General features: G+C 39.1%; 4 protein-coding genes and 1 pseudogene across 9 annotated transcripts; 4 read left to right on the top strand and 1 right to left on the bottom strand.

The window, feature by feature from the left end:
* The first annotated feature begins 16,432 nt into the window (after positions 1 to 16,432).
* Positions 16,433 to 49,616, top strand: PLAU (plasminogen activator, urokinase). Of its 2 annotated transcripts, none has more exons than XM_049855776.1 (11): positions 16,433 to 16,451; positions 43,971 to 44,058; positions 44,526 to 44,559; positions 44,713 to 44,820; positions 45,139 to 45,313; positions 45,508 to 45,599; positions 45,784 to 46,003; positions 46,225 to 46,376; positions 47,040 to 47,180; positions 47,506 to 47,654; positions 48,491 to 49,616. In XM_049855776.1, the coding sequence occupies exons 2-11, from the start codon at positions 44,002 to 44,004 to the stop codon at positions 48,668 to 48,670; spliced, it is 1,308 nt and encodes a 435-aa protein (XP_049711733.1). In that variant the 5' UTR covers positions 16,433 to 16,451; positions 43,971 to 44,001; the 3' UTR covers positions 48,671 to 49,616. The 2 variants fall into 2 exon arrangements, with proteins under 2 accessions (XP_049711733.1, XP_049711732.1); XM_049855775.1 differs by lacking the exon at positions 16,433 to 16,451 and adding an exon at positions 43,603 to 43,689.
* Positions 49,617 to 175,374: 125,758 nt separating this feature from the next.
* VCL (vinculin) lies at positions 175,375 to 294,341 on the top strand. 2 transcript variants are annotated; one of them, XM_049855999.1, is made up of 22 exons: positions 175,375 to 175,688; positions 221,206 to 221,276; positions 243,119 to 243,269; positions 243,648 to 243,756; positions 247,845 to 247,967; positions 249,417 to 249,577; positions 258,314 to 258,404; positions 259,252 to 259,399; positions 262,872 to 263,025; positions 263,774 to 263,949; positions 269,565 to 269,755; positions 272,216 to 272,415; positions 273,531 to 273,659; positions 277,859 to 278,008; positions 279,656 to 279,764; positions 280,876 to 281,178; positions 282,404 to 282,528; positions 283,850 to 284,035; positions 286,795 to 286,998; positions 288,987 to 289,190; positions 289,489 to 289,593; positions 292,736 to 294,341. In XM_049855999.1, the coding sequence occupies exons 1-22, from the start codon at positions 175,521 to 175,523 to the stop codon at positions 292,880 to 292,882; spliced, it is 3,405 nt and encodes a 1,134-aa protein (XP_049711956.1). In that variant the 5' UTR covers positions 175,375 to 175,520; the 3' UTR covers positions 292,883 to 294,341. The 2 variants fall into 2 exon arrangements, with proteins under 2 accessions (XP_049711956.1, XP_049711955.1); XM_049855998.1 differs by lacking the exon at positions 286,795 to 286,998 and having other exon boundaries at positions 175,377 to 175,688.
* A 1,602-nt stretch (positions 294,342 to 295,943) lies between these two features.
* Positions 295,944 to 319,503, bottom strand: AP3M1 (adaptor related protein complex 3 subunit mu 1). 2 transcript variants are annotated; one of them, XM_049856000.1, is made up of 9 exons: positions 319,197 to 319,503; positions 309,191 to 309,466; positions 307,947 to 308,118; positions 303,980 to 304,117; positions 302,814 to 302,899; positions 302,013 to 302,146; positions 300,917 to 301,124; positions 298,947 to 299,091; positions 295,944 to 298,466 (listed from the first exon to the last, which is right to left on the bottom strand). In XM_049856000.1, exons 2-9 carry the CDS (start codon positions 309,461 to 309,463, stop codon positions 298,366 to 298,368), a joined length of 1,257 nt encoding a protein of 418 aa, XP_049711957.1. In that variant the 5' UTR covers positions 309,464 to 309,466; positions 319,197 to 319,503; the 3' UTR covers positions 295,944 to 298,365. The 2 variants fall into 2 exon arrangements, with proteins under 2 accessions (XP_049711957.1, XP_049711958.1); XM_049856001.1 differs by lacking the exon at positions 319,197 to 319,503 and adding an exon at positions 318,806 to 319,137.
* Positions 319,504 to 319,677: 174 nt separating this feature from the next.
* ADK (adenosine kinase) lies at positions 319,678 to 887,371 on the top strand. Of its 3 annotated transcripts, none has more exons than XM_049855646.1 (11): positions 319,678 to 319,772; positions 367,680 to 367,754; positions 384,609 to 384,662; positions 492,409 to 492,487; positions 575,563 to 575,735; positions 579,093 to 579,201; positions 697,022 to 697,192; positions 761,839 to 761,874; positions 774,234 to 774,348; positions 847,700 to 847,786; positions 886,956 to 887,371. In XM_049855646.1, the coding sequence occupies exons 1-11, from the start codon at positions 319,708 to 319,710 to the stop codon at positions 887,078 to 887,080; spliced, it is 1,089 nt and encodes a 362-aa protein (XP_049711603.1). In that variant the 5' UTR covers positions 319,678 to 319,707; the 3' UTR covers positions 887,081 to 887,371. The 3 variants fall into 3 exon arrangements, with proteins under 3 accessions (XP_049711603.1, XP_049711604.1, XP_049711605.1); XM_049855647.1 differs by lacking the exon at positions 319,678 to 319,772 and adding an exon at positions 350,948 to 351,315; XM_049855648.1 differs by lacking the exons at positions 319,678 to 319,772; positions 367,680 to 367,754 and adding an exon at positions 429,193 to 429,349.
* Positions 397,590 to 413,911, top strand: LOC126059943 (60S ribosomal protein L35a-like; annotated as a pseudogene).
* Positions 887,372 to 971,349: the final 83,978 nt, after the last annotated feature.

Below are 971,349 nucleotides of genomic sequence, written 5' to 3'. Positions count from 1 at the left end.
GCTGTGGCAGAGGGAGATGCCACCCTTTCCTCCATCCTGACCATCACAGGGTGGTGGGACACAGGCACTTAACTGTCTCTCCCCACCCCCCGGGCAGGTTCCCAACCTGCCCAAGCAGCTGTACCCCAGTCAGCCCCAAGTGGGCAGGGCAGAGCTGGTGCCAAGTGCTGCAGCTCAGTCTTGATTACAGCAGAACGCCCACTGGGAGTTGGGCCTTCATTGTCAGCAAGCTTCTTCACCAGAGGAGGCAGTGGAGTGGCTGAGCGGCGTCCCAGCCTCCTTGGCCGCCTCCCCAGGGGGTGGGTGGAGCAAAGCTCCCAGGGAGAGCTCACCTCCTTTCCTTATCCAACAGCCCTAGGAGCAGGTCCAAGAACCAGACCACCCAGTAGGGGCGATCAGGGAATAGGCAGGAGTGGAGCCCAAGAGGAAGAGTGTGAACAGATTTCCTGGGAGAAGGGCAGAAAGGGCCAAGGGAAAGGGTAGAGGTGACAGAGCACCATGCCCCACCCCTCCCTAGGGCAACAGGAAGTAAAGTGGTGAGGAGTAAGGCCACTTCCTTTCTCAGAGCACCAGGGCAAGAGCCAGGTCCCAAGCCCCAGTGTGGGCAGGGCAACAAGAGTGTATATATGGGGATGACAGCAAGTGTTGAGTTTCTGTCATCCACCTTAAAAGCAGAAGTGAGGCTACTCAGACTGTTCTCCAGAAATGGGGACAGCAGCCGCCTGCTCTGGGTAAAGTCAAGGAACTCAGAACTCTGGGCTGCACATCAGCTAATTATTGGTGTACCCTTCCAATGTTCTCAAGGCGACTTGCTTTCTGACCTCCAGACGCTGATCCTTGAAACTTTATATTCATTGATGCAAGGTAGAGTGAAGAGATGGAGAGAGGTCAGAACAAGCACAGACTAGGACTGCCACAGAGTCCCCTGAGGGCATCCCAGGGGAAAAAGTAAAAACAGGACTACCGTCCTGATTGTTCTCACATGCCTGCCGTGAGGGGGTATCCTGCCTGCTGAGGGTAAGGACTCTGCACTGGGTATTTCAGGCTAACCATATAAAGCGTTTTGCATTGAGTGGATAAAACCAAGAGTGATGAGAAAAGTATTGGGGCGAAGCCCTGTTGATGACTCACTCACTCCACTGTGTAAGTGCAGCTTAGCTCCCTTTCAGCAAGTACTTACCAACTGCCTACTATGTGCTTTGTACTACCTGTTGGCAAAAAACCCAAATAAGGTAGAATTAGAATTCACATAGTTAGAAAGAAACTCTGTCCATCCTCTCCTTTTTCCTTTCTATTGCTACCTCATTTCTCCCTCCCTACTGCTCTACAGCTCAGATGCTGACGTGTCCGCGGTGGCAATCTGGAGCAGCCTCTAGATACCTCTGTGTGCGTGCACAAACGCACACACTAACAGACACCCTTCTTGATCCCCATTGCTGTAGCACCTACACAACCTCCAGCTACCCCACAGCAATTAGAAGGAAGATGCATCTAAACAATAACGAGCTCACCAGCTCCCTGTGCATCAGTATCTATGGCAACCTCCTGGGGTCCATGGGGCTGCGCTGTTCTGGTTGCAGCCGGTCCCCTGGGCAGTGCCAGCACTCGGGCTTTGCCCACAGCACTGGGAACAGGGAATTACGCAGGAAATCGATGCCCTGACAACCACCAGCGAGGCCCCACTGGGTGGGACGCTTGTCATTCTGCCAATCTTTCCCTTTGAAGGCTTTGAACATGGGACTGCCTCCTGAATGAGAGAGAGAGGCTTTCCTCCCTAATTTTGGGATGCAATTTTCGGGTATGAGGGTACTTATTCTTTAGAATTTAGGAAAATGGGGCAGTACAAAGTGAGGTTTTTGAATATAAGGGGGATGAAGTCCTTGGAAACAGAATAGTTACCCACTTGTTGGGGGTTATAAAATAAATTCTGAAGTCTTGGGTCCATGAGAAGTTTTCAATCCATATTCCACAAAACCCTAGGGATTACATAGTTATGTGCCAGCTGCTGCTCAACATATATATTGGGGTTCCACCTGGGAGTTTGTTGAAGAAAAGAGTCCCTGGCTAAAAAGAAGTTGGAAACCCACTGGACCAGTGGTTTCTGAGGTCCTGTCTAAGATTCGGAAACCCTGGTGGCGTAGTGGTTAAGTGCTACAGCTGCTAACCAAGAGGTCGGCAGTTCGAATCCAGCAGGCGCTCCTTAGAAACTCTATGGAGCAGTTCTACTCTGTACTATAGGGTTGCTATGAGTTGGAATCATCTCCATGGCAGTGGGTTTTGGTTCTCTAAGATTCTGTGAATAGTCTGGGAGAGTGGGGGTGAGACATTTGAAACCAGAGAGAAGAGGTGACAGTGGGGATAGAAAAGAGTGAGAAGGACAAATGGAAACATTTGAATAAGCAATTCCCAAGCCAGGAGGGAGTGAGACATGGCCCTCTCAAGGAAGATATAGCAGAATCGCCTCTGGGCTTTTCCAAATCTCAGCCTCAGGGGAAAGTTGGATGGCCCCTCCCACCACTGCCGACTGACTGAGCCACTGTCGATGGTGAGAGTACTTTCCTATCCCTCATGGAGCACAGTGGCTTAAGAGCTATGCTGCTAACCAAAAGGTCAGTAGTTTGAAGCCACCAGCCAGCCACTCCTTGGAAACTCTACGGGGCAGTTCTGTTCTATCCTATGGGGTCGCTATGAGGCGGGATTGACTTGATGGCAGGGCTTGGGTTTGGTTTATGTGTCTAAGAGCAGAAAAAAAAGAGTCAAGAAGGAGGGATTAAGCGAATGGCTGAGGTGTTTTTTGAAGGAGGGAGTGAGGCATTTGAAGTGAGGGGCTGAGCTTCTGATGGATCGGGTTGGTTGACTGAAATTTTAGAGCGAGAGGCTAACGATCCTTGGGGTGAAGCTGGAAACATTTGTTATGGGCGTTTGGATTAGGGTCTGAGTTGCTGGGGATGAAGAATTGAGCTCAGAATTTCAGGTGACTTGTCCTATAGGGTCGCTATGAGTCGTAATCGACTCGATGGCACTGGGTTTCTGGGTTGTAGGCCTGTTTAATGCCGGGAGCTGAGGTATTTGGAGTGAGGGCCTGAGGGCTCGGCAGGGAGGGTCTCCCATCTATCTAGCCGTGGGGAGGGTCCCAAAGGACAATCTTATCTTTACCTCCCCACCCCGAAGTCCAGGTCAGGGCTCCCTCTGCCTCTCAGTCCATGTGCCATCCCCCTACAGGTCAGCACTACTTGAAAGCAGGGGGTATCTTTCTCGTTGCATCTGCCTGACATACCGTAGGATCACCGGTGGAGGGGTGACCCAGCTGTCATTTGAGCCAAAAGGGAGGTCTGTGTACTCAGGGGGAGCCCCGCCCCTGCAAGAGCCGGGAAGGCCAGGGCAGGAAGAGCGGCGTGTGGGGCCCCCTGGTGGGCAGCCGGGAAGCGCGCAGGGAACTTTGAGGGACCGGAGATAGACAGCAGGCTGTCAGTGACAAAGAGAGGTGGCTAAAGAGTATAGTATGTATGATCCTAGTTTAGGGAGCGTTTGTTAAGTGCGGGAGGTGGTTACTTGTTTGTCTGCTAACAAGTGGTGCAGTGGTTACTTGTTTGTCTGCTAACCAAAAGGTCGGCAGTTCAAATCCACCAGCTGCTACTTGGAAACCCTATGGGGCAGCTCTACCCTGTCCTGCAGGGTCACTATGAGTTGGAATCGACTTGAAGCCAATGGGTTTGTCTTTTTGGTGCTAAGTGGGAGGCCACTGCATAAGCTAACCCATTTAACCCTCACCACCGCTCTGTGAGTGTGAGAGCTTTCAGTCCCAATTTACAGAGGTGGAAACAGAAGTGTAGGTAGGTGAAATGACTTGCCTAAGGGCAAATAGCTTGACTTAACTGAAGGGAAGTGAATAGAAAGATATGGGGAGAGGCAGTAAATTTTTTTTAGTAAATTACAGGGGGAACAATGCAGATGTGCTCATACCACCAGTGGGATCTAGATTGGAATCTTAAACCCAATGTGGACTTATCCCAAAACTAGTCCCAATTCCAAATCCAGGTCCTTACTCAGGGGGGACATTCATTCATTCACACTATTGAACACCTCTTCTGTTCCAGTCACTTGGGAAACAGAAAAGAACAATCAGACAAAATTCTTGCCCTCATGGAGGTTACATTCTTGTAGGCAGGCAAAGAACCTAGAAAGAGGCGATTTTTGCCTGGAGTAAGTTCCTTGGAGAAAATAAAAGAGACCAATGGGACAGACGGTGACTGGGATGGAGAATTCCTTTAACTGAGGTGCGCAGACCTGGGTGCCCTCCGAAGTAACTTTTAAGGGAGATCTAAATGATAAGGAGATAGCCATTTGAAGATAGGGGGCAAGAACATGCCTGGTGGAAGGAACAGTAGTGCAAAGACCTGAGATGGGCAAAGAGTATTCCAGGGGCAGAGAGAAGGCTGGTGTGGCAGGAGCAAAGTAGGCAAGAGCCTGTGCAACTACCCTAGTGTTCCTGTGGTGGCCCCACACTCTATGGATTACAAGGAGTCCACAAGAGCAGGCTGCATCCACCCTCACAAAGGAGTGAGACCTGAAGCCCCAGCGCAAGAAGGTATCTCTCTCAAAAAGATGCCTTCATCAAGGACAGACATACACCTGGGCCTGGAGCCAGAAATGATGCTGTTCCTTGGTCACCACAAGGGAGGGTGGTGAAGATGGGCACAGAATAACCTCTCAGCACTCGGGGGGATCTAGGGGGTGATGTGCCACGTGCCTCTGAAGGAATAGCCAGTGCCCCTTCAGTTCATGTAGACAAGCACCTCTCTGCCTCGGGCAAGGTTCAGTCCTATATCCTATATGGGATAAAAAGATAGGCCAGAAATAGGCCCAGTAAGGGAGCTTTACTCACTGAAAGCAAGAAGACAAGCAATAAAAACAGTGATATACAACAAAAGACTAGTAACCATAGACAGCCTCTGGACCTTTGCATAGTGGTTGCCTGAATCGCTTTTCCCTCCCCTCTGCCTATTCTCCAGTTCTCTGCTCAAGCATCATTTTCAAGGCCAAGTAGCCTTCCTTGCCCTCTTGACCTGCTCAAATCCCTGTAATGACTAGCACCATCCACTACTTCTGTCTCAATTGTTCCCCCAGGATCTTTTTATTTTTTTAACATTTAAAAAGAATTTATTTATTTTTGTTATTATTGTTGTCGAGAATATACACAGCAAAACGCATACCAATTCAATGATTTCTACAAGTGCAATTCAGCGACCCTGATTACATTCTTCAGATTGTGCAACCATTCTCGTCCTCCTTTTCTGAGTTGTACCTCCCCCGCTAATGTAAACTTACTGCCTCCTAAAGTTCCTATCTAATCTTTTGATTTGCTGTTATAAATTCGATGCCATATAGATAGTTCTTAAAATAACACATTGCTCAAGGCAGACATTTTTTGTCACTTAAGCTAAACTATTCTTTGGCTTTAAGAGGACTTATCAGGGGATGTTTTAGGTTTAAAGTTATCTCAGGGCAATAGTTTCAGGTGTTCATCCAACCTCCATGCCTCCAAAAAGTCTTGAGTCTATGAGAATTTGAAATTCTGTTCTGCATTTCCCCTCTTTTGATCAGAATTTTTCTATAGAATCTTTGATCAAAATGTTCAGTAATGGTAGATGGTCACTTACCAGTTCTTCTGATCTCATGGTAAAAGAGGCAGTTGTTCATGTAGGCAATTAGCCACACATTGCATTTCCTCATCCTATCCCTGACTCTCTTTCTTCTCTTGGTCCAGATGAATAGAGATGAATCACCACTTCCGCAAAGCACTTGTCCCAAGTGTAATTTTACATGTGTTTGTGCAATCATAGAGCCCAATGATGCAGGGTTTGTATTTATTTGTGTTCACCATGGTATCCCCAGTGTCTAATGAGTGTCTGACATGCAGTAGGTGCTCAATAAATGCATGGGAGGTAAAAGCAAAGTATTTTAAAGCGGGGTAATTTGATCAGTTGGAACAATCAGAAAAGATTTGATAGAGGAGATGGAAGGAGGGGAAGGATGTTGGCAGATGGAGGTGGAAGTGAGGGGGCATTGCTAGTGCAAGAGAGAGTGTGAATCAGGCCCCGAAATACTGAGGGCTTGGCAAGTGTTTGGGAAACTAGGTGGTCTGGTGAACTGGAGGGAAGGGCATGGAGAGGGGAGAAACAGGTCATAAAGCGGAGGACCAGATAGACAGTGTCTGCCTGTGGGTGGGCTTATAGGCCAGGAAAGGGTAGGCTCCAGGCAAGGGACTCTAGAGCTGGCCCAGAGGTTCCTAGGTCCTAGGCCTAGGCTATGGATAATTGCCTACCAGACATTACTGCTTGAAGGTCCTGCTGTCCACCCAAATTCATTATGACCTAAATCTATGGCAGTATAATATGGTGGTTAAGAGCACTGAAGCCAAATTCTAGCTCTGCCCCTCACTAACTGTGGGAGCCTACAAGTTTATAACCTCTGTGTGCCTCAGTTTTTGCATCTGCAACATGGTGGTGATAATAATAGTGCCCACTTCATAGGTTTTTATAAGGAGCAAATTATTATTACTATTTTTAAAATCTTTATTGTGCTTTAAGTGAAAGTTTACAAATCAAGTCAGTCTCTCATACAAAAATTTATACACACCTTGCTATGTACTCCTAATTGCTCTCCCCCTAATGAGACAGTACACTCATCCCCTCCGCTCTCTCTTTCCTAGTCCATTCGACCAGCTTCTGACCCCCTCCGCCCTCCCATCTCCCCTCCAGACAGGAGATGCCAACATAGTCTCTTGTGTCTACTTGATCCAAGAAGCTCAGTCTTCACTAGTATCATTTTGTATCCCATTGACCAGTCCAATCACTGTCTGAAGAATTGGCTTTGAGAATGGTTTCTGTCTTGGGCTAACAGAAGTCTGGGGACCATGACCACCGGAGTTCTTCTAGTCTCAATCAGACCGTTAAGTCTAGCCTTTTTACGAGAATTTGGGGTCTGCATCCCACTGCTCTCCTACTCCCTCAGGGGTTCTCTGTTGTGTTCCCTGTCAGAGCAGTCATCAGTTGTAGCTGGGCACCATCTAGTTCTTCTGGTCTCAGGCTGATGCAGTCTCTGGTTTATGTGGCCCTTTCCGTCTCCTGGGCTCATAATTACCTTGTGTCTTGTGTGTTCTTTATTCTCCTTTGTTCCAGGTGGGTTGAGACCAATTGATGCAACTTAGATGGCGGCTTGCTAGCTTTTAAGACCCCTGACGCCACTCTCCAAGGTGAGATGCAGAATGTTATCTTAATAGATTTTATTACGCCAATTGACTTAGATGTCCCCTGAAACCATGGTCCCCAAACCCCCACCCCTGCTATGCTGGCCTTCGAAGTGTTCAGTTTATTCAGGAGACTTCTTTGCTTTTGGTTTAGTCCAGTTGTGCTGACCTCTTCTGTATTGTGTGTCTTTCCCTTCACCTTAAATAGTTCTTATCTACTATCTAATTAGTGAAAATCTCTCTCCTTTTCTCCCTCCCTCCCCCCTCTTGTAACCATCAGAGAATATTTTCTTCTCTGTTTAAACTATTTCTCGAGTTCTTGTAATAGTGGTGTGATACAATATTTGTTCTTTTGCAACTGACTAATTTCACTCAGCATAATGCCTTCCAGATTCTTCCATGTCGTGAAATAGTTCATGGATTCATCTTTGTCCTTCATTGATGCGTAGTATTTCATTGTGTGAATATACCATAATTTATTTATCCGTTCATCCATTGATGGGCACCTTGGTTGCTTCCATCTTTTTGCTATTGTAAACAGTGCTGCAGTGAGCATGGGTGTGCATATATCTGTTCGTGTAAAGGCTCTTGTTTCTCTAGGATATATTCCAAGGAGTGGGATTGCTGGATCATATGGTAGTTCTATTTCTAGCTTTTTAAGGAAGCGCTGAATTGATTTCCAAAGTGGTTATACCATTTGACATTCCCACCAGCCGTGTAGAAGTGTTCCAGTCTCTCCACAACCTCTTCAACATTTATTATTTTGTGTTTTTTTTTTTTTTTTGATTAATGCCAGCCTTGTTGGAGTAAAATGGAATCTCATTGTAGTTTTGATCTGCATTGCTCTAACGCCTAATGATCATGAGCATTTCCTCATGTATCTGTTCGCTGCCTGAATGTCTTCTTTAGTGAAGTGCCTGTTCATATCTTTTGCCCATTTTTTAATTGGGTTATTTGTCTTTTTGTAGTTGAGTTTTTGCAGTATCATGTAGATTTTAGAGATCAGACACTGATAGGAAATGTCATAGATAAAAACTTTTTCCCAGTCTGTGGGTAATCTTTTTACTCTTTTGGTGAAGTCTTTGGATGAGCATAGGTGTTTGATTTTTAGGAGCTCCCAGTTATCTAGTTTCTCTTCTGTGTTGTTACTAATGTTTTGTATACTGTTTAGGCCATGTATTAGGGATACTAGCATTGTCCCTATTTTTTTTTCCATGAACTTTATCATTTTAGATTTTATATTTAGGTCTTTGATCCATTTTGACTTAGTTTTTGTGCATGCTGTGAGGTATGGGTCTTGTTTCATTTTTTAGCAGATGGATATCCAGTTATGCCAGTGCCAGTTGTTAAAAAGACTGTCTTTTCCTCATTTAACTGACTTTGGGCCTTTGTCAAATATCAGCTGGTTATATGTGGATGGATTTATGCCTGGATTCTCAATTCTGTTCCATTGGTCCATGTATCTGTTGTTGTACCAGTACCAGGCTGTTTTGACTACTGTGGCGGTATAATAGGCTCTAAAATCAGGTAGAGCGAGGTGTCCCACTTTGTTCTTCTTTTTCAGTAATGCCTTATTTATCCCGGTCCTCTTTCCCTTCCATATGAAGATGGTGATTTGTTTCTCCATCTCATTAAAAAATGTCGTTTGAATTTAGATCAGAATTGCATCATATCTATAGGTCGCTTTTGGTAGAATAGATATTTTTACAATGTTAAGCCTTCCTATCCATGAGCTAGGTGTGTTTTTCCACTTATGTAGGTCTCTTTTGGTTTCTTGCAGTAGCGTCTTATAGTTTTCTCTGTATAGGTCTTTTACATCTTGGGTAAGATTTATTCCCGGGTATTTTATTTTCCTGGGGGCTACTGTAAATGGTATTGATTTGGTGATTTCTTCTTTGATGTTCTTTTTGTTGGTGTAGAGGAATCCAACTGATTTTTGTATGTTTATCCTGTATCCTGATACTCTGCTGAACTCTTCTATTAGTTTCAGTAGTTTTCTTGAGGATTCTTGAGGGTTTTCTGTATATAAGATCATGTCATCTGCAAATAGAGATAGTTTTACTTCTTCCTTACCAATCTGGATGCCCTTTATTTCTTTATCTAGCTTAATTGCTCTGGCTAGGACCTCCATCACAATGTTAATAAGAGTGGTGATAAAGAGCATCCTTGTCTGGTTCTCAATCTCAGGAGCAAATTATTAATGGTGAATAATGAAAAATAAAGCAGTGTCTTGTGTACAGTAAGGGATCGATAAATATTAACTGTTATAATGATTCCACCTACCATCCCAGACCAGCTGTCTTTCCCAGCTTCCTTGACTCTGACCGTGACATGACTATCCTGCCAATGACCTAAGTTCAGACTCTTGGAGTTGTCTTTGACTCAGCTTTTACCTCATTAGGGAGGCCAGGCTGGGTTTGAATTCTGGCTTTGCCATTTATAGTTGTGTGACCTTGGGCAAGGTTATCGAGCTCTCTGAATTTCATGTTTCTCACTGGTAGAATAAAGATGTTGTAACTTTCATTATAGGAGCCCCTGGATGGTGCAAATGGTTAAGCACTCTATTACTAGCAAGAGGTTGGCAGTTCAAACCTACCCAGAGGCACCTCAGAAGACAGGCCTGGCGATCTGCTTCTAAACAGTCACAGCCTTGAAAACCCTATGGAGCAGTTCTACTCTGCACACATGGGGTCACCATGAGTCAGAATCAACTTGATTGCAACTAAAAACAACTTTCACTATAGAAAAAAAAAAACAGCACTATAGACGTGTTCTAAAAATTTAATGGTAATATTTGTAGGTGTGTGGCTCAATGCCTGATGCTAAATAGATGGTAGTTATTATTATTATCTTATGTATCATGAAAGATGTGTGTCAGGGTTGTATCCTTTCACTATACTTATTCAATTTGTATGCTGAGCAAATAATCTGAGAAGCTAGACTATATGAAGAAGAACGTGGCATCAGGATTGGGAGAAGACTTAGTAACAACCTGCAATATTCAGATGACACAACCTTGCTTGCTGAAAGTGAAGAGATCAAAGACTATAGCCTACAGTATGGATTATTAAAAAAAAAAATTTTTTTTTTTTTTTATAAAGAAAACAAAAATCTTTACAACTGGACCAATAAGCAACAACATGACAAATGGAGAAAGTATTGAAGTTGCCCAGGATTTCATTGTACTTGGATCCACAATCAGCACCCATGGAAGCAGCAGTCAAAAAAATCAAATGATGTATTGCACTGGGAAAATTTGCTGTAAAAGACTTGTTTAAAGTGTTAAAAAACAAAGATGTCACCTTGAGAACTAAAGTACATCTGACCTGAGCCGTGGTATTTTCAGTTGCCTCATATGCATGTGAAAACTGGACAACGAATAGGGAAGAATGAAGAGGAATTGATGCATTTGAATTATGGTGGTGGTGAAGAATATTGAATATACCATGGACTGCCAGAAGAACAAACAAATCTGTCTTGGAAGAAGTACAGCCAGAATGTTCCTTAGAAGCAAGGATGGAGAGACTTCATCTCATGTACTTTGGACATGTTATAGGAGGGACCAGTCCGTGGAGAAGGACATCATGCTTGGTAAAGTAGAGGGTCAGTGAAAAAGAGGAAGACCCTTGACGAGATGGAACTGACAAGGTGGCTGCAACAATGGACTCAGGCATAACGATGATTGTGAGCATGGTGCAGGACCGCGCAGTGTTTCATTCTGTCATACATACGGTCTCCATGGTTCAGAACCGACTCAATGGCACCTAACAACAACAAAAACTACTATGTATCATCAGTAACACCAGTATATATTTTTCCCTTTAAATACCTTTGTGTACATCTTTTCTATCTCCGTCCCACCATCCTACTAAGCCTACCTTAGTCTCCGGAGTTAAGGCAGTAGTCTTCCTCCTAACTTTGCTGACTCCATTTTACATCCCATTTTCATTCACTTAGTTATTCAGGAGATACTAGAAGAACACCTACTCTTTATTTTATTTTTATTGTGCTTTAAGTGAAAGTTTACCAATCCAGTGAGTCTCTCATACAAAAATGTATACACACCTTGCTATGTACTCCTAGTTGCTCTCCCTGTAATGAGACAGCACACTCCTCCTCCCCACCCTGTATTCCCCGTGTCCATTCAGCCAGCTTCTGTCCACATCTGCCTTCTCATCTTCCCTCTAGACAGGAGCTGCCCACATAGCCTCATGTGTCTACTTGAGCCAAGAAGCTCACTCCTCACTAGTGTCATTTTCTATCCTATAGTCCAGTCTAATCCCTGTCTGAAGAGTTGGCTTTGGGAATGGTTCCAGTCCTGGGCTAACAGAGGGCCTGGGGACCATGACCTCTGGGGTCCTTCTAGTCTCAGTCAGACCATTAAGTCTGGGAATACCTACTTTTTTCAGGGCATAATCTCAGGGCTGAGGATATAGCAGTGAACAAAACAGATGCAATCCCTGCCCTCAGGAAGCTTACCATCTGGTGAGAGGGACAAACAATTAACAAATGGGCAAAAAAATATTTAGTATGTCAAGCAGTGATGAGTGTTGTGAATAAAAATGAAAGCAGGGAAAGGAGATAGAGTGACTGGAGGATGCTGTTTAATACAGGGTGGTTAGACCAGGCTCCTCTGCTAAGGTGGGCATGTGGGCAGAGATTTGCAGCAAATAATATCACTTTTGGTAGATCACATTGTTGCTGAAATGCTGTTTCTTGCAGAATTAAGTAGGAAGCCTATGTATAGGTTTCTTGATGCTCCCTAGTTCTAGTTGACTTGAGATTTTGTATCACTCCTCGAATGCCCCTGTTTTGCAGACACACTCAACATGCTTAAGGAGGCACGTCGTTAGGTTAATGGTACTTGTCTCTGGATAGTCATTTTCGTATGAAATTTTTCTCTTATCCTTAAATGTGTTTTCTTTATGATGAACTTAGATTACTTGATTAACAACAACAATAATGCCATAATTTCTCCCTATCACCTTATTTTAATCTTCACAACAACCCTGAAGGTAGGTTTTATTATCCCCATTTTATAGATAAGGAAACTGAGTCTCAGAGAGGTTGCACTGATTCTCTGGCTCTAACAGTGCTTTAAATTTTTGGCATCTGATTATAGGCTCACTGTTTGTTTGTTTTTAATACGAGTTTTTCCTGCTCAGTTAAGGGTACAGCCTTTGTCTTTTTCTTTTTACGTCCTTATGTCTCTCTCCTCTCCTCACAGCTTTCAGTAGAGCACAGCCTCCTGTACATAATGGATTGGCTTATTGGATGGCTGGCCATTGTTCTGATATGGTCCAGTTATCTTGCTGGTGGTGGCATCTTGAATCCTCTGGACCCTGGGCCTAAGGACAGAGAACCTTGAAATCCTGAGGGCAAAGAGGTTGGGGAGCTGGGCCTCCTCCCCAAAAGGGCAGTGATTCCACTTGTCCACTAGAGGCCGCCATAGGCCCGGTTTCAGAGCCAGGAGGGCTGTCAGATTACCCATCCCACCCCACCCTAGGTGTTGTTTCCAGCACCAAATCTGTCCTAGAAGCCAAGGCCCCAGAGACAGAGACAGTGTCCCTGCTTCAGTTTCTTCAAATAGATTGTCAGATTCCCGGACCTGGAACGAGTTACCCCTGGAATAAATGTTGTTGATGGCAGCTAGCAAGCAGGACCATACTGGCAGGTTCCGGAGGCCCCTCAACTAGCCAAACCAACAAATGTGTATTGAGCACCGTACTGAGACCCTGCTGTGTGCCACCCAGCATACTAGGCTCTGGCACTAGCTCGGAGAACAATACAGAGCCCCTGCCTGTCCTCCTAGCTATTGCAGTTTAACAGACATACAGTGAAACCTAAAATTATTGCATTATGCGATAAGCTACTGACGTGGATTTTGTTCCAGGGTTTGTTCTTTTTGGGTCTCATTTCACTGTGGATTATCCCATGGGATGTCTACCTGCTTTAGAGAAATGAAATAAAGGCCAGAAGCAGGGTATAGAGCCTTTGCCCACATCTGGAAAATCTCTGCAGACCCTCTCCTCTCGGGAGGTGAAAGGATTCCTCGTGTCTCCTCACAGATCCAGATCCGAGGGTGTCTGGGGTTGGGGTGGACACTAGGGGTGGGGAAGTGCCTAGCCACCTGGCTGCAGCTTTTCTGCTCCCCTCTCCACAAGCTTTGCTTGGGAACGTAGGGCAAGTCCCTAGATTTTGGGGTGTGACCCAAACTGTGTTTTCTTACTGGTTTCTCTTCGCCTTTTTCTCTTCTTTGCTCCTTTTTTTCCCCCTCGAATTATCAGTCAGTCGACAAATATTTGTCAAATGTGGAGGTCATGGTCCCCAGACCTTCTGTTAGCCCAAGACAGGAACCACTCCTAAAGCCAACTCTTCAGACGGGGATTAGACTGGACTATGGGATAGAAAGTGATACTGGTCTAAGTCAATTGGCATAATAAAACCTATTAAGAAAACATTTTGCATCCAATTTTGGAGAGTGGCATCTAGGGTCTTAAGTGCTAGCAAGCAGCCATCTAAGATGCATCAATTGGTCTCAATCTACCTGGACCAAAGGAGAATGAAGAACACCAAGGACACAAGGTAATTACAAGCCCAAGAGACAGAAAGGGCCACATAAACCAGAGACTACATCATCCTGAGACCAGAAGAACTAGATGTGCCCAGCTACAACTGATGACTGCCCTGACAGGGAATACAACAGAGAACCCCTGAGGGAGCAGGAGAGCAGTGGGATGCGGACCGCAAATTCTCCTAAAAAGACCAGACTTAGTGGTCTGGCTGAGACTAGAAAGATCCTGGTGGTCATGGCCCCTAGACCTTCTGTTGGCCCAGGACAGGAACCAATCCCGAAGCCAACTCTTCAGACCTGGATTGGACGGGACAATGGGCTGGAGAGGGATGCTGGTGAGGAGTGAACTTCTTGGATCGGGTGGACACTTGAGACTATGTTGGCATCTCCTGCCTGGAGGGGAGATGAGAGCGTGGAGGGAGTTAGAAGCTGGGTAAATGGACACGAAAAGAGAAAGTGGAGGGAGGGAGCGGGCTGTCTCATTAGGGGGAGAGCAATTGGGAGTATGTAGCAAGGTGTATATAAGTTTTTGTGTGAGAGACTGACTTGATTTGTAAACTTTCACTTAAAGCACAATAAAAATTAAATAAATAAAAAGGAAAATGGTACTGGTGAGGAGTGAGGTTCTTGGATCAGGTAGACACATGAGACTATGTGGGCAGCTCCTGTCTGGAGGGGAGATCAGAGGGCAGAGGCGGTTAGGAGCTGGCCGATTGGACATGAAAATAGAGGGTGAAGGAGTGTGCTGTCTCATTATGGGAAGAGCAACTAGGAGTGTATAGCAAGGTGTATATAAATTTTTGTATGCGAGACTAACTTGCTTTGTAAACTTTCACTTAAAGTACAATAAAATTTTTTTAAAAAAATTATCAAATGAACGTTATGTTAAGGGCACTCTTTAATTCAGAAGCATGAGATCAAGGAAGTTAAACAGAGTTAGGGAGATAAGGTAAATAGAGAGTGATAGAGAGATAAGTACCCACACATTGCAGCATCTTGATAAGTGCAATTGGTTGCTGCAAGTGCTAAGGGGTAGATCCCTGGGGACTGAGGTGGTCTGGGAAGACTTCCTGGAGGAGGTGACCAGGGCCTTGTAGGATGAGGCCTGCCCTGCCCTGTGGTAGGGTTTCTCCAAAAGGGGTGTGCCCAGAGAAGGCTGAAACATCCCCCACACCGCAGCTGTTCATTCCACTGTGCCTGGACAAGGGTCCCAGGGGCCCGTGTGCTCAACATTCCTGAGACGCAGCTTCTGAGTCAGAGCCCCAGAAAGAGCTGAGGCAGCTTCAGGCTGGAGTCTTGGCTCTCTTCTTCCCTTTTTCTGTCCAAAAGGAACTCCCTCCCTAGTTATTTGGATGTGACCAGAAACCCAGGCAAGGCCCTGGGGTAGGAGCTTGGCTCATCCAGAGTCTATGAAATGTATTTGGTCCCTGCATCCCCTCTTGGGTCACAGCCCTCAGGTAAAACCATGTGCCCAGTACCCATACTGCCCCTGAGCCAGGAAGTTCAAAGGAGAGTCATCTGTGCCTACAGGTCACACCCCCCCAATGCAGCCATTGTTGGGCTGCCTCTGGGAAGGGGGTCTTAACTAGGGCTTGGCTTGAGTTAAAAGAGCAGCATTCCCCAGGCAATCTGCCAGGGCCTTCTCACTGCCTGGGCGTGGGGCCCAGGACATGCCAGGGCAATGCCAGAGAGCTGACTCAGGGGGTGGTGGGTGGAGAGGAGGAGAGAGGAGGCTGCCTGGAGCCCCTGCGGTGGCCCTGCAGTGCCAGACCACCAACAGGCCCTGAAGCCCCACATTTCCTGGAGTGCCCATCAGAAGATCAGGGTTCTCCCTCATTTTCTCAGCCCCTTCCTCCTGCATAGACCTTTAGATGTGCAGTTATAGGCTCCCAAATCCTGTTCTGCAATTGACCAAACCCTGCCATTGTCATTTCTTAAGTCTCTGACCTTGAGAAAGTTACTTCTCCTTCTGCCCGCCCCCTAGGGCCACAGTAAGGATCAAATGACATAATGTCTGTGAAGGTACCTTATAAACTATAAAGCACGTTTGTAACAAGGTATCATTATTGTCATGATTATTCCTGAGACAGGAATTACAGCCGCTGGCCCCTAAACCTCAAAGTCCTTCTGTTTGCCTGTCTTGTCTGACAAGTCACTCAGAAGCCAGTACCGAAATCCTGACCCAGTCCTGAGCCTCAGAAACATTGGCACAGGCTCTCTGCCTGGTGCTATGGTACCAATTCAGGGCAGCAATGCCCCAACCCCACCCCTAGCTCTGTTAAACCAGTTCTTTCCCTTCTAATCAGACTCCTCCAGTCTAGTTTGCCTGCAGGGATGAAAAAAAAACCTAAAATAGCACAGGCTCTGCAAGTACCACTAGAGACTTGAGGGTGTAAGGTATTGCCTGTCAGCCACGGACCTGTCTGGGCTTCCCAGCCAGGTGCAGCCCTCTGCCCTCTAGGGCTGGCCTGTCTTCTTTATGCAGCACTGGATGACAGGGCCTCCTGTCAGTACTTCGGGCAGCTAAATTGGATGACTACCTAGAAAGCTGGCTTGGCTAGAGGTGCTCGCGGAGGCGGCTCACTGCTCCCCCACCAGCTCCTCACACCCACCCTCACCAGAGGCCAGGTAAGCTGAGCTAAGATCCTGAGGAACAGTAGCTGCTGTCATGGCCCTGGGGAAGGCTGCAGACTGGGTACCAGAAGGGTCTGCTTCTGAGACCCTGAAGCTAGCAGGTCCTGGCTTGTCACTCTGGCTGCAGAACCAGTTTGGTGTGTGGGCTGATGGGGTGCCTCCCTGGCTGCTGGGCGTGGCTCTGCACTGAGACTTCCCACAGGCCTGCGTGTGACTTACCCTGATGGGAGCGGTGGCTGTCAAGGCCCATTCGGACAAGGAGGCTTGTAGCAGGGAGCCAAGGGTATGAACTACTGTTCTAACAGCCGCGTTCATCATTGCTGTTGTTGTCATTAGTCGCCCTTGAGTCGACTCTGACTCATGGTGACCCCATGTGTTACAAAGTAGAACTTCTCCATGGGGTATTCTTGCCTGTAATCTTTATAAAAATTTTTATTTATTTTGTTGTTGTTGTTGTTGAGAATATACACAGCAAAACACACCAATTAAACAGTTTCTACACGTGCAATTCAGTGACATTGGTTACATTCTTTGAGTTGTGCAATCATTCTCATCCTCTTTTTCTGAGTAGTCCCTTCCCCCATTAACATAAACTCACTGGCCCTGAAGGCTCCTATTTAATTTTTTAAGTTGCTATCGTCAATTTGACCCCATATACATAGTTCTTAAAAGAGCATAATGCTTAAGGCAGAGTTTTTTTTACAAGTTAAGCTCAACTATTTGGTTTTAAGAAGATTTCAGGGGATACTTTTGGTTTAAAGTTTAAAGATTAACTCAGGGTAATAGTTCCAGGGGTTTATCCAGCTTCTGTGGCTCCGGAAAGGAGAGAGCCCATGAGAATTTAAAATTCTGTTCTGCATTTTCTCCTATTGATCAGGATTCTTTTATAGAATCTTTGATCAAAATGCTCAGTAATGGTAGCCAGGTGCCATCCACATTTTCTGGTCTCTGGTTCATGGAGCAATTAGCCAGACATTCTATACCCTCCTCTTATTCCTTACTCTCCTTCTTCCTCTGTTGTTCCAGGAGAATAAATACCAATTGTTGTGCCTTGGATGGAAACTTGCAAACTTTTAAAACCCCAGGCACTACGCAACCAACTAGGAGGTAGAACAGAAGCACTGAGCAGGTTATTAGGCCAATTAACTGGGATTTCCCATGAAACCGTGACCTCAGACCTCCTGTCTTAGTTACTTAGTGCTGCTATAACAGGAATACAACAAGTGGATGACTTTAACAAGCTAGTTTATACTCTGACAGCTTAGGAGGCTAGAAGTCCAAATTTAGGGCACCAGCTCCAGGGGAAGGTTTTTTTCTCTCTGTTGGCTCTGGGGATAGGTTCTTGTCATCAATCTTCCATGGTCAAGTTGCTTCTCAGTGCAGGGACCCTGAGCCCAAAGGACAAGCTCCGCTCCTGGCTCTTCTTGGTTGGTAGTAATGAGGTCCTCCTCCTCTCTGCTTGATTTTCTTTTCTATATTTCAAAAGAGATTGACTCAAGGTACAACCTAATCCTGTAGATCAAGTCCTGCTTCATTGACTTAACTGCCTCTAATCCTGCCTCATTAACATCATAGAGGTTAGGATTTACAACACATAGGATAATCATATCAGATCACAAAATGGAAGACAATCACCCAACACTGGGAATCATGGCCTACTCAAGTCGACACATATTTTAGGGGGACACAATTCAATCCATAACATTCTGCCCTTTGGCCCCCTGAAATTCATGCCTTTGCCACATGTAAAACACACTCACCCCACCATATCATCCCAGAGGTCTTAAATCAACTCCAAGTCCAAAATCCCACCTTCTGCAAAATTCCTCTTCATCTGTGAAATCTAGAATACAAGTTATCTGCTTTCAAAGTAAAATGGTGGAACAGGCACAATGTAGACATTTTCCTTATAAATGGGAGACATTGGAGGGAAAGAAGGAATAACAGGCACCAAGCAAGTCCAAAACCCAGCAGAACACATTATGTTAGCTTTCAAGTCTTGAAAATAATCTTCTTTTCTCTGAGATCATTTAGGCAATGGCCCTGCCCTCCAGACTCTGGGTGTTAATGCCCTGAATTTGGACTTCTAGCATCCTAAACTGTGAGAGAATTAACTTCTGTTAGTTAAGCCATCCATTTGTGGTATTTCTGTTATAGCAGTACTAGATAAGTAAGACAGAATTTGGCACCAGGAGTGGGGTGCTCCTCTAACAGATACCTAAAATGTGGAAGTGGTTTTGGAATTCAGTAATAGGTAGAGGATGGAAGAGTTTTAAAGTGCTAATAGTAAAAGCCTGGATTGCCTGGAAGAGACTATTGGTGGAATTATGGACATCGAAGACAATTCTGGCGAGGGCTCAGAAGGAAGTAAGGAGAACTGTAACACCTGAGATGGCACAGATGGCAAGAAGCAGCAGAAGAGAAACAGGAGTGGCAGAACCAGGAGACCAGTGTAAGATGATGCAGGAGCCAACCCGTGGAGCAAGAAAGCTGATTGCCTTCAGACAAGAGGCTTCATTGTGAAGTGTGGTGCCTCTGGGCACTTATCGGTGGAGCTAGGCTTGCTGACCCACAAAGCAAGAGAGCTGAGTGCCTCCTGGCTGAAGTTAACTGATGGAGTGGTGTGCCTCTAGGCACTTCTTGGTGGAGATAAAGAGCTTTGTAACACTTACCCAAGGAGGCCAGCCCATGAGGCCCGAGGGGCCAAGAGGCCAAGGAACCAGGAAGCAGAAGCTGAAGAGACAAGTAGCACAGGACGAGAGCTGCTGCAGTCTCAAACAGTAGGGCCACAACCCTTTGCGGCCTTGAAGGGTGGAACCATGGCCTGCTGGTTCTCAAAGAGTGGGGCCATGGCTTCCTAGATTTCAAAGAATCAGATTCTCACCAACTCAGTTCTGGAGAGTAGGGCTGCCTTTCACGTGTGCCAGTGGGATGGACCTAGATCCGCTGCCCAAAGCTGAGGGGGTGGAGCTGCCATGCCCAAGGGGCAGAATGGGGCCTGCTGGGGGTGAGAGGATAGGGTTACCACTCAGATAGTCTAGGAGAACGGGGCTGTCCAAATATGAGGGAGCAAAGTTGCCGTCCCAGTGGCCCAGGAAGGCAGAGTCGAAGCGCAGGGTCAAGGGACCTCTACCCAGAATCTGGAGATTGTGACCGTAATTCAAAGGCATCAAGTCCTCCGTCTTCCTTATTTGTTGTCCAGCTTTCGCATGTACATGAGGCAATTGAAAATACCAGGCACACTGGGTCAGGCACACTTTAGTTCTCAGAGCGACATCTTTGCTGTTTAACACTTTAAAAAGGTCTTTTGCAGCAGATTTGCCCAATGCAATACATCACTGGATTTCTTCACTGCTGCTTCCATGAGCCTGGTTATGGATCCAAGTAAAATGAAATCCTTGACAACTTCAATCTTTTCTCCGCTTATCATGATGTTGATTTTTGGTCCAGTGGTGAAGATTTTTGTTTTCTTTATGTTAAGGTATAATCATACTGAAGGCTATAGCCTTTGATCTTCATCAGTAAGTGCTTCAAGTCCTCTTCACTTTCAGCAAGCAAGATTGGGTCATCTGCACATCACAGGTTGTTAACGAGTCTTCCTCCAATCCTGATGCCACATGCTTCTTCATATAGTCCAGCTTCTTGGATTTTTTGTTCAGCATACAGATTGAATAAATATGGTGAAAGGATACAGCCCTGACATACACCTTTCCTGATTTTGACCACGCAGTAGCTCCTTGTTCTGTTTGAATGACTGCCTCTTGGTCTATGTACAGATTCCCTGTGAGCACAATTAAGTGTTAGGAAATTCCCATTCTTTGCAATGTTATCTGTAATTTGTTATGATCCACACAGGTGAATGCCTTTGCATAGTCAATAAAACACAGGTAAACATCTTTCTGGCATTCTCTACTTGCAGCCAAGATCCATCTGACATCAGCAATGATATCCCTTGTTCCACATACTTTTCTGAATCTGGCTTGAATTTCTAGCAGCTCCCTGTCGATGTACTATTGCAACCATTTTTGAATTATCTTCAACAAAATTTTACTTGTGTGGGATATTAATGATATTTTTCAATAATTTCCTCATTCTGTTGGATCACAACGAATCACCTTTCTTTGGAATTGGCACAACTACGGATTTCTTCCAGTCAGTTGGCCAGGCAGGTGTTTTCCAAATTTCACAGAGTCACTGTACCAAAAAAAATTGGTTGACGTTCAGCCATTTCAGGAGCGAGCACGTGATCAGGAACCAATGGTATTGAAGGAAGTCCGAGCTGCACTGAAGGCATTGACGAAAAACAAGGCTCCAAGAATTGACAGAATACCAACTGAGATGTTTAACAAATGAATGCGTGCTTGAGATGCTCACTCATCTATGCCAAGAAATTTTTTTTTATATAATTTTTATTGTGCTTTAAGTGAAAGTTTACAAATCAAGTCAGTCTCTCACACAGAAACTTATATACACCTTGCTCCCAGCCCATACCCCCAATTACTCTCCCCTTAATGAGACAGCCTGCTCTCTCCCTCCACTCTCTCTTTTCGTGTTCATTTCGCCAGCTTCTAACCCCTTCTACCCTCTCATCTCCCCTCCAGGCAGGAGATGCCAACATAGTCTTAAGTGTCCACCTGATCCAAGAAGCTTACTTCTCACCAGCACCCCTCTCCAATCCATTATCCTGCAATCCATGTCTGAAGGGTTGGCTTCTGGGATGGTTCCTGTCCTGGGCCAACAGGAGGTCTGGGGGCCATGACCACCAGCATCCTTCTAGTCTCAGCCAGACCATTAAGTCTGGTCTTTTTATGAGAATTTGGGGTCCGCATCTCACTGCTCTCCTGCTCCCTCAGGGGTTCTCTGTTGTGTTCCCTGTCAGGGCAGTCATTGGTTGTAGCCGGGCACCATCTAGTTCTTCTGGTCTCAGGATAATGTACTCTCTGGTTCATGTGGCCCTTTCTGTCTCTTGGGCTTGTAATCGCCTTGTGTCCTTGGTGTTCTTCATTCTCCTTTGATCCAGGTGGGTTGAAAACAATTGATGCATCTTAGATGGCTGCTTGCTAGCATTTAAGACCCCAGATGCCACTCTTCAAAGTGGGATGCAGAATGTTTTCTTGATAGATTTTAATATGCCAATTGACTTAGATGTCCCCTGAAACCATGGTTCCTAAACCTCTGCCCCTGCTACACTGGCCTTCGAAGTATTCAGTTTATTCAGGAAACTTCTTTGCTTTTGGTTTAGCCCAATTGTGCTGACCTCCCCTGTATTGTGTGTTATCTATCCCTTCACCTGAAGTAGTTCTCATCTACTACCTAATTAGTGAATACGCTTCTCTCACCCTACCTCCCTCCCTGCTCTCGTAACCACAAAAGAATGTTTTCTTCTCAGTTTAAACTATTTCTCAAGTTCGTATAATAGTGGTCTTATATAATATTTGTCCTTTTGCAACTGACTAATTTCACTCAGCATAATGCCTTCCAGTTTCCTCCATGTTATGAAATGTTTCATAGATTCCTTACTATTCTTTATTGATGTGTAGTATTCCATTGTGAGAATATACCATAATTTATTTATCCATTCATCCATTGATGGGCACCTTGGTTGCTTCCATCTTTTTGCTATTGTAAACAGTGCTGCAATAAACATGGGTGTGTATATATCTGTTTGTGTAAAGGCTCTTATCTCTCTAGGATATATTCCAAGGAGTGGGATTGCTGGGTCGTATGGTAGGTCTATTTCCAGCTTTTTAAGGAAGCGCCAAATCAATTTCCAAAGTGGTTGTACCATTTGACATTCCCACCAGCAGTGTAGAAGTGTTCCAATCTCTCCACAGCCTCTACAACATTTATTACTTTGTGGTTTTTGGATTAATGCCAGCCTTGTTGGAGTAAGATGAAGTCTTATTGTAGTTTTGATCTGCGTTTCTCTAACGGCTAACGATCGTGAACATTTCCTCATGTGTCTGTTAGCTACCTGAATGTCTTCTTTAGGGAGGTGTCTATTCATATCTTTTGCCCATTTTTTAATTGGGTTATTTGTCTTTTTGTAGTTGAGTTTTTGCAGTATCATGTAGATTTTAGAGATCAGGCGCTGATCAGAAATGTTACAGCTAAAACTTTTTCCCAGTCTGTAGGTAGTCTTTTTACTCTTTTGGTGAAGTCTTTGGATGAGCATAGGTATTTGATTTTTAGGAGCTCCCAGTTATCTAGTTTTTCTTCTGCATTCTTAATAATGTTTTGTATACTGTTTATGCCATGTATTAGGGCTCCTAACGTTGTCCCTATTTTTTCTTCCGTGATCTTTATTATTTTAGATTTTATATTTAGGTCTTTGATCCATTTCGAGCTCGTTTTTGTTCTTGGAGTGAGGTATGGGTCTTATTTCATTTTTTTGCAGATAGATATCCGGTTATGCCAGCACCATTTGTTAAAAAGACTGTCTTTTCCCCCATTTAACTGTTTTCGGCCTTTGTCAAATATCAACTGCTCATATGTGGATGGATTTATGTCTGGATTCTCAATTCTGTTCCATTGGTCCATGTATCTGTTGTTGTACCAGTACCAGGCTGTTTTGACTACTGTGGCGGTATAATAGGTTCTAAAATCAGGTAAAGTAAGGCCTCCCACTTTGTTGTTCTTTTTCAGTAATGCCTTATTTATCCAGGGCTTCTTTCCCTTCCATATGAAGTTGGTGATTTGTTTCTCCATCTCATTAAAGGATGTCATTGGGATTTTGATCGGAATTGCATTAAATGTATAGATTGCTTTCGGTAGAATAGTCATTTTTACAATGTTAAGTCTTCCTATCCACGAACAAGGTATGTTTTTCCACTTACGTAAGTCTCTTTTGGTTTCTTCCAGAAGTGTACTTTAGTTTTCTTTGTATAAGTCTTTTACATCTCTAGTAAGATTTATTCCTAAGTATTTTATCTTTTGGGGGGCTACTGTAAATGGCATTGATTTTGTGATTTCCTCTTTGATGTTCTTTTTGTTGGTGTAGAGGAATCCACCTCATTTTTGTATGTTTATCTCATATCCTGATACTCTGCTGAACTCTTAGTTTCAGTAGTTTTCTGGAGGATTCCTTAGGGTTTTCTGTGTATAAGATCATGTCATCTGCAAATAGAGATACTTTTACTTCTTCCTTGCCAACCTGGATGCCCTTTATTTCTTTATCTAGCCTAATTGCTCTGGCTAAGATCTCCAACACAATGTTGAATAAGAGCGGTGATAAAGGGTGTCCTTGTCTGGTTCCCGATCTCAATGGGAATGCTTTCAGGCACTCTCCATTTAGAGTGATGTTGGCTGTTGGCTTTGTATAAATGCCCTTTTATTACGTTGAGGAATTTTCCTTCTATTCCTATTTTGCTGAGAGTTTTTATCATGAATGGGTGTTGAACTTTGTCAAATGCCTTTTCTGCATCAATTGATAAAATCATGTGATCCTTGTCTTTTGTTCTATTTATGTGGTAAAAAAAAAAATTTATGTGGTAGATTACGTTAATTGTTTTTCTAATGTTGAACCATCCCTGCACACCTGGTATGAATCCCACTTGGTCATGGTGGATTATTTTTTTGGTATGTTGTTGAATTCTTTTGGCTAGAATTTTGTTGAGGATTTTTGCATAAGTTCATGAGGGATATAGGTCTATAATTTTCTTTTCTTGTGGTGTCTTTACCTACCTGGTTTTGGTATCAGGGATATGGTGGCTTCATACAATGAGTTTGGTAGTATTTGTCCTTTTCTGTGCTCTGAAATACCTTTAGTAGTGGTGGTATTAACTCTTCTCTGAAAGTTTGGTGGAAATCTGCAGTGAAGCTGTCCCAGCCAGGGCTTTTTTTTTGTTGGGAGTTTCTTGAATACCTTTTCGATCTCTTCTTTTGTTATGGGTCTATTTAGTTGTTCTACCTCCGTTTGTTTTAGTTTAGGTAGGTAGTGTGTTTCTAGGAATTCATGCATTTCTTCTAGGTTTTCAAATTTGTTAGAGTACAATTTTTCATAGTAATCTGACATGATTCTTTTAATTTCTGCTGGGTCTGTTGTAATATCACCTATCTCATTTCTTATTCAGGTTATTTGCTTCCTCTCCTGTTTTTCTTTTGTCAGTTTGGCCAGTGGTTTATCAATTTTGTTGATTTTTTCAAAAAACCAGCTTTTGGTCTTGTTAATTCTTTCAATTGTTTTTCTGTTTTCTATTTCATTTAGTTCAGCTCTAATTTTTGTTATTTGTTTTCTTCTGGTGCCTGTGGGTTTCTTTTGTTGCTCTCTTTCTACTTGTTCAAGTTGTAGGGATAATTCTTTGATTTTGGCCCTTCTTTTTGGATGTGTGCATTTATTGATATAAATTGGCCTCTGAGCACCGCTTTTGCTGTTCCCAAAGGTTCTGATAGGAAGTGTTTTCATTCTCATTGGATTCTCTGAATTTCTTTATTCCATCCTTAATGTCTTCTATAATCCAGTCTTTTTTGAGCAGGGTATTGTTCAGTTTCCAAGTGTTTGATTTCTTTTCCCTGCTTTTCCTGTTATTGATTTCCACTTTTATGGCCTTATGGTCAGAGAAGATGCTCTGCAATATTTCAATGTTTTGGATTCTGCTAAGGCTTGCTTTATGACCTAACGTGTGGTCTATTCTAGAGAATGTTCCATATGCAATAGAAAAGAAAGTATACTTGGTTGCTGTTGGGTGGAGTGTTCTGTATATGTCTATGAGGTCAAGTTGGTTGACTGTGGCATTTAGATCTTCTGTGTGTTTATTGAGCTTCTTTCTGCATGTCCTGTCCTTCACCCTAAGTGGTGTGTTGAAGTCTCACAGTATAATGGTGGAGCTGTCTATCTCACTTTTCAATGCTGGTAGAGTTTGTTTTATGTATCTTCCAGCCCTGTCATTGGGTGCATAAATATTTAATATGGTTATATGTCCTTGGTGTTTTGTCCCTTTAATCATTATATAGTGTCCTTCCTTATCCTTTCTGGTGGATTTAACTTTAAAGTCTATTTTGTCAGAAATTAATATTGCTACTTCTGCTCTTTTTTGATTGTTGTTTGCTTGATATATTTTTTTCCATCCTTTGAGTTTTAGTTTGTGTCTCTAAGTCTAAGGTATGTCTCTTGTAGGCAGCCTATAGACGGATCTTGTTTTTTAATCCATTCTGCCACTCTCTGTCTCTTTATTGGTGCATGTAGTCCATTTACATTCAGGGTAATTATGGATAGGTCTGAATTTAGTGCTATCACTTTGATGTGTTTTTTTGTGTGTTGTTGACAGTTTCTTTTGCCCACTTAATTTTATGTGCTTAATAGATTATCTTTATATATTGTCCTTTCCTCATATTTGTTGTTGCTGATTTTGTTTCTGGTGAGTCTGTATTTTCCCTTGTATTTTATTTTGATGAGCAGGATAGTTTGTCTCCTTTGTGGTTACCTTATTATTTACCCCTATTCTTCTAAATTTAAAACTAACTTTTATTTCTTTGTATTGCCATATCTTCCTCTCCATATGGAAGGTGTATGATTACATTTCTTAGTCCCTCTTTTTTATTTTAATGTTGTCTTCTTTTATATAGTAACATTGCTGTTAGCCTGTTTTGAGCTTTTTTTTTTTTTATAATTTTGCTTTGGTTTTTTGGATTTCCCTGTCTGGGTTGACTTCTGGTTGCTCTGGCCAGTGTTCTAGTCTTGGGTTGATACCTGATATTATTGATTTTCTAACCAAAGAACTCCCTTTAGTATTTCTTGTAGGTTTGGTTTGGTTTTTACGAATTCCCTTAATTTGTGTTTATCTGGAAATGTCTTAATTTCACCTTCATATTTAAGAGACAGTTTTGATGGATACATGATTCTTGGCAGGCAATTTTTTTCTTCAGTTTTTTAAGATATGTCTTCCCATTGCCCTCTTGCCTGCATGGTTTCTGCTGAGTAGTCCGAGCTTATTCTTATTGGCTCTGCTTTGTAGGTGACTTTTCGTTTATCCCTCGCTGCTCTTATAATTCTGTCTTTATCTTTGATTTTGGCAAGTTTGATTATAATATGTCTTGGTGACTTTCTTTTAAGATCTACCTTATGTGGAGTTCAATGAGCATCTTGGATAGATATCTTCTCATCTTTCACAATATCAGGGAAGTTTTCTGCCAACAAATCTTCAACAATTTTCTCTGTATTTTCTGTCATCCCTCCCTGTTCTGGTACTCCAATCACTCGTAGGTTATTTCTCTTGATAGAGTCCCACATGATTTTTAAGGTTTCTGCATTTTTTAGAAATTCTTTTATCTGATTTTTCTTCAAATATATTAGTGCCAAGTGATTTATCTTCAAGTTCAGAAATTCTAGCTTCTACTTGCTCAATTCTGCTCCTCTGACTTTCTATTGCATTGTCTACTTCTGTAATTTTATTGTTAATCTTCTGAATTTCTGATTGCTATCTGTCTACAGGTTTTTCCAGCTTATTGAACTTTTCATTATGTTCCTGAGTAATCTTTCTAATTTCTTCAGTTCCTTTATCTGTGTGTTCCTTGGCTTGTTCTGTGTATTGCCTCATTTCCTTCCTGATGTCTTGAAGGGTTCTGTATATTAAACTTTTGTATTCTGCATCTGGTAATTCCAGGAATGTACTTTCATCTAGAAGATCCCTGGATTCTTTGTTTTGAGAGACTGTTGAAGTGATCATGGTCTGTTTCTTTATGTGACTTGATATTGACTGTTGTCTCCAAGCCATCTATAAGTTATTGTATTAGTTTATGCTTGCTTACTGTGTCATAGCTTCTTGCTTTGTTTTGTTGTGGTATAGCCCTATGGGTTGCTTGAGTGAGCTAGCTTGATTATTTTTGCCTTTGGAGCTCTGACATCCTGTAGCTCTGACATCAGGTAGCTGATCATCAAGTGTGTGGTACAGGCTCTGTCCTACAGTCTTAGAGCAGCAGGGGTGACTGGCGTATATACCGCTATTTGATTGCAGCGGGGGTCATGCTCTGAACAAGGCAGGGAGCTGAGAACCGACCCCCACGTGTCTCTGAGGAAAGAGCGTCCCTGTTCCCTAGAGCATGCAGGTGGGTCGGTTCTGCAGACAGACCATGGGCACCCCAAATTTTTGGTTGTAAGGACTGGGAGGTACCAGTTATCTTTGGACCCCTGTCACAGGTGGCTGGGTGACCTGAGTGGAGCTGCTAATCCTTAGGTCCCTGATGTGGGTAAGTGAGCACCTTGTTTAACAGGCAAAGCAATGTCAAACATCAAGCACCCACCTCTCTGCCGCACAGCTGAAATGGTTGGAGTCTGCCAACAAGGGCCTATTCTCCTGAAATAGGCCCACACAGGTCCATGCAGAAGAGAAAGGTACTCAAAGTCTGTGGATGGTTTATGCCCGGATAGGAGCCGCTTGTGTCCTGAGCTCCCCCAGTTGGTTGAACTAGCAAATTATCTTTTCCCTCAATTGCAAATTTTTTCCTTCCCCAAGGCCGGGAGGATGGCTCTAGGTGCTCAACAGTGCCTATCTCAGGCCCAGGGAATTCAGCCGCTGAGGCCGGCTTGGGGGTGGAGGGCGCGTTAAAATATACGCAAGTACTTTTACTTAGCTTTTGCCGAGAGCGCCGTTCTTCTCAGGTTCTGGGGGTGTGAGTAGGCTGTGTGGCTGGCTGCTTTTCCCTGAGGAAACTGTGGCTGAATGCTAGTACCAGCCTGCCGCTGCTGCTCCCGGAATGGTGCCTGAGGGCTCCCTGCGATTCAGGTCCTGTAACCCCTCTCCCCTTCTGAACGGTCTCTTCCTCCCCCTGCCCCTCAGTTCGTTGTCTAAGCTTGCCTTTGAAGCTCAGGGCTCCCAGCTTGTCACAAATATACTCGTTTCACTTGTTTTTTCCGGTCTTTGTTATAAAGACGTATGCCAAGAAATTTGGAAGACAACTACTTGGAAAGTTTTTACATCAAAAAAAAAATCTGGATTTAAAAAATTTCTTAACCTTTTTGTGGCCTTAGATTGGTTTCTCTCATAAGCAGACCCTGAGATGAAGATTCACGTGCAAGTAGTTTACTTGGAAGATGACCCCAGGAAACTCCAGTAAGGGAGTGAGGAAGTGAGACAGAGAATGGAAGCAGTCAATAAAGGGTGAGTTATCAAGGAAGCAGCCATAAGGGCAAACAAACAAACAAAAAACCTGAACCAAGCCAGTTGTTGTGGAGTTGATTACAAGTCATGGAGACCCCACATGCTGCAGAGTAGAACTGTGCTCCACGTGGTTTTCAAGGCTGTGACCTTTCAGAAGCAGATCACCAGGACCTTCTTCTGAGGTACCATTGGGTGTGTTCAAACTGCCAACCTTTTGGATAGGAATGGGGTGCTTAACCATTTGCACCACCCAGGGACTCTTCCCATCTGGGCAGCTGGAGCTTAATTCTCCTGGAGAACACTGGGAAACAGTGTAGAACATGTGCCTCAAAGTTATCTCATCTGAGAGGCAAGAGAATTAGAATACGTGCCCACCAAACCCATCAGTCACTGATTGAAGGCTCCTGCAGTGTGGGGAAAGAGGGATAGTGGTGTTAATTCTGGGGAACAGCCAGTTGCTGTGTACTAGGGAAGAGAGGGCTTCAGAGGCCAGAGAAAGCTGCTACTGACAGCATCTGATACAATATGGAAGATCTAGCAAAACTGGCTCTTAGTTTCCACTTGGCAACATTTGCTGATTTAGAGAGGGCAACAGCTCTCCAGTCTGCCATAGTCCCAGCCCCTCCCTATTATCCTACACTCCACCTGCTTTACTCTTTTTTTTTTTTTTTTAATCTTGTTATTCTTGAGAATATATACCGCAAAACTTTCACCAATTCAACCATTTCTACATGTACAATTTGGTGGCATTGATTACATTCTTTGAGTTGTGTGACCATTCTTACCCTCCTTCCTAAGCTGTTCTTAGGCTTTCTATCTAGTCTTTTGAGTTGCTGGTGTCAATTTGATCCCATATAGATAGTTCTTAAAAGTGTATAACATTCAAGGCAGACTTGTTTTTACTGGTTAAGCTAAACTACTGTTTGGTTTTAAGAAGACTTCAGGGGATATTTTTGGTTTAAGGTTTAAAGATTATCTTAGGGCAATAGTTTTGGGGGTTCATCCAGCTTCCACAGCTCCAGGAAGTCTGGAGTCCATGAGAATTTTAAATTCTGTTCTGCATTTTCCCCGTTTTGACGAGGATTCCTCTATAGAATCTTTGATTAAAATGTTCAGTAATGGTAGCTGGGCACCCTCCAGTTTTTCTGGTCTCATGGCAAAGGAGGCAGTTGTTCATGGAGGCAAACAGCCACACTTTCCATTTCCTCTTCCTATTCCTGGTTCTTCTTCTTCCTCTGTTGCTCCAGGCCAATAAAGACTAATTGTTTTGCCTTGGATGGCAGCTTGTAAGCTTTTAAGACCCCAGGCACTACATAAGGAACTAGGAGGTAGCACAGAAGCTCTAAATGCATTCATAGGCCAATTGACTGGGATGTCCTATAAAATCATGACCCTATACCTCCAAACCAAGGAACTAAAACCATGTGGTGTTTGGTTGTGCATAAGCAGCCTCAGCAGCTACTGTTCTATTTTTTTGTTGTCATTATGAATATATCTATCACACAACTTTTGCCAGTTCAGTTTTTATACCTGCTTTGCTCTTATATTACTGCTTGACCTCTCATTGGTGGGTCAGTCGTAGAATTCTTGTCTTCCATGCGGGAGACCCATGTTCAACTCCTGGCCAATGCGTTTCATGTATAGCCATCACCTGTCGGTAGTAGAAGCATGTGTGTTGCTATAACACTGAACAGGTTTCAGCAGAGTTTTCTGTCTAAGATGGACTAGGAAGAAAGGCCTGTCAGTTCACTTCTGAAAACCAGCCATTGAAAACCTATGGATCACAACAGCCTGATCTGCAACCAATCATGAGGGTGGCACAGGACTGGGAGGTGCTTTGTTCTGTTGCACAAGCGGTTTCCATGTGTTGGGGGCCAATTTGATGGCAGCTAACAACAACAACAAAGCGTGGCCTCTGGGACATTTGAGCTTATAACTCCTGGTTTATGTCTTTGTGTAGGCTATGCCGCTATAGCTGCAAAGCCTAGTGTCTCTGTTTCTTCTTTGCATCCTGCATGGCACCTAGCCTAGTGATTCCAAAAGATGCTGACTGATTATTCCTGTGTCTCTAACCCTGTACTTCGGATTATCTAACTTACTGAGTTCCAGGCCTCCTCACCTCCATGCTGTCATAAACACTGTATCAGAGCATTGGAATAGATCCTCATGTTTGGGAGTGACGAGGGGAGGCCCTTTGTTTTCTTGGCAACACCTCCAGTCTCACCTAGAGCTATGCTTCAGTCACACCAACTTACAGTTCCTAAACTGCACTGAGCTCCTTTCTGCCTCATGTCAATTCCTCTGCCTAGAAAGTTCTTTAACTGCCCCATAGGGTTTCCAAAAAGCAGCTGGTGAATTCAAACTGCTGACCTTATGGTTAGCAGCCAAGCTCTTCTCCCCCTTAGGACAGGCTAACTCCTACGCATCCTTTAGGATTCAGCCTAAATGTTACTTCCTCAGTGAAGCCTTCCACATCATTCACTCTTCCATCCCCTATTAGGTTATGTCCCTCTGCTGTACGTTTTCACAGTGCATTGTATTGCTCTTTAACATGTGTGCAATAATTACATATGTATTGGTTTAATTTGTGTTCACACTTGAGTTCCCTCATTAACGTATTCAAACTCAACTGTACACACTCAGCTGAAAGAAAGAAACAAAGAAATTCCTTGATTTAAAGTCACACTCTCCTATGAAAGCCAGATCTTGGTATCTACTGCCTCAGGTCACACCCCAAATACAAAAGAGAAATAGATTTTTTTTTTCTTTTGTGCTTCTAAATGACCTAAGGGATTTTCAAGGGCTTCACAATATTTGGCTTCATGAACCGATTTTATAATCTATTATCCCCGCCCCCATCGCACACAAGCACAAGATGAAATCCACTGCGTATCTATCTGTCTTGCCCCTTAGATTGAAGCTCCGTGAGAGCAGGGAACATGCTTGCTTCTGTCATGGTTGGATCCCCAGCACCTAGCAAAGTGCTGGATACATAGTGAGCTCTCAGTAAATCTTTGCTGGATGGGTGATGATGGATGGATGATGGATGATGGTGGATGGGTAATAGATAATGGATGATGAATGGGTGATAGAGGAGGGATGAAGTATGCTCAGAGGTGAAAGAACCAGCACTGTGCAGGATGCACCTGGAGATAGGCGAATACTTAATCTGTCTCAGCTACCTACCAGGTTGGGTGGAGGATGAAGAATGAGGTGACTGAACTACTTCAATTTGATTGTCTCCCTAACAGCCTGCACTTCTGCAGGTTTCCCAGGATTTGCTAAGTCCTACACTCTACTTTCCTCTAAACCAACAACTCCGGATTAGAGTCTTAACCGAGACAGTGCAGCTGCCTCTGAGTCACTGCACAGCACTGCAGTATGCCCTCAGGGCTCAGACAGTGCGCACCTCTGGCTTGGATTTCTACTCCAAACCCCAAGCCCCACCCAATCTTCCAACGTGATCTTGTTCCTCACTCCCTCCCTGTCCTAGCTCCAAACACTGACCCTATTGCCAAACCTGATCATGATCACAATTACTTTTATACTCTTGGTGCCAATTCCAACCTTGATTCTCATCATGACCCTAACCTTGGCCCATACACATCCTTGCCTGTGGTCCTGGGTCCAGTATATATCTATGCAATTTTTGTTGCTACTTATCAAAGTGCTTTCACACATACTGTTTCCTTTGATATTTACAACTCTACATAACCATCCCCATTTTACAAATGAGAAAACTGAGATTCAGTGTGAAAAATGCCCAAGGTCACACAGGTAGTATATTTGGGAGCCCAGATCAGATCCAAGTCTTCAGGCTGAAGCCTAGGGCTATTGGAATCTGAGTTGCTGAAGCTCCAGATATAGGTCTCTGTTGCCCTTGTGGTAGAGTAAGCCTAGATAATAAAAATCTTAGGGTAGTGGTGATAGTAATTATGATAACCACAATTTACTGGTAAATTTATTTGTGCCAAACTGTTCATACATTATTTTGTTTAATGTCTCCAACAATGCTATGGGGCTTATGTAGCTTCATTTTACAGGTGAGAAAACCATGGTTTATGGAGATTGAATAACTTGCCCAAGGTCACACAGCTAGTAAGAGGTGAGCCAGAATTTTAACCCAAGTCTTCCTTACTTCATCCTTTACAAAGAAATAGAATGGGGCCACAGGAAGTAACTGGAAGACTGGGCCCTGCAACCATGTCCCCACCATACCTTTTGAGCTGTAGTGGCAAAATCCATGGAATTGTGTTTGATCGCCCAAACTGGGTCAAAAATGAGTCAAGCCTTGGTAGAACTGACTCACTGTGGTGTCTGTCAGTTCTAAAATGAGACAGTGGATTCTAAAATGACGCCGAATGGATGAAGATCCCAGAAGCATCACCACCACAAACCCTGTGGTGGTTAAACATGGAAACTCACGTGCCTGCCAAAGAAAAGACCCAGACTTAAGATTCTTAACATCGGGTCTACCAATTTTCTATTTCTTTCTCCATACTCAGCCCTACCCCCTAAAAGGCCTCCATTTTGGTCAACTTCTCTCCTTTTCATCTCTGACTGGCACACTCTTATTCTTTTCCCTGTGGACTGGTTGGTTTGTCTCTATCCCAGTTCTCATCCACATCTCCATCCACACCTCTGAATGTCATTGCTGCCACCTACTCATGTCCTATGTCTCTGAGTCTTATTCTCAGTGCCTGGTAAGATCCCTGTCTCATGGGATTCCTTTTTAACACAGAGCTCCAGAAGTGTCCCAGACCCCCAGGGTCTGCTCCTCATCTCAGGCACCCCACTAGCCTCCACTGGTTTTGACAACTGGCGTCTTCCCATGGCAGCAAAACCACCACTGCTGACGTGCATCCTATATGCTCATCTCTGTCTGCATACTCTGCTCCTCTCTCTGCTTTTTTGCTTACATAGAGTTAGACTAAGAAATAACTCAGACTCTGGGGAAAAAATGAATTCAATTTCTTTAGGTGCAGTTTTCTGAGCTTTTTCCATGCAGTCTTCCAGACTAGAGACAACTGTGCTAACTCTTTGGAGACTGACTTTATGGTTTTGACCTTTCACTGACCTCAGAACCTGAACAGCTTCCAGAGCCTTAGGCAAAATTGTTCCTTGGTCCCATCAGGACTCAGGGGGGAATATCTCATGCTCTGGCTGCAACACTCCACCTATTTGAATCAGCCTTCTTCTAGCCCCTTCCTTGGCCAAGACTCATTCGGTGGTTTAGGTCTCCAAGACAGATCCTGGGCATGGTGATTCACCTCCTGCATGATCCTCATGACTCCTCGAGGGAATCTTGGGGACCTGGAATTTTGGTCAAGATTCCCAGCTCATATTTCCAAAATCCAGGCTTTTTGGTGAAATATTTGTTTATACAGTTTAATACTTATGCCCTTTCCGTGGAATTCTGATGTCATTAGCAGGACAGGTCAGACCTGGCCCTCATGGCCTCATACATCCTGGGCTTTCATCAGTCCAGGCCAGGCCCACAGCTCTCAATGATCAGCCTCACCCATTTGCTTAAAGGTGGCTGATATTTCTTTTTCTTTTAGCCACTTCTGTCTTCTGTAAAGCAGGTGGAAAAAACTTCCTTCTGCTTTCCACAAAAGGGAAAACAGAGGCCTACAGAGGGAAGTGACTCACTCAGGTTCAGAGATGGAGTCAGCTACCAACTTGGGAATGGAGCTCTATTGTCCAACTCCAAAACCACAGCTTCCACCGCAGGGACCCCTTCCTCAAGAGGAAGCTCTCAGCTTATGCTTGGAGATGTGGCCTTTGCCCTCGGCAGGTGCCACTGGTACTGGGCAGTGGGGCTTTCTACCCCCAGATCTTCCCACTCCAATTCACCAGACTACTGGCCTTCAAATATGGATTCCATGGTGCAGCCCTTTAAGGAACGTTCTAAGGCTCTTTCTAAAGCAAAGCATATGACCCTCCAAGTTTGAAAAACAAGAACTCCTGAAGAATAGGAAAGAAGACAGCTGTATGAGTGCTCATCTCTTCTCTTGCATTCTCACCTCCCTTCAGGAGTCTTCTCATTTCAATTCTCACTCCCACCACTGCACCCAGCCTCAGGGGTTTGTTGTTCCCTCAATTCTCTCCAGCCCAAGCCCAGACAAAATTCAAGTCACTCTCTTCTGCTTCTCATAGTTCAATGAGACTGGCAGGAGTCTTCAGCTTCACTAAAAAAAATATATACACATCCATGTTCAAAAACTTACAGTGTCTTCCTGGAGTCTACGGTATCAGGTGTAGACTCTTTCACCTGGATTTTAAGACCCTTTATAATCTGACCTCATGCTATTTACGCTTACTTCTTGCTACTCTCCAATGTAAACCCTCCCTAATGGGAACAAATTTCTCACTGCTTATACATATACATATACACACACGACCTCCCCCCCACACACACCACACACAAACACACATAATTAAAATACATACAAGCTTTACTTTCCCCAATATGTACAGTGTTTATTCCCAGCTCCTGTCTTTCCCTAAGATGCTGCCTGGTGCTTCATTCTTCCTATCCTCTCTTCATCCCAACCTGACTCATCCTTTAAGGTCCAGGAAATCTTCTCTAACTTGAGTGTCTCCTTTCTCTAAGCTTCTACTGCATTAATGGTCAATGGTTAGACTGTGTAATGCTTGACAGTTTTTTAATTGTTTCATGTATATTTATTTTGTCTTCCTAGCCAGATTTCGGAGCCCTGGTGGCATAGTGGTTAAAAGCTTGGCTGCTAATCAAAAGGTTGGCTATTTTCAATCCACCAGCCGCTCCTTGGAAACCCTATAGGGCAGTTCCACTCTGTCCTATAGAGTCGCCATGAGTCAGAACCGACTTGATGGCACTTAATAGCAACAGCAAGCCAGATTTCAAGCTCCTTGAGGGCAGGAATCATGTTTTGTTTGTCTGTGTGCCTGCAGGGCCTTGCATAGTGTTAGACATGTCTTACCAGTACCAGTTGCCATCAAGTCGATTCCAACTCATGGCAACCCCATGTGTGTCAGAGTAGAACTGTGCTCCACAGGGGTTTCAGTGGCTGATTTTTTGGAAGTAGATCTAAAGTCCTTTCTTCCAAGGTGCCTGTGGATAGACTCAAACCTCCAACCTTAGCATGTTAACCATTTGTACCACCCAGGGACTCCCAGACAAGACATAGGTATTTGAAAGTACTTTTTGGTTGAAATTAATAGTTTCAGTCAAGCTGAATTCTCTTCTTTTCAGAACCCATTGTGGAATTTTCTTTACAAATAGGGCAGCTGCCTGCCATGATAGAGGCTGAACTACACCCCTGGGCAGAGACTCCACATGGGGAAAATGTCACTGTTGCTTCCTCCTTGACTAACAATGCAAATATTTGGTCATCCCACAAGCTGTCGGGTCCATTGTTGCTGGGGGTAGTTTCACTCTCCCTGCAATGATACAACACTCTTGAAACCCAATTCTGTTCATGTGGAACCAGAAGACCCTAGAAGTAAAAGCCCTGAGCTTGAGAAACTCAGAAGCAGGCCAGGGTAGGAATTTGAAGGTTGAAAACCTGCAGTTTGGGTCACTAACCTAGACTGTTTCCTGCTTCTAGTCGCTCAGTCGTAAGGTCATGGTGTTTAAGGCCCAGGTCCTAGCGCAGCCCTATTACAGGCAAAAAAGTACCAGTGAGTACAGGTGTCTTACCCCAAAACCCGTACCTTTAACATTGTTTTTTTTCTAATTTCTACTCAGTTTCCTCCAATTTCCTGAGACACTGGGGAGCCAATTTCTCATCCACTGCCATGACTTTGAAGGGTACTCTGATTCCCCAAAGGAGCCCTGGTGACACAACGGTTAAGTGCTCGGCTGCTAACTGAAAGGTTAGGGGTTCAAACCCACTAGCAGTTCCGTGGCAGAAATGACCTGGCGGTCAGCTCTTGTGAAGATTTCCAGCCTTGGAAACCCTATGGGGCAGTTCCACGCTGTCCTATAGGGTGGCTATGGATCAGAATCGACTCCACAACACCACAGAACAACTGATCCCCCATGTTTTTTAGTCTCTATATGGAAAAAGTCCCTCAGTTTAGTCACTCATTTGGCACTTTAAAAATGAAACTATCATTAGGAATCTAAAAAAAAGAAGAAGTACAAAAGTGCTGGATCAAGTAGCTTTCTGAGAACTGATCCTTTAGAAAAAAAGGCTCTCAGGTGTATATCCCCCTTCGTTGATTCATCCTTGTCTGGGGAACTCTGCCCAAAACTCTGCCTTCTAGCCCCGGGGACTTTCTCACCTCTGTGACAACATCTGACTCCCATTTCAAAGGATGGGGTTGGAGTAGAAGCCCCAGTGGATAGAAAGTTTGTGGTCTAATTGGACATTGCTAGGTGAAAAAATAAACCAACACTCCTTAGGTATGCATGCATTGGCTACCATTTTTCCCAGACTTGTTTGGTGATAAGAATCCTCTGGGGTACACAAATCAGAATTTCCAAGGAAATAACCTGAAAACCTGTATTTTTTAACTTTCAAGCCAAGTGACTCTTATCATCAGACAAGTTTGGAAAACATAACATTAGTGGGCATCTATTATTTCAGATACCTGGGCACCTACTCAAAAGGGTGCTTCTTTTTCTCTGGATGGGGTAAAGGAACAATACATAGCAAGTAATAAACGAGGCTTTGGAGTCAGAAACCTGAGTTTGATATGCAGGCATTGGCCGTGTGACTTTGGACAAGCTGTTTAACCTTAACTTATGGATAAGGTTCAGTTTCCTTATCCATAAGGTGGGGATGATATTACACCTCCCTCATTGAGGATTGAATGAGATAATGTATAGAGCTGTTAGCCTGACACCTTTGAAATAAACCCACGCTCAACTATTAGATGCTATTGTTGTTTCTCCACAGAAGAGCCCTAGGGTGTATAGAGCTGTTAGCCTGACACCTTTGAAATAAACCCACGCTCAACTATTAGATGCTATTGTTGTTTCTCCACAGAAGAGCCCTAGGGTATCATGTAGATATGGGTGAATAATGGTTATAAAAAAGGGAGGCTGGGCATTGATGGTTCCATAGATCCCTAAAGATATATAAATACAGCTGGAAGACCCAATGATCACATTGTCCAGGTAGACCCAGCAGACACAACTATGGCTAACTATATTAAGCAAAGGGAAGAACACTTTTATCAAAGTCTGGCTTACGCTGGTAGGTACAAACCAATGCAGATGTGACTTGGACAACTGGAGCTACCCTGAGATGCCACCACAGCTTAGAAGTAGGACGACTCCTAGCTATAAGGAAAACACTTCCATCTTCCTGACTGAATGTGATCCCATCTCAGAGATAGTTCTCCAAACCCTGGAATAAACTGGGTCTTGGTGTGAGTCCCAACTCTACCATTTACCTATAAAAAAAAAATTTACCTATAGTGTGCTCTAAATCCAGAAAGAAAATGAGTGCAAAGCAAATAAAAGTTGGCTATTATTATCTGTCTTTAACAAGTGGTAGATTATAACATCCTCTTTGAGAGAACAGACTTCCTCTTCTTTAGTTCCTGTCACACTTCCCGCCATCACTGTCCCCAGAGTAAATAAGTCCTGGCTAGGAACAGCCTACATAGTCACCGTTCCTCCCACTCATTCTGCACATACACCTATTTTGGGAGTCTCTGCTGGGTCCCTGCTTCTTCCCACAGATATCCATAAATTTCTTATGTTGTCGTGTGCCATCAAATCGATTCTGACTCATTGTGATCCTAGAGGACAGAGTAGAACTGCCCCATAGGGTTTCCAAGGCTGTAATCTTTATGGGACCAGATCACCAGGAGCCAACCACCCATTAGCAACTGAGCACTTAACCGTTGCATTTTGTACAGCCAACCTTCTAGAAGGAGACAGCCCTTTTCCCAGGACTTGCCTGTCTCTAAACCCTCCCCAGGGGCTCAGCGAACTGTTGTCAACCACTGTTTAGAGAATAGAAGCACCTTCTGCAGGTGGGCAGGGAGACAAAGAGACTGAGGGTGGGGATTGAGAATGGTCAGGAAGGGAGGAGCTGAGAATTCAGAATAGGAGGAGAGAGGGGGGAAATGTGTCATGAGGTTCCTCAAAACCTGTGAATTCTGAATCTCATCATTTTCAGTGAATGAACTCAGATGATTCACTTCCCTCTATTAGCGAATGGAAAGGGAAGTGCTTGCATTTGCTTTAAAAGAAAATATAGAAAGTATATATAGAAGTATAAAGAGAAGTATATAGAATCCAGCTTGGGAGAGCCATGAACACATGAAATTATCCATCTTTTTTTACAGGTTATGGACCTTCTGTGCAGGAGTTTTGAGTATATCAACTCCCAGCTGAACATATTTTCCTAAATGCCATTGACTTCTCTAACAGTATTCAGCAAGCCCACCAGTTTCAGGTTTCCCATCCCAGCCCTTTGTTCTTGGGAAGCCCCCTTAGCTCCCAGGGAAGCAGCCATTGCCATCCAATATGGTAACCTGAGCTCTAAGAAGAAGTTCTAGGACCAAGGCCTGGCTTTGGTCCCAGCCAGTGGTGGGGGACTCAGAATCCAGAAGGTCTGGAAAGTCAGGGCCAACACTCCTTTAAGTTCTTGACTTAGGTAGTAATTAGGTTTGAGTTGGGGATAAAGAAAAATTTTGGCCGAGGTTCAAAATATTCATTCAGAGGTCTGAACTGACTGGCCTGGGTGGGGCTAGGAGTCAGGCCAGAAGGTGGTGAAGAAAGGCAGGAGAAGCAGGGGAGGGAGAGGAAGGTAGGGGTCATAGGCAAGCCCAATTTGTTCTCCCTCTGCCCCCTTCCTGGTGCTACTGACGACAGAGTATAACCTCAGGGTCCAGTTTCTGGGCTCTTCATTTTCCATGAGTAAGGAAGCAAGTATGTGGCTTCACTCCCTTTTCCACAGGCTGCTGGGGGCCCTGTGGCTACCACAGCTCCCCTGTCATGTTACAGGCCTGAGATGTGGCTTTCAGTGCCTGCCATCTTTGCCCCTTAGCATCAAACATGCAGTGGGGAGAGGGTCCTCAGAATCAAAGAAACTGTGTGACCAATATCGAGTGCCCCCTACCCCCACAGAACTGCTGAGGAGTCCGTCTGGCTTGCCCATAGAAGCAAGAGAAAGGCTTCAGGCCAACAGGAGCCATAGACAACAAAGAGGAGGAGACCGTGTGGGAGTCGGGACTGTGGGGACGAACAGCAATGCATCTGTGTATCCCAGCTTCTCAACTGCCGGGAACTGCTGGCCAAGGACGCAGCTTTCCCACTCCACTGGAATCCTGTGATGCACTCTGGAATGACCTAGTCTTTTGGGTCAATACAGTCACAGTCAGGAAAGGAAGGTAGATACTAGGGGTAGGATTTTTAATTTACAAAGTTCATCCTTCCATCTCTAGAAACGTGCCTGGCAGTAGTAAACCTGATTCCTACTCATGGCAACCCTGTGTATTGCAAAGTAGAACTGCTCCATAGGATTTTCTTGGCTGTAATCTTTATGTGATTGCCAGGCCTGTCTTCCACAGCATTGCTGGGTGGGTTTGAGCTGCCAACCTTTATGTTAGTAGTTAAGTAGTTAGTAGTTAAGTGCAAACCATTTGTGCTACTCAGGGACTTTTGGCACATAGTAAACCAAAGACCGAACCTGTTGCTGTCTAGTTGATTCCAACTCATGGTGAGCTCATGTGTTTAGGTCCATGATAAATACTGAATGAATGAATTAAGGAATGAACGAATGCTTTCCACATACAAGAATGATCTCATTCAATCTGCAAAGTGAGACATAGGCATTGCCTCATTTCGCTGGTGGAGGAACTGAGATCAAGCGAGTTAAGTGACTTGCCTAAGGTCATACAATTTGGATGCAGCTGAGGCTTCGAATCAGTCTGTCCTGGTTCAAACCCCTGCCGAGAATTTGCATTTTCTTTCCACATATACTAAATCAAAAGCTGTATTTTAACAAGATCCCAGGTGGTTCTTAAGCCCAATGCATTTTGAGAACCACTGCTCTCCTAGTGGAGCCCTGGTGGCACAGCAGTGAAGAGATAAAGCTGTTAACAAAAAGGCCGACAGTTTGAATCCACCAGCTGCTCCTTGGAAACCCTATGAGGCAGTTCTAGTTTATCCTATAGGGTGGCTGTAAGTTGGAATAGACTTGATGGCAATGGGTTTTTGGCTCTACTAGTGGCTCTTAGAATTGGCCCCTAACAGCCTCATTAGCATCACCTGGGAACTCAAATGCAAATTACAACGCCATGCTGAGCATTCTTAGCGTACCAATCCAAGAATACATCCTTGGCATGAACTTCCCTTTGCTTCTGGCTGGTGACAGGCTAGCCCTTCAGGGGCCCAGTTTCTTGGACACAGTGTCAGGGCTGGGCTAGGACACCCTGGTCCTTCTGTACGCCTGGCATCTGCTTGCCATTTTATGAGCAGCTCCTGGAAAAGGGGGCCCTTCCATTAGTCTCTGTTGCCACGTGTGACTCAGGAGTTCTGGACCCCTGAGACAGAGAGGCAGGGGTTGGTGGCTTCCTCTGGGAGTCAGGAACAGAATGGAATCACACACATTCAGTTCCTATTTTCTTACCCTCCACAAAAACTGTATGTAGCCTTCACCACCGAGACAGTCCTGGAACCCGGGCAAGCAACTAATTCATACTACAGTGAAGGCTTCCCGGGAGCTCAGAGCCCATAGACCAAGGGAAGTGTTTCTGGAAGGAAGTCTCCAGAGCCAGCAGAAAGGCTCCCCACCCCTCAGCTGGAATGTCTTACATCACCTGGCCCTTCTTGCCACAACATTTTGTCTTATACCCTTTTCTTTCTAGAGCCCAGAAGCAAGGATCAGAAGACCTATGTTCTAGTGCTGGCTCTGCCACTCACCCATTATATAGCTTCTCTTCACTTCATTTTCTTCATCCGTAAAATGGGTATAACAATCCTGGGCTATATATATCATAAGGTAGTTGTAAGTTGAAAGAGGAATGGCTTACATCAAAGCACTTTTTAGCACAAGACAAAAATAACGCAGGTGCTGTTTTTTACAGCAGGAAAAAAAGACAAAAGGGAGGAAGCCTTCCCAGGGTTCCCACTTGCTCAAGATTCATTCATAATAAAGCATTATGTGAACAAGGCATTACTAAGATGTGGTCTCAGTCCTCAGAAAAGTAAAGTCTACCATAGACTGTGCAGTAAAAGATAGATACAGGGATTTCAGTGAGCCTCAAAGGTCAGAGAGACGAAAGGCAACTTCCAGAGAGAGTTCAAGGCGCTAGGATTGTTCAGCCAGGTAAAGAGGCGTCAGGGGGAGGAAGAGGGGCATCATGCTACATAACGGTCTCCAAGCCTCTTTGTCCAGGAGGAAATGAGGTCATCCTGCTCTGGAGATTCAGCATGACAGCCTCCAGCCAAGTAATTCGGAGTCATGAGAGCTGCCGGAGCAGCTCCATGAATCACGACATCCCTCTGGGAATTTCCTGGTAACTGAGGAGTTTCGGGGCAAGTCCTTAGGCTGCAACATCTCTGTTTACATTTGATCACGCTTATTTACAATGAATGGATTCCCAAATCCAAACAAAACGTGCACACTCTTCTAGAGGAAGTAGCAAGGCCGGCTCTGAGCACCTCTGACTCAGTTGATCCACTGGGCAGCTGGCAGCTCAGGCGGGCATAAAGCACTTTCTGCAGAGGGTGATAGGCCACCTGCCTCCTGAAAGCAGGATGCTTAACTTGCACTTTCCCCACCCAGAGGCTGGCATCTTGAGGCCCCTGGCTGGGGTGGATCAAAAGAGCCTTCCTCTTTCCTGCCCTCCTGGAGCTCTCCCTACCCTCTTTCAGCCCCTCTGAAAGGGTCTGCAGGCCTGGGCAGGGCAAGGGGCCAAACCTTGGTCCCCAAATGAGTTACAAGTTTGCATACCCTCCCCTCCCATAGAGGAGCCAGTCTGGCTGGGTGGCATCGCAGTAACCCCAAGCTCTGGTTTCTAACACTGGCACTAGGGAAAGCTTTGCACCTCCAACGATGCCACAGCCATGTCTGTGTATGTGTGCACACGTGTGTGTATATGTATGTGCATGTGTGTATATGCACACACACCCAGGAAGGATGAGTGGAGTCGGTTTACACATGGTCTCTCTCTTCAGAAAGCCAGTGTTGTTTCACAAGCCAGTTCTTTTTATCTTAATAAAAACAAGGCTCTACATTGAGACAGAATACAAAATACACACTTACAAATTTTTAATTATCTTTTTGGAATGGGCAATACAGGAATGTGTTTTTAAAAAAAAATGTAAACCGTGTAAAAGGGCATGCAGTGAAAAGTAAATCTTCCTCCCTTCCCTGTCTTCCAGGTCCCCAGTCCCTCACCCCCGGGGTGAGAAAGGAACCGTTTCACCCCTCACAAGAATTTACACTTCCCTTGTCTGTATTAACTAACTTTACTATTCCAGGGGACTCTTGCCCAGGCAAATAAGCTGCTGCATTACAAGAACTTTTGGAAAGACCTGTCAACTCTTCAACAGAAAGCATCAATAATTTGTGCCCTAAGACTGCGTTCCCACCAACCCGACAGGACTGTATCCTGAGCCAATCCTAATCAAGCCCCCGCTTTCAAACACCGGTCTTAAACCAACATGAAATTTTCAATAAAACCGGACCTTGCCTTTTGAGACATTACCAATGTACTCAGGGTCCTAGGCGGCTGGGGGCCGAGGGTGGAAAGATTGGAGAAACGCAGATTTAGGGGACCCAGGAGGAGGCTGGGGACGGAGTCTCCCAAACGTCCTCTCTTCCCAGGATTTCTGGGCTTCCCTGCACTGGGGCGGAGCCCATGGCAAGGTGAACGGGAAGAGGGGCCGGAGAACTTAGATGCCCTTTGATTCCTCATGCCAGACCCTGCTCGTCCCCTCTCTCGGTCAAGGTCACGGAAGCACGCGGGGGCCAAGTCCACACCGCAAGGCTGGAAGGGAAGGGAAGGGAGTGGACGCGGCAATCTGGCTGGGGCGGGGCCGGGGCGGGGGCGGGTTCTAATATAGAGCAGGCGCTGCCGCCGGCAGCACAGTGCGGAGCCTGGAGCCCCGAAGCCCGGCCGAGTGTCTCCCGGTCCCCAGCGCTCTCAGCCCCGCGCCCCTCCCGCCGCCGCCGCCGCCCCCGGTGAGTGCAGGCCGCGCGGAGAGCGCAGGCGGGATGCGCGGCCGCCCGGCCACTGCGCGCTGCCCTTCCACCTCCATCGGGCTGTTCCCGGGGCTGCCCCCTGTCATGCGCCGAATCCCCGCGCTCCCCGAGCCCCCGCGGGTGCCGGTCTCGGAGCCGCCAGAGAGAAGAGACCCGGGCCCGGGAGCCCGGTGACCACGGCCCTACTCCGAACTGCCATAACCCACGGGCGCGCCTTCTCGCTCCTCCGCTTCTTCCCCTGACTTCTCCTTCCTTTGCAGAACCGCTGTCGACAGCCCCAGCCTCGCCACCATGAGAGTTCAAGTGGCGTGCCTCCTTCTCTGTTTCCTGCTCGTTTGCGACTCCAAAGTGAGTGGGCTCGGTGCTTTGACTTAATGGCAGCGGCAGGGGGCTTGCAAGACCCCTGAACAGCGTCAGGGGAAGGCAGGGGCTGCAGAGGGAGCTAGAGTTCTCCGGATTACATCAACAGCTAGGCCAGTCCCTCCCGGGGAAACAGGTCAGGTGGGATGGGGGGAGCGGGTCCCGGAGAGACGGAACCAAGGGGTTCGCACTTGAGGCCAAGGGTGGAAGAGGCTTCAAAGGCTGCCCCAGCCTGCCGGCACCTGACATGGGAAGCTGGCTTGAGTCAAATCATTTCTCCTTGCTGGAAACCCATGATCTTTCACTTGAGGGCTAGGTAGATAAAGACAGAGTGGGGAGAGAGGGAGCTGGAGGGAAGAGTGAGTTTTGGGATCGGCCAGTTTATCCTCACCCTGGAGTCCCAGGGGCATGGGACCTTTGGTGACCTCTCTCTCTCCTCCCTCCCCATCTTCCAGGGCAGCCGAGAACTGCATCGAGGGTCTGGTGCATGTGAGTAGCCACCCCTTGCACAATAGTTAGCTGCACAGACACTTTGGAAAAGCCTCAGGAGGGCAGCCCCTCCCTGTCTCTGCTGTAGGGCCGCCCCCCCCTTGCCTCCTCCCAGGCTCCTTGCTTATCCCCTCCCCGCCTTGTGCTTTCCAGCGAACTGCAGCTGTCTGAACGGAGGAACATGTGTGTCTTACAAGTACTTCTCCAACATTCAGCGATGCAACTGCCCAAAGAAATTCCAAGGGGAACACTGTGAGATAGGTATGGGGATCCTGACTCTAGCTGGGCAGGGGAGTACCAGAGATTTTGCGGGTAGGGAAAGATGAGCAGGATGCAAGAGCAGCAGGAGTCAGTAGCTGGGGTGGGGTGGGGGCATCTTCACTCGCGCTTGATGTACACAGTCAAACATACATACACACACCATCTCGTAAAGCAATGGTTGCTCAAATATGAGGTGGGGGTGGAAGGAGAGCCTTCCAGTGTCTTCTGCCAGATCTGAAATCATATGAAGCCAGGCAGGATCTCAACTATGTCCATCTGAGCTGCCTCCCCTAACATTCTCTCCACATCTTCCTGTAGATACTTCAAAAACCTGCTACCAAGGGAATGGTCACTCTTACCGAGGGAAGGCCAACATGGACACTGAGGGCCGGCCCTGCCTGGCCTGGAACTCTGCCTCTGTCCTTCAGAAAAAGTACAATGCCCACAGACCTGACGCCCTTCAGCTGGGCCTGGGGAAACATAATTATTGCAGGTGAGGTGGTGGCAACAAGGACCAGGAGCCCTCCCCACGGCCTCACAAAAGCCTTGTCACCATCCCCCTCTGCTCCCAGCATGCTGGCCATGACATGAGAGAGCAAGGCCTCTGGCTGAATGTAGCCTGGAGGGGAGGCAGCAGGAAAGGTGTTCTGGCTTGGAATGACATTCCCCATCCCTCTGTGTTCCCAGAAATCCAGACCATCAGAAGTGGCCTTGGTGCTATGTGCAGGTTGGCCTAAAGCAGCTTGTCCAAGAGTGCCGGGTGTATGACTGTTCTTTGGGTGAGTGTCACTGACCTGCATATGACAGTGGAGACAAGGGGACAATGTGTCCATATGTCCCCTCAGTCCACCATAGGAGGGATGAGGAGGCCTGCCTGACTGTGAAGAACTGGGTGGTCAGAGGGCGAGGGAAGGGTATTTCACCCTACCTGCCTCCTCAAGACATCCATCTTTTCTCCTCTAGGGAAAAAGCCCTTCTCTCCTCCAGAAACATCAGAGTTTCAGTGTGGCCAGAAGGCCGTGAGGCCCCGCTTTAAGATTGTTGGGGGAGAATTCACAACTATTGAGAACCAGCCCTGGTTTGCGGCCATCTACAGGAAGCACCGGGGAGGCTCAGTCACCTTTGTGTGTGGCGGCAGCCTCATCAGTCCTTGCTGGGTGGTCAGCGCCACACACTGCTTCATGTACGTTCCTCTGTCTCTCCTCACTGACCCTCCCACCCCACCTTAAACATACCTCTTTCTCCTCCCCAGCAAAGGATTCCACTTCAGTTCTCTCCCCTCAGCCCCTCTCCAGCAGCCCATGGCCTTGGGGACAAGTCACACTCTGAGGTCTCTGTGGTAGGAAGGGGAATGGGAAAGGATCTCATGAGACCAGGCTGTCTGACGTGTCTCACCTTCCACAGTAATTACCAGAAAAAGGCGGAGGACTACATCGTCTACCTGGGTCGGTCAAGGCTTAACTCTAATACGTCTGGGGAGATGAAGTTTGAGGTGGAAAAGCTGATCTTTCATGAGGGCTATAGTACGGAAACACTTGCTCACCACAACGATATTGGTGAGTGGGAAACCCTCAGCTGACATAATGATGATGGCTGAGGGTGAGGGGGCCCAGGAAGAGACCCAAATGGGAGGTTGAGGTTGTGGGGGGACTTGAAGGCCCTGCTTTACACAACAGAAGAGTGGTGGGGAAGGGTTCAGAGTAAAACATATGAGGGGCCTGGTGCTCCTCTCTAGAGTTCCTAAATTCCCAGACAGGTAGCCCCCTCTGGGTGGAAATAGCCTCTCCCCACCCCCACCATAGGCATATGACTTGGGCTGAGGATGCCCTGTTTGTGAAAATTAGAAAAAATACCCCTTCCTCTGTTGGATGTAGCCTCTTTCAGTACCAGGATACAGAAGTTGGTGATAGAACACTGAGCTGGTTTTTAGTTCTGTGGCCTCCACTGGGGCTTTTTAGCAGGAAACAATCTGTACAATGGTATGTGGCAGCCCTGGCTACCCAAACCTTGGTCAACAGCTAGTAGAAAGCCCTTGGGCCATGAGGCAAGGAAAGCTTGTTCCAGGTAATCTACCATTAGACCTCCCAGGATGACCTCTGACCTTAACTGACCTAGGGATAGACATAGCCACTCCCTCATTGTTTGGAGGGGAAAGATGGTGGCCACCTGACCAGATGGTGATCTTTCCTGTCTGACCCCACACCTGCCTCATCCTCCAGCCTTGCTGAAGATCCGTTCTGACACGGGCCAGTGTGCGCAGCCATCCCGGACCATACAGACCATCTGCCTGCCCCCACAGTATGACGATGTCCGTTTTGGTGCAAGCTGTGAGATCACTGGCTTTGGAAAAGAGAGTTCCAGTAAGTGACATTTGGGGCTGGCTAAAAAGGGCCTGGGGGAGAGTTGTGACCAGAAAGTGAGCACAGCTTGATCAAGGGAGGACTGTGGAGAGATAGATGGGAGCACTATGGAGATGGGTTCCGGGATGGAGTGGGAAGTGATAGGCCATGAAGGTAAGCAGATGGGGGAGGGGGTTATAGGTGGGGTAAAAGTTTATATTTGGATGGAAAAATGGGCAAGGGCGTTCTCTAGCGCGGACAGTTTTTGTCCCCTCCCAGACAGTCCCAGTGGGAAAGCTAGGCAAATACATCTTAACCCAGACTCCTCACTGTTTCCTCCATTTAGCTGGCTATGTCTATCCGGAGCAGCTGAAAATGACTGTTGTGAAGCTGGTTTCCCACGAGCAGTGTCAGCAGCCCCACTACTATGGCTCCGAAGTCACCCACAAAATGCTGTGTGCTGCTGACCCACAGTGGAAAACAGATTCCTGCCAGGTGAGGGTTCCAAGCATCTCTATCCATCACCCCTAAACCTCCCCAGAACTCATGGTCCTGTCCCTGACAGCCTCAGGGGAGCCTCTTTCTAGCCACGGCTCCAGGAAGCCAGAATCTAGAGCTCAGGTCTTTGGGGGTTTAAACCAATCTTAAAAGTTTAGCAAAAATTTGCCATGAGCCTGACTCTCTTCTGGTCACTTCAGAATGGGGTGACCATAGAAAGAAGAAACAATAGAAGACAACTGAGAGTGTGGTGTGAATCATAAATAATCAGGGAAGCGAGTGCAGATAAGATAGGAATGGAAGGCAGGTTTTAAAGAGAATGGATTTGAATGAGATTTGAGGAGGCAGAGGAAACCCTGGTGGCGTAGTGGTTAAGTGCTACGGCTGCTAACCAAAGGGTCAGCAGTTCAAATCCACCAGGCTCTCCTTGGAAACTCTCTGGAGCAGTTCTACTCTGTACTATAGGGTTGCTATGAGTCAGAATCAACTTGGCAGCAACGGGTTTGGTTTGTTTTTTTTGAGTAGACAGAGGGAAGAATGCGGGGCAGTTCAGGTGAAAGATACAAAAATGAGAATGAGCAGGCTTATCCAAGTATGGGGAGGAGAAGTAGGATCTGGGAGCAGGGATGGAATGGTGGCAGGTAACTAGACTTCAAAATCCAAGCAGAAGGTTTCAAACTTAATGATGTAGGAAGTGGGGAATCACTAGAGACTTTGACTCTGGGAATCTCCCTGTCTCCCTCAGGCATGGTAGATGGTGGGATGAGAAGGCCCCGTTTCCTGTTTCCCCACTACTCCCAGAGCTCATCTTTTGTCTCTTGGCTTCTTTATAGGGGGACTCGGGTGGGCCCCTGGTCTGCTCCAATGAAGGCCGCCTGACACTGGCTGGGATAGTGAGCTGGGGTCGTGACTGTGCCTTGAAGAACAAGCCAGGCGTCTATACAAGGGTCTCACAATTCCTGCCCTGGATCTACGCTCACATCGGGGAAGAGGAGAATGGCCTAACCCTCTGAGGACCCCAGGGAGCCGAGAGAAGAAATGGGCACCTCCTACTCCCATGCTGAGCATCGTTTTTGCAGTAGGGCCATCTCCACCAGATATAAGGAAGAGACTGGAGAAGACTGGCTCTGCAGAGATGGTTTTTGCATGTGCTGCCTGCCAGGGTGAGCAACATAGCTTTACCCTCAGATACAGGCCTGGGTGCTGGCCACCCAGACCCCCCTGGCCAGAATGGAGCGCTGGTCCTGACTCAGGATGGTATTGCTCAGCTGTTTGTCTTTTTCTGGACTAAAACCTCCTGGAGTTAAAAATGACGTCTCCTGTGCATGGGTGGAAGGAGAACCAGCTCCCTCAACAGTGGGCATTCATGAGGCACACCGCTGGGAAATGAATAATTTCCCAGTTGGGAAGTGTAGCAGAGCTGAGGTCTCCTAAGGGAGGCTGGCCAATGTGGGAACAGCAGTTTGGGGAGTAGAGACACTAATGAATTGAGGGCAGGGCTCTGGCATTCCATGCATGTGTCAGGAGATATTACATGTGTGTAGGCTGAGCACTTGGTCATGGGCTCTAAGTGGCAGTGTAAGAGCTGGTGCATCCCTGTGTCTGACTGCATTTCTCTAAACTGTGGGGACTGTGATGCCACACAGAGCGGGTCTCTCTGTAGAGGTCGTGGGTCACTCCCAGGGCCTCTTGGCTGTCACACGTGATGACACCTGTGAATGTATCATTCCGGTGCACAACCCATACCTAGCACTAAATGTCTCCGTTTCAGTTTCACGTAAATGTCCCTTTCTTGGCCAGTTATCCCGTCTGACCTTCCAGCCTAGTTCATCCAATCCTCACTGGGTGGGGTGAGGACCACTCCCGTACACTGAATATTTAATGATTATATTCTGCTATTTTTATTTATATCTATTTTTGTAATTTTGAATAAAGATGATCAATAAAATATGACTTTTCTGAGGACTTTGGCTCTCTCCTAGTGCTTGGATGGGAGGGAGTTAGGGAGCATAAGAAGTAAAAAATGGTGATGGCGGCATGCACCCCAGAGTTTCTCGTGGGGATGCGTGTCTGGACTTAATGGGCCTTTGGGAAGCAGAGGCCAGGAGAGTTGTAGGGCAGGACCTCCAAAGCACACAAGACATAAAAGGGTGGCTCAAGCCAGGGGCCTACTGCTTGTTTTCCAGGCTGGGTTTCGGCCCCCAACTGTCTGCTTAACCTGATTCCTTTGTGCAGTGCACATCCTGTACAACTGTATGGGGTAGTCCTCTCTGGAATTAGCCCAACCATATTCTTTCCACTCTGTCCCCATAATCCTTGTGCTGACCTCAGCCAAGGAGAACACCTCCATGAGTGAAAATTGCTAATCCAAAAACCCATGTCAGCTTCGGTGAGTCTGTGGCATTCAGGAAAAAGAAAACGAAAGTTCCTGTCACCTGTGCGTGGGACTGGTGCTGAGTGTTCTCAGTGTGTTAATGGAGCTTGTGATCAGCCATTGCGATCCCTAATATCAGGGGCTCAGAGTCTAAAGCTGGGCGATATCTTAATGGAGGTGACCACATATTTTGAACCAACCATCAGATTCTGAAGAACTGGGGTGTCTACAGAAGACAAGCTGGGAGATATTTTTAGATGCCAAAGTATTGGAATTTCCAAGTTGTGTTAATGGTTTTTGGCAGCGTTTCTTAACCAAGTCACCTGAGAACATTTAAAAAAGATATACATGCCTATGCCCCACTCAGAAAGATTGTGACTCAGAAGCTCAGGTCTGGTGCCAGGGCTTCTAATTTTAAAAAACTTCCAGAGTGTTTCTGGTATGCATCCCTGATTCAGAACCTTTGGGGGAAATTGGTTGGAATATGTGAAGGGCCCAGAAAATTCAAAATATGGTCAGCATGAGTTCTCTGCATGAACAGCCACTGTTTCACTGTTTTCTGAGTGGGATTCAGGACGTACAAAGTTTCCCAGGTTTCCTGGTCAGAAGGTTCCCTAGGCTGTGGGTTCCTGGAGATCAAGGAAGGACCCAACATATTCCTTTTTTTAATCCCTGTAACCTTGCGTGTTGCCTTAGACAGTGTGTTGCAGTAGTTCAAACCCACTGCCGTTGAGTCGATTCTGACTCAGTAACCCCACAGGACAGAGTAGAACTGCCCCATAGAGTTTCCAAGGAGCACCTGGAGGATTTGAACTGCCGACCTCTTGGTTAGTAGCCGTAGCACTTAACCACTATGCCACCAGTAGTTCAGAGCATGGATTTTGGAGTCTGGCAACCTAGACTCTAACAATAGATGTGTGTCTTGGGAACTACTCTTAACCTCTCTGTGCTTCAGCTTCCTCACTTGTAAAAAAGACATACCTACGCTCCTTGGAAACTCTGTGGGGCAGTTCTACTCCGTCCTATAGGGTAGCTATGAGTCGGAATCGACTCGACGGCACTGGGTTTGGTTTGGTTTACCTCCCAGGGTTGTTCAAAAATCTCTTAGCATAATTCTAGCACCTATTAAAGGCACAAAATTGTGGCTATTATTACAAAGCTCTATAAATTCTTGTAGAATTGAATGGGAACCCCCCCTTTCCTCTTCTGCCCTCAGGATTGTGTTCGAGTGTTTTACGGGAGCCACAGCTTGCTACAAAAGAAAAGGCATGATATGAAACTAAGTGGCCCAGCCCAGGCTGAGTGGCTGCTTAGCTTCTGCATTCTCCCCCAGGGGCCAAGAAAGATCGTGTTCAAACTCGAGCTGCTCCAGCACTAGGGCTCAGAGACGGTGAAAACAGGAAGCATGAGCCCCACTGGTGGGTTGAGCAATGAGACTGTTAACTCTCTTCAGACCATTTCCCAGCCACCACCCCAACCCCAGCTGGCAACTGCCTCTTCCCTGAATCAACGACCTCACTTGGGGCTGGCCTGGATCCGCCAGTTTCTAGCAACCAGTTTCATGGCTCCAGATACTACTCTGTCAATCAATTTGGCCACCTAAGCCCAGCGCTCACTCACTCCTGGCACTGTGCTAAATTCTTTACATATTGTTGATTGAATCCCCACAGCAGCCCTATGAGAAAGGTATTACTAGCCCCATTTTACAGTAGGGAAAATTGAAGTGCAGAGAGATTGAGTGACTTGCCCAAAGCAATGCAGCCGGTAAGTGGCAGCGCCAAGGTTCAGACCAGGCAGCTGGCTCCTGAGTCCACATGCCCAGCACCCTGATGCATCACCTCTCGGCGGTGTACAAATTGCCAAACGAGAGCAGGCCTCGTTTCAAGCTCCCTACAGCAGAAAGCCTGGAGGTCTAGACTAAGCATATCAGAATCTCAACCCCAGCCTAGATGCACTCTCATAATCCTTTTAAAAGATTCCTAGGCCAATTTCAAAGTACACTTTCACCCTTTTCAAGCTAACCTCAGTCTTTTCTGCTGAAATCTGGTTTCATTGAAGTGGTTTCCGTTTTCATCAGAACCCCTCCTTCTGAAATATTCTGTGACCCATTCTCTTATCTAAATCAACTTGTTTTTCACTTTTTCCCTGCATTCCTAAGCCCTCTTCCCACAATGGTTACACCTCTGTGCACCCCGTGCACCCTCACCCCCAATGCATCCACCTTCCTTCCCCCATCAGTAAATGTTTGAGCCATTCTCTTTAGTCAGACAGTGAGAGGACCCGCTGAGGTGGTTTTTTAAATAACAGTTTTATTGAGATATAATTCATATACTATACAACTCACCCATTTAAAGTGTACAATTCAGTAGATTTTAGTATTTTCAGAGTTGTGCAATCATCATCACAATTAGTTTTAGAACAGTTTCATCATCCCAGAAAGAAACCCTGACTCCATTAGCACTCGCTCCCCTTTTCTCCCCAATTCCACCCCCCCTGCCCCAGCCCTAGGCAACAATTAATGTACTTGCCATCTCTATGTATTTGCCTATTCTGGACATTTCATATAAGTGGAATCATGTAATATGTGGTCTTTTCTGACCGAATTCTTTCACTAAGCGTAATGTTTTCAAGGTTCATCCTCGTCTTAGCTCGTATCAGTGCTGTGGCTAAATTTCAAATAGCAAATTGGGAGAAAAGATGGTGGCCCGGATCCCTCCTGACCTTGCGGTCACATTGAGAGTCATTCAACTACCTTTTTTTTTCCTGTACCTATATTCCAGGTACTGTTTTAGATGCTGGGGACACAAGAACAAGGAGATAGAAACATAACCACTATCTAATGTGATAAAAACATGTGTAGAATGCATGGAATAAGAATGAGGAAGCAATTAATCCTGCATTGGGTATTTAAGGAAGACTTTATAGAAGAGGTGACATTTTATCCAGAGCTCTGCTGGTGCAGTGGTTAAGAGTGTGGGAGGCTAACCAAAAAGTTGGCAGTTTGAATCCACCAGCTGCTCCTTGGAAACCCTGTGGAGAAGTTCTACTCTGTCTTATAGGGTTGCTATGACTTGGAATCAACTTGATGGTGAAGGGTCTCCAAAGAGGCACAAAAATTTGCCAAACAAGGAGGAGAAAGGCATTCCAGGTACAGGGAAGAGCATCAAGGCATGAAAAAGTAGACTGTTTTCAAGAAATGACGAATAAACTGCTATGGAAAAAAAAAAAAAAGAGTTTGGGAGGCAATAAGTAGGCAGAGAGTGGTGGGGGAAGGAGCTGGTGGGAGCCAGAGGGTGATGACCCTTAGGCAGAGCCAATAATTAGCACTGGACATCAATAAATAGCTCCTGTCTCTAGACCTGTCCATGTGGCCCCCAGTCACTGAGCCTCTCTCTACTTCATGATCCAACAACCACAGGGATAATGTCTGGCACAGCAGAGGCCTCCAAGACCACCGCCTACCCGCAGCTGCTTGTCCAGTTTTGGTGCCCTGAAGTCCTGGTTGTTAAATACTTTCACATTACCTCTTGCCCTCAGGTGCTATTTTCCAAAACCTAGAAAGTTAACTAAGGTCAAGGAGCTATAGAAGTTTTTTTTTCCTCCTGACTAAAATTTTCCACTCCATTGAAAAGATGGTTGTAAAAATAACATGCTTCCATGATCTCACAGCCATTGTTAACATCTCTGGCTTCTTGGGTTTCCTTTGCAATCTCAACCCCCTACTACTTGGCCTTGAATATTGGGTTCCCCAAGGCCTGATCCTGGACCCTCTTCTCACTCCAAACTTTCTTCCAGGCAATCTCATTCACACCCACATTTAAATCACTGCCAATAAATGGATGACTCACAAATGCTTATCTCCAGCCAGACCTCTCAGCTGAGCTTCAGACCCTTATTTCCTTTGGTCTACTTGACACCCCACTTGGTTGTCATGCACAGGGCACCTCAAACTTAACCTACCCCTAAACTGGCCCTGTCTTCCTGCCCCAACCTGGGCCTCTTCCAGCACTCTCTGTCCCAGGAAGTGGCACCACATCCATTCAGTTATGCAAGCCGGGAACCAAGGAGTCATCTTCCCTTCACCCACCTAATCCCATTTATCACAGAATCCTGGAGATTTGCCTAGTATCTCTTGAATTCATCTGTTTCTCTCCATCTCCACCAACATTAGTTGAGTCCAAGCAAACATCAGTTCTGGCCTGGGCTACTGCAATAGCTTCCTAACTGATTACCCCAGTTGATCTTCCTGTACTCCTGCCCACATCCCCAAATCCATTCCATTCACTTAAAGCAGAGTAATTATTTGAAAATACAAATATTCCTAAATGATTCTCATCATTCCTTAACATGGCCTGAGGTAGGGTCTGGCCGCTACCTCATCTCTAAGTCTCTTACATCACCAGGCACCAAGCTCCTCCAGTCTTGCCCTACTCAGCTGTTCTCTCACTGTCTGTCCCCATTCCACCACATGGTCTGTTTTAGGCTGGGTTCTCTAGAGAAGCAAAATCAGTGAAGTGTGTGTGTGTGTGTGTGTATGCATAGAGAGAGAGAGTTATATCAAGGAGATGGACCACGTGGTTTTAGGTTCTGGGAAGTCCCAAGGCTGTGGGTCAGGCTGAGTCTTCTCCTGACTCACATAGCTACAGGGGCTGGCAAACCCAAGACTGGCAGATCAGATAGCATGCCTCTGGCTCACAGGCTGCAGAGGTTGATGAATCCCAAGATCAGCAGGTAAGCTGCTAGCTCAAATCAAAGAACCAGGGGTCAGTGAGGAGCCAGCTGCAGGATCTAGAGTAAGCAAAAGCCTGTGAACCTCTTACCAGAAAGTCCACGTATATGGGATGCAGGGCACATCCCCAAGGAAACTTCCTTTCAACTGACTGGCTGCTTGTAGCGGATCTCATCACAGAGCTGTTTGTATTATATCACATCTCATTATGGAGGTGATTATATCTTTACATAGCTGCCAAACTACATCATAACTGCCAAACCACTGAGAATCATGGCATAGCCAAGTTGACACACAATCTTAACCATCATAGTCCATCCCTTGTCAACTTGGCACCTGTACACATCTCACTAAACCATACACAATCTCTAAATAAAGACAATAATAAAGTCATACTTGCGCCTAACATGATACAACTAACACATGTACAACCGAAAACGCACTAGCTCTGTTTACACCTTCTATTCTGTAAGTGATGAGAACAAAAATATTTGATGCACACATATAAGGAAGAAGTACTCATATCAATTACAGCCCTCATTTCTGCAACCGATCACACGGTCATAGCTGGTATTTAGAACTACCTTCTTCCACCACCCATTCCATATTCCCATTACCCTCAGCAAGCACCTCAGCTGGTCATCGTTCTTTGCCTGGTTGTAGTTGTTGTTGTTAGGTGCTGTTGAGTCGATTCCGATTCATAGCGAGACTATGCACAACAGAAGAAGACATTGCCTTGTCCTGCGTCATCCTCACAATTCTCGCTATGCTTGAGTCCGTTGTTGCAGCCACTGTGTCAATCCATCTCGTTGAGGGTCTTCCTCTTTTTTGCTGACCCTCTACTTTACCAAGCATGATGTCCTTCTCTAGGGACTGATCCCTTCTGATAACATGTCCAAAGTACGTCAGATGTAGTCTCGCCATCCTTGCTTCTAAGGAGCATTCCGGTTGTACTTCTTCTAAGACACATTTGTTCATTTCGCAGTCCACAGTATACTCAATATTCTTCGCCAACACCACAATTCAAGGGTGTCAATTCTTCGATCTTCCTTATTCATTGTCCAGCTTTCACGTGCGTATGAGGTGTTTGAAAACACCAGTGCTTGGGTCAGGCACACCGTACTCCTGAAGGGGACATCTTTGCTTTCCAACACTTTAAATAGGTCTTTTGCAGCAGATTTGGCCAATGCAATGCATCGTTTGATTTCTTGAATGCTGCTTCCACAGGTGTTGATTGTGGACACAGTAAAATGAAATCCTTGACAACTTCAATCTTTTCTCCATTTATCATGATGTTGCTTATTGGTCCAGTTTTGAGGATTTTTGTTTCCTTTATGTTGAGGTGTAATCCATACTGAAGGCTACAGCCTTTGATCTTCATCAGTAAACACTTCAAGTCCTCTTCATTTTCAGCAAGCAAGGTTGTGTCATCTGCATAACACAGGTTGTTAGTGAGTCTTCCTCCAATCCTGATGCCCCTTTCTTCTTCACATAGTGCATCTTCTCAGATTATTTGCTCAGTAGCATACAGATGGAATAGGTGTGGTGAAAGGATACAACCCTGATGCACACCTTTTCTGACTTTAAACCGTGCAGTATCCCCTTGTTCTGTTCGAACGAGTGTCTCTTGATCCATGTACAGATTCCTCACGAGCACAATCAAGTGTTCTGGAATTCTCATCCTCCACATCCTCCACAATGTTTTCCATAATTTGTTATGATCCACATGTAGAATGCCTTAGCATAGTCAATAAAACACAGGTAAACTTCTTTCTGGTATTCCGTGCTTTTAGCCAGGGTCCATCTGACATCAGCAATGATATTTCCGGTTCCATGTCCTCTTCTAAATCCAGCTTGAATTTCTGGCAGTTCCCTGCTGATATACTGCTGTAGCAGCTTTTGAATGATCTTCAGCAAATTTTGCTTGCATGCGATATTAATGATATTGTTTGATAATTTCCAGATTTGGTTGGATCACCTTTCTTGGGAATAGGCATAAATATGGATTTTTTCCAGTCGGTTGGCCAGGTAGCTGTCTTCCAAATTTCTTGGCATAGACGAGTGAGCACTTCCAGTGCTATCCACTTGTTGAAACATCTCAACTGGTATTCTGTCAGTTCCCGGAGTCTTGTTTTTCACCAATGCCTTCAGTGCGGCTTGGACTCTTCCTTCAGTACCATCAGCTCCTGACCACATGTTGCCTCCTGAAATGGTTAGCACCAACCAATTCTTTTTGGTATAGTGACTCTTTGTATTCCTTCCATCTTCTTTTGATGCTTCCTGAGTCATTTAATATTTTCCCAGTAGAATCCTTCAGTATTGAAACTCAAGGCTTGGATTTTTTTCTTCAGTTCTTTCAACTTGAGAAATGCTGAGCATGTTCTTCCCTTTTGGTTTTCTATCTCCAGCTCTTTGTACATGTCATCATAATATTTTACTTTGTCTTTTTGAGCCTCCCTTTGAAATCTTCTGTTAAGCTCTTTTACTTCATCATTTTTTCCTTTTGCTTTAGCTACTTGATATTCAAGAGCAAGTTTCAGAGTCTCTTCTGACATCCAGTTAGGCCTTTTCTTTTTTTCCTGTCTTTTTAATGACTTCTTGCTTTCTTCAGGTATGATGTCCTTAATGTCATTCCACAACTTGTCTGGTCTTCAGTCATTAGAGTTCAACCCATCAAATCTATCCTTGAGATGGTTTCTAAATCCAGGTGGGATACACTCACCATCGTACTTTGGCTCTCGTAGACTTGTTTTAATTTCCTTCAGTTTCAACTTGAACTTGCATATGAGTAACTGATGGTCTAATCCACAGTCAGTCTCTGGCCTCGTTCTGACTGATGATATTGAGCTTTTCCACCCTCTCTTTCCACAGATGTAGTCCATTTGATCCCTTTGTATTCCATCTGGCGAGGTCCATGTGCATAGTCACTGTTTATGTTGGTGAAAAAAGGTATTTGCAATGAAAAAGTCGTTGGTGTTGCAAAATTCAATTATTCGATCTATTTTTTTTTTTTGGCATCATTTCTATCATCAAGGCCATATTTTCCAACTACCGATCCCTCTTCTTTGTTTCCAACTTTTGCATTCCAATCACCAGTAATTATCAGTGCACCCTGATTGCATGTTCCATCAATTTTAGACTGCAGGAGTTGGTAAAAATCTTCAATTTCTTCATCTTTGGCCTTAGTGGTTGTGTAAATTTGAATAATAGTTGTATTAACTGGTCTTCCTTGTAGGTGTATAGATATTATCCTATCACTGACAGTGTTGTACTTCAGGATAGATCTTGAAATGTTCTCTTTGATAATGAATGAAATGCCATTCCTCTTCTAGTTTTCATTCCTGGCATAGCAGACCATATGATTGTCCAATGTGAAATGTTCACTACCAGTCCATAGTCCATTTCAGCTCACTGATGCTTAGGATATCAATGTTTATGTATTCCACTTCATTTTTGACGATTTCCAATTTTCCTAGATTCATACTTTGTACATTCCACATTCCTATTATTAATGGATGTTTGCAGCTGTTTCTTCTCATTTTGAGTCATGCCACATCAGCAAATGAAGGTCCCAAAATCTTGACTCCATCCGTGTCATTAAGGTCTACTCCACTTTGAGGAGGCAGCTCTTCCACGGTCATCTTTTGAGTGCCTTCCAACCTGAGGGGCTCATCTTCCGGCACTATATCTGATAATATTCTGCTGGTATTCATAAGATTTTCACCTGCTAATTCTTTTCAGAAGTAGACCTCCAGGTCCTAGTCTGTCTTAGTCTGGAAGCTCAGCTGAAACCTGTCTATCATGGGTGACCCTGTTGGTATTTGGATACCAGTGGCAAAGCTTCCACCATCACAGCAACACACAAGCCCCCACAGTACGACAGACACATGGGGGCTTTGCCTGGTGGGGTGACCCAAATTTTCACTCATGAAGGACCTGGGCCATCAGTAGCCATGTTGGAATTGGATTGCTCTAGTTTTCCATTGATTTTAATCACAGGGCACAGTAGTACTAAGAAGTGTTCTAAGGAATCTCCTGTATTCTAGACATAGTCTTCTTTACCTCCTTTATGTAATTATCAATCCAATATCTTCTTGGTTACCAAGACCAATCACACCATCCAATAGGGCAACTCCCTTCTTTGCTTGTTGGTCTAGAGTCATGAGGAGCCCAAAGTGGTTGGGTGGCATTCTTAACTTCCAGTTCAGTGGAATCAGTGTTGTGTCTCTTGGTGGGAGCATTCCTATCTTTGGAAGTAAGACCTCTAGACCTGCAGAGCATAGGGTCACAGGGACAAGCAAAAATTTTACAAGGGGATCCATAGGGGTAGTAATGAGTGGTGCCACTCCCATTTCCACCCCTTGATTTCTGGACATATGAATCCTGGCTATGGAGGAAATGACACCACATATTGGATGCTGGTATAGAGCATATACAGCCTCCTGGAGAACATTGCCCCAAACCCGCAAGGTACTGCCACCTAGCTGGTACAGTAATTGTGCCTTTAAAAGGCCATTCCACCATTCTATCAAGCCACCTGCTTCAGGATGATGGGGAACATGGTAAGACCAGTGAGTTCCATGAGCATGAAACAATTGACGAGTTTCATTTGCTGTGAAGTGAGTCCTTTGATCGGAGGTAATGCTGTGTGGGATATCATGATGGTGAATAAAGCATTCTGTAAGTCCACTGATGGTAGTTTTGGAAGAAGCTTTGCGTGCAGAGAAGGCAAATCTGTCTTCAGAGAAGTGTCTATTCCAGTAAGAACAAAATGCTTCCCTTTCCATGATGGAAGCAGCCCAGTGTAATCAACCAGGCACCAGGCTGCTGGTTGATCCCCTAAAGGAATGGCGCCATATCAGGGACTCAGTATTTGGTCTCTGCTGCTGGCATATTGCACACTCGGTAGCGGCTGTAGCCAAGTTGGCCTTGGTGAGTAGAAGTCTACATTGCTGAGCCCATGCATAATCTCCATCTCTGCCACGATGGTCACTTTGTTCATGAGCACATTGGGCAATTATGGAAGTGACTGGGGAAAGAGAATGACTAGTTTCCACAGACCATGTCTATGATCATTAAGATTGTGTGTCAGATTGGCTGGGCCATGATTCTTAGTAGTTTGGCAGTTATGATGTAGTTCGGCAGTTGTATGATGATGTGATCACTTCCATCATGAGATTTCATATAATGTGATCACCTCCAGGATGTGATCTGCTGTGAGTAGCCAATCAGTTGAAAGGGAGTTTCCTTGGGGATGTGGCCTGCATCCAATATAGGTGGACTTTCCGGCAAGGCTTCTGGGCTTTTTGCCTTCTCTGGATCCTGCAACTGGCTTCTGTTAGTCTGACCTCCATTTCTTGGGACTTGAGCTAGCAGCTTACCTGCCATCTTGCCTGTTGGTCTTGGAATTCATAGGTCTTCACAGCCTGTGAGCAAGAGCTCTGCTTTCTAACCTGCCAATCTTAGTTTCACCAGCCCCATGTGGCTATGTGAATCAGGAGATGCCTCCAGCATGACCCACAGACTTGGGGTGTTCCTGCCTCTACAACCACATAAGCCATTTCGTTGATATAAATCTCTCTCTCTCTCTATGTATATTTATACACTTCACTAGTTTTGCTTCTCTAGTGAACCCAGCCTAAGACAGTGCCATCCTATCCACTTGATTGTTAAAATCCTCCTCTTCTGATGTCACACTTTGGCGAGCATTCACATGAAACACAAATGCCTTCACCTCTTTGGCCCATTCAGAGAAGTCTATCCACAAACCTCTTCCCCATACCTCCTTGTCACCAACTTTCTAATCATGTTCCTTCCAAGTCCCTGACCATCCAGCCAAAACATTGGCCACAGCCCATGAACCAGCATACAAGTGCATATCTGACCATTTCTCCTTCCAAGCAAAGTCAACAACCAGGTGCACTGCTTGAAGCTCTGCCCATTCAGAGGACCTCTCTTCACCACTGTTCTTCAGGGAGGTTCCAGCAAGGGGTAATAGTGCTGCTGCTGTCCACTTTTGAATAGTGCCTGCATATCATGCAGAACCATCTGTAAATCAGGCACGAGTTTTTCTTCCTCAGTCAACTGATCATAAAGAATTCCCCATGAGGCCATAGGTGCAGACTGGGAGAGGACAGATAATGTGACAGGAGTAGAGACCATGGGCATTTGGGCCACTTCCTCATGCAACTTACTTGTGCCTTTAGGTTCTTCTTGGGCCCAATCTCCTATACACTGCTTCTATTTAATGATGGAGTGCTGCTGCGGACGTCCAACTTTATGACTCTGTGCGTCAGACAACACCCAGTTCATGATGGGCAGCTCAGGCTGCATGGTGACCTGATGGCCCATGGTTAAGCATTCAGTCTCTACTAAGGCCCAGTAACAAGCCAAAAACTATTTCTCAAAAGGAGAATAGTTATCTGCAGAGGATGGCATGACTTTGCCCCAAAATCCTAAGAGTCTGCACTGTGATTCACAAATAGGGGCCTGAAAAAGAATCCAGACAGCATCTCTACCTGCCACTGACACTTCAAGCACCATTGGATTGGCCAAACCATACAGCCCAAGTGGCAGCGTGGCTTGCATGGCAGCCTAATCTGTTGCAGAGCCTTCTTTTGGTCTGGGCCCCAGTCAAAACTAGCAGCTTTTTGTGTCACTTAATAAATAGGCTGGAATGTTGTTGTTGTTAGGTGCTGTCGAGTTGGTTCTGACTCATAGCACAACAGAACGAAACACTGCCCGGTCCTGCACCATCCTTACAATCATTGTTATAAGCTTGAGCTCATTGTTGCAGCCACTGTGTCAATCCACGTCGTTGAGGGTCTTCCTCTTTCCTGCTGACCCTGTACTCTGCCAAGCATGATGTCCTTCTCCAGGGACTGATCCCTCCTGACAACATGTCCAAAGTATGTAAGATGCAGTCTTGCTATTCTTGCCTCTAAGGAGCATCCTGGCCGCACTTCTTCCAAGACAGATTTGTTCGTTCTTTTGGCAGTCCATGGTATATTCAATATTCTTCACCAACACCACAATTCAGAGGCGTCAACTCTTCTTTGGTCTTCCTTATTCACTGTCCAGCTTTCACATGCGTATGATGCGATTGAAAATACCACGGCTTGGGTCAGGCGCACCTTAGTCTTCAGGGTGACATCTTTGCTCTTCGACACTTTGAAGAGGTCCTTTGCAGCAGATTTACCCAATGCAATGCATCTTTTGATTTCTTTACTGCTGCTTCCATGGCTGTTGATTGTGGATCCAAGTCAAATGAAATCCTTGACAACTTCAATCTTTTCTCCATTTATCATGATGTTGCTTATTGGTCCAGTTGTGAGGAATTTTGATGTGCAGTCCATACTGAAGGCTGTGGTCTTTGATCTTCATCAGTAAGTACTTCAAGTCCTCTTCACTTTCAGCAACGAAGGTTGGGTCATCTGCATAATGTAAGTTGTTAATGAGTCTTCCTCCAATCCCGATGCCCCGTTCTTCTTCATATAGTCCAGCTTCTTGTATTATTTGTTCACCATACAGGTTGAATAGGTATGGTGAAAGAATACAACCCTGACGCATACCTTTCCTGACTTTAAACCAATCAGTATCCCCTTGTTCTGTCCAAACAACTGCCTCTCGATCTATGTAAAGGTTCCTCATGAGCACAATTAAGTGTTCTGGAATTCCCATTCTTTGCAATGTTATCCATAATTTGTTATGATCCACACAGTCGAATGTCTTTGCATAGTCAATAAAACACAGGTAAACATCCTTCTGGTATTCTCTGCTTTCAGCCAGGATCCATCTGACATCAACAATGATATCCCTGGTTCCACGTCCTCTTCTGAAACCGGCCTGAATTTCTGGCAGTTCCCTGTCCATATATTGCTGCAGCTGTTTTTGAATGATCTTCAGCAAAAATAGTCTGGAAGAGCACACCCAAATGAGGGATATATTGCCTCCAAAATCCAAAGAGGCTCAGCAGGCATTGTGCCTCTTTTTTAGTTGTGGGAGGCATCAGATGCAATAACTTATCCTTCACTTTAGAAGGAAAATCTTGACATGCCCTACACCACTGGACCCTTAGAAATTTCACTGAGGTGGAAGGTCCCTGAATTTTTGTCTGATGAATTTCCCACCATCTAGCACACAAATATTTTACCAGCAAGTCCAGGGTCATTGACACTTCCCACTTACTAGGTCCAATCAGCACAGTGTCATCAGTGAAATGGACAAGTGTGATGTCTTGTGGAAGGGAAAGGTGATCAAGTTCCCTGTGGACCTTGATATACCCCTGAGATAGGACAGCGAAGGTGTATTGCTGGCCTGGGAACCTGAAGGCAAAGTGCTTCTGATGGCCCTTCAAAACGGGAATGGTGAAAAATGCATTAGCCAGATCAATAGCTGCATACCAGCTACCAGGAGATATATTAATTTGCTCAAGCCATGAAACAACATCTGCAAGAGCAGCTACGATTGGTGTCACCACCTGGTTAAGTTTTCAATAATCCAATACCATTCTCCCAGACCCATCTGTTTTTTTGCACAGGATAAATAGGCGAGTTGAATGGGGATGTGGTGGGAATTATCCCTGTATCCTTCAAGTCCTTGATGGTGGCAGTAATCTCCGCAATCCCTCCTGGAGTGTAGTATTGCTTTTGGTTTACTATTTTCCTGGGTAGGGGCAGTTCTAATGGCTTCCACTTGGCTTTTCCTACCATAATAGCCCTTACTGTATTTTCAGGAATCCATCGTGGGGGTTCTGCCAGTTGCTGAGTATATCTATTCCAATTATGCATTCTGGAACTGGGGAAATCACTACAGGATGGATTTGGGACCTACTGTGAGATGAACCTGAGCTAATACTCCATGAATATCCTGACCTCCATATGCCTCCACTCTCACTGGTGCACCACAGTGATGTTTTGGGTCTCCTGGAATTAGTGTCAGTTCAGAGCCAGCATACAGTAATCCCTGAAAAGATTATTTCCTTTTCCCAGTGAACACTCTCATAAAAGGCAGTAGATCCCTTTTGGAAAGAGTGAGAGAAAGATTAATAGTATACATTTTTGGTAGTTTTGTAGGGTCCTTCTTCAAGGGAACCTGTCTACCCCTTCATTCAAGGGGTTGTAGGTCTGTAAACTTGGTCAAGTTTGGGAATTGATTGATGGGTCATGACTCTCTATCCTGTTAGTTCAAGTTAGACTGCAGTTCACCTGACCTAGAATTCTGCTTGTACAGATCAAGTAAATATTTAGTACATTTCCCATCTATTTCACTCCTAGGGACACCACGATTAAGTAGCCAAACCCATAAGTTCATGTAAGTCAGACTATTCTGATTACTGCTTTGACTCCACTGTCCATTACAGTAACCATGCCTACTATGTCTTTGTCGATTGAGTGCTGCCACTAGGTCCAATCAGCCCCATTGTAGTTAGGTGTCTTTATTCAGTTAGGGCAGCTCCCACTGTCAAATCTGACTTACATAAAATAGCAATCACATCAGTCTTCAAGGACGCTAGGGCTCACTTCACAAATCTGTTCTTCACCGTTGTGGTAAAAGTTGTATCCTTTGGCCACTCCGTATGTATCTGTTGGTCTAACCTGATAAATCCACTGTAACATTCCAATTTCCCTAAGTTTCTAGATTTCTTCTTTCACAGTATACCAAGGCAGTTCTTGTACTTTAACTTGGTTTTGTGTGTTTTATCTGTGCTTCAATGAACCAACCCAGTAAACTATTAGATCATTTCCTTACCTCTTGAGCTCAAACACTGAATGAAGAATCTGTGTTTAGTGGACCCATATTAATAAACACAGACTGATACAACCTATGTTCCTCACATCATTATCCCACACCTTTAACAACCATTCCCACACATATTCTCCAGGTTTCTGTTTGTACATATTACAGAAATCCAGCAGTTCTTTTGGAGCGTAGTGTACCGCCTCCTGGATCAAGTTTTTACTTCTCCTTTTGAGGCTTGTTGAGACTTAAGTCTAGTTACAGGTCTAGAAGCAAAAATGAGTGATGGAGATGTGTTCTGAGAACATTCAGCAATGTCTTGTAAGGCATCTGCCTCAGGTGATGCCCCAGGCAATGACTCAGATGCCTCACCAGGGGATGACTCAGACAAAGGCTCTTCAGACACAGCTGTGCTCATCTCATCAGATGTGGGTGGAGAGGCTAATGATTTTACTGGGGTAGGTGGCTTTTAGGTGGCTTAGCAGACAAAGGTGGAGTAATCTTTTCAGATAGGAGTGGGAGGGCTGGTCCAGTAGGCAGGAATGATTCAATGGAATTTAGGGGCTCAGTGTCCCCAGCTTCCTGATTATTAGCCCCTATGTTCCCATCCCAAGTTACGGGATCCCATTTCTTCTCAATCAATGCCCTCACTTTAACTTCAGACACCATTTGAGCTTGGGAGTTCAATTGGCGTTATAATGCAACCGCTCTTAAGACAAGACTCTGAGTTCAGTTTTCAGCAATATCAGCTCTGTTACTAAAAGAAATAAGGCAAGGCACAAGTACAAACTTTGAAGTCATTTATGCAGTGTTTGCTCTGTGATTCTAAAGCCCTGAGCTCACTCTTTCTTCCACCACTTTGTCTAGCAAAAGTAGGACCAACCAACCAGCTTCCTTATACTTCTCATTCTGACAAAATTGTAGAAAGTTATCAAACAAGCACTGTTATTCATTAGGTTTTCACTGGCCATTTTTTTCAGTAGTAGACTGCTAGGTCCATTTTTCTAGCCTTAGTCTGGAAACACAGCTGAAACCTGTCCACCAAGGGTGACCCTGCTGGTATTTGAAATACCTGTGCCAAATGTTCTGGTATCATAGCAACACACAAGCCACCACAGTATGACAAACTGACAAACAGCAAAGATGTCACTTAAGGACTAAGGTGCACCTGAGCCAAGCCATGGTGTTTTCAATCACCTCATATGCATGTGAAAGCTGGACAATGAGTAAGGAAGACTGGAGAAGAATTGATGCCTTTGAATTATGGCGTTGGTGAAGAATATTGAATATATGATGTACTGCCAAAAGAATGAACAAACCTCTCTTGGAAGAAGTACAGCCAGAATGCTCCTTAGAAGCAAGGAAGGCAATACTTCATCTCACATACTTTGGACATGTTATCAGGAGGGACCAGTCCCTGGAGAAGGACATCATGTTTGGTAAAGTAGAGGGTGAGTGAAAAAGAAGAAGACCCTCAACCGGATGGATTGACACAGTGGCAGCAAGAGTGGGCTGAAGCATAACAACAATTTTGGGGTTGGCGCAGGACTGGACAGTGTTTCGTACTTAAAGACAGTGACAGCCAAACAAACGATTGCCCAGAGCCTCACCTTTCACCAATACCTGATCTATTGGTGGTGATATTTTCTGTGTTTCTTTTGCCACCTCACGCCATGGATTAGGAGTGCCCTCTTTACTACTGGTAGAAGAGTCATCAACAGCTTCAAGACTAACCAGACTCGAGAACCAATTTAGAAAACTCATCCTTATAATTTCGTTTCTCTAGAACCACTTTTGGTACCAAATATCTTAGTATCTTAGGCCAGGTTCTCTAGAGAAGCAAAACCAGTGAAGCGTATATATATAAAAAATATATGAATATACATGTATATAAGAATATATAAATGTATATAAGAATACATATATGTATGTGTGTGTGTGTATATATATATATATAGTTATTGTTGTTAGGTGTCATCTAGTCAGTTCCAACTGATAGCAGCCTTATGTACAGCAGAACAAAATGCTGCCTGGTCCTGTGCCATCCTCATAGTCATTATTATGTGTTTGAGCTCATGGTTGCAGCCAGTGTGTCAAACATCTTGTTGAGGGTCTTCCTCTTTTTTCAAGCACTCCTTCTCTCCACACTATATTCCCATGTCCATTCAGCCAGCTTCTGTCCCTCTCTGTCTTCTCATCTCCCCTCAAGACAGGAGCTTCCCACATAGTCTCATGTGTCTTCTTGATCCAAGAAGCTCACTCCTCACCAGTATCATTTTCTATCCCATAGTCCGGCCCAATCCTTGTCTGAAGAGCTGGCTTCAGAAATGGCTCCAGTCTTGGCTAACAGGTCTGGCGACCATGACCTCTGGCGTCCTTCTAGTCTCAGTCAGGCCATTAAGTCTGGTCTTTTTAAGAGAATTTGAGGTCTGCATATCCCATTGCTCTCCTGCTCCATCAGGGATTTTCTATTGTGTTCCCTGTCAGGGCAGTCATCAGTTGCAGCTGGACAACATCTAGTTCTTCTGGTCTCAGGCTGATGTAGTCTCTGGTTTACGTGGCCCTTTCTGTCTCTTGGGCTCGTCTTTACCATACATCTTTGGTGTTCTTCATTCTCCGTTGCTCCAGGTGGGTTGAGACCAATTGATGTATCTTAGATGGCTGCTTGCTAGCGTTTAAGACCCCAGATGCCACTCTCCAAAGTGGGATGCAGAGTGCTTTCCTAATAGACTTTATTATGGCAATTGACCTAGATGTACCCTGAAACCATGGTCCCCAAACCCCGACCCCTGCTACTCTGCCCTTCAAAGCGTTCAGTTTATTCAGGAAACTTCTTTTCTTTTGGTTTAGTCCAGCTGTGGTGACCTCCTCTGTATTTTGTGTTGTCTTTCCTTTCACCTAAAATAGTTTTTGTCTACTATCTAATTAGTAATACCCCTCTCCCTTCCTCCCCACTCTTGTAACCATCAAAGAATATTTTCTTCTCTGTTTAAACTATTTCTCGAGTTCTTTTAATAGCGGTCTGATACAATATTTGTTCTTTTGCAACTGACTAATTTCACTCAGCATAATGCCTTCCAGATTCCTCCATGTCATGAAATAGTTCATGGATTCATCATTGTCCTTCATCGATGTGTAGTATTCCATTGTGTGAATATACCATAATTTATTTATCCATTCATCCATTGATGGGCACCTTGGTTGCTTCCATCTTTTTGCTTTTGTAAACAGTGCTGCAGTGAACATGGATGTGCATATATCTGTTCATGTAAAGGCTCTTATTTCTCTAGGATGTATTCCAAGAAGTGGGATTGCTGGATCGTACAGTAGTTCTTTTTCCAGCTTTTTTTTTTTTTTTTTTTAATTAAAGCAAAGAGTTTTATTGAAGGAATAAAGCAATTCGAATCTGGCAACACTTTAGTGAGGATTCACCAAGGTGCTCTGGCATTCCGAGGGAGAAGTGAGCTTTTATACAGAAAAATGGGGAAAGGAGTATGTGGCTACAGTCATGGTGACTTTGGGATTACCCAAGGGTACATGCAGTAGTAAGTTGAAGTCTTACAAGGGTAGTTATTTCTTTTCTAACATGACCTTCTTGGGGCCAATTTAGTAAACTATATATATTTTTTTTCCTGGGCCCTGTGGTGTAGGCATTCTTCTGAGGCCATCCTGACAAACATTTACTGATAAACATTTCTTTACAAACCATTTCCTTTTTCCCTCTATTTTTTTCTGAGTGTGGTTAATGCTCATGTGAAGTTGCAGCCTGAAGTAGAGTTTGTTTGCTTTGTTTTCTTTTTTTCATACAAGATGAAGTTCAGCCTGCACCCTGGGCAGAAGCCTCTCTTATGCCAAGCACCTGGATTTTGGGGGCTCCTACATAATCCCCCTTTTAATCAAGAATTTCCATAGAAATTTGCTGATCATGATTATAAGACTCCTCTTCGTGTTCTTATTTTCTTCACGTTTATTAGACGGCTGCCTATTTAGAATAGGCTTTTAAGACCTGTAAAGCTCTCCACGAAGGGTAGCTGGGCACCTTCTGTTTCATCTTCTCCATGCTATAGCTTTGGCCTCTACTTCTGTGATCCTTAAGAAGGGTGAAAAATCCAACGCTTCAGAAAGGGACTGGACTGGACTTTAAGATGGAAAATGATACTGGTGAGGGGTAAGCTTCCTGGCTCAAGTAGACACATGAGCCTACATGAGCAGCTCCTGTCTGGAGGGGAGATGAGAAGGCAGAGGAGGACAGAAGCTGGCTGAATGGTCATGGGGAATACAGGGTTGAGAGGAGGAGTGTGCTGTCTCATTAGGGGGAGGGCAACTAGGAGCACATAGCAAGGTATATATGAATTTTTATATGAGAGACCGACTTGATTTGTAAACTTTCACTTAAAGCACAGTAAAAATAAAAAAAGCTGTTGCAGCAAAAAAAAAAAAAAAAAAAGGTGAACAAGAATAAGTTCGAATTAATAGGAATACTTGTCAGAAAGGGCTGCCAACAAAGGCGAGAAGCCAAACTACTCTATAAGGAACTGTTGTTTCTTCAAAATACTTGATCATCTGCATAGCAAGTGGCATCATATTGTGGGTGGAAGCATTTGATAAACATTTCATAAAGCGTTTGGTTAGCCCTATGACAATCATTACAATAACTAAAAGGATTAATCTAGCTTGCAAAATTGAATGCAGCCAGGAGCCTATTCCTGCTGGTAGCCAGCTAAAGATATCAAGGAAAGCTGTGTCAGGCATAGGGATTATGGAGCATAACAATTGGCTTCTTGGAGGATCTTATTAATATCCTGCTCAACTTCTCTAGAATTATTTATCCAAGTACAACAGGAGGTATTGGCAATGCTGCATACTCCCTCTTGTTGTGCCAAAAGGAAGTCTAAAATAATTCTGTCATCATGAACAACTTTACATAATGATTCCAAAGATCTTTGTTGGGTTGTCATTTCATCTGCAATATCATTTGCAATTTTTGTCATGGTAGCAGATAAACTGCAGACAGATTTTTCTAAATCAACAATATCATAAGAAGGAATGAGGGCTCAAAGGAAGGTCCAGTCCCATCCTGGGTTTTCTGCCAAAGGTTTGGTACTCTGGGCTTTGGTTTCATAATCTTTTTTATATCTTCTTCTTTCTAAAAGTCTTAAATTGTTGGTCCAGTGACTGCTTTCATTGTAAGAGCAGATGCTTAAAGGAATTTATAGGAGGCTAAGGTACATTATTGGCTCATCAGGTTCCATTCATCTAGACAGGGCAATGCCCAAGTGTAGACTTTATTACTTGGTTCTGGTCTTTTTTGAGTAAGGCTAATCCAATCCTCCACTTAAAAATACGTATCCATGAAGGGCACAAATCATGTTATTTCTGGCATAATGTGGGAGAAAGGAATGTTTTGATTAACTTGCTCAAGCCAATATTCTGTTAAAGAATTATTACAAATAGATAACCATCCCATCTTTAGAGGGTCCCAGAGTCTAGTACAAAGGGGGAATGCAGTCAGGTAATTCCTTTGCCTTGCTTGATAAAATCCCATAGTATCTAGTGAATTCTCCATGTTGGAGTGAATAGCTAATTTGGCAAACATGAACACCTCTGTGTCTTGCAAAGCAAGCTCTCAAGCATTCCACAGCCTGGTTGGGAGCTATGGATAGGGCCAAATTAAAACATGATACCCGAGATTGGGCTAACAATCCAGGAGGATGCCATAGTCCTACACATATGGATTGCTTAAAAGTAATGTTGAGGTTCATAGTAGCATTGGGTATAAACCTATAATTCAATATAAAACCAAACCCATGGCCACTGAGTTGATTTCAACTCATAACAACCCTATAGGACAGAGTAGAACTGCCCCATAGAGTTCCCAAGGAGTGCATGGTGGATTTGAACTGCCAACTCTTTGGTTAGCAGCTGTAGCACTTAACTACTATGCCACCAGGGTTTCTGTAGTTCAATACAGGGGACGTCAATAGATCTCAATTTTGATGCCTAGGTTATGGAAAGAGGTGACAGATCCAACATTCAGTCAAATTACTGGCAATAGCTGCTGAATGGGCCAATTTAACAAAGGCATTTTTATCCCAGGACTTCATGGGAGTCATGTTAGACAGAAAAAGAACACTTCATAAAAACTTCATCATGAAGGAAAGTCAGCCAGAAATGATACAACAAGGGAAAAAGCATAAAAATAATGGTTATTATAAAAGTCTCTTCCCTCAGTCATTAGCATAAATGTAATTTCACCAAGAAATGGACCCAAGCTGGTAAAATAAAGCTTTCAAAGGCTATAATAAATATTAAGTAAATTTCAATAATTTCAACAATTGCATTACTAAATAAATGCAGAGTAATGTACCTCAATTATTTGCATGGGAAAAACAAAATATTAAAACAAGGAATAGTGCCACAATTGTGCAGTACAGCAATTATTACAAGGATTCCAGTAATTGAAAAAAAAAAAATTGAGAAACAAGTCCAAAAATCTCAGCAGGTTGCACAAAGTCTTGTTCTGAGATCTTGAGATAAGTTGTCTACCTCAGAAGTCATCTGCTTCTGGCCACAAAGTTGTCTGAACTTCAGCTTTCGGTTTGAACTTTCAAGTCTTTCAGTGGGTTGAACAGTCCAGGAAGGTCCAGGAATTGCAGGTCTTAACTTCCTTGTGCAAAGGGAGCACAAGGAATGCTCCTCCCCCACTTGCTTCTATGATTATGGCAACAAATCTAGGCTCCATGGTGCAAAATGAACTATCCCAGGTCACATGAGAAAACTGGATGTCATAACACTGGTCGTTTTACACTGCTTGTCAAAACTTGCTTTTTTGTGCCAGTGGCCTCACCATGTCCGGCAGAGGTGCCTAAGGAGCTGTTGGCCAAATCAAAGTCTCCACTTCAAACACCAGTAAACTTTCCAACCACTGCCAGCTCAGACAGCCCTGACCAACATGGCCTATTTCCAGCTTTTTAAGACAGCACCAAATAGGTTTCCAAAGTGGTTGTACCGTTTTACATTCCCACCAGCCGTGTAGAAGTGTTCCAATCTCTCCACAACCTCTCTAACATTTATTATTTTGTGTTTTTTGGATTAATGCCAGCCTTGTTGGAGTGAGATGAAATCTCATTGTAGTTTTGATTTGCATTTCTCTAATACCTAATGATCGTGAGCATTTCCTTGTGTTTCTGTTAGCTACCTGAACATCTTCTTTGATGAAGTGCCTGTTCATATCCTTTGCCAATTTTTTTATTTGGGTTGTCTTTTCGTAGTTGAGTTTTTGCAGTATCATGTAGATTTTAGAGATCAGGTGCCGATCGGAAATGTTATAGATAAAAACTTTTTCCCAATCTGTAGGTAATCTTTCTACTCTTTTGGTGAAGTCTTTGGATGAGCGTAAAAAAAAAAAAGGTGTTTGACTTTTAGGAGCTCCCAGTTATCTAGTTTCTCTTCTGGTGTTCGCGCGTTGTTAGTAACGTTTTGTATACTGTTTATGCCATGTATTAGGGCTCCTAGTATTGTCCCTATTTTTTCTTCCATGGTCTTTACTGTTTTAGATTTTATATTTAGGTCTTTGATCCATTTTGAGTTAGTTTTTCTGCATGGTGTTGAGGTATGGGTCTTGTTTCATGTTTTTGCAGATGGATATCCAGTTATGCCAGCACCATTTGTTAAAGAGACTGTCTTTTCCCCATTTAACTGACTTTGTGCCATTGTCAAATATCAGCTGCTCATATGTGTATGGTTTTATGTCTGGATTCTCAATTCTGTTCCATTGGTCTATGTATCTGTTGTTGTACCAGTACCAGGCTGTTTTGACTACTGTGGCGGTATAATAGTTTCTAAAATCAGGTAGAGTGAGGCCTCCCACTTTGTTCTTTTCAGTAATGCTTTACTTATTTGGGGCCTCTTTCCCTTCCATATGAAGTTGGTGATTTATTCTCCATCTCATTAAAAAATGTCATTGGAATTTGGATCGGAATTGTGCTGAAACTATAGATCGTTTTTGGTAGAATAGATATTTTCACAATGCTGAGTTTTCCTATCCATGAGCAAGGTATGTGGGTCTCTTTTGGTTTCTTGCAGTAGTGTATTGCAGTTTTCTTTGTACAGGTCTTTTACGTCTCTGGTAAGATTTATTCCTAAGTATTTAATCTTCTCGGGGGCTACTGTAAATGGTATTGATTTGGTGATTTCCTCTTTGATGTTCTTTTTGTTGGTGTGGAGGAATCCAACTGATTTTTGTATGTTCATCTTGCATCCTGATATTCTGCTGAACTCTTCTATTAGTTTCAGCAGTTTTCTTGAGGATTCTTCAGGGTTTTCTGTGTATAAGGTCATGTCATCTGCGAATAGAGATACTTTTCCTTCTTCCGTACCAGTCTGGATGCACTTTATTTATCTAGCCCAGTTGCCCTGGCTAGGACCTCCAGCACAAAGTTGAATAAGAGCGGTGATAAAGGGCATCCTTGTCTGGTTCTCAGTCTCAAGAGGGATGCTTTCAGACTCTTTATTTAGGATGATATTGGCTGTTGGCTTTGTATAAATGCCCTTTACTATGTTGAGGAATTTTCCTTCTATTCCTCTTTTGCTGAGAGTTTTTATCATGAATTGGTGTTGAACTTTGTCAAATGCCTTTTCTGCATCAATTGAGAAGATCGTGTGATTCTTGTCTTTTGTTTTATTTATATGGTGGATTTATATTAATTTTTTTTTTTAATGTTGAACCATCCCTGCATACCTGGTATGAAGTCCACTTGGTCATGGTTATTTTTTTCATATGTTGTTGAATTCAGAATTTTGTTTAGGATTTTTGCATCTAAGTTCATGAGGGATATAGGTCTGTAATTTTTTTTTTTGGTGTCTTTACCTGGTTTTGGTATCAGGGATATGCTGGCTTCATAGAATGAGTTTGGGAGTATTCTGTCCTTTTCTATACTCTGAAATACCTTTAGTAGTAGTGGTGTTAATTCTTCTCTAAAAGTTTGGTAGAACTCTGCAGTGAAGCTGTCCAAGCCAGGGATTTTTTTTGTTGGGAGTTTTTTAAATTACCTTTTCAATCTCTTCTTTTGTTATGGGTTTATTTAGTTGTTTTACCTCTGTCTGTGTTAGTTTAGGTAGGTAGTGTGTTTCTAGGAATTCATCCATTTCTTCTAGGTTTTCAAATTTGTTAGAGTACAATTTTATGTAGTAATCTAATATGATTCTTTTAATTTCAGCTGGGCCCGTTGTGATATCACCCATCTTATTTCTTATTCAGGGTATTTGCTCCTCTCCTGTTTTTCGTTTGTCAGTTTGGCCAATGGTTTATCGATTTTGTTAATTTTTTCAAAGAACCAGCTTTTGGTATGGTTAACTCTTTCAACTGTTTTTCTGTTCTCTATTTCATTTAATTCTGCTCTAATTTTTATTATTTGCTTTCTTCTCGTGCCAGAGGTCTTCTTTTGTTGCTCTCTTTCTATTTGTTCAAGTTGTAGGGATAATTCTTTGATTTTGGCCCTTTCTTCTTTTTGAATGTGTGCATTTATTGATATAAATTGACCTCAGAGTACTACTTTTGCTGTGACCCAAAGGTTCTGATAGGAAGTGTTTTCATTCTCATTGGATTCTATGAATTTCTTTATTCCATCCTTAATGTCTTCTATAACCCAGTCTTTTTCGAGCAGGGTGTTGTTCAGTTTCCAAGTTTTGATTTCTTTTCCTTGCCTTTTCTTTTATTGATTTCTACTTTTATGGCCTTATGGTCAGAGAAGATGCTTTGTAGTATTTTGATGTTTTGGATTCTGCTAAGACTTGCTTTATGACCTAACATGTGGTCTATTCTAGAGAATGTTCCATGTGCACTAGAAAAGAAAGTATACTTGGCTGCTGTTGGGTGAGGTGTTCTGTACATGTCTATGAGGTCAAGGTGGTTGATTGTGGCATTTAGATCTTCCATGTCTTTATTGAGCTTCTTTCTGGATGTTTTGTCCTTCACCCTAAGTGGTGTGTTGAAGTCTCACAGTATAATTGTGGAGCTGTCTATCTCACTTTTCAATGCTGTTAGAGTTTGTTTTATGTATCTTCCAGCCCTGTCATTGGGTGCATAAATATTTAATATGGTTATACCCTCCTGGTATATTGTCCCTTTAATCATTATATAGTATCCTTCCTTATCCTTTGTGGTGGATTTAACTTCAAAGTCTATTTTGTCAGAAATTAACATTGCCATTCCTGCTCTTTTTTGATTGTTGTTTGATTCATATTTTTTTTCCATCTTTTGAGTTTTAGTTTGTTTGTGTCTTTAAGTCTAAGGTGTTTCTCTTGTAGGCAGCATATAGACGAATCATGGTTTTTAATCAATTCTGCCACTCTCTGTCTCTTTATTGGTGCGTTTAGTCCATTTACATTCAGCCTAATTATTGATAGGTATGAGTTTAGTGCTGTCATTTTGATGTCTTTTTTGTGTGTTGTTGACAGTTTCTTTTTCCCACTTAATTTTTTGTGCTGAGTAGTTTATCTTTATATATTGTCTTTTCCTCTTATTCATTGTTGATTTTGTTTTCCCTGAGTCTTTATTTTTTTCTTGTATTTTATTTTGGTGAGTAGGATTGTTAGTCTCCTTTGTGGTTACCTTAATATTTATCCCTATTTTTCTAAATATGAACCTAATTTTTATTTCTTTGTATCGCCTTGACTTCCTCTCCATATGAAAGATCCATGACTACATTTTTTAGTCCCTCTTAATGTTTTATGTGACTTAATACTGACTGTTGTCTCCAAGCCATCTATGAGTTATTGTATTAGTTTATTTTGTTTGCTTACTGTATCGTAGCTTCTGGCTTTGTTTTGTTTTGATATGCTGAAATTAGTTGCTTGAGTGAGCTAGCTTGATTATTTTCACCTTTGGAGTTCTGACATCCTGGTCCCAGATGGTTAGAACTGTTATCAGGTATATCAGTCTAGGAGTCCATTCACTTTTCTTGTATGAATTCAGCTCAGGTTTCCAGGTAGCTGATCATCAAGTGTGTGGTACAGGCTCTGTCCTACAGTCTTAGAGGGGCAGGGGTGATTGGCGTATATACCGGTATCTGATTGCAGCAGGCGGTCATGCTCTGAACAAGGCAGGGGGCTGAGAACTGACCCCTGGGTGTCTCTGAGGAAAGCGCATCCCTGTTCCCTACAGCATGCAGGTGGGTGGGTTCTGCAGATGGACCATGGGCACCCAAAGTTTTTGGTTGTAAGGACTGGGAGGTACCAGTTATTTTTGGACCCCTGTTGCAGGTGGCTGGGTGACCTGAGTGGACCTACCAGGCCTCAGGTCCCTGATGTGGGTAGGCGAGGACCCTGTTTAATAGGCAAAGTGGTGTCGAACAGCAAACACCCACCTCTCCACCGCACAGCTGAAACAGTTGTAGTCTGCCAACAAGGGCCTATTCTCCTGAAATAGGCCCACACAGGTCCATGCAGGGGTGAAAGGTATTCAAAGTCCACAACTGTTTATGCCTGCACAGGAGCCGCTTCTGTCCTGAGCTCCCCCATTAGTGGAGCTAGCAAATTATCTTTTCCCCCGATTGCAAATTTATTCCTTCTCCAAGGCCTGGAGGATGGCTTTAGGCACTCATCAGGGCCTATCTCAGGCCCAGGGAAATCAACAGCTGCAGAAAGCTGGCTTGGGGGCGGGGGGCATGTTAAAATATACTCAAGTACTTGGCTTTTGCCGAGAGCGCCGTTATTCTCTGGTTCCGGAAGTGTGAGTAGGCTGTGTGGCTGGCTGCTTCTGCCTGAGGAAACTGCTGCCAAACACTAGTATCAGACTTCTGCAGCCACTCCCAGGAATGGTGTCTGGGGGCTCCCAGCAATTCAGGTCCTGTAACTCCTCTCTGCTTCTGAACCGTCTCTTCCTCCCCCGCCGCTCAGTTCTTTTTCCAAGTTTGCCTTTGATGATCAGGGCTCCTAGCTTGTCATAAATATACTCATTTCACTTGTTTTTTCAGGTCTTTGTTGTAAGAGGGCTCGCTGGAAGAGTCTGTCTATTCTGCTGTCTTGGCCCTGCCTCCCCTCTTAATGTTTTAATGTCATCTTTTACATAATGACATTGCTGTTTCCCTGTTTGGAGTGTTTTTTTTTTTTTAATCTTTATTTATTTTTGTGATTTCCGTATCTGGGTTCACATCTGGTTGCTCCGCCTGTGTTCTAGTCTTGGAATGATATCTGATATTACTGATTTTCTAACCAGAGAACTCCCTTTAGTATTTTTGTAGTTTTGGTTTGGTTTTTATGAATTCCCTAAACTTCTGTTTATCTGGAAATGTCCTAATTCTGCCTTCATATTTGAGAGACAGTTTTTCTGGATATATCATTCTTGGTTGGCAATTTTTTCCCTTCAATGCTTTATGTAAGTAATCCCATTGCCTTCTTGCCTGGATGGTTTCTGCCTAGCAGTCGGAGCTTATTCTTATTGACTCTTCTTTGTAGGTGAGTTTTCATTTAACCCTAGCTGCTCTTAAAATTCTCTCTTTATATTAGGTTTTTGCAAGTTGGATTATAATATGTCTTGGTGACTTTCTTTTGAGATCTACCTTATGTGGAGTTAGATTAGCATCTTCGATAGATATCTTCTCACTTTTCACTGTATCAGGGCAACTTTCTGCCAACAAATCTTCAACAATTCTCTCTGTATTTTCTGTTATCCCTCCCTGTTCTGGTACTCCTATCACTCATAGGTTATTTCTCTTGATAGAGGTCCACATGGTTCTTAAGGTTTCTTCATTTTTTTAAGTTCTTTTAGCTGATTTATGTTCGCATATATTGGTGCCAAGTGTTTTATCTTCAGTCTCACTAATTCTGCCTTCCAGTTCCTCTAACTTTCTATTGAATTGTCTAATTTTGTAATTTTATTGTTAGTCTTCTGAATTTCTGATTGCTGTCTCTCTATGGATTCTTGCAGCCTATCAAATTTTTTATTATGTTCTTGAATAACCTTTTTAATTTCTTCAACTGCTTTATCTGTGTGTTCCTTGGCTTGTTGTCCATTTTCCCTGATCTTCTTCCTGATGTCTTGAAGAGTTCTGTATATTAATCTTTTGTGTTCTTCATCTGGTAATTCTAGGAAGACACCTTCATCCAGAAGATTCCTTGATTCTTCATTTTGAGAGCTTGTTGAAGTGATCATGGTCTGCTTCTTTATGTGATTTCATATTGACTGTTGTCTCTGAGCCATCTAGAAGTTATTGTATTAATTTATTTTATATTTTCTTACTGTGTCCTAGCTTTTTGCTTTGTTTTGTTTTGACATGCCCAGATAGCCTGCTTGAGTGAGCTAGCTTGATTATTTTCTCCTGTGAAGCTCCAACATCTTGTCATCAGATGGCTAGAGCTGTTACCAGGTATATGAGCCTAGTAGTTCTTTCACTTTTCTTCTGTGGATTCAGCTTAGGTGTCCAGGTAGTTGGTCATCAAGTGTGTGGTACAAGCTCTGTCCTACAGTCTTAGATGGGCAGGGGTGGTTGGTGTAGGCACAGTTATCTAGTTTCAACATGGGGTCACTCCCTGAACAAACCAGGGGGCTGACAACCATCCCTGGGTGTCTGTGAGGAAAACACAACTCTTTTCCCTAGAGTGCACAGGTGGGTGGGTTCTACAGCCAGACCATGGGCACCTAATGCTTTTGGTTGTAAGGACCGGGAGGTACCACTTATCCCTAGACCTCCATTGTGGGTGGCTAGGTGACATGGGTGGAGCCACCAGTCCTTGGGCCCCTGATGTCGTTAGGTGAGGGCTCTGTTTAACAGGCAAACATCAGACACCCATCTCTCCACTGCACAGCTGAAACAGTTACAGTCTGCCAACAAGGGCCAATTCTCCTGAAATGGGTCCAGACATGTCCGTGCAGGAGTGAAAATTTTTTAAAGTCCGTGAACCATTTGTGCCCGGACAGGAACTACTTCTGTCCTGAGCTCCTCTGCTTAGTGAAGCTGGCAGATGATCTTTTTCCCCAATTGTTAATTTATTCCTTCTCCAAGGCCAAGAGAATGGCTCAGCGTGTGCAGCAGGACCTATCTCAGGCCCAGGGGAATCGACAGCCACTGAAGGCAGCTTGGGGTCTGGGGGTGTGGTAAAATACACAAGTACTTAGCTTTTGTAGAGAGAGATGTTATTCTCTGGTTCCGGAGGTGTGAATAGGCTGTGTGGCTCACTGTCTCTCCCTGAGGAAACCGCATGCGGAATGCTTCTGCCAGCCCCACCACGGTCGCTCCAAAGGATCCAGTCTGAGGGCTTTCACCAAACCAGGTCCAGCAACTCCTCACCACTTCTGAACCGCCTGTCCCTCCCCCTGAGGCTCAGTCTGTTTTCTAACTTTGCCTTTGATGTTCAGGGCTCCTAGCTTGTCAAATACATAGTCGTTTCACTTGTTTTTTTGAGTCTTTGTTGTAAGAGCGGTTACTGGAAGCATCTGACTACTTCGCCATCTTGACCCCTCTTCCTCTTTATGTTGAGCTGTGTTCTTTGATCTTCTTCAGTAAGTGCTTCAAGCCTTCTTCACTTTCAGCAAGCAAGGTTGTGTCATCTGCATAATGTATGTTGTTAATGAGTCTTCCTCCAATCCCGATGCCCCATTCTTTTTCATATAGTCCAGCTTCTTGGATTATTTGCTCAGCACACAGAGTGAATAGGTATGGTGAAGGGATACAACCCTGATGCACACATTTCCTGACTTTAAGCCACACAGTATTCCCTTGTCATCCTTAAGATGACTGCTTCTTGATCTATGTACAGGTTCTTCATGCACAGTTAAGTGTTCTGGAATTCCCATTCTTCACAATGTTATCCATAATTTGTTATAATGTACATAGTCGAATCCCTTTGCATGGTCAATAAAACAGGTAATCATCTTTCTGGTATTCTCTGCTTTCAGCTGGAATCCGTCTGATATCAGAATATATCCAAAACCAAACCAAACCCACTGCCGTTGAGTTGATTCCAACTCATAGCGACCATATAGGACAGAGTAGAACTGCCCCATAGAGTTTCCAAGGAGCACCTGGTGGATTCAAAATGCCGACCTTTTGGTTAGCAGCCGTAGCACTTAACCACTACACCACCAGGGTTTCCTCAAAATATATATATAAGGATATACATATATATATGAACATATGTATATAAGGATATATATAAGAATATGTGTATAAGAATATATATATATATATATAAGAGCTTGGTTGCTAACCAAAAGGTTTGCAGTTCAAATCCACCAGCTGCTCCTTGGAAACACAAGGTGGCAGTTCTCCTTTGTACTATAGGGTTCGCTATGAGTTAGAATTGACTTGACAGCAATGGGTTTGGGGTTTTTTAAATTTATTTTACCCATAGGAGTCCTCAGGTACTGCAGTTAACACACTCAGATGTTAATCAAAAGCTTGGAGGTTTGTGTACACTCAGAGGTACCTTGGAAGAAATGATTGGAGATATACTTTTGAAAAATCAGTTATTGAAAACCCTGTGGAGTACAGTGCTTCTCTGACACACATTGGGTCACCATGAATCAGAATCAATTCAACGGCCACTGGTTTTGTTTTTGGCTTATTTTGTCTACAGTCACACTTCACCATGTACCACTTTTTGATGGCCTGTCTTGCAATTTTACCTTTGCCGTGTAATTATTTCATTAATATTTGTTTTTTCCCATCAAATTGTAACCTCCATGACATCAAGGACAGTGTGTTTTTGATCACCATTGTATCCTCAGCACTAGCATGATGTCGGAAAGCCCTAGTGGTGTAGTCTAAGAGCTACAGCTGCTAACTACAAGGTCGGCAGCTCAAATCCACCAGGGCTCCTTGGAAACCCTATGGGGCAGTTCTACTCTGCCCTATATGGTTGCTATGAATCAGAATCGACTCGACAGCAGTTTTTTTTTTGTTTGTTAGTTTTTTTTTTAGCATAATGTCTGCAATATGGCAGACATTTAATACATCTTTATTGAATGAATGCATTCTGATGTACCTCATTCTATCTTTTTCTCTATCTGCTGCTTTTTACATTGTTATGCTCACATTCTAGATTCTATTTTCTGTCTTCTTTTTTTCCTTTGACTGTTTTGTGGTAAGCCTTTTCCCCTGGTATTACAAATCTCTCCAAGTCTTGTATGTACCATGTAATTAATAACAACACTTGTCCAACCTACCTTTCAGGATTGAAGTATCACAGAAAAAGTATGTGAAAGTTCTTTGCAAACTTTACATAAATATGAGGCAGTATTATTTGCATTTCAAGGGAAATGTGGGTGAAGTTTCTCTGTGGTGCCTTCCTCACCCTGACATTTACACCTCTTTCCTCAGGCATTTTTTCAGGGCCCTTGTTCTGCTTGATCACCTAGTTAAGATTTAAAATAACTTATTAACTTTAACTTTAATGTGCTACCAGCCCAAAGGCGGTTGTATTTCTTAAGACCTGTTAAAAGAAGGGCATTCTTAGCCCAAGTTGTTGAACCTACAGATTGGGGGCTGGGAAAGGACTCAAGATATTTGTCAGTTCATTTAGTCATCCTTCACTCATTCATTTAGCAAACATTTAATAAAAGTTGGACAGGAACCTGGCACTAAGTATAAAGATGAAAGACCGAGTTAGCTTCAGTGAGCTAAAGGTCAAGTGAGGGAAACCAAAAACCAAACTAGTTGTCATTGAGTAGATTCCGACTCATGGTGACCCTGTGTGTGTCAGAGCAGAACTATGTTCCATAGGATTTTCAATGACTGATTTCTTTGGAAGTAGATCACCAGACCTTTCTTCCAAGGTGCTGTTAGGTGGACTTGAATCTCCAACCTTTCTGTTAGCAGCTGAGTACTTTAATCATTTGCATCACCCAGGGACTTCCAAGTAGGAGAAGAGACGAATGAGATTACAATGAGAGCATTGTTATGAGGAAGATACACAATATGGGCATGGAGGGCTAAGAGAATAAGGTGGAGCAATTGACCTTGAGGGAAATCTTGAAGGGCAAATACAGAAGGGAGAAATGACACTCAGAGTGGAGGAAAGAGCATGTGAAAGGTAAAAAGGAAGGAGCAAGCTTGGGGCACTCAGGGAACTGCAAGTAGTTCAAGTTAAGGGGGCATAGGGCTGGTGTTGGCAAGGAGGAAATCTGGCTGGTGGTATTGGCAGGAGCTGGATTCTAAAGGGGCTAGAGGACCCTCATGCCACATGAAGAACTTTAGACTTTATTGTGATGGGAATCCTTGAAGAGTTTGGAGCAGCATGGCAGTGATGTGAAAGATTGATCAAAGGAAGGTTATGGGCCCAGATATGGGCAGGGAAAACCAGTTTGGAGACAACTACAGGTAGGAGCTAAAAAGTGTCTGAACAAGGGCAGTGACAATGGGGTGTGAGGGAGGGGAGAGATATGGGAGATTCTGTGGGCACAGAATAGACAGGTGCCTGGCTAGATGTGAGAGGAGAAGGAAATATCATTTGGTTTAGGCTCTTGTCTTCAGGGAGGTAAGATTAACTGTATAATTTTACAGGTGAGAAACCTAGGCTCCACAGTAAGTGATTTGCCTAAAGTCATATCTAGCTGACCAAGCTAGAGTTATTACTGGTGAGATTTTAGCCCTAGGGCAAGTTAGACCTGCTGGTGGCCTCTGTGACTTTGTCCACCCAATTGGAGAACTTCTCTATCACCATAATTACCAAGTGGTGATGATATCCAAAACTGCGTGGGCGACGCTTGTTCCCTAAACGCCCCAGGTCCGTTCAGCCCTGTGATTGCGGTTCTGACTCCTGAAACTTCTCCAAAACCTTCCAGTCCTGTGATGCACTGTCAGTGAATTCGCGGCTGGGTCTGCGGCATATAGAAGGGAGTCAGTGGGCGCTGGATCTGCTTGCCTTTCATTTCCTAAAACTGAGATGTGACTTCTGGTGTTTGGGCAGATCACATGCACTTAGCACATAACCAAGCTCTGCACCCAGGGTGTGGGAAGGGGTGGATTTTATAAGTATAAGGGTTCTGGCTGGCAGGGTTCCCACCCTGGATCCCTGCGTCCCTCTTTTGTGTGGTCTGCTAGTGGCCCTTACTTTCTGGCTCTCTCTTAATATAAAGGAAAGGGAATGACTCCCCTCTCTCACCTGACTCTCCCCATCCTCTTTCTCTCCCTCTTACTCTCCCCCCTTGCCCACGTATATAAGCTGGGTTCAATGTCACTGGCGAGCAGGACTCTGTAGCTCCAGCTTGGCTTCCTCTTAATTAGCCTGGTGACAAGTGTCAGCCCCAACTTGAGATTTTCTTATTCCCCATTACACATGCATACCCCTTACCACCACAGGCTGAGAGGCCCTGCCAGGGAAGCTTTGAACCCCTGGGTCCCAGTGGGGCTGGACATATATGCGGAGCTAACAGCTGTTAATCAGATCATTTGTATTCCCTGCTGGAATTAGGCCACCATCCCCAGCTTTGGAGAGCTATTAGAGTTATGCCAGGCTGCCCTAGTCCTGCCAGAAGTCCTTCTCTGACAACCCAAGCTTGTAGCCCCTGTAAGTCAAAACCTTCTTGGGCACTTGCCTCCTGGGCTAGACTCTTTCATGGCTGAGAAGATGACAGAAAAGGAGAAAGAAGACTATGGGATGAGATAAACACCTTGCTTAGAGCATCAGTCTAAAGCAGTGGTTCTCCAAGTATGGTCCCTACACCAACAACTTCAGCATCACCTGGCTCTTGTTAGAAATGCAAACTATCAGATCCCACCCCAGATCTACTGAAATCAGACACTCTAGAAGAGGGGCTCAGCAATCTGTGTTCAACAAACCCTCCAGGTGATTCTGTTGCTTGCTTAAGCTGGAGATCCACTGATCTAAGACATTGATTCTCAGACTTCAATATGCATCTGAACCACCTGGGAAGCTTGTTATGCATGACCTGGTTAAACAAGGTTGGATTGGTGTCTGGGCAACTGTACTTTTAGCAACTCCCTAGGTGATTCGGATGTTCACCAAAGATTGGAACTTGGTGTAGGAAAAGGGTTAGTAGTTTCCTATTGCTGCTGTAACAAATTGCCACCACATTAGTGGCTTAAAACCACATAAATGTATTATCTTACAGCTCTGGAGGTCAGAAGTCCAAAGTGGGTTGTCAGGGCTACGTTCCTCCTGGAAGCTCTAGGGAAGAATCCGTTTCCTAGACTTTTCCAGCTTTTAGAGGCTGTCTGTATTCCTTGGCTCATGGTCCAGCACCCCTCCAACCTCCGCTTCCATTGACCCATCTCCTGACCCTCCTGTTTCGCTTTTACAAGAACCCTTGTGATTACATTGGTTCCGACTTGGATAATCTAGGATAATCTCATCTCAAGATACCTTAATTTAGTCATCCCTGCAAAATTCCTTTTGCCAGGTAAAGAAAAGTTGTGCTTTTGTTTCCTGAGGAACTGTGAGATGCAGGCCAGGGTGACTAGTTCCCCAGAGGTGGAAGAGGAGCAGAGGGGAGAAAAGAAAATTGTTAGACCAACAAAGGAGTCCTAGATTTTACATTCTCTACCCTTAGGCTTCATTTTAGGAATCACACTTGGTGTGTGATTCCAAAACCCCTCAAAGAGCATCAGGGATTCTTAGCATTCAGGGTCAGTCTTGGAGTGGTCCCTGGAGCCCCCAATGGCTGACCCCCAGGGCTAACCTCCTTCCTGGGCAGGCAGATGCGTCATGTCGGGCAGTCCCTCTCCCTCTCTGTTACCTATGTGGTGACTCAGACCCCCAGGTAAAGCCCAACCCAATGGGAAATGACTAAGCACCAGAGTTTGCTTCCTCTTATTGGGGAGGCAGGAGGAAGCCTGAAGTTGAACTTGGCCCTCCCCCTCTCTCAGATTACTCAAGGTACAGAAGGAGAGGGTGGGGCTTTGCAGGGACCATAGTCCAGGGGTGTCTTCTGGAGTGTTCCTGCAGCTTCTCTATATGTGTATGTGTGTGTGTGTAGACAGTAAACCATCTAGGATACTTGGGAGTGGGCATGTTGGGATCTACCAGGCTTTCCTCTTGTCCTCACCCCTGTCCTCTGCCACCTTCCACTCCACCATCCTCTCATTTTTTTTTTCTTAAATAATACTTTATTGTGCTTTTGGTAAAGGTTTACAGAGCAGTTTAGGTTCCTGTTCAACAATTTCTATACACATTGCTCAGTGAAATTGGTTACATTTTTCACAATGTGTCAGCATTTTCATTATATTTGTCCTGATTGTTCAGTTTCCATTAATCTAGCTCCCCGTCTCCCTTTGCCTTCTCATCTTTGTTTTAAAGTAATTGCTGACCGTTTGGTCTAATATAGATGTTTTTTTCAAGGAGCACAGTACCCACAGGTGATATTGTTTATTTTATGAGCCAATCTTAAGGGTGATCTCTGGGAGTGGTTTCAGTACAAAGTTTAAAGGGTATCTCAAGGCGATAGCCCTCCAGTCTCCACCGGTCCAGCAAGTCTGGCCTTATTTAAGAATTTGAATTTTGTTCTACAGTTTTCTCCCATCCCCTCAGAGACCATCTATTGCGTCCTTGGTCAGAACGGTCAGTAGTGGTAGCCAGGCACCATCGAGTTCTTTTGGTCTCAGGATAGATGAGGTTGTGTTTTGTGTCTGCTATTAGTCCTGTAGACTAGCTTGAGTCTTTGATTTCCTTCTTTCTCTTTTGCTCCAGATGAGGGGAGACCAATAGTATGTCTTAGATGGCCACCTGCAAGCTTTTAAGATCCCAGATGCTACTCACCAAACTAGGATGTAGAACATAAACTTTATGAGCTATGTTATGCCAACTGACTGAGTTGTCCCATGAGACTATTTATACTTCAAACCCAGTAACCAATCCTAAGAGGATTTTGGTTATGTCTTGTAAGTATCCTTAACTGTGCCCCCATGTGCTTCATTACACATGTAGATATATATGCAGCACACGCATACAGGTATGTGCATATGCCTACAGATACACCTATATACATACATGTATATTCACCCATATACTTTCCTTTACACATATATGCATACATATCTACCTAACTAACTACACACATATATTTTGGCTTTTATTGCTGTTGTTGAAAAATTGCCTATGTTATAAACATTTACCAAAAAGTCACTTATTCTTGTGTATTTCTTAGTGTCATCATTTATCATGGTCAAGTTGTGCACACTTCACCCACATTCGGTATTGCCTTTCCCATCACCAAAAAATGTGTCTGCTATGTAGAAAGCGATTCTCTTTCCTTCCTTCTCCCATTCCTGGTAACCACCAAAGAATGTTACTTTCTGTATATATACCTGCTTTTGTCTCTTTGTAAAAGTGAGATCATACAACATTTGTCGTTTTTGTGATAGACTTATTTCACAGAGCATAATGTCCTCCAGATTCACCCAGGTTATGTTTTGAGAACTTATTGTTTTTTTATAGTGAATACTAGTTTTGTATATTTACTTGTTCATGTCATTTCATAAAAGTGAGAACGTACCATATTTGTTTTTTTTTTTTGTGTGTGATTGATTTATTTTGCTCAACATAATGTCCTCCAGGTTCATTCATGTTCCAAGATATTTTGGGAACTTATTTTCACCCTCTGACTTTTGAAGAGAGTCAAAAGATTTTTCCTGCTCCATGAGTCCATTATCAGGACTATGGAAAGTGGGATTTGGAGAACTCGGAGATCTCATGCTGACTGCCCAGACCAGGGTAACACTTAGGAAAGCCCAGGAGCAAGATCACAAGGACTCCATTAAATGCACAGTTACACTGTCTCTGGAGGTTCCGTCAGTGGCTGCCTTCAGAAAGGGAAACTGGGCGTCTGAAGAACAGGAAGGAAAGACTGACTCTTCTCCATGTACTCTTTGGTAATTATACATATTGTTTGGTGACATTGGTTACGTTTTTCACAAATGTGTTAACGTTCTCATTATTTTTGTTTTGATTGTTCATTTCCCATTACTCTAGCTTCCCTGCCTCCCTTTGCCTTCTCATCTTTGTTTTAAAGTAATTGTTAACCATTTGGCCTCATACAGGTGGTTTTTGAAAGGAGCACAGTATTCACAGGTGATATTGTTTATGAGCCAAACTATTGTTTATCTGAAGGGTGATCTCTGAGAGTGGTTTCAGCACAAAGTTTAAAGGGTATCTCGAGGTGATAGTCCTCTACTGGTCCCGTAACTCTGAAGGACGGGGAGGAAAGACTGACTCTTCTCCGTGTACTCTTTGATAACTTTTAAATCTTGTTCCATTCTCAAGGACTGTCTATTTAAATGGAAAAGAATGCATATATGTGCTTATCTGGGAAGAGAAGAAAAGAGCCCTTTTCTATATAAGTGCTAAAGTAGTTCATAGGGTTTGTCATTTGCTTGACAAACACTTATGGAGTCCCTGCAACTACCAGTCTGTCAGTTTGTAATACTGTGACAGCTTGTGTGTTTCTATGATGCTGGAAGCTTACGAGCAGAGTCACCCACAGCAGACAGGTTTCAGTGGAGCTTCCAGGCTAAGACAGGCTAGGAAGAAAGGCCTGGTGCCCAAATTCCAAAAATTAGCCAATGAAAACCTTATGGATCACAACAGAGTGTTGTCCAATTTTCTTGCTCTGGACGTGTCATCAGGAGGGGCCAATCACTAGAAGAGGGCATCATGTTTGGTGAAGTAGAGGGCCAGTGAGGGTATGGGAGACCCTTGGTGAGATTGGCACAATAGCCACAATGATGGACTTGAACATGCTGGTAACAGTGAGGATGATGCAGGACTAAGCAATGTTTTGTTTTGTTTTACGTAAGGTTGCCATGAGTTGAATTCGACTTAACGGCAACTAACAAGAACAACAATTGGGAGTCAGGCACTATGCAAGGTCCTGGAGACTCAGCATTGAGCAAGACAGCTTCCCTTGCCTCACAGAGACCCTATCCGGGAGACTGATTCAGACAGAATACCAGGTAGTGACCAGGCAGTGTCGTAATGTGATGATGAGGGACGCACAGAGACCAGAGAGCTGCAAAGGAGTCTCCTCTGTTCCGCCTTGGGGAAGGGAAGCCTTCCTGGACTTGGTGATGTCCCGAAGGGTGTGTAGGAGTTAGCCAGGGGAGGGGAAGAGAGTTCCAGGCAGAGGACACATCAGGAATGTGCAAAGACCACAAGGGCCATAAAAACTTGGCTGCTTCCTTGGAATTGGAAGCAGTTGATAGGTCTGGAGTGTCAGATTTGGAGGGGGTATGTGGAGAAATGAAGCTGGAGAGGTAAGGTCAGATCATGAGTATTTTATGACTTTAAGGTCAGTTAGCAGTAGCCTTGAAAGTAGTTGTGGAGCTCTCAGGGACAGAGGTTAATAATAACCCACACATATTGGAATGTTCTTCTTGTGTCAGCACTGTAGTCTTTTTATATGAGTGAGCTCACTTAACCCTCCCAATAAACCTATGAGATATTTGCTGTCATCTTTCTCCTTTTATGGGTGAGGAAACTGAGGCTCAGAGAGGTTAAATTCAGCATTAAATATTAAATGGTCACATAAGAAACGCTACAGTTGTCTGGGCACACAGCTAGCCGAGGGTAGAGCTAGGAATCTTACCCAGACACTCAGTTTGCCATGCTGCCGCCCCATTCAGACAGAGCAGTGGTTCTTTTTTTTGGAATTAAAAAAATTTAAAAAATTTGTGTTGTTGTTGTAGAGCAGTGGTTCTTGACGGTGTGTATGTGGTGATTTTGCCCTTCAGGAAACATTTGGGAATGTCTAGAAACATTTTTGGTTGTTGCAACTGAGAGAATGCTATTAGCATTCAGTGGGTGGAAGCCAGGAATGATGCAGGACCAAGCAAAATGTACAGATAGCCCCTACAATAAGGAATTATCTGGCCCAACACGCCAATAGTGCCAGAATCGAGACCCTGAGATACAGAATCAGTTGTAGAGGGTAGACATAGCAAGGTAGCTAAGGGCTGGGAATAAGAGCTCCGAAAGGAACATTTTAAAAAAGGCCTGGCACACACTGTTCTTCAGCAGCAAGAGACAGGGTCAGCCACAGCAAAGCCCGTGACGTACTTGGCACATTTTTTCCATACATTTCTTCTGCTCCCAAGGGCCAGCCTTAAGAGCTCAGAAGAAACTGGATGTGAATTACTCTGGAGTTACCCAGAACTAAATTGAAGAGTTTCCTGCTACCTAACAGGGGCCCTGGTGGTGAAGTGGTTAAGCGCTTGGCTGCTAACCAAAAGGTTGGCAGTTGGAGTCCACCAGCCTCTCCTTGGAAACCCTATGGGGCAGTTCCACTCTGTCCTATAGGGTGGCTATGAGCCAAAATTGACCCAACGGCAATGGGTTATGGGTTAACAGGTCCAGGGGGACCTCATGTCACACTGGTTAAGAGCTCAGCTGCTAACCAAAAGGTCAGCAGTTCGAATCCACCAGCCACTCCTTGGAAACCCTATGGGGCAATTCTACTCCGTCCTATAGGGTCGCTATGAGCCCAAATTGACGTGGTGGCAATGGGTTAGGCTTTTGGTTTAACAGGTTCAGGGTTGCTGAGGGGTGCTAGTCAAGATGGCTACCTCACCACCAACACAGCTTGACAGGTCAGAGCTCCCAGCTCTGGTCTTGCCAACACATGGTCCTTAGCCCAACATTTTTGGTCAATGTGTAATTTCAGAGGATTGTAACATTCAGCTGCCAAGAGACTGGAGACCCAAGGAGTATAATCAAAACCCTCATTGCATAAAAAATGTGATTAAAGTGACAACAGCAACTCGAAAGATTAGATAGGAACCTTAGGGGTAGTGAGTTCATGTTAATGGAGGAGGAACAACTCAGAAAAGGAGGGAGAGAATGGTTGCACAACTCAAGGAATGTAATAAATGTCATTAAACGGTACATGTAGAAACGGTCGAATTGGTGTATGCTTGCTGTGTCTCTTCTCAAAAAACAAACAAAACCCTCGTTGCCTGAATCTTCTCTTCTCTTTGTTATTGGTAGCTGCTGATGGGTAAGCCACTGGTTGTGCCTGGTTGTGGATCAGACCACTGTGCTCCATAGGGTTTTCACGGGCTGATTTTGGAAGTAGAACACCAGGGCTGCCTTCCTAGTCCATCTTAGTCTGGAAGCTCTGATGAAACCTGTTCAGCATCACAGCAACAATCCAGCGTCCACTGACAGACAAATGGTGGCTGCGCATGAGGTGCACTGGCCAGGAATCAAATGGGGTCTCTCTCACGGAAGGCAAGAATTCTATCACTGAACCACCACTGCTCCTACAGTGTTCTCTTAAAAACCCTCACAAAATCCACTGCTGCTGAGTTGATTCCAACTCCTAGTGACCCTATAGGACGGAGAAGAACTGCCCCACAGGATTTCTAAGGCTGTAATCTTAATGGAAGCAGACTGCCACATCTTTCTCCCATAGAGTGGCTGGTAGGTTCGAACTGCTGAACTTTTGGTTAGTAGCGGAGCACACTGTTCTCTTAGGTCCCTTATATCCTTTCTTCCTGGTGAAGAGAGGACATTAGTTGAGTCAGCTGCCTCTGATTTAACTTGTCAGGAGCTCTTGCTTATTTTTCTACCTGTAAACTACAGAATAGATGCAAGCCTTTATAGCAAGCATATAAAAGTTTGTTAGGATGAAGTGAAAGGTTGCCTTAGTTTCAGGAATTCTTTGTGGTTGGGTACTTGGATCCTGAGTGCTTTAAACCCTGAAGATCTCTTGGTTTCTGACCTTTAGCTGAACCGTTGACTGTTTCTTCTCCTACTGATTCCCTCCTGGTTCTTGTCTGGCTGTTCAGTTTGACCCTCGACATGGTTTCTGTCCTAACTGGGTTTTCTAGCAGGTCCTTGCTCTGATATCCATGTCCCTGACATTCACCAAAGTCTTGCCTCAGTCTCCCCTATTCTAGCTTATCATCTTGCCCAGATTCTTAGACCAGCCCCTATTGCCTGGGATCTAAGAGCTCTCAGGAAGATCCACCCTTTTCCTGTGGTTAGAGATCCACTGTTTAGAGGTCAATTCTTCTAAACATCCTGTGCTTCCCAGTGTCCACATGGAAATTCTGTGAGATATTAATAGGTATTAAATGGAAGAATGGGTTTTATAGCAAAGTAAGTTTGGAGAATGCTACATGAAGCCAGTTTCTGGTCTACAGGCTTCTCAGAGCCTTTAATATGCTATGGACATAATAAATGTCTACAGAGAGGGTTTATATAGTTCAGAACCTATTAAACGAAATCCTTGGGGCCAGATGTGGAATTTTCAGATTTTTTTTTTTTTATTGTGCTTTAGATGAAGGTTTACAGAGCCAGTTAGTGTCTCGTTAAACAATTAATACACAAATTGTTTTGTAACATTGGTTGCCAGCTCCGTGATATGTCAACACTCTCCCCTTCTTGACCTTGGGTTCCCCATTTCCATGCGTCCAGCTTTCCTGTCCCCTCCTGCCATCTTGTCCTTCCCCCTGGGCTGGTGTGCCCATCTAGTTTCATATACATGGCTGAGCAATGTCTATTATTGTTTGTTTTAAGGTCTGTCTAATTTAATCTTTGGCTGAAGGGTGAACCTTAGGAGTGACTTCAGTACTGAGTTAAAAGGGTGTCTGGGGGCCATACTCTGGTTTTTCCAGTCTCTGTTAGACCAGTAAGTCTGGTCTTTTTTTGTGAGTTGAAATTTTTCTCCAGCTGTGTCTAGGACCTTCTATTATGATCCCTGTCAGAGCAGTCGGTGGTGGTAGCTGGGCACCTTCTAGTTGTGCTGGACTCAGTCTGGTGGAGGTAGTGGTAGTTGTGGTTCATTAGTCCTTTGGACTAATCTTTCCCTAGTGTCTTTGGTTTTCTTCATCCTCCCTTGCTCCAGACGGGTTAGGACCAGTGGAGTATCTTAAATGGCTGCTCAACAAGCTTTTAAGACTCCAGACACTACTCACCAAAGTAGAATGTAGAACATATTCTTTATAAACTATGTCATGCCAGTTGAGCTAGATATCCACTAAATTTTCAGATTTTAATAAGGTTGTGTGGTGAGTATGCTATTTATTCCATAGCACCCCCATCGGGGTGGGGCAGGCCCTGTAATCAGACTCATACTTCTGCTGCAAAACGTGTAGACATTCTAACTTAGTGGGCTGAATAAAGCATCTGTAAAGTCACACATCAATTTAGGTCAGATTTTGCCCCTGGATTATGAAAAAACTTAGTTTTCATGATTTTCTGGGCTTCCGAATTGCTGATAAAGGTTTATGGACACGTTTGTGCCATTTCCCAGTCTTGTTTGACCACTGTTTAGCCCGTTGCTGTTGAGTCGACTCTGATTCACAGTGACCCCATGTGTGTCTGAGTAGACTTGTGCTCCATAGGGTTTTCGATGGCTAATTTTTAGAAGTTGATCACCAGGCCTTGCTTCCGAGGTACCTCTTGGTGGAGGTGCCGAGGAACCTTCAACCTTTTGATTCGCGGTTGAGCTTGTTCACAGTTTGTACCACCCAGGGACTCCTATTTGACAACAGAACCTCTTTTTCAAGGAGCATCTAGCAGGACTACTGACTGTTTCAAGGACTATTGAGGACACCCTGAGTCTCTAGTGCAATCTTTCTAAGAGAAAGAACAGACCAGAAGCTTGTCATTCACACTGGAGCCTTATCATCTCCCATGATAACAAGGTGAGATGAGGATTCTGGTAGTTGAGCAAGGAAGAAGAGGTTGAGAGCACCAAGCACTGACTGTGGAGTCGTGGGCTCAGCCTTCTGGTGATAAAAGGGACACAAAGAAGAGCAACATTGGGAAAAACGGGTGAGAGCTACTTTTGTCTTTATATTCTTCTGTATTTTTCAAATTTCCTTAAAAATTGACAAGATTTTTCTACCATAGTGTTATTTTCTACCTCAAGAAGTTGTTGCTCTGAGCGTTGCTGAGGAGAGGCAGGCCTGGGGCTGATTCTCACCCTGAGGTCAGGATACTGGAAAGATGGCTTCCTGTTGTTCTGGCCTCGGTGCCTCAGGTCAGAGCTGAGGTGCGTGCATGCCTAAGGCCGGTGTCCCTTGGGTAAGGAGAGAGGATGTTGGATTTCTGGAGGGTTTCCAGGAAGACTTCCTGCTCCAGCAAAAACAACACAAACACAGGAAAGGCTCTGGGACCCAAGGGGAGGGGATAATGGAGCAGAGTAGCCCCACCAGGCTTTCTTCACATTTATGAAGGGCCCCAAATATACACCTTAAAAGTGTGGAGTTATGCACCGGTCACAGAGCTCCACTCAGCCTCACTCACAAGGATAGCAGAAGACAAGCATCCTGAACCTGGTGCCTTAACAGACCACATCAGATGTTGTTGCTGTTAGGTGCCGCTGAGCCAGTTCCGACTCATAGTGACCCTATGTACAACAGAACAAAACACTGCCCAGTTCTGTGTCATCCTCACAGTCGTTGTTACGCTTGAGCCTATTGTTCCAGCCACTGTGTCAATCCATCTCGTTGAGGGTCTTCTTCTTTTTCACTCACCCTCTACTTTACCAAGCATGATGTCCTTCTCCAGGGACTGATCCCTCCCGATAACATGTCCAAAGTACGTGAGACTAGTTTTGCCATCCTTGCTTCTAAGGAGCATTCTGTCTGTACTTCCTCCAGGACAGATTAGTTCATTTTTCTGGCAGTCCACGGTATATTTGATATTCTTCACCAACACTACAGTTCAAAGGCATCAGCTGTAGCGTGCTGTAAATTAATATTATTTTTATACAGCTTGAGAATTGCACCATTGCGTTGCATTGAATATGTATATATGGACACACATATATGTATATGGGAATATGTACACACGCTTGTGTGTGTGTATATATATATATACCAAACAAAATAAAACCAAACCCATTGCCGTCAAGTTGATCCTGACTCATAGCGACCTTATAGGACAGAGCAGAACTGCCCCAGAAAGTTTCCAAGGAGCGCCTGGTGGTTTTGAACTGCCAACCTTTTGGTTCACAGCTTAGCACTTAACTACTATATCACCAGCATTTCTGATGTATAAATTATACACACATATATATACACAAATACACTATACACAAATATTGACACATATGTAGTGTGTGTGTAGTGTATGTTTTTTTGTGGTAGTGTACGTATGTGTATGTGTGTCACAAGTTTATTAAGAATAAACATTTGAAATATACCACAATTTTAGTAACATTGTTAACAAGGTTTAAGCCTTTGTTTAAAGAAATATATCAGAAGTCTCAAAAACATTTTAAAAAACAGCAGAATGGAAGTTTTCACCTCTGAGGAGGGCAGGGGGTGCTCCTAGCAGGAGGCTGAGTGCACTTGTCCTAGCTGGGTGCTTGCATTGGCAGCTTCTGAAGGAAGGAGGACAGGGTATTAAGCCGGCCCCTGGGTGCTGGGGAACTCTTCCTTTCACCAGTCCTGCCGACTCGGGCTTCATTCACATCACTCTGGCGGCCTCTGCTGGGCTGTAGGTGAAAGGCCACAAAGGATAGGACAGTGCCCAAAATCTGGCTGGGAAAGGAGAGGTTGAGTGGGGTGGTCTGATGCACAGCACAGTGGACAGACAGTGGGGTGAAAAGAGACTCAGAAAAGACGAGTTCTGTCCAACTCATGTTGTTTATGGCACACTCTGGGCTTAAGAAGTTGTTCTGATTAATAGCGGTGCTAAGGAAGGGAGGCAAGTATGGAACTAAAGGCAAGATGATCAAGTCCAGAGAGAAAACTGTTCTATTGCTGACTGGGGATTAATGACTCAATTTCTTCTCTTCTGCTTTCTGCCTCCATGTAGTGACCATAAAGGGCCAGGCCTCTCTGGGCAGGGCAGCCTCCTCCTCTGCGCAGTTGGGTGGGTCATGAACTCTCAGATTCAGGCACAGGGAGCAGGAAGCCTTGCTGGGGCTTCCTAGCCAAAGCTGAGTTTCCTGGTCCAGCTTTTACTAAAGAACCCTGTCCTGAGGGCACGTGGGAGCCTTAGCCCACCAATTAATAAAAATGCTTCTTCATTGTCCAGGGGGCATTTATCCCTAGGGGGCGGATGGCAGGAGTCAGGTCCCCAAAACTTTCTCTGAATATGCTGGTGACCAAGTGGATCCCAATGAGTATTTGGGGTAAGAATAATACCTGCGGAGACCATGGCTTAGTGTCACTGCTGTGGCCAGTGCCTTGTCTGAAGCTGGTCAGGTTATGGGGAAAATGGAGTCAAGGCTCACTTTAAAACAGACAGAGATTTTAGTTATTATGAAGAAAATGGTTTATGCCCCCGCAGCTTGTTTCCCCCCTTCGTCCTTTTTTCTCACCCAATATTGCAGATGGAGACTTTAAACTGCCGAAGAAGCGGCTTGGTTTCATATGGGTTAAGAACACTTAAATCGCCAGCGATAGTTGGCACCTAATCAGCTTCCCCAAATTCTGACCTTCTTTCCTCTGTTTTGTGCGTTACTCAGGGTCAGTGGAGAACAGTGGCAGAGCTAAGCACTTTCAGAGGCTCCTGAAATCTTATCCTCTCCCTACTCATGTGCTCAGGTTAGCTCTGGATTGTCGACTAAACGGACCTTGTCATGATGGTTGATTTCACCCTCAGAGATGGCGGGCTCATCCACAGTATGGTGGTCTGTTTTATTAATGGACAATAAAGAGGGAAAGTAGATTTGTAATAACTGAGAAAGCCCATTTCTGGAGTAGTCTACGTCAGATTCAGGGAGAAACTGGACTTGTCTGAAAAATGTGTTTTGGTTGTGCCATCAGAAGAGGTACAGCGGAAAACTGAAAGACCACTAAAGAGTATATGTATATATATATATAAAGTCTTTTTATTATAAAATAAAACATAAAGAAAATCATACAAATCAAACATATAGCTTAATTAATTATTACAAGACAAAAGCACCCAAGTCAAGAAATAGATCTTTGCCCACCACCCAGGAGCCCTTCCAACTGCTCCATCCCAACCACAACACCCTTCATCCCCCAACAAGCAACTACTATCCTGACTTTTTTAGCAACCATGAAGGATATTTTGGAGGATAGGCTAGATAGAGGAAACCAGCTTAACTACTTTTAACAAATGGGTCAGCAAAATGGGGGATATTTTATTTGTTCTTGGATCAGGGAGGGTGACTGGGACTTAAAAGATTTAGCAGAGAGTGAGAGGCTGGATCTCAGCAATTGCATTCTATTGATTGTCCAAGAGCGAGCACAGATCCAGGAAAGCAGAGGAAGACCAACCTGGAGAAGGTATTTGCAATGTCTAAAGCTACAAAGAATTAATATTGGAGTGTACAAGAAACACCTGCAATTCAACAACAACAACAAAAAGACCAGGAACCCAATGAATATTTTGGAAATCACAAAAGGGAAATCAGAATGGCTGGCAAGTGTGTGAAGAAATGCTCAACCTTAGAAATAGTCTGAGCAATGCAAATTAAAGGATGACATCAGTCAGTGTCCATTATATTGGTAAAAATTAGACAAGTCAGACAACACCTACCAGATAATACCTACCAAATGTTGGCAAAGAAGTGGGGAAAAGGGAAACATAGTTGGTGTGAGTATAAACTTGCAGAGCCTTCTGGAAGCCATCTAACTGTGTTTTATGCATTTAAATATGCATATACCCAACGAGCCAGCAATCCCACTCCTGGGTATATCGCCCCAGAAAAACTTTCACACAGGTCCCTAGTGGGGCATAAACAGATATATTCTTCAGAGGATTGTGGGCGAAGCGATCTAGGTGTTCACCATTAGAGAATGGAGAAGTAAAATGAGTGCAGGCATACTTTGCAGGACTGTACAGCAGTTAGCTGCAATGGACTAGATGTACTTACAGACACACAACAATCTTAAAAACATGTGTCATGTTGATGAAGAAGCACAACGAAATTTATGATATAATACTGTTTATGTAAGTTAAAATTATATCTATCCACTAGAGAGCACTATATATTTTTAAGATTGTACACTAAAGGACATACATTAAACACGTTAGAGTGAGTGACCCTTGTAGGGTACAGAGAAGGATGAATGGGAAGGGGAACAAATGAGAAAGAAATAAGAGAGGGTACCTACCTACCAATGACGAAACGGTATATCATGGACTGAAGAGATTCGTCCAAATCTCTGTATCAGAAGTGTGTGTGTGTGCATGCACTCACAAATTACCCTCTAAAAGTTTCACCAATCAAACCAGTTGCCATCAAGTCAAATTATCACTCATGGAGAGCCCATAAGTTTCAGAGTAGAACTGTATTCCACAGGATTTTCAATGGCTGTGAACTTTAGGAAGTAGATTGACAGACCTTTCTTCTGAAGCATCTCTGGTGGATTTGCACCACCAACCTTTTGGTAAGTAGCTAAATGTCACTTTGTGCCATCCAGGGGCTCGTTGCACCTGCATATGTCTTAGTGCAATTGTACTATTTCTACAGGATAGATTCCTTAAGTAGGATGGCTAAGTCACACAGCATCATATTTATGATTTTGACAGAGATTAACCTCTAATAGCATTCATTCATTCAACAAATATTCTTTGAGTATCTATTCTGTGCCAGACATTTACAGGTTCCAGGGATTCGGCTATGAACAAAACAGACAGTTCCTATTGCTGGACATGGACACTAAACAGATAATCACACACATCAGTACATTATTACAATTGTGGTAACTGCTCTGAGGAAAATAACAAGGTTCTAGAAGAACGTAGTGCAGAAGAGCTTAATTTATACTGGAGGTTCAGAGATAGCCTCTACCAAGCTGAGAACTAAAGGATAAACAGGAATAGACAAGGAAGAAGGGGTTTAGCAGGATGACTGAGGGGGAAAGAGCCTTCCAGACAAAGGAAGGCTGGTGTGGAGGGCTTGAGGAGAACAGAGTGTGTTGTGTTGGAGGAACACCTGGGCTGCTGTGCTGGTTGAGGCAGGCTCGAGGGAGAGTCGGGAAGCAAGGATGAAGAGGACAGCTGGGCCAGACCGCGTTGGTTCCTCTAGTGCCTAATTTACAGTCTCCACGACAATGCAAGAGAGGACCCATTTCCTGCACCTTCGAGACCAGCAATATTTAGAGGTGCTTTCTTCCCTCCATTCTATTCCTGTATGAGCATTCTTTAATTGTGGCCATTCCTTGATTTTCAGTAAAAGTCTTATCACATTTACTTCACCATGTTAACCAAATTCCCTAAATCCCTGAGACCCCAGCATATTTCTTCTATTTTAGCACTTAAGTATGAGAGAAATTTCCTGTTTCTGCAAAACCAATTTGTTCATGTAAAGCAAACAGTGTTGGTTCCATTCAGTTCACATCGCTAGAAGCTCTTGCTAGGGGTCCTGGGTCTTGCCTTGTTTCAGCCAATGAAATGCAAGTTCTGGGTATGAGAGAGAGTGCCAGGCAGCTGACCTTCTAGATTCACACTCTTCAGTTCCATCTTTGGTGCTGCCAAACACAGGCCTCCTAGTTGGTGTCTCTTCTGTGCATCCTGGGATAAACCGTCATTGTAAGCCCCACATGACTGTTTAACTTTTCCTATTGGTGCTCTTCTCCAGGGACTGATCCCTCCTGACAACGATCAGTCCCTGGAGAAGGACATCATGCTTGGCAGAGTACAGGGTCAGCGGAAAAGAGGAAGACCCTCAACGAGGTGGATTGACACAGTGGCTGCAACAATGAGCTCAAGCATAACAACGATTGTAAGAATGGCGTAGGACCGGGCAGTGTTTCGTTCTGTTGTGCATAGGGTCACTAGGAGTCGGACCCGACTTGACAGCACCTAACAACAACAACGACATTGGTGCTCGGTATTGAATGGATACACTGTACTAGCAGAGGGTTAGAAAACATCTAAATTATGGTACATCATTCAATGGAATACTACACAACCATTAAAAAGAATGACATAGATATATATTTACTGATGTGGGAAAATCTCTATGAGCTATTAAGTGAAAAAAGAAAGTTACAGAACATATATAGTACAGTCTCATTTTTTCTTTTGGAAAAATTATATACACATACACACATTGGGAAAGTCTACCTTTTTATTTACATATTTCTGTATTGTCTGAATGTTATAGCGCACATGTGTTATTTTGTAATTAAAATGAACAAATAAATGAATGAAAAGAGGGACTTTCCAGGGCCCTGAGAGGGATGAATGGAGAAGAAAATTTGGTCCTTAAGTTTCTTTTCCATATTGATCTATCTATCTGGGATCTGGTTTCCAATTTAGATTTGAATTTCAGTTTTCTTTTTTTTTTTTAACCATTTCCAAAGAGTGTTCATGATACAATAAATAAAAACAGGTTCAGAACAGCATAACTCCTTTTTGTAAAACACAGTCAGAAAAAGGCCTAAAAGAAAATTGCTAATAGGGCTATCCTTAGTTATGCGCAGATTAGGGGAAACGCTTACTTTCTATTGCTTGACTATTTTACAGTGTGCATGTATTCCTTTTATTATCAGAGGCAATAAAGAAAGTTTAATTTCTTTTCTTTTACGATTTCCCTTTTCATTCAAAATTCATTCATTCATTCAATAAATCCTTACTGAGCACCTGATGGTTGCCTGACAGGAGTTTCCCCTCCTAAGGAACTCACAGTCTGGCGGGGAAGACTCACAAGAAAACGATGTGATGTGAGAGGATGTGTAATACAAAGTGTTACAGAGTCATCCTGTCCACCAGGAGCATCAAAGAATGGCCAGGGAAGGATTCATAGAGGAGGTGTTGCTTAAGCTGAGTCTTGAGGGTGAGTAGGAGTTTGTCAGTAGGGATACGTGAGGGAAGGCAGTCCAAGAGAAAGAGAACATCTTGATAAAAAGATCTTTTATAAAAAAGCCAGAGTCCTGGTTGTACAGTGGTTAAGAGCTCGGCTGCTGACCAAAAGGTCAGTGGTTCAAGTCCATCAGCTGCTCCCTGGAAACCCTGTGGGGCAGTTCTACTCTGTCTTATAGGACCACTATGAGTCAGAATCAACTCAACAGCAGTGGGTTTGTAAAAATAGGATATCCCGTTTACCAATATCACAACTCAGTGTGATGGAAGTGTAGGGGAACACACGGGGGGAAGACGGACTGGAGAACAGTGCCAGGTATTCTAGAACAGTCAGAAGGCTTTGAAGGCCCTTGCATGAGATACAGTGCAGGCATTATTGCTTTGTTCAATAGTTGAGAAAACTGAGTCATAGAGAGGTTTAAAGACTTGCCCAAGGCCACATTAGAAGACAAGGCCAGCCTGGGTTTCCATACTTCAGACCACAGTCCCTGCTGGGCCAGCCCCTATCCTTGAGAGCCCTCTGATGTTCTGGTTTGAACCACTTCAAGTAGTTATGAAAGAAGAACAGGGCCAACCTCATAGTAGGCCCTGACCACACTGGCCTCACACTTGGCAAACTCTCGTGCCCAGAAGCCACAGAGCTTTCTCCAAGAGAGCGTCTCCTGGCAAATGGCATATATACACCCACCCCTAGAAGCTGGTGGGTACTCCTCAGAAATGATGGAGGAGGCAGGTTTCCAGGCACACGGCTGTACTGGGGAGCCACTTTCAATCCCTGCTGCCAACAAATAAGTGGTACTTAGGTATCTTGTTTCCACCCAAGATAGAGATCCATGGACGTAGCAGGCAAAGCTTTATGGTACTGCCAAAGGTATGGGCTTTGAAGTCAGAAAAGACCTGAGTCTCACACTCATCTTAATGGCTAAAATGGAAAGACTGACAATTCCAAGTGTTCACAAGGATGTGGAGCAACTAGAACATAGCTGGTGGGAGTACAAAATGGACCAACCACTTTGGAAAACAGTTTGGCAGTATTTAATAAAGTTAAACATGTTCTTGCCTAAGAAAACTATTTATGGCAGTGTTATTAAAAACAGCCCAAATTTAGAAAAAACCCAAATGTTTATCAGCAAGAGGATGGATTAAATAAATCAGATGGTATATTCATAAAATGGAATACTATCTAGCAATAATAAGGAACAAACTACTGATGCATTGTGAAAATGGTGGTATGGCATTAGAACTCGCCTAGCTTCAGGAGCGGGGAGGATAATCAACCCAGGGTGGATTCCTATGAGACAGAGCTCAGATATACCTTGTCTGTCCAAACTTTTTTCCCAATTCTGATACCTGTCATCTCTCCCTTGGCACTCTACTCTGCTGGGTTTGATAATTCATTGCAATGGCCACACAGAGCTCACAGACCATACTCACAGTTGTGGGTTTATTAGGAAGTAACAGGTTACAACTTGGGATCAGGAATGCTCAGGATATAGTTCTTCGATCAGGACAGCCTCTTCACAGCCATACTGCAGGCAGACCTCTCTCACCCTTGGCCTGGTCTCTGCCCAGCTTAGGTAAGTGTTACAAAAGCTCTTTAGCTCTGCCAATAAGTGCACCTTACTCTGCCAGTAAGCCTTGGCCCAAAGGCACTCAGCTCTCTCCCTCCATGGGTTGGCACACCCACTGTAGCCACCTTGCTCCATGGGCTGGGAAGCCCACTGCAATGTCTCATGCTGGTCTCCTGTGTCTGTTGCCACTGTTTCTCTGCCGCTGCTTCTTGCCATCTTGCACCATCTCCGGTGTTACAGCTCTCTCTCTGTCTCCTGGGTCTAGGAGGTTCTCAGCACAGGGACCCCAGGCCCAAAGGACGTGTTCCACTCTCAGCTCTTTTTCTTGGTGGTAGTGAGGTCCCCGCTCTGCTCTGAGATTTGCTCTCTTGTAAGCCTAGTAGAATGGCAAAACTAACCAACCCCCTTGTTAGGGTTCCACACACTTTATTTGTATGGCCCCACCCACATAAGGGTTCCATGCACCTTATTTGTATTATTAGCAACCTGTTTAACTCCCTTGGTGGGCCACAAACACATTATTTGCATACTCCCACCCAATCATTTTGTAGGAGTCACAAAACCATGGCAAAAGGCCATATAAAAGGGAACTCATTGCACTGCATACATACAACAACATGGACAAATCTCAGCAACATATTGAGCAAAGAAGTCAGATACAAAAGTATGATTCCATTCATGTTAAGTTCAGAAATAGGTCAAACTAATCTATGAGGATATAAGTGAGAATATTGGTTATCTTGGGGGTTGAGGAGAGTGGGTATTTACTGGGAAGAGACAGGAAGGAATTTTAGGGGTGATGGAAATGTCCTAATCTTAATCTGGGTGGCAGTCACATTGATGTATACATATTTAGTATATGTAAGTTACAGCTCAATAAAGTACTGCAAAAGAAAGGAAGGAGGGATGGAGGGACGGAGGGACTGGATGGAGTGAAGGAAGGAGGAAGGGAGGAAGTTGGTAGGTCCTGATTCTTGTACCCAGTTCTAGTACTTGTGATCTTGGACAAGTTACTTAACATTTCTGAGCCCCTTTCCTCGTCTATAAAATGGGGATAATAATAGTATCCCTCTGCAGGGTTGCTTTGAGGGTCAAATGAGATAATAAACAAAAATCTCTTAGCATAAGAGCCTGGAAATTAACAAGAGTTCAGTAAAATTTACTCTTATTGTTGGCCCCTCACCCACCATCTACTCTATCAGGAACTGGCCCCCTAGCCTTAATCTGAAAGAAGATTCTAGCCTCCGGGTTATGTCACAGCCCCAGGCAGAGCGCCCAAGCCCCAAGTCACTAAGCGTTGTGAAGCTCTCAGGATCCACGAAGCTCAAGGGACTAGAAAGACGTTTCAGCGAATTCCAAACAGGAAGCAGTGGTGGCAGCTGATAGTCGGTGACCTTAATATAGAAAAAAAATAGCTATCCATTATCTCCCTGTGGTTTCTTGTTTCCTTGACAGAGGAAACGCCCACAACTTTCTTGAAGTTATTCTAAACACTCAGTTCCTTGTTTAGCTGTGGCAGGATAATGTTACCCCTGGGTACTCCTGTGCTTTGGGCTGCGGCCTCCCTGCCTGCCTGGGGCTCCCAGCTCAGAAACCAATCTGTGGGACAAGCGTCCCCTTCAGTCGAGGGGTGGTGCAGGTGCATGCCAGGAAAGAGACCAAAAGTATCTACAGCCATTGGAAGAGAAAAGAAAACAAAGCAAGAAACCTCAAATGCGACAACCACATTTGGTTCCTCTTTAAGAGACCAGCCAGGCAGAACAGATGCTGCTGGGAGGGTGTGTGTTACTAGTTTCTTACCATCACTAGTTTCTAAATTATACTTCATGCTCAGTTGCTTCTCTCCGGTTCTGTTCTCCTCAGGAAAGCAAGCCTGTAGGGGGTCCACCCTACAGTTGAGGAGTGGAACCCAGGTCCAGATTTGAGGTTTGAGCAGAAAAGCTCTTGTGACGCTTGTTCTTGTGAAATTCAGGGTTCAGGAGAGCTCTCAGCCAAACTGCGAGGCAACTAAGTTTGTCTTTGGATTCTCCTCCCCCTGCCCAGTCTGCTCTCTACCAAAGCGCTCATGATACTACGTTACTTATCACTGTATCAAGGGAATCATTCACTCTGAAGAATAAAGAATTTCATGTGTTACTTCCCTCAGGAGACTTATATTTTAAAAGTGAAATCTAGAGAGAGAAATGCTTAAATCAAATGACTGGATCTCTAATTGACATCTGGGGAGCTGTATTTGGCGGGATGGTGGGCCTTTTGGGTTGGTTCTCTCTAGCCTCCTGGTGGCTATCACTTCTTCTCAGGTCAGTGCTCCAGGATGTAGATGACGTGGCGTGACTCTGGTTTAAAAGACAGTTTTCTGAAGAGGAACAGGGAGGTGGAACTCCAGCAGTTTAGTCAGAACAAAATGGGGAAGCTGTAAAAGCAGGTTGCTGCAAAGCCCAGGAAAACATGTATTCAGAACTGTGCTCAGAGCATGTGTCCCAGAGCCTGTGCTCAGAACAAGAAGGCCCCCAGGAAGGCTGAAGACAGGGTCACTCAGAGATTTGGGGGCACAGTGGAAGTAGTACCAGATTACCCACCAAACTAAATGCCCTGCTGCTGAGTCGATTCCAACTCACCTATAGGTCAGAGTAGAGCTGCCCCATAGGTTGTGAATCTTTACGGAAGCAGACTGCCACATCTTTCTCCCAGGGAGCTTCTGGTGGGTTCGAACTGCCAATGTTTTGGTTAGCAGCCAAGCGCTTTAACCACTGTGCCACCAGGGCTCCTTAGCACCAGATTAAACAAAAACCAAAGCCACTGCGTCAATTCCAGCTCATAGCTGACCCTACAGGACAGAGTAGAACTGCCCCATAGGGCTTTCAAAGAACGGCGGTGGATTCAAACTGCTGACCTTTTGGTTAGCAGCAGAACACTTGACCACTGCGCCACAGGGATAAAACTGGCCTTCTGAAGGCCTAGCTCTGCCACCGGCTAGTACGGAGTGTCCCTTAACCTCTTGGGGCTCATTATCTTCAATTAAAATGCCCCAGCCAGAAAGAATACACACCGAGACGCTGATGGTGGTCATCTCTGGGTTTGGGGTTACAGGTAAATTTGGTTTTCTTCTTCCTTTTATTAATTTTTTTTTAATTTTATTTATTTTGTTGTTGTTGAGAATATACACGGCAAAATATACACCAGTTGAACAGTTTCTACATTTAAATTCAGTGACATTTATTACATTCTTCGAGCTGTGCAACAATTCTGGTTATCTTCTTAATGCCTGTACCTGTCAGGGTTTAATCAGAGGTGCAGAACCAGTAGAAATGATATAGGGTAACAGCCTTATTATTGGAATTTTTATTATTATTGTTGATTTATGGCGGTAAAAACATACAGAACAAAGCACTTGAGAATTCAACATTTTTAAACGTGTAATTCAGTGACTTGGTTATGTCCACTATGTTGTGCAACCATCACCACTATATTTCCAGATTATTCCACCACCATTAACAGAAACTCAGTGCCCCGTAAGTGAAGACCTCCCCTTTCCCTTTCCCTCCTACCCCTGGTAACCGCTAATAAACTTTGGTCTTTATAATTGCGCTTTTTGATACAGAGGTCCCCAGGGTGCAGAAAAGTCCACTGCAGTTTGCTTGACTGGCCTCGCCATTTCCATTTCCATTGCTTGGTTGGCCTTGCCATTTCCAGTTCCGTGGCTCAGCTGGCCTAACTATTTGCATTAAAATTGCAGTTCCTTTGCTTGACCTGCCCCATGAAAACCTGGCACCTTCACGCGGTATGGTTAAGAATGTTGCTGATGTAACTTGTATGAACTCCCTACTTGTAAACCCCTTAAAAATAACTTTTTTCCCTCACCCTTGAGAAAGTCTTGGTGGCAACAGCCCCGATTGCTTTCTTCCTTGTACAACAAAATAAAGGCACATTTACACTTTCCCATCTCAGTCTCTCGTTTATTGGCTGATACGAGTCACACTGAGCAAAACCTGGAGTTTCCACCTGAGAACATTTTCATGTGAGTGGAATTATACAGTATTTATCCTTTTGTGACTGATTTTTTTTTTTTTAAATTGTGCTTTAGGTGAAAGTTTACAGAGCAAATTAGTTTCTCATTAAATAATTAATATAAAAAATTTTGTGACATTGGTTGCCAACCCCACAATGTGTCAACACTCTCCCCTTCTCCACCCCAGGTTCCCAGTTTCCCTTCATCTAGTGACTGACTGATTTTACTCAGCATAATGTTTTCAAGTTCCATCCATGTCGTAGCATGTTATCAAGACTTCATTTCTCTTTATGGCTGAGTAATATTCCATTGTATGTGTGTACCACATTTGTTTATCCACTCATCTGTTGACAGGTCTTTAGGTTGTTTCTACGTTTTAGCTACTGTGAATAGGACTGGAATGAGCATTGGTATATATTACAGGGATTTGATGCAATTGGGGAGCTGGTTAAGCACCTTGTGCACAACTGTTGCTTCTGCTTCTGGTGTTGAGCCTGAAGTCAGGCAGTCAGGAAGGGAGGAAGGATGTGAACTGGGGGAGACTGAGGACAAATCAGAACCCACAAGAACAAAATGGCACCCACAAGGATGAACTGGAGCCTGAACCAGCATCTCACTGCCTCCAAAGCATCCAACTTCAATGATCTGGTGCAGGAGAAGTTGGGCCCTTTATCATGGAACTAAACACACACCTGTTCCAGAAGCTGAAAAAGCTGAAGGAGAGAAGTGGAGGGAGCTGAAGGAGCTGTCAGTCCAAATGCTATCCCATGCCAAATGGGGGAGACAGCACATCTGAGATAACGTGCATGAGTCGCCACGGTACCTGACTGTACATTGACCTTATGAGCAAGAATATGGCTGCTGCTTCACTTCTTCCCTTCAAATTTTGTCCAAATTTTCTGTGGCCGGCCCTAGCCCAGACCATACAGGAAAAGGAATTCCGAAAAAGATAGTTCCAATTTAGCTAAGTTGACATAGTTCAAAGCCACCATGATTCCTTTCTGTATTTGTCAAACCTTCAATTAACATGCATTACTTATGGGGACTTAAATAACCAGGAAAAAGAATTTTTCTAAGTCCCTAGAATATCCAAGGAAACCCTGGTGGTATAGTGATTAAGTGGTACAGCTGTTAACCAAGAGGTCGGCGATTTGAATTCACCAGGAGCTCCTTGGAAACTCTATGGGGCAGTTCTACTCTGTCCTACAGGGTCATTATGAGTTTAAATTAACTCTATGGCAACAGGTTAGGTTTTTTAGAATATCCAAATGGCTAATAAATATATGAAAAGGTACTCAATTCATTAATCACCAGGAAAATGCTAATTAAAAGCACAATAGGATATCCTTACATAGCTACCAGAATAGCTAAAATGAAAAAGACGACACTAGTGTTTGTGAGGCTATAGAGCAATTAGAACTCTCATGCATTACTCCTGTGAATAAAAATAGGAACGAACACTTTGGAAAACTGTATAGCAATATCTACTAAAGCTGAACACATGCATACTCTATGATAAGCAATAACATTTCTAGAAATACATATGTTCACCAAAAGACTTGTATAAGAATGCTTATATGCAGCACGGTTTGGAATAGTTAAAAACCAGGAACAATTAAAATATCCACCAAAAACAAAATGCATAAATAAATCATGGTAAATTCACACAACAGAGTACTATACAGCAATGGAAATAAATGATCTACAGCTACACAGGCGACATGGATGAATATCGCAAACATAACACATGAACATAATATCAAGTGGAAGAAGCCAGACGAAAGAGCGCATACTTTTTTTTTTTAAATTGGGGTTTAGATGAAGGTTTACAGAGCAAATTAATTTCTCATTAAACAATTAATACACCTATTGTTTTGTGACATTGGTTGCCAACCCCACGACATGTTAACACTCTCGCCTTCTCAACCTTGGGTTTCCCATTGCCAGCTTTCCTGTTCCCTCCTGCCTTCTTGTCCTTGCCCGTAGATTGGTGTACCCATTTAGTCTCGTTTTGTTTTATGGGCCTTTCTAATCTTTGGCTGAAGGGTGAACCTCAGGAGTGACTTCAGTACTGATTTAAAAGGGTGTCAGGGGGCCATACCCTCATGGTTTCGCCAGTCTATGTCAGACCAGTCAGTCTGGTCTTTTTTGTGAGTTAGAATTTTGTTCTACATTTTCCTCCAGCTCTGTCTGGGACCCTCTATTGTGATCCCTGTCAGAGCAGTCAGTAGTGGTAGCCAGGTACCATCTAGTTGTGCTGGGCTCGGTCTGGTGGAGGCTGTGTTCCATCCCTAGCATCTTTGGTTTTCTTCATTCTCCCTTGTTCCAGACAGGGTGATGGACACTTAGGTTGTTCCCATCTTTTTACCATTGTGAATAATGCTGCAACGAACATATCTCTATTTGTGTGATGGCTCTTATTTCTCTAGGATATATTCCTAGAAGTGGGATTGCTGGATTGTATGGTATTTCCATTTCTAGCTTTTTAAGGAAGTACCATATTGTTTTCCAAATTAGTTGTACCATTTCACATTCCTACCAGCAGAAGAGCACATATTTTTGATTTCACTTGTATCAAGTTCAAACACAGTGAACCAAACTCACTGTTGTTGAGTCGATTTCAGCTCATAGTGACCCTATAGGACAAAGTAGAACTGCCCCATAGGGTTTCCAAGGCAGAAATCTTTATGGAAGCAGACTCCCACATCTTTCTCCCATAGAGCTGCTGGTGAGTTCTAACCATCAACCTTTTGGTTAGCAGCCGAGCTCTTTAACTACTGTATCACCAGGGTTCCTCATCAAGTTCAAACAGGCAAAATTAACCTACGCTGTTAATCTGTGGATAGTTACCCTTGGGATATTAGTGACTGGAAGGGATCAAAGAGGGTTCCTGCGGAGCTAGTTTGTTCTATTTCCTCATTTTGGTGTCAGTTACATGGGGATGTTTTCCTTCTGAAAATCTATAGTGCTGTATATTTATGATTTGTGCACTTTTCTATATATATATTCTATACATCTAGAGGAGTAAACAAAAGAAAAATTAGTAATCCCTGGTTTTATAATAATCCCTGTTATTATATCCCAATTCAAGGAGATCCAATGCAATAATGTATATTACAGTGCTAAGGAATACATATAGACATAGCAATAAGGAGAGAGAATAAGTATTTAACCTGGTTGATACCCTTTTCTTTTTATAGAGAAAGTGTGTGTGGATATTTGTGTATGTGTCTGTGTGGCAGTGAGGGCTGCTAGCTAGTGGGAGGTGGGAGGGAAAGACAAGTTTCCTGAGTCCCTGGTTAGCTATGTCATGGCCTGACTTAAGGTGACAAGCATTTGCTTTGCTTACTCAGCGAAGATCTCACAACTAAGCAGGGAAATGTCACCGAGAGTTGAAGTCAGTCCCTTCATTCATTGACTGTAAGTGACTCTCCAGCCCCCTGAAGCCAGGCTGGACCAGATGTCAGGAGCAACAATGAGCTCTAGAAGTGCCGTTGAACCTTCTGCAGAACTCAGCTCCCCGCAAGCCCGCCACACACATGCAGCCTTGCCTGTGACCATCTCTGCCCACAAAGCTTCTGTCTTCTTCAGCCGGGATTACAAATTCAGCAAAGGTTTTAGATAGGAGTCCCAGGACAGCAGTAGTAGCATAAATTTTGGAAGGCCAACTTGCTCTTTAGAGTGATGCCTGCACTTTCCAGGCTCCTCACTGGGGCAGTTGGTTCTTGATTTGACTCCAACATCTGCGCCATCATCTGAAGAGAGGAAGGAATCCACAGCTCTTAAATATCTACACTGGAAGAGAGGCTACGAATCACAGAAGAACCTGTCCCTGATAATACCGCTGCAGAGAATCTACTGTGTTCCTACCGTGTGCTTGACGTGATGCACCCAGCAACACACCCAACCCTCTTGGAGAGCTGCAGAGGGTTCAGCACTCAGCCAAGTGCAGATTTCCTGAGTTAGAACTTTGGAAGTAGTAGCAGTCAGTTAGTAGTCTTGTAGTAGTCATGTGACCTTGGTCAAGCTATTTCACCTGTGTGAACTTTAGTTTTCTCCTCTGTAAATGTGGATAACAATATACCTACTCCGTAGATACTGTGTTGTTGGGTAGAATAATACACGTTAAGTGCTTCAGTACAGTGTCTGATGCAAAGAAAACAGTCAGTGGGAGCTGTTATTGCCACAGCTGTTATTGTTTCTATGGTTGTTTGATTTTTTTTTTACAATAAACATATATCATTTTTTAATTAAAAAACCAATAAATATCTTTTTTTTTTTTTTTTTTTAAACTTGGACACCACTGCAGGGGAAGAAAATTTGTAAGAAGGCATGTGGAGCTTTAGGGGCATATGGGTGGAAGGACTCGGTCCTCAAGTGGAGAGGGCTTTTTTGGGCTCCAGCTGAGGAGCTGTCTCTTTCTGCTCTGGGACACCGACTTCTCCACCCCTAGCTCAGACACAAGAGCAATGGCCCCAATTAGCTCTACCCTGGGGACAGCTCTGTTTCTCAGAGAATTCTGGGGCACACTGGCCACCAGAGGCTTTCTGCCATGATTTGGGTCCAGGGTGACCTGATCAGCTCAGCACAAGGCACAAGTCACTTCATCTCCCGTTTTGACACACTGTGTCTGTGAGCACTCTTCTCGAAGTCTCTAAAGGTTCACCCCTTGAGGGTGGCTCCTTTTTGTCCCTGATGCTGGATTTGCATTTTATTTTCAGTAAGACATTCGCTGCCATGACGTCATCAAGGGAACTCCAGAAAAGGGATATAGTCCTTAGGGAGGCTGGCCTCATTCCCCTTTCCTGTGGTTGCTCCTTTTCCTTTAGGTGGATGCTGACTCTGGCATGCAGCACGCACCATGGGTTTTGCTTTTTGTCACACTGAGCATGCCTCCTGCAGTCCAGCGGCTGGGCCACACATTCTCCCATATTTGGGAGTAAGCAGGAGACTGGAGGCATGTGGGTTTCTGTTTAAAATTCCAAAGCCAGCAGGGCGTATATTATCCATTTCCTCAAATCCAACATGTTGTAAAGCATGAGTCAGACCCAGATAAGCTTCTTCCCAGGAGAAGTTGTGTCAGTTGGTTAGTGAATGTAATTAAACAAGGATAATGCTTGCTGGCATCAGCTGCAGATTAATGCAGAGGAAAACAAAATCTCCATCTTGAGTTTACAATATTCCTGCCCAGATTAACACAATCTCCTGAAGTCTCCTTGATCAAAGAAGACAGCCCAACCTTAATGTGATCTGAGGGGCACAGGGAGATCCCTCGAATAGCACTCCCCGTCTATATAAATGAATGATGCAGATATTAGATACCTGTTTGGAGGGAGGTATGTACATTTTTTTCTTTTTATTGTACTTTAGATAAAGGTTTACAGAACAAACCAGTTTGTCATCAGTTAGTACACACATTGTTCTGTGACATTGGTTAACAGCCCCACAACATGTGAACACTCTCCCTTCTCAACCCTGGGTTCCCTATTACAAGCTTTCCTGTCTCCGCCACCCTCTTCCTCTCCCTGCCCCAGGGTTGGTGGCCCCCTTCAGTCATGTTTTGTTCCATGGGCCTGATCAATCTCTGGCTGAAGGGTGAACCTCAGGAGTGACTTCGTTACAGAGCTAAAAGTGTTTCGGGGGCCATATTCTCAAGATTTCTCCAGTCTCTATGAGGTCAGCAAGTCTGGTCCTTCTTTTTGAGTTAGAATTTTGTTCTACATTTTCCTCCAGCTCTGTCTGGGACCCTCTATTGTGACCCCTGTCAGAGCAGTCAGTGGTGGTAGCTGGGCACTATCTAGTTGTAGTAGACTCAGTCTGGCGGAGACCGTAGTACACGTGGTCCATTAGTCCTCTGGACTAATCTTTCCCTTGTATCTTTAGTTTTCTTCATTCTTCCTTACTCCAGAAGGAAGGGTATGTACGTTTTGATTGTTGTTAAGGTGCTGTTGTAAGGGGGGGGGGTCACATGTTAGCAAATACCGGTGAGGGTTATTCTATCTGACTTAATCCATCATCACCCAAGGCAGACTCTGGGGGAATGGAACATGGGACAGGTAAGATTTGGTAAGTAGTGGGGAGCATATGAGACTTACTGTGCTTTGCACATCAGTGGGGTCTTTGGGAAACAACACGAAGGCTCCAGGCTCTAGGAGGGCTAAGGGGATGAGAGCAGAGGAGAAGTTAGGAAATGGGGGGTGTGTCTAGAAAGCACTGGAGACCAGTGGTTTCTATTTCACACTTATATCTAGAGAAGTCTTTTCGACAATCGTGGAAATCATAACACAGAATGTGAATTCTGGAAAGGGCCTTGGAGGTCATTTAGTCCAACTCCTCTTAGAGAAGAGTAAACTGATGCCCAGAGAAGTTATTTGTCCAAGTTTACCCAGCACATTAGTGGCAAAGTTGAGACTTGACCCATGCCTCTTCTTTTTGTCTTCCGCCCCGAGCTGCTCCTGGGTAGTTCTCAGGAATGACAGGAGCTAACATTCAGGCTGGCTCCATTGGCCCATTCCTCAAATATCTACTTAATCTTGTTTTTTTCAAATATAACTTCTGCTTAGGGTGCTAGAAGCAGCGCGAAACCATATCTGAGAAAGTATATTCTCCTGCCACTCAGGCAGGCCCTTTCCAGCTTTGGCAGCATAGACTTCAAAATATATACTTTTTAATTCCAGTTAAAAGTGGAAATATATCACAGTCAAAAGTGTGATATATTTCCTATAACTGAGATTCAGAGCTTGTGACTAACTACAGAAACTTCTGGGGTTAAAAAGAAAGGGATTCATGAATTTTCTTCTAGCTCTCTGATGAAGCTTTCTTCCCCCTTCCCCTGCCACCTTCTATCTGAAGCAAAGTAGAAATATAGTTGATCTTTTCAGTGTGTTTCTCTGTGCTTTAGTGTTTTCAAGTGCTCCTCCTGATACAGGTCAAGGCATTTTGTTTTTCTTAAATGTGAGATTGTATTCTTTCTGCCCAAATAGGATGGAAAAGACTTTTCCAAATAAGGAAGTCTTGCTGAGTGTGTCTGGCCCAGGCAGCAGCGGTTGGTGGAGTCTGAACTTAGTCAAGTACAGTAGCTCCTCTAAGCTGGGAAGGATTTAGGGACTCATTAGTACTTTGGTATAGCTGAACCATTGGGGTCAGGGAGAGGGTGCCACCAGGAAGCCATTGTGGGAAACAGGAGTACAAAATAAATTTGCAGAGAAGGCAAAATCTGTCTTTGGCACACCCTACTTTCTCCATTCCTTCCTCCTTACCCCCAGAGTCCCACTGGGGTCTGCTCTAGATGCAGAATGGTAAGGGAATGTGCTGATTCTTTGGAATCTAACAGATTTGGGTTAAGATTTCAGCTCTCCACTTAGACCGTGTGATCCTCAGTAAGTTACTTTTTGAGCCTTTCTTTTAAACTAAAAATGATAAATAGTACTCATCTCATCAAGTTGTGAGGAGTAAATGATCTCCTAATGGTATTGTGCATACTACGTTCTAAATCACCCTTTCTTAGGATCTAAAATTACCCCCTTTTCCCTCCTTTTTCAGTACCTTCTCTATTATCAGGACACTTTGGTTTGTGCTAACTCTACTTAACTAGGGTTTAGGAGAAAAGCATGATTGCTGAAGTAATTTGTCCTAAGGTGTGAATGACTACCAAAACCCATTGCCCTAGAGTCAATTCTGGCTCATAGTTACCCTATACAACAGAGTAGAGTGGCTCCATAGGGTTTTCAAGGCTATAAATCTTTACAGAAGCAGACTGCCACATCTTTCTCCTGTAGAGTAGGCAGGTGGGCTTGAACTGCTACCTTTCAGTTAGCAGCCAAGCGCTTAACCATGAGCCACCGGGGCTCCTTGTGAATGACTACAATAAAAATTTGTTAAAGCACATGAATTTCTAACTACTGTGACCAGGGATGTTGTAAGTGAAATGAATAATTTCTTTGCAATATAGGGGACACATATTCTTTTGGAATGTCTCTTAATTAAAACCACCAGACCTTGCTTCACCTGTCCCTCAGGCCTACTTAGATTTAGGGCAAGAGGAGACAAGTGCTCCATGGAAGTCCATAGAATTCTGGAAACTTGATAAACAGGATCATTCTTTTTCTTTCTTGATAGAAGAATGTTAATCATCTTATTTTAAAAACTGTTGAGAAACACACACGCTTTGAGATTGCCAATTCCAGATTATAACAAGTTTTTGACAGAAAAGTTTCTTACCTGAACAGCAAAGTATTTCCCCAAGGCCATACCCGAATAGAACAATTAACTCCAGATCACTTAGATCTTACAATAATCTTGACATAAAATGGTACAGCCACTTTGGAAAACAGCCTGGCGATTCCTCGAAAGGTTAAACATAGAGTTGCCACACATTATGGATTGAATTGTGTCCCCCCAGAATGTAAGTCATCTTGTCTGCGCCATGATTCCCAGTATTGTGTGGTTGTCCACCATTTTACAATCTGATGTGATTAGCCTGTCGGGAATCCTAATCTCTATGATGTTAAAGGGAGCCCTGGTAGCACAATGGTTACGAGATAAGCTGCTAACCAAAAAGTCAGCAGTTCAAATCCACCAGATGCTCCTTGGAAACCCTTTCGGGCAGTTCTACTGTTCTATAGGTTGCTATGAGTCGAATTGACTTGATGGCAATGGATTTTTTGATGATGTTAATGAGGCAGGACTCAATCTACAGGATTAGGTTGTACCTTGAATTAAACTCTTTTGAGATATGAAAGAGAGAATTGAACAGAGAGGAGACTGACCTCATACCACCAAGAAAGAAGAGCTGGAAGCAAGCGTGTCCTTTGGACACAGGGTCTCTGCCCTGAGAAGCTCCTAGGGAAGATTGATGAAAAGGACCTCCCCCCAGAACCGAAAGAGAGAGAAAGACTTTCCCGGGAGCTGGTGCCCTGAATTTGGACTTCTAGCCTCATAAACTGTGAGAGAACAAGTTTGTCTTTGTTAAAGCCCTCCACTTGCATTTCTTTTATAGCAGCACTAGATAACTAAGACACCATATAACTCAGCAATTATATAAGAGAAATGAAAACATATGTCTACACAAAACTTATACATGAATGTTCATAGGAACATTATTTACAAAAGCCAAAAAGTGGAAAAACTCAAATGTCTATCAACAGATGAATGGATAAACTAAATGTGATATATTCAAACAATGGAATATTTGTCAGTCATGAAAAAGAATGAAGTACTGATACATACTGCAACATGAATGAACATTGAAAACAGGAGGCTAAGTAAAAGAAGCCAGATACAAAAGACCACAAACTGTATGATTCCATTGCTATGAAATGTCCAGAATAGGCAAAGTTGTGGAGACAAAATAGATTAGGGCTGAGGGTCTGGGGAGAAAATGGAAGTAAGTACTAATGGGTCCAGAGTTTCTTTTTGGAGTGACAAAAATGTTCTAAAATTGATTGTGGTGATGGCTACACAACTCTGTGAATATGCTAAAAAAAAAAAAACTACTGAATTGTATAATTTCAATGGGTAAATTGTATAGTATATGTATTATCTCAATGAAGCTGTAAAAAACAAACAAAAAACCAAAAGCTTCAAGCATAGCCCTCGTTACTTTATAGGTTCTTGCAGGTCATTTGGTTAAAAGACTACAGGTTTCTCTAAGTATGGAAAATGGCTCTGGTGCCCTATTTGGAGTTCCCAGTGAGCAGTCATTGTCAAGTCCAAGCATGGACAGGAAGAGCTAGGCCAAGGGCATCAAAAGCTCGCCATCCTGTACTCCTGTTGTCCTGAAAAACCAAATCCAGTGCCGTCGAGTTGATTCCAACTCATAGCAACCCTATAGGACAGAGCAGAACTGCCCCATAGAGTTTCCAAGGAACGCCTGGCAGATTCGAACTGCCAACCTTTGATTGGCAGCCATAGCACTTAACCACTACGCCACCAGAGTTTCTGTTCTGAAACACGAGTAAAACAAGAGAAAACTGGCCTTAAATGGCTTCTAGAGTATTTTCGTTTACTGGGTAAAGTACATTTTAACAGTTATTTTTAGTATGTCTGCTATTTCCTCTTGAAATCTAATTTCTCTTTAAGTCCTAGAAATAGAACAAGACTTATTAAAGAGGAATCATTATTTAAGCTTGGAGTCACTAGAGAAATCATATATTTAGTAATTCTACAGGCTATGAATTAAAATGAAATGCTCAAATCAGCTGTAGGAACATGAGACAGGATCTTTGGAAAGATGTTAAGTTATTAAGAGATTTATTTTGCACTGAAACAAAAGGACTTAAGGGTCAAAAAGAAATTTAGTTAAAATTGCTTTGCGTCAAAGATCCAAATGATCAATGGAATAATAAAAGCAACTCTCTGTAGACTAGAAAATTTAATATTGTTAGTACTTGTTTTACGTTCAATTTTGTTAAAAATTGCATCCACTGTTTCATGAATTTGTCGGCAGGAAATTCTCCCTCCTGATTTGCAAAGCGGAACAGAATAACTAAAGCACAATTCAGATCTGAAGTCAGCGATCTCCATTTCCTCAGTTAATCTAAAACAAAGACACCAAGGAAGTAGGATCAGATCATTATTTTCTAACTTAAAGCATGATTCGATAATGTAAGCATGCATTTAAATTAGTAAACACACAAAATTAAGATTGAATTTACACATTTTTAAATTGTTTCTAAAATTACAAGATAAGTCCATTAAAAAATGTAAAAATGCATTAGTGTGTTCTTAGACTGGGTTCTCTAGAGAGAGACATAGAGAAAGAGAGAGGTTTATATCAAGGAAATGGCTCATGTGGTTGTAGAGGCTGGAAAGTCCCAAATCTGTCGGTCAGCCATGGGGCTGGAGGCTTCTCCTGACTCACGTAGCTGCAGGAGCTGACAAACCCAAATCAGCAGGTCAGACAGTAGGCAATTGGCTCAAGTTCCAAGAACCAGAGGTCAGATGATGACAAGCTGAATGCAGGATCCAGAGCAGAGCAAAAGAAGCCAGCTTTGCTAGAAAAGAAAGTACATATTTATTGGATGCAGGTCACACCCCCAAGGAAATTCCCTTCCAACTGATTGGCTGCTCATAGCAGATCTCATCACAGAGATAGTTACAACATTACATAACTTCCAAACCTCTGAGAATCATAGCCCAGCCAAGATGACACATAACCTTAACCAACACAGTCCGCCCCTAGTCAACTTGGCTGAACACATCTCCTTAAACCATACATACACTCTAAATAAAGACTATTATAAAGCCATATTTGCACCTAAAATGATACAACTAACACAAGTGCAACTGAAAACACACTAGCCCTGTTTACAGCTTATATTTTATAAGTGGAGAAAGCAGAAATATTTGATGCACACATACAAGGAAGAAATAGTCACAACAATAACAGTCCTCATTTCTGCAACTGGTTACAGGGTTGTAGCTAGTATTTAGAACTGCCTTCTTCCACCACCCATTCAGTATTCCCTTTACCCACAGCAAGCACCTAAGCTGGTCATGGTTCTTCGCCTGAAGGGCCTGGGCCATTAGTAGTCATGTCAGAATCAGATTGCTGTAGTTTTCTGTTGACTTTAATCGCAGGGCATAGTAGTACTAAGAGATATCCTAAGGAATCTCCTGTATTCCAGACATACTCTTCTTTACCTCCAATGTGTAATTATCAATCCGATTTCCCCTAGGTAATCAGTATTAGTCACACCAGCTAATATAGTAACTCCCTTCTTCGCTTGTTGATACAGAGGCATAAGGAGCCTGAAGTGGCAAGGTGGCATTCTTAACTTCCATTTTAATGGAATCAGTAATATGTCTCCAGATGGAAGCATTCCTAACTTTAGAATTAAGACTTCTAGACCTTCAGAGCATAGGGTTGCAGGGACAGGAAGCAAAAATTTACCAGTGGGTCACTAGGGGTAATAGTGAGTGGTGCCACTCCCATTTCCACCCCTTGATTCCTGAACCCATGAATCCTGGCTATGGGAGAAACAGCACCATATATTGGACACTGGTTTAGAACATATACAGCCTCCTGGAGAACAACTGCCCCAAACCTACAAGGTATTGCCACATAGTTGGTACTGTAATTGTGTCTTTAAAAGGCCATTCCATCATTCTATCAAGCCAACAGCTTCAGGATGTTGAGGAACATGGTAAAACCAGTGAATTCCATGAGCATGGGCCCATTGCTGCACTTTGTTTGCTGTGAAGTGAGTCCCTTGATCTGAGATGATGCAGTGTGGGGTACCATAAGGGTGGATAGCACATTCTGTAAGTCCATGAATGGTAGTTTTGGCAGAAGCATTGCATGCAGGGAAGGCAAATCTGTATTCAGAGTAAGTGTCTATTCCAGTGAGAACAAAATGCTGCCCTTTCTATGATGGAAATGGTCCAAAGTAATGAACTTGTCAGCAGGTTGCTGGTTGGTCACTGCAAGGGATGGTGTTGTATGGGTCTCAGTGGTGGTCTCTGCTGCTGGCACACTGGGTACTTAGCAAGTTGGCTTTGGTAAGTGGAGTCCATGTATTGCCGAATACATGCATAACCTCCATCCCTGCCACCACAGCCACTTTGTTCATGACCCTATTGAGCAATGACAGGAGTGTCTGGGGAAAGAAGATGACTGGTTTCCACAGAACATGTCATCCTATCCACTTGATTGTTAAAATTTTCTGTTGAGGTCACCCTTTGGTAAGCATTCACATGAGGCACAAATATCTTCACTTCTTTGGTACATTCAGAGAGGTCTATTCACGTACCTTTTCCTCATAAATTCTTGTCTCCAATTTTACAGTCATGTCCCTTCCAAGTCCTTGACAATCCAGCCAAAACTCTGGCCACAGCCCATGAATCAGTATAAAATCGCACATCTGGCCATTTCTCCTTCCAAGCAAAGTGAACAACCAGGTGCACTGTTCATAGTTCTGCCCGTTGGAAGGATTTCCCTTCAGCACTGTCCTCCAGGGAAGTCTGAGCATGGAGTTGTAGTGCTGCTGCTGTCCACTTTTGACTAGTACCTGTGTATCACACAGAACCATCTGTAAACCAGGCATGAGTTTTCTCTTCATCGGTCAACTGATTGAAAGGAACTCCCATAAGGCCATAGGTGCAGACTGGGAGATGGAAGGTAACATGACAGGAGTGGAGACATTTGGGCCACTTCATCATGCAACTTACTTGTGCCTTCAGGTCCTGCTTGGGCCCGATCTCCTATATACTACTATAATGATGGAGTGCTGCTGTGCAAGTCTGACTTTATGACTATGTGGATCAAACAACTCAAAGTTCGTGATGGCAGCTCAGGCTGCATGGTGACTTGATGGCCCATGGTTAAGCATTCAGTCTCTACTTAGGCCTAGAAACAAGCCAATATCTGTTACTCAAAAGGAGAGTAGTTATCTGCAGAGGAGAATAGGTAGGGCAGGGCTTAGCTCCAAAATCCTAAAGTTCCGCACTGTAATTAACCAATAGGGGCCTGCCAAAGACTCCAAACAGCATCTCTATCTGCCACTGACACTTCAAGCACCATTGGGTCAGCCGGATCATATGGCCCAAGTGGCAGAGCAGCTTACAGGGCAGCCTGAACCTGTTGCAGAGCCTTCTTTTTGTCTGGGCCGCATTCAAAACTAGCAGCTTTTAAAGTCACTTTATAAATAGGCCAGAGTAGCACACACAAATGAGGGATATGTTGCCTCCAAAATCCAAAGAGGCTCAGCAGGCATTGAGCCTCCTTTTTAGTTGTGGGGGGCATCAGATGCAATAAGTTATCCTTCACTTTATAAGGAGTATCTTGACATGCCCCACACCACTGGACCACTAGAAATTTCACTGAGGTGGAAGGTGCCTGAATTTTTGTCAGATTAGTTTCCCACCCTTTAGCACACAAATATGTTACCAATAAGTCCAGAGCCATTGACACTTCTTCCTTACTAGTCCAATCAGCATAATGTCATCATCATAATGGACCAGTGTGACATCTTGTGAAAAGGAAAGTCGAGCAAGGTCTCTGCAGACTAAGTTATGACACGGGGCTGGAGAATTGATATACCTCTGAGGGAGGACAGTGAAGGTGTATTGTTGGCCTTGCCAGCTGAAGACAAACTGCTTCTGGTGGTCTTTTGAATCAAGTATGGAGAAAAAGGCATTAGCCAGGTCAATAGCTGCACACCAGGTATCAGGAAATATGTTAATTTGCTCAAGCAATGAAGCCACATCTAGAACAGCATCTGCAGTTGGAGTCACCACGTGGTTAAGTTTTCGATAATCCACGGTTATGCTCCAAGATCCATCTGTTTTTTTGCACAGGCTACATTGGTGAGTTGAATGGGGATGTGGTGGGAATCACCACCCCTGCATCCTTCAAGTCCTTGATGGTGGCAGTAATCTCTGCAATCCCTCCTGAATTGCAGTATTGCTTTTGGTTTACTATTTTCCTAGGTAGGGGCAGTTCTAATGGCTTCTACTTAGCTTTTCCTACCACAATAGCCCTTACACCACTTGTGAGGGATTGAATGTAGGGTTTCTACCAGTTGCTGAGTATATCTATTCCAGTTATGCATTCTGGAACTGGGGAAATCACTACAGGATGGGTTCAGGGACCTGCTGGACCCACTGTGAGATGAACCTGAGCTAAGACTCCATTAATAACACGACCTCCATATGCCCCTATTCTGACTGGTGGACCACAGTGATATTTTGGGTCTCCTGGAATTAGTGTCTGTTCACAGACAGTACTCAGTAATTCCTGAAAAATCTATTTCCTTATCCCCATTGAACAGTCACTCTCATAAAAGGTGGTAGATTCCTTTGGGGAAAGGCTGGGAGAAAGATTAACAGTATACATTTTTGACAGCATAGTGGGTTCCTTCTTCAGGGGACACAACCTCCCCTTCATTCAAGGAGTTTTGAGTCTTTAAACTCGCTCAAGTGTGGGAATTGATTGAGGGGCCCTGACTCTCTATTCTGGTGATTTGAGTTAGACTGCCACTTACTTGACCTAGAATTCTTCTGCTTGTATACATAAACATTTCGTAGACTTCCCATCTATTTCACTCCTAGGGACACCATGACTAAGTAGCCCTTGCCGTAAGTCCATACTAGTCAGGCTATTCTGATTATTTCTTTGACTTCGCTTTCCATTACGGTAACCATACCCACCTTGTCTTTGTCAGTTGAGTGCTGCCACCTGGCCTCTACCACCACATGGTCCAATCAGCCCCATTGCAGTTAGGTGTCTTAATGCAGTTAGGGCAGCTCCCATTGTCAAATCAGACTTATATAATATAGCAATCACAACTGTCTTCACAGATGCTGGGCTTCCCTTCACAGATTTGTTCCTCACCATTGTGGTAAAAGGTGTATTCTCTGGGCACTGTATGTGTGGGTCTGTGGGTCTAACCTAATAAATCCACTTTATTATGCCAATTTCCCTAAGCATTGGATACTGTCTTGTACAGTACATACCAAGGCAGGTCTGGTACTTCAGCTTGATTTAGTGTAGGCCACCACAGAGGCCATGCTTCAGTGAAACAACCAAGTAAACGATTGGATCATTTCCTAACCTCTCGAGCTGAAACACTGAATGAAGAGTCTGCGCTTAGGGGACCCATATCAATAAACTCAGACTGATCCAACTATATGTTCCTTGTACCATTATCTCACACCCTTAATAGCCATTCCCTAGGTTTCTGTTTGTACATATTAGAAAAGTTAAGGAGTTCTTTTGGAGTGTAGCATACCTCCTCCTGGGTCACACTTTGTACTTCACCTTTTGGGTCCTGCTAGGAGTTAAGTCTAGTTATAGATCTAGAAGCAAAAATAGGTGTTGGGGATGTGTTTTGAGAACATTCAGCAATGTCTTGTAAGGCATCATGCGATGCCCTAGGCAATGACTCAGATGCCACCCCAGACAATATCTCAGACAAAGGCTCTTCAGACACAGCTGGGTTAATCTCATCAGATGGGGGTGGAAGGGTTAATGGTTTCATTGGCAGGAGTAATTCAATGGAATTTAGGTGCTCAGGGTCTGCAGCTTCTTGATTATCGGCCCATATGTTCCCTTTCCAAGTTATAGGATCCCATTTCTTCCCAAAAAATGCCCTCACTTTAACTTCAGACATGTTTCAAGGTTGGAAATTCAATTGGCTTTGTAATTCAGCTACTCTTATGATAAGATTTTCAGTCTGGTTTTCAACGATATCTGCTCTGTTACTACAAGAAATAACTCTTTCTTTCAGGGTACAAGTGGCAACTTTGAGGTCATTTATGTGGTGCTTGAGCTTTGACTCTGAAGCTCTGAGCTCATCTCATTCTTTCATCACTTGTCTAGTGAAAATAGGACCAACCAACCAGCTTCCTTATACTTCTCATCCTGACAAAACTGTAGAAAAGTATCAAACATGCGATCAGCCAGAGCCTCACCTCTCACCAATACTTGATCTATTGGTGGTGATATTTTGTGTATTTCTATTGCTACCTCACACCATGGATTAGCAGTGCCCTTTTTTTTCTTTACTACTGGAAGCAGAGTCATCGACATCTTTAAGATAATAAGATTGGAGAATCAATTTAGAAAGCTCATTCTTCCTATTTTGTTTCTCTAGAACCACTCTTGGTACCAAATGTCCTAGACTGGGTTCTCTAGAGAAGCAAAACCAGTAAAGTGAATATGTATGCATATATATATATATATGTGTGTATGTATGTATGTATATATGTATACACACACACACACCCCAAACCCATTGCCATTGAGTCAATTCTGACTCATAGCGACCCTATAGGACAGAGTAGAACTGTCCCATAGAGTTTCCAAGGTGCAGCTGGTGGATTCAAACTGCTGACCTTTTGGTTAGCAGACAAACTCTTAACCACTGTGCCACCAGGGCTATATATGTATGTATACATGTATTTATATATGTATATATATACAGAGAGATTTATATCAAGGAAATGGCTCACATGGTTCTGCAGGCTGGAAAGTCCCAAGTTCATGAGTCAGGCATCAGGCTGGAGGCTTCTTCTGACTCACGTAGCTGCAGGGGCTGACGAACCCAAGATTGGCAGGTCAGACAGCAGGCTGCGGGCTCATGGGCTGCAGAGGCTGAGGAATCCAAGATCAGGAGGTAAAACGTCAGGCTGCTGGCTCAAGTCCCAAGAGTGGGAGGTCAGGTGGTGACAAGCCAAATGCAGGATCTAGAGCAGAGCAAAAGGCAGAGAGTTTTGCCAGAAAGTACGTATATATTGGATACAGGCCACAACCCCAAGGAAACTCCCTTTCAAGTGATTGGCTGCTCATAGCAGATCTCATCACGGAGCTGATTACATTATATCAGATCTCATTACGGAGGTGATTACATCATTACGTAACTTCCAAATCACTGAGAATCATGGCCCAGCCAAGTTGACATACAAGTTGAAGCATCACAGTATATTAATTAGATAACTAATTAATGAGCATTTATAACACGTCCAGCTAACAATTAATGAGCATTTATAACATATCCAGCACTGGGTTTAAAGATATCTTATTAAATCTTCACAACATTATGTGGTAGTTATTATTATATTTTCCAGACAAAGAAACCAAAGCTCAGAGAGGTTAAGTAACTTGCCTATGGCCACACAGCTTGTAAGTGGTAGAATCAGGTATGCTTCAACACCTAAGGTCTTAAATTTCTTTATACTTCTTTTTTTCTAAATTTTATTTATTTTGTCATTGTTGTTGAGAATACACACAGCAAAATATACACAATTCAACAGTTTCTACACACACAATTTAGTGACACTGACTACATTCTTTGAGTTGTGCAAACATTCTCACCCTCCTTTTCTGAGTTGTTCCTCCCTCATTAACATAAACCCACTGCCATCTAAGTGCCCTATCTACACAATCTTTCTAGCTGCTGTTGTCAATTTGATTCCACATATGTAGAGAGTTCTCAAAAGAGCATAATGCTCAGGCAGTCCTTTTATACTAGTTAAGCTAAACTATTATTTGGGGATATTTTTAGTTTAAGGCTTAAAGATTACCTCGGGCAATAGTTTCAGGGGTTCATCCACCCTCCATAGCGCCAGAAAGTCTAGAGTCCATAAGAATCTGAAATTCTGTCCTGCATTTTCTCCCTTTTGATCAAAGATTCTTCTATAGAATCTTTGACCAAAATGTTCAGTGATGATAGCTGAGTACCATCCAGTTCTTCTGGCCACATGGCAAAGGAGACAGTTGTTCATGGATGCAATTAGCCACATATTCCATATCCTCCTCCTATTCCTGACTCTCCTTCTTCCTCTGTTTCTCCAGGTGAATGGAGACCAATTGTTGCGCCTTGGTTGGCTGCTTGCAAGCTTTTAAGACTCCAGTCATTACACAACAAACTGGGTGGTAGAACAGAATCACTAAACAGGTTATTAGGCCAGTTAACTGGGATGTCCCATAAAACCATGACCCTACACCTCCAAAGCAAGGGACAATTAACTGGGATGTCCCATAAAACCATGACCCTACACCTCCAAAGCAAGGGACCAAATCCCATGAGGTGTTTGGTTGTACATAAGCAGCCTCAGCAGCTACTCTTTTTTTTTTTAATCGTTGTAAATGTATCTATCACACAACCTTTGCCAATTCAACTTTTTACAGGTGTAAAAATTATTGGCCGCAATTACAATAATCAGCTGTGCAATACCCTTAATCAATGGAAATTTCCATCACCATTAATTCCCTTTTTCCCCTCCCTCTCATACCTGGTAACCACTAATAAATTTGGTCTCTATACATTTGCCTTTTCTTGTCCATTTATACAAATGAGGTCATACAATATTTGTCCTTTTGTGATTGGCTTATTTCGCTCAGCATCATGTCTTCAAGCTTCATCCATGTTGAAGCATGTATCAAGACTTCATTTCTCCTACTGGCTGAGTAGCATTCCATTGTATGTATGTACCACATTTTGTTCATTCATTCATCTGCTGATGAACATTTAGGTTGTTTGCACCTTTTGGCTATTGTGAAAAGTGCTACAATGGACACTGGTGTACAAGTTTCTATCTGAGTCTCTGCTTTCAAGTCTTTCGGGTATATACCTAGGAATGGAATTGCTGGATCTTATGGTAGTCCTAGTTTTAGTTTTCTGAGGAATTACCACAGTGTTTTTCATATTGGCTGTACTATTTTGCATTTCCTCCAGCAATGGATAAGGGCTCCAATTTCCCCACGTCGTTTCCAAAATTTACTATTTTTTTTTTATCTTAGCCATCCTAGTGAGAGTGAAATGGTATCTCACTGTGATTTTGATTTGCATCTGCCTGTTGGCTAATGACGCTGAGCATTTTTTCATGTATTTGGTGCCCGAATACACGAAAATGTCCTCTTTGGTGAAATGTCTATTCAGGTCCTTTGCCCATTTTATGTTTGGGTTATTTGTTTTCTTGTTAAGTTGTCGAAGTTTTATATATATTTTAGTTATTACATTCTTGTCGAATATGTGGCTTCCAAAGAGATTCTTCCAGTTGGTAGCTTGTCTTATCACTTTTTTGGTAAAGTCTTTTTGATGAACAAAAGTTTTAAATTTTTATGAGGTCCCATTTCTTTATTTTGTCTTTTGTAAGGAAATGTAAGTCCTCCTACTTTGTTTTTCTCTTTCAACATTGTTTAAGCTATTTGAGGCCTCTTGCCATTCCATATAAAGTTGTGAATTGGTTTTCCTGTTTCTCCTTTATACTTTGAATTGAAAGCCCCCATTGACTTTTTCTCTAATTCCTCTCCCCTAAATTAACCATTGTTAACAGTTCATATGTATCAGAAAGATGAAGTTTAATAACCAGAAAATAACCATGGACTTTCTCACAAAAGTACCAAGTCATGCAACCAGGTATCTTTGTGAAAGGCATGAAATCATATGTCCACACAAAAAAAAACTTGTACATAACTATTCATAGCAACATTATTCATAACAGCCAAAAAGTGGAAACAATTCAACTGTCCATGAACTGGTGATTGATAAACCAAATGTGGTATATCCAATCAATGGAATATTATTCAGCGATAGAAAGGAATGAAGTACTGATACATACTACAGCATGCATGAGCCCTGAAAACATTATGATAAGTGAAAGGAGAAAGATACAAAAGACCAAATATTGTATGATTCCATTTCTATGAAATGTCCAGAACAGGCAAAGCTACGGGGACAGAAACTAGAACAGGCAAATCGACAGAGGCAGAAAGGTAGTGTTTGTCAGGGGTTGGGAGAAAAGGAGTATGGGCAGTGACTGCTAAAAGGTAGGAAGTTTTATTTTTGGGAATGTCATGGATTGAATTGTGTCTCCAAAAATGTGTATCAATTTGGCTGGGCCATGATTCCCAGTATTGTGTGATTGTGCATCATTTTGTTATCTGATGTGATTCTCCTATGTGTTGTAAATCCTGCCTCTATGATGCTAATGAAATATGGAATTAGTGGCAGTTATGTTAATGAGGTAGGGTTCAATCTACAAGATTAGATTGTGTCTCAAGCCAATCTCTTTGAGCTATGAAAACAGAAGTGAGTAGAGAGACAGGGGAACCTCATGCCACCAAAAAAGTAGTGCCAGGAGAAGAGTGTGTCCTTTGGACCTGGGGTTCCCGTGCTGAGAAGTTCCTAGTCCAGGGGAAGATTGATGATAAGGACCTTCCTCCAGAGCCAACAGAGAGAGAAAGAATTCTTCTGGAGCTGACACACTGAATTTGGACTTCTAGCCTACTAGACTGTGAGAGAATAAACTTCTGTTTGTTGAAGCCATTAACTTGTGCCATTTCTGTTACAGCAGCACTAGATAACTGAGACAGGGAGTGATGAAAATGTTCTAAAATTGATTGTAATGAATGGTTGGTCAACTCTTTAGCTACACTAAAAAAAAATTGATCTGTACACTTTAAATACATGAATTTTATGGCATGTAAATTATACCTAAATAAAGCTGTTAAAAATTTTTAATTCATCATAGGAAAGAACTTTATGGTCAAAACCTATTTGGTTATTTCAACCAGCCCTTGAGTAACTGTGAATAATTATGGAGGTGTATAACCAGTACATCTTCATAATTAAAGTAGTTAGGTTGCTGCTCAGATATTTAAAAAATAGAAATAAAAACCACAGGAAATAACTACAGAGTCACATACTGACCAGATAGAGGGAAGAAGAGTTAACTTGCAAGAACTTATAGTGTATCTCCTAAAAAAAAAAAAAAGAGCTGTGATATATTCTGCTTTGGTTCACATCTGGCTTTTAAAAACTACTCATTTAGCATGATTTTAAATGATAACATATTTCTGTCCAGGAGATAAGTAAATTAGCTGTGATGACTTGGTAGCTAATCTTCAAAGATGGCCCTGCGTAAACCTCTTGTTATTCATGCTTTTGTGTAAGTCCCTGCCACGTAGAATCTGGATTGATACTGCAACTCCTTTTAACCAATTGTATACAGCAAAAGTGACACTATACAATTCTGGACCCAAGCCTTAAGAAGAGCTGGTAATTTCTGATTTTGCACGTTTGGGGGTCCTGAACTGCTATGTAAGAAGCCTGTCTACCCTGCTGGAGAGATCCCATGGAGAAGTTACTTGGAAAAGCCATGTAGAAACAGAGAGGCCCTGAGACTACATGAAGAAAGAGATCCAGCCATCCCAGGACTCCAGCTGAGCCCAGTCCTCCAGCCATGTCTGCCAAGGCACACAAGACATTTGAATGCATCATCGTGGACATTCTAGCCTATTGGAGTCCCCAAGGGACTGCGTCCCAAGTTGACTTTGTGTGAAGCAGAACCGTCCAGCTGAGCCCAGCCAACCTGCAGACTCATGAGAAATAATACAATGGTGTTGTCTTAAGACACTGAATTTTGGGGTGGCTTTAAAAAAAATTTTTTATTTTTATTATGCAGTAATAAAAGACTGAAAGGAGCTTTTCTGTTTGTTTGTTTTTTCTAAGTCTCCTAACCGTGGGCTTTGCTCTTCTTTGGGAAAGAAACTGCTACAGTTTTTTCTTTTTTAAAAATTGCTTTTGGAAATAATTTCAAATTAAAAGAAAAGAAAGTTACAGAATAGTACACACAGTTTCCCTGTACACTTTACCTAAATCCTCCACTTGTTAATATTTCTGAATCGTTTGAGAATAAGTTGCAGACATAATGTTCCATTAATCTTTACTATTTCAATTTGTATTTCTTGGGTGCAAAGATACAGTATGTCCACCAAAATTGGGAAATTAACATTGGTCCAATAATACTGTCAAATCTACAGACCCCATTCACACTTCACTGATCGTCCCAATAACGCTTGTTGCCAGTCCAGGATCCAGTCTAGGATCATGTCTTGCTTATAGTCATCACATTTCTTTAGTCTTCTTCAACCTGGATCAGTTTCTCAGTCTTTAGTTATTTTTCATGACCTTGATAGTTTTGAAGATACTAGCCTGATTACTCTTTAAATGCCCCTCACTTTGGATTTGTCTGATGTTTCCTCAAAAGTAATATATTTTGGCAGGAATATCATAGAAGTGATGCCATGCCATTCTCATATGAGGAAGCACATGACCTTGATTTGTTCCACTAATGGTAATCTTAGCTTTTATTGCTTAGTTAAGATGGTGTCTGCCAAAGTCAGTGTAAAATAATTAATAATTATTCTGCGGCAAGCATATTTAATACTATGTAAATATCTTGTTCCTCATCAAATTTTCACCACTTGTAGCATCCATTCATAATTCTAACCTGAGTAAATTACTACTCTAAAGATTACTGTTATGGATTAAATAAAGTCCCCTCAAGATATATGTTGAATTCCTGGCCCTGGTACCTGGAAATGTGATTCCGTTTGGAAATAGAATTTTCTTTTGTTATGTTAATGAGGACATACAAGTGTAGGGTAGATTCTAAACCTAATCACTTCTGAGTTATAAAATGACCAGAATAGACACATAGACACACACACACACACACGCGCACACGCACACACACACACACACACAGGAAGACCGATGCCATGTGAGGATGGTCAGTAAACCAAGGAACCAAGGAACACCTAGGGCTACTGACGAGCAAGGAATTTGCATGGCAGAGACCCTGGTTACCCTCAAGGACTGTGAGATTATAATTTTCTGTTCTTTAAAGCCACCTACTTGTGGTATTTGTGTTACAGCAGCACTAGATAATTAAGACAGTAACCAAATGGGGATTTTTCTTTTTAATAATTTTTTTATTGTGGTAAAATATATATATATATATATATCACAGCATTTTCCAATTCAATACTAAATGGAGATTTTCTAATCCTATTATTCCTTCTAGGGGGTGCAGTGGTTAAGCCTTCAGCTGCTAACTAAAATGTCAGCAGCTCAAATCCACCAGCCACTCCTTGGAAATTCTATGGGGCAGTTCTACTCTGTCCTATAGGGTTGTTATGAGTTGGAATCAACTCAATGGCGGTGGCTTTGTTTTTTGTTTTTTGGTTTGTTTAATTTTATTCCTTCTAGATTGATTAGGTAGGATAGAGCTTTCCTTTATCCCTCCATTAATTAATTAATATCAGTATGGATTCAGGATTCCTCTTCTATTCACAGGGTTATAATCTGTTATTATCATTTTTTAATTTTGATCCTTGTGATTGTTAGATTGTGTGTTAACTTCACTGGAGCATGATTCTCAGTGGTTTGGCAGTTATGATGTAGTCTGGCAGTCATATGATGTTGTGATCTCTTCCATGATGAGATCTGATATAGCGTGATCACCTCCATCATCGTTCTGCTGTGAGTAGCCAATCAGTTGAAAGGCAGTTTCCTTGGGCATGTGGTCTGGATCAAATATAAGCAGACATTCAGGCAAGGCTGTGGGCTTTTGCTCACTCTGGATCCTGCAGCTGGCTCCTGTTCATCTGACCTCTGGTTCTTGGGACTTGAGCTAGCAGTTTACCTGCCATCTTGCCTGCCGATCTTGGGATTTGTCAGTCTTTGGAAGCTTATGAGCAAGAGCCTTGCTGTCTGACCTGCTGATCTTGGGTTCACCAGCCTCTGTGGCTACATGAGTCAGGAGAAACCTCCAGCCTGACCCACAGATTTGGGACATTCTAGCCTCTACAACCATGTGAGCCATTTCCTTGAAATAAATCTATGCAGATATTTATATGTTTTACTGGTTTTGTTTCTCTAGAGAATCCAGCCTAAGACAATTCTCAAATCATCCCGGACTTGGACTGTGGGAGCTCCTTCAACCTGGTTACTGTGTCTTATAGCCATGTTCACATCATTCTTTGAGCGCTTTTTTACTTTTTGGTGCCATAAAATGTTCCAAACACATCTTACATTTCCACTCTTGAAGTCCTGGAGTCAACCATTTCTCCAAGGAGCCCTAGTTCCTTTTAGTGAATGATGATATCAAAAAAACTAACATCTAAATATGCTCATTTCTATTGAAATGCCATTGTTTCTAAGCCCTCTTAGTACACAGAGCTAGAACACACATACACATATACAAACATAACTCTATCTATCTATCTATCTATCTATCTATCTATCTATCTATCTATCTATCTATCTATCTATCTATCATCTATCTATCTATCTATCTATCTATCTATCTATCTATCTATCTATCTATCTATCTATCTATCTATCTATCTATCTATCTATCTACTTGTCTGTCTACCTATCTAGACCATGATATCGATACATCCTATTCCTATCTAATGGTACATGGTTTACTCTAGACTTCCTAGTTTCTATATTTGTAATTCCTTTATCTGACAATGAGAGACCAGTATTTACTTATTTGCTCAATTCCAGACATGCTGACCCCCACCCTCACTGGAAACTGTCTTAGGCTGGGTTCTCTAGAAAAGCAAAAGCAAAAGGAATAAAGTGTATAAACATCTATATATAGATTTATATCAAGGAAATGGCTCATGCAGTTGTAGAGGCTGAGACGTCCCAAGTTTATAGGTCAGGACAGAGGCTTCTTTTGATTCATGTAGGTGAACCCAAGATCAGCAGGTCAGACAGCAGGGCTCTTGGTAACAGGCTGTGAAGACTGATGAATCTCCAAGATTGGCAAGCAAGGCTGCAGGTAAGCTGCTAGCTCAAGTTCTGAAAACTGGAGGTCAGAAGAAAAGGAGCCAGCTGCAGGATCCAGAGTGAGCAAAAGCCCACAAGCCTTGCCAGAATGTCCACTTATATTCGATACAGGCCACACACCCAAGGAAACTCCCTTCCAACTGACTGGCTACTCGCAGCAGATCCCATTATGGAGGTGATCATATTATATCAAATCTCATCATGGAGGTAATAATGTCATACGACTGCCAAACTACATCATAACTATCAAACCACTTAAAGTCATGGCCCAGCCAAGTTGACACATAGCCTAAACCATCACAATGACCAAAAAGCTCAGCCTCTGTGAACAGAAAGAGGAAGGGAAAAGGTTTGTTTTTGTTTTTGCTTTCCCAATGTGTCAGAAACTTAGGCAATATATGTTGGCAAACAATTATGTATATTCAACTATTTTGACCAAGCAGTTCACAGACCATTTATTCTTAAGTGACAAGAAAGACAAGCAAGTTTATGTAAAGCTCCATATATTATCATTAACTAAAGATTTAGCAAACTAGACTTTCAGTAGCACCTCTGAAAGCAGTGGAAACGTGAAATTTTGAGCTAGAATGAGCTGGGTTTAGCTTCTGTCTCTATGTACTAGTGGAGGAACCTTGGGTAAATTTCTTCACTTTTCTGAAATGCAGTTTCCTCTTCTGTAAAATAGAAATAATGACAGACATTCTTGTTTCTAGGATTAGAGACAATGTATGCGCAGTGGATTGCCCTAATAGAGGCTAGACTTTGAGATTTTTAAAGCAGAAAAGAAAAACCTGTTTCTTAAAAGGTACAAGCAGTTCCTGCCTTCTAAGAAGTGAAAACTTGGATGTAAATTTAGGGCAGATTGTCCTCTGTTCTGGGAAAGCCGCCACTTTGTATTTTAAAATATGCAAATGTAAACAAAGTATCCATCCATCACTCTTGGAAAAAAAATGTATATGGTAAACTAACTCAATATAGTTGTTTTGTATCAAGTTAAGCATTCGACAATGTAAACTGAGTGTATCTTTTAGTGGCCTTGAAGGGGAACCTGTTCTTTGACTAGCTAACTTCGGTCGCACCGTCAGGAAAGACTAATGACTAGAGAAGACATCCTGTTCGGTAAAGAAAAGGGTCAGTGAAAACAAGGGAACACAACAGCTACAACAATGGACTCAAACACGCCAGTGATGTGAAGATGGCACAGGACCGGGCAACATTCTGGGCAGTTAGCAACAGCAAAAAACCAAACCCGTTGCCACTGAGTCAATGCTGACTCAGAACGACACTATAGGACAGAGTGGAACTGGCAGATAGGGCTTCCAAGGAGTGCCTGGTGGACTCGAACTGCCGATCTTTTGGTTAGCAGCCTGAACTCTTAACTCCCGTGCCACCAGGGCTCCTAACAACAACAATAATGCTTGTAAATTATTGCTTATTCTTGGAGCTCTGAGCTTATTTTTCCAGTTGCCGAAAACTGTAGCAGGGATCTGCAGGCATGAACTTCACCTCGTGCTGGAGGAGAGACTGTACAAAGCAATTCCTCTGGGCAATTGCTGCCCTTCACGCGAGCAGAGTGTATAATCCAGAATATATTGATGCTGGATGTTTTAGCCCGGGTCATCTGAGAAGCGGATGTCAAGATGGTATTAAATGTGCAAGGTACTTATGAGGGAAACCGCCTGTGAGAGAAAATGGGGAGGGAGCCAAGAGAAGCAGGGAGAGTCATTTTCCATGCTGTGGCTATAAAAGTTTAGGAAGTCAGACTACAGAGAGAGGAGGATGAAGCAGATTCCCACAAGACCAAGAGGTTCGGCAGATATCGAGATGAAAGTGTATTTGTCAGAGTGCTCTGGAAAAACAGTACCAATAGGATATATTGTCGTTGTCGTCAGTTGCCGTTGAGTCATTTCTGACTCATGGTGGTCCCATGTGTGCAGAGTAGAACTATTCCATAGGGTTTTCAAGGCTGTGACTTTTTGGTAGTAAATAGCCAGGCTTGCCTTCTGAGGAGTGGATGGGTAGGTTCTGACCACCAATCTTTTGGCTAGTAGTTGAGCACTTAACCCTTTGCACCATCCAGAGACTCCATATATAGGAGATATACACATATACACACACATAAATCCAAAATCGGTAGGCCAGGTGACAGGTTGGAAACTCAGGCAGATTATTTATGTTACAGTCTTGAGGCAGAATTCCTTCTTCTCTAGGACACCTCAGTTTTTTATCTTAAGACCTTCAACTGAGTGAATGAGGCCCACCCACATTGTCCACTGAATGTAACTGAATGTAAATATTAACCACATCTACAAAATACCTTCACAGCAACATCTAGACTAGTGTTTGGCCAAACAACTGGGCACCATAGCCTAGCCAAGCCGACACTTGGCTAAAATTAACCATCACAGTAGATACCTTAGCACATGACAACTTCCTAATTCCTTGTGTTCTGTCTGTTATGAGACTGGAATGCACCTCTCATTCTTAGATTCTATGAGATATTCTTCTATCAATGCAATATATTGCTTTTTTACAGTTAGTTTGATTCCTGACTAAGACAGCCACATTTGTGAAAGAGTAGCAAAGGAGAGAGCAGCACTCCCATTTCTGACATGTGGAGAGAATCAGGGAAGAACAGAGGTGTCCGCTGAAGTGACTATCTCATAAGGGTCCTTGAGAGGGAGACAGCAAGGTGAGGAGACCCAAGCAGCAGAATGTTACAGTCCATTCCTAATCCCTCAATAGTCCCCTCTCCCTGATTATACTTTGAAGAGGTGATTTTTGACAATCAGAGGAATGAGTGTTGATTATTTGTTTTAATATTAATTGAAATATGCAGAATTTGTAGCCTGAGGTTGATGATACCCAGGCATTTGAGTTCCCAGTACAGTGCAGTGAATTATGTAATATGGCCTTTCTAGCCCTACAGCTGCTAACCAAAAGGTCAGCTGTTCGAATCCACCAGCCACTCCTTTGAAATCCTATGAGGCAGTTCTACCCTATCCTACAGAGTTGCTATGAGTCAGAATCAACTCGAGGGCAACAGGGTTTGGGTTTTTTTTTTTTTTTTGAGCCATAGCCTTGATAACTCCCACCAAATGACCAGGTGGGACTATGCAAATGAGGTGCTTGCGGGTCACCAAGGGGATTGGATAGCTTGGTAATAGTGTGAATAAGATGAATGCCACCCTTGTGGGAAAGTGGCCATGCAAATAAAGTTTATGAAACTCTAACAAGGGGATTGGTCACTTTTGCCACGCTGCTAGGCTTAAAGTGAGCCATCCTAGAGGCAGAAAGGGGGGATCTCACTACGACCAAGAAAGAAGAGACAGGAGTGGAGTGTGTCCTTTGGACCCAGGATCCCTGCACTGAGAACCTCTTAAGCCCAGGAGACAGAAAGAGACTATAACACCAGAGACGGCGAGAGACGGCGAGAAGAAGCGGCAGAGAAATGGCAACAGCAGAGGCAGCAGAACCAGGAGACCAGCAGCAGATGGTGCAGTGGGCTTCCTGGTCCACAGAGCAAGGCAGTTACAGTGGGTGTGCCAACCCGTGGAATGAGAGAGCTCAGCTCTTCGAAGGAGGCTTACTGGCAGATTGGGGTGCCTCTAGGTATTTATCAGCAGAGCTAAAAGAGCCTTGTGACACTTGCCCAAGCAGAGCAAAGGCTGGGCAGAGGGGCTGAGGTCCAACGAGAGGCCTGCCTGTGGCACAGCTGAGAAGAAGCTGTCCTGATGGAAGAACTGTATCCTGAGCATTCCTGAGCCTGAATTGTAACCTGTTACTTCCCTAATTAACCCCATAACTGTAAGTCTGATCTGTGAGTTGTGTGTGGCCATTGCAATGAACTATCGAATCCAGCAGAGTAGAGAGTGCCTTGGAAGGGATGGTTGGTATCAGAATTGTTAAAAAGGTTGAAGAGTGGAGGTATGTCTCACCTCCACTGCATAGGAATCCACCTTGGGCTGTTGATCTCAATTCTCGCTCCTCCCCCCTGTGAAGTTAGAGGAGGTCCGACGCCTCGGCATGCCATTCTTACACTCAGGTAAAATGATTGCTTCGCAACACACCTATAGCGAAAGCTAATTATTTCTCATCCACTTTCCAAGATTCTCTGTCATTCTATAAAATAACATGCTGCACAGCCACTTCGTCTCTGAATGCACTCTAATTTCTGGAATAATCACTCTTGAGCACATAAAAAATAATGTAAAAGTGCCCCTTGCTTAGGAAAATAAAGTGCATTTTAAGAGTTTTGGTGTTAAGTGGCTTACATTCTTTCACTGACTTTCATTAAAAATTACCAGACTAGAGGTTCTAAAGTACTCTGATTACAAGTGTCTTTAGAAAAGGTAAAAAAAAAAAAAAACCAGAAAAGGTAATAAAATAAAAATAACCTTCTTTAAGAAATAAAGCAAAACAAAACAAAAACAAAGCTGTATTAATCACACACCAGAGGGAAAACAAGAACTTTCTGGGGAAATATACTAATGTAATTATCCACAGTATCCCAAGCTACAATACTGTACTGTTCTCAAAATAAGTCCCAAAATAAAGACTAAATGTATACATGATGCTGGAGGGGGTATGCTGGGGGTAGGTGGGAAAAGGAAGTAATATCCCTCTTCTTTGGGTGATTTTAATACCTTTATTTTCTTCCTAAGAAGTCCTCGTGGCACAGTGGTTAAAGCGCTCTGCTGCCAACTGAAAGGTGGACGGTTTAAACCCACCAGCAGCTCCGCAGGAGAAAGATGTGGCAGTCTGCTTCCTTAAAGGTTTACAGCCTTGGAAACCCTATGGGGCACTTCTACTCTCTCCTATAGGGTCTCTATGAATGGCAGTCACCTCAATGGCAGTGGATTTTGGTTTAAGGTTCTCCCTAAACTGGTACAAACCATTTAGTATACTTTCTTTCCTTTCCTCAGGCTGGGAACACAGAGAAAACTGGTGGATAGAAATGCACATTGACCAGAGCTCTTTCAGCTACAGATGGGAGAATCCTATCTTAACCTAGCTAAACCAAAAAAAACCAAACCCAGTGCCGTCGAGTCGATTCCGACTCATAGCAACCCTATAGGACAGAGTAGAACTGCCCCATACAGTTTCTAAGGAGTGCCTGGCGGATTTGAACTGCTGACCCCTTGGTTAGCAGCCATAGCTCTTAACCACTATGCCACCAGGGTTTCCAACCTAGCTAAAGCCAAAGGGAACTTATTTGGGTAAAAGCTCAGCGGCTAACCAAAAAGGTTAGTAGTTTGAATCCACCAGCTGCTCCTTGGAAGCCCTATGGTGCAGTTCTACTCTGCCCTATATAGGGTCACTATGAGTTGGAATTGACTTGATGGCAATGGGTTTGGTTTTTGATTTATATCTGGGTGGTTTAGGGCAGGCTCTGGCTTTAAACGTGATTGGATTTAGGGGCTTAAACAATGGGTCAAGTCTTTCTCTCTTTCCTTATCTCTGTGCTCTGTTTCAGTGGATTGGCATCATTTTTTCCCATTCCAGGGCTGCCTCTGAGGAAAAGGACTGCTTCATCTCCATTTTCACGTCTTCAACTTTAGCAACTCCAATAGAGAATTAATCTCTCTCAATGCCTATCTATCAATCTCAGGGAAGGATTTTGATTAGTTCTGCTAGGGTTATATGTATGCTCTTGAATGGTTGACTGTTACCAAGGGGGCTGGGTACTATATTCGGCCAGTCCTGGGTTATGTTCATTCCACTTTGGTAATGGTGGAGGGAGGTGGTTAGAGGTAACTGTAATGAAGATTCCCACCAGGTCATACAGAGTAGGAGAGAAATTCTTCAAAGCAAATGGGTATGTGTCTTAATAGAACAAGAATAAAAGAAACACATCAATTTCTTTAAACTCCTAGCTGATTTGGGAAGTGCTAAGACTTACGGCTTCTGGGAAAGTTTTTTTCCTTAGTGATATATGAAGAGAAATACTTTAAGAACTCTTTGCTACTGCTCCTACCCCATTCCTGTTTCTTGGTTTTGGATGTAGTGTTGATTCCTAGAACTTTACCTGTTTTCTTTATTTTTTTAACCATAAGGCAACAAGCATGAGGATGAAAAGTTCAAATATCAAGGATGGCAGAGTGAAGATTGAAAGAGCTGGAAACCTTGAAAACTGATCAGCTAAATTAAAGTCAGATGCTGTCATTTTCAATCTTTTTGTTATGTGAGAAAAAGAAATCCTTATTATTATTATTTTTGTTGTTAGGTGCTGTCAAGAACTCATGTACAGCAGATCGAAACATGGCCTGGTCCTGTGCCATTCTCACAATCATTGCTATGTTTCAGCCCATTGTTGCAGCCACTGTGTCAATCCATCTTGTTGAGGGTCTTCCTCTTTTTCATTGACCCTCTACTTTACCAAGCATGATGTTCTTCTCCAGGGATTGATCCCTTCTGATAATATGTCCAAAGTATGTGAGACACTTCTACGGAGCATTCTGGCCGGACTTTTTCCAAGACAAATTTGTTCATTCTTTTGGCAGTGCCTGGTATATTCAATACTCTTCCCTAACACCACAATTCAAATGCATTAATCCTTCTTCACTCTTCCTTATTTATTGTCCAGCTTTCACATGCATATGAAATGAATGAAAATACCATGGCTTGGGTCAGGCACACTTTAGTCCTCAGGGTGACATCTTTGCCTTTTAACACTTTAAAGAGGTCTTTTGAAGCAGATTTGCCCAATGCAAATCTTCACTGCTGCTTCCGTGGGCTTTGATTGTGGATCCAAGTAAAATGAAATCCTTGACAACTTCAATTTTTTTTACTCCTTTTATCATGACGTTGCTTATTGGTCCAGTTGTGAGGATTCTTATTTTCTTTATGTTGATGTGCAATCCATATTGAAGGCTGTGGTCTTTGATCTTCATCATTAAGTGCTTCAATTCCTCTTTGCTTTCAGCAAGTTTGAGTTGTCTGCGTATTGCAGGCTGTTAATGAGTCTTCCTCCAATCCTGATGCCACATTGTTCTTCATATATCCCAGCTTTTTGGATTACTTTCTCAGCATACAGTTTGAATAAGTATGGTGAAAGAATACAGCCCTGACACACACCTTTCCTGACTTTAAACCATCTGGTATCCCCTTGTTCTTTTCGAATGACTGCCTCTTGGTCTATGTATGTATGGGTTCCTCATGAGCAAAATTAAGTGTTCTAAAATTCCTATTCTTCTCAATGTTATCCAAAATTTGCTTTGATCCACCCAATTGAATGCCTTTGCAAAGTCAAGAAAACACAGGTAAACATCTTTCTTGTATTTTCTGCTTTCAGCCAAGATCCATCCAACATTAGCAATGATATCCCTAGTTCCACGTCCTCTTCTGAATCTGGCTTGAATTTCTGGCAGTTCCCTGTCAATGTACTGCTGCAAGTGTTTTTGAATTATCTTCAGCAAAATTTTGCTTGCATGTGATAATATGTGTTGGTCTTGTACCCTGAAACTTTGCTGAATACATTTGTTAGCGTTAGCTTTCTTGTGTATCCTTTGAGAATTTCTATATTTATTATTATCTCATCAACCCTGGCAGTGCAGTGGTTAAAGCATTCGGCCACCAACCAAAATTTCAGTGACTCAAAACCACCAGCCACACAACAGGAGAAAGATGTGGCAATCTGTTACAGCCTTGGAAATCCCGTGGGGCACTTCTACTCTGTCCTACAGGGTCACTATGAGTTGGAGTTGACTAGATGGCAGTGGGTTTTCATCTAAGAAAAGGGTAGTGTTATTTCTTCCTTCTTGATTTGGATATCTTTTATGCATTTTTTTGCTTCTCTAATTGTTCTGGCTAAGACTTCCAGTACAATATTGAGCAGCAGTAGTGACAGTGGGCATCCTTGTCTTGTTCCTGATCGAGGGGAAGGCTCTCAGTCTTCATACGTGAGTATGATGTTAGCTGTGGGTAGGTTTTTCATAAATGCCCTTAATCAGTTTGAGAAAATTCCTTTCTGTTTCCACTGTTGAGTGTTTTTATCATTAAAAGGTGCTGGATTTTGTCAAATGTCTTTTCTTCATTGACTGAGATGATTATGTGGTTCTTTTTCTTTGTTCTTTTAATGTGGTATATTACATCGATTGATTTTCTAACGTTGAACCACCTTTGCATTCCTGGGATAAATCCTGCTTGATCATGGTTAAACTCCTTTTAATATGGTGTTGGGCTTGGTTTACTAGTATTTTGCTCAGGATTTTTGCATCTATATTCATGAGGTATATTGGTCTATGGTTTTCTTTTCTTGTGCTGTCTTTGACTGGCTTTGGTATGAGAGTAATTAAAAAAAATTCTTGAACTTTGTTCTAGAATGCAGCTAAGTTACTTTGAAAGAATTTGATCCTTTCAGATCTTTTTTTTTTTTAACTGTGTCAACAACTTAAGGTTGTGCAATCTTTCGTCTAGGGTTAATTTTGACTCTCTACTGATGCAATACCATTTTGACTATGGTACTTGATGCCCCATGCGTTATGAAGTTTTTCTACTCTAGCTGTTGGGAATGTGAACTAGTCTCAGTTCCATGTGAGCTCCAGAAATTCCTCTACTTGCTCCTTTCAAATGGTTCTTTCTCCAACTTTGGGTATTTTCCTCATATGCTTGTGTGCTGAACAGTACTCAGTGAAGGCTAGAGAGCAATCCTTTGCAGATAGCCAGAGATCTCTTTCTGTGAAAACTTCTCTTTTTTGGTGCTCTTTGTTGTGGATTCCAGTCTCCTTGGCCTCTCTGCACTGCCAGCAACACCTCTGCAGCTCAGGGAGGTTGCTCAACTCTTTACATTTCTTTTCCCTCTACTGACAGTAAGTACGGCAATTGTAAAGCTCACTTGTTTTTCTTCTCTTAGGGGTCTCTGTCATGCTCTGAGTGTTGTTCAATGTTTTAAAATGATTGTTTTATACATTTTAGCTTTTTTTTTTAGTTGTTTTAGGCAAGAGGGTAAATCTGTCCCCTGTTACTCTATCTTGGTTGAAAGCAGAAGTCAAATTCCTATTTTCTTTTTATGCCTGTCTTAGGTTTTCTGTTATTTGCAGCTAAAAACATTCATAATAATAAGGGCGATACCACCCATATCATTATGAATGTTTTCTAAGCATAATTTTGCTATTTATCAAGACAAAGAATAAAATAATTTTAAATGGTGACATACTAAAGTCATTATCATTAAAAAAGAGATGACTATAATCATCACTACATTTGACATATTGAGAGTTGTAGCTAATACAATAAAATAAGAAAAAAAATATGTGGGAAAAATGTTGGAAATAAAGTAGCAAAGTAAGTTTTATTTTTCAGATGATGTGATTGCACAAGAAGAAAACCCAGGGGAGAAGGTGGAGCCAACATGGTGCCCTAGACAAACACATCATGCCGTCCCTCAGCAGCAAAGGCACAGAAAACTAAGTAAAACAGATACAAATGTCAATCCCAGAATGCTGAGCATCAAATGAAGGGATAAAGAACTAGATCAAACACTGAATGGAAGAAGAAGCTGAAGGAAAACAGGGAACAAGGAGAGAAACACAGCCAGCAATGACCCTGGACAGGAGCATGGAAAGGCAACTTAATGGAGCTCTAAACAGAAGACAGAGTACATGGTAACCAGAGAAATGCTTTTCTACACCTCACAATCCTGCTCTATATGCCACCTCTACCCCTTCCCAACAGGCGTGCCACACTGCCATGGGTAGGAAGCCACCAACCTGCCACCAGATCCTGCCACATCATTTTTTTTCTTTTCCCTTTTTATCTTCTTCCTCTCTCTCATTTAGTCCTGTACACCACCTCTACCCCTTCCCAGTAGGCCATGCCATGCTGCTCAGCTAGAGGGCTATAGGCTCACCGCCACCTCAGTCTGCCTCGGCCCCACCTGCTGGTTCCAGCTGCACCATTTTTTCTTTTACTTGTCTTCCTTTTCTTTCTCCCTCCCACCTAGCCCTATAGGCCACCCCTACTCTTTCCCAATGAGCCGTGCCATGGCTGGAGAACTAGCAGCCCATCCCCAGTCCAGGTCAACCTTGCTCCCACCTGCTGGCTTCTGCTGTGCCATTCCCCCCCTCCCCTTTTTCTTTCCTTTCCCTCTCCCACCTAGCCCCATATGCCACCCTCACCCCTTCCTGATGGGCCACACTGCATCGCTCGGCTAGAGAACTACCTGCCTGCCCCCAGCCCAGGTCCACCCTGCCCCCACCTGTTGGCTCCTGCAGTGCCATTTTTTTCCCTTTCTTCCTTTTCTTTCTCTCTTCCACCTAGTCCCATATACCAACCTACCCCATCCCAGTAGGCCATGCCACGCCTCTTGGCTAGAGAGCTATTGACCCACCATCACCCTGGGTCCACCTTGCTCCCACCTGCCAGTTTCCACTCCACTGTTTTTTTCCCCTTTCTTCCTTTTCTTTCTCTTTACCATCTACTTCTGTACACCACCTCCACCCCCTTACTGCTGGGCCATGCTGCACTGCTGCAGCTAGAGAGCTATCTGCCTGCTGCTATCTGTCTACCTCCTAGCCCTGTAAGCCACCTCCCCCACTTCCTGCTGACCCCCAGGTCTGCCCCACCCCCCCACCAGCTACCCTTTTTTTCTCTTTGTCTTTTCTTTCTTACCCCTACCTAGCTTTGTACACCACCCCCTCTTCCCAACAGCCCTCACTGTGCTGCCATGGCTAGAACATCCCCACCTCAGGCATACTGCCGCACGAGGCCTGCACTGCTCCTCCACTCCTGCCACTTGATTAGCTGCTGAACAGTAGGAAGTGAGCCTGTACCACTCATGATTCAACAATTCTGCCTTTCTAGCAAGGGGCTATGAACACTCCCACACCACTGAACCAACATCAGGAAGCAGACAATGCCTGTCCAGTCTGCCCTTAGCTACCTTGCCAAACCAGTGTACAGCAAAGCAGGCTAGCCCTTCCTGCTGCTGCTTTGCCTATCTGGACAAGGTGGTGAGAGCTATTGTGCTCACAGATGAGCAAGCAGCAAACAATGCCTGTCTTGCCTGTCCTGCCATATCAAAATAAAACAAAGACGCCAGACAAGACAAATAAACATACAATCAATAAATAAAGAAAACAATACCTTAATGTCTCTCAGAGACAGCAGACAATATCAAAACATTAAAAAATCAGGGCAAGATGGCACCAGCAAGTGACCAAGATAAAGAATCAGATGACCTTCGGTAGAAGAAAAAGCAGTGGAACTACCTGATGTGTTATTAAAAGACTAATATTTAGGCCTCTTTAAGAGATTAGAAAAGAGATCAAGGAAAACGTAGACAAAACTAAGGATAAAATAGACAAAATCATGGAAAACACAGACAAAACCACAAAAACATAGCCAAATTCAAGGAAAATACAGTCAAAGTAATAGAAGAACTCAGGAAAATAATACAAGAACAAAACTTCAAAATAAATAATTAGAAATCATGCAGAAACAGCACCTAGAAATCTAAATGAGAAACAACAAAATTTCAGAAACGGACAACTCAATAGAAGGTCTTAGGAGCAAATTTGAAACAATGGAAGACAGAATCAGCAAGATTGAAGACAAATCAATGGATGCCACTTTGAGGAAAATCAGAGAAAGTAATGAAGAAAACCTAAGAATTATGTGAGACACAATCAAGAGTAAAAATTTACACATGATCAGAGTTGCATAACAATGATGGAAAATGGAAAACACAGAGCAGATTGTTAAATATTTGCTGGAAGAAATCTTCCCAAATATCATGAAAGACAAAAATCTGGCCATCCAAGAAGCTCAACAAACCTCATACAGGATAGACCCTAAAAGAAAGTCACATAATCACGCTTGCTAAGACCAAAAACAAAGAAAGATTCCTGAGAGCAGCTCAGGAAAAACAAAAAGTCATTTACAAAAGGGAAACAATAAGACTAAGCTCTGGTTACTTGGGAGAAACCATGCAGGCGAGAAGGGAATGGGATTACATATTTAAATCCTTGAAAGAAAAAAATCGCCAACCAAGAATAATATATTCTACAAAACTCTGTCTCAAATACAATGGTGAAATTAGGACATTTTCAGATAAATAGAAATTTAAGAGAATTTGTAAAAACCAAACCAAATTACAAGAAATATTAAAAGGAGTCCTTCAGTTACAGGACCAACAACATCAGACAACAATTGGAGTCTCGGACACAGGACAGCATCAGCCAGATACCAGCCTAGGTAAAGAATTTTCAATAATAATAATAATAAACCTGAAAGGCTTAAAAAAGGAAATACAGGCATCAATCTGTAAATGATGACAATGTCAAAACAATAAAAGTGGGAATAAACAGTGTAGGTATAGAACTTTCAAATGGAGAGGAGGACAAGATGATATCAAGTAATAAAAACTGGTTCAAACTTAGGAAGGTAAGTGTAAATTTCAAGGTAACTGCAAAGAAAGTTAACAAACCTACTAATCAGAATAAAAAAAGAAGAAAAACCTAAAGACTTTATAATAACAAAAGAAAAGAAGATCCATCAAAAGAAGGAACTCAGCACAGGAAAGTAACAAAAACAAGGGAAACATTGGCGTAAACACACACACACACACACACACACACACACACACAACAATATGACAGCACTAACTCATACCTTCAATGATCACACTGAATGTAAATGATTTAAATGCTCTCGTAAAGAGACAGAGAGTGGTAGAATGGATAAAAGGAACATGACCCATCAATGTGCTGTCCACAAGAGACACACCTTAGACACAAAGACACAAATATATTAAAAATCAAAGGATGGAAAAATATATCAAGCAAAGAGTAACCAAAAAAGGGCAGGAGTGTCAGTACTAATCTCAAAGATAAAATAGACTTTAAGGCACAATCCACCATAAAAGACAAGGAAGGACACTGTATAATGATTAAAGGGACAATCCACCAAGAACACATAACTTTAATAAATATCTATGTACTCAATGACAGGGCTTGAAAATACATTAAAAAAAAAAAAAACTCTAACAGCATTGAAAAGAGAAATAGACAGTTCCACAATAATAATAGGAGACTTCAACACACTACTCTTGCTAAAGGACAGAACATCTAGAAAGAAACTCAACAAAGATACAGAAGATCTGAAGGCCAAAATCAACCAACTTGATCTCATAGACATATATAAAACACTCCACCCAAGAGCAGCAAAGTGTACATTCTTTTCCAATGTACATGGAACATTCTCCAGAATAGGCCACATTTTAGGCCACAAAGCAACCCTCAATAAGATCCAAAACTTCAAAATAACACAAAGCATTCTCTCTGATCAAATGTCATAAAAGTAGAAATCAATAACAGGAAGAGCAAGGGAAAAAAATACGTGGAAACTGAATAGCACCTTGCTTAAAAACAACTGGGTAACAGATGAAATCAAGGAGGGAATAAAAAAATTCCTAGAATTAAATGAAAATGGAAACACATTATACCACAACCTTTGGGACACAGCAAAGGCCAATTTATAGCAAAGGTCAATTTATAGCAATGAATGCACACATTAAAAAAGAAGAATGGGCCAAAATTCAAATGTTAGCCCTACAACTCGAACAAATAGAAAAAGAACAGCAAAGGAACACATAGCCACAAGAAAAAGGAATATCTTCTAATAAATAATAAAGATTAGAGCAGAAATAGATGAAATAGAGAATAGAAAAAGAATAGAAAGAATCAACGAGACCAAAAATTGGTTCTTCAAAAAGATCAACAAAATTTGACAAAACACTGGCCAAACTGACAAAAAAGAAAAACTGGAGAGGAAACAAATAACACATGTAAGAAATGAGATGAGAGACATTACAAAAGACTCAACTGAGATAAAAAGGAGCTTAACAGAGTACTATGAAAAACTGTACTCAAAAAAAACTTGAGAACCTAAAGGGCAAATTTCTAGAAATACACTATTTACCTAAACTAACACAAAGGAAGCTGAAAATCTGAATAGACCCATAACAAGACAAGAGATTGAAGAGGTAATTTTAAAAAACTCCCAACGACAACAACAACAAAAGTCCTGGCCCAGACAGCTTTGCTGGAGAATTCTACCAGACGTTCAGAGAAAAGATCACACCAGTACTACTCAAACTATTTCAGAGTACAGAAAAGGAAGGAATACTCCTGAATTCATTCCATGAAGCCAGCATAATCCTGATAACAAACCCAGGCAAAGATCCCACAAAAAAAAAAAAGGAAAATTACAGATTAATCTCTCTCATGAACACAAATGCAAAGATTCTCAACAAAATTCTAGCCAATAGAATCCAGCATCACCTCAAAAAAGAATACATCATGAGCAAGTGGGATTCACACCAGGTATGCAAGGATAGTTCAACATTAGAAAATGAGTCAATGCAACCCACCACATAAACAGAACAAAAGAATCACATGATATCTCAATCAATGCAGAAAGAGCATTTGATAAAATTCAACACTCATTCCTGACAAAAACTCTCAATAAAATAGGAATAGAAGGGAAATTCCTCAACATGATAGATGACTCTTATACAAAACAAACAGCCAACATCATTCTCAACTGAGAGAGCTGAAAGCATTTCCTCTGAGAACAGGAAAAAGATAAGGATGCCCATTATGACCCCTCCTATTTAACATTGTGCTGGAAGCCCTAGCTAGAGCAATAAGGCAAGAAAAAGAAATAAAAGGTATCCATATTGGAAAGGAAGAGGTAAAGTTATCCTTTTCACAGATGATATGATCCTATACACAGAGACCTCCAAAGAGTCCATGATAAAACTATTGAAACTAATAGATTTGGCAGAGTAGCAGGATGCTAGATCAACATACAAAAATCAGTAGGATTCCTATACACCAACAAAGAGATATTCAATAAGGAAATCAGGAAGAAAATACCATTTTTAATAGCCCCTCTAAAGTTAAAATACTTAGGAATAAATCTAACCAGGGATGTAAAAGACCTGTACAAAGGAAATTACAAAACAGTATTGCGAGAAACTAAAAGAGATCTACATAAATGGAAAAGCAAACCACACTCATGGACAGGAAGACTCAACACTGTGAAAATGCCAACCCTATTCTAAGGGATCTATAGATAGAATGTGATTCTGATTCAAATACCAACATCATTCTTTAACGAGATGGAAAAACTAATCGCCAAATTTATATGGAAAGGAAAGAGTCCCCGGATAAGCAAGCATTATCGAAGAAGTAGGAGGCTTCACACTGCCTAGTCTCGGAATCTATTACACAGCCATAGTAGTCAAAACAGCCTGGTACTGGTACAATGACGGACAAAGAATCGAGAACCCAAACGTAAATCCATCCACCTGTGGTCAGCTGATCTTTGACTAAGGACCAAAGCCCATTACATGGGGAAAAGTCAGTTTTTCTAAAAAATGGTACTGGCAAAACTGAATGCCCATCTGTAAAAAATGAAATAGGACCCATACCTCACACCATACAGAAAAACTAACTCAAAATGGATCAAAGGCCTAAATATAAAACCTAACGATAAAGATCATGGGAGAAAAAATAGGGACAATGCAATGGGCCCTAATACATGGCATAAAGGTAATACAAACCATAACTAATAATGCATACACATTGGAAGAGAAACTAGATAACTGGGAGCTCCTAAGAATTAAACACTTATGCTCATCAAAAGACTTCACCAAAGAGAAGATGGAGTCAACATGGAGCTATAGACAGAAGCACCACACCGTCTCTCCACAGCAAAGACCGGAAAAACTAAGTAAAACAGAGACAAACGTCTATCCTAGAACCGTTAAGTATCAAATGAAGAGATAACGAACTAAACCAGGCACCAAATGGAATAAGAAACTGATGGCAAACAGAGAGTGAGGAGAGATACGAATGGAGGTCTCCTATCAGCTAATGCAGAACGGATTCACCGTCTTGGAACTTGGCAGAAACCACGCAGGCAAGAAAGCAACGGGATGACATATATAAAGCCTTGAAAGAAAAAATGTCAACCAAAAATAATATATCCTGCAAAACTCTCATTTGAATACGACGGTGAAATTAGGACATTTCCAGATAAACAGAAATCAAGGGAATATGTAAAAACCAAACCAAACTTACAAAAATTATTAAAGGGAGCCCTTTGGTTTGAGAACAAACAACATCAGACCACAGCCTGAATATAGAATGCAATGCAGTACCTGCCAGATATCAAGTTGGAAATCAATTCTGTCCATTTTGGACTGTCCAAAACCAAAATGATTACAACAGGGAATCAGGGAGGTTAACCTGTAAACGACAACAATGTCAGAACAATAAAAGAGGGAATAATGGTGTACATATAGAACTTTCTAATGGAGAAGAAGGCAAGGTAATACCAAGTCATAATAGACTGGTTCAAACCTAGGAAGATAAGGGTACATTTGAAGGTAACCACAAAGAAAGTTAACAAACCTACTCAACAAAATGAAGAAGAAAAACATAAAGTCTCAGCAAAAACAAAATAAATGAAAAAAAAAATCCACGAACAAAAGGAATTCAGCATAGGAGAGTAAGAGGAACAAAGAAAACATCAGCACCACAAAAAAGAAGCACTACAAAATGACAGCAATAAACTCACACCTATCAATAATTACACGGAATGCAAATAGCCTAAATGCACCCATAAAGAGACAGAGAGTGATGAAACGGATTAAAAAACCAGGATCCATCAATATGCTGTTTATAAAAGACACACCTTAATAATAAACACACCTTAGAAACATGTAAATTTGTTAAAAATCAAAAGATAAAAAAAATATATCAAGCAAACAGTTATCAAAAAAGAGCAGGACACTGTGATTTGCCTTGGAGGGGCATTATATAACCCATGGATGGCCAATAGCAGTTTTTCCATGACTTCTGATATATAGATATTGGGAGAAATAGGATCTCTCTGTCTAGGATCGTGTAAGCCCAAAACTCCCAGGAGCCATCTTGTTGCCACATAAACAGCCTGCTTGAGAAGAAATGGAGTACAGGTGAAAGATGAACGAAGTCCCAATGGCACTGGATACACCTATTCCTGAAGCCACCCACTCTTTGGATGTCCCTGGAACCTAAGCCAATAAATTCTCTTTTGTGTTAAAAAAAAAAAAAAAAAGCAGGAGTGGCAATACTAAGGGCAGATAGAATAGACTTTAAAACAAAATTCACCGTAAAAGACAAAGAAGGGCACTATATAATGATTGAAGGGACAATCCATCATGAAGACATAACCATAATAAGCATCTATCCACCCAATGACAGGGCTCCAAAATACACAAAATAAATTCTAACAGTGCTGCACTGAAAAGAGAAATTGACAGTTTCACAGTAATAGTAGTAGACTACAACACATCACTCTCAGTAAAGGACAGAACATCTAGAAAGAAACTCAACAGAGATACAGAAGAGCTAAAGGACACAATCAGGCAACTTGACCTCATAGATATATATAGAATACTCCACCCAACAGCGGCAAAGTACACATTCTTTTCCAACGCACGTGGAACGTTCTCCAGAATAGACCACCTTTTAGGCCACAGAGCAACCCTCAACAATATCCAAAACACTGAGATAATACAAAGTATCTTCTCTGACCACAACCCCATGAAAGCAGAAATTAACAACAAGAGGAGCAAGGTAAGAAAATCAATTACATGGAAATTGAATAACATCCTGCTTAAAAAAAAAAAAAACAAAACACTGGGTAATAGAAGAAATCAGAGATGGAATAAAAAAGAAATTCCTGGAATCAAATGAGAATGAAAAACGCATCATACCAAAACCTTTGGGACATGGTAAAGGCAGAGCTCAGAGGTCATTTTATAGCAATAGCTACACACATCAAAAAAGAAGAAAGGGACAAAATCAAAACATTAGCTATACAGCTTGAACAAATAGAAGGAGAACAGCAAATAAAGCCCACAGCCACCAGAAGAAAGAAAATAATAACAATCAGTGCAGAAATAAATGAAATAGAGAACAGAAAGACAAAAGAAAGAATCAACAAAACCAAAAGTTGCTTCTTTGAAAGGATCAACAAAATCAACAAACCACTGGCCAAACTGACAAAAGAAAAACAGGAGAGGATGCAAATAATCCAAATAAGAAATGAAATGGGGAATATTACAACAGACCCCCCCCCCAAAAAAAAAAGGATCATAACAGAGTATTATGAAAAACTATACTTTATCAAATTTGAAAACCTAGAGGAAATGGACAAGTTTCTAGAAATACACTACCTATCCAAACTAACACAAAATAATGTTGAAAATCTGAATAGACCCATAACAAGAGAAGAAACTGAAACGGCAATTAAAAAAAGAATTTTTTTTTCAGCAAAGAAAAGCCCTGTCCCAGATGGCTTCACTGGAGAACTCTACCAAACATTCAGAGAAGAGCTTACACCAAACTCTTTCAGAATTTAAACTATTTCAGAACACAGAAAAGGAAGCAATACTTCCGAATTCATTCTATAAGCCAGCATGACCCTGATACCAAAACCAGGCAAAGGCACCACAAAAAAGGGAAATTACAGACCAATATCTCTCATGAATACAGATTAAAAAATTCTCAAAAAAAATTCTAGCCAGCAGAATTTAGCATCATATAAAAAAAAATAAATAAACCATGGCCAAGTAGGATTCATACCAGGTGTGCAAGGATGGTACATTAGAAAATCTATCAATGTAATCCACCACATAAATAAAAGGAAAGAAAAGAACACATGATCGTCTCAATCAACACAGGAAAGGCATTTGACAAAGTCCAACACCCATTCCTGGTAAAAACTCTCAATAAAATAGGTATAGAAGGGAAATTTCTCAGCATAATAAAGGGCATCCATGCAAAACCAACAGCCAACATCTTTCTTAATGAGAGAGGCTGAAAGCATTCCCCTTGAGAACAGTAACAAGACAAGGATGCCCTTTATCACCACTCCTATTTAACAATGTGCTGGAAGTCGTAGCTAGAGCAAAGAGGCAAGAGAAAGAAATAATGGTCATTCAAATTGGTAATGAAGAATTTAAACCATCCCTACTTGCAGATGATATGATACTATATGTAGAAAACCCAAAAGGCTCCACGAGAAAACTACTGGAACTAATAAAAAGATTCAGCAGAGTAGCACGATACAAGATAAACATACAAAAATCAGTTAGATTCCTATACACCAATAAAAAGAACAATGAAAAGGAAATCAGGAAAACTATCATTTATAATTAGCGTGTAAAAAATTAAAACACCTAGGAATAAATATAACCAGGGATGTAAAAGACCTATACAATGAAAACTACAAAATACTACTGCAAGAAATCAAAAGATATCTACATAAATGGAAAAACATAGCATGCTCATGGATAGGTAGACTTAACATTGTGCAAATGACAATTCTACTCAAAGCACTTTACAAATACAATGCAATACTGATCCAAATAACAACGACATTCTTTAAAGAGATGGAAAAAAAAAATCCTTAATTTTATATGGAAAAGGAAGAAGCCCCAGAAAAGTAAAGCACTACTGATTTTTTTTTTTTTTACTGAAGAAGAATAAAGTAGGAGGACTCTCACTACCTGACCTCAGAACCTACTATACAGCTACAGTAGTCAAAACAGCCTGTTACTGACATAAACGACAGATGCATTGACCAATGGAACAGAATTGAGAACCCAGATGTAAATCCATTCACCTACAGTCACCTGATCTTCAACAAAGGCCCAAAATCCATCAAATGGGGAAAAGACAATCTTTTTAACAAGTGGTGCTGGCGAAACTGGATGTCCATCTGCAAAAAAATGAAACAGGACCCGGTCATACCGTACACAAAAACTAATTCAAAATGGATCAAAGGCCTAAATGTAAAGCCAAAAACTATAAAGTTCATAGAAGAAAAAACAGGATCAATGCTAGAGGCCCTAATGTTGTTGTTGTTAGGTGCCGTCTAGTCAGTTCCGACTCATAGTGAACCTATGCACAACAGAACAAAACACTGCCCGGTCCTGTGCCATCCTTAGAATCGTTGTTATGCTTGAGCTCATTGTTGCAGCCACTGTGTCAATCCACCTTGTTGTGGGTCTTCCTCTTTTCCGCTGACCCTGCACTCTGCCAAGCATGATGTCCTTCTCCAGGGACTCATCCCTCCTGACAACATATCCAAAGTATGTAAGACACAGTCTCGCCATCCTTGTCTCTAAGGAGCATTCTGGCCGCACTTCTTCCAAGACAAGATTTGTTTGTTCTTTTGGCAGTCCATGGTATATTCAATGTTCTTCGCCAACACCACAATTCAAAGGTGTCAACTCTTCTTCGGTCTTCCTTATTCATTGTCCAGCTTTCACATGCATATGATGCGATTGAAAACACCATGGCTTGGGTCAGGCACACCTTAGTCTCCAGGGTGACATCTTTGCTCTTCAACACTTTGAAGAGGTCCTTTGCAGCAGATCTACCCAATGCAATACGTCTTTTGATTTCTTGACTGCTGCTTCCAAGGCTGTTGATTGAGGATCCAAGTCAAATGAAATCCTTGACAACTTCAGTCTTTTCTCCATTTATCATGATGTTGATCATTGGTCCAGTTGTGAGGATTTTTGTTTCCTTTATATTGAGGTGTAATCCATACTGAAGGCTGTGGTCTTTGATCTTCATTAGTAAGTGATTCGAGTTCTCTTCACTTTCAGCAAGCAAGGTTGTGTCATCTGCATAGCTCAGGTTGTTAATGAGTCTTCCTCCAATCCTGATGCCCCGTTCTTCATATAGTCCAGCTTCTCGGATTATTTGTTCAGCATACAGATTGAATAGGTATGGTGAAAGAATACAACCCTGACACACGCCTTTCCTGACTTTAAAACAATCAGTATCCCCTTGTTCTGTCCAAACAACTGCCTCTTGATCTATGTAAAGGTTCCTCGTGAACACAATTAAGTGTTCTGGAATTCCCATTCTTCGCAATGTTATCCATAGTTTGTTATGATCCACACAGTCGAATGCCTTTGCATAGTCAATAAAACACAGGTAAACATCCTGGTATTCTCTGCTTTCAGCCAGGATCCATCTGACATCAGCAATGATATCCCTGGTTCCACATGCTCTTCTGAAACCAGTCTGAATTTCTGGCATTAATAGGATACGTGCCATAATCAACAACACACAAACTTCAGAAAATAAGCTAGATAACTGAGATCTTCTACACTTCTGCTCATCAAAAGACTTCATCAAAAAAGTAAAAAGAGAACGCACAGACTGGGGAAAAAAATTTGGCTATTACAAATCAGACAATGGTCTAATATCTAAAATCTACAGGAAAATCTAACACTTTTACAAGAGAAAGGCAATCCAATTAAAAAATGGACAAAGGAAATGAACAACACTTCGTCAAAGAAGACTTTAAAGTGGCAAACAGACACAGGAGGAAATGCTCTCAATTACTAGCCATTAGAGAAATGCAAATCAAAGCCACAATGAGATACCATCTCACCCTGGGATTACTGGCTCAAATCAAAAAGGAAGGAAATAACAAATGTTGGGGAGGCTGCGGGGAGATTGGAAATCTTATGCACTGCTGGTGGGAATGCAAAATGATACAACCATTTTGGAAAATGATATGATGCTTCCTTAGAAAGCTAGAAATAGAAATACCACGGGATCCAGCAATCCTACTCTTAGGAATATGTCCTAGAGAAATAACAGTCATCACATGAATATACATATGCATACCCATATTCATTGCAGCTTTGTTCACAATAGGAAAAAAATGGAAACAACTTAGATGCCCATCAGCAGATGAATGGATAAACAAAGTATGGTACATACACACAATGGAGCATTAGGCGACAATAAAGAACAATGATTAATCTGCAAAGCATCTCATAACATAGATGAATCTGGAGGGCATTATGCTGAGAGAAATCAGTCAATCACAAAAGGACAGATATTGTGTGAGACCACTACTGTAAAATCTCATGAAGAGGTTTACACACGAAAAGAAACAATCTTTGATGGTTATGAGGGAGGGGATGGGGGGAGAATGGAAAGCACCAAATAGACAACAGATAAGTGGTGACTTCGGTGAAGGTTAAGACAGTACACAATACTGGGGAAGCCAGAGAAACGTGTACAAGGCAAGGTCATGGAAGCTCCATAGACACATCCAAACTCCCTGAGGGACCGAATTGCTGGCCTGAAGGCTGTGGGGACCATAGTCTCGGGGAACATTTAGCTCAATTGGCATAACATAATTTATAAAGAAAATGTTCTACATTCTACTTTGGTGAGTAGCGTCCGGGGTCTTAAAAGCCTGTGAATGGCCATCTAAGATACTCCACTGGTCTCACCCCTTCAGGAGCAAGGGACAATGAAGAAAACTAAAGATACAAGGGAAAGGTTAGTCCAAAGGACTAATGGACCACAACTACCACAGCCTCCTTCAGACTGAGCCCAGTACAACTAGATGGTGCCCAGCTACCACCACTGACTGCTCTGATAGGGATCATAACAGAGGGTCCTGGACAGGGATGGAAAAAAATTCTAACTCACAAAAAAGACCAGGCTAGCTAGCCTGACAGAGACTAGAGAAACTCTGAAAGTATGGTGCATGGGCACCCTTCAGCCAAAGACTAGACAGTTCTGTAAAACAAAACAAGACTAAAGGGGCACTCCAGCCCAAGGGCAAGGACTAGAAGGCAGAAGGGGACAGGAAAGCTGGCAGTAGGGAACCCAAGGTCAAAAATGGAGAGTGTTGACATGCTCGGGGTTGTTAAGCAATGTCATAAAACAATATGTTTACTCACTGTTTAGTGAGAAGCTAGGTTGTTCCGTAAACCTTCATCTAAAGTACAATTAAAAAAAAAAGTGCCCAAAACAAAAACAAAACTTCACCAAAAGAATAAAAAGAGAACCTACAGACTGGGGGAAAAAAAAGCTTTGGCTAGGACATATCTGACAAGTGTCTAATCTCTAAAATCTACAGAATACTTTACCACCTCAACAGCAAAAGGATGAATAATTCAATTAAAAAATGGGCAAAGGGTATGAACAGACACTTCAACGAAGAAGACATTCTGGTGGCTGATAGACACAGATTTGCTTGAGTTGATCAGCCATTAGAGAAATCGAAATCAAAGCTACAACGAGATATCATCTCGCCCCAACATTACTGGCTGTAATCAAAAAAGCAGAAAATGACAAATGTTGGAGAAGTTGTGGAGAGATTGGAACGCTTATGAACTGCTGGTGGGAATGTAAAATGGTACATCCATTATGGAAAATGATATGGTGCCTCTTTAAAAAGCTAGAAAAAGAAATACTCTATGATCCAACAGTCCCACTCCTAGAAAAAAAAAAAAAAAAGGAATATACCCTAGAGAAATAAGAGCTGTCACAAAAACAGACATATACACACCCATGTTCATTGCAGCATTATTCACAATAGCAAAATGATGGAAACAACCTAAGTGCCCATCATCGGATGAATGTATAAATAAATTATGGTATATATACACAATGGAATATGATGCAACGATAAAGAACAATGATGAATCCATGAAACATCACACAACATGAATGAACCTGGAGGGCATTATGCTGAGTGAAATAAGTCTATCACAAAAGGACAAATATTGTGTGAGACCACTATTATAAAAAAAAAAAAACAAGAAAAAGTTTACACACAGAAAAAAAACATCTTTGATGTTTACAAGAGAGGGGAGAGGTGGGGAGGATGAAATCATTAACTAGAGAGTAGACTGGTTAACTCTGCTGAAGGGAAACAACAGCCAACATAGTGGAAGTCAGCACAACTTGATCAAGGCAAAGTCATAGGAGCTTCCTAGACATATCCTGACACCTTGAGGTACCAAGTTACTCGGGCTGAGGTCTGGAGACCATGGTCTCAGGGAACATTTAGGTCAATTGGCTTAACATAGTTCATAAAGAAAATGTCCTACATTCTACTTTGGTGAGTAGCTTCTGGGGTCTTAAAAGACTGTGTGGGACCACCTAAAATACATTTATTGGTGACATCACATTCAGAGCAAAGGAGAGTGAAGAAAACCAAAGACACAAGGAAAATATTAGTCCAAAGGACTAATGGACCACTTAAACCACAGCCTCCACCAGTCTGAGCCCAGAACAACTAGATGGTGTTCTGCTACCACAACCGACCACTCTGACATGGATCACAATAGAGGGTCCTGGGCAGGGCAGAAGAAAAACGTGGAACAAAATTCAAATTCACACAAAAAAATGCCAGACTTACTGGTCTGACGGTGACTGGAGGAACCTCTGAGATTATAGCCACCAGATATCTGCCTAATGCAGAACTGAAGCCACCCCTGAAGTTTACCTTTCAGCCAAAGATTAGTCAGGCCTATAAAACAAAAAATAACACATGTGAGGAATGTGCTTTTTAGTTCAATCAAGTATACGAGACCAAATGGGCAAGAAGGGACAGGAAAATTGGACGCAGAGAACACAGGAGGACAGGCAAAGGAGGAGAGTGCTCACACATTGTGGAGATTGCAATCAATGTCACAAAACAATTTGTATATAAAATTTTGAATGAGAAACTAATTTGCTCTGGAAACTTTCACCCAAAACACAATAAAATTTAAAAGGAGAAAGAAAGCCCAACAGACTCTACCAAAAAAAATATGTAATTAATAAGAAATTTATCTTATGGTAAAATTTAAAAATGTTGTTGTTGTTAGGTGCCATCGAGTCAGTTCCGACTCATAATGACCCTTTGCACAACAGAACGAAACACTGCCTGGTCCTGTGCCATCCTTACAATCGTTGTTATGCTTGAGCTCATTGTTGCAACCACTGTGTCAATCCACCTCATTGAGGGTCTTCCTCTTTTCTGCTGATCCTGTACTGTGCCAAGCATGATGTCCTTCTCCAGGGACTCATCCCTCCTGACAACATGTCCAAAGTATGTAAGACACAGTCTCGCCATCCTTGCTTCTAAGGAGCATTCTGGTTGCACTTCTTCCGAGACAGATTTATTCATTCTTCTGGCAGTCCATGATATATTCAATATTCTTCGCCAACACCACAATTCAAAGGCATCAATTTTTCTTTGGTCTTCCTTATTCATTGTCCAGCTTTCACATGCATACGATGTGATTGAGAATACCATGGCTTGGGTCAGGCACACCTTAGTCTTCAAAGTGACATCTTTGCTCTTCAACACCTTAAAGAGGTCCTTTGCAGCAGATTTACCCAATGCAATGCGTCTTTTAATTTCTTGACCGCTGCTTCCATGGCTGTTGATTGTGGATCCAAGTAAAATGAAACCCTTGACAACTTCAGTCTTTTCTCTGTTTATCATGATGTTGCTCATTGGTCCAGTTGTGAGGATTTTTGTTTTCTTTATGCTGAGGTGCAGTCCATACTGAAGGCTGTGGTCTTTGATCTTCATTAGCAAGTGCTTCAAGTCCTCTTTACTTTCAGCAATAAAATAAAGTAAAAATAGGTTTCTTTAAATTAGAAAAAACTTCCTAGATATGATAATGGAAAAAATAAGCCATTCCGGTGAGTAACAATCTATGGAGAAGTAGAAATAAATTTAATAAAATATTATAACTTCATATGAAAAAATCAAGAACATTTTATTACAAGAACAAAACACAAGACCTTTATGATCATTAGATAAAAAAATCCATTTTTTGGAAACACCATTTCTAAGTGTTTTTGAGGGTGGGGACTTGAAGGTTTTTCTCTCAAAATCCACCCAACCACAGTGACCAGCTAAAGTCTGACAATAATCTGTTAAATATAAATTTGTTCCTGAGTTTCCTAGATTTTGCTTTGGTGCCCAACCTAACCAAAAACCAAACCCATTGCCGTTGAATCAATTCCAACTCATAGTAACCCTATTGGACAGAGTAGAACTGCCTCATAGAGTTTCCAAAGAGCGCCTGATGGATTTGAACTGCTGACCTTTTGGTTACCAGCCATAGCACTTAACCACTGCACCACCAGGGTATCCAGGTGCTCAACCTAGTGGTGTTCAATTTGATATCCTCATTAATAGCTGTTAGCACATTTGAAAGATGTCTGGCAAGGTGCTGAGTTATCAGATGCTGTGCAGAGTTGGACTGTGTGACGCATACAGTTAACAGTTTAGCTGAAAAGGATGTGGACAAGATAGAAAATTGGAAAACCAAGCCTGTTGCCATCAAGTCAATTTCAACTCATACTGACCCTATAGGACAGAGTAGAACTGCCCCATAGAGAGTCCAAGGAGTACCTGGTGGATTCAAATTTCCAACCTTTTGGTTAGCAGCTGTAGCACTTAACCGCTACTACTAAAGGTACTAAAGGTATTTCAGAGCATAGAAAAGGATGGAATACTACCAAACTCATTTTATGAAGCCACCATATCCCTGATACCAAAAGCAGGTAAAGACACCACAAGAAAAGAAAATTATAGACCTATATCCCTCATGAATGTACATGCAAAAATCCTCAACAAATTTCTAGCCAATAGAATTCAACAACATATCAAAAAATAATTCACCATGACCAAGCGGGATTCATACCAGGTATGCAGGAATGGTTCAACATTAGAAAAACAATTAATGTAATCCACTACATAAATAAAACAAAAGACAAGAATCACATGATTTTATCAATTGATGCAGGAAAGGCATTTGACAAAGTTCAACACTCATTCATGATAAAAACTCTCAGCAAAATAGGAATAGAAGGAAAATTCCTCAACATAATAAAGGGTACTTATACAAAGCCAACAGCCAACATCACCCTAAATGGAGAGAGCCTGAAAACATTCCCATTGAGATCGGGAACCAGACAAGGATGCCCTTCATCACCACTCTTATTCAACATTGTGCTGGAAGTCCTAGCCAGAGCAATTAGGCTAGATAAAGAAATAAAGGTCATCCAGATTGCCAAGGAAGAAGTAAAAGTATCTCTATTTGCAGATGACATGATCTTATACACAGAAAACCCTAAGGAACCCTCCAGAAAACTACCGAAACTAATAGAAGAGTTCAGCAGAGTATCGGAATACAAGATAAACATACAAAAAGCGGTTGGATTCCTCTACACCAACAAAAAGAACATTGAAGAGGAAATCATCAAATCAATGCTATTTAGAGTAGCCTCCAAGAAGATAAAATACTTAGGAATACATCTTACCAGAGATGTAAAAGACTTATACAAAGAAACTACAATACACTTTTGCAAGAAACCAGAAGAGACCTACATAAGCAGAAAAACATACCTTGCTCCTGGATAGGAGTATGTAACATTATAAAAATGTCCATTCAACCAAAAGCAATCTATAGATTTAATGCAATTCTGATCCAAATCCCAAATCCCAACAACATTCTTTAATGAGATGGAGAAAAAAACCACCAACTTCATATGAAAGGGAAAGAGGCCCCAGATTAGTAAAAAAAAAAAATAAAAATAAAAATTACTAAAAAGAAGAACAAAGTGGGAGGCCTTACTCTACCTGATTTTAGAACCTATTATACCACCACAGTAGTCAAAACAGCCTAGTACTGGTACAACAACAGATACATAGACCAATGGAAAGAATTGAGAATCCAGACATAAATCCATCCACATATGAGCAGTTGATATTTGACAAAGGCCACCACAGGAAACCCTGATGGCGTAGTGGTTAAGTGCTACGGCTGCTAACAAAAGAGTCAGCAGTTTGAATCCAAGGCGCTCCTTGGAAACTCTATGGGGCAGTTCTACTCTGTCCTGTAGGGTCGGTATGAGTCGGAATCGACTGAATGGAACTGGTTTGGTTTGGTTTTGGTATACTGCCACAGTAGTCAAAACACCCTGGTACTGGTACAACCACAGATACATGGACCAATGGAACAGAATTGAGAATCCAGACATAAATCCATCCACATATGAGCAGTTGATATTTGACAAAGGCCGAAAACAGTTAAATGGGGGAAAAGACAGTCTTTTTAACAAATGGTGCTGACATAACTGGATATCCATCTGCAAAAAAATGAAACAAGACCCATCACCTCACTCCATGTATAAGAACTAACTCAAAATGGATCAAAGACCTAAATATAAAATCTAAAATGATAAAGTTCATGGAAGAAAAAATAGGGACAACGTTAGGAGGCTTAATACATGCCATAAACAGTATATAAAACATTATAAAGAATGTAGAAGAAAAACTAGATAACTGGGAGCTCCTAAAAATCAAACACCTAATGCTCATCCAAAGACTTCACCAAAAGAGTAAAAAAAGACTACCTACACACTGGGAAAATGTTTTTAGCTACGACATTTCCGATCAGCATCTGATCTCTAAAATCTACCTGATACTGCAAAAACTCAACTACAAAAAGACAAATAATCCAATTAAAAAATGGGCAAAAGATATGAATAGACACTTCACTAAGGAAGACATTCAGGTAGCTAACAGATATATGAGGAAATGTTCACGATCATTAGCCATTAGAGAAATGCAGATCAAAACTACAATGAGATTTCATCTCACCCCAACAAGCCTTGCATTAATCCAAAAAACACAAAATAATAAATGTTGGAGAGGCTGTGGAGAGACTGGAGCGCTTCTACAGTGCTGGTGGGAATGTCAAATGGTACAACCACTTTGGAAATCGATTTGGCACTTCCTTAAAAAGCTAGAAATAGAACTACCATACGACCCAGCAATCCTACTCCTTGGAATATATCCTAGAGAAATAAGAGCCTTTACACGAACAGATACATGCACACCCGTGTTTATTGCAGCACTGTTTACAATAGCAAAAACATGGAAGGAACCAAGGTACCAATCAACGGATGAATGGATAAATAAATTATGGTATATTCACACAATGGAATACTACGCATCGATAAAGAACAGTGATGAATCTGTGAAACATTTCATAACATGGAGGAATCTGGAAGGCATTATGCTGAGTGAAATTAGTCAGTTGCAAAAGGACAAATATTGTATAAGACCACTATTATAAGAACTTGAGAAATAGTTTAAACTGAGAAGAAAACATTCTTTCCTGGTTACCAGAGGGTAGAGGGAGGGAGGGTGGGAAAGGAGCATTCACTAATTAGATAGCAGATAAGAACTACTTTAGGTGAAGGGAAAGACAGCACACAATACAGGGGAGATCAGCACAACTGGACTAACCAAAAGGAAAGAAGTTTCCTGAATAAACTGAATGCTTCGAAGGCCAGTGTAACAGGGGCAAGGGTCTGGGGACCATGGTTTCAGGGGACATCTAATTCAATTGGCATAATAAAATCTATTAAGAAAACATTCTGCATTCCAATTTAAAGAGTGGTGTCTGGGGTCTTAAATGCTAGCAAGCAGCCATCTAAGATGCATCCATTGGTCTAAACACACCTGGATCAAAGGAGAATGAAGAACACCAAGGACACATGGCGATTACGAGCCCAAGAGACAGAAAGAGCCACATGAACCAGAGACTACATCATCCTGAGACCAGAAGAACTAGATGGTGCCTGGCTACAAGCAATGACTGCCCTGACACGGAACACAACAGAGAACCCCTGAGGGAGCAGGAGAGCAGTGGGATGCAGATCCCAAAATCTCGTAAAAAGATCAGACTTAATGGTCTGACTGAGACTAGAAGGACTCCGGTGGTCATGGCCCCCAGACCTTCTGTTGGCCCAGAACAGGAACCATTCCAGAAGCCAACTCTTCAAACATGGATTGCACTGGACAATGGGTTGGAGGGGGATGCTGGTGAGGAGTGAGCTTCTTGGATCAGGTGGACACTTAAGACTATGTTGGCATCTCCTGCCTGGAGGGGAGATGAGAGGGTGGAGGGGGTTAGAAGCTGGCGAAATGGACACGAAAAGAGAGGGTGGAGGGAGACAGCGGGCTGTCTCATTGGGGGAGAGTAATTGGGAGTGTGTCGTGAGGTGTATATGGGTTTTTGTGTGAGAGACTGACTTGATTTGTAAACTTTCACTTAAAGCACAATAAAAATTATTTTTAAAAAAGCTAGAAATAGAAGTACTGTATCATCCAGCAATCCCACTCCTTTGAATATATCCTAGAGAAATAAGAGCCCCTACACAAATAGATATATGCACACTCATGTTCACAGTAGCACTGTTCACAATAGCAAAAAGATGGAAGCAACCTAGATGCCCATCAACAGATGAATGGATAAACAAATTATGGTACATGCACACAATGGAATACTACTCAACGATGAGGAACACTGATGAATCCATGAAATATCGCACAACATGGGTGAATCTGGAGGGCACTAGGCTGAGTGAACTTGTTGTTTTTGTTTTCAGGTGTCGTCGAGTTGCCTCCGACTCATGGTGACCCTAGGTGCAATAGAACAAAACACTGCTCAGTCCCGTGCCATCCTCACAATCGTTGTTATGCTTGAGCCTATTGTTGCAGCCACTGTGCCAATCCATCACCTTGAGGGTCTTCCTCTTTTTTGCTGACACTCTATCTTAAGAAGCATGATTTCCTTCTACAGGGACTGATCGCTCCTGATAAGATGTCGAAAATATGTGAGACCTAATCTCACCATCCTTGGTTCTAAGGAACATTCTGGTTGTATTTCTTTCAAGACAGATTTATTTATTCTTTTGGCAGTCCCTGGTGTATTCAATGTTCTTCAACAACACCACAATTCAAAGGCGTCTGTTCTTCAGTCTTCCTTATTCATTGTCCAGCTTTCATATGCATATGAGGCGATTCAAAATACCATGGCTTGGGTCAGGTGCACTTTAGTCTTCAAGGTGACATCTTTGCTTTTTAATTTTAACTTTGAAATTAGTCAGTCTCAAAAGGACAAATATTGTATGAGATCACTATTATAAGAACTGAAGAAAAGGTTTAAACACAGAAGAAAACATTCTTTGATGATTACAAGGGTGGGGAGAGTGGGGAATTCACTAACTAGATAATAGACAAGAATCATCTTAGGCGAAGGGAAGGACAACACAGAATACAGGGAAGTCAGCATGAATAGACTAAACCAAAAGCTAAGAAGTTCCCTGAACACAACCAAACACTTTGAGGGACAGAGTAGCCGGGGCTGGGTCAATTGGCATAACAAAGTTTGAGAAAATGTTCTGCATCTCAGTTTGGTGAGTGGCGTCTGGGATCTTAAAAGCTTGCGAATGAAAATCTGAAATGTTTCAATTAGTCCCAACCCACCTGGAGCAAAGGAGAATGAACACCAAAGACACAAAGAAAATATTGGCCCAAGAGACAAAACAGCCATATAAACCAGAGACTCCATCAGCCTGAGACCAGAAGAACTAGATAATGCCCAGCTACTACTAATGATTGCCCTGACAGGGAACACAACAGAAATTCCCTGATGGAGTGGGAGAAAAGTGTGGAGCAGAACACAAATTCTAGTAAAAAGACCAGACTTAATGGTCTGACTGAGACTGGAGGAACCCTGGAAGCCATGGCCCCCGGCCGTTCTGTTAACCCAGAACTAAAATCATTCCCGAAGCCCACTCTTCAGACAAAGATTAGACTGAATTATAAAACAAAATAATATTCGTGAAGATTGTACTTCTTAAAGAAGATACATGAGACCAAATGAGTGGCTCCTGTCCAGAGGCAGGATGAGAAGGCAGAAAGGGACAGGAGCTGGTTGGATGGACACAGGAAACCTAGAGTGGAAAGGAGGAGTGTGCTATCACGTTATAAGGATTGCAGCTATTGTCACAAAGCAATCTGTGTATAAAGTTTTGTATGAGAAATTAACTTAAGCTGTGAACTTTCACCTAAAGCACAATAAAAAAATAAATAAAATGCCTTTTCTGAATCATGTGGCTGTTACCTTTTGTTTTATTTATGTGATGGATTACATTATTTTTCTAATGTTGAACCATCCCTGCATACCTGTATGAATTTCACTTGGTCATGATGAATTATTTTTTTGATATGTTGTTGGATTCTTTTGGCTAGAATTTTGTTGAGGATTTTTGCATCTATGTTCATGAGAAATATTGGTCTGTAATTTTCTTTTCTTGCAGTATCTTTACCTGGTTTTGGTATCAGGGTTATGCTGGCTTCATAGAATGAGTTCAGGAGAATTCCATCCTTTTCTATGCCTTGAAATACCGTTAGTAGCAGCGGGGTTAACTCTTCTCTGAAAGTTTGGTAGAAGTCTCCAGTGAAGCGGTCAGGGCCAGGGCTTTTTTTTTTTTTAAATGAGCTTTTTTTTTTTTTTTTACCTCTTCAATCTCTTCTTTTATTATAGGTTTATTTAGTTGTTCTACCTTGGTTTGTGTTAGTTTAGTTAGGTAGTGTGTTTCTAGAAATTTGTCCATTTCTTCTAGGTTTTCAAATTTGTTGGCGTACAATTTTTCATAGTATTCTGTTAATCCTTTTAATTTCAGTTGGGTCTGTTGGGTCACCCATCTTATTTCTTATTCAGGTTATTTGCTTCTCCTGTTTTTCTTTTGTCATTTTGGCCAATGGTTTACCGATTTTGTTGATCTTTTCAAAGAATCACCTTTTGGTCTTGTTAACTCTTTCAATTGTTTTTCTATTTCATTTATTTCTGCTCTAATTTTTATTATTGACTTTCTTCTGGTGCCTGTGGACTTGTTTTGCTACTCTCTTTCTATTTATTTGAGTTAATGTTTTGATTTTGGTCCTTTCTTCTTTTTGGATGTGTGCATTTATTTCCATAAATTGACCTCTGAACACTGCTTTTGCTGTGTCCCAAAGGTTCTGGTAGAATGTGCTTTCAGTCTCATTTGAGTCTATGAATTTCTTTGTCTCATCCTTGATTTTTTTCAATAACCCAGTAATTTTTGAGCAAGGTATTGTTCAGTTTCCAGGTATTTGATTTTTTTTTCCTAGATTTTTCTGTTATTGATTTCTACATTTTTGTCTTTCTTGTCAGAAAAGATGCTTTGTAATATTTCAATGTTTTGGATTCTGTTGAGGCTTGTTTTGTGGCCTAATATGTGGTCTATTCTGGAGATGTTCCATATGCATTGGAAAAGGAAGTATACTTGGCTGCTGCTGGGTGGAGTGTTCTGGATATGTGTATGTGATCAAGTTGGTTGATTGTGACATTTAGATCTTCTGTGTCTTTCTTGAACTTCTTTTTAGATGTTCTGTCCTTCACTAAAAGTGTGTGTTGAATTCTGCTACTATTACTGTGGAGCTGTGTATTTCTCTTTTCAATGTTGTTAGAATTTGTTTTACGTATTTTGGAGCCCTGTTGTTGGGTGTGTAAATATTTATCATGGTCATGTCCTCCTGTTGTATTGACCATTTAATTGTTATATAGTGTCCCTTATCCTTTGTGGTGGATTTGCTTTAAAGTCCATTTTGTCAGAGATTACTGTTGCCACTCTTGCTCTTTTTTGATTGTTGTTTGCTTGATATATTTTTTTCTATCTTTTGAGTTTTAGTTTGTTTTTGTCTTTGAGTCTAAGGTGTCCCTCTTATAGGCAGCATATACATGGATCGTGTTTTTTAATCTATTCTGCCACTCTTTGTGTCTTTATTGGTGCATTTAGTACATTTATATTCAGTGTAATTATTGATAGGTATGAGTTTAGTGTTGTCATTATGATGTTTGTATGGAGTTGAAAGTTTCTTTCTTCCACTTATTTTTCTATGCTGAGTCATTTTTCTGTATTCTCTTTTCATTTTTTACATATTGACATCTCAGTTTCCCTCTTTTCAGTGTTTTAGCTCCGATTTATTTTTGTGACTTCCCTATCTGGGTTGATATCTGGTTGTTCTGTCCTGTGTTTTAGTCTTGGGCTGTTATCTGATGCTATTGATTCTCTAGCTGAAGGACTCCCTTTAGTGTTTCTTGTAATTTGGGTTTGGTTTTTACAAATTCTGTTAGTTTCTGTTTATCTGGAAATGCCCTGATTTCGCCTTCATATCTGAGATAGAGTTTTGCTGGATATAAAATTCTTGGCTGGCAATTTTTTTTCTTTAAGGCTTTATATATGTCATCCCATTACCTTCTTGCTTGCATGGTTTCTGCTGAGTAGTCAGACCTTAGTCTTATTGACTGTCCTTTGTAGATGACTTTTGTTTATCCCTAGCAGCTCTTAAAATTCTCTTTATCTTTGGTTTTAGCAAGTTTCATTGTAATGTGTTTTGGTGACTTTCTTTTGGGATCTACCCTGTGTGGAGACTGATGAGCTTCTTGGATACATATCTTTTCATCTTTCACGATATCGGGGATGTTTTCTGCCAACAAATTTTCAACAATTCTCTCCGTATTTTTTGTTATCCCCCTTGTCGTGGTACTCCAATCGCTCTTAGATCATTCCTCTTGAGAGATTCCCACATAATTCTTAGAGTTTCTTCATTTTGAAAATTGTTTTATCTGATTTTCCCTCAAATGAATTGGTTTTGAGTGCTTTACCTTCAGTCTCACTAATTCTGACTTCCATTTCCTCGGTTCCACTCCTATGACTTTCTATTGAATTGTCTAATTCTGACATTTTATTGTTAATCTTTTGGATTTCTGTTTGTTATCTGTCTATGGATTCTTGCAGCCTGTTAGACTTGTCATTCTGCTCTTGTACAGCTTTCCTAAATTCCTCTATTGCTTTTTCTATGTTGTTCCTTGGCTTGGTCTGCATTTTGCCTGATCTTTTGAAGAGCTCTGTATATTGATATGTTATTATATTTATTTATTGTATGTTTGCTTACTGTGTCTTGGCTTCTTATTTTGTTTTGGTATGCCCAAATAGCCTGGTCGCATGAAGTACTTTTATTATTGGCATCTTTGAAGCTCTCATGTTCTGTCACCACGAGTCTGGAGCTTTTACTAGGTATGTAAGCCCAGGAGTCTGTTTACTTTTCTTTTGTGGGTTCAGCTCACATGCCCAGGTTGTCGGTCACTGAGTGTGTGGTGCAGACTCTCACCTACAGTCCTAGATGGGGAGGGCTACGTAGGGGTGATTGGAGTAGGCACAGTTATCTGGCTGCAGTGGGAGGTTATGTGCTGAGCAAGGTAGGGGGCTGATGGCTGCCCCTGAGTGCCTGGGTGGAAGGCATCACCCTGTTTACTGCATTGCGTAGGTGGGTGGGTTTTGCAGCCAGACTTTGGGCACCCAATGCTGTTGGCTGTAAGGACTTGGAGGCATCACTTATTCTTGGACCCCTATTGCAGGTTGCTAGGTGGAGTGGGTGGGGCCATCTACTACAGTCCCCTGATGTGGGTTGGTGAGGACCCTGCTTAATGGGCAGGGTGGTGTCAAATGTCATGAGTCTGCCACTCCCCCTTAGCTGTTGCAGTTGAAAATAGGCTTCAGATATATACCCTGTCGTACTCTGATAATGAGGGCCTATGCTGTTGAAATGGGCCCATACAGGTCTAGGGAGGAGTGAAAGGCATTCAATGTCCAGGGATGCCTTATGCCTGTGCCTAAGCAAAGGGGATTTGCCTGCCCTGGGTTTCTGGCTTAGGGGAGCTGGCAGATTATTTTTTCCTGTTTGTTAATTTGTTCCCTCTCCAAAGCCAGGAAAATGACTCGGGGTGCACTACAGGTGCCACTTCTAGCCCAGGGGGCACAGCAATCGTGAAGCCAGACGGGAACCAGAGCAGAGTAGGGAGGGGGTGGGCAGATGGGAGAGAGGTACTTTTCAGGGGGGGAAGGGTTTTTTTGATCCCATGTGGTAGGTTAGATGTTTACACTTATATTTTGCGGATTCTGCACCGCTTCTTCCTGGTTCCAGAGACTCGAGCAGACTCTCTGCGACACGGTTTCTCCTGGTGTGGAAAACACGTCCCAAGTACCAACTTGCCTCAGCCCATACGCCATCTGATCCAGCTACAGGGTGCCGACCAGGTCAGGTCTGACAAATCCTCACTGCTTCTTTACTGTCTTTCCATCCCCCTGTCGCTCAGTTCGACTCCTGAAGTTTGTCTTTGATGTTCAGGGCTCCTGGATCATCATATAGAATTGATTCACTTGTTTTTTTTTTTGTATTTGTTGTAAGAGGGACCACAGGAAGCATCTGATTACTCCACCATCTTGTCTCTGACTCATGGTAGCCTTCTTTTAGGCATGTCAAGTGCCCCAAAGAGTTTAATTTTAGGGTGCTTTTTCTCATCTGATGCAAAATTCTGTGGTTTAGGGATTCAGGAACAGCTTATCTGGGTGGTTCTAGTTTGAGGTCTCTCATGAGGTTGTAGTCAAGATGTCAACCAGGTTGAAGTCATTTGAAGGCTCGACTGAGACTGGAGGATCCACTTTTTGAGGTGCTGGCTGTTGATGAGAGGCTTCAGTTCCTGAACACATGGGCCTCTGTAGAGGGTTGCTTGAGCATCAGAGCAAATGATCAAAGGAGAGCAAGGCAGAAGTCACAATGTCCTCTACGACCTAGCATCGGAAGTCACACTTCCATCATTTCTGCACTATCCTCTTGGTTTGTCCAAAACAAACAAAAAAACCTGTTGCCATCAAGTTGAAGCCAACTCATAGCAACCCAATAAGACAGAGCAGAGGTGTCTCATAGAGTTTCCAAGGAGCAGTTGGTAGACTCGAACTGCCAACCTTTTTGATAGCAGCCGAGCTCTTAACCACTGCACCACCAGGGCTCCTATGCATGTCAGCCCTATTCAATTCAATGGAGGGCACTATATAAGGGTGCAAATACCAGTGAATGAAAATTATTGGGGACCATATTGGCAGTTGGCTACCACAGGAGATATTACCTGGGAAGCGGTACAAAGGAGCCTTCTGTGGTACTGGAAATGTTGTATGTCTTTATCTGGGTGGTGCTTTCACTATTGCTTATAAATGTCAAAACTCATTGAGTTGTGTACTTAAGATCTGGGCAATTACTGTATGAATGTTATGCTCTCATGAAATATTAAAAAATTTTCCAAAAAATCAATGGTTTCCCTATGCATATTTTTTAGACTATTCTTTCTCTTTGTCTTTTTTTTTTTTTTTTTTACCATTTCTGTGTACCAGACATAATACTGTAACATATTAGGTGCTCTGTATCAATTAAGTCTCTTTTTGTTGCAAGTGAATGAAACTCAGAGGAACCTGGCCTAAACCATAAGAAGGATTTATTTGCTCAATAACTGAGAATCTTAAGGTTGGTCTGGATTTAGGTGAGGATTGAGTTAAACCATCACCAACTCTCTCTCTACATGATGCTGTCTTCAAGCTCAAATTCCATATAGCATTGCCCAGAGTTTCAGGCTTTCCTATCATGAAAGAAAAATTGCCACAAATGCTTTTCATTCTCACATCCACACCTTCAGAGAAAAGAAAGTTTGTCTTTTATAGCTTCTATACCTGGGCTCACATTGGCTCACATTGGGTCAGGTGGTCATACCTGAACCAATCACTATGGCCGAATGGGTTGGCTGTATTGATCGGCTGTGTCTTTCAAGGCCCACCCCTGGAGATGTGTTCCTCGGCTTCAGGAAGGGGCAAGTACCTACATCAGAAAAGCGAAAACTTTCCTAGAACTCTTAGCATAGTTTCATTGGGCAGAATTTGTCACTTGGCTGTTGTAGATGCATGGGAGCCTGTATAATTTAGTGTATTTAGCTGGAATCTGATAGATAGGAGAAAGAGGAAATGAAATTTGGGTGGACAACTAGCAGTCTAACCACTAACAAAAAAAATGGTATGACCATACTTGGTTCAGACAAGTCAGAGATTATCCTTTAGGGTTGGGGGAGGGGCCCACATTCTCTGAGCATGTTTGCCTCCTGCTGCAGATTGTATTTTCCAAAAGTTCGTATAATGTGGGATTGACATTTTTCTGTCAAGTAGTGAAGTTTATGTTCCCTGTCCTGGAATCTGGGCAGGTCTATGACTAAGGCAGAAGTTATATTTGTAACTTCCAAGGCTAGGTTACAAAAGGTGATACAATTTCTCTCTAGTTCTTGATCTCTTGGGAGACGTATCTTTGAAACTATGAACCCCACATAAGAAGTCTGGCTACCCTAAGTCATCGTGCTTTCAAGACTATGTGGAGAGACCTCAAGAGCAATGTCTTGGTTATATAGTGCTGCTGTAGTAGAAATACCACTAGTGGGTGGCTTTAAAGAGAAATTTATTCTCTCACATTCTAGTAGGCTACAAGTCCAAATTTAGGGCATCAGCTCCGGGGGAAGGCTTTCTTTCTCTGTCAACTCTGGAGGAAGGTCCTTGCCACCAGTCTTTCCCTGGCCAAAGAGTTTCTCAGCATAGGGACACTGGGTCCAAAGGACATGCTATTTTCCTGGCTCTTGTTTCTTGGTGGTATGAGGATCTTATGTCTCTCTGTTCACTTCTTTTCTATCTCAAAAGAGGCTGGCTTAAGACAAAATCTAATCTCGTAGATTGAGTCCTGCCTTGTTAATATAACTGTCACTAATCCCATCTCATTAACATCATAGAGAGAGAATTTACAACACATAGGAAAATCACATCAGATGACAAAATGGCAGACAATCACACAATACTGGGAATCATGGCCTAGCCAAGTTGATACAAATCTTTTTGGAGGACAAAATTCAATCCAGGACAAGCACCATATATTCAAACCTCCAGCTCTTTGAATCTTCCCAGTCCATGTATAAGACACGTGGATGAAGAAGCCTTTGAAATGACCCCAGCTGTAGCTAGCATGACTGCAATGAGAGACCCTGAGCTAGATCCTCCTAGCTGAGCCACTTCCAAGTTCCTAAGCCACAGAAACCATGAGAGATAATAAGGGATTATTATTTTGGAATAATATATATGAAGCAATAGGTAACTGATATACCTCGCCACAATACTGGGTTCTATAAATTAAGGACAAAGGAGAAAATCGCTGTTGGGTAGCCAATCAACAATGTTTGTCCTTTTCATAAGTAATAAATGTGTTAAAACAACAACGAACTGCCTGTAAAAATAAAAACTCTAGGATGTTTTTCAAAGCATTGTTTACAATAGTGAAAAGTTGGAGAAACCCTAAATGTTCAATCACAGGGAGATGGGTAAATAAATTATGGTTCTCACACACTTCAAATATGACATGGCTATAAAAAATTATGCTTTTGAAGAATATCCAATGTCATTGGTATATGCTTTTGACACAGTAACGTTAAGGTAAAAAAAGCAGGACTGAAAACTGAACTTTATACTTTAAATGGGTGAATTTTATGGTAAGTGAATTACCTTACTAAAAAATTTGCATGAGAAAAAATTACGCATGTAAAATACATACATATATGAACAGAAAAAAAGCTGAAAAGGAATATATTAAAACACTGGAATTTTATATAATTTTAATAGTCTCCTTTGTAGCTTTCTCACAGTGCAGAAGATTGAAGTGTAATAAAGAAGTATGAAAATTAGAAAAAAGCATCAAGCTGAAAATGATTTAAGCCCGCTTTTAATTAAAAAATTGGTCATAAAAGACAAGAGGCGCTTTGTTTTCAGAGTGGTGGGGAAGTGGTTGTGGTTTGGGGGTGTGGGTGGAGGGTGGGGCATGGAGTACATGACAGCATTTGGGGAGGGGAAGGAAGAAGGCTACTGACCGAGCTGGTTTGTGGTTCCAATGTCGGGACAGTAGGGACAGGGGCTGGTGAGGTGGTCTAGGTAGAGAGAGAAGGTAGATCTGTGGTGAACTTGGGAGTACAAAGCATTTGTGTGTGTGTATGTGTGTGCACACGTAAATTGTAGTTTAATCCACGTAGGCACGAAGTGTGTGTCGTGTCTATGAGCATACTGAGAAGCTGTAAGTAAATCTTTAGACACACAGCGGAAATATTACAGTCCAAAAACTAGTCAGGAGGAGAGCCCAGAAACAGAGAGAGAAACTGGGCTTCCCAACTAAATTTGAAAGACTCTGATTTTACATCCAGCTCTACCTTCAACTAAAATTTTCAAGAGTTGTACTCACAACTGACAGTTGCTACTAATCCTGAAGTTCCTAGTTTGTGCAATTAAAGAGAGCTGTGCTCCTTGTTTTCCATCTGCCTCAGAGAACTGCCAGGGACTTAAAAGAACTGAAAATTTCCCACATCGTAGGGCACTGTGTAAATAATCACCGTCATCAAATAATTTTCCCCAATTACTTTTAACTTAGAAATGCTAACTTTTTACATATGTTACAGTGTTCCCTATAATAAACAGCCTTTAAACTAATTACATGGTGTTAATGATTGAACCGTGTCCCCCCAAAATATGTGTTGTAAATCCTAACCTCTATGCCCGTGATGGAAACCCTGGGGGCATAGTGGTTAAGAGCTACTGCTGCTAATCAAGAGGTTGGCAGTTCGAATCCACCAGGTGCCCCTTGGAAACCTTATGGGGCAGTTCTATTGGACAGCAATAGGGTCACTATGAGTCGGAATCAACTCAACAGCAATAGGCTATGCCCATGGTTATAATCTCATTTGGGAATGGGTTGTCTTTTTTATGTTAATGGACAGGGTTAGTGTAGGGTATGTTTTAAATCAATCTCTTTTGAAAGGTAAAAAAGAGATTAAACAAGCAAGCCAGAGAAGCAGAGACCAGGGAAGACACATCCCAAGCCACATGAAGATCACTCAGTACAAACCAAATCCAGTGCCATCGAGTGACCCTATAGGACAGAGTAGAGCTTACCCATAGAGTTGCCAAGGAGCGCCTGGCGGATTTCAACTGCCAACCCTTTGGTTAGCAGCCATAGCACTTAACTACCATGCCAGCAGGGTTTCTGATCACCCAGCAGCAGAAGCTAAAAGAGACAAGAACCTTCCTACAGAGCTGATAGTGAAAGAAAGCCATCATCTAGAGCAGGCACCCTGAATTCAGACTTCTAGCCTCCTAAACTGTGAGAAAATACATTTCTGTTTGTTAAAGCCACCCGTGGCAAAGAGTAACGATGAGCTAGCCATAATCAAGAGCAAGGTTTACACAGTCCTTAATCTCTGCAGGCTATAATCTTGTGGAAATTTACCTTTTCAGCCTTATCTTTGAATTGCATTAACAGTCACTCCAGTCTGACTAATCACTGTCCTGGAACATGCTCCCACCTCCAGGCCTTGCTCATTCTGGAATGTCTGCCTTCTTGCCTGCCTAACCAAACATTATTCTTCCTTTAAGGCCAGGTACAGTTCCACTGCTCAGTGAGCTCCGTCTTAGTCTCAGGCCTGTGGTCATCTCCTCTTGCTTGGAGCTCGAGCATCTCATGGTCTTCACCACTTTATTTGCAGTTTAGTTTCACGGTTATTAAGGAGACTATGAATTGATCTCCATCTCTGCTAACATTATTTGAACACTTACCATGTGCTAAGCCCTTTATATTTAATGAGATTGAAAACATTATTATCTCCCTTTTAGAGGTGAGAAAGCTGAAGCTTTGTAACTTGCAGAGTGTAAAATTGGAACGACGTAGCTAAGTAAAAAAAAAAAAAAATATAGTACCCGGCTGTAAATCTGGAGTTCTATTACTGTAGAGGAAGAACAGAATGGACATGGGGGAGGGGGGACATCTAGCAGCCTTTGTCACTGACAGATCAGAGACAGATGTAAAATGGTCAGGTAAAAGGTATTCTATCACTGTGTGACAAATTACCACAAATTTAGTGATTTAAAGCAACAGCTATTTATTGAGTCATGGTTCTGTGAGTCAGAAGTCCTGGGTGGCATGGGTGGGTTCCAGACTCAGTAGCACAAGGCTGAATCAAGGTGTCGGCTGGACTGACTTCTCATCTGGAGGCTCCGGGGAGACTCTGCTTCGAAGCTCATTCTTGTTGTTGGCAGAATTCAGGTCCTTGCTGATATAGAACCGAGGTCCTCATTTCCTTGCTGATTCTTCTCAGTTCCTAGAGACCACTTGCATCTTTCAGCAAGTAATAGGTCATCAAATCCTTCTTGTGCTTCAAATGTCTCATTTCTTCAGTGAGCAGCTGGAGAACACTCTTTGCTTTAAAAGATCTCAACGTTAAATTGGCAAATGTTGCATTACATACATTTTTACAACAACAATAAAAACGGTCTCATGTGATTAGGCCAGGCCCACCTGGCTAATCTCCCAATCTTAAATTGTCGTGTAACATAATATAATCATGGAAAAAAATTCATTATATTCACAGTCCTGGGGGTTATGCAGTGTATTCATTAGGGATGGAAAATCTCAGAGGATATTTTAGGATTTTACCTACTGCCAATCAACCAAATAACCCAGTTGCTGTTGAATCCATTCTGACTCGTGGTGACCCTGTGTGTTTCACAGTAGAACTGCACTCCATAGGATTTCAATGGCTGTAATCTTTTGGAAGCAGATCACCAGGCCTCTCCTCCAAGGTGCCTCTGGGTGGATTTGAACTGCCAGCCTTTCAGTTAGTAGCTGGGCACTTAACTGTTTGTGCCACCCAGGGACTCTTTGCCTACCATAGTAGGTAAGATTTAAACAAGCAGAGATAGCTTTGTAGGTGGGAAAGAAATGAGAGCAAAGGCTTAAAACTGAAATTCCATCATGGATTTTTTGGAGGCCGTGATTATGTCTCTTTGTAACTCCTCCAACAATAATAAAAATAACTCCCTTTTACTGAGGGTTTCCTGGGTGCTTTACGTAAACTCATTCTTCAATCCTTACATCAGCATTAAAGAAAAAAAAAAACCAAGCCAAACCTGTTGCCATCAGTCGATTCCAACTCATAGCTACCCTATAGGACAGAGTAGAACTGCCCCATAGGGTTTCCAAGGAGAAGATGGCGGATTTGAACTGCCAACCTTTTGGTTAGCGGTCATAGCTCTTAACCACTGCACAGCCAGGGCCCCATACATCAGCTCTATGTAGGTGATATTATCCTACTTTTACAAAGAAAGAAATTCAGGCAGGAAGAGAAAAGTAACTTGCCAGAGTTGTTTCCCAATCAAGTTGTAAAGCTGGGATTATGGTTTGAGCCCTGCATGGCTTTGAGTCTGCAGTATTGAACCCTCCTGTCTGTGGAACTGGGTGGCGAAACAGAAGCCAGTAAGGTTGGTTTGAGGCCAGATTAAGGAGAGCATCGATGTTAACATGTGTTAACAGGTGCCATGGAAGATTTTATAGTGTGCCCGTGAACGTGGGGCAGGAAGGGGCAGAAGTGGATACAGACGTGGATGGAGCATAGCACTTGGACTAGACATGTAATGTGGTATTTTAAGGGAGGTTAATATGGCCAGTCAGGAGTAGCCTGGGTTATAAAATATGCTGCAGTTAAAAAAAGGCATGATCAAGCCTCTGAATCCTGTTGCCCATTTGCAGGAAATACATAGACAGAAGAATATGTTAAACTGCAAAGAAGTATACAATCAGTAAAGTGGGGACAGATTGGAGATTACAGAAAAAGAAATCAAATACAGCTCCTTTACCTGAATGTTACTATTATTAACATAAAGCAAAGGGCAGGGAAAACAGCTTTGGTAGTTGTGGCAGGACTAGACAAAGTTTCCTAAGTTTTGGTAAGAGGCTTCATATGGAAGAGGAGTTCCTGTGGAGCTGCTTAGCAATTAAGAGCTGTTGGCCATCAGACCTGGGTTACCAAGCTTCATGGGTGTGCAATCAGTGTGGTTGTACATGGTCCTGCACTAAGTCCCACGTTTGTGGTCTAATGCTCTGTGGTCACTGTCTTAATTCCTAATAATTTTATCTTCGAGTTTGTGTTTTAGAGTGAAGTCTGACACACAGTGGAGCAGGCATCAGGACTTGGAGCCTCAGCTTATGTAAACCCTGACTCTGCTGCCTCCCTAGGATGGGTCTCAGCTGCCCATTCTTCTACTGCCTGGCACTGCCCAGTGACCACTGCCCAAGCTGGCAATGGCACAGTGCGTTTGGCAGTTGACTTGGCAGGGCGAGTCTCTCGCCTACCCCCAATCCAGTTATTGGCCGAGTCTCAGTGTGGAGGTTGCAATACCCTTGAGGGTCATCTGTCTGCCATGAGATAGGGTGGCAGGCCTTTGGGAAGAAGAGATGCCTGACTTGGCTTCCCTGCCCCCTGCTCGGGGATCTCATGTCAGTCCAGCAGTTGGCAGGAGAGGGGGAGTTCCCAGGAAAGGAATCCTGGTAGCTGGTGGGTTGCACCAAGTGTGGAACCTTGCAAATTGAGTCACTGGTCCTGTGTGCAATCTTAGACAAACTGTAGAGCTTCGGTTTCTTCATCTATAAAATGGGGGAAATAAAACGGTATATACTGCATATACCTCAATTTAAATAAGGAGGTATCACAGTACCTAGAATTTAGAAAGCACCAAGTAAGTGTTAGCTTAAAATAGAGCTGGAAGTCCACTGCCTATAAGGGCATGGAAGAAGTAACAAAAAAGTGAAGATACTATTAAAAGGCAAAGTGCAGGATTTGGCAACACGCAGAGCAGATAGTGGATACATACCACTGAACAAGAATAGCTTCAAAAATTGCACAGGACAGTACATAGTTTAGAGTGTTGCAAGATGTGAGTTCTCAGGAAATATTTTCATTTGACTTGAGGATCTTGGCTTTGAGGCATTAGTGAAAATGTTTTACCTCAAAATGAGGATGTTTGGGCAAAGAGAGAATTTGAGGTGAGACATTCAGATGTCTTACACAAAGCGTGCTGCGAGGGATTGAGTAACGTAGTATATCTTTCAAAATGTAAAACGTATGTACTTTTGCACTTTTGCTTCACTTTTAGGTATCCATCCTAGATAAATACACATATACACAACACAGAGGTAAGTACAATACTTGTGCAGAATTGTTTTTTAATAGCAAAAAACAGAATCCAATCTAAATGTCCATCACTAGGGAATGGGTTATATGAATTATATTTTATTTCATACAATGGAATATCACGCAGCCATTAAAAAGTATGAGGTAGATCTACATATAAACGAAAAGATAACCAGGAATTCTAATTGGGGGGGGGGAATCAAGTTCCAGGAAAATATTTAATCACATTTTCTTTTAAGATATATATGTACAAGTTAATGCATAGACAAAGGTCTAGAAGGCTATACACCAAACCGCTGAGTATTTCTGAGGGAAGTGGGTAGAGTGTGTGTGTGTGGGTGTGGGTGTAAATAAACCAAACTCTCATGTTTCCCTATGCATTTCTATTGTTCGAATCTTTCACCAAAAACGCTTCCACGTATTACTGAGAGGAAAAGGAGAGAGTATTTTGAGAGCCTCTGAAGGGAAAAGTTGGGGAGGGGCGGGGACACCTACAGCCTCCTCATCTCCTCAGGCACGGGCTCTGCGGAAGGTGAGGAGACCCCGCCCCGCTGAGGTGATTCTACAGAGGGGCGGGGCTCCGCAGATCCGAGGCGGGAGGCGGGGCCGAGGGGCGGGGCCAGCCGACTCCAGCCGCACGCTCCGCTCCCTCCATGTCCTTATAAGGAGCGCCCCGCGTTAGGTTCGGGAATCCGGTCGCAATCCCTGCGGCGCGGCCCGGATCTCAGGCCCCTCCCTTGGGAATGGGGGCGGGGCGGGGCGGGGCTTTGGCGGCGCGGAGGCGAGGGCGAAGCATCTCAAAGCAGGACCAATAGGAGTGACGGCCCGGGTCTGAGCGGCGCTGCCATTGGGCGCGACGACGCGAGGGGGCGGGACGCCCGCGAGGCTGGTTACGCTGAGGGGGAAGCCCTGAGTCGCGAGTCGCTTCACTGCTCCGAGTCCGACTCTCGGCTCGCTCACCGCGCCGCCGATCCCAGTTTTCTGTCGCCCGCGGTTCGCCGCCCCGTCAGCCGCCGCGATGCCGGTCTTTCATACGCGCACGATCGAGAGTATCCTGGAGCCGGTGGCGCAGCAGATCTCGCACCTGGTGATCATGCACGAGGAGGGCGAGGTGGACGGCAAAGCCATCCCTGACCTCACCGCGCCGGTGGCCGCGGTGCAGGCGGCCGTCAGCAACCTTGTCCGGGTGAGCGCACGGGGCCTGGGGCAGGGAGCGGGGCGGGAGGCGCCGCCGGGTCCCGGCCCTGGGGCCCGGCGCGGAGCGGCTCCTCTTCGCCCGTGGCTTACGCGTGGGTTCCAGGGCCGGACCGCCGTGGCTTGCAATCCTGACTCCCCCGCTGTATGACCTTGACCGGGCCTCAGTTTCCTTATCTGTAAAATGGGGGCAGTCGTATCAATGCCTGCCTTGGGGCTTCGTCGTGGAGATTCAGCGAGGTGGAATTTGTCAGTTGTTTAACGTAGCGTACCACCTTTCATTTGCGCTCAATAAATGATAGTTGTAGGACGTCTAATCGCCCCTCTCACTCAGCTGGCTGTCGCCCCCCCGACTTTGGCTCCCTTGGTCGCAACTCCTTTTTAGGCCTTCGCAGTCTGGCCCGTGGGCTGGCGGGCTCCCCTACTGACTCCCTGCTTTTCCTTCCAGGGATTCTTATTAGAGCCACGTTGTTCTCCTTTCTCATACTTCTGCCCCTACCCTGAGACCTACCTTACCCACCACCCAGAGGTCTAGGCAGGGTAACAGGGCCCAGGGGCAGTCTCTAGGCCCACCACCCAGGGGCCTAGGGAGGGTAACAGGGCTCAGGGGCAGTCTCTGGGCCCACCACCCAGGGGTCTAGGAAGGGTAACAGGGCCCAGGGGCAGTCTCTTGGCCCACCACCCAGGGGTCTAGGAAGGGTAACAGGGCCCAGGGGCAGTCTCTGGGCCCACCACCCAGGGGTCTAGGCAGGGTAACAGGGCCCAGGGGCAGTCTCTAGGCCCACCACCCAGGGATCTGGGGAGGGTAGGTAACAGGGCCCAGGGGCAGTCTCTAGGCCCACCACCCAGGGGTCTAGGAAGGGTAACAGGGCCCAGGGGCAGTCTCTAGGCCCACCCCCCGGGGGTCTGGGGAGGGTAACAGGGCCCAGGGGCAGTTTCTAGGCCCACCACCCAGGGGTCTGGGCAGGGTAACAGGGCCCAGGGGCAGTCTCTAGGCCCACCACCCAGGGGTCTGGGGAGGGTAACAGGGCCCAGGGGCAGTCTCTAGGCCCACCACCCAGGGGTCTAGGCAGGGTAACAGGGCCCAGGGGCAGTCTCTGGGCCCACCACCCAGGGGTCTAGGCAGGGTAACAGGGCCCAGGGGCAGTCTCTGGGCCCACCACCCAGGGGTCTAGGGAGGGTAACAGGGCCCAGGGGCAGTCTCTGGGCCCACCACCCAGGGGTCTGGGGAGGGTAACAGGGCCCAGGGGCAGTCTCTAGGCCCACCACCCAGGGGTCTGGGGAGGGTAACAGGGCCCAGGGGCAGTATCTAAGTTGCGCCCTCCCCCACCCCCCCCATTGGGGTTCCCCAGGGTAATCTCTAAACTGCGCCCAGTTTCAAGATGAATAGACTGAAAGGGGCGACGTCTCAGCAGAAACGCCTTTCTCTCCCTTGTCTCGCTCCTTTCGTATTTGTGGCGCCTCGGAATGTCATTCTGCACCTCCTCTGGTGCCTCATTGGACTTGGGGGGGGCAAGGTCCCCCCCCCGCCTCTGCCACCACGCCCACCCCAGCGCTCCCCGCAGCAGGCCCCTTTGCCCACTTGTTTTACCCACAACTCTGCCCCCTCCTCTCCCCCTCCTGGGCATTTTACTTCCGCTTACACCTCTGGCAGTCAAACACCGGGTCATTCTTTTATGAAGTAATTCATGACTTTTCACCTAAACCTGCTACCTTTCATTTTATTCCCTCCTCAGGGAGATTTTCACCTGGCTTTACCTGCTGTCAAATATTCCTCCCACCGGGGTCATTCCAGACTCACCCCCCTTCAGCTCCTCCTCCTGGCAGGAAGCAGGATGGAGCCCTGGCAGAGGCCTGTGGAATTTGGGATCTGCAGCCCCTGCAGGAGATCAGGAAGGGGTGCCCCCCCCAACCCACAGCTTTGGAGGGGTGCTGAATGACTCCGCAGACCCCTTCGCCCACAGCTTGTGACTAAAAGGAGCCCTGGTGGAGCAGTAGTTAAGAGAGCTCTCTGCTAACCAAAAGGTCAGCAGTTTGAATCCCCCAGCTGCTCCTTGGAAATCCTATGGGGCAGTTCTACTCTGTCCTATAGGGTGTTATGAGTCAGACTAAAAACCGAAGTGATTACCCAAGGAGGCAGAGCCAACTTCCGAAATGGGAAAAGAGACTGTGACCGATCTCCTAACACTCTCCTGGCTAATAATCACACTTCTCTTTTCCACCCTGGGTAAGTGACTCAGACTGCTGCTGCCTGTGAGGAACAACTTTGGAAAAAGTTCTTACTGCTCCCCCACTGAACTGTGCAAATAGTATGTGCCAGGGCAGTTGGGAGGCAACTGTGGGACTGGGTGGGGCTTGGGTTACTTATCTGATTAGAGCACTTTGGTGCACTAGAGTCCCTTCAGCAGCTGAAAGTCTTCTGTCTTCAGGGCCTCTTGACTCTCTCAGGCAGTTCAGGAGACTGGCAGCTAGGAAAACTGGAATACACCACTGACCAGATTCCTGATCTTTCTTCCTTGTAGATTCAGTAAGAATCTATTTGATAAGAATACTGCCTTCATTCAGAATGTCCAGTTCTACATTGTCCTTGTCCTTTTTATAACTTATTTTAATTTAAGGCTCCAGACTGCATTCTTATGTAGTATTGTCTAACATGGCTGCATTCCAGGCCTCCGTTTTTCAACAAATGGGAAACAATGTAAAGAGACGGGGTAATAGTGCCCCTCCATGTAGTTATGTATGGAGTACTTCAGGAAATGAAATCTTAAAACCACATGTTGTACTTGGAACCAAGTTACTGTAGTCTAGAGTTTGATCTCTGGTTAGGGTATTTAGAAAAAAGTTATTTATAAGTTTCAAGACTGTGAATTAATAAGCTCTGAATGTCTGCTGGATGGGGAGCCGTGTAATAAATCAGTGGTTCTCAGACTGGGGTGTACATCCGAATCACCACTGGAGCTTTTTAGAAATAAAGATGTCTGGCTCCCACCCTGGACTTGCTGAGGAGCTCTCCAGTGCCCAGGCCTGTGTATTTTTAAGAAGCTTTATAGGTGATTGTGATATGCACCCTTGGTTAGGGAACACTGTAATAAACACAGGTGAATATAAAAGAAGTAAGACCTGTTATAAACTTAAAAAAAAAAAAAAAAGAGAGATATGTGGTTACATACTTCCCAACACTTGCAAAAGAAGGGACTTGAGATCAGTGGTAGATTTGAATTAGCAGAGAGAATATGGGGATGATTATGCTGATAAATAGTAAATCATGAACAAGGATACTTGTGAGTAAGTCATTCCCAGATACAGCAAGTAGATAGTCTTGATTGCAGGTGAGGGGGCAAGTTGGAGAGAAATTGGATGAAGTCGGTACATAACATGGGCAGTTTAGCAGAAAGCATTCTTTAATAAAATGAACAAAGAAAGACAGAGAGGGAGAGAATGAGAATGGTGTGTGAGGAAGATTGTCCAGGGGTTGTGTTCTGGGGAGGCCAGAGGACCTACCCATTCCTTTGAACTGTCAGGGGCAATTGTGGCCCTTAAATATATGCTGCTGAATATTGTGGTGAACTACGTATATTCCTCAAGTTCCCAAATAGATTGTTGCTGGAGAGCAGGCCTCATTAGATACTTCCATATATGCTCCCCAGTTCCTGCCATTAAAATAGGCACACAGGATGGACTGATAAATATTGTTGGAGGAAGGAAGGAACAAAGGGGAGGGGAATAAATTAGAGACTTCTTAAATTGATTGGTCGTTAAAAAAATGAGGGCCTGGACTTTGGATGTGACAGGGAAATTGGAGTTGTAAATAATCAGAAATATAGTGGAAGAATTAGTAGCACTTGATAATAGAACTCTAACATTTTGCTAGGAAAAAACGTGGTGTTATTATAAAGCAATGAAACTGATTTCTGAACAAACATTCTGGAATTTATATAATCCAGGAGGGTGTTCCTTTCATAGTATATTTACCTGGGCAGGTTATACCAAAATGTTTCTCTTTGGAAATTTCCTTCAGATTATTTACATACATATGCCAAATTACTTTTGGTTTACTTTGGTCAAGAAAACATACATTTTGAGCAAAGCTAGCATTCTTTAGCCCAACTACTTTACCATTCTTGACTCTCAATCACTGTTGGGTTATTTCTAAAATTTACATTTACTCAATGCAGATGAAATTCTCAATTGTTGGGTATAGTCATCCATTTATTGAGCAGGTATTTACTGAGACCCCTTCAAATGTCAAAGCAATAGGTATGATACTGGATAGAAAGTTATAAGCGGCAAAGAAGAAATCACACAGTATGAAAGTTCAGAGAAAGGTGAGATTTCTGTTGATGGGAGTGTCAGGGAATGTTTCATGGAAGAAGTAACATTTGAGCCAGGCCTTAATGACATGGGAATTTGAACATTTAAGTTGTGCCAAGAAAGGCATTATGAATGGAAGGAACTACCCAAGCAAAGGCATAGGATTACCAAGAATATGAGGATAAAGTTTTGAATTGAGCGGTGTTAAGGTAACTTTTTTGAGGACAGGACTCATTTGGATTTATCATTTCATGTATATTTATTAAACAGAAGTAGTCTGGTCCTTTTATATACATATCACAACCGAGAGGGTCATCACTTTAAAAGCCTCTGACAACTTCCTGGTGTTTTACTCCACATTCAGGAAGGGAATAGGATGGGAATATTTATTTACGTGTCTGTTTTTCTAATCAGGATCCTGAACAAGACCATTTTTTAAAAACAACTTAGTTGAGGTGTAACTCATATAACTTACCTATATGAAGTGTACAATTTATTATTTTTTAGTATATTCACAGGGTTGTACAGCAGTCACCACAATCTAATTTTAGAACATTTTCATTGTCTCAAAAAAGAACCCTGTACAACCACTTCTCGTTCTCTCCTGTCCTCTACCTCCCTAGCCTTAGTTAACAATGAGAGTACTTTCTGTCTCCTTAGATTTGCCTATTCTGGATGTTTCATACAAATGGAATCATATAACGTGGACTTTTGTGTATGATTTCTCTCATTTAGCATGTTTTCAAGGTTCGTCCATTGTATAGCATGAATCGGTATTTCACTCATTTTTATGGCTGAATCATATTCCATTGTATGGAACAAGACCATTTTAGACACAGAGCGTTTCCAATGCAGTAGTAAAGAGGGGGTGTAGGAGAAGGGAGGGTGGAAAAGGAGACACAGAGGAAGGGCACAGGAAGTTCCAGGGGTGGGATTCAGTAAGCTGTGTGAAAAAGTCAGAAGGCTTAGCCTGCTGACCCTGTAGCCTGGTGTATAAATTTTTCTTTTCTTCCATTGAAGTGGCCCATAGAAATCTTTCAGTCTCTGACGTGACCATTACAGTCGCGCCAGTTTTATTAATGGGGCTTCAGACACTTTGCCTTCTCCATTGCATCTGAGGGCGTGTGTTGTAACTACTCCTTGGGCTCATGAAATATTTATTTTGGGAGTTTTTGTGGCCTTGACTTTTATGAGCCTCACGCATACATCATACTCTGTTGGGACCAGCTCAGGGACAATTGGCAGCATTGTCTTCACTTTAAACTGGTAGCTGAGAAAGGCTGCTCTGCTATTGAAAAGACATTAGCAGCTGATTTTGTCATTTGTAAGTGATCGATATTAACATGAAATTATTTTAACTTTGTTTTTTTGTTTGGTGTTGGACTTAGTTAAAAGAAGTAACAGTGTTTGGGTGATAGACCTGTGGGTCATTTGTTTTCTTCTTAATACTTTTTTTATATCTTCTGGTTTTTAAAATGAACGTATAATTACTATGTTAAGGAAAAATTAATAAAGTAAATAAAATAACATTTATATAATCCTTTACAGTTTATAAAATACTTCCATATATGTAACCTCATGGCAATCCTATAAAGGTAAGTGTTGCTCTGGTTCCCATTATATAGATGAGGATACTGTAGTTGAAAGAAATTAAGTAAGCTGCCCACGGTGCACAGCTAGTAACTAACTGGTGGGGTCTGGACTCAAACCCTAGTCCTTCTACTCTGGCTCCTCTGCCTTTTTTTACTCTACCATTCCACCTCCACTTAGAGCAGAGTTGTTAACTATCAGTGGTTTTCCATCTAGAATCAGAAGCAACAAGAATGCTACTAGTTACGGAGCTTCCATTTGTCCTGAGCCTGGCCGGGTTACCTGTTGAGAGCCTGGCTTTGGCATACTCTGCATGAAGAATGATGCGAAGGCCCTACCCTGCAGAACAGATAAAGACTTTTTATAATATACGTGACCGCTTAACCTCAAGCCTGTTAGAAATAAAAAGTACTTAAAGTAGGTTTGGGGAACCATGGAATTTCATGTGAAAAATTTTGTCCCCAGATCAAAAAAGGTCTAAGATTAAGACAGATGTGAACTTTGTTCTAATAATACATAATATTTACTCATGTGACTACTGAGAACAGATTTTTGGAGATTGTGTTTCCCCAACAATGTTTATAATTTTAATGGAGCTGGAATTTAAATGTTTGTTCACATGTCTCTACATAGTGGACAGTTGGACTTTCTAAAGCTGTTTTATAAATAGCAGTGGTGTAACTCTAATGGACAAAATAAGAGTGAGAGCAAAAGTCCTACAGTACCATCAAAAACATGAGCCAAGGTCAGCTCCTGCTGTTAACAGAAGAAAGGGCAACATTAAGGCAACTTCTTTCATGGGGAGAGGGCTCGTTGGATTTAAAATTTCTTATATTGTGTATTATATATTTTTATATTGTAGCTATATATTTTGTACATTCTGTATTGCATGTGAAACCCTGGTGGTGTAGCGGTTGAGTGCTACGGCTGCTAACCAAAGGGCCGGCAGTTCGAATCCTCCAGGCGCTCCTTGGAAACTCTATGGGGCAGTTCTACTCTGTCCTATAGGGTTGCTATAAGTCAGAATTGACTCGAGGGCACTGGGTTTGTTTTTTTTTTGGTTATATTGCATATATTGCATAAAAGTCTTCTAGTCTTTTAGAAGCCCACCCTTAGGGAAGAGGCAGGAAAGGAATATCCACAGTCTCCACAGTCCACAGCCCAGCATAGCATATGTATGCCCTCTTGTGACACCGTCATACTTGTCACTGTTTGTCTTCTGTACTAGACCGTAGGCTCCTCAGTGGCAGGGGCTGTGTCTGTATGTTCACCTCTTTATTTCCGGTACCAGGCTGGTCATAGGTGTGCAGTAGAATTGTATTTTTACTACTTGAACATATGCATAGCCTTCACTTATTTATGTATAAAATATTATAATAGGAATTATTGTGCAGCCAGTGTTTCCCATCCTCAGCTTTCAAGCATCTGGTGCAGCTAAATTTGAACGGTCTTATCAAAAGTATAATGGGCTTTGGCTAAAACAAGAAGAATACATACTAAGAGAGAGGAGTGAATGGCTAACTGCCCATTGTTTGAGATAACAGAAGTGTTCAGGCTATTTTGGGTTGTGGTTCTTTGTTTCAGAATCATTTCAACTATGCAGGCCTCTTACTAAATTCATAACATGAGAATATGTTGCCTCCTATCTGAAAGTGGCATTGGGATTTTGCATTCTCTTCTTGGGTGTGTCTTTTAAAAATTTAATGATTAAGACCAGGTGTTGATGTGTTATTGGGAGCTCTGCTGGTTACAGTGAGCATCATAGTGTGAGTCATGAATGCCTCATTGGAAGATTTATATTTCCTTGAACCATATGGCAGGAGACAGAGATATCATAAAATTGATCTGCCGCTTTTTTGCCTCCTGGCTTATCTGGGCTCAGCCTTTTCATTTTAAACCTTATACCGTGGTAATGATCCATAAAAAAAAAGAAAAGAAAAAACCCATTTCCATCAAGTCGATTCCGACTCATAGCAACCCTATAGCAACCCTATAGGACAGAGCAGAACTGCCCCATAGAGTTTCCAAGGAGTGGATGGTGGATTCGAACTGCTAACCGAGCTTTTGGTTAGCAGCCAGAAATCTTAACCACTGCACCCCCAGGGCTTCATGGTAGTGACAGTGGGGTATATTTTTACATGATACACCAGTATTAGGGCAGTATCAAAAGAGCAGAACTGCCCAATAGGGTTTTCTAGGCTGTAATTTTTATGGGAGCAGATTGCCAGGTCTTTCACCCATGGAGCTGCTGGGTGGGTTTGAATTGCCAACATTTTGATTTGTAGGTGAGCATTTAACTGATGTGCCATTAAAGCCCCTCATCAACAGAAGTGGCAGTCCTTAATCAGCAAATGTCAGAGATTCGCTGGTATCACGCAAGGCTTCTCTCTAGAATAATGCTGTGTGCTGAGGACTCTTGATGAGTAAGGGTCATTCAGTCAGTTCATGTTGCCTTCAGGCCGATCTACTTTTAGATCTTCTCTTATAGACAGGACTAGAAGTATGCCTTGGTATTTTTAAGTTTCAGCAACCTTCAGTGGTATGTAGTATATCCTTCAGTATGAGCTTTAAGGAGTCAAGTTCCAACCTCTAATAAGGCTCTGAAACAGCAACAGAAGAAAGTTGATAAATTGGAGGAAGGCCCCCATGTTTCACCTTTCTATTCCCGGTACATTGGACCTGTAAAATTCTTGCAGCCCCTGTTTGGTTACTATATTAGGCTACATAGACAGCTAAATTCAGGTAACACACATTTGGAATTATCTGGGCAGCTGCTTCTCTTTTTTTCCAACCATTTTACTTCTTGTTCTGTTTCCATTGGGAGTGGTTGTGGAGAGGAAGGCTATCTTACCTTATTTTCTTCTTAACACTTTACAAAAAAAAAAAAATTAATAGGGAAGGAAGGTGAGATTTACATATGTCAGGAACTTTGGTTCATGTACTTTTATCATCATAGTTAAAGTATTTTATCCTTTATATAGCTCTAAAATAGCACTAATAATAACAGCGTATTATTAGTAATCATTTTTTTGCCACGTAGAGCCTTCAGGTAGTCTTCAAAAACAAACAGAAGTATTACATGTGCAAAACGTATCCTAAGTCACAACCTTATCTCAGTGTTTATCATCCCTTTTCCGTCTACTTGAACTTGATTTGTCTTCTTACTCTCTCTTTTCTCTCTCCCCTAAACCCATTTATGTTAACCTGGATGTAAATACAAGCTTAAATGTATATAGATGTATCAGCTGTCATCCCTTTTCACCATTAAAACAAATAAATAACCTTTTAATTCCCTTTCCTGCTCAAGAATCTGTAAGGAAGAGTGAGGTAACCCAGCTTATTACAACATCCCAAGACTTTCTCTGCTGTTAACTGTTGTTTCAGTGTGGAATGAAATACATTCAAAATAACGGACTTGATCCTGAAAGAACCTCAAGTCTAGACATGCTTATTAAAGACATGGGTCAAAGAATCATTGGATGAATCTACTTAAGTACGTGCATTGCGTGCAGACAAAGGGATTATCTTAGCCTGGGTTGTCTAGAGGAGCAAAACCAGTGAAGCGTATATATAAATATATAGAGAGAGAATTACTTCAAGGAAATGGCTCACGCAGTTGTGGGGGCTGACAAGTCCTAAACCTACGGGTCAGGCGGCAGGCTGAAGGCTTCTGCTGGCTCATGTAGTTGCAGGAGCTGACGAACCCAAAATATGTAGGTCAGGCCGCAGGCTGGAGGCCTTTGCTGGCTCGTGAGGTTTTGGGTTCTGGCTAATCCAAAATCTGCAGGTCAGTGGCAGGCTGAAGACTTCTGCAGGCTGACATCCCAAGAACTGGAGGTTAGGCAATGAGAGGAGTGGAGGTTTGAGAGAGAGAGAGAAAAATGCACACATGTGCACATGTGAGCAAGCTTTGCCAGAATGTCCCTTTACATACTGGAGGCAGGCCATATCCCTAAGGAAATTCCCCTTTTAACTGATTGTCTGATACATTGGATCACATCGTGGAGGTGATTACACTAGACCAATGTCTCCAAACCACTGAGAATCATGGCCTAACGAAGTTGACACAGTGTTAACCATTACAGGGGTAAAGTATAATAGAGTCGTGGGTAAAAGAGGACTTGTACAATTAGACATATGATATTGGGGATTCACTGCCTTCTTTCTAGTTCCTTGGTAAAAGCTTTGTAGATTTTGTGTCCTTGTATGCTGGGCCATCAGTTTTTGGATGATTGATTTGATGGGGTTTTTTCTTGTTTCCTCCCTACTCCACTAGGGTGTCTCCTTTTAGACTGTTGGCATTTTGAGGGCAAAGAGTGGGTCATATTCTTCTTGCTATTCCTGGTGTTGTGCTCATCATAGTCCCTTGCTCATGGTAGTGCCTTGCTGAGTGGCTTGTGCTTTGATATTTAGTATACCACTTAGCCATTCTAGGTTATTTCATGATGATGAGGATAGCTCGCTATTTCTTGCCTCGTTTGGAAGGCATGATGATTCTCTTTTCCTGCCTTCAAACACAGCCACATACCAAATGCTTGTGTAATCAGAAAGAGAAACAAAGATTCAAAAATTAACTTGCATTAGTTACATGTTTTGGACTTTTAGATTCTAAAAAATTCTGTTACTTATACCAGAAGTCTAACACTCTGGATTGGTGTTAAGTGGTGTTTGTGTATGTATGTGTGTGTGTATGGAGGGTAAAAGGTGGTATATCTTAGAACTAAAAATGTTTTATAAATATTGTTAAATTGTAGAAAATAGAGTCTTTGGCCCATAGAAAATTTCCCACTGATAACATTTCCAGTTGAATGACTTTTAAGGGGAAAGTGGCTATATTTCATGGCAGTTCTTACCACACTGGCCACAGTCCAAGTCAAAGTCATTCCTTCTTTTGAGATAAGCTTAAATTATTCCCATGAGTAAACTCTCTGTGAAGAAAGAGAAATGCCACATTTGTTCTCAGAGTTGAGAGTTGAGGGACCTCTATTATCTGGGTTCCCTATATTTCAGCCTTCTCTCTGTCCCTACCCCACCACTGGAGAACTAGAACTGGCTCACTTTTTATCTGCAAGGTAGACAGTTAAAGCAGACAAGGACATAAGAACGGGTTAAGAAATCTTATATAGAAAAAAAATCTAGACTAGCAGCTCTTAAATTTCTTATTCTATAATTCTTTTCCCCAAATAGCAAAATTATTTGTCAGACTCTAGCTATGCACATTGCTAGGTTTTATATATGCTAAGATATGATCTCTGGCCTCAAACTGCTTAAAATACAGATGAAATTTATAATCTTATAAAAGATTTACCCACATCCTCTCCACCAATAAAATTGTTGCAGAATTAAAATTATTCCTCTTAAAGGATTGTACACTAGTACTGTGTATAAATACAGTCGTTTACATTCCTTGCAGCCAGGGAGAAAATGTGAACTGATGTTGATGTGGGGAAAAGTGATAAAAACTTAGTGGCCAGCTGCAGATAGGGAAGGGTGAGCAGGTGGTGGACCCCATAGTTAGAAAAGACTTTAGAGTATTGGCCTTAGCTGTTCTCTGCTTGTGTTACCCCAGGTACACTGGATTTTCATTTCCTCCAAAGCACAGAGCTTCTTGGGCTTTTGGCCTTCACTTGTGCTGTTTCCTCTGCCTCTTTACTTGGACAATTTCTCTTGGTCCTCAGTTCCATATTAAATGTCAATTTCTTAAGGACACCTTCCCTGACTTCACCTCCTGTTAGGTTAGATCCCTCTGTCATATGTTATTGTAGCCCCTATGTGTTTTCTCTTATTATTCTTATCACAATTTGTTAAGTATTTGTGTGATTATTACTTGTTTAACATCTTTCTCCTCACTGAAGCCTAGAGGGGAAGTACTAGCTCTGTCTTATTAGCCTATGAGTTTTCAGCACCCATTATAGTGTTTGGCAAATGGTAAGGTCTTGAGAAATACATGTTGAATGAACAAATAGGAAGACCATTTGCTGCCTCCCTACCAAAAACTGTTTTAAACTTCTTAGAAAAATATATGTCATGCTGTGAGTGAATCTTGGTGAAACCGAATTGCCAACTAGAAATGTAGCTGTAAATCACTGATGACCCTGTGTGTGTCAGAACTGTGCTCCATAGGGTTTTCAGTGACTGATATTTTGGAAGTAGATTGCCAGGCCTTTCTTCTGAGGTGCCTTGGAATTGAACCTCTAACCTTTTGGTTAGCAACTGACTGCATTAACTGTTTGTACCCGTAGGAACTTCTTTGCATAGTAGGACCAACAATTCATGTTTACTGAGTACATAAATTCCAGGCATAGAATTCTGAAGGGAGGTGGGTGGTAATCCAGCCCAATACAGAATTATATAGAATAAACATGGATTTGGAGTTCTCTTATTAGTTTTGACCCTCTACAATGAATAGAATAGCCAACTTTGGCAAAATGTATCTAGCGTGAGTTGTTGTTGGTGTTAGGTGCCATCAAGTTGGTTCCGACTCCTAGCGACCCTGTGCACAAGAGAATGAAACACTGCCCCGTCCTGTGCCATCCTTACAATCGTTGTCATGCTTGAGCTCATTGTTGTAGCCACTGTGTCAATCCACCTCATTGAGGGTCTTCCTCTTTTCTGCTGACCCTGTGCTGTGCCAAGCATGATGTCCTTCTCCAGGGACTGATCCCTCCTGACAACATGTCCAAAGTATGGAAGACGCAGTCTCGCCATACTTGCTTCTAAGGAGCATTCTGGTTGTACTTCCTCTAGGACAGATTTGTTTGTTCTTTGGCAGTCCATGGTATATTCAATATTCTTCTCCAGCAGCACAGTTCAAAGGTGTCAGTTCTTCTTCGGTCTTCCTTATTCATTGTCCAGCTTTCACATGCATATGCTGCGATTCAAAATACCATGGCTTGGGTCAGGCACACCTTAGTCTTCAAGGTGACATCTTTGCTCTTCAATACTTTAAAGATGTCCTTTGCAACAGATTTACCCGATTCAATGCGTCTTTTGATTTCTTGACCGCTGCTTCCATGGCTGTTGATTGTGGATCCAAGTAAAATGAAATCCTTGACAACTTTCAGTCTTTTCTCCGTTTATCATGATGTTGCTTATTGGTCCAGTTGTGAGGATTTTTGTTTTCTTTATGTTGAGGTGCAATCCATACTGAAGGCTGTGGTCTTTGATCGTCATTAGTAAGTGATTCAAGTCCTCTTCACTTTCAGCAAGCAAGGTTGTGTCATCTGCATAACGCAGGTTGTTAGTCTTCTTCCAATCCCGATTTCCTGTTCTTCTTCATATAGTCCAGCTCCTTGGATTATTTGCTCAGCATACAGATTGAATAGGTATGGTGAAAGAATACAACCCTGACGCACACCTTTCCTGACTTTAAACCAATCAGTATCCCCTTGTTCTGTCCAAACAACTGCCTCTTGATGTATGTAAAGGTTCCTCATGAGCACAATTAAGTGTTCTGGAATTCCCATTCTTTGCAATGTTATCCATAATTTGTTATGATCCACACAGTTGAATGCCTTTGCATAGTCAATAAAACACAGGTAAACATCCTCCTGGTATTCTCTGCTTTCAGCCAGGATCCATCTGACATCAGCAATGATATCCCTGGTTCCATGTCCTCTTCTGAAACTGGCCTGAATTTCTGGCAGTTCCCTGTCGATACACTGCTGCAGCCATTTTTGAATGATTTTCAGCAAAATTTTGCTTGCGTGTGATATTAATGATATTGTTCTATAAATTCCATGTTCGGTTAGATCACCTTTCTTGGGAATAGGCATAGATATGGATCTCTTCTGTGTTCCATATTTCTTGGCATAGACAAGTCAGCACCTTCAGCGCTGCATCTGTTTGTTGAAACATCTCAATTGATACTCCATCAATTCCTGGAGCCTTGTTCTTCACTGATGCCTTCAGAGCAGTTTGAACTTCTTCCTTCAGTACCATCAGTTCTTGATCATATGCCACCTGTTGAAATGGTTGAACATTGGCTATTTCTTTTTGGTATAATGACTCTGTGTATTCCTCCCATCTTCTTTTGATGCTTCCTGCGTCATTTAATATTTTCACCATGGAATCCTTCACTATTGCAACTCGAGGCTTGAATTTTTTCTTCAGTTCTTTCAGCTTGAGAAACGCCGAGCGTGTTCTTCCCTTTTGGTTTTCCATCTCCAGCTCTTTGCGCATGTCATTATATACTTTACTTTGTCTTCTCAAGACGCCCTTTGAAATCTTCTGTTCAGCTCTTTTACTTCATCAATTCTTCCTTTTGCTTTAGCTGCTCGACGTTTCAGAGCAAGTTTCAGAGTCTCCTCTGACATCCATCTTGGTCTTTTCTTTCTTTCCTGTATTTTCAATGACCTCTTGCTTTCTTCATGTATGATGTCTTTGATGTCATTCCACAGCTCGTCTGGTCTGCGGTCACTAGGGTTCAATGCATCAAATCTATTCTTGAGATGGTCTCTAAATTCAGGTGGGATATACTCATGGTCATATTTTGGCTCTCGTGGACTTGATCTGATTTTCTTCAGTTTCAGCTTGAACTCGCATATGAGCAGTTGATGGTCTGTTGCACAGTCGGCCCGTGGCCTTGTTCTGACTAATGATATTGAGCTTTTCCATTGTTTCTTTCCACAGATGTAGTCAATTTGATTTCTGTGTGTTCCATCTGGTGAGGTCCATGTGTATAGTCGCTGTTTTTTTGGTGAAAGAAGGTATTTGCAATGAAGAAGTCATTGGTCTTGCAAAATGCTATCATTTGATCTCTGGGATTGTTTCTGTCACCAAGGCCATATTTTCCAAGTACTGATCCTTCTTCTTCTTTTTCGAACTTTTGCATTCCAATCGCCAGTAATTATCAATGCATCTTGATTGCATGTTCAATCAATTTCAGATTGCAACAGCTGATAAAAATCTTCTATTTCTTCATCTTTGGCCCTAGTGATTGGTGCGTAAATTTGAATAATAGTCATATTAACTGGTCTTCCTTGTAGCCATATGGATATTATCCTATCACTGACACCGTTGTACTTCAGGATAGATCTTGAAACGTTCTTTTTGGCAATGAATGCGACACCATTCCTCTTCAAGTTGTCATTCCCAGCGTAGGAGACTATATGATTGTCCGATTCAAAATGGCCAATGTCAGCCCATTTCAGCTCACTAATGCCTAGGATATCAATGTTTATGTGTTCCATTTCATTTTTGATGATTTCCAATTTTCCTGGATTCATACTTCATATATTCCAGGTTCCAATTATTAATGGATGTTTGCAGCTGTTTCTTCTCATTTTGAGTCGTGCCACATCAGCAAATGAAGGTCCCGAAAGCTTTACTCCAACCATGTCATTAAGGTTGACTCTACTTTGAGGAGGCAGCTCTTCCCCACTCATCTTTTGAGTGCCGTCCAACCTGGGGGGCTCATCTTCCAGGACTCTATCAGACAATGTTCCACTGCTATTCATAAGGTTTTCACTGGCTAATGCTTTTCAGAAGTAGACTGTCGAGTCATTCTTCCTAGTCTGTCTTAGTCTGGAAGCTCAGCTGAAACCCTTCCTCCATGGGTGACCCTGCTGGTATCGGAATACCTGTGGCATAGCTTCCAGCATCACAGCAACATGCAAGCCCCTACAGTATGACAAACTGACAGACACGCGGGGGAGTGTGAGTTAGCAAATACCAAAGTAACATTTTAGATGTAGACAATAGGTAAAGTAGCATACAAACATGACAAGTATCTTGGGGGGTAGTAGAATGTAGTGGTTAAGAGTAATGGCTCAAGGGTTAGGTGTCCTGGGTTTGAAGCCCAGCATTGGTGCCTGGGAGTTATGTAACATTGGGGAAGTTATTTAATCTCTATTTCTCATAGTCCTTTGTAAAACAAAGTTAATAGTAGTACTTTACTTGTAGTGTTGTGAGGATTAAATAAGTTCATAAAAATATTTAGAACTGTCTGGAACATAGTTACGTGCTCAATTAGTGTTAGGTATTATCATTAATACCTTTTCCCATTTTTTTTTAGTGCTATTTTAAACGTTAGTCTAATGAAAAGGCAGTGTTGATTTTTTTTCTAAATGTCTAAGCATAGCATTTTACTCAACAAGGCAAAATGCCAATGAAAGCTTTTAGTAGAATTCCATATGTTGTGAAATATACAGTTCTACCAACTGTGGGGAAAATACCACTCACAGTTTTAGGTGCCTGAACCTCTGATTGTCAGTTTCCCATGATTAAAATCAAACACTTAATTTTTTAATCAATATATCCATTGCTTGGAACAATAGTGAGGAAAGACAGTGTAGCTCCATTCTTTTTTTTTTGTCTTTTGCGATTTAGATGCAAGAATTGGGCCTTATGATTTGGGTTTTTTTAGCCCAAGCATTCACTGTCCTATTTTCTAAAATATACTCAAACTGAAGGTATAGCCACGCCACTCACTAAAATAATAAGATGGAATCAGCCTTCCAGATAGAGTTGAGAAGTATGATTTTGTGAAATAGAATTCATCTAATTCTGGAACAACCAATTAGTTTAACAAATCTTTGATGAGCAGATGCTGTGGCAGGTAGATGAGCAGATGCTGTGGCAGGTACTGGACTAGCTTAATAACTCTTGACTGAGTGGAGGGATAGACTCTTCCAGATGTCCTTTCAGCACAGGAGTAATAGAGTTGAAAACGAGGGTCATGGGACTGTAACTACTAGTTTGGAAGTTATACCTACTATTTCTAGTCTTTCATTGTTTCTCTAGAAAATTTTTAACGTGTATATATTTTTAAAATGTTATTGTGGTAAAATGAGCATAACAAAATATTTGCCATTTTAACCATTTTTAAGTGTATAATTCAGTGACATTAATTACGTTCACCGTGTTGTACAACCATCACCACTAGCCATTTCAAAAAAAATTTTTTTATATACTGTTTTATTGTGTTTTAGGTGAATGTTTACACAGCAAATTAGTTGCCCCTTTAACAATTTTTATACAAATTTTTCCATGCCATTGGTTACAATTTTTACAATGTGTCAGTAGTCTCATTTCCATTCTGTTTGTTCTGTTTCCGTTGATCTAGCTTCTCTTTCCCTCCTTGCTTTCTCATCTTTGCTTTTGGGTAACCGTTGACTGTTTGGTCTCATACAGTTCACTGTTTAAGGGAGCACATTACTCACGGATGGGATTGCTTATTTTATAAGCTGATCTTTTATTCAGCTGAAAGGTGATCTGCAGAAATAGCTTCAATTCCAAGCTCAAAGGGTATTTTAGGGTGATAGCCTTGGGGGTTCCTCTAGTCTCTATCAGTCCAGTAGGTTTGACCTTTTTTAGGAATTGGAGTTTTGTTGTACATTTTTCTCCCATTCTGTCCAGGACCTTCTATTGTGTCCCTGGTCAGAACAGTCGGTAGTGGTAGCTGGGTGCCATGTAGTTCTTCTGTTCTCAGGTTAGAAGAGGTCGTGGTTTGTGTGAACTATTAGTCCCATGCACTAGTTTCTACTTTGAGCCTTTGATTTCGTTCATTCTTCATTGCTCCATGTAAGTAGAGACCAATAAGTTGTATCTTAGATGGCTGCTCGCAAGCTTTTAAGATCCCAGACACTACTCACCAAAGTAGGATATAGAACATTATCTTCGTGAACTGTGTTACGCCAGTTTACTAATTTGTTCTCTTAGACTATGGTCCCAAGCCTTTAGACCCAGTAAACCAATCCTGCAAGATCAAGAAGCAGTCTTCTCCAGTGAGGCTGTCTGGACCAGGGCTTTTTTTTTTCTTTTCTTTTTTGTTGTTGGGAGTTTTTTTTTGTTTTGTTTTTTTAAATGACACCTTCAATTTCTTTTGTTATGGATCTCTTCAAGTTTTCTACCTCTATTTGTGTTAGCTAAGTAGTGTGTTTCTAGAAATTTGTCCATTTCTTCTAGTTTTTCAAATTTGTTGGAATGCAGTTTTTCATAATACTCTGTTGTGATCCTTTTTATCTCAATTGGTTGTGTTGTAATGTTAGCCATCTGATTTCTTATTTTAGTTATTTGCATCTTCTCACTTTTTCCTTTGTCAGTTTGGCCAGCTTCTAGTCTTGTTCTTTCTGTTGTTTTTCTGTTTTCTATTTCATTTATTTCTATGACCTTTGTTATTTCCTTTTTTTCTGGTGACTATGGACTTCTTTTGCTGCTGCTTTTCTATTGTTTGAGTTTTAGGGTTAAACTGTTGATTTTGGCCCTGTCTTCTTTTTCGATGTGTGCGTTTATGGCTATAAATTCTCTGTGCACTGCTTTTGCTGTGTCCCAAAGGTTCTGTATGTTGTGTTTTTATTCTCATTTGATTCTAAGAATTTTTAAATTGCATTTTTAATTTCTTCTGTTACCCAGTAGTTTCTAAGTAAAGTGTTATTCAGTTTTCATGTGCCAAGGATTGAATTGTGTGCCAAAAAAATATGTGTCAACTTGGCTAGGCCATGATTCCCAGTATTGTGTGGTTGTCCTCCATTTTGTGATCTGATATAATTATCTTATGTGTTGTAAATCCTAACCTCTAAGATGTTAATGAGGCAGTTATGTTAATGAGACAGGACTCAATCTACAGGATTAGGTTGTATCTTGAGTCAGTCTCTTTTGAGATATAATAGAGAGAAGAAGCAAACAGAAAGGAAAGGGACCTCGTTATAACCAAGCAAGAAGAGCCAGGAGTGGAGCATGTTCTTTGGACCTGGGTACCCTTGCTAAGAAGCTCCTAGACCAGGGGAAGATTGATGACAAGGACTTTCCCCCAGAGCTGACAAAGAGAAAGCCTTTCCTTAGAGCTGGCACCCTGAATTCGGACTTCTAGCCACCTACACTGTGAGATAGTAAATTTCTGTTTGATAAAACCCCCCCACTTGTAGTATTTCTGTTATAGCAGCATTGGATATCTAAGACACCATGTATTTAATTTTTTTCCTTGTTCTTTCTGTTATTGATTTCTAGTTTTATAGTGTTATGGTCAGAGAAGATGCTTTGTATTATTTCAATGTTTTTGACTTTATTGAAGCTTGTTTTGTGGCCTAAAATATGGTCTATTCTGGATAACGATTCCTTGTGTTAGAGAAGAACGTGTACTGTGCTACTGTTGGGTGATGTGTTCTGTATATGTCTGTGAGGCCGAGTCGGTTGATTGTGTTATTTAGATTTTCTGTATGTTTGTAGAGTTTCTTTCTAGTTGTCCGGTCCATCATCAAAACTGGTGTGTTGAAGTCTCCCATTTCTCTTTTCAATTCTGTTAAAGTTTGTTTTTCTGTATCTTGGAGCTCTGTCATTGGTTGTGTAAATATTTATTATGGTTATGTCCTTTTGGTGGATTGACCTTTTAATCATTATATCATGCCCTTCTTTTTCTCTTATAATGGATTTGACTTAAAGCCTGTTTTATCAGAGATTATCATTGCCACTCTTGCTCTCTTTTTGTTAGTGTTTGCTTGATATATTTTTTCCCATCCTTTGATTTTTTAACCTTTTTATGTCTTCGTGTCTAAGATGTGTCTCTTATATGCAGCATTTTTTTAATCCATCTTGTCGCTCTCTGTCTCTTGACTGGTGCATTTAAATCATTTACATTCAGTGGGATTATCGATAGGCGTGAATTTACTTCTGCCATTTTGTTATGCTTTTTTGAGGTATTAACAGTTTCTTTGTTCTGCTTAATTTTTTGTTTCCTTTTATTTATTTATTTATTTTTTTAATTTTCTTTTTGTATCCTTCATTGTTGTTGATTTTGTGTTTACTGAGTCTTTTTGATTTTCTTTATTTTGGTGAGTACATTTATTAATTTTCCTGGTGGTTATCCTGAAATTTGCCTTTATCTTCCTAAGTTTAAGATAGTCTGTTATATCTTGATATTGCCTTGACTTCCTCTCCATATGGAAGTTCTATAACTATAACATTTCATCCCCTTTTTATTTTATCTTTGTTTGAAGATTAATATCTCTGGTTCCCTGTTTTCAGTTTTGCAGCTTTATTTTGCTTTTGTGAATTCTTTATCTGGGTTGGTATCTGGGTGATGTTGTCTTGTGTCTTAATCTCAAGTTGTTGTCTGATGTTGTTGGTTCTCTGTCCAAAGGACTCTCTTTAGTATATCTTACAAGGTTGGTCTACTTTTTACAAATTCCATTAATTTCTGTTTTTCTGGGAATGTCCTAGCTTCGCCATCATATTTGAAACACAGTTTTGGTAGATATAAGATTTGGTTGGCAATTCTTTTATTTCAGGGTTTTGTATATGTCGTCCCATTGCCTTCTTACCTGCATGGTTTTTGTCGAGAAGCCAGTACTAAGTCTTATTGGTGCCCTTTTGTAGGTGATATTTTGTTTATGAGCTGCTCTCAGAATTTTTTCTTTGCCTTTGGTTTTTGAAAGTTTGATTATGATTTATCTTGGTGACTTTCTTTTGGGGTTGATCCTGAATGGGATTTGTTGACCTTTTTGGTTGGAAACTTTCTTGGTTTTCATGATATTAGGGAAGTTTTCTGCCAATAAATCTTTAAAAATTCTCACTGTGCTTTTTCACCCTCCTCTTCTGGAATTTCTCTTGCAGGTAAATTATTCCTCTTGATAGTGTCCCACATAACTCTTAGGATTTCTTTATTGTTCATTCTGTTTTCTGATCCTCAAAAAATTACACCTACTCTTCACTTATCGACTATCTTGTTATCCACCATTTAGCATTTACAACAATAGTAAAAAACTACTATCTATTTTTATTTTGTGCATTAACAGCTTATGTCTAGCAGTAGCAAACACCGAGGTGTGAGGTGAGAGTAACGCTGGGTGTGATGGGTAAGGTTATGTGGCAGCTTGGCTGGGCCATGATTCTTAGTGGCTTGACAGTTGTGTAATGATGTGATTTGGTAGTTATGTAATGATGTACTTATCCTCCATTTTGTGATCCAATGTGTTCATCCTGTATTTTTGCATAACGCTGATTTTCGCATAATAACCTGGCCTTTGGAACCTAACCATATCAATAAGTAAGGAGTGCGTGTAGTATTAAGAGATTCCCCTCTATTTTCCTGATGCTTTCTTCCATTAATTCAGTTCTACTTCTTTGTCCTTTCATTAAGTTATCTAGTTCTGGTATTTTATTGTTAATCTTTTAGATTTCTAGTTGCTGTTTTGTATGGTTTCTAATCATCTATTTATTCTGTCATTTTGTTCTTGTATTGTTTTCCTGAATTCTTCTAGTGTTTTATCTGTGTTTTCTTTGATCTCTTTGAGGATCCTATATATTAATCTTTTGAATTTCTAATCAGGCAGTTCTATTACTATTTCTTCCTAAGGAAGATTTTCTGCCCCTTTACTTTGCTCACTTGTTTGAGCCATCTTAGCCTGATTCTTCATATGATTTGTTATTGTCTACTGTCCCTGAGGCATTAAGAAGTTAATTTATTCCTTTATTGTATGTATGTTTGTTTTCTGCCGATTTTTAAAATTTGTCTTCATGTATCTAGAGCTCTGTTTCTTCTCTTTCTGTTTAAAATGCCTTTCTTCCTTTGTATTATTTTACTTGTTGTTTTGTGGTTCTGGCCTATGTGTGACTTGAGTGGAATCTGTTGGCTGGGCATAATTTTCTCTCATTAACAGGTATGCTGGGTCTCACTCACTTTTGAGGCCTCTGTGGTTAGGGTTGTATGCCTTTCTTTACCAGATTGGGTGGAAGTGGGAGAGCAGGTTCTTTTCCTCATACTGGGTGACAAGTGTTGGGTGTTTAGGGTCTCTCCACAGCCCTTGTGGAACTGTTGCTCCTTCTGGGTTGGTGCTAGCACTAACTGTGTTCTTTGGTGGTGAGGGCAGGATGTGTCCGTATCCACTGTGAGGGAGTGCTGCCCAAATGGACAGGGTAGGCCCTCTGTGCATGCATGAAATGGTATCTTAGTAGGTGATGGGGTATCAAGGGGTTTCAGTACAAGTGCGGACAGCCTGCAGGAGCTGTTTGGGTGTGCGATGTGTGAAGTTCAGCTGGGCAGGTGTTGGATGTGGGTACTAGGATCTCCTGCTGTCATTGTTTGGCAAAGGTACAGATGGTGCCTTTAGGATGTGACTGGCATTGCTGATGAGATGATGTGTCTGTCTAGGTGGTCACTAGGGTGGGGGTGCAGGGAGGATTGTTGCCGGTCACTGGGTTGGGTGCTGTGTGTGCATACCACTGGTTGCCAGGTGGTTGTTGAGAGAGTGCACAGGTCATCAGTCATAGAATGGGTGGCATAGGAATTTGCTGCCAGTTGCGGGGTGGGTGGAGTGGTGGGGGAGGGAGATCTCATGCCTCTGGTCACCCATCTGGTGGTGGGCATGCAAGCTGCTGATTGCCAGGCGGGTAGGGTGGTTCAGGGCTGGACAGAGTGGACAGAAATCTCTGTGCAGGTCTGACAGCATGGGAGTGGCACCGCAGATCACCAGGGGGGCAGGGCAGGGCAGTGCAGGGATGGGTGGAGTGGGCGCAAGCCTTTGGTCACGGGTCTGATGGTGCAGGAGTGTGTGCTGTGGATCACCGGGTAGGGGAGGGGGCCTCACCACTGGTCATGGGGGGGCAAGAGGGAGGAGGGGGGTAGCATGTTCCCCCAGTTACTGGGGTGGGTGCTGGGGTACTCCCTGCAGAGTGCATCCAGTGATTAGGACCCAGCCCCAACCAAATGCAAAGAGGGGGTGGCTGTCCAGAGTTTGGATGGGTTGGGGGATCTCTAGCCACCACTTCAAGGATCCTGCACTCTGCTAGCGCCACTTGCCCAAATGATCAGGGACTGCTATTGGTGAGTAGTTCTGTCCTATTTTCTGGCTCCCTCACTGCTCTGTGGTCGCCTGGATTCCTAGGGCTCTTGCCCACATTCCTGCACTTTCCCTCCTTAGATCCAGTTCATGTTCTTCTCACCTTGCTTCACTCCGGGTTTGTCTGCGCAGTATCTCTGTCTCCTATTGGGGATTCTGTGAAGTTACCTTCCTGTGCTCCTCACCCGGGAACGCTGCTCGCTTTGTCTCAAGATGGCGGCGCTGGGCTGCTGGCAGGGCGCCTACAGTCTGTAAGTCTCCACGTTCGCTGTTTTCATTCAGTTTCTCTTTCCCTTTGGTGTTCAATCTAATTCTTCATCCTTCCGTTTGCTGTTCTGGGTTCCCAGATTGTCATCTGTAGCCGTTTCACTTGATTTCTCGGTTCTTTGCTATAGGGGCATTGCGTCGTGTGTATGACTAAACCACCGTCTTGAGCTGTCTTCCCCTTCCAAAAGTTTTTCATCACCCCAAAGAGAAACTCATTACTCTGAGCAGTAACTCCCCATTCCACTCTCCTCCCAGTACCTGGTAACCGCTAATCTACTTTTGTTTCTATGCACTTACCTGTCCTAGATGTTTCATATAAACTCAGCATATGTGTTCAAGGTTCAATCATGTCGTAGCATGTACCAGAATTTCACTTCTCTTTATGGCTGAATAATATTCCATTGTATGTGTGTACCACATTTTGTGTATCCATTCATCTATAGTTGGACACTTGAATGGTTTCCACCTTTTGGCTACTGTGAATAATGCTGCAGTGAACATTGGTGTACACATATCTGTTTGAATTCCTGCTTTCATTTCTTTTGGTTGTATATCTAGGAGTGGAGTTGCTGGGTCATATGGTAATTCTATATAACAAGTACATTTAACTTCAAAGTTTTAAATTAATTAGTATCTGTACTGTCCTCCTAAGTAATATAAGAACCTTAAAATACTTTTAATTTCCATTATCCCCTTATATGCTATTGTCTAAGATTTCATTTATGTCTTGATATTGTTTACTCCAGTAACAATTAGACAGTATTGTTGACTTACACAGTTTTTTTTTTTTTTTTTTTTTTTTTTACGTTTACCAACATGTTTGCCAGTTTCTTTGAGATGCAAGGGAAATGATGAATAGACCTTCTTTCTAGGTTCATTTACCTTCTTCCTGAAGTACATCTTTTAGTAGTATCTTCAGGGAGGACTTTTGTCAGTACACACTCAAAACATCTTTATTATGTCCTCTTTTTGAAAGATAGTTTCATTGCATATACAAGTCTGTACTGATAGTTATTTTTCCCAAACACCTTGAGGGTATTATTCCATTGTCTTCTGTCTTCAAATCAACCATCAGTCTAATTTTTTTTTAAATAATTTTTTTTTGTTGGTATTGAGAATATACACAGCAGAACATACACCAGTTCAACAATTTCTACATGTACAGTTCAGTGACATTGATTACATTCTTTAAGTTGTACACCCATTCTTACCCTCCTTTTCTGAATTGTTCATTCCCCCATTAATATAAACCCACCACCAAGTTTCCTATCTAATACTTCAAGTTACTTTTGTCAGTTTGACCCTAGATAGATAGATCGATAGATCGATCAATCGATCGATCTTAAAAGAGCACACTGCTCAAGGCAGACATTCTTTACTATTTAAGCTAAACTATTGTTTGGTTTTAAGAAGATTTCAGGGGATATTTTTGGTTAAAGGTTTAAAAATTATTTCAGGGCAATAGTTTTGGGGGCTCATCTAGCCTCAATGGCTCCAGAAAATCTGGATTGCATGAGAATTTGGAAATTCTATTCTCCATTACTCCCTTTTGATCAGGATTCTTCTACCAAATCTTTGATAAAAATGTTCAGTAATGGTATCCGGGCAAGCACCATCCAGTTCTGCTGGTCTCAAGGCAAAGGAGGCAGTTGTTCATGGGGGAAATTAGCCACACATTCCATTTCCTCCCCTGTTACTGACTCTCCTTCTTCCTTTGTTGCTCCAGGTGAATGGAGACCAGTTGTTGTGCCTTGAATGGCAACTTGTAAATTTTTCAGACCCCAAGCACTCACAATGAACTAGGGAATTGAACAGAACCACTATAAATGTTATTAGGCCATTTAACTGGGATGTACCTTGAAACCATGACGCTAAACGTCTGAATCAAGAGACTAAATCCTATGAGGTGTTTGGTTGTGCATAAGGAGCCCCAGCAGCCGCTCTTTTTTTTTTTTTTTGCCGTTGTTGTACCTTCGGTCTAATTGTTGTTTTGTGGTAGGTAATGTCTTTTCTTTCTGTGGCTTTTAAGATCTTCCTTATCTACCTTGGAGCTTTTTGGGCTCCCCGATTTTGAGGATTGGTTCCTCTTATCAGTCCTGGAAAATTCTTGGCAGTTATGTCTTTGGATTTCTGCCTCTTCCCTCAATCTATTTCCTCCATCTGGAACTCTAATTGGAGATATGTTGGACTTTCTCTCTCTATGCACCATGTCTCTTAACAGCTTATATTTTCCATTTGGTAATTTCTTCAACTCTTCCAGTTTTCTAATTCTCATGCACCTGTGTCTCATATGCTGTTTAATCCATTTGCAGAGTTTTTAGTTTAAATGACAACATTTTTCATTTCTGGAATTCTGTTTGGTTCTTTTTCAAAACCCACTCATCAGTTGTGATAGTCACTTGTTCTTTCATCATACTTTTATTGCTTTATGTGGCCTGGACTCTGTTCCCAAGGGGCATAAGCTTCTGATGGACTTGAGGTAGGACTGTGAACCCAGACTCAGATGCCAGGGAGCGAACATGTAATCAAAGGAGGCCAAGGGGCGCTTTTGCTGAATGTTGTGGGAAGAGAGGGGAGGAGTTAATTCTACCTTAGGAAGGCAGGGTTTGAAGTATGAGGAAGTTTGCCAGCCAGAGAAGGAGGGAGAAAGTCTTCGTAAAGCAAATGTGAAGATATGAAGGTGTGAATGTGTCGTTAGGGAGTGGGGGAGATTTAGTAATGAAGCTACTAAGGTACATTGTGCAGTTTGTGAAAAGAATTACGTGCTGTATTAAGCAGTCAAAAAGGCATTTTTTTGGAATAGGCAATAAAACTGGTTCAGGACTTAAAAGGTGTAACAGGTATACAGGGAAAATTTTCCTTCCCAGTAGTCTGTCTTGCGTATGTTCCAGAGATAGTTTATGTATACTCAAGCAATATGTATCCCCCTTTTTATACAAATGGTGACCCATTATACCCTACTGTCCTGTTGCTTGGTTTTTTTCCTGTAATATATTTTGAAGAATATTTCTTATCAGTACATAATGAGCTTTCTCTTCTTTTGCACAGTTATATAATAGTCCATTAATTATTTGTTTAATTTGACTCTTATGAAAGTGTATTTATACGGTAAGTCCTAGAAGAGGAGCATAATAAGCAATTGGTTTTTAAGCTGGGGCATAAAGTGGGCAATTTTGGTTTTTAGTAAGATAACCCTGGTAGCAGTGAAGAAGATAGATTGGTGGGGAAGGCACTAGAGTTGAAGAGCCATCCGTTCCTCCAAGTAAAAGATAGTGAAGACTGCCTTAAAGGAATGGGAGGAGTGTGGATAGAGAAAGCAGGAGCAAAGGCTGGAGACAGCCTCCTTATTGCTTAATTTATGTCTTAGATTCATAGTATTCTCAATTTAAAAAACGAATCAGTAGAACAAATATGTTTTAAAGATCATTAATTATTTCATTAATTCTCAGAGCAACACTGTGGTTATTGTCTCTATTTTATAGATGAGAAAACTAAGGCTCATAGGATTTAAGTAATTTGCAGAGCTAGTAATTGGCAGAACCAGAGCTTATATATTTTATTTATGCAAATGAACCCACTTTGAAATGCAGGACAAAAACCTAAAATTCTTGTCAAATCTAAAAGGTATCAACAATGATTTTATTGAAGTTTTATATTAAACAAATCATGCCCATGCCTTTTATATCTCATGTGGAAGAAAGAAAAATGGAATACAATGGCTAGTGGCATGGATCCACCTATAGAGATGCTGGAAGAAAATTGAAAGAAAAGATCAAGTTGAAACAGGAGCTTGAATAAGGTCTATAAGGGAAGGGCTATACTTGCCCTTGAGCTCAGGTATGCCTGTCATGGAAAGATACCTATGTTGTTAAGATGTTAAGTAAAACACAGTAAGAGTGATGTGTCAAGAATGATCTTATTTTGTATTGTGCTATATGTGGAAGAAGGAGCCTTGGCCGCACAGTGGTTAAGTGCTCAGCTGCTAACTGAAAGATCTGTGGTTCAAGCCCGCCAGCTACTCCATCAGAGAAAGATGTGGTGATCTGCTCCTGAAAAGATGACAGCTTTGGAAACCCTATGGGGCAATTCTACCCTGTCCTATAGAGTTGCTATGAGTTGGAATTGACTCGATGGCAACTGGTTTGTGAAGAGTATATACTGAAATGTGGTTATATTTGAGTGGTGGGATTTCAGGCTAATTTTTTTTTTTTTTGGCTTACCATTATTCATTTTTCCCCTAACAATGAACATGTACCACTTTTGAAGTAAAAAATAAAAAGATAATCCTGATATTTTCCCACATCTCTTTGTTGTTGTTATTGTTTGCCCTTCATCTTTTCTTAAGATAGGCCCAGCTCAGAAGCCACTCTCTTTGAAGCCTTTGCCAGGCTGCTCAGTTGAAATTGGTTTCTCCCTTTGCTGTGCTCCTGTAAGGCTTGATTATGGTTGTTAGCATACACCGTCAAGAACTGGAGCTACTCGTGTTCATGTTGGTCTGCAACGCTCCTTCCACTGGCCCCACCCAACTTCCAGATTTGAGTTCTAGAAGGCATCTGTGCTCCCATGAAGCTTATACTTGGTGGTTTATTGCTGAATCTGTTGCATTTGCAGCGCCACGTTTTTATTTTCTAAGAGTACTAGTCCATCAGAGCAAGAAAAGATAAAAATTCTGAGGCAATCAGCAGAGTGATTTTAAAATTCTGAGAGCAATGATATATTTATGTACGCCAGAAGAATACCATTGCCTAATTTGGGAAGACTGCTGAAAAGTCTCTAGAGTAAAAGGAGCCATGAATAAATCAACATCATCTCTAAAACTGCCTTATTTGTTGCATCTCTAAAACCAAAACATGGATGCAGCACTTTATCTGACGTGAATCAGAGGACTTTATGTGTGATCTGGAGGCTTCAACATGGGCTGTTGTAAACCTTCCGTTAAAAGACAAATTCCTCAAATTCCTCAGTTAGGTTACTGCAGTCATGGACTACAGTTGTGGTGCTGGGGAATGGGAGTGCAGAAATCCGCCCTTTTTTTTCTGGAAATGGAACTCTTTTGTTATGTTTGCCAGATAAATCAACCTTTACTTACTATTTTGGAAGTAATGCTCTGTTACAACAACAGTAATAACAAACAGTAATTTATGAGTGGCTACATTTTTTTTTTACATAGGTGGTTATGTATGCTAAATAGGTGTGAGAAGGCGTACAGAAGCACACTGCATGCATATGTAGGTGTGGTTGTGGATATTTCTACATACGTATATGCATGTGCTGCATATATATTCATCTATATAATAGAGCACATAGGGGCACAAGTAGGGAAACTTCTTGGACATATTCAAATGCGTCACAAGACTGAGCTACTGGGCTTGAAGGCTAACGACCATAGTTTTGGGGGACACCTGGGTCAGTTGGCATCGTTCATAAAAATAATGTTCTACATCCTAGGCTGGTGAGTAGCATGTAAGGTTTTTTAAAAGCTTGCGAGTGGCCATTTAAGATACAACTATCGGTGTCTTCCCGTCTGAAGCAATGGAGTATGAAGAAAAGCAAAGACTCAAGAAAGTGATTAGCCCAAGGTCCAATGGCCCACATGAACCACAGCCTCCACTAGCCTGAAACCAGATGGACTAGATGGCGCCTGGCTATTACTACTGATTGCTCTGACCAGGAACACAATAGAAGGTCCCAGTTAGGATGGGTAAAAAATGTAGAACAAAATTCAAATTCATGAAAAAGATCATACTCACTGGTCTGGTAGAGATTGGAGGAACCCCTGAGATTGTTGTCCTAAGACACCCTTCAGACTTGGAGCCAAGTAACAGACTGGCCTATAAAACAAACAATAACACCTGAAAGGAATGTGCTCTATAGAAAAAGCAACTATATGAGACCAAAAGGGCAACAATTGCCCAAAAGCAAAAGATGAGAAGGCAGGGAGGGGCAGGGAAACTGGTTGAATAGAAATGGGAAACCCAGGGTGGAAATGGGGAGAGTGCTGACACATTACAGGGATTGCAGCCTGTGTCATAGAACAATTTGTGTATGAATTATTGAATGGAAAACTAATTTGCTGGTGAACTTTCACCTAAAGCACAATAAATTTTTTTAAAAAAGAAAGCAATGCTCTGTTAATTTTCCCTTCCATATCTTTTTTTCTTCCTTTCCTTCCTCAAAGCTACAAGTCTAGATTAGGCTTTTGTATTTTTTCCTCTTCTTCTCATCTCTCCCCTCCTATCCACTATTGGCAGATACATCTTCCTTAAATACAGTTCGATCCCAACACCTTCTTGCTCAGAAACCTTCTGTGTCCTCCATGCCCCCATTTGTCTTCTAAATTAATCCAGATTCCTTATTATGTCTCTTAATTTAAGCTGTAATACTCTGCCTCCTCTCCTATTTTATTACTTCTTGATGGAGAGCAGGGGTCAGCAAACTACAGCCTGTGGGCCAAATCCTGCCTGCTGCCTGTTGCCTGTTTTTGTACTGCCTGGGTGCTAAGAATGATGTGTACATTTCTAAATGGTTGAAAATCATATAAAATTAAAACTGTAGTGTCCATGAATTTAGCCTTATTGGAGCCGTGCTCATTCGTTTATGTCGTCTATGGCTGCTCTCACGCAGTGGTGACTGACTGCAGAGTTGAGAAGTCATAACAGAGACCGTACAGTCTGCAGATCCTGAAATATTTATTATCTGACCCTTTACAGAAAATGTTTGCCATCCCCTGAGCTAGAGTCATAGATGCATAGAACTGGAAATAGACCACAGAGACCAACTCCTTTGTTTTAAAAATGAGAGAGTGTATTCTGAGACATGATCACCAATGTGTCTAAGATCACGTAACTTTGTCAGTGGCAAAGCCAGCTTCAGAATCCAGTACTGATCTACCCCACCCCAGAGCCCTTCTCGTGAAGTCCAATGAAATTGCTTGGCATTACATGAACAAACTCTAGTCCTCCTCGCTTTTACCCTTGTCACACACTGCCACTTCTTTTCTATCTAAGATGCCTTCTTCCCTCCTGCAATTTTAGCTATGCAGGCTCAGCTCAAATGCTGTCTCCTACCTGATCCCAACAACTGTGTAAGCTCTCTCTGTCCACCGACCCCTGGTATTGCTAAGTTGTGCCTTCTTTTGGCACCCACTGGAAATCTTTATACAGTCTTGATGTCATTCCAGGCTGTGCAGCCCCCTGGCTGTGCATCCTTGTGCCACCTGCATGGTGCTTTATACACAGAATGCTTAGGACATAATTTAAAGGATGAGTTAATTAAAAAATGGCGGGATATGAGATGCCTTCAACATCTCTTGTTTACTTCCATCTGTTAAAAAAAGAAAATATAGCACCACCGAGTGATATTTTTAATGGGATCAGCCTCATAGGAGAATTCATAGAGTTTCTCTGTATCACATCCACCTAGCAATCAATAAAGTAGGTACATGCTGGGGAGAAAACTTAGATTTGTCCTAAGGAGGATTATCTAATTGTGCGGTGATTATTTAAGCTCTTCATACATTTATCGAATACTAGATTTAAGAAAGGAGCCCTGGTTGTGCAGCGGTTAAGTGCTCAGGTGTTAACCAAGAGGTCAGTGATTCAAACCCACCAGTGGCTCCAAGGGAGAAAAGATCTGGCTATCTGCTCCTGTTAAGATTAAACAACAATAACAGCAACAACAACAAAAAAGACTGAGCCCATTGCCATCGAATTAAGACTCATAGTGACCCTATAAGACAGGGTAGAACTGCCCATAGGGTTTCCAAGTCTGTAAATCTTTATGGAAGCAGACCGCCACCAGTGGGTTTGAACCCATGACCGTTCAATTAGCAGCTGAGTGCTTAACCACTGCACCACCAAGTCTCCTTCGTAAATATTACAGCCTAGGAAACCCTATGGGGCAGTTCTACTCTGTCCTACAGGGTCTCTATGAGTCAGATTTGACTCAATGGCACACACAACAGGATTATAGAAACTTGCCTTTAAATCAAATTGCATCAACGAAAACCTGGTACATTCTCTCCCCATCTCCAGGGATTCTCTGCTGTTGTATCTTCCATTTGAACTCCCAATTTGTGAAGGTTTCCATTTATGAACCAAATATAACCTTGTGTTTTTCTTTAATGAACCATTAGGACCAAACTTAATATTTAGTAAGAATTGAAGATAAAAGGATTGTAGATTAGTGGATAGGTGCTTTGCCAGCATTGTCTTTAATACTTTTCCTTAAAACAACAACGACAAAAACTAGATAGACTAATGGACTCTCATATCTAACTAAATCTGTTTTCTCTTTTTGTCCAGTTGGGAGTAAGTTATATGAGACCATAGAGCTGGATCTTACTAATGGGTTTAGTTGCCTGTGGCAACTGTTCAACATTTAGGCTGCAGTATTGATATTTGTATAAGTAAGCAAGTGAAACAAAAGGAAATAAATTTAATATTGCAGTATAAGTCTTTCTTATGATTTAGCCCAAGGCTGTGTCTAATCTATAAATGTTATATGAAGACCAGTGATGAAATACAGTCTGAAAAAGGCACAAACACAAATAGTAGTGCTGGGGATAGTTTACAGCTTTTTTCTGTCTGTACATCTTGGCCGCCTTAGTCTGGAAGTACTGCAGCTGTTCTCTTATTTCGCTGTTCAGCAAGTTTAGAATGGAGCTTGTGCTCAGCTGCGTGTCCAAAAAAAAAAAAAAACCCAAACCCAGTGCCGTCGAGTCGATTCCGACTCATAGTGACCCTATAGGACAGAGTAGAACTGCCCCATAGAGTTTCCAAGGAGCTCCTGGCGGATTCAAACTGCCGACCCTTTGGTTAGCAGCCATAGTACTTAACCACTATGCCACCAGGGTTTCCAGCCCGTGTGTAGACACAATTATACTAAGTTTTTTTTTTTTTTAAGCCCCCAGTTTTACTCTTAGGCTTTTTTCCTTAATGTTTTTTAACATTCAGACACACTGAATTATGTTTGCAGTAGTTCGCAGTAGTTGAAAAACCAAAAGCATTAAGGAAAAAAGCCTAAGATTAAAACTTAGGGGGCTTACCTAGTATAAAAAAAAATTTTTTTTAATATAGGTACAATAAAATAGGTCTTTTCTATGAGCATTAAAGTCGCCAGCCTTAGCCATTTGAAATGTTGGTATTTAAAAACAGAATTTTCAGTTCTGGCTGCTTGTGAGAAATATGTTTGTAGCTTGAGCAAGGAAATAGAGTAATTTTGCTTATGGCTCTAATTTAATGGGTCAGAGTGTCTGTTACAGCCTGGAGCCAAATTCAATTACTAGCCTGTAAAAGTGATTCTGAATAATCTCCAGTTAGCAAGCAGGATGGCTCCCAAGATTAGCGAAGACATTTAAAGACTTTCACCACTGATAACTATGTTGGGTTATGACCACACCTGTAATTAACGGAGCCCTGGTCAGCAGTTTGAATCCACCAGTCAGCCACTCCTTGGAAATCCTTGAAGGGTCGTGAGTCGGAATTGACATGACAGCAACGGATTTTTTTTGTAATTAAACAAAGAAAAGACTGCTTTGTTGGTCAGTCCAGTTCCTGGTTCAATTTCAAAAGCGAATAAAAGTTAAGTAGTTGAAGCAGCTGAAGCCCTAGTGTACCTAACTGATCTTGGCTGAGGAAACCTCCCAGCTTCTGGGAAGAAGACCAGGACAACTGGACATCAACGGTCAGGCTACATCCTGACGGCTTCTATTTGCCCGTTGTGAGCTTGAAGTTTCTCTTGTGTCCTCCTTCCATCTGATAGTTCTGCAGAATAGAGAATCATGCAATACACAGCAAAAAAACCATTAGACATCATTGAATTCCACTCCCTAATTTTAGACAGGCTTTGTAGTGGTTTAGAATTAGAGCGTGGGTGTGCTGAAGTCAGTACCACTGTCTGCGTGATCCCAGGCAAGTCAGCTAACTTCTTATTTGTCTGTTCCTCATCTATAAAATAGTAGTAACAACCCTCATAGGGTTGTTATAAGGATTTAATGAGATAATAAAGAGCTCCTGACTTATAGCATATACCCTTATCTTTTTTTTTTAATGAGAAAACTGAAATCATAAATGCATGGCCAAGAGAAAGAGAAAGGGACTGTTTATTTAGCAGATGTTACCTGCCAAACCTGCTCTAGGTGATTTATACATGTATTACGTCATTTAGCCCTGAGGGAGGTTTTACTTTCCCCATTTTACAGATAAGAAGACTGGAGTTCAAAGAGATTCAGTTACATGTTCAAAGGCACAGAGCTAGTAATGGCCAAGCCAGGTGATATTCGGACTTCCTCATTCCAAAGCTCCAATTCTTTTTCCACTACTGCCTGTTGCCTTCTAGAATGGGGAGTAGGACCAAATTTTCCTAACAGAAAAAAATGTGTGGTGTTCCAAAAGTTGATTTGTAAATTGGTTGCTTGGAGTTATTTTGCATAGGCACAGTATTATACATGGTGGTTACATATGTGCCCAGGCTTATCTGCAAAAGCTACAGTGTCATTGAAATAATGTACATTTCTTGGAACTGTTGAAAAAAAAATGCTTTTGCAATTCTAGCTATTAAAGTAGAAAAACAGTAAAAATATGGAATACATTTTAAAATCTGTGCAGTGTGAATAGCACTTTGAGAAAACCAGGTTGGTCAGAGGGCTGTGAGGAAGAAGGTGGAGACTTAGGATTCTGGTGGGGCCTCTGGGGCTCTTTAAGGGATTAGACATTTATAGGATAGTAACGTTCTACATTTGGTAGCACTCTGATGGCATCCAAGCACACTCACGTGCTTTATTTTTCATTATAATCACGTATGAGACAGGACAGGTGATGGTGTCTACCTAATTTCCCTTACCAATATGTAGTTTTCCCATGTTTTTAAATCATTTTTTGTAATGGAATGTGAGAATTTAGCTAGTCGTCTTAATAGAGTCATGGAATATTAGTTCATAGGTGTGTTGAAGAGAGACTGAAAATAAAAGAATGAAGATTTTCCTGAGCTAATCGAGCAGGAATTAAAAGGAAGAGGAGTTAACGAGTATGTGTGGGCAGATACGAAAGAGATTCCCTGTGGTTAAATGGTGGGATTAAATAGTAATCTGTTTTAATTATTTTCCTTTATCATTTTCCTTACTTCAGTCGACATTTATTTTCTAGAGCACTTATTTTGTGCCAGCCACAGTGTGTCATGCCTATGAAGGACAAAACAGACACAGATCCTACCTCTAAGGAGTTTGTTCTCTACTTGAAGCATCTACTAAAGGTTTTATTCAAATCCTCCAACGATTTGACTCCCCACTAGATTTATGAATCTGTTATTTAATTATAATGATGAGAATAATACTGAGTTCCCATTTAAGTAATCTTTTTAGCAGCTAATAAAACTTGAAAACTAAAGGAGGTAATGAAAAATAAAATAAAAAACAGTTCTTTTATTTCCCTGTAATTATTGCTTGTTTTCTTGCTTTAAAAAAAAAAAAAAATTTAAGACTAAAGGGTGGGAGTTGGGAGACCTTTATGTTATGTTATGTAGCATTTGCTTATGTATGTTTGAAACCAAAACAGAAATCATTTTAAGTAGGATTTGATATATTCTAAATGAGCATAGGAATATTTATTACTTAACAAGTGACTTGCTTGCAAGTCAGGAAGTGTACCTGAAGACTACTAGAGACTGAGTTAAGAGGCTTGGATTCAAATTCAAATTCTGCAAATTTCTTGAAGAAAAAAACCATCTCTGAGCCTCATTTCTGAAGTGAGAAATTTGGATTAGACGCCAAATTCTTTTTCGCTCTAAACTTCTCTGTGAAATGGGAAGAGCACATCTCATGTTGCTTTGAGGAAGTTTGGGGGAAAGTGAGTGGTGGGGAGAAGTTCCCTGTTTTAGCGTTAATTTGGTGGCTGTCCAGAAGACAAGTGTATGTGGTTGTGAAGCCTACAGAAGAAGCTTGAGTCGAGGGAGTGAATGAAGCGTTTGCACTCTGGAAGTCTGCCTACGTATCTTCGTAAATAGGGCTCTGGTGAGCAAGGCTGCCTTGCTAACATTTGTCTAGCCTTAATCGATACACTCAATCTCCTGGTGTGTTAGAATGAACAGCTGCTACCAATGCAGCTTAACTTGAGTTCTCAGGAAAATATGTGGCATCAGATGAGCTTCTTGACATTAACATTTGCTGTGAACATGGTTCATCGGCTTTTTAATCCATGAGATTGTGTCCTCATGCTGCACATTTAAGTTAAATTTTTGGCAACTGGTCAGAATTTAAACCTTTTAGGCACCAGTGGTTTCTCATTACTTTACAGGTTATTCACCAAGAGGAGTTGCTAGGTGGTACAGTGTGCTTGGCTGCTAACCAAAAGGTTGGGGGTTCAAGTCCACCCAGAGGCACCTCAGAAGAAAGGCCTGGCAATCTATTTCTGAAAAATCAGCCATTGGAAACCCTATGAAGCACAGTTCTACTCTGACAAACAAGGGTTGACCATGAGTCAGAATTGAGTCAACAGCAGCTGGTTTTTGGTTTATTTACCAGAAATATTGTTGTTACATTTTAGAAATTTAGTTTATAATTTTCTGATTATGAAGGCAATGCATACTCACTTTCAAAACTGGAAAGCACAGAAAAGAATTAAGAAGAAAATAAAATTCCTCTGAAATTCTGCCTCCAATGGGTGTTTTTTTCTAGTTACTTTTTCAATGTGGATATGTATTTGGGGAAGAGTGGGTTGTTTCATTATCAGTGAAATAGCTGAGGCATAAATAAAATTTCACATAAACTCATTCTGTTGAAAGCTTGCCTAATGCACTGTGCTAATCAAGGTTGAATCTTGTTAAATTGAGTGGCACAAGCTCAAATGCCTACAGAGCCCACCTAGATAGTGAGTGAATCAGGCCAGTTATAGGATACCAGGGAGTGATGGAGTCTGTGGTAAACTCAAAAATACAGGCTCCGAATGAAGAAGAAAGCTGCTACTATCTCCAGTTTATCGTCAGCATGTGGAAACAGGGCCCACATCTTGTACAAAGACCACTAGTTTGCAATCTCTGCTTTAGATCACTGTTTTTCCTAACCATGTTCTATAAACCCTAATTCTATTGTAGGTTAATAGGTTTTGTTAAAAAAAAAAAAAGAACTTTTGGTCAAATGAATTTGGAAAATGGTGGTTAAACAGAAGTAAACCAATTTCCTGACTGAAGCTTATTTACAGTGCTAATGTGCATTGTAAATCCCTGAGAAGAGGAGGTACGGCCCAGGCAACCTTCTCAAAAGAACGACCTGTTTCTTTTCACCATTTGCTTATCCTCCGTTTGGCCATCAGCCTACTGCAGACTGGTTTCTACTCCATCATTGCTAATGGTTTCCTAAATTGTGAAACTTGGTGATCCTTTATCAATTCTTAACCTCTTCCTGGCATTTGACACTATTGACTGTCTTTCTCTTTCTTGAAACTCTATATTCCTTTGATTTCCATGACACAGTTCTACTATTCCCTCTCTCCCATCTCAGGTATTTTCTTCTTAGCTCTTTTCACCTGTTTGTTCTTCCGCCACTCCTTATCTGTTGGCGTTGTTGGGTCTTGATTTCAGTCATTGGCCATGGCTTTTAGAATCACCTGATTGCTTGTTGGAAACCCTGATGGCGTAGCGGGTAAGTGCTACAGCTGCTAAATTAAAGGTTGGCAGTTCGAAGCCACCAGGCGCTCCTTGGAAACTCTATGGGGCAGTTCTACCCTGTCCTATAGGGTCGCTATGAGTCGGAATCGACTCGATGGCTACAGGTTTGGCTTGGTTTTTTTGGATTGCTTGTTAACTTTCAATTCCATTTCTCCAGCTCAGGTGAGTGAACTGAGGAGCCATCTATCCAGTTGCTTATTGGGCAGCTCCATCTGAACACCCCGTAGATATTAGTTTTCTTCTCAGATCTGACTTTCTCCTTCGCCTCCACATTGAGTGTGATATAGATGCATCTCTCACATCTGCCCTCTTATCTCCATCCTTACTGCTGCTGCTTTAGTTTATCTTTCACCAAGCTCCATGAGATCAGGGGCCATGTGTTTTCTTCATCACTGTCTGTAATACCTGGCATGTAGTATGGTCTATAAATATCAATTTACTGAATGAATGAACTAATAAATAAACTTGTCTTTCCTAGTTTTCTTTCCTCTGGTCCATTCTTTACATTGCTGCTGTATGTATCTTTTTGAAATGCAAACCCAATAATATCTTTTGCTTAGAACCATTGCTTAGAGGATTGCATTACATACTACATACTGGGGCCCCCTCCATGACGGGGCCCCTTTCTGCTTCTCCAAGTTCCTGTCCTTTGTTCACCTCCTCTCTACTCAATACCTTGTAGTCCAGCCATGTGGATCTGTGCTCCCTGAACTGGCCGTGGTTTCATATAAACTGACCCACTAACTGGAAAGGTCTCGTTTCTACCCCTAATCCCATTATGTAGATCTGAAGAACTCTAGTTCATCTTCCTAGACCTTCCTTTCCTCTGTAAACCCTCCCTTGCTTCACCGACACAGAGCTGAAACCGGGATGTAACTCTTAGAGCATGCATTACCTTGCCTTGCAACTGTTTAAGCGCACGTCTTATCTATGAAAGGCAAGGACGGAGTCTCACTTATTTTGGTATCCCCGTGACACATGGTGATGTACACAGGATCTACCATATAGGAATTGCTCAATAACTACTTAAATGAATGAATGAATGAGATCAGAGTAGGATAGAGTCCTAATTTTTCTGGGCATGTAGCTATTTAACCTGACTCTGGCTGACTGACTTGTGAATGATGCAAAGGATGCTAGTGCGGGAGTGGATGGATCAGCACAAGTCTGTCACCGCTGCAGGAAAACAATGTGAATGTGTTGCTGATGGTAGGTTGCTAATGGTGGGTCACATAGATTATTATTATTCTTGTATGGCCTAGACCTGGCACTGGGCCCAGCTGTACATTGGAATGGCTGTTCATTATAATGCATTGATCAGCCTAACACGTCATATGAGACATGGATTTGAGCCAGACTAGGTGGATGGGTGCACATTCGCTTGTCTGGTCACAATTAGTGGGCCCCAAAGCTTAGGCCACTGTAAAAGCTAGGTTTGCATTTTCATCCTGTGTTGTCCTGTTGTCTAAATACATTAAGAACCTCTGTTGGCTAGCATCTCCCACCATATTTTTAATGTAATACTCTATAGTTACCACTTGTACTATACAAATCTGTAGTACAAGTCCTCCATATTGTGTTTTGTCTTACTGTTACGCATAAGCTAGCTAAGGGAGACATCTACATTAGCATATTTTTTAGTAGCTAGTTGAACCAGTTGAGGTTTTTTTTTTTTTGCTAGAAAGAAACCAAATCTCTACATTACTAAACCAAATTGAGTAGGTTGTGATGAAAGGAGTAATAATAACAACAGCAAAAGATAAAAGACACCACAGATAGAATTTTAAACAAAAGTCACATGTTGAACAAAAGATATTTAAATTAACTAGTGAACAAAGTAAGAGCTCTTCAGAAGAAACAAGGCTTCCTGCCAAGCCCCTAAAAGTGCCCCTCGGCCGCTGAGTCATTCACTACCATGATTTCAGTTCATGTGTCTACGAATGTTTTATTTCTTATCTCATTCTCTTCCTACCACCTAGGGGACACATAGTTGGCACTTACTGCCTGTTTATTGAATTGAATGGAATCAGGCTTCATGAGCTAAATAAAGACAATTCTCGGAAGAAGAAAGTAAAAGAGAATTTTTGCAGTGAATAGAATCAACAAGTCTGAGATTCTCTCAGCATTGGAGTAAAGTTTAGAAGCAATAAAATACCTTTACTATAAAGTTAAAAAAATTAAAGTTAAATCCCTCCAAAAGGCTTGCTGTTAAAAGCTAACCTGAAAATCCTGCTCAGAACTTAGACTGTAACTAATACCTGCTTGTGATTCTTTCCTCTTGTGTTTTTCTTACCCCTTAACTTATCAGTTTTTCTTTTTTTAAAAAAAAGAGGAAATAAGATTTATATTAAGATTAAAAAATCAGGCATCTAATTTAGTTGAGTCTCATAATCATAAAACATATAGACAAAATATTCAGGAAGTGAGAGCCTTTAAATTTTGTATTTATTAATCATATTACATGTTGTCTTGTTCCCAAAAAGAATTTGAAGTGGTAAACGAGAGTTTAAGATAGAAAAGATAAGGGTCAAAGATGAGTTTCCTTTATCAGAGAGGCTAAAAGAGAGTTTGGTGAACCCTAGTAGACAAGGAAGCACCAAGAGAGATCGCATAGTGATAGAAGAAATATTTGAGTGATTAAATGACTTATTTAATTAGGTCACATAGCCATTAGTTTCCAAATTCCCATGCATGCGTTCTTAACATGTATGTAATAAAAACATATGGCTTAACTACTAAAAAAGCAGTTCAAGTCCTGGTGTTGCACAGGTTAGAGAAACATTTGTTAGGATTACCGTATTGTTGACATGAATTTTTGAAAAGCTGTAGACTATATTGGGAATTACTTGCATCCTGACACTAAGGCTAACCTCCAGAAATAATGTTTTCCCACAAGTCATGATGACTCCTGCTAGTTAACAAAGAACATTTTATGAATGAGTCCCTTTCTTAGTTGTTTGCTGTACTGTATTTTTATGGGTGCTATAGGAACTGTTTCTGTTTTGATGGTGTGGGGAGAGAGGAGAAAGATGTGTTTCCTGTCATCTCCTGATTGATGGCTTAAAAGCTTGAAGCTTTGTCTTCTGCCGTCCTAGACAGGCTTTGCTAGTTGTTCACAAATAGGAGATGCTTTCCTGGTCTTGTATATCTTTAGAAACTGGTTTTAGAAGTTCTCAACTTGATACTTCAGTGATAGAATGCTGACTTGGAAAGATCTAGAACAGAGGATGACAACCTTTGAATGAATGGGCAGATCAAGTTACATAATCCTCTCTGCCTTCATTTGGCATCCAAAGCCCTTCCCAGGCTGACTTGAACTCCCTTTCTGGCCTTGTTTCCTTTGCAGAAGCCATACCAGCCTCTTTCTTGTCCAGTCAACCATGTACTCAAACACATCTGGGCTTTTGCCTGTGCTGTTCTTGCTGCTTGGGCTGTCTGATCCCTCTCTTCTCTGCCTGGCAGCTGCTGCTATCTTTCCATGCCTAGGTCCTTTCTTCTGTGAAGAGACCACATAGCAAAGGCATAAATGAAGATTAGTCTAGCAGGTATGTGAAGAATGGACTAGAAGAGGAAAGAGTTTGGAGGTAGAAGGACCAGGTTTGGAAGACCACGAGATTCCTGTAGACCTGTACTTTCTAATATGGTAGCCACTAGCCAAATGTGGCAATTTAAATTAATTAAAATGAAATAAAAGTAAAAATTCAGTTCCTCACTTACACTATCTACATTTTAAGTGCTCGTAGCCACCTGTGACTAATGGCTACCTTGCTGGGCAGCGGAGAGATTAAAGAGAGCATTCCTACCATGTCAGAAAGTCCTATTGGACAACACCGCCAATTCCCCAAGTAAAAATGGCATTCATTCTGAACAGTCATGTTTTATATGTTATTAATAGGACCGTTCATTGTACCTAACCTAATTCCAATCTGAGTGTATTGAGAATCAGAGCATGGAGCCCTGGGGGCACAGTGGTTAAGAGATCATCTGCTAACCAAAAGTTTGGCACTTCGAATGCACCAGCTGCTGCTTGGAAACCCCATGGGACAGTTCTACTCTGTCCTACAGGGTCAAGTTGTTGGTAACGTTTTTTTTTTTTATCACTACAAGTGTGAATGCAGGCAGCTTAAATAAGGAAATCAGATTTAGTGCCTGTCACTAAAAAAACTTAAAAAACAAAAGAAGCTTTTAAATAAGTACCCCTCGATTATGTTATTATTATCCATTTCTCTTTCCCTACCTGACCCTACCCTTAGAAAAAAGGCATAAGGTAATTAAATGAAATTCATTCTTTAGTAATTACCTCTACTGGGGTCAGAATCTTTGTTATTTGCAGAACTGTTTTAATGGTTTTATCTTTTAATGATAAATCTTTGCCGTGTAAGAGCCTTCTAGCATTACTACATTTGAAGACATTTTCTTTAAACATTTCATTTATTTGACCAAGGCATTTTCTTGACCTAAACCCGTTGCCATCGAGTTGATTCCAGCTCATAATGACTCTAAAGGACAGAGTAGAACTGCCCCACAGGGTTTCCAAGGAACGACTGGTGGTTTCGAACTGCTGACCTTTTGGTTAGCAGCCATAGCTGTTAACCACTACACCACCAGGGTTTCCTTACGTGACCTAGAAGGCATTTTTTATTTCTCTCTTTCCCTCGGTCCACTCCCGTTCCCCACCCTGTCCAGTCCAGCAGCAAGTCCTTTTAGTTCTACCTCCAGTTCTGTTCTTTTCCCCATCTCCATCTAAGTCGCTACCATCCCTCCCCTTGACTACTGCAGTAGCCTCCTAACTGGTCACCCTGCTTCCCTTCTTCTTCCCTCCAGTCAGTTCTCCACATAGCGGGCAAAATGACCTTTTAAAAACTAAATCAGATCGTATCAATCTCTTGTGTAGAACCCATTTTCTATTGCACTTAGAAAGGATTCCAAACACCTGCTGTGGTTGTTAGCTGCTGTGGAGTTGGCCTGGCCCAAAGGGTTCTCTCTGATCTGGCCCTTGCCTTCCTTCCTGGCCTCATCACTATACCATGCTTCCCTCACTCACTAGGCTTCAGCCACGCTGTTTTCTTTCTGGTTCATTGAATACACCCAGTCTTTCCTGCTCTGGGGCCTTTTTTTTTTTTAAATAATTTTTATTGTGCTGTAAGTGAAAGTTTACAAATCAAGTCAGGCTGTCACATATAAGCTTATATACACCTTACTGCATACTCCCCTTTATTCTCACCTTAATGAGTCAGCCCGCTCCCTCCTTCCAGTCTCTCCTTTTGTGACCGTTTTGCCAGTTTCTAACCCTCTCTACCTTCCCATTTCCCCTCCAGACAGGAGATGCCAACACAGTCTCAAGTGTCCACCTGATACAAGTAGCTCACTCTTCATCAGCATCTCTCTCCAACCCATGGTCCAGTCCCTTCCATGTCTGATGAGTTGTCTTCAGGAATGGTTCCTGTCCTGGGTCAACAGAAGGTTTGGGGACCAAGACCACCGAGATTCCTCTAGTCTCAGTCAGACCATTAAGTCTGGTCTTTTTATGAGAATTTGGGGTCTGCATCCCACTGATCTCCTGCTCCCTCAGGGGTTCTCTGTTGTGCTCCCTGTCAGGGCAGTCATCGGTTGTGGCCGGGCACCATCTAGTTCTTCTGGTCTCAGGATGATGTAAGTCTCTAGTTCATGTGGCCTTTTCTGTCTCTTGAGCTCATAGTTACCGTGTGACCTTGTTGTTCTTCATTCTCCTTTGATCCAGGTGGGTTGAGACCAATTGATGCATGTTAACTGGCCACTTGTTAGCATTTAAGACTCTGGGGCCTTTTTATTGCCACTGCTTTTGTCTGAATTGTTCTTTCCTAGCATTTTTTAGGTCTTCCTTGGGTGGTTCCTTCTCAGCTTCAAGGCCTCAGGTTACCTCTTCAAAGACACCTTCTTTAACAAACGTAGACTCCTACTCCTGCGCCACTGTTTAGGGTATCATTCTTATTATCTGGAATTATCTTTTTTTTTAAATTGTGCTTTAGGTGAAAGTTTACAAAACAAATCAGTTTCTCATTAAGCAGTTAATACACGAATTGTTTTGTGACATTGGTTGCCCACCCCAGGATGTTTAATACTCTTCCCTTCTCTGCCTCGGGTTCCCTATTTCCATTTGTCCTGTTTTCCTGTCCCTTCCTGCCTTCTTGTCTTTGCATTTGGGCTGGTGTGCCCATTAGGCTCCTATGCATGAATTTAACTATGAAGCATGTTCCTCATATATGTTATTATTGGCACGATGGACTTGTCTAATCTTTAGCTGAAGGGTGAACATCAGAGGTGATACCAGTTCTGAGTTAAAAAGGTGTCCGGGACCCATACTCTTGGGGTTTCTCCAGTCTCTGTCAGACCAGCAAGCCTGGTCTTGTGTGTATGTGAATTGGAATTTTGTTCTACATTTTTCTCCCACTCTGTCTGGCACCCTATTGTGATCCCTGTCAGAGCAGCCAGTGGTAGTAACAGGGCACCATCTAGTTGTTCTGGGCTCAGTCTGGTGGAGGTTATGGTAGTTGTGGTCCTTTAGTCCTTTGGACTAATCTTTCCCCTGTGTCTTTGGTCTTTTTCATTCTCCTCTGCTCCAGCCAGGATGGGACCAGTAGATATATCTTAGATGACCACTTGCAGGCTTTTAAGACCCCAGTTGCTACTCACCACAGTTGAATGTGGAACATTTTCTTTATAGGCTATGTTATGCCAATTGAGCTAGATATTCCCCAAGACCATGGCCTCCAGCCCTCAGCCAAGTATGTCAGTCTCTCAGGGTGTTTGGATATATTTGTGAAGCTTCTATGACTTTCACCTGGTCAAGTTGTGCTGACTTGCCCAGCATTGTGTACTATCTTACCCTTCACCAAAGTTACCACTTAACCTATTGTCTAGTTAGTGTTTTTCCCCTCCTCAGCCCTCCCCTCTCTCATAACTACCCAAGATTATTTCTTTCTGTGTGGAAACATTTTCATGTGTTTTTATAATAGTGGTCTCATACAGTATTTGTTCTTTTGTGATTGACTCATTTCACTCAGCATAATACTCTCCAGATTCATCCGTGTTGTGTGGACTAATCTTATTTGTTATTCGTTTACTTGTGCTAGAATATAAATTCTGTAAGAGTACAAAACTTATTTTTATTCACAGCTCTATCCCCAGTTCCTAGAACTGTGGCTGGCACACATAGTTGTGCTCAGTAAATGTTTATTAACACTGAATTAATGCTTTTTAAAGGAGATGTGAGAAGAACTCTCTCCCTTCCTCTTTTCTGTCTCTCTATACATATGTATAATAAAAGGATTTTCCAAGTGCCTAAATGTGACTTTCCTTCTAGGCCCTTTATACTTAATACGAACCAGCAACTTTGTGGCTGAACGTCATCTTTTCCTTCATGAAGTACTGACCCACAGCTTTTTGAATGGTTGGTTTTCAGCTGGAAAAATAGTGAACAATACATCTGGAAATATTCTGTCATGTTTTGATCTGAGAAACTCTGGAGAACCAGCTGCTGATTTGAAAGGCTTCTATTATGATACAGACGGCCTATTGTCTACAAAAGCACTACTACACAGTGGTATCTGTGTGCTGCTTTTTCTGAGCTATTAGCTTGAGAGGAAATCTTGTATTCATTAACTTATGTATGACTTGTATTCCCTGAGAGTAGTTTATTGTGTTATTTTCTTTAACTGATTTACTGTGCATTTAGGGATTTTCTTTCTTTTTTCTTTTTTTAAACTAAGTCAAGTTAAATGGTTAACTAACAGGTTTACGATACTTCACATTCTGAGTTTAAGTTTTTTAAAATAGATTTCTGCATTAAAATGCTTTATTTTTGTGATTTTACACTTCTCGGTAGCTTTATATTGATAAAATGGGTGAATTTCACCCTTCACTATATTAAAGCTTACTTCTTGTGTATACGATACTTGATATAACAAAAGGAAAACTGACATCCAAACCCTGCACAGAAATAATTTTGAAGAAGGTATGAGCCCCATACACACATGTGCACATACACACAATCCAGTTAGTGTAAGTTTTAATATTTTAAAATATTTTCTTACTTTCCGCCACTGTTTTTGGATGATATATAAAGTTTTCAGAACCTTGATGGCATAGTGGTTAAGTGCTACAGCTGCTAACCAAAGGGCCGGCAGTTTGAATCCTCCAGGTGCTCCTTGGAAACGCTATGGGGCAGCTCTACTCTGTCCTGTAGGGTCACCATGAGTCGGAATCGACTGGACGGCACTGGGTTTGGTTTTATGGATACAGTGACAGACAATTACTAAAATTATTAGGTAGATAATAATTGCACCTAAATAACCCAGAGTGAAGGATTCCCTGGGTGGCACGAGTAGTTAAGTGCTTGGCTACTACCCGAAAGGTTGGAGGTTCAAATCCACTCAGAGGAGCCTTGGAAGACAGGCCTGGCAATCTACTTCTGAAAGGTCACAGCCTTGGAAACCCTATGGAGCAGTTCTACTCTGTCCTGTAGGATTGCTATGAATTGGAATTGTCTTGACAGCAACAGGTTTTTTTGTTTTTTTAGAAATGTAGCAGAGTTTGTTAGGTAAACACATGTACATCTGCAAATCTATTCTAAATGATGAATTTCTCTTTTTTTCTCACTGTGCTCAATGATGTCTTCAAATTAACTTCTCTGGAGAAGGTGTACTATATGTAACATTATGTTTGTACGCTGTATTATTATCCAATTATATCGTGGAAGCATATGGGAACAATCTTAATAATTTTCAAAAAAATCCAGAAATTTCCTTTGAATTAAGAAACTTCAATGGTAGATTTATGTGTAAAGTATATGTTTCAAATATATTTAAATAGGTTTTTTGTTTTTAGTTTGAGAATTTAGATTTGAACTATGACTCTTTCCCCCCATAGGTTGGAAAAGAGACTGTTCAAACCACCGAGGATCAGATTTTGAAGAGAGACATGCCACCAGCATTTATTAAGTGAGTAATTAAAAACGCTCTGGTGTCCTACTGTTGATTTCAGTCATTGGTACTAGGCATTTTTGACATCATAATTTATTAAAAAAACATGTCTTCTAAGTTTTGTTTTTTGGAATAGAAAGGATTTGGAAACATATTATGTATGTATAAATCTGAATTTTATACTAAACCCCTTTGGAGAGGAAAGAATAACAGATATAAATAAAAAAAAATGTCATAACATATTTCATAGCATTTTAAATTGAAGTTACATTTATATATTGCCTAATGCTCCTACAAATAACTTCTAGACAATTTGATATATCCTACATAGAAGAAGCAGAGATACTAACTTTTGATGAGATAAAGCATCTCACATTCTTGATTTTGTCATCTTTGACTGATAGCTTTGTTCTATGTTGCATTCAAGTACTATGTAAAGGTAAAGGCTGATGATGCATAAGACAAACTCCTACAAGTCAATAAGAATGCGACAAAACTATTCAATTAAAAAAAAAAAAGGCAAAGGATTTGAATAGGTACATGAAAAGAGAGGAATTCCAAATGGCCAGTAAACATATGAAAAGGCACTCTACCTTATTTGTCATCACTGAAGTGCAAATTGTGCTATTATAAACCCCTAAATTAAACACTGATGATATCCGTTGTTGATGACGATGTGGAGGAACTAGAACTCTTGTACACTGCTGTTGTGAATGTAAATTGGTGCAGCCACTTTGGAAAATAGTTTGGAATTAATAAAATTGAAGAGAGGCAATGTCACTCTCAAGTGTGTTGCTTGTGTATACTCATATCAGGATTTATATAAAAAAATTAGCATTGTTCATAATGACTTCATTGTCTATCTAAAGTATAATAGACAAAAACAATCATGGCATAGACATAAATTGGAATATTAAGCTGTAATAAAAAATTAATGAATGAAATCTCAAAAACAATTGAGAGAAATGAGCTGTAGATACATAGGTTCCATTTATTTAAAGTTCAGAAATATGCAGAAATAAATTACATTGTTTAGAGATGCCTGTTCATGTCTTAAAATGATAAGGATAAGCAAGGAAATCATCACAAAGGTCAGGGTAGTGGTGCTTCTGGGAGGGAGGGAGGAGGTCATCCTGAGGGAGAGGCACACGTGAACTTCTAAAGAAATGCTGTTCTATTTCTTGACTTGGAGGATGGGTTATGTGGGTTTTTTTTTTTTTTGAAGATCATTCATTATACATATTTTTATGTAATTTTCTGTGTGTATGTTATATTTTCAAATAAAGCTAAAAGTGTTATTTTTATCCTCCTTATGTTCTATTGGAAACCCTGGTGGCATAGTGGTTAAGTGCGACGGCTGTTAACCAAGAGGTCGGTAGTTTGAATCCGCCAGGCCCTCCTTGGAAACTCTATGGGGCAGTTCTACTCTGTCCCATAGGGTCGCTATGATTCGGAATCTACTCTACGGCAGTAGGTTTGGTTTTGGTTTGGTTTATGTTCTATTGAGCCCTAGTGGCACAGTGGTTAAGAGCTTGGCTGCTAACCCAAAAGTCGACAGTTTGAATCCACCATCTGCTCCTTGGAAACCCTACAGGGTTGCTATGATTCAGAAATGACTCAGTGGTAATGGGTATGGTTTTTTTGGTTTGTGTTCTATTATTTCCATTGAAAAGATGCAAAATTTTTACCCATATTGATACATTCTTATTTCTAATTTACTTGAGTGGGTGCTTCTGTAGAAATGTTGTTTATTGTTAGGTGCTGTTGAGTCGGTTCTGACTTAGAGCGACCCTGTGCGCAACAGAATGAAACACTGTCCAGTCCTGTGCCATCCTCGAAATCGTTGCTACGTTTGAGCTCATTGTTGCAGCCACTGTGCCAATCCATCTCATTGAGGGTCTTCCTCTTTTTTGCTCATCCTCTACCTAGGATGATGTCCTTCTGCAGGGACTGGTCCCTCCTGAGAACATGTCCAAAGTACGTGAGGTGAAGTCTTGCCATCCTTGCTTCTAAGGAGCATTCTGACTGTACTTCTTCCAAGACAGATTTGTTTGTTCTTGCAGTCCCTGGTGTATTCCAATATTCTTCGCCAACACCATAATTCAAATGCATCAATTCTTCTTCATTCTTACTTATCCATTGTCCAGCTTTTGCATGCATATGAGGTGATTGAAAATACCATGGGTTGGGTCAGGTGCACCTTAGTCCTCAAGGTGACATCTTTGCTTTTCAACACTTTAAAGAAATTTTTTTGCAGCAGATTTGCCCAGTGCAATTCATCGTTTAATTTCTTGACTGCTGCTTCCATGGGGCTCTGTAGAAATGCATTTCTGTTAGTACTGCAAAATGTCTTCATGTGTCAGGAAGTAAGGTACAGGAAGCATCTGGTTTTTGTAGAACCTGTTTTATGGCAGTGGTTTGTTTTTTCTTTTAAACTTGCTTTCATTGGATTTGGAATCCCTGGTGGTGTAGTGGTTAAGTGCTATGGCTGCAACCAAAGAGTCAACAGTTTGAATCTGCCAGGCGCTCCTTGGAAACTTTATGGGGCAGTTCTACTCTGTCCTATAGGGTCGCTATGAGTCGAAATCGACTCGACGACACTGGGTTTGTTTTTTTGGTTTTCATTGGATTTGGTGATCTCCAGGGTTCTTCCAGCTCTAAACTCCATGAATGTACTTTGTGTGCCATTCCATCAGTGTGGTTATATAAGAGGAGTCCTGTGCTACCTGTTAAACATTATAATTAAACTTGCATATTTACTTTATATTAAAAACATGGGTAGCTTGTACCAGGTTGTCCCTTATCCCCTGGAAGGTACAGAGCATGGTGAGATAGTGTGTACAGAGGGTTTCAACATCAGGTTGTAGTTGGACTAGATGACCCTAAAAATGGTTCCTTTAAACCCTGAGATTCTAGTCTCTGAATATCATTTGATTGGTAGATTAATTTCTTCAGGAAACTGTGTCTATTCTATACCAGAGAACCTTTGAAATACGCTGTGTGCTCTCAAAGGCTTCCTTGGGGACTTAGAAAAATGAAAGAGGAGTGTGCCCTGATGGTGTTAAAGTTTTCAAAAGAGTAGGTACTTAAGTACAAACAAAACAAAACTTCTTTGATCACTTTTGCTGGCAACTAGGATACCAATCCCTTATTCTGAAAATTGGTAATTAAAAGGAAAGAATTAAGCATTTATGCAGCCTTTTCCGTACATACGTTATTTCAGGGTACCCTAATAGCCTTAGTTGTTGAGGGGAATTCTAGCCAGTAAATGTGGAAGGAATGACAGAAAATCATCATTGTGCAACTTTTAATGAAACAGTTGATGCAGGCAAGGATCATCAATGAGTGAAACCATTCTGGGATTTTAACCTTTGTGCCACCTGGGAGAAAACACCCTGCTGTCCTTGGAGACTCAGGGAAAAATAGGGTACTATGACCAACTAAAAAATTTACTAAGCAGTTTTTAAAAATAAATAATATACCACATTCTGAAATGTTTCTCGAAAATAGCCTAGAGTACAAACAACAATATGGCCATGGTTATCTCACACATTTGAGGGAAATATTCAACAATTTAAAACACGATGCCTCTTGATTACACTTAGAGTGTAGAATGAAGCAGAAAATAACTTTGGTAGATGCCTTGGCTTGGAGGGGGAGGGGACAGAGAGGGAAACAGATGGAAGCAATTAGTGTCATCCTTGGAACTGTTGAGTAGGACATTCTTTCGGGCTGTTTGGTTGATGTTTGGAAGTTTCCAGGACATGATGGACCGAAGCTCCCTCTAGTCTACTTTTACAAAGGTTTCTAAATAGTGGCTGCTTAGGCAACACTAAAGGATAAAAGAAGTTAAAATTTTTATTCTTAGATTAATCTCTACTTGTAGAATGTTAGGACATCACAGTTAAAGAAAACAGGAGACTCTTGGCCTGTAGATAAATTTATACCTAAGCCATCCAGTATGTATTTCAAGATTTTTCAGGGAAGGATATGACATTTTCAGGATTTGGGAGGTGGGGGAAGGGGAGGAGTGTTTCAAAATCAAATCGTAGGCTATTTGTGTAACTGGCAATTAAGGGCGTATGATAATGTTGGACTGGTGGCATAGTGGTTAAGTGCTATGGTTGCTAACCAGGAGGTCAGCAGTTTGAATCCACCAGGCGTTCCTTGGAAACCCTGTGGGGAGGTTCTACTCTGTCCTGTAGGGACGCTATGAGTCACGATTAATTTGACAGCAGTGGGTTTGGCTTTTGGTTTTAATATAATGTTGGATAATCTGTAATAGCAGTTAAAGAATTATATATTTATATGATAATTGTTGTTGAAGGACTCCCAGTAGTCGATTGATTTCTTCTTGTAAAAGTGAGAACCATTTTAATATAGAGCAAGATTTGCTTTGTCATAGGAAGGGTTTCTCTTGGTGGAGCAAAAGTTATCTGATCCTTGACTGCACTGGCAGGTGAAGTTTACAATTTACTAATTTCACCCAGAATTACAGCAATAGCCACACTGTTACACAAGAAGTATAGGGCTGCATGATGATTGCCATAGAAACTGTTGCAATTGTCATAAGCTTCAGAAGTGCAACGGCCATGCTGTACTGTTTGAATATTGGTTATATTCACTCTGTAAGGTATTCATTTAGAGTCTGTCTGCAAGAGTCAGCTAGTGTACTCTGTGTTTGTAGTTTACGTGGTTGTCATCATCTTCATCAGGTGGCAGCAGCAGTAATTAATACTTATGTATGATTGATTGATTAATGGGCTGACATACTAATTGGTTAATTAAGTATTTATTGATTGCCATCTATGTGTCTAGAATGCTAAGTGCTACGTAGAATAGCAGTTCTTGCCAGTGTCTTAGGAATAATCACTTGTGAGTTGTATTACAAGTAATTTATTGGTGGCAGTAAAGTGCCAACATTTGCAAATGCCTTATTTTTTTTTGAAGAGTAAATTGAGCATATTTAAGGTCACACTGATATGAAAGCCCTTTCATTCCCACTCACTAGGTTTTTTTTTCTTTACCTCTTTATTGAAGTATAATGTACTCACTCACTGCTTTTTATTCTGCTTTCTTTAACCAAAAAGCAAAAAACAAAAATCCAGTTGCTGTGGAGTCAATTCTGACTCCCGGTGATCAGAGTAGAACTGTGCTCCACAGGGTTTTCTTTGGTAGGAGAGAAATTAGTGGAGTTGACAGCTGCGTGGCTGGGAATTGTATATAATCCCAAGTATACCCATCGGGGTATGTCATGTAGATATTATTCTTTTATGTATCATGGAGTAACAAAAGTGGAAAGCTGTCGTCGCAGAGAAAAAAGAAAGAAGTTGCTCCCTGACTTCAAGAAGTTTCCAGTTGAAGAACTGTAGCATTGACCTTAACTGTAGTAGGAATTCAGGGAAAGAGTGCTGTCATTGCGGGCAGGGCAGGAGAAGTAGAAACCCGCTGCATGGCAGAGGTGAGACCTGGGAGGGGTGGATGTGGGAAGGAAGGACAATATTCTGGGTGGGATGACTAGCATGAGCAAAGTCTGGGGGCCTTTGGGGAGAGGAGGAGCTGTGTTGGGGCTGGCAGGAACTAAGCTTAGATAGGTAGGCCGCGGCAGACGATGAAGACCCTTGAAAGCCAGGTAGGAACTTGGAATTGGGCAACAGAGAGGCTTGGCAGTTCTTGAGCAGCAGAATGACAAGATGAAATAATTTTTTTAGGAAGATTTATGGCCAAATGCAGGGTAAATAATGGGTGCAAGTTCTGTTATGAAGGAGAATAAGTTGTATATCAAACTGAACAGACTCATTTTCTGTTAGTGCGAGTTTGCTTCAAATTGATTCCTTACAGAAAAAATGGCAAACTGTCTTATTTACCCTAGAAAAAATGTCATTGCATTATACAATGGAATTTCACTCTTATTCCTGCAATAGAGCCGAAATGAATAAGGAAGGCAGTTCTTGGATCCTGCCCAAGGGTGTTCGGTATCTGAGTGATTAAAAGATGTCTCTCTGAGGTGGTCTTGTGATATGAACTCCTTGAAAAGGGCAATAGTGCACATTGCCTGTTGTCAGGCAAATGACAGTACCATTTAGAACTATAAAGTGTTGTCACTTTCTACCTCAGTGCTGCTCTGAACCCCCCAAAAGACCCGTTGCCATCGTGTAGATTCCGATTCATAGCCACTGTGTAGGACAGAGTAGAACCACCCCATAGGGTTTCTAAGGAGCGCCTGGTGAATTCAGACTGCTGACCTTTTGTTTAGCAGCCTGTACCCACTGCATCATCAAGGCCCCGCTGGTCTGAACTCTCAGCCTGAAATCATCAAAACTTTGATCGATTCACTGCCTTGGACTATTTTTGAAACATATTGTAACATCTAGGCTTATTGAATGAAAGAATGTTTCTAAAATGCCTTGTTTTGAGGATGTACTATTGCTACATGATTGCCATTAACCATGTTTCCTGGGAAATGACCTTGTTTCAACACTTCAACTTTAGCCGTTCCGCACAGTTACAGTGTGTACTTACATTATTTACCATTATTGATATTCATGTACAAACGGGAAATTTGAAAAGGATTAAAACATGCTTATACTTAATTTAGATCTCTTTGGGACTAAAGTAATAGAGTCATATTTTTAGATCACCAGCCCTTGTATTGGGCTTTTTCTTTCATTATGATCTTGGACACTCAAAATAGAGATGAAATTTGTATTTTTAAACTCTCTTGTGGGTGAAAGTGCCTAGAATGTCCTTATTTAGAATTATTTCTTTGATCAGACCACTCAGTGCACTTTGCTTGTCCGGGGTTAATGTGTGATTCTAATGTTTTGTTTTTTTAACTCAAGCTTTTTTTGTGATCCTTTTTGTAAGATTCTTTCTATAAGAGAAGGTTTTTGTTTCATGACATGGGTGACCAAGTTTCCGTAAGATAATTACTCACATCTGTGCTGCCTTGCTGCATTTTTGACCCAGAGCAAGCTCTCAAACTTTAAATAGCTCACCTTTGGACTTGCTACATTAAACATAGCTGGGTACTACGGATTTTGACAGACTTTCTCAAGCAAAATGATTTGTGAAGTTTTGAGTCTTCTCAATGATGAACTCTAAGTCATGTTATTAAATTTGTAGAAGAGTTCTAAACAGCTTGGCAGGATTTAATTCTTGGTTTACTTTGTATACCCTTCATGATTAAGAAATAAACAAAACTTTAAGCATAACATACTTTGGTTTCCATTTTCTACAGAATAATCAAAATCACGTGATTGCAAGGAACTCAGGGGGCCAAAGGAGCTAACATTTATTGAGTACCTGTTACTGGGCCAGGTCCCTAGGTAGCAAAAACGGTTCGAGCTCGACTAATAACCTAAAGGTTGGCAGTTTGAACCCACCAGGGGCCTCATGGAAGAAGGGCCTGGAGATCTGCTTCCATAAAGATTACAGCCAAGGAAACCCTATGTAGCAGTTGTACTCTGTAACACATGAGGTCACTATGAGCTATGATTGACTTGACAGCAATGGGGGTTTTCTGGGGGAGGGGAGTCCGGGTGCTTATATATCTTCTTTTTCTCATGTAATTCCAAGGTATTAATAAACTCATTTTACAGATAAGAAGACTGAGGTTTGACAAACTTCAATTCACTCAAGGTCACTCAGCCAGTAAGTGGCAGGACAGATTTTCTGTTAGTGGTCTCACAGCTGCTAAGTCCATGTTCTTTCCCTGTCAAACCTTCCAGGAAGTCATCTAGTCCATCCCTTGGTCTCCAGGAAGTACTAACTTTGTACCACTCATAGAGGATAATAATTTATACTTCTAAGTATTTCCAGAAAAGGACTATCACAGATGTAATTGGTGATGTACTACAGTGTTTTGTAATTATTAAGCTGTAAAAAAGTGAAGTCATACAATTTTAAAGTTAAAAGGAATCATAAAAATTGTTTAATCCAACTGCTTTATTTTCACAGATGAGGTCATTGACTACCCCAGTCCTGCCCTCCAAAAACAAACAAAAAACAAAACAAAACAAAAAACTGGAATTACCAAAAGCAATTAGACACACCAGTAAAAACAAAAACAAAAACCACCTGCTGACTAGTTGCCTGCAACTCATGGCACCTCGCTGAGTAGACTTGTGTGTCAGAGTAGAATTGGGCTCCCTGGGGCTTTCAATGACTGGGTTCTCAGAAGTAGATCACTACGTTGGCGGATGCCAACCCCTAACCTTTCAGCTAATAGCCGAGCTCGTTAACTGTTTATATCATCCAAGAACTCCAGATTGGGCACAAGTATTTACGTTAGCTTTTCTCGTTTATGTACTGTTGATTGATGTTAGCCTGCTGTCAACTTGGACCTCCAGATCTTACCCTTTTTTTTTTTTTTTTTTTTTTTACCACATCCTAGTTAGTTTTTGGTATATTTTTCCAGAAATGAAAAGATCCTTTTATTGTGTCTATTCCATTTCATTCTGTCTTTAGGTATCCACACTTCTAATTCATCTGAAATAAAAGGATTTAGTTAGCTTTATTATTTCAATTGTACATGTTCTGGCAAAGAAGGGGTTGGTGTTGTCTTTAAGGAGTTTTGAGTGTTTTCACTATGGCTCATTGTGGTTTTTAACTTTAGTTTTCAGTGTGCACATGCAGCGTCCTGCACTATCACTGCTTGGCCTTAATAGAAGGAGAAGGCCACTTTGCACTGTGTCTTACTCAGCGAGTTGGGACAGGGAAGGCAATAGTTCGTGGCCGAGATCTGTAGGCTCTTTAAATATAGGAGCAGGGGTTGGAACATCATGTCAGTGTTACCACTCAGTGTGCACCGAGGACTCGGTGCTGTGCACTTGCTACTTGAACTCCATTAAACTGTACTCTGTGTTCCTGCCTGACTCCCTCCTAAAAACTGACTGTGCTTGTGCCTTCATTCAGGCTTCTGGGTGACTAATGGTTGAGCGCCCTCAACCTTTCTCAAAATGGCAGCTCTAGGAGTAAAGCATATTAGCTAGTGCTGGGATGCCACAGAAGGAGTCTACTTCAGCTGTTTTAAAGCCGTACTTGTGCCAAATGGGAGGGTGTATAAAAGAAAAAAAATCTTTCACACATCTTTCTGAGTCTTTTGAAATCTTTATATATATTATCTTTATTATTTTCTTTTATCATATGTAGATAAACAAAAAGATGGAAGGAGGGAATGAGATGATTAGAGAGGCAGTGCCTCCTATTGGGGGGATGCTGGATAAGCTTTAGATGGAGAGTATGGCTTCCTGTCACTGGTGCCTGAAATTTCACTGGTGCTCATTCCTTGGGGTAACACTTTTAAATGCTTAAATGCCTAGTGGAGGGAGGCTTTTGAGGCCTCAGCAGTCCTTTTCACTTAAGTGTGGATTACTTTATCAAACCATTGGTCGAGGATAGGGTCTAATAAGTAGGAAAGCAGAGAGAGTCTCCTGCCTCTCAACCTCTCACACAGTCTTCATATTCTTGAGGGGCCTGGACTTTAATATTATCTTCAAATGAGAATTTATCTGTAACCACAGAAAAAGAGAGGGTCTTAAAAGAGGATGCTTCCCAGGCAATTTAAATTATTACATGTAAGTGCTTAAACATTCTACCATTTTAATGGCCCTGTTGTGGCATGTCTTCATTTTTAAATACAATGGACTTCTTAATGCAAATCAAAATTACAGTGAGATACCATCTCATGCCAACAAGGCTGGCATTAATCCAAAAAACACAAAATAATAAATGTTGGAGAGGCTGTGGGGAGACTGGAACGCTTACACACTGCTGGTGGGAATGTAAAACGGTATAACCACTTTGGAAATTGATTTGGCACTTCCTTAAAAAGCTAGAAATGGAACTACCATATGATGCAGCAATCCCACTCCTTGGAATATATCCTAGAGAAATAAGAGCCTTTACACGAACAGATATATGCACACCCATGTTTACTGAAGCACTGTTTACAATAGCAAAAACTTGGAAGCAACCAAAGTGCCCATCGACAGATGAATGGATGAATAAATTATGGTATAGTCACACAATGGAATAGTACACAACAATAAGGGACAGTGAGGAATCTGTGAAACATCTGGAAGGCATTATGCTGAGTGAAATTAGTCAGTTGCAAAAGGACAAATATTATATGAGACCACTATTATAAGAACTCAAGAAAAGGTTTAAACGTAGAAGAAAACATTCTTTGATGGTTATGAGGGTGGGGAGGGAGGGAGAGAGGAATTCACTAACTAGATAGTAGACAAGAATTATCTTAGGTGAAGGGAAGGACAACACACAGTACAGGGGAAGTCAGCACCACTGGACTAAACCAAAACCTAAGAAGTTTCCTGAGTACAACCAAACACTTTGAAGGAAAGTGTAGCAGGGACAGGGGTCTAGGGACCATGGTTTCAGGGGCTGTCTAGGTCAATTGGTGTAACAAAGTTTATGAAGAAAATGTTTTGCATCCCGCTCTGGTGAGTGGCATCTGGGGTATTAAAAGCTAGCCAGTGGCCATCTAAGATACATCAATGGTCCCAACCCACCTGGAGCAAAGAAGAATGAAGAACACCAAAGATACAAGGAAAATATTAGTCCGAGGGACAGAAAGGCCATATAAATCAGAGACTCCATCAGCCTGAGAGCAGAAGAACTAAATGGTGCCTGGCTACCACCAATGACCCATTCTGACAGGGAACACAACAGAGAGTCCCTGATGGAGCAGGAGAAAAGTGGGGTGCAGGACTCAAATTCTTGTAAAAAGACCAGACTTAATGGTCTGACTGAGACTGGAGGAGCCCCAGAAGACATGTCTCCTGGACTCTCTGTTAACCCAGAACCAAAACCATTCCCAAAGCTAAGTCTTCAGACAAAGAATAGACTGGACTATATGGCATAAAATGATACTCGTGAAGAGTGTGCTTCTTAGAAGTTCAAGTAGATACACGAGGTTAAACGGGCAGCTCCTGTCTGGAGGCGAGATGAGAAGGCTGAAAGGAATAGGAGCTGGTTGAACGGATACCAGAAATCCGGGGAGGAAAGGAGGAATGTGTGGTCACATTATAGAGATAGCAACTAGGGTCAGATAACAATGTGTGTATAAATTTTGTATGAGAAACTAACAAGCTGTAAACTTTCACCTAAAGCACAATAAAAAATAAATAAATATGATGGGCTTCTGAAACTTGAAAGTGATTTGGGCCTTTCTTGATCTCTGCGAGACCCTGCCCAGATGGGGAAAGAAGGTCTCAGCAAGGCTTAAGAAGAGAGCAGACATAACCCTGACAGTTGATTGTGCCTGCGAATGAAGTAATTCTATCCGGGCCAGCCTGGTTGCAAATGGCTGTGAAGGAGGGGGTGGATGCAGTGGCCTCAGTGGGGAAAGATTACTGATCAGCTGATCACGTTCTTTTCCTTACTTCTGTTTCCTTTCTATCTCCCAAGTGTTGTCAGTGCTTTGTGTGATCGAATATGGTTGTGGTCAGCCCAGCTCTCTCCATCTAAAGTAGAGGCCCCAAGATGTAAACACCTGCTTCCTTGGGTATGCTCCAGGCTAATCCGACTTGCATGAAATCAGATTTTCAGGTGTTCTGCTCCATAGCAGTTCAGTCTTTAACAAGCAGAATACATTTTTGTGACAGTGTTTATAACCTAAATGGCTGTACTGTCTAAGGTCAGATTTTATAAAAACAGTGACTTGTGATGTAGGACAATGGTCCCCCTCTCTTGAACATGTTTTTCGGAGGTAAAAGTTTAACTTGTTGAATGTTTTAGAGAGCTATTCAGTATGTCTAAATAGACCCATCAGGCCATCTCCCTTTATATTATTTTGTCCAAAGCCCTCACTCCATTTTATGGCTAAATGAGAGAGCTGGGATATGATGACTGATTTTTATAAAAAAAAATTGAGATTGTTTGGTGTCTAGGTGAGTGAGTTGCCTGCACCCTGCCTTGTGTGTGTGTGAGAGAGAGACACAGAAACACACACACACACACACACACGCACACACACAGAGATCAGTATTATTCCATTGGGAAAATAACTCAAAGAAGTGCTATGAAGAGTATCATCTTTATAAGCAGTGTTGAGCTCTGGAGGGCAGGAACATTGTATTTATCTCCATCAAAACTTCTCTGACCTTCCTGGTAAAACTGACTACGCCCTCTTTTGTGCCTCCTCAGGATGCCCTGCATGTGCTTCTAAGTACTAACTTGTATTTGTTTGTTTACATGTCTGTTTCCTCCCACCAAGATGATAACCCCTTCAAGGTAGGGACATTTTTTTTTTCCCCCTATTTCTAGGACTTGTAAAGCATGTAGTAGATACTTGATATGTTAGATACATTAACATATGACATAATTTCATTAGAGAAATTTAAGATCATTAACTCTCTTCTGGATGCAGTGAAGAAGCACCTTTAAAAATGACTTGTGGCACTCTTCTTATAATCTCTGGGTCTGTTTTTTTCTTAAAAATCTAAGTGTGCATTTAAGCTTCTTGTTTAGTGATAATTGAAATCACATGGAACTAAATAGTTTGGACACTTTCTCTTAAATTGTATAGCGTGATGTTATAGCATGTGATAATTCTGGGAAGAATGGATTAGTAAGTCAAGAGTGAGCATATTTAGGGGTCCGATGAGGCTGCCGTTGGTCCATTTGATGGAAAGCATAAGAATCTTCTAGTAATTTAGGTTGAAGAGTCAAAGGCAGAGAGGAAAGGTCTTAACTTGTATTAGTTGATTGATTTAAAGTATCTAAATCAGTATTATTAGTATGTAGTTAAGCTGTGTGATTATTTAGGAAACTGACCTTATACCTACTGCCATTCTGTAAAAGGCTTTTTAAAAAATCAGATTTTTATTATAAAATAGACGATCACTTTAAGAGGCCAGGCAGCCTGAATGTTTAAATAAAACCTCATTTTCTACAGACAAGACAGACTCCTTCCTGTTTCTGACTTCTGGTTAGTCATGGTGGGATTTGTTTGGCTCCTATAAATGTCATTAAATTTTAATGTACAGATCAGCTGTCTTATTGTAGAAAAACAACGGTACAGTGTCTGTTTTGACCCTATCACTTTATCACACAAGGGAACCATTAGTGGAGAATCAATACCATTCCTGCAAAGCTTTTCCATTTCATCTTTTTTTTTTCCTTTCTCCATGACAGTTATTTCTAACTATTGTCTGATTTTTGTTTTTGTTTTTCCAAATTTGGAAAGCTTATGTAGTAACTGGGTCCTTGGCAAGAGGTGTGGCATAAGAACTGCATTCTGTGATGCTTATGTTTGTTTGCTATAATTGCATTAAGGTTTATGTTCCTTGGGAGTGAAATCAAGTTTGTGACTTTTTTTTTAAAGTTAATGATTTCTATGGGCCAGATGATTATTTCATTGCCCCTGCTTGGTAAAAAACGTATTCATTCAACACGTATTTACTGAGCATTTATTATGTGTCAGACATTATGCTTTGTGAATATATTAATGAACAAGATGGACAAGGTCCCTGGCCTTTCTGAACTTAAGGTGTTTTGGGAGAGAGAGACAACTAAACTGAGAGGGTGTGATAAATCCCATTGGAACACATAGACGAGGTACCCATAGATTTGAGAGAAAAGTGGTGCAAGAAGCATTTGAAGGTTGAGTCTAAGAGTAACTAGGAGTTAGCCAAGCAAAAGAAGGGAGGAAGGGGAGGTGTTTTAGTTAGAATGATTGTGTAAAAAAACCTTCAAACGAGGTCAGTGGCCTTCAACTAGTGGTCTAACTCAGACTTGAAATATTTCACTGAAACATTTTTAAGATTGCATTTAAACGTTTTTTTTTTTTAATTGTAAGTTTAAATAGTTGCCAAGTATCTATTTTTTGCCGTATTATGTATTATGTATTATGTACATGTCTTAGGTATATTTCCACGTAAATTTAACTCACTTAATTTATAGAAAACATTTGCTATATAACTGCATTGGCAAAGCCAGTCCTCATTGTTTAATTGGTCAGCAAAATCAGATTTGTTTATTTATTTTTGGTTCACTTTTTAAAAAGTTTTTACTTCAATCGACGAATTATCTTTTTTAATTATAATTTATTTTATTTTTTGTGGTTGCTGTTGAGAATATACATAGCAAAACATACACCAATTCAACAGTTTCTGTATGTACAATTTAGTGACATTGATAACATTCTTTGAGTTACGCAACCATTCCACCCTCCTTTTCCAAGTTGTTCCTTCTCCATTAACGTAAACTCACTGCTTCCTAAGGTTCCTATCTACGTAATCTTTTGAGTTGCTATGTCAGTTTGATCCCATATATGTAGTTTTTAAAGGAGCATAATGGTTAAGGCAGACATTCTTTACTAGTTAAGCTAAACTATTGTTTGGTTTTAAGAAGACTTCAGGTGATGTTTTCGGTTTAAACATTATCTTAGGGCAATAGTTTCAGGGGTTCATCTAGCCTCACTGTCTATAGAAAGCCTACGTTCCATGAGAATTTGTAATTCTTTTCCCTTTTTTGATCAGGATTATTTTATAGAATCTTTGATAAAAGTGTTCAGTAATGGTAGCCAGGCACTATCCAGTTCTGGTCTCATGGCAAAAGAGGCCACTGTTCATGGAGGCAATTAGCCACACATTCTATTTCTTCCCCCTATTCCTGACTTTCGTTATTCCTCTGTTGTTCCAGGAATATAGAGACCAATTGTTGGGCCTCAGATGGCCGGTTGCAAGCTTTTAAGACCCCAGGCACAATGCAGCGAACTAGGAGGTAGAACAGAAGCAATAAACATGTTATTAGGTCAGTTAGCTGGGATGTCCCATGAAGCTATGACCCTAAACTTCCAGATCAATGAACCAAATCTCATGAGGCGTTGGGTTGTACGTAAACAGCCTCAGCAGCTACTCCTTTTTTTTTTTTTGGTCATTGTAACTATCACACCCGTAAACTTTTGCCAATTCAACTTTTTACAGATGTACAACTTACTGACAGCAATTACAGTAATTGACCATGCAACTCTACCCTTAATGCCATTTTTCCATCACTGTAAACCAAAACTCGGTACTCTAGAAGCAATAACTCCCCCCCTTTCCTCTCCCTCCTACCCCAGACTTATGTCTCTACACATTTGCCTGTTCTTTTTATTTAAGTGAGATCATAGAATATTTGTCCTTTTGTGATTGACTTATTTCACTCAGCAAAATGTCTTCAAGCTCCATTCACGTTGGAGCACATATCAAGGCTTCATTTCTCTTATTGGCTAGGTAATTTCCATTGTAAGTATGTACCACGTTTTGCTTATCCATACATCTGTTGATGGGTATTTAGGTTGTTTTCACCTTTTGGCTATTGTGACTAGTGGTTCAGTGAACAGTGGTATACAAATACCTGTTTGAATCTCTGCTTTCAAGCCTTTTGGGTATATACTTAGGGCTGGAATTGCTGGGTTATACGGTTGTTCTACAATGGCTGTACCAGTTTGCATTCCCACCAGCAATGGATAAGGGTTCCACTTTGCCCACATCCTCGTCAACATTTATTATTTTCTGTTTTTTTTTTTTTAATTTTTTAAATCGTAGCCATCCTAAAAAAAAAAAAAAAAAAACTAGTGAGAGTAAAATGGTATTTCGTGATTTTGATTTGCATCTCTCCAATGGCTAATGATGTTGAGCCTCTTTTCATGTGTGTGGTGGCCATTTGAATGTTTTCTTTGATGAAATGACTATTCAAGTCTTTTGCCTATTTTATGATTCAGTTATTTGTTTTTATGTTGTTAAGTTGTTGAAGTTTTATATCTGTTTTCGTTATTAGATTCTTACCGGATGTATGATTTCCAAAGATATTCTCTCAGTAGCTTGTGTTTTCACTTTTTTTTGTGAAAGTCTCAGTGAATTATTTTTTAAAGATATTTAAATAGTAAGAAAAAAAGTCTTTCGTATTTACCCATATAGTTATCGTGTCCAGTGCTCTTCATTCCTTTTATATACCTAGTTTTCATCTGGTATTATTTTCCTTCTTATAGAGGACTTCCGTTAACATTTCTTATAGTGTAGGCTGAATTCTTTCAGCCTTTGTATGTCTGAAAAACTCTTTATTTTTGAAATGTATTTTCATTGGGTATAGAACTTTAAATGGACAGATTTTTTTTTTTCTTTCAGTACTTTAAAGATACTGCTTTGCTGAATTCCACCTTGCATTGCTTCCAGTGAGAAGTCTGATGTTATTCTTGTCTTTGTTCTTCTGTATATAAAGTATCATTTTTCTCTGGGTATTTTTAAAATTTTCTCTTTATTATTGGTTTTAAGCAATTTGATTTATGATATGCCTTGGTATGTTCTCTTGATTAAGCTTCCAGTATCGGCAAATCCAAACAGTAAATTGCTTAGGTATACGTATCTAAAAAGAGCCCTGGTGGCGCAGTGGTTAAAGTGCTTGGCTGCTAACAGAAAGATCCGTGGCTCAAACCCACCAGCTGCTCTGTGAGAGAAAGATGTGGCAGTCTACTTCCATAAAGATTTACAGCCTGGAAACCCTATGGGCAGTTCTCTGTCCTATAGGGCTGCTGTGAGTCTGAACTGACTCAAGGGCACACAACAATTAACAACATATGTAAAGAAAAGCAAGGGAATAATTAACACAAAGTTCAGAAAAATGGTTACATCTGGAGCGCAGGAAGGGGGATTATGTTCAAACAAAGAACATAAAGTTTATGCAACCTTTTACCTGTGTGGCTTTACTTTGGATTAAAAAATTATGAAAGTACCCTCAACCTTACTCATAATAAGAGTACAGATTAAAACTATATTGAGATCTTCTTAAAACCAAACAATAGTTTAGCTTAACTAACAGAATGTCTGCCTTGAGTTTTGTGCTCTTTTAAGGACTATCTATACGGAATCAAATTGACCACAACTGGAAAGATAGGTAACTTATGGGGCAGTGAGTTTATGTTAATGGAGGAGGAACAACTCAGAAAAGGAGGATGAGCATGGTTGCACAACTCAGGGAATGTAATTAATATCACTAAATTGTACATGTAGAAACTGTTGAATTGGTGTGTGTTCTGCTGTGTGTATTCTCAACAACAACGATAAAGTATAAAACAAGAACAAATCCCTATTTTTAAAAAATTTTTATTGTGCTTTAAGTGAAAGTTTACAAATCAAGTTGAACTCACATACAAAATTTTATAAACACCTTGCTATATGCTCCTAATTGCTCTCCCCCCAATGAGACAGCACACTCCTTCCCTCCACTCTCTTTTTTCGTGTCCATTCGGCCAGCCCCTAACCCCCTCTTACCCTCTCATCTCCCCTTCAGACAGGAGGTACCAGCTTAGTCTCATGTGTCTACTTGATCCAAGAAGCTCGTTCTTCACCAGTATCATTGTCTATCCCGTAGTCCATTCCAATCCCTGTCTGAAGAGTTGGCTTTGGGGATGGTTCCTGTCTTGGGCTAAAAAAAGGTCTGGGGACCATGACCTCCGGGGTCCTTCTAGCCTCAATCAAACCATTAAGTCTGGTCTTTTTACAAGAATTTCGGGTCTGCATCCCACTGCCAAACCCCTGTGTGTGATAGCAGTTTTAGTCTAGTAGGTTGATGAAGATGCAAAAGTTTGATTACGTACTGACTTGGTAAGGCTGTGGAGAAACACGCTCTCTAATTCATTGCTGGGGGAAATATAAATTAGTATAACTTCTGTGGAGGAAAATTTCGCAACATTTATTAAAATTGCAAATGTACATATCTTCAACTCAGCAATTCCATTTCTAGAATCTATCCTAAAGATACACAGTGAAAACGAAGATTCATTGCAGAATTGTTTATAATAACAGAAAATGAAAGCAACCTAAATGATTATCAGTAGGGGCTATAGGGGCTAGGCTAACAAATTATGGACTGTTACATAGCTGTAAAAAAGAACAAGGAGGCTGTTGGTGTACTGTTTTGAAAATATTTCCAACTTAAATTAAGGAAAAAGATAGAATGCAGAGTGTGTGTGTAGTATGATCCTATATATGTAAAAGTGGGGGAAAATAGACATTTTTGTTTCCCTGTGCGTAACGACTCGACGGCAATGAGTTGATGGGTTGGGTGCATAAAATGTCTTTTTGAAGAATACAGAGAAAAGTTATAACAATGGTTGCTTGTGGAATATAATTTGAGTACTTGGGAGATAGTGGAGGGTAGGAGATTTTTTAATGTATTATCCCTTTATTTTTATGTATGTTGATATGTTTGTGTAATATATATGAATATGCATATTATATAATTTAAAATTACAATTTAATTTTAAAGGGAAGAAAAACAACCAGCCCTTTAAAAATCTGGTCAAATGCCACATTGACAAGTTCTTGACCTTTGCTGATATTTATTACATACATTTTTTAAATTAATTTAATTATGTGGTTTAAGTAGAAGTTTGTAAATCAAGTCAGTCTCTCATACAAAAAGTTATATACACTTTGCTAGGTACTCCTAGCTGCTCTCCCCCTAATGAGACACCATACTCCGCCTCTCCACCCTGTATTCCCCATGTCCATTCAGCCAGCTCCTGTCCCCCTCTTCCTTCTCATCTCGCCTCCAGGTAGGAGTTGCCCACATAGTCTCATGTGTCTACTTGAGCCAAGAAGCTCAGTCCTCACCAGTATCATTTTCTGTCTTATAGTCCAGTCCAATCCCTGTCTGAAGAGTTGGCCTTGGGAATGGTTCCAATCTTTGGCTAACAAAGGGTCCGGACCATGAACTCCAGGGTCCCTGTAATCTCAGACCATTAAGCCTGGTCTTTTTATGAGAATTTGAGATCTGCATCCCACTGTTCTCCTGCTCCATCAGGGATTCTCTTTTGTATTCCCTGTCAGGGCAGCAATCGGTGGTAGCTGGGCACCATCTAGTTCTTCTGGTCTCAGGCTGATGTAGTATCTGGTTTACATGGCCCTTTCTGTCGATTGGGCTTGTCTTTACCATATATCTTTGGCGTTCTTCATTCTCCTTTGCTCCAGGTGGGTTGAGACCAATTGAGGCATCTTAGATGGCCGCTTGCTAGTGTTTAAGATCCCAGACGCCTCTCACCAAAGTGGGATGCAGAATGTTTTCTTAATACATTTTGTTATGCCTGTTGACCTAGATGTCCCTGAAACCATGGTCCCCAAACCCCTGTCCCTGCTACCCTGGCCTTTGAAGTGTTTAGTTGTATTCAGGAGGCTTCTTTGCTTTTGGTTTAGTCCAGTTGTGCTGAACTCTCCTGTATTGTGTGTTGTCTTTCCCTTCACCTAAAACAGTTCTAGTCTACTATCTAATTAGTGAATACCCCTCTCCCTCTCTCCCCACCCTTGTAACCATCAAAGAATATTTTCTTCTGTGTTTACACGTTTTCTAGAGTTCTTAAAATAGTGGTCTTATACAATACTTGTCCTTTTGCAACTGACTAATTTCACTCAGCATAATGCCTTCCAGATTCCTCCATATTATGAGATGTTTCACAGATTCATCATTGTTCTTAATCATTGCATAATATTCCATTATGTGAATATAAAAAAAAAAAAACCAAACCAAACCCAGTGCCGTCGAGTCGATTCCGACTCATAGTGACCCTATAGGACAGGGTAGAACCACCCCATAGAGTTTCCAAGGAGCACCTGGCAGATTCGAACTGCTGACCCTTTGGTTAGCAGCCATAGCACTTAACCACTATGCCACCAGGGTTTCCTATGTGAATATACCATTATTTATCCATTCATCTGTTGATGGGCAGATTGGTCGCTTCCATCTTTTTGCTATTGTAAACAGTGATGCAGTGAACATGGGTGTGCATACATCTGTTCGTGTGAAGGCTCTTATTTCTCTAGGATATATTCCAAGGAGTGGAATTGCTGGATTGTATGGTAGTTCTATTTCTAGCTTTTTAAGGAAGTGCCAAATCGATTTCCAGAGCAGTTGTACCATTTTACATTTCCACCGGCAGTGTATAAGTGTTCCAGTCTCTCCACAATCTCTCCAACGTTTATCGTTTTGTGTTTTTTTGGGGTGAGATGGTAACTCATTGTAGTTTTGATTTGCATTTCTCCAATGGCTAATGATTGTGAGCATCTCCTCATGTATCTGTTAGCTACCTGAATGTCTTCTTTGGTGAAGTGTCTGTTCATATCCTTTGCCCATTTTTTAATTGGGTTATTTGTCTTTTTGTTGTTGAGTTTTTGCAGTGTCATGTAGATTTCAGATATCAGGCACTGATCGGAAATGTCATAGCCAAAAACTTTTCCCCAGTCTTTAGGTAATCTTTTTACTCTTTTGGTGAGGTCTTTGGATGAGCGTAGGTGTTTGATTTTTAGGAGCTCCCGGTTCTCTAGTTTCTCTTCTGGTGTTTGTGCACTGTTAATAATGTTTTGTATACTGTTTATGCCTGTGTTAGGGCTCCTAGCGTTGTCCCTATTTTTTCTTCCATGATCTTTATTGTTTTAGATTTTATATTTAGGTGTTTGATCCATTTTGAGTTAGTTTTTATGCATGGTGTGAGGTATGGGTCTTGTTTCTGATTCCATTGTTTTTGTCATAGCTTATTAAAGCATGTTTGTTCAGAGTTATAACAGTGCCTTATGCATCTTTATTTACGTACCTATGGTGTTCATTGTCTAATGCCTTTTGGGTGCAGCCCTGGTGTCCATTGTCTAATGCCTTTTGGGTGCAGCCCTGGTAGTACCGTGGTTAAGAGCTTGGCTGCTAACCAAAAGGTCATCAGTTTGAATCACCAGCTGCACCTTGGAAACCCAGTGGGGGCAGTCCTACTCTCTCCTATAGGGTTGCTATGAGTCAGAATGGACTGGATGGCAACGGGTGAAAAACAGGTATGATGTCCGTGGTCTAATGCCTTTTGGATTGTTGAAATTCTTATGTTAATTTAATCCTATTTATTAACAGTGCAACGGTGTATTGTACTTGTGGAGCTTTGTATCATTTGATCCTGAGAATAGTCCTGTAAAATAAGCTTTTATTTGCGTGTGAGATTTTCTGTGTCTTTTTGTTTTTAAATAAGAATTCATATTTGGTTAAATATTTTAAATTTAAGTAGTTTGCTCAATATCTTTATAACTTTCTCAGTGATGACATGAAGGGTATATTGAATATGAGATTAGAGGAGTTGATCTATAAGGTCCTTTTCAACTCTGTGTGGATGAGCAATTGAATGAATGAATGCATTTTACTTGTAGGTTTATACATTTTGAGTTCCTCTTCTAAGTGAACCTTCCCAAGTCCTTGGCTGATCTGGTAGTCTATATTAAACTCAAGTTCAGTTATTAATGCTAGTGACCTTTTAATTAACAAGATAATTTTATAGGGCTGTTGTCAGTTTGATAGATTTGCCAAATAAATCCATTTAGCTAGATGAATGAAAAATTCATGCATTACCTCATGCTTTTTCCTTGTGTTTCCTCCTATTCCTTCGCTTTGTCTGGTTATTAAATTTCACTTTACATAATGCTTTGGCATTTTATTTCCAGATGTTAAATCTGAAAATGCTGTTCAAGATTTCAGTTCTTTGTGCAGCATCTTTTTAACATCAGCGTGTATAGGGTGGGGAGGAGTGGGGAAATGAAGTAGTTACGGAGATATAGCAACCAAAAGCAAAAGGCCCCAAACATTTCCTCATCATTTCTTGTTGCCAGGAAATAAGAACAACGGCCCAGTGCAGTGAATGAATGAATGAATGTGCTGCTTTTAGCTGTAAATTTTAAAAACTAGAAACTTAGGTCCTATCATCAACTGGTCTTGGCTGTTTTCCATGTAAGGAAAAATTTGAATTTATGTACTTGCATTTGTATTTGCATATGACATGCTTCTGTGTGGTGACCTCCAGTGAGTTAACTCCATGTTCTTCCCCACAGAGTTGAGAATGCTTGCACCAAGCTTGTTCAGGCAGCCCAGATGCTTCAGGGAGACCCTTACTCAGTGCCAGCTCGAGATTATCTAATCGATGGATCAAGAGGCATCCTCTCTGGCACATCAGACCTGCTCCTCACCTTCGATGAGGCCGAGGTAGGCAATCTGAGGCCTGTGCTGAAATCCCACTTCACTAGTTAGCAGGGAGGGGCTGGACTTGAAGGCTGACCATGAGCCTGGGTACCCCAGGCAGGTTTAGAAGGACTCACAGGCCTTTCTTAGGCCCCTCTCAAAAAACATTTGGAGTTATAGCCCTTTGCTTCTTATTTCCTAATAAAATGTGGTTGTGATATTTACAAGATGGGCGAGCTAATTGTAGACCTCCCCCCAACAAAAGGCTCAGTCTTAAAGATAGTCATGGAGGATTAATGTTTGTTTAGGATGAGAGAAAGCTGAATAACTATGCACCTGCATTATCGTATTTTCCACTAATTGTCTATTCACTTGACTGAATACTCTGAAATAAATTTGCAGGTTCGTAAAATTATTAGAGTATGCAAAGGAATTTTGGAATATCTTACAGTGGCAGAAGTGGTGGAAACTATGGAAGATTTGGTCACTTACACAAAGAATCTTGGACCAGGTTAGTTATATCCAACTTTTCTAATAATTTTTTTATGGCTGGTATACATTTGATCAAACAGGGGACTCCTCCTATAGTCCCCCCCAACCCCCCCTTATTTTTGCAGAAGAAAGATAGTGATGCATTGGGCTTTCCGGTGTCTGCTCTGCTGCTGGAGCTGATGCTACACGTCTAAAGAGGCAACGTCATTGTCTCTGAAAGCTGAACCTGCCTTCTACAAATCCTGGCCTGTCTAATGAATTAAACCAGACATTCAGATGTTGCTGAAGAGTATAGGAAATACTTTTCTATTACTGTAATGTTGTAGGCCACCCTGTATCCTAACCTCTTCATTCCACGTTCCACAGCATTCCTTCACGGTCTGCCAGCTGGCCCGTAGCTCTGTATGACCTCTTAGCTTGCTAATTAGTCCGCCTGCTATTATGGATTCATTCCCGAGCCCAAGGGTGCATAATATCATCAGACCTAGAAGGAGAGAACAGCATTGTGGTTAAATCTCCTTTGGAATGGTTTTTAGACTTCTGAAAATCAAATAGTCAGAATACATGAACAGTTACCAGCTTTCGATGTTATAGACCTATAATGTGAACTTGAGGGTCTTTAAAGTATGAATAAGACCAATGATAAGACACATGAGATATTTAACTTGTCAGTATTAAAAGTCACATACCACCTTATAAAATTCTTGTGACAGAATTTAAAGCTGCCCTTGTAAGGACCTGTCCTAAGTGAAATATTGATTTTTAATTAATATTTTTATGAGGTTTCAGTGTAGTCTTTCTGTAAACTTAACGACAGTTAAGAATTTTTCTGAGTCATCATTGCAGATGACTGGGAAATGGCTTTCCTTGAGGGCTGTAGAGCAGTATGCTTTAAACTTTCTCATATTACTCGAAAACAGTTTTTCCCCAAATGAAATTTTACACAGAATCCCAACATATAAAAGACAAAAGTAGAGCTACTTTGGGTGAAGCAGGGGCAGCCCCACCTTTCTGCTTCCCTCTGGTTTTCCTTGGTGGTCTCCGGGACAACTTGAGAAACCCTTGCAGCAGTTTGATAATCAAAGCTTTAGAGAATCACACAGCAGCTTTGAATAATAACCAAAGTAAACAGAAAGTGCTAGCGGGCTGATTCTAAAACACCAGATGCTTTCAAACACTGTCATCACCAGAATTATTTTTATAATATTTCTATTTGTTTCTAATTATGAAAGTAGTGCATACTTATTTTGACAAATTGGAAAGACAGAAAAAATATGAAGATGAAAACAAAACACATCATTGTAGTTCTTGAGACTTTTTCTAGCTGCCGGATTCTTAGTTCCAGGTTCACGTGATATTCTTATGCAGCGTGAGTACTGTGCCTAGATGTATGGCATTAAACCTGTACCAGTGGTAGCCTGGCAAAATATTTTTTTTCTGACTTAAAAATTTATTTTTTACAAAAACATATTTCTTTATTTCAACATTTTTTCAATTGTGAATATATTTATGTCAAGTGTAAAAATCATATTGTGTTGAGAATTTACATTGAATAATTCTTTTATTGAAAAGAATAAGACTGATTTAAGTCAGAACTGTCCTGAAAAATTCTATATTGTAAATACGAGAGTTGTGATAGTGTCTGTCCTTTAAATAAGCAGGCAGTACTTCCGATCCAAATTCCAATGACATTTTTTAATGTGATGGAGAAACGAATCACCAACTTCATACGGAAGGGAAAGAAGCCCCGCATAAGCAAAGCATTACTGAAAAAGAAGAAGAAACTGGGAGGCCTCACTCTACCTGATTTTAGAACCTATTATACAGCCACAGTAGTCAAAACAGCCTGGTACTGGTACAACAACAGGCGCATAGACCAATGGAACAGAATTGAGAACCCAGATATAAATCCATCCACATATGAGCAGCTGATATTTGACAAAGGCCCAGTGTCAGTTAATTGGGGAAAAGATAGTCTTTTTAACAAATGGTGCTGACATAACTGGATATCCATTTGCAAAAAAATGAAACAGGACCCATACCTCACACCATGCACAAAAACTAACTCCAAGTGGATCAAAGACCTGAACATAAAGACGAAAACGATAAAGATCGTGGAAGAAAAAATAGGGACAACGTTAGGAGCCCTACTACAAGGCATAAACAGAATACAAAACATTACCAAAAATGACGAAGAGAAACCAGATAACTGGGAGCTCCTAAAAATCAAACACCTATGCTCATCTAAAGACTTCACCAAAAGAGTAAAAAGACCACCTACAGATTGGGAAAGAATTTTCAGCTATGACATCTCCGACCAGTGCCTGATCTCTAAAATCTACATGATTCTGTCAAAACTCAACCACAAAAAGACAAACAACCCAATCAAGAAGTGGGCAAAGGATAAGAACACGTACTTCACTAAAGAAGATATTCAGGCAGCTAACAGATACATGAGAGAATGCTCTTGATCATTAGCCATTAGAGAAATGCAAATTAAATCTGCGATGAGATTCCATCTCACTCCAACAAGGCTGGCATTAATCCAAAAAACACAAAATAATAAATGTTGGAGAGGCTGCGGAGAGATTGGAACTCTTACACACTGCTGGTCGGAATGTAAAATGGTACAACCACTTTGGAAATCTATCTGGCGTTTTCTTAAAAGTTAGAAATAGAACTACCATACAACCCAGAAATCCCACTCCTCGGAATATACCCTAGAGAAATAAGAGCCTTCACACGAACAGATACATGCACACCCATGTTATTGCAGCTCTGTTTACAATAGCAAAAAGCTGGAAGCAATCAAGGTGTCCATCAACGGATGAATGGTTAAATAAATTGTGGTATATTCATACAATGGAATACTACGCATCGATAAAGAACAGTGATGAATCTGTGAAACATTTCATAACATGGAGGAACCTGGAAGGCATTATGCTGAGCGAAATCAGTCAGAGGCAAAAGGACAAATATTATATAAGACCACTATTATAAGATCTTGAGAAATAGTAAAAACTGAGAAGAACACATACTTTTGTGGTTACGAGGTGGGGAGGGAGGGAGGGTGGGAGAGGGTTATTTACTGATTAGTTAGTAGATAAGAACTACTTTAGGTGAAGGGAAGGACGATACTCAATACACGAAAAGTCAGCTCAACTGGACTGGACCAAAAGCAAAGAAGTTTCCGGGAGAAACTGAATGCTTCATAGGTCAGCGGAGCAAGGGCAGGGGTCTGGGGACTATGGCTTAAGGGGACTTCTAAGTCAATTGGCAAAATAATTCTATTATGAAAACATTCTGCATCCCACTTTGAAATGTGGCGTCTGGGTCTTAAATGCTAACAAGCGGCCATCTAAGATGCATCAATTGGTCTCAACCCACCTGGATCAAAGGAGAATGAAGAACACCAAGGTCACACGATAACTATGAGCCCAAGAGACAGAAAGGGCCCCATGAACCAGAGACTTACATCATCCTGAGACCAGAAGGACTGGTTGGTGCCCGGCCACAACCGATGACTGCCCTGACAGGGAGTACAACAGAGAACCCCTGAGGGAGCAGGAGATCAGTGGGGTGCAGACCCCAAATTCTCATAAAAAGACCAGACTTAATGGTCTGACTGAAACTAGAGGAATCCCGGCAGTCATGGTCCCCAAACCTTCTGTCGGCCCAGGACAGGAACCATTCCTGAAGACAACTCATCAGACATGGACGGGACTGGACAATGGGTAGGACAGAGATGCTGATGAAGAGTGAGCTACTTCTATCAGGTGGACACTTGAGACTGTGTTGGCATCTCCTGTCTGGAGGGGAGATACGAGGGTAGAGAGGGTTAGAAACTGGCAAAGTTGTCACGAAAGGAGAGACCGGAAGGGCTGACTCATTAGGGGGAGAGTAAGTGGGTGTATGGAGTAAGGTGTATATAAGCTTATATGTGACAGACTGACTTGATTTGTAAACGTTCACTTAAAGCTCAATAAAAATTATTAAAAAAAAATAGGCAGTTTGTTGGACTTTCATAGTAATTCATAATAGATTTAGGCTGAGAAAACCTGGATCGCTCTTCTCCTTACCCTGCGCACTTTGTCTGTTCTGCACAAGGAATGACAAAGATGGCCAAGATGATTGACGAGAGACAGCAGGAGCTCACCCACCAGGAGCACCGAGTGATGCTGGTGAACTCAATGAACACCGTCAAAGAGTTGCTGCCAGTTCTCATTTCAGGTATTCCCTGCTTTTACTTTATTTATAGGAAAAAAGTGTTAACCTGTTCCAAACTCTGAGTTCATTTTCTTTCGCTGCTTCTTTGCATGTCTTTCACTCAGGGAAAAAGTAAGATGTGGCTGGTCAGATATTACGTGATGCCTGCAGCCGATGGGCTGAGAGCCAGTGTTCATCTTCTCTCATACGCCGCTTATCCTGCTCTGTGATTGAAACTTCCCTTCTGTGGCCCAGTTCTGTTCTGAGGCTCTAACAGGCCCTCTTCCTGGCATGTGGAATTGCCTCTAGAAACTCTAGTCTTGGATGTATGAATTTTGACACCTTTATTTGCATTATGCAAAACAGCTAGGAGCACTGTCATAAAGAAGTGAGCCAGAGTTCTTTCCAGTGTTGTGTTAACACAGTTTTACCTAAAAGATATTTCACTGTTCTCTACTGAGTAGTTAGTTTCTACACTGTGGCCATATCAGTTCTGCAGTCACCAGCTGGGACCACCTTCCCATTGGGCAGAGCTCAGAAATGCAAACACAGTGGCTGCTCTATTATCGAAAGGGATTGCACTTATTGTCTAGTATGTGCCAGACACCTCATGGTTACATGCATTACTCAGACTGTGGACAAATTAGTTCAACCCTCAGAAGGCAGCCTTATTTTCAAAATTTTATGATGCATGTCACTGTGACCCCTGCTACTGCTTGCCTGCTTTGGCATGTGAGATAGTAGCTAAAAAAGGAGACATGAGTGTAAGGGTTCAGAACGACCTTACATGAATTAGAAAACAATTTTATAATCGTGGAAATATGTTTGGAGGCCAACTTTTCTATATGCGAGAAGGGCGGTTGGGAGGAGGGTTTCTTTCTAACCTGGTCAGTAAAGTGTTAATCTGTATTTTTAAATTTTTAATAATTTTAATTATTTTCTTCACTGCTTCATATTATTTCTTTTTCTTCTTCATCTTGTTTGGGGGTTAGACACTGCTACATGTTGAGAGAAATCCTGGAAGATAAATTCTACACCTTGGGGTTTTCCCTTGAGATTGGGGGCAGCAGGATGCTCCACTCACAGTTTTACTATTTTAATTTTGTCCCATTAGGCTCGTATTGGATGGGGTCAGGGGTAGGGCCAGGATGATAACTGATTTAGGAGAAGATTGGGTATTTTGTGATTCTAAGTCATCACTATATGGATGTTGAATTAGTTCCCTAGTCATCTTGTGTGATATTATGAACCTTGAGTTTTCTTTACAGTGAAAATTGTTGATGTTGGAACATTACTGGTAGACTTGGCAGTGTTCGTTTTGTATATTCTTAAGAACTTTGAATCCCAAAGCATGTGTTCAAAGCATGGATGGGGCATCTTGTGTGGATAATGTTATATAAAAAAAACCCAGTGCCATGTTATATAGCAAGATTAAATTCTAAGCTTAGCTTCTGCTTTCGTTTATTTTTATAGCTATGAAGATTTTTGTAACAACTAAAAATTCAAAAAACCAAGGAATAGAAGAAGCTTTGAAAAATCGCAATTTTACAGTAGAAAAGATGAGTGCCGAAATTAATGAGATCATTCGTGTGTTACAACTCACTTCTTGGGATGAAGATGCCTGGGCCAGCAAGGTAAGTATCACTTAGTGGATAAATAAGCACAGTCCCAAATTTTCCCCTCCTAAGGGTTTTGATTGTTACCTGTCTCACATTTTATCTTGTAATTGTGTGTAGCACAAGACAATTCTGATATTAAGAAAGTAATTTCTTCTTTACTTTTATCTCATGGGTTACTACTTGCTGCCTTTGTAAATTTCCTTTCTTACCAAGGTAGATCAGATAGGCATGTGGGATGAATGTTGGTTGAAGGCTGAGATGTCCAGCTTTTCCTTCAGGCTGGAATCTGGAGGAATTCTGGTGTGGTACACATTCCCCTTACAGAGGGCTGGGCCAGGAAATGCAGCCATATATGTAGGTGGTTGTTGCTAGGTGACTAAGTAAGATACAGAATACCCCGTGACTCTGGACCATATGAAAAACTTTTCCTCAGTCAACTTTGACACAGAGAAAGCTACAGAGGAAACTCTTGGCATTTCTAGATGTGCCCCTTGATCATTCTGTTTTCTGCGAGGAAAACTTTATTGAAATATTAATTTCACATTCATCAGTTAGTTTGAGGGGCCCCTTAATAGGAAACCTTAATTAAAATACTAGTTTTCACATTCATCAGTTAGTTTCAGGGGCCCGTTCTCTCTCTGTCTAGAATCTCTTCTTGGACTCCAAAGGGGTTGGTGGATTCCTTCTAGAGCCTGTCAGCAGTGGTTTTGTGTTCTGCACTGGGTTGGCTTCTCCCCTGAAACTCTGTGAAGAAAGCCTCCAGATCTCGGGGAACAGAGACACTTGGATTGACACTTCCCTTGTAGCAGCCCAAGATGCAGGCAGTCATGTGAATACACGGTTTCCATGGTCCATCTTTCCCAAGTGTGACCCAAACGCTGTGTCCAGGGCCACCCAGCAGTTAGAGCTAAAGAGGGAGTTTTGTAGTATGGCTTCCATTCAGTGTCCAATAGGGCCATGGCTATCCTCCAGGAAACCTATAAGGTAAGGTCAAAGTTGGGACCTGGTATCACCAGCCCTCTGTCTTGGTGCTCAGAAAGCTAACCTAGATATGCAGAATAAATTAGCCAGTGTATCTTAAGTGCAGTTTGCTTACAGAAGTGTTTTCTCATTGACGAGAAGGACTTGAACCATTCTAAGACTGTTTTAAATCTGTATGGTAAAACCTTTTAAAGTCTTTGATATTTTACTTAATTCTGCTTTTTGCACACTTGACAACGTTCACTTCCCTGTTATGACTTCTTTATGCATCTTTTTTTTTGTTGTCGTTCTCGTTTGTTTTATTTTTCTCACATTTAGAAGGTAAGCTTTCTCTTGCGCTCTAGTTTCTTTTTTGCTTAAAAAGAGAATAAGCATGTCTGTGAGGTTTTTATGCTGTGTGCTGTGCCTTATTCCGTGTGCAGGTGTGTAACACTGTGCTCGACTCTGTGGCAGGATGGGATTGAGTATTGGACTCTGGGCTATGCTAGCGGACTGTTGGACTCTCAGCTACAGCCAGATAGCTAATTGAGCTATTTCTTTGGGGGAAAATAAAAGGAAAGACATTATTGTGGGATTTCAGGCCTTCAGTATTTGGTGGATGCTTTCATCTTTTGAGCAGGCTTCTGAGAACTGTTTTGGCCTGGTCGTATCTGCTGACTTCATTGAGGGATTGGCTTTGCTCTTAGGAAAGGAGACTTGTGACTGATGCCGCCTGTTTATTTGCCTCTCCCACCAGTCTCCTTTGCAGGCTCTGGAGTTTTGCTTTTGGGTATCTGTCACTGTTTAAGCCATAATGAAAAGGAAAGGGGTAGGCTAGAGAGGTTAGGTGAGGTACCTGTCTTTCTTAATAATCCGAGGCTTCAAAATCAAAAAGAAGTAAGGTGTATCTAAAGAGTTCCCTAACTTCAGCTGCTGGCTCACTGCATGCTCTGCTGTCTACACTGTGAATCAGGTATAGTTCTCCTTGACCTCCTGCTCCCCTACCCTAATCTCTTTCCGTATTCTCTTGCCTTTGCTTCTAGCAAATGACAGACAGTAAGCAATAAGGAGGAGCAGGCACTGCAACCTTAATCCTTCAGTGTTTTCAGAGGGGAAACTCATCATTTATTTTGTGCAAGTGCGATCAGGAGCTACTTCTTAAAAAAAAAATATATATGTATATATATACACACACACACACACGGTCAGTTAGGTTTTTGAGGACTAGGGTTAGGCACTTGGGATATGTAAGAGGACTAGACCTGGTCCCCATTGTGTGCAGTCTTGTACTGTCCAGTTTTATGCCTATCTGGAGGAAACAGCTTGTTAGGATGCTCTAAAACTAAGTTTGTCAGGAGTGAAAAAGTAAAAGCAATTAGTTCACACACACACACACACACACACACAAAAGCTGAAGTACATAATGACATCAGAATAAGCAAGAAACTATTTTTATTAACCTAATTTTGCCTTTGTTATACATTTACCTGGTTCAAAAATCAAATTGCTGTAAAAAGACATACATGGCGAGTCTCACTCCCAACCATGTCCCTATCTACTCCACGCTCCCTCATTCCCTGAAAGCATTTTTATTAGTTGCAAGAATATTTAGAAAAAAATAATTAACTCGAAAATGGGGTAACTAGAATTTTGGTTATCTTTCAGCTTAGCACTGTAAGCAGTGAGCTAATCAAGGACCTAGTACCTGGCCCTGACCACTGGGTCCCCCTTCTGGTTAATGCATACAGTATTTTTCACCTCTTTTTGCCCCTACCAATAAATAACTTTGTCCTACCATACTTGTTTCATGCTTCCACACTGGTGCAGTTTTCTTCTGGAAAGTGATCGTTCCTCTAGAAAAGTAGGGGAAGGAACTAAGTGGAAAAAAATCCTGGTCAGGTACATCTTGCCAAGCAAGTTCAGGTTTTAAAGAGGCAGCGCAAAGGTTAGCTGATCATTTTATGTTTTACCCTAGATAGATTCACATTGCAGATTTGTAAGTTTAAAAGTAACTTTGTCTTTAAGCCTCTTGTTTTATTTTGAAAATAAAAATGGTCCCATCCTTAAATCAGTAATCATCTTGTAATGATCATTAAAAATTAATTTAGCACTTTTCCTGGGAATCCTTATTAAAAAAAAGAATTTGTGAGTTAAACACAACTCTGATTCTACCCTGTGTAAATTTAGCGCTGTATATTTGCAGTTTTTTATAAATCTTAGTAGTTTTATTTGTCTTAATATGACTTGTATCTTGATGCATATTGAGAATTAAGAGGAAGTGAGAAAAAATTTAAAAGTTTTTAATGGTTGATTTTTAATTTTGAAAAAGGATACGTGAGCTTTTTTTTATCTCTCAGTGTTTTATTTTAGCAGCTTAGAACTATGCAAGATTCCTGTCTTTGGGTTGGTGATAAATAGTTAATTTATGCATTTACACTTTTTATCTGGTTAAATGCTCGGCTGCTAACCAAAAGGTTGACGGTTCAAATCCACTCAGAGGCACCTGGGAAGAAAGGCCTGGTGATCTTCTTCTGAAAGGTCACTGTCATTGAAAACCCTGTGGAGCACAGTTGTACTCTGAAACACACGGGGTTGCCATGAGTTGGCATTGACTCAACAGCAACTGGGTGTTTTGTTTTTTTGTAATCTCTCCAAAAGGAGAAAAGCCCAAAATATCAAAGGAATTGATGTTTCCCTTCTGATCTAAGAGACACTTTAGTAGTAACATCTGATTGTATGTATATAGATGGAATAGATTTTTAGAGCTAGGAGAGTATCCTTAGAGATGAGAAACTGAGGCCCAGGGAGAGTAACTTGCCTGAAGGCTCAGGGCCAGACGACTTTGTCTCATCATTGTTTAAGAGGCTTTTTTTTTTTTTTTAACTGCCCAATCTATTCTTTTCAGAAATGTCTTAGTTTACAACACTGATTTGGGGATAGAAATGTAGTCAGGAAAGGGGTGGAATGGAATGGGTTAGGGAGGGGAGTATGTTAGCAGAAGAAGGAACAGAAGTGAGAAAGAGAAGTCTTTATTCCCCATATTTTGTTTTCTGGAGCCTGGGATTGCAGTACTTCACTTCTGTGACTGCAGTTCTTCTTGGTTGTCTATAGGAGGAACTTAGTATTATTTGTAGGTGTTCCTGAGGCCTAAATTTTATTAAAATTTAAGAGTGTTTCAGTTCCTGAAAAAACATTCAAAAAGGGGTTCTTTTAGGTTGTCCTTCTACCTTTCGGAATGTGGGAGAGAGGGCCAAGGCACTGCAGTCTGTCCATTTAAAATTGACCTAGGAGTTTTATGGTAAAAGGAGTAGGGGACCAGATCCCTGATAGCTATCCCCAAACCTCATGACTAGACCTGGTCTTTTTATACCCACTCTAAAAATAACACACTAGATAAGAGATCAGTGAAGACTTTTTCTCTTCCAAGTTTGAGTTTTTACAGAAAAAAATATTCAAATGAAGGGATAGTTTTTACTCTTTTACTTCTTACCCAGACTGTACTTTGGGTACTTAGATTTATATGAAAAGGTTTAACAAAAAGCTTTGTGGTACATGTGATAGTTGACCACGAGGGTTATGATTATTTTCACCCTTTATATATATGTCTCAAAATTGACTTCTCCTATTCTTAGTTCCTCAGTGAATTTGTTTATATCTTATCCAACGTTAGTGTACTCCTTATACTTGTAAGTAGTGCATTGTCTCTCACTGTTATAAATACTGCCCTTCGAAAGAAATATCTGTGAGATTCTCAGATCAAGATACCTGTTCCCATAGACACTTTAGTTTTTAATAGATATGTCATTAAAACGTATCATCTTTAAGTGATTTTTTATAACCTGTTTGTCTTAGCCAGAGCCCTGGTGGTGCAGTGGTTAAGAGCTGCAGTTTGAATCCACCAGCCACTACTTGGAAACCCTGTGGGACAGCTCTACTCTGTTCTATAGGGCTGCTATGAGTCGGAGCTGACGTCATGGCAACAGGTTTGGATTTTTTTGGCTTTTTGTCTTAGTTATCTAGTGCTGCTGTAACAGGAATACCACAAGTGGGTGGCTTTAACAAACAAATTTATTTTCTCACAGTTTAGAAGTCCAAATCCAGGACAATAGCTCTAGGGGAAGGCTTTCTCTTTTGACTCCTTCTCAGCCTTTCTTTCTTGGTTCCTTGGAGAGCTCATGTGACTTGACATCTATCTTTCCACACCTCTGCTTGCTTTCTTGCTTGCTCAGTTTGCTCTCTTTATATATCAAAAGAGATTGACTTAAAACACAGTCTACACTAATACTGCCTCATTAACATAACAACCCATGCCAATTTCGCAAGTCAAAGATGTGGTAAAACCCCTGTGAAACTGTATACTGAAAAAAAAAGATTAGTATATACAAGTAAGCCTGTGCATACCTTGGTTATTGGGTAGTCTGTCCCTGTTTAGGATTTAGGATTTATAGCACGTATTTTTTAGAGGATACAGTTCAATCCATAACACTGCTGTATTCCAGAAAGAATTGAAGATGGCCCTTTCAGTGACTGTTCTAAATCTCCAAAATTATCTAAAAGTCAAGCTCTGAATTAAAAGCTATTAAAAACTTTGATAACAATTGAAATTCTCTGTTTTAAAATACAGTTTCATTCCAAATTTGCCATTGATTCTTTTTGGAGCAAATTACTCACTTCCTGAGAATCACATTCTTTCCTTGCTGTGGAGTGACCATTCAAGCTTTATAAGGGAGGGGGAAAAAAAAAAAAGATTTGTGAGGATGCTGAATAGAGCAAAGCCAATTTTTCCACTGTGTTTCAGATCATTTGGGAGCAGTGGAGAATAAGAGCAGTTATTTAGGCTAGTGAGGATTATAAATTAGATTTCTAGAGCTTCGTTTCTGGGCAGAATTAAACAAAACCAAAATTAACAAGGCAGGGGTTTACGAGTTATTGTAGAATGTTAGTGGATGCTCTGACAGGGATCACAATAGAGAGTTCCAGGCAGAGTGGAGAAATATGTAGAACACAATACTAACTCACAAAAAAGAAAAAAGAAAAAAAAAAAAGACTAACTTACTGGTTTGACAGAGACTGGAGAAACCCTGAGAGTATGGCCCCCGGACATCCTTATAGCTCAGTAATGAAGTCACTCCTGAGGTTCACCCTTCAGCCAAAGATTGAAAAAAAACCCAGCGCCATCAAGTCGATTCTGACTTTAGACAGACCCAAAAAAGCAAAATGAGACTAAATGGGCACAGCAGCCCAGGGACAGGGATGAGAAGGCAGGAGGAGCAGGAAACTAGTAATAGGTAACCCCAAGGACAAGAAAGGGAGAATGTTGACATGTTAGGGGGTTGGCAACCATGTCACAAGACAATATATGTATTAACTGTTTCATGAGAAGCTAGTTTGCTCTGTAAGCCTTCATCTAATGTACAATAAAAAAAAAATATTAAAAAAAAGAAAGAATGTCGGAGGAATGCTTGGTAACTCCCTTCGGTTAAAGAAAAAACTTCTGCGCGTTGCCTGGTATAAAATAAAGAGGGCTGGCGTCCACAAACCCGAGATCCAACTGGCTTCTAGGGTTTAGCAGGCCTGTGGCTTGGGCGTGTTACTTAACCTGTCTGAGCCCCTATTTCTTAATTCATACAGTTAAATTACATTTAAATTTGAGGTTTAATGAGATAATGAGAGAAAAAATGCCTAAAACAGAACCTAACATATAGGAAATGCTCAATAAAAGTTAGTTACCACTAGTCAGCTTTTAATTATTAAAATTTATATTATATTAAAAAAAATGCCTGGTATATTATAATATAATTTCTAACCTTAGTTTCCCTTTAAATTTAATTTTTGAAATGTAATATTTTCTCACTGAAAATATAAATGTGTTAGTGAAATGGTTATTAATAGGTCTTAAATATTTTTACATTGACATAATTTCTATTCTCCAGCGTGTGCATGCTTCCTAAGTAAGAATCTGTGATTTTTTATCTGTACCTAGACAAAGTCCTACAACAGGCTGGACCCTAAAGCCTATCCAGGTTGACCCTCTAAGGTTAGGAGTTGCCTGAGGCAATCTTGAAAAAGGTATTGATTTGGGCCTTGATAAATTGGAATTAAGCTAAAGTTATTTATTTATTTATTTTAATTAAGCTTTTTTTTTTTTAAATTAAGCTAAATTTGACCTTTGTATTGTATTTCTGTTTTTATAATAATTTAGATCACTTCTCTTTAAGTGTTATGGCTGAGAATTTGGTATTTAGAGCCTTAGATAGTGCTATCAAGGTTACAAAAACCAAACCTGTTGCCATCAAGTCGATTCTGACTCATGAAAACCCTATAGGACAGAGTAGAATTGCCCCATAGGGTCTCCAAGGAGCGGCTGGTGGGTTTGAACTGCCGACCTTTTGGTTAGCAGCCATACTCTTAACTACTGCGCCACCAGGGCTCCATAATAAAAATAGCAGGGGAATAATCCATCTCAGTTTACATGGGGAATCCTAAAGCCGAGAGTAGTATAATTTGAATAAGCAGGTTGGAAAAGCAGCATCAGGCTGCTGACTTTAGACGTAACTATGAGCTCGGCTGTTAACCAAAATGTCAGCAGTTTGAATCCACCAGCCGCTCCTTCGACACCGTGTAGGGCAGTTCTGCTCTGTCCTGTAGGGTTGCTGTGAGTCGGAGTCGACCTGATGGCAAGGAGTTTGGTTTTCTGTTTGGTGTGAGTGCTCCCAGTGCTTACATCTGCTAGGCTGTCTTGTTAGCACTGGAAATGAGGGTGCTCCTGGTGCCCCCGCGTGGGGGACTGGTGGTGCAGCACCTTTAAGAAGCCCAGGGAGTTAAGGCATTAGCGTTTTGGAGGTTAGTTCCGTGCTTTGATGGATTAGACTCTGTCAGAATCAGTTCCCTAGATCGAAAGGGAGATGGGCTGACTTTTCATGTGTTAAAGATACTTCAGCGATGGCCATTCTCTCAGTTCTGAGGACGAGTGTTTGGGAATTTGTGAATTGTGCATTTTTCTGTATTTAAAAAAGTCTTATTAAACTTTTTTTAAGCGAGTAGTCTTTTGTCTCAGCTTGTCACGTGTAGCCTGGAAGGTAAAGGCTTTATGGTAGTCCTCATGAATCCTGGTTGTAACACTGAGACCCACTCACTTTATCTGGCCTCCTCTTCTAGGTTAGGGATGGCAAGGAAACGAAGCCTAAGAAAGGCAGGGAAGGCCAGAAAAACACTTCTTTCTTATATTTAGCAGTTCAGTTGAATTAAAAATAAATTCCTAGATTAACATTTTGAATTTTTCCCAGTCAGTAATTCAGAGTTTTTCAGGTTAGTTAACTGTAGCGAAACATCATCCAGTATGTGTGTGTGTGTATTTCTAGACAAGATGCAGAAGAACTGATTTGTGGCACCACATACTAAGGAGGCTTCCCTCGGGGGGCGGGGGGGTGCTTTGGCAGGGCTGCAGTACGTGAATGTTGACTAGTGGAAAGGCTGATGATGAGGCATGTGACAACAGGCCTTTTTCCTGCTGGAGACATTAAACATCTTTTGGCTTGAGCGATTTTAGCAGTTTTCATAGTTTTAGCAACAGGGACACCAGGAAACAGAATAGAATTAACCAAAGACTTGCATGCAAGATGCTGCATTTTGACAGAAATAAGAGTTGTGGTGTGAAGAGAGTATCTTTAAGGCCGTTGGAGGACTACCTTAGCTATTGTTTGCTAATACTGTAACTTCTCCTTGTCTTATTTTGTGTCATGGTATCTCAATTTTTGCAAAGAAAATCATTGCGAGAATTTCTATTCAAAGGACACTGAAGCCATGAAGAGAGCATTGGCCTCCATAGACTCCAAACTGAACCAGGCCAAAGGTTGGCTCCGTGACCCCAGCGCCTCCCCAGGTAACCCTCTGGCTCTGCTTTTCTGATATATACCACAAAAAGTTAAAAACCAAGCAAACAAAATGAAAGCAAGAGACAAAGGAAGGAGGAAGGGCGGGAGGACAGACCTCGCTTGCACTTTCATAGTCCGGGGATAACTGCTGTCACGTTTTGGAACATCCCCGTATCCCATTCTCTGATAGTTTTAGCTGAGTGAGGCACTGCCGGGCCTTAAAAAGGTTGAAGGGCATAGACTATATCACCTCCTATCGTGGAGAAGTAAACCAGGCTGAGCTGGGTGTTCTTTGTAAATGTATTGGTTCACCCCTTCCTTGAATTAGAAAGGTAACTGTTTTGAATAAAAGCTCTTCATATTTCCATTGGGCAGGCTTCCATTTATGCCCACAAGTACTTAATTAAGCAAATTAAATGATGATGCCAATAAGAATTGGAAAGCGATGTTGACTGCGTAAAAACAGGTTATTGAACTAGGCTTTATAGATTTTCTAATCTAATATTTATTCAGTGTTAGATCAGTATTTGAACGAATGGGAAAAGCCTAATGGAGGTGCTAAGTACTATTAAATGGTTAGAGTCTTTTTTCATCACCCCTGTCTTTACCACAAGTTGCTTAGTATCTCCAGATAGATATGGTTCCAAGCATCTTATTTAGAAATGTCTGTGGCTGAAACCTCACCCCACAGTTGTAAGGGCTCTGTTTGGCTGTTAGCTATCAGATGTATTGCCTGCTATTCACTTGTCATTTAAAATCATCTGTCCCTTCATGAATGAAATAACTTGTAAAGTATCTTCTCTAAATAATTAATGTGTCAACAATGTAGATATTGAATAGCTCTTTTCATTTTAGGGGATGCTGGTGAGCAGGCCATCAGGCAGATCTTAGATGAGGCTGGAAAAGTCGGTGAACTCTGTGCAGGCAAAGAGCGCAGAGAGATCCTGGGCACGTGCAAAATGCTGGGACAGATGACAGATCAAGTGGCTGACCTCCGAGCCAGGTAAATACCTCAGCTCCTGACAGAGCAGTTATGGAGAATATACAGGATCTCACTCCTAATGGGGTAGTTAGAAAGCAGGTCTCTGCCAGTTTTACTGAATTATCTTTTTGGCTAATAGATAATATAGAGATTATATTTTATTAATTCTTTTGAGATGGAGGTGAACTTTTCCTTTGCTGAAAGTTTTAAAGCATGAAAATACTTTGTGATAGAGTTGAAACTTACTCTGTAATTGCAACTGATAATACAAATCTGGTTTTTCAGTTTCGAGGTATAAGCTTGTGGAAAATAATGGGCAGTGGTGAAGTCTGGCCTGGGTAGATATCTTTAATGAAAGGTGGATACGAAGGAACATAAAGAATGAAAACCTTAGAATTATTTCACATACAGTTTTGAAAATTAGTTAAGTAGGTTATCCTCTAAGTTGGTCATATCTAGACTGTTTTGAGTTTCTATTTCATCATTAATCATTTGGTTTCATAATTTTTTTTACCTCCCATTTCCCCTTCTCAAGTCTTGGCTTTTAGAACTTTTCTTCCATAAATTAAATATGTATAGTCTGCTATTGAAAAAACTGAGTATAATATAGGCTTGTTTGGAACCAATCCATGGAGTCAGTAGAGTTCTAAACGATTCTCATTTGTATGGAGTTTTATATGGACACTAAAAAAAGTTGAAGTATGATAACTCGAATGTAGACACAGTTTAATTTTGTTGTAAGAATGTTGCAGAACATCTTAAAATAATTGGAATACACAGAGGTCCAGACAAACAGGACTCAGGAATACAACTCAAAGTATTGCACATTGTTATAATTGGTCTCAAATGTATTAATATAATAGACTTAAGAAGTCTTAAGATTTTAAAGGATTGGTTGGTAGCCTTTTTGGACCAAGATCACTTTCTTAATCTGATGAACGCCATTAACCTCTATCCAAAAAGATGCATATAAACATGCTCACACAATACTATATATAATTTCCAGAAGTTCATGGATTCACTGTAGCCCTGGAAATTCCTGGGGCTTCAGGTTAAAAGTCTCTCCCTTAAAGGGGAGAAAGAACAGCTTAAATAAACATGAAGTTATTAAGCTCAGTGAGCCTTTTTGTCCTGCTGCGAAGCAGTCTCCCCTGTCGTCAGCGTAACAAGAACCGTGTAGAAGGGACAAAAAGAAATTCTGTTCGCATTCACAGAAATGCCAGTGGACTTTGACAAGATTCTTGGCTTTTCTCATTTTTCACTGCTGGCTCTTTTGTCTGCAGCCTTTTCACAGTGTGGTAGACAGTTTTCACTTGGAGTTCTCCAACACACAGTTGTCTGTGTTTAAAGAAAGGTGAATATGAGCAAGAGAATAAGGTAGTTGCTGTGTGGGCTGGACCGCTAACCTGCAAAGGGAGAAGGTAGGAACAGTGATGAGCAGCCCTGGGCCTGCTTCACCGCGGAGCCTCAGTGTCCACGTACAGTGAAAGACTGAAAAGCTGCCTTCCTGCTACGCCTTCTGAAATATGCTCAGCTGTTTTACATTTTAGTGGCTGAAAAGCAGCAACAGTCTCTTCATTGCTATTCTTCTGTTCCGTGAAGTAGGGTTTTTAGGAGTATGTGTTTTTTCCCTGTGGCACTCAATCAACTTTTTATTTTGAGTGAGAAAGTTTTCACCCCATTAATATTTTTACTTTCTCACAGTTGAACTCTTAAACCGAAACATTCTTCCTCACTCGTTCCTGGATTTGAAGGAAAAAAGCGGGTTAAATCATAGAGAGTATGTTTTCCACTCCACTGCCACGTAAAAAGGGGGCCTCGAGGACAAGCAGAAGGTGCCGTGCTGTATACATCTGTGAGCAGCCCGATTGCCGCCAAGTTGGCTCTGGCCCGCGGAGACCCCGCGTGTCAGAGTGGGACTGTGCTCCGCAGCGTCTTCAGGGGCTGATTTTCTACCCCTTCTGGAAGTAGATCACCAGGTCTTTCTTCTGAGGCACCTCTGGGTGGACTCAAACTGGTAACCTTTCAGTTAGCAGCTGAGCACTTAACTGCTCGCGCCATCCAGGGACTCCTATACATACATACCTCTATAAAATTAATTTATGGAAATCATTACCTCAAGTATTGGTATAGATGACAAATAGAGGTGAACCTAAAAAGAGGATAGATAAATGAATTAATGACGGGTTCGTATTATTAAGGGAAACAAAGATGTTTTAGAGTTCATCCTAAAATTGAAAGTTCAGATTAGGATGATCGACCATGTCGTTCTATCAAATGGTAAAGTTTCCACCCATATCGTACAATTGCCCAGGAAAAAAAAAACCAACAACAGCCAAACCTGGTGCTGTTGAGCCGAATCCAACTTATAGCGACCCTATAGGACAGAGTAGAACCACCCCATAGGGTTTCCAAGGAGTGGCGGGTGGATTGGAACTGCTGACCTTTTGGTTGGCAGTCATAGCTCTTAACCACTGTGCCGCTTTGTGGATAAAAAAAATCTGAGTGTGTATGGGAAATCTTACTTTGTTATTACTTGGAAAGTCTCTTTCACAAGGAAAACAAGTTTCCACTAATTCACATCAATATTTTTAATAGCAGATATCACTTCTCAAAGAGGAAAAGAGTGAAATTAGTTCTTTAGGAACTTGATGGAGAACAAGATTCTTGTACCCATGTGCTCTTCCTCAGTACTAACTGGCTTTGATATTTCTAGATTGCATGGGAGTAGAAAGCAGATATTTAAAAATTATCATTAGGTTCATTATAGTGATAATAATGGCAATAATTCAATAATGATAATAGGTTATATATTTGTATAGCTTTATTGCCAAAATGTTTTCAAGTGTATTTTCTTGATGTTCAGAGAAACTCTGTTCAGTAAGCAGGGCAAGGGCAAGTGTTGTTACCCTCCACCCTTCATTTTATAAGTTAGAAAACTGAAGCCCAGTGAGGTGATGCATCTTAAATCAGCCTCCACAAGGACTAGGAGCCAGGATTGGAACACAGACGTACTTGGTCTGGTTTCAGTAACACTGTGTGTGCTGCCCCTTGAAACACTTCAGTGTATATTGCCCATAACTAGGAGAACCTCATGAGCTGTTTCTGAAGCACACACTACTGTGGTAGCGAGGCCTCCATAGCAATGAAATCACAAGCACAGTTCTCCCCTGAAGTTTGGATTTGGTTGTATGATCACCGCCAAAAGGGAGTCGTTATCCCCAAAATGTGCAGACCTGGGCTTCGTGGTGGTTGTACAATTCTCTGGAGGTAATGTGTGTTTTTAAAAGCAAAGGAGAAGATAGATGGTTTGGGTGTCTTGCTTTGTTTATTTCTGTGTTTTCTTGTGCTATCCCATATTTACTGGGAAAGGCGGCAGGGGGCGGGGAAGACAAGCGTGTTAAGGAAAACAATAGGTACTGCGCTGTTAGGAATCCTTTGCTGGTAAGTATTTGCAGAGTACAACAGCGGTCCACATCTGTATTTTGAGCAGAGGACAAGGAACCTCACCAGTGGCCATGCAGAAAGCCCAGCAGGTGTCTCAGGGTCTGGATGTGCTCACGGCCAAAGTGGAGAATGCAGCCCGTAAGCTGGAAGCCATGACAAACTCAAAGCAGAGCATCGCAAAGAAGATCGATGCTGCTCAGGTAGTGATGTGATCTTCAGGAGGGGTGGGGAAAGCAAAGCTAAAGAGAACTGCCCCATAAATAGCCTCTTTCCTCCCTCCCTCTCTCTACAGCCGTCCTACCTAGGGAAGAAAGGGTAATTTATTTGCTGGTCAATCCAGCCCAGGGGCGGGGATAATGGGCGTTTCTGGTGATGACTGAATCTTAGCCTTTGCCCGTGTTAACACCTCCCCTACAACCACAGGTTTAGACTAATGCTTTTCATGTTTTGAAATAAAGATTTTAATCTTGAATACTTTGGTAAAAAGTAAGCACACTGAGTACCAAGAGAATCTTCATTTCTGATACAGATTACAGTATATGAAAACCGTTCCTTCTCTCAGAACTCTCAACGTTTGGTCAAAGCAGTGTTAAAGGGTGAAAGTTTTCCGATGCTAGCTTACTGTAAAGTGATTTTCGGCATTTCACAAAGAAACACAAATGTTTAAGAAACTTTGAAGTTCATAAGGTGTGATTAATTCAAAGGTGAGATGAATCTTGTGAAGGTATTTTTGAGGATGAAAACAGATAGTTATTAAAATAAAGGAATTGAGTGGATCTTACCTGAGCTAAGAACCCATGTGAAACAGTAAGGATCAGCATTATAAAAATGATTACTGGTGTGCCCAGTGATTGCTTTAGAAATATTTCTGGTGGCCTTGTTAAGTTTAATAAAATGTGGTTCATGAGTGGATCACCGTTTCTTTCTTCCCCTTTTCTATCTGTGTAGAATTGGCTGGCAGATCCAAATGGTGGACCAGAAGGAGAAGAACAAATTCGAGGGGCTTTGGCTGAAGCTCGGAAAATAGCAGAATTATGTGATGATCCTAAAGAAAGAGATGACATTCTACGTTCCCTTGGAGAAATATCTGCTCTGACTTCTAAATTAGCAGATCTACGAAGACAGTATGTATTATTATTATTTTTTTATATTGTACTTTAGATGAAGTTTTACAGAACAAGCTAGCTTCTTATTAAACCGTTATTATACGTATTGTTTTATGACATTGGTTAACAACCCCACGACTTGTCAGCACTTTCCCTTCTCAACCCTGGGTTCTCTATTACCAGCTTTCCTGTCCCTTCCTGCCTTCTTGTCCTTGCCCCTGGGCTGATGTGCCCCTGTAGTCTCGTTTTGTTTTATGGGCCTGTCTAATCTTTGGCTGAAGGGTGGACATCAGGAGTAACTTCATTACTGAGCTGAAATGGTATCCGGGGGCCAGACTCTCGGGGTTTCTCCAGTCTCTGGTCTTTTTTTGTGAGTTAGAATTTTGTTCTACATTTTTCTCTACTTCTGTCTGGGACCCTCTATTATGATCCCTGTCAGAGCAGTCAGTGGTGGTAGCTGGGCACCGTATGGATGTGCTGGACTCAGTCCGGTGGAGGCTGTGGTAGTTGTGGTCCATTAGTCCTTTGGACTAATCTTTCCCTTGTGTCTTTAGTTTTCTTCATTCTCTCTTGCTCTGGAAGGGGTGAGGCCAGTGGAGTATCTTAGATGGCTGCTCACAGGCTTTTAAGACCCCAGAAACTCCTCACCAAAGTATAATAGAGAACATTTTCTTTATAAACTATGTTATGTCAATTGAGCTACATGGTCCCACAGCCCTTAGGCCAGCAATTTGGTCCCTCAGGGAGTTTGGATGTATCTATGGAGCTTCCATGACCTTGCCTTGGACAAGTCGTGCTGGCTTCTCCAGTATTGTGTACTCTCTTACCCATTACCAAAGTTACCACTTATCTATTGTCTATTTAGTGTTTTTCCGCCCCCACCCCTCGCCTCCCTCATAACCATCAAAGATTGTTTCTTTTTGTGTGCAAACCCTTTCATGAGTTTTTACAGTAGTAATCTCATACAATATTTGTCCTTTTGTGACTGACTTATTTCACTCAGCCTGATGCCTTCCAGATTCATCCATGTTGTGAGGTGCTTTGCAGATTCATTGTTGTTCTTTATCATTGCGTAGAACTCCATTGTGTGTATGTACCGTAGTTTGTTTATCCATTCATCTGTTGATGGGCATCTAGGTTGTTTCCATCATTTTGCTATTGTGAACAGTGCTGCAGTGAACATGGGTGTGCATATGTCTATTCATGTGACAACTCTTATTTCTCTAGGATATATTCCTAGGAGTGGAGTTGCTGGATCATATGGTATTTCTATTTCTAGCTTTCTAAGGAAGTGCCATATCATTTTTCAAAATGATTATATCATTTTGCACTCCCACCAATAGTGCATAAGAGTTCCAGTCTCCCTGCAGCTTCTCCAACATTTGTTATTTTCTGTTTTTTTGGTTTGTGCCAGTAAGGCTGGGGTGAGATGGTATCTTATTGTGGTTTTGATTTGCATTTCTGTAATGGCTAGTGATCTCAAGCATTTCCTGAAGTGTCTCTTAGCTGCTTGAATGTCTTCTTTGGTGAAGTGTCTGTTCATTTCCTTTGCCCATTTTTAAATTGGATTATTTGTCTTTTTGTTGTAGAGGTGTTGGATTTCCCTGTAGAATTTAGAGGGTAGACCTTTGTCGGATTTGTAATAGCCAAAAAGTTTTCCCAATTTGTAGGTTCTCTTTTAACTCTTTTGGTGTCGTCTTTTGATGAGCATAGGTGTTTAATTTTTAGAAGATCCCAGTTATCTAGCTTATCTTCTGGATTTTGTGTGTTGCTAGTTATGGTTTGTATCCTGTTAATGCCGTATATTGGAAACCTTGGTGGCGTAGTGGTTAAGTGCTGTGGCTGCTAACCAAGAAGTTGGCAGTTCGAATCTACCAGGTGCTCCTTGGAAACTCTATGGGGCAGTTCTACCCTGTCCTATAGGGCCGCTATGAGTTGGCATTGACCCGATGGCAATGGGTTTGGTTTTGGTTTTTTGGTAATGCTGTATATTAGGGCTTCTAGCATTGATAGTTTTTGGTTTTATATTTAGGTCTTTGATCCATTTTGAATTAGTTTTTGTTTATGGTGTGAGGTATGGTTCTGTTGTTTTTTTTTTTTTTTTTTGCAGATGGCCATCCGGTTTTGCCAGCACGGTTTGTTAAAAGGACCCTTTAAATTACCCTTAAGTAATCAATTTCTTTTTAACCTAAGCACGTACGTACCTACTTAAACTCCCATAGGCCAAATGCATGAATGATACTCCTCCCCTATATTCTCACTGATTCTGTGTGACATGGCTGCATTAGATTTTAAATCTTTTATAAACGACATAAGTGAGATTTCGTGATTTATTTGTGATCACATAGTTTTAAATTAATAGGAAAAGGATGCTAAAGCTCATTTTTTTATTTTTAGGAAAAAAAATTCTAAGCTGGGACTTTTCCTGCACCATCATGTTTGTGTCTTATCTGTTCCCTAGACAGATGAGGAAAATAACTTTTGTGGCTAGCTATGAAAAGCAGGAGTGTGTGTGTGCGTGTGTGTGTGCACGCATGCATGAGAGAGAGAGGTAGACATAAGAAGGTACTTTGTTCCTTCCCAGCAATGTCATTTCTTAAGTTGCAATTATAAGATGTCCCTAAATTATATTTCTTGGGTGATTATTCCTGTAACAACCTCCTCACCACAGCTTCCTCTTCTAAAGACTTTCATGGTACCTACTTAGGTCATTTGGGAAAAAAAGTGTTGTTTTCTTCTTTTGATAGATACTTTTTTTCTCTGAGAAAAACTGCAATAATGCTAATGGAAGGAAAAAAAAAACACTAAGGAGGGGTACAAGACAAAAAGTAAAAGTTGGTCTCTTTCCTACTTCAGTCCTCCAATCCCATTCTCCAGGGATAATTATAGTCAAGCGTCTTGTGAAACACTCCTTTTCATTTAACTTACATGTTTGATTTCATGTTCTTCCATAGGGAATGGCTAGCTATTTTCCAGTGAGAGGTACTTGACAGTTCTTTCAAGTCTTACATTGACTCAGAGGGCAATGTTGGCTGAGAAAACAGACTCCCACCTAGGGTTGCGATGTGGTGGGAGCAGAGTAGATGTGTTTTAGGGAGGAGATTGTGGTGATGGAGCTCAACTTCAGTAACAACTCAAATTTGGTTATATGCCAAGCTCAGTCATTTGGAGATTACTACTCTATGCCTAAAATCTTGAATTATTTAAGTGGAGAACATGTGTAATTTAAGAATTTTAAAATATAATTGTCTACACAGTTGTCTGTTTTCATTAATGTTAACCCTTACTACTCTCAGTTTACGTTCTTTTTAGATTTTAAAATACTCAAAGGCAGAGAATATATTCTCAGGACTTAACTCAAGTCCATATACATAGTAAACCTCATGAAATGTTTCTTAATGATAAAAAGATAATTAATGATAATATGAAGACGTGCTTTTACTACTATTATCATACTGTCATTGGTTATTACTATAACATACATATACACACACACATACATGCATATGCGTACATATATGTAACATCCTGGCAGCAAGCCGTGATCCGTATGAAAACCCTCTTTATCCAGCTTTATAATGAAGAACATTATAGATTTAGAATTATAAAGGTGCTCTTAAGGGAGTACCTAAATTAGTCATTTTTGGAAGACAGGCTAATAATTTCATCTTTACACTGAGACAGATGAGATTAGTGTGAAGTTTGCTTTTCTGTGACTGAATGGACTTGAGCTATGAAATGAGTCAGACTGTATGCTCATGATGGTTAGAATCAGAAGTCTTTGGAATAAGGTTTTGGGGGCAACCCTGGTGGTGTAGTGGTTAAGAGCTACGGCTGCTAACCAAAAGGTCAGCAGTTGGACTCTACCAGGTGCTCCTTGGAAACTCTGTCCTGTAGGGTTGCTGTTAGTTGGAATCGACTCAACGGCAGTGGTGGGTTATCTCCCCTTTATGACATAATTGTGGTTGCTTTTTATTTCTGTGCTGGTGTTCTTGAGGCTTTTCGGTTGTAAGGAACTAGCTTAAGCAAAAAGTGGGGGTTTGTTGAAAGATATACAGTCATGTGCCATGTAACGACCATTTGAGCAAAGTCCGACCACATATACATCCGTGGTCCCAACCCCTGTAAGTCCTATTATATTAAAAATATGAGGTATATACAATGGTTTGTAGTAACAAGTGAGCATTACCTTGCAGTGTGCATCAAAACATTATGATTATTACTGTATTATTATGTTAAAGATGTTTTAGTGTATCTGGAAGTGTTTCTTTAATTTTTTTTATGCAAAGAAAGGTGCACTATATACTATATACCAAGACAAACATTTGACCAACTGACGTTCTATATGAACTGTACCTAACTATTCCAAATTACGTACAAATTCGACTTATAGACAGACTTAGGAAGGGAACTTGTTCGTAATGTGGGGACTGCCTGTATATAATATGATGTTCGCACAACACCCAAATCATTTAACCTCATATTTCACAGGATGTATTGTGGATATAGGTATCTGAAGGAACCCAACAGCTTGAAGTGTGACCAGGTCTTATGGCAACTAGAAGCCCTTTCATCTATCTCTTAGCAGTTGTGTGGTGTCTTTGTTTTTCTCTCTGTGTTGACCTGATTTATTTGGGGCTTCTTCATCTGGCTTTGACCTAGCAGGGCCTAGGCTTAATATGACTTGCCAGCTCTATTCCACCACTGGTTGGCTATGCAGTGTTTGAAGTATGGACCAAGGACCACCTACCTCAGAATCACCTAGGAAGGTTGTTAAAAATGCAAACTCCTGGACCCCACCCCAGACATACTGAATCAGAATCTCTTTTTTAAATCTGCATTTAAAAGTAAGAAGATCCCAGGCGATTTTTATCCACATTGAACTTTGGGAACCACCAGAATCTAATTGGGTGCCTTGCCTGAATGTGGTTTTGTTGTCTTTAAGATAGGTAAGCACCCAGTCCAGTCAGCTGTGGCAAGGATTGGAGATTATATGATACCAACATAAGACAGTACATATGGTAGCTAAAGTGAGGGCTCTGAAGTCTGAGTGCCTGGGTGTGAGTCCTGGCTCCACCACAGTAAGTGATGGGACCTTGAGTAAATTAGCCAACCTTTTTGTGCCTCAGTTTTGGTTTTTTCATGATGGGTCTAATATTGTTTTTTTTTTTTTACCTCACAAGATTGTTGTCAGGATTAAATGAATTCATACAAGAAGAGGTTTTGAGTATTAAATGAGCTAATACAAGAGAGTGTTAGCAACAGTACTTGGCCAAGTTAGGATCAAAAGATAGTACTGCTACTGTTCTACTGTAACTGCTCAAACTACTACTTCAGCAACAAACATGGCTGCTTGGGCCCACCTATAGTAGGTGCTGTGGGACTAGTGTTTTTCAGAGACAGCAGACTAAGGGAGTCAACCAACCTGATGCCCTTGACTGCCCCAAACTCGTACTCAATGTTTTAACTAGGACAAAACAATCTGAATTTAAATAATTTCTTGTTCAAGGTCCAGGTATATAAACCTTTCAAACCAAGTTAGTAATAATGATTGTTTGTCATATGCAATTAAGTCATCTCACTGTAATTACTGTCTCTGTGTGACAAGATGGCCGTTTTGTTTTCCTCTTCAGGGGGAAGGGAGATTCTCCAGAGGCCCGGGCGCTGGCCAAACAGGTGGCCACGGCCCTACAGAACCTGCAGACCAAGACCAATAGGGCTGTGGCCAACAGCAGACCCACCAAAGCAGCTGTCCATCTTGAGGGCAAGATTGAGCAAGCCCAGCGGTGGATTGATAATCCCACAGTGGATGACCGGGGAGTGGGTAAGGTCATCAGTACACTTAGCCTTCATTAAACTGGTTTCAGTGAAAATAAGCAAGTTATTCATAGGGGTCCTGTGGCATCTATAATTAGATGCTGAAGGGGTTCCTCAGCCTCTGGCGAGTAAGTCCCTTTCCATTGTAATGGCATTCATAGATGTAACCAATAAGATTCCTGTGATTTAATCAAGACATATTAGAGAATAAATGACTTTGCTATGAACAAATAGAAAAGTCCTCATGTTGAAACTGAAAACTTTGAGCTATTTTCTAGTCCTATACATGCTTCTGTTCTCCTGTAACTAAAAAACCAGTTGTGCTTGAGTCAGTTCCGACTTCAGCAACCCTATTATATATTTCAGTTAATACAGTCCTTGTAAAGTGCTCAATGAAATATAATTTTTGAAATTGAGTAAAAGGTACCTAATTTCCAAGGTTATTCTCAGCTTTGAAGACTTCTGTATCACAAAGTCACCTATGGAATTGTAGACTTGCTATCCTGAAACTTTGATTTGGAGAAGACTTTAGGAATGGACCTGCAAGAATTTATGTCATATTGTGATAGCCAGTCTGCTGAAATCGAAAGACTTATTTACTCCATTCGTTGTATCGTTTGGATAAAAAGATAAAAATTTTAAATGGTGACACCCAGTGTTGGTAAGAGAATTGGGGAGATGTATAATTTATTGGTGGCAGAATACATTGGTACACAGTTTCTGAATGGCAATTTGGTATATTTCAAGAACTTTAAAAAAAGTTCATACTCATTGATTCAACAATTTGACTTCTAGGAATTTATTCTAAGGAACAATTAAAGGTGTTTCTAGAGACTTAGATATACTAGTGTATGTAAACAGGGTGAATGTTTAATAATAAGGTAAATGGCCAAACAATTACGGTTAATATGATAAATATTACATAGATTTTAGGTCATGATTTTTGAAGAACATTTAATATTTAAAAAATACTTATTTTAAATAAAAAGAAGCAAGGAAAAAAGTTAACATACAGTGTGATTCCAGTTTTGTAAAAAATAAATGTGTATGTGTATAGATGCATTGCAGTTCCTGGGTGGTGCAAATGATGAAGCAGTTGGTACTAACTGCTGAAAGGTTGGCAGTTTGAACCCACCCTGAGGCGCTTGAAAGAAAGCCCTGGTGATCTGTTTCTGAAGGGTCACAGCCATCAAAACCCTAGGGAGCACAGTTCTACTCTGCAACACACGGGGTCTCCGTGAGTTGGAATTGATCTGACAACAACTGGTGGTGGTGGTGGACAGATGCATGCAATGCATAAAAAAAAGACTAGAAGGAAATGTTCTAATATATTGATTCCGAAGGGATAGGATTATAGGCAGTTTATTCTTATGTATATTTTTCTGTATTCCCCCCATTTTTTCTGTCATTGTTATTGTTGTTAGGTGCTGTTGAGTTGGTTCTGACTCCTAGTGACTCTGTCTACAACAGAATGAAACACAGCCCGGTCCTGTGCTAGTCCTCACAATTGTTGCTATGTTTGAACCCATTGTTGCAGCCACTGTGTCAGTCCATCTTGTTGAGGGTCTTCCTCTTTTTCACTGATCCTCTACTTTACCAAGCATGATGTCCTTCTCCAGGGACTAGTCCCTCCTGATAACATACCCAAAGTACAAGAGACAAAGTCTCGCCATTCTTGCTTCTAAGAAGCCTTCTGGCTGTACTTCTTTTAAGACAGATTTGTTTGTTCTTCTGGCAGTCCGTGGTGTATTCAGTATTCTTCACCAATACCATAATTCAAATGCATCAATTCTTCTTTGGTCATCTTTATTCATTGTCCAGGTTTCACATGCATATGAGGTGATTGAAAATGCCATGGCTTGGGTCAGGCACACCTTAGTTCTCAAGTTGACCATCTTTGCTTTTTAACACTTTAAAGAGGTCTTTTTCAGCAGCTCAATGCAATATGTGTTTGATTTCTTGACTGCTGCTTCCATGGGCTTTGATTGTGGATCCAAGTAAAATGAAATCCTTAACAACTTCAACCCTTTCTCCATTTATCATGATGTTGCTTATTAGTCCAGCTGTGGGGATTCTTGTTTTCTTTATGTTGAGGTGTAATCCATACTGAAGTCTCTAGCCTTTGATCTTCATCAGCAAGTGCTTCAAGTCCTCTTCACTTTCAGCACCCAAGATTGTGCCATCTGCATATTGTAGGTTGTTAATGAGTCTTCCTCTGATCCTGATGCTGCCTCCTTCTTCATATAGTCCAGCTTCTTGGATTATTTGCTCAGCATATATGTTGAATAAGTATGGTGAAATGCTACAACCCTGATGCACACCTTTCCTGATTTTAAACCATGCATGCTTTTTTTCCATGCATTAGGGGAAAAATATTACTAACTGCTCTTCTTTTTAAAGATACCAGAATGGCACTGCAGTTGCCTTCTCTGAGTCTATGTGAGTTTTAACATTTTCCTTGGTCCAGGTCAGGCTGCCATCCGGGGGCTTGTGGCTGAAGGGCATCGTCTGGCTAATGTCATGATGGGGCCTTATCGCCAAGATCTTCTTGCAAAGTGTGACCGAGTGGACCAGCTGACGGCCCAGCTGGCTGACCTGGCTGCCAGAGGGGAAGGGGAGAGTCCTCAGGCAAGAACACTTGCATCTCAGCTCCAAGACTCCTTAAAGGTAGAACTCAGAAGCAAATGTTACTAAGTTTATGTTATTGTGATTGAAAAACTTGGGAGGGAGAGGGAGTTTTTAAAAATGTAGAATTTTCTTGAGTCTAGGGCAAGTGCAGAGTATGTCCAAGGATATAAGGAAATCCAGGTTTATCAGGAAAAACCTCCCTAGGGTGTTGGTAGCAATTAAAGCTGTGTTTCTCAAATTTCACTCAAGACCTCCTTCATGAGTGTTGCTGTATTCACATATTGCTTGTACTTTTATTTAGTCAATGTTTTTCTTAAAGTATACTCCTTTTTTTTTAAACTTAAATAATGTATTTGAAAGAAAATTTTGAAATAATTTTGAAATCATGGGCTTGATGAACTAGTTATATTTTTTCTAATATTCATTAAAAGAAGCACATAATTATTAGGATAAAAACATTTTGCCCGTGTAACACCTAAAGTCACCCCAGATATCACCAGCCAGCACATGCCACTACCTTGAGAAACACTAGGGGTGACGGAGACTCCATTGTATGAATCCAGAGAACTTAAATTAGACTGACTGTAAGAAAGAGCTTTTTAGTGACGTCTAAGAATCCTCTCATTTAGACCCATGTTAAGAAGTGGATACATATGTTGTTTATCAAGTTTTTCTGGAAGCTTAATTAAGAAAACTTGGATCAAAAAAAAATTTTTTTTTTTCTATTCTTGATTTCTTCTCTCTTAAGATAATAAAATGCTTAGAAATTTGGTACTGTATCCACCAAACAGGTATAGTGGTCTTTATCAAGCCCTTCCAGCATTGGGAATGATGAGAAACTCTAGTCTCAGGGCCTACTTTGGGCTTAGAGGCCTCTAAGAAATAAAGTAAGATTCCTTGATTGGGTAGAACAGTCTCTAGGAAAATGTGGGTCATGTCTGACCCCTCCCGGGAGACACAAATTTCTAAGTGGGCAGGATCATATCTTATACTTGTTCTATGCTAGGTCAGTGCTCTGTACACATTTGGCACTCATGCATGTTTGCTGAAAGAAAGACTGAATGAATGAAGGAATGTGTTAGTGAAGTGAGGACATCAGCAGATGTGTTGTTGGATATTTCTGGAAATTTTCATTTGTAAACAATGTTTTTAAGGATCTGAAAGCCCAGATGCAGGAGGCCATGACTCAGGAGGTGTCAGATGTTTTCAGCGATACCACAACTCCCATCAAGCTGTTGGCAGTGGCAGCCACTGCCCCTCCTGACGCACCTAATAGGGAAGAGGTGGGTATCTAAGGTTTTCCGTTTCTTCCACTGGGCGGCCTTATATTGTTGTTGTTAGGTACCATTGAGTTGGCTTCAACTTACAGTGAACCTATGTACAACAGAACATTTAGGGTCTCCCTTTTTTTTCGCTGACCTCTACTTTACCAAGCGTGATGTCTTTCTCCAGTGATTGGTCCTTCCTGATGACATGTCCAGTGTAAGGGAGCCAAAGTCTTACCATCCTTGCTTGTAAGTAGCATTCTGGCTGCTTCCTCCAAGACAGATTTGTTCATTCTTCTGGCAGTCCATGATACATTCAATATTTTTCACCAACACTACAATCTGAAAGTTTGTACATGTCAATTTGGTCTTCATTTTTCATTGTCTAGCTTTCACATGCATAAGAGATGATTGAAAATACCACGGCTTGGGTCAGGCATACCTTAGTCATCAAAGTGACATCTTTGTTTTTTTAACACTTTAAAGAGATCTTTTACAGCAGAGTTTCCCAATGCAACACTTCAGCCATATCAATGTGTATATAAAGGTAAAATGTGATTATGGCATACATCGGGGCAGTAGTTAGGAGATTTCCGATGAAGGGTGGTAGGAGGAAGGCCCTGCCATCTCTTCTTTTAGTCACCAAGGATATCAGTTGAGGGATGTCTTTAAGTACAAGCAGTAGAAGATCTGATCAGCAGATCAAAATAAACAAATAGGGGTTTATTTTCATCACATAACAAGAAACCTGGAAGTATGTAGTCTTGGCATTGGTTCAGCAATATAACACCATTAGGGCTGGCATCTCTGATTTTCTTGGTCTTTTTTTTTTTTTTTTGTGGTTGTGAGAGGGCTGTTGTAGCCCCAGGCATCACATTCAAGGCAGGAATACATGAATGAGGTGCTCCAGTGACAACCGTCTCTTTTACTAGGGCACTTTATTCTCAACATAGAAGTCAGGGTAACCCTTTTTAGTCATTTGATATCATTCCCCTACTCAAACCCTCCCACTGACTCCCTGTTTCAGAGTAAAGCCCGAGTCCATACAGTGACTAGCGAGGCCAGTGATGTGCCGTTAGTTCTTGAGGAAAACAAAAAAAAAGCCCGAATGTGTAGTGCTTGTTGATTTCCATGATGTAAATACTTCCACCATGACCATTTCAATCTGAAGTCGCTAAAAGCAGAGTTGGGAAAAGATGGGCCCATTTGGCTCTTATAAACTGTCGTGATTTGGTACAAGCTGGCTTCAGCCCCCAACTGAACAAGGCCCTGAAAAATCTGGTCCCCCATCTACTTCTTCTACCTCATGTGGTACCGCTCATCTCCCTCATGCTCCTGTGTCTCCATTGGGCTCCTCATGTTGTATTCCTAGTGATCCTTCTTATGTTAAGTATGTTATAACTGTACTTGTTAGTAAGTACAAAGGTCTAACAGCCATTGTACTTGCTGTTCTCTGTGGTTGTCCCACTTTCTTCTGCTGTCTGCTCAAATGTCATGTTTTCAGTGGCCACTTTATATAAAACCCTAACTCAGCCCCAGGCACTCCCTACTTTTCCCCTTATCCATTATCAGGATTTGACATAAAATATATTTACCTGGTTTTTGTCGTCGTTGTCTGTCTCCCTCTTCTTAGCGTGAAAGCCCCACGCAGGCAGGGACTTTGTTTTGTCACCGCTTTATTACAGTTTCTAGAACAAAGCCTGGTACACAGTTGGTGCACAGTAAATGTGCTGAGTGAACGAATGAAAGTGAAGGCTCTCGCAGAAGTCCTCTCCTTATGGCTCATCGTCTGGGACCTCTGCTTATGTCTCGTATTCTGGAAGTCTGTCACATGGCCATCCTTAGCTACAAAGGAATTTAGGAAAGCTTCCGTTTGGTTTTCCAGCCTTTATAGCATTGGCAGCAAAGGAGAAGAGGTTTGGGAATACTTGCTGAGTCAGGTGCAAAAGACAATGCAGAGCTGGTGGGTGTTACTTGCTAAAGACCTCCGTTTTCTTTCTCTAGCCAGATTTACTGGGCAGTTCAGCTCATGGGCCCCTCAAGCTGGAATGATTTGTTGTTTTTTCAGACTAGTAGACCAAAGTTTCAGACTAGTAAATCCAGGTCTGCTGGTCATCTCCACCCAAACGCTTCAGAGGTACTTTAGCATGTGTTGTCCTTCTGTTCTCTCTTGGAAATTTGGGAGTCACCACTGATTTTTCCCTTACCCTCTCCTTTCCATACCAGTAAGTAACCTACCAACAACCAAAAACCAACCACTGCTGTAGAGTCGATTCTGACTCATAGCGACCCTATAGGACGGAGTAGAACTGCCCCGGAGAGTTTCCAAGGAGTGCCTGGTGGATTCGAACCGCCGACCTCTTGGTTAGCAGCCGTAGCACTTAACCACTACGCCACCAGGGTTTCAACCTAGGCCCTGCTAATTTGACCTCCCGAATATTTCTCGAATCATTTCCATTTTCCATCCCTGCTACCACAACTCTAGTTCAGGTCATTGTCCACCGATGCCTGTCTAGTCTTCTTTAAATCTGTTGCTAGGCCACCAATAAAATAAAAAATACAAATACGACTCCGCTATTCTGCTTAAACCCTTTAGTGGTATTAAGTAATCAGTAATACCTAATTTTTTTTTTTAATTGTCTATGGTTTTCCGCATATTCTGTCCTTTTTCTCTTCCATGTCTTTGTTCTTTCTGTCTCTCTGCCTAATTCTCTTTCCCTCCTTCTTTATTGACTGATTCTTATTTATCCTATTATCCTTTGCTCTGGATACATTAAGTGACTTTCCTTTTCTGCCATAATATCAGTGCTTAGCTCTAACATTTCACTCAGCACACTGTATTATGAATACCTGTTTAGAAGTGTTTCCCCCTACCCCACTGGGCTATGAGCTCTTGAGATACAGAGATTATGCCTTATTCATATTTATATCCTTAGCAGCTACCCCAGGGTTTGGCACATAGTAGTGCTCAATAAATTTTGGTTGAGTGACAAGAAAAGCAAGCTAAGCAGTCAGTTAAATCAGAGGCAACAGCAGACATGGTCTGGGATCTAGATGGTCAGCCACAATAGGCAAAAGCCCTGTAGATTCAGAATGTGGGAAACCACCTAAGGTAAGAAACAAGGACTGAGGCCAGGAGAAGGGAACTAGGAGATGAAGGATGTAGGAAGAGATTCCAGGCATTGGGTAGCAAGAACCCAGGTAACTGAACCCAAACAAGAGGTCAGGATGAGGGGGAGACTTGAGTGGGTAGACTAAGAACTGTCAAGGAGAATGGAGCCTGCTTATGAACCAAGCGCCCTTCCAAAGCAGGTGATCTTTAAAGACTGCAAAAGTCAGAACTGGCCTCTAAGTAGGGGCAGGTAGACTCTCAGGAGGAGGCAAAGAAAAGGATGGATTCTCTCAGGCAGTTCTCAACACACTCTGTGTAGTGTAATCCTGACCTGGAAGTGTTTGATGTAGCTTTCCTTTTCAAGCATCATTTCTAATAATGTTAACCAAACAAATGACAGAAGAGCCTTTGTCATTTTAACTGTTCCTTCATGGTATGCAGCCTTGCATAATATCCACGTCGAAGGATATTTGAGAGCTGAATGAACAATTCAGTAGATGGTTTTGCATTTGGGGTTAATAAAATTCAGCCATCCTTGGTTTTGTGTCAGGCCTGAGTGTGAACACCAGCTATGGTTTTCCCCACAGAGGTCAGGGGCAGAGCTTTTACACCATTAGTGCCAATGGTATCTAGTAGGGATGCTGCCCTAGGGAAGGTAGAGCTCAATTTAGGATTCTTGCTGGATATTCTTGGCTTTTAATGTCCTTAGCCCCTTCCAATAGAGCTTGGACTGGGTTTGTCTGTCTTTGTTAAACTAGATGATAAGCTTTTTTGGGAATGGGGATTGTATAGTCTTTCCATTCTGTGAACTCCTTGTTGCAGAGTACACAGCATTGTGTGTTCTGCGAACACTGGTAGGTAAGCACTTGTTGAACTGAAATTCAAGGGTGTGTATGCGTGTGTGCACACAGGATGTCTATGGCCAAACCTCTGAGGAGGTCCATCAAGGCCAAGACTTGGCATTTGCCTGTTGTCTTATTAACTAAGATTTGGTTTCATTTCCTTGAGCAGTTGCTGCCTCTGCTTAATAACGAGACCTTTTCTTAGGCTGCCTGGACATTTTATTGAGATAAATTTTCTTGATGTCTGTGTTTTTTCCCTCAAGGTGTTTGATGAGAGGGCAGCTAACTTTGAAAACCATTCAGGAAGGCTTGGTGCCACTGCAGAGAAGGCGGCCGCTGTTGGAACTGCTAATAAATCCACAGTGGAAGGCATTCAGGCATCAGTGAAGACGGCGCGAGAACTCACACCCCAGGTTTGGTTTTGCTCACTCTTCACTTAAATACCATGTATTGTTCAGTAAAAGAAAAGCTAATCACAGGACAGTTTATATACATTTTGAACACTTACTGTAAAATGCCATTATGTGTGGCCTGACACATATCCTTAATGTTAAACTCAGTCATCTTGAAGGTTAGGATTACGGGGGACTTTGTACTTTATGTATTTTTGTATTGTTGAAAATTTTTACAATGACCATATATTAGTTTTGAAAATACAAAAAAAGTAGTAAAACACCCACCTGTATACATATATACATAATTCAGAAAATATTTGGATAATCTTGAAAGGATAGTTTGTTTTTAGAGTTTATGTCTTTCCCCAGATCTGATTTTTTTTTTCTTTTTTTAATTCAGCTGTCTAAAACCTATTTTCTTTTTTCTACTTAATTTTATTACTAAGATATAGGTAGTATGCTATGAAAAATATACTGGAAGACTGAGAACAAAAGAACATGTGTTAGACAGGAATTAAAGTTCTGATAGGTGGTAGGTGTTCTTAAAAATATCAGCTCAACATCATTTAGTGTGGTGTTTTCTTCTATGCGAAGTATAGAAAATCCTTTGTTTGATTTTCTGTTCATTTATTCAGCAGATATTTATTGAGCACCTATAATACATTACAAACTGCTAGGCTTTACAAATCTGTAGTACTGGTTTAGGTGGGAACTGGGGGAGATTAAGGAGAAATAAGCATATCTCTTAACCTTTCAACTTTTTGCCAGTGTGGCATGTTAACAAGTTAGATATCCTTGAAAAGTTCCACATGTCCAACTTTCTTTAAAAATTTCTATAGAATATGAACAATGATTCCTCTCTCAGATGGGATTTCGGTATAAAATACCATGAAAAAGAGAAACAGAAAACTAGGGAAAAGAGACCAACTATGGAAGTGCATGGACTTTGGGGAGAGATCTGAATGTGAATCCGGTGTGACCTTGAGGCTTAGTTTCCTCGTCTGTAAAATGGAAATAATTCTTCCCTAATGTGAGGATTGAGAAGATGTGTGTAGAGCACACTGTTCCTGCAGCTTACCAGATACTCAGTAAATGTTATTCCCTTCCCCCAAGTGTTGCATTGACTAGCTGGGAGCTTTGCAGCAAGTCACTTACATTTTCTGAGTCTCAGTTTTTGCATCTGTAAAATGGAGCTATTACCTGTCCTCTCTCTCTCATGAGGTTTTTGGGAGGATCCAGTAAGATAATGGGTGTGAAAGCACTTTGTTAACTCCAGACAGGTGTTTTTATTAATACTATTCACAAATCAGTTTAAGTAATTTTTGTATCCTTCTGAATGGTGGAAGAGTTGACACCAAGAGTTTAAATAAGTCAGTTTTGTATATTCTTTTCTGAAGTTACAAGTGAATATCCCTTTACTTTCTCACTTTATTACCTTCTTAAAATCAGGCTGTGGCTGTAAAGCCATTCTGGGGAGCTATTTATAAGCCCAGACCTAAGGTGTATGTCAAGGCTGTTGTGAGTTCAGCCAGAACAGAGGCTTGCTTGTGCAGACTGAATTTTGGCTCTCTAGTGCCATCTGTAGGTAAGAAGGAGAAGGCTCTCCAGAAGTTTGCATTTGAGTGTGGGTGCTCTGGTGTTTAAAGATTGTTTTGTCATTGCCAGGTTGTCTCGGCTGCTCGCATCTTACTTAGGAATCCTGGGAATCAAGCTGCTTATGAACATTTTGAGACTATGAAGAACCAGTGGATCGATAATGTTGAAAAAATGACAGGTAGAGTTTTATGCAAAGTTCTCATAGTCTAATCCGCAAGGAATGAGCTCTGAGAAACTTGAGCAGAACTGGTTATGTTCCTCAGCTGTAGTTGGATAAAGTGATGGTCATGTGCTTGACGGTGTACTTGGCCCTGAGTAAGGCTGTTGAGCAGTGGCGGCTTCTCATTCAAGCCTTGCAGCTTTGTCCAAGAGAGATTCTTACAGTCTCTTTTATTTTCATGCTGCCCTCCTAGTGTGATGTTTATTGTTAAAGCTCCTATCTTCTCTTTGAATAGAGTCTTTGCCCAGTCTGAGCCAGAGTTTGGTTTCAGAGGCTGGGAGGCAGTGTTTGTGGACACAGTAAGTGTCCCTGTCATTTTCAGTGGGTTCACATTTCAAAGAACCACAATAGCTACCATTTAATACAACTCGTCTCAGAGTTTCCTCCAACTTATCAACTACGTAGTTTAAAAAAAAAAAGAGGAAACCAACCACCCACAAACCCGTGTCTGTGCAGTTGGAGTGGCACCTCTGAACTGTCTTCATTCTCTGTGGAGGGGAGGGGTAGGAGAGAAGGGAAGAAATGAGGAATGTAGGTGCTTCGGCTTCCCAGCAAAACCTGCTGTGACAGGGTCCCCAGCAGCCGGAGATGAAAGTGGAGCTCCTGAGGTGTCCGAAGAGAGGTAACAAACAAGAAACAGGCTGTTAGGGTTATTGGAATTCTCCGCGTGGCTCATCTTGGACACTGTGAGCTGCCAACAAGCAACAGATGGCTGAGAATGAGATGGGAAGGGAGAAAATGTTATTAACAGATAACGTGGTGAAAGTTTCAGATACAATCCTTGTTTCTTCCTGATGTCATTGCGTTTCTGGTTGTTCGTCGTGGATACAAGAAGGCCAGTGACCACAGTTGGCATAATGCTAATAGTCCATATGGCCTTCTGAGCTACAGCCTCACTTGTTTTTTTAAGGGTGGTATTCACCTGGAAACTTTTGATTATGTATGCAGAGCTGAAGGAGAGAATTCTGGGTGTTGTACCTTCACATGAGAAACTGGAGTGGACAGCAGGGTTTTGGAAGCTCTCTTCTTCTAACATAGAAACTAAATTCCATTTCTGTTCTTCTGTCAGGGCTGGTGGATGAAGCCATCGATACCAAATCTCTGTTGGATGCTTCTGAAGAAGCAATTAAAAAAGACCTGGACAAGTGTAAAGTGGCCATGGCCAACATTCAGCCTCAGATGCTGGTCGCTGGGGCAACCAGCATTGCTCGTCGGGCCAACCGGATCCTGCTGGTGGCCAAGAGGGAAGTGGAGAACTCTGAGGATCCCAAGTTCCGTGAGGCTGTGAAAGCTGCCTCTGATGAATTGAGCAAAACCATCTCTCCAATGGTGATGGATGCAAAGGCTGTGGCCGGAAACATTTCTGACCCTGGTAAGCTATGCATGATACGTTCACCTCAGCTAAGAGGCTGACTCAGGAAGCTGACAGAGTGGTGAGAGAATATGCACCCGACAATCACCACACACAAAGTCTGGGAGCAGAAACTACAGGCTTAGTTTGAGAATGCTAGATTAACCTTTTTCTCTCTAAATTTCTGCAATATTGGCAGGCTTGTTGTAAGTTAGCTTCTTAATGTTGTTTGGCTAAATAGCTTCTGGTCCTATTCAGTCATTCTTTTGGAAATTTCTCAAAAGATGCATAACCAATTGACCAACTGTTTAGCTTATGTAACTGGCATAACTCCTCTTATGCTTTTCTTAAGAAGCTTTTTGGTTTTTGTAACACTGTATTTCTGTCAAATGTGGAGAGTTTAATCTTGACCTGTGGATCTCCTAGAGCAGGTACTGGTCCCACCACACCAAAGGATCTGGGTTTTCTTTAGATGGATTTTGAACATGTTTTTAGTACTACTAAAGCAGATCATAACTGGAACCACACATTTGTCTTGTTAGAAATATCTGAATTCTTTCCTATTCGGAGCCCCCAATGTTTCTAGACTCCTCTGTAAGTAAAATCCAGTCACTGTGAGAGAGTAGAAAGAGGGGCTGCCCTATTCATCCCTGGCCCAGGTAGGTTCTTTCTAATACTCTTAACCCACCATCACTAAGGACATGCTCCGTTTCCCAAGTGGAGTTTCTGATAGTTTGAGTGGATTCCCGAATTCTAGGTGACAGGACACAGGAGCAGCTGTTCAATATAGGGGTTAACATGCTAAAAGCCAAGTAGAGCAAAGGAGCAGGAGAAAGGTGAGAGGCACTCCAGGGAATGTATGCCCAACCGGAAACTGACATCTCCAATGTTCTGAGCTGGGCAGCCTTATCTTCTGACTACCTCATCATAAGAGGTGATGGGTACAACCTGAGCTCACTTTCAGAGATCAGCGCTCACTTTCAGGGATTGCCCGAGTATTTGTTAGTTGTACCGGCAAGAAGGCACCCTGAGCCCTGCAGGGAACAGCTGTTTAGTGATGCTTCCAACTCTTCACAGACCTCAGGATGTTTGTCTTGCCCTGACCTCCCTTCTCCTTCAATCACTGCCTGAGATGCTCACCGGCAGCTTCACATCCAGCTTTTGTTCCTGGAACCAGTTCTTCTGCTGCACAGGCAGTGCTCAGGGCATTGACCTGCCCAGCTGAAAGTGGGTGTCTTGTGTTTAGGCCTGCAAAAGAGCTTCCTGGACTCGGGATATCGGATCCTGGGTGCTGTGGCCAAGGTTAGAGAAGCCTTCCAACCTCAGGAGCCTGACTTCCCGCCTCCTCCCCCAGACCTTGAACAGCTCCGCGTAAGTAAATTCAGAGAGTTGGGGAGAATTGAGCTGCAAGGTGTTGGCACTATAGCAAGAGAGGGGTAGGCTGCTCTGGAGCCCCAATCACTGGGTAGCTTTGTTTAGTTTTTACTTGAAGCTTTACTCAGAGACAGAGCTTGGTTATCATTCCTGTATCTAGTGGATTCATAACCCGTGCTTACACATGGGGTGTGCGGGGTAGGTGGTTGTCTATGGTGTTGGCCTGCTGTGATGGGGAGTGGCTGGAGCTGAGGAGCTGGCGTCGGTAAGTGTGGACTTGGTGAGTGATGAATTAGTGGGGCAAGTTAGTGAGGATTCGTAAAATATTCTGCACAATCATGGTGAGGAGTTTTTGTGTCTCGCCAGTTGACAACAGTAAAACTGAGGTGGTTAGAATCTTGTGTAGGTTCTTCTTTCCTTTACTTGACATCTTTTTTAAAGTAACAAAAGTAATAATACTTGTTTTATTTTTTAAAAAACTTTGTTTTTTACCTTACCTGTGATTTAAAACCTATTGATGCCTCCAGAGTACCATGAATATATTCTTCCCATAGTCAAATGGTTTAGGACGAGGCTAGCTGAGCCATAGATTGCAGATACAAAACCTAGATACAGAAATAGTGATTGTTTTTAGACATCTACTCCAACTAAAAAAAAAAAGGTAGTGGAAATTCCTTGAGTTTTGGAATAGCCCCACTAAGGCACTAGTTTGATTTGCTTTTCCATATTTAATGTGAGTAAAAGATGTACATTTCTAAGCTGATTGAGGGGAGAATTGGGTCACTGTGCCCCTAGTCAAGGAACGTGCTTCCCCAGCCTCCAATATGTACTTTCTTTCCAGCTGGGCTCTGGGCGGTGGTTAAGGCTGGGAGAGCAGGTATTCCTGGGGAACAGTTTATGTGATCAAGAGAGTCACGACATTGGAATGAAGAGCTTAGAGATCATTAGTTCTAGCTACCCGTTACAAGGAAGGATAGACAAGGAAGCCAGGGCTCAAGGGTGAAGCCACCTGCCTACACAGTTTCCTTCCAGCAAAATCACACCATGACTTGGGTCTTCTGTGGGGATCTTTAAGCATCCTTGGTCCAGTAGTGCTGAGCATGCATTCCTGGGATATGACCAAAATGGTAGCTGCTAGCTTTTTATGTGGGAAAAAGGAAGAAAATAGGCTTCTATCGGTCCTTGTGGCTCAGTGTGGGGAGTCTCATATAGAGTGATTGTGGTGGCTTTTCTGGGGATGCTTTTTAGAGGAAAGGAAAGCATTTTGGAGGGGATAGTTCCTAAGGCTTCATGGCAATTTGGTGATTTTCTTTCTTAGCTAACAGATGAGCTTGCTCCTCCCAAACCACCTCTGCCTGAGGGTGAGGTCCCTCCGCCCAGGCCCCCACCACCGGAGGAGAAGGATGAAGAGTTCCCTGAACAGAAGGCTGGGGAGGCGATTAACCAGCCAATGATGATGGCTGCCAGGCAGCTCCATGATGAAGCTCGCAAATGGTCCAGCAAGGTAAGGAGTGAGGCTTTTCTCGTTGAGAAAGGATGTCTTCTCAGGAGGGATTAAGAACCAGGCACATAGCCCAGGAAGAAGGGTCTATTTGGAAAGTCACCCCTCTCTCTGCTTTGGTTCGTGTGTTACCTGTGTTTTAGTGAAATGGTTTCTATTGCTTGATGGTTTCTCCTTCTAACACAGAGGTAAGAGATAGGATGTCTGTGGTTTGTAAAATGGGTCCTTTTCTGTTTGTCCATTATCATTTCTGCTGTCCTGACCCTGGACATGGGGTCTTTTAGAAAATGATTAGCGTTCTTGAGCTTGCTGAATGTTTTTATATGCTCCATTGCTAATTATCAGAGCACTAAACATGGAACTGTCTTCCTGGAGCTCTGCTACAGTTACATGAAATGTTTGCATTTCCCTTCTATTTTTTCACAAAGGCAGGCATGTTAGTGTCTTAGAAGCCGTATGCTTTTTCCTTTCTCAGAATCATCTTACCTTTCAATTCAAGATGGCTTTAGGCTAACTCCAACTCAGCAAATTTGAAAGTGTAAATAGTAATGTGCTTGGTAAAAATTTGGATGCTGCAGCAGTCAGGCCTTGTGAATAACTTTTGCCTAATATTCCCTAAATGGTGAAAAGTGAGTGATCGCTTTTCTAGAGAAGAGCTAAATATTATTGCTAACTTACAGTGAAATGTAATTCTAATTCAGTTCTAAACTGTTTCTCATATGACCCTGTCTTTGTTCCCACCACCTATTTGCCTTTATTCTTTTCATACCCTCAGTCTTCCCAAGCTCTTGTATTGAATGTAGTTCCCCAGGGACCCCCAGCACATGCAGCTGATCTTGGGTTTTTTCAGGCTGGGAATTGACCTTGATTTTTAACTCTGTTTTTCTGACTTGTTAGTGAGCCTGGGTTCTAAGAAGGAATGGAGACGTTGCTGGTGTTGGACTTGACCTGTGGAATTATTTATAATGGCATCTCTCCAACTAGGGCATGCATACCCCTGGGACCATGTGGTAGAGTCCTAGTGGGCATAGGTAATAGGGGAAGGTGACAAAGAACATTAGTTTTATGCAAAGATTTTTAAAAGAAATTTGAATTGCATTATATATAAATTTTCAAGTTAAACTTAAAAGGCTTTAAAGGGGATAGGTGGTGTTGGCCTATACATTGACCGTGTTCTGCCATTGGTGGCCAAAAGTCCTTAGGTCTGACAACCTCTAGAGGTTTTGGAGCATCAGGGGATTGCTGACTTTGAGTTTTGTGTGGTCAGGAGCTATTCGAACTGTGTGTGTGTGTGTGTGTGTGTGTGTGTGGTGTTTGTATATCTGTCAGTCTGTCCTTGTATGCTTTGGGACTCTGAACCTCAGCAGCAGTGAGCTGGCCTCTCTTCTAAGGAGTGTGGATGAGTCTTGGTTGAGACAGAGTTTGGAGGAAGGGTTTTTGATGGTAACTGAATGCCTTGTTGGTCCTGAATCCTCCAGCTTCATTGTTTCCCTCTGGAGACAGGCTTCCTATGCAGGATGAGATTTTTAGAAGTGATAACAACCTCAAATCAAATTCTATACAAACTCCTACTCCCTCTTAGTCAGAGATGTTTGTTATAAAGTACCTGTGTTCACTGCTCACCATTCTTCACATAAGTGCTTTGGCTTCATTGAGGCAGTTCCTTGTATTTTCTTTCCATTCTAGCCTGTTTTCGGTATCTGATCCCTGCCTCCTCCTCTGGCCTTCCAGAACCCCTATGTTTGGTATTAAATTCATTCTCTTCCCCTCATGGTTCCTATTCTGTATTGGCACTGATTTTGGGCTCCTGTGAGGATACCTCTGAGCTCATTTTGGGACATCCTCAGCCTGTTCAGTTGCAAGGTCCATGTGTTGTCTTATCTGTGAACTAGGTAAGTTGAGTGTGGGGTGAATGAGAACCGTATTTTGCAACAGAGTAGATTTAGGTTATACCCAAGGAGAAGCTTTGGTGCTAGCAACCGGTGCAATAAGAGATGATGGAAGCTTTGTCTCTGGAGACTTTGAAGGGAGAGAGAGCTGGCCTCAAGGGTGGTTTTTCTTTGAGATGGGAGGCTGGACAAAGTGTCTTCTTGAGGTTGTTTCAGCTGGGTGACTGTAGAGTACTTGGTAAGTCGTCTTCACCCATCATTGTGTTTGTTTTCCTGCTTCTCTTCTGGTTTGTATTTGTCACCACCTATGTATTGTTTTTTAATTCTGGGATTTTTAACTCTTGAAGGTAATAATAATTGCGATTGATAACTGCAGAGCTGACCAGTGTTGCTTACCCTGCCCCTGTGTAAACAATATCCATATGGGTGTTCACTTTGTTCTGTTCAAAGCAACTTGTGTGGCTGCACTTTTTTTTTCCTCTCTGGATCCCTTTTAAAGGTACTCAGCTACTATTGTTTAGTTGGTTGGCTCCACAAAAATGTTCTGACATGAGAATTACTCTTGGCAAGTTTAACTTTGTTAGTATGTGAAAAATGAATGCCACTTGCCCTCTTAGTATAAATATTTCTTTGGAAACCCTTTGCCATTGGACTGAATTTCTTGCATTCATTCACCACAGGGTGGCTTAGGCTCAGAAGCTAACTGTTCCACCTTCTGTGGAGCTTGGTTCATCTGGCTTCTGGAGAGTATGCCGTTTTCTTTCCCATCACAGGCAAGCTTTGGTTACTAAACCAGCGGGAGCTCAGTGTCCTGAGTCCTACTGCTCGTACTAACACTAACCCTGTTTCTCATCCTTCCCGCCATCGACAAAGCCGGGTAGCCCAGCCGCTGAGGTGGGTATAGGTGTTGTAGCTGAGGCAGATACGGCTGATGCTGTTGGGTTCCCTGTCCCCCCTGACATGGAAGACGATTACGAACCTGAGCTGCTGTTAATGCCATCCAGTCAGCCGGTCAACCAGCCCATTCTGGCCGCGGCTCAGTCACTGCATCGGGAAGCTACCAAGTGGTCTAGTAAGGTACTGATTAGCACCCCCAGCTGGGGGCTGCTCCAAATGCATCCGGCCATGTGCAGCCTTGACACATTGCATCACTCATGATCTGTGCGGGTCCTGTGAGTCTGAGCAGGGCGGGCATCTGTCTGTCTACACCTTGTTAAGACTGGCTTCACAAGTTTGATAGGTCTGCTAATGCCAGATTAATGGAATTGCATTTATGTTTGGGCCCGGGGAGAGATGGAGTCGCTTTTTGAAAGGATTCCTTTTCTTACCAACTTTGTGGCCACTGTTGGAACCTGAAACCACTTGGGAAGCCCTGGATGAGCCTCTCAGTGACTTCCAGGTCAGGAACCATTATAGACCCTTCAAGAGGTCACTTGGCCAGACCCTTGAGTTTTGCCTGCCCCCTGCTGACTTCTCACTGATGGCTCAGAGGCAGAATTGATCTGGGTGAGGAGCAGCTTTATATAGCAGGGTCTCTGGGGAGGACTGCTTGCTGCCCTGCACTTGGCTGTGTGACAGATGCTGGCCTGGATGGGAGCCCACAGGGAAGGGGCCTTCACTGACTGCTTGTCCAGGTGTCTCAGTGGTAGGCGGTGGGAGTCGGGAACTAAGCGCTCAAGGCTGCAGGGCAGCAGCAACAGAGCTTTGGCCTTGGGGACAGAACCAAAACTAATTTTGGGGATGGGGGTGGGGTTAACTTCTTTTTCCTTTGAAGGCGGCATGTTGTGAGAAGAAAGGGTTTGAAGAGTGATGAGCAATAACTAACCTTAGCAGTAGACTGTCTTCTAACCAAGGTCATGAAATCCTGGCATCACCTTAGGTCTGCACTGGAAGAGGTGGGCCCAGAGGGCCTTCTCCAGCACATCCCCTTACCTTATAACTTCTTCCCATATCTGTGTTCATTCCGGCCTCAGTTACTGCCTGACATGTGACACACCTTCCAGCATCAGCAGTTACTTAATGGTGCTTGTGGAGCTTCCCACAGAGGTCCTGCAGTGGCATGTTTTGTGTATGTCTCACTGCATTTTAAAGACAGAGCAAGCATGAGGGGAAAGGTGAGTAGGGCCCGGCTTTTTAGGTAGTTTTTGAACACTGCCTTACCACTCTGCAGTTGCTGATGTTTTTGGTTATCAGCCTCAGCATTGTGAGGGCAGAAATTACTTATACATTTCTTTAGTATGTCCTGTGAGGGTTTTAATGAGCCAAAATGTCAAATCCATGATAATCTGCCAATAGTTGGTGTGGGGCCTAACTCTTGATTTTGATTTTCCTGATGGCCTCCTAAGATATCCTTTTAGCCAATTCTTTTAATTGCAGGCTTCACTTAGCTGAGGGGGCTGAAGAATTCATCCTTGGCATTTTTAAATGTTAAGAGTTTAAGATAGCCTGTTCCTTCAGGCTGACAGGACAAAGAGGCAGCAGCAGGAGGACTGGAGCGGTCTAGATCAGAAAACGATATCCTTTCTCCCTGCTCACCCAGGCTGAGAATAGTTACTTGGAGTTTTAAATTCTCGTTCAGCTGTTTGCAGTGAGGGTAAGGATGAAGGGATGATTTCAGCATCTGGAGAGGCTCCTCTGTATTTTTCTCCTCATGCCAGCTCTACTGCTTTCCCCTATAAAATCATCGAAAATGCCTGTTTAACCAACTCCTTGGCCCTGCTGCCCATTTCACTGATGTGATTAACTTGGAAATGCTGAAGTGCTTGTTCAGTGCTGTGCCTGGAACGTACTTTCAGACTAATTATCCAAGTTTTCCTTTTTTCAGTAGGGTGGTATTTCTCTCTTTCTCTCACTGAGTGCTGGGGAGAGCACCCTGGCTTACTCTTCTCTGCCTGTCTCTCCAGTGCTTTCCATCTGACTCAAGAACGGTCCTTTTATCCTCTTCCCACTCTTCCAGAAGAGCTGCTAGTGCAGCAGGCTCCCTTCTCTCTTCTCTGCTCCTGCTTCTTTCCCTAATTGACCAGAAGGTGGGCCGGGCATCACTCTGTATCTTTTCTTCTCTCTAGGGCAATGACATCATTGCAGCAGCCAAGCGCATGGCTCTGCTGATGGCTGAAATGTCTCGGCTGGTAAGAGGGGGCAGTGGTACCAAGCGGGCACTCATTCAGTGTGCCAAGGACATCGCCAAGGCCTCAGATGAGGTGACTCGGTTGGCCAAGGAGGTTGCCAAGCAGTGCACAGATAAGCGGATTAGAACCAACCTCTTACAGGTACTGGAGAAAGGAGGCTGTATGGGCGGGGGGGTACAGGAGAGGGAAACGTGGAAAAGTAGGGAAGAGGTACTGCAGAAGAGAAAGAAATAGCAGACAGGGAAATATACCTGTATATTTGGGACAGATTCAAGAAAGTTTATTTCCTAATCAAATGAAGGAATTTGAATGCTTCTGCTTCTGGACAAAGGGACTGTCCTTGACCCTGGAGAGAAAGCAAGTGGAATCCTGCTGCTAATTTGTTGAACTTGCGGGCAAGACAAGCATGGAAACATACTAAATGAAACCTTCTTCTCAGGTGTGTGAGCGAATCCCAACTATAAGCACCCAGCTCAAAATCCTGTCCACAGTGAAGGCTACCATGCTGGGCCGGACCAACATCAGTGATGAGGAGTCTGAGCAGGTACGTGCTGCTGCTTCTGGTTTCTTGCCAGCAGCTTCTGTGCCATTTTACAGCAATTTAGTTCAGCTTTAGGGAACTTTTACAAATGAATCGATGATTCAGTTTGAGGGACAGACTCGTAGACTGTCTCAGGAGGGTATCTATGTTGGAGAAATGCATCAGGAATTTGGAATTGCAAGTAAACCCTTAACTCTTGTGCAACTTTTATCATTTTACAGATGGGAAATTGAGGCCTAGAGAGGCTGTGTCCAAGTAACACTCTGTATCAGTGGCCAAGTTAGGGCTCTAGTCAGTTCTTTTCCTCCCTGGAATAGGTTTGGCTATCTTGAGGCCTCCTGTGCCTGTTCACCCACACTCCTGTATCTTGTTGGCTGGAGAGGTTTTTGCTTCCCAGCTCTCTGGGTGAGCAGTGCTCAGGGAGGATGGACAGTGCAGGCCTTTCAGGGGCATGAGGTGGTCAGGCCTGTGCTGAGGCTGAAATGACAACTCAGAGATGCTTCTCTTATATTCAGTTAGGTTTCTCTGACAGAGATTGAATTAAGGATGATGGGAGGGTTCTCTGAAGTGCTGCCTTCGGAATGTACCTGGCAACTGTTTTTTTTATTTTTATTTTTTATTGTGCTTTAAGTGAAAGTTTACAAGTCAGTCTCTCATACAAATATTTATATACACCTTGCTGTATACTCCTAGTTGCTCTCCCCCTAATGAGACAGCACACTCCTTCCCTCCATTCTCTATTTTCGCGTCCATTTGGCCAGCTTCTGACCCCCTCTATCCTCTCATCTCTTCAGACGGGAGCTGCCCACATAGTCTCATGTGCCTACTTGATCCAAGAAGCTCACTCTTCACCAGTGTCATTTTCTATCCCATAGTCCAGTCCAATCCCCGTCTGAAGAGTTGGCTTTGGGAATGGCTCCTGTCTTGGGCTAACAGAAGATCTGGGGACCATGACCTCTAGGGTCCTTCTAGTCTCAGACCATTCATTAAGTCTGGTTTTTTTTATGAGAATTTGATGTCTGCATCCCACTGCTGTCCTGTTCCCTCAGGGGTTCTCATTGTGTTCCCTGTTAGGGCAGTCATCAGTTATAGCTGGGCACCATCTAGTTCTTTGGGTCTCAGGCTGATGTAGTCTCTGGTTTACGTGACCCTTTCTTTCTCCTGGGCTCATAATTACCTTGTGTCTTTGGTGTTCTTCATTCTCCTTTACTCCAGTTGGGTTGAGACCAATTGACACATCTTAGATGGCTGCTTGGTAGCGTTTAAGACCCCAGATGCCACTCTCCAAAGTGGGATGCAGAATGTTTTAATAGATTTTTTATGCCAATTGACTTAGATGTCCCCTGAAACCATGGTCCCCAAACCTCTGCCCCTGCTATGCCGGCCTTCAAAGTGTTCAGTTTATTTAGCAAATTTCTTTGCTTTTGGTTTAATCCAGTTGTGCTGCCTCTCCTGTATTGTGTGTTGTCTTTCCCTTAGCTAAAACAGTTCTTATCCACTATCTAATTAGTGAAAACCCCTCTCCCTCCCTCCCTACTCTCGTAACTGGCAACCGCTTCTTGCAGTTTGTCTTCCCTCACTCTTGGAAATGTGGCCTAGGTCTTGGAGAAAACCTTCATTTGAGCACCCCTTCCTCTCTTTATCTCCCCTTTGGTATGCCCTGCAGTGAGCTAGAGACTCCCAGTTTCTTATAATAAATAGTACATCTTTGGTTGGACTGCCAGACAGGGCCCATCATACATGGGGTATGTATAAGGCACTGTATTAGGTATTATGGGAATTAAAAAAAAAAAAAAAAGACACAGTCCTTCCCTTGGGTAATTCAGAAATAGTTCTCTGACTGACCGCTAGGCCAGGAAACAGAGGCTGGGGGCACTTCAGAGGGACCAGTGAGGCTACTCTTCCTGGTACCATTGTTCTTGCTTTCACCACCAAGTTCTAATCCAACAGCTTGAAACCTAACCCTCTCTTCTTCCAAACTGGGGGAACGCGACCTTCACCCCTGATTTCAATGTATTTCTAGGCAGGGCTTGGGCACTAGGCTGCATCCCTGTCGTGATCTCTTTTGTCCAGAGAGGAAAATGGAAACAATGGGGAAGGAAGGATAGAGACTCAGCCAACAAAAGTGTATCATTTAATCTATCAGCCAACAAAAGTGTATCTACTATGTTCTAATAAAAAAGCTCCAAGTGGCAATGTGATAGAATGGAAAAAACAGTTGCTGCAAGTCTCTGAACCTCTCTGGGCCTCAACCTCTTTGTCATCTAAGCAGAGAGACAGCTGACCAGGAATTCTAGCCTGTCAGAATCCATGAACCCTCTGAAAGTGCGCGCACGCATTTTGTGCATGTGAGCATTTTTTCTGGAGAGTCCACAGCCTTTATCAAATTTTCAAAAGGTATGTGACTCAAAAGTAGTTAATAATTAGTCAGCTAATAAATTGCCAAGTTCCATTTTTATGGTGTCCTAGTCCTGTGAGTTTGTGTGAAATTTAGATTTTTATGGATTTATAAGGTATTTGTTTGTTCACTTGATTGTTTTATTCATTAAATATTTATGAAGTACTTCCTATGTGCCAGGTACTGCCTAAACATTGGGAGTAGAGCAGTGAGCAAAACTGACAAAAATCTTTGCCCTCATGGAACTTAAATTTTATGTGGAGACAGATAAAACAAGCAAACAAACAAAAAGAAAATATATTGTAGATCAGTTAGAGTGATAATGGAAGAAAGAACCAGAGGATTAGGAAGGCTGGGGACTGGGGAGTCGGTTGGTGAACAGGGAGGGCCTCACCAAGGTGACACCTGAGCAAAGATCTGAAGGAGGTGAGCAATGAGTGATGGGATACCTGGAGGAAGGGCATTCCAGGTAAAGGGAACAGTAAGAGCAGAGGTGCTGAGGCAGGGTGTTTGAAGAACTGGGAAAGAGTACACGCCATAGGCCATCTGAGGGCACAGTACACAATCAGTGAGGGACCCAGTTTTGGGTTCGTTCTGGTGATCCAAACAAATCACCATTGATGCAAGGAAGTACAGGGGATGCGAGGTGCAGGTGGGGTTCACTGCAGCCACCTCTGGCTTAAGCCTGTCTCAGGGGTGGGCTGCAACGGGCACTGAGAGTAATGGAAAGCTCTTCTCTCCTTACAGGCCACAGAGATGCTGGTTCACAATGCCCAGAACCTCATGCAGTCTGTGAAGGAGACCGTCCGAGAAGCAGAAGCAGCTTCAATCAAAATTCGAACAGATGCTGGATTTACACTACGCTGGGTTAGAAAGACTCCCTGGTATCAGTAGATCCTGGGCCAAACCTGGCTGGCACAGAAACCCCTACAAAACAGAAGGAAAATTATCTGAGTCCCAGGAACCACCCAGCGTTGCTGGGGGGTTGAAAGCCACATCCTGGCCTGTCACATCAGAAAGGAATGGGGGCCTCTTCACATTAGAAAACATTTACTCTTTTGTCATGGAGGACATTTTGAAACTGTCTCCACATAAAGCCTGTATTCTCAAACACAGTTATATTTGTGCACACTGTGTCCCAGTAGGCAGACTGGGTCTCTAGCCCACGGACTTTCACATAAGCTCAGAATCCAAGTCAACACTAGCCAGGCACCCTTCTCTGTCCTTGTCCCTTTGGGGACAGTTCCCTGAGAGAAACCCTCTCTGCTTCTTACTCCCTGCCTCCATTCTCCTCTATAGGCTCCTAAGACCCAGGGCCCAGGCAAGTTAGTTAAGTCACCGTGCCTCCAAAAATTGTTCTGGGCTTCCCATGTTGCTGCTGACCCTGCCTGCCTTCCCTGGGCTGTGCTACTTGGGTCATTTTTAGAAGTGAGCTTCACTACTGCAGGGGAAGGTGGCCTCTGGGGGGGTCCCAGTATATGGGGCCTGTATTCATTTTCCGCCCTTCCCAATTTAACCCTGGTTTCCCACAGTGCAAAACCAAATTTCATTCTATCTGGAAGAAACCAGAGAATCACATGATTCTCTCTTCAACATGCCCCAGAGCAACGTCTGTGCTAGGGACACTTCTGCCCCACTTCCTGCCTTGGCCTGCAAGGTAGCCACTACAGGAAAACACTGTGTGTCCCGGTGCTCTTTGTGCCAGGGACATCTCCTGCCCCACTTCCTGCCTTGGCCTGCCAAGGTGGCCATCGTGGGAACGCACTGCGTGTCCTGGTGCTCTCTGCCACTGAAGGGGCAGGGTAGCTGGGGCGTGGCCCTGCCCATCCTCCCAGTGGGGCCACTCCCAGGCACTCCACGCTGTCACTGCCTGCAGAGGTCTGTGCTGAGGCCTTATCACTCATTCTTAAGCTCTTACTGTTCTGAGCTGAAGTGCTGCATTGATTTTTAACCAAATCATGTCTTCTCTCCTGGCTTTTATAGTCTCCCCCACAACCTTCCTAAACAAGATTTTAAAGCTATGTAGGTATTTGTTCATCTGTAACAACAATTACAAATGAACAAACACCTACCTTTTCATCCTGAAATTCAGTCCTAAGAATTGGTGCTTGTCCCTCAAGAGTGTTTAATGCAAAGTCTGAAACGTCCTACGTAACGGAGAGTAGCTGCAGGCTGCAATTCTGGCGCTGCCAGGGGTTTACATGATGAATCAGTGGGAAACACTCCTCTGAATCCCTGCTCCCCTTCAGCTGACTACAACCAAGCCCCACCACACGTGTCATTGTTGGAGAGAGTAAAGGGCATAATGTTTAATTTTCACCGCAAGTTTCCTGTTAGGCAAAGTGAGAGAGAAGGTGTTTTTTTTCTTTTTGCACTTATCACTGCTGTGTAAGCATTCCCCAGCACAAGAAAGGATGTACTTCTTCCCAAAGGCAGAACCAGATGAGTGAATAAGAACCTTGCCTGAACAGCCTTCCCTCCCACCCTCAATGTGTTAGACCCCAACACTGAATGTGTAAAACTTGTCCTAAGTGGTCTTACACACTTAAGACTTCTATTTCCTTTTAATGGATGAACATTATTTTCAAGGTCCTCAGTATATCTGTATAGTTGCTTACCTGATATAAATGCAATATTAATGCCTTTAAAGTATGAATCTATGCCAAAGATCACCTTTTGTTTTTCTAAAGATGACACAGAGAAAATAAGAGAAATGATGTTTGCTCTCCAAGTTCTTCCAGTGTTTCGAGTCACTGGTTTACACTTTATGCCGGGTGTGCTTTTTCGCAATATCAGTGCTCAAGATACAGTGAAGCAAAGAAAAAAAGGAAATTAAATCCCTGAATGATGACTAGAGATGTCACCCCTTAAGAAATTACATTTATAAGCTAGGATTTGTTATATGCAAGTATTTTCTGCCTCTTTTGTTCTGTTTAAAACAATAAAGTGCATTTGTATAAATGATGGGTGTGTTGTTTTCGCCAGAGCCTGTAGATCAGGTTTCCCCCTATTCTGAAGGGTAGCCAAGGAAACTAATCCTCGGGATCTGGAATCTAAAGGCTTTTATTTCATCAAAATGTTGTCTTAGAAGAACCAGAAGCCAGCAGTGGTGTCTTTGCTTAACAAGGACCTGTGTGGTAAAGAATACCTCTGGGGACCACATATACCAGGAGGGGAAGTGACAAAGGCAACAGGAAGAAAGCAGCCAGATGATGTGGAACCCCACCACTGTGGTCGAGATACTGTTTTCATCTTAGAAGATTCTAGCTCTTGGTGAGATGATCACTGTCCCCTAAGAAGCTGTTAAACATGCAGGAGTACCACAGGTCCATTTTTTAATATTCCAAAGCCCAGAACAGAAAAGCAGGGTTGTCAGGGGCCACCAGGGCAGAACTGTGAGGCAGAACTAGCTTTTTGGGACATAGTCCCCTTCTTGCTTGAGGAACCAATGACTAACACAGTAGGAACTCTTGGGAATGGAGCTGGGGGAATCACTGTTTTTCACTTGATTTTCTAAGTCTGAAAGGGGCAGATCTCATGAAGGGGCAATATCCAGCGCTGCCAACTGCATTCATCACTGTTTTAACTTATCAGGAAAGTTGCTGATAGAGAGGCAACTTAAGGGGAAATGCCCTGGCTACTGAAATAGCAAGGTAATCTCTGAAAACAGTATCCATAACCTCATTTTTGCCACCTGCCACATGCTCAACTGGTGATGCCTTCCTGCTACGTTAAGGTTTTGCTGTTTTCTCAAACCAGCTGACTTGAACGATAGCAAGAGCTGCATCTTCCAAGGGTTCTGTAGCACCACTTCAGGAATAAACCCATCAGGTGGATGCCCTTTGAATAAAATGATGGCAACTCCCTAATGGAAAAAATGAGGATCCACTTCATTTGCTCTTGGGATATACTCCACTCCCTTAAGAATTTAAAAAGAGGGATAATATCATTGATTAAAAAAAAAAAAAAAGAATCTAGATGGGGGTTATTCTGTGATTAGCCTGAACTCTGTCCCTGAAAAAATATTCCAATGCTACTAAGTATACATGGACCTTTGTTATTGGTAGGTGGTGGTGGTGGCCGGGTGGGTAAGTAGCTTTGATCATTTACTGCTCGAAGTCTGTGGCCAGGAGAGTGAGGCGTAGAAACAGCGTGCATGGTATCACCATACTGTGCTTAGGACAGGAGCACTTGGAAGTGCTGGCAGCTATCCTCACACCTTGATAAGGAATAAAATCTGATCATGTTCAGCCTGCTCTGGCACTGAGCCATCCATGTGAGGCTGCTCAATCAACAGTCAACCAAAAAAAAAAATCACCTAGTTGCTTTCATCTTTTTTATTGACATTATAGCCAGAGCTAGAGAAAGGATTTACTGGATTCTATCAAATTAAATAAATACAATAATTTAATTGTAAAAGGAAAAAGTCAACTCGGGACAGAAACTTCTAGAGACAACGGATTCTTGGCACACAATCTACTTTTATAAGAGAAAAGAGCACGAGAGGAAAACTGAACAGTCCAGGTTGGATGGTTGAGATTAGAAAGTCTGTAGAAAGAAAAGCAGACCTTCTGGTTGCTCTTCTGAAGTAAGAACTCTAAAGAGGAAGACACTGAAAAGGAAGCAGCTGAACTGGGTAAACAACCTTAGGCAAAGGAAACATGTCTTGGCAACATTGTGATTTTGGTTACCCTAGAAATTTAGAAGTTGCAAAAACCGGCCATTTGTATCAGGTGAAAGACAAGTTGGGTGTGTAGGCAGGTAAAGGTAAGAATGCTGCTGTACTGTGGGATTTCCTGCACCAGCACCAACCACCCGCCCTTGACAGGGGAGATGGGCGAGTGTAGGAAGGGCCTTCCTTAGCATGAAAAGGGAAAGAGAGTCATAGGCAGAGGACGAAAAGAATGAAGCCACACGGAGAAGAAACCTAACAGCATAAGTAAGAATAAGAAGGAAACATGAAGAATAAACACTTATTTTTCAGCCCTTCTCCAGTTCTGTGTGTCTAAAGAGGCAAAATAACTGTGTAAGGACTTCCAAGCCACTGAGGTTGAGTGACATGATACGTCAACTGTAGACTGACTAGTGAACCACAATGATCACAACAGTGTCATCAGTGTCGCTGAGGATTTTCTGTTTCTGCCTCAGTATAACACACTTCCATGTACTTTATCAGGACAGAACGACAGCAACAGTGACAATTACAACAACAGCTTGAGGAGAGAATCTGAGTAGTAATCTGACATTCTCTGTGTGAGAACCACATAATGTAAGAAAGGAGTCCCCCCTAAAGACAAGGGATGCAGGCAAATTCGAGCCCTTAAAAACAATAACCAAAAAGATAAAAGATAAAAAAAAAAAAAAAAAGACTGAGGACAATGAAGCTGGCACATTTCTCTATGTTTGCTAAGCTAGGGCGTGAGGCATTTAGGCTAACTGGTTTCAGTGGTGGTGGATAAGCTTTGTAAAACATGAAGATGGCAAAGTTTCAGCTGAAGTCTCTTTTACTGCTTTAATTTGCTTAAGAGCTCGAATGCTTGTGCTTGCAGTAACTTCCTGAAACTGGTGGTAGTGTTCCCTTTTATTACCTTAGTAAAGCACTCGCGCTTTAATACAAATGATTTTACTGTGCTATCTAACAACTGAAGCAGTGGCACAAAACTGAGATGGTATTTACTGCAGCAAGGTCCCTGTAAATCAAAATCTGAGTTTTACATAAAAATCTTATTTATAAAAAATACACTACCGAGTACAGTGAGAGTGGAGCATGGTGCAGCTGTGCTCCTGCCAGGGCCATGTGGAAGTGGCTTTTGCTACAGTGCTTGCTTAATGGCACAAGTGAAAAGCTGAATAAGGCAAACACTTGAAAGAGGCAGTTTTCTGTAAACTTCTTAGGGTGCGTGGCTGGGCGGGGCGGGGCAGGGGGGAATCTTCCTCTGTTGGGACAGATGCTGATTTGGGATGGGCAAGATCAGAAGGTATGACACTTGGCTGCACCTGACACAACACAACACAGGTTAAGACAGCGCCTGCTGGCTGAGACCAGTTCACTTGTTTTTGGAGAGAGGTTATCACTGTAGCCTTCTGCCTTTACTGTTCCAATGTGCAGCATCTAGCTAATAACCCCTATGGAGAAAATCACCTCCCAATCCTCCTTAATGAAAAGGTACAAAATAAGCTAAGTCATTAGAAAAGTTTCCTTAGCTTAAAGCTCCTTAAGAACCCTACACTGATTACTAAGCGACTTTGTTAGGGGTGTGCGGCTTGACACAAATGCTTTAACTAGACTATGTATTCCCACCCACTTGGTACCCAATAGTAATACACTGTAATGACGCTTGGAAAACAAACAGATCTTGAAGAATTTTGGCCTCTTCTCATGTCCTCACTTGGAACTTTCCAGCTTTTGTGACATATTTGACTCCTTTAAATGGCTTATATTTTTCCCCATACATGTCCAAGCGGTTTACTTTTAAGCCTGTGTCAAAAAAGAATAGGTAAGGAAAGGAATAAATTATTATCTTCCTGGTCACACCAAGGAATACAGTATTTGTTTAGCAGTGAGCATGACATAGTAAATCTCTTGACATTTACCAGTGTCCCTTTCACCACTAGGAGGGAATGTTCCTTCTACCACTCACATCTTATAGCGCTGTTGGAGTATGGTTTCAGTTAAGACTCCCAAGTGGGTAGGCAAAAGTCTTTAAAGGCTAATTCTACTTTTCTCTGAGTATGAATGAATCCCTCTTTGGTGCTTCAGTGAGAGTGGGAGTGAAGGAAGCTGCGTGAAATCATTGGTACCTGAGAGGTGAGCACCATAGCACAATATGAAAGGCAAACCAGAACTGTTGTTCTTTCTAAAGAGGGAATGTTAGTTGCCCTTTTTAAACTTCTAATAACTGAGGGGAGCAAAATTCAATGACTCTTAAACACGGTCAACCTGATGATACATCCTAACCTGAAATAGCAAGCTGCTGGATCTTGAACTGTATGTTGAGGCTTGGATTCTCTTCTGGCTTGGGTGCCCCAGACTGTAAATTCACCAGTCCTTTAAGACTTGGGAGCTTTTGTGGAGTGATTTTCCCCACATCCCATGTTAGCACCTTCAAAAATAAAAAAGCAAAAAACAATCTGAATGACTTATCAAAGACAAATGTTCAAAGACAAGGTGATGATATCATAAATTTCTCTCCAAAATGAAGCACAGTATCTTAGAAACGAGAGATCGGGGTCTACACTGAGTTTTGCCACTCATTAGCTCTGGGACCCTGAAGGGAGAAGGAGGGTGAAGAAGAATCAACATTTACTGAGCATCTTCGTTCAGATACAGCACGGTGCTAGGCACCGTTCACACATCATCTCAGGATACAGCATGGTGCTGGGCACCATTCACACATCATCTCAGGATACAGCACGGCATTGGGCACCGTTCATACGTTATCTCAGGATCAGCACGGTGTTGGGCACCATTCACACGTCATCTCAGTACAGCACGGTGCTGGGCACCGTTCACACGTTATCTCAGGGTACAGCACGGTGCTGGGCACCGTTCACGTTATCTCAGGATACAGCACGGTGCTGGGCACAGTTCACACGTTATCTCAGGGTATAGCACGGTGCTGGGCACCATTCATATATTATCTCAGAAACCTGTGAAGCAGATTTGTCTTCTTTGCACAAATGAGAAGCTAAGGCTCATGGAGATCAAATGACTTGCTCAAGGTCATACCACTAGTTAGAGGCAAGGGATTTGATCTGGTATTTGAACCTAAGGCTACCTGACTTCAAATGACTTTTTTCCATTTTACTACCTTCACTACTTCTCCCTGGGCCTCAATTAATTTTTCTGTAGAATTAGAAGAATGGCTTATTAAATCAGCGTTTTTCACCCTTTAAGCCAGGGAACCCTTTGTTCAAATGAAATATTAAGTGTGGAAACTTAATAACAGATGAAGTTGAAGCTATCATGGTTACAGTTGGGTGAAGGGCTAGGGACCTGGAGCTTCCCTTTCACTTATCAGCCCTGTGTGGTCTCTGGGTAGGTTTTTCACCACCTTAAGACTTGGTTAGATGATCTTTAACATTCTACGGTTTTGCTAAAAGATAGGTCCTTTCATTTATCAGGCAGCTCAATGACTCTGCTTTTGGGAAGAATCACATTTTTTACCTAAGCAGGAAGCTGAAAGAGAACCGTCTTCTGCAGCTTCCCTGAAAACCCGCTAGAGGCACACTTACACAGGCTCGGGAAGCGGCTTTCCTAGAAAAACACCCTGTGGAAGAGTATGAGATTATGCTTTTATGTTAAGAAAGGAAAGGTCTTCATGATCAACTTCCACAGAAATATTAACGATTAATTGATTACAGTGATAGCTTCTTATATCCACATAATGCTTTTCTCTTTTTAAAAAGCTTTTACATTTCCTTTCTCATCAAGTAGTGGAACGAGCCTGTAGATGATCAACGGTTAAGGAAAGGCTCGCTCTGAAGGCGGGCAGAACCAGTCTCGCGGAGGCAGCCTTGTCCGTTCATCTACTCAGCGGCAGATGCAGGACTCCTTCCACAGCCAGTGGCACAGTAATTTCTCCAGGTTATAATAGGAATTTTAGAGTAAAAGAAGGAGCCCTGATGGTGCAGTGGTTAAAGAGTTCGGCTGCTAACTGCAAGGTTGGCAGCTGGAACCCACCAGCCACTCTGTGAGACAAAGTTGTGGCAGTCGGCTTTGTAAAGATTTACAGCTTTGGGAACCCTATGGGGCAGTTCTACTCTGTCCTGTGGGGTTGTTAGGAGTTGGATTCCACTCTATGGCAGTGGGTTTGGTTTGGTTTTGGTTAGATTTAAAGAAGACACTACCCTGTCCTCTCCACCCCCCACATCACGAAATACAGACTGTGGAAACACTCGCTCACTCTTGGTCTGCAGTGGCTGTACCTTGGTGACTGGATCAAATGTATAGCTGCCTTGTGTTGGTGTCAGATTCATGTTCAGCACGACTTTTGGCATGTGAACTGTCACTGTGATTCCTTCAATAGTTTTTCCCATATTCTGCTTTGGTCCAATTGTAATATCGAATCGGCCACAAGCACTGTTCTCCTTAAAGCTGATGCAATGTTTCACGTACACTGGAATTGCTACTAGACTAAAAAGAGAGAGAGAAAGACACAAAAGCACACACATACACAATTAATGGTATGGGGCCGTTTCAGAGGTGGCCTGAACACCTAAGTCCAGAGTACCCACCCGGTCTCTAACCCCAAGTATAGGGCCCTACACGTCTGGAAGTACAGATTCAGCATGTGCACAAGGAGAAGCTGAGTACAACACAGCAGTATCACTGTGCTGGGAGCTGTATGATTTCTGAGCAACAAGCATACAAGTCAAGAGAGGAATCTGAAGCTTAATTATAGTATACACAATCGGGTCAAACAGTCCTAATGTAAAGAAATGAATTAAGACCTCATAGAAAGGTAATTAAAAATTCTAGAAATAAGGCAGTTCCTACATGGTGAGTGTCAAGAAATAATTCTTCTGCTTTTTTCGTCCTGTCCTGATGTTATCCAAATACATCTGCTATTTTCAAGGGAACAAACCAGCTACACATACCACTAAATCATCCATTTAAATCTCAAGGCACAGAAGAGTGACTTGAAGCTGGTTAGATGGGGAGTGTCCTGGGGAGCTGCAGGTAGGTCTGTCTCCCATTGTCAGCCATGAAGTATACAGACATGGTGTAATTATGGTACAGCTTTATGGTTTTGCCTAGGTTATGCATGGTCCAAAATGCTTCTCTCAGCTATGGATTTTAATACGGTCCCATTTACAACTACTCTATACTCTTACATTCAAGGGGCACGGATTATTTTAGACATGTACTTTCACCAATTTTCCTTTGGTCTCCTGGCGAGCCATGGCTAACGGGAGCAAAGAGGAACTCAAGTACCCAACCATCAGAATGAAATAGGAAAAGGAGACCTCTACCCCGTACACGGATAAAGGATGGCAGATTCTGGCTGCTGCATCAACATACTTTTGTGAGCTGACACGATACGATATGAGTCGGAAATTTCCATCTGGAGGAATAAATGACAAAACTCTTTCAGATTCCCAACGCTTGAACCGGATGCAAGGGTGGAAGCTGACATCATCCAGAAGCCTTGGGTTCTGCCAGAGAAACAGTCAGTCATATTCATAGAGTATAATGAATATGGCAACTCCACTCAGATATTATGAAAAATTAATATGTTCCCTAAAGATAAACCAGTCATATAAGAGTTTGTTATTATGACCATGTCAACATAACCTTTTAGTTTGTAATCATTTTACATGTATTATTTTATTTGAATTTCAGTAACTCTATGAGGTAAAAAAGGCAAGTAGTAGTATTTCTATTTCATAGATGAAAAACCTTAAGTTCAAAGAGCTTAAGGTCAAGACAAATTAGTGGCAGAGATGGCACCAGAACTCAGTTTTCTTGATTATTCTTAGCAGTGTGTCATGCCAAGTTCTAAAAATGACGTGAAAGACTAATGCCCTTTCATACCAGCAAAACAAGTAGTTATTCGGTAAAAACGACACTGCAGATTTATGGAATTAAGTCAGCCAATTTAAGCCACTTTATAGCACACTTAGGCAAAGAGCTTTCTACAGCCTTTCCATAAAGGTCGTGCTTATCATGTAAGCTAGTGTCTTGGACAGCTGTACTAGGAATATTTCTGAGATAATCTTTTGCAATCTGAGATGCAAACTTGCCTCAGCGTTTATCTCTTCATTTAGTACTTCATATGTAGTAGGCATGCAAGAGATTACATAACAGAAGAGTAAAACTTACCATGAAAGAAAGGGAAAGATCAGGCATTCCAGACAGCTTAATACAAGCATCGATGACTCCCTGAATTTCTGCAAAGACTGTAGATCCTGAAAGAAAGAGGTGATAGCATCAGCGGAATCTGGGTCTTTTAACAGAGCTATCACTGTACCTGGAGTAATGGAGATACCCCTGGGTGTCAGACTCACTGAAAGCTTCGCACCTCTATTAACAGGTCAGTGGACAGAGGATCCATTACACCAGTTAGACAGCTTCTTCACTGAGTGCCACAGCCTGTACCTAACTCTGGTTAAAATACAATAATCCCAAGGAATATCACACCTGTCTCCTTCACAGAGTGTAATGACTGTCTGCTGGATACTGAGCTTAAAATATAAATAGAAGCGATGATCTATTATTCTGTAAGATGGAACGTTTATAAAGAAAAGGGCAATGAAGAAGAGATACTGGCTGTAACTCGTAACTCTGCATCATACATGAAGTAGCTGTGTGACCTTGAGCAGGTTACTTATAACTCTTCTAAGCCTTAGTTTCCTTATATATAAAATATGAGGGCTGGAATAGATGAAATTTTATGATTCTAACGGAGCACCTTCATTTTATCTGGTTAAAAAAACTTTCTAGACTAGAAGTCCTGCACATACAGTGGAAGCCAAAGCATCGTATATGGTTCTTACTGTTGTGAGGTGCCGTGCAGTTGATTTTTGGCTCACAGTGATACGAGGTAACAGCAGAACTGCCTCATAGGGTTTTCTAGGCTGTAATCTTTATGGGAGGAGATCACCAGGTCTTTTCTCCTGCAAAGCTGCTGGGTGGGTTGGAACTGCCAATCTTTTGGTTAGCAGCTAAGCGCTTAACAGTTGTGTCAACAGGACTCCTTTTGGTATATGGTAGAGACTCAAAAAATGTTAGAGTGAATAAATGGCAAGAGGGAGAGGTATACACGGTAATATTTGGCTTAAAATCAGGCAGCATAAGACCTCATTTAAAAATGTTTGGCAGATCTCAACTAGCGGGTACGGAAATAATACGTAACCTATGGGTGAAATAAACAGCTTTTTAAATCATAGGAAAACAAATGCCTTTCACATAAGCCATATCGCCAAGGAATTTCAATTTGTGTCAGCTGAACTGTTTTTCCCCAAATAAGATCACATACGCACAATTACCTGATTTATCTATAATTGCATCTATTTCTTCAACGACATCAAAATAGGCTTCGTTGTTTGTGTACTTCACTCCTGCCCGGCGCCATGGGATGTTGGACAGCTGCCCAGTGGGGAGTGTGTCCCCAACATTACTACTACCTAGAAACCAGAAAAGGAGAAAGCAAAGTTGATGCATAAAATGGTCATTAGAAAAGCTTCTGACAGAAAAAAAAAGAATGTTAGCAGTGTCTTCGATATTCGCATTTTTCTTTATTGAAGTTGTGGATGGTTTCCAGGAGAACTGTTCAGCGACATACCATACCAACATGATCAAATTTCTACAAGACAGAAATAGGCCATGTGGTCCTCTGTCTACCTGCCAAACCAGGTTAAATTCATTTACTTATCTTCTGCTTCCTGTGTGTTAACAGTAACCTAACCTAATTCCAATGGCTATGCAACAAAATTTCATCCTGCTGCTACTGATGAAAAAGAGGCTAGTTGTTTCAAAACTTTCTGCTGATAAAATGTCTCCACTGAGAACACAGAGTGATAACTAGGCCCTTGGGTATAATTCTACATGAGATGCTGCCAAACAGGCCTCAGTGGAGTAGCTGGATAAAGAACATACTCTGGCTTTTTCCGATTTTAAGGTCAGCACACCCATACAGATGCAATATGGCTAATGTTCAATATCTGGCTAACTTCCTGGAAAATTCAGAAATACATTTAAAAATAAGTCTGGTTGTCCAAAACATATATCCTTGAGCTGTGACATATTTAACATTTTCATTAATTTACATTTCAAAACTATACATGTTTAATAAAGAAAATATGGAAAGTTCAGAAAAGTGGTAACAAAGTCATCTTCCTATCATCAAAACACAACCACCATTAACATTTTAGTTATAATCACACTGTATACACAATTTTGCAGTCTGCTTATGGTTGGTGTTCAAAAAACATTGCTTTAATCCTGTTATTTTCCTGCTCAAAACCTTGAATGTTTTCCCATTACCTTTATGATAAAAGCTAAACACTAGCATTCAAGGATTTCCTCCACTTTCCTTTTTATTTCTCACTACTCAACCAAAAGGTCGGCAGTTTGAATCCACCAGCCGCTCCTTGGAAACCCTATGGGGTGGTTCTACTCTGTCCTATAGGCTCACTATGAGTCGGAATCGACTCGATGGCACACAATGACACAACATTCCACCTAAAAACAATCCTTACTTCAGCTAAACTGGTTAATACATCCCCTGAGTACAATTCATTTTGTGTGGGCTTTTTCTTATCCTATTCCATCTGTCAATAATGCTCTCATTCCTCCCTTTCTTACTAAATTCTACTGGTTCTGAAGGCCCTGCCCTAAGGCCACCCACTCCAGTTTCAAAAAACCCAAACCAAACCCATCGCCATCAAGTTGATTCCAACTCAAAGCGACCCTAAAAGACAGCGTAGAACTGCCCCATAGAGTTTCCCTGGAGCACCTGGTGGATTCAAACGGACCTTTTGGTTAGTTCGACCTAGCTCTTAACTACTGTGCCACCAGGGTTTCCCATTCCAGTTAAGGAGGGGTTCTTTAAGCCACTGAACCATTCCCTTGAATTTTATAATATATTGCCTTATGGGTGTGTGTTCTATTCTTTTCTTTCTCTATTTTAGTAGCTTTTTTCTGACTATAAAATACATATTCAGTTGGAAAATTAGAAAGCATAAAGCAAAAATAAAGATAACATGTATTCCCACAGCTGGAGATAATCACTGGCAACATTTTAGAGCTTTTTTCCTCTATGTATAATTAAAAATTTTTTATGGTTTTGTGCTTTTTTATTTAATAATATGTGTACTTTCCAATATCACTACATTGGCTATAAAATATGGAATTGCTTTTTAAAATCTTGTACTGTTATTTGCCTTAAAACCTTTTTTTTCTGGTCTCCCACCCAGATTCTACGTTTTAAGAACACAGAACTCTATTATTTCTTTGAACTTCTCCTGACAGTTAGCTTTGTACAGAGAATAAAAACTGCTGAATGGTATTTCTTACGGGCTTCTTTTTTTAAAAAATGGTAATCTTTTTTATTTTTACTTATTCATTTTTTAAATCTTATTGTGCTTTAGGTGAAGTTTACAGCACAAATTAGTTTCTTATTCAAAAATTTATACCCAAATTGTTTTGACATTGGTTGCAATCCCCGCAATGTGTCAGCACTCTCCCCGTTTCTACCCTGGGTTCCCGGTGTCCATTCACCCAGTTTTCTTGTCCCTTCCTGCCTTCTCAACTTTGTTTTTGGGCAGGTATTGCCCATTTGGTCTCATATACTGGATTGAACTAAGAAGCACGTTTCTCACATATGTTACTGTTTGTTTTACAGGCCTGAAAGGTGGACTTTGAGAGTAGCTTCAGTTCTGATTTAGTAGGGTGTCTAGGCGCCATAATCTTGGGGGCTCCTCCAGTCTGTCAGACCAGTAAGTCTGGTCTTTTTTTTTAAAATTTGAATTTTGTTCTGTATTTTTCTACTGCTCTGTCTGGGACCCTCTACTGTGCTGTCAGAGCGGTCGGTGCTGGATCCTCTATTGTGATCCCGGTCAGAGTGGTCAGTGGTAGTAGCTGTAGTTGATGTGGTCCACTGGTCCTCTGGACTAGTATTTTCCTTGTGTCTTTGGTTTTCTTCATTCTCCTTTGCTCCGGACAGGATGGGACCAATAGATGTATCTCAGATGGCCGCTTATAAGCTTTTAAGACCCCAGACACTACTCACCAAAGTAGGATCTAGAACATTTTCCTTATAAACTATGCTATGCCAACTGAGCTAGATGTCTCCTGAGATCGTGGTCCCCAGCCCTCAGCCTCAGTAACTCAGTTCCTCAAGGTGTCTGCATATGTCTAGGAAGCTTCTGACTTTGCCTTGGTCAAGTTGTGCTGACTTCCCCAGTCTTGTGTACTGTCTTACCCTTCACTAGAGTTACTACTTACCTACTGTCTAGTTAATGTTTTTCTCTCCTCACTTCCCCTCCCTCATAACCATCAAAGATTGTTTCTTTCTGTGTGTAAACCCTTTCTTGAGTTTTTATAATAGTGGTCTCATACAATATTTGTCCTTTTGTGATAGACTTATCTCACTGAGCATAATGCCTTTCAGATTCACCCCCGTTTTGAGATGTTTCGCAGGTTCATCACTGTTCTTTAGCACTGTATTCCATTATGTGTACGTACCATAATCTGTTTATCCATTCATCTATTGAAGGGCACTTAGTTTGTTTCCATCCTTTTACTACTGTGGATGCTGCTGCAACGAACATGGGTGTACATATGTCTATTTACGTAACGGCTCGTATTTCTCTAGGATTGCCGGAATGTATCCTATTTCTATTTCTAACTTTTTAACAAGGCATCGTATGGCTTTCCATAGTGGTTGTAGCATTTTACATTCCCACCAGCAATGCGTAAGAGTTCTAATCTCCTGAAAACCTCTCCAACATTCGTTATTTTCTGTTTTTTTGATTAGTAACAGTAATGTCAGGGTGAAATGGTATCTCATTGTAGTTCTGATTTGCATTTCTCTAATGGCTAGTGATCTCGAGCATTTCCTCATGTGTCTGTTAGCCGCCTAAATGTCTTCTTTGGTGAAATGTCTGTTCATATCCTTTGCCCATTTTTAAATTGGATTATTTATCTTTTTTGTTGCTGAAGTGTCTTATAGGCTTCTCTTGCCCCCTTTTTTAGGCTAATCCACTGGAGGGGGGTTTACAATGGTAGACAGTAGACAGTATAGCTGGAGTGGCATATAACATTCCATAGAAATCTTTCTCTAAAAAATGACCTAGTCTCTCTCCTTGAAAGGAAGTACACATCCATTTTAATATTATCACCAACTTCAATTCCAAACTGGACTATTTGAATAATCTGTGAGATAATAACCAGCAACGAATTGTTTATAAATTTTTAATTGCTCAGTTCCTAATAGAATATTTTTCACCTTACCTGTAATAGAGTTGACAACAGAACGTAGAATTGTTGGTGGTTTAATCAGTTCTTTCAAAATGTTGGATTCAGTAGCCAGTGGAAATCCATTATCTAACATTTCTTCTAAGAGCTCATATACTATGACCACGTTATCCTTAATTGCAGCCTCCGAACACTCACCAAAGTAGTCCTAAGAAAATGCACATAATATTGCACATGAAGAAAGGTTTACTATTTGTTTTGTTCTCAAGGATAAACTTCGATTAGCATGATTCACTGTCGAAAATATGTAAAACAGAGGGAAAAAACCTCTACAGTTCTACATACCCACTCCTCACCTACTGAAACGGCTAGGTTCCAAAGACCAGGTTGTTAGGCGCAAATCGGCGTTACGTGAAAATGGAGAATGACCATATCAGATCATAAAATGGAAGATGACCACATGATTACGTAACTGCCAAAATTACATCATTATATAACTGCCAAATCACTGAGAATCATGGCCCAGCCAAGCTGACACATAACCATAACCATTACATCCAGCGTTACTCTCGTCTCATACCTTGGCATTTTTTACTGCCAGATGTGCATTGCTAAGGCACAAAACAGTCAGATAGACTTTTTACCACCGTAAATGTGACGTATCAGATAATGAGATAGTCAGTAAATGAGATAGTAAGTGAGGAGTAGGTGTATATTATTCCTCAATATTTTCTTAGTATTTTTAGACAAATTAAGAATTGAATTTCCATTAAATATTGTGCCAGAAAGTACACTGAGATATTAAATATGAATGCGTGACCTATAAACTTCATTCGCCCTTGTTAGCTGCCTCAAAATGTACATCATAAATGAGTTTTAAATTATTTGGTATATTTAAGGAAACAAAAGGCAAAATAACAAAATATGAATATTGGAAGGGTTCATGACCAATAAAAACCATCTTGGGACCATGCAGACAGCTGTGTGTGGAAGACACTACTGTTTCCTGACGACATTAATTTATACACACACACACAGCTTCCATAACCAGGAAATTGCTCTATTATCCTAATACTGCCTTATGAATCTACAAGTGCCACTGTATGCCCTGCAGAAAAATGTTTATGAATTCACGTTTACTTAAAAAGAAGAAAAAGAGATAGACTATACATCAAAAGCTGGGTAACTGAAGAATATCATCACGTCACCATTTAATTCACTTTCTCCACCCCCAACTAACCTGGGTAATTTAGGTTCAAAAGGTTTGATGAATGACTGACCTGAAAAGTATCTGCAACTCTATGTAGGAACTCAATTACAAACAGAGGTGGCACTTCAGTCTGTATGACAGACACAAAGAAGAGCTTATCCCGGTAGATACTGATGAGGTAGTGGTGAGGTGTTGAAATGACAGGTGGTACATTTTCAACATCAGCAGCTTTCTCCTGAGCTTCAAAGAAATAATCACAGACAGACTGGCTTACAACACTCTTCCAGTGTTTCTCTAGAAATATGTCACCGGAACAGTTTATGAGAAATAGACTGTGGATCATTTTCTGTGAGAAAAAAAGTTTACATTCATTATACATAAAAAAGTATCCCTGTATTACCCCGAAACTAAAATCACACAAAGACTTCAAAAGAAAACTACAGACCAATATCCCTTATGAATATGGATGCAAAAACTGTCTGTAAAATACTAATAAACAGAATCTGGCAACATATAAAAACGATTATACACCATGTCCAAGTGGGATTTATCCCAGGAATGCAAGGTCAACATAAGCAAGTCAATCAATGTAATACACAGAATTAATATAACAAAGGACAAAAACAAATGATCGCCTCAGTAGGCAAAAAAAGCTTTTGACAAAACGCCATAGTCTTTCATTATTAAAAAACAAACTAGGAATAGAGAAGGATTTTCTCAACCTGATACAGGGTATCTATGAAAATCCCACAGCTAACAACATACTCAATGGTGAAAGACTGAATGCTTTCCTCACTAGATCAGGAACAAGACAAGGACGTCCATTTTTGCCACTTACAATCAATACTGTACAGAAGGTTCTAGTCAGGGCAACTAGGCAAGTCAGAGAAATAAGGATTTCAGATTGGAAAGAAAAAACTAAAAATATCTCTACTTACAGATGACATATATTATACATACAGCAAATAATAAGAAATCCACTAGAAACATTACCACTAGTAAATGAGTTGAGGAGGGTTGCAAGATACAAGATTAATATACAAAAATTAATTGTATTTCTATTCACTACCAATAAGCAATCTGCAAATGAAATTAAGAAAATAATTCCATTTATAATAGCATCTAAAAGAACAAAGTAACAAAGAATAAATTTAACAAAAGAAGTGTAAGACTTATACACTGAACATTAAAAACATCACTGAAAGAAATTAAAGAAGATCTAAATATAAGTGGAAAGACATTCCATGTTTGTGGATTGGGAGATTTAATATTGTTAAGATGGCAATACTCCTCAAACTGATCTTCAAATTCAATGCAACCTTATCAAAACCCCTGCTACGTTTTTTGTGGTGACTGACATGTTGATTCTAAAATTCATATGGAAATGCAAGAGACTCAGAATAGCCAAAATGATTTTGGAAAAAAAAAGAACAAAGTTGGAGGACTCACACGTACCAATTTCAAACCTACTAGAAAGTGACAGTAATCAAGACTGCGTGGTACTGGCATAAAGACAGACATAAATCCAAGGAATAAAATTAAGAATTAAGAACTAAACCCATACATCTATGGCCTAATTCATTTTTGACAAGGGTACCAAGATCATGCAACTTTTTATTCTGAAAAGAGGTACAAATATAGTACAGTTTCTATATATCTTTTACCCAGCTTCCCCCAATGTCTACATTTTACATTACCGTGGTACATTTACCAAAACTAGAAAATTAATATTGGTCTAACACTAATAACTGTGGAAACCCTGGTGGCGTAAATGGTTAAGGGCTACGGCTGCTAACCAAAAGGCTGGCAGTTCAAATCCACCAGGCACTCTTTGGCAACCCTAGAGGGCAGTTCTACTCTGTCCTATAGGGTCGCTATGAGTCAGAATCAACTCAACGGCAACAGGTTAATACTAACAGCTAAACTATAGATTTTACTTGGAAACCCTGGTGGCATAGTGGTTAACATCTACAGCTGCTAAGCAAGAGGTGAGCAGTTTGAGTCCACCAGGCGCTCCTTGGAAATTATGGGGCAGTCCTACTCTGTCCTATAGGTTCACTATGAGTCGGAATTGACTCCACGGCAATAGGTTAGATTTTACTTGGATTTCTCTACTGTCAAATAAAATTTTGAGTAACATTGTTCAAAGCTGTCATTCTGAATTTCCATTAACTTGTCCTACACTACAATAATGGCCTTGGGACACATTTGAAAACATTTTCCCCTAAATGGCCTGAATTGTTTGTTTTTTAAACTTTATTGTGGTAAAACATATACAACAAGAAGTTTGCAACTTAACCATTTTAGTGTCCAATTTGGTGACACTGATTATATTCGCCATGTTGTGCAACTATTACCACCATCCATCTCCAAGTCTCCCATCATCCCAAACAGAAACTCAGCACCCCGAAACAACTTCCCATTCTCCCCTCCCTAGTCCCTGATAATCACCAATATGCTCTTGTCTTTATGCATTTGCCTATTCTAGATATTTCATGTAAGTGGGATCATACAATATTTGTTCTCCTGTGTCTGACGTAGTTCACTCGGCATAATGTTTTCAAGGTTTGTCCATGTCACAGCATGCGTCAGAATTTCTTTTCTCTTCACAGATGAGTAATAATCCATTGTATGTGTATATAGCATTTTGGTTTGCCCACTCATTTGCTGACAGACACTTAGGCTGTTTCCACTAGCTCTGGAGTAACGTTTGAAATTGTGAAGTGAGTCCTCCTACTTTGTTCTTCTTTTGCAAGGTTGTTTTGGCTACTTAGGAGCCCCTGCAATTATGTATGGATTTGAGGATTGACTTTTCTATTTCTACATAAAAGGCTGCTGCAATTTTGAGAGGGATTGCATTGAATCTGTAGATCACTTTGAGTAGTACTGACATCTTAACAATACTAAGCCTTCCATCCATGAACACAGGGCGTCTGTTCATTTATTTAGGTCTTCTTTAATTTCTTTCAGCCATGTTTTCTAGTTTTCGGTGTATAAGTCTTTCAGCTCCCTGGTTAAATTTATCCTAAGGTTATTTTTTTATTTTAGATGCTATTTTAAGTGGAACAGTTTTCTTAATTTTCTTTTAAGACTGTTCATTGCTGGTGTACAGAAACACAATTGATTTTTGTGTGTTGATCTTGTACCCAGGAACTTTGATGAATTCATTTATTAGCTCTCCTGTGGAATTTTTGGGATTTTTCTATATATAGGATCATGTCATGTACATATAGAAATAGTGTTAATTCTTCCTTTCCAATCTGGATACCTTTTATTTCTTTTTCTTGCCTAACTTCTAGTATAATATTCAGTAGCAGTGGTGAAAGTGAGAATCCTTGTCTTGTTCCTGATCTTAGGAGAAAAGCTTTCAGTCTTTCACAATTGAGTATGATGTTAGCTATAGACTTTTCATAGATGACTTTTATCATGCTGACAAATTTTCCTTCTATTCCTAATTTGCTTAATGTTAAAAAAAATTAATACCTGTGACACACATAAGAATATTTGTTAGCAGCCAAAATTTGCAACAACTCAAATGTTTAACAGTACAATGAAAAAAATAAAATGTAGCACACATATAAAATGAAACATTACACAGCAATGAAAATGAACAAACTACCATTAAATACAACAAACAGATGAATCTTACAAACATAATGTTGAACAAATGAAGATACAAAAATATGCATACTGTATGATTCCATTTATATGAAGCTCTAGGACAGGCAAAACTAATCTATGGCCTAAGGACTAGCTTCCTTTGTAGAGGACGGTGAGGGTAGTGACTGAGGGGAGCATGGAAGAGTCTTCTGATGTGCTGATAATGTTTCATGTTTTGATCTTGGTTATGGTTGTAGTACATATTGCATTCATTTTGTGATAATTCACTGGGTGTGACACAATCTGTACACTTTCTGAGTGTCAATTAAAAATTTTATTTAAAATTTTACTTTCCCCACAATACAGGAACAGTAGAAAAATGTCTAAGTATCTTAACTTGTCCCTTTCTTTTGCATGGATATTACCAGTATCAGGTATTTAGTTTAATGGTCCAATCATTCAACATAACAATTTGATAAACTGTATGAATTTATAGTTTCTGTGCACGAAGATAAATTCCAATGAAAAAGGGAAGATAAACTTTCTAGAACTGAGTCGTTCAATTCCGTTGACACAGAAAACAAGGACATTAACCTGACTAGTTCTTTTTAGAGGAAATGCAGTCACTTATTTCATGAAAGCAGCTGACATTTAAAAAAATATCTGGTGATGATTTGTCCTTCCCATTCTGGCACGTGGTCACCTGCTATCAAGCAAATACGAATTACTAAGACATTTGTATTGGCAATCACCATATTTTAGAGTACAAACGCTGTTAATAGTGTAAGGTTCCTGTTCGTTAGGAACAACAACAAAAAGATTCTTGTTTTCAAAGCCACTCTTTTGAGCCACGCAATCAACTTGACTTAGCAGCAATAATTCTGACACCTTAGGCTTGGGACCTGCTAAAATTTTTCAGGTTAACATCTGGAACCTACTAAATTTTTCTACTTTATGCAGTCCTATGTTTTCTGTCAGTCTTGTATCTCTTTTTGGGTATCAAAATAATATCACTGGAATATAAAGGTTTGCTACAGAGGACCTCCTGACTTTAAGTATAATCTGAGCTTTTATACTTTTCTTGAAATAGGAAGATCCAGCGATAAGATCAGCAACTATATTTTTTATTATAACAGCTCTTCTTGGAACAAAATGTTTCTGAAATATAAAGTGTGGCTTTATAAGCAGAGGCACTATAATCAATTCAGTGACACTCACTTTCTGAGTACTACAAGTGAGCCAGCTGTGGTATATGGCATCCTTAGCAAAACATTCATTTAGCTCATTCAAAGTGTTTTATTCATTAAAGACAAATAATACATAAAATGCACTAAGGACTTATTGTGGACCAGACATTATCTTTTCCCTAATCATCTCATTTATTCTTCACAACAACTCTATGCTATAAATACAGTTCTCATTCCCATTTTATAGGTGAGATAATTCCTAGAAAAGGTAAGTCAGTTACTTAAGCTCACACAGTTAAGTGTCAGATCCAGGATTCAAAACCTGATCCATTTGAATCTTGAGTTCCCGCTCTTACCTGCCTCTTAGGTGATTACTTATTAGAACACACTCTCATGCAGCACTGTTGAATAGGATTTTATGCAATGATGGAAAGGTCTTATGTCTGCAGTGTCCAATACCATAGCTACTTGCCACATACGGCTACTAAGCACTTGAAATACATAGTGCATCTAAGAAGCTGAATTTTTAAGTTTTATTAATTTAAATAATTTTTTTTTTTTTTTATATGGCTGCTGGCTCCTGTACTGAGCAGTGCAGCTAACTGTAGTCTCTGAATTTAAGATTTAAGAGGAAGAGTTGAAGGATACGCCTTCAGGCGTTCTAGTTTTTATGCTGAGAAATAAATTATTTAGAGTAAAAATTATATTTAAAAAAGCTGACCTAAGATTTTTTTTTAAAACACTGATTCTAAAGCAAGTATAATTCACACAGATCTGTGGAATTCCACTGCCACAATGCTGTTGTTGTTAGGTGCTGTCAAGTCAATTTTGACTTACAGCGGCCCCATGTGACAGAGTAGAACTGCCCCATATGGTTTTCCTGCTGTAATCTTTACGGAAGCATATCGTCAAGTCTTCTCCCGCGCAGCCCATAAGTAGGTTCAAATGCCAACCTTTTCACTAGCAGCTGCGTGCTTAATCATTTGCACCACCAGGGCTACACAACAAAGCCTGAAAAAAATCTGCTTGTTTTTGAAGCAAGACCTTTTTGTAGTCTCCTTTATTTTACGTCCAGAGCTCTGCTCATTCTCTTAAGCTGGTAAAAAAATTCTTTCCAGGAAAAGTTTCCACCAAAGTTGTTTTTACTGGCAGTAGTTCAGATCTCAGAAGAATACAGTAAGTTAAATCAGCAGTCTGGATTTACTGTTGTTATCCTTAGTGCTGAGATGAAAGCATAATACTTGCAATTCTCAACAGCACTTAGCTTTAAAATCCATCTTAACCTTCTATGACAGAAAAAGAGAGCTTATTTCTTCTATCCATATAATGACCTGGGCCTAACACACATGACAATGAAATAATTAAATAAATACCACCTTCAGCAGTGTAAATTAGCCTGCCTTTTAAAAAAATTTTTTTGTTGTGCTTTAAGTGAAAGTTTACAAATTAAGTCAGTCTCTCATACAAAAACTTATATACACCTTGCTATATACTCCTAGTTGCTGTCCCCCTAATGAGACTGCACATTCCTTCTCTCCACCCTGTGTTTCCGTTTCCATTCAGCCAGCCTCTGTCCCCCTCTGCCTTCACATCTCCCCACCAGACAGGAGCTGCCCATAGTCTCATGTGTCTACTTGATCCAAGATAGTCTGTTTCTTTAGCTATTTATGCTTTTAGTAGCTGCACTTACTTCATTATAATCAACTTTCTGGGAAAGCTCTATACTTACCACCATCACAACCATCTTTTTTTGTTTTTAGTGACTTTTGAGTCATAAAACAGAACTCTTTTTGCTTATTTGAAAGCCACTAGAGAACCTGTGTTCAGAGTCAGTCCCAGGAGCTTAAACAGTTCATATATTCTATTTACCAAATGTTGAACAAACTCATTCTGCTGATTCACAAACTATAGTTAAAATATCCTTAGAAAGCAGTGTTCAAGAAATAAAATGTATTCCTTTTATATGTAACAGAAGTATAGAAAGTCTATATCCAAGCTGAGAAAATGAGATCGGAAATGATTCTTATCCAATAATTCTGAGTACTTTTTACATGCTAGGCATTGGGGATACGAGGGTGAACAAGAGTCCCTGCACTCACAGCATTTACAGTTCAGCAATGAAGACGAATAATTGCAGTAAGATGTGATTCCTATTATGATAGGGGAAATACAAGTGTGCTATAGGACTCCACAGGTTTTGAGATGAGACAGAACACAAGACAGACAAATTCAGTACAAAAGAGCAAGTTGGAAGGTGGAGGGGAGTGGTGAGATGAAACTGAAGAGGGAGGTAAGCAGAGACTGGTTCATGGAATGCACTGCTAGCCATGGTAGAGATTTTGGACTTTATCCTCAGTGCAATGTAAAGTCATCTACAGTGGTTAAGCACCTGGCTGCTAACTGACAGGTCGGCAGTTTGAACCCACCAGCGGCTCTGTGGGAGTAACATGTGGCAGTCTGCTTCCAGAAAGATTACACCTTGGAAACGCTTTAGGGCAGTTCAGGTTTGCGTATGCAGGGAAATGCTTTGATCAGATCCACATTTGTAGGAAGACTACACTGCTTGCACTATGGAAACTAGATATTGTAACACCAGTTGGGAGATGAATGACGATGATGGCCTGTATGCGGGTGCCAACAACAGGGATGGAGAAAAATGAGAAGATTACAGAAACATTTAGGCTTGAGTAAAGACTAGGTAGCGGTGAAGCAGGTATGGGAGAGAAGATGAGGCACTCAGTTCCAGTCGGTTTAATATGACCCAGTTTTGAGACAACCAAGTTTATTCACATGACTATTGTATATCCAGGTCTGGTGCTTTGGAGAGACACCTAGGTCAGAGACAGATTTGTGAGTAACGAGGATTTTCTGTTCATGAGAAAGAACTGTAATCATAAGGAGGATGAAACTACAAAGAATGTGCTCAGTAAGAAGAGAGCTTACGGAAGGAACTCTAATATCTGAGTGGCAGGTGGGTCAAAGAAGTGGTCCTAAAAAGACTGAGAAGACGTGGCTAAAAAGGCAGAAGAAAAACAAGTGGTGGTGGGTTTTAGTAACCAGAGTGTGTTCGTGTGATTCTAGAAAAATACAGTGGTAAATAATGTTAAATGGCAACAAGAGGTCAACCTATAAGAAAAACTGAAAATGTCTGTTAATTTTAGCTTTTCAACCTTCTTTTCATTGTTGCCCCCTAAAGGGCCTTTTTTAGAAACTTCCCCTCTGAAGTTTCCCCTTTAAAATTTCAATACCATGTCTGTTATGTACATATGTATATCTGTGCTTCATTCATAAAGCACGATTTTTTTCATTCTACAAGAAGCAATTTTCATAAAGAGGACACTGGTTTCAGTGTAGTTCAGAGGAATGCTGGAAACAAGACAGATTGCTGTGGCTGAGAAGTAAATTGCAAGGAATGGGAAAAACAGAGAGAGGGAGACTAAATGTTACGTTCAAGAAGTTTAGTGTTAAGGGGATGAAAAGACAAACAAAAAAAATAAACGGGAGTAGTTCATAAAATGGAGAGTATTTTTAATTGCTGAAGGGCAAGTGTGAGTAGAGTGGGGAAAGGCTGATGATGTAGGAGAGATAATAACTTAAAGAAGAGGACCCTGAGAAAGCAGGTTTGTAGGTTTGACTACAGGAAGGTGGTAGGTTCTATTTTCTCTGTGTAATAAGCCTGTTGCCATTGAGTTGATTCCAACTCATGGAAACCCCATGTGTTATAGAACAGAACTGAGCTCCATAGGATTTTCTTGGCTGTAATCTTTACAGAAGCAGGTCACCAGGCTTTTCTTCCATGCACTGCTGGGTGAGTTGGAACCACCAACCTTTAGTTAGTAGTGGAGTGCAAACCATCCGGTGACTGTTCTCTGTGTAATGGACAGGGAGTATTCATAGAGGGAGGGTGCAGAATTTCTCTTCTCTACAAATGCCTCTGCTACTCACCAACTATGAAGTACTAGCCTACTTTAGTCTGCAACACACTCTAATACTATGCTTACTGTTTAGAAACATTGTAAAAATTATATGACTTAATAAGAAAACCAACCTTGTCGTAATGATACCTTTCCTACTAAATATATGTAAACTTTCCGTGTGACGTTTCATTCACTCATACACTCCCCTTCTCCTAAGATCTCAACTCAAAGTGTCCCTTTTCTTTCCAAAGTTAATCCTTCTACTTGTAATCTTGATCTCCTTCCCTTCTGTCTCTCTTGGATCTCATCCCTTTCTCTTGAACTTTCAATCTTATTACCTTGGTTGCTTGCTTTCTGCCTAAAAACCATCATGTCTCTTGTATTCTTTGAAACAAACCCCAAATTTTTCACCATCTTGCCAATATCATTTGCTTCATGCCCCAAATCTACACTTGCAACCTCTCCTCCCAGTCACTCACTCTTAAAGCAGCTCCCTCAAGGAGCCCAAAGACTTTCTAGTCATCAAGTTCAATGGCTTTTTCTCAGACGTAAACTTCCTCCTTTGACCCTTACAGCATTTCAAGTCACTGAAAGCCTTCCCCCCAACAAATAATCTCTTACGCTATTATACGAAGCTTCTCCTCTTTTGGTTTTTGCCTTGCAAGTTTCTTTCTGGTTTAATTACCAGGCTTGTTTTTTTACTCTATCATCTCCATCCAAGGCACTGTTTCGAACTTGATATATCCCAAACTACATATGACATTCGTTCTCCACAAAATTCCCCCTCCTCGTGTGAGGGCTCCTAACTTTCCGGTGGCACCACCTTTTTAGTCATCTAGGCTATAAATTTCAGCTTCAGTTCAAATCCACCAAATCCAACCAGCCCCATCGCTCGTCACTTTTCCTCAGTTTAGACCCTTGTCACCTCTCTTCTGAAGCAGTGCAACACCCTCCTCCCTCTACTCCGCACCCCAGGCTCACCCAGGCGCCACCCTCTCACAGGACGTCAGCTCAGGTCCCTCAGCGGTGTTGCTCTTCAAAGCGGAAACCTGGAGCTGAGGTCCGCGTCGCCGGTACTCCAGCTCAGTATGGGTGACAACAGCTTTTCTCCACGCCGGGGCACAGAGAGGGACCCCAGTAAGCGTGCACCTCCCGGGCCCGGGAGCCTGGAAACACTGGGCCGCAGAGGCACGGCTCCCTTCCGGCCCTGCTGGCAAGAAAGCCCGGGGGCCGGGAAGGAGGTGCAGCCCCGCCCCGCGGCACCAGAGACGCTCCCACAGCCCAAGCTAGAGACAGGAGCCCCGGTTACTCGGTCTATTCCCCATTCTCCGAGCTGCCCCCAGCCCGCAGACACCCCGCCCCTCACACTCACCCCGACACCTGGGCCCGTTAGTGATTCGACGCCGGGTCCTCTTCGGACCGAGGCTGAGGCTGCGGAGAAGGCCGTGAGGACCCCGTAGATGGAGTGCCCGGTAGAGTGCCTGATTAACGGCTTCAAAGACACTGACTCTGCGGTTTTGGGAGGATTAAATAATCGGGAGGACGTTAAGTGAGAAGAAAGATGTCTCTTGAAGTTTAGGACCTAAATCTTCTAGATGGCCCAGGATCTCGAAGCATAGGCGGTTTCGCACCGTCTGAACTCAGGCGCTCATCCGCAGCCTAACTCGGTCTGGAATCCTCCTCCAGGCAGGGAGGCGGAGTCAGGAAGGGGCCGGCATGGGCTTTGGGGAAGAGCCAATGGCCGTGGACGGGAGAGGCAGTGACTGGGAGGAGCCAAGGGGGCGTGGCCTGGGGAAAAGAAGGCGGTGAATCCAGGAGGGGGTGGAGCCAGCGAGCCCAGGGGGTGGGGCGCACTCCGGAGCCAAAGTCGGGTGAGCGTGAAGATGGCAGCGGCAGAGGAGGAGCCCAAGCCCAAAAAGCTGAAGGTGGAGGCGCCGCGAGCGCTGAGGTGAGCGCTGCCTGACGTGGGGAGGAGGGTGACGGCGGCTGCCACAGGCCAGGGCCCACGTGGGGTGGCGCGGCCCCCGGGCTGGTTGGCTCCCTGCTGTCTGCCTGGGGCCAGCATTCCGGACCAGCCCCTTCGGGAGCTGCACGCGCGGCCACAACCCTTCGCCCCTCGCCCGGCGCCCGCCCACTGTCTGTGGCCGCGTCGCCGCCTGCGCCGCAGCGCCTCAGGCTCCCGCTGCCCTTGGCCAATCAGAGCGGGCGGCCGGGGGGCCGAGCCGGCGGCGGGCGGGTTGCGGGCGCCACGTGGGAGCCTGCCCGAGTTGGGCAGGGGCGACCCAGCACGCGGGCGGAGCAGCGTGCAGAGGCGGGCGCCTCCTCTTCCCCGGGGCTAGGAAGGAAGGAGGCCCTCCCCCTGCCCTACCTTGGGGAAAGGACAGCTACTAGCGAATTCTTGGGGATGTCGCGGAAAGTGCGGCGGAAGGGCGCTGTGACCTTCCTCATCGCACACACTCTGAAAGCCTGCACCGTTGAAGACCCTCTCCCGGGGACCCAGAGCCCGTCTCCAAGGCATGGCGAGGGAGGCATGTGGCTGAATGGATGGAAAGGCTTATTCTTTTCTTCTTTGCACTTTTTGACGAGAGGAGAGTTATGTCCCAAGCACCTGTCTCACATGTAATTGATGTTGCAATTTTTATATAAAATGGTTATTAAAAGTATCTCTCCCTAATAAGTATAAAATGCAGCGTGCATAGTCCTTGATGATTTTGAAATGTACCTTGGAAGGTGGTGATTTTTCTATCTAAAAATAGACATACCAAACTGAAGTAAAACTATTGTCACATTCCTGATTATACCAGACACTTCCTGTTTTTTCCAACATCACCCTTCTTCACCTTAGAAAGAATGCATCATTCACAAAAAGAAAAGGCCACTCAGAGGCCTGGTTCTGTGGTCCTATTTTTTTGCGTGGAGGTTAACCAAATCCGTGCCAGTGCCTTTGATAAATTCCTCTTACCCACAGAGGGTTAGTGTGCCTACATTGTTGTTAGCTAAGGTCCGTTGGGTGGCCCCTACTCGTGGCCACCCCAAGCACAACTGAAGGAAACACTGCCCAGTCCTCCTCCATCTCAGTGATCAGTTTCAGACCGGACCATTGTGATCCACCTTCCAAACCCAAACCCATTGCCTTGAGTCGAATTTCAACTCCTAGTGACCCTAGAGGACGGATTAGAATGGCCCTGTAGGGTCGCTATCAGTCAGAATCGCCTCAAGGGCAACGGATTTTTTTTTTTTTTTAATTTTTGTGGAAGCAGACTGCCACATCATTCTCCCACCCAGCGGGCTGGTGGGTTTGAACTGCCTACCTTTCGGTTAGCAGCCGAGCGCTTAACTGCTGCGCCACTAGGGCTCCTTCCAGTGATCCACTTTACACCAATAAAATAAACTTTTATTTATTTTTTTTAACTCAGCATTTTCTATTTCTGTTTTAAAGCTTTCAAACTGTATTCAGAGTAAAGCAAGAGCTTTTGAATCAGACCTACCTGGGTTCCAGGCTTGTGGTTTACCTCTTTATTAGAGTATTTCCTTAAAAGGCACCTTCTTCATAAAGCATTCCCCACAAAATTGGAAGACAGATACCAGCTTTTCCCTACTGTCCTACTAAGCACATTACAACCCTTAGAGTTTTACTTAATAAGAGTAATACTTCATATATAATGCTGATCCATTTGCAAAATGCGCTCCTGTTTACTGTCTCATGGGACATCTTGGTGATTTAAGGAAGGCAAGACTTAACTTCCAGTTTACAGGTGAGGAAACTGAAGCCCAAATGAAACAATTAGTTAAGGAATTGAAATACGAACCCAGGGCATCTGGGTGCAATTCATTGATGTGCCACTCTACTGTTACTGCCTTTATAGGGCCACCCAGGATACGCTTAAGCATCCTTAAAAATACTGGTAAATAATAGTACTTAAATATGTGTGTGCCAGGCTCTGTTTCAGCACCTTTACCTATTTTGACTCATTCAATCCCCCACAACAACCCTGTAAGGCTGTAAGGTAGATGCTATAATTATCTCCATTTTACCAAGGAGGAAACAGGCAAAGAGAAGTTAAGTAACTTGATCAAGCTCAACTATCTAGTAAGTGATAGGGTTGGGATTTGAGTCCAGGCAGTCAGGTTTTAAGTGTGTACTCTTAATTACCATGCTATACTTATTAACTTTAAACAATTTACAAAAAAAACCTAGAGAACTGTCGTTTCAGTTTTTGTTTTTCATCTTTCTCTTCTGTTTTTTATTAGTGTACATAATTGTTTATGTTGTTGCAATATATGTGCATATGATACACAAAAAATACATAATAATTCTTACATATGGTGCGCTTTATTTATCATCAGTGTCTACTTGAGTTTGCAAAAGTCCTTAGACAACTAGAACTCGTTTTATGCAACATTGATTTAGTACCAGCTGTAGACATGAGCTTAAATTCTTTTGAGGATGAAAATAAAAGATTAGACACTATTGACTACTAGGGCAAATCACTTAATTTAGTGCAAAGACCTTTTTAGATGGTCTGTTTCTACTTTCATTATATTAGTTTGGCTTTAAGGGTCAGGATGTGATAATGCGTTCAGTGGTTGAACTGCGTCATCTATGATGACCTGCTTGACAGTTAACGAATGGCTGCCAGTTTTGGTTAACTCTTTTTTTTTTTTTTTTTAAATCCTCGTTTTCAGGCTACATCTTGTGTTACAAGGACGGGAAAGTTCCTCATACATTCATAGCCTGAGAAAACACTGCATGGATTCTCCCCTGCACGTACAGTAGTCCAGAGAGTTATGCTGGTTTTCAATCTACATTGTGTATAACAAGGATGAGAATGTTCCCACAAGATTCTTTGAATGAAAATACAATAGATTTCCATTCAAGTACACTAAGTCATATTGGTTTTCCGGTTGTTAAAGTACATCTTTTGTTATAGGATGAGAAAGTTCTCAATACATTCTTCTTTTTTTAATGATACTGTATTGTTTTCGGTCAAGGTTTACACAGCAGTCAGTTTTGGTTAATTCTTAAGGAAATGACTTATAAAATCCAATCTTAATTTAATGGGTAAAATCAGCCAGTGGGGAACAGATAAATTTGTAGATGTCAAGGAAAGGATTTAGGGCTTTGTGGGAATTTCAGTTAGATCTAGGGCAGCGCTTAACCAGGGGAGATTTTGCACCCCAGGGAATGTTTCAGAGTGTCTGCAGATATTTTTGGTTGTCACAACTGGGGGTGCTACAGCCCCCTAATTGGTAGAGTTTGGGGATGCTGCTAAACACCCCACAGTGCACAGGACAGCCCCCCATAACAAAGAATTATCTGGCCCAAATTGTCAGTTGTGCAGAGGTTGAGAAACTGACAGCAAGACTAAAACCAAACCAAACCCAATGCTGTGGAGTCGATGCCAACTCACAGTGACCCTACAGGACAGAGTAGAGCTGCCCTATACCAGCAAGACTAGTCCGCCTTTTCAAGATGTCTAGTATTTTTCTAGGCTGGGTATAACATTTGCCTTTCAGTGTGTAACATTGGTAAAATTGGAAAGAAAGACGGATACTCTAATATGTTTTCAGCTGCACTTGGGGAAAAGGGAACATTGAGTGTTTATCATATACCAGGTATTATACTAGGTGCTTTATATATGCTATCACATTTAATCCTCCCAGCAAAATGTGAGGTGGGATTAATCATCCCTGTGAGGTATTTGAGGCTAAAGGAAGTCGAGAAACGTCAGGAACTGCTGCCTGGATAAAGACGTTCCATGATGGTTACCTATATTTAGAACCACTTAGTTTTTGTTTCGTTTTTTCCTCTCCTTTGGAAATCTTATCCAAGTTCATTTCTTCATCAGTCACCTCAAAGGGGCTACAGCTCCCCCAAGGCTTATTGAGCATCTGCCAAGTCTGTTCCTTCAGTCAGTCTTTCAAGTGCCTACTATTTTAGTCATGTTGTTAGAAATTGGATACATATATTAAAAAAAAACCCCAAGCTAAACCCGCTGCCGTCGAGTTGATTCTTTCTCATAGCGACCCTATCAGACAGAGTAGATCTGCCCCATAGAGTTTCCAAGGAGTGCCTGGTAGATTCGAACCGCTGACCTTTTTTGGTTAGCAGCTGAAGCTCTTAACCACTACGCCACCAGGGTTTCCAGGGTACATATATGGACAGAGGTAAAACACAGGTACCTGGCAGGAAAGGACTGGGGCTTGGGGAAATGCTGCCTGAACATCCTGAAGCCAGAGATGGGAGAGAGCTGTGTCTGTTGTGGAACTGCAGATGGTTTGGTCTGACTGAAGCAGAGGGGTTAGGGGATCCAGGCTTTGTACTAGACACTTTCAAGTGTGTGATCTTTCCTTTATATCGTTCAGCTCTCAGACTCTGATTTCAACTGCCTCCTGAGTATCTCCTTTTGAGAGTCTTGTTGACACTTAAAAGTCATATTCAGCATACCAGAGTAAACTCATCTGCTGTCCTGCATCTGCGCCTTCTCCAATGGTTATCTGTTACTGGCACCACTAGCCCCCCTTTCCCCAAAATTTGAAACCTAGATATCTGAGTCATTTTTCATCCACATGTACTTATTGAAGTGGGTCTTTTATTCCTCAGTAATGCCCCATTAATGTCTTGCCACAACTCAAGTTTAGACTTTATGTTTTGCTTAGATTTTATATTGGCTTCGTAACTAGTCGTTCCACCTCCAGTGTCAAGTTATGCTCTGTTTATTTATCATAGCAAATAATTTGTGAGCTCTGAAGTTGATGTTAAGAAGGGTTGAATGCTTAGAACCTGTATCATAACTCCCTCTGACATCAGCAGTTAAGGATTGTTCCTAGTCATGACTTTTATTAATACTAAAAAGAAACACTGCAGTTTTCCCATCAGCAAGTATTGAACTTTTCCCAGATTACTATTTCCAACTCTTTCACTTCCGTGGACCCTTTTTCTCTTTTCCTTCATCGCCTACCTCACTGTGGACCCTGTGTTTTAAAATCACATAGCAAACCTAGGGAGGAAAGTGTGTATGTATCTTGGGGGGCGAAGCAACAGCTTCAGTAATCCGTTCTCCCAAAACACACGTTTTTCTCTTTCAGAAAATTCTCTAGAAGATATTTTTATAAACTGAGCTCACACTGGGAGTGGACCATTGCGAGAATTAAATGAGGAAAATACATGCAGAACACTGGAAACTAGAAAGGCTGATGTCCCTAGTGTTTTGCGTGGTGCTTGATCCTTAAGAACTACTCAGTTACCGTTTGCACAGTGAATTACATTAGCACAGCCTATCGTGGGACTGGTAACCTTCACTTTTCTAGAGCTTATACTTTCAGTGGAGCCCTGGTGACTTAGTGGTTAAGAGCTTGACTGCTAACCAAAAGATCAGCAGTTCAGATCCACCAGCCGCTCCTTGGAAACCCTACGGGGCAGTTCTACTCCGTCCTGTAGTGTCGCTATGAGTCGGAACCGACTTGATGACACCTAACAATAACAGTATCTCACACTGTTCACTCATATTTACAGATTTAATCCTTTAAGATGAAGGCTTTGGGCTAGGGAGGAATGGAAAACAAAAGTCCTCTGAGAGACATTGTATAAATGCCTTTCCTGGGCATCATATACTAGGGCAGAGGGTGGGTTTTGGAGAGAGACAGGCAGAGAAAAGCCTGCATGGATGCTATTGGCTACGCAGGGGTGAACAAGGAAGTGCTTGAAGCCCAGGGAATATGTGTGGACCTAGACTAAAAATAACACTAAGTAAGACGTAAGTTGACATGCTTCTTTCTAGCTGGAATATGGCTCCACTTCTCTTCCACCAATTAAAATCCTGTCTATGTGCAAAATGTTCACAGTTAAGTGGGGAAAAAAGAGGAAGAATCAAAATTATAGGCAGACTTCGGGATTGGAATGGATGCCAATGGAGCAGTGATGAAGACCATGGGCTCTGGAATCAGACGTCTGGTTTTACTCCTGGTCCTTATTAGCTAGTTCTCTTGGGAAGATTGCTTAATTGCCCCATGCCTCTGTTTTCTTATCTATAAAATGGGCATAATAATATTACCTACTTTATAAGATTGTTGAGAGGATTCAATGAGAAAATATAAAACGGGCACATGGTGTGTCTTCAATAAATGTCAACTGTTGTTATTATGGTACTATTTATCCTCCTTTTTTTTGCCCCAAGCCCAGCAATTACAAGTTAAAAATGAAAAGAAAATAAGCATCTCCAGGGATTAAAAAACAGAAAAGAAACTTGCAGTTAGTGTCCAGGTTCAGGAGCTGGCAGACACGGCTGTGTGCAGGGAAACGAGTCAGACACAAGGGATGAAAGAGGGAGCTGGGCTGGGGCTGGATGAAAGAAGGCTGAGAGCATCTGTTACTGGCTGTTGCTTTAAAAAGCTGCGGACCTGAAGTGGTGACACAGAAGTAGCTGAGCTGCTAGACAGCTGAGTGAGGAACTGTAATTTCTCCACTGTAACCTAGAACAAGAGCACCATGCTTGGAGGTCATGGGTGCTGCGAGAGGGTGACTTACCTCAAAACTACTGGGAAGAGTATTTGTCCCACACACATTTATATGTTTGAGTTGCAAGCATAAAGAATACCAATACTGAGAAAATAAATGCAACTAACAGGAAATAAATTACTCAAAATCTAATGGAAATATTAGAGCAGGTTCAAAATGACAAGTATTTTAAAGAACCTCAAAAAGATAAAAGTAGTGACCATCAAAAAACAAATGTTATGAATAAAAAAAGGTATGAAATTGATGGCTATGGAAAAGCAAAAATAGAATTGTTGAAATTAAAACAAAGAAGTTGGTTAAACTCTAGACTGGACATATTTGAAAGGGAAATTATTAAATTGGAAGATAGTACTGAGTAATTTATGTGGATATGGCACAGAGATAAAGAGTAATTAAGAGATATGGAATTAAATTGAGAGGCATCAACTTACATCTAACAGTTCTAAAAAGAGGAAGTAATTGTAAATGGTAGAGAAACAATATTAGAAGAGATAATGGCTGAGAATTTTCCAGAATGTAAGAAAAATCAAAGCCCTCAAGTTGAAAGGGCGTTCCACGTATCTAGTAAGATTAAAAAAAAAAAAAACACACCAACGCTATAGAGATTTTGATCCTAACTATGTTAACATTGTTAATGTGTATAGAAAAGAGAAAATTTAGATACTGAAAGTTTAATAACAGTTACCTGCAGGTGAAAGGATTGTGGATTATTTTTATTTTCTTTATTTTGTATTTCCAAATTTCCTTGCAATGAGCATGTATATTAGGACTCCTCGATTGTATATTGCAGAAACTTGATGTGTACTGAATACGTATTTTGGCTAAGTGTTAAGTGGCTAAATACCACCATTACAGAATGGACTTCTGGGATACCAGATAAATGCGGAACTTTCTAAAATAATTATAACGATTTTATTGTGGGTTGTAACCTTTTTATTTACATTTCTGGAATCCAAAAAGTTCTGAAAACCAGAAGTTCTTAAAAAGTTTTAATGAATTAATTTGGCAGCATAATCTGAACTGATATGAGGTTCTCTGTAGTATTTATTTGTCCCACACACGTATATATGTTTTGCTGTAGAAATATTAGTCTGTTTGGTAATTGCCTGCTGTGTGAAACCCTCCTAGGTGGTTTACAAAATATGTAGTACCTGCAATATGCTACTTACCTAAAATCCATAACAATTTCAGTTCTATAAAATTCTAAATTCCAAGATATACCTGGCTCCAACAATTCAAGAAGGGGATTGTGGACCTTAATAGTCAACTTTGAAAAGTTTGCTATTGTGCAGGAACAATAATTTCTCATCAGGCTCAGTTGCTAGATTTTTCCTGCAGTCCTTGTTCTGTACTTCTATGATACCAAATAGATGCTTATTTCAAAGATTATTTTCTGGCCAGCTCCACCATAAGAGGTACTATTGATGATGATGTCGTTGAGTTACTAGGCTTTTCTTCTTCTCTGATAGTAACTAAGGTAAAGACTTGTCTTCAAGTTCTTGACTTAGAGATTGGAAGGCTCTTTTACTGAAGTATTCTTACAAACTGAAGTTCTATATACTGACTGAAGAAGATACTTTTTGAATATTTTCCAAAGCAGATTTAAAGTTGATACCTCCACTTATAATGTTTTCTTTATAATGTTTTTGTTTGTACTTGAGGCTTCATACATTTCCTTCAAAATGTTCATAAACTTAAGATCTTCATCTTAAGAAAATTTGTTCATAAAACTTAAGATCTGGAAAGCACTGTAGCTGGCTTTGAACATAAGAACATCTGACCTTCCATTTGCATTTTGGATTTATAGCATGCATGCTGATTTCATCATCTTCTCTAGAGTAAGAACGTGCGTACAGAAATTATCATGTAATAAATTCTTACCTTCTCAAGTTCTCACTATTTTGTCAGCAAGCCACATTTAGTTACTAGTAAGCCCTGCTATTTTGCTATGTTCCCTGCAAATACAGAATTATGAATATGAAGGTAACCTATGTGATGACACAGTCATTGGTCACTCAAAATTCGGGATTATCAGAAGTGATATTGAAGTGGCCACTTGGCTGTTTGCCCTCCGGAGGCTGAGGTAGAACTTTGGTGCATCCCTAGTAGAACCATCTCTAGTATCTAAGCAACTCATACCTGGGAAGTCCAGCCAAATATGACCCAATCTAGGAGTACACCTCTTGCCTCTGTTGTCCTCTGGTACTGGATTTATTTCTTACACAGGCAGTCTCCATGTAACAAGAAAGATGGCAATTCTCAACCCTGAGCCCAGATCTCATGAACCCAAAGGAATACACCCTTTTTTCACATCCATGTATCAACTTTGGGAGAACTCTGGTTGGTCCTACCTGGGTTACGTCATTACCCTTAAACCAGTTACTGTGTTCAGAGGTGGGGAACTTGGTCAGCCTTGGGTAATCACCCCCAACCTGTGTGTGTGTGTGTGTGTGTGTGTGAGTGCGCGCAAGCTCACACATGTGCTCACACATAGGGGTTTGTAGGGAGAGTGGTGGGGGTGTGTGTGTGTGTGTGTGTGTGTAGGTGGTATTACTATATGTGGAGGATGCGGTGTCACACCCAGCCCCCGAGAAAAATCCATTATAGCATATGTAGAAAAGATTTATTAAAACTTAAAAAAAACCTCATTCCTCAAGGTCCTGCCAGAGTGCTGTCTTCTTTATAAAACTTTCCTAATTGCCCAGCTTGGAAATAGCTCCTTCTCTGGCTGTTCGTACTTTGTACTTTGCATTGTAGCTATGTACGTGCATGTTTTATCTCGTCTACTGCTATACTGCCACTTGAAGTCGAAAAACTAGTTGAATAGCTCTAGGCTGCTCGTAACTGATCATGTCATCGCAACATAAGAGGCTCTAAATTTTTTTTTTTTAATTAATGAATTCTTAATTCTTTTATGAAAGCAAATTCTTCTAAAGATGTTTTCAGGTTATGTTGGTAGCATTCAGCATTGTAAAATGGATTCATGTTCCTCTTAGTTATCTAGTGCTGCTATAACAGAAATACCACAAGTGGGTGGCTTTAACAAACTAACACAGTTAGGAGGCTGTAACTCCAAATTCAGGGTGCTGGCTCTAGGGGAAGGCATTCTCTTCCTGTCAAATCTGGAGGAAGGTCCTTGTCTCTTGAACATCTGCTCCTGGATGATCTCCATGTGGCTTGGCATCTCTCTTTCCCCATCTCTGCTTGCTGGCTTGCATTTAATCTCTTTTATATCTCAAAAGGGATTGACTCAAGATAGACCCTACCCTAATTCTGCCTCATTAACATAACAAAGACAACCTATTCCCAAGTGGGATTATAAGTACAGGCATAGAAGTTAGGATTTACAGCACATGTTTTGGGGGACAAATTTCAATCCATAACTTTCCACCCTTTGGCCCCCCAAAATTCATATCCTTGCCACATGCAAAACACATTCATCCCATTACATCATCCCAAAAGTCTTGAATCAACTCCAAGCCCAAAATCTCATCTTCTAAATCATCTAATCAAATATGGGAGAGACATTAGGCATATTCCATCCTGGGGCAAAATTCCTCTTCATCTGTGAATCGGTGAAATATAGAATACAAGTTATCTGTTTCCAAAGTACAATGTTGGAACAGGCACAAGGTAGACATTTCCATTACAAATGGGAGAAATTGGAGGGAAAGAAGGGATAACAGTCACCAAGCAAGTCCAAAACCCAGCAGAACAAATTACATTAGCTCTCCAGTCTTGAAAATAATCCTCTCTTCTCTGAGACCTTCTGGGCAATGGTTCTGCCTTCTAGACCCTGGGTGTTGGTCATGCCCTCTGGATTCTCCGTCTCCTTGGCCCTTGGCTTCAGCTTCACCTTCCAGGCCCACTGGAACTGCAACTCTGTTCTCTCAGCTTGAGGTGGCCCCATTCTCCTACTCCATCTGAGTGGGGACCCCATCCCCTCAGCCCCAGCAGAGCCCATTCTACTGCCTCTCAGGCATAGCACACCTGCCCTTTCAGCTTTGGGTGGTTGCCCCATCACCATGGCACACCTTAATGGCAGTTCCAGAACTGAGTTGGTGAAGATCTATCTGAAACCTAGGAGGCAGTGACCCCACCTTTTGAGATCCAGGAGACCACGGCCCCACCCTTTGAAACTGAGAAGGCTCTGCTTCCCATGCTCCTTCTAGCAGTTCTGCTGATCTCTGAGCTGCTCCAGAGCTGTCTTGGAGGACAACAGATGTAGTTTCTTTGGTCTGTTTCCTGCCTGTAGAATTCCAAATGGCAAACAGCATTCTTTCCTTTTGTTCTCGCTCTCTGTCTCCTTCAGTCTAAGCCGATGGGTTTTCTGCTGTATTAGTTGGTTAGATCCATCAGTCACAGGCTTAATCTCTTTAACAAAAGATTGTGTAGCTACATCCTTGGTGAACATTCAGGACACCTGTCCTTAGTTTGTACAACAGTATTTTCTAAATCTTTAAGTTCTGTTTTCATTTTGCATGGTTCATTTTTAAGTCAATCTCTTTCCTCTTACATTTTACTATAAGCAGGCAAGGAGAAACAGTGCAGCCCTTGTAAGAGCTTCTTTAGAAAGCCAGATATCCAAGTTCATCACTTTCAAGTTCTACCTTCCACCAAACGTTTGAACATAATTCAAACAAGTTCTTTGCCACTGCATGAAAAGCATCACCCTTCCTCCATTGTCAAATCACATGTTCATTTTCTTTTAAAGCCTTGCCAGAACCACATTTGATGTCCATATTTCTAGCAAATTCTGTTGCTGGTGCCATGTGTATTCTCTAAGAGGATAGATACTTTCTGTATAGCTCTCCTCACTTCCTTCTGAGCCCTCATCAGAATTGCCTTTGACGTCCATAATTTTACCAACAGTGTCTTTAAGGCAATCTAGGCTTTTACTATTAGACAACTTAAAACTCTTCCAGCCTCTACCCATTAGCCAATTCCAAAACTGCTTCCACATTTTAGGTATCTGTTTGAGCAGCACCCCACTCCTGGTACCAAATTCTGTTTGAGTTATCTAGTCCTGCTGTGGAGTCCTGGTGGCACAGTGGTTAAGAGCTGTGGTTGCTAACCGAAAAGGTCAGCAGTTCAAATCCATCAGCCACTCCTTGAAACCCTATGAGGCAGTTCTACCCTGTCCTAGAGGGTTGCTATGAGTTGGAATTGACTCATTGGCAACAGGTGTGGTTTAGTACTGCTATAACAGAAACACCACAAATGGTTCGCTTTAACAAACAGAAGTTTATTTTCTCACAGTTTAGGAGGCTATAAGTCCCGAATTCAAGGTATAGGCTCTAGGGGGAGGCTTTCTCTCTGTTGGCCCTGGAGGCAGTTCCTTGACTCTTTTGAGTTTCTGCTCCTGGGTGATCTTCATGTGGCTTGGCATCTCTTTTCCCCCATCTCTGGTCGCTACCTTGCATTTAATCTCTTATATCTCAAAGGAGATTGACTCAAAATACACCCTATACTAATCCTGCCTTATTAACATAACAAAGACAGCCCATTCCCAAAAGGAATTATAACCACAAGCATAGAGGTTCGGATTTACAACACATATTTTTTGGGATACAATTCAATCCATAAAAATGTTTTAGCTGTAAATTCTTACTATTCATGAGAGTTGATAGAACTCTTACCTGTAAACACTTCACGTTTCTTGGACTTCCCATTTTTCTTGTTACATGGAGCAAGTGTGTGTGAGAAATAAATCCAATATGGAAGACAACAGGCAAAAGATGCATTTGTAGATTGCATTTCTGTTCTTCCCGGTGATTGTAGTGAACTTTAACTTTAGTCATCATTTCATGCATTAGTCCATGGCGAAATTCCCCAGACCCTCAGAATAAAGATACTTGTTATGTATAAGCAGTAATATTGTATTAAAACCCTATGACTGATTTTATATATATAGGAGCTCTGGTAGTGCAGTGGTTAAGCACTTGGCTGCTAACCCAGAAGTCAATGGTTCGAACCCACTAGGTGCTCCATGGGAGAAAGATGTGGCAGTCTGCTTCCATAAAGATTATAACCTTGGAAACCCTATGGGGCAGTTGTACTCTGTCTTACAGAGTTGCTGTCAAGTCAATTCTGACTCACAACGACCCTATAGGACAGAGTAAAACTGCCCAAAAAGTTTTCAAGGATGGCTGGTGGATTCAAACTGCTGACCTTTTGGGTAGAAGCCAAGCTCTTGACCCCTGTGCCACCAGGGCTCCATATATATACATAAATAATAGCCGAGTGCTTAACCACTGTGTTATGAGGGCTCCTCCTTTGCTTCAAAAGGCATTCTGTATTACACAGGAAATAATTACTAGTAATCTTCTAAAAAGCTACGCATCTTTTAAAACTACTGATAATTTAATGGAAACCCTGGTGGCGTAGTGGTTAAATGCTACGGGTGCTAACCAAAAGGTCGGCAGTTCGAATCCACCAGGCGCTCCTTGGGGAATAATTTAAACTCCTATATGTATGTATGTGTATGTAATATGTATATTTTTACACAAATAATATACACCTTCTACGTTTGTGCCTTCCCCTGTGAGGCATTTTGATACATGTGCTAAATAATGTAGCTCACTTACAAAAATATCTTTTGGTGGGAAGGGTGCAGTTGGCAAACAAATGTAGAAGTCGTGTTATTTGCGTGAAAATGTGGTATGTATGTGTATATATAAATATACATATATATGGATTACTTTTTTGGTGAAAGAATGAATTTTCTGGAAGAGGGAATTTATAAAGATTTCAGTGACCTGTCAGAATGGTAAATCTCTTTCCTCTGGGTTAGTAAGACTTTTTTTAATTAGAGAGGCTGTCTGCAATGTAATTACAACTCCAAAGCCATTGAATGTGAGCACAATACTGTTCTAAGTTTTATAAAGTACTTTATAACATAGTGTACTGTATAATGCCACAAAATGGTATTTTTTAAGTGGTTTGTCTTATGATTCATCCAGGAGCAGTCATTTGAAAACAAAACAAATAAAACAAAACAAAACAAAAAAAATAGCAAAGGAATCAAGTTCAGATGTCTTAGGTTTTCTCAAATTCCTTTAAGCTTGTTGTAGCAAAATCAACTGTGAGCTGAAGTCTGAAAAAGCATCCAAAGTTTTTGAGTAAACAAACTAAAATAAAATTATCTCCTTAAAAAATAAACAGTTGTAATGTCTTGTCTTTGAAGTTAACCACATTAAAAGTTTGAACATTTTCTCACTTTATAGGCATGACTGAGGAAGTCTTAGGTTCCTCCTAAAATAGAGTTCTTTAGAAATTGTTTTTCCTGAACAGCTGAGACCTTAGCTATCATGTTTAGTTTTGTTGAGGATTTATACTGTTAAACTGTAGATGGGATTCAGATTTACACCCTTTGAGATGAACTGATTGTGTTCCATTTTAGCATGGCATAGCATGGTGATACACATTCAAGTATGCTGACGGAATTCCACCTTGTTCCGACGAGCACTTGCTCATCCATAATGTACAGAACTGGATCGTTTAGATTTGAGATATTACAATAAAACATAGTTATATAATTTAATAAAACAGTTACATTATTAAGTTCATTCAGGAATACTAAGTACTTAGTATTACAAATAGTATCTTAGTAAAGAAGTAACTCGAAAGGAAAGATTTGTCTTTTTTGGAGGGCGGTATAGGTTCTTCTTTTTCTATCTGGTAGGTTTGACTTCTTTGGGTACGTGTGTCCCTGTGTTCCAGTATCTTAAGAGTGTTTTGTAGAGAAATGTGTAAACTTCTAGACTTACATTTACAGAAACTTAGAATTGTGAGGGATCTTCAGTTGTCTTTGTCTGGCTTCCTACAGAAGACAGGGATGCCTTCTTTAGTAGTCCTCTTACCCTGTTTGTGTAGTGTTCCTCCCCTTGATTCAGCACAAATAAGGAAAGAGGAGCACAATTTCCTTCTAATGGAAAAAACAAAAACAACACATAGAGTCCTTTGACCTCAGTTCTACGTGAAGCTTGAATAAACTACATTCTTGAGGCTTGTTAGTGTCCTGCAGATACCAAGTCAGATTCGGAGGTCTTTAAATGTGTTCTTTAGTTGGCCAAGATGTTGCTTCTTTACAGTCATTAAACAGGCTATGGCAGGCCCTCCTAGCATTTCCCTCTGAGAAGCTCTTTTGGTGTCTCCAAAGATTGCTTGAGAATGCTGGTGGAGTAAGAGAGGGTGGGAGGAGATGGCTGAGAGGCTAAATCTCCTGGGTAGAGAGGGAAATGTTCCCCTCCCAGAGGTGGGATTTCCTGCAAACCATAGAGCTGGGGTGTAAAAGCAGCAGCAGAACACAGTATCAGCCAGATATGACTGAAATGGCAATTCACAACCTCATGTCACTTTTGAAAACTCTTTGCGTGTGTATAGAACCTTTAGATTGGTAGTACTTGACATGGTACTTAAATTCGGAGTCCAGTATTTATGTTGGAAAATTATGGCTTCACTGGAACAAGATATGTAGTATTTGTTTTCTTTGGAACTTTTTTTTTTAAGATTAATATTTAAAGAGAATGTGAAAACATCAGGTGCTCTCATGTCTTCTTATTGATCCTCATGAGGAGGCTATCATGTAATCAGCATACTTATTCCCATCTTCTGCTGAGGAAATAGACCCAGAGGGGTTATGAGTCCTTAAGTAGAGGTCGTTGGTGGTTCAGTGGGTGAGTTTTCACTTTACACGTGGGTTTGATTTCAGGCTGATGCAACTGTCTGTCCTTGGAGGCTTGCGTGTTATGCTGCTAAACAGGTTTCAGTGGAGCTGCCAGACTAAGATGGACTAGGAGGAAAGGCCTGGAGATCTACTTCCAAAAATCAACCAGTGCAAACTCTGTGGATCACAAAGGCCCAGTCTGCAACCAATCATGGGACTGGCACGAGACCTGGCAGTGTTTTGTTCTGTTCAGCTTGGGGTCATCATAAGTTAGGGGCTGACTCAATGGCAGCTAGCAACAACAAGTAATGAGCTCACATTTTACACCCAGGACCTCTGACTCACATTTCTTGCTTTATTGTACTTTTTTGGTACTTTTTATTATACTTTGAAGATAAAAATTGAGAAGCTGTCAAAGTGAATTCTGTATGTGCTAGAGAAGCACACTATTTAAAGAAATTCTGTGGCAATGTGTTTTGTAACTTTTTTTTTGGTAGATATTTGTCTTTCAAGTTTTCTTGTTCACACATACGTAGTTTTTGCCCCCAAAATAAATATTGTCTTGTGGGTTATACTTAATGGATGCTTTGTAAATGGATTAATTTAGGAACTTGAGTTTTAAGTAAATTGTGCTTTCTAATTAAAAGCCTTGGGAAAACCAATTATGTTTATGTTTAAGAGTTAAAATGTTCCAGTTAAGAAAATAATTTTTAGTAAGCTTTAGTTTATTTTAGAGATTTTGTACTTTTCATTAATGTAACAATTTGAATCTTATATCTTCAGAACTATTATTGTAAGATTACCATTACTATTTCTATTTTACAGATGAGGAAACTGAGAGTCACAGTTTAATTACATGCCTAAGATCACACAGTAAGTGACAGAGATAAGATTCAAATCTGAATTTGTCTCAGTTTCGTATTTTTAGTAATTATTCCAATTTTCAGGTATTGTTCTCAAGGTAACACCATGTGCTGGAGTAGAACTGTGCTCCACAGGTTTTCCAAGGGTCAGATCACCAGGCCTTTCTTCTGCAGCACCTCTGGGTCGACTCGAACTGCTAACCTTTAGGTTAGCACCCCAGTGCTTTAACCATTTGCACCACCCATGGGGTGTACACAACAACAAGACTTATTTAGGAGTGATTCATGTGATTAAAAAGTTAAATGGGTTCATTGCTTCAAAGCCCAAGTCTGTTGCCACTGAGTCAGTGCAGACTCAATAGCAACCGTATAGGACAGGGTGGACCTGGCCCATAGAGTTTCCAAGGTTGTAAATCTCCACAGAAGCAGATCGCCACGTCTTCCTCCCAAGGAGTAGCTAGTCGGTTTGAACCGTCAGACTTGCGGTTAATAGCTGAGTGCTTAACCACTGTGTCATCAGGGCTCCTTCTTTGCTTCAAAAGACATTCTGTATTATACATGAAATAATTACTGGTAATCTTCTAAAAAAGCTATGCATCTTTTAAAACTACTAATAATTTAAACTCCTATGAAAATATTCTAATAGTTCCGCTGGCAGTGATGAGAAATTTTTTTCATTGGAAATAACCCACAGTCAAGAGGGGAGGAGTTGGGGTGGAAAAAAACTAAACAAACAATAGATAAGTGGTAACCTTGGTGAAGGGTAAGACAGTACACAATACTGGGGAAGCCAGTACAACTTGTCAAAGGCAAGGTCACAGAAGCTACATTTAAACTTCCTGAGGGACCGAATTATCGGGTTGAGGGCTGTGGGCACCATGGTCTTGAGGAATATCTAGCTCAATTGGCATAACATAGCTTATAATGAAAATGTTCTGTGTTCTACTTTGTTGAATAGCATCTGGGGTCTTAAAAGCTTGTGAGTGGCCGTGTAGAATACTCCACTGGTCTCACCCTGTCGGGAGCAAGGGAGAATGAAGAAAACCAAAAATACAAGGGAAAGATTAGTCTAAAGGACTAATGGGCCATGACTACCACAGCCTCCACCAGACTGAGTCCAGCACAACTAGATGCTGCCTGGCTGCCACCACCAACTGCTCTGACAGGGATCACAGTAGAGGGTCCTGGACAGAGATGGAGAAAAATGTAGAACAAAATTCTAACTCACAAAAAAAGACCAGACTCACTGGCCTGGCAGAGACTGGAGAAGCCCTGAGAGTATGGCCCCCCTTTTAGCTCAACATTGAAGTTACTCCTGAAAGCCATCCTTCAGCCAAAGATTAGGCAGGCCCATAAAACAAAAAAAAGACTAAAGGGGCACACCAGCTTCAGGGCAAGGACTAGAAGGCAGAAGGGGACAGGAAAGCTGGTAATAGGGAACCCAAGGTGGAGAAGGGAGAGTGTTGACATTTTGTGGGGTTGTTAACCAGTGTCACAAAAGAATATGGGTACTAATTGTATAATGAGAAGCTAGTTCTGTAAACCTTCATCTAAAGTACAATAAAAAAAAGAAATAACCCACTGTCAAAATGAGCCTTGAACTTCCCTCGTACAAAAAAAAAAGGAAGCGTCTTAGGCTGGGTTCTCTAGAGAAGCAAAACCAGTAAAGCGTATAAATACATTTATAGAGAGATTTATGTCAAGGAAACAGCTTACACGATTGTAGAGGCTGGAATGTCCCAAGTCCTTGGATCAGGATAGAGGCCTCTCCTGATTCTTGTAGCTGCAGGGGCTGGTGAACCCAAGATCGGCAGGTCGGACAGCAGGGCTCTTGCTCACAGGCTGTGAAGATTGATGAATCCCAAGATCAGCAGGTAAGCTGCTAGCTTAAGTCCCAAGAACCAGAGGTCAGAGGAATGGGAACTAGCTGCAGGCTCCAGAACAGGCAGAAACCAGAACATCCACTTATACTTGGATGCAGGCAACACACCCAAGGAAACTCCCTTTCACCTGATTGGTTACTCACAGCAGATCCCATAATGGAGGTGATCATGTATAAACACTGGGAATCACGGCCCAGTCAAGTTGACACAATCTTAACCATCGCAGGAACCTTTTTAAAGAAATGATGAAGGAAAAAAAAAAAAAATTTAGTTAGCCCACTTTTGTTTTTTGTTTCCATGTGCAGCAGTTACTTTTATTTTTGGAGCATACAGTCTTTTAAGGTTTTGCAGTAATTATGAAGGTCATTTCTTTTGTACCTGTTTGTTGTTGTTGTTAGTTGCCGTCAAGTTGATTCCGACTCATGGAGACCCCATGTGTACAGAGTAGAACTGCTCAGTTAGCCCACTTTTAAGAATTGGCCCACAACACTTCATTACATACAACCGAAAATGTTTAGAAACCTGAATTTCATAATGCTTGATAAACACAGTTAAAGGGAAATGTGGGGGATGAGTGTAGATCTGTGAACGGGGGGAAGAGGAGAAACACAAGTAGTGGTAAAAAAGGAAATGCCTCAATTCCTCTTAACCATTTCAGATTTCTACATGACCTCCAGCTGCAGACATCTTGGTTTTTCAGCTTTTCACTCAGCTCTGAAGTATGTGAGTGTGTGTGACAAATTTATAAACTGTAATACCTGTGGACTGTTAGCATGTTGCAAGGAAAAGAGTTTTGGATTAGGAATCAGGACGCCTGATCCTATAAAGGTCTAGATTTATGCGTGTAACTTTAAAGTGAGTAGCAAGACTAAAAGGCTTTTCAAACTTGATTGTGGGTGCATCCCACAATCAAAAGAGAAATAGTGTAGGTAATCTCAGTGCATTGACTATAAAGGTAAGTATTCTTTTGCAAAGCATTGTTTTAATTATGTATCCATATAGAGTATGAGATTGCAGTGTAAAATGTATTTATCACCCTGACTGAGTTTGGTTTTCTATCCCAAAACTTAATGTTTTGAAATAACAACTATTTCATTTAGATTGCATGATTTTGTGGGTTGGAATTCAGACAAGGCTTGGCTGGTCATTTCTGCTCCAGGGGGTACTGACTGGGATCACTTGGAGGTATTTAGCTGACAGTAGGTCTGGCCTGGTGGCACCAACTTGTCTTTACTCACCTGCTTGGTGCCTTGGTTCAAATGGCTAGAAAGCTCGGCTCAGCTGGGCTTCTCTCCCTCTGCATGTATGCATGCTATGTGCTTTCTTCAGCAGATTGTTTGGACTTCTTATGTGGCAGCTCAGGGTTTCAAGAGACAAATAGGAGCTGGCAGCCCTGTTACAGGCTAGCCCAGAGCCTGGCACAATGTCACGTCCAGTGTAACTGTTGGTCGGAGGAGTTACAGGCTAGCTCAGTTTCAAGGGGAGCGGACATTGACTCTTGTCTCTTGATGGGGAGAGGATCTAAGAAATTATGAGCATTTTTATGGTAAGATAGTTTTGAAAAGTGACTGAATTGTAGCCAAGCTGTGAATTCTGTTATTGCCCTTTGAAAGATGATTACTTTTAATAGCCTTTTTTTCCCTCCAACGTTGGGAAATGAGTCTATTTTGTATTCAAAGCTTAGAGTTTAAATATGCATATTGTTTTTCCATGGAATACTGAAGATTTTATGTTTTTGAAGAAATGACTTAAGATTTATAAATTTCTACGATATCTTACACATTTGCTATCTAACACTACCTAAAAGTCTATTTGGCCCTGTAAAAGGTAATAGCTTCTTGCAATGCTTGAACCGCTGTTCCATCAAGGCTCGAAGATTATGTTTGAATTTAATTAACCTCTTCCTTCACATACTGAGATTGTTTTTATTGAAATCTGAAAGAATAAGAAATCTGCCCACTCCCCCCGTAAAATTTTCCACCCTTTAGTAAAGAAAAAAAAAAAAAAACAAATAAAAGAAAACTTTTTAGAAACCAATTCCATCATTAAGCAAACTACTAGGTAGAAGTGATTATTTCTTAAGACATTTTTCAGATAAAACTGCATATTAAGTTTGAGACCACATTCATTTTTACTCACATAGAAAATGGTAGGCACAAAGGAGTTATGAAGAAAGAAAAATATACCCAAGGACTATATAACCAAACCAAAACCCGATGCTATAGAGTCGATTCCAACTCATAGTGACCCTACAGGACAGAGTAGAGGTGCCCCGTAGGATTTCCAAGGAGCCGATGTGAACTGCAGACCTTTTGGTTAGCAGCCGAGTTCTTAACTACTGCGCCACCAGGGCTCCATGGACTAAGTATGTATATATTAATAGTGGAAACTTGGGTCAACTTTTGTGGCCTCAACTTCTGAGTCTTTAATGATCTTGATATGAAATAATTTGTAATTTTACTGAAGCCTAAATTGATTAATGCAAGCCAAATGGCTTGGGATGGGGATTTACTTAGCTTGGTAGTAAATTTAGTCACTCGCTATTCACTGTGTGCCCCATTTTTTTTTTTTTTTACTTGTCAAAAATCACTCTTGTGATTTTGATAGAAATAAAATTGTGGTTGAAATTTAAAAAAATGGAGAGGTCTGAGAAATGATTCTTGGTACAATTAGGAGACTTGGCCACATTAAAGACAAAAATGGTAGATCCATTGGCTGCTCAGATTTAGTCTATCAATGAGCATATATGGAAATAAAAGAAGCAATTTCTGGAAGTACTTCATGAGATGCTTCAGCTAATGCAAATGTTATTTATCAAAAGGTAAGCTATTAAGGCTATGATTGGATCACTGCGTCTTATAGGTGAAATCCTAGCCTGGTGTCATGAAGTTTGGCTATGTCAGAGTATTCTGGGTTTACTCCATTGAGACCGTATTGCACAGTGGTAATTAGCCACAGTTCTGGAGTCAGACTACCAGGGTTTGAATTTCTGTTCTGTAATGTATGACTTTGGGCAAATTATTTAACCTCTTTGAGCTTCAGTTTTGTTATCTGTAAAATAGGTTGTGAATTTAAAATGGGACAATGCTTGTAATATATATATACAGCATGGTGTTTGGCACATATTAAGCGTTCAATAAGTTTTAGCTATATTCTACTTATATACATACCTATGGCTGCTAGCAGGCTGCCAGGGTAGAATTTTTCCCCTTTTAGGATGTTGTCCAGATGAATATACAATTTAAGACATTTATTTTTAGTTTACCAATAGAGAACAGTTTTTTTAATAGAGAACAGTAGGCATTTATGCAATCAGACTGTAAAGAAAAATCTGTTTCCCAAGTCTGTGTCTCTCTCTGTGACCTGTCCCAGAACTCCAGTCTTCCCTGTCAACTCAGTAAAGAGCAGCACCATCCACCCACTCAATTTCTCATGCCCAAAATCTTGATTCTTTTCCTTAGTCCCCTGTATCTAGTCCACCAACAGCTTCTGTCAGTCTACCTCCAAAATGTGTTCTGGATCCATCTGCTTCTCTCCATATATCCATCCCTGTCTTCGTGGTTCACACCGCAGTTATCTGTCACCTGGGTCACCGTAATAGGCTGTTAATTTGGTCTATCTGCTTTCATGCTCCTTTAGTCCAGTCTTCACACTACAGCAATGGTAATCTTTTAAAACAAAATCAGACCATGTCATTCTTCTGTTTAAAGCTTAACTACGGTGACTCCCTGTTGTGCTTATAACATGATCAGAATTTCTTAGGCTCATAAAGCCTAAGATCTCTCCTTGCTTAGACCACATATTCTTCCCTCTTGCCCTCTCCTTTTCATACCTTTGTGGCCTCCCAGTTCTCATCTTTGGGCCTTTGCATTAGCTGTTCTGTGTGGAATGCTCTTCCTGGACCTGGCTCTTCCTGTCATTCAGCTCTCTCCTAATAGAGGCCTTCCCTAACTACCTTTCTCTATACTGATGAGCTGTTTTAATTCTCTGCTTGGCACTTATGACCATTTGACGTTGTTCTTGTTCATTTATTTCATTATTTGACTGTACCCCTCACTAGGACATAAGTTCTATAATGGCAGCACGAGTTCTTGATCGTTGTTGAATTTCTAGTGTTTAGAGAGCAGGGTAGATACTCAATAAATATTTGGTGAGTTAATGCATGAATGATTCCCAAAAGCTTATTTGTGAAGTATCATGGACCAGATCTATGGTGAAATAACAAAAATACGGATAATCTTTTTATATGTGAAATATTTTTCATAATATTACTAACAATCCTTTAAGAAGGGCTGTTTTTTATTCTGTGATATCCTTCCTATGTTTTTGTGTTAAAATGCTCTAAAAAGAAGCATGGGTGCAGCATCTGACCTCCTCTAACTTCAAAAGGGGGAAGAAGAATCAAGACCAACAGTCCAAGGCCGATTCCTATGAACTAAATAGAGGTCAGACATGCCTCTCACTCTGCCATCTTTACCAATTCTGACATCAACCGTGCCTCCCACAGCACTCTCTGCTTCTCTTCTGGGTTCGATAATTCACTGTAATGACCACACAGAACTTACAGGCAGTACTGATGTTACAGGGTTTATTAAGGAAATAACAGTTACAATTCAGGTTGAGGAATGCTCAGGATACAGCTCTTCCATCAGGGCAGCGTCTTCTCAGCCATGTTCACAGGCACACCTGTCTCTGGCCCTTCAGCCTCTGCCCTGTTCAGGCAAGTGTTAGAAGCTGTTTTAGTTCTGCTAGTGACTACCCAAAGGCACCCACCCCACTCCACTAGTAACCATTGGCCCAAAGGCACTCAGCTTTCTTGCTCCATGGGCCACCAAGCCCACTGAACTGTCTCCTGCCAATCTCTTCTGTTGGTCTCTCTGGCTGCTATTTTTTTGCCACTGCTTCTTGCTGTCTTCAGTGTTACAGCTCTCTCTCTCTCTTGGTCTCCTTGTTCCAGGAGCTTCTCAGTATAGGGATCCTGGATCCTAAGGACACACTCTGATCTTGGCTTTCCTTCCTTGGAGGTTGGTAGGACCCTCTCCTTCCCACCTCTGGGATGGCTCATTTCAAACCCAGCGGGATGGTAAAACTGACCAATCCCCTTGGTGGGCCACAATTATACTCCCTGCGCAGTCTCACCCAATCACTTGTGCGGGACTTATAAGACCATGGTGAAAAAGCCCACACAAAAGTGATCTATCCCACCACAAAGGCCTTTTTTTGGTATGAAATGATAGTGCTGTTCAATTGTAGTTTAAAAATATGTTCTTACTTGGCAGCATAAATAATTGGGAAGCACTGTTGCCCTGTACTTTTAGATCAGAGGTTTTCTTAGAGTTTCACAGATTTGTAGTTCACTGAAAATAAAGAAGCACTATGTAGGTGTACCCGGGAGGGAGTTTTGCTAAGAATTCTTACTAAATAAAAAGTTCAGTCAATCAAATGTTAGTGTCTTCTTCAAATTCTCTGGAGAAATAATTTGTCAGCTTCCATTTAAAAAGATTGTATTCTGTTTGAATATATTTTGGTATAACCCAAACCAAAACCTGTTGCCGTGGAGTTGATTCTGACTCATAGTGACCCTACAGGACAGAGTAGAACCGCACCACTGGGTTTCCAAGGAGCGGCTGGTGGATTCGAACTGCTGATCTTTTGGTTAGCAGCCGAGCTCTTAACCACTACATCACTAGGGCTCCTCTTTTTTGGCATAAAACTTTTATGATGTCTTTTCCGGCAAAGAGCTAGTACATTTAGCAATGTTTCTTGAATAATCTTGTCATAATGAAAAGTAAAATTACATGCATTACCACATTAAAATTGATCAATTCTTAAATAAAGAACCCCAGTTTGTATTTAGACACAGGTAGATGGTCCTTTCTTTCATTGTCTAATAAGAACTGAAAGGGACCTGAGAGATGCTACCTTTAACAAACTCACTTGTATTTCAGGTAAGGAAACTGATGGTCAAAGAGGTAATGATTTGTCAGAGGGCATAACGTTACTGGTAGGTCCAGGAGCAGAGTTCCCATCTCCTCATTTCCCAACTCCTAAACTTTACCCTACATAACTCTACTTATTTTAGGGAGACATGTCTTAAGAAGTTTATATTTTTGGAGCATGCTATAGCTTGCTCCAAAAATATATGATCTTATCAGTACCTTAATGCATATTAACTGAAGGGATGAATTTTAACGTGAAGGGAAGACATTCCACAATAATGTTATGACAGCTGATGTCTTAAAGACTATGCAAAGTTCTAAAAGTTGTTTATAGTTTTAACTTTTGTCCAGTTATGATTTAAAATTCTTAACCAAGAAAATCATAAAGACATTTTATTTTTGTTATTCTTGTCTTAAAGAATCTTTATAAATGAAAAATGAAACATTTATATAAAAATCCCAGTTTCTCTAACAATAAGGGTAATTTTCATGGTTGGAATTTTAAAAATAGAAGCTTAAGAAAATGGCAGGCATAAATTTGCATTTTTAAACCCATTTAAAAAGATAATTAAAATTTAATAATTATAAAAATCTATAATTATAAAACCAATATATAGTAGGAAATTTAAAAAGTAGGTCAGTATAAATAAGAAAGTAAAAATCCCACGTAATCCTATTTCCCAGAGATAATCAGTAATAACATTTTGGTATGTTTCTTTCCCATCTATTTTCTATACATATATGGCATATGGTTTTACTTTTAATACAGTCAAGATCATACATTTCCTTAGTTTGTCTAGCTTTTTTTCATTTAACATTATATCATGAGCATTTCCCTATGTCCTTAAAAAGTCTTCGGAAACATTTTATGATAGCTGTGTAACATTCTACTGTAATGTATTTAACAATCACATTTATTTTGGTTATTTAGGAAATATTTTTTTGCTATTATTAATAATGCTGAAATGATTAACAGGGTATACAGATCTTTGTTCGCATTGATCTATTTTCATTACAATAGTTGCTTAAAAAATGGAATTGTTCTTCTGATTTCATGGAGGCAATTAGCCACACATTCCATGTTGTTGTTAGATGCCATCGGCTTGGTTCCGACTCGTAGCGACCCTGCGTACGACAGAATGAAACACTGCCCATTCCTGCGCCATCCTCATAATTACTGCTTTTTGAGCCCATTGTTGCAGCCACTGTGTCAATTCCATCTCGAGAGTCTGCCTCTTTTTTGCTGATTCTGTACCTTACCAAGCATTATGTCCTTCTCCAGGGACTGGTCCCTCCTGATAACATGTCTGAAGTATGTAAGATGAAGTCTTGCCATCCTCGCTTCAAGGAGCGCTCTGGCTGTACTTCTTCTAAGACAGACTTGTTCATTCTTCTGGCAGTACATGGTATATTCAGTATTCTTGGCCAACATGGTAATTCAAAGGCATTAATTCAATATCTTCCTCCTATTCCAGACTTCTTCCTCTGTTGCTCCAAATGGGTAGAGACCAATTGTTGAGCCTTGAATGACTGTTACCAAGCTTTTAAGACCCCAGGTACTACGCAGTGAGCTAGGAGGTAGAACAGAAGCACTAAACACGTTATTGGACCAAATAATTGGGAAGTTCCATGAAACCTTGACCCTAAACCTCCAAACCAAGGAACCAAATTCCATGAAGTGTTTGGTTGTGCATAAACAGCCTCTCTTTATTTATTTATTTTTGTTGTTGTAGTAACTGTATCTATCACACAACTTTTGCCAATTCAACTTTTTACAGGGGTATAACTTACTGACAGCAATTCATTAATTGGCTGTACAACCCTACGCTTAAACAAAGCGATTTTTTCCATCACCACTAACTCCTCTTTTCCCCCTCCTTCCTACCTGTGGTAACCACTAGTAAAAACTTTGGTCTCTATACATTTGCCATTTCTTGTCTTTTTATATAAGTGAGGTCATATAATATTTGTCCTTTTGTGACCTCATGAAACCAGAAGAACTGGATGGTGCCTGGTTACCATTACTGAACATTTTGATCAAAGATTCCGTAGAAAAATCCTGTTCAAGACAGGGAAAATGCATCAAAATTTCAAATTCTCATGGACTGTAGACTTTTTGGAGCCATGGAGGATGGATGAATCCCTGAAACTATCTCCCTGAGGCAATCTTTGAAACTTAAACCAAAAACAGCCCCTGAAGTCATCTGAAAACTCAATAATAGTTTCGCTTAACTGGTAAAAAAAGGTCTGCCTTGAACACTATGCTCTCTTAAACCCATTCCTGTCATGTCAATTCTGACTTATAGTGACCCTATAGGACAGAATAGAACTGCCCCATGTGGTGTCCAAGGAGCTGCTGGTGGGCTTGAACTGCTGACCTTTGGTTAGCAGCTATAGCTCTTAACCACTGCACTAGCAGGGCTCCTTATGCTTTCTTACGAGCTATCAATGTGGGATCAACTTGACAGCTGCAACTCAAAAGATTAGATCAGAACCTTGGGGGGCAATGAGTTTATGTTAATCAGGGCGGAATAACTCAGAAAAGGAGGGTGAGAATGGTTGCACAAGTCGAAGAATGTAATCAGTGTCACTAAATTATACATTTAAAAACTGTTGAATTGGTGTTTCTTTTGCTGTGTGTATTCTCAACAACAAACTGAATAGAGTTTAGAATGAAACAACAAAAAATGGAATCCACTGACACATATTGCCAAAAACCTTTCTAGAAGTGTACTAATTTATGCTCCCGTTAATAGTGTATGAGAGTGCTTGTTTTCCTACACCCTTGACAACAAACTGGTTGTATTTGAAGAGAACATTGCTATTATTTTGGAGTCTGAAGCATTTGTGGAAAACATTGGTAGGGTGGGTCCATGCCTTTGTTATGCTTCCAGAACCATTTAGCTGTTTGCGATCAGCCATCTCCTTGCTTTAATAGAGGCAGACTAACCTCATGATGGAAGCCCTGGTGGTGTAGTGGTAAAAAGCTATGGCTGCTAACCAAAAGGGCAGCAGTTCAGATCCACCAGGAGCTCCTTGGAAACTCTTATGGGGCAGCTCTACTCTGTCCTGTAGGGTTGCTATGAGTTTTTTTTTGAATCTCCTGATTAGATAAAGTAGATAGAATATTATCAGTTTTACTTAGAGCCTCTAAAATGACCCGCTTATCTTGATTCAGCTATTTAGATTGTAAGAAGGCTAAGAAAAGTTAAAAATTTCAATTGATTCCTTTTCCCTAAAGTCATGGGATAAGTTAGGACTTTAGGATAGGAACAGGGTTGAAATAAATTGCTTAGAAAATTGATCAAAAGAAGCTTAAGTAGTAGTTACTTGGTAACTACTATGTGTGTATGTGTATGTGAGTGAGTGAGAGAGAGAGACTAAGGAGAAGAGGATGAAAGGCTGAGCAAGAGAAGGCTCGGTGAATAAGAAGAAATGCCTTTACCTGAAAAACATCTTTACCTTTGTACCTACCTGACTGATTTTGAAAGATCACACGTGAGCCTGAAATATTTTTATGTCTATATCTGCAGCAACGAGTAGTACCTAAATCCATTTTAAGGGAATAAACTTTCTGAAAGTTGTTTCTGTTAATTATGAGTAAGAAACATTAACATTTATGTTAGATAGAAAATGTCACACATCAAAAATAACTTTTCTTTATCTTTGAATGTCTTGTGGCTTCAGTTTAAATATTTGAACATTGCAGACCCTTATCTTCCCTTAATTACATAGGATTTCTAGCTGTTTTGGCACCCAAATTAGTTGTTTTTAAACTTTATTGTTAAAAGTCAAAAGTAGGAATTGCGAAATTATGCTAAGCATGAGCAAAAGCACATTTTTTTTTTTTTTACACAGAGCCAAGTTCATGTTAGCTTTTGTATCATACTGCCCAGAGAGTCATCTTAGCTAGCAATAACTGTGCCTTGTGCCAAGTGTACTCTTAGACCATTGGCTGCAGTTAATTTTCACTCTTCATAGTACCCGGGAGAGCATGCAATGAGTGAACTGAGGGACAGATTGGTTAAGAACCAGCCCAAGGTTACACAGCGTGTGGAAAGTTAAGTGGAGGTTTCAAACCAGATCTCTCCTGTTTTTTCCTTTATCCCTTACTATGCAACCTGGCCCACAGGCCAGAGCAATTGGGACAACTTGGGAACAAAAAGAAATGCACAATCTTGTTTGCCCCAGAGGGAGTCTAACCTGCATTTAACAAGATACCCCAAATGATTTGTATTTATGGAGAAGTTTGAGAAGCACAGCTTTACACCATACTAACTACCCCGGTGGCGTAGTGGTTAAGTGCTACAGCTGCTAACCAAAGGGTGGGCAGTTCAAATCCGCCAGGCACTCCTCGGAAACTCTATTGGGCAGTTCTGCTCTGTCCTGTAGGGTCACTATGAGTCGGAATCAACTCCACGGCGCTGGGTTTGGTGTTTTGGTTAACTACCCTATTGGAAACCCTGGTGGTGTAGTGGTTAAGTGTTACAGCTGCTAACCAAAAAGTCTGTATGTTGGAATTCACCAGCCGCTCCTTGGAAACTGTGGGGCAGTTCTACTCTGTCCTATAGGGTCGCTCTGAGTTGGAATTGACTCAGTGGCAACGGGTTTACCTACCATATTAAAAGTTGCATTGAGCTTTTGCAATAATTTCTAAGAATTATTCCTGGTTTGATTTTAATCCATGTGGATTATCTATTAACATTTTTCATAATAGGAGGACAGAGAATGTTGAATTAGTGTTTCTGCTGCTTTAGGAGCACTGGTTAAGAGCTTTGACTGCTAACCAAAAGGTTGGCAGTTCGAATCCACCAGCCGCTCCTGGGAAACCCTGTGGGGCAGTTCTGTTCCGTCCTATAGGGTCACTATGGGTTGGAATTGACTGGATGGCAACAGGTTTTCTGCTGCTCCAAATTGCTCTCTAGCTGCTACTTTGATTCAGATCCTGTTTTAACCCAGAGGAACAATCGACTGATTGATTTGTGGACGTTTGGTCACATCCCACCATGGAAGTGTAGCTCAGTGTTTTAACAGCCTCTACTCATGGATCAAACACATCAAATTTATAGTCTGTGGCTTCATTCTGAATAGGCTTTTCCCAAATGAGAAAGAAAAATGCTAAAAATAGCATTTCTAAGGAAACTTGGAATTTTTTGGAGAACTTGTTATTTTAGATGGTTAGCAAGGAACCACAGCTCTGTATAGACTGATTTCCCTACTAATTTCATTTTGTGGACATAATTATTCTGTCATAGGGGCATTGATAGGTGGGAAAAAAGCAAGGCTACTTCTTAGACTCTGGAACAGCTCTGCCCTTTTGAAGTATAACGTGAGACACATGTGATTTAAAATATTCTAGTAGCCACAATAAAAAAGTAAAAAGAAACAATTGACATTAATTTTAATATTTTATTTAACCCACTATGTCCAAAATATTATCATCCCAACATGTAATCAGTACAAAAATTATTGCTGAAGTATTTTGTATTCTTTTTCCTAATACTAAGTCTTGAAAGGAGCCCTGGTGGGATAGTGGTTAAAAGCTTGGCTAACCAAAAGGTCGGCAGTTCATCCATCAGCCTTTCCTAGGAAACTCTATGGGGCAGCTCCCCTCTGTCCTATAGGGTCGCTATGAGTTGGAATCAACTCAATGGCAATGGGTTCAATGGGTAAGTCTTGAAAAATCTGGTGTGTATTTTACAGGTATAGCATCTTAATTTGGATGCTAAATTTTCAGTGGTTAAAGTGACGTGTACAGTCCACCCTAAACAATAAAATTGTGTTTAATGGAGAAGTATTTTACATTGTTCCAGTTTTAACTTTTAAACTAATTAAGATTAAATAAAGTTAAACGTCCATTTCTTCATCACATTAGCCACATTTCAAGGTCTCAGTGGCCACATGTGCCTAGTGACTGCCCTGCTGGACAGCACAGCTCTAGGATGAACTTCGGAAATCAGCGTGAAATCTAAAATATTCTAATATTGTTTAATGTGGAGTTTAAAGGGCTAGAAAAGTGAGAATGCCCTTTATTTCTAAACAGTAGATGTTAAGAATTTATAATTATCACAGCCTGCTGATGTTGGGCTGTGTTTTTGATCTGATTTCAGATCTGTGAAATTGATCACCATTCTCTATGGTCACTGAATGAATGCCACTGGAAGTTGCAGTCTGTTAATGTAATATTATTGTACAGGGAATTAAAAAGGGAATAAAGAAAAGCTATTTAGGTCTTAAAGCGTTCACTGATTTTTTTTTTCCCCCGTTCCACAATTCCCCCCAGGTGGAATTAGTTTCCTTGCATTTATATTAGTGGTTCATAGTTTACTTTTTTTTTATTTATAAAGCATTAAAAAAATAATTTATTGAAATGAAGTTCACATAACATAAAATCAACCATTTTAAAGTGAACAATTCAATGTCATTTAGTACATTCACAACGTTGTGTAGTCACTATCTCCATTTTGTTCTAAACATATCCATCACTCCAGAGTAAAGCTGCTTAACCATTAAGTAGTTTATATCTATTCCCCTCTCCTCCCATAGTTTACTTCTTAATCCCACTAAATTCGACTCAATGCCGACACTAACAACAATAAATTACAAGGTTAGGGCTAGGAGTTACATGCCTCCTATTTTATGGGTATTTAGATGCCTGCCTTCTAATAGCACGGCATACCATTCAGGAAAGTGAAGTAATCTGACAGTTAAGTGTGACAAACAGGTAGTCCCAGTTAGGCTAGTTTTAGCCCAGAGGCAGGCAGGTCCCTGATTTTAAAACCTTCAAACGTGTACCTGGATGACCTATAAACGTGTTAAAGGCCTCACCCTTCTAGATTTTGATCCACTACGTTTAAATTGAGCCTAAACACTTGCATATTAAATTGTTTTTGGTGTTTCTGATGTCCAAAGAACGTCTGGGGATCAGTAGAATAAATAATTGACTCTCAAAGGTTGCGAATTCGAATTTAACGTATTCTGCAGCAGTTGCCACGCGTTTGATTTTCCCCAATCGAATGTTTCGCAGGCAGTTACTAATTTTCTGCAGATGGGTTTTGCAGATTGTTAAGCTCCATCCCCGGTGATTTGGCCTGCCAGTTCCTAGTTTTCCCGGCCAGCGTCCCTTCCCCAAGCGACCTGAGCTTGCCGCGGTAGACCGTGGCCATGTGACTAGTAAACCAGTTGCCAGTCGGCGCGGCCATTTTTGAGGCGGGCATCCAATCTCATGCCCTGTAAGCCGGGATGGGGAAACGGTGTTACCAGGACTCAAGATGGCCACCGCGCCCGCTAGCCAGTTCGCTAGCCCGCGCGCCAGCGAGCCGGCACGAGACGGACGGGCTGCTGACCGTGGCCCGCGGCGCTGGGGGATGATCTTCGGCCGTCGGCCCGGGGCGGAGCACCGCCTCCACTCCGGCCGCGGCCAATCAGCGCGCGGGGCCGGCTCGGCGGGGGCCGCCCGTGCTCCGGGTGTATGAGGACGCGCTCCTTGTCGAGGAGTGCCTGAGCAGAGGAGCAGTTGCCGTGGTACCTGCTGCTGCTGCTGCTGCTGCTGCGGACGCGGAGCATCGGACGCGGGCGCTGTTGCGTGAGGCAGGAAGGTGAAGTCATGACGTCCGTCAGGTAATGAGAGAGGGCTAAAGCACTCCCTGGCTGGGCGTCAGTCTAATGATCGCCTGAGAACTCGCGCTCCCCGTGGGTGGTCTGGAGCCTCCCGTCGACCCCCGTCGCCCCCCGTCGCCCCCCACCCCTCATGTTGGTGGTTCTCCCCGCACTTTTCATTTGGTCGTTTCTGGTTGCCGCAGAAGTTTTTGGGTCTGTGGCACATGGCGGTGCCCTGTTAGTAGCCGCTCCGCTGAGGTGACCCTCGCCCAGATTCCAGGGTTTGAAGCTTTCTTGGGTGTAGTGGATTTTTCGTGAAGAAATGTTGCTGCCTTTCCCCCTCGGGGTGGCCCAGGGCCTGAGGGAGTGGGACGTGCACACAGTGTGTGGCCATGCCTGCACGTCATGCCTCCCGACAAAACTTCGTTAATGGCATGATGGACCTTCAGAGCTGGCCCTTCTCAGGCACAGGTGGGTTGCCCCCAAGTTGAGAAATTCTGTGCCCTTAAAGTGTTTACTTATGATTGCAATTAGTACTCTGACTCCTGAACTCCCCATCTTTTATCGAGAATCCGAAGTGAAATGAGTGTTGTGAGACAGTAGGCGTATAATGGAAGTAATAAACCAAGAGACTTTCCCCGAATTGCCCTTGCAGAGTTCTGAAGGTTTTTTGTTAATGCTCACTGAATAATGGGCCTCTCCACTCTCTCGTGTTGCCTTAACTGAATGTTTAACTTATGCTAATTCAGTTATTTATAAAAAGAGATAAATCGCCTTATTTACCCAGTGTTCTTACCTGCTTCTTTTAAAGTAGACCTTGGCCTTCATCGTGCAGAGAAAGAGGCTCCAGCACAAATGTGAAGAGAAACAAAATAAGATTTGGTCTGTGAGCTTCCAGGAGTCTAAGCCCAGTGATTCAGGGCTTCTCAATGGTAATTTTGACTACACAATATTTAAGAGATGGTTTTAGAACCTAACCTTCAGTTAAGATAAAGTAAAATGCAGCTCTGCTAAACTTGGATGCAGTCTGTCTTTCTTAAATTGCATAATTCTGTACTCACATAGACAAAGAGTAACAACTAATGTCATTGTTCAGAAGGAGAAATTCAGGCGCTGAATCAGAAACCCATATGGAAAGATGTCACAGTAAAATATATTGAGACATATAAACGTTTAAAGCTAACACTATTTTAGGATGAATTAGGATTATGCTCTTGTATCAAGAGTTAAATCCCTCTCCATGTACGCACTCCCTCTCCCATTCCCATCATGCTGCTGCTGATTGGGCGTGTGAGTCAAATATTTTCCATATTAATCAGTTTTGGTGTGGATTCAGTTCTAATTTGCCATCTTGCTCGCTACTACTGAGTGGAGAAGCACCAAGTCTAAAGCTTCTACTGTTTAGCAAGTGATAGCAAAATGTGTATTTTCTACATTAATCTCCTACATTTTCAACTCTGCAATGGGTTGAATGGTTGTTTTCAAAAGACTGATTTAGAGATTGGCAGCAGACCTATGTGATATACTATGAAAGAATACCAGTTAAAAACCGGTTGCCTGTGAGTTGACTCTGACTCATGGTGACCTCGGATGTGTCAGTATAACTATACTCCATAGTGTTTTCCATGGCTAATTTTTTGGCAAATATATTGCTATGCCTTTCTTCCAAGGAGCTGCTGGGTGTACCCGAACTTTCAACCTTTTTGTTGAGCAGTTGAATGCTTTACCATTTTCACTGCTCAGGGACTCCTGTGAAGAACTAAAAAAAAAATGCTGTTAAGTCAGTTCCGACTCATGGCAGCCTCATGTGTGCACAGTAGAACTGCCCTCCACAGGTTTTTCAAGGCTGTGACCTTCCAGGCCTTTCTTCCAGGGCACCTCTGGTTGGGTTTGAACTACTAGTTGAGCACTTAATCATTTGTGCCACCCAGGGACTATGGAAAAGAATAGAGATGAAAGAATAGATAACTACTAATAAAGTTACACTTAGGTTTCTTCAGATTTTGGTTTGCATTTTACACAGTCTTGAACTATAGTGACATGATTTGTAGAAAAAAGATCTTTAGATACCATCTAACCAGCTACCAAGTTTTATACTGAGAAAGTGAGACCAAGAATATTTGAGTGCCGTGTGCAAAATGGCAGATTTAGGAACTAAAGCCGTATCTCCACAATCCAATGCTCTGCATGCTGCCTTTATGGAAACAATGTAATAGTTAAATTTCTGGGAAAAAGGTGCTTCTGTGGATAACTATTGTAGTTAAGTGTTGTGAGAGACAACTATAGTTAACTCTTGTTTTCCTCTAGTCCTCCAAACGGCACTTGATAGATAACTTAGGCTCAGGAGTAGGCAGGTAGGTTACTAAAGATGATAGCGATGGTTTTTGAATGAGTCGATAATCCTATAGTTACCAGCCAGTTCTCAGTGAGGACTGGATTTAATGCATTTATGTCACTCATTTAGTTTTTTAAGAGGGGAATAATTCAGATGTAGGCTCCACAATCATGATGTTAGGCATGTTCCTATTTTGTACTCATTCTAACATACGACAGTCATTATTGACTCTCTCTTACTGGATCAGGAGCCCTGGCGGTGTAGTGGTTAAGAGTTTGGCTGCTAACCAAAAGGTCAGCAGTTTGAATCCACCAACCGCTCCTTGGAAACCCTATGGGGACAGCTCTACTCTGTCCTGCAGGGTTGCTATGAGTCAGAATCGACAGCAGCGGGTTTTTCGTTTACTGGATCAAGGTCACAAGTTATCAAAATCTGACTTCATGTCCAATGTTCTTGTTTTTACGCCACACTTAATTTTTGCTAAATATAGTAACATGTGACTGTTTGCAGTGACTGCAAAAGAACGTAGGATTGGAAATCAATGAGAACTAATGGTCAGGAAGTCAATATACCTGGGTTCTTATTGAGGGTCTTTTACTGTGTTATTAATCTTCCTTTTGTCTTCGTTCATGCTCTGGACATTTGTTTAATGAAATACTCACTAATGGTGATGTTCTAATATGCATCCCACAGTGTTGTTGGGTAGGTATAAAAGTGATTTTAAAGTTTAATGCGTTTTATAAATGCAATATGCTTTTCTTGTTGCTATGAGTCAGAATCGACTTAACAGCAACAGGGCTTTTTTTTGGGGGGGGGGGTTCTTGTTGCAAGCATGCTGAGCCATCAAGAGAATATTGCCATTTGAAAAGAAATGCTTAAATGCTAAAGTTTTAAACAGAAACAAATTTACCAATCTTATTTCCTCATTTTACAGTTCAGGAAACTGAAGCCCAGAGATATTGTGGCTTGTTCAAGTTCATATAAATAGTTGTACATTTTGAACCAGAATTTGGATCTCTAGACTCTCCTGGTTCAATGGCTTCTCCAGTGTAGCATTCAACTGTTAAGAATTCCTGAGTAATTATTTCAAATAAAAGCATTTATTTAAAACACTTAAGTGAGGTCTTTGAATGGATTTGGCTGGAGATACTAACTTCCATCGTTTGTATATACTCTATTACATCATTACTGATGAGTCTAAACTTACAGCCTCTAAAACCAGTGATCCTTGAGGAACAACTTTTATCTTTTCCTTTGTTACGTATATCAGATTCCAACTGTTTTTCATTTGGGAAATGATAGAACATATTTGAGAAATTGATGCTTCTTTTAATTGGTCCTCTAGGAAAGTTAAAGCCTGGGTTAAATTCATGAGACATAGGAGAACATAGAATACCAGGATTCAGAGAGGATCTTGCAGACTGTTTCACTTTTACTGTATTGAGGCCCAAGGTGAAGTAGACAGTGATAGAGCCTAAGATAGGACTAAGTAAGGTCTTCTGATTCCTACTTCGTGTACTTCCCACTGAACAACACTGTTTCAAAACATTTCTCTGAATTTTGCCTTATTTTCATAACATCAGTGTGTAGTCTGGGTTTGGGCATTGCTTCCAGCTTGGGTTTGTGCCAGGGAAGACTGGGAAAGTGAGGTGGGGAGACAGCAAGAGTGTTTGCTGTAGAGTTGAGGAGCCCTACTTCAACTCTGTTCTTTGGCCTACCCAGACAGAAGTTAGGCTTGAGCTAAGACTGTTCTGGGACTTTGGACCTGACTGTCTTAAACTGATGATTCTGAAACCACTTCTGTGAGTTGGGCCTACACTGGAAAGTTTATGTGGGCTGTGGGTGGAGTCCTGGGGTATTTTTCTAACACTCAAGACTTTTTGAGGTACAACCAGTAGGAGCTGCCAAGCCACTCAGATGGAGAACATTCATATGGAGGCTAAAATCTGGCTAAGATGGAAACTGCCTTTCTTTGTTGGATTGGTTTCTTCAGAGCATTGAAACAATTTTTACACCCATTTCAGAACCTGTGTCTTTCGTAAGAGTTGTAAATTTCAAATTACTACAGAAAGTTTTTATGATACGGAACTTCTTAGTGAAGCAAATGAGCTTTAAAATAAATGAGGTTGTATCATTTATGAAGGATTTTGGAGGACTAAAACAGAGATCCTTAGAGAACTGTGCAGTGTTGTCAGCTGTAAATGCTCATCTTTATAAATAGGTCATCTGTGTTTGAAAAAGCATACAAGGTTTTCTAAGTCCAAATCTTTCTAGCCACAGTATTGCTACATTAAGCAGAACTGTCAAAGATAAAACCGGAACCAAAATGATTGTCTTGACTGTTAGAATGTTAACCCTTTCCTGCAATATTTATTAACAATTGTGTCTCTTCCCACCTCGTTGACTTTAAATTGTTATTTTAAAAAATACTGTAATAAAACATATGTATGGATTTTTATCTCTTAAATAACAAAGCTAGCTTATTAATAGGATGACCATATGTCCCAGTTTGTCCAGGACAGTCCTGAATCATGTCATTTATCCTGGCATAATTAATAGCCCCTCCTTTAGTCTCAAAAGTGTTCTGTTTAAATAATAAATTATCTGGTCACCTACATATAAACTATAATAATTTTGTTGTAGTAGGTTTGGTTGTTGAAATGTTATTTGACCATAAGATAATGGAATATTAGCCTATTTTGGCTAGATTTGGATATTTTTCACTGGTCAGACATTTTCATTGTATTAAGAGAGGGCTCTTAGTGTCTAAATGTAGCATATTGAACAAGAAAGCCCAAGATTTGAAGTTGTCGTTGCTAGGTACTGTCAAATTGGTTCTGACTCGTAGTGACCCTGTGCACAATACAATGAAACACTGTCTGGTCCTGTGCCATCCTGACAATCATTGTTATGCTTGAGCCCATTGTTGAAGCCACTGTGTCAATCCATCTTGTTGAGGGTCTTCTTCTTTTTCGATGACCCTCTACTTTCCCAAGCATGATATCCTTCTCCAGGGACTGATCCCTCCTGATAACATGTCCAAAGCATGTGCGACATAGTCTCACCGTCCTTGCTTCTAAGGAGCATTCTGATTGTACTTCCTCCAAAACAGATTTGTTGGTTCTTTTGGCAGTCCATGGTATATTCAGTATTCTTCACCAGCACCAAGGTTTGAAGTTAGGGATCATTTATTTGTTGTATGACCTTTGGCAGGCTATAAAACCTTTCTGAACCTCCTGTTTCCTCGTGTAAAACAGATAATAAGCTGCAAATTGTTATGTAAGTATTAATCTTTATTATCTCATACATATTCCTTGAAAATAGAATTAAAAATAAATAATTTTATCTAGTTTAGGGAAAGTTGCTATTTAACGGAGCACAGACAACCTTTTAAAAGTGTTTTGCTGTAAAAGGGAGCAGGGAAATAATGGTAGTTGGAAATACATGTGGGGTTGTTATTTTTTGGGGGAGAAGGTTAGAAATTTCAATTGTATGCTAAGAAGAATGATAGACTTTGGGTTGTTGGCAGTTTTTGGTCACTATGAACATTCTTGTATGTCTTTGTGTGTAAATATCTAGGAGTGCAATTGTGGTATCCTAGGGTAGGTGGGTGTTCAACTGTAGAAACCACTGAACTATTTCCAAAATGGAAATTTTAATACATTTTACATTCCCAACATCAGGGTTATGAGAATTCCAGTTTTCCACATCCTGGACAGTGTTTGGCATTGTCAGTCTTTTTGCTTTTAGCCATTGACGGCACTGGGTTTACTGGGTTAGTTGGTGTATAATGGTATTTCATCATAGCTTTAATTTGCATTTTCTCGGTGGATGATGATGTGCTGCTGTTGGTCCTTTGTTTATCTTTTCTTTAGAAGTGTCAGTTCAAGTCTTTTGCCTGTATTTTGATTGGGTTTTCTTTTGTTGATTTGTAGGAGTTCTTATATTCTGAACGTTAAGTCCTTTGTCAGGCACATATTCACACACACACATGTAAATATATACATATATATATTTTTTGTAGGTATACATATAAACATTTACATATTTATATATGTATGCATTTTAGAGCCCACGTGGCACAGTGGTTAAGAGTTCGGCTGTTAACCAAAAGGTTGGCAGTTCGAATCCACTGGCAGCTCCTTGGAAACCCTATGGGGGGGTGGTTCTGCTGTGTCCTATAGGGACACTATGGGTCAGAATTGACTCTACGGCAACAGTTTTTTTTTCTTAAATTTTATAATATATTGTATATTAAAAATATAAAAAATATATATGTATACACATTTTCTTTTGATCTGAGCCATGCCTCTGTATTCTTTTAACAGGGTCTTTTGAGAGCAGTTTTAAATTTTTATAAAATCTAGTTTATCATAAGATTTATTTTATGGTTATTACCTTTTGTGTTCTAAGAAATCTTTTTTTACCCCATCCCAAGGTTGTGAAACTATAATGTTTTCTTCTCAAAGCTTTATAGTTTTAGTGTTCATATTTAGGTCTGTGATCCATCTTGAACTAATTTTTTTTTTTTGCTGTGGTATGAGAGGGGAATCAAGATTGAAAAATTCAATCAATTGGGTAGGTGTGGGTGTTTTTCCCAGAACTCACTCTTCTGTTCCACTGATATCTTTAAGCTAATACCGGAAACCCTGGCGGCCCAGTGGTTAAGTGTTACAGCTGCTAACCAAAAAGTCAGCAGTTCGAATCTGCCAGGCGCTCCTTGGAAACTCTATGGGGGTTTTCTACTCTGTCCTGTAGGGTTGCTATGAGTTAGAATCGACTCAATGGCAGTGGGTTTTTGGGATGCTAATACCGGAAACCCTGGTGGCGTAGTGGTTAAGTGCTACGGCTGCTAACCAAAGGGTCGGCAGTTCGAATTCGCCAGGTGCCCCTTGGAAACTCTATGGGGCAGTTCTACTCTGTTCTACAGGGTCGCTATGAGTCAGAATTGACTTGACGGCACTGGGTTTGGTTTTTTGGTTTGGTAAGCTAATACCACACTATTTTAATTAGTGTAGCTTTACAGTATTGTTTCTTCTGTAAATTTTTGACGGAATTTGACAGGGAAGCCATCTGTGCCTGGAGCATTTTTTTTGAAGTAGGTATAGAAGGCTTTAAATTATGTCATCAGTTTCTTTAATTTATATATGGTTGTTCTGATTTTCCACCTGTCAGTTTTGGGAAGTTGTATTTTTAAACGAATTTGTTCCAAATTATTGAATTTATTGTTATGAAGTTGTTCATAATATTGCCCTAATATTCTTTTATTGCCTGTGGGAACAGTTTTGTGTCTCCCTTTTTATTCCTGATATTGTTACCTTTTTAAAAACTTTTTTTGATCATTCTTGCTAGGGGCTTATTAATTTATTAATCTCTTCAGAAACCGAGATTTTTTCCCCTCTTTTGCTAATGTTTTCTATTTCATTTTTTTCTATTTCCTTCTACTTTTTAAAATTTTATTTGCTCTTTTCCTTGCTTTTTGAGTTAGAAGTTTGGATTACTGATTTTAAACCTTTCTTGTTTTCTAATGATGCGTTTCATATATAAAACATTCCTCTCTAAGTACTCTAGTTCAACTTGTTTTCTAATTTCCATTATGATTTTCCTGATCCGTGGGTTATTTAGGAGTATATTGCTTAATTTCTTATTATGTTTTTATTGATTTTCAGTTTAACTCCATCATGGTCAGAGAATACATTTTTTTGTGACTTCAGCCTTTTGGTATCTACTGAGATTAGTTTTATGGCCCAGTCTTTGGTCTGTTTTGGTGAATGTTATATGTGCTTCTGAAGTCTTTAATTCCTCTCAGCAATATTTTGAGATTTTCAGTGTACACATCTTTCATTAAATGCGATGTTTGCTGCAGTTGTTGAATGTACTGCTCCACAAAGATCAATTAGGTCAAATAGTATTATTTATTTAATTATTTTTATGGAGATATAATTCACATACCATGAAATCCACCATTTTAATATGTGCAGCTCAGTGGTTTTTAATATATTCATGAGGTTGTACAACTATCACCATTATCTAATTCCTGAATATTTTTATCACCCCAAAATGAAATCCCTCCTTATTCACTCCTCATTCCTCCCTCCCTCATCCCCTGGGAACCACTAAACTACTTTCTGTTTTTGTATATTTACCTAGACATTCAAACATAGCAGCAATTGTGAGGATCATGCAGGACATGTTGTACATAGGGTCCTTCTGTTGTACATAGGGTCACTATGAGTCAGACCGACTTGATGGCACCTAACAAGATATTTCATAAATAAATCATACAATATGTGCCTTTTTGTGTCTGACTTCTTTTATTAAGCATTTCAGGGTTCATGCATGTTGTAGCATGTATCAGTACTTCATTCCTTTTTATGGCTGAAAATGTTCCATTTATAGATATACCACATTTTGTTTTCCATTCAACAGTTAATAGATATTTAGGTTATTCTACATAATACTGCTGTGAACATTCATGCGTAAGTTTTTGTATAGACATATGTTTTCATTTCTCCTGGGTATGTACCTCGGAATGGATTTGTGGGTTTTGGTTTTGGTATGGTAACTCCATGCCTGGGTACATACCCAGGAGAAATGAAAACGTATGTCTACACAAAAACTTACGCATGAATGTTCACAGCAGTATTATGTAGAAACAACCTAAATATCTATTAACTGTAGAATGGAAGACAAAATGTGGTATATCTATAAATGGAATATTTTCAGCCATAAAAAAGAATGAAGTACTAATACATGCTACAACGTGGATGAACCTTGAAATGCTTAGTGAAAGAAGTCAGACACAAAAGGGCACATATTGTATGATTTATTTATGAAATATCTTGTCAGGTGCCATCAAGTTGGTCTGACTCATAGCGACCCTATGTACAACAGAAGAACCCTATGTACAATGGGTCCCTGGTGGTGTAGTGGTTAAGTGCTACAGCTGCTAACCAAAGGGTCGGCAGTTCAAATCCACCAGACGCTCCTTGGAAACTCTAATGGGCAGTTCTACTCTGTCCTATAGGGTCACTATGAGTCGGAATCGACTCGATGGCACTGGGTTGGGTTATAGTAACTCTGTATAACTTCTTTAGGAATTGCCAATCTGTTTTGCATAGCGGCTGTGCCATTTTACATTTCTACCAGCAGTGTACAAGGGTTTCAGTTTCTCCGCATTCTTGTCAACACTTGGTTATTTTTTCTTGGTCATTGCACAATGTGCTCTGTTTGCATGTTGGGACAAGCCTTCAACACTCATCCAGGTTTACAACTCTACCTTAGCCTTCACTTCCGTTAAGGTCACTCGGGTGAGAGCTTAGGGCCTTCTCAGGTCTTTCCTGAACATGCCCACAGCCCCTGGACACATGCCCATGGCCTTCTGGGTTTTCAGAAATATCTCAGAACTTTTCAAAGCTCCCTATGGACATCTCATTCCCCTGGTTTTCCTTTTAAGTTTTATTATTATTATCATCTTGTTGTATGCCCTAACTGGTTCAGGCAGCTGCCCTGTTAAATAATTGCAACTGATTGTTATGGACAGATGCCCCAGGGGAAAAGGCTGTTAGCACTGGGAGAACTCTGTGTCAGGTCAAATAAAGAGAAGCCTTGGGAATAGGGTTTTCTAGGGAACTACCAGTTAACCCAAAAAATTGCAGCTCTCTGAAAATGGGGCTTTGAAAGAACTCCAATCCTGATCTGACCCCTTCAGTGACTGCTAGCCTGCTGGTGGTTTCCACTGTGATTGTGGAGTGTTAGTTTTCAAGGCTACCATGGACCTGGGAAGAGAGAGATGGGGATAGGGCAAGGTAAAAAGTCACAAAAATCTTTTATTTTTTTACTTAGATTCAGCCACGTTTTTGAATGAACACACCTTGGATTGTTGCAAGCCTTTGGTTAATTTCCAGAGTTCTGAAAAAGTTGATTTTAACTTTTTTTTTTTTTCCTGATGTTCTTATTCTTTTTTTGCAAGGTAGATTTTGGAAAGTTCTTACTTTGCCATCCCTGATGATGATGTCACCCTAATTGGCTTGTAAACAGTTTTTGTATTCTTACTTTTTTTTTCTTTTTCTGATTCTTTTGAAATATTTTAAGACTTACAAGAAGTTGATTAAATAGTGCAGAATTCCCTTGCACTATTCATTCGACTTCCCCAGTGGTAAATCTTATATAACCATAGTATATTATCAAAACCAGGAAATTAATTTTGGTACAATACTATGAGGTTGACTACAGACCTTATTAGGACTTCAACAGTTTTTAGATACACTTCTTTTTACTGGGGCATGGGAGTGCAGTGGTATATAGTTCTATGAAATTTTATCACATGTCCAGGTCATATAACCATTACCACAATCAGGGTACCGAACTGTTCTCCCCACAAAGAAACTTCTCTGTGTTATCCTTTTATGGTCATACTCTTCTTGCAAGCTTAATCCCTGGAAACTACTGATATATTCTCCATCACTATAATTTTGTCACTTGGAGAATATTATATAAAGAGAATCATACAGTATGTAACCTTTAGATCTGGCTTTTTCAACTGTGTACTATGCCTTTGAGATCTATCCAAGTTGTTAAGCTTATCAGGAGTTCATTCTTTTTTCATTACTGAGCAGTTCATTGTATGGATGTCCCACAGTTTGTTTATCCATTCGCTTGTTGAAGGACATTTGGGTATTACAAATAAAGGTGTTATGACATTTGTATACAGATTTCTGTGTGAGCGTGTATTCTCTAGAATAAACATCCAGGAGTGTGATTCCTCATTTATTTTTGTGTCTACTTATTTTATCAATTACTGAAAGAGAGGTGTTAAAATAACTAAGATTGTATATTTTCTATTTCATTGTTTTGTCTCATTTGTATGTTTTTCTCAAGTATTTTGAAGCCATTTCATTTGGTGCATACACAGCTAGCGTTATTATATTTTCTGGATTCATTGACCTATATATCTTTATGAAATCTCTTTTTTTCTATCTGTTGATAACTCCTTGTTTTGAAGTCTACCTTGTCTGATGTTAATATAGCTGCTGCAAGTTTATGATTCGTGTTTGCATGATGTATCTTTTTTCTATTTTTATTTTCAAAATCTCTGTGTTCTTATACTTAAAGTGTATCTCCAGAAGTAGCATTTAATTTGGATTTTTTTTCCTCCAGCCTGACAGTTTGTATCTTTTAATTGCAGTGTTTAATCCATTTGCATTTGATGTAATTACTCATATGGTTGGTTTTAAGTATACCACGTTGCTTTTTGCTTTCCCTCTTCCAATCCTTTGTTTTTTCTTTCCTGCTTCTGTGTGTGTGTTTTTCCCTTGATAATTGGAATATACTTCAGTATTTCGTTTTACGCCCTCTACTGCGTTCTTTAGGAGCCCCTGGGTGGTACAGAGGTTAATGAGCTTGGCTGCTAACTGAAAGGCTGGCAGTTCAAGTCCACCCAGAGGTGCCTTGGAACAAAGGCCTGATGGTCTGCTTTTGAAAAAATCAGGCGTTGAAATTGCTGTGGCACACACAGGGTTGCCACGAGTTGGAATTGGCTTGATGGCAACTGGTTAGTGGTACTGGATTTTTAGTTATACCTCTTTGTATTATCTTTTAGCGATTGCCCTGGAGAATATAATTCCTTCTTAGCGTAACACAGTCTACCTTGAATTACTGTTCTATCATCTCACCTTCAATGTAAGGACATTTAAAATCTAACTTTACTCTAGACCCAGCCCTGACCTATTTGAGCCTGAGAGAAGTAGCAATCTGTTGATTAATCACTCAAAGCCCACGTGATTATCATATGCTAGCCACTGGGAATACAAATGCAAATAAGATTAAAATTTTTTTTTTTTACCCTTTATAATCTAGCTGGCTGAGACCATTTGTTTGAGATGAAGTACAAAGCAGCCTTGAAAGTCAATGAAGGTACATCAAGGAGAGCTCAGAATCTTTTGGAAGGGAATGACTAAATCTTTAGCTTAAGGACAGCAGGGAGAGAAGCCTGTCTAGGAGCCACCATTCATATTCTGAGCAGCTCCCTCTGGAATTGTGTAGGGGACACGGCCTGGGGTAGCAGTTGGGCAGAGAAGATTTGCTAAGAGAGGTGGCATATGAGAAGTCCTAAAAAGATGAACGTGAGTTTGCCAGGTCAAGGAAATCGAAAGGGGAAGGACTTTACAGGCAAAGTCTTACTCAGGGAACAGTGAAAAATTGTGATTAGAAAAAGGTATGAGGCTAGAGATACTGTATTTCAATGATTTAAATATGCACATTTCCCCCCCATTTAAAAATCTCTGAAATTGGCATGCATCTTACAACTGATTGGTACTGCAGTCCCCTTCAGAAATTTTTATACATTTTAATGTAATAGAAATTGGAATATGTATTACAATTGATGACATCTTTGATTTGATGAGATGTGGTAAGTTCAAGCTAGATTCAATGTTCTTTGTTTTTAAAAAGCTAATGGTTTTGGATTTGATCCTATATCGCGGTCAGATTTGCTTAAAATAATATAATTCTGGTTAGTTATATGGGATTTATTGTTAAAAGAAATTAATAGGAACGTAGGAATTTAAGGAAGGTATTTAGAGGGCCAGGAGCCCTGGTGGTGCAGTGGTTAAGAGCTCAGGCTGCTAACCAAAGGATCAGCAGTTTGAATCCACCAGCTGCTCCTTGGAAACCCAGTGAGGCAGTTTTGCTCTGTCGTATGGGGCCGCTATGAATCGGAATTGACTTGATGGCAGCGGGTTTGGTTTTGGTTATGTACCCACTGCTGCTGTGTTGATTCTGACTCATAGTGACCCTATAGGACAGAGTAGAACTGTCCCACGAAGTTTCCAAGGAGTGACTGGCGGATTTGAACTGCCAGCCTTTTGGTTAGCAGCTGTAGCTCCCCATAGTTCTTAACCACTGCACCAGTAGAGGGCCTTATTAAAGGCATGGCCAGTGGGGATGTTGTGGAGACTCCTGGCACATTTGAAGTATTTGAGAATACCAAGAAACTGGTGGTTACTGATGAGATTCTTATTGACGGAAAGGGAAGAATCACGGATGCAGCTGAGGTTTCTGGATTTGAAGAGAGGATGGTCAGTGAAGTTAAGGACATTCATTATTAGTATTTATTCTGATGCTGTAGCGTAACTAAACATTTTTGCTACTCGGAGGGCTAATGAACATTAAAACATTAATATATCAACAGCCAAGAAAAAGTTTTCTCAGGAACCCTTACCCTAATATTTATGTCAGGGAATCAAATTTATTAGCTCGCCAACAAAATGATAGTTATAGTATAGAGTTGTGTTGGCTGGATACCTAAATAACAATGAGACATTTAAAAATTACAGACTTAAAAAAAAAAAAAAGGATCTTTCAGAGTCTCTCATCATAGCATTCATTCCAGGACAAAAACATTGCTAACATTTGAACCAAAATGGTAATCCCAGTATGGGTCTGTCATGGTTTCTGGCCATAGACTAGATCCCATCTTGTTCACATCCAGTAGAACTGGATAAAAATAAATGCTTACTTATATGCCATGGGTAGTATCATCACCATTTAAGAAGAGTAACGCATGGTATAGTATTTACTAGTACGGACATCAGTTTATACACGTTTGTATTTAAGAAACTGACCAATTCAAAGAACTAGTGTTTTTAACAGAATTCTTTTGTCATGTTAGAGTGAAGTCACATAGTAGTCTCCTGGAGAGGAAAATGTGAAGAGTAATCCCACATCATTTGCTTTTGGGAAAAGCTGTATTATTTTTATTGTTTTTACTTAACTGTATGGAGACACCTTTTGTGTGTCACTCTGAAGTCCCTTGCCCTACTTCTTAGACTGGCCACTGCTGCTGCACCTAGTTCCATGCAGGCTTACTTGCAGCCTGACAGCATCTTTCATCAGGGTCCATGCTGTGTACTCCTTGCAGTGGGGACAGGAGCCGATATATAAATTTTTTCCTTTAGGCAGGGACTTCTGAGTCACATTTTATAAGGTTCTTTAAAAGGTTTGAGCAGCAGTCAACTGCAGTGGTGAGATTGAGCATATCATCTATAGTGGTGGCCAACTAAATAACACATCTTTATGTGGTTTTTCCTCCTTCCCTGTTTCACACTCCCATCCCTAACTCTTGCGTTCTGGAATCACTTTTCAGATAAGTGCCTGCACACAAGCTTTGTCTCTGGCTCTGCTTTATGTTAAAACTTTAATTTGCATCTTCAAATGTATTTATTAAGTTGTCCTTGGGGAAGTAATCTAGATGTACAAGCTCAAGAATTATAAATAACTTTATAACTGAAGACACAAAACAGCCTATATGTATGAATAAGTAGGAATTTAAGTGTATGAAACTGTAAGATTACCACTGATTTAAGGTATATAAGCAAAGATATGTCAGAATGTTGGTTGAACATGTTTTTAAGCTCCATGTTTCTATGACAGTAAGATTATAAAATTAATATAACTCTTTGCACCAGGGAGAAATCTGCCTGAGAATTAATGAGATTAGAAACTTTAACCTCAGAGGAACTTAATAGATCATAGATTCATAATGCAAATACTAGCTACTGTGTCTATATTACAGCCTTATAATAAAATGCATTTAAAAAGTAAAGCAGATTCACAGAATGAAATATGACAATTTATATCTGTTAATATACTTTCGGTTGTAAGTAACAGAAAACCAGCCTCAAATAGGAATAAGTAAAATTATTGACCTATGTAACTAAAAGTCCAGAGGGAGTATAGGTTTCTGGTAAAGCATAACTTCACCAACAACTTCATCAGTGACCCAGTTTCCTCAGTTTTTCCATTATGCCTTCTGTGGTGTCAAATTTATCCCACAACAACCTTGGGACCAGAGGTGCTTAAGGCTGCCAGTACTTTCTGCATTTATCTCTGTTAGGAAAGAAGATGCCCTCTGTCTAAGGATTCCTAGAAAATATCTTGGGGTTTGGTTTGATTTGACAGGCTTAGTTTGCATGCACATCTCTGAACTAATCAATAAAGCTAGGGAATATGATGATTGGTTTGGGTTTGGCATAACCCAAGGTTAAGCCAAACAAAGCCCTGCTCTCCATGAACTGAGGTGGATCAATTCCACCCAAATCTCTTAAGCAAAGAAATTTTGGGTAAAAGAAGAAGGTTGACACTAGTCCTATCGATATTACTGATGGTCAGGATGGTAACTGTTTTGTAGGCAACCCGAAGGAACTTTCAGCAAACTGAAGACCAATGGGAAATTACAGAGAGGCAAATCTTATTGAATAAACTAGAAGAATGCCTCCCATGACTGATCCAACCATGGTCACTTTTCTGTTTCTTGCTGTCACTTGGCTTCCTATTAAGGCATCATTTATGATGGAGTTCTTTCTTCCCCTTGGACATAAGCCATATTGCAATCAATTATGGAAAACAGACTTCCTCAAACTGCAAAACCACCTCCCAACTGTGATGCTCTGGTTTTAATAGCTGTCAAATGCCTCCATAGTCTATGGTTTACTTCCACTGGAGAATTCTGAAATCCTTTGATTGATTGAAAATTATATCACCTGTGATACCTATTGTGAAGGCCTGCCATAGTATTCGCAGTTTGTCAAGGATAAGGCTCTTGCTGGATTCTTCCAGAATTGCCCTGTGTTCCCTAATAACTTTCAGTCGTCGGGCATCTTACTGGCTAGAGAGTGTTAGTTATTGAACATGTTTATCAAGTATAGAACTTTGTGGTAATAGACTTTTTTTCTTTTATAAAAGAATACTGAACTTAGTTTCAATCATTAACTGTGGAATCTTATGAAAAAAATTCTCACAATCTGGTTTCTTTTGTTATATTTTATTCCATTTGATTTAAATATCATCCTCCTTTCTAAATAATTTTGTGCTACTTCTACAATGCTGTTCTACATCTAATAGGCAGATGAAAGATTTAGTAAACTAGCAAGTTAGGTTTATTTTCAGGGTGAAGTGAAGATATTTACTTTTGTTATTTGTGTGCATTTTCTATATCAGCTTACTTTCAGAAGTATTTCTAACTTGTGTTTGTATTTTGTCTTTTTTTTAGTGAAAATGTTCTCTTTGGATTGGGGAATCCTCTTCTTGACATCTCTGCTGTGGTGGACAAGGATTTCCTTGATAGGTAAATATTAGATTCTTCATGTGTACTATGTGAAATTTATATCTGAAGAAAAACTGTGTAAGTTTTATAATTGAATTTATTTCCCAGCACCTCGGATTGGAGGAAAATTCAGGAAATTTAAATCTATTAGTAACAAGTACTTTATCATTATTTATTGAGTAATTGACAACAATTTTCCTGGGAAAACGTGGGTACATTTGTTCATTCATATTGCTGTTTTCACTTAAAATATATTTTGTATTCTTTGGAAAGAGGAAGAAGTATATATGATTTACCTAATGATTTAGTGCCCCAAAATTTAAATTACTGTCATTGAACTGTATCTATAATGGTTCTATAACATAAATAGAAGAAGAAATAAAGAGGATTAGAGAGGACAAGAAGAATATACAGGATGTAATTCAAAAGCCAAGAATCTTCTCTCTTTCCCTTTTAGTAATTTTACATGTTGTTGACTTAGCTGAGAAATCAGTTTTGTATTTATTTACCTAGCTTTTAACTCCATTTGCCACATGGAAAAAATTAAGTAGTCAAAGAGGATTAATGGTGAGAAAGCAATATACCCCTCCCCTCAAATACACCCAAGTTCTATGCCCTAGGGGCAACCCCTTCTTTTTATTATTGAGGTTGAAGTCATATATCGTAAAATTCACCATTTTGAAGTGTACAATTGAGTGACTTCCAGTACATTCAACCATTACCACTATCTAATTCCAAAACGTTTTCATCACCCTCGCCTTCCCTCCCCCCCAAAAAAACCCTGTCCCCATCAGGTAGTCATTCCTCATCCTCTCCGCATCCCCATCTTCCATCTCCTGAGAACCACTAATATGCTTTCCGTCTCTATTGATTTGTTTATTCTGGGTATTTTATATAATGGAATCATACAATATATGATTTATGTCTGGCTGCTTTTACTTAGCATAATGTTTTCAAGGTACATTCACGTTATAGCATGTAAACCCCAAACCACCAGTGCTTAATTCCTTTTTGCGACTGAATAATATTACATTGTATATACATAACCATGTTTTACTTATCCATTATCAGTTGGTGGACACTTGGGTTGTTTGCACTTTTTGGCTGTTGTGAATAATGCTGCAGTGAACATCTGTCTACAGGTTTTTGTTGAACACCTGTTTTCAGTTATATACCTAGGGGTGGAATTGCTGGGTCACATGGTAATTCGAGGGCAACTGGGTGGGTTTTTTATGGTAATTCCATGTTAAACTTTTTGAGGAACTGCCAAACTTTTTCACAGTAGCTACACTGTTTTATGTTCCTACCCGCAGTGCCCAAGAGTTCTAAGTTTTCCACATCCTTGACAACACTCTTTATTTTCCGTTTTTCTGATAATACCCATCCTAGTGGGTGTAAAGTGGTGTCTCATTATGGTTTTGATTTGTATTTCCCTAATGACTAATGTGGAAATCCTGGTGGCATACTGGTTAAGAGCTACAGCTACTAACTAAAAGGTCGGCAGTTTGAATCCACCAGGCATTCCTTGTAAACTCTGTGGGGGCAGCTCTACTCTGTCCTATGAGGTCGCTATGAGTCGGAATCGACTCGACGGCAGTGGGTTTGGTTTTGTTTTTTTAATGACTAATAATGTTGAGAATCTTCATGTGCTTCTTGGATATGTATATATCTTCTTTGGAGAAATGTCTCTTCGGGTTCTTTGCCCATTTTTTGATTGAACTGTTTGTGTTTTTATAGTTGAGTTTTAAGAGTCCTTGGCACTGGGGTTGGGTTGATGTGTTCTGGATGCTAGATCCTTATCAGCTATATTATTTGCAAATATTTTCTCCTATTCTGTGGGTTGTTTTTTCAAGGCGCTGACGAAGTCTTTTGATGCACGAACGTATTTAGTCTCGATGAAGTCCAGTTTACCTATTTTTCTTTTGTTAATTAGTGCTTTTGGTGTTATATCTAGAATCAGTTGTCCTTAAGGTTTCTTCCTAGTGTTTTATAGTTTAGCCCTTATATTTAGGTATTTGGGTCATTGATTCATTAGGATTATACTATGTGTACTCTTACGTAATTTGCTTTTATTCACTCAGCACTGTATTTTGGATGTCTGTTTTTAAAAGTTCATGCAAATGTGATAAGAATGATTTAGGACCTGGCGGCTGTGTACTGACAGGGCTGGGAGCTCAGGTATCTTTTTCGTTTTACTAGCAGCTGATTCTAAGGGCTACCAACCAACGGGCTACCTGAGGTTTTTTACTAAATTTTTTTTTTTTGGTGGGGAGGGAGATATTTAAAAAATAAAGTTATTGGCAATTATGAGTGGGATTTTTTTTTTCCATAACACTTTCTAGATTACTTACTGCTGGTATTTGGAAATGCTACTGAATTTTGAATGTTTTTCTTTTACTTGGCTACCTTGTGAGCTGCATTATAAAAAAAAGAAAGATGGTCTTTGGTTCTGGTTTTCTCTTTCAGAATTCTAAATTATTAGAATTTGAAATGGTGTTTGACTATGAATCTTTATAATATTTCTCATATTAAGTGATTGGTCTTGAGTTGCTCTGACCTAAATTATGGATGCTAAATGAACAAGACACTTTATGAAGCCTTCATGTTGCCCCAGATATTATAAGATGATGTTCATTATGGATTCTTTGATGTTTGTACCTGACTTTGGCTGAATATTGAGGAAAATGATACTTCTAAGGCTTAACTAAACATGGATTCATTTTTAACGGTTAATTTCAGCTCAACATGAAGTTTTGGCATACTCTGCTTTGTTGTTAGCATTATGCCAAATACTGAAAATATAAAGTTAAATAAGTTAAGCAATGGTCTAATTGAGGAGACAAATATGTAGAAAGAAACCACTTCATTACAATGACATTATGGAATAGAGTTTAAAACTGTGCTTTGATGATACTTACCTTGGTTATCTTGCCTACTGTATGGAATCCTCCCTTTCCTTGTGAATAAAATAGGAATAATATGATAGGATTGTTATAAGGATTGCATGTTAGCTAATATTACTGGCTACTAAGGTGCTTGGAATGTTTCTCATGTCCTCTCCTAAGGGCAATGGAGAGCACTTGAGGGAATTTAAATAGGGGGATTAAATGGTCAAATTCATATTTTAGAAATATGTAGATCACTTTGTCTGCACTGGATCAATGGATTTGAGGTGCTAGATTAGAGGAAAAGAAACTAGCTAGGAGGCTGTGGTGATAGACCTGTTGAGAAATGGTGACCTGATCACTGTATTTAGGATAGAATGGTTGGGAGGGAGTACAATAATATTTCAGTATTATGGGTTACTATAAAGCTAGGATTTGATGATTGATTTGATGAAGAGGGCAAAGGAGTCAGAGATCTCATTTCAGTTTTTGGTTTTGGTGACTGAGTAGATGGTGGTATTTACTACTGAGTTAGGGAGTGTGGGAGAAGTGTCATTATAGAAGAGGTAGAGAGATTGAGTTCGATTTTGTTCATGCACGAGATGATTATGACATATTGTGGTAGGCGTATTAAGGAAACAGTTTGATTTCTATTTCTGGTGGGTAGGAGAGACATGGCTGGAGAGAATATGTATAATAAATAAATATATTTAATGATACATTGTTTGATACGATGTCATTTAATAAAAGTTAGATATTATTACTATCATAGTAATAGTTATTGTTATTATACGCTAAGTGGTATTTAAAGCAACCAACAGATGAGCTTTTCTAGAGAAAGTATGAAGTAAAGGGAGGCTTGGACTGGAAGACAGAATGCTTAGTGGATGAATGGATAAGGAATATTTATGGAAGGAAAGTAAGAAGAAATAATGACCTTAGCAGGAGAATTAAGACAGGAATAGTGGGTTTGTTTGGCAGAATAGTCAAAAATATCAGATGCAACATAGATGTCTAGTAAAATAAGGCCTTTAATGGACCACTGAATTTGACAATAGAATATCTTTGGTGACGGTGACTAGGTAAATAGTAGTAGAGTGATGGGGACAGCAGCCAGATTAAAATGTATTTAGGGATAAATGAGAGGTGTGATATAAAATGGACTGGCTTGGTTGATGTGGCCCAGAAGCCAAGCAGTGACATCTTAAGAATACCAAAGGTTTTTAAATTCCTTTTAATGAAAATATGTGACTAGTTCCAGCTTGACTCTGGAAATGGTCTTAAGGGCAAACAGCAAATGAAGAAAAACTGTTCAAGAAAATCTAGAAAGTTCAGTACGAAAAGTGAGGGATTGTATATTTGAACCAAGACCAGTCTTTCTCTCCCATCCTAGTTTATCAAGGTTGAGATTAAACTCCACACTGCTGAACCAAGAACACAAGACTCCTTCTCCCCGTCAGCTCCCATCTTCAGGCTGTCTTCCTGGGAAGAGCAGGACTTCAACATTTCTTAGCCTACCCTCAGCTGCTTGTTGCTGAGGCCAACTCCTGGGCCAGTTTAGTAGAGAGGTGAGTCGTGGAACAGAGGCTCTACCTTGGGTATAGTGTGCCGAGAATGCTGGGGCCCTCCTAGCCTTTCCCCCAGCTCCTGAGACATGGTTCCATGCCAGAAGAAGCAAGCCAAGAGGACCTTAGGCTTCCCTCCCTCCAATGAGCAATCACCTCCTAGAGTAGGGGTGGCACTAAGAAGTTGGCCTTTGTCCCCACCCCGGATCCAGAGCGCTGACTCAGAGACGTTGCCCGAGGGGGAGAAGCAGGCTGTAAAACACATAGCTCCTCATGGCTTCCCAAAGGAACTGACTTCATTTGTGGCAGAACTTATAGAAATTTCAACCTAAGAGCCTTTTCAAAAATAGTAGAGGTTGTAGTGAAGGAAATTGGGAGATTCTTGGATCTAATGAAGATACAGCCTGGACACAGGCTGGCTAGTTTGCAGGAGAGAATCAGGGGATAAGACGTCTGGGAGGAATCTTCCTGGGTCAGAACAAATATCCAACAAGGACTTCTGAAACTGTTCCATAAAGCAACTACATTTGATTAGTTTGTAGAGGAATTTATACCCGAGGACATTGTTGTAAATAGTAGAGCAATCTGCCAACACTTAGTGGAGCTTAACAGCACCATTAACCATTGGTGAACCATGAACCATTGGTGGTTTGGTGGTAGAACTCTCCTCTCTCATGCAAGACACCCAGGTACAGTTACTGGCTGTGCACCTCATATGTAGCCACCACCAGTCTGTCAGTGGAGGCTTGCATATTGCAGTGATGCTGAACAGGTGTTCAGTGGAGCTTCTAGACTAAGATGGACTGGGAAGAAAGGCTTGGCAATCTACTTCCGAAAATCAGCCAGTGAAAACCCTGTGGATCATCATGGTTCGATCTTCGGCCAGTCATGGGGATGATGCCGCACTGGACATGGGGTCGCCATGAGCTGGGATCAACAGGGTCAACTCGATGGCAGCTAACAAGAACAGCAGCTGGGTGTGGTCAGGGAAAGAGTAACAAACCAAAAAAAAACCTGTTGCGGGTGAGTCAATTCTGACTCATGGCGACCCTCTGGGACAAATTAGAACTATCCCATAGGGTTTCCAAGGAGTGGCTGATGGGTTCAAACTGCTGACCTTTTGGTTAGCAGCTGTAGCTCTTAACTGCTGTACCACCAGGCCTCCAAAAGTAGAGGAGAGCCCTGCTCTTACCACTGTCATCCTAGGGTGGACTAGTGGGCATACCCAAAGCCGTACCTCCCTGCGAGCAATATCAGAGACATAACCATGTAGGGAGTGGGGGGTGTAGATTTCACTGAAATAATCCAGCCAGTCACTAAACAAATAAACCAGCAAATAATAATAAACCTTAGATGAGGGGCATCAGTACCTACAATTGCTACAATATGCTTTCTAAAATGTCCAGTTTCCAATAAAGTAATTATGAGTCATACAAAGAAACGGCAAGTATGACCCATAAACCAGAAAAAGCATGCAACAGAAATTGCCCGTGAGAATGACCAGATGTTGGATTTAACAGGCGAAGATCTCCAAGTAGTCATTATAAGTAAGTTTGCAGAACTTAAAGAGATAGAAGCTTTAAAAGAGAGTCAAACGGTAATTCTGGAGTTGAAAAGGACAGTAACTGAAACTAAAAACAAAAACAAAAAAAGAAGGAAGAAATCAATAAAGGAGCTCAACAGATTTGAATTGTCAGAAGAAAGAAATAGTGAATTTGAAGAAGGATTGACAGATTATGAAAGCCAAAGGACATGGAGAAAAGAGAATGAAGAAAATGAACAGAAATGTGAGACAACATGAAGTGTACAACATACATATAATGGGAGGGAGTAGCACTAAGAGAAGAGAGAAAGAAGAAAAATACTTGAAGAAATAATTGCTGGAAATATGTGGCTAGTTATTTTGAATAATTATCAGTGATTTCTTAACTAAAAAGCATAAGAAAAATTTTAGCATAGGAAAAAATTAAGAGCACAAAGAATATAGTTCTATTTTGTGTATCTAGGTTTAAATTATTTTTTCTTCAGCTGTCCTTGAGTTTTAATCCTCATCTAGTTTACTAATAAGAATTTATAACATTATTTTCATAAACCTTGTGACCCCTTGCTGTTATTTTTGTTCTTTTTTTGGTGGTTCCTATCACAACCAGTCGCTATTAAGAGTCAGAGTAGAACTCTGCTCTATAGGGTTTTCTTTCTTTTTTTTTTTTTATGGTGCGTTAGGTGAAAGTTTGCGGAGAAAACCAGTTTCTCATTAAACAGTTAATGCATGTTTTTGTTCTAACATGTAACTTTTTGCTGTTATTTTCGTTCTAACCCTGTAGTTCACTGTTAATCTTTTTCTTCATAAGCCTTTTAAATTTCAGTCCAGCTTTAGTCTGAAACATTGTTATGGTGATTAACACTTTTGACCTCTCTTCTTTTCTAATATGTTTTAATCAATCTTTATTTTTTAATTGCAAAAGCTGTTAAATATGTTATTTTGAATATCTTTACCCCCACATTGTCTATCTGTCTGGTTCTTCGGCAATATATTACATGTACTCTTAGGATTTTGGAGCCCTGGTCATGTGGTGGTTAAGAGCTCAGCTGCTAACCAAAAGGGCAGCAGTTTGAATTCACCAGCCACTCCTTGGAAACCTATGGGGCGGTTCTGCTCTGTCCTAGAGGGTCTCTGTGAGTCGTAATTGATTTGATGGCAATGGTTTTATTGGGATTCTTTGGTCTATGTGGTACTATTTGTAGATTTCTAGAGATTTTACTGTTAATGTTATATGTGTATATTTTAAAAACTTTCTGGTTTGAAAAGTAGTATGTTCGTTGTTGACAATTCGGAAAGGCACGAATAAGAAAATAAAACTAACCTGTAATGCTAGGTAATATTTTTGCATATCTGGTATGCCTCCAATTCTATTTGGGAGCATTGTACACAGTATATTGCACTCTTGTTTTTTTAAATTAATGTTGAACTATTTCTCCGTGAATGTACTACTGTTTATTGAAACAATCTGCTATTTTTTGGATGTTGTGATTATTTATGATTTGTACTTTTTCTACAAACAATGCAGTAATGAACATGCTTTTACGTGTATCTCTGGTTATTTTCTTAGTGAAAATTTCTAGTCTTGAAATTGTTGTTTCAAAAGTCATGAACACTTTAAAGTGCTCTTTCCCCCTTTTTTCATTTTACAGGGATGCAAGCGTTTCAAAAAACAGGAGTGAATATGTATTACATGTTAAATAATGTGCCGAGTACTTTTCATGTGTTATCCTATTTGATACCCACAGCAACTCTGTTAAATAACTAGCTTTATCGTCATTAGAGAAGTTACATGACTTGCCCAGTTCAAAACTTATTAGTGGCAGAGTCAGGGCAATAACCCAGGTCTTCTGACTTCCAGTTTAGTGTTCTTCTCACTCACTTAGTGGTTCTCTTTGTGGGAGTTAGAGGCACTCCCATTGTTTGATTGGAGTGTATGTGATTTCCTTCTGGTTGAGTTAGGACAGAAAAAAGGTTGAGCACTACCACTGTACCATTTTGCTGTCTCTGGCTTTATAGGGGCTGTGCTTATGTTTAGAATCTAAGACGTGGCTACAGAAGCAGAACATCTAATCGTGGCTTTTGGAAACAAAACTTAACCAGCCAAAAAAGAGGCTGTTCTTTGCATCATTCCGGGAAAGACAAGGTAGGAAGTTGAGTTATAGCTTTCTACTTCCTACTGAGTTGAATTTTCACAGTTGGAAGTTTATTAATTTAAAACATTGAGTATTTATTCAGACAATAAGTGAAATGTGGTGAAGAGAGTTAAAAGGCTGTATATCTTCTTTTCTGCCAACAGCACTCAGTTGGCAGAACCAAAAAAAAAAATGAAAATGAGAACTACGTATAATTACAAACCCATATTTTAACAAACATTTAACTGCATTTCAATGGGAAATAATTCCATTTCATTAGTAAGGATTATGGGAGTGATGATATGTTCACTTTTCTGTTTATAATTATAATTTATACCGTGTCTACTTTCAAAATGAATTTGAGGCATTTTAATTTGTAACATCATTTTTTTATAATTACAGTAAACTAACCAAAACCTGTTGCCATTGAGCTGATTCCAACTCATAGCGACCCTATATGACAGAGTAGAACTGTCCCATAGGGTTTCCAAGGATGGGCTGGTAGATTTGAACTGTTGACCTTTTGGCTGACAGCTCTTAACTATGTTTTGTATACCAAAACCCAGTGCCGTCGAGTCGATTCCGACTCAGTGACCCTATAGGACAGAGTAGAACTGCCCCATAGAGTTTCCAAGGAGTGCCTGGCAGATTCGAACTGCCGACCCTTTGGTTAGCAGCCGTAGCACTTAACCACTACGCCACCAGGGTTTCCATGTTTTATATATATTGTTTAAAGTGTTTTGTGAAGTTTTTGTTTGTTTTTTAGCAAGTAACTTTCTATAAATATGGAGTTTGGTTATAGTTTATGAACTTTGGAAATGTATTTCATAAGTTTCCTGGAGGAATAAATCACCTCTAAGACTACTCTTTTTCTAATTTGCAATTAGTCAGTTAAAGTGTTCCATTTTTTTTTTTTTATTAGAATATTCTTCTATTAGGCAGCAAGGTAGACAATCACAGGTTATTTTAGTGGCTTTTCAAATAGTTACTAAACTAAAATTGGGTAAATTGGGTATTTATAAGGGAAATTTTAGGAAAAATACTTAGCAGGGGATAGAAGCTTATAAATAAATATACATACATATCAATTTGTTTATAAGCGAAAAAACCAAACCCATTGCTGTGGAGTCAATTCCGACTCGTTGCAATCCCCTAGTACAGAATAGAATTGCTCCTTAACGTTTCCAAGGCTGTAAATCTTTATGAAAGCAGATTAGCACATATTTCTCCAGTGGAGTGGCTGTTGGGTTTGTACTACCAGCCTTTTGGTTAGCAGCAAGCACTTAATATTTTTAAAAACCGAAACCAAACCCGTTGCAGACAAGTCGATTCTGACTCATAGCACAGAGTAGAACTGCCCCATAGGGTTTCCAAGGATCAATTTGGTGGATTTGAACTGCCGACCTTTTGGATAGCAGCTGAGCTCTTAATCACTGTGCCACCAAGGCTCAGATATCTATAAATAAATAAACACATACATAAGCATATGTATAGGCTAGGTTTCTAGGAAGGAGTGTGGAGGAACCAGGAAGAGAAAAGGAAGATAAAACTGAGAAAAACCAACAAAGACGAAGGAGAATAAAGGTTATTAAGATCTGTTAGAAAGCTACCTGGTTTGGAAAAGAGGGAAAGCAGATCAGAGAAAGGAGTATTATGGGAAGAGTTATCACTCCAAAGCTTGTTCAGGATTAGACAATTAATTTACCTGGAAAACAATCCAAAAAGGATCTCACAAATTCATGTTTGAGGCTCTGGAGATGTAATCTGTCAGTTAGAGAGAATAAACTTTTCCTTTTGACAGTGTGATCAAAATCAGGCTGTTCTTGCCAGTACGGACCCTTTCTTCTGGCCTCCTGCCCTACCCACTTCAAATTCTTATCCTGAGACTTTATTTATTTAAATTGTGCTTTCAGTGAAAGTTTACATCTCAAGTTAGTTTCTCACACTCCCCCTTTCCGCCCCAGGTTTCCTGTATCCATTCAACCAGCTCCTGTCCTTTTCTCCATTCTCGTTTTGCTTCTGGACATGAGCTGCCCATTTAGTCTCATGTACCTATCTGAACCAAGATGCACACTCTTGATGAGTATTATTTTGTGTTTTATGGTCCAGTCTAATCTTTATCTGAAGAATTGGCTTAGGGAATGGTTTTAGTTCTGGGTTAACAGAGAGTCCAGGGGCCATGTCTTCTGAGGTTTCCTTAGTCTTAGACCATTAAGTCTGATATTTTTACGTGAATTTGAGTTCTGTACCACACTTTTCTCCTGCTCTGACAGGGACCGTCTATTGTGTTCCCTGTCAGGGCAGTCATTGGTGGTAGCTGGGCACCATCTAGCTCTTCTTTTCTCAGGCTGATAGAGTCTCTGGTTTATGTGGCCCTTCTGTCTCTTGGGCTAATATTTTCCTTGTGTCTTTGGTGCTCTTCATTCTCCTTTGCTCCAGGTATGTTGGGACAAGTTGATGATGCATCTTAGATGATGGCCACTTGCTAGCTTTTAAAACCCCAGACGCCACTCACCAAAGGGGGATGAAGAACATTTTCTTAATAAACTTCGTTATGCAAATTGACCTAGATGTCCCCTGAACCATGGTCCCCAGACCCCCGCCCCTGCTACCCTGTCTCTTGAAGTGTTTGGTTGTATTCAGGAAATTTCTTAGCTTTTGATTTAGTCCAGTTGTGTTGACTTCCCCTGTATTTCGTGTCGTCCTTCCCTTCACCTAAGATAATTCTTGTCTACTATCTAGTTAATGAATTCACTTCTCCCTCCCTCCCTCTCCACCCTCTTAACCATCAAAGAATGTTTTCTTCTGTGTTTAAACCTTTTCTTGAGTTCTTGTAATAGTGGTCTCACACAATATTTATCCTTTTGCAACTGACTAATTTCACTCAGCATAATGCCTTCCAGATTTATCCATGTTGTGAGATACTTCGCGCATTCATCATTGTTCTTTATCGATGCATAGTATTCCATTGTGTGAATATACCATAATTTGTTTATCCATTCGTCCATTGATGGGCACCTAGGTTGCTTCCATCTTTTTGCTATTGTGAACAGTGCTGCAGTGAACATGGGTGTGCATATATCTATTCATGTGAGGGCTTTTATTTCTCTAGGATGTATTCCAAGGAGTGGGATTGCTGGATCGTATGGTAGTTTTTTTTCTAGCTTTTTAAGGAAGTGCCAAATCGATTTCCAAAGTGGTTGTACTATTTTACATTCCCACCAGCAGTGTATAAGTGTTCTAGTCTCTCCACAACCTCTCCAACATTTACTATTTTGTGTTTTTTGGATTAATGCTAGCCTTGTTGGAGTGAGATGGTATCTCATTGTAGTTTTGATTTCCATTTCTCCGACAGCTAATGATCGTGAGCATTTCCTCATGTGTCTGTTAGCCACCTGAATATCTTCTTTGGTGAAGTGCCTGTTCATGTCCTTTGCCCATTTTTTGATTTGTTTGTCTTTTTGTTGTTGGGGTTTTGCAGTATCTTTTTTTTTTATAGATTTTGAATATTAGACGCTAATTGGATATGTCATAACCAAAATTTTTTTCCCAGTCTGTAGGTACTCTTTTTACTCTTTTGGTGAAGTCTTTTGATGAGCATACGTGTTTGATTTTTGGGAGCTCCCAGTTATCTAGTTTCTCTTCTGGTGTTTGTACATTGTTAATAATGTGTTATGTACTGTTTATGCCATGTATTAGGGGTCCTAGCATTGTCCCTATTTTTCTTCTGTGATCTTTATTGTTTTAGATTTTATATTTAGGTCTTTGATCCATTTTGAGTTAGATTTTGTGCATGATGTGAGGCATGTGTCTTGTTTTATTTTTTTGCAGATGGATATCCAGTTACGCCAGCACTATTTGTTAAAGAGACTATCTTTTCCCCAGTTAACGGACTTTGGGCCACTGTTAAGTATCAGCTGCTCATAGTGGATGAATTTATGTCTGGATTCTCAATTCTGTTCCATTGGTCTATGTATCCATTGTTGTACCAGTAGCAGGCTGTTCTGAGTACTGTGGTGGTATAACAGGTTCTAAAACCAGGTAGTGTGAGGCCTCCCACTTTGTTCTTCTTCTTCAGTAATGTTTTACTTACAGGGGCCTCTTCCCTTTCTATATGAAGTTGGTGATTTGTTTCTTCATCTCATTAAAAAATGCCATTGGAATTTGGATCGGGATTGCATTGTATCTATAGATTGCTTTGGGTAAAATTGACAGTTTCACAATATTGAGTCTTCGTATCCATGAGTAAGTTATGTTTTTCCACTTACGTAGGTCTCTTTTGGGTTCTTGCAGTAGTGTCTTGTAGTTTTCTTTGTATAGTTCTTTTACATCTCTGGCTAGATTTATTCCTAAGTATTTTATCTTCTTGGAGGCTCTTGTAAATGGTACTGATTTGGTGATTTCCTTTTCGAAATTCTCTTTGTTGGTGTAGAGGAATCCAACTGATTTGTGTATGTTTATCTTGTATCCTGATACTTTGCTGAAATCTTTTGTTAGTTCCAGTAGTTTTCCTGTGGCTTCTTTGAAGTTTTCTATGTATAAGCTCATATCATCTGCAAATAGGGATACTTTTACTTCTTCCTTACCTATTTGGATGCCCTTTATTTCTTTTTCTTGCCTAATTGCTCTGGGTAGGACCTCCTAGCACAATGTTGAATAAGAGTTGTGATAAAGGGCATCCTTTTCTGGTTCCCCTTCTAAAGGGGAATGCTTTCAGATTCTCTGCATTTAGGAAGATGTTGGCTATTGGCTTTGTAAAAATGGCCTTTATTATGTTGAGGAATTTCTTTTTTATTCCTATTTTGCTGAGAGTTTTTTTTTTTTATCATCAATGGGTATTGGACTTTGGCAAATGCCTTTTCTGCATCAGTTGATAAGATCATGTGTCTTTTGTTTCATTTACGTGATGGATTACATTGATTGTTTTATCCTGAGACTTTAAAACAGAAGGTTGTTTATGGGAAAGAATCAAAGAAGGGAGAGGAGATGGAGAAGGTAGGAAACAGAGAAAAGCTGTCTCTTTTTTGACCTAGTGAGGAAGGAGAAGGAGCTCTGGTTGTACAGTGGTTAGAACTCTTGACTGCTAACCAAGAGGTTGGTGGTTCAAACCCACCTGCTGCTGCTTGGGAGAAAGATGTGGCAGTCTGCTTCCATAAAGATTAGAGCCTTACAGCCTTGGAAACCCTATGAGGCAGTTCTACTGTCTCCTATAGGGTTGCTATGAGTAATAATTGACTCATTGACAATGGGTTTTTTGGTTTGATTATGAAGGAGACTTATTACTCCCTTTTTTATGCCACTTTTATACATTGTTCCTGACTTTATTGTAACACTTATCATAGTATATGCAGTTATTTTTCTTCTGATTTGCTTACTAAATTGTGATCTCTCTAAGGGCAAGAAATATGTGTGTAATTTATCCTTAGAGGAGGAAGGAAAGTAACATTCATTGAGCACCTGATGTGGGCGTACCAATCACTTTGCTAAACCTCAAATCCGGTGTGGTCTTCAAACTTTTTGATATTCATATTCTACAAAAATCTTTTCGTAAATGAGGACTTGCTGGCACAATGAGTTAATATCCATAGTTTCGTCATAATTTTAAGTAGAACTGATAAATCACTCTTTAAAAAAAAAAAGTTGCCTTCAAGTTGATTCCCACTCATAACGGTAGATTCTAAATACCATAGTGATTTGACACCTATTGTAATCTACTTACAAGATTACATGAAGCTCCCTTTTAACATTTGAAAATTTTGTATTCCTTTCTCTCTGAATTTGTAATTGTATTATACTTTTTCCCACCAGATTTTATCCTTATGTAATATATTTTTGTATATGAATGTATTTTATGCATGTAACATATTGTAGTGAAGAGCTCGGCTGCTAATCAAAAGGTCACCAGCTGATCCTTGAAACCTTATGGGGCAGTTCTACCCTGTCCTATAGGGACACAACTTGAAGGTAACAGGTTTTTTTAATATATATATTAAAAATATATATATTAGTCTATAATATTTTATGTATTGAAGTCTTTCTTGCATAACAACAAAAATATGTATGTAAAATGAACTAAAAAATATCATTTAGTCACTGAATTACAATTAACAGATAATTACTAAACCCCCAAAAAGAAAAAAACCAAACCTGTTGCCATTAAGTTGATTCTGACTCATGGCAACCCCATGTGTGTATTACAGAGCAGAATTACTCCATAGGGTTTTCATAAATGTATTAAAATGTTACTAAATAATTCTTAAACCAGAAAACATTAAAAATTATTGGAAGTGTACCTTTTAATGATATGGATGAGACTTTTTTCAATTAGTTCCACCTTTTTTGGATAAATAATACTTATTGCTAAAATAGGGCAATGTTTGTCAATCAGTATAGATTCCAGCTGGGACAGCTCTCAGCATCTGGGCAGTGTCTACAGGCGGGCCTTGCCCTCGGCCTCTGTCACTGGCCGCCACTCAGGCCTGGACTCTGCTGCAGGGCACCACTTGGGAAAGTGTTATAGCCCTTTTGGCTCCACTGTCAAGTGCCTGGGGGCACCCCACTCTCCTAGCAAGTCTGTCTCTTCACTTTGTGGATCAGCAAGCTTAGCTCTAACAGCAAGTGCCTGGAGGTACCCCACTGTGCCAGCAAGTCTGTTCCCTAAAGGCACTCAGCCCACACTCCGTTGGTTGGGAAGCTCACCACAGCTGTCTTGCTCACCACAGCTGTCTTGCTCCCCTGCCCCTAGTGTCGCTGCACTGTCTTGTGCTGTCTCATGCCATCTCCAGTGTTACAGCTCTCTTCTCCTGGGTCTAGGAGGTTCTCAGTGCAGGGACCCTGGGTCCAAAGGATGTGTTCCCCTCCCAGATCTTCTTGGTGGTAGTAAGGTCCCCCTCTACCCTCTGTGGGATTGGATCTTTTGTAAGCCCACTTCTTCCATCAAGACAACAAAGTGCCCAATGTCCGTGGTGGGCCATAGACACCTTATTTGCATAGTAATTGACCAGTCTCTGCAAGATTGTGGTCTAGCAAATAATCTTGGCAGAACTATAGGCTCAGAAAGACCATATATAAAGAGAAACCCATGGCACTGTGTTGTCTATGTGACAACCATCTTCTGATACGTAATGCTCAGGATATAGTTGAAAGGGCAAGGAGCCTTGTTTTAAGTTCGTTGCCTAGAAGAAATAAATTGGCACTGTCTTTGTTGTTTTGTGTCGGAAACACTCTTAGCTTTGCTTCCTAGGACTCGTCCTGAAAAGTGATGCATTCTTTGATGGTGATCAGCGGATGGAAGAGAGAAACTTTTTAAATGAAAAAATTGTCATCAACTTGTTTAAATATAGAACATCCTATCACAATTCCCTATTTCTAATTTCTAACTTCAGTCTTTAAGGAAATAAGGTATAAAATAGGAATCCCAGCAGTCATTTTGTGGTATCTTAATTAAAGAAGGCTTTGCACACAAAAATATTATGAATCAGTCCTTGTTTAGCACTCTAGGCACTTTTACACTCCAGATAATACAATATAGTTACATTTAGGATGGTGTCGTGGATTGCATTGTGTTCCCCCTAAAATATGTGTCAAGTTGGCTGGGCCATGATTCCCAGTGTTGTATAATTGTCCTCCATTTTGTGATTTGATGTAATTGTCTCCCATTTTATGGTATTGTGTAATTATTCTCCATTTTATGTGTTTTAAATCCTAAACCTCTATTAGTGTGGGTTGTATCTTGAGTTACAGCCTTACTTAAGTCACACCCTTACTTAAGTCACACACCCTCACTTAAGTCACACCCTCACTCAAGCCACACATTTGGTTGAGTCACACCTTTTATCTTACAAGAGATAAAAGGAGAGAGAAGCAGAGAGAGGAGGAACCTGAATATCACCAAGAAAGAAGAGCCAGGAGCATAGTGCATCCTTTGAACCCGAGGTCCCTGTGCTGAGAACCTCCTAGACCCGGGGGAAGATTGGTGGGTAACGGCCCTTGTGAAGGAGGAGGTAGGAAAGTTGTACCAGTGTGACTTGTGCAACAGGGTCTCTGATACATTAGCAGGCAAATTAGATTAAGGAAAGGTTGAGTACAAATGGAATTGAGGATATGGGAATTGCTGTCCATTAAACTGTTTCTGTTTCCTCTTCAGAAAGCTGTTTACCTTTAGCAGTACAAATATATACCACTTTGAAAGATCTCAGATCTAATATTTAAGGCAACTTCTATTTTATAGAGAGGGCAACTGAGACTTAGGTGAAGTACTTGCCTGTGGTTATTAAGCTAGTCAGTGGTTCAGTGAAAAGCTCCAAAACTTACTCTTACCCCTATGTCTTACAACCTAGTACATAGGCTGGTACACAATAGATGCTTTCTATGTACTTAAGAATAGCTATTTTGCTTTTTGAACTGTTAATACTTAATGTTGTAGTAGTTTCTTTAATTTTCAACTGCTGGGTGAGCATAATGTTGCAGATGATTCCCTACATAAGAATGTTAAAGATACCTCGTGTTTTCAAACCATGGTCCAGTTGATCTCCCTTCAGCCCCTCGGGTGGTGTCCGTAGAAGTGACTAGTACCTCAAAATACCATTTGCTTGGACATTCTTGGTGTTTATCAGTTAAGACAGAGACCTGTAACAGTTAGCAGTGCTTTGTTTGGTGGGTTTCAACTGACGTTACTGATACTACAGTCAGATGTCCATGAGGTAAATGTACTTTTAAGTTTATATGACAAGTATGTTTTTGTGTTACAGGTATTCTCTGAAACCAAATGACCAAATCTTGGCTGAAGACAAACACAAGGAACTGTAAGTGTATTAAACCCTAGGTTATACGTACTCTGTCAGTGGAGTGGATATAGTGAAAATGGATTTATAATATTATATGGAATATAAAATATAAAGGTGTAATTGATACCATGTCCTTGATCCTAGTAGGATCAGGTAGTCTGCACTAAATATTGAGGAAGGTTAAAAGGAAATAATTATTCCCATATATGCATTCCATCATCTAGGCTAAGGATATATTGGGAAATGTATCATTTTATTTTCTTTTCCTAGATAAAATATTAAATTGTTAATTTTTGGCTCTTACTCATTTCACTCCCCCCCATTAAAAAATTAAAGATGTAGAAATATAATTTTGTTTCATTGTTGCTTTGTGAAAAAGTAAATACCTAGCTATTGGTGCGTAGTTGTTAAGTGCTACAGCCACTAACCAAAAGGTTGGCAGTTCAAATCCACCACGCACTCCTTGGAAACTCTATGGGGCAGTTCTACTCTGTCCTATAGGGTCGCTATGAGTCAGAATCGACTCTATGGCACTGGGTACTGGGTTTTAGCTATTGCTTATAGGTAAAACACTTTAAGTATAAAATTTGAAGTGGGGGTAGAATTTTGTCTCTTCTTTAAATTTTAGGCTAAATGACCTATTCTCCTTTGCCTGTGTAGTTACAAATCTGTTGGAATATTATGCAGTTATTAGAATGTTTTGGAATAATATTTAGTATCATGAGGATTAAATAGGTGAAAAGCTTGCTACAGAATTATGTATCCTGGAAGGAAATTAAAGTAGTTCTCTGAGTGATGGGATTATGGGTGAATTTTATTTTCCTTTTTGTACTTCCCTAATCTTTTCTAATGGGTTGTTTTATTTCTGTAACCACAAAGAGAACTTGATGAAAGAAATTCTAAATTTTTCAAACTCGAAGTGTTCATTTAATATGAGTTGAAATCTACTTGATGGCACCCAACAATAACAACTGAGAGTTGAACTTTTTCAATTTTGTAAGGATAATTGGTGAGCCAAGTGAGCAAACATAATGGGGCCTGAAGGGCACATGCTTTTTTTTTTTTTTTTTTTATTAGTGCAATATGAGTCTTCTGTTTTCTGAATAACTAATGCTTACATAACAAAGATCATGTACTTGCTGGTATATGATTGATTTGACATTAGTTGATAATTTCCTTAATCCTTTTGACTGTTGGCTCTCTGACTTGTGGTTTTTGACTTACACACTAAAGAAAACTCTCAACTGAATATGCCACCATGTTTTAGTTTTCTAGTGCTGCTATGACAGAAATACCACAAGTGGGTGGCTATAACCAAGAGAAATTTATTTCCTCACAGTCCAGGAGGCTAGAAGTCCGAAATCAGTTTGCCAGCTCGAGGGGAAGGCTTTCTCTCTGTCGGCTCTAGGGAAAGATCCTTGTCATCAATCTTCCCCTGATCTAGGAGCCTTTCAGCATAGGGACCCCAGGTCCAAAAGAGACACTCCCTTCCTGGTTCTTCATTTTGGTGGCATGAGGTCCCCCTGTCTCTCTGCTTGCTTCTCTCTTTTATATCTGAAAAGAGATTGACTCAAGCTACAACCTAATCTTGTAGATTGAGTCCTGCCTTGTTAACATAACTGCCTCTAATCCTGCCTCATTAACATCATGTTGTTGTTAGGTACCATCTAGTCAGTGCCAACTCATAGTGACCCTCACTATAGGACAGAGTAGAACTGCCCCATAGGGTTTCCAAGGAGTGGCTGGTGGATTTAAACTGCCAACTTTGTGGGTAGCAGCCGAGCTCTTAACCACTGCACCACCGGGGCTCCACATTACCATCACAGAGGTAGGATTTACAACACATAGGAAAATCGCATCAGAAGACAAAATGGTGGACAAACACGCAATACTGGGTGGGAACTATGGCCTACCTAGCCACATTGATACACATTTTTGGGGGACACAATTCAATTCATAACACGCCATAAGAGCAGAATATTAATTTTTAAAAATTCAACACAGCCGTTCATAAAAACTGCTCATAAATAATCATATTGTGTCTTTGTAATTAAAATAGCTAAGATCTCTTTGTGTTCAAGTCTAAGCTTTTTAAAGTACCATTAAGAGACATGCATATAAAGTAAAATCTAATTATCCAATTAAGGCCATGCATTGTTCTCATAAAACATAATTTTTGATTCTTATTCTAACCTCTAAAAAACTATATTGATTCAGCATGATATTGTAAAAATGCCATGTACTTTTGAAAATGTACTTTGATTCTGTGTATACCATAATTGAGAGCACGACTTTATGTGGTATTAATATGTTTTCATTAAAAATATTCTTGTGTTCCTGAAATCTGGTGATTTAGATTCCATATGCACTTAGTCACTCATGCTCCACGAATATACTTGTTATTTCTTTGCCTGGAGAAGACTGACATGCAACAGAACAGGAACAGACTGGTCAGAAATGACAGTGACATTTGTTTTTCTAAGAGTGGCCTTTCTTAAGTTCCTGTTTTCTATTTTACACATTGAAGGCTCTTTGGGCGATATATTTAAGTACGAAAACCAAGCAGTTAAGATTGTGATTGATCAAAAGCTTTGGGGTTTATACTTTTTCTCTGTCCATGATCAGATGATTGACTGGACTCATTAATCTTACACAGATTTTTCTCCATCTCTCAGAGTTGTAAATAGAGTAATTTAAAATGAATTAGAAAAATTTCACCATTTTATTCAGTAAAGTCTTTTGTTTCACCTACTTGCTAGTCACTATGTTAGGCACTACTTAAAGAAAAGCTGTTGACTTCATTTATTAATGGGGATTTATTCATATATTTGATATTACTTCATATTTCAAGACAGTGTCATAATTGGAGATTTTATAATAGTGGGTTTCTTACTGTTGGATACATCTACAGTCATGGAGGATGAAATAATTTTGATTCACTTATGAATATCTAAATTCTGTATTACTTTGAATAGACTATTGAGAGATCTGATCTTAAGTGTTCAAAGAAGAAAAATTACAAGTTGGCTGAAGTTAGGGCTAAATCCCAAAGGCAAATAAAAATAAGTTCAGAAGTATCCATGGCACTTAACACAGGTAGCAGTAACCTAATATCTGAAGTTTTTTTCCGTTTGCTTTATAAAAAACCAACTTTATAAGGCATGGGGAAAGCCCCTTTTAAAAACAGATTTATATTTATGTGGGTTTTCAAATAGCCACCAAGGTGAAGGGTGAACTTTTGTGAGTGTGCATGCTGTTGTAGAAATGAAGTATATTTTACCTTCTAATATTGAAAGAATTGTCTTTAATGCCTATTTTTATGTCAAAAATTATTGTCAGAATTACCCAATAATTTTTTTTAAATTTGATTTGTAAAAATTATATCGTTTTTGAGTTTTTTTAATCAATTTAGGATTGTGATGAAATGGAAGAAAATAATGTATACAAGAGGAATGAAGCAAGGGTATTGGAAAGGGCACTCTTCGGTCTTGCGATGTAAAAAGATTACAGTTTCTTGGAGAACATTGTCTAATTTCTAAACCAGCAGGGGAGATTGATAAGTATTTAAGTCATATGTTTAAGAATATGTTCAGAGTAGTTAGAAACATTCAGTAACACCTGGTACACACTTAAATCCATTCGTAATAATGTGTGCAACTTAGCAGTTCTCTGAAGACATTAAGATTGTTTTGGTAAGAATGATCTAAGAACTGATAGCCTATAAAAAAAAAAGAATTTTTTTTTTTCTCTATAGAGCTTAACAAATTTTGTTCATGAAAAAATATATTTGCTTAATTAGGAAGGAAAAAAAAAAACCTGGCAGGTAAAAAGTCCAAATTGAAATACAAGACAATTAGTACCAACAACATGATTAAATGTGTATTAATGTTTTTTCAATACTTATGAGGTACATTTTTTTAAAAATGTGAATATTTTTATGGTCCCACTCTCAGAGGTCACTTTCTTTCATATCTTTTAAATTATAGAACTTTAATTCTAGAAGTGAACCCTAGAATTAGTATCTGTATTTTATCACAAATATGCTGAGATTGACAGGGATAAGGTGACGGGACACACAGCTAGTAATGGAAAAGCTGGACCAGAGTCCAAGTCTTGATTCCCATTCATGTGCTTTTTCTTTCACACCAAACAGCTCCCCAGGTGTGCACTGATTATGGAAAAAAAGACTAATACCCATTGCAAGACTCAGTTACTGATTGTAATTGAACTCATTAGCTGTGTCAAGACTCAGTGGCTAATTAACTTAATATCACAGTGTTGTGGTTTGGTTTAAGAAATCACTTCAGACCGATAGCTGATGCTGAGTGAGTTGAGGAGAGAATCAACCAAATACTGTATATATAAAAATACAAGGTACTTCCCCATTCTTCCAAGGAAAGGATACAATACAAAGTTTTTTAGGTAACTTGATATAAAAAGCTTTTATAGATGTTTTTAAAAAACAAAAAAACCAAACCCGCTGCTATTGAGTTGATTTTGACTCCTAGCAGCCCGATAGGACAGAGTAGAACTGCCCCACAGAGTTTCCTGGGCTGTAAATCTTTATGGAAGCAGACGGTCACATCTTTCTTCCACGGAGCAGCTGTTGGGTTAGAACCGCCAACCTTTTGGTTAGCAGCTGAGTACTTTAACCACTGGACTACCAGGGTTCCTTATAGATGCTTATAAAATACTCAAATTTATGCTTGTAGTTTAACTTTGTCACATTATGTATTTTATAACTACATCTTATTCAGAATCTTCAACACTGGCATTTTTGTCGCCATTGGAGCCCTTTTTTTCCTGAAACATATCAATCCTTTTCCTCTAAGCTGTTTGATTCTGTGTACGATGCTGTCATTGGAAATTTTATTCTAAGCCATAAATGCCTCTTCTAATTACAGGAGAGATGTTTTTACAAATTTATTTCTATATGTTCATGATCTTTGTAAGGTAACTATTTACTATGTTGCTTTTTAAATTGATCTTTAAAAAACATTGTATAATAGCATTCACTGTATGTACTCACGCCTCCACAGGTCACTACTACCTCTGCGTCCGGCTTCCCTGGCTCGTTTTCATTGATGTCATCGGGTGACTTCCTTAACACTCTCAAACTAGCATTGATTGAGTTCATTTCAGGTTCAGGCGTATTCTGTAAATGGTTTTCAACCAATCATTGATCAGAGTTATATCCATTCACTCCTTTGATGAACTTTCAACTGTGTTTCCACTTTAAAATCCTAGGATTTAACAGTTTTTCTTATCTATTGTTATCCTTGTGGTGGTGGTGTGCTGTTCATTCTATTCTGGTTTGTAGTGACCCTATACATCAGAGTAGAACTGCCCCATAGGGTTTCCTAGGCTGTGACCTTTATGGGAACAGATTGCCAAGTCCTTTCTCCCATGGAGCCACTGGTGGGATCGAACTGCTGACCTTTTTGTTAGCAGCTGAATATTTAACCACTGCACCACCAGGGCTCATTCTGTAATTGTACTTAGGTTGTAAAATTTCTGAAAGGTTTACTTAAATATTTTGTTGTTTAAAAGAAGATAACTAACACTGTAATAAGAATTTGTAAGAACTCAGCACAAGGAGTAATTTTAGAATAAAATCTGGTTTTATATTAATGCATGTATGACATGTAAAGAAGGAAAAAAAGTAAGTCATTAGAGATAAAATCTTAAAACCTTTAGAAGATTAATCCTAAATTACCACTTTCTTCTTCTGGAGAAATGTCTGCTGCCTTGGACCTAGCATTAAAAAAAAAAAAAAAATTAGGACTTAGTTTATGTGTGAATTTTGCTGTAGACTATAGCAGAATCAATACGAGTATTACAAAATAAGGAATTTATTATAGGAATTAAACCTTCAACTGTGGGAGGAAGTGAGGACGTAAAGATCTAGAAAGGACCAAAGAAAAGTTACTAACCAGCCATGGTGTAGGTTAATGAATCTGAGCCTTTTAGAAACTGGTAGGCATGTCCAGCTGCTGGAGTGAAACTGTAAAGGGGCTAGTGAGATGTTGTGGCTGCCGAGTCTTTGAATTTTTACCGAAGCATCTGGTGGTAGGTGTGGGGTTGCTGTTAGTTAGCAGGGCTGGCAGCCGGGAAGATGAGTTTGAGGCAGAGTGAGGTAAGTAAGGACAATTGGAATCCTGCCCTTACCTCTGTGTTTGTCCTTCACTACCTCTAGCCAGTTTCCACTCTGTCCTGTAGGGTCGCTATGAGTAGGAATAGACTTGATGGCACTGGGTTGGGTTGGTTTTGTTACCTCTAACCAGTGACCACCTCCGGAGTGTACGGGCTGCCTCACTTCTGTGGTACAGAGTTTATACCGATGTCCCATGAGGCTAATCTTACCTGAAACCTTACAGGAAGAGGTAGTTCTTATTTAGCACTGACATGGTATAAAACCATCACACTTGAGTTAATCACGTCAGAACGTCATTTTCTCATTTGTAAATTGGTGATAGTTCCATATTATTTTACAAGATCTAATGAGGATTAGATGAAATTATAGGAGTCCCTGGGTGGCACAAATGGCTAAGTGCTCAACTTGTAACAGGAAGGTTGGCAGTTGGAACTAACCCAGAGGCGCCTCAGAAGACAGGCCTGGCAATCTGCTTTTGAAAGGTCACAGCCTTGAAAATGCTATGTGCACCTGGGATCACCATGAGTTGGAGTCGACTCTGTGGCAATGAACAGTAACAGATGAAATTATATACGTAAATAAAAAGAAATTATATATTTGAAAATGTTTTGAACTGTGAATAAGCGTGTAAAGTTAAGTTGTAGTATAGGTTATTGTGAGTATGTATGTTGATGACTATAAAAACTCTCTTGAACTGACTACAACTTTTAGAGAGCCTGTCTCTCAAATATCATTGTGGGTTTAGGTTAGCTCTTTGCTGTTTTATTATTGTCCATTAAACCAGTAATTTCTTCAGTCAGCTATTTCTCCCCTTTCGGTCTACTCATTTACCTCTCTGGGTACAGTTTCTGAACTTTTAGCATAAAATTCTTCAGAAAAAGAAATAGTAATGGCTTCTTTTCTCCCTATCCCATCAGTATTTTTTGGTGAGTATGAGATGTCTCTTGGAAACTTTATCCAGAGCTTTTCTGTCCAAGCATAGTTCTCTGATGCCTTGCTATAGATACTTGGGCAGTATTTCACTGTGTGACAGCTATAGATGAATGTTCACTGAGGTAACATGCGATGGCGAGAGCAGAAACTGCTGGCGTGGTGAACTCTTTTTCTCCTTGATCTACAACAAATAGGAATATTTGTTTGAGAATGAAGCTGTGACAGATATTTGTATGGAAAGTAATATAGACGGTATGCCACGATTGTCTATTTTCCCGAGGAATTAGGAGTCAATCCTTTGGAAATGATATAGATTTGAGGATATTAGAGGAACTTTTAGTATCTATTAGTAGGTATGTATTCTAATCCTTGAAAACATTTTCTATACTCATAATTTTTTATTTCTTTTTGGAAAGTATTGAACAATTGAATAATACATGTTTTTAAAAGCAAGGGAGGGAGGATATTATTTTAATTATTTTCATGATCTCATTAATCTTCATAGTAATCTTATAAATAGATGTTATACTCATTCCCATTTCATAGATGTGAAAACTGAGACTTGGAGAGACTTTGTTATAGTAGAAAAGGTTAAAACTGTGATTTCAGATCATTTTGATTGCAAGCCTGAGTGCTTTCTACAGATTCTTGGATGGCACAAGTGGTTTGCACTTAACTACTAACTGAAAGGTTGGCAGTTCAAATCCACCCAGTAGCACCTTGGAAGAAAGGTCTGGTGACCTGCCTTTATAAAGATTACAGCAAAGAAAATCCTGTGGGGCAGTTCTACTCTGTCACCCATGGGGTTGCCATGAGTGAGAATTGACCTGATGGCAGTGGTGGGTTTTTTTTTTTTTTTTGGTGCTTTCTGCTTTGTCTGAGTTCAGTGGCTTAGGAAAAGTAGTATGTCTTTTGTGAAGGAATATGATTTAAAATAAACATATCCATTTCACAAAGTGTTTACAGGTATTTGTAATAGATACATTTTATACATTTTGGTACAGTTCACTAGAAATATGCCACAGTTTGTAGGTAGTACTGTGTTTGAGTTGGCTGATGATTCAGATAAAACTTTAGAGCTCATGCTGATGAATGGAAGTTCCATATTTCCAACAGACTAGGTCTTTTCATGATGTTGAGTATATTATAAATTTATTTTTTGTGATATTAGCTCCCTCTGTAGAACTTCATTAAGATTGCAACTTGACTCTTCCATTATTTAGCAAAGTACTTGAAACATTATCTAGACTCTAAAATTCCCTTGTAAAATTTTACTGTATATCCAAATCATCTTTTTTTTTTTTTTAATTGTGCTTTAGGTGAAAGTTTACAGCTCAAGTTACTTTCTCATACAAAAATTTATACACACATTGTTATGTGACCCTAGTTGCTCTCCCTATAATGTGACAGCATACTCCCCCTTAACTACCTGGATTTCCCGTGTTCATTCAGCCAGCTCCTATCCCTTTATGTCTTCTTATCTTGCCCCTGGACAGGAGCTTCGAGGTGTTTTTGTTGTGAAAATGTTACCTTTATAAAAACATCTCACTTTGTATATACTAAATTTTAATAGTATACCTATTTCTCACTTCCGGACTATATTGTTATCCAATATTTTATTTTTACAACAATAGTAAAAAAGAAAACCTACTGACTGTTTTGCACATTAATGATGTGTGTCTGGCAGCAATGAACACCAAGGTGTAAGATGAGAGTAATAATGCTGGCAGTGATGGTTAAGGTTATGTGTCAGCTTGGCTGGGCTATGATTCTCAGTGGTTTGGCAGTATGTAATGATGTAATTTGGTACTTATGTAATGATGTAGTCATCTTCCATTTTGTGATTTGATGTGGCCATCCTCCATTTTTGCATAACACTGATTTTCACATACCGACTTGTTCTTTGGAACCTAACCATATCAATAAGTGAGGAGTGGGTGTATATACAAAATGAAACCTTCTTCCTAAAGCAGCCCTGCTACTTTAATGTTTTTTTTTGTTTGGGAAGGCCAGAGAAAACATTGTGAATTCTAGGTCTCTGTTGAGTAAGACCAGAGGAGGTAGAAAAAAGCCTAATGGGAGATTAAAAAAAATAAATAAAGAAAAGTACATATTTAAAGTTATCCTTCCTTTTTTTTAGAGTTACTTCATTGCTGAACTGGGTGGGAAATGTTTACTAAGAGAATGGTGTTCTCGTGTTTTGTGGCATTTTTTTTTTTTTTGTCTTGCAAGAAAGGAACAAACAAAATTTCTGCGTGGTAGAAAGTACATAGAGAAACATCTTGCCAAAATTACAAAATTCCTCAAAGGAACGCAGGAAAATGATTCATATATACAATTGCCATGAATTTATGCTCTTTTAGGAAAATCCTTTGTTATTAAAACTTATCACCAGTTTTCTGTGCAGGAGCGTAGAGACTTCTTTCACCACCACTTTTTCTCCTTTCTTCCTCAAACTATTTTATATTTAAATAATAAATTGCATAATTAGCTCTTCAAGGATCTATTCCCTCTTAGAATACAAACGCCATGAGAACAGAGGGAATGTGATTGCCTTCCAAGATGAAAGTTAGAAAAATGAGCAAACTGACTTTAACCATAAAGCTAGGGACTGAAACATGATAATAATAAAGAGAGGAAAGAATCTAAGTACATAGCCCTTTTGATTTACAAAAATTTAATTATATTCTGTTCTAAGTGGGATTGAAGGATCTTGTTAGGATCATGCGTAAGTAAGCTTTTAAACAATATTTTGGATAATTACCTTTGAACCTGTCATTAATACTATTCTGCCAAAGTACAGTATAGTTTACAGACACACAGACATGCAGTATGATGGTCCAAAAAATTCAAGGATGGTTCTTCTTTTTATCTTTGTTGACTGTAACTGAATTAGACATCTAGGAATCATTTGAAAGAATAAAATTGAACCAGTTTTATTAATGTAACAAATCCAACCTTCGTTATCTTTAGAGCATATATTACGCCCTTGAAATAGTGATGCTGTCTGTATTGATATGTATATATTTTGCTGGGGGTTCTTAGAGGTTTTAATCAGTTACCTTCTTACAATCTTTGAGGAGTAACTAACTCATCTACTTCCAGTAGTCTTTGGATGAAATCTCCTGAAGTGGGTTATTATTATGGGCTGTTTAAATCCATGTCATTTTGCATCTTAGGAAGAATAAATGCAAAGATGGAAAAGAGGTGTGGGGAGTGAATTACTGGGAGAGGAGATAAGACAAGCTTGTCAGATACTGTCCTTCTAGAAAATGTCTTGTATTTCAGTTCACTCCGTTCTTGTATCTTGCGTCTCATTTTAGAGCTGAAAGAAGGCTTGCTATCCATTCAGTGTACACAGTACCCAAAACCTATTGCCATTGAGTTGGTTCTGAGTCATAGCGATCCTACAGAGTAGAGCTGCCACGTAGGGTTTCCAAGGCTGTAATGTTTATGGAACCAGACTGCCCCTGGAGTGGCTGGTGGGTTCAAACTGCTTACCTTTTGGTTAGCAGCTGAGTGCTTAACAACTGCGCCACCAGGACTTCTCCAGTGTACACAACGGTAAGCATCAAAAATATCAAAACAATGATGAGCTTCTATAGTAAGTCATCAACATTTCTATGTAAATTAGCATATTGCTGTCTTGAATTTGGTTTAAGCTCACATGTAGTGTTTACTAATATTTTTAAGCACTTTCTATGAGTCATAATTGACTATAGCAACAGGTTTTTTAATGTTATTTAAATCTTTGTATTAACTTAAAAAAATTAGTCTCATCTTATTAATATCTTTAAAATTCATGGGTTTTATACATTTTTGTAGAATTACTAAAATAAAAAATGTTTGCCATTTTAAATCATTTCAAGTGCAAATTGGCATCATGTGCCTCCTGACGTGATAACTCTGAGAAGAACACAATATCACATGTGTAATATTCCTACCCGCCCACCCAAAGCATGAATCTATTCATGAGGAAACATCAGACAAACACAGTTTCTCCAAAACAACTGGCCTTTATTCTTTATAAAAGAGTCACTGTTATAAAAGACAAAGGCTCAGAAACTAATAGAACATGACAACTAAACATAATACATGATCCTGGTTTGGGCCCTGGGAGGGAAGGGGGATACTATGAAAGACATCATTGTAACAATTTATAAAATTGAATATAGACTGTAGATTACCCACTGATCAAGTCGATTCTGATTTGTAACGACCCTGTAGGACAGAGTAGAACTGCTCTAAACAGTTTGTAAGGCTGTAAATCTTTATTGAAGCAGACTGCCACATCTTTCTCCCACGAGACTGTGGATTAGATGATAGTATTTTATCAGTGTTAAATATTCTAAATTAATAAATATACTGTGGTTATGAAAGATAATGGTTTTGTTCTCAAGAAGTAACTCAAATATTTGAGGATAAATAGTAATGCACATAGAGAAATCAAATTATAAAATATTAATAATAGGTAAATATAGATGAAGAATATAAAACCGTTACTTGTATAATTCTTGGGATTTTTAAAATAAATTTGAAGTTGTAACAGAAAGTTAAGTAGTATATAGTCTCAAGTATCGCCAGTGGTACACGTACTATACTCTGGGAATCACCTGACCCTTTGGGTCAGCAGTGGCTGTGGTAGGTATTTTTACATAGGTAAAATTTTAAAAGAAAGCTCTTGAACTTCTTTAACTCTAACTTGACTAACTCCTCTTCATCTTTTAAGGCTTAACTCAGATATTAACTCGTTCTGGTAGCCTTTTCTAATCCATATCCTTTCCTTGTACTCTGGAATTAGGTGCAAACCACCAGGCTGACCGGAATTAGAATCCGAGTTTTGATACTTACTAGTTCTGGAACTTTGGGTTACTTATTCCTTTAAATGTTTCCTCATCTAAATTATAAGAATGGCAGCAAAACCTCAAAGAATTATTGTGAGGATTAAATAATAATGCATATAGAACAATTCCATGTGCCTGGCGTGTGAATAACTACTTTGACTACTATTTTTATTTTTATTTGTTTGTGCTTATCTTCCTTTCTAGACTGTTTTGAGCACAGGGTTCATATTTTATTCATCTTGGAATAACTAGTGCCTGGCAGATAATAGGTCTTTAGTAAATATTTAAGAATAATTAAAGAATATTTCTAAAGATTGTCTGCATAGTATCTCTGATGTTTTCAGTTTATGTATTTACTTGTATATTTCTCTTTAAGTGTATTTAGTCACAACGACTTTGGCTATTCTGGTTTTACTACCACAAAGTTGTAGTTAATTAAGGTAAATATTAAGAGCCTTTTGTTTTATATATCTAAATTGAGTCTTCATGAAAGTAATCAAATTTAAGAGCAGGTTTCTCTAAGAAAATCAGAGAGACTCCTAAGATATAATTAGGTGCTTTTCTTACTATTCCTTAAATATTAGGAACTAAATTTTTAAGTAGAGTGTTACTTCGTAACTTATCTTCTTTCCTTAAAAAAAAAAAAAATTTTTTTTTTTTTTCAGAGGGCAAAAAACTCTTACCGCTCTAACGTTTGGGCTGACTTTGTGTATAGTGCCTCTGATTCCAATAGGCTAGCAGCCAGCTAGTGTTGGTGATCAGACCTGGAATAATTTCTTTGACTCTCCTTTAGGTCTGGATTCCGAAATAATCTTTTAACCAACTTTAGGTTTCTTTAATTAGAATTTTTTCATCTTTTTAACTATGTGTTAGATGAGAGCATAAACTTTCAGAACTAGTTCTTTCTAAAGCCGGTAGAGTTATATACTAAATGTGTCATGATGTCTTTGGGTGCAAGTAACAGATACTCACACACGAATGACTTAATAAATAGAAAATTTATTATTTAGCACAATGAGACTAAAGGTAAGTGTGATTAATTCAGTGCTTCAGCAACATCACCAGGGAGCCCTAGGTCTTCATATTTTTCTGTTTACCCGCCCCTGGCATTCTTTACGCTGGCACTCCTCCTCACGGTTACAGATGGTTTTTGGAGTACTAGAGGTCAGATGTAGTTGACGATATTAAGGGACTCTAAGAAAAATGCTCCTTTCTTGTGTTCTTTTTAAGAAGGACCACTCTCCCAGAAGCACCCCAGCAGATTTCTCCTTAGTTCATCACTGGCCTGTGTTGTCTCACATGCCCATACCTAAACCAGTCGCTGGCAAAGAGAATAGAATTATCATGATTGGCTCATTGTAATCAAGATTCATTTCGTGGCTGAAACACATGACGCTTTAATAACTGAACAAAACTTGGAGTTCCACTGGCCAGGGGAAGATGGCTCTTGGTTTGGCAAGAGTGCATTGCTTACACGTATAGATAAAATGACCTGTCAAATTTCCCTGGGAACACAGCAACCTGGCCAGATTTACAAACTGCCTCAGTGAGGATTTTCTAGAACTGTTTTTCCTGAAATAGTCTTTATTTCTTATTACAGTGCACATTGAAGAAAATTAAAATTTAAGACATTTAAACTCATTTCCTAACAGAAAGCAAGCTATAAAAAATATGTGAAACTGAGTATTTTTTAAAGCATTGAGGATTTGTTATCCTCAGACCTAAAACGGAATGTACAAAATATATGGCTCATGGGAAATATTGTTTTGTCTTGACATAATTTTCAGGCTGTAGAATTTCATCCTCAGCAACCCAGCAAGATATCTTTAAAAACAAAAACAAAAAGTATTATTGACTGTCTCTAAACCAGGGAAGGTAGAAAGGAGAGTGGTACATAGTGTAGACTTCTTTGGCTAGTGCCTTATGTTTGAGAGGAGATGTTGTATACTTTTTAGGGGATCAGAATGGGGAGACTGGTCACATGTCTAGTGCCTCCTGAAATAGATCATTATAATGTAGATTTTTTTTTTTAAGTCTTAGTAGTTTTAGGAATTTTAGATTCAGTTGTAATCAAATATAATATCAACACGTATTCTAGACTATTGTAAGTTATTTGGAACTCTTTTGCTTAATCACTCAACAAAGATAGGATTAGGTTTTCTGTAGAAGGTGAAGAATATTATCACATACACAAAGAGGCATATATTAGTCATGGTTGAAGACAATGGTCAATCCACCTTAAAGAAAGGATAAAAGTAGAATTGACTAATCTCTGGAAGAAGCAAGATGGACTGTCATGTTTTACTCATTACATGTAAGGACGTGTAGTATTAGTAGGTGATTGTATAATTAAAATATTCTAACCAAGGTATCTTTGAACCAGTGTGTTATAACCAAACCACAAAAATTTAATTTGCTTTGTATGTGAAGAACTTTTTAAATAGAAAGTTCTGCATTAATTTTCATAAATTTAGTATGTATGTGGAGTCCCTAGGTGGTACCAGTGGTTAAGCTGGACTACTAGCTGAAAGGTTGGTGGCTCCAGCCAACCCAGAGGTGCCTCAGAAGGCAGCCCAGGTAAACTGCTTCCAGAAGGTCACACCCTTGAAAATCCTATGGAACAGTTCTACTTGGCACACATGGGGTCACCATGAGTTGAAGTCAACTCGATGGCGACTAACAACAAGGAGTATGTATTTATGTTTTTCGTTTTTCTGCCCACCTTTCTTGTTGATACGTGAGACTTGGAGAGTAATAGTAATAATGCTGCAATTCCTTGAACATTGTAGTAGTATGTAATCTGCACCGTCTTCCTGGGTGTTCTTCAGCCTCTTAAATACTTCCAGTGGGGGAGCTACTACTACATCATTGTATTTTTGACTATTATTGTTTACTCCTTTTTTTTTTTTTTTTTTTGTTGTTAGGTGTCATCGAATTCGCTCTGACTTATAGCGACCCTGTGTATCACAGAACAAAATGGTGCCTGGTCCTGCATCATGCTCACAGTCATTGTTATGCTTGAGCCCATTGTTGCAGCCACTGTGTCAGTCCATCTTGTTGAGGGTCTTCTTTTCCGCTGACCCTGTGCTTTACCAAGCATAATGTCTTCTCTCGTTATTACTTATCATTATTTCTTTCTTTCTTTTTTTTTTTTAATTGATCCTAGTTATGTGCTCAGGAGTTGAATAGTATAAATTTAATATGTCTTCTATAGGGCACCTCATCAAATATTTGAAGCTTACTAAACCTTTTTTTTTTTTTGGAAGATTTTCTTGTGCTTTAGATGAAAGTTTACATAGTAAGTTAGTTTCCCATTCAATAACTCATACACAAATTGTTCTGGGACTGGTTGCAGTCCCCACAATTTGTCAGCACTCTCTCCATTTCTACCCTGGGTTTCCTGTTGGTCCAGTTCCTCTGCCCTTTCCTCCCTTCTCATCTTTGCCTTTGGGCAAATGTTGCCGTTTTGATCTCATATAGTTGATTGTCCTAAGGACCACATTCTTCATAGGTGTTACTATTTTATAGGCCTGTTTATTATTTGCCTGAAAGGTGATCTCCAGGAACGGCTTCAGTTCCAAGTTAGGGCTGTAGTCTCAGTGGTTCCTCTGATCTCTATCAGACCAGTAAGTCTGGTCATTTTTATGAATTTGAATTTTGTTCTACATTTTTCTCTCACTCTAACCGGGACATTCTATTGTGTTCCTAGTCAGAGTGGTTGGTAGTGGTAGCTAGCACCATCTAGTTCATCTAGTTTCAGGCTAGTGGAGGCTGTGGTTCATGTGACCAAACCTTTTTTAACAGTAGTAACTCGTTTGTGTTCTCAGAACTTAGTAGGCTTTTGTATATGTTGACTCACTGAGTTCATTGAGTACGTAATGTATGATAGGAGGAATCACCGTAGTGATTCATTACTGAGCTAAAAGGGAATCACGTAGTTTGTATAATTTGATTTTCTCTATATATTTCTGTCTGTATAGAATATTGCTTTGCAATTTTAAAAGTATTTAAATGGTAGCTATATATGATCTTCTTGAACTTACTTTTTCTGTTCAACACAGTTTTTGAGACTTATGCATATTGATATATAAAACCCAAAAAACCAAAAGCTCTGATTTATTCTACACTTCCGTATAAGTTTTCATTGTATAATTATATCCCATTCTCCTGTTGATAGGTTATTCCTAATGAACTTTGCTTTAAATCCATGTTTGAGCAAAGTTAATAATGGTCTGCATACTTTTTATATAAAAGCTGCACAAATTGAGACATTTAATTAAAAGGGAGAAGAATTACTGCATCTGGAAGGTGCTCAGACAGCAGGGGAAAAAAAATGACAGCTGTGTTGTAAGCTCTATGAAGGCATTTATCTCTCTCCTTTTTTCCCCCTGCTTTCCATTGTATACTCAATGCCTGCCATGGTGGAGCTTAGTGTTTGGTTAACTAATAGTCCTTGGATAAATACTTTAGCAAGACTTACATTCCAGAGATCTAAAAGGAAGTTTAATAAAATAAAGTAGTTCACAGTGGTGTCACCCCTCAGCTGGCTTCGTAAAGTTTTACTTCACTCTTCTCGACCCCTTTCCATGACCTCTTTATCAGATGGAAAGGTATCATTCTCTCCCTCTCCTTTTTGTTTTTTTAATCCCAAATACTATAAGGACCTGTATGACAGTAATAACATCACCCATTTTTAGAGAAGTTCTTGGAAGATGTCCTAATCTCAATACTTTTTCTTTAGAAATTTAATGTCTTAAAGACTGTAACATGAGGGAAATAACTACTGTACTACAGTAATAGTACTTGAAAAGGAGAATGAAAAGTACATACCTAATAGGATTTTATCTTCATGATTGTTCAATTGAGACACAATGTTTTAAAAGTAATAAATCAGTAATTTTCTGTGAAGTCCTCAAAGAGTTGCCCATACAATGTTAAAATATTAAAAGGAATATTTAATTTTATAATTTTAGATAATTAAAGGTGCATCTAAGAAATATGCTAGCTTTTTGTTTGGCTTTAGTATTTTGATTCTGCTCTTCTTTACCTTTTTTTTAATTGTACTTTAGATGAAGGTTTACAGAGCAAATTAGTTTCTCATTAAACTATTAATACACATTGTTTTGTAACATTGGTTGCCAACCCTAAGACATGTCAACACTTTCCCCTCTCGACCTTGGGTTCCCCATTACTGCCTTTCCTGTCCCCATCTGCCTTCTCGTTCTTTCCCCTAGGCTGGTGTACCCATTTAGTCTCGGTTTGTTTTATGGGCCTGTCTAACCTTTGGCTGAAGGGTGAACCTCGGGAGTGACTTCATTACTGAGCTAAAAGGGTGTCCAGGACCATATTCTCGGGGTTTCTCCAGTCTCTGTCAGTCTGGTCTTTTTTTTTGTGAGTTAGTATTTTGTTCTACCTTTTTTCTCCAGCTCTATCCAGGACCCTCTGTTGTGATCCATGTCAGAGCAGTCGGTGTTGGTAGCTGGCACCATCTAGTTGTGCAGGACTCGGTCTGGTGGAGGCTGTGGTTGTTGTGGTCCAAGCGTGTGGTATGAAATTTACCAAAATAAAGACCACCACCCTATTTTTTATTTTGTTTTCACTCTAAGATTTATATTTCTTTCCATACTTGTTCCAGGTCTTGTTTTTAGTTCATAAAATCATGACCTAATTTATGTTTTAACCATTATCTAGCACACTGTCGTTGCTAGCTGCCATCAGATTGGCCCCTGACTCGTGGCAGCCCCATGCGCAACGGAACAAAATGCAGCCCCATCCCGCGCCGTCCCCACGGTCAGTTGTGGATCATTGTGGTTTATGAGGTTGTCAAGGGCTGATTTTGGGAAGTAGATCACCAGGCCTTTCTTCCTAGTCAGACTAAGTCTGGAAGCTCAGGAATCTTGTATCGTTGATAAGCCTTGAGACCACCCTTATTAATTTCAGTTGATTATTTAAACAACTATTTAATTAAGAAAAAAAAAAACCCTAAAATAGGCACAAACATTGGACGACAGTATCTTTTGTGAAGATTATGATGCTCCCATCTGATCCCATTCATTTAATTGTATAGCTGGATTAAAAAATACAATTTTTTGTACATATTGGGAATTGACACTTTTAAAAAGCTAAAAACTGCAAGTGTAGGTTCTGAGGAGATTTTAACCTTCCATGGCATTACAATAATAATTAACTTCTCACCAATTAAAAAGCAAACAAAAATACTGCAGCCTTGCTTCATTATTCAAGTATATATTTATTTGCCAATAAAGCTACCTTTGATTATTCATTCTTAATACTTTATAAACGATTCCCTGTTATGCAGTTTTTACAAAGAAGTATTAATAAGGTAAATGTAGAAAATGATTTTAAAAACTATGGTGATACCACCAGATGGTGCTATTTTGCCTGTTTTGTCTGAAAATAAGTAGGATGAATGAATAATAGAACTTAAAAAAACTGTATTTTGGGGTTAGATGTGCTGAGTGAAAGGAAGTATTCAAACGTTGTAAACTTGTATTCAGCATTGTGTGTTTATCTTGAAAAAGGCAGAGACTGTCAGAGTTTAAGATTTGGCACAGAGCCTTCTGTTTAGTCTAAAAATATTAAGTATGTATTCTTCTTAAGGCTGTTTTTTTTTTTTTTTAAGGCTGAGGTATATGAAAATCCTGTTAAATATTATAACCCCACATGCATGAAAAATGTAATTATGTATACAATTATATATAAAAGAAGGTGTATATTACTGAGATTTATATTTCACGTTTTCTTTACATTTTCAAATGTTACGATCTCACCTGGGATACATAGTTATTTACAAATTAGGATAAACATTTTTATTATTTTTTGTGTTCTTGAGTATTTCCTAAATAAAGAATAGTAAATTCATTATTTTTTTTGGAAGGGAAAAAGCTGCCTTTTCTAAATTAATTTGGGTGTTAAGGCGTAAGCGACGACGTGGTGAATGCTGATTCAGATGCTGCAGTTAAACGACTGGCCGCTCCTCACAGTTAAAATGGCTAGTTCATGAAATACATCTTTCAGTGAAGCTTGAAAAATTCAGCCAGCCCTTAAGAATGTTTCTAGATTTTTAATGTGTTCACTTTTTTCTGATGATATTGCTGCTCTTTTTTTTTTTTTTGTATTTGCTTCTGGCCATGAGATTGATACATAAAGGTGTGTAGGTCCTGTTATAAGTATTTGCCAAAGAAATTATTGTCTGCGCCATCAGTGAATTTTTTGGTGTGGGTGAAATTAGAGATTAAATCTTACATTTGAATTTTTCCTCTGGAAAGGTATTACTTTGAATGCAGTTCTCTATTATTCATACCAGAACGAAACATGTCTCTATATGCTAGTAAATATAGATAGTAGATTTTCTTGTATTCCTAGACTTTGTGAATGAATATTTTAATCATAATTATATTAGCATACATCTTATGCATTTTTAATGCATGTCCTTAAAATTATAAAGTACCACTACCACGATGTTTTTTCTGAACTTGTTTCATACCATTTGTCATTTTTTGTACTTTGTGTTGTGTTGTCATATTCCTCCTACAGAAATGTAAAATGCCTCATGCTTTGTTTCTGTTTTAACTTAGCTCAGTGTTTCACATGTAGAAGTCGATCTGTATGTGGAACAGGCTGTTCAGCCATTACGTGGACAGGACTAATGCCATTTTTCTCTCTTCTAAATTTGTTCTTGACTGCCTAGTTCCTTTTTCCTTGTTGAATTTTTACTAATGACTGATGTCCTTTCAGGCTGTAAAAACAAACGATACAATCTAAGAAAGTCTTATGGCCATCCAAACTACCCCAGGAAACCAGTCACCCTCTGGGCAAATGAGATAGTACCTTGGAACTGTGATCACCAGAACCACCCCTGGAGAGAATGACATTTCACAAGTTCATGAAACCCGTAATTTAGCCCTATAAATCTTTGAGCCAGCCTCCATTTGGGGGAGATAGGCTTTGGAGGAGATCATTCCCCTCTGTCTCCTGTGTATCGATACACATTAAAGCTCTTGCTACTCACCTCACACCGTCTCAGGAACTGGCTGTCTGTGGCAGGCGGCTCTGACCCGTGAAATTGTGGTAACATATATTTATTGCATAAATATATAGTTACTTATATAAATGATATATGAGTAATTTTGTTATTATGCCAAGTATTTTTGGTATTATACAAAAGAAATTATTTAGACAGGTTTCTCCCCTTTGTAGGAGTTTCCGTAGTGACAAAGAGTATTCTATATAGTTCTTATCTTACACTTATTTCTGAAATGGCCTGTCTTAATTCTCTAGTGCTGCCATAACAGAAATATCACAAGTGGAAGGCTTTAACAAACAGAAATCTATTCTCTCACAGTTTAGAAGGCCAGAAGTCTGAATTCTGGGCACCAGCTCCAGGAGAAGGCTTTTTCTTTCTGTCAGCTCTGGGGGGAAGGTACTTGTCATCAATCTTCTCCTGGTTTAGGAGCTTCTCAGTGTAGGGACCCTGAGTCCAAAGAATGTGCTTCACTCCTGGCACTTCTTGCTTGATGGTAGTGAAGTCCCTCTCCTCTCTCAAAAGAGATCAACTCAAAATGCAACCTAATCCTGTAGATAGAGTCCTGCCTCATTAACATAACTGCCTCTAATCCTGCCTCATTAACGTCACAGAGGTTAGGATTTACAATCCATAGGAAAATTACATCAGATCACAATGGAGGACAACCCCACAATACTGGGAATCGTGGCCTAGCCAAGTTGACTTAGATTTTTGTGGCACACAATTCAGTCTATAGTATGGCCTTTTATAGTTAGTTTAAAGTGATCATCTCACTGGCATCTCTTAGAATCATAGTACTGATATATTCTATCACGGTAAAGATAAGTGGGGGATATTTTCAAATAAAAAAATATTGTGGTCAGCCTAGCTTCATGTGAGTCTTGATTATTAGGGATCGTCTAGTCCAGAAGCTCTCAAAATATGGTTCGGAGAATCTTGGTGGATCCTCAGGACATTTTCAGGTGGTCTGTAACAGCAGAATTATTTTCAAAATACTACTAAGACATTATTTACCTTTTAAAACTCTCATTCTGTCCCAAGTCTGAGTTTCCAGAAGCTGCATGATGTGTGATACCGTAATTGAATGCATGAGCGTATGAGTTGCTAGCTGTGTTTATGAAGCAGACATTAAAGAGATTTGCAAAAAATGTAAAACAGTGCTACTCTTCTCACTAAATTTTATTTTGGTTTGGAAATACAGTAAAACCTGTGAATGCTGGAGCCTGCGTGAGGCTGAAACCTGTCAGAGAAGGGAAACTCAAAAATATTTTCCACTGATAGAGAATGATAGAAAAGTGGTAAGATTGCACCCTGTCAAAGGTGGAAAACTTGAGAGATGTGGAAAAACTAGGCAGTCCTGTCAAGTTCTGGCTCTCACAGGCTTCACTGTATAGTTATTTTTCTTAGAATGTTATTTATGTTGATATTTAATGGGTTTATTTTTTAAAAAGAAAGTGCAGTCTCTTGAGAAGGACATTATGCTTGGTGAAGTAGAGGATCAACAAAAAAGAGGAAGACCCTCAATGAGATGGATTGACACAGTGACTGCAATAATAGGCTCAAACATAGCAATGGTTGTGAGGATGGCGGAGAACCAGGCAATGTCTCTTTCTGTTGACATAGGGTTGCTTTGAGTCAGAACTGACATGGTGGCACTTAACACACACACACATTTAAAAGGTTTGTGTTTTAATTTCAAGTGTGATAAATTGGTATAGATATAAACCATAAAATAAAAGCTCTTTGAATTTCTCAATACTCTTTAAAAGTGTAAAGGGACCCTAATTCATTATCATTATTTCACAGATGAGGGTACTCTGAGTCCAAGAGAGATTAAGTGGTTTAGTCATGGACACCGAGCCATCAGTCATGACTTAGCTGATACTTATATCTTTGACTTCTGACTGCTTTGATTTATTTTATTAGCTGCTTGGCTATTCAGATATTCCCCAACCTAATACCAACTCCAGACTCCTTAAACCACCCCCCCCTTTTTTTTTTAAGTTACCTTTATTAAGCACATAAATAAATTGAGAATATTGACCTGATTTTTAAGCAATAATAAAATGGTGGTAGCCTTCAACTCGTAAAATGTCTAGTATAACCTTGTTATCAAGTATGAACTTTCTCCCAGAAAAAGGGAATTGGTACATGAAATAGTGTAGCCAAAGTTAAGGGCAAAGAGGTAGCCTCTTGTTCTTTAGACTCTTTTAATATCTTATTGGAAACCCTGGTGGGTAGTGGTTAAGAGTTCGGCTGCTAACCAAAAAGTTGGCAGTTCCAGTCCACCAGGCGCTCCTTGGAAGCCCTATGGGGCAGTTCTACTCTGTGCTCTAGAGTCACTGTGAGTTGGAAGTGACTCAACAGCAATGGGTTTTTAATGTCTTCTTTACTTGTTTTTTTTTCCCCTTCTCAACAATAAAACATTGGTTATAAGCTTCTGGACATATATGGTAGTCTGCTCATAGAGGAATAAGGTATTCTATTTTAAACTTTAATAAATTAAGTTAGGATGATAATTATGTATTGCTCTTTGGGTAAAAATGCATTGTTTGATGCTGTTATTCTCATGTTGAAACTCATGGTGGGAAGATTCTGAAACAGTCTTTTTTCAAATTATTAATTCCTGAAGACTGAAGAAATTCAGTAGTTTTAACTTGGGGAAAGAGAATCAGGATTTGCATAGTAGTCCTCTTCATTCAGAGGACCTCCTTCATGGGGACGGTTCATTTATTTTATTGATTTATTTGTAAAACTTCAAGGATAGAAGAACCAATGGGTGGAAGACACAGACTGAATCATTTTAGCTCAATAAAGAAAAATCTTTCTAGTAGTAAAGAAATACAAAAATAGAACCAGCTTGGTTTGGAGGTAATGAATCCCCTTTCTCAGGAAATGTTAAACACATAGATCAGATCACTGACTCTTGGTAGGAATGTGGACAAGGAATCAAGGAGATAAGGGTAATCAGGTTAGATAACCTTTGAGATTCTTTCTGTTATTATGTGCTTGAGTATATTTGTTGAAAAGAACTTGTTACTAAGGATGAGTTTATTTTAAAAAGGTGATTGGTTTAGCAGATGTATTCCACTTTTATATCAGCTGGTCAGTAAACCTGAAGATTCTATGGATCTGTGGTCTTTCCATGAGCAATGTAATCAATTCTTCCAGAAGAAGTGTGTGTTTTATTTTATTGCAAGCCATTTGAAGAGATGATGGATTAGCAGAAAGTTTTATTGTGCTTTAAGTTAAAGTTTACAAATCAAGTCAGTCTCTCACACAAAAACTTATATGCACCTTGCTACATGCTCCCAATTGCTCTCGCCCTAATGAGACAGCCCGCTCCCTCCCTCCACTCTCTCTTTTCCGTCCATTTCACCAGCTTCTAACCCCCACTACCCTCTCATCTCCCCTCCAGGGAGGAGATGCCAACATAGTCTCAAGTGTCCACCTGATCCAAGAAGCTCACTCCTCACCAGCATCCCTCTCCAACCCATTGTCCAGTCCCATCCATGTCTGAAGAGTTGGCTTTGGGAATGGTTCCTGTCCTGGGCCAACAGAAGGCCTGGGGGCCATGACCACTGGGGTCCTTCCAGTCTCAGTCAGACCATTAAGTCTGGTCTTTTTATGAGAATTTGGGGTCTGCATCCCACTGCTCTCCTGCTCCCTCAGGGGTTCTCTGTTGCATTCCCTGTCAGGGCAGTCATCGGTTGTAGCTGGGCACCATCTAGCTCTTCTAGTCTCGGGCTGATGTAATCTCTGGTTTATGTGGCCCTTTCTGTCTCTTGGGCTCATAATTACCTTGTGTCCTTGGTGTTCTTCATCCTCCTTTGATCCAGGTGGGTTGAGACCAATTGATGCACCTTAGATGGCCGCTTGCTAGTGTTTAAAACCCCAGACGCCTCTCTCCAAGGTGGGATGCAGACTGTTTTCTTAATAGATTTTATTATGCAAGTTGACTTAGATGTCCCCTGAAACCATGGCCCCCAAACCCCCGCCCCTGCTACGCTGGCCTACGAACCATTCAGTTTATTCCAGAAACTTCTTTGCTTTTGGTTTAGTCCAGTTGTGCTGACCTCGCCTATATTGTGTGTTGTCTTTTCCGTCACGTAAAGTAGTTTCTTATCTACTATCTAATTAGTGAATACCCCCCTCTCACTTTTCCTCCCTTCCCCCTCTCGTAACCATCAAAGAATATTTTCTTCTCTGTTTAAACTATTTCTTGAGTTCTTATAATAGTGGTCTTATACAATATTTGTCCTTCTGCAACTGACTAATTTCACTCAGCATAATGCCTTCCAGATTCCTCCCTGTTATGAAATGTTTCACAGATTCATCACTGTTCTTTATCGATGCGTAGTATTCTGTTTTGTGAATATACCATAATTTATCCATTCATCCATTGATGGGCACCTTGGTTGCTTCCATCTTTTTGCTATTGTAAACAGTGTTGCAGTGGACATGGGTGTGCATATATCTGTTTGTGTAAAGGCTCTTATATCTCTAGGATATATTCCAAGGAGTGGGATTGCTGGATCGTATGGTAGTTCTATTTCTAGCTTTTTAAGGAAGCGCCAAATCGATTTCCAAAGTGGTTGTACCATTTTACATTCCCACCAGCAGTGTATAAGTGTTCCAGTCTCTCCACAGCCTCTCCAACATTTTTTTTTTTTGTTTTTTGGATTAATGCTGGCCTTGTTGGAGTGAGATGGAATCTCATTGTAGTTTTGATTTGCATTTCTCTAACGGCTAATGATCGTATTTCCTCATGTATCTGCTAGCTACCTGAATGTTGTCTTTAGTGAAGTGTCTGTTCATATCCCTTGCCCATTTTTTAATTGGGTTATTTGTCTTTTTGCAGTTGTGTTTTTGCAGTATCATGTAGATTTTAGATATCAGGCGCTGATCAGAAATGTCATAGCTAAAAACTTTTTCCCAGTCTGTAGGTAATCTTTTTACTGGATGAGCATAGGTGTTTGATTTTTAGGAGCTCCCAGTTATCGAGTTTCTCTTCTGCATTGTTAGTAATGTTTTGTATACTGTTTATGCCATGTATTAGGGCTCCTAATGTTGTCCCTGTTTTTTCTTCCATGATCTTTATTGTTTTAGATTTTATATTTAGGGCTTTGATCCATTTTGAGCTTGTTTTTGTGCATGGAGTGAGGTATGGGTCTTGTTTTATTTTTTTGCAGATGGGTATCCAGTTATGCCAGCACCATTTGTTAAAAAGACTGTCTTTTCCCCATTTAACTGTTTTGGGGCATTTGTCAAATATCGACTGTTCATATGTGGATGGATTTATGTCTGGATTCTCAGTTCTGTTCCATCGGTCTATGTATCTGTTGTTGTACCAGTACTAGGCTGTTTTGACTACTGTGGTGGTATAATGGGTTCTAAAATCAGGTAGATTAAGGCCTCCCACTTTGTTCTTTTTTAGTAATGCTTTACTAATCTGGGGCCTCTTTCCCTTTGATATGAAGTTGGTGATTTTTTTCTCCATCTCATTAAAGAATGTCGTTAGTATTTGGATCGGAATTGCATTAAATGTATAGATCGCTTTTGGTAGAATGGACATTTTTATAATGTTAAGTGTTTCTATCCGTGAGCAAGGTATGTTTTTCTGCTTACGTAGGTCTCTTTTGGTTTCTTGTGAAAGTGTATTGTAGTTTTCTTTGTGTAAGTCTTTTACATGTCTGGTAAGATTTATTCCTAAGTATTTTATCTTCTTGGGGGTAGTGTAAATGCCATTGATTTGGTGATTTCCTCTTCGATGTTCTTTTTGTTGGTGTAGAGGAATCCAGCTGATTTTTGTATGTTTATCTTGTATCCCGATACTCTGCTGAACTCTTCTATTAGTTTCGGTAGTTTTCTTGAGGATTCCTTAGGGTTTTCTGTGTATATAAGATCATGTCATCTGCAAACAGAGATACTTTTACTTCTTCCTTGCCAGTCTGGATGCCCTTTATTTCTTTGTCTAGCCTAATTGCTCTAGCTAGGACCTCCAGCTCAGTGTTGAATAAGAGTGGTGATAAAGGGCATCCTTGTCTGGTTCCCGTTCTCAAGGGGAATGCTTTCAGGCTCTCTCCATTTCGAATGATGTTGGCTCTTGGCTTTGTATAAATGCCCTTTATTATGTTGAGGAATTTTCCTTCTATTCCTATTTTGCTGAGAGTTTTTATCATGAATGGGTGTTGAACTTTGTCAAATGCCTTTTCTGCATCAATTGATAAAATCACGTGATTATTGTCATTTGTTTTATTTATGTGGCTGATTACATTAATTGTTTTTCTAATGTTGAACCATCCCTGTATACGTGGTATGAATCCCACTTGGTCATGGTGAATTATTTTTTTGAATTCTGTTGGCTAGAATTTTGTTGAGGATTTTTGCATCTAAGCTCATGAGGGATATAGGTCTGTAATTTTCTTTGTTTGTGGTGTCTTTACCTGGTTTTGGTATCAGGGAGATGCTAGCTTCGTAGAATGAGTTTGGGAGTATTCTGTCGTTTTCTATAGCAGCAGAAATTTGCAAGAGAAAGAGATGTGAAACTTTAGAATGGATGATGAAAAACCAAACCTGTTGCCCTTGAGTTGATTCCAAGTCAGAGCAACACCCTGTGACAGAGTAGAACTGTCTCATAAGGTTTCCAAGGAGCAGATGGTAGATTTGAACTCCCAGCCTTTGGTTAGCAGCTAGGCTCTTAACCATTGTGCCACCAGGGCTCCAATGAATAGAAAGAAGGTACTAAACACTAAAATTAAATGAGTTATAGCAAAAGGCTTGGCTTTGTTTTCATGTGAGAGTGGGTGTTTATGTGTTTTTGTGTTTATGAGTGTACCTTTCTCTATGTGTCATTATTTCCAAAAAGAATGTGAGATGTCTTATTTTACACACACACATAGGTAAACAGATACACGCACACAGACAGACAGGTATGCGGTTTTATTTGTTCATCAGACGTTTGTTGAAAGCCTGTCATATGAGTTACAAACTTAAATCACTACAGGATTCAAGTATGAAACGAATGAGTAAAATGAGCAGAGTTAAAGTAGTTTATTGGTTAATAGATTATAACCTCTTTTGGAAATAAAATCTGCACTGTGTAGGATCTTGCCCTTAAGATATATAGTATAAATGAGTTTACCGTACGTAATATTTTTTCTTTTTCGGTAATATTTAAATAGAAATTCAGCCAGAATTGAATAAAAGGGCTTCCTGGGTAACCTATCATTAAACAGATTAAGAGATCATCCTAGTCTTTAAATGTGTTAACAATTTCTTTTACTTATTAATTTTTGTATTTATTGATTCATTTATTTAACAAATATTTATTTATAATCTACTGTGTGTACTATGGAAACCCTGATGGCACAGTGGTTAAGTGCAACGGCTGCTAACCAAAGGGCCAGCAGTTCGAATCCACCAGGTGCTACTTGGAAACTCTATGGGGCAGTTCTACTCTGTCCTATAGGGTCGCTGTGAGTCGGAATTGACTCAACGGCACTGGGTTTGTTTCTTTTGATTTGGATGTGTACTGTGTTTAAGGCCCTACTTCAGACACTGAATACAGCGTGCCAGAAAGAAATCTTCCCTTACTCATAGAATCTGTAGTTTGGTGGAGAAGCCAGACTTGAACGTTAAATTTCTTATTCAGTAAGTATTTTTAGTAAAATGTAAAGTAAAACAGCTTAGGACTTGGAGTTTTATGACTTGAGTTCTTATCGATCACTAACTAGTTATTAAATCCAGTTTACAGTTATTATTGAATGTTTATTACATGTATTAGAAATGCTGAGATGAGTGAGGTATAATCTTGTCCTGAAAAACTAACAGCCTGTCTGGGATTATAGAGAGTCAATAGCAAGCCATCATGTAGTGTGATAACTGCTATGATAATCATATAAGAGCAATAAATTCCTCTAGATTTGAGGGATGCAGGAAGCATCTCCAAGAGGTGATATTGGAGCTGAGTCTTGAACGATGAATAGAGATGAATAATAGGAAACGGGGATTAGCATGAACAAAGGAGGAGTTACTCGTATGCATCAAATAGAGGGATCTACATGAACAACAGAAGCATTGAGCAGGCAAGGGAAATTTGGTGAAAAATGAGTTATTGTCTGTTTTGGTTCAAACACTTTCCACCATCTTGGAGCCTGTGGAGGTCTGCTAGAACAGAACTTCTAAACCAGCAAATATACCTGGAAGGCTGTGGTCTGAGGCCATTTTTGGTGGTTTTAAATGGGATCTCTGGAACCATAGGGAGCACACAGCTCTTCTTAAAATTGAAGATGTTTCTGTCCAAGATGAAAACTGAATTCTGTTTAGGCAAGAGATATGCTTGTATACAAAGCAAAGAACAAAACAGTGATTCCTGGTGGTAAACCTAACGAAACCAGAGTAACCTGGAGTACCTGGGGAAACGTAACTCACACCCATGGCAGCAGTGGCATCGGTTGTGCCAAATTCCAAAGCAGCCTTCCTGCTAAGGCCATTGGATACAGAATCCATGTGATGCTGCAGCCCTCAAGGATTTAAACTTATTGGGAAGTAAACAAATAAAATTGTGGATTTGTTTTGTAAAACAAAAAACACTGGTTATGTCATGAAGGAGAAGTGAGAGAAGCTACATATTTAGGTTGGGGCACTTTGTGAAAGGTCTTATGTACTAGGCTAAAGTTGTTGGGTTTTTATATGTGAGGTATTTGGGAGCTGTGGAAGGTTTTGAAGTAGGTGAACATGCTTAATCTGCCTTTTCCAAAGATAATTGATATAATATAGGATGAAGTGGAGAGAAGTTGAGGCTGGGGGCACATATGCTAGTTTGAAAATTCATCATAATAGTGTGGGAATGAGATTGAGGGTCTCTTATAGGTAAGTAGTTAGTGATTTTAGAACATGGGAGAAGGATTCAAAATGTAATTAATTTAGAGGTAGACTTGACAGGATTGAGTGATTGATTTGGGCGGGGAGGGCGCTTCCAGGAAGATTTTGAGGTTTCTTCTCTGATACCTGCATAGATAGGTGGTGACACTATTAACTTCAAAAGGAAAAAGCAGCCTGGTTTGGGGGGAAGTAATGAATTTAGCTTTGTTAATGCTTAGTTTGGAGGAACAAACAAACCTCAGGAAATGTAGAAGCATTTAAATTATAAGTGGTGGAAATGCCTATTAAAGAGAAAGGAGGAGAATTAGGAGAGAGAGAGCTGTGAGACATGCCATTAAATCTCTCCAGTCTTCATTTTCTTATTTATAAAATAGAATGGAATCAATCATTTTTCTGGTTCAGAAATAACCAATGTTTTAGTTATTAGGAATTCTAAGTTTAAAAAAGTTAGTGGTACCTAAATTACAATAGTTATAGTTTATGTTTGTTATAGACTAATAATATTAAAATTTATTGAGTGTTTCCTATGAAGCTTAGCTAAAATAAAATGCTAAACATTTTGCTTTCATGATCCCATTTAATTCTCGTAGCAGCATGAGTTAAATATTATTACTATCTGGATTTTCAGAAGAGAGAAGATATCTTGGCCAAGATTGTACAGCAGATAAGTGGACAGATGGGTAGTCAAACCCAGGTCAGTCTGATTTTAAAACCAGGCTTTTAACCTCTATGCTATGTGCTGTCTGGTAGAATATGAGAGCTGTAATGGATCTAAAAACATCAGCTAGTTCTGCCATATAATCAAACATGTCATAGTTAAAATCTAATTAATGTCCAGATTGGCTATCCAGTTTACTTCATACAAGCTTTCCCAATAACCATCCGTTCCTGCTGTTGCCGTTGTGACAGATCCTTCATTTTTTTGTGGGCTCACCCCTCTACCATGTGACTGGAGTAATCCTGATTAGTCTAGGCCAATTGAGGTTGTCCCATTTTCCTTGCTAGTAATTGGTTAAGACATGGGCATGTGACTCACTTTTGGCAAGTGAGACATGCCAGAAGGTTTGACGAGGGGTAGCTGAGAAATGTTTCTTTTCTATTTCTGTCTGGGGTGCTTGAAATTGTGGTAGCAGTCTTATAACTATATGGGGCTGGTTGAGGACAAAACAAACCAGATCGTGGAGAGAAAAGATGAAGAGAACCTGGATCCTTAATGATACTGAGGAATGAAAGCATATTGGTTGATGAGAATTCACCTCCAAAACCAGTCATAAAACTGAGGAAAACTGTAAGGTGATACTCAGTTGAATTAAATATCTTTAAATAAGCACTGGGATTATGATAAAGCAGTTTTAATTAGAAATAACCCGAGAACAGAAAGCGATTAAAAAAAAAAAAATCTGGAAAGAATTAAAACAAGAGGCGGTTAGACTCAGAAAAGAAATAAAAGAGGAATGGAAAAAGGGAATGAAAAATATGGGATGGGGAAGAAGGCAAAAATGAATACTTTAATGATAGAATGGAATTAGAAATATCAATGTAGACGTAATTTCTAAAATGTTTATATGGGTGTATATGTGAGTGTAAAGCATGTGCATATATACATATGTATGTATGTATGTATGTATACATGTGTGTATATTATACATATATCCCTAGCTTTGTCCATTCAAAGGACCTGGAAACAAAGACACCCAGGAACAATGAGTTCAACCAGCACCTAGATCTTTGTTTCTAATACTGTTCCTAGCTAATAGAAACCAAAGTTCTTTGAGGAAAATTACTAGTTTCAGATCTGGAGCAGAAAAGGTACCAGATGAGCCTGGAATAGCTTGTATACCAGAAAGTAAGGAAGTGCTAAAAAAAAAAAAAAAAAAAAGAGAGAGAGAAAAAAAAAATGGGAGTGTGTTACAAGCACACAAGCCAACTTGAAGGGGTCCCACTCACCAGATCTGGGAGGATTTGAGCAACAGTGTTGAATTCTAAACGACTGGGGAAAAAAATGCAAGTTTATGAGTACGTGTTGATAACAAGCAGATAAGTAAATGGAGGAGAAGGGAATGGCCTTCCTTATAGTACCGTGCCATATCTTAGTTGGTAAATGTGGAAAGAGTGCTGAAGCTGGAAAATCACCTTTTTACAAACATCATAACGAGCCTTGGTTTAGGCAAGAATCTTTGAAGGGTGTTAAATCGGGGCGGGGATAGGGAATCTTGTGAGGAGTAAACTATTTCCGTGATTTTAACAGTGTCTTGCCAAAGATAATCTTCCCATACTACCTTTCCCTCTAAGGAGCCCCAGTAGTGCAAAGGTTAAGTGCTTGGCTGCTAACTGAAAGGTTGACAGTCTGAACCGACCCAGGTGCTCTGCAGGAGAAAGACCTGGCGATCTGCTCTCGTAAAGATTATGGCCAAGAAAACCCTGTGGTGGGGCAGTTCTGCTCTGTCACATAGAGTTGCTCTGAGTCAGAATTGACTCAGTGGCACCTACCAACAACAACCTTTTCTTCCGTAAATAACAAGGAAAATGTGGTAACCACAGAGTGGGGAACGCAGACAAACAGCTTGATTGGGTTATCAAAGTTAACCTCACCAGCGAGGGGCAGGTGAGCATTGCGTGCCTGCAGCTGCAACACCAGAATAGGGTCCGCCATCACTTACGTAGTATTCCAGCTACTAATGTATAACTCGGATCTAGTTATGAGGAAACATTAGATAAACCCCCAATGAGGAATATTTTACTTTTAACAATAAGACTGTGTTTGTTGAAACGCTCAGTGTTATAAAAGACAAAGCCTGTTTCAGATAAATTAGGCTAAAGAGACATGACAACCAAATGCAATAAATTCTACTAGCCTGGCCCCTGTATTGGAGAGAAAAAAATGTTCTAAAAGATGTTTTGGGGTCAGTTGACCAAACTGAAATACAGACAATAGATTAAAGTATGTTATCAATGTTACATTTACTGAAATTGATAACTGTATTGTAGGTTCTAATTTTTAGGGACTACAAACTGAAGTATTTAGGGGTAAAAACCCAAGATGTATGCAACTTACTGTCATGGCTCAGGTAAAAAATCATGCGGGTATGTTAAAAATAGTTGAATCTTGGTAAGGGGTATACAGATATTCTTTTTCTATACTTTTATTCTTTAAATGTGAAATTATATCAAAACAAAAAGATAAAGCACATATGTGAATACACAGCTTAAATCTTTGTCTCAAATTGAAGTAATTTATTCCGGGATACTTTTATGAAGATAAAGCTATAGAAAGGTTTTTCTTCTTTTAGAACATATAAAAAACATCTTTGCATTGGATTCAAATTTTTTCTATCCCTTCACCCTCCTCTTGTTTTCTCTCCACTCCTTCCCTCTTCTCCCTTTCCCTTTTGGGTAAGTACCATTAAAAAAAAATCCAAAAAACCATTGCAGTCAAGTCGATTCTGTTTCATAGCGACCCTATAGGACAGAGTAGAACTCCCCTATACGGTTTCCAAGGCTGTAATCCTTACAGAAGCAGACTGCCACATCTTTCTCCCAAGGAGCAGCTGGTGGGCTCCAACTACTGACCTCTCAGTTAGCAGCCGAGCGCTTAACTACTGTGCCACCAGGGCTCCTTTTTGGATAAGTACCAGGACTTTAAAACTAAATGTTAGAAATAACATTATGGATTTTGGAGCAATGCCTATTTAAAGTAGGATTCATTGGTATTTACATATTGACCACTTTGCCTTGTTTATTCAGTTTTTTTAGATATTTATTATTGATCTCACTTTTAGTTGCAATGATATCCCTTATGAAGAAGGCTCTGGGGTTTGAATTGTTTTTTCTTTTAAACCAGATTTATTGAGTTATAATTTACAGACAATGTAAATTAGTGTAAAGTGTATTGAGCTTTTTTTTTTTTTAATTGTGGTGGAAATATACACAATAAAACATACACTTCAACAATTTTTACATGGACAGTTCAGTTACATTGATTACATTCCTCACGTTGTGCAAGCATGCTTGGTTTCTGTTTCCAGATTCTCTCACCACCAAGAGCGCCATGCAGTGTACCTTAAGCAGAACCTCCCTCTTTCCCTTTGTCCCAACTCTGGTAACCATAAATAACCTTTGGCTTCAGTATATTTGCTTATTTCATATAAGTGAGATCATATAATATTTGTCCTTTTGTGATTGACCTGTTTCACTGAGCATGTTTTTTAGTTTCTTCTATGTTATGGCACGCATCAGGACTTCATTCCTCTTTATGACTGAGTTGAATTGAGTTTTAATTCATTTTGATTTTTTATTTATTCTCTAAAACTTTTTACCTACCTTAACTTGGTACGTTTTTAAGGATGGGAGGAGAAAAAAAATAGATAAAAAAATGTACCTTTCCATCTTACTATTTACTCTTTAATCTATTCTAATAATTTACAATTCCTCAAAAGTAGTATTAACGGAAACAGAACAAGTACAGTAGTTAGAAGGAATTCTTTCCTTGCAATTGAAAAGTTGTACTCTACTGAAAGGTATAGGTGGGGCTTTGTGTTTCTTTAAGGCACCCAGCAAAGGTCACTAAATGGAGTTTGGTTAATTTGCATTTTGCATGTTGTTTGTATTTGTAAATAACATGGCTAAAAGGTAAGAAATTGAGAAGAGATTAACTATATATCTAAATATTAAAAAGCTAGGTAGTATAAACTTACCTACTTTCATATAACCAGATGGGTTAATGATTTATTTGTGTCTTTGTGAATAGTAGCTTTGTTCCTATCTTTGTCTCAGTTTTCCCAAGGTGAGTGGGTGGATGTGTGTCCTTCCCTTTTTCTAAGTTTTGCTTTGCTTTTTACATTGTAGCAGCATGTTGTTATTTTCCAACCTTAAATTTCCATCGTGATGATGTTGAAGTCATTGAAAATTTCATTTGTTAAACTTGTACTAGAAAGATAGTTATTGCAAATTTCATATATCAAATTGAATTGGCCCACTATTTACACTGATTTAAAGTGCCAGAAAAATTTGTCTAAATATTCAGATTTGACCAGAAGAAGTAGTTGATTTACTTAGAGACCAACCAAAACAAGAGAGTCCTGAGAATACAAAGCAGAAACAGGAAGAAGAAATATGGTTATTAACAGTATTTGCATATAATTAATTTGTGTGTGTATGTGTATGTGGGAAACCCTGGTGGCATAGTGATTAAATGCTACGGCTGCGAACCAAAGGGTCGGCAGTTCAAATCCACCAGGCGCTCCTTGGAAACTCTGGGGGTAGTTCTACTCTGTCCTATAGGGTTGCTATGAGTCAGAATTGACTTGATGGCACTGGGTTTTGGGTTTTATGTGTATGTGAGGGAAGGGACAGGAGAGAAATTTACAGGCACTCCCGGGTTATGAACGAGATCCCTTCCTAACTGTGTCTTTAAATCAAATTTGTAGGTAAGTTGAAACAAGTACACAAGGTTCTTATTTAGCCTTACTTTAGTGCAAGATTCATAGTAACCCCAAAGGACAGAGTAGAACGGCCCCTTTGGGTTTCCAGGGAGCGCCTGGTGGATTCAGACTGCTGACCTTTTGGTTAGCAGCTGTAGCTCTTAACCACTACGCCACCAGGGTTTTGAGTCAGAATCAACTTGACAGCAATGAGTTTGGTTTTTTTTTTTGGTGCAAGAAGGAGCCCTGGTGGCGCAGTGCTGAGTTCAACTGGTAACCAAAATGCCTGCCGTTCAAATCCACCAGTCACTCCTTGAAAACCCTATGGGACAGTATTGCTTTGTCCTATAGGGTTGCTATGAATTGAAATCAACTTGAGGGCAATGGGTTTGGGTTTTTTGGGAGATTTTAGTGCAAGAAAAGGCTCAAAGGCTTTTCAGTGATTTAAAAGCGACCTTGGCCTGCTGGAAGGCCTCCTCTTCCTTTGTCCCCCAGTCCCACACTGCTCCTTTCTTCACTAACCTATATAGTGGCTGTCGGGTTTGGGCTGAATGGGGTATGAAGGGATACGAGTATCCTAGAAGCCGGACAAATACCTGTAGTTGCTTCACAGTTTCGGGGGGGTGGTGGGGAGATTGGCTTGGACCTTACCTATCACCATTTTGACCAGATAATACACAAGTACTTTACCAACAAGCCAGGGCCCGGCATTTTTCCCTCATTCACCGCCCATCCCTATGACTGGAGGTACGTGACTACCTCACCAGCTGCAGTCTGCAAAGAAGCAGACGAGTCAGAGGTCAGCATGACATCATCAGTATAGTGGAATATGGCCACCTTGGCAGGAGGAGTCTACTGCTTGAGGTCAGTGGCAACCATGCCATGGCATGGTGGGGCTATGCAGGTACCCTTGTGGGAGCACAGTGAAGACCCACTGTCTCACCTCCCAACTGAAGGCAAAATGGTCCTGGCTGTCTGGGTGTAGACGAATGCTAAAGAAAGCGTTAGTCAAGTCGAGCACAAAATGATAAGTGCCCAACACCTCCCCTATTTTTCCATGGCACTTGAAGTGAGGGTTGCCCAGGTACAGCGAGCGACCCAGGCCGTCTGTCCCAGTCTTGAGGCAGTGATCTCTGTAGGAACCCAGATCTTTTGTCAGGAGCAATCATATACCAAAGAAATACATTTTGTAGAATAGACAGTTTGATCAAACATATGGCACAAATAAGAAATGCCCTTGCAGGGAATTGTTGCGTTGAGACCCCAGACTGCTTGCCTGAGAGGCATGGTCCAGGCTGGGGCTGTCTTGTCCCTTCCCATCAGCCATTTAAATGTGTCTATTGAAGTGCTCAATTGCCCCTATGGCTTGGGGTGATAAAGAATGTGAAGAGTTCGTTCAAGATCGGGTGGAAGCCTCTGTATAGGATAAAAGGACCTGATATGATTTACTTGCTGAGAACGCCCTGGCCTGTTGGCTCAGGAATCTGTCCCTGCACAGGTTTTAGCCTTGGCCGGGGTCTTGTAGACAGGTCACCTTTCCTGTACTGTCCGGCGTTTTCTGATGACAGTGGCAGTCCATGTGTGTAGGCCCGGTCTAGGATGGTGTGTGAATCTCCATGGACCGTCCTCTCTTAAATCCAGGAGGTGGTCAGTTGCATATCCCTTTGCTCTGGAGCAGAGAGTACTTCAGCCTCTGCAGTCAGCTGGTAAGACTGGTCTGCTGTTGGTTGTTTTCCAGTCTCAGCATAGGGGCTTTTCTTTTTTTTAATCGAACTTTAGATGAAGGTTTACAGAACTAGTTTCTCATCAAACAGTTAGTATACACATTGTTGTATGACATTAGTTAACAACCCCACAACATGTCAACACTGTCCCTTCTCAACCCTGGTTTCCCTATTACCAGCTTTCCTGTTCTCTCCTACTTTCCAGTCCCTGCCCCAGGGCTGGCGTGCCCAACATAGGGGCTTTTCTGATGACTGTCCACACAGGTGGAAACCCTGGTGGCGTAGTGGTTAAGTGCTACGGCTGCTAACCAAAAGGTCAGCAGTTTGAATCTACCAGGCACTCCTTGGAAACTCTATGGGGCAGTTCTACTCTGTCCTATAAGGTCACTATGAGTTGGAATTGACTCGATGGTGGTGGGTATCCACACAAGTAACAGAAGCGTATAAGGAGCAGAGGTGATTTTTTTTTTTTTTTTTTTGTCTGGGTAACTCATCTCCATCGGGGCTTGCTTTATATGTCAGTCCGAGGGTTGTCAGTGGCCAGATTGAATGGCCAGGCTCTTGGCTATAGCCCACGTCACAGTTTCATGTGCCCCTCCAAAAATGGCCCTAACTGCAGCAATGCCCATCAGGACTTGGAGGCAAAAGTCTACAAAAGTGTGCATTACTACATCAACATTATCAGTATATACAGTAAAGATTTGTAGGGGCCCCAAAGGGACTTACCCACAGTCAGGCTTGGGGCAGTGTCTCAATGTTAGTGACCTCAGACCCCAAAGTTTACCTCATGGAACTTTAATAGTATTATAAGGCCTTTGGTCCTCCCTGGTGACAGAAGGACCTAGGCTTAATCCTCAGTCTTAACTATTTCTGAAAGAAAATCTAGAAAAAGTTGGCAGAGCCCTCTGTCATTTATGGAGCCACACCTCCACCATACTAAGTGCAAACATGGGTGTTCAGCCCAGTTGCCTGGTAACCTGGAGGAAGGCCCTCCTATTTCAGTTTTCCCCTTACTACTGCAGCTGCAGCTGTGTTGCTGCTCAGTTATCTTGGCAGGGGCAGCTATCAGAGAATTCTAGAGAGGGCCTCTGAGGTCTCTTCAAGGTCGCTCAACACAAGCTATCTTGAAGGGCTTTTTAGTCCTTTTTTTTCTGTGCTGTTTTAACTCTTGCCTTGCACTGGGTGTTACTGGGTGTTCGCAGTGTCAAGCACCTGCTTAGCCCTTCCAGCTATCTCCAGTCCCATTGTGGAGGGCTTTGAGCAATGGCTAGGGGACTGTTCTCTTAGCGCCTGCATCTTCCATCTTTACAAACCTGCAGGCCAGTGTTTCTAGTTGCTCATCCTGTTGGTGGACGCGGCTGCTCAGAATATCAGTCATGCCGTCACACGACTGTCACACATACCTTTCTAACTGTAACTTCCTGAAAAGCTCTTATGTGAGCTTCAGCAGCTGGCTGGGCTTTGCTGGGCAACCTGAGATTTCCCCCACAGAAAAGCATACGGCCCAGACCTCCCCAATCCCTGGCCAACTCCGGGATTTCCCTCTCAGACGACTCGTGCTCCTGCAAACGAGACACTGATGTTTAAGTGGAGGGGAAACGTTCTGCATGCAAACCCTTCTCCAATTGCAGCTCTGTTTCCAGCTGACTAACTCGGGCCGTAGCGGCTAGCTCCGTGTCGGATCCCCCTCTCAAGGCTGCCAGTAGGAGCCACCCCACACTAGCCACCACGGCGCATCAGTCTGGCTTTTGCTTTGGTGCCTCCAACTGATGCAGCACATCCTCAGTGATCTTAGGCGTTTTCTGGGCATCCCTATACTCATGCTTTGGGCTTCGGCTATCCAAGATAGCTGCAATTACCCCCCACCTCCATGGAGGATGAGGACCATCCTGAGATTCCTCCTGTCTTGGTCCCTTTCTCTGCCATGTCTGGTGCTCATGGAAGTTTCCTTGGTCTCCTGGCTGGCTCAACAGTTGTTGAGTAAAAACCCAGCGGCGTCTATACCCAAGGTCGGCTGCCTCTCCAAGAGACCACAAGAAAGACTCCAGAACCAGCTATCAGAACATATGGTTTGTTAGGGGAACTTATGTACGGGACAGTCCAGCATGGTGGTTGGGCCAAAGTAGTGCTCCACTACTGCCTAGCAGGGTACACAAACTTTATACCGTTCCAGCTGGGGCTAAGCCTTATTCTTTCTCCTTCCAAGTTCTTGGGAAACCAGCATTTGCAGGGACTTCACGTTGAGGCCCAGATGTTTTTCTTCTCCTTGCTAAGGTGTTCCTTAGCCTTGGCCATTGACCCAGTCATGCCGTTACTGCCTTGAGTCCATCCTGAGTTTATCCCTAGCATGCTTTGGGCAAGAGCAAAGCTGCTTCTGTTAGGAGGAGATGCGTATAGCTGAACACCATGACCCTACAGGATCCAAATTCTGTTCTCTCCTCCTAGTGCTGGCGTCCATTTTCAGGGTCACCTCATGGTTTCTGTTAACTTCAAGACAGCTGATGTCTTATGCTAGGTCCTGTCCTTACAGTACTCTATTAAAAAAAACAACCGCCCCTGACCTCATGGAGTTTATATCAAGTGGGAAAAGCAGATGGTAAAACTAAAGGTATAGCACTCATCGGGTAGTGGTATCAAATAGGGGAAAGTGGGGGCAGCTGAGGAGCTGACTTCTGAGTGGGGCACAACGGGAGCAAAAGCCGTGATGACTCTTAGGACATAATTGGAGAAGTGTGAGTGAATTTAATTTAACCAAACAATAGTAAAACAATCATATAGCATGATAAAGGAAACGATAAAGGAACCTCTATAAGACAGAGTCAGTTTAGAAAAGGGAATGATTAACTTTGGTCAGGATCAGTGATTTAAGATCAATAGGACAGTGGTTCAAACGACTTTGAAACCTTTATCTAGTTTCTCCCTGAGCCTCCTTTTGTTCAGGCCTTAGTTTTATGCTTAGCCTCAGGTGCCCCATTTGCAGTTTCTTGGTTGTCCCCTGATGTCTGTGCTTATATTGTTCCCCTCTGCCAGGTCAATTCCCTGCCTTTCCCAGAAGGCTAATTTCTGTTTGTCCTTGAAGATTCAGGATTTTTTTTTTAGCAGTTACCCAAGAGCACTCTCCCTAGTCTCCTGCCCTCCATCCTGCACTCCTGCATATTAGTACTTTTTGCATTGTATTGTAGTTGTTTATCTTTATGTCTGTCTTTTCTTATAAAGTTTATGTTCTAAGAGGACAGAAACTGTGTTTTTTTAATTCTTTGAGTTTTACTAAAAACAAACATTTACATGAAAATAAATTTTAAAATTTCATTCTCTTTCTCTAAGTGTGTATACATTACACACGGTGGGCTAATATAAATTTTAAGTATTTGAAAGTGGAATTGTCCTGAAAAACCTGGGCTGTTCGATCATTTTTTTCCACGTAACCAGAAGAATATAATTTTATGAAATCGATTTTAAACATGTTTGTACTGAACATGTACATGACAGCTTTGTCATACAGGCAGCCCAAGGGTTACTAATGTCCTACTTAGGACAACTCGGACTTGCCGTTTAATAGTGTGTAAGGTTGCCCTCACTTTGAATCAACGCCTACTTGCGACAGATTCTTCACAGTCACCTTGACTTGCTCCACATGCAGCTTTTACAGCACTGACAAGGCGCTGAGCCTTTGTTCACACTAACAGCTAAAGAAGAACCATATACACCTGTTCCGACTTACCTACATGTTTGACTTAAAGACACAGTTAGGAACAGATCTCCGACATAACCTGGGTCTGCCTGTATATTTGAAAAACAGTAGTGTAACCAAACTATTACCACTTTTTCTCTCTGGAGCATACAATGGCAGGAAAGCCTCATTCTGTTTATTATTTTTTATAGTAATAAAATTATTTTAAAAAATTTAATCCTTTTTGTTCCAAATACAAACGTCTATGTTTGTTGGAAAGGATCAAAATGATTAAAAAATATATAGAATGCAAAATTCCTTTACAGTTCTTTGCACGTGAGCTAACCACTGCCAGTAATTTGGTATAAATTTTTCTAATAACTCCCTTCAAATGTGTTTGATATAAACAAAAGAATATGTCTAATGTTGTGAAGCATACCAGTGAAAGTTACCCCCATGAACTCATCACCCAACTTAAAAAAATAAAATGTTATCAATAGCTTTGAGACTTCCTCTGTGCTCCTCCTGAATCCCAGCCCCCCAGCTCTCTCGCATAAGTAACCACTCTCCTGAGTAGTTTTTTTATCCCTTTTATAGTTTTAACATAAACAAATGTGTATTCCTAAATAGTACGTTCTTCCATTTTGCTTGATTTTGAACATCATCATGTTCATATATGTTTTGGAAGTTTCCAAGATTCATCCTCGTTGATGAACGTAGCTGTACTTAATTGATTTTTATTATTGGGATACTAATATTCCATTGCACGAACATACCTCACTTTATTTTCCTGTTCTCCTGTTGATGGACATTTGTGTTGTTCCCAGTTTTGCAGTTAAAAACAATACCACTGTGAACATTCTTGTATGTACCTCCTGTTGTACATATAAAAATATTGTCAACTGCAACTCATAGTAAAATGTACATTTTACATTGCAGCAGGTGTGCGCACGCACACCTGTAAAACCGTAATAAAGATTTTGTGAAACAATACCGTCTTTGTCATCTAGTGCTGCTATAACAGAAATACCACAAATGGATGGTTTTGAAAAGGGAAATTTATTTCTTCACAGTAAAGTAAGCTAAAAGTCTAAATTCAGGTTGTCACCTCTAGGGGAAGGTTTTCTCTCTCTTTGTTGGCCTTCTCATCAGTCTTCCTTAGGACTAGGAGCTTCTCCACACAGCGCTCTGCTCCCAGCACTGTTTGCTTGGTGGTATGAGGTCACCAACTCTCTGCTTGCTTCCCTTTCCTTTTATCTCTTATAAGATAAAAGGTGGTGCAGGCCCCACCCCAGGGAAGCTCCCTTCACACTGGATCAGTGATATGACCTTAGTAAGGGTGTTACAATCGCACTCTAATCCTCTTTAACGTAAAATTACAATCACGAAATAGAGGACAACCACACAATACCGGGAATCACAGCCCAGCCAAATTGATACACACATTTTTGGGGGGACATAATTTAGTCCATGATAAATACCTACTCTTATTAAATGTAATAAAACAAAAGTATAACAAAGTTAATAGCAAATGTGCTTTACTAAAGTTTAAGTACATCATAGAAAAATATTCTGAAAATAAGCAAGACAAAAATGAACTTTTGGAAATATTTATAAAATTTTGGGAGTATTTTATTGTGGCCATTCTTGCCTATTCATAAATTTACAAGAACAATGCTGTGTGTTTATCTGGTACACTGTAGAGCCGTTACTTTTGTTTGTTTTTAATTAAGTCAAGGTTGAAATTCTTCATATAAATAGGTTGCTGTGAATGGTGATTTACTCTTTTCATTTAGCAAAAGAAATTCTCTTTATAGTGTTAATTGAAAATAATTCATTCTGTTTGGGCATCAAACTTAATGCAATGATTGATTAAAGCTTTAAAAAATAAATGAATCCTTTATCCATATGTTCTTATTTAATGTTTCAAATTTCTTTCTGGAAACTAGCAATGAAATGTTTTATGCCCCGAGAAGCAAGAAGTTGCATGTCTCTCATTTATTTCAAAATTGTCTTCATTAATAATTTTTTCTTTCAGTAAGCTATATAATGTTGGGAATATATAGAGACTAAGGTGTTTACTTTTAATTCTTATTTGCCAGAACGGCAATGGCTTTTGTAATCCTTGCATGTTTCTGACGTATTAAAATTAAAAAAAAAAAAAAAAATCATTATTTGTTCTCTTTAGTTTTACAATTATTTCTTTAAGGGTGTTGAAAACAATCAATTAAATATGCCTGTTTCATCACACAGTTTGTCAACAATAGTTGCCAGATCAGATTTTCATTCACCTGGAAAAAAAAAAAAAAGCATATCTCATCCTGGATTTATACCATCCCCTCTACTTAGTATTTTCTTTCTCGACAACCAGTGTAATTCAGTGTTGTACTTGAAATGGTTATGGTTAGTTCCAATTTCTGAACAAAATATTTCAGAAAGTCAGCTATTCAACGAGCTTCCTTTCATTAAATTCATAATTTTTATTGTATTTTACCTATGAGATGTGGTGGAATTTATTTGCTAAAGCTTTATTATGTAAAACAGTGATTCCAAACAATTTTCTTAGTAGCATCCTAAGTTTTAAGAGAAGTCCTTGGGTGATGCAAATAGTTCACATGCTTGGCTGCTAACCGAAAGCTTGGAGGTTTGAGTCTGCCTTGAAAGAAAGGCCTGGTGATCTAGTTCTGAGAAATCAACCATTGAATACCCTATGGAGCACAGTTCTACTATGACACGTGGGGTCATGGGGTCACCATGAATCAGTATTGACTTGATGGTAACTGTTTTTTTTTTTTAAGAATAATTCAGTTTTTGTTTTCCAGTTATATTTGCTGCTGTATTATAATTCCTGTCAATTTTTAAAGTTTAGTTTATATCAGTCAACAGTGTCTTATTCTATAAATATATTTAAACTTGTTATATGGAAGGTTAAAATTTATGCAATACAGAAATGTTACATTAAATGGTCTTTCCACATTATCTGATATAAATTGAAATAGTTGTGCAACTGTTAATATTAGAGCTATCAGATTGGGTCATGAAATATTCCAGACTAAAATTTAGAAATAAGCACTGTTTGTTGATATTCTGCAATAGTACAGATAGATCATTTCCAAGAGATAGAGCTTTTAATTTATCAGCTCTTTGATTATTAAAAAAATACGTTCTCTACCTGCACATGCTAAAAGTGAAAAAATGTTCAGTGACTGTGAATCTTTTTTTGTTGCCAAGTAAGTGTTAGGCAATTAAATGATGATAACAAGACTAAGAATTGTGCTGATGACTTTGTCTTTTTCTTTCTCTGAAAATATTTCAGGAGTGTTGAACATGCTGTGTTTCCAAGTGCCTTTACTTGGGAAGATTTTAATCTTTCATTTAAAAAATATCGCTGCAAATAATACTTGAGGTTTATTATGTTTACTAGTTTTTGCATGTTTGTTTGAAGGTTTACACTTTTTTCCTTTTAGAGTAATGATCAAGTGAAGTTGGAGTTTTTTGTTAGTCAGTACTTTTCTCAGTATGTTCAATATTTATCCTTTCAGCCCCAGCAACTGAACGTTGATTATGCCTCTTTATATTTCCTCATTTTTTCTTTTAAAAGCAAAACCATCCATTTGAACATATTTCCGTGTTGAAGTAAAATGTTTCATGTGAAATATTGTTATGAACTTGAAAATGTTGAATAGGCAGCCCTCAGATTATGAATGAGTTCCATCCCTAAGTCTGTCTTTAATTCAAATTTGTATGTAAGTTGGAACAGTTATATATGGTTTCTATCTATCATCAGTTAGTCAAATGTTTGTTTTAGTATATGGTATCTATACTGTACCTTTCCATGTATAAAAAAAATTAAAGAGTAATTTCCAGATACACTAAAACATCTTTAACATAATAATACAAATAATGTTTGGATGCACATCGCAAAGTAGCACTCATTTTTTATTATGAACCATTGTATGCACCTCGAGTTTTTAATATAGGCTTTACAGGGGTTGGTTTGCCCATAAGTTGGATGTTCGTAACCCAGGGACTGCCTGTACTCTATAATACACTTTAAAAAAAAAAAAAAAAAAGCTTGCAATGAAAGCATAGTTGACACTTTTATGGTCAGTATATAAAAATTTTTTCAAACTTTTTCGTAACAACAGTGAGTTAATATTAAATTATACTGTATAATATTAACTCTTATTGTGGTGATTGTCAGTGTGAACATCAGATATAAAAAAAATCAGATGACACGTTGTTAGCTGCTGTCGAGTTGGTTCTGACTCACAGCAACCCTACGTACAACAGAACGAAACAACCCCCAGTCCTGTGCCATCCTCACAGTGCTTGCTGTGTTTGAGCCCATTGTTACAGCCATTGTGTCAGTCCATCTTGTTGAGGGTCTTCCTCTTTTTCACTGACCCTCTACTTTACAAGCGTGATATCCTTATCTAGAGACCGGTCCCTCCTGATAACATGTCCAAAGTACGTGAGACGAAGCCTTGCCATCCTCGCTTCTGAGGAGCATTCTGGCTATACTTACTTCTTCCAAGACAGATTTGTTCATTATTCTGGCAGGTGATATTTTCAAGTTCGCAGTTTTGAAAGGATGCTTAATATTACCTTGGTTATATTTTTAGCAGATTTGGCAAGACCTGGTTGTTTTGATAGGATAGTGATTGAATTAAAAAAATAATTTGAAATGAAATTTGTCTTCAGTGATCTTCATGAACATTACTTAATTTAACTTCATAACCCGGTAATGAAAAAAAGAATTTTTTTTTTTTTTTAATTTCAAAGACTAAAAATTTTTTCAAAGCTCAACGATCTCAGATGGCTGGGCTAATAAGTTATGAGTAGAAATGAAATGTATTTTTCTGGTCAGGAGCACTTAATTACCAGTGCAAGACTGCCCCAGAGCTCTCTTTCCATCTGCCGTGATGACTGACAGCTTTTGAGACGGTGACTGCTCCGTCGTCTGAGGCACTGAAATGGAAAGACATGGACCGGAGCCCTCAGATGACCCACGATGAGCACCCAGTGTAAGTGATGAAAGGACGTTTTTGTTTTAAGTCACTGAGATTTTGTTTCCCGAACCTAATCACCTAGCCTGCACTGATATAACTTCTATATCAAAGTAATATAACTTATATGTTAAAATAGTCTTAGCTTGGAAATAAATTTTAGAAAGAGTCATTGTAGAAGTACAAAAATTTTACATACCTGATTTAGAGAAATTGAAATCACAATAATTTAGTTACATAAAGGTTTTCGGAATATATGTAGGCCAATCAATAGCTCATTTTTTATGAAATGAGCTATTGAAAGCTTACACAAGAAAGTCATTTTGGCAGTGATTAATATCACTTCATATTTAACTTGTTAATATAAATTCAACAAGTATATGTTACAAAATTGGGTAAAAATTGAAGACAACTGCGATTTTATATGGCACCCAAAATTTTATAATAAATATTTACATAAAAAGGAACCTAAGTAGTTTATTCATATTTTGATATTCAAAGTTCCAAAATAATCTATGTGTACATTTTAAAGTAAGGAGCACGGTGATGTTAATATTTATTTGAAAAATATGATGGTCACCAAAACAATTTACTGATACCAATTCAGCATTTTATATCATTTTTAAAGTTTTAATATAGAACCACCATATCTATGTAGGTATAGATACTTTTCATCTTTCTACAAGACATCCTTGTTGTGTTTTGTTAAAACAAATTATGAATATTGATTAAAAATTACACTACAACAGCACAAACCAATATATCCTTAGGATTATCATTTACAGATATTAGATCTCCACTGTAACTGAGTCCCGGTTGTCTAGGCAGTAAATTTAAACTATAGAAAAAATGCAGTGTAACTTATACTGTAAATAAACTGTTAGCAATGAGCATCACAGTGAGATCTGTTAATATATGAATTATTCACTGTGAGCCTCTTACCTCTGTCATTAGCATGTAAGAGAATGAACCTCATTACTGTGGCTTTAAACTTGGGTGTGGAGTGGCATAGGGGAGTGAGAAACTTCTCTGTAGAACTTTCTGGCCATAGTACCACCCACAGGGGTGCTGAGCGAGCTACAGACACTAGTTGTGTGTGTTTTTGCTGAGATACTCTTTTGCCTCACTTGCTTCTTTTTGATGAATTGTTTTATATTAATTTTTAGGATAAGAGTTACGGGATTTTCTTTTGCTTGAATTCCTTTTTAAAGGAGTTATGAGAAATGCTTTGGTATTTTAATATTTGTTCTTTTAATAGTATCAGTAATGTATTCTTTTCACACGGGTAAGTTAGCATCACCTGTTTTAGTAGATTACCATAAAGAGTCTAATTACTTGGAAAATCTAGGCTAAAAGGTTAATAATTAATTTTCTCCTCTTAAAGGATTTGTACTAAAATGATTTACTTTCAAAGTACTTGGTATTAGCATATGACCCTTTCTAATCTATATTTGTCTGATCTTAATTTAAGGTTTTGATGAACTTCTTATTTCTATTTTCTCTTTTATATTGTACTGTAAGTTATCTGTAGTAAGCCATCCTAATTAAAGTTGGTAAATTTACAACTACTTCAATTATACACTGATCAGTTACACACTAATTTAATTCTACTTAGCAGGGTACAGTGCATCATTAATTGCTTTCCGACTTAATATAATAGATTAGAGGTAATCAAAATTTGAGGCATTTTATTTAGCTCCAGGAAAATATGAAAGATTGTAATGTCAGATAATTCACACATCAACTTGGACAAACTGAGAGGCTCATCTCTAAAAAACTGGGGCGATGCAGCTGCCATTTGTGTTCATTGTTGAGTGTTGTGGGCTGAAGTGATTATTTAACGTGTTTAGATATTAGTAATATAGTTTTGTATTTCCTTTTCCTTAAATTTTTATCATTGTTTTCTTACATTACTAAATGATTTTCTGTAGCATGCTGTGTATGTATGTGTATGCATGTGTACGTGTATGTGTGTATAATAACCTATAGTTATACCTTAATTCGGTGCTTTTCAACCCTCACCTTGTATGGCCTGTAAAGAATATATTTATTTGTAGTGTGTTTTGAACATATAAATATGTGCTCAAATGCATTTTTTTTTCAGAAATATGTAAAAAGAAAAATGCGATTAGGTATAATTAACTTGACAGCTTTTAGGAACGTGATTTTTTGTTATGATTTTTTTTTTGTTGAAATAGTGACTTCTGTGCCTTAGAATTGGTGGAAATGAGTTATTAACTTAATGTAATCATTTTTCTCAATTAACTGCTTATTGAATTAAATGATTCAGACAGAATTTCATTGCTCATTCTTTCTCTACATGTTCATATTATTTGGGAATACCACTTTCCCTCCACAGCTTTCTTCTCAATAAATCAGTGTTTCTCACCTCTGTTTTATTTCTTTATAAGAATGTTGTAAATGGTAGTTTTCTAGGTTTTGAAGTCTGTTAGATGCATTTCATTCTTCTGAAAAAATTAACTTATTTTGGTACCAAATGTCAGTGAACTTCATGGACCTTTGATGCACTGTGTCTTAGAGCCTTTTTTCTTTTTTTTAACTCAAAGGTAATATATGCACATGGTTTAAAATCAAATAGAGAAGATGATCTTATAATGAAAAACAAGAGAAATACTGCCCCATGTTTTCCCATCCCAACTCCGCCCCGACACAACCATTTTTTACTGTTTCTGTTTTGAGTACTTATTGTGGTGTGTATATATATTTATATTGTTTCTTGATACATCCACTCTTCTATATTCTTCTATTTTTAGACAAATTTTTATCTCACACCATCTCTTCCTTTTCTCAGCCTTTCCTAGTTTTGATCAGTTTTTAGTTTTTAAATTGCTTACTTTGTAACTTTAAAAAATACAGGAAAACTTATTATTTCTTGTTTCGCTAGTTATGCTCCTTACTTTCTAAACCTCTCAACTTCTATTAATTTTATATCAAAGTTGATAATGCTAAGAACTTTTTGTATTAAAGTAATTCTTGCACATGGCTAACAAGCCAATTAATATCAAAAGGTTTATAATAAAATATAATAGTCTTCTGCCCTCCCCAGAGTCTCTTACATTTGTTTACCTAACAAAATGCTCCCCTCCCATCTGGTGTTATTAATTTCCTGTGGGCTGATATGTGAGTTCTCCTCTTACTGTTTCTACAGATCTCTCAGGCACCTATCATTCACTTTTTTTTCTCATTAGTTTAATTTACTGGATTATATCCTCCAGAACTTCCTAAAAAAAGAATGTGTGAAGGATAAAATTTTTGAGTACTTGCAGATCTAAAATGTCTTTACTCTCACGTTAGGTTGATATTTCGACTTGGTATTGAAGTGTAGATTGAAAATAATTTTTCTTCAGATTTTAAAGCGTTGCTCCGTCAGTAGCCAGTGTTGCTGCCTCTGATCTAAATTGATTGCCAGTCTTTTGTATGTGATCTGGTTTTTCTCTTTGGAAACTCATAGGTAGGATCTTCTCTTTCTCCCTAGTATTCTGAAATTTCTTGATGTGGTTTTTCTTAGTATACCTAATCTTTCTTTCTTTGTCCTGGGGATATGATATGTCCTTATAATCCAGACACTTGTTAATACATTTTTGGTAATTTTCTTTCTACCATTTTCTGTGGAGCTCTGTTTTTTTTTTTTTTTTTTAAACCAGTTTCCTATTCATGGACATTTTGAGTTTTTCTAGCTTTTTTTTTTTTAACTACCAAATTTTATCATCTTTTTGCATATAATTTTGCAAAATTGTATTAATTTCTCTTTAAGATGCACATTTAAATTTTTGATAGATGCCAGATTATTTTTCATAAAAGTTATATCACTTATGATAGAGTCTGATAGTGCTTATTTACATTACACATGCCACCAATGTGCTGGTGAAACCATGACATTTAACAGGCCTGATAAGCTTCCCTACCTTCAGATTATTGGTGAGTTTGAGAACATTTTTGTTTTATTGACCATTTGTAATTCTATTTTTTACAAAGCCTACTTTTTTACTAATTCTACAGCAGGTCATTTTGTCCATTTTCTCCTACATTCATTGGTTCTTAAAATCTTAGCATTTTGATGGGGAGAAAAAGGGAAGAGAGTGTGAATTCAAGGGTTAATGGGTCAAAGAAAAGACCCCTTTACTCTAAGTCCTGGAGTGGCCATCCTAAACAATCTACTTCATGCCTTTCTCCTGGCTTGGCCGTTTTTCAAAGGATCATTCCCAAGTATAAGTGCACCAGCCACATGGAGCACTGAGAGACCTGACCATAATACATGAGAAAAAAAATTTTTTTAATTGTGCTTTAGCTGACAGTTTACAGAGCAAATTAGTTTCTCATTAAACAATTAATATATATTTTGTTACTTTGGTTGCCAACTTCATAATGTACCAACACTCTCCCCCCTCCACCTTGGGTTCACCATTTCCGTTTGTCCAGCCTTCTTGTCCTCTTCTGCCTTCTCAGCCTTGTCCTGGGGCTGGTGTTAATGTTTATTTTATAGGCCTGTCTAATCTTTGGCCGAAGAGTGAATCTCTGGGTGAGTTCAGTACTGAGTTAAAAGAGTGTCTGGGAGCCATACTCTCAGGGTTTCTCCAGTCTCTGTCAGACCAGGTCTATACACAAGAGATTTTAACTTTAATTTAAAGATTTGGCCTTCATCCTATTTATCAGTGCTTTGTCTGAGATGGGATAGAGAAGAGAGGGAGAACTTTGAGATTCTCCTACGTTTCAAACTTCAAGTTCTGGTGTGAAGCTCTAGCATTGAGTTAGAATTATTTTATCAAATCATGTTTATTTCCTTTTTTTTTTTTTTTAGGTTGTGACTTAAGCCAGTCTCTCTCTTTTTTTTTTTTAAATAATTTTTATTGTGTTTTGAGTGAAAGTTTACAAATCAAGTCAGTCTCTCACATATAAACTTATATACACCTTACTACATACTCTCATTTACTCTCCCCCTAATGAGTCAGCCCGCTCCCTCCTTCTAGTCTCTCCTTTCGTGACCGTTTTGCCAGTTTCTAACCCTCTCTACTCTCCCATCTCCCCTCCAGAGAGGAAATGCCAACACAGTCTCAAGTGTCCACCTGATAGAAGTAGCTCACTCCTCATCAGCATCTCTCTCCAACCCATTGTCTAGTCCATTTCATGTCTGATGAGTTGTCTTCGGGAATGGTTCCTATCCTGGGCCAACAGAAGGTTTGGGGACCATGACTGCCGGGATTCTTCTAGTCTCAGTCAGACCATTAAGTCTGGTATTTTTATGAGAATTTGGGGTTATTTCCATTTTTTTTGTATTATTTTGTCTTACCAAGTTATGAAACACAACAGAAACCAACATGAAGCACATTTTATACTGATGAATAAAAAGGTAGTTTTGTTCACCCACTATTCATTTGTTCATCCAGTCATATTGTGTTAGTCTTTAGGGATACAGTAATAACACTGTACTTGCTCTTATGGAACTTACAGTCATAGGGATTGGTAGGAGTTTAATTGATAAAACATGTATCTTGTACTTCTTAACAATAGGATTGACCAATCCAAGAAAACGTGAACTCAGAGACAAGCTTGTTTCTATTTTCATGAGCACATTTATTAGCTTTTGACTTTTAAAACTAGGAGAGAGCAGAGTGTCCTATTTGGCAAAAAGACCTAATATGTGATCCCTGTGAGTTCTTCAATTGTTGCAAAACATAAACATTTAATAAGGAGTTGAGTAAAGAAGATTAAATGTTATTTAAAACATATGTTATAGTTGACCTCATGGCTAAATGGCCTGGCTCAGGAATCCATGAATTATCCCAGGGGTGATTCTTATAGCAAAGTTTTTTTTTTTTTTTTTTCATGCTGAAATTCTCGATTTCCACAAATACGGCACAGGGGAATTGAATAAGAAGTCAAAAAGTCATAAGAATAAGAGAAACCTTGCCTTTTTACTGCTTTTACTAGGAAATAGAAAACATTTTTAGCAACAGGCTGTGCTTCATCATGGAAATACAGTTGGTATTTTAGACCTTCACAAATTTGATTTCATTGTACTTAGTGATGGATATTAGTAAGTTGTATGAGATGGGAAGAAATTAAAGAATAAACAGGAAGTCTCGAACTTGAAAGTGGTTCTGTTCCACAGTTTGTGGCATGGATTTTGTTTTCAGTTTTTCTTACAAAATATTTTAAGTATCTAGAAAAATGTAGCAATATTTTAACAAATACCCATGTTCTCAGTATTGTATTTCGTCATAGCTTAACACTGTGCACTGTTTGACCAAGATTTGGGATGGAGGAAGAATAAAATGTTACAGCTGCAGTGGGGGCCCTCTGCGTACCTCTCCACAATCCCATTCTCCCTCTGGTCCCAGAGGTCACTGATACTCTGGTGTTCGCAGCTGTAATGCCTTTCTTAGTGCTTAAACTATATATATATGTATCCATAAACAATGTGGTGGATTGATTTGCAGGTTCTAAAACATGTAAATGCTATTTTACTGTGTCTATCCTTCTTCACCTTGCTTTCTTTGGACATTATTTTTGAGATTTATTTAATACATGTCTAATTTATTTTTGGTTATGTAATATTATATGAATATGTCACCATTTATTCTCTGGTTGATTACTTAAAGGTTTTTCACTATTGGAAGCTCTGCTGCAATCAAAGTACTTGTATTTACCTGTTAATACATATGTGAAAGATTCTCTAGGCCTGTACTGTCCATTATGGTAGTTACTAGTCACATGGGGCCCCAGTGGCACAGTGCTTAAGAGCTCAGGCTGCTAACCAAATGGTTGGCAGTTTGAATCCACCAGCTGACCCTTGGAAACCTTATGGGGCAGTTCTTCTCTGTCCTATAGGGTTGTTATGACTCAAAATTGACTCGATGGCAACGGGTTTGGTTTTTTTGGTAGTCACATGTGTTATTTACTTTTAAATTAACTAAAAATTAATTCAGAAATGCAGTTGCTCAAATGCTCAATACGTACATGTGGCTAGTGGCTAATGGATTCGATATTGTAGATAAAGAATATTTCAGTTATCACAGAGAGTTCTATTAGACAATGCTGTCTAGGATTTATACCTGTGAGTGGAATTATTGGGTCATAAGGGTAGGCACACCTTGCACCTTGCTAGGCATTATTGGATTGTTCTTGCCAATGTTATTTGAGACTTTCCTTTCTAAATTTTCTTGTTAAGAGTTGGTGTCATTAAAATTTGTTTATTTCTATTTTGGTAGGTGTGAACTCTCTCATTGTGGTTTTAATTTGCATTAAAAAAATTTTTTTTACGGAGGTTGAGTATCTTATATGTTATTTGCCTTTAAAGGGTACTTTTTTGTGAATTGCCTATTACTGTCCTTTGCTCATTTTTTGCTCATTTACAATTACTGATTTGTAGGAGTTCTTTATGTTTTCTGGATACTGTCTTTGATTTGTTTGCATATAGGTTTATTGCATGTGTCTGTGCCCAGTGTGTGAGTTGTCTTTAACTTTGTTTGTGATGTCGTTTGTTGCACACCAGTTGTAAAATTATCAGTCTTTTTCTTTTATGCTTTGTTCAAGAAATTCCTTTCTACCCCAAGATTTTAAGAATTTTCTATGTATGATCTGAAGATTTTGATCTTTAATCCAATTGAATATAACTGTTGTGCGTGGTGTGAGGTAGAGTTTGAGATTGGGTTTGTTTTACATGTAAATAATCAATTATCCTAGCATAATTTTCTGAACAGTCTACTCCTTTGTATGTTGAGTTTTCTGTATATGTGTGAGCCTGTTTCTGGCTTCCCTGTTCTGTTCCATTGGTCTGTTTATCCCTATACCAATACCTCATTTGAATTTCCTTAAAATAAAAATATTAACAGTGGTGGTTAGGTCCAGACTCTTCCCCTAAATTGATTTAACTGGTGATAACTAGAAGATAGTAATTTATAATGCAAAATATTAGAAAATGACATTTCTGTAGCTAGAAGAAGTGAGCAAGAGCATTATTTCCTATAACGGTATTTGAGGAAAGCTAGGCTTAAACCCTGGTGGCGTAGTGGTTAGGACCTATGGCTGCTAACCAAAAGTCAGCAGTTCAAATCCACCAGGCGTCCCTTAGAAACCCTATGGGGCAGTTCTTCTCTCTCCTTTAGGGTCTCTGTAAGTCAGAATCGACTTCACAGCAATGGGCTTCTTGTTTTTTTTTTTTTGGTTAGGCTTCATTATAAAAAAGTGAAAAAATAAATGACAACTTTTTGAAAGTTGAAACTTCTGGACACTTTCAAGTGGTGAATGAGCCTTATGTTTTTAAAATCTAATTTTTACTTTTAATGTCTTTTGTTTTCTTTTCTGAGGTATAGGTGAATTACTACCAGTTTCATCAGTTGGATTTGTGGTTTGGCCACAGTATGAAAAGAAGAATTGAGAAAAAGCCAGGCTGTGTAAGTAGTTGCTATGAGTCGGAATCGATGGCGACAACAACCGGTTTTTGGTTTTATATAAGTAGTAATTAAGCAAATCGCACTGCCTGTCCAGTGAACTGTGATCTTGGGCATGTGAATGGGGATATTAATAGTATTAACTTTACAGTGTTTGTGGTGGTAATGTAGATAAACAAACAAAAACCTGTTGCCATCAAGTGGATTCCGACTCGTAGTGACCCTATAGGACAGAGGAGAACTGCCCCATAGTTCCCAAGGAGCGGCTGGTGGATTCGAACTGCCGGCCTTTTGGTTAGCAGCCATAGCTCGCCATGGCTCTTAATCACTGTGCCACCAGGCCTCCAGTGTAGGTAGAACACCCAGTATAATTGGCAAAGATCAAGGGCATACTCAATAGTTGCTTCTAAGGTAACTGGACAGTCGTTGAGAGAAATGAGAGGAGACTTAGGACAATGTGTATGTATATATGAATTAGACAAAAATGGCTTTTGGAAAACTTACTAAAAACAGGAGAGCCGGGTGTTCCTTCAGCAGCCAAGTGGAAAAAGACAGTGAGTCAGATAGTGACCATACAAGACACTAGGTGGCGCCATTAGCCGAGACTGCTTATTTGATGTCTCAGGAGACTGAATAGCCTCGGGTGGAAGGAGAGAAAAGCTGTCACAAATTAATGGGTTAGTCAGGAATTGCTTGTATATTAAAGGCGTGAATTGTTTTATTGAGTATATTTCAAAGGAACATGATAGTTCTTGATATTTTCTCCTCTGATGATCGTTTTGAAAAATTTCCCCTGAGATTGTTTTAAAGCAGCTTGTCTACCAAATAAACTGTATTTTTAAAGTAAGTTTGTTTTTCAGTTTTAAAGATTATTCATAAAAATGTATGTCCATTTTGAACTCATTAAAACAAAATAACTGAAATTTTTACATTGAAATGATGCAGTCAGAAGGAATTGGTGTTTTAATTAGCTTTAGTGGACTTATTCTAGGTCAGTGTACAATTCCATTAAATTTTTTGAAATATCAAAAATGGTTCCTTGATTCCTGTTACTTTTTTTTTTTTTTAAATTGCAGGTTGGGGATAATTGGTACATTATTTGGTTTCTGGAGATGGTTTAAGCTGTTAAATTTTTATTGATAGATACAGTGAGCAAGTGACAGAAATCTCCAACTGAAATGTCTTTAGCAAATGGAAATTTTTTTGGGTTACGTAACTAAAAAGATCATGATATGGATGATTTCAGGTAAAGCTTGATTCAGCGGTTCAAATAATGGTATTTAGACCCTCTCAGCTGTTAGCTTTGCTTTCCTTTGTATTGGCTCCATTTGCAAATGGCTCTAATCTTCTGGAAGTAGGGTAGCTGCCAGCTCTAGGCTTACATCCTTACCAGTTTTTTACTTCTGTTCTAGTGGTTCTAAAAAAAGTTGCGGTATTATGTCATGTTTGATCTGTTTGGCTTAGCTCGAGCTACATACCTACTCCAGCAATGGGAGATAGAGTTAGCTCTGCTGAAAATTTATGGTTTATGAGTGTTGGAGGGATGGTTCCCCTAAACAAATTCGGAGTTTTGTTAAGGCGAGGGAGAATGATAGTGAAATGGAAGTCATTTGTATAAGAAAGGCACGTTAAAACTATTTTCATTCCTTCAATTTTATTTCAATAGAATTTGTTTTTACTTGCATCCTGTCTCTGTCGCTTACTAGTTATATTACTTCTCAGAGTCCATTTTCTCATTGGTAATATGGAAGATAGTTATTGTGATGATAAAATAATGTATATGAAATACATAGCCTAGTGCCTGGCAAGTATCAGATATTCAAGAAATGTTTGTTCACCTCGAAGCATGGTTATTAGCTAAACAGTATTGCATTTTATCAACACTTGCTATATATCTCCGAATATCACAAATGTAGTAACTTTATAATGATCAATTTAAAAGTCATCAATTTAATTTATTGATTACTGCTTTCAATGCTTAAAATGACAGTTGGTAGATACCATCCTATTCATGACTTACCTGTATTTTTATGCTTGTATCGAATGTGCAGATTTAGCTTATGCAAGATTTTTGTAATTAATCTATATTGAGAAATATAAATTAACTTTAAAGACTAGCAATAAATAGAGTGAAATTATGATAAATGGTTTCTTGTTTGGGGAGATAATAAATTGCTTCATGTGTTTGTGAAGAGTGGAAGGAATTTGGCAGCAAGGGAGAAAGATGAATGATTAAGTATGGTTGAAACTTGTTTTTTAATTAAAGTGCTTCGTTGTGTATAGTATTCAGAAATATATTTTAAATGTAACATTAATTTTTCAGTTACCATTCATCTTTATTAGAAAATATTACTTGTATTTATCATAATTTTTTCACCAACTATAATAAGGCTTTTTTAATAATCCATTTAGGTTAACTGATGTGTAGTCTCAAGAAAAGAACCTCAATAATGGATGGTTTTTAAGCTATTTGAACATTAGAGACCTGGTAACCCACATTTCTGATAACTGTGTTAGTTACCTAGTGCTGCTATAACAGAGATACCACAAATGAGGAGCTTGAACAAATTTATTTTCTCACAGTTGAGGAGGCTAGAAGTCTGAATTCAGGGTGTCAGCTTTAGGAGGAAGTCTTTCCCTCCCTGTCAGCTCTTAGGGAAGGTCATTGTCACTTCAGCTTCTATTCCTTGGCTCCTTGGTGATCTTCATGTGGTATGGCATCTATCTTCCCATCTCTGCTTGGTCCCTTGTTTAATCTCTTTTATATCTCAGAAGAGATTGACTTAAGACACACCCTACACTGTTATTGTCTCATCAACATAACAAATAAAACCCATTCCCAAATGGAATTCTAACCCACAGATATAAAAAAAAGAAAACCAAACCTATTACAGACCCTATAGGACAGGGTAGAACTGCCCCATATGGTTTCCAGGGAGCACCTGGTGGATTCGAACTCTGGTCCTTTTGGTTAGCAGCCGTAGTTCTTAACCACTATGCCATCAGGGTTTCCAGACCACAGATATAGGGATTAAGATTTGCAACACATTTTTTTTTAATTGTACATTAGGTGAAAGTTTATAGAGGCAAGTTAGTTTCCAATTCAATAGTTTGTACAAGAAGTATTTCACAACCTTGGCTTTATTCCCTAATACAGCGCATTTTTGGAGGACACAACTCAATCCAAACTCTAAGCGTACACACGAAACTCTTGATAGTGACAGAATAGAACTAAACATTTTTCCTTATAAAATAGCATTACTGTGGTGGATCATTATAGGGTTTATGGTGTATTTAAATTGGTTTAGTTATAAGCTAAGTTATAATGGTGCCTTTTATTCAGAACTGATAAATACCAATGTAAAATATAAAGAAGTTCTTTTTACCGATTTTTATCTTGTCAAATTTTGTGGACATAAATAAAGTCACATCAGACCAAAGATGGTTATAAACAGTCATTTTAGTGTTGGTTATTTTGTTTACTATTTTGGGCAATGTTTGCTTCATTTATATTTTAGTTGCAATTTATTTTTAAGAATGTTGTGTTATGTGGGTTAAAAGTATAGTAAAAATGGGAAATGTTAATAAGGAGGAAGAGGTATCAATATGGAAATTAAAAGCAGAGACATTTAAAAAAAATTGAAACTGTTAACAAATGGGTTTGTTCAACAACAGGAGTTATTTTGAAGGAGAGAGCAAGAGCTTAAACATGTGAAAAGTGGTAGGCCTATGTATGTCCCAGAGAGCTATTGTTTAGTGGGTTGTATCTATTCTTATTTACCATATTAAAAATTAAAACGGAGGCATTTAAAAATACTTACTAATGCATTTAAAGATAACGATAGTAAACACGTTACATGTTAACATAAGTAACACATTTTAATGAAAAATAACTATTTTCTAAAACAACAACAAAAATTTTATAAAAAGAGTGGCATTTTTTAACATTTTTGCAAATCTCTTTCATGTCTGACTTAATAGAAGACAGCTGGTTTCTCATCTGCTTTTGCATCCAATCTGTTGCAATATATCGTTTTGGTTTTGGTTGAAATATATGAAGGAAATGTGGCCTCAAACAGATATGTAGATTATAGCATGTAACCAGTGAAAGCTAGAAAGAGCACAGAAATACTGAGGACAAATTGAATTACTCTCTGAAAACACAGACATTAATAACCTAGATCTGTTACATTAAAATATTCTTAAAAAAAAAAATACACGTGTACCTAAGTGTCCATTTCATTAGTTAGTAGAGTGATGTCATCACATCTTATTCAGCCTCTGGAAAACTTTACAGTCATGAGAGAATAAAAGTATAAAAGACAAATTGTTTTAAACCTGTGCATCCCTAGAAATGATTTTGGGTTTTTGGGTGTAGACCTTGAACCACACTTTGAAAACTGCTGGCCTATGTAATTCAGAGTCATCAGTGAGAGACATTGGTAGAAATTTTTTGAATTTATAGTAGGGCCTGGGCATCACTGTCAGATGTCCATTGACCTTGTGTTAAAACATCAGGAGTTGGAGAGTTTAAAGGCTAAAGCAGTGTAGGTGCTGCTAATCAAACTAGTCACAAGCCAGAGATGGTTCTTTAGGTTTAAGGCCTTTTAAATACATGGGATACCCAAGAAAGTGGCAAGGTAGCAATTGTGGATACCATAGCTGCTAAGAAGTTTCATATGACATTGTGCAGAGGCCATCATGAAAAGAGGCCTCGTCTCTAATGACTAGTTTTTAGTGTAGACAAAACTGGAATATTTTGGAGAAAACAAAAAAAAACAAAAAAATTTGTGTAGACAAAACTGGAATATTTTGGAGAAAGAGCCAAATAAAATACTTCTTTCAGCAAGTTAGGTGTATAACAATTTACTCCTCTATTGGCAGGAATGTATATAGAGCCTGGCCACTTCAGACTGAGGAACAAATGGAACTTAATCTGTTTATAAATAAAGGGACTTCTGTTTTGAGAACTTTTCTTAGTATATCATATATGTACCTCAATACCAAGTTGTGGGGGGCTTTGATATCTTCAAATTAGGAATTGTTAAGATGAGGCATAAAGATGGGGCAGTCCTTGGTTAGTGTTTGGCAGTGATTAAATCAATTCTAACGTTAGAAATTTACCTCTAACCTTTTCTTAAGCGCTTTAGCCATTTAGGTTTTCATACGTAGATGCGAGAAGTTATCTATTTCACATTTTTACTCAGATGTATTTTATGACAATTTTTGTTTTAAACATAGTATTTGCTTTTCTTTCTGATAGTTAATGTTTATCAACATTATATAGTATGACAAAGTTACTTGACATTTTTGACATTAGCTTGAACTTCCCATTGATAAGTCAAACAAATTACTTGTTTTTCTGAGTAGAAACGAACTGCTTTGCAAATCCATTGATATTAAATTATTTGCAGGTTTTAACATGTAGGGAAACCTTAATTATTCAGAATATACTTATGTTACGATGTGTAGATTATTTGTTTACTGTCTTTAATGTGACTCAGTCAAAATACATGTAGTTATTTGCATAAAGAGGAAGTGTGTTGCTAGTATCTTTTGCGTTACTGAATTTTACATATAAAATGAATTTCCCTTGTAATTAAAAGGGTAGTATTATAATTAAAAGGGTAATTTTATAGCCCCTGAATAGTGATATTTTAGAGCCCTGGTGGCATAGTGGTTAAGAGCTTGGATGCCAACCAAAAAAGCTGGCAGTTTGAAAGAGGTGTGAAAATTTTTTCACTCATTTCTGTTTTTTTCTCTTTAATTTATATTAAAATGTGTATTTAATCTTTTTGTAGTATAATGAGAGTAGAACAAATGATGGGACGCAGCATTGTTTGCTGGCAGGATCTGAACGTGTTTGCTAATACACAGTCATTTTAAATCATTTACATGGCTCTCCGTACATAAATAGCAGATTAAGTAGGACAGAGAATGATCATGACCGTTGACACTTTGACTATGAGCCTCTGACCTCATGTAAGAGAACTGTTGCTTACAATGTTTTAGTGACACTGATCTTTGTTTTGTTTCTTGGACAGATGCATATCCTACCTTGGGACCTTTGCACATGTTGTTCCCACCTCCTGAATGCTCTTCCTTCTGGTTCTTTGTAAGATTGGCTTCTTACCTTTCAGTTCTCAGCTCAGATGTTACCTTCTCAGAGAGGCTTTCCCTGACCAATCTACTGAAAGTAGCCAGGATCCCCTCTCGCATTACTTTGTCACGTGACCCATACTTCATAAAATTTATCATTACCTGAAGTGATTTTATTTGTTTACTTGTTTATTATCTGTCTCCCCTAGAATATAAGCTCCTTGAAGGCTGCAGCTTTGTTTGTCCTAGGAAGCTGGCAGGCACACAGTGGGAACTTAAGTATTGCATGAAGGAAGAAAAGAAAGGTTATGTTTAAATATTATATAATGAAAACATTAAAGATGTGCTTTACAATTCTGATTGTAATTAAAAGGATAGTATTACAATTAAAAAGGGTAATTTTATAGCCCCCGCATAGTGATATTTTAAAACCCTGCTGGCATAGTGGTTAGAAGCTTGGATGCCAACCAAAAGGTTGGCAGTTTGAATCCACCAGCTGCTCCTTGAAAACCCTATAGGGCAGCTATGCTCTGTCCTGTAGGGTTGCTATGAGTCGGAATCGACTGTACAGCAGCGGGTTTAGTTTTGGTTTTAAATAGTGATATTTTACTGCTACTTGTTACGCTTGTTGAAAGCGAAGAGGACTTCACGTACTTACTGATGGGGATCAAAGCCCATAGCCTTCAGTATGGATTACACCTCAACATAAAGAAAACAAAAATCCTCACAACTGGATCAATAAGCAACATCATGATAATAGAGAAAATATTGAAATTGTCAAGGATTTCATTTTACTTAGATCCACAATCAATACCCATGGAAGCAGCAGTCAGGAAATCAAATGATGCATTGCATTTGGGCAAATCTGCTGCAAAAGACCTCTTTAAAGTATTAAAAAGCAAAGATACAACTTTAAGGACTGAGGTGCACCTGACCCAAGCCATGGTGTTTTCAGTTGTCTCATATGCATGTGAAAGCTGGACAATGAATAAGGAAGATGGAAGAAGAATTGACGCCTTTGAATTACATTGTTGGCAAAGGATATTGAATATACCATGGACTGCCAGAAGAACGAACAAATCTGTCTTGGAAGAAGTGCAGCCAGAATGCTTATTAGAAGCAAGGATGGTGAGACTTTGTCTCATATGCTTTGAACATGTTATCACGAGCGATCAGCCCCTAGAGAAGGGCAGCATGTCTCGTAGAGTAGAGGGACAGTGAAAAAGAGGAAAACCCTCACCGAGATGGACCGATGAGTGGCTGTAACAGTGGGCCCAGGCATGACAAAGATGGTGAGGATGGCACAGGACTGGGCAGTGGTTCTCGTTCTGCTGTACACAGGGTCACTGTGAGTTAGAACTGACTTGACAGCACCTAACAACAGCAACTTATTGTGGTAAATTAACAAGCCATCCTGTGCTCAACTCCAGTTAGGTTTGGTGAAAAGACAACCTTCTCCTTACAGAGGTTTGCTGTTAGATCTTTTAGTCAGTTATTTTCATGTATTTAGAAACCAAACCAGACCAGTTGCTACAGAGGTGACTCCAACTCGTGGCAACCCCATGTGTGTCAAAGTAGGATTGTGCTTTATAGGGTTTTCATTGGAAGACTTTGCTGAAGTAGATGGTCAGATCTTTTTTTTTTTCCCTGAGGTGCTTCTGGATGGACTCAAACTGCCAACCTTTGGGTTATTAGCTGAGCACATTAACCGTTTGTACCATCCAAGGACTCCCTCATGTAATTACTTATTTCATTTACAGCTTTGGCTAGTAGTTTACAAGTGAAGTTAGGTCAGTACCGCTTTCCGTTGCTCTATGTTGTGGCTCCTTTTGTTGTTGTTAATTGCCATTGAGTCAGTTTTGACTCATAGTGACACCTTGTGTGCAGGGTACAACTGCTGTATAGGATTTCATGGCTGTGACCTTTTGGAAGCAGTTCACCAGGCCTGCCTTCTGAGGCACTTCTGGGTTGTTTCAAAGTGCCAAACTTTTGGCTAGTCCATTTGTGCCTCCCGGGGCTCTGGAGGCTCCTTCTACACCCTTCTACCTTTAGCCTACCTGTGGTTTGTAGAGCACCTCTTGTGAGGTCTTTCCAGTGCAGGTCTTCTCTGCTGAAGCTTCTCAGGCTTTTTGCCTAAACAAGCACATGAGTAGAACTAGAAGTGGAAAAGAGGGGAGAGAGTAAAGGAGAAGAAAGGAGAAGATTTTAGAAGGTATGTAACAGGGGTTCTTACTAAGAGTTTGATAGACATGGAGATGGTACAGCCCAGATCAATGGCATCACTAGGGTTGGTGTCACCCAGTGTGGTAATTCATGGTGTCACCCCCATCCCCATGGCCCTCCTCCTGTACCACACCATACAGAGTCCTTAGTAATATTGATTATTAATTTTAATCATAGAATAATATGTGAAATAGTTGTAAATTGTTTAAATGTAATATGTTTTAGATTATATGAATACTAACAAAAAATTGTTTTGTAAAATCTTTTGGTATTGAATTATAACATTATTAGTTACATTATTAGCAACTGAGTAGAAGCCTTTTAAAAATTTTTCTTCTTTTCCTTTAATTACGACTTCGTTCTCAAAAAGTTATTGATATAGGTGCAAAAATACTAATTACCACAAAAGTGCAGTTAAAACACCAGAAAATTTGACAAAATCAGCAACCATAAAAACACTGGAAGCAATGAGAACAACAGCACACGCTTGTAGGGCATGCAGACGATACCATGTGATTCGGAGCGTTGTTGTATCTGGATAGTAATGACAGCTCTGACGTGAGAGTGTCAGAAGGTTCAAAACGTAAATTAGCATAGAGTTTTAGCCTTGTAGGTATGTGGATACTGTAAGCCTGGCTTAAGAAAAATGTTTTTGTTGTTAAACTAACTACGGGGATAATTAAAAAAAAAAATACTCTCAAGTGTCCCCCTAGTGAAGCCACTGCCCTCAGTGAAGAATCTCATCCCAGCTGCGGAGGGGACAGTCATCAGATAGCCTTTAACTGTCAGCTCCTTCAAGGCTAACCTCAGCTACGGAGAGCCTCCTTGCCTAAAGTCATACCCTCCCCCCAGGACAGCTTACATTCTGCAGCTGAGCGAGGCGGAGTATAAATTCCAAGCCATTTTGTTTAGACTTAGGATAACTGTGACAAGGTATGTTCCTCTAGAGATCCCTGCCAGACTGGCTGAGGCTTTGTGGGCCTGTACTGCAGTTTGACTTCTCTGTGTGCTCAGTTCCGTTTCCTCCCTTTTTCTTTTACAGGGGTTGATCCCTAATAAACATCTTGCACCCCAAACAATCTCAGCATCTCTTTTCAGAGAATCCAGCTTGCTACAGGAGCTTTATGGGTTTCACGTTGCCCTTGTACCCTTTTTCAGATTCTGTGTAAGTTTTTCTGTGGATATGCATCATTCTGAGCAGAAGGTGTGTAACTTTCACCATATTTTTAAAGATAGACTTGGAAACTGTAGGTTTTTCTCATAAAGGCCTTAAGAAATATGAAAGAAAGACTTTTACAAAAACTTTTGGGATTCAGGGTCAAATTAAATATTGTGAATCTTTGAATTTGGGCAACATATAAGCCAAAGCTTTGTTGATAAGGAAATATTCTCCTGTGACATGGCAGTTCACACTGGCAAAGGCCCCTCGAGCTGGTTCTAATATGCTGCTGCAGTGGCTCTTGGAAGCTTGGAAAAGTGTTGGCCCACATTAAATGAATCAGAGAGATCAGAACTGCATGGCAGACGGTAGAGCAAGGGATTAAAAGGCTCAGAAAAGAGAGTATGCTAGAAAGGATCGAAACCCCACGGGTTTCCTTGGGGGTAGATGTTCCAAGGAAATAAGGAATGTGACAATGAGGGTAGCATCAAATATCCTCTTGTTGTTGTTGAGTCAATTCCGACTCATAACGATGCTGTGGAACGGAGTAGAACTGCCTGTAGGGTTACTAAAGCTATAATCTTTGTAGAAGCAGATTGGCACATCTTTCTCCCTTGGAGTGGCTGGTGGCTTCCAACCACTGACCTTTTGGTCAGCCGAGTACTTAACCACTGCGCCCCCAGGGTTCCAACGGTACCCTTGAGAGGCTCAATCTAAAAGAAGAAAAAAAAAAACAAACCTGTTGCCGTCAAGTTGATTCAACTCATAATGACCCTATGGGACAGAGCAGAACTGCCCCATATGGTTTCCAAGGGGCGCCTGGTGGATTCAAACTGTCAACTCTTTGGTTAGCAGACGTAACTCTTAACTACGCCACTGGGGTTTTCGAGAGGCTCAGTAGTGGCTGTTTATTGTAGATGGGGCTGATGGTAGAAGATGCTTTTACAAAGCTGGGTTCCCTAGTATCAAGGGGGTTGATATGGTCCCAGAAGAACAAAGGCTAGGGAGGAGCACTTAACTGTCAGAGGCAAGGAGAGTATTCGTTTTCTATTGCTCCATTACATATTGCCACAAATTTAGCAGCTTAAAAGAGCATCCTTTTATTATTTCACAGTTTGGTAGGTCAGAGGTCTAGTATAGCGTGTCTCCACTCAGCTGGTTCTCTGTTACGGATTTCACAAGGCTGAAATCAAGGTGTTGGCAGGGCTGCATTCCTTTCTGAGGCTGTAGGGATGAATCTGCTTTCCAGCTCATTCAGGTTGGCTGAATTCAGTTCCTTGTGGTTGTAGGACTGAGCTTCCCATTTCCTCGCTGGCTGTTGGCCAAGGGTCTTTTATCTATTTGATCTCTGCTGTGTCTGTAGTTGTATTTTTTTTTTTAAATTGATTCCCTGTAGAACCCTTACTTTCTGTTTAATTGATTTTTGCTCTTTCTCACCTCCTTCTACTTTCTTTGGGTTTATATGTTGCTCCTTTTCTAATGTCTTATATGTGGACACTGAGCTCCCTCATTTACAGCCTTTTTTCTTTTCTAAGACACTTAAGACTGTACATATTTCTCAAAACAACTTTTTTGAGGTATCAAAGATTTTGAAAGATCCTGGTTTTAATTATCATTCAGTTTTAAGTATTTTAAATTTTCCTATGATTTTTTGAGCCATTATTTATTTAGAAATTGTTTTTAAATTTGAAATATGTGTTTTTAAAAAGCTTTTTACTTTAAATTTAATTGTTCATTGGGGCTAGAAAATGAGATCTGTGTGATAGGTGCTATAAGAAATATTCAGAATTTGTTTTATGTCCCAGTACGTGATTAGTATTTGTGATGGCTTATGGGTGTTTGATAAGACTGTGCACTAATTGTTGGATCTACCACCTATGTGTCAGTTTGTCATACCATGGTGAGTTATGGGTTGCTGTGGTGGTGGAAGCTATGCCACTGATATTTCAAATACTAGCAGGTTTCAGCAGACCTTCCAAATTAAGACATACTAGAAAGAAATGCCTGGTGATCTACTTCCAAAAATCAGCCAATGAAAACCTTATAGGTCAAAACAGAACATTGCTCATGGACATGTCATCAGGAGGGATCAGTCGCTGGAGGAGGACGTCATGTTTGGTAAAGTAGCGATAAGGTAGAGAGGGAAGGAGACCCTGAGTGAGATGGACTGGCACAATAGCCTCAATGATGTACTCGAACATGCTGGCAATTGTGAGGATGATGTACAGCTGAGCAGTGTTTCATTCTGTTGTCACCATGAGTCAGAGTCTACTTGACAGCAGCTATCTATTGCTGTATTTCAAAGAAAATTAACATTTTGAATCACCATTTGCTGAAAAGACTACTTTTCCTCTTTTAACGGATTTGACATCTTTGCCCAAAATTAATTGGCCGTAAATCTATGGGTATATTTTCCAGACCCTCAGTTCCATTCCATTGGTTTATATGTCTATCCTTATACCAGTACCACACTGTTTTGATTACTGTAGCATTGGAGTAACTCTTGAAGCTGGGGGAAATGCAAATCCTCCAACTTATTTTTCGAAATTGTTTTGACTCTTCACTTACTTTTAAGAATGGGAAATTAAAAAAACAACAACTGTCAGGGGTGGGATTTGTCAACAGTTTACTTCACTGTTAAATGAGTTTAACAGTTCAGGGCTGTTTTCTAGTGAAACTCCTAACATTGATATCTTCAGATGTTTTCTTAGACTGGATCAGTTTTAAGAAGGTGACTTTCCCAACCTTCTGCTTCGGTAGCCTTCTCGAGAAGGAAAAGATAGTTGAAAGTCCCAAAGTTTAGTGTGCCAATTTTCTGTTAATCCTCATATTTTCAGTGTGTTATTCCAATCGTCTTTTTTTTTACCTTTCTAGAATGGTCCCCCAGTATTCTGCCTAGATGAGGAGGAACATTCACCCTGATGTGCAGAGTATAGGAGGGGCTCTGGAAATCTAGCTGCTTCTGAGTCAAACTTTAATGCCCTATGTTTGCTCCCATTACTAAAACCCAAAAAAAACCAGTGCCCTCGAGTCGATTCCGGCTCATAGCGACCCTATAGGACAGAGTAGAACTGCCCCATAGAGTTTCCAATGAGCGCCTGGCGGATTCAAACTGCCGACCCTTTGGTTAGCAGCCGTAGCACTTAACCACTACGAGACTCCTAATGCTTCCCAGTGTGATACCTTTTGGGGATACCACAGTGCAGATTTGCGGCTTCACAGCTTCTGGTTTTTCTCTATTGCTGTTAAGATTCAACTTTCTTAGGTCTGTTGAGTTAATCACTACTCCTCACTTTTCTTCCAGTATCCAAATTTTTGTCTCTATTGCTTCCTTTCTTTTTTTTTTTTTTTTTGCCTTCAGAGTAGTTTTAGTGGGGTTTCAAGAGGAGGCAGGAGGCATGAATTAACGCATGTTTTCAAAACTTTGGCTTTTACTGACAGTCCAGTGTATGGTTTGATGCATGGCTTTTATATTCTCTTTCTTAATTCAAATGGGAAAATTATTGCATCATGTAATTAAGTTTGCTAGTAAAATATCCAGCTAATAGATCACCGTAATCAGAACTGAAATATTAAGGGTTGCAGAAAATTGTGCCACATCCATATATATCCTGTGCACGGGAAGCACGTGAAGGACACAGGAATGAGTATTGTATGCTGTTACATGCAGCGTGGAGGTGTGGTTGCTTTGCTGCTTTGCTTTTGATACTGTTGATTTAATGCTTTATTTTTCAGCACTTATCAGATGTCCATGTGCTTTACGGGAAGCTAGGCTCTTTACCTTCAGTGGCTGAATCTGCATTAATATAAGGCAATGATGGTTATTTCATTCCTTTGCTAGTGATCGATTTAGTAATAAGTGGTCAATAAAACTTGAGAAGTTTATTGGGAATCTTCTAGCAAAGGTTAGTTTAAAAGAAATAAGGATTCTGATCTCTGGACATTGTTAAGTAAAGTGATATTTAACACTAGTGGAGCTATTTTGAAAGCATTAGGGGACAAAAAGTCATCATACTGAGGATGGCACAGGCAAACATGGGAAAAACCTAGGCTTTTTGATGATGATGATGATGATGGCATAAATTAACCAACCCTGGAACTGCTGTAGCTCTGGATTCTTTGGTATGTTAGATAATAATTCCCTAATTGGCTTAGAAAACCAATAAAAAGTAACTGTTACTTGTTTAGCTAAAATAACTGTGAGGAATAAACATCTTAACGGAGCCCTGGTGGCACAGTAGGTAAGCGCTCAGCTGCCAACTGAAAGATCAGCAGTTTGAACCCTTGTACCAGCCTGTTCTGTGGAAGAAAGATGGGGCAGTTTGCTTTCATAAAGATTTACAGTCTTGGAAACCCTATGGGAGGGCAGTTCTACTCTGTCCTATAGGGTCACTGTGAGTCGGAATTGACTCGACAGCAGTGGGTTTGGGTTTTTGGTTTAATGAACGTATTAGGGTTCTAGTTACATAAATGTTGAAGATCAAAACGGCAGGTTTCTGAGAGATTGGTGATTATTGTTTTTCATTAATGTAAAACCGAATTGGAAATACATATTGTTTTTTTCACTCTTGTTGCTTTTGTCCCTAACTTGGGCAGACCTGGCATTTAGTTTTTTGTTAAAAATAGCAATTTTAGTCTTTTGTTTTGGTATGATTCAGATTGACCTGACATAGATCTGGCTCCTAGGACTGATTAAAAAAGAAAATTTATTTGTTGAAATATGCACACTTTCTTCATGAAATTGGTGTTCTTTCTTATGTGTGCCCTGTCTTGCCAGAGCTTATGAGTCATATATTTTTGATACTGGTGTTACATTTTTAATTAATATTTTAGATGCAAAAGGTGACAGTTTAAAAGATTGTTTTGTTAGTGACTTATCCTTAAAAGCAAGTGGCATTTGGTTTTATTTTACAATAGAATTTAATCTTACATGTTTTTTGTTAAAGTAGTGTTACTGAAAAATCTCTTATTGAACTATTTGTGGTTAGCTCTTTAAGGATGTTTAAGATTTCACATGCAGTTTAACTGATCACAGATGAAGTTGTAAATTAATACCTCATGAACGTATTTGACTGCAGGGCATTGTTTGTGAATCAAAACTGCTTTGTTCCTGTAAACTGTGCGAGAGGTTTTAAGCATATGGGTTAAAATTGCACAGTGATACCAAAGTATTTATGAAAAGACACTGTAGTTGGATTATTTAAGATGTACTAAAATATTATGAATAGCCATAAAATGTAATAATTCCCTTAAGCTTTTAAGGGTTGTAAGATTTAGTTTTATTCCTTTGTTGTATTTAACCACCTTAACAAGAAATTGTTTTGTTGCTTTTAGAGCTATGCATAGTAATAAGGATACCATTGATACAGTATGGTAATAAGAACAGCTGAAATTTCTCAGAAATCTTGTATTTTTGCAGACCTGTTCATGGTTGTGCCAAATATATTCATGAAATTTTTGCCTTGTTTTCATTTGGATCATTCTCTTATCAGAACCTTCAGAATGAATAATTGTTCACTGAAATTTTCTAGTATAAGATTATTGAATGAATGTGGCTTAGCATAATGCCAGACTTTTTTTTTGCTATTATTTTTGTTTTACAATATACAAACTTTACCTAAATGTAGGAGGTACTGTTGCCATGATAAACTCACTGAGTACCTATTGAAAAATTATCAGAGAATAGCTAGGGACTTGAGACGGTGATAAGTTAGAGGTAGCAGACCCAAACCAAAGCAGACCAAACCAGACCCATTCTTGTCAAGTCGATTCCCACTCATAGTGATCCTATAGGACAGAGCAGAACTGCCCCATAGGGTTTACCAAGGCTGTAATCTTTACGGAAGCAGACTGCCAAATCTTTCTCCCATGAAGTGGGCTGGTGGGTTCAAACCGCCAACCTTTTGGTTAGTAGCTGAGCGCTTAGCCATGCTGCCACCAGGCTCCTTAGAGGTAGCAGAAGTAAGCTTTAATTAACTGCTTAGGCAATAAGGCAAACCTTAAATCAGCTAGGGATCCCTGGGTTGTGCACCTGGTTCACACTCAGCAGCTAACCAAAAGGTTGGAGGTTCGAGTCCACCTAGAGGCACCTTGAAAGAAAGGCCTGATGACCTGCTTCTGGAAAATCAGCCACTGAGACCCTGTGGAGCACAGTCCTACCCTCACACTCACGGGGCCGTCATGATCCAGCTGGCGGATCAGGCTGAAAGTTGTTGGGACGCTCTTGGAGTTCTGATCTTGGCTGTCCTTTTAGACTCCTCTGTCACATGGGTCACTATGAGTTGGAGTCGACTTGATGGCACCCAACAACCACATTCTTTGAAAATTTTAGTATTCTTTTTATTGCTGTTTTCTTAGCTGCTCTCCGGTGGATGACATTTCTAGCACCAATTCTCACACTTCTTGGGTGCCTCTGCTCTAACTACCTTTGTCCCCGTTCATCTTGAACTACCCTCTTTTATGACCACATTCTGAACCTTGTCCTTACCCAGAACTACTTTATTTAAAAAAAAACTAAACTAAAACTATATCAGCTTGTTGTTTAATTCCTTTGACTTTCACTTCACTTACCTTTATTCAGTCTAAGCTGCACAGTCAATTATTTCAACCACATGTTACTATTCTCTCAATTCTCTCTTCTTTTTTGACCCTAGGAATTCCTAAACCTGGGTCAATTTAATTGTGTCCTTTGGTTCTTAACTTGTTACCACTATTGACCTATTTTTCATCGTAGAAGCTTTCTACCATCCTTAATCCCTACTCCTTAAACCTTCATATTCAGATTGTTCACCAGATCTTATTAACTTCTAAAATGGCTCTCAAATCATACCTTTTTGCTATTTTCATGTTTGTTACCATCATCATCATCTCTTGTATTTAGTACTGTAGCCTTTCCCTCTCTGGTTACGTTTCTCCAGTGATTCTCTCTGCCCACTTTTTCTATCCCAACAACACATGAGGGATTGGGTTCCCACCCATCCACCACAACCACTGTGTAAATAACAGATGCTCCCTTCAGTAGTAATTCTCAACTGGGGTCCCACATCTTCGGGGTCTGTGTATAGTGTGTATACATATGTTTTTGGTTTTGAAAACACCCAAAAAGTGATTCTCTTACTTCTTTCTGAGGTCCTAAAGGGTCTTTTGCAGGTCTTCCTCAAATCCATGTTCTACAGTGCCACAGGAGTTATCTTTCTGAACTTACTCATTTTACAAGTATACAGCAACTTATTTTGTGCCAAGTACTGGAGTTAGGAAGATGAATGCTGAGGTATTTGCCTTTGAGAGAAATATTAATGACATGGTAATAGCTAACATTTACTGGAACTTTTGTTAAGTGCTAGGTATTTTATAAAGGAGGCCTGATGGCACAATGGTTAAAGCACTCAGCTGCTAATCAAAAGATCAGCGGTTCAAACCCACCAGCCACTCTATAGGAGAAAAGACCAGACGATCTATTCCTGTAAAGATTGTTGTTGTTGTGTGCCGTCAAGTCAATTTCATCTCATAGTGACGTTATAGGACAGAGTAGAACTGCCCCATAGGGTGTCCTAGGCTGAATCTGTATGGGAGCAGATCACCATGTCTTTTCTCCCGGTGGAGCATAGCAACAGGTGGGTTTGAACCACTGACCTTTTGTTACAGCTGAACGCTTTAACCATTCAGCCTATGAAGATTACAGACTAGGAAATCCTATGGGGTGGTTCTACTCTGTCCTGTAGGGTCACTATGAGTTGAAATTGACATAACAGCACACAACAACATCAGCAAGTGCTGGTTAGGTTTTCTGTCACTTGTAGCTAGGAATTCTAATAAATGATAAAAGTATTATTTTAGGAAAAAGTAAACTACTAACTGTACATATAGCTTGCGAAAGGCATGAATTTTTAGGAATACTATGACATTGTACATTCTATCCTCTTTCTCCTTTTACCACAAAAGATAATTTTCTTTCCTTTTTTTTCCTTTGTCGCCATTAAAAACATATCAAAATAGAATTCACTGTAGTAGTTCACTACCAAGGCAACTTTGCTGAAAAGCACAAGTCTAAGAAATTAAACTGATAGCAACTATTTAAATACACATCTCTCTTAGAAATGTAGCAACAAAAGAAAAAGCAATGGGAAGGAAATACGAAATAGTAATAAGGGTGATTTTGTTCGTGGTGGGATACCGATGATCTTTATTTTTTCATTTTATTTTTTGTATTTTCCAAACTCTCAACAATAAGCATAATGCTTTTAAAATCAGAGTGAAATATGTTCTTTTAAAATAAAGGTACATTTAAAATAATTTTAATCTTCATCATGGTTCAAGGAATATTGTTGCTTAGACCTAATCTTCAGAGTTTTGAGAGATGAAGTGTTTCCTTAGTTCAATTCAACAAATATTTATCAAGTCTACTATATGTAAAGCAGGGTGTTACATCAAAAAGACATGCAGTTGTTGGAAGGAGCCATAGGAGGGCTTACGTGAACTTGTATTTCTTTATAACATTAAAAACAAAACAAAACAAAACTTTTTCTAGTGTGGTTTGAGTTGCAATAAACCTCAATCAAGACTTTATGTCTGCGGTGTAGTTGGTTTATCTTCTGTATGGCCTTTCTGGCCTTGGGTTTGTAATTTTGCCAAAATGATTGACTGGGACACAATCCTGCAAAGGAATTGGTTAGTCTACTATGCAAATTGAGTATGTAAAACTACCCAATAGAATTAAGTGACCTTGAGGGAATTCGTTGATTACCATGCAAATTAAGTGATTGTGGTCTGTTGAGGGGATTGGTAGTTTGTGGTCCTGGTTGGAGGACCATGCCTTGAAATTGACAAGGAGTAGGCTTACATAAAGGCCAAACCCACAGAGCTTGGGGTGGACCTGCCTACCATCAAGAAGAGCCTGGAGCAGAATGTGTCCTTTGGACCCAGGGTCCCTGCGCTGAGAACCTCCTAGGCATAGGAGAGAGGGAGTTGTAACACTAGAGATGGCTCAAGATGGCAATAAATGGTGGCAACCACAGCAGAGCCCAGCAGCAGAGAAACAGCAGAAGCAGTACCAGAGGCAGGAACAAGGAGACTAGGGAGAGGTAGCTGCAGTGGGCTTGAACCTCCCCACCCCACACCATGGAGCAGGAGAGAGCTGTGCGCCTCCAGGCAGGATGTTTGGTGGCAGAATGGGATGCCTCCAGGCACTCGTTGGTGGAGCTAAAGAGTTGTAACACTTGCAAGCCACAGAAGGCCTGGCGGTGAACGTGGCCAAGAGAACTCCTGGTAGCAGGCATGGCTGAGATCAGGCCAACCTACCGCACGGCTGAGGAGGAGCTGAGAACTGTCTTGGTTGAAAGCTTTCCTGATTGAAAAACTGTATTCTGTCTTCCGAGTTGTTCCTGTTAGTAACTTTGAAGTTGATGCTGATCCTGAATTATAGCCATGATAGTGAATGTGGGCTGAGTTCTTTGTGGCCATTGCAACAAATTATCGAACTCAGCAGAGAAGTAGAGAGTGGCTTTTCAGAAATGGTAAAAAAGATGGATGGTGGACGTATGTCTGACTCCGCTTCATAGGAATCCGCTTTGGGCTGATCCTCATTCTCATCGCTCCTCGTGGATGTGGACAAGGTCTGACGCTAGTAGGTTACAACGCGGTAACATTAGGGCTCGATTCAGCAGTGGGTTACAACGCTGTAATGTTAGGGCTCGGTTCAGCGGTGGGTTACAACGCCGCAACGTTAGGGCTCGGTTCAGCAGTGGGTTACAATGCCTCAACGTTAGGGCTCAGTTCAGTAGTGGGTTACAATGCCGTAACGTTAGGGCTCAATTCAGCAACGTTGGAAAGAAGTTCAGCGATGTATGAGCTGGTATTTCATTTGTCGTCTACTGAAACAATTTTCAAAGCTCCCTCCTCCCCCTAAAAGGGCAATACGGTTGCAATATAGACTTAAAAAACATCACTTACTTTTCATATAAGTAATCTCTGAAAATAAGGTAAAATACTTTCCATGGATATCAAGGAAAAAATGAAGTAATAATGTTAGCCATTTTAGACTCGATTTTCTCTTTTAAAGTTGGTAGTAGCACTTTGATTTCTCTCCTCAAAAGTCATGAAATAATTACTGTATTAAATTGCTGTCAAATTCCACTCCAGAGGTACCTGTAGCATAGGTCAACCTCACTGTAGTATTTTAATAGTTTAAGTTTTGGCAAAAAACAATGAGACTTGCAGATAAACAACTTTATAGAGAAATTTCAGAAGTTTATTTCCATATATTATAGCCACATTTTATTTTTTTTCCACAATACAAATTTACGTAATCTTTACGTTATCACTTAAGATTTCAAGGAAGTAACCATCTCATCTTGTCTTCGTATGTTTTCCCTCAGTCGTGTTTCATTATAGCATAGGCTGATTCCACAATTCCAATGTTTTATTGAACTTTTCACATTAAATTTTATTTCCCATTAATTTAGAAATATTTGGTGAAATGTGCTTTACATCCATGTCTGTCATACTATCCAACTCTAAGTCTCAGACTATTTCACTTAGGGTCTCTGTACATAAAACAGACATATAGCATGGTATTTGAAGGGTTCCAGGGGAAATATTCTCATAGAATATATTTCTAAATAAAATAATTCTATGTCAATGCAAATAATCTTGTATTCATGTATAGTGATATATATATTTATATGACTATAAATATGTATTTACGTATATACATGTGCATATATATGTATACACACACAAACAGACACACGTATACATTTTCCCCCATTCACTCAGTAACACTGATTCATTTGATATGTATACTCCTACCTTAGCTAACAGGATATGACTTCTTCATGGTTAGTTCTCCCTTTCCTTTGTGACATGTTTTTTCTGGACAGCCCATTATATAAATTTCCTTAAACTCTGGCTTTAGTTTTCTAATTTAGGACCTTTATCTTGAATGATAAATATCCACTTACTCCCATGAAATATGTAACTCCAGCTGAGATCTCTATCCTGAGCTCCTGGGTAAATGAGAACACCCAGATTCAAACCTCACTATGTCAATTCCTAGCTATATGACGGTGAGGAGGTCCCTGTGCCTCAGTTTTCTCATCTATAAAATGGAGATACTAAAGTAACTATTTCATGGTGGTATTTTTCGTAAGCAAATACGCGGTAATACATGCAAATTACTTCCCACGACGCATAAATGATAGCTCTGAAGCTCCAAAAGCCTAGAGTTGACTTGGGCAAGTTAACTTCAATTTCATTGTCTAAAAAGGATTAATAATTCCTTCCTTTGGAGTCTGTTATGCCTAGCAAGATTATTAGCTTGTTTTCATTCTGGAGAGTTTGAAACTGGGAAGTTCAGAAGCCATTTAAACTCAAGAGATTCAGCTAGATGGGCAGGTTCTAGGACTTACACTGTGCCCCTCTGCCAGGGCCCAGAGTGTATCTGGACCCTTGGACATTCAGTAAAGTCTTGATAAATGAAAAGGTCTCAATGTCCACAATTTTATCAAGGTTTTTAAAGAATACACTTAAATAAAAAGCTGGAAGACTATTAGGAAACAGCTTACACAAAGACCTTAAGGATATCCTACATTATTGTCATTAATTAGGAGCTGTGGGGAAAAAAATTTTTTTTTTTTGTGGTGAAAAAAAAAATTCTGTTTTTTTTTTTTTTTTTTGTGGTGGTGCAGTGTTAAGCGCTTGGCTGCTAACCGAAAAGTGCACAGTTTGAGCCTGCCAGCTGCTCCACAGGAGAAGGGCGTGGCACTCTGCTCCCGTAAAGATTTCAGTCTAGGAAACCCTATGGGGCAGTTCTACTCTGTTTTACAGGATTGCCATGAGTCGGGATCAACTCCTCGGCAACGGGTTTGTTTTGTCTTTTAATTGTCATTAATATGCCTCATTTCAAATTGATACAGCCACTCTCCCAAGCTAAGTATGGCCTAAGAATCATTCCTCACTCACTTCTTACACTAATCACTAAGTCTGTTGATTCTGCTCCCAAATTAGCCTTCAAATGCACTTCTTTCCTCTACAATCTCAATGCCACATTTCAGGATTTCCTTATTTCTTACCTGGGCCATTCTAACAGTCTGACAGTTCTCTTGATTCCAGAAGAGCCTTTCTCTAATCCATTCTCCAGTCTTTAACTGATTAATTCTCCTTTTAAATATTATTCCCATCACCTACTAAAAACAAATCTGAATTTCGTAGCAGGGTGTACACACACAAACGCACATACAGTAGTACACCTTTCTGTCTGCTAAAATCACTCTCAATTCCCTAACTCACCCTGTATACTTCGGTCACATTGAGGTGTTCCCATAAAATATTTTCTCCTGTCTTTCTACTTTTGCAAATGCTGCTTATTAGTATTGGAAACCCTGGTGGCAGAGTGGTTAAGAGCTATGGCTGCTAACCAAAAGGTCAGCAGTTCAAATCCACCAGGTGCTCCTTGGAAACTCTGTGGGGCAGTACTGCTCTGTCCGGTAGGGTTGCTATGAGTCGGAATTGACTCGACGGCAACAGGTTTGGTTTGGTTTTTTTGGCACTTTACTATAACTGTGCCACAGGCATACATACCTTCCTACCTATTACTTTCTTTGTCTAGCTAACTTCCTACTTGTCTTTAAGGCATCATGCCTGCGAAGCTTATCTTGTTAATCTTCCAACTCTAAACTAGATATCCCTCCTGTAGGCCCTCAGAGGCCTATTTTGAAATATACTTGCTTATTGAAATGTCTCAGTGGGTGACTACTGAAATTCTCTGAGACTCAGTTTGTCATCTGTAAGGTGGCTATCTATGCTGAAGGACTCCTGTAAGGATAAGTACATGAAGTTCCTGCTATAGTGTACCATCAACTGGATTCTGTCTCATAGCGATCCTGAGTAGAACTGCACCATAGAGTTTCCGAGGCTGCAATAAAAGTTCCAGTAAATGTTAGCTGTTACTGGTCATTAATATTTCTCTCAAAGGCAAGCACCTCAACATTCATCTTCCTAACTCCATCCACTAGTCTAGTACTTGGCACAAAATAAGTTTTTATATACTTGTATACATTTGGTGATCTGCTCCTGTAAAGATTGTTGTTGGTGGTGGTTGCCGTTTGAGTCGATTCTGACTCGTAGCGACTCTGTAGGGCAGAGTAGAACTGCCCATAGAGTTTCCTAGACTGAAATCTTTACTGGAGCAAATAGCCAGTTCTTTTCTTCCACGAAGTGGCTGGGTGGGTTTGAACTGCTGAACTTCTGGTTTGCAGCTGAGCGATTAAGCACTGTGCCACCAGGGCTCCTTAGCTAGCACTGGCTTAGATTAAAAAAGGAAGTTAGTAACAGGAGTCACTACACTGCAAAAAAAAAAAAGGGAGTACAGTTGGGCCTTAAAAAAAAAAAAAACCAAACCCATTGCAATGGAGTTGATTCAAACCCACAGTGACCCTATAGGACAGGGTAGCCCTGCCCCCTTAGGGCTTCCGAGGAGCACCTGGTGGAATCGAACTGAGAACCTTTTGGTTAGAAGCTGAACTCTTAACCATTAAGTCACCGGGCTTTTAAGAATGATTAAATCTAAGTACTTAAAACCCTGTCTCTGGGCGTTAGAGCTTCAATTTGTCAGTCTATCTCTTTATTCTTCTTCCTCTATTTTACTTTGACTTCCTTTGTAATGGTCTTGTGCTAACTTTTGTTCTTGTTCATTTGAAAAGTGATCAGCTGCTCTGATCAATTAGTAGTTTCAGATATTGATATTCACATTTTCATTTTATGAGCAAAATAAACGCCCAGAAAATACAGTTTAAGATTTGATGTAAGATTTACAATGTATTTCATTATTCTTCCTTTAAGGGTTAATGACAAATGATAACTGTAACTGGACTCTTGTTTAATGGATAAAAAAGTCTCCAACTTACAATAGGGACTGGTAGATAATTTTTAGCATTTGTGACCAGCGTTCATATGCCATGGCGTTAAATGATATTCTGAAAGAGACAAATGTTTTACCTAAACAAGAAAAAATTGTTTTTATCTTTTTGTGATTTGTGATTTTTTTTTCCTGAATGCTTTTTTTTTTTTTTAATTTATGTAGTCCCAGGGTTTTTTTCTTGTTGATTGCATAATGTATTAAATGTGTTTTGTTAAGGCAACCCTTTAAGACTGCCCTTATAGACGAAAGAGAGAGACAGAATTTTCTGATGTTGTGGAAGAGGTTATATTTAGCTGTTGGTATTTCAAGTTGGAACACTTCATTCTACTGTGCCTTAGTTAATGAGTCATCTGGAGAAAATGGGCTGTCTTTTGCTTTTAGGAAGAGTCTGTAGCAAATAATAATAAGTTAAACACTGTGGGAGATTTTCTGCCAAATAACAAACTTAAAATGGAAAATGTTTTGTAATTCGTTTTATTGCCCATTTGTAAAATATGTACTCAAGGATAAAGAACCATTTTTACTTATTATCTTTAGTTCATAAAAACAAAAAATAATAATCCTGATAACACGTACAACTAAAAGAAAGCATTTTCTACCAAAGCATTGTATAGAGTGTTATATGAGTTACAGACAAGTGGCAACCTGTGTAAACTTTATGAAATTATTTTATAGACAGGATATACAGCAGTGGTCAAATTTTAATGATGTCACTACCTGAGGAAAGTCTGTGTGATTATTGAAGTATTGATTTTTTTCAAGCATTTTTATGTCATGTGCTATATTTTTAGTTTCCTTTGTTACCTCTTATGTATGATGGCATTATAATATTAGAAATCCTTTGAGTGGATAGTTGGCAAAGGATGTGGGAGATACTGATTGTAATTTTGACTGTCATTATCTTATATGAATTCCCTGGGTGATGTAAATAGTTAATGTGCTCAGCTGCTAAGTGAAAGGTTGGAGGTGCGAGTCCACCTCAGGTACTTCTGAAGAAAGGCCTGGTGATCTATTTCCAAAAGATCAGCTATTGAAAACCCTGTGGAGTGCAGTTGTACTGTGACACAAATGGGGCTGGCATGAGTCAGAATCAACTCTGCAACGACTGGTGGTTGTGATTGTTTACATTACAGGCAGTCCCTGGATTATGAATGAGTTCCATTCCTAAGTCTGTCTTTAAATCAAATTTGTATGTAGATCTGAACGATTAGGTAGGGTTTGTATCTAACATCAGTCAAATATTTGTCTTAGTATATAGTGTACATTTCTGTGCATAAAAAACTTTAAAGGAACACTTCCAGATACACTAAAACATCTGTAGCAGAATAATACAATAATAATAATGTTTTTATGCACGTCACAAGGTAATGCCTGTTTGTTATTACAAACCATTGTATATACCTCAAATTTTTAATATAATAGGGTTTACAGGGATTGGTTTGTAACTACTGATTACCCGTAAGCTGGACCTTCATAACCCAGGGATAGCCTGTATATATGTTACAATGACTACATGCTTCAGTTTTCTCATCTGCACAATATTGCGTTTTTCTTACAGAATGAAAGGAGATAGCTTGGGATAAAGAAAACCATATCACACTGGAAAACAGGAAATTTTAAGCCTTAGAGTTCAAGTTTTAAATCAAAGATATCTTTTGTGAAGTAAACTTGCCAGATCTTCCTTGGGCACAGAATAATAACATCACTAGAACCACTAACCATATTCCCCCCGCTCCAAATTTATTTCTTTAACAAGGATTTATGAAGGAACTATGGGGAGTTAGTATTGTCTGCTGTACCAATGAGACCAGTCTCTTGTTCATTTTAGGCATTTACAAAGATCATATGGAATATACTGGAGGAAAATTTGGGTTTTCTGGTTCTGACTTAGAAAAACCTACGTTTTGGTTCTCACCCATGGCAGTGAGTGTAAAGACAAGTTTCTGGCGTGGGATGACAGTGCCTGTTATGAAGTCTCTGCCCCTTTTGCAGGTCAAGGAACCATTTCTCTGCAGTTCAGTGGAATGTGCCTTATGGCATATCATTCTGAGTCCTTAATAACAGGAAATTTGAAGTTTGAAATTGGTGAGCCAGTCATGTTTGAGAGCTTGATTAATTGATTTGCTCATTCAGTATTTATTTAATGAACGTACTTGGATTTTTGATACCCTGCAGTCAACATGTCTAAAACTAAAATCATAATCCTTCCACAAAACCTGTTCCACCTGCAGCCTCCTCTGTTTTACTTAATGGAATTTTATCCTTCTAGTTGTTTAGGACTCTTTTTTAAAATTTTTTAATATTTTTGTTGTTGTCGAGATTATACATAGCAAAAAATACACCAATTCAGGATTCTACATGAACAATTCAGTGACGCTGATTACATTATTCAAGTTGTGCAACCATTCTCACACCCCTTTTCTGAGCTGTTCCTCCCCCATTAAGGTGCCTATCTAATTTTTAGAGTTGCTGTTGTCAATTTGATCCCTTATAGGTAGATCTTAAAAGAGCATAATGCCCAAAACAGACATTTTTAACTAGTTAAGCTAAATTATTATTTGGTTTTAAGCCAACTTCAGGGAATATTTTTGGATTAAGGTTTAAATATTATTTTAGAGCAATAGTTTCATGGGTTCATCCAGACTCTGAGGCTCTAGCAAATCTGTGTTCTGTGAGGATTTGAAATTCTGTTCTGCGTTTTCCCCCTTTTGATCAGGATTCTTCTATAGAATCTTTGATCAAAATGTTGAGTAATGATAGCCAACATAATACAGTTCTGTTGGTCTCATGGCAAAGGAGGCAGTTATCCATGGAGGCAATTGGCCACACATTTCATTTCCTTCTCCTATTCCTGACTCCTTCTTCTTCTGTTGCTCCAGGTAAATAAAGACCAATTGTTGTGATTTGGGTGACAGCTTACAAGCTTTTAAGACCTCAGGTACTATGCAGTAAACTAGGAGGTAGAACAGAAGCGCCAGATACGTTATTAGGCCAATTAACTGAGATGTCCCATGAAACCATGACCCTAAACCTCCAAAGCAAGAAACCCAATCCCATGAAGTGTTTGGTTATATATAGGCAGCCTCCGCAGCAACTTTTTAAAAATTTGTTGCTGTTTTTGTAAATATATCTATCACACAGCTTTTGCCAGTCCAGCTTTGTACAGGTGTACATCTTATTGACAGCAATTTCATTAATTGGCTGTGTAATCCTACCTTTAATCAGTGTAATTTTTCCATTACCAAAAACTGAAACTTGGTACTTTGTAAGCAATAATCCCTCCTTTTCCCTCTTTCCCACCCCTGGTAACCACTGAAAAACTTTGGTCTCAATACATTTGCCTGTTCTTGGCTTTGTATATAAATGAGGTCATACAATATTTGTCCTTTTGTGATTAGAGTCATTCTCACTGCTCTCTTTCTCTTGTATCCCATATCCAATCCTTTAGGAAATCCAACTGGCACTACCTTTGAAATGTATCCTGAATCTAATCTCTTCTTAGCATCTCCACCATTACAATCATCTGTCCCATGCCTCCCTGACTACTTTGCACCACCATCATTCTTTGCCTGGATTATTGCAATACCCTCTGAACTAGTCTCTCCTTTCACCTGTGCTGCCTACACAATACTCTTTGCACAGCAGACAGGTTGATCCTTTTAAAACATGAGTCAGATCATGACACTCTTAAATAAAAATAAACTATAAAAATGGTAAAGAAAGGAGGTGTAATTATTTGCAGACAAAACAACTTTATTCTTACAAAACTCAAACTGATAACTAATTAGAAACAAGAACCTTTACAAGTTGAGTGGTTACAGAAAAACACACAAAAATCAATGAGTTTTATATATACAAAGAGCCACAAATTTTAAATTAGCAACAATATAAACAAAATCTAGCCATACATCAAGAAATTGTTACACTATGACCAAGTAGGGTTTATTCCAGAATGGTAGGATAGTTCAAAATTATGGAATTTATTGATATGATTTACTGTGCTCCCCTGCCTGCTTTCCAGGGGATTTCTGTTTGCCCAGCAACTCCAGATCTACTAAACCAATGAACTGCTCTGCTATCCAGTGGTTGAACCACATCTTCTCCGATGAGATCTGATCCCTTAGAAATTTGCTCTACCTTGGGTACTCTTCATCAGCCTTAGGATACCATTTGGAGTTTTCTTATATCTTAAGTTACTCTTTTATCATAGTTAATCATTCTTTATATTAACCTTCCCTTGTTTAAGTTTTTTTTTGTTTTGTTTAAGTTACTGTGTGGTCTTTGTCTCTTGCTTTGACCCAAACTAATATATTAATAGATTTTTAGGTAAATTTTATTTATTTTCATAGATGCTAAGAAAGCATTTGACAAAATGCAACATTTCTTCTTTTATTAACTTTCTATGAATTGAAGTATAACACACATATAGAAAAATACACAAATCATAAGTATACTGCTCAAAGAATTGCCTCAAAGTAAACATACTTTTTAAACCACCACCCAGTGCTAGAAATAGAACTTGGCCAGCAGCCCAGAAACACCCGTGGCCCCCCTCCTTCTTACCCAAAGGTATCCACTATCCTAACTTCTAAACACCAGAGATTAGTTTTGCTGTGTTTGAACTTTAAATAAATGGAATCATGTAGTATGTATTTTTTGTCCCTGCATCTTTGGCTCTACATTTTGTGAGATGTATCCACATTGTTGTATGTAGCACTGCTTGGCTCATTTTTGTTTCTGTGTCCTATTCCATCGTGTGAATTCATCTCTATTTTTGTATTATACCACTGATGGTTATTTTGTTTCTAGTTTAAGATTATTACGGATAATAATGCGGGCATTTGAACATTCTTGTATGTGTCTTTTGTTACTCCTGTGTACACATTTCTGTTGGAATTATGAGTAGCAGTGGAATTACTGGCTCCGGGGGTGTGCTTGTCTTTAATTCCACTGGATACTGTCAGTATTCCTACCAGCAGTGTAAGAGAGTTCCAGTTGTTCCACTGGTATTTTCAGGAGTTTTTTTGTGGTTTTTGTTTTTTAATTTTAGTCATACTGGTAGTTGAGTAGTGGTATCATCTCATTGTAGTTTTAATTGTATGCCCCGACCATGACCACTAATGAAATTAAGCATTTTGTTATTTGCTTATTGACCTTTGGCCATCTTGATATACTCCTTTGTGGAGTGTCTAAGTTCTTTACACAGTTTTCTATTATGTGTTTAATTCTTTATGATTGATTCATAGAAATTCTCAGTGTTTATAGGATTTGACCCTTGTTTGCTTGACAGAAGCTTTCTCTGACTCTGAGACTTGCCTTTTCACTCTCTTAATGGTGTCTTTTAATGAACAAATATTCTTCGTTTTAATGTAGGCCGTCTTTTTGTTATTTATTTTTTTTTAACTGGAAGTTTTTGACTGGTTGATATTATTGCCATCATAAACATTGGGTAAAATTCACTGAAGTTTTCTCTGTGGGAATATTTCATTAAAAAAGTCAATGACTTTTCAGACTTTCAAATTTCTTTATCAGTTTTGTTAAGATTTGTTTTTCTGAGCATTTGTACATTTTGTCTGAATGTTTAAATGCATTGGCGTATCCTTGTTTATAGTACCTTTGCATGATCCTTTAATATGTATGTACCGTATGGTGATGTACCCTTCGTCATTTTGACCAGTGGCTATATGTGTCTTCTTTTAAAGGATTTATCAATTTTATTAGGTTTTTTTAAAGCACCAACTTTGGGTTTATTATTCCTCTGTAGAGCATGTTTGTTTTCTGTTTTTATATATTCATCTCTTGTCTTTGTTATTTTCTTCTTTCTACTTTGTTTGGAGTTAATTTGTACTTCATTTTTTATATTCTTGAGATAAATACTTGACCATATAAAAATACATTTTTTTTTTTTGTACCTTGCAAAAAATTTGCACCAGGTCAGAAGACAAATGATAAACTGGTAAAAATAATTGCCAATTATATCACATTCCAAGTGCTGCTACTTTCATATGTAAAGAGCTTCTAAAAGTCAATGAGAGGAACAATTTTATATTTAAAAAATGAGAAAGGTATGTGAAAAGATGGTAAGTAGAAAAGTTATTTTTAATTCAGCTTAAACATATGAAAGGATGTTCATCCTCTCCCATGGTGGGGGGGGGGGTGGGGAAGGGACTAAAAATAAACCTGCTGTGATAATCCCTAAGGAGACCTGGTGGTGCAGTAGTTAAGCACTCAGCTGCTAACCAAAAGGTTGGCAGTTTGAACCCATTCAGTGGCTCGATGGGAGAAAGACTTGGTGTTCTGCCTCTGTAAAGATTATAGCCAAGAAAATCCTATGGGGCAGTTCTGCTCTGTCACATGGGGTCACTACATGTCAGAATCGACTCCACAGCAGTACACAACAACAACAGCAGCAACGGTGATAATCCCTATTATATTAAACAAACAAGCAAACAAACAAACCTGAAACTGTTGCATTTGGGTTTGTTCTGACCCATAGGCACCTTATAATACAGAGCAGGACTGCCCTGTAGGGTTTTCAAGGCTGTAATCTTTACAGAAGCAGACTGTCATATCTTTCTCTCACAGAGTGGCTGGTGGGTTCAAACTGCTGACCTTTCAGTTAGCAGCCAAGTGCTTTAACCACTGCTCCACAGGGCCCCTTCCTATTATATTGGCTGGCATTGAAAAATTCAGTAATATTTAGTATTGGAAATGAGCTAGAGAATAGGCCTTTGATAAACTATGTTGCGGATACAAATAACTACAACCTGGTAGTAGTGGAGCCCTGGTGACACAGTGGTTAAGTGATATGCCTGCTAACCAAAAGGTTGGGAGTTAGAATCCACCAGCTGCTCCTTGGAAACCCTATGGGACAGTTCTGCTCTGTCCTGTAGGGTTGCTATGGGTCGGAATTGTCTCAGTGGCAATGGGTTTGGGGTTTTGTGACCTACAAACTATGCATAAGTAAGAACATTTGTTACTATATTACTTTTAAAAGAAATAAAAAATATTAGACAAAAACCAAAATGTTTATGCCAGAAATTAGGTTGTGACTATACAGAAGCTGCTAAAAAGAGGTAGACTATATGCTCTGGTCATTATAGAACAAACTTCAGGAAAGGTTGTTTGCAAAAATTAGAAGAGCTTGCAAAAGAGCTTGTGTGTGATGTGTTTATTTTTTGTTTGTTCACAGTGAATTTCTGGCCATATTGTATAATAGATAATTGCCCTGGTGGCACAGTGGTTAAGAGCTTGGTTGCTAACCAAAAGGTCAGTGGTTCGAATCCACCAGCTGCTCCTTGGAAACCCTATGAGGGAGTTCTACTCTGTCTTATAGGTCATTATGAGTCGGAATCAACTCTCCAGCAATGGGTTTGGTTTACTGGGTTGTTGTAAAACAACTGCAGGTCTGGTTAAAATATAGCTAGCATTCTTTTACATGCATATTTGAGTTCACTAGAATGTAAGGGAAAATCTCAGTGGTCAAAAAGCAAGAGAAAACTGGAAACCAGCTTAGTTAGTGTCTAACTGTGTGTCTTCCAGAAGGTAATTTTTTTAGTAAATGTTTGCTGCATTATATTCATGGAATGGGATTGACGTCTTCTGGTATTTAACACAAACATACTACTTTTGGTTATATTTTATTTTCTTAGATTGTAAACTCAGAAAATGCAAGATATGGACCATCTTGTATGCTCCTTTACGTTACTCTACACTGCATAGCACAGTACATTGAATATTGTACAATAAATATTTTGAGAAATCAAAACAGTAATAAATGGCACTCATTTGTGTTATAGTTTCAGAACCTGTTCACATGGTACTTTGATGAGCTGTGTCGTGGCCTCTATGGTAGATAGGTATAACAGTCATTAATTTTATTCACATATTGGAGAAGAACCGAGTCCAAGTGAATAAGTGACTTCTCTAAAACAGAGGTTGTGGCAAATCTGCTCTACCATCTCTTTTTTGTACAGTCTAAAAGCTAAGAATGGTTTTTAACATATATATTTTTTAAGGGTTGGATAAATAAAAAGTATACTATGACATGTTAAAAGTTTTATGAAATTCAAATTACAGAGCCCATAATTAAAGTTTATTGAAAGTCATGCTCATTCACTTATATATTGCCTGTGGCTGCTTTCCACCCTTGTAGAGTTGAGTAGTTGCACCAGGGAGTTGATGTGGCATTCTCATCACTTCACACTACTGTTTGGCACATTTCACATTTCACTGATGCAGTTACAATACAACGGTGTTTTGCGTGTTACATGTATTGCTGCACATTGAGCTGCAACACTGTTTTTTACTGCTAGTGCACATTCATTATGTCAGAACAAGAAAAGTAGACTTTGACTCTTCTGTTTTTAAGGGACAGTGGAGTGTAGATTATTTTATCAAATTAGATGGTAAAGCTTTGGGCTTATTGTGCTCTACTAAAAGAATGCAATATGTATTACCATCACCAGGCTGAGCACTTACAGTATTCCAAACACACAGGAAAGCAGTTATTATAAAAATTAGAAAATTTTAAATGTAATATCTGTACCCAGTTGAATTTTTCACACACACACACACACACACACACACAGTGAAAATGAGGCTACATCCAAAATCAGTTTTCAGGTGGCCCATTTGTTTAGCCAAGTAAAGAAAGCCATTTTCCAATGGTGAGTTAATTAAACTGTGTTTAATTGAAGCAGCCTAAGAAAATAAATTTAAGACTATTAGTCCTTTAGTGAGAATAAGTGTTTAAGGAATTGAGAAAATTGGGAGCAACATCAATTGTCAACTAAAAAAAGAAGGAAATGATATCAAGTGGTTTTCCTTGGTTCTTGCTAAGTCAACAGATGTTACCATACTGCTCAGTTATTGTTTATTCAAGGAGTCAGTCCCAAGTTTGAAGTGACTAAAGAATTAAAAATTAGCGTCCTTGAAAAGTCTGTGTGGAACAACTACAGGCATGAATATTTCCAAATAAATTGAGGAAACACTAATTCTGTTTAACCTGAAGTGGAATCTGTTAAGATGTGCTACAACTGATAGTGGCAAAAATATGTGTTGAGCAGAAAAATGATTACTTGGACAAATTTACAAAGTTTGTGAAAATGTAAGATCTTTAAAGCCTGTAAATATTCATTGTATTATTTATTAGCTGATATTTTGAGGAAAATATTTGAATCTGTCTTTTCTTAGAGAACTGTTAGTGTCAAGGGTGAACTTGAGTTCCATTACTTTGTCAGAAATTTAAATTAAATATTTGACTTACCCTACTACCCAGCAGTTTTGATTAGTGCAATATTTTGCTCTAGACTGAAAATTTTGCTCGAGACTAAAAATTTCTGAACAAGAAGGGAAGCTCCTTCAACCACTATTATTGAACATTGAATGGCTTTGAAAATTATCTTTTGCTGCAGACTTCACACTGCTTCTTAATGGCTACACAAAACAGCACTTTATCTTTTTTTTAATTTTTATTGAGCTTTAAGTGAAAGATTACAAATCAAGTCAGTCTCTCATACAAAAATTTATATACACCTTGCTATATACTCCTACTTGCTCTCCCCTAATGAGACAGCCTGCTCCTTCCCTCCTCTCTCTCTTTTCGAGTTCATTCTGCCAGCTTCTGACCCCCTCTGCCCTTTCATCTCCTCTCCAGATAGGAGATGCCAGCATAGTCTCAAGAGTCTACTTGATCCAAGAAGTGCATTCTTCACCAGCATCTTTTTCTATCCCATTGTCCAATCCAGTCCCTGTCTGAAGAGTTGGTTTTGGGAGTGGTTCCTGTCTTGGGCTAACAGAAGGTCTGGGGGCCATGACCACCAGGGTCCTTCTAGTCTTAGACCGTTAAGTCTGGTCTTTTAACGAGAATTTGGGGTCTTCATCCCACTGCTCTCCTGCTCCCTCAGGGCTTCTCTGTTGTGACAAAACAACACTTTAAATGTGAAACATATACTATATAAAGCCATTTTGACACTGACTAACATAGTTTGAATCACAAGTAATATCAAGCTGCCTTGTTCATGTCTCATTCTGTCAAAAGTTAAAACAAGAAACGAAATCTCCATTTCCACATGAATTTGGATCAGATATATTTTCCAGATTCAAACTATAGTTCCAGGAGTGTTTTTCAGGCCTTGATGCAAGTGCAAAAGAAATCTCCTTATTTCAAAATCCATCTAACAGTGCAATTGTGGAGCTTCTACTTAACCTTGAATTGAAAGTGGTTAATCAGTAGTGTAATGACATGGTAAAAGCAAATATCAAGAGAACACTCTAGTAGAATTCTATCAATTCCTTCTAAGTGATGAATATGCTCAAGTAAAATCATATGTTTGTGGTTTGATATCGGTATTTGGAATAAACATGTGTGTGAAAAGGCATTTCCAAAGTTGAAATATGTAAAATCTCATTATAGATCAGTGTTTAATAGATGAATATTTGCAGTAAATTTTGATGATAGGGATCACTAACTTTAAACACCAATTAAGCAAAATGTTATTCCCCAAAAGGAATTACATTCTTCTTATTAGTAGACCTGAATAACAAAAATTGTACTAAATTATTATATTTTGAATTTCATCAATAATTTTGGGGGGGAGATTTGTTTTCTCTCTTTTTTACAAGTACTTACATAATATCCTTGTTTTGGTCTTCTGATCTACGAAGCCTGAAATATTTACTACCTGACCCTATACAGAAAAAACTTGCTGGCCCCTTTCCTGAAAGAATAATAGCGTGTCTAATTAGACACAAGTTATGCATTGGGTTGATTTTTCTTTATTCTCATTTTAGAGTTTTTGCGTTTCGAAAGTACTAAAAATATTCATATTATGAAGAGCTATTTTGTCTGCGTGAAGTAATTTAAATCCTTGAATTGTTGATAAAGCAATTTATCTGTAAATTTTGTGTCAGTAGAGTGTATCCTATAGGGTATCCTGCAATGCTCTTCTTTTATACTAGCTGAATAACTTCGGAATTCGGGATTTTGCAGTTTTCATTTTTTTTCTTATTTGGTTTTGCTTCCAAATTGACTAATGATCATTTGAAGTGTTCTACTTTTGAAATTTCATATATACTGAAAATAATTTATATTCCAAATTGTACTGAGTTCAGTGTTAGTTTTTATTTTAAAGAGACAATATGAATACTTTCTTCAGATCAAGAGGCTTAATACCAAACCAGACCGAAACCTGTTGCCATCGAGTCGATTCCAACTTATAGCGACTCTATAAGACAGAGTAGACCTGCCCCATCGGGTTTCCAAGGAGCGACAGGTAGATTCAAACTGCTGACCTTTTGGTTAGCAGGCGAGCTCTTAACCACTGCACCACCAAGCCCAAATAGTGAATGCTATTACACAGTGCTTGATAGGCAGTTTTATTTTAAATTCTGTGGGAAATATGAATTTTAGGGTCACATGTTGCATGTCTTGGTACAGTCAGTATTGTATATTTTTGTCAAATAATCTTTATTATGAAACAAACTTTTTACATTAATATTATCTTGATGAAAATTAACTCATTTAATCGTTACAGATAGCCTTCTGAGAGCTTATTATTGTCCTATAGGAATTTACAAGTGGAGAATATCCTTTACAAAAGAATATTTGTAATCTCTTCAGAAGTTATGAAACATGATAATGAACTGATCCTGTTAACCCATCCCCCAATATTTTTCAGTTAGCGATTATAAAAGGATTATTGATGGTTAACTTCTGACTGCTAATATCTCAGTGAAAACATTACATTCTCATGATTATTTTATATTAAGACTTGAGACTTAAGTCTTTATTTTTAAAGTTTCTTTTATGCAACACTTTTGTTTCTTGGCACTTTGCTTCTGAATTATACTTCTTTTTTTTTTTTTTTAAGTCTGTTTATATTCAGTGGGATTAAAAACACACTTCCACTTTTAGAGTAGATTTATCATCTACCCTTCAGGCTGCTCTTTAATATGGAGCTCTTAAGATATTCCCCAGATGTTTTAAACTTCAGCAAACTTGTGGTTTTCTTTATTGGAATCTCTGTTTGTAGTATTTGGAAGATGAAAGAAATCATCTCAGTGTCCAGACACTTTTCATATTGGTTTTAATGTCTTTTGCTGCAAAGCCAGCAAAACTCCTGTACTGATAGAATTTCAAAATCCTTGTTTCTAAAAGGTAATATAAAAGTGAAAATTGCATTAACAGGAATGTAAAAACAGTGTTGTGGTGGGGTATGTCGTTTCAGATCTGCATTGTTATATGTTTGTATATGTTTTGAATAGTTGTGACATTTGGTTAATTATTTAATGATTGTACTATAGCCTGTTCATTTTATTTGGTAGAGTGGGGATTGAGAATGTTTTGTTTGAATTTTAAGTTTTAAAAGATGTCAATCATATAGTTCTTTTTTTAGAGGGGAGCCTAACTGAAAATTCGCTGCAAAATCAACTAAGTTGTTGCTTCACAATTATAAAAATAGTTGGTAACATGTTCAAAGCACTGGCATAATCCTCATAACGGAGAGGCGATGTTTTGTAGGAATTGAAAATAAGGTAAGAAAGAATCCGCGAATGAAACGGAAGAGTGAAATAGTGTACCATACACACACACACACACACACACACACACACACATTTTCTGATCTTGAGGCTGTTGTAGGGGAACCAAATAGGAACACTTTATCTGGTCTCAGTTGTTTTGAAATGATTTGGTTTTGGGTTTTTTTTCCACCAGTTAATATCATATATATGCATTAACCTAAGATTAATGTCTTACAGTTCAGTTTCTCTTTAATAACAATATTCTACTTTCTCCTTTTTCAAAATTTGTGTGCCATAATTTCGTACATAGCCTGCAGTAGGTGTCTGGGACATAGGCAAAACCAAATCAATGTCAAATTCTTTTAAAAAATATTTGAGAAAAACCTAATTTTGTTACAGTTTGTACAGGTGGTAGCCTACACTTTCTTCAAAATCCAAGAGCAGCAGCAACAAGAAAATTTCCGTTTATCCTTTCATAGTTCGTCCATCCATTCATTCACTTATTAATTTTTGTTTCTGTGTGCACCTTTGTATCCACCAGGCAATATGCTTAAATATTGTGGAAAATGCAAAAACAAATACAGTCTTTAATACCATGTCTTTTACAAATGAAAAAATCTAATCTCAAAGAATTTGAATTACTTGCCTCATGTCATACAGTTAGTTGAACTTGAAATTAAAGCTAAGTCTGTCTGACACTAGACCCTTTGCTTTTAACCACTAAGGAATGCTGCTTACTCTGATATCTTGTGGTATCAAATCATACTTTGGCCTTACATGTCTTCAGTAAGGAAGTTGGCAGTGTTGGAATTCATTCGTTCCTTCTTGAAATCCCAGTCTCTCCTGGCTTTTACACATGGGTCTCCCTCTTTGCTGGTGCCTTCTACTCTTAAATATTGTTATTCCCCTAGTTCCATCCTCTGGGGTTGTTCTCTTATGTCTGGGCATGGATTTCTTTGGATTTATTCTGTTTGGGGTTTGCTGAGTTTCTTATATAGGCTTATATCTTTAATCATATTTGAGAACTTTTCAGCCATTATTTCTTCAAATTTTGTTGCACTGCGCTCTTTGTCTTCTGTTACTCAAATTACACAAAAGTTAGATCTGTTTGTATTGTCCCATAGGTAGCTTAGACTCTGTCCATTTTTTTCACCAATCATTTTTCTCTCTGTTCAGATTGAAAAGGTTTTATTGATTTATCTTCAAGTTTACGGGCTTACTCTTAACTCTGCCTTCTCCAGTTTGCTCTTAAGCACATCAGTGAGTTTTAAAATTTCAGTTCTAAAATTTTTATTTGATCTTCTTTGTATCTTCTATTTCTTCATTTAGACTATTTTTAGGCTTTCTGTTTTTCCAACTGTCTCAAGAGCCTTGGTGGTTCCCTGCAGTTCTCCTTTTTGTTCTAGCAGTCAGAGAGCTGGCACTTTATTTTCCCAACTCTGCTGTGCGCTTCCTGCAACTTTACCCATATCTGGAGCTAAGCAATGGGCAGAAACAGAAAAAGCAACAAGGGTTTCTCCCAATCTCTTGGGACCACAGCTTCTCTGGTTGGAGTGGAGAGCTTAGAAAGAAAAGAAAGGAAAAAATAAAGGAAGAAAAGCAGAGACTTTTCTCCTACTCTCTCTGCAGTTTAAAAGATCGCCTTTCTTGCTTCTCAAGCCAGAACAAGAGGGCTTCTCCTGGTACTATTTTTGTATGTGTTCTTGATTTCATAATGCACTGGATTCTGGCAGGGAGGTACTGGGGGAAAAAAAGGTAAATTCATCACAGGTTCAGTAAGACGTCCACTTTTGGTCCTCTTCCTCAGTCTCCTGTTCACTGTTTACTTTTCTGAGCTGTCCAATGCTGCTACGTGCGTTTTGTCCAGGTTTGTGCCTACATTTAGTGAAAACGCTAGGTAGAGTGGACTTTCGATATCTTACCGGGGATGAGAACTCATTTTCATTTTTTGAAAGATATTTTTGCTGGGTAAAAAATTATACATTGGCATTTTCTCAGCACTTGAACAATGTCATTCAGCTGCCTTTTGGCTTTCACCATGTGGTTTTCATCATGCTTATTTCAAAGTCCTTTGTCAGTATTGGTTCTTTGAAAAAAAGGTTTTTTTCCCTTCTGGCTGTTTTTTTTTTTTTTTTTTTTAAGATTTTTGTCTTGTCTTCATTGTCCAGCAGTTTGTCTGTCGTATGCCTCAATCTCTGTGTATATTTATCCTGATTAGGATTCTCCTGATTTCTTGCATCTGGAGCAAAACCAAAAAACCAAACCGGTTGCCATCGAGTAAATTCTGACTCATAGCGAACCTATAGGACAGAGTAGAACTGCCCCATACGGTTTCCAAGGAGCACCTGGTGGATTTGAACTGCCAACCTTTTGGTTAGCAGCCGTAGCACTTAACCACTACGCCACCAGGGTTTCCATCTGGAGCAGAGGTCAGCAAACCCATGGGAAAAATCGAAGCCAGGGCCTGCTTTTGTATGGTACTTGATTTTTACATCTTCAAAGCATTGAGGAAACCCTGGTGGTGTAGTGGTTAAGTACTACGGCTGCTAACCAAGAGGTCGGCGGTTTGAATCTGCCAGGCATTCCTTGGAAACACTATGGGGCAGTTCTACTCTGTCCTATAGGTTCGCTATGAGTCAGAATTTGATTCAACGACAGTGGGTTTTTTTTTTTTTTTCCCCAAAGCATTAAGAATATGTGGCAGAGACCATAGATGACTCACAAAGCCTAAAGTAATTGCTATTTGGCCCTTTGCAGATAATGTTTACCGGCCTTGATCTAGAGGCTAATATCTCTGTTTTATTTTTTGCAAAATATTTGACTTTTTCGGGGGAGGAATATTGGTCCTCGCCATTATTTCTTCACTATTAATTTTTGGAGATGATGCTAATCGTAGATATGATAGACCTAATTGAACATGCACCATGTGTGTCTCATGCCCTTGTTTTCTTTCCATTCTTTTTCTTTCTATATTTCAGTTCATTTTATATTCACCCTTCTTCAAATTCCTTAATCCTGACTTCTGTTGTGAACAGGCCGCTTTTAAATTAATTCAATGAATTCTTAAATTCACATATCAAATTATTCAATTCTAGATACTTCTTTTATTCTTTTTTAATAAATCCCAATTCTCAGATGAAATTCTCCACTCTTTAATGTAGTTTGTGCATCCTTTCCTTTGTTTCCATGAAAATGTCGATCACAGTTATTTTGAAAGCCATCTTTTTAATTCCAGTGACATCATTTCTGAATCTTTTTCTCTTGTTTTTAATTAGATTATTTTGCCTCTTTGTATAACTATCAATTGTTCATTGTATGCAAGACCCTGTTTCTATAATAATTGAAGATCCATCCAATTATTGTTTTTGGCCAGTGTTCACCCTGTTTCCTGAGACTGAGATGGGCTGAGGATAGAGCTGATTGCCTTAACCTAAACAAGGATTAAGCTAGGTCAGAGTTGATTTGCAGTTTTGATAGATTCAGTCTACCTCTAGTTTGCCTCTGTTCCTACAGCTTCATGCTCTAGGACTTTAATTGAGACTAGTGGTCTTTGTCTCATCAGCTCTGAAACAGTCCACCAGAATCAGCAATTGCCCTCAGAGATTTCAAGTTTAATTCTTTATCCTTCTTACTTCCAAATTTGTCAAGTACCTTAAGGAGGGAAACTGACCTTTAATTTTAGGCTCTCATTCTTCAATTTTATCATTTTAGCCTGAAGCTATTGTTAAAATCCCTGCTGTTTTTTCCTCTTCTCTCTTAACCCTGCCCCATCACAATATTCTGCTAAACCCAAAGCCTGATTTTTCAACTTCTAGATGTAACAATGGGCTCAAACATAGTGCTGATTCTGAGGATGGTACAGGACCAGGCAGTGTTTCCTTCTGTTGTATGTAGGGTCACTATGAGTCAGAACTGACTTGATGGTACCTAACAACAACAGATGTAACCAGAATAGATAGATATGTGCCCTCCCTTATTTGCAGGGGAAAAAAGTACCTCGGGATCCTTAGTTTTCATTCTCCGCTCCTTTTAGGGGTTTCAATTCTTGACTATTACGTTTTCAGATCCTCTTCTGGCCTGTCTGTTTCTTAAGCCCTACCAGACTGGGAGATCTTTTAGTCTGCTTTTCAGAGGTTTTTGGTTAACCTCCTTAGCTTACCATTCACTTCTAGAATTCAGCAAATGTGTTATGGGGCAAAACAAAGCGTGCTTGAGGTTCCTGAAATGTCAAATTTTGTCCCTCTAACCCCGTGCTCAAAGCTACTGCCCAGAACTTTGCTGTTTTCTTTTCTTCAGCAGTGGCCCTCCAGGCCCAGCCCCTAGTTCTCATGCTCTAGCTTTGCCCAGAATCTGCAAATGTGGCCAGGTGGAAGAAACAGCTGCCAGTTCTGGCCTGACCTCTGAACTTATCACCTCCCAGGGACTTATCCATTTGGTCTTCGTTGCTTCCATAGCTCTTTGGCACCTTTAACAATATGATTTATAATTTATCTGACTTTCCTAGTTGTTGTCACTGGGAATGCTGGCCGTGACCGGCGAGATGCTACTCAGAATCAAGAGTTCCATATGTTATATTTTGATAAGGAATTTAAGTATTTGAATAAGTGTTTCTGATTAGTGATTTTTTAAAAAATTTGGTGGAGAGTAATGATTAATTATTGCTTGAATACTTTCTTTCCGTGTGTCTTTCATAAGATTCTGGAATTTCTAGAGTAATGTGGGCCTCATTATAAAGCATGGGCTCTGTGATAGAAATAACAGCTGAAAGCAAACCTGTAAAGGGGGAAAATACATAATTTGTGTTTTAGAACCACCTGTGAACATATGGATGACACTCTAGGTTTACCAGGAGACTATACATCTCATTTTTAGAAATACTGTCCAGAATATTGCTCTTTTCCTTAGGTATGGCTTTTTTCCTTCTGTGGTTTAAAAAAATAAGTGTCAAACAATTTTACCTGTTAGTGAAAATCTTAAAATGGTTTAGTGAAAAAGAAAAAAAATTTTTTTTTATTGTGCTTTAAGTGAAAGTTTACAAATCAAGTCAGTCTCTCATACAAAAATTTATGTACATCTTGCTATATACTCGTAATTGCTCTCCCTGTAAGAGACAGCACACTCCTTCCTTCCACTCTTATGAGAAAAAATTTTATTGTGTGTTTTTATAATAGGTAGAAATCTAATGCACATATCTTACTTTTATCTGAATTTAGGAATAATTCATTTTATATTAATCATCTATACTTATTTACAAAGTGCTTTTTAACAGTACATTTGATTACCCCTAAATGGTGTTAAAAACTTCATTCATCCTCGAAGTTATAAATGGGAATAATTAAACTTTTAACCACTTTAGAATTGAATAAGGGCTTATCTAAGCAACATACGCTTTAAACTGCTTTCTTATCAAAGAAAATAAAATTAGAGCCCTGAGGAGTACCTTTAAATTACAATCCTTATGAACTGATAGTTTAACCTTAGTTTCAAATGACTGTTACTTTTTCCATCTTTTTTTAATATGCTTAAATGTAAACACATGTGGGAAATGTTCTTTTGGCTTTTATCAAACTGACATTTAAGTGAATTTTTTCAACCTCACTAAACATTTGTGGTAAAAGATTTCAAAGCTTTGAATCTTACAATTTGCCTGTGGATTTTTTCCCTGCATTATTCTATTAACATTTGGTCTTAGTAAGTATAACCTGTTTAGGATTACGTATGTTTTTCATTTATTATTTGTTTAGATGAATTTAGGAAAGAACTTCGTCAGGGACTGTACTCGTCGGTCATGAATGTTCTTTAGAAAGTTATATTTTTAAGTTTTACTGTAATGATTTTATTAAGTGTATTATCCCTCATATGTCTACTATTTTTATGAAATGTTCAGAATTGTTGATGCTTGTTTCTATATTGTGTCGATATTAGTACAATGTGAGGTCTTTCTTATTCTTGGAATGTTTGCCGAGATTTATTTTCCTGAGATTGGGATAAAAGAGTGGCTTCGGTTTCTGTGAATGTGGAAAGCAATTCCCCTTAGACAGAACTAGAAATTATAAACCAGGGTTTTGTGGACATTTTCCTGTTCATAATTCTTCTTACATCTTATTTATAAGTACTTTTTTAAAATATAAGAATGATTGGTGCTGTAACAAGTTGTTCTCATGAAATCTTTTTTATTTCAAGTAGTATTGGCTTCGTATCAGATAAGTAGAAAAACTGTACATTGAAAATGAAGAGCTATTTCTGGTCTCTCCCTTTTACCTTCCCTATCACTCTTTACTTTTAATTTTTTCCTGATTTTTAGGATGCACCCATAAAATAACTAAGCCACAACTGTGAACTGCCTGTAATTAAAAAGTAATTCATTTAGTTTCACATCACAAGGTATTTATTCTAAATATTCTTATTTTTATTTTATATGGTTTTAAGTATTCTTAGTTGTTGGATGGATCTACCGGTCCAGAGTGGGCTGTTTATTAGTTGTGAGCAATTTATCCAAGGTCACTTAAACTGGGCTTTGAGGATAGTGAATCTGAATCACCACATCCTTCCACAAACTGTAAACAAGTGACACAGAGCCACACATGACCTGAAATTTCAGAATTGTGACTATGCAAAGGCATTCAACTGTGTGGATCATAACAAATTATGGACAACATTGGGAAGAATGGGAATTCCAGAACACTTAATGTGCTCGTGAGCAACCTTTACGTAGATCAAGAGGCAGTTGTTAGGACAGAACAAGGGGATACTGATTGTTTTAAAGTCAGGAAAGGTGTGCGTCAGGGTTGTATTCTTTTACTGTACCTATTCAATCTGTATGCTGAGCAAATAATCCGAGAAGCTGGACTATATGAAGAAGAACGGGGCATCAGGATTGGAGGAAGACTCATTAACAACCTGTGTTATACAGGTGACACAACCTTGCTTGCTGAAAGTGAAGAGGACTTGAAGCACTTACTAATGAAGATCAAAGACCACAGCCTTCAGTATGGATTGCACCTCAACATAAAGGAAACAAAAATCCTCACATCTGGTCTAATGAGCAACATCATGATAAACGGAGAAAAGATTGAAGTTGTCAAGGATTTCATTTTACTTGGATCCACAATCAACAGCCACGGAAGCAGCAGTCAAGAAATCAAAAGACGCATTGCTTTGGGTAAATCTGCTGCAAAGGACCTCTTTAAAATGTTGAACAGGAAAGATGTCACCCTAAAGACTAAGGTGTGCCTGACCCAGCCATGGTATTCTCAATCACATCATATGCATGTGAAAGCTGGACAATGAATAAGGAAGACCGAAGAAGAATTGACGCCTTTGAATTGTGGTGTTGGCGAAGAATATTGAATATACCATGGACTGCCAAAAGAATGAACAAATCTGTCTTAGAAGAAATACAACCAGAATGCTCCTTAGAAGCAAGGATGGCGAGAGTGCGTCTTACATACTTTGGACATGTTGTCAGGAGGGATCAGTCCCTGGAGAAGGACATCATGCTTGACACGGTACAGGGTCAGCGGAAAAGAAGAAGAGACTTAACGAGGTGGATTGACACCGTGGCTGCAACAGTGAGCTGAAGCATAGCAACGATTGTAAGGATGGTGCAGTACTGGGCAGTGTTTCATTCTGTTGCGCATACGGTCGCTATGAGTCGGAACCGACTCAACGGTACCTAACAACAACAACAACAGAACATACTAAGAATTCATATTACTTCTTAGTAGAGAAGTAAACATATTTCAGTATTGCCTGTATAAGTCTGTACATTTGGAGAGCACCTCACTGGGAACTTTCATATAGAAAGTTCCCACTGAGGTATTAAGTGATAAAGGTGCATGATATATACATGCTACTCTCAAATGGGTTTTTGGTTTTTTTTTTTTTGTACTCTCGAATGATTCAGAAAAACTAAATATCTATGTATTTATAGAGAGAGAAACAAAGACAAAATGTGCAAAATGCTAAATATCAGTGAATCTTGATAAAAGGTGTACAGAAATTCCCTGTATTATTCTTGCAACCTTTCCATAATTTGAAAAATAAAAAAAAATTTGAAAGCATTTGAAAATCAACAGTTTAAAAAACAAGTCGCTGAAACTCTAAATTTGTGTCTTCACTTAGAAACTTGGGATAACTGTATTAATTTTACCTACCTCTTAGGATTGGTTTAAGATTTAAATGTGCTTCGTGTGTGTCTCTGTGTGTCTGTGTATGTGCCTGTCTACATAGCTAGGTTGCCAGGTGTACGGATGGGGAGGGGGTGTCTTTTGGAATTTCTTGGAGTGATTCCCTAAGTCGTATATTCTTTTTTTTAGTCAGATTTATTGAAGTATAATTTACATGCAGTAAAGTTCACCCTTTTAATGTGTACAGTTGTATGAGTTTTGACAAACATAAATAGTGTATGGTGGTGTAACATCACCAGAATAGAACATTTTCATTGCCCCAAAATTCATACTCTTTTTAAGTTGTTAACTTAAACTTTGATATATTTTTTATTGTTGTAAAAATATAAGTAACACAACAGTTGCCAATTCAACATTTTCACTTGTACAATTAAATGAAACCAGTTACATCAATCATACTGTATAAAAATTCATACTCTTTTATTTGTCCAGTTTTTTTCACATTAAACTTTGAGAGTTCTTTACATATTCTGGATAATGTATTTGTTTCAAAGTTAATATAGTAAAGATTAAAAAAGTATTTCTATATCTGGTAGAAATGAATGGTGCAATAAGTATATATATATACATATATACACATATACATACTGTGTGGTTTAAGCTCAGGAAAGGTGTACGTCGGGATCGGATCTTTTCACCATACTTATTCAATCTGTACGCTGAGCAAATAATTCGAGAATCTGGACTATGTGGATAAGAACAGGGCATCAGGATTGAAGGAAGACTCGTTAACAACCTGTGATATGCAGATGACACAACCTTGCTTCCTGAAAGTGAAGAGGACTTGACGTACTTACTGATGAAGATCAAAGACTACAGCCTTCAGTATGGATTACACCTCAACATACAGAAAACAAAAATCCTCAAAACTGGACCAATGAGCAACGTCATGATAAACGGAGAAAAGATTGAAGTTGTCAAGGATTTCATTTTACTTGGATCCACAATCAACACCCTGGAAGCAGCAATCAAGAAATCAAATGATGCATTGGGCATATTTGCTGCAAGAGACCTCTTGAAAGTGTTAAAAAGCAAAGATGTCACCTTGAAGACTAAGGTGCGCTTGACTCAAGCCATGGTATTTTGGATTGCTTCATATGCATGTGAAAGCTGGACAATGAATAAGGAAGACCAAAGAAGAATTGACATCTTTGAATTACGGTGTGGGTGAAGAATATTGAATATACCATGGACTGCCAGAAGAACGAACAAATCTGTCTTGGGACAGGTACAGCCAGCATGCTTCTTAGAAGCAAGGATGGCAAGACTACATCTTACATACTTGGGATATGTTATCAGGAGGGATCAGTCCCTAGAGAAGGACATCATGCTTGGTAAAGTAAGAGGGTCAGCGAAAACAAGGAAGACCCTCAGCGAGATGGATTGACACAATGGCTGCAACGATGGGCTCAAACATAGCAACGATTGTGAGGATGGCACAGGACATGGCAGCATTTTGTTCTGTTGTACACAGGGTGACTGTGAGTCAGAACTGACTCAACAGCACCTAACGACAACAACTGATCTACATTATTATTTTAAACAATATATTTCACACTTGTTTTGTTTTCTTTTTTAATTTATTAACATTATTAAAATTTGAAACATCTGTAGACCCTTCTCCATAAAAGGTCAGGGAAAGTGCACTATTTGTTCCATCTTCAAAATGTCAAAATTCTATATAATTTTTTACATTCTATTTTGCATGTATAATTAAATGTTCTATGCTTTATCTCCAGATAGATTCTGAAAAGTAAAAACCAAACAAAACAACTTTATGAAATAATTAGGTAAATAGTCCCTGTTGAACCAAGTAGTATGATTGTGTCTATAGAAGAAAAAATGCAACCCTTTGTTATTAAAAATTTTGCTACGTAAGGGAGAATTTTCTAAGTAATAAGTCTAATGGGTCCTATTTTAATTTGTTTCAGGCTTCCTTTAGTTTTTCAAAATAATACATGGCTCACATTTTTTTTTAATCCATGCCATGTTCTTATGTTTTTTTTGTTTTGGTTGGTACAGGCATACCTCGTTTTATTGCTTTTTGCGGGTACTGCGTTTTTTACAAATTGAAAGTTTGTGGCAACCCTGCATTGAGCAAGTCTTTCGGCACCATTTTTGCAACAGCATGTTTTTGCTTCGTGTCTCTGTCGCATTTGTTTCTGTCACTTCGTGTCTCTCTCACAGCATTTCAAAATTTCTAATATTTTATCTGTTATGGTGATCTGTGATCAGTTGTCTTTGATGTTACTGTTGTAATTGCTTTGAAATCTCACGGACCTTGCCCGCGTAAGACAGCAAACTTAATTGAGAAATGTTGCGTGTGTCCTGACTGTTCCAGCCGACAGTTCCCTGTCTCTGTTCTTCCTCTTGAGCCTCCCTATTCCCTGAAACAGGACATTATTGAAATTAGGCCAATTAATAACCCTATAATGGCGTAAGTGTTCAAGTGAAAGGAAGAAATGCACATCTCTCAATTTAAATCAAAAGCTAGAAATGATTAAGTGTAGTGAGGAAGGCATGTCAAAAGCTGAGAAAGACAGAAAGCTAGGCCTCTTGTGCCAGTTAATCGAGTTGTGAATACAAAGGAAAAGTCCTTGAAGGAAATTAAAAGTGCTATTCCAGTGAACACAAAAAAAACGATAAGAAAGGGAAACAGCCTTATTGCTGATATGGAGAAACTTTTCTAATGCACTTCATTTGAAACATACTGTGGGAAAGCTCATGCTTAAGGGTGCTTAGAAGGAGACTGGTAAATTCCTTAAAGGTATAAACTACATCTGATCATGAAGAAAACGGAAATTCTCACAATTGGGCCCATCAATAACATCATGATAACCTGAAGAAATTGAAGCTGTCAAGTATTTTATTCTACTTAGGCTCAGCAATCAACGACCGTGGAAGCAGCCGTGAAATGAAATGACGTATATTGCATTGGACAAATCTGCAGGAAAAGACCTCTGTAAAATCTGAAAAAGCAAAGATGTCACTCTGATGAGCGAGGTGCTCCTGACCCAAGGCATGGTGTTTTCCGTTTGCATGCAAAAGCTGGACAGTGAAATAGGAAGACCAAAGAATTGATGCGATCAAATTGTGGTATTGGCAAAGAATGTTGAATATACCATGGACTGCCAGAAAAATGAACAAATCAGTCTTGGAGGAAGTATAGTTGGAATGCTCCTTAGAAGTGAAGATGGAGAGACTCTGTCTCGATTACTTTGGACATGTCATTAGAATGGACCAATTGCTGAAGAAGGATATCATGCTTGATAAAGCCAAGGGTCAGTGAAAAAGAGGGAGACCCTTAATGAGATGGATTGACACAGTGGCTCCCAACAGTGGCCTGAAACATAGCAATGATTGTGTGAATGATGCAGGACTGGGCAAGATTTCATTATGTTACACATTGGGCACTATGTGTTGGAACCGACTCAGCAATACTTAGCAACAACTATAACAAGTTTACTAGAGAGCACCAAGAAAAGATACAGCTAAATAGAGTCCTCCTGGGGCCATAACAGAGCTCTGGTGGTACAGTGGTTAAGAGCTCGGCTGCTAACCAAAAAGTTGGCAGTTCGAAGCTAGCAGCCACTCCTTGGAAACTCTATGGGGCAGTTCAACTCTGTCTTATAGGGTCACTATCAGTCGGAATCAACTCAACAGCAATGAGTTTTTGGGGTTTTGGGGTCATGACAAATCTCAAACACATACCTCAAAAAGGATCTCTGTGAAGGAGACTGGATTTAATTGGATCATTCTGTGGAGCAGCTTATGTGATCAACAACACCTCACTCAACAACAACATATTATACATGTCTCTCAAGTGCACAAGCATAGGATATACCATATCCTAATCTATAAAACAGACAAGCCTCAATGAATTTAAAAAGACTGAAATAATTCAAAGTATTTAGCAACAAAGAATTACACACCATGACCGAGTAGGATTCATCCCAGGAATGTAAGGTTGGTTCAGTCTTTGAAAATTAATTAATATGATGTTGTTGTTAGGTGCCATCGAGTCAATTCTGACTCATAGTGACTCTGTGTACAACAGAATGAAACACTGCCTGGGCCTGTGCAATCCTCACGATCATTGCCGTGCCTGAGCCCAGCATTGTAGCCACTGTGTCAGTCCATCTCGTTGAGCATCCCCCTCTTCCTAGCTGACCCTCTACTCTACCAAGCATGATGTCCTTGTGCAGGGACTGATCCCTCCTGGTAACATGTCTGAAGTACATGAGACGAAGCCTCGTCATCCTTGCTTCTAAGGAACATTCTGGCTGTACTTCTTCCAAGACAAACTTGTTCATTCTTCTGGCAGCCCATGGTATATTCAATATTCTTCATCAACACCATAGTTCAAATGTATCAACTCTTCTTCGGTTTCCTTATTCATTGTCCTGCTTGGTACTACCCAAATTGATCTACAGATTCTATGCAATCCCTATTTGATTCCTAGCTCGCTTCTTTGCCCAAGTTGAAAAGCTGATCTTAAGATTCTTATGGAAACTCTAGGGTCTCAGAATAGTGAAAACACTCTTGGAAAAGAAGAACAAAGTTGGAGGACTCATATTTTTCGATTTCAAAACTTACTACAAAGCATCTATGATGAGTGTTATTGGCATAAAGGTAGATATATTATTGCTGTTATAGACCAGTGGAAGAGATTTGAGAGTCCAGGAGTAAACCCATATTTATGGTCAATCGATTTTTGAAAAGATTGCCAAGACAAATAAATGGGGAAAGAATAGTCTTCTATAAATGTTGCTGGGACAACTGGATAGCCATAGGCAAAAAAAAAAAAAAAAAAATTAAGTTGAGCCAGTATATAAAAAAATTAACTCGAACTAGATAAAATACCTAAATGTAAGGCCAAAACTATAAAATTTTCGGAAGAAAACATGAGGGTAAATTTTTGAGACTTTGAATTTGGCAATGAATTATTAGATATGATACCAGAAGTATAAGCAACAAAAGGAAAAATAAATTGGACATCATCCAATTTAAAACTTTTGTGCTTCAAAGGACTCTATGATGAAAGTCAAAAGATGACCCATAGAACAGGCAAAAATACTTGCAAATCATATATCTGATAAGGGATTTGTATCTATAATGTAGAAAGAATTCTTATAAATCAGTAATAAATAACTCAATTAAAAAATGGGTGAATGACCTGAGTAGATATTTTTCCAAGAAAGATGTGCAAATGGATGATAAGCACATGAAAAGATGTTGAACTTCACTAGCCATATATAGGGGAATTTAAATCAAAATGACAGTGATATACCACTTCACGCCTGGGTAGGATGGCTTTAATTAATTCTTACAGGGTTGCTATGAATAGGAATCTGCTCAATGGCAATGGGTTTGGTTTTGGTTTTAAGATGACTCTACTAAAAAAAGTATATAATAACAAGTGTTAGTGAGGATATGGGGAATTTGGAATCTTCATACACTGCTGGTGGGAATATAAAATGGTGCAGCCGTTCTGGAAAACAATCTGGCAGTTGCTCAAATGTTAATAGAGTTCCCATTTGACCCAGAAGTTCCACTTTGTGATGTATACCCAAGAGAAATGAAAATATATGCCTGTACTGAATCTTGTGGATAAACATTCTTCATAGCAGCATTGTTCATAATCGCCAAAAGGTGGAAACAACCCAAATGCTCACCCACTAGTGAATGGATAAAGTGTATATCCATACAATGACATATTATTTAGCCATAAAAAGGAATAAACTACTGTTTAGTGTAGTGTAAACCTGGAAAATATTATCCTAAGTCAAAGAATTTAGTCACAAAAGGCCACATATTGTATGATTTCATTTATGTGAAATGTCCAGAATAGGCAAAAATACAGAGACAGAATTAATCTATTTATACAGACAGAATTTATTTCTCAAATTTGTGGTCTGTCTGTGGCATCTTTCCTTGCTTTGCAGTACTGTTACACTTTTGTTCATTTGTATATATCAAACGTATTTTTTGACATTTCAGAGGATTTGAAATAGGAAGTGAACATATGCCTCATTATTCATGTTAAAGTGGAAGGTCCTATAATTCTTACACCTCTTGAATTGATTCCCAGAGTAACATTAGTAAGCAAAATTTTGTTTTCTTTTATAGAAAGCTCTCTTAGTTGCCTACAATGAGAAGAAATGTTTACTGGTTTCTGTGTTTTTACATTAAATGATTCTAAGAAAGGGATTCTAATTTTGAATCATCAGTTTGCTATGTATGACCTTTGGCAATCTACTGAAGCACCTTATGCCCCATTTCCCCCCACCCCTTTTGTTAAATTAGGGTGAATCTACTAAGTCTGTTTCAGGTTTAAAAATGATTATGCTTACTCTGTTGTTTTCTTTATAATTGTTATTGAATCCTCCCAGCACTGTCCAATAGAATTTTTTCGTGATGGTGGGAATGTTCTCTTCTTGCCTTGTCCTTGCCCCTGGGCTGGTGGGCCCACTTAGTCTTGTTTTGTTTTATGGGCCTGTCTAATCTTTGGCTGAAGGGTGAACCTCAAGGGTGACTTCTTTACTGAGCTGTAAGGGTGTCTGGGGGCCCTAGTCTCAGGGTTTCTCCAGTCTGTCAGACCAGTAAGTTGTTTTTTTTTTTCCAAATGAGTTATAGAATTTTGTTCTCCATTTATCTCCAGCTCTGTCTGGGACCCTCTATTGTGATCCCTGTGAGAGCAGTTGATGATGGTAGCGGGATAGCATCTAGTTGTGCTGGATTCAGTCTGTGGTAGTTGTGGTCCACTAGATCAGTGAGACTAATCTTTCTCTAGCATCTTTGGTTTTCTTCTTTCTCCTTTGCTCCAGACAGGGTGAGACCAGTGGAGTATCTCAGATGACCGCTCACAAGGTTTTAAGGCCCCAGATGCTACTCACTGAAGTAGAATGTAGAACATTTTCTTTATAAACTATGTTATGCCATTTGAGCTAGTATGTTCCTAGAGACCATGCTCCCCAGAGTCCTCAGCCCAGTGATTTGGTCCCTCAGGGAGTTTGGATGTGTCTGTGGAGCTTCCATGACCTTGCCTTGGACAGGTTGTGCTGGCTTCCCCAGTATTGTGTACTGTCTCACCTTCACCAAAGTTATCACTTAACTTTTGTCCAGTTTTTTTCTCTCCTGCCCCTCCCCTCCTTCGTAACCATCAAAGATTGTTTCTTTTTGCATGTATACCTTTTCATGACTTTTTATAGTGTGGTCTCATACAATATATGTCCTTTTGTGATTGACTTATTTCACTCAACATAATGCCCTCCAGGCATTCATCCATGTTGTGAGATGCTTTGTAGAGTCAACATTGTTCTTTATCGTTGCGTAGTATTCCATTGTGTATATGTACCGTATTTGTCCATTCATCTCTTGATGGGCATCTAGGTTGTTGGCATCTTTTTGCTATTGTGAACAATGCTGCAGTGAACATGGGTTGCACATGTCTATTTATGTGACGGCTTTTATTTCTCTAGGATATATTCCTAGGAGTGGGGTTGCTGGATCACATGGTATTTCTATTTCTGGCTTTTTTAAGGAAGCTCCATATCATATTCCAAAACGGTTGTACCATTTTGCAGTCCCACTAGCAGTGCATAAGAGTCCAGTCTCCCTGCAGCCTCTCCAATATTTGTTATTTTCCATTTTTTTTTTGATTCGTGAAATATGTGACTAACAAATTGAATTTTTACTTTATTTAATTTTTATTCATTTAAGTCTGAATGCTAATAGCTACATGTGGCTAGTAGCTATCTCACTGGATCAATATGGTTCTAGATCAATGTGGTTTAAAAAGAACATTAGCTTTGCTAGATGCTCTAGAAACCAAACCAGACCCACTGCTGTTGAATCAATTCCGACTCAAAACGACCCTATAGGACAGAGTAGAACTGCCTGGTAGAGTTTCCAAGGAGCGCCTGGTGGATTCAAACTGCCCACCTTTTGGTTAGCAGCCGTAGCACTTAACCACTACGCCACCAGGGTTTCCAGATGCCCTAGAGAAAGAGGTTTATTTACATGATCAGACATGCTCAGGAAATGTGTGTACCCTATCTCCATCTTGGTTTTTCACGGTGTGTATCTGCATATTACAAGACTGAGATAGGGTGAAGCAAAGAAACCTGCTTCAGTATTTCCCAGTTTTTTAGGTTCCATACCCAGTTTTAGGTTCCATGCTTAATATTCATTGAGTATTTACTATATGCCACTTTTTGTTTTAAACATTTTGTTCAAATTGTCAGCTTATTTAATCCTCCCCGCAATTTTATAAGGTGTGGGCTACTATTATGATGAGGAAGCTGAAACTCAGAAGGAATAAATAACATGGCCAAGGTCAGACAGTGTTACAGTGAGGATTCCAATTTATAGTTAGATTCTAGAGTCTAAGCTTTTGATCAGTGTGCTGTATGCTTTCCAAAGTAGAAAGTCAGGTATTTTCATTCTACACCTTCCTTTACACTTTCCAAAGTTCTTAGTAATACATTAGAATTGGTTCACTGTGGTTTTAGTATCTGTAACAAATTCTGACCCATTAATTCTTCCCACAGTGTTAAATAACTCTTAGTTATTTGATGGGAGAAATTGGTGATAAAAGAGAAGACTAAACTTAAGAGGTCCTTGAGAAAATGAGAAAGGATGGTGGATTAGTTTCCTAGGACTGCTATAACAAATGACCACAATCTGGGTGGTTTACAACAACAGAAATTGATTCTCTCAGAGTTCTGGAGAAGGTTTAAGTCTGAAGTCAAGGTATCAGCAGTGCCATGCTTCCTCTGGGGGCTCTAGGAAAGATTCCTTCCTTGCCTCGCAGTTTCTGGTGACTGTTGGCAATCCTTGATTTGTGGCTGCATACCTTCCGATTCCACCTTTACATGGCGTTCTGCTTATCTCTTCTTCTCTTCTACCTCTTACAAGGACATTTGTTACTGGATTTAGGGCCCACCTGGATAGCCCAGGATGCTGTCATCTCAAGATCCTTAACTTACATTTGCAAAGACCCATCTTTTGAAATGTGGTCACGTTAACAGATTATAGGAAACACACCTTTTTGGGGACCATCATTCAACCCACTGTAGATAGGTTTCAAAACCTTTGGGGGAATTGGCTTTCAAAAGAGGAGGGACCTCAGATAAGCCTAGCAATCATTTACTTTATATTTACTTTGTTCATTCACTCTCCTTTTTTTCCCCTCCAATCTCCAACATCACTCTTAGCTGATAACCTAGTTCAGAGAAATAATTAGAAGAGAACGTCTCCTAAACTTCCTCTGCCACAACTATACCTGCCTCTCTTTATCTGTGCTCATACACCTTGCCTTCTCTCTTGTTATCATTATATTAGTATTATTAATGATATAATCTAGACAAGTTTGCTAAGTGTGTTTATTGGCATCTCCAGCTTCCATACAAGGAATCCAAAATCAGTTTGAGGTGTGGGAGTGGGTAGAACCCTGTTGTCCCTATTCCCAATCTAATCATTTATGTATTTTTTAAAAATGCATTTTGAGGTTCTGTGAAATGTTTAGTTTGCAAAAAGGGGGCTCTACTGCGTACTTTAAAAGTTTTAAAAATACTTTTCCAGACTTAAAGTACTTCCTTGCATACTGTGGACACACATCCCGGGCTCTTTCTTTTTTGAACTCCTCTAGCGCTTACTGTCCGCGCCGCACGGGTTGTGTTATTTGATAACTTGATTTTATAACTTTCTCTACTTTTTCAAATGTATTCATCTTTTTGCCACCCAAAACTTTGTAAATCCTTTGAAATTAAGATACATACCTATACCGCCTGGATGTCTCCCACAACGTCTAACATGTTAGAGACATGCAGCAGGCGGTGTTATACGGTGATCCAGATTAATAAGTGACATCTGATTTGAGAATTATTTGTGGCTGGGTGTGTGTGTGTGTGGAGGGGGTGTACGTGGATGAGCTTGTATGTAAAATTTCATGTGTAGTGAATATATGCATTTTTCTGAAGAGCAGTTCTGTAGCTCTTACCAGATGCCAAAAGTAATGAAGCCTCAGTGCTTTAGATCATCACTTTCAGGCCCTTTATTTGGAAGATAAAGAAATTACACCATTAGGAGAGTCAGCAGTTTGCCTAGCAGGATGACTCAGTGTAGTTTGCCATTCTTTAAGTTATCAACCATTAGTCTTTACGATAGCTGAAGTTATTTTAAACGTATTTGAATAATACATGTTTATAGAAATTCTAGAGATAACACTTAATATAGGAAAATATGCATTGCTTATAAGTAATAATTTATCAATTTTTATTTTTACCTTCTGTTTAGTGGTTAATTATGGACAGCATATACATTCTAAATTCTGTTAGGTGTGCATTTACAGAAATATTTACGTACGGAAATTTAACAGACTTCTTTGTCATGCAATATTTTATTTAAAAAAAAGTTCATTTAATTCAGCATAATTATGTAATTCAAAAATTCCACTAATGTGATTTAATACACTTCTAATCTAAATTTGTATTGTGACATCTGACAAATCCTAACGTACTTTTTTTTTTTTTTTTGCTGTGATTTCCTTATAGGTTTGATGAACTTGTAAAAAAATTCAATGTCGAGTATCATGCTGGTGGCTCTACCCAGAATTCAATTAAAGTGGCTCAGGTTAGTTAATTATTTTAAAAGTTACAAAGAAATGGATTCGAAATGGTTTCAGACTTTTGGTCATTGGACGTAATTGCTCCCATCTGTATTTTGTTGGATAGTTTAACGTTGATTGGGAACTGGTGTTTTTGTTGTTGTTGTTTTTCAGTGTTTTAATACTTGCTTTGTAATAGTTATACATAAACACCAATAGTGTTTTGAGAGAGTGTGACTCCCTATACTGTTTCTGAGGCTGGCGAGTATTTACTTAAAAAAAAAAATTAACATTTTAAAATACTCTTATTTTAATTGGTTTTTCTTTGATTGCTGGTATCTTTCCACGTTTGTTGTTCACTTACATTTCTTTCTTGTCATATCCTTTGACCATTTTATAGTTTATAATTTATGCTATTGATATGATTATAATTCTTCATATTTTATTGTAGTATCTCTTTTTATTCTATAAATTGAAAGTACTAGTTTCTTGTTTGTTACTTGTAGTTCACTTCTGCTTAAAGTGTCTTTTACTGTGTCAAAATTCCTGACCATATATGTGTGTGTATATATATGTATATAATTAAAATAGCTTCTGCATATCATGTGGTGATTAGAAAGGACATTCCTATCACAAGATACTGCAAGTTCTCCTCTATTACGTATAGATAGATAATACATACCTTTTTCTTTACTAAAACAGTAACTTACTTGGAATCCATCTTTTACTTCATCAATTCAAACTACTTGAATGCTTTAAAATCATTTCTCTTAGCAAGAAAGCTTTAACTTGTGATGACATCTGATGTACTTCAGAGTGTTTTAAAATGATGGGCATTTTAGACGTGGGTAGCCTAGATGATGAATTTATGGATTCAAAGAACATAATTGACAAACAGCTGGAATACCAAAAAAAGCCTTTAGATGTGAGGTAGATGGATATTTTTGTAGAGCTAGAAACTAATTGCTGCACATGTAAATACTTGCTGTTGATGGTTAGTAAAATCTGAGTATTCTATGCTCAGACATTTCTCTTGAGAGGATATTTAACTTAATGTCATCATGTTGGATAGTTTTACCACTACATAAAAGAAGAGACTATCATAACAGCTTTAGTCAGTTCAAAGAAATATTATTGGAAAAGGAAACGGAGTCAAAATATTCTTTCTTATTTCATAGGACAGAAACATGTCATTAAGTAAACTATGCTGATTTTTTTTTACAGCAATCTGTAAAAAAAAAAATGGTGTAGAAGTGTTTCTGAAAATACCTTATAGGGAGAAGGAGAGGTTGGCAAAGAAACATAGAAGACGCATGTTGTTTGTATAAAAATACAGTAATTGTCACTACTAACGAGTCTTGTTCATTAAAAAAAAAAAAAATTTATGTAACAGAAGTAAATAATACAGAATAATATATAATTTCAAATAAATATCCATTTTTCATATTTTTATGTTATAGTAATAACAGCTATAATTATGTCTTATATATTACGTTATCATGTATTTTTTCGTCTGGAATGGCTGTGTCCTGGATTGGCTCTTTATAAAGTAGGTTACCCTACATAAAGGTCAAGAGTCCGTTGTTTTCTTTCTCCTCACTGGTTTCTTAAACCAGACTGACTTCTCTCATTTATATTACCTCTTCCCAGTCCTTATGCCATACTGTTGAATATTCTCTCCATCATGTGATTCCCAGACAGCTATGAGGCAGACAAGCAGATGTGTCTCCATTTTAATGATAAGGATTCTGATTAAATGAGATAGACAAAATCCCATGGAGGGTAAAGAAAGCGAAGCAGAAGCAGAACCCAGGTGTTCTAACTGGTAAGCTCAAATTGCTCTTCTTAAAAATTTTATCTATTCTCTGTAGACATCTTGAGTTTTGACTTTTCTCTACTTTGAAGATTTTGAGTAGTGTTTCACATACCTGCTCCACTTTTTGTTTTTTTATTTTTTGTAGTTGCTGAGAATCTATACAGCAGAACTTTTACCAATTTGATCTCATAAAGATAGATCTTAAAATAGCACAATGCTTAAGGCAGATGTTATTTACTAGTTAAGCTAAACTATTGTTTGTTTTTAAGAAAATTTCAGGGATATTTTTGGTTTAAGGGCTTAAGATTATCTCAGTGCAATCGTTTTAGGGTTCATCCAGCCTCAATGGCTCAAGAAAGCTTGGATTCCATGAGAATTTGAAATTCTATTCTGCATTTCCCCCCTTTTGATCAGGATTCTTTTTTTCTTCCTTTTTAGTAATTTTATTGTATTTTTGGTAAAAGTTTACACAGCAAATTAGGTTCATTTTAAGAATTTTTATATGTATTGTTCAGTGACATTGGTTACATTTGTCTCAATGTGTTAACATTCTCATTATTTCTGTTCTGATGGTTTCATTTCCATTAATCAACCGTCTCTTCCCTCCTATGGCCCTTTACCTTCTCATCTTTGCTTTAGGGTAGATGGTGACCATTTGGTTTCATACAAATGATTTTGTACAGGAGAACAGTACTCACGGGTGTCATTTATTTTATGTGCCAATCTATTATTTAGCTGTAAGGTGATCTCTGGGTGTGGTTTCAGAATATAATTTAAAGGCTATCTCAGGGCGATAGTCTTGGAGGTTCCTCTAGTATCTTCCAGTCGTAAGGATGGCCTTTTTAAATAATTTGAGTTTTGTTCTACATTCTTCTCCCATTCTGTCTGGGACCATCTATTGTGTCCCTGGTCAGAACGGTCGGTAGTAATAGCCAGGTGTCATTTAGTTCTGGTCTCAGGATAGATGAAGCTGTGGTTCGTGTAGGCTGTTAGCCCTGCAGACTAGTTTCTTCTTTGAGTCTTTGGTTTCTTTCTTGTTTGCTCTAGGTCAGTAGAGACCAACAGTTGTATCTTAGATGGCCACTCACAAGCTTTTAAGACCCCAGATACTACTCGCCAAATTAGGATGTAGAACATAAACTTTATGAACTATTTTATGCCAGTTGACCGAGTTGTCCCATGATACTATGGTCCTAAGCTTTCAAATTAAATAATCCAGTCCCGCAAGGTGTTTGGTTATGTCTAGGAAGTATCCATAACTGTGCCCCTTATGTGCTTTATTATATATATGAATATGTACCATACACATACATGTACCATTTTACAATCCTATCAGCAACGGATAAGGGTTTCAGTCTCCCCACATCCTTGCCGGCATTTCTTTCTTTTTCTTTCTCTCTTTCTTTCTCTCTCTCTCTTGCTCTCTTTCTCTGTCTCTTTTTTTCTCTCTCTCTCCCTCCCTCCCTTCCTTCCTTTCTTTTTCTTCCTTCCTCTCTCCCTCCCTCCATCCCTGCTATGGTGAGATGATATGTCTTTGTAGTTTTGATTTGTATCTCTCTAATGGCTAATGACAGGGGCATGTGTTTGTTGGCCACTTGAATGTCGTTTTCAGTGAAGTGTCTGTTTATGTCCTTTGACCATTTTTTAATTGGATTGTTTGATAGCCACCAAGAAACATTTGTCTCTATACATTTGCCTGTTTTTGTCTTCTTATATAAGTGAGGTCACTTTCGTGATTGACTTATTTCTCTCAGCATAATGTCTTCAAGCTCTGTCCGTGTTGTAGCATGCGTTAAGATTTCATTTCTCTTACTGGCTGAGTAGTATTTCATTGTACGCATGTACCACATTTTGTTTATCAATTTGTCTGTCAATGGGCATTTAGGTTGCTTCCATCTTTTGATTATTGTGAATTGTGCTGCAATGACCATAGGTGTGCAAGTATCTGTTTGAGTCTTTGCTTTCAAGTCTTTTCGGTATATACTTAGGAGTGGAATTGCTGGGTCATGGGTAGTTCTATTCTTAGTTTTTTTTAGAAACTGCCACACTGTTTTCTGCAATAGCTGTACTATTTTGCATTCTCACCAGCAGTGGATAAGGGTTCTAATTTCTTCCCACCCTGGCCAACATTTGTAATTTTCTGTTTTCTTATTATTATTACTTTTATTTCAGCCATGCTAGTGCGAGTGAAATGGTATCACAAAGTGGTTTTATTTGCATCTCTCTGGTGGCTAATGACGTTGAGCACCTTTTCATTTGTTTGATGGCCATTCGAATGTCATCTTTGGTGAAATGTCTATTCAATTCCTTGTCCATTCTATGATTGGGTTATTTGTCATTTTGTTAAGTTGTCAAAGTTTTATACAGTGAAACTTGTGAGAGCTGGAAATCGACTGGACTACCTTGTTTTTCTGGGTTTTACCAGTTTTCTGCCTTTGACACAGTGCAGTCACTACTTTTCTATCGCTTTCTGTTTAGTGGGAAATATTTGAGTTTTCCTTCTCTGACAGGTTTTGCCTTTCAAGAGTTCTGGATTTTGCAGTTTTTACTTATATACATTTTGGTTATTAGATTTTTATTGGATATATGATTTCCAAAGATATTCTCCCAGTCTGTAGCTTATCTTTTTACTTTTTTGCTAAAGTCTTTTGATGAACATACGTTTTTAATTTTTGTGAGGTCCCATTTATTTATTTTGTCTTTTGCTGTTTGTGCTTTTATTATTTTAGTTAACCCATTGTTAAAATCTAGGCTCAACAGCATTGCCCCTGCATTTTCTTCTAAGAATTCTATGGTTTTAGTTTTCACAGGTAGGCCCTTCATCCATTTTGTATTCGTTTTCGTATATTGTGTGAAGCATGTAGTATCCTGTTTCATTTTTCTGCATATGGAAATCCAGTTTTCCTAGCACTATTTATTGAAACGACTTTTCTTTCCACATCAAATGGGCTTAACACCTTTGTCAAAAATGAGTTGACTATAGATGTGTGGGTCCCTCTCCACTTCTTATAAAAACCCACTGCCCTCAAGTTGATTCTGACTTGTAGTGACCCTATAGGACAGAGTAGAACGGCCCCGTAGGATTTCCTAGGAGCAGCCGGTGGATCCTAACTGCCGCCCGTGTGGTTAGCAGCAGAACGCTTACCCACTGAACCACCGGAACCACTTCGTATAGTAGGTTTTTATTTAGGAAGATTGGAGGCTGTGAGAGACAATCGAGGACTGAGTTAATTAACTCCTTTCATGCTTCTTTGGGGCAACAGTTCTCTGTGATGCTCAATCTTACTCTGTTCCTTGAGGATTTATGCATTTATCTGACTTATTGAATTTTTTGGAAGCCTAGGATCAGCCACATGAAGTATTCTGATATTGTTTTCTGTTATGTAAGTTCACTTGTATTTATACTTTCTACAAATTGATTTATTTGTTTCTAATGTCCTAGATTTATAAAACAAAAAAATTTCTTTGTCGCTTTTGTGTGTATTCTAGGCATCTTGTCAGATATTTTAAATGCCTTTTTATCCTTTGTTAGCTGAAATATAAGCAGATCATTAGAGTCAATTATTTCTTCTCTCTGTTGAGACTATATGGATTTTTATGACTATTCAATAGTAAAGAGTAAGCATTTTTCTATTACTTTGATAACTGCTGTTTTTCTACATGAAACATTTTCTTCTCTCAAAGTGAAGCTCTTCAAAGTAAAATAACACTTCTTTCTTTGTTGTAGTGAAAATCATTTCCTAGAAACTACTAAATTTGTGTGTGTTCTTTATCTAATACCCCTCTCTTTTCCATTTCTCTTTGGGAAGTAGAGATGGCACTGTGCTTCTAAGTAAAGATATTCTTCCTTAATCATATATCTAAAACCATCAGTAATGGATTTGATTTTTTTCTTCATATAATCCTTAAGCTTGATCTCTTCTTGAATACTCAGGTCTTATGATTTTTAACCAGGATTTTGGATCTTAGACTTGTTTCAGCCTTCCAATTTCTCATCTCTCCCATTTTTAGATAAGCTCCATATTTATATTTAACTTATAGTAAAATTTTAAACAAATTTTCATTTTTAATTTTTTAGAGAAGTTCCTAAATTACAGTCTGTTTATGTTTTTGTGGGAGGATTGACCTGGGAGATGTTTTTAATTGCCTCTTGGTATAAAATATCATGTAATGAATCCATTTTCAGAATTATGTTTTAAAGCTTTCCTAAATCCTAAGTATGATGGTTTCCTAGAAACATTTTTAAAAGATAAGTTTAAATAATTATGTTCAAATAAAATAGAAACATGTTGAACCAAAGTGTAAGAAATTGTAAAGCTGGTATTCTTAAGAACCATTTAGCGTTTACAGGTGAGTCATAGTATCGTCGTTGAAGTATTATTTAGAAGTTATAATAGATAAAAGTGAAAAGCCTCACGTTGCTTTTCTTCTGTAGATTTATTTTTTTTGTACAGTTAATCTATGGGTTTTCTGTATTAAAAAATTATTTCTGATTATCTCTTTTTGAGACCTTATTTCACCTGGAATAACTAGTTAGAAAGTAAAACTAGTAAAAAGGCTTTTTACTAGGCGTACCTCTGGGAATCTGAGAGCAGTCTAGACTGCTCAGATCTAAAAAGTAGAAATGACATTGAAGTGATCAAAGCGAATTCTTCGCTCTAATGCCTTACACCTGGTGCAGTTGTAGACCTGTCAATAGTGCACCTGTATTTGTAAACATCAGAGGAGGATGTGGCAGAAGGTGATGCAACATAGCCTTCTCAAACCTCTCTGTCGTTACAAATGAGGTGCCTGCTACCGCCAGCTTTAAGATAAATGAATAATTTCAAGCAACATGGATCTTACAAAATGATTATTCAAATCAATTTTTCCTTTCAGTTTTTAAAAACTTTAAATATGAATTAACACCTCCCTGCTTTAGGGATCTTTTTCCTTATTGAATTAGATCGTGAGAGATTTTCATGGCTAAAATAAGCTGAGAAAGCAGCGTTTTGTTGTCCTAATTTCTATTTTTAATGTTTGTGACATTTTTCTAAGTGTCAGATTCTTTAATGTGAAGTAAAATCAGTATTTCTCTTTTTTTCCATGCTTTTTTTTTTGCCTTTATACATTATTTTATACTTCATATTAAGACATTATTGTATTACCACTATTAGTAAAACATGCTTTTAGTTTTGTCTCAATTGTTAGGGTTCTGGTTTGAGGTCATCTATTATAAATCTACACAGGCTTTACAATTATCTACTTTATAAAAGATAAGTATACCTCTACTGTCGTTGCTCTTAATGTGGCACATTGTCACAGCATATGACATTAAACAGAGGACAAATAGAGATTATATTTATCCTACCTCAGAGCAAAGCAACAGAGCATAGGTAAGAAATATGGGAATCGACAGGGCCTAATTTCATCCAGGTGATAAAATTCTTGCCAAAATTCCATTTCTTATCATTCTATCTTAGAATTTACAAAGTTAAAAAAAAAATTTTTTTTTTTTTTTTTGTCTCGTGGTTGATATATTCATTTATTTGAACTGAAAAATGAAGTCAGATTTTTCTGAAAAAAGGTATAAAAGTGTGATTTGTTTGGTTGGAGGAGCATGGTCTTTTCCAATTAAAGTATATGGTGGTACTCTCAGCTGTCATGCTTTTAAAAGAAAAGCTTTTCTAGAAGCTTCTGTGTTCTCAATAACTTTGATGGTGAGGTATTGTATTTTAGATAACAAAGTTAAAAGCCAAGTACTCTAAATTGTCTCTTAGCAAAGCACTTGGGGACAGAGAAGATATGCTCTGGATTAGGTAAAGCTGGGCAAGTGTAAACTAGGGTAAGTCACTTAACCTCTTCAAGCTTCAGTTTTGTCTTCTTTAAAATGGGTATAATCTTTATTTTATAGGATACTTTTATAAGGTAATTTTTTCCAAAATAATAAAATCATGACTCTCATAGATTTAAAATGTACATGCCAAAGATTTTAACTCATTAACTATAATGAGTAAAGTAGTAAGCTGTTACAGCCTTTTTATTGGAGAATTCAAGAGCAGAGAGAGAGACATACACAGTCCATGAGATGAATTTAATAATAGATACAAAACCTAGAAAACATATTAATAATAAGGAAATAAAGCTGCAATATAATCAGCTCTTGGTGTAATGTACAAATAAATCTTTGGTATGCTTTATTTCAAATAAAGCTTTTAAAATATTTTCCCTTCCTAAAAATAATTAAGTAAATAAAAATACAAAACTGACTTGTTTGTGCAGCAGGGGAACAGGGATTCAATTATCCATGTATGGCTCAGAGTTTATTTTTCTGTAGATAAGAATTATTGCTATCATTAATCTACAATTTATAGACTCACAATATAGCTCAAAGATGTTGAAAGATGTAAATTCCATAGAATTGGATAATCCAGGAGGGTATGCGCTAACTCATGCATAGGTTTCCACTGAGGACACTCAAATCTTCTTGGTCCATTTAAAAATCTTTCACAATTTTTCCTGACAGTACCTACCTCAATATTGTTGTTAGAATTCAATGCCATAATATGAACAAAACACTTAGCCCAGTACTTATACATAATAAGAGCTAAATAAATTATAGCTATTACTATTACATTATGAGAAATTTATGTGGTAGACATTTTACGTTAATTGAATTGAGCTACATCGTAATTCCAGCGATTTGATGAGAATGTATTTAAAAGCAATAAAATATACCAGGCATTCCGTCCTTTACAACTATTTATCTCAAATCTAATTCCCTCAGAAATAGAACAATGAGGCCTCAAACTGGTCAATAGATTGGTTCTTATGGAATTGGACTGTTGTATTCCATTTGGTTTTTATTGGTTGATTTTTCAGAAGTAGATCGCCAGTCTGTCTTAGTCTGGAAGCTCCAGTGAAACCTGGTCAGCATCATAGCAACATGCAGGCCTCCAGTGACAAATGGGTGGTGGCTGTGCTTGAGGTGGATTTGCCGGAAATTGAACCCAGATCTGCCGACCCAGGTCTTCCGCATGGAAGATGAGAATTTTACCACTGAACCACCACTGCCCCCGTGCATTACAGCTTGTTATTGTTAGCTCCCATCCATGATTCCAGCTCATGGAGACCCCACATGTGAAGGTTTTTTCAAGTCTGTGACCTTTCGGATAGGCCCGTCTTCTGAGGCACCTCTAGGGGGGTTCAAACCTCCAACCTTTTGGCTAGTAGTTGAGCACTTAACATTTGCACCACCCAGGGACTCCTACGTTGCTGGCTTAGGAATGACCAAAGGCTCACAATACCTGTCCCCCATTTCTTGTCTCTCGTTTTCGCCCAGAGGCATTGTTCTCCACCTTTTAGAGTCAGTGACTTCCTATTTTCTAATTTTACTTCTTTACCTTCAGGAGAATGTATTCACATTGATTTATAAGCTTTCTTTAAACCTGTACCTATTTAACCTTTATATCATTATGAAATGAAAGATCTGATCTTCTGTTAATGGAATTTGAAATATTTGCAAATGTAAAGTAGGCCAAGGTGGCTTTTTTTTTGGTCTTAAAATTAAACTCTGGTTATGTCTGGCCCTACCAATAAGTAAATGTGTGTATATACATGGATGGTGGTGAGGTAAAATGAAGTGGCCAAAGGAAGCCTAGGATAGTCCCTTTCTCATTCTTCTCTGCTTCCTTATAAAGCATTCACAATCTGCTATGTAGTGGTACTGTCCTTGGCCTGGTTTTCATAGGCCTCACTTGGTACTATCACTCTCCACCCCATCATGCTGAGAATTAGCTACTCTGCAGTGAACTTTTTAAAAAAGGGGAGAGAAGACTGGTTGGATTGCTGGATGTTAGCTGTGCACTGAGAAACTCTATTCTTGGTAGGAATAGCAGGTGGATTGTGGGTGGTGTGTAATTAAATTAAAGAACCTTGTCTTTTAGTAGGAGCCTTGGTGGTGCAATGGTTAAGTGCTCATCTGCTAACCAACAGTTCGGCAGTTTGAACCCACCAGTCACTCCACGGGAGAAAGATGTGACAGTCTGCTTCCGTAAAGATTTACGGCTTTGGAAATTCTATGGGGATAGTTCTACTGTGTACTATAGGGTCTCTATGAGCCAGAATCAGCTTGACAGCAACAGGTTTGTCTTTTAGTATCTCTGTATTTATATGGTGATTTGACAACATGTAACAGAGAAAACTATGAAAACTGATCAGAATTTTAGAATTGGAGATCTGACATAATGATGAGAGAAGGTTAAAGAGATTTGATTTTGTAAAAGCAATACCAATTACAGTCCTTTATGAAGATGGCTTATCATTTATGCAAATATGAATAGTTACAGTAATCAGATTAAATAGATCAGATTACTTTTTTATGTTTTTAAGAATAGTAATCTGTACATATTTATTGACTTCTATGGATTTGTGCTTTATGTAGCAATTGTCACCTACTCTCATATTAAAAATCAAGTGAAATGCTTTTCAGGTAGACTAACATAAGTAACACCAGACGTTAACGTCTGAAATATTTGAGGTATTAAAAAATATTGGGAAACTGAAAATTAATGGTTTTGTGAAGAATTTATATAAATGTCTCATGTGCCTTAAAGGATGAAACATTTTTTAAACTTTAAAGTATATAGAACACTTCTTTAAGTTATTAAAATTGGATTATTTTCCCTTCCCAAAACATACAGATTTAATCCTACCCTGAAGAAAATTTTACTAAAGGTGAAAGATTACAGTTACTGATCATGTAGTCAGTGATGTGATTTTTTTTTTTTTTTAAAGCAGGAACTGTCAATTATTGACTATTTCCTTTAGGTCTCTAAGGGGTGAATCTCAGTTGTCTCCCAACTGGTCAGCCTCTCCATCGCAAACTGGCCCAGTTCATAGCCAGTGTAGCAGCTTACTCAGCTCTGTTAGATGCTATCTGCTGTCAGGCCTCTCTGCTGTCGAGCCTCTCTGCCTCCAGCTGTCCACTGTCAGCCTCTACTGCTGCTAACTGCCCCAGCTCACAAGCATTGTAGCAGCTTGCTCCGCTCTGTTAGCTGCCCTTTACTGTCAATCCTCTCTGCCATTGGCCTCTGCACTGCTGACTGGCCCAGCTCACAGCCATGTAGCAGCTTGCTCAGCTCTCTTAGTTGCTATCTGCCATCAGGCCTCTCTGCTGTCAGTGTCTCTGCTGCTAACTGGCTCAGCTCGTAGCTAGTGTAGCAGCAGCTTTGGGACCACTCAGCTCCCATGTGGCTCTGCTTCTCTGCCAGCCCAGCTCTTAGCCAGCATCTCACGCTCAATCTAGAGGCCTCTCTAAACCTCTGAATTTCAGCCATTTATATATCCCGATCCTCATCAGTTACAAGGTGTGGCTTCCCTCACCAGACCAGCAATCAGTCAATCCTTAATTACCCATGAAATATCAATCAACTCATATCTTGTTAATTACCAGGCAAATATGTGAAACCATCAAGTTGTTTAAAGCTTACCCAGGAAATGTCAATCAACCCAAGAAATCCCCTCTTCAAAAGTAGCAAACCTTCTGGGAGCTCCTCCCTCTAAGTTTCTTCTCCAAAGAACTAGTACAAAGGTAACTCTTAAAGAATTAGGGTGAAAATCTCCCAATCTCTTTTGCCAAAAAAACAAGGAAAAAGTCCACATAAAGGAACTCATTTCACCACAGATATACAGTGAAAACTAGGTTTTTTCCTGTCCCCTTACTCTGCTTGCGCAGTTCACTTCACTTGATGTAATCAATTACTTATGTATACTTTCAGAAATACTCTATTCCAGTATAACCATGTGCATACCTATTAACGTACATTTCATGACTGTGTTAGCGTACTATATATACATTTTTCTATCTTGGATTTTTTTCTGCCTTAATTTACTATTGGGACCTAGTGGCACAGTGGTTAAGAGCTTGGCTGCTAACCAAAAGGCCAGCAGTTCTAATCCACCAGCCACTCATTGGAAACCCTACGAGGCAGTTCTGCTCTGTCCTATAGGGTCGCTATGAGTTGGAATTGACTCGACAGCAATGGTTTTGTTTGTTTGTTCGTTCGTTTGTTTTTAATATGCTATCATTGAGATTATTCTGTAGAAATAAGAAATAGATCTGGCTAATTCTTTTTAATGGTTATAATAGTCTGTTCTATGACAGTATCATAATTTGTTTGATGAGTCACTTATTGTTGGACATTTGGAAGATTTACAGGTTTAGTGAGTACATAAGTGTACATGTCATTTTTCACCTGTGTAAGTATTTCTTTATGGTATATTCCTAGAATTGAAATTGCTGGCTCAAAGGGCATAGGCATGGTAAATTTTTATAAAAGTTGCCATATTTTCCCCATGAAGGCTTTACCAATTTTCATTTCTAAATGAACTAAAGGAACGTTCACCAATTCAGAGTGTTATCAAGTAGAGTGTTGTTCTCTAATATGATATGTGAAAAACCAATATCCCATTGAACGTTTTCATTATGTTTCTCAGGATGAGATGAATTACTTGGATAGAATCAGTTATTTTTCAGAAGTGAATTGTCAAAATTCACTCTAAATGAGATAGAAAATCTGAATGGACCAATGCTCACATAAGAAACAGAGCATGTTGTTAAAGGCTTCCTCCCCCAAAGAACAATAGTCCTAGGCAGCTTCACAGGGAAAGCACACCGAATCTATAAGGAGCAGATAAATCTATTTCTAAATCATTCTGCAGCATAGAAAAAGAAAGAAAGCTTCTAAACTCTTTTTTATGCAGCTGGCTTCACATTGAAACTGTAACCCAACAAGGATAGCGGAAAGAAAAGATAACAAGCATAAAACTAAGAAAAAACAGATTAATACTGTTTATGACTATTATTGTAAAAATTTCAAATAAAATATTTGGAAATAGAATCCATTAGCACATTAATAATAGATGATAACAAGTTGGGTTAGTTCTGGGAATGCAAGGATGGCTCAGTATTAGAAAACCTACTATTTTGGTCATGTATCCATAAAACAAAGTTAGGTCTTCCCTGTAGATACTGAAAAAGCATCCATTCATGAACATATTTATATGTATATGTATATGTCTGGATGTATATATCCCTTTAACATAATTTATCTCTCTAAACCCAATGCCAGCATCATACATAATGCATAAAAACAACATGTTTTCATTAAAGTCAGGAATCAGAAAAGAATTTTACTATTACTACTATTATTTAAGATTGTACTTACATTGCTAATCAACACAGATATGTCAGAGAAAGTTGAGTATAAAATACAAAATTAGAAGTAGAGAAATAAAATTAACACCGTTTTTGTTAATTGTATTTAGAAAAATTCAACAGGATGAGGTAAAAAAACTGTTACAAACAAAATCAGAGTGGTTGGATTTCAAATAAAATATTGAAACACTTAATAGGCTGTATATACAAATTATAAACCCAATTTACAACAGCAAACAAATGGATAAAATGCATTTTAGATACTCTTTTTAACCCTGTTTTCTGTAATCTCTGCTCCCTTTTCCCCCATTTATGTTTCCTTTTCTATTTAAATTTTCTTGCCAAGTAATTTTATGCTTTCATAATTTTGAGCTAGAAGAATAATTTAATACCTGAAAATATGTGGCTAATATTTGGTATTACTATTGTGGCATGGGTCTGAAAGTATGTAAATAAGCTACTGTTTGGCTGTGTTTTATTTTTTATAGATGCAGGGAAGTGGCTGAAATTTAGTTTTATATACCACAGCATGTTCTGGAAGTTTCGAATCATGCTTCTAGTTTTGAAAACCCCTTTTGATTTTTATTACACGCAAGCATGATGCTCTTAAATAAATAGTGATGAATGATTATGCCAGCTATTTTACCTCAGTTGAAATAGCAAGGCCAAAAAAACTTGATTGAGTTTCTCAGAAAAACAGCAATACAAAATTGGGGATGTTACTATATAACGTTAGCCTGTTTTTTTTATTTCTTTAACTTCAAATCACTTGTTGCCTTTGACCGGATCATATTTCTTAAGTTTTGCTTTAACAGTAATATATTTTGCTACTATAAAAATCACTGTATTATATGATTAGTAATATACTCTATCAAGCTTATGTTCTCTTAAAATTGTTGATAGCAATATCATATGAAGGGTTTATGAAAGACACTTACGTGATTGTGTATCTTTATTTAAGAACAAAATATACTTGTATTGTTTCTATTACCTTTTTTTTAATAGTAGAGCACAAAGAACTGTGTTAGGATGGTGAGACTATGAAAAAGATAAATTTATAGTTATCTCCCAGATCTGCTCTAGAGTCTGTTACCATCTGGTCTCTTTGGAGACTATTATAATTATTCATGGGAATGTTTTCAACACAAAAAAAGCATGGTTTGTGTATTGGCAGAAGGGAAAAAATATCAGTGGTTTAAACCATATGCAGTTTTCTTAGAGTGTGAGGCAAGGGAAACGCGCCGAAGGACGACTTAGGAATCATCAGTAGTGATGTGGCTGGTCTCTTGTCAGAATCTTTGATAATGAACAAAGCATTGAACACCAGGAAAAACTGAATGTAATAGAAGTAGAACAATGGCTCCACTTGGAGTATTATTGTTAGTATCTTTATTTTAATCAGTAAAATGTAATAGGGTCTCAGATAAGTCAGTGTAAATCTAAAACAACATGAATATATGTCAAACTTCGAGGACTTTAAAAGTAAAAACATTCATGTTAAAAAATTCTGGGCTTGAACAGTGGGAGAATGCCTTTGTTCTTTATGTCTTAAATTTATACAAAACCGTTATTTAAAATAATTTTACATGCACCATGGACCTATTGCCTATTAAGAAGTAGAGGTAGTTTACAATGGTTCTTAAGCTTAAATTGGTTTAATAGTAAAATAAAAGCAAATATCTTTTTACTCTTCCAAGAGAAGAGTTAGTTGGGGAAAAGCCTATAAAAAATGAGATGACAAATGAAAAATTTGAAATCATCTATTTTTATTCAGCTGTTTTAAAAGAAAAATGCCTGGTGGGCTGGGAATATACAGGAAATTTAAATTTGTGTTTGAGAATAAGAAATGCATTTGTGGTTTAAAAAAGAAATACCAGCATGTCACATTAAAATTATGGTATCTGCAGTATTGTATAGTTAGCAGGAAAATGCATTACATCAGGGGGTACATTCCACTTTAGAGAGCCAGTCTGGGGATATGAATGAAGAGTATAACTCTGTAGAAGGCATGAGCATTAATAATCCAGTCAGAGAGGAAGAATTTTGCCGTCTCCCATGTAACATAAAACAGATGTTACATTCTATTAAAAAGCTTCTTAACTAAAATGAGTGTTTAGATCACTGGTCAATAGGAGAGCCATGAACAATGGCAATTTAATAATTTTAAGAATTTATCCTGTTTGTCAGTTATTATTGGTAGTGGGGGAGAGTGGAGGGAAGGCTGCCAAATGTTTTTCTGTTTGAGATAACTTAATTTAGAGATCTAAAAGTCAGCTGTACTGATTTTTAATTTATCATGTTCTACAAATTTAAGCTCTTCCTCAAAATTTTTGTAAATGCAAAAGGACTTAGGAACTGTGAGTCCTGATTTCTTAATAATTCTGAATGGGTAGTTTTTCTGAAAATGTAATTGTTTAACTTTAAAAGAATACTGAAAACATCGTTAACTAGTTGGCAAGCAAAGGTAGACAGATGTGGAAAGGGGCACTGGGGATGCTATCACAAAGTCTTAAGTATCTTTTTTCTTTTTCTTAATATTTACTTTTGTTTTCAGTATTTTTTTTTAAGGTATAATTTACATACAGTAAAATTGATCCTTTTTGGTGTACAGTATTATAAACTGTGACAAATATATACAGTCCTGTAACTACTACTACAGACAAGCTATAGAACAGTTCCATAACCCTCCAGATTTTCCCCATACTTCATTTGTAGTCATACTCTCCTCCTACCCCAGCTCTTAGCAATCAGTACTCTGTTTTCGTTGGCAGAGACAGTCCTCCTTGCTTTGTGTGCCAAGAATGTGAGTCCCTGACTGCTCTTTTTCCTGGGTTGTTTATACAGCTGGTAAACTTGAGAGATGAGGTAATGTCTACTCCCAGACAAAGAATAGGCATAGTTACTGCTTGCTATAAAATTGGTAGATTCCCCAAGCTCAGTGTTCCTCAGCTATGACACAAACCCTCTGCATACATAGCATCCATTTCACCCCTATAGGTCTTGGGGTGATGGAAACTGATACAAACACGCTGGTGCTTTTGTGCCTTGCACTGAGTAATAAAATACTTTGTCTCTGACCCAGAAGCCTCATGTCTTCTGCCAGCATCCATAAAACAGTAAAAGGCTAGCTTACTCTCTTTTAAATAGGGTGAAGTCAAACCCCATACTCCCAGTTTTCTGTCCTTGTAGTTTTGTTTTTCCACCATTTGATATGAATAAATAATATAATACATAGCTTTTGGAGTCTGCTTTTTTCTTGTGTATGTTTTCCTGTGCTTGTTTCTTTTTATGGCTGAGTGGTATTCCATCATATGGATGTTCTACAGTTCGGTGTTCTTCCCCAGTTTTCAGAGATTATGAATAAAGCCGCTACAAACACTTGCTTAGGTGTTTTAGTGTTAGCGTTTCCATTTCATTAGAAGTGGGACCATTGAGTCATATGTGTACGCTTCAGGGCTTTGGTGGTTCGGTGACAGAATTCCGACCTTCCGTGCAGGAGACCAAGGTTGAGTTCCTGGCCGGCATACCTCATGCACAGCTGCCACCTGTCTGTTATTGGAGGCTTGCATGTTGCTTACCTGTCTGTTAATGGAGGCTTGCATGTTGCTCACCTGTCTGTTATTGGAGGCTTGCATGTCGCTCACCTGTCTGTTCTTGGAGGCTTGCATGTTGCTCACCTGTTTTTGGAGGCTTGCATGTTGCTCACTGGTCTGTTACTGGAGGCTTGCATGTTGCTCACCTGTCTGTTATTGGAGACTTGCATGTTGCTTACCTGTCTGTTTTTGGAGGCTTGCATGTTGCTCACCTGTCTGTTATTGGAGGCTTGCATGTTGCTTACCTGTCTGTTTTTGGAGGCTTACATGTTGCTCACCTGTCTGTTATTGGAGGCTTGCATGTTGCTATGATGCTGAGTAAGATTCACCAGAGCTTCCAAGCTAAGACGGACTGGGGAGAAAGTCCGAATGACCTGCTTCTGAAAATCAGCCAGTGAAAACCCTATTGATGAGTGCTCCAGGCCTGTTTTATGCTTGGGATTGCCATGAATCAGGGTCCTGACAAGATGAACACCAACAACAACCTTACAGGGGATTGACGGTCCCATAGTAGGTGGCTGGAGGTTTATCCTGTGGGTAAGTTCTGTAAAAATTGATCTCAGAATTAATTTACCTGAGTAGTGGCTATGACCTGCCTTGCCAAAATATAAACAAACAAAAAAAAAAACTCTATTGCCCTCGAGTTGATTCCAACTGACAGTGACCCTATAGAACAGAGTATTAAAACAAACAAACCCGTTGCCATCAAGTTGAGCCCGAATCATAGCAACCATATAGAACATACTAGAACTACCCTAGAGGGTTTCCAAGGAGTGGCTGGTGGATTTGAACTGCCGATCTTTTGGTTAGCAGCCAAGCTCTTAACCATTGCCCCACCAGGGCCCCATAGGACAGAGTATAGCTGCCCCATATGGTTTCCAAGGCTGCAATCTTTACAGAAGCAGACTGCCACATCTTTCTCCCATGAGACAGCTGGTTCCAACTTACAGTCTTTCAGTTAGCAGCCCAGCTCTTAACCACTGTGCCACCAGGGCTCCCCGACTGCCCGTAAAAACTAAAAACCCACTGCCATCAGGTCGATTCTGACTCATAAGCAACCCTGTAGGGTTTCTAAGGCTGTAAATCTCCATAGGACCAGATGGCCTCATTTTTCTCCCATGGAACCACTTGTGGTTTTGAACTACTGACCTTTTGGTTACCAGTCGATAACTGTAACCACTGCACCACCAGGGTTCCTTGCAGAAAGTACTAATTCCCTGCCTGGTTCTCACGGTGGACATAGCAGCTTTCAGCAGTTGAGGGGGAAAGCCCCTAGGCAGAGATGTACATACTGGCTGTTGGAAGTAATCTGGAGCCAAAGGAAGTGGTTGGGTTCAAAGGGTATGGGAGGGACACTGCAGGCTCCTAAGTGCCTTTCCTGGGTTGTCATAATAAATAGCTTTAATCAAATCATTTCCATAACGATATTTTCCAAGTAAATTAGATTACATTTTCTATGTATGCTTGCCTCCACTTTTTAGTCATACAGCTTCATTAGATTTTTTACATTTATCCCTGTTGTCTTACTACTTTGTTACTTGGAAGAGTTTAGTGACTGCACACTTGGAGATAATATTGTCTACTCCTCTTTAGATTGTGTATTTAAAAAATGTTAAATGATAACAGAAGATATATAAGATGGCAAATAAGTACATAAAGCATTTTGAGTATCTTTAGCTATCAGAGAAATGCAAATTAAAACCACAGTGAGATACCACTGCATACATATTTGAATACCTAAAATAAAAGAAATTACTGTCAATAACAAGTGTTGGCTAGGATGCTGATTCTCTAGATCTCTTATACATGACTGTTGGGAATGTAAAATGGCATAGTCACTCTGGGAACCAGTTTAGTGTTTCTTATAAAATTAAACATACATTTACCATATGACACAGCAGTCTCATTCTTGGGTATATGTCATAAAGAAATGAAAACTTATGTTCACTCAACAACCTTACACAAATGTTTATAGCACTTTTATTTGTAATTGCTAAAAACTGGAAACAACTCAAATTTCCTTCAACAGGTTGAGTGGATTAAGGGAAAAAAAGAATAGATAGCCAATCACATCTAAACAGTGGAATACTACTCATATTTAAATAGGAATAAACTATTGATACACACAAGTTGGTTGGTTCTCAAGGGTATCACACTGAGCCAATCTCAAAAGATTACATACTGTATGATTTTAATTATATAACATTATTGAAATGACACAATTATAGTCATGGAGAACGGTCCAGTGGTTCCTGGGGATGAATGGGGGAGGGGGAAGAGTGATGGATGGGTGTGACTTTTATGGAGTAGCACAAGGGAGCTTCTTTGTGATGATGGAACAGCTCCGTATCTTCATTGTAGTGGTTGTTAACATGAATTGATACAACCGAGGAAATGTCATAGAACTGTACATACACAGTACATACACATATGAGTGCGTGTAAAACTAGTGAAATCCGAATATGTTCTGTAGTTTAGTACTGTACCAATATCAAGTTCCCGGACTTGATAATGAACTATGATTACCTAATATGTTTTCATTCAAGAAAGCTGAGTGAAGGCTACACGGAACCATCTGTACTATTTTTTTGCAACTTCTTGTGAATTTAAAATTAATATTTGGATATTCAGTAAGTCTATATATTCATATCCTTCGTATCTTGTTGTTTGTTGTTGTTAGGTGCTGTTGAGTTGGTTCTGACTCAGCGACCCTATAGGACAGCGTAGAACTGCCCCATAGGGTTTCCAAGTAGCAGCTGGTGGATTTGAACTGCCAATCTTTTGGTTAGCAGCCGAGCTCTTAACCACTATGGCATCAGGGCTCCTATGAAGTATATTTTTAAAAGGTCCTTTTATGGAAGGACTTAAGACTATGAAATTAATTGCATAAAAATAACTTTTGTAAACTTTTTTCTGTGTTGTTTTTAACCACTTCATAGAATTCTAGCATTTCAAATATAAATAAAATACAGTAAAACCTGCGAAAGCTGGAACCTGTGTGAGGTGGAAACCTGTCAAATATTTTCCACCAAAAGGAGCAATAGAAAAATGGGAAGTCTGCACCCTGTTGAAGGCAGAAAACTTGCGAGACCCGGAAAAACAAGGCAGTCCCACAGAGTACCTGCTCTCACAGGTTTCACTGTTTTTTTTATTTTTAGAATGATCTGGTTCATAGACCATATTAGAAGATATTCATGATTCCTCCAGTATCCTATAGCAGACACTGAAAATTCTGATGGTCACCCACGCCCCAGCCTATTCTAGAAATACTTAACAGAGATGTATTCGTAACTGGCAAAAGGAGAATCACTCCCTGGGTATAAGATCAATTGCTGTTCATTTTATTCACCTGAAGATAAACCACTTTCACAGATTTTGCGGACTTCCTCTTTTCCTGGAAAAAAAAAAAAAGAAGATTTATTAAAGTGGAGATTACTATATTAATGCTGGCCTACTCTCTCACTTATAATATTTCTGTGTTGAAGGAAGCCAGAGGCCAAGAGTGGTCTTGTCTCTACTGCCCTTTATTTCATTGTTCTTTTTAAACCAGTTGATGAAATTCCCTTCCATTTTGAAGGGCCATTTTTCACCTGTATATGAGGGCATATCGACTCGACAGCACTGGGTTGGTGACTGGGTATGAGGGCATTTAAGCTCTTTGAGCTGATATTAATGTATTCTATTACTATAAACTGTCTTTACTTTGATAAGAAATAACATATTGATCTATATTTATTTGGCCTAATTTTAGGATTTGACTCCTTCGACCAGAAGAATAGTATTTTTGGTGATGGGGTGGGGTAAAGAAAAAGCATAGAATGCTGGGTAAAAATCTAAGGAAATATGTAAATGAGTTATAATATATCTGCATTTTACATTGTTTATATTATATGAGAAACATTCAGTTGTTTTCCTATATACCCACATATTTTTAGATACCTCAAGTAAGCAGTATGACAGAGGTACTTTATACATTTAGTGAAACTTCATTTTTGAAAATATTTTCTAAAACCAGGTGTCAGATGATGTATTTAGGTGTCTAGTTGGAAATTTTGAAAGTTAACTAATCTCTAAGGAGATAGGTCTTTTATGAAAACAAGAGCAGATGTAGTATTTGATTTGATAAAGAATAGAAGTCTGGACTGTTATGCTCACACCCACACCCCCCACACAGAAATTCTGAATATACACGTGCTACACACAGACAGGAATTATGTATACTAGATTTTCCATATATATATGTATGTATGTATATATACACACACACACATACATAAAAAAATATATACATATATACATAAACATATACATATATACGTATAAATCTGGATAAATAGATTGACAGGTTGGAGGGTTAAAATAAAGAAATAAATACAAACAGAAATGGAAATTTAGTTAGAATATATATGAACTGACAACAAGTGGAGGAAATCTGAGGAATTGCTGTTTGTGGGAGATGTATTTTCCCATTTAATATACTTTTTGAGGTTTTTTTTTTTTATCAATTCTGTAACATGCTGTGTGCTACTTATTTTAAATAAATACATAATTTGAGAAAAATTAAAATATCTAGCAAATTTGTATAGCCCTTGGCTGTCCTCTCAATCAGTTAAAAATGTATATAGTTAAATATACTTTGTTTGGACTAATAGTCTAAAAAAATAACAATTCATTCAAATAATACTTAATGAAAGACGATGTACAGAACATAATTGTACCAGGAATAGTACGGTATGTAGAACATAGGAACATTGTCTTTGAAATACTTTTTTTAAAAAACCCTACAAACTTTTTTCCCTAAGAAATATTTCCTAATGATTATAAGATTGACTGTATGCATTAGACAAGTATCATTGTCCTTTTTGTCAGAAATCTAGAATGAGAGAGATTTTATGATGGGCTTGATTGGAGAACAGCTGTCTTTATTTTATTGTGCTATAGCCTTTTGACATCCATAGTTAAGGTTTCCTACCTATAGTGACATTTTCCTTTGCTTGTTAATATAGCTCCATAGGTATATTCAGTGTTACTCACCTAGATTTCTTTTTTTTTCCCCATTTAGGTGTTCATTTTTACTATATTTATACCAAAGTTTCTTGTACTTCCCATAAATACATAGACAGGATTTTTGCAGTGATTACTTTTCATACTCTGTGTTTTTGCTTGTTTGTTTTGCTTTTTGTCTGTGATTTCACAGTTTTCTAACATGCTTGGGCTTCCTTAATCCAAAACCTACTATATGTTGTCTTTCATGGTAGTGCTCTATATCATGTAATTGCTTACGTAATATAAACAACTGTTTTTTTGTGTTTGTTTATTTGGCGTCCATTTTGTTGATAACTTTTGATAATTCTTAATTTAAGAACTTCTTTAATATAAGATTAGCATGCTTTAAAAAAAGAATGGCATGCTTAGGGAATGAGGTATTCTCACAAATCATTGCTAGTATGTTTTTTCAAAAAATTTAAAGATTTAAAGAACAGTAAAAAATATACTTAACACAAATGTCACCCCTCCTTGTTACCTTTCTGTGAACCCCTCCCCAAAGGAAATTAATTGCTCTTTTTTTTTTGTTTTCGTGCTATTTTATATTTCTATGTAGTAGTATTTATTGCATTATAGTAATTTGTTTGAGTGTGTTTCATGCATTAGGCTGGCAGTTTTATAAATGTAGTGATTGTGCCTCATTTGTTTTTGTATTTCTAGAATATACACCAGGCACATGGTAATTGCTTGCTCAGTGATTATTTGTTGAATTTCATTCACCCTCATAATAACATCATGGGAAAGTGGTATTACCCTTATTGTATAAATAAAGTTAAAGTCCAGATGTGTTCCTTAAGATCATAATTAACTAGAACCCACATGTGGGTCTTCATATTTTTTCTTGTCCTACTTCTGTGGGGCAGTTCTACTCTGTCCTATAGGGTTGCTGAGTCGGGATGGACTTGACGGCACTGGGTTTTTTTTTGTTTGTTTGTTTGTTTACTTCATAAGTGTATAATGGGAAGAGCCTGGCATATAGTAAGTGGTTAGTATATGTTTGTGAATGGTTTAATTGGTGCTAGATGCTAGAGCTCGTAGTCTTTTTTGGAAAAAGTCATAACAGCTAAGCAAGTTACTGTCAAGTTGATTCCTACTCATGAGCGTTAGAGTAGAACTGTGCACCATAGGGTTTGCAGTGGCTAGCCTTTTATTTCAAGGGACTTCCGGAGGACTTGAACCTTCAGCCTTTCAGTTAGTAGCCAAGATGGTTAACCATTTGCACCTCACAGGGACTCCGTTAAAACCCAAGGCAAGGGAATGTGAAATGTATAATCAGACATAGAAACACAATGTTATAGTAATAGAAAGGATGGAAGCTAGGATTAGAGATGCATATTCGGGGAGTCATTCACTTAGAAATAATAGGCAAAAATGGGGCGTTTACTCAGCAAACATGTACTGAGTGTCCATAATGTGCCAGGCACCTTCACTTGGTAATTAAGAGAATAGCATCTGATTTTAAGGAGCACAAATCTAGCAGTGGAATCAAGTTTATTGTTAGTATGACTAAAATTATCCAAAAGCAAAACAAACAAACAAACGGAAGTAGTCCAGATAGGTAGTACATATTTCCACTTGAGTTTTAAATTTATAAATAGGTATTTTTCAGGTATTTATTCCCCCCGAACCTATTGCTTTGTGCTATATTTAAATGTAAACTGTGCCTTTCTATGTATATATTATAATACTTTGAAAGGAATACTACAAAATACGTAAATGCATTTTATGTATATTGATCGAAACTATTGACATGAAACTGTGAAATTGTCCCATTATTTTATTTGTGTGGAATCAATGGACTACTCCATAAAATGTTATCTACCCTTTATGTAAAACAGCTTGTGTTTACTAAAGCTCTTGAGAAAAATGTTTGAATAAGCTTAAGTTTCATTGCATTTAAAATTTATCTAATGTTAAAAGTTCGTGTTTACTTCCGCTATATGATGCCATAGGCATATCACAAAAATGATTAAAAATGGTGATTTGAGGTTCAATTCAGAGTGTCAAATTTAATCTTTTTGATAAAATGGCTGTAACAGTTATATTTTCTAAGCTTAGCATCTGAAATGGAGAAATATGTATTAAATATAATCATAATGATTTCTTAGTTAAACTTATATACCAGTTAGATATTTCTCTGATAAGGACATTTATATATATATTATTTTGATGGTTTGTTACTATTTAAAATGGCACCCCACTAGTAATATTTATTAGTGCTTTACAATTATAATTAATAATTAATGCAAGTTAATCTAAATTTTCACTGATTTCTAGTTTCTGATCCATCAGATTTTTACTAACCTTAGATTTTATCTTTTTCTAAAAAGACTAGTCTCTTAAAACTGGAAAAAAACATTAACAATATTTAAGTGCAAGGTTAAAAGGGTTTCATAATGTAAAAGAAAAGCAGCCTTGGTTTGGAAATGTTCAGTTTATTTGACTGTGTATATAGAGTGCCTTAGGGGCTTAAAGAATGCTTTTCTGAATTATAAAAATTAACAGTAATAATTAGCACAAAAATTCAGACTTTAAAAATGCTCTGAACACTTTTGGATCCAAAAAAATATTTTCATTGTCAAAAAAAAAAAAAAGATCACTTTAAAACAGTAATTTTAAAATATATATTAGATCAATAGATGTGTGAATTACAGTGCAGGCAGTTAAATATCTGGCTCCGGTTAGTCCCACTGCCTATGACTGCTGTTGGGCAGCAGTTGCATTTGAGAACAGGGAAAAGTACGTCCGCATCCTCTCAAGTGTCTGCAGTGAGTTTCTGCCAGAAAAACCAGAGGCAAGGTAGTAATTTTTTATCTCTTATCAGTATAACAGATTTTACGGTGCTCTGAAATGAATCACAAGTACAGTTTCACTGACTCTTACCCATGTATTCCAGTGTCCATATGAGTTTTTTGTTGGAAAAATTGCATCTGTTACTCCTACACAATTCCTTCATAAATAGTAGTTTCCCTGTGAAATAACCCAACTCATTTTAACATTATGTCGTAATTACTGATGAAGTCCTAGTGTAGGTATTAATACGGTCTGAAATACTGCTTAAGGAAAAGCATGATAAACTTGCTCTTTTGTGGTTATTTACAGGAACACATCCATTTGTACAGTCTTAAGCAATGTTGTATGAAATTCTTGGATGATAGTCATAAAAAGGAGCAGCTGGGTATCATACGGACTATGATGTAGAAAGCCTGTTCCCTGTTCTGTCATCAACTAGCTATGTGATCCTGGGCCAGTAACTTAACCTGTTCGAGCCTCAAGGTCTCTATCTATTAAATGAGTATTAAAGCCTGAAACCCAAGGTCCATTATAGCTCCAAAACATCATGGCATCCCCCAGTGTTAAATTACATTATTGTCTATGTTAAAAATGCTTATCAGATTCAAAGGGAAGGATCTGTTAGCCCTCAAATAAAATTTCACTTGTTAGATATGTTATTGATCCTTACTTTTCACTTGCTGCTGTCCGTGTTGTGGGATTTGTAATGCAGTGGTTAAGCTCAAGCCCCAAGCCCTTATCTGACGCGTGGTTTCTAAAAATGTCCTCCCACTCTGTAGGTTGTCTCTTTACTTTCTTGATAAAATCCTTTGATGAACAAATGTTTTTCATCTTGATGAAGTTTCATTTATCTATTTTGTCTTTTGTTGTTCATGCATTGTTAAAAACTAGGTTCCAAAGCATTACCCTTATGTTTTCCTTTAAGAGTTTTATAAAAACCAAACCCAGTGCTGTCGAGTCGATTCTGACTCATAGTGACCCTCCAGGACAGAGTAGAACTGCCCCATACAGTTTCCAAGGAATGCCTGGCGGATTCAAACTACCGACCCTTTGGTTAGCAGCCATAGCAATTAACCACTACGCCACCAGGGTTTCCATGAGATTTATAGTTTAGTCCTTATGTCTTTGATACATTTGCATTAGCTTTCATATGTGATATGAATTATGTGTCCAGATTCTTTTATTTTACTTTTGCTTGTGAAAATCCAGTTGTCCCTGTACCATTTACTGCAGAGACTGTCTTTTCCCCATTAAGTAGACTTAGCACCCTTGTTGAAAGTCAGTTGACCATAAATGGATGGGTTTATTTCTGGACTCTCAATTCTATTCTTCTGGTCTATATGTCTATTATATGTCTATCATTGTCGTTATACTAATACCTTACTGTTTTGATTTCTGCAGCTTTATGTTTTGAGATTAGGAGGAAGTTAAGTCCTCCTACTTTGTTCTTCATTTTCAAGATGGCTTTGGCTATTCTGGGTCCCTTACAGTTCTGTATAAATTCGAGGATTGGCTTTTCCATTTCTGCAAAGAAGGCTGTTTTGATTTTGACATAAATCTATAGTTTGCTTTAGGTAATACTGACATCTTAACAACATTAAGTCTTAATATTAATGTCCTTCCATTTATTTAGGTCTTCTTTAATTTCTTTTAGTAATGTTTTATAGCTTTCAATGTATAAGACTTTTACTGCCCTGGCTGAATTATTACTAGGTATTTTTATTCCTTTAGATGCTACTGTAAATGAATTGTTTCCTTAATTTCCTTTTCAGGTTGCTCATTACTGAAGTCTTAAACCTGAGTGATTTTTTGTGTTTTGACCTTGTGCCCTGCCACTTTGCTGAATTCATTTATTATCTCTAGTAGCTTTTATGTGGATTCTTTGGGCTCTTCTATATATAGGACTGTGTCGTTTGCGAAAAGGGATAAACCACCTACTGGTTAAGGTACATAGTAAGCTAAGCACTGAGTGATGCCAATGGTTATGTGCTTGACTACTTCCAAAAAGACTGGTGGTTTGAACCCACCCAGAGGTGCCTCCGAAGACAGGGCTGGTGTACTGTTTCCAAAAGATCACAGCCTCGAAAATGCTATGGAGCCGTTCTGCTGTGCACACATGAGTTGGAACTGACTTGGCAGCAACTAACAACAAAAGTTAAGGTACTTGCTTTCTTATCCGATCACTTTTTGGAATTGTTTACAAGGTATATTTAAATTGACTTAAAAAAAAAAAAAAAACTTTTCCATCATCCTGAGGAGCATTGAAATGACCCAAAGGGTTAGAACAAAACTTTTTAGATAATATATAAAGTATATATTTAGATAGCACATAAGGTGAATCCAAAGCACTCCTGTTCAGTATATCTCCAGCAAGCCCATTCTAAGTCCTAACGCCTCAAATAGTTCATTATTTATTAACTGTCTTTGGTATTCTAGTCACTTTGTTAGGCACCTTACAACTAAACCTTTTGACCTTCCAGGATAGTGTAACTAGTAACATCTTCCCTCCTGGAGACATCACAGGGTAATAAAAGTAAAGATCTCTTTTTTCCTCTCCTTGGGGAAAAAGATTTGCTTACATTCTAGGATAATGATAATTTCTGTCTCTGGAGAGAAGGTTGGCCAGGTCATGTACAATCCTATATAAGATCAGAATTTCTTAATTTTGGTGCTTCTCTTCTGTGATGCTTTTTGCTGCATGTACTTGTAACATCCAGCCCTCATTGCATTGCCCCATGGGGGAATGGAGCTCAAGGAATTAAGATATTGCTCTGGCTGCTGCTTTTGCCATGAGCAATCGTGTTTGTCTCTGATCCAGAGGTCTCGTGTCCTTCTGTCAGTGTATTTGTACACATACACACACACTTGCACACACACACACACACACACACACACACACACACACAGGCAAGCACTCACACTTTCACACATGCTGACTTTGGCCAACTAATTTATTAGCTTGCAAATAGGGTTTAATCTTGATCCTTTACAGTTTCTGACTTAATACTGTGGTTTATAGAAGTGAAGCTGTTTGTATAGGGTTGTACAGTAAGTTAGTAGCAGTTCTGCAGTTTGAACGTAGCTCTTTTTATGCTTCCTTCCTTACATAAATGAATAAAATAGCTAGAAAATACGGTGCTAATGACTAGTTCATTAAAAGAACTCACTTACTAATGCCCAAAGAACAGAATGCTTATAAAACCAGCTGCCATGTAGTCAGTTCCAACTCATGGCACCTCCATGTGTGTCAGAGTAGAACTGTGCTCCACAGGGTTCTCGATGGCAGAGTTTTCAGAAATGGATCACTAGGCCTTTCTTCTGAGGGGCCTCTGGGTAGATGCAAACCTCGAACCTTCCAAGTAGCAGACAAACACGTTAACCATTTGCACTACCCAACTCCAAAAATACTTACAGAATTTAATATTTTTCTCAGTAGTTATGGTTGTAATGCAGACTAAAAAACTGTGACTTAATTCACAGTTTATTTAAAATCAAAATTTTTAAAACTCAACTCAGATATATCTTGTGGCAGATGCAAAATTAGTGTGCAAATAGCAAAAAGATGAAAATAACCTATGTGCCCATCAACGGATGAATGGATAAGCAAACTGTACTACATACACACAATAGAATACTACGCAACGATGAAGAACAACGATGAGTCTGAGGAACATCTCGCAACATGGATGAATCTGGAGGGCTGAGTGTGATCAGTCAATCACAAAAGGACAAATACTGTATGAGACCACTATTATAAAAAGTCATGAAAAGGTTTACACATAAAAAGAAACAATCTTTGATGGTTAGGAGGGAGGAGGGGGCAGGGAGGGAAAAAACACTAGACAATAGATAAGTGGTAACTTCAGTGAAGGCCAAGACAGTACACAGCTCTGGGGAAGTCAGCACAACTTGACCAAGGCGAGGTCTCGGAAGCTTCATACACACATACAAACTCCCTGAGGGACTGAATTACTGGGACTGAGGGCTGGGGACCATGGTCTCGGGGGACATCTAGCTCAATTGGCATAACATAGTTATAAAGAAAATGTTCTACGTCCTACTTTGGTGAGTAGTATCGGGAGTCTTAAAGCTTGTTGTGAGTGGCCAGCTAAGATACTCCACTGGTCCCACTCCTTTGGGCACAGGGGAGAATGAAAAAAATCAAAGACACAAGGGAAAGATTAGTCCAAAGGACTAATGGACCACAACTACCATAGCCTCCACCAGACTGAGTCTAGAACAACTAGGTGATGCCTGGCTACCACCAATGACTGCTCTGACAGGGATCGCAATAGAGGGTCCCAGACAGAACTGGAGAAAAATGTAGAACAAAATTCTAAATACACATACACACAAAAAAACCAGACTTACTGGCCTGACAGAGACTTGAGAAACCCCAAGATATGGCCCCTGGACACCCTTTTAAGTCAGTACTGAAGTCACTCCTGAGGTTCACCCTTCAGCCAAAGATTAGACGGGCCCATAAAACAAAACAAGACTAAATGGGCACCCCAGCTCAGGGGCAAGGACAAGAAGGCAGGAGGGGACAGAAAAGCTGGTAACGGGGAACCCAAGGTCGAGAGGGGGAAAGTGTTGACATGTTGTGGGGCTGGCAACCAGTGTTACAAAACTATGTGTATTCATTGTTTAATGAGAAACTAATTTGCTCTATAAACCTTCATCTAAAGCACGATTGAAAAAAAAGTTAACACATTAAAAAAAGCAAAGAACTTAGTGTAGTAATTAATGCACATGAAGGTATCCACAGAGCAAGCGCTCAGTAAATTGTGCCGATCTGTTATTTCATAAACATATTTAGCCATCCCCTAGAAACTGCCATGTTTAGTTGAAAAACATGGAAATTAGGAATTTACAAAGTTTGCTAATGCCATTGGAGCAGGTCACTTAATTTTGGTTCAACTCTCTTTTTTAAGCTATGAATTAAAATATGCCCATCATAAAAAAAATTAGTGTACATATTTATGTGTTATGAATTGCTTCATATCTATGAATACTATACTGATTGCATGTGACAGTTCTTATATGACATTCTACCTGTTATTAATCCTGTGTTTTGGGGAGTTATTTATGATGTGTAAAGTTGCTCTTATGGAATCGTTAGGAGAAATGCCTTAATTTCACACTAGCTTAGGTTCTAAAACTATTGTGATGTAGAGAATTGATTTATTATTTGTGTCTAACTAAAACCTAAGGTCCAGTTGTATTTTCAGCGATACGTACTCAGCATATGTGAAGATTAAACTTGTGACCTGAAGACTGTTTTGAAATTATGTTCAAAATTTAGAACATTAGTTTATGTAAAAGCTATGGAGTATGTCTTTATGAACATAATTTTATGATACTATCTCCATACCCCACAAATATATATATAATGATAGGAAACTGTGGCTTCCATCCTCAGAGAATTCTTTAATCTATATTTAGGTACAGGAGGAAGACAAAGGTATTGTTTATATTACCTAAGCTGTCATCAACAAATATTTGTTACATCTCTACAGATCTATTAAAAAATATAGTCACTTTTCCTGAAGTGCAGCTGGAACTTTTACAAATTTAATTGAGAAAAAATATTTACAAATAGGCACAATTTATAAATAATGACTACTTACGATAGGCACTGGGGTTTTGTTATGATATTCCAAATTGTAGTTATTTGAAATTGTATATGATGCCAGAAGAAGCCAAGAATAAGCAATTGGCAGGAACTACTAAAAGTAAAACCAAACCTGCTGCCATTGAGTCGATTCTGACTCATAGTAACCATGTAGGACGGTGCAGGACTCCCCCATACGGTTTCCAAGGCTATAATTGTTTACGAAGGCAGACCACTGCAGCTTTCTCCCACGGAGCAGCTAGTGGGTTTGAACCACCAACCTTTAGGTTAGCAGTCAGGTGCTTAATCACTGCACCACCAGGGCTCCTTAGGAACTACTAGTAACTGCATAAAATTACGCAGGTTGGTACAGAGGCAAAATGTTTTTCAGACACAACTGAGCCCGTGACCTGTTCTTCAATTCTTTTATTTAGTCAGCTTTCTTTCTCATTTTCCTCAGAATTTACGTCAGTAACTTTTTTCTGTTCTCTGACTCATAGCAACCTTGTTTACAACAGAACTAAACACTGCCCAGCCCTGCACCATCCTCACGCTCATTGCTATGTTTGAGCCCATCGTTAAAGCCCATGTGTCAGTCCATCTCATTGAGAGTCGTCTGTTTTTGCTGACTCTCTACTTTACCAAGCATGATGTCCTTCTCTAGGGATGGGTCCCTCCTGATAACATGTCCAGTGTACGTGAGACGAAGTCTCACCATCCTCACTTCCAAGAAGCATTCTAGCTGTGCTTCTTCCAAGACAGATTTGTTCATTCTTCTGGCAGTACGTGGTATATTCAATATTCTTCACCAACACCATGATTCAAAGGCATCAATTCTTCTTAGATTTTCCTTATTTGTTGTCCAGCTTTCACATGGATATAAGGCCGTTGAAAATACCATGGCTTGGTTCAGCACATCTTAGTCCTCAAAGTGACATCTTTGCTTGTTAACGCTTTAAAAAGTTCTTTTGCAGCAGATTTGCCCAATGCAATGTCGTTTGATTTCTTGACTACTGCTTCTATGAGCATTGTATCTGTAGCCACACTTAATCGCATCCACACTCATACTTTCTTTTTTCTATCCAATATCTCAGAACAGGTGTTTCTTTTCTTCTCTTTCTAAACCTCACATCTGTGCTTTTCTTCTCAGGAGTCCTCTGTAGTCTTTTCCCCTCCCTGGTCTTCTTGCACTTTGTTGTAAGTGTGCTTAAATTCTATTCCATCCCAATAAGAAAATTCCTTTTCCAGTATCTCCCCTATCAATCCCCTTTCTTTTTCAGCTAAATTTCTGAAAATGTAGTCCACACTTCTTTACCTCTTTTTCACTCTATTGATCTCACACCTTCTCTGCAGCTCTGCAGGCAGGAGTCACTCGTGACCTTTGTAGCTGCCAAATACACTGAATGCTTTTCAGTTTTTATCAGATTTGTCTTACCTATATATATATATATATATTTTATGTTTATTAGTGTTGACCCTATCACTATGTTTGAAACTTTTTTCTCTTTTTCTTGCCTTCTGTGATACTTCTTCCTTCAGGTGTTACTTGTTTTCTGGCTCTTCTACCCCGTTTTCCTTAGCTGGATGTTCCTATTCCTATAGCTCTTGCAGTATTTCTTCCCTTCTCATTTAAATTTTTATTCCAAGGCTGTCACATTTTCTTTTGTGTTCAAAGCCTCAATCCTAGCACCTGAATTCCAGCTCTCTTTCCAATGTATTGTAGCTCTAAACTAAACTGCCATGTCAAGGCAGGATATTTTGTGATTTCCTTTCTTTTATCTGCCTAGCAATCTTATGAAATCTACCCCAGGTATCACCATTTCCAGACTCTACCCTGACACCCTTTTCTCCCCTACCCCAATTTATTCACTTCTTGTCTAGATTACAGAATTTTTTTTCTGCTCTTCTTACAGCCAATCTGCCTCTCCTCCAATCTGTGTTCCACAGAACTACTGAAAACCCTACTAAAAACACACATTTCGTCACTCTGTGAGAATGCTTCAATGGCTAACATTAACATTTAGGAAAAAAAACAGCCTTCTTATTTTAACACATAGGTTCTGTTATGATTGCTCCCTTTATTGCCTTATCACCTCATCACCCATCAATCCCCTACATATATTCTTTCTCTTAGCCATTTTGAACTAAATGCTTATTATTCCTAGGCTCCTCTTCTGTCAAATTTATCTGCCCTCAAACATGCTCTTCCCTCTTATAGAATAGGCTTTGTCAGTTTTTGTTTGTTGTTTGTTAGCTAATTCCTAATCATCTTGCTTTGATCAGTTTTCTAATGTTGAACCATCCTTGCACACTGCTGTGAATCCCACTTGGTTATGATGTATTATTTTTTTGATATGATATTGGATTCTATTGACTAGGATTTTGTTGAGAATTTTTGCATCTGTATTTGTGAGGGATACTGGTCTATAATTTTTAGTGATGCCTTTGCCTGGCTTTGGTATCAGGGTTGTGCTTGCTTCATAGAATAAATTCGGGCATATTCCATCCTTTTCTGTGTTCTGGAATAGTTTGGGTGGACTTAGTGTCAGCTCTTCCGAATGTGTGGTAGAATTCTCTAGTGAAGCCATCTGTATCAGAGCTTTTTTGTTGTTGTTGGGAGTTTTTTTAATGACCTGTTCAATTTCTTCTGCTGTTATTGGTCTGTTCAGATTTTCTACCACAGTTTGTGTTAGTTTAGATAGGTAGTATGTTTCTAGAAATTTGTCCATTTCTTCCAGGTTTCCAAATTTGTTGGAGTACAGTTCTTCATAGTATTGTGTTATGATCCTTTTTATTTCAGTTGGTTCTGTTGTAATGTCACTCATCTCATTTCTTATTTGTGTTATTTGCATCTTCTCCTTCTTTCCCTTTGTCAGTTTTGCCAGTGGTTTGTTGATTTTATTAATCCTTTCCTAGAAGCAACTTGCAGTCTTGTTGATTCTTGGATTGCTTTTTCTGGTTTCAGGTTATTTCTACTCCAGTCTTTATTATTTCCTTTCTGGTCACTGTAGGCTTTTTTTTTTCTTTGCTGCCCTGTTTCTGTTTGTTTGAGTTATAGGGTTCAGGTGTTGATTTTGACTCTTTTTTCCTTTTTGATGGATACGCTTATTGCTGTAAATTGACTCCTGACCACTGCTTTTGCTGTGTTCCAAAGGATTTGGTATGTTGTATTTTCATTCTCATTTAATTTTAGGAATTGTTTTATTTCTTTTGTTACCCAGCAGTTTTTAAGTAGGGTAATTTGATTGTTTTTCCTTCTCCCTGTTAATGATTTCTGATTTATAACGTTGTGATCCAAGAAGATGCTTTTATTATTTTGATGTTTTTTAATTTATTGAGGCTTTCTCTGTGACCTAACGCATAGTCTGTTCTGGGGAATGATCCATGTGCACTGGAAAAGAATGTGTACTATGTTGTTGAATGGAGTGTTCTGTATATGTCTATGAGATAAAGAGATGTGTCTCATGTTGGTTGATTGTGTTATTTAGATCTTCTTTGTCTTTGTTGGCTTTCTTTCTAGTTCTGTCCTTTATAGAAAGTGATGTGTTAAAGTCTCCTACTATTATTGTGGAATTCTCTATTCTATTTTCAATTCTGTAAAAGTTTATGTATTTTGAAGCTCTTTCATTGGATGTGTAGAAACTTATTATGGTTATGTCCTCTTGTTGGATTAACCCTTCAATAATTATGTAATGCCCTTCCTTGTCTCTTATGCTGGTTTTTGTCTTGAAGTCTGTTCTATCAGAGATTAATATTGCCACTCCTGCTCTTTTGGTTGCTGTTTGCTTGATACATTTTTTCCCTAACCTTTGATTTTTAGCATGTTTTATCTTTTTATCTAAGGTGTCTCTTGTAGGCAGCATATTGATGGGTCATGTTTTTTATCCATTCTGCCACTATTTGTCTCTTGACTGGTGCATTTAATCCAGTTGCATTCCATATAATTATCAATAGATATGAATTTACCGCTGTCGTTTTGTGCTTTTTTTTGTGGTGCTGATGATTTCTTGGTTCTGTGTACTTTACTATGCTGAGTTCTTTTTGTTTATGGATTTTCTTTTCATGTCCTTTGTTGCTTTTGAGTTTGTATTTACTGAGTTTATGATTTTCTTTTTTTATTTTGGTGAAGAGATTTATTAATTTTCTTTGTGATTACCCTGAAATTTACTTTTATCTTCTAAGTCTATTCTATCTTGATATCACCCTGACTTCCTCTCCTTATGAAAGTTGTGTAACTACACCAATTATTCCCCCTTTTTGTTTTGAAGTTGCTGTCATTTACAGATTCACAACTGTGGTTCCCTATTTTCAGTCTTGTAGCTTTACTTGGTTTTTGAAAATTCTTTATCTGGGTTGGTTTCCTAGTGATGCTGTCATTTGTCTTAATCTCAGATTGTTGTCTGACGTTGGTTCTCTCTTTAAAGGACTTTCTTTAGTATTTCTTGTAAGGTTAGTCTGTTTTTTCATGAATTCACTTAATTTCTTTTTTTCTGGAAATGTCCTGATTTCATCATTGTAATTGAGGGACAGTTTTGCTGGATATATAATTCGTGGTTGACTTTTTTTTTCTCATTCAGGGTTTTATATATGTCATCCCATTTTCTTCTTTCCTGCATGGTTTCTGCCTTGAAATCAGCTTAGTCTTACTGGCTTCCCTTTCTAGGTAACATTTTGTTTTTCCTGAACTGCTCTCAGAATTCTTTCTTGGTCTTTGGTTTTGGAAAATTTGATTATAATATGTCTTGGTGATTTTCTTTTGGGATCTATCCTATTTGAGTTTCATTGAGCTTCTAGGATGGATATCGTCTCATCTTTCATGATATTAGGAAAATTTTCTGCAAGCAAATATTCAAAAATTTTCTTTCTTTGTTGTTGTTCTCTTCCTGTTCTGGAATTCCAATCATGCATAAATTATTCCTCTTGATAACGTTCCACATAACTCTTAGTCTTTCTTCATTCTTTTTTCTGATTGTTCTTTTAAAAGATTGGTATCAAGGGATTTGTCCTCTGTTTCACTGATTCTGTCTTCTATTGCTTCAGTTTTACTCCTTAGTCCTTCCAGTGCATTATCTGTTTTTGAAATTTTACTGTTAATCTTCTGAATTTCTAATTTCTGTTTTTGTATGCTTTCTGGTTGTCTATTTTGTCATTGTATTTTTTTCCTTTCAGACTTTTGTCCTTGTTTTCGTCTGTTTTCATTGCTCTCTTTCTTGATCTCTTAGAGACCCCTATATGTAAGTCTTTTGAATTCATTATCAGGTAGTTCCATTACCATTTCTTCCTCAGAGAGGTTTCCTGATTTCTTTATTTTGGTCATATGCTAGAGCTGTCTTGTCCTGCTTTTGCAGGTGATTTGATATTGTCTATTGTTTGCAAGGCATTAAGGTGTTATTATATTTATTTATGATTTTGCATTTGTTGTATCCTGATTTTTTGTTACATTTCGTTTTGATGTATCTGAACAGGTAAGATGGGAGTGGTGCTCTGGTTGCTAGTCTGGCCCCACTGTAGTGCCTGCCATCTGTCTCTGGTAGATGGGGTAGTGGCTGAATGTGTGATCACAGGTCCCTATTTGCTGGTGGCTGAGGGCAGGTTGGGTGCATCTTGACCACCATCCGTTGTCTGTCCAGTGGTGCAGGAGTGGACAGGGGCACTTGCTGAGTTGGTGGGTTGGCAGGTGTGGTGGGTGTGGCTGGCTAATAGGGGTATAGTTGCCACCTCCCACTACAAGTGGTGGGCAGGTGTGCACACAGTCATACTCTCAGTGCCTGTCTCACAGTAGGGGAAGGGTGTGAGTGGAAGAGTGGTGTGCGCATGGTTGTGTGTTCACCACCCCTTGCTGGGTGAAGGGAAGGAACAAGCAGCTGGAGTGGGGTGGGAGCAGTGGGCAGGTGTGTGGCGGGTCATGCTCCTCTTGCTTCTCACTAGAAGGGGTAAGGGAGCAGTGGGCGGGCACAGTTGTGCTGCCACCACCTCTCACCAAGCTGGGTGGGGCATAGGCCATCAGTGGGCACACACATACATGCACGGTTTTCACCCCTTTCCAGTTAGGGATGGAGGGTGGTGAGCAGCGGGCAGGTGTGTATGTGTTCATGCCATATCGTCTCTTGCCACGCAGTAGGATGGGGAGGAAGTGGCAAGCAGGTGTGTGTGTGGTCATGCTATTGCCACCTCTCATCAGCTGGGGAAAAGGGAAAAGGGAGCTCAGCCGGGTCTGTGGGTGGGAGGGGTGGGGTGAGCGGCCAGTGCTGCTGGGCTGGGTTGGTAGGCAGCAAGGCCAGAGCGAGTAGCTGATACCATGCCAGGGCAACTTGCTACCATTCAGCAGGGTTGTCAGGCGAGGGGTGGTGGTCAGCACAGTGGGGAGGAAGATGGCAATCGGAGCTGGAGGGGAAGAGAGGGCTCGTACCTTGGTTTCCAGCAGTCAGGACTGCGGGGATGAGGGGTTTGTGCCAATAATTACCCAGAGGGTGGGGACAGGGTGAGTGTGCTTCTCCGGTCACTGGGCCAGTGCGCCTGGGCTCTTCCCATTGGCTGCAGCCAGCAATCGGGACCTTATTTCACTCTGGATATGTCTGCACAGTTAGTTGTGTCCTGTTGGGAATTCCATAAAGTTGCCCTCCATGTTCCTTACCCATGATTGCTGCTATTTTTGTCTCAAGATGGCTATACTGTGCCCAGCCAGCTGGCAGGGCCTCTGCTCTGTCTTATCTTGCTTGCTATTTTCAGTCAGTTTCTTCTTCCAGTCTATCTAGTTCTTTAGCCTTTCATTTGATGCCCAGCATTCCAGGATTGTCTTCTTTACTGTTTTACCTGGTTTCTCAGGCCTTTGCTGCGGAGGGACAGCATAGTTGTGCCTAAGCCACTGTTTTGGCCGGAAGTCTCTAAATTAGTTTTCAATCTTCAATCCATTATCTTCTGAAATTTTTAATATCGACATTTCCACTTAGCAATTCTTTACATCCTAATACATGGTTATAAAGAGAGTATAATTTCCTTTATGGAGCAGTAGCTGCCATTGGTTAATTCCGAACTAAGTGCTGATAGTTGTTTTTTGTGTTGTTTACTTTTTTCTTCTTTGTGAATATTCTTTTCTTACTTGCTAGTACTTCACAGACATTTATCAGGTTAATATGTCAGTTACAAATCAGATATAAAAGTGTTTTATATTTTTGTTCGAGGCTAAAGTGATGCTCTATTACGATCAGCATTTTTAGATATTTCATACGTGGAGAACCAAATAAAATTACAAAGCTGATATAAACACCGATATGGTATGAAGCCTCACATTTTATGTGTTTATATATAAAAACTGGAACACTTTAAGAAGAAAGAAAGAAGAGTTGTCTAAATTATTTTATATGTTGCCTTTCCTCTGTGTTCTATGGATTATTTTAATAGTAACTCTGCAATAAAGGCAAGAAAATATTACTTTGGAAAGCTTGGAAATCTGTGAATACATTTTATTCTCCACGAGACCATATATTCTACTTAGTAAGCCCCAATTCTTGTTGTACTATGCATTCAAGTAATGTAAGCCGATGATCAATAAAGCAATGACTATTTTGAAAATATGAAGAGTTAAGCAATGATTTAAATCTAGAATGGTTCTCAAGGAATATTTTTAAAATTCTCTGTCTAGAACCCTTAAAGGATCTCTGGTGGTGCAATGGTTAAATCTCTTGGCTGCTAACTGAAAGGTTGGTAGTTCAAACCCACCAGCCGCTCTGCACAGAAAAGACCTGGCAATCTGCTCCTGTAAAGATTGCAGCCTAGGAAACTGTTTGTGGCAGTTCTACTCTGTCCTACTGGGTCGCTAGGAGTCGGAGTCAACTCAAGGGCAGACAACAGCCACAGAACCTTTAAAGCTGACATTTTTAAGCTATGTTACATGGATTGTCAGTTGGAATGGACTCTAGGAGATCCTTAAATCTATTGAAATTATAAGTTTTTAATATGTGCATTTTTTTCTGAGGATACATAACTTTTATCAGATTCTCAAAACAATTCAAGGCTCAAAAAATGGTTAAAAACCACTCTATTTAAAGTATTGTTATAGGCATGAGTGGCCCCCTTATAAATAGATGATCACAGCTGGGAAGGCTACCCTAGTTGACCCTTCGAAGTCTTTAAAAAAAAAAAAAATCTGATTTTTTTTTTAATATGAATATTACATTAAAATGAGGCTAGGCATCATTTAACTCTTAGTAGTATCACACATCAGATGCTTCTAACATAATCATGATGAGTGCTATTGATTTAAGTGGGCTTCATGTTGACACTTTCAAGCTCTGCCAGAATTCACTGCCTTACTTCAAATTTCTGTCTGAAATGATATTACTGCTTACCATACAGTACACTAGAATATAACACCATATTTTGCTATGGGTAACTGTTTCGACTGAGTTTAGCCATTTTACCTAAGGGCCTGCATATTCATTAATAGTTAAGAGTTAAATGCAATTATTTATTAATAAACATGAACTATATATATTTCCATGGAAACCCTGGTGGCATAGTAGTTAAGAGGTATGGCTGCTAACCAAAAGGTCAGCAGTTCAAATCCACCAGGCGCTCCTTGGAAACCCTGTGGGGCAGTTCTACCCTGTCCTATAGGGCCACTATGAGTTGGAATCGACTCATTGGCAACGGGTTTTTTTTTTTGTTTTTTTTTTTTGGCGTAATTGCATTTACCAAAATTCAAAGTACCAAATTTTTTTTTTTTTTTTTTTTAGTCTTTAAAATGAGGGACTTGGAGTTCCCTCTTTCTGACAAGATGAGGTAACAGGTACTGGATTTACCCTCCCACCTGAAATAACGAAAAAAAGAAAAGTCATATGATCATCTCTGTAAATAGAGTAAAAGCTTTTGACAGAATCTAACATCAACTGCTCATAAAAATATTCCGTAAACTGGGAATAGAAGGGAACTTCCTCAACCTCGTAAGTATCATCTATAAAGAGCAAATAGTAACATTATATTTATTGGTGAATGGCTGATGTTCTCTCACTAAGATCAGAAACAAGACAAGAATCTCTGCTTTCACCACTCCTATTCAGCATTGTGCTGGAGTTTCTAACCAGTGCAGTCAGTTAAGAAAAAGAAATAAAAACACACAAATTATAAAGATAGAAGTAAAATTGTCATTTTTTTGCCAATGATATGATCTTTGTACATTATATAGAATTTACAAAAAGCTACTAGAATTTATAATTGAGTTTAACAAACTTGCAAGATACAAGATCAATATCCAAAAATCAAGTATTTTTCTATATTAGCAACAAAAATTTTGAGATTAAAAATTAGTCAAAGCAACATTTACCACAATGTTGATAATAATAAATACTTAGAGACAAATCTGACACAAGATTTGTGCAGAACCTGTACACTGTAAGCTACAATGCATTTCTAAGAGGAATAAAACATGACTTCAGAAAATGGAAAGATTTCTTAGATACGACCCTAATAGATGAGCCATAAAAGAAAAAAGTTGATGTACTTAATCAAAATTAAGAAATTCTGCTCTTCAGAAGATTCCATTAAGAGAATGAAAAACAGAGCCACAGACTGCTAGAAAATATTTGCAAAATGATGTATACCTAGACTACATACCCAACACCCATTGCCGTCGAGTCGATTTTGACTCATAGTGACCGTACAGGACAGAGTAGAGCTGCGCCGTAAAGTTTCCAAGGAGCGCCTGGTGGATTCGAACTGCCGACCTCTTGGGTAGCAGCCATAGAATTTAACCACTATGCCAACAGGGTTTCCCATTGATCATTAGGGTAATACAAATTAAAACCACAATAAGATTCTGCTCTGGACCTATTACCCACTATAAATCTTTATGGAAGCAGACTGCCACATCTTTTTCTCACAGAGCAGCTGGTGAGTTCAAACCGCCAACCATTCGGTTAGCAGCCGAGCGCTTTAACCACTGTGCACTAGGGCTCCTCCAGACTTATTAGAAAATAGAAAATTAAAAAGACTGATCTTACTAAGCGTTAAAGACAGTATTGATAAACTTGAGCCCTGTGACAGTGCTGATCAGTGTGTAAACTCGATAAAACCCCTTTGGAAATCAGTTTGGCAGTTCTTGTAAGATCTAGTTATTCTCCCTTCAGCCAAAGATTAGACAGGCCCCTAAAACAAAATGAGACTAAATGGGCACACCAGGCCAGGGGCAAGAATAAGAAGGCAGGAAGGGACAGGAAAGCTGGTGATGGGGAACCCAAGGTCGAGAAGGGAGAGTGTTGACATGTCTTGGGATTGTTAACCATTGTCATAAAATAGTATGTGTACTAATTGTTTAATGAGAAGCTAGTTTGTTCTGTAAACCTTCATCTAAAGCACAATTTAAAAAGGATCCAGTTGTTCCATTCTTAGGTTTTATCCAGTAGAAATGAAATCATATGTCCTCATAAAGATTTATACACAAATGTTTCTAGCATTTTATTTGTAATAGGCAAAAACTGGAAAACAACTCAAAAGTGCATCAACAAGTGATCAACAGATGGTACTGTAGCCACACAGTGGACTAGTACTCAGCAATAAAGGGAATGAACTACTGATACGGGCAACAACATGGATGAATCTCAGAATAATTATTCAGATGAAGGAAGTCAAACCAAAAAAGAACACACATTATTTATCTAAAATTTGAGAAAACTCATACTAAATTGTAGTAACGGAAAGTAGGTGACGGTTTGCCTGGGGATGAGAGCGGGCGCTGTGCACAGCTGGCGGGAAGGATTACAGGGGGGTTGGAGAATGAGGGTATTTGGCAAGTAATGAACCTGTTCATTGTCTTGATTGTGTAGATTTTGATACGCCGTCATGCGTCACATTGCGTAGGTGGCACGTAAGATACAACTTAGGAAATTTTATGCTTTAAATGTGTATCCAACTTAGTTTTTAAACACAGCATAAATCAGTGTCTAAAAATGACTGAACATCACTGACCAAAAGTTGTAAGTGTGTTGTATACTGTTCATTGTCTCTCTTAACCCCATAGATAAAATCTAGAACTAACAATGCAACATTGACCGACTTCTTTTCTTGTTGAGTACATTTGTCTCCCATGATGTTTTCAGTAAAAACAAAAAAATCCAGTTCAGTTCAGTAAGCACTCTAAAATTCAAGTGAGGAGCAGCTTTTGAAACTTTTTGCCTGATTTCTGCAATCTCTTTTTATAAAATTGGTCTAGTAGCTTATGGTTGAAGGTGAATTCTGGATATGTGCATTTGGGGTAGAGAGTATTTAATAATTACTTATTATAACTGATTGATAGTTTTAAAAGTTGATATAGAATATGATGGCATATTCATTTATATTCTTAGTATGTGAAAGAGATTAGGTCTTTGTAAAAGTGAATTCACCTATATCCTTAATGTCTGGCTTATGTTACCTCTAAGTAATTTTTTTAAGTTGTGATAAATCTTACTTCCACTATTCCCCAAATGACAAGTTTGCAGATAATATTTTCCTGCTTTATCTAAAGGGTTTACTTTGCACACTCATTGAATACCCCTTCTCTCTCACTGCATGTAATTTCTGAAGCCTAATTGTATGTTTTAATAGGCATATGTCTTAGCTATCAGGGAAATTCCACTGTGTACCGCGACTACTTCTTGGAAATGGTAATGAATTATCCTGGAACTAAGATTTTCTGTTCGTTGTCCACTTTACAAGGTAGCAGTTTCTCTGAAATAACAGGCCTTTTTTTTTGTGTCTATTAATAAGTAGTAGCTTTTGATACCCATTGACTCCTGAGAATCCATATAGTGGTTATAGTTGTGAAAAGTTAACTAAATGAAAAATTTAAATCCTTGAATTAAGAATTGCGTTTGTTTTATGTTTGAAGTCATTTAGCACCCCAGTGACTGTTCCTATTCTTACTTAAATCCTTTGTTGTTGTTGTTGTTAGTTGCCTTCAAGTTGATTCCAACTCATGGGGACCCCATGTATGTAAAGTAGAACTGTAGTCCATAGAGTTTTTCAGACTATGACCTTCCAGAAGCAGATCTCCAGGCCTTGTTTCTGAGGCTGTGCTGGGTTTGAACTGCAGCCTTTTGGTTAGCAGTCTAGCACTCAAGCATTTGCATCAGTCAGCGACTCCTGTTTAAATCTTGAACTATACGGACTACAGGAGACATTTACAATAATCAGTATTTTTTTACCTGAAAAAAATCTCATTCATATTTTCATATCTGTTGAACCTTGTCAGTTACTGTTTTTTTTTTTCTGTTCTCTTTCGAACAGTGACTTTATATTAAACCTTAACATGATTTTTGTACATATGCTTCAGATCCTTCTATACTCAGTCAACAGCCCTTTATTGAATGTCTGCATTTGTTTACAGCATGGGTTTAGAATGTTTCCTGAATTTTAAAATATTTATTTTCAAGTCACCGCTTTTTCAAGGACTAAAACCTTATGAATAAATCATTTTTAATACTTGGAAATTATTTGGTAAACTAAAGATAACGTATCTTGTGAAATGAGTATCCTGCTCTGATGTCCCTTTTGAAGATGATGTTAACATTTTATTTTTGGGGGAATAATTTCTTAAAAATGTATACCTGCCGTGAGTCCAACAGAAGCAGGAAAAAATTGCATATTTTAATGAAAACCAAGCTGACAAAATTCAGCCATTGTACAGGATTGTGTATCCCTCTTTATTATAATTTCTTTATATTTTTATAGTCTAAAAATATTTAGATCAGTTTTATTGTGGCTTGTATAGGTATCTATCAAGAGTGCCTCAACAAGAAGGTAAGGAATAATTTCAGTGATAGAGGTCTGACTTCGTTGTTGTAACCCAGCCATCGTTTTACCATCAGCATTTGTCGAACTCGCTTACCCTTTAGCTGTTCTCTGCCAAGTCTGCCCACTGTATGTACATTATCATCCCTTACAACAGTTTGTGCGTGAAACCTAAAGATCTAATATTCTGCTATCTGACTAAAACCTCTTATTCTTTGCAAGCTTTCTCTGGCAGTTCTCCTGTTATACCAGTTCTTTGATTGCATAAAATTCTCCTGGCCCTTGAACCTCTAAGCTTCACTTTGCCATCCTGCCAAGACCACCCCAGAATCTGTCACTTAAGCGCGCTTGAGCGTTTTCTCTCAATCCTCTGAACGCTTGTTTCATTTCCACCTATTCTCTATCAGTCTGACTAACCACCCACCATTCTTATAACTTGGGATCTGAAACCTTAGAGGAAAATCATAATCAGATTATATGACTGGGCCCTTGACAAGTTCCTGGTTTCCAAACCCTTACTTAGATAGTTCTTCCTCTAATAATTTTGGAAACGGTGACTTTTCTTTCTATAATTTCTTTTGAAGATTGATATCCTTCTCACAGAATTTTTAAATAACTACCTTGTTATTTATTCTGTTGGAGGTCACCAATTTTCAAAATAGGAATAAATTCTACAAAATTGAAGAATGTAATTGATAGGTACAAACAATACTCCATTTTTACTCTGCCTGCAAATGGAAATGTGTCCATTTATCTGTTACCTGAGATGAATAGCAAAAACAATTTGCAAGAAAATTTACAATAAAAATACTATCTATCACACAGAAAATTGTTTCAAGATTAAAGATTAGAAAATATAAAGCTATTAATTCATTGTTAGCTCTTTTTAAAATACATGTCTTATTTGGAATGATTTTAGATTTATAGAAAAGTTGCAAGGATTGTATAAAGAGTTCCTATTTAATCCTCACCCAACTTCCCTCACCCTTATTAAGTAAATCATTTTCTGAATACATTTACTAGCTGAATACATTTAGTAGTCTTTATTCTAATTCTCTTTAGATACAAGCTTTACCATTGATTGGCAAATTTAGGACATTTGTCCTTGCTTTTAGTATGGAAATGATATGTTGATAGTTACTCCTGGCAATATAGTTTTACTTTATTATACATTATGTTCTTCATTATTCTTTGAGGTATATAGATATTAAAATGTTATTATTTATCAAGTGCCTAGAGAAATTTAAAAGATTCTATTTTTAATGACATTTGCAAATCTTTCATGCTATATTGCAAAAATAAATTTCAATTTCTGTCACTTCATCAACTTGACAACCCCTTAATCTAAAATCATATATCACTATAATTAACACATTAGTGTCCTAGTTTACAAGACCTAAATATTTCTTGAAGGATTTTTTTTTTATTATGAAAAATTCAGTTACATTTGTACCTAATAATTGAGTATTTTTTTATGTGTAAGGTGGAAACCCTGGTGGTGTAGTGGTTAAGTGCTACAGCTGCTAACCAAAAGGTTGGCAGTACGAATCCACCAGGTGCTCCTTGGAAACTCTATGGGGCGGTTCTACTCTGTCCTGTAGGGTCGCTATGGGTTGGAATCGATTCGACAGCAACGGGGTTTGGTTTTTTGGTTTTTTTTTTTTTTTTTTTACATATAAGGCATTTTTCTAGGCTTTGTAAAGAACTCAAAGGTATCTGAATCCATGATAAATTGTTTGTACTCCAGTTCTCATATTTTGTATTTGTTCAAACATTTGTCATTCTTATTACTCTATATAAATATGTATGTGTGTGTATATATATGAAATAAGATTTAGACAGATAGATGGATAGACAGATAAATTTACCACGTCTATGATTTTGTTGTACTATGGTGACTTGTACGTCGCCGTGATGCTGGAAACTATGCCACGAGTATTTCAAATACCACGAGGGTCACCCCTGGTAGACAAGTTTCAGCAGAGCTTCTAGACTAAGACAGACTAGGAGGAAAGGCCTGATGATTTACTTCCAAATACTAGCCAATGAAAACCCTATGGATCACAACAGAATGCTGTCTGATATACATTGGAAGATGAGCCCTCTAGGTTGGAAGGCACTCAGAATACACAGTTCCTGCAACAGTGGACTCAAGCATGCCGATGATTGTGAACACGGCTCAGGACCAGGCAACCGTTCATTCTGTTGTACATGGGGTCGCCATGAGTCAAAGCTGACTCAGTGGCAACTACCAACAGCAAATAAAGGAAAAGACGTTCCATGTTCGTGAATTGAAAGACAATGTTTTTAAGATGGCATTACTTCCTCAATTGGTCATAATCAAATGCCTATCAAAATCCTTATCAATACCAATCAAAATCCTAGCAGACTCCTTTATAGAAATCGACCAGCTAAAATTTATATAGAAATTCAGGGGACCCAGAATAAAAAAAAAAATCTTGAAAAGGCAGAACCTAGTGAGAAGACTCACACTTTCTGATTTCAAATTTTACTGCAAAGCTACAGAAATCAGACAGTGTGGTGTTGGCATAAGGATGGACATTTAGAGCAGTGGGATACAAGTGTGAGTTCAGAAATAAACCATCACACTTATGGCCAACTTATTTTTCATAAGTGTGCCAAGACCATTCAGTGAGGGGAAAAAACAATCTTTTCAACAAATGGTGCTGGGACAACTGGATAAACACATACAAAAGAATGAAATTGGAACCCCATCTATACTATATATGAAAATTAACTCAAAACGGATCCATGACATAAGTATAAGAGCTAAAACTCTTAGAAGAAGACATAGGCATAAATCTTCATGACCTTGGATTAGGCAATATTTTCTTACATATGATGCCAAAAGCACAAGCAATAAAACAAAAATAGATAAATTAGATATCATCAAAATTAAAAACTTCCTTGCTTCAAAAGACACCACCAAGAAAGTAAAAAAGGAAACCCACAGAATGGAAGAAAATTTTTATAAATCACATAACTACTGTATCTGGAATATGTAAATAACTATCACAACTCAGTAATCGTAAAAACAAAAAACTGAAATAAAAAAAGGGAAAAGTAACTGAATGCATATTTTTCCAAAGAAGACATACAAATGGCCAATAAGCACAGGAAAAGATGTTCAACATCATTAGCAATCAGGGATATTCAGATTAAAACCACAGTGAGGTACCACTTCACATCCACTAGGATGAATATAATTAAAATGACATAATAGCAAGTGTTGGTGAAGATGTGGAATAGTTGGGAACTTCATGTATTGCTGGCAGGAATTTTAAATGGTGCTTTGGGAAACAGTTTGTCGGTTCCTCAGAAGTTTAAATATAGTGTTACCATATGATCCAGCAATTCTACTCCTATTCATATACCCATGAGAAATGAAAACACCTGTCCACACACAAAATAAAACTGGTATACAAGTGTTCATAGCAGTTATTCAAAATAGCCAAAAAGTGGGAAATGGAAACAACCCAAATATCCGTCAGTTGATGAATGGGTAAATAAAATGTGCTATATTTACGCAATAGAATATTACTCAACTATAAAGAAAGAATGAAGTATTGATACATGTACATGTATATCTACAACATGGATAAGTGTTAGAAGCATTATATTAAGTGATAGAAGCCAGTTGCAGAAGACCATATATTGTATGATTCCTGTAATAGGAAATGTCCAGAATATATCTATAGAGACAGAAAGTAAATTGGTGGTTGCCTGGACTGGGGGTAAAGGGAAATCTGGACAGGTGGAGAGTGAATGCTAATGGTATAGACTTTCTTTTTGGGGTAATGAAAATGTTCTGAAATAGATATTGGTGGTGGTTACACAGCTGTGAGTATACTAAAAGCTATTGAATTGTACACTTGAAATAGGTGTGTGGTATTGTGAATTATATATATATAGTGAATTATGTGTCAGTAAAGCTACTATATTTTAAGAACTCCATTGGTCTATTTAATGCTTTGAGTAAATTTTTTTTTAACCCAGGTGTCATTTTGTAACCTGATACATTGACATCTTTCAAATGTGGTACAGTGTCTCATTTGTTAATATCACCACCAATATCAGTAAAATAGTCTAAGTATCAGGAATATCATCGTGGTGGATATGAGTTTTATAAAATTATAATTTTCAGTTGAATGCTTGAATTTTATTATTAGCAATAAAACTTGACAGTTTTTTTTTAAGTGACAGGCTTACTTTTTTAATTTTCAAGAAAATGTCTGCCAAATACCCAAGTTTAAATAACTATTATTTGTCTGTCAGTCATTATTTGAAATAAAAATAGTTTTGCATGGAGAAAAGCAGCTCGTTTATGTAGAAATTTAATTGCAGAATTGCTTTTCCTCAAGAAACCATTGTACTTCGTTCATACTTCCCATTTCCTCACACCAAATATTAAAAAGATATGTATTTAAGGGTCAGTATGTAATAAATGTTAATAATTTTTGCTGCTTTTTAAGAAACACTTTAAATTGACATCTTTTCAATATGAGTGCAGGATTGTGAAATATACGATGACTGCTTGTACAGCATGGTAACATTGCATTTATTCACGCTTACGCATCAGTAGTTTTACCCACCATTGAGTGTGTACTATCAGAGCAAATGTCAACGCAGTGAAAAAGGCATCTAATGACTTAATATTATTTTGAAAATGGATTTGACTTTGGGGATCTCCTGACAGGTTCTCAGGGCCCTCCAGGGGTCTGCAGACTCCGCTTTGAGAATTGCTGGCCCAAACCAAAATGATTCCCAGTTCTTTTTCTCTATTCTTGACCTTAACCTGGTGCTATAAATTCATACTTCCAATATTCCAGTAGATGTCTGTATATGAACATCCCCATAACTCGATATGTTCCAAGCTCAACTTACCTTTTTCTGACTTCCATCACCTACTTGCTCCTCCTGTTCTTATATTGTCTTTCTCCGTTAGTGATATAACGATCCATCAGTCATCCAATTAGAAACATTATAATCATAATGAACTTTATATTCTTTCCCTCATTCCCCCACATCTACTCAGTCACAGGTATTGTCAGTTTTGCCTCCAAAAATGTCTCTTGTATCTCTTTCCTCTTTCCTTTAGAATTCCTGAACTTGAGGTCCTTGCCTCTCTTCTATAATATTGCAGCCTCTCAATTGGTCTTCCTTTGTCCTATCCTAGTCTTCCTTTTCTTTTTGTAAATAACTGTGTAGGTCTTGGATTTTACCCTACTTGCTAGCCAACAAATAGTCTGCTTTAGTTTCAAAGATGGTGACAGAAGACAAGAGCCTGCTGGGTCAGCAACAAAGGGCTTTATTACTCAAAGGACAGCAGGCAGCGTGAACTTCATATTTGCATTGGTTCAGCTCATCTACTAAGTTTCATGGGCAATATGGAGTTTGACTCAGCTAGATGCAGGGCTTCCAGAGATGATATCACAACCCTGGATTTTTGATATTCTGGGATTTTAGAAACCCCAGTCTTTTGAAGGGACTTCTAGGAAACCCGCCTAACCTTTGCCATGAGGGAGACATTACATCTTCTAAGGTTGTTTGCTTTATAGCCATCCTTAAAAAAAGATAGTCCAGAATAAAATATCTTACAAAACCTACAGAAATGTGAGCAATCATGGTGAATTTCCTCCCAGTATTTTCTGGTTACTGTTCTTTACACTGTTGCCAAAGTGATTTTTCTAAAATATGATTTATCAGTAACTCTCTGACCCCAACCTGCTTTTCATTGTCATGGACCACTGGCCCTATATATAATATGATATTGTAGACCACACGTTTTACTAATTCTTTGAGTAAGCCCTCTGTGGTTTTTGCACATACAAGTTTCTTTGTGTATAGTTCGCTTTAATTTATTTTTCTTGTTCTCAGCCTGGTAAAATCTCCAACCTTCAAGAAACAGCTTATCTCTTATTTTCTCCTTGACCTAAACTCTTTGGTACTCTCAGACTATTTTGTCTGCACCTCTGTTATAACACTGTCTGTATTTTGATTGTTTCCTTGCTTACTCTTCCACTAGGCTGTGAACTTCACAAGATCTTATTCGTGCTTTCTGTTCCCTCACAGAGTACCTTAGATATAATAGGCACTTAATAGGAGAAGTTTATTGGACTAACAAGTATATAACATCATGGTGGGTGCCCAGTAATTTTTTATTTTGATGGTAATATAATTCAGCCACTAATAAGATTCTCCTTGAACCTTCTGTGTGTAAGTCTTTTTCCTAAAAAACCCATACATTTTAATTATCTGATAAAAATTAAAGCACCCGTATTGTTTCTAGTTATTGATGCCCAGATTTTTTGTATAAAGATCTGTTGCCATCCACATAGTTGATACGACCAGTCTACTTTTATCCCATATGAAAACGGCATCTTTGCCTGTCAGATAAACCTATCAGATTAAAAAAAAAAGTTCTTACTATTTTAATTTGCAGTTCTTCAGTTACTGTGCTAAAAATACATATGTTTATTATCTGTGCTATACATATCATTGTCCATTTTTTAATTGCAGTGTTGCAAGCATAGATACAGGCAGGCTAAAGTGGGGGTTCACCAGAGATTTGGACCTGCCTTGAAATTGTCTGATTCTCCCTGCCTCACAGTCAGCATTTGGGCATATGATATGGCTGTTACAGTAGCTGAATCTGCATTTACATGTAGTATTTTTTTTATTTAGGTAGGCTCAAAACTATAGTCTCTAAGACAGTCAGGAGGGGTCAAAATGTCATAAACACCTCAATAGCACCCTGCGAATAGCAAAGGGAGCTTCTTGAAGGACCTCATGGAATCCTCACTCTGAACAGGAAATAGCATCACCAGGAGCATCCTGAATATAGATATGAAAAAAAAAAAAAAAAGATATGAGATCCAAGAAAGATTGCTCTGCAGGGTGCTGCTGATTTTCTTACTATGTATGACCATCTCTGGTTTTAAATGCTTGTAATCTTTGCCTACTTTAAGGGAATGTATGTATCATTGCCTGTGTCAGTGGGCATCACTCCATAAATCACCATCATCCTTGTGAGAACCTCACAGATCTTTTTAATTGATTTTTAAAAGTGCTTTGCACGTTAAGGGTGTTGACCTCCTTTTCCCCCTCCCCTTATTTTTCCTGGGTACTGACTGGTCTTAGGTTTATATCTAGTCAAAACTGGGCACTAGACTCAGTCTGGTGGAGCTTGTGGTAGTTGTGGTTCCTTAGTCCTTTGGACTAGTCTTTCCCTTGCGTCTTTGGTTTTCTTCATTCTCCCTTGCTCTAGATGGTATGAGACCAGTGGAGTATCTTAGATGGCCACTCACAAGCTTTTAAGACCCCAGACGCTACTCACCAAAGTACAAAGTAGAACATTCTCTTTATAAACTATGTTATGCCAATTGAGCTAAATGTTCCTCGAGACCATGGGAGGAATGACATTTTTTTAATGACTATATCTTTATCCCAGTTTACTTTATGGAATAATTCTTTCTCTTGTCATCTCCATGAAATGTCACCTTTATCCTATAGTGTATTGCCATAGGTACTTCAGTCTGTGTTTTGACTCTATTTATTCCCTCATTGATCTACTTCTGTGTCAGTACCACATCTTTTCAATTATAATTGTGAAGTAATACATTTTAATACCTTATGGTACCACCCCCCATCATTATTACTCTTCTTTTTCAGAAATCACTTGCCTGTCATTTTTGCACATGAACTTAAGAATCACACTGATATTTTTTCAAAATATTGTGTTGAGATTTATGATTCATTTGAGGAGGGAAAAATTTTTATAATTATTTTTAGGGTAAATCTTAAATCTTTTTATGTCATTTAATTTCTTGTGTATGTGTATACACACATATATATGTATATATAGACACACACACACACACATATATATATATATACATATATATATATATTTAACTTTTTTTAATAGAAAATTTCAAGCCTACACAGAAGTAGAGGGAATGGTATAATGAATCCTATGTATCCATTATTTGGCTTCAACAATGATTAATGTTTCTTTTTTTTTTATTGTGCTTTACATGCATATTTACAGAGCAGATTAGTGCACCATTAGACAGTTAATACACATATTGTTTTGTGACGTTGTTTACCCATGCCACAATGTGTCAACACTTTCCCCTTCTCTACCTTGGGTTCCCCGTTTCCATTCATCCAGCTTTCCTGTCCCTTCTTGCCTTCTTGCCCTCGCTCCTGGTTGGTGTCCCCATTTAGTCTCGTTTTCTTTCATGGAGCTGTCTAATTTTTGGCCATTCAAACTTACTTGATCTGTCCCCTGTATCAGGCAATCCCAGATATCTTCTCATTGTATATATAAATGTTTCAATTCACATTGTCATAATTGTTTCAAAAATATCCTTTTACAGTGGGTTTATCTGAATTAGAATCTAAATAAGAATTCAAATACTGCATTTATATTTTGTATCATTAGTAAATAATTTTCCTCCTTCTCTATTTCTAGCAGTTCAGGCAAGAGGTTATGGTAACTTGGGTTGGTGGTAGCACTGGCAGTAATGAGAAGTGGTTGAAATCTGGAAGTCATTTGAAAATAGAGCCAATAGACTTTTCCAGTGGACTTGATATGGGCTGTGAATGAAACCCTTCTAATTGGTCTTCTTGTTACCTCTTCTCTAATATTTTTATACAGAGCAGCAAAGGTGATCTTATTTAAGTCTGATAATTTCACTTCCTTTTTAAAAATCCCTCAGTGGTATCCTGTTACATTCTGAATAAAATTTATTCTTCTTATCATAGCTAACAAGACCTTCATTATCTGGCCTGACTCATGCAACCCCCTATACAATGGGGCGAAACACTGCCCAGTTCTTTGCTATCCCTATGGTTGATTCCAGATCACACTGTTATGATCCATGGGATTTTTATTGACTGATTTTTGGAAGTAAAGCACCAGGCCTTTCTTCCTAGTCCATCTTAGTCTGGAAGCTTCCCTGCAACCTGTTCAGCATCATAGCAATAGGCAGGCCTGCACTGACATAACTTACGTATCAGTGCCTGTATGTGAGGTGAATTGTCTAGACATCACACCCAGGTCTCCCGCATAGAAGGTGAGGATTCAACCCCTGAACCTCTAATGTCCCACCTTAAATGGTTTTAGACAGACCTCTTTTGACTACTCTGTTTAAAGTGAGGTTCCTTTCTCACCCCATTACCATACCCATTGCCCTCTCAGCCATTCGTTTGCCTTTCATAGCATTTAATGCAATTATTTTATATCTTTGTTTAATGCTTTATTTGTTTGCTTTGTATCTTGTTTTGCTTGGACTCTCCATGAGATAGGAATCACGTCTGACTGGTTCATCTTTGTGTTGCCAGCACCAGCATGGCACATAGAACTACCGTGATAAATACCTGTAGATTGGCTTGGCTGACTAAATGAATGAATGAACAGACAAAATATTTACATTATATGCTAGACTAACAGCCTTGGACATTACGCCTAACTTAGGTTTCAGTTCAGCCATATTATTTTGATCTCCTTCCTTCATCACTCATTACATGCTATGTAAAATGGTCACAACCCAGAACCCAGTGCCGTCAAGCAGAGTAGAACCCTATAGGGCAGAGTAGAACTGCCCGCAACTGGTCGCCAGTGATTCCTTATTACTGGAAGAGTATTTCCCCATTTTATTTATCTAGTTATTAATGTCTAGGCAAATCCTTAAGTTTTAGAGTATAATTATGCTTATGCAGTCATCCTGTATGTTTTAAAAGGAGATGTTTTAGAGAAAATGTGAAGCAGGAGCTTTTAGACATGGCCCCACCCCTACTCCCTTTTTTCCTGAAGCCGTTATCCTAAAGGTGGAAGGGGGAAAAGTGAAGAAATCTATGGTGTGAGTTCAGGCTTCCTACTGTAAGTGTTTAATAAAGGAACCTGTTGCCATGACAACAAATGCATGAATTTCCAGTGGAAAATTTTCAGCATAAGGGACTGGTAAAATTATAGCATCCCTATTCTCTCTGGTATAGATTTGCTCTTTGCCAAGTTAAAAAAAAAATTCTGAAAAACCTGTTAAAAAATTGATGTTTATATGTTCCTGTGAGATTGTTTTCAAATCATTTATTGTGATTTAAAATCATAGCCAAAAGAATACACTTTCATAAATCTGTCAGGCAGAAAGTTAAGCATTTGATTTGACATTAAAAATTGTTTTTCTAATCTGTACAGATTTTTGCTAACTAGTAAATAAAATGGTAAATAATTTACTATATTGGGAATTCCGGACAATAGAAGATGACCTGCCAATTTATAGATTCCTTTGCCTTAAATGCTTTCTAACTCACGTAGAGGAAAGCCGTTAAGCTTTAAGTGTTCTGTCATATTTGCAGGCTTTTATAGCGGAAGAGAGCAGCAGTCAGCAATGATGATGGAAGACGATGGCAGGTAGACTTAAAACACCATACAACAGAGACAATTGTGTGTAATGCCTCGAATTGAATCTTTCTTGAATGAAATGATCAGCCATATGTGCCACCCTTATGGACCCTGTAAGAAGAGAAGAAATGTGCCCTAATGCTAACTGTGCGTGAAATTGCAGTGTTAGGAGATATTGACCAGATGTTTCAATCTCAGCAAATAGCTTGTTATGTGACAGAGTGAAAATCTCTTCTGCTGCTTTGATCACGTACACCTTGAAGGAGGGGGTAATTTAATAGAGGCTGTCAGTTCATCGTTGTCAATAAACTTTGACTTGACCTTTGCCTTACGTTTTTGATGTTGCTGCTGGTAGGTGTTGATGGGCAGATGTTTACTGCCTTGAGGGATTTTGCTTTTTGTAAATTGTATGCTAGAAATAGTAAAGGAGAAGGGTTTTTTCCCAAGTCTTCTCTACCTCATTGGTTATTAATTGACATGTTTGTTTGTGGATTTTGTAGAGTTTCTGGGCTAATATTCAGGTTTTGTAGAGGTTTTGGGTGAATGCATAAGAGTGACATTCTCACCTGTCAAGATCACTGTTTTTTTCTCTGAAAGTTTCTTCTTCTCTCCTCACTTCTTTGTCCCAGTTGCCACAGCAAATTTCTATAGCAATTCTTTCCTGTTTTATATATAGCATATTCTTCTGTTTCTTTATAGAATGGAAGAATTGTAGTGCTGAAATTGATGGATTACTTAGAATATCACCACAATTCCTTGGTTTTTATAAAAAATATAGATGAGAAAAATGCGAGGTATAGAGGATGAAGTTTTTCTACAAGTTCACACAATTACCTGTTTTTAAAAGCAGCTCTATATCCCTGATCTGATGACACTTATTTCAGTATGTTTTTCATTACTTGCCTTTTCCCCCTCACATCTAGACTAATGAATAAGAGGATGCTTTCTAAAACCAGAAATAAAATGGGTTTTCTTCTGTGCCCTACCACCAATTTATGCTCTCTGTGTCCTCATTTGTAAAATTGGAATAGGAAGAGTCCCTACCTCATGCTTAGTGCTTCAGATTAAAGGAAATAACATAGAAAATTAAGGACTAGCATAATATCCCCAGCTTATAGTAAGATCTCCATATTTTAGCTCTTAACTATTTTTGTTGTTTCTAATTTATCTTGGGTTAGTGTTTTTTAATGGAATCTTTGGATTTTATTTGGTTTTAGCACAGTTTTTTTTGAAGTTACCAGGGGAAATGTTTTGAATATATGGGGGAAATGATAAAATTATTTTAAAATTTTGACTTATATGAATGGATAAAATTTTTACACTCCAGCGTTCTCTGGAAACCCTGGTGGCATACTGGTTAAGAGCTATGGCTGCTAACCCACAAGGTTAGCAGTTCAGATTCACCAAGTGCTCCACCAGCGCTCCTTGGAAACCCTATGGGGCAGTTTTACTCTTTCCTATAGGGTCACTTTGAGTTGGACTCGACTCAGTGGCAACAGGTTTGGTTTTGGTTTTTATCACTCTCTAGATCTTAGATCATAGATACTTGTTATTTTCGGTGATAGGAAAAGTAGCACAGAATATGGTTGTAATGAGCACAGCTTGACCAAAGTAAACAATGCCACTAAGATGCACACAAGAGAAAAGGATGTTTGTGCTAAAGAATAACATATGTAATTTGGCAACAGCACCAATGATAACCAAAAAGTGAGCGTATGGTCACATGTAGGTGTATAGGCATTTATGTGTAAGGATAGGTACAGGTATGTGTACCTATATAATTATAATTATCTATATGTAACACGTATATACAGATATATGTGTTCATGTATATATATTCATAGAGGACACAGTTACAGACATAACCAAACACCTTGTGAGATTGGGTTTCTGGGTTTAAAGGCTTAGGACCTTAGTCTCATGGGACACCTCAGTCAATTGGCATAATATAGTTCACAAAGTTCATTTTCTGTATCCTAGTGAGGTTAGTGAGGTGAGTAGCATTTGGAGTCTTAAAAGCCTGTGAGCAGCCATCTAAGAAACAGTCATTGATCTCTACTTGTCAGGAACAAAAGTGAAAGAAGGAAACCAAAGTCTCAGAGAAGAAACTAGTCTACATGAGCCATGGCCTCATCTGCTCTGAGACCAGAACTGGATGGTGCCCAGCTACCACTACTGACCATCTGATCCGGACCCGAAAGGATGGACCCTGGTAGACTAGGAGAAAAACATTGAACAGAACTGAAATTCTAAAAGAGTCCAGACTTACTGGACCGATTAATACTAGAGGACTTCCTGAGACTATCGCCCTGAGGTACTCTTTAACCCTTCAACCACAACTACCCCTGAGGATACCTTTTAGTGAAATAACAAATTGGAACATGAAATAAATAATATTACCCTTGAGTAAGGTATTCCATTAAAAAAAATCTATGTGCGACCAAAAGGTCAACAAATACTCTAAAGCAAAGATGAGAAGATAAGGGGACAGGGAAACTAGAGCACTAGAAACAGAACCACCAGAATGCAATTAAAGAAAATGTTGATGCATTGTGAAAAATGTAAATAAAATCACTGAACAACATGTGTAGAAATTGTCAAATGGGAGCCTAATTTGCTGTAAACTTTACTGAAAACACAACATTATTTTTTAAAAGAATGTCTTAAACTCCAGTGCAGCTGTAGCTAACACATCTCCTTTAATTTGAAGGTGTTTGAGGGTATTGCTATACATGTTTACAACATCATTTCACTATGTAAAGGAATTTGACAATTTTAATTAATATGGAAAATACTATATTGAATTCTGTTTCTGAAGATATTTTCTAAAGTTTGTTTTGTAACTTCTGATTTCTCCTTAAGTTGTTGAATTCTGACTCCTTAAGAGGTCTCTGTTTATTCCTACCAGAAAGAAAGACTCACTTCATAGTGCATAAGCAAGAAACTAAAAGGAAAAGTAAGGCACGGTTTTGAGAATCTTTGGAAAACATAAAAGTAGAATATATTCTCTCTGTTTGATAAGAATCTCATATAGAGGCTTTTGACCAAAGTCAGACTGAATAAAAATCTGAAGCCTATCATAATACTTTATTCAGGTACTGCATTATTTTTCAGCACCTAGTTTTGGAGGCCTTTCAACATAAATTCAGCCTACCTATTTTTGATCATCTAGAGAAATTAACTCAATAAAAGTTTCAGATAAAATATAAATTGTTTTACAAACATATCTTTTACAGTATTTTAAAATTTTGATAGCTTTCGATTAAGTGGTTCTCTTGAGTAATATAGTGCAGTCCTATGATCTTTTTTTTATCCTTAAAAAAAGAAAAAGACAGGCAGGGCCAAGAGGGCAGATTAGTCAGACCCTTCTTCTGGTCCCTCTTACAACAAAGACCTAAAAAAACAAGTGAATCAATTATATATGACAATCTAGGAGCCCTGAACATCAAAGACAAAGCGGGGAGTCAGGCTGAATGGCAGGTGGAGGGAGAGACAGTTCAGAAGCAGCAAGGATTTGCCAGACCTGACCTGGCCGGCACTCTGCAGGCTGAACCAGCTGGCAAGCTGGCTGAGGCAAGCAGTAGCGCTCGGGATGCGTTTTCTATGCTGTGAGAAACTGAGCAGTGAAGGGTCTGAACAAGCCTTTGAAACCAGGGAGAAGCGGTGCTGAATCTGCGAGAGTTAAGTGCAAACCTCTAACCTACCACATGGGATGAAAAAGACCCTCCCCCATCTGGGAAGTACCTCTCTCCCATTCACCCATCCCCTACCTGCTCTGCTCCGGTCCTGGGCAAGCTTCAGTGATTACTGCACCCTCTGGGCCAGAAGTGGGACCCGTCATGTGCCCTAAGCCATTCTTCTAGCTTTGGAGCGGGAAAAAATTAACAGAAAAAATAATCTGCCAGCTCTTCTAAACCAGGAACTCTGGGCAGGCACAGCCCCTTTACCTAGCCACAGGCATAAGGAGCCCACAGACTTTGAATGCCATTCACCCCTGCCTAGACCTGTGTGGGCCCATTTCAACAGTGTAGGCCTTCATTAGCATATAGAGCAGGGTATATACCTGAAGCCTGTTTTCAACTGCAGCAGCTAAGGGGGAGTGGCAGATTTGTGACATTTGACACCGCCCTGCCCATCAAGCAGGGTTTTCACCTACCCACATCAGGTGCCTGAGGACTGGTGGCTCCACCCACTCCACCTAGCTACCCATGACAGGGACCCAAGAATAAGTGGTGCCTCCCAGTCCTTACAGCCAACAGCATTGGGTGCCCAAAGCCTGGATGCAAAACTCACCCACCTACACACTCTAGGGAGAAGGGACACACCTTCCATCCAGGCACTCAGGGGCAGCCATCAGCCCCCTACCTTGTTCAGCACATAACCCCTACTGTACTCACATACCTGTGCCTCCCCCAGTCACCCCTACATAGCTCTGCCCATCTAGGACTGTAGATGAGAGCCTGTACCAGACACTTGGTGACCAATGACATGAACACCTAAGTTGAATCCACACAATAAAAGTAAACAGACTCCTAGGTTCACATACCTAGTAACAGCTCTAACGACCTGGTAACAGGACATGAGACCTTCAAACACGCCAATAATCAAAGTAGCTCACACAACCAGCCTATTTGGGCATATAAAAACAAAACAAAACAAGAAGCTAAGACACAGTAAGCAAACATAAAATAAATAAATATAATAACTTACTGATTACTTGGAGACGACAGTCAATATCAAATCACATAAAGAGGCAGACCATGATGGCTTCAGCAAGCAATGAAAACAAAGAACCAGGAAATTTCCTGGAGGAAGTGAAGGTCCTGGAGTTACCGGAGATAGAATTCAAAAGATTAATATACAGAGCTCTTCAAGAGATCAGGAAGGAAATCAGGCCAAACACAGACCAAGCTAAGGAACACACAGACGAAGCAACAGAGGAGCTGAAGAAGGTTATACAAGAGCATAGTGACAGATTTAACAGGCTGCAAAATCCATAGAGAGACAGCAAACAGAAATCCAAAAGACTAACAATAAAATTTCAGAATTAGAAAACTCAATGGAAAGTCATAGGAGCAAAATTCAGGCAATAGAAGTCAGAATTAGTGAGATTGAAGATAAAACAGTTGACACCAATTTATTTGAGGAAAAATCAGATAAAAGAATTAAAAAAAAAATGAAGAAACCCTAAGAATTATGTGGGACTCTATCAAGAGGAATAACCTACGAGTGATTGGAGTACCAGCACAGGGGAGGACAACAGAAAACACAGAGAGAATTGTTGTCTTATTGGCAGAAAACGTCCCTGATATTGTGAAGATGAGAGGATATCTATCCAAGAAGCTTATCAAACCCCACACAAAGTAGATCCCAAAAGAAAATCACCAAGACATATTAAAATCAAACTTGCCAAAACCAAAGGTAAAGAGAGAACTTTAAGAGTGGCTAGGGATAAATGAAAAGTCGTCTACAAAGGAGAGTTAATAAGACTAAGCTCTGCTACTAAGCAGAAACCATGCAGGGAAGAAGGCAGTGGGATGACATATGTAAAGCTTTAAAGGAAAATAATTGTCAGCCGAGAATTATATATCCAGCAAAACTGTCTCCCAAATATGATGGTGAAATTAGGGCATTTACAAATAGACAGAAGTTAAGGGATTTTGTAAAAACCAAACAAAAATTACAGGAAATACTAAAGGGAGTTCTCCGGTTAGAATATCAATAAAATCAGGTAACAACCCAAGACTAGAACACGAGAAAGAACAACCAAATATCAACCCCGATAGGGAACTCACAAGAAAAAATCAAAGCTAAAACTCTGAAAATAGGGAAACAGAGACGTCATTATGTGAAAGACGACAACATTGAAACAAAAAGGGACTCAAAAATGTAGTCATAGCTCTTTCATATAGAGAGGAAGTCAAGGCAATATCAAGAAATAAAAGACTGGTTTAAACTTAGAAAAATAGAAGTAAATAGTAAGGTAACCACAAGGGACCCTAACAATCCTACACATCAAAATAAAAAAAGAAGAAAAACAGACTCAGCAAATACAAAATAAACAATAATGAAAAAGATAAAAAGAAAATTCATGAAGAAAAACGACTCAGCCCCGATAATTAAGTGGACAAAGAAACTGTCAATAGTCCACACAATAAAAAAAAAAAACACACCAAAATGACAGCACTAAACTCATACCTATCAATGATGACACCGAATGCAAATGGATTAAATGCACCAGTAAAGACAGAAATTGGCAGAATGGATTAAAAACAAAAACCAAAACACTGTCCATCTATATGCTGCCTACAAGGGATACACCTTAGGCTCAAAGACACAAACGAACTAAAACTCAAAAGGATGGAAAAAATGTATGCGTCAAAGAAACAACAATCGAAAAAGAGCAGGAGTGGCAATATTAATCTCTGACAAAATAGGCTTTAAAACAAAATTTACCACAAAGGATAAGGAAGGACACTATATGATTAAAGGGTCAGTACACCAGCAGGACATAACCATAATAAATATTTACACACCAAACAGCAGGGCTCCAAAATACGTAAAACAAACTCTAGTAGCATTGAAAAGAGAGATAGCTCCACAATAATAATAGGAAACTTCAACACAGCACTTTTGGTGAAGGTCAAAACATCCAGAAAGAAGCTCAATAAAGACACAGAAGATCTAAATGCCACAATCAACCAACTTGACCTCATAGACATATACAGAGTGCTCCGCCCAACAGAGCACATGGAACTTTCTCTAGAATAGACCACAGCCCATAAAGCAAGCCTTAAAAGAATCCAAAGCATCAAAATATTACAAAACATCTTTTCTGACCATAAAACCATAAAGGTAGATATCAGTAACAGAAAAGAAAGGAAAAAAAATCAAACACATGGAAACTGAAGAACACCTTGCTCAAAAACTACTGGGTTATAGCAGAAATTAAGGATGGAATAAAGAAATTCACGGAATCCAATGAGAATGAAAACACATTCTACCAGAACCTTTGGAAAACAGAAAAACCAGCCCTCAGAGGTCAATTTATAGCAATAAACGCACACATCCCAAAAGAAGAAAGGGCCAAAATCAAAAGAATTAACCCTACAACTTGAACAAATAGAGAACAGCAAAAGAACCCGTTGGCCACCAGAAGAAACCAAATGATAAAAACTGGAGCAGAATTAAATGAAACAGAGAACAGAAAAACAATTGAAGGTGTTAATAAGAACAAAAGCTGGTTCTTTGAAAAGATCAACAAAGTCAGTAAACCATTGGCCAAACTGACAAAAGAAAAACAGGAGAGGAAGCAAATAACCCAAATACGAAATGAAGTGGGAGACACCTCAACAGACCCAACAGAAATCAAAAGAATCAGAATACTATGAAAAATTGTACTCCAACAAATTCGAAAACCTAGAGAAAATGCACAAATTCTAGAAACACACTACCTACCTAAACTAACACAAACAGAGGTAAAACAACTAAATATACCTATAACAAAAGAAGAGATTGAAAAGGTAATGAAAAAAACTCCCGTACAACCTCACTGGAAAATTCTGCCAAACTTTCAGAGAAGAGTTAGTACCAGTACTACTGAAGGTATTTCAGGGAATAGAAAAGGATGGAATACTCCTGAACTCATTATTTTAAGCCGACATTACCCTGATACCAAAACAAAGTGAAGACACCACAAAAACAGAAAATTACAGACCAATATCCCTCATGAACATAGACATAAAAATCCTCAACAAAATTCTAGCCAATAGAATTCAACAACATATCAAAAAATAATTTACCATGACCAAGTGGGATTCGTATCAGGTGTGCAGGGATGGGTCAACATTAGGAAAACAATCACTGTAACTCATCACATAAATAAAACAAAAGACAAGAACCACGTGATCTTATCAGTTGATGCAGAAAGGCATTTGACGAAGTCCAGCACCCATTTATGATAAAAACTCTCAGCTAAATAGGAATAGAAGGGAAATTCCTCAACATATTTGACAAAAGTCTGTTAATTGAGGAAAAGACAGCCTCTTTAACAAATAGTGCTGGCATAACTGGATATCCATCTGCAAAAAAATGAAACAATACCCGTTCCTCGCACTGTGTACAAAAACTAACTCAGAATGAATCAACGTCCTGAGTATAAAATCTAAAATGATAAAGATAATGGAAGAAAAATAGGGACACTGCTAGGAGCCCTAATACGTGGCATAAACAGGATATAGAACATAACTAACAATGCACAAACACCAGAAGAGAAATTAGATAATTGGGAGCTCCTAAAAATCAAACACTTAGCTTATCCAGAGACTTCAACGGAAGAGTAAAAAGTCAACCTACAGACTGGCAAAAAAAATTTGGCTGTGACATACCTGATCAGGGTCTAATCTCTGAAATCTACAAGGTATTGCAAAACCTCGACAACAAAAAGACAACCCAATTAAAAATGGGCAAAGGATATGAACAGGCACCTCACCAAAGAAGACATTCAAGCAGCTAACAGGTAACATGAGGAAATGCTCACGATCATTAGCCATTAGAGAAATGCAAATCAAAACTACAAAACTACAATCTCACACCAGCAAGGCTAGCATTAATCCAAGAAACACACCATAATAAATGTTGGAGAGGTTGTGGAGAGACTGGAACGCTTACGCACTGCTAGTGGGAATGTAAAATGGTACAACCGTTTTGGAAATCGATTTGGCGCTTCCTTCGAAAGCTAGAAATAGAACTACCATACGATCCAGCAGTCCCACTCCTTGGATTGTATCCTAGAGAAATAAGAGCTGTCACACGAATAGATATATGCACACCCATGTTCTTTGCAGCACTGTTAACAATAGCAAAAAGATGGAAACAACATAGGTGCCTATCAACAGATAAATGGATAAACAAATTATAGTATATACACAATGGAATACTGTGCAATGATAAAGAGCAATGATGAATCAGCAAAACATCTCACAACATCTGGAAGGCATTATGCTAAGTAAAATTAGTCAGTTGCAGAAGGACAGATATTGTACGAGATCACCATTATAAGAATTCAAGAAAAGGTTGAAACACAGAAGAAAACATTCTCTGATGGTTACGAGGGTGGGGAGAGACGGAAATGGGAATTCACTAACTAGATAGTAAACAAGAATTATCTTAGGTGTAGGGAAGGGCAAGACAGAATAGAGGGGAAGTCACCATAACTGAACTAAACCAAAAGCTAAAAACTTTCCTGAACACAACCACTTCAAGAGACAGAGGAGCAAGGGTGGAGGTTGGGGACCATGGTTTTGGGGGAACATCTAGGTCAATTAGCATTACAAATTTTATGAAGAAAATATCCTTCATCCCACTTTGGTGAGTGGCATCTGGGGTCTTAGAAACTTGTGAGTGGCCATCTAAGATGCATCAATTGGTCTCAACCCTCCTGGAGCAAAGGAAAATGAAAAACACCAAAGACATTAGGAAAATATTAGCCCAAGAGACAAAAGGGCCACATAAACCAGAGACTCCATCAGCCTGAAACCAGAAGAACTAAATGGTGCCTGGCTACCACCGGTGACCACCCTGACAGGGAATACAACAGAGATTCCCTGACGGAGCAGGAGAAAAGTGTGGTGCAGAACTCAAACTGACGTAAAAAGATCAGACATAATGGTCAGACTGAGACTAGAGGAACCCCAGAATAAATGGCCCCCTGACTCTGTTAACACAGCACTAAAACCATTCCCAAAGCCAACTGTTCAAAGAGGAGACTGGACTATAAAACATAAAATAATACTTGGGAAGAGTATGCTTCTTAGTTCAAATAGACGTATGAAACTAAATGGGCAGCTCCTGTCCAGAGGCAGGATGAGAAGGCAGAGAAGGATGGGAGCTGGTTGAATGGACACGGGAAACCTGGGGTGGAAGGTGGGCATGTGCTGTCACATTATAGGGATTACAACTAGGGTCACATAACAATGTATGTATAAATCTTTGTATGAGAAGTTAACTTGAGCTGTAAACTGTCACCTAAAGCACAATAAATGTAAAAGAAAAAGAAAAAGGCTTCTTCACTCCCTGTAGGTGAGATATTCACTGTACTGGGACATTGCATTCAAGAGAGTGAGTGCCATAGAATTTACCTAGAGAGGTAGTTGATGTTCCAATTATAAAGTTGTTTATACATGAACTCGATCTAAGAGAAATGGGAAACTCTTGAGGGATAATTGTTGTGGAAGATCACTCTAAGTCCAATGAATAGGAGGAAAGACCTGAAAGGCAAGAAGTTAAGAATCTTTTGCAAATGGAATATTATTCAGCCATGAAAAGGAATGAAGTATTTGTACGTGCTATGACTTTTTTTTTTTTTTTTTTTAATGACATGGATGAACCTGGAAACAGTGTACTAGCTGGAAGAAGTCAGTGTAAGGCCACATATTCTGTGATTTCATTTATTTGGAGTGCCCAAACCCACTACTATGAGTCGATTCAGACTCATAGCAACCCTATAGGACACAGTGGAACTGCTCCATAGGGTTTCCAAGGTTATGAATCTTTACAGAAGCAGACTGCCACATCTTTCTACCGAAGAGTGGTTGGTGGGTTCAAACCACCGACCTTCTGGTTTGCGGTTGAGCGCTTTAACCGCTGTGGCACCAGGAATATCCAGGATAGGGACATTCCTAAAGAAATAAAATAGACTAGTGGTTGCCAGGGGTTGGGGCAGAGAAGAAGTGGGGAAGGTGACTACTGATGAGAACACAGTTTATTTTAGGATGATGAAAATGCCCTAGACTTAGATGGTTGTGATTTTTACACAACCTCGTGAATATGCTGGGAACCACTGAATTATATAGTTTTAAACGGTGAATTTTATGATATGTGAATGTATTTTAATTAAAAAGAAAACTAAAAAAAAAAAACCTTTTTCAGTAGTTTAAATGACAGAAGATGGTGGCCTACATTAAGGTGATGGTAATGGAGATGGAGAGAAGTAGATCTGAGAGAAATTTAAGAATGTGTAAATCTAGTAGGCCAAGTAGCATTTAGTAGACATTTCGTTATTCAGGTTAGTAATCTGAAGAGAGGCCTAAGCTAAAAACACAAATGAAAGTTCTAAGCATGTAGATGGGTATTGATCCCATGGGGGTAGAATAGCTCACCCCCAGAGAAAGTGTGTAGGGTAAGAAGGGTAGGTAATCCTTTGATGTGACCCAGAGGAACAATAAGCGTTGGGGAGAGAGAAAGAAGCCTACAAACAAGGTAAAAGCTGCTTTACCCATTATTACTAAGATCATGTTCAAAAAAGTATTTGTGGAATGACTTAAAAGAAGCTACACTAAAAATTATTTTTATCATTTTTCAGTGTGCTGTTCTCGTCGTCATCATCATCAATGCTCCAATAGCAGGCACTGTCTTTGGCACTTTTCTTATATTGTTGTATTCAATCTTCACAACAATTTTGCCAAGAACAATCTTTGATAGAGTAGGTAGCTTAGGCATATGGCTATAGACCATACAACTGGGAGATGATCTTATATTTATCTAATGTTGTGTGTGTTCTACTTGGCCAAATTTTCCCAAAATTCTTTCTGAGAAATAGATGCTGACAGGTATTTAAAAGAAAAGGAAAAAAAAAAAAGGGGGGGACTTTGGTTGGAGATAATGGTAAAATTATTGGGAATCAATTTTTTTTAGTAGGACGTCTGCCAGTAGGGGAAGTGGAGCAGTTTTGGCAGGAAAGAAACATAATATACTAGTTATTGATGGAGAATGAATTCTTGACAATATTTCACGAAAATCTTATTGTTTCTCCCTATCTGACTGATAGTATGGCAGTCGTCTGAGGGAACTGATCCTTTAAGCTGTGTAATATAGACTATTTTCTAAACGATCTACTTCACTTGTAATTTACTCATCACTCTTGCAATCTGCTGTTGCTGTTACTTCCCAGTTTTGACATTTAATTTCTTTTAGTTGTGCTTTATATTTTTTCGGAAACACCTCATTGTGTTTTCTGGTATAAGATCTCAGGTCTTCTGCTTATCTTGCAACTTTTTTTTTTTCTTAAATAATTCTTATTGTGCTTTAAGTGAAAGTCAGTCTCTCACACAAAAACTTAAATACACCTTGCTACATACACCCAATTGCTCTCCGCTTAAGGAGATAGCCCGCTCTCTCCCTCTACTCTCTCTTTCGTGTCTATTTCGCCAGCTTCTAACCCCCTCTACCCTCTCATCTCTCCTCCAGGCAGGAGATGCCAACATGGCCTCAAGTGTCCAGCTGATCCAAGAAGCTCACTCCACACCAGCATCCCTTTCCAACCCATTGTCTAGCCCCATCCATGTCTGAAGAGTTGGCTTTGGGAATGGTTCCTATCCTGAGCCAACAGAAGGTCTGGGGGCATGACTACCGGGGTCCTTCTAGTCTCAGTCAGACCATTAAGTCTGGTCTTTTTATGAGAATTTGGAGTTTGCATCCCACTGCTCTCCTGCTCCCTCAGGGGTTCTCTGTTGTGTTCCCTGTCAGGGCAGTCATGGTTGTAGCCAGGCACCATCTAGTTCTTCTGGTCTCAGGCTGACGTAGCCTCTGGTTTAAGTGGCCCTTTCTGTCTCTTGGCCTCGTAATTACCTTCTGCCCTTGGTGTTCTTCATTCTCCTTTGATCCAGGTGGGTTGAGACCAATTGTTGCATCTTAGCTGGCTACTTGCTAGCATTTAAGACCCCAGATGCCACTCTCCAAGGTGGGATTCAGGATGTTCTCTTAAAAGATTTTATTATGCCAATTGACTTAGATGTCCCCTGAAGCCATGGTCCCCAAACCCTGCCTCTGCTCCACTGGCTGTCAAAGCATTCAGTTTATTCCAGAAACTTCTTTGCTTTTGGTTTAGTCCAGTTGTGGTGACATCCCCTGTATTGTGTGTTGTCTTTCCCTTCACCTAAAGTAGTTCTTGTCTACTATCTAATTAGTGAATACCCATCTCCCACCCTCCCTCCCTCTCATAACCATCAAAGAACATTTTCTTCTCTGTTTAAACTATTTCTCAAGTTCTTATAATAGTGGTATTATACAATATTTGTTCTTTTGCAACTGACTAATTTCACTCAGCGTAATGCCTTCCAGATTCCTCCATGTTATGAAATGTTTCACAGATTCATCACTGTTATTTATCAATGCGTAGTATTCCATTGTGTGAATATACCATAATTTATCCATTCATCCATTGATGGGCACCTTGGTTGCTTCTATCTTTTTGCTATTGTTAACAGTGCTGCAATAAACATGGGTATGCATATATCTGTTTGTGTAAAGGCTCTTATTTCTCTAGAATATATTCCAAGGAGTGGGATTGCTGGATCATATGGTAGTTCTATTTCTAGCTTTTTAAGGAAGCACCAAATTGATTTCCAACATGGTTGTACCATTTTACATTCCCACCAGCAGTGTATAAGTGTTCGAATCTCTCTACATCCTCTCCAACATTTATTATTTTGTGTTTTTTGGATTAATGCCAGCCTTGTTGGAGTGAGATGAAGTCTCATTGTAGTTTTGATCTGCATTTCTCTAATGGCTAATGATCCTGAGCATTTCCTCATGTATCTGTTAGCTACCTGAATGTCTTCTTTAGTGAAGTGTCTGTTCATATCCCTTGCCCATTTTTTTAATAGGGTAATTTGTCTTTTTGTAGTTGAGTTTTTGCAGTATCATGTAGATTTTAGAGATCAGGCGCTGATCAGAAATGTCATAGCTGAAAACTTTTTCCCAGTCTGTAGGTAATCTTTTTACTGTTTTGGTGAAGTCTTTTTTTTTTTTTTTTTTGAATGAGCATAGGTGTATGATTTTTAGGAGCTCCCAGTTACCTAGTTTTTCTTCTGAATTGTTAGTAATGTTTTGTATACTGTTTATGCCATGTTTTAGGGCTCTTAACGGTGTTCCTATTTTTTCTTCCATGATCTTTATCGTATTATATTTTATACTTAGGCCTTTGATCCATTTTGAGCTCGTTTATGTGCATGGAGTGAGGTGTGGGTCTTTTTTCATTTTTTTGAAGATGGATATTTAGTTATGCCAGTGCCATTTGTTAAAAAGACTCTTTTCCCTGTTTAACTATTTTGGGGCCTTTGTCAAATATCAACTGCTCATATGTGGATGAATATATGTCTGGATTCTCAATTCTGTTCCACTGGTCTATGTATCTGTTGTTGTACCAGTACCAGGCTGTTTTTACTCCTTTGGTGGCATAATAGGTTCTTAAATCACTTAGAGTAAGACCTCTAACTTTGTTCTTCTTTTTCAGTAATGCTTCACTTATCTGGGGCCTCTTTCCCTTCCATATGAAATTGGTGATTTGTTTCTCCATCTCATTAAAAATTGTCCTTGGAATTTAGATCAGAATTGTATTAAATCTATAGATCGATTTTGGTAGAATAGATATTTTTATAATGTTAAGTCTTCCTATCTATGAGCAAGGTATGTTTTTCCACTTACGTAGGTCTCTTTTGGTTTCCTGCAGAAGTGTTTTGTAGATTTTTTTGTATAAGTCTTTTACATCTCTGGTAAGATTTATTCGTAAGTATTTTATCTTCTTGGGGGCCACTGTAAGTGGTATTGATTTGGTTATTTCCTGTTTGATGTTCTTTTTGTTGGTGTAGAGGAATCCAACTGGTTTTTGTATGTTTACCCTGTATCCTGATACTCTGCTGAACTCTTCTCTTAATTTCAGTAGTTTTCTGGAGGATTCCTTAGGGTTTTCTGTGTATAAGATCATGTCATCTGCAAATAGATTTACTTCTTCCTTGCCAATCTGGTTGCCCTTTCTTTCTTTATCTAGCCTAATTGCTCTGGCTAGGACTTCCAGCACAATGTTGAATAAGAGCAATGATAAAGGGCATCCTTGTCTGGTTCCCGATCTGAAGGGGAATGCTTTCAGGCTCTCTCCATTTAGGATGATGTTGGCTCTTGGCTTTGTATAAATGCCCCTTATTATGTTGAGGAATTTTCCTTCTATTCCTATTTTGCTGATAGTTTTTATCGTGAATGGGTGTTGGACTTTGTCAAATGCCTTTTCTGCATCAATTGATAAAATCGTGATTCTTGATTTTTGTTTTATTTATGTGATAGATTACATTAATTGTTTTTCTAATGTTGAACCATCCCTGCATACCTGGTATGAATCCCACTTGGTCATGGTGAATTATTTTTTTGATATGTTGTTGAATTTTTTTGAGGATCTTTGCATTTGTGCTCATGAGGGATACAGGTCTGTAATTTTCTCTTTTTTGATGATGTCTTTACCTGATTTTTGTGTTAGGGATATGGTGGCTTCATTAGAATGAGTTTGATAGTATTCCATCCTTTTCTATGCTCTAAAATGCCTTTAGTAGTAGTGGTGTTAACTGTTCTCTGAAACTTTGGTAGAACTCTACAGTTAAGCCATCCAGGCCAGGGCTGTTGAGAGTTTTTTGGTTACCTTTTCAATCTCTTCTTTCGTTATGGGTCTATTTAGTTGTTCTAGCTATGTTTGTGATAGTTTAGGTAGGTATTATGTTTCTAGGAATTCATCCATTTCTTCTAGGTTTTCAAATTTGTTAGAGTACAGTTTTTAATTGTAATCTGATATAATTCTTGTAATTTCAGTTGGGCCGGTTGTAATATCTCCCATCTCATTTTTTGTTTGGGTTATTTGCTTCCTCTCCTATTTTTTGTTTTGTCAGTTTGGTCAATGGTTTATCAATTTTGTTGATTTTTTCAAAGAACCAGCTTTTGGTTTTGTTAATTCTTTCAACTGTTTTTCTGTTTTCTGTTTCATTTAGTTCTGCTCTAATTTTGATTATTTGTTTCCTTCCGGTGCTTGAGGGTTTCTTTCGCTGTTCTCTTTCTATTTGTTCAAGTTGTAGGGATAATTCTTTGTTTTTGTACCTTTCTTCTTTTTGGATGTGTGCATTTATTGGTATAAATTGACCTCTGAGCTCTGCTTTCACTGTGTCCCAAAGGTTCTGATAAGAAGTGCTTTCATTCGCATTGGATTCTCTGAATTTCTTTATTCCATTCTTAATGTCTTCTATAATCCAGTCTTTTTTGAGCAGGGTATGTTCAGTTTCCATGTGTTTGCTTTCTTTTCCCTGCTTTTTCTGTTACTGATTCCCACTTTTATGGCCTTATGGTCAGAGAAGATGCTTTGTAATATTTCAATGTTTTGGATTCTGCTAAGGCTTGCTTTATGACCTAAACATGGTCTATTCTAGAGAATGTTCCATGTGCACTAGAAAAGAAAGTATACTTGGTTGCTCTTGGGTGGAGTGTTCTGTATATGTCTATGAGGTCAAGTTGGTTTATTGTGGCATTTTGATCTTCTGTGTCTTTATTGATGGAAACCCTGGTGGTGTAGTAGTTAAGTGCTATGGCTGCTAACAAAGAGGTTGGGAGTTCGAATCCACCAGGCACTCCTTGGAATCTCTATGGGATGGTTCTGCTCTGTCCTATAGGGTCACTATGAGTCAGAATTGATTTGACAGCAGCGGGTTTGGTTTTTGGTTTGGTGTCCTTATTAAGCTTCTTTCTGGATATCCTGTCCTTCACCAAAGTGGTATGTTGAAGTCTCCTACTACTGTTGTGGAGCTATATCACTTTTAAATGCTGATAGTTTGTTTTATGTATCTTGCAGCCCTGTCACTGGGTGCAGAAATATTTAATATGGTTAAGTCTTCTTTGTGTATTGTCCCTTTAGTCATTGTATAGTGTTTTTCCTTATCCTTTCTGATGGATTTAACTTTAAAGTTAGTTTTGTCAGAAATTAATATTGCCACTCCTGCTCTTTTTTTGGATTGTTGTTTGCTTGATACATTGTTTTCCATCCTTTGAGTTTTAGTTTGTGTCTTTAAATCTAAGGTGTGTCTCTTGCAGGCAGCATATAGACGGATCGTGTTTTTTAATCCATTCTGCTACTCTCTGTCTCTTTATTGGTGCATTTAGTCTATTTACAGTCAGGGTAATTATGGATAGGTATGAATTTAGTGCTGTCATTTAGATGTCTTTTTTTGTGTGTTATTGACAGTTCCTTTTTCCCACTTAATTTTGTGTGCTGAGCAGATTATCTTTATACATTGTCCTTTCCTCATATTTGTTGTTGATTTTGTTTCTGGTGAGTCTCTATTTTTTTCTTGTATTTTATTTTGATGAGTAGGATAGTTTGTCTCCTTTGTGGTTACCTTATTATTTACCCCTATTTTTCTAAATTTAAACCTAATTTTTGTTTCTTTGTATCACCTTTTCTTCTCCATATGGAAGATCTATGACTGCATTTCTTAGTCCCTGTTTATTGTTTTAATATTGCCTTCTTTTACTTAACAAAATTGCTGTTACCGTGTTTTGAGCATTTTGATTATCTTGATTTGCTTTTTTGATTTTCCTGTCTGGCTTGACTCCTGATTACTCTGCCCAGTGTTCTAGCCTTGGGTCTATACCTGATATTATTGATTTTCTAACCAAAGAACTCCCTTTAGTGGTTCTTGCTCTTTTGGTTTGGTTTACGAATTCCCTAAACTTCTGTTTATCTGGAAATGTACTAATTTCACTTTCATATTTGAGAGACAGTTTTGCTGGATATGTGATTCTTGGCTGGTAGTTTTTTTCCTTCAGTTTTTTATATTTTATCCCATTGCCTTCTTGCCTGTATGGTTTCTAACGAGTACTCCGAGCTTATTCTTATTGGCTCTCCTTTGTAGGTGACTTTTCATTTATCCCTACCTGCTTTTAAAATTCTCTCTTTGTCTTTGGTTTTGGCAAGTTTGATTATAATATGTCTTGGTGAATGTCTTTTAAAATCTACCTTATGTGGAGCTCAATGATCATCTTGGATAGATATCTTCTTACCTTTCACGATATCAGGGAAGCTTTCTACCAACAAATCTTCGACAATTCTCTCTGTGTTTTCTGTTATCCCCTGCGTTCTGGTACTCCAGTCACTCATAGGCTCTTTCCCTTGATAGAGTCCCACGTGATTCTTAAGGTTTCTTCATTTTTTAAAATTCTTCTATCTGATTTTTCTTCAAATATATTAGTGCCCAGTGATTTATATTCAAGTTCAGAAATTCTGCCTTTCACTTGCTCAATTCTGCTCCTCTGACTTTCTATTGAGTTATCTAATTCTGTAATTTTATTGTTAATCTTCTGAATTTCTGATCGCTGTCTATGGATTTTTCTAGCTTATTAAACTTTTAATTATGTTCCTGAATAATCTTTTTAATTTCTTTAGTTGCTTTATCTGTGTGTTACTTGGCTTGTTCTGCGTATTGCCTCATTTCCTTCCTGATGTCTTGAATGTTTCTGTGTATTAATCTTTTGTATTCTGGCTCTGATAATTCCAGGAATGCACTTTTATCTTGAAGATCCCTGGATTCTTTGTTTTGAGAGCTTGTTGAGGCAATCATGGTCTGTTTCTTTATGTGACTTGATATTGACTGTTGTCTCCGAGCCATCTCTAAGTTATTGTATTAGTTTATTTTATGTTTGCTTACTGTGTCGTAGCTTCTTGCTTTATTTGTTTTGATATACCCAAATGGGTTGCTTGAGTGAGGTAGCTTGATTATTTTCACCTCTGGAGCTCTGACGTCCTGTCCGCAGATCGCTAGAGCTGTTATCAGGTATACCAGTCTAGGAGTCCATTCACTTTTCTTGTATAAATTCAGCTCAAGTGTCCAGGTAGCAGATCATCAAGTGTGTTGTACAGGCTCTGTCCTACAGTCTTAGAGGGCAAGGGTGATTGGCGTAGTTACCGGTATCTGGTTGCAGCAGGGGTTCACACTCTGAACAAGGCAGGACGCTGAGAATCATCCCCCATGTGTCTCTGAGGAAAGCATATCCCTGTTCCCTAGAGGGTACAGGTGGGTGGGTTCTGCGACGGACCATGGGTACCCAGTGTTTTTGGTTGTAAGGCATGGGAGGTACCAGTTATCCTTGGACCCCTGTCGTGGGTGGCTGGGTGACCTGAGTGGAGCTGCGAGTCCTTAGGCCCCTGATATGGGTAGGTGAGGACCCTGTTTAATAGGCAAAGCAATGTCAAACTTCAAATACTCACCTCTCCGCTGCACTGCTGAAATGGTTGGAGTCTGCCAACAAGGGCCTATTCTCCTGAAATAGGCCTACAGAGGTCCATGCAGAGGGGAAAGGTACTCAAAGTCCACAGACCATTTATGCCTGGTCAGGAGCCGCTTCTGTCCTGAGCTCCCCCAGTTAGTGGAGCTGGCAAATTATCTTTTTACCCATTTGCAAATTTTTTCCTTCTCCAAGGCTGGGAGCATGGCTCTAGGTGCTCAACAGGGAATTCAGCCACTGAAGCCGGCTTGGGGATGGGGGCGGGGTGGGGGGCAGGGGAAAATATACACAAGTACTTAGCTTTTGCCGAGACCGCCGTTCTCTCATTCCTAGGCTGTGTGGCTGGCTGCTTCTCCCTGAGGAAACTGCGGCCAAACATTAGTACCATCCTGCCTCTGCTCCCAGAAGTGGTGCCTGAGCGCTCCCAGTGATTGAGTTCCAGTAACTCCTCTCCGCTTCTGAACCATCTCTTCGTCCCCCTGCCCCTCAGTTCATTTTCTAAGCTTGCCTTTGATGTTCAGGGCTCCTAGCTTGTCAGAAATATACTTGTTTCGCTTTTTTTTTTCCTGGTCTTTGTTGTAAAGAGGGCTCGTCGGAAGCATCCATCTATTCCGCTATCTTGACTCTGCCTACTTTTGCTACTATTTTAACATCTAGGTGCCATTCTTCAGCATTCTGTTATGAATTGAATATAAGCAAAATATGTATTATCTCAGAAGTGACTGGCTTTTGGGCATCATTATAAGTTATATTGTCCTAAATGTTCATTTTTATTGCAAAAACTCAGTTTTTATCTTTTTACCATCTCTTTGGTTTTAGCAGAGCCCTGGTGGTGCAGTGGTTAAACACTTAGCTGCTAACCAAAAGATTGGCAGTTCGAACCCACCAGCTGCTGCTCAGGAGAGAGATGTGGCGGTCTGCTTCCGTAAAGATTACAACCTTGGAAACCATGTGGGGCAGTCCTACTCTGTCCTGTGGGGTCACTGTGTGTTAGAATTGACTTGACAGGTTTTAGATATTGCATTTAGATCACAAAGAGGAAATTCATCTGGAAGGTGAACCTAATGTTAATAAAAATCATTCCATATATTGTTAAACACTCTTGATGTGAAGCTTAATGTGTCATTTATTCCAACTCCTGTTTAAATTCACTTGTAAATTTGTTTCTGCTTCCACAGCTTATTGGGGTATCACCTCTTTACATCTCATTCCTTTGCTCCAAAACCCTCCTGTGTACCCTTCTACCTACAGAATTCTGCCTCAGCTTCTTAAAGTGGCACTTATGGTGTGGACCAGATTTGCCTTCCCCATTAGTATCTCCCATCCCACAGGTGTGTCTGTATCGTTATACCCATTGTTGTTGCTGCTGAGAGCTGCCTTTTGAGTTGATTCTGTCTCGTAGCGACCCCATGTATGCAGAGTAGGACTGCTGCATAGTGTTTTCAATCTGTAACCATTTGGAAGCAGATTACCAGCCCTGTCTTCCAAGGTATCTCTGGATGGGTTCAAACCGTCAACTTTTGTGCTAGTTTGTGCCACCCAGGGACTCCCATTGTGCCCATAATAGTCCTTTCTCATTTTCACTGTTCTTGTTAACACTATTTTTTTTTTCTTTTTCCAAACTGTATACTGAGGCTTGTTGTGGTAATGTAGCTAAACCATGGAGAGTCTCCAAGGTTCTTTAAATTTTTAAGGGGAAACACAGTGACATCTTTCAGGCACCCCATATTAGCTCCAGGTATTTCACCATTGCAACATTAGATTGGTTCGTTCCTTTTGGTGGCATCAGATCTTTGTAAAACTTTTGTTTTTTTAAATAGATATTATTTTTTAGAGCAGTTTCATGTTTATGGAGAAAATGCGAAGAAAGTACAGTTTCCATGTGCTCCCCCCCCCGTGATTCTTTTAGTATTTACATCTTGAATTTTGTGGTACATGTGTTACAATGGAAGAATCAGTATTGATACATTATTATTAGCTAAAGTTTATAGTTTAAATTAGGATTTATCTTTGGGTTATACAGTCTTATGGTGATGTTATTTGTCCACCATGACAGTATCATACCGAAGTTTTACTGACCTAAAAATGCCTTGTGTTCTACCTGTTCATCCCTCCCTCCCTCCCTCACCCTGAATATATGTTTGCCATATGATGATCCAGAAATCCCACTCCTAGCTATTCACCCAAATGAGTTGAAAACATGTCCATGTAAAAACTTCCACACTAATGTTTATAGCAGCTTTATGATAAATTGTCAGAAATTGGAAGCAACCAAGATATTCTTCAATAGGTCAATGGATAAAGGTCCCTAGGTAGCACAAATAGTTCACACTCAACTGCTAAGCTAAAGGTTGGCCTGGCAATCTGCTTTCTGTTAAGATTACAGCCAAGGAAACATTATGGAGCAGTTCCACTTCATAACACACGAGGGCACCACGAGCTGGAATCAACTTGATGGCGAGTAACAACAAGAAGTACATCCATCCAGTGGAGTATTATTCAGCAATTAAAAAAAAAAAAAAGCTATCAAGCTATGAAATGATGTGGAGGAACCTTAAATGATTATTGCTAAGTGAAAGAAGCCAATCTAAAAAAGCTATATACTGTATGATTCCTACTATATGACGTTGTGAAAAAGTAAAACCATGGTCGTTGTGTGTCATGGATTCGATTCATAGCAACCCTACCAGACAGAGCACAACTGCCCCATAGGGTTTCCTGGGCTGTCGTCGTTACCAGATTGTCAGATGTTTTCTGCCATGGAGCTGCTGATGGGTTCCAACTGCCAACCTTTCCGTTAGCAGTTGAGTCTTAACCATTGTGCCACCAGGGCTACTTGGTAAAACCAGAGACAGTAAAAAGATCAGAACTGAGTTTTTGCAATAAAAAGCAAATACTGCGCAAAACTCAGTGTGGAACAGGAAATGAGGCTGGTGTTGAACAGTCTGCTTCCAAATTTGAGAACTGTGCAGTGACCACCAGATGCTGCTTAATCGTTAGGAAATAAATACTTATTAAGCTGTTTGGAACTAACTACTTAATAAACAGAATTATTAGGTACTTCTTTGCTCTAGGGGCACTGTGATTAAATTCCCAAGACATGAAAAGAGCCATGTTCTATGCTCTATACCTCTGTTTTCTTTCCAGTTCATAGCCATTTGTCAAAATCATACCCATCTTTCAGCAACGAGCTGATAATGTCACTACCTCCAGAAGCTTTTTCTTATCCGCCCAACTGCAATCAATCAACCTCCTGGCTATTTTCTAGCGCTTTGTTTATTATATAAATAATAACATTCTGCCTTTACTATTGCTTTTAAAATTGGTTTGACTAATTCAACTATTTGTTTAAAGTTACCAATTGGGGCTGTGGCTTTTCTGCTCTCTGGTGAAATGGTGCAGTTACAGTATAGTGAGAGCCCTTTCATACTCTGTATAAAGTCTTCCAAATACAGTGATAGGCACTGTTTATTGAACTAAAGTGTATGTCCTGTTGGCCTATTTCTGATTCTTACTATATGCTTACGGGGTCATAGGTTATATTACCCAGCTTTTTATATTTGAAGAAATTGTGGTTTGTCAATATCCCTCCAGAACTTCAGCTGTTCTGGCTCCATTGCATTTTACTGTTGGTATAAAGTCAGCTTTTTAGTATCTTCAGGACTCTTGTTGAGATTTTGACTGGGATTGGCTTGAATCTATGGGTCAATTTAGAGATAATTGGTATCTTAATAATATTAGTTTTTCTAGACCATGCTCGTGGTGTAAGTCTCTATTCTTATAGGATTTTTTTGTTTGTTTTTCCCCCTGTCAGCAATCTTTTGTAGTATTCTATGTTTGGGTCTTGTATATACTTTGTTAATTTCACCTATATATTTTACTTTTTTTATTCTTATGAAAATGGCATTGTGTTCTTAATTTTAATTCCAACTATTTGTTGATTGTATATAGAAATACATTAGATTTTTGTATATTGATCTTGAATCTTGAGACCTTGATAAACTCACTTTTTAATTCTAGAGCAATTATGTAGATTCCTTATGGTTTGCTGTATATGCCCTAAGTATGCAGAGGTTGGTATCCATCCAGAGCCTCAAGGGAACTCTATATAGATTTTATCTCACTCCTTTCTGAAATTCTGTTCCACAATTTCCAGTCTCCTAGCTCCCCTTAAACTCTTTCTGTCCCCCCATTTCAGTGAGAATTGCAGACTCTTTTTGGCTTTTCCTTCCTGCACCATAATCTGGAAATTGACTCCTGGCAGAGAGCCCTGTGACATCAGGACTCATCTTGTTTCTTTTCTTTCAGAGATCACAGTTCTGCCTTACCTCCTGTCTGATGTCTGAAAATAGGTGTTTCCTTTTGGTTTTGTTTTTTAGTTGTTTACAGCATGAGGGTAATCTGGGCCCTCCTGCTCTCACATGGCTACGGTAGAAGTTAAAGATAGGTTTTTAAGGATATTCTGTACCTACATAAACAAAGAGAAGAGGGCCAGCTTATTGTAGTTGAAGGAACAACAGAATCAGAGGTGGAATCTTTTTCCTGGAGAATCTGAAGTTGTAGTGATTGTGACTTTGTATTAGGAATAATGTTGGTTTCATATTTTTATCCCATAGTACACATACAGGGAAACCCTGGTGGCGTAGTGGTTAAGTGCTACGACTGCTAACTGTAAGGCTGGCAGTTCAAATCTGCCAGGTGCTCCTTGGAAACTCTATGGGGAAGTCCTACTCTGTCCTATAGGGTCACTATGAGTCGGAATCGGCTTGACGGCAATGGGTTTGGTTTTGCTTTTTGTTTTGGTACACATACACTAAATGTTAATTGATCGAATGTTAAAATGATAGAAAGCACATTAGGTGTTAAGTGTTAGTGACATGTTGTATTTGAGCTACATAAAGTTAGAGGTGTACTAAAATCTTAACAGAAGTTAGCAAGTTTAGATTTTTTAAAGTATTTTTTATCTGTTTCAACTTTCTCAATTATAACATCTTACTAAGTTAGATTATTAAGTGCTTTGAGGCAGTGAACATGACTTCTATTTGTGTGTGTGTGTGTGTGTATCCACTTTGGCTTTCTAAACTCTGACTTTAGAGTAGACTTTTGAGTGGAAATCACTGATCAAAAGTAAAATTCAAACATTTTGTCAAGTGCCCTCATATCCCAGTACTGAAAATAGCCAAAATGTCAGGCAGTTTCCTCTGCTGAAATATTCAATAATGGATATATAACAAAACACACAGAATATTTCTAACTATTATTTGTCCACTTTTGTCTTACAGATTTAAGTGATACTAATTAGTCATAGAGACATTTCAATTCATTTAATCCTGATCATGCAATAGTTGTAAATCAAGTGTAAGCCCAGTAGTGAGTTGCTATAGCCCTTCTATCAGATATAGTTTGAACCGACAAACCCTATTACTGTATGTAGGCTGGATTACCGCACGCGTCTTTCAGTCTGTTTTACTGCAGTGGCTTGAGTGTTGCTATGATCCTGGAAGTTATGCCACCAGTATTTCAGGTACCAGCAGGGTCACCATGGTGGACAGGATTCAGCAGAGCTTCCAGACTAAGACAGACTAGGAAGAAGCACCTGGCAGCCTCCTTCTGAGAAAAGTTAGCCAGTGAAAACCTTACGAATAGCAGCAGAACATTGTCTGATATAGTGCCGTAAGATGAGCCCCTCAGGTTGGAAGGCACTTAAAATACAACTGGGGAAGAACTGCCTCCCCACAGTAGAGTCAACCTTAATGACACGAATGGAGTCAGACTTCAGGATCTTCATTTGCTGATGTGGCACAGCTCAAAATGAGAAGAAACAGCTGCAACCATCCATTACTAATCAGAACATGGAATGTGTGAAGTATGAATCCAGGAAAATTGGAAGTTGTCAAAAATGAAATGGAATGCATAAAGATTGATATCCTCGGCATTAGTGAGCTGAATGTACTGGTATTGGCCATGTTGAATCAGACAGTCACATAGTCTACTACACTAAAAGAAAATGATAAATTGAAGAGAAATGGTGTCACATTCATTGTCAAAAAGAACATTTCAAGGTCTGTCCTGAAGTATAGTGTTGTCAGTGATAGGATAATATCTACAAGCCTACAAGGAAGACCAGTTAATTTGTGTATTTGTTGTGTTTCTTTAATTCACACTGATCTTTCATGACTTTTTCTTCTTCTAAGAGTCCAAGGCAATTGCATATAAAACAGGCCTCTTAATGGTTCGTTCTGATTCAAACTCTGCTGAGAATTTGCACTTCTGACTAGCTCCCAGGAAGTTATACATAAGAATCTCTGGGGATCTTATTAAAATGTAAATTCTGATCCAGTATATCTGGCGTAGGAATGCAGATTAGCAGCAGGGAGCTTGTTAGAAAAGCATGTTCTTAGCAAGGGTTCGAACCAGAACTAACAGATTTAAAGCCTTGTTATAAAATGTGCTACAGTCTCCATTTATCTGATTACATCCTCATCGTGATTCAGGTTAACGTTTTTTGGCAGGAATCCTACGTAGATGATACTGTGTATTCCCCATTGCATCACATCAGGAGGCGTATAATGTTAGTTTATTGCCTCATTGATGATGCTAACTTTCATCATCTGATCCCTTTGTAATTAATAAGTAATCTGTAGGGTAAGACTTTGATACTGTGTATTTTCTGTTCCCCAATATCTTTTTACCCACCATAGTTTTAGCATCTGTCATGGCTTGAATTATGTCCCCTCCAAAATGTGTGTATCAATTAGGCCGAGCCATGATTCCCAGTATGGTGTGATTTTCCTGTATGTCGTAAATCCTGCCTCTATGATGTTAACGAGGGAGGATGGGCAGAAATTGTGTTAGTGAGGCAGGACTCAATCTACAAGATTGGATTGTGCCTTGATGCAATCTCTCATGATATAAAAGAGAGAAGCTGAGAGACAAAGGGACCTCATACAACCAAGAAAGCACTGTCTGGAGCAGAGCTCATCCTTTGGACCCAGGGTCCCTGTGCAGAGAAGCTCCTAGTCCCGGGGATGATTGATAAGAAGTCCAACAGAGAGAGAAAGCCTTTCCCTGGAGCTGACACCCTGAATTTGGACTTTTAGCCTACTTTACTGTGAGGAAATAAATTTCTCTTTGTTAAAGCTATCCACTTGTGGTATTTCTGTTAGAGTAGCACTAAATGACTAAGACTGCATCCATTGATGGTTTTTGCCTGAATCAATTAGTAGTTACAAAATGATGATTTCTTATTCAACTAAAACTTTAGTATTTATTAGTTGGCCTTCTTCTATAAAGAAAAGCTTTCTTTTCCCCGTCATCTACAATCGTTTTTAGTATCAGTATTGGTTCATGACCTTTTTTTTTTTAATTCATTGTATTATAATCCAGTAGCACCTGCTTATTCTTTTTTGATGTTCAGATTATTCCATATTATCCAAGATGACTCCTGTAATTTTATACTTTTTTTTGGTTCATGGCTCCCTTAATGTTTGAGTACTTGCTTGCTTTCTGGCACAAGATGTTCCATACTCACCGTCTACTTTCCCTGCTGCAGGCCTGCAGCCACTTCAGAAAGTTGCTTTTGTTTTGTGGGAAATGGTAACCAAAATACAGCACAAAGTGTGTTCACTGCTACTAAACAATTATTTCTTCCAGGCCCTTTCAGTGGACAGAATCAAGACATTTGAACCTTCAGCTCAAATACAACATCATAAGGTTCCTCCTCATCTTGCCCCGTTCCATATTTGTATTTACGTTCTCCCACAGTGTAAGCCTGGTACCCAACATGAAGTGCAATGGATTGCTTTTATATGGCCTTTCTCACATTGGTCTTTTAACTCTCACCCCAGTGATTGGGTGGGACTCGGTAAATAAGGTAATTGTAGTCCACCAAGGGAATTGGTCAGTTTTACTCTTCTGCTAGGCTTAAAATGAGCCATCCCAGAGGCAGAAAGAGAGGATCTCAACCTCCACCAAGAAAGAAAAGCCAAGAGTGGAGTGTGTCCTTTGGACACAAGAAACAGAAAGAGAGAGAGAGAGAGAGGTGTAACACCAAAGACGGCCAGAAGCAGTGGCAGAGAAATGGTAGCAGCAGAGGCAAGAGAGCAGCAGGAGATGGTGCGAGATGGTATGGCGGCCTTCCCGGCCTACTGAGCGAGAAAGCTGAGCACCTTTGGGCAAGAGCCTTGCTGGCAGAGTAGGGTGCCTCTGGGCACGTGGTGGAGCTAGGTTTGCTGACTCACTGAGCTAGAGCTGAGCACCTCAGGGCCAAGGCTTACTGGCAGAGTGGGGTGCCTTGGAGCACTTATTGGCAGAGCTGAAAGAGCTTTGTAATACTTGCCCGAGCAGGGCAGAGGCCAAAGGGCTGCAGAGAAGCTGCCCTGAAAGAACAACTGTATCCTGAGCATTCCTGATTCTGAAATGTAACCTGTTACTTCTCTAATAAACCCTGTAACAGGATTATGGTCTTTTGAGTTCAGTGTGGCCATTGCAACGAATTATTGAACCCAGCAGAGAAGTAGAGAGTGCTGTGGGAGGGATGAATGGTATCAGAACTGGTAAAAATGGTGGAGAGAAGCAGTATGTCTGACCTCCACCTCATAGCAATCAGTGTTGTGCTGTTGATCTTGAGTCTCCTTCCTCCTTGTAAAGTTAGCGATCAGACATCTCTGCCATGCCATTTTTACACAACAACATCAATTTTAGATTAATTTGCTCTGTCCTACAGTATAAGTGCTACACCGATAGCATTACCAACAATAAACCTACTAAATAAAATTCAAGATTTATCTTTAGTTTTTTGTTTGTTCCTTGTAATATATTCTGCTAGCCGTATTCAGTCATTCTAGAATTGGAAAGTTAGCATTATTTTTTTCTATAAATTAAAATTTTATACTTGCCATGATTTTTTTTATTATTGTTATATTCAACTTCAGAGATTTTTTTTTATTGAATTTGCATTTGAAATTGAGTTTTAATTTTCAGAAATGCAAAATTTTAACATGTTTCAATAATTAAATTTATATAAAAGGGTATATTAGAGAAGTCTTCTTCCTATCCCTTTTACCCTACTTCTTTCTCACCAATCCTCATAGAAAATCATCTTCTTTATTGTCTGGTTTGTAGTTCTTGTGTCTCTTTTTGCAAAATAAGCAAACTCAAAATTGTATATAAATTCTAAGAGAATATACACTATTCTTATTCTTTCTTAAATAAAGTGTAAACCCTTTCCTGTCAAGTTTGATTCCGACTTACAGTGACCCTATAGGCAAAGTAGAACTGCCCCATAGAGTTTTCTTTATGGGAGCAGGCTGCCACACCTTTCCTCTATGAAGCAACTGGTGAGTTTGAACCACTGACTTTTCAGTTAGCAGCCGAGCACTTAACCACTGCGCCACCTGGGCTCCTTTGAATAAAGCATAGCATGCTTGTATATATTGTACACACACACACACATATCTATTTGCATTCATTTGTATCTTACTTTTTTTAAACGTAACAAAATATTCTGGAAATTATTCCGTATCAGTTCATAGAGCTTTTCTTGTTTTTAATAGATATGTGGTGGTATTCCATTGAATAGATTTATCATAGTTGATTCAGCCAGTCTTCTATGGATGGACATTACATTATTTCCAATACTTTGCCATTACAAATAATGTCAAATGAATGCTTATGCATATGCTGTTTTATATTTGTGGATGTGTACGTCAAAAGCTTAATTTATATGCTAATGTTATGGTTGTGGTGGTCAGTACTACCAGTAAATCCCTCTAAATGCAACTGCTAGATCATCAAGCAATTACTGTGTATTAACCTTACAGTTTCCCATTTGTTACTTGTTCCTCTCATCTTTTCACCTCTCGTGTGTACATGCATTTCTTTTATACTGCAAATGGTTGAGAATGTGGTATGATACCTTTTGATTTTTCGTACTGAGTATTTTGCTAATTATAAGTGGTTGAAACAAAACAGCTGGTATCTTTATAACAGCTGATAGAAGTATTATAAACTTCAGAGACTTGAGCTCATTTTCGAAGGTAACAGTTCAAACCAGTGAAAGCATACTTTTTAAAAGAAATCTGGTGTCACTAATTGATAGCAAACAAAGTTCAGGAGACTGACTTTAATGAAAAGATGAGTTATTTAGAATTTTATTTTTTTAATTGACATATGAATTACTACAAGTATGACAGTAATAGTGCCACTATAGATACATGGTTAATGTATGTTGTTTACTTTGTATTGGGTACTGTGCTGAGCAACATGTGTATGTTAACTCACATTATTTCATTTAATCCTCCTCAGCCTTATGAAGTGTATTGATAATTATTATTCCTATTTTACAAATGAGGAACCTGAAACACAGAGACACTAAGTGATTTGCTTTCATACAACTAGGAAGTGACAGCCAAGACTTGAACCCAGGCAGTCTTGAATATAGAGTCTGGGCTCTTTATGACGGTGCTGTAATACTTCCATTGAGACTCACTGTTATCTCCCGAGGTCAAGCCATCATTTGCCCCAAGGTCTTGGTGACTTTAGATTCTGAACTCTTAACCACAATATGCTATATCTCTCCCCCAAAATAGTATAATATTAATTTGTTATATTGTAAGTAGTAGTGCAGAGTTGAAATCCCACTGATAACAGCCACTGTTCCTCACAAAGCGTTCCTTTTATGCCACTGTCCGTGGCAGAATACTGAACTGTGTACATCATTTTCCCAGCCAATTACATTATTTATGTTTCTGTTTTACAGTGGATGATTCAGCAGCCACACAAAGCAGCAACATTTTTTGGATGCATTGGCGTAGATAAGTTTGGGGAGATCCTGAAGACAAAAGCTGCTGAAGCCCACGTGGACGCGCATTACTACGAGCAGAGTGAACAGCCAACAGGGACTTGTGCTGCGTGCATCACTGGTGACAACAGGTCAGTGTCATTCCAAGGGCAGCACCGCATTAATTCGCTGTATAAACAACGGTAAAATCTGAATTCCAATCTGAATTTGGAAGTTGGACCTCATAATTATAATTGTTTCTAATGTTTGATAAACCCTTATTCCTTTCTTCACTTTTCTTTTTTAAAATGTACCTTGTTGAATCAGCTGTTGTCTTCATGAGGCGTAATAGAATATTAGACATGGAAAGGAAGTTTAAGATTATCTCATCCAGTCCCAACTTTTTATAATTAGGTTCACAAAAGGTAAATATTTTAATTGGTACTTTCTAGCTAGTTTATTGAAAAGTATTCTTTTCACCATATCCGGAGATTGGAATATTACGAATATGTACATGAGGTCGCCATGAATCAGAGCCAACTCAATGGCAACCAACACCTATATATAGATATTTGTGTATATGTAATACTACATACTGCATGCATATATAATACTACATTACTTCCAGTCTCATATGAATTCGCTTTTATAAAGCATTTCTGGGAAATTGTCATTTACCCATGTGAAAAAAATTCCAGTCATGGGTAATGCATCACTTGGTAAACAGTCTATTACATTTCTATACAACTTTCTTTACTTGTTAGAAAATTCTTCCTTACAGGAACTTGAATTTATATCTCAAGGCTTTCCATGCATTGGTTGTGTTTGTACCTCTAGCAGCTACATAGACACACACACGCATTGCTAACGTCATTTCTACTTTGCTTATCAACATAGGGTTTTTGTCTCCCTTTGCAAGGGAAAAACAAAGTATCTCTCCTACGTATTATATTGTAGAATCATCAAAGATTATCTCTTTATATAGAGTAATTCATTAGAGATTTTGTATTCCTTATAGTTGGAACTGTTCATAGTCTGTCTTCCATTCCCTACCTACCTCCTTTCTTATTTCCCACCTTATCCGCCTTCCTCCATTCCCCTTTCTGACTCCTTTTATTTTCTCTCACTCATTCTTTGATCTCCAGCAAATGTATATCCAGAACCTAATACTGTTCTTGGTACTGGGAATCAGGATGGACAGTAGTCATTCAATAGCTAAAATAGAGCTTTCAGAAATAATTAGAGCACCAGTTGTTGAATTGATGTGTGTTCTGCTGTGTATATTCTTAAGAACAAAAATAAATTATTATTATTTTTTAAATTAGAGCACCCCAGCCATTTACCTTTCCTGTAACTTTGTTTTTTGCCTGTAGGAAAACGTTACGATTTTAAGGTTTCAGAAAATAATACTGTCTATTTTTCATCCACCTGTTTCTGTCTGAAATGCAGATTGTCAAAGCGTTGGAATGTGTTTGTACAGACCGCTGCCCTTTTCAAGTTCTCTAAAACCAACTTTAGTCTGCAGGTGTAAGGTTTTCCCACTAGTCAAAAAACGGCTTAAGTCGTGCTTCTGACACCACTTAGGCTGGGGTAAAATGGCTAAATTGATTTTGGATGCTAAATTGCTATTTTAAGGAACAGTTATGATGATATTAGGTCTCCCAGATGTCAGAAGCTTAATTTATATGCTAATATTATGGTTACGGTGATCAGTATTATTCAGACGATATGGAAAGTCAGAAACTGGAGGAGGGGAACCCTTACTATCTAACTCATTGTCCAAATTTTGAAGCCTAGTAGGTTTGGATAAATTGTTTGAGATAGGACTGATAATAACCCTTACTACCACTTATCCAAAACTCAGTAAGTAAAGCGTTTGGATAATGTAGTATTAATCTATATTAATGAGGATATTTGTATTTTTCTTTTGGAGAAACTATGTAGTTTCCTATCAAAGAGTGGTTTTATCATCAAAATAATGTTTAATAGCTGGTACTAGAAATGTTTGCTTTTATTTAGAGACTGTATATGTCAAAATTTTCCTAAAGTCTTCATTACTAATTTTTTTTTTAAGACTCATTTTTCTTAAGTTCGTAATATAGTTATCTTATATCTGTATATATTGATGCATGTTACTCTTATTTTCATTCACTTAATTTAACATAAACAAATGTATCTTGCAGTATATACAGGCATATGGATGAGTAGAAATATGTTTTGAAAGATAATTGATTTTTTTTAACAGAGTAAAATATTACAAACATCTCAAGTTATGAGAGGATTATTTTCAAGCCATAATATTTGTCATTCGATTAGAAAAAAAGAAAAATTGGCCAAGTTATTTTGTAAATTCTGGATTAGAATGAGGAAGAAAAGTATTTTTATTAATTTAAATGTAATGTAAATAATAATTTTGTTTCATTAAGTTTACTTGTTGGGCAATAATTAAGTGATCTATGTGCAATTCTAGCAAGATTTTAGATGCAGTGTCCTGCTTAGATTTTCCAGCTGCAAAATTGGAGCAGTCTTGGGAGTTAGCAACTATAAACCCAGCAACTATAGAAACTAATTTTAATTGATTCCAGTCCTTAAAATATAATGGTTTGCAAATTAACTCATAATAAATATGGTCTACATTTCTCTGTGCATTTTGTGAAATTAATCTCATACTTAGCTTTTAAAGCTTGAGAGTCATTATATAGTATTTAGGTTATTAATTTTGTAAAGATACTTTTTCTACCATAAAAAGTTTTTAGTTACATAGTTTTTTTTTTTTTTTGCGTAACAGCACAGTAGCTTTACTTCTTAACTGTATTTTGAATTATTAATATATACAAAGTTGGTAATATCATTCTAGTATCAAAAAAAAATTTTTTTTTACAGCATAGTTAAATGTCAGTTTCTCAAAATACTAGTGTTAACATAATGTTTATCTCAGAAGCAACATAGAAGTCTCAAAAAGTTTTCAAAGCAAAATTAATTTTATTTGCATTTATTTAAAAACCAATATACTGCAGTTTTGAAGAATAAAGATTAAAATTGTAAAAGAAATTTTGCAAAAGAAATGTTGGGACTTAAGTATATGGAAAAGCACTACAGGTTCAGCTATAAACCAAAACCAAACCCACTGCCAACTGGTCAGTTCCCACTCGTAGTGACCTTATAGGACAGAGTAGAACTGCCTCATAGGGTTTCCAAGGCTATAAATCTGTGCAAAGCAGATTGCCACATCTTTCTAGCAGCTGAACACTTTACCCACCATACCATCAGGGCCAGTTTTGGCTATAAAAACAAAAAACGAAACCCGTTGCTGTCGAGTCGATTCTGACTCATTGTGACCCTACAGGACAGAGTAGAACTGCCCCATAGAGTTTCCAAGGAGCACCTGGTGAATTCGAACTGCCAGCCTTTTGGTTAGCAGCTGTAGTTTTTAACCACTATGCCACCAGGGTTTCCGTTTTTGGCTATGGTATGAGTAAAATCTACTTGCTTTTTCTTGGTTGTTTTAGGTCCCTTGTAGCTAACCTTGCTGCTGCCAATTGTTATAAAAAAGAAAAACATCTTGATCTGGAGAAAAACTGGGTGTTGGTAGAAAAAGCAAGAGTTTGTTATATAGCAGTAAGTATTTACCTAATTCACATTTCTGGCATATGTTGACACTATATAGTTGTTGGCTGATGTACATTTTTAAATAATTGCCATTTACCTATCCTGCACATTTCTTATCCATCGCAAGTATATTTTAGGTTCACTATTATAAGTATTTAACAGAAATATGGCCATTTTATGGTAACATAATTGTTATTATTTACCTTCAGGCCTCTGTCTTTTTGGATCTATTATAGACATATGCTTCTAAACCAAACAGAGAATTCAGTATTGAACTAGTTTCTTAATATCTTTTGAAGTAATTCTGCAAATTTAAATTCTACATTTTTAGGCAACTTGTTGTAATTGATGTATGCATTGTTTGGAAAAATATTATTAGCATAAATATTCACTGCAAATGGTTTGAGCATATTTGCCTAAAAAATCTTAATTGCTATTTAGTCCATAGTAATTTCCATGACACCTTTTATTTAATATTTCAGAAATATTGATCATGACAAATCTCAAATCTGGGAATAAGCATGTAATTTGAATTACTAAATTTCCTGACATAAAAATAATTGGTTAGGAATTCAATTCTAAAATAGGACTTTACTAAAAAACTTCTGGAATTAATCGCCCCGTAATTGCCTTGTTTTTATTTAATATGAGCTAAATATGAGTGATCACAAATTAGTAGATACCTATGAAGAATTACGAGTATCTCATATGCATATAGTATATGATTTTGGTTTAACAGCTGCTGCTATTCTACTACCTGAGCTGTGTGAAACAGCTGGTAAGAAGTATAAAAAATTGATTATCCAATAAAAAAAATAGGAACATGTTTATTGAAAACATAATTATTTTTTTCAGTTTAGTGTTAATGTCTCCTACAACATGTTTGTGTGCATGCTGTAGGCTTTACAAGGTTCTTATTGATTCCTCTGTATATCAAATACTACCCTTTTATAACTGTCAAATAAATACTTACATTGAGGAGATGATATACAAGAAAATCATGCTATCTCTTCTGCCAGTATGTGAGGAAAAATTTCAAGAATTCAAAATATTTCTCCCTTTAACTATTTTTATTTTCTATTTTATTTTATGTCTCAAAATGGTCTCAGGTATGGTTAATTAATGTCTTGGTAGTGTGATTCCCTACAAGGGATTTATGTATTACTTCCAGCAGTCTTATATTTGGGGGCCTGAATTTCAAAAAGCACATGGTTTAAAGCTTGGCATGATTTATGTTGACTATGAAATATGACAGTATATTGTGAGGAAGTTTTTTTCAGCTTGACAATTACAGTATTCTGTTTTTCTAGTTAGACCCCAAATTATAAGTATCCAATTTACAAATAACTCAAATTTTAACAATTATGTATTGTAAAGCACTGGGCATCTTCTGATGAATGAAATTTTTATATCACTGCTGTCTTAGGCTGGGTTCTTTAGAGAAGCAAAACCAGTAAAGCGTATAAATATATTGAGAGAGGGATTTACATCAAGGAAACAGCTCACGCGATTGTAGAGGGTGGAATGTCCGAAGTCCATGGATCAAAATAGAGGCTTCTTCTGATTCGTGTAGCCACAGGGGCTGGCTAAACCAAGATTGGCAGGCTGGAGAGCAGGAGTCTTGCTCACAGGGTGTGAAGATCAACAAATCCGAAGACTGGCCGGCAAGCTGGCTAACTCAAGTCCCAAAAACTGGAGGTCAGACAAACAGGAGGCAGCAGCAGGATCCAGAGTGAGCAAAAAGCCAGAAAGTCTGCTTATATTTGGACGCAGGCCACACCCCCAAGGAAAATTCCTTTCAACTGATTGGCTACTCACAGCAGATTCCATCATGGGAGTGATCACATATAAACACTGAGACTGGCCCAGCCAAGGTGACACACAATCATCACAGTGCACCCGTTGTCATCTTGGCACATGTACACATCTACTTAAACCATACATAATCTCTGAATAAATACAATTATAAAATCATACTTGGTGCCTAACATGATACAGCTAACAGGCATACAACTGAAAATGCGCTAGCCACATTTACATCTTATAAGTGAAGAAAACAAAAATATTTGATGCACACATCCAAAGCAGAAATGCTCTTAACAAGTACAGTCCTCGTTTCTGAAACTGGTCACATGGACATAACTAATATTTAGAACTACCTTCTTCCACCACCCATTCCGTATTCCCTTTGCCCTCAGCAGGCGCCTCAGCTGGTCGTGGTTCTTTGCCTGCTGAGGTGACCCAAACCTTCATTCCTAAAGGGTCTGTGTGATTAGTACTCATGTCAGAACTGGGTTGTTGTAGTTTTCCATTGACCTTAATCACAGGGCCTGGTAGTACTGAGATACATCCTAAGGGATCTCCTGTATACCAGACATACCCTTCTTTACCTTCATTGTTTAATATCAGTCCGATTTCCTCTTGGTAATCAGGATCAATCACACCAGCCAGTATGGTAACTCCCTTCTTTGTTGATCCAGAGGCATGAGTAGCCCAAAGTGGCCAGGTAGTGTTCTTAGCTTCCAGTTCAGTGGAATCAGTGATGTGTCTCCAGGTGGAAGCATTCCTCCCTTTGTAACTAAGACCTCTAGACTTGCAGAGCATAAGATTGCAGGGACAGGAAGCAAAAATTTTGTGACTGGGTCCCTAGGGGTAATAGTGAGTGGTGCCGTTCCTATTTCCATCCCTTGATTCCTAGACCCATGAATCCTGGCTATGGAAGAAATTGCACTATATGTTGGATGCTAGTTTAGAGCATATACAGACTCCTGGAGAACGTTGTCCCAGCCCTGCAAGGTATTGCCACGTAGCTGGCATTGTAATTGTGTCTTTAGAAGGTCATTCTATCCTTTTATCAAGTCAGCTGCTTCAGGATGATGAGGAACTTGGTAAGACCAATGAGTTCCATGAGCATGGGCCCACTGCCACACTTCATTTCTCTGTGAAGTGAGTCCCCTGATCAGAGGCAATGCTGTGTGAGATACCATGATGGTGGATAAGGCATTCTGTAAGTCTACAGAGGGTAGTTTTGGCAGAAGCATTGCATGCAGGGAAGGCAAATCCATATCCAGAGGATGTGTCTATTCCAGTAAGGACAAAACACTGCCCTTTCCATGATAGAAGTGGTCCGATGTAATCAACTCGACACCAGGTTGCTGGCTGATCACCTCGAGGAATGGTGCCGTATTAGGGACTCAGTGTTGGTCTCTGCTGCTGAGAGATTGGGCACTCAGCAGTGGCTGTACCCAAGTCAGCCTTGTTGAGTGGACCATGTTGCTGGGCCCATGCATAACCTCCATCCTTGCCACCATGGCCACTTTGTGAGCAACGACAGGAGGTGCTGGGAAAAGAGGGTGACTTGTTTCCACAGAATGCATCATCCTATTGACTTGATTGTTAAAATCATACTCTGCTGAGGTCATCCTTTGGCGAGCATTCACATGAGACACAAATATCTTCACTTCTTTGGCCCATTCCACATACCTTTTCCCCATAAATCCTTGTCTCCAGTTTTCCAGTCATGTTCCTTCCATGTCCCTGACCATCCAGCCAAACCATTGGCCACAGCCCGTGAATAAGTATATAATTGCACATCAGGCCATTTCTCCTCCCAGGCAAAGTGAACAGCCAGGTGCACTGCTCAAAGTTCTGCCCATTGAAAGGATTTCCCTTCACCACTGTCCTTCAGGGAGGTCCCAGAAAGGGGTTGTAGTGCTGCCATTGTCCACTTTCAAGTGGTGCCTGCATATCACACAGAACCATCCGTAAACCAGGCACAAGTTTTCTCTTCATTTATCAGCTCCTGAGGCCGTAGAATGCAGACTGGGAGATGGACTGTAATGGTACAGGAGGAGAGACCATGGGCATTTAGGCACTTCGTCATGCAACGTACTTGTACTTTCAGGTCCTACTCGGGCACAGTCTCGTATATAGCACTTCCATTTAATGATGGAGTGCTGCTGTGCACATCGAACATTATGACTCTGTGGGTCAGAGGACACCCAGTTCATGATGGGCAGCTCAGGTCGCATGGTGACTTGGTGTCCCATGATAAAGTATTCGGTCTCTACTAAGGTCCAATAACAAGCCAAAAGCTTTTTCTCAAAAGGAGAGTAGTTATCTGCAGAGGATGGCAAGGCTTTACTCCAAAATCCTAAGGGTCTGCACTGTGATTCACCAATAGGGATCTGCTGAAGACTCCAAACAGCATCTCTATCTGCCAGACGGTTCAAGCACCATTGGATCAGCTGGATCATATGGCCCAAGTGGCAGAATGGCTTGCACAGCAGCCTGAACCTGTTGCAGAGCCTTCTCTTGTTCTGGGCCCCAGTCAAAACTAGCAGCTTTTTGAGCCACTTGATAAATAGGCTGGAATAGCATACCCAAGTGAGGAATATGTTGCTTCCAGAATCCAAAGAGACCCACTAGGTGTTGTGCCTCCTTTTTAGTTGTGGGAGCAACGAGATACAATAACTTATCCTTCACTTAGAAGGCATATCTCGACATGCCTCATACCCCTGGACCCCTAAAAATTTCACTGAGGTGGAAGGTGTCTGAATTTTTGTGGGATTCATTTCCTACCCTTTAGCACACAAATGTTTTACCAATAAGTCCAGAGTCATTGATGCTTCTTCTTTATTAGGTCCAATCATCACACTGTCATCAATGTGATGGACCAGTGTGACATCTTGTGGAAGGGAAAGGTGATCAAGGTCCCTGCGGACTAAATTATGACATAGGGCTGGAAAGTTGACGTAGCTCTGAGGTAGGCAGGTGTGGTGTATTGCTGGCCTCACCATCTGAAGGCAAACTGCTTCTGATGATCCTTTGAAATGGGTATGGAGAAAAAGGCATTAACCTGATCAATAGCTGCATACCAGATACCAGGAGATGTATTAATTTGCTCAAGCAATGAAACTACATTTCGAACAGCAGCTGCAATTGGAGTCACCACCTCGTTAAGTTTTGGATAATCTACTCTCATTCTCCAAGATCCATCTGTTTTTTGCACCTTCCTGATAGGCCAGTTGAATGGGAATGTGGTGGGAATCACCACCCCTGCATCTTTCAAGTCCTTGATGGTGGCAGTAATCTCCGCAGTCCCTCCAAGAATGTGGTATTGCTTTGGTTTACTATATTCCTAGGTAGGGGCAGTTCTAATGACTTCCACTTGGCTTTTCCTACCATAATAGCCCTTACTCTGTTTTCAGGGATCCAGTGTGGGTGTTCTGTCCGTTGCTGAGTATATCTGTTCCAATTATTGGATTCTGAAACTAGGAAATCACTACAAGATGGTTTCGGGGACCCACTGGACCTACTGTGAGATGGACATGAGCCAAGATTCCATTAATAACTTGACCTCCATATGCCCCCACTCTGACTGGTGGGCCACAGTGATATTTTGGGTCTCCGGGAATTAGTGTCAGTTCAGAGCCAGTATCTAGTAATCCCCAAAAAGTCTGATTATTTCCTTTTCTCCAGTGAACAGTCATTCTCATAAAAGGATGTAGATCCTTTTGTGGAAAGCTGCAAGAAAGATTCACAGTAAAAATTTTTGGCAGTGTATTGGAGTCCTTCCTCAAGGGGACCCGACCTCCCCTTCATTCAAGAGGTTGTAGGTCTTTAAACTCTCTTAAATCTGGGAATTGATTGAGGGACCGTGACTCTCTATTCTGGCGTTTTGAGTTGGACTGCTGTTCACCTGACCTAGAATTCATCCATTTGTACAGATCAAGTAAATAGTATATTTCCTATCTGTTTCACTCCTAGGGATACCATGACTAAGTAGCCAACACAGTAAGTCCATAGAAGTCAGACTGTGCTGTTACTGCTTTGACTACACTGTCCATTAGCGTAACCACTCCCACCTTGTCTTTGTCAGTTGAGTGCAGCCACTTGGCTCCTACTTCCAGGAAGTCTAATCAGCCCCATTGTAGTTAGGTGTCTTAATTCAGTTAGGACAGTTCCCACTGTCAAATCTGATTTACGTAAATAGCAATCACAGCAGTTTTCAAGGATGCTGGAGCACCCTTCACAAATTTGTTCCTCACAGTTGTGGTAAAAGGTGTGTCCTCTGGCCACTCCATGTGTGGGTCTGTGGATCTAACCTGATAAATCCACTCTAGCATGCCAATTTTCCTAAGCCTTTGGATACCTTCTTCTACAGTATACCAAGTTAGGCCTGGTACTTCAACTTGATTTAGTGTAGGCCACCTCGTAATCCATGCTTCAGCAGCCCTATTAGATCTTTTCTTAACTTCTCGAGCTGAAACACTGAATGAAGAATCTGTGCTTAGTGGACCCATATCAATAAACTCAGAGTGATCCATCTTTATGTTCCTTGCACCATTATCCCACTCCATTAATAGCCGTTCCCACAAATATTCCCCAGGTTTCTGTTTGTACATATTAGAAAAGTCAAGCAGTTCTTTTGGAGTATAGCATACCTCCTCCTGGGTCACACTTTGTACTTCACCTTTTGGGGCTTGCTGGGACTTCAGTGTAATTATAGGTCTAGAAGCCAGAATCAGTAGTGTGCAATTGCTTTGAGAACATTCAGCATTGTCTTGTAAAGCATCTGCCTCAGGTAATGCTGCAGGCAATGACTCAGACAAGGGCTCTTTAGAGGCAGCTGGGCTAGGGGTAATCTCATTAGATAGGAGTGGAGGGGCTAATGGTTTTTCTGGGCAGGGTGGTTTAGCAGAGAAACATGAAATAATCCTGCAAATGGGAGTAGTTCTGCTGGCAGGATTCATTCAGTGGAATTTCTGGGGTCAGTGTCTCCAGCGTCCTGATTATCTGCCCATATGTCCCCATCTTAAGTTTCAGGATCCCATTTCTTCCCAATCAGTGCCCTTACTTCAGACACTTCTCGAGGTTGGCAGTTAAGCTGGTATCATAATTCAGCCACTCTTACAGTAAGACTCTGGGCTCAGTTTTCAGCAATTTCAGCTCTGTTACTACAAGAAATGAGGCTTTCTTTCAAACCTCAAGTGGAAACCTTGAGGTCATTCATACAGCACTTGAGCTTTGACTCTGAAGCCCTGAGCGCATCTCTTTGACCAGTTTGTCTAGCGAACGTAGGACCAACCAACCAACTTCCTTATGCTTCTCATTCTGACAAAACTGTAGGAAGATGTCACACATGTGTTCACCTAGAGCCTCGCCTTTCGCCAATACCTGGTCTACTGGAGGTGATATTTTGTGCATTTGTATCACCACCTCACGCTGTGGATTAGCAGTGCCCTCTTTCCTGCTGGAAGCATCGTCATCAACATCTTTAAGACTAACCAGACTTGTGAACTAATTTCGAAAACTCATCCTTACAGTTTTGTTTCTTTAGAACCACTCTCGGTACGAAGTGTCTGAGGCTGTGTTCTCTAGAGGAGCATATAAATATATATAGAGAGAGATTTATATCAAGGAAATGGCTCACATGATTGTAGAGGCTGGAAAGTCCCAAGTCCATGGATCAGAATAGAGGTATTCCCGATTTATGTAACCTCAGGGGCTGGCTGACCCAAGATTGGCAAGTTGGAGAGCAGGGCTCTTGCTCATAGGCTGTGAAGATCAACAAATCCCAAGATTGGCCAGCAAGCTGATAACTCAAGTCCCAAGGTCTGAAAGTCAGATGAACAGGAGGCGGTTTCAGGATCCAGAGTGAGTAAAAAGCGAGAAAGTCTGATTATATTCAGATGCAGGCCACACCCCCAAGGAAACTCCCTTTCAACTGATTGGCTACTCACAGGAGATTCCATCATGGGAGTGATCACATAAACCCTAAGAGTCATGGCCCAGCCAAGTTGACACACAATCTTAACCATCACAACTGCTAACTATTTATATGAAAGTACAGTTTTATATAAGGCCTAGAGGTATTCATTTATCAGTTCTTGTCAAATTAATAATGAAGACTGAATTATTTTGAGATTTGTATAGTATATTCAGCCAGAGCAAATATCAAAATGGCTTCCAGTTGATATCTCTAATACAGGCTCTTAGCTTCTATTTCAGCAACTTCATTAAAAAAAAATGCTCTTTCACATTGCCAGGTAAAACCATAATTTACTCAAAGTTTGGCTGTTTCAAAATAGTTCTGGAAATAGACTCATTGAATATACCAGGGATGAATGTCCACCATGTTCTTGGTGGACATTCAACAAATATTTATTTTGCTAACAACTAAGGGCATAATTCTTATTTGCTGAAGTCTGTAAACTGTCCTCTGAAATGTAATGTTCTTTCCAAGGTCATTCTTTTAAATCTTCAATTCCCTTTGAGCTTAGAGCATTCAGGAATCAGATAGAATCTAGTCTAGTCTTAGTTTATGCTCAAACCACAAGTTTACATTGAGTAGATACATCAAAAGGTCAACAAATCAGCAGGGGTCCTGTTTTTCCCTCATACTTTCAGGCTGTGTAGGGTCAACCGTTACCTCACTGGGGTTGAACGAGTTGAGACTAGGAACTCTTTAATTACAAAAAGTTTTTGATCTAAGGAAAAATCTCAGAACATCTGTTCTACAATTTCCATAATTAAGACAATCTGCATTACATAAAATAAACTAGATCTCCATACTTGGCTCTTCTTCCAACTACTCCATAAATGAGCAATGATCGTGCCCAAAATGTTGTTCTTATTTTCTCCTTCATATAATGCAATGAAGCTGCAATGCAAGTCCACATCAAAAACTTTTCTGGTAAAAAGCTAAAATTGCGTATGGATGTCCTAACCCATTTGGTTGAGTATATAAAAACCCTTTTGGTTTAAATAGAGCATTTAGTGTTTTTTCACCTTTAATAGCAGGTATACCATTTTTGACATGTAAGCTCAGCTTTTCCATGTTCCAACCAAATTCTCAAATTCCTTGTTTGCAGGTGATTAGAGACTACTGGTTATGGTGACCAGCTAATTACATTTTTTTTTTTTAAACAATTACCAATCTCAGATCCTGGTCACCTTGGAATCAGATTGATTTATGTTTCTTCTCACCCAGGAAATAGTATTTCCTGAAAGAGCTCTCTAAAACTATGTTAGGAAATGTTTATGAAAAAGGATTAGGGAATTAGAGCCATTAATTTTTCTAAACTATGTATTTCCTTTGTAAACAATATATATTGATTACCTGCTGTGAAAAGTGAGAAAATCAGCGTTCAGTGTTTCATCCTTCCTCCGTATTTTTGGGTAGTTATGTTTTTATTTTTACATTTTTAGTGTTTAATCATTTACATTCTGTTTTATTATCATAATTTTTGGCATCTTAATTGTATATTTAAAAAAATTAAATGCTTGTCAGTGATTACCACAGTTTTCCCACTCTTTTATTGTTTGTTTGGATTACCCTTTGAATGGCTGCATTTCGTTATCAAACTTTTTATTTCTCCAGGAAGAACTAAGAGCTCCTCTTTTCATGAGCTTTTAATTTACTTCTTTTTGCTTTTATACATAAATGACAACTTGTTCGGTGTAACTGAACAAAGAACTTTGTAGACATTCATTATCTTTTAGCATTTTTACTGGGAAATCTAAGATCAGGTGGTTGTTTATTTCTGTTCTTTATTATATCCATTTTTCTGCTTACTGTGGATTTTATTTACTTCTCTCACCCTCCTCCTTTTTTTTTCAGTTTGTTTCTTAAAGTTGAAAAATAATTTATTGATTTGACCTTTCTTCTTCACCCTTTGTTCCTCTGAGTGTAGCAGTGTTTTTTCCTCCCTCTGACTGCTTTTAAGATTTCCTAATTATCGATGGCAACAGGTATTTTGGGTTTGGTTAATCATTACCAAAGGAGCCCTAGTGGTACAATGATTAAATGCTCGGCTGCTAACCGAAAGATCAGCAGTTCGAACCCACCAGCTGCTCCGTAGGAGAAAACACCTGGCAATCTGCTCTGTAAAGATTATAGGCTGAGAAACCCTTTGGGGTAGTTCTATTCTGTCATATAGGATTGCTGTGAGTCTGAATCAACTAGATGGCACACAACAACAATTATTACTGGTTTTAAGCAATTTGATTATAATACACCATAGTGTAGCCTTCTTTGTGTTTTTCATGCTTGGAGTTTAACGTCTTAGAGCTGTGAGCTTATAGGTTTCATCAAGTTTGAATCAGCCATTATTTCTTCAAATATTTTTTCTGTCTCCTGCCCCCACCTCTTTCAGGAACTTAAATTACCCATGCATTTGGCCTCTTAAAATTGTCTCATATCTCACTGATGCTCTTTTCATTTTCAAAAGGGATTCTTTTATCTCTTTGTGTTTCGTTTTGGATAGTTTCTTTTGCTATGTCTTCTGGTTCACTAGTATTTTCTTCTGCAATACCTGATCTGTTGTTTATCTCATCCAGTTATTGTTTAATCTCAGTTATTGTTTCATTTCTAGAAGATTGATTTGGGTCTTTTTACCTGTTGCTTGTCTATACTGGAACATACATAATACATGAATAAAAACTGTTTTAATGTTCTTTTCTGTTAGCTTTATTTGCATCCATCTGGGCAGTTTTCAGTGATTGGTTGTGTTTTCTTGCCTTTCTGTGTGCCTGGTAATCTTTATTTGGATGCCAAACATTGTGAATTTAACTTTTTTGGGGACTAGATATTTTTGTTGCCCTGTAGATCTTCTTGAGCTTTATTCTGAGACGCAGTTAAGTTACTTAGAACGATTTTGGCGCTTTGGGGTCTTGCTTTTGTGATTTGTTATGTGGTTCCAGGGTATATTAGACGGCCAGTCTATGACAGTGATTCTTAACCTGGGTTGATTTTGCCCCTTAGGACATTTAGCAGTGTATGAGACATTTTTTATTGTCCATGATTGGAGGGCTGCTGCCCGTGGTAGAGGCCAATGATACTGCTAAACACCTAAAAATCAGTGCATGGGACAGTCCCCTACAACAAAGAAGTATCCATTTTAAATTGTTAGTGGAACCAAGGTTGAGAAACCTTGACCTAAGGCTAAATATTCCTTACTATCTAGGCAAGACTTTCTTGAATACTCAGTGCAGTGTTCCATGAATTATTAATTTTCTGTTCTACCTGGTAGGAATAGGCAGCCACTATTCCAAGCTGTACGCGTACCACAGGCACTGTTCCCACTAATCATTTTCCTTCTAATAAGGCAAAAACTGTGAAAGTTGGAACCTGTATAAGGTGGAAACCTGCCAAAGAAGGAAAACTCAAATGTTATTCACTAAAATGAGTGATAGAAAAGTGGTAAGACTGCACCCTGTCATAGGTGGAAAACTTGCCAGATGTAGGAAAACAAGGCAGGCCATCAAGTTCCAGCTGTCACAGGTTTCACCGTACTTTTGTTCTTTCACAGTCATGGATCAGTATTCTGCTTAATTCTCATTGGCAAACCTTTATGGATTTCCAGGGTTCTCTGCAACTCTCTGCTCCCTGATATTCTGGCCTCTGAGTTCTGACTGCTTTAGTCTCCCTGGACTGTCAGCTGTATCTCCTAAATTCAGGGAGTTCATTGGGCTACAATTCAGTTCCCCATTCTCATGCCTCAGTCTGGAAACTCTCAAGGCAGTAAGCCTCTGCAGTCACAGGGTTTACCTCGATTGTTTTCCATCTCTCGGAGAGCACCATTTTTCCTTGCCCAGTGTCCAGTGTCTTAAAAACTGTTGTTTCATACTTTGTGTCTGTTTTTGTTGTTGTTTAAGGCTGGAGGCTGACTCTGGTCCCTGCTTCTTCACTCTCATCTATCTGGCATTGTTTTTAAAATTGAAGTCTGCTGTCTTTCTTATCTTTGTTCCTCTGAACCTAATGTGTCTTTTTTTCCCTCTGTCTTAAGATTTTTTTTTATCACTGGTTTTAAGCAGTTTAATTATGATGTGCCTAGGTATAGTTTAATTATGTTTCTTGTAATTCAAATTTGTTGAGCATTTCTAATCTCTGGGTTTATAATTTTCATTTATTTTGCAAATTTTTTTAAAAATAATTTTTGTCTCACCCCATCTACCTTTGGAGATTTAATATTAAGTCACTTGATACTGTCCCATAGTTTAGTGTTGTGCTTTGCAAATATTTTTTTCCTCTCTGTCCTTCTTTGTGGATAGTGTCTATTGCTATGTCTTCAAGTTTACTAATCTTATCTTCTGTAACTTTTTAATCTACCCTTAAACCTATCTAGTGTATTTTCTATCTCAGATATTGTAATTTTCATCTCTGAAAGTTTCACTTGGGCCTTTTTTATTCCTGCCATGTTTCTGCTTAAACCAAAAACCAAACCCATTGCTGCTGAGTCAATTCTAACTCATAGTGACTCTATAGGACAGGGTAGAACTGCCCCATGGGGTTTCCAAGGAGCGCCTAGTGGATTTGAATTGTTGACCTTTTGATTAGCAGCCATAGCTCTTAACCACTAAGCTACCAGGGTTTCCATGTCTCTACTTAATATACGCATTTTATTTTCTACCATTTTTGACTTACGGAGTATAGTTGTTTTTTTTTTTTTTTATAACAACTATTTTAATACCTTTATCTACAAATTCTATCATGTGTGATTTTTCTGATTCTTACTTTGGTCTAGGGTTGTTTCCTCATACACATGTGCTCAATACTCAAATGAGGAACCCCTGCAGATCTCCAGAATTCTCTTATTTTGCAGGTCTTCTCCAAGCAACTCTCTTCTCTCAGGCATTCTGCCCTTGCAAATGCTAGCCAACATGGCCTCTCTCTGAATTCTAAACTGTGTCTCCCCAACATCTGGAGACTACCAGGCTCTGTTTAGGTTCTCCCTCCCTGCACTGCAGACAGGTGACTCTCTCCAGGGAGTGAGCTGGGGTAGTTGTGGGGCTTACCTTGTTTTACCCCATTTCTGATTTTTGTCCATTGTTCACTGTCGTCATTTCATATAGTTGGTCAGTATTTTAGTTACTGAGGTAGGAGTGCAAATCCAGTCCCTGGTGTTCCATCTTGGTTGGAATCAGAAATCCCCAGGATAATTTTGGTTTTTCCTTATTTTAGTTGACTTGAAAGGTTGCCTAATTTTTTCTTTGAATTTGAACTTGATAATAACTAGAGTATGTCTCTGTGTCCATTGTTCTATGCTGACTTTTCCTGGAAAGTAGTATTTGCTTTAAACTGTGGATTTAGTTCGCAGTTAACCTAGTTGTTTCATTTTTGCCCTGTCCCCAAACTTTATTGTTTTTCCCTTGAAAATGGCCAAAACTGATTGACACGTGTGATATAGGGAATAACTAAGTAAAAGCAAAAGTCACAAGTTTTGGTGAGAAATTAGTCTTAATAGTGACCCAACTTTAAAAGCCCCGCCAAAATATTCTTTATTTCTGTATAATTCTCTAGCTATCACTTTATCCTTTGAAAACCACTAACTAGATAGTAGTATCTTAGGCTGGGTTCTCTAGAGAAGCAAAACCATAAAGCAAAGTGTATAAATAAATAAATATAGAGAGGTTTACATTAAGGAAATGGCTCATGCGATTGTAGAGGCTAGAACATCCCAAATCCATGGGTCAGGATAGGGCCTTCTCCTGATTCACATAGCTGCAGGAGCTGGCGAACCCAATCGGCAGGTCATATGGCACGCCCCCAAGACACCCTGCTAACTCAGAACTGAAGCTGCTCCCAAAGTCCACCTTTCAGGCAAAGATCAGACAGGCCTAAAACAAACAATAACACACGTGAAGAACTTGCTTTTTAGCTCAGTCAAGTATACGAGACCAAATGGGCAGCACCTGCCCAAAAGCAAAGATGAGAAGGCAGGAAGGGACAGGAAAGCTGGACAAATGGACATAGGGAATCCTGGGTATAAAGGGAAAGGGAGAGAGTGCTGACACACTGCAGGGATTGCAGCCAATGTCACAAAACAATCTGTGTATAAATTTTTGAATGAGAAACTGATTTGCACTATGAGCTTTCACCTAAAGCACAATAAAATTTTTTTTTAAATTGTGAAAGCTCTTAGCTAATGTATAAGTGCGTACCTTTGTAGCATTACTAACATTGTAGTAGTTTTTCCTCATATTTTCAGTCAGTCCTATATAGTATTTTTTAAAAATATTTTCTTGTTTTCAATTAAAGTTTATACAGCAAATTAAGTTCTCATTTGACCATTTCTACACACATTGTTCTGTGACATTAGTCAACCTTTTTCACAGTGTGTCAATGTTCTCTTTAATTGCATTCTGGTTGTTTCATTCCCAGCACTCTAGTTTCCCTGTCTCTTTATCTTCTCATTTTTGTTTTAGAGTAATTGTTGACCTTTTGGTCTCATATAGTTTTTTAATGGAGCACTGTACTTGCAAGCAATATCTTCTATCCTGTGTACAAATCTGTTACTTCACTAAAAGGTAACCTTAGGGGATATTTTCGGATCAAATGTTAAGGAATACCTCACGGCGATAGTCTCAGAATCCTTTAGTATCAACTGGTCCAGTAAGTCACTTTTTAAGAATTTGGGTTCTATTCCCGAATTTTTCTCTCATTCTTTCAGCATGTATGTATTGTGGCCCTGATCAGAACAGTTGTTAGTCATAGCTGGGCACCATCTGGTTCTTCTGGAGCCCTGTATAGTATTTTAACTAAACTGTGCATACAGTAGGATTTTGTCTAGAAACCTATCCACTATATATTTTAAATTTATTTTATTTTTGTTGCTATTGAGAATATATACAGAGCAGAACACACACCAGTTCAACAGTTTCACATGTACAATTCAGTGGCACTGATTACATCCTTTGAGCTGTGCAGCCATTCTCACCCTCCTTTTCTGAGTTGTTCCTCTCCATTAACATAAACTCACTGCCCCCTAGGTTTCTCATCTAATCTTTCAAGTTGCTGTTGTCAATTTGATCCCATATAGATAGTTCTTAAAAGAGCAGAATGCTCAAGACAGACATTCTTATTAGCTAGATTATTGTTTGCTTTTAAGAAGACTTCAGGGGATATTTTTCAACTAGACTTAACAGACATGTATAGAATACTTCACCCGACAACAGCACAATATTCTGTGTATACTCTACTCCAGTGCACATGGATCATTCTCCAGGATAGACCACATGTTAGATCACAAAGCAAGTCTCAATAAATTTAAAAAGATTGAAATCATACAAAGTATTTTCTCTGCCCTTTATTTATAATAATATTGTTCACTGAAAAAAAAATTCCAAGTTTCAAATACATGATAAAGTTCTAATCAGCTTGCAAGTTTGGCCTTCTTATGAGGAGAATTTTAAACTTTAGAGATTATAAAGATATTTAAGAAATAGATTTAACAAAAGCTTTCAGTAGCTTGTGACTTTGTATAAGCTAAGTTAACTGGATATGTGCTCTTTTTTCACTGATTAAAAATTAAGCACTGTGTTGTCTGGGTTCTTTAGAGGAAAAAAACCAGCAAAGTGTATATTAAAAAAGAAAAAAAAAAAAACCCTTGCCATTGAGTCGATTTCAACTCATAGCGACCTTATAGATATAGAGAGAAAGAAATTTATCTCAAGGAAATGGCACACACAATTGTAAGGAAATGGCTCTCACAATTTTGTTGGCTGACAGTTCCCAAATCTGTGAGTCAGGCAACAAGCTGAAGACCTCTGCTGGCTCATGTGGTTGCAAGGGCTGACAAACCCAAAATTTGCAGGTCAGGCAGCAGGCTGGGGAGGCCTGTGCTGGCTCACGGGGTTGCCAGAGTTGGCAAATCCAAAATCTGCAGGTCAGACAGCAGGCTTATGTCCCAAGAACCGTAGGTCAGGTGACAACAGTGCAGGGTTGAGAAAGACAGCATGCTTTGCCAGAATAGCCGTTTATATACTGGAGGCAGGCCACGCTCCCACACGAACTCCCCTTTGAACTGATTGGCGGCTCACATCACATCACAAAATGGAAAGTGATTACATAGTCTGCCAAATCACTGTGAATCATATCTTAGCCAAGTTGACACATGACATTAACCATCACAAGCACTATAAATAAGAGTAATAAATCACTGTCAATTGTCTGAGAAAACGGGATTTGTAGTTTAAATTTTCCTTTGTCACTCTTGTCTATTTTCTTCTTTCTGTAATTTCTCAAGTTCCCATGGCTTAGTTGAGATCTTCTTTTTCTTAGTCTGTATTTATTTTATAACTCCACCTTGATCTCTTTTATCCCTTTTCAGCCTAAAATCTCACCGTTTTTCTGAGCATAGGATATTCAAGTGCTAGCAATATTTCCCTCTGGATAAGCAGGTTAGATTATAGGCCAGTGGAAGAAACACAGTACGGAGAAGTATACAACCTTGGAGGGAAGGAAAAGTATTCATACTTGGGAAGAAATGGAAGTATTTGTATACAAAAACAAGTAGTAATCAATAACAGATATTTATGTTTTATTCTTCCACTTTTCCGGCATGGTTGGATTTTCAACTAAATTTTTTACCTATGCCATGAGTAATAATTTATCTCAATATAACTGTTACTTGGATTTAGTTACAATTAACTGTTTATCAGTGTTCCGAAAGTAATAATTAAAGTCCTTAAAATGAGGTGTTATAATACTAAGAAATCCGGTCTAAGAAATAATGTATTTAAAATTTTATACTTCAGAAATGTGAACATTGAATAACAAATTAGAGTGAATATATAATGAAAGACGTAATTGCTATTTTGGGAGGACTTAATTGTCTTCTAGCAATATTTGTACTAAGATATGTGGTTATACTAAAACATGATAAGTCTTGAGAGATCATATTGATTAGGCTCCATATTTACAGTGTGTTGTGTGCTGTTCTTAGTCTTGTCATGGTCAAGATTTGATAAGGTCTGTAGTGAAGGTGAGTGAATTTGCTTTGTTATGGTAACCTAATAGAAACTAGAATAATGTAAATTTAAAGTGAAAGGTAACGTTAACATATCTGTTTGATATTCACATAAAACACAAAATGAAACAAAACTAAAAAACTGTACAGTGGAAAATAGAAAAATTTGACTAACTTATGGACAGATACTTAAACTCATTGCCTTAAACCCTCTTTACAGAACCAGTTGCCATTTGTGATTTTGACTAATGGGAACCCCATGTGTGTCAGAGTGTAACTGTGCTCCCTGGAGTTTCAGTGGCTGACTTTTTGGAAGTAAAATTGCCAGGCCTTTTTTCTAAAGCACCTCTGAGTAGACTTGAACCAGCAACCTTTTGGTTAGCAGTGAGCACGTTAATTGTTTGTACCACCCTAAGCCCTGTTAGAAGATATGGAAAGCCATTGTAATATCATCTTTAGAAAGCTGTACTGTTAGAAAAAGTATGCTTTGCCAGAAAAAGTGAACTAACGAGTCTTTTTCAAACAATCATCTATTTTATGAGTACCAGTTGATTTAATAACAAGGTATAATTAGAATTCAAAACACTTTTTGAGTTTGTTGATTAATTTTCATAGTCTTCTGAGATTATTGGTTCAGGAGGCAGAATGGTTGAACTTCCTCTGGACTTTCATTTTATCATTGACTCTTATGTATGTACTGGAACTGCCATTATATTGGCCAAATCAGTGATCACCATATGTCTTTATTCCTGCATTTGTAACCACCTATTCTGAACTGAGGAACCCTGGTGGCACAGTGGTTAAGCGCTCGGCTGTAAACCAAAAAGTTGGCATTTAAACTTACCAGCCTTTCTGTGGGAGAAAGATGCAGCAGTCTTCGTACAGATTTGTAGCCTTGGAGACCCTATAGTTGTACTCTGCCCTGTAGGGTCTCAGTGAGTCACAATCAACCGGATGGCATCAGGGTTATTCTGGACTGCTTCATTAGGGGTTATCTATGAATTGCAAAGCATTTTTTGAAAATTCCTTGCAGGTGACTTTAACTGCATTTATAAATTCAAAGAGTAAAATGGAACATGTGGGATTGGTTGTTCTATCTGGAGGTCTTCACATTGTGTGTAATTACTGACACTTAATACATATGAATTTTTTTTTATGCAGAGGTTTAGATTTTTGTGTGCCAAGTTGACATCCTTTCGAATAAAGCCCCAGACTCTGTGGTAAAGGCATCTTTGTTTAACCCAGATATAATATAAAAAAAAAGGGGGGATACCCCAAAAAAAGAAGCATTAGCATTAGAGTTCAATTTTTTGTTTTTTTTATTTTCCATATATTATTAATGTTCTGTGATTACACAAATATTTACTACCAGTATTTCAGTCATAATAGGAACATTCTCTGATTTTTGCTTGAACATTTTTTAAATTTAGAGTGATTTTCATAAATATTTTATCCAGTTTGGGCAATTTTCCCCAGGTTGAGCATATTCCTGTAATTTTTCTTAAGTATTAATTTTGGTAGCTATCAAAAGTAAAACTCTCCACCAAAAGTGAGAAAAATCTTTAGGAATATTAAACTAATATTTTTCCTTAAACAGAGTGATCTTTTTACATACATAGAGGAAATAAAATAGTATCGGTTAAAGAACCTTAGAGTCCTAATGATAAAGATTGGATGCTTTTGTGTTGTGGACTTGTGACACTGTAATGAAGTCTTGGAATTTCATGTGAGATTGGAAAGCACACTATGTGCTAATTGCCTCAGAGGGGTAAGAAAATAAACACATATAACCCTTAGTTGTTAAGTCAGTAGGCTTTTCTCCAGAGCCCCAATTGAATTAATCACCCACTGAAGTGTTTCCACTTCCATTTAGTTTATTTATCTATTTCAGACAAATTAACAATTGCTTGAGAAAATGAAATGTTTACTAAGTCCCTTTACTAAACATGATTAAGAGAGGGAAACTTTATAGACATTATGATGCAGTGTACATTTTTATAGACATTATGATGGCAGTGTACATTTTTATAGACATTATGATGGCAGTGTACATTTTTATGTGCCAGTTGCCATATCACTGAAATTGTATATAAACTGGACATTAACAGTCTGCTATCTGTAGAATTATATGTTTTCTACATATTTTATGGTACATATTATAGAATCTTTATAGTTTGATGTGATTTATTCTGTATTTTCTGTCATTTATACCCATCCATATAAAGAAAATTGGATTTAATCTTTTTCTAACAGTTTTATTGAAATATAATTTATGTACCATAAAGTCCACCCATTTAAAGTGTACAATTCAGTGGTTTTTAGTATATTAATAGAGTTCTGTAATCATCACCATAATCTAATTTTAGAACATTTGAATTGCCATAAAATGAAAACTTTGTACCCACTAGCAGTTATTCTCTAAGTCCCCTAGATTTAATCTTACATCCACATTACTCAAAATAATTTTAGCAATATAGAGATGTTATGAGTAAAAATTGTGTAATTGTTTCTAACTGGACAAATAATGAATTTGTCTTTGTTGTTTGACATAAGTAATGGAAGTCGTAAGTCTATTCTGATCTCTTGCTAGTAGCTGTTTCTCTATTGTAGATACACAAAAGGTCTGATAAGCTTTTGTTCTCTTTTATTTCTTCCTGATATAATGCTACCATGTTTTTGGATAAATTCGTTTTTGAAATGTCAAAAAACAAAAAAATTCTTTTATGGTTTAGTTAGATGTGGGAGGTAAAGTTTGTTTTAAATTTCATTTGCTAAAGTGGGATGACGAAATGAAAAAACAGCCTTTTTCCTTTCCTTACTTACTCAGGAAGGGGAGTTCCATATTTCCTGCTACCCAATTTCAGACCAATAAGTATTTCTCATCTATAATAGGGCTCTTTTGACTCCAGCCCCTTGAGTGTACCATGTGTGTCTACCCGTTGGAAATAGCTTCTTGAAGCTGGAGAGAGCCCCTCTAGACTTCCAAGACATATTCATATTATCTTTTTCACAGGCATTGTCCTGAAGTAATTAGAGGTATTAAAAAAAAAAAAAAAAGTTCTGACAAATAGATTGCTACTTTCCTGAATCACATCCCTCTTGGCTTCTATACTGATTTTTGGCACAGACTTTTCTTTAAGTTGTGATGAGCCCTTTGGATACTTTTCTCTGTGATACTTTCTTTCCCATCTTCTCTTATTACGCCTTCATCCCAAACATCTAATTTCTGTCTGCTCTCTTAGCCTGTTCTGCTCTGCTGTCCTGACTGGCCATTTTGTGTATTAATTTTTCAAAGTATTTATTTCTGTTTTCATTCTACAAAGAATTTAAGACCACCTTGTATTACCTTATTAGAAATCAGAATAAAATAAAATATAAAATATAGAGATACCTACCAAATTTTTTTTAGTTCATCTTTTCTTGAAAGATACCTAGATAATAGAGTAAATGAGTACTTTACATTCCATTATTCATCTCTCAAAAATCATTTTTCACAGATATGTAGCTTCTTATAATTTTAGCATTTATCTATTATGGAAGCTAAAATAAACTAAATTTAATCTTTTTTTTTTTAATTGAATCTTTAAAAATATTATTTTACTTCTGAATGTCAATTCACTTTTCCCAGGTAGATCGATAAGCTTAGTATAGTGTTTTTAAATCTTTTCTGAGCTTTGAACCCTCCCAGAAAAAATTCATTTCTTATAAAATTTTCATACGGTTTTTGGGTATTGGTAGATTTCAAAAGTTTTTGTTAGTTCATGGAATCTAATTTTCAAGAACCTCTGCCATAGTGAATAGTAAATTAAATTGATACATAATTCTAGTATAGTTACATATTAGAGGGTATACATTCTGTATTTCTAAAACTTTTCTGAGTATGGATGTATATTTGCTTTCTTATATCGTCCAAGTATTGGTTTTTGCAAGAATATATTAAAGGAGAGAAACAGACTTAACGGTGAAATGACGTGGTGTAGCGATGGCCAGAATGCTCCTTAGAAGTCAGAATGGCGAGGCTTCGTCTCACTTACACTGGACATGTTCTCAGGAGGGACCAGTCCCTGGAGAAGGACATCACGCTTGGTAAAGTAGAGGGTCAGCGAAAAAGAGGAGATGGATTGACACAGCCACTGAAACAATGGGCTCAAACATTGCAACGCTTGCAAGGGTGGTGCACGCCCAGACAACATTTCATTCTGTTGTGTATACGGTCACTGTGATTCAGAACCCAACTTGCCAGCACCTAACAGCAACAACAAGTGCCAGCAATGAGCAGCATTCTTTAAAATCATTCGAATATTTTTAATTCCTTTGCTCTCTTCAAAAAAAATCTGTATATTTCAACTACATGAATATAGCCGAAGACTTTTTTTATGCATAGCGCTCCTTTTTAAATATTCCCCAGTGTCATTTTTATTTCACTCTGTCAGGTGGTGATTGTGATGTTTTAAGGTAGACTGTAACATTTCCACTTTCATAGGTGAGCTAAATTGGGACTAAGTGGGATGTTTGTCGTACAGTATGCAGACATTGGGAAAAATTAGAATGTCCACTGACTTACTAGTTTTATAGATGTGTCCATAATACTTAGTATACTCTTGGGTATATTAAATTATCATATCCTGACAGCAATCTTAAAACATGTCAGTCTTATAAAGTCATATTTCTGAGAACTATAGCAAGGCATCAAAGAGCCATGTTAATTTCCCTGACATTACCGGGGGTGGTAGAATTCCTAAGGTATGGAGAATCCCAATAAATCCAAATAAGAACTAGAAAAATCTCTGCCTTATCTCTAGGTTTCTAACCATGAGGCCTGATTTCCTTCAATCTCACTTGAATCCTTTCAAAAATAATGATAAACATCTGTTTTCTCTTATCATGGATTAGAAAATATTTAAGTGTATATCAAAACAATGTTTTGAATCACTCTTTTTTTTCTTACTTTCTTATATTCATGTTTGAATGAAAACTTCATCCTGCCATCTCGTGTCATATTTACATATACCAATTCTTTTTGCTTTAAGTAGAGAAGAACCACCTGACAGATATATGGGTCAATATACTTTTTAAAATTGCAGCAGACTGTTCTGTGATTCTTTTGTGTGTTTGCAGCTATTTTAAAGAGAAAGAATTTGTCAAGCAACATCTAAGGGGCCTTGGCCATTTGTACCCTTTAATAAATAAACTTAAACAGAAAACCTATCAACCTAAAAATTGAATATTTCTTTGTGAATTCTTGCCTGCAAATTATTGATAATGGAAGGAGCACCTTTTTAAATCCTTACATTCCCCTTCCCCCCAACACAGCCTTTAGATTATAAACTTCTCAGCTCAGTAATTAACCGAGCTCAGTCACTGCACCCCGTATCATGTGATCCCCCCCTCTCCCCCCAGTGGAATACATTATTAGAGCACTTACACAGCCAGCCTAGCTGCAGCAGCCCAGGCGGCAACAGCAGTGCCATTTTTCACAAAGAAAATGTTGAACAGGAGCCAAATGTTTGGTGGCAGTCTGTTGCTAGGAAATCAAGGTCCTGAGGCGATTAATGACAAAGCAAGCAATAACAAGAAGGCAGAATTACAGATTTAAAAGAGAAAAAAGTGGTTGGTGTTATAATTACCCAAAGAAATCCGCACTCATTAAATTGGCTGTTTTTATGATTGACTTTAATTGGAGGTTAGCTCAGATATTTAGCTCTTTCCCACCCCTTTAAACACACACAGGCACATAATCTGTAGAACTGCAGACTTGTTTTTCTAAGCATTGAGAGGAGCTTGCCCTGTAATTTGATCCCCACTGACAGATGCATTTTGTATGCTGCCATTTTGAATTAACCTATTGTAGAACAATTTTCTTCAGCCCTGTTGAATAAAACATCCAGTCTGATTACCTCCGATGGATTTGATAGAGTAAAAGAATGTACTTCTCATTGAAGTAGATTGTTTGCATGGACTCTACTGATTTTGAACTCTGCCAATAAGCACAATCATTTGTAATAAATTTCCAAAGAAATTTGTGAGCACATAATGAGAGTCACCCTTTTATAGTTTAATTTTGGGGCACCTACGTCAAAATAATGCTATTCTTGCAAAACAGTGTGATTTTGCTAGTAATATTGTCACATGAGTATAGAAAAAAAATCCTGAATCTTCATTTAGGCTGCTGCTATTTTTAGAAGTAGGATCTTACACTTACTTGCTCTAAAATGACCGTCTTTTTCCCTGCACAGAATTTGAATTACAGAACTCAATAGAAAAGCACCCTGTTGAAAAAATACTTTTAATATATAAAATAACTAAAATGATTTAAAATTTGCTAACTTCACTCAATTTTTTTGCGTGTTTTTTTAAAAAAGAATTATTTAAATTTTCTGGGGTTTGATAAAGCAGTATTACCAGAAAAGCATAGGTCAGCCTTTCGTATACAATACCAGAGGAAGCATCATGGTTTTATTTACCTTTCAGAAGGCTACAAAGAAAGTTACATGATACTACTGCTCTCCAGATTTCTAATCAAACCTTGGAACAAAAGAGCCGAGCACATTCTATCTGACAATCCACACACTGCTAATCAGATGCCAATGCCAAGCGGTCTGCTTTGTTAAATACTTAGCTTCCTAGAGGCAGGAAGACAGCTGCTATAAGTATGATAAAATTTGGTAGTTCAATCTATTTTTGCTACCCTTGGGCTACCAAAATAGTTAATTTAGACCATCCCAATTGGTACACTTTAGGAAGTTTTTAAAAGTGTTTGTAATTAAAATGATAAAACATCATTATTACATTGAAGACCTTCTGTAAGTTTTACATTTGGCAGATACCTACTGAGATAACCCCAGCATGTAATTTACAATGCTGTAATGGTTATAATTGCATTTTGGGAAAAAAAGAACTATAGGAGGCATGTGCCTCCATTAGAAGAGTTTTGAAATCTGCTTCTATTTCATCTAAATCTGCTTCTGTACCAAAACTGTCTACCTATAATTGACTCTGGCAGCCATAAACCTTAAGAAGGAAGTACCAATCCAGACAGGACCACCAGGGGGAGGAAGCTAAAAACTTAAAAGTCTTTAACTGATGATGATATTATCAGGAAGTAGATTTTACTGCTTAGACCTATGTAGTTAACGACCTCCTCCAGATGCCACTGCCTTTTGGGACATGATTCTCAAATTGTATATGAAATCTGTGTAGACCTAACACACTATTTAAATGTAAATTAAAATAACTTCCATACCCGAATGATTATTATAATTATTATTTTACGGGAGTGTACAAATAAGCAACCTGAAGATTTTTATTATTTTTCTCTTATCTGTCACTCAACTGGAGGAGCTATCCTTTTGAAATGGAATGCTTTAGATCTGTGAAACTGGGCAACTATCGTTGTTGTTAGGTGCCGTCAAGTCATTTCCGACTCACAGCGACCCTATGCACAACAGAACGAAACACTGCCCGGTCCTGAGCCATTCTTATAATCCTTGTTACACTTGAGCTCATTTTTGCAGCCACCGTGTCAATCCATCTCGTTGAGGAGCTTCCTATTTTCCGCTGACCCTGTACTCTGCCAAGCATGATGTGCTTCTCCAGGGACTGATCCCTCCTGACAACATGTCCAAAGTATGTAAGACACACTCGCCATCCTTGCTTCTAAGGAGCATTCTGGTTGTACTTCTTCCAAAACAGATTTGTTCTTTCTTTTGGCAGTCCATGGTATATTCAATATTCTTTGCCAACACCACAATTCCAAGGCATCAATTCTTCTTCGGTCTTCCTTATTCATTGTCCAGCTTTCACATGCATATGATGTGATTGAAAATACCATGGCTTGGGTCAGGCGCACCTTAGTCTTCAAGGTGACATCTTTGCTCTTCAACTCTTTAAAGAGGTCCTTTGCAGCAGATCTGCCCAATGCAGTGCGTCTTTTGATTTCTTGACTGCTGCTTCCAAGGCTGTTGATTGTGGATCCAAGTAAAATGAAATCCTTGACAACTTCATTCTTCTCTCTGTCCATCATGATGTTGCTCGTTGGTCCAGTTGTGAGGATTTTTGTTTTCCTTATGTTGAGGTGCAATCCATGCTGAAGGCTGTGGTCTTTGATCTTCATCAGTAAGTGCTTCAAGTCCTCTTCACTTTCAGCAAGCAAGGTTGTGTCATCTGCATAATGCAGGTTGTTAATGAGTCTTCCTCCAATCCTGATGCCCTGTTCTTCTTCATATAGTCCAGCTTCTCGGATGATTTGCTCAGTATACAGATTGAATAGGTATGGTGAAAGAATACAACCCTGCCACACGCCTTTCCTGACTTTAAAACAATCAGTATCCCCTTGTTCTTCCGAACAATTGCCTCTTGATCTATGTAAAGGTTCCTCATGAGCACAATTAAGAGTTCTGGAATTCCCATTCTTCGCAATGTTGTCCATAATTTGTTATGATCCACACAGTCGAATGCCTTTGCATAGTCAATAAAACACAGGTAAACATCCTTCTGGTATTCTCTGCTTTCAGCCAGGATCCATCTGACATCAGCAATGATATCCTTGGTTCCACGTCCTCTTCTGAAACCAGCCTGAATTTCTGGCAGTTGCCTGTCAATATACTGCTGCAGCCGTTTTTGAATGATCTTCAGCAAAATTTTGCTTGAGTGTGATATTAATGATATTCTGTAACTTCCACATTCGGTTGGATCACCTTTCTTGGGAATAGGCATAAATATGGATCTCTTCCAGTCAGTTGGCCAGAAAGCTGTCTTCCATATTTCTTGGCATAGAAGAGTGAGCACCTCCAGCACTGCATCCGTTTGTTGAAACATCTCCATTGGTATTCCATCAATTCCTGGAGCCTTGCTTTTCACCAGTGCCTTCAGAGCAGCTTGGACTTCTTCCTTCAGTACCATCAGTTCCTGATCATATGCCACCTCTTGAAATGGTTGAACATGAACTAATTCTTTTTGGTATAGTGACTCTGTGTATTCCTTCCATCTTCTTTTGATGCTTCCTGAGTCGTTTAATATTTTCCCCATAGAATCCTTCACTATTGCAACTCGAGTCTTGAATTTTTTCTTCAGTTTTTTCAGCTTGAGAAACGCCGAGCGTGTTCTTCCCTTTTGGTTTTCCATCTCCAGCTCTTTGCACATGTCATTATAATACTTTACTTTGTCTTTTTGAGACGCCTTTTGAAATCTTCTGTTCAGTTATTTTACTATCATAGCACATCTGTTAAGGCCAAATAATTACAAAATTCATCCCATGATCTCATGTGTTACAGAATAACTAGTAGAAAAAAAGCTAATGAGATGTCTATTCTCTGGCCTAGAATTCTAAATTGATAAACTAGAAGTTATCAATGCTAGTAACTTGTAAACATATACCCTCCATGCAGTTATAGATCTTATTCTGTGAAGAACAATGATTTTTAATTATTAAATCTGATTTTAAAAATCATTTCAGATGTTAAGATTACAGATAGTGGGGAGAAACATAGTTGACTTCAAAGAGGACACACGGCAATTTTTTTTTTTTTTCATTTTTATTGTGCTTTAAGTCAAAGTTTACAAATCAAGTCAGTCTCTTTTACAAAAATTTATATACACCTTGCTATCTGTGTACTCCTACTTGCCCTCCCCCTAATGAGACAGCACATTCCTTTTCTCTACCCTATATTTCCCAGGTCCTGTCAGCCAGCTTCTGTCCCCCTCTGCCTTCTCATCTCCTCTCCAGACAGGAGCTGCCCACATAGTCTCCTGTGTCTGCTTGATTCAAGAAGCCCACTCCTCACCAGTATCATTTTCTATCTTATAGTCCAGTCCCATCCCAGTCTGAAGAGTTGGCTTTGGGAATGGTTCCAGTCTTGGGCTAACAGCTCGTGGTCTGGGGACCATGACCTCTGGGGTCCCTCTAGTCTCAGCCAGACCATTAAGTCTGGTCTTTTTACTAGAATTTGAGGTCTGCATCCCACTGCTCTCCTGCTCCATCAGGGATTGACTGTGTGTTCCCTGTCAGGGCAGTCATCGGTTGTAACTGGGCACCATCTAGTTCTTCTGGTCTCAGGCTGATGTAGTCTCTGATTTGTGTAGCCCTTTCTGTCTCTTGGGAAACCCTGTTGGCGTAGTGGTTAATTGCTACTGTTGCTAGCCAAGAGTTCAGTTTGAATCTGTGAGGCACTCCTTGGAAACTCTACAGGGCAGTTCTGCTCTGTTCTATAGGGTCACTATGAGTCAGAATTGACTCGACAGCAGTGGGTTTGTGTTTTTTTTTTGTTTGTTTCTGTCTCTTGGGCTCATAATTACCTTGTATCTTTGGTATTCTTCATTTTCCTTTGCTCCAGGTGGGTTGAGACCAATTGATGCATCTTAGATGGCTGCTTGCTAACATTTAAGGACCCCAGATGCCACTCACCAAAGTGGGATGCAGAATGTCACACAGGGCAATTTTTAAGGTGATGGGACGGTTCTGTATGGTACTGGGGTGGTGAATATGTGCCTTTTTGCAGTTCTATGTTATAGTCCATAGAACTACATTACAGTGAGTTAACTTTAACGAATATAAACTTTTAAAAATCTCGAGGATCCCAGGATGGAATGCAAACTGTGACGTACCTCACAAGGGTATGGGTTAAAACTTCGGAATCCCCTTTGCATACGTACTGGAGTTGAACAATTAAATGGATAGGAAACCTTACTATTTCCTGTGGAAAAACCTGGCAGACCATAAGTGGTCATGGTTAACATCATCGGTGAAAAGTCAGGTTGTATTTAACACGATGGGAGTACGAGGGAACTTCACCTATGTGGTGTTCTTCCCCAAAACCCATAGCCCCAGTATAATCGTGAGAAAAACATCAGACAAATCCAAACTAAGGGACATTCTACAAAATATTTAAATTGGATCCTAGAACAGAAAAAGGACTTTAGTGTAAAAACTGGGAAATCTGAATAAAGTTTGGAGTATAGTTCATAGTAATACACCAATGTTGATTTCTTAGTTTTGATAAAAGTACTGTTTTTACTATAGTTTTTTTTTTTTTTAATGTAAGATGTTAACATTAGGGGAAACTGGATGTGGGGTATATGGGAACTGTCTGTATTATATTTGTAATTCCTCTTAAAACTAAAATTATTCCCAAATAAAACCTTTATTTAAATAAAAAAGAACACCTATATACCTAACACCTACCTTAAGAAATAGAATATTACCAGTATCTTTGAAAATCTGTGTGCCCTTCACGATCCCATACCTCTCTCTTCTGCATAGGTAACCATTATCCTGAATTTTATGGTAATCATTTTCATCCTTTTTTTTTTATAGCTTTACCAGTTATGTATCCCTAATCATTCTGTCATGTCTTTTAATCTCTTATGTGTTTTCCCTTTCTTTGTCTTCTTTGCTGAATTCTAGATAATTTCTTCAGATCTACTTTCATTTTTTTAATTCTGTCTTCAGCAGTGTCTAATATTCTGTTTTACCTGCTCATTAAGTTTAATATTCATTATTTATTCTTTCTAGAAGTTCTATTTGTTTCTCTCAAATTTTTTTCTTATTTCATCATTGTAATGTCATATTTACAATTCTCTCTTTTATTTCTTTAAATATATTAAACTTATTTTCTTTTTGTGTCTAGTCAAATGTTTTAAAATTTTGCAATTTTGATTTTGCTGTTTTACTGGTTCTTATTCAAGCTGCTTTATTTTATTGTGTTAGCTCACATTCCTTACTCATAGCAATTTTTGTGGCAAAGATCAAGGTATGTTTCCAAAGAGGATTTGCATTTGAGTTTTCCGGAAGAAACCTGGGGATACTGTCATACTGGGAACACATTCAAATAAATTTTGAGCTTTATGTTTTATGGACTGCATAAGCAACTTGAATTCTAGATCCCTAAACTTTCTTGAGGCCGGACGTGTTGTTAAATAATCAGGGAAGGTATTTTTACCTCTACCCAGCATCAAGTTTGTAACAGGCAAATTATCTTGCTGATTCCTTTGTTGAGTAGGCATAATTTACTTCACCCATACACTAAACATGTAGATCTTTGGGGTCCCAGCTTTATGTGGGATTTTTCAACTAGGCACCTCATCTTTGATATCTTTTAGGATTTATCTCCTAAACCTTGTGCTCACTAGTGTGCTAGCAAACATTTAAGAACTGGTTCCCTAGAGGAAAAAAGAGTTTTCATTTATAATATTCACCAATTTCACATGATAGGCAATTTCATGCTACCGACATGAAGTCACTGAATGGGGAGTTGGGAACAGAGGTGACAGTTAGCTCTTGTGAGCCAGTCCACAGTGGCTCCTGCATACCTTGGAAAGCTCTGCTAAGGGCTGTGGAAGCTGGAGCCCAGCTCACAGGGTATGGCCTGTCCTCCAGAATGAAAGCCAATGGAGTGTCTGCCTACTTCCCAGGATTTCCATTTTTACATCTTAGACTTATGAGTATTCTGTGTCAACCTGAAAATATATTTTTTTTAATTTTTTTATTCTATAGATGAAGGTTTACAGAAGAAACTAGTTTCTCATTAAACAGTACGCATATTGTTTTATGACATTGGTTAACAACCCCACGGAATGTCAACACTCTCCCTTCTGAACCTTGGGTTCCCTCTTACCAGCTTTCCTATCCCCTTCTGCCTTCTAGTCCTTGTCACTGGGCTGGAGTGCCTCTTTAGTCTCATTTGTTTTATGGGCCTGTCCAGTCTTTGGCTGAAGGGTGAACTTTAGGAGTGACTTCGTTACTGAGATTAAAGGGTGTCCAGGGGCCATAGTCTCAGGGTTTCTCCAGTCTCTGTCAGGCCAGCAAGTCTGGTCTTCCTTTTTGAGTTAGAATTTTGTTCTATATTTTTCTCCAGTTGTGTCTGGGACCCTCTATTGTGATCCCTTTCAGAGCAGTCAGTGGTGGTAGCTGGGAACCATCTAGTTGTACTGGACTCAGTCTGCTGTAGGCCATGGTAGATGTGGTCCATCAGTCCTTTGGATTTATCTCTTCCTTGTATCTTTAGTTTTCTTCATTCTTCCTTGCTTCCGAAGGAGTGAGACCAGTGGAGTATCCTAGGTGGATACTCACAGGCTTTTAAGACCCCAGATGCTACTCAAATTCTTTTGTTTTATTTAATTTTAACCTAATATTTGTTACTGTTTTCATTAAAAGGTTTGTGTTAGGGTACTTAGTCAGCTTTATTGCCAGAAATAGAAGTTCTTTTGTTTTATTTATTGTTTTTGTAAAAATAATGCACGGCAAGTATAGTAAATTTGAGAAACAGAGAAAAGTACAGAGAAGAATTTTAAAATCACCCATAACCGCATCACACATGTCTATTTTATGTGCATACATATGAGTCTCTGAGTTTTTATATAATTTGCATGATACTCTGTCTACTATTTTATGTTTGTTGATAGTATTTAATGAATATTTGCTTGTGTCATTAAATATTCCTCTATAATTCCCCCTAAAAATTACATATAATAGCAAAAATAAAAATACGCACAAATAGAAATTAGAAATACTTAATAAAATTCAATGAAATGTAGAAATTATCGAACAGTATCATTAATATCACCCACAAGTAAAATTTTGCTGAAGATCATTCAAAAGCAGCTGCAGTAGAACATTGACAGGGAACTGTCAGAAGTTCAAGCTGAATTCAGAAGAGGACGTGGAACCAGGGATATCATTACTGATGTCAGATGGATCCTGGCTGAAAGCAAACAATAGTAGAGAGATGTTTACCTGTGTTTTATTGACTATGCAAAGACGTTCAACTGTGTGGATCATAACAGATTAAGGATAATATCGTGAAGGATGGGAATTCCAGAACTCTTAATTGTGCTCATGAGGAACCTGTACATAGATCAAGACGCAGTCATATGAAGAGAACAAAGGGATACTGCATGGTTTAAAGTCAGGAAAGGCGTGCAGCAGGGTTGTATCTTTTCACAGTACTTATTCAATCTGTATGCTGAGCAAATAATCTGTGAAGCGGAACTTTATGAAGAAGAATGCAGCATCAGGATTGAAGGGAGACTCATTAACCTGTGATATGCAGGTGACACAATCTTTCTTGCTGAAAGTTAAGAGGACTTGAAACACTGATGAAGATCAAAGACTACCACCTTCAGAATGGATTACACCTTAACATAAAGAAAAGAAAAATTCTCACAGCTGGGCCAATAAGCAACATGATAATAAGCAGAGAAAATATTGAAGTTGTCAAGGATTTCATTTTACTTGGATCCACAATCAACACCCATGGAAGCAGCAGTCAAGAAGTTGAAAGACGCATTGCATTGGGTAAATCTGCTGCAAAATATCTCTCTAAGTACAAAAAAAAAAGTGTTAAAAAGAAAGATGTCACCTTGAAGACTAAAGGGTGTCTGACCCAAGCCATGGTGTTTTCATTCGCCTCATATGCATGTGAAAGCTAGACAATGAATAGGAAAGACTAAAGAAAAATGGACAGCTTTGAATTATTGTGTTGGCGAAGAATGTTGAATATACCATGGACTGCTAGAAGAATAAACAAATCTGTCTTATAAGAAGTACAGCCAGAGTGCTCCTTAGACCCAAGGATGGCGAGACTTCATCTCACATACTTTGGACATGTTGTCAGGAGGAAAGTGTCCCTGTAGAAGGACATCATGCTTGGTAAAGTAGAGGGTCAGCGAAAAAGAAGCAGACCTTCAATGAGATGGCTTGACACAGTGGCTGCCAAGAGTGGGCTCAAGCTTAACAATGACTGTGAGGATGGCACAGGACTGGACAGTGTTTCATCTAGTGTACATAAGGTTGCCATGAGTCAGAACTGACTCAACAGTACCTAACAACAAAAATATAATCCAGGAGACTTTGTAGCATTTAAAAATAATTTTGCTAAGATTATTCCTTGCAGCATTATTAATAATTGGAACGTACTGAAAATATATAAATCACCAGGCATAGGAGATTGGTTTAATAACCATGATTAGTTGTTGTTGTTAGTTGTCATTGCGTTAGTTCCAACTTAATTGCGACCCCACATGAGCAGAGTAACCCGTAGGGTTATCGGTATGACCTTTCGGAAGCAGATCACCAAGCCTGTCTTCCGAGGTGCCTCTAAGTGGGTTAAACCGCCAACCTTTGGGCTAGTAGTTGCATGCTAACCATGTGCACCAGGCAGGGACTCAAACCTCTGGTACGTAGACACGGTAGAGCACTGTGAGCTTTTAATGAACTAGAGTGCTATGTAGCTTTTTTATAAACAGATAAACGGAGTGATTTCCAGGAAATAGTACACAAAAGAGCATATATAGTGTCTATCTTTTTCATGTAAGAAGAGGGAAAAATAAAATGTGCAGGATGAATAATGCAGAAAACAATAAAATTGGTTACCTACAAGGGGTAGAGAGGAAACTGAGGTGGAAGGCACACAGGAGGGAGTGACACTTCTTGAAGTGTATTTTTTTGGATGTAATTTTGAATTTTAAAAACATGTTAATATCTACATATTCAGAAAGTGAAATAAAAATGGTTAAAGTGGGATGGGGGAGCTAAAACTGTAAGCCAAAAGTAACAACTTAATTGTCAAAAGTCAAATGAATTCTATAACCAGAGTCCCTGGGTGGCATAAACACTTGGCTATTAACTCAGAGGTTGGCGGTTCGAACCTACCCAGAGGCATCTTGGAAGAAAGACCTGGTGATCTGCTTCTGAAAGGTCATACCATGACAGTTCTGTGCAAAAAATAAAAGAAACACTATAACCACACGGAAAGAGGATAAAAAAGAGAGAACTAAAGGAGGAAGGGAGGAATAATCCAAATAAGTTATGAACATAAAAATGGACACTATAACCTCAGTTTGGGGCAGGGTGGGGAAAGAGGAATAATTGCAAACAAATCCTGAATTCTTTTTAGTAGGCTTGGTTTTTGTAGTGGAATGGGTGAAGCAATTCTTAAACTCTTTTGAGCGGGTGAATACATGAGTTAATAGTGTTAGGAGCTCATGTTCTCACTGTAGAAGAACACACAATATAGAATGGGGGAAGGCGATAAAGAATTTTGTGGGGATGAATTCAGTTGGAGATATCTGTATGAATATGTGTTTGTATTTGTGTGTGCGTTTCTGTTTATGTATGTACCTGTGTGCATACACACACACACACACACACACACACACACACACACATGCATAGGAAACCCTGGTGGCATAGTGGTTAAGAGCTATGGCTGCTAACCAAAACATCAGCAGTTCAAATCTACCAGGCGCTCCTTGGAAACCCTGTGGGGCAGTTCTACTCTGTCCTGTAGGGTCACTATGAGTTGGAATCAACTCGACGGCAGTGGTTTTTTTTTTGTTTGTTTGTTTATACATGCATATATTTCCTAGCTCTGTCATGGAAAGGGTGGAGCAGCAGTCACTCAAGTAGTAGTGAACACACCTAGAGTCATTTTCCACTGAAAGGGCTCCTTGTTGAAATGGCTGGTTCCAGGGCTGGGGCAGAATAGGTACAAGATGAATTGGCAACATCTTGTAGTACCAGAAAAGTAAAAAGTACTTACAAATGATGGCATGTTTGTCATAACTATGTAGGAGCCAGCTTGAAAGGTTTTCCCGCTGGCCAAATCTGGGACAATTTTAGCATGAAAATAATTAAATGCAGTAATGAGTTGTGTTTTATGTGTGCCATCGAGTTGATTCTGACTCATAGGGTCGAACTGCTCTGTAGGGTTTCGTAAACTGTAATCTTTACAGGAGAAGATTACCAGGTCTTTTCTCCTGTGGAGTGGCTGGTGGGTTTGAACCACTGACCTTTGGGTTAGCAGCCAAGCACTTAACCATTGCACCACCAGGGCTCCCTAACCATTCCAATAATGGATGGATTGGTAAGGAAGTTATCTTGCTTACAGTAGAATGCCAAGTGTGAACTGGCAAATGCGAAGAATGTGCTAGAGTTGTCTCCTTCCCTCTTCCCCCCCCCTACAAAAAATCATTATTTTGCAGCCATTATGGGGAAATCCTACACATAGAATGCTTATTAGTAAGTTTCAGGGGAGAAGAGAAAAATAGCAGTAATGCAGTCAAGAAATCAGGCAACAAAGATTAGACAGGCCCATAAAACAAAACAAGACTAAAGGGGTACACCAGCCCAGGGGCAAGGACTAGAAGGCAGGAGGGGACAGGAAAGCTGGTAATAGGGAACGCAAGGTCAAGAAGGAGGAGTGTTGACATGTTGGGAGATTGTTAACCAATTTCATAAAACAATATGTGTACTAACTGTTTAATGAAAAGCTAGTTTGTTCTGTAAACCTTAATCTAAAGCACAATAATTTAAAAAGAAAGAAACAAAGAAATCAGGCAACACCGTGACCAGGTGATCCAAATTAACATCACCAGTGAGGGACAGATAGCCATCGTGTGCTATAGAATGCATCACCTATATAATATGGAGTATTTTGGCTTAGAATGCATAATTTCAACCTAATCACATGGAAATACCAGAAAAGTACACATAAAGAGAGAGACAGAGAATTTAAGCAAAGGCAAATGTATGGTTAAAGCAAATGGGGTAATAATGTTAATAATGGATGAATCTAGGTAAAGGATATACAGGTAGTGCACTATTTTATTTTTGGAACTTTTGTACATTTGAAATTATTTCCAAATGGAATTTTAGAAAAAATGTGCCTTAGTTATAGAGAGAAATTGAGAAAATCATCTTAGACTAATAGAGGACAGTTATAAAAGATACCCAGCCAAAATCCTAAGTGAATATTCAATAAGGAAACATTGTGAAATGTTTTATTACATTGACTTATGCTTCTTACACCATTAAATTACGTTGCCTAGAATCTACTTGAGGTCCAACATGGTAACAGTTCAGTGTAGTAATGTTATAACGTGCAACAAACTATCCCAACTCCATCTTTTTATTTTAATTGTGCTTTAAGTGAAAGTTTACAGTTCAAGTCAGTTCCTCATACAAAAACTTACACACACATTGTTACGTGACCCTAGGTGCTTTCACTATAATGTGACAGCACACTACTCTCCACCCTGTATTTCCTGTGTCCATTCAGCCAGCTCCTATCCCCCTCTGCATTCTCGTCTCACCTCCAGACAGGAGCTGCCCACTTAGTCTCATGTGTATATGTGAGTTAAGAAGCACGCTCCTCACCAGTATCATTGTATGCCTTATAGTCCAGTCTAATCTTTGTCTGAAGAGTTGGCTTCAGGAATAGCTTTAGTTTTGAGCTAATGGAGAGTCCAGGGGCCATGTCTTCTGGGGTCCTCCCAGTCTCAGCCTCTTTTGATTCTGTGAGTTTCTTTATTCCATCCTTAATTTATTCTATAACCCAGTAATTTTTGAGCAAAGTATTGTTCAGTTTCCATGTATTTGGTTGTTTTTCCTTGCTTTTTCTGTTGATGTCTACTTTTATGGCTTTATGGTCAGAGAAGATGTTTTGTAGTATTTCGATGTTTTGGATTCTGTTAAGGCTTGCTTTATAACCTAATATGTGGTCTATTCTAGAAAATGTTCCATGTGCATTAGCAAAGAAAGTATACTTGGCTGCTGTTGAGTGGAGTGTTTTGTATATGTCTATGGCAGTGGGTGGGATGAGGTCAAGTTGGTTGATTGTGGCATTTAGATCTTCCGTGTCTTTATTGACCTTTTTTCTGGATGTTCTGTCCTTTATTGAAAGTGGTGTGTTGGAGTCTCCTACTATTATTGTGGTGCTGTCTATCTCAGTTTTCAATGCTGTTAAAGTTTGTTTTATGTATTTTGGACCCCTTTGGGTCGGCAGTTCGAATCCACCAGGCACTTCTTGGAAACTCTATGGGGCAGTTCTATTCCATCCTATAGGGTCGCTATGAGTCGGAATCGACTCGAGGGCACTGGGTTTTTGGGTCATTGGGTGCATAAATATTAATTATGGTTATATCCTCCTTTAATCATTATATAGTGTCTTTCCTTATCCTTTGGGGTAGATTTTAATTTAAAGTCTATTTTGTCAGAAATTAATATTGCCATTCCTGCTTTTTTTCTGTTGTTGTTTACTTGATATATTTTTTCCATCCTTTGAGTTTTAGTTTGTGTCTTTAAGTCTAAAGTGTGTCTCTTGTAGGCAGCATATAGACAGCTTATGTTTTTTTTAATCCATTTTGCCACTCTCTGTCTCTTTTATGGTGATTTAGTCCATTTACATTCACCATAATTATTGATAGGTATGAGTTTTAGTGCTGTCATTTTGATGTCTTTTTTTTGTGTTTTCACTTATTTTTCTGTGCTGAGCCACTTTTCTTTATGTATTTTCTTTTCATCTTTTTCATTGTTGTTGCTTTTGTATTTTCTGAGTCTTTATGTTTTTCTTGTTTTTTTATTTTGATGTGTAGGATTGTTAGTTTCCTTTGTGGTTACCTTAATATTTACCCCTATATTTCTAAGTTTAAACCAATCTTTTATTTGATTATATTGCTTTGACTTCCTCTCTGTGTGAAAGATCTCTGACTACATTTTTTAGTCCTTTTTTTGTTTCAGTGTTATTATCTTTTACATAATGACATCTGTTTCCGTATTTTCAGCGTCTTAGCTTTGATTTATTTTCGTGATTTCCCTATCTGGGTTTATATCTGGCTGTTCTACCCTGTGTTGTAGTCTTGGGTTGTTATCTGATGTTACTTATTTTCTAACTGGAGGACTCTCTTTAGTATTTCTTGTAATTTTGGTTTGTTTTTTGCAAATTCCCTAAACTTCTGTTTTCTGGAAATGTCCTAATTTCATCATCATATTTGAGAGACATTTTTTTGGATATATAATGCTTGGTTGGCAATTTTTTTCCTTCAGCGCTTCATATACATCCTCCCATTGCCTTCTTTCCTGCATGGTTTTTGCTGAGTAGTCTGAGTTTAGTCTTACTGATTCTCCTTTGTAGGTGTCTTTTCATTTATCCCTAGCCACTCTTAAAATTCTTTCTTTATCTTTGATTTTGGCAAGTTTGATTATAATATGTCTTGGTCATCTTATCTGGGGATCTGCCTTGCATGAGGTTCGATGAGCATCTTGGATAGATATCTTCTCATCCTTCACAATATTAGGGAAGTTTTCTGCCAACAAATCTTCAGCAGTTCTCTCCATATTTTCTATTATCCTCCCTTGTTCTGGTACCCCAATCACTGGTAGTTTATTGCTCTTGATAGAGTCTGACATAATTCTTAGGGTTTCTTCATTTTTTTTTAATTCTTTTATCTGATTTTTCCTCATATATGTTGGTGTCAAGTGCTTTGTCTTCAGTCTCACTAATTCTCACTTCTATTTCCTCAATTCTCCTATAACTTTCAATTGAGTTGTCTAATTCTGAAATTTTATTGTTCATCTGGATTTCTGTTTGGTGTCTCTGTATGCATTCTTGCAGCCTGTTAAATTTGTCATTATGCTCTTCTCTAATATTCTCTGTTGCTTTGTCTGTGTGTTCCTTGGCTTGTTCTGCGTCTTGCTTGATCTCCTTCCTGATCTCTTGAAGAGTTCTGTATGTTAATCTTTTGTATTCTACCTCTGGTAATTCCAGGAAGTTTTCTTCATCTGGAAGACTTTTTGACTCTTTGCTTTGGGAACTCGCTGAAGCCATCATGGCTTGCCTCTTTATGTGATTTTATATTGACTGTTGTGTCTGAGCCATCAAAAGTTATTGTATTTATTTGTTTTATGTTTGCTTACTGTTTCCTAGCTTCTTGTTTTGTTTTGTTTTGATATGCCCACATAGGCTGCTTATATGAGCTAGTTTGATTATTGGCGCTTTTGAGGCTGTAACATCCTGTCACCAGGTGGTTAGAGCTGTTATTAGGTATATGAGCCCAGGAGTCCATTTACTTTTCTTGTATGGATTCAGCTCAGGTGTCCAGGTAGTCAATCACCAAGTGTGTGGTACAGGCTCTCACCTGCAGTCCTAGACGAGCAGGGGTGATTGGTGTAGTCACAGGTGTCTGGCTGCAGTAGGGGGTCATGTGCTGAGCAAGGCAGGGGGCAGACAGCCACCCCAGTCAGTGAAGAAAGCATGCCCCTGTACCCCAGAGCACGTTGCGGGGTGGGTTTCACAGCCGGACTATGGGCACCCAGTGCTTTTGGTTGTAAGAACTGGGAGGTAACACTTACTGTTGGACCCCTATTGTGGGTGGCTAAGGGATATAGGTGGAGCCACGATTTCGTAGGCCCCCAATGTGGGTTGGTGATGACCCTGTTTAATAGGCAGAGTGGTGCCAAGTGTCAGGAATTTGCCTCTCCACCATCTAGCTGAAACAGTTGAAGTTAGACTTCAGGTATGTACCCTATTGTACTGTGCTAATGAGGGCCTGCAGTGTTGACATGGGCCCACACAGGTCTATGCAGGCATAAGAACATTCAAAGTCCATGGACCTCTTATGCCTGTGCCTAGGCAAATGAGCTGTTTCTGCCCCTGCTCTTGGCTTAGCAGAGCCGGCAGATTACTTTTTCCCTGTATGTTAATTTGTTCCCTCTCTAAGGCTGGGAGACTGGCTCAGGGCATGTGATGGTCCAGCTTGTGGCCCAGGGAATGTGACAGTCTCTGAAGCCAGCTTGAACCCAGTACAGAGTGAGAAGGGGGCAGGTAAGCGGGAAAGAGGTTTTTTCCAAAGGGGTGTTTTTTGATCTGCATGGTAGGTTAGACACATGTACTTATCATTTGCTGATTGAGCGCCGCTTTTTGGTGATTCTGGAGGCATGAGTATACTCTCCACCACTTCTTTTCTCCTAATGTGGAAAACACGTCCTGAATGCCACTGCTTGTCTCACAGTGCTCGCACCAGCAGATCTGGCCTGCAGGGTACCGGTTTCCAGCAGGTCACTTCTGGCAACTCCTGGCTGCTTCTGAACCATCTTTCCCTTCCCTTCCTACTCAGTCTGATTCCTCAAGTTTGCATTTGATGTTTAGGGCTCCTAGATTGTGATATATCATTGATTCACTTGTTTTTTTCGGGTCTTTTTTGTAAGAGGGACCACAGGAAGCGTCTGAGTACTCCTCCATCTTGGCCCCACCTCCCCAACTCCATCTTGGCCTACTCAAGTTCAAATTGGTCTTTCAATCAATTCTGAATATTTTTTTTTAAATATATATTCATGGAACAGATGCTTAGAATTATTTTCAGATACCTACAATTCTTTAGTCAAGTGGTTTTATTACTATAATTCATATCAGTAGTAGGAGTAGGGAAGGAAGATATTAAAAATACATCCATCAGGTATTTCAGTCAGATTGGGTGTAATATTAATGGGTTTTGAACAAGAAAAGTTTCTTGAGAGTGGAATTAAGGAAAAGGAGGAGGCGATGTCTAATATGAAGAAGATTTTTGTGGCATACCAAAATCGGTTTTATAAATATAGCAGGAAAAAAGTTTGGCTAGTGGTTATTTCAAACCTAGAGATTCAGAGGAGTGATTTTAGCAGTACGCTAAAAGCGAATATATCTCTCAGGAACAGTCATTTGTTCATCTAACAAATATTTCTCAAGTGACAATATTTTAGGCATTAAGAATACAGCTGTGAATAGGGGATGTATGCTATAACAGACAGTGTAACAGATAATAGTCTCTGAAGAATTTGTAATAGTAATAGCTAATACTTACACAGCACTTATTCTGTACCAGATACTGTTCTATGGTTTTTACATATAGTAATTAATTTGCCTCAAACAACCTTATGACGTGGGTGCTATTACTATGTCCTTTTTATAGAAGTGGAAGCAGAGGTAGAGAAGTGTTAATTATCTTGCTCCAGGTGTCATAGTTAGTAAGTGGCAGTGCCAGGATTTGAACCTATTGGGTTGACTCCTCTGTCCAAGCTTTTTAAAAATTTTTTAAAACTTTTTTGTTTTGAAATCGTTGTTCCCATGCAATTGTAGGAAATAATACATATTCCTGTGTACATAATACCCTGTGTACTTTTTATCCAATTTCTTCCAAAGGTAGCATCTTACAAAACTATAGTACGATATCATAAACGGCATAATTGATATTGATAGCATCAAGATACCAAACATTTCCATCACCGCATTTGCTCTTTATAGCCACATCCACTTCCCTCCTGCCCCAATTCCCTACTCAAACCCTGGCAACCACTGATCTGTCCTCCATTTATATAATTTTGGTATTTCAAGGCTATTATATAAATGGAATCATACAGTATGTTACCATGTGGGATTGACTTTTTTTACTCAGCATAATCCTCTGCAGATTCATCCACACTGGTGCATGTCCCTTTTTATTGCGGAATAGTATACCATGGTGTGGTTGGGTTACATTTGTTTAACCAGTCAGCCATCGAAGGACATCTGGGTTGTTTGTAGTTTGGAGCTACTATGAATAAAGCTGCTATAAAATATTTATACGGAAGTTTTTATGTCAGCATAAGTTTTCATGTCTCAGGGCTGCTTCCAAGCTTTTAACCTTCCAGCTTGTAACCAACACATTCTACCATCTCTCAATAAACAGGACAGGGAATGACTTGCTGGTGAGTTGATATTCAGAAAAGACCTGAAGGAAGTGAGGGAAAAAGTCATATAGCTATTTGGGGAAAGAACACTTCAAGAGAGGGAGCAACAAGTGTAAAGCCTTGAAATAGGACTATGCCTGATGTGTTTGAGACGCAGCAAGGAAGGCAATGAGACACATAGCAAGAAGAATGGAAGGAGACAAGGTCTGAGAGGCAACTGTGAGCCAGACTGGTAGAACATGTAGAACATTGTAAGATTTTAAATTCTCCCAAAGTGAGACAGACATATATTGGGGTGTTTGAGTAGAGGAGTGACACATTCTGAGTTATATTTTTTAAATCACTGTGGCTGCTGTATAGAAAACAGATACTAATTGGGCAAGGTTGAAGCAGGGAGAACAATCAGGAAATTCTTACTGTAGTCCGTGCGAGAAATGATGGTGGCTTACACTAATGGGAGGTGTTGAAGATGGATCTGATTCTGGTTATGTTTTGAAGTAGATTTCACAAAATTCTTGATAGATTCATTATTGATATGAGATAATAAGAAAAAACAAGGATGACTCAATTTACCAAATTTAGAAGAATGATAGTTATGGTCGGAAGTATAATTTTCACACGTATCCAAATGTTTTATCTGCATAACCTGCATAATCCCTATCTGTAAGTAGACTTGCTTTGGAAGCTAAATATTTTCTCTTTCAGGTATGTGGAATCAGAATAAGAGGACTTGAATAAATTAACCTTTAATAGCATCTGAATAAGATGCATTTACCTACTCATCAGGGACCCAAAAAAAGTCCATTGACCAAGATTTCCTGTGGTTTTCTTTCATAGGGGGTATTAGTATTTGCCTCTATCCCTCCTTCAGAACTAGAGAACACCAGCATCACTCCCACCCCAATGTAATATTTCTCTAGATTTGTTAATATATTCAAACAAGTTACATTACCTATGTGATCCTACTTTGTTGATTTTTGATTGACCAAAAGACAGTATTATGGAGATCTCCTAGACGTATCCAGACACCTTGAGGGATTGATTCACTGGGTTAAAGGGCTAGAGACCATAGTCTTGTGGGTAACTCAGACAGTTGGCATAACATAGTTCATAAAGTTAGTGAGTAGCACCTGGGGTCTTAAAAGCTTGTGAGTGGACATCTAAGCTACAACTATTGGTCTTTTCCCTTCTGGAGCAAAAGAGAATGAAGGAAACCAAAGACCCAAAAAAGAAACTGTCCAAAGGACTAATACGCGCAGGAACCGTGGCCTCTTCTACCTGAGACCAGAAGAACTAGGTGGTGTCTGGCTATCAGAACCAACCATTCTAACCAGGGACACAATAAAAGGTCTTAGATAGAATGAAACAAAAATGTAGAGGAAAACTCAAATTCCCGAAAAGACCAGTCTTACTGGACTGATAGAGACTGGAGGAATGTCCAAGACTATCGCCCTGTGATACTCCTTGTCATGGATTGAATTGTGTCCCCCTGCAAAGTATCTGTCAACTTGGCTAGGCCACGATTTCCAGTATTATGTGATTGTCTACCATTTTGTCATCCGGTATGATTTTCCTGTGTGTTGTAAATCCTATCATTACGGTATTAAAGAGATATATTAGCAATGGTTATGTTGATGAGATCTACAAGATTAGATTGTGTCTTAAGCCATTCTCTTTTGAGATATAAAAGAGAGAAGCGAGCAAAGAGACATGGGGACCTCATACTACCAAGAAAGCAACTCCGGGAGCAGATTCTGTTCTTTGGATTCAGGGCTCCTGTGCTGAGAAGCTCCTTGACTTGAGGAAGATTGATGACAAAGACCTTCTTCCAGAGCTAAGAGAGAGAGAGAGAGAACCTTCCTCTGGAGCTGACTCCCTGAATTTGGACTTCTAGCCTTCTAGACTGTGAGAGAATCAACTTCTGTTTGTTGAAGCCATCCATTTTTGGATTTTGTTACAGTAGCGCTAGATGACTAAGACACCCTTTTAACCTGGAACTGAAGCTATTCCCAGAGATCTCATTTTAGCCAAATAATAGATTGGCTTATAAAATAAACAGTATCACCTATGAGGAATGTGCTTCCTTAAATAATCAACTCTACAACACCAAATGATCAATGTTTACCCAAAAGCAAAGATACAAAAGCAAGGAGGGGCAGGGAAGCTAGATCAGTGGAAACAGAACAAACAGAATGGAAATAATGAGAATGCTGACATATTACAAAAATTGTAACTAAAGTCAGCAAACAATCTATACAAAAATTGTTAAATGGGAACCTAAATTGCTGTACAAATTTTTACCTAAAACACAATATTCAAAAAATTGATAATAAAAAACACTATTAATATCCCTTATTTCCATGTTTTTGAGGGATGCCTCTTAATGAGTCTTTGTACTGGCAACAGTGATAAATAATAACAGATCATTTTTTTTTTCATTTGGATAAATTTACTACTGCTTTTAGTATTATTGAAACTTAGTTTAATGATATATTATTTGTCCAGAATTTTTTATGACAAACTCAATAAACAAAACACTGAATGAAACCATATTTAAAGTACTCTTTCAGTTATATAGATATAGCTGTACAGAAGCATTTCGAACTCATAGTCTTCTTTCTTAGTTAATTCCATGTATATGATATACACCCACTCCTAACTTATTGACATGGTTAGGTGCCAAAGACCAGGTCTTTATGTGAAAATCAGTGTTATGCAAAAATGGTGGATAACCACATCAGATCACAAAACGGAAAATGACTATATCATTACATAACTACCAAACCACTGAGGATCATGGCCCATTCAAGTTAACACATAACGCTAACCATCACAGCTAGCGCTACTCTTGCCTCACACCTTGGCATTCATTGATGCCAGATGTAAATTGTTAACGTGCAAAATAGAAAGCAGATTTTTTACTATTGTTGTAAATGCAAAATGTCTGATAACGAGATAGTCAATAAGTGAGAAGTAGGTGCAGTTTTTCTTCATGACTCCGGATCATTGCCTAAATATCTATTATTATGGGACTATTGTATGGGTCTATTCAAATATGTACATTTATTTGTCTTTATTTTAAATGACTCCAAACTGCTATGTATTTTTAGTGCTTATATACTGTAAAAAATGGACATGCAGCACTTAAGAAAATACCTCTCCAAGGGAGGCCACGGTTGGCAAACAAATGTAGGATGGGCGTGTATTTGTATAAAAATATGGTATTTTTAATAATTTTACCATTTTTGGAGCTGATAATATATCATCCTCAATCGCCTTTTATATTTCTAATTTCTTTAAAAAATTTTCTTAAGGTGTGAAAAATCTGTAATTTAGGTAGGTAGAATTTTTAGGAAAGATTACATTGACTGAGGACTAAATATTTAGGCGCTTGGCTACTCTGGAACCTTTTCTGTTCCCCGATTCTCTTTTGTAGTCCACATTCCTGAGATTTCCTTTCATTAAGTGTGAGGTTTTACTCTACAAGGTAACTGAGCAGTAGGTCATATGTATCTTTTAGTTGGAAATTCTTTGACTCTGTACAAGCAAACACTGCCCATTAATAAGCAACCTTACATAGAATCCTTGTGTTGATAATGGAATTATCAAAATGGATCACCCATAAATGTTTATATTGTAAATATTGTGTCAGAAATGTCATAATTTTATTAAGAAATGTATATACACACCAAATTTCAGAGTACTCATTCATGATGAAAGTACTTCCACACTGTTTGTGTTTGGCAACATTCAAATGGCAATCTTGAATTTTAAAAAATTAATTGAATGCTTAAAGAATTACAAGTGTTTTTTTCCCTTAGATCTAATGCTAACCAGAGTGCTTTTCTAAACTGCTGAGAATGGACTGAAGATTCTGCTGAGGGCTGTAGATACTTATCTGCCTAATTGAGCCATCATTTGTTGACACGAGGAAAACCATGTGACCTGTTTTAATGCATTTCTCAGTAGCAGCAGGAGGCTAGAATGTAGTTCACTGAAGAGTAACACCAGCAGCAATATTATTAAACATGTGAAAATAGCTTTGGTTATGGAGTGGTTTTAGTAGAAGAAAGACAGTAATATGAAGGCATATAGTCATGATATAAACAGTATAGATAGTGATTTTATTTTCAAAATTATTTTGAATCCAAATGTTTTAATCGTTTAAGTCATTCATTTCGTAACTTCTTAATGACATTTACAATTGCTAGGTATATTAAGAGAATTATTCACTTGGTAAAATTGGTTCATATGACGGTAGTAGATAATGGGAAAATTTGAAATTGTGCCATTTTGTGGAGAGCTGTAACAATGAAGTACTATTGAAAGTTATTGAGTAGTCAGGAAAGTGACTGTGCTGGATGTACTTAACTATCCTGGAGTTACTTAAATTGGAGGTACATTTCATTTGGGAGGTGTTTTTTTAGCTCTAGTTGAGACTAAAAGAGTCTTAACTAATATACCAGCGAGAAAGCAGGAGAGTGATGCAGGGGCCCTTGGAAAGGAATATTTTTCTGTGATACAGTACAATGAGATAGAAGTTATCCTCTTGATAACTTGAAAAAATCATGGCTCCATTAATAAATCTGAAGGAAGAGGTGATTGTCTAGATACATTGTTGGTTTGGTTCAGGACATGTTGCAATAGAATGCCAAGGAGATCTTTATAGGAAATCTAAAATGTAACTGGATCTTGGGACGTGAGTGAGAGCTAAGGTACACGTTTTGTTCTTGGCCATAATGATGGATTTGGTAAAGCGTCCAGAATAATGAGACTACCATGAGAAAGAATATAAGAGGAACGCCAAAAACAACATCTTGAGGAAAGCTTCCCACATGGTGAAGGAAGAAACTAAAACCTACGGAGGAGATAGAGAAGGATGGTTCTGAAAGATCAGGAGTTCATCACTAGTGGAGTTGGTGATTATATTACTGGTGACAGTAAAACACAAAACAAAAAACCCACTAGAGAAAAATGTGAAGTAAATGCAGAAATTGAGAGTAAACATCTAGAAACTCTTTAGCAACTTGACATTGCCCCAACACTCAGGTGTGTAATCAGTGAATTCCTCATTAAACAAGGAATAAGCATCTTTGAATGTTGGGACACACTTCTGGTGAGTTTCTTGTGGGGCAATCTGTGAACAGTAGCACCACTTTGTGTCTGTGGTGTACTGTAGGGATAAGGGAACTTGTATTTCTCTGCACAGAGTTTGAGAAACACTGAGAGATGGTAGCGTATATATGCTAAGAAAAGTATGACAGAGCAGAAAAGGCTGAATTTACGGTATAGATATACGATATAACTGATGGATGGAATGGGATGAAAGGCATATAGATGAAGATTTTATCCTTGGAAAAATAAACTTACATTTATTTAACATTTTCTGGTGTTTTTTGTTTAGTTGTTGTTGTTAGCTGCTGTCGAGTCATCTCCAACTCATGGTGACCTTACGTACAACAAAATTGACATGTTGCCTATTTCTGTGTCATCCTTACAATCGCCAGCATGTTCAAGTCCATCGTTACAGATATTGTGCCAGTCCATCTCACCGAGGGTTCCCCATGCCCTTGCTGGCCCTCTCTTTCACCAGACATGGTGTCGTCCTCTCATAGTTGATCCTTCTAATCACATGTCCAAAGCAAGTGCATCAGACAATGTTCTGTTGAGATCCATACGGTTTTCATTGGCTGGTTTTTTGAAAGTAGATTGCAAGACCTTTCTTCCTAGTCTGTCTTAGTATGGAGGCTCTGCTGAAACCTATCCACCATAGGTATTTGAAATACTGATGGCATAGCTTCCAGCATGATAGCAATATACAAGCCACCACAGCACGACAAATTGATAGATAGGTGGTGGTTTATTTAAACTTGTTGCCATCAAGTCTATTCTGACTCACAGCAACACTGTAGGACAGAATAGAACTGCCCCATAGAGTTTCCAAGACTGTAAATCTTTATGGAAGCAGACTGCCACATCTTTCTCCTATGGAGCGGCTGTTGGGTTCGTACTAACAACCATTCAGTTAGCCACTGAGCACTTAAACCACTGTGCCATCAGGGCTCCTTGGTTTATTTACTGTTGTTGTTAGGTGCCGTCAAGTCGATTCCAATTCATAGTGACCCTATAAAAAAACAAAACCAAACCCATTGCCGTTGAGTCAATTCCGACTCAAAGCAACCCTATAGGACAGAGTAGAACTGCTCCATAGAGTTTCCAAGGAGTGCCTGGTGGATTCAAACTGCCAACCTTTTGGTTAGCAGCCATAGCTCTTAAACACTAAGCCACCAGGGCTTCAGTTTATTTACTAAACCAAAAAAAAAAAAAAAAAGACCAAACCTGCCACCATTGAGTCAATTCTGACTCATAATGACCCTAAAGGACAGAGTAGAACTGCGCCATAGAGTTTACAGGAAGCACTTGGTGGATTCAAACTGCTGACCTTTTGGTTAGCAGCCATAGCACTTAACCACTACACCACCAGAGTTTCTGGTTTATTTGCTAGAAACATATAATTTGGTCCTTGCAGGAAACCAGTGAGTTAGATAGAGTATGGTTGGTATAATTCATCCCCACGACAAAGGTTAAAAGATTCATTGAAGAGCACATGGTTAGAAAATGGAGATATTTAGGTGACCAGTTCTATAACTTCTCCCATGTCTGAAAATGAGGGCAGAAAAAAATTTGAAGAAGTAATGGCATAAAACTTCCAGATTATTGAAAATATTTATTAATACATCATACACATCAAAGAATCCCAGTAAAAGCCAAGCAGCGTAAGTGCAGAGATTTACACCCACAGACATAGTAGCCAAAATGTTGAAAGACAAAAGGAAGATCTTGAAAGAAGAAAGCAAAAAAGCAAACAATTACTATATACAAAAACCCATTGCTGTTGAGTCAATTCCGACTCATAACGACCCTATAGGACAGAGTAGAACTACCCCATAACGTTTCCAAGGCTGTAAATCTTAACAGAAGCAGAATGCCACATCTTTCTCCCATTGAGTGGCTGGTGCATTCAAACCACTGACCTTTCAGTTCACAGCACCGCTGCGCCATCAAACCAAAAAGCCAAACCTGTTGCCATCAAGTCACCTCCGGCTCATAGCGACCGTATGGGATAGTGCAGAACTTACCCATAGGGTTTTCAAGGAGTGGCTGGTGGATTCGAACCACCAACCTTTTGGTTAGCAGTGAAGCGCCCAAGCACTGCGCCACCAGAGCTCCTTTATCATATACAAGGGAACACTGATAAGGTTAACAGCTGACTTCTCATCAGAAACAATGGAGACCAGAAGGCAATGGGGATGATATATTTAAAATGCTGAAAGAAAAAAATGATCGACCAAGGATATTATATCCAACATAAATGTCTCAATGATGAAAGCAAAATAAATACTTTGCTATACTCTTTTTTTTATATAAGCAGGACTGAATTTTTTTGCTAGCATACTTGTCTTGCAAGAAATACTGAAGTTCATCAGACTGAAAGTGATAACAGACAATAATTCAAATCTACATGGAAACATTAGAGTGCCAGAAAAGTAATTTTGTAGGTGATTATAAAAGACAGTATAACTGCATATTTCTTTTTCTCTTGACTGATTTTAAAATTAATTGAATAAAATAATTTGTGTATTAATTGTGGGCATATAACATATTAGAATGTAGTATACATAGTAATAACAACACAATCAAGGTGGATAGGAACAAGGCTATATTGGACTAAGGAAATGACATCAGACGATAACCTAAATTCACAGATAGAAATGAAGAGAAGCAGATGATAAATAACAAGATTAATATAATAAGCTCTATAATATGTGCTTGCTCTTCTTCAAAAGACAGAATTATGTAATGAGTATAGAAATTATTGCTAGGTTTCTAATATGTATAGACTTAATATATATGATGATAATAGCATAATATATGGGAAGGAATATAGCAATAAAGTTTCTGTATCTTACTGGAGTTAAGTTAGAATAAATCTGAAGGAGATTCTGGTAAGTTAAGATGAATACTGTGAGGTAAGCCTTAGAGCAAATAATGATAAAATAACTCAAAAAATGCTGTTAAAAATCTTTTTAAAAAATTATGAACAGATGTATCTATATGTTCAACTTATTTTTGACAAAGAGTGGCCTTTTCAAAATGTTGTAGCAGCAGCTGGAAACTCATAAGCCAAAAAAAAAAAAAAAAACTTAGACCTAAACCTCACACCTTACACAAAATTCAACTCAAAATGTAAGACTTTTAGAAAAAAATGTAGGAGAAAATCTTCTGGATCTATATAGAGGTAGGCAAAGAGTTCTCAGACTTTTCACCAAAAAGCATGATCCTTAAAAGGAAAAAATGATAAATTTGACCTCATCAAAAGTAAAAACTTTTGCTTTATGAAAGTCCATGTGAGGAGAAGGAAAAGATAAGCTACAGACTAGAGAAAGTATTTGCAAACCACTTATCTGACAAAGGATTGATAATCTAGAATATATCAAGAGCTCTCTAAACTAGACCATAAAAAGCGAACATTCCAGTTAGAAAATGGGCAAAAGATTTGAACAGGCATTTCACCGAAGAGGATATTCACATGGCATATAAATAAGCACATGAAAAGATGTTCAACATCTCAGCCATTAGGAAATGCAAATTAAAACTGCAATGAGATATTACTGCACACCTATCAGAATGACTAAAATTATTGACAGCATCCAATGCTGGCAAGGATACAGTGACACTGGATCACACATACCTTGTTGGTGGGAATGCAATATGATACAGCTACTCTGTTAAATAACTTACAGTCCTAGGAGCAGAGCTCTAAATTCATGAAGCAAAAGCTGACAGAACTGGCTTCTGGTTAAGATGGCAGCTTAGATATACACACCCTAACATCCCCCTACAACAAAGACTCAAGAAACCAAGTGAAATGGATATAAACAACAACCTCGGATTGAATAAAAAACCAACCAAACCCACTGCCGTTGAGTCGATTCCAACTCATAGTGACCCTATAGGACAGAGTAGAACTACCCAATAGAGTTTCCAAGGAGCGCCTGGTGGATTCAAACCGCTAACCTGTTGGTAAGCAGCTGTAGCACTTAACCATTATGCCACCAGAGTTTCCATCGGATTGAATAGAAGGTTGACAAAAATTGGACTGATCACTGATTGGAAAGAGTTAGAACAAAATCACCAGGGACGCAGAGATTCTCAGAGCATCCAAGCCCTGCCAGCCAGTCTGGCACAGTGTGACCATTCTGAGACATCCCAGGTGAGGAGCCCAGAAAGGCAACTTCTTGGAAAACACAGCTGGGGACAGAGACACTGAGTAAGCAAACCTGAAATACTGTAAGGCTTAGAGCAAATAATGATAAAATAACTCAAAAAATGCTGTTAAAAATCTTTTTTAAAAAGATACTCTAGATACTCTAAGGCTTACCTTACAGTATTCAGACAGATTGTGTGCAGGGTGCAAACTAACCCAAGTAGGATACGTGTGGGAGTGCCATAGTTTTGAAACCAGGGAAACACAGGGAAGTGCCACTGTTGCAAAGTGAGGCAGACCAAATCTTTGGAGCATCAGGATGGGGGATTCATAAGACAGGGAGTGCACTTCTGTGGCAGGACAAGGGTGAGTGCAGGAAAGTGGATGAAAGATTCGGAGTCCCTAGAGAGTGCAGAGAAAGAAGGGATCTAGAAACTAGTGAAGGGACTTACTATCAGCAGTGGTGTCTATTTGGACTGGTGACACCCATTGAATAGTAAAGCAGCAGGTAATAATCAGAAGTTTTCTCCTTGACCACCCTGGTCCCACAGTCTCCCCAGCCCCTCCCATTGGAGCAGCCTCTGCCCCCATCACCTGCAAGGTGAGGTACCCCAGTGAGCTGCCTACCACACACCCTACCTGGCCCACATGGTAAAACAACCTTGGAGCCCCACCTACTATGTTTCCTGCCTGTTCTTTGTGGTAAGGCACTCCGGTGACCTACCCTTTGCCCACCTGCCCAGCCAAATCCCATTGCATGCCCTTCCTGGCCCTTGCAGCAAGAGCCCTTGGCAACCTGCCCACCATTTGCCCTGCCTAGACAACTTGTGTCCTGCCATTTCGTTGCCCCACCCAGCCTCCGTGTAAGATGTCCTCAGGGCTCTACTTGACCTGCAAGGTGAGGCATCCTCAGTGACCCGCCCACCACTCAGTCAGCCTAGTCAGTGGGTCAGTACATTGAGGAATCCCTGGTGACTTGCTCTACACATTTCTCACCCCATCTAGCCCAGGCAGTGAGGCACCCCCAGAGACCCACCCACTATTTATCCCTCCCACACTCTACCTATTCCCTCTGGCCGTCCTAGCATATGCGGAGGCCACCAGCCTTCCCACCTTCACTAGGATGCCAATTCATGACTAAGCAGAGGGCCTGTCTTGCCCATTAGAGTAGTATTACCTCTCTGGGTCTGTGAAGACAACCTATCCTACTCTCTAGATGCCACACTTCCAGCACACGCCAGAGCAGAAGGACCACGCAACCCCACAGGAGCTGCAGAGGAATCCTGACCACGAATACTTAGAACCCCACAATGAGTAAGGGACTTGCTAGAAAACCTCCATATAGTCCTGTAAAGGAAGACGTAAGCACCCATACACACTCAGCATACCCACTGGTATGTGTATATGACCCATTGTACCCACTAGCGAGAGAAAATTACTCCCAACCAACTATCAGTACCATAATCATACACAGACCAATATTACAAAACAAGAGTTAAAACAATACAAAGGAAAGTAGACAATATAAAGAGAAAGTGAAAAAATTAAGCTCCAGATATATCAATACAAAAAGGACAAACAATAAAGTAATATATAAACAAATAGAATTGCTCGGCTGCTAACAGAAAAGTTGTTCCACAGGAGAAAGATGTGGCAGTCTGCTTCCGATTTTCAGCCTTGGAAACCATATGGGGCAGTTCTGCTCTGTCCTATAGGGTTGCTAAGAGTTGGAATTTGACTCGACAGCCATGAGGTTTTTATTGATTTTAGTGTATTGAAGACAACAGTCAATTACAAATCATATGAAGAAACTAAGATATGATGGCCCAATCAAATGAGCAAAATAAAGGGATGGAAAACCTTTCTGAGGAATAACTAATGATGGAACTATCTGACAATGACTTAAGAAAAACTAGTACTAAGGCCCTTCAAAGGGATCACGGAAAACATAGAAAAAAAGCCTACAAGGCCAATGCACAGCAATTGATCTCCATTCACCTGAAGCAATGGAGGAATACATTACCATATGCACACTATTTTTCACTGGAATTTTTATTTAGCTAATTTTAATTTTTTTTTAATTCCATATGGTACTCCAAAGTATGTTATAAACACCTGACACAACATAGGAAGGAGAGTCAGGAATAGGAGAAGGGTATGGAATGGGTGGCTAATTGCTTCCATGAACAGCTGCCTTCTTTGCCATGAGACCAGAACAACTGGATGGTGCCCGGCTACCATTACTGAACATTTTGATCAAAGATTCTATAGAAGAATCCTGATCAAAAGGGGGGAAATGCAGAAAACAATTTCATATTCTCCTGGAATCCAGACTTTCTGGAGCCATGAAGTTTAGATGAACCCCTGAAACTATTGCCCAGGAAAAAAGTCTTTAAAGCTGAAGCCAAAAATATGCCCTGAAGTCTTCTTAAAATGAAATAATAGTTTACCTTAACTGGTAAAAAAAAAAAAATGTCTGCCTTGAGCATTGTGCTCTTTTAAGAACTATCTGTATGTGATCAAATTGACACTAGCAACTTGAAAGATTAGATAGGAACCTTAGGTGGCAGTGAGTTTATGTTAATGTGGGAGAAAATCAGAAAAGGAAGGTAAGAGTGGTTGCACAACTTGAAGAATGTAATCAATGTCACTGAATTTCATGTGTAGATATTGTTAAATTGGTGTATGTTTTGCTGTATATGTTCTTAACAACAACAAAATTAAGAAAAGTTTTTAGAAATATTAGGCACACAAGCATCCAAAAAAAAAAAAGCCTCGAAGAACTAAAGAAAAATATACACAAAAAAAATGACAAACTCAATAAAGAAACAATACAAAAGCAACAGCTAGAAATTCAGAAGCTTGACAATAAAATATCAGAAATAAACATCTCAATACAAGGACACAGAAGTAGAATTGAGGTAATGAAAGATTCAGCAAAACAGATCACAAAACCCTTGATAGTAATTTGTTTGAGGAACAAACCGAAAAAGGATAGAAGAAAAACAAAAAAAGCTTCAGAGTTATGTGGCACATCATTAAGAGGAATAATACATGCATATCAGGAATTTCAGAAGAGGAAAAGAGAATGTTTTTGAAGATACAGTGGCTAAACGCTTCCCAAATATCATAGAGAAGATTTCCATCCACGATGAGAAGATTTCCATCCATGAGCTCAACAAAGCCCATATAGGATAGACCTCCAAAGAAATTCACCAAGATGTAATCATACTTTCCAGAATCAAAGATAAAGGAATAATTTTGACACCAGCTCATGTAAAGTGAAATATAACTTACAATGGGGCCTCAGTAAGACTAAGCACTGATTTCTCATTGGAAGCCATGCAGGCAAGAAGGCAGTGGGATGACATGTATGAATCCTGAAGGTGAAGAACTGCCAACCAAGAATTATATATCCAGTAAAACTGGCTTTTAAAATGAGGGCAAAATTAGGACATTCCCATTTAGGAAGAAATTAAGGGACTCTGCACCCACCAAGACCAGCCATACAAGAAATAGTAAAGGCATTCCTTTGGTTAGAAAACCAACATCAGACAACAACCTGAGATAAAGACACGTGACAGCATCACACAGATACCAAACCAGGTAAAGACTTCACAAAAGTAATATAATGCCACAGAACTGATGGCAGAGCCAGGGATATAAATGACCATAATCCAGTGGGACACCTCAATTGGCATAATATAGTTTATAAAATGTATGTTCTACATCTCAAAGTGGTGAGTGGTATCTGGGGTCTTAAAAGCTTGCAAGCAGCCATCTAAGATACTACAATTATTTTCTACTCATCCAGAACAAAAGAGAAAGATGGAAACCAAAGACTCAGAAAAGAAAGTCTACAGGACTAATAGTCTAAATGAACCGCAACCTCATCTACCCTACAACCAGAAGGATTAAATGGTGCCCAGCTACCACTACTGATCATTCTGATCAGGGCCACAATGGGTGGATCTTCGTAGAATGGGAGAAAATTTCGGAACAGAACTCAAAATTTTAAGAAGTCTGGACTTACTAGACCAGTTGAGACTACAGGACATCCTTGAGACTATCTCTCTGACGTACTCTTTAAACCTGAAACCAAAATTATCTATTCAGCTCACCTTTTAGTTAAAAAACAGATTGGGTCATAAAATAAAGAATATCACCCATGAGTAATGAGCTTCTTTTAAAAATCATCTATAGGAAACTAAAAGTTCAAAAATTACTCTAAAGCAAAGATGAAAAAGTAAGGCAGCAGGGAAGCTAGAGTACTAGAAATGGTACAGCCAGAACAGAATGAATGAAAATGATGACATATTGTGAAAAATGAGAACAGTATCATTGAATAATTTATGTAGAAATTATTAAATGGGAACCTAATTTGTTGTAAAAACTTTCACCTTAAACACAATAAAATATTATTAAATAAAATAATAAATATTTATTGAATGTCCCTCCTCCCCAGAAAAAATTAAAATATAAATCTTCACGTGGGGATGAGGAAACTAACAGAATTGAAGAAAGAAATAGACAATTCAACAATAATAGTTGTTGACTTCAATTTCCACTTTGAATAACGGATAGAAAACTAAGCAGAAGATCAACAAGGAAATAGAAGTCTTGAACAACACTATAAACTGATTAAATCTAACATTTATTTGTAGAGCACTCTACCCAACAACAGGAAAATAAACATTCTTTGCAAGTGTACAGGGAACATTATTATCCAGGATAGACCATATGCTAGGTCATAAAACAAGCATGGATAAATTTAAAAGCAATTAAATAATACAAAGTATCTTCATCAACCCCAATGGAAGGAAATTAGAAATCAATAACAGGAGGAAATTTGGGGAAATTCACAAGTAAGTGGAAATTAAACAACATATTCTTAAACTACTAATGGGCCAAAGAAGAAGTCACAAGGGAAATTAGAAAACATTTTTGAGATGAAGGAGAATGAAGACACAACATACCAAAACTTTGGGGTGCAGCTAAAGCAGTTCCTAGGTAGAAATTTATAGCTGTAACTGCCATATTTAAAACAGAAAAGATCTGAAATCAGTAACCTAACCTTCCACTTTAATAAGCTAGAATAAGAGTAAAGTAAATCCAACGTATGCAGAATAAAGGGAATAACAAAGATTAGCATAGAAATAAATGAAGTCAATAACAGAAAATAGAGGAAATCAGTAAGATCGTTCTTGGAAAAGATCAACAAATTGGCAGGCCTTTAGCTGAACTGACAAAGGAAAAGGAGAGAACATTCAAATTATCAAAATCACAAATGAAAGGAAGGACATTATTGCCAACCATACAGCATTAGAAAGGATTATAATACCATAAATAACCGTATTCCCAAAAATTAGATAATTTGGATGATATGGACAAGTTTCTTAGAAGATAAAAATTACTGAAACTAACTCAAGAAGAAATCCAAAATCTAACTAGACCTATAACAAACAGATTGAATTAGTAATAAAGCTTCCCACAAAGAGAAGCCCAGTCCGAGATGATTCCCTGGTGAGTTCTACCAAACATTTGAAGGAGAGTTAATACCAAACCTTCACAAACTTCTAAAAAGTAGATAAGGATTGAAAGCTTCCCGTCGCATTCTGTGGCTGGTTTTACTCTGATAAAAGGTCAGAAAGAAAGAAATTACAGATTGATATCTCTGATAAATATAGATGCAAAAATCTTCAGCAAAATTCTGACAACATATAAAACAAAATTCTATGAACATATAAAACAAATTGTATATCATGACCAAATGGGACTTGTCTCAGGAATGTAAGATTGCTTTAACATTAAAAAAAAAAAAAAAATTAATTTAATAAAACATATTATTAGAATAAGGCCCCAAAACACATGTTCGTCTCAACAGAAGCAGGAAAAGCATTGGACAAAATCGAACACCTACTTTGTGATATAAACACTCAACTAATTAGTAATGGAATGGGACTTCCTCAACCTGATAAAGGGCTATGAAAATCCCACAGCTAAGCTCATAATTAATGGTGAAATGATGAAAACTCCCCACTAAGATCAGAAATATGACAAGAATGTCTGCTCTCATAGTGATATTCATCATTTTCTTAAGAGGTTCTAGCCACAGCAGATAGGCAAGAAAAAGAGATAAAATGTTAGAAAGGAAGATTAGAAAAGAAAAAATAAAGATATCTATATCTGCAGATGACTTGTATATGAACAATCTTAAGGAATCCACTAAAAAATAAGGGAGAAAATAAATATAAAAATAGAAGTTAATAAATAGAAAATGGACTATACAGAGTATTAACAAGTCTTCATAACATAAGACTTGTTTTTAATAGGATTAATGAAATAGACAAATGTTGGCAGGACCAGTCAAATTAAAAAAAAAAAAAAGACAAGGGAAAATGAGTAATATCAAAAATGAAAATAAAATTTTAATTATTAAACAATTTTAGGAAGATATTTGGGCCAATAAATTGAAAAGTTTGACAAAATCTGCGATTTCCTTTTTGCTCATGTATTTGGGTTTGAGGCATCTGGGACTTTTTTTTTTTTTTTTTGGTATGTATGTATGTTTTTATATTTTTAATAGTTCATCTTAGCCAGATTCATGGCTATAAATAACATTCACAGGGTGATGATTTCTAAATGTATATATTTAGTACATACCTCTTTTATCATCTCCAAACTTAATGTCCAACTAGCTACTTGATAATATCCAAACAGAAGTCTTGATGTCCACTCTCAATCCTGTTTCTCCCCTTGGCTAATGCGTCTCTATATGTGGTGCCAATGTCTGCCCAGGTGCTCTAGCCAAACCCTGCAAGTCCTCCTTGGTTGTTCCTTTCTCTACAGGAAGCCCCTGTCTGTAAAATATATCTGGAATCTATTTACTCTTCTTTTCTCTACAGCTCCCATACTATTACAAAAACCCAAAACCCAAGCCATTGCCATGGAGTTGTTTCCGGCTCATAGCAACCCTGTAGGACAGAGTAGGATTGCCCCATAGAGTTTCCAAGGAGTGGCTGGTGGGTTTTTCTATTACAAGCCATCACTGTTTTTCTCTTGGCCTACTGAAATAGCTTCCTGTTCTTAGTTTTACTTTTTAACCCTTTTCAAACCATTCTCCACAGAATAGCCGTAACAACCCAGTGCCATCGAGTCGATTCCGACTAATAGCCATAAAAAAAAAATAGTGATCTTTTAATAACACTTGTCAACATAACATACTTTGGTGTTTAATTCCTTTCATGGTTTGGGATTTCCAAAGTCCAGACTTTGCTACGGTATATTAGGCCTTACTTGATCTGATACGGCTTTCTCCTATCTGTGTAACATAATCTTGTTCTGCACCTTCCCTTATTATTTTTTTGAACCTCAAGTTTTTTTCTCTCTCAAGTCCCTCACTCTTATTTCTTCCTCCTGGAATGCCCTTGATCCGGTTTTTCTTATGGCTGATTCGTTTATACCCTTTAGCTTTCAACTCAAACATCATCCTCTCAGGGAGACTTTTTTTTTTAAATAATTTATTTTTTGTTGTGTCTGTTAAGAATATACGCAGCATAACATACACCTATTCAGCACTTTCTGCATGTACAATTCAGTGACATTGATTACACTCTTCATGTTTTATGACCCATTCTTACCCTCCTTTTGCTAATTGTTCCTCCCCCATTAACATTAACTCACTACCCCACAAATGTCCTATCTAACCTTTCAAGTTGCTGTGTCAGTTTAATCCCACATAGATAGTTCTTAAAAGAGCACAATGCTCAAGGCGGACATTCTTTACTAGTCAGGGAAACCTTTCTGGCCTCCTGTCTAAAATATCTTCCTTTGCTTTTCCAGAAACTATTCTCATTTTACCCTCCAGATCCCCCCAGCTCTCAACCTAAGGTATGATGCTTGTGTCCTTTACTATAGTCATCTCAATTAGCAATTATTTTGTCAATTTCTTCTACAGTGCCAGGTACATGAGAAGGTAAGGTCCTTTCCTGTCTTATCAAACGCAGTACTTCCAGCAACTAGCCTAACATTTAAGTATCTTTCTTAAATCTGAAGCCCTGGTAGCACAGTGGTTAAGAGCTACAGCTGCTAACTAAAAGGTTGGCAGTTCAAATCCACCAGCTGCTCCTTGGAAACCCTATGAGGCAGCTCTGCTCTGTCCTGTAGGATCACTATGGCATTGATCTAATTACAGAATAGACTCAACGGTAACAGGTTTTGGTTTGGGTTTGTTAAATCTTATATTCCTTTTGTATACTCCACAGGGCTAAGCACATTGCAGATAGACTAATACGTATACATTGATAGATGTTCAGTTTTTCTTTGTCATCTTCATTGTGGTCCCATTTTTTTCCTTTTCCCCTCTTATTTTTTGGTTATATAATCATTTGTTTTATTAGTTTTAAATTTCATGTGCACATGTTCTAATGCATACTTATAGCCAGTATTCTTTTTTCCCTAATTATGTCTTCTGTTTACAAATTCTCTGCTTCAGTATCATCATCATCTTTTTTAAAAACTCATTTATATGTTTCAGATAATGCCTGTTTCTTCATGTTGAATTAGCCTGCTAATGAAGTATAAGTAGATTTGCTGCTTATGGCCAAGTTCTAAACCAAGATTTCATTCTAGAGCTTGGGATCAGCATTTTTCCAAGTGTGCTAAACAGCAATCCTTTACTAAATATTATATGTAAAATAGTGACCAGTTTTCTGTGTACTAAAAGTTGAGAAACTTATTATTCTAGCTTTTACCAAGATGGCTTAAAGAAAGTTGATCAAAAAAGATTATAGGAAGAATGGATTTATAGCAGCTGTCTGATATATGACCAGAATCCTTGTGTTCAAGTAAACTAGACTTGCCCTAGGCTTTCTACAGCATAATGCCCTTAGCAAGTAGCTTTCAACAGCTTTTTCAGGAAGCAATATTTTTCTTCAGTAAAAGGGTCACTCTACTGTTTTTCTTTTTCCTTCTCCTGTCTTATCTTCTGAGTTCAGGAAGTACTTTAAATTTACAGGCAGCTTTGAAGGCATGAAGCAAGCTCACCCTCAGAAGTATTTCCTGTTATGGCATTAATCTAATTCCATGAAAGTAGAACTGATTTTTCATCTGTAAAGTAGATAAAGTGCCTAGAGCAGCTGACCATTATTCTGGGTTATCATGATAAAGGGGCTTAGTTTTGACACGAAAGACTTTATCAGCCTAACCAGTGGAAGATTTCATCCTTTTTGTTGAAGGATATATTATGGATTATAATCTGTCTTGGCTTCCAAAAGAAAGCTTGCCTCTATATTGAAAATATTTACTTAAAACAGCAAGTAAGGCTTTTATGTTTTTAAAGTTTTTAATATGCAATAAATCAAGCCAACATACTAGGTTCATCTCATAAAATTAACTCTCTAATGTTAAACCATTTTGTATTTGTTTTAATATTCAAATTATTGTCCCAGTTTGAAGTAATCACAAATGTGCTTTAGAAACTAACTGAAGTTCAACATATACAAATGTGTAATTCCCTGTAAGCCTATATGTTTGGTATTGTAAAAAGGTATTGTAGTCCATATTATTAGGTCATATAAACTCTTCTAGTAACTGATAATGTAGAAATAGTTTTCTTATAACAAAATGTTCTTTGAATAGTCATGGTTAAATTTATTTGGTTATTTATGTTTTTATCACCTTAAGTATATAATACACCCAAATACTGTATAATTCACATGGTACAAGTTCATCTTTTTCCCGTTTCTGTTTTCTAGTTTTCCACCAAGCTATTTTACTTAATCCTAGTGGCTTGGTATAGATTAAAGAATTTTTCATTTGAAAACTGATTGCACAATGGATATAGTTACAATGTTTCCATGAATAATAATAGCTTGATTTGAAGTACTTACTACATGCCAAGTATATTACATACTTAGTCCTCTCAATAGCCCTGATTTAAATTCTATTGTCCAATTGAAAAATACCAAAACTGGGCTCAGAGCCAAAAACTAAAACCAAACTCATTGCCATTAAGTTGATTCTGACTCATAGTGAGCCTATAGGACAGAGTAGAACTGCCCCATAGGGTTTCCAAGGAGCACCTGGTGGATTCAAACTGCCCGTGTTTTGGTTAGCAGCCATAGCTCTTAACCACTGTGCCACCAGGGTTTTCAGGCTCAGAGAGGTTATATAATTCACTCAAGGTCACTCAACTCACAAGTGGTAGATTTGCCACTGGAAATCAGCAGTTGTTCCCCAGTTCTGCCTCTTATACTTGAAAGGAACAGAAGAATCCACTGATCACATATTTCAGAATTAATGGGAAAATCTATTCGGCTCTTCCAATTGTTTACTAATAAGATGATATTTAGTTTTTTCTTTTGTTCATAAACCAAAATAAAGACCTTTTAATTATGGGTATTAATATTTTAAAACCTGGATCATCTTTATCTCCAAGACTGAACATGAAAATCTCTGTCCTAATTAAACACATTCAATACTAAACCTGGATTAGGGAATTTGGAGTTTTGTAATCTCTCCACTAATTCAGGACATAATTATACATGATCATCATTTCTCAAAAGGTAATTGAATAGTATCAGCCCTTTCTATATGAGTGGCATTGTGAAGGTAATATCAGATCAGATGTTAAGTGTATTCATTTAACCATCATTGAATCTGCCGACTACGTATTCTGTTAAGCAGTGTATGAAGAAAGCATGAGTACTCTCTTTACTGAACTGCCAACCTTCCAGGAAAGATAAGGTCTATCCTAATATAAATTAGAGAGTGATGAGTGCCAAAGTGAAGTGTAAGTACTGTAAAATGACCTGGTATTAAAGAAAGGACTGTCTTTACTTAGTATATCCGAGAGTCTCCTCAGCCAAGCTTTCAATAGTAACAATTATAGCTTCATCGTTTTAGTGTGACCTTAGCTTTCCAAACCCTAGACCTTGGCTCTACTTTCTGAAAACACATACCCACATGGAGAGACAAAACAGAACGTGTTAATAAGCACATGAAAACGTGCTCAGCCAGCATCATTAGCCGCCAGAGAAATGCGTATCAAAACCACATGAGATACCACTTTCATACCCACTGCGGTGGCTATTATGAAAAAGACAAGCAAATAATGAGTGTTGGTGAGGGTGAGGGGACATTGAGATGTCCATGTACTGCTGGTGGGAATGTAAAATCGCTTGGAAAACAGTTTGTCAGTTCCCCAAAAGGCTAAACATAGAGTTATCATATGATGCATCCCAAAAAGAAATGAAAATATATGTCTACGGAGAAACTTGTGCAAGATTATTCATGATAGTGAAAAAGCAGGAACAGCCCAAGTGTCCATCAGCTGATGAGGGTAGATAAAATGTGGTATATCTATACAGTAGAATATTATTCAGCCATAAAAAGTAATGAAGTACTGATACGTACTACAACATAGAATGAACCTTGAAAACATTATGCTAAATGAAAGAAGCCTTTTTACAAAGGATCACATATTGTCTGATTCCATTTGTATGAAAAGTCCAGAGCAGGTTAGTCCATAGAGGCAGAAAATAGATTGGTAGCTGCCTAGAGCTGGGAGTGTTGGGGGGACCTGGGGAGTGACTTACGATGGTATAGAATTTCTTTTTGGTGTTAAGAAAATGTTCTAAAATTGATTGTGGTGATGGTTGCACATCTCTGTGAATATAGTAAAAGGCATTTAATTGTACATTTTAAATGGGTAAATTGTATAGTGTATGAATTATATCTCAATAAAAGTGTTACTAAAAAAAATAGGTGATGTTAAAAAGCTTTTAGACTACTTAGACCACTTGATGCATGTAAAGAGATTAATATTTACAAGTTTATTTACAGTGTTAAAGTCATAGGTTAGAGAGGGAGGGACGTGTAACACCTCAAAGAAATCTATTATTATTGCTATTTTATTTCTTATTTTCATTGACACTGTGGCGGTATTATGCATTACACTGTAGTCCCTGGTGGATAAAATCATTAGAGCTTTTAGGATGAAACTTACATGTTGGTAAGCCAGTGAAAAAGAACTGATACCAGAACTTGATAGATCACCCAGTCTGTCACTTGCTGGTGTAATGGTTAAGAGCTACAGCTGCTAACCAAAAGGCCGGCAGTTCAAATCCGCCAGGCACTCCTTGGAAACCCTATGGGGCAGTTCTACTCTGTCCTATATGGTCACTGTGAGTCAGAATTGACTCGACCGCAATTTTTTTTTTTTTTTATCACTTGCTTCAAGTATATGCAGTTGACCTACCCACTAAAATGATTAACTCGATGGGACTTCATCATTCCTTTGCCAGACTATCAGTGTGCCCATATAAGCAATAAGCCCAAAGTTTATTTGTATTTTAGTTATTTGACCTTCAAATGCAGTTCCCCACAGAAATTAACCCCATACACAAATGTTAATTAATTTCCCACTATATTCTATAAGTGCCTAACACTTAAGCCGAATTGAAACATTAACTAGGTAGGAAGCAAAGGACCTGCAGTGAAAAAGGAGAAAGAAAATAATCTTTATTGGGGATAGAACCTGGCCCCAGATTTTGAATTTTGAATGGGGCAGGTTTGTGTGTTTTGTGATAAACACATACCTGGGAGTTATTAGACTCACCTATCTCCGTCTGGTCCAGGTCATATAACTGGTTTGAACCTTTTTCAAAAAGAGTCAATCTTTAAGTTGTATTCTAGCCTTCCATGTTAAAAATGAAATGGTTCTTACTTTCTGGAGTATATTGAAATGTTTGTCAAAATCTATAGATGTGGAAAGTTATTATTTTGTAGTGAGAGGTAGGGGCACTTGGTATACTCTAAGACAGCTTCTCCCTCTGGCAATATGTATTTCTCTATGACTGTAGTATAACATAAGGAGCCCTGGTTGTGCAGTGGTTAAAGCGATCAACTGCTAACTGAAAGGTCGGCTGTTCGAAACCACCAGCAGCTCCACCGGAGACAGATGTGTCAGTCTGCTTCTGTGAGGATTACAGCCTTGAAAACCCTATGGGGTTGCTATGAGTCAGAATCGACTGGATGGCCGTGGGTTTTATGGTATAACATAATTTATAGTATGGAAAAATGAGAGTTTGACCTTAAAAAAAAAATCCCTTGTTTATTCAGAGTTCAGGGGTTTAGATTCTTTTTTTCAGCACGCAGCAGTGAGTTCAGCGGTGATGGTCACTGATACCTTGATCCATTACTTTTCATAAAAAAACAAGATTGTTCCCATAATGGCTTATTTGTCTGTTTTGTTTCCCACCAGAAATCACAAAATCCATTTTTGGTGACAGTATAATAATTTTCACAACATCTGGTTATAGTGGCACATACACACAGAAGATTAAAGATATAGTTTAGGAAAAAAAAAAACAGTAAGAAGACATTGAGAATAAACATCTTGGTAGAGTTTATTTTTATAATGTCATAATCACTGATTTAGAAAATAAATATAAACAATGGGTTATTAATAGTTGGTTCAATATTTTCATAAAGGGCCCATTCATCATATGCACATTTATTTTTTATGTACTTGCCAAGTGTTTTTCCAAAATAATTTACTTTCTTTCCCTATTCTGAAATGAGATTTACAGATGCTATACCCAGTCTCTGTTGAAAAGACCTTCTGTTAAAATCAGCTGTCCATAACTTGATGTCTTGAGTCCTTAGTGATTAATATGTTAATAAAAATCAGTGTGAGTGTCATTAATGTACATATGTATGATTTATTGCAGTATTAACACCTTATGTTTCTTATCCATTCCTCAACTGAAGGAAAGATTTTTTTCATTCATTACTGTCAAATAGCATGTAATTTTTTATATAATACAGGTATGTAAAGGATAAAGTGTTGATGGCTTTATAATTCCTACATTTGCATGTAACATGCTTTCATACATTTCTTTAGTAGTATACCATACTTTGAGAGTGCTTCTTTTTCATTGAGTGTCTTCGAATGAAGGAAAGTGGTTGAAATGTAAAAGAAGCAACTCAGAATGTCTATAATATCACATCTTAGTATGTTTACACCTGCTTAAGGGAAAGAGTAAATTATTTCTCGAGAACCCAACACTTATGTGCTAGTTCCACCTCTGATCTGCTCTGAGGCATTTAACCTCTCTTAACCTTGGTTTCCCTATTTAGAGGAAGTGGCTGTTGAGCCTTACCTAAATCATAGTGTGAGCGCGAGTAATTGTTTACTGTGAATTCTAAGAAAGGCTAATAGAAAACGTCACGTATAAACAAAGGAGTTATAACTACTCTCCTCTCTCAGAGGAATCACAATTGCCACTCACTGACCTAACATGAATCTACCTTTTTTTAAAAAAAAAGAGTTGTTTAAATATAAATACATAAATGGATATGTTATTTTGATTTGAGTTACTTCAGTAGTGATTTCGAATTATTGAAGCATCCAGCTTAAATACTTTTTTATTACATTTAAATAGTAGGTTAGCCAAAACCCAGTAAATAAGTTGGGACAGATTCTACCAGGTGAGTGCTAAAATGGATGTGAGGTACTTTAACGGGCCTTTTAGTTTACGTTGATTTAAGACTTATAATGTACCCCTGTACGCCTTCTAATTACTTGACCTGTGTGTGTGTGTGTGTCTGTGTGTGTGTGCCTCTAACCATGTGACCCTTGGGTAAATTACTCTCTCAGGAATTCTCCCATTCCCCCTGCCCCAATATGCTTGTGTTCATTGTGAATTTCCAAGAGGAAGCTATAATGTATAGCTTTTAAAAAGCTATTTGCCACTCAAGCATGTTTTCCAAGAGAACTTATTAACCTCTCTTGTGGAACAGTTTGTGAAATATTAAGCTAGGTTGCATGTGGACAAATGGTGGGTGATGACAGCAGAAAAGTAGATAGGGGTCAGAAGGGACTTATATACCATTTTAAGGAATGTAAGCTCTAAACTCTAAGCAGTTAGAAACCATAAAATCTTTTTAAGCAGGAGTGTGATAATAAGACCGTAATTTGGGAAGAATACTAGTAACTGGTGGAGAATTAATTGAACATTTGCATTTAACCCTTTATGCTAGTGGTTCCCAAGTCATAAAGTGAATGAAATATAGAAGACATTCTTCAGTTTCTCGTTGCTTTTCTTCAGTTTCTTTTAGAGTTTAGAAATAAGTCGAGACAATTGTAAACTAGTTTCATCAACTTTATTTGCTCTAATACATGTGCTACAAGGATTTTGTACAAACTTTTATAATGATTTTGCGAGCCAAAGGATATGATTATTTCCTAAAGCACCATGTTCCACACCGAGTTTTTTTTTTTTTTTTTTAAATATGACCCCAACTTGATTTTACAGTGATAGAAATACGCTGAAAAATAAAAGTGTAAGGAAATCCTCCAACAGGTCAACAGTGTTATCTGTGTATGGTAGGATTGCTCATTAATTTTCATTTAGGAAGCTTTTGGGGTTTTGGTTTTTTGGTGCTCTGCCCAAATCATTTCAAATCTTCTACCCTTCCAGTAATTAATTCTCTCAAATACCTTCTTTTAATATCTGCATGATTGTTAAATTAGCAACTGTACTATTTGCTATGTTTACTTATACACAACCCCCCAAAGAGGGGGACATTGGCTAAAGACTATTTCCTGATACCATAGTACTGCATTAAGATGATTTTGAAGTCTTGATTAATGACATATTCTTTTCCACGAATGCCTTGCCACTCTGTGTCAGTTTCCCAACTTAGTTCCCCCTCATCTGTAAAATGGAGATCATGAAAGATCTTATCTCAAATTGTTATAAAAAGTCAATAAATGATACATAAAAGTATTTAGTACAGATAGTGCTCAATGAATAATTTATTATACAGTTAAAGAATCATTTCCTTCTAAGAGTCTACAGTACAGAAGAAAAAGTTGGAGCTTGAGAGTTAGATAGGATTGTGTTCATGTTCTGATTCTGCCACCTGTTGGATGGGTGAGCTTAGACAACTCTGAGCCTCAACTTTTCCTTTTGTGAAATAGAGATAATACTATCTACCACATTAGATTATGAGGATTAAATCAGGGAGCATATATATAGTATGTAATGTATAGTAAATATTCATCACATGATACTATATAGACTCTTTGAGAGTTCCTGGGAAACCCTGGTGGTGCAGTGGTTAAGAACTATGGCTGCTAACCAAAAGTCAGCAGTTCAAATCCACCAGATGCTCATTGGAAGCCCTATGGGGCAGTTCTACTCTGTCCTATAGGGTCACTATGAGTTGGAATCGACTCGACAACAGTGGGGTTTCGGAAGAGTTTCTGGGTTGCACAAATGGTTACGCACATGACTACTAGCCAAAAGGCTGGCTGTTCAAACCCACCTAGAGGTACCTTGGAAGACAGGCCTGGCATCTCCTTCCAAAAGGTCACAACCTTGAAAACTCTATAGAACAGTTCTACTCTACTCACAGGGTCATCATGAGTCAGAATCGCCTGGATGGTAACTAACAGCAATATAGACTTCTGTCCTTGACCCAGGTTATTAAGCAGATTTCACATGAAACCACGTCCTCTCTTTTCTTTGAGACTCTCCTCAATGCCTAGTGATATTCTATGTACACAGAAAAAACAAAGTGCATGCTGACAGACTATTTAGAAGAATTTGTCTTTGGTATTTCTGCATAACTGGACCCCTTTAATTGAAAAGCAGAGACACATTCTTTGAAAATTTACTAGTGTGATAATTATATTGTTTGGAAAAACGAGGCCTTATCAGTCAGTTCAACCACAGAAGCAATCAGAAGCGGAAATCATCAGCCGGCTTGAAGTTTGTTGTCCGTAGGTGGAATTTCTTCTCTTTCAAGAAAGCCTCAACCATCCTTTTAAGGCCTTTCAACTGATTGAGTAGTGCCGATCCAGACTGCCCAGGATGCTCGCAAACTAAAAGTCAGCTGGTTCGGGGTTTTCATTACATCTAACAAATGCCTTTTAAGCAACACCTACATTAGTGTTCAGTTGAATAACTGGAATCTGTGTAGCCTAGTCAAGTTGTCACATCAAAAAGCTATCACAGAGGATAAATTTTTTTTTTAAAGGAATAGCAAGTTGAGAATATTTGATCTTTATTTTTATGTATTGTACATGTTACATCATTTTATTTTTTGAGAATCTTTTTATATGCCTAGTATTTTGCTAAAAGGGTAAAGCAAACATAAGATATCTTACATTCTTTTCAAATCTTAATATCTTAATGTTTGCTAAAATATTTTGCCTAAAATCATTGATTAAGGATTGACAGAGGAGATGGTAATTTATTGGTAAATATAATTGAGATTGATGGAAATGAAGGTGGTTTTTTTTTAGGGTGTGATTGAGCGGGGTGAGGCATGAATAGGTGTGATTATAAGAGAATAAAAAGATGATAATAGTAAGGGTATAACTAGACTGTGAGCTCTCTTAGAGCTGGTATTGTGTGTTATTTATCCTTGTATCCCTACGGCCTGGCACAGGATCTGAAATAAGGGTGTTCAACAATTGTTTATTGTTTAAATGAATTAAGTAGTAAAAAAAAAAAGATAACTTAAAACCTATTCATGATTTAGTATGATCCATTTGTATGTCTCCAAATATGATTGGACTTGGAATCAAAAGCACCCAATCTACATTAGGATTAAAATAATTACAGCCCCAATCCCTGAACTGGAGGAAGTATTTTCTAATGCACACCCTCTCCCACAAGAATGTAAACCCTTTGAGGGCAAGGGTTATGCTATTTAGAATGTTCTCCTCAGTGCCTCACTTTGCGGTGAGAGGCTGTAGATAAACATTCCTCGCTGAATTAAAAGCAGCATACAGAAGAAATCCAAACTGAAGTTTGTGATACATCTCCTTTAAGACTGATAAGAGAAACCAATATGTTTTAAATGTATCACATAATTGAGTAAGGAACAGTAAACTGATTTGTTCAGTGTTCTTGCTTTCATGTATTTGAAGTTTATATTTAGTCATTTTGTCTTAAAGCATTATAAAATTTCTCTGATTTGTTATCTTCCAGTGAGTTAGACATCTTAATAGCTTTTATGTGGAATAAGGCAAAGCAATTGAATATAAAAGAAAGCTGCTGTAGCTTTATCCTATTGAATACAAATATTTGGGGATTAATGGTTTATTAGATAAATGGTTTAAAGATTAATTAGCTGCGCTGTCTTTTTTACTTTCCTATCTTATCTGTAAGTCAGTGGTCTGTTAATACATACCAACCAAAACCAAACCCACTGCCGTCGAGTCGATTCTGACTCGTAGCGAACCTATAGGACAGAGTAGAACTGCCCCATAGAGTTTCCAAGGAGTACCTGGTGGATTCAAACTGCTGACCTCTTGGTTAGCAGCCGTAGCACTTAACCACTGCGCCACCAAGGTTTCCATTAATACATAGAAATTGCTTTATTTCCCACTGTTTCCACCTTAAGTATTCAAAGGAAAAACAACTGGACTTGCTTTTTCCTTTTAATGCTTAAAATTTGTAAGAATCATGGCTCCACCACTTATTTTTTTCCCAGAACTAAGTGAATTTTGCCTGAGATTTTGTGGGAGAAAGAAGGTAATAATCTTTTCAGTTTATTCTGGTTTTATGATACCGTGTCCACCTCTCACATGCAGATTTCATTGTGGAGAGATGGCCAGGGCACAGAGAGCCCTACCCTGCTGACTTTGTAGTGATTTTATTACTGAAAAGATAAACATCACCTTATTGTTTATTTTAGCCAGTAAAGTTGTCTGCAGACTTGGTTAAAAAAATGCAAAACCGTATATTTACTTTTCAGTTTTTTCCCAAAGAAACAATAAAAGCAGTGTTCCAGTGGAACGACTTGCTAACTGCACTCTTTCCCAGGGAGCACTGGCAGCTTTTATCAGGTGATTATACATATAGTGAAGAATGCTAATGATGAAAGATAAGAGTCATTTCTGTTCCTTGAAATGTGAGTTAAAATTTAGAAATGAAACCTATTTTTCTGTGGTGACATCCAGATTTTCTGTTCATTTTCATCAGATTACCTGATCTACCTTTACCAGGAAAAAAGGTGTGGGTGGGAGGGTTAATATATAGCAAAGCTACTAAAGTGACTATTTGAGTATTTCATTCCATCTGTCAAAGCTTCCCTGGGATTAAGAATTTGGCACAAGTGAGTGTAATTCATTCTCTTTTTTACAAAGAAGTGAATGCTAGAACAAAAAAAAAAAAGCCATCCTAAAATGAAGGAGTAAAATGCCAGAAAGAGTGAAAGGAAGAAAACAAAATATAATATTTTTAAAAAGAATACTAACAAGTCTTAAAGTAAAAATGATTATATTGATGATCACTGGCTTACCTTTCCTGCATTTGGTATTTTGGAAAAAGAGCTTAAAAGAATGACAGAAGAACCAGTATAATGATTACACATCCCAGTTGCCTTTTTGGCTCAGAGTGGAGCAGCTGTAATTATTGCCCAGAGTCTTAAAAAAAGATATGCTGTGATACGTAAAATTAAGTTACATGTAATCATGCATGATTTAAAGAAGGATATACCCTACCTTGAACAGATAATTTTAATAAATTTGTTACTCAGATCTCTTGGTTGACAAGAGAATATGAAAGATATATCTCAGATAAATTAATTTTAAAATTTCAGATTAACCTAGAATTGTGTCTGCATTTGGATTATATTATTGGCTAGAATGTAGAAATAGGCATCTTTCTTAGTCAGGGTTCTCTAGGGAAACAGACCCAGTGAGATAAATAAATACATATAGAGAGAGAGATTGAGATTTACTTCAAGGAATTTGCTCACATGATTGTGGGGTCTGGCAACTCCCGAAATCCATAGGTCAGGGAACAGGCTGGAGACTACTGCAGGCTTGTGTCTCAAGATCTGTAGGTTAGGCGATGAAAAGAGCATGGAGTGATGTGAGAGTTGTGGCAAAATGTCTATTTGTAGTCTGGAGGCAGAAGAAACCCTAGAGAAACTCATTTCAACTGATTGGTTGATTAGATTAGATCAAATTATGGAGGGTAATCTGCTCTATAAAGAGCCCTGGTTGCACAGTGCTTAAGCACTTGGCTGCCAACCAAAAGATTGGTGGTTCAAATCTGCCAGCCACCCTGGGGGAGAAGAGACCTGGCAATGTGCTCCTGCAAAGATAACAGTTTAAGAAACCCTATGGGATAGTTTTACTGTGCTCTATAAGGTCATTATGAGTCAGAATCAACTCTATGGCAGTGGGTTACAGGTAATCTGCCCAATGCAAGGCCAACTGATGTAATCCTGTGTAACTACTCCATGACAGCAACTAGTCTAGTGTTTGGCCAAACAGCTGGGAACCATAGCTAGCTAAATTGACACATAAAATTAATCATCACACCATCCATCATTTTACCAATTTATAGCTTCTGTAGAACTATAGAACTAAATTATGGTGTAAAGCTTGGTGTTGTTGCCTTCTTCAGAGCTGGTAATGATTTGCTGTTTATTACAGAATTTTTGAAGTTAGTCTGTAATTGATCAACACATGAACGTGGTGGGAAGAAATGAGATTAGGTCTATAGATTTTCTTTTTTACTTCAACATTATAAAACCATTAATTTTTAATAGATATAGAAACAGTTCTTTGGGTAACTTTATCAGGGAGTTTGTAAATAAAAGCCTCATTTTGCTGCAGAAAAAAAAGAATTATATTCAGGTGATTTAAAAAATAATCATGCTGATTTAATTCTGGGTATTTTCATTGGTTCTGGCTTATCTCATGACTAACCATAAATTTTTAATATCAGTATTTGATTTGGACTACAGTGTACATTTATTGGTTTTAACTAGAATAGCTTTTAAAGTGTTCGTTGTAAACAAGTGATAGACAACTTTCTGGTTTGCTTCCTGACATAGGCTGTTAAGACTTGTGCCACCTCTTTTTTTATGTTTTTATAATCTCTAAAATTCTCAACAATGGTTAGTGGTAATAACCTCCCCCCCAAAAAAGGAAATATCTAGGCTTTACTATAATAAAAATTAAAACAATGTATATAAATGTTGTACGTTATAGATGTTTATACATGTTTAATCAGGTGTACTATTTTTTAAATTGTTCTCATTTTGCAGTCATTTCACTTCCTGGTTCTTTGAGCAATCCACAGTTTAATATACAGGGAACTCATAGTCCTATGGTGACAGAAAAGTCAAAGTCAAGCAAATCCTTATAGATCTTTCTGAAAATCTCACAAATGATTTCTTATAAAGGGTCGGGAAGTTATTAGATTTAAAAGTATAAATACCTGGCATCATCCAGATGTTTTATTAAAGTGTTCTTTGTTTTTTAAGCAGAAGTCCAGCTAGCCAATGGCTAATTTGCTCAACATTTACGACAAAGATGAATTTCTGTAGGACTAAGAACATGCATCCTATCTCCTTGACAGTGGCTCTAATTACCTCAGCTTGGACTGGTCAATATTTGATCTTTTTCCCACAGTGCAAACATGTTACTTTGACTGTCTCTTTCTTTTGCTTTTGGATAATTTGCAGCCATGTAAGAATGGTTCATTCTGTTTGTTCTCCCTGGCTTGAGGCCAGGGTTCTCTTATTAGTATAATGCAGTTCATTGATGTGAATTTGTTGATCTCCTGCGTAGTTTTTCACAAATTTAAGGCAATTAAAAGCTTTTATATGGCATTACACTTGAAGTTATTAGTGGTCTTTCAGTGATTTTGCTTTTAAAAATTACTTCATCATTTTGATTATTTCCTTTTCCTCTCTTCTTTCTTTCCTCCCACCTATAAAATTCTAGAAAAAGGATTAAAACAACCATTTTATATATTGATTTTATAAAAGGTAACAACTTATAAACTTGTAATTCAATAACACTTAACATTTTAATTAACACAATTTTTAAAAGACTAATGAAATTTTTTGGTTTTGTTTTATGAGAACTGGCCTACTTTAAGCCTATGGACATTCATGGAAGTATTAATGGATTTTGAGAACAATGACAGGAATTTAATCTAAAAATTATTGCAAAAAAATTCAAAAGGCATATAATTTAAGCTTTTTTTTTTTTTTCATTTTCTTTTTTTTCAATGAGGCAGAACTCTTCCTAAATTGGAGCTTTATTAATAGTTTTAAATTTTCACACAGGTAACAGATATCCATGATGTTTTTGTTTCTTTAACTTTTCCAGCCAGTGGATCTTTCTCTAGCACATCAGACTGGTGTTGTTACAATGCTACAGCACTGATTAGATAAAAATCCATTGCCTTCATTTATATATATTGGAAATCATTGCTACTGTCTCTCTATTCTTATCCCATTTAAAAATTTTGTTACTGTTATCTTCCTTGTGTTCGTCAGTGGCATAGTTTCAGTTACAGTGCTTGATTCAGGTGTTCATTAGAGTATTGATTGTTTTTCAAAAAACTCAATAGAACAGATTTGAGGACAGTTGGAAAAGTTTTAAAGTATTGCAACAAGTGTATGAAAGGTCATGTTCACTTATGCAAACATTCTTGATCTTTTTATACTTTTTTATTTTAAAGTATGTATAACAGTAAGTAAACATTGATTAACAACTTACTGCACTTTATGCTGTACTGGTTACTGGTGTCTTAGTTAAGAGAGTAAGCCCTGGAGTTAGGTTATCAGTATATAGATCCGAGTTTCATTACTTACAGCTGTGTGACCTTGGTCAAATGACCCTCTGAAACTTACTTTCTTCATCTGCAAAATGGAGATGATAGCAATGCCTACCTCAAGGATAAAATGAGAGAATATGTGTAAATTGTGTAAGAAAGTGCCTGGCACATAAGAAACACTCACTAAATGTTTGCTATAAAGGTATTTTTATTTTTTGCCTGGCTCTAATACGGAGCCCTGGTGGCATGGTGGTTAAGAGCTCAGCTGCCCGCCAAGAGGCCAGCAGTTTCAATCTACCAGCTGCTCCTTCATCTAAATTAAATGCGTATTTCTTAAATAATTGTGATGGCCTGGCTTTACACATACAAAACTATTCTTGGCCTTTTCCTCCAGGCAACTCTTTGAGGGAGAATTTAATTTAAAAATCTTTTTGACTTCCTAGTCTGATTTCTACCTGCTTCTCTTGCATGTTTTCACACAGTACCTTCTGAACTACAATCATACTATCTTTTCAGTTGTTATTCTCTGGTGGGATGACCTTCTCATACACACACCCCCCTTTACCTAGTTATTTCTACGATTGCATCAGATTTCATCTCTACCCTCACTTCCTGATTTGGTGAATTCCACTCAATATATTCTGTCTCATAAGTCCATGTGGCATTCACAAGTTCAACTACAAATATTAAGTGAATCCATGCTATGTGCTAGATACCAGGTATACTGCAGGAACAAAAGTCCTTGCTTCTATAAACCTTGCATTCTAGGACTAGGGGCTCGGGTATACACGGGAGAGGCACAAAAAAACATACATTATGTCAGGTGGCAGTAAGTACTTTGTAGAACAATAAACTAGGGAAGTGGGTTAGAGGTTGACTGGCAGGGGTGGCGGATTCTCTTTTAAACAAGGTACTCATGGAAGATATCTTTAGGGCAGAGACAAATTAAATAAGGGAGCAAGTCATGTATATATCTGAGATACCAGTATTCCAGGCAGAGGGAACTGAGAGTACAGCGTGCTTAATGTTTTTGAGAAACAGTAGGAAGCCTTTGTGATAAGAGGTGAGAGAATGGGTGTGTATGATGAGGGAGAAAATATTTTATGGCCCTAATATGTGATCAGTAAATATTTGTTGAATTACTGACTGACTGGCTGGGTGTTTGAAACATTGGCCCAGTTTCTTGCATTATTTTCTTGGCAAACAAACTCTATTTTTATAAACTATGCTCTTGATTGGCTAAGCCTTTGCCTCTCAGACTGGCTTGAAAAATATCAGAGGGTATGTTATGTCTTCTGGGACATAAAATTGGTGGTAATTAAAAAATTTTTTATATTACAACATCTTAATGTGGGATTCCTATTATTTTTTTAAATGGGTAACCAAGAAATCGAAACTCAAAATTTATCCATCAGATCCATCACTTTTGCGTGTGTATGTGTGAGAGGGAAGAGAAATCAAACCAACAAACTGGAGGTACTGTCTGAAATTTCACAGTTGCAGAATAGCAGAGTCACAAGCAGCACCGCCACCCCAGTTTGAAGTTCCTGCCTTTAAAGTATTGCAACAAGTGTATGAAAGGTCATGTTTTATCATTCAGGAGCGAGTTCTCTGACACCTATTCCAAAAAAAAAAAAGGTGTATATTATCATTCAGTTGGGCTTTGGGAGTTTTACTCTTGCCCTGTGGTCTTAGTAAGGTCGTGCAGATTCAGTTCGGTACAGACCATTCTGTACCCCACACCTGTAATACCAGCTCCCACTCGTCTCAGTCCCCAAAAACAAACAGATCAACTAAGTAAATAGCTTTCTTTTCTGTGCCACTTCTATCTGAGGTACTCTTCTGCCTTACCTTTAGGATTAGCCCACAGACACCTAGTGAATCGTCCCTGACCAGAGAGTTCTTCTGATCAGTTAAAGTTTAATATAGGAAAGAACAAGAAATAATATTCCAAAACTTTTGATTAGAAGATAATTTTCTTTTCACACACCCATGTATGCCTTAACATATGGTCAAAAGCAATTTTTCTCAAATTATGTTCTATATCCTCATAACCTGGAAAATGTAAGGATCGGCAAAAATTACACAGATTTCTTTACTGTAAACCAAACCTTTTTTTCACAGAACATCTTTTTCTATTTCAAGGGACACTAGAGTTAAGCAGGACACAGTTTGTGACGTACTAGTTCAAAGCAGTTCTACTCTGTCCTATAGGGTCACTATGAGTCGGAATTGACTCGATGGCACTAGGTTTTTTTGTTCTTAGTTCAAAGAATCAGCTCTCTGTAGTTAAGTCAAACATTTTTACTTCTAAGTTTTCGTAATTTTTTTTTCCCTCCTTGCTTATTTGCCATACCAACCTTTATTGGTTCTTTTTTTTTTTGTCTCTGAATGATTTTAAAGAAAAAAGTATCCTCATATGTTCCTAGACCCCCACCAATGTGCCCATGATCCCCTCTTTCTTTTTAGCTTCCCTCTTTTTTCTATGTGTGCTCTCTCCAAATTACACTTCAAGAAATAAAAGACACTCTGCTTTATCTTCAAATTTCAAATCAGAAAGAGATTCAGATTTGGAACCTCTTTTCTGTCTCTGGCTGTCTAACTGTTCCTCTACCCCAAGGGGAAAATACTGTGCAAGAACACCTGCCTTTGGGCACCCTTTGAGCATTATTCTCCCAAACTTAACCCCAGAGAAAGCAGTTTTTGATGATAAAACAAAAAATTATACTTTTCTATATGAAAAGGTGCTGTTGATATAAATTATGTGATCCTACGCACACACACACAACTCATTTTGGTTGTACACATGGGGGGGCATAGCTTCTTTTATTAGTTGTGCTTGTGACTCTGCTATTCTGCAACTGTGAAATTTCAGACAGTACATCCAATTTGCTGATTTGATTTCTCTTCCCTCTCACACATACACACGCAAATATATGCATATGTATGTGTATACATAAATGTGTGCGGGTTTGTGTATATATATAATATTGTTGATAAAAGAACAGTACCTAGATATAAAAAAAAAACTTTAAATTTTTTAGATGTTTATTAACTCCATGAGATTTTTTTAGATTGTCAATAATAGATTTCTATTCAAGGACACCTAGGATTTTTTTTTTTAATTTCAGTAATGACTTTGTATTCAATTTAAATTATTCTATCTCACTTAGAGTACCAGATTTTCCTACCTAGCTCGTGCCCACCGTGTAAAATGCAAACACTCTGCTACAAACAACAGTAGTGTAAACAAAATTGCTTCTAACAAAAGTGAAACCTGCAAGGTTTCTGTTGTTTGTGTTTTTTCTTCTGTGAAATTGTCCCTCCAGGATGACAGGACCCTAAGTGGATATTTTAATGAAGTGATCCTTTTATTCTGTGAATTACAAACAGCTTAAAAAAATATTTAATGTAAATCTGTTATGATTAGTCCTGGTAGTCTCCATTTTACTGAGAATGCCTTTGTCAGAAATTACATCATCACAATGGACTTTTAGCCAGGAATCTCTGTCTAGCAGATGAATGAATAAGGAGCACTGAATTTCTAATAAAAAACACTCTTGTAATATTGAGATACTACTGATTGTAGTTGCCAGGTTTTTTTCTTTAAATTTACAGGACATCATCTGTGATTAAAGCAAGGAATACTTACTTTGATTAAGTCCTTAGAGTAAACGAATAGACTATAAACTTGAGAAGCCAGAAATAGAAAATATTTTAACAGTGCCATTTAAGTTCCCAACTTCTCTTTTTTTTTTAAATTTTGTTGTGTTTTACGTGAAAGTTTACAGCACAAATTAGTTTCTCATTCAAAAATTTATACACAAATTGTTTTGTAACATTGGTTGCAGTCCCCACAATGTGTTAGCACTTTCCCCTTACACCCCAGGTTCCCAGTGTCTATTCATTCAGTTTTCCTGTCCCTTCTTGCCTTCTAGTCTTTGCTTTTGGACAGGTATTACCCATTGGGTCTTGTATACTTGATTGAACTAAGAAACACTTCCCTCACGTGTGTTTTTGTTTTATAAGGGCCAACTTCTCTTGATTCAGTTGCTAGACACTTGTTCCTTTGCTCAAAAAACGTTAGCAAAAATCAATAAATGTAACTTCTTGCCTAACTCAGCAAACATCTGATTTTATCTACATATTGATTCTGTTTCAAAACTTTTTACCCTTCCTAGTCTGAATGGCTTATTTAGCCCTATATTGTTATGGCTGTCAGAAAAAAGACTTTATTTTTTTGGCAAGGAAAGATGCCTAGGCAGTTCTATTACATATTTACATTTCAATTAATTGCTCTGGTTTAAAATGTGAGATATTTTAGATATATTTCTGATCCTTCCGTATTTCAATCATATTAATTTTTTTTTTAGTTTCCCATTAGGTAACACGTTGATGTTTTATATTCCCTACATAAATAACATAAAGCTTTACACATAGTAGGTGTTCAGTATAACTGATGATGACTAGCCACTAATACCTTTTGTAGGGCTAAATATAACTCGCCTGCTGTTTCATCTACTTTCTTAGCTAGATTTCTCTTAATAGGTACCAGACTTTATGACTTTATACCAAACCAAACTCATTGCCATAGAGTAGATTCTGATTCATAGCAACCCCATAGGGCAGGGTAGAACTGCCCCATAGGGTTTCCAAGGATCATCTGGTGGATTAGAACTGCTGACCTTTTGGTTAGCAGCCAAGCTCTTAGAGTTAATGGTAAATTCAGTATGCATATCTTCTATAATAATCTTAGAAAAACATTTTTGCAATATTGCTTCCAAAATCTTAGCTTTCTAAGAATAAAATATCTTGTAAGTAGTAGGCTTTCACTGTATAATAATTGCGATATTTTTATGTAGTATGTTATAACCTGTTGACCAAAAATAAATGGATATTTAAAACGGGAAATAAAATTATCCTGTTGCCTGAAATATCCTACGTCACTTTTTATTACAGATTACATATGGTATGTTAAAACTTTGAACCTGTATTGGTTGTTGAATTATTATATGGATTAACTATTGCATTTGAAAGTTCTTGACTTTAAAAGCGTATGTCTTTTTTAAACCTTATATAAATTCCTTACAGGTTTGGAGAAGTCTCTAATCACTCTTTTGTGTTTTTTTTTGTTTGTTTTATTTTTATACCAGAGCCCCAAGCCCTTAAAAAAAATTTAGAGCATTGCTTTGGATAGTTATATAATATCATTAAAAGGTATTTTAATTAGATAAAGTCTTGATGATTCATTGATCAATTATAGAGGACATAGAAAAGAAATTAACAATTTAGAAAAATTATTATAGGAAAAAAAAACTTTTATCCTGATACTCCCAGGAAAAATAAAATCTGTTCTTAAAAGTACATTTTTAGAGCTTTCCTAAAAGGCTATAGATAATCTACAGACAAAAAAGTAACAAAGGCAAGGAAAAAATAAAGTAAGAGCAGTGTGATCCATATTTTGTCATGGAACTACTGCAGTTCATAAGGTCATTCATTAAGTAGTATATGTTTCATATCTCATTTTAAAGATCCAAGTAGTTTTGTGTTTCAGCCATCAGTTAGAATTTTATACTTTAGTCACAGTTGAATCATTTTCAGAATGAAAGAACAAAATTGTCCCTTGACACTCACAAATGCAGCGGTTGTAGTTTGATGCACTTTTGTTCTGATCTTAAGTAGTGAATGAGTCTAGTCAACTGTCGTAACAACATACTTTTGTTATTTTTAGCTTATTGAATGTGCAGTTGCTCTTCTGAAATGATAAGAACTTGATTTCTTTGTGAAATAACCTTTAAATGAGGAGAGAAAACTATGGGAAGGGTGAAAAACTGATTGATTTTCATTTTAGAGATACACTTAAAACAAAGAGGACTCATAAAATTTAGGATAAAAACAGAAGTTTTAGGATCTCCCTAATTCAAAGATTTAAGAATTTGTGAAGGAGTTCTCATAAAAAGACCAGACTTAATGGTCTGACTGAAACTAGAAGGACCCTGGAGGTCATGGTCCCCAGACCTTCTGTTTGCCCAAGACAGGAACCATTCCCAAAGCCAACTCTTCAGACAGGGTTTGGACTGGACTATGAGATAGAAAATGATACTGGTGAGGAGTGAGCTTCTTGGCTCGAGTAGACACATGAGACTATGTGGGCAGCTCCCAGGAAATGAGAAGGCAGAGGGGGACAGAGGCTGGCTGAACGGACATGGGGAATACAGGGTGGAGAGGAGTGTGCTGTCTCGTTAGGGGGAGAGCAACCTGGAATATATGACAAGGTGTATATAAATTTTTGTATGAGAGACTGACTTGATTTGTAAACTTTCACTTAAAGCACAATAAAAGTTAAAAAAAAGAATTTGTGAAGGTCTCAAAGCTGTCTTTTAGAATTCCAAGGTAGTGGTGACTCAGATTTCAGCAATAAAGATGGAAAACTAAAAAAAAAAAAAAAAAAACTAAAGTTCTTGAGAAATTTTCCATCTACTATTAGTTCCGTGAATAGTTGTGTTTTTGCTAAGAAAGTGATTCTTTTATCTTTGTACATTTTTAAAGAACTTTTTTTGAAGGAGATAATTTCATGCTTACAGAGTATGAAAATGCTATAAAATCTCTTTACCCAGATTTACTAGTAGGTTGTACATTTTCGGTTTTATGATTTTATGTCATTTTTCCCATTGGTTCTTAGAAGGCTAAAAGCACATCTGTGTTGTGCAGATCATGGCATGCATTTAAGGTTTATTTCTTCTTTTCCACCAACTTTAATTCATGGTATCTTGTCTTTTTTACATTCCTCTAAGTGAAAAAAAAAAAAAAATTTTTTTTTTTTTTTTCTAAGCCACCTTAGGAGTCCCCAGGTGATGCAAACAGTTAATGCAGTAGGCTGCTAACCAAAAGGTTGGCAGTTCAGGTTTACCCAGAGGCCCCTCGCTAGAAAGGCCTGGTGATCTACTGAAAAATCAGCCATTGAAAACCCTCTGGAACACAGTTCTACTCTGGTACACTTGGGGTTGCCATGAGTCAGAATCAACTCAAGGGCAACTGATTTGGTTTTGGTTAAGCCACTTTAATCCTTGTCAGGAACTAGGTAAGGTATAACTAAAATAACCGTTAAGACTCAATGAAGTGTTCTTAGAAGGAAATTGGTTCATTATTATAAAGCATACAGACCCTAAATGTATCATAGGAGAAAACATCATAAGGAAAACTTCTTAAGGGAAGTCTGCTGAATTAGAAAGGAGTGGGCTGCTAACTAAAAGATCAGCTGTTTGAACCCCCCAGCCTCTCTGTGGAAGAAAGATGTGGCAGTCAGCTTCCATAAAGACTTACAGTCTTGGAAACCCTATGGGGCAATTCTGCTCTGTCCTACAAGGTCTCCATGAGTCGCAATCAACTCTACAGCAATGGGTTTGGTTTTTTTTGTATGTGTGTATGTTGCTTTTATGATTAATCTGAGTTGGTATATTCTTAAATATACCCTTAGGTTAGTGTTTACATGTGCTACTTGTATGCTTCCAGAATTATACATGTAATGATAAAGCAATTGTATAAATGAGCAGTGACTGCTAAGTAAAGTTTCCGCAATATGTGTAAGATATATTTAGCACATGATACTCAGTTTTTCCTATGTCCTTTTTGTTCTGCTTGATGGAAATTTTCATCTTTGTAAGAAGAGCATATGGGTGTACTTTCAGTCTTTAAATAAGAATCTATAGGTGATTCATGGAATGATATTTTTTAGAGTTGTATTATATGTTTGTTCCCAATATAACTTCAAAGAATATTCCATGAGTTTTGAATTACTTTTCTTCAAGAGATATAGAAGCAGAAGTTCAAAAGATACCTTGCCTTTCAAAATGTACTTAAATTTAAATGTTTTTTTCTATGGTTAATTCATTCCGTTTAAAGGCTTACTGTATGCCTGGCAGTTTTCTATATGCTGGAAATAACAGCAATGATCAAAACAAAAATTGCTGCCTTCAAGCAGCTTACATTCTAGTAGGTAAAGACTTCAAACAAAAATATTTAGTATAGCACAGATGGTAATAAGAACTATGGCGAAAAATAAAACAGGAAAGGAAGGTAAAAAGTATGGAAGCCTGGGGGAAAAGGGTTGTGCTTCCAAATAGAATCATTAGGGAAAGTCTCCCCAGGAAGATGACATTTAAGTAAAAATTTCAGGAAGTAAAAGGAGCGGTCATGCATATAATAAGGAGAAAAACAATCTAGACACAAAAAATAAATAGCCAGTACTAGGGCTCTACGTCAGGAGCATAGCATCCTGAGAAGTAGCAAGAAGGCTAGTAGAGCTGGAGTGGAATGAACAATGGGAACAGTAGTAAGAGATGTCGTTATGGGCGGGAGTGCGTATTGAGTAAGACCTTATAAGCCATTGTAAAGACTTTATTCTGAATGAGATAAAAAGCCTTTAGAGGGTTTGCCCAGAGGAGAAACATAATCTGACTTAGGTTTTGGTAGAGTGACCCTGGCTGCTATGTTGAGAAGGTACTGAGTGGGGCAAAGGTAGAGGTGGGGAGATCAATTTGGAGGCCATTGCAGTAATCAAGATGAGAGATATGGTGGCTTGGACTAGGCTGTTGAAATGAAAGTGGTGAGAAGTGATCAGATTCTGGATGTAGTTTGCAGGTATGTATAAGAGGATTTACTGTTAGATTGGAAACAGGGGAGGAGAGAAAATGAGTCAAAAATGGGGAGAACTTGGTCTAATATTATATACATATAGAAATTTTTAGTCTCATGGCCCAGTATCCCATGGCTAATGTAGTCCCTTGTTCAAAGTGAGTAAGTAATAGATATTATTGACTAATTTGATACTTTTCATTTAGACCTAGATGTTGATAAACTCCTATGTTTATAATGGGTGAGTTGATTTGTTCTTAAGTTCGTTGATTTCATTATTTACATTTTATAAATAGAAAGTATAAATATGTTATAAATATATTTTATGAAGCACATTAATGCAAACACAACTTGAAATAATGGAAACACAACTTGAAATGTTTTTCTTTCCTTACTAACGTTAAAAAAGTATAAACATATATGATGTATTTTGTGTCACTAACGTATTTGTTCCCTTCCCCCTTTTTGGCAACCTTGTTTGAAACTATAGTGTTACACATTATGTCATGGGTACACTGGAACACATGTGTTCAATACAGTTCATAAATGGAAGCAGCTGGTTTCCTGTTCAGTTAAGAGAAGGCATGCACAAGTGAGATCTTCAAACTTCAGAACTCACTCCATTCAGTTTCTATCCTGTGTAGGCATGCTGCGATTTCATTTAGTGCAAATATGTAATAAGCTACCTTCACGACTTAAAAAATTATTTTGTTTTAATACCTGAACTGCTAAATCTGGTTCATGTTCTTTTTCCCTGCCCTCTGTCCCCACTCACCCATCCTACCTCTAAAAAAGGACATTACACCTCTAGTCTTAGTTTTGTACTTGAATCTGAAAATGCCTGGGCAAGGGAAAAAAAAATTACCATCTCAGAGGGAAAAGTTGAATTCATACAAAGGAAATGCAGGATTACATTGGTGTTTTACTAGTCCCCTGGAACACTAGGAAGCCCTGATGGAAAAACACAAGATGAGATCTGCAGCAGCCTTTTGAGATCGAATTTATGTTGCCGAACATTTTTTGGAGGTTGAGTGTAAAGGTCAAAAGAAAGTGGATAGATTAAAATTGCTGATTTTTGCAAACTTAAGGCCACTTTTAAAGGTTTCTCATTCTATAGGAAGAAATTTTCAAGATAAATGACTTTGTTTCATTAGCTGAAATGTCATGTCTTCGTTTGATATCTGTTACCTGAGACATTTAGTGATTTAGAAGTATTTACATACCATAAATAACATTCTCAATCTTATTTAACAAATCTAGATAAAGAAATTAATTTATGAAATAGCAGGTATTCCCAACAAGAGCTTTTGATAGCCTGACCTGTATTTTCTTAATTTTCCAGTTTAGGAGGATCCTTTTGTTTCTCACTTTGGACTGTTTCTAGATCAGGATGTTTTGCAAAAGCGTGATCAAATTCTCAAATTATGATAAATGAATTTATATGCATATGTTTCTGTTACCATGTGTATATTTGTATGTTTTTAAATTATTCACATAGATATTTTTGCATCAAAATATAGAGGAAAAAATCAAATCAGAGTCTTTTCTTAAGTGTAACTCGTTGATCCAGCAACACAGTTATGCCTCTTTTTTCCCAGCTATTGAGATCTATTATATATTTAAAAAAAAAAAAGGGGGGGGGGATAAATGACCTCAAAGAAGGGAAAGTGGCACTTTTTAGAATTAAAATTCATGGATGCTTTTACTGGTCTCTATCTTCTGATAAGCCTTCTAATACTGTCACTGTTGTATGCCTGTATCAATAAGTACCTGTGAGTTACTAGGGTACTTCAGACTTGATGCTGTGAAAAACAATGAACTGCATTCCTGCACTCCTATATCTTGAGTTGATAGTACATAAAGCCACAACAAGTGTTAAGCTAAGTTATAGATTATTTATATCTCCAGGGCATTCCTTGTGTCTTTGATTTCACAGTATGGATCACCCAGTCATTAATACTTAAGAGATCACAAAAAAAAAAGAGAGAAAGTTTTCATGGAAGTTATCCAGATATTTTCACACTAAATAGTAATATATGGAATAGTTTCTTTTTATGGCAGTTGAGAATTAATTGTAAAACTATCTCTAGGAAGTCGAATTATGGAGGACTTTTCACTTTCTGTTTTATGTATTTATTTGAATTTTCATGACAGTTATTTCTTTCATACAGAAAATACCAATTTATCTTATTCATTTTTGTTTAAAACTGTACATTGAACATTAGTACTAAGCTTGTAGTGCTCTGGAATCACGAAGAAAAAATGTTATTTTTGTATAATACTTGAGTTTGCACTCTCAATTCATTTCTGTTAAATAAAGCAACTATCATCTTTAGGGGACTCAGTAGAGAGAGGTCACAAATTTCATTAGTCACTGACAGCCAGTTCTCAAACCCAGCACTTCCTCGTTAGTTTTCACTACACTGTGTAGGCAATTTTCTCATCTCAACTTTGGAATTTTATTACAGTGTTAAAGTACTATACTTCTCAAGAGCGCTTTTCCATTCAGTACTGTTTATAAAGGGTTCCAAGTGGGCAATGTTTCTGATTGAGGCAGAAGGGAGGAGGTGGTATTAAAAGACTCTTAGGAAAATAGATGTTGAAATTTTCAATATATTTTAGAGACTGGGTCCTTTCAGATATGTGGATGACAAAGATTTTTTCCCCATCTGTGGCTTCTCTTTTTACTCTTGGTGAATGGTGAAGTCTTTTGATGAGCATAAGTGTTTAATTTTTAGGAGGTCTTAGTTATCTAGTATATCTTCTGTTGTTTGTACATTTTTAGTTGTGTTTGATACACTATTTATGCCAAAAATTTGGTCCCCTCATTTTTTCCCTATGTTATCTTCCAGGAGTTTTATAGTTTTAGCTTTAGCATTTAGGTGTTCGATCCATTTTGAGTTAGTTTTTGTGCATTGTCTGAGGTATGGATCCTGTTTCATTTTTCTGCAAATGAATACCCAGTTTTGCCAGCACCATTTGTTAAAAAGACTGTTTCGTCCCCATTGAGTAGACTTTGACCTTTCGTCAAAGATCAGCTGCCCTGTAGATGGATGGATTTACTTCTGGGTTCTTAATTCTATTCCATTGGTCTCTGTGTCTTTCATTGAACCAGTAGCAGGCTGTTTTGATTGCTGTGGCTGTGTAATAAGTTTTGAAATTGGGAAATGTGAGGCCTCCTGCTTTGTCCTTCTTTAGTATTTCTCTAGCTGTTTGGGGCCTCTTCCCTTTCTATATAAAGTTGGAGATTAGTTTTTCCATTTCATTAAAGGATGCTGTTGGGATTTGGATCAGGATTGCGTTATACGTATAGGTTGTTTTGGGTAGTATTGACATTTTCACAATGTTAAGTCTTCCAATCCATGAGCATGGAATATTTTTCCATTTATGGAGGTTTCTTTTAGTTTCTTGCAGTAGTGTGTTATAGTTTTCCTTGTGTAAGTTTTTTATATCCCTGGTTAGGGTTATTCCCAGGTATTTTATCCTTTTGCATACAATTGTAATGATACTGTTTTCTTGATTTCCTTTTTGGAGTTGTTTTTGTTAGTGTAGAGGAACCCAAATGACTTTGGTGTGTTGATCTTGTACCCTGTCACTTTGCCGAATCCTCCTGTTAGTTTCAGTAACTTCGTTGTGTAGCTTCTGAGATTTTCTATGTATAGGACCATGTCATCTGCAAATAGAGATAGTGTTACTTCGTCCTTTCCAAATTGGATACCCTTTCATGCCTTACTGCTTTGGCTAGGACTTCCAATACAGCACTGAATAAAAGTAGTGATAATGGGCATCCTTGTCTTGTTCCCATTCTCAAGGGGAAGGTTCTCAGTCTTTCTCTGTTCAGAATAATATTGTCTGTTGGTTTTATATATATGCCTTTAATTATCTTGAGGAATTTCCCTTCTCTTCCTGTTTTGCTGAGAGTTTTTATCAGGAAAAGATGTTGGGTTTTATCAAAAATGCCTTTTTGCATCTATTGAGTTAATCATGTGATTCTTTTCCTTTGTTTTATTTATGTGGTGAATTAGGTTGATTGATTTTCTAATGTTGAACCAGTCTTGCATCCCTGGTATAAATCCCACTTGATCATGATGTATTATTTTTTTGATATGCTGTTGAATTTTGTTAGCTAGAATTTTTTGAAAAATTTTACGCCTATATTCATGGGGGATATTGGTCTGTAATTTTCTATTTTTGTGATGTCTTTGCCTGGCTTTGGTATCAGGGTTATGCTGGCTTCATGGAATCAATCCAGGAATATTCCTTCCTTCTCTATGTTCCAGAATAGTTTAAGTAGAATTGGCGTCAGCTCATCTCTGAATATTTGGTAGAATTCTTCAGTGAAATCATCTGGGCTGAGGTTTTTTCATTGTTGTTGTTGGAAGTTTTTTTATGGCATTTTCAATTTCTTCTTTTGTTATGGGTCTGTTCAGATTTTCTACTACCTCTATTTGTGTTAGTTTAGGTAGGTAGTGTGTCTCTTGAAATTTGTCCATTTCTTCTAGGTTTTCAGATTTGTTGGAGTGTATTTTTTCATAATATCCTGTTACGATCCTTCCATAGGTTTTCAGTGGCTGCTTTTTTGGAAGTAGGTCACCATGACTTCCTTCCAAGGCACCCCTGGGTAGACTCAAACCTCCAGACTTTCAGTTAGCAGCTGAGCATGTTAAGTGTTTGCACCCCACCAGGTTATCCAGAATGAGAATAACAATTTGCTCCCATTTGTTTATTTGTCCAGTCACTATAACAATACAAACTCATGGGTATTTATTTAGTTTTTTGGATTATAATTCAATACTATATTAAATTTGTCACTCAAATGCTACCTTTGACCATTGGGAGCTCTTTTAGTTTGTGTCTGTATCCTTCTGACAGCCCCATTCTCCACTTTTTTTCTTTTTACAGCATTTTCTTACTTTCTGGCACTACAAGATATTCTAGGCTTTCCATACCTCAGTCTTAGAAGAAAAAGTTAGCTCTCATTATCTGACATATATTTACTTTATTGCTTAGCCTTAGTATACATGTAAAATAGTTTCAAAATTGCTATACCATACTGTAATAACCAAATTTACCAGTTAGAGTATGGTGTTTGTATGTAGTTTTTTTGTCTTTAGCCTTCTAGTATCCAAACAAAACATTTGCCAGAGTTATTTAGTTTTATTCCTTTTTTCCATACCACTTTCTGTAATGTTATGTCATACATACGTAATACATTTAGACTAATTTGTCACAGTTCTTATTCCATCCTGGGTTAGCCAAACTTCCTTAATGATTTTTATTAATTTGCACCCACTAAAAGTAACTCATTGTGGTGTAGTCTTTAGGTTTTGACAAATACATACAGTCATGAATCCATCAGTGCAGAACCATACCAAACAACTCTCTTTTTACCCTAAAAATTGAAATATGTGACTCCTTTGTAGTCAACCCCTCTCCTCACCTGTAACCACTGGCAACCAGTCATCTGATTTTCATCTCTATTATAATGTTTTTCAGAATGTTACATGAAGGAAATAATACAATACGTTGCTATTGGATCTGACTTCTTTCACTTAGAATAAATGCATTTAAGATTGGTTTATGTTGTTGTGTGAATCGATAGTTAGTGATTCTTGTGTAAAACATACGGTTAAAACCAGAGCTTCAAGTCTGCTCTTTCCAGTTCAAAACTCTGCTTAGAATTTACATTTCTAACAAGTTCCATGCTGAGACTTTGAATTTCCAACCCAGATATGCTGAAGCAGAATCTACATTTTTAATAAGATCCCAGGTGATTCTTATGTATAACTTCCTGGAAACTTGTTCAAAGCCCTGGTTAAAATATATTTTAGGGCTGAATTTTGTCATATTATGTTATGCTTTCTGTCTTTTAAGTTTTTAAAACTGTTTTTATCTTTCACCATGATTTGTTTGTTTTTTCCTTTGGTTTGTGTGTGTGTTTCTGCTGATAATTTCTAAGGCTTATATTTTGATTCTAGTGATTACCTTTAGATCTTAACTTTATATAGGAGAAGATATCTAGATATCTGTTACACTGCAAATCTGTAGCAAAAAATTAGTATACAGAATATATTTAAAAACTTTTTTCTAGAAATCAATATGAAAAAAGCAACAAAGTAGGAGAATAGGCAAAAGAAACCAATAGATAATTTAATTTAGAAGACACTCACATGGCTATTAAACTGATAAAGTTTTGATTTACCTTATTACTGGTAAGGGAAATACGAGTGAAATTCACAACAAGATACCATTTTACACCAATCAGATGGCAATTTTTTTCAAGTTTTAACTTGAAGAATTTTCTATTTCAATTGCTGGCTAAGATTAGAATTGATAAGCTTTGTACACTTTGGGAAAACACTTGCATTGTCTATTAAAATTAAAGATATGAATTCCCTAAAATCGAGAAAAATTTTTGTTCCTTTCAGGCACTAATTACTTGTAATACCAAGAACTTGATCTAATAAATGATGTACTAGTCTTCTACACACACACACACACACACACACACACACACACACACACTATATATATATGTATATATGTATGTATGTATAGGAAACCCTGGTGGCGTGGTGGTTGAGTGCTACAGCTGATAACCAAAAGGTTGGCAGTTCGAATCCGCCAGGCACTCCTTGGAAACTCTATAGGATCACTGTGAGTCGGAATCGACTCAATGGCAACGGGATTATATATGTATGTATATATAAAAGAGAACTTAAAGAAAATCTAAGTTGATAGAGATAACATTTCTAAGATCTTTAAGAATCAGAAGATTCCATATTGTAAAAACTCAAAATTGTCTATTCTCAAATTGATCTATGGAATGAATATAATTCATTAGAAAAAAAAAAAAATCCCAGCAAGTAGGGGTGTTTGTATGTGCAAGATGACACATTGATTCATAAATATTTTTGGAAATTCACATGGTCAATAGTAGCCAAAACCCTTTTGAAGATGAATATGATGGGAAAACTTAATTTACTGGATAGTGAGTCTTATTATGAAGCTACAGTAATAAACATACTGTGGTATTAGCGCAAGACAAATAATGAAACAGAATAGAGAATCCAGAAACACACCAACAGATATAATCTTCCATTTTGATTAGTGTGTTGAAGATAATGATATATGTTTGAAACGTGCTGTCTACAGTACATGTTTAAAATTTTGTTTACCATAAATATGTATATATTCTTTTAACCAAAACCTGTTTCCTTGAGAGGCAGAGTAATGTGGTAGATTATTGCTTTTGGAGTCAGATCTGAGTGTAGGTCCCAGTTCTGTCATGTACTTACTAGCTATCTCTCTGAAGGCAGTTATTTAACCATCCTAAGTTTTTGTTTGTTTTGCTTTTGTCATCTGTAGTATGAGATAATAAAACTCACCTCTCAGGATGGTGGTGATAATTAGAAATAGCAACTGTAATCCTCTCAGCACACGCAGTACCCTTGATTATGGGTCCTTGCTATTACGTTTCTCAGTAAAAGAAACATTTTCTTTTCATTTTTTATCGGAATTCATCTTTCACAAATCTGGGTGTACTCTTTACTGTCTTTCAGCTTATCTAAATGTGTCTTTTGTTGTAGTTGATATTGGCTCTCTTTTTGGTTCAGAGTGGTCTCCTAATCATGCTGTGTCTTTGTGCTTTTGGAAGAGCCCTGTCATTGCCAGGTGGTCATGAAGTGGCCTTCTAAACAGTGATCATCATAGCATTATGAAAAATTAAAAGCCCTCAATGTCATTAATGTTTTTTAAAATAATGCAGTTAAATGTAGAAAAGGATTAGCTATAAATGTTTTATAGTAAACCCTGCTATGGTGATTAAACTACGTGATTACAGCCTATTTTTTGAACATACTAAAGATAATAATTGCCATTAAGAATTTTGTTCTTGTGTGGATTGATGCCTGGTTGCGAAATGACTGGTTGGTAGGAAAAAACAAATAAAAATATAGTACTTACATTAAAATTTTTTTATTATGCAGGTAAAGTTTTAAATGATTTATAGTCCTGAAATAGTGTTTATTTTATGAACTACTCTGTTCTGTTTTTTTCTGGGTACTCTCTGATGAGGAAGATGATGGTAGATTAGATAAATTTAATTTTTGCTATTTTTTTAAACTACCTGACTTTTAAAACTAACTTATTGATAATTTCCTTAAAATACTGAAGTTGTATGGCCTGTACAAAATCCCCACTGTCTTTTAACCTTATTTGTAAATACCACATTAAATGTGAGACAGATGAGTCACATGTTTTCTTTATTGAAATATTGTAGGATTAGCCTTCTGTCATAACTTGGGAAAGACGTCACAATATTGTACAGAAGCCCAAGCTATAAAGTTTCAGGTATTAAATAATGAAAATAAGGTAGTTTCCAACAAATAGAAGATAATAGAATAGTTAAAAAGAGCAGAATTAAGCCAACATAGAAAATTATCTTTGAAATTGAACATATTATTTGACTTATCTATAAGCCATGTACTTTCAACCAACCAGTGCTTTTTAATCACTAAGTTTAATCACTTCAAAAGAGGACATAGTCCATCTTAATCAACTGATCCAATATACCCAGTAAAAAACCCAGTGCGTCACTAGTAATGACTCGGAACTACCTTTTGGTGATTCATAGTAAATTCTCACCTTCATATGAGGGACCAGGTTCGATTCCTCGCTGATGCACCTCGTGCACAACTTCCATTCATCTGTCAGTGGGGCTTTGCATGTTGCTGTGATGCTGAACAGATTTCAGTGGAGCTTCCTGACTAATACGGACTAGGAAGAAAGGCCTGGCAACCCACATCTGAAAAATCAGCCAGCAAAAACCCTATGGATCACAATGGTTCAGTTTGTGACAGGGCAGCATTTCATTCCATTGTGCATGGGGTTGCCGTGAGTGAGGGATGGCATGATGGCAGCTAACAATAACACCAAAAAATAACTCAATGTGTCTACTAATGACATGCAATGCAAAGTACAAAATATTGTTGTTAGGTGCCGTCGAGTCAGTTCTGACTCATAGGGACCATATGTACAACAGAATGAAACACCGCCTGGTCCTGCTATGTCAATTGTTGCTATGTCTGAGCCCATTGTTACAGCCACTGTGTCAGTCCCTCTCATCGAGGGTCTTCCTCTTTTTCGCTGATTCTCTACTTTACCAAGCATGATGTCCTTCCCCGGAGACTGATCCTTCTTGACAACATGTCCAAAGTACATGAGACAAATTCTCACCATCCTTGTACCTAAGGAGCATTCTTGCTGTACTTCTTCCGAGACGGATTTGTTCATTCTTCTGGCAGTCCATAGTATATTCGGTATTCTTTGCCAACACCATAATTTAAATTCATCAGTTCTTCTTTGGTTTTCCTTATTTATTGTCCAGCTTTCACATGCATATTAGGTGATTGAAAATACCATGGCTAATACAAAATATTGCCTATGGACATTCTTGCCTAAGGAAAGTACCAGAAAAATCTTGATTATGGAACATTCTACAAGACAGCTAGCCTGGAATCTTTTTAAAAAATGCCAGTGTTATGAACGAAAGTGGGGAGAGCTGGAGGAGAATGTTTCAGATTAAAGGAGACTAAAGAGGTCATGTGGTTTGGATAGAGCTTAAAGAAGTAAGGAAAAAAACTTATTCCCAGCAGGGATAATGACTTGAAGGACACAGATACATGTGGCACAGCCAGCAGACTAGACCATTTATGTCCACGTGTAGAACAAATCTTCAGGATGTTTAGATTTGAAAGTCATTCTGATTTTAAGAATTCACTTTCTGTCTGCATCCTACTTTGGTGAGTAACATCTTGGGTCTTAAAATCTTTTGAGCGGCCATCTAAGATACTCTACTGGTCTCACCCCATCTGAAGCAAGGGAGAATGAAGAAAACTAAAGACACAGGGAAAGATTAGTCCAAAGGACTCATGGACCACAACCACCACAGCTTCCACCAGACTGAGTCCAGTATAGCTAGGTGGTGTCCGGCTACCACCAATGACTGCCTGACAGGGTGTCACAATAGAGGGTCCCAGACAGAGCTGATGAAGAATGTAGAACAAAATTCTGACTCACAAAAAAAGATCAGACTTACTGGCCTCATAGAGACTGGAGAAACCCTGAGAGTATGGCCCCCCGGACACCCTTTTAGCTCAGTAATGAAGTCGTTCCTGAGGTTCACCCTTTAGCCAAAGATCAGACAGGCCTATAAAACAAAACAAGACTAAAAGGGCACACCAGTCCAGAGGCAAGGACCAGAAGGCAGGAGGGGACGGGAAAGCAGGTAACGGGGAACCCAATATTGAGAAGGGGAGAGTGTTGACATATTGTGGGTTTGGCAACCAATATCATGAAACAATATGTGTATTAATTGTTCAATGGGAAACTAGTTTGCTCTGTAAACCTTCATCTAAAGTACAATAAAAAAATTTTAAAAAGAATTCACTTTCTATTCTGCATCCTGTCTTTGATAGCATTCTGTTCCCTAAGGCATTCTTTGAAACAAGAATATACCTGGTCCTAAAAATGCAGCCAATGTGCCAAACTCAGAGCGTAATGAAATAATTTTTCTGATCATTCTCCAACTGGATCACAGTATGATGGCTCAACTTAAGTTCTATGTGTAATCACTAAGTGCTACTCACAGAATTGGAGCCCTAGTTTCATAATGGTTAAGACCTACGGCTGCTAACCAAAAGGTCGGAAGTTCGAATCCACCAGCCACTATTTGGAAACCCTATCAGGCAGTTCTCCTCGGTCCTATAGGGTCACTATGAGTCAGAATCAACTTGACGGCAATGGGTTTTTTTACTCACAGAATTAAACAATTTCCATATTCTCCAGTTAAAATGGCATGCACAGATCTTTTTTTTTTTTTTAGGCCTAAGATACATTATCATATGTAATTCTCTGAAACCATCATATGTCGGGGAGAAAAAAGTCTCGCGTAAGTAGGACTAACGTACCAGAGTTTGGAATGCACTCTTAAGAGGTTCTTTAAAACCATGTGAAATTATTTGAATTTTTAATAAGCTTTTTTGAGTCAGAAATTGCTCCCATCAATTTTATCTTTAATGTAATAATGTTTGAGTCCATATTTTTGAAAGCATTAGAGCAATTAACCCATATATCTGAAAATGAATCATTGTGCCAGTCATAATCTATAAACCCAGCCCAGTGCCCTCTAGTCAATTCCAACTCATAGCGGCCCTGTAGGACGGAGTAGAACTGCCCCATAGAGTTTCCAAGGAATGCCTGGCAGATTCGAACTGCTGACCCTTCTATATACTTTGAAATTCCTTCCCTTTATTCCTTCTTTTCAAATGCATAACACCTAAATTTAGAGACTAAAACAATAAAGAAGAAAGTATGTGGGGTTTTAAAATATTTTAGAAAGATTTTCCAAATTAGATAAAAATGAAGAAATTACAAAAACTTTTTATGTATTCATTATAATATTGATTTTATCAGTGTGTTTCTGTGAAGAGTCCAACGTACTAAATTTGAGTAGATTGAACATATGGTATATTTTATGCAATTAATGATAGTGTAGAACTGCATTAACCCACAAAATATTGCCAGGGATTTACCAACAGCCCCAAATTTAATTATACAGAAGAAAGAAAATTGCAGTTGATAATGCAGGCTTTTTACTTTCTCTCTTTATATCTAGATGACACCAGAGGTAGTGTATCCCTACACAATATATATTCTCCCAGAATTCATTACCACAATAGAACAAAGCTTCAGAGCCTAACTTAAGCTTCAGTAGCTACAGTTATTTCCATAGTGTTACTAAATAGAAGGAAATCTTTGACCCTGTGTCTTAGCCTAGATTCTCTAATAGAAATGAGCCGCAAGTCCAAAGACTTCAGTACAATTCATCTCTTCCCGATAATATAGTTTGTTTTTTTTATCCTTGGGGCAAGTCAGTTAATGGATCTTTGTCTTAGTTTTCTCCTGGTAGGATAAAGCAAGATGATCCGAAAGCCTCACCTAGCTTGAAAATTCTATTGATTTTCCCTTAGTAACTCACAGATTGCTTCCTAGGATGGAAATGGTGTTGTACATACTCATCTACCAGCTGTTGGATCAGATTTGCACTCATAGAACTATGAGTATTTTCATTTTTACTTGTTAGTTATAAGAATTGTGTGCTTTCTGTGGAATTAATTTTTTTCTAATCCTCAAAAATATGGTACATTGATAAGTTACCCAAAATAATGACCCATTGCTGTCAAGTCAGTTCCAACTCATGGCAGCGCCCCGTGTGTTACAGAGTAGAACTGCTCCAAAGGGTTTTCTTAGCTATAAAAAATCTTTATGGAAGGAGATCACCAGGCCTTCCTTCTGTGGTGGTGCTGCTGGGTAGATTTGAACTGCCAACTTTAGGTTAGTAGTTGAGTACAAACTTTGCACCACCCAGGAACCTATAAAAGCCCTAAAATAACATCCCTATAGAATAATGGATTTTGGTGGCATAGTGGTTAAGAGCTCGGCTGCTAACCAAAAGATCAGTTGAAACCCACCAACTCCTCCTCAGAAGCCTTATGGGACAGATCTACTCTGTCCTATAGGGTGGCTATGAGTTGGAATCAGCTCAACGGCAGTGGGCTTATAAAATAATAACCCAAAATAATGGCCTTATAATAGAATTCTAATAGTTAGATTTTAATAATCTATAAGCATTTCACAACTATATATATATTGTCTCACTTTTTGTTTCAGCTGTCAAGAAATTTAGAACCAAATTTAGAACTAATTTAAGACGCCTGTGCCATGTATCTTTTCCTCCCCACTCTTACCCTATTTTATTTTAAGTTATATTTTACCTGGTCCTCATTTTTTTTCAAGTTGCCTCATTAATTGTAGAACATGACAGAGGTGTATATAAACGAGTGAGTAGGTTGTTTGGTCAGTAAACAGAAATTCTAGTGCCTCCTCAAATCCTTAACTGTATGACCTTGGACAAGTTGGGTAACTTCTCTGGGCTTTAAACTCCCCATCTGCAAAATGAGGTTAATACCCCTTGCTGTTGAGTCGATTCCAACTCATAGTGACCCTATTACCAATTTCCAATGTGACACAAAGGGTCCTTGTCTTTTCCCGAGTAAGATACACACAAAAGACAAACTTTATCTTCAGCAAACTTTATTTTGCTTGAGTCAAGCAAAAGGACTCAGTGGAGATCTAAGCCTCTCCAGAAGACTGACTCAAAAAGGGAAGCAAAGCTAGGGCTTATGTGGGTTTGGTGGAGACAATAGAGTAATGAATATGTAGCGGGCTTCTTTCAAGGGGCTGGTACTTCTCAGAATGGCGGTGCATGTTAATTAGGTTGCGTGCACATCTGGAATCCAAGATGGAACCCGCTGATATCCAAGATGAAGTCCTTTCGGCAGCCCATGGCATCACTTATTATGGCCTATGGCACAAGCACACTGATCTTTGGCACTACATCACCATCTTCAGAGGGCTAAGGAAGGTTAAACAGTGGTCACACTTTGTTTTTCTGCATATGTGGGAGCCTATAAAGGGGAAAGGGACTAGAAAAACCCTAAGGAGATAGTAGTTTACCAGTTGTTTCAACCTTATCTCATGTTGACAGGGTGTGGTTCCTGTTTACCCAACTTCTAGATGGTAATGTTTTAACAGCTCTTTTGTTCCGTCAGTACAGTTAACCCTGTCTCAAACATAACTAATTGAAATAAATTTTTTTTTAAATATTCTCAATTTTCATTCAACTTTTACTATTTTTCATATTTTTCCAATCTAATTTAATTAACCGGCTTTGGAAATCTGAAGGTTTCTGTTCAACTGATTAATTAAACATTTCTGTAGGCCATCTCATTGTGATTTTTATTTGACCTTGGCAGCTGAGGGTTGGAGGCTAAGGAGCCCTGATTTTGCCCCACCCTACCTACCTTTTAACTCAAGGTAGAAGACAAGATTAGTCCATTCTGATTCATTTACATATACAGGCATTTTGAAAGGCTATCTACCCAGTAAATACCAAAGCCCTTTAGCAATTTTGTAAATGAATCCAATTCTTAGCTAGGGAGACTGGAGGCTGGAGGGAGTTATCCCAATTCCAGACATCTTGAAAGGCAAAAGATAACAATTTCTCTTTTGCAGTTTTGGAACTGTTACTTTTCTTTTAAGACAAAATTACTTTTTTTCTTTGAACCATCTAGAGCAAAAGATGACCAGTTGTTCAGTAAACAGCCCAGTCAGTAAATTCTCAGGAGTCTCCACAAGCATGTTCCAATTCAACCTGAATTTCTCTTTACCAATTAGTTTCCATGCAACACACTCATTACACATAAGACACAGACAGAGGTGACTGAGATAATCTTGCAATCTCAGCCTTCCCAGACAGTCCCAGTCACACATCAGGCAAACAAACAGAGAGCACTTGGACTGGTCAAGTCAGAAAGGGCTTAGTGAGGTCTAACACTTTACTAGGAATATCTGAATCTCCACTTAGATCTTCTAGATACCTCTTATCTCCAATACCAAATGGAGGGGCTTCAGTCTCTCCGTCTAAACCGATGTAGATGTCTACATCCATTCTCCAGAAGCAGGGTCCACCAGTCAGAGACAGACAACATTCAAACACACAAAAACAACGGCCGCCACACAGTCATACACCTGCCCAAATGCTAGAGTCACCGAGACCAAGAATAGTTTAAAAACGAAAGGAGAGAAGAAAAGAAGTCAAGGAAGTAGACTATTGGAATGCTCTCTGTGACCTCCCACTGGGGGTACATGACCTGCTCCACAGCTCTCTCTGCGGCCTCCTCCCATCGGAGGCTCACGACCCCGCTCAGTTTACCAAGTGCTCTCTGTGACCCTCTGATGGGGTTCACAACCCACTCGGCAGGCGATCTCCACAGCTCTGTCCAAGATCCATGACTTGCCCTTAGGATATGGGGTGATCAGCCCCTAACAAGGACTCCTTGCCCTCAAACTCTCTTTCACGAAAGCCAAATGACCAGAACACTCTTCGTGAACCCCCTTTTTGGGGCTCGTGACCTGTTTGGTGGAAAGAGGAAAGAAGAAGAGAGGAAAAAAATTGGAACACCAGAGACCAATAGAAGGGCCTCCTGAGAGAATAGTTTAAAAGTGAAAGGAAAGAAAAGAAAGTCAAGGAAGTAGACTATCAGAACGCTCTCCACGACCTCCCACTTGCGGTACGCGACCCACTCCGGAGCACTTTCAGCAGCCTCCTCCTGTTGTAGGCTTGTGACCCGCTCAATTTACTCAGTGCTCTCCATGACCCTCTGATGGGGTTTGCAACCCACTTGGCAGGCATTCTCTGCGGCTGTATCCAAGATCTGCAACCCACCCTTGGGATATGGGGTGATCAGCCCTTCCCAAGGACTCACTCCTTGTTCCCAACTCTCTTTTCACGAAAGCCAAATGACTGGAATGCTCTTCACGAATCCCCCTTCGCTGGGGCTCGTGACCCGTTCAGTGGAAAGAGGAAAGAAGAGAGAGAGAGAAAAAAAGAATTGGAGACAAGGTACCCAGAAAAAAAAAGGATAATAAATGTTGCTGAAAGGGGAAGGAGGACTGAGGGAGAGAGTTGCCTGAACTTACTGCCTCAAAGACACACCAGACAAAAAGGTCTTGGCAGCTGCTTGTCTCTGAGTAGAGGTCTTTTCTGGAGCCCCTCAGGTCTGTGTCCCCTAACCAGGGGCTAATTTGAGCCTCTGGTCTCCTGGCTGGCTCGCCAAATTTTGTTACCAACTGCCAATCTGACACAAAGGGTCCTTGACTTTTCCCGAGTAAGAATACATGTAAAAGACAAATTTTATCTTCAGCAAGCTTTATTTTGCTTGAGTCAAGCAAAAGGAGTCAGCGGGGATCTAAGCCTCTGCAAAAGACTGACTCAAAAAGGGAAGCAAGGCTAGGGCTTATATGGGTTCGGTATATGGGTTCGGTGGAGATAATAATGAATATTTAGTGGGCTTCTTTCAAGGGGCGGGTGCTTCTCAGAATGGTGGTGTATGCTGATTAGGCTGTGCACAGATCTGGAATCTAAGATGGAACCTGCTGATATTCAAGATGAAGTCCTCTCGGCAGCCCTTGGCATCACTTATGGGCTATAGTGCAAGCGCACTGATCTTTGGCACTACATCACCATCTTCAGAGGGCTAAGGAAGGTTAAACAGCAGTCACACTTTGTTCTTCCGTGCATGCGGGAGCCTGTAAAGGGGGAAGGGACCAGTAATTCACTGGTTGTTTCAGCCTTATCTCCTGTTGACAGGGTGTGGTTCCTGTTTACCCAAATTCTAGATGGTAATCTTTTAACAGCTCTTTTGTTCCGCCAGCACAGTTAACCCTATCTGTCTCAACCCTACAAGACAGAGTAGAACTAAACTGCCCCACAGAGTTTCCAAGGAGCACCTGGTGGATTCCAAATGCTGACCTTTTGGTTAACAGTCATAGCACTTAACCACTGTTCCACCAGGGTTTCCGAGAAGGTTAATAGATCAAATATTTTTAGTTGCCCAACTCTTTTTTCATGAGAAATAACTTAAAAGCCCAATATATAACCAGATAAAAGCAGAACTGCTGTCCTTTACTGAGAAAGATTGGCTGAAAGGGAGGCAGGGCGTTCTGCACACTTGCATCCCCTTTTGAGCACAGATGGAACCCTGGATTAGAGGATTGGACCGTTGTGATCAGTAGAATTTTTACTGGCTGATTTTTGGAAGTAGGGGATTACTGGGCTTCCTCCTAGCTCTGAATTTGGTGTTTGGATGTTCAGAAATTCATTTGGAATGTCAAACCAATGACCATATAGTTGCAGGGAGACTGATTCTGACTTTTGGTCCAGATAATATCAGAGCTGCCTCTTAGAACAAAGAAAATGCAACTTCTTTTCTAGTACAACCAAGTTTCATACTTTGTAGGAGGCTTTTTTTTTTTTGACCATCCTCACAAAGATTTTGAGCTCCTCTGAAATAGATAAAAAGGACTTAAGGGCAATGAGTGGATATTGCATTCATTGTCCTGAATACTTTTATCTAAATGTGCTGTGATTTGCATACTTTAAGGTGAATTGAAATCACCTAGAGGGGTTGTGAGAACATAGATTACTAGGTCCCTACCACACATTTTCTGACTGAGGAGGTCTGGGTTAGAATTGACTGGGCAGCAGGCTTGGTTTTTCTGGTTTTTAGGTCTAAGGTAGAGCCCAAGACTTTTACATTTTTAACAAGTTTCCAGGTGAAGCTGAAGCTGCTGATCCAGGAATTACACTTTGTGAACCACTGTCCTATATCGCTGTTTAGATACACTTTATTCATTTTTCTAACTTTAAAAATTGCATCAAAACATATAACTTAATGATAGCCAGAGGTCAGTTAATCTAAGTAACATATTCTATCTGAAAAATAATTTGTAATTGACATACAAACCTTTCAGTGTCATGAGGTGTCAGAAACCGAATTGTAAAGGTTTCATATCTAATGTCAAGGATTATGTATAGCTTTTTGACTTCTCGTGCTACTGTTGTGATCTGACGGATACCAACATGGCAGCAGTCAGGATTTTCTTTAGCGTTGAAGCAATTTTTCAAATCTAAAAGCAATCCTCTCCTTATGACCTGCTGGCAGCATCTTAGAAGAAAACGTCAAGATCAATACAAGCACATTTACTGACAGTTTCATTCTTTCCTATGTTACGTAAAATGGTTTGAAATTTGACTTTTATCAAAAACAGAAACACTGACCACTTAGAATGATAAAACAATAGCTTTCACCTTAGTCATTTTCCCCTTATGAAGTGATACTTTTCTAAAAATAAGCAGTGCAAACTTCAGAGACCCAAAACAACTACTCTGAAAAATAGTTGCATTTTTGCCATTCTTGAACGCAGATGTACAGCAACTGTGGCCAGTAGTAAATGGGGTGAAATCACTCTTTTGTTTCCCATTTAATAACTACTTAGATCACTTCCAGATAAAATATGGCTGAAAAGAGCAACCCTAGTACTTTAGGTACTTAAAGACCACTTGGTCCTTCTCTTTCAGAGCCTGGCCTATGTATTTCTTCAAATTTTTCATACATACATTATATACATACATACACATATAAATGTATATGTGTATATGTATTCATTTTCAAGTTTGAGTTTTTTAAATTTGTTACTAAAACCTCAATTAGCATTAAGAATCAGAAGCTATGATGAGTTGCATTTCTGGCTCGCTTAAGATATATATTAAATATATATCTATCTTAAGATAGATATATATTTATATGAATATTATTCAGCCATAAATAAGATTGAAGTACTAAAACATGCAGCAATATGGATGAACTTGAAAACCTTATGCAAAGTGAAAGATGCCAGATACAAAACATCACTTATCGTATGATTCCATTTATATGAAATATCTAGGATAGGTAAATCCGTAGAGACAGAAAGCAAATTGATGGTTGCCAGGGGTTGGGGGAAGGGAGAATGGCAAATAACTGCTTAGGATGTAGGGTTTCCTTTAGGATCTTCTTTTGAAACTAGGTAGAAGTGGTGGTTGCACAATACAGCCACTGGATTGTTCACTTTTAAATAGTTAGTTTTATGTTTCGTGAATTTCATTTCAATTAAAAATAAACCTGCTAATTGAAAACTTAACCGAATCGTAGAATTTTTGAGATGGAAGGCACTTTCAAGGTCATCCATACTAGTCTCCATCTATAACTTCTATTTATTACAATTGAAGAAACTGAAGCTCATCAAGGTTAATTATATTGGTGAGTTTTGCAAGGTAGCTACTCTAAAACCCAAACCAGAATTTGAATATCTGGGTTCCTAACCAACCAACGTGTGTGTATGTGTGTGTTTAACTATCACCTGCTGCTTTATTGTCTGTTGCTATTTTTGATATTTATTCGGCCATATTATTCCAAATGTAGCTGTTGCATAAAAATAAAGAGAAAAACATAGCTTCATTTGTGGCATTATTTTAAAGGCCTGTATAAAGGGTGTTTTTTAGAGTAATTTGCCAAAATATAGGCCAGAGTTAAAAGGGGACTAATACCTTTTCAATTAAAGAAGAAAGAAAGCACATTTCCCTAGTTTATGAACCCCAAACTTCTATCATGACTGTGATTCGTTTCTAAAATTCAAAAATTGTTTCATTGTAGCTGCTATGTAATAGGATTATAGACTTTTAAAAAAAATTGTTAAGCTGTATTAGCACCTTCTACCACTTGACAGTTTTTTGTTTCTTCAGTAGACAAGACTCACTACAGAAAGTATATTAATGACTGTCTTGCTTATGGAAGTTAGGTCTATTTTCAACAAATTTGTTCTCAAGAGTTATCTAGGAGAGGCACTGAGTAGGGCTGAGGGGCGAAAATGGAGAGCAGTAGCAATGTAGTACCCTCTGGTAATTGGGTGTTATACTCAAGCTTAAGGAGTTGTGTTCATCCCATGCTAGAGTCAGAAAATTGTCAAATGTTCTCATTTCAATGGAGGACCTTAAAAACCAAACCCGTTGCTGTCGAGTAGATTCCAACTCATAGCTACCCCTATAGGACAGAGTAGAACTTCCCCCTAGGGTTTCCAAGGCTGTACATCTTTACAGAAAGAAGCAGACTGCCACGTCTTTCTCCTGAGGAATAGCTAGTGGATTTGAACCACTGACCTTTCAGTTTGCAGCTGAGTGCTTAATGACTGCACCACTAGGGCTCCTAGAGAACATAATTATATAGTTTCCTTCTTTTTCTACAGACACCCTGGTGGTGTAGTGGTTAAGAGCTACGGCTGCTAACCAAAAGGTCGGCAGTTTGAATCTACCAGGTGCTCCTTGGAAACCCTATGGGGCAGTTATACTCTATCCTATAGGGTCACTATGAGTCAGAATTGACTCGATGGCAACAGATTTGGTTTGGTTTTTTGATCTCTTTCTAGACCCACTATAATTTTCAATTTCTTTATGGTGTTTATTACTAAAAGGAAGCTGTGGTCTCATTACCACTCTACAATGGATTTCCTGGTAATGTTTCTATCCAACATTTTTTTTTTTTTTTTTTTCATTTCTAGTTAGTATTTCCTTTTTTTCCTTTTTTGTTCAGGGGTCAACAACATATGGCCTTTGGGCCAAATATGTTCCACAGCTTACTGGCTATTTTTGTAAATAAAGTTTTATCAGAATAAAGCCATGCTCATTCTTTTAAGTATTGTCTGTGGCTGCTTTTGTGCTACAACAGCAGAGCTGAATAATTGCAACAGAGACCATATGGCCTGTAAATCTAAAATATTTACTAGTAGACCTTTCACAGGAAACATTTGTCCACCCCTGCTTTAGTTAACCAAGTGGAAGGTGAAGAACAGATCCTAGAGAGTGAATAAATATCACTAGCTAAGGAAAGAATGTAGGAAGGCATAGAATTTCTACTTAGGCTAGCTGGAAGTATTAGTGGTCAGAGTAAAAGTTTCATGAAGGTGAATGGTGGGAGAAAATAGAGGAAAGGTAGATTAATGTCAGATTTAGAGGATTTTTAATGCCATGTCTTTGAGCTTTATTGTTGAGGAAATACGCCATTTAAGGTTTTTGAGCAAAGAAGCTTTGCCAAAACAGGGAACTGTTCCAGTTAGGTTTACAAAGTAATGAGGGTTATCAACTAAAACTGTATTATTAGGAAAGATGGCATAGTTGCAAGAGCAAAGTTAAAATGGGTAGGACATTGGACACTGGATTTGGGGGCAAAGTCATAATAATTCTTGTATTCAGACTTCATTGAGAAGAATGGACACTTATTATAAATACATGTATGTATGTTTTGGGAGTCAAGAAATTTTTATGGAAGGTTTGTGTTAATGAAGATGGATAATGATATAGGATAAGAGACATTAAAATTGCTTACAAGGTATCAACATTACTAAATTTGTTAGGTCATCCCTGCCATACAGTTTCTTACCCAGCTGACATCATCTTGTCAGGGTCCATTTCTCTGTAAAATCCTTTCACCACTACTCTCCCGAATACTACCCTAATACTTCCATTTTCTAAATACTCTGAACTATGCCCAAGAAGGGCTTTTAGTTCTCTCATATAAAAAGACATATTAAGGTATTTTCATCAACTTGAGCCATAGTTCCTAAACTATGCACTGAGATACCCAAAGGTGCTGCAGCAAACTCATAAAATTGCAGAATATTTTATCGAAGGGTAATTCAGAGTTTCAATGTTAGTTTGCACTACATTCGTTCAGGATGATGTCATATCTTTGTGAACAGTTGCTGTAATAAAAAAGCACATTGTTAGCTATCTTTGAGTCAATCCCCAACACATGGGGACCACATACACAAGGGAATGAAATGCTGTCTGATCCTGAGGCCTCCCCGTGATTGGTTGCAGATTGGCTCATTGTGATCAGTAGAATTTTGGAAGTAGATTGCCAGGTCTTTCTTCCTAATCCATTTTAGCCTGGAAGCTCTGCTGAAACCTGGTACATGGGTGGTAGTTATGCATAAGGAGACTAAGGTCTCCTGTATGGAAGATGAGAATTCTACCAGTGAACCCCCAATGCCTCATACAAAAAAAAAGCAAGTACCTCTTGAAATTCAATCTGGAACATGAAACTTAGGTGTCACTTGTAGTTAAAAAAAAAAAAAACTTGAATGCTGTTTCAGAATAAAACAGAGAAGTTTATTAAGAATTTAAAGGCAGTTCAAACTGGGAACTATGCAGCTCATGAAAATGAAATCGTAAAGTCCAGGGTACAATGATTGCACGAACATTTTTGTAGGGTTTAGACAAAGTACAGGATCTAAAATACTCTGATTCACTTATAGCGTTTGAGGTCACTCAAAGGTGGGACAAAGCAAAGTGAGATTTTTAATGTTATTGGTTATATTAATACAGTTGGAATGCATTGATGGGCTAAAAGACGTAATTACAAGGTATGTGATCACAGAGGGGATCTCATGACCAGTCACAAAACAATGGCATGACAGATGCTGTTGGGAACAAGTTGTTAAACATTACCTCGCCCAGAGCATAAGATTTATTGTGGAAATCTGAAACAAAGAGTTAGATATGGTTCGGTTACAGACACGTATTATCGCATAGTATCACATCATACAGGACTCGTGGTATCCACATTCTTAGCCTGACCACAAACAAAATCATTTCCTTTATGATGGGCTTGGTTCCTAAGCAGCAGGATTTGAATCTATGTGAGCCTTGGGATTAGTTCAGCCATTTTACTTTAGGTCAGGTGCCACTTTTGATTTTATATCCCATTTTTTTTTTATTATTCCCTCCTTTTGATCAAGGATTTCACAGAACTTTCTTTGATCACAAATATAGGCATACTCTGTTCTGCTTTTTTTTTTTTTCCCCCTGTTCTGCTTGGGTTTGTCAGTATGCTGCTCCCAGTTAGCAGCTCAGCCTTCACAGTTTATGCCATTCTTGTTTTTCATGTTAAGCCCCTTTTTCCCCATAGTCAGGGACCACCAGTACCTTGGTTGCTGGGCAGCTCCAGTAATTCCACCATGCTATGGCTGAGTGGCCATCTTCAGTGATCTTGGTATAGGTAATGGATGGGTGTGGCCACATTGGAGGAACAGTCTGACCTACTTTCAAATGGCTAATCTAAATCATGAGGCTTCTCTAGTCTGGGGTTCTGGAATGCAGTGTTCATATACATAATTCTCTGAGCATGAGATGAAGTGGCGTTATCAGTTCTTATGGTAGATGCACATCTTACAACACATTTATAATTCTAATAATAAGGATTATTACAATTAATGTAATTAACCTGGTTTGTAACAAAGACTGTAACCAAGAACATTCTTTCAAACCTAGTTTGTCGGCTTCAGATCTAATCTCTTGTTTTAAACATATTATTTTCTCTAATTGGAGAATACTCTCAGCATCCATACTAGGATGGATTTTAAAGGGGCAGATAGAATCAGGACCTCTAACCTGCAGCTCCTTGCTTTGTTTTGTTAATTTAGATACAGTGATTTTTTTTTTTTTTTTTAAGCTACAGTTTTGCTTTCTTATTGTTTCTTAGAAGCTTCTTAATTCAGGAGCCTTTCTATTCTAATCTTACTGCACAGAAAGGTTAACACTGATGTGTCAAAAAAATCTCCATATGGATCCTTGGTTCTCAAGGCTATCCTTAGTGATTGCCTGCTAGAAGCAGCAGGGGTTCCTGTGGGAGGTCCCGCTAGATTAGAATGCCCCATTTTCACTAAGATAGCAACCACGCATGTGTAAAACAGTTAAACTATGCTCTGGTGGAGCAGTCAGAACACATACGACATTTATCGATTAAGTTTGCCCTCTTATAGGCACAGTTCATGGCACCCCAAAACAATTACAATGGTAACATCAAAGATCACTGATCACAGATCACCATAATAGACATAATAATAATGAAAAAGTTTGAAATATTTCAAGGATTACCAAAATGTGACACAGAGACACAAGTGCGCACGTGCTGTTGGAAAAGTGGTGCTGATAGACTTGCTCAACTCAGGGTTGCCACAAACCTTCAATTTGTAAAAAACACAATCTCTGCGAAGAGCAATAAAGTAAAGCAAGGTCTACCTGTAGTAGAGAAAACTAAAACTTTGTTTCAGAGTAAAACAGATTTATTAAGGTTTAAAGAGAGTTCAAACCGGTAACTACATGGCTTATGAAAATGAAACCACGAGTCCAAGGTATGATAATTACACAAACATTTTTATAGGGTTTAGACAAAGAAAAAGGAGCCCTGGTGGTGCAGTGGTTAAAATGTTTGCCTGCTAACCAAAAAGCCGGCAGTTTGAAACTACCAGCAGTTCCACAGGAAAAAGATGTGCTATCCTGCTTCTGTGAATATTTACAGCCTTGGAAACTCTATGAGGTCGTTATGAGTCATAAGCGACTTGATGGCAGTGGGTTTGGTTTTTTTTAGTTGTTGTTGTTGTTTAGACAAAGAACAGGGCCTAAAATATTCTGATTGGTTTATAGCAGTTGAGGTCACTTAAAGTTGAGACAAAGCAAAGCATGATATTTAACATTATTGGTTATAGTAATACAGCTGGAATACATTGATTGGCTACATGACATAATTGCAAGGTATGTGGTTGCAGAGAGGGCCTCATGACCAGTTACAAAACATGATACTGTTGGGAACAGGTTGTTAAACATTACCTCTTCCAGAGCATAAGATTTCTGAAACAAAGAGCCTCAATGAGCTTTGGTTACAGACCCCAGGACATGTAGTATCCACATTCTTAGCCTGACCACAAAGAAAATAAATTCCTTAACGATAGGGTTGTTTCCTAAGCAACAGGGTTTGAGTCTGTGTGAAAGCTTACACTGAGCCTTAGGATTAGTCCAGCCATTTTACTTTAGGTCAGATACCTCTTTTAATTTTATATCCTGTATCACATCTAATTGGAATCCAAAGTTTGGAGAGTTGTACAATGCCCCCATAAGCACACATAGCACATTAGCAAGCATTGTGATTATTTTTCAGTGAAGTAATTAAAAATTTTTTTAATTTATCAGTATTATTTTTCTATACTAAGTATTAACTTGTTCAGATATCAATACTTATTAAGCTGTTTGGATCTAACTGTTTAAGAACAGAACAGGTATTTCTTAGGGCACCGTGCGAACTTTACGAGACGCTAAGGTTGCTGTGAACTGAGAAAGTTTTGGATCCTCTGAACTTCAGTGTTGTCCAGCTCTGAATATGCTCTTCTATTAGCATGTTAAAATGCAACAGTCTGTCTTTTTTTTTCCCCCTTCCAAAATAAATTTCAGTTACACAGAAATTTATGTAGAATCTCAATAAAAATTTAATTCACCAGATTATTAAAATTCACTGTATGCTGTGCTTTGTGTCAGCAAACATAAAAATCAGAATTGCTCTTGCCTTTAAGACGACAGTTGAGTGAGGGAAGTGAGGCAAATGCAAGTTGCTTATATTATTAAATAAAATGAAGTAAACAGCCAAGGGCATTTATTTAATAATATTGCATATTATGAAGGTTCAGAGAGGAATGAGCACATTTGTTTGTGGGAATGCAGAAAGGCTTTGTGGGATGGAAGTTAGTTTTAAATGAGCCTTGATGAAGGGGTAAAACTTCAACAGGTAGAAGGGAAAGCGTGAACATTTCAGATAGAAGGAACACCGTAAAAGCTCAGAAGATTTATTTTGGGAGAAGCAAATCATTCTGTGTGATTGGAGCAAGGATTTAGGTTGTGGAGTAGTAGAGGTTCCAGCTGGTTTACTGTTTAAGTTGGAGTACTATTATGGAGAGCTTTGAATGCTGGGGTGTGAGGCATTTGGATTTAATTTACTAAGAAAAGAAGAGTGATTAGGGTGATTAATCTGTCAGCAGGACATAGGATGATTAAATCAAGGAGAGAGAGGAGGTAGGGAGGGCTTTTGGAAAGGGAATGATGGATTTTGTTTTATGTATTTGTATTTCAAAGGAAATACCAAACTGCAGATCCTAGTTAAAGAGCATACTTTTGCTGAGCATCTTAACTAACAGCAGTGACATAGAACATACCATTACTGGAGGAGTTGGGGGAACAACTTCTCTTAATGTTCTTAATATTGCTATAATAATAATATTATTCATAAAATATAAATATGTATGGAGTGCATACTACACGCCAGACACTTTATTAAGCACGTGTTAAATTCTTTCATTTACTTTAAGAGGTATTATTATTCCCATTTTACAGATGAGTGTAATAAGGCCAAGGGAGCCCTGGTGGCTCAGTAGTTAAGAGTTCAGCTGCTAACCAAAAGGTCGGCAGTTCAAATCTACCAGCTGCTCCTTGGAAACCCTATGGGGCAGTTCTCCTCTGCCCTATAGGGTCGCTAAGAGTCGGGATCAACTTGACAACAGTTTTTTTTTTAGGGAAGTTAAGCAGCCCAAAGCCACATAGTTATTACTAAGTAGTCAGAGTGGTAACCAGTTGCTGTGGGTCGATTTCGATTCATGGCAACCCCATGTGTGTCACCGTAGAACTATGCTGCATGGGGTTTTCAGTGGCTGATTACTTGGAGACAGATCCCAGGCCCATGTTCTGAGGTACCTCTGGATGTACTCAAACCACCAGTCTTTGGGATAATTGCTCAGTGTGTTAACTATTTGCACACTAACTGTTAAATATACCTTTGTGCAGAGAATTGCTTTAATCCGTCTCCTTGGGTACTATCAAATTATCATCATTTGGTTTAGGTAATACTTCTCTCTTCATATCAGTCCTGATCCCTAATCCCATCGCCTTTCCCACCGTGGGCACTGACTCCAGTGTGATTGGTATGTGTCCTTGTATTTGTATGAATCCTTGAATATGGTGTTTCATTGTTTTAGGCATGTGTGTTTGTTTACATTATACACAGTATATAAAAGTATGAACTATGTAGCTTGTCCAATTTGATGTATACATTTCTAATTCGTTGCTCTTAATCTCTACATAATAGTATGCATTCACCAAAATTACTTTATCTTCTCCTTTAGAGATGAACTTCTGAAATGCCTCGCACTCCCTTTTAGCATCAGCAAAGCTATGATAAATATCCTCCTATGTGTCCCTCTAAAACCCGTCTTCTTTCCACTATGCCTTCCTGCCTCCTATTCCCAGCTTTTCTGAGGGGTTGGAATAAAAGCTGATTTCTGCATTCAAACCGTAAGAAAATCAGAGCAAGTCCACAAGAGCCAAAATACGACCTTGAGTATATCCCACCTGAATTTAGAGACCATCTGAAGAATAGATTTGACACATTGAACACTAGTGACCAAAGACCACACGAGTTGTGGAATGACATCAAGGACATCATACATGAAGAAAGCAAGAGGTCATTGAAAACACAGGAAAGAAAGAAAAGACCAAGATGGATGTCAGAGGAGACTCTGAAACTTACTCTTGAATGTCGAGCAGCTAAAGCAAAAGGAAGAATTGATGAAGTAAAAGAACTAAACGGAATATTTCAAAGGGCATCTCGAGAACACAAAGTAAAGTATTATAATACATGTGCAAAGAGCTGGAGACGGAAAACTAAAAGGGAAGAACAGACTCGGCATTTCTCAAGCTGAAAGAACTGAAGAAAAAATTCAAGCCTCGAGTTGCAATAGTGAAGGATTCTATGGGGGAAATATTAAAGGATGCAGGAAGCATCAAAAGAAGATGGAAGGAATACACAGAGTCATCACACCAAAAAGAATTAGTCGATATTCAACCATTTCAAGAGGTGGCTTATGATCGGGAACCAATGGTACTGAAGGAAGAAGTCCAAGTTGCTCTGAAGGCATCGGTGAAAAACAAGGCTCCAAGAATTGATGGAATATCAACTGAGATGTTTCAACAAACAGATGAAGCGCTGGAGGTTCTCACTTGTCTATGCCAAGAAATATGGAAGACAGCTTCTTGGCCAACTGACTGGAAGAGATCCATTTTTATGCCTATTCCCAAGAAACGTGATCCAACCGAATGTGGAAATTATAGAACAGTATCATTAATATCACACACAAGCAAAATTTTGTTGAAGATCATTCAAAAATGGCTGCAGCAGTATATTGACAGGGAACTGCCAGAAATTCAGGCTGGTTTCAGAAGAGGACGTGGAACCAGGGATATCATTGCTGATGTCAGATGGATCCTGGCTGAAAGCAGAGAATACCAGAAGGATGTTTTATTGACTATGCAAAGGCATTCGACTGTGTGGATCATAACAAATTATGGATAACATTGCAAAGAATGGGAATTCCAGAACACTTAATTGTGCTCATGAGGAACCTTTACATAGATCAAGAGGCAGTTTTTCAGACAAAACAAGGGGATACTGATTGGTTTAAAGTCAGGAAAAGTGTGCATCAGGGTTGTATTCTTTCACCATGGCTATTCAGTCTGTATGCTGAGTAAATAATCTGAGAAGCTGGACTATATGAAGAAGAATGGGGCGTCAGGATTGGAGGAAGAGTCATTAACAACCTGTGTTATGCAGGTGACACAACCTTGCTTGCTGAAAGTGAAGAGGACTTGAAGCACTTACTAAGAAGAGCAAAGACCAGAGGCCTTAGCATGGATTGCACCTCAACATAAAGAAAACAAAAATCCTCACAACTGGACCAATCAGCAACATCATGATAAAAGGAGAAAATATTGAAGTTGTCAAGGATTTCATTTTACTTGGATCCACAATCAACAGCCATGGAAGCAGCAGTCAAGAAATCAAGAGACGCATTGCATTGGGTAGATCTGCTGCAAAGGACCTCTTTAAGGTGTTGAGGAGCAAAGATGTCACCCTGAAGACTAAGGTGTGCCTGACCTAAGCCATGGTATTTTCAATCACATCATATGCATGTGAAAGCTGGACAATGAATAAGGAAGACCGAAGAAGAATTGACGCCTTTGAATTGTGGTGTTGGCGAGGAATATTGAATATACCATGGACTGCCAAAAGAACGAACAAATCTGTCTTAGAAGAAATACAACCAGAATGTTCCTTAGAAGCAAGGATGGCAAGACTGCGTCTTACATACTTTGGACACGTTGTCAGGAGGAGAAGGACATCGTGCTTGGCAGAGTACAGGGTTAGCGGAAAAGAGGAAAACCCTCAACAAGATGGATTGACACAGTGCCTGCAACAATGAGCTCAAGTATAAGGATTGTAGGGATGTCTTAGAACCGGGCAGTGTTTCGTTCTGTCGTGCTTAGGGTCACTATGAGTCAGAACCGACTCAACGGCACCTAACAACAACAACAAAAACCATTAAAACATAGGTGAAATAGGTGATTTCATGTGTGTTTCCAAATGGAGCCGTATAGAAAAGAAGATACAGGTGAATTATTTTATTCCACTGAAGCGTTACAGTCAGTCAGTGGTGAGATAAACTTTTAAAACATTCATTAGTATATTTGTTCTGGTTTTCTTCTTTTAGTGATTCCATTATTGTCACTGGTATGAAAAACCCAAAAATTATAACATTTTAAATGATTTATACATTATCTTAATAGCTGTCAAAGCAACATTTTCCTTACAAGCATATAGGAGCTATGCTTTTCATACTTCATATTTGATCTTCCTTTATTCCTACGAGGAAGATTCATGAAACGTGTAAAGGAACAAAACATGCTATATGGTTGCTGTATTTGGTATTTTCGGTTTTAATTTATTCATTCCCTCAACCCTGTTCTCTACTAGTGTTACCATGGCACCTTAGTAGTGGATGGAAAACAAGCTAATTATGTTCATTAGAACAGACAATAGTGATACATCTTGAGACACGAGCATCTGGTATTCTCAGCCCTCCTCATCAGTGCTAGTCTACCCTTGGTGGGGCTCTCTGGTTGTCCAAATATTTTTTTGGTACTATATCCAGTTTTAGTTTTTCTTTTGCTTCTAGGAGTGGTGGTTCATACTAAAGTCACTGATCTCACATTCAGTCTGTCCCTTTTTGAGCCCTCTGTCTACTCGTAGAAGTAATGTGGACTTATTCCTGGCTGTTTATCTCCTCTTACTCTTATTTATTGAATTAAGCTTCTCGCTATTTATAAACATCTTATTTATCTAGAGATTTACTTCAAATGGACTTTTATCTTTTTGATGATTTTTATTATAAAAGTAATCTAATCACACCACCACGAAGATAAAAAATATATAAAATTATTTGTGATTTTCCTATCCAAATGTAATGATTGTTAATTTCAGTGCATTCCTTTCTAGTCTTTTTTTCTTATTGATAATGTAGTTTGCAGTCATACCATATACACTATTTATATGTCTTGTGTTTCATTTAACATTACTATAAACATTTCAGCAGCCCTGGAGTTTGGTTTTGGTTTGGTTTATAAACATTTTTAACTTTGCTACTTCGTTTTCATAATCATTCTTTTTAATGTCTTCAAAATATTCTAGAGCAATGCTGTCCAGTAGAAATATAATATGCACCATGCTACTTACGTAATTTAAAATTTGCTAGTACCCACATAAAAAAGATAAAAACAAGTACAATTAATGTTAATAATATATTTTATTTACCACAATGTATCTAAAATATTTGTCATTTCAACACATAATCATATGAGAAATTAATGAGATTTTTAACATTCTTCTTTTTATAAAAAAACAAGAATGTAACCCATTGTTGTCAAGTTGATTCCAACTAATAGCAACCCTACACGTCAGAGTAGAACTGCCCAATAGGGTTTCCAAGGCTGTAAGTCTTTACAGGAGACTGCCACATCTTTCTCCCATGGAGCAGCTGGTGGGTTTGAACTGCCAGCCTTTTGGTTAGCAGCCAAGCCCTTTTACCACTGAACCATCAGGGCTCCGTTTTACAATTATAGCACATATCAATTTGGTCGCTAACTTTTCAATGGTCAAATTGAAATGTAGCCCCACCAAAACAATAAAATTGTGTTTAGCAGAAAAACATTTTATGTTGCTTCATTTTTTAATTAAATTAGTACATTAAATAAAAAATTGATTTTCTGGTTGTGCTGGACACATTGCATATGCTCAATAGTCATATGTAGCTATTTACATTTCAGTTAAAATTAATATTTGAAGTTCAGGTCCTCAATTGTACTATCCTTTTATTTTTTAACAATACAAATTTATCCTCTTACAGTTTTGAAAGGCTGAAGTCTGAAATAAGTCTTACGGGGCTAAAACTAACCACATTTTAAGTAACCAATAGCCAGCTCTAGAGTATATATGCCAATTCTTACTTGACCATTTATTCCTCTATTATTGGGTGCTTACATTGTTTCTCTAGGTTTTCAGTATAATAAATAGCATACTGATATGTTCATGAATGTATATTCTCCTATATTTTTGATTATTTCCTTAAAGCGGACTCTTAAAAGTGGAATTATTGGGACAAAGGGTATGAATTTGTTTGGTTTCTCGTATCTATTTTCAAATTATTCCTGAAAGACTGTGTCAGTTGTACTTCTCCCAGCAGTATCAGTATATTTGTTCTACCAACCTTTCTTCATCATTGAGCATTTTCATGTTGTTTCTCTAATTGCTAGAGAGGATTATTTGTCTATGTATTTGTTTAGTAGTACATTCCTCTTTTAATGGGATGCTTTTTTATGTTCTCGGCTCATTTATCTATTGGTGTCCTAATGTTGGTTGATTTTTTTAGATAATATTTGTGTTTTTGGTGAAAGTTTGCACAATAAATTAGGTTCCAATTTTGACAATTTCTATACAAATTGTTGTGTTTTATTGACTATGCAAAGGCATTCGACTGTGTGGACCATAACAAATTATGGTTAACATTGCAAAGAATGGGAACTCCAGAACACTTAATTGCGCTCCTGTGGAACCTGTACATAGACCAAGAGGCAGTCGTTCAAACAGAACAAGGGGATACTGAGTGGTTAAAAGTCAGGAAAGGTGTGCTTCAGGGTTGTATCCTTTCACCATACTTATTTGACCCCAGATGCGAGGAACACACTCCACTCCTGGCATTTCTTTCTTGGTAGTATGGGGTCCCTCTCCTCTCTGCTCCATTCTCTTTTATATCACAAGAGATTCACTCAAGATGCAACCTAATCCTGTAGATTGAGTCTTGTCTCATTGATTTAAGTGTTTCTAATTCTGCCTCATTAACATCACAGAGGTTAGGATTTACAACATATAGGATAATCCCATCAGTTCACAAAATGGACAACCACAGAATACTGGGAATCATGGCCTAAGCAAGTTGACACACATTTTTGGGGGACACAATTCAATCCATGACAATGAGCTTCAGCGGGTCACTGCCCCCCACTCCCCCCATACAAAATTTTATGGAGATGTATACTTAGATAGCAGATAAACCAAAACTTAACCAAACTTTCGCTGTCAAGTCAGTTCTGAGATAGATACACCCAGATAGGTTTAAAAAAAAACTTGTCAAATGTTTAAAAATAATACTATTTCTGCATTCTTGTATTCTGATCAGAGAATTTTTCTAAACAAAAACAAAGGTCTTTTATTCTATATCACTGTGTATTCACAATTCATAATTATCAGCATGGTTACTCTACATTGCTTTCTTTCCTTTTGCATCAATATAGAATTATACTTCCAAGAATCATGAACTCAAAACATATAGGTGTGTATGTACATACATACCTATACCTATTACTTAAATTTTTTGTTTTGTTTTTATTTTTGTTTATTGTGGTTTAAGTGAAAGCTTATGAATCAAGTCAGTCTCTCATACAAGAACTTACACACACCTTGCTATGTTCTCCTAGCTGCTCTTCCCCTAATAAGACAGCACACTCCTCCTCTTCATCCTGTATTCCCCATGTCCATTCAGCCAGCTTCTGTCCCCCCCTGCCTTTTCATCTTGCCTCCAGACAGGAGCTGCCTACATAGTCTCGTGTCTACTTGAGCCAAGCAGCTCACTCCTCACCAGTGTCATTTTCTGTCTTATAGTCCAGTCCAATCCCTGCCTCAGAAAATTTTTAATGGAAATAATAAAAAGAGTTTGTACTCTTAGGTAAGAATAAGTTAAAAGAACCCAAATGATCACCCTGAATTAAGTAAGGTAAGCTCTGGTAAAGAGGAAAAAGAGCAATCCCGTTCCTTTTCTTTTAGTTTGTTAAACAGGTTAGTTTCTAACATTCCCCAGTGTGTAAACTACTCTGGGAAATCCTTAGAGAGAGTGGTTATATGACAGATCTAAGTATTTGAGATTTCCAAGCATTAAGTCTGTTTCCGTAAAACGGTTCTTTGGCTCTGCCTTAGTCTTTCTTCACTCCTCTTACTCCTGCCTTTTTTTTTCCAATTGTGGTGGGTGTGTGTGTGTATGTGTGTGTGTATATATATATATATATAATAAAACATTTGCCAATTCAGAATTTTTTACATGTAAAATTCAGTGGCATTGATTATGTTCATCATGTACAACCATCACTGCTCTCCTTTTCTAAATTATTCGGCCACCATTAACAGAAACTTAGAGCTTTTTTTTTGTTGTTGTTCTCCTTTTTAATGAATAAAAATGTTCCACTTCTCTCTCAGTTCTGATTAATATTATGCAACCCATTATTAACCCAGAAGTGTTAGAGTCTACTTTGCTTTTAGTTGCTTACAGAGGCAAAGACCAACAGGGTTAACTTTTGCGTGGACTGAAATCCGTAATTAGAAAAGAACAGGATTTTCTTGGGTATCATAAGTATTTTTTCTAAACTATAGCTGAGTAAACTATTGGCATTTTTAGTGCAAACCTGACACTTGAAAAAAAAATTTTTTTTCTAACAGCACTGTTTTTATTTTTGGTGACTCTATAGCCTGGAACGTGTGGCCTAACAAGGATATAAATCTAGGGAGGAAAATTATGGTTGGCATCAATTTTAAAAGCCTTTGCAAATCTAACAGAGCACAAATCCCAAATTGTTTAAATTCTAAATATTTACTTAAAGAGAAATAAGTGACCATTGAAAAATGGAATTAATTTGAATTGTAAGTTTGCCTCTTATTTAAAAGCTGATATATTATTTGTATATTCTTTATAAAATTAAGAAAATGGGAGTTAAGCTATCTACATCATAATATTCTTGTGTTGCCTTTTAAAGTAAAACACACATTTTGCACACACATTCTGCACACACACATTCTGCATACACACATTCTGCACACACACATCCTGCATATACACATTTGAAATGAGGCCAAATTTAGACTCCAGGGGCGTACTGTTCTGCACCTTAAATTACAATCAGATGTATTTTAGTGCAGATCAAATTTTCAGTCTGAGGTTGGTGAGAAGCCTAATTATTTGACCAGGTTACTATTTCTGTAAACTGTTCTATGGCTGTCTGTGGTTAGTCCACAGCTGGCAAAATGCTAGCTCTAGGAGGTTTTTATTTCATGTTGGAACAGTTTGGGGAGAAATAGGGGGGAAGCTTTAAATTTTTCTCATTAAATGAAAGACTAAAAGCAAGTACATATATATTCCTGTGGAGACAATATGCTATCTAAACTTCATTTTAATTTACCACGTGACAAGAATAGGAAAGGAAGCAGCTTGGATGCTCATACTTTGCAAGTGACATGGTATTTGGTTAAAAAATAAGACTAAAACATTTAAAAAACAATATTTCCTAAGACCAAGATTTGTTACCTTTCAGAACAGTCGACTATTGGTACGGAATTAATAGATTGAAATTTTTAAATGAGGAGAAAGTATTAATAACATGTTATTATAATAAGAAAACATTATTTTTATTAGAATTTCATTAGCAATGTTTTAAATGAAAATAGACACTCTCTTAATAGCTCAGAATTTATAAGGCAGTAAACCCTTCCAAGATGGATCCTGATACCCATGACCTCTGCCACAAAATTAATTCCTGTAACAATCTCGTAGCATTTAATGTTGAAATTTAAAAGTAATAGAAAAAATATTTTTTATTCTTTCTAAACTTTTTTAAAGTTTGCATGATGGAAGTGGTTAGTGCCTCAGTTTTAAGTGAATATTTCAACAGCATTTTTACTAGTTCTTTTCCCTTCCTAGTTCCCTCACTTCCTCTGGCCTTTTGCTCTAATTATCCCCCTCCTTTCCTTCTTGAATCTTCTGTTTCTCTACTAGATCCTTTTCTTTGAAAGGCAAAAACTGCTCAAACCTTCTTTGTTCTAGAAAATAAGACTTACCCCCCCCCCAAAAAAAAAAACCTCCCCTTCCTTTTTCTATGGTCTACTCAAAGTAAGAAACCCTGGTGGTTAAGTGCTGCGGCTGTTAACCAGAAGGTCGGCAGCTTGAATCCACCAGGCGCTTCTTGGAAGCTCTATGGTGCAGTTCTGCTCTGCTATGAGCTGGAATCGACTTGACCGCAGGCGGTTTGCTGTTTTGGGTGCCCAAACTAGGATCTCAGGAGTCATTTGATTCCAGGCTTCATCACTTATAACTGTATTTCTTAACTTTTCTGGCTTGCATTCTTTATTTATCAAATAGGAATAATGTTACTATCTACCACATAGGTTTGACGTGAATAAAGAGTGATAAGTAGTTAATATACATAATGCTTTTAGTACAGCGCCTGGGACACATGAAATGCCCAGTAAATTGCAGATGATTTTGTTAAGATTCACTGATAATGCTCCCAAAAGAATTTATAATCCTTACCTTTGGTTTCTCACCTTTCTTTTCTTAACAACTGTATTTTTACCTTCATACTGAAAGTGCTTTCTCCTAATCACATTCTGTGGCTTTTGCTCTGCCCTTCCTTTTTCTACAGGTCTGTAGCATTGGGTTAACTTGAAGCACTTCCTTGAAATTTCCTTTGTTGGATTTCTCTATCACCTATACTCTCATTTGCTTTCCCCTTTACTTTTTTTTTTCTGTTCCCTAATTTTTGTTCTCCATTCTGTCCTTTTTCCTCTTCTTTTTCGTGTTCTCTTCCTTGATAATTACAGCCTGCCTTTTACTGTCCGTTTCTTCCATAGTCTTTCTCCTGAGCCGTACTTCCTGATATTTATGGGTCCCTTAGCGCCTCACCTGTGTTATGACCACAAGTGAACCTGTCTCTTTAACATCTCAGCCAGCTCTTATTCTGGATTTTTATTATTATTATTTCTATTAATGGTAGAACCAGATTCAAAATCTCAGTCATTTTTTGACCCTTTTCTTCAATGTCTCCCACATCTTAAAACAGTTGCCAAATTCTGTGTGTAATGCTCTCAGTATGGTTTCTTTTACATAGCAAAATACAGGCTTTTATTATCAGTGCTGAATTGTTGCCGTACAAATGAAATTTCCTCTGAATTTTCCTATAAGCTTGTTATTCCTTTCCCTTAAGGAAAACTTCATTGTAGATCACCCATCCCAACCCCCACTTACCCCACATTGCCTACCAGATAGATTCGTAATTCAAGGCCCTTTGTGTTCTCAACTCAGCTGGCCTTACCAACTTTGTCTTTTTTTATTTCCCTTTGTGTACTCCTCCACTCACTCATGACCCATCCAAACCCATTTCCTATATAAGCACCCTTGTCTTTGCTTCTACTTTCTTTCCCTTAGAAAGCCTAAATGTATTTTTAAAGCAGTTTTATTAAAATTAAAGATGTGTATGAATGACATTTTAAAATATAGCTTTGCTCACATGAAATTTTAATTGAAATAATGTTTTATTACCAAATTATTTTCTCATCATTTGCAAATTCAAATTCAGAATCTTCCTCAAAAATTCAGTTTATGACTGCCCTGACAGGGATCACAATAGAGGGTCCCAGACAGAGCTGGAGAAAAATGTAGAACAAAATTCTAACTCACAAAAAAAGACCAGACTTACTAGCCTGACAGAGACTAGAGAAAACCCGAGAGTATTGCTCCTGGACACCCTTTTAGCTCAGTAATGAAGTCACTCCCAAGGTTCACCCTTCAGCCAAAGATTAGACAGGCCCATAAAACAAAACGAGACTAAAGGGGCATACCAGCCCAGGGGCAAGTACTACAAGGCAGGAGGGGACAGGAAAGCTGATAATAGGGAACCCAGGGTCAAGAAGGGAGTGTGTTGACGTGTCATGAGGTTGTTAATAAATGTCATAAAACAATATGTGTACTAACTCTTTAATGAGAAGCTATTTTGCTCTGTAAACCTTCATCTAAAATACAAAAAAAAAAAAATTAGATGTTTCATAGGTAACAAGCTATAATCTTTTTAAATTGTTTTAAAAGTAATTTGATTTTTTAATAAATATCGTGCCACTTATAAGAATCCCAAGTGTTTATAAGAATTTAGAAGGATCCAGTCTGACTTCATTACTATTTCTCTAACATGGATGAATTTATTGGCTTGAGTGAGTCTTTTCAAGTATTTTTTCTATGTTCATTCTCAGAATTATTTCAGTACCAAGTATACAAATCTAAAATGAAATAACAAGTCTTTATACTCTAAGGCAATCATATGTGTTGAGAATATAGTACTCATTTGATAAAGTTTTCTCCTAGACAAGTGCTGCTATTTTCTGCCTTGCATTTTATAGCTATTTTTTATAGACTTTTGTATTTTATGTAGGTTTCTTTTCTTCCCACTAAGTGTGACACTGTGGAGATGGGATTTCTAATTTTTCCTTTTTCTTTTTTTTCCTTTATCTAGGGCTTTTTTCTTACTGTTTCTCCAGAATCAGTACTAAAAGTGGCTCGCCATGCTTCTGAAAACAACAGAATTTTCACTTTGAATCTGTCTGCGCCATTTATTAGCCAGTTCTACAAGGAACCATTGATGAAAGTCATGCCTTATGTTGACATACTTTTTGGAAATGAGACGGTGAGTTACCTTTTAAAAAATATATACCTGTTTCTTTTGGTTTCTGGCCTGCCTTTGGACCCTCAGTGGTGCAGTGGTTAATAGCTACAGCTGCTAACCAAAAGATCAGCAGTTCAGATCTACCGGTGCACCTTGGAAACCCTATGGGGCAGTTCTACTCCGTCCTATAGGGTCACTATGAGTTAAACGATTCAACAGAAATTGGTTTGGTTTGGTCTGCCTTTATGTTTAGAAATACAAAAATAAAAATCTAAATTTTTACATATATACATTTGAGAATGGTCAACAAAACTAACTCAATTCTAATTCAGTATTTCCTTTGTTATATACTAAGTTCTCGTTTAGTAAAAACAAAAAAAAAAATTTTTTTAAGGTTAGGTCTATTGAGGTATATATAAAATTAACCCTTTTCTGTATGTTTCTATTGAGTTTTTACAAATGCATGCCAATGTGTAACCAGAACCAGAAGCAAGATAAAAAACATTTTTATTTTTCCAAAAATTTCCTTTGTGCCTCTTTTGGTCAACCCTTCCCCTAATTCCATCTTCTGACAGCCACTGATCAGTTTTTTGACCAGTCAAATAATGTTTTTCTCTGAAATTTTTATGTATTAAGGTTAGGGGCATGTAGTCTAAAATAAATATCTTATGAATAAATGTTGGTGTATTATGCAATTGTATTAAATTTCTTTATTAATATTATCATTTTAATATTTGTTTATTTGATAGTGATAAGGTGCAATTTCTTTGAACTATTACATCTTTTTATTTTTACCAAGAATGTAGTTTCTTCCGTTCTAAATTATTTGAAAAGTAGAATTTTTTTTGTTGTTGGTTTTTACAGCTTATATTTAATTTGTAGACTTTAAAAATAACATGAAATAGAAAAAAAAGAGACCTGTGTCTTTGTGTGACCGTGGTCAAGTCATTTAACTTTCTTGAATTTTGAGATTTTTACCTATAAAATGAAGGTGTGTTAATCATCCCAGAAGTTCATTCTGGTTCTAATTCTGGAGTTCTAAGATAGCTTGATTGTATTCATTGATTTTACATCTAAATAAGATAATTGAGCTGTCTGCCTACAATAACTTAAATGTGACCTGTAGATAATTTATGAGATCACTTGGGTGAGGTTTAAAAGACCTGTTTGTAGAAGTAATATCATAGTGCGAATATCTGCAAAGGCATTAACCAGTTGAAGGAAATGCTATATTCTTGACAATTCGCAATATACATAAAGGCAAGAAATAGTGGTAATAGAAATCTTGAACTTTTAGATACGTATAGGAAGTCTCCTTTGACTAAAATCGGAGCATTTGAGAAATTTTAGATTTTCCTTATTGGCAGTTTCATTTTCTGAAAAAAAAAAAAAGTAAGTAAGGAAAGTGCTACCCTAGCCCTTTAAATAACATGAAAGAATTGGTTGTCTGTGATCAGAATCCTTGGGAAGAACGGGCACTTACCTCACAGGTCACTAAAGTCAGGAAGGAACAGACTGGCCATACTTAAATACATACTCTAGACTTTAAGAAGACAAATTCAAAACTTTTTGAAAGATAAATATGATTCCCAAGAATGAGACTTTGAAAGTAAAGACAGCTTGAAAGGATTGAGAGAAAATGCATTCTTAATTAGGAAGAAAATGGGGAGGGGCAAAAAAATCTGCAGAGCCCACAGAGAGCTTTTGAATAAGAGCTCACTTTTCTAAAAGACATGTAAAAAAGATTGAAAGCATTTACAGAACCAGGGAAGAAGGCTGAAAGTTTGGCAAAGACTTAGGAGAATAGAAAAGAATATGTGTCCAAGAAGATTTAGGTGTGCAGGAAGTGCTAATGATATAATAATGGTCTTCACTTTAAAAAAAAAAAAAAAGCGTGATTGATTTTACAAACCAGTAAACTGAAGGTTTTATTAGAACTTAGTATAGATTATTAAACAATTCTTAGAAGAGGAAGTAAAAGGAGCCCTGGTGACACAGTGGTTAAGCTTTCTGCTGCTAACTGAAAGGTCAGTGGTTCAAACCCACCAGCAGCTCTGCAAGGGAAAGATGTGGCAGTTTGCTTCTGTAAAGATTACAGCCTTGGAATCCCTATGGGGCAGTTCTACTCTATTCTGTAGGGTTGCTATGAGTCAAAATTGAGTCGACAGCAACTGGTTTATGGCAGATCAAAGGCAGTGGATATATAGTGTATTTGAAAAAATACGTCATGATATGGATTATATAATAATAAATATTGGATACAGTGCATTTGTATATATTCGGCAGTTTATTGAACTAGTCTCAAAAAGTCTGCTGATAGATTAATTTCTAGTGACATGCCTCAGGTCTTGCCCTTAGTTTTGTTCAAGTGAACTACCAACGGCTTGGGTAAAGCTATACTTGCAGATGATGCAAAGGCAGAGAATGCAAAACTGTAATAAATATCAAGTAAGTTGCATGTCAAAACCAGATTTTTAAAGTCTTAATAGACTGGAGATACCATTTGAGTGATGAAATTTAATAAGGACAGATAAAAACGATACTACATTTAATTACAAATTCCAAGTGTTTAAGTAGCGGATGGTAAGCTTAATGTCTTTCATTTCATCTCCCAATGTTCTTTTTGAATAAAAATAGACTATCCTTATTTTTCCTGGAAAAAAAAGGATATTTTATTTGCAAATGTGATAAAGTGTAAAATATATTATTCAAGGAATAGATACAGGATTGTTCCACCCTTTCTCCCTTAAAAAAATCAGATTCATTTGTGCTTAGTATATATTTTCAAAACCTCAGCACTTAGCTAAAGCCAAACATTCTGGAACACACTGGGCCTTTGTTTTGTACCTGATGCCACCTTCCCATTCCTAGAGGCTTGTCAACTAGTAATGATGCTTTAAAACTTTTCCATTAACCTCATTATGGAGAACACTTTGTCCATCAAGGCTATCTCTTCACAGGCAATGAAGAACAGTGATCCCTGTGAGACAGGATATAAATGTAGTGAGCCCTATAATTGCCCCAGGTTACTATCTGGAGAATATTTCCAGTCCTGAGCACAAAGAAGGGGAACCCAGGTAGAGTTTGGCAATATCTCTGAATTGAGGAGAGAGAGCTGAAAGCTCAAGGAGGCTAAGACAGAGTTTGCAAATCAGAGTACAAGAGAGTAGAAAGCTGCATAGAGAGAGAACACAGGAAATTTGCAGACTCCCACTCAAGTCTTCAGCTGAGTATTGATTGGTGCATAATTGGCAAGGAAAGTGATAAAGGCTGCAGAATGACTTGAAAGGATCACAGAAAACAATCTTCAGAGTACACTTAAAAAAAAAAAAAAAAGAGTACACTTAGGGCCTGTAAATGTTACCACCAGCCAGAATGAAAAACCTCATAATTCATGGATATTCAGATGGAGCACTTAGAATGTTTTTGTCTCATTAATGGAGCAAAATCAGGTCTAGACTAGAAGGTGCTCTTGGCCCTTCTAACAAAACTGAAAAGCAAGACCTGAAAGGATCATACTATTTACAACTAACTTAACTGTTCTAGACAAAGCTAAAAAATATCTACATTAGTAAACCAGTTGTTGTTGAATCGATTCTAACTCGTGGTTACCCCACATGTGTCAGAACAGAACTGTGCTTCATAGGATTTTCAGTGGCTGAACAATACTCTGAACAATCCTATTTAAAAGCAAAGATTGTCATTGGATTAAAAAAAACAGACCCGCAACTATGTGCTGCATATAAAAATTCACTTTAAGTATACAGACACATATAAGTTAAAAATAAATGGGTGGAATAAGATGCACCATGCTATCACTAATAAAAAAAAAGTAAGTCAGAGTAATAGTGAAACCCCAAACAAAGAGTTATTTCATAATAATAAAGGAGTTGATTCATCAAAGGGACATAACAATCCTAAACATTTATATACCTACTAATAAAGCTTCAAAATACACAAAGCAAAAACTGATAAATTCTAAACAGAAATAAATAAGTCCGCAATAATAGTTACAAATTTCAGTACCCCCTTTCAATAATTCATACAAGTTCAAGGGAAATCAATGAGTATATAGAAAACTTAACATTGTCAACCAACTTGATATGATTGTTACTTATAGAACACTCCAGCAGAATATGTCCTTTTCAAGTGGACACAACATTTATTATGATAAACCGTTTCTGAGCAAAAATGAGTCTCAACTGATTAAAAGGATTCAAATCATATCAAGTACGTTCACTGATAAAAGTGGAATTAAATTAGAAATCAGTAACAAAAAGATATTGGGAAAATCCTCTAATATTTGGAAACTAACACGCTTCAAACTATTGCACAAGTTAAAGGAAAAATCAAAATGGAAATTAGAAACTATTTTGAACTGAATGAAAATGAAAACAACATATGAAAACTTAGAAATTTATAGCACGAAATGCTTATATTACAAAAGAAGAAAGACCTCACATCAGTGAATGACCTCAGCTTCCACCTTAAGAAACTAGATAAATGAAAGTATACACAATATAAGTAGAAAGGAAAGAATAAAAGTCAAAAAAATGGAAAACAGTGGAGAAATTCAATGAAACCAGAAGTTTGTTCTTTGAAAAGATCAGTAAAATTGATAGGCTTCTAACCAGACTGTTCAGGAAAATGAAAGACAAAACACAATTACAAATACAATGAATGAGAGAGAGACAGGAAGTCACTACAGGTTCTGCAGATATTAAAAGGGAAATAAAGGAATATTATGAAAAACTTTCCCAATATTTTTTACATCCTGTATGAGATGATTTTCATCAAAAAATCATCTCATACAGGTTGTAAAAAATATTGGGAAAGTATTATGAGATGAACAAATTACTTGAAAGATACAAGCTACCAAAGCACAGTCAAGAAGAAATAGAAACTGGACTATTCAGGTTATCTATTAAAGAAATTGAATTTGTACTTTAAACCCTTCCCAAAAAGAAAATGCAAGCATCAGATTGCTTCAGTTTTGAATTCTAGCACACATTTAAGAAAAACGTAATACCAATTCTATACAAACTCTCCCAAAAAATCGAAGAAGAGGAAACACTACTCAACTCATCCTAGGGGGCCAGCATTGCCTTGATACCAAAACCAAACAAAGCATTACAAGTTATGATAATTTTAGCAAATCAAGCCCAACAATATTTAAAAAGGATAATTCATCATGACAAGGAGTTCAGGGTTGGTTTAAAATTCAAAAACTAATACAATTCACCATATTAAATCTGAAAAAGAAAAACCGTGTGATCATCTTCATAGACCCAGAAAAACATTTGACAAGATACTAATAAAAACTCTCCAGATACTAGGAATAGAAGGGAACTTTTTCAACATGATGGAAGAATGAATGCTTCCCCCTAAGATCAGGAACAAGATAAGGGTGCCCACCGTTTCCATTTCTATTCAACATTGTACTGGAGGTTCTAGGCAGTGCTATATAGTATGAAAAACATCTAGATTATAAATGAGGAAGTAAAACTGTCTCTGTTTTCAAATATCATGATCATCTTTATAGAAAATCTGGTATACAAAAAACTTAACTAATAAATGAATTTAACAACGTTGCAAGATACAGGATAAATATACAAAAACCAAATTGTATTTTATATAGTAGTAGCAAACAACCAGAAATTGATCATAAAAGATACTATTTCCAATAGCATAAAAATATGACATATTTCAAGATAAATCTAACAAAATATGTGCAAAACCTATATAACGAATTCTACAAGACATTGTTAAAAGAAATTAATGAACACCTAAAAAAAAAAAGGGAGAGACGTATCATGTTCATGGATTGGAAGGCTCAGTATTGTTATAACATCATTTCTTCTCAAAATTATCTGTAGATTCAACTATCCAATCAAAACCTATGCAGGCTTTTTTGTAGAAGCCAACAAGTTGGTTCAAAATTCCAATGGAAAACCATTAACTAGAAAGACTTGTATCAGGATATATGTAGAACTCTCAAAACTTAATAAGAAAACAACCAATAAAATGGGCAAAATATTTGCACAGATACTTCAGCAAGGACAGTATCTGGATGGCAAATAGAATATGAATAGATGCTCCACATCGTTTTTTCATTCAGGAAAACCAAACTAAAACCACAGTGAGATACAACTGCGTATCTGTTAGCGTGTCTAAGATTAAAAACTCTGATGAGAATGTAAAATAGTACAACTACTTTGGAAAATGGTTTTCCTTTTTTCTGCAAAATTGAGTATCCACTCACCATATGATTTAGCCATTCAATTTGTAGGTATTTATACAAGACAAATGAATGCATATGTCAATATAAAGAAACACACAAATGTTCATAACAGCTTTATTTGTAAGTGAATGGACAAATAAACTGATATATCCATACAATAAAATTCTACTCAACAATAAACATTCCTCAAGTTATGCCACCTTTCTTGATATCCTTTTCTGAATTATTTCACCATCATTATTAACACAACCTCACTGTCCCCTAAGCCTCTCATCTAACATTTCAAGCTGCTATTGTCAGTTTGATCACATATAGATAATTCTTTAAAAGAGCACTATTCTCAAGGCAGGCATTCTTTTCTAATTAAGCCAAACTATTGTTTGGTTTAAAGATGACTTCAGCAGATAGTTTCAGTTTAAGGTTCAAAGATTTCCTCAGAAAGTACTCAGTTTTTGTTAGGAGGCATTGGTTGTTGTCTTAGGCTGGGTTCTCTAGAGAAGGAAAACCAATGAAGTGTGTAAATATATAGAGATTTATATCAAGGAAGTGGCTCACGAGTTTGCAGAGGCTGGAATGTCCCAAGTCCGTTGGTCAGGATAGAGGCCTTTCCTGATTCCCATAGCCACAGGGGCCTGCAAACCCAAGATCAGCAGGTCAGGGAGCAGGGCTTTTGCTCACAGGCTGCGAGGATTGATAAATCCCAGATTGCATGTTAAAATTTTGCAATATTAACAACCTATTCATTGCAAATAACATTTTTTCAACAACATTAATGACAGTTATACATGTGAACCTTGCCAGATGGAATACACAGGAATTAAATTGATAGATCTGTGGAAAGATGTTGGAGAAGCTCAATATTATTAGTCAGAACATGGCCAGGGGCCAGCTACAAAACAGACCATCAGCTGCTCATATTCAAGTTGAAGCTGAAGAAAATTAAAACAAGTCCATGAGAACCAAAGTACGACCTTGAGTATATATCCCACCTGAATTTAGAGATCATCTATGATGGTTAAGATTGTGTGTCAACTTGGATAGGCCATGATTCTCTATGTTTATATGTGATCACTCCCATGATGGAATCTGCTGTGAGTAGCCAGTCAGTTCAAAGGGAGTTTACTTGGGGGTGTGACCTGCATCTGAATATAAGCAGATGTTCTGGCTTTTTGCCCACTCTGGATCCTGCAGCTGCCTCCTGTTCTTGGGACTTGAGCTATGAGTTTATCTGCCAATCTTGGGATTCATTGATCTTCACAGCCTGTGAGTGCAGCCCTGTTTTCTGGCCTGCTGATCTTGGGTTTGCCAACCCCTGTGGCTACATGCAGATAAGTATATCCATTGATGCCTGCTAATGCACGTTGCTTTGTAGTGATCTGGCAATATATGACTAAAGAACTTGGTTATTATTCTTGTTTTTCACTTTTTATTAAGTTTTTCCTTTTTTCTTTTTATTTTACATAGTGTCATTTTCAAATTGTTCTTCAGAATAATACCTTTCAAGGCTCAACTTTGCCTTAGGATGCTTAACTCTCAAATAAGGCCAATTATCTCATGATAATAACCACTTTGTCAAGAGTTACTACTTAATTCCACAGTGAAATGTCAAGTCACCCATACAGTACACTTTAAGGTAGTTTAAATGATAGAATATAGTTTGAAATTAGGCATAGGAATTCACTTTAATTATTTCATATGGATTAAGAATGATAGGTTTTAGATAAAGCTCCCCTTAATATAGGGTCACTGTAAGTTGGAATCAACTCAACAGCAACGTGTTTGGGTTTTTTTGTTGGTTTGTTTTGGTTTTAGTTTAATATACCTAGTAGAGTGAATCTCACAGGTGAGTTCAATTTATACAGATAATATGTAGCTCTACATCATCAGTCCTTTTGCTGGCAATATTTGCACATTGGACATTTTCTGACAAGAAAACCCATTTTAAACCTATTGACCTGACAGGATTCAGTATATTAAAAATCTCTAGTACAGACTTTGCTTTTCAGCACTTTAAAGAGGTCCTTTGCAGCAGATTTGTCCAATGCAATGTGTCTTTTGCTTCCATGGGTGTTGATTGTGGGTCCAAGTAAAGATGTCACCTTGAAGACTAAGGTGTACCTGACCAAAGCCGTGGTATTTTCAATTGCATCATATGCATGTGAAAGCTGGACAGTGGATATGGAAGACCGAAGAAGAATTGATGCCTTTGAATTGTGTTGTTGGCTAAGGATGTTAAACATACCATGGACTGCCAGGAGAATGAACAAATCTGTCTTGGAAGATGTACAGCCAGAATGCTCCTTAGAAGCAAGGATGGCGAGACTACATCTTACATACTTTGGACATGTTGTCAGGAGGGATCAGTCCCTGGAGAAGGACATCATGCTTGGTAAAGTGCAGGGTCAGCGGAAAAGAGGAAGACCCTCAACGAGATGGATTGACACAGTGGCTGCAACAATGGGCTCAAGCATAACAACAATTGTGGGGATGACACAGGACCAGGCAGTGTTTCATTCTGTGGTACATAGTGTTGCTATGAATCGGAACTGACTTAAAAAAAAAAAATTTTTTTTTTTTTTTTTTTTTTTTAGCAACAACAGTACAGACTAGGAACATGGAAATTGCTCTTTCTTTCCCAAGTAGTGATTTCACTTTTTTTTTTTTAATTCCTATTTTATCAGCAAATAATTACCAAACAGTGAACAAAATTCTGAACTTGGTTGTTGTGGTTGTCTTTGTTGTTGTTGAGTAGCTCTTCAGTCATATTAGGACAGTGATGTGGTTGGTACAGCCAAAACCAGGAAGACCACTTAACATATCAGAGCACTTTGAAAGAAGTATAAAATTGGCTTTAGGTCTTTGAATCTATTTCAATCTTCTAATAGCTGTTAAAGAGCCCGGGTTGCGCAATGGTTAAGTGCTTGGCTGCTAACCAAACATGGTTCGAACTCATCAGCCACTCTGCTGGAGAAAAGCCCTGGTGATCTGCTCCCTTAAAGCCCTGGTGATCTGCTCCCTTTATTTCAGTCTAGGAGACCCTATGGGGCAATTCTGCTGTGTCCTATGGTGTCACTATGAGTCGGAATCAACTCGAGGTCACACAACAGTAGCCATTGATTGTTTTTTAAATGATGATGAAATAATTAGTAATTTAAAAATAGCAATAGTGCTTTTAGTTGTAGATTACCTTTGCTAACTATCTTATTTTGAAGTAATTTGTCAGTTTCTATATATCTACAAAGTAGAAGTCACTTGCTATTTCAATGTGAAAATCTGTAAATTTATAAATTATGTATGCCAAATATAGTTAGTGCTATGCATGTATACATCTTCATTCAGATACTCTCTCTTTGGTTAGGAGGCTTTCTCTTCTTTGTAGAGGTGTTATTTTTAATATTTGAAAACGCTTTCCTTCTCAAGTTTATATGTATTTTATCTTCAGAGAATTTCTTTTTGAATAGTACATCTTTTTGTCAGTTCTAATTCTTTAAGGTATATGATTTCCAAACATTTTCAAGGATGTCGGACTGTCACCTAGATCCATATTCTGATAGCATAAGAGATAGTGTTTCCTCATATCAGGGTATTCTCAATGTGAATGTGAGGGATGGGAGCTGTATCTAAAATGGTAATTCTATCCTTTAAAGTTTACAAAAGTTCCTTGTTTCTTCCTATGAAAGCTGAAAATCACTTTCCTGAAAACGTTCATATAGATCTTTCCCTTACCCTTTTTTTGTTGTGAGCAGTAAGAGGAGCGAGCGACTATAGACAAAATCTAAGGTTGCTTTAAGATCATTTAAAGGAGATGAGAAGAGACGTTTTCAAAAAGATACATATTCCCCTCAAAAAAAAAAAAACTTATAGTGCTCTTATAAAATCCTGACATTTATATTTTCTGGTGAGGATAATGAAATTTCAGTTAAGACGGAGCTAAGATTGCTGCTAAGCTCCCGGATTTAACTTTCACCTTAGTATCTACCTGATCTATTTGACTCGTCTGAAAAAGTGAGGTTCACTGTAGTTCAGGGGAAGCTTTTAGTGTCAGTGGCATGTCGTAAAGATGTGCTGTGGGAAGGGTTCAGAACGAACCAAAGACTGTTTCACTGTGCGCTTCATTTCCTCTTTCCTTTTTACTTTTCTCTGTCCATGCTTACCAACTTATCCTTCATTTCTTACTCCCTTCATCTTCCTCCCCCAACCGACTACACTGCCTCCCTAAAGAAAGTGACATGCTTGTAAATCATTCACAACCTACCATCCATCACTGGTGAAAAAACAACAACAACAAAACCTGTATGATTTGGTTTGAATTGCTATGGAGATAATCGTATTTTATGCAATAATGCCTTTCTGTGTTATTTATTATATTTCAGTTCATCTTTTTATTTGATTGCTTCAGTTAGTGTACTACAAATTTGTGATTATGTTGGTATTATTCGCACAGTGTACTATGATTGAAAAATAATGAGTTAATATTTAAATTTCCTATTTAATGCATTTTAAAAAATAACTTACTGGCTATTACAGTTATTGAGGGAAATTGACTTTCCCTTATAAATTAAAAATGTGTATTCATATCACATTAGACAAAGCACTGGACTAGATTCAGAAAGCCTCGTTTTTGACTCAGCTCTTGAGTTACATCTATGAAGGCTCAGAAAATATGGGCTAAAGAGCTAAAATTCTTCTTTAACTTGTTTAAGTTAATATAAAAAAAATAAATTTATTTAAATGCTTTAGTATCCTGATCGGTAAAATGATTGGCCTATGTAATAAAGCTTTATTTTACTTTTGCAATAATTACATAAAAACGTAAAAAAAGATTTTGTAGTAAATGTTTTTGTTGGATATAAAGTTTCATAAAATGGTTATACATTTAACTTTGATTGGATGTTGAATTGGCTCTTGAATTTGAATGACAGCCCCCAAATTTACAGCTCTTTGAATAGTGTAAAGAAATCCTCTGTAGGTATGGAGCAAAACTGAAAATTACTCAGCCTTGTCATTTTTGTAATTTAAAGATACACAGGAGACTCCTCCTGCCCCCTAGGTACTAGCATTAGTTGACAACGTGAACACTGTGTGTTTTTATTCTATGCTTTCCCTTGATCATTACTTTTTCCTTACATTAAGAATGTAATGTTCATTAGGAATACATCGATAATAATGATACCACGTAACAGCTTTCTTAATAGATTATTATTTGCAGAAACTTTATAATGGAGAGGGAATGGAGTCAGGTAACCTAATCAATAAAAAATGAGAGAACGCACTACTACACAAAATTTGAAATGATGAGGCAAATGAATATAAAAACTGAGGAAGTTTGTAAGAAAGTTTATTTCAAGACCACAGCGTGTACTAGGGATACTCATTACTGCAAGATTGTTTCTTTATTGTTTGTAGTCATTCTCAGTGGGCAGAGCTAGTTAATATATACATGTATATTACACACACATATATATACACACCACACACACGTGTGTGTGTGTGTATTTAATTCTTTTAGCCTAACAAACAAATGAATTTATACTGCAATGTCCAATTCAACTTTAGGACTACAGGGTCTATAACGATGGCGATGGGTATAGGTATAATATATTTGAAGGTACCCTGGTGATGCAGCAGTTAAGTGGTTGCCTATTAACTGAAAGGTTGGCAGTTGGATCCCACCCAGCTACTCCCTGGTAAAAAGACCTGGCAATCTGCTCCTGTAAAGATTAAAAAAAAAAAAAAAAAACCTACAAAACTCTATGGGACAGTTCTGCTGTGTCCCATGGGGTCACTGTGAGTCAAAAATTGAGGACACCTAACAACGATGGCATAATATATTTGCATTGCCTTTCGTTCACACTAAGAATTCAGGTTCTTGAGGATATAATTAGAAATCACATACTTAACTTATGCCATACAACGTATACAAGAGTTTCAGAATAGTATTAATACTACAACTACCAACATAATTACTGAAAGTAGTTTTCTTTTCTTTTTTTTAACATACACTCCCAGAATACTCCCCTATTTTTGCAAGTGCACTGCATTTGCAGAGAATATACCCATTTATGTATATATATTTATGTATACACACACACACACTATTCTCTCCCTATTAGCCTTCATTTAGTCCTAGTTCTACAAGTAACCATATATTTAATGCCCACTACCAATCCTATGTTTCTCTAGTCATTTTGATTTCCTAAAGCTTCTTTTCTACTAACTTCCTCAGGAAGGGCTCATGGGAATGCTACTCCATGAGTTCTTACATGTTGAAAACAACTTGCAGACTTTATACCTGAAATTCAGTTTTGTTGGTTATAAAGTCCTTGGCTCATATCTCTTTCCTTAGGTGTTCTAAGCATGTTGCTTTACCCTTTTCTTTTCCTTTTTTTTTTTGCTGTTGACGTCTAATAATAATCTAAACATCTTTTCCTCAGAAGTCATTTGCTCTTTTTGCATAGATACCCAAAGATTTTTTTCTTTAAAGTGATTTAACTAGGGCAAGTCTTGGTATTGGTCGTTCTGGGTCAGTATTCTCTGGAACATGGTATGTATACTCTTTCAATGCTTAGTTTTAGGTGTTTTTTTTTTGGAGGCAGAGACAAGATGACAGAATAGACAGACACTTCTGGTGAGCCCTGTTTACAACAAAGACCCAAAAAAACAAGTGAAATGAGTATATTTGTGACAAGCTAGGAGCCCTGAACATCAAAGGCAAGCTTAGAAAATGAACAGAGGGGGAGGGGCAGGAAGAGACGGTTCAGAAGCGGGGTTACCAGGCCTGAATCTCAGGGAGCCCTCAGGCACAACTGCTGGAGTGGTGGCGGCAGGCTGGCACTAGCATTCGGCCGCAGTTTCCTCACAGAGAAGCAACCAGCCACACACATACTCACACCTCTGGAACCAGAGATGAACGGCGCTCCCTGCAAAAGCTAAGTACTTGTGTATATTTTACCGTCTCCCCTCCCCTGCAAGCCGGCATCAGCGGCTCACTTCCCTGGGCCTGAGATAGGCCCTGTTGAGCGCCCAGAGCCATCCTCCCAGCCTTGGAGAAGGAATAAATTTGCAATTGGGAGAATAGATAATTTGCCAGCTCCACTAGGAGCTCAGGACAGAAGCGGCTCCTCTTCTCCTATTTCAGGAGAATAGGCCCTTGTTGGCAGACTCCAACTGTTTCACCTGTGCGGCAGAGAGGTGGGTGTTTGACATTTGACATTGCTTTGCGTATTAAACAAGGTCATCACCTACTCACATCAGGGGCCTAAGGACTGGTAGCTCCACTCAGGTCACCCAGCCACCCACGACAGGGGTCCAAGGATAACTGGTACCTCCCAGTCCTTACAGCCAAAAGCACTGGGTACACAGGGTCCATCCACAGAACCCACCCACCTGTACATTCTAGGGAACAGGGACACGCTTTTCTCAGAGACACGTGGGGGACGATTCTTAGCCCTCTGCCTTGTTCAGAGTGTGACTCCCTGCTGCAACCAGATACTGATACCTACAACAATCACTGCTGCCCCTCTAAGACTGTAGGACAGAGCCTGTACCACACACTTGATGATTAGCTACCTGGACACGTGAGCTGAATTCATACAAGAAAAGTGAATGGATTCCTAGACTGATAATACCTGATAACAGCTCTAGCCATCTGGGGACAAGATGTCAGAGCTCCAAAGGCAGAAATAATCAAGCTAGCTCACTCAAGCAACCCAGTTGGGCATATCAAAACAAAACAAAGCAAGAAACTATGACACAGCAAGCAAACATAAAATAAACTAATACAATAACTTATAGATGGCTTGGAGACAACAGTGAATATCAAGTCACATAAAGAAACAGACCATAATCACCACAACAAGCTCTCAAAACAAAGAATCCAGGGATCTTCTAGATGAAACTGCATTCCTGGAATTACCAGAGCCAGAATACAAAAGATTAATATACAGAAGCTTTTAAGACATCAGGAAGGAAATGAGGCAATATGCAGAAGAAGCCAAGAAACACACAGATAAAGCAACTGAAGAAATTAAAAAGATTATTCAGGAACATAATGAAAAATTTAATAAGCTGGAAAAATCCATTGCTGACAGACAGCAATCAGAAATTCAGAAGATTAACAATAAAATTACAGAAGTAGACAACTCAATAGGAAGTCAGAGGAGCAGAATTGAGCAAGTGGAAGGCAGAATTTCTGAACTTGAAGATAAATCACTTGGCACTAATACATTTGAAGAAAAATCAGATAAAAGAATTTAAAAAAAATGAAAAAACCTTAAAAATCATGTGGGACTCTATCTAAAAGAGAAATAACCTATGAGTGATTGGAGTACTAGAACAGGGAGGGATAACAGAAAATACAGAGAGAATTGTTGAAGATTTGTTGGTAGAGAACTTCCCTGGTATCGTGAAAGATGAGCAGATGTCTATCCAAGATGCTCATCAAGCTCCACATAAGGTAGGTGTTAAAAGAAAGTCACCAAGACATATTATAATCAAACTTGCCAAAACCAAAGATACTTTTAAGAGCAGCTAGGGATAAATGAAAAGTTACCTACAAAGGAGAGCCAGTAAGAATAAGCTCGGACTACTCGTCAGAAACCATGCAGGCAAGAAGGCAATGGGATGATTTATATAAAAATTGGAGGAAAAAAATTGCCAGCCAAGAATCATATATCCAGCAAAACTGTCTCTCAAATATGAAGGTGAAATTAGGATATTTTCAGATAAACAGAAGTTTAGGGAATTTGTAAAAACCAAACCAAAACTATAAGAAATACTAAAGGCAGTTCTTTGGCTAGAAAATCAATAATATCAGGTGTCAGCCCAAGACTAGAACACTGGGCAGAGCAATCAGAAGTCAACCCAGATAGGGAAATCAAAAAAATTAATAAAGATTAAAAAAAAAGCTCAGAACAGGGTAACAGCGATGTTATTATGTAAAAGAAGACAACATTAAAACAATAAAGAGGGACTAAGAAATGTAGTCATGGATCTTCCATATAGAGAGGAAGATAAGGCGATACAAAGAAATAAAAGTTATGTTTAAATTCAGAAAAATAGGGGGAAATAATAAGATAACCACAAAGGAGACCAACTATCCTATACATCAAAAAAAAATTCAAGAAAAAAATGGAGACTCAGCAGAAACAAAATCAACAACAACGAATATGGGGAAAGGACAATACATAAAGATAATCTACTCAGCACATAATAAGTGGGAAAAAGAAACTGCCAACAACACATGAAAAAAGACATCAAAATGATAGCACTAAATTCATACCTATCCATAATTACATTGAATATAAATGGACTAAATGTACCAATAAAGAAACAGAGAGTGGCAGAATGGATTAAAAAACACAATCCATCTATATGCTGCCTACAAGAGACACACCTTAGACTTAGAGACACAAAGGATGGAAAAAAATATATCAAGCAAACAACAATCAAAAAAGAGCAGGAGTGGCAATATTAATTTCTGACAAAATAGACTTTAAAGTTAAATCCATCATAACGGATAAGGAAGGACACTATATAGTGATTAAAGGGACAATATGCCAAGAAGATACAACCATATTAAATATTTATGCACCCAATTACAGGGCTGCAAGATACATAAAACAAACTCTATCAGCATTGAAAAGTGAGATAGACGGCTCCACAATAATAGCAGGAGACCTCAACACACCACTTCCAGTGACGGACAGGACATCCAGAAAAAAGCTTAATAAAGACACGGAAGATCTAAATGCCACATTCAACCAACTTGACCTCGTAGATACATACAGGACACTCTATCCAAGTACACTTTCTTTTCTGCTGCACATGGAACATTCTCTAGAATAGACCACACATTAGGTCATAAAGCAAGCCTTAGCAGAATCCAAAACATTGAAATATTGTAAAGCAGCTTCTCTGACCATAAGGCCATAAAAGTGGAAATCAGTAACAGAAAAAGCAGGGAAAAGAAAGCAGACACATGGAAACGGAACATACCCTGCTCAAAAAAGACTGGATTATAGAAGACATTAAGGATGGAATAAAGAAATTCAGAGAATCCAGTGAGAATGAAAACACTTCTTATCAGAACCTTTGGGACACAGCGAAAACAGTGCTCAGAGGTCAGTTTATATCAATAAATGCACACATCCAAAAAGAAGAAAGGTCCAAAATCAAAGAGTTATCCCTACAACTTGAACAATTAGAAAGAGAGCAACAAAAGAAACCCTCAGGCACCAGAAGAAAACAAATAATCAAAATTAGGGCAGAACTAAATGAAATAGAGAACAGAAAAACAATTGAAAGAACTAACAAGACCAAAAGCTGGTTCTTTGAAAAAATCAACAAAATTGATAAACCATTGGCCAAACTAACAAAAGAAAAACAGGAGAAGAGGCAAATAACCTGAATAAGAAATGAAATGGGCGATATTACGGCAGACGCAACTGAAATTAAAAGAATCGTATCAGTTTTAGATTTTTGGGGGGGGAAGTTTTCTTAAAATATACTTTTGGTATTTTGGATATAATATTTTGGCATATATGTGGCTTTCTTTTTTCAGGGTCTCTTTTTATCCATATGTTGAATCTTCTTTGCCTGGCTTCAGTATTTATTTTACTTTTTTTTTTCTCTCAAAATCTTTTGTGCCTTTTTTCATATGTTTTTTTATTTTTATTTTTTTCACTGTCTGTTTCTCCTAAGGCACTATTTGTTGTGTATTTGATCCTATGTTCCTTGTCATTTAGTTTTCATATTGGAAAAAAAATTTTTTTAATTATAAATCTTCCCTAAGTTCTATTACCTTTTTTCCTAAAATTTTCTAATTCTAATATGCTGTTGCTTCATGTTTCATACCATTTTCTTAATGGCTTTTAGTTCATTTTGAAATAGCAGATTATTATTTAAATCCATTTTGTGGGCAGTCTTTCTGGCTTGCTTTTATTTTATTTAGAGATTCTATTCTGCTTCTTTTCTTTATTCTCTTTTTCCTTATAATGACTTCGAATGGGTTCAACCACCATACTTTTCTGTTGCTTATTTTTATGTGAGGTTAGCTTTCCTGAACTTTTAAAAGGAAGCCATTATTCAGGATGGTTATTTAACTTCATAGGGCTCCTTCTGTTGTTTTCATATAGTATTCAATCCATAGAACATCTGGGGATTTTTTTGTCTGTTTCCCTCCCCCTCTCTTATCTGGATTTTCTCTTTTCTACGTCTCTACTATCAAAAAAAAAAAAAAAATTTTTTTTACTATCCCTGTTCTAATAATTTTGATGCCATTCTTAGAAGTTTCTGCTCATCATGGGCTCCCCTCATAGTAAGAAACTTTCATCAGTTTTGAGAGTTTGTAGGAATGGACTACGCTAGACACATATAAATCCTTACTACATATTGATTGGACTTGCTGCTATTGTAATAGGTAAAACTCCTCCAAGTACCGCTGCTATTTATTCTTTATGTTTACCTGGAGACTATTAGAGAACTACCCCCTTGTTTTGAAAACTGGTAACTAAAAGAAAAGAAGCAAGCATTTTTCCCTTCTTTTCTATATAATATGAACTTTAGAATAACCTGGGGAATTTTGTCTTTATGGAAGTATCCTAGGTAAATTAAAAAAGGATGATAGAATAAGAATATCTCCATTTTCCAACTCTTATTAAATCAGTGGGCCTAATGGCTGCAAGTATTATAAAAAGAGAAACAATCGGTTTTTATGTACCTCATGATGAAACTATCCAACATGACTTTTGTAAGTAGTTGTGCAAAATAAGGAAACTCAAACATGAATTTATAAACTCTCTAGATCTAACTACCATGGGAAATATAAGAGGCAGAGGAGCATCTTAAACAACCACAGAGGTGCAATCAGTGAATTCTAGACTGAAAGATACTCTACAGGACAAATGACATACTTTTTAAACCAAAATTTCAAAATAGAGGGAGAGAGAGAATCTGTACGTTTTAAAGAAACTTTAAAAATCTGTCGACCAATGACAGCCGAAACAAATTGATTGGGTTTTTTTTTTTTTTTTTGGACATTTCATTGTGGGATTATTTGTTGCTATTAAGGAAATATTAATTTTTATTAGATGGGTAGTGGTATTGCAGTTATGTTTTTGGAAATAATCTTTATCTTTTAGGCATTAAAATTTTTATCTAAGAACAAAAAGAAAATATCTGACAGTCTATTATGATGGGATTGACTGGGGAAAGAGAGAGAACTTTTGACAGATGGTCTTGACGTCAGACAGATACAATTGAACTGCTATTGATGGGGTTGCATTCTATGTTGTGATGAAATTAGATTCAGCAATAAATTTTTACATTATCTATGATTATTGCTGAGAACGCTGGAATTTTTTCTTTTTATGTATTCTTCCACTCAACAAATATGGGAGTTCCTAACGTATGCCAGGAGCTGTTTTAGGCACATAATGAAGAAGTAGACAAAGTCCCTACACTTGTGGAACTTACACTGTAGCGGGAGAAGAAAGAGAAGCAGTAGATAAATAAGTAAATATAAATGAAACAGTAAATATAAATATAAAAGCACGCAGAAGTCCCTGGGTGGCAAAAATGATTAAGTGTGAACTACTAACTGAAAAGTTGGCAGTTCAGACCCACCCAGAGGAACCTCGGAAGACAGGTCTGGTGATCTGCTTCTGAAAGATCACAGCCTTGAAAATCCTATTGAGCAGCTCTCCTTTGCACACATGAGGTCACCATGAGTCAGAATCAACTGATGACAACTAACAACAAAATGAAACAGGGTAAGGAATTAAAAAGAGTGATAAATGTAAGGGGAGAAGCCCTGGTGGCACAGTGGCTAAGTGCTCAGCTGCTAACCAAAAGGTCAACGGTTTGAACCCACCAGCCTCTCCGCAGGAAAAAGATGTGGCAGTCTGCTTCCATAAGGGTTACAGCTTTGGAAACTCTATGGGACAGTTCTACTCTGTCCTGTAGAGTTGCCATTAGCCGGAATCGACTCGACAGCAACAGGTTTTGTTTTTTGTTTGTTTTTGAGCATGAGGAAGTTGTTTTATATAGGGTGACCAGAAAACACCAAACCACACTAAAAGGATGTTATTTGAGCAGGACCTGGAGGACGTGAGGACAAGAGCCACGTGAGTGAAGAGTATTCTAGGCAGAGGGAATAATAAGTGAATGGCAGTGAAACCGGTATGGCTAGAAAAGGAAAGCAGAAGGAAATAAGGTCAGAACTCTGTGATCTAGATTATTCAGGGCCTTGGAGTCTATCATAAAGGCTTTAACTTTGCCTTTTAATGAGATAGGAAGAAATCGGATGTGGTTTTAAACAAGGAAATGACATAACCTGACTTACCTTTTAAAGGGATTATTTTGGATGCTGTGTTTATTCATTAAACAAGTATTTCTTGAGTGACTATTATGTACTAGGCAGTGTACTAAGTTCTGGGTATGCAAAACACAAAACTATCTGCCTTCACGAGACTGGTGATTTAATAAGAAAGACTAATTATGAGATTATGGCAATAATATAAGCAAAAGATGTTAGTGGCTTTGACCAAGATAATAGTGGCAGAAGTAATGAAAAGTGTTTGTTTTAATACTGGATATATGTTGAAGATAGAACCAACAAGATATGCTAATGGATTGGAAGTAAGATTAAAAGGAAGAGAGGAATCAAGTATGACTGCATCTTCTTAGTAAAATAGCACCAAGCCCATTACTGTCGAGTCGATTTGGAATCATAGCAACCCTGTAGGACAGAGTAGAACTCCCCATAGAGTTTCCAAGAAGCACCTGGTGGATTCTTACTGCCAGCCTTTTGGTTAACAGCCATAGCACTTAACCACTACACTACCAGGGCTTCCTAAAATAGCACATAGGATAATTATTATTTGTTCCTAGGGTTTTACAATGCTTTCAGTTGTCTCCTTTTCAAAATTAGAATATCGTGATATAAGGCACCTGGGCCTTGCTCACCTACTTTGAATGTGATTTCAACCATGGTTAATAGATTTCCCAATTATTATCATTTCCATTCAGCCTCTTCCTCAAGAGTGAAGGATATAGCTACATATATTTTGTCTCTATGCCAGATGTACTCTTCAGTATGATGTAGTTATTAGAATGCTAGCCTGGAAGTTATGAGACTTCTGATCTGTTAGCAGATTAATCTGTGTGATGATGACAAGTCCATTTAACTTCTCTAGCCCTTAATTTTCTCATCTGAAAAATGGTAATAAGCATACTGTTTTTCTCAGTATTGAATAAAATATGTGAATATAATTTCAGAAATATAAAGGACTGTGTAAAAACAAGACAGTGATACGATTACTCCAATTTCTATTTTACTTCTCTCTCTTATTGCTGAACACAAAGTGAGTAAAATAGAATCTATATGATTCTGAGCACAGACATAGTATGAAAGAGTAAACATCCTTCATGATTTTGGTAACACCCAACTTGTGTGCTTTGATAAAGTGATGAGTATAAAAACACAATTATTGGATGAAGCAGTACATTCACAAAAATGATAGATTTTCAAAGCAATAATAAAATGGAAGGTTTACTTTAACTTCTTTGTGCACTCCCTGGGAGGTGCAATGTAGTTCAGTTTCACCAAAATTTATTGCGAGTGTACGGTATTCTGTGCCAGACACTGTGCTCTGCCCTAGGTATTGGGTGATCTCTAAGAATGTTAACACTACTACACCCGCTCCTCACTTGTTGACATAGTTAGATTCCAAACACCAGGTTGTTATCCAAAAATCAGCGTTAAGCAAAAATGGAGGATGACTACATCAGATCAGAAAGGAAGGATGACTACATCATAACATAACCACCAAATTACATCATTACATAACTGCCAAACCACTGAGAATCATGGCCCCAGCCAAGTTGCTGACACGTAACCTTAACCATCGCAGCCAGTGTTACTCTCGCCTCTCACCTCAGCATTTGTTACTGCCAAATGTATGTCATTAATGCACAAAATAGTCAGATAGTAAATTTTTTACTCTTGTTGTAAATGCAAAATTCAGATAAGATAGTAAGTGAGGAGTAGGTGTATTACACAGTCAGTAATTGCCACATTCTCTTTTCTCTCAACTTTTTTCAAAATAGGAATCTGGCATGTGTTTTCACATGTGGAATTCAGGTTAGGCCTGGGGATCCCAGCAAATGTGAATAGTTTTAAGGGCCTCAATTTTGTGGTACTCCTGTACTAATTTAACAAGCCCAGGGACTGAGTGGTTTCCACCAAAAACATTTTGTCAGCTGTCTGCTTTCAATTTATAGTCTAAATAAGGAAAACTAGGGAGACTCAGCCCTGTATTATCAAATTTTGCTACCTAAAAAACAGACTTAAATCTATGATCTTTTCTATATTCAAGACCTGATTGGTTCCTCCTGTTTTTAATTCTTTTTCCTTGGAAGGGTGTTCCAATTTTCATTCAGAAATATGGGTTCTCATTAGATCTGTGTTATTCTCAGGGTCAAATGGATATGGTGTTCCCATTACTATGGTTTTATTATTCTAAAACTACTATTAGTAATTAAACTACTGTTTAAACTACTATTCCTTTTGAGTTATTATTAATTCATTTTGAGATGCAATATATCTTTTCAAGTAATCAACTTGAAGTGTTAGTTAATAGAGTGGATATTAGTATTAATTTGTTCAAATGAAGATGGAATTCTTAATTTGATAAGTAGAATTCTTTTATTCCAGCATCACGGCACCTTGGATTAAACAGTTTGTAGAAAGATAATTTTTCACAACATGAGGAAACAGATTTTCTTTCTCTTAGCACAGTATTAATGCAAAAATGACCCCTTCAGTTCCTAGTTCCTTCCTCCTTTCAGGAGAATACTGGTTAGGAGGTGAATTCAATTTACCCCTTCATAATCAAGCTTCGCATCTGTTATGCTGAAGTCAGAGTTTATCTTTCTTGTTATGTGGAACCCAGAAATGCAACACAAGGAATACTGCAAAATAAATTAGCAGGACCTTTGCTTGATGCTGAGGACATTTAGGCAGCTACAGAATAGGTGAAAAAATAAAAAATGGGCTACCAAGGAATGTTATCACAACTGGATAGTAGTTAATCCAGGAATGAATTATGTATTCTTTATTACTATTTTTTAAATAACAAATGCAGGAAGTGGAAGATTCTGAGATTGACTTGCCCTTGGAAATGTGATTTTAATGCATTAATAATCACTGTGTGGCAAGGACATGGTGAGAGGCAGGCCTTTTCTAGAAATATTCTCATCTCTGTTTCCTTAGTTGCTCACACTTAGATTTATATGGACTGAGCTCTGGATTTTCATTTCTTTTGCTTTTCTTTTTTTTCTAAACAATGGAAAAAATACTACAAAATGTCACTGATTTAGTTATCAGATTCCCTTTTTTCCCTGCGTATAATAGGTAAAATGAGTACATGAACTATTTCTGAAAGGATGCTCATACCTAGATCAATTTCAAATTAGATCCTTTAAAAAATTACTTGTACTGTAAGGCAGTAGAATGCCCTGGATAGGAGGGTAGACGAGGAGAAGGCTATGTAGACAAACTTACTTGATACCCACTCCTTGGTACCTATTATTCTTAGGAAAATAATTGGGAATGTAATCAGTTGGGGGAAATAGGATGTTGAGAAGGCTTTATTTTATAATGATCATTTAATAAAATGTAAAATATTATTTTTCTCCAGCAGGTTTATAAGATCTCCATTATGGCACATCAAAATAAATTTGGCAAATTAAAGAACCATAGATTACATATATATATATTATCAAAGCATCTTTAAGTGCTTTTAACATTTTTCCAACTATAATAGCAATGCATGATAATTGTAGGGATGAAAAATACAGATACATGCAAAGAAAATATTAAAATCACCATTCATTGTTATGAATACATTAACTACTCAAATTTTTTCATGTGTTTCCTTGTAGTGTTAATATCATGCATATTTTTTAACTTTTTATTTTGAAATGACTCCCAACTTAAAGAAAAGTTAAAAGAATAGTACAGAGTCTCCCCTGTGCTTTTTACCTTGACTCACCAGTTGTTGACGTTTGTCCCAGTTGTTTGCGTGTGCCCTCTCTAGTGCTCTCTCTCCCTCTCCCTCCCTCCCCCCCCTTATGTGCCCCCTTTCTCTCTAAATATACATGCCTATTTAACCACAGTACAGAAACCCTGGTGGCGTAGTGGTTAAGTGCTACGGCTGCTAACCAAGAGGTTGGCAGTTCAAATCTGCCAGGTACTCCTCGGAAACTCTATGGGGCAGTTCTACTCTGTCCTATAGGGTCACAATGAGTCGGAATCGACTCGACGGCAGTGGGTTTGGTTTGGGTTTGTTTAACCACAGTACAGTACAGGAAATTTAACATCAATATAACAGTCTATATTCAAATTTTTCTAATTCTCACCAGAATGTCCCTTCTAGCAATTTTGTTTCCTGCCTCAAGATCAAGTCTAGGATTATGCATTACCTTTACTTGTCATGTCTCTTTGGTTTCCTTTAATCTGGAAGAATTCCTAGGCTTTTCTTTTTTGTTCACAACATTGACAGTTTTTAAGAGTACAGGCAGTCCCCAGGTTACGAACGTCTGACTTACATACAACCCGTAGTTATGAACCCACCCCATAAAACCTATTATATTAAAAATTTGAGGTAGACTCAGTGGTTTATAATAAACAGGCGCTACTTTGCAACACGCATCAAAACATTACCATTATTATTACTGTATTTTTATGTTAAAAAATGTTTTTGTGTATCTGGAACTGTTTCTATAATTTTTTTATGCATAGAAAGGTACACTGTATAGTATATACTAAGACAAAATATTTGACTGACGTTAGATGCGAACCATACCTAACTGTTCTGATTTACATACAAATTCAACTTAAAGAATGGAACTTGTTTGTAATCTGGGGACTGCCTGTATAGCTAACTGTTCCACGTATGCAATTTTTTTTAATTGAAATTATTTCTGATACTATAATTTTATATCCTTTTTCCACTTAATATTGACCATTTTCCAGTGTCATTAACTGTTCTTTAATGGCTGTGTAATATTTATTTTCATTAATCTTGTATTGTTGGGCATTTTTACTGTTTCCATTTTTTTTCACTATTTCAAATACTGTTGGGAAGAACATTTTTGTAACTAAATCTTCATTGTAATTTTAATTTCTGAATTCATCAAGTGTTTGTTAAATGCTTACAATATGGACCAACAAAACAAAAGTTTTACAGAAGAGAATAATTAAATGTTAATTTCTGTGACTCTGGATATAATTACAATGGAAATTTGGAAAAGGAGAAAATTACCAGATAATAAAGCAGCCAGATTTAGAACATAAAAATATAAGATGCCCACTTAAATTTTAATTTCAGATGGGACATGTAAAACACTAATGCTAAAAAACTAATCACTTCTCTGAAAAAACTAATCACTTACCTGAAATTTATTTTTAACTGGCCATCCTATGTTTATCTGGCAACCTGCCAGAGGCTTGAAAGTTCAGGAAAACTTCATGATACAGGTAATCGAAGAGAGTAAAAAATTATATTTACAGTAAAGGAATGACTTAAGAAAACCACTGAAGCAAGAATGAGCATAGTTTGTGTGAAGTATACTCCATAAGTATAAAGACTTTGCATCTAATTCACTGCTGTTTTCCCAACCCCTTAAACAGGTACTGTACACTGTAGATACTTAATAAATAATTGCTGAATAGATAATTGAATTTGTACTATAAATGAAACCAGGCCTTTTGGAACAAAGGTTACCTGTTGTAACTAAGTAGATAAGAATCAAATTTCCATGAGCCTAGAAAACCAGGCAGAAGAAGCTGAACTTTCCACCTTCCTTTATTCATTTATTTCCTAATGATTTATTAAGTGGCTACGATAAATCAAATGGAAACACTTGTGGCATAGTGGTTAAGTGCTATGGCTGCTAAACAAGAGGTCGGCAGTTCAAATCCTCCAGGCACTCCTTGGAAGCTCTATGGGCCAGTTCTACTCAGTCCTATAGGGTTGCTATGAGTTGGAATCGACTCGACGGCAGTGGGTTTGTTTTGTTTTGTTTTGTTTTGTTAAATAAATCAAATGGAAGGAGCCCCAGTGGCACAAACAGTTAAACACTCGGCTGCTAACTGAAAAGTTGGCTGTTTGAACCCACCCAGCAGATCTGTGGATGCTCTGCTTCCATAGAGATTACAACCAAGAAAGCCCTGTGGGGCAGTTCTACTCTGTCATGTGGGGTTGCTAGGAATAGAAATCGACTTGATGGCACCTAAGGACAACAACAACATGTATCAGATGGAGTCCTTGAGTGGCACAAATGATTAACAGCTGAGTTCACACAAAGGTGCCTTAGAAGAAAGACCTGGTATCTACTTCCAAAAAATCAGCCACTGAAAACCCTGTGGAACACAATCTACTCTGACACACATGGAATTGCCATGAAGTGGGATTGACTCTCAACTCCGCAGCAGATGTTTAGTGTAGCAGATGTTAGGGATACATTGATAACAAGAATAGGCTTGGTCCTTACCCTCATGCAATTTACAGTCTAGTGGGAGAGGCTGACATTCTTCAGTTAAGATATTCATTAGTTTATAGTTGCAGACGAGTATTGTGAGGGAAAATTGCCTCGTAATTGCTCTCCCTGCTCCTCGTTTGCACCTCTCACCCCCCGGTGACACAGTGGTTAAGAGCTTGGCTACTAACCAAAATGTCAGCAGTTTGAATACATTTGGAAACCCTGTGGGGAGTTCTGTTCAGTCCTATAGAGTTGCTATGAGTTGGAATCGACTCAACGACAATGGGTTTTTGGGTTTTGCAGAAACAATAGGAAGATATTGTAAGTTTTTAAGCAATAATAGTAGCATTACTAGATCTGTGCTTTGACATGGTTACATTATGTTCAATAGATTAGAACAGGGGTGTAGTAAATGTAAGTTGACTTGATGTAGTAGGCAGAAGGGGTCAGGATAATCCAGCAATCAATTTTAAAGACTTTTCATTTTTATTTTCTTTGTAGCTAAACAATATAGGCCTATCACTATTAGTATTTTTTCATTAATTTACATCATTTTACTTGTTAATATTCATTTGAACCTTACCGTATAACATGCTGTGATATCAAGACCATTATATACAGCAATAGTCATTAAGACAGTGTTCTACCGATTCAAGGATATGCTAATAGGCAAATGGAACAGAACACAGAGTTCAGAAACAGACCCACACGTATACAATTGACAGATATATAACAAAGATGTCACTGGAGTATAGAGGGGAAAGGCTGGTCTTTTCCATGACTGGTGCTGAAGTCAGTTAGCTATTTATATGGAAAACAATCTGTCTTGACCCCTACCTCACACCATACACAAAAGTCAATTGTATATGGATTATATATAAATGTAAATTATGAAATAATATAGCTACTAGAAGAAATCATAGGAACATATCATGGCATGATTTCTTATAAAAGACAAAAACTAACAAAGAGAAATGCATAGATTAGACTCACTAAATTTCAGGAACTTTTTTCATTAGAAGACACCATTATGAGAGTAATGCCATTATGAAAAGGCAAGATACAAAGTAGAAAAACATATTTTACTAAATATATCCAACAAAGGACTTCTGCCCAGAATGTAATAATAAAAAAAAAAGACAGGCAGACCAGTAAAAAATTGAGCAAAAGACTTAAACAGGCCTTTCACATAATATGATATACAAATGGTCAGCAAATGAAAAGATGCTTAAATAGATTAGTCATCAGCTAAATTTTTAAACCACAGTAAGATAACACTGACACACACCAGGATGACTAAAATGTTGGTGAGCGTGTGAAGCAACTGGAACTCTCCCTCTTCCAATGATTAATTGGAGGAAAGGGGTTGGAGTTCAGCTGTAATTGGGACAAAACAGTAAAAGGTTTGTGCCCTTGGCAAAAGAATGTTTTTGGCCTATGAAAAGGATAATTCAAGGTGCCAAGCTTTATAAAAAAAAATATGAAATAACATAAGTAATTCAAGCCCTTAATCTCAGAAAATCGAAGCTAATATTGTGTGTATAAAAATAATGGCCAAATAGTCTCAGATTAAAGACTATTGTTAAAGAGCAAATATCTTTGGTGTAGAGAGTAAAACATCAATCTGATAACCTATTCTTTTGTGAAGATGTTATTTTTCTCTTTAAGATAATGATTTGTAACTGCCTGTTAAATTAATAAGTATTTCTTCTCCATTCTAGTATTTTGGTAATCAATATTAAATGGGAGAAAAGACTTGGATTATTGAAAAACATGAATAGTCTCTAAAATTAATTTAGAGGCACATACTTTCATTGTTGCCGTGCTAAAGAGCAGTTAAAGTGACCTCTAAGCATTCCTAAGGCAGAAAAGATAATCAGGTTAATTACAAATTAACTATATCCTGTGATTATACATTAAGTAATAGTGAACCATTTTATCTTTTTCTTCAAATGTAGGTTTTACCTCGAAGGTTTTACAAACTTAGAAGGGATTTTTCTGGTGCTGTAAAAAGGGTGACTTTAGGTGACCTTTTAAGGCCAGCATTAAGAAGTATGAGAAGTTCAGCAGGGAAAATTAGTGAAAGGAAGTAGGGTTATGCATATTTTTACCCTACATTATAACCGATATTAAGAGTAGAGAATCCTACATTTAATTAAAGGCAGAAAATATTTCAAAGCCATATTTGCTCTGATTTTATGCCATTTACTTACTAAATGTACATTCTTTAGACTTATCAGAGATAATTAGGGTCTTTTTAGAGCATAGGAATGACTTGGTTTTTCCCCAGCTCTTTCTGTTAATTTACAGGCAACTATGAAATATGCCATATTTATCGTCTCATTAGTTATATTGATGGAAAGGATTGAAAAGTTAAATGGTAATGGTGGATAAACCTAACCAAAAATGTTTTTTCATAAGCCATTGCTTTAACTCTTACTTGAGATTTTAAAACATTGTGTTCTTTGTTTTTACATTATTACCTTGCATTTAAAAATGATTCATTTATTCAAAAGTTTCATATGCTTAAGGCAGTTCAAGTAATGGACCGAAGATAAGAAGGGGGGTTGATTGCAGATGAGCATAGCGGGATCTTTTGGGAGTGATGCAAATGTCTAAAACTGAATTGTGGTGATGTTGGCACGAGCTTGCACAAAAACCACTTATTTGTCCACCGAAAGCAGATGGATTTTATACTATGTAAATTATACCCTAATAAAGCAGTTGTTGTTTTTAAGGACGCCATGAAGATAATTAATAGGCTAACCACAGATCAGGAGAAAACATTCTCAATACATGTGTCTGACAGTGGTTTGTATCAGAAGTATATAAAGAACTCCTAAAAATCAGTAATAACAAGACAATACAATAAAAATTTGAGCAAAAGAATTGTAACTTCATAATTCAGGAAATAATCGAATGGCCAATAAGCACTGAAAAAGGTGTTCAAAATCAGTAATTAGGAAACTGCAGATTAACACTATCGCTCACCCACTGGAATTATTAAAAGCAAAAGGACCACCAGGTGTTGGCAGAGGTGGAGAACAACTGGAGCTCTCACTCTTGGCTGGGACACTATAATTGCACCATAAGTTTAGAAAACCGATAGCCACCGTTCATCTACCCTGTGGCTCAGTTAGTTGTCTACCCTAAAGAAGTAAAAACATACATCCACAAAGTACAAGAATATTCATAGCAGGAAAAGAGATTTCCATCAACAGGACAATTTTTTAATAAATTGTGGTATATTCATATAATAGCATACTACTAGACAATAAAAAGTAATGAACTATTGATACCTACATGGTTAAACCTCAAAAATATTATGTTGAGCGAAAAAAAAAAGTCAGGCCTAAAAGAATACATTCTGTATCAGGCAAAAATAATCTATGATCAAAATCAGAAAGTGGTTTCCTCTGAGTTCAAGGATTCGGGAATTGACTGGTAAGGGGCAGGAGAGAACTTTCTGGAATGATGGAAATAGTCTACATCTCGTTTTGGGTGAACATTTAAGATCTGTACATCATATTGTATGTAATTTACACTTTAATTTTAAAAAATATTAATTGCTGTAATAGCCAATTGCAAACCAACCCAGCATCTCTACTAAAAAATCTCACAATTTTAAAAAGAACAATAAATTCTGCCTCTTTTTTTGGAAATAATAAGAAAATATCAGAATTTTATTAAATATTCCTACTTAACATATATTTACATCTGATATACAAATTGTAAAAAGATTAAACAAACTAGCCGAAGAACCTCTGTGAAAAAGGGTGAACCTTTTAAGTCGTTGCGCAGGCTTTTATATTAAAGGCAGTTTCCCATGGTAGCTTCTTGCACTATGTTCCCTTATCCTTTCTTGTGGTAAAATGTGAACTGCGATGCTCTACCCATGAAAGGATAATTATGTATCGTTCACTCTCTTATTCTCTGCTCTTGTCCTTTTTCATTTTTCTTTTTTATGAAACGTTCAATATATATCAAAGAATATGTGCAGTGTATATATGTTAGGAAGCATATGCCTCTGCCTCCCTCCTTGTTTGAAGCATTTGAAGAGCCAATTCCTATTCTGGCTTTTATTTTTTCATATCCTTGTGCTTTTTTCCTCATTTAATTTTACATATATATATATACACACAACATACATACACACTATATTATTTTGTTTTGCTTCTTTTTTAGCTTTATGGAATTGATATGGTGTGTAGTCTCCTGAATTTTGCTCTTTTCGTTAAGTAGTAAGTCTCTAAGATTCACCAATGTTGTGTATAGCTGCAGTTCATTACTTTGCATTTGCGTTGCTATATAATGTTCTATTGTTGAAATGTACCATAATTTTTTTCTCCTTTCTAATCCTTTGACCCCACCTGTCCCATAAAAAACCAAACCCATTGCTTAAGCCCTGTGCCCCAGGGGTCCTTTGGCTCCACCTGTAGCAGCAACTGGAAACCCTGGTGGCATAGTGGTTAAGTGCTACGGCTGCTAACCAAAGGGTTGACAGTTAGAATCCACCAGGCGCTCCTTGGAAACTCAGGGGGCAGTTCTACTCTGTCCTGTAGGGTCGCTATGAGTCGGAATCGACTCAACGGCACTGGGTTTGGGTTTTTTGGTTTTGGTAGCAGTGACTAAATCAGCAAAATCATCAGTGTCTTCACGTGAAAGAGCTGAAATCATGACCTGGAAGTACAGATACCGTTAGAGGGAAATCACTTCCGTTTCTACGAGCATAGTACGCTATGTGATTTGCATTTTTATAATACAGTATGAATTATATAGTTATAATGACAGCTGCAGGGTAGAAAGTTTAACACACTCGAATGAAATGCATGTTGGAGACGTTCTTGATCTCCGGAGATCGATGTGCTCCATATGCTGCCACTGAACCAATGAGTTTGGAGAAAATACTCAGAGTGCTGAAACAGCACAAAATAAGGATTACTCCTTTATACACAAATACGAATTTATTGCCTATACAACTTACTTGCTGCATGAATATTGCTAAAGTACATTTTATAAGTTAGAACAACTGTTGAATTATCTTAATTTGTATATACATATATATTAATTATAAATATAACCTGATTTATTTACGTGTAATTTTCCCTGTGTTCTAATAAAATGATACAGTGTTTTCTAAATTAGAAAGTAATTACAATAAAAAAAAAAAACTTTCCAGGTGAAAATTAATATCTAATTTGTAAGATATGGTAAAGCTTGGAACATCATCACCCATTATAAATAACAGCCATAATTCCGGCGTTGTTTTTATCAGTAGCCTATTTTTATATTAATATTTGTTGTAGTAAAGCAGTATTTTATTTCCCACAGAATATAGTTCTTTACCAAAAACCCTCAAAATGCTTATATAAAAATATAATTTTTGTACAAGAAGCATAGCTTATTTTGGACATAACCATAGTGGTATAGTCATTGTGGTAAGCAATTCAGTTAATATAACCACTGGCTTAAGATAATAGGACTTTTGGTATAGATTTTAGCTTTTTAAAATAGTTTATTTTAGGGGGATGGCCTTTCTCTTTATATTTTTAACTCATTTGACTGATTAACTTTTTTTCCAGTCATTGGTGTCAGATGCATTTAGCTGTCCCATAAGCCGGATCGTGTATAGAGAGAGAGAGAGATAATTGTCAGAGAAGCTTGTTTTCTGTTCTTAAGTGTCTTCATATAAAAAAAAAAAAAAAAGTTTTTTTTTTATAGAATGTTTAAAATTAAATATGCAGTATTATAAATACCTCATTAAAATACAGGACAACCAGAGACTGATCTAAAAGCAATCAAGGATAACCCCTAGCCTTTGGTGAATCTTCTCTGTTGCTCTGGCCATAAAGCACCTAGAAGATTGAGGTAACTCTGGTGCTAAATCACAGATTTCTCCCAGTATCAACCTCAAAATTTGACTGAGTTCATCCTAACAGTAGACTCAAACCTGTGGAAAGATTAGACAGAGCATTTTTGCTATTGACCAAGACTGAACCTCCGTTCATCCTGATATCACATAGGACATTGTCACGTACTTTTTAGAATCCTCGTTTTCTAAGAACAATAATAATGGTTTTCTGTAAGGCAACCCAAACCCTGGGATGAAAAGACACTGTTCATTTGTTTTCTTGAATGAGGAAGGCATTTATGGGAAATAAAGACTTATTAACCTCATTTAAAAAAAATAAAATGGAAAGGATAGACTTTTTATTCTAATAAAAAATGCAACAATGATATAGCTCAACAACATATACAATACTAAATGTGCACACCAGCCCAGGGGCATAGACGAGAAGGCAGGAGGGAACCAGAAAGCTGGACAAATGAAAATGGGGAACCCAAGGTCAAGAAGGGGAGTGTTAACATGTCACGGGGTTGGCAATCAATGTCATGAAACAATATGTGTATTAATTGTTTAATGTGAAACTAATTTGTTCTGTAAACCTTTATCTAAAACACAATTTAAAAAAAATCATGCAACAATGAAATTATTTTAAATGTGTGAAAGGAAATTTAAATTATTGTAACTCCAGGGCACTAATTACTTACACATTGACAACTTTTCATGTTTCACATGCCCATTTGATCTCCTGTTCACTACTGAAATGTAGTTTCCATAGCAATGAATGTATCACATGGTTCCTGTGTTAGTTCCAAAATAGAGAACAGCAATACGCCATATGAGCTCTGCTTGTTTTCCACATGAGGACTGCATATACAACTTCAGGCTGTTCCATACGCTTCTCGTTACAGATAGCTTATCATTGACTTAGAAAGCTTTCAAAGTAAAGAGCAATTGGTAGAAGTGTATTTCAAGTCTCCAGGCTCTCTCGTACTATATGATATGTATTCTTGGCCATTGTGCTAAAAGAACAGCTTCACTGGCTTTGATCAGCAGAGACTTTGCTATTGTATATTTAACCAAATGTTTCTATAGAATATCAGTGCCATTCAGGAAATTTCAGGAGAGGGAAGTGTATAGCATTCATGGTAACATTTTCTCGGTCTTATCCAACAATTCTTAACCACTTTTTGGCTTTTTTCCTCCTGCCTTCCTTTATGAATCAAGGAAAAACATATAGCAGTCTGTTTTAGAAGTGGAGGAAAAGAGAATGCCAGGCACAGCTGGAGGCATGCTATTGGTTCTCTTTTAGGACCGTTATTGCTCTGTAAGATTTAAGAGTAGGCCATACCACGGTGAATCTGTAGAAAAGGGCTTCAGGTTTCTGTGATCGGTGCTATCAGGTCCCCACTTCTGCCTTACCCTTGCATTCTTTAGAGTATGTAGTAAGCTGTCAGAACTCAAGAAATAAAATAGGAACACGCTGCCGTTACTGTGGATGTTATCAGAGATTTATGTGAAACAGTCCAAGTGCCATGGCATATTTGGGAATGGTGCTACTGTAACTATTTTTAACCAAGTATAAAATAAGCAAAATAAATTTCAACTTGAGCTGCTGGCTGTACTGCACCTATTGTTGCTGGAACTACAAATGAAAAATTTTAAATATTCTTTATTGGAACTACTAGGAATAGCTATGTTATGTATAGTAGAAGAACCCAGGACTTTATTCTTTAATTACCTTATATTATTGACTGAAACTGGTAAGAGGTGAATCATAAGTCCTCCAATACAAATTAGTAAATTTAGGAAGCTAAATAGGCATTTTTATCTGACTGGCTACTACTGACAGGAGTATATGTTGCCTGAGTAATACTTGTGTCTACCCTTTCATCTCTTTTATAATTTAAAAACTATGTAAATTGGTACTACATAAAACAAAACAAAACCCTTGCCATCGAGTCGATTCTGACTCATAGCAACCCTACAGGACAGAGTAGAACTGCCCTGTATGGTTTCCAAGGAGTGGCTGGTGGATTCGAACTGCTGACCTTTTGTTAGAAGCTGTAGCCCTTAACCACTGCACTGCCAGGTCTCCAGTATTACATAAACTACGTAATATTAGATACCTCTCTATGCAAATAATTTACAACAGAATAAATGACCAGAGATGTTATTATAACCTTGTACTTGGATCTTATTTCTTTTTCCTTAGTTGTTTAAAATCTGGACCTCGTAGAAAGAGATAATGCAGGAAGGAAACTCCTACCTTTGTTATTAGTTTTTGTTATGTCCTTCCAGATTTTTTTATTATAAAAAGGATTTAAAATATTCACATTAAGAAGATCATAGTATAATTCTGTTTTGCAGCTTAGGCCTCTTTCCTTGCTATTACAAATTTATCTGCCTTATTTTTTATAATAGTGGTATTTTTTATGGGTACACAATAGTTTGTTCTCTTAAAGGATGTTTGGTTGTTTTCTGTTATACTAGTGCTATAGTGAATATATGTCTTTGTATCTTTGTGTAAATATTTCTATAGACTCAATCTCTAGAAGTGGAATTGCCAGTTCTTAGGAAATGTTTAAGTTTTGATAAATTTTGCCTAATTTTCCTTAAAAGGGTCTATGAAACTGTATTCCCAGTTTAGAAGTCTTTTTAAGCTTTGCAAATATGTATATAGACCATGTGTATTTTCATCTTAGGTCAACTCCTTTATCTTTGCCCATCTTCCTTTTGGATGCTTCACTTTTTTCCTACTTTTGTTTATTTGGTTGTTTTTTGCTTTTTGCTTTTTTATGCTTTGTTTATATGGTAAATAAGTCACTTGTGAGTTGTAAATATTCCTCCCAGTTTATCTTTGCCTTTTATTTTTTGGTGCTTTCTAGCATATTAGGAAGTTTTAAATTTGTATATTGTTAAAATTATATATATGCAAACTCTTGTCCTTTATAGTTTCTGGCTTATACCTTACTTATTAATATTGAATTGTTTCAGATGGCCTGATATACTCATTTAATTAATTTATTACTTATAGAATCCATAATCATTCGGGAAACCCTGGTGACATAGTGGTTAAGAGCTACAGCTGCTAACCAAAGGTCAGCAGTTCAAATCTACCAGGTGCTCCTTGCCCCTATGGGGCAGTTCTGCTCTACCCTATAGGGTCGCTAGGAGTTGGAATTGACTCGAGGGCCATGGGTTTAGTTTTGGTATAGTCATTTGAGTTCTACAGTGTATCAAATATCTACTAGATGGTGGGTCAGTGCTGCACATATGATCTAAAACGTATATAATCGTATTTGCAACAATAGTGTTTTACCATAGCAACATACTGAATTCTCTAGAATGATTAGCAGCTACTTCTGAGTATTGTCTGAAATCAAAGGTAACTTGTAACTAGTTTGTTCTCTTCATCTCTGAGAATTAGTTAGTTTGGTCTTTTATATGTCTTTATATTTATGAATACTAGTTTTATGGCTAAAACATCTACATCTTTCTAAGCTATGGTATTATTGTGAAAGACGTGGCTACTGGCATGTCACACAGAGCAGAAAATTCCTTTAGATAGAAGCCACACCACTATTACTTTTTAAAATCCTCATTTTATCAAATTATCAAATTAATACCTATTTATTGGGTCCTGTTTTAGGCTGGGTTCCCTGGAGAAGCAAAACCAGTGAAGTGTTTAGAGAGAGAGAGAGAGAAGAGAGAGATTTATATCAAGGAAATGGCTCACGTAGTTGTAGAGGCTGGAAAGTCCCAAATCCATGGGTCGGGCATCAGGCTGGAGGCTTCTCCTGACAGCTTCAGGGGGCTGATGAACCCAAGATCGGCAGGTCAGAGGGCAAGCTACTGGCTCATGGGCTGCAGAGATGACAATCCAAGATCGGCTGGTAAGAGAGCATACTGCTGTCTCAAGTCCCAAGAACTGGAGATCAGGTGATGACAAGCCGGATGCGGGGTCCAAACCCAGCAAAAGCCAGTGTTCTTTGACAGAATGTCCATATGTATTGGATGCAGGTCACACCCCCCAAGAATAAACTCCTTTTCAACAGATTGGCTCTCATCATAGATATCATCATGGAGGTGATTACATTATATCAAATATCATCATGGAGGTGATTACATAATTACCTAAGTACCAAACCACATAATAATTGCCAAGCCACTAAGAATTATAGCCCAAGCAAGTTGACACATAATCTTAACCATCAGAGGTGCCTATTTTATTGCTAAGCTCTTGAAAGAAAAAGAGAAGGGTGGTTGAATATTTTTTTTTAAGTGCAAATCGTGAGCCTACCTTCACAGAAGTCATAGTCTAGTTTGAAATATATGGTATAAGCGTGTCAAAATTTAAGTAAAAAAATGATAACTGCTCAAAAAGTCAACAATGTATAAAGACCCCTCCCCAAAACAAAATGAAAGAACATGGCAGTCTCTTCTGTATCAGAATTATGTGCCAATGAAATGTTACTGGTGTTTGCAATCATTTCAAGATAATAAAACGAAGAAATTATCCAAAAAAACTGAAAGTGAACACTTTTATAAGTGTACAGAATAAGTGGTCATCTGTGGGTTTCTGAATTGAATTCTGCTAGAATACACTGCCAGAATAAACTTATTTTCTTGCTCATGTGTGACATTCTACCACTTGCCAGTTATCCCTTTGTGTTAAAGCTTTCACTGTTATTTAAGTAGAACTACCTCCTGGAAATTTTAACATACTGACTGCGTCAAAACATTAGTACCACAGTGTGAATAAATTTAAGATCCTTTCCTGTCTCAGTTTTGGTTAGGGAAGGAAAGAGATAATGAAAAGACTAGGAAGTCTGAGTTTAAGGGGAGAAGATAAGCAATGTGAATCAGGGGATAGGGCACCAAAAGTAACCTTTGCACACCTTACAGTTTCATCTGATTATAGGCTTCATCTGTCTAATATACACGCCCCTAATCCCCAAATCCACCGATTTGCTGAAATTGTTTGGAACAGTTAAAATATTTAAAGACTGTCACATTCTAAGGTATGTAGCATCATTATATGAAAAAAAAAAAGAGTCAGGGTTAAATCAGAGAAATGGATCCAGTTGAAGATATGGATATAGGGATTTATTAAAAAGGAATTTGCTTATGCAGTTTTGGAGTTGGCTAAGCAAGTCCCAAGTCCGTTAAAGAAGGGAAGATCACCAGCATACTGCCTCAGCTCAGAGAAAGCCTATCTCTTCCAAAGAGCTGGTATAATCTCCCTTTTGATTAATTTAAAGTCAACTGTTTAGGGGCTCTAATCACATCTATAGAATCTCATCACACCAGCACCTAGATTTGTGTTTGATTAAATGTCTGGGGAGGGTAGTTTAGCCTATACAAATTGACACATGAAAAAAACCATCACAATTGCAGGCGTAATTTAAATAAGAATTCTTTCCTTGACTCTAATTCACAAAAACACTTCTCCTGCAAGTGGTAATCCCACAAATCATTTGCAATTATTTAATCATACTCCAGTAGCACTAGCCACACTCAGAAAATAATTTTTCTCACTGGTCATAAAATAGGCTTTGAAACTAGAAGAATCTGCTTAAGATCCCATGTGAATCTATCTCTTCATTTTACAGGTGCAAACTCTAAAGCCCGGAAAGGCCGTGAAATTTATTTTTGTTTTTATAATTCAAAAAAGGAAACATCTCATTTAGGAATGTATTTTTGTTGTCTCAATCTTTCAGTCTTTCACCTGAGGCCGTGTAAGGTTTGTCTAAGAAAGTAGGTAGAACCCTGAAATTCTACGTTTCTACTTCAATTAAACTAGTTGACACTGTATGCTGCTGGTATATATGAGCGATCCTGGTATGTAGAAATATGTGTATATATGCAAAGAATATGTAGTTTGCAAACTGAAAATCTGGGTATTTTATAGACATGGCTTTATGAGAATGAGTTTTGTTCTCCCTGGGGGAGAAGTCTTATAAGGAGTAATGACACAATTTTACTATTTCCCCATTGCATTGCCTCCCAACTTTGCCTTGCAATTTTTCATAATGGATCCCTAGAGTTTACCCTCTGATATTATGATCTAGAGTTAAGTATGAATGCAATTTGGTTGTGAGACTGCCTTGTGCTTAATCGTTTATATCTGGTGCACTTGGGCTTGTGCACAACCTTGTCACTACTCACTAGGCCCATAAAAACCACTTATTAATTCAAAAAATTTTAAATGCCTACTATTTATCGAACTTCTATGGATACAATGGTGAGCAAGACAGACAGTGGAACTGTGAAATGCCAACATTAATTGTGGAAACTATCATTACAGGGGAAGTATAAGGGCATTCCATGTGGCAGGATTGTATCCTTTCACCTTACTTATTCAATCTGTATGCTGAACAAATAGCCCTTCAAGAAGCTGAACTATTTGAAGAAGAACATAACATCAGGATTGGAGGAGACTTATTACCAACCTGCAATATACAGATGATACAAACTTGCTTACCAAAAATGAAGATGACTCGAAGCACTTGCTGATAAAAAGTCAGAGACTACAGCCTTCAAAATGGATTACATTTGACCATTAAAAAAAAAATCCTCACAACTGAACTGATAAACAATGTCATGGTAAATGGTGAAGAAATTGAAGTTGTCATGGATTTCGCTCTGTTTGGATCAACCATCACTGTCCATGGAAGCAGCAGTCAAGAAATCAAATGACATAGTGCATTGGGAAAATCTGCAAAAGACCTCTTTAAAGTGATAAAAAAAAGCAAGGATGTCACATTGATGACTAAGGTGTAGCTCACATGCATGCAAAAGCTGGACAATAAAAAGGGAAGATCAAAGAAGAATTGATGCATTTGAATTGGATGTTGGCTAAGAATATTGAATATACCATGGACTACCAGAAGAACAAATAAATCAGTTTTAAAGGAAGTACTACTCCTTAGAAGTGAGGATGGCGAGACTTTGTCTTGCTTACTTTGGATACCTTATCAGAAAAGACCGATTGCTAGAAAACCACATTTGGTAGAGGGTCAGCAAAAATTAGGGAAACTCTCTATGGGTTTCCCTAAGCTGTAACAATGGGCTCCAACACACCAAAGATTTGTGAGGATGGCACAGGACCAGGCAGTATTTTGTTTGTTCTGTTTTACATAAGGTCACTGTGATTCAAAACCAACTTGATGGAAACTAACCACAACAATAAGAGCATTATTCATGTTTTTCCTTTGTGGCCCACTGCCTTTCATGATGCCTGATACAAAAAAAATATATATTTCCATCGAGTTGATTCCTACTCATAGCAACCCTATAGGACAGAGTAGAACTGCCCTATAGGGTTTTCAAGGAGCAGCTGGTGGATTTGAACTGCTGACCTTTTGGTTAGCAGCTGAGCACTTAACTACTGTGCCAACAGGGCTCCATTAATAAATGCTGTTTAAATAAATAAGGCCTACATGGCATTTTTTAAGGAATCAGGACTTCCTAAAAAAATTTTTTAAAGATATGTATATAGGACACTTGGGACAGAACTAGGGTGACTGGAGCAGACAGACAAGCAATAGAGATAATGATTTAAAGATAGATTCAAGGTCTTGTGAGTATATTGTAATGGGTGCAAATATGCTTTCACTGATCAGCAATTTACTTCATTTTCTTTAGAGATAGTCTTATTTTCATTGTCTATAATCTTTGACCTTTACTTCAAAGTTGTGTATCAGTTTGTACAGAATTGAAATTGCCAGTGACCGAGTGGATATGACATATCTTCGAAAGAACATAGAAAACGAAGTCCTTATTATGTTGCTGCATCACTCATCCAGGCTTCCAGCTAGATGCCAGAATCAAATCTGGCACATAAAATTTTAGGATCCTTTTGAATGTAGTACATGTGCTTTTAATAAATGCCTGCTTTGGCAAGAAATTAAATCAGTGTTCTTTGTGTCAAGTACACTTGCATTATAGTTTATGCTCTATAACTTTAAACCTGTCCTCGTGAACCAGGTCATGGACAAAATTAAATTTGGTTCTTGTATTTGGTTGTACATTCAACAAATAACATTTTGTTTTTGTTTTGTTGTGTTCCATTTGTTTTGTTTTTTCACTTAGAACAAGATCAGAATCCGTAACGGGGCTCTTCCTTAACTGTTCTCTAGCCACACTGCCCTACTTTCAGTTCCTAAAACCGCTGAGCTCCTTCTCTTGTCCCCTCAGGCTCTTTGCACATGCTCTTTCCTCTGCCTTGACCTATTTTTACCCCACTTTTCAGTGTTACTTCTCCAGCTAACTCTTACTCACTTTTTAAGTTTCAACTTAAAATACCATTCTTTCAGAGATTTCTTCTTCAACCATACCACCCAATCTCAGTTAGATCCTCCTGAATAATCTCTTCTTTATTGCTAGTGCTTAGCACAGTACTTGGCACATAATGGGCGGTGGATACATGACATAGTGAATTAATATATGGAGCACTTAAGTTTGCTAGTCACTGTAAGATACCTTCAAGGAGCTTCCTGTCTTTTAAGTGTGAGTTCCAAAGAGCCACGTTCTAAGTCATACAGTCTTTTAGGTACCATGCTTACATTGCCGTGAGCTCCAAATTCATTTTAATGTAATTCATAACTAAACTGTTGTGCCTGTTTTTAATCTGAAGAGGGAAGAATTGAGTTTTTGTCTCCATTTCCGTAGCCAGTGTTCAAAGACCTGGTAACTGATTTGCCACCCTCTCCGTCACACAGCCAGCTTCAAAATTAGTCTTCTAAAACTCTGTTTTTCAAACTGCATCACAAGTTCATTAGTGCATTGAAAACCAATTTAGGAGACAAAATGAGCAATTTTAATGAAATAGAATAGAATTAAAAATATGAATGTACCTTTATATAATTGAATGTCTACATATGTCTGTGTATAGCAGACTGCAAAGTAAAATGAATATTTTACTGTGGGCTGCTGTCAAGAAATCTTGAAAACCACTACTTTAATGGATACTATTGTGTAATAATTTCTCAAGAAGTATGTCTAGAAAAGAACATTTTCACTTATCAACTCCCCCAAGCGTCTTTCTGCTATCTATGTCTTTGTATTCTAGCAGTTCTTTGCACAGTGAAAAGCCAGAATCTCAAAAATCTCCCAGAAAGACTGTTTAAATTAAACGAGCCCATCAAGATTTGGAGGAATGAAAACACTATTACATTCAGCCTTTAATTTGCAACCTTCTCAAGCCCAGGAAACGAAGTGTTTCATCTGTTCTCTTTGATGGCCCGTGAGTCCCGTTCCCGAGATTCCTTAGCATCCCGTAATATGTTTTGCTTTTATGCTTTCACCTTGTTTTTCTTCTCAGGATGCTCTTTCCAGGTCCAACACAGGGGACCTTTTCTGCTAACAGACCTTCCCTGACCAAACCTGTTCCTTTTTTTTTTTTTTTTTTAATCATTCTTTTAATTTCCTCACCATTTGGCATTTACTTCTCAACATTTGTATACTCTACTATCATGCAGTCGATGATATGTACATTATTTTGCATTGAAAATAGGCCTTTTTGCGTGCTTGTTGTGTCCTATACATGCAAAAAAAATCACTTTAGTTTTATTTTCCTTAAATTAAAAAAAATACAGTTTTGACTCAATTTCCTAAGAAATTAAATATGTCATTATCAGAGTACTATCCTTCACTTCCCCAGGGATTTCACACAAAGTGAAGATCAGGGAATCCCCACCTCCATCTTCAGTCCACATTAGCTGTATGGAGATGTCCATTGTTAAATCACGTGAGTCCTTAAGTTTCGATGGCTCTGCTACTTTCTTGGCATGAAAATCTTGGCTAAAACAGGTAGCTTCAGTCTCTTGGATCCAGCTTCCTGTGCTGGATATTTTCTCTCGGCCCCTCCCAATGACTTTTTATTCTGTTTGGACATATTCTGTGCCTGAAGATCCTGAGAAAAATGCTAAGTATTAGTAAGGTGGAGAGAAAGGAGACTTCAACTATTTAAAGAATGGTTTTTAAGCCTTGGGAGCCAGAAGGTTAGGTGAAAGTAAAAAGGATTCAGAAAGGGGGAAATTCAAATCACAAGTCTTAAATGCAGCCTAGCTACAGTTTTTTTTTTTTTTTTCTAGTGCAGTGCTCCTGAAAGTTTACTATATCCTTAACATGTGTCTGTTGAGTTGATGAAATAATATTTATATAACTCTTCCCATATAACTGGATGAGATAGAGATTTTAACAATTCAAGAATGTTGCCTATGATCCTGGTGATTTTTAAACAAATGGTCATATCAGTAAAAAAGCATCAACCTTGTTTTAGGAAGGGGACAATGTAATAACTTTGCAATTCTGTTTTTCATATTAATGAATATGACTAAAATTAAGATGGAATAGAAATTTTAAAAGACAGCTAAATAAAATCCAAGTTGGTTGTGGAATAAAGGCCAAATTGTTCTTTTTAGTCAGGTGGTTCGTATTTCCGTATGTTCCAAAAATCCTTAAGGACCTGGCACAAAGTTCTACTGAAATAATTTTTGCCTCTTAAATGACAGCTAGCTATATCTTTTGTAGTATTAAGTTAGAATCCCATCAAGTAGTAAAATGAAGTAATATGAAAGGTAAATTTATAAGCACTTACCTCCCGACTTAAGCCACAGACTCATTAATGTAATACGAGAAATACCTGCAGCCACTCTCAGCCTGTCTCTGTAGTCTTCCTGTCCTTCACCTTCTGGCCTCCTTATGTCTGTCTTTTCTCCTTTTCACTTGAACCACAATCATTTCTCTATCAGATGGTTCTTCTTTCTAGTTTTGAATACATTTAAATGCCATTTATAAAATCAGAAATTCTTATTGAATTTGTGTTTAAACCTATTGGGATTTAGGAGTAATTTGAAACTGCAATGTAATTATTAAATGTGAATTTTAATACCAGTGATGATTCACTTTTTCCAACCTCTGTGTTTTACCATTTGTTTTTCTTGGCAAGAGTTTGTTTTAAGTATCCATGAATAAGGAGCAAGGTTTCTTGAATTTTGGCTTCTTGAAAGAAGGAATGAATCTTTTCCTGTCTTCTCTTACAAAGATACTTTTACAGAAAGATATAAGCAGTAGAAAATAACAGATATTTAAAACTGCTCGCTGACTTAGGCCAGTCATTTCTTAATAGACTCTCTTGTCTTTTTGCTTAATCGGCCCTCCATAATAGTAGGTAATTTCAGGAAAAAAGTTTGTGTCTTGCCCAAAGTCATACTAGAGATTTAGCAGCAAAGTAAGAACTAGAATCCTAGTTTCTTTTTTTTTTTTTTTTTTAAATTGTGCTTTACAGGAAGCTTTAGAGAACAAATTAGTTTTTCATTAAACAATACACATATTGTTTTGTGACTTGGTTGCCAACCCAGGAACTGGTCAACACTCTCCCCTTCTCTACTTTGGGTTGCCCATTGCCATTCATCCAGCTCTCCTTACCTTTCACATCTTAGTGCTTTCTGCTCCTCTGCTCATCCTTCGTGATCCAGCCATGTTAGACCACTTACTACTCTCAGGACACGCTTCTTAACTTACTTTTGTTTAATCAGATGACCTGGGCAGAACACTGTAACCAACCAGCAACCAATCTGTTGCCATCAAGTTGATTCCGATTCACAGCAACTCTATAGGACAAAGTAGAACTGCCCCATAGGGTTTCCAAGGGGCACCTGGTGGATTTGAACTGCCGACCTTTTGTTTAGCAGCCATTGCTCTTAACCACTATGCCACCAGGGTTTCCCAGAGCACCATATAACTATAGATATAAATGGTATCTAATATGTTCATTGGAGCCCTAGTGGCGTGGTGATCAAGAACCTGGCCACTAACCAAAAGGTTGGCAGTTCAAATCCACCAGCCACTCCATGGAAACTCTATGGAGCAGTTCTACCCTGTCCTACAGGGTCGCTATAAGTAAGCATTAACTCAACAGGTTTTTTAAAATGTGTTCATTGGTTGCCAAAATTCTTAGAACAGCTGGTAGACAGTTACTGTTATCCTCCTTTATTTCCTGCAGTGGGTAATCAAAAAATCTACCCAGGTCACCAAAATCAAGAGAAGCCCTGTAACTCCCATGCCTATCCAGCATTAAATACTGTCTATTTTTTTTTTTTTTTTTAGCTAACATTACCACATTGGTCCCATGGAGACCAAAGATATTCATCTACTGTTAAATGCTTGATTTGAGTCTAGCGCAGTTACCAAATCTCATATTTTAGGCAATACCTATGGAATATGCAATGTTTATATGTGCTTTGGGATACTAATGAGAATACATATTTTTCTTCTTACACATTTTCTATGGCAACTATGTTTTCAGATGCCTGAAAACACCTAGGGATTTAGGATGCCCCTGAAAACCTTGGATAAAACAAACTTTGAGACTATTGGCATTCTCTCATATGCATGGTTTATAGTTTTTTTCCTCAAGAGTGTACTTTGCTTTCTTGAGCCTCCTGACTTTCCTTATCATCCTTTCAGGGTAAGAAAAATAGATTACCATCACCTATTGATTAGCAAGAGCCCTGGTGGCTCAGGGGTTAAGAGCTTGGGTGCTAACCAAAAGGTCAGAAGTTCAAATCCACCAGCTGCTCCTTGGAAACCCTATGGGACAGTTCTCCTTTGTCCGGTAGGGTCGCTATGAGTTGGAATCAGCTCCACAGCAACGGGTATTGATTAGCAGACAATAGTGTGAAGGTAGGAAAGGAAAAAGAAAAGTCACCAATAATTCAATAACTCTGTAACAAAACCACCACTGACTATCGATTGTCCTTGTTAACCATGGTAAAGTTACAGTCACTTATTCAGTTTGCAGTGGAGAGGGGAGAGTTGGAGCCTTCCCTTACAGGAACCTAGTCCTAAATCCAGGTTCCTTTCCTTCAACCCTGGCACCGTTAATCCAATACTGCCTAATTACCAGGCTATACTAGGCTAGTGAGTATATCTCAGGCCCTGTTGTGTCTAAACCACCTCTAATGTGCTCCGGCTAATTGAGAAGCGACTTTATTTGTGGGGTGCGGTTCCTGCTAATTGGAAATGTAACTTAAATCATTCTTTTCACAAAGTTTTTAAGACTGTTACCATAAAAGCTTGTCAGCTTCTATTTCCATGGGGTTCATTGCCTGAATCAGACGTTGGTGTTTAACACTTTGTTTAGATCAACTTAATGTGTGTGATTTCTTCTTTTGAAATAAGAAAATTTAGCAGTACACCTTGAGCTACTCATGTGGTGGTGTCTGTAATGATGTGTGCACCAGCAGTAAAAAATGGCACAGACTATGGTGGACACATATTAGCATTTATTTTCTAGAGCAAAGAAATGTGTCGTTTTAAGGTTGTGGAAGTAGAGCACAGTGGGTTATTACTGGTTATAAGCTCACTTAGACTTAGGTTTCTATCCCACAAGCTGTAAATTTTCTAACGATATTGCATGTGAGCAAAGTAAAATAGTAACTTGTCACAAAATGACTCTTTGTTGACAACTTACCACGCACTCAAACTGAGTCTGGACTTACTGTTTACTTGTTATTTCATCTGTAGGTAGGATGTTATTTTGTGGTTTTGGTTTAGTCTGTTTTATTTTCTATTTGTTTTTTGCTATTATTGCAACTTCTCTAGTAAACCTTTTGGGACTTATCCTTGTTATTGTACTGTGTGTCCTCTTTGATATCCAGTATCTGCCAGATATCTGGACTGCACATATCTTTGAAAATATGATAAAAATTTGGAGTATTCATTCAAGGAAATCTATTTCCCTGAATGTTTGTGTGATACTTGCAAATGAGACAAATGCCAAAATGCTTTAGGGTAACTTCGGATACAGAGCAGGACAACTATAGGTACAGCACACGATATGGATTGCACAGTACCCTCAAGGAGCACATCAGACCAGCAATTTCCCTTGTTTTTAGCCAAATCTTAGATCCTATTCTTGAAATTCTAAATATATATAGGTAGAAAAATCTTTATTTTTTTTTAAATAAAGATTCTATTACGTTAATCATCTTAACTCATTCCAACACACATTTATTTATTTAATTCATGTCATGTTTGAAGCATCGTTCTAGGATGTGATACAAAACTTTGTTCTCAAGAAGCTCATAAACTAGTGGAGAAAACAGACCATGTAAATAAATCCTAATGTAGTATAAGAAATATTATAATAGAGGAATACAGAAAGCACTAAAATCAGTCAACTGTGATCCCCAAAATTAACTATTAACCACAGAAGTCAATGTAAGTCAAGTCCAGGGGTATTTGGGGCTTCTCTTTTCTTCTTTGCTTGATGTAATTGCATGTTTTGTCTTTATCATTTGGCAAATTCATAAGGATTTATTATCTTTTGTGTGCAGAGCAATACGTTAGATGCTATGAGGATACAAAATAAAAAAGAGTTACTGCTCTAAGAATTTATAATCTAGTAGGGGAGATAAACTGTACAAATAACTGTTTCCAGTATGCACACAAATGCTATAAGAGAAGCCTTTACAGATTGAGCAAAGTTCTTCTGGAATGCAGAAGGACGCTTCTGGAAGCAGAGAAAGGGGAGACCATGAGCAATTCAAGAAGGCTTCCATTAAGCAGAAGATGGTTGAACTAACCCTGGAGAGATGGGTAGAATTTTGACAAGGGTGGTTGAAGGTATTCTAATTCATTTAGTGCCTACAAGTGCAAGGTAGCATGAAGGCAAAAAAGCCTGAGGCATGTTCAGAGAATAGCAAGTATTCCAGTTTGAGTGACATCTGGCACATGTATAAGGGAATAGTAAAAGATCAGGCTAGAAAGGAGAATTAGAGGCATACTATGGAGAACCTTTGAAAGTCAGGCGTTGGTACTAGGATTTTAATCAGGAAGCAGTACGTACCTTTTTGAGCAAAGGCTAATCAGAGTTGTTATTTAGGAAGATGAATATAATGGCATTTTGCAAGGATGGATTCAAATTGAGTGAGGCTGGTACCAGAAGCGGGTTAAGAGACTAAAACAACAATATAAGCAAGAGGTAGGCCTGGTCTAGGTTTGTGTCAATAGGAATGGAAACAAGGCTATAGATATTATAGGCCTTAAGCCTATAAAATTAACTTGACAGAGTGTGGAAACTGTTATATGCAAAGAGAACAAAAGTGTCAAAGGGACTCAGGAAGTGGGAGTGAGGTACTAGCAGGATATCTGCTAATGATGTCAAATGAAAGAAAACTACAAAAAAAAAAAGTAAAGAAGAAAAAAAGGTTGAGAGCTGGATTTCTGGAGAAAGACTGCATTTAGGAAGTTTAGCAAAGGAGGAAGAAAATATACCACAAGAGGTAATCAAGAAGGGAGAGAAAGGTAGACAATAGATAGGAAGGGAGGAGAGTTTCTTAGAGAGGGTGGGAAAGTTCAGGCTCGCTGGTAGTCAAAGAAATGCAATTTTAATGTACCACCAAAGCAAACCCATTGCCGCTGAGTCAATTCTGACCCCTAGCGACCCTATAGGACAGAGTAGAACTGCCCCACAGGGTTTCCAAGGAGCAGCTGGTAGATTCGAATTGCCTACCTTTTGGTTAGCAGCCACAGACCTAACCACTTTAATGTATCAAACCAAACCCATGTAAGGGGGCAGGAAAACTAGATTAATGGAAACAGAACAACCAGAGTGGAAATAATGAAAATGTTCATGTGTTGTGAAGAATGAAACCAATGTCACAGAACAACTTGTATAGAAATTGTTGAATGGCATCTTAAACTGCTGTGTAAACCTTCAACAAAGGCACAATATTTTAAAAAAGAAATGTGAATATTAAACATTAATAAAGTCTCATTTTTCACCTATTAAATTAGTCAGTGGGGTTGGAAGATCTGAAAGAGAGAACTTGAAAAAGTTGAATTGGCAGAAGTTGTGTGATAGAATGACTGCCCTGACAGGGAACACAGCAGAGAGTCCCTGATGGAGCAGGAGAGAAGTAGAATGCAGACCTCAAATTCTAGTAAAAAGACCAGACTTAATGGTCTAACTGAGACTGGAGGGACCCCAGAGGTCACAGCCCCCAGACTCTCTGTTAGCCCAAAACTAAAACCATTCCCAAAGCCAACTTTTCAGACAAAGATTAGACTGGACTATAAGACATAAAATGATACTGGTGAGGAGTAGGCTTCTTAGCTCAAGTAGACACATGAGACTATGTGGGCAGCTCCTGTCTGGCGGTGAGATGAGAAGCCAGAGGGGGACAGGAGCTGAATGGACATGGGAAATACAGGGTGGAGAGAAGGAGTGTGCTGTCACATTGTAGGAAGAGCAACTGGGCTCACATAGCAATGTGTGCCCAAGTTTTTCTATGAGAAACTGACTTGAATTTTACACTTTCACTTAAAGTGCAATAAAAAAAAAAAGTTGTGTGATAGATACATTGACGACGACTACAAAAAAAAAGAATAGCTGCTGAGGCTGCATATGTACAACCAAAAACCTAATGGGATTTGGTTTCTTGGTTTAGAGGCTTAGAGTCATGGTTTCATGGGACATCCCAGTTAATTGGCCTAATAACATATTTAGTGCTTCTCTTCTACCTCCTAGTTCAGTTGTATGTGTAGTTGCTAGAGTTTTAAAAGCTTGCAAGTAGCCATCCAAGGCACAACATTTGACCTCTTTCACCTGGAGCAACAGAGGAAGAAGAAGAGCCAGGAATAGAAGGAGGGTATGGAATGTGTGGCTAATTGCCTTCATGAACAACTATGCCCTTTGCCGTGAGACCAGAACAACCGATGGTGCCCAGCTACCATTACTGAACATTTTGATCAGAGAGTCTATAGAAGAACCCGGATCAAAGGGGAGGAAATGCTGAACAGAAATTTTGAATTTTCCTGGACTCCAGACTTCTTGGAGCCATGAAGGTTGAATGAACCCCTGAAACTATTGCCCTGAGATAATCTTTAAACCTTAAACCAAAAATACCCCCTGAAGTCTTCTTAAAACCAAACAGTAGTTTAGCTTATCTGGTTAAAAAAAAAAAAAAAACCTGCTTTGCACATTATGCTCTTTAAGATCCATCTATATGGGATCAAATGGACAACAGCAACTCAAAAGATAAGAGCCTTAGGGGGCAGTGAATTTGTGTTAATGGGGGAGGAACAACTCAGAAAAGGAGGGTGAGAATGGTTGCACAACTCAAGACTGTAATCCGTGTAGAAACTGTTGAATTGGTGTGTTTTGCTGTGTATATTGTCAACAACAACAAATAAATTTTAAAAAAAGATTTAATGTACAGGAATCAGTGGGAGAATAATCGATCAAAGACATAAGGGAGGGAAAATATTTACTCAGGAAATGGAGAGTACTGGAGATACAAAGCAGTTTAAGGGATTTGAAATTAAACCTCTGAAAGAATAGAGGGCCATAAGTACCCATTTTATTTGTTAAAATAAGTATTGCTGAATTTTACATAATGCAGAAATCCTTACTTCCTTGAGAAAAGAGATCAAATTCTATTCACAAAGGTCAAGAAGAAAGGCCAGGGTTGGTGACCTGTAAAAAGAGAGTTTCTGGTATGGGTACAGGTGGAAGCCAGATTTTAATACTATGTACAATAAATAAAAATTGTTTTTTTAACTAAAATAACCCTGCATCCCATTTGTCAGCTGAATTATTTTATAATGTTCAATACAACAGAAGTGCCAGTATTTTGTAACTACCTCTGTGCTGTATTATCTTCAGTTCCCAGAAAAGCTCATCATTTGTCTTGACTACCAAATACCACCAGCAAGCTCTACAGTTGGATAATGTGTTGCCTCAGATCATGACAAGAGTTCTGTGAGATAGGAAGATAGACATATTTTTTCTTCTATTTTGTAGACTAAAATGATTGGCTCCCATTTCAGTATCAAGCGATGAGCTTTACAGAAGTGTTCAGTATCTCTTCAAACCTAGTTCTTTTTCATACAGCAAGGGTAGGTGAATCATGCTTTTGGTTACCATTTCTTGAGCACCTACTACATGTTCTGTTTGGGTATTTTCTCTCATTTTTCTGTGACTTTTTTTTTAATAGCCTGACGTGTATGTTTGGCTGATTTCTTTTTCACTCACGTTAGAGTTTTTTTCTTTGACTTCTGTGTAGTTTTTTTTGTTTTCCTTAAGAAACTTGTGTCGATTGTAACTTCTGTGGCTGTCCTTAATAGTTGCCACTGAAATTTGAAAAATCTGTTTATCCGCATCGGAATTGTGTCAAAGATAGAAACACAACATACTCTGTACATAACTACTGCTAGTCAACTAGCCAGAAGGAAGGAACTAATACTCGTTATTGGTGATATTTGGATGGGATTTGTTATATATTTACCTCTATGTAAAAATTCTGACCTGGGAGGAAGTTACCTTTATTGTTGTGTTACATTAATAAGTCACAAGGTAGCCCTATAAGTTCCTTTATTTAATCCACTAATGTTTTGGACTGTGAATGTTACTGGAACTTTCAACTCTTTTCCCTCAAAAGACAGAGAGACTAAAAGAACACGGCAGCTTTTGGGATGGGCTCTAGAATCAAAACAGCTTAAAAACTAATGCTCTCTCTTCCAAACCTGGATCACTCTACTGCACCTTGTGCCTTACCCTCCCCGCTTTACTCACAGAAGATTACAAGACAAAATGAAACCCTGTGTACTTGTATATTTCTGTGCTTTATATATTGCTTGTTTTTATTTTGTTTTTATCTTATTTTCTGAGAAACTTAACTTTGCAAAAGTATCAGAATAGAATACGTTTGGGATATTAGAGTGGTCCTAAGGGTAGGATTTATGGTGGCAGTGATTATCATACCTCAACATCTTAGGAAGGCTCCTAGAATGTGGAAAGTATAAAGGATACCAGTGTACATTTGGACTGAGAGAAAAACAGTAACTGAAAAGACATTTAGCAAGATGCCGATCCTTCCCCATCTGAGGTTTTCCCTTCCCAGAACCTCTTTTCATCTAATTATAAGCACAGGTCAGTTGAGCCTTTCTCATTGTTTCCTCATGAACATGTACAGTAAAACCTGCAAAGCTGAAACCTGTGTAAGGTGGAAGCCTGTCAGAGGTGGAAAATTCAAATAGTTTCCACTAATAGAGAAGGATAAGGAAGTGATAAGACGGCACCCTGTCAAAGGCAGAAAAATTTGCAAGACCTGGAAAAAAGGCAGTTCCTTTGAGTTCCAGCTCTTACAGGTTTCACTGTATCTAAATTTCTTAAAATAGATTATCTATCTCGTTTTCTACTATGTTTCTATTAATATAAGTAATCTGGTATTTAGATTTCTTGCCAGTGAGTGAAGGAAATAAGGCCTGTCAAAGATACATCATGATGGAGCTTGAAGACATTATGCTGAGTGAAATAAGTCAGTAAGAAAAGGACAAATATTATATGACCTAACTTACAGAAAAAGATAAGAACAAGCAAGTGTATAGAGATCAAAGTTTATGAGTGGTTACCAGGGGTAGGAGGGAGGGGAAAAGCAGAAGTTAGTGTTTATGGAGTACTGAGTTTCAGTTTACAATGATAGAAAAATCACATTGATGGAGGGTTGGGTTGCACAGCAGATTAATGTAATCGCTGTCAGTAAGTTGTACACCTGTGAAGAGTTGAATTGGCAAAAGTTATGTGATAAATATATTGACAACAATGACCCAAAAAAGTAGCTGCAGAGGTTGCTTATGTACAACCAAACACCTCATGGGATTTGGCTCTTTGAAGGTTTCGGGTCATAGTTTCAGGGCCTAATAGCATATTTAGTGCTTCTGCCCTCCCCCTTAGTGTGTTGCATAGTGCCTGTGGTCTTAAAAGCTTGCAAGTGGCCATCCAGAGCATGACAATTGGTCTCTGTTTGCCCGAAGCAAGAGAGGCAGAAGAGTCAGGAATAGGAGGAGAAAATGGAATGTGTGGCTAATTGCCTCCATGAACAACTGCCTCCTTTGCCATGAGACCAGAAGAACTGCATGGTGCCCAGCTACCGTTACTGAACATTTTGATCAAATACTCTGTAGAAGAATCCTGATCAGAAGCAGGAAAATGCAGAAGAGAATTTCAAATTCTCGTAAACTCCAGACTTTCTGCAGCCATGGAGGCTCCATGAACCCCCGAAACTATTGCCCTGAGATAGTCTTTAAACCTTAAACAAAAAATATCCTCTGAAGTCTTCTTAAAACCAAATAATAGTTTAGCTTAACTAGTAAAGAATGTCTGCTTTGAGCATTGTGCTGTCTATATGGGGTCAAATTGACAACAGCGACTCGAAAGATTAGATAGGAACCTTAGAGGGCAATGAGTTGCTTTTATTAGAAGAGGAACAACTCGGAAGAGGAGGGTGAGAATGCTTGCACAACTCAAAGAATGTAATCAATGTCACTGAATTGTACATGTAAAAATTACTGATTTGGCGTATGTTTTTGCTGTGTATATTCTTAACAACAACAATAGAAATTAAAGAAATTATATTAAAAAAGATATATTACATTTTACTTATTTTATGGTTAACTAGCTGAAGCCTAATTTCCATAACCTTTAGTTCTTCCCTGGTAACTTAATGAATAAGAAAAAAAAAAAAACCCTGCTTTGAAACTCATACATATCCTAGTTAGAGCATAATGCAGGGGTTGGCAAACTTTTTCTGTAAAACTCCAGTTCTTTAAAATATCTGCCGAAACTACTCAACTCTACTGAAGTAGCACGAAAGCAGCCATAGGACAATATATAAAAGAATTGGCATTGTTACATTCTAATAAAACTTCATTTATAAAAATAAGAAACAGGCTGAATTTGGCCTGCAGGCTACAGTTGCCAACCCATGGCGTAATGTATTGATCATCCATCGTGGTAGAGCCCTCTGTTGGTTGGAAGAAAAGATATGAGGGGAGGGGGCTGATGGTATTCGCTATCTGGAGCTTTCTAGTTTATAAGACAAAAAGGAAGAAAACCAAAATAGTATGGCACGTGTAGAGTAAAGGAGGACTCAGAACTGAGTAAAGTTATTCTTTGGAGTGTTTCAAATGCGGACAGCTAGTAAAGTAGAACCCGTATGGTTTAGTGCAGCAGCTATGAGTGAAGGAACTATACCTGCGTAAGATACCTGGTAAATCTGTATGTCTTTGATCTGGTAGATAAGCTTTTTAAACAAATATATGAAGGGTTATGAATTCTTTAGAATCTATCCCTAAAGCAATAGAGTAACAAAACCAGATTTATCTTCCCGCCTTAAGCAATTAAAAAAACAGACGAAATATATGAAACAATAATTTTCAGACATCGGACAACAGGCAGAACAGGACAGTGATTGCTCAGAGAAGGGAAACAAATGAGGAAGGCCCTACAATTGCCATAGTGTACCTTCTGGATAGAGTCTTCAGGCTGCAGCATGGGAAGAGGGATCCCAAACACAAGCCAGTGGTCCAAATGAATTGAGGAGTCAGAATTGAGGGAAGCCAAGGTGGCTGGAATCTATACTAGGTCAGAATACGAGAAAGAATATGCACTGGAGATCTGCAGAGGGTTCCCCTTGAGCCTTCAGCTGAGTACTGATCAGCAAAAGACCACTGGAAAGGAGCAGAAAAAACGTTCCCCAAACTCACATGAAACTGAGAATAGTTTATGTCTCCAACAGCTAGAATGGAGAAACCTCTAATAAATGAAGTATCTGGTTGAGTACTCAAAAAGGGTATTACATCAGTAGTGGGGCCAAATTAGTCTTAGATTAAAGGCTGCTCCCATTCTACCTAACAAAGCTTAAAAATAAACCTGGAAAGGATCAAACTGTTTCCAAGCACCTTAACTGAATTTCAAAACAAGCCTTAAAAATATATAAAGAAATGCAGAAATCTAGCACCCAACAATGTAAAATTCATAAGGTATGGCATCCAATCAACAATTACCAGGCAAGCAAAGAAGGAGGAAAATACAATCCATAGTGAGGAGAAACATTATTTAATAGAAATGGATTCAGAAATGATACAGGTGTTAGTAGATGCTAGTAGACAAGGACATTAAAGCAGCTGTCTAAATACACTTGATTATTTCAAGAAGATAAGGGAAGGCATAAGCATGTTAAGGAAAGCATGGAAGATATAAACAAGATCCAACTTCTAGAGATGAAAAATATCATGTCTGAGATGGAAAATACGTAGGATGAGATTAGACACTGTAAAAGAAAAAATTAATGATCTTTAAGATATAGCAGTAGAAGCTATACGAAACGAAGCACTGAGAGGAAAAAAAAGACTGGAAAAACAGTACATAGCACATCAGTGAGCTGTGGGATAATTTCAAGGGACCTAATATACATATTTGGAGTCTTAGAAGAAAGGAAGGACAGAGAAAGTATTATGAAGAAATTCTGGCCAAAATTTTTCCAAATTTGATGAAAAATATAAATCCAAGAATTTCAACAAACCACAAGCAGAAAAAAAAAAAAACTACACCAACTATCTTAGTTATCTAGTGCTGTTATAACAGAGATACCACAAGCAGATGGTTTTAACAAACAGAATTTATCTTCTCACAGTTTCCCAAACCCCTTCTCACAGTTCCAGAGGCTAGAAATTTGAATTCAGGGTTCTGGCTCTAGGGAAAGGCTTCTCTCTCTGCTCTGGAGGAAGGTCCTTGTCTCTTTTGAGCTATTACTCCTGGGCAGTCTTCATGTGGCTTGGCATCTCTCTTGCCTCTTCTCTGCTAGCTTGTTTAATCTTTTTTATGTCTCAAAAGAGATTGGTTTAAGACACACCCTAAACTGATCCTGCCACATTAACATAACAAAGACAACCTATTCCAAAATGGGATTATAACCACAGGTGTAGAGGTTAGGATTTGCAACACATATTTTTGGAGGACACAATTCAGTCCATAACACTGAGACACATCATAATGAAATTGCTTAAAATCAGTGATAAAGAAAAAAATATTTTTAAATGCAGCCAGGCTGTTTTTTAAAGAAAGCAAAAAGACACATTATATACCAAAGAACAAAGATAAGAATGACAGCAATCTTCTCACTGGAAACATGCAAATTAGATCTTGGAGCAGCATCTTTCAAGTACTGAAAGAAAAAAAAAATTTTTTTTGTCAACCTATAATTCTGTACCTAGTGAAATATCTTTTAAAACCAAAAGCAAAATAAAGACTTTTTCCGGACATGTAAGTGCTGAAAGAATTCAGCAGCAGCAAATCACCACAAATCACTCAGAAGGCCATGTATCCAAATGTCAGCTGTACTGATTACTTGCTGTATGGTCTTGGGTATACTTTAATCTCTCTTCATCTGAGAAATAGGAATAATAATGATACCTATTTTATAGGATTTTTGTAAAATGAGGGTTAAGTGAGATAAAGGAAAAGCATTGACATTTATTGAGCACCTCCTTTATGCCAAACACATTACCTTATTAAAAATGGAAATAAGATTATCAGTAAAGGGACTGGTAACCCTGAGAATTTTATTACGCTATCATTGCTCTTCATTTTTCTCTTTTTGTAATACCCCAAAAGCTTGGATTGTTCTAGAAGAAGTTAACCTATGTAGCTAATCAATTTTAAATTTTAATGAAGCACTTTTCCTTTAATCAGCACCATTAAATATGTTTAAAGGTGTAAATGAACAACTGTCCTTCCTAGAATAGACAGGTCGGCTAATAAATCACTTTGGTAACGGGTTAAATCTGTTGTAAGCTAACCTTTTTTTTTTTCTTTTGTCCTGTGTTTTGACTACCTAATGTTTAGTCACACATTTATTGAGGAATAATTTATATACTATCTAATTTTTATTATAAACCTATTGGATAGAAGTCATGACTGTCTTTACAACTATACATTGCCCCACATAGTTTTTGGCACTCAATAAATGTTAAATAGTATTTCTATTCAGCATTCCTTAGACAGGAAGCATATGGTAATAAATGTCAGAGCACAGGTTGAAAATCTCCAAAAAGGAACTACAGATATTTTTGTGAATGAAATTTATTTTAAGAAGTGATTCCCAGGCTCATATTTTATTTACAGATTTTCTCCAGTCTTCACTTACTTTATTTACAAATTAAAACTGTTCCTCATCAGAAATAATATAAAATTAAAGAGAGTTTAACATCAATGCAGTCTCATAAGTAAGTATATAAATGATTTTGTAGATATCATAAAGAAAAGGTATAGTCTGAAGGACAACATGAAGAAATCTTAGGGGCTTAAACAAGTCTGTGTTATAATGTATGCTATGAAAAGAAAGAGACAACAGTAAGGTCTTTGTCACTAAATTTCAGTATGACTTAGAGGTATAGCATTGCTACAGCTGTTGCAGACCTTATAATGGTGTTAGACTTTGACTCAATATTTTTCTCACCAAAGGATTCTAGCACTATTTAAAAATCTTACTACAGTCTCAGTAAGTTAACCATTGCTTCACAATAAAGAAAGACGTTGTAAATTGAAAGTAAACAATGCAAAACTAAATAAATAAATAAATTCTGGGCGAAGGATAGTATCTCCAAGTTAATTAATCTGTGTTGAAGAAATGGCTAACCATAATCAGCTGTACAAAACCATTTAGATCACATATATCTAAATTATTCTTCCAGAATGTGCTAACCCTGTGATTGATCTGTTGGTAGCACTTGCCTTGAAGTTTTTATTAGCATAATCTAAATGATAAATTTTCTTAGTTTGACCGTGTTACTTAGCCTCTCTAAGGTTTAAGTTCCTCGACATAAAATGGAAATACTGTTAAGTATCGTCGAGTCAGTTCTGACTCACAGTGACCCTATGTACAACAGAATGAAACACTGCCCAGTCCTGCACCATCCTCACAATCATTGCTATGTTTGAGTCCATTGATGCAGCTGCTGCGTCAGTCCATCTCATCGAGTGTCTTCCTCTTTTTTGCTGACCACGCAAGATGTCCTTCTCCAGGGTCCATCCTGATAACATGTCTAAAGTATGAGACGAAGTCTTGTGTCCAAGGAGCTCTCTGGCTGTACTTCTTCCAAGACAGATTTGTTCATTCTTGTCAGTCCATGGTATATTCTTCACTAACACCATAATTCAAAGGCATCAATTCTTCGGTCTTCCTTACTCATTGTCCTGCTTTTACGTGTATATGAGGTGGTTGGAAATACTGCAGCTTGGGTCAGGAACACCTTAGTCCTCAAAGTGACATCTTTGCTTTCCAGCTCTTTAAAGAAGTCTTTTGCAGCAGATTTGCCCAGTGCAATGTATCGTTTGATTTCTTGACTGCTGCTTCCATGGGCGTTGATTGTGTATCCAAGTAAAATGAAATCCTTGACAACTTCAATATTTTCTCCATTTATCATGATGTTGCTAATTGGTCCAGTTGTGAGGATTTTTGTTTTCTTTACACTGAAGTGTAATACATACTGAAGGCTATAGTCTTTGATCTTCATCAGTAAGTGCTTCAAGTGTTCTTCACTTCCAGAAAGCAGGGTTGTGTCATCTGCCTTTCTCAGGTTGCCAGTGAGTCTTCCTCCAATTCTGAGGCCGTATTCATCATATAGTACAGCTTCTCAGATTATTTGTTCAACATAAAAACTGAATAAGTATGGTGAAAGAAAACAACCTTGACACACACCATTCCTGATTTTAAACAGTCCTTCGTTCTGTTTGAACGACTGCCTCTTCAAGGAAGGCTGATTCCGCATGAGCGAAATTAAGTGTTCTGGAATTCCCATTCTTCACAATGTTGTCCATAATTTGTTACGATCCACAGAGTCGAATACCTTTGCATAGTCAATAAAACACAGATAAACATCTTCCTGGTATTTTCTGCTTTCAGCTAAGATCCATCTGACATCAGCAAGGATAGCCTTCATTCCCCATCTTCTTCTGAATCTGGCTTAAATTTCTGGCGGTTTCCTATTGATGTAATGCTGCAACCGTTTTTAAATTATTCTTCAGCAAAATTTTACTTGCGTGTGGTATTCATAATTTTCGATAATTTCTGCATTCTGTTGGATCACCTTTCTTTGGAATGGGCATAAATATGGATCTCTTCCAGTCCAGATAGCTGTCTTCCAAATTTCTCGGCATAGACAAGTGAGCACCTCCAGCACTGCATCCGATTGTTGCAACATCTCAATTGGTATTCCCTCAATTCCTGGATCCCTTTTTTTTTTTTTTTTTTAAACCAATGCCTGCACCATCAGTACCATCAGTTCTTGATGGTATTCTACCTCCTGAAATGGCTGAATGTCAATGAGTTCTTTTTGGTACAGTGACTCTGTGTATTCCTTCCATCTTCTTTTGATGCTTCCTGCCTCATTCAATATTTTTCCCATAAAAAAAAAAAAATTCAATTTTGCAACTTGAGTTGAATTTTTTCTTCAGTTCTTTTAGCTTGAGAAATGCTGAGCATGTTCTTCCCTTTTGGTCTTCTAACTCCAGGTCTTTGCACTTTCCATTGTAATTCTTTACTTTGTCTTCTTGAGCCACCCTTTGAAATCTTCTGTCCAGCTCTTTTACTACATAATTTTTTTTTTAATTTGATTGGATAATCTTTCTTTAAATCTTTTTTTTTTTTAATAGTACTTTAGATGAAGTTTTACGGAACAAACTAGCTTCTCATTAAGTAGTTAGTACACATATTGTTTGATGACATTGGTTAACAACCCCATTATGTGTCAACATTTTCCCTTCTTGACCTGGAGTTCCCTATTACTGACTTTCCTGTGACCTCCTGCTTTCTTGTCCTTGTCACTGGGCTGGTGTCCCCCTTTAGTCTCATTTTGTTTTATAGGCCTGTCTAGTCTTTGGTTGAAGGGTGAATCTCAGGAGTGACTTCATTACTGAGCTAAAAGATTGTCTGGGGGACAATACTCTCAGGGTTTCTCCAGTCTCTGTCAGTAAGACTGGTCTTTTTTTGTGAGTTAGAAATTTGTTCTGCATTTTCTCTAGCTCTTTAAAGTGTTGAAAAGCAAAGATGTCACCTTGAAGACTAAGGTGTGCCTGACCCAACCCATGGTATTTTCAATCGCATCATATGCATGTGAAGGCTGGACAATGAATATGGAAGACCGAAGAAGAATTAACACCTTTGAAATGTGGTGTTGGAGAAAAATATTGAGTATAACATAGACTGCCAAAAGAATAAACAAATCTGTTGTGGAACAAGTACAACCAGAATGCTCCTTAGAGCAAGGATGGCGAGACTGCATCCTACATACTTTGGACATGTTGTCAGGAGTGATCAGTCCTTGGAGAAGGACATCATGCTTGGTAAAATACAGGGTCAGCAGAAAAAAGAAAGACCCTCAACGAGATGGATTGACACAGTGGCTGCAACAATGGGCTCAAGCATAAGAATGATTGTGAGCGTGGCGCAGGACCAGGCAGTGTTTCGTTCTGTAGTATACAGGGCCACTATGAGTTGGATCTGACTTGACAGCACCTAACAACAACAACAACAACTGTCTGAGACCCTTTATTGTGATCCCTGTCAGAGCAGTCAGTGGTGTTAGCCGGGTACCATCTAGTTGTCCTGGACTCAGTCTGGTGGAGGTCATGGTAGTTGTGGTCTATTAGTCCTTACTGCATCATTTCTTCCATTTGCTTTAGCTACTCTTTGTTCAAGAGCAAGTTTCAGAGTTTCGTCTGACATCCCTTTTGGTCTTTTCTTTCTTGTCTTCTTAATGCCCTTTTGCTTTCTTCAATGTATGTCATCTCAAAACTCATCTGGTCTTCGGTCATTAGTGTGCAATGCTTCTAATCTATTCATGAGATTGTCTACAAATTTAGGTGGAATATACTTAAGTCATATTTTGGCTCTCTTGGACTTGTCTTAGTTTTCTTCAGCTTCAACTTGAGCAGCTGATGATCTGTTCTGGTCAGCCCCTGGTCTTTTTCTGACTGATAATATTGAGCTTTTCCATCGTCTCTTTCCATAGATGAAGTCGATTTGATTCCCGTGTTTTCCACCTGGTGAGGTCCATGTGTATTGAAAAAAGATATTTCCACTAAGTCATCAGTCCTTCAAAATTCTTTCATGGAATCTCCAGCATCGTTTCTATTGGCAAGGCCATATTTTCCAACTACCAATCCTGACAGCGTTGTACTTTAGGAAGATCTTGAAATGTTTTTGTTTTTTGACAATGAATGTGAAGCCATTCCTCTTCAATTCCACATTCCTATTATTAATGGATGTTTACAGGTGTTTATTCTCATTTTGAGTCAAGCCACATCACCAAATGAAGGTCCCAAAAGCTTGACTCCATCCATATCATTAAGGTCGACTCTACTTTGTGGAGTCATCTCTTCCCCAGTCATATTTTGAGTGCCTTCCAACCTGAGGTGCTCATCTGCTCACACTATATCAATGTTCTGCTTTTTATAAGGGTTTCGCTAGCCAATTTTTTCAGAAGTAGACTGCCAGGTCCTTCTTCATAGTTTGTCTTAGTCTGGAAGCTCTGCTGAACTCTCTCCATCACGAGTGACCCTGCTAGTATTTGAAAGAAGAGTCGCATAGGTCCCAGCAACACACAAGCCGCCATAGTACGACAAACTGACAGATGAATGGTGGCAGACTACCATACTACGTAGAATCTTGTGCTTCTTCCTTCCATTGGGTAGATGGCAAGCTCCCTGTCAACAGTCAGGCATTACCTTTCTTTAGTCCCGTGTTGGACCTTCTCCCTTTTTGTTTCAGTCCATGAAGTTTCAGTCTACACACAGGACCCCTTGAAGTGCAGAGCAGGAATCAGAGGCAAGGGTGCTGTGATAGCAGTGGTAGCAGTTATACCCTTCAGATCACCCTAGAGGGAAAGAAAGGTGTACTTTTGTGTTTAACTTCTCAAAATAACTTTGTGGTATGGCTAATAAGAATATAGAAAGCTATCCTTATTCATGGAAAACAATCGTCTACGTAGAAAATCATAAGGAATATCCAGAAAAGCTCCTACAACTAATAAGTGAATTTGGCAAAGTCTCAGGATACAAGGCCGAGATACAAAAATCAACTGTGTTTCTGTATTACACGTTATGAATAATTAGAACTAAAATAAGAATATGGATAAGTTGTAGTTTTAGTTTAATCTTGATTATAGATAATTCTTCTTTATGAATAAGAACTGGGGTGTTATCAGATAAAATGCAGAAGAAGTAATTTTCTTCTCAATTGGCTATAAAGAAAATAGTTGTCTTTTCTACACACAAACATGACTGGAGTTTCCCTTCCCTTTCCTGTATAATCTGAGGATTGTGCTTTTTAATAGCGGCTTGCTAATCCCTTTAAATAGCTCTTAATGTAAGTATTCCATAGTTTTCATTAACCATGAATTTTCAGCCTTTTTTTTTTTTTTCCAACCTCTTTTTTATTCAAAAACCATGCATGGTCCTTGTTTCGCCAGCCAGCACCCTTTTAGCCTGGCCGGTGAAGCAGCAAGCCTACTTTAAGTCTTAAATCGCACGGTATAGATGAGAGTCTGAGACTTTAATTGTGTGTCATTTTATTCACAACACTCAATTCCAGGAAGGAAAAAATGACTCTGTGGTTGTAAAAGATATATTATGTGAGTATCATTCACTGTAAACCAAAAATGATACCATATTATGGCCAAAGCAACAATGGGAACTGAATCTGAAAATGTGACCTGCCTGAGAAGCTGAATAATAGTGGAAGTTATCAAAATGGAAAGAAGTGTTAATGTGAAATCCAGCTTTCTCAGAAATACTCTTTCCTGGCCTGTTTGGTTTTGCTTCTGTTGCTTGTCATGCATGGATGAACGTGCTATACTCTCAGGGGAGCCGTAAAGCCTCTGTGTCGGTTGTTTATTTCCTTAATCCCTCCTCCTTTGTGATTTTTGATGTCAGATCTAAAATGGAAAGCCTGTAAATATAATGATTATCACATGGATAATCACCTGCATTAAGAACCGCCCTGCTTCTCTAGTCGAACCCTAGCTGTTCTCCACATGTCACATCCACTCTGAGGTTGGATTTTAACCTGACTGCTTCATTAGATTTGTGAAACTCAGTACAAGGCGCCCTGGGGCAGCACAGATGGAGACTTGCTTGTTTTCTTTCCTCACTTCTACTGCGAAGGCACACTAAAAAGTCCTTTTCAATTTAGTGTGATCAGTTCACTTGGAATTACCCCTGATACTTGGAACCTGCCTTGCTCTGGTGCCCACCCTCTCTGCCCATGTTTTCTTCCCTGCTTTCTGACCTAATGCCCTTCCTTTCTGTTCCTCCATGCTGTGAATCTGAGGGCTCAAATTCTGCTTAAAATTTTTACTGGGTCAAACTGTTCTCCTATGTTGTTTTGTTTGTTTTGCTGAGAGGCAAAAATAAATGTTGTTCCATCATTGTATCCACAAACGCCTTCAGATCAGAGGTTAGCTGTGCGAAAGTCTGCAGTGATGTGAGCCAGCTGCCTTCTTAATTGAGTGACTGGGGGCACCAGCCCAAGATCAAAGGAAGGTAGGAGGAAGTCAGGAGATAAGATCTTTTTAAGCCACAGAACAAGTGCTTAACTTTCCTAGTGATGGGGCACAGCTCTGCAAACCTGTGTGAGGGGTGCCGAGATAGAAGATGGAGTTGACTTCCCTTAAGCATGTCCTTCCTCAGTCAGAAATATGTTGGTATTTGGGATAGTTTACCAGTGTGGAAGTATCCTAGGACCCAGTTTCCTTAAGAAACAGTGGTTTGACATATGCATGTGTCTTCTTGAAATTAGTCAGTTTTGCTTCACCACAACAGATCACAGTTGTCTTCTCAGTACATTTGCATGAGCAAAAGTGGACACTAAAAAGTAATCCGAGTACCATATGTGAATTTTGGGTCTTTATACTTTAGTCCTACAGAGTCTTCGTTTTAAACTGTCTTACAGTCCTCTAGGGCTCTGTCACGCCTCAGATAAAGTTCCTTACAAATACTTAGCTTTTCAGTTGTCTTTTCATGTAAGAATTAGCTTTTATTAATTCTATGACAGCTTTGAAAAACAGTACATTGATATCTTTTTAAACTTCTTCTTTTCCTTGGCATTCAGGCCAAAAAATATTATTGACTATGTGATGTACAGAATTCCATTGTAATATTTGTAAGTAAATTGTGAGAGGTTAAACTTGCTTGTGCCAGTTGTCAAGATCATAATTCAATTTGTGTATGTGGGGGTGGGGGGGTCTACATCAACTGAGGCTAGCCGGACCGGCCTTCGGTTTCTCTAGTGAACAGCCCAAGGAGTTGTACTTTCAGCTTATCATTTTCTGTTAACTTCAGTGTTTAGCTGTAATCATGCATTGTGACCTTTCCAAAATTCTCAAAATGCTTCTCTGAATCTGTAAGTTATTAATATATTGGACCATAACTGCACAGGTACATTTTTCCCCAGTGTTTACCCTAACATACATTTTGTACCCAAATTTGTGCTGGAAACACTGAACTTTCTGCCTTACATGGTTTTGTACATCAGTCGATTTAGTTGAGTTGGATCTGCTCACTACTCAGGCTCAAATCCCATCTTTCTATTAATATCTCTTGGCAAAGATAATTTGGGAGGAATGTAAGTTAAGATGTAGAGGCTCTTGACAGTTGCCTGCAATTTTTTTCATTTTTAAGAAGGAAGTAGAGTTGAAAGTAATATTGCCTCCATTTTCTACAGGTCCTAAAATTGAAACATACACAGGAAGAATAAAAAATAAAAGGATTTGGTTCCACAGATGCCTTTTTGTCTTTAATAGCCCGTTGGTGTAAGGACATTCAAGTATGTAATAATATTTATCAGGTTTTGCCCTTAAGATTTTTAATATCTAAGAGAACTTAGTGTATGAAAACAATGTATTTGTTTTAATGTTCAACTTTTGCTAGTCTCTCCTCTTATATTGAAGGGAGATGATTTTTGTTTTTGGGGGGTGGGGTTTGGTAGTGTTTATTACGAAAATTTTGAAACATACAGAAAAGTTGAGATACTGAACACTCAATACACCACATAATCCATATTTAAGAATTGTTAACATTTTGTCATTTTTGCTTCGGTTGATTGATGATTGATTAATCTCCTCAATTATTTTGAAGTAGATTACACATATCATGACTTTTCATCCCAAAATACATCTCTAAAAAATTAAGGACATTTTCCTTACCATACCTAAAAAATTGGCAATTCCTTAATATTATGTAATTCCCATTTCATATTGAAATTTCTCCAATTGTCCCTGAAAGGATCTTTTATAAGTGGTTTGTTCAAGACAGGATTCGGTTAAGGTCCATGCATTACTTCTGGTCATTCCCCTCCCCTACTTTATCATGACTTTGATTTGTTGAAGAGACCAAACTAGCTGTCCTGTAGAATGCCTTACTTTACGATTTGTCCAGTTGCTTCTGCAATGTATCATTTAACTTGTTCTGCTTTCCCCTATATCTTCTGTAGAGTACATATTATTGAACTGAAGGTTTGATTAATTGTGTTCAGATTTTTCGACGAGAGCACTTTATGGTTGATGGTTTGTACTTCATATTGCATCATGACAGAAGGCACGTAATATTTGGGGGTCCTACAATTAGTGATGCTATGTGGTGAGATCCATCTCTGGGTTAAGGTTGTCACAGCTTGATCCTTCCATTATAAAGTTATGCTTTGATCCCATGACCAGCTTATAATCTGTGATACTGTGATTTCGTGGAAATACCCGGTTCCCCATCATCTTTTCACCTAATGAATTTCGTATCCATTGATGATCCTTGCCTGAATAAATTTCATTATGGGTCACAAAATGGTGATTTTTCTGAATCTATACATTTTAATCAGTGTATTCTGAGGTTTCAGATAATCGTCTTTCTTTGCTGGGGTCAGCACACCTGAGCTCCCTGTGGCAGCTACAGTGCAAACACGCACTACGTCTTCTTTACTCACGTTGTGAAGTGTGCTGACATTATGCTGCCTTTTTTTTTTAATGCCAAGGGAAAAAAGAAAGCTTTTTTGGTGTAAGAATGAAAATTGAACTATGTGGATATAGTGAGATAATTGTGTAAAAAGAAGACTATTTGAATGAGTTTCAAAATGGATTATTTCTTCATTACCTAGTACTTTATAATTAACTGTTCTTTTTTTTTTGTTTCAGGAGGCTGCCACTTTTGCTAGAGAGCAAGGCTTTGAGGTGAGTTAACCCACAATTGCACACTAAACAGATCCTGAAGGTTTTTTCTAGCTGATAATGAAGTTCTTTTGGACAGTGATTGATGTGCTATTATACTCTCAGAGCCTCGCAGCAGTTGCCATGGAAACTTGGCAGTCGTCATGGTTTCTTTGTTCTGCCAGCACAGTGTTATGACGCACTCTGCTAGGTCTGCACCCAACATCGCCTACAGATGTTATTTATTGAATTTTGAAAAGCCTCTTGGGAAGCCAAGAGGTTGGGCACGGTTTCAAGCTGCCTCTGCAGATATGGGGCCTGTCAGTTTGTTCAGTTAAAAAGCTACCTCATTAGCTGCATTACATTTCATAAGGCTTCACCGCTAAAGCGGCAGTGGGGCAAGACTCAGTAGTGAAATATAATGCTGTTTACATAATTTCAACCCTACCACATGTAGATTGTCATTATGCAAATTAATTTCCAAAAGGTTGTATGTAACAGTTGTTAGGAACTGATTAATTTAAATCCTGTTCATATAAACTTCCTGTTTGAATCTTTCCCTTTTTATTTTATTTGTGGGGGGAGGGGCAGCATAAAATATACATAAATTTTCTGAAACTAAATATTGATGATTGGTTTTAATTTCCAGGTCCTGATTCTATTTTCCTGGTAGAATCATTATTCTTTCAAGATTCAAAAACTCCATGTGGTTGTTCTTGGTAAATTAAGATACCAGTTAAGACCATAATTCCACCCATATAATATCTGTCTTCTAATGGATTATTACAAAACACTGAGTTTAATCTAAACCCAGATTAACTGACAGAGAATGAGCTGAGTTTATGAGTCTTCTGTGACTATCAGATTTATTGAGCCAGAACTATGGAGAATGCTTTATTCTGTACATCAATTTGGTATATTGGTAGGCAATAATAAAAAAAAAAATTTTTTTTTAATCTGCATAGAGGTGGTATATAGAAGCTCTTTCCTTACTTAGATACTCAGTATTGCCTACTATCTAGAATCTTTGAGGATTGATTGGATAGTATTAATAAGCTCACTTTGAACTCCTTAGATAAAGGTGTCAGAATTTGTGATAGAACTGTTATTTAAATGTACTAAAGGTGACTCATTATCAAGCAACAAAATAATACATGTGCATGTTACCCACGTCATAGAACTTGATAACCAGAAATAGAGCTTCCTCTTCATAGGGAAAGATGATGAGCATGTGGTCTAAGTATTCTATGCTCAAGGTCCTATGAAACAACTATTTCAGGATAGGAAACCCTGCCTCATTATACTCAACTCTTGGCAACTGTGATAGCTTCTTGGGAGTTGATTTGCTTTACCTTATTCCAGCGAATATAAGGTTGAGTAATGTGTAAAAGGAATGAAGATTTCCAGGTTTTTGTTTTTCCAGTTGTTTCACTTGGTAATTTCCCAAAATGGAAGTTGATGTATAGGGCTAAGTGTAATCAGGGGAATATTTAATTTCATAATCAAATCAAAATTCTCAACAGATAAAAGCCTGTAGAATATAAAATTCATGTCCTGTGAGTTTTCTCTGTTAGCATAAAAAAATGTATGTGGCTCTATAAAATAACCAATTTTACCATAAATGATCATGATCCACTAGTATCTAGATAATAATTTTTAAATAGTTTGTTAAAAATAACATTTATTTTTTAAATGGCTTATTAATTCATATTTTATTGTACCCTTGATACATTCTTTGAGTATATCTAGTTTAAATTCAGTCTTAGAAATAAGCTACTTTTGCTATTTTCTACCAACCAACATTAGCTTTTCCATTAGTTCTTACTTACTGATTCCAAATTGTTTCTTTTTACCGTAAATCTGCCATAATTGATTATAGCATATAAGTCAAGTGATGATAATTCTAATCGCATACCTTATTATCTCCTGACATAGCAAAACTGCTCTGTCACTTATATTGACAGTGACGCGTTGGATTGGTTAAGCACATATTATCTTGATGTGTCCCTTCATGGGTTCCCTAAAATATTACAGTCATTACAGAATATATATGAATCATGAGTAGTGTTATTATTACTGAAATATAATCCATGCGTGGATCGCTATTTGGACAAATTCAGTGATTTCAAAATGTCATTAAAGTTTCCTTAGTCCACTAGGCAGTAATATGAAAGCATAGGTTTGGAACTTGGTATTCTTAAAGATTCAAACAAGAATGTATCACATTATCTTAGCAGTTTTCTGTCTATGGAAATGTGTTAGTGCTCTTAAGTCTAGTGTGACAAATAGGAAAAAAATCTACATTTTATCCTTCTAAATTTTAATTTTGCCTTTAAATTTGGGGCATGAAGGCGAGGAGAGAAATGAAAAGATTAAAAAGAAAGGAAAGGTGAGCATTTTTTCTTCCCATCAGCTCTTCTGTCCTACCATCATTTTCTATTATAAATCCCAATCAGTGCCCAAAGCCACTGAGCACTGCCACTAGTGATCTGTCTGCTGACAGACCAATCCAAATGCCTCTAAAAATAACCAGTGTTTATTCAAAAGGAAATATCCTCATCAGCATTGTTTATGATATTCTGGTTAGCTTCTCTACAAATTTTAGATAATCTTTCTTTCAAAAAATCTTTAATCTTTAAAATGAATTGGGCAATTTTCAGTAAGAAGAGGCAGCTTAGGGCACTGGAGAATGAGATAAAAACTGGAGCTGGGCAGAGCACAAAGCAGAAGAGACGATTTTTTTATATAGGTGATGGAAAATTGCATAGTGCCTGATTTAAATGACAGACCTGCTAAGAATTTAAAATGACAATTCTTGCGGTAAAAAGTTTCATAAGGCATTTTATTATTCTGGGAGATCTACCTTTTCTTAAATCTACCTTACCTTGAGCTGAACCGATTAAAGGTTTGTATTTTTAGGACCTAAATAAAAATAAGGTGCTTAAAAGCATGTTTCATTATGAAAGCCTCTAAAAGCTGTATTGAAAATTGATTTAAATTAAATAAAGTAAAGAAAATACCTATAGAACTTAGAAGTATTCTCTGTATTTTCATTGTCTGTGCAACAGAGTATGTGCCAAATGATTAAGAGAATTCATACCTACTTTTGGGTCATTTATTCACTTTTGCTGTAAGCAACACATTTTAATTTTCTTATTTTAGATCTCTAGGATATAATACTTTTGCCCACAGAAGAATCAAAGCAGTCCTTCTCCCTTTTCCTGCTTCTCCCACAAGCCCTGACTCTACCCAGAGGATCCCAGATTTGTAGCCTTTCTCTACCCAGTGATTCTATCATCTTACACCACTGACAGAGGAAAGTATACAATTGTGCTGTCTACTATGGTATCCCCCCTGCATCTGTCAGTTTGTCGTACTGTGGTGGCTTATGCGTTGCTATGAGGGTCACCCGTGGAGGACAGGTTTCAGCTGAGTCTCCAGACTAAGACAGACTAGGAAGAAAGACCTGATGGTCTACTTCTGAAAAGTATTAGCCAGTGAAAACCTTATGAATAGCAGCAGAACATTGATATAGTTCTAGAAGATGAGCCCCTCAGGTTGGAACGCACTCAAAAGATGACTAGGGAAGAGCTGCCTCCCCAAAGTAGAGTTGACCTTCATGACATGGATGGAGTCAAACTTTTGGGACCTTCATTTGCTGATGTGGCACAACTCAAAATAAGAAGAAACAGCTACAGACATCCATTAATAATCAGAACACAGAATGTACGAAATATGAATCTAGGAAAATTGGAAATCATCAAAAAGGAAATGAAGCGTGTAAACATCAGTATCCTAGGCATTAGTGAGCTGAAATGGACTCGTATTGGCCATTGTGAGTCGGACAATCATATAGTCTACTATGCCGGGAATGACAACTTGAAGAGGAATGGCATTGCATTCGTTGTCAAAAAGAACAAAAAAAGACCAGACTTGATGGTCTGACTGAGACTAGAGGAATCCTGGCAGTCATGGTCCCCAAACCTTCTGTTGGCCCAGGACAGGAACCATTCCCGAAGACAACTCATCAGACATGGAAGGGACTGGACAATGGGTTGGAGAGAGATGCTGATGGGGAGTGAGCCACTTGTATCGGGTGGACACTTGAGACTGTGTTGGCATCTCCTGTCTGGAGGGGCGATGGGAGGATAGAGGGTTAGAAACTGGCAAAATGGTTATGAAAGGAGAGACTGGAGGGAGGGAGCGGGCTGACTCATTAGGGGGAGAGTAAATGGGAGCGTGTAGTAAGGTGTATATAAGTTTATGTGCGACAGACTGACTTGATTTGTAAGCTTTTACTTAAAGCACAATAAAAATTATTTAAAAAAAAAAAAAAAGAACATCGCAAACTGTATCCTGAAGAACAACCCTGTCAGTAATAGGATAATATCCATACACCCACAAGGAAGACCAGTTAATGTGACTATTATTCAAATTTATGTACCAATCACTAAGGCCAAAGATGAAAAAATTGAAGATTTTTACCAATTTCAGCTGTTTGAAATTGATCAAATATGCATTTAGGATGCATTGATAATTACTGGTGATTGGAATGCAAAAGTTGGAAACAAAGAATAAGGATCAGTAGTTGGAAAATATGGCCTTGGTGATAGAAATGGTGCCGGAGATCACGTGATAGAATTTTGTAAGACCAATGACTTCTTCATTGCAAATAAACCTTTTTTCTACAAAATAAGTGGCGACTATGAACTTCACCAAATGGAGTACACAGGAATCAAATCAACTACATCATGGAAAGAGACAATGGAAAAGCTCAATATCTTCATTTAGAACAAGGCCAGGGGCCGACTGTGAAAAAGATCATCATTTGCTCCTATGCAAGTTTAAGTTGAAGCTGAAGAAAATTAGAACAAGTCCAAGAGAGCCAAAGTATAGAGACCATCTCAAGAACAGATTTGATGCACTGAGCACTAATGATCAAAGAGCAGACAAGTTGTGGAATGACATCAAGGACATCATACATGAAGAAAGTAACCAAAAAAAACAAACCCAGTGCTGTCGAGTCGATTCCGACTCATAGCGACCCTATAGGACAGAGTAGAACTGCCCCACAGAGTTTCCAGGGAGCGCCTGGTGGATTCGAACTGCCAAGCCTTTGGTTAGCAGCCATACCACTTAACCACTATGCCACCAGGGTTTCCATGAAGAAAGTAAGAGGCCATTAAAAAGGCAGAAGGAAAGAAGAGACCAAAATGGATGTCAGGAGAGACTCTGAAACTTGCTTTGAACATAGAGTAGCTAAAGCAAAAGGAAGAAATGATGAAGTAAATAAACTGAACAGGAGATTCCAAAGGGCGGCTCGAGAAGACAAAGTATTATAATGACATGTGCAAAGACCGGGAGTTAGAAAACCAAAAGGAAAGAACACATTTGGCATTTCTCAAGCTGAAGAACTGGAGAAAAAATCCAGGCCTCAAGTTGCAATATTGAAGGATTCTACAGGAAAAATATTAAACACAGGAAGCTTCAAAAGAAGATTGAAGGAATACACACAGTCACTATACCAAAAAGAAGTGGTTGGCATTCAGCCATTTCAGGAGGTAGCATATGATCAGGAACTGATGGTACTAAAGGAAGAGGTCCAAACTATACTGAAGGCGTTGATGAAAAACAAGACTTCAGGAATTGATGGAATACCAATTGAGATGTTTCAACAAACAGAGCCAACACTGGAAGTGCTCACTCATCTATGCCAAGAAATTTGGAAGACAGCTACCTGGTCAACCAACTGGAAGAGATCCATATTTATGCCCATCCAAAGAAAGGTGATCCAACAGAATGCAGAAATTATCGAACAATATCATTAATATCACACACAAGTAAAATTTTCCTGAAGGTCATTCAAAAGCAGCTGCAGCAGTACATCAACAGAGAAGTGCCAGAAGTTCAAGCCAGATTCAGATGAGGACATGGAACCAGTGATATCATTGCTGACGTCAGATGGATCCTGGCTGAAAGCAGATAATACCAGAAAGATGTTTACCTGAGTTTTATTGACTCTACAAAGGCATTTGACTGTGTGGATCATATCAAATTATGGATAACGTTGCAAAGAATGGGAATTCTAGAACACTTAATTGTGCTCATGAGAAACCTGTACGTAGATCAAGAGGCAGTCATTCAAACAGAACAAGGGGAGACTGTGTGGTTTAAAGTCAGGAAAGGTGTGTATCAGGGTTGTACCCTTTCACCATACTTACTTGGTTTGTATGCTGAGCAAATAATCCATGAACTGGACTATATGAAGAAGAATGTGGCATCAGGATTGGAGGAAGACTCATTAACCTGCGTTATGCAGATGGTACAACCTGGCTTACTGAAAGTGAAGAGAACATGAAGCGCTTACTGATGAAGATCAAAGACTACAGCCTTCAGTACGGGTTACACCTCAACATAAAGAGAACAAAAATCCCCACAAATGGACCAATAAGCAACATTATGATAAACGGAGAAAAGATTGAAGTTGTCAAGGATTTCATTTTACTTGGATCCACAGTCAACACCCATGGAAGCAGCAGTCAAATCAAAAGATGGGTTGCAATGAGCAAATCTGCTGCAAAAGACCTCTTTAAAGTGTTGAAAAGCAAAAATGTCACCTTGAAGACTAAGGTGTGCCTGATCCAAGCCATGGTGTTTTCAGTCATCTCATATGCATGTGAAAGCTAGACAATGAATAAGGAAGACTGAAGAAAAATTGACGCCTATGAATTATGGTGTTGGCAAAGGATATTGAATATACCATGGACTGCCAAAAGAATGAACAAACCTGTTTTGGAAGAAGTACAGCAAGAATGCTGCTTAGAAGCAAGGATGGCAAGACTTCATCTCACATAGTTTGGACATGTTATCAGGAGGGATCAGGCCCTGAAGAAGGACATCATGCTTGGTAAAGTAAGAGGGTCAGCAAAAAAAAAGAATACCCTCAATGAGATGGATTGACACAGTGGCTGCAACAATGTGAGGATGGCACAGAACCAGGCAGTATTTCATTCTGTTGTACATAGGGTCACTATGAGTTGGAACAGACTGGATGGCACCTTACAACAACAACATCCACGAATAATCGGAACCTGGAATGTACAAAGTATGAATCTAGGAAAATTGGAAATCGTCAAAAATGAAATGGAACGCATAAACATCCATATCCTAGGCATTAGTGAGCTGAAATGGACTGGTATTGGCCGTTTTGAATCAGACAATCATATAGTCTACTATGCTGGGAATGACAACTTGAAGAGGAATGGTGTTGCATTCATCGTCAAAAAGAACGTTTCGAGATCTATCCTGAAGTACGATGCTATCAGTGATAGGATAATATCCATATGCCTACGAGGAAGAGTAGTTAATACAACTATTATTCAAATTTACACACCAACCACTAGGGCCAAAGATGAAGAAATAGAAGATTTTTATCAGCTGTCGCAGTCTGAAATTGATGGAACATGCAATCAAGATGCATTGATAATTACTGGCGATTGGAACGCGAAAGTTAGAGCAGGACTCGCACCCCCAAAGTCTGATTTCAGAGATCACACTGTTAGCCGCTATTCTGTGCTGCCCACATATCACTTCTACAGTTTCTGGCAATGTGCATTTTGCTGTTGTTATCACAGAACTATTTATCACCTTAGGCAAGTTATTTAACCTCCTGTGACTCAGTTTCTTCATCTATAAAATGGGAATGTTCTAATAAACCTTAGAAGCAAAGCAAGTCTTTAGCTCACTTACTTTGGACACATCATCAGAAAAGACCAGTTGCTAGAAAAGAATATCATGTTTGGTAAAGTAGAAGTTCAGCGAAAATGAGGAAGACCCTCTATGAAATGGATTGACACAATGGCTCCAACAATGGGTTCAAACATACCAACAATTGTGAGAATGGTGCAGTACTGGGCAATTTTTCCTTCTGTTACACATAAGGCCACCGTGAGTCAGAGCTAAATCGACAACGACTAACAACCACCACCTACTATCTAGAGATGTTGAGATGTAATGAATCATTAGAGCTATATACAGTGCCCATAACTCAATTGACGTGAGCTTTCTTCTACTTCTCCTCCCCCCTTTCGTCTTTCTCCTCCCTTTTGAGATACCAATTGTCATTGAGCCGGCTCTGACTCATGGCAACCCCATTTGTGTCAGAGTAAAACTGTACTCCATAGAGTTTTCCAAAGCTGATTTTTCAGCAGTAGACCTCCAGGCCTTTCTTCTGAGGTACCTCTGGGTGGATTTGAACCTCCAGCCTTTCAGTTAACAGTTGAACGTGTGAACCATTTGCATCACCCCGGGACTCCCCCCATAATTAAAATCACCATCCTTAAAATTCTTGAGGCCCTTTCTAGAAATTTTGGGGTAACCTCAGGATGCGACAGTTTGGGAGAGTATCAGTAAGGGTCAGTGGAGAAAGGAAATTAGTATTTATTAAGTACTTAGTATATGCTTGGTAATATATTGGAGCCCTGATGGCATAGTGGTTAATTGTTTGGCTGGTAACCAAAAGGTGAGCACTTCGGATCCACCAGCCACTCCTTGGAAACTCTGTGGGGCACTTCTACTCTGTCCTATAGGGTCTTTATGAGTCAGAATTGACTCGATGGCAATGGGTTTGGTTTTTGTTTTTTAGATAATATATTAAGACCTTTCACTTACCTTATCTTTTGTCATCCTTGCAACTGTTTTTAGCTTTTTATTTTGAAATAATTTTAGACTTACAGAAAAGTTACCAAAATAGCAGAGTTCCTATATATACCCTTCACCCAGCCTCACCTAATGCTATGATTAATAGAATAATCAAAATGAGGAAACTAACATTGGTAGAATACCAATAACTAAACTATAGACTTTATTCTGATTTCACCAGTTTTCGCTCTAGTTTTGCTTTTCTGTTCCAGAATTTATTCCAGGATCCCATGTATTCAGTTGTCATGTCTCCTTAGTCTCCTCTAATCTGTGACAGTCTCTCACTCTTTCCTTGTTCATGACCTTGATGCTTGGAGGAAGAGTACAGATCAGTCTCTTTGTAGACTGTCCCTCAGTTTAATCTCATGAGATTAAGTCGAGGTTATACATTTGGGCAGGAATACCACAGAACTGACGTGTCCTCCTCAGTGCCTATATCAGGGAGGTACATGATGTCAATATGTCTTATGATTGGTCATCTTAATCTTATTCCTGGGTTAAGATGACACTGTCAATTTTCTCCACTGTAATGTTGGCATTCTTCCTTTTGTAATGAATACATATCTTATGGGGAAATGCTTTGAGACTATGTAAATCTCCTGTTTCTTTTCAAAGTCTTGCCTACTTCTTTTAGCATGCATCTCTCATAACATTTCTTAAGTATTATTTTCTTACTTTCATTGATGAGGAAACAGAAACTCAGAGAGGTTTATTAACCTGCTCCAGGTCACACAGTACGTCCAGGTCCAGCAAAGCAATGACTCCTCAAGGCACAGTGCAAAATTCAGATTAGGTGCTTACTGGCAGTGAACCTAGAGTGACTGACAAAAGGATTTCATATAACTGTGGATATAGATGGAAGTAGAATAAACTTTAAGCATTCTGTAGAGATTTATGTTTTGTGTTTGGAAAAGTTTACTTTGACCCTGAGTTGCCATTTTGATAAGATTTAATTTGAGACATAAGAAAAGTTTCTTTGATTGGATTGCTAAAACTTCTATTAAATATATGTATATAACAAAAAAAAACCATTGCCATAGAGTTGATTCTGAGTCATAGTGATCCTATAGAACAGAGTAGAACTGCCCCATAGAGTTTCCAAGGAGCACCTGGTGGATTTGAACTGCAGACCTTTTGGTTAGCAGCCATAGCACTTAACCACTGTGCCACCAGGATTTCTATACACACACACACACATACACACACACACACACAAATATCCTCCCACAGAGTTGGTAGAAGGCAACCATGGAATTTCATTCTTAATGTAATCCTTATACCATCTCTTTTGAAAAAAACATTTAGTACATGCATGGGTTCCACTCCCAAGATGATAAAGTGAACCTGTTTCTGGAGTTTGCCTCTTGTCTTTATCAAATATAAAGTGTACTTAATCATAAGCAAGAATCTTATAGTAGTAAAATATATTTGTGCTAAGGTGGTTGGGAGAATACGTATGAGTTATTTTAATTAAATGTATACTTTCACTTGAGAGAGTGAATACATTGTTAGTATATGGCTTTTTTTTTTTTTAATCCTTTCAGCTGTTACTTGTCATTTCTAATGGTCAGTCCCCAAGAACTGAGGGAATTTCTTTTCTCATCTTATCAGAGTTCAGACTTAGTTCTGTTCTAAAATAAGCAACCCAAAGTGAAATAGTCAGCATGTTTGAAAGGTCAGCATCATTGTCCTGCCGCAAGAGGCTGTTCTCTTCAGAAAGAAGAGTGCTCTGGAAATCATAATGTTAGGTGTGTTAGAAGCTTAGCTTCATATATTGTCTGAAATTTCTTAAATATTTAGTGAACAAACAACATACGGAATTTTCACTAGAGATTGTCATACCTTTAAAAATGTCATGGTTTCTTCCTTGACACTATTGCCCTAAGATAACCTTTACACCTTAAACCAAAAATATCCCCTGAAGTCTTCTTAAAATCAAACAATAGTTTAACTAGTAAACATGTCTGCCTTGAGCATTATGCTGTTTTAAGAACTATATGGGATCAAATTGACAACAGCAAATCGAAAGATTAGATAGCAACTTTAGAGGGCAGTGAGTGAATGTTAATGGTGAAAGAACAACTCAGAAAAGGAGGGTGAGAATGGTTGCACAACTTGAAGAATGTAATCAGTGTCACTGAATTGCATATGTAGAAACTGTTGAATTTGTGTCTGAAATGCTATGCATATTCTCAACAATGGAAAAATTAATTTTTTTAAATGTCATAGTTTCTGATGTTGTTTATAACCACTGTAAACCATCATGACTTGTCTGCTTTGCTTACCTGTATTTTTCTGTCCTGTATGTGTAGTTAACTTCCTTTACGTCACTCAGATATACTGCCTCTCTGATACTTGTTTTTCTCTCTGTAGCTGTTTGAAGCTTTGCACAGTGAGAGAGCAAACTAACACCAAAGCCCACACCATGGATAGTTTCAAAGGCTCACAAAATTCGCAATGGATTTTTAAATTATCTAAAATGATTGACAGCCTGATTCTAAAAATCCTACCTTTAGCTCAAGAGCTCGATTTCATGTCAGTACGTTTATGATGTTAAGTTTCCACAGCCTGTGTGTGTGAAAAATAGCATCAGAGTTTCTAGACTTAACTTGTAATTTTTTAAACTTATCTTTCTTCAAGAAAATTATTTGTAGGAAAGGGTTAGCATTTCTTTCTCTCATTTCGGTCCTTTGAATAATTTGGCATTATAGCAACTGTATTATTCCAAAAGTCAGCCTAATTATTGTCTTAGTCATCTAGTGCTGCTGTAACAGAAATATCACAAGTGGATGGCTTTAACAAAAAGAAGTTTATTTTCTCACAGTGAAGTAGGCTAAAAGTCTAAATTCAGGGTGTCAGCTCCAAGGGAAGGCTTTCTCTCTCTGTTGGCCTTCTCATCAATCTTCCCCTGGTCAAGGGGCTTCTCAGGCGCAGGGACCCCGGGTCCAAAGGACGCTCTCTCCTCCTGGTGCTGCTTTCTTGGTGGTATGAGGTCCCCCGTCTCTCTGGTTACTTTTCTCTTTTATATTTCAGTTTTGTAGATTGAGTCCTGCCTCACTAACACAACTGATGCCCATCTTCCCTCATTAACATCACAGAGGCAGGACTGACAACATACGGGAAAATCACACAGTATTGGGAGTCATGGCCCAGCCCAATTGTTACACACATTTTTGAGGGTACATAATTATATCCGTGACAATTATGGTTTGTAAACCTCTAAAATAATTAAATTATTTCTCTTTTTTAAAAACTCTCTTCAACTGGAAATTTGAAATTTGACTAAATATTAAGTATTAAGGAATTGTTAATTTTTTAAAGTATGATAGTAGATATGTGGTTAAGTTTGTTTAAGTCATTACCTTTCAAAGACACATACTGAAACATTTGTAGATGACATTAGATGGAGTCTGGGATTTGCTTCAGAATAATATGGAAGGCAAGGTGGGTAGGGTATAGATGAAATAAAATTAGTCATAAATTTATAATTGCTGCAGCTTAATGATGGTTTCTGGGTGATAATTATGCTATTGTTTACTTTTGTATACAGTTATTTTTTTTTTTAACTCTCTTAATAGATGTTAAGGTCTCTCATTTTGATCAGAGAAGCTAAATCCTTAATCTAATAAAGTTTTGCATTACCTTACTGGCTATGAGAATTTTTTCTTCCTTTCCATTAACAGACTGAAGACATTAAAGAGATAGCCAAAAAGGCACAAGCCTTGCCCAAGGTGAACTCGAAGAGGCCGCGAATTGTGATCTTCACCCAAGGGAAAGACGACACTATAATGGCTACAGGTATGTGTGGGAACTGTGTGAGAGACCTGTGTTACGGAGATTGATCATTTGTAACAAAATTCTATATTCTTCTGTTACAATGTATTCAAAGCAATGTACTTTCCATAGTTTTTATTTTACTAAACATACCTGCCTTCTGTCTCAGTAGAAAAAATTTCATCTTTGAGAAGATAATTTATTAAAATTCAATAGAGTACAACTTCTTTGATTTTGTATGTTTGATATTTTGGATTTGAGATTTTTCAGTCTAAAAGTATCTTTTCTTAAAAAATATGCTTCATTTATTAAATGCCTATGGTAGAATAAAATTACCTAATTATGAACAAATAAAATCCAAGAAATAATTTATATCCTCAGTTTTTCCTTTAAGAGGAAAATCTCAGTTCTGCTTTTTCTCAGGTGTCTGTTTCGTAGACTCATAGACATAGAATAGAAATTTCATCTAGAAAACACTTTATTGATTTATTTCTTTATATCGCTGTACCTTCCTTTCCATATGGAAGATCTATGATTACATTTCTTAGTCCCTCTTTATTGCTTTAATGTTGTCTTCTTTTATATGATAACATCGCTGTTACCCTGTTTTGAGCTTTTTTTTTTAATCTTGCCATGTTTTTTTTATTTCCCTGTCAGGGTTGACTTCTAATTGCTCTGCCCAGTGTTCTAGTCTTGGGTTGAGACCTGATATTACTGATTTTCTAACCAAAGAACTCCCTTTAGTATTCCTTGTAGTTTTGGTTTGATTTTTACGAATTCCCCAAACTTCTGTTTTATCTGGAAATGTCCTAATTTCACCTTCATGTTTAAGAGACAGTTTTGCTGGATATATGATACTTGGCTGGCAGTTTTTTCCTTCAATTTTTTAAATATGTCATCCCCTTGACTTCTTGCCTGCGTGGTTTCTGCCGAGTAGTCTGAGCTTATTCTTATTGGCTCTCCCTTGTAGGTGACATTTTGTTTATCCCTAGCCACTCTTAAGTTTGATTATAATATGTCCTGGTGACTTTCTTTTAACATCTACCTTATGTGGAGTTCAATGAGCATCTTGGATAGATATCTTCTCACCTTTCACGATATCAGGGAAGTTTTCTACCAACAAATCTTCAAGAATTCTCTCTATATTTTCTGTTATCCCTCCCTGTTCTGGTACTCCAATCACTTATATGGTATTTCTCTTGATAGAGTCCCACATGACTCTTAAGGTTTCTTCATTTTTTTTTTAATCTGATTTTTCTTCAAATATGTTAGTGCCAAGTGATTTATTTTCAAGTTCAGAAATTCTGGCTTCTACTTGCTCAATTCTGCTCCTCTGACTTTCTACTGAGTTGTCTATTTCTGTAATTTTATTGTTAATCTTCTGAATTTCTGATTGCTGTCTGTCTACAGATTTTTCCAGCTTATTAAACTTTTCATTATGTCTCTGAATAATCTGTCTAATTTCTTCAATTGCTTTATCCGTATGTTCCGTGGCTTGTTCTGCGGATTGCCCAATTGCCTTCCTGATGTCTTGAAGGGTTCTGTATATTAATCTTTTGTATTCTGGCACTGGTAATTCCAGGAATGAACTTTCGTCTAGAAGATCCCTGGATTCTTTGTTTTGAGAGCTTGTTGAGGTGATCATGGTCTGTTTGTTTATGTGACTTGATATTGACTGTTGTCTCCAAGCCATCTGTAAGTTATTGTATTAGTTTATGCTTGCTTACTGTGTCATAGCTTCTTGCTTTGTTTTGTTTTGATATACCCAAATGGGTTGCTCGAGTGAGCTAGCTTGATTATTTTTGCCTTTGGAGCTCTGACATCCTGTTCCCAGATGGCTAGAGCTGTTATCAGGTATATCAGTCTAGGAGTCCATTCACTTTTCTTGTATGAATTCAGCTCAGGTGTCCAGGTAGCTGATCGTCAAGTATGTGGTACAGGCTCTGTCTAGTCTTAGAGGGGGAGGGGTGAGTGGTGTATGTACTGGTATCTGATTGCAGCAGGGGGTCATGCCTTGAACAAGGCAGGGGGCTGAGAATCCACCCCCAAGTGTCTCTGAGGAAAGCGTGTCCCTGTTCCCTAGAGTGTGCAGGTGGGTGGGTTCTGCAGATGGACCATGGGCACCCAAAGTTTTTAGTTGTAAGGACTGGGAGGTACCAGTTACCCTTGGACCCCTGTCGCGGGTGGCTGGGTGACCTGAGTGGAGCTACCAGTCCTTAGGTCCCTGATGTAGGTAGGTGAGGACCTTGTTTAATAGGCAATGTCAAACATCAAACACCCACCTCTCCAGCGCACAGCTGAAACGGAGTCTGCCAACAAGGGCCTATTCTCCCAAAATAGGCCCACACAGATCCATGCAGGAGGGAAGGTGCTCTAAGTCCACGGACCATTTATGCCTGGACAGGAGCCTCTTCTGTCCTGAGCTTCCCCGGATAGTGGAGCTGGCAAATTATCTTTTCCCCCAAATGCAAATTTTTTTCTTCTCCAAAGCCGGGAGGATGGCTCTAGGTGCTCAACAGGGCCTTTCTCAGGCCCAGGGAATTCAGCTGCTGAAGCCGGCTTGGGAGTGAGGAGGCGCGGTAAAATATACACAAGTACTTAGCTTTTGCCAAGAGCACCGCTCTTCTTTGGTTCCGGAAGTGTGAGTAGGCCGTGTGGCTGGCTGCTTCTCCCTGAGGAAACTACGGCCAAACTCTAGTACCAGCCCGCCGCCGCAGCTGTGGGAATGGTGCCTGAAGGCTCCCTGTGATTCAGGTCTGGTAACTCCTTTCCGCTTCTGGACAGTCTCTTCCTGCACCTGGCCCTCAGCTCATTTTCTAAGCTTGCCTTTGAAGCTCAGGGCTCCCAGCTTGTCACAAATATTCTCGTTTCACTTGTATTTTCAGGTCTTTGTTGTAAAGTGGGCTCACCGGAAGCATCTGTCTATTCCGCCTTCTTGGCTCCACCTCCATTTTATTGATTTAAATGATTAATATTGTCAATATGATGCTACCTACTAACTATAAACCAAAATATAAACTTTTTTAATACTGTCTGAACCGTTCAGATTAAATTCAGTCAGGTAATTAATAATTATTGTAAATGGTAACAATTATTATCTGTGTGTTTCTTTAGCATTCTGCCGAACGCTGAAATATAATGTATGAGCCTTAAAGATACACCTGGGAAACATAATTTATACATTTAAAAATGTGAATACTAGGCAAAGAAAGTATAATTCTTAATTATTGGTATGCACTATCTAGGATGTATTGACTCAGAAAAGGAGATTAATAGAGCTTGAAGAAAGATATTATAGTGAATATAAAGTAAAATTTTGTTGAATTAAATACATAAGCCTGAAAAGAGTCAAAAAAAGAAATTATTTTCAAAATTTGGGTAGAAGGAACCCTAGAAATAATTCATTCCAACTTTCTTCTTTTAGAATTTTTTAAAGCAAGATTCAGAGATTTGCTTCAAGAAATATTTGTTTCAAAATAATTGAGTGGTAGATCGTGAAGTAAGGGGGTAAATGAAATGAGATTGGTCATGAGTTAATTGTTAAAGGTGGGTGATTAATGTATGGGGGATCGTTATATGTTATCCATTTGTGTATATGTTAGAAACTTTCCGTAATTAAAAGTTAAAAAAAGAGAGAAAAGTCAAAAATAGTTTTTAAGACAAGATTCAGAGATAGTAAGTGACTTTCCCAGGATATATTGATATCCTTGCTAAGTCTTGAAATCTAGGAAGGATTTAAAGAAAGGAGAATGGTCCAAGCAAAGAGGATCATATGACCAAAGGCATCAGGTATTAGTCTTTTATTGTTGTGGCAGGAAAAGCCATGTAGTTAATTTGTATAAGAGAGAAAAGAAACAAACCATGAAAGGATACCCCTGACTTGATACAAACTACCTGAGTTGCTGGCTCACTGTAGTATGTGGCCTAGTGCTGTCTTGGCAGTGAACACTGGAAAAGTGAAGGACACACAGGCTTCTTATCTTATAGGAGCTGTAGTACTGCCTTCAGATTCAAAAGAGGCTATTTGGTTGTTCTTTATGGAAACATTTATTTTAAGGCTTTGTATATTCCAGATACACACATTGTACAAGTGTCTTTTTCATTGAAAATTTACATGGTTTTTCCAAAATTGAAACTTTTAAAATTAGCCTCGCCATCCTGTGACTGAATTTCTATATGAACTTTTCTTACCTTTGAAACAATGTTATTAAATCTATTAAACCATTCTCAGCAGCGCTTACAAGCAGAACTTATTTGAAGAAAGACATAGGCTAATCTTTGCCGTTTGTACCGTATGAAAATGAACTTAAATTAGAGGATGCACTGTATCTGCAATGCATGATAAATACAAGATGGAGAGAGAATCTGCTCAGTAGTGTCAGCTACAAGAGCAAACATGATAAATGTTAATGCCGTTTTGAGCCCTCAGATAAGCTAGTCAGTGCACAAGCACAGCTGAATCTCTTTGCTATGTTGTTATTCATGGCAGCCAAATAAATGTCAATAATAAAAGAGAATTAAAGATTTTCATTTCCCAGAGGCAGTCCTGTAATACGGCTTGATCTTTCATTTCATTTGTAATTCGTTCTCATGTCAGGATGCAATCATTCGCCAGGCTCTGGGTGTCATGTTAAGTCATTTAATAATGATTAAGAACATAAAAATGCTTGGCCTGTGGGGCAATTCACGGAAGAGATGCCAATTTGTTATTGTTTTCCTCCCTTCCTCTTGAATATGGATCAGCTTTTCCCCACCACCTAGCGTTAAAATACTAATGGAAGATGGGGAGGGACAGGGTCCTTTAATTTATCATAAGTGACATTCCAGAACGGCACAAGGTAGATGTAACACACTTATTAAAACACTAATTAGGAACCATTGTGCCTTAAACTTCTCACTGTAGAGTATTTTAAAATGATCACTGCCAAGTTCTCCACATTTATCAATAATGTAACAAAATCTGTTTCCTTGGTATTTTATTCTTAGAGAGCCATCTCCTTTTGAGATATGGTATCTATAAACCAGGGAGTGCCTGGATAGCACAAACAGTTAAGTGCTTTGCTGCTACCCAAAAGGGTGGAAGTTTAAGTCCACCAAGAGGCACCATGGAAGAAAGGCCTGGCAATCTTCTTCCAAAAAATCAGCCATTGAAAACCCTGTGGAGCACATTTCTACTCTGACACACATGGGGCCACCATGAAACAGAATCAACTCAACAGCAGCTGGTTTGATTTTTTTTTTTTTTTTTTTAAATCTGTAAGCCACTTTTTCTTAGCTTATAAAGAATTATTTTAATTTCTCTATTTAAATTGCCTGTGAATCTAAAGTTGTTTTCCACTCACCCTATTTTGGTCATTCCCTTTTGTATCCATCCAACCCAGAGGTTCTTTTACATACCAATCATTGTTTCAGTGCTTGCTGCTTAATTGAGTTCCAAACCTTTTGGGGCAGGAGGGCAGGGAGTTGGGCACTGAAGAGTAATGAGCAAGAGACTGGGCTGAAGAGCAGAAAAGAAAACATGACTATCTATTTTGATCCTATTAATACATGTTTAATGAACCTGTTTGGTAGCATAGGAATCAGATCGATGATCTTTTCTGTGCCTATATATTTTAGAAAAACTAAAACTATAGACTTTGTTTACCTAATGGACAGCAACTACTATTAGGTCTTTTTATGTTAAGACTTTATTAAATTAAGGGTTGTAGTGAAATTAAATATATACACACATAGATATATACATACAGTGCTTTACAGAAGTTTAAATTATTTTCCAAGTTTCTATACTAAATGTATCGCTAAAAATTGGAAAAAACAATCGGATTCTTGTTCTAAATTGAAAATAATCCATTTCACACAGCAGATCTTATATGACAATAAAATAGGCCTACTGAAGAATAAATCGTAGACTTTCCCGAATACTTTCAGAATTCTTCCTAGACTGTTTGACTGTAAGTTTGCTCAAAGGGAGAAAATAGGTCAGAGGTCTTAACTGGAAGACTGATGCCATCATATCAGAATCACCTAGTGTGCTTTTAAACACAGCCCTTCCTTCATAAAAGCATCCTCCCCTCAGTCTTACACATCCGCAGGGGAGTATTAGAACATATATCCCCAGGAAGATGTAGGAGAACGGGGCTGGGGATGCTGGGGGAAGGAGGAAGATGTAGCGTTGTCCATTTGTTGGAAAATCTCCCGTAGGTAGTACAGCAATGCTATCCCCATCTCTCACTTTGAGAACCACTGGATTAGGTGATCTGATAATGTTGCCTCAAGTTCTATGACCTTGTAGGATGATGGAAAGAGAACCTTTTAGCAGCTAAGCATCTAACACTTCAATAAGTCAGGCCTTGGTGAATGCTTCTCTTTCAGATGGTCAATCAAAATGCACTCTTACAGGCAATCTACAGATTAAAGAGTCTCCTGCGTTTAAGAATCTTGTAATTTAAGAGAGTCAAATAATAGTGCCCTTTGTCATTTTATTGTACATAAATGGGGGTATTGAAGTTACTTGTCTTCAATGAGTCCATAAAGAAACTTGTAACCCCAGCTGCCAGTTGAGTTCTCATATTCTGTGAAAACATTCAGTGCTGTCCGTTACCTGATAAGAAATGGCCAATATGATTTGCAATTCTGGTGGGCATAAAGCACAGAAAGTGTGCAACACAAAATGCAAACTCTAAAGGAAAACAATCTTAGCAGCTGGAAGAATGATGTCTTTATCTCATCATAACCCCTGCTGCTGTAAAATATTATCCATCTTTTTCAAAATGATGCTTCTCCCACAGCCAAGCCCATTTTAAGTGATGATCTTGTTGACATAGGTTAGTGGTGGTGTGGCTAGAACCGATTAAGTAGCATTCTTTCAGGAAGTCTGTGTATGACATTCACAGAAAGAAGTTCTTACTGGGTAAGATTTGTCTATGAATATAAACAGTTAAGGTATTAGCTCATGTTTCATTTTTAGATTATTCTAACCACAAAAGACAAAGTTCTTTAATTAGCCAGGACATGAAAAATAATTTAAAATGACATATGTGAAACTGTCACATTCTCGACAAAGTAATATCTTCGGGGCATGGTTTGTATGGTTTAGTAATTTCAGGCCTGTCAAGAAATGAGACTTCTTTCAAATCCCACCTTTCTATCAACTAGTACCCTGCTAGAGGGCAAATGGGAGACAGCCTACACTAGGCAAATGTAAGCCTTATTATAGCATTTATTTCTGGAAGGACATTTAAGTCAGATTTATTGAGGGATGGATTACATATAGTAAAATTCACATATGTTTTGCCTGTTTTTGAAATGAAATTCCCCAGTATGTAGAGTTTTTGCCTGCCTCCTTTCACTCATTATTATGTTGGTGAGACTCATCCATGTTGTTTCATGCAGCAGTAGTTCTTAGTCATCGCTGTGTAGTATCTCATTATATGGATACGCCACAATGACTCTATTGCGCACCAAGTTGTTTTGTGAATAAAAAAAAAAAATGAATAGAACCGCTATTAACCCTTTTACGCATGTACTTTGGGAAATATATATGTACATTCCTGTAGGGTGTATACTTAGAAGAAGAATTTCTGGGTCCATTAAGTTATATGTATGTTTAGCTTTAGTAAATATTTCCAATTTTTTTAAGTAGTTTTACTAACTTACACCCCTCCATCAGTGGTATATGACAGATCTAATTACCACACATCTTCATTAGCATTTGCTATTGTCTGTATTTTTTAGGTATTCTTGCAGGTCCATAGCAAATCTGATGGTGTTTTCTTGTTTTGTTTTTTTACTTTTTATTTGGAAATGATTTTAGACTTACAGAATTAGTACAGAGAGCTCCCATATACCCCTTCACCCAGATTCTACTTTATAACAATCTTATATAACCAAAGTATAAGACCAAGAAAATTAACATTGGTACAATACCGGTAACTAAACTGCAGCCTTTATTCTGATTTCACTAGATTTTCTTCTTCTTTCCTTTTTCTGTTCTAGAATCCAACCCAGGATCCCTTGCTGCATTTATTTACCATGTCTGTAGTCTCTAGTTTCTCACTCTTCCCTTGTCATTTATGATTTTGATACTTTTGAAGAGTACTGGTTAGTCATTTTGTAGGATGTCTCTCAATTTGAGTTTGTCTGATGCCTCCTCATGATTGAATTGAGATGATACCTTTTTGGTGCAAACACCACAAAAGTGATGTGTGCTTCTCAGTACATCAAGTCAGGGGGCACGTGATGTAAATGTTTTATTACTGGTGATAATAACCTCAATCACTAAGTTAAGGTGGTGTTTGCCAGTTTATCCCCTGTAAAGCTATTGTTTTTGCCAAGGTAATTAATAAATATCTTGGAGGTGATACTTTGGGACTATGCAAAGATCCCATTTCACCCACAAATTTTAGCATCCGTTGGCGGATCTTGCCTGCAACAAATATTACTGTGGTGTTCTAATGATGATTTTCTATTTTGATTTCTTCTACATTTATTAATTTAAATTCTTTTGTAAGGAAGAGCTGTCCCTTCTCCTGCATTTATTTATTCAATGACTAATATATGGAACTCATGAGTATTTATTTGCGGGGTTATACTCCAATACTGTTATTAATATTTCTGTTCAAAATGTCCCAGCTTTGACCACTGAGAGTTCTTTCAGATTTGCTCCTGTAGCCTTTCACCAAGTCCCCATCTTTTTTTGAGCACTTACCTTTTGACACTAGAAGATGTTCCAGACTCATGTTGTATTTTCTCTGCTTCGGACCTGGAATCAATCGCTTCTTCAAGGAACGCTGTCTTCTCTTTATTGGAGAATTATATTTAGAAATCCAGATCTGAGCAGTAGATATGCTCATTGCTACTGGAGTATAATTGCCTCTAGGCCCTCTTAGCAAACATTGCTTGGAAATGTGTGTATGTATACTAACTCTCATATACATACCCATCTATATTTATTCCTATATCTATCTGTTATGTATATTTAAAAACAATGAGTTCATATTGATACCTACATTTTCCAGCCAAAAACAGGATTCATTCTAGCCTTCGTACTTATTTGTAACTTCTTCCTCTGTCACTAAAAATTCTGACTCTCATTATCTAAAATATACGTACTCATTTGTTCCATCCTAAAGTAGTTTCAGAAATGCTTGCCCAAACTCTTGTGAGAAATAGACTTACTAACTAGAGTACAGTATTTATGTACAGTTCTTTTTCTGTCTTTAGCATTACAATGCTCAGTCGAAATATTGTTTTCCAAAGTAACTTTGGTTAGCTCTTTTCTTCCACATCCACTCCAGTGTGGTTACATTATTCATTCGTAATACAGTTAGGTTCATTTGTTAGAGTTTGTATTCCATTTTGGTTTCCTTCTACGCCCTGGTTGGTTTTTGTTTTGTTTTGTTTATTTTTTTAATCCATAAAATTCACTCTCTGTGGTATCACATTCTGTGGGTTTTGGCAAGTACACAAGATCATGTAGCTGCCACCATAGTCACAATACAGAGCACTTCCATTTTTCAGTTCTAGTTTTCCAAAGTGATGGTACCAATTTCTACTCATGTCAGCAGTTTTTGGGACAATTCTAATTGTTTCTCATCTTCACCAGCATTTACTGCTCTCCATCATTTTAATTTTAACCATTCTGGTGAGGTGAGTGTGTAGTTCTGTGAGGTTTTAATTGGAATTTTCCTGATGTTTAATGATGTTGAGCACCTTTTCACCTGCTTTTTGGTATTTGAATGTCTTCTTTTATGAAGTTTCTTTTGAAGTCTTTTGCCTATATTGGGCTGTCTTATTGATTTGTAATTTTTTTTTATATTGTGTATATATCTTCTCACCTCTGTAGCTTGCTCTTTTCACTTTTTTTCATAGTGTCTTTTGATGAACAAACCTCTTCATGTCAATATAGTCCAATTATTAATTTTCCCTTATATTAATGCTTTTTGCATTCTTTTAAGAAAAATCTTTGCAGATCCCAAGCTCATGGAGATATTCTCCTATTTTTTTCCCCAAAACTTGTATTCTTTTACTCGTTTCAACTAGATCCACAGTCCATGTAGAATACATTTTTATATATGATGTCAAGTAAAGGGCAAGATTAATCTGTTTTGACCATATGAATTACCTGTTGACCCAGCATCATTCATTGAAAAGAACATCCTTTTCCCACCTGCACTATACTGGCACCTCTGTCACTTTTCATATGACCTTATTTATGTGGGTCTATTTCTCGACTATCTGCTCTAGTCCACTGTTCTCTATCTATTCTTCTAACGATTGCACAGTCTCTTAATTATTTAGGCTTATAATCAGTCTTTTTTATCTTATAATGTTTGTTTTCCAACTTTTTTCTTCAGGATTGCCCTGCCTTTTCTTGGCCCTTTACATTTCCACATAAATTGTAGAATCAGTTTGTCAATTTCCACAAATAATTTTTTTTTAACCCGCCAGAATTTTTATTCATAGTACATTGAATATGCAAATCAATTTAGAGATAATTGATAGCTTTTCAGCTTTTCAATATTTTCACTTCTAATTTTTTTTTTAATCCATAGAGTATTTCCCTCCATTAATTTAGGCGACCTTTAATTTTTCTCATTAATGTTTTGTCAATGTGTTTTCAGTGTAGATGTCTTTTATATGTTTATACGTTATATATGTTGTAAATGGCATCTGTCATGAATTGAATTGTGTCCCCCAAAAATATGTGTCAACTTGGTTAGGCCACGATTCCCAGTATTGTGTGGTTGTCCTGCATTTTGTGGTTGTAATTTTTCTATGTATTGTAAATCCTAATCTCTGCCAGTGGTTAATGAGGCCAGATTGTTGTTGTTGTTAGGTGCCGTCAAGTCGGTTCTGACTCATAGCGACCCCATGCACAATAAAACAAAACACTGCCCGGTCCTGAGCCATCCTTACAATCGTTGTTATGCTTGAGCTCATTGTTGCAGCCACTGTGTCAATCCACCTCGTTGAGGGTCTTCCTCTTTTCCACTGACCCTGTACTCTGCCAAGCATGATGTCCTTCTCCAGGGACTGATCCCTCCTGACATGTCCAAAGTATGTAAGACGCACTCGCACCATCCTTGCCTCTAAGGAGTATTCTTGCTGCACTTCTTCCAAGACAGATTTGTTTGTTCTTTTGGCCGTCCATGGTATATTCAATATTCTTTGAATATTGAATTGCCAACACCACGATTCAAAGTCATCAACTCTTCTTCGATCTTCTTTATTCATTGTCCAGCTTTCACATGCATATGATACGACTGAAAATACCATGGCTTGGGTCAGGCGCACGTTAGTCTTCAAGGTGACATCTTTGCTCTTCAACACTTTGAAGATGTCCTTGGCAGCAGATTTACCTAAAGCAATGCGTCTTTTGATTTCTTGACTGCTGCTTCCATGGCTGTTGATTTTGGGCTCAAGTAAAATGAAATCTTTGACAACTTCAGTCTTTTCTCCATTTATCATGATGTTGCTCCTTGGTCCAGTTGTGAGGATTTTTGTTTTCTTTATGTTGAGATGTAATCCATACTGAAGGCTGTGGTCCTTGATCTTCATTAGTAAGTGCTTCAAGTCCTCTGCACTTTCAGCAGGCAAGGTTGTGTCATCTGCATAACGCAGGTTGTTAATGAGTCTTCCTCCAGTCCTGATGCCCCGTTCTTCTTCATATAGTCCAGCTTCTCATATTATTTGTTCAGCATACAGATTAAATAGGTATGGTGAAAGGATACAACCCTGACGCACACTTTTCCTGACTTTAAACCAATCAGTATCCCCTTGTTCTGTCCGAAAACTGCCTCTTGATCTATGTAAAGGTTCCTCAAGAGCACAATTAAGTGTTCTGGAATTCCCATTCTTTGCAGTGTTACCCATAGTTTGTTATGATCCACACAGGCGAATGCCTTTGCACAGTCAATAAAACACAGGTAAACATCCTTCTGGTATTCTCTGCTTTCAGCCAGGATCCGTCTGACATCAGCGATGATGTAACTGGTTCCACGTCCTCTTCTGAAACCGGCCTGAATTTCTGGCAGTTCCCTGTTGATATACTGCTGCAGCTGCTTTTGAATGACCTTCAGCAAAATTTTGCTTACGTGTGATATTAATGATATTGTCCTATAATTTCCACTTTCAGTTGGATCACCTTTCTTGGGAATAGGCATAAAAATGGATCTCTTCCAGTCAGTTGGCCAAGAAGCTGTCTTCCATATTTCTTGGCATAGACGAGTGAGCACCTCCAGCGCTGCATCTGTTTGTTGAAACATCTCAATTGATATTCCATCAATTCCTGGAGCCTTGTTTTTCGCCAATGCCTTCAGAGCAACTTGGACTTCTTCCTTCAGTACCATCAGTTCCTGATGATATGCCACCTCTTGAAATGATTGAACATCAACTAATTCTTTTTGGTATAATGACTCTGTGTATTCCTTCCATCTTCTTTTAATGCTTCCTGTGTTTAATATTTTCCCCCATAGAATCCTTCACTATTGCAACTCGAGGCTTGAATTTTCTCTTCAGTTCTTTCAGCTTGAGAAACTCTGAGCGTGTTCTTCCCTTTTGGTTTTCCATCTCCAGCTCTTTGCACATGTCATTATAATACTTTCTTTTGTCCTCTTGAGAGGCCCTTTGAAATCTTCTATTCAGTTCTTTTACTTCATCAATTCTTCCTTTTGCTTTAGCTGCTCGATGCTCAAGAGCAAGCTTCAGAGTCTCCTCTGACATCCATCTTGGTCTTTTCTTTCTTTCCTGTCTTTTCAATGACCTCTTTCTTTCTTCATGGATGATGTCCTTGATGTCATTCCACAACTTGTCTGGTCTTCAGTCACTAGTGTTCAATGTGTCAAATCTATTCTTGAGATGCTCTCTAAATTCAGGTGGGATATAAAAAAAAATCAAGGTCATATTTTGGCACTTGTGGCCTTGCTCTGATTTTCTTTAGTTTCAGCTTGAACTTGCATATGAGCAATTGATGGTCTGTTCCACAGTCGACCCCTGGCCTTGTTCTAACTGATGATATTGAGCTTTTCCATCATCTCTTTCCACAGATGTAGTCAATTTGATTCCTGTGTGTTCCGTCTGTCAAGGTCCATGTGTATAGTCGCCGTTTTGTTGGTGAAAGAAGGTATTTGCAATGAAGAAGTCATTGGTCTTGCAAAATTCTATCATTTGATCTCCGGCATTGTTTCTGCCACCAAGATCATATTTTCCAACTACTGATCCTTCTTCTTTGTTTCCAACTTTCACATTCCAATCGCCAGTAATTACCAATGCATCTTGATTGCATGTTCAATCAATTTCAGACTGCAGCAGCTGATAAAAATCTTCTATTTCTTCATCTTTGGCTCTAGTGGTTGGTTCATAAATTTGAATAATAGTTGTATTAACTGGACTTCCTTGTAGCCATATGGATATTATCCTATCACTGACAGTGTTGTACTTCAGGATAGATCTTGAAATGTTCTTTTTGGCAATGAATGCAACACCATTCCTCTTCAAGGTGTCGTTCCCAGCATAGTAGACTGTATGATTGTCCGATTCAAAATGGCCAATACCAGTCCATTTCAGCTCACTAATGCCTAGGATATCGATGTTTATGTGTTCCATTTCATTTTTGATGATTTCCAATTTTCCTGGATTCATACTTCGTACATTCCAGGTTCCAATTATTAATAGATGTTTGCAGCTGTCTCTTCTCATTTTGAGTCATGCCACATCAGCAAATGAAGGTCCCGAAAGCTTTACTCCATCTATGTCATTAAGGTTAACTCTACTTTGAGGAGGCAGCTCTTCCCCAGTCATCTTTTGAGTGCCTTCCAACCTGGGGGACTCATCTTCCAGGACTCTATCAGACAGTGTTCAGCTGCTATTCATAAGGTTTTCACTGGCTAATGCTTTTCAGAAGTAGACTGCCGGCTCTTTCTTCGTAGTCTGTCTTAGTCTGGAAGCTCAGCTGAAACCTGTCCTCCATGGGTGACCCTGTGGGTATCTGAATACCGGTGGCATAGCTTCCAGCATCACAGCAACACGCAAGCCCCCACAGTATGACAAACTGACAGACACGTGGGGGGAGGCAAGATTAGATAAGGCTAAAGAGGATAAGGGTGGGATTGTAACACCCTTACTAAGGTCACATTCCTGATCCAATGTAAAGGGAGTTTCCCTAGGGTGCGGCCTGCACCACCTTTTATCTTACAAGATATAAAGGGAAAGGGAAGGAAGCAGAGAGTGGGGGACCTCATACCACCAAGAAAGCAACGCTGGGAGCAGAGCATGTCCTTTGGACCTGGGGTTCCTGCAAGGAGAAGCTCCTAGTCCAGGGGAAGATTGATGATAAGAACCTTCTTCCAGAACCAACAAAGAAAACCTTCCCCTAGAGCTGATGATGCCCTGAATTTGGACTTCTATACTATTAGACTGTGACAAAATAAATTTTTCTTTGTTAAAGCCACCCACTTGTAGAATTTCTGTTATAGCAGCACTAGATTACTAAGACAGCACCCTTTTAGAGTTCAGTTTCTATTTGTTTTTTGCTGGCATTTAGATTTTTCTTTATAATGATTTTATTTTCACTTACTAATTCCAATGATTTGTTTGTTGGTTCTTTTGGATTTTCTGTGTATACAATCATATCATCTGTGAATAATGACAGGTTCATTTCTTCTTTTTTAATTCTTATACATCTTTATTTTTCTGGCCTTACCGCACTAGCTAATACAGTAAGCCCCCTTTATACCAGTACCATTGAAGTGGCTGTGGTGAGTATCCTTGTCTCATTCCCAAGCTCAGGTGAAAAATCTTCAATATTTTATCAAAAGGTATGATGTTTGCTATAGACTCTGTGAAAATACTCTTCATCAGATTAAGGACATTTCCCTGCATTCATAGTTGCTAAGAGTTTTGATGCTTTTGTTATGAGTTGGTTGTTAAAAGACCAGATTTACTGTTCTGACAGAGATGGAAGGAATCCCCAAGACTATGGCCCTAAAACACCCTTCTGAGCTGGAACCAAAGACATTCCCAGAAACCATCTCCAGCCAAACAATAGACAAGACCATAAAATAAACAAGTGAGAGGAACATGCTCCTTAGAAAAATAAACTAACTATACGAGATCAAAAGGGCAATATATGCCCAAAAACAAAGATGAGAAGGCAGGAAGGGGTAAAAAATCAGGACAAAAGGAAACAGGGAACGCCAGGTGGAAATGGGGAGAGTGCTGACACGTTATGGAGAACGAAACCAAGGCCGTGAAACACTTTATGTACAAACTATCGAATAGAAATCTAATTTGCTCTGTAAACTTTCACTTAATGCACAACTAAAAAAAAAAAAAAAAAGAGTTGGTTGTTGTTATTTTTAAATGAAAGGGGGTTTTATCAAAATTTTATCAAATTTTTTTTCTGTTTCTGCTAAGATTATTCTATACTGTTTTCCCTTTTCTTTTTTTTTTTTTAATGTGTGAATTAAAGACTGGTTTTAGCCAACCATCTTTGCATCCTGGGAATAATCCCAGCATGATCACGTGTATCCATTTAATATATCACTGGATTTTATCTGATATTTTGTGTTTTTACAGTTTTGTTCATAATAGAGTTTGTCTTATAATTTTCCTTTCTTGTAACATCCTTGTTAGTTTGAGTAGGAACATTTGATGGTCTCATAAAATAACTTAGAAAGTGCCTCTTTCTCTGTTCTGTTATTTTTATGTGAATATTTCTAAGAACTCACCCATCAGTATCTGGACCTGGAGAATACTTTGTATAGATTCAGTTTCTTTCATTAAATAGGAATGTTCAGATTTTTCTAATGATTCCTTGCCAGTTTTGATAAGCTGTATTTTTCTAGGAATTTGCCCATTTTATCTAAATATTCAAGCTTATTAGCATAAAGTTATCCATATTTTCTCATCTTTTAAATTACTGTAGGATCTGTAGTAATGCTCCCCTTTTTTATTCCTGATCTTGGATATTTGTGCACTTTCTCTTTTCCTTGATCATTCTTCCTAGAGGTTTGTGTTGATTTGTATACTCTGGAAAGCAGACGCCAAGACAGGAGGTCAGACATGCAAGAGATCTGGGTACATTTGCATGTGGGAAACATCTGTGAGGGAAATTGAGGTGGGAGTTAAGACAATTTGAAGCTGTCTTATTATGTATATAAAAATTTAGAATTGTTCCATCTTCCTAATGGATTGCACGTTTTGTCATTATGAAATGTCGTTCTTTGTCTCTAAAGTCACGCCTTGCCTTAATATCTATTTTATCTGTTGTCATTATAACTATCGCACCTTTCTATTAGTTCGTATTTTCATGGTATAATTTTTTATCCTTTTTCTTTCAACCTTTCTGTTTTCTTAAATTTCAGATGTGTTTCTTATAATTGGCATATAGTTGTTTTGTTGTTTAATTCATTCGGTCGATCTTTATCTTTTAATTGGAGTCTAGTTATATTTAATGTAAATTACTCGTATATGTGGATTTATATCTTACTTCTTACCCTTTTTTTTGATTATATCTTACTCTTTTTGTTCTGTTTTTCTAAGATGTTTATGTTCTTTTTTCTCCACTTTTCTGCTGCTTTTGGATTAATCAAGTGTTTTTTATTCTCTTTTCCTGCTCTATTAGCTTTTGTATGGCTTTTTAATGTTTACCCTAAAGATTATAAAATGCGTCCTGATATATTAAAGTCAAATATAAATTATAACTTTTGCCACTTCAACAATTTTGGGATCTTAGAACTTATTAATTCCATTTAAACCTTTCAAACGTTTATTATTATTATCAGTCACCTTAATTCTACATATATTTTAATGTCTTGTGGTGACAAAAAAGTATTTATTTTGTGCAGTTGAATTTATTCTTGCCATCACTTTCTTTTCTTCCTATATTTTCATGTGAGTTATTTTTCTTTTACCTAAACAATGTCTTTAGTTCTTGTGTGCCATTGAGTTGATTTCGACTTATAGCAACCCTGTAAGACAGAATAGAACTGCCCAGTCAGGTTTCCTAGGCAGAAATCTTTACGCGAGCGGATTGCCAGGTCCTTTCTCCTGCACAGTAACTGATGGGTTCAAACTGCCAACCTTTGGGTTAGCAGCCGAGCACTTAAATGTTGTACCACCAGTGCTCCTTACTTCCTTTAGTAGAATTTTCTAAGTCATTTAATAGAATCCTTTACTGAATTCTTTTCAGACAAACACTTGTTTGTCTGAAAATATTTTTATTTTGCAATTCAATAAGTATAGAATTTTAGGTTGGCGATTATATTATTTGATCCCTTTATTAAAAAATGGCATTCCGTTATCTTCTAGTGGTGAGTCTTATTCTTGCTCCTTTGAATATAATATTTCCTTTTTTTGTGGCTGCTTTTCAGATTTTTTTTCTTTGAGTTTAACTTGTGCCTGGTTCTGGTTTTCCTTATGTTTGTATTGCTTGGGTTTTTAGTGCTTCTTGAATCTGTGGTTGATGACTCTCATCAGTTTTGGATAAAGATCAACCATTATCTCTTCAGATATTTATTCTGCTTCACTCTCTTCCCAACTGGAACTTCAGCTGCACATATTTTAGGCCTTTCATTTTATTGTATGTCTTTCACTCTTTTTTTTTTTTTAATCTTTTTTCCTCCTAAAGCTTCAGCCTGTATATTTTGCACTGACATGGAATTTAGTACACTAATGTTCTCTCTGCTGCTTTGTTCCATTTGCATTTCCACACATCTATTGATTTCTTTATTTCAGTAATCGTGTTTTTCATTTGATTCTTTTTATTGATTCTGGTTTTCTAGTGTAGTCCTCTACCTTGCCATCTACTTTTTAAACATACTAATCACAGTAATATTAAATTTCATATCTGAAAACTGTAATGTTTCAGTTATCTGTGGGTCTGCTTCTTTTGTCTTTTTTTCTTTTGTAAGTGTTTCTTGGTTTGCTGGGTAATGTGCATATAGAGTTTCTGTGGGTTACATTATCTTCCTCTACAAGGCAACTAGAGTAAAGATAGATCAAGGACTGAGCCAAGTTGAGGTAGGGTTCAGCTTTTGTAAAGCTGTCTACCTCTGATTTGCCCCCACTCCTGTGTGCTAGCCCTCCAGGAACCTCATCTGAAATCCTGGGGCATATACTGAGGCCTCTGCTCCTTCGTGGGTTCCCAATTTTTATCTCCTTGGTACAGCCACCTACAATAAAGAGTTATCTGTCTCAAAATGTCAATAATGCCAGGGTCAAGAAACCTTCCTTACGGCGTAATTCAGAATGTATATCTAAAGAATTGGTGGCTGCTTCTCTTTACCTTAAACGTGGAATCAATGCCAATAAACTTTGGCAGGATAAACCTTCTTGTATAAATATGTCCAGAGGCCCCTTGACCCAAGAAAGTGTCCACAGGTGGTCTATTCCATTCTTGGTTAACTCTGCTTCTTAGAGCTTATGCTAAATGAGCTCCAATTCTAATACTTCTCTTTAGTTAGAATATTTTAGAACTGGAAAACGTTCTCATACGGAGTTGTGTGTGCATATCTTATAAATGCATTTTGTATGTGTGAATAGATATCTAGATGATAGTGACATTTACCTACACATTTATAGATATATATCTACACACATTAGTATAAATGGTTCAGAGAGAATATATTCATCTTATTTGAAAACTCCCAATATCAATTTCTATAATTGAAAGCTCTTGAATATACAATGCAAATGGGTATTTAATTAAAGAGGTACATTACCAACTGTTTTTCAGAATAATTATTGTTTGTACCCAGTGAGTGTTTCTTCTGAAATTAAATTAGACTCTGAAATTCATTTTTCAGAGCTTTACAACTTGGCATCAAAATTTTCTTTTGGCTAGAACACTGCATGCAAGTTTTTGGCCCAGATAAAAATCCTTGGAGGTGTGGCAGAAAAGTCTGATTCTGATAACTGAACAGCTAAAATTTTCCCAGTTAAAAGGAATGGTGTTTGCACATGGAATGTTAAGAACTGTGCTTAAATGAAGACTTAACTGTTGCTTCTTTAAGTCTTAGTTGAGGTGGTTTATGCTTATTAAACTGCTTTAGGAGCTTGCCTCATTTTTTTATTCATTGTTTTTTAAGTAGTCCAATAGAAACCAGCATTCCTGGGAGCCCCCCAACCCCTTTGCCTAATCTTGACCCAGAATGTTTAGCTTTTCTCTGATTTTATTAAGCACCTAACAACAACGACATTAAGCTTTGTTAAATTCTTGTGTTTAGAGCCTTTCTAGTTCAATAAAGAATCCTAAAGTTTTGAGAAAATGTCCAGATTCTTTTATCAAATTAATAATTTAGCACTTAATCATCTATTTGATTTATTTATTTTAATAAATTTTACCTGTATTGTTAATTATTTCATTTGCCCACCCACAGTGAAAGAGAGGTTAAAAATGTCTCTTGAATAGGTAACACAGTCACATGGTTCAGAATTCAAAAGGTACAATAATTAGACCTGTTGGACTTGTGAAAAAGTAAGCAGTTTTTCATTCCAGAATGACCATATAACTTATCATCAACACCCAGATACTTTTGAGAGTAAAAGGAGATACTATTAATTATACTAGTACTGCCCTGTGGAAATCAATTTATATTGTCATGCTCATCATTATAGATATTTAAACAAAGTTATTTGGTAAAATGAATTAGTACATCGATTGAGGTTTTGGACTGTGTTATTTCAAACATTTCTTCCAACTCATACATTCTTGATCGTGTGCTAAGAATATGCCAGGTAATGTAGAACATAGAAAAAGAAGTGTGGAAGAATCTCTAACCTCAAACAGGACAAGTGGGAGGCTAGACACATTTAGATAAAGCAGGAAAGTAACAATACATGCAAATAAATTCAAATAAGTATGATTTTACTGGGTGCATGCTATGTGTTTTAAAAGATAAAACAAAACTTTTTTAAAAATCTAGAAGGAGAGACATGTAATCTATTAATACAGCATGAGAAGTGGTATGCTACTTTTACATACTAATTTTTATAGGAATAAGTTGGGGGAAGCTTCATGAAGGAAATGATGTTCAATGTAGGTTTTGAAGGATCTTTACAATTTTGTCAAGTTGAGATTAGAAAGGTATACCAAGTTAATGGAATAAGAGCAAAAAGCATAGAGGCCTTAAAGGATATGGTGTGTTACAAGGAACAGCAGATATCAGGGAAGGTGGTGTGGGTAAGCATGAAATGGTAAATTGTGATAGACCTTGAATGTTTTGCTGAGCAATACATGATTAAGTCCTTAAAGTACATATAGGGAAGAAAGAGATCATTTGGGGTGAAAAATATTTTATGATAAATTTACCATAATCTCATAAAAGAAAACTTCTGTTTTTAAAACCATGTTTCAGAGAGATCAATAAAATATTAAAGATGAAAATCTTTTTTTTTTAATACCAAAGAATAAAAGCTGCAGTAATTACCTTAAAAAGTATTGGTATTAGATGAACAATCACAGGGGATTATAGTGAGGCAAATTTGATAGGGTTAAAAAATTGTAGAGAAAAAGAAATGTATATAAATTGTGGTAAAAAGCACCAGGGAAAATGCCTTAGAAAACTAATAAAGATTGTCTTGGCTTAAAGACGATAAAGACTAATACAAAAGGCTAATGAATTCCGTTGTGGAGAAAGTTTATACCAAACTGCTTGATATCACCATGGGTTGGATATCATTAAACATGTTTGTTTGTTTTTTTTAAATCAGGGAAACAGAGTAAATCACCTAATAATGAAATTTACAGTTGCTCCTAAATTAGGAGATACTGTAGCTGCTAAGGAAATTATAGAAGTCCTAATAATAGACTCTGAAAGTCAGAAATAAAAATTCAAAATAGTGTTTAAAATAGAATAATACTCACCTTGTATTTAAACCCACATAGAAGCAATAGATGACATTGGAAAAATGTCCCCACTCCCAGAAGACATTCCTAATTTAGGGCTCAGGAACTAAATGTAGTACAGTACCCCATTGCCGTAAAGTCAATTCCAGCTCACAGTGTAGAGTCACCTAAAATTCAGAGCAGTAGGAATATGTCTTCAGTAAAGATTCTACATTTATTAGATGTATAATGTGATTAAATTTTATGATTCAAAGTAATTTTTTGTGAAAATTTTTGGATAGATTTTTGTGATGGAATTTTCTAAAAGAACACTTCCTGCTATGGCTCACATTTTAATGAAGGAATTATTTAAAGTAGTCTTACTCTGTGTATTGTTTAAATGTCTAAGAGGGTGTCTTAGTCATCCAGTGCTGCTATAACAGAAATACCACAAGTAGATGGCTTTAACAAAGAGAAGTTTATTCTCTCACAGTCCAGTAGGCTAGAAGTCCAAATTCAGGGCACCGGCTCCAGGGAATGGCTTTCTCTCTCTGTGGGCTCTGGAAGAAGGTCCTTGTGATGCATCAGTCTCCCCTTGGTCTGGGAGCATCTCAGCACAGGAACCTCAGGTCCAAAAGACATGCTCTGCTTCCGGCGCTGCATTCTTGGTCGTATGAGGTCCCCATGTCTCTCTGCTCACTTCTCTCTTTTATATCTCAAAAGAGATTGGCTTAAGATACTGTCTAATTTTGTAGATCTCATCAATATAACTGCCACTAATCCACCTCATGGAAACCCTGGTGGCGTAATGCTTAAGTGCTGTGGCTGCTAACCAAGAGGTCGGCAGTTCGAATCTGCCAGGCGCTCCTTGGAAACTCTATGAGGCAGCTCTACTCTGTCCTATAGAGTCGCTGTCAGTCGGAATCGACTCGATGGCAGTGGGTTAATCCATCTCATTATATCATAGAGATAGAATTTATGACAATAGGGAAACCACATCAGATGACAAAATGGTAGACAATCATACAATACTGGGAATCATGACCTAGCCAAGCTGACAGATATTTTGGGGGACACAGTTCAATCCACGACAGAGGGTATGTAGGTTTAAGGAGACTCAATGAGGACCAATGGGTGGAGGCCTAGAGAACAAAGTCTAGTTCCCAGGAACAGTTATATGGATTCCTAAAAACAAAAAACCAAACCCGATGCTGTTAAGTCGATTCACATTCATAGTGCCCTATAGAACTGGCACATAGGGTTCCCAAGGCTCTAAATACAGAAGCAGACTGCCACATCTTTCTCCACAGAGTGACTGGTGGGTTTGAACCCCACCTACTGATTAGCAGCTGAGCACTATAACCACTGCACTACCAAGGCATCCTAGCAAGGTTCATATTTCTTTTTTTTTTAATTGTACTTTAGATAAAGGTTTACAGAGCAAACTAGCTTCTCATTAACCAATGAATATACATATTGTTTTGTGACATTTGTTGCCAACCGCAAGGTTCATATTTCTGTCTATACTGCTGGTTAATCTCAATATGCTTATGAGTCCTGGAATATAAACCATGAACTTGACTTTTTGTGTCTTGCAGTAGGATTTACTGTTTTGTTTCTACCATAAATTAAAGATGATTCCATGATTACTGTGAAAGTTCAGTGTTGCTATTTATTATGATCAGAGTCACAATATTTTTGCAGTTGGCTATTGTAAGACCTGTTAAAGCATTTAGAGCTTAAGCCATCATAGCAATTTCGTTTATATATAAGCTTTTTAGAGACTTTGCCCTAGCTACTTTGAGAATTTGGCATATCGGGTGATCACAAAAGCTTTGTTTTGAAATGGCCTCAGGTTTATCAGTTTCTGTCTTAACATTGCTCTGCTAATGATATCTATATTAAAATTTGTTTTATTGGGTGTTCTTTTAAATATAAAAATACAGAGAAGCTTTGAGGGAAAAAAAGAAATTTTTATTTATTTATTTATTTATTTTTTACCTAAACTGCTGCAATACCTTGGCTGCAATAAGCTTTTAGAGGCTTGTTGGTATTTGAGCAAACACGCTGGTTCATAATGGGGGTCATTAGATTTCTCTGACAGGTACCAAGAGTCCAACCCAGCATGCCACGTGTGAACTTTTCTGTAAAGTGCAGAGGCATTTGTCACCACTGACTGTACTGACGTTTAATCTGGAATCGGTTTGCAGCTCAGCTCTCCACGTGTTACTAGGTATTTGGTGGTCTCAATTCAGGATCAAATCATAGCAGCTTTTTCCTTTTTGTTATTCCGGATTTTACCTAACAAGGAATCCCTAGGTGGTGCAATTGGTTAATGTGCTCGGCTGCGAACCAAAAGATTAGGGGTTCAAGTCCACTCAGAAGTGCCTCAGAAGAGAGGTCTGGCGGTCTACTCCCCAAAACTCAGTGCTTGGGAACCCCGCGAAGCCTAGATCCGCTCTGACCCACGTGTAGTGTCATCTAACAGAGGAAAACGGAAATACACGTTTACTTTCGGGGTGATAATTTTTCTCCCACTATTCATTATGAACAACACCAAGATAACGTATTAGGTGAGTTAGCAGAAGCATGGAAAAAGCTTTCTCAGGTGGCAAGCGCAAGCAGCATCATTCTGCGAGATATATTCTTATATGAAAGGAGCTGTAATGGTCTTCTAGAAAGAAAAGTTGCCAGGAGCTGGCAAGCACCAAAATGCCTAACACGTAGCCGTTAGAGCAGTCTTGTTCTAAGAGGTGGAGACTAGAATATTAGGAAGGCTCATGAGGCAGAGCTAAGGAAGCTCATCCCAGTTGCCAAGACTGATTAGTGCAGAAAACAATTTATCAAGGTAGAACAGAAACTTTGTGGTCACAGTTGGGTCACCAAAGCTTAGATCTGGAGACCGGAAGTAATTCCATGCCCTCCCTTTGATACGTATCCTGCTGTTGTTGGGACTAGCGTAGAGCTGGTACCCAACTCTAAGTGCAGCCTGAACTGTGAAGATCTGAGAAAGACGTAAGCAGGGCAAAATGAGAAAGGAACTCACGTGAGCAAAATTAGGACCTGAAATCAGCACATAAATATATGAAGAGGTCTAAGGCAAGAGGACAACAGCAACGTAACTATTACAAGGCTAAATTGAACCACTGCTGGGTATGACATGCTGTGTCAGGGGTAACAGTGGATGCAAAAGTATATGGCCCTTACTTCAGATAGTTTAGTGGGGCCCTAACGGTGAAGTGGTTAAGAGCTCAGATGCCAACCAAAAGGCTGGCAGTTCGAATCCACCAGCTGCTCCTTGAAAACTCTATGGGACAATTCTACTCTGTCCTGTGGGGTCGCTATAAGTCAGAGTCGACTCAACGGCGACAGGTTTGGTTTTTTGGTTTTTCAAATAGCTTATATACTTTAATAAGGCAGGTAAAACATATACTAGAAAAGAGTATGTAGAAGGGATTATATGAATTTTACCCCCAGAAAAAGTACTATAGAAATAATGCAAGCGTGAATTCACTTTAGTGATCAGGGCAATAACATATTTTAGAAGTGACATGTAAAGTGGTTTGTGGTATATGAGTGAGATTTCTGATGCAAATAAGATACAAGAACTGGAAATTACCTTAGATATTTTCAGGTATATTTTTGAGATTTGGGGGGAAAAAAGTGAGACTCCCCTGCAAGTGAGAGAAATTTTGGTGTATAGCTTTTTGGATGCCACTTTGATGGTATGTATCAATAGCCTTAAAATATGTATGTCCTTGACCTGGTAGTCTTACTGACAGGAATTTACTCTATGGAATAATTTGGCATGTGCTTGAAGGTTTATGTATAAGAATATTTATCACACCATTTGTTTTAAACGTTTTATTTCTTAACTTCATTTTAGAACAAGAAAGTTGCAAAAATAGAGAATTTCCGTGTATCCTTCACCCAGCTTTCCAAACATTAACATTTTATATAACAATAAAGGTACAATTATGAAAACCAGAAAATTAACACTGACAGAATACTATTAACTAATCTATAAACTTTATTCTAACTTTTTCAGTGTCCTATTAATGTCATATTTTTGGTCCAGAATCCAATTTTGTATCCCACATTCTATTGAGTACTTAGTCGTATCCTCTTATTCTCCTACAATCTAGCATAGTTCTTCAGTCTTTTTTTTTTTTTTTGGTCTTTTATGACTTTGACGCTTTTGAAGAGTGCTGGCCAGTTATTTTGTAGAATATCTCTCGATTTGGGTTTGACTAATGTTTCCTCATAACTAAATTCAGGTTGTACGTGGTTAGAAAGAATACCACAGAAATAATGTTATGCTCTTCTCAGCGCATCATATCAGGAGGCATGTGATGTCAGTATGTTTCATTACCAGGAATGTTAAGTTTGATCACTTGATTAAGACAGTATTTGCCAGGCTTCTCCATTGTTAAGTTAGTATTTTTCCTTTTAAAATGTGTAAATATTTTGTGGGAGATACTTTGAGACTATGTGTCTCTCATTATATTTTCCACTAGTTTTAGCCTACGTGGATGAATTTTGCCTGCAATAATTATTACTGTGGTATTAGCCAAATAGTGATTTCCTGTTTTCATTATTCTTTCTGTATGTATTAATTGTGGTCCTTCTGTCAGGGACAGCTTTCCCTTTCCTCTCATATATTTATTTGTCGGTGTAGACTCATGGATATTTATTTTATGCTATGAATTATAATCCATTATTGTATTCTTAAGCAAAGAACGTGCATGTTATGCGTTTTTTTGCCAAACTGCGCAATCCTCTTTGTGCATTATTTTCCTAGGCATGTTATTTACGTGGGTGCGTTATTTGCAAAAATATGGTATTGTTGGTATTTATGTTGTTGCTCAGATTGCTCCAGATTTGGCCATTGGAAGCACCTTCAGGTTGGCTCTTGTGCCCAGTTGAGATGCCTCTATCATTGTTTACTTCCTTGGCACCACAAAATGTTCCAAGTTCATCTTGTATTTTCCCTGTTGTAAAAAAATGGCACCAACATAAAAATGGCGTGGCAGCAGTGCCAGACCTCCTTGTCTAACTTCACAAGGGAAATGAGAGAGCATCATTTTCAGCATCAACAGCCCAAGGCTGATTCCTACGAAGCAGAGGTCAAACATACCTCCACCTCCAACCTTTTTTTACCAGTTCTGACACCAGCTGTCCCTCCCACGGCACTCTACTTCTCTATTAGGTTCGCTGATTCATTGCAGTGGCCACACAGAACTCACAGACCATACTCACAGTTATGGAGTTTACTGGGGAAGTAACAGGTTAAAATTCAGGATCAGGAATGACATTTGTTCCATCAGGACAGCCTCTTCTCATCTGTGTCCACAGGCAGGCCTCTCTCTGGCCCTCAGCCCCTCGGCCCCTGAGCCTGGCCTCTGCCCTGCTGGGACAAGTGTTACAAAGTTCTTTAGCTCCGCCAATAAGTGCCTTGGGGCACCCCACTCTGCCAGGAAGTCTCCTGCCTGAAGGTGCTCAGCTTTCTTCCTGCATGCATCAGCAAGCCTAGTTCTGCCAACAAGTACCCAGAGGCACCTCACTCCACCAGGAAACTTCCTGCTTGAAGGCTTTCATCTCTCTTGCTCCGTGGGTCGGAAAGCCTGCTGCGCTGTCTCACACCGATCTCCTGGTTCTGCTGCTGCCTTTTCTCTGCCACTGCTACTCACTGTCTTGCACTGTCTCTGGTTTACAGCTTTCTCTTTCTCTCACTGTCTTTCCCTCTGTCCCATGAGTCTAGGAGGTTCATAGCACAAGCACCCTGGGTCCAAAGGACACACCTCACGCGTGTCTCTTTTTCTTGAAGGTAGTGAGGTCTCCCTCTTCCTGCCTCTGGGATAGCTTATTTTAAGCTTAGCGGAATGGCAAAACAGACCAATCCCCTTATTAGGGTTCCATATACCTTATTTGCATGGTCCCACCCCCACAAGGATGCCATGCAGCTTATTTGTATTATTAGCATGTGATCCAATCCCTTTGGTGGGCAAGAAGCACCTTATTTACATAACCTCACCCAATCATTTGATGGGAGTTAAAAGACCATGGCTAGAAAGACCGTATACCATATTTTTACCCAAATAGCATGCGCCGTCTATGTTTTTTTGCCACCCATACCCTCCCCGCACAACATATTTTCATAAGTGCTGCTATTCCAATTTTTTTTACATGTTGCTGTAAAGAAATTAGCATAGCGCACTTACGAAAATACCTCATGGGGTATAAAGCGTGCATTGTTTGCATAAAATGTTTAAAGTGATCCATTGCACCGCATCTGTTCTAGCCATGGATCAGCCATTTCTTGAAGGAGTCCCAGTTCCTTTTATTGGCACTAAGTGGACTCATTTCTACTGGGTTATCTTTCCTTCTAGGCCTCTCTATGGATGGGATAAGAAAATATATAAATATATACACATCTATATTTATAATTCCCTGTATGTATTTTTTAAAACCAGGAGTTCATACCGATATAGCTTACTCCAATCCAACACAGGGTTCCCCCCACATTCTGGTTAATTTTAATTAATTAATTTTTTAAGTATAAGGAAAGTTACCATGGTTCTAAAAGTCAAGAACTATTCAAAGAGATATACACCCACTCATCACTTATTGACATGGTAAGTTTCCAAAGACCAGGTTATCATCCAAAACAGACATTATATAAAAATGGAGGAGACCACATCAGATTACAAAATGGAGGATGATCACACTGTTATATAACTGCCAAATTACATCATTATATAACTGCCAGATTACATCATTATGTAACTGCCAAACCACTGAGTGGTTGACACATAAGCTTAACCATCACAGCCAGCATTAATCACATCTCGCACCTGGGCAGAAATTATCGAACAGTATCATTAATATCACATAAAAGTAAAAATTTGCCAAAGATAATTCAAAACTGGTTGCAGCAGTTCGTCAACAGGGAGCTGCCAGAAATTCAAGTCAGATTCAGAAGAGGATGTGGAATGAAGGATATCATTGTTGGTGTCAGGTGAATCTTGGATGAAAGAGAATACCAGAAAGATGTTTACTTGTGTTTTATTGACTAGGCAAAGGCATTTGACTGTGTGGATCATTACAAATTATGGATAACATTGCAAAGAATGGGAATTCCAGAACATTTAATCATGCTCTTGCAGAACCTGTACATAGATCAAGAGGTAGGCATTCAAACAAAGCAAGGAAATTCTGCATGGTTTAAAATCAGGAAAGGTGTACGTCAGAGTTGTATCCTTTCACCATATTTATTCAATCTGTATGCTGAGCAAATAATCAGAGAAGCTGGATTGTGTGAAGAACATGGCATCAGAATTGGAGAAAAGCTCATTAACAACCTGCAATATGCAGATGACACAACCATGCTTGCTGAAAGTGAAGAGGACTTAAAACACTTACTGATGAAGATCAAAGACTACAGCCTTCAGTATGGATTACACCTGAACATAAAGAAAACAAAAATCCTCACAACTGGACCAATAAGCAACATAATGATAAATGGAGAAATATCAAAGCTGCCAAGAATTTCATTTTACTTGTATCTACAATCAATTCCCATGGAAGCAGCAGTCAGGAAATCCAGTGATGTATTGCACTGAGCAAATCTGATACAAAAGACCTCTTTAAATTGTTAGAAAACAAAGATGTCAATTTTAGGACTAAGGTGTGCCTGACCCAAGCCCTGGTATTTTCAGTCACCTGATAAGCAAACAAAAGTTGGACAAGGAATAAGAAAGATCAAAGAAGAATTGAAATATTTAAATTATGGTGCTGGCAAAGAGTATTAAACATACCATGTACTGCGAGAGCATGAGCAAATCTGTCTTGGGGGTAGTACAGCCAGAATGCACTTTAGAAATGAGGATGACAAGACGTCATCTCACATAATTTGGACATGGTATCAGGAGGGACCAGACCCTGGAGAAGAACATCATGCTTGGTAAGGTAGAGGGTCAGCGAAAAAGAGGAAGACCCACAACGAGATGGATTGACACAGTGGCTGCAACAACGGGCACAAACATAGCAACAGTTGTGAGGATAGCGCATGACCAGGGAGTGTTCTGTTGTACACAGGGTTCCTATGAGTCGGAACCAGCTCGATGGCAGCTAACAATAACAACGGCAATAGGCAGTGCAACATACACACAGAATGAATGAGCTACCATTATACTCAACAACATGCATGAATATAACAAACATAATGTTGAACATACCAAGTCAGAGTCAAAAGATTAGATACTGACTTCCAACTCAGATAGGTTAAGAATAACCCCTATCAGACCAATGCTTTCATGGGTAGCAATTATAATCCTAGACAAAATATTAGAAAAGCAGGTACCTGGAGACACTGGAGAACAATGAATATCAGGCAGAAATTGAGCCAGAGTCTAAACTTGGGGAAAGGGAATGGCCTTCAGTAATTTTCCTGTTTTTGTGGCTTTCTTCTGTAGGACTGGCCCACTTTGGCACAAGATGAAATGCCTGAATCATGATAGAAAATATGCAGTCTTACTTGCTTGAAGAGCTGTTGGAAGAGTTTGGGCTGAGCACATCAGTTAGAACAGAAAAGGAAAATTTTAGTAAGGAGAGAAACATAGAGAAGTAGCCATAGATTCTGCAGAAAGACTCTGTCCAAATCTCTGTATGACCCCAGCATTACACATACCTAGGGCAATTTTCTAGCAGCATGGCTAAAAGAAGTGAATAGAGATTTCTATTGTTGTCCATTTCTGGAACACAGAGTTTGGGATTTGAATCTAGCCCAAGTTGAACTGCCTACTAAAAAAAAAAAAAAAAAAGAATCAATTAAAGCTAGAAACATAATAGATTAGGGACAACAAGGGTCAGAAAACTTTCTTAAAGGACCAGAGAGTAAATTTCACAGGTTTTTGGGCCACGTGGTCTCTGTTGCAGTTATTCAACTATACATTACAATGCCAGAGTGTCCTTGGACAATATGTAAACAAAGAGGTATGGCTACATTCCAATAAAACATTATTCCCAAAAACAGATGGCCAGCCCACTGGCTGTATAATACATCATTCACAAAATTCTGAATACTAAAGAGCTGGAGATGGAAAACCAAAAGGGAAGAACACTCTCAGCATTTCTCAAACTGCAAGAACTAAAGAAAAAATTCAAGCCTCAAGTTGCAATACTGAAGGATTCTATGGGAAATATATTGAACAATGAAGGAAGCATCAAAAGAAGATGGAAGGAATACACAGAGTCGTTATACCAAAAAGAATTAGTTGACGTTCAACCATTACAAGAGGTAGCATATGATCAGGAATCAATGGTACTGAAGGAAGAAGCCCAAGCTGCACTGAAGGCATTGGAGAAAAACAAGCCTTCAGGAACTGATGTAATATCGATTGAGATGCTTGAATAAACAGATACAGCACCGGAAGTACTCACTTATCTATGTCAAGAAATTTGGAAGACAGCTACCTGGCCAACCGACTGGAAGAGATCCATATTTATGCCTATTCCCAAGAAAGGTGATCCAACCAAATGTGGAAATTATAGAACAATATCATTAATATCCCACACAAACAAAATTTTGCTGAAGATCATTCAAAAGCGGCTGCAGCAGTATATCAACAGGGAACTGCCAGAAATTCAGGCCGTATTCAGAAGAGGGTATGAAACCAGGAATATCATTGCTGATGTCACAAGGATCCTGGCTGAAAGCAGAGAATACCAGAAGGGTGTTTACCTGTGTTTTTTGACTATGCAGAAGCATTCGACTATGTGGATCATAACAAATTATGGTTAACATTGCGAAGAATGGGAATTCCAGAACACTTAATTGTGCTCATGAGGAGCCTGTACATAGATCTTAAAGTTAGGAAAGGTGTGCATTAGGGTTGTATCATTTTACCATACTTATTCAATCCATATGCTGAGCAAATAAGCTGAGAAGCTGTGCTATATGAAGAAGAATGGGGCATCAGGATTGGAGGAAGACTTATTAACAACCTGCGATGCAGATGACACAACCTGGCTTGCTGAAAATGAAGGTGACTTGAATCACTTACTGATGAAGATCAAAGACCACAGCCTTCAGTATGGATTACACCTCAACATAAAGAAAACAAAATCATAACAACTGGACCAATAAGCCACATCATGTTAAACAGAGAAAAGATTGAAGTTGTCAAGGATTTTATTTTACTTGGATCCACAAACAATACCCATGGAAGCAGCAGTCAAGAAATCAAAAGACACATTGCACTAGGCAAATCTGCTGCAAAGGACCTCTTTAAAGTGTTGAAAAGCAAAGATGTCACCTTGAAGACTAAAGTGTACCTGACCCAAGCCATGGTATTTTCAATCACATCATATGCATGCGAAGGCTGGACAATGAATAAGGAAGACTGAAGAAGAACTGAAGCCTTTGAATTGTGGTTTTCACAAAGAATATTGAATATACCATGGACTGCCAAAAGAACGAACAAACCTGTCTTGAAAGAAGTGGAACCAGAATGCTCCTCAGAAGCAATGATGGTGAGACTATGTCTTACATACTTTGGACATGTTTTCTGGAGGGATCAGTCCCTGGAGAAGGACATCATGCTTGGTGAAGTACAAGGTGAGCAGAAAAGAGGAAGACGCTCAATGAAATGGATTGACACAGTGGCTGCAACAATGGGCTCAAGCATAACAACAATTGTACAGATGGTGCAGGACCGGGCAGTGTTTTGTTCTGCGGTACATAGGGTTGCTATGAGTTGAAACCAACTTGACGGCACCTAACAACAACAACAGCAATCTAAAATAATGGGATATATGAAGAAACATGCACACTGAAGAACAAGTGCAGTCAATGGAGACCAATTCTGAAATGACACTGATGTTGAAATTAACAGACATGGATTTTAAAGCAATTGTTTTCATTATATTCCAGATGTAAAGGAAAATATGATCATAATGAATAAACAAATAGGAAATTACATCAGATAAATAGAAACTTTATTAAAGAATGGAAATTCTAAAACAGAGAATTACAATTTCCAAAATAAAAATTTTACTAGGTACTCTTTCAATAGTTTAGGGATAACAGAAGAGCCAGAGCCAGCAAACTTGCATATAGATGTACAGAAATTATCAAGTCTAAAGAACAGAAAAGAAAAAAAGATTAAAACAAAATATATAGAGCCTCCATAGCTTGTAATACAATATCAAAAGGCCTAACATCTGCATAATTGGTGTCCCAGAAAGAAAGGAGAGAACAGGGCAAAAAAAAAATTGATGAAATAAGGGCTGAAAGTTTCCCAAGTCTGGTGAAAGACATGAACTTACAGATTTGGGAAGCTCAATGAGTAATCAGAATAAATACCAAGAAAATTACACCTAAGCATAATCAAACTACTGGAACTCAAAGAGAAGATATTGAAAGCTATGTTCAGAGAAAAACAGCACATTATATACAAGGGAAAATATATGTGCATGACTGCTGACTTCTTATCAGAAACAATACAGATCAGAAAAGAGTGGAACAACATTGTTAATGTGCTGAAAGAAAACTGTCAAGCCAGAATTCTATACCTAGCAAAATTTTCCTTTAAGAGTGAAGATGGAATAAAGACATTTTTATATAAACAAAAGAGTACGTACTATGCAATCCATTTATATAAAGTCAATGGAGACAAAAATCAGGTTAATTATTTTTGGAGAGGATTAGTAATTGCAAGAAGGGGATATTTCCATATCACAAACCACTCTAATACTTAATAGCTTAAAATAATAGCACTTTTATTTTCTTTTGATTCTGCATCTCCAAAGCTAGGCTTAGCTGGGGTTTTGTGCCTACATTCAGCTGATGGGTTGCGGGGCTAGACACATCTGAGACGGCTAGAACCTTCATTTTTTTCCTCTGCCTTTAGTCAATACTTCTCTGCATGACCTCTCCAGATGGTTTCTCCAGCACAGTAGCCAGCCTTACAATTTGTTACACTTTTCTGTGTGTTATACTTCAGTAAAAGTTCTGCTTTCAAAGGGTGTGCAAATAATATAGAACATATTGCAAAGGGTAGCGAAGGAAAAGTAGAATCTACAAAGTGTTCCAGAAAATACAAATACTTCTCTGTGACTTGTGAAGTGACTTAGTGTAGTTTTCTAAGGGAAAATTCATAGATAATAAAGCAAAAAAGACAATTTAGGGTTACATTGCAGTGAGCTTTGAATGTTTGCCTAAAGAATAAAGAGTTGGGCCTTACTTGAAAGATACGGAAATCTATTAAAGGATTTTGAGCAAAGGAATAATATGATAAAACAGTAGTTTAGGAAAGATAATTCTATGCTAGTGTACAAAGTGGACTGGAAGAGGGAGAGGTTATAATCAGGCAGACCAGTTTGGAAACAAAATGTAGATATGCATCAATAGAAATTTGAATTTAAGTGGTGGCACGATATGGAAAAGAAGGTAATAAAATTTATTTCACATACACCGATTGAGGACTACTGATGTCACAGGCATTGGGTAAGATGCTGTATACATGATAGTCTCCACACTCAAGGACTCATATGAAATTGAGAAAGATGTAAAGAAGTAATGACAATTTGTTGTAATAAGAGCTAAAATAGATGAGTGTTTAAGGTGTTAAGGAGCCAAGAAGAAAGCAACTAATTGGATGGAGGAATCTAAGAAGTGCTTTATACAAGACTTGGCATTAGATGAGTAGTTAAGGCAAACAAAGAAGGCAAAGAAGAACATTGTAGGTAGAAGTAAAACATATGCAGAGCCGTAGGCAGAAAACAGTAGAGCACTGTGCATTGGGGGAGTTACACATAGTTAATTTTGTCTGCACTGTGCAAGCTGCATATGGATACAAGGCAAGAAGTTAGAAATATAGAGGATCACATCACTAAGGGCAAAAGATATTATAAAGGAAGATTTAACAGGATTTGGTAACTAAGAAGAAGACAAAAATGACCCTAAGAGTTTGAATTTAAGTGACTGGAAAAATGATGATACAAAGAAATGGGAACTCAGTGTGAAGAATTACATAGCCCAATAGATATTTTTCATCTGAATGGACATGAAATACCTAGGAGGTCTTTTTGTATTTGCATGTGAAGAATAACACTAAATGTATTTTGTCAATGGGATTCTCAATATCAAATGCTCATTTTTGGTTCTTAGAGCCAATCAAGAACCTAGAATTTATTTTCGACATTGGAATAGTTTTATCGAAATTACAAACTTTAAAAGAAAAGAAAAGTCGCCTGGATGAAAGTGTTTCTTGACTGAGAAGAAAAGAAAAATCCTTAGATACATATAGAATAACTAAAGAAGAAATGGGATTACTATGGTTGTTGCAAAGATCTGGTTCTAAATAGTCAAATTACTTCCTGTTTCATTTGTTTTAAAAAATACTGTTGTGCCAAGAACCACTAATCATCAGCTAATGTTGGAAATCTATAATTGTGTGTTAATGTATAACAAAACTGACAGTCTCCAAAGAAGACTGGCACTTAGTAGAATGCATGAAACTGCTATTGATCCAGTGAATCTCAGAAATTTTCCTGAAATGTAGCCTCTCTTGTTCAAATCTCATATCCATTAATAGAAACAAAAGCTACTGGGTACAGGCAATGTTACCTGAATCATTAGAGAGCAGTTGATCAGAAATCTAAATCAAACTTGAATACAGCAGGTCCACATGAGTGGTTGCCTAAGGGCTGGGGGACAGGACCGAGCAGGAGCTCACTAAGAAGCACGAGGCAACTTTGGGGAATGATGCACATATTCGTTACCTTGATTGTGGTGATGGCTTCACGGGTGTATATATATATATATATTCAGAGCTTATCAAATTGTAAAGTTTAAATATATACAGTTTATTGTATGTCAACCAATCCTCAGTAAATCTATTAATACAAAAATGAATTTGATCTTAGAATGTCAGATATAATCTTTTGAGTCTTGCACCATTGTCTGTATAGAATGAGCTAGTCTAGACTGCCTGAGTTATAATGAATTGAATGTAGTGATTTTTTACTAGATTCAGTCTTGAAGTAATTCACATTCTCATGATACAGATTGGTGTATGTGTTTTTGAATCTGTGCTGTTTCTGGAAAATTGTCTTCCTTGAGGGTTGGTGTCTGTGAACTGGACGTTAAACTGCATTTTAAGCAGGTTCCACGATAGATCAATGCCACATTCGTTTGAGTATTTTTTCCTTGTGAGAGACAGAGAAAGATCAATGTCTCAGGTGCCCCAGATCATCATCAATACTTTTAATAAATCTTTTTTTTTTTTTTACCTTTGTACACTTTTGCTTTTATTAGTGAGCTTTTCTTTTAGAATCATTAATGACTTTCTCACAGTCATCCTGGCTGTGGCTGAGACCAATGTGAACTCTCGTTATTGAAGATTAATTCTATAGGTTGAACTTAGATATGTTAGAAGACATGTACTTTCATATAGAAGTTCAAAATGGAATATATGAGATAGGGCAATCTTTTGAAAGAATTGCTATTTGATGCTTGGGATATGGTCAACCAGCTGCTCTTATAATATTGTTAGAATGTAAATTGCTAAAACTGTTCCTACTCTTTTATATAGTAATTTCAGTGATATGAATTTAATCTAAATAATCAAAATATGAGTTATGTACCTGTGAAGATGTTCATGTCATTTTTAAATAAACTATTGAAAAATTAAAAAGAACCTAAATATAATAGGTTAAGTATGTTGTTAACTTGATGCCACCATTAAAAATAATGCATAAGCTTGAGACTGTCTTTATATGTATTATGTTAGATGAAAAACAAACTAACATAATGGGTTCATTCACTTGTGGAACTTTTACTTAGGATTTGAACACTTTCTCTAAATATTAAAAAAAAAAAAAGCAGACCATAATATTTGCTGTCATTACAATCAAAATAGCAAGATTGATTTATGTTAGGGGGTAAGATGGTAAATAGTATGCATTTTGCATATCTTATTTTCATATTTTTAAAAATTATTAGTTGTTTTTAAAGGACATACTCCTTTTAATTAACTGTACAAATTCAGCTACTCTGAAGTAGCATAGACTATGATCAGCTGAAGCTCTGGGGTTTCATTAGTACAGTGATGACTTAATTAACAAATCCACCATGAACAAAGCCTCTTTCCCCAAGACTGGCCTTGATGCAGCAGGCATGGGGGAAGGATCAATTTTCTCTGAGCTAGATTGGTGGCAGCAGGGACTAATGAGGCAGGGCCGTGAAAGTGGCTCTCTCTCAGATCTAACTCCACAGGGGTTGGCTAGAGCTGAAGCTGAGGGCACTGTTGCACTCCTGGGACCTACACAGCCTGGTTACCCAGGTGTTGAGAAAACAATTTCTGTGCCAAGACCATATGTGGCTTTTAAGAGACTCGGCAGGACTCTTGCTTCAGGCAGAGCATTCCTAGTGTGGAATCAGAAGGCTAGAAAATAGCAAAGAGGGAATCCCATGTGCTAGGAAGCTTCCGCTTGTCTTCAGTGTGCTCAGCATACTGCTTTTTCAATTCTCTGGGCCTCATTTTACTCAGCTGTAAAATGAAAGAACTGGCTGTAGAATCTCTAATGTATCTTTCAGTTCTAATAGACTAGATCAGCAAACTTTTTCCACAAAGGGCCAGATAGTAGATAATTTCTGCTTTTTGGGACATAGGATCTCTGTTCCAACTGCCTGGCTCTGCCTTTGTAGTGTGAAAATAAATGAATAGATAGATAAATAAATAAATAACATGTAAACAAATGGGTGTGACTGTGTTTCAATAAAACTTTATTTACAAAAACAAGCAGCTAGCCAGAGTCAGCCTGCAGGCCATAGTTTGCCAACCCCAGTCTAGATATTAATGTAATGGGAAGGTTGTGTTAGAAGAATTCTTCCAGGGATAGGACATAAAACTTATTTCAGAGAGTCCATCCACTCAGGCTTTTTATTTTTAAAGATTAGTCAAATATAAAATGATAATTCACTGTCAAGATTTAGCACCATGGCAAAAAGGATAAAAATAATACCTTGTTACCAAACTGTTGTAGTAAATTATCTGCAACAGAGAACCCCTGTGCCTTCCCAATTAAGGAAAAAAATGGTGTCTATAGCACTTGTGATTGGGTTTTTTTTTTTTTTTTTTTTTAAGTCTTTGAAACTCTTTGAGCCTAGTAGGAGATAGAGGCTCAATGGCCTATTCATTTTTTTTTTTCTGGTAAAATGGGTTAAATCATGTCTTTCATGGTAGAGTGTGAGCTACAGACCTGTGTGTGTGCATATTCCAAAAGGTGGCAACTGCCGTGCTTAGCAGGCTTCATATCTCCATCGGCCTCAGATTGGGCTATCTTAAATTAGAGGGATTCCAATATGGAGATCCGTCTGTCTTCCCTTGGGAGACCTTTGTTAGTTCACCTCAGCTAGTGTAGTTTGTCTAATGCATATATATTAAATGTATTGCTGTTTGCAGTAATGACAACGCAGCTGTAGCTTGGGATAATTAATACAGGTCTATTATTAAACAAGGGATCAGCATAGTGGCACGTCATCTGCCTACAGAAGTCTAGCACATTCTTGCTGGCCGGCTTGCTTTCTTCTAAGCACTGTTTGGAATCTTTGTTTCCTAAGTTGCAGAGTATGAATTCCTTATTGGCCTATCCTATTAGCCACAGCTGTGAGCACAGCAGAGCTGACGCATTCCTCATACTTACAGCTTGTCCGGAGTGAGCAGCTCCACTATCCCAGCATGGTAACAGCTATAGCCATTACTCCAAGGGGATGCTTCTCAAAGTGCGGACCATTCTGGGGTCCGTGAGACTCTTTCAAGGGATCTGCAAAGTCAGAACAGTATTTGCCTTTTTGACTCTGAATTTCATTAGAGTTTCCAGCATAATGTGTAAAATTGCAACAGATTGAATACCGAAGCAGACATGAAAATCCAGCTGTCTTCTATTAAAGCAGACATTAAAAGAGATTTGAAAAAATGTAAATGCCACTCTTTTCACTAATATTTTTGTTTGGAATACATAGTTATTTTTCATTGAAATGCTATTTATTTTAAAATGCAATTGGCTTATTAATATTTGTTAAATTTCTGGTTTAATTTCTAATATAGTAAATAATGATAAATGTAACTCACAAAACAAAAGCTATTTGTGGTCCTCAATAATTTTGAAGAGTATTAAAGGGATCCTGAGACCAAAAAGTTGAAGAACCACTACTCTAATATAATGTCCTTAGCTACAATGGTTGATAACCATCTTCAGTATATTCCCTTACATAAAATATCCACTGAAATTCCCTTAGTCAGGAATAACAAACGGCAACAATTTAGTGATTATTCTCCCAGATATTTTTCTATTGAGTGCTTATATGCACACATATTATATAATTTTACATATATGGAATCATACTATACTTTTTCTACGTGTTTTCTCCTGACACTTAGTTTAATGTTTCTCCCTGTTCACTTTCTGAGTTCTTATAAAAATCCTAAGATCTTCAAGTTGAGAAGGACATAGGGTCATCTTATCCCATTCCCGAATCAGCTCTGGGATCCTCTGTAACACACATCCATTCATTTCAGTTTTATCAACCCTAAGTTGTTAGAAAGTTTCTGCTGCTGTTGATTATTTTTCTCCACAGGTCTTACTTCCACTCTCGAGAACTATGCAGAATACATCCATCTTCTATTGGCAACCTTTCATATATTTGAAGACAACTATTATGTCGCACCTAAATCTTTTATAGCAATAACCACAGCACTCTTAAGTTATTACCTAAAAAGCAGGGTTAAAAAGGTTTACACAGAGGAAAAAAACAATCTTTGATTGTTGGGAGGGAGGGGAGGGCTGGGAAGGTGAAACCACTAATTAGATAGTAGGTAAGTGATAACTTTGGTAAAGAGAAAGACAACACACAACATAGAACAGTCGGCACAACTTGACCAAAGCAAAGTCATAGAAATGTCCTACACACATGCAAATACCTTGAGGGACCAAGTTACTGGGGCTGAGGGGTAGGGAGAATTGTCTTGGGAGATATCTAGGTCAGCAGGCATAACAGAGTTCATAAAGAAAATGAGTAGCATCTAGGGTCTTAAAAGCTTGCAAGCGGTCATCTAAGATGCATCTATTGGTCCCATCCCATCCAGAGCAAAGGAGGATGAAGAAAGCCAAAGACACAAGGGAAATATTAATCCAGAAGACTAATGGACCCCACTAACCACAGTCTCTACCAGCCTGAGCCCAGAAGTACTGGATGGTGCCCAGCTACCACCACCAACTGCTGTGACAGGGATCATAACAGAGGGACAGAGGAGGAGAAAAATGTAGAATAAAATTCAAATTTACAAAAAAAAGACCAGACTTAAACTGGTCTGACAGAGACTGGACAAGCACCTGAGACTACAGGCACCCTGCTACCTCAGAACTCCCAAAGCACACCTTTCAGCCAAGGATTAGACAGTCCTGTAAAACAAACGATAACACAAATGAGGAACATGCTTCTTAGTTCAATCAAGTCTACAAGACCAAATGGGCAACACCTGCCTAAAAGCAAAGACAAGAAGTCTGGAAGGGCCAGGAAAACCGGAGGAATGGACACCGGGAACCTGAGGTGGAAAGGGAAAAAAGAAGAGTGCTGACACAATGTGGGGACTGCAACCAATGTCACAAAACAATCTATGTATAAATTTTTGGATGAGAAACTAATGTGCACTGTAAACTTTCCCCTAAAGCACAATAAAATTAAATTTAAAAAAAGTAGGGTTGAATTTACATAAGCCTAATATATTAGGCTTTCTAGTCCTATAATAATTATTTTTGTCTTCTTTCAGAGCCTACTTATCTATCTATACATTTGTTACAAATAGAGTGCAGTGTGCCAGGATAGTTTTGAGGAAACTCATCTGAGTCCCTCCCTAACTCCCCACACTAATTCCCTTTGTTACTTCTGAATAACCAGGACATTTTAAGACTTTAATTTTTAGAGCCATTTTAAGTTTACAGAATAAATGTGCAGGAAATACAGAGTTTCCAGCACTCTCTCTGTCTCCCACAATTTTCCCTATTATTAACATCTTGCATTATTGTACATTTGTTACAGTTAATGAACCAATATTGATACATTGTTGTTAACTAAAGTCCTTAGTTTATATTAGGGTTCACTCTGTGTTGCACAGGTCTATGGGTTTTGGCAAATGCATAATATCTTGTATTCACCATTACTACTAATACAGAATGGTTCTGCTGCCCTAAAAATGCCCTGTGCTCCTCCTATTCATCTTCCCCTGAACCCCTGGCAACGGCTGATTTTTTATGCTATGTCGATAGTTTTGCCTGTTTAGACTGGCTTCCTTCACTAAACGATATGTATTTAAGTTTCCACCCTGTCTTTCTATGGCTTGATAGCTCACCTTTTTGTATTTTTCAATAATACTCCACTGTATGGATGTACCATAGCTCGCTGATCTAGTCACCTATTGAAGGACATCTTGGTTGCTTCCAAATTTTGGCAATTATCAGTAAGACTGCTATAAACATTAATGTGTAGATTTTTGTGTGATCATAAGTTTTCAATTCGCTTGGTAAACACCTAGGAGCAGGATTGTTGGATCATGTAATAAACCTATGTTTAGATTTGTGAGAAACCAAGAAACTGTCTTGCAAAGTAATTGTACCATTTGTCTTCCCACTAGCAGTAAATGAGAATTTCTGTTGCTCCACATTCTAGCCAGCATTTGTTGTTGTCAGTGTTTTGAATTTTACCCATTCTACTAGGTGGGTAAGGAGCCCTAGTGGCACAAACAGCTGCTAACCAAAATGTTGGCAGTTCAAACCTACCCAGCCACACCACGAGTAAAAGACGTGGTGATCTGCTTCCATAAAGATTACAGCCAGGAAAACCCTATGGGACAGTTCTACTCTGTCACATAGGTCACTGTGAGTGAAAATCAACTCAACAGCACCTAATAACAACAAGTTGTGATATATAACACATATACGAAAAAGTATACAGCTCAGTGATTTATCACAAGTGAACACCTATGTAATCAAGTCCCAGGAAAAGAAAGAAAACATTGCCAGCATCCCAGAAAGCCTCCTCCGTGCCCCGTCCCAGTTACCGCCCCATCATTCCTCACTACAACTCCCCGCTACCCCTCCACCTGACCTAACAGCACTGTCTTTTCTGGTAATCACTTCTTTGTCCGTCACTGTAGTTTTACCAATTAAACATGTATCATCAAACTTCATGGGCGTGCGTGTATTCTTTTGTATTAGTTTTTTTTACTCAGCATTATATTTGTGATATTTATCCATGGTGTTGCATGTAGTTGGTAAATTTATTTCCATTGTATGCCGTAAAATGTCCATTTTAACCTTCATGGACATTTGCTTTGTTTTTAATGTGGATCTGTTATGAACAATGCCACTAAAAATATGTCTCTTAATGTACCCATTTCTGTTGAGTCTATACCTAGGAACAAAATTGCTGGTTTGCAAATATTTAACTTTAGTAATAATACAAAACTATTTTCAAAACTAGTTATACCAGTTTACCCTCTCAACCTGAAATGTAAGAAAGATACCATTACTCCCTATCCTCATCAACACTTAGTATTGTCAGACTTTTTAATTTTAACCAATCTAGAGTATGTAATGGTATCTCTGCAATTTTGGTTTACAATTCCCTGGTGTCTAATGACATTCAGCATCTTTTCTTATGTTAATTGGCCTGTGAAGTGCATATTCAACTGTCTTGTTTATTATTATATTGCGTTGTTCTTTTTCTTTTTGATTTGTAGGAATTTGTTATGTATTTTGAATCTAAGATCTTTAGTGATTGTAAATGTAACAATTTATCTCCTATGTGATTTGCCTTTTCCCTCTCTTATTTGCATCGCTTGATGAATAGAAGTGCTTAATATTAATTTAGTAAGATACATCAATCTTTTCTTTATGGTTAATTTTTTTTGTAGGTGTGTGTTGTCTTTCCTGCCCCCAAGCCTTTGGGTTAGTTTCGTACAATGTTTTTCCATCCCTTTTCTGTCATCCTTTCTGTATTCTGAAGTTTTAGATGTATCTTTTTGGAGCAGCATATAGTTGAGTATTTTTTAAGCCAATTTGACAGTCCTTAACTTTTTTTTTTTTTTAACTTTTAATTGGAATATTTAGTACATAAATTACTGATATATATGGCTTTAAATCAGCTATCTTATTAAGTGTAATTTTTACTCCTTTCATTCCTTCTTCTGGATTTTTTCCCCCTCATTAGCTTGGAAATGCTTACTGTGTTATCCTAGAGATCACAACAGTTATTCCCTTGAACTCTGTGTACTTTCCTACCCATTTACATGCCATTGTTGTATATTTGGGAACCCTGGTAGCACAGTGGTTAAGCTCTCATCTGCTAACTGAAAGGTTGCCAGTTTGAACCCATCAGCTGCTCTGCGGGAGAAAGATGTGGTAGTCTGCTTCTGTAAAGAGTACAGCCTTGGAAACTCTATGAGCAGTTCTACTCTGTCTATAGGGTCACTATGAGTCGGAATCAACTCGATGGCAACAGGTTTGGTTTTTTGGTTTTGCTCTTGCTTTGTATTCATATGGTGTTGTTGGTAAACCAAAAGCATGGTCTATTTTTACTTATGTTTCCTAGTTAAGTGTTATTAATTTTTCCTAGTAGTATTTTGCTTTTAGGCAGCACTTTTTTTTTTTTTTTCACCCTGATTAGGAACTCTGGCAGCACAGTGGTTAAGAGATCAGCTGCTAACCAAAAGGTCAGCAGTTCTAATCCACCAGCCACTCTTTGGAAACCATTTGAGACAGTTCTTCTCTGTCCTGTAGGGTCAGTATGAGTCAGAATTGACTTGACAGCAATGGGTTCGGTTTGGTTTTAGTTTTCATTCTTTTCTAAGCTGTGTCTAAGCTTCTGTTAAGCCTATCCATTGAATTCTTAAGTGTCCTTTTTTTTTTTTTAGTTTTCAGTACCTTGCTGAAAGTCTCAATTTTGTTTTTTAGCTCTTTAAATAGCTATTTCAGAGTTTCTCTTTGATGAATTCAATACCTAGAATCCCTTTGGGCTAGCTTCTATTGGGTAATTTCTGCTGGTTTTGATTTTTTGCTTGCCTCCTTATATAACTTTATTTTTTATTTGGGGCAAAATATTGTATTTGGAAAATTACTTATAGTTATAATTTGAGGCACAGGATGATTCATGTTTGCTTATGGCAGGTATGGGAACACTGGCACACTGGAATCATCTTAATCTAAGTTTAGGAATTTAGATGTTTGGATGCTAAACTGCACTTTCTTGCATAGGCCTATTTACTTTCTCTTAACCCTTAATCCTTGGTGCAGCCCTTTAGGTTCTTAACCTAAGATGAGGAGGTTTTAACAGAACCAACTCTCTTGACAGGCTCTAGATTCCAAACTTTTTCCTCCTGACAGCATCAAACACCAGACCCACCACCCTGGGCCTATATCTCCTATATCCTGGCCTGGTAATAACTCTCTATTTTGTGGGGCCTTCAATGGCTTCAAACAATTTTTGAAAATACATTTCGTCCAGCTCGTCTAATTGTTTTGATGAGACAGTCTAAATTAACCTAGTCTGCCTTTATCAAAAGCCCCTAAAACCTACTTAAATTCATTTTAATATTTCTCTGTCCTTCTGCATTGCTCAGGAAGCTGCTATAGAGAACAAGGATAATCTTGACCAGAGCATCCTAGTAGTCACATTTTATCATCTGTACCACATCCATTCAGATGCTTTTTATGAGCACTTCTCGAATGTTTAAACTGATTTTATATTTTGATTCAGACTAATTTGAAGACATTATAAAATTCAAATGAGTAGTTACTCCATATTCTTCATTTTATAATTTTTGAAATCTGTGAAGTCTTTTCAATATGCATAATTACCAGGTTTGGCTCATGTTACAGCCTAACAAATGACTCTCAAAATCTTCATGACTTACAGCAATAAAGGTTTATTTTTCTCTGACATTCTTGTCCTCCATGGGTTAACCAAGGCTATACTCAGTGTTTTCTTTTCTTCATCCTGGGACCAAAGAACTAACCACACAGTAGCTTTTACATCTCTTACATCACTTCCACACACATTTCATTAATTGAAACAAGTCACATAGCCAAGTCTAATATAAATAGGACAGGAAGTACATTCCTCTCAAAGGGATGAGCCCAGTAAGGAGGGGCAGTGTATACAATGTCCCGTAGTCCCATTTCCTTCGCTGTTTTCTATTCTAGTCTGATAATAAAACTAATAGAAGGGAAGGTCTCATTTTAATTTAGGATTTAAAACAAACTGAAAACAAAAAAAATCAAAACAAGCTATTATTTTTCAAATATCAAATTAAAGAATTGGGTTTATTTTTTAAATCACTCTTCCATATATCCAACAAAAACCTAATAACCAAAATATGTATAGAACTCTGACTACTTAACAACGAAAAGACAAATAATCATAAAATGGGCAAAGGACTTAAATAGGCACTTCACCACAGAGGGCATTCAAATGGCCAGCGAACGCATGAAAACATGCTCAGCATCATGAGCCATTAAAGAGATACAAATCAAAACCACAGTGAGATACCATTTCAATCCCACTAGGGTGGCTCAGACTTAAAAAACAGAAAATAACAAATGTTAGCGAGGATGTGGGGAAACTGGCAGTCTTACCCATTGCTCTTGGGAATGCAAAATGGTACAGCCAATGTAGAGAATAATGTGGTGGTGCCTCAAAAAACTAAAAATAGAGCTACCATGTGACCCAGCAATTCTCCTCCTAGGTATATACCCAAAAGCCTTGAAAGCAGAGATTCAAAAAGAGACTTGTACACCAATGTTTATTGCAACATTATTCACAATAGCCAAAAGATGGAAAAAAACCTGAATGTCCATCAGCAGATGAATGGATAAACAGAATGTGGTACGTGCATACAATGGAATACTACTCAGCCAGCAGGAGAAATGAAGTCTTGTACATGTTACAGTACAGATGGAGCTTGAAGACATTATACTGAGTGAAGTAAGTCAATCACAAAAGGATAAATATTGCATGATCTCACTTATATAAGAAGATGAGAAAAGGCAAATGTATACAGAACAAAGTTTATTTATTAGTGGTTACTAGGGACAGGAGATGGGGCAAAAGGAAGGTTAATGGTGATGATGGAAATATTGCATTGATTTAAGGTTAGAGTTGGACATTGAATAAGGAAAACCAGAGAAGAATTGATGCCTTTGAATTATGGTCTTGGCAAAAAATATTGAATATACCATGAACTGCCAGAAGAATGAACATATCCGTCTTGAAAGAAGTACAGCCAGAAGCAAGGATGGTGACACTTCATCTCATGTCCTTTGGACATGTTATCAGGAGGGACTAGCCCCTGGAGAAGAACATCATGCTTGGTAAAGTAGAGGGTCAGCAAAAAAGAGAAAGACCCTCAACAAGATGAATTGACACAGTGGCAGCAACAATGGGCTCAAGTACGACAACTATTGTGAGGATGGCACAGGACCGGGCACTGTTTCATTTTTGTTGTACATCGGGTTGCTGTGAGTCAGAACCAACTCGATGTCACCTATAACAACAAGGGGTAGGGTAGCACAGCTGATTATTGTAATTGCTGTCAATAAGTTGTACACCTGTAAAAAGTTGAATTGGCAAAAGTCGTGTGATATATTTACAGCAGTAGCAAAAAAAAAAAAAAGTAGCTGCTGAGGTTGTTATGTACAATCAAACACCTCATGGGATTTGGTTTCTTGGTTTGGAAGTTTAGAGTCATGGTTTCATGTGACATCCCAGTTAATTGGCCTAATAACATGTTTAGAGCTTCTGTTTTACCTTCTAGTTCATTGTGTGGTAGCTGGGATCTTAAAAGCTTATAAGCAGCCATCCAAGGCAAAACAACTGGTCTTATTCACCTGGAGCAACAGAGGGAGAAAAAGTGTCACGAATAGAAGGATTTGGAATGTGTGACTAATTGCCTCCATGAACAACTGCCTCTTTTGCCATGAGACCAGAAGAACTGGATGGTGCCTAGCTACTATTACTGAACATTTCGATCAAACATTCTATAGAAGAATCCTGATCAAAAGGGGAAAAATGCAGAACAGAATTTCAAATTCTCATGGACTCCAGACTTCCGGGAGCCGTGAAGTTTGGATGAACTCCTGAAACTATTGCCTGAGATAATCTTTAAACCTTATACTAAAAACATCCCCCGAAGTCTCTTAAAACCAAGCAATACTTTAGCTTAACTAGAAAAAATGTCTGCCTCGAGTATTATGCTCTTTTAAGAACTGTCTATATGGAATCAAATTGACAATAGCAACTTAAAAAATTAGATAGGAACCTTAGGTGGCAGTGAATTTATGTTAATTGGGGAGGAACAACTCAGAAACGGAGGGTGAGAATGGTTGCACAACTCAAGAATGTAATCAATGTCACTAAATAATACATGTAGATACTGTTGAATTGGTGTGTATTTTGCTATGTATATTCTTAACAACAACAAAATAAATAAAATCTAAAAAAATCAAAATAAAAATCACTCGTTTCCCTTTCTTAGAGCATTAGTTCCACGTATGCACAGTTTCTGTTATCTGGTGTTTCTCTAAATCCCTTTTTTCCGTTTCTTATCCAATTAGTCATGTGGGAGTTTGCTCTTTGGGGAGTTAAATCTTTAATATTGACCCCTAGGCAGTACAGGACAGCCCATTTGTGTTTTCCATTTTGCATTTCACCTTCATCAACACTAAATTTCCATGTCAGCTTTTCCAGGATTTTTATTTCAACAGTTTTATTTTTTTTTAAAACTTATGATTTTAAATTACATTCTTCCGATTTATTTGGAATCCTTCTCTCTCTTCTCTCCTAATTGTTTCCTCCTCTCCCCAAGGTACGTTTACTATCTTTTATCCTTTCATTCATCATAAAAAAAAACATCATATACACCCCTAAATTCTAAACTTAGAGCTTCTCATTTCTTTTATTTATGGTATTTTCCTAGTTGTTCTCCTATTACTATTCAGTACATTTTTTGAAATTATTGGAATATTATTCAGCAATTACAGTTCTCTAATGTTCATTTTATTTTCATGCATCAGAGCAATTCTTACCATTATTGTAAGGGGTCTCTTAAATTTTTTTTTTTTTATGACAAAAGTTCAGTATTGAGCAACATCAAGGATTTTCTTTTTTCTTAATCTAAGTATAATAGATATTTATTTTAAAATGGGGTGGGAATATAGGTTCTATGAAAGGGAGAGACATGTTTCTTCAAATATAATATGTATCCAAAAGCCACAAGTGCTACACATTGTTTTGTGACCCTTGAATGATATCCGCTTTTTTTGTACTTGGTCTGATAGTAATTGATTGCAAAGAAGATCACAGAATTCTCAAGTGTTGGCTTTAGAAACGCATCGATGAGTACCTTATTCGATGGGATAAAAAGCGTCAGTAAATGATGCCTCCACCTGTGTGGTTAATTTCAAAATATTGTTTGTCTAGCACATTGTCGTCAGTGACAACTGAACAAGAACTTTTGGGAGCAGTTGGCCGTCCAATAATGGCAAATTTCAAGGGTATGCAAATTGTGCCAGTTCAGCCCAGCTCTTTTCTCTATTATCATATCAATTGAGTCAGCTCACAGGAGACAAAGCGAGGTTGTGGGAACCACCTAGAGCGTCATGCACCATTTAACATCAATGCGGCAGACAGGGACATCTGCAACTTCAGGCTTCTTAACAGAGGCTAGAATGGAAGGCAGTGCACAGCTTTCTTCATCATTTAATTGCAAAATAGTATTTCCTAATGTTTGCATTGTTTATCAACAGGAGCTTCATCAATAATTGTGTAATTATGGTTGCCTAGATTACAGTGCCCTCGTGCATCTTTTCATTTATTACAGAGAGGTCTGAATTTAATGTGAACTTGAAGTCATGACTCAAGACGAGCAGTATAAATCCCTTCAAATATGAGCCGTATAATATAGACATTTTGTTTAGCACAAGAATGGCAGTTTATGATTCTTCAGTCACTTGGAGTGTTAACACAGGGAAAAGAAAGACTGAAAGGCAGTGAAAGATGAGGGAAAGCCACTAGTTAGATTCAAACATAGACCCTTTGGACATGAGAATAGATTATGTTCCTGAGAATTCATCACAAGTAATTAGATGTTTGCTTTAGGCCAAAATTGGGCTGAATTAAAACAGGATTATTATGCTGAGGTCTTCCCCCTCAGACTATATTTAAAAAGGAGAACCTGGCAGAAAACTATAAGTATGTAGAGAAAAATAAGCTGTAGTGGCCAAAGTTAGAAACTCCAAGTGCAAAGGAAAAGCCTGACGTAACATCGAAGCCTTTACTTCTGTTACTTTTGAAGGCATTCCTCCTGAGCAGCAAAATGCCGGTATTTACAGTAAGCAACAGTCATCAGGCTCTGTGGCAGCAGTGTCTTTTGGCTCACAGTGCAAAGTATCCAAGAAAAATAAAATAAAGCCTTATAAACTCAGTAACAGTTATTGGTGTGGTCAGTGGGCCTTGTCTTACAATGGAGCAGGAAAACAAAAATGTGAAAAATAATGGGTGCATTTAAACCAAATGAGGCAAGGGGTTAGTCTGAAAAGCTTAATTTCTACATGAAAATCTCACATTTTTACTTAAATCCATTATACGTTTAAGAAAAATCTGAGACCCGTTTATAATATACAGTGAAACCCGTGAGGGCCAGAACTCCACAGGACTGCCTTGTTGTTCCAGGTCTCACTCCGCCATTGACAGGGTGAAGTCTTACCACCTTTCTATTGCCTGTTTTAGTGCAAAATATTTGAGTTTTCTTTCTCTGACAGGTTTCCACCTTACACAGGTTCCAACTTTCACGGTTTTTACTGTAATATTTTATATATTTTGTCATTAGAGTTTCTCCCTCAAAAAAATGTAAAAGTTAATTTAACTTGTATATTGAGTGAGCCACATTTGAACTGGGCTGTTTCTTCCCAATGGATCAACACAGTAATTTCCTTGAAAACAATTTCTGGAGTTAGAATGTGTTTCCCCTCAACAGGTCTGATTAGTCTGAATTTATCCCTTTGATAATTATTTATTCATTTTCTAACAGCAAATTTTGCTTCCCTTCTAAGATTTTTTTTTTTTTTAAGATTGCATAAAAGAAAAAAAAAAACACACAACTGCCACAGTAAAGCACCCATAGACTGGGGGACAATACAGAGTTTTTGCACCCTTTTTTGTGATCCTAAAGTATAATGGGCATAGCAGGGGCTATTTTAATATGATAGAAACCTACGATTTTCTCCACCTGAGGAGTACTGAAAACTGATTTATTAGTGGTAGCAGTTTGACTTGTAGTTACTTAATAAAGACTGTACTTGGTGAGTTAGTTTCTACCATAAACTTGAAAAAGCTCTAACTCGGTGTAGAATGAAAGTAGACCTGTCTATCTGTATATATATATAGCTTATTCTTCTAGATTGGGGCTTTGCAGGGAATGTCTGTATGCTCTCAATCCTGACACATGTATACCTTTCCTTTAACGGACTTGTATGAAAACATTATTCAGCAACTTTTACTAGGAGCTGTTTATCAAAACTGCTATGATAATAACTGTGTCCTAATGAGTCTTGGTCTGTTTCAGTGTAATCGATAAACTACAAATTAATGTTCCATAATTCACATTACAATGCACATGTAATTATTTTGAGATGAGGCAAACCCTATGCATTTAATTTACAGCTGTAATTAAGTAAACTTATCTGATGCTAATTAGGTGAACCTAAAAGGTTCATAGGTTTGTGTATTTAATTATCAAAGTATAATCAGCAATTAATTTTAGAAAAGCTTTCCTATGTTGAGTTCAACACTGATTTCAGCCCACAGTGCAATTTTATTTTCTTGGACCTCCAGTATATTAAAATGCGTTGTGAATTGTGGAGACTCTACTTGGTGAGTTAGCTTCTTTATAATCATACATATAATTTGCCGTCTGAAAACTGGGTTTAAGAATACAGAAGTTCTGTATCCAGCAATACACCTTATTGCACATTCAGTCAGTTTCAGACCACAGCAGTTCAAAAATCTGCAATTTCTCCATCTTTGGCATTTGTGGTTGGTGCATAAAACTGAATAATATTCATATTAACTGGTCTTTGTAGGCATATGGATATTAACGTATTATTGACAGCAATGTACTTCAGGAGAGATCTTGAAATATTCTTTTTGTTGATAAATGCAACACTGTTCCTCAATTTGTCATTCCCAGCATAGTAGACCATATGCTTGTGGATTCAAAATCGTCAATACCAGTCCATTACAGTTCACTAATGCCCAGGATACCGACCTTCAGTTGTTCCATTTCACTTTTTAAGACATCCAATTTTCTTTCACTTATGCTTTGTACATTCCACATTCCAATTACTAATGGGTGGTTGCTGCTATTACTTCTCATTTTGAATCATGCCACATCAGCAGATGAAGGTTCTGAAGTCTTTACTCCTGCATCACCAAGGTCAACTCTATTTTAAGGAAGCAACTCTTCCCCAGTTTTATTTTGAGTGCATGCTAGCCTGGGGGGGCTCATCTTCCAGCACTGCACCAGGCAATATTTTGTTGTTCCTCATAGAATTTTCATTGGCTAATTTTCAGAAGTAGATCACCAGGCCTTTCTTCCTTGACAGTCAAGATATATTGATAATTACTGGTGATTGGAATGCAAAAGTTGGAAACAAAGAAGTAGGATCAGTAGTTAGAAAATATGGCCTTGGTGATAGAAACAATGCTGGAGATCACGTTAGAATTCTTCAAGACCAATGACTTATTCATCAGAAATACTTTTTACAATAATAATATAATCAACAACAATATAAGTGGACCTCACCAGATGGAATACACAAGAGTCACGTCAACCATATCTGTGAAAAGATGATGAAGAGGCTCAATATCATCAGTCAAGCAAAGCCGGGGCCACCTGCATAACAGACCATCAATTGCTCATGTGCAAGTTCAAGTTGGAGCTGAAGAAAATCAAAGCAAGCCCACAAGAGCCAGAGTACAGCTTTGAATCTATCCCACTTGAATTTAGAGACCATCTCCAGAATAGATTTGATGCACTGAACACCGATGACCAAATACCAGAAGAACTGTGAGAAGACATCAAGAATATCATACATGAAGACAGTGAAAGATCACTAAAAAAAACAGACCAGAAGGAAAAGATCAAAATGGATGTCAGAAGAGACTGTGAAACTTGCTGAAGGAAGAAATTCAATATACATTGAAGGCGTTGATGAAAAACAAAGCTCCAGGAATTGGCGGAATACCAACTGAGATGCCTCAACAAACAGATGCAATGCTGGAAGCACCTTACTTGTCCATGTCAAGAAATGTGGAAGACTGCTACCTGGTCAATCAACTGGAAGAGATCCGTATTCATGTCCATTCCAAAGAAAGGCAATCAAGAGGAATGTGGAAATAATCGAACAATATTATTAATATCATATGCAAGCAAAAATCTCCTGGAGATAATTTAAAAAAGCAACTGCAGCCGTACATCAACAGGGACCTGCCAGAACTTCAAGCCAAATTCAAAAGAGGACGTGGAATGAGAGATATTATTGCTGTTGTCAGATGGGTCTTGTCCAAAAGCAAAGAATACCAGAATTACCTCTGTTTTATCGATTATGAGAAGGCATTAGACTGTGTGTATCATAACAAATTAGGAATAACACTGCAAAGAATGGGCATTTCAGAACACTTAATTGTACTCATGTGGAACTTGGACATGGATCAAGAGACAGTCATTCAGACAAAACAATGGGATACTGAATGGTTCATGTCTTAGTCATCTAGTGCTGCTATAACAGAAATACCACAAGTGGATGGCTTTAACAAAGAGAAATTTGTTTCCTCACAGTAAACTAGGCTAAAAGTCCAAATTCAACGCGTCAGCTCCAGGGGAAAGCTTTCTCTCTCTGTCGGCTCTGGAGGAAGGTCCTCGTCCTCAATCTTCCTGTGATCGAGGAGCTTCTCAGGCACAGGGACCCTGGGTCCAAAGGATGCACTGTGATCCCGGTGTGCATTCTTGGTGGTATGAGGTCCCCAACTCTCTGCTTGCTTCCCTTCCCTTTTATCTCTTGAGAGATAAAAGGTGGTGCAGGCCACACTCCAGGGAATCTCCCTTTACCTTGGATCAGGAAGGCGACCTGAGTAAGAGTGAGGTTGCAAACCCACCCTACAACATAAAATTACAATCACAAAATGGTGAACAACCACACAATACTGGGAATCATGGCCTAACCAGGTTGACACGTATTTTGGGGGGAACACAATTCAATCCGTGACAGTTCAGAATTGGAAAAGGTATGTGGCCTTTCACCTTATTCAATCTGTGTGCTGAGCAAATAATCAGAGAAGCTGGACTATATGAAAAAGAACATGGTGTTAGGAAGGGAGGAAGACTCATTAACAACCTGCAGTATGCAGGTGACACAATCTTGCTTGCTGAAAATGAAGACAACTTGAAGCACTTACTGATGAAGGTCAGAGTGTGAATTACACTAGAATGTGAAGAAAACAAAAATCATCACAAACGGAGAAGAAATTTAATTTGTCAGTGGTTCATTCTACTTGGATTGACAGTTGACGTCCATGGAAGCAGCAGTCATGAAATCAGACAACGTACTGCATGGTAGAGATCTGTTACAAAGACTTCTTAAAAGTTTCAAAAAGCAAAGATGATACTTTTGATGACTAACATGCATCTGGCGCAAGCTATGGTCTTTTCAGTCACCTTATGTTGTTTGTTGTTAGGTGCCATTGAGTCAGTTTCCACTTACAGCAACCAAATGTACAATAGAATGACACACTGCCTGGTCCTGTGCCATCCTCACAGTCCGTTATGTTTGAACCCATTGTTGCAACCACTGTGTCAGTCCATCTTGTTGAGGGTCTTCCTGTTTTTCACTGACCTTCTGCTTTACCAAGCATGATGTCCTTCTCCAGAGGCTGGTCCCTCCTGATAACATGTCCAAAGTATGTGAGACCAAGTCTCACCATCTTTGCTTCTAAGCAGCATTTGGCTGTACTTCTTCCAAGACAGATTTGTTCATTCTGGAAGTCTATGGTATATTCAGTATTCTTCGCCAACACCATAATTCAAAGTCATCAGTTCTTCAGTCTTTCTTATTCATTATCCAGCTTTCACATGCATCTGAGGTGATTGAAAACACCATAGTTTGGGTCAGGTGAACCTTAGTCCTTAAAATGACATCTTTGCTTTAAACACTTTAAAGAGGTCTTTTGCAGCAGATTTGCCAAATGCAGTGCATTGTTTGATTTCTTGACTGCTGGTTCCATGGGTGTTGATTGTGGATCCAAGTAAAACGAAATCCTTGACAACTCCAGTATTTTCTCATTTATCATGATTGGTCCAGTTGTGAGGATTTTTGTTTTCTTTATGTTGAGGTATATAATCCAGGCTATGGTCTTTGATCTTCATCAGTAAGTGCTTCAAATCCTCTTCACTTTCCGCAAGCCAGGTTGTTTCATCCTCTAACCCTGAATCCATGTTCTTCTTGATATAGTCCAGCTTCTCTGATTATTTGCTCAGCATACATATTGAATAAGTATGGTAAAAGGATACAACCCCACCACACACCTTTCTTGACTTTAAACTATGTAGTATCTCCTTGTTCTGTTCAAATGACTGCCTTATGGTCTAAGTGCAGGTTCCTCATGGACACAATTAAGTGTTCTGAAATTCCCATTCTTTGTAACGTTGATACACACAGTTGAATGCCTTCTCACAATTGATAAAACAGAGATAAACACATTCCTGGTATTCTCTGCTTTCAGCCAGGATCCACCTGACGTCAGCAGTGATATCCCTTGTTCCACGTCCTCTTCTGAATCTGGCCTGAGTTTTTGGCAGTTCCCTGTCAATGTACTGCTGCAGCCATTTTTGAGTGATCTTCAGCAAGATTTTACTTATGTGATATTAATGATATTGTTCAATAATTTTCCCTTTTTTTGCATCACCTTTCTTTAGAATGGGTACAAATATGGATCTTTTCCAGTCGGTTGGCCACGTAGCTGTTTTCAAAAGTCCTTGGCATAGATGGGTAAGCGCTTCCAGCACTGCATCCATTTGTTGAAACATCTCAATTGACATTCTGTCAACTTCTGGGCCCTTGTTTTTCACCAATGCCTTCACTGTAGCTTGGACCTCTTCCTTCAGTACCACCGGTTCTTGATCATATGCTGCCTCCTGAAGTTGTTGGACATTGGCCAATTCTTTTTGGTAAAGTGACCCTTGTGTATTCCTTCCATCTTCTTTTGATGCTTCCTGCATCATTTAATATTTTCCCCATAGAATCTCTCAATATTGCAACTTGAGGCTTAAATTTCCTCTTCAGTTCTTTCAGCTGGAGAAATGCCAAGTGTGTTCTTCCTTTTTGGTTTTCTATCTCCAGGTATTTGCACTTTTCATTATAATACTTTACTTTGTCTTCTCAAGCCACCCTTTGAAATCTTCTGTTCAGCTCTTTTACTTCATCATTTCTTCCTTTTGCTTTACCAAATCACCTCATATGCATGTGAAAGTTGGATAATGAAAAAGAAAGACAAGACTTGATGCATTCAAACTGTGATGTTGGCAAAGAATATCGAATATACCATGGGGTACCAAAAGAATGAACAAATCAGTCTTAGAAGAAATATGATCCAAATGGCCCTTAGAAATGAGAATGGTGAAACTTCAGCTCATTTGCTTTAGACATGTCATCAGGAAAGACCAGTCATTAGAAAAGAACATCATGTTTGGTAAAGAAGAGGTCCAATGAAAATGAGGAAAACCCTCCATGAGATGGATTGACACAATAGCTGAACAATGAACACAAACATACCAACAATCATGAAGACTGCACAGGATCAAGCAACATTTTGTTTTGATCTCCATGAGTCAGAGCCTACTTGATGGCAACTAACAACAACAGCATATCCAGCAAAACTATTTTTTAAATGAAGGAGAAATTAAGATAATTCCAGATAAACAAAAGTTAATGGAGTTCATTGCTAGTAGACTGGCCCTATAAGAATTGCTAAAGGGAATCCTTCAGTGAAATGCAAGGATACTTAGACAGTTACCTTAAGCCATGAGTAGTAATGAAGAACTTCAGTAAAGGTAACATAAAACATAAAAGCCAGTGTTATTTTTTATTGAAACTCTTCTTTTTATTTCCCACATGAATTAGAAGACTAATGCATAAAACTATAATTATAAATCTGTGTTAATGGATACACAATATATAAAGATGTAATTCGTGACAACAACATAAATGGGGCAGAGCTATATAGGAGCAGAGTTTTTGTATGCTATTGAAACTAAGTTGGTGTCAATTTGAAACTAGATTGCTTTAGGTTTAGGATGTTAATTTTAATCCCTATGACAATCAGTAAGAAAATACCTTAAGAAGATAGAAGTTTTCTCTATTACATTAAAATATGATAGAAAAATTTGATTATCAGAAAATATACTTGATTGCTAGTTTAGAAGTCTTTTAAATTCCACTGTCAGTCAATCAACAAATATTTATTCAGTACCTAGTATAATGGGCTTTCTACTGGGATTCTGTAAGTATCCCCAATTCTTCTCAATAAATTTATACTCAAGAAAGAAGAGTTACCTGATCTCCAGTATGACTACCTAGTCTTAGAGTACGCTAGATAAAATGCTCACATTTTCAGATTTTCTGGGTACATTTATGCTTTAAAGAATGTGAAAGTTTGTACCCATGGTTTTCCCTGAAGGCCTAAAAGATGTTTCTGCCTTCATGCCTTTAAAACTAAGATACACAGTTGTGAGGAATTTAAAAAAAAAATTTTTTTTTTCTTTTTCTAAAGGCACTTATATGATCTAGTGTGTATGTTCCCTCCACGGTCAAAGCATTTGGATAATGTCATCATTATCAGAAAATATGAGCCTTACCCTCAGACACTCAAATTCTTGGCTTTCAGACTGAGCTAGCCAGAACACAGTTTTGTTTTGTTTTTATTCCTTCCTTATGAGTACTCACTATGGTAAAATAAAAAGTAATTGCTGATATTTATGTTGTGCTTTATAGCTTGCATAGAACATTTACTTATATTGTCTAAAATGAACTATTAAAATAGATGAACAAATTGGTATGTGAGCTGTGAAGTAGTTGTTGCTTTTATTTTTTGGGGACTCTGGTAAAGAGTACAAGTTGTCAGTACATTAAAAATAGAAGCTTCGTTTTTTTTTTTTTTTGTATTAGTACTTAGTCTTTTCAAAGAATTAACTGCCATGGCAAAAATTTCCTCTGTCCAGATGTAACCAGTATTGAGACTTAAAATACATACACAATTAATGACACCAACAGTGCCACACTGGCTGCTATAGCTTGGCCAGTTTGTATACGGTTTCTGGGTCATCTGAGGAAGTATAAGTAGTATTGTATTCTGTAAACAGGACAGGTCCAGCAGATGCCATTTACATAAAATAGTGTATAAATTATATCCTTGACACTATGTAATGTGGCATTTCTAAATCGAATTATTTCCTCTCTTCTTCCATTCTCAGAAACAAAGATACTGCTTCTTGTATTGTTTCATGGAGAAACTATTAGTAGTTCAACATGGCTGCAAAGTGTAGCAACTTGACACCTAAAACCTGTTGCGCTTGAGTGGATTCCAACTCAGAGAGACTCTACAAGACAGAGTAGAACCCATAGGGTTTCCAAGGAGCGGCTGGTGGAACTGCTGACCTTTTGGTTAGCAGCCAAGCTCTTAACCACTTTGCCACCAGGGGTCCAACTTGACTTGACACCTAGTGTCTTCTGTTTCCTCTGAGAATGAGAATAATGAATTGGTAGCTTGAGAAGGATAGCAGACATTTAGAACAGATAGTTTGGGGTGGGGCGGGGAGTGAAAGCACGAGCAGTATCAGTAATTTCACAATATTCAATAACAATTACCAGCCTGTTTTGACCCAGGGTCTTTATCTTCTTTTATACGGTTTTGTCACTTTTCTTAATCTCTTAATAAGCATTGACAAGCCTGAAATTGTGGACAGTATATTTATCTTCCCATACATTAAAAAAAAAAAAAATTTATCTTCCCATATATTACAGGGGTAACATTTCCTTTTCCTTTAACATTGTTTGGTAGACATTTTAGCCAAATGAAGAAATCACACAAAAAATTCCAGAAACAACATCCTACTCTCCTATTTAGAAAATTGTCCCTTTCAGCTAGTTTTTAAACCAAAGGGAAAAGCATATGAGGTTCTATTATGTAGCTAGATTTGAACTGATGAGTAGCTAGGCTTCCCTACATTTTCCTTCCCAAACTGATTCTAATCTGCAAACCTGCTTTTTTTTGTGCTTTGATTGTGCATACCTTTCTGCTTTTATCACTGTTTATGAAGGTGTTTTAAGTACAGGATCAATAGTGTGTCGGTGAATGTTTCACAACTGGTTCTCCGGGGGAAAATGGCCAGGTCTGTAGCAATTGCATCATGGTGTAAATATTCCCACAATGGCTGATTCCAGGCTACCAATGTCACTAAACTTAGATTTGAGTAGAGCTTTCTGGGTGCAAAATCAACTCCCAGTAGCAAGTAGAAGCTGGCTCCAGCACACCACTAGAAAACTAAAAGGACTGAAGTATTGATAAGAGCAACAGCATGGATGAATCTCAAAAACATTATGCTGAAAATAAGAAGTCAGGCATAAAAGAACATATACATTATGATTGCATTTATTACAATACTAATTTATGATGATAAAAATCAGAACAGTGGTTGTTTTTGTTTTGTTTTTATAGAGGGAAGGAGTTTGACTGTGAAGGGGCAGGCATGAAGGAACTTTCCGAGATGATGAAAATATTTGTACCAGCATTGTCCAATAGAACTTTCTGCAGTGATGGAAATATTCTGTATCTGCGTTATTCATTATGGTAGCCACTAGCCACATGTATCTTGAGCGCTTGTAATGTGGGTAGTGTAACTAATTAACTGAATTTTTTGTTTTATTCATTTTCAGTTAATTTAAATTTAAATAGCTATGGCTAGTGGCTACTATACTGAATAGCTCAGTTGTATATAGCTTGATAGGCATATGGGCTATATTTCAAAAATTCATCAAACTGTTTCAAATCTGTGAATTCTAGTGTTTGTAAATTGTACCTCAATAAAAAAAAAAATAGAAACGTTTGGTTGTACCATTTAAAACAACAGCAAGAACTTTAGTGATGAAAACAAAGGCAGGAACAAATAACTTCTCTATCTTGTAGCCAGAAACTCCAACCTTGACGCTAAAAGTTGGTTGTTATTTTTGTTAGCTGCCATTAACTTGGATCCTGACTCATGGTGACCCTATGCACAACAGATTGAAACACTGCCTAGTCCTGCACCATCTTTTTGAGCAGTTGTGGATCAAATCATTGTGATCCACTTCATTGGCTGATTTTCAGAAGTAAATCCCCAGGCCTTTCTTCCAAAATTTGATTAGAGCTATTGAAATAAAAAGAAGGGAATCCCCGATCAAGCTGGACTCCATGCAATAAACCTGGTCTCTGATGGCTACGATGGTAGACTTACTTCACCAAATTACAATATTTATTTTATATTCTATAAAAATAAGAGGAACATTGCGATTAATTGGCCTAATATCATGTTTAGTGCTGCTGTTCTACCTTCTAGTTTGTTATGTAGTGCTTGGGGTCTTAAAATCTTACAAGTGGTCATCCAAGGCACAGTTGGTCTCTATTCACCTGGAGCAAAAGAGGAAGAAGAAGAGTCAGATACAGGAGGAGGAAATGGAATGTGTGGCTAATTGCCTACATGAACAACTGCCTCCTTTGCCATGAGACCAGGAGAACTAGATGATTACCGTTAAGGGACTTTATTTTGATCAAAGATTCTATAGGAGAATCCTGATCAAAAGGGGGAAAATGCAGAACAGAATTTCAAATTCTCATGGACTCTAGACTTTCTGGAGCCTTGGAGGCTGGATGAACCCTGAGATAATCTTTAGACCTTAAACCAAAAATATCCCTTGAATTCTAATAAAAACAAACAGTAGAACTGGTAAAGAATGTCTGCCCTGAGTGTTGTGCTCTTTTAAGATCTATATATATGGAATCACCTCCAGCGTTGCATCTGTTTGTTGAAACATCTCAACTGATATTCCACCAATTGCTGGAGCCTTGTTTTTCACCAATGCCTTCAGAGCAGCTTGGACTTCTTCCTTCAGTACCATCAGTTCCTGATCATATGCCACCTCTTGAAATGGTTGAATATCAACTAATTCTTTTTGGTATAATGACTCTGTGTATTCCTTCCATCTTCTTTTGATGCTTCCTGCGTCGTTTAATATTTTCCCCATGGAATCCTTCACTATTGCAACTCGAGGCTTGAATTTTTTCTTCAGTTCTTTCAGCTTGAGAAATGCCGAGTCTGTTCTTCCCTTTTGGTTTTCCGTCTCCAGCTCTTTACACATGTATTATAATACTTTACTTTGTGTTCTTGAGATGCCCTTTGAAATATTCCGTTTAGTTCTTTTACTTCATCAATTCTTCCTTTTGCTTTAGCTGCTCGACATTCAAGAGTAAGTTTCAGAGTCTCCTCTGACATCCATCTTGGTCTTTTCTTTCTTTCCTGTCTTTTCAGTGACCTCTTGGTTTCTTCATGGATGATATCCTTGATGTCATTCCACAACTTGTGTGGTCTTTGGTCACTAGTGTTCAATGCATCAAATCTGTTCTTGAAATGGTCTCTAAATTCAGTTGGGATATACTCAAGGTCATATTTTGGCTCTCGGGTACTTGCTCTGATTTTCTGCAGCGCTGGAGGTGGTCACTCGTCTATGCCAAGAAATATGGAAGACAGCTTCCTGGCCAACTGACTGGAAGAGATCCATATTTATGCCTATTCCCAAGAAAGGTGATCCAACTGAATGTGGAAATTATAGAACAATATCATTAATATCACATGCAAGCAAAATTTTGCTGCAGGTCATTCAAAAGCAGCTGCAGCAGTATATCAACAGGGAACTGCCAGAAATTCAGGCCGGTTTCAGAAGAGGACGTGGAACCAGGGATATCATCACTGATGTCAGATGGATCTTGGCTGAAAGCAGAGCATACCAGAAGGATGTTTACCTGTGTTTTATTGATTATGCAGAGGCATTCGACTGTGTGGATCATAACAAACTATGGATAATACTGCAAAGAATGGGAATTCCAGAACACTTAATTGTGCTCTTGAGGAACCTTTACATAGATCAAGAGGCAGTTTTCGGACAGAACAAGGGGATACTGATTGGTTTAAAGTCGGGAAAATGTGCGTCAGGGTTGTATTCTTTCATCATACCTATTTAATCTGTATGCTGAACAAATAATACAAGAAGCTGGACTATATGAAGAAGATCAGGGCATCAGGATTGGAGGAAGACTCATTAACAACCTGAGTTATGCAGATGACACAACCTTGCTTGCTGAAAGTGAAGAGCACTGAAGCACTTACTGATGAAGATCAAAGACCACAGCCTTCAGTATGGATTACATCTCAACATAAAGAAAACAAAAATCCTCACAACTGGACCAATGAGCAACATCATGATAAATGGAGAAAAGATTGAAGTTATCAAGGATTTCATTTTACTTGGATCCACAATCAATAGCCATGGAAGCAGCAGTCAAGAAGTCGAAAGGCGCATTGCATTGGGCAAATCTGCTGCAAAGGACCTCTTCAAAGTGTTGAAAAGCAAAGATGTCACCCTGAAGACTAAGGTGCACCTGACCAAAGCCGTGGTATTTTCAGTCGCATCATATGCATGTGAAATCTGGACAATGAATAAGGAAGACCGAAGAAGAGTTGACACTTTTGAATTGTGGTGTTGGCAAAGAATATTTAATATACCATGGACTGCCAAAGGAACGAACAAGTCTGTCTTGGAAGAAGTGTGGCCAGAATGCTCCTTAGAGGCAAGGGTGGCAAGACTGCGTCTTACATACTTTGGACATGTTGTCAGGAGAGATCAGTCCCTGGAGAAGGACATCATGCTTGGCAGACTACAGGGTCAATGGAAAAGAGGAAGACCCTCAACAAGGTGGATTGACACAGTGGGTGCAACAATGCGCTCGAGCATAACAACAATTGTAAGGATGGCGCAGGACCGGGCAGTGTCTCGTTCTGTTGTGCGTAGGGTCACTGTGAGTCAGAACCGACTCAATGGCACCTAACAACAACAACATATGGAATCAAATTGACAACAGCAATTCAAAAGATTAGATAGAAAACTTAGGGAACAGTAGTTTCTGTGAATGGGGGAGAAAAAACTAGAAAAAGAGGGTGAGAATGGTTGAACAACTCGAAGAATGTAATCAATGCCACTGAATTGTACATGTAGAAATTGTTAAATTGATGTATGTTCTGCTGTGTATATTCTCAACAACGAAAATAAAACAAAAATTTTTTTAATTCAAAAATAAGAAACAATCCTTATCAAAATTCTAACAGTCTTCTTTGCAAAAATGGAAAAATCAATCCTCAAATTTATATATAGAGCTGCAAGGTCCCCAAATAGCCAAAGCAGTCTTTAAAAAGAAGATAAAAGTGGGGGAGCTCCCAATCCTGAGAAATATTATAAAGCTACAATAATCAAAACTGTCTGGTACTATTATAATGATAGACATACAGGCCAATGGAATAGTCCAGAGATAAACCCATACATCTGTAGTCAATTTATTTCCTACAGGGTACTAATGAGGGAAGAATAGTCTCTTTAATAAATGGTCCTGGGACAACTGAATTTCTACTAGCAAAAGAATGAACCTGGACCCATACCTGACACCATATATAAAACTAACTCAAAATGGATCAAGGACTTAAATGTAAACTAAAACCATAAAATGCTTAAAAGAGAACATGGGGTAATGCTTCAAGACCCAGTTTTTAACAATGGGTTCTTAGATATGACGCCAAAAGCGTAAGCAGCAAAATAGATAAATTGGACTTCAACAAAATTAAAAACTCTGTTCACCAAAGAACTTTATCAACAAAGTAAAAAGACAACCTACAGTTTGGGAGAGAAATTTGGGGAACATATATTTGATAAAGGTTTAATATCCAGACTATATAAACAACTCCTGCAACTGAACAAAGAAGTCCTGGTGGCTCCATGGTTAAGTATTTGGCTGCTAACCACAAAGTCAACAGTTCAAGCCCACCAGCCACTCCGTGGAAGAAAAGACCTGACAGTCTGCTCCTGTAGAGATTACAGCGTAGCCTCAGACACCCATCCAACTCAAAACTGAAGCCACTCCCGAAGCCCACTTTTCAAGCAAAGATTAGACAGGCCTATGATGCAATAACACATGTATGGAACATGCTTCTTAGTTCAATCAGATATACCAGACCAAATGGGCAACTCCTGCCCAAAAGCAAGATGAGAAGGCAGGAAGGGGCAGAAAAACTGGACAAATGGACACAGGGAACCCCGGATGGAAAGGGGGAGAGTGCTGTCACATTGCAGGGTTTACAACCAATGTCACAAAACAATTTGTGTACAGATTTTTTAATGAAAAACTAACTTGCACTGTAAACTTTCACCTAAAGCACAATAAAACTAAAAAAAAATAAAAGATTACAGCCTAAGAAACCCTATGGAGCAGCTCTGCTGTGTCATATAGGGTTGCTAAGAGTCGGAATTGACAGCACATAATGACAACAACTTAACAACAAAAAGACAACCCAATTAAAAGAATGGGCAAAAGATTTGAATCAACATTTCACCAAAGAAGAAATATGAATGTCTAACAAACATATGAAAAGATGCTCAATATCATTAGTCATTAGAGAAATACACACAATGAGGTATCACTGCCCACCCACTAAGATGGCTGTGATTTGAAAAATGAAAAATAACAGATGTTGGTGCGAATGTGGAGAAATTGGAACCCTCGTGCATTGCTGGTGGAATTGTAAAGTGGTACAGCTGCTATAGAAAACAATTTGGCAGCTCCTCCAAAAGTTGAACCTAAATTTACCGTATGATCCAGCAATTCCACTTCTGGGTATGTACCCAAAAGAATTGAAAGCAGGCGGGGAGATATTTGTGCACAAAATGTTCACTGCAGCCCTTTTTCACGGTAGCCAAAAGGTGAAAACAGCCTAAATGTCCATCAACAGGTGACTGCATAAAGCAAATGTGGTACATGCGTACATGAAATATTACTCAACCGTAAAGAGCAATGAAGTCTGATACGTGCTACAACATGGAAAGACCTTGAAAACATTATGCCGAGTGAAATAAATCCATCACAAAAGGACAAATATTGTATGATCTCACATGAAAAATCTAAAATAGGCAGTATATGGAGATCAAAGTTTATTAGTGGTTACCAGGGGCCAGTGGGAGAGAGAGGCTTGTTGCTTAGGTGACACTGGGCTTCTGTTAAGGGTAACAGAAAAATTTGCAAATTGTTAGTGGTGATGGTTCAGTGACGTGATGAATGTAATTAACGTCACTGAATTTTCCATGTAAAAAATGTTGAAATGGCAAATGTTTTGTTACATATATATTTACCACAATTTTTAAAAAAGCGGGGGGGGACAAATTCAGAGATACATTGTTTATGCTAGTACAGGATACTTTTAAGAGTTTTATACTGGCTCTCTTCACACCCATAGAGGTTTTTCAGTTTCAAAATTTTTCAAATCAGGCATCTTTCATTTAGGAGAATTGAAAGGGGGATAAAAGAGAGATGGTGATTTACTTTTCAGCAGAATATGATTACTGTTCATTTATGGGGCAAAAATATTGAGCAGGACCAACATAATAATTGTATTTTCAATCTCTGCTTAGGAAAAATAAAAATGAAACAGCAATTCAAAGATAGTGTAATAGCAAAGATGGAACCCAATCAGTGGTGTTCTGGTAAATAATTAACAACCAGCTCTATGACAAGCTTGTTGGCTTGCCAGTTTCCATGGTATAAATCCTTCTCCCACCATGACTTACCATTTCAAACTAACAAAGTGAGGGCGCCGAGTGTTAAGTTGAAAAGTACACAGTTGACTCTCACAAGACCTGTGAGCTGACTCCAGCACACCACTGAACCCAGTGTTTCTCAACTCTTCGCACCATATCTGTCATCAGGGAACTGAATTTTTTTTAGAATACAAATTCCATCTCAGTTTAGTCATTTTCAGAACTATATCTTTGCCTAGATTCTTTTAAAGAAGAAAAAATATGAGGTGTGATCTTTAAACTTTTTCTACCACTTTTTTTAAACCTGATGCTACAACTTCCATTTTCAAAGAATAGTAAGGAGTACCTCCAAGCTTTAAAAGCAACGTAAGATATTGTATTGGAGAGGTTTTTTTTTACGAGTAATTAACCATACGCTTACACGTTTTAATCTGCATTTAAGTGCAAGAGATATTGGCAAATGACTCAATAAAGAAAAAGGTGTTCTGCTTAAATTGGGTAAATGCTTATTTCCTGGTGTTTGTCACTATATTCCAAGCAGACAAGTGATCTGTGCATCCAATTTAGTTTACTGGATATAAATAGTACTCATAACCTTCATCAGTGTTTGATTGTCAGAGCACCCACTAAATTGATTCCATACTTTGGGGAAAAGTGTAGAGTTTTTTAAAAAACTTTTTCAGTATAAACGTGGGATATTACCTTGAGGCATCATTATCCCTACCAACTAGATTATACTGAATAGCTAAATATCAGAGACACTTCAGCAATGCTTTCTTGTTCTAAGATTTCTTCTATTCCATAAACAAAAAGGATCCATGTTGGTCCCCTCATATCTAATGCAGCTTTTCTTTTCCTTTGTTAGTTTCGTAAACATTTGCCATCACCACCATCAACAATTGAAGCAGGAATCTTACTGATAGAAAGTCTACCATTAGATGAGGGCATCAATAACTTGATCTTTAAGAACAGGGAACAACTTTGCACACATCCATTTTGAAAACTTGACTGTTGCTCTCAGAAGGCAATATATGGTTTTAGGAAAGGTGCATTTCAAATACCAATAATGTCCATAAAGAAAGCGTTGAAAGTGTGTTTGTGCATGCATACATACATGCATTTTTTGGGACAGAGGGATGAACAGAAATAGTAAGGAAGCTTTTCACCCCAGAAAGTTGAAGGCCTCATTGTCAAAGCTCTTTTGCTGCCGTTAGAGCCCTATCTGCTTCTTGACTGTCAACCTTGGACCATTTGAAAGAACTGTTAGAGTTGAAAACAGCCTGAGTAATAACCTTCACAGTCCTCATTATGTAAAGCATGTAGTTCTTGCCTGTTACCTACTAGGTATTCAGTAATGTTCAGGGCACGGGTGGGTGATTGTACAGATGGATATATGGAAGTCTGTTTTTATCATGCATTTGTCCTTTGTTCTTTTTATCATCTCTGTGATCATCTTCCCAGTGAGCTTGCAAGTATGCTAAAGGATATTCTTGTTCAGGCACATTTCATATTAGAAGATAGCTTTTTAAAACACTTGAAAGGAGAAAAGAAGGAAGCTTTTGTTTTCTAACCTGTTACAACCATTCGTTCTTTTTCCTACTACTGCAGTGGTTAGGACCAGACCATTAAAAATTAAGAAAGCCATTAATGTATGGTTTCTCAGTTTTTTCTACAACCATGATGCCTTGGTCCAAATTATCTAATACTTATTCTTCTTCCCATTCTCCCAGCCCTAAGTGCACATGGTCTGTTAAAAGGAAGAATTACATACATAAAAATATTAGCTGGACTAATAGTTGAACCAATCCAAGTGCTAATTCAAAGTCCTTATATCAGAGCTTCTGCCTTTAATAAGGTCTGAATCTAGGTTTGTTGAATCATAAATGTGTCTTCATTTCTACAACAAAATGATAGAAAATAACTTTCTTGAAGGGTGCTATCAAATCATATTTCTCCAGGAAATAATGTTCAGCACACTTAAATCCAGAAAAGCTTTTGGAACAGGTTCTTCAAGATAGAGTTTATTCACTATTAAAATAACACACTGCCCTCAGATATTCAATTGTATGATTTCCTTGCCAGCATTTAGGATGCTAGATTAAATCCTGGTAACTCCAAAAAGTAGGGTCTTTGGCAAATAGGACCTTTAGCTTATTTTACTAAACTAAGCTAGAGAAGCATGTTATGGTTATGTACCACTTATTCAAGATCATTTAGCAAATATATAGTGAGTTCATACTATACTAGATCTGGTGGGCATATCAAAGATGAAACAAACAGGAATCTGTCTCAAGGAACTTAAAACCTAATAGGAATAATCATTCATTTAGTAATAAATGTTCATTGAACACCTACTATGTACTAGGCACAGTACTTAGAGCTGGGAATAAGATTAAGTCATGATTCCTACCCATAAGGAGCTCATGGTTTAGTAGGGAAGACACTTAAAAATACGTAACCATAAATATGATAGTTTTATAGAGGTACGTGAAGGTTACAAGTGATAGCATAAGAGAGGAAGTAATCAGTTTCGCTTGGAGACCAGTGACTACATCTAAGAGGACAATCTGAGCAGTAAACTTGATATGCACATAGGAGTAAAAGGGCATGGCACATTTGGGAAATTATGAGTATGACCAAAGGTCTGAGAATGCCAGAGGTTTAAACAGTAAACTAGATTCATATCCTAAAGTTTAGACTTCATTCAATAGAGAATCATCAAAAGGTTTTTTTAACGGGGGGATGACATAATCAACTTTGTATTAAAGAAAAATCTCTTCATTCAGCAAATATTTACTGAGTGTCTACAATGTGCCAGGCATAGTTCTAGGTGTGAGGGATCATCTGACAATTTACCTTTTCTGTAGCCCCTCTTACCTAGGCAGCCAAGCTTTGTGCCATGAGCCCTAGCCCACTCCCTGCACACAGCTGATTGGATCAGGATTAGGAAGCTCACCCAGGTTAGACATGCCATAGGTGGCCAGAGGCCTATGTATGCACTAAACCAGAAGAGGAAACCAGTTCTTAGATGAGAGTGGAACAAATGCAGGGAGATAAAAAAGAGAAAGAGAACAGGTTTAAATGAACAGCTTTATCATAAGATGAAAGTGATATGCTTCATTTGTCATCATCGTTGTTAGGTACCGAGTCAGTTGCGACTCAACGACCCTACATACAACAGAACAAAACACTGCCTGGTCCTGCGCCATCCTCACAGTTGTTGTTACGCTTGAGCCCGTTGTTGCAGCCACTGTGTCAATCCATTTCCTTGAGGGTCTTCCTCATTTAGTGAGCCTGTTGAAGATATCAAAAACCTCTTAAAGATATATATACATATATATATATAAAACAAAGGGGAAATAACATTGCAGAGCAATAGTTCCACCTATCATTGTTTTCTTGGTCACTCTTTTTTTTTCTTCTATGGAAAATTATTTTCATAGTCAAAGTAAACAACTCATTCTCTTATCATTCTACATTTAAGACTAAAGACTTCATTCAACTGACATTTACTTGAAAAGTTTGTAGAAAATTAGATGAAAACATGAACAAAGTAAGAGGCTCCACTGCAAACAATGATATAAAATCAAATTTGTGCTCAAGGTCAAAACCATGCCTTCAGAAGCAGCGATTTTAAGTGAGACCTGAATCCACTATACTTAGAAGTCTCATTTTTAGATTAATATTCTTGTCTATTTAATTTAAAAAAAACTTAAAATGTACCAACTTTTGCTCTAAGTGCTTTATATATATTAACTGATTTAATGCTCACGAAAACCCTAAGAGATAGGTACTATTATTGTCCCTATTTTTCACCTGAGAAAGTTGAGGCATAGAGAGTTTAACTTGGTCACAAGCTGGAATATGAACCCAAGCAGTCTGGCTCATGCTCTTAGCCACCATGCTATCCTGCCCCTTGCTGTTGTTGTTCGTTGCCATCAAGTTGGTTCCAACGCACAGCAACCCTGCATACAGCAGGACGAAATACCGCCCAGTCTGGCCCAATCCTCACAATTATTGCTATGCCTGAGCCCATTGTTGCAGCCACTGTGTCAGTCTGTCTCATTGAGGATCTTCCTCTTTTTTGCTGACCCTCTAATTTACCAGGCATGATGTCCTTCTCCAGGGCCTGGTCCCTCCTGATAACATGTCGAAAGTACATGAGATGAAGTCTCACCATCCTCACTTCTAAGGACCATCCTGGCAGTACTTCTTCCAAGACAGATTTGCTTGTTTTCCTGGTAGTCCATGGTATATTCAGTATTCTTCACCAACATCATAATTCAAAGACATCAGTTCTTCAGTCTTCCTTATTCATCGTCCAGCTTTCGTGTACATATGAAAAAAACGAGGCAATTGAAAATGCTATGGGTTGGGTCAGGCGCACCTTGGTCCTTAAAGTGACATCTTTGCTTTTTAACACTTTTGAGAGGTCTTTTGCATCTAGGGAGTCTTTATTTACTTAATTTAGTCAAATTTAGTTGCCAGTACAGGGCTTGGAAGTCCCTGGTTGATGCAAATGGTTAACTTGCTTAGCTGCTAACAGGAAGGTTGGAAGTTCGAATCCACCCAGAGGTACCAGCCATTAAAAATCCTATGGAGCACAGTTCTACGTTTTTACAAATGGGGTCACCATGAGTCAGATGGCAACTGGTTACAGGGCTTGGAAAGGGAATTTAAATGTCAATTAACTACTCTATACAGGTTAATCAGAATCTGGTTTTTTCCCAAATCACGTTTTTTTTAGAAAATGGTAGCAACATTGCTCAGAATGGTAACCGTGGAGTCATGTTTTAGTTCTCTGTCTCTCTCATTCTTTTTATTCCATTTGTCATGACATCTTGCTCTGCCATGGAATCCTGAACAGTTGACAACCTCTATGAGCTTCACCAGCTTCATTTTTAAAATGAGGTCAATAATACCTAACTCACGGGATTGCAGGGAAAATTACATGAGATAAAGTATATAAAGCACTTGGTGCAGTACTTGGCACACAGTAAGCATTTGAAAAAATGTAACTAATATTTCAAACAAAGGTTTTTGCCCCACTCCAGTCCAAATCTTACCACCTGCTACCTGGGTCCCCAAATAGCTTCAGAGCTAATGTGTTGCTTGCCAAAATTGTTGACCTCTTGCTAATTCTTCTTGTGTAAATATCACTATCAAATAATCTTTTCATGTCACTTTTTTACTCAAAAAGTTGCATTTGCAGTTTTGATGCATCAAATCCAAATATCTGTCTGGCTCTCAAAGTCTCCCTTTACATGGTTAGACCTCACCTGTCTTAGTTATCTAGTGCTGCTTTAACAGAAATACCGTAAGTGGATAGTTTTAATGAACAGAAATTTATTTTCTCAGGTTAGAAGGCTAGAAGTCCAAATTCAGGGCACTGGTTCTAGGAGAAGGCTTTTTCTTTCTTATGGCTCTGGGAGAAGGTCCTTGTCTCGTCAGCATGAGTTTCCTGGTTCCTTGGAGATCTCCATATGGCTTGGCATCTATCTTCCCCCATCTCTGCTTGCTTAATCTCCTTTTATATCTTGTATACTAATCTTGCCTCATTAGTATACTACAGACAACCCAATCCCAAATGGGATTATAACCGCAGACATAGAGGTTAGGATTTATAACACATTTGGGGGGACACAATTCAATCCATAACATTCTACCCTTTGGCCCCCAAAATTCATGTTCTTCCCACATGCAAAACATATTCACCCTATCACATCATCCCAAAAGTCTTAAATTATCTCCAAGTCCAAAATCTCATTTTCTGAATCACCTAAATCAAATATGGGTGAGACTTTAGGCATATTTCATCCTGGAGCAAAATTCCTCTTCATCTATGAACCTGTGAAGTCTAGACTACCAGTTATTTGTTTCCAAAGTACAATGGTAGAACAGGCACAAGGTAGACATTTCCATTACAAATAGGAGAAATTGGCAGGAAAGAAAGGATAATTCTCACCAAACAAGTCTAAAAACAAGAGATAATGGTTACCAAGCAGAACAATTTACATTAGCTCTCAAGGCTTGAAAACAATCTTCTGTTCTTTGGGACCATCCAGGCAAGGGCCCTGCCCTTTAGACTCTGGGTGTTGACCATGCTGTCTGGATTCTGGGTGGAGGCTTCTCAGCCCTGGGTTTCAGCTCTGCCTTCCAGGCCCACTAGAATGGCAACCCTGCTCCCTCAGCTTTGGGCAGCCGCATTCTCCTAGCCCATCTGAGTTGCGACCCCCTCAGCCCTGGCAGGCCCTGTTCTCCTGCTCCTCAACTTTGGGCAGCAGCCCCATCCCCCTGGCACTTGTGAACAGCAGCTCCACACTCTGGAACTGAGTTGGTGAAGATCTGTATCTTTGAAACCTAAGAGGCCATGGCCCCACCCTTTGAAACCCAGAAGGCAGTGGCTCTATCCTTTGAAACCAATGCAGCCCTTCTTCCTATACTCCTTCCAAGACTACGTACACCAGCTTAAAACCAAAACCAAACCCATTGCTATAGAGTTGACACCGACTCATAGCAACCCTATAGGACAGAGTAGAACTGCCCCATTGGGCTTCCAAGGAGTGTCTGGTGGATTTGAACTGCTGAGCTTTCGGTTAGCAGCCAGACTCTTAACCACTACACCACCAGGGTTTCCGTAAACAAGCTTACATCGTTACATTTCAAAATATCAGAATGTACAAAAACATAATTGAACTTAAATAGTATTAAACATTACTCAATCCTTCTTCCATGATTTCGAACATATTTCAGGATCTTGAGATTTTTCAGGGTCATTATTTTGAAAGGAGTTCTCATAAGATAGCATTCTTGATATAAAAGATAATTAAGATTGAGCTGTACCTGTACTGAATTTATGACTCCTTTACAGTTTTTTTTTTTTTTTTTACATACCTGATATACTTGTTTACCTATATTTGGACTAATAGAGTGCAAAAGATGGACAGTAATTCCACTATATATTTCAGGAAATCAAACTTTATATGACACCAAAGAATAAGGCATCTTAATGGTCTAAACACATCCAGAAAAAAAGGATAGTAAAACTTCATTCATTTAAAATTTTTAGCAATTTAGGCCAAGAAGTCATTATTCTTAAGAATAAGGTTCAAAATAATCCCTTCCACTGTAAATTAGGTTTTATTCGTAAGGATTTATCCAGTCAAAAATCATTAACTTTTTCAAACAACTCAAGGAATTGTATCTAATATGGCTTACCATATATAATTTATTTTCAAATCTTTAAGTAATTAATTCTTATATTTCCTAAACTGTTTTATAGATTTGTTAGATTATTACATATTGTAACCCTGTTATAAATGGTAATGGTGTCATTAACTGAGCTTGTTTTACTTATTTAGTGCTTGTTTGTTCTTAGTTCATAGTTGTTAATTCTCTTTATAGTATGCCTTATACTTGAAAGTCATAAAACCAGATTTCTTTATAAATATTTATGGTACAGACTTTTTCCTACATCAGACTATAGCCCTTTCCCAATTTTCTCAATTATTTCTAATAAAGTTTGCTTTCATCTTTTTTTTGTTTGTTTTCCTTTGGCCTGTGTAGCAGTATGTACTGCGTGTTGTTATTAGTTGCCCTTGCATTGATTCCAACTCATGTGACCCTGTGTGTGCAGAGTAGAACTGCTCCATCGGGTTTCCAAGGCTGTGAAACCTTTCAGAAGCAGATTGCCAGGCTTGTCTTCCTAGGCTCCTCTGGGTGGGCTCAAACCACCAACCTTTTGGCTAGTAGCTGAGCACTTAACCATTTGTGCCACTCAGGAACTCCTGCATACTCCATAATCCCTAGGAATTTTTAATTTGGTTATTTATGCCCTAATTTCTAATCAAAATCTTGTTAACTGCCATGTAGTCCCTAGTGTTACAAAGTATGGACAGTTAGTTATAGAAAGAGTTTAAATTGATCTTTCTGATACAGAATTTTCTTAGCATCTGTAATCATGTGGTCAGTCCCATCTCTAAGTGAGTCCTCTTCTTGAATATCAGTCTTTCCCGCAGGATGGTTTCTTCATAACAAATCTATATCTCTTGTTGGAAGTATCCATTGGTAGCAGGTGGCAGAAGGCATTGAGGATATGCTTTTTTAAGGCTCTTAAGGTTCTTTATTAAGCTATTTCTTAAGGTTCTTAAGATCTCCTTTTCCTTCTTGATCTTAGGTGAAATTGAAGTTTACAAGTCTTTGGCCATATCTGTCCCCATCAAAAAACCAAACCCATTGCTCTCGAGTCAATTCTGACTCATGGCAACCCTATAGCACAGAGTAGAACTGCCCCATAGGAGCACCTGGTGGATTCCAACTGCCGACCTTTTGGTTAGCAGCCATTATGCCACCAGGGTTTCCTCTGTCCCCATAAGAGATGCAAATTTGTGATTTCAGAAGTTCCAGCCCCCAATAACAAGCACTATCCAATTGTTTGCAGGTGTCCTCTAGGCCAGATTTCATCACAAATAACTCCTTCCACTATCATGTGCCAAGTTTAAAGTATTGTATTAGGTTCCTCTGTAGTCAGAACAACCAAGCTCTGGTCCAGACTGTCCTTGGTTGGAAGCCCATTGCACTGTTGCTTTTGTTCTGCCTATGCATTCAGTACTAGCTTTCCTTTTTGCTAGTTGATAGGTAGTTTAAAGAAAGTAGTACTGTGCAAAAGTAACCAGATAAGATTATTTGTAATAAGCCAACTGAAATCAGTAATCCTTGACATTGGCATGAAGTATTGTAATGGAACAGTTGTTATATATTTATTGTGTCATTGTGATTATCTGTAAAAAAAAGACTCTAAGTATTTTTTTTTTTTTTTAATTTACTGCTCTTTAACTGTATCCAAGATTTTACTGCCAGGAACGCAGTCAGGCTTGAAGCTTTATTAGGGACCCAAGATCTAATCCATACAAGCGCTTTCTTTAGCTCATAGTTTCTGTTCAAGCATTTGTACTGTCCAAAAAGGTATTGCTACTATTTAAAATCACTCCAAAAAAAATGAAATACCCCCCCAGATGCACTGTTAACACAGAACTGAAACCGTTCCCGAAGCCCAATCTTCAGACAAAGATTAGACAGGACTAGAAAACAAAAAATAGTACACGTGAGGAGTGTGCTTCTTAGTATAATCAGGTAACACGAGACCAAATGGGTGGCTCCTGTCTAGACACAGGATGAGAAGGCAGGAAGGGACAGGAACTGGTTGAATGGACACAGGGAACATGGAGTGGAAAGGGAAGAAAAGAAGGGAAAAAAGTGGAATACCTAGGAATGAATCTAACAAAACACACACAGTCTTTGTATGCTGAAAATTACAAAAAGGCCTTGTGTGCTGATAACTTTGCAGGTTGGTACCCAAGTACTCACGTGCAGAATACGAAGCTCATGCCCTGTCTCTCTCTTTGATGGAGGATCTTCAAAATTTAACTGGGTAGTGACCCTGTGTATTGTTACAAAGAAAATCAGTTTGCCTTTCTTTGTCTTTAACTCCAGAAAGTGACATCACCTGTTTTGCCGTCTTGGATCAAGACCAGAAAGATATTGTTGACACCAATGGAGCTGGAGATGCATTTGTTGGAGGTACAGAATCATTCATTTTATGCTTACTTTTAAGTTAAACATTTCCTTTAACCCTTGGCTCTACCACATAGCCAAGATTTATGAATTTAATAACTTGGAATTTCTTCTTTTAAATAATTAACTCCTAATGTTCTTTCCATGTACTGGCATCATTCTATTATGAGGTGATTTCACTACAGGAAAAATGTGTGTTTTGGCTGTAAAGATAATTTCTTCTTATGCTGTCTGTACTCCAGTCATTTTCACAAGATTAATTGTATCTGTCAGAATATTGCATAAACAAGCTGCATCAAGTACAGTGTGTAGTATATTCATAGCCCTTCAGGCTTAAATGTTAACACATTGTTTTTGAAAACAAGCTGCGGTGAATATTACACAATATGCTAATAAATAAGGGTAATGCCTTTCAATTATATCCTTTGGTTAGAACATCTGTTTCTAACACAATAGTTGGGTGTTAATTGTACTATAAAATGGTTAAATTTTTGCCTGATTACAACTTAGTAAGAACTGGCAAAATTCATATGGACTAAATCGTTTTTGGAATGAGTATTCAAAAATAAGATCAAGACAATTGGAAGATTCTTGGCTTGATGATTTAGACTGACCTAAAATCTGGTTCAAAGGTTCTTTCGATGAGTCTAAACTGCTTGTAGTTAATTGTAGTTATGCTAGGTAATAGTCTCTAGAAAGCTCTAGATTCCTCAATGGTAGCCCAGAGGGGTCCGTCCTGATCTGTTTCTTTCTCATAACATCAAACAAGACAAGATTAAAAAAAGATAAATGGAGATGACCATTGTTCCTTTTCCCTGGAGAATAATTTGAATCATTGAAACTTACTTAAGTTCATATGATGGTTTTAATATAACAATATCATTAATAAAAGATTCTTTTATTTTCATAGTCTTTACCACCAATGCATTTTTTCATTTTTTTCCTTCCTTGATACTATTCATGCCCAGTCTTAAATGAACTGTTGACCATTAAGTTGGTAGCATGCCCCTGGCCCTATTCTTTGGAAAGAGCATATGCCACAGATAGCATTCAGTTTTACTGTCATGCTTGCATTTTTCATTTCCTTCCTCTGAAAGCCTTCATCATTGACAATGTTAGAGTACTTTGCGGTTAATTTTCCTACTCCATACTGCTTTAGAGCTATAAATCCATGTAGGCTAAAAATATCTTATTCAGAATTAGGCCAAATGCTGCAATTCATTAAGGAAACACTATTGATTTCTTGGTTAAAAACTGATTAAACCAGAACTCTTAGCTCAGAGTAATAGTAACTTTTAAACTTGTAACTTGCGTCCTGTATATGCATTATTTAAAATACTTAAAACAATAAGTATTCTATTTTTTGACAGTCATAAGGATGCATAATGAGGTCATCATAGTTATGATGGTGACCCAATTAGCCACGGCCACTGGCCTGCAACAAGATATTCCCTTACAGATACCCAACTACTTAACTGTATTGCTATAAGTACCAGGTAAGAACTTAGAGACTTTTTGAGGGAAAGAGAGACCATTCTTAGGTAAAAACAGCTACCATTTGTACTGTGGTTAGGATGATAAATGAGTTACCTCATCAAAACACTTGGGCTTTTTCTTAGAGGATTTTCAGCATCTTTCTTTTTATACCACTCCACTTACTAAGCCTCATTACGTTTATTGTTGGGCTACGGTGAGGTAAATAAAAAGGAGAGAAAGTATGGAACAGAGGTGAGCAAGTTTTTTCTACAAAAGGCCAAGTAGTGGATATTTTAGGTTTTACAGACCACACCTGGGCTGTGTTGCATATTGCTCTCTGTGTTTGCTTATTTTTTGTTTCTTCACTTGGTTTTTTTGTCTTTTTTTTTTTTTTAACCCTTTAAAAATATAAAAATCTTTCTTAGCTTTCCAGTTGTACAGAAATAGGCCACGGGCCAGATTTGGCCCACAGGCCATAGTTTGTCAAGCCCTTGTGTAGAACATGGGCAATGTCCCCACTTCATTCACTTCTGTCATAGTCAGGATCCCAACACTGGATTTCCTACACACTGTTGAAACCAATGTAAAGAAACTAAATGGCAGCCTAAAACTAGACAGGACTTTACTGGTAATAACTGAATTAGGTGGCCATTTTTCTCACTTTAAACCTACCCTGATAAGTTCCCAAGATAATCAGGTCCTGAAAGATGAGATCATGCTGTCTAAAACACATTTGCAATGAATGAGCTGAACAGTTTAACGTGAGCTTATCAATGGAATTCTTATGTTGGCATGAGCAGCACATTTTATATAAGCCAAGCTATATAGTAACAGTAATAGATAACATTTATATAGCATCTACCCAAAACCAAAAACCCAGTGCCATCAAGTCGATTCCGACTCATAGCGACCCTATAGGACAGAGTAGAGCTGCCCCATAGAGTTTCCAAGGAGCGCCTGGCGGATTCAAACTGCTGACCCTTTGGTTAGCAGCCATAGCACTTAACCACTATGCCACCAGGGTTTCCATAGCATCTACCAGTACTAGCCAATTGCTGTTTTAAGCACTTTACATGTATTAACTCACTTAATACTCAGAAAAACTCCACGAGGTAGATTATTTTTAACCCTGTTTTACTGATGAGAATACTGAGGCACAGAGAGGTTGGGTAACTTGCCCAAAGTCTCATAGCTAGAAAGTTGTAGAACTAGGATTCAGACCCAGGCAGTCAATCTCAGAGCTGGTTCTCTTACGCACTGCACTATACTGCTTCTCTAAACATTTGGGGAACTATCATTACTAGGACTGAGAGACACAGACCACCTGTCCTGACAAAGGCTGATTCTGCCAAAGAGAATCTTCTTGTTACCTGAATAGACAACTTCATTTATTGAGCAGGAACTTTTGTGACAGGGTTCTGAGGACTCCAGGTTAAGACTGTTGCAGAAAACAAATAGAAACTGGAAGGTAAGAGAATTGAAGGACTGCAGTCCCTGGTGAGTTTGAGCCCAGAGCTTTTTGCTAAGCGATAGAATCAGTTGCACTGCAGGGAGACAGAAAGATAGATCATAAACCTGCTCGGTCAGCATGGAATCCAAATAAGGGGAGTTATGTGAATAAGCGAGGAGGAGAAGCACTTACTGATGAAGGTCAAAGACCACAGCCTTTAGTATGGATTACACCTCAACATAAAGAAAACAAAAATCTTCACAACTAGACCAATAAGCAACATGATAAAGGAAGAATATATTGACGTGGTCAAGAATTTCATTTTGCCTGGATCCACAATCAATGTTCATGGAAGCAGCAGTCAAGAAATCAAAAGACACATTGCATTGGGCAAATTGGCTGCAAAAGACCTCTTTAAAGTATTAAAAAGCAGAGATGTCATGTCGAGGACTAAGGTGCACCTGATGCAAGCCATTGTATTTTCATTTGCCTCATGTGCATGTAAAAGCAGGACAATGAATAAGAAAGACCAGAGAAAAACTGATGCATTTGAGTTATGGTGTTGGCGAAGAATATTGAATATACCGTGAACTGCCAGAAGAACAAACAAGTCTGTCTTGGCAGAAGCACAGCCAGAATGCTCCTTAGAAGCGAGGATGGCAAGACTTCATCTCATATACTTTTGGACATGTTATCAGGAGAGACCAGTCCCTGGAGAAGGACATCATGTTTGGTAAGGCAGAAGGTCAGCAAAAAAGGAAGACCCTCAATAAGGTGGATTGACACAGTGGCTACAACAGTGGGCTCGAGCGTAACAACAATAGTGGGGATGGCACAGGACTGGGCAGTGTTTCATTCTGTTGTACACAGGTCACTATGAGTTGGAACTGACTCGACAGCACCTAACAACAACATATGAATCAGCTATTTAATAGGACCAGACTAAGCTACCAGAGGCATCCATTTTACAATAGAGATGATCTTGTTAGTAAGAAGGACTCGAAAATCCACTTCTTAAAACCTCTTACTCCCGGAGATCAGTGGGATGCAGACCCCAAATTCTCATGAAAAGACCAGACTTAATGGTCTGACTGAGACTAGAAGGACCTCGGAAGTCATGGTCCCCAGACCTTCTGTTAGCCCAAGACAGGAACCATTCCCAAAGCCAACTCTTCAGACATGGCTTGGACTGGGCTATGGGATAGAATATGATACTGGTGAAAAGTGAGCTTCTTGGATCAAGTAGACACATGAGTCTATGTTGGCAGCTCCTGTCTGGAGGGGAGATGAGAGGGCAGAGGGGGTCAAAAGCTGGCCGAATGGTCACGAATATAGAGAGTGGAGGGAAGGAGTATGCCGTCTCATTAGGGGGAGAGCAACTAGGAGTATATAGCAAGATGTATATAAATTTTTGTATGAGAGACTGACTTGATTTGTAAACTTTCCCTTAAAGCACAATAAAAATTAAAAAAAAAAAAAAAAAACCTCCTGCTCCCATTTCCATACCAGGAAGGGCCTTTCTACTAGGATCAGAAATGCTCCCGCTCTGGAAGACTCCTTCCACCTTCGATAGGAATGGAGAGGGAGTGACAACTTTTACATTTACTAGTAATTTTTTTTCTCTTTACTTAATTGCATGGTTAATATATTCCCTTTCTGATTAATACATTCTATCTTTAGATAGTTAATATATTCATTCTGTTACTTTCAAGTTTTGTTGGCCTAAGAGTATTTCTGTCTTTAGTGACTTTGCATATCTCTATTCCAGTCCACTCTGTAGTGATTTAACTCTCTGAGGGACAATAATTTTCTTTCCATCAATTTCAAGTCCTTGGAGAAAGCATGACTGTAGCTACCATGTGCTAATTCCATATCACAGTACCAGAGTGCCATGTGTTCTTTTTAGCCACTTAAAAGATATATGACTCCATCATGGATTTTCGTGTATAATTTTAAAATGAGTACCCCAAATGTACATAAATTAAATTCATTGTTCCATCTCAAGGGTTTGGTGACAGTGACAAATCCCTCTAGCCTCTACAAGCATACCTCCTTGTTCTGATTGGAGAGCTTAAGCACTTTCTAACATTTGCCCTTATTTGTCACTCACCAGCCCTGATGAAACTACTTTTTCCAATTCCTCCTCAAAAGCCCAAGTGCTAGGATTGTGCCCTTAGAAATGGAGACAATTCGATAATCTCTAAGTATGATTTCCTAATTTCCCAGGTCAGGAGAAATTTTCTTCCTGTTGTCCTGCTGTGACAAAGCACAGCAGGTCTGCCTTTTCATTTGGAACCCTCTTTGTCACTGCCATAATAACAAATGGAAACATTGAGAACATTTTGTGACAGGCACTGTCATTGTTCCCGGTGAAATCTCTTCCCCTGTGTCTTCCCAGTAAATGAAACTAAGAAGAAAAATCATAACAAATAACATGAAAGGGGACCTAATCAATATGCTCCCACTGGGCTGTCAATACGAGCCTGTGTTAATCTAACATAATTTAGTTGTACGTTTTGTGGCAGCTGTAGGAATATGGACAAGACCTACAAATCATCTTTAGACTAAAGGTGAGTAAGTACACCATGGACAGGTTATGTCCAGGCATTTAGATACAACTCTCAGTTAAAAGACTAGAGACCTTACTTAAGGACCAACCTTCTCAAGATTTAAAAAAAAAAAAAGCTTCATTAAGTGTGGTTACAAGCTATACACAGTTTAGAACATTTTATTTTGAATGATGGTAGAGTAATTGTGCTGCCTCTGAAAACTTCTTACTTTCAAAATTCTCATGACAGCTTTAGTAGAAAAATGGTATTACCCTAAAAGATACTACCTATAACAAGCAAATGACTTTTAAAGCCACTTAGCAATCACAGTGTAAATAATTATACTGTTTCCCATCTAATAAAAGGGAACATTAATTTCAGTTTCTAATTCATGTTCGGAACAGAATTTTGATAAAAAGATCTAATTTTCCAGAACAAGAATGCTACTTCCTCTTCATGTAACACCTGTGTATACCTCAGAGCCATAGAGATTCTATTCTATCTATTCTCACCTTGTTTGTTTGCACCAAACATCTGTACCTTCCTCCCCCATTTTTCTTCGTTGCTGCTTCACCATTGCTGTGCAAAGTGGTTCAGAATTCTTGAGAATTTTTTTTTTTTTGCACCACCTCCTTTCTTTGTTCTCCAACTCAGAAGACTAGAAAATAGCTTCATGAGTGTTAAATATATCATTTCTCACACTTCTTGACACAAAAACCAAAACCTTTATATGACCCGCTGTCTGCTGAGGATTTACTTGATGGTGTTCAAGATAACAGCTGCCTACTCCATCCCACCCCACATCAGCAACACCACCTTTCTGTTCTTCTACTTTAGTGAGACAACTTTTGTGTTTTATTTTTTAAGCAGAAATTTTCCTTATAACCATCAAATGAGGTAGGGATGACTTGGTCATTAGGAATATGAAACATTCACCACAGACAGTAGCTCATGTTCACGCCGAGGATGGGAAGAGAAATTCACACCCTTGCACCATACGGAGGTCCTGAACCTAAGACTGCCCACCCCCCACCTGCCTTCCAGGAACCAAAAGGCCCAGAACTGCTGCAGTAGTGAAATCTCACATGAGTAAGGTGGGGGAAACAGAAGACCAGAGAGGTGCTGCTATGGCCCTGGGCTGCACAGCATGGACAGAGCTGTGTAAGGGGGCACCACAGAAGCCGGCTGTGTGCCGGGTGCTGCGCCTGAGTCCTAGCCCTCAGATGCCACCACCTGCAGGTACATGGTGTTTGGGCCCCCGGTCTCCCGTGATGGGCCACGCTTCTGCCACATTTACAGGTGCCAAAGCGGGTCTTTGGGTGGCTACTGGCGACAGATGGGCCCCTGTGACATGGTGCGCCCAACCACGGCAGCAGCAGCAAGCCAACAGCCCTCACGCACAGGCCTCCCTCGGAGCTCTGACAGGGCCGGCCTCACGGTCTGCATGGCCCAAGGGCTGTTCCGCTCAGCATGGCGGGCCGGGCCCACGAGCACGCTGCAAAGAAGCGGCTGCCTACGAGAGGCTACGCATCCATTAGCCGGGAGTCTTGCAGCTCTGGGCTTGTCAACAGGCGGGGGCCATAGAGAGGAGGGCAGCTAGAGCACTTGAAGGCCTGCCCCTCGTCCCTTCTGGACTTAGTCTGAGTCGGTTTTTTCCTGACAGGCTTTACAAGGATTGGTTCGTAACTACTGGTCGTACTTAAGTGAAATGTTGGTAACCAAGGGACTACCTGTATCCTAGATGGCGTCCATCTAGAAGCAATTGTAAATAGATAACGAGACTGTAAATTAAAAAAAAAAAAAACCTGTTGCTGTCTAGTGGATTCCGACTCATAGCGACCCTATAGGACAGAGTAGGACTGCCCCATAGGGTTTCCAAGGAGTGGCTGTATCATGTAAATAGATAATGGTACTTTGTCTTCTGGAAATTTGGATAACAAATACGGTCTGAACCATGTGGGCTCTCAAACCTCAAAGCTGAAATGTAAACCTTGTGTTTCCTATATTTGATAGTTTTTGAGAAATGTTTATTTCAAGAAAACAATGCTGATATTTATAAGACTTTAGTGGCGGAGGACCAGAGGAAATGTCATAAGCAAAATTTTGAGAGCTCATTTTTAGACAGGTTTGAGACATGACAAAATATGTGCTTATCAGTGTCCTGGCCTCAAATATTAGTGAGTTCATTGAAATTAATTTGAATCTTATAACACTCCAGCTATTACATGAATCTGATCAATTTCACCTACTTTATTTTTCCGATTCATGCAACATGTATCAGTTACCTTTTGCTGCATAACAAAGCTCCCCCAAAACTTAGTGACCTGAATATCATTTCTCACACTTCACAGATTTAGCCCCACACCTCTGTGGATTGACAGCTAAGCCTAGGCTCAGCTAGACAATTCCTCTGATCTCAGAAGTTTGAGAGATTAAGTAATTTGCCTGTGGTCACACTGTAAGCCAGGATTAAAACTCAAAGTTTGACCCAAAGTCCTTATCCCTAACCATTTTGCTATATTATCTTCCGTTAGTATAAAACCCCCTGCTGTCAAGTCAATTCCGACTCACAGCAGCCCTACAGGACAGAGTAAACTGCCCCATACAGTTTCCAAGGGGCACCTGGTGGATTCAAACTGCTGACCTTTTGGTTAGCAGCCGTAGCTCTTAACCACTATGCCACCAGGGTTTCCTCCATGAGTATATCATCTTATGATCCCCTCCAAGTGAGGAGAAATAGCCAAAGCAGTTTTCTAAACCCTGGTCTGTAGACTTGTGCCATCTATAACATGACAGAGTTTTCGTCAGTCAACAGCAAAATTTAAAAAGTAAAGGCAATACACCCACTCCACTTATTGACATGGGTAAGCTCCAAAGACCAGGTTGTTATGTGAAAATCAGCATTATGCAAAAATAGAGGATGACTATATCAGATCACAAAATGGAGGATGACTACATCATTACATAACTGCCAAGTTATGTCATAACGTAGCTACCAAACCACTGAGAATCATGGCCCAGCCAAGCTGACACATAACTTCAACTCTCACAGCCAGAGTTACTCTCACTTTATACCTCGGCATTCATTACTGCCAGGTGTATGTTGTTAGTGTGCAAAATAATCAGATAGTAGATATTTTACTATTGTTGTAAATGTGAAATGTCAGATAACGAGATAGTCAGTAAATGAGGAGTAGTTGCATAGGATTCGTTCTGGGTTTCTGGGTGAGTTGTATAGGAAGTTTATCATGAAGCTAAATAGATTCAATTTTAAACCTTGTCCCTCCTACTTTGGGTGGTTAAATTGCCTTTTCTTTATGAATAATTTCGGCGAGAGCAGATTTTTGAAAACAGTCTTACCTATCAAAATTTAAAGTTTGACAGCCCTGTGTTTATCCCTAAAATCTCTTTGGGAAGTTCACTGGTCTATGAAATTCAGAGTCCAGGAATCACCGATCAATCATATTAACTATTTTACAGAGATATTTTGCTAGTTTTTTTTTTTTTTTTTTAAAAAGCACTAAAATCAAGATTAGTAATAACTTGAATGCTGTTAGATTTTGGACTGATTTCCAATTTCTTCGTATAAAACCTTCTGCATAATGATACCTTGATAAGTGAGAATAAAAGAGTTACAGATATGATGCCATTTATATTTTGTTAAAAATGCTCTTATGTGTATATGTATTTGTGTGTAAATTTTAAATGCATAGAAAATCCTCAAGGAGATAAACACCAAACTATTAATAGTGGATGTACTAGAGGGTATACAGATGAGATACTTACTTTTTACTCTATATGCCTCAATGATGTTGGAATCTTTTTAAAATATTCCTTTATTGGCTTTATAATTAAAATCATATATAAATAAATAAAAGTCACATGTGGGTAGAGCTGCTATAGAGTCTGGCCAGTCTTGTAATCTAGCAGATAAAAGGTCATTAGTCACACCTTTCCAAACTATATGATAATTCGTATGAAATGTCACCTCTAATGTAAGGTATTTAATATCAGCAGAGGAATCTGAATAAAACAAATAAAAATTAGCAACATGATTACTAAATTAGCAACTAGTCCCACTTGAGATATGTGACTTCCCAAACCTGGATTATGAACAGAGTCTCACAGTTTATTTCTCATTTAATTATCCAGTTAACATTGACATTCTAATAGAATTTAGATCTGTATGTTTTATTTCTAGCTCACAAAAATAAATGGCAAATTAAAAACTAGCTTCTGTCATCAAACGCTCTTCAATTTTTAGAGCCATCCTGCTGTGAAGAATTGTCAGTTGATAAAGTGCAGGTTTTTTAATTGAGTTAAATAGCAGCAAAATTAGTTATCTTGCTTATGAATTAGCTGCATAAACACAGTGTCACATAAACAAACACTGTCATCTTATTTTAACAGCCACGACTTTGTCCCAATGAGTCTTTTTGTTTTCAATTCTATATCTTAGAATGTACTCCAAGGGAGTGTTAAAAAAAAAAAAAAAATCTCATTTTCTTGTTTTCTGACTTTTGAACTGTGTTCAGTAGTGAAACTCTTTTTCAAAAGATGTCTTATCTGAATCGTAAAGATATGAGATCTAATGAATCTCCATTTGGCCCTATCCATACTTTATTTGGTGGCTCATGAGGCAGCTCCGTGGAATTGAGTTGATGTTAGGTATGAAAGCCATGATCTATTCCACAACCCCCCCATTTGGTGGATGAAGAAAGTGAGGCACAAAGAAGGGTAGAATGACTTGTCCAAGGAAGTTAATTGCAAATATTGGATGAGGAGTCAGATCTCCTAGCTTATTAATTGAGGATCCAATAATTACACATGTTCATAAACCAAATGAAAGTTGTCAGTTAAGCAGTCCGGTGTGTAGGTCTCTTGGAAATATATAGGTCAAAAGTCAATGTCCCAAATGGATAGAAGCCTTTGATGTTGCTTTTCTTGGCTGTGGGTATCCAAGATGTTTGCCTTTAACAATAAACAGAAGCATATGCCAAATTTATATTTCGGGAAACACATCAAGAAATCACACGTTAGGTTTGAAATAAAAACTTTGACCTGATCTTGTACATTTTTGTTGAATGAAGAGGAATGATTTTAAAACAATACTTTGACAGGGGTTAGGGTGGAAGGTCACCTTACCTATATGAGTAAATACTGCTTAATGCTCTTCAGGAGATTCTTTCCTGAATTTGAGGCGTTAAAAAGTCTTTTTTTTTTTTTTTTTAAGTGCAGAGTCCCATGCTAATGTTAGTGGAACTTGATGGGTTTCCATTTTCAACCACCACAAAGAGTAAATAAGTTATCTTCATAACAGTAGCCCTGACCACTTACCCATATATTATGCATTGCTGCTCAGTTGCTGACTTTGTGTAGGAGGGTGTGTTGTGCTGAGCTGTTGTAAGAGAACCTTTGCATTGAATTGACTTCCTGTCCGTGTCAGGCACGGCACCATCTGACACCACTTAGGCTTTGATTTTCATTATGCTAGGTTAGACCTTAGCCTAGCAGGCACAGTAGCTTTTAAGTTATTTCAAAATGTAAAGTTTGTTGATTTCCTTTTCCCCAAAAAAAATCTGTGTTTTCTAACATACGGGTCACAAGTTATTTGAGTTCATGACTAGTTGGTAGTCAATATGAAGTCAAAATTTTACTAACTAGACTACACAGAAAATGAAAGGAAAAAAGATTACATCTGAGCAATTTTCAGTGGGGGGAAGCCATTACTTTGTCACATCTGGATAGTCTAAACTAGCCAAATAAGTGGGAATTTCCTGCCAGATGCTAGTTCTTTGAGCAACCTGTGGATATGTAAGTCCTTGTTTGGTAGAGCTATAGCCACCGTGGAAGCTGGCTCCTTCCTAATAGGTAGCAGACATTTTATATGTACTTCCGCTAGTCAGGAGATTGTGTAGCTTGTGTGAAGCCAACACAGCTTGCTTTTGTTAAATATAAAAATATGAAAGGCCCAGTTTTGAAGATACAACATCAGGACTATGATATTTCGACAAGAGTGGGCATTGTATTGAAATAACCTCTCAAATGTAGATGATACAAGTTTTGTTTCATTAATAAACAGATAAGACTAAGCCACCACAGGTATTCCAGACAACTTGATTAGAATCATTTTATAAAGTCAGTGAAGACTCAAATAAATCTCTACATATGAAGGAAAATTAAGAATCTGAAATGGCAGGAAAAATACCAAGTATTTACATCAACTTCCTGTTCCCAATGTACATAGGGATTAGGAAGTGAAAACTTCATTCAGAAGAGCTGTTCACAAAAAGTAGGAAAACTCTATCCAGCTGAAACAAGAAACATTTTTAAGACGGGGGAAAAAGCCTTTCCACATGATCTCACTGTTTTTGTCATCCTCGGTGAGGGGAAATATTGACATTTACCAGACTGTTTGCTCCAGCTTTCTGATCTCCTGCAGTTTATTTTTATAACAACCTTATCGATGGGCCTCTTACCCAGCTCTCTAGGTTTAACTGAGTTGAGTCGATTTGTTACCACAGCTTCAAGTAGCTGTTACAGAACAAGCAAGACATCCTAATAAAGCTGTAAACGTGTTTACTCAAACAGAGTATTGATTTTACTCGGAGAGGGAGCAGCCTGTGCGTAGCGCAGTGTCAGGATGGATGAATTGCACTGCAGTTTTTCATTGTCATCTGTCATGCTGGTGAAACACTAAGTAAACCCATCAGAGGATAATTAGGAGTACCAGAAATTTAGCCCCTAAAACCAGTTAATCACTTGGGAGTTTTGTAGCTTAATTAGCTTATATTAAAACTTTCCTCTAGTAATAATAGTCAAGCACTTTTAACCGTGCTTTCAGGTAGAGCAAGACTTGAAGATTGTGGCTTGTTAAATATATGAATTTAATGACTGTGGGTTGTTCAGACTTTTTCTCACTATTAGGCTAATGCTAGAACACAGAGCCAAAAGCAATGTAAAGAGGCAGTCATCTGTACACGTACCAAAAGAAGAAATGCATGATTTTTCTGAAAAATCGATGTTGAGAAAGTAGTAAAGCAATTATAAAATATTTACAATACATTTCTTTGGAGAAAAAAATTTTTCTTGATACTCTTGGCATCTTTATAAAACTTAAATGTTTTTGTAGCACAAAGTGACCTAGACACATAAAATTGTCAATGCCATCCTTGTTTCTAAATACCTTCATTAAGGAAGATTTGAAAATTCTCTAGCTTGTTTAACTATCTTAAAGACAAAAATGAGTGCACATCTGTACAAAAGACAAGGGTCAGAATGAAGAGTTGCTCGCTGTCTGTAGAAACTGTTAGCTCTTGGAGATGGCTAGAAAAACATCACCACTGGGGAAAATCACTCACCGAGGATGATGAACACAAAGCTGAAAGTTTGTTAAAAATAAGCTTAGCCATTATATTTAAGGTGAGTCTTCTTCCCATCTCTACAATCATTTATTCAATGCCTTATAGTAATTTCCCACCTTTTTGCATTATCGTTCAAGCCTGCCTAAATGATGAACAAAAATTATGATAGCTAAAAACCCAAACCACACCCATTGCCATTGATTCGATTCTGACTCATAACGACCCTATACGACAGGGTTTTTCTTCAAATATGTTAGTGCTAAGTGCTTTATCTTCAAGTTCAGAAATTCTGCCTTCCACTTGCTCAAATCTGCTCCTCTGACTTTCTATTGAGTTGTCTACTTCTGTAATTTTATTGTAAATCTTCTGAATTTCTGATTGCTGCCTGCCTATGGATTTTTCCAGCTTATTAAAATTTTCATTGTGTTCCTGAATAATCTTTTTAATTTCTTCAGTTGCTTTATCTGTGTGTTCCTTGGTTTGTTCTGCATATTGCCTCATTTCCTTCCTGATGTCTTGAAGGGTTCTGTATATTAATCTTTTGTATTCTGCCTCTGATAATTCCAGGAATGCACTTTCATCTAGAAGATCCCTGGATTCTTTGTTTTGAGAGCTTGTTGAGGCGATCATGCTCTGTTTCTTTATGTGACTTGATATTGACTGTTGTCTCTGAGCCATCTAAAAGTTATTGTATTAGTTTATTTTATGTTTGCTTACTGTGTCGTAGCTTCTTTCTTTGTCTTGTTTTGATATACCCAAATGGGTTGCTTGAGTGAGCTAGCTTGATTATTTTCGCCTTTGGAGCTCTGACATCCTGTCCCCAGATGGCTAGAGCTGTTATTTTTTGCTGTCTCTGAGCCATCTATAAGTTATTGTATTAGTTTATTTTATGTTTGCTTACTGTGTCGTAGCTTCTTTCTTTGTTTTGTTTTGGTATACCCAAATGGGTTGCTCAAGTGAGCTAGCTGGATTATTTTTGCCTTTGGAGCTCTGACATCCTGTCCCCAGATGGCTAGAGCTGTTATCAGGTATATCAGTCTAGGAGTCCATTCACTTTTCTTATATGAATTCAGCTCAAGTATCCAGGTAGCTCATCATCAAGTGTGTGGTACAGGCTGTGTCGTACAGTCTTAGAGGGGCAGGGGTGATTGGTGTAGGTGCCAGTATCTGGTTGCAGCAGGGAGTCACACTCTGAACAAGGCAGGGGGCTGAGAATCATGCCCCATGTGTCTCTGAAGAAAGCATGTCCCTGTTCCCTAGAGTGTTCAGGTGGGGGTGGGTTCTGCAGACAGACCATGGGCACCCAATGTTTTTGGTTGTAAGGACTGGGAGGTACCAATTATCCTTGGACGCCTGTCACAGGTGGCTGGGTGACCTGAATGGAGCCACCAGGCCTTAGGCCCCTGATGTGGGTAGGTGAGGACCCTAACTAATAGGCAAAGCAATGTCCAACATCAAATACCCACCTCTCCGCTGCACAGCTGAAATGGTTGGAGCCTGCCAACAAGGGCCCATTCTACTGAAATAGGCCCACATAGGTACATACAGAGGGGAAAGGTACTCAAAGTCCACAGACTGTTTATGCCTGGACAGGAGCCGCTTCTGTCCTGAGCTCCCCTGGTTAGTGGAGCTGGCAAATTATCTTTTCCCCCAGTTGCAAATTTATTCCTTCTCTAAGGCCATGAGGATGGCTCTAGGCACTCAACAGGGCCTATCTCAGGCCCAGGGAAATTAGCCACTGAAGCTGGCTTGGGAGTGGGTTGGGGCGGGGGGCACGGTAAAATATATGCAAGTACTTAGCTTTTGCTGAGAGCACCGTTCTTCTCTGGTTCCAGAGGTGTGAGTAGGCTGTGTGGCTGGCTGCTTCTCCCTGAGGAAACTGCGGCTGAACACTAGTACTAGCCCGCCACAGCCGCTCCTGAGAATGGTGCCCGAAGGCTCCCTGTGATTCAGGTCCGGTAACTCCTCTCTGCTTCTGAACCATCTCTTCCCCTGCGCCTCAGTTTGTTTTCTAAGCTTGCCTTTGATGTTCAGGACTCCTGGCTTGTCATAAATATACTTATTTCACTTGCTTTTTCGGGTCTTTGTTGTAAGAGAGCTTGCCGGAAGCATCTGTCTATTCTGCCATATTGGCCCCGCCTCCTTTTTTTTTTTTTAATGATTTTAGTTGTCATTGTTGAGAATATGCACAGTAGAACATACACTAATTCAACAATTTCTCCATGTACAATTCAGTTACATCAATAACATTCTATAAGTTGTGTAACCATTCTCACCCTCCTTTTCTGAATTGTTCCTCCTTCATTAATATAAACTCACTGCCCCCTATGTTTCCTGTCTAATCTTTCAAGTTACTGTTTCCAATTTGATCCATATAGATAGACCTTAAAAGAACACAATGCTCAAGGCATTCTTTACCAGTTAAGCTAAATTATGTTTGGTTTTAAGAAGACTTCAGGGAATATTTTTGGTTTAAAGTTTAAAGGTCATCTCAGGGTAGTTTCAGACATTCATCCAGCCTCCATGGCTCCAGAAAATCTGGATTCTCTGAGAATTTTAAGTTCTGCTCTGTATTTCCCCCTTTTGACCAGCATTCTTCTTAGAATCTTTGATCAAAATGTTCAATAATCCAGCTGAGCACCATCCAGTTCTTCTGGTTTCATGGCAAAGGAGGCAGTTGTTCATAGAGGCAAACAGCCACTCATTCCATTTCCTCCTCATATTCCTGACTCTCTTTCTTCCTCTTTTGCTGCAAGCAAATCGAGACCAGTTGCTGTACATAAGGTGGTAGGAGTCATTCTTGATTCCTTCTTTTCCCTCTGGCCAATCCTTCAGTGAGTTCTTGATTCAACTTCAAGGATATATTTCCAATCTCAAATCTATCTACTTCTCTCCATTTCTTTGCCATGTCTTTAGCTCATGCCGTTTTTCTACCTACTAGAGTAGCTTCCTATCTGACTCCATGCTCACACTGTTTCATGCACTCCATCCCATTTTCTACACAGGAACCAAAATGGAAGAAATTGAGTTATTTCACTCCCCTGCTTACAACCCTTCGGTGGCTTCTCGTTGCACTCAGACTAAAAGCCTAAGCTCCTTATAGTGACCTAGAAGGATCCCCTGCATCTTTATTTCCTGTAGCTTTCACCTTTTTTGCATGCTCCTGCTATACTGGTGTTTTTTTAGGCCTTAGATGATTTGCACGTGGCGCTCTCTTTACCTAGAATGCTTTTCCTCTGCTCGTTACATGGGTGTTTCTGATCCTCAGTCTCAACTTAAAAGACACCTCTTCTCTAATCACCCTATCTGACATTGGGTCCCTTCACTATTATTCTCTATTGTGACATAAAGTCCTTTCTCTTAATAGCACTTAACACTCTCTGGAATTACCTTATACAGATTGAGCTCCACTTACAATGAGGTCCCATTCCAACTACTCTGTCGTCCGTTCTGATGTAAGTCGAGTACTTCTTTTTTCTTAGTTTTCTTTGTTGCCTTTTATTATCAGCATCTTTATAAATCTGATCTTTGAACATCTGCAAGTGAACATCTGAGAATGATAACATCAGCAAATTATGTACTGCAACGTTGTCAGTATGAAAAAAAACAAAACAGACAATTTTAAGTGTGGTTCGTTGTAACTCAGAATCATTCTAAGTCGAGGACTACCTGTGTATTTATCTCCCTTATTAAGATACAAACTTCAGGAAACCAGGGACTGTATATGTCTTTACCAGTGTATTCCCAGGACTCAGCATAACACCTGACATAGAGTAGAGACTTAGCAAATATTAGTTGAATGAATCAATCCATCAGTCACATGAACAGCTACATACAGACTCACCGTTGCTATCAAATTAAAAAAAAAAAAATTCTAATCAGTATGTCTAGGAACTTGGTTACTGAGAGATGTTGGGGCATGGAGTAAATCAGGAAATAGCAGGACAGACCATATGTTATTATCAGGTTGCCTTGATTTACGATTAAGCCGTGCTAGCATGTATATATGACTAATTCAGTAACAGAGAGACTTATCACAGCTACCTTTTCATTACTGTTGCTAACAATAGTGCAAAATATGGAGAGAACACCTGTGTTAGGAAAGGAGGCAGCATCTAATGTCAATTTCACTAAGTATCTATAGTATACATATGAAAACTAATTCTGAAGATCACAATCCTGAATGTCAGTTCCCACTGTAATAAAAAGTGACATACATGGTCGGAGACTCCGATTGAAATTTCACAGAATATATTGAAGTTATCTAGTAGATCTCCAAGTTGATTCATGATACTATTCTCAGTTCTTCTAACACACGTATACACATACACTCACGCACATACTCACACACTTTCAAACTTAGAAATTTGGTTTGCCAGAATGCTCAGCAGAGGATCCAAAGCTTCAAATAGCTTGCTGTCTCCCACCTAGGATCTTTGCTGCAATTCTTCCACTTGGGGTGTGGGGTAAGAAGTAGCTCCTCCCCAGAGAAGGCAATGAGAATCTCTGGTGAAGACCCCTTGACATGATCTGAGTCTGGGACAGTACCCTATGTTTCATTTCCCACAGTGTCCTACGTTTTAAGCTACAGAAGCATTCTTAGCTCTTTTGTCATCACCCAGATCAAATCACTAAACCTTCTTTTTCTCCTTCCTACCTTTATCTATTATTTTGTTAGGTGCCATTCATTGAATCAGTTCCGATTCGTAGCAACCCTATGTACAACAGAACGAAACACTGCCCAGTCCTGTGCCATCTTTACAATCCTCGTTATACTTCAGCCCACTGTGGCAGCTACTGTGGCAGCTCATCTTGTTGAGGGTCTCCCTCTTTTTCATTGACCATCTACTTTACCAAACATGATATCCTTCTCCAGGGACCAGTCCCTCCAGATAACATGTCCAAAGTATGTGAGATGAAGTCTCGCCATCCTTGCTTCTAAGAAGCATTCTGGCCGTACTTGTTCCAAGACAGATTTGTTTGCTCTTCCGGCAGTCCATGATATGTTCAGTGTTCTTCACCAGCACCATAACTCAAAGGCATCAATTCTTCTTTGGCCTTCCTTACTCATTATCTATTATCAGGAACTTAAGTGTGAATCAGATCATCCAGGGGACTTGTTAAAACACAGGTTCCTGGGCCCTGCCCCCAATTTCTGACTTAGTAGGTCTGGCGTGGGGCCTAGGTGATGCTGAAGCTGCTGGTTGAGGAACCATACGTTGAGAACCACTCGATTTATCTGCCAACAGTCTTTTTCCTAGTAAGCTCATACTCCTGCCAGGATTAGCTTCCCAAAGGCAATCTAATCATATGCCTACCCTGCTCAAAGACTTAGTATAAAATCCGTTTCACATCATAAAAGGTCTATCCCCATCTTGCCTCTCCTGCCATGTCCCCAACTCAGTAATGTGCATTGTCCTTTCAACAATGCCTGGGTTTTTTAGTTTGTTTTCTGCTTTTATAATGTCCATCTCTTCTGCAAAATGTTGCTCGTTCAAGACCCAAATCATGTCACCTTCTCTGAGAACCATTTCTTGATGTCCTCAAACTGAGATATATGCTATTCTGTAAGTATTTATTTACAAGACTTTTTCTCCTAAAGTTATAAAATCCTCAAGGACAAACACTATGTTTTATCCATCTTTGAATCCTTTGGTGTCTAGCATAGTACCTAGTGATAGTAAGCATTCAATAACTGTTAGTTAATTGAATCAAGGTACTTTTGATAGCATTCTAGATTTTTCCTTTCTTTTCATTTGCTTCTCACAATAAAAATCAAATGTAGAAGTGGTAGTGGCATGATTCTAGTAAACTGAGGATTCCAATTACTCCAAGTTTTCACTTGCATCTTACTTTCTTTCTTAAAGCAGCACTATGTAATAAAAGTACAGCCTTTAAGTTGATTACGGTATGTGCCATGTGGCAGTATATGCCTGGTGACCATTGGTGTAGAAAGTAAGAAGTTTAAAGGTCGTAAGAGAGAAAACAGGCCAATTTAAGAAAGCACATAAATCATCATTAAAGGTTAGCTATCTAAGAAAGACGAAAATAAACAAAGAATTGGGAAATCAAATTGACCCAGAAACAACAGAGCACATTTTTTGCAGGGAGGAGGTCAGGAGAGTATAGGGTTCAGCACTGTTAGTTGCTGTAAAATATTATATCAGGTTTGCTTTAATTACATGGTAATTCCTCTGAGAACAATGGTAATTACATGATAACTTATGTTACTATTATCTCTCAATAACTATGTAATTAACTTGTCACTACTATACAGTGTGAAGTTTGATTATACTCACGTATAAAGAACATTGATAAACTTAAATGAATGAGCTGCGATGGAGGCAGTAGAGAAATCATAGGATTATAGCAATCAGGAATGCAAATGTTTCATTAGCTCTTTGTACCCAGTCCTCAAGGATTTGAGCCAAAGCCTTAGAGAATACCAGTGGTATCTGAGGTAAATAATGTAGCTTTTTGAAGCCAACAAGCATATAATAAAGTGAGTAAGTTTACCAAGCTCTGGAATATATGTGAGTTTGGGGATATAATACATATGATTTTAAACAGTTCATTTTGGTTTTTGTGGTTTTTCTTTTAAATAAATGTTAAGAATTTTTAAAAACATAGTGGAAAAACCTTTCTTCCACTCATCTCATTTTAGCAGCATCTTGGGTTTGTATGTGTCACCTGTTTCCTAACTTTATCAATTACCCAGTCCTGTGTGGCAGTTTTACTCTGTCCTATAGAGTCGTTATGAGTGGGAATTGACTGAACAACAACGGGTTTGTTTTTAAGTTAAGACCCTAAGGATCCCATTGTCATCAAGCCGATTCTGACTCATAGCAACCCTATGAATTGGAATCAACTCAACAGTAACAGATTTTTTATGGATAAAGTGCTAAGACTTAGATCTGTGTCCTAAGGCCAGTGGCCTCAACTGCTTTTACCGAAAAGCTTGTTCTCACTAATATCACATGGTAGCCACTCTACTTAAGTATAGTGATCTTTTCTGCCTGTTAGGATTCTCCCAGCAATTCCTGCAAGCATTGGTCCTTGGATTTCCATTTGAAAATATGCAGACTGATTTACTTGGCGTACAGTTTCTGAAGATGAAAACTTCATTTGGGAAGAAAGACTGCTAAGTTTCCCTCAGTTTCCTGAGTTGCCAAATCTAAAACTGGCTGTATTTCCCTAAGCCTCAGAGTAGAGAAAGTAGTGAAGATCTTTATGTCTCTGAGGAATCTTCCGGGAAGAGGAACCAATTTCATTATATTTATACTGATTTGTTTTGTAGAAAGCTCTGTCCCAAGTAGCTACGATTATTAATGAATTCCAAAGGCATGAGTGAAAAACTGTTAGAATGAAATACCACTTAGCTGAAACTCTTGAAGGAGTTGCTCTTTATAACCTCTTTTCTGCGTAGTTAAATGTCCCCAGGCTATTTCTTTTTAAATAATGTTTATTGGCTTTTTTCTCATCATAAAAGTAATATTTCCTACTGTAGAATATTTAGGAAATAAGAAAAACTACCAGAAAAAAAAATAAAATTATCCCTGAAATCACTATCTGGAAGTGTTAATGTTGTCTTTTTACAATTTTGTCCCGGTGTGGTACAAACCATTAAGCACTCAGCTACTGACTGAAAGGTTGGTGGTTTGAACCCACCTGGAAGCTACAGGGAAAAAAGACCTGGCTATCTGCTTCCATAAAGACTATAGCCAAGAAAACCCTATGGGGTAGTTCTACTTATCACATAGTGTTGCTATGAGTTGAAAACAACTCAAAGGCACCTAACAACAACAGCTGTTTTGGTTAAACATATTTCTAAAATGTATGCATGGATCTGACTAAAAGCAGAAGGAAACGTATATAGGCATTTAGTAAAATTGGAATTTAAAATCAACAGGCATGAGAATATTCTGAACTATCTTTGCAACTCTTCTGTAAATCTAAAATTATTTCAAAGTAAAAAGCATTTTAAAAAACAATAGGAACAGGATGAATTATTTAAGATATGGTAATTGAACAAAAATACAATTCTTTGGGGAATAAATGAAGGTTGATCACTACCAATCACTGTATTGCAAAATAATAATCCAGATGCATTAAACAGTTAAATGACCATAAATGGATTAAAAGAAAATATAGACTAAATATATCTGATCTCATGGTATGGAAGACTTTTTTAAGTCTAAATTCAATGGAAAAAATATTAAAGATAAGTATATCTATATAACAATAAAAATAAAAGCAAACAACAAAATGGGGGGGAAGTGTTTACAACATATATAGTTGACAAACTGGGAAGTCCTCACTTATTGACATGGTTAGGGTCCGAAGACCAAGTCATTACGTGAAATTGGTGTTATGTGAAAATGAAGGATGACCACATCAGATCACAAAATGGAGGATGACTACATCCTTATATAACTGCCAAACCACTAAGAATCATGGCCCAGCAAAGTTAACACACAGCCTTAACTATCAAAGCCGGTGTTGCTCTCGCTTTGCACCTCAGTGTTCATTACTGCCAGTCATACATCATTAATGCACAAAATAGGCAGATAGTAGATTTTTTAGTATTGCCATAAATGCAAAATATCAGATAATGAGATAGTCAATAAGTGAAGAGAAGGTGTATGTGTGTGAGAGTCTACATACATACATATATCCTCTTACAAATCACTAAAAAAGAGAAATATCCCGGTAGAAAGATGTCATTAGACAGTTCATAGAAGAAAAGAATAAAAACGGCCAATAGGCATAGGAACAAAAGTATTTAGCCTTTTTATGGATTGAATTGTGTCACCCCAAAAGGTGTGTCAACTTGACTAGTGACACCTGATTCACAGTATTGTGTGGTTGTCTTGCATTTTGTGATCTGATAATCCTATGTGTTGTAAATCCTAACCTCTATGATGTTAATGATATTAATGAGGCAGGATTAGAGGCAGTTATGTTAATGAGACAGGACACAGTCTACAGGATTAGGTTGTATCTTGAGTCAGTCTTTTCTGAGCTATAGAAGAGAGAAGTGAGCAGAGAGGAAAGGGACTTCCTACCACCAAGAAAGAAAAGCCAGGAGTGGAGCACATCCTTTGGATCTGGAGTCCTTGTGCTGAGAAACTCCTAGACCCAGGTGAAGATTGATGACGAGGACCTTCCCCCAGAGCCAAAAGAGAGAAAAAGCCTTCCCCTGGAGCTAGCGTCCTTCTGAATTCGGACTTCAAGCCTCCTGAGAGAGAATAAATTTCTGTTTGATAAAGCCGTCCACTTGTGATATTTCTGTTTTAGCAGCACTAGTTAACTAAGACAAACCTCTGACTGTAAATTAAAATAAGATTCTGTCTTTCAACTATTAAATTAGCAAGCAGAATATTTAAATACCAATATTCACAAGACTGCTATTAGAAGTGTACATTAATAGTCTTTTTTAAAGGAATTTTGACAATATAAATTTAAAGCTTTAAAAATGATCAATTACCCTTAAAGAAATTTATCCTAAGGAAATTAGATACATACTCAATGATTAATGTTATAAGGATATTCATCATAGTGTTATTTATTGTATGAAAAAAAATTAGAAACAAACTAAATGTCCAATAATAAGATTAAAGGAAATTATATCCATATTTAAAAGCTTAGTCTCTAGGAATATTTAAAGATGTAGAAAAATATTCCTAATATACTTTTTCCTAAAGAACTAATATTTCTAAATGGTAGAAAATACAAACAGTACAAAAGAGTATATGTGTGTATCTGTGTATGTGTGTAATGAAAAGTAAATATTGCTCCTACCCTCATCTTCTAATTCCCCTCCCTGAGGTAGCTTTGGTTTCTAATTTCTGTTGAATCCATTCTGAAATATTCTACACCTATAAAAGTTGATGTATGTATACATATTCCAGTTTTGTACTCACATAAAAGTGTGCTATGCTGCTTATTCTACACCCTTGCTTTTTCACTTGCCATTCCAGAGAACGGGGGTCCAACAGAATGTGGAACTTATCGAATAATATCATTAATAGCACACACAAGTAAAATTTTTCGGAAGATCATTCAAAAGTGATTACAGCAGTACATCAACAGGGAACTGCCAGAAACTCAAGCTGGATTCAGAAGAGGATGTGGAACCAGGGATATCATTGCTGATGTCAGATGGCTCTTGGCTGAAACAAAGAATACCAGAAAGATATTTACCTGGGTTTTATTCACTGTGCAAAGCCATTTGACTGTTGGGTTATAACAAATCATAACATTGCGAAGAATGGGAATTCTAGAATACTTAATCGTGCTCATGAGAAACCTGCACATAGACCAAGAGGCAGTCATTTGAACAGAACAAGGGGTGACTGCATGATTTAAAATCAGGAAAGGTGTGCATCAAGGTTGTATCCTTTCACCATACTTCATCTGTATGCTGAGAAATAATCAGAGAAGCTGGACTATGTGAAGAACAACGAGGCATCAGGATTTGAGGGAGACTCATTAACAATCTGCAATATGCAGATGACACAACTTTGCTTGCTGAAAGTGAAGAGGACTTGAAGCGCTTACTAATGAAGATCAGAGACCACAGCCTTCAGTATGGATTTTACCTCAACATAAAGAAAATAAAAATCCTCACAACTGGACCAATAAGCAACATCATGATAAACAGAAGATTGAAGTTATCAAGGATTCATTTTACTTGGATCCACAAACGACATCCATGGAAGCAGCTGTCAAGAAATCAAAGGACACATTGCATTGGGCAAATCTGCTGCAAAAGCCCTCTAGTCACTTTAATGACTAAGGTTCGCCTGACCCAAACTGTGGTGTTTTCAATCACCCCATATGCATGCAAAAGCTGAACATTGAATAAGAATGACCAAAGAAGAATTGATGCCTTTGAATTATGGTGTTAGGGAAGAATATTGAATACACCTTGGGTTGCCAGAAGAACCCAACAAATCTGTCTTGGAAGAAGTACAGCCAGAATGCTCCTTAGAATCAAGGATGCCAAGACTTCATCTCACGTACTTTGGACATGTTATCAGCAGGGACCAGTCCCTGGAGGAGGACATCATGCTTGGTAAAGTAGAGAGTCAGTGAGAAAGAGGAAGACTCTCAAGGAGATGGATTGACACAGTGGCTGCAGCAATGGGCTCAAGCATAACAATTGTGAAGATGGTGCAGGACTGGGTAGTGTTTCATTCCGTTGTACGTAGAGTAGTTATGAGTCAGAACCGACTCTACGGCACCTAGCAACAACAACATATCCCAGTTTTTTACTCACATGAAAGCATGCTGTGGTGCTTATTCCACACCCTTGCTTTTTCACTTAGTGTATCTTGGAGATTGTTGCATAGCAGCAAATGTTGATCTACCTCATTCTGGTTAACTGCTTTATATTACCCCATTTCGTGGACTTAACTGGTCCCTATTGAAGTGATTTTTTTATAACGTAAATCATATTACTTTTAAAAGAAGAAGAGTGACAGATGTTACCTTAACCAAATGATTAAACTTAATATTACCAAGGATGGGACAAACCGACATCATGTGCCCCACGATGGGGTATCCAGAAAACAACACAGCATCACTTCTGTGATGTTCATGCCAAAATGTTAAACCTGAATCTAATCATGAGGAAACATCAGATAAACCTAAACTGAGGTACATTCTGCAAAAGAACAAAATGCCAATGTTTTGAAATACTGAAATGGCAGAGGGTGCTTTTCCAGATTAAAGGAAACTAAAGAAACACATCCCCTTCTTCTGCCAACTGATTTGACAGCACCTAACAACAAAGGAACATAACTAAATGCAGCCTGTGATCCTGTATTAGATTCTGAAGCAGGGGGAAAAAAAGTCTATAAAGATATTACTGGGGCAATCAGGGATATTTTCATATAGATTTTAATTTACGTAATAGTAGAGTTGGAAACCCTGGTGGCGTAGTGTTAAGTGCTATGGCTGCTAACCAAGAGGTTGGCAGTTTGAATCCACCAGGCGCTCCTTGGAAACTCTATGGGGCAGTTCTACTCTGTCCTGTAGGGTCGCTATGAGTCGGAATCGACTCGATGGCAGTAGGTTTTGGTTTTAATAGTAGAGTATTAATGTTAAATTAGTCTTTTTTTTTTTTTTTGTCGTAAACAATGCTGCAGTGACTGTCCCTTGTACATATGCTTTTATATATGTGTATGTATTGTTGTTGGGTGCCTTCAAGTTGGTTCCGACTCGTGATGACCCTTTGTACAACAAAACGAAACACTGCCCAGTCCTGCGCCATCCTCACAATCACTGTTATGTTTGAGCCCATTGTTGCAGCCACTGTATCAATCCATCTAATCAAGGGTCTTCCTCTTTTTCACTGACCTTCTACTTTATGAGGCATAATGTCCTTCTCCAGGGACTGGTCCCTCCTAATAACATGTCCAAAGTATGTGAGATGATGCCTTGCCATCCTTGCTTCTAAGGAGCATTCTGGCTGTACTTCCTCCAAGATAGATTTGTTCGCTCTTCTGGCAGCCCATGATAAATTCAATATTCTTCACCAACACCATAATTCAAAGATATCAGTCCTTCTTCCGTCTTCCTTATTCATTGTCCGGCTTTTGCATGCAGCATATGTATATATGTATGATAAATTCTTGGAAGTGGAATTGCTCCTCTGAAGGCTATGTGCACTTAAAATTTTGATAGAAGTAGCCAAAGTGCTCTTCAAAAAGAGTGCCAATTTATACTCTAGTATATAAGAATGCTCATTCTTTGATAATACAGTATATTAAACATTTTTATCATTGCTAATCTTTTAGTTGAAAAATTATCTCATGGTTTAGATAACATTGTTATTAAGTGAAAAAAGCAGGCTATAAGATAATATTTACAGTATGATACTGATGTGTTTGTGTGTGTGAGAAACACCTGGAAAAATATACAGAGAAATGTTAAATGTAGTTATTTCCTAATTTAAAAATAATGTTAATGACATATTTCAGAAATACAAAGTAATATGTATAGTATATAAGCAAATATAAATATGAATAATAAAATAAGTAGGCCCATTGTCACAACCAGCCCAGATTAACAGAACAGTACTAAGCCTTTGAAGCCTCTGTATAACAAAAAAAACTATTGCTATCAAGCCAGTTCTGACTTACAGTAATGCTAAAATAGAACTGTCCCATAGGGTTTCCTAGGCTGAAATCTTTACAGGAGCAGACTGCCACATCTTTCTCCCACTCTGTATACCCAACTTCAGTTATATTCCCTGCACCAGAAGTAACTACTTCCTAATTATTGCTTTCTTACTTTTCATTTAAATTTGCTACATATTTGTGTATTCCTAAACAATGTGAGACTCATCCATGTTAGTGTGTTTTAGCTATAATTTATTCAATTCCACTGTAGGAATATGCCACAACTAATTAATCCAGTTTGCTGCTAATGAACAATTGGGTTGTTTCTAATTTTTTGCGATTGTTAACAGTGTGGCTATAAACATTCGTTTACATGTGTTTTGGTGAAGCAAGAACTTCTCTGGAATATACACATAGTTGAAAAAATCCTTAGTCAACTTTATAAGGTAATCCCGAATTGTTTTCCCAATTTATTGTACCAGTTCAAACTCCTACCAACTCTATGAAAATTACCAGATATCTCCACCATCAAGTGGTGTTGTCAGACTTTAAAATTTTTGCTAATCCAGTAGGTTTGTAGTAGAATGTCACTGTGGTTTTAATTTGAGCTTCTTCTCATCATTAATGAGGTTGAGCATCTTGTTTCCTTTTGATGAAATGCCTTTTCAAGACATTTGCCTATTTTTCTACTGGGTTATTTTTTCTTAATTTACAGAAATTTTTATATAACCTAGATACTAATCCTTTGAGTGTTATAGGTGTTGCAAATATCTTCTCCCAATTTATGGTTGTTTTTTTTTTTTTTTTCTCCTCACTTTAAAGGTATCTTTTGAGAAACAGAAGTTTTTGTTTTAATGTAGTTGAATCTTTTTATCTTTTACTTTATAGTTTGTGCTTCCTGTGTCTTAAGAAATCCTTGCTACCTCTAGGATTTAAAGATACAATATTTTTCTTTATTTTCTTCTAAAAGACCTTATAATTTTGCCATTCCCATTTAATTCCTTGATACATTAAGCCAAGTCCCGCCTATCATGTTCTTCAGTTGGAGTGTCTTTATTATTTATTATTGATCCTTTGCTTTTTCACATAAATCTTAGAATCAACTTGTCAAGTTCACAAAAACTTTTTTGAGACTTTGACTGAAATTACAATGGATGAATCTTTTTACCCAAAAACTTGGCATATCTCTCCATTTATTTAGGTCCTTTGTAATGTCTTTCAATAAAGTTTTATAATTTTCTTCTTTAGAGGCTAGCACATGTGTTGCTTTTGTCTCTTTTTTCAAATTACATTTTTTAAATGTTACTGTTGTATATTTGAATAGTTAACTTTCGTATATTTCTCTTGTATCCAGCAATCTTTCCAGATTCTTTGGAGTTTCATATATATAATTCTTTCAGCTGAAAATAGTGGCAAATTTATTGCTTCCTTTGCAATTTCTAAATTTTTTTTTTGGCCTTACTGCTCTTGATAGAACTTCCATGTTAAGTTAAATAGCACTGGTTGTTCTTTGTAATGGGACTATGTTTGTGTTTTATTACTTCTTCGTCCTGTTGTTTGATCTTTTTCCACATTTCTGCAGTTATTGTTCTGTAAACATTCTTAAACATAAACTGTATAGACTCTAAGTGAAGGCCTGAGGGGTCCTTGTAGGGATAATTTGTATAACCATGAGAGCTGCTATGGCTTCAACCTTCATCTATGTGAGGTATTACACTATTTCACAGTGTTTATTTTCTCTGACCTTTAAATTAATACAGCGTAAAATCCGTTTTCAGCCCATATACATGTGTGTGTATTTCCACATAAACAAAGTACTGTATTCCCTTGAAGTATAATAAATTGAGCATAAAAATGAGATTTTTAAAGTAAATTGTATATTTATTTCTAATATTGCTTTAAAATTTTTAATTCTACATATGCAGATTGCAATCTACTCTGTAGTAATGGTCTTTGGGACTGTGTAAGAAGATAGAGACATAGGCACTGACGTATACTTGTGCAGCATCATGGGGAAACAGTTTGAGGATAATACAAGATACTGACACTTCTAAAATGTTAATTATTAAAACTTTATTCTTCCACGTTTATATAGCCAGTATGGCACAGCATTTTTATTTGTTGACAACAGGAAAAGCTAATTTATCCTTTTTGCTGCTGAATGTAGAATGAACAGTAATGGAGCCTACTGGGCTTTTTAGTTCCAGCCACTATGAAAACTATTAGTGAAGGAACTGTATAAAAAAAAAAAAAAAATTGACTTACAGACTTTGTCCATCTTCTTCTAAAATATCCCTAGCTTTTATTAAGTGTCTCCATTAAGGGCCCCATACCCACTCAATTCTGTGTAAATGACACTAAGGAAATTCTAGACGCTACAATTCTTCTACAGTAACCACATGGAATGGGAAATCTTAAGTTAGGAAATCACTTTGCCTTTTGCCCATACCAGCAATCCCACCTCTGTGTGCTTTGAGGTAACTAGCTCACCCCACTCCCTTTGTTTGCATAGTTTTAATGTATATTTCAGGCCTCATCTCAGGCACTGAATACGGTTGTGTTAAAATTGATCACACTCTAACATCAGTAAAAGAAACATCCAAATAAAATCAACCAGAAGATAATGAGCTGTACCAAGTGTTAGTGAATAGAGGGTTTATCTAAAGAGCTCCACATTAGTGATTGTTCCAAGATTCGGAGCAAGTCATTGGCAGTCCTTAGAACCAAATTCAGTGTGAGTGATCTCTTCTAACTTCCTTTAAAGCCTGGCCTGAGTTCTAAAGCTCATTTTCCTGGAATTTTTGGCTTGTTTAGAAATTCAGAAATGCCTGTGTCCATAACCAGGTCAGTTCTTTCTCTTTTGCCTCGTAAGGAAGAAGAAATCAGGAACAGATATAGAACAACTTCTTTTCCTTTCTTGTAATATCTCCTATAAGTTATAATCAAATAGCTGAAAGAGAAAAATGAATTTTCACAGGAAATCCTTAAGAATGCACATCTAAAATCTACTAGAAGGTGGTAGTTAAAAACTTTACTTGTTAGTTAATTGATTTTAATGTAGCATGTTTGCTTTTATCATCTAAAACTAGAAAACAAAGTATTAAAATGTACAAGAGACAGAAAAACAACCCTTTGGGAATTTGCAAAACTGCCTAATGCTTTTTATTCTGCATTTGAAATTTTGATTTTCAGAGACTGCTTTGGGTCCTGTCAGGCTGAGGTAGAGCTGTTTATCAAATTGTGATCTGTCATTGTGTCAAAGAGAGTCCCTCACTCACCTTGTGCCTCAACAGCTAGAGGACCTAAGGTCCATAGTATGGCCTAGAGCTGGTAAAAGTCTGAGAGCCACTGGGATAAGCCTGTCTGTAATAGGGTCACAGAAGAGTTAAGGGTCTTAGAGAGAACCAAAGGGAACCGAAGAAGAAAGGCAACAACAACCGCCTCAGCCTATCAGCTCTTGATTTGGAAATCTCTAGTTGATGTTTCTTGTTCACCAGTATAATGCAACCTGTTCCTCCTATTGTTGTGGCCATGTTGAAAGGCATATGTACAGAATCCTATCCTTTGTTTCCAAGATCATATGCTGGCAATGACCATAAGATAATGATGACACTACCAAAAAGAACTGTTACGGACCTAACACACTTTTTTATATTGAGCACACATCTCAATTATTTAAGATTTTGCTCCTTGAACTCTTGGTAAGTCCAAAATTTTTACTTAAAGAGAAGAAACTGCTTTTTTTTTTTTAGATCTGCAAGGCATGTTTATCTGCCAGAGTGTTTTCCAACCACACCTCAGGCCCTAAGACTGTTTCAGTGAAGGAAATATGAACAAGCACTTTGTTTACTTGCTGACACAGTATTTGTACATATTAAGAGCATATTAATAATTTTTTTTTCTGAAAACACTTTATTGGAGTAATATCTCTAAAATGCAAAGAACTTTTAAAAATAGAGGAGGAGAAGGACCAAAAATCCTATAGAAAAATGAGCAAAAGATAAGAACAAACAATTCAGAGAAAGAAATTTTTTAAATGTCCTTTAAACACTTAAAAAAAGTTCATCCTCATTTGTAATAATAGAAATGCAAATTAAAATTACGTACACTGAGATATCATTTCTAACCCAACTCAAAAGTCTGAGCATAATTAGTGAGGTTGTGAGGAGACAGACATCCTAATACATTACTAGTGGAAATACAAAATAGTTCAATTCCTATAAAAGGAAATTTAAGACTATCTAACAAAACTACATATGTATTTACCCTTCAGGCCAGCAGTTCCACTTCTAGAAATTTACCCTAAAGATACACTTCTAACAACACAAAAATACATCTATGCAAGATTATTCATTGCAGCATTATTTGTAATTGCAAAATATCAGAAACTATATAAATGCCCACACAGAGGAGATAGGTTAAAAAAAACTGGTGTATCCAACATAGGTATTACACGAGTGTTTAAAAAAATGAGGAGGCGATCTCTATGAATGGATACGGAATGATTTCTAGATTTTTTAAGTGAAAAAGCAGCATAAAAGAGCATATATACTATGCTACCCCTTTTCGTATAAGAAAAAAGAGGAATTTAGAAAATGTGCATGTATCTGCTTACCTTTACCCAAAGAAACCCAGGAAGATAAACCAGAAAACAGTGAAGTTGACAGCTTACAAGGAATAAGGTAAGTGTATAGGATAAAAGGGAATGATACCAGTTTTTAGTTTTGGAAGCAAGTTAATGTTCTACATATTTGGGGGAAAAAAAAAACATTAAGTCAACAAGGATAGAAAGGGGAGAAAAAAGCTAAAACTGAAAGCAAACTGAAACACATGAAATTAACTTTTTTCAGTCTTCTAAAGTGAAATAAGCCACACTGAGGAGGGTAAAAAGAGGACCCATCTAAGTAGCGTACTGAGCACAGTATTTGACTACATGGGAGAATAGCAAACCAATCTCGAACTCTTTTTAGTAGATTTGCTTTTCTAGAGTTAGGAATGAAGTGATTCTGAAACTTTTTACATCCATTACAAAATTGAGCAAATAAATAAATGTGTTGGTATTGTTGGGAGCTAGGCTTCTCACTGTAGAAAAAGTAACATATAAATAAGGAATAAGATAAGGGAAGAAAGAACCCTGTGGGGATGGGTTGGAATTGGAAGTATTGGTGTCAACTCATAATCTTTAAAATAAACCAGTGTGTACATACATATATATGTGTACATTTGTGTAAGCGTATATGTGTATGTGTGAGTGTGTGTGCATGCATGCATTGTTCACTGAAAGGCCCAGAAGCAAAGAACACACTTAGCACCTAGATCTTGGTTTCTAATACCATTTCACGTTGAAGGAAACCATGTATCTTCAGAAAAACGGCTGATTCCATGCCTGGGGCAGGGTGGTACAAGATGAGCCCAGAACATCTTGTACCAGAAAGTAAAGAAGTGCTCAAAAATAGTGTGAGCACATGTCCAAAGATTCAGGGACCAGAGGCCTCTGCTACCAAAAACTGGGAAATTTTGGTTGGTTGATAGGTTGATTAAAAATTAAGGCCTGTAATGAAGTATACCCAGTGCCTTCAAGTCAATTCCAACTCATAGCGACCCCATATGAAGTATAAACCATTGAAAAATAAGAATCTGTGTCTTTGTCAATTAGAAATAGATTTTTTTTATTAAATGGGAGAAAGGGCAGGTCCTTCTTACAACAGAGTGCCGCGGGCTGACTGGTAAACGTGAGAGGAGTGCTGGAAGTTGGAAAATCATCTCAGTATAAGTTGCCTCAGTGAAGAATCATGAATGGATACTAACCTGGGGTGGGGGTGGGGGAGGGACATTGGATGAGAGGCAGAGTATTTGCATAGTCTTAAAGCATCTGTAACTTACACAGTATTCTAGCTGGAAATGCATGATCTGAATTTAATCCTGAGGAAGTATCAGGCAAACCCAAAATGAGGACCACTGTATTAAAAAGAGTTTAGGGAGTAACTGTTTTCTTCAGAAATGTCTATGTCATATAAAGTCAAAGAAAGACTGAGGAAATGTTCCAGATTAAAGAAGACTAAAGAGACGTGACAACTAAATCATGATAGCTAGACTAAATAGATTCTATCCTGGAGGGGAAAAACAGCAATAAAGGACATTATTGAGTCATTGACAGAATTAGAATACAGACCATAGATTGGATGACTGTGTTGTAACAGTGTTACTGATGTTGATAATTGGGCTGTGGTTATGTAAAAGAATATTCTTATTCTCAACAAAGACACACTGAAGTATTTAGATGTAAAGAGCCATGGTAAATGCAGCTTGCTCTCAAAAATATTTCAGTGGGGTGGGGGGAAATTGTATAAAGAGAGAGTGTACACAAATGGAGCAATATGTGAACAATAAGTGCAAATGGATAAAGGAAATACAGATTCTTTTTGTACTATTTTTATTCTCTCAACTTGTCTCTGAGTTTAAAATTATTTCCAAAGAAAAAATTTTAAAAAATACACTTTAGGCAGGCTAATAATTAGAAATCTAAAGTTAAAATTATATTGGGAATGTTTATTTATATTATAAAATGATTCCCTATGATTCTTTAAATATAAGCTCCCTTTGTTGATTTAAGCAATTTTATACAACTTTTTTTTTTTTTTTTTTTAACAGACAGAAGTTTATTCTTTCACGGTTTAGGAGGCTAGAAGTCTGAATTCAGGCAGGGCACCAGCTCCAGGGGAATACGTTCTCTCTCTGTCTGTGTCGGCTCTGGAGGAAGGTCCTTGCCATTAATCTTCCCCTGGATCTAGGAGTTCTCAGCACAGGTACCCCGGGTCCAAAGGACACACTCTGCTCCTGGCTCTTCTTTCTTGGCAGTAGAAGGTCCCCCTCTCTGCTTGCTTCTCTCTCCTCTTATCTCTTGTAAGATAAAAGAGGAAACCTTGATTGCCTAGTGGTTAAGCACTACGGCTGCTAACCAAAAGGTCTGCAGTTCAAATCCACCAGGCGCTCCCTGGAAACCCTGTGGGGCAGTTCTACTCTGTCCTGTAGGGCCGCTATGAGTCAGAATTAACGGCAGTGGGTTTGGTTTTTTTTGGTTAAGAAAAAAGATGATGCAGGCCACACCCCAGGGAAACTCCCCTTACATTGGCTCAGGGCTATGACCTGAGTAAGGGTGTTGCATCTCACCCTAATTCTCTTAAACGTGACCTTTTTTTTTTTTTTTTTGGTGCTTTTTTTTTTTTTTAGGTGAAAGTTTTCAGAGCAAATTAGTTTCTCATTAAGCGATTAATACACAAATTGTTTTGTGACATTGGTTGCCAACCCCACAATGTGTCAACACTATCTCCATCTCCACCCTGGCTTCCCCGTTTTCACTTGTCTAGCTTTCCTGTCACTTCCTGCCTTCTTGTCTTTGCTTTTGGTCTGGTGTGCCCATTAGTCTGGTATACATGATTGAACTAAAAAGCACATTCCTCATGTTTACAGAAATTTTCACATCAGCTACTTTATGAAGATTTCACTTATAATTGATTATATAGTATCTGTAGTTCATCTTGGAAACCCTGGTGATGTATTAGTTAAAAGCTATAGCTGCTAACCAAAAGGTCAGCAGTTTTAATCCACCAGGCGCTCCTTCGAAACCCTATTGGGTAGTTGCACTCCGTCCTGTAGAGTTGCTATGAGTCAGAATCAACTCGGCAGCAACAGGTTTGGTTTTTATAGTTCATCTTAGTAGGTTTTTTAAAATAAAGTATAAAAAAACTGATACTTATCTGGGGCAAAGGTCTTAGCTTTTTCAGCATCAAGGATTTCTACTTGTCAAAGCAAATGACTCTTCAGAGTACTTCACTTTATTCATCAGCTAGCTCTTGTCTTAGAAAGAGGATGCTGATACTTGTGCTTCACAGAAATATTTCATAAACATAAGCTTTTCTTTTTCTCACAAAAATCTTACCAGGAGCAATGAGGAAAACAGATGTTTCTTATAAAGGTTCTAATAGACGTGTTTCCATTGTAAGCTGATCTGGCTCTGAATTTGGCATGTACTCCATTCACCATGTGGGCTTAGCATTTTTAGTCTCACAGTTTGGCAGAAAGTTAATATTGACCTCTGACTGTTACCTGAAAACTCAGCGATAAAATACTCTTACTAAACCTCTTGAGGGAGTGATTTCCCAGTCTAAGCAAATGTCTTCAAAATGCATCGCTCTATTAACCAAATTAATTTTATTCTTTGGTTGGGAATATTTATTTTATCTGAAATAGAGCATTCCCCAAATCGAACAGGGAAAAGCCTGTGTGGTCAGGATGGTAGAAGAGAAGGACATAAATCTCTGATAATGCTCTCTACAGGTCATTATACCACAGCTTCTCAATAAACCTTCACCACCACCACCCCCAGCCCCAGCTGCCCAGGACTTAGGGGAGGCCCAGAAGTCAGGATACAAAACAGTTTCTCAGTATCATTTGTTCTTCTGAATTTTTGAGTACTGCTGCAACAGCTCAAGTTTCCCCTGGGGGTAAAGTAGCCCCAGATTCTTCTATCCTTGAACTGTTTAGTTTATAACTACAACACTCTTTTTCTATCTCTGTGTCTCTCTCTTTTTTTTTTTACAATTTTACTGAGGTGAAATTGACATACAATAAACTGTACATAAAGTATGCAATTTTATATATTTTGAACGTATGTACCCATAAAACCAACACTATAATCAAGAAAAGTATCATATCCATTACTCCATGCCCCTTTGTAATCCCACTTTCCTGTCCCTTCTCACCCCCATTTCAGTTTTTTCCAGTTTGGGGCTATTACAAATAAAGCTTCTATCAATTTTCATTTATAAGTCTTCATGTAGATACATGCTTTCATTTGCCTTGGGTAAATACCATCAGGATTGGAGGAAGACTCATTAACAACCTGTGATATGCAGATGACACAACCTTGCTTGCCGAAAGTAAAGATGACTTAAAGCACTTACTAATGATGGTCAAAGACTATACAACCTTCAATATGAGTTCATAAAGAAAATGAACATTCTCACAACTGGACCAAACATACCACATCATAATAAATGGTGAAGAAATTAAAATTACCAGGGGTTTCATTCTACTTGAATCAACAATCATAGCTCATGGAAGCAGCAGTCAAGAAATCAAATAACATCTTGCAATGGGAAAATCTGCCACAAAAACCTCTTTAAAGTGTGAAAAAGCAAAGATGTCACTTTGATGACTAAGGTATGCCTCACCCAAGCCATGGTCTTTTCAATTGCCTTATATGCATGAGAAACCTGGACAATCAAGAAGAAAGACAGAAAAAGAATCAACAAGTTCAAGTTGTGATGTTGGCAGCAGAGGATATTGACTATACTGTGGGCTGCCAGAAGAACTAAATCAGTCTTGGAGGAAGTACAGCTAGAATGCTCCTTATAAGTGAAGAAGGCAAGACTTTGTCTTGCTTACTTTGGACACGTCATCAAGAAAGACCAATCACTAGAAAAGGACACCATATTTGGTAAAGTGGAGCATCAGCAAAAATGAGGGAAATCTTCCACGAGATTGATTGACACAGTGGCTACAACAATGGGATCAAACTTACAACAATTGTGAGAATGGCACAGGATCAGGTAGTGCTTCATTCTGTTATACTTAAGGGCACCAAAAGTCAGGGCCAACTCAACAAAACTACCAAGAACAACAACAAATACCTAGAAGTAGAATAGCTGGGTCATGTGGTAGGTATATGTTTAATTTTTTAAGACAGTTATAAATGGTTTTCCAAAGGGATTATATATCATTTTACATTCTTACAATCAGTGTATGAGAGTTTCAATTGATTTACAACCTCACCAAGATTTAGTAGGACAGTCTTTCAAATTTCAGCCATTCTAGTGGGTGTGCATTTCTCTAATGAATAACGATGTTGAACATATTTTCATGTGCTTATTTGCCATCTCTTTACCTCTTTGCTAAAATACCTGTTTGACACTTTTACCCATTTTTTAAATTGGATTTTTTTCTTGTTTGGGGGTTTTAAGAGTTCTTTATATAATTTTAGATTCAAGTCTTTTATCAGATTTTTTCCCAGCATGTACCTTGCTTTTTTTTTTTTTCATTTTCTTAAATGTCTTTTTAAGAGCAAAAGTGTTTAATTTTGACTAAGCCTAGATGATTTTTTCTTTTATTTTTTGTCTTACTTAAGAACTCTTTGGCAAACCCAAGGACGCTAAGATGTTGCCTTATGTTTTCTTCTAAGAATTTTATAGTTTTAGCTCTTTCACTTAGGTCTATAATCCTTTCCAAGTTAATTTTTATATATGGCGTGAGGTAAGGGTTGAAGTCCACTTTTTTCAGGCGTGACATCCAATTGTTCTAACATCACTTATTTGAAAGATTATTTATTGAATTGCTTTTGTACTTTTGTCAAAACTCAACTGACCATATATAAGTAGGCTTATTTCTAGACTCTCTTCAGTTCCTTTGATCTAGCTGTCTATCTTTATGCCAATACCACAATATCTTGATTGCTGTAGTTTTATAATAAGTTCTGAGATAATTAAGTCCTCTGGCTTTGTTCTTCTTTTTGAAGTTGTGTTTTGGCTGTTCTAGGTCTTTTTCATTTCCATATAAATTTTAAAATCACTTTGTAAGAAAGCCTACTGGAAATTTGATTGGTATTGCATTGAATCAATAGATAAATTTCTAGAATGGTAATAACAATATTGAATTTTATGATCTATGAAAACTTTATATCTCTCCATTTATTTAGATTTTTTTATTTTTCTCAGCATTGTTTTGTCATTTTCAGTGAATAGGTCTTACACTTTTGTCAGATTTGTCCCTAAGTATTTCACATATTTGATGCTATGATAAATAGTATTTTTAATATCAATTTCTAAGTATTCATTGATAGTATATACAACTGCTAGATATAGACATAGATACATTACTATATCTGTGCCTAGGTATAGTACTATATGTTTCAATATAAAATATAATTGGTTTTTATATGTTGATGTTAAATTCTACAACTTTGCTAAACTCATTTATTAGTTCTAGTAGCTCTATTTTAATTCCATAGGGTTTTCTACATATACCAAGGTTTCTCAACCTTGGTAGTATTGACATTAGAGAATGTTTAGCAGCATCCCTACCCACTAACGGCCAATAGTAAATTCCCACCCCAACAGTGTGACAGCCAAAAATGTTTCCAGATACTACCAGATGTTCCCTGGGGAACAAAATTGCCCCACTCCCCTGAGAACCACAGAGAGATAATCATGCCTTCTGGAATAAAGACATTTTTACCTCTTCTTTTCCAATTTCGATACCTTTTATTTCTTTTTCTTGCTTTATTGCACTGGCTAGAATCTCCAGTACAGTGTTGAAGAGCAGTGATAAGAGGAAGCATTCTTGCCTTGTTCTAGATCTTAAGGGGAAAACCTTCCATCATTCAGCATTAATAAATGATATTAGCTGTGTTTTTCATATGTGTCCTTTATCAGGTTGAGGAAGTTCCCTTCTTTTCCTAGTTTACTGAGAGTTTTTATCAGGAATGTTTGTTTGGATTTTGTCAAATGCTTTTAATACATCTTTAAGATTGATCTTATGGTTTTCTTTTTTCAACTAATGTGATAAATTGATAGAATTTTGTATGTTTAACCAATCCTGTACCCCTGGGATAAATCCACTTGGTCATGATTTATTATCTCTTTTATAGATTGTTGAATTTTATTTGCACCCTGGTGGCACAGTGATTAAATGCTCAGCTGCCAAACAAAAGGTCAGAAGTTCAAACCCACCAGCCACTCCGTGGAAAGAAAGATACTGCAGTCGGCTTCTGTAAAGACATACAGCCTTAGAAACCCTATGGGGCAGCTCTATTCTTCCCTACAGGGTCACCGTGAGTCAGAAGTGACTCAAGAGCAATAGGTTTGGTTTTTTGGATTTGATTTGCTAAAATTTTATTTAGAATGTTTTCATCTATGTTCATGAGGGATATTGGTCTATAGTTTACTGGTTTTGTCGTCAATAATGCTGGCCTCAAAGTGTGAGTTGGGAAGTATTCCCTTATTTTCAATTTTCTGAAGAGTTTGTACACAATTATTATTATTTTTCTTTCTTAAATGTTTGGTAGAATTCAGCAGTGATATCGTTTTGGCTTGTAATTTTTTTTTTTATGAGAAGCAGTAGTATTCAAGTTATCTATTTCTTCCTGATAGTTTGTGTCTTTCAAGGAATTTGTCCATTTCATCTAAATTGTCGATTGTATCGACATAAAGTTGCTCATGATATTCTCTTATTATTCTTATAATATATATATATATATATGTTCTATAGTGATGTCATCTCTCTCATGTCCTATATTGGACATTTGTGCCTTCTCTCTTTTTTTCCCAGGGTCAGTCTGCCTAGAGGTGTGTCCATTTTGGCCTATGAACTCCCAGTTCCTTCTTCTTAACTCAGTGAAACTTTTAGGCTCTGCCTGGGTTGTCCCTCTCTATGTTACAGCCTGGTAATTCTTGCTGGGCTGTAAGCTAAAGCAATTGGACAGTTCTTTTCATTTGTTTCCCATCTTTCTGGAGAAAAGGTAAATATGGACCCTTTTCTTCCATCTTAATTAGAAGCGAAAGTCCTCAACACTGTTTTCTACCTTATCATAATTTATTTTAATGTCAAGCTGGTCCATATGCTTGACTACAGAAATTATTTCACTGCTACTTGTGGGCATGAGGGGGAGGTGTAGAGTGCTTCATAACTTTTCATCTCCCAAAGTTGTACTCAGAGAGATGTCCAGATGATAGAATTTTCTCCAAATATCAATATGTTAGGAATGACAATAATACAGCAGGTATCCAAAGGGAAGGGAAGGAGGAATAAATAACTTCTCAGTTGTAAAGACTCAAGGCTAGTCCTTCTTATATTTTTCTTTGTCACTCACAACATTTCAATCTCAAAATGAAGGGAAGGCATCAGAGTTCAGGCTTAGAATGACCAGATTGACTTCATGACAACTTGTCATACCCTAACTTGAGCTCTTTAGAAGAAATACTAGGGGAAGCTCATGATATTTGGGGAATACCTCTTTAACCCTTGAGAATTATCCCCTACTGTCAAGACAGAAGAATGGAATAAGGGCTTGGACCATTTTTTGGTCTGACCCAGTTTGACATTTCTGATGCTGTTATGCAATATTCACGTGCTTCTCTTTTCTTTGCATTACAGGTTTTCTGTCTCAACTGGTCTCAGACAAGCCCCTGACCGAATGCATCCGTGCTGGCCACTATGCAGCAAGCGTCATAATTAAGCGGACTGGCTGTACCTTCCCTGAGAAGCCAGACTTCCACTGATGGAAAAGCAGGAAACCTAAGCTCAGGGGTACAGACACTGCCTGGATCGCTTCCTGAGAATTCCCGTATTAATAAAGAAGGAAATCATCCGCCACCTCTCCCTCCTATAATAATAAACATTCGGAATTTAGAGGATACAGTAATGCTCGGTAGAATCTTTATTCTCTCAATATCCTAAGAACATGATGTTTATTTCCATAGTTTGATAGTACCACTGGAACATGATGTTTATTTCCATAGTTTGATAGTACCACTTAAATCTCAATTCAACGGTAATATAAAATTTCAATAGAAATTTTTATTTTATTCTCAGTTACTTTGTAAATTCATGTGTATTTAGCAAATTATCCATTTTTTTACATTTCTGCTTTGAATGCAGATGCAATTTAATAATATAATAGATTTTTTAAAAGGAATTAATCCTCATATCAAACTTTTGCTTTTTATACATGTATGCTTAATTTAGGAGTGTATCTGTGTGTATGTATACATATGTATGTGTGTATGTATACATATGTATGTGTGTATGATACATATATATATCTCACACATATATATAAACTATATGCATATGTATGTATGTATCACATGTATACACAATAAATGGTTAAATAAAGTACAGAACAATTTATCTTGCCAAGTTATGCCAGATAACCTCTTTAATGCACATTTAATAAATTTTGGATAATTAAATAATTTGCCAAATGTTCAGCTATATTGCAATATTCAAATCATAATCTTATACTCACTTATGGTACTCTGTAATTTGATACAAATAAAAATTAAAACTTGTCCTATAGGAGTTTTTCAGTCTTTGTCTTGTGCTCAAGAAACTAAGGAAGAAAGATCATCATTTAATAGTGGGCCCTGCAATGAGATTCTAATTTGCTGATAGAAATAGGATAGAAGAACAGCATAACACTCTAAAAAATAACTCAATAGTCTTAGAGACCTTTAAGTCACTAAATATGTGTCTTAAGGAAGACAAAATGATATAACAGAACTTCTGTAATAGACTTAATTACCTTTATGACCTTGGGCAAATTACTCAGCCTCTTTGAGCCTTAATTTCCTCATCTGTAAAATGGGACAGTAAACCCTATCTACAAGATCATTGCAATGATTTGAGAGAGAATACCCATTGTAAAGTGTTTGGTACAATGCTAGTATATAGGTGCTTAATAAGTAGCATCAGTTCTTATTATTACAATCGTTGCTGAAGAAGAAAAAGGATAATATTTATAAAACTGAACTTGAACTGTAGAAAAAACCTGGGTTTTTTTTGTTTTGTTTTGTTTTATATTTAGGTAAACTTTAAGGTCTCCTATGCAAGCATGCTTTTTTTTTTTTATTATTGAACTATAATTCACATAACATAAAATTTACCCTTTTAAAGTGTACAAGTCAATGGTTTTAGCATATTCACAGAATTGTGCAGTATCACCATTATCTAACTCAAGGACATTTTCATCACCCCATATAGAAACCCTGTATACATTAGCAGTCACTCCCCATCCACACACTCCACCCCCAGCCCCTGCAAAGTACTAATTTACGTATCTGTGAATTCACCTCTTCTAGAAATTTCATATAAATGTAATGATATAATATGTGCTCTTTTGTTTCAGGCTTCATTCACTGGACATAATGTTTCCAGTGTTCATCCATGCTGTAGTGTGTATCAGTACTTCTTTCTTTTTGTGGAACAGCTTTATTGAAATATAATTCCATGTAATTCACGTATCATAAAATTCACCTTTTTAAAGTATGCAATTCAATGATTTTTAGTATAGTCACAAAGACGTATAATTATCACCCTAAAAAAAAAACCTTGTACCTCCCAATTCTCTTGTCTCCCCATCCCTTGGCAACTTCTAATCTGTTTTTTGTCTATAAATTTGCTTATTCTGGACATTTCATATAAAAAAAAAAAAAGGGAATCATTTAATCTGTGTCTTTTGTGACTTGCTTCTTTCACTTAGCAAAATGTTTTGAAGTTTATTCACATTGTAGCATCTATCAGAATTTCATTCCTTTTTATTGCCAAAAAATATTCCATTGCATGGATATGCCATGTTTTGTTTATCCATTTATAAACATTTGAGTTGTTTCTACTTTTTGATTTTATGAATAATGCTGCTAGGAACATTTGTGTACCAGGTTTTATATGGACATGTGTTTTCAGTTCTCATGGGTATAAACCTAAGTGGAATTGCTGGCTTTGATAGTAATGCTAGGAGTTCCTGGGTGATACAAATGGTTAAGCATTTGACTGCTCACCAAAAAATTGGCAGTTCTAATCCACCAAGAGTCACATCACAAGAAATGCCTGGTCATCTACTCCTAAAAGATCACAGCCATTGAAAATCCTGTGGAGCACAGTTCTACTCTGAAACACGTGGGGTAACCATGCGTCAGAATCAACACAATGGCAACTGGTTTGGTTTGGTTTTGGTTTTATGGTAACTCTGTGTTCAACTTTTTGAGAAACTGCCAAACTTTTCCATAGCAACGGCACCGTTTTACATTCCCACAGCAATGGGTAAGGATTCCTACTTCACCATATTCTTGCTGACACTTGTTTTCATCTTTTTTTTTTTTTATATATAGCCATCTTAGTGGGTCTGAAAGAAGCTGTGGTGGTGCGGTGGTTAAGCAGTTGGCTGCTAACCAAGAGGTCAGTAGTTCAAACCCACCAGTCACTCCACAGGAGAAAGATGATAACCTTGGAAACCCTGTGGGGCAGTTCTACTCTGTCCTGTGGGTTCGCAATGAGTCGGAATCGACTTGACGGTAATGGGTTTGATTTTTTGGTTTAGTGGGTATGAAGTGATATTTTATTGTGATTTTTATTTGCATTTTCCTAATGATGAATGGGAGCCCTGGTGGCACAGTGGTTAACAGCTTGGCTGCTAACAAAAGGATGGCAGTTCGAATCCACTAGCCTCTCCTTGGAAACCCTATGGGGCAGTTCTGCTGTGTCCTGTAGGGTTGCTATGAGTCAGAATCAACTCGATGGGAATGGGGAATGGTGAACGATGTTGAGTGTCTTTTCATGTACTTATTGGACACTTGTACAACTTCAAAGAAATGTCTATTCAGACTCTGCCCATTTTTTAATTAAGTTGTCTTTTTATTGTTAGGAAACCCTGGTGTTGTAGTGGTTAAGTGCTACAGCTGCTAACCAAATGGTCGGCAGTTCAAATCCACCAGGCGCTCCTTGGAAGCTCTACGGGGCAGTTCTACTCTGTCCTACAGGGTCGCTATGAGTCGGAATAAACTCGATGGCACTGGGTTTGGTTTGTTTTTTTTTTGTGTTATTGTTAAATCATAAGCATTCTTTATGTATTCTGGATACAAGTTCCTTATCAGATACATGATTTGCAAATATTTTCCCCCCATTCACTATGTATTTTCACTTTCTTGATGGCATCCTTTGAAACACAGAAGTTTTTAATTTTGGTGAAGTCCAATTTATCTGTTTTTCCTTTGTCACGTATGCTTTTGGTGTCATATCTAAGAAAACATTGCCTAATCCAAGATCATGAATATTTACATCTGTTTTTTCCTAAGATTTTTATAATTTTACCTCTTACATTTAAGTCTTTGATCCACGTTGAGTTTATTTTTTATATGATGTGATGTCAGGGTCTAAATTAATTCTCTTACAGGTGGATATCCAGCTGTCCCAGCACCTTGTTGAAAAGAATATTCTCTCCCCCATTGTATTGTCTCGACACCTTGATCGAAAATCATTTGACCATAAATGAAAGGTTTTGTTTCTGGACTCTCAGTTCTATTCCATTGTCCTCTATGTCTATCCTTTTGTCAGTCCAGACTGCCTTGATTATTGTAGTTTTTTGTAGTCAGTTTTGAAATCAGGAAGTGTAAGTTCTCCAACTTTGTCCCTCAAGGACAATTAGTTAAGTGCTAGGGTATCTTTATCTCCTGAAAACTACTACAGAATGTCTTACTCCTAGACAAGTAGGAGGAATACTGACAAACCTTTCCTACTTTTCTTTTTTTAATGAGAAAATCTTTTACACCAAGACTATTTGCAAATGTTACTCAGCAGCTAGGCTTTTCTGACAGTCAGTATTTACGAGAGTTTCCAAAGTGTGCTGTTTGGTAGTACCTAGCGTGCATACTCATACTCATAGTGACCCTATAGGACTCGACGGCACTGGGTTTGGTTTTTGTTTAGCATGCATACAGATCACATGTAATGTTCTTATAATAAAAAATTGTCATTGGGATATGTGTATATTTGCCCTTGAATAGTGGCATACTTTTTTTTTTTTTTTGTAAGCACAAAAGGAAGAGTAATGTGTAGTCTAGCCAACTAGGGCTCAACAAACCTGCCTCTGACTTGCTGTTAGACATTCTCCTCTGTGGCCTTTTAGAATGGGTAGTGGGTAACCTGGTCCTACTTCATAGCATCTTTGTAATAGGTATTTGAAGGAAGACATGTATTGTGGACAAAAGTAAATGAAGTTGTCAGAAGACTTACCGTCTGGGCACCAGCTGGGTTTCAAATAGTTGTGACCTTTTTATTCTGTGTGCTTCACAGGGTGTGGATGCTTTAGTTGTGACATCTGAAGTATAGTTATATTGTGGACCAGTGGTTTTAACCAGGTTACCACCTTCTATGTGTGGGAAGGAGGTTCTTACCTGAGGAGTAAGCCAGAAAGGCAGAGGCCATTCATTTGCATGTCACAGTTAGGCAAATGAAGTGGGCACCAGAAACTGACAGCTAGGTGATCTGGGGAGTTAGAACATTAAGGTAAACCTAGTCTCAGCAGGAAAGCCTGGTGGCGTAGTGATTAAGTGCTACAGCTGCTAACCAGAGGCTCAGCAGTTCAAACCTGCCAGGCGTTCCTTGGAAACTCTACCCTGTCCTATAGGGTCACTATGAGTTGGAATCAACACCAGGTCAACGGGTTTGGTCTTTTTTTTTTTTTTAAGTCTCAGCAAGCGATCAAGGTTGCTGGGAAACTGCTTCCGTAAGGTGGAAAAGAGGATGGTACCAACCATTTCCACCACTTATCTGTCACTTTCACTTAGGGTGGTGGCTTGCATATTGCTGTGATGCTGGGAGCTATGCCACTGGTATTTCAAACACCCATGGTGGACAGGTTTCAGCCGAGCTTCCAGACTAAGACAGACTGGGAAGATCCTGGTGATCTATTTCTAAAGAAAAAAATTGGCCAGTGAACACTTACGAACAGCAGCAGAACATTGGTATAGTGCTGGAAGATGAGCCTCTTAGGTTGGAAAGCACTCAAAATACAACTGGGGAAGAGCTGCCTCCTGAGAGTCGACCTTAATGACATGGATGGCGTAAAGCTTTTGGGATCTTCATTTGCTGATGTGGACAACTCAAAATGAAGAGAAACAGCTGCAAACATCCATTGTTTTGTTCTGTTGTACATGCATGCGGTCACTATGAGTCAGAACCAACTCAATGGCGTCTAACCACAATAACAACAGCCAACCGTTTGGTGTCAGACTAGGTGCCAGAATATTAATATAGCAGAGTTGGAAGACAGAAAAGGAGTAAGAGTGGCTATTGTGGGTTTTTTTAGTTCTTACATCCATCTTTATATATATCCTTATGGATGGAATCAGAGAAAGAGAGAAGAATAAGCCTTCTTTTCAAATCAAAGCAAGGGAAACACATTTTGTGTCTTAAATAAAGTCCAAGCAGTGTTGGGTAAAAGCTATTTTTCTTACCCAATTTTGTAAAGCAAATACTGTATTGTGCTTTTTAACTTTTCAAAATATAGGGATACATATTATAAAGATTGTCTTAGAGAAAAAGCCTGCAAAGGAACCATGTGTTTGACTGGTAGACTAAAAATACCACTTGTATTAAAATATAAGAATATGCACTTACTTGTTTCTATTATTCTATCACCCTCAAAAAAAATTGTCCATTTAATAATATTTCCACTGGGTAAGACAAATTGAAAATTTTCTTAGTCTGGGTTCTCTAGAGGCACAAAAACAGTAAAACGTATATAAATATATAGAGAGAGGTTTACTTCAAGGAAATGGCTCATGCAATTGTGGGGGCTGGGAAAGTCCCAAATCCATGGGTCAAGGAGCAGACTAAAGGCTTCTGGTGGCTCAAGTGGTTACAGGGGCTGAGGAACCCAAAATCTGCAGATCAGTCACCAGGCTGGAGGCCTCTGCTGGCTCATGGGGTTGTGGGGGTTGATGAATCCAAAATCTGCAGATAAGGAGGAAGGCTGAAGACTTTTGTAGGCTTATGTCCCAAGAACCAGAGGTCAGGCAATGAGAAGAATTCAAGGTCGAGAGAGAAGGTAAGCTTTGCCAGAACATCCATTTATACATTGGAGGCAGGCCACACCCCCAAGGAAACTCCCCTTTCAACTGATTGGCTGCTCACATCAGATCACAAAATGGAAGGGGATTACATAGTGTCTGCCAAAGGACTGAGAATCATAACCTAGCCAAAGCTGACACATAACATTAACCATCACGAAAATGTGAACAATTTCTTTATGATGGCGTTCTCTATTCAAGTCCTTGATTTTGTATCACCCTTGGACAAGTTCCTGAACTGCTCTGAGTCTTAGTTTTCTCAGCTATAAAATGAGGAAAACGTGTCCACCCACCGCCCCTAGTGAGAGAGTGGTTAAAGAACGTGTGAGTGAAACGCTTTATAAATGTTAGGTGCCATCGAGTCGGTTCCGACTCATAGCGACCCTATGCATGACAGAAGGAAACAGTGCCCGGTCTTGCTCCATCTTTACAATCGTTGTTATGCTTGACAACTCTTTGAGTTGTCATTCCCAGCATAGTAGACTGTATGATAGTCCAATTCAAAACGGCCAACACCAGTCCATTTCAGCTCACTAATGCCTAGGATATTGATGTTTATGCTTTCCATTTCATTTTTGATGATTTCCAATTTTCCTAGATTCATATTTCATACATTCCAGGTTCCGATTATTAATGGATGTTTGCAGCTGTTTCTTCTCATTTTGAGTCATGCCACATTACCAAATGAAGGTCCTGAAAGCTTTACTCCATCCACATCATTAAGGTCGACCTTACTTTGAGGAGGCAGCTCTTCCCCAGCCATCTTTTGAGTGCCTTCCAACCTGGGGGCTCATCTTCCAGCACTATATCAGACAATGTTCCACCGCTACTCATAAGGTTTTCACTGGCTAATGCTTTTCAGAAGTAGACTGCCGGGTCCTTCTTCCTAGTCTGTCTTAGTCTGGAAGCTCAGCTGAAACCTGTCCTCCATGGGTGACCCTGCTGGTATCTGAATACTGGTGGCATAGCTTCCAGCATCACAGCAACATGCAAGCCCCCACAGTACAACAAACTGACAGACATGTGGGGGCTTTATAAATAGTGAAACAAATTTAAATATAAAGTAGTTTGCCCTTGAAATAGTGGCATTTCGCAAAGGCACCAAAGAAACCCAAAGGGGAAAAGAAATCTTTTCAATAGATGGTGCCATGGCACCTTGATATCCATATGGGGAAAAATGAACATTTGACCTAACCTCACACCATATACTAAAATTAATTTGAGATAGATCATGGTTGTAAACATAAAAGCTAAAACTATAAAGCTTCTAGAAGAAAACACGGAATAATATTTTCAAAACTTTGGGGTAGGCAAATACTCTTAGAGAGGACCAACAAACCACTAACCACAAAAGAAAAATTATTGATAAATTAAACACCAAAAAAGTTAGTTTTTGTTCATCAAAAGACATCGTTAAGAACATGAATAAACAAGTCACAGGCTGGGATAAAATATTCACATGTATGTCTTACAAGGAGCCCTGGTGGCGCAGTGGTTAAGTGTTTGGCTGCTAGCCTAAAGGTCAGCAGTTCAAATCCACCAACACCTCCTTGGAAACCCTATCTGGCAGCTCTACTCTGTCCTATAGGGTCACTATGAGTCAGAATCAACTCGATAGCATGGTTTGGGTTTGGTGATGTCTGACAAAGATTGTATACCCAGAATATATTTAAAAACTCCTATTTTTTTATAACTCAATAGCGAAAAGACAAATGGATATCTTAAACAGGATGTGAATGACCAATAAACATGAAAAAGTATTCAACATATTAGTCATGAGACAAATGAACATTAAAACCACAATAGGATGCTACTACACAAGGATGACTAAAAAGGACTGACAACAGAGAGAATGTGTAGCCATGTTGCTGGTGGAAGTGCAAAATGGAACAACCATTTTGGAAAAGAGCCTGGAAGTTTCTTAAAAAGTTAAACATGTACCTATTTGATCTGGTCATTCCACTCCTGGGTGTTTACCCAAGAGGAATGAAAGCATACGTCTGTAAAACGACATGCATTAGACTCTCTATAGCGATTTTATTCAGAGTTTCCCAAGCTGGAAACAGGGTGGTTGTCCATCAGCAGGAGAATGGAATATTCAACAAAGGAAGAATATTCAGCAAAAGAAACGAATGGCAGTACACACAGCGTGGATCAATCTCAGAAACATTTCACCGAGTGAAAGGAGCCAGATACAAAAAAGGGCAGACTTGTATGAAGTTCTAGAACAGGCAAAACCAACCAATGGTGAATAGTGGCTGCCTTTGTGGGAGAGGGGCAAAGTGGAAACTGGGAGGAACTTTCTGAGCTAATGGGGGTTTGGATTACACAGGTGTATGCATTTGTCACAGCTCAGGGAGTGGTCCACTCAAGTTGTATGATTTCACTGTATTTCAATTTTATCTCAAAAAAAAAAAAAACTAAGCAAATACTGAACTTTAAACTTTAGTCAATGACAGGCATGCTGATGGAGATGAAGTGTAGTAATGTCTTCAACTTTCTGTGAAGTGCATCAGAAAATAAGATTGATTAATGCAGAGAGGGGTGGGTGGATGAACTGATAAGTGATAAAGCAAATATGTTGTTATTTGCTGTCAAGCTGGCTCTTCATGGCAATCTTATATATAACAGAACAAAATATTGCCCAGCCCTGCCCCAGCCGTCCTGATAATCACTGGCACGTTGCAGCTATTGTGTAGTGCCCTCCAACCTCGGGGGCTCATCTCCCAGCACTGTATCAGACCATATTCTGTTGTGATCCATGGAGTTTTCCTTGGCTGATTTTTAGAAGTAGACACCAGGCCTTTCTTCCCAGCCCATCTTAGTCTGTAAGCTCCACTGAAACCGGTCCACCATGGGTGATCCTGCCGGTATTTGGAATACCAGTGGCATAGCTTCCAGCATCACAGCAACGTGCAAGCCTCCACAGTATGATAAACTGACTGATGGGTGGTGGAAAGCAAATGAAGCAAAAAGTAAACTGCAGACTCTAGGTAGTAGATAGATGGATGTTCACTGTATAATTTTTTTCAACATTTCTGTATGTTTGAAAACCTATTAAACTTGATTGATAGCAGCACCTCATGAATAAAGATAAAACAGCAGATAATAGAAAACTACATATATGATTTACTTCAGAATGTAATTTTTTGCATGAACTCCATGACAAGATTAGCTAGTCTTGGGTAGCTTCAAGAAACCTTCTCCATCAAGAAACCTACCACCATCTCCACAACACCTTTTCTGAGTGTGCAATGCCCTCCCCCATCCCCCACTGCAAATGCCAGTTGGGGTACTCATGAACCACCCCTACAGACACCAGCCAGACTTCCCCCACCCTGACCCCTGAACCCACTGCAGTGTGCTTCTGCCTCCTCCGAAGCATCACATCGGCATCTCTGGTTATGAGAAAATTCCTGACTGTCCCATCCAATGGCCAGCGTTCGGTCCCTGCCTCGCCTCACCTTTTCTTAGCCCCTGACTTGGAGGACCACATCCTGAAACTCTTCCTTATTCCTTTGGCTTTCACACAATCACTTTTTCCTTATTCTCTTGCCTCCGTTATGGCGCCTTCTTAATCTACTTTTGGAACACCTCCTCTGTCCTTAAATGTTGGGGAGTCTCTGCCCCCACAAGCCTTCTGTTCTCCTGTAGGCTTCTCCTGCATGATCGCTTTGACTCTCATGGCTTCAGCTATTACCTAATTACTCTCAAATCTGTTTCTAACCCTGATTCTCTTCCAAGCGTTAGGCTCACTACCTCCAGGTAAGCCTCTTGGGATATTCTGCAAACACACTGTCAAAACAAAACTTATGTTCTCTTGGACACCCAAGCCCAGTCTATTCCTCCTCCTTTTCCTATCCATTAATAGAATTCTTCCTGACTTTTGTTCCTTCCTTACTGATATATCTAATTGATCACCAAGTTTTGTCAGCTCTACCTTGTAAATATCTCTTAAATCTCTTCCTCACGTCACCATTCCCTCAGGTGTAATTTAACCTTCATGATTTCTAACTTCTCCAACTCTAGTTCTTCCCGTTCATGAGGGAAAGCCACAGGGGCAGCCTGGCTAAAGCAGAAACGGAGTCACATTCCCAACTCTGTTTAAGTTCCTAGACCATCCGCCCCTTAACCACTTTTAACAGCTTTTCCTGCCACCTGTCATGTCTGTACCTGAATCACTGTTTTCCCTCTTTAACTGTCCATATTTAAAGGCCCAGTTCAAAAGTTAGGTTCTTATAAAGCCTTCTCTAAACCTCCCAGGCAGTTAGTTGCTGCTCCCTCCTTTTTTCTCTTAAAGTACTTTGCATGTCTCCTTATTGTACTTTATACAGTCATATTGTACCATATAATTGTTTGTTGATGTCTCCGTCTTCTTCTAAGGCAGGATTATCCTAGTGCCACATAGTAGATATGGACTAAATGTTTGATCACTGAAGTTCTTTCTCACTTCTCCAGATCTCTGCCGTGAGTTAGAGGCTTATGAATGGCGGAGCCACCAATGATGTTAGCACCCAGAACAGCTATAATTGTTCATATTACCTGGCTACACCTCTGCTTGCGTTCTCCAGACTGGAACCCTTCATTCTTCCCTATTCAGCTCCGTTCCTAGAAGTCTGTCCCCTAAGTGGGCAAGAGAAAAGGGCACCCAAGTTGCCATAGCGGGACCACCTTCTCTCCCCCTCCACAGTCACATGGTCTACACGCACAAAGATGAAATTGGATTATGTGGTGTACTGTAAGCTGTTCACTATGAGACCAAACCCAGTGACTCAACAGCACTGGGTTTGGTTTTTTGGTTTTTTGTAAGCTGTTATCCTTTGTGACTTTGATCATATCTCAACTAAGAAAAAAGCTGTAGTGGAGGGAACTTGAAATTTGAGGACCTGAGCTCTAGACTAAGTCCTGCACGAATTAGCTAAACCAAAAAACCAAACCCGTTGCCATTGAATTGACTCCGACTCATAGATACCCTAAAGGTCAGAGTAGAACTGTCCCATAGGATTTCCAAGGAGCAGCTGGTGGACTCGAGCTGCCAACCTTTTGGTTAGCAGCCAAACGCTTAACCACTGCACCACCAGGGCTTCACTAACTAGCTAGTAAAGATCAAATCATTCCACCACTTTGAACTTCAGCATCTCCTCTTTAAAATGAGTTTGTGTGAGGCATTTGTGAAGACTTAGCACAATGTCTACTATGCTGCCATTCATTCATTTACTCAGCCAGCATTCACTGACTACTTGCTAAGTGTCAATGTGCTGGGTACAGGTACATAGCATTTAATAAAAGATGTGAGTTTGTTTTCTTGCATGTTTTGGATTTTTTTATTTTTTAGTATTCTGTAGAGTGCTGTTTCCTCCCCCACCCTGTCCTTCCTTTACCAACATAATTTTTCTCTGAATTCCTTCTTTAAAGTCTACCCAGGATGGTAGTCAACAGCACCAGCTTTAGAGCCAGATTTCCAAGGTCTGACTCCTGGCTCTGCCACTTTCTTGCTGTGAGAACCTGTGTGAATTGCTCAGCCTCTTGGTGCTTCACTTTCCATAAAAGTCAGGAAAGGTAAGGGGGATGGCGCTTTAGTTTAAAAACTGGAAGGTACATTCACAGGTATAAATAAAAACATTTTGAGAGAGGTTATTTTAGAGGAGTTATATCACAGGTTGGGGCTGACATTATACTCTGCAGCAGGCAAGGAACTGGCCGGGTACATTTAGCTCCAGTTGTATAAATTCAAAAAGACACAGACGATGAAGACCAGAAGTGGAAGATATTGGCCATCCATTTGCCCAGATGTCTGCAGCGCCCGAGGATCTTCTCCGAGAGAGGAACAGCCATGGTGCTGCTTTTGGCCAAGGTGCTTGCAATCACTAGAATTTTCCACTCCTTGTACAATCACTCATCCCCTGTGCCACAGCATTGGACCAGTCCTGCACTCACCAAGAGCACTGAACAGCTTTAGGATCAGGAATGCGTGGCATCCTCACTGAAAGGAGAAGCAGGTCCTTTCAAGAAATAAACATACAATGCCGCAGTTCACCCCTAAGGAGACAAGACCAAAGCAAGAAAGGCATTTCTTTTCATCTAGCTTGTTATTGTTGCATAAATCTCCACTCTATCAAGCCACTCCAATCCCATTTCTATACATTCATGCAAAGATCTGAGGCTCAGGAAACCTGAGGCCTTTTCTCAGTCCTAGTCTTCTCATCTGAAGTTTGTTAAGTGTTAAGAATATTACACGTAATTCCAGTACTAAATAAACTATCAAAATAATGGCAAGTTTTACAATTTATTTCACAAAGCTGACCTAACCCTTCTACCAAAGCCAGGCATATATGACACACACACACACAGCTTAGACCACATCGGACCAGTCTCAGTTAGGATATTTATATGGAATTTATAAATACACATTTTAAATAGAATACTAGCAAATCTAATCCATCAGTACAGTATATTCAAATAGCAATAGTCCATGCGCGCCAGGGTCTGTCCTAGAAATGCAAAGATGGTCAATATTTTAGAATCTACTGATGTTATATACGGACTGGGTCTCTGTTGCCCACTAGTGTAGTACTGGTACAGTGCCTGGCACACAGAAGGCAATATATGTTTGTAGAATGACTGAATATTCAGTACCAATAATGTTTGAAAATAAAGTGAGAAAAGAAATCATTCAAATATATACACTTCCAGAAGTAAACTTAGCAAAAAGTATGTATGATCTATAAGAAGGAAAGAGTAAAATTTTATGCCTATCTCTCTGCTCGCTTCTTTCTTTTATATTTCAAAAGAGATTGACTTAAGGTACATAAAAGAAAATAAATAAATGAGAGGCATGTCACATCCATGAATAGAAAAAAACAGTATTATAAAGATGTCAGTTCTTCTAAAAGTAATTTGTAAATGTAGTGCGGATCCCAGTAAAATCCCAAAGAGATCTTGGAAGAGGTAAGTCAATAAATTTTTTTAAAAACAGGAATATGAGGGGATATTTGTAGAATTAAGTATTAAAATCTGTGATAAAGCTACAATAATTAAAACAGCAAATGTGGGCACAGATTAGATAGATTGGTAAAATAAAATTAAAAATCTTAAAACAGACTCAAGTATTTAGCATATTATAAAGGTAGCATTTAAAATCAAAGGCAGAAAATATTATCCAAGCAGATTGTCTGGGATAGTTGGTTTCTATTTGGAAAAGTTAAGAGTTAGAGTCCCCACACATGCCAATCATCAAGGTAAAGTTCCAAATAAATTAGTTTTTTAAAACAAAGAACTAGAAAATATAGGAAGTACTTACATAATCTTGAATGGTAAAGGTTTTTCAAAGTATAATACCTAAAGCAAAATACTTAAAGGAGAAATCATTTTTAAAAAATGCATAGATTTGCCTACATAAAAATTTAGAACATGCCTAAAAAAAAATTGAAAAGGCAAATCACAAACTGGAATAAAATATTGGCAGATAGCAAAGGGTTAATATCTTTAATTTAGAAAACATTCTTGCAAAGCAGGAGGAAAAAGACATATTGTCCATACAAAGATGGACAATAGCCAATTCACAAAAGAAGAATATAAATGAAGAAATGTTTATCCTCACGAAGAAACACAGAACTGCAAATCAAAACAAGAAGTTACCTTTTTTTTTAACTTGCCAAGTTGGCCGTGATTTAAAGAATGATAATACAAGTACTGGGAAGCAAGGACTTCATATAGAAGAAAGCAGTTAAAAGCCTTAAAAATATGACCTGAAAATGCTATGTCTCAGATTTTTTCTGAAGAAAAGATCAAGTGACGTATGCAAAAAGATTTATGTCTAAGGATGTTTATCACAGAATTCTTTAAAATATTCTTTATGGAAATAAATACTCTACAATAGAAGACTGTTTCAGGTGGCCCAGTGGTTAAGAGCTCAGCTGCTAAACAAAATGTTGGCAGTTCAAATCCACCAGCCGCTCCTTGGAAACCCTGTGGGGCAGTTCTACTCTGTCCAGTAGGGTCACTATGAGTCGGAATCAACTCGACGGCAATGGGTTTGGGTTTCTTGGTTTTTTGTTTTTTTTTTTTACTAAGTCATGATCCATGTATATGATGGAATACTATATAGCCCTTAAAAATCATGTCGATGGATAATATATATATATAATTCAGCCATAAATAGAAATGAAGTTCTGATACATGCTACAACATGGCTGATCCTTGAAAACATTATGCTGAGTGAAGTGAGTTAGATACAAAAGGACAAATATTGTATGATCCTCCCCAAAAAAATCCTGTTACTGCCCAGTTGATTTGGACTCATAGCCATCCTATAGGACAGAGTAGAACTGCCCCATAGGGTTTCCAAGAAATGATTGGTGGATTTGAACTGCTGGCCTTTTGGTTAGCAGCCGAGCCCTTAACCACTGTGCCGCCAGGGCTCCATTGTAGGATCCCACCTACATGAATATCTAGAATAGCTAAAGGTATGGAGACCAAAGTGTATCACTGATTGCCAGAGGCAGTGGGAGAGGGAGACAGGGAGCTATCGCTTAATAGGCACAGAGTGTCTGTTAAGGGTGATTTAAAAAAAAATTGGAAATGGGTAGTGGTGATGATTGCCCAACATGGTAAATGTAATTAATCTCTCTGAATTGAGTGAAATGACAAATGTTTTGTTATACAGTAAAACCTGCAAAAGGTGGAACCTGTGTAAGGTGGAAACCTGTCAGAGAAGGGAAACTCAGATATTTTCCACTAAAAGAAGAAATAGAAAAGTGGTAAGACTGCACCCTGAAAAGGCGGAAAACGTGTGAGACCCGGAAAGCAAGGTAGTAACACTGAGTTCCAGCTCTCACAGATTTCACTGTGTGTATTTTTTTTCTATCACAATAAAAAAAAAATTTTTTTTAAGTATGCTGTTTTTTATGCTGTGACTCTGTAACCATCTGTCTTAGTCATCTAGTGCTGCTACAACAGAAATACCACAAGTGGATGGCTTTAACAAAGAGAAATTTATTCTCTCACAGTTCGTTCAGGAGGCTAGAAGACCAGATTCAGGGCACAGCTCCAGCGGAAGGCTTTCTTTCTCTGTCAACTCTGGGGGAAGGTCCTTGTCATCAATCTTCCCTGGTCAAGGGCTTCTCAGTGCAGGGACCCCGGGTCCAAAGGATGGCTATTCTCCTGGCTCTTCTTTCTTGGTAGTATGAGGTATGCCTATTTCTCTGCTCGCTTCTTTCTTTTATATTTCAAAAGAGATTGACCTAAGACAAAACCTGATTTTATAGATTGAGCCCTGCCTCATTAGCATAACCTCTAATCCTGCCTTATTAACATCATAGAGATGAAATTTATAACACGTAGGAAAATCACATCAGATGACAAAAATGTGGACAATCACACAATCATGGCCTAGCCAAGTTTACACATATTTTGGGGGGGACACGATTCAGTCCATGACACCATCTCTACATGGTCCATCTCAAAATACCCTTAGTACTTCACTCATTCAACAAACACCTTCTGAGCACCTAGTATGTGCTAAGCCCTGCTCAAGTCCTAAGGGTAATGATATCATGGGCTGTGTTACATTGTGGGTAGATTACTTTGCCTCACCTCCCATGGGTACCTCTGTAGGTTCCCAGTGATCTAGAGAGGCTGCTTCTTGTCCTGGTCATCCACAGGAGCCCCTGGTCTTAGCTCCTGGAGAATCAGGAGTTTCTGGGCTCTGCCTGCCACTTCCCAGCCGTGTGACCCTGGGCAGCTTACACTGTGACTGCACCTCGACTACTTCCTCCTCTATAAAGTGAAAGTTAGGGAGATTTTATTTTTAAACTCCAACCAGAAAGAAATTGTGACCCAGAACACACCCTGACACACACAATTGAAAGAAATGTTTCGTGAATGCCAAGGCCACTCCCAACCCTGAAAATTTCCTTTTTCTACTGGAAAAGAATCCAGACAGGATGCAAAAACCCTAGTTGTTGGTTTGTTCGTGGCTGTCAGTCAGCCTTATGGGGTCTTGGGCAAATTACTTCACCTCTTCAGGCCCCCCGCCACCTTCTTTAGGAAGTCAGGTGCCTGGCCTAGATGATCTCTGAAGTCTGTCTTTTTTTTTCTTTCTTCCTTCTTTCCTTCCTTGCTTTCTTTCTTTCACCCCTTTGTGCTTTAGATGAAAGTTTACATGCCAAATTAGTTTCTCAACCACAAATTTATACACAAATAGTTTCATGACATTGGCTGCAATCCCTGCAATGTGTCAGCACTCTCCCCTTTTCCATTCCGTTTCCATTTGTCCAGTTTTCCTGTCTTCTGTCTTTGCTTTTAGGCAGATTTGTTTTCACATACTTGATTGAACTAAGAAGCACATTCCTCAGTGTGTTATTGTTTGTATTATAGGCTTGTGCTGAAAGGTGAGCTTCAGGAGTGGCTTCAATTCTGAGTTAGAAGGGTGTCCGGGGGCCATAGTCTTGGTGGTTCCTCCAGTCTCTCAGACCAGTAAGTCTGGTCTTTTTTGTGAATTTGGATTTTGTTCTCATTTTTATCCCAATCTGTCTGGAACCCTCTACTGTGATCCCTATCAGAGCGGTCAGTGGTGGTAGCCAGGCACCATCTAGTTCTTCTGGGCTCAGGCTGGTGGAGGCTGTGGTTGATGTGATCAGTTAGTCCTTTGGACTAATATTTTCCTTGTGTCTTTGGTTTTCTTTATTCTTTGTTCCAGACGGCATGGGCCCAGTAGATGTGTCTTAGGTGGCCGCTCCCAAGCTTTTAAGACCCCAGATGCTACTCACTGAAGTATGATGTAGAACATTTTCTATACAAGCTATGTTATACTAATTGACCTAGATGTCCCCCAAGACCATGGTCCCCAGCCCTCAGCACCAGCAACTTGGTCCCTCGAGGTGTTTGTGTGTGTCTAGAAAGCTTCTGTGAATGTGCCCCATTTGTATTCTATTTTATGTATGAATATACATGCTGTACACACAAATATGTATGTAAAAATATCCACAACCTAGCCTATATATGTTCATGGGTGTACTCCTATATGCCCTCCTTCCTGTATTCAGTATACATAACTGCCTGTGGATCTGCTCCTGCGTTATTATTTGTTTTTACTGTTGTTGTAGAGTTGTATATGCTATAGTATTTACTGTGGTTGCCTCTTCCGCCCCCCCCCACCCCCCACCCCTTGTGTTCACCTAATTGTCTTCATTTGCCTTGGTCAAGTTGTGCTGACTTTCCCTATATAACGTATTGTCTTTCCCTTTACCAAAGTTAACACTTGTCTACTATCTAGTTAGTGATTTCCCCTGTCCACCCCTCCCCACCCTTGTAACCATCAAAGATTGTTTCTTTCTGTGTGTAAACCTTTTCATGAGTTTTTATAATAGTGGTCTTATACAGTATTTGTTCATTTTGTGATTGACTTATTTCACTTAGCGTAATGCTCTACAGATTCATCCATGTTGTAAGATGTTTTGCAGATTCATCATTGTTCTTCATCGTTGAGTAGTATTGCACTGCGTGTATGTACTATAGTTTGTCTATCCATTCATCTTTTGGTAGGCACTTAAGCTGTTTCTATCTTTTTGCTATTGTGAATAATACTACAGTAAACATGGGTGTGCGCATGTCTATTCACGTGACAGCTCTTATTTCTTTAGATATATTCCTAGGAATGGGATTGCTGGATTGTATGGTATTTCTATTTCTCGCTTTTTAAGGAAGCGCCATATTGTTTTCCATAGTGGTTGTACCATTTTACATTCCCACCAGCAGTGTAAGAGAGTTCCAGTCTCCCCACAAGCTGGCCAGCATGTATTGTTTTCTGAATTTTTGATCAGAACCATTCTTGCAGGTGTGAGGTAATATCTCATCATAGTTTTGATTTGCATCTCTAATGGCTAATGATGGCTAACGTCTTTTCATGTATTTGTTGGCCACTGAATGTTCTCTTTGGTGAAGTGTCTGTTCATGTCCTTTGCTCATTTTGTGATTGAGTTGCTTGTCTTTTCATCGTTGAGTTGTTGAAGTTTTCTGTATATTTTAGAGATTAAACCTCTATCAGGTATGTCATTGCCAAAGATTTTTTTCCCAGTCTGTAGGTTCTCTTTTTACTCTCTTGAAAAAGTCATTTGATGAGCATAAATATTTAATTTTTAGGAGGTCCCAGTTATCTAGTTTATCTACTGGAGTTTGTTCATTTTTAGTAATGCTTGATATTCTACTTATGCCATAAATTAAGGCCCCTAGCATTGTCCCTATATTTTCTTTCATGAACTTTATAGTTCTGGGTTTTACATTTAGGTCTTTGATCCATTTTGAGTTAGTTTTTGTGTATGGGGTGAGGTATGGATCCTGTTTCATTTTTCTGCAAATGAATATCCTGTGCTGTTAGCATCATTTGTTGAAAAGACTATCTATCCCCATTTAATGGAGAAGTCCCTTCATCTCTAAGATTCTATTTTGTGATCAGCATTTGATGCCATTCAGAATCATTTATCCAGCTCCCTGTGCCAGGCCAGGAGACTACAAAGGGGAATGACTCATAGACATCACCCTTTAAGGTTCCACTGTCTTATTGAGTGAGGTGGGGGGTGGGTGGCACAGAGATGGAAATAAATGTGCGTATGCTTTGTTCCAATGGAGGCAGTGGGGGTTCAGTGGTAGAATGCTTGCCTTCCATGTGGGAGACCCAGGTTCGATACTGGCCAATGTACCTCAAGTACAGCCACCACATGTCTGTCAGCGGAGGCTTGTGTGTTGTTGTGATGCTAAACAGGATTCAGCAGAGCTTCCAGACTAAGACAGACTTGGAAGAAAGGCCTGCGATCTCTTCCAAAAATCGGCCAGTGAAAACCCTACAGATTACAACGGTTCAACCCACAACAGATCATGGGGATTGCACAGGATGGGGCAGTGTTTCGTTTACCATGAATCGAGGCTAACTGCACAGCAGCTAACAGCAATAACTATGCTTGTTCCAGAGTAAGTTTATAATATGCTTGAAGATTCTTTATAGAGAGTCATAATCTCTACCTGTCTTCCATCTGGGCTGCAGCCATTTTTTAAGCCAAGGAAATGGGCAGTGAAATACACTACCCCAGCAAACTAGGAGTTGTCAAACACATATTTTCACCGAAATTCCATCCCCTATCCTGTGGGGAAAAGAGCCCTGGTAACACAGTGGTTAAGCGCTTGGCTACTAATCGAAAGGTCTGCCACTCGAACCCACCAGTGGCTCCGCAAAAGACCAGGAAACCCGTTTCCATGAAGATTACAGCCTTGGAAAACCCTCTGGGGCAGTTCTACTCAGTCCTATAGGGTCACTATGAGGCTAAATTAACTAAATGGCATACAACTACAACAACCCTGGGGAAAAGGGGTTTCAAGGGGAAGCCTCTGGCTGTTCTCTGTGGCCGAAATCTTAAGGCAATCGCTGGTGACAAGGACATATGCTGCATATTACTAAGGACAAATGTAGAATACAAAGTATGGCTAATTGCCAGGTCAATTATCTTCCTCAAGTCTAAATGTTGTTTTTCAGCCCTTGCTCCCCCAACCCTGTGAGTTTACTTTTACCAGTTAGAATTTTTTTAAATCAATGTCATGCAAACCATGAATATATTCATAGTAATCCGAAGTGTTTCTTCAGCTAAGACGTACCGCCATATCCATCTGATGACTTTCCATCAGAAGATACTGTTTGAATCATCAGCTCAGAAGCTTCCATTTAGCCCAACAAAGCTAAATATCAACACAAAACCCCCTCCGAGTCAATCAAGTTTATTTCTAATGCCAAACACAGCTCTGAAATGCAGGTTTAGACAGCACAGGAGCTGGAGGTGAATAATTGCTTCAACAGGATCAGCCCTTGAAGGGCCAAAGGAGTGCGCGTGATCTGCTATGTGAATAGGAAGGACTGATTGTGTGTGGATGAGACATAGTAAAGGTTTACCTTCGGCTGCACAGCCAGGAGTAGACTCTTTCCTTGCTCAAGTGTGAAAGCCCATCTATAAACAGCTTTAACAGCTCTGTGGGGCCAAACAATTGCACCATTGAAAGACAGGACTTGTAAATGCTACCCATTTTCAGGGGTTATTCTGTGGGTCTCTGTAGTGTGTCGGGCTTTGTCCTCCTTCCCCTTTATTCAGGTAAATGTCTTATTTTTCTAGGAGCCAGGGCTCCCGCTACAGTTCTCTTGCTGTGTTGTTTAACCTCAGGCACAGCAGGGAGTCCATCCCGATGCCAATAAGGTAGCCTTCTTAGTCTAGAAACTGTGGCTAGGCCTGAGACCCATTGCTCAGGGTAAATACAGGATGGTTTGAGGTAGAGTTTTTCCAAGAAGCAATTACATCCAGTTGCCGTTGAGTTGGAAACCCTGGGGGCGTAGTGGTTAAGTGCTACAGCTGCTAACCAAATGGTCAGCAGTTCAAATCCACCAGGCGCTTCTTGGAAACTCTATGGGGCAGTTCTACTCTGATCTATAGGGCCGCTACGAGTTGAAATCAACTCAATGGCAACGGATTTTTTTCTTTTGCCATTGAGTTGAGTCAGACTCGTGGCAACCCTATGTGTGTCAGAATAGAACTGTGTGCTCCATAGGGTTTTCAACAGCTGATTTTTCAGAAGTAGGTTGTCATGCCTTTCTTCTGAGGCACCTTAGGGTAGACTCGAAGTGCCAACCTTTCAGTTAGCAGCTGAGTGTATTACCGTCTGCACTACACAGGGGCTCTGAAAGGCAATTAAGCCATCCAGAAAGTCACTATAAACCACGCAATCCACAGATGTTTGTTAAGACCTACTGTGTGCCAGTATGCTCCACGCCTGGGAAAAGAGGTCTGTTTAGGATCAAGTCCCTGCTTTCAAGGAGCTTATATTCAGTGAGGCAAGATAGATAATAAACAAATAAGTACGCCATATGTAAAACAAAAAACACCACTGCCGCTGAGTCAGTTCTGACTCATAGGAACTGTATAGGTTTCCAAGGCTGTAATCTTTATGGAAGCAGACTGCCACATCTTTCTTCCTTGGAGCAGCTGGTAGGTTCAAACCACCTAGCCTTCTGTTCACAGCTGAACACTTTAACCACTGTGCCACTAGGGCTCCTACATCATATGTCAGGTGGGATTAAATGCAAGGAAGAAAGATAAGACAGGGTAAGGGGATAGAGAATGATGGCAATGCTATCCTAGATGGACTGGTCAGTGAAGGCTCCTCTGACAAGGCAATATTTGAATGAAGAAAGGAACTGATAAGTGGACCCGGAACTTTCATTAAGGGTGGCGGAAAAATTTAGGAATGGACAAGGGTGATGGTTGAACGATATGATGAAGATAATTAATGTCATTGTACATGCAAAGACTGTTGAAATGACAGATGAAGGAAGAGGGAAGAAAGGAAGGAAAGAGAGAGAGAAGGAAAGAAAGAAAGGAAGGGATAGAGCCATGCAAATATCTGAGGCAGGAGGGCTTTAGGCAGAAGAAACAGCAAGTGCGAAGGCATGCTTGGTCTGTTAGAGGACACACACCAGGTAACACCATGAGGAGAAATTTCTCCCAGGGAACCTCTCACAGAGACACTGAGTAAGATGGTGAATAAGAAGATGCCCGTTAAGGTTGCCAGTGATGATCTTCCCATGTGAGCAGTAGATTTATCCTGCCCATAAAAAGATCTCACATCTTCTAATCCCTCTACCCAGCCTCCTCCACATGTGTTTTGTTGTTTTTATTTTGTTTAATTTTATTGTGGTAAAATGTATATAACAAAACATTTGCCACTTTAACCATTTTTAATTGTACAATCCAGTGGCATTAATTACATTCTGTATGTTGTACTGGAGCCCTGGTGGCATAGTATTTAAGAGTTCTGCTGCTAATCAAAAGGTTGGCAGTTCAAATCCACCAGCTGCTCCTTGGAAACCCTATGGGGCAGTTCTACTCTACCCTATAGGGTCACTATGAGTCGGAATCAACTCAACGGCAACAGATTTGGTTTGGTTTCAGGTTATGTTGTGCTACTATCCCTTTTCAAATGTTTTTCATCACCCTAAACAGAAACTCAGTACCCCTTAAGCAATAACTTCCAATCCCCGGGCACCAGTCCTTGGTAAACTCTAGTAAACTTTTGTCTCTATTCATTTGCCTATTCTATACATTTCATATAAGCAAACTGATACCATATTTGTCCTCTTGTCAACACTTGTTTTTCTGAAGAGACAAAGCTGCTGACAGACATCTGAGCAGCCTCACAGGCAAAGCCACAGCAAAATGAAAACAATACAAGTCAGCCAGGTCTTAAAGATATTTGTAAAATAAATAAATAAATAAATCTCTGGATATTATCTGTTGATCACCTACTCTTATGAATTGAATTGTGTCCTCCAAAAATATGTGTTGTAATAACTATACCTGTGGAAAGGAGCCCTGGTGGCACAGTGGTTAAGCATGCAGCTGCTAACTGAGAGGTCAATGGTTTGAACCCACCAGCCGCTCTTTGGGAAAAAGATGTGGTGGTCTGCTTCCATAAAGTTTACAGCCTTGGAAACCCTTTGGAGCAGTTCTACTCTGTCTACAAGGTCACTATGAGTCAGAATCGAACCTATGGGGTTTTTTTGTGTGTTTTTTTTACATGTGGTTATAATCCCATTTGGGACTGGGTCTTCTCTGTTACGTTAATGTGGCAATATTAGTGTAGAGTGTGTTTTAAGTCAATTCCTTTTGAGAAATAAAGAGAGCAGATTTAACAAGCAAACAAGCAAAATGGAGAAGACACACGCCACATGATCACCAAGGAACCTAGGAATAGAAGCTGAAAAGAGACAAGGACCTTACCCGGGGTGGACCAAGAGAGAGAAACAGAGCCCCCCCTCCCCAGAGCTAACACCCTGAATTCGGACTTCTAGCCTCCTAAACTATGAGAAAATGAATTTCTGTTCCTTAAGCCACCCACTTGTGATATTTCTGTTATAGCAGGACTAGATGACTAAGACATCTACTCAGTACAAACACTTTACATATTTTTACTTTGTATGCAGGTGCGATTATCCTCGTTTCACAGATGAGAAACCTCAAAAAATGAAGCAAATTTCTTTAGATCACACAAGTCTAGGAAGTAGTGGATCAAGATTTGAACCCCCACTGTCTGACTTTATTTTCCGTGACAGAACATCACCTCTTATGAACCCATTATGTGCATTCTGTACTGCGGAATGTTTGTCAGGGAGCCAACTTCCGGGATTGTGACTCACTCCAGCTGATTGTTGTTGCTCTGTGGAAATGCAGTCTCACTCTTGCCAGATCTTCAACTTCTGTAAGAGAAGCTGGAATTCCAGATTTTTATGTAAAATCGTCTGATTTTTTAATATTTACTCCATTTTTTTAAACAGCATTTGGGACAAATAAAAATGTCTGTAGACTAGTTATGTCCTGGTGCTACTGTAACACAAATACCACAGTGGGTGGCTTTAAGGAACAAATTTATTTTCTTACAGTTCTGGTGGCTAAAAAAGTTCAAACCAGAATTTCAGACTTGTTGGTTCCTTCTGTGAGCCTTTCTCCTAGTTTCTGGTGTCTACCAGCGATCGTTGTCGATCCTTGGCATTCCTTGATGTTCCTTGGCGTCTGTCTTACCCCTGTGTGTCTCTGTGTTTAGTCTGGTCTTTTATAACTCAGAAGTGATTGAGTTTAGGATCCAGCCTACTCTGTTATGACCACTTTAACATAACAAAAGAATCTATTTCCAAACAGGATCACATCCATAGGCACAAGGGCCAGGAATTCAACACTTATTTGGGGGGAACACTATTGTTAAACTAGTTGCACTGAATAAAAGGGCAGTGGTCAGAGTCTGTAAGATAAACTAGAAACCACCCTCCATGGCAGTCTGAATTCACCCTCCAGCACCCTCTGGATGTGGTCCTTCAACCCTTTACTAAACCACCTACTTGGGTTAACATCCAGCTGACCACTCTTCGTCCACTGATGACTGCTTTACAGAGGAAGCACCTCATCTCAGAAAGGGGTGTGGTATAGGAGGTCAGAGCTCAAGCTCTGGAGTCAGGCAGTATAGGGATCTTGTCTTCCCTCTGCCACTTCCTAGCTGTGTGACATTGGGCAAATCCCTTCACTTCTCTGGGCTTTAGTTTCCTCATCTGTAAAATGGAGATAATAATGGTCTTCATAAGGTTGATGTAAGTACTTTACAAAATCAAATACATAGTGATTAGCTCAGACCCTACCTCTTGCCATCAAGTCAATTCCAACTCTTAGTGACCATAGGGGACAGAGAAGAACTGCCCCATAGGGTTTCCAAGGAGCAGCTGGTAGATTTGAACTGCTGACCTGTTGGTTAGCAGCTAAGCTCTTAACCACTGCACCACCAGAGCTCAGAGCCTGGAATATAGGAATTGCTCAATAAATTTTACCTATATTGATTATTATTATAGATCACCTTGTTATCTCTGACATCTACCACAGATGGAGGTAGACAATGGGAACAGCCCAGTGAGCACTGAAGAGTTGCTCTTGGAAACATGCCCAACCTTTTTCCTTCATTCATGACCCCCCACAGCCTGGTAACATCACCACATTGCTAAGGCTCCTTAGAGAGACGCTTCCAGTGGTGAGAATAGAATTATCAACTCTGTCTCCACGCAACACAGACCAAATCCACTACTCCTTCCCTGGGCATGCCCTTAGACCCTTCCACACCCATCTCTCCCCCAGGTGGGTTGTCCTTGTCTTGCTTTTCACTAGGTGAATCTCACACATCCAAATCTTGTGAAATTCAAGGCCACCATGAGAAGCTCTTTAGCATGTTCTGTTTCTACCATTTATTTGGCATGTAGTATATTGGACTTTCTATTTTTTGCTGGTAAATGACAAGAGAGGAGATTGAGTTTTGGTCTTTTTTGTTACTTTCATCTCAACACACACACTTGTACACACACACACACACGCTCATCATTTTCTTTCCGGGGCCATGCACACACATAGACCCTTAGGTACCCATTCAGAGATGCACTCACACTCACGCACACACACTTCATTTCCTTTCCAGGAACACACAGACACACACACACACATCACCCCACCCCCCACCTCATAGCACAAGCCTGAGAACACTGAGCATGCTCAATAAAGAAACATTTTTGGACTGAATGAATGGCCTGAAGGACTGTTCCTTTCAACGTTATAGCCCAATAAATTATACCGGCATTGCCTCCTGGTGGGAAGGCCACACCAAGGCTCCCACAGATGGGGGAACTGCTCTGTCTGCCAAAATCCAGATGCAGGGCAGTCTTGGTCCTGTTTGGCTGTCCACCTGAATCTGGGTTTAACAACCTGGCCTGCAGTTTTATAGCCTGAATCACAAGGCTCAGTACAACAGCATGAGCTCTTTGTCCACATGCTGGTGCCAGGTGTTAAGGGAACTGGCTGCAGCTGCTTACAGGCTCAAGGAGACCAGCCAGTGGGGGATGGGGGGGAGGGGGTACCACACCCCAGGCTGTGAGGCCAGGGTCTTGTCTGCAAAAGGAACCCTAGTTTTGACACTAAACAGGAAAAAAAAAATGGGATGGAAGTTTATACCATGAGGATCTGGGCTGGGTGCTTCACAGGGGTGTGCACTGGGTTGGGGTTTGGGGTGGAGGAACGTAGAATGCCCTGGAAGGTCATGACTGAGCTGAACAGAGCTGAGAGAAAAGCTATACTCATCAGATTTTATTCCCACACTTACAGAGTTGTGTACGCCTAGCAATGTGAAAAAATGCAGGAGTCCATCAAATTTAGAAGACTTTAGAGTTGGGCTACATATTTTGAGAGCCAAAGAAAGGCAGAATCCAGTCAAGTAATAGGAGGGTTGAGGACTTCCGTGAGTAGAGGTAAGAAGGGCCATGGCTGTTCGAGCTCTCCCTTTTGGATAAAGAAGTCATTGAGACAGCAACCATGAATAGGGTTCATTGCCGTTCTCAGAAAAAAGACCTGATCTGTAGCATTTGTGGATTTGCGTGGTATAAATACGGCCATCGTGGCAGATTTCAAACTACTAGGGTGAGGCCCAGGGTGTGGAATTGGGACCAGGTGTGCACGATCGGCTCCCATAAGCCCCTGCAAGTGGCTCCAGGACACGTCAGGTCACCTCATTCTGTGAAGGCCACCAACAAGAGTCCCATCAGCAGCCCACATCTCTCGTAGTTTTGCAACCTCAAGTAAGCCAATGAGCTAAGATTAAAAATTATGTGACCATACCAGTGTTCATTGCAGGACTATTTACAATGCCAAAAGTGGAAACAACCTAAACATCCATCAATAGACAAATAAAATGTAGTATATCCATTCAATGGAATATTATTTAGCCATAAAGAGAAATGAAGTCCTGATAGATGTTACAACATGGATGAACCTTGAAAACATTATGTTAAGTAAAATAAGTCCATCACGAAAGGACAAATATTGTATGATCCCACTTATATGAAATATCTAGAACAGGCAAATGTATAGAGACCAAAGTTTATTAGTGGTTACCAGCATCGGAAGGGAGTGAGAAAAGGGGAGTCATTGTTTAGGGGGGCATGAGTTTCTGTTAACGGTGATGGAATAATTTGGAAAGGAATAGTGGTGATGGTGATACAACATGATCAATGTAATCAGTGTCACTGAATTGTACATGTAAAAAATGTTGAATTGTCAAAATCTTCATATATATATATATATATATTTAACCACAATAAAACAACTTTTAAAAATTATCTGAGAAGGTAACTCCAAAAATCACGTGAGATAATATAATAGTTCCCTTGGCGGGTAAGTATTTTTCAAACCCAGTAAGATTTAGAATTAAGCATGGAAATGTTTAAAAGAAGTAAACTCATATTAAAATTTTTGTTTAAGATATTTGTATATATTTGGTATTTTTTGTATTTATAATGCTTCAAAGAATTTGCCCTATTAGTATAACAGCTCAACTTTGTAATTTCAGTTTCAGATGTATGATCAACACCTTTCTTTTTGTCTCCTCTTTCCCTTTCCTTCCCAAACAATTCAGCCCTAAAATCATTAGGAGAGGCAGAGCAAGGCAGATGTCTGTGGAAGGGGAGCGCTGAGCTGTAGTGTCCCAGAGTGGAGTGTCAGGTCATGAGTAGGGTGGGAGGGTGTCCTTACAGGGAATGGGGAAGTGGCCTAAAATGGAGTATCAGAGCCCAAGCAGAGAGGAGGCTGACATGGGGTATCAAAACCTGAGCAGGGTGAGGAGGGCATCCCTGCGACAGCTCAGAATGCGGAGTCGGAGTCCAAGCATAGACAAAAGGGTGGCAACCGCATTTAGAGATTAATTACATAAATAGGAATTGATCAAATAAGCTAACCTATTAAGATAATAGAAGCCAGATTTCTCCGTTTCTGTCCACTGAGAGGGCTCAGGATAAGCACAATGGCAATGAGCACACCCAAAGCCTAGATCTTGGCTTCTAAATACTCTTTTTCCAAGGCTCCCTTGAGGAAATGGCTAATTCCAGGGCTACGGAGGAAAAGTACAACATAAACCTGGACCATCCTGTTGCACCAGAAAGCAAAGGAATACTCGAAAAAATTACGGGTGTGTCAAAGGAACAGGAGCCAGATTGACTGGAGACAATTATAAGAAACAAAATAAATAATGATGTTGTTGTTAGGTGCCATCGAGTCAGTTCCAACTCAAAGCGACCCTACGTACAGCAGAACGAAACACTGCCCCGTCTTGCACCATCCTCACAATCGTTGTTATGCTTAAACCCGTTATTGCAGCCACTGTGTCAATCCATCTCATTGAGGGTCTTCCTCTTTTTCACTGACCCTGCACTCTGCTAAGCATGATGTCCTTCTCCAGGGACTGATCTCTCCTCACAACATGTCCGAAGTATGTGAGATGCAGTCTCGCCATCCTTGCCTCTAAGGAGCACTCTGGTTGTACCTCTTCCAAGACAGATTTGTTTGTTCTTTTGGCAGTCTGTGGTATATTCGATATTCTTCTCCAACACCACAATTCAAAGGAGTCAACTCTTCTATCTTCCTTATTCATCATCCAACTTTCACATGCATATGAGGTGATTGAAAACACTCTGGCTTGGGTCAGGCGCACTTTAGTCTTTTCAAGGTGACATCTTTGCTTTTCAATGCTTTAAAGAGGTCTTTTGCAGCAGACTTGCCCAATGCAATGCATCTATAAATAATGATAGCGATGGATTATAACCCAGTAAATAAAATAGGAAACATTCAGACATACATACATAAATAAACTGAGAGTTTTATCAGGAAAATCATTTCAAAATACATCTCCACAAAATATTTATTAGTTACAAAGGAAATAAAAAGTAAGTTTAGAGTGGAAAAGATTGGCAGACACCACTTTAGTAAGTGACCAGAGTAAACATCATCAACAATGAGGCAAACTGAAATCATGAAGTAATCGATAGGAGACATGAGAAAAGCACAGCATTGTTCCTGTCATTTATTTACCCAAGGTGTATAACCTGAATCTAATCATGAGGATCAGACGTACCTAAAACGAGGAATATTCTACAAATAATTGGCCAGCAACCTTCAAAAATATCAAGGACGTGAAAGTTAAAGAAGGGCTGAGGAACTGTTCCAGACTGAAGAATAAAGCGACATGACAACTGACTGAAACACATGATTCCAAACAGACCCTTCTGCTATAAAAGACGTTATTAGGACCGTGGGCTAAATGCAAATGGCATCTGAGGATCTAATGGTAGGAGGGTATCAGTGCTAATCTCTTGATTTGAACGACTGTACTGTATTATGTAGGAGAATGTCCTGGCTTGTAGGAAACACACTCTAAAGTATTCAGAGGTGATGGGGCCTCAGGCTGGCAACTTATTCTCCTGTTGTTCAAGAAAAATTTCTTTATACTTTCAACTTTTTTATAAGTTTGTGTTTGTATCAAAACGGTGCAAATAATTGGTTTAGATTTATGGTTAAGTAGAAGTCTTACTGAGTTTATATACAGTAGTGAAACATTTAAGAGAAATTAAGGTTCACCATATCTATACATTTAATTTATTAGATTTATAAAATCACTTAGGTGCTTGGGTGGGTTTCTCAGTTAGACAACTGAAGTACTTTTAAAAGGAAATAGAATATATTACATTTATAAATGCAGTTTTAAATGTTGAAGGTATTTAACGGAATTGTAAATGGGATTAAATTCTTATTTAAAGACTCCTAAAAAGTAACTGCTAAAATTTGCTAGACTTATAAATAGAATAAGATTTTCAAGCTGAACTTAAAAGTCTAATTAAAAAGGTGGGTTTTTAATTTTTTTTAAAGGCCTAATGAATATTAATCTTTTAAAGCCAGGGTAAATGCATATGTATTGGGGGGGGTAATACAGACTCAACAATTAACTAGCATTGTTTCAGCACTAATTTTGTGCCTAGAGCTGCTAGGATAAAACACAATTCTGACTTTCTCAGCAGACTATTTCTGGCCAGTACCACAAGGACAACACACATCAACACTGGTATACTTATTTAATGATTTATTCATTTATAATAATAAAACAAAGTGGAAAATGTCTGAAAGTGAGATTATATGGCATATCCTTGCATGTAATCCTGGAGGGTAGAACATCAATCAAGAGAAAAGTAAATGGAGGCAATAATAATATTCTGCTTTAAAAGTCAGGATGGGATATGCGATACTACAACAACAGGAAACCTTGAATTCTCAGAGGCTTACAAACATAAAGTTTGTATCTTTCTCATGTGAAATTAAATGCAGGCCAGGGCAGCTGTTTGCCATGCAGTGACTCAGGGATCCAGGCGCCTGTCATCTTACAGCTCTACTGTCTCCATTGCTTCCAGGGGAAAGGAGATAGTGGAGAACTCCTCTATGCCCTTAAATGGAAATTCCATTCACAGTTCATTGGCCAGAAATAGTAATACAGTCCCACTAGATCACAGGATGGCTGGAAGTATAGACTTCCTGGATGTGCAGGGAGGAGCATAGAACCATATCTGTTCCCTATCACAACAGCATATCGGGAAAAAGTGTAGTGATTGGGAACACAGGTTTTGAAGTCAGATGTACCTGGTTTGAACCTGCTGCTGTTAAAAAAAAAAAAAAAAATTTTTTTTTTTAGGTGCTATCAAATCAGTTCCAACTCGTAGCACACCTGTGTACAACAGAATGAAACACCGCCCGGTCCTGCACCATCCTCCAATCATTGTTATGCTTGAGCTCATTGTTGCAGCCACTGTGTCAATCCATCTCGTTGAAGGTCTTCCTCTACTCTACCAAGCATGGTGTCCTTCTCCAGGGGCTGGTCCCTCCTGATAACATGTCCAAAGACTGTAACAAGAAGTCTCACCATCTTGGCTTCTAATAAGCATTCTGGCTGTACTTCTCCCAAGTCAGATTTGTTCGTTCTTCTGGGAGTCCATGGTATATTCAATATTATCTGCCAACACCATAATTCAAAGGTATGAATTCTTCAGTCTTCCTTATTCATTACCCAGCTTTTGCATGCATATGAGGCAATTGAAAACACCATGGCTTGGGTCAGGCACACCTTTGTCTTCAAAATGGCATCTTTGCTTTTAAACACTTTAAAGAGATCTTTTGCAGGCTTCCCCCAATGCACTGCATTGTTTGATTTCATGACTTCTGCTTCCATGGGTGTTGACTGTAGATTCATGTAAAATAAAATCCTTGACAATTTCAATCTTTGTTTATCATGATGTTGCTTATTGGTCCGGTTGTGAGGATTTTTGTTTTCTTTATGTTGAAGTGTAATCCACGTGAAGGCTGTGGTCTTTGATCTTCATCAGTAAATGCTTCAAGTCCTCTTCCCTTTCAGCAAGCAAGGTTGTGTCATCTGCATATTGCAGGTTGCCTCCAATTCTGATGCCTCATTCTTTTTCATATTGTCCAGCTTCTCAGATTATTTGTTCAGCATACAGATTGAGTAAGTATGGTGAAAAGATACAACCCTGACGCACACCTCTCCTGACTTTAAACCACAGAGTTTCCCCTTGTTGTGTTCTAACGATTGTCTCTTGGTCTGTGCAAAGATTCCCCATGAGCACAATTAAATGTTCTAAAATTCCCATTCTTTGCAATGTTTTCCATAATTTTATGATCCACACAGTGGAATACCTTTGCACAGTCAATAAAACACGGGTAAATATCTTTCTGGTATTCTCTGCTTTCAGCCAGGATCCATCTGACATCAGCAATGATATCCCTTGTTCCACGTCCTCTTCTGAATCCAGCTTGAATTTCTGTGGTGCTCACATTTTCTTTATTCCTCTTATTCTCCTGTGCTGAATTTCTTCTGTTTGTGGATTTTCATTTGTTTTTGCAGATTTTGTTTTTACTGAGACTTTATGTTTTTCTTCTTTATTTTGGTGAGTAGGTTTGTTAACTTTCTCTGTGGTTACCTTGAAATTTACTCTTATCTTCCTGGATTTGTACCAGTCTATTTTTTTTTTATTACTATTACTTGGTATTCCCTTGCTTTCCTCTCCATTAGAAAGTTCTATACCAACACCGTTTATTCCCTCTCTTATTGTTCTGATATTGTTGTCGTTTACAGACTAACCTCTCTGGTTCCCTGTTGTAAATCTTTTGGTTTTGAATAGTCGTTGAGAGTTCATTTCATAGGTTGGTATCTGGCTGGTGAGATCTTGTGTCCTAGATTCAGGCTGTGATCTGATTTTGTTTGTTCTCAAACCGAAAAAAAAAAAAAAAAAAAAACCGAAGGACTCCCTTTAATAATTCTTGTAAGTTTGGTTTGGTTTTTACATATTCCCTTAATTTCTGTTTGTCTGGAAATGTCCTGATTTCACCATCATATTTGAACAAGAGTTTTGCAGTATATATTATTCTTGGTTGGCAATTTTTTTCTTTCAAGGTTTTATATGTGTCATTCCATTGCCTTCTTGCCTGCATGGTTTCTGTCGAGTAATCACAGTTTTGTTTTGTTGTTTCCCCTCTGTATGTGACTTCATTTTTTCTTGAGCTGCTTTCAGGATTCTTGCTTTGTCTTTGGTTTTAGCAAGTGTAATTATGATATGCCTTGGTGATTTTCTTTTGGGGTCTATCCTATATGGGGTCTGTTGAGCTTCTTGGATGATCAGTTTTTCACCTTTCATGATTACTAGGGAAACTTTCTGTCAGCAGTTCTTCAATGATCCTGTCTGTGTTTTCCATTTTCTCCCCCTGTTCTGGAACTCTGATCACTCATAAATTTTTGCTTTTGACTGTATCCCATATTATTTTCAGGGTTTCTTCATTTTTCTTCATTCTTTTTTCTGAGTTTTCCTCAAACAAAGTGGTACCCAAGTATTTGTCTTCAATTTGCTGATCCTGTCTTCCGCAGTTTCACACCTGGTCCTCTGACCTTCTATGACACTGTCCATTTCTGAAATCTTGTTATCTTTTGGATTTCTAATTGTTGTTTTTTTGTGATTTCTAGTTGTGAATTTTTTTTTTTGACATTTTGTTCCTGTATTATTTTCCTGAATTTTTCCATTGTTTTCTCTGTACTTTCCATAAATTTGCCTGCTTTTTCCATGGATTTGTCTATTTTTTCCTCATTTTTGTCTGATTTTTGCTTCAACTCTTGTATAGCTCTGAGTATTAGAGATGTGAATTCCGTTCCAGGTAGTTCCAGTGCCTTCTCTTCTACTGGAAAGTCATCTGGTGTTTTACGTTAGACACGTATTTGAACCATTCTGTCCTGTTTTTTTGTTTTGTTTTATGTTTTGATACTGTCTGCTGTCTTCAGGACATTCAGTTGTTACTTTCTTCATTTATTGATTGTAGATTTGTTTGTTTTGTCCTGCTTTTTGTTTTATTTGGGTATGTCTGAGTGGGTGGTCTGTGTGTTCTTTGTTGTTTGCTCACCTGTGGGCATGATACTTTTCACCTCCCTGTCCAATGGACAGGTCCAATGGGCTATGGTGCAGCAGAGCAGGTCAAGCTGAAGGACAGGGGCTGGGACGGGCTGTTTGTGGCACATACTGGGGCCAACAGGGTGGGCGGGAGGTCAGTGCAGGTTAGGTTCCAGTAGGCTGTGCCTGTGCTTCTCAGGGGTGTGATGTTCAGTGCACAGTGCAGATAGGCAGGAGGGAGAAGGGAGATTGTGATGTGTGGAGCTAAGTTGAGTATGGGGAAGAAGAGATAGAGGAGAGAAGAAAAAAAAGTGCTGAGGGAGCCTACCATTGGAGTGGAGAGATGAGAAACCAAGAAATGAAGAAAAACAAAAAGGAAAAGAGAAAAAATAAATAAATAAAAATTATTTTTTAAAAATGCTCCCCAGGGATCCCACCAGCAACTGGGGAAGTGGCTTCCAGGCCTTGGGGCACAGCCTGTTTAGAAGGGATGGAGATGGCACACAGCACCAGGTATTCAGGAGAAAGGAAAAAAAGAAAAGTAGACAGAGACAAGAAACTGAAAAATGAAGAAAAACAAAGAGGAAAAAAGAAAAAGATAGTAAAAATTAAAAAAAAAAAAAAAAGGCCCCCAGGGATCCCATTGGCATGGCTGCGTGGACCAAGGAAGTGGCTCCCATGCCAATCAGTACAGCCCGGCTAGAAGTGGTAGAGATGTACACAGCACCAGGTATTCAGGAGAAATGAAAAGAAGTAAGTAAAGAGGGACGAGAAACTGAAAAATGAAGAAAAACAAAAAGAATAAAGAAAACAAACGGCCCCAGGGATCCCACCAGCATGGCAACGCAGACTGGGAAAGCAGTTTCCCAGCCAAGCGGCCCCTCACAGCCTGTCAAGAAGAAGCAAAGATGGTACACATAGCCAGGTGTTTGAGAGAAAGGAGGGGGAGGAGGTGAAACGCAGGGAAGAAATCAAAAAAAGCCAAAAAATCAATACCAGTAACAAAGAAATGGGACTGAAGGAGCCAGCCTGTGTGGGTGGGATGAATCCAAGCCGCGTGGAGCTGGCGTCTCCCAGCTAAGCAACCTCAGCCAGCTGGGAAGCAGTGGAAGCCAAGCACGGTGAAGAAGGGTAGGGAGTGGGAAAGCTTGTATCGCTGGCTACCGGGTGCTCTGTCTCTTGCTGGGAGCTCCGTGAAGCTGCTTTCCCGTACTCTTTCCACCGATCTCCGACAGGAGTCCAAGATAGTGAATCCGTGCTGCATTAGCTGATAGGGGACCTCCACTGATATCTCTCCTCTCTGTTCTCTGTCAGTTTCTTATTCTATTTGGTGCTTGGTTGAGTTCTTTATCTCTTCATTTGACACTTAGGGTTCCAAGATTGATGTTTGTCTCTCTTTTACTTAGTTTTTTGGGTCTTTGCTATGGAGGGACAGTGGGGTTTTTCTGTCCATAGCGCCATGTTGGCCCACCTCCTGAATCTGGCTTGAATTTCTGGCAGTTCCCTGTCGATGCACTGCTACAACTGTTTTTGAATGATCTTCAACAAAATTTTACTTGTATGTGATATTAATCATATTGTTTGATAATTTCCATATTCAGTTGTATCACCTTTCTTTGGAACAGGTACAAATATGGATCTCTTCCAGTCGGTTGGCCAGGTAGCTGTCTTCAAAACTTCTTGGCGTAGACGAGTGAGCACTTCCAGAGCTACATCCATTTGTAGAAACATCTCAATTGGTATTCTGTCAATTCCTTGAGCCTTGCTTTTTGCTAATGCCTTCAGTGCAACTTGAATTCTTCCTTCAGTGCCATCAGTTCTTGATCATATGCTACTTCCTGAAATGGCTGAAGGTCAACCAACTCTTTTTGCTACAGTGATTTGTGTATTCCTTCCATTTTCTTTTCACGTTCGCTGTGTCGTTTAGTGTTTTCCCCGTAGTATCCTTCAATATTGCAGCTTGAGGCTTTTGAATTTTTTCTTTAGTTCTTTCACCTTGAGAAATGCCAAGCATACTCATTCCTTTTCGTTTTCTATCTCCAGGTCTTTGCACATGTCATTATACTTTGTCTTCTCGAGCCACCCTTTGAAATCTTCTGTTCAGCTCTTTTACTTCATCATTTCTTCCTTTTGATTTAACTACTCTACATTCAAGAGCAACTTTCAGAGTCTCTTCTGACATCCATTTTGGTCTTTTCTTTCTTTCCTATCTTTTTAATGACCTCTTGCTTTCTTTGTGTATGATGCCTGTGATGTCATTCCACAACTCATCTGGTCTTCAGTCATTGGTGTTCAATGCATCAAATCTATTCTTGAGCCAACTCTTCAGACGGGGATTGGACTGGACAATGGGTTGCAGAGGGATGCTGGTGAGGAGTGAGTTTCTTGGATCAGGTGGACACTTGAGACTATGTTGGCATCTCCTCCCTGGAGGGGAGATAAGAGGGTAGAGGGGGTTAGCAGCTGGTGAAATGGACACGAAAAGAAAGAGTGGAGTGAGGGAGCGTGCTGTCTCATTAGGGGGAGAGCAATTGGGAGTATGTAGCAAGGTGTATATAAGTTTTTGTGTGAGAGACTGACTTGATTTGTAAACTTTCACTTAAAGCACAATAAAAACTTTTTAAAAATCTATTCTTGAGATAGTCTCTAAATTCTGGTGGATCTCTAAATTCATGAACCTAGAACCTAGTTATTTTAATCGTGTAAATTTGAGCAAGTAACTTCTCTGTGCTTTTCTTTAAGATAGAATGATAATAACTACCTCAGATGGTTGTTGTAAGAATTAGGACATGATATATCTTACCACAGAGTAAAACCTCAATAAATAGTGGCTATTGTTTTTGTTGGAGCCCTGGTGGTGAAGCAGTTAAGAGTTTGGCTTCTAACCACAAGGTCAGCAGATGAATCCACCAGCTGCTCCTTGGAAACCCTACGGGGGCAGTTCTATTCTGTCCTATAGGGTCACTATGGGTCAGAGTCAACTCGATGGCAATGGGTTTGGGTTTTGTTTGTTTGTTTTATTGTTTATATTAGTATTATTATCAAGCCATCCATTAATTGAACTTATTACTCAGCAAGTAAAGAGTTTCTTCTTATTTGGAAGTATCCAAACAGAGGCTGGCCAACAATTTATCCATGATCCTGTGGGAAATATCCAAGCTTTAGAGAGTGGGTCAGGTTAGACCTTTAAGGACATTTTGTGGATATTCTATTCTAAATGCAATGAGAGATGATAGAAACTAGTGTGGAATGGAGGGGATGGGCCTCAAAGGATGGGAAGAGTTGGTCATGGCCATCATCAGAGCTCACCTAGAGAGTGATTTTTGGGCAGGTGTCCCCAAAGGGAAAACATGGAATCAGAGAGCCTGGCTGAAGAAGCTCTCTTCTGCCTCTTTCAGATGTAACATTAACTTCTTCACTTAGAGTCTATATGAAGTCTTTTCAACAAATGGTCTTGAATATCCACGAACAAAAGAATGAAGTTGGACTCCTACCTCACACCATACCAAAAATTAACTCAAAATGTAACTAATAACAAAATGTAAGTTTAACTAATGTAAAAACTAAAGCTATAAAACTCTTAGAAGAAAACATGGGCATAAATCTTTGTTACCTTGAATTAGACAATGGTTGCTTAGATATGATACCAAAAGCATAAGCAACAAAAGAAAAAATAGATAAATTGGACTTCATCAAAATTAAAACTTTTTCCTTCAAAGGACACCATCAAGAAACTAAAAACACAGCCCACAGAATGAGAGAAAATGTTTGCAAATCATATATCTGATAAGGCACTTGTATCTAGAATATATAAAGAACTCAAACAAGTCAACAATAAAAAGACAATTTTAAAAACGGGTAAAAGATCTGAATAGACATTTCTCCAAAGGAGATATACAAATGATGAATAAGCACATGAAAAGATGCTCAATATAGTCATTAAACCAAAAAACCAAACCTGTTGCTGTCCAGGCGATTCCAACTCATAGCTACTCCATAGGTCAGAGTAGAACTGCCCCATAGGGTTTCCAAGGAATAGCTGGTGGATTCAAACTGCCAACCTTTAGGTTATGAGCTGAGCTCTTAACCACTGTGCCACTGGGGTTCCAATTAGTTTTCATTGTTGTGTTGTCAAATCAGTTCCATCTCCTAGCTAACCCATGTGCAACAGAATGAAACACTGCCCAGTCCTGTGTGACCCTCACAATCGTTGCTATGCTTGAGCTCTTTGTCGCAGCCACTGTGTCAGTCCACCTGAATGAGGTTCTTCCTCTTTTTTGCTGACCCTCTACTTTACCAAGCATGATGTCCTTCTCCAGTGACTGGTTCCTCCTAATAACATGTTCAAAGTATGAGAGACAGAGTCTCACCATCCTCACTTCTAATAAGCATTCTGGCCGTACTTCTCCCAAGACAGATTTGTTCATCCTTCTGGCAGTCCATGGTATATATCCAATATTCTTCACCAACACTGTAATTTGAAGGCATCAATTCTTCTTCGGTCTTCCTTATTCGTTGTCCAGCATGCGTATGAGGTGATTGAAAACACCATGGCTTGGGTCAGCACACCTTAGTGCCCAAAGCGACATCTTTGCATTTTAACACTTTAAAGAGGTCTTTTGCAGCAGATTTGCCCAATGCAATGCATTGTTTAATTTCTTGACTGCTGCTTCCATGGGTTGATTGTGTTGATTGTGGGTCCAAGTAAAATGAAATCCTTGACAACTTCAGTCTTTTCTCCATTTATCATGGTGTTGCTTATTGGTCCAGTTGTGAGGGTTCTTATTTTCTTGATGTTACAGTGTATTCCATACTGAAGGCTGTAGTCTTTGATCTTCATCAATAAGCGCTTCAAGTCCTCTTCACTTTCAGCAAGAACGTTGTGTCATCTGCATATCACAGGTTGTTAATGAATCGTGATGCCACGTTCTTCTTTTCTATAGTCCAGCTTCTCTGATTATTTGCTCAGCATACAGATTGAATAAGTATAGTAAAAGGATACAACTATGACACACATCTTCCCTGATTTTAAACCATACAGTGTCTCTTTGTTCTGTTCAAACAACTGCCTCTTGGTCTATGCACAGGTTCTACATGAGCACAATTAAGTGTTCTCGAATTCTCATTCTTCATATTATCCAAAATTTGTTATGACCCACATAGTCAAATGTATTTGCATAGTCAATAAAACACAGGTAAACATCTTTCTGGTATTCTCCACTTTCAGCCAGGATCCATCTGACATTAGCAATGATATCCGTCATTCTACATCCTCCTCTGAATCCGGCTTGAATTTCTGGAAGTTCCCTGTCGATGTACTGCTACAACTGCTTTTGAACGATATTCATCAAAATTTACTTGTGGGTGATATTAATGATATTATTCGATAATTTCCACATTCAGTTGCATCACTTTTCTTTGGAATGGGTACAGATTTGGATCTCTTCCAGTTGGTTGGCCAGGTAGCTGTCTTCCAAATTTCTTGGCATAGAACAGGGAGCGCTTCCAGCGCTACATTCGTTTGTTGAAACATCTCACTTGGTATTCTGTCAATTTCTGGAGCCTTGTTTTACATCAGTGCCTTCAATGGAGCTTGGACTGCCTTCATCACCTTTGTTTCTTCACAAAGATTAGACTGGACTATAAAACATAACATAATACTCGTGAAGGGTATGCTTCTTAATTCAAGTACATACATGAGACGAAATGGGTGGCTCCTGTCTGGAGGTGGGATAAGAAGGCAGAAAGGGATAAGAGCTGGTTGAATGGACACAGGAAACCCCAGGGTGGAAAGGGGGAGTGTGCTGTCACATTGTAGAGATTACAACTACTGTTGCATAACAATATGTGTATAAATTTTTGTGTGAGAAACTAACTTGAGCTGTAAACTTTCACCTAAAGCATAATTAAAAAAAAAACCACAGTTAGATATAATCAAAAAGACAGATAACAGCAAATGTTGACAAGGATGTGAGGAAATGGAGCCCTTCTCATCCACTGCTGGTAGGAATGTAAAATAGTGCAGCCATTTTAGAAAACAGTTTGACAGTTTCTCAGAAAGTTAATTATAGTGTTACTATATATGATCCAGCAATTCCACTCTTACATACCCAAGAGAAATGAAAACATACATCCACAGAAAAACTTCTCCATAAATGTCCGTAGCAGCATTACAGTCATCCCTCAGTATCCCCAGGGGATTGGTTCCAGGACCCCCTCAGATATCAAAATCTGAAGATGCTCAAGTCCCTTATATAAAATTAGTGGTAGTATTTACATACAACCCATGCACACCCTCCCATATACTTCAAATCATCTCTAGATTACTTATAATACCTAGTACAAGGTAAATGCTATGTAAATGGTTGTTTCATCACAATTGAAGACCTGCTCTGGAAGGTAGCCTTTCTCTTCTATAAGTTTCTGGATTTTGTCTGGGAACACTGATGCTACCTGATCATCTGCCTATGCCAATTTGCCCATGATCTTGAAGTTCTGGAGGCTGTAGTACTTTGCAGAGCTAGCCAGCCATCCCTCACTAACCTGAAGCTCCTTCCTTTCTCTCCTCAACGCCCTCACACTTTTTCTGTGAAGGATTGCTCTTACCACTTACTTGCTTTTTAGAAGCCATTTTTTTCACAGAAACCAAGCGTGCACACAACCCAAGTAGTGAAAGAATGAGACTGAGGCAAACAATGCTCAAACAAGGAGTGCTGGAGACTGAGGATCTCTGAAATGATGGGAGGCTACAGCAGGGTATGCTTGCATAGCATTTCATTCATGTGGATTCAGTGTAGTGCTCGGCGTGTGGCAAACTCAAGTTTTGCTTTTTTGGAAATTTCTTCTCTTTTTTTGAATGTTTTCAGTCTGCCATTGGTCATGGAGGGCCACCTGTATACATAAGAGCCAAAAAGTAGAAACAACCCAAATGTCCATCAACTGATGAATGCATAAGCAAAATATCGTATATTCATATAATGAATATTGTTCCACAATATAAAGGAAGGAAGTACTGATACATGCTACAACGTGGACAAACCTCAAAAATTTACTCTAAAAGAAAGAAACCAGTCACACAAGGACACGTGTTATACAGAGTAGTTTATACGAAATGTCCAGAATAGACAAATATATGGAAACAGAAAGTAGAATAGCAGTTGCCTAGGGCTGGGAGAGGTTGGGGAAAATGAGGAGTGAATGAATGCTAATGAGTGGTACAGGTTTCTTTTTGCGGTGATGTAAATGTTCTAAAATTGATTGTAGTGAAGCTTGCACAACTCTGTGAATATACTAGACATCATTGAATTGTACACTTTAAAAAAGGTGAATTGTATGATACATGAATTATATTTCAATAAAGCTGTTAAATTTTAAAAAAACAGTCTGAGTGCTTGGCAACTATGATATGTTTCCTCTTTTGCAAAGGTCAGACTATGTCATGACGCCTGCATCTCCCTGTTGCTGCTCCGACCGACACTCAGAACAAGACCAGTGTCACCACAGGCATCAGATGCTTTCCTGACAGCCACCAGGAGCCAGGGGGCAGAATTTAATTAGAGAAAAAATATGCCCTCCACCTCCATCCCAAATTCACCATACTTTTATACAAATAATGCCCACCTTCTACATTTGTTTGCCAATCCAGCCCTCCCCCCGCCATGAGGTATTTTCATAAGCTTGCTATGCCAATTTTTTTCATAGCACGCTTATGAAAATACCTCATGGGGGGAGGATGCAGTTGGCAAACAAACGTAGAGGGTGTGTGTTATTTGCATAAATATACAGTAATTCTCACTAAAAATTTTTCTGTGTTCCATGGTTTGTGTTCTTTTTTTTTGCATGTATCCATTAGGCACATGAGCACTTAGATGACCAGTTGGCATGGGTTCACAAAGATCTAACTCCATTTCCTTGCCCTGCCAAGGCTATTGGGGGGGAGGCTGTTGCTGTCCTTGATAGGCCAGAATAAACCAGAAAATGCTTGGCCACTTAGGTCCAAATTGAGAAAAAAGTAAGAGCCAGTGAAGTGGGGACTACATGACAATTGTTCTCCACCCTGATCTGCATCCAGCCAAATCACAGATGCCTGGACTCCACCCTATTCATTCATTCACAAGCATACTAAGCACGTACTTCATGCCAGGCACTGTTCTAGTCACTTGAGATACGTTAATGACAAAAACAGACAAAACACCCTGTCTTTGTGGCATTCATGTCCTAGTGGAGAGAGAAAGAAGCAATAGTCACAATAAATTAGTAAATGCGATAGTATGTTATAAGGTAATAAGTGCTATGGAGACAAGACATCAAGCAAAGCAGATGGAGAGCTTCTAAGAAGGAAAGGGGAACCGGTCACAATTTTATATGTAGTGGTCTGGGTAGACTCTTTGCAAGGACTACATTTGAGCAAGGACTTGAGAGAGTTCCCACATGGCTGGGTGCCGGGGGTACTCCAGGCAGAGAGTATAGCATTCTAGGATGAGGCAAGGAGGCCTGGTATATCATAGGACACTCAATCACCATCGTTGACCCAGGCTGTCTGTCCTCTGCCACAAATTGACTCTCCCGGCCTAGGTTTCCCTTTCTGAATATTGAGGTTTGAGAGGTGGCATTATATGACCACTAGGGGTCCTTCTAGTTTGAAACTCTGGTGACTGATTGAGACAGTGATGAGAAAGATGAAAGATCAGACGGGCCGACACCAGTTAAAACACCACTCTGAAATGAGGTAGCTGCCCTGCACTCAGCTGGATCCTGTGGACACAGAGTCAACAGAACTGAGCAAAGGTAGCTTTAGTCTAAGTCAAAAACCAAAAAGCCAAACCAGTTGCTGCGATCCCGTGTGTGTCAGAGTAGAGCTGTGCTCCATGTGGTTTTCCATGGCTGACTTTCTGGTAGTAGATCACCAGGACTCTTCCAAGGCATCTCTGGGTGGATTCAACCTCAAATCTTCCAGTTCACAGCCAATTCTGTTGACCCTTTGCACTATTCAGGGACTTCAAGCTACATTACAAACAACTGCCAAATCTTAGTGGTTTATAACGACAAAGTTGTATTGCTCACACAAGCAATGTATCTCTTATGAGCTGGCTGCTCCAATTTTCCTCACTGTGGGACTCAGGTGGGGGAAGCAGCTGTCATCTCAAACCTTGTCAGTTGCCATGGCAGAGAGAAACAGACCTCGGGAGGGTTCTGCGCTTGCAAATGAAACGTTTCAGCCCAGACACACACATCACCTCCACTCATGATTCATTGTCTAGGCCTAGTTACATGGCTCCACCCAACCACAAGGGGGCCAAAAGAGCAATTCTACCCTATGCTGGGAAGGCGGAGAGCTGGAAGTATTTGGAATAGCACCAAAGACTACTCCAGGGCCTCTCTATCAGAGCTGATTGGTATTCAGGCTACTGGCCTCAAGTAAACTCACCCCGTCAGAGCTCAGCCACAGTGTTCCACCTGTGGTTGGTATGCCACCTTTGAGAAGTCATCTACTAGCTAGGGCTACTTCTTTTTTTTTTTTAAATCTTTTATTTATTTATTTTTTAAGTGCATACGTATTTTTATTTATATTCTTTAATTTTCCTAGATATGGTACTTTCATGTTTAGTTAAAGATCATTACATGTTTAGGCACAGTTTTGCTGAAGCAATAAAATTCTGCCCTTTCTATTTCTTTTCATATCTTCCTTCTGATATTGCTAATAACAAGAAATTTGGACTAAGATACATGTGATTGTCAATACCAGCTCCTCCACTTACTGGTTGTATGAGTCGAAAATTTATGTAATCATTTAAGCATCTGTTTCCTCAATCTGTAAAAATAACAAGAGATAATTATACCTGCCTCACAGGGTGGTGGTGAGGATTAAGTAAGATTGAAAATTTAATGTGCTTAGTGAAGTTCGCTAGGGCTACTTCTGAGGCAGCACAATAGAAGCAATTACGTATGAATACAGATAAATAATAAAATAGTATGGTTATACTTGTCCCAAAAGAATAGCTGTAAGTGGAACAGAACATGGCAAGGGTAGACTTTGTATCAGGCTACATAGAAAGACAAATGCAAGGGGCCACTGCCCTCTGCCTGGTTCCAGCCCAAGACCTCTGGGCGATAATCAAGATAACCTGAACATCTCAGGAGGAGGAACTCAAGGAAAACACCAACTTCTGTTTGGGATGTCCCAATATTGAGCAAATAGCAGAATATCTGTATAAGCCTGGATCCAGGCAGATAGAAAAGTAACACTGGCCCTCAGTCAAGAAGACTGGGGCTTAGAGATACACATTTAGATGTTGTCTGCAGAGAGGTGAGAGTTGAACCAAGATACCTACATTTGAGTGACAGCCACTGGACACTGGAAAAGAGAGACCAAGATGTCATAGGACCAGGAATGTGACTGTCTTGAAAGCAGAGAAATGAGAATACCTCCAGGAGGAAGGGTTAGAAAGGAGGGCATAGGGGCCCTGAGGGGAGCCATATGGATTTGGTCCAGAGCACTGAAGAAAGAACATCCAGGCCAAAAATCTACATGAGCAAGGCCAGGGGTCTCAGCTTAGATGTCACCTGCCCCGGAAACCCTTCCCTGCCTTCCCCAAACTGGATCAGTGGCCTCTCCTTGTCGCCTGCCCTACAGGCTTGCCCAGGCTCCCCCACCCCTTGGACCACGGGCTTCTTGGCATGGGACAGTGTTTGGTCCACTCTGACCTCCTGGTGCCTAGCCTGGCACTTGGAGGGCACTCGATAAATGTCTGTTCCATAAATGAAGAGAATGAGTAGAAAGAGCAAGCTGTATCCGGAAACTAGTGAAGACTGAAGCTAAGTTTCCAAGTAGGGGAAAGGTAGTAAATAAGAAAAAAAGGGTAGATGCAATTTGGATTAGTTCAGCAAATAACATTTAGGTGTGGAGGGCCTTGGGGAGCACACAGGATTACAAGATGCACTTGGACCAACAGATAGAGGTCACCAAACAAACCAAACTAGCTGCAGTTGAGTCAATCCCGCCTCACAGCAACCCCATCTTTTGGAAGCACATTGCTAAGGCTTTCGTCTGAGATACCTCTGAGTGGGTTCAAACCCCCAACACTACATTTAGTAGTTTTTACTTCACCCCAAGACTCCTGATAAAGATCACAGGCTACACCTAACTCTAGTATAGCAGTGAGGGAAGTACTAGAAGAAACGCATCAAGTACTATGGATATTGAAAGGGGGGCCAGAGAAAAAGACAACCTGAATGCAATGGCATCTGAGATTGGCAGCTGAGAACAGGAGTGGGCTTTCCAGAAAGATAAACAGAATGAGAAAAAGTACCAGACTGGGGAATATGTAGGACATCAAAACATGTAGGAAACCTGGGAGGGGCAGCATTATAGGCATGTTAACAAGCAGAGAGTTAATTCTTCTTGTAGGAATTCTTCTTGTGTGAACATGAAACTATAAGCCCATGGGAGCGATGACTCAGACTAAGGCAGAGCCACTGCTGTGCCTTGCGCATCTCTGAGCTGCTGTCACTGAGGAACACAAATGCTCAAAAGGGTAAATGCAAACAAAAGCTGTCAGAGGTGCCTACCTTCCCCTTTACACCCACTCGAGAAAACCTACACCAGGAAAGCAGAAACCACTTCTTCATCGACCTCACTGGCACCCCAGAGAGAAAAACTTCCGGCTGATATTCTCATAGGCAAAGAGAAATATAAATTTGACTATTACGATTTGTATTTCAAAATTAATAACAGGGCATATTGTTCTAGTAGCTCCTGAAGTCCTCTAATTTCAGATGGAGAAGAGAGAACCACCATCAGCACAAAGGTGATTCCAATGAGGTGGAGGTCAGACCTACCTCCACTCTCCAACGTTTTTTACCACTTCTGACACCAGCCACCCCTCCCACGGCACTGTCTACTGCTCTTCTTGGTTCAATAATTCGTTGCAATGGCCACACAGAATTCACAGACCATACTTACAGTTAAATGGTTTATTAAGAAAGTAACAGAGTACAACAGAGGACCAACACGCTACAACTCGGGATCAGGAAGCATGTAGACAAAGTCTGGAAGGCTTTCCTGAAGAACACATCCCTCCTGTCATGGATTGAATTATGTCCCCGCCAAAATGTGCGTATCAGTTGGGCTGGGCCATGATTCCTGATATCGTGTGATTGCCTTCTGTTTTGTGATTGTAATTTTATGTTGAGAGGATTAGGGTGGGATTGTAACACCACCCTTACTCAGGTCACCTCCCTGATCCAATGTAAAAGGAGCTTCCCTAGAGTGTGGCCTGCACCACCTTTTATCTCTTAAGAGATAAAAGGAAAGAGAAGCAAAGGGTTGGGGACCTCATACCACCAAGAAAGCACCACCAGGAGCAGAGCCTGTCCTTTGGACCCAGGGTCCCTGTGCCCGACAAGCTCCTCGACCATGGGAAGATTGAGGACAAAGATCTTCTAGAGCCAAAAAAGACATGAAAGCCTTCCCCTGGAGCTGACGCCTTGAATTTGGACTTTTAGCCTACTTTACCGTAAGGAAATTTCTCTTTGTTAAAGCCATCCACTTGTGGTTTTGGCAGCACTAAATGACTAAGACGCCTCCTTTCTTCAGTGCCGGACAGTTCTTTCAACTCCTCTTGGCCTTGCAAGCAAGCAGGCCCTTCTCTCTGCTGTGCATGCACCCTCTCAGCCATGCAAGCCTCCTCTCAGCCCCCTCTGAACAGGCCTCCTCTTGGCCACGCATGCCACTTCTCAGCCATGCAGGCCTCCTCTCGGGCCATGTATCCCTCTCTAAGCCGTGCAGGCCTCTCTGCCTTCAGCCTCCCTGCCATCAGCCTCACCACTGCTAACTGACCCAACCCACAGCCAGTGTGGCAGCTTTGTTCAGCTTTCTCAGCTGCACTCCTCGGGGCACGTTTCTGCCACGGACCCCTTCCGACCTGTCACCACTGGCTCTGCTGCAGGGCCCCCTCCAGGTCTCTCTCCGTCTTCAGTGTTACAGCATTTGACCTGTGATATAGCTCTTTTAGGAGGTTCCTCACCTCTTCTCTCTCTGCTTCTTCTCTCTTCTTGCCTTGCTTACGTTTTCTCATTTTCTTCTTTATTTCTTAAACTTATGTGGGATTGGCTGCATACATAAGCAAACCCCTTGTCGATTTCAAGGCATGGCCCTCCCAGCAGGGCCATGAATGAACTAATCCTCTTGGTGCGCCGGAGTCACTTTATTCTTATAGTCTGTAGTCACGTCATACGCATAATGTATTGACCAATCCCTGCAAGGCACACACCAATCACAGGGCAGACTGCAGCCCAGGACCAGATAAAAAGTATCAAACCATCAAGTTGTTTACAGCTTACCCAGGAAATGTCAATCAAACTGGACAAAAGTAACAAATGCTCTAGGTAGAAAACTAGGGCAAAGGTAACTCCTCACAGTTTAGGGAAAAAAAATCTCCCAAGCTGTTTTTCCAAAGAACTAAGGCAAAAGGTCACAAAAGAGAACTCATTTCTCCACACAGGGTATTTTACTTGCTTATTGCTTTAGGACACTGGCAAAGTAACCAGCTTCTCAGGTGGGCCAGAGAACCCAACCAGGGTGCCTAAAGTTATTCTAATCAAAGTCTGCAGGAGGCAAGAACCAAAGATGTGTGAGTCTGAAGGGTGTGGGGCTGAGAAGCCTAGGCCTGCTGACACCTGCGGCCCTCCCATAGTAGGGCTGAAGTATGGGTGGTCACAGCCAGGGAGAAGCCCTGGGCAGGCACTCTGAGGACACACTTGCACAGTAGGCTTAAGTTTCCCCAGCAGAGGCAGGAGGACAAGCCCTCAGCTCTCCATCATCCAGCAGTTCTGCATCCCAAAAGGAGTTATGTCTTCCAGTTTTCAACAGCACTTGTCCGGGTCTTGAAGGTGACCCTCCCATTTCTACTTGTAAAGCAGCCATCTATACCTATGGGGTGGCAGGTCTAAAAACTGTCTGGATCATCTCCAAAAACAGAGTTGGAATCAAATCCCTCCTCCATATAAATAAAGTGACTTAACAAGTTTTCACTTAATTTAGGGAGAGAATTTGCATCCAGTTCAACAACTTACCTGCCAAACTGGTGCGTTATAGAAACTAAAGCAGGGTTATGAACCTCTCAAGAAACTTGTCTGCAATGGAAATGACAAATCTGCAGCAATGATATAATTATGAAGTATATTTTACAAGAAAGATTTCTGCTAGAATGTGTAGGGATACACTATGTTTCATAACATAAAATACTAATTAGAAACAATTACAGATTATAAAATAATTACATTTTTTCTCCCTGGGTCTAGCAGTCCCCTATACCCTTATCCTGGTGTTTCTGGCTAATGTGATTTACAAATTATAAAAATCCAGTGCCTTGTGCTCAGAGACAGAGCATGGTGGTCTCACCCTGGGGTGGGCACTGATGGGACGCAATGAAATAGGAACAATCACAGGCCAAACCCCAAAGGCAGCAGTGGGCACAGCTGAGTACCAAGGCCCTGTTGGGTTCTACTAGACTACCCCAGGTTGTCTCCAAATAAATTCAAATTAAGTGAAATCAAAGGAATGTAATTTTTCATAAGGAAACAACATCTTAGCCCTTTGGAAGGGAAAATCAGAAATTCCCTTATGCCAATAACATAGTTTATAAAGAAAATATTCTACATCCTACTTTGGTGAGTTACGTCTGGGTCTTTTTTGTTGTTGTTGTTGTTGTGTTTTAGGTGAAAGTTTACAGATAAAGTCAGTCTCTCATACAAAAAGTTATACACACCTTGCTATGTACTCCCTGCTGCTCTCCCCCTAATAAGACAGGACATTCCTCCTCTCCACCCTGTATTCCCCATGTCCATTTAACCAACTCCTGTCCCCTTCTTCCTTCTCATCTCGCCACCAGACAGGAGGTCCCCACATAGTCTCATGTGTCTACTTAAGCCAAGAAGCTCACTCCTCACCAGCATCATTGTCTATCTTATAGTCCAGTCCAATTCCTGTCTGGAGATTTGGTTTGGGGAACGGTTCCAATCTCGGGCTAACAAAGGGTTGGGGGACCGTTACCATCAGGGTCCCTCCAGTGTCAGATCATTAAGCCTGGTCTTTTTACGAGAATTTGAGATCTGCGTCCCCCTGTTCTCCTGCTCCATTAGACGTTCTCTTTTGTGTTCCCTATCAGGGCAGTGATCGGAGGTAGCCAGGCACCATCTAGTTCTTCTGGTCTCAGGCTGATGGAGTCTCTGGTTTATGTGACCCTTTCTGTCTCTTGGGCTCATCTTTACCATATATCTTCAGTGTTCTTCATTCTTCTTTGCTCCAGGTAGGCTGAGACCAATTGATGCATCTTAGATGGCCACTTGCTACCATTAAATATGCATCTGGGGTCTTAAAATCTTGTCAGTGGCCATCTAAGACATTCCACTTGTCTCACCCCGTCTGAAGCAAGGAAGAATGAAGAAAACCAAAGACACAAGGAAAATTTAGTCTAAAGGACTAAAGGACCACAACTACCACAGCCTCCACCAGACTGAGTCCTGTACAAACTAGATGGTGCCCAGCTACCACCACTGAGTGCTCTGACAGGGATCACAATAGAGGATCCCGGACAGAGCTGGAGAAAAATGTAGAACAAAATTCTAACTAAAAAAAAAAAAAAAAGACCAGATTTACTGGTCTGAAAGAGACTGGAGAAACCACAAGAGTATGGCCCCCAGATACCCTTTTGACTCAATACTGAAGTCACTCCTGAGATTCACCCTTCAGCCAAAGATTAGACAGGCTCATAAAACAAAATGAGAGTAAATGCACACACCAGCCCAGGGGCAAGGACGAGAAGGCAAGAGAGGACAGGAAAGCTGGTAATGGGGAACCCGAGGTCAAGAAGGTGAGAGTATTGACATGTTGCCCCATGAGGGTGGCAATGAATGTCACAAAACAATGTGTATTAATTGTTTAATTAGAAAATAATTTGCTCTGTAAAACTTCATCTAAAGTACAACTGAAAAAAAAAAGGAAGAGAGTAAAGGGGCTTTCTCTCATTCTTTTCTTGTCTGTCACATCCCTGGCCCACCCCACCTCAGGAATCGGCTCTGGAACTGTTGTAAGGGCCAAAATGGAATGGTCTAGGAAAGCAGGAAGAAAAAAAAAATTCCCTTATCCAAAATAATGGCCAACGTATTGGATGGAAAGTGCTGATTGCAAAGTAATATTTCCCCAAGGATGGTATACAAGATCACTTTATAGTAAGCACAAATGAATTTTTAAAAATTTAGAATATTAATGTTATTTTAATGAAAAAAAGGCAAGTGATATTGGTATTCCTGTCTATGATATTGAGATTAAAATTTCCCTTTTTTGACTGAGTAAGAAAGCAAGTTCATTTAAATAAAAATCTTAATAAATAAAAGTACTGTTAGTTCTTAGCTAATAGTAAAATGGTCAAAAATGTACTCTGTCCTGAAGTCTGGGAAATACTAGCAGAAATAATATCCTGGGTCTTCTGGACCCTTCCTTCTGTCCCTAAGTGGGAAAAGGTTCATTCGTTCATTCATTTGCCTTTTAGCAAATGTTTATGAGCCCTTATCATGTGCCAGATCCTGTCCAACACTCTGGGATCTGATGGTAAACAAGACATGGTCCTTACCATTGAGCAAGTACAGATTAGCAGGAGATATGTTGATGTTGTTAGGGGCCTTTGAGTTGGTTTCAATTCACAGTGACCCCATGTGACACAGTAGAACTGCTCTTTAGGGTTTTCTAGGCTGTCATCTTTATGGGAGCAGATCCCCAGGTCTTTCACCATAGAGCCACTGGATGGGTTTGAACCATCAACCTTTCAGTTAGCAGCCAAATGCTTAACCGTTGTGCCACCAGGGCTCCTTGCAGGGCGTATAGAAAAGAAGAAAACTAAAATCTTCAGAACTGGACTGATAAACAGCATCGTGATAAATGGAAAAGAAATTGAAGTTGTCAACAATTAGTGTCCATGAAAGCAGCAGTCAAAAAACTCAAATGAAGTATTGGATGGGGAAAATCTGCTGCAAAAGAACTCTTTAAAGTATTAAAAGATAAAGACACTTTGATGGCTAACATGTCCCTGACCCAAGCCATGGCCTTTTCAATCACCTCCTATGATCGTTAAGATTGTGCATCAACTTGGCAGGGCCATGATTCTCAGTGATTTGGTAGTAGTATGATGTTGTGATCACTTCCATGATGAGATTTGTTGATATAATGTGATCACCTCCGTGATGGAATCTGCTGTGATTAGCCAATCAGTTGAAAAGGAGTTCCCTTAGGCATGTGGCCTGCATCAAATATAAGTGGATATTCTGGCAGGGCTCATGGGCTTTTACTCCCTCTGGGCCCCGCAACTGGCTCCTGTTCGTCTGACCGCCAGTTCTTGGGATTTGAGCTAGCAGCTTATCTGCGGTCTTGTCTGCTGATCTCGGGATTCATCGATCTTTGCAGCCTGTGAGCAAGAGCCCTGATCTCTGACCTGCCGATCTGGGGCTATGTGAGTCAGGAGATGCCTCTATCCTGCCCCACAGACTTGAGATGTTCCAACCTCTGCAACTGTATGAGCCATTTCCTTGATACAAATCTCTCTTTTATATCTGGAAGTGAAGATGGTGAGACTTCAGCTTGCTTACTTTGGATATGTCATCAGGAGAGAACAATGCAATGTTATTTGACAATAGAAAGGAGTGAAGTACTGATACGTACTACAACATGGATGAACCTTTTAAAATGTTATTTGAAGTGAAAGAAATGAGACACTAAAGACCAGATATTGTATAATTCCATTTATATGAAATATCCAGAATAGGCAACTACATACAGCCAGAAAGTAGATTAATGGCTTTTATCAGCTGGGAAGCGGAGGGAATGGGAAGTGTGTGCTAATAGGTACAGGGTTTCTCTGTGGGGTGATTAAAATGTTGTGGAATTAGTGGTGATGGTTGCACAACTCAGGGAATATACTAAAAATCTCTGATTCTTTTTTTTAAATTGTGATTTAGATGAAGGTTTACGGAGCAAATTAGTTTCTTGTTTAACAATTATTACATATTTGTTTTATGACAATGATTGCCAACCCTGTGGAATATTAACACTCTCCTCTTCTTGACCTTGGATTCACCATTTCCATTCGTCCAGCTTTCCTGTCCCCTCCTCCTTCTCGTCTTTGCCCGTGGGTTGGTGTGCCCAGTTAGTCCATATACATGATTGAGATATGTGTATTATTGTTTGTTTTATGGACCTGTCTAATCTTTGAAAACCACTGACTTTTATAATGGAATACAGTCCATTTTATTGTATGTAAATTCTTTCTCAAGTAAAAAAAAAGACAAATCTCAAGCTTAAAATCCACAAATTCTGAGGCCTTAAATAAGGATAAGCACAAGGACTCAAGAAGAATTCATCTGGATGTGTTCCATGAATGAGCTGGATGAGAATTTGAGGAAACTTATGCTTTTTTTATGCTTTGAGAGATTAAAACAAATAAACAACAAACAAAAATAAAACAAATGAGGTGTCACGTAATTGTTCCAGGGCTGAAGTGAGATAGCACCTGTCCAGATACACAGATTTGGTTGGCAGAGGGCCCAAGGAGAACTGCGCCCTTGAATCTTCACCTCTGGGCTTTCCCTACCCCAGTATGAGAACTAACCCTCATGTAACAGGTCACGTTTTTTGCAAGCGGGGCTCCCTGTGGCAGAAAAAGCTACCCAGGAGAATAACAAAGCTCGAAAGACTGATATACAAGCCCTGAAAGCAAGTTTATGTATTCACTGTAAAAATATTTTAAAATGGTGTTCTTCATGTGATTGTTCCATTGGTACCTGCCTATGCCCATGAATGAAGGGACCACATCTGAATTTGCTCCTTGGTGTATCTCCTCCATGTAGCAGAGGGTAGCCTATCTATAAATATTTGTCAAATTAATGAATGCATAACCTGCATAACAGACTCCATGTGTCTGTCAGTTTGTCATACTGTGGGAACTTGCATGTTGCTATGATGCTGGAAGATATGCCACCAGTATTCAGATACAAGCAGGGTCACCCATGGCAGAAAGGTTTCAGCGGAGCTTTCAGACTAAGACAGACTAGGAAGAAGGACCCAGCACTCTACTTCTGAAAAAAATCATCCAGTGAAAACCTTATGAATAGCAGCGGAACATTGCCTGATATACTGCGGGAAGATGAGCCCCCAAGGTTGGAAGGCACTCAAAAGACAACTGGGGAAGAGCTGCCTCCTCAAGTAGAGTCAACCTTAACAACGTGGATGGAGTCAAGCATTCAAGACCTTCATTTGCTGATGTGGCATGACTCAAAAAAAGAAGAAACAGCTGCAAACATCCATTAATAATAGAAACGTGGAATGTACGAAGTATGAATCTAGGAAATAGTGAAAAATGAAATGGAAGGCATAAACATCAGTATCCTAGGCATTAGTGAGCTGAAATGGACTGGTACTGGCCATTTGAATCAGACAATCATATGGTCTACTATACTGGGAATGACGACTTGAAAAGGAATGATGTGGCATTCATAGTCAAAAAATACATTTCAAGATCTATCTTGAAGTACAACGCTGTCAGTAATAAGATAATATCCATACACTTACAAGGAAGACCAGTTAATATGACTATTATTTGAATTTGGACCAAGCACTCTGGCCAAAGATGAAGAAAATGCAGATTTTTACAAGCTTTTACAGTCTGAAATTGATCGAACATGCAATCAGGATGCATTGATAATCACTGATGATTGGAATGCAAAAGTTGGAAACAAAGAAGATTGGTAGTTGGAAAATATGGCCTTGGTGATAGAAAAAATGCCAGAGATCGAATGATAGAATTTTGCAAAACCAACGACTTCTTCACTGTAAATACCTTTTTTACCAACATAAATTGCAATTATACACATGGACCTCACCAGATGGAATACTCAGGATCAAATCAACTACATCTGTGGAAAGAGATGATGGAAAAGCTCAATATCATCAGTCAGAACAAGGCCAGGGGCCAATTCTGGAACAGACCATCAATTGTTCATATGCAAGTTCAAGTTGAAACCGAAGAAAATTAGAACAAGTCCATGAGAGCCAAAGTATGACCTTGAGTATATCCCACCTGAGTTTAGAGACCGTCTCAAAAATAGACTTGACTCATTAAACACTAATGACCGAAGAACAGATGAGTTGTGGAATGACATCAAGGACATCATACATGAAGAAAGCAAGAGGCCATTAAAAAGACAGGAAAGAAAGAAAAGACCAAAACGAGTGTCAGAAGAGACTCTGAAACTTTCTCTTGAACATCAAGCAGCTAAAGCAAAAGAAAGAAATGATAAAGTAAAAAACCGAACAGAAGATTTCAAAAGGCAGCTTGAGAAGACAAAGTAAAGTATTATAATGGCATGTGCAAAGAGCTGGAGATAGAAAACTGAAAAGGAAAAACACACTCGGTATTAAAGAACTGAAGAAACAAATCAAGCCTTGAGTGGCAAGAGTGAAGGAGCCTATGGGGAAAATATTAAATGACGCATCCTAGCCAGCCTTTTTTTTTTTTTAGCTAGCCTTAGTGCCCTTTGGTGCCTCAATATTTGCCTTTCCACCCAGGATAAAGGGACTACAGTGATTTCCTGGATGGTTCCTCACCAGCAGTTGTTCTCATCTAGACTAGCATGACCAACCTAATCTTTTTGGATATTCATTTATATTTCTTTCTTTGAAAGTTATGAAATATTTCAAGCCTACAAAAAAAATAGATAGCAATGTAATTGATACCACATCTCATCTCTCAGCTTTGTCAAATCTTATGATTTTGTCATATTTGCTTTAGATCAATTTTTTAAAGTCTAAACATTACAAGTTAATTGCAGTCTACCCCTTTCCTCCCAAACCACCAATCAGGAGGTAACCACTATCCTAAATTTGGTGTTTATGATTTTCTTTTTAATAATATTTCATTGTGTTTTCAGTGACTTTACAGAGCAAATCAGGTTCCCATTTGACAATTCCTATAAGTATTGCTCGGTGACATTAGTTACACATTTCACAATGAGTCAACATTCTCTTTAATTGTGTTCTGGGTGTTCCAGTTCTCCTGCCCCTTTATCTTCTCATCTTTGCTTTAGAGTAATTGTTGACCTTTTGGTCTTAGATAGATGATTTTTTAAGGCAGCCGTGTACTCATGTGTAATATCCTTTATTTTGTGTGCCAGTCTCTTATTTCACTAAAAGATGACTTCTGAGGACATTTTTGGTTCAAGGTTTGAAGAATATCTCAAAGTGAGAGTCTCAGGGAGTCCTCTAGTCTCATCTGATTCAATAAGTTTTTTTTTTTTTTTTAAGAATTTGAGTTCTATTCCGCATGTTTCTCCCATTCTGTCAGGGTCCATCTATTGTGGTCCTGATCAGGATCGTTGGTAGTGATAGCCTGGCACTATCTAGTTCTATTGGTCTCAGGGCAGATGAGACCATAGCTCATGTAGGCTATTAGCCTTGTAGACTAGTTTCTTCTCTGAGACCTTGGTTTCTTTCTTTTTCTTTTGCTCCTGATGACTGGAGGCCAATAGTAGTATCTTAGATGGCTGCTCATGATCTTTTAAGATACCAGACACTACTCACCTCACTAGGATGCAGAACATGAACTTTATGATGCTGGTTGACTGAGTTATCCCATGAGACTAAGATCCTAAGCCTTCAAACCCAGAAAACCACTCTCGCAAAGTTTGGTTATGTCTGAGAAGTATCTGTAACTGTGTTCTCTATGAATGTACATGTGTATGCATACATATCTGTACATAGTGTACATATAGATACTTCTATCTGTGCACAAATATGTACTCACCTATACATACCCATACACATATATGCCTATACACCTACATATGTGACCATACAATCATTTTTTGGTTTCCTTATGTTTTTATACCTTACTACATATATAAGTGTACACAAACAAAAATTGTTTTACATTTTTAAGCAGTATGTAAATGACATCATACCATAAATATTCTTCTGTTACATGATTTTATTGGCTACCATTATGGTTTTTTGCTTTTGGGCTTTTTGTTTGTTTTGAGATTTAGCCATGTTCATTCATTTAGCAAGTGTTTGGGATGCATCAGTAAACAAAGCTGACAGAGATTCCTGCCCTTGTGGGACTGATATTCTAGCAAAGGAAGACAGAAAAGAAATGATAAACACCATTACTTTGTGAATTAGGAGTCCCTAGGTGTTGCAAATGGTTAATGCACTGAGCTGCTAACGAAAAGGTTGGAGGTTCAAGTCCACCCAGAGGCACCTTGAAAGGCACCTTGGTGGTCTCCTTTCAAACAATCAGTGATTGAAAACACTATTGAGTACAGTTCTAATCTGACACACATGAGGTAACAATGAGTCAGCATCAACTCAGCAACTGATTTTTATATTGTGGATTATAATTGTGTGTTTGAAAGGAGGGCTTGCTAAAGAGAGAAAGAAAAGCAGAGTAGGGTGTGTGGGCTAGGCAGTACCAAGAGGAGAGTTTTCAGTTGGTTGGGGAAGGGCATATAGAGGAGATCATATTTGAGCCAAGATTTAAAGAAGGTAAAAGAGGGAGCCATGGAGAGTGCTCCAGATAATGCCAGAAAAATCAAGGGGTGGGGTTGGGGTGCTGATCTTCTAGAGGCTTGCAATGGGGAGCCATCAGGGCTTTGAGCAGAGGAGAGACATGATTTGACTTACATTTTGAAATGTTGATACATGTAGTTCTGGTTCATTAATTTTAATATTTGCATAGTGTTCCACTGTGTGATTATACATTAAAGTTATTTATTCATTCTCCTATTAATGGACATTTGAATTGTTTCCATTTTTATTACACACAGTGCTGCAGTGAACATTTTTATATTTCTGTCTTGGAGCACATGTGGGAGAGCTTTTCTAGGAGGGGAATTACTGGATTGTGGGGTATTTGCCTCTTCAACTTTATTAGCTCTCGCTAAATTGCTCTGAAAAGAGCGCGTCCCACTTTATTATGCCACCTGCAGTGTAAGTGGAGGTTTCATCTCCTGCACGGCCTCACCAACACTTGACATAGTATCTCATTGTGGTTTTAATTTCATTTCCCCATCCATGGTGACACTGAACACATTTCCCCATGTTTATTTGTGTTTTGGGTTTTTCTTCTGATTGTTCATGTTCTTTGATCATTATATTGCAGGTATTTGTCTTTTTTTTTAATTGATTTTTAGAAATTCTTAATATATGCTAAATACCAATCCTTTGCTGAGTATACAAAATCCTTTATTGATTATATGTAATACAAATATCTACTCTTCCCTGGCTTGTCTTCACTTCTGCAAAAGGAAAAGCTTCTAACTGGAGGCACTTGTGTCAGACATAAGAATGAAAGGGCCAGCATGCATTCCCAGGAAACGAAAGGTCAAGATGTAAACCATTTGTTCATGGGAAGAATATGTCAGGATGTAAGCAATTTGTTCCAAGGAAAAATGTGTTCATGATTTGCATGATGTATAATCAAACTGGCTGGTGCTGCTCACCTATGTGTTAACTCCCTCCCTCCTAACCCAGTGACTGACCTTTACATTTCAAAGGACTTCAAGCTGAAATTGATCTTATCTATAATCAGTCATTAACCCCCTACCTTTCCTTTGTTCTCTATGTATATAGACCCCTCTCTCCTCTTGAACTGTGGAGGGCTTTGTATTTTTACTTAGCGCTGCCCAGCTTGTGCTGTATTATTCCTCAATAAAACTCTCTCTTTTTTTTTTTCTTTCAGTCCTAACAGAGTGTGGGATTTTCTTCTTTGACATTCCTGGTGTCAGAAGTCAGACTTCAAAGGTGCATTATCTTTGATGATCCACCAGGGCATCCAGACGTGGGCACAGTAACTGCTGAGTTACTTTGGGCTCTCTACTCCCAAGAATTCTTGGGAATCATTTATGGTAAAAAACAAAACAAAACTCTTAAATCTGAGCTCCACTCCCTTGCATTGATAGCTCTCCGACTTTTATTGTGGATTTGTTTTGGTTCTTGCAAGTAAAAGTTTGTTTTGTTGTTAGCGTCATTATGAAAAGGGAAGTCTGTATCTTAAGGAGATTTGGAGCCACCTTCTGGGACGCTAGCTCACTACATGAACAAGCATTATGATCTGTTATCATGCATGTTCATGTCTGCTGGCATAACCTCACTTGAGACAATTTGGAAAATCAGTGGCCGCTTTGCGGTTGTTTTGATCTCTCTAAGTTAACTTTTCTGCACCGTAGATTAGAGAACTGAGGCTACTGGAGCAAACTGCTTCAGTGGGATGCCTATTTTGATTGGTATATTGAGGTTGCTAAGAAACATCAAAACAATAACGTTGGTTCCCTGCAGGACACTCTCTCTAAATTAACTAAGCAGAATAAAGAATTACAATGTTAAATTTCAGATAATACTTCTATTCCCCTGCTAGCTGCTCCCACCTCTTCTGCTCCCCTGCCAGCTGCTGTCATCTCTTCTGCTCCCCTGCTGACTGCTACCTTTTTATAACCCTCTTTGCCCTCCTACTACTCTGATAACACTTTATCTAAACTCCCTTTTTTTCCCCAAAAGACCTATTATATAAAATACATCTCTCAACTCAAATAAACCTTTGCCTGAAATGCCCTTCAAAATTTGTCCCAGCAGTGATACTGAAGATTCCCCTTGTATCACTTTTGCCTGATAGACACACTCAGAGTTACATAGCATTGTGAAAGATTTTCTGAAACTCCATGAGGACCCCTACAAATTTTCTGAAGAATGTAAAATCCTTGTTGAAGCCTACCAGCTGGGACTCCCCAACCTATACCATCTTGTTCATATGACTACTGGCCCAGGGGAAGCCCAATTATAGGTAGAACAGGCATAATGAAAAGACCACAAAGACTGTTTAGCCTTAAATATTGATAAAATGGCCACCGAGCTATTGAAAGACTCAAGCCATGAGTGAAAAATTGCTGGAGGCCATCCCTAAGGTTTTTCTCATGGTGGCTCTTAATCTGCAAGGGGAAATTATTTTACTTATTAATGAAGAAACTTGACAATTTTTAATTGACACTGGATCCACCATGTCTACTATTAATCCCACCTGTTTGCAACAGCCCCTGCCCCAGAATACTAAAACCTCAAAAGTAATGAGGGTCACCAGTCAGAAACAGACGTTGATTCATTCTCAACCTATTGCACTATCTCTTAGTCTGATTGAAGACTTATACCCTTTTTTGCTTAGTTCTGATACCCCTGTCAATTTATTGGGAAGGGGTCTTTTATCCAAATGGAATTGCCATTTACAATTTCATGAAAAGGGGGAAATATTGAGTCTGCCTGATATCACTAAGTTAACAGAGACAGGCTCTGAACTGGACAATATTCAGGAAGAAGCCATTTGCAAGCACTTGTCATGCCGCTCTGAAATTCAACTCAGCACAGCCTTCTCCCTTCTGATATCTTTTCCCTGGTTCCTAAAAACTTATAGGTCACCACATCCACAGATGCAGGCTGAGTTTTGTCTGCTGAGCTGATTAAAAACCTCTGCCCCAAATTTCCCATTATCCACTCAAACAAGATGCAAAAGAAGGACTATTTCCCATCATACAAGGTTTCCTTTCTAAAGGTCTAGTTGTCCCTGGTACCTTATAATACTTTTGTTCTTCCAGTTAAAAAACCAAATAATAGGGGATGGAGATTTTTTCAAGATTTGCATGCGACCAACTGTATTGTTATTCCTAGATACCCAGTAGTACCTAATCCTCATTTATTACCTTCCAATATCCATTCAGATACAACTTATTTGACAGTTGTGGATCTTTACAGCACCTTTTTCAGTATTCCTGCGCATTCTAAAAGTCAATGTTTGTTTACTTTTACTTGGGTTAATCAACAATTTACCTGGATTGTAATGCCCCAAGAATTTACTGAATCTCCCACCTACTTTTCTCAGATTCTTCACACAGATTTGCAGCCTTTACAGTTTACAAACAAATCCACACTGCTACGATACATTGATGATTTGCTAGTTTGCTCAGCCTCCCAGCAGGCCTGCATTGATGACAGTGTAGCTTTATTAAAACATCTGGCTGCTTGTAGACATAAGGTTTCCAAAAAAAATTTACAATTAACTCAGCTTTCTGTTAAATATTTGGGCCACCTAATTTCTGTAGAAGGCATCTCTGTTGATCCTAAAGAGAAAGAATCTATTCTTGTCTTTCCTATACTCAAAACAAAGAAACAGCTACAGGAGTTTCTATGACTCTGCAGATATTGTTGAACCTGGATTCCCAATTTTGATTTGTTGGCTCAACCTTTATACAAATATTTAAAAGCCTCTGAGCTATATTCATTCCAAATTGCACCAGAAGAGGCCATAATTCAATCAAAAGTGTCTTTAACTCATTTGCTAACTGAAAGGTCAGCAGTTTGAACACACCAGGTGCTGTGCAAGAGAAAGATGTGGCAGTCTTCTTCTGAAAATACTTACAACCATATAAACACTATGGGGCCGTTCTACTCTGTCCTCATAGCATTGCTATGAGGTGGAATTGACTTGACAGCATTGGATTTGTTTTGTTTTGCTTTTTAATGAACACACCTACTCTAGGTTTTCCTAAATACTGCCTACATTTTCCCTTATTTGTACATGATGTAGCTGGAAATGCTTTAGGCATACTAACACAACATGGAGGACAACAAAGACCTATATGTCATTACAGCCTACAGCTTGACTCTGTAGCCAGACGATACCCTTAGGGCTGTGGCTGCTACTGCCAAACTAGTGGAAAACACAACAGATACGGTGCTGAAAGAACTGAAGAAAAAATTCAAGCCTTGAGTTGCAATATTGAAGGATTCCATGAGCAAAATATTGAATGATGCAGGAAACATCAAAAGAAGATGGAAGGGATACACAGAGTCACTGTTATAAAAAAAGAATTGGTCAATGTTCAACCATTTTGGAGGTAGCATATGATCAAGAAACAGCAATACTGAAGGAAGAAGTCCAAGCTGCATTCTTCAGCTAAAAACAAGGCTCCAGAATTGACAGAATACCAGTTGAGATGTTTCAACAACTGGATGCAATGCTGGAAGCACTCACTCATATATGCCAAGAAATTTGGAAGACAGTTACCTGGCCAACCAACTGGAAGAGATTCATACTTATGCCCATTCCAAAGAAAGGTGATTCAACAGAAAGCAGAAATCATTAAACAATATCATTAATATCATATGCAAATAAGATTTTGCTGAAGATAATTAAAAAATGATTGCAACAGTACATTGACAGGGAACCGCCAGAAATTCAAGCCAGGTTCGGAAAAGGATGTGGAACGAGGGATATCATTGCTGATGTCAGATGGATTCTGGCTGAAAGCAGAGAATACCAGAAAGATGTTTGCTTGTGTTTTATTGACTATACAAAGGCATTTGACTGTGGATCATAGCCAATTATGGATAACATTGCAAAGAATGGATGTTACAGAGGATTTAATTGTGCTCGTGAGGAAACTGTACATAGACCAATAAGCAGTTGTTTGAACAAAACAAGCAGATACTGCATGGTTAAAATCAGGAAAGGGTACATCAGGGTTGTATCCTTTCATCACATTTATTCAATCTGTATGCTGAGCAAATAATCAGAGAAGCTGGACTACATGAAGAAAAATGCAGCATCAAGATTAGAGAAAGGCTCATTAACAACCTGTGATATGCAGATGACACAACCTTGTTTGCTGAAAGTGAAGAGGACTTGAAACACATACTGATGAAGATCGAAGACTACAGTCTTCAGTATGGATTGCACCTCAACATAAAACAAAAATCCTTACAACTGGACCAATATGCAACATCATGATAAACAGAGAAAAGATTGAAGTTGTCAAGGATTTCATTTTACTTGGATTCACAATCAATGCCCATGGAAGCAGCAGTCAAGAATTCCAATGATGTATTGCATTGGGCAAATTTGCTGCAAAAGACCTCTTCAAAGTGTTAAAAAGCAAAGATGTCACTTTGAGGACTAAGGTGTGCCTGACCCAAGCCAGGGTATTTTCAATCGTCTTATATACATGTGAAAGCTGGACGATGAATAAGGAAGACCAAAGAATTGATGCCTTTGAATTATGGTTTTGGCAAAGAATATTGAGTATACCATGGACTGCCAGAAGAACAAATCTGTCCTGGAAGAAGTACAGCAAGAATACTTTTTAGAAGTGAAAATGGCAAGACTTTGTCTTATGTTGTTTGGACATGTATCAGGAGAGTCCAGTCCCTGGAGAAGGACATCATGCTTGGTAGAGAGTCAGTGAAAAAGAGGAAGACCCTAAAAGAGATGGATTGACACAGTGGTTGCAACAATGGCCTCAAACATAGCAACGATGTGAGGATGGTGCAGGACTGGGTAGTGTTTCGTTCTGTTGTACATAGGGTCGCTATGATTCCGAACCAACCCAATGACACCTATCAACAATAACAACAACAACGTGCCCCATGCTGTGTCTGCCTTACTTAATTCTGCCTTGACACAACACCTTTCTTTCAGCAGGCTCACCTCCTGTGAAGGTCTTCTCCAGGCTGCATTTAACATTAGAATACATTCCATGGCCTGTCAAATCCAGCTATTCTTCGCCCTATAACTAATGAAAATAACTATCTCATACATGCTTGTCTAGACTTGATTTAGCAACTTTTAACCTTTGAAAAGACTTAAAAGAGACCCCTTTAACTAATCCTGATTTAGTTTTGTTTGTGGATGGTTCCTATTTAAAACCTAATCCTTCTAGTCATCATTATCAAGCTAGATACGCTGTTACCACTTCTAGTGAAGTCCTTGAATGTTAGGTTCTCTCTGAAGCTACTTTGGGTCAACAAGCTGAATTAATTGCCCTCACTAGAGCTTGTGATTCTGGCATGTTATAGAAACAAAGGATTTTTAACATCTTCTGGAAATGTCATAAAAAATGGAGCTTTAACCAGACTTAATGGTCTGGCTGAGACTAGAGGAATCCCGGTGGTCATGGTCCCCAAACCTTCTGTTGGCCCAGGACAGGAACCATTCCCGAAGACAACTCATCAGACATGGAAGGGACTGGACAATGGGTAGGAGAGAGATGCTGATGAAGAGTGAGTTACTTGTATCAGGTGGACACTTGAGACTGTGTTGGCATCTCCTGTCTGGAGGGGAGATGGGAGGGTAGAGAGGGTCAGAAACTGGCAAAATTGTCATGAAAGGAGAGACTGGAAGGGTTGACTCATTAGGGGGAGAGTAAGTGGGAGTATGGAGTAAGGCGTATATAAGCTTGTATGTGAAAGACTGACTTGATTTGTAAACGTTCACTTAAAGCTCAATAAAAATTATTTAAAAAAATGGAGCTTTAGTAGCAGAACTTCTAGACACTCTATTACTCCTCTCTGAAATTGCTGTGATAAAAATACAAACTTACCGACCAAAAGGAGTACCCCAATCTGAAAAAAATTATAGTAAGTAACCTTGCTGATATGGCAGCCAAACAAGCTGCCTCTCAAGTTATTTCTGGACTTGTGATAAATAAAGGGACTTCCCAAATTTGACAACGGATAACTCTGACCTTCATTAATTAACTTTACAAAAACTTTTTTTTCTTCAGTATTTCAGTTATTTTTATCGTCAAATAATATTCCTGTATGGATATATCACATTTTATTTATTCATTCATCATTTGATGGACATTTAGGTTGTTTCCATTTTATGGTTATTATGATAATATTGCTATGAATATTCATGTGTATTTGGGGGCGCATGTTTTCATTTCTTTTTTAATTTAATTTAATTTTAATTGTACTTTAGATGAAGGTTTACCGAACAAACTAGCTTCTCATTAAACAGTTAGTACACATATTGTTTTATGATATTGGTTAACAACCCCACCACATGTCAACACTCTCCCTTCTAGACCTTGGGTTGCCTATTACTAGCTTTCGTGTCCCCTCCTGCCTTCTTGTCCCTGCCCCTGGGCTGGTCCCCCTTTAGTCTCATTTTGTTTTAAGGGCCTGTCTAATCTTTGGATGAAGGGTGAACCTCAGGAGTGACTTCATTACTGAGCTAAAAGGGCTTCTGGAGGCCATACTCTCAGGGTTTCTCCAGTCTCTATCAGGCCAGTAAGTCCAGTCTTTTTTGTGAGTTAAAACTTGTTCTACATTTTTTCTCCAGCTTTGCTTGGGACCTTCTATTGTGATCCCTGTCAGAGCAGTTAGTGGTGGTAGCCGGCCACCTTCTGGTTGTACTGGACTCAGTCTGGTGGAGGCCATGGTAGTTGTGGTCCATTATTCCTTTGGACTAATCTTTCCCTCTTGTCTTTAGTTTTCTTCATTCTTCCTTGCTCCTAAAGAGGTGAGACCAGTGGAGTATCTTAGATGGCTGCTCACAGGCTTTTAAGACTCCGGTTGCTACTCACGAAGTAGAATGTAGAACATTTTCTTTATAAACTGTGTTACGCCAGCTGAAATAGATGTTCCCCAAGACCACCGTCCCCTGAGCCCTCAGCCCAGTAATTTGGTCCCTCAGGGAGTTTGGATGTGTCAACTTTAGAAAAGCTTTTAAAACACCAACAATTAGCCCAAACATGAAATTAAGGCATGGAAAAACACAGGCTGTTACCCAGATCCTGCCTCTAAACTGTGGACTGGGCCTAATAAGAAATCTGTCTTACCCAATTTCTTCCATGTTCATATGATGTGAGCCTTACGTGAAGGTTCACACATAGGACTAGATAAAATCATTGAGACCTTAAAAATATATTGGTAGGGAAAAAAATTTCTAAGCTGCCCCATTTGCTCTCACTACAATCCTAGAAAACACCTTAAAGTCCTACTTGGACAACACCCTTTACCTTTTGGGTCTATGCTTGAATCGCAGCTCGATTTTATTCAGCTTCCACCCTCAAGTGGTTATAAATATGTATTGATAATACTTTGCAGATTTTCACATTGGGTAGAAGCCTTCCCCTGCCAGCATGCTACTGCAGCCTTTGTAGCAAAGAAACTTCTTGAAAACATCATACCCACCTGGGGAGCACTAAAAACTCTTTGTAGTGATTGGGGAACTTATTCCATCAGTCAAGTAATCCAAGAAAGTTGGGTTTTTCCCATTTTTCAAAGGCTACATTGTCCCTATCATTTGTAGTCTTCTGGCCTAGTAGAGAGAACTAATGGAATAATAAAGACCTAAATAGCCAAGCTTTGTGAGACTTTAAATTTATCCTGAACGAAGGTTCTTCCCTTAGTTCTTTCAAACATGAGGTCTACATCATTTATATCTTACAAAATTACTCCCTATGAAATAATTACTGGGAGACCTAACATAAGGTCCTTCCTTATGTTGCCTACACTGACTCTAATATCATTCAACCTGAATTACTTTGTCAATCTTTAACCCAGTTATTCTAAAGGATATATTTCACAAGTTAGAGAAGCTTTTGACAAGCAGCAACTAGACCCCTGAAGTCTGCCTAACATCACCCCAGGAGAATATGTGTATTGGAAAAGACACCAGATAAAAAGACTTATCAGAACTTTATTGGAAAGGACTATACTTAGTCCTCCTCATCAATCCATGTGCAGCCAAATTTGAGAGAATAAAACCTTTATTCATCATCACAGTTAGAAAAGGCTAAGATTTCTCTTTGGACTAGCCAAACAACCATAGAATTGAAAATGACATTTAAACACCCGTGGCCAGACACAAATGACATCTGAGGCAGACAGCTGATCCAAGACCCTGGACCAGGCCTGAATATGCATTTCTTTGTTTTCTTTTGCTACGATCATTCCTCCACTAATGTATTCCTAGATTGGGCAGATGTTTATGCTCACCATTTTAACAGGTTTGATTGTTGGATATGTGGTGCCCTTCCAACCTCAAGCCAGTCTGGCCTTTCCTGGTGGGTCTCTCCACTACAGGGATCTGATTGGGTTGCTCTTTATCTATGAATACAAGAACAACATAGAACTAGTTCATTATTACAGGAAATCACTATTAATAAATTTTCCATTGATAAACAGCCTCTTTTTGGATCTGAACAAAACCCAGGCCTTAGCTTAACCTTTAGTCTTAGCACAAATAATTTACGATATAAAATCACCCAAGAAGGGCTAGCTAAAGAATCTTCCAAACCGACAAACAGTACACTTCATATTGTAGGCCCATATCAACAACTGTGACAGATTCATCTGGTTAACTCCCCCATAGGGAGACTAAGTCAGGTTGCTTCTCTTTGCTGGGTACAATTTAATCATACCCATGTGAATAACTCTGCTGTCACCAGACCTATGGGATGGCTTCCAATGTCTGAATATGCATCAGCTATAATCATGCAAGCTACTGATTGGCTCACCACTGACTGGCCAAGACACTCAGGGATCTATTGGATAGCTCCTAATGGCATCTTTTGATTATGTGAGATCAACCTTTGGCCCTGGCTTCTTTCTGCCAGGCTGGATTAGAAGATGCACCCTGGGTCTGAACTGGACTCAAGGACGTATTTTAATGAAACTCCCTTTACCAGCTGAGGCACCCATATTAAGAACTTGATAGTCTCAATCACTGTTTCATTGGCTTGATCATTTAGCAGCAGTATTCCACCTCAGATAGGATTTGAAGATGTTACGGCACATGTAGAAACATTATCCAAATATATATACAAACTGCCCTAAATGGTAGTGCCCATGGACTTCGGGAGATCAATACTGAAACAGCAATGACAAGAAAAGTAGTACTCCAAGCTAGAATGGCACTTGACATTCTCACTGCAGCCCCAGAGGCACCTCTTTCATAATAAAATCTGATTGCTGTGCCTATATTCCTGACAATAATGCTAATATTACACTATGCTAATCTTTGCGATGTGTAATATCTTACCTTAACAGTCCTGTTTCTTCCCTAACTGGTAAGTAATTGGTTTTACTATTGGCGTGGATGGTGGAAAAAATTGCTTCTGTATTTTGGAAACTTTATATTTCTCTTCGTTTCTACTGTTGTAATTATAAAACGCTGTTTTGCTTTAGTTTGGAGCAGTTTACCCATAAAATGCCGTACTTCAAAATCATTTGACCCTTCACATAAAATCATGCTGGTTTCACTAATGATTGTGTTGTTTAATCACCTCCCCTTTGTCTTCCTGGGTATGTTTCATCATTCTGTCCTAACTGAGAAATGTTCCTCAAATGTGGCCTTGCCTGTTAAGATGCTCTCCATAAAACTTTCTCACCCTGAAGATGAGCCATATTAGGTTGGCAGAGTGAAGAAAACATTTATTAACCAAAGCTCCTCAAGAAAACAGACAAAGTCTTTGCAGAAGAAAGACTACTCAATTGTGGGTGATCAGCACCCCTTAGTGTAGGCTTGATCAAAAGGGGGAAATGTAAACAGAAAAATTTCAAACTGGATGCACTCGTATCAGATGTAAGAATGATGGGGCTGACATGCATTTCCAGAAAGTAAAAGATCAGGAAGTAAATCATTGGTTCATGGGAAGAATGTGTCAAGATGTAAACAATTTGTTCCCAGGAAAAACGTGTTCATGATTCCCATGATGTATAAATAGAACCATCAAACAAGCTGGTGATGCTCACCTAGGTGGTAATTCACTCCCTCCTAGCCAAGTGGCCGACCTTTACATTGCAAATGCTTCAAGCTGAAGTTGATCTTATCTATAATCAATCATTAGCCCCCTACCTTTCTTTTGTTCTCTATGTATACAGGCCCCTCTCTCTGCTTGAACTGTGGAGGGCTTTGTATTTTTACTTAGCGCTGCCCAGCTCGAGTTGTATTATTCTTCAATAAAACTCTTTTTTCTTTCATTCTTAACAGAGTATGAGATTTTCTTCTTTGACATTTTTCTTTATGACATCTTTTGTTGTACAGAAGTTTTTAGTTTTTATGCAGTTGAATGTTTGAATCTTTTTTTTTAAGACCTGTGCTTTTTGTGTGTCTTGTTTAAGAAATGCTCCTTGATGACAAGGCCATAAAAATTTCTCCTTTTCATCTTTCCTTTATATTTGTTAATGCAATCAATCTGGGTAGTGTTTAGAGGGAAGGGGAAGATTGTTCTGTCTCTTTAGAGATGAGGTTACATATCTCTGCCTGGATTCTTTAGAGCTGATTTCATGGTTTAACTTTCTGTGGCCAGTTGTATTCCTTTATTGACAGGGTCTGGGGAAGGCTTACTGAACCTTCTAATCCTATGCAGCTGAATAGACCTGGGGTAGGGCTCAGGAATCTGCATTTTGATTTTCAACTCAAGTGATTTTGATGTAAGAGGTCTCCTTTCAGAAACACTAAACTAGTTAAAACCAGTTGCCATCAAGTCCATTCTAACTCATGGCAACCCCATGTGTGTTAGAGGAGAAGTGTGCTCACTTGGGTTTTTAAAAAATCTTTTAAAAATAAGATTGTGGTATATATATGGGTAACAAAACACTTGCCATTTCAACAATCTCCACATGTACAGTTCCAAAGTGTTTTCAATGGTTGGTTTTTTGGAAGTAGATCACCAGACCTTTCTTCTTGAGGCATCTCTGGGTGGACTGGAGCCTCCAACCTTTTGATAAGCAGCTGAGCACATGTTAAGCATTTGTACCACCCACTTGTGGTATTTCTGTTATAGCAGCACTAGATGACTAAGACAGAATTAATATTAGTTCTAGTTGGTCTCCTCTGATCCTTCTCTCTTCCAATCCAAATTATACAAATTAATCTTTCTAAAGCACACTTTTTATATTTCAAAAAAGTCAATAATGAGCCTTATACTCTACCTACTAAAATCTAAACTTAGACATTTAAGAACTCCATAGACTTCCATCCTTTAGCAACTGACATACGGGTTGTGCTTGCTCTTCTCCTACATGTGCTAAGTTTTTTTTTTTTTTTAACATTTTACGGTGGAAAAATTCAAATATACACAAAAGTAGAGAATACAACAAACCACCATCTACCCACGTAGCTTCAGCGGTCGTCAACCTATGGCCCATCCTGTCTCATCTAACCCCCACCCACTCACTCTCTGACCCCACACATCACCATTGTTTGGACTCCTGCTCTTCTTTTTAATCTTTATTTTTTTCTGATCTTCAGACAATGTTTCTTATAAAAATTTCAAGCACTGCAAATGTACAGAACAAAGAAGGTGAAAGCCTCCCATAATCTAACATTTCTGAAAGAATCATCGTTTGTAGTTTGGTGTAGATTCATTCAGATTTTTTTTGCTCTGCACATATTAACCTATAAACTAATTAATATTTTCACAATATTAATAACCATATTTAATCTGTTTTGCAAATTGCTTTTTCCATTTAACAATATATCTTGGATACGAGCCAAATTAGCTCCTGCAGATTTACCTTGTTCTTTGTAGCAGCTGGATTGCATTACTCTCTGTGCTGTGCCATAATCTATTTAACCAGTCCCCTTGATGGACATTTGAGTGAGTAGTTTCCATCTTTTCACTATTACAAATAAGGTTACAGTGAACATGCTTTTACGTGTTTGTTTCTGCACTTGTGCAAGTATATCTATGGGAAAGAAGCCTGTCTTGGTTATCTAGTGCTGCCATAACAGAAATACCACAAGTGGATGGCTTTAACAAAGAAAAATTTATTTTCTCACAGTCTAGTAGGTTACAATTCCACATTCAGGGTGTCAGCTCCAGGTCCTTGTCCTCAATCTTCCCCTGGTCGAAGAGTTTCTCAGGCGCAGGGAACCCATGTCCAAAGGACACACTTTGCTTCTGGTGCTGCTTTCTTGGTGGTATGAAGTCCCCAACTTTCTGCTTGCTTCCCTTTCATCTCTTGAAAGATAAAAGGTGGTGTAGGCCACGCCCCAGGGAAACTCCCTTTACCCTGGGTCAGGGAGGTGACCTGAGTGAGGGTAGTGTTACAATCTCACCCTAATCCTCTCAACATAAAATTACAATCACAAAATGGAGGACAACCACACAGTACTGGGAATCATGGCCTAACCAAGTTGACACATACTTTTGGAGGGACACAATTCAACCCATGACAAAGCCCAACGTGAAATTGCTTGGTCCATAGGTGAAGACATCTTAAGTTTAAACAGATGCTACTAAATGTATAAAATATGTCTCTTTTTCCACATTCCTGAGTATCTAATCTTTGCCAATCTAATAAACTAAAATTGACATCTCACTTTAATTTAAATTTATATTAGTTTAATTGTGGGTGAATTTGAGCCTCTTTTCATTGACCTATTGACCAAATATCAGAACTTTAAGGTTGGGGTAGAGAAGGCAGCATTACTGACAGCAGAGCAATGGGCAGGGAGAGTTTGAGCTTGGAGAGATGGCAGGCTAGGTGGCTGGACCATCCTATGAGCTAGAGGGAGCTACTGAGGGTTTAAACCAAAGAGTGAGGGTCAGATTCTCTGGGCGGAGACCTGCTGGAGTCCCTGGGTGGTACAAAAGTTTAAGTTCCCAACTACTAACCAAAAGACTGGTGGTTCTAACCAACCCAGAATTGCATTGGAAGACAGGCCTGGTGATCTGTTTCCAAAAAGGTCACAGCCTTGACAACCCTATGGACCAGTTCGACTCAACACATTAACAACAGCAGCAGAGAGCCTTTTGAAAGCCCGTGTCTGCCTCTGCCCTCATGTCTGAGAGGAGCCCAGCTTCAAACAACACCCCTCCACACTGCCCCCCAGCCAGAAACTTCCACCTTCAAGGTGAACACATGCTCAAATAAGGTTTCAGTCAGGATTTGGTGGGGGAACTTTGGGATCATCAGAGGACTTCAACACTTAAATTATCAGAAGAAATTTTCATAAAACTGTACTTTCTATACTTCACAGCATGTACAGTAGTTAATATTAACCTAAGTTATTTCACGCATATGAATTTTTCAAAATTCACTGTGTAGCCACTTCATCCATTCAACCAACAAATATTTTGAAGATTAAATGCAAAAAAAAAAAAAAGTCCCCATGCTTAAAGATAACCAAAGCAGACAGTACAAAATATAGAAAAAGAAAACCTGATTTGAAAATAAGTTGTAAATGAATAGGAAACTATAATGAAAAAATATATCTTAAAATGTGATTTACTTGATGGTACAGTTCTAATTTACAAGAATCATGAGCACTTAAAAATATTTTATCAAAAATTTATAACCTGAATCTAATCATGATGAAATATCAGACAAATCCAAATTTAGAGGTCTGTAAAAAAAAAAAAAAAAAATCTCTTAAAGCATCAAGGTTGTAAAAAGCATCAAGGTCATAAAGATTAGGAAAGGCTGAGGAATTCCTCCAGGTTAGGGACAATAAGAAGACATGAGAACCAAAAGCAACATGTGATCCTGGACTGGATCCTGGGCTGGGAAATGTAAAAGCTTTACTGGGACAATTAGTGAAATTTGAATATGAACCATAGATCAGGTAACAGTAATTTAACACGGCTAAATTTTCGAATTTTATAATTGTGCTGTGATTACTGAAGAGGATGTCCTTGATATTAGGATCTAAGACTGAAATATTTTGGGGTAAAAGTCTACTACTTTCTCTAAAATGGTTCATTAAAAAGATAATAGGATATTTCATAGAGAGTAATAAAGCAAATGTGGCAAAAATATGAACAATTGGTGAATCTAGGTGAGGAACATGTGGGAGTCCATTGAACTGTTTTAGTAACTTTTCTATAAATTTGACATATTTTTCAGAATTTAAAGTTTAAAAAAAAGCTTTTTAAGATATATAAAGGAATGGTATGAGTAACTGTTGAGAGTGGCCCCTTCACGCTCTCCAGTTCCTGGGTGGTGCACTAGGCTGCTAACGGAAAGGTTGGAGGTCCGAGACCACCCAGAAGTACCTCAGAGAGAGGCCTGATGATCTACTTGGTTGTGAAAAATCAGCCATTGAAAACCCCGTGGAGCACAGTTCTACTCTCACACAGATGGGGTCGCCATAAATTGGAATTGACCCAACTTCAACTGGTAAAGATAAATCATCCCGTCTCTAACCATGTGAGTAGAGCAGAACAGAGCCCTTTTAGTCACACTGATGTCCTCCCTTGCTCATAGAACAACATAGTGGCTCTTGGGAAAAAATACCGATGGCGGAGTTTTAAGCTGAAGTGAGTTGTGGAGACAAGGTTTCACCTAGCACTTCCAACCAAATTTGCCGCCAAACGACAAGCATTATATCAGACCATAGCTCTGCTGCAGAGCCCTGGTGCTGTAGCGGTTAAGAGCTCGGCTGCTAACCAAAAGATCGGCAGTTGGAATCCACCAGCTGCTCCTTGGAAACCCTACGGGGCAATTCTACTCTGGAGATGGCGACGGGTTTGGTTTTTTTGGTATAGCTCTGCTAGAGGCTGAAAGTTATTCCATCCCCTCTCATGGTTCCTTTTTTTTTTTTTTTTTTTTAACATTTTAGCATTTTAGTGGTTCTTCTTGCATGCTGAGATCAAGAATGCTCTAGAGGCTTCTTAGATTAGAGTTAGGCTTATTTGCATAACATAATCCGGGCCATCCCTTTTCTTTTCTTTCCAGTTAGAAAAGAACTTTCCTTTTCCTCCTAGCCCTGGAAGAGAAGTAGAGATTCTTCTGAAGCTGCCGCAGGCCCCCTGTGGACGAGGATCTGCCCTTCAGCCCACCCAGTAGGGAGCCAGAGCCAAGCTCGGTGAGTCTACGAGGGGCTGGAATCCTGTGCCTGACGGGGCCGGGCCTGCTCTGAGGCTGAGCTCCACTCTCACATGCCCGTCAGTGTTGAGGCTGCTGACCTCCGAAGCTGAGGGCTTAGAACCAGGTGCTGGTGGGTCGATTTCAACTCAAGGAGACCCCATGTGGGTCAGAGTAGAACTATGCTCCATAGTGTCCTCAGTGGCTGATTTTTCAGAAATAGATTACCGGGCCTTTCTTCCAAGGTGCCTGTGGCTGGACTTGACCTCCAGCCTTTTGGTTAGCAGTGAGCACATTAGCCATCTGACTGCCCAGGGACTCCAGAGCTAGGGTAGTACCTTGAAGATTCACTACATTTTTATCACAAGTTGAATATGACTGTTTTGTGACAGAACTTGATAGAAAATGAGAATTTTTTTCTCCTTGGGTACTAGGTAGATTTGCCTACAGTCACAAGTTTGTGGCACTCGCTCACAAAGTGGAACTACAGTCATTGAACAAGTATCTATCTATAGGGTGCCTATTGGGGAGTTCAGTGGTGAACTAGATAGTCACGGTCTCTGCCCTCATAGAGCTCAGAAAAGAGTGAGAAGGGTCGATTGTTATAATACAATGTGTCTTAGCTCAGAAAGAGCAATTGCCTACAGCCTAAACAACGTATATTTTGAATATTTTTTCTTGATAAAAAATGTTTTAGGGTAAAAAACACCAAACAAAACAAAACAAAACAAAACAAAATCACCAGTTGGAGGGAAAAACATTTGTACATGTCTGTCAGCTGAAGGGCTAAATTAATACAAAAAAAGACCTTCTATCCAATAGAAACCGAGGCCAAGGTACTTGAGTAGACAGTTCGATGAAAAGGAAATACAAATGGCTCTTAAACATATGAAAAGGTGCTCAACCTCATCCATAATAAGAGAAATGCAAATTGAAATTTCAATGGGATACCACTTTCGCATTGGCAAAGAACACAAAGGTTGATGACACTGTTGTGAAGGGCTGAGGTAACAGGCACTCAAGATGTCACTGACGGGAGTGTGTATTGGAAAAACCTCCTTGCCCGGCAAGTTGGCCACAGCCCTCAAAATTAAAAGTGCACTTCCTTTGACTTAACAATGCCACTGCTAGGACTTTATCCTACAGACACACTTGAAACTTGCAAAATGTCATCCTGTGAAGTGAAAAAGCAAGCTCCAGAACAGTATACATCAAATACACTTATATATAAAATCATGGGGCATAGTTTTCTTAACTTTTCCCCTAATGCTGGGCACATCGCTTCATGTTTTTATAAGTAACGCTGCAATGGACATCTTTTGTGCATGACTCTCTGTCCACTTCTCAGGTTTTTTCCTTGGGATGATCTAGATTACTGGGCCAAAGGGAAAGAAGAATGAATTAATGATAACAACCATTGCAGCAGCTATCAGAGTTTGTTAAACGGGCTTATTTTTTCTCTTCGTCTTCATAAGCACTCTGAGGTGGGGAGGGAGTATCCCCATCTTGTACATGAGGAAAGGGCTTTCAAAGGTGAAGCGGCTTGCCCGGGGCCACACAGCTGGAATGGTGGAATCAGAACCCAGATCTGCTTGAATTCGGAGCTCCTGCTTTAGAATTCCCCCATCTGCCTGGGGCATTTTTAAGGCTATTGATACTCTATGCCAAACTACTTTCCAAAAACTTACCGGCTTACTCTCCCACTGAGGGTGGCCAACACCCAGGCCAGTGTCCAGGATCACAATGTTTTCTTTTCGCTAATTTGGAAGAGAAGAAATAGTAGCTCATTGTCTTGATTATCGTGTCTTGGATAACTAGCGAATCTGAACATTTTTCACAGTTTATGAGCTGCTTGTACTTTTCCCTTTTTGTTAATTGTTCATGTTGGACTATATATTTCAAATATAGATAAAACATTCTTTATAAAGTAACATGTCAATCCTTATCTAGTCTTGGTAAAAATGCTGGCTCATGAGGGCAAAAGCAGTAGCTGAGACAATCAGATGGGTTGTTCTGGGTCCCGCGTCCTCGCCTGTACACTGTAGACCTAGGTCCGGGAGGCCTTGGACAACTGTAGGAGACAGCTGTGGCATTCCGATTGAGAAAGGTGGCAGAAAGGAGTTGAGTGTGATAATTAAATAAAACCAAGGCTGATACACACCGTTTACATACACTGTATTGCTTTATGCTAGAGGAACATGTCTGAGGCCAGTGTCACGGGAAGAACCCTTTCCTTCTGCTGGATTGTTGATGCTAGACTGGTGATAGCCTGGGGCTCCCAGGCTAGGAAGCTCCTGGCTGCAAAGGGGCCTTTCTAGGAGCAGAGCTCTCAGGAGCGAGTTTGTCAGTTTCCAGAGCCTTCTGCTCTGCCCTGCCTGCTTCCTTCTCCCTGTGCAGGCCTGCTCCCGAGAAAGAGGAGGAAGGCTGGGCACGGTTCCAGGGCAGAGGGCTCAGAGGCAGCGCCCAGCCGGCCCATCTTGCCCTACCCAGCTAGAAGGCAGTGGGACGAGGCCGGGGCGAGGGTGGTCCTGAGTGAGGTGCAGAGTTCCGGGAGGCAGGCCTGAGGAGAAGAGAAGCTGACTGGCGGGGCCTGCTGCCCTGAAGTTTTGTGCGCCTGACAGCAAGGTGAATTCTTTCATAAAGGATCTCATTCATACGCTGCCAAGACATCCGCCACCTATTCTTGAATTCACACAAAAATTAAAAGAAAAACAACAGCTTGGCTAATTTAGCAACTTGTGAGATGCAGCTGGTGCTCCTTTGCGCGCCGAAACGGCCGGGCCTTTGGGCCCCCGCCCGCGCCCGCCTCCCGCCCCCGCCTCGGAGAGGACTTGCAGGAGTTATTTTGTGTCCTGCAGCTCCAGGCCTGATTGTGACAGCTGAGTGACTTAGCTGGCACCGTGGGATGCAGAATGACAAAGGCGCAGAGCATCGGGCGCCCTGGCGGGGAATGGCGGGGGAGGGCGAGCGGCGGGCGCGGGCTTGCACTGGGGAGCTGCAGCTCCAGCAGCTGCGAGGGCGAAGCAATAGGTGTTCTCCCTCATTGCACCTCTCTCAGTAAAATAACTCAAGTATGAATTAAGAGGGAGGTGGTTAGACCCCAGGCCTCCCCGGAGGCCTGGCCTCAGGCGGTTGTTTTCTCCATCGCTGCCGGTAGCACCTTCACTTTCGCCCTTCCAACAAGTGCTGGGGTCCCCTCTTTCTGCCCCAGAGTCCGCTTCACTGTGTGGGCGGCAGCTCTCACATCTTCATGCCTCCTCTTCAGGTTCTCCAACCTCCTTGTTGGCCACCAGCCTCCTCAGGCGCCAAGGCCTGAAGGCCTCGGTGTGGGCACCTTGGGGGCTACTTCTGATCACAGGAGCTGTCTGGGCCGTTCGAGGTGGCCAAGTCGCTCAAGGCGCGCTCTGGACCCCTTAACCGCCCCCCCTCTCCAGCCACTCTCAGTGAGCAGCGGCTTCAAGCCTGAGTTCTGAGTCCAACATATTGGGCTCTCCTCACTGAGGGTGCATAGAGAGTCATGATGAAGAGCCTGGGTAGGAATTCCGACCTCAGGCAAACCACTCAACACCCTAGAGCCGCAGTTTTTTGTCTGTAAAATGGGGGATGATAGCAGTATTTAAAGACGATTGTCTGAGTGTTAAATGAGCTAATGCAGGGAAATCACTTAGCCCTTAAGTACTCCATAAGTGGTAGCTATTAGTAATAATATTGCTAAAAGCCATGTTCAGCAAACATCTCCCTCAGTCCACTTTGACATCCCCAATTCCCACACTATGTATCCTCAGAGGTTTTGAGTGGAGCCACAGAATTACACAACACCATACCCAACTTCAATCCCCCAGGCTCCCTTTACAGACCAGGAATAAAATGTACTTTCTCTAGCCACCTTGCAAATTAGCTGCTAGGTTATTAGTCATTTCTTAGAGCGCCAATACTAGGCCAAAAAGCAACAAAGGGCACTGGAAGAACTTGGGGCAGAATTCCTTTCAGAAGAAGCATCCATATTCCCAAATCAACATTGATTCTTCCAAAAAAGCCAACAAATAGTAATGAGAAAGTTTGGAAGTTACAAAGTCAACCTAAAGTACTGAGGTGGTTCTGTTTTGTTCTTTTCCCCTTTTAGGGCAAACTACAGTAAGAGGATAGCCTGGGAGAGACAGCATGTTGTTACGTTAGGTGCCCTCAGGTGGGCTCCCACCCATGGAGGCCCTGTGCACAACAGAGCACCGCCTGGTCCTGTGCCATCCCCACGATTGCTGCCATGCTTGAGCCCATGGCTGCAGCGACTGTGTCAGTCCATTTCATCGAGGGTCTTCCTCTTTTTCACTGACCCCCTACAAAGCATGATGTCCTTCTCTAGGGACTGATCCCTCCTGATAACATGTCCAAAGTATGTGAGATGTAGGCGCCAACACCATAATTCAAAGGCATCAATTCTTCTTTGGTCTTCCTTATTCATTGTCCAGCTTTCATATTGCATACAAGGTGATTGAAAACACCATGGCTTGGGTCAGGCCTGCCTTAGACTTCAAGGAGACATCTTGCTTTTTAACACTTTAAAGAGGTCTTTTGCAGCAGATTTGCCCAATGCAATGTTTTTCTTTCTTTTTTTTTTTTTTAGTGTGCTTTAAGTGAAAGTTTACAGCTCTAGTTAGTTTCTCTTACAAAAATGTATACACACATTGTTATGTGACCCTAGTTGCTATCCCTATAATGGGACAGCACACTCCTTTCCACTCCGGATTTCCTGTGTCCATTCAGCCAGCTCCTGTCCCTTTCTGCCTTCTCATCTTGCCTCCAGACAGGAGCCGCCCATTTAGTTTCATGTATGTACTTGAACTAAGAAGTACTCTCTTCACGAGTATCATTTTATGTCTTACAGTCCGGTCTAATCTTTGCCTGAAGAGTTGGCTTTGGGAACTGTTTTAGTTCTGGCTTAATAGAGGGTTCGGGGGCCATGTCTTCTGGGATTCCTCCAGTCTCAGTCAGACCATTAAGTCTGGTCCATGCAATGCTTTCTTGACTGCTGCTTCCATGGGTATTGACAGAGACAGCATAGCCCCTGGCTTTTGCAGTTTTTTCACTTGAAGAAACTGGTCCACTTTTCAACTTATCAGTAGTTTTAAATAAAGCACTGTGGGAAAGGTCAAAATCAACATGATCTATTTGATACTTTTATCACAATCATCACCAATGGACAGTCAGCTGGGGCACTTGGAGAAACGGATAATTGGGGAGGGGGGAAGTGCTTTTATCCCAGCGACACAATCACTGAGACTTGAGAAAAGTATTTGTAAAGTATTGCATTTAGGGCGTATATTAATTTTGGTTAAGCAACACTTACTGCTCTAGTAGACAAACTTTACCATCTCTTTGGCTTAACACAGCTGGGTTTATTTCTCTTGTTATGTATCCAAAGCTGGGAGAGGCAGGGGTTGGGAGCGGAGGGCTCTGCTTTATTCAGTCATTCAGGGGCTCAGTCTAATGGAGACTTTGCTGACTTGTAGCTCATCATCTGGGACACATGGCCTCTGAGATGCTACCACAGGGAAGGAGATGAATAGAGAATGACTCACCCTGGTTCTTAACTTCCTCAACCCACATCACTTCCACTCATAGTCCATTGGCTGAAACTAGCCACATGGTTCCAACCTAATCAAAAGGAAGTCTGTAAAATGTAGGGGAGCAAAGGGACTATTTGGTGAACATTAGTCTCTCTGCCACACAGAGAAATACTGCCAACTCTACTAATAAAACGAATTTGGAGCTGTTAGGTCACCAGTCAGGATTCAGGACACAAAACCTAGAAGCCATTACAGACTGTTTACTAGAGGTTAGCACTTGATGTGTGGCATTGTGACTGAAAGCAAAACAGATCTCAGTCTCAGCTAGTGGATCACATCAGCCATTGAAGTTGGGCCCACGGAGCAGGTCAATAGGCTGCGAACTCCAGAAGGGGCAGCTAAAACATTCGTGGGAGTAGAAAACAGTGTCTCAAAATATGATACTCCTGATTTTGGAAAGAGAAAGACGAGGTGGGAGCAGTTCCAAGTCTATGTATATACATACATACCCATAGTAGAAAAAATACACATAGCAAATATAGTATCTATAATATAAACAGAACATATATATTTGTCAGATGCTAGAATGTTAGGTGTTTAAAGACACCTCAAAACACAGACACATGTACACACACACATGCAGAGCTTAGAAGTAGAGGTTTTAGATTGAGTAACAGGAAGTACTACTTTATAGTGGCTAGGGAAAATGTATTCATTCATCCTTTAGATATACATACATGTAAACCCTGATGGTAGAGTGGTTAAGAGCTATGGCAGCTAACCAAAAGGTCGGCAGTTCGAATCACCAGGTGCTTCTTGGAAACTCTGTGGGGCAGTTCTACTCTGTCCTATAGAGTCGCTATGAGTCAGAATTAACTCAACAGCAATGGGTTTGGTTTTATATATATATACGCTTGTACTTTTGATGAAGGTTTACAGATCAAATTAGTTTCTCATTAAACAATTAATACACATACTGTTTTGTGACATTGGTTGCCAACCCCATGACATGTCAACGCTCTGCCCTTCTCGACTTTGGGTTCCCCATTACCAGCTTTCTTGTCCCCTCCTGCCTTCTCGTCAGCCTTGATATATTTTTAATGAATGCCTATAATGTGTAAGACACTGTATAAGAAATCTTCAAGTTTATGAGGTTTACAGTCCAATTTATGAATTTGAAAAGATAGATTTTAGATAAACATAATGATAACATCCTTAATTTTTTTATTTTACACATCATTTATAACTACTGTGTGCAAGGCAATTTGGGGAATATAAAAATGAACCAAACCCAACTCCAGTCCTGAAGGAGTTTATAGACAAGGTTGTTATGATGAAGTTCAGCCAGGTCCTTCTACCATCAGTCCCTTTTTACTAATACCAAGAGAGATATTAAGGTGGTTAAATTGCCCACCAGTCTGATCCCACTGACCTTCCTTGGGATGATTTAGGCTTGGTAACTTGAATGATGGCTGCCACATTAAGTACCTTAAGGCTGGAAAGGCAAATTCATGTCCCGTCTCCAATTCCAAGCCCTGGTAGTGCAGAAGTTAAGAGCTTCGCTGCTAATCAAAAGATGTGCAGTTTAAATCCACCAGCTGCTCTTTGGAAGCCCTATAGGGTAATTTGATTCTGTCCTGTAGGGTCACTATGAATCGGAATCGACTCCAAGGCAACAGGTTGGGTTTTGGTTAGTCCACAGTTCTGCTGAATGTTGGAATATTTCCAGACACGGAATGATTATAATACATGCAACCTGTCTGAGGAGGCCCAAAATTTTAGATAGCTCTAGTAAGTTGCATTTTTTTTTTTTTGCCTTTAACAAAGAGTAATTTATTTTCTCACAGTTTAGGAGGCTAAAACTCTGAATTCAGAGCGCCTGTTGTGGGGGAGAGATTTATCTTTGTGTCAGCTCTGGGGGAAGGTTCTTCAGCTTCTGTTTCCTGGTTCCTTGGAGATCTCCATGTGAATCTTTCCCCATCTCTCCCTTGCTTGTTTTTTAATCTCTTTTATATCTCAAAAGGGTTGACTCAAAACACTCCCTACACTAATCCTGTCTCATTAACATAACAAAGACAATCTATTTTAAAATGAGATTATAACCATAGGCATACATTGCGAAGAATGGGAATTCCAGAACACTTAATTGTGCTCATGAGGAATCTTTACATAGATCAAGAGGCAGTTGTTTGGACAGAACAAGGGGATACTGATTGGTTTAAAGTCAGGAAAGGTGTGCGTCAAGGTTGTATTTTTTCCATACCTATTCAATCTGTATGCTGAGCAAATAATCCAAGAAGCTGGACTATATAAAGAAGAACGGGGCATCAGGATTGGAGGAAGACTCATTAACAACCTGCGTTATGCAGATGACGCAACCTTGCTTGCTGAAAGTGAAGAGGACTTTAAGCACTTACTAATGAAGATCAAAGACCACAGCCTTCAGTATGGATTGCACCTCAACATAAAACAAAAATCCTCACAACCGGACCAGTGAGCAACACATGATAAATGGAGGAAATATTGAAGTTGTCAAGGATTTCATTTTACTTGGATCCACGATCAACAGCCATGGAAGCAGCAGTCAAGAAATCAAAAGACGCATTGCATTGGGTAAATCTGCTGCAAAGGACCTCTTGAAAGTGTTGAAGAGCAAAGATGTCACCCTGAAGACTAAGGTGTGCCTGACCCAAGCCGTGGTATTTTCAATCGCATCATATGCATGTGAAAGCTGGACAGTGAATAATGAAGACCAAAGAAGAATTGACACCTTTGAATTGTGGTGTTGGCAAAGAATATTGAATATACCATGGACTGCCAAAAGAATGAACAAATCTGTCTTAGAAGAAGTACAACCAGGATGCTCCTTAGAAGCAAGGATGGTGAGACTGTGTCTTACATACTTTGGACATGTTGTCAGGAGGGATCAGTCCCTGGAGAAGGACATCATGTTTGACAGAGTACAGGGCCAGCGGAAAAGAGGAAGACCCTCAACGAGGTGGACTGACACAGTGGCTGCAACAATGAGCTCAAGCATAACAACAATTATAAGGATGGCGCAGGACCGGGCAGTGTTTCGTTCCATTGTGCAAACGGTTGCTATGAGTCGGAACCGACTTGATGGTACCTAGCAACAACAAAAATCATAGGCATACACCAAAAGCTGGAACCCACTGCTGTCAAGTCGATTCCGACTCACAGCAACCGTATAGGACAGAGTGGAACTGCCCCATAGTGTTTCCAAGGCTGTAAATGTTCATGGAAGCAGACTGACACATCTTTTTTTTGGTTAGCAGCGGAGTGCTTTACCCACTGTACCACTAGGGCTCCTAACCATAGGCATAAACCAAACCAAACCCAGTGCCGTCGAGTCGATTCGGACTCCTAGCGACCCTACAGGACAGAGTAGAACTGCCCCATAGAGTTTCCAAGGAGTGCCTGGTGGATTTGAACTGCCCACCCTTTGGTTAGCAGCCGTAGCACTTAACCACTACACCACTACGGTTTCCATAGACATAGACGTTAGGATTTACAACATATATTCTCCAGTAAGTCACATTTTTACTGCCCTAGTTTCCTCAGCTGAAAATCTTGCCCTAATCTTCAGTCACAACAGAGGTATTAAGATTAAAAAAAAAAAAATTATACATTCCAAAATATTATCTTTTATTGCTAGGGCCTACAACTGATTTTTTTTCCTTCGGTATAGCCTGACTCTGGTGCCAAAAACTGAGTCTTTTTAAAGATTGTCTTATGATGACTAGTAAAAGGCCATCTTATCTTTGAATCTCAAAACAGTAACAAAAACACCCTGAGAACTCTGTTAGCAGCATTTAACTTATAATCGTTTACCACTCTCCTGTCTTTGATTTTTTTTGGAGCCCTGGTGGCATAGTGGTTAAGAGCTCAGCTGCTAACCAAAGGGTCAGCAGTTCGAATCCACCAGCCACTCCTTGGAAACCCTATGGGGCAGTTCTACTCGACAGCAATGGGTTTGGCTTTTTTTTTTAGTATGTGTCACTTGATGCTGGGCCATCTTCCTGGTTTATGCAAATGGCTGGTTCTCCATCCTTACTGCTCACGGTGCTTTGAAAAAATACCGATGAATGGGCCCCACCTTCTCCCTCCCCCCTCCCCCCTCCCCAGACATTCTTATGTAATTGGCCTGAGGTGGGACCTAGGAATTGGGCCATTTCAAAAGTCCCTTAGGTGATTCTTATGTGCAGCTATGAATGAGAACCACAGGTATGGATGGTGTTTCTTTTTTAAAGTAGCTTTTTTTTTTTTTATGTGTCAGGCACTAGGAAAGTTACAGATGAACAAGCTGGTCTATGCAATAGAAAAGCTCATGGTCTAATTAGAAAAACAGGCAAAATATGACAAGGGTGTGGTAAATGCTTTTATTTATTCAGTAATTCAACAAATATTAACTGGGCACTTAATAAGTGCCAGGGCTGTGTAGTAAAGGTATGCTCAAAGTCCAGGAGGAGACCAGGAAAACTTCACAGAAGTGGTAGCAGCCAAGTAGCAACTTGGAGGAGACCTTTTTCAAAGTCTTCATCAGATAAGGTAGGGAGTAAGGGCGCGCTGGTGGAGGGCTGGGAGAAGCTAGAGATGTGAGAGGGTGCAAATATGTATAGCCTTAGAGGTAGACTAAGGAGCTTGGAATTGATCCAGAATGCATTTAAAAGACATTAAAGGTTTTTAAGCAGTGACACATGAATGGAGTGGGGGTGCAGAATACTGGTATTCGAGATAACTTGGGCTGTTCATATATGAGCTATAGCTTAAATTTGCCAGCGAATTTAAAACTAACGGTTGGCTGATCAACACCTTCCCCCCCATTACTGAAGTAAGCAGACATTGCGACCTTGTGGGGACATAGCTTCTAGTCAATGAAGGGAGAAGATTCCATGTTGGAGGAGAAGTGTAGACCAACTCAGACCTGACCAAACCAAACTGGTCGACATCGAATTGATTCCGACTCATAGCTACCTATAGGGCAGAGTAGGACGCCCTTTAGGGTTTCCAAGGAGCACCTGGTGGATTTGAACTTTAGATTAGCAGCTGAGCTCTTAACCACTGTACCACCAAGGCTCCTTTGAAGTGACTAGTTGAACGTAGACAGAACTCGTAGCATAGGCTGGGCCCTGGACAACTAGGTTTACCACTGGGGTCCTTGGTTGCTGCCTCCTTACCCAAATTGCCTTCAGAAGGACCTCTTAGTGTTTCCATGGGTGTGGTAACTCTTATCAGACTGTTAGTCTGATGTGTCCCAGAGCAAGAAAACAGACTCAAAAGATCAAACCCTCCTGGTTCCCTTAGGCTCCTGTTGCTACTCTGAACTCTTCAAAGACCACAAAATCATCCCATTGCTAGAGACCATAACTTCCTAGCTAAAACTAGCACAGAAGAAACGCTATCTTCCCAGTTAGGGAGGAAAAGGATTCAGCCTTGATCAGTCATTCTCAAATTCAGTCATCCTAAGCATCAAGTGGAAACCCTGGTGGCGTAGTGGTTAAGTGCTACGGCTGCGAACCAAAAGGTCAGCAGTTCGAATCTGCGAGGCGCTCCTTGGTAACTATGGGGCAGCTCTACTCTGTCCTATAGGGTCGCTATGTGTCGAAATCAACTCGAGAGCACTGGGTTAAGCATCAAGTGGAAACCCAGGTGGCGTAGTGGCTAAGAGATACTGCTGCTAACCAAAAGGTCAGCAGTTTAAATCCAGCAGGCACTCTTGGAAATGCTATGGGGCAGTTCTGCTCTGTCCTTTAGGGTTGCTATGAGCTGGAATCAAGTAAAGGCATGTGCTAAAAAATACAGATTTATGGGCCTGTCTGAGACCCACTGAATCTCAGGGATTGGACCAAGGGACCTGTTTTAAACATTCATTCTGGATCATTCTGCTGCCAGTGATCTTGGACATGCTAAGATGGCTGTAACTGTGAGTAGTTCTTCTGGCTAGTGGTGACTGTTGGCAACTGTTTTTTGGGGGATGGGTCAAATGAACCTCTCAATTCATAATCCTCCAGCACACTGGGCTTGCAAAGTTTGCATGCTTGAGTTTCAATTTAAGCTAATTGAGTTGTTTAGCTCAGTAGAGGACCTGAGATACCACAGATAAGAGAGAGGTTTAGGGGTAAGCTGTAAGTATCTCTGGCTGTGTCTCTTGTTCTCCTCCCAGTCCCACGTATCTGAAGAGCCAGGATTTCTCAAAGGACAAGTAACCCTAGAAAGGAATTATCAAAGGGAAAGCAACACATTCAGAACAGAACCTCAAAAACCATATCAAGAAGTTGGATAAAGAGATTTTTATCTTCTGCATTCGTAGCTTCTGGGTTACAGGAGCACAAATTTAGGCAAACAAGACCTATTTCTAATGTGTCTCCACTTCTTGATGAATTGGGAATCTCTGTGGATAACTCATTAGTGATGATGAGTGTTAGATGCTCATAAACCCCCACCATTCATTGGCTGAGACATCTTAAATACGGAGTTTTGGGCTTTTATTATAGTCTTTGGTTGCTTCCTTAATGTACTTTGGTTTGAGTATACAGGTTTGGGGTTTTAAAACTTGTTTTTAAGTAAGACTTGGTTACTTTTATTCCTTGAGATAAAATGCAGTCTGGGGGAGTCACAGGTAACTTACAAAGTAAAATGTATCTGGACAGACCACAGGGGGGTAAAAAACAGAACATGAGGGCCAAAAAAGTCTTGCCAGGATTCTTAAAAGTTACTTAGTAACTTCTTAGAAAACTAAAATCCCAGGCACCTGCATTACAAAATAGCGCAC

This window comes from Elephas maximus, chromosome 16 (assembly GCF_024166365.1).
Source record: "Elephas maximus indicus isolate mEleMax1 chromosome 16, mEleMax1 primary haplotype, whole genome shotgun sequence".
NCBI classification, from domain to species: domain Eukaryota; kingdom Metazoa; phylum Chordata; class Mammalia; order Proboscidea; family Elephantidae; genus Elephas; species Elephas maximus.
The sequence above is the reverse complement of the archived record's forward strand: the minus strand, read 5'-3'. Positions and strand labels throughout refer to the sequence as shown.

Coding starts and splice junctions, on each gene's coding strand:
- PLAU (XM_049855776.1), top strand. CDS start 44,002: ATGAGAGTTCAAGTGGCGTGCCTCCTTCTCTGTTTCCTGCTCGTTTGC. Junction 44,059..44,525: donor TGCTCGTTTGCGACTCCAAA/GTGAGTGGGCTC, acceptor CCCATCTTCCAG/GGCAGCCGAGAACTGCATCG. Junction 45,314..45,507: donor GGGAAACATAATTATTGCAG/GTGAGGTGGTGG, acceptor CTGTGTTCCCAG/AAATCCAGACCATCAGAAGT.
- VCL (XM_049855999.1), top strand. CDS start 175,521: ATGCCGGTCTTTCATACGCGCACGATCGAGAGTATCCTGGAGCCGGTG. Junction 286,999..288,986: donor CTACCAAGTGGTCTAGTAAG/GTACTGATTAGC, acceptor TCTTCTCTCTAG/GGCAATGACATCATTGCAGC. Junction 289,594..292,735: donor GTGATGAGGAGTCTGAGCAG/GTACGTGCTGCT, acceptor CTCTCCTTACAG/GCCACAGAGATGCTGGTTCA.
- AP3M1 (XM_049856000.1), bottom strand. CDS start 309,463: ATGATCCACAGTCTATTTCTCATAAACTGTTCCGGTGACATATTTCTA. Junction 304,118..307,946: donor TGTTGTCAACTCTATTACAG/GTAAGGTGAAAA, acceptor TCTGGTTTCTAG/GTAGTAGTAATGTTGGGGAC. Junction 301,125..302,012: donor TATCGTGTCAGCTCACAAAA/GTATGTTGATGC, acceptor CTCTCTTTTTAG/TCTAGTAGCAATTCCAGTGT.
- ADK (XM_049855646.1), top strand. CDS start 319,708: ATGGCAGCGGCAGAGGAGGAGCCCAAGCCCAAAAAGCTGAAGGTGGAG. Junction 319,773..367,679: donor GAGGCGCCGCGAGCGCTGAG/GTGAGCGCTGCC, acceptor TCTTTTTTTTAG/TGAAAATGTTCTCTTTGGAT. Junction 367,755..384,608: donor GACAAGGATTTCCTTGATAG/GTAAATATTAGA, acceptor TTTGTGTTACAG/GTATTCTCTGAAACCAAATG.